This window comes from Mustela lutreola, chromosome 2 (genome assembly GCF_030435805.1).
Source record: "Mustela lutreola isolate mMusLut2 chromosome 2, mMusLut2.pri, whole genome shotgun sequence".
NCBI lineage: Eukaryota > Metazoa > Chordata > Mammalia > Carnivora > Mustelidae > Mustela > Mustela lutreola.
In genome coordinates, this window is record NC_081291.1 from 29,828,535 (window position 1) to 30,702,658 (window position 874,124).

Genomic DNA, 874,124 nt, shown 5'->3' on the forward strand with positions numbered 1-874,124 from the left:
TTGCAACTTCTGTGAAGAGAAAGTAGATGGCCTTTTGGATTTATCAAAGTTATTTATAAAACTCCAAAGGACTGTGGATTAAGAATAAAGTATTAGAGAACTGGCAAGATATAAAATCCATTGGCTGATGTTACTTGGAACTGAGGAGTTCACCTAAAATGTTGAAAAGCGTCCCTCTGTTTCACGTTGAAGAATTGAATGATACATATTCAGAATCATCAGAGCCAATACAAACAAAGATGAAAATTGGCAAGCAATATTTTCCATGAATAATTAATGTGGAATTGGCTAAAGGCAGATTCCAAGTAATTCCTTGATGTAAAACCGTACTCACTGAATTCTCTCCAGGGAAGTTCCCCATGTGTTAAATGGAAACCAGAGTCCCAAGATTCTAGACCTTGCTCTTGGAAAGAGAAAAAGCTGGCTACTTTTCTGATGCTATCACCAGAAACTCCTGTCCACATGCTGAGTCATTTACATGCCCGTCTTCCTTTTTTCTCAAATTAAAATCATATAAATACAAAATGGTCAATATTTTAAGCAATGCAAAACATATTACTGAAAACTTCTATGTTGTGTTAAGACAAAGGTGACTAAAGATGATGGGAGCAGCATGAAGAAGAGGCCAGAACCCCTCAGACTAACCAAAGCCCGCACCACTTCATCCCTGTCCAACACCTACATCTCCCCCATTGTCCCCACGCCCAGGAGAAAGGCCAAAGTGGACGCTCCAGGTAATTAAACCAAGATGAAGTTCTTCAAGGTTATCTGATAAATCTGCTTCTCCAGCGCCAGAGTTCCAGCCTAAAAATACCCCTGCAAAGAGGGAAGAGAAGGTGCCCAAAGGGAAAGGGAGAAAGCTGATGCGGGCAAGGATGGGAATAACTCTGCAGAAATGGAGATGCCAAACACACCAGGCACAGAAGGCTGAGGGCGCTAGAGATGCCAAGTGATACCTGTGTACTTGTGGTGATTGTACAGTTTGAAATCCTATTTTTTAATGAAGTTTTCTAAAAATGCAGAATTTTGTTTTAACTTCTCTTTTACGCTATGTTGTTAGCACACAGAACACTTCATAGTTCTTTTGGAGAAAGGACATACATTACTAGTAGAGTATCTCCAAAGCTAGATTGATACAGGGGGAACTACCTTTTCATTCTAGTTTTGAGAAACTTCCTCTTGGTTCCCAGGAGAAGGGATTCTTTGATGTTGACGCACATTAGCCACCTTGGCACAAAAGCCTTGTGGTAAGGAAAAACTAAAATTCATTATTTTATGTCCTCTTCTCCCTCTCTGCCTTCACCATAGACTTGACTCCCTTAAACCCAGAAACCTGTTGAAACCTGACCCCAAAACATGACTCCCAGTTTGTCAGGCCATCTGGACTCTCCAGTATCACCATGGAGATGGCATCCCTCCAAAGAGCTCCTTTTTTAGCTTGTGGATCTTCAGGTGGATAATTCTGCCATCTTCGTTTCATTTCCAGAAAGTCAGGATTGGCTTGTGAGAAGTTTGTTGGACAATATGCTACATGTGAAACATCAACCCTCACTTTAAACTTGCCCTGTTCAGAGATTCACACGAAGAATTCATTGGGTTTTATAGTGGCTTTTTTATTTTGGTAGTCCACTGAACAAGAGAGTTTGAAAGTTGTTGTATACTATTAATGATGGTCTGCCCATGCCCTGCCTGAAATACCGTGACTATTTATGAAAACTGTCCTTAATAAAGCTGGATACAGTATGAAAAAAAAAGACTGAGATGATTAAGACATTGTCCCTATTCTCAAGGAACATTCATTTGCTAATAATAATTACAGTAAAACATGATGAGTACAATAATAGAAATAGATTAGAAGCACTCCTATCCAATGAAGAGTGAGGCCTCCAACCTTGGTTTTGTTTTGTTTCTTTTTAATTGGGTTGACAAATCTAGAGAATTTGTATTTACATTTAGTTTAAAGACCTGTTTGTTGATTTCTTTAAAAAAGAGGACTGAAATTTAGATTGGGACTTTGTTTAATCTGTAGATCAACTTGGAATGAATTGACCTTAACATTTAGTTTTATAACCCATGAATATGGTATATATATATCTCCATTTATTTGGATCTTCTTTAAAATACCATCAGTATTTTCAATGTAAAAGTCTTGGATATCATTGGTACATTTTAAGTATTTTGTATTTGGGAGCAGTACTGCACTAGGAATTTAATTTTATTTTCTCATATGCAGCCAACATAAAAATACATTTCACATATATTATAAATATATTTTATATATATTATAAATATGGATTTTTATTTTTTGCTTACAGTTTGTTGATAGCAGCAGATTATATTGATTAATTTTCAAAGGCTGAACCAGGCTTGCATAATGAATAAATCCACTAGTCATAGCATATAATTTTTTTTCCATATATATTGTTGGATTTGGTTTGATAACATTTTGTTGAGGATTTTTACATCTAAATTCATGAGAGATATTGGTATGTGGTTTTCTTTTTTGTACTATCTTTATCCGTTTTTGGTAACAGGGTGATACTGGCCTCCTACGATAAATTGAGAAATGTTTCCTCTTTAACTTTCTGGAATAGATTGTATAAAATTGGGGCTAACTCTTTTCCAAGGTTTCATAGAATTTTCCACAGAAAACATCTGGGCCTGGAGATTTCTTTTTCAGGAGCTTTTAAACTATGAACTCAATTGCTTTAATGCTTACAGGGTTATTCAGATTATCTATTGGTTGAGTTTGGCAGTTTGTGGTTTTTAAGGAATTGGTCCATTTCTTCTAAATTGTCAAATTTATGAAGATAAAGATGTTCATAGTATTCTTATTATCTTTTTCATGGCTGTGGAATCTGTAGTGATATCCCCTTTTTCATTGCTAATATAGGGGATTTCTTTCATTTATACATATATGTATATTTAATAGATTTATTTATTTATTTGAGAGAGAGAGAGTGATGCACAAGTGCAGACATGGGGGGAGGAGCAGAAGGAAAGGGTGAGAGAGAATCTCAAGTAGACTCTCCTGAGTGCAGGGCCTGAGGCAGGGCTCAAGCTCATGACCCCGAGATCATAACCTGAGCAGAAACGAAGAGTGAGTTGCTTAGCCTACTGGCATGACCTAGGTGCCATATACAGATATATAGAGAAATCTTTTTTAAAAGATTTTATTTATTTATTTAAGAGAGAATGAGTGAGAGAGAGCATGAAAGAGGAGAAGTTCAGAGGGAGAAGCAGACTCCCCAAGGAGCTGGGAGCATAATGCGGGACTCGATCCTGGAAGTGCGGGATCATGACCTGAGCCGAAGGCAGTTGCTCAACCAACTGAGTCACCCAGGTGCCCTATATATATATATATTTTAATATTTTATTTTATTTTTTAAGTAATCTCTACACCAACATGGGGCTTAAACTCACAACTCTGAGATCAATAATTGCATGCTCCACAAATTGAACCAGTGAGGCACCCCTCTTTCTGGTATATTTTTATTTTGTCGCTCTTACCAAAGGTTTATCCATTTTATGTTTTTTAAAGGATGAGCTTTTTTCCCATTTATTTTCTTGATTGTCCACTTTCAATTTCAGGGCTGTCTACTCCTTTCTTATTTCCTTTCACCCACTTAATCTGAGTTTATTTGGTTCTTCTGTTTCTAATTACTTGAGGTAAGAATGTAGTTTGTTGATTTCAGATCTTTCTTTGTTTCTTCATTTTTAGTATAAATATTGGGGCTATACATTTCCCTCCCAGCGCTGCTTTAGCTTCATTATATACACTGTGTTTTGTTGTTTTTATTTTCACTGAGTTAGGTTGATTTTTTTTTTTTGAGACTTCCTGAGTCACAGATTATTTACACTCTATATGATCTTAACTCTTTCAAATGTGTTGAAGTGGTTTTTGTTTGTTCCCCCACTGAGCAGGGAGCCCAATATGGGACTTGACCTCAGGGACTCTAGGATCAACCAACTGAGCCACACAGCTGCCCTAAATCTCATTTCTGTGATTATCTTTTTTGATTTCCTGTGCCTTACTTGAAATTATTTTAGGATTCGATCCTTCAAGTCCTATTTACAGTATTTTTAAATTCATATATTTTATAGTTTTCATAATGGTTACTCTGGGTATTTTAATATACATATGTGACATGTAACATTTATTGTTATCAACATTTTACCTTTTGAGTGTAGAAATCTTAATTTACTTAGAACCTCCTGTTTCCCCCACTTTGAATAACATTGATTTGGACATCAAATTATATAATAATTTTTTTCAATAGTCAAATATTACTTATTAAACTCATGAAAAGATTAGTCTATTTTGTGTATCCATATTCATCCTTCTTCCTTCCTGGATACTCTGAGATTCTTTCCTTTATCATTTCCTTCCCATTTGAAGAAATTCCTTTAACTTGTCTTGAAGGGTAGATACGCAAGTTACAAATTTGTTTTGCTTTCCTTTGACTAAGAATATTTTTATTTCCCCATTAATCATGAATGATAGCTTCAACAGATCTAGAATTCATGGCTGACAGTTGTTTTCTTTCAGCATCTCAAAAATAATGTCACTTCCTTCTGGCCTCCATGGTTTCAGATTAAAAATCTGTTGTCATTTGACAACTCCCCTACTGGGAAGATCCTAGCTGTCTTGTCCTGAGTGAGGGAGAGTTTTGAGCCCTTGGGGGAAAAAGGAGCTTCCTGAACCAGGGCATGTGATGTCGTTCAGCCTCTCCTACAAGACTCTACCTTGTCTGCCTTGGTAGCTCTTGGCAGAAGTGAAGGTATCAAGTCTGGCAAGAAAAAAGAGACATCAACTGGGTTTTAATGCTAAACCAATCTTGCATGCCTGGAATAAATGCTACTTAGTCATGATACCTCATCCTTTTTTTTTTTTTTTTTCTGGTTGCATCTGATTTGGTAATTTTTTGCTAAGGATTTTTCTATCAATTCTTTTGAGTTTTTTATCAGTGCATATGAGTTTGGGTGTTAGGGTTATGCTGGCCTCATAAGCTGAGTGAGGAAGTATTCTCTCCTCTGTGCCTTAATAAAGATTGTGTAATAGTGGTTTGATATCTTCCTTGAATGTTTAGTAGATTTCACCAGTGAAACTATCTGTGCCTAGAGGGCGTTTTATTTGCAGGAAGATTTTTGGTAATGTATTTAACTTCTAATAGCTATGGAGCTATTGAAATTTTCTGTTTCATCTAGTATTAGTTTAGTAAGTTGTATATTTTAAGAAATTTCTCATTTTCATCCAGCTTGTCAAATGTTAGCATAAAGTTTATAACATTAAATTGTCCTTTTAATGCCTATAGAATCTATAACAAAAACATCTATTTAATTCCTGATATTGGTGATTTTTGTTTTGTTTGTCCCTTGATCGTTCATAGTTAGAAGTTTGTGAATTTTGTTGATTTCAAAGAATCAACTTTCTGATTGGTTAATTTCCCTTATTGTTTATCTCATTGATCTGCTCTCTCTCATTTTTTTTAAGATTTTATTTATTTGAGAGAGAGATTGAGAGCAGAGCTGGGTAGGGAGGATTGGTGTGGGGAAGGAGCAGAGGGAAAGGGGCCGACTCCTCATTGAGCAGAGAGCCCTGACCTTGATCCCAGGACTCTGGGATCATGACCCGAGCTGAAGGCAGATGCTTAACTGACTCAGCCACCCAGGGGTCCCTAATTGATCTGCTCTTGTCCTATTTTTTTTATTATTATTATTATTATTGAAGTTTACTTTGCTTGATCTAGCTCCTTGTAAATATACAACATTTGGCTATTAAAATAAGTATTTAAAGCTTTATCTTTTCTTCTGAATGCTGTTTTTGCTTCTTCCCACCAATTCTGATGGGTTATGTGTTCTTTATCACATGACTCAAAATATTTTCCAATTTTCCTGTGATTCCTTTGATTCATGAATTATTTAGAAGTAGTTGTTTAATTTCTAAGTATTGAATGTTTTTCTGAATATTGTATTGTTATTAATTTTTAATTCAATTCCTCTATAATCAGAAAACAAATTGTATGATTTAATTCCCTTTAAATTTATTGAGACTTATTTAATGAACTTGCTTATGGTTTATTTTTATGAATGCATCATGAGCCCTTAAAAAGAATATGTATTCTGTAGTGCCTGCTATAGTAACATAAATACCAATCAGATCAAGGTGGTTGATTATGTTGTTCAAGTTTTCCACATCTTTACTAATTTTTTGGTCTAGCTCTTCTATCAATTCTTGTGATGGAATATTAAAATCCAACACTATAATTGTAGAATTGCCTTTATCCTTTTAATCCTGTCAGTTTTTCCTCAGTATTTTGAAGCCGAGAAGGAGGAAACAGCAGGATACAGTCATGAAACTTGCCTTCAAAGATACGTAAGACTGGGCATGAAGTAGTGCTGGAACTATTAATTTTCATCTTTATTAAATAATAATTGTGTGGGTAGTAATAACAGCATTATCATGCTGTTCTCAGCTCATATTGTAGGACCTTATTACAATAAAAATAGTGTTATTAGGAGACTCTGCAGGCATTTCCAGAGCAAAATATCATTAGATGGAGTTTAAACGAGATCCTTTATAGAAAATTATCTTAAAATGTATAAACATGAGTAGGAGTTATCATAATCATCATCATTATAAAATCATAAATAGTCTTCTTCCACCCAGTTCCATGCTTGAGAAGGTTGTGTTCCATCAAGACATTAGTACTCCTAAACTTTATTAGAATTGTTTTAAAGACTCTTTAAAGAGTCATTAAACTCGTGGTCAACAGGAGTTATTTTCTATGGAAAAAAAAGGGGGGGGAGTGAGGAGATGAAAATATTTTGAAAATTAAGAAATCAAATTAAATTTATAATTTAATTAATTATATGAATTAATTAAATAAGAAATTAAATAAATCTATGCATAAGCATATGGAAAGTTGACTAGAACACATGGTTAAATGAAAAAAAAAGTTGGAGAAAAATATGAAATACAACTTTTTTAAGAAACACACAGGTCAATAGCCACCTATATTTATTTGTATTGGCCTAGATCTGGAATGAAACCATTAACTGTGGACAACTCTGAGGAAGGGTATTTCAGGAGAGGGGAGTGGCTGGGGGGCAGGGATGAAAGTGGGCACTTTCACTTTTTACTTTGTAGACTGTATATTATTTGTGTCTTCATGACAACCAAAGTGCATGACTAAGCAATACTTCTTTTGTTTTAAGTCTGAGCAAAAAACAACTGATCAGAAAGGTGGAAATTGTGTAAAAAAAAAAAGTTAAATTTTCTAATATTGGGGCAGAGTAGAATCTTACGTGAGACAAAGAAGAGCTCCTCAGTGAATGTGCCTCTATAATGCAAGGCTGGGCAAGATTACTGGAGTATTTTTTTTCATAAGTCCATGAAAATAGTCTTCTCTGAGATTAGTGGTAATTATACATTATAACTTGTTTGCTTTATTGGATTTTTAATCAAACTTAAAAAAAAAAAAAAACTAAGCAAATACAAAGCTACCTCCAGAGCACTGCAGCACAATAACAACCTTCTTCTGTGCTGTCCTTTATGAGATTAATTAAATTAGATTGCCTCTGAGGGGATCAGGAATTCTCCAGAAGCCGAAAGGAGGAAGACACATAGGGCTCCCTTGCTACAGCAACACTGAATCAGGATGATGAGGTGGTTAGTGAGACACACAAGGATTTGCTAGCAGCCTGTAGCATCCTTAAGCAAATTCATTTTCTCCTAACAAAATATGCCAGCCTGTTCAAGCATGGTCATTTAGGATGTAAAGACAGATGTATATAATGGGAAGTGGTATTACCATTGTGTCTGAATGGCAACCTAACAGCCATTTTCCTACCCTAATTTCTTGTCACAGAGTCTTCTCCATGTTCCCAGGGAAGCTGAAAATCCTGATACTCCATTTCTGAGCCTCCTTGATATTAGGGTGTCGCTATGTGACACATTCTTGTCCAATGGGACTTGAAGGAGAAATTTCTTGGGATAAAGAGAGAAATGAATGAGAGAATCTCTTTCTCCCTTCCTGCTTTTGGGTATTGTTCCTTTTTTGCTAATACAGCAGCCATCTTGTAACCTTGAAGGAATAGAAGTCTCTGATACACTGTGAATCAAAGAGTGGAAAAATGGGAAAAGTCTAAGCCCATCAGTCAGCTTTGAACCCCACCTTGAGTCACCTACTTCTGTACTTCTGTGTGCCTTGGGATATAGAGGGGTCTGCTCAGGGATTGAACAGAAAATGTGGGCAAAGAAGAGAAGTCAGGAGTTGTCCACATCTTTGGCATAGCTAAGAGGATGGCCACAGTGTTACAGTGGAAATTTTAGGCATGTGAACAAGGAAACATTGTAACAAAAAAGTATGGGTAAAATCTTTAGGGGCACCTAGGTGGCTCGGTGGGTTAAGCCTCTGCATTCAGCTCACGGCATGATCCCAGGGTCCTGGGATCAAGCCCCACATTGGGCTCTCTACTCAACAGGGAGCCTGCTTCCCTTCCTCTCTCTCTGCCTGCCTCTCTGCCTAATTGTGATCTCTGTCAAATAAATAAATAAAATCTTTTAAAAAAAAGGTATGGGACTGACACGCATATATATATATATGTAATATATATATATATATATATATATATATATATTACATACATCAATGGGATTGAACAGAGTCCAGAAATAAACCCATATATCTATAGTCAATTGGTTTTTGATAAGTAGACCAAGATCATTCAATGAAGAAAGCAGTCTCATCAGGAAATGGTCCTGGGACAACTTGTTATCCACATACAAAAGAATGAAGTTGGACCCTTAACTCATATCATATACAAAAATTAGCTGAAAACTGGGGTGCCTGACTGCCTCAGTCGCTAAAGCATGTAACTCTTGATCTCAGAGTCATGAGTTTAAGCACCACGTTGGCTGTAGAGTTTATGTTAAAAAACAAAGTTAACTCAAAATTGGCCAAAGACTAAAAGACTAAAACTATTAAACTTAGAAGAAAACATAGGAGTAAATCTTTATAACCTTGGATTTGGAAGTGATTTCTTAAATATGACACAAAAAGCACAAGCAACAAAAGACAAAACAGATAAATTAGACTTTATCAAGAGAGCGAGAAGACAAAGCCCAGAATGGGAGAAAATATTTGCAGATTGTATAACTGATAAAGGTTATTTAATATCCATAACATATACAGCATACCTATAATACAACAATGAAAACACAAATGACCCAATTTAAAAATGGGCAAAGGACCTGAATAGACATTTCTCCAAAGAGCTACAAAGCTCATGAAAAGATGTTCAGTGTCGTTAGTCATTAAGGAAATGCAAATCTAACTACAATGAGAACCTACCCACTAGGTTGGCCATAGCAACAGCAACAAAATCCCCCCAAACCAAACAAAAATGGAAAGTAAGTGTTGACAAGGAGGTAGAGGAATTAGAACCTTTGTATGTTGCCATTAGGAGTATAAACAGTATAGCCACTGTGGACACCAGTATGACGCTTCATCAAAACGTTAAACATAAATTTACTGTATGACCCAGCAATTCCACTCCTTGGTATATACCCAAAAGAATTAAAGACAAGTATTCAAACAAATCCTTGTATAAGAATGGTCATAGTATCACTGTTCACAATAGCCAAAACTTGGAAATAACTCAAATGGCCATCAAAAGACAAATGGACAGAACAAATGTGGTATATCTATACAGTGGAATGTTATTTGGCATAAAAAGAAAGAAGCACTGCTACATGCTAAACATGGATGGAACTCAAAAACATTATGCCAAGTAAAAGAATCCAGATGCAAAAAGTCATAGACTATATGATTCAAAGTAAGCAAATCCAAAAGCAGAGAGCGGATACACAGTTGCCAGAGCTCTGAGTATGGTAAAATAGGGACTAACTGCTTCATGGGTGCAGAGTTTCTTTTGGGGTGATGAAAATGTTTTAGATAGATCGAGGTGATGGTTGTAAAACATTCTGAATGTACTAAATTGTACGCTTTGAAATAGCCAATGGTTAACTTTATGTTTTGTGAATTTTATGTAAATCTTAGTTAATATGCCACAGGATCAAAAAGTATAACCTTTATGAGTATCTATTCCACCAGAGAGAATTTAATTTCATCTGAGCAGGCCATCTTAACTTAGCAAAATGGCCAAGTTAACGTCTCCCTCCCATGAGTCATAAAACGGCCTTGACAGCAGAAAGGCGACCCAATACCTCATTGTAGAACACTGAGATATCTCTTCCTTATTTTTAAGTTTTGGATATTTTTTTCTGACATCACATGGAGTCTGATTCACCAGTTCAGACTTCACTTTTACTGAAGGTTACTTTCATCTTTGAAAAGGGCTTCCTTTTTTTAATCCCCCCCAGGCAGCAGGCTTTCATCAGCAGGGCCCTCCTAGTCCATTAGAAATGCTGTATTAAACTGGAAAAGAAAAGTATTGGGAATCTAGATGTCTTTCCTCCCTGAAGATTTTTTAACCCCTGAGCAAATTTGCCAAACCATTCCCAGCAATCAACAAACCATCTATATGTGAGTCTATTATCTATCTACTTATTTGTAAGATATATTTTATCTATGTCACCAATGAGTAAAGAATGAAAGTAGTGGCCCTCCTCTGCTTATATAGAGTTGGATTTTCAGCCCTTTGCAAGTAAAACAAACAGAAAGTCCCTTTGCCAAAAGATTAGAGAGAGGCAGAGATAGAGAACTTTTTTTCCGTTGCACTTCAGTTTATTCTAAACATTATGGGAGATTTTGGAGGGCAAGACTTTCCTGTTCCTTTCATGACACTTCTTGCTGGACTAAGAAGCAAATTGACACGAGACAGATTAACAGGAGAGAATCAAATTTTATAGTGTACATAAAGTGAATCCCCACAAACATGGAAACTCCAAAGACAGGCAGTATGAGGTGTATACGTCATTCTGAACTAAGAAAATGGGTCTTGGGGTCTAAGATTTCAAAGGGGCAGAACACAATTCATAGGAAGATGAAAAAGAGTAAATGTTTGGTAAATAAATGTTTGCCAGGCCACTCAGAAACAATGGGACATAGAGGACTCTGATCAAATAGGCTTTGCTAGGTTTCTCCTGGTTTCCCATAGCTATTTTCTGTCAAAATGCAGTTATCCGTGGTGATAACTCTCTTCCTGCAGCAATTTCTCTATCTAAACTCTTTGGTGGTGTTTGAGGCGGGAGGTAAAGAGCTTTTCCTGAATCCACTGGGTTTCAGTTGGCTTTTAACTCAGTATAATCTTCATGCCAAAGTGGCCCTTCCTGGCGCAACCTGCCCTTGTCCACTATAGGGATGATAGAACTCTCTGAAAATTCAAAGAAATCTGAGGAATTTTCCTGCAGAAAAACATACATGGATATGTGAACCCAAAACTTTGCAGACAGTTCCTAAATTTTAGTTGGTTTTGCCCTTCCAGAAAGATTTCTAGCTAAAGAACTCCTACTCTGGTTACCCCAAACCAGCAGAAATGGCCAAAGTAAGCCATTTTAAAATGTTCTGTGTGATCCACCTAACCCATCTGTGTACAAAGCCTCCAGTCTGTAGCTTTCATCTTTTTGCAAAGATCCACAGAATATATGAAATTGCTTCCTTTATTTGTAGGTTCCTGAAATGAGGAAATGAAATTGTGAATAGGAGAAAAAAGCTTCAAAGAGGTAAAATTCTTCATCGGCTAGCTTTCAGAGTTGTTTGCTATTTTAACTAATTAGCTTACTGCTATTTAAAGATATTTATTTTGAAAAACTTCTTTATTTTGCTCTGCCACATTTATTTGCTGTCACTCTGGAGTAGATTACTGGTCTAGAGAAAACTGGTCAATAAAGTCTAGCACAGCCTAATTCAGCGTGATTTCCATTTTAGGTGAAAATGGCATGAGCTCTTTACATCAACTTCTAACTGAAATTAATCTTCTTCACTTTCTTCTCAGCTTGAGTACTTTTTATAGGTCTTGCTGCCTCTCCTACTCACAAACTCATTATTTTCATCTGCTAATTTACTTTTTAATTACTTATTTCTACCCTACTATACAATTGTATTCAGTGCTTCTAAACTTAGTAAACCTTTGCCTGTTTTGGAAAAAAAAAAAATGTCAGAATGGTATAGTTTCTTTTTGAATCTAGAGTTAAAAATAAGATTTACTTTGCATGCACCATTAAAGGTGATAAATCTCCCAGCTTCAGTTAAGAACATAACAGCATCAAATGTCATAGAAATTTCTTCTTTATGCCACTTATTTCATTATGAAAGTTAAAGTAGAATTTAAGGTCTTTTTAAAAATGTCATTGAGTTGATGAACAATGCTTCTGGAAATTTAAGGAAATGCAATAAAACCAGGGCTGCTAATCAGTTACCATGCACTAGCACCCAGTATGACTTTTTACATCAGGCATCCCTTTTCACTGGGCCAGTGTCCATTCTTACTGATCAGGCATCCCCCTTTGAACGGGCTTCCCCAGTTTTAACACTGAAAGTCCAGCCAGTGGGACAGCTGGTTACCCTAATAAACCCTTCCAGCAAAACCCAACATTACTAATTTAAAAGTGCCCTTGAGTCCACATTTGGTAAACAATTCACCCTCTTCAGGTTTGTAAGACACCCCAGAGGTTTTTGGGTTTTTTTTTTTAATATTCAACTTAAAACATATTTAAGACCAGAATGGAAATTACATGAGTATCATGTTAGAGAAGGCTGGTAGCAGAAAGACTAATTTGCATTGGCATTTATAATGGAGAGAATTTACATATTACTTGTGAAATTAAAAATAAAGATTTTTTTAAAGGAGACAGATTTGGAAATATGCCTAAAATATGTTAATCTGAGAAGAGTATAGAATAGAATTTCTCCTGCAGCTGAGATTTGTTATTGTTTTTAAATTTGAATTTCATTGATTGGAATAGGTATAAATTTATATCGTATAAAAGTTCAAAAGGAACAAAAAGTATATGTACAAGGAAGCATTCCATCCCTGACTCCCAGTCCTTCAGTTGCCTAAACAATTGTTATTAATTTTTAATACATTGTCCACAGATCTTCTGTGCAGATCCAAACACAGAAATAGAATTTTTAGAGAGTAAAATGATAATTACTGATGACAAGATCAGACGGGTGCAGAGAGGTTGATTTTGGAATTAAAGGGAAGGAGTTAACCAAGCCAAAAAGACAAGGAAGAACAAAAGAACAGCAATGGGTAAAGGCACAGAGTATGGAGTAGCTCAGAGCATTTGTGGAAGGGCAAACAGTTCAGGTCAGAGCTAGGGATGCAGGAACACTGGTGGCAGTGAGTGATGAATCTAGAGAAACAGGCAGGGTCAGCACAATTTTTTCAACATGAAAGCATTATTTTTGTTTTCAATGACTGTGAGACAAAGAAAATCAAATTAAGTCTCCATGGAAGTAGCATTTAGTTGGGGGTGGGGGGGTGGGGACAAATCAAAAGTCTTGATCGGCAGTTCTCTTAAAGCCAAGCCCAGTTCAAACCAACTTCTGGATAATATTTTTGGTGACATAGTTTGGAGGGGAAAAGATACGTACATTCAAGTCCAAGCTGAATTTCTTCAAGCTCGATGTCCATTCTATGAGGAGAACCCTAACCAAAGCTTTGACGAAAGGTAGGCATTAAAGGAAATTATTTCAGCAAGGGCCCCTACATCCACCAAGACTGCCTTGAGAAGCTCTTTGTTTCTTTAGATTGTTGGAAAGTGATTCTTCAAACAGTTCTCATCAGTCCCGCCTCCCATCATTTTCACTCAACAGATGTCATCGCTGAGATCTTCTAAGACGCTGTTCTCTGTAACTGAAAACTCTGCTGGAGAAGCTTAAGAAATACCATTCTCACTTGCGCATTCCTTCTGCATGTAAATAAACTTCTGGCAACTGTAAACATGTTCCCAGTTACTGAGCCAATAAATAGGAACACCCGTTCTAGGGAAAATAACTTGCACATCACATAGTAATTTCGAAGAAAGAGAAGACACATGGTGCAAGACAGGAGTTCCCTAACCTGGCTTCTGAGAAATTTAAAAAAAAAAAAAAAAAAAAAAAGAGGTTCAGGACACCAACCTTGATTTATTAGGTCAGAATGGAGGAGAAAGGAGAAAGGAGTCTCTCTTTTAAAAAAGCACCACATGGGCGCCTGGGTGGCTCAGTGGGTTAAGCCGCTGCCTTCGGCTCAGGTCATGATCTCAGGGTCCTGGGATCGAGTCCCACATCGGGCTCTCTGCTCAGCGGGGAGCCTGCTTCCTCCTCTCTCTCTCTCTCTGCCTGCTTGTGATCTCTCTCTCTGTCGAATAAATAAATAAAATCTTTTAAAAAATAAAAAATAAAAAAGCACCACAGAGTTAATATGATTAGTAAGGTTTGGGAAACTCTATCTGCTAATCCAAATTGGGATAGAGTCCTCAATCTTTTGTAACCATAGATTCATTTCAAATGAACCTAATTGCACTGTGAGTGTTAGAAAGTTTCTAATCACTTCAGTTGGGAGATTCTAATTCCCTGGAAGTTTGTTAGTCTCCAGGCAGAGGAAATGGCCAGTGGAGAAGAAAGTCCTTATTGAAAGCCATTGGCAATGGGTCATTTAACTGTATTGGTGTACCTTAACAGAGTAGATGTGTTCCAGAAAAGAGTGAATAAATCAAATTTTTATAAATGGAATTTTTTTTTAGTGTACTGGGAGAAAGAGGGATCATGTGGGGCATTTTTCAAATCAGGATTTTATTTTAAATATACTGCATGCATCCTGCTTTAAAACAAATCCATGCATAGCAGAAAGGAAAATAACATGAAAAGTAAAATCATTCCTCTCTTTCCTTACTTCACCCAAATAACTACTTTCAACACTTTCTTGTCTCGCAGCCATTTTTGCTACCTATTTCAACATGATTTTATAAAATGCCCCTTTTTTCTCTTATCAATACATGATGGATGCTACTGCATGTTACAAGATACAAGGTCCCCCTCATTCTGGCAATTGCTGAATGGATGTACCAGACATCTACAATCTACATAATAAATATTCCTCTACTCTGGAAATTAGGTTATGTCATCTCTCTCTCTCTCTCTTTCTCAAACACACACACACAAACACTGCTCCAATGAACATCTTTGTGCATATAAACAAGTATATCTATAGGGTAATTTCCAAGTGAAATCGGTGGGTGAAAGATTATGCATACCATATATGTTAACTAACTTGAATTTATATAAAAACTTAAAAAAAAAAGAAAAAGTATGTGCATTTTAATTTTGGTAGACATCTCAAAAAGTATTCCCTAAAAAAGTACATCCCTAACAGCCGTGTGCAATAGTCCCCTCGTTCTCACGATCTCATCTCTTCTCCATATTACGGTATTGTTTCTTCTAAGTCAATCTCACTGGCAAAAAAAAAAAAAAGTACCTCATTCTTACTGTAACTAGAGTGTGTTTTATTACAAGGGAGACCAAGTAGCTCTTCCTGAGAGAAACGTCAGCACTTCAATGTGCGGAGAGTGTTCTCTCCAAGCTGGCACCCACAATTAGGAATTCTGGGTCATTTTGCAGATTCACTGAATAGATGAAAGAGAAACAAAGTTCACTGGCCAGCCGTGATTCCAAAAATTTTTTGAAATGACCTACACATTGCTAAATGGTTTCATAAGAGAAGACACATAGTCCTATGGTACATAATCTAAGTACTATCATAATAGTGATGGCTGCTGCCATTTTCCATCCAACCTTAAGTGCCATCAACTATAGAACATGCCACCTCTTCATGTGCAGTGAAGAAAAGCACTGCCAGTTAAACTGTGGCATGCCACCAACTGTGAGACACATCCTCATCTGTGAGGAAGCTAAAAATATGAAAAAATTATGTACATCTAAGAATTGATAAACTTGGTCATGGTAGAAGCAACTAAATTTTTGTTTTTTTCCACTAGCTGGGCAGTCTTCAGGTGCTTTGCATACTTTGTATTATTCAATCTTCAGAGCCTTGTGATGGAGGCTCTATGCCCCTCACCCTTCGTTCACAGGTGAGGGTGCTCCATAAGGCTTGGACACTTTCCTACCACACACACAAGATCACAGAAGCACTGCTAGAACGCAGATCTCTCCAGGCCCAAGTGCAATTTCTGAGGCTACCCTTCATCAGTTCAAAAAAGGTCAGCTTGTCCTTTGCAATGCCCAGCAGGCAACATGGAGTCTCTGAGACCAAGCCTGAGAATGTGGTGGGAACAGTGCCAGGAGCTGCCACCTGCCAAATGAACCTGGGATGTAACCTGTAAAGATCAGTGTGTTTCCCCAAATTGTTTCACCAAGGTCATCTAACATCAAAGAACACGAGTAAAGTTCAACACCAAGTCCTGCATGTAGTTTACATAGGCCATTATTCATCTCAAGCAATGAGTTGACAGGGAGGGTGACAGTGAGCACAGTGAGTAGGACTCACTCAACCCATCCCATCCTAATGTCACTTAATGTAGCAATTCTAAAATGCTAGGAATATCCATAGAGAAGAATGGCTAGCAGAATCGGAAGTGGAAAGAAGTGCTCCTTCTGAATATGTTCTCCGAGAAACCTCCAATGAATGCGCAAAAAGCCCTTGTTACAATATGGATGCTTTTATGATTAAACACCAACTCTTTGCTCAGCTACCTTGCTTTCATTCTTACAGCTGAGAAAATACACAAGAAGGAAGTCCTCCAAGTAGGGCTCACAGTGAAATAAAAGTCAGCCCCCTGGCTGCCCAGTCCCATTCAAACCAGATTGTACCAAGAGACCAAAACAGCCAGACATTTTTGCAACAGGAATCAGTGCTGTGTTTACTAAGGGACAGCAACACCCTCAGGCAACACCTCCAACCTGATCCAGTCTTAGTGCTCCTGCAGGGATTCTCATTTAAAATTCTGATGCCGGCACCCTCTCCTCCCAGAAATCCTCAATCACATTATCTAAGAATAGATCTAAAATTTGTATTTGAAAAAGTGCATAAGAGCTGGATAGTTTGGCAAACCCTGCCCTGAGACAGATATAATTTCAATGCTTGGAGAGTCATTGCAATAGATATTACATGGGTGGATGAATTGCTGGAATACGTATGACCCCTTGAGACAAATGGATAAGTGAAAGGTTATTGGTTCTTATCTATCATTTTCTCTCAAAAAATAGCTTTCAGCCAATTGCCTGGACATTGATGAGATGAGTTGCGCTGCGGGTGGCAAGAGCATGAGAAGGAAATTCAAGACTGCAAATCAGGAGGGTGTTTTAGTGGCTCTTGTTAATCTTCATGAAAACAGTAGTTGGGATACCCTGTCATTATTCCCACTTTACAGATGAGGATTCCAAAGCCCAGATAGGGAGGTGATTTGGTGAAGAGTCAAGCACAAATGAGACAAATGGGATCAGAAGAGATAGAAGGAATGTAAAAGTGAACTTGACATTTAAGGAGATCAGATCTCAGTTTGGAAATAATCCCAGGTCTTTAAAAAAATCATTAGGATTTAAGTTCAGAGGAGTAAATCCTACTCTAAAAAAATTAGGTTCCAACTTCTTCTGCCATTCAAACTCAACTAAAAAGGGTCATCAAAACATAAATATATCCAAGTATACCAAATATTCTACAGGTGTCACATGATGGGGTTTTTTTAAATTGGTCCACTGTCTTACATTCCTTATTAATAAGGATAGAAGAAAAATTCTTTGCAATTCAACTGGACTCATTTGTGTTAGTTGCAAAGGGGCAAACTTACAAGAAAGAACTCCAACTTCTACACAAATCCAAACATAATTGCTCCATCCTTGTGACAGTCATTAAAACAATTCCCTAGTTCTATTGATCAAAATTCAGTGTGAGAAGAACTTCTTGGGAGAAGGATCAAGATAGTGGAGGAGTGGAGACCTAAATTTCATCAGGTTCCATGAGTTCAGCTAGATAGTTATCAAGCCATTCTGAACACCTACAAACTCAACAGAAGATAGAAGAGAAGAAGAACAACAATTCTAGGAACAGAAAATCTACCACTTTCTTGAAGGTAGGATGTTTGGAGAAGTGAATCCAAAGTGATGGAAAGATAGACCATGGGGGGGAAGTTCCAGCTCCCAGCAAGTGGTAGAGGAGTGGAGCACAAAATCAGAGCTTTTAGAAGTCTGCTCCATTGAGGGATGTCCATTCAGAGGCTACGTGGGAGGTGGAGCACCTGCGGAGACAGTGTGGTCTCAGGACCCACAGGGACACAAAAAGAACAGGGATGTCTGAGTGTGGCAGAGACCCCAGGTATCTGAGCAGGGAAGTCGGCTAGAGAGAGAGGGCCGAGTAGTGCACTCTCAGCTCAGGGTTACCTTAAACTGTAATCCAAGGCACAGTGGGACCACTACTCTTTGGGCAGGGACCCAATAACCAGCAGATACAAGGAGACTTACCCTCCTCTTCTAGGAGGACCAGTGTGGGAGGGCGCTGCAGGAATCTGCTAGGTTTAGAGACTCCAAATGGGGCCATGTGCCAGAGAAAGAAATGATTGGTCACAGGCTGGGTGAGCTCGGAGCATGGCTGGAGACAGGGAGATGGGAGGGATTGACTGCTTTTCTCTGAAGGTGCACTGAGGAGTGGAGCCCTGAGCTCTGGGCTCTTATGGGGCAGGGGATTGGGAGGCTGCCATTTTCATTTTCCTCCTCCAAAGCTCTAGGAAGAGCATTCATGGAACAAAATCTACAGAGAGCAAACCCGAGCAGATTACCTAGTCTGGCTCCTGGCAAGGGCAGTGCAATTCTTCCTCAGACAAAGACATTGGAGAATCACTGCAAGAGGCCCCTCACCCAGAAGATCAGCAAGAACATCTAGCCAATATCAAGTTCATTGATCAATGAGAACTCCAGAACAACACATAGAATTCATGACTTCTTCCCCATAATCTTTTTTTCCTAATTTTATTTTTAAAAAATTTCCTCTTTCCTATTTTAACATTTTTAAACTATTTGATCTTATCAATACCTTTTTAAAAATCTTTTTAAATTTTCATTGTTATAGTTAAATTTTATCCCTTCATTATATTTGACCTTACATCTTGTATACATATAGGGTTTTGTTTTCCTTTAAAATTTTGAGATACAATTTCTTCTAATAGATCAAAATCTACCCTAAATCTAGCACATAACTTTATTCTAGTCTCCAGCCTGATCACATTCTTTTTTCCTCAGCCAACTTTTTACCTTATCAGTTCCATTTTTAGAATCATTTTTAATTTTCATCTTTACCTTAGTATTCTAGCCCTTCATTATGTTTAACCTTATTTTTTATTTATATAAGTTTTTCTTTCTTCATAATTTTGGAAAGTAGTTTCTTCTAACAGACCAAAATACACCCAAAATCAAATGTTGAACTCTGTTCTATTCACCAGTCTAATATATATATCTATACATACATATATGTATGTATGTATGTATAGATACATAGCTAGATAGATAGATTTTTCTCTCCCTCCCCTTTTCTTCACCCCCTGGGTTTTGGGTCTCTTCTGATTTTGTTAGTCTATATTTTTCTTTTCTTTTTTTGTTTTCAAAGATTATTTATTTATTTGTCAGAGATACAGAGAGATCACAAGTAGGCAGAGAGGCAGGCAGAGATATAGGGGGAAGCAGGCTCCCCACTGAGCAGAGAACCCAATGAAGGGTTCGATCCCAGGACCCTGAGATCATGACCTGAGACAAAGGCAGAAATTTAACCAACTGAGCCACCCGGGTGCCCTTGTTAATGTATATTTTTCTGGGATCATTGCTACCCTTTTTCTTTTGTTCTCTCATACATTTATTCTTACCTGGATAAAATGACAAGGCGGGAAAAACTCACCACAAAAAAAAGAACAAGAGGGAGTACTGATGGCTAGGCACCTAATCAATATGGACATTAGTAATATGTCAGAACTAGAGTTCAGAATGATGATTATCAAGGTTCTAGCTGGGTTCGAAAAAACATGGAAGATATTAGAGTATCCCTTTTTGGAGAAATAAAAGAATGAAAATCTAACCAAGTTGAAATCTATTAATGAGGTGCAACCAAATATGGAGCTCTTACTGCTAGGCTAAATGATGCAGAAGAGAGAATTAGTGATATAGAAGACTGAATGATAGAGAATAAAGAAGCTGAGCAAAGGAGAGACAATTACTGGACCACAAAGGGAGAATCCAAAAGATAAGTGATACCACAAAATGAAACAATATTAGAAAAATTGGGATCCCAAAAGAAGAAAGAGAGAAAATGACAGAAGGTATATTGGAGCAAATTATAGCAGAGAATTTCCCTAATTTGGTAACTACAACAAGCATCAAAATTCAGGAAGCAGGGAGAACCCTTCCTCAAAAATCAATAAAAATAGGTACATACCCCATCATCTAATAGTAAAAATTACAAATCTAGGTGACGAAGAGAAAATGTTGAAAGTAGCTCAGGACAAGAAGTCTGTAATATAGAATGAGGGATTGGCACCAGACCTATCCACAGAGACCTTACAGGCCAGAAATGACTGGCATGATATATTCAGAGCACTAAATGAGATAAACATGCAGCCAAGAATACTGGATCCAGATAGGCTGTCACTGAAAAAACAAGGAGACATAAAAGCTTCTAGGACAAACAAAAACTAAAATAATTTGTAAACACCAAACTAGTCCTCCAGGAAATATTGAAAGGGGTCCTCTAAGCAAAGACAGAGCCTAAAAGTTACAGACCAGAAAGGAATAGAGACAATATACAGTAACAATGTATAAAGGCAATACAATGGCACTAAATTCATAAATAGGCTAAATGTCCCCATTAAAAGACACAGGGTATAAGAATGGATTAAAAAAACAAGACCCATTGATATGCTGTCTATAAGAAACTCATTTTAGGGGCACCTGCATTGCTCAGTGGGTTAAGCCTCTGCCTTCAGCTCAGATCATGATCTCTGGGTCCTGGGATTGACCTCTGCATTGGGCTCGCCACTAGGCAGGGAGCCTGCTTCCTCGTCCCTCTCTGCCTGCCTCTCTGCCTACTTGTGATCTCTCTCTGTCAAATATATAAAAGCCTTTTTTTAAAAAAAGAAAGAAAGAAAGAAACTCATGTTAAACCCAAAGACACCTCCAATTTAAAGTGAGGAGGTGGAAAACAATTTACCATGCTAATGAACATCAAAAGAAAGCTGGCATGGCAATCCTTCTATCAGATAAATTCTATTTTAAGCCAAAGACTATAAGAAGAGATGAGGAAGGACACTATATCATACTCAAAGGAGCTGTCCAACAAGAAGATCTAACAATTTTAAATATCTATGCCCCTAACATGAGAGCAGCCAACTATAAAACCAATTAATAACAAAATCAAGGGCGCCTGGGTGGCTCAGTGGGTTAAGCCGCTGCCTTCAGCTCAGGTCATGATCTCAGGGTCCTGGGATTGAGTCCCGCATCGGGCTCTCTGCTCAGCAGGGAGCCTGCTTCCTCCTCTCTCTCTCTCTGCCTGCCTCTCTGCCTACTTGTGATCTCTCTCTGTCAAATAAATAAATAAAATCTTTAAAAAAAAATAACAAAATCAAAGAAACACATCAACAATAATACAATAATAGTAGGGGACTTTAACACTCCCCTCACTGAAATGGACAGATCTTCCAAGCTAAACATTAATAACGAAATAAAGGTTTGAAATGACACACTGGACGAGACTGACTTCACAGATAGATATATTCAGAACATTCCATCCCAAAACAACAGAATACACATTCTTCTCTAGTGCACATGGAACATTCTCCAGAATAGATCACATCCTGGGTCACAAAGCAGGTCTCAACCAGTATCAAAAGACCAGGATCATTCCCTGCGTATTTTCAGACCACAAGGCTCTGAAGCTAGAACTCAATCACAAGAGGAAAGTTGGAAAGAACTCAAATACATGGAGGCTAAAGAGCATCCTACTAAAGAATGAATGGGTCAACATGAAATTAAAGAAGAATTGAAAAAAATTCATGGAAACACATGATAAGAAAACACAACAGGCCAAAGTCTGTGGGACACTGCAAAGGTGGTCCTGAGAGGAAAATATAGCAATACAAGCCTTTCTCAACAAACAAGAGAGGTCTCAGTACACAACCTAACCCTACACCTGAAGGAGCTGAAGAAAGAACACCAAAGAAAGCCTGACTCTGGCAGGAGAAGAGAAATAATAAAGATCAGAGCAGAAATCAATGAAATAGAAGCCAAAAGAACAGTTCAGCACATCAACGAAACTAGGAGCTGGTTCCTTGAAAGAATTAATAAGATTGATAAACCCCAGGCCAGACTATCAAAAAGAAAAGAGAAATGACCCAAATAAATAAAATCATGAATGAAAGAGGAGAGACCACAACCAACACCAAAGAAATGCAAACAATTATAAGAACATATTACGAGCAACCATATGCCAGCAAATTGGACAATGTGGAAGCAATGGGTGCATTTCTAGAGACATATAAACTATCCAAACTGAACCATAAGAAACAGGAAACCTTGGGGCACCTGGGTGGCTCAGTGGGTTAAGCCACTGCCTTCGGCTCAGGTCATGATCTCAGGGTCCTGGGATCGAGTCCTGCATCGGGCTCCCTGCTCAGCAGGGAGCCTGCTTCCCTCTCTCTCTCTCTGCCTGCCTCTCTGTCTACTGTGATCTCTCTGCCAAATAAATAAATAAAATATTTAAAAAAAAAAAAAAAAAGAAAGAAAGAAACAGGAAACCTTAATAGACCCATATCCAGTAAGGAGATTGAAGCAGTCATCAAAAATCTCCCAACAAACAAGAGCCCAGGGCCTTACGGCTTCCCAGGGGAATTCTACCAAACATTTAAAGAGATATTAATACCTACACTCCTGAAACTGTTCCAAAAAATAGAAATGGAAGGAAAACTTCCAAAGTCATTTCATGAGGCCAGCATTACCTTGATCCCAAAACCGCACAAAGACACCATCAAAAAGGAGAATTACAGATCAATATCCTTGTTGAACACAGATGCGAAAATTCTCACCAAAATACTAGCCAGTAAGATCCAACAGTACATTAAAAGGATTATTCACCACAACCAAGTGGGATTTATTCCAGGCCTGCAAGGTTGGTTCAACATCTGCAGGTCAATTAACATGATACAATACATTAATAAAAGAAAGAACAAGAACAATATGATACTCTCAATAGATGCAGAAAAAGCATTTGACAAAGTACAGCATCGTTGCTTGATCAAAACTCTTCAAAGTGTAGGGATAGAGGGATATTGAAACCTCAATATCATCAAAGCCATCTATGAAAACCCACAGCGAATATCATTCTCACTGGGGAAAAACTGAGATCTTTTTCCCTAAGGTCAGGAACATGGCAGGGATGTCCATTATCACCAGTGCTATTCAACATAGTACTAGAAGTCCTAGCCTCAGCAATCAGACAACAAAAGAAATTAAAGGCATCTGAATCAGCAAAGAAGAAGTCAAACTCTCACTCTTTGCAAACGATACAATACTTTATGTCGAAAACCCAAAAGACTCCCCTCCAAAACTGATAGAAATCATATAGGAATTCAGTAAAGTGACAGGATATAAAATCCATGCACAGAAATCAGTTGCATTTCTATACACAAATAGTAAGACAGAAGAAAGAGAAATGAAGGAGTCAATCCCATTTACAATTGCACCCAAAACCATAAGATACCTAGGAATAAACCTAACCAAAGAGGTAAAGAATCTGTACTCAGAAAACTATAAAGTACTGATGAAAGAAATTGAGGAAGACACAAAGAAATGAAAAAACATTCCATGCTCATGGATTGGAGAACAAATATTGTGAAAATGTCTGTGATGCCTAAAGCAACCTACACGTTGAACACAATCCCTTTCAAAAGACCATCAATTTTTTTTTAAGAAGTGGAACAATCCTAAAATTTATATGGAACCAGAAAAGACCCCAAATAGCCAGAGGAATGTTGAAAAAGAAAGCCAAAGTTGGGGGCATCACAATTCCAGACTTCAAGCTCTATTACAAAGCTGATCATCAAGACAATATGGTACTGGCACAAACACATAGATCAATGGGACAGAAGAGAGAGCCCAGAAATGGACCTTCAACTCTATGGTCAATTAATCTTCAACAAAGCAGGAAATGATATCCAATGGAAAAAAGATAGTCTCTTCAACAAATGGTGTTGGGAAAATTGTACAATCACATGCAGAAGAATGAAACTGGAACATTTCCTTAAACCACACACAAAAATAGACTCAAATGGTTGAAAGACCTCAATGTAAGACAGGACTCCATCAAAATTCTTGAGGAGAACATAGGCAACAACCTCTTCAACATCAATAGTAGCAACTTCTTTCTAGACGCATCTCCAAAGGCAAGGGAAGGAAAGGCAACAATGAACTATTGATCTTTATCAAGATCAAAAGCTTTTGCACAGCAAAGGAAACAGTCAACAAAACCAAAAGACAACTGATAGAATGGGAGAATATATCTGCAAATGACCTATCAGATAAAGGGGTAGTATCCAAAATCTAGAAAGAATTTCTCAAACTCAACACCCAAAGAACATATAATCCAATCAAGAAATGGGCAGAAGACATGAAAAGACATTTGTGCAAAGAAGACATCCAGATGGCTAACAGACACATGAAAAAGCGCTCCACATCACTCAGTATCAGGAAAATACAAATTAAAACCACAATGTGATGTCACCTCACACCAATCAGAATGGCTAAAGTTAACAAGTCAGGAAACGACAGATGTTGGCAAGGATGCAGAGAAAGGGGAACCCTCCCACACTGTTGGTGGGAATGCAGGTTGGTGTAGCCACTCTGGAAAACAGTATGGAGGCTCCTCAAAAAGTTGGAAATAGAGCTACCCTATGACCCAGAAATCATGCTACTGGGTATTTACCCTAAAGATACAAATGTAGTGATCCAAAGGGACACATGCAACTGAATGTTTATAGCAGCAATGTCCACAATAGCCTAACTATGGAAAAAACCTAGCTGTCCATCAACAGATGAATGGGTAAAGAATATGTGGTATATATATACAATGGAATACTATGCAGCCATTAAAAGAAATGAAATCTTGCCATTTGCAATGATGTTGTTCGTATTAGAGGGTATCATGCTAAGTGAAATAAGTCCATCAGAGAAAGACAATTATCATATAATCTCTCTGATATAAGGAATTTGAGAGGCAGGGCAGGGAGTCATGGAAGATAGGGAGGAAAAAAAATGAAACAAGTTGGGATAAGGAGGGAGATAAACCATAAGGGACTCTTTTTTTTTTTTTTTTTTTTAAGATTTTATTTATTTATTTATTCATTTTGACAGACAGAGATCACAAGTAGGCAGAGAGAGAGAGAGAGAGAGAGAGAGAGGAGGAAGCAGGCTCTCCGCGGAGCAGACAGCCTGATGCTGGGCTCGATCCCAGGACCCCGGGATCACGACCTGAGCCGAAGGCAGAGGCTTCAACCCACTGAGCCACCCAGGCGCCCCCATAAGGGACTCTTAATCTCACGAAACAAACTGAGGGTTGCTGAGGGATGCAGGTGTGAGGAGAGAATGGTTAGGTATGGACACTGGGAGTGGGTATGTGCTATGGTGAGTGCTATGAAATGTGTAAGACTGATGAATCACAGATCTGTACCCCTGGGGCAAATAATACATTATATGTATAATATATATTATATATTATATATTATATATTATATATAACCAAAAAAAACCTCTTTTGTCTCTTGTGCAGCTTATTAAAAATGCAGATTCCTGGCCCCAGCCCATGAGATATTAATTCAATAAGTTAGGTCTGGGGTGAAGCCCAGAAATGTGCATTTCATTAAACTGCCCTGGTCAATCTTGTCCTGGGGACCCATTTATAAGATTCTGTAATCGTAAAACCTATTTGTAACTGCTTTCCACTCTTATGGTTTCCTTTCACTCCAAGGGAGACTGGTTTTTTGTTTGTTTGTTTGTTTGTTTGTTTGTTTGTTTTAATTCAATTCAGAATTGTCAGAGATGGCTGAAAGCACTCTGAGTTTCAACAAAAACAGGTGAATCACCAGCAGAGTGATTTATGAAGTGAAATAACTCACTCGTTTAGGCAAATCGGCTCCCCCTTGTGGAATGTGTTCTATGGCAGGTATGGACCTTATAAATGAAGCAGAGGTCTCAGGTCGGCTGAGTTTGTCGACACAACTGAACCAAGACTATTTCTGTGGCTTTTGATACTGAATTCTGGGAATGCCATTTGGTTTCCCGAGTCCTGCTTCACTTGATTTCTTGCGTCTGATATGATGCTCAGAGTTCCTGTCTCACTGATGGCATGAATAGAAATTAATTGAATTAGCCATCTCCAATTTTCATTTTCACAAACCCACTTAGAATTTAATTCTGCAATGTCTTCTTTCCTGAAAGCCCTCTCTTTTTAGAAGTAAAATCCCTAGATAAACAAAACACCAAAGAAATGTTTTTCCCTTGGCTATTCCCAAAGATAGATAATGTAAATGAATTTTGTACAATAGGTTCCATCATCATTTCTAAAACCAATATTTTTTTATCAAAATCTCTTAATTCTATGATAATCTCTTGTAATATGTGTTTGCTGTATTATTTAAGATTATTCACTTCTGCAATGGAAAATAAGAGAAGCAAACAGGGAAAGGAGATGAAACTAAACAAAGAAGCAAGTAGCTTACGAGTCACAGGAGACATATATCAATTAAGTGGAGGAATACATGTGCCAATATAGAGAGGAAGGGATGGACAAAACAAGAGGCACCAAATATTTCTGCTACACACATCAAGAACAAGATTTTTTAAAAGGATGTCATGCAGGGAAATTACATCAATGCAATGGTTGCTTCCAAGAACATGAATTGTGCAATATTCAATCTATGAGGTCCTAAAATGGCTCCTATTGTTCACACTTATCCAGATACCAGGGTTTCTGCCCAAGAAACAATGATGGCTGCTCATCTGGCTTTTTGGCAGCTACGGACGTTGACCAGCGGTACTTGACAAGGTGTGTGTTTTCAATAGAGCAAGTGTGTTTTAAGATTACAAGTAACTTAGGTCTGTCGGGTGCCTTGCTCAAACCTCACTTCTCATTCTCGTAAACACACCATCCCTGGGAAGACTGATGTGGCAGAGAGAGAAAGAAACAGAGAGAGAGAGAGAATATGCAAACATCTCCAGAATTCAAATAGTGTGGGCCTTTCACCCAATTAGTACTCTATATTAAATATGTTGACCTGTCCCATTTCTCTCCCTAGTTTGCAATGTGTATTTTATTTTAAGATTTATCTGTTTATTAGAGAGAGAGAGAGAATGCATGAGCAGAGGAGAGGCAGAAAGAGAGGGAGAAAAATCCCAAGTAGTCTCCCTGCTGAGCACGGAGCCTGACAGCCCTGAGATCGTGACCTGAGCCGAAACCAAGAGCTGGATGCTTAACTGGCTGAGCCACCCAATCACCACTGAAATGTGTATTTTATTTTATTTTTAAAAGATTTTTTAAAAATTTATTTGACAGAAAGAGAGACAGCAAGAGAGAGGGAACACAAGCAGGGGAAGTGGGGGAGGGAGAAACAGGCTTTCTGCCAAGGAGGGAGACTGATGTGGGCTTCAATCCCAGGGATCACAACTTGGGCTGAAGGCAGACACTTAGCCAACCGAGCCACCCAGGCGCCTGAAATGTGTATTTTAAATCTCTTCAACAAACCATATGATCTGAACATCTTAATTTGGTCTGTGAGCCTTTCAGTTCAGTCACCTCTGAGGTACCTTGCCTGGTAATTAATTTGGAGGCTACCATTTTTTAAAAAGATTTTATTTATTTATTCGTTTGACAGAGGGAGACACAGCGAGAAAGGGAACACAAGCAGGGGGAGCAGGAGAGGGAGAAGCAGGCATCCTGTGGAGCAGAGAGCCCGATATGGGGCCTGATCCCAGGACCCTGGGATCGTGACCTGAGCCAAAGTCAGATGCCTAAAGGCTGAGCTGCCTAGGCATCCCTGGAGGCTATCATTGATTGTTGTTTTCTCACACAACATCTCTTATTTTTATATTGTCTATAACTTACTTCAAAATATGTCAGCAGTGACACAGTAGAGTGAAAGGATATGAGCCCAGATTTGAGGGCAGCTTTGGATGGAAGAGGGATTTTGAATAACAGACTCAGAGATCAGGAAGGAAGTCCCATGGATACAGGGCAAAAGTGAGAGCTTCCTACATGGAGAGGGAAGCAGAAGCAGCGTTGAGACCATGAAGAGTAGAGATGGATAGCACTGGATTAGCACTATGTGGTGACAGAAGGTAGCTACACATGGGGTGAGCATAGCAGAAGGTCTAGACTTGTCCAGTCACCATGTTGTACCCCTGAAACTAATGTAACACTGTGTGTCAACTACACATCAACAGAAAAAAATTAAAAATAAAAAACAAAAAACAAACCCATACATAGTGAGATGAAGCACCTTTGCCTGAAACACAGAATGAATACTGCAAACATATATTCTTCAAAAAAGAAGGAAAGAAAGAAAGAAAGAAAACCCCCAGATACCTACCTATTCCTTCTTGAAAGAAGAATCAATAGCTGCTCCTGGTTTCTGTCTATTATTCCCAAGACCTGCTTGGCACACACAAACATGGGCCATTCTATCATTTCTTCACTGATAACCAAGCCTTGGCCATGTGGACTACTGAGACAAACTCTCCTATGTTCAGCAGGAGCCCAAGATGAGCGGGAACACTCACAGCATTCTGGATATCATACTGCGCCATATGGTTTCTTTTTTCGTCTAAGAATATGTGGTCCCCAGCATTGTTTATAAATTGGATTTTCTCAGAAATGGATAAAACCAGACATGAGACATCACTTAGAAATGAAGAATGCATTCAGAATTGGAGTTGTGGGTCCACATTTACACCAACTGATCCTTCTTTTTCAAACCTTGTTACCTTCCCTTCCTTTTGGTAAAGACTCAGTTTTATTTGTGTGCCCACCATCTCATGGACTCAAGTGAGGCAAACTCTCTCCTCATAGGATCAGTGAGAGAGTAATCTCAGAGGATCAACAAAAATCTATTGTGTTGCCAAGAGAGTGGCCTAGACATGGATTCTGGTGCAAATCTGAACAATAAAGTCTTGGCAACAACAACAACAAAAAAAAACATTATTTCACACTATACAAAAAATTAGAGTAACTCAAAAAAACTTAAAGACTTGAATGTAAGACCTGAAACCATAAAACTCCTAGAAGAAAAGATAGGTGGAGAGCTCCTTGACGTAGATCTCAGGATGATTTTTCAAGTCTGACACCAAAACTAAAAATAAACAAGTGGGACCACATCAAATTAACAAGCTTCTGCACATCAAAGGAAACCATCCACAAATTCAAAATGCAACCTACAGAATGGGAGGAAATATTTGCAAATCAGATGTATCTGATAAGGGGCTAAGATCCAAAATGTATAAAGTCATACTACACACTAGCAATAAATAAATAAATAAGAAAATAAAAACCAAACAATCTGATTTAAAGATGGACAGAAAATCTGGTGACATTTTTCCAAAAACATATAGTCAACAGGTACACAAAAGACACCCTGATCCCTAGTCATCAGGGAAATGCAGATCAAACCCACAATGAGATATCAACTCACCCCTGTTGGAATAGCTATTATCAACAAGACAAGAAGTAACAAGTGCTGGCAAGGATGTGGAGAGAAGGGAACCCTCGTACACTGTTAGTGGGAACATAAATTGGTGATGCCATTGTGGAAAACAGTCTGGAATTTCCTCAAAAAGTAAAAAAATATAACCATCATATGAATCAGCAAGTCTGCTTCTTGGTATATATCCAAAGAAAACAAGAACACCAACTAGAAAAGATATCTGTACCTCCAAGTTCTTTGCAGCATTATTCTAAGATATGGAAACAACCTAAGTGTCCATCAGTAGTTGAATGGATAAGGAAATTGTGGTGTGTGTGTGTGTGTGTGTGTGTGTGTATGTATATACATATATATATACATACACACATAGGCATAATATTCAGCCATTACAAAAATGAAATCTTGCCATTTGCAACAATATGAATGGACATTAAGGGCACCACGTGAAGTGAAATAAGGGAGACACAGAAAGACAAATGCCAAATGATCTCACTTATATGTAGAATCAATCAATAAATAAACAAGTTTTTAAAAGCTCATAGATACAGAGAACAGACTGGTGGTTGCCAGAAGTGGGGGTGGGAGGATGGAAGAAATAGGTGAACTTTTTCTTTTTTAGTTTAAATACATTGAAAAAAAAAGACATAACACAGAGGATGAACTTCAGAGTAAAACAAATGTCATTTCAAATCCTGACTCTAACAATAGTTATGTGAGCTTGGGAAAGTTACTTAAGGGGAAAAAAAAAAAAAAAAAAAGGAGACATTAAGACACATGTTTCTGTATGCACATCACCGTCTATGTGTGGTGAAGTCAAAATGTCCTAATCAAGAGACTATAATCAGTCAGCATCAAAAGGATCTTCATCAGGAAATCAACACACCAGAGAAGCCCCTTCCCCAAGAGCTGCAAATATCTCCATCTGAATCTGTACCAGAAGTTTTATTAATTAGCATAAAAGATGTTAAAAATAAGTTTCCATGTGTGAAATGATGTGAGGTTGGCAGGAAATTTTGTGCAGGCATCCTCATTCTGGCATGGATGAGGTATAATTATCTGGTGAGCCCAGAAGCCTAACGCCTCCTGAGTGACACCTGAGGTAGATAATTCAGTTCAGTTCTCTGTCATCTCGACTTACGAGAGAATTCTTTCACCTGATTCAACTAGGTGAGTAGCTCCTGCCATTGCAACATGGTCACATTTGCCTTGAAAGGAACATTTTATGCACAATGATAACAAAGAGCCTAAAATGACAAAGACAAGGAGTTGACTGAGTTCATGAGATTAGCTATGTGATTGTTTTGTATGGGCTTGTTTGCATGGCAGAATTAGATCTGACACCTAACATGGTTTTTTTTATTCATTGAGAGTGTCAGGAGGAACTACAACTCTCACTTGCCCTAATTATTGGAGGCTATCAATATCTGTTGAAAATAATGCACAAATTATAAACAACCAAATTTACTTAGATTAATTTGAAGTGCATACTGGTTTTCTACTGCTATCTAATAAATTACTCTAACACTTAGTGGCTTAAGAAAATAAGCATTTCTTATCTTACAGTTTCCAAGAGTCAGGAATTCAGAAGTGGCTTCACTGAGAGGTTCTGGCTCAGTTTATCATATGAGGCATTCACTACCAAGTTGTCAGGGTGAATATCATCTCAATAAATCACAACTTGTGATTTTTCAAGAGAAGCTAGTACATATATACAGGCATGTAAAATGTCCAGAACAAAACATTATGAGGGGGAAAAAAATGTCCGTGAGCCTAGTTCAACCAAAGTTTACCTTTTTGCGCAATGTCTAAACTTTAAAAAAAAAAAAAAAATCCTGGGGGAAGAGTCAAGATGGCGGAGGAGTAGCAGTCTGAGATTACATCAGTCACAGGAGTTCAGCTAGATAGCTACAAAGCATTCCGAACCTACAAAACCAACAGGAGATCAAAGAGAAGAGCAGCAATTCCAGAAACAGAAAATCGACCACTTTCTGTAAGGTAGGACATGTGGAGAAGTGAATCCGAAGCAACGGGAAGATAGACTGCGGTGGGAGGGAGCAGCTCCCAGCAAGCAGTGGAGCACAAAATCCAAACTTTTAGAAGTCTCCTCCACTGGGGGACATCGCTCCAGAGGCTAAGGGGGTGGGGTGGAGTCCTTGCAGGGACAGTGTGGTCTCAGGTCCCATGGGGTCATAGAAGAATCAGAGGTGTCTGAGTGTAGCAGAGCTCGCAGGTATCAGAGCAGGGAAGCCAACTACAGAGATGGAGCCAAAGAGTGAGCTCTCAGCTCAGGGTTACCTTAAACTTGATCTGCAGCAGAGTCAGGCCTCTGATCTTCCAGCAAGGACCCAACAAGTTGCATATCCAGGAATACTCAGCTTCCACCTCTGGAGGCAGAAATCTGCTGGGATTGGAGACTCCAAATGGGATGGTGTGCATCAGAGACAGAAACACTGGTCATAGGCCAGGTAGACTCTGAGCACAGCTGGAGACCTGGAGACCAGGGAGACTAGAGGGATTGACCGCTTTTTTCCAAGGGTGCAATGTGGAGTGGGGCCCCTAACTCTCGGCTCCTCCGGAGCTCTACGGAAAGTGCTCAGGGAACAAAAGCTCCCTGAGCGCTTTCCTAAACCTGAGCATATTACTTAGCCTGGCCCCTGGCAAGGGCAGCACAATTCCACCTCGGGCAAAGACATTTGAGAATTACTAGAACAGGCCCCTCTCACAGAAGATCAGCAAGAATATCCAGCCAAGACAAAGCTCACTGATCAAGGAGAACAGCAGAATTCCAGAGGAGGGGGAAGCAAAGTATGGAATTCATGGCTTTCTACCCATGATTCTTTGGTCTCGCAAAGTTTATTAATTTTTTTTATTTTATTTTTTTCTTATTCTAATTTTTTTAACTTTTCCCCTTTCCTCTTTTAACATTTTAAAACTAGTTTAACAATACCTTTCTTTAAAAAAATATTTTTAAGCCTTCATTATTGCAGTCACATTTTATCCTTCATTGTATCTATATTTATTTTTTGTATACATATAGGACTTTCTCTTCTAAATAATTTTGGGCTACAATTTCCTTTAATATATCAAAATATACCTTAAATCTGGCACAGGGCTTTGTTTTAGGCTCCAGCCTGGGCAAATTCTCTCCACTTTCTTTTTCTTTTTCTTTTTTTTTTCGTTTTAAAGATATTATTTATTCACTTGACAGACAGAGATCACAAATAGGCAAAGAGGCAGAGGAAGGGAAGCAGGCTTCCCACGGAGCAGAGAGCCAGACAGAGGGCTCAATGCCAGGACCCTGGGATCACGACCCAAGCTGAAGGCAGAGGCTTCAATCCACTGAGCCACCCAGGCACCCCTCTCCACTTTCTTTTTCTTTCTTTTTCCAACCAATTTATCTTATCAATTCCTTTTTTTTAGAAATTTTTTTAAATTTTCATCTTTACAGTCATATTCCATCCCTTCATTGTGTTTACTCTTATTTTTGTATGTATATAAGTTTTTCTTTCTTTAAAATTTTGGGAGGTAGTTTCTCCCAAGAGACCAAAATACACCCAAAATCAAGTAGGTGGCTCTGTTCTATTCACCAGTTTTATATATATATATATATGTATATATATATATATACACACACACACACACATATACATATATATATATACATACATATATACATATACATATATCTGGTATATATGTATATATATACATATATATATAAAATCAAGTAGGTGGCTCTGTTCTATTCACCAGTTATATATATATATATATATATATATATATATATATATACACACACACACACACACACACATACATACATATATATATATACATACATATATACATATACATATATCTGGTATATATGTATATATATACATATATATATAATTTTTTTAAGATTTTATTTATTCGACAGAGAAAGAGAGAGATCACAAGTAGGCAGAGAGATAGGCAGAGAGAGAGGAGGAAGAAGGCTTCCCGCTGAGCACAGAGCCCAGTTTGGGGCTCGATCCCAGGACCCTGAGATCATGACCTGAGCCGAAAGCAGAGGCTTAACCCACTGAGCCATGTAGGTGCCCTTATATATTAAATTTTTTTAAAATTTCTTTTTACTCCCTTTCTTCTCCCCCCGAGTTGGGGTCTCTTCTGATTTGGTTAGTGTACATTTTTTACATTTCTCTGGGGTCTTTGCCACCCTTTTAGTATTTTATTCTCTCCTTCATATATTCTTACCTGGAATATATGACAAGGTGGAAAAACTCACTATTAAAAAAAAAAAAAGAACAAGAGGCAGTACTGAAGGCTAAGGACATAATCAATAAGGACATTGGTAATATGTTAGATCTATAGTTCAGAATGGTGATTCTCAAGTGCTAGCTGGGCTCAAAAAAGAAATGAAAGATATTAGAGAATCCCTTTCTGGAGAAATAAAAGCACTTTCCAGAGAAATAAAAGAATTAAGATCTAACCAAGCTGAAACTAAAAAATCTATGGAGGCTCTTACTGCTAGGATAAATGAGGCAGAAGAGAGAATTAGTGATATAGAAGACTAAATGAGAGAGAATAAAGAAGCTGAGCAAAAGAGAGACAAACAACTACTGGACCACGAGGGGAGAATTTGAGAGATAAGTGATACCATAAGATGAAACAATATTAGAATAATTAGGATTCCAGAAGAAGAAGAAAGAGAGAGGGGGGCAGAAGGTATATTGGAGTGAGTTAGATTGGAGTAGAGATTTCCCCTAATATGGCAAAGGGAACCCCCCTCAAAGTCAATAAAAATAGGTCCACACTGCATCATCTAAGAGTAAAACTTACAAGTCTTAGTGACAAAGAGAAAATCCTGAAAGCAGCTTGGGACAAGAGGTCTGTAACATACTATGGTAAAAATATTAGGTTGGCAGTAGACTTATCCACAGAGACCTGGCAGGCCATAAAGAAATGGCATGATATATTCAGAGCACTAAATGACAAACACACAGCCAAAAATACTATATCCAGGTAAGCTGTCTCTGAAAATAGAAGTAGAGATAAAAAGCTTCCAGCAAAAACAAAAACTAAAATAATTTATAAACACCAAACCGGCCCTACGGGAAATGTTGAAAGGGGCCCTCTAAGCAAAGAGAGAGCTTAAAAGTAGAAGACCAGAAAAGAAAAGAGAAAATAAACGGCAACAGTCCCCTTACAGGCAATGCAATGGCACCAAATTCACAACGTTCAATAGTTACTCTGAATGTAAATGGGCTAAATGCCCCAATCAAAAGACATAGAGTATCTGAATGGACAAAAAAAAAAAAAAAAAAACCCATCAAGATCCTCTCTACAAGGAACTCATTTTAGATCCAAAGACACCTCCTGATTTAAAGTGAGGGGGTGGAAAATAATTTACCATGCTAATGAACATCAAAAGAAAGCTGGCATGGCAATCCTTCTATCAGATAAATTCGATTTTAAGCCAAAGACTATAAGAAGAGATGAGGAAGGACACTATATCATACTCAAAGGAGCTGTCCAACAAGAAGATCTAACAATTTTAAATATCTATGCCCCTAACATGGGAGCAGCCAACTATAAAACCAATTAATAACAAAATCAAAGAAACACATCAACAATAATACAATAATAGTAGGGGACTTTAACACTCCTCTCACTAAAATGGACAGATCTTCCAAGCTAAACATTAATAACGAAATAAAGGTTTGAAATGACACACTGGACGAGACTGACTTCACAGATAGATATATTCAGAACATTCCATCCCAAAACAACAGAATACACATTCTTCTCTAGTGCACATGGAACATTCTCCAGAATAGATCACATCCTGGGTCACAAAGCAGGTCTCAACCAGTATCAAAAGACCAGGATCATTCCCTGCGTATTTTCAGACCACAAGGCTCTGAAGCTAGAACTCAATCACAAGAGGAAAGTTGGAAAGAACTCAAATACATGGAGGCTAAAGAGCATCCTACTAAAGAATGAATGGGTCAACATGAAATTAAAGAAGAATTGAAAAAAATTCATGGAAACACATGATAAGAAAACACAACAGGCCAAAGTCTGTGGGACACTGCAAAGGTGGTCCTGAGAGGAAAATATAGCAATACAAGCCTTTCTCAACAAACAAGAGAGGTCTCAGTACACAACCTAACCCTACACCTGAAGGAGCTGAAGAAAGAACACCAAAGAAAGCCTGACTCTGGCAGGAGAAGAGAAATAATAAAGATCAGAGCAGAAATCAATGAAATAGAAGCCAAAAGAACAGTTCAGCACATCAACGAAACTAGGAGCTGGTTCCTTGAAAGAATTAATAAGATTGATAAACCCCAGGCCAGACTATCAAAAAGAAAAGAGAAATGACCCAAATAAATAAAATCATGAATGAAAGAGGAGAGACCACAACCAACACCAAAGAAATGCAAACAATTATAAGAACATATTACGAGCAACCATATGCCAGCAAATTGGACAATGTGGAAGCAATGGGTGCATTTCTAGAGACATATAAACTATCCAAACTGAACCATAAGAAACAGGAAACCTTGGGGCACCTGGGTGGCTCAGTGGGTTAAGCCACTGCCTTCGGCTCAGGTCATGATCTCAGGGTCCTGGGATCGAGTCCTGCATCGGGCTCCCTGCTCAGCAGGGAGCCTGCTTCCCTCTCTCTCTCTCTGCCTGCCTCTCTGTCTACTGTGATCTCTCTGCCAAATAAATAAATAAAATATTTAAAAAAAAAAAAAAAAGAAAGAAAGAAACAGGAAACCTTAATAGACCCATATCCAGTAAGGAGATTGAAGCAGTCATCAAAAATCTCCCAACAAACAAGAGCCCAGGGCCTTACGGCTTCCCAGGGGAATTCTACCAAACATTTAAAGAGATATTAATACCTACACTCCTGAAACTGTTCCAAAAAATAGAAATGGAAGGAAAACTTCCAAAGTCATTTCATGAGGCCAGCATTACCTTGATCCCAAAACCGCACAAAGACACCATCAAAAAGGAGAATTACAGATCAATATCCTTGTTGAACACAGATGCGAAAATTCTCACCAAAATACTAGCCAGTAAGATCCAACAGTACATTAAAAGGATTATTCACCACAACCAAGTGGGATTTATTCCAGGCCTGCAAGGTTGGTTCAACATCTGCAGGTCAATCAACATGATACAATACATTAATAAAAGAAAGAACAAGAACAATATGATACTCTCAATAGATGCAGAAAAAGCATTTGACAAAGTACAGCATCGTTGCTTGATCAAAACTCTTCAAAGTGTAGGGATAGAGGGATATTGATACCTCAATATCATCAAAGCCATCTATGAAAACCCACAGCGAATATCATTCTCACTGGGGAAAAACTGAGATCTTTTCCCCTAAGGTCAGGAACATGGCAGGGATGTCCATTATCACCAGTGCTATTCAACATACTACTAGAAGGTCTAGTCTCGGCAATCAGACAACAAAAGAAATTAAAGGCATCTGAATCAGCAAAGAGGAAGTCAAACTCTCACTCTTTGCAAATGATATGATACTTTATGTGGAAAACCCAAAAGACTCCTCTCCAAAACTGATAGAAATCATATAGGAATTCAGTAAAGTGACAGGATATAAAATCCATGCACAGAAATCAGTTGCATTTCTATACACAAATAGTAAGACAGAAGAAAGAGAAATGAAGGAGTCAATCCCATTTACAATAGCACCCAAAACCATAAGATACCTAGGAATAAACCTAACCAAAGAGGTAAAGAATCTGTACTCAGAAAACTATAAAGTACTGATGAAAGAAATTGAGGAAGACACAAAGAAATGAAAAAACATCCATGCTCATGAATTGAGAGAACAAATATTGTTTAAATGTATATGATGCCTACAGCAATCTACATGTTGAATACAATCCTATCAAAATACCATCAGATTTTTTTCTAAGAAGTGGAACAAACAATCCTAAAATGTATATGGAACCAGAAAAGACCCCGAATAGCCAGAGGAATGTAGAAAAAGAAAGCCATAGTTGGTGGCATCACAATTCCAGACTTCAAGCTCTATTACAAAGCTGTCATCATCAAGACAGTATGGTACTGGCACAAAAACCGACACATAGATCAATGGAACAGAATAGAAAGCCCAGAAATAGACCCTCAACTCTATGGTTAACTAATCTTTGACAAAGCAGGAAAGAATGTCCAATGGAAAAAAGACAGCCTCTTCAACAAAAAGTGTTGGGAAAGTTGGACAGCCACATGCAGAAAAATGAAACTGGACCATTTCCTACACCACACACAAAAACAGACTCAAAATGGATGAAAAACTTCAACGTGAGACAGGACTCCACAAAATCCTTGAGGAGAACACAGGCGGCAAACTCTTCGACTTCAGCCGCAGCAACTTCTTCCAAGACACATTTCCAAAGGCAAGGGAAGGAAGGGCAAAAATGAACTATTGGGACGTCATTAAGATCAAAACCTGCACAGCAAAGGAAATAGTCAATAACACCAAAAGACAACTGAGGGAATGGGAGAAGATATTTGCAAATGACCTATCAGATAAAGGGCTAGTAGCCAAAATCTAGAAAGAACTTATCAAACTCAACACCCAAAGAACACATAATCCAATTAAGAAATGGCCAGAAGACATGAAAAGACATTTCTGCAAAGAAGACATACAGATGGCCAACAGACACATGAAAAAGTGCTCCACATCACTCGGCATCAGGGAAATACAAATCAAAACCACAATGTGATACCACCTCACACCAGTCAGAATGGCTAAAATTAACAAGTCAGTAAATGGCAGATGCTGTCGAGGATGCGGAGAAAGGGGAACCCTCCTACACTGTTGATGGGAATACAGCTGGTGCAACCACTCTGGAAAATAGTATGGAGGTTCCTCAAAAGGTTGAAAATAGAGCTACCCTATGACCCTCAATCATACTACTGGGTATTTACCATAAAGATCCAAATGTAGTGAACTGAAGCGGCACATGCACCTGAATGTTTATAGCAACAATGTACACAGTAGCCAAACTATGGAAAGAACCAAGATGTCCATCAACAGATGAATGGATAAAGAAGATGTAATACACACACACACACACAAACACACACACGCACACACAAAATGGAATACTATGCAACCATCAAAAGAAAATCTTGCCATTTGCAACAACATGGATCAAACTAGAGGGTATTATATTGAATGAAATAAGTCAAAGAAAGACAATTATCATATGATCTCCCTGATATGAGGAATTTGAGAGGCAGAGTGGGGGGCTTGGAGGGTAGGGAAGGAAAAAATGAAACAAGATGGGATTGGGAAGGAGACAAACCATAAGAGACTCTTAATCTCACAAAACTAACTGAGGGTTTCTGGGGGTAGGGGGTAGGGATAGGGTGGCTGGGTGATGGATATTGGGGAGGGTATGTGCTATGGTGAGTGCTGTGAAGTGTGTAAGCCTGAGAATTTACAGACTTGTACCCCTGGGGCTAATAATACATCATATGTTAATAAAAAAAAAATTTTTTTTAAATCCTGATGATTTCAGGATGATATGAGCAAAACTACTAAAATATTAAGTAAGGTCTAAACAATAAAGTAACACTTTAAGCATTGAAAGAGAAGACCTTCACATCTAAATATCAGATAGACAAAAGCATTCACAGAAAGCTCTCCTATTATCCTAGTGTTACTAATGAACTTGAATACTAACAGATTCCATATTTTAGATTGATGTTAGTAATTTTTAAAGGCTTAAAACAAAGATCTTTGAGAAATAGGGGGAAAAAAAGGTATAGTGGAGGAAATACGAACTGTCTGCATTTAAATGATACGGACTTACAATCAACTATGAAATATCCTGGATAACTTTTTCCCCTTTCATCTTACTGAAAATAAAGCAATTCTGGTGTTTTTTTAAAAAAAATAGAAATAAAAATAAAGTTGTTGAGATACAGACATGCCCTAAACTCTGTTTGCTGCTTTTGGCGATTTAAAAATAAGTGCTATCATGGGGCATCCGGGTGGCTCAGTCAGTTAAGCCTCTAACTCTATGATTCAGCTCAGGTTCTTATCTCAGTTTTGTGAGATCTTCTACCACATCCTCAGGCTCCATGGTGGGAAGTCTGCTTCTCTCCCTCCCCCTCCTTCTGCCCCTCCCCTGTTCACTCTCTCTCTGTCTCAAATAAATAAATAAATAAATCTCAAAATAAATAAATTAAAAAAAAAAAAAAGAAAAAGAAGTGCTATCAGGGTGCTTGACTGACTCAGCCATAGAGCATGCAAGTCTTGATTTTGGGGTTGTGAGTTTGAGTCCCACATTGGGTATACTTAAAAATAAATGAATAAATAAAAATAAGAGCTATCTGTACTCTTAATTGATCAAGGCCCTTGTCATTCATTTTGTCCCCAGATTATTTATTCTGGCTGGGGTGTTCGGGGTTTTTTTTGTCTGTTTGTTTTGTTTTTTTTTTGTCAGAGAGAGAGAGAGAGAGAGAGCACAAGCAGGGGAATTATCAGGCAGAGGGAGAAGCAGGTTCCTTGCTGAGCAAAGAGAGGGATAGAGAACTCTACCCTATGACTCTGGGATCATGACCTGAGCCGAAGAAGGACTCTTAACGACTGAGCCAACCAGTCATCCATATTTATTCTGTTCTAAGATGCAGATTACAGTTGAGAAATAGAAATAATGATGTACCATGTGTTGCTTTAATAATATGAACTTTAAAGTCGGTAAAATATAATCTACTAGGCTTTCAAATTTAAATAAGAAATCATGACTAACATTCTGGAAATGAAGCAGAGTGGATGTGGATATTTGGTGTGAGAAGGTGAATGACTTCTATAGGGATAAGCACAGGAGGGTATTGGTTAGAACTTGAGTTTTTAGCTTCAGATTCTTGGTTCAAATTTTAGCCTTTGATTTTAAACAAGTTATTAGATCTCACTAAGGTTTTTATTTTTTAGTTTGTAAAAGGGAGATAATAAAGTACACACTTCAACATGTTAGATAATGAGATCATATAAGTAAAGTCCTAGGCCTGTTGTCAGACTCAGGAAATGTCAGCCACTTGCCTTCCATACAGCCGCCTCCTGGTAGAGAAGTCAACCCGCCTCATACAGATCTTCCTCACTCTTGAAATCCACAGGTTCCTTGTAGACCTCAATCCAGGCCAAAAGCTCCTTTCTTCAAAGGTAGTTTAACATCACCACGTGAGTATTTGTTAAATCCTTGAATAATTGCCATAATGGTCTTTGTACAGGTTTAAATCCTAGAATTCTGGCCATGATCTCCTCTTAGAAAGGGTAAATCACTTAAACTCTCAGCTTGTTTGCCTGGAGAAAAGAATAAAAAGTCACTTTCCCAACTGTGATATTAATTAGTAGAAGTAAAGTGTTTTGGAAGTGCAGAATACGATTAATTTTTAAAGGGTAAAATATAAATGTTAAGTGCAAGGAATTTTATCACACTGAAGAAGAAATGTAACTCCTTCTACTCTTTTTTTTTTTTTTTTTGCAGAAAAACATTACATGGTGGTGATAATGCTTAGCTTTCAGAGGCGGAAGTTCATTTTGAGCAGAGCTAAGAAGAGCCTAGGGAGATGAGGGAAGTTTTTGAAACTGGAGGAAAAACAAAAAGCACTAGGAATTTTATAGGACTGCTTTCTCCATGAGATCCCTTTAGCGAAAATGAATTTGTTTCCAGTTTCCAAAGATTTCCACTACTGACTATCTCTAGCTTTAATGCGGGTATAATAGCACTAAAATTTTCTCTTTGCCACGAAAAGGTTCTCCGTTGAGTATTAAATTGCTCATTTCACTTGTGGAAGTGAGGGTCCTTGAGTCACTAAATCAACATAATGGATTTTACGAGCTGGTTTAGATCAGTGAGGTGTTCTAGAATAACGACTTGCTTAAAGAACTATTTAGCTTTTCAAAATGGAGGTATTAGCCATTTGACCAATAAACTGCACATAGAAATCCCAAACGGGGGAATAGTTGTCATGGCCCACGTTGAATATAGTGTTGTTCATGAGCAAGGAAACTGGTGTTTTTTTTTGTTTTTGTTTTTTTTTTTGATGTTTTAAGGGTGCTGATTTTGTTTTTATCCCAGTCTTTAAAAATCCTCTGGCGGAGGTGGGGGGGGGGGGGTGCGGGTGGTGTCTGGCTGACTCAGTCCTTGGAGCATGTGATTCTTGGTCTTAGGGTTGAAAGTTCAAGCCCCACATTGCAGGTAGAGATTACTTAAAAAGAAAATGTTTAGATAAATAAAATAAAAATCCTCTGTAGGGGTAGAAGAGTAATATTATCTCCCATTGCCTGGAAGAAATTGGGGTGGTTGGACTTGGTGACTTTTTCTAAGTTTGTGACTTAAACTAATGAAAGCCAAAATTAGAATCACTAACTTCCTGCACCCTCTCCTTGGTGAGAACACACTCCATCCCAGGTAAAAGCTCTTCACTTCACTGTTTGCTGTTTGGTCTCCGAGGAGTTCAGCCCCTCCCTATTCTTTTTTCCTTTGTCTGATCTTCCAAAGACAGGAACATTAATATAGTCCTCTCTCAAAATGACCTGCCTGGCACCTGCCATTTTCAGACTTACCATAAAGAACAGGCTGGCGACACCCTAACACTTAGTGGATTCCTTTGAAGGGGACAGCATGCCTATGGAAAGAGGGCTGATGGTAATGGGAAGAGCCCGGAAATAGGTCCTAGGAGACATGGTTGGAATTAGATGAGAATTGGGAAACAATCTCAAAAAGGCCTGGAAGGGAAAGTATTAAGGGAAGAAGACCAATAGTAATTGGTGTTCTGCGGTGATTGAGAAAAGAACCAGAAATCAAAGGATATAAACTGCAAGAAGGTTGTTAAACGAAAAATTTTCTGTCTCCTGGTTCTGCACAGAAAGGTGGGTAACTTGAAGATGGTGGTGATGTACTTAGAGAATCTGAGTGCAGTGTCATCTGGAGCAAGGGAATGAACTCATGAGTTTGTTGGGTCTCTTTGAGCCATAGGTTTGCAGACAGTGGGAAAAACTCAAGAACTGACAGCCTGGGGGCTCCTGGGTGGCACAGTCCTTAAGTGTCTGCCTTCGGCTCATGTCATGATCCCAGCATCTTGGGATTGAGCCACACATTGGACTCCCTGCTCAGGGGAGAGCCTGCTTCTCCCTCTCCCTCTGCCTGCTGCTCCCCCTGCATGTGCTCTCTCCGTCAAATAAATAAAACCCTTAAAAGAAAAAGAAAAAGAAATGAAATGACAGCCTGATGGACAGGCAGGGACTGAAGGATCTTGGTCAATTACAGCTTCCAACTGATCCTAGATGGGGCTCAAGTCTACATTTCTTTTTTTTTTTTTCCTTCTTTTTAAGATTTTTTTATTGATTCATTTTATAGAGAGAGTGCATACGAGCAGGTAAGGACAGAAGGTGAGAGAGAGAGAATCTCAAGCAGACTGCACTGAGTGCAGAGCCTGACTCAGGGCTCAATCCCACCACCTTGAGATCCTGACCTTAGCCAAAACCAAGAGTCAGATGCTCAAATGACTTAGTCACCCACGCAGCCATCAAGTCTACATTTCTAACAAGCTCCCAGAGGACACTGTTGTTGCTGGTTGGTCAGTGGACCACATTTTAAGTACCAAAGCCCTAGGGTAGGCTGTTAAATAGAAATATTAGAAATATAATATGAGCCACGAATGTAATTTAACACTGTCTTGGAACTATCTTACAAAAAAAGAAACAGAAATTAATTCTAATAGATATTCTTAAACACTATATATCTAAAATATTTTACCATATAATCAATACAAAAAGCATTCATGAGCTATTTTACTTTTTTTCCCCTATATATAAGTCTTTGAAATCTGCTACGTATTTTACATTCCACAGAAGAAGTGCTTTCTATACTGGGCTGTGCAGGTGTGAACAACCTCAACAAAAACTTACAAAGACCTAAATGCTCTCAGCAACCTGAGAAGATTTAGTACCAGAACCCACATGCGTGGGAACCAACAGAGCCTTGGGACATGATGAATTTCCTGCTACAGAGCAGGAGACCTCAAGGTTTAGTTATTCACCAGGATCCCTTGTGGACTGGGTTAAATGCAGATTTTTGGGATTAACCACCCAAGATTACAAAACAAAAATCCACCTTATTATTATTTAAGAAATGTGAACTTCTGTTCCACAAAATAGAGAAAGCCAAATAGTGGATGTCTTCTCCATTTTTAAGGCCTTTGTTGTATTTGTTAGAGAAACTGGGTTGTCACTTCTTGATTTGGCTTATTGCTTCCCCATGGTGTTATTTCCCTTGTTCTTCTGTTCCTTATAGTTCTTGAGAACTGGCATTTAGTCCTCTGGAATGGATGAGATTCAGGTCTCAGAGATTCTAATGGGACCAGGAGGTTTCCACACTAGTCCCAAGGTAGAAACCCCTGAAAGCTTTAACAATTACAAAAGCCAAGTCCCCTCCCTCCCCCACAGCCCCGGCACAGTTTCTGGTTTGACAGGTATGGCAGATGGCCTGCACACCAGGAGTTTTAAAAGCTTCTGGTGGGGGTGGGGGGGACTATCAGATTAGACAAACTCGGGTTTGTAAAAAGGCAAGTGAAGGCACTTCAGCCAATAGCACCAGGGTAAGAATTAGGGTCTCCCAAGGAGCTGAAAATATCAGTATCCAACTCTGCCCTCCAGAGAATCTGATGTAATCATCCTGGGTAGGCCTAGGTATTTTTGGGTTTAAAGTTTCCCCTCCTAGTGCTTGAGGTGTGTGGCAAGGACTGAGAAGGCAAGGACTAATGGTGCTTCTCAGATTTTCAAGAGCCTATAAATCCTCTGAAGATTTTGTTAAGATGCAGGTTCTGATTCTGGAGGTCCACATGGAGTCTCAGGTCTTTTATTCGTATGGAACCCCCAACTGATGCTGCTGCTGGGTTCACCATCTGAGCAGCAAGCGCATAGATAAACAATATGCCTGTGGAGCCAGAAAGAACTGCCTTTGAATTATCTTTTTTGCAACTTACTAGCTGTGTGACTTTCAGCAAGTTGCTTCACCTCTCTGAGCCTTCCTCCTCACCCACACCTTGTCTGATCAACAAAGTGGGATCGATAAAGCCTATCTTTACCCTATCCTGTGCCAGCGTTCCATAAATGGGGCCTCATTATTGACTGATGTGAATGGCCCAAGGGGATCTAGGTGGATGTTGAGTCTCTTCAGAGAACTTAGGTTCTTTTCCCCTTGGATACCGGATCATTTCTGGGGATATTTGGCCATCAGGCCCATCCTTTGTTAAAAACTGACAAATCAGGGCACTTAAATAAGTATTCTGAGGTCAGCATCCATATTCCCCTGCTTGATGCCAGACTTTCTGCTTGGCAAAGCAGAATTTGAGGTTATCCATGACCTGTCTCCTCACTTCTAGCCCTCATTAGCCCTGATCATTTCCCTCCCACTTTGCCTCCCCCAGTGCTCTGGATTAATTGTCTTTATGTCGTTGTAAATCACAGCCAGCACCACGTGTTTCTGTGACTATGTTGAAAAGAAATCACTCTTTTCTCACCATCTGCCTGGCTTGCCCCTACGTCTGAACCTCAGCGGGTTCTCCCTGCCGACTTTCAGCACTCAGAACACACGCCAAGAAGAACTGCATCTATCCTGAGTTTGAGAAAGAAACTCTCTTGCTAACATAACTTATGAACTACAAGTTCAGACCCTCTATTTTTAGCCATATGGAACAATTTGGAAGTCTATAAATCACATGATTCTGTAAACTAAACCAAAAGCACCTCTTTTTTGCATTTTTTAGAAAAGCTTATATTTATTCTGTTTTCCAAAGTTGACAGACAAAAACCAAAAAACAACAACAAAAATACTCAAAAACCAAAAAACCACCTGTTTGTTATGGCTTCCTGACTTCACAAATGTGCCTTCCAGGTGCTTTCAGCATTGTTCTGAGTCTTAACAGTACACAGTGGAAACTGATTAACAGCATTAATACTTTTCCAGTTCAACAGCCCTCTCCTATCTGAATTATTTTCAATATTTGTCTGTTCCTTTCTCTGTACTCCATTCAAGCACCTAACTTCCTCTCAATTTCAAGTTCCCCTTATGTCTTTTGAGGGATCAAATAAATTAGAAGACTTTTTATTTGTTTCCCAGTAGAGATGTTCTTGTGCTTTTTTTCAGTAAAGTAACTGAAAATGCATTTTCTATTCAAATTAAAGGGGGAAAAAGATATTCTCCATATCAGTATTTTAAAAGCAACTATTCACTGATTCAGTAAGCAATTATTGGGTGTTTGCTGTATTAAAAACACCATGCTGAGTGCTAGGGAGGGCCCCTACAGAGATGAAAATAATGAAAACATAGTCTCTGTCTTGAAGGACCTGAAAAATCTAGAAAGGGAGAGAAATTCACCTCTATGAGAATCTATCATATGAGCACAATGTGAAAGATGTTTTTCAAAGCCTTACCAGTTCCTTGTACCCTGGGCTCACAATGTAAATATTATCCATTGTCATATCATTTTAATTAGTAACCTACGGTCTGTCTCCTTGGCAAGGGCTATAAAGACTCTGGGTCTAAGCAAGGTCTGGTACACAAAAGAGGCTTGATGAATGAATGAAAGAGAAGAGGAGGGATACAGAGAGACAGAGACAGAATCAGGGAGCACTAACTTGGGAGTGACCTCAAGAGTCAGAAATGGTGCCTGTGTCACTGATATTCAAAGCCTGTAGAGGGAGGTGACATATAAGTCAGATTTTCAAGCCTGGTAAGAATAACTTTGGGTAAAAATGAGGCAGAAGAATGGATCTTAAAAAAAAAAAGAAGAAGAAGAAGAATGGATCTAGAGGGTGTGATGCTAAGTAGAATAAATCAGCCAGACAAAGACAAATACCATATTATTTCACTCATATGTGACATTTAAGAAACAAAACAAATGAACAAAGAAAAGAAGAGACAAATTTAAAACAACAACAACAACAAAACGGAATCTTAACTACAGAGAACAAATTGCTGGCTCCAGGGGCGGGGGTGAGATAAGGAGGGGTGGGGGTAAAGAATTCACTTACTGTGATGAGCACTGGAGTAATGATTCGGTAGAATCGCTGAAGCACTATAGTGTTCCCCTGAAATTAATATAAAACTGTATCTTCATTATACTGGAATCCAAAAAATGAGGCAGAAGACGTTTAGACTTCAGAAATGCTATGAGGAGAGGGGCTGAGGTAGGAAAGGTAGGGCCAAGCTGAAGACTAGTTCTAGATTTTCCTGGTCCTACTAAGTCCAAGATAGAGACTCTGAGAAATTTTAAGAGGGAGAGTGAGAAGTAGAAACCCTCAGTAGTGGAAGTGCCAATGACATCTGGTAAAAGGCCTAGTGTCAAAGCCATCCCTCTTTTGTACATGAAGCCAACGTGTTTGATTATATGTATTGAGCCCTAGTTATGTGCCCATTCCAGTCCACGTTCTGGGGACCCAGCTGTGAGAAATGCAGATAGGTGAGCTTGCTGTCTGTATGAGACTCACACGCCAAAGGAGGGGAAGGCAACAAGGACTAAAACAACAGGACCATGCACACATGGGATGTGATCATTTTCCATGAAGGGGATAGTGTGTCGTGATAGGAAGTGACCAGTTGGATAGGGTGGTCAAGGAAAGCCTCTCTGAAGCTGAGTTCAGAGGGATGAAAACAGTTTGGCCACACCAAGAATTGAAAGAAGTAACTCCAGCAGAGAAGTGAGCTCAACTTGAGAAGTTTTTGTGCCCCACCTCCCCCAGGGGTTAATGGCAAGGTCTGGAGACAATTTGGGTGTTGCCATCTAGCGGGGTGGAGGAGAGCTACCGGCATCTGCTGGGTAGAGGCCAGCAATGCTGCTAACCATCCTACAACACACAGGACAGCTCCCACAGCAAGGAATTATCAGGACCTAAATGCCAATAGTGCCTAGGTTAGGAAACCTAAGCTACAAAGATGGGCAACTACAAAGACCCTGAAATGGGAATTCACTGCGTGAAGACCGCGTGGATGAGGGGCATCTGGGTGGCACAGTTGGTTAATCTTCCAGCTCTTGATTTCAGCTCAGGTCGTGATCTCAGGGTCATGGGATCGAGCCCTGAAATCAGGCTCCAGACCTTGGCAGGAAGTCAGCTTGAGAGTTTCTCTCCCTCTCTCAGCCCCTCCCTGAGGTGTTCTCTCTTTCTCAAATAAATAAATAAATCTATCTTTAAAAAAAAAAAAAGACGGTGTGGTTAGGACATTCTGAGGTCTGGGAGACTAGAAGGTGTCGAGGGAGATATGTGGGGTTGGGTTGGCTTTGGCAATGAGCACACCTAAGTGGTGATGCTTCAGAGCAATTAACTGGGACCCCACAGCTGCTACAAACCATGACTTTCGGTAAACAAAGTATCTCCTTTAGTAAGTTCAAAATAAACCAGTCATTGCTTTGGGTTGCTTTCTCTGGTTCACTGTTATTCCAATAACAGAGCAAAAAATGATTTCAGTACAATTTTCTTCTGAGAGTGGTAAAGAAAAAACTTCCAAACAATTGGCCCCTTCATTCTGTGGACCAACAAAATTCCTGAAGCAAAATGGGACCCAGAAGATGGAATCTTGTTTAACCTTGTTTAATCCAATTCACCAGTCTTCTGTCATACATCTTTATGGCTCTTTCGCCCACCCAAATTGCTAATGTGGAAAGAAAGACACCTTCATTACTGAGAACTCAGACATGATGGATGATGATGTAATGATTGATTTGCCATTGCTGGAAAACTGAGCTGCACATGTTAAAACCTCTGCAGAGAGAAGTGAGATTGAACGGAAACATGGCTATTAATGTGGTTGCAGAAAAACATGAAATAATATAACTTTATAGGCTTTTGATGTATACACGAAGCATATAGCATACTCATATACACTTAGTTATCCCTTATTCTATCATTCATATGTGCTGTTAATACTATCGATCACCTATGATGGGGGAATAAATGTGAATGATGTTGGAAACTAAAAAAACTAAAAAAAAAAAAAAGCCATCTTTGTTTGCAAAGAATGTATGGTTTAGAGGTAAAATATCACATAGTCAACAGAGTATAACATAATTCAGAATTAAAGAAATACCAGGTAGGAGCCAGAGACATCCATTGTTTCTGCCTATCTGGCCTTTATTTTTATTCTCGTAATAGCCACTTGATTTTTCTTAGAGCAACAACATCTACCATATTCTGTCCCTGTGGATTGGATCAGTTTGATCCGCAGGGAGGGTGGGCATATGACCCAGACAATCAGCATATTCTATTTCTCTGCTGTGATGGATGGCAGCCACCATGCCAGGATGGACATGTGACCCAAGTTGGTGCAAGGAGTCAGTCCCGTCAAAGTAAAGGCCAGGCTTGAAATAAATCTAGCTTACTGTACGAGACACAGAATTGGAGAGAGGCTAATATTTGCTGGTATTGATTAAGCCCCTGATTTCAGCTATTACTGAAGTCAGTGTCACCTGAACCAGCATTTTAAAACATTGTTTTTAAAATTTATGTACAATAAGGGTGCCTGGGTGACTCAGCTGGTTGAGTGTCTGACTCCGGGTTTCGGTTCAAGATCTTGAGGCCATGAGATCGAGCCCCACACCAGGCTCTGCAGTCAGGAATCTGCTTCAAATTCCTTCTCCCACTCTCTCCTATTCTCTCGCTCTCTCTCTCAAATAAATAAGTGAAATGTTTTTTAAAAAATGAAATAAAATAAAATTTACATACAATAAGATTGACTTTACTTTTTGGTGCATAGTTCTGTGAGTTTTAACACATGCACATGAATATGTATAAGTAGCATCGCAATCAGGATACAAACAATTTCATGACCTCAAGCACTCGCTCCCTCATGCTGCCCCTTTATAGTCAAACCTCTACGTTCCTCACCCCTGGCAATGACTATCTGTTCTCTATCCTTATAGTTTTATCTTTTCCAGAATGTTACATAAATGGAACCATACAAATGTAAATTTTGAGATGGGCTGCTTATACTTGGGATAATGCCTTTGAAATTCATCCAAGGTGGAGCATGTATTAATAGTTTATACCTTTATGTTGATGAGTTGTATTCTATTGTTTAGATGCCTCACAATTTTGCTCATTCATTCTCCCATTGAAGGCACTTGCGTTGTTTCCATGTTATGGTGATTATGAATGCAGCCTCTGAAAGCATTCATTCATAGCGTTTTGTACAAACATAAGTTGCATTTGACTTGGGTAAATACCTAAAGTGGAATCGCTAGGTACTATGGTAAGCATATGTTAAACTTTATAATATTTTCCATTTTATATCTCCACCAGCAATGGATGAGAGTTCTATATGCCTTGTATCCTACCTAGCACTTGGTATTTTTAGACTTCCTTAAAAAGCTATTCTAATGGGTATGCAGTGATAGCCTGTTACAACCTAATTTTCATTTTCATAATAGGTTATGATGTTGAACAACTTTTCATGTGTTTGTCATCCATTGAGCTTCATTGGTGCAGGGTCTGTTTATATCTTTTTCCCGTTTTTACTTGTTTTCTTTTTGCTGAATTTTGAGAGTTCTTTAAATATTTTAGATACAAGTCATTTGTTGGCTATGTGATTTGCAAATATTTTCTCTGAATCCGTAGTTTGTCTTTTCAGTCTCTTAACAGTATCTTTTTTAGAGAAAAATTATTTACTTTGCTGAAACCATATTTATTGATTCTTTTTTCTTTTACGGATTGTGCTTTTGGTATATCATTGGACACTTTGTCTAACCAAAGAACACAAAGATTTTCTCCTATGACTTCCACATTGTTAAATTGTTTTAAGTTTTAAATTTCGATATATGATCCATTTTGGGTTAATTTTTGGGTAAGATATTAGGTGTAGACTCAGGATTATTGTTTTGCAACGAATGTCCAGCTGTTCCAATACCATTTGTTGGTATTAGATTAAATTGCCTTTGCACTTTTGTAAAAATCAATTGGCCATATTTGTGTGGGTCTATTTCTGAGTTCTCTTTTCTATTTTATTGTTTTGGGTCTGTACCTCCACCAATACCATATTGACTTAATGTAGCTTTATAGTATGTCTTACAATCATGTAATATGTGAGGTTTCCAAATTTATTCTTCTTTTTCATAACTGCTTGGTTGCCTTTTCTTTTCCACACATTTACAATCAGCTTGTCTGTATCTAGAAAAAGTCCTCCTAGGATTTTGACTAGAAATGCATTAAATCTATAGATTTATTGAAAGTTGACTTTGTAACTGTAATGAATGTCCCAATCCATGGACATGGTGTATTCCTCTTATATTGAGCTTTACTTTGATTCCTTTCAACAGCATTTTGGAGTTTTCAGTATAATGATCCTACATGTGTTTTGTTAGATTTATACCTAAGTATTTCACTTTTGGGGATATGCTATAAAAGAGTTTTTTGATTTTCAGTTTCCCATTAATTACTGCCTGTATGTAGACATACAAGTTACTTTTGTAGGCCAAACTTGTATCCTAGGACCTTGCTAAACTCACTAATTAGTATTTAGAATTCGATAGGAATTACTTTGAATCTATAGCTTGTTTTAGATAGCTTGTATAGACATTTTAATAATATTATTAAATATTATCTATTAAATACTATCTATTAAATATTATTAATATCTATTAAATATTATCTATTAAATAATACCTATAGCTTGTATAGACATTTTAATAATATTAATTCTTCTGATCTGTGAATATGGGCTACCTTTCCATTTATTTGTATCTTCTTCAATTTCTTTCAACAAAGTCTTGTAGTTTTCAGCGTACAGATCTTTCATCTCCTTGGTTAAATTCATTCCTAAGTATCTTATTGTTTTTTTATGCTATTGTGAGTGAGATTATTTTATTTCTCTTTCAGATATTTCATATTTAGTATATGAAATATACACTTAGCAATTAATTTCTGTATGTTGACTTTGAATTCTGCAACTTTACTGAACTTAGTTCCAATACTTTTTGGGTATAGTGCTTAGAATTTTCTATATATAAGATGTTATCTAAAAACACAAATTTTTTCTTTCATTTCTAACCTGGATGCCTTTTATTTATTTTTCTTTTTTTTTTTTTTTAAAGATTTTACTTATTTATTTGACAGACAGAGATCACAAGTAGGCTAAGAGACAGGCAGAGAGAGAGGAGGAAGCAGGCTCCCTGCCGAGCAGAGAGCCCGATGTGGGGCTCGATCCCAGGACCCTGAGATCATGACCTGAGCCGAAGGCAGATGCTTAACCCACTGAGCCACCCAGGTGCCCTTGGATGCCTTTTATTTCTTTATCTTTTTTCTTTTAAATTCCAGTATTTTTAACATACAGTGATATATTAATTTCAGGTGTACAATATAATGATTCAACAATTCCATACATCGTCCAGTTCTCATCACTGTAAGTGCACTCCGTAATTCCCATTCCCTATTTCACTCCACTCCCTTACTCCCTTCCTCTCTGGTAACCATCATTTTTTTCTCTATAGTTGAGTCTATTTCTTGGTCTCTCTCTTTTTTTCTTTGCTGATTTGTTTTGTTTCTGAAATGCCACATATGAGTAAATTCATATGGTACATGTCTTTTTTTAATTTCTTTCTCATGATTGCTCTGGCCAGGACTTCCAGATGTCCTATGTTGAATGGGAGGTGAGAATGTGAACACTTGTCTTATTCCTGATCTTAGAAGAAAAGCTTTCAGTCTTTCACTGTTGAATATGATGTTAACTATGGGCTTATCATACATGGCCTTTATCTCGAGGTTTATTCTTTCTATGCCCAATTTGTTGAGTGTTTCCATGTAAAGGGATGTTATATTTTTTTCAATGCTTTTTCTCCATCTATGGATATGATCATATGATTTTATCTTTCAAGCTATTAATGTGGTTTATCACACATATTGATTTGTATATATTGCCTATCATCATATTCCAGGGATAAACCTCATTTGATCTTGCAGTATAATAATCCTTTTTATGTATTCATTATTATTTTTTTGAATGTTTATGAATTTACATTCATCAGGGATATTGGCCTGTCCTTTTCTTTTCTTGTGGTGTCCTGCTGTGACTTTGGTATCAGGGTAATGTTGGCTTTGTAAAATAAGTTTGGGAGTGTTCCCTCCTCTTCATTTTTTGGGAACTGTTTGAGAATGATTGGTGTTATTGCCTTTTTAAATGCTTCATAGAAATCGTCAGGAAAAATGTCTGGTCCTGGACTTTATTTTGTTGGGAGGTTTTTGGTTACTGATTGAATCTCCTTACTTATTATTGGTCTGTTCATATTTTCTATTTTTTCAAGATTCAATCTTGGTAGGTTGTATGCATCTAAGAAGTTATCCATTTCTTCCACATTATTCAATTTGTTGTTGTACTACTCTTCATGGTGGCCTCTTATGATCCTCTGTATATCTGTAGTGTCAGTTGTATGTCTCTTTCATGTCTGATTTTACTTATTTAAGTCTTCCCTCTTTTTCTTAGTTTAACTAAAGGTTTGTCAGTTTTATTCACCTCTTCAAAAAAACCCAGCTCTTTCACTGATTGTTTCTTTTGTTTTTCTGGTTTCTATTTCATTTATTTCATCTATTTCTTTGCCATGAGTTATAAAGTTATATTGTTTATTTGAGATATTTCTTTTTTAAAAAAGTTTTTACAGTTTATTACTGTAAATTTCCCTTTTGGTACTGTTTTTGTAACATCCTATAGGTTTTGGCATGTTTGTTTTTTCCTTTTTTTCCCCTCAAGATATTTTAAGATTTCCCTTTTTCTTTCTTCTTGAACCCAATGGTTGTTCAGAAGTGTGCTGTTTAATTTCCATATATTTGTGGACTTCCTAGGTCTCCTCCTATTGCTGATTTCTAGTTTCATACCATTGTAGTCATAAAATATATTTGGTATAATTTTAATCTTAAATTTGATAAGACTCATTTTGTGACCTATCATATGATCTATCTTGGGGGATGATCAAAGACACACTTGAAAAGAATATGTATTCTTCTGCTGTTTAATGGAATATTCTATATATGTTTGCTGGCCCATTTGGTCTAAAGTATCATTGAAGTCCAATTTTTCCTTGATTTTCTGTGTAGGTGATCTCTCCATTGTGAAAAGCGGGATATTGAAGTCTCCTCCTATTCTTCATGTTCGTGTGATTACTGGAAGGTTATTGTGATCCTCAAGTTACCTTGATTTTTCATATTCCTTGAAGTTTTGCATTGGTGTATTTGCATTTTAAAGTAGCAGTTACCTCCTCTGGTCTTTACTTAATACCCTTTCTAATGTGTCTAAAACGCATCCCCCACCCCACCCGAACTCTGGTGTAGTGTACTGGAACTTATTTGGAAACCTGAACTTCCACAAAGGCCCTCTGGTTCACAAGTGATTGTTCAAGTCAATATTTTCCATGGGCTCTCAGACTGTGGACAAGAGAGGCTGGAGTCATTTTGCAGGCCACTGCCAGTATACACCTGAGACTGAGGTCTCTCTGCCTATTGCCTGATGCATGGGTGGGCAACTTCTTCTGGGCCACTTCGTGAATGGTGCTGGATCCCCAACTCCCTCAAACACTTTATTACATGGATGAATGTCAAGGTTTTGTTGTCGGGGAGGGCAGTAAAAACAAGGGATATCTATATCACCATGATGTTGATATCACCATAAATGATTTATTGTTGTTATTCTTTAAGAGAGGGAGCAGAGGAGGAGCAGAGGGAGAGGAAGAGAGAATCTTAAGCAGGCTCCATGCCCAGCATGGAGCCCAATGTGGAGCTTGATTTCACAACCCTGAAATCCTGACCTAAGCCAAGATCAAGAGTTGTATGCCCGGGATGCCTGGGTGGCTCAGTTGGTTAAGCAGCTGCCTTCGGCTCAGGTCATGATCCCAGCGTCCTGGGATCGAGTCCCACATCAGGCTCCTTGCTCAGCAGGGAGCCTGCTTCTCGCTCTGCCTCTGCCTACCATTCTGTCTGCCTGTGCTTGCTCTCTCCCCCCCTCTCTCTCTGATAAATAAATAAAATCTTTAAAAAAAAAAAAAAAAAAAAAAAAGAGTTGTATGCTCAACTGAATGAGCCCCGTCTCTTTTTAAAAAAAACTTCATTATAGAAAAGTTTAAGTGTATGAGAAATATAAGGAAGAAAATAAAAATCACTAGTAATTTTATCATCCTAAGATAGTCATTTAAAATATTTTAGCATATTTTCTTCCAATATCATATATACTTATTTTTAATTTTTTTTTATTTTTTAAGAACGTATTTATTTATTTTAGAGAGACAGAGAGAGGGTGAGACAGAGATTGCAAGGATGAGTGGGGTGGGGGGAGGGGGTTGTCAGAGGGAGAAGCAGACTCCCTGCTGAGCAGAGAGCCCAATGCAAGGGTTCAGTTCCAGGACTCTGGGATCATGATCTGAGCCAAAGGCATAAGAAAAAAAAAACAAGAAAAAGGCATAAACTTAACCAACTAAGTCACACAGGGCACCTCTATATATTTATTTTCTATAAATTTAAGCTAAGATTACATATTTGTGTTCCCATTTTTACTTTACAAAGCAAGGTAAACATTTTCCCCATGTCCTCATAAACATCATTTAAATCCCTATGCAATAATATATTATATTGAGGATAGGTATTTCAATTGTTTTATGTATAATTTCCTGTTATAAATATTATCATAAGAACACCTCTACAAACATTTTTGAGAGATTTCCATTTCTGATTATTTCTTTTTCTCTTTTTATTTTATGTTTTTTAAAAAATTTATTTATTTTTGTTAACATATACTGTATTATTTGTTCCAGGGGGTACGGGTCTGTGATTCATCAGTCTTACACAATTCACAGCACTCACCAAAGCAAATATCTTCCCCAATGTCCATCACCCAGTCAGACCATCCCTCCCACCTCCACTACAGCAAATCCCAGTTTGTTTCCTGAGATTAAGAGTCTGTTATGGTTTGTCTCCCTCCCTGTCTCCTCTCTCTGGTTTCATCCTGTTTTGTTTTTTCCTCTTGTCCCCTATGATCTTCTGCTGCCTTGTTCCTCAAATTCCACATATCAGTGAGATCAGATGATAATCATCTTTCTCTGACTGACTTATTTCACTTAGCATAATACCTTCTAGAACCACCCGTGTCATTGCAAATGGCAAGATTTTGTTTTTTGATTGCTGCATAATATTCCATTGCATATACATACCCTATCTTTTTTATCCATTCATCTGTTGATGGACATCTAGGCTCTTTCCATAATTTGGCTATTGTGGACATTGCTGCTATAAACATTGGGGTGTGTGTGCCCCATTGGATCACTACATTTCTAATTTTGGGGTAAATACCCAGTAGTGCAATTGCTGGGTCATAGGGTAGCTCTATTTTCAACTTTTTGAAGAACTCCCATACTGTTTCCCAGAGTGGCTGCACCAGCTTGCATTCCCACCAAAAGTGTAGGAGGGTTCCCCTTTCTATCATCCTCACCAACATCTGACATTTCTTGACTTGTTAATTTTAGCCATTCTGACTGGTGTGAGGTGGTATCACATTGTGGTCTTAATTTGTATTTCCCTGATGCCGAGTGATGTGGAGCACTTTTTCATGTGTCTGTTGGCCATCTGGATGTCTTCTTTGCAGAAATGTCTTTTCATGTCTTCTGTCCATTTCTTGATTGTTAACATATACTGTATTATTTGATTATTTGTTCTTTGGTTGTTGAGTTTGATAAGTTCTGTCTAGATTTTTGATACTAGCCCTTTATCTGATAGGTCATTTGTGAATATTTTCTCCCATTCCCTCAGTTGTCTATTGGTTTTGTTGACTGTTTCCTTTGCTGTGCAGAAGGTTTTGATCTTGATGAAGTCCCAATAGTTCATTTTTGCCCTTGCTTCCCTTGTTTTTGGAGATGTTTCTAGGAAGAAGTTGCTGCGGCTGAGGTCAAAGAGGTTGCTGCCTGTGTTCTTCTCAAGGATTTTGATGGATTCCTGTCTCACATTGAGGTCTTTCATCCATTTTGAGTCTATTTTTGTGTGTGGTTTAAGGAAACAGTCCAGTTTTTTTCCTCTGCATGTGGCTGTCCAATTTTCCCAACACCATTTGCTGAAGAAACTGTCTTTTTTCCATTAGATATTCTTTCCTGCTTTGTCACAGATTAGTTGACCATAGAGTTGAGAGTGTATTTCTGGGCTCTCTATTCTGTTCCATTGATCTATGTGTCTGTTTCTGTGCCAGTAGCATACTGTCTTGATGATGACAGCTTTGTAATAGAGCTTGAAGTCTGGAATTGTGATGCCACCAATTTTGGTTTTCTTTTTCAACATTTCTCTGGCTATCTGGGGTATTTTCTGGTTCCATATAAATTTTGGGGTTATTTGTTCTATTTCTTTGAAAAAAAGTTGATGGTATTTTGTAGAGTCTAATTTTTTTAATTTCACCTCATTAACAGCCTTTTTTATTTCAACTTAGTGAGATTTTATTTCTCCAGAAAGGGATTCTCTAGTATCTTCTATGCTTTTTTCAAGCCCAGCTCGTATCTTTATAATCATCATTCTGAACTCTAGTTCCAACATCTTACTAATGTCCATGTTGATTAGGTCCTGGGCCATTGGTACTGCTCTTGTTTTTGTTTGTTTGTTTGTTTGTTTGTTTGTTTTGTTTGTTTGAAATGAGTTTTTCCATTCTATCATTTTGTCCAGAGAAGAATAGATGAATGAGAGAACAAAATGCTAAAAGGGTAACAATGACCCCAGAAAAACATACCCTAAACAAATCAGAAGAGACCCAAAACTAGCGGGTTGGGGAGGGGGTAGAATATGATCAGGCTGGTGAATTAAACAGAGCCCCACCCTAGATTTTGGATGTATTTTGTTCTGTTAGAAGAAACTGCCTCCCAAAATTTTAATGAAAGAAAAACTTACATATATATAAAAATAAGGGTAAATATAATGATGGGATGGACTATGACTATAAAAATGAAAATTGAAAAAATAATTATAAAAGGAATTGATAACAAGGTTGAAAAAGAAAAGAAGAAAAATTCAAAAGTAAGAAAAACAAATAGAAAAAGAAAAACTAAAGAAAACTTAAAACATTACTTTTTTCAGATTAAAAAATGGTGGGAAAAAAGCCATGAATTCTAGGCTGTGTATTCCCATAGCACTGGAGTACTGCAGTTCTCATTGATGGGTAAACTTGGTCTTGGCTGGATGTTCTTGCTTGTCTTCTAGGGGAGGGGCCTGTGGCAGTGATTCTCCAATGTCTTTGCCTGAGGTGGAATTGCGCTGCCCTTGCCAGGAGCCAGGCTAGGTAATCTGCTGGGGTTTGCTCTTGGGAGCTTTTTTCCCTGAACACTTTCAGGAGGAGGAGGATGAAGATGGCAACCTCCCATTCTCCTGCTCCAGAGGAGCTGAGAGCTCAGGTCCTCACTCCTGAGTGTGCCCTCAGAAAAAGGCAGTCAATCCCTCCTGTGTCTCTGGTCTCTGGCTGTGCTCTGCTCACCTGGCCTGTGACTGAGCATTTCTATCTCTGGTGCATGGCCCCGTTTGGAGTCTCCAAACCCCGCAGATTCCTGCATCACCCTTCGTGCTGCTCCTCCTAAAGGAGGAAGGGAGGGATCTCCCCAGATCTGCCGCTTATAGGGTCCTTGCTCAAAGAGCAGTGGCCCCCACTGTGCCTCGGATCACAGTTTAAGGTAACCTGAGCTGAGAGCCGCCCACCTCGGTCTGTCTCTGTAGTCAGTTTCCCCGCTCCAATACCTGGGAATTCTGCCACACTCAGACACCCCAAGTCTTTTTGTGTCCCTGCGGGTCCTGAGACCACAGTGTCCCTGCGAGTGTTCTACCCCCCTCTTCCTCCACCCCCCGACCCCCGCTCAGCCACTGTAGAGATGTCCCTCAGCAGAGCAGACTTCTAAGAATTCTGATTTTGTGCTCTGTTGCTCTACCTCTCCCTTGGGCGCTGGCTGACCCAGGCTCCCCCGCACCCCCAACAACCACTCTCTATCTTCCTTAATACCGCCTCAGATTCACTTCACATGTCCTACCTTCAAGGAAGTGGTCACTTTTCAGTTCACAGAGTTGCTAGTATTCTTTTCTTTGCTCTCCTCTTGAGGTCATATGTGTTCAGAATAGTTTGATAACTACCTAGCTGAATTCCTGGGACCAGACAAAATTTAGATCTCATACTCCTCTGCCATCTTGCTAACCCGCTTCTGTCTCTCTTTTTAAATAACCTATTTTTCCCTAGCGATGGACAACACTTTCCCATAATTCTTCATGAATATGTCTCTATTATTTTATTATTTATTCATTAATTAGGTATTATATTTTATTTATTCTATTTTTTAATTCAAGTACAGTTGATACTGATTATCTCTGTTTTAAAAGCTTATTTGTTTATTTTCTAGGACTCTCTACACCCACTGTGGGGCACGAACTCACCACCCCCCAGATCAAGAGTCACACGCTTTTTCAGTGGAGCCAGCCAGGTGCTCCTGTTATCTATGTTTTAAGAGAGTACTGAAAGCTAAATTTCTGGGGCCAAGAGATGTAAATATTTTTGAAGTTCATGATACATATTGACTAATATTTTTTCAGGACATTTATAGCAAATTGAATTTCACTGTCGGCCTATCAGTACCCACTTCACTGCATTTTTGCCAGCATTTAGTATTATCAAGGATTATTTTGCAGGTAAATTTTCTTTCCTTCTTTCTTTTCTTTCTTCCTTTCTTTCTTTCTCCTTTTCTTCCTTTCTCTTTCTTTCCCTTCTCCTTCTTTTTTTCCTTCCTTCCTTCCTTCATTTTTTGTTGTTCGCATTTTTAGGGGGTTAGGTTGCCGAAACATTGTAGATGTGGAAAAAACAGCCCCTTCAGAAAAATGGAAGATCCTCTTTCACTAACAAAATCATAAACAGAAAACTTAAATCCATTGGTTTCATATATTTCATATTTATTTGAAGTTCCCTTATTTTCTGCAATTGTGGAAAATACTTTGTCTGTGAAAACAATTTTGTTTATTTTTTTTTAAGGCCATTTGTTTATTTATTTATTTTTAATTTTTTATTTTTTATAAACATATATTTTTATCCCCAGGGGTACAGGTCTGTGAATCACCAGGTTTACACACTTCACAGCACTCACCAAAGCACATACCCTCCCCAATGTCCATAATCCCACCCCCTTCTCCCAACCCCCCTCCCCCCAGCAACCCTCAGTTTGTTTTGTGAGATTAAGAGTCACTTATGGTTTGTCTCCCTCCCAATCCCATCTTGTTTCATTGATTCTTCTCCTACCCACTTAAGCCCCCATGTTGCATCACCACTTCCTCATATTAGGGAGATCATATGATAGTTGTCTTTCTCTGCTTGACTTATTTCGTTAAGCATGATACGCTCTAGTTCCATCCATGTTGTCGCAAATGGCAAGATTTCATTTCTTTTGATGGCTGCATAGTATTCCATTGTGTATATATACCACATCTTCTTGATCCATTCATCTGTTGATGGACATCTAGGTTCTTTCCATAGTTTGGCTACACGTTCACTTTCAAAAGCATCATTTTATTTATTTATTTATTTAAAGATTTTATTTTATTTATTTGACACAGAGAGAGAGATCAGAAGTAGTCAGAGAGGCAGGCGGGGTGGGGTAGGGAGGGGAAGCAGGCTCCCTCCTGAGCAGAGAGTCCGACATGGGGCTTTTTCCCAGGACCCCAAGATCATGACCTGAGCCAAAGGCAGAGGCTTAATCCACTGAGCCACCCAGGTGCTCCCAAAAGCATCATTTTAAATAGAGTATAATATTCTACTAGATAGCTATATAATTATTTAATTGATCTCCTATAGTTGAAAATTCATGTTTTTTCTAATTTTTATCAGGAAATACTGTGATGAAGATTCTTGTTCATGAATTGTTATCACCATCTCTGATTACTCTGGGCCTACAATGTTTGTGAATCATGTTACTTTGGCTTTGAGTTTAGCATTTAGGTCCAGTAATTAGCCTTTAAGACTCACTTTCTGAGCCTAGGGTCCTCCAGTGACTGAACCCTGCCTTACTTTGCAGTCCTTGGTAGCCTCAGTTCAAATTATCCAACCTTTTGATGTCTTGGTTTTTACTTCTTTAAAATAGGAATTATAATAGTTCCCGCTTTAGAAGACTGTTATCACGGCTTAAATGAGATTATAGCTACTTTTTTGCTATCTATTCTTCTCCTATTCCTTATTCTTCTAATGTGTGAAAAATCAAAAGTAAGCCTTGCCTCTACCATCAGGTTTGTCAAGTCTATAACCCCAGTTTAGGCAGAGTATATATAGGGCCTAAGCAAGGGCAATCAAAATATATTTTGGGGAGTCAGTCTGAGCATTGGGAAACATCGCTCTTTGAAACCAGGTATCACCGGGAGCCAGACAAGAAAGTCAAAGGAAATGTGAATAGAGTCATCAGAGCTCTGGAGGGAATTTGGAGCCATCATTGGAGAACCTGGATACAGATTTACCCAAAGCCTTAAACTTCCCACCAGTGAAATAAAACAATAACTTCCTTTTTTTTGGTTCCAGTTGGTTTGTTTGGTGCTTCTCTTACTTGTTACCAAAACACCTTTATCAGTCATTTTTGCCAGTAGTATTTAATCCTACTTTTATTTTTATTATTTTATAAGATTTTATTTAATTGTGAGAAAGAAAGAGAGAAAGAATGAAGGGGCTTGGCAGAGGCTGAGGGAGAACAGACTCCCCACTGAGCAGAGAGCCTGATGTGGGGCTCAATCCCAGGACCCTGGGGATCATGACCTGAGCCGAAGGCAAACACTTAACCCACTGAGTCACCCAGGCACCACTTAATCCTACTTTTAAATAGTCTGTTAAAATTGTGTCACTACTTATTTATTCTCTTTGGTCTGCTAAATATAGGGCATTGTGTAATGACAAGTATCATTATTAGAGTTCTTTGAGATTTTTTTTTTTACATTTTTTCCAGAATAAACATATTTTGCCGTCTTTATTTCTTTTACCCTAAAATAAACATTGCCCCCAAAGTTGAGGTCAGAATGACTAGAAGAGGTTTTTTTTTTTTTTTTTTTTTTTTTTAAGATTTTATTTATTTATTTGACAGAGAGAAATCACAAGTAGTCGGAGAGGCAGGCAGATAGAGAGAGGGAAGCAGGCTCCCTGCTGAGCAGAGAGCCCGATGCGGGACTCGATCCCAGGACCCTGAGATCATGACCTGAGCCGAAGGCAGCGGCTTAACCCACTGAGCCACCCAGGCGCCCCAGAAGAGGTTTTCTGTTGTTATCGTTTTGCAAGGCTTCACTTGTGAAGTTGAACACATAGTCACAAGTATGGTTTGTCTACTCATGAAAACGATTGAAGGGGAAAAGGTTAATGGCCTCTGTGCAGTGTCCTAGAGCTGCTTTAACAAAGTACTATAAACTGGGGAGGTTAAAACGGCAGGTAATTATTGCTGCACGGTTCTGGATGCTAGAAGTCTAAAATCAAAGTATTGCCTGAGCCATGTTCCCCCTGAAACATGTAGGGAAAGTCTTCCTTGCTTTTTCCCAGCTTCTGGTGTTTGTCATCAATCCTTGGCATTTCTTGGCTTATAAATGTGTCACTTTAGTCACATGCCCATCTAGTTCCCATATGTTTGCACATTGTGTTCTCTCTGTACTTGTCTCTGTGTCCGCATTTCTGCTTTTTATAAAGACACCGGTTTATTGGATTAGGGCCAACTCTAATGACCTCATTTTCACTTACCTCTGTAGAGACCCTGTTTCCAAGTCCCGTCATACTCTGAGGTTCTACGAATTAGGTACTAAGGGTTAGGACTTCAACATTTCTTTTTGCAGGGCGGGGGGCAAGGGGGACAGAATTCCACCTATATACATCATCTAGTTTTAAGAGTAGATAGATTGTTTGCAAAGACCACCATTCCTCTAATCCTTGTTTTCATACCCCATTTGCAAGGAGAGTTTGGTGCTCCTACCCGTAAGAACCAGAGTCTGTTTCTCCCTCTCCCTGAACTGGGACTTTTAGATTTGCTTTGACCAATAAAATGCAATGGAAATGATGTGATGCCACTGATGAGGGTAGATATCAAGACATTTTATAGCCTCCACTTTCATTCCTACTAGCCTGAGACCATTTTGTGAATAAGTCTGAGAACTGGCTGCTGGAATTGTCAGTGGATGAGTACCGAGGTGCCCCAGCCAACAGCACTAATTGCCCGGCAAGTGACTGATGCCATCTTGGAGCAGGCAGGACCAGGCAGACCCAGTCGAGTTTCCTGCAGCTGGTGCTAGAGCTGCATGAAAGACCTCAGACATGACTAGAACAATATTGCCTGGCAGAGCACAGATTGTTGGCCTACAAAATCAAGAGTGGAAAAAAAAAAAAATAAGGTGGTTGTTTCAAGTTACTACGTTTTCCAGTGATTTGTTACAGTGATTTGTAAATGATTGATACAATCTGAGCTGAGTCTTTTATTTACTATTTCAATCACCTTGACTAAAAATATCACTTACTTCTAAGAGCTCCTTCTTCTTCTTCTTCTTTTTTTAAAAATGTGGGTATTTTACTGATCTTTTGCGATCAGTTTCGGGTTTCAAGTTTTTAGTTTCATTTTAATAAAAATCCAACTCAAAGAGGCACAAGGAATAAAAGGAATTTACCAGCCCAAGTAACTGAAAAGTTTGGGGCTTTGGTCAGGCTTCCAGTAGGACTTAATTCAAGGACTCAAGTGGTTAAATCAGAGGTCTGTTGGACTCCCTCTCTCTACTCTGCTTTCCTCCGGGTATCAGGTTCATTCTCAAACAGACTTTTCCCAAGTAGAGCCCTGCTTTCTTGTTGAGGCTTAAGGTCATCCAACTTGGCAAACCCAGGAGGAAGTCTGACATTCACTGGACCAAGCGGAAACATGTGGCTGTTACTAACCCAATCAGGCCAGGAGGCTGAGATGCTCCAAACGGTCAAGGCTGGGACATGTGTTAATGCTGAACCAGTGAGGTAGAAAGGCACAGGGTATCACTGGAGGAAGAAGGACCAAGACCATCCATAGAGATTAGTACAAAGGAAAACTGGAAGAAAAGACATGGAAGTTGAGCAGGCAGAAAGTAATATATTCACTGTCTCTTGCATCAGCTTCTTGAGCAGAGAACAGTAATAGCTTACATTTATTAAATGCTTATTAGGTGTTCTACACTGCTCCAAGTACTTCACTTTTTTTTTTTAAACTCCTTTTAATTTCCTCAGTTTAGAAGTAGGTGCAGTTATTACTCTCTCTTTATGAATGAAGAAACTGAGGCACGAAGTGGTTAAGTTGCCTGTGGTCAAAAAGATGTTAATCCCATCAGACTAGACTGGCTTGAGACGGATCACCTGTAACTATCAGTCTATTCTCAAAATAGACCACCGGCACTATGGTAGGCAGAACCCTAAGATGGTCCCCAAGATTCCTACCTCCTGGTGTATAATCCCCACTTCTGAGAGTAGGTTAGACCACATGGGTGATGGGATAGTTACTCCCTTCATTAGGTTATATTTTATGCCCAAAGTGTTGGGTGGTCACTCCCAAAACTCCCACACAGCTCCCTCTAGGGAGATTCTCTGTTGGCAGAAGTGTGCAGCCATTTTGTGAGAGGGCTGCGTGGCCTGGACCTGAAGACCAGCTCTAGCTGAGATCTACCTCTGGACAACAACCAGAAAGACAATAAGGATCTCTGTCCTCCAAATACAAAGAACTGAGTTCTGTCAATAATCTGAAAGAGCTGTGAGAAGGACCCTGAGCTGCAGATGAAAATGACTTGACAGACACCTCGATTTCAATCTAGGAAGACCCTCAGCAGAAGACATGGTTACACCACACCCGGGCTTGGGACCTACAGAGCTGTGAGATAATAATCGTGTACTGTTTGAAGCTGCCACGTTTGGGGGGTAATTTATTACCCATACTGGCCCCTCTCTCTCTCTTTGCAGCCTTATCTTCTCATCAGGGTATCTCTTCCCTCCTTTGGCACTCCAGGATCCCTCACACCAACTCTCTTGGGGTGCTCACTATATTGTGCATCTCCTGCCATGTCTCCTGGCAGGGTGGTGGGTTGTAATCTTCCCGTGGGTGCATTGTCAGGTTCACTGCCTGGTCGTTCTGTGCTGCCAACTCTTGATACAGTGCCTGGTATGTATGAGCTGTTCTGTAATTGATCGTAGAATGAATGAAAATGTATCCAGTTTGGTATTCATTTAAACTTCCTTTTATTAAGAGGCCTGGTAAGGCCTGGGTTGTGGGAGGTGCCTTCAAAAGCAGTTTGCAAAACTCCACCCTAGGGCCCCAGGACAGTCACCAGCCTAGATCTAATTCAATATTAATATTTAGCATGGGGCATCCTATTAAGGGTAGTGGTAATTTACTCTCCAAACCCAGGTGAACCTTCCCCCACTCCTAAGCCACTTCTCGCTCTCACATTTCAGTGTCTCCTCATTTTCTTGCCGCAAAGCTGTGGAGGCAGACAGGTCTCAGAATCCCAGCTCTACTACTCACAAGCTGGGGATCCATTATTTTACTCCTCAGAGCCTGTTTCTTTGTCGATAAAAGAAGAAAAATAATCCCGACCGCTGGCAGAACTCTTGTAAGGATTCTGTGAGAGACTGTATCCTCCACTACGGAAGGTAAGCTTCACAAAGGTCACAGGCCTTGCCTTTTTTCTTCATGGGTGTGTTCCTACTATGCCCTGCACAGTTCAGCGCTCAATGAATTTGCTGAATGAACACTTTGTGGAAAGAATTCAGCACAGTGCCGGGTCAGTAGCAGGCGTTCCACAAATGGCAGTTTTTATTATGTACATTTTGCAAAGGAGGAAACTCACCTGGGGAGGTGTGCCCAGGTGTGTTCTGTTCTGATTCAAATTACACGGATTTTATCATTCACTCTTCAGGATGGTAGCCAGAGCCGCAGGGGTCATTTTAACCTCTATCAGAGCGCCCACTGACAAAGGGATATCCCTTAAATACAACACTCCCAAGAAAACTGACCCTCAAACATTTATGGGGGAGTCAGGATTCCAACAAAACCAGGAAGGACCAAATTCCAAAGCAAACAAACTCATTACCCACACTGAGGGTGGGTGTTCACCCCTGTTCAGCTAAAGATAGAGCGCGGGCCCTCCCCAGGAACTTCCTGGCTTTTATTAGTTTGTAATCCCAAACTTAACTTTTCAAAGGCTTTTCTTTTGGAAGTGTGGGTGTGAAACTGCTTCCCTAATCACATCTTGCAGGAGGATCTCGGAACATCTGTACGTTATTTGAAAACCTAGCATCCGGTTGGGATGTTTGGGTGGGTGCAGGACCCTGCGTGGTGGGATGAAACAGCAGGGGCACGTTAAAAACATTTGTCAAAATGGCTTTTCAACAGAGGCAGAAAAATTAGGCAAAAATTACAAATGGCAAATTACCTTGGCTCAATTACATGTTTAATCAAAAGCCCGCCTCCCCGACTTTTAGCACCCGCGTAAGAAGAGAAAATAGGGCGCTTAGAAGTCTAAACGATAAAGATCTTCTCACCGAGAGCCAAGGGACAAAACTCATTACAGATAAGCCCAGTCCTCCCATTTCCCCCGGACGCCTCTCCCGGATTGCTAAAGAGGCAGCCGCTCCCCGGGTAACTGCCAGGAAATCGGTCCTGCCCCGCGGCGCTGCTTTCACCCAGCCAAGGGTGAGAGGCACACTTCCTGCGCTCTCCCCACCACCCAGCCGGAGCGCGGGAACCTTCCCTCCTCCCTCAGAGCAGCGAATTGGGAAAACTCCGCCACCGATCCGTCTTAGCGAGGGGGAAAAAGGGTGTGGGGATCGGAAGGGCTGGATTTTGCAAGCCTAGGATCGATATCCCTCCCCACACGCCCGGTCCCCAGCCGACTCGGCCAATGGAAGCCTCAAAGAAAAATAAATAAATAAAATCCCAACGCAGCCCGAGTGCACAGGCCTCTCGGCTTTGTTTCCTGGCGGGGGAATGTGCCGGATTGGGGGCGCGAGCGGGGACTGAGCAGGGCGCGCCCCGCTGCGGCTCTGCTGGAGCGCTGGAAACGAACAGGAAACCCCCTCATCCAAAAAAGGAAAGGAGCCGGCCGTTCCCCTCCTCTCCTTAGACCCGAAGCAAGCCCCCCTCCCCACACGCCCGGGATCTGCGAGCAACGCGGACGGAGGGGAGACCTCTTGTCAAGCCCGCGCAAAGCTCGGCGTCTTTAAGAGCTCGAAGAACTGGAATCTGGCAAACACTCGCCAGCTCAAAAAGGCAACCACCTTCCTTCCTCTCCCCGAGACCCGGCCGGAGCTGTCTCCATTCCCCAAACTGCCTCAGCCGAGCCCGCAGTGTCGCGGGCCGTGCGCGGGGAGAACCTGGCTTTGAAACCCCTCCGAGGCGAGAGGCGAGCACGGCTGCTTTAAGAGCGCGGTGGGCGCGCTCTCGTGGCCCGCAGCCCCGGCTGCGCGCCCCCGTGCTCGCCGCGCGCCCCTGCTCGCGCGCCGCCGCGCCCGCCGCCGCGCGCCCCCTGCTCGCTCGCTCGCCGGCTTTAAAGTCTCTGCCAGGATCCATGCTCACATGTTACTTCCTGTATGGAGGCATGGCCAGTTTCCAGCCCCGCGCTCCTCGTTCCTCCCCAGCCTGCGCTGGAGCCACAACTTTCAGGAGCATGGACTGAAGGCGCCCTCGCCCCAGCGCCACTGTGAGATCCTTTGTGTTTTCTTGCGTTTCCTCCGGCCGTTTCTATTTTGGGGGGCTTTTCGCTCCTCCCGCCTCTCCCCTCCCCTTCCCCGCTCGCAAACATGCCTCCTTCCTTCCCCGGGCCCTGGAAGGAGCTGCCTGCCTGAAGCCCGGAGACGCCGCGCCGCGCTCAGCCCCGCCGCCGCCCGCCGGCTCTCGGGCTGCGCTGCGCCGCCGACCCAAGTTGGGGATCTTCGGCTGCTCGCCGCTGCCGCCTGCGGTCCCTGCCTGCCCCGGGCCCCGGGCATCGTCGCCGCCTGCCGATTACTCGCCCTGCTCGCTCGGCTTGCTCTTTTTTTGAACGGAAAGCAGCCCATCTCCACCGAGGATCGTCCCCAGCGTGGCTCCGCGTTCCCGGTCACTTTTTTGAGATTTTTCCGGGGGGCGCTCGGCGGCTTCCCGAATTCCAGGGGGACTCGGGCCGCGGAGCGCGGGGGGCCCGTAGAGCGGGCGAACAGGGGAAGAGCCAGGGCTTAGCGGAGGCTCACACGGAGACAAGAACTTATTCAACAAGTTTACCCCCCTGCCTTCCTCTTTTCGATGTGCGTTTTCGGACATGCGGAGGTTACTGGAACCGTGTTGGTGGATTTTGTTCCTGAAAATCACCAGTTCCGTGCTCCATTATGTCGTGTGCTTCCCCGGTGAGTGCCGGCCGCTGAAGGGACCCGGCCCTGGCCGGCGCGCGCGGGGGATGCGGAGTTGTCGCCGCGGCACGGAGCTCGGGCGCCCGTCCCGGGGACCCCAGAGAGGGTGAAGGGGGGCCGGGCACACGGGGAGGAGAGAGGGATCCGCTCCGCTGGTTCTGGCAGCGTTTAGGGAGGCTGATGGTTGGTGATGGTGGAAGGAGCTGGCGGGGAAAAGGGGACGGGGGCCGTAAGGGGTCTGCTCTCGCTCAGGTTTGGGGGGGTCTGGGGGAGCCCGAGTAAGAAGAAAAGCTCGCTTTGCAGATCCGTCACTGTTGGAGAGAGCTAGACCTCTGGGGCCGTTGAGGGGACTGGGGCCAGGGGAGAATGCCTCTGTGGGTTTGGGGGGCCCAGGGTGCGCCCCACACCCCCGAGAAGATTTAAGGAGCTCCGAAGGAGAGGGACTTGCTTTGCTGCTTCCCGACCCTTTGGAGGGTGTTAGGAGGATGGAAGCTGGAGGCTAACCGTGGAGGACTGGGAATGTTGAGAGCAGCCTGCGTTCTTGTGTCCGGGGCGAGGGGCGACCCCAGCTCGGGGCTGGGACGTGGGCTGCCCTTCAGTGCTGGAGCGAGCCAGCCTTCACCCGCGCCGGGGCCCGGGAGCGGTGGGAGGGCTGGGAACAGGCGGTTTAGGGAGATCGTGGCTTCCCCAGCCCCGGCCCGCGGCCCCTTTACCCTGCAACTCTGCTCCGCGGGGTTGCTCCTGTAGGGGCGCGGGGGGGTGGTGGGGGTGGTCGGCTGTTGGGTTGCTGTTCGCGCCGGGGCGAAATTTTTCCTGTCTCGCGCGCCCTGCCTACCTTCATCTTTGCCTCTTTGCAGGCTGTTCGCCGCTGGCCGACCTAGACCCGCTCCTTTCTGGCCGGGTTAAGACGGGAACTGTATTGGCCATTGGTGACGATAATAAATCACCGCACGTAGCGGTGTGCGGCTCTGCGACCCTCCACTTCCAGCCCTCCACTGGCCGACCCTCTTTCCTCTCCCCTCCCGCAGGGCAGAGGCCAGCCGCCTCCCTCGCCTCTCATGCAGGCGTCCCCCCCAGCCCCCCCGCTACAGCTGCACCCCGGAGCTCCTTTGAGTCTGTCCGGCCCCATCCTCGGGGGGTGGAGGCCACGTCCTCTGCCTTAGCCGGGGAACGGGTGGGAAGAAGGGGGGCGATTCGCTTTTTAATTTTTTAAAATCTCGTTTTCCTAAGGATAGAGACCCCCCCACCCCCGTTTTCTCTGCCCTTTCATCCATTAGCTCTTGGTTACCTAGAGGTGGGTGCTATCTGAAGGAAGGGAAAAAGAAACGTGCCCCGATGTTTCTGATCTCTCTGGTCACAGCCGCTTGTCCCCGAGCGGCCTGAGCGCAAGGTTTTGGTGCAGCGGGTCCTCCAGCTACATCGTGCGCCCTGCAACAGGGCGCGGGCACTCTCGCTGCCCTGGGGGACTTGCTTGGGGAGTGGCAGCGAGTGTCCCTTTTGCAGGCACAGGGGTGGCCTCGAGGAGCAGAGAGGCAAAGCACAGTCTTTTCTACGGCACCCCCTTTCCTCTCTGCGCATCCTCCTGCCCCCGGAACCGCAGGGAGCTCCTGCCACTGCCCAGAAACCCAGCTCGGATGGCTAGCGAGGACGTGTGTCCACCCTAACCCCGAGGCCTGCGGTTTGCCTACTAGGGTCCTGCCTCCACGGGGCTGGGCGCGGTGTGGACATTTCCCCTTAAGAAATGCCCTCTCTCCCTTAAAAGACTGTTGCTCAGTATTTGTATTCTCCATCTGCTCCTTCTGGACTTTCTTTGCCGTGAGCTTGCCGGCTGAGTGGGCTCAGGTGCACAGTGGGGTCGAGCTTTGTAAGGGTCATGCTTTTTAATGGGGGCAGTGGGAGTCAGCAGGAGAGCAGCCTTGCGAAATAAGAGGAATTTCTAATTTCACGTCTGGCGTTCTCCTTAGCTCGGGTATGCAGCCAGTGGGTTGGCCGTGGTTTTCTTTTTCCTGATGTCTCAGGAAGCTTGAAATCCAAAATGGGACCTCCAGTGATGCCGCCTTCGTGGGTCTTGGACAGTTTTCATCTTCCACATTTTCTTTTCGTGCCCACGCTGCGAGGTAAATAGCACATTCCCTCGCCTTGGAGCCTGAGGGTGTCGAAAAGGGAAGGGGCAATGGTGTGAGGCGCGGGGAAGAGGGGCTGTGGTTTGGAAAAGTGCCTCTGGAGAGAGTGCAGCAAGCAGCCTTTGGAACCAGGCAAAGTTAAAATGTCAGAGCCGTGGGAGAGGGCGGCTTTCCGTTTTTTGAGGGTGCCGCGACGCCGCTGGACCTCAGGGGGCGCCCCTGAGCCACCGGTGGGGCTCTTACCACCTCCACTGGTCCGGCTCTGCCTTCTGGGTGCGGTGGGGCCGCGGTGGGAGCGGGGGTGGGGCGCACGCGGCCAGGTTCCGAGGCTCCGGGGCTGCGGGTGCGCCCTGGAGCGAGGAGGCGGCCTCCGCTGGGCGCTGCTGCTCCTGGCGGGTTCGGAACCCGGTGGGGGCCCGCGTTCGCTTTGGGGACCCCCCCCCCCCTTGCTCTCCGTAACCTTGGGAGCTTTTATCTGGTTGCCACAACGGACAAAGATGCCTGTGGTGTTGGATTAGGGTCCTCCTTGTGAGGCCTTATCCCAAATCCCTTGTTATTTTGTTTCCTCTCAGAATGACTAACTTTCCAGTTAGATTTGTTCTCCGCTCGTATTCAGGATACAGGGTAGCTGTAATTTGGAAGGGTTTTGGAAACAGCCCTGCCATGGATCTTTCCCCAGCTGGTCAGAAACAGTGGCTGTTAGTCTCCCAACAACAGTACAGTATATGGCAGGTGTGGGACCAGCATCTCCGTTAGTGTTTAAAGTGGTATTTCCACTTTTCAGAGCAGAAGTGCTATCAAATATATTTTAGTGCATAGTACATTCTTTTTCTACATCTTTTTAAAAAATACTGCTATAGAAAGATTTATGAAAATAGGAAAATATAATGGATCCCTACCCAGTTACCCCAATTAGGAACTCAGTCTTTTCTGTACCCACCAACCTCCCTAACACCTCATTATTTTAAAGCAAATCTTATGCATACTTCATTTAAGCATTTGGCATATATATGTATCTAATCATAGAGAGTCTAAGTGCCTTCACCAGGATACAAAATATGCTACTTGAGAGGGTTAACATTTTATGATTTTACATTTGTAAGCTATTCAGCAGAAACAGAAAAAAAATTTTTTTTATTGATTTCTTCTCTCTCTCCGCCCTCAGAGTGAAACCGTTCTCTTTGATTCTGATATGTTTGTACCATAATTACATTACATCTAGGAGGCTGACGTTGGAAACACTTCAGATGGATAAGCTCTGCTCTGTACTTTGGATGTGTCAGAATCGGAGGATCCGTGATTGATGTCTGGTGAATCTCTCTCTCCACTGTCTCTTGGCGCATTTGCATGTACATGCTTATTCCTGATGGACATCCTTTATGGCCTTCTTAGAAAAATGTGGAAGTAATGTTTGAAAGTCAGCAGCAGTCTTAGTCTTTAGGGATGTAGTGAGAAATCATGCATGGCCCCCGACTCCCTAATCCCGACTTGAGATGTCCTGTTCCAACATGAAGAATCTTTGTTTGTCGGGTCTTGAAACTCAGGCCCTCTGACACAGTTGTGGAATAAATATAGTCTTTCATGTTTCTGTGTAAACAGCGTCCCTCTTACAGAGTTGATGGAGTTAGAACTGCAGTACCAAATGGGCATATAGAGCTCTTTAGAAATGAGAAGTTGCTGTTGCTGGAGGGAGAAAGGTTAAGGAAATGTTGGCTGAAAGGAGAAAAAGAAGTCTCCAAAAGTGAGGCTTCTCCCCGTAAGTAAGGATTTGTTTTCACCAAGTAAAAGATTATATCGTTTTCGTGAGGCAGTGCAGGGATAGCGAAACCAAACCAAACCCCTTTTACGTTCATTTTTGTGTTCTGAAAAACTCCCAAGTTAGTGTAGTATAATCAGTAAAATACTGATGCACCAGTTGGAACGGACTTTCTTGCCATTCCTGTAAGATCATTATAAATGCCCCATAGCCGTTGTTACTGAGGACCCCCCTCCTACCACCGTACTCCCTTCCTTGTTTTTCTGGAAACTTCTTAACCAAAAGGACAGTCTGGACACTTAACATTAGCTTAACTTAGGTCAAGACAGCAAGTGTTGCTAATGCTTTGTTGCTTTACCTCTTTTCTTTTATGGTAAAAATAAATAAATAAATAAATATATATATATATATATATATATATTTTTTTTTTTCCTTTTTTAAAGATTTTATTTATTTGACAGACGGAGATTACAAGCAGAGAGGCAGGCCGGGGGATTGGGGGAGAGGGGTAAGCAGGCTCCCTGCTGAGCAGAGAGCCAGGATTCGGGACTCCATCCCAGGACTCCGGGATCATGACCTGAGCTGAAGGCAGAGGCTTTAACCCACTGAGCCACCCAGGCGCCCCTATATTTTTTTAATCTGAAATTCCATTCAACATTTTACTTGCATAGGACTCAGGACTATGCAGTGGTATTTCTAAGCAAGTAAAGATTTTAAGATGGGTGTGCATTCTGAATTGCAAGATTAAGAAAAATGATGATTGACATTTTCATCCTGGGGGACATCTTCCATGAAATTACCTTTCATAAAGCACAACTTCTGAAGTTATCTGAAGTTATCTCAGAAATTCTTGATTCTCTACCCACTTCCCTTCCCAATAAGCCCTTGATGTGCTCTGGTACAGGTTTGACCACACTCAGGCAATAAGTGGTAATCACTGAAACTACATTTTTGGCTGTATGTGTGGAGAATGAAAGGCCTGTGTATCTAATAATATGAAGGAGGCCAAGGAAGTGTGCCCAGCTCCCACCAGAGCTTATTGTAGGCAAAGCTAGTAAGTACTGTGTAGAGCTTCGTGGAAAGAAATAATTGCTTGAGAAGAGCCTGCCCCCCACAGGCAGTGGGAGTTGCTTGTGGAGTTTGTCCCAGAATGACGTTGCTTGGGCACCCATTAATTAGGGCCTCACTAAATATTTGCACATGATTAAAAGATCAGGTACTTTGGGCTCTCTGCCTGAGAAATGGGAGTGACCATCTTCCGTGTAAAGACCTAAACACAGGACTATGACAATGTTTGGTGCACTTAAAAGATCAGAGGCACATTTGTAAGGTAAACGGTTATCTGTATCTTTGTTTTGACTCTTGGGGGCCTGTGGGGCAAGTTTGTGTTTATAAGGAATCCTAACCAAACACAAACAAACAAACAAAAAAAACAACCCCCCCCCCCAACAACAACACTCCAAAAAGGAAATGTGTTCTAAAAGTCCTTGTTTACCTCTTCCTGTTTTTCTTACAATTCCTCTGTCTCCAAGTTCCCATACCTCCGAGTTGTTAATGTCTCTTTAAAAAAAGCAAATCTGGAAGTAATGCAGGTGAATTTCATTTTGAGGAAAGTCTGGTGATTGAAATCTACAATAGATACGTTTGTGGCTTGCTCCCATTCTGAAGGGGTTGGGGAGGTTTATAAGAGATAGCTGTGTAAGATTGCCTGAAGTAGCTAGAGGGCTCCCTGTGCCATTGTCTGCTTCTGTAGAGACACCTGGGATTGGAGGGGCCCTTTTACCTGGTATCGTTTCTAGCAGAATGTCTGGTGTTTGACAGAAAAAAAAAAATAGATAACCTATGTGAGATGGTTTGCCAGGACTCTGCGGGTTCAAAGATTTTATGAATATAGTGCTTGATAGGCTTCTTTGCAAAAACAGTGTCAAAAGTGCTTTTAGGGCTCCATGGAGGAATGACAGCTGACCAGGCTGGGGATGTGCCTGGCTTCTTTTTTCGAAGGCCCTCTAGCTGAATTGGGTGATGGTCCTGCTGTACTGGGGGTGGGAGGCAGCTTTCACATTGAGGGAGAACTTTGGTTTTCTTAAGGGTCCATGTACTGGTGTGTCAGCATATAGCAGGGAGAAGTCTTGTTGGAGCCTGGAACTTAATATTTTCTGTTTCTGTTTTTAAACCAGGTGGCTGTGGAGAGTTGTACTGGGTATATTGAAGTATGTAAGAATGTGGTCTCGCAGCCAGCTTGCCTATTCCATTACTAGCTGTGCTGCCTTAGACAAGTTACTTAACCTCTCTGTGCCTGTCTTTTTTCTCTCTCTCTCTGTGAAATGGCACAGCAATAGGACCCTGACTCCTGAGGTCTTTGTGTGGCTTGAGCGAGAATGCGTGTGCTAAAGGACTGAGAACTTTGCATGGTAAACAGTGAGTGCTCAGTATATGAGCCATTTTTATTTTATGTGTACTAAAGAGATTGGAAGAGGAGTGTATGGGAAGAGGAGACTAGAACCGAAAATGACAACCGTATGTAAAAACAAAAACATTTAAAAAGTATTTACATACATTTGACCATGGGTTTGGAACTGGCTTAGCTTTTTTTAGGACAAGAAGTTAGACTAGCAAGAGGATATCCCATGTAAAAATAGTGAAATGGTTAGATTTTGAGGTTTAAAAAAGTGAGAAAGCCTCAGTGAAGTCCGAGAGATCTTCTCACTCACATTCCAAAGGAGGGTCGCCACGTCCCCAACTTTAAATGGGAAAAATGTTTTCCACAGGTTTAAAAGGTGCTGCGTGAATCTCCAGGAGCTGTGCGTGGTGCTATCCATTGTAGAAAGAGCTGCTTGGTCGTGCACCCTGGGATGCCGATTCTTCTCAGGCCTTCCTGACTGTGTTGTAACTCAGGAGGGTGCATCTGCCTGTTACTGTCATTTCTGGCTTTTAATTTCATGCTGCTGATGGGAAGCAAACCGTACCACTTGGGTATTATTTTGTACTTGTATGGCCCTTGGACACAGCCATGTCCCTGTCTCCAGCCCTCCGTGGCTTCAGACCTGCAGAGAGCTTGCAGGAGAGAGCCCCAACCGCGCCTCGCTTCTGCCCTCGAATCAATTTTTTGCAAACTGAAATCAGCATGATGGTTTCCTGGCCAGACAACAAAATGCGATTTTCAACCACTCGACTTAGCTATTTTGGGGCTGTGGCAAAGTGACACAGTTGGCTGTTAAAATCTAGCAACTAAAAAAGAAGAAATGAAAGCATAGTTCATGGAATATGTAACACTTCCATGTAAGAAAATAGGACGACTGGTTTTATTTTTGGGTCTACGATAGTATTTTTCTAACCAGGAGAGCAAAACAGGTTTGTCGATTGATATTGCATTGGGTGTACTTTTGAGGAATCCACACTGGTTGCATGAATCCAAGAGGTAGTTGAATTCTCACCCCACTGCAGCCTTGTAAACTCCACAGTACACTTCAATCAGATAAATGCATCAATTTGGAATAGTTTGGATAGAGGACACAGCCATAAACAATTTACCAAATACGAAAACATAGGCCACACTAGTGAGGAAATGTCATTTGACTTTTCCAAGAGTGAAGTTAGTCACGTATTTGTCAAAAGGATTTATTTACAAAGCAATTGTTATTTATAAATGTTTTCTCTTCTTCTTCTTCTTTTTTTTTTAAATCACTTTTCCTGAAGTGTTTCCATTCCATAAGTGTAGAGGCTGAGAGCTAGCAGTGCTCTTCTTGGCTGTGGCACTGGGTAGTTGGGCTGCCTTGGGTGAATTACCCAACAACTTGTGGAAAGGGGGTTGAGTGGTATTGGTGGTCCCTGAGGCTGACATATATATACCTCTTCTTCAGGAACCGTTGTAGGACCCTAGAGGCCCAGGTTGAAATTCTTTGTTTTATTACAGCAGTGTTACCTTGGGCAAATGGGCCTCAGTGTTTTAATCTATATAATGGGAACAGTGGTTGTACTAGCTCACCTCACCAAGTGCTTGCCATTATCTAGGCACTGTGCCTAAGTGCGTGTGTGTGTGTGTGTGTGTGTTTTAAGATTTTATTTATTTCTTTATTTGGGAGAAAGAGGGAGAGGGAGAGAGCATGAGCAGGGGGATAGGCATAGGGAGAAGCAGACTCCCCACTGAGGGAGCCTGATGTGGGACTAGATCCTAGAACCCTGAAATCTTAACCTGAGCTGAAGGCAGACACTTAACGGACCTAGCAGTCCAGGTGTCCCTGTGCCTAAGCTTTTTATGTACGTTTGATCTACCTGGAAGTAGAAACTGAATATCTCTGCTTGTAGGATAGAGCTGAGTGAAGCTGTCGCTGGTCCAAGGTGTCACCCTGTAGTAAGTGGGGGATGGGTAATATAAATCTCACTAATCGTCTTTCAGGGTAATTTTGAATTTCAGACTGGTTGTTGTTTGTTTGAAAACTGTTTTTCCAAATTCCAGGGGAAGGCCAATGAGGAGCCAGACCCAGCCTGGTGTATTTCGCTCTCCTCCTTTCCTCATATAAGCGAGGACCATCTACACTGCAGTGAAGGTGTCTTCCTGTGTTTGCCACACATAAAGAAGGAAATGATGCAATTAGTATCGGACTTTATTTGGTTTCATTGAAGAGATGACCTTTCAGCAAATTACTTTAGCTTCTCAATAAGGTGATAATAGCTGTGGACAGAGTGAGTTTGTTGGCGGTAAGTTTTTTTTTTTTTTGATTCCTCTTCGAGTGATCCAGTGTAATCTGTCATTTGAGATCTTCTGTTTGGGGCATCAAAGAGGGTGATCTGCTAACATGGTGGTATTATTATTCGCCCATATATCATTTAAGTGTGGGCTGGAGGCCCTGGAGCTCAGCTGACTGGCTGTGTCATTTTTTGACTGCCGGAAAAGGTCCGAGGGACTTGTACCTGGGGACAGGAGATGGTTTGGGTTCTGGATTTTTCTTCTGCGGTTTAGAACCAGCCTTGGCAGTCAGCCAGGCCAGCTGTGGGATCTAGGCAACACCCTCTGTTTCTTTGTTTTGTTTTGTTTTGTTTTTTCTCCCTCACACGCTTAACTAAATGGCTTTTGAGATTCTTCTAGAATTTTAGGGATCGTCGATGCCGGGCTGCACAGTTTGGGAGGTTGAAACTTTTCCACAGTATGCGAGTCCGGTGCTCACTGCATATTACATTATGGTGTCTGAGGTGTACTTCTCGTTAACTTTCCTCTGAGAGCTTGCTTCCTAAGGCTCTGTCCATGAACCCTTTGATTATGTTTCTGACCTTGCGACAGACTATCCCGAGGGAGTAGCAAACAAGGTGGTGAGTAGATCTTGGTTAATGGAATGCCTGTAAGCTATTTTTTGTTTTTAAACATTAAATCTTATTTCTCCAGGAGTCCAGGTTAAAAAAAAAAAAAAAATGGAGGCTTGTTCATGCCATTCAAGTTATGTAGGGCCTTTAAAATGAACGTGATTTGTGATTGGGGTGAGGGGTAGGGTTCTTTGTCTAAAAAGAGAATGGAAAGCTAGTTCTGGATCTTGCTCTGGGAAAGAGAAATGGAGACAGGACAGTCATTTGTGTTATCTGGAGTTCTGCAGGTGGCATCTGGCCATACTGGTTTGGCTGTAGTGTGTTGAAAATTTAAAAAATGAAATAGAAACTTGGGGCATTTTGCATTCCTGCCTTCAACAAGTGTATCCTGAAAACTTAAGTGTGCCAGGCACTGTTCTGGGCACTGGGGGGCGGGGACAGTGGTGACCACAGCTCCTCTCCTCCTAGTGGCTTCCCATAGAAGTCTGGGTTACTCCTGAAGAATGGGAAGGTATTGCAGCCTAGGGCCTGTGCTCTTGCTTGGCAACAACAGTAAGCTTGCATTCAGTAGTGCCTGCCCCTTGAGATGGGACGCTCACCTGGCCTGTAGAGATTATTTACAATACTCGGCTGGTCCCTGGAGGTGTTTGCCATGTGCATGTAGGAGATCTCTAAGTCTCTGCTCGAGGGAAGGTTTTTTTTTTTGTTGCTGCTTGTTTGAGGTTTTGTATTCTCTGGATTGGTTGTGTGTAAGTGTGGATGGGTTGTGTATGTGGTACTGCAAGGAAGACCATCCCTGGCTGATGGAGTGACTTTGTTCCTATCAGTCTGGCCCATGAAAGCTGGAGTGCAGCTCTGCTGGTTGTGTCCTTTTTATTTTTGCTCTATAAATGGCCTGCTACTTGGGTATTTTACAGTAATATGGTGACTTTTCTTGCTGATCGAAATTGCTGTTGGCTTAGTCAACTTAAAAAAAAGTTGTTTTGAAAAATGTATCATTTGATTTAAGAACTAACTCTCTTGGTCACTTTCTTGTTACCCAGCTGTACAGGAAGAGGATGATGGGGGTGGAAGGTAGAGGTGGTAAAAGAGGGTAGTGGCCAATGTAGAAAGATCTGAGTCCATTAATAGTGCAGTCAGTTTAGTGAGTTCCTTGTCAAATATCTTATTTTTTTCACATAACATCCCTGAGCCATAATTTTTTTTGCACATGATACGCATGCATAGATTAATATTTGATAGAAATAGCCCATCTTCATTTTTTACAACCGTAGCATAGGAAAACCTGAACTTTGAATGAAGTAAAGTGGCCAGCTTTGGGCGTAGACAGATGGAGGATTTAATTCCTTTGCTCTCCTTCTAGCACATTTCCTTAAGTGGCCATTCTGATATATGGTATATTCACATGTATTCCCCATGTAGGATTCAGAGCCTAAGTAGACTGTTCTGTCTTTGAGACCAGGATGTCATTCCTCCTTCCACCTGCTCTGCCTTCAGTATCTAGCTGGTGGTAGTCGTATTTGAACACTGGTAGAATGAATGCTCCCTAAAACACTTCAGAGCACGTTTTACAAGACGTTGATAGCATTGTGTGTGGTTTCCAGAAATGTCACATTGGTAGCTGGCATCCTCATTAGACATAGGCTATCTCTTCCTTAAGAGAATTCAGGGTGTATATACTGTCATGGTCTTTGAAGTCCCATCTTTTAAAGAGAGAGAAGCTGAATTTTCACTTTCTATTGCTGGCCACTGAGGTATCCTTTGCTGGAAACAATATATTCTAATTAGACTCAAATGTCTTAAGGGGCAGTAGGGTTATGTTTTGATGATTACAAACTTTTAAAAATTTTTTTCCTTCTCTGTGGAGTAACTTAGGCTACATTCCATGAACTGGTGTTCATTTCCATCCGTAGTACCCTGGGCTTAAAGGGTTGATTCCAGAGCAGTGGGCTTTCTCATTCCTGCTTTGGTTGTTCTAGTTATAGTGACATGAGGTTATCTAGAGGGCAGCAGAGCTTGCTGGAACTGACCATAGCGCCTGAAGATGAATGTTGATCTGTTGCCTGGTAATGGCTTTGGGCAGGTTGGTCTAGGAAAAGGGCTTGCCTGAATCCACCATTTTTGCTCGCTTTACAAGCATGGGGTTGACCACCTTGCTGACTGGCCATGATGAGACACGTACTCACTGGTGCGTACTTGCTGGTACGGCATGGTGATTCCAAATGTGCTTAGACAGAACCTCAGCCTTCTAGAACACATTGCTGGTCGATGTCCACCTGTTTTTTTTCTTCTTCCCGCCATTCTAGCACATTCTTCTAAAACTAGTCATTTTCTCTGCTAACACGTGTGGAGAGGACTGGTGGAGGGTAAGGACGATCACCTGACAGTGTGAGAGATCAGCCCTTTGTTTTCTTGACTGGACAGCTGGTGCAGAAGCTGCTGTAATTATTTCATGTGATAGAGGGTAGGTAACCTCTGGCATTAGAGTTCTTTCGGAACCCTGTTTTAGGATGTGCTTTTTAAAGGAGAAGCTTCCCAGTAACTGAAGGAAAGGGGGCTGCTGGTTCTTGAGTTTTCTGCCTTCACTCCAATGCCAAGTGGAGGTTTAACTTGATTTCTGGAGAATGTAGGGGGAAATGGTAAGCACTCTGACCACAGAAACAAAGGAGTCTGCAGAAATAGTTTTTTTTTTTTTTTTTTTAATTGATTTGAGAGAGAAAGAAAGCACAAGGAGGGGAGAGGCAGAGGGAGAAGCAGACTTCCCATCGGCCAGAAGCCTGACATGGGGCTCGATTCCAAAACCTGGAGATCATGACCCGAGCTGAAGGCAGATGCCTAACTGTCTGAGCCACCAGGGTGCCCCTGCAGAGATAATGCTTAACGTGCCTCAGGATCTTTAACAATTTTGAGGAAATGAGTCTTGAGACAGGTGGATTCTGGTAAAACAGGCCACTGGCAAGCTCATGGTTTTCAAATTGCTCAGGTCTGTTCATCAACTTAAGTAACCCGCCCAACTTAGCAAATCCTAGCTTTACTTACCTGGGCCAGTGACTTCAATGAGTTTTCTTATCTGTAAAATAAGAGTTTCAACCTTCTAGAGTCCTTTTGATGATGCAGTGAGACTGTGAGTGTGAAGCACCAGGAAAGCATTAGGAACACAAGGCATTATACATGGTGCCCGGATGTTTTTATTTTATTTTTTATTTTTTTAAAGATTTTATTTTATTTTTTATTTATTTACTTTTTATTTATTTGACAGAGAGAGAGAGATCACAAGTAGGCAGAGAAGCAGGCAGAGAGAGAGGGGGAAGCAGGCTCCCCGCTGAGCAGAGCAGAGAGCCCGATGCGGAGCTCGATCCCAGGACCCTGAGATCACGACTTGAGGCGCCTCTGCCTAGCTGTTTTTAATAAAATGTATAAGAAACGCTTGCAGAGATAGGCTGTCAGTTAATGCCCTGCAGCCCCATGAAGAGATGGGAGCGCTGGCACTCAGCGAGAGGGGAGATCCCACAGTTAATGAAACGGCCGAGTCCGATTGTGAACTTGGCTTTCTACACGGTGTCATGTTCCTTCGCTGCTAACAGAGTAGGTAGTGGATAAATTAAGGTGCCTGTGCTACTCAGGAACATTTTCTATTGACAGAGATTTACCAAAGATAGTTATTAGGTTTCCATTTGCCCTGCACCCCCCCCCCCCCCCACACACACACACACTGTCGCCGACCCACAGCTTGAAGGAACAGGTTTACAGTTACCCTTGGTATCTCATTACTGAAATTATCTGTGTGGGTACGATGTACATGTATCCGTTACTGGGCCCGTCCTACCCCTTGGGTACACACAGAAGGAAATAGTCCATGAACGTTTGTAGCATGTGTATGTTCCTATGTGTTTTTCTCCCCACTTGCCCCAGTGTTATTTTGCAGTTTTCCTACACAGGGATTGGAGATTGGCATTTGAAGTGAATGCCCTAGCCTCATTGCCCTAGCCTTGACAGACACTGCTTATTGATCACAGAGCTCTTTCCTGCTAACACCAGAACTGGGTCTTGAAATTCTTTGTCAGGAGTTGGCCCGGGACAGGACTTGGGTGCCATCACTCTGCTATTCTGAGACATTTAGCCTGCCTTAGAAAATAGCATGAGGAAAAGCATTTACAAGGGGCATTTATATTCTTGCTGCTATAGGGCAGTTTTTAAGCCATGGAGCTGTTTTGAAATTGACCTGAAAGAGCAGGTATCAATATCAGGTATCATGTGCAAAGGTTTCCTGATCCATGACATTGATTTTGGCTCATATTTGACTCACGTTCATTTATTCAGGGGGAAAAAAATCCAGTCTCTTGATGGTGGTTAGTTACATCATATTCTAATTGGTAAGCTTTACTAATGCAGGTTTAGGAACTTGAAATTAGTTGCTTATTTTTCCTTTCTTCAAAGCCCAGAGGTTTTGCATCAGATTAAGGCTCCTGTAGGACTGTTTGTATTCCAAAGTGACACCTTTCTGAATTCTTAGCTATTTAAGTAAGTGTTAAGTATGGGCTTGGTGACAGCAGTCTTTAAAAGTGTGACTGACTAAATGGATTCTTTCCCCCTGTTGTTTATATCTGGTATAAAGTGTCTTGTGTTTACTCTGAATAAATTCATTGTTACCTTTAGGTAGCTTGTTTCTCAAAATTTGAGTGGTCCCCTGATTAGTGTTATTTTTGCTACCGAAATTGGAGAACCGGGATAAAAGGCGAAAGGAATTCTTCTGTGAAGCTGAAATCCGATAACTTTTTGGTATTTGGTAATACACCAAGTACTTGGATGACGTCAAGTAACCCCGTATTTGTTCCTTAAATGTGAATTTTTCCCCCTAAAGGCCCCTCTGTGTAGTGTAGTAGCCACTGGGCACATACAACTATTGAACACCCAAAATGGGGCTTATCTAAATTAAGATGTGCTCTTTTTTTTTTGTTAAGATTTTATTTATTTGAGAGAGAGAGAGAGTGAGTGGACTAGTAAGGGGAGGGCCAGGAGAGGGAGAAGGAGAAGCAGACTCCTTGCTGAGCAGGGAGCCCGATGTGGGGCTCCATCTCAGGACTCTGCGATCATGACCTGAACTGAAGGCAGACGTTTAACCGACTGAGCCACCCAGGTGCCCCTGAGATGTGCTTTAAGTATAAAACGCACACTGGGTTTCAGACAGATGGAAAGAGAATGTAAAATAGCTCATTAAAATTTTACATCGATTGTCTATTGAAATGATAATATTTTCAATATATTGGGTTAAGTGGAATATATTATTAAAATTTATATCGCCTGTTTCTTTTTACTGTTTCCTGCGATGTGACTACCATAAAACTTAAAATTACGTATGTGCCTCCCATTTCTGGCTTGTATTTTCGTTTTATCTGGTAGCACAGGTCTAGAGTGCTCTTTCCAGCCTTATCTCACCTTCCGGAAGAGTATTTCCCAGCTGGAGCCCCATGCGACAATCACCTCTCTTCCTCTTCCGCATCTCTTGAACACACAGGGCCAGCAGACTTCTGTCACTGGGGAAAGGGCTTGCCTCCTGGAGGGCGCTGTCCCTAGCAGGCACTGGTCTGGGTATCAGGGTAGAGAGTTGAGGTCACTTAGCTGTGTGGGCTTGTCTGTCCATCTGTAAAATGGGCTAACAGTCCCTGCTCTGTGAGGTTGTTGGAGGACTAAATGAGGAAAGCCGTGCAGGGCAATTGACACAGGCCCCAGCAAATAGTAAGCATTTGAAAATCATGGCATTTATTGTTATTTTACTAGCTCCAGAGGGGACATTTGGCTGAGCTCCTGGCTTTGATTTCTTCCTCTTCTGGTTCCAATTGGTGATGTATTGTGGGATCTGTGGAGGGTTGCAAAGCCGACTTGCATGCTTTTAAAATGCCAGCCTCTGCTGCCTTGGACATCCGGGACAGTGTGGAAGACCGTGAGCGTTGTGAAGGAGCTCACGCTCAGCCATTTAAAAGGCAGAATGGGCCTCGGAGATCTTCTGACTTGCAAGCAGCTTGTGAATCTCATGGTCAAGAGTGCTCTAATTCTGGGTGCCTGGGTAGCTCAGTGGGTTAAAGCCTCTGCCTTCAGCTCAGGTCATGATCTCAGGGTCCTGGGACCAAGCCCTGTCTCGGGCTCTCTGCTCAGTGGGGAACCTGCTTCCTCCTCTCTCTGCCTGCCTGGCTGCTTGCTTGTGATTGTCTGTCAAATAAATAAATAAAATCTTAAAGAGTGCTAATCCATGCCAGTACCTGTCCCCTCTCCTCTCTGGTGGGAGGAGGTGCTGTCACGCAGCACCGTGGGCCCTTGCTTTTTTTCTCCTTAGTATCTGGTTTTATTGAGGCCCAAGTTCCCCTCTCTAGTTAGTAGCCAAGATAATACTGATCCCAGGCGCTGGACTCCCAATTATCAGCATTGGTCCAGGCGTTAACACAGCTGTGGATTCGGTGAGATGGTGCGGGGCCATCTGTGGAGTGTCGAGTTGTCCATCCGTCTCTTAAGATGTTTGGTTTCTTCCTCCAACAGAATATGAAAATAGGAGGCCCTTCCAAGCAGAATAAATATTCTGAACTTGCCAACCTGCTGCTTGATTATGAAGTGGGAGATGGAGAAAATGGGAGACATGAACACGCTTTTGTTGGACAGCTCAGGTCCACCTAGAAGGGTTTCTAGGGTTTCTAGAAGGGTTTCTAGCGCTGGCCCTGTGTGTTAGTGTGTTAGCATGTGTAGGTTGAAAACTTGGGCAGGGGTGGCCGATGCTGGAAGGAAGTGGCTAGTTGGCTAGGGACGACTCACCCTTATTTAATTGTTTTTCGGGTTCTGGTAGGGAATGCTGCCTTCTCAGGCAAGGCCTGACAGGGCGGGCACATGCCCTTTGTTTGGTGCAGGTGAGAAGAATCTGGCTTTTCCTTGTTTAAGTGCTTTTCTGAGGGAGACACAAGGATGTTGAGGACTTCCAAGTTAGGGTGTTGAAGGAACCCTGGCGGGTCGTCAGGCCCGGAACCTCAGGGGAGGACTGGTGAGAGCAGCCGTGCGTGGCCACATGGGAAATGGAAGAAAAGGAGTTCTCCGAGGACTTTCTTGTTCTCTTCGGCAGAGCCAGATTTCAGAGTGACTCGTAAGGGAAAATGCTCCTCTTGGCCTTTCTGGCCACACAGAAAGTTCAGTGTTTCTGTTGCCAAGTTAATCCGGCCACCTCCCTTTTTAGGTTTCCTGTGATCTCTTGTATGTGCTGCTAGTCCTTCTCCTCCCTCCTGGCCTTTGACTAGGTCTGGGGGTTCTATACTCCTGAGTAGTGTTTTCTGCTCTAAGCCCTGATTTCCAGGAAGAACACCTACCTCCCAAGCCTTTCCTGCAGGGGAGAGTGAGGGTATCCAGAAATGTGGCTATTCCTCCTTGTCCAGGTGTTTTTATAGTGTGTCACGGCTAACATTAACCTCTCCTGCTTGAGCACCTGCTATGAGCAAATGGGCCATCCTTGCTGGGGGCCAGATACACTCTATTCGAAATCCTTGTATTTCTCAGGTATGCAAATAGAAATTTTGCTTTGTTAAGAAACTTGCCCAGCATCAGATACCTTCGAAGGTGGGGGTCCAAGTCTCTGACTCCACAGCCAGAAATCTTTTTCCTAACAACACAGGCTTCTATTAATAGATAATTGGCTTTGTACTTCTTGTGAATTGCACTCACAGGGTTGAACTCTGGGTTCATTCTGAAAAGGCAGAAGGCCAGGTGAGCGAGGATGGAAGGCTAACTTGGACAGATGTCTTCATTCTTCCGTACTTGGCCAATGTAGGAGCACATAATATAGGGTCAAGTCTTTGTGTTTTCTGACTTCTGACTAACATTGATGGAATGCTAGAATGCATTTTAAGCTCAGTAAATGATACGTATGTTAATAAAAATAAGGAAGAAAGCCTTACTGGGTAAGTGTGTTTTATTCCTGTGGCCCCGAATAAAGTCAAAGAACTTAAAGATTATTATTTTCTTTTGGCTATAGAAACCTTTCAGGAGCTCTTGGTAAATTACCTTGGAGAACAGGATATAATTATGCCTTTCATCAGCAGAAGGCATGTTTGCAAGGTACTGTGTGATTTGTACAGGTTTCTGAGTTGTTCAGAGAAGTAATGTCTTTGATGGAGGAAAAATATTTGTGTTTCCTTTCTTGCTATCTAGTCTCAGAGCATAACCAGCAGACGTTCTCCTTCTGACTTTTCTGAGGTTTTGGAGCTCAGTCCACTCAGGTATTTTTGTTAATATTTTTGGCATCATCTGTAGCCAGGAAAGCATCCAGGTCATTGAGGATGCATTTTTAACTTTACTGACTTGGTGGTGGATACTTCTAAAGGCAGAATAGGTAGGTGGACACTCTCTGAATAATGAACCCAACTCATTCAGTTCTCTGTGTTCCTTCTTTCCTGGAGGAGCGGTTGCAAATCTAAAGCCATCAATTCCCTGGGAGAAAGTTGCCAAGGTTTGTTTTCTTCTTTCTTTCTTGCCACACCTGTTAATTAGTTACAGGCACTAGCTAATCAGATGGCAAGCCTGAAAGCTCAAGGGTGAGAAGCAAGGTCAAATCCGATGTCTTTCTCCCTGTAACTGAAGCCTTTGTTTTAACAGGAAGGGTTTGTAGTATTGTTTTCCCTCTGTTCCCAAACTCTGTGTTTGAGCCATTGGGAGTGCAGCCTGCACATGGCTATGGGGCTTTTTTGTTGGCTCTGATGTTAGATTTGTGCTCACCAATTTGAGGGTGTGTGGCTGTGAGAACTGAGAGGGGAGAGCAGTAGCCAAGAGGGGCAAGGAGTAAATGGAAGAACCTAGAGCGGCTGCTTCATCTTGGCAGTTGCTAGATCCTTAGTTGTTTTTTTTTGGCCAGGAATGCTAAATATATAAATAAATAGAGATGTGTTTATATAGTATATAAATGATACAGATTACAAGGATAGCAACATGAGTGGCCAAAGTGAAAAGTTGTTTTCAATACATTATTTCTTATCTTGGCATGGCTCTTGAGGTAGATACTGCTTCCCGGAGCGGGGGGGTGGGGGAGAACTTGGAGAGGACAAGAACTGGAACGGGTTAGCCAGGGTAGTTCACACAGCTAGAAGGCAGTGGAATTTGAACCCAGGGAGCCTTTGTCTACGTTCGACCAGAGTGGAAACAGTGTTGAATTTAACCATACTCTCTTGTGTCTCTTGAGATGCCTGGAAATGAAGGATGACTAGGTTCCCTGCTGGGTGAGGCTGTTGACTTCTGGACTTGACTATTTCCGATCTAGAGACGAAATGAATGTCTGAGCTGTGCGGTGGGATGTCGTGGTTTTACCTACAAAAGGGAGGGTATCCTCTTGTGCACGATGGCAAGGAAGGGGATGATTCCAATCCAATAGTAGTGGAAATGCCTGTGTGTGTAGAACTTTGCTTCATGTTTTGGGGGTTCTAAAAATGTGTGTGAATTGGGGAACTATGGTAAAGGCCCATAAAACAGTTTGCCTAGCTGTTTGGGGCTGAAGACGTGATAAAATGGTGAAGTAGTGATTCAGTCTCTAAGTGTTCAGGAGCAATAGATAGATGAGAAGGATACCTTCCTGGGAAGAGGTTCTCTCTAAACCTGAGAAAGGCTGGCTGATATTTATATGTGCATGTGAAGGAGGGGGAGCTAGTGAGCAGGGACAGGAATGAATCCTGTTCAGGTGGGTTGACTCCGGGGTGAATGGGTGTATTCCAAGAGCAGAGTCATGCCATCCTGGGACATCCTGGGATCCTGCTTCCTCATGGCATAAAGCCACGAGTGACTGTCTGCTTGCAGATGGACCCTGCAGTGATTTGACAGGCCTGGGAGCCAACGTCGGACACATTGGCTGTCCCCTGACTGCCCGGCTGGGGCATTCGGTCTGTAAAAATTGTGCAGGGAGAGATTTTCTCACAGTGGCCTTGTACAGAGACTGTTGTGTTTTCTCAGTTTGTCATGGGCTGTCTTGGTGTCCTTACTCCCCAGTTTCCTTATTCATAAGATGGGATAACGGACACCGTCACACAAAGTTGATGTTAGAGTTAAATGAGAACGTAAGTAAGGCCCTTTCCCCTGCACGCACATGGCTGTGGTCATTATTATTAGAGCACTCTTGATTTTGCCTGCCCAGCGTCTCTTCACCCTTTTCTGCTCTTAGCATCCTTGCTACTCCTGGGGTATCGATCCCTCGGTACCTTAGGCTGCTCAGGGGGCTCTATCCATCCCTGTTTTAGGGTGGCACAAAACCCAGGTGAGGCTGGTCATGGTCATAAGTTTTCTTCCTGAAGTTGGAGGATTAAGTCAAGTGACACAAGAAGACTGACATCTCTCTTCCTTCCTGCTGTCTGAATTCCCAGAGCTGCTCTGATCCTTGCCCTTTGAGAAGCTGGGATGTTTGGCTGTTGATTGGATTCTTTGAGATGTCTCAAATGCTTTCAGTACATTCTTTTTTTTGCCTATGTTAACCAAGGGTTGATTTTGGTCCTTTTCAATCAAAGGGCACCGGTATCAGCAGGAAATACATAAAGGGGTTGGTAACCAGGTGTATTGAGAAGGACAGGAATGCTCTCCCCTACCTGTCCGCAATAGTCCTTTAATAATGGTTTCATTCCTCTGCTTGGTTTTTTGAGCTCATTCATTTTGAGCTTTTTATCTCCAAGAATTCGAGGCGTTTTATTTTGGTGCTAGGGACAGCTTCTCTCAAGGAGACATGCTGATAACACTGAGCCTTAACTGCTTCCCTTGATTTTATTTGTAAATGAGAATCCGAAGGATCTGTAAGGAAACGAGTAAAACTTAATTGAACAACATTTAGAGGCAGAATTAAAAAAAATAATAATAAAAAGAGTCCTTAATGGTAAGAGGCCCTGGAGGCTGAGATGAGTGCGGAGCTGTGAGTCTGGATGTGTACTTGGCCCCACACCTCGCCCTGTCTGTCATGCTGTAACTACCGTGTAGACCAGAGGTCAGCAGAGTGGCTGATGGCCCCCAGAGCCCTCTCTTATCATATCTTGTCCCTGCTCACCATCTTCTCTGCTGGCATTATTGGACAACAAATGTCCCAACCTAAATTAAAATCAATAAGAAGCAATTTCATTTCATTTTTAACTATGAAGACACACGCTTCCAACAGAGCACCGTACCTTCAAGTAGAGTTCAGTTTTGTTTTGTTTTGTTTTGTTTTGTGTCACTTTCCTCTCCTGGCTGTGGCCCCAAATGGATTAATTTTTCACTGTAAGATGTTGCTGATGCTGCCCTGCTTTGATAGAGATCTGCCTTGTTGTCATCCTCCTCTTTCTACAACTGGGATCCTTGGCATCTGAGTTGCCTTTTTGTTTCGTAGATCCTTGGCCATCAAAGCACCACTGGGTTTGTCTAGCGATCCCAGGAGAGCTTGTTGGAAATGCAGGACCTCAGCCCTCTCCCAGACTGAGGGAGCAGGGATTTGCTCTGCAGCAAGACCCCCAGCTGATTTCCTGCACCACTGGAGTTTGGAGACTGCTCTTTGTGTTTGAAGGGGGGTGTTACTTTAATCTCCCTAATGTTTTCTATTGAAGTGTGACAAATGTTCATTGTAGAAAATAGGGGAATTCACAAAAGCACATAGAGGAGAATATCATCTGTAACCCCAACACCCAGTCATAACTAATGACTGATCATTAAGTTGTTGGTCTGTGGCCTTTTGGTGGGTTGTTGGAACTTTTTTTTTTTTTAAGCAGTATTAGAATCATATCGTGAAAGATTAAAACTTTTTTTTTTTCATCGTAAAGGTTAATTCTCAGGAGAGGAAAGGTGATCCAAGATTTCCTTTGGTCAGTGATAGAAAACTCTTGGGAGACCTTTTTTTCTCCCAAACCTGTGTCATTTGCTAGGGACCTACCAAGTGCCAGATACTGCTACCTGCTTGTAGGACCCTTAAATCCGTAATCACAGATAATGAGAATTGAGACCCTTCCTGGGCTTTTGATTCCTAGCATGCATTTTCTGGGTAGTTGAGACAAAGGAAAAATTATTAATATGGCTTGCTTTTTGCAGAATTTACTTCCTTTTTATTTATTTATTTATTTATTTATTTATGTTATGCTTTGCTAATACAGATTTGGAATTAACTGCTTCTTTAAATACTTTCACTAGGTGGTAGATTCCTCTGAGTGAGCAGACCTCTCCATCTGAAAATACTTAGGATTTGAAACTTAAGGTCGGGGAGGACAGCTTCTTCATTGGTGGGGGAAGGAGGGTGGTTGTCTTGGCAGCAGAAGCTTGCTAATTACCCTGCCAGTTGTAATATCTATTTATGATGGGTGCACGGGGGACCCAATTAGCAGGTCATTTTCATGTCAGGGTTTTGGGATCAGACCGTGGTGTATAAAGATGGTATGGCAACCAGGGAGCACCTTCTCAGTGCTGGGGCGTTGGGGATGGTTTTAGATCTTGTCACCTGCTATTGCCGCAGCTCATGGATAGGAAACTAATACTGCGCTGTTCTGTCTGTTCATATGATTCAGCAGTTTTTTTTTTTTTAAGATTTTATTCATTTATTTGACAGACAGAGATCACAAGTAGGCAGAGAAGCAGGCAGAGAGAGAGAGGAGGAAGCAGGCTTCCTGCTGAGCAGAGAGCCCAATGTGGGGCTGGATCCCAGAACCCTGGGATCATGACCTGAGCTGAAGGCAGAGGCCTTAACCCACTGAGCCACCCAGGCGCCCCTGATTCAACAATTTTTAACATCATCTTGTCTGCAGGGCCAACAGCATTAAAAAGTGGCTACTTCTCAGAGAGGCTGGCTTCCCAGGAAGGAACTGGCCATGGTGATGAGGCCAGAATCAGCAAGCAGAGAACACTAGGATGGGAGAGGTTGTGAGATCATCTCGCTATCTCCATTTGACATTTGTCTTGGTGGAAGGTGGGGGACAGGGGTGGGGTATCTTCTTTTCCTGGATAAGATCTACTTGGATTCTTTCACTAGTGTTGATATGAGAAGACAGGGCATCAAGGGAAGAATGGGCAACCTTTTTCTACTCCTGTTTAATCCTCATTTGTAGGGTTGAGTATCACTTTTGCAGGGTTGAGTATCAACCTTGCTAGGTCTCTGTCCAGGTATATGTGTACCCAGGTATGCCCTCCTGCTTCCAGTCCTGTGACCCTTGGTGTGTGCCAAGGGTAGAGGTTGCTTGTGACTAGGCCACTGAAAGGGTCGCTGCTAGGGGGAATGGGGAGTGTTTTGCTTCTTTTTTTCTTAACCCAGAGCAGAAATTCAGGTCCTGTGGTGACATCAGACACCATCTTGATTTTATATAGGCATGACACAACCATCAACAACAAAAAATTAACATAGAGACTGTTCTGTTATCTAATCTATTGACCTCACTCAAATTTAGTCTATTATCCCACTAATGTCCTTTATAGGCAAACAACACATTTTAAGGTTTTGGTGCCCCCTTCCCCCAAACTTTTTCCTGATTTTTCCTGATTCAGGATCCAGACACTTTATTTCCCATTGCTTGGGGTTATAGTCTTCTCAAATTTCAGACTTCCTTTGTGTTTCATGAGCTTGCCCTTTGAAGAGTATAGGCCACTTATTTTGTGAAATCTCCCTGAATTTGTGTGATGTTTACTCATGATTAGATTCTTTTTATGATTTGGTCTTTATTGCAGCTGGTACCCTGTTTCTGAGAAGAAAAATGTAGAACTTGCCTCAGCTCTTCTCTCCCCAACCCCCACTTCATGCCTCAGCATTTTTTGATCTGATACCCCTTACTGAGGGTAGAAAGTTTTGAACATTTACTCCTCATATACATATTTCTCTAAATTATAGATTATATTAGTCAGCTTGGGCTGCCTTAACAAAATGTCACAGACCATGGGGCTTAAACAACAGAAATTCATCCTCATAGTTCTAGAAGCTAGGAAGTCCAAGATCAAGGTGTGCTGGGTGTTTTGGTTCTTGATGAGGATTCTCTTCCTGGCTGGCAGATGGCCATCTTCTTGCTCTGTGAACATGGCAGAGAAAGAGAGACAGCACACATGTGAGAGAGCTGTCTTTTGTTTCTTCTCATGAGGGCACTCATCCCATTATAGAGATTCACAACCTAATTACGTCACCAAACGCTCCACCTCCAAGTACTATCACATTGTGGCTCAGGCCTTCAATATATGAATTTTGGGGAACAGAATTCATTCCATAGCAAACAGGTACTATTATACTGATGTTATGTATCATAAAACATTCCCAAATACAAATTATGAGGGATAAATGGATATTTATGTACATATTCATATATATACACACGCGTTGTCATAAATGTACATGTATATGAATGCATAGATACTCTGTTGTTTTTCTTCAGATAGCCCAATGCTGGAAGCTCTTGCGAACAGCAGCTGCAGTGGGCTCTCCATAGAGCGAAAAATTTGTTGCATGTTAAGTTGGGATTCGTTGGTTTCTGTAGGTTATAGGATTTCCTCTTGACACAGGGGTCTGCAAACCATAGCCTGGGACCAAATGTGACCCTACTGCCTGTTTCTGTATGGTCCTGTGAGCTTACGAATGTTTGACATTGTGGGGCACCTGCGTGGCTCAGTCTATTAGGAATTTCACTCTTGATTTCGGCTTAGGTCATGAGCTCGGGTTGTGAGATTGAGCCCTGTGTCGGGCTCTGTGCTGGGAGTGGAGCCTGTTGGACATGCTCTCTCTTTCCCTCTGCCCCTCCCCCGTTTGTGCGAGCGCACTCTCTTTCTCTCTCTAATAAATAAAATCATTTAAGAAAAAAGAATGTTTTACCTTATGAAATTGTTAAAAAGCTTAAAGATTACCACTCACCACAGGTGAGAATCATGTCATTTGTATTTGAGGTCCACAAATAAAGTTTTATTGGAACACAGCTACACTCAGTTTTTTACCAACAGCAAAGCACTATATGACCTCGGTGCCCATACTACATGGTCGCTTAAAGAAAAAGGTTGCCAACTTTCCCACTCTGACACCATGTTATTAATGAAACTACCACTTGCCAAGTGATACGTTCTGGGTCTTGAGCTTAGAGCTATGCATGTATTAATCTATATCACAGCCCGATGAAGTAGGGGTCTGCTAACATAACTCTTTCTAAAATACTGTGTCCATCCTCAGGGAGATTTCTCCCAGGGAGAAAAATTTGCCCCCAATTATAAAGCTGATAAGAGAAGGCGGTGGAGTTTGACAGCAGCTCTTCTGCATCTTGGCTTTTGCTAGTTCAAGGTCATTCTGGACTTGAGAAGTCAAGTGATTGCTGGGATGATTGGGGGAAGTGTGGGTCACCCAGGCCAGTAGAGAGGTCTGTGCGATTAGGTAGGCCTTGCCCATGGCCATGTGTTTAGCATGCTGGGAACTGCTGGCTGCTTAGTAAAGGGTTGAAGGATGGATAGATAGGTGGAGAGACAATGCCTAAACCCAGCCTAGAAAATGAAAGAAGAATATGGGAGGTGTGGTCAGGTTCAGTTATTGGATCAAAGTTATTGAAAATGGCCACTTCAGGCTGGGCTAGAGCAAGAGTCCTATGGTCTTAGGGAATCTAGGCAAGACGTTGAGGAGTTAGGAATACGAGATGAGGCTAGAAGCCACAAATGTGTCAGACCAAAGGTGTCCCAGGGATCCTGGTGAGTGGGCCCTGTGGCTGGCACTGTGCTTTGGGAATGCCTAAACCTCGTCTTTGTGTTCCCTGGGCATGTGCCTTCTTAGAAGGATATCCTCTGTTTCTAATAGAGATAATGGGCCAGAAGCAAGGGGTCATTTACTCCTGGGGTAGACTCCCCTGGCATTTTTTTTTTTTTTTCAGTGAAAAAAACCTGCATTTCATATGAGTATATTTTTTTCTTAGAACATTGCAGCTAAAGCTTAAATCTGTTGACTGCTTCTCCTCATTCTGCCTCCCCAGAGTGTGAAGCTATTTTCATAGATTTACATATATATTTATACAAATACATACATTATTTTAACACAAACAATATACTGTATAATCTACTGCCTTTTTTCATTGCCATAGTCCTTTTGCCTGCAGTGTAGTATTCCTCTGCTCAGCCGCCCGGGCAGAGGGTGGGAGCTTCCCCAGGGGATGGTCATTAAGGTTACTTGGCAGAGAAAAACCTTTATATGCTCCTCCTGGTGCACATTTGTCCATATTTATTTAGGATCAGTACAGACAATTAGAATCACAGAAACAGGAGTCTTAGCTAGCCTTGTGTCCCCTTCATGCCCTGGACACCTGAGGCTCTGATTCAGTTTTCCCTAGCTGGGTCACTGACCTTTGGTTTTTGTGTAAATTGCTTTTTCTTTTCTTTCTTTTTTTTTTTCTTTTTCTTTTTTGGAGTTGAGAGGGCAGGAGGATGAGCTTGCCATGACCTTTGCAGGCCAGGCGTACACGAACTCTAGGATGTCCCACATACTGTGTCACAGGCTCCACAATGGGTTTTTCTTCCCTCGGTTTGTTGTGGAGTGACAGAAAGGTCAGTGTAGGCTAACTTAGCTGGGTAAGCCTAGAAACAAGATTCAAACCAAATCTGCCTACCCAGTTCCAAAGGCTATGCCCCCCACCAACTATATCATGGTGCTTCTGCAAATATTTCAAAAATAGGAGCACATCACGTGATCACTGCCAAGTTCAGTGCCATTCTCCGCGGGTTCTCCCTAGTTCCTCCTACTCTCCTGACTGCCCTCCTGTCTTGTCTCCTGGTAATTTTCACATACTACTGGCTCCTTCTGCTAAGACAGTTCAGCATTAAGGCAAGCATGCCGTGGAAAACGGAGTTAGCCTGCTCTGAACTGGGGTTTCGTGAGGATCCTTGAGAATCATTCCCCAAAGAGGAGATTCCCGAAGACAGTGGATATGAAGGGCCACCTGCAGTGCCTGACCCTTACTAGGTGCCAGTTAACTCTGCTTTATCCCAATTAACTGAGTTTGGTGCCAGGACTAGAAACGAAAACTAAGATATGGTCTCGCCTTGGGAGCCCTCACAGGCTAGAGACTGACATATAAATAAATGAGCATAAGGAAAATGTTGGATGAGCACGAAAGAGATAGGACAAACTGCTTGGAGTTTCCTCAGTAAGAGGCATTAAAAAAAACATAAATGAGGGGAAAAAAAAACCCTGTTGACTGAATCTGAAACTGTGCTAAAGCAAGTAGATATTGCAGCAGACCATTTTTTGCTTTGATAGAAGCTTATACCTGGGGTGCCCGGGTGGCTCAATTGGTTAAGCGCCCGTCTCTTGGTTTGGGCTCAGGTTGTGATCTCGAGGTCATGAGATCTAGCCCCAAGTCAGGCTCCATGCTCAATGCAGAGTCTGCTTGAGACACTCCCTCTGCCCCTTTGCCCCCAACTCACTCAAATAAATAAATCTTAGAAAAAATAAAAATAAGCTTATAACTAAAATGATTTCAAATCAGGTTTTCGTTTTGTAGTAATTGTAAGAAATACCCATTTTGGGGGAGGGGCAGGGGCCAGAGGGTGGCTCTGCCTATCTGTGAACTTGATACACTTCTTTGAAAATCACTTTCTCTTTGTCAGCTGTACCCTAAGAAAGCTGGGGAGGAAAGAAAGGGAAATCATCCTCCACCTCCCTGAAGTCTGGTTGGTTCTCTTCAGTCCCACAATGGGTAGATGGGCGTGCAAACACAACTCAGGTTCTGAATGGACCTGGAGCATTTGTTCTAGAATATTCTAGATCTTAGTATTCAAGGTGTCATCTGCTGACCAGCAACATCAGTATCACTTGGGAACTTGTTAGAAACGTGGGATTTTTAGAATCTCACCCCACGCTGGATCTATTCTTAATTAGATTCCCCAAGTGACTCCTATGTACATGAATATATGAGAAGCTACGGGCTGGGACAAATTAGGGCAACTTGGCCACATCCATACCTCCCCTCTTGGCCAGCTTTTCCTCACATACACACCAGGCACCTCTGTTCCCCATCAGGACAGACACCTTTGGAAACCTAAAAACGGTAAGGGCCCCCGCTGTGCTGAATTGCTTTTTGGGAGCCCTCTACATTCCCTTCTGCCCAGGAATCAGCATTTCCTTTGTTAACTAGGTAAAAATAATGGGATTAAGAAAGGAAGATGGTGATCCAAATTTTGCCCACAGTCAAAACAGCTGTGGTAGCACGGGTGGGAATTACTGCTTAAGATTTAAAGTCTGTTCCTTAAAAGTAAGCTGTTGTGTACAGTTCTCCTTTTCTTAGCGAAACAAAATGAACTGGGCTTTAAAAATTGGAGATGGATGAATGAGGTTTTTATAATAATCACTTGCATTTAGTCATCAGCTCTTGTTCTCTTCATTTCCTTTCAGATCGAGGCATTTTTAATGAGGGAAGGAATTAGAAAAGGGGCCAGGGAAACCAAAACACAGAAAGAAAAAATTCTGCTGAGCTCTGTAGCCCTTCTCAGTTCTTTAAAGTGCTTGAAAAGTAATATTTTGTTGCTACTAAATCTAATTAATAGCTAGCTGGTACTCATCAAGACCTCATTTCTTTCAACCTTGAAGGCAATTGGAAAGATACACAGATCTGTGTATTATCACAGCAAACAAATTCTTTATTTTTCCCCCTTAATCATTTAGAGCTTTATCAGCAATGTAGGCAGCGGATGGACAGCTGTGTTTAAAGAAAATGAAATGCATCTCAGGGTGTTCACTGTGGCATGTAATGAATGTGTATTGATTGATAAAAATTACTTTTTAAAAAATACAATTTTGAAACCAGAGTCTGTCAACTATGTACTAGGCATGGTTCTTTACTGAGTAGCCAGCCTGTTTCTGAGGACTGGGATCGAATCAACAAGTCTCTGGAAGCCTGTTTTCTCCTAGCATGGGCTCATCAGAATGCCCTGGACCAAAATGGATTTAAACACAAAGAGAGGATGAAAAATGCTCATCCGGGAGGAGGGGACGGGGGATTACAGCGCCGAGCCCTGCATCTCTGCGCATGCAGAGCGTAGCTGTGGGCTGTGAGTGACATGGGCATTTCTTCCATTCGGAGCGGACCAAGTATGAATTGACTTGGTGGCTGACGTGCTGATAGGCTCAAGTAAAGTAGGTCAAGCCTTAATTGTAGCTCTCAGACATCGAGAGTCCAAGCAGAAAAGGGGCAGCAATTGCCAATGCAGCTTATTTGGAGGGTCTCTGCGCCCCTTCTGCGCCCCACCCCCCCAACCGCGCCCCCTCCTCCGCAGTCCAAATCAATTATTTCTGTTGAAGCACACCCAAGACTTGATGATGTGTGTGTGTGTTAGGGAGAGTGTTGCTCTGTTTGGCAAATATTTATTAAGTATCAACTTTGTACAGCGGTTGAAGCCTCCCGCCTACCATTTGGTTGGTGGTGCCGGTGGAGCCAGCCTCCAGAAGCCCTCGGCGCGTCCGTAACTTAGGCTCTGCTAACAATCTGGCAGCCCTGCTCTCAAGCCTGACTCTTATCAATAAACCATGACAGAAAAATCTGCACAGTGTGTTTGGGGAAATAGCTTACAGGAAGAAACACGATGTTACAACAAAATTGGCCTGATCTAAGCATAGCTAAGGTCTGAATCGACAGGGAATTGTTACAATTAGTGCACTTTTTTTTCTTTTAACCATTCTTAATCTGTTGTGGGAAAATGAAGGAGTTTTTTTCCTTAATCCAGATGAAAAGCGAGAAAGCCTGTTTGTTTACAGATGTTTGTCGTTTAGTGAAAACACAGATGACCGTGTGCGGTGTTTGGTTTCCATCTGGTCATGAGGCATGTGCCTGTGTACACAGAGCAGTGATAATCTCCTACCTCCCTGGACAGAACCGAGCAAGATGTGGGGTGTTTCCTTTGCACCCCGGGTGGAGGAGCTTTGCCATCTGTGTTTGCTGAGGAGCCATTCATTTCCACCATAGCTGGATGGTCCCGTCCACACAGTCATATGCACATTACAATAAGTTTGTTAATTGTCCTTACAGCATTTGCAGACAGAGAGGAAAGTCTGATTGTAGAAGGTGTCGGAAGTAGAACTACAGAAGTTCCTGGGGGTCTTTTCTGGAACAGCTGGGAGGGTGTCTGCCCAGTTGGCGTGCTCTGCGCGTTGTATGGACAACATTGCGGTTCTAGCAAAAGGATTAGATGTCAGAACTTGGGTAAAGGGGTATTTCTCTTTATAGATTTTTAAACATTAGTTAATTTATTCATAAGAGAGACGCAGAGGCAGAGGGAGAAGAGCCCAACTCAGGATCCGATCCCAGGACCCAGGATCACGACCCCAATGGAAGGCAGATGCTTAACTGACTAAGCCACCCAGGCACCCTAAAAGGGTATTTTTTATGCCCGCGTGAGGGAGGGTGTCAGGGAATTTCATTTAGGCCTGGACTCATCTACTAAATGAAATAATGTCATGTTCTTGAGGGAGTAGGTGGAGTACCATCTGTATACACGCAGCAGCTGGGAAGCTCTTTGTGGAACCGTGTCTCAAATGTCAGTTCCTGACTGGATCTGGGTCTTAGACATTATCAGTTTTAGAGGAGGTTTGGGTATAACTGGTTTACATAAAGGGCAAGTAATCTTGCTCATGTTCATATGAAGGTAAAGGGTTTGAAACTCATTTGTTGTATTTCCTTTTCTACTTCTGTTTCTTTAAATAAAAAAAGTTTGAGGCAGCTACAGCCTGAAGTGTTAGCACCGTTGTATTCTGTAGCAAAACTTGAAAAATTGAAAATAGTTTTGAAAAGAAACCTTCTTTCCCCATTTAATGTATACATAGGTCACTTAAAAAAAAAAAAAAAGATTTTATTTGTTTGAGAAAGAGTATGAGCAGGGGAAGGAGCAGAGGGAGAGGGACAGGAGACCCCGTGCTGCGCATGGAGCCCCGTGGGGCCCTATCCCACGAGCCCGTGATCCCAAGAATGGGACTCTTAACTGACTGAGCCATCCACGTGCCCACGTTGTTCACTTCTAAGGTAAAGCCTGTTTAGGCAGGAGGAGAATTTGTTTTGGAAAAAAAAATGTGAACATCTCGAATTTATTCGGTTTGTTTTCAGCAGGTGTAGAAGATGTATGCTTTTTTTTTTTTTTTTTTTTTTTTTTTTTTTTTTTTAATTTTTTATTTTTTATAAACATATATTTTTTATATACATATATTTTTATCCCCAGGTCTGTGAATCACCAGGTTTACACACTTCACAGCACTCACCAAATCACATACCCTCCCCAATGAGATGTATGCTTTTTAGATCACTTTTTTTGCCAACTCTGGCCAAAAATCTATCATCAGACAGGGGTGCCTGGGTCGCTCAGTCTGATGCTCAACTTGATTTCGGCTTAGGTCATGATCTCAGGGTTATGAGATCAAGCCCCTTGTCAGGTCCTCCTGAGTGTGGAGCCTGCTTAAGATTCTCTCCCTCTCCCTCTCCTTCTGTCCCCTTCTCACTCGCTCATACACTTTTACCCAAAAAAAGATATCTTCAGACAGAATTATTCTTCAGAAGTTGCTTATTTTGAAATGGTTAGGTTAAAGCCAAAATTTACCTGTGATTATCTTCTTAATCTTTTTTTTTTTTTTTTAATTTATTTGACAGAGAGAGATCACAAGTAGGCAGAGAGGCAGGCAGAGAGAGAGAGGAGGAAGCAGGCTCCCTGCTGAGCAGAGAGCCTGATGTGGGACTCGATCCCAGGACCCTGAGCCGAAGGCAGCGGCTTAACCCACTGAGCCACCCAGGCGCCCTTATCTTCTTAATCTTGAACCTCCTAAAATTGGTCTCAGTGCTGTTTTTCCTTTATATATGAAACCACTGGATATCTACACTTAGCTTAGAAATAAGTGGAATTTTACTTGAAGTTCATATTACTTGTGTGAGTGGGAAACAATATGCATAATTAGTTACAGGATTATTTTGGGAAAAATAAACCCAAACAAAACCCAAAAAACCCAAGTTTCAGATTTTGTTTTTTTAAGCATAGAATCTGTTCTTCAAGTCTGATTTTTCTCATTGAAGCACAGAATGCCAAACACATAGAATGCCTTATGTATTTGACAAATAACTGGGGGGGAGTGGTACACAACACTCTTCTTGCCACCTTAAGTTTTAGAATGAGGTATTTGTTTTTGATGGAGTCTAGCCCCCTGTCATTCCTGATAAGGATACTGAGGTCTGGGGGGTTCAGACCCATTCAGGGTCACAGGGATTTAGTAATGGAATGGGTTTGAAGTTGATGTCTCTGATGCTAGTTCCTGATTGTTCTCTTCTTTGAAAGAGAATGATGAGCAGACATGATAATTGTACACATGTGAATTTAGAGTCTGAACTGCTTTTCAGGATCAAATAATTTACTCAGGGTTTTCATTATTTTTAACCAAACCGTTAGTAACTCTATATGGGATTGAAGAAAATGGTATGGGACATAACAGTATCAAATTTCACTTTCCTGATCTGTTAGGTATATGATACCGCCAACTGACCAAATTGTCTAAGGCCGCCAGGTCATTCAAGGGTTTGATTTAATCTTCTTACCATGTTGAGTTTGGTGTTAAGTCATTGTCCTAAATTTAACAAATTTGTTTTAATAGCCTGTGTATTATTTGCATCTAGCAAGTTTAACTTAATCAGTTATCATGAATACATTTGCAAGGACATCGAAGATCCTGTATTTCTTTGACAGATTTCATGAGTCGTTGAATCATTTTATTTTGCCACATATTGATATTTATGTGAAAATGGAGAGACAGAGTAGTTTGTGTTCGTTGTAATTAGAGTCATTTTACTAATATGAAATTTATCCTCTTAAAGCATTTGGAACCATTATCTTGGAGTATAAAACAAAACAAAACATTATCCTAGCATGAAAAATCCACTTAAAGGGCACAGTTGTTGCTACAGTTCGCTTTTCTTTACCAACTAAGATGGGGCTTTGAAACCCAGGGGCATTGGCCATGGGAAGGAGCTATTGGCATGGCATGAATAGAAATTTTGCACATGCTTGTTTTGAAACTCGGCTACTTCTGTTCAGGGTTGACTGGTCTCAGTGGTAACAAGCATAAAATGGAATAATGCCTTTTTGCCAGCACCATCTTGATTCTTCTTGTACGGACTGCTTGAGCCAATGTAACACATAATGTAGAGCAAAACAAGGAATCGATAAAGCCATTAAGTAGCTCACTGTCTGGCTAGGAATGTTGATGAATGGGTTCGCATTTCCCCTTGGGTGTTTTTATTCACCATGGGAAGAAAAGGAGTGGGCCAACAAAGTAGAGCAATTGAGAAGAACGGTTTTTCATGCCTGAGTGAGCCAGTTCAGCCCGTGTCTCTTTTTTTACCTTGAAGACTTCTTTTCTTATCTGTGAACCAGGACCTGCAGTTGGTCATCCAATGCTTTCCCCTCCCTGTCTCTTATTTTTTGGGTTTATTATTAGTTGATGATAGAAGCGAGAGATATCAGACATATTCATAAAACTCAGGCATCAGTGAAATTGTAACATCACTTAGAGTCATGAGACCAGTGCCCAAGAGCATGGTGCAGGGGTGTATACTGGGGCCACAGGAGAACATGTGAGCTTGCATGTTGTATTAGTTTGCTAGAGCTGCCGGAACAAGCTACCATGGACTGGGTAGCTTAAACATCACAAATGCACTGTGTCATCATTCTGAGGCTACAAGTCCAAGATCAAGGTGGACAGGTTGGGTTCCCTCTGAGGGTTGTGAGGGAGAATCTCCCCCATGCCCCTCTCCCAGCATCGTGTGGTTTGCTGACAGTCTTTGGCGTTCATTGGCTCATAGAAACGTCACTTTATCTCTGCTTTTATGTTCATGTGGTGTTTTCCCTGGGTGTATGTCTGGGTGCAAATTTCCCCTTTATTATAAGAACACTAGTTGTATTGGATTAAGGTTCACCCTGATGACTGCATCTTAACTCATTACTTCTGTGACCCTGTTTCTAACTAAGGTCATGTTCCAAGGTACTGGAGGGTAGGTACTAGGGTTAGGATATATATGTGATTTGGGGGAACAGAATTCAATTTGTAACAGATGGATTTGATGGCTGATTTTGTGTGTTTCTAAAATTTCAGGAATGGTTTCAAGTCAGCAACCTATAGGTTCAAAATTAGTAAACACCTACTGCACTTTACAGTTTTTTTCTAGGTACTTTCACATATCTTGTGTTCCTTCCCACAACAAACAAATATATTCGTGTTTGTGCAGGTTGTTGAGATTCTGTGATAGAATAAAATAGAGCAGACTCTGTAGATGAGCAGGAGCACCTTAGAATCTTCTGTTTTCATCTGGGTATGAAAAAGCATAATAAATCCCAGTCATCTGCATGAAGAGTTTAATTTACTTTAATCAAGCTCAGTGGGTAGCACCTGTTGGCATTACACAATACGTGTATTGTCTCATGACTTGAAACATACCCTGTACTTTTGGATTGATGCAAGGGATTTGTCAAGGGTAATTTGACTCCTGTTAAATAAAATCTTGTACACTGACTTTTTTTTTTTTAGGTTTTATTTATTTATTTGACAGACAAAGATCACAAGTAGGCCTGAGTGAGAGAGAGAGGAGGAAGCAGGCTCCCTGCTGAGCAGAGAGCCTGACGCGGGGCTCGATCCCAGGACCCTGGGATCATGACTTGAGCCGAAGGCAGAGGCTTTAACCCACTGAGCCACCCAGGTGCCCCTATACACTGACTTTTGAACTTAGCCTCTTCCCTAACTCAGAGGATAGTCTCTCAGATGAAAGTTAGGTCAGACGGGTTCCTGTTTGTTTGTTTGGCAAAAGAAAAAAATCTTGACACGAAGGTATTCTTTGTTTTGAAGGTTTTATTTATTTATCTGAGAGAGAAAGAGCAGGTGAGCTGGAGCTGTGGGAAGAGCAGAGGGAGAGAGGGAACCTCAAGATGACTCCACGCCGAGTGTGGAGTCTGAGTTAGGGCTCGATTCCAGACCCTGAAATCATGATCCTGAGATCATGACCCCAGAGATATCAAGAGTATGAGCTTTTGGGGGATTGTCGTTGTTACTGTTGTTTTTTAAAAAAATTTTTTTAGAAGATTTATATTTTTAAGTAATCTCTGTACCCACTGTGAGGTTTGAACTTAGAACCCTAAGATCAAGGGTTGCCTGCTGTACCCACGGAGCCAGCCAGGCACCTCTGTTATTGTGGGTTTCTAGATTCTGCATTTGAGTATGTCAGTTATACATCAAATCGTTGTTCACAATATGTTCTTTCGTTACTTTATTCAGCAAAAATGGAGAGTAATCTGGAGGATGTTGGAGATTCAACAATCTGTGAGATATAATCTCCTCTGTGTAAGAGTTTTTAGTCTTTGTTCATTTACGCATCCAACCTTCCTTCATGCTTCTTGAGTGGCTCCTGTGTGCTTGTGTCCCTTTTTCTGTGTTTGAAAAAGTGATGCGACAAATAATACCTGCCTTTGTGGGCTTGTGTTTCAGTGGGGGGAAAGAGATGAACATAGAAGAAGGGGATGAGCGTCAGGACAAAGGCAAAAAGATTAAGGGGAATTGGGCATTGTTGGAGGTGGGGAGTTGGGTAGGCACCACCTATTTTATTTATTGTGTTTTTTATTGTTTTTAAAGATATTTATTTATTTATTTAAGGTTTTTTTTTTTTCCTTAAACTTAAGTTTTTTTTTTTGTTTTTTGGTTTTTTTAAAATTTTTAAATAATCTCTACACCCAACTTGGTCCTCCAGCCTACAGCCCTGGGATCAAGAGTTGCACATTCCACCAACTGAGCCAGCCAGGCCCCCCATCGTGCCACCTCTTTTAAATAGGCCGATTGTAAAAAAAACTGACATTGAGTAAAGTTAAGCATGTGGTGTCTGGGACGGAGGGGACAGACAACCTCCTCTCTTGCAAAATCTCATTTGGACCCAACAGTCATTCTGTAAGAGCACGTGTTAGGATCCACATTAAGCTAAGGCTGAAGTTATTCAGGATCAAGTCCCTGGGAAATAGTTCTAGAATTCCAGCCTTTTGATGCAGCATGCAGCTGCCTAATTGGACAGACGTCTCTCTGTGACTTTGTTCATAGGAACCTTCTTGGGCTTCTTTCTCAGAGCCCCCCCCCCCCCCAGCTTTTTTGCCAGCCTATGTGTACTAGAAGGGCTATGGCTGTATCTGGCTTGCTCCCTTGGGTCTCCAGCTCCTAGCTGTTCTTTGAATAAGAAGGATAAAATACGGTTCCTGCTTCCTGTAGAGAGAGGGTCAGACATCCAAGCCTGCAGATGGTAACACCGTTCCAAGGGGACTAAGACCAGCTTCTTCAGGGTGGACCAGCTCAGCATCTGGCTCTGGGTTGGAATTTGTGGAGTGCTCTGCAGCTGGGGCTCACGTGCATGGGCTTCTCATTTTCTCTGTGGCTTACACTAAATAGTCCATTGTTCATCAAGGAGAGGGGAAATTGATTTCAAATTACTCCTGTATTGGTTAAAAACCAAACTGCCACAAATGCTTTATGGGATCAGGGAGAAGATAGGGCCAGGGTTTTAGCTGCACTAAAACCTGCTTAATTAACCGAACACTGTCTCTTACCATGTGACAGCAGGCGTGACCCCGCTTCTGCAGAGGGGCTTGATTTTCATGGCCATACTCCCAGGGCCAGGGGTAGCTTAGTCCTGGGAGCATGGAGGATATATGTGTCGTGTGCTTCTCTTCTATGGCGTGCAACCTTTCCTGGGGTCAGGGTGCTGTTTGTGCAGGCTCATGAGAATGGATTGTTATATTCCCAGGGATTTTGTGAGCTGCTTATGAAATTAAACATAATCTTTTTTAAGCATAAAATTATGTAAACTTACAATTAAATTTTATAAAGAGGTAATAAATACCCTGAGCTCCTCACTTCCTAATTATATTAATTCCTTTTACTGTTATCCATGGTCTTGAGCTTATGTCTGTTGTATCCGTGTGGTAGGAATGCTGGACGACGGTGTGCTTCGGTCATCCCTTTTCTGCTTCACATTTAGTGATGTCACAGTGCTAATTTGAAATTAGCTTAAACCACAGAAATCAGCAAATGGTGCTTCCAACCCCCACCCCCAGACCAGGATGGCAGAATATTTACAAATACACCTCGGACTGGGGCATCCTTCATATTACTTTGTCAGGGCTACCATAACAAAGTACTGCAGACTAGATGGTTTAAAACAGAAAATTATTGCCTCATCATTCTGGAGACTAGGAAGTTCAAGGTCATGGTGTCAGCTGGGCTGGTTCCTTTTCGGCACTTCGCAGAGAGACTGTCCCTTGCCACATCCTGGTTTCCAGTCTTTGCCGACAGTCCTTGGCGTTCCTTGACTTGTGGGTTCATCACTCTGCTCTCTGCCTTCATCTTCATTCGCGTGGCCTTCTCCTCACGTCTGGGTGTGTCCTCCCACGGCCATCTTCCTTCTGTGCCTCTTGTTCCTTATTATAAGGGCACCGGTCATATTGGATTAAGGAAGGGCCCATCCTATTCCAGTATGACCTCATCTCTGACTACACCGGCAATGGCCCTATTTCCAAATAAGGTCACATTTTGAAGTGCTGGGATTGGGACTTTAACATCATGTTTTCCTGGGGACACAATTCAACCCCTAACAGCCTCCAGTGGTCTTCTAATTCTTATTGGGACACCTTGCATTTGCCAGCTCAGATAACAAAAATAAACATAAGCGCCCCACATATGTAATACCTTAGCGACATACTACATACCAAGTCCCCCCCACCCCCACCCCTCCGTGTGTTCTCAGTGAGTCCTCTCAGCCACCCTGTCATGTAAGTAGCATTATTCCCAAAAAACAGGTAAGGAATTTGGTTGTGGGCAAATTGGAACAGTTGTCCCAGATGGCATATTAGGTATCTGAATCCAAATACCACTGCCTTTAGTCAACTTACCTGTCATGAGTCTTGTTCCCCAGAGCTCTAGTAGCTGTGCCAAATCCACATGGAGGGTTAATTGCAGCAGAGTAGGCGAGAAGAAGGAAGAGCTCATGTTTTATAAACTCTTGGCAGAATCAGGGACTACTAAACCTGGTGCCTTCATCTATGAATTACCTAATTTAATCCTGATGCCAAATTTCTGAGTTGTTATAGTCTATGTAGATGAGAAAATGAACTATAGGGCGATAAAGTGAATTTTGTTCACTGGCCGGGGGCACAGAGCTGCTAAAAGGGGATGGTTGAGATAGGAGCCCGGGTCTCTCTGGACCAGAGATCCTTCTTGTTCGTGTTGCCTTTCAGCAAAGCCCACATCCGACAGATGCTATTCCTGATCCTTCTCGTGGGCTGAGGTATTAGACATGTGTGTATCTATTTTCTCATTCAGTCAGTAAGTACTGAGAGAGCCCTAATGATGTGCCAAGACTGTGCTAAGGGGTGGGTTATGACGTGTAAAGAGGGACTCACAGCTCAGCTCTCAGAACTAGAAGGTTTTAGATTCCTCCACGGCCAAGCTTCCTTAAAAGCTCACGAGGTCTTCTGTCTCTGCCATTTTCTGAGTTGCAGACAACTCTCAGCCTGTCTGGCATATTTTGTTTTCTGTTGTGGTGTAATAAATCCCCATAAACTCTGCGACTTCAAACACCACAAACTTCCTATCTCAAAGTAACCATGGAACATGAATTAGTTGGGTCCTTTGCTCAGGCTGAAATCAAGGACATGGGCCAGGGCTCTAGTCTCATCTGAGGCTCAGGGTCTTCTAACTTCCAAGCTTGCAGACGGTTGGTACAATTCAGTTCTTTGTACTTGTAGGGCTGAGGCCTTAGCTTCTAAAAGCTGCCTGCCTTTGCCTATCTCCATGACAGAGAGTCTCCTATTGGCTTCCTCGAGGCCAATAGGAGAGTGACTCTGCTGCTTCTAGGCTCTCAAAATCTCACCTGATTAGGTCAGGCCCACACAGGATAAATTCCCCGTTCTTTAAACTGAAGTCAACTGATAAGGGACATTAACCTACAAAGGCCCTTTTTCTTTGTCATTTGTGATGGCTAGAAGAAAACCATAGTTTTCACTCCTACTCAAAGGAAGAGGATTACATAGGATGCAATACAAGGGTGTTGGTCACAGGCTGTCTTGGAATTCTTTTTCCAGATACTGTGAAGGACACTTCTATCCTTTTGGAGCTGGACCCATGTTATTTGCATATATCCCCTCCCTTACCTGAGCTCAGTATGTCCACATAGTTCATGAGCAAGTCAGAGTTGAAGTTTACTGAGTATTTAGACTGTGACTGGCTTAATATGATTAGCATCTGCTCCACCAATCTGTGATTAGTATAAAGCATGCAGATTCTTTGTATAGAGTCCTGGTTCTCTGGCTTCATCTCCAAACCTCTGTTTTCGATTATTAAAATATTCTTCTTCTTCTTCTTTTTTTTTTGGAAGATTTATTTATTTGACAGAGAGAGATCACAAGTAGGCAGAGAGGCAGGCAGAGAGAGAGAGGAGGAAGCAGGCTCCCTGCCAAGCAGAGAGCCAGATGTGGGACTCAATCCCAGGACCCTGAGACCATGACAGGAGCCAAAGGCAGAGGCTTAACCCACTGAGCCACCCAGGCGCCCCTAAGATAGTCTTAATTTTAAAAAATTGCATTTTCACTTGGGAGGAAGAGAAAGCAATACAAAGTAGGTCAAGCATATAGAAATTACCAGTGCTACAGTACAAGGGTGTAGCAATGATGGGTTCAGGCATGGCTGGATCCAGATTTTCAAACCATGTTATCAGGCCTCTCCCCTTTTTTAATAGCCTCATCTGCTAGCTCTTGTGATGTTGATAGATAACCACCCTCACTCCCCTAACACCTATAGGTTTATATGATATAATCTTATTTCGGAGGAAAGAAACTTTTCCTAAGTCTAGGCATCTTCTTACTCTTTATTATCAAGACCTGGGTCACACTGGGCTAGACCAGTAACCAGACAAAGCTCAGATCATGTCCCTGCACCACTATGACTGAGGTAGGAGTAGAAGCCCCACATTAGGCTCTTGCAATAGCTTTCTTTTAGGAAAGAGGGGGCTTTGCCAAGGGAAGAGAGAGGGAGTGTTGTCAGGTGAGAATTACAAAGACCCAGTTTGAGGCCTGGAGTGATAGATACAACCTAATGAATCATCTTTGGTAGAATCGGTATTCCTTAATTCTCCTTCCTCAACACCATAGCTGGTGAAACAGAAGTGGTGTGGACAGCCATCTGTGAAGTAATTAAAGCTTTGGGGAAATGGCGGTCCCCGGTAGCTTTTCATTTTAGTGTAAATCTTCTGTCTTCTTGACATGGGTCTCCTTTAAAGACTTAGGGATGTTGTCCTGAGAAAATGACACATGAATTCAAGAAGTCAGATCAAACTGTGTTCTTTGGGATTCATTAAAACCGAAATGCCTGGAGCCCAATGCTAGCCGATGATGCATCAAACGCACTAAAACTCAGACGTCTCTCATTTTATAGGGTATTTCTTTACCACTAAAAGGCAGCTTCGCAAACTCTTTCAATCTTTTTTTTTTTTTTTTTTAAGATTTTATTTATTTATTTATTTTTATTTTTATTTTTTTTTAAGATTTTATTTATTTATTTGACAGACAGAGATCACAAGTAGGCAGAGAGGCAGGCAGAGAGAGAGGAGGAAGCAGGCTCCCCGCCAAGCAGACTGCCTGATGCGGGGCTCAATCCCAGGACCCTGGGATCATACCTGAGCAGAAGGCAGAGGCTTTAACCCCCTGAGCCACTCAGGTGCCCCAAACTCTTTCAATCTTATATGACCTTTTTTGGGGGGTGGGAGGGGGATCTAAGGATGTGGCTAGAAATTTTTTATTACTAACCAGCCTTAACCCCCGGCTTCTCCTTGGAATTGAATTCTCTGTGAAGAGGCCTAGACATGGACCTTCCTCTTGCTGGGTTTTATCAGTTTGAGGGCTTACTGTTTGGTTTCTGGGATGGCTGATGTTGAGGTTGCAAACTAAAATAAATGCCCTCTGGGCTCTGGAAGCTCAACGTAGAGGAGCGAGGAGAGCCAGAGGGAATGGCAGAACTCTGGAGAAGTAGACAACCTCCCTGCACTACTCAGTTTGATTGTTGCCCCGAGGGGATTTGAGCCAGTGTTAGAACATTCCACTATTTTCAAGAGAAACCAGAGATTTTAAATTTCACTGAATTACTTCTGATTTAAAATTTTTCTAATGACTTTAGTTTTTATTACACCATGAAGGCTGAAGTAATGATCTTTTGGCGAGGCTCATCCTCTGGGTGTTCAGTTTGGGCCTCTGGTGTGCATCTCGCCCAGCTCACAGGGCCTACTGTGGATGCTGTTTGATGCCTTGCAGGCTCCATTTCCTTCTTCCTCACAGAGCCTCAGTTTTGAACAGGGCTCACCCTGCCCTGTGGACCCTTGTAGCTGGGGAAAGCTAGGTCCAGGGTTGGGTTTCTTGGGTTTCTATCCCTTACTAGTGATTGGTTTGGCATTTTGGCGGTGTGACCTGACTCTGTCCAGTGGAAGGCGAAGATGTGCGTGCTGGGCCCTCCCATGGAAAGCTGCATTTTCCCTTGAAGCCAGGGGAGCTGTGGTCCCTACTTGCCCTCAGTGCTATCAGGTGGGCCACCCACAACTATTGCAGCTGTCTTGCTGTTAGGCTGAGGATCAAGTCAAAGTTGAGGACCAACCTGGATGGGAAGAGGAGAACCTGGATTGTTGTTGACATCCTTGAGGGGCCGAATCAACCAGCCCTTCATGAAGACTGCCCTTCCACTGGACTTTCTTTTGTTTGTGATAATAAAGTCTTAGTGAACGTAGCCTGAGTGCCTGAGAAGCAGACTAGGGGAGACGCCAGTCCATTTGTGGACCCCATGAACCATTGATGGTAAAGGATGCCTTTCCGGGTGCCAGGCTAGGCTGTTACTGCTTCAGGGCCAGATGATAGAAGGATTTCTTCTTAGGTCTTTACTCTGATCCCTTGCTGTTGCCCCCTTGGAATATTGTCTAGTATAATACTGCATCTTTCTGTTGAGAAGGACGGCCTCCATGGGGAAGAGAGACCTCATCAATTATATGTGTCACGGGTGCCCAGAGTGGTGAGCGGACCACGTGTTTGCCGTCAATGGTTTGTGGTCAGATTAACCTGAACATGAAACTGAGGCCTTTGATTTCTTTAAAGGGTTAGAGAAGGATTAATGATAACTAAACTATGACCTTTACCATTTAGGAAAACTGTTCTTCAGGTTGATAAAATTGTTCTTCAGGTTGATAGACTTCATTACCTTTAAGAAAAGGAAACGTGCTCAGCGGTGTTTTGTATAATCCACAGTGTTTCAGGCTTTTAGAACAGTACAGAACAGAAAGGGGTCCCTGCTTGACCTTTATTCTGAATGTAAATCAGCTGGAAGCACCCTACTATCTCTAAATGTTCCAGATGTTATTTTTTCTTCTTCTCCTCCTCTTCCTTCTTCATTTAACAAGGAATAACATTAAGAGGTTTTCTTATTTCTGTTGGTTTATGCAGATTATTCTTCCCAACCTTTTTCCAGCTGTTAAAAATTAAAGACTACCTTTCTGCTATTAAAAGTACAGATAAGCTTGCCCATGCACAGTTGATACATTTATGATGATGATGATGATGATGATTTGATCTAGCTTGGAGAGGCAGTAAGCAATGTGCTTGGTAAGCAGTGTGAACGCTGATGCCACACTGGGTTTGAATCCCAGCTCTGCCACCTACTGGCCTTGGGTCCTTGGCAAATGGCTGGATTTTTCTGTGCCTCAATTTCCTGATCTATAAAATAAAAATAATTGTAGTGCCAACCTTGTAAGGATGTTTGCATTAACAATTTAATGCATGGGCCATTTTTAAGAGCTTGGAACAGTGCCTGATACACTCTAAGTGCTCTGTGTGTGTTTGCTACTAGACAGCGTCACAATAATGGTAATAAGATCTCTGATACTACGACTGGCTGTAGCATCAGGCTTTGTTAAGAGATTTTGGAAGACCCGAAACGTTTGATAGATGTAGTGCCAGTGTCTCTGAGATTACAAGTGATTTATTGCTGGATATAAAAAAAATTGCCCTATGGAGGTAAGCTTGGGGGAAGGAGACTCTGTGAGGCAAGGATGCTGGGCTGTAGCCAGCGGTCTTCATAGCAGATGGATAAAGAGATTATATAGCGTGTTTGCGTAGATGGATTTGGCTGTGCTCAGGGTGATGGTAAGTACAGGAACCGATTGTTACTTAAGAGCCCCACACTAAAGCACGCGGCATTTAATAAGACAAATATTTCTCTGTTAAATGACCATTCCTTTCAAAGATGGGTTGTTCTCTCCTTCCCTTAAATGTTATTTATCCTCTTACTGTCTCGTTCTCTTTCCATATTGCAAAGGCAGTAAGAGTATTTGATCAGGAATCCTAATCATTTTGAAATCGTTAAAAGTATGGGGTTAAGAGCCAGTGAAACCTGGACCAGAGCTCTAAAGGCACCATGTACTACTGTGACCTTGTGAGGACCTCATGAGGGTGTTGGACAAGCTCTGTGGGTCTCAGTCTCTTCATCTGTGAAATGGGTGTAACTGTTCCTCGGAACGTGGGTCTGCGGATCAAAGGAATCATGTATGTAAAGTGGCTGACGGACCTCACGGTACGTTCATCTTTTTTTTTTTTTTTTTCCTTTTTCATCTTTTCCCTGCTTTGTTTCTAACTCCATCCTCAAACTTTAAAGCCTTTTGGGGCACTTTTTGTACATATGTTGTGTTGTTTCTGCTGAGTTTTCTGAGAAGGGAGCCTATTTAGAAGGTAAAGAACCATTTTTCATTTATTAGTAACTATATGTGTTTTTCGTGGGCCTTCAGTTTATTTGGAATTGTTTTCCTAAAATTTGTGGCTGAATGACGGCAGGGATTGCCAGACTTTTTCAACAAAGAGCCAGACGGTAGACGTCTTTGACCTTGCACGCCATATATCTAGGTTGTTTTATAGCTCAGAAATAGATAGGCATGGCTGTGTTCCAATGAGACTTTATTTATGGACACTGAAATTTGAATTTCATATATTTTTCATGTGTCACAAAATATTCTTCTTTTGACTCACCCTAACCATTAAAAAGTATAAAAACCATTTCTTTCTCTCTCTCTTTTTTTTAATATAAAAACCATTCTTGGGCGCCTGGGTGGCTCAGTGGGTTAAGCCGCTGCCTTCCGCTCAGGTCATGATCTCAGGGTCCTGAGATCGAGTCCCGCATCGGGCTCTCTGCTCGGCAGGGAGCCCGCTTCCCTCTCTCTCTCTCTCTGCCTGCCTCTCCATCTACTTGTGATTTCTCTCTGTCAAATAAATAAATAAAATCTTTAAAACAAAAAAACAAAAACAAAAACAACAACAACAACAAAAAAACCATTCTTGGTTCGCAGACCATACAGAAAGAGGCCATGGACTGGAGTTTACCAACCCCACCATGAAGGTTTTGCTAAACGTATTTTATAATCCAAGCAGCAGAGGAGGGTGTCATTTACAAAACTTGTCTGGCCAGCGACTTGGAATGGGAAGCATCTTCTGTAACATTGGTGGTGACTTTGCAATTTGATCGGATTCCTGTGCTGTGTTCTTGGACGGGACGGCCTTTGCCCAAAGTGAGGTATATCAGGTTCAGTGTAGCCCAGGGCCTGTTTCCAATTAGAAATGTTAATGCCTCGAGCCTTAGTAGCTGCTAGGCCTGAATGGCTTGATTGCCTCCCTGAAAAGCTGTTAACTTCTCCACTGCTTTTGAAAGGGACTTGAATTTTATACATTCTCTGGCCTATTTTGCTCCTTAGGTGTTTTTTTTCCCCCCTCTGTCTTCTCTGCATTAAAGGTGCATTAGTGTATTCTCAGTGCAACACTTCAGAGTTCTTGGAATGGGCAGAGAGCAGTTATAACCCATAATAGCAGGATAATCAATGGAAAGAGATAGATTGCCAGGTTGTAAATCATGTGAGAGAATTTGATGATATCAGCTTGGTGGGGGGGGGGGGAATGGATCCTATTACTCCTTCTGAATTCTCTGGTTCCTGGAATTAATTTTTTTTTTTTTCTTTCTTTCTTTTTTTTTTTTTTTTTTGTACTTGTAATCATTTGATGGAACAGACTTTGGCGTGAACGAGAGGATGACAAAGAACAGGTCAGCTGTGTCCCCTCCATTCCTAGGATCCTGCTCACCCCTGTATAATTTCCGACCTGCGGCGTGCAATGCTGTTTCTATAGCCATAGTCCGCACTGCAGAGTGGGATACACTTAGACTGTCAAAGACTTGAAAGAGCATTTATTCCTCCATATTCAAAAGTGAAGAAAATCACAACCTTTAGACCAGGACACTCAAAAACCTAGCAGCATTCTAACAGATGCAATTACTGGCAGTAGAAAGCAAAGAGCTTGCTTTTTATTTTTTTTTTTCCTCATTTTTAAGAGACATAAACTGTACCTTTTACTTTCTGACTTAATGCAGAGAGATGAAAATATGCTAAAGACATGGATTTTCTTTCTTTCTTTCTTTTTTTTTTTTTTTTTAAAGGCATAGACCAGAGGCATTTTGGAACCTTTCATCTAGCAAACCCAGCTTCCCTTTAAGCAGAGCATCAGGATCGCTTCAATATTTAGGTATTAATATTCCCTTGTGGCTCAATTAGCTCCTTGAGATGAATTTCTCGGCACTGCTGTCACAATGAAAGAAAGACATGCTGAAGTGTAAGAGAATTTGTGTGTTTCTTAGATTGGAAGGATGTGTTGAGTCAAATGAACATCCTCTCAAGGTTAAATTATCTATTTAAAACCTCCCAATTACAGTGCCAGGTACAATCTTTGATGAGATTCGGGGAGAACAAATGACTTAATCGGTGGGAGAGAAAGTCTCTTTGTATAGAGGAAAGCGATGAAATCAGAATGAACTGGACGTTGTTTATTTTCTGGGGAAACAGTTGCTTCAATTGAACATGATTTCATATCACTAAAACATGAAATGTTATTGGGTGACTAAAGGCCCTGGAATAGAAGAGGGTGAGGGTCAGTTCTTGCTCTCTGTGCTTTTAAAAAAAAAAAAGAAAGGAAGAAAGGAAGGGGGGCATGGGGAGGGAAGGAAGGAAGGAAGGAAGAATTGTGAGTTGACTGGAACAGAAAACTACCAGCAATATACTGTGACCTCTCTGTGTGCCATCTCATCCATCCAAGGAACTTGGATGGTGAATATAGTTTTTTTTTTAATTTTTTTTAAAAAGATTTTATTTATTTATTTGACAGATAGAGATCACAAGTAGGGAGAGAGGCAGGCAGAGAGAGAGACGGAGAAGCAGGCTCCCTGCTGAGCAGAGAGCCTGATGTGGGGCTCGATCCCAGGACCCTGGGATCATGACCCGAGCCAAAGGCAGAGGCTTTAACCCACTGAGCCACCCAGGCGCCCCTGAATATAGTTTTATTTAAAAGGTAGTCTCCTGGCCTTCTGGAACAATCACCCAGGTCCTGTTGCTTTTACTCCACATTTTACTTTTTTTTAAAGAATTTATTTATTATTTGACAGAGACACAGCGAGAGAGGGAGCACAAGCAGGGGGAGTGAGAGAGGGAGAAGCAGACAGGGAGCCAGATGCGGGGCTCAGTCCCAGGACCCCGGAATCATGACCTGAGCCGAAGGCAGATGCTTAACGACAGAGCCATCAAGCTGCCCCTTTTACTCCACATTTTAAATGTTGACTCCCTCTAGCCAGTGTTCTCTGTCTCTTCTTTTCCTGACTTTGTCAAGGCCACTGTCCTGCCGGAGTTAAAACAATGACCAGCCCTTTTGAAGTGTCTCTCTGCTTTCAGCAATATCTTCCTGCTCATTACACATGGCAAAATCCAGACTCTCACCTACCGGTCCTGCCCTATGCAGTTACTCACTTGGGGTAATCCTGATGGTGTAGTAGCTGAGTCTAGACCCTGGAGCCAGACGGGTAGGTTCAAATCCTGGCTGTGTTACTAAGCAGCCTTGTGACCCAGATAAGTTACTGAAGCCTTTCTGTGCCTCAGTTTGCTCACCTTTAAGGTGGGTGTAATAATAATTCTAGTTGATAATACTTAGTAATAATCCTAGGTAAAGTTGTGAGGAATAAGTGAGTGAAAATATGGAAAGAATTTAGACCATTGCTTTGCACTCAGTAAGCACTGTGTAAGAGTCCGATGATGGTACTGTTTTGTTCTAAAATTAGCATAGTAATTATTATCTCTTCCTATTGGAGTTTTGTGTTCTGGCTTCTTCTCTTGTATATCCCAACTTAAATGCCCTTTCTGAGTGACTGTCATCATCCAGCTTCTGAAAGGTCCCACCCTTTCCATCCATCACCACCTTGCACTCTACCCATTACAGGTTGGAAAAGCTTTTTTTAAATCATAGAAAAAAAAAAAAGCAACAACAAATATGACACCCCCCCCACCCCCACGAAACAGGTTGAATTCCTTGCCAGGCTGATGCCCTGTCTTCTCTGAACACTTTTATGTGTGTTTTCTGCATGCGTATCTCCTAAACAAGGACATTCTCCTATCATGTCACCATCCACCCATCAAAATCCGGAAATTACCTTTGATACCATACTCTCATCTAATCCTCAGGCCTCATTCGAATTTGCTGAGATTGTCCCAATGGAAAAAGGAGCCATTTGGAATCAAGGGCTAGTTGTTAGTCTCCTTGGTTTCTTTTTTCTTTTCTTTTCTTTCTTTCTTTCTTTCTTTTTTTTTTTTTAAGATTTTATTTATTTATTTGTCAGAGAGAGTGAACACAGGCAGACAGAGTGGCAGGCAGAGACAGAAGGAGAAGCAGGCTCCCTGCTGAGCAAGGTGCCTGATGTGGGACTCGATCCCAGGACACTGGGATCATGACCTGAGCCGAAAGCAGCCGCTTAACCAACTGAGCCACCCAGGTGTCCCCTCCTTGGTTTCTGGAACAGTTTCTCAGGCTTTCCTGGACTTTTAGGACCTTGATAATTTTGGAGATAACAGGCCAGTTATTTTATATATTGTCTATCAATTTGGGTTTGTCTGACGCTTCCTTACAATTAGATTCAGGTTATGTGTCAGGGCGGGAATACCAACAGAAGTGAACCCTGTTCCTTCCGTTGCATCCTGTCAGGTGGCCCATGATTTCCATAGGTCCGTTGCTGGAGATGTTCCCTTTGATCATTTATAAAGGCAGCATGTGCCAGACTTCTTTATTGTAAAGTTACTCTTTTCTCTTTTGTAGTATTTTGTGGAATGATACTTTTAGACCCTTCCTAAACTTTCAACTTGTTTGTTTTATCATGCCAGTTTTGGACTCATGGATTTCTATTTATTTAGCAGGTTATCATCTTTTACCATTATTTTGATGCTCAGATTCTCCCCTTGTTTAGATAGCGGGAGTTCCTTCCAGCTGATTCCCCTGTCCTTTGACGTGTGTTGCCATCATTGTTCGTCCTTACTTTTTGGAACAAGAAGTTCCAGGTTCATCTTGTGCTTTTGCTGGTCCCAGGCCTGGATTTGGCTACGTTGCTGAGGAGTCAGGGAGCTGAGATTCCTTTTAGGGGAGAATGGTATTTAGAAACCAAGATCTGGGCATTAGGTGTGTTCATTGCTTGTGAGATGTTATGGCTTCCAGACCTGTTCAGTGGACACATCAAAGGATTATTTTATACACACACACACACACACACACACACACACACATATGTATATATATGTGTACATTTGTATTTATTTCTCTATATTTTTTTTTTTTAAAGATTTATTTATTTATTTATTTGTCAGAGAGAGAGAGAGAGCGAGCGAGAGTGAGCACAGGCAGATAGAGTGGAAGGCAGAGTCAGAGGGAGAAGCAGGTTCCCCGCGGAGCAAGGAGCCCGATGCGGGACTCGATCCCAGGACGCTGGGATCATGACCTGAGTTGAAGGCAGCTGCTTAACCAACTGAGCCACCCAGGCGTCCCTATTTCTCTATTTTTATGTATTAAAAATTGTAAATTCATTACCTCCAATTCCATTTCAACAACACATGGTTCAACTTTGTTTTCTCATTTCTGTATTCATAACTACTTTCTCTTGACAGTGAGTAAGCTGGTTCCCATTATCTTAAATAGATTTCCTTATTCAATCATCCCACCCCATGCCAGGCCACTCTTTCATAAAGACACTCTACTCAACTCGGAGATACCAACACTCCATGCCAAGCCCTTCTCCTCCTCAGGTATAGATGTCCTCTTCACCACACTTCTGGACAGATGGTACCTTTGTGCAAAGAAAATGGTACATTCTCCTCCTGGCAGAGAACAGCCCCATGCCAGGGCATCTTGTGTGGCAAGTGGTGTATGTAGGCTACTTTTCACTTCTCTTCATTGACTTATGCTGTACATCAGGTACCCACATTTTATATGGTGGTGCTGATGACTTTATCCCTGACTATGCTGGATTGGTTGATGGTGGGCTTCTAACCTACCTGGGGACTTAAGGTGCTGTTGCTGCTCTCTCAGGGATGCTGCTGTGTTGAACCAAGGAGGTTTGAGAAAGGGTGCTACCGGTAGTTGACTTCCTGCCATTGGCACGGGAAGGCAGAGAAAGCTTGGTTCAGTAAGAGGGAATAAAGTAGATGGACAGAGGGGCTGGAGGCAGAGGACTGGTGGAGGCTTCATAGAGGGCTTGAGAGCCTGTTCCTAGTTTGTGTCTGAGGCTAGATGTATCCCTGCTCTTGGAATTTGAGTGACAGTCTCATATTTTTGTAATAAATTTACTCTTTAAAAAAAAAAAAGATTATTTATTTATTTATTTGAGAGACAAGAGATCACAAGTAGGCAGATAGGCAGGCAGAGAGAGAGAGAGGAAGGGAAGCAGGCTCTCTGCTCAGCAGAGAGCCTGATGTGGGGCTCCATCCCAGGACCCCAGGATCATGACCTTAGTGGAAGGCAGAGCTTTAACCCACTGAGCCACCCAGGTGCCTCATAAATTCACTCTTGATTAATAAATTCATTAACCTAAGCCACATCCCATGGCCAAGCCCCAAGAGACAGAGAAATCCACCATAGAAAGAACTGCAAAGTTGACTGGCAAAGGACCTAGATGGAGGGGCCAATTATCCTTTCTACGAGGAAGAGGTCAGATTGACGCAGGCTAACCCGTCAGTAAGTGGCAGAGCTAGGCATCAAATGAGGTCGGTCCAGTTAGGGCGCCACCATGTAATCACTCTTCTGTTGCTTCTGGATAAAACTGGGGCTTGATCTGCGTGTGATTCTATCAGAGTATTAGAGACCACCTAAAAGGGCATTTCTCTCTCCTTGCTTTCTCTTGGCCTCTTGTACATAGGAAGTTTACTTTCAAGAAGATAGTGTTAATCAGATACAGAACTTCTTCCAGGAACCAGATGGCCTTCATTTCTTTCTTCCTGATTAGCTACATAAAGCTAATTGTCCAACTGAGAGAGGCTTAATTTTACAGGCTTTCATGGGAGGCACACTTACTGTTTACAGCTTTCCACCCCCTCTTGCCTTCTTCGCCAGAGGCTCTGCTCCAGCAGGGAAGCCGGAATCCAATGCTAACAAATTTTGGAAGAGGTTAGATTTTTACAAGGAGTCACCGTGTCGTGGATAGACGTGAGAACAACTTCTCTTTCATCCTGCAGGTTAAAGGTGTGCCTGTGTTGTTCTTAGGCCCTCCGTCCTCCGTCTTCTCTGTATTTATCTTATTTTAGAGGGTTTTGACTGACACTGGGAGTTTGTATGGCAGTGTTCAGATAATGTCGGCATTAATGTTCTGTAGGCAGGGAGAGGGCTGATTGTGCTGGAGACCATATTAAGGAATTGTAATCTAAAAATTACACTGAATTATAAATGTGTGGGGACACATTATTATAACTAATTATGAAACGTACAAAAAGGCCAAGTGGTACTTGGTAAATCTTATTATTTCTTGTGGTGGAAAACTATTTTGCATCAGTGGAAGTATTACACGGAAGCGTGGTGCCTTTTATGCAGAGGAAAGATAATAGTGGCTGGGATACACCATCAGCCGTGGGCTGGGTGAAAGATGGCAGGCTTAAAAAATCCATTTGTCTTTCTGGCAAATTGTCTTAACATAATCCACATGCCTTTCTAATTTAAAATAGGAGAGTTAAATAAAGTTTATGCTGAAGTTACATCCATTAGGAAACTGGTGGAACTCACCAGTTTACAGTCTCCCAAGCCGAGACTCCAGCATTAGAAATGTGCGTGCGTCTTCTTCTTGTATTGAATTGTGAATTCACATTGCATTCCCTTGCAAGGATGTGCCATTTTTAATTAAGACTAAAACATGGTGGGGTATTCTAAATTAGGCCTGATTATAATTGCAGATGGCAATTGAGCTTTTGGAAGCTGGTTTCTTTAACTGTTAAATAAAAATTGTCTTTTTTAGTGTTGGTTTGCAGAAGTTCCACGGTGGTTGTTTAGGGGGAAAAAACCCCTCAAAGCCTTTTCATCTCTTTGTTGACGTTCAACTAAATATCAGAGCGTATTCATCCATCTTCTATTGGGGGGCTTGACTCTGAAGAAATTTTTCTTAAGGGTTTATTAACAATTGAGTAAATGAAAAATTTTGGCCCACAAAGCCGAACTTTCTGGAAGCTTTCTGCTGATGAATATGGAAAACCCATGACAAATATTTTTCAGGTGGTGTTCTCTGAATAGTTTTTGAGCCAATGCAATAATAGAGTGACAGGTTTGGTGTCTTTTTTTTTTTTTTTTAAATAAAAAGGGTACTTTTGACTGATAGAAGATTTTACTGGTCAAAATTAGTACCGTAGCATCCCTTCTGTTTGGTAGGCTAACTTGATTTTGTTCAGTGTCCCAGAAAGGTTTATGGACATGATAAGACCATTGCCTGGGTGTTCAGTGGATTTTTAGCATGCTGTTCCCAGCTTAGAGGAACCATGTACACACAATTTCTGCCTGTTGATGGCACATAGACCCAGTAGGCCAGTGGTTGGCAACCAGGGGTTCCTAATTTTGCCCCCTGTCTCCCTTCAGGGGATATTTTGGCAATGTCTGGAAGCATTTCTGATTGTCAGGACTGGGAGGTGGTGCCACTTGGTAGGAGAGGTCAGAGATGGTGCTAAACATCCTACTGGGCACAGGACAGTCTCCCACAGGAAAGAATTATCTGGTGCAAAATGTCAATAGTGAGGCTGTGGAGAGACCCAGCAACAAACAGTGAACTCATCACGCTTCTCTTTGTCTTCCACAGTAAAGATGGGCCCAGATTTGCCACGGATCTCCTTGTATTTCATCCTCCCATTATAGCACTGGTGGGTAGTATATGATATTAAACACGAGTTGATAAAAACAGTCGTGTTTTCTGGAAGAATTCAGTTGGGAAGTCAAAGGTGAGCGGTGTGTTAGGGAAGAGCAAGAAATCTGCGACAGGACCTGTAGGGGGTTTGCTTCCCGGGGTTGGGTGACAGTGCATTACTCTGTTCCACCCCGGAAGTCGGCCTCAGAGTGGACGGCACACTTTCCTGTTAGCTCTTGTAAGCAATGACTTCCTAACAAGCTGATGATGAAAGTCACATCGTAAGCAACGTCCGGCCGTAACGTTCCGCCTCCACCCTGGTTTCTGCCTAATGAAGACTGGCTGTGTACAGACCCCACTGCTTAATTTTGTTGCATTTTGTGTACACACCTCAGAAAATAAAGAGACCAGGCAACTAGGATTGAGTAGAATAATAAAAAGGACTTTCTTGAATGGTGGCACTTCTGATGTTATTTTCCTGCCTTACGTGACTGGAGGAATAAGGGGAGAAGGACGTCATGGGGCTTATAAACAGCTGATAACAACAGGCTTCATTTACATTTTGTAGCTTGTATCCCTCCCCCCCCTTTGAGCACATGTGTAGGGAATTGAAATTGCAGTTTGCCTATTATGTGTTGGCAGTAATCTTTCAAAAAAAATTTTATGTTTCAAAATCAGGCAGCCAACAGCAGTAGCCAGTGATATATAGGGCTATTGATGTGAATTGAATTTGCAGAGGGAAAATGGGATTTGGTTGCAGTATGAACTCATAATGAGGTGGCCCCATAGATTTGTAATGGTCAGCCATTGTTTGTGCCCAGAATCAGCTAGGCATCAAATACCTTTCAAAGAGAGACTAAAATGCAACTTGAGCTTTTGTTGCTGCTGCTTTTTTTCCCCCCTCTAGTTAATGGAGTGGTTCCAGAGTTGTGTCATTTCCTTGGGCTATTGTGAGGGTATTGGAAGGTATTGGGTTCTCCTTTTGGGATCAGTGATCTTCACTGATCATTTAAAAAAAAAAAATTTTTTTTTTTAAGATTTTACTTACTTATTTGACAGAGACAGGAAGAGAGGGAATACAAGCAGGGGGAGTGGGAGAAGGAGAAGCAGGCTTCCCACAGAGCAAGGAGCCCGATGCGGGGCCCGATCCTAGGACTCTGGGATCATGACCTGAGCTGAAGGCAGACGCTTAACCAACTAAGCCACCCAGGCACCCCGATCTTCACTGATCTTATTCACTGTCTTATCAGGAAAAAAATTGGACCCATGGCCCCAGCGTACGTCTGTTTGTCGATATTGGATATGTGGTCTTATACCAAAATGTTATGTGAACTATAAAACATAAAGAAATGGGATCCATGAAGTAAAAAGTGTTATGATAGAAGATTAATTTTTTTTTTTCCTCCCGTCCCTAAGGAACCTGGGTGTGTAGCCCTTGGGTTCTCCCTGCTGGAAGTGACAGGTGCTAGCTAATGTTGCCTTAGGTGACATTTTCAGATCATGGAGAACTTTGGGCTGCCCTTCTTTCCATGGAAGTGTCTTAATCTTGAACCTTGACTATGATTGTGTGGTGGGAGATGCTGATGGGATTGGATTGATACTAGACATTCAGAAGTGGTTTTCCTCTCTGGATACAGAGTGTAGGCTGGACTAGAATTAAGTCTACGAAAGTGGACAGCTCAGGTTCTATCTGGATGTTCTGTCTTAGAAGTTTACTTTCTGATTTATCTCAGTTATTTTTTTTTTCTTGTTCTTTTTTTTTTCTCCCCTCCCTCCCTCCTCCCCTTCTTTTCTTTTTTTGTGCCAGGGGAAACTGGGACACATTCTTTTCCATATATAGATGTTTTCTTCTAAGGTCTTCTCTCTGTATGGGGGGTTGAAGTTAGAATAATTATAGTATTTGAATGAGTGAATGAAAGCATCAATAGATGTATCTTAGTCTGAGCTGTCCTGGTTAGGTGATCTTGGTGTGTTCCTCTGATTCTCTGTTTTCCTAAGTGTGCAGCAAGGATCATAGCTGACCCATGTGGTTGTCTATTGGGTTAAGGAGGGTACATTTGAGCCTTCACAGAGCTTGACATCAGGTAAATGCCCATTTCATTATGATGTGATTATTCTCTCTACAGTCCCTGTCCTTGGAATTCTTTTCTTTTCTTTTTTCTTTTTTAGGATTTTATTTTATTTTTTTAGTTTTTTTAAAAAAAGATTTTAGTTCTTTATTTGGCAAAGAGAGAGAGTCAGAGAGCCTGAGCTGGAGGAGGGGGACAGGGAGAGGGAGAAGCAGATTCTCTGCTGAGCAGGGGGAGCTGGACAAGGAGCTCAATCCCAGGACCCTGAGAACATGACTTGAGCTGAAGGCAGATGCGTAGCCAGCTGAGCCACCTAGGCACCCCTTAAGATTTTATTTCTAAATAATCTCTACACACAGTGTGGGGCTTGAATTTACAACCCAAGATCAAGAGTCCCCAAGCATGGTCCACCAACTGAGCCAGACAGGTGCCCCCTTCTTCTAATTCTTGAAAGTACTTCTTTTTTTTATTAGTTTTAATCTTTCTTTATTTATTTAGAGAGGGGGAGGAGGAGAATGAGGGAGGAAAGGGAAAGAGAAAAAGAGGGAAGGAGAGAATCTTTTTTTTAAAAAAAGATTCTATTTGTTTATTTGACAGATAGAGATCACAACCAGGCATGGGGGTGGGGGGTGTGCGGGCAGGCTCCCTGCTGAGCAGAGAGCCCGAGGCGGGGCTAGATCCCAGGACCCCGAGATCATGACCTGAGCCAAAGGCAGAGGTTTAACCCACTGAGCCACCCAGGTGCCCAGAAGGAGAGAAAATTAAGCAGGTTCCATTTCTGGCATGGAGCCTGACACAGCGCTCGAAGTTAGGACCCTGAGATTATGACCTGGGCCAAAATCAAGAGTCAGATGCTTAACCAACTCAGCCACCCAGGTGCCTCAGTTCTTGAAAGTATTTCTTGGAAGTCTTCACTTAATCTGGCCAAGACTGATTTCCCTAACCTCGGGGCTCTTAGACACCACAATGATAACATTTGCCGGGCCCAGTTATGCGATCATTTACTTAGGTGTTCTTTTACTTAGGGTTTTTTTTTTTTTCCCAAGCACATTTGGTTTCTGGAGGATGGAAACGAAGCCTTCAGTTTCTTTTGTGGTTGGTTGCCTTCTCTTGCCTCGCTGTCCTGCAACCATGCTGAGTGAGTAATCAAAGAACTAATTCTTAGTTGTCAGGTGAAAAGGCATTTTTTGTGCTGAATCGAAAGACTTAGGTTTGGGTAGACTCTGAAGACTTTGGAATTAGAGAAGGTGGAGGAGGAAGGGGGAGTGGGAAGGATTTCAGAAATGAGATTTTGCTAATTGTAATTAGTGCCAAACAGAAGTTGGTACACTTCTGTAGTTTTGTGTTGTCAGTCACTTTGGATGATAATTTTTTTTTTTTTTTTTTGCTATTATTTTTAAGTGACAGATTGCAGTACATATTTTAGGACCTGCCACCCATTTTGATTTGAAAGATTATGTTGTTGGAATTTCAGACACTGCAGGTAAAGATCTAATTTTACTAAACAACAGGGATTTAGGAATCTTGTAAATTACTTTGCTCCTGCAACTGAAAGTGTTTTTCTCCGATTTCTTATGCAAATAATTGTAAATCCTGTAACCAAGCAGAGTAAAACTTTTCATGTCTTTTAGAATCTGTTTTCTGGTTTTGCTCATTCTGTAACAGTCTTAACCTTAATAGGCAAGAAGTATAAATTGTGTGGATTACCGAGCAAAGATGAAAGGTAATATATTTTGGTTATTTCCAGTTAGCAGACTGCCTCTTAATGAATCCGATTAAGTGCCTCAGTCACTTCCTTTCCGACAAGTTGTCTTTAGGAAGGCACATTTGCATCCCAAATGCAATACAGGGAGATGGTTCTTTTGCTCCTTTTACTGAAAGTAATAATATCCTTATCTTCCTGTTCTAGAATTGCAGGCATGACTGCCTGAAGCTGAACGAAAGACTGATTTCCAGCTGTGTGTCTTAATATCAGGGAAATACCTCACATCCATATCACACTGATGCGAGAGGGGTTCCTTAAGTGCTAGCAGTGTGATGGATTCTCACTGACTTAAGATTTGGCTTTGGAGAGGTCCTCTAGGTTTATTGTCAGGATCAAGGCAAAAATGGGATAGTCAGCTTGCAACAGGCAGGAACCAGGGTAATGAGAGCCAGCAGCCAACTGGTGTTCAAATGAGTTGGCCCTTACTGTGTCTTGTTTTTAGGGACGACACTTCATTCAATAACCAGATCCTTCCCTGGTGACATTCTGCTTTTCTTGGCTGGGGAGGACAGGGAACCTGCATGGAGAATGCAGGGGAAAATGGGGGAATCATAACCTAGAGGCGGTGGTAGAGGACATTGAGGGGCTCCGGATTTCTCCTGGAAGCCCTGATGGGTGTGCGATGTGGTTAGGGGCGCTATTCTGCGGTTGTTCAGGCTGGTTTTTGTCGCCTTTGCATCAGGCTAGAGAATTTGAGTCCCTAGTGATGCTATCCAACATTGAGAAAGAAAATCTCTTTCAATTAGCAGAGACAAAGTATTGACAATGAAGTGGAGCTGATGCCTATAAATATAGACGTTCTATAATTGGAAAGGAGCAATTAAAGACGACTTGAAGAAAGTTGCTGTTTGTAGAAGCCAACTAAATGACTACCTGTGAAAGCCTTCACCTGTTTGAGAATTATAAATATCATTTGCACAAACAAATACCCAAGGGGATGGTAGCTGGCCTTGTAAGTCTATTCTTAAATCTTACTGCCAAGCCCCAGATGCATCCTCTAGAATTTCCTCAGAAAATACTCTTTTGTAATACATCAGAGTCTCCGTTGGGCTGACTGCTTCCTTGGGTGCTCAGAGGTGCTCAGTTTACCTGTGGAAACCCAAGAGGAGAAGCCACTGAGCTCAGGATAAAGCAAACTAAAAAAAACCATTTCCTATCTTCTGATGGTGCAAATAGGGATGGTTGATGAGTTACAAGTAGAAGTTGTTGTCTAAGGGCTTCCAGGAAGGGTTCTCTGAAGGGATTTAGTCCAGTGGAAAGTACGCTTTTCTTTAAAAAAAATTTTTTTGTTTTATTTTCACATTTTTGCATTTCAGATGTGGTATACAGATGCAATGGCTAGGAACTACAGCAGCCATTTTGAGGCCATGAGGAAATGGTCAGGGGACTTGCAGAGATGGGCCGTCTTTGAGTTGCTGAGTGTCTACCTGCCGCCACTTATCTCCAGATATCTTGTTAGATGAAAGAAATCAACCCGTATGTGTTTAAGCTCCTGTAATGGGTCTCTGATAGCAGCATCAGAATGCAGTTCCTGATTCCAGACTTCAGATTCCCCATCTACAAAATGAGGATACTAGTACTATGTGTTGTGGGGTCATTGTAAGGACTTAATTTCAACATGTGCAACAAAGTACTTACCATCATGATTGACGGCTGCTACTTTTCTTTTGAAATGATTGTTAGCATTTTCGTTTAATACATACCACAATAGGTCCATACATTCCTTTCCTAGGATTCCTAGGTAACAAACTACCACCAACTGGGTGGTTCAAACAGCAGAAATTGATTGTTTTATAGCATTAGAGATCAGAAGTCCCAGTTCAAGGTGCCTGGCACAGTTGGTTCTTTCTGAGGGCTGTGAGGGGTGAGTCTGTTCCAGGCCTTTCTTCTTGCCTGTAGGTGGTTAACTTCTCTCTGTGTCTTCATATCATCTTCTCTTTATATGTGTTTGTCTATAGAAATGTTCCCTTTTCATATTCCCGTTCATATTGGATTAGGGCCCACCTTAATGGCCTCTTTGTAACTTGATCACCTTTGTAAAGACCCTATTTCCAAAACAGGTCGCATTCTGAGGTACTGGAGATTAGGACTGCAACATACCCTTTTTGGTTTAACCAGTCATGGTACATACATATGTAACCTACTGAATTTTTAGTCTTTCATTCTTTTTCTCATTATGGAAGTTCTTTACAAAAATATCAAATACTTCTCAATGAAAAATTGCACCCCCCCAAATGTCCTGTTTTGTAAATTTTAATTTATACTTTTAGATTCTAGAATTAGTAAGGGCTCGTGAAAGGGCCCTTTGTTATAATTTTAGGGCAGGGACTGTCAGCTCTTATGTCCCTCTTGGATGTGAGTATTCACTTAGGTAGCTTTCAAATCCATGCCTAAGACATCTAAGTCTGCTATTTGTTATTCCATATTCTATAGAATTATTTTTTAAGAACACTTATTTATTTTTATTTGACAGAGAGAGAGTGCACAAGTAGGCAGAACAGCAGGCAGTGGGAGACGGAGAAGTAGGCTCCCCACTGAGCAGAGAGCCTGATGTGTGGCTCGATCCTAGGACCCTGTGCTCATGCGAACCCAGATGCTTAACTGACTGACCCATCCAGGTGCCCCTTCACAATTCTTTAGAATGAAGTCTTAGTGTGGTCACAGTCATACATGTTATGGGTCACTGGGTGCTCTTGGTGATTGATGCAATGGTGAGGGCCTTGAGCGTCCTCCCACAGTGTCCCCAGGACATACCACATCAGGCTATTGAAAATATCTGTACCGATGCTTCTAAACATCTCAGCCTCCAGTGCAAGTTCCGTGGGGTGGGACTTGTTTAAATCAAATTCTGGTTATAAACATTTAAAAAAAAAAGTGCTACAGTTTATACCATTGGAGACTTTTTTCAACTGTTTAAATCTGGAAGAGAAAATGTTAATGCAGTGTTCTTGCAACCCCTTTCTCTTTCCAAGTATGTCAGGCATGGAGACTGTTACCTCCTGAGTGAAGCAGAGTGGTTTATGTATGAAATAAATAACTTTCCTGTCCCGGTAGGGTTTTTTGTTTTGTTTTGTTTTGTTTTGTTTTTTGAAGATCATTTTTAAGCAACATTATGTATTTGTAGGGGCTTGTCTTCAAATAAAAGGCATAATTGAAATACAGCCGGATAGGAATCAAGAGTGTGATTCAAGTGTAAGGTAAAATTGATGACATCCCTTACTGCTTTATAGATGAATTACTTTATGGTGGCCTGTTTCCCGATAAAGCTTTTTTAAAAACTAAAAATGCATTTTTCTAGCCTCTAATCGTCCGTACTGACAGCAGCAAAAAAGAAAGGCTGTTCCCCCCCCTTCCCTTAGCAGTGATAGTAGAAATTGCTTATTGCTTGAAAATCTATATTTGCCTGCTGGTGTGCCATTAAAAAGGGATTTTGTAGCCTGAATTCCATTTTTTTTTATGTAACACAAGACATAAGGGGTTGCATTTTCCATATTGGCAGATTGTGGAATAGGTGGGTGACTCGAAAGTGGTCTTTTTCGTTTGGAGTGTTCAAAACCTGCGTGTGCCAAAGAATGGGGAATGTTCCCATGTGAGATTGAACAAAGATGATATTGGAGTTAGTTTACTCTGCATCCACCAAGTTATTCACCTTCTCGGAGTTAGGTGCTCAGCCCAGTCAGGAAGATGACTGCTTTTTTTTTTTTTTTTTAAAGATTTTATTTTTTTGGTAGATACATACCACAAGTAGGCAGAGAGGCAGGTGGGGAGAAAGGGGGTTGCAGGGGCGGGGGTGGGGAAGCAGGCTTCCTGCTGAGCAGAGAGCCTGATGGGGGGGCTTAATCCCAGGACTCTGAGATCATGACCTGAGCTGAAGGCAGAGGCTCAACCCAGTGAAACACCTGGGCGCCCCTCTTTTTATTTTTTTTTTAAACATTTTATTTATTTATTTGAGAGAGGGAGTGAGTGAGAGCACAAGGAGGAAAGCGGAGGCAGAGGCAAGCGGAGAAGCAGACTCCCTGCTGAGCAGGGAGCCCAATTTGGGGGGTAGGGCTCCATCTCAGAGTTCTGGAATCCTGACCTAAACTGAAGGCAGATGCTTAATAACCCACTGAGCCACCCAGGCACCCCTGAAGATGATGAGCACTGTAACTGCTCCTGCTTGTATCCTGTCCTGGATGCCTACCTCCCAACGTGGTCAGCAGTAAATGCCTAGAGGAGAGGAAGTCTAGCTAGCAAATCATTAAATTATCCTCTGGTTTAATTTACGGGGCTTCTCTCACCACCTATGATGTTTTCTTGGAAGAAAGAGGAATAATTTGAATCAGATCAAGCCTCTTGATGGGATGCTGGGCATAGAGCACAATAGAAATGGACACACTTGGAATGCAATCAGCAGAACCCAGAACGAGAGGAAGTCTTTACTTCACATGACTCCATTTATTCAACAAATGTACTGGATGGTTTAAAGAGTCAGAAAAGAACCTTTAGATTAAAAAGGATTAAAGAGGCAAATGCACGGTGTGGACTTGGGATACTGATTTGATGAAATCAATGTTAATTTACTTATTTATTTTTTTGAGATGGGGAGATTTGAGTACTGATTATCTGACTTGTGACATTACTGTTACTTTTTGGGCATAGACAAGATGGCAGTTATGGAATTATATTTTAAAAAAGAGTCCTTATCTTTTAGTGATGGATACTGAGTTAGTTATGGAAAATCATGATGCTGGGACTTGCTTTAAAGTTAATCCAGCTTGAGTAGGGAGTCGGGGTGAAAATAAATAAGATTTTTCCTATCTGATGATTGTTGAAGGCAGGAGATAGTTTTGTGGGGATTCTAATCTTTATTTTTGGATGTCTGAAATTTTCAGTAGAAAATTAAAAGGTAATAATGACCTACCTGTTTTCTACTCTCCATGATGACTGCTGATTTTACCAGACCTACTTCTTTTTAAGTATTCTTAGGGCAATAAATAGTTTAGTATATAACCTTTCACCTCAGAGTAATCTAAATATAAATATAGTCACTGACTTGCAGGAACCAAGCCTTAAAGAATTGACAGCTTTTATTTAATGATCCATTTTCCTTTATTTGAACTTAGCCCTGTGGAATAAAGGGGATGTTTTATTCATCAGACTTCACTTTTTTTATTTTAGAATGCCTTTGTAGGAATTAGCAGGTGTTTAATTATCAATGGGAGGATTCTGTATTTGCTGAACACAGTGGAAAGTCATTAATAGAAGTTTAAAATATGAAAGCATCCAATGGGAGAACTTGGAAGAAATGAATAAATCTGTTCTCCTGTGTCCTGGGTTTATTAAGGTCAAATGAGGTGCGGTTTAATATTTTCCAGCTTCATTGTAAACTAAGCCAAAGGAAAATCTTTCTGCCCTTTGGTCAAACATTCCTGTGTGAAGAGAACACCAGCTACAGTGGAACACTGCCAAGGTGTTTTGGGGTCATACCTTAGCCCTCCAGTGTAGATAGTTGAGATAAGCCAGGATTTATGGATGGATTTATCACCCATCTCAGTGGTGGGGTGTGACTTCCACTTTTGCATTTTATTTTCGTGCTATGAATATTTTTCTGGAGTGCCCACTGAGGAACAGAGCTAACCAGAGTTTACATTTCTTGCTCTTTTGTCTCACTGGAGTGTAAACTGTCCCCTGCTCCTTTCTATCTGCCCCTCAACTTTCTCTTTTTCTAGCAACATTGCCCTATCAACTTCCAATGAGGCAAGGCCTATGGTTGGTGGTAAATTATCTGGATCTGGGGAAAAGGATGTGATTAAGTTGAACCAGTTTGGAGATTGGGGTGGGAGAGGGTCGGGGAATGGCTACCATCGATTCAGTACTGACCCTGTGCCAGGTACTGCGTGAGGAAATGTCTACTTTTTTTCATCCAAAATTTCTGCAAGGTAGGCATCACTCCTATTTTATTAGGAAGGAAAGAAGCTCAGGGAGCTTGGATAAATTGATCAAGGTCTCATGGTGCCCGAGCATCTTTGTTGGTTAGCGCACTCAGGTCTGTGCAAAGTTGTGTTGGTAACCAACACACCATATGCATTCTCCAGGTTGTAGGTTGAGACAATGACGATCTAGTTTCACCATGATGCTGCTTCTTATGGACTCCATATGGCAAGTTGAGGGTCAGGAGGAGGGACACTGGGAGATGGGCATTTGTGCCCCTATGTAGTTCACCTTGGGCGCATGGATGGACTTAAGATTATCTAAATTAGATCCGTAACTCACTTATTTTCTGGATAAAAAAGGGGCACAGTAAGGACAGACAGACACTGGTAATTTGGTTACTGTGAAATGGCTTCATTAGTTCTTTGTCTGTATTGCTACTTTGTTTTAACCTCAAAGATGGAAAGGTCTCCGTGATGGAATACAGAGAGACCTTTGTGAACAAAGCTGCTTATAAGCCTGCATCGACAGGAAAGCAGTATCTTAAAGCTTGCAACTGACATTACTTTTGTGGTCTCCAGTAAGAAGGAGCTAAAAGCGTAATGGTTTACTGTAGATTCTTTTGAAGGCACATGGAGTTTGTGAAGTAATGATAAACAGACCGCGTTTGATCTGGAGGCTCTCCAGGTTCCCAAGCGTCACGCGTGTCCTTGGCTCTGGGCTCCTCTTCCCTTCAGGAGCTGTTCCGTCAGGCTGCTGAGGGGCATTGGAAAACAGATAGACGGTGGATGGAGAACAGCAATTTCAGCAATGGACAGTAAATCATAGGATTGGAGAAGTTACTCAGGCTGCGGTAATGTGCCCAAAGATGCTGAGTAGGGACTGGTGACTGAGACGTGCATTTAAGTGGTATTTCTTGGCCACAGGGCAGTGGGAATTGGTCAGCTAGATGTGTGCTTTAAATGGATGATCTTATTGGTGGGAAATAAAATGATGGGGAGAGAACTGTAGGCTTGCCTCCTGGACCTTATTCGGAACCTTTTTTTATGGAGCTGTTGGCTAGAGCAGATTTGGAGATGAGGAGGTTCGCATGATCTTCGTTCTGAAATAGTTTACTTGAACTAACTCATTTAATCTGAGCAAACTCTACGATTCTGGTTTTCTTACGATTCTGGTTTTCTACCTTTCTATACATGAAGAGGAGAGCCTCATGGGAATAAAACACTTTTCTTAAATGTTTTAGGTACTAAACTATGAAATACCTGGTGAATAATACTTCAGCATTCCATGCTTTACTATGAATAGGGAGTTTTTTTCTTTTTCTTTTTTCTTTTTCTGCTCCCCGGGGAGCAGAGAGCCGGATGCGGGGCTCGATCCCAGGACCCTGGGATCATGACCTGAGCCGAAGGCAGAGCTTTAACCCACTGAGCCACCCAGGCGCCCCGGGAGTTTTTTCTAAGTCAGAGGTATTTTGTCGTGTTGTCTACCCCCAATCATAAAATAAAAATTAACTGTCTTTCTTTGGAGAGCTCTTTGGGGGATCTTTTTAAAGACTGGTTCAGCCAAAGGAATTTTCCAGTTCAGTTGACACGCTTTGCAGTGTTTGTGGTTTCACATGGTTCAAAATATTTATTATCTCAAGTTTCTTTGACAACAAGGGTAGAAAGAAGAATTCGTGTACTTTCCCCAAAGTAGTATGATAATTGTCAAATCCTTAGGAAATGTGTCTCAGTGAGAAGGGAGGACATCTTGCCATTTGCAACAACATGGAGGGAATTTGAGCACGTTGTGCTCAATGAGATACATCAGGGAAGAAACAAGAACTATATGATATCACTTATGTATGTATTTATTTAATAGAGTGAGAGGTTGAGTGGAGGGTGGGGAGTGACAGAGGGAGAGAAACAATGTTAGGCCCAGCACAGAACCCGGTGTCAGGGTTTGATACTTCAACCCTGATCATGACCTGAGTGGAAATCAAGAATCCGATCCCTAACCAACTGAGCTACACAGGTGCCCCTAGAATATCACTTATGTGTGGAATCTAAAAATTCCCAAATTCTTTATCTCAGTTACTCATTCTGACAAGTAATAGCCTTTATAGCGTGGGTACTATTAACCTCCCCTTATATACAGGAAAATTAAATCAGTATCTTGTCTGTGATTACAGAAATATTTATACATAAGTATTAAGAACAGAGTACCCCAAAATTAACATTTGTGCCAGTTCTTTCTCTGATTGAGACCTTTAATTACTATATTGTACTGCTGTCTTATAGATTCTGGCTTTGCTGCCTTGTTTTCTAGATATTTCCATTTATACTTGAGAGCCGGAGGGACTTAACCATGAAACTTTGCAAACCAGATCAAGAGCAAAGGGTTCTATAGAAGATGTAAAGTGTCAACCACCACAGAATCTGCCTGATTATGGTCTAATTCAAATCTTTCAATTCTAGTTCTTTCTATCTAGAATGCTCGTTGCACTTTTTTTTTTTTTAATTCCTACTTCCTGATGTTTTAATTGAAGTGTAGCCTCCTCTGTGAAGCCTTTCCTGATCTCAAAAAAACATGTTTTTTCCCCTTTATGTGGCTCTTGTATCTTACATATGACTTCACTGAAACATAAATGTTTTCACTTATTTTCCTTAAAGTGTGTAAGTTCTGTAGAGAGGCTATTTTTAAATCTGCATAGCACAGTAGTTTTCAAACTTTGCACATCAGAATCATCCAGGGCTCTTTATTTTTATTTAAGATTTTATTTATTTATTTAAGAGAGAGAGAGAGAGACAGAGGGGGCACAAGCAGGGGGAGGGGCTCTGTCCCAGGATCCTGAGATGGTGACCCGAGACAAGGGGGATGCTTAACTGACTGAGCCACCCAGGCACCCCCTTCCAGGACTCTTTAAAACACAGTCTGCTGAGCCCTATGCACCAGAGGTTCTGATTCAGTAGGTCTGAAAAAAGTCTGAAAAAATTCAAGGGTGGTGCCCTTGAATTTGCATTTCTAACAAGGTCACTGTTGATGATGCTGCTGGCCTGGACCACACTTTTGAGAACCGCTCATCTGTCAGAGGACATAAATACATGTTAAATGAGCAACTTCTTCTAGACTGTTGTTGATCCCTCTGAACAAGTTGCTGATAACGTTTTCAGCAGAAAGAGTGATAAACTAGTAATCGCAGGTATAAAACTCATTCCCACACAGCACAGAGGATCAGAAGAGCTTACAGAAACATACTGCAGGTTTTTGTCTTCCCCTTCATTCTCCCTAACCAGTTCTTTTGAATGGACAGGAGGAAATAGAGAGGCAGACTTTGAACTTTGAATGAGAAAAGGAACTCTGCTTTGAGTTTTTAGGTACTTTTATATGTTTATCACAAATAGAACACTAATTTTAATTTGCATTATTTTGGGAAAGAGGATAACACATGATAGGAATTAGACTTGGATTTTAGCGTTTTAGGGGAACCATTCAATTTAAAATAATTGGGCTCCCATGTAATCAAATTAATTCACTGATGTACTTTGGTAAGATAATTTTGCATTTTGTAGTATAGAAAATTTTAAATAAGTAAGTCAAACTCATGAAAACAGAGTGAAATGGTGGCTACTAGAGCATGGGGCCAGGGTTGAGGGATAAGGCAGGGGAGTAAGGTACAAACATCCACTGTGTAGTAAATAAGCCCTAGAGACCTAATGCACACTATTGTGAATATAGACGATGTATTGTAATTAACAAACTTGTTAAGAGACTGGAACTTAATTATTCCAATCACTGAAAGAAGAATAATTAAGTAATGTGGTAGAGGTGTTAATTATCTCTACAATGGCAATCATATTACAATCTATAAATGTAAAAAATTAACCAGTTTTACACCTTAAATTTATATGTTATTTGTCAATTAAAAAGGAAATGTATCTTGGAAGATTAATTTAAGTCAAACCTTGAGACTCTTTGGGGGCAAGAACTGTTATTGGGGTACAGAATCCAAACTAAGAGTTCTGATTTTACTCCCTTGAAATTGCTGTTAAAAAACCAAACAAACAAACAAAGTAAAAACGATTAACAACTTTTTGCTAGACATGAAGATCCTCCCAGGTTTGTTATGTGAGTGTATTATTTTCCAAAAATTACAGTTGTAATATGCAAATACATGTTGCCAGTGTTTTGAAGCCCTTTGTTTTTGTAAATAGTTTGAATTCTGTAGGGGTGTTTATTTTACTCACATGAGGAGCCTTTTGATCAGAGGGAAAAGGGAAATTGCAAACACATGAGAAGCTTCCCCATTTTCAGTGATGTAGGCACTGGAAACGTAACTATGAATAAGATATAGAACCTCTTTTCAGTAAAATGATGTAGATACTCTGATCATGGTCTGTAGTGGGGCAGTGGAAGCCAGTGTATAATAGGGAATGATCAGTACTTTAGAGGTGAGATTTGCCTCTCGTGTCTAGAAGAAGTGATAAGATATACTGATAATGTGTATGATACTGAATAGAAAGTGGTAAGTATTAAAGGAGGTAGACTGATAAAGTGCTCTTTGTTTCTAGAGAAAGAAATTACTTCTGTTTTAGGAGGTTAGGGAAGGGCTCAGGAAGGATGATGATCATTTTGCTGTACATTCAGCAGCAAGTTTCAATTTGCAAAGATCTTTCAAATTCATCCTCTGGGAGGCAGCTGAACTATAGTAGATACTGGGTCAGAGAGGTTGGGTGGCATACCCAGGGTCACACAGCTAGTGATTATGCAACTATGTGTTTGAGTTCAACGTTCTGACCGTTTATTCCACAGAGAAGCAGAGTGATCACCTCATATCACTTCCCTTCATTCCTCTTCCCTTCTCTGCCTAGTGGATTCCCAGCACAAATCAGGGAAAAGCTTTGCCTCTGGACCATCGCCTGCAAGGTCCCATATGAGCTGAGCCCTGTCTTCCCCCGCAGGGAATGGCCTTAGACAGGCGCCCTTTCTTGCCCTGCACATGGGCTGGTTCAAGAACTTACCAAGCTTGTTTTCATCCTAGAGTTCTTACACATGCCTCTGCAGTTGTGTGGAGTCCACACAGAAACCGGGGCACTTGGCTGGCTCAGTCAGTAGAGCATACAATTCCTGATCTCAGGATTGTGAGTTCGAATCCCACATTGGGTGTGGAGATCCTTTAATAAATAATTTGTTTGGGGAAAAAAAGATACTACACAGAAACCAACACCCCACCCCACATCCCTTCTTGATTTGGTTCATTGTTAGAGAGACTTCCTTGACCTCTGCATCTGAAGCACATCCTGCCTTCCCTTCAGCCTCCATCTCTCTTCTCCGAGTTATGTCTGTTGCGATGGTTAGCACTATGGGAAGTTACAACTTTTTTTGTTTATCTGTTGTTTTGTATTCTCACTATAATGTGAGTTTCATGGAGAGAGGTGATAGGGAATTTTTGGTCACTGTTATTTTCCTAGTGCCTGGTATTGATACAGGAAGCACTTGATAAGAATATATTAAATGAACAAATGAGTCTTTAAGTGCTTAAGGTGTGATCAAGTAGTCTTCCAAGAGCCAAAAATGAACATCATTGGAGTGACTGTCATTTCCCACATGTGGATTGGAAATCTGGAATTTTGGGGGGATAAGGCTGATGAAACACAAATGTAAGTTGCATTTTTGGATTGTTTATTGCTAATGTATAGAAATATGATTGATTTTTTTATTTGATTTTTGTATATCCTGCAACTGTGTTGAATGATAAGCGCTGATAGGCTTTTTTGTTTGTTTTTTATTCCTTAGAGTTTTCTATCTACAAGATCAGGACATCTGCAAATAGAGATAGCTTTGCTTTTTCTTTTAAAATCTGCATGTGTTTTTGCTTTTTTTTAAAAAAAGATTTTATTTATTTATTCGACAGAGAGAGGGGTCACAAGTAGGCAGAGAGCCCAATGTGGGGCTCGATCCCAGGACCCTGAGATCATGACCTGAGCTGAAGGCAGAGGCTTTAACCCACTGAGCCACTCAGGCACCCCAATCTGCATGTCTTTTATTTCTTTTTCTTGCTTAATTACCCTGGTTAGAACCACTAGAGTAAAAGTGAACAGGAGTGGTCCCCAGAAAAGAAGTGGTGGGAGCAGACACACTCATGCTTTTCTTGATTGTAGTGGGAAACCATAGTCTTTAGCAGGGATTGATAGCTTTGGGGTTTTTGTAGATGAGGAATTTCCTTTGTCTTCCTCGTTTGTTGAGTGTTTTAACTATGAAAGGATGTTGGGTTTTGTCAAATGATTTTTCTGCAGAAAACTGAACTTTTAGACTAGCATTTTCTTTTCTCTCTCTCTCTTTTGTAAAAGATTTTATTTATTTATTTGACAGAGATCACAAATAGGCAGAAAGACAGGCGGAGAGAGAGGAGGAAGCAGACTCCCCGCTGAGCAGAGAGTCCGACGCGGACCTCGATCCCAGGACTCTGAGACCATGACCTGAGCCAAAGGCAGAGTCTTTAACCCACTGAGCCACATAGGTGTCCCACATTTTCTTTTTCCTTTTCCTTTTTTTTTTTTTTTTAATTTTATTTATTTATTTGAGAGGGCGTGAGCATGAGCAGGGGGGAGGGGCAAAGGGAAAGGAAGAAAGAGATTTTTCACTGAGCAGGGAGGCTGATGTGGGGCTGGATCCCAGGACCCTGGGATCATGACCTGGAAAGGCAGACAGATGCTTAACTGACTGAGCCACCGAGGCACCCTAGTGTCTTTGTTTTTAAAGCACTGATTGCGAGACAAAAGTCTTCTTCTTGACCCCCCGTGCAGCAGAGGTTTGGGAGTGTCCCCCTTTCCTCCCATGAGCTCCTGAACTGCTCGGGCAGTGCTGGTTGCAGGGTGAGCTATCTGAGAAGGATGCCTGTGGTGGTTCTCTGGGAACAGCTCTGCTGACAGGATGTCTCCCTGAAAGTCACATGCTTAGAGTGCTGGCCGTGACGTCATACCTGTCATGCACACTGTTGCCATGTTTGTTTTGCTGGTATAATACTGTCAAAGCAGTGTGGAATGAGCTGATTTCGAGCTGTTGATATAGTTCAGACCTTGGCAGTTCTCTAATCTCCTCGAAGCTTTAGTGTTTGATTGCATTCGTTTGCCCTGCAAATAGTCAACGGTGTAAGTGATCTTAAAGTGAGAATATATCTAAAGCCTGTATTTATAATAGACAAGGTTCGAAGGAGAGCTGAGACCTTGTAAAATACACATATGGACTTCCTGAGCGTGTAATAAAGACTTAACTTCTACTTGTTGGCGCCTGTCAAACAGCCATATTACAAGCGTGATTTGGTGGCATGGGACTTCTATTCTTGATGTTAAAATCACATCCAGCAAAGTGAGTTGGTGCAAAAACAAGCTGTCAGCTATGAGAATGAAGGGTAAGGTAGGATATCCATAAAATCATACTGTGTTCATTTAGCAAGTACAGTAGTTTGAACACATTGGTTCTTTGTTGGGAGAGTCTTACTGTCCAGTATTACCCCGTACCTTCAGTAAGTTATTAAAATAGCACTAATGTTTCTTAGAACTTTTGTATATTTATTGGAAAACAACTTATATGCTTGGGATCTCTGTTTAGCAGAGAATCCTGACCCCCCCTCCCGCCTTAAAGATTTTATTTGTTCATTTGACAGAGACACAGTGAGAAAGGGAACACAAGCAGGGGAGTGGAAGAGGGAGAAACAGGCTTCCTGCAGAGCAGGGATCCTGACGTGGGGCTTGATCCCAGGATCCTGGGATCATGACCTGAGCTGAAGGCAGATGCTTAACTGACGGAGCCACCCAGGTGCCCGTGTGTGCCCCTTTTAATCAGTGAATGCTATGGGATGGTATTTTAGTTTCAGTTGGAAGTTTTTGTATTATCATCTATTAGTGATACTAAAAATGCTGAGATGCTATGGCTTTGACTCATGTGGCTAAAAATTCAGTGAGATCCTATGCGAAGGGCCCCATCATTTTGCTGTTGAATTCTTACCAATTAGTATAAAGTATTAATTTATGTTATTATTATTAACTCCATTATAGAAAATAAAAGGCTGAATCTTGGTTGGGCTGATTGCTTCTCTCAGGCCATATTATGAAATAGTGGAGAATGGATTTGATTGCAGGCATTATACTGCCCCATTTTGTGTTCTCAAACATAATCCGAATTCAGTGATTAAGTTTCCAGTTACTTTGTGTCATCCATGACAAATATTAGAATTTTAGTATCTTAGAGATAGCTCCTTGGAGCTCTTGGCCTATAAATGAAATAAATCCCTTTGGTTTTATTCTTGACCAGAAAGTCTGGCGGTTTGTGCTTGAATGCTTCCAGCACTGAAGAGCTTACTACTTCATTTTGGCCAATGTTTTCATTATGCTTCCTTATTTTGAGCCAACCAATGGGTCATATTGTTTTCCTAGAATTATAGCATATACAGGGTTTTCCCACTAACCAAAAGTGTAGAGTGTTTCTTTCATAGGAACCTTTTGTAAGCCGAGATGGCATAAAGCCAAGAAGCAATTACCATTAATTTATGTGAAGAAAATTTTGAGCATTCCCAGACCCCAAAAATAACCTCTTTTAGGCTTTTCTGATATCTTAGGACAAACTTGCTAACAGATGCATGGAGTAAATCAAGATAAAGCACAGATGCTCACAGACAACAGTTCCAAGCTCTGGTGGTGTGAGACTGAGATGCTGAGTGTAGTTCAGGGAGGAGTTTGGTGGGGTCTCTCTAGCTGCTTGGGGCACATACTGCCTCTGGAAAGCTTGCTGCAAAACAGACAACGAACACAATTTTTGCTTTTCACCTTTTTCTGTAAAAGGAAAAATCCCCTTCAGATTTCTTTCAGTTAGTGAAAATAGGTAGGAATGTAGGTCTTTCTTGAAAGCAAAGTGGTGTAGGATTTCTGAAAAGCAGGTGCTATCTCTGTTTATTTTTTTAAAGTATTTCTTTCTTTATTATTATTATTATTATTATTATTATTATTTTAAAGATTTTATTTATTTATTTGAGAGAGAGAGTGAGAGAGAGCATGAGAGGGGAGAAGGTCAGAGGGAGAAGCAGACTCTCCATGGAGCTGAGAGCCCGGTGCTAGACTTGATCCCAGGATTCTGGGACCATGACCTGAGCTGAAGGCAGAGGCTTTAACCCTCTGAGCCACCCAGGTTCCCCTATTTCTTTATTATTTTAAAGAGAGAGAGTGAGCCCGTGAGAATGTGCATTGGTTGGGGTAGAGGGCGAGAGAGAGAGAGAGAGAGAGAGAGAGAATGAATCTCAAGTAGACTCCCTGCTGAACATGGAGCCTGAAGCAGGACTCGATCTCACCACCCTGAGATCATGATCTGAGCTGAAATCAGGAGTCAGATGCTCAACCGACTGGAGCCACCCAGGCACCCCGCTATCTCTTTTTTTAAACATACAGACAACTAAATGCTCCAGATGTTTTTTGTTGTTGCTTTGGGGAACAGCTTTATTGAGGTAAATTCATATACCATACAGTTCACCCATCTAATACTCACAGAGTTGTGCAGCCATTACAACAATCAGTTTTAGAACCTTTTTAACACCCTCCAAAGAAACCCCCATACTATTAACAGAAACCTCCCAATTTTCCCTCAACACCCCCTAGCCCTAGGCATTACTAATCTGCTTACTCTTTGTATCAATTTGCCCATTCTGGGCACTTCCTAGAAATGAAATCATACAACATGTGGCCTTTTGTGACTGGCTTCTTTCACTTAGCGTAATATTTCAAGGTTCATTCATCTTGAATGTATCAGAACTGCATTCCTTTTTATGGACAAATAGTAGCCCACTTATGAATATACCACATTATGTTTATTCATTCATCACTTGACGGACATTTGAGTAGTTTCCATTTTTTGGCTCTCATGAGTAATGCTGGTATGAACGTTTGTTCCAAATTCTTTTTGACGGAACAGTCTGGTCTCTCCCTAATCCTGCATTGTATTTATTTGTTGGTTCATCTGAGTCTAATATTTTACCTGGTAAAATCTCACATTGTGGGTTTTAGTCCGGTTCCACCTTGCTGGATGTTTGAAATTTGGGTTCTTTGATCTGTTGTGTGACCTGTTCATTCTAACCTTGTGCACTGTGCCAGTTGATTAAATCTCCACTGTCTGTCTTCCCTGCAGAGATCAAAATGCTGTTCAGTACAGAGTGGCTTCTTAGCCACATGGCTTGTGACTGTGGAGGAGGCGGGTCGACCTCCTTCCAGCCTCTGGTCTGTGTACAGGTTGGGGACTAACATACTTTTATGTCAGTATGAAGTATGTTAAGTTACAAAAACATTTTTTTTTTTTTTTTAATTTTCTGCCAGCACTAAAGCATTCTGATATTATAGGATTATCTATGCCATTTTCTTATCTCTAGTTTGGTCAGTGAATTGTTTCATGTTCCAGCTCAGACTAGAATTTGAATTCTGGCCCTTGCAACCCTCCGTACCAGAATGACCTTGGGCAAGTTACATGACGCTTGGTTAATGTTCTGTTCTGGAAAATGAGGATCAGAGGAACGTGTGCTTCCTGAGGTTGTGGAGAGGGCCAAGTGAAGGAATCCATGCAGAGTACTGATTGTGTGCCAGGCACCCTGGTGAGGGCTGTATTTCAAGGAAGAAAATGGAAGCCAAAGAATCTTCTGTGACTTTCTCAATGCCAGAGCTAGAGCTACCACACATCATGTAGAAGCGCCTCCTGTTCCATCCGAGTCTTGTTCCCCTTTCAGTTTCTGAAGGAAATGAAGCTGTTGATCATACCGGAACACACACCTGTAGAACTTTAGATTCCTGAGGAGGTGACCGGGTTCTGCGCTGTCTCCTCCTCAGCATTTTCACATGCGAGTTTATCCTTGTTGGCCCCGTGCCACAAAGACGGCAGTCACATCTCCAAACGCCGCAGGTCACCATCCAGAGAAAGCTTCCCGGGAACAGATCCCTGCCCTTGGAGGATCTGCCTACCTTATGATACGGTGATAAGTGAGGGTAGACATCTTCTCATTCAAGGCTGTGAATTATCATTCGCTCAGACTGGAATAATCTTGTGAAGAGAACTGTGTGTGATTGCTGCGTGGTGATCGGATTTCACTTTATCACTTGGAGCTGTGACTCAGTCTTGTGGAATTCTAAGGACATCCGTTAAAGAAAACATGTCTGCTTGCTTTTTAAAAAGGGTGTTCATTGGCCTTACAATTTGTCAGACCTTCCGCTGTTATTTTCTTTTTTATTTATTTATTTTTAAGATTTATTTATTTATTTGACAGAGAGATCACAAGTAGACAGAGAGGCAGGCAGAGAGAGAAGCAGGCTCCCTGCTGAGCAGAGAGCCCGACATGGGACTCGATCCCAGGACCCCGAGATCATGACGACCTGAGCCGAAGGCAGCGGCCCAACCCACTGAGCTACCCGGGCGCCCCTGTTATTTTCTTTTTTAAAAGGTTTTATTTGTGAGTAAGCTTTATGCTCAACATGGGGCTCGAACTTAAAACTTGAACTCAAACTCGCTCCACCTGCTGAGCCAGCCAGGTGCCCCCAGACACTGTTTTCAAGGTGTGCTACCAAGTTGTCATTGGCAGAATTCACATAGTCTCGCCCTTTGAGGTCTTAGAAACATGGGAAAGGCAGAGGGAAGAGGAGGGATCTTTATTGCTAATTCTCTTCAGATGCTGTTGTGAAACTGATAACTGATGTTTTTTTGTATTCAAGATGAAGGATATTTAAGTCAATATTTGTGTGTAGGTTTTTCTTTTTTCTGTTATGTTGAGGAAAATATCAAGATTGTTCTATAGAGCAGTGGTTCTCGAATTTCTGTATAGACCTTATCAAAGGGAGAAACATCTTGCCAGAACCTTGTGAATTTGAGCCCCACAGATACAAAACAGTTAAGTTTTGTTGCATGAACGTGCCTTTTGACTTACCAGTTATTAGAGTTCTGGCCGTGTTTCGTGTTCATAAATGGGAATATGTTATTTTAGTTTATCCTAGAAATAAAGAAGAAGTCTTGAGATTGTGGACTTTCGAGAAGACTATAGTGTTCTTCCAGCTGTGTTTTGAGAAACGTGCTCCAATGTTGAGCCCACTGGGAGGAAGTGAGGGGCTCAGATGGTCTCCAGGAGGCTGTAGCTTGCAGATTCATGAAGTTCTAGATCAGACCGTATGATGCCATCTTCTGAGATTTTGTTTGCTTGCAGGTTTGCAGATAATTTTTAAAAAATTCCATATGTGTATGTGTATGTATATATAACTTAAATATATATTTGATTTATTAGTTTCAAATATTAGGCAGTTTTATTTCGAGCTGATATTCATGTTTTTCTTAAATACCTGATATTTGTGCTCTGCTGTCCTTGCATTCTTTTTTTAAAAATTTAATTAATTTATTTATTTGACAGACAGAGATCACAAGTGGGCAGAGAGGCAGGCAGAGAGAGAGGAGGAAGCAGGCTTCCTGCTGAGCAGAGAGCCCGATGCCCCAGGACCCTGGGATCATGACCTGAGCCAAAGGTAGAGGCTTAACCCACTGAGCCACCCAGGCACCCCTGTCCTTGCATTTTTGCCTTGCCCCAACTGCCTTGCACTGCACTCACTGTTGCCATGCCATTTTCTCACGTCTTCTTACCTACCTGCTTCCATTTGTGGCTTTTGGACCCCTTCAGAAGGAGGAGATGATGACTCGAGTGTGTTACCTGGACGTGTGAGTGAGGAAATTATATTTGTTTTCTAGGGCTGCTGCAAGCAAAACTTAAAACCTAAAAGGAGAATCTATTTTTTACCTCCTCTTTTTTTTTTTTTTTTAAAGATTTTATTTATTTATTTATTTGACAGAGAGAGAGATCACAAGTAGGCAGAGAGGCAGGCGCAGAGAGAGAGAGAGAGAAGCAGGCTCCCTGCTGAGCAGAGAACCCGATGCGGGACTCGATCCCAGGACCCCGAGATCATGACCTGAGCCGAAGGTAGAGGGTTAACCCACTGAGCCACCCAGGCGCCCCTATTTTTTTACCTCCTCTTCCTTCCCATGGCTGTCAGTATCCCTGGACTTGTGACTCCAGCTCTGTCTCTATCTCTTCCGCCTGTCAAGTCTCCCCTTGGGCTCTCTCTCCTGAAGACACTTCTCATTGGATTTAGGACTCACGTGGATCATCTGGGATCAGTATCTCCTGCTTAACTTAATCACACCCTTTGCTTGTAAGATAGTATTTACTCTTCGACCGTAGGAAGTAATATTCACAAGTTCTGGGCATGAAGACATAGACTTCTCTCTGTTGGGGGGTCAGGGGTCACTACTGCTGCAACCTAAAGTTCTAGATTTCCAGCTGACAAAAATGTAAATGCAGAATGTTGGATGTTCAGCGGTCTCAAGGGCTGTTTTCCAGGGAATGAGGTGATGTCTTGGTCTTCTGTTGCATGCTTCTGTTTTTTGTTCAGTGAAAACTTGGCACGTACTAGGCACCGGGTAGGCGTGTTGGGGTGTACCCATCGAAGCATTACAGCAGCTAGGTCTGTCTTTAATTGGGTTTGCATTCCCCTGGAGACTCTCAGTGTGTTCTGCTTTGAACTCTTAACCACCCGCTAGGCATACAGATGTTTCCCTCACTCTGTCCACTCTCTTCAGAGAGGCCTGCCCATCGTCCACGATTGACAGCCTCCTTTCTGGCTGAGTGCTCTATATGAACATGAAAATTCATAGCAGCCTTAGGGGAGGATGCGAAGCTGATGTGGTTGGTGGGCAAGGGCTAGCCATCACTGTCTTGTCATTTCCCCAAGATGAAAGCTCCCCTCTGGAGAACGCAGGGTAGACCCGTGGTAAATGGCATGCCTATGTCCAACACTACAATGGGCTCTCTCTCTGTTGTGGGCTATATGTTGATCAAAGTCAATGCCATTGTCACCATCGTCCTCATCGTCATCATTATCCTCCTCCTCATCTACGTCCTCATGAATACAACTTGTAGGACACATATGGAAGCTCAGACCCCGTGCCGAGTACTTTCTGTACATTACCGTATTTAATTCCCATATGATTCCCCAAGGGAGCTACTATTATCATCCCATTTAATAGATGAGACAGATGAGTCTCCAAGGAGACCTTACCTGTTCATAATCCTGTGGCTAGCATGTCTGAGTTAGTCGATCTAGAGCCTGGGTTTTACCCGTAACAGCCTGCCTCTCCATTCATCCTGTACTGTACAATGGGCTTTCAGGTTTTAAGGAAATGAAGTCTAACACAGACTATAGTTACTTTAAAAGCATTGCAGTGATTTATTCAGGGTTCACTTGCTTTTGGATATTGCGTGTCATCTGGTTTCTTTTTAGTTTTCAGAATATAATGGATGTGGAATAAACAGGGCCCCAGCCTTTGGAGTTTTTTTCCTTTACTGCTTTATCATTTATCTATCTATCTATCTATCTATCTATTTATTTATTTATTTATATTTGACAGACGGAGATCACAGAGAAGCAGTCAGAGAGAGAGGAGGAAGCAGGCTCCCCGCTGAGCAGAGAGCCCGATGTGGGGGATGATCCCAGGACCCTGGGATCATGACCTGAGTTGAAGGCAGAGGCTTTAACCCACTGAGCCACCCAGGAGCCCCTCCTTTACTGCTTTAAATGGGAAGGTCTTTGCAGATCAGAGGAGAGGTTGATGGATTGTGTGGTGCCCGTCAATGTTTGGGGGTTTCTCAAGAGATTAGCATGGAGAAGTGGGGCACTCAGGGGAGAGCTTTGCCAGCTTTGGCTGGAAGGGGTCCAAATGGGTTACTTCCTGAGTATATGCAATTAGAGGGATAGTCCCAGAGAAGAATCTGAAGCTTAGCTATTTGGTCATCTGCTTGGAGTATCCTGTTAGCTCTGACTTAACCTGTTCCTACTGAAGTGAATGGGATTCCTTTCTTCTTTTCTTTCTCCCTTTCCTCCTTCTTTCAATTTGTATAGGACACCTATCATGAAGCATTGTTCTTGGTTTTGGGAGGATGTAGCAGTAAAAAGAAACAGCTGAAAACCCTTGCCTCAATGGGTGCTTATTTAACTGGGACAGATTGGAAATCACCAGAGCCTGAAGCCACAGCACATGGTTGGTTATCCTGTGGACTACGGCTATACTATGAGTAGTTTGTTAGGCAGTGATTGTTTTTATTAATCTGGGGGAGAGAAATTTTACGAATGCTTATTTCTCCTTGCTTTCTCTGTCAATGGATTTTTAAAGGAAAAACCACTTAGGTAGTTCTGACTCTCATTTAGGTAAGTGTTTCCAATTCATTTAAGGCTTATCAGCGTCTGTGTTTTGTCCCACTGCAGATGGGCTTGTGGTTCTGTGTAAAAGATGGGCCGTTAGAACGTATATAGAAACTTAATCCAGGTTTAGGAGTGTCCACAGATGCCTCATGAAATCTGACAGGGATTAAGAAACAAAAAGTAATTTTCTTTGTTTGGTTTGGAGAGGGGCGGGGCCCAAATCTAGAGGCATGGTCATGACTTGAAATTTCGATGCTTTGACTTTTAGAAAAATTAAAAGCTGGAAGTAAACCTTTCCTGCTGTAAAGATCTGAGATTTAGGATGGATGGGTCTAATTTTGTTTTGCATTTATATTTAATGGCCCAGGTCTCTTTCCTGTGGGCTGGTGCACATTTAGCTAATGAATGCCTTCCGAGGAGACCTTGCTGGCAGGAAGGAGGTCACGCCCAGCCTCCCCATCTGGAAACCCGGGAGGGAAATGTGGCGCGGTGACCAGCTGGGCCTTTGAAAGTTTTACCTGGGAACTTGTTTTCATGTTCCCTGCTCGCCTGGATTGTTAGTTTATAAAAATCAAAGGCCCAGGCAGAAGCCCAAGTGCCGACCGTGAGTTATTAAATCGGCTCTCCTGGCCGTTTTTCACAGCCGCAGAGCTTCCCACCAGCCACAGACCCTGACCCCGTGCTGTGTTGTGTGCCTTTCTCCGCCTCGGGCCGTCAGCCTTCCAATTTGTAAGTCGTCGTTAAATTGAGTTCAGACTGTTGATTCCATTTTTCTCGTGCAGTTTGTCAGTTAGTTCTCTCTGCTTTAATGCTTCATGTGAGGACTCTCCTTGGCCAGCCTAGGGGGGGATCTTTGGTTTGGTTCACTGATGCGTGCTTCCGGGCTGATGGTGCTGAGAATCCAACTGATGTTGCATTGTTGTTCTGATTCCGAATTCTTGACCACCTGCGTGCGCGCAGAGAGGTGGCCCATCACCCCAGGACAGGCACACCTGTGCCAAGGGCACTACTGAGTTAAGGGAGGCCTGAGCTCTCTGCAGACCCCAGTGCGATGGCTTTGTTGCCCTTTGTACCAAGTGCGCCTCTCCTGACCTTGAGGGTACTCCTTGAGCTCTGGATCTGGCTGGACAATAAGGAGGCTTTTGCCGTGGCTTCTGGTTATTCTATATGTAGTGGAACTTAGGTCTGTGAGTATGTATGTATTTAAAAATTTTAAGAATAGCTTTTGATACTGAGTAACCAGGTAGTAGGAGGTTTTTCCTTGATGAAATATCTGCAGCTAACAATGAAGGCAGAGCGGTGGACAACTTTGGAGGATTGCCGTTTTGCAAGGAATTGCCAGATCTATACATGGGCATCAACACTTAGTCATCTCATAAAAAGTACAGCCAGATTTTATGAGCTTCTGGTAGTAGAACACATTACATCTTAGGAGGCTCTATCTTCCACTTCTGCCCTCCAAAAAAATCCCAACCCCCGGGTGAGTCTTTTCAAGTGTCCAAGTACCAGTTTAGAGGAATTGTGGAGGACTGAAAAACAAGGTAAATGACACCATAAGAATACAGAAGGCAGATTCCAGACTGACCAAAGATCTGCATTTAAAAAAAATAAATAAAATCATTTAGTTAGTTTGGGGGAAGGGATAGAGGGAGAGAGTCAAAGAATCTCAAGCAGACTCCTCCCAGAGCACAGAGCCCTATTTGGGGCTCAGTCTCAGGACCCTGAGATCACAACCTAAGCTGAAGCCAAGAATCAGGTGCTGAACTGACTGTGCCAAATAGGCGGCTCAGATCTAGATTTTTTTAATGAATTTTTTTAATAAAGAGAGATGAAAAGGAAAACTTATAGATTCAAGATTTACTTTTTTCTTTTCTTTTCTTTTCTTTTTTTTTTAATTTTAAGGTTTTATTTGTTTGAGGGGCACCTGGGTGGTTCATTGGGTAAAAGCCTCTGCCTTTGGCTCGGGTTGTGCTCTTGGGGTCCTGGGATGGAGCCCTGCATTGGGCACTCTGCTCAGCAGGGAGCCTGCTTCCTCCTCTCTCTCTGCCTGCCTCTCTGCCTACTTGTGATCTCTGTCTGTCAAATAAATAAATAAATAAGTTTTAAGAAAGGATTTTACTGAGAGAGAGAGGATGAGAATTGGGGAGGGGCAGAGGATGAAAAAGAGGGGGGTTGGGAAGCAGATTCCCTGCAGAGCAGGAAGCCCAATGTGGGGCTTGATCCCAGGACCTGGAGATCATGATCTGAGCAGAAGGCCGATGCTTAACCAACTGTCACCCAGGCACCCCTAGATTAAAGATTTTAAAAGACATACTCATCAAGTTCTGTATGAACCTTGTCTGGATCCTGATTCAAGTAAATTAACTAGTAAAAACAAGGCATTTGGGAATTATAACCCAGATGGGAAATGGTAGAGTATTAGGGAAGTATTTTTAAATTGTTTAAGCGTAATGATAATTTTATGGATTTTTTAAAAACTAGGCTCTATGCCTAGTGAAGAGCCCAACGTGAGACTTGAACTCAGAGCCCTAAGATCAAGGCCTGAGCTGAGGTCAAGAATTGGAGGCTTAACAGAGTACCCAGGCATCCCAGTTTTATGGATTTTTTTAAAAAAGCTTCTATTTTAAAAATATTTATGGGTTTGGGTCACATGCAAGGGGGGGAATGCAGGTGGGCATCATGGAACAGTACTAGCCATGTTTCACAATCCCTTAAGGCTGGGCTCTGAATATGGGAGTGAGGCTTCTATTTATATTTGTGTTTGTTGGAAAATTTCCAGGGTTAGAAACAAAAAAAATGGAGATATGGTAAAGCTTTTTCCAAAAAAGCTTTTCCCTAATGTAAAAGCCACATGTGTTCCTTGTAATAAACACAGATAAAATAAATATGCCTTTGTGTTAGTTACTTTGAATGCCTTGGTGTATTTATGCATATACTTGTCTTAGATTTTTTTTTTTTTTGATGAAAATTGTATTCTGTTGTGATTTGCCCTTTTCGTTGAACTGTTTATTTTGCATGTTCTAGGCCATTACTCTTCCAAAACCTTTAGAACTGACCATCGAGAAATATTTTGTTTAATGCTTATACCATAGTTTTATTTAACTATTTCCTTATTGTTAAATAAATGGTGCTTATAATTTTGGATATTATAATGAGCACTGTGATGAATATCCTTCTAATTAAATCCCAACACTTGGCCTACTTTCCTAAAATAAATTCCTCGGAAATCTAAAGCAGTATTTGTCCCTAAGTGTTTTGGATAGCTTTTGCTTGCACACTTGCTTATGAAATGTTCTTAGCTTTCTCTTGGAATAGTAAGCCTAATATATTCAATATCCTTCCTGTTTCATAAACTTGTCAAGATGTCCATGAATGTTCACACAACTGCCTGTTGTTTCCCAGATCTTTGGAAGGCGCCATATTCTCATTGGAGCTTGGAAAGAAGATACCATCTTTATTACTTAGGTGGGGCCTTGTAACAACGGGTCAAATAAAATAAATATTCAGCAGTTCCTCAAGCTAAAAACAATGAGGCCCGCCCTATGCTTTGACATTTATTAGTCTGAAGGGGAAATTTCCTTGGTAAGCGGGGAGTACTGGAAATGAGGGAGCTCCCAGTTGACTTTGCAGCGTTGGCAGTTGGGACAGATTTGGGAGAAGAACATAATACTGGCCTAACTTGTGTTTGGAAATGCTTTGGGTTGGGTAGCTTGGGTGTGGCCAGCCACTGGGGCTGTTCAGAGACCTCACAGAAGCATATTTTGTGATCAGAGGTCTGCTATCATTTTTCTGTCCTATTTTTCTGTTTTACTCACCCTGGCAGTGGAAGACTGGACAATCCTTGAAATTCATTGTGTTTCCAAATTCCACACAGGAACTTGTATGTTTCTTTTCTCTGGATGAGAGGACTTTGGTTAACTAAAGAGTGAGATGTTTGATTTTTGAGGTGGAGATATGGGGAGTGGTAGGAAAAGTCTTTTAGTGCCTTGAAAGAACAGAAATAGGAGTCTGATTTTAAAAACTAGAAGTGAAGTTACTCATCCAAGTTGACCGTGCTCGGCATGAAAACAAGAGTCCCACTTAGGCCTTCTGTGAAGGCAACTGAGTGAATGGAAGTGTTCAGGCCTCCCCTGCTTAGCCTTGGGTCGTCCCACGGATGGGGAGGTTTTCTACACAGACCTTAGAGAAAAGTGATTAACTCTAGCTTTGTGGTTAAGAGCAAAGGCTCTGTAATCCAGACAGGACCAAGGTTGGGTCCTAGCTGGGCCACATGTGGTTTTGTGATCTTTTGCAGATGATGTGAACTTGGGCTTCCTGTTTCCGCATTTGTAAAATGGCGGATAGTCATTGAACTTAACTCGCAAGGGGGCTGTGAGGAATCAGGTGAAATAAAAAATGAAGTAGTCCGTATGTTTACAGTGATTAGATCAGTGCCTGGTGTGTAATAATGGCTTTATAAATAGTAATACTGATATGCTAGCTTTTTCAGAAGCATTTTGAAGTATCCGATCCAACACAGTGATTGCCTATAGTAAGCAGTCTGCTAATGCTTGTTACGTGGTCAGTTTGAGCATATAACAGGGTTCATTTAACTCTTCCAGATCAACTGGGCTATTCTTTGGTTTGAGTTGACCATTTATACCCCACAGAAAAGAATAGGTGAGGCTTCCAGTTTTTTCCCCTCATCGGGCTCTGTGGAATTCAATCCATTATGTATAATGGCACCTACCCTAATGGGCGATCATGATCACACTTAAATTATACTGCGCACCTACGGAGTTTCAGCAGATGTGTGAGTATTAAGTTATTAATAACTAATTGGGTGCTAATTACATGCCCTGGAGTTCTTGGAGCTGATAAAGAGGTGTCACCTACTGTGTCAGACCACACAGCCCTGGAAAATCATTTTTGGCAGATGTGCTGAAGTTAACTTTTGAGCTCTAGGTTTCAAACATCATCTCCCACAGGCCTTGGTTTTACTTTTGTCCCTCATGAAACCTTCCCGCGCAATTGATGTGAATTCCCGTCAGTAGAAACTCTGTTTGCAAAGAGGGGAGAACCAATATCTAGCCATAGTTCCTCATCTTTGAGTTGCTAGAACTAAGAGTCATCTCAGGGAAGAACTTAAAGGTGTGGAAGAGAATTCAGGGGTGATTCTAAAGCCCAGTGGGTTTTAGGTGTATTTGGGGAGATGACTCTATTTTTGAAGGAACCGTCAACTTGGATCTTGCAAGATTTAACTTCAGCTCTAAGGGTGTGCATCTCCTATTGGCCTCCTCATAGCCCATCAGTATTTGATCAGTTGTTCCAACTCCAACCCAGTTGGTCATAGTTTGGCTTTTGTTAACTGGAAAAGAGCATTGAGTTAGAAATCCTGGGTGTGAGTCAGCGTGCTAGGAATATGTCTCATGATCTCACATTTATGGAACTATATAAAGTCAAGGAAGCTATTTTTAATGAGATAATCATTGAAAATATTACTCGATCTTTCTTTAATCTCTCATTACCTGTAAGTTTTAGATTGCCGGAACAGGCAAAATACTCATTTGTCTTAAAGTCCATATGATGAGAGAGGAAGGTGTTGCTTTATGATTGACAGAACCCATTTGCTGCTAGGGACATGTTAGAATATTAGGGCTGCCTGGTTTGCTTTGTCTTTTAAAATTAGCTTCATCAATGCACACAATTGAAGAGACGCTGGAGCTTGGGTATTACCTTTCTTCCTACCCGACTGAGAACATTTAAAAAAAAAAAAAAAAGTCATTTCTAGGCCAGGGATAAAAATACACTTTAAGTGATATAAGGGAAAACTGAAGATGGAAGTAAACAAATGAGAGCCTAGGTTTAGCAAATATTGACAAGGATTAACACCTCTTATTGGTCAAGTTGGCAGAAAACCCAGTGTTTGGGTTGAACCACAGGAAATAAAAACTACCCAGTTGGGTTGTGGTTGATGGCTTTGTCCACATTACACATAACCAGTTCCCTCCTGTGTGTTTGGCTGTCCGCTGTCACAAACCCCTTTCTGGGTTTGGGCCTTGTCTGCTCTGGGTCATGGAGAAGGCTGTCTGATGGCCAGGTTTCCCGCTTCCCTTGCAGCTAATATGGGGAAGTGTGACCTGGACGCCGCCAATTACATACGTCTGCCTGGGACTCTGGATCTCTTGCTGGCATTGCCAAGACACAGGGACAGAGGCAAAGGCATTTTGGCAGTGGCTACAACATCCCACTGACAGGCAGCGGTGGTCGTTGGGGGGGCATCTTTGCCTTAACTGGCTTGGCTCCTGAGCTTGGCATGTGTTTTCTGATAGTAAATATTTCAGGCTCTGTGGGGCATACAGGCTTTTTAAAACGATTCAACTCTGCTGCTGTAGTATGGAGGCAGCCATGGACAGTATATATGGATTTGGATATAGTTTGCCAAACCCTGATGGAGCCTACCCAGTGACCTTGGGAGCTAAGCTACCTCATATGTGCACAAATTCTTTTTCTTAGATTGGGGAGAATTGGTTTATTTTTCTTGTCTCCAGGGGATTATTCCTCCTTACAGACTCCTTAGTCCTAATTTACTGTGTGGAGGGGCTATGAAACCACACCTGCTTTATATATACAATTAGGGGCCATGCCTACCTCCACAGAGATGACAGCTCTTTTCGGGGTAAGATACGGCGCCCTCCTAATTCTCTGGAGTATTAATTCTTCACTGAACCTGTGTTCTTCATCTAAAACTCTTCCTGGAGTTGGACATCCAGAAATCCTTCCAGTTGAAATTCTGCCCCTCCCCAGTAGGGTTCCTGTTTAACCTCTACCCAGTCTCCCCTAATGGTACATTCTTTATGATTGTAGTGTGAAATTAAAACTAGGAGACTGACGTTGTCACATTTGCAGACTTTTGTTCCTATCTCACCAGTTTTGCACACACTCAGCTGTGTACGTGGTATGTCTGTGTGTGTATTTCTGTGCATTTTGATCACATGTGTAGATTCGTGTAACCACCACCATAGTCAAGATACAGGACGGTTCCATCGCCACAGAGGTCCCACGTGCTACGCCTTTATAGCCACGCTGAGCCCATCCCTAACTCTTGGCTATCATTAATTTGTTGTCATTTAACCTTATAACCTTTTGGGGTTGGCTTTCTTCACTCAGCATAATTCCCCGGACCTGTCCAAGCTATTGGTCCCTTTTTACTGTTAAGTAGTACTCCATGGGATGGATGTAATTTGGTTTGTTCAACAGCTTATCTGTTTAAGGACGTCTGGATTTTTACAGTTTGGGGATGTTATAAATAGAGTGCTACAAACACTCACACTCAGGTGTTTGACTGAACCTAAGTTGTCATTTCTCTGAGATAAATACCCAAGAGTGCAATTGTGGGGTTATGTGGTAAGCGCACATTTCGTTTTATAGGAAGCTGCCAAACTATTTTCCTTAGCTGGAGGCATGACAGCTTGTATTAGCGGTGTTGGAAGAGCTCTTCCTATCTTCTGTTTTATCCTCCTTCAAACCATTATCTGGGTTAATTTTAATGAAACAATAATTGCAACTCTCTTACCTGCCAAATATTTTACTAAGCACCATACACATAGTATGTAATTTCATCCTCATAACAACTCCTCAAGGAAGGCCAATACCATGGTTTTCTCTTGAGGGAAACTGAGTCACAGAGAGTGTAATTAACTTATTCAAGTTCTCCCATGACATGAAGAAGCAGATCCCGCGGTTCAAACTCTATCTTCGGAGATACTACTGTTAACCACTTCTCTAGACTGCCTTTCTAAAGCACCACTGGATGTTGGATTTGCTCAACACCTTCCCATGTTTCCTTATAGTTCAATTCTGATAATGGCTTTTTTTTTTTTTTTTAAAGATTTATTTATTTATTTATTTGAGAGAGAGAGATCACAAGCAGGCAGAGAGGCAGGCAGAGACAGAGGAAGGGAAACAGGCTCCCTGCTGAGCGGAGAGCCCAATGCGGGGTTCGATCCCAGGACCCTGGGATCATGACCTGAGCCGAAGGCAGAGGCGCCTAACCCACTGAGCCACCCAGGCGCCCCTGATAATGGCATTTTTAAAGGCCATGGCAGCCCCCCGCACCTACTGACACTTTCTTGCTTTGGATTATATTTGCCCTCTTGGCTTTTGACATAAGCAGAAGTCCAAGGCTTTCCACAACTTCATGTAAGTGGGGCTTAATGTTAGACTACATGGGATCCTGTGGCATGGTCACCTAAGAATATTCTAACAGTGCAAGTAGTAAAGGAAACTATCTTTGGATCTCGTGAACCACACTGGAGATGAAGACTTTTTGAGATTAAAATAACCCAACACATTCATGTAGCTGTAGGTTTGTTACCCATGCAAATCTGTTTCGTGTCCAAGCCCCCATAACTGAATCTTAGCTGCACTAAACAGAGCATAACCACTAAGGATTCCATGGCATTCCCAAGGAACCCTTCCTTTTCTTCCTTAAATGCCTTCATGTGTTTCAGGCACAGTCCCAGGCTCCAAGGATCCAGAGAGACACTTAGCCTGCCCCTGCATCAGGGTATACACATTCACTAAGAGGAATGGCAAAAAAGAGTATCCAAGGAAAGAATGAAGTACTCTTATATGTTCCTGTGGTAGAAATACCTAAATCCGTCTGTTTTGACACAAAATGCCTTTCATTCTGTGCCAGTGGCTAACTGCAGGATGTTTGATTGGGGTGGCATCAGGCAAACGTACTGAGGGAATGCCTGTACCCCTAGGCTTTCTGGTGCAGAGCACACACTACTGTCGCACTCATTTGGCTGCCATCTGGAATACATGTCTTCCAAAGAGAGGGGGTAGAAGATATTCTATTTGGTTCTATTACCCTGTATTGGAAGAATAATGGTATAGAGCTTGAATGTTTCCCAAGAGAATGTTTTCATGCGCTCATTGTATATTTCAAACTTGAAATAGGAGCAAGAGTAATGGTGGCAGTGGGTGGGTAGAGTAAGCATATCTCCACTTTAAAGACTCTGATCTTTGTTGAAACAATTCTTTAGTTCCATGAGAAAATAAAGGATGTCTTTTCCTTGAACTGTCTCTGCAAGCCCACACGCTAAGAAATGCATACAGGTTCAACAGAGGATAGTGATGTCTAGGAGCAGTCACGTGTGAGTTTACTACCAAGGTGGAAAAAAGCTGAGTGGAAACTTTGGGCTCGATCAGAATAAGAAGTAGGTTATTGTGTTAAGTGTAGTGCGAGGTTCTGTGTTATCTTGACTGCTCTCAGATGTACGTGTTGTCCTGTTTCACACATATTGTAAGCAAACTGACAGTTTTTTACTCAAGACCACATGGCTGGGGACAGGGCTGGCAGAGTCTGGTTTTGGGTTTTGGGCTCTGCTTTATTATTTTCCCGAGCCCATTATTTCAGCCAGCATGCTGTGTTCTTTCTTGCCAAGAGCAGACTGTAAAGAACACCCTTTACGAAGAGTAGCCAGGAGGTCCTAATAAACACAGCCCTGGGGTTTACTACTGACCCTAATAAGGGACATCTCTCTCGCAGTCTGTCTCTCTCTTTTTCAATTTTGCTTTGTCCTCTATTTTCTCTTCTTTTCTTCTAAAAAAGAAAAATGAAACTTATAAGCACCAGGGGTTATGATGCCTGGTAATTTTGGTTTTCCCTGTAGACGTGCAATGATAACACATTGAAAATATGAACAGCACCGCTCTATCCTGCTGTTGAGAGATGATCTTTTGATGCAAAGGAATTACAAAACGGAATCAAGGAAGCCAAGGGTGGAGGCTACATATACCGTAATCCTGAAAACGTTGAGTGCCAGCGAAGTATTACGGAATTGGCCACTGCCATGTTCCCGGGAACATTAGCGGGAATGTGTAATACAAGATTTTTGTGGAATGAGACTCATGTTCGAAGAGCAGAGTGGAGAGCTCTGCACAAAACTGCTGAGAAGCAGCCAGAAAAGAGCTCATGAATGATTGAGCCCTGGCCAGGAGAAAGGATATTTGGCACCTGACTTAATAGGAGGCACTGTTATCCAACCATTGGAGGCATCCACTGTTTTCACGAGGAGGACTGTGGGACCTCGCTCGGGGTGATGACTAAGGAAGGAAGTGTTGTGTTTGAGCCCATGTGTTTCTCACCAGCAGTGTTCTTTTCTGTGGAATGAATGTTTCTGAGCACTAGTGTGAACATTTAATCGGATTAAATAAACATTTCATCATCAGATGCAGTCAGGTTTTATTTTAAAATTTATTAATGCGATCATTCTCCGCAGCTTTGTGTTCTTTTACTCCTTGAATTGCGAATGAGCTCCTTTGTTAGATGTTTGCGTTTGCAGGGGGGCTTCCATCACTGTTTGGCTTTATGGCTTGCTTTTCTTGTTTACTTTATGTTATAAACGAGTTTTAACTACCAATAAAAGTTTTAAGAATCCTATTTACATCTGAACAATGATTCAGCAACTTGAACCTATATTTTTTGCTGTGCAGTTGTCTAGTAAAAAGTTTATATGATTCTACTGACTCTAATGGCTCAGATAAATTATACATTTATCTGTGTGTGTGTTTATATTTCTTTCTTCACTGCCTACACTTTTAGAAGCCTATTTATCAATCTCAATTACACCGGTGTATTTGGACACTTTCAGGTTTTTTTTTGTTAAAGGAAAAACGTAATTTCTGTATGCTACCAGATGGGTGTGTTGGCTATAAGATAAAAATCCCAAAATACTTAACAAACCATCTGTTGTCTTGGTAGGGTTGAGTTGATGAAGTTCTTGTGAACTGATTTCCAGTCTCATCAGAGGCAATCTTACCCCCATTGGATTTTTATTTGTAAAAAGTTGTCTCTATTTTGTCCTGTTGTTAATCTTTCTTTAGAACTTTCACAGAAGCTATTGGTGGTTGATGGTACCTGCCCTTTATGTGTGTGTATGTGCTCACGCAGTTATCCTGAACCAACACGATGAAGTTGGAGGATTAGGCATAGTTCATGGCACACGCCTTTCTCCAGGAGATAGTAACTGGTCCGTAGGAGAAATGCCCTTCCTTGGATTCACTGGCAATGAGCTTGAGGCTTAGCAATTTCCATGCGTGTTTGTTGGAAGCTTTTTGGATATGTGCATTGTACTTAGCAGGTCACCTCATAATGCTGTGGCTCTTGTGTATCTTGGGCAGTGTTAAGAGTGACAGACACATTGTCCCGTGCAAGTCATACAAGAGTTAAATACATGGCACTATAACCCTCACTTTGCGGGTACACAATCTGTTAGCCATTGGCAGAGGCGATCTTGAAGTCTGTCTGCCTCTGCCTTTGCAGTTGGAATTTCCACCACGGTGCAGCTCTGTGTTCCCAAAAGATGGCACACTTGCTAAGCCCCCTTTCTGTGCCATGGACAGTGCTAGGGTGAGGGGATCCTCAGAGGAACGAGTGTTCACCCATCTCTGTCTTTTTGGAAATTTGCTCCTCTGGTACAAAACTTTTTAAGTACTATTAATTTTTTTTCTCTTATTTGTGTTTTGGATAGGCATATGACTTTTATCCTAATACTTTATTTTTAAAGATTAAAAAAAAAATTTAATTGACAGAGAGACAGCTGGAGAGGGAACACAAGCAGGGGGAGTGGGAGAAGGAGAAGCAGGCTTCCCGCTGAGCCTGGAACCCGATGCAGAGCCCTGCGATCATGACCTGAGCTGAACGCAGACAATTAACGACTGAGCCACTCAGGTGCCCTATCCTAATACTTTAAAGGAGGGCTTCTCAACCTCAGCACTGTTGATATTTGGAGGATGAATAATTCTGTGTTGTGGGGTTTGTCCTGTGCATTGTAGGATGTTTAGCAGTGTCCTTGGTCTCTGCCAAATGGTTGCTACTAGCCCTCCCGCGCCCAACCAAAAGTATCTTCAGACATCACCGGAAGTCCTCTGGGCGAAAATTCCCCTTATTTGAGAACCACTCTTCTAAAGTAACTGCCAGCTATTTGTCATGGGTAAAAGGTCAGAAGCTATGCTGCCAGCTGCAGAATCTTCCTGTCAGAGGAGAGGAGATCTACAGCACAACCACCCATGTCATGAAGGTGGGAATTATGTCAAGCAACAAATTTGTATTTATTATAGAACATTTTATAAATACATGTAAGATGGGGAAAGGCAATTTTTTTTTAAAGATTTTATTTATTTGACAGCAAACACAAGCGGGGGGAGCCGCGGGCAGAAGAAGAGGGAGAAGCAGGCTTTCTGCTGAGCAGAGAGCCTGATGTGTGGCTCGATCCTAGGACCCTGAGATCGTGACCTGAGCTGAGGGCAGATGCTTAAATGACCCAGGTGTCCCCAGAAGAGCAATTTTTAAAAAGTACTTAAAAGCAAAAAAGGGAAGATTATTAAAAAAATTGTCTTGTAATCTAGAGATAATGCCAATTTGGTATTTTGTTCTTCATTCTTGTAGTTTTCGACTTATATATCTTATGTGTTGGAAAGACATAGTATACATAGAGGGAGAGAGAGATCTGCTGCCCATGATGTTTGGCTTTTCCCCTTTATATTGTGAACGTTTCCCATTTTTTTCATTCCCCTTCTCCAGCATGATTCACAAGGGACAAAACCCCTCGTCTGCTATTCTCATCCTTTTTAGCAAGCTGCAGAGTAATCTTTAATTTGTGGAACAATATCCATTTTTCTGTAATTTTGATGTTAGACATTTAATTTTTTTCCTCCTGTTCCAAATAGTACTCTGATTTATTCCCCAAACACTTATTTATAATGTGCTATGTGCCAAGCATTCCTGTCTCAGGTACCCGGGGTAGAACAGAGGAGCCTCACAGAGCCTTACCCTAATGGTTCCTCCAGTTTCATGGCAATCTTACAGCGAAGTCATTGTACATCTCTCTGCTTTGTCCTGTCGAGATTCCCTGTGCCCTGCTGTTTTCTCTTATGTGTTGACTCCCCTTGTAGCTTCCTTTGCTCACCTGGACCACCTCTTCCCAGCGTAAAGACTTAGTGTCTATGAACAGAAAGCTCTAGAATCTGCTTGCCTGTGAGATTAGAATTAACCTTGGCTCAGGCTGCTTCCAGTTTTCTAGCAAAATCAGCATGAGCCAGAATATACTAGAAACAGCATGTGTGTGCTTTGTTAACTGGGGGAACTGTCAAGGAACATGTAACGCTAATTATGGAATTTAACATTACACAGAATGTTGACTGAATGGTGTCTTTCGTGCGCTGGTTTTCATGGCTGGCCTCGTGTGAAACCCAGTGTGGCACAGGAGAGGCATTAAGAGGGTGTGAGATTTCGTGCCTTTTCTGAGTATTTGACCTTGGTGAATTACTTAATCTCTTTGGGCCTCAGTTCACTCCGTGCCTCATAGAGTTGCTGACAGAAATGGATCTGCTGGGAGAGTGAGGAGAATGGAGGCTGCTCTCCTTCCTTCCCTGCCTTTAGACTGTCTTTTGAGTTACTTTCTAAGTACCTATCGTCTGGGTACCCTATACCAGACGCTTGACATGCGTTCTCAAGTCTTGGTGGTCTGCTCAGGAGACAGCGGTAGGTGGAATTCTGTCAGACTTTCCTTCATGTAAGGCTCAAGTTTTAGGTGAATGTGCATTTCTAATGTCTTTCTGGCCTGTTGAACATTCTGTCCTGGGCACTTGCCCCTGGCCCAGGGTTTGAATGGTTTGAGCTTCCTGCAGAGGAGGGTGTATCCGTGCTTTCTTACCAGCTTGCTGAGATGTGGGCCGGAAGGGACCCTAAGCGCCTGGTGCGGCATCCTACAGGCAGGGCGGGGGAGTCTCAGAGTCCCCTGCTGTGTCTGTCTAGAGTCCAGGGCTGCCTCTCAGGGACAGAAAATAGGTGTTCTCTCCTTCCCCTGCTTCTCCTTCTGTCACCGCTGATTGCTGTCTTTCCGGCAGTCAGACACATTGGCAAGTTGCACCTTTTCATTTGTTTGTTGGTCTGTACGTGACCTTCCTTTGCTCCGTAGATTAAGGTAAGACTGACCAGGGCTGTATCACTCTCATCCATTCTCTCACACGCGCACCTCAGTTTTATTGCTTGTTGCCTTCTTGCACTTTGCAGACACTGTGTTGTTCTACAAACTGATGGTTCGTGGCCACCCTGCGTCCAGCACGTCTGTGGTGGGTGCCGTGTTTCCAACAGCATCTGTTCACTTTGTGTCTCGGTCGCATTTTGGTAGTGTACAGTCTGGGTATCCGACAGGTCTGTATGTTATGCTCTGCTCACCACAAGCACAGCTCGTATGTGTAATCCGTGATCTTTGCTGTTAACTCTTATTGGGGGGGGGATCATGAACCCCGCCCATATAAGATGATGAATGTTTCAGGCTGTTCCCTGCTGTCTCTTTCCCTCTCTTCGGGCCTCCCTATTCCCAGAGCCACAGCAATATCGATATTGGGCCCTTAGCCCTACAGTTAATAACCAGATAATGGCCTCTAAGTGTTCGAGGGAAAGGAACATTTGCGTGTCTCTCCTTGTCTTAAAAAGATTTATTTATTTATTTATTTTGGGGGGGCAGGGAAGAGGGTGAGAGAGCCTTAAGCAGGCTCCACAGTGAGCGTGGTACCCAACGTGAGGCTCCATCTCAGAACCAGGAGTCAGAGGTTTAACTGATTGTGCCACCCAAGTGCCCCTGAATGTCTCATATTTTAAATCAAAAGCTAGAAATGGTTAAGCTTTGGAGGGCGGCATGTCAAAAGCCAAGAGAGGTCAAAAGCTAGGCTTCTTGTACCTAACAGCCAACTTGTGAATGCAAAGGGCAAGTTCTTGAAGGTAATTAAAGGTGCTGCTCCAGTGAACACGCAAATAATAACAGCCTTGCTGATACGGGGAAGGTTTTAGTGGTCTGCATAGAAGATCAAACCAGCCCTTTAGCCAAAGCCTCATCCAGAGCAAGGCCCTAACTCTCTCTTCAGTTCTCTGAAGGCTGAGACAGGTGGGGAAGCTGCAGAGGAGAAGTTTGAAGCTCGCAGAGGTTGGTTCGTTTGGTTTAAGGAAAGAAGCTGTCTCTGTCTTGTCAAAGTGCAAGGTGAAGCAGCAGGTGCTGATGGAGAAGAGGCAGCAAGTGACCCAGAAGATCGAGCTCAGATCATGAATACAGGTGTGGCTGCAACTGAGCCATCTTCTGTTGGAGGAAGATGCCATTTAGGAGTTTCATAGTGAGAGAGGAGAAGTCAATGTCTGGCTTCAAAGCTTCAAAGAGCAGGCTGACTTCTTGTCGGGGTAATGCAGCTGCTGACTTGAAGTCGAAGTCAGTGCTCATTTACCATCCCAAAAGCCCTAGGGCCTTTAAGAATTAGGCTAAATCTACTCTGTGCTCTGTACATGAAACAACAAAGCCTGAATAACAGCACATTGGTTTATGACATACTTTATTGAATATTTTAAGCTCACTGTTGAGACCTGCTTAGAAATATTACTGCTTATTGACAATACATGGGATCATCCAAGAGCTCTGATAGAGATGGACGGGAGATTAATGTGGTTTTCATACCTGTGAACACAGCATTCATTCCGCAGCCCATGGATCAGGGTGTAATTTTGGCTTTCAAGTCTTAAACTTAAGAGATAGGGGGCACTTGGCTGGCTCCCAAGTGACTCAGTAGAGCAGGGCATTCTAGATCTTGAGGTCATGAGTTCAAGCCATATGTTGGGTATGGAGCCTACTGTATTTATTTATTTTTAAAAAAGATTTATTTATTTATTTGACAGACAGAGATCACAAGTAGGCAGAGAGGCAGGTAGAGAGAGAGAGAGAGAGAGAGAGAGGAAGAAGCAGGCTCCCCGCTGAGCAGAGAGCTCGATGCGGGACTTGGATCCCAGGACCCTGAAATCATAATCTGAGCTGAATGCAGAGGCTTAACCCACTGCACCACCCAGGCACCCCTAGAGCCTACTTTAGAAAGAAGGAAAGAAACAAACAAAGAAAGAAAAAAAAATAGATTTCTAAGGCTCTAGGTGTCATAGACAGTGATTCCTCTGATCTCTCTGGGTGAAGTAAATTGAAAACCTTCTGGAAAAGAGTCACCATCTAGAGGCCATTAAGAACATTTGTGATTTACCTGGGTGGCTCAGTGGGTTAAGCCACTGCCTTCGGCTCAGGTCATGATCTCAGAGTCCTGGGATCGAGTCCCGCATCGGGCTCTCTGCTCAGCAGAGAGCCTGCTTCCCTCTCTCTCTCTCTGCCTGCCTCTCCATCTACTTGTGATTTCTCTCTGTCAAATAAACAAATAAAATCTTTAAAAAAAAAAAAAAAAAGAACATTTGTGATTTAATGGAAAGAGGTCGAAATATCAACATGAACCGGAGGTTGAAAGACATTGATTCCAGCCCTCCTGGAGGACGTTGAGGGGTTCAAGACTTCAGTGACGGAAATAACTGCCGATGGGGTGGAAACAGTAAGAGAACCAGAGTGAGAAGTGTGGCCTGAAGATGGAAGTGAATTGCTGCGATCAGGTGATAAAACTTTAACAGATGAGAAGGTACTTCTTATGGATGAATGAATAAAGTGGTTTCTTGAGATGGAGTCTTCTACTGTTGAAGATGCTGTGATGATTGTTGAAATGACACAAAGGATTTAGAAGATTACATAAATTCAGTTGCTAAAGCAGTGGCAGGTTTGAGAGGATTGACTCCAATTTTGAAAGAAGTCCTACTGTGGATAAAATGTTTATCGAACAGCATCACGTGCTACAGAGAAATCTTTGGTGAAAGGAAGAGTCAATCTGTGCAGCCGTCTTTTTATTTTAAGCTTGTTTTATCTTGTTATTTTAAGAAATTGGCCACAGTCACTCCAGCATTTAGCAGCTACCCCCCGATCAGTCAGCAGGCATCAAGGATGAGGCAAGCCCCTGCAGCAGCCAAAATATTAAAACTTGCTGAAAGTTCAGATTTTTTAGCAATAAAATATTTTCTAGCTAAGGTGTATATACATTGTTCCCTTAGACATAATGGTGTTGCCCACTTACAGCACTACAGTGTGAGTGTAAACATTATATATGTGCTGGGTAATCAAATAATTACTTTGGCTCACTTTGTCGGAGTTATGGGTTTATTGCGGTGGGGTCTGGAATGGAACCCACCATATGTCTGAGGCATGCCAGTATTACATGTTCCTAGAGCATGTGCTCAGCATATAGTAGGTCCTTAAAAATACAGAATGAATGGATATTATTTCTAAAACATCTTAGTTAAGGGGCCTCTGGGTGGCTCAGTCAGTTAAGCATCTACTTCTGCTCAGGTCATGATCTTCGGGTCCTGGGATTGAGCCCTGCCTCAGGCTCCCTGACGAGAGGGAATCTGCTTGTCTCTCTCCCTTTGCCCCTCCCCCCACTCATAAGGATTCTCTCTCTCAAATAAATAAATAAAAATTCTTAAAAAAAAAAAAAAAAGGAAACCCCTTAGTCAAGAGGGAATGTCAGTTATACTCCGTTTTTCTTAAGGGTGTATTCAGGTTGATCTGTGGTTACACAGCTTGGCCGTTGCACTCTTGAATGTTGATGTCATCTTTTTCATGAAAGGGTTTCCTTTCTTTTGAGTCTGTGTTATTCTGAACTTCCCTCACCGGATGCAAAAGACGAGGTGACACAGAATTGGCCTAGTCTCAGTGATTAGCAAAGGTAGAATTGAAATGCTTCTACAGTGCCCAGTTTACGTGTGAATCAGTAACAGCTAACTGTTCCACAAGGTCAGGGATGGCTTAGCTGGGTCATGTTCAGAATTCTTAAATATTGAAGACATTTTCCTTTATTTCTTGTTCTTTTCTTTCTGGTTTCATAGACTTTATCTTGTTTCTGCTTTTTTTTTTTTTTTGCTATTGTAAACAATGTTTTCCCCAGATATTATTTATAACCCACAGTATGCTTAGGTTCCCACCCAGGACAGAATAAAGGGGCACCTGGGTGGCTCAGTTGGTTGGGCGTCTGCCTTTGGCTCAGGTCATCATCGCGGCGGGGCCAGGGATCGAGTTCTGTGTTGGGCTCCCTGGGGGAGTCTGCTTCTCTCTCTGCCCCTCTCCTTGGCCGCGCTCTCATTCTCGTCTCTCTTTCTTTCTCCCTCCCTCAAATAGATAAATAAAATCTTAAAAAAAAAAAAAGCCTCCATCATGTCAATAAAGGAGGATTTATTATTTTTTTAAAAGATTTTATTTATTTATTTGACAGAGAGAGAGAGAGAGAGACAGTGAGAGAGGGAACGCAAGCAGGGGGAGTGGGAGAGGGAGAAGCAGGCTTCCCACCGAGCAGGAAGTCTGACCCAGGGTTCCATCTCAGGAATCATGACCCAAGCCAAAGGCAGGTGCTTAAGGACTGAGCCACCCAGACATCCCAGAAGCATTTATTCTTAAAACAAACAAACAAACAAACAAAAAACAAATAAACAGTGAATAAGATATCCCTGTCTTCAGGAAGCTTATTACATGCTTGCAGCTAAATCATTGCATGTATCTTTTTTTATTTTTTGGAGGGGATTCCTTATGCCCTAGTGTTTTGTTTGTTTGTTTATTTGTTTTCAATTTGTTTGAGAGAGGAAGTACAAGTCACCCTGGGGGGAGGGGCAAAGGGAGAGGAAAGAGAGAATCCCAAGCAAACTCCCTTCCCTGCTGGGTGCAGAGCCCATTGCACATGACCCCTGAGAGCATGCCCTGAGCTGAAATCAAGAGACATTGGCTCAACCCCACTGAGCCACCGAGGCACCCTTGCCCTAGGGTTTTTTGAATGTTCTATTCTCTAGCCTTCCAACTCTTTTATTTTTATTTATTTGTTTTTTTAAAAGATTTTATTTATTAGAGAGAACACGTGTGGGAACACAGGCAGACAGCGTGGCAGGCAGAGGCAGGGGGAGAAGCAGTCTCCCTGCCGAGAAAGGAGGGAAGGACCCCAAGTCCCTCGATGTGGGACTTGATCCCAGAACCCTGGGATCATGGCCTGAGCGGAAGGCAGAGGCTTTAACCAACTGAGCCACCCAGGCGTCCCACCTTCCAACTCTTTTAGCTCAAAATGGAATCAATTGATTAAAAATGAAATGAATACAGGAGGCTTTAAAGTGGTTATTCACAGTGAGCAGTTGGATTTTCTGTGCTGTCCACGTGGCTGCTGAGCACTGTGCCGTCCTCCCTGTCCTTAGGTGGATCGATCGCAGGCATCAGCAGGGAGGAGGCCTGAGTTGTGCTTGTGGAGACGTGGGCGGCCAAGCAGCTGAGGTCCCCTCGGCCTGGCCTTGCTGCTGTTGGCGATGTAAGGGTGCACTTGAACTTGGTTACTGTGCTTTCTTGGGCACACATACTGGGTATGCACCCTGTGGGCAGACAGCTCTGTGAAGATGACGTATGGGACGTGCAAGAGCTCCAGGCCCCAGGATGGGGGGGTAAAGAGGACCTAATTTCCAGGGATTGCAAATGCTGCCAGAATAGGAATGTTCTAGCCTTGACCAGGCAGGTACCAATGGCTGTAGGTTTCGGATGGGTCACACTGCACATGGACTTTGTGAATCCAGATATCCTGACAAGATGGTGTCCCAAGAGAGTGACTAGGTGAGGTCCTAGAAGTAGGCATAGGGGTACGGGAGGCAGTGTGCTGTCATGACTAAGAGCTTAGATTGGCCCTGCAGCAAGGAAGCTAGCATTGCCATTAATTATTTTGTGTGCCCTCGGCAAAATTGGATGACAATATGAGCTCATTTTTCCATCTTCCGAATACGAGTCACATGCCGACCTTAGCCTGCTCCCCCACCCCCATTACACATGTGCTTTCACGTTTTTTCTTTTTTATCACTTATCACTTATCACTGAGGTAAGGTTTTCTGTTTTTAAAAGATTTTATTTATTTATTTATTTGACAGAGAGAGAGAGATCACAAGTAGGCAGAAAGGCAGGCAGAGAGAGGGAAGCAGGCTCCCTGCTAAGCAGAGAGCCCGATGCGGGGCTCCGTCCCAGGACCCTGAGATCACGAACTGAGCCGAAAGCAGAAGCTTAACCCACTGAGCCACCAAGGCTCCCCAAGGGTTTGTTTTATTGTCTATTTCCCCAACTAAGTTGCTGATTCTGTGAGAGTCAGGGGTTTGATTCTTTCTTTTTTTTTCCACTGCTCTATTCCAGCAGCCAACACCTAAGCAATGAAATATCTTAAGAATGAAAAAGTGAGTTTCCTAGAGCCTGTGTACTGGAGTCTCATGGTCGTTATCTTGTGCTCCCTGGCCCGTATTTCTTTGCTGCAGCCTGGAAATGATCATCTCCAATTAAGAACTCAGTGTATGTTTTAGACATCATGGATTCTGCCATCATGCCCTTGGCACTTGACTTTTGAGTCTGTTTTCAGACCAGGAATGAGACACTTGTTCCCATGGCTTGCTTTGGAGGATGTCTTTGGGAATTGCTGCTGACAGCCTTCTACTAGGGAGCCTGAGCTCTACTGTGCTTTCTCCTGCCCCTGCCCCTGTTCCTTGTTTCCCTTTCTTTGATGGTGCTCGAGACCTGGCAGGGGCATCCGGGGGGCTCCTGCAGCCATAAAGACTTGCTGATCCCTGCTTTTAAGGGTCCTGAGCCATGGCCTGATGAACATCAAAGAAAGGAGGCTGGTTGCTTTTATTTTTTTAGTTCACAGCCGTCAGTTTGATTAGATGTTCTCAGGGCTTCATAGAGGTATATAGAATGTACGTTTGCTTTCCTCAACAAAGGCTATGATTGTGCAAGTCCAAACAGCGCCGCTCAGTTCAGTATTTTCTAGTTCAATTTTTGGTAGCTCTTGACGGACTCTATTCTGCTTCATTGGAGAAGAAGATGGTTTGATGGTGCCGTGTATGTTCTTTAAGTGAAAAAGCCTTTGCAGATGGTTTCTCCAGGCAGTAGGATATAGCAGGAAAGATAGCTAAAAAATGGGGGTCTGAATTCTGATTTTGAGCATTCACTACCCAGTATAGCTTAGGCAGACTTTTTTTTTTTTTTTTTTTAAACCTTGAGTGTCAAGTTCTTCCTCTATCCACAGTAGATTATGGACAGTAGATGTGGTATGGATAGTAGATTTAATTTTGAGTGTCATGGGTGATTCATAGATTGAGACTCCTTGGATCACTGTGTTGAGAAGGATTTGGAGTTCTGTAGGCTCATTGGTGAAGTGTCAGGATTGACTTAGGATTTCTGGTAGCCTATTGACCTAAACGGGGTGATACTGGTTTTCATTCCCGGATGGAATGTCAAGTTTCCTTTAAAAGTAAGTTAGTTTAATTGAAAGAATTGAGTTGGTTTTTTAAAAAAGAGTAAATTTGTATATAGAGGGCATGGCTTGGATATGGCAGAAACCATGAAGGTACAATGAGAAAGAACGAAATTCTGGAAACATGAAGCAGATGAATATTAAGCTGTCTGACAGGATCGCTGTGGGGATTTTCATGGTGGTGGAAGTTCATTGCAGTGTAGAGGTACTGAGTTGTGTTTAGCTTCTTTTTTGACTGGGAGGTAGATCTGAATCCAAAGCCTGCCCACGCTGTCTTGGAAAGAGGCTTTTTGTGTAGGACCTGAGCGGCACTATAGAATTTAAAAGAGAGTAGAGATTGCCTAATGTTTACATAACCAGTGGGAGGAGCTTCAGTTCCTTGTCCTTAAAATTGGGGCAGTAACCTTACCTGCTTCCTGGGATTGGTAGCAGGATTTTAAATGGGTCCATTCAGGAGACCCTCTAGAGCAGCAAACGGTTTAGTAATGTTGATGGAAATCATAATTGTTGGACACCTGGAATCTTAAACACGTCATTAAACCTACTTGAATATTTTCCTCCTCATTTAAAAAACATGTGGTAGCTGGCCTTGCTGATTGCTGAGACCACTCAAGTCTGAAGTCTTATTATTATTTTTATGAAGGTTTGCCCCACCCTCCTTTAAAAAAAAAAAGAGAAGGAAGTTATTTCTGGATGGAAGAGTAGCAAATCTTGACTTTGATGAATATCTTATTTTCCCCCTAGTTTCTATATGCTCTTTCTTGTGCTTGTGTATATCTTATTTATCTGGGTGCCCGAGGCAGCTTAGAATATGTAAGCATTTATGCAACTGAATATTTCTTAGAATTATGGCATCTTTGGTGAATGACTCTTTTCTAGGCTGAGACATTGTATCAGGCTGTAAATATCAGAAACACTAGAAATTAAAGAATGAGTTTATTTCATTTTTGTTTATAAATCCAACCCCTTTTATTTTCAGTGGGTGAATACTTTGTTTTAAAACTACCTTTTCTTTCTTTCTTTTCTTTTCTTTTTTTTTTTTTTTACCCTGCAGCGTTAATAGGCATAGATACTCATTTGTGAATAGATATTAACATTTTTATGTAAAGACTGCAGCCCTAGACACATAAAATCCCAGTACCTATGAGCTAGTTTTGAAATGGGATTGTGGGGGCGCCTGGGTGGCTCAGTGGGTTAAGCCGCTGCCTTCGGTTCAGGTCATGATCTCAGGGTCCTGGGATCGAGCCCCACATTGGGCTTTCTGCTCAGCAGGTAGCCTGCTTCCCTTCCTCTCTCTCTGCCCGCCTCTCTGCCTACTTGTGATCTCTCACTGTCAAATAAATAAATAAAATATTTAAAAAAAAAAAAAAAAAAAAAAAAAAAAAAAAGAAATGGGATTGTGGAAAAGAGAATATTGATTTAAGAACACTGATCTATCAAAACAAAACAAAACAAAATACCAGTCCCTTACAGTTTTTTTCCAAATATTGATCATTTAAATGATCTATCAAAACAAAACAAAACAATACCAGTCCCTTACAGTTTCTTTCCAAATATTGATCATTTAAATTTTAATAAGCACCAGGCCTAACACCTCATCAAGTATGGTTTTCTTTTCTTGTTATTGTACACACATTGGTGTAGCTCACTTAGATCTGGTGAGCAGACCCATCGCTGTCCTCTGGTGAGGGGGGACCCTGAAGCGATCCCCTGGGGAAGGACCCTCCAGAAGAAGGTCAAGAGTTGCCCCAGGGGAAAGCTAGGCGCTCCTGGTACTGGCCCCTCCCTCACCAAATTCCCAAGGATTTAGCTACACTTCGGTGACAGGACCAATCCTGAGTGACTGTGAGGGCTCACACAGGTTGGCCAAGTACCTGTGTCTGCCAAGTATCTGTTCTCTACCAGGTGGGTAGAGCTGTTCCAAGCCCAGGTGGACTCCTTGTACCTTGTCCTTGGGGAGCTGGAGCACCGGAAGGATGAGGCCTTCGTGGGCGTGACTGAGTTGTGTGGAAGGAATGAATCCACCCTGGTTCAAACAAGCCCCTTGTGAACAAAGGATGTACGGGTGAGAGGGGATAGAGTTTCGTAGGAAATGGCCGTTCCTGGCGACCATCCCCTGAACCCTGCAACCTGCCTGTGGCCAAGCTCACTGGAGAGGCAGGAGCCTCTGCAGAGAAGGGTAGGACCTTCCCTGGAGTCATAGCCTTTGTCTGGAGCCTAGAAAAGAGGGGAGAAGTTGTTTACTTGGATTGTCCTAGTGAGACACCCTCCCACCAGGAGATTGTGGGAAGCCTGGGGCTCTGGGGGCTCTGGGGGCTGTGCCTGATTGCCAGTATGGAGGGCTCTGGAAGGTCCTTGTGAATAAAGGCCCCAGTGGGTGAAACCTTGGGGGGAAAGAAAAAAAAAAAACAACATCTAAACTTCCCTTCTATGTCTAGATTTGCGGTTAATAAACCTGAGCTCTCTTTTTCTCCTATCTTGAATGGGATTATAAGGTAACAGTCCTCTTAAAGTCTGCCTACAGATTCTTTGATTCTTCTTTCAGGAGCTGGAGCTGCTGATAGAATTCTTTTATGGAGCCTGGGCTGGACTCAGTGACTCATTTCTAATGGACAGTATAAGATCAAAGTGTGATAACAACTTAAGCAAGTAGATGTCCGAAGAGACTTCCTCCTTTGGTTCACTCATTCTGGCAGAAGCCACCTGCAGTGGTGTAAGGATACTCAAGCCGCCCCCTGGGGAGGCCCACATGGTGAGGAATGGGGGTGGGGGCATCTGCCGGAAGCCATGTGAGTGACCTAGGAATTGTATCTTCCATCCTTCAGACCCTCAGATAACTATAGCCCATCTGATAACATTAAGGGAAGCTTCAGGAGGAAGGCTGTGCCTGAATTCTTGACTCAACTGCTCAGGAATTCCTGACCCACAGAAGCTACGAGATAATCAGTGTTTGTTTTTAGAAGCACCTATGTTATGGGATAATTTGTTACACAGTTGTAGGTAGCTTATAAATAGGAAGAGTTCATCAGTCACTGAATCCCGAAGCAAATTCCTCTGTTGGCATACCCTTTGAATCGGGACCAACAATGTGGACACCCTCAGAAAGGTCTTTCTAGGAGCTGAAAGGGGAATGTTGTGGGGTTAAAATTGGTACTTTGCATGCGTAAGGAAGATCTGTTGCAGTAGCAATTTTTCAAGACCTCCCAACTAACACGTTTTCTTTTTCTTTTTTTTTTTAAATTTTTAAAATTTTTTAATAAACATAAAATGTATTATTAGCCCCAGGGGTACAAGTCTGTGAAGCACCAGGTTTACACACTTAACAGCACTCAACATAGCACATACCCTCCCCAATGCCCATAACCCCATCACCCTTTTCCTACCCGCCTCCCCCCGGCAACCCTCAGTTTGTTTTGTGACATTAAGAGTCTCTTATGGTTTGTTTCCCTCCCGATCCCATCTTGTTTCATTTATTCATTTCCAACCCCCCCCCCCCCCCCCCGCCTTGCATCTCCACTTTCTCTTATCAGGGAGATCATATGATCCAACTAACACTTCTTTTATTTTATTTTAATTTATTTATTTATTTGACAGAGATCACAAGTAGGTAGAGAGGCAGGCAGAGAGAGAGGAGGAAGCAGGCTCCCCGGGGAGCAGAGAGCCCGATGCCGGGCTCGATCCCAGGACCCTGGGATCATGACCTGAGCTGAAGGCAGAGGCTTAACCCACTGAGCCACCCAGGCGCCCCTCAACTAACACTTCTTTTTTTTTTTTTTTTTTTTTAAAGATTTTTATTTATTTATTTGATAGACAGAGATCACAAGCAGGCAGAGAGAGAGGAGGAAGCAGGCTCCCCACTGAGCAGAGAGCCCGATGCCGGGCTCGATCCCAGGACTCTGAGATCATGACCTGAGCTGAAGGCAGAGGCTTAAACCACTGAGCCACCCAGGGGCCCCTCAACTAGCACTTCTTGATGGTGACTTGGTTCCCATGACTGTTAATCTGCAGGAGTGCAGGTGGAAAAGGGAGGGCAAAGCAGGTGCTGCAGGTGCAGGATACAGAAATCGGCTTCTGATTGATCTCCAGGTCCGTTGGGATCATTTAGTTAGTTTTCAAAACCGTGGGAAAGAGCCAGGACGTGAAATCTGGCTTTGCCACTTAGAAGATTGTCATTTCCACTAAGGCCAGGATGTGTCATTCCCTTCTGAAGGTGTTGTAGAACGTGGAAGGTTTTCAGTTGATGTTTCTTGAGTGAATGAATGAACATTATCATGTGATTTGTGAGCAGAGGAGAATCTTTTTTGAGTCTCAGTATCCTGTTCTGTATAATGGGGATGACTAATTCCTATCTTACAAGCTTACTACTGTAAGGGCTGAAGATTGTAAACGTCCTACATTGCCTGGCCTACAGGAGGTGGACAAGTATTTTGTGAAATCCTTGAAGAGCGAATGTGAAGTCTGGTCATGCTCTTTCTGTTTTGGTGGAATTAGTCTGGGTAGTTCAGTTCTCTCCATTGTTGGTGATAAATTCAGAAAGTGAACTGTTGGAGTTTGCTTCATATCTGGATCATAGTTAAGTGGAAAGCACCACGTGCTCTTTGTAATCTAGCTGATGTCACTCCCCTCTCCTTTCCAAGAATTTAATGTTGCAGCCATGAGTTGGAGTTATCCAGCAGGAAGCTCCATTCCTTGGACTCCCTGGGGTGGCCTTGAGTAGAGCTCTGGATACTGATGGACCGTCATCACTCTCCTCATCTGTCTTGTTCTGACCGAGAGCACCGCCACAGTATTTGTGTCAGTAAGATTGTTTCAATAAAGTGACCTAATATAAATCCATATATTCAATAAAAACAGTGCTACCTTTGTGTGGTTAAGAATACTTAGCTTTGGGGCGCGTGGGTGGCTCAGTGGGTTGAGCCACTGCCTTCGGCTCAGGTCATGATCTCAGCGTCCTGGGATTGAGTCCCGCATCGGGCTCTCTGCTCAGCAGGGAGCCTGCTTCCCTTCCTCTCTCTCTACCTGCCTCTCCGTCTACTTGTGATTTCTCTCTGTCAAATAAATAAATAAAATCTTTTAAAAAAAAAAAAAAAGAATACTTAGCTTTGATAGTTTGGGGGCTAAAAAAGGCATAATGGGGGGCGTCTGGGTGGCTCAGTGGGTTAAGCTGCTGCCTTCGGCTCAGGCCATGATCTCGGGGTCCTGGGATCGAGTCCCGCATCGGGCTTTCTGCTCAACAGGGAGCCTGCTTCCTCCTCTCTCTCTGCCTGCCTCTCTATCTACCTGTGATCTCTCTCTGTCGAATAAATAAATAAAATCTTTAAAAAAAAAAAAAAGGCATAATGGGGGGCACCTGGGTGGCTCAGTGGGTTAAGCCTCTGCCTTCGGCTCAGGTCATGATCTCAGAGTCCTGGGATCGAGCCCCACATCGGGCTCCCCGCTCAGTGGAGAGCCTGCTTTCCCCCTCTCTCTGCCTGCCTCTCTGCCTACTTGTGATCCCTCTCTCTGTCAAATTTAAAAAAAAAAAAAAAAAGGGAAAGAAAAGGCATAATGGGAAGATAGTGAGTAGGGATTTTCTGTTTGAAGGGTTTATGAAGTTTAACCAATTGGGTGTACCCTATTTGTGTGTGTGTGTGTGTGTGTGTGTGTGTGTGTGTGTGTGTGTGTTGGTACTTTTTTCAAATGGAGTTTTGTGAGAAATCCTAGTGCTACTATCAATATCACTCCTGTTTGAGTGGGGACTCTATGGGGGAAATTCGGATTTAACGTCCGTTTTTGTTCTGTTCCATATTGTTGCGCTGTGGTGGGTGAAATTGTGAAGAAAGGAAATCCTGTGTAGTCAGTGGGGGTCGTAATCTTGATCGTGTGAGTTCCTACCTTTCTACCATTTGGGACTTGAGACCTAGAAGAGGTACAAAATGAGGATCCAAAAAACACATTGTCTGGCCTTTTGCAATAAATGCCTCTCTGTGTTTATGTATGTCAATGAAATATTTTATTTTTTAAAAAACACAGTGTGTGGGGTGCCTGGGTGGCTCAGTGGGTTAAACCTCTGCCTTCGGCTCGGGTCATATGGGATCAAGCCCCACATCAGGCTGTGTGCTCAGCAGGGAGCCTGCTTCCCCTGCTCTGCCTGCCTCTCTGCCTACTTCTGCCTAACTTGTGATTTCTCTTTCTGTCAAATAAATAAATAATCTTAAAAACAAAACAAAACAAAACACGGTGTGCCGATGAAGCTCTTTCCGTGGAAAATTGATAGGTGAATTTGAGAAGTCCTGCAATTGGAAAGGACTAGGAGTCCGGCTCTTAGAGACTTACCTATCTTTTTGCCGTATGAAATGGCTAATTACACTGGGAACCAGAGACAGGTGGCTGTAGCATCTTACTTGGTAAATGAAGAATGATGTTAACCTCTCCAGAATGCTGGTGGCTATTGAATTTGGGCAGAAAATCCTATAAAGGAGAAAGAGCTGTAGAGTGTAATAAACTCCCAAGTGCTCAATAAAACCCCTGTTCCTCTTATGCTGGCTGGTCAAGATCAAGGGCGCCGCTGCCAGAGCTGTGGAAAGCTCCTTACCAGTGGGAAGGTGATGAGATTTCTCCTCTCCTGCTATCCGTCTGAATTACTTCTGCGCCTGACGGAGACAGGGACTCGCTTTTGATAACAGTTCCAGACTTTGGATATCTTATATCCCTTAAGTTAAACCCACCAGTCTTTATTTGGCAAATAATTTCCACTTCTGGGGAGGGCATGTGGTCACTGTGACAAGCCTGTGTTCAGTTCTCTGCTGATACTTTGAGGCCATGGGACTGGGAGCCGGCCGCTCAGCGTTGGCGCTGTCTTTTCCTGGGTGAGCCAGTGGGCACAAGGAGGACCAGCTTTGCAGAGGTTGGGGAGCTGTAATCAAATGACACCCACAGTGTACCTGGCTGGTGGTTTTCCAGTTACTGGGTTTCTCTAGGTTTAAGGCGGTCAGTGCTCTCTCTTGTACACTGTGGGATGTTTAGTAGGATCTCTGATGCCACTAGCCTCCCCTGTACCCCCTGACCTGTGATTCTAAGGATGCCTCCAGACATATTTGCTCCCTGACCACTGATTAGAAAGGTACTTGAAGCCTAATGTTAAATTTTTCCTTTGATTGAAAATGGTGTTGGAGGAAAATGGAATGGAGGAATGACTTCAATTTAATATTATCCATGATACTTAATTAAAAAATTATATCATGATTGTGTCCCCCTCTACTTTTTTTTTTTAAACTCATTCATTGAATGAGTGATTTAAAAGGTGAAGCCGTGGAGTGCCTGGGTGGCTCAGTCATTTGAGTGGCCGACTCTTGATTTCAACTCAGGTGATGATTTGGGGATCGTGAGATCAAGCCCCATGTTGGGAAGATTCTTTCCCCCTGCTGTGTCTCTCTCAAAAAAATAGATCTTTAAAGAAAAATGTTAAGCCTAGCCGTTGGCTTAAACCAGCATTAATTGCTTTAGGATAGACATGAAAACAATAGAATGGTCTCCTGAGACCAACAATTGTAATAGAAGAACTCAGATCCTAAGAGAGTAACAAATGAGCTCAAAACTTAAATGTGTCCCCAGCAAGCTAAATTTGGATTGCACAAGTTACGTATTTGATTTATACTTTTAACCTCTGCAGACCTCTAAAAATGTCTATTTCTAAGGTGCATAAGCACTGACATAAGGTTGGGGAGGAAATATCTTTCTAACTTTTCCTGTAAAGTCTGGTATCTTTGACATAAGCATACTAGAAATGAAAATATAAATATTTGGGGCCTGGTTGTTGGATAATGATATTAGTCATATTAAAAATCATGCTCATATCCAACTTATGGTACCTAGTATGTGCCATCTACTGTTCTAAGTATGTTCCCTAGATTAATGTCACTTGCTTCACAGAACAATCCTATGAGCTCGGTAGGTCCTGTCATTACTATAGCGCTCTTTGCATTTTAGAAACAAGGAAACTGAAATAAAGAAGTTAACTAATAACTTGCCCAAAATTATCCAGCTAATAAGTGGCAACCTGGCTACTAGTTTTTAACCTCATTTTTGCTGATTCTAAGACTTGATCCATAAGACCATTGAACATAGTCCAATAACAAAGCATCCAGCTCACTGTGTGTTTTTATAAATAAAGTTTTATTGGAATACAGCCATGTCTGCTATTGTTTATGGCTGTTTTCTTGCTAAGATGGTAGAGTTTGGTGGTTGCCACCAATGTATGGTTGGCCAGCCCTAAAATGTTTACTGTCTGGCCCACCCCTTCCAAGACCATTTTCATCCACATGTGTAATACAGAAAGCTTGCGTAGGAAAATAAAAATAATCATAAATCCTGTAGAATTTCAAGTATGATTTAGTTAACATTCATCTCCTATGTTGAGAGCCCAAGTCCTTGGTGGTGTTCGTTCTCAGTCTTATAATGGATGTTAAGACATTTCTAGGACATCCCCTTCCTCAGGGTATTCTCAGATATTCTTTTTGAGAGGGGGAGAGGACCAGATAAAGCTAAACACATGAAAAATTGGAGATAGCATAGCAAAGTAGAGGGATATTTGTCAATGAGTATGCAGTTAAGGTATGCAAAGATGGAAAAGGAATGTGGACAGTAATGCACTGCAAAGTGGGCTTTAACACCTTGCAAAATCTGAAAATAGCACTCTGAAAGTTTCCATTCTTCTTCCTGCTTTTCTGTTAACAGCTTCAGAATAGAAACTGACAGCACCCCCCCTCCCCCTTTTTTTTAAATGGAGAAAGAGCATGCAAGTGAGCTGTAAGGGGTGGATTGGTGGGGAGGGACAGTGGGAGAGGCAGAGAGAGAATCCCAAGTAGGCTCCACGCCCAGCACAGAGCCTGATGGGGGTCTTGATCCCACGTTTCAAAGATTGTGACCTGAGCTGAAGTCAAGAATCAGACATTTGACCAACTGAGCCACCCAGGTGCCCCTGACAGGCCCATTTTTGGAGAAAGCAAATGGCACCATGTTGGGGAGTGGGGAGGGGATAGAAAACAAGAAATGAATTCTTTGTGTCAATTCAGAAATTTTACAGATTTTACAAAAAGTGTTAGAGGGAATATATAGGACTTTAATGGGTTTTGTGGTTTTATCACTTTTTTCTTTTTGTGTTTTAAGGTTACTTTGTGAACATTACCCTCTGCTGAAAATTGTAGACCCTTCCTGAAGTTTAATGAGCTCTTGGAGTAAAATCATAACAAATGTGACTTTCCAGCACTTTCAAGAGATGATATTATTTTAGATTGAAAGTATGTTACACTAGGCTGTCATTTCCTAGGAGGATTCACTCCATCACATAGACTCCTCTTTGTCTGAAATTACTCTGAGCCTCAACATAAAGCTTTTCGGGCACACCTAATTCACAGAGTACTTAGTGTATAGTAGATCAATGGTAGTCTAGTTTTTTAGACACACGTGAGTTTTTGAGGCCTGTGTCCTCCCCTGCCACACAAATCAGCCTTGCTGGAGACAGACAGACACAGATCGAGAAGGGATCGCGGCACGCCCTGGCATCTCCGACGGCTGGCTGGACGATACGAGGAGATGGCAGGTGGGACCCGGAGGGAGCTCTCCGTCAATGAAGGTAGACTTCAGTGTATGCAGTGTGGTGGGGCTGCTCCTTTTGGGGAAGAAGATGCTTGTAGAGAGGTTACAGCCTCAGTTCTGGAGTTCAGCCAACCTAGATTTCTGTCTAAACCCTGCCTCACTGGCCGTTTGATGTTGGACAACTTGATTCAACCTCTTTGAATATCAGTTTGTATTTTAATCCCCTGAGGCTGCTCTAACAAAAACCCCAGAACCTGGGTGGCCCATAAACAAATTAATTTCTCCTATTTGCAGGGACCAGGGGGTATAAGATCAACGTGTCTGCACAGGCAGTGTCTGAGGAGGTCTCTGGACCACTTTCTGGTTCATAGTGTCTCACCGAGTTCTCACAGAGTGGAAGGGACAGGCCAGCGCTCTGGGGTCCCTTTTTAAGGGCAATAATCTCAGTCATGAGGGTTCTGCCCCCCCCCCAGATCTCTACCTCCCTGCTGCCTCACCTCTTAATACATTGTCTCACCTTGGGGGTTAGGATTTCAGCCCCAAAATTTGGGAGAGGGGGATACACATATTCAGACCATTGCCGTCTCCCATGTCTCTTTGATGGGACTAAATACCTATACATAAGGTCTTGGGAAGGTGGTGGAAAGCTCACCACTGGGCTTGGTATGCAGTAAATGCTCTGTAAGGGTTCATGTTTCTTTGGTTGAATCTCAGTGGATTGAGTTGCTTTGGGACTCAGGATGTAGGTTAGTGGCTACTGTTGAGCACCTTGCCTGGTTTTGTGTTATGTTTGTTTAAACTATGTTCCAAAGCACTGTGGCCTTGTAATCAGTGTTCAAAATGGCATTATCTGCCGCCATATTGATCAGCTCCACATCTCTTACTTACTTATCTCTGCTTTGCATATGGTGAAATTCCAAAGCTGGACCTAGAGGAGAGCCACTGAACTCATTAACCTCTCTGACATGAAATGCAAACCTTCCAGAAGGGAACCAGCTCTGGGAGGCAGAGTGTTTAAAGTCTCTTTCAGCCCCCACTGATTTTTTTCTGAGGCCTGGTCAGAGGTATTTGTATTAGTGCAAGTTTTCACAACATGGAGGGATTTGGCTTTTTTGCGCGTGTTTGTGTTGTGGTCATTGAAATCTCAGCCCTCTGCAAGCTTGTTCTAACTTGGGGGAAGATGTGAAGTAGAAACTTCATAAAACTGGAAGAATCCAGCCGGGTAAGGCGATGCTTACATTGGCATCGGTTTGATAACATGATTCAATTGAAAACATGATGGATTGTGGTTTAATTATTCTGCTTCAGGTCTTAGGAGTTCCCCCGACATAGGGTAAGGTGAATGCTTTGCAGAGAAACTGTTTCTTGCAGTTCCTCATATTTTGGAGGCTGAAAAGTTATGTTATCGCTACAAGTAAAACAAAGATTGTCCCTGCAGGTAAAGCCAGTGTTTTGTGCTTTCTGAAAGTAATTGAAATTTCTGTGGATTAACAGGTCGCCTAAGGTTTTTGCCAGACCTCTGGCTTACGGTTTTTTGTTTTGTTTTGTTTTGTTTTTTGTTTTTTTTAGGTTAAATAACCAAGAACTTGAGTGGTCTCATGGGATAAAATACCAGATTGAGTCTTTACCAAGTTGGCCTCCCATTGTGATCTGTCAGTCTGCAAAGTGAGGGTACTTCATTATAGATGTTACTGTAATTCAGTGCTATGACTGAGTGCGAACTCAGCGTTAGGCATCAGACTAACTAAAAGAATATATCCCTGTGTGTTCTTCTATTTAAATATGTACTGTGAGCAACTCTTGATTGGATGGGAGAGTTGGAATAAGTAGTATGTAAATTTCCTAGGTTAGGATGTAGTAGGAGGGGCACCTGGGTGGCTCAGTCCCTGAAGCTTTTGACTCTTGATTTCAGCTCAGGTCATGATCTCAGACTCCTGGGATCAAGCCCGGAGTCGGGTTTCTGCTTGTCTCCCTCTCTTTCTGTTCTTCTCCCTCACTTGCTTGTGTACGTTCTCACAAATAAATAAATCTTTAAAAAAGAAAAAAAAAGTAGTAGGAAAAAGAAACATGATTCTGTGCGTGAGAAAAATCCCGTTAAGCATCTCTGAGATAGACATGCAAATGTTGACTTCAGTAGAAAGAACTGGATACTGATCTTCTTTCCTTTCTCTCATTTTTGGGTTTTATTATTACCTAATGTATTTAAAGCCATATTGGAATCCCATACTGTATTTTTATTTTAAATATTGGGCATGGGGGTAGGAGGAGAAGATCTCATAATTCTCCAGAAAGTGTTATGTGCTTCTGGATTCTGTTTATTTAGCAAATGTTATTGAGCACCTGCTTGTGGTTAAAAATGAATTCAAAATAACTTTATCTTGACCTTTCGTTTTTGCAATTGTTATGGCACCTTATGAGGTAGCTGGAGAAGTCCTGGAATGTCTTTCAAACTCTGAATGGGAATTATGTTTAGAAGTCGTGAGCTAGTGTCACTAGGTGATAATTCCCCTCTGTGTGAATGTCATGGTTACAGTCTGCTTTTTTGCCTCTAAAAGAACAATTATATTCAAGAAATTTCCTAGTGCATTTAAAAACAGCTGGGTGAAAGTCATTTTAAATCCCCAAATCCAACACATTAGTTCTTTTATGCATTTAATTAAGCAGAAGTTAAAATAAATTAGAACAGAAGACATTCAGTGCTGATTGTTGAATCAACAAAGCAAGAAACAGCCTAGCATTACCCAACCACAGATGTCTGTCACTCAGCACTGTTGCCCTATAAATTTGCATCAACTCTTAACATTTTTTGAATAATGATTTCTTTTCTAGTAAAAATGGGCACGTGATGTATAGCAAGCAATGTTCTTTGTACAGACTTCTGCATGCGCGTGTGCATGTGTGTGTGTGTAAATTTTTCTTCTCTTATATTAACTTTACATTGCTGGCTTGGATCATATTTTGGGAGGGAGGAGACTAGCCTAGATTGGTAAAGTTTAGGAAAATATAGAAAACAGAAAAAAAATTGGCAGTAAATGTGGATATTAATGAAAGTGAATCTGGAGATTGTTTCATTTTTAGGACTAACATATTCTTAAGGACAGAATGAATATGAGTTTAATTTGTCTTTATAATGTGAGTAATATGTGTCTGGTTCATTGCAGAAATAGTTAATTAAAAGCACATCAGCCAGAAACTTAGCTATATATAGTCTGATCATCCATAGGTATTTCTATTATCATTGGAGTTTATGGATTTTTTCATGGTATGTATATATTTTTGCTTTTTTAAAATAACAGTATTTTTAAAAAAGATATTATTTACTTTAGAGGGAGAGAGAGAGAGCACAAGCAGGAAGGAGGGGCAAGAGAGAAGCAGACTCCCTGCTGAGCAGGGAGCTAGACATGGGGTTGGATCCCAGGACCCTGACATCATAACCTGAGCCGAAGGCAGGTGCTGAACCAACTGAGCCACCCAGGCGCCCCTATAGCAGTATGTTTTATAGGCAATCTTACGTTGTCTTTTTCTTGTTTGATAGAATATCATGATTGATGTGGTGTCCAGGGTTGGCATCCAAATAATCCTGAGAAGAAGTGAGGGTATGGCTGGAATTTCAACTGAAACAAAATTTCACCACACATTGTGGATACTTTTTATAGCTGGGTAACAGGTATATTAGGGTTGACTGTATTCTGGCTTTTGCATACATTTTGAATTTCCCTTAATAAAAAATTTATGTCCGTATTTGTCATTTAGTCCTAAACATCTCCCCAGGTCTACAGATGAACATTGCTTTCATCATTTTTATGAGCCCCGTGTCATGCAATTGTAGCATGGACTGTTAACTGGGAGCATAGTCGTGATTTAACCATTACCTTCATGTTAGAGCTCAGTTTCTTAGACCATTCTTGCAAGTGGATTCAAACTTGTTTGATCATTTTTTTAAGGATTTCTTGGTTACGTTTTATTTGTTTTTCATTACTCAATAAAGACTCTTGAATTACTGAGGAGAGGAGAACCAGAAATCTGTATTTAGCAGTTAGTAAAGTTTGTGAAATCAGTACATTCTCTGAAAGCGTAGTTGTAAACAGATGAATCTTATAATTTCTCTCCCACCCCCCCCACACAGTAGTCCACAAAATAATTTTTAATGCCTGATGTATTGGTGCCTTGATACATTATAAGACACGATGCAATTTCCCTTGACTTTTTTTTTTTTTTTAAGATTTTATTTATTTATTTAAAGATTTTATTATTTGACAAACAGAGATCACAAGTAGGCAGAGAGCAGGCAGAGAGAGAGGGGGAAAGCAGGCTCCCCACTGAGCAGAGAGCCCGATGCGGGGCTCGATCATAACCTGAGCCAAAGGCAGAGGCTTTAACCCATTGAGCCACCCAGGCACCCCTCCCTTGATGTTTTTGAAGACGTCTTTTGGATACATGGGAATTGCCTAATTCACATGTGGTCCATTCCCATTTCTCAGATGAGGGCTATTCTAGGTCTTCCCCTGGCCAGGGTGCTGAGGGGCCAGACAGAATAGAGACTGGGTAACTATGGGATCATGGACCAGCAGTTTCTTTCTTACCTGATTCTGTAGTTAGTTAGATTGAGAGTCCTGAGTGAAGAGTATTAGCCTGTTCTGTGAGCCTCAAGTCAATTTGGGTAAGTTAATTTTGGGTTAATTTAATAGCAATTGCTATCTCTCTTTTTTCTTTTTAAGATTTTATTTGACAAGGAGAGAGACAATGAGAGAGGGAAAACAAGGAGGGGGAGTGGGAGAGGGAGAAGCAGGCTTCCCGCGGAGCAGGGAGTGGGACGTGGGGCTCCATCTGAGGACCCTGGGACCATGACCTGAGCCAAGGGCAGTTGCTTAACAACTGAGCTCTCAAATCACTATCTCTTGTTTGAGCTTAAGTGTAGGGCAGGTTCTGTGTAATACTTGGTACCCAGTTTATGCAACTTTATCTTGAGAGCAGCAGGTGGAGGCAGTTTCTTTTATTCTCCCCCATTTTGCACGTGCAGAAAGGAGCCCTACAGAGAAGCGTGCTCAGAGAAGATCATACTTCTAGATAGTTTTGGACACTAGTCAACTGATTTAGGAGCTTGGCCCAAGATCCAAATGGATGTGGTGAATTTTTGGTAGATGTGTATTTACTTAATAATTATAATGTATGGCAATGGAAAGCCTTAGAATATAGGCCAGGAATTAAAATCTGCCCATTGGTTATGTGTCTTAAAGATTCTATTCTAGGTGTGCCTCAGTGGCTTAATTTTACCGACTTTACATTTTCAGCTCTCTTGCTTTGATTTGGAATAAAACAAATTGCTAACGTGTGGGGTCCCATAGTGGTAAAGTGGCTTGTTTATTTGATATATAGGCTTTTAAAGTTGGCAGTTCCTGAAAATTGGAAGCCCCCTTTGATGTGGAATACCTAGAGCATGAGTCACTTAGAAAGAGTGTCTTGATTTGTGGGCTGTGGCCTGGGGGTGGGACAGGGAAGTGATTGGTAAGTGTTTTTGAAAGGTAGCTTCTGTACAGTGCTTTCTTGTGGATTACAATTTATGAAATCCTTTCGGGAAGTGCAGTACCCAGAGGTACAGGCATCTGGTTTGGAAACACAGCAGGTTGTGTGCAATCTGAGCAGAGTCTCGATGTGGAGTAGAGATTAGGATGCTTTATCATCATTAGTCCAAGGGTGCAGGCCAGCCAGTAAGGAGGGGGCTGTGGGAGCGGTGAGCACGCCCCACTCAGCAGTTTCCCGTTGCAACCTCATGAGCAAGCCAGAGGCATGGGTGCAGATGCCCTCCCCATGCCAAGGAAATGGATGATGAAGGTGAAATAGATTGTCTCTTTGAAAGACAATGGAAAACCAGCAGCTGCAGAAATGATTCAGAATACCTGAAGGGGTAGCCTGGTGAATTTTAAGAACTGAAGGAAAGGGATAGATAGTCATGTTTGGGCCAGGGAAGAAAGCCTTCCAACGTGTGTTTTAAAATGTCTGCATAGTGGTCTAGTCATTATAGATTAAGTTACCTGAATACATGAAGTGCGAGTTCAAGAATAGGGAGGACTCAGGTGGGATTGGAATTGGGATTGGAATTATCAGATATAACCTGATAGTTTTTTTTCTCATCTTGCCCCCCCCCTTTTTTTAAAAGATTTTATTTATTTATTTGAGAAAGACGGAGATAGAGAAAGTATGAGAGGGAAGGAGAAGCAGGCTCTCTGTTGAGCAAGGACCCTCATTTGGGACTTGATCACAGGATCCTGGGATCATGACCTAAGCCAAGGGCAGATGCTTAATCAAGTGAGCTACCCAGGTGCCCCTCATATCCTTTAATGGGGGAGAAATTATTTATTTATATATTTGAGAGAGAGAGAGAGAGAGAGCGCGCGCGCGCGCGCACTTGAGCCGGGGGTGGGGCCGAGGAAGAGAGAAAAAATCTCAAGTAGACTCCCCACTGAGTGTGGAGACCAACTGAGCGCTCTCCCAGGACCCCCAGATCATGACCTCAGCCGAAATTAAGAATTGGGTGGCTGAGCCACCCAGGCACCCGTTTTATCTCCCTTTTTAATTGGAAAAAAGTGAATTCCATTGTAACTTTTCCCTCTGTCTTCAAATCTTTGATCTCTCCAGCTTGGAGCATCTCAGATAAGATGGCCGCCTCCATGATAAAATGTTGAGTGGTTGAGAGCCTCAAGTGAATTTCCATCCTGGCTTCCAGGTTTCTCAGCTTGGCATTCCACGTTTTTAGAACAGCATTATCTGAGTTATTTCACAATCCTGTTGTAACCATGTCCCATTTTGATAAGTATTAAAAACAACCCCCAAACTCATCCACTTTCTGTTGGACTGAAAGCTTCTTTTTGTTCTCTAGAAGTAAATGCCCACTGTAACCATCCAATATGTTCTTTTAGATTGGATTCCCACCCCTGAAGTTTGGGATGCCTCTGAATGCCCACCGTTATTAAAGATCTCTGTGTTAGGTAATTTTTTTTTCTTCCTCATAAACTTCTCAGGAAGAATGTTATTTGTTTTTGTTTCCTTAAGTGAGACGGTAATCCCTAAGTTAAGTTTGTATGAGTAGGAGAAGGAGGGAATATTCATGAAGACACCAGCTTGATGTGATAGGAAAGACAGATAGAAACACTGGAAGACCGTGCCACAGTCAAACCGGATAGTTTGGAAAAGCTTGCAGCCTCAGGGATGAATGTATATACATAGCCCCAAATGGTACATTAATTGATTTTGATTATATGACTCCAAAGCTTGAGGATTTCAAACTGTTTTCAAACTAATGGCCGTCACATTTGGCAAGGAGCCCAACTGTGTCTTGGGTTCATTATAAAAGGAGATCTTGACAGCTCATCAGGAGGACAGAATGCCTGCTAGGTTTTTGAGTAGTTGCTCAGTTTCAGAGGAACTTGTAGTTTTTCCTTAAATGGTGCTAGAAATTTAGGGCCCTTACCACCTGCCAGGCCAGAGTGACTCTGGTGAGCTCTCTCAGAACCTTAACAGTGTGATCTCAAGGTCTCATTAGATTCCAGCTACTAAAACCTCTGATGGTCAGAGGTTTGCACAGTTTAATGGAATTCGATGAGAAGTTAAGGATTTTCCCAGGAGAAGTAAAATCCGTGACATTTTGCCCCCTTCAACTTGTCCCACTTTTTCTCAACTGTCCCGCTCCTGGAATTTTTTCCCTTTCTCAATTTCAGTTGTCCCCTTAAGCAAATTACTAATTAGACATTAAAATTGTGCAGCCTCTCACTCCCAAAGCAAAACTGATGAACACAGCAAACCAAAGCATTTGGGGCAGAAAAGAACAAAGACAAACGTGCCGCAGAGATTTGAAGCTGGAGCCAACATCAGTAACCTGAACAGGGTGGCTGTATGTCCTGTTAACCCCAGCTTGTCCTAGTGTCATTGTTAGTAGTGCCCTCTTCATGCCCAGAAGTGTCCCATGTTAGACAGTTAATTCTGAGGTCACCTTGCCACATGGGGGTGAGTGGGGGTGAGTGAAGTGTAGTGGTGGGGGAGTTGTAATGAGTGACAGGCCCTCATCTTGGGGGTGACTGGTACTCTGATCCACCAGCGGTACTTTGGGTGGATGTGTCCCCACTGTTGTCCCAACTGAGTCTCAGATCTCAAGCTGGAAATCTCCCCCCCCCCCATTTTTTTTTTTTTAAAGATTTTATTTATTTTATTTGACAGAGATTACAAGTAGGCAGAGAGGCAGGCAGAGAGAGAGAGAGAGAGGAGGAAGCAGGCTCCCTGCTGAGCAGAGAGCCCGATGCGGGGCTTGATCCCAGAACCCTGGGATCATACCTGAGCAGAAGGCAGAGGCTTTAACCCACTGAGCCACCCAGGCACCCCTCAAGCTGGAAATCTTGACTGTTAGGTGACTGTCCCAGTTTTTAAACATTGGCAGTTATTCAGCTTTATAATAAACACTGTGGGACAAGCAAAATATGTGGTGAGTAATCCATTGGCCACTTTTCTTTCTTTCTTTCTTTTTTTATTTTTTTAAAGATTTTATTTATTTTTGAGCGAGAGAGGGAGGAGAGCATGAGCAGGGAGGAGGGGCAGAGAGAGGAGAGCTGAGCAGGGAACCCGACGTGGGGCTTGATCCCAGACCCTGAGATCATGACCTGAGCTGAAGACAGACACTTAACCGACTGAGCCACCCGGTGCCCCATGGGCCACTTTGAAGAAAGTTCTTCATTCTTTCCAAATAGGCAATTAAGGGGGAAAAAAGGGAAGATGTGGCAAGATACCAGACCCTTGTATGGGATATGTGGCTGAACAAACTTTTCCAGGGCTACTTCTCATCATAAAGTTCCAATAGAGGGTGCTGGGTGGGATGGCTGGGGACACAGGGTGTAGGATGGTGATTATGGGCACCCTGCTGGGGTTTGGTGTTTTCAGCATGATCTGTATCATGCTGGGTGATGGAAATCTGTACATGGCACATATCAAGTTGGGATGTATTTAATGGGAAACAAGAGTGGTATAGAAATCACGATTTTCAAACGTGGTCATGGCTGATAGGTCATGAATTTCTGTTCCTTTCCACAGCCAGTTTAGGTGAACGGCTTTGGGTTTGATTCAGGTTGAGTTAATCTTCTATCTTTATGTCTTCTAGAAAAAAAAAAAATGTAATAATGTCCACGCTTCCCTGGAGCCATTTCTGTCTTTGTGAAATAGGCGATTTAAGGTCCATCCCATCCTAAAAGCTTTTAGCTTGTGAAAAGCTTCGTTTCTGGCGTTTTAAACCTTCACTCTGTGTTTAGAATAAATGGCATTCCTGGATCTGTTAAATAGGCAGTTAATAATGCCATAGAAACTGCCCACTGCACAGCCAACCATAAAACTTGCTGAGGGGCAACACATGAATTGGAATATTCTCCAATGATCGGATGCTGAAACATTATAATCAGCTGTAACCCTGCAATGTGCATTCTTAATTACAGTCTTCATTTACAGTGGAGTATTGATCTTAGTTTGCTCTCAGTTTGTCCTGAAGGTTGACTGGATCCGAGTAATCTATTCATGTCAGAAGGCTTGTGGGACCAGCTTGAATTCAGCTCTTTGGAGGAACATTGTCTTAGGAAGCAGTTGGGTGGGTTTTGTTTCACCTTGACTTATTTTTCAGTGTGTGCTTTATTCTCGGGAGATGGTTTTTCCTTCCTCTTATAAGAAATGTGGATTATAAGGACTCATACGCCCCATGGAGTTTCTCTGAGGTTTAATTGAGACAATTCCTGGAAAATGCTTGCTAGGAGAACATAGGGAAGTACCAAATAAAGGATAGCCGTTATCATTTTTTTTACTCCAGATTTAAAATCTTTTCAATCTTGAATTTTGGGTTACTAATCTTTGTTATAGAGAAGAGTTGAAAAACGATGTTTGGCTTCATTTTCTTGATGATTGAAAAGCGGACTATTAATGAAAACAAATGACATAAAAGAAATTAGTGGCGTAATTGGTGAAATTCGAATATGGACTGTAAATTAGATCATATTACAGCAGTGCTAAATTTTTTGAATTTGATTATTGTACTGTAGTTAGGTAAGAGAATGTCCTTTTTCTTAAGAAATTTGCTGAAGTGGGCGCCTGGGTGGCTCAGTGGGTTAAAGCCTCTGCCTTCGGCTCAGGTCATGATCCCAGGGTCCTGGGATCAAGCCCCACATCGAGCTCTCTGCTCGACAGGGAGCCTGCTTCCTACTCTCTCTCTGCCTGCCTCTCTGCCTACTTGTGATCTCTGTCTATCAAATAAATAAAATAAAATCTTAAAAAAACAAAGAAAGAAAGAAATTTGCTGAAGGAGGGGCAGGGGGCACCTGGCTGGCTCAGTCAGTGGAGGGTGGGACTTTGATTTTGGGGTTGTAAGTTCGAGCCCCATGTTGGGTATAGAGATTACTTAAAAATAAAATCTTTCAAAAAGTTTACAGAAAAACATGGGAATGGATGGGGCATCGTGCTTGCTACTTGCTCACAAATAGCTGAGGAAAAAATTTTGTGAAAGAATTAGAAAGCAGATGTGCTAACTGTTGACATAGATGGGTATGGGTGAAGGATCTACAGAGCCTCATAGTCTTATTTAATCGCTATTTTTTTGTTGTTGTTGTTTGTTTGTTTGTTTTTAATGTGGGCTGGGGAGGAAACATGTAGCTGGTAAATGCGGCATATTTATCACCAGGCAAAACTACTGGTCAGTTTTCCTAGAGCTTCCTGTCAAATAAGTGATGGGTTTCTCCCACTTAGAGAGTTCCCCATCCAAGCGTCCTTTCCCACCCTCTAATTCTTGATTCCTGGGTATGGTTCTTTGAAAAGAGGAACTGCTTTGCCCGCCGTCAGTGCTCCTGCTGTTTCGTTTCTAACTCCAAGTCATAATCCTTTGTTCATGACATTATAATCATCACCACAAGTGGCTAATTGTGATGTCATGAACGAAGGATTATGACTCAAATGAGGAATAAACAGCAGGGGCGGATTAATTCCTAAGCAACGAAGCCGTTCTGTTTGGTGCAAATGCCCCAGGGTAATAAAATTTTAAAACCACAAATAGGCAAGAGGAAGACAAAGCTGAACATATGTGACCTATTAGCCAAATTGTCTTTAAGTGGAAAGCCCCCCCCCCCTTGCTCCCCTCCTTCCTTAATTTTCCATGTGGTATGAATAGCTCCTCTCTGGCAGATAAATGGATTTGTTTTTAAGGTCTAACAAAGCTCAAGGTGTCTTGCTGATTAATTACAGGGATGTCACACCTGGGCTGAAAAGGGAGTCATCGCAGAGCTGCCGAGGTGTTTTTATTTTCTGTCCCGTCAAATTGCTCCGTGCACTTAGCATTGCAAAAGTCAGGCCAGAAAGATCAGCACCATGGCGGCAGACAGCTGGGCTGGTCATTGACCGCAACCCTGACCTGGAGACCCTGGGTCAGGCTACAGCGGAATGAGACCTGCATCAGTGGTGCAGGCTCGGGCCAGTTTTCTGAATGGGTTACATGTCAGTGAAGCGGTGGTAACAGCTGTTGCTATGGGTTGGGCTAGAATTAGTAGTCAATTCTCCGCGGAACTATAATTTTCAATTCCAAGTCAAGGATATATTTTTTTCCCTTTTAGGAAATGTGTGGTTCCCATACTATTTGGTTAACCAAATACCCAAATTCTCCTCTGCAAATGACACTTAACAGCTTCTTTATCCCTGGGGTTATTTGGCTGTCTCCCGGAGCTCTTTTGAATTTGTGGCCTTTTCTAAAAACCATGGTTTCTGTAGCCAAACTAAACTGGAAATCCCTTTGAATTGTTTTCCTCTTCACAGGACACAGTGTTCCCTTCTGCTGTCTGTTAAATTTAGTTCGTTCGCTTCATGCTGTTGGAGCCCTGTCTCGACTTACAACTTAACCCTCGCTTGAATTTTGGAAACCTTTTTGAAAAACATGGGCTACAGTTTGCCATTAGGCGTAGAGCGAATAAACTGACATTTAAAAGCATGGTAAATTTAGTTATAAAGGAGACTTCCCGTTGGAGTCTAGGCATTTAATAATAGCCTTTGTGCCCAAGTAGAAATTATGTGATTATTATCTCGAGGCTGTGATTAGAATGTGTTGTTCTATTGGTACCATTGAGAAATGTGTAACTTCATGCCTGGTTTAGATGGAGACGCGCCTTGGTACCAGCAAGCATGGTATGACGTGGTCTTGTAGTTGTGCCCTGGTTTGAGGTTTCCTGGAGACGAAACAACTATGAGAAGGTCATGCCTCCATTTGTCACTGTTTTCTCCTTTGTTCCCTGAAGTGACTGGAGATGTTTTCTGTGTTTTTTAAGAGTAGCTCAAACAGAAATGCTTTGGTAGTGGTGAGGCAATCGTGTGTGTGTGTGTGTGTGTGTGTGTGTGTGTGTGTGTATGGTGGTGGTGGTGGTGGTGGTGGTGGTGGTGGTGTTGGTAAGGGAAGGTATTTTTCCTTCTGTTTCCCCGCTGGGCCACTGTGACTAGCTCTCCTCCAGGATCTGCTGTCTGGACGCAGGTATGTGACTGTGTGTGTCCTTTTGGGACTTTTCAAGGTGAACGTACGTTCAGTTTTTCCTCTGAGAATCTTGTTTGGAGCCTTTACAGCCCTTCAGAAATGCAGTCATTTTAGTGTGGGTTTTCTCTGAGCCAGTAATTGCCACAGTCCAGCGATATTGGGAGAAACAAAAGGAACACGTCCAAGCCCAGAGGGGCTCTGTCAACGTGTGATGGGAGCTCCCAAACCTGGTGTGGTTGTTACTGTGGGAAGTCTCACACTGAGTGCTGTGAGAGACCCAGAAGTCGTAATACTGGGGGCTTCTGATCCGGGTGGTGTTTACAGCTTAGTTTGGGAGCCAAAACCAGACCATGTGAAACCGATTAGAGTGGTTTCAAAACCAAGAATCAACAAGTGTGGATTAATATAGATTAAAATTTGCCTGTATGATTCCAGGGGACTTGTGGATTTAAGTTTTATAGTTCACTGAAGAAGGCTTCCTGGAATAGTTGCATCTGGGAACCAGATTTTAAAAGAACCAATATGATGTGTGGTGAACATGATGGTGATCAGTGCCAACCGGGGCACCTGGGTGCGAGTTACTTTCCTGCCGTTGACTGACCTTGGGCCAAACTGTTTAACCTTAGTCTAGTCTCCTGGAAATGGATCTTCTCTCTGGCCTGCCCTTTGTCATTCTTTCTTAAATACAAGAGTACCTGCCTACCCCATCAGGATTAATTGGGACAGGGCCTGTGAGGAGTTGGGCAAAGTGCCTGGTGTTATTAAATTGAGAATTTGAAGTTATTGATGCAGGCAGAAAGTATGCAAGATGGGGGAAACTGCCAGGTGCAAATGAGCATTGATGGACACGGGTTCAGCCGAGAGATTTATGGAGAACAGGGATGGCTTGGTTAGAAAGGAAGGTCTGATGACGGACATGAGGAGGGTTTGGTTAAGATCTGGACGCCTCAAGATGATCCCTACACGGGGGTCTATCTGCATGAGTTTAAGAGGGATGCAGACACGGAGTTAGGAATACAAGGGGCTTATTGGGGCTTAATTCCTGTGATAGATAAAGAGTAGGGGGAGGCAGGATTGGATGGGGAGAACCTCAGATCGTGCTGCAGATCTGTCACGGTCTCAGCCAACCCCCTCGGAAGCTCTGAAGCAAAGGTTGCCCATTACAGGAGTTGGGCTTTGGGCAGAAATATCCAGCCCCAGTATCTCTGAACCCTTTATAGCCTTTGCCTGGGAGATACTTGGGAAGAGCATCGTCTTGGCCCCAGGCTGCTTGGGTTTTGAAGTTTCCTTGCAGCTGAGCAGCAAGTTCTTTCCTGAAAGGAGATCTGAGTTGTTCCCCCTGCCCCGCGTGTGGCTCTTACCGGTATCACTGACTGCCAGCCGACCAGCCCGTATGGAAGAGGGGTTTTCCTGGCAGCCTGGCGTATGACAGGGTGAGGTCTCACATACCACGATCCCTCATTTGGCCTTGGAAAGCATGCTTACCTCTCCATGGATTATGAATTAGAATGTGGTCGTTGTGAAGCTGTGCTAAACAGTCCGGGGGTTATGTATTGTAGTTATCTCACTTAATCCTGCCTACGTTCTGGCACAGGGAGGACACCAGCTTCTCTTTGTCCACTTTATGGATGAGGAAACTCAGCTTTCGAGAACTTAGATATTCAGACTCCTCGGCTAGGGAGTTGGCAGAGATGGAACTTTAGCTCTTTCTGTCCAGCAAGCTCTGATCCCGACTGCTCTGCTACCACGGGACAAGGCAGAGTTGGGAGCTAGGGGAATGAATGCAAGGAGGATTTGGCCCACATCAGTGCCCTGAGACCTCTCATTGTTTGCTAATGGGCTTTATAATTGGCCTGAGCTGTAAATAGTTGGTAAGGCTGGGGAAACTTAGCTGCCACTACTGGGGGCTTGAATTTGTCCCAGCTTTTATGAATGTATTAAGCTCTGTCCACCATAATTACATATGCATATAAACTGTGATCCAGTCACTCTGCCCCCAGGTGAGTATTCTGCAGATGTACTTCCACAAATGCCAAATGACTTATGTCAAGGTTATTCATTGCAGCAGCTTTTGGATTTGGAAGCAATTGGGAACAACCTGACAGCCCATTAATAGGGTCTGTTTTAATAAATTATGGCATGGTAGATCATGGTGTATGTGCAGCTGTTACAATCAGTGAAACAACTCTATCTGAACTGATGCATATGTGTATCTATATATCTGTATTTCCCCAGTTATCTGGTTAATTGGGGGGAAGAGGCAAGGTGCCCGGCTACTTTGTTCTGGGGCATGTACAGGAGTTTCACTAGTTTCATGGTAAGGGGTGTTGCCTTGGGAAGTATGCGGAGGAGGTGAGGGAATAAGGTGTCGTTTCTTTCTTTCTTTCTTTCTTTTTTTTTTAAAGATTTTATTTATTTGACAGAGATCACAAGTAGGCAGAGAGTCAGGCATAGAGAGAGGAGGAAGCAGGCTTCCTGCTGAGCAGAGAGCCTGATGTGGGGCTTGATCCCAGGACCCTGGGATCATGACCTGAGCTGAAGGCAGAGGCTTTAACCCACTGAGCCACCCAGGCGCCCCTAAGGTGTTGTTTCTAACGTGCATCTTTTTGTATCTTTGACTTGAACTCTTACAATATATGCATGTGTTAATCAATTCAGAAAATTCAATAAGGAAATTGCCCCAAACCTATGAGCTAAAAATGAATTAGGCACTGGCCATTCAGACCAGGGGGAAGAGATCATTAAAAAGTTTACCAGCTAGATAATATCTACATTGAAAAAAAAATGAGAAGTATCTGTTTATTTTCTGTTGAGAGGTAAAACCCCAAGGAGATTTTCACCAAGTTTGGAGAAGATGTTGGGAATAGTTCCACCTTGAAAATCTTATTTTCTGGCTTATCTGGAGTTTGTTTCAGGGGTCCTTCACAGTGGCACCTCGAGTTGGTACTTAGCCATTTGCCAGGTCACCCACTGACCCAGATTTGTGGCAGAGGACACATCTGCAGCTGCGTGAGCTGTGTTCAGAGTGACAGCCAACATTCATTCATGTAACAACCATTACTAATTCTTCTGGGCCAGCGAGGAGGAGTCCCCCATCCACGTGGATTTCTCAAGGCTGAGCATGGGCTCTGGGACTGGACATGAGGGGACCTGGTCTGACCTGACTAAAATCTGGCTCTGGGATCCTTTTGGAAGTTACTGGTTGATGTTCTTTTATCCCCTCCCAAACAAAATGATTTGCAATGAAAAGAAAATGTAGCTATTAACTTTCATATTGATACAAAAGTATGAAAAAGAATGGGAAGTTAGGAAAGCGTGAATTATTTCTTAAGTAGGACTCTGTAGCTTAATTGGTCATAGAAATCTTTTTATTAGTACCCTAGACAAATTCTTTAGAGGCCAATTTGCGTTCACTTAGAGAAACATTTGTGGGGGTGGCGTACAATGTGCCGCAATATCTGCTCCTTTTTGGGGAATCAATTTGTTAAATAGCCCTCAAAATACGACAGCTTTATGGTAGGATTATGACTTTTTTTGTTTTCATGCCTGCTAAAGGGCTAACAGAATAAGACAGTTTAATCACATGCCATTATGTTGATAGGGGTGTGGGAAGCTCCAATGAGCTTCCCGAAGTGCATTTGGGTACCTGATTTTTGCAAGCTGCTTCTTGGCAGAAATCATGTAAGTACAATTCGGCGATAATCACACGGTTTTTGAGACATGCTTCCCGAGCCTCTTCTTCCAAGGGCGTCTGCCCTTCCCGACCCGCGGTTGACATCATCTTTTCCACCTTGGGCCCCATTGAGGTGGTTGTCAGGGAAGATGTGTTGCTAGGTAGGGATGTTGTCTCCAGAGAAAGACAGAGAGGGAGGCCTCCCCTGGAATAATCCATGTTCCCAGCCAGATTTAGATTATTTACAGAGGATGTAGACCAGTGTTGCCCTGGAGAATGTTTGCTGACCTCAAGCCTAAAAAGGGCTGTGTGCTGAGCAGCCGAGGGAGCAGCTCTCCAAGGGGCAGCCTATATTCAGTTTCTAGGCATTTGTTACCAGAGTGGGAGGAGGCAGAGCTAGATGAAGCCTGGGCTCCCCAGGAGCCCCCTGTCCTGGTCTGCCTCCATCTTTCAAGAGTGTCAGAGGCCACCAGCTGTGAAAGCAGGTCTTGAGCTTTGTTGGTGATGAGCTGCGCAGCTGGAAGGCTCTTTGCGCATCCCTTGGTCCTAGAGCTCTTTGGTGGATTAGAGCAGTCTAATCTGGTTGGTCACTGAGTGGGATGCACTACAACTCAGTAAAAGAAAGGAGACAATGTCCCCTCATCCTCCCCCTCCCCCAGCCCGGTCCCCCAACCTTGTGTTTTCCTTGCCAAAGGACTTAACACTACGCTTGCAAAATTCAACTTCAATGCTCTTGTCAGCTGTTACTTTAAATTCTGTGTCCTTTTCTGTTTCTGGGTCACTGCCTAGTAAATGGCAAACACTGTCCTATCCCTGCTTTCCTTTTCTAGGTTATCTTGTGGCGTGAGGCTTGTCAGTGGCAGAACCTTAGATAGGGTGGCTTGACCTTGAGTGGCCTGCCAAGCTTGTGGACCATCCTACCTCATGGCTTAGTGCATCAGGGAAAGTATCCTGTCCTATCCTGTCTCCTAGAACCTTTCCCTGCAAGAGAGGGCAGTGATTAAGGTTTGGCCATGGATCTGTAGTTGCTGAAGGAGTTCAGTCAGGCTGGTGAACCAGACATGAACTCAGGCATCCTGGCTTCTGTTTGAGGACTCTGTTCACCAAAATAATCCAGCCCTCTGGGTTTTATGTACTAGGAATGGAAATTATATTTTACTCTTAGTTCAAGGAGAACATTTTGCAGTTCACACTTGGAGCTGCTGTAACAAAGGTCCCTAATGCCAGCCGGAAGTGATTTGGTGATTGGAATGATCTGTGTGGGGAGAGAGGGGATGATTCATGCAACTGCTTCTCTATCATCATATGTAGTAAAGAGTTTAAACCCCTGATGGTTTAACTTAAGCTATTTCAGCTTTGCAGTGGTGCGAAGGCAAGACACATGCAGTAGAAACCAAGTTTGAATTTTGAGTTCGGATCTTTCCCTTGGCTGGCGATACGTGTAAGATCGTTTCTCTGATGCTGGGCAGCAGCAGCCCGGCTCCCAGGCAAACCCCCATGATCACGAGGGTCAACAGCAGACACACTTGCAACCGTTCAGTACCTACACAACTACGCCATTTGTACACCTGCCCCATACAGTATTTGGTACATTACACAAGATGTTCATCACTTTGTTTATAAACTAGGCTTTGTGTTAGGTGACTAGACCTAGGGTAGGCTAGGCTGTAGGACGTTTGGTAGGTTAGAGGTGTTTAGTACATTTTGACAAAAATATTTCAGCGTATGGTGGGTTTTTCAGGATGTAGCCCCATTGTAAGCCCAGGAGGACCTATAGGTACATTTACCCGTGTATGCACACACACACACACACACACACACACGCACAACGGTTTGTTTACTTGGTCTTAACTCTAGAAGGATTTTCGACAAGACTTGATACATATTTTTGATGATTTGACTTAAAATGTGACCCATGTAAAATTCACTCTGAAGCGGCCTAGGGAGACCACCGTAAAGACAGATTAAGTTCTGCCTGTCTTCTAGAGGAGCTGGAACTGAGTGAGGCACAGCGAGAGGTTGATGAGGCTACCTGGTTTGGAAGGCCTAATCTCCCTTATAGGATGGTAAGCATCCTGGGGTCCGCGGAAACTGAGGAGCCAGATCTGAAGTGGCAAGGGCAAAGTCAAATTGCAAGCATTCATTGGCATCAGATCTGCTTCTCTCAGAAGCAGTGTAGTGTAGAAATCAGAAATTCTAGCCTTTCTATTTATTGATGGTGAGTAAATTTTCTCAAGAAGTGGAGAACCTTCTAGCATGTAGTCATAATGATGATAGGAAGAAGTCTGTCTCACCATTTTTTAAAAAGATTTATTTATTTATTTATTTATTTATTTATTTGACAGACAGAGATCACAAGTAGACAGAGAGGCAGGCAGAGAGAGAGGAAGGGAAGCAGGCTCCCTTCTGAGCTGAGAGCCCGATGCAGGGCTTGATCCCAGGACCCTGGGACCAAGACCCGAGCCAAAAGCAGAGGTCTTAACCTACTGAGCCACCCAGGTGCCCCAGAAATCTGTCTTATTTTAGAGTGTGCTTATCCCATTGTTGAAATTAGTTGATCAGAGAAATCAAGGATTTAGCCAGCTTCCTCCACTGGAAGGGTTTTGGGAATCTCAGTTTATGTTTTGAAAATTCTTCAGCTAGTAAGCTTTAGCACTTAGAAACCGTGCTCCTCTAAAGTGCTCTGTAAGGAAAGCAAATCTGTGGAAAGACAGTCAGTGGGGCAAGAAGCATACCTTCTAGCAAGTCTCATTGTTCTTCCCACACAATTGTTTCCAATACTATTGTTCTTCTGTTCCTACCCAACCCCCTTCCTCTGTGCACAGGCCAAGCTGTTCCCTGGGTTTGGTGAGGGGGGAGCTTTGCCAGGCTTTGTTCTGGCATTAGCCCCGACCAGGCAGTGGACCTGACTTGTTGTGACAACTTCTCCAGCCCTCATTGTTTTTAGCAGATGGCTTGGGACACAAATGCTGTGGCTGGGGTGATTGCTTTCACTTCTTGGAGGATAGAGGCATCCTGGTTCTTTAAGGATTCCAACCCTGAGAATGGAGCGAGTGTGAAAGCACAGAGACTTACTAAGGGTCATGGTCGGATCCCTTTTTGAGTGTTTGTTCCTGATTCTCTCCAGGACAAAAGGTGAACGCTGAACTGTGCCTGTGCTTGACTGGGACATGTGTCATACACAGCAGGTGTTTCAGGATCCTGCCTGACTTGCTTTCCATCTCTTGGACATCTGATACACGCAAAGTGTACACAGGAAGGAGGGACAGGTTGAACCAACATGCACACAAGCAGGGAGAGTCTGGGACCCTAGACACTTGGCGTGTTTTTGCCCTGCAGATCCAGGAAGGGACAAATTCATTCTCCCTCCCCATTAGCATACACGAGGGCCAGCATTGTGCCATTTATAGATTCCACATCCTAAGAAAACAGTTCACTCAAATGGTTCCTGGTAGTTGACTCCCGTTCTCTTTGAAATGCCCTTCTAAGTATTTGACCAGAAACAAAGCTCTTTGAATAACAGCTACTCTCTGTTGGCTTTGGAGCTTGTGTCAGGCTTTTGCTAGAGAGTGGTTTTGTTTTTGCTTTTTTTTTTCCCCCCAAGGAATTAATAGATGAGACACTTAAAGCCTGGCAGTTTTAGATCTCAGCACTGTCTTCCTTGAAAGGCACATTAGTATTTCTTCACATCTCTCAGATGAAACTGCTTAGCAGTGATTGATTTTTGGAGGGAATTGCTGTGTTTTTACATGGACAGAAGAAAATCGCATTATCTTTTGACAGAGGAATGGTTAAATAAATTGTAGCACACTAGAAATATGGAATATTAGGCACCCTCAAATGATGTAAGCCTGTGTATACAGACATGGATAAATGTTTAAGATGATGTTGTGTGATAAAATCAGGTTGCGGGATAATATGTGGTAGAAGTATATTTCTGGTTTTTTTTTTAATTTAATTTAATTTTATTTTTTTTAAAAGATTTTATTTAATTATTTGACAGAGAGAGATCACAAGCAGGCAGAGAGGCAGGCAGAGAGAGATGAAGGGAAGCAGGCCCCCTGCTGAGCAGAGAGCCCCATGCGGGACTTGATCCCAGGACCCCAGGATCATGACCTGAGCTGAACGCAGTGGCTTAACCCACTGAGCCACCCAGGCGCCCCTATTTCTGTTTTTTAAAGAAGTGGAAGAACCAGCCTAATATGTATGTGTATCTCTGTGTATGTATGTATAATGACTAAAAAGCTATAGACCAAACGGTGTGCCTTCAGGGTGTGTGGGGCAGCACTGGGTAGGACAAGACAAAGGGTGACCATTGTGCTTTGTTTGGGCCTATGTGTGTCCTAATGTCATAATGAGTATGTTTTTATACAATATGGGCATACAAATTTTGGAAAATATCCTAACGAGATTAATGCAGACAGTGCTTTGCCTGAGGTCACTATTTGGGTTTCCACCAAGAACAGATATAAGATCAAATATTTCAGTTAAATTTTAATACTCTGAAGGGCAAATGGGGCTTTCTTAAAGGCTGGTGGGTATAGTGGGGTTACAGTAAATAAAGAGGACTCACATTTGAACACTGACTCATAAGGAACTTAGGGGGGGCAGGAAAAGGGGTGTTACATCACATAAAGGTTGAAGATAGTACACTTTAGGATGTGGAGAGTAACTAGGTAATTAGGATGAAGGATGAGCATTCTATGCTGTCTTTACTTAGATCCCTTGTGTATATTCCCCTGCTAAACTGTCATGTAGGATAAGTGATGAGTTTTTGGGTACCTCCATGGCTCAGTTGGTTATGTCTGACTCTCGATTTTGACTTGGGTCATGATCTCAGGGTTGTGCATCCGAGCCCCACGTCAGCCTCTGCACTGAGCATGGAGCCTGCCTCGGATTCTCTCTCACTTTACCCTCCCCCCACCGTGTGTATGTGCTCCCATGCTTTCTCTTTCTCTCTTTCTCTCTCACTCAAAAATAAAAAGAGTTTTCTTATACTACCATATGATGTCCCCTCTTTAAGGATTCAGGTGTCCTTCAGTGTATGTGCTGCCAGTTAATAGTTTGCTGAAGAATTTTGTATCGCACATAAATTGGAAATAATTAAAATTTACAATAGATGTTAGCAACTTTCACTTATTTATTTACTTTGGAGAGAGAGATCCAACAGACTGAGCCTCCGAGACACCTTGGATGTTGGCAACTTTCATGACACACGGAATTGAGGTTTGGGTAGCGATAAAGAGCATGCTTCGAGAAATTGGACAAACCAGTATTCAGTCTCCATTGCACAACTTGGTGGTGGCACGTCCTGTGTTAAGCTTTCATATCATGGCATGCAGCTACAAAATATGAACAACAAAATTCTTGACTCCGCACAGTTGATGTATGAAGCGTGTGAAATAGTGTAGAGAACTGACCTCACTACAGTGTGTGGCATGTGTTGTTCGATGGCTGTTAACCTGCTATTACTCTGTATTATACTGTAGAAATGATCAGAACTGAAAAATTCATGGCAAAAGTTAGCCATTTATAGGTAAGTACATATAAAACATTTTAGTATGTTGTACATTTTATTCAACATCTTCCCAGTTCTTCTATGAGCGGTTGTTTTTATAGCAATTGGTTATGATATAAGAGTAAGAACTTTTATTAATTGGTTGCTATTCCTTGTAATAAAAATGAAAAAAAGATTAACAATGGAAGAATATTAAAAAACGCAATTTACCCATTCATTATCTCAGACAATTCAGTTTTATGGAGAGGTAGGCATCATATTAACATCCAACTATTTAGCAAGATGTATAAATGATTAATATGTGAGAAATTCTGAATTTAATACCTGTCCCAAATTTGTTAGAATAAATGATTTTTATGTTTCCATTAGGTTTTTTGATGGGAAATAGTATATTTTATGTAAGGGGATATTCAAATGCTTCTACTTATTACCCATGAGATGTTCTTAAACTTGGCACTGTATTCCTTTTTGCTAATGTATTCTGAACTCTTATGGTTGAATGCACTGGTAATGTGTTACAACTGAATGCACGTCCATATCAGTGTTGTCTGTCAGCCAGGATCCAGTAGATTCAGCAGACATTTGCTGCTCATTAGGTGGCTGGACTTAGTGCTAACGAGGACCCAAAGATGGTTGAGTCCTAGCCCTAGAAAGGTATGCTCAAACACTGTAAGAATAAAGGGACAAAAGATACAATCTGGCACAGAACAGAGATACTGAAAAGTGTGTGTGTTGGGGGATAGAGAGGGAGAAGACAATGAAGACAATGAAATCTGACTCTGGCCTCCTGTGTGGAGAAGAGATGAGAGAGCCAAGACTTTGAAAAGTAAGTGGTGTTTGAGTTGAGTAGGGGATGACCCACTTGGGCTTGAAGGTCAGCACAGACATTTTAGAGAGAAGGGAAGGAGCAACATCTTAGGGAGAGGGAAGAGTGTATGTTAAGACATGTGGGCATAAAAATGCCAACTCTTTAGGGAGTGGCTGAGGATATAACAGAGACAAAACTGGAATAAGAAGATAGGCAAGAGGCCAATTCTTGAGGGGCCTTGTGCATCTTTTAAAGGCATTAAGATTATAGCTAATAAGTGAGGAGATGTTGGTAAAAGGGTACACACTTTCAGCAGTAGTATGAATAAGGTGTGGGGATCTAATGTAAAGCATGGTGACCACAGTTAATAGCACTGTATTTTATCATTGAAATTTGCTAAGAGAGTAGAACTTAAAGAGTAGAACTTAAATGTTTTCATACTCTCCCCAAAAAGGGAGAAAAATGTGAGGTGATGGCTGTGTCAGTCAACTAGATATGGGAATTTTTTTTTTTTTTTTTTGCAATGTAAATGTCTATCAAATCACACTTTAAATTTCTTAGTTTTTTTTTTTTTCCAAAAAGATTATTATTTACTTATTTGACAGAGATCCCAAGTAGGCAGAGAGGCAGGCAGAGAGAAGGGGGAAGCAGGCTCCCCGCTCAGCAGAGAGCCCGATGCAGGGCTCGATCCCAGGACCCTGAGATCACAACCCGAGCCGAAGGCAGAGGCTTAACCCACTGAGTCACTCAGGTACCCTTAAATATATGTCAGTTATACCTTAAGAAAACTTCAATGACCAATTAAAAAAAAAAAAAAAAAGAACTGCTTTGTATAGATAGCATTTTCCATGGCCCTTTCTCCAGCCCTCACTTTGCAGTTCCTTACTCCTACCAATATGGTAGGCTGGGTTTTCTTGCAGTTCCTCCTTCTCGAAACTAGTATTTAAAAGTAACAAGAAATTTTTTTTGCCTTTCTATTAAAGTTGAATCCTAATGTACTGTCTAACTATTACCTTTTAACTTTGTATCAGCCCTGTCACATAAATAATGAGGTTAATAATTACTATGAATACTCTTTAGAACATGGAAGAAGCTGGAGAGAATGGAATGAAGCAGTAAGAAGATGTGAAGCATTTATACTTTATCTCAAGCTAACAGCCAGTAAATACAGCATTTTATACACACACATACTAACACCCTCCGTACACACCTTACCTCCCTGTTTCTGATGACTGTTTACACTCATTTATTCCAACTCTTTTTCCCTCTGATTTCACTTTTTCTCCTCTTTCCTGATCCAGAATTAACTGATGGGTTAAGGACTCCAAGATATCACATGCACCAAGGATTTCTTTTCAAAGCAGTAAATATTATACTTTAATCAAAAGGGCCAAGACTGATTAACGTGATCTTTTTTACTCTCTAAGCCTTTCATAATAATAATTTAGAAAGGATTATAGCTAATAAGGAGCCATTATGGGAATAGGTTTCATAAAGCCCCTTACATATTAAAAACATAGTCAGATAACATTATTTATTTTATATTGATTGGCAGAGATTCATATGTTTGATAATGCATCAAATTAGTAAGGGTATGGATAAAAGTACTATCTACTACTGGCCTCTACAGTCATGTTAGTGGGAATGAATGCTTGGTTCAGAAATCTTTGGAAGATAATCTTTACCTTTTGCATACCTTTTCACTCCCATTCCTACTTATGGGAGTTTATACTGTGGAGAAACTTGCACATCTGTTCTAAGATTTAGGTATAGGGATAGTAAATGCAACAGTTAACGGTATAGCCAGAATCTTGAAACGATCTAAATATGCATGATTAGAATTCCTATTTATGACATATTTGCATAGTGGTGCACTATGTAGGCTTTTGTAAGAAGAGAGTTTAAAAAATAAAAAAGGAGCGGGGAGAAGCACCTGGATGGCTCATTCAACTGGATGACTGACTCTTGATTTGGATCAGGTGGTGAAATTGGGCTCACGTCGCGCTGCACTGGGAATGGCAGCTGCTTGAGACTCTCTCTCCCTCTCCCTCTGCATCTCCCCACACCCCTACCCATCTTGGGCCCCCATGCACACACACAGTTACACTATATATATTAAGAATAATTTCTGATTTAGATACTGAGTGAAAAAAGGCTAAATGCAGAATTTGTGTGGTATTCTATGTGAGTATTTTCTCCAATGACGGGCGGGTGAAAGGAACATTCTTGTTCTGTTTTTGTCTATGGCTTAATTATTTGCACATGTGCACACAATTACCCCAATCAAAGGATGTGGAAGAGCTATTTCGAAGGTAACTTCTGAGAACTGGGGAGGGACCACAACTTTTGACTTGTATACTCTTTTGAACTATTTGAAGTTTTGTTGTAGAGTACTCCCATGTCATCAACATTTAAAAATAAAAATTCCTATATTGGTCTGAGGCTCCCTGATGTCCTGAGAGCATTGGACTGGGTAGACCCAGTTCTATCAAAGGCTCTGCTACTTAATTTAGTTTCTAGATCTCCGTTTTCTTGTTTCGAATATAAGTTCTGACTAGAGGTTCTTTCTGTTCCCTTGCCATCTCTGACACTTAGTGCCTTGTAGGGGCCCTATGTACCCCTTTCATGTTAAGCATGACTTTGAGTTTTTGGAGTTTGATTTGGTTTTGTCTTGTTTTGTTTTTTGACTCCTGAATATTGAGAGATTCTTTTAAAGTCTGACATTTTGGGGCGCCTGGGTGACTCAGTCAGTTGAGCATCTGCCTTTGGCTCCTGTTATGGTCTCAGGGTACTTGGATAGAGCCCCACATTGGGCTTCCTGTTCAGAGGGGAGCCTGCTTCTCCTTCTGCCCCTCCCCTTCACACCATTCACGCTATCTCTTATGCTCCCTCTCTCTCTGTCTCTCAAGATGAGTAAATAAAATCTTTTAAAAAACTGAAGTCCAACATTTCTCTTAAAAGTATAATGAGTTCTATGGCCAGTATGACTTCTTCCAGGTAGCACTAGTATGATTCAGAAAGTACTTTTCTATTTGTTTTGTTTTAATAATAGTATTGTTTCTTTCAGCTTAACATTAATCGTACTAATCAAAGATGTTATTGATTATATGACAGAGTCAATTTAGAGATTAATAAAATACTACTACATTGAATATACATTAATTTTTATTTGTTAAAAATGTTTAATATTATAAGAAGATTTTATTTATTTATTTGACAGAGATCACAAGTAGGCAGTGACGCAGGTAGAGAGAGAGAGAGGAGGAAGCAGGCTCCCTGCTGAGCAGAGGGCCCGATGCAGGGCTCCATCCCAGGATCATGACCTGAGCTGAAGGCAGAGGCTTAACCCACTGAGCCACCCAGGTGCCCCTATACATTAATTTTTAAACAAATACATGACTAATTCAAGAATATTAGAATGAGTGAATGAGTGTATTTCAGCAAGGGAGAGGTTGGTGTGATAGGGAGACTTAAGGAAAGGTTTTGAGAACTTTCTATGGCACCATCAATAGGAGATTGAACTGACTGAAATGTAAATACAGGTTCTTAAAACTAAGACTTTAAGGGAGTTGCCAAGAGAACAAACCTCATCAGTGCTTCTTTCCACAGTGTCGTACCCACGAATTGCCTCTACTGCTTATGTGGTCATGTTAAGTATTTCTTGTTGTTGTTATTGTAAAGGGCCACAAATTGACATCTTGAGTGCACAGCCATTTAAGAAACTCTAACCACAGGCTCATTTCTTCTTTCTTTTTCTTTTTTTCTTTTTGGCGGTAGATGGAACTTTTATTAACCTGATAAATAGTACCTACCAAAAACCTACCGTCAGCTTCATACTCAGTGGCTAATGTTGCAGCTTCTTCTCTGAGATCAGCGAGGATAAAAGGATTCCAATTATTATTACTACTTGTTCTTCTCCTCCTCCTTTTCCCCCTCCCGCCGACCCATCCCCCTCCTCCCCTTCTCCCATTATTCCCTTCACCTCCTCCTCCTTCCAGCTTTATTGAGATGCACTTGATATACAAAAAAACCCCACACCTTAATTTCTAATGTAACCCCATCTTTTGTTTTAGCAGACTTTTTACAGATGGGTTGCATGAAGACACCTCCTTGTATGCCTACACTAGCTAAGCACTTCAGTGTGAGTGTACAGGTGAGCAGGGAATTAACCTGGGGACCAGCTAGTCATGGGGACAGCTGGAGTCCTGTGTTTTCTTCAAGTGAAAAATGCCTTTTCTGAGTTTGGCTAGAAGGTTTTTTGTTTTGTTTTGTTTTGTTTTTCCTGGAGGTCTTTTGAAGAGTTAGTTACCATGTTTCTTTTTCTTTCTTTTTTTTTTTTTTAAATATTTTATTTATTTATCAGAGAGAGAGAGGGGGAGAGAGCGAGCACAGGCAGACAGAGAGGCAGGCAGAGGCAGAGGGAGAAGCAGGCTCCCTGCTCAGCAAGGAGCCCGATGTGGGACTCGATCCCAGGACGCTGGGATCATGACCTGAGCCGAAGGCAGCTGCTTAACCAACTGAGCCACCCAGGCGTCCCGTTACCATGTTTATTTTTCTTGCTTCTATCAGGTCATGGTTGATCCTTGAGTCATACCTGGGTTTGCATATTGCCTTCTCTGCTGAGAAAGCCTTGTGTCCAGAAAGTCCCTGAAACTTTGAGTTTTAAACTTTTCTTATGTACAATGGGGTCTGGTGGAGCTGCCCTCCTGGAGTTAACTGGGAAGACTGAATTGAGCCCCGTAAAGTGCTCCTAGCACAGTGCCTGACATGTGTGAGATGGCCGGTTAAGACTGATCATTGTCGCCCTTGCTATCATCATCATCATCATCGTCGTCATCATCTTTTTTGGGTAAAAGGCCAGATGGTGAATATTTGAGGCTTTGAGGGTCATACTGTCTCTGTGACAACGATTCAGCTCTGCCCTTATAGCAGGAAAGCAGCCATGGATGATATGGAAACAAGGGGGATATAACTGTGTTTCAGGACAATTTTAGTAAATAAAACCGTTTATTAAAAATAGGCTGGGGGGCGCTTGGGTGGCTCAGTTGTTAAGCGTCTGCCTTTGGCTTGGGTCATGATCCCAGGGGAAGTGGGTCAGGGAGAAGCAGGCACCCTACAAAGCAGGGAGCCCCACATCGGGGGCTGTCTTTCTCTGTCAAATAAACAACTAAAATCTTAAAAAAAATACAAAAATAAAACCAGGCTGGATTTAGCACACATACAGTCTATAAACAACATAGCTGTGTGCCAGTGAAACCTTACAAAACCAGGCAGGTTGGATTCGGCCCATGGGCTACAGTCTGATGATCCCATTTCTATACTATTGGTTCTCAAACCTTCAAAAATCTTAAACATTAGGGAGCACCCCTAATAGCTTTTGTTTATGTGGGTTTACTTCAATGGATATTTGCCCTATTAAAGTCTTAAACAGATACTAAAACATTATTAAATCGCTAAAAATAAAACTAATAAAACCATAGCACAGTAACATAAATAATATTTTTATGAAAAGTAACTGTTTTCCAAAACAGGAAATGTTAGTGGGAAGAATGGCACTGCTTTATCTCCTTTCCCCAAATCTCTTTAATGTCTGACTCAACAGAAAACAGCTAGATTTCCTAACTACATTTGCATTCAATCTGTTGAGGTGTTCCAAGTCATGGGGTCTCTGGGAGACTCCTACTTTATCCCCTGAAAGCATCTTGGGAGGGCCCCCAGGGGTCTCTGGACCACACTTTGAGAATCCCCTTTTGTAGACATCATCAAGGGAGACTGAATTAGGTGCTACCCTGTAAATACTCACTGCTTCCACCTTCCATTTCCAAGTTCCTTTGTCATCTTATTCTGTGCTAAAAAGTGAAGGTTGTGCTGTTCTTCCCTTCCCCCCACTGCATCAGGCATATTTAGTCATGTGGTAAGAGTTTATGAAAGCAGATTGTTTTATTTTCTGAAATGATTGTCACCTTAGCTTAAATTGTCTGTGGCTGCATTGCAATAGAGTTTTACTACTGTAGAGAAACAAAAGCCAGGAGAGAGTGAATTCATTGGAGTAAAGGAGAACAAAAGAAGGGAGCTTCAGAACAGGAAAATGCTCCGGATGATAAAGAAGCCTAAAAGACTGATTTGCATAAAATTGAAACACTTGAAAAAGTCCTAGAAAATAAGGTTAAATGCAAAAAGAGATTCAACCCTAGAGTGGCTGCTTTTGAAATAACTGTAGGATTTTGAAGAACAAATGTCTTCTACTTTAGTATTGAGGACTCTTAAACTCTAGGGCAAAGGTACTTGGAGGTTTGGATTTTTTTGGGGGGAGAATGTGTCCCCGTGGTCCTCTTGGAATTGATCATTATTTAGTGAACAGGTGGCTCTGAATACCTTTGGATTTTTCATACCCAAGTGTCCTTATTCCTTTGTATGTAGTCCCTCCCCCCAAGGATTGCCATTGGCTGACAGAACTTGACTTTTCAACCAAGAAATAAGTTGACTCACGCATTCCTAAAACTGTACTGTGAGATCCCAATATAAACCCATCTATGTGTGATTTTCCTCTTAAAGAAAGGCAGAATTACTTTATCTAGATCTGTTTTGTTCATAGATACTGGCGAGCAAATATATCGGGGGATAAAACTGCAAATAAGCTGAGAATGTGCAATGTCAAGATTTTGTGTAGCCCCGACTAGATAGAAATGAATATTAAAGTAACTCAGCACAGTGCTAAAAGCTTGTACCTAATTGCCTTTTCTGTATATTTAGATTAACTTTAAGGGAAATTTATAACTAAATTGGGCTCAATGAATTCCCTGGTTGCCTACTTTTATTACACATGATAACATATTTTGGTTTAATTTACCTCTTAGCACAGTGATACTTGGCTGAGGAGATGAGTATGTATCTGAAGGTGGTGAAGTGAACTTGACTGCCTTTGGCAGGTGAACGAATGCTAGGGCTTCTCAAAAAAAAAAAAAAAAAAAAGGAAAGAAAGGAATGACAATGAAACAATCCTACTTTGTTCAAAGACACTCACATTTTGGGTTTTCTGCATGGAAAAGGATAAATACCCCTAATTTGTCAGACTTCTGTGGGGCTCTGTCCCTTTCATTCTGTATCTCCCCCCCCCCCCACCCCGCCCCATTTATGACATCTGTTACTTGGATCCTCCTGTGCCCCCTTTGAATCTTAAATTGCACGCTTTTCTACTCTGCAGGATATACAAGTAAAACATTCACACAAGTCTGATGGAAACAAATCTGCATCCCTATCTGGAATGCCATCCCTGTAGGCTTCGCCTCCATCTAAGGGCCAAAGGCCCTTCTCCCCTAGAGGGAACCCCAGCCACTAGGAAAGGAGTGCGCTCCGTGCAGGAGGGTAAGGTTCCTGGTTTTCTGGAAACATGTCCTGTGGGAGATTGAGTAGTTGCTCCTCTTCCCCTCCCCCACTACCCCCTTGTCTGGCCCTTTTGTCTGTTTACTGCTGGCTCCGTGTTTCTTCCTGTGTGTTCACCGAGCACTCCCCCATCGCGCCATATGGGCTTTTTCCTCTGGTGATTAATCAGGCTGCATGCTGGGCGCTCTGATTCTTTGGGGACCGTGCTTCCTCATCGTCTTGTCAGAACATGCAGAATAGCGGTGGGAGCCGTCTCACACTCGCACCCACTGCTAACAAGGTATGTGACAGGACGGCGGCAGGACGCGGAGGCAGGAGGCCAGGGATGCGCCGTTTCATTTTCAGACTTCCGGTGGGGCTGAGGCTGAGGAGGCCCCAGGTCGCATTTTCTTTCCTCAGCTGCCTCTCTCGTTGCGCGCCATGTTGGGAAGAACGTGTATGTTCTCTTGGCGTGTGGTTTTGTGGGCCGAAAGGTGGGGTTAGAACCGGGCAGAGCCCACCCCGAGGGGCTGGTCCCCCCTTCTGTAACGTGCTGCTGAAGAGAAGCAAGCCCAGAAGCTGCTTGAAGAGTTAACCCTCCTGTGGGGGTGATGGAAATCCTAGCAGCCTGTGCGTTGTGAGGCATCCTGGGAAGATGGAGCCCGTCCTCACCCTGCTTACTACAGTTTTTACCCCAACTTGGTGAGAAGATGGGTTCTTCCTCTCATTTCTTTTCCAGGAGAGAAAATTGAGGCCCGGGAAGTTGAGTGTCTGACCTTTAGGACCTCAGCCAGGACATGGCTGAGTGGAAGTTCCGTCTTTTTACCTTTTCTGTAAATGATTTAAAGTGTTTTGGTAGTTTGAGTTAGAATCCAAGTTAATATACAGATAAGTTTACATATTAAGATGTAATTTAATTGGTCCTTTGTCCTCGGGGTATTGGTACTTTGCCCCTACCTTCTGGTGATGACGTTGTAGGTTTTTTTGGTGAAAGTTCACTGGAGTGGTACTTAGAGATGTGACAAGAAAAATCCGTTTCCTCCTCTACTCGGTGTGACTGCCACGCTCTCCCTCACAAACCTCAGACACCAGATGTGTGTTATTTTTTTCCACGGTGAGCGATTCTCAGTTCTTTGCAGACAGTAAGTGGGTGTGTTACAGTTTAATCCAGTGTACTTGGAGGTGGCCTCAGATCCCAGAGGTTAAAGGCTTGATACCACAGGATGGTGTGTTCTCGCCATTCCCCTCCTACACACAGACACACACACACACTCTCTCTCTCTCTCTCTCTCTCACTCTTCAGATGACAGTTGCATGATGGGTCCCCAGGTTACCCAGAACTTCTGTCCAACTTGGTTGCAAATCAGAGGTACCCACAATTCTTTCCTCAGATCCAGTCATTCGCTGAAATGACTCAGAGCTTGGGAAAGCTGTTTACTTACTAGATTACTGGTTTATTACAAAAGGTACCTGAAAGGATGTAAATGAACAGCCAGATGAAGAGATAAATAGGGCAAAGTCTGGAAGGGTCCCAAGCACAGAAGTGTCTGTCCCCGTGAAGCTGGGGTGTGTCACCCTCCTGGCATGGGGATATGCTTTGGTTCAAGCCTGAAAGCTCTCCCCACCCTATTCTTTGGGGATTTTTATTGTGGCCTTCTAAAAGTCACCTCATTAACATCAACTCACCTGTGGTTGAAAGGGACTTGTTCATCTTTATAGCTAGTAACACTTAGGAAATCCCAAGGGTTTCAGGAGCTCAGTCAGAAACTGGGGCAAAGACTGAGCATGCATTTCTTATTGTAGGTCACTGTATCACAAGATTTTCTTAGCAAACGTGTGTTTGCCTCATTTATACAGGCGCCAGGCCATGAAACTGTCCACCTTTTCAGTTTGTTTTCAGACATGCCTTTTTGTAAAAATGGATACAGGATGCCAGAAGAATGCATCTTCTCTGGATTGATGGCCTGAAAGGTTATGAAGAAATTTTGGTTACAGTAATGTTAGATTCCCTAAGACTGGGATTGAGAGGAGCTATATTTAATGAGGCTGATATTTTTTTCTATTTTGGCTTTGTTTTATTTAATACCAAGTCTGGGTAACAAAGGTTGAGAGATCCAAATTCAGAAATCAGAAATAGTGTTTCTGAAACATTCCACAGCTTGGGGAGAGTTGACATCATCATCATCATCATCATCATCATTATTATTATTATTATTTTCCCCTGGGCTCCCCTTGTGTTGATTGTGTGACCTTAGGAAAGCCACTTAATCTCATACCTTCGTTTGTTCAGTTTTAAAATTTTAAAATGGGATATATAGGATTGCCTCAGCTTTTCTTAACCTTTTTTTTGGCCTACCTGATCCCTGTGATAACCTAAAGGGTGATTCTCTCCTTTAAGAAACAAATACAAATTTGTGTCAGATTTGATATGGGCTTCTTCATGCATATTTCCTCAGGATTCCTTGGTTATACCGGATAGTTCCAATTCTAATATTAGATGGAAGTTTACCTCTGCATTTTGGAAGAGAAATCTTTTATTGCATTAGGTTATTGTTTGGTTGCTGGTAGATAATGTCATATTCAAAATGAAAATGATCCTCCATGGTGACCCCATAACAAAAGTGAGCTGGATGCATAGTTGGTCATGTCTTTGTAGACTGCTTCTCTGGGGCAGCCTTGTGATCTGAGGATGGAAAAGTGAGTCAAACTCCAGCCCTGTCCTCCTAGGATTTACCATCAGGAGGGACAGGAGGAGTAGGATGTGACATGGTAAAGAGGTGCTGGAGGGGAGAGGCAAAAATTGGTTGCCTATGAAGGCAGGTAGTATAATGGTGATTGGTGTAGTTTCTGGAGGTAGGTTGACCAGATGGGAGTCTCTGATTTATTTATATGGGCTAGTTATTTAACTCTCTGTGTGTCTTGTTTGTCCTTCTGGGTAAAGAGTATACATAATTACTGTACCCATCTTTGAGGATTTTAGAGGTTTTTTTTAAGATTGTATGTATTTAATTGACAGAGAGAGATACAGCGAGAGAGGGAACCCAAGCAGGGGATTGAGAGAGAGAAGCAGGCTTCCCACTGAGCAAGGAGCCCGATGGAAGACTTGATCCTAGGACCCTGGGATCATGACTTGAGCTGAAGGCAGACGCTTAACTGACTGAGCCACCCAGGTGTCCCTGGACCTGAAGCTTTCAACCTTCAGAACAACTTTGTCTTCAAGCAGTCAGCACTCTTCATGTGACAAAGATCTGTTCTTTTAGAGTTCCGACTGCCTTCCACAAAGCCCCATAGAATTTTGGAGTTGTAAATCAGTCAAGGCAGTCACTCAGCCTTGGCTCTGTTTGATGCTTTGAACCAAGTCATTCATTGTTTTTGGGGTGACAGTCCTGTGCATTGTAGGATAGTTAGTAGCCTCCTTGGACTCTACCCATAACAGCCAAAAATGTCTCTAGGTGTTGCCAAATGTCTTAGAGGAGGTAATGTCCTCTGCTGCCCTCGACCCCTTGAGAACCACTGGCCTTATGTTAAATTTGATTTTCTAAATGCTATGGAGAAAATCCTGGTGACTTCTGCCTTAAAGAAAATCTTTTTTAGGGGTGCCTGGGTGGCTGTAGGTTAAGCATCTGTCTTCGGCTCAGGTCATGGTCCCAGGGTGCTGGGATTGAGCCCTGTGTTGGGCTTCCTGCTCAGTGAGAAGTCTACTTCTCCCTCTCCCTCTGATGCTCCCCCTGCTTGTGCTCTCTTGCTCTCATGCTCTCTCTCTCTCAAGTAAATAAAATCTTAAAAAGAAATACTTTTGAATAAAGCCATAATTCTCTACCTGATGCCCCACTGTTGGAAACAAAAACAAGATACTAACAAAACCCAGGTAACAAAAGTCTGTTTTGTTCCCTGCTTACTGAATTATTGATGTGCTCTCTGAGATGAACTGCATTCATTCAGGTAGGATTAATGCCCACCTGCTTCTTGAAAAATCGTCGCTATCACCTGCCTCCTGCCTCTGGCTGCTGTGATGTGACAATTTCTGTTACCTGCCCATTTGCAGCCCAGCTTCCTGTGAACAGACTCTGTTCTCCTGGTCCTTGCTCAGAGCAGATCTGTTAAATGATGATGAGGCCAGGTTGCTCTGCCGAGAGCGCTGGCCTGCTGCGGGTGTGGGCGCAGGTGCCAGGCCGTGGGGACGATAAAAGACCCATGCAGGAAGGGCTTTGGGTGGCCAAGAAACAAGCCCTGGCTGTTCTCTTCTCACTGGTTAATGACCACACACCCCAGACATATCAACCAAAAAGTGATGTGTGGGGTCCCTTGGGCTGGGTGTTGTGTTGGCAAGTATGCCTAGGATGGCCTGAAGAATGGGTCACTGTGGCCCTGCTGGGAAAGTCCTTGGCCATCCAGGAGTGTGGTATCTGTCTGGTTTGTTTGCTTGGTGGGGGAGGGAGTTGGAGGTTGGAAAAGAGAGGGTAGGTAGATTCTGTTTCTTTATTCTCCCTCTCTTTGTTCTAGGATGTTGTTTGGTTTCCGGCTTTGGATTTTGTGGACCAGTTTCAAATAAAATTTGAGGCAGATGACCTTTACATTTGTCCACTGAGGTTGTGTAAAGAAAAGTTTAAAAAAAAAGAAAAAAAAGGAGAGACCATTTACTGTTAGTATCATTGCATCAAAGAAAAGATGTTTTGTCCCCAAAGAAGTAGGAAGAATATGATCGTGGAATAAAGAGGAGTCATTTATGTGGAATGAATTTGGGGTTCCAGAAGGTGTAGCCAGCGGTCCTTCTTTTCCCTTCTTTCCCCAGGGCCAGGGGAAGAGGTCACTGAAGGCTGCTCCATTGTTTGACTGCATGTCGGAGAGACTGGGTGCATTGTGTTGAAGGAAGGCTGAATTAGTGAGCGGTGCTCTCATGCCTTTGCCCACCCTGACAGGGACTGGTGGTTGTGCAGAGGCTGTAGTGCTCCTGATAGCTGAGGTGCCTTCCTGAGGGCTTTTCTCTCATTTTCTCCTGCCCTCCTCTCCCTCCTCTTTCCCTCTGACCTTCCTCTAAATGGCTGGCAAGAGTGTCGCACTACCTACATAGTCCCACTCCCAAGATGTGGTCCCTTTCTTCTGCTTTCTGTTCCCTGTTGTTTCTGGGTGCCCTCATGTTGTAAGACTGTGAGTTCTCAGTGTGTCCCCCAGGTCTGGAGAGGGGTGGCTACTGAAAATACGGAATGTGATCCCTGTTAATACAGGCAAGATGAAATGCTTGCAGTTCACTGACATGCTGAAATGCTGTGGGTGCTAAGGGAGCATTTGGAATTGGGGGCTACCTGTCATTAAATAAAAGAACAGCTCCGTTTAAAAAAAAAAAAAACAGGAAAAAAAAAAGCTTGGGAAAATGCACAGGATCCAGCTGCGAGTTGTCACATGGGGTAGGTGCCCAGTGTGAGCTACACTTCGATTTAAATGAAGGCCCTGATTTGTTTCTTTTACTAATAATTAGGCAACACAGTATCTGTAAAGCTATCAGTGAAGGGAGCTCCTCATTTCTGGCTTTGGAGAATGTGTGTTGAAAGTACGTTTTCTTGATTTCTTTCTTTGATTTTTATCTTATTCTACCAGTGTGTTAATATTTTTAGGTATTTTTAGTTAGAAAACAATATACGAACACATTGCTGTTTAAAAAATTGTAACAATACGGTAACACACTTGATGAGCCCCTCTTAATTCCACACCCCTTTGAAAGATAAATGCAATGAATTTTGTGCCTTTACTGTGCTTTTACGTACAGAAAATATCTCATTTTCATGTCATGTGAATGATACACAATTGACCTCCTGAACAACGTGAGTTTGAATTGCACGGGTCCACTTCCATGTGGATCTTCTGCAATGAATATGCCACAGGACTGTGAATGTGTTTTTTCTTCCATATGATTTTCTTCTTTTATTTATTGAAAGGCTTTACTTATTTACTTGACAGAGAGAGAGAGAGAGAGTGAGCACAAGCAGGGGGGAGCAGCAGGTAGAGGGAGAAGCAGGTTCCCGATTGAGCTGAGTGTCCTACATGGGGATCGATCTCTAGATGCCAGGATCATGACCTGAGCCGAAGGCAAATACTTAACCAACTAAGTCCCCTAGGTACCCACTTTTATGACTTTCTTAATAACATTTTCTTCTCCCTTGCTTACTTTATGAAAAGAGTATAGTATATAATACATATAACCTACAAAATACATGGTAAGTGACTAGTTATGGGTAAGGCTTTTGGTCAGTAGTAGGCTATTAACAGTAAAGGTTCTAGGGAGTAAAAAGCTACAGGTGGATTTTTGACTATTTAGTGGGGGGGGGTCAGGGCCCCTTGCCCCTGTGTTCAAGAGTCACCGTATGTGTATTATTAGACGACTTCTTCTTCTTCTTCCATTTAATATATCTTGGAGATCTGCACAGGTCATTCCATAAAGTGCTCGTCCTTGTTCATGACTGCATAGTGTTCCACGACAGAGCTATGCTGTAGTTTATAGAACTGTTCATGGTTGTATGCTACTACAGATAATGCTGCAGTGAAAACCCAAGGCTTAGTACCTGCATCTTCTTGGATATAGGCCTTTGTACCTATGGTTAAATACAGAGAACTTTAATTGGTATTAAGGGCATTTTTATTTTTAATTTTAGTGTATAATTTTTCCTCCTAAAAATGCTGTCACTTTGTGTTGCTTCAATCCACAAAGAACCCAAAGACTGTACTCATTCTGTATATCTCAGCCAATTGCTGATCTAAGTCCATTAAAAAAATACTGAGTCACTACAGTGGGGTGACCTGAATATCGTCTGTCTTCTGTACCAACGAGGAGTACATTGTGGTTTGAAGTCCTCACTGGGGCAGAGTGACCTTTCTCCAGCAGCAGCTGTAGAAGCTAAGGGACACTTTAACTCACCCACAGGTGGTTTCTTTAACTCACCAAAACCTTTGCTCATTAGATCTTTCCTCATGAGCTGGCTGTTACTTAAGTTGAATAGTGTGTAAAAATTTAATTCTGAATGGAGAACACCGGTCTGGGTTTCCTAAAATATGGTTTGGGAATGTGTTATTTTTCATCTGGCTATTTCCAAACCGCCTTTGAGGGGACTAGCCCCGAGAACACAAACCAAACAGGATAATTTTAGAAATTGTCACAAGGTCTGGCAAGTTTGGACTCCTAGGTCTGTCAGAAGGAAGTAAACACTCAGATTAAGACCGTACTTAAAGCAACCAGCAGCAGGTGGGTTACTTGAGGGCTATGTGTGCGTAGGCCTGAGTCCAAACTCTTGACTAGGGGTCTGCAAATATGACCCATCACCTGCTTCTGTACAGCCACTGGGTACGAACTGTTTTGACATTTTTAAATGGTTGCCTTTTAAGGGATTACATAAATACCTACATCACCTTGATTTTTGCCTCTTGACCCACAAAGCTTAAGATGTGTTTTATTTAGCCCTTTATGGAAAAATTTCACAACCTCTGCTCTTGACTATTATGTCAACTACCTAAGACCAAAAAGGAACTTTTGCATATAAATGGGAAAGGCAGGTAGGCTGGTGGTTCTCAGACATTAGCATGGGTCAGAATCGTTTGGAAACTTGTTCCAACCCTATGTCTACAGTGGGACTGGAGGAGTGGTGTTTCAGTTTCTCAGGGGGTCTGATACTGTTGTTCCTGGGAACACACTAGAAGCCTTGACCAAGTGAGGAAAATGAGGAGGAGACTCAAAAAATGTCACTCAAAGTGACAGCATTTTTAGGAGGAAAAATTATACACTAAAATTAAAAATAAAAATACCCTTAATACCAATTAAAGTTCTCTGTATTTAACCATAGGTACAAAGGCCTATATCCAAGAACCTGCAAGAAGGTTCTTACTCCAGTTGTTGACAGAACAGCCTCTTGAAGCCTGAGCCATAGGTTTATAGAATGACAAAATTGTGCCTTAAAAAAAGCCTCTGTGAGGAGAATGAAGAAATTTAAAATATGGTGGCAAAAGCTGGATGAGAATAGATAGCTAATACTTAAGAACTTCACTTTTTCCTCTTATTTTCATTCTTCATATGATTGAATGTATATTTAAACCTGTTTCTTATTTAAAGGATAATAATTGGTATCAGTTATTGATATCTTACTGTATTCCAGTCTTTGTGCTAAACTCTTAAAGGAATCCTGTGGGGTTCGATAATAGTATCTCCATTTCAAAAGCAAATAAATGGAGAGTCAAGATGTTAAGAACTGTGAGAAGTAATTTCCCACCCAAGTCATTTGGCTAGTGAGTGGCCCCTGATCATTTAGACCCTTATTCATGATACAGTATCTCCATTACTTTCTTATCATCCCATCTTCACCTTCCTCCATGGCAACCGCGTGTGCATCCTGTCTTTCTCTTCGAACTTACAAATGTGTTACCCTGGGGAAAAAAGGCTCGTTAGGTAAATTGTTATGAATGTTATTTCCTTAGAAAAAGCTTTTGATTCTACTTTAACTGTCATAATTATTTTTTACAATTTGAATTATGGACAAGTTTTACATACAGAAAAGACACCAGACACTCACATTGAACAGATGCTAATATTTTGATCACATTGACTGCAGAGATTTTTTTTTTTAAGATTTTATTTATTTATTTGACAGACAAGAGATCACAAATAGGCAGAGAGGCAGGCAGAGAGAGAGGTGGGGGAAGCAGGCTCCCTTCTGAGCAGAGAGCCCGATGTGGGACTCCATCCCAGCACTCTGAGATCATGACCTGAGCCGAAGGCAGAGGCTTAACCCACTGAGCCACCCAGGTGCCCCGAAATTTTTTTTTTTTAAAGGAAGAAAACCACCAGAGAATTGCTAAGCTCCTAAATATAGTCCTTGCTTTCCTACTCAGAGGAATGCCTTGTTTTACTTATGCATACTTATATATGTACGTAAAGTACTGAAACATGCAGGGAAAGTCACATATGTTAGCTTCAGCATGTGATATTATCATTGATAATGTGTTGACCGATCATTTCGTGATGAGATTAGATGAGACAGTGGTGTTCCTTGATGTTTTGGGGGATTTGTAGGCAGTAGAGGAATACCATTTACTAACCTTCAGAAATTCGTAACATTTACGACCTTCAGAAATTCCCCTGCTTTCATCATTCAGGTATTTTGTTGTTTGTTGGTTCCGTTTAGATTCTCCAGTGTCTTGAAAATTCCTAGGCTACGTCTCTGGGTTTGGGTCTTTAAGTGCCTATCAGTGTTTTGACAGTCTTTGAAGCCCGTTCTTTTTGTTTTTTTTTGTTTTTGTTTGTTTGTTTTAAAGATTTTATATATTTATTTGACAGACAGAGATCACAAGTAGGCAGAGAGGCAGGCAGGGAGAGAGGAGGAAGCAGGCTCCCTGCTGAGCAGAGAGGCGGATGGATGCGGACTGGATCCCAGGATCCTGGGATCATAACCTGAACCAGAGGCAGAGGCTTTATCCCACTGAGCCACCCAGGCGCCCCTTGTTTGTTTTTTTAAAGTCCCTGTAACGAGCAGGTGTTTTGCTAGGCAGGAGGGAATAGTAGAGAATGAGACAGGTTAAGGAGCCCATCCCCATGGAGCTTCTATTCAGGTTATGCCTGTTCTCATCCACACCTCCCCCAATGCATGGTATGATTTGTCTCAAAGTTAGTGCTACTGGTCATTAAGTGGAGCCCCAGCTTCTACATGCCGATCTTAGCATTCAGTAGCGGTTACTCCCATCCTGTGCATGTGGCAGGCAGTGTGCCCCAACTTTTGGTTCGTAGAAGGTGGTCACCTTATCTATTATGTGGCAATGAGGCATCCGCACTCTTATTAAATGGCCTGCAAAAGTTAGGTGTCCATTTCCATTTGTTATTAGCCAGTGTGCTAATTGCATGGGTGATTTAAATGTTAAAAAGGCTTTAAAGCATTTGTTGTAATAATTAACAAAGGATTGGTAGGTTACAAATGAGTGATAATTCCATATTTTAAAAATACAATGTTATAGATCTGTGCAAAGTGGTATATGTCATGAAACATTAATATTCAAATGAGAGATTTGAACTGAATGATCTCTAAAATCCTTTCTAGTAAGTTCTTTCTGGTTTTCTAAAGTACAAGCATTATTACTGTTAATATATTTTGTGAGACATCAACTGTGTCCGTTCCAAAGAACCTCAAGGAGAGGCCACAGCCTACCTTTTTTGTCATTTATCAGTGTATTAACTGACACTTGGATAGTGGACTAGGGATTGCTGATTTTCTTCTCTTCCTTTGCAGCCGTAGGAGCTCAGTTTTTCTAGGCAGGCACAAAGCTGCATGGAATAAAGTCCAGCTTTTAGCCTCCATGGTTATGTGTGATTTAAATTTTGGCTGATGGGATATAAATAGAAATGGCATGTGATGTCCAGAAAGTTTCCTTAAAGGGAAAGAGGCATTCCTTATTTCTTCCTTCTTCTTAGCTGGAATGTGGATATAATGGCTGAATCTCGAGCAGTTACCTAGGCCCATGAGGTTGGTATTATGTACAGAAGATGTCAGAGCTGCAGGGTAGAAGCAGTCTGGATAGCATTATAAATATATGAATATATTTGTGTGCATATTATTTCTTGCATAAGGACCTCTGGGTGAGAGGTTGATTAAGGGACTAACATTCAGTACAGGCTCTGCTTCCCAAGATGTGTATGTGAAGAAATGTTGAGCCTTTTGCTTTCTACAAAAGGATCACGGGCTTACTAAGCTTTGTAACCACAGGGCTGCTTTTACCCTGAGGGGTTCCTTTTCCTAATTTATTCACAGGTGCCACATGAGCCTTGTTACTGTAGAATGTCTCAGCATCCCTAGACCTCCCTAACTTTGAACTTGATTAATAGTAGAGAGAAGTCACCCTTATCTTGTTTTATCCATTGTTGTTTTGACGTTTTCTATGACTGGTACTTTCATAGGCACCCTTAAACCTGAGTATATCACTTCTTTGCAAGGGTTAGGTTGGACCTTTTATTTCCTTGCAAACAACAGAAACCAGATCTGAGCAAGTTAAGTCAACTAAGTTTCTGTGGAAGGTTATTAGGAGCTCACATAATAGGCAAGGTCATAGGCAAGGAACAAAGAGAAGCCAGTAGGCTGGGGAGCGGGATAGTCTGGTCAGAGGTGCATCTCCTGCCGCAAGGGAACAGTAAACCCCCAGCCTTGCTTTTTCTCCTTAAGGAGCTCATTTGTGATTCAGCGGTGGCATGAGAGCAGGGTGTCCAGTTGGCGAGGCATAGAGGCCCACGTCCTGACCTCTTGGCTTCCAGTTCCTGTAATGGGAGCTTACGCATCTGTGCTGACTGATTAATGACCTGCAGTCAAGGAAGCATGTTTTTCCAAAAAGGCATGGATGCTGCTGGGAGCACGTGGGATGGATGCTGAGCACCGAAAAAGAACTAAAAGAGAATTAAATAGAAGAAGAGGACAGAGGAGGCCCCTGGCTGGCTCAGTTGGTAAAGCATGAGACTCTTGATCTCGGGGTCATGAGTTCCAGCCCCACATTGGGTGTAGAGATTACTTAAGAATAAAATCTCTTAAAAAAGAAGAAGAAGAAGAAGGCGGTGACAACATGTGATCATACCACTGGGTACTCTCAAAGAAGAACTAGAATAGCGTGAATGCTGGTTTCCCACCAAAGGTCCCCCGCCCCCACTTGGGGTCTAATTCTCCACTGCAGAAGGGAGTGCTGCTTCTGTGTTGATAAGTCCCAGAGTGATCACCAGATCCTTACTGCCTGCCTGCCGTGTAGCAGGCAGTGTGCTAGAGACGAGAGGGACATCGTGATGTAGTAGTAGCTGGAGAGGGTCCTTACTGTGGTAGGGGAGCCCAGAGGCCTGGAGAGGCTTCAGACATGGCTCCGTCCACCTGCCATTCCTCTCCCCCTTGTAATTCTTCAGGGAATGCTTCATTTGTTTTTTCCCCAGAATTGGGGCAGATGTCTCAAGGCTGAGGGTCTCACATCATCTCAAACCCTGCGGAGGTCTGTTTCTGCCTCTGAAGTGCTGTTTTGTGGTAATTTTATGGTTTTGCTTTATGAATAATTTACCCGTACAGTCTTAATGTCTTTGTACGACGGTGAGTTTTGGTGTTCATCAAGGTTATGTCTCAACTAGAGGAGAGAAATCAATTTCTTACTATAAAGCAAAGCAAAACCATGAGATCATGTGCCCTATGGGAAAGCAGTATATTTTATAAGCGTTTTGGATTATTATTATTTAAGTCAGGAACCCTTGGATATATAAACAAATTATTATTCCTTCTCATAAAGAAAATAGTATGCTCATTACTGTCCTTAGGCATGTCCTTACCACCTACTACTATTCTTACTGGGCTATAGAATGTTGTGTAGTCACAGCATTTTTTTTTTTTTAAAGATTTTATTTATTTATTCATGAGAGACAGAGAGAGAGGCATAGGGAGCAGGCAGCCCAATGTGGGACTCAGTCCCAGGACCCCAGGATCATGACCTGAGCGAAGGCAGACACTTAACCATCTGGGCCACCCAGGCACCCTAGTCACAGCATTTTAGGGGCTAAAAGGCAAACCTGTGCTTAAATATTTGTCTTATTTTTGGTAAGAATTCCCAGAGACATTGACTTCTAACCTATTTTGGTGACTTATTTCTTTGTTAAACCCTTCTAGCCCTTATTGCAAGAGATATATTGGTGTTCTTGCCTACTTTTCATAAATATTTCTTGAGAATCACATGCTGTAAAAAGTTCCTGTGCCTCTTAAATTCAACAGTTCATACTACCTGCTTTTTTCTGTGCATCTTCTGATTAATCTCTGAGTGCCCAAAGGAAAGAATAGTAAAAGTAGTAATGGTTACAAGTAAGTGCTTCCTAAATGCAGTGCACAATCCTGACCATGACCCTGGGAGGTACGTACAATTATTATTCCCATTTTACAGTTGAAGAAAGCAAGGTCCAGATTCTCAGGGCTAAAGGCAAGAGAATCAGAGTTTGCCCCTGGGAAATGAAAATCACTCTTCTGTTTTCCCACAAAGCATAAATTGATAGATGCTTTGTATTTATAGTAGGTGTTACTGTAAGGAAGTTTTTCTTTTTCTTTTTCAAGATTTATTTATTTATCAGAGAAAGAGGGAGAGGGAAGGGGAGAGAGAAATGCAAGCGGACTTTGCACTGAATGTGGAGCCCGATGCGGGGCTCCATCTCACGACCCTGAGATCATAGCAGACACACTTATGGTTTGTGTTTTCTTGTAGGGATTAGAATATATTAGCTCCTGTTTGGCCCAAACACAATTTATAAAAAGTGAGACTCAGAAAACTATAACATATTTAGAAACTTCAAGTTCCTCTCTTACTGTTGACCTGTTATATTCAGGAAAGAATTTAATGACATTGCTTATTATCCTTAATTGCTTTTTGCTCTCACCAGCTGTAATGGCACATAGAAGTGAAGTGAAAAATGCCAGGTAGATTTGTACTGCACGCTGAGGAAGGCCTGAATCCATGTGACATACCCACTTTCATGCATTTTTGATTTTAGCAAGTTAAAAGGGTCTGATGTTTGATGCTGTCTTTTAGTTTTAAAATCCAGGACTGTTTTATATTCATTATTGGGGTTGAGGGGAAAGCAGGAAGGTGGAAATTTTTCCAGCGTCTCCGTTGCTTTGAAATAAATCAGGGAAATTCGATGTGCCCTGAATAGCAGCTTGGGACCAAGCTTAGTGCTCCCTTGACTTAGCAGCTTTTCTGTGGCCTTCTGGAAGCATAGAGCACTGAAGTGGCCCCAAGACTCAATAGGATAGCTTGATGAGCTCACCAAGGGAAGCCAGATTTTGCAACAAGGTTGTGATAACCTTTTTGGCTTGGTGCCCTGTTCCCTCACGTCCTTTCCCGTTTGTCATAAAGCATGGATTTCAATGCTATTGGCTTTGAGCAGTCATTAAATTGTGATGCACACGGTGAGTTGGAAGTGTGGGATTTGAGTCGAAAGGGAGTAAACAATCAACAGTAAATGCCTACCTCGTTATAGCTCTGTTGGCTTCATAAACTGTCCCTAATGCTCCCTCATGAATGGTACAGGTACTGGCCATCACCTTTTTTCTAAAAGCCACAAACATCTCTAAACCTCATTTCAGGCAAGGATTTCCACTTTGGCTCTGGCAAAAGCTTTCTCAAACAGCAAGGATCCCATGTATGAGACATTGTATTGCTTTTCCTGCTACTGAACCATAAAATCCTACCAGGGAGAGAGAAAAGGGGCAATAGCGTATGAATCACAGAAATCTTTGGGAAGGATTCTGTCTGTTGACCAGTGTGTGTGAAGATGTATTGGAGGAGTGGTGTTGGGGTCCATGTCTTTCCTTAGAACAGAAGACTCCAATCTTCTTAGGCATTTACCAAGCACTGGCACCCTTGGGCCTTGACTCAAGGGTATGGTCCTGACTGAGGTGCGTAGCCTTTTCCTACCTAAGCATCTGAGGAGTGGCATCGTCAGAGTTCGGGCCCTGCTGTCGTCTGTAGGCTCTTCTGGGCCTCCATGCCTCTTGTCCTCCACCATCCAGCCTGCGGAGGTGTCTTTGGTGGCTCTCTCGGTCGTGGAAGGGAAAGGGCAGTGGCAGGAGGCAGAACAAAGCCGTCGGGTGGTCCGCCTGTCCTGTTTTGAGGTCTTCCTCCTTTTCCTCTTCTCAGTCTCTTATCCTGTTTCCTTCTTGTGGCAGTGAAGTGTTCCTTACCTCAGACCTGAAGTCTAGTCTCTGAGTTGAGTCTGGATGCTTATCAAGCTTAGGAAGAATGGGGCTAGCCGTTGGGTTGAGTTTCTCTGATCATCGCTTTTCTGGTTCTTTACAGAATGGTACAGTTTGTCATGGGTCAGGAGATAAGCATGTTTTCTCTTTCTTTGCTTCTCTCCTCCCTGGTATTCCTTCTAGCACTACTAAAGGTCTGTGGTTTTCCTCACTACTGTGGTGTTTCTCAACTGGTTGTGGTGGGGGAGGGGAGGGTGTTTTGCTGCTAAGAGGAGATTTGGCCCTGTCTCATTGTTGTCACATCTCTGGGGCAGGAGCTTGCTAATGGCACCTAGTTGGTAGAGGCCAGCAGTGCTGCTCTATACATCCTGTAGTGTATGGGACAGCCCCCAATCCCCATACCACCCCCCTCCCCTGCCCACTGCAGGTTATTGTCCTGTCCCCAGTGTCAGAATCCTGCTCTACAGAGACATCTCCCTGGCCACCATTGAGCCCGTCTTGCCTGGCACATGCATCACTTGTTGGTTTATCTGTTGAAATATATCAAACTGGTTTCCCAAACCTGTTTAGCCTTTTCTGTTTAATTTATATTGCAAACTCTTTTTCTAGACCAGGCCAGACTGTTCACTGCCTTGAGGGATCACAGGTTCCAAAGTAAGGGAATCAGAATTAGAGATTCTGTTCCTTGGAAGTAATACCAGTTATCAACCCTTTAGAGGAAAATGCTTGAGTCATCCACAGGGTAGCTCACCAGCGTTATATGGTCTGGGAAGAGTAGGGATTTTGAGGTTATGTGGTGGTCCAGCTAGTAACTGTCATCAGTTGGGCTAATCACTTACTTTGTGCGAAGCCATGTGCTATGTTATTTCTCTGGTCTCTCTTACACCAAGCCATTTGTCTTTTGGGGCTCACCTTGGCTACCAGTTCTTCCAGGAAACCTTCCTTTATGCCTCAAGCTCAGCATCATATACCCCTTCCATGTACTTGCTCCTCTAGCGACGACTCTCAACTCCTTGAGTCAAGTGGCTTGTTGAATTGGAGGGCCAGCCCCTTCTGCCTTATTATTTGTTTCTGCTGGACACATAGTAGGACTTCTCTAAATACTTGTAGAATAATGCTATAGGGAAAACTAAAAGCCAGCACTTTGCTTAATTACAGAAGAAATTATAGTGGGGAAAAAAATAGAAACTCGGAGTCAGAGAACATGTGTTTTGCTGTTGGTTCTTTGACTCTCATTTATCAACTAAGTGGATAAGTAAGGCGCTTAATGAACTGCTTCTAAATGGGGAGGCTCTGGGTTTCTGGTAAGCACGCTAATGTGTATGGTGCTCTCACTATGAAAGTTGATCTGTACTTTCATTTTATTTATCTTTTTTCAGACAAAAGTCCCCTTGTATTTAATTTATGGCAATTGTTATCAGCACAAAAGGAAAAATATCAAGGTGACACTATTATGTATTTAGCAAATTGCAAACAAACTACCTACATTGTGTCAAGACTATTCCTGGTCTTGCAAGTCTCATTGTGGCTCTTTTTATTTTTTTTTTTTAACTTTAAAATTTTTAATTCCAGTACAGTTAACATGCAGTCTTATATTAATTTCAAGTATATAATATAGTGATTCAACAAATCTATTACTCAATGCTCATAAGTGTGCTCTAAATCCCTTTCACCTGTTTCACTCATACTACCAGGTGCCCTCTTTAAAAAAAAAAAAAATTATTTATTTTTTGTGTGTGTTCCAAAATTCATTGTTTATGCACCACACCCTATGCTCCATGCAATATATGCCCTCCATAATATCCACCAACAGGCTCACCTCACCCCCAAACCTCAGTTTGTTTCTCAGAGTCCAGTCTCTCATGGTTTGTCTCCCCCTCTGATTTCCCCCAACTCACTTCTCCTCTCCATCTCCCAGTGTCCATGTTATTCCTTATGTTCCACAAGTAAGTGAAACCATATGATAATTGATTCTCTGCTTGACTTATTTCACTCCGCATAATCCAGTCCACGTTGATAGAAAAGTTGGGTATTCATCCTTTCTGATGGAGTTGTAATACTCCACTGTATAAATGGACCATATCTTTATCCATTTGTCTGTCGAGGAGCATCTTGGTTCTTTCCACAGTTTGGCAACTGTGGCCATTGCTGCTATGAACATTGGGGTACAGATAGATGGCCCTTCTCTTCACTACATCTATATCTTTGGGGTAAATACCCAGTATTTTTTAAAAACAAAAGGATTTGTGTGTATCTGGGATCGGCGCAAGCAGAGTATTGTGAAACTGTTACCACGGTTCTCGCCCCTCCTGACTGCCAGCCCTTTCCTCAAGTAAGATACCTTTCGGGAGCATCCAGCATCATTCCCTCCTCTTTGACCTCTTCCCCTGACTCACTCTGCTCCAGCTATGACTGGCCTTCTGGTTGTTTCTCACACTTCCCAAACACACACCTGGCCCAGTGTTTTGTAATTGCTTTTCTCTTTGCCTGCCATGTTCTTTTCTCAGAGGTTGCTGTGGCTTGTTCTTGACTGCCTGTGGGTTTCTGCTCAGAGGTCATGTTTCTCTAAGGCTGTCTCTGGGTCATTCTGTCTCAGATGAAAGTCCATTTCTGACTTGTCCTAGCTGTGTTTCCTGATTGTTTCTTTCACCTGAGCACATACTGTATGTTTTGGCATACTATATGTCTTGCTTTATTTTATTTTTTTTTTAGAGATTTTATTTATTTACCTGACAGAGATCACAAGTAGGCAGAGAGATAGGCAGAGAGAGAGAGGAGGAAGCCGGCTGCCTGCTGAGCAGAGAGCCCAATTCAGGGCTCGATCCCAGGACACTGAGATCACCACCTGAGCCAAAAGCAGACGCTTTAACCCACTTTAACCCACTGAGCCACCCGGTATATGTCTTACTTTAATTTAGCTCCTTCATTTTTTTTTTCTTTGCATCCCTACACCCTTTGGAATGTAAGATACCATGATGGCAGAAGGAGTTCTTGTTCATTGTGATGGAGTGGAAACACGCATACGGAAAAGTGCAGACATTATAATGACTGGCTCAGTGAATGATGACAGTCTGAACACACCTTTGTGACTGGTTTCCAGATCAAAGAGCAGGATGTCACCAGCATTTCAGAAGGACCCTTCACATTGCCTTGTAGTCACTGTTTTTCAGTTCAAGGGCTAACACCACCCCAAGATCTGACGTCATAGCTGAGGTCTGGATGGTAGGGACTTTGTCAGTTGCTATATTCACAGCTCATGCATGAAAGCAAAAGTCGAGTGAGTTAAAATATTGTTGGAAATGAAGCTTGCACAGCTGATGTAGCTAGATGTTGAAAGCCAACCTGCTTTTGTGGATTCATCCCAGTCATTGGGAAATGCAATTAGAGGCTCTTCAAGTATTCAGTTGCAAGATACTGACCGCTGTAACTTAGCCAATTAGATTTGTCACTTGTTTCTGCTGCGTTGGCCTTGATTATTTAAGTATTTTACCTGTGATCTCTTTAAGTCTACTCTTCTTGCTCGTAATTTTAATTGATTGTCTATTCTGTTTGCTAGGCACTTAATCAGACATCTCTCTGGTGATTGTCTTACAGAATTATTTAACTTCTTCTTGCCTTTCAACTACATTGTAAATTCAGCCAAGCATAATAAATTTGCACAGAATTTTACCCTTCAGTCCCAATCCTTCCCTAGCTGGAATTATTGTACATTTCTGTTCCTGGTCACTGGCCACTATCTGGGACTCGAGGAGAATTGGTTACTGTTCTAGTTGGATGCCTCCATTAGAACTGCAGCCTGAGTGGTTTCAGTGCTTTAAGTAATAGAGGGTCGTCAGATTTGATTGTACTGCTAACTGTTTGAAATTTGATAATGAATTAAGGATGCAGTGGCTTCCATTTAATCCACTGGCTTGGAACTGCCCCCAGTTGTAGAGGTGTCTACAAACTCAAGGATGTGCCATTCACTACAGAGACACTATGTAATTGATGAGGAAAGTTACTGGGCCTTTCTTTGTCTTGGCAGATGGCCAGAGAAGTGTCCAGAAGAGGTACCACTTTTAGCTCACACATCTCACCATTATTAGCTGATGCTGGGCTTGATTGTCAATATGATGGGATATTATGCAGTCATTAAAAATTAAGAAGATGAGCATCATATTTGAGGACAAATTTTGTGTTCTGTTTCTCATAGTGAACATGCCCTGTATATTTTCCTAAGTAAGGAAGTGCCTGGAGGGCTTGATTTATTTTAAACCCACGGAGACCACATACTGAGTAAGACTGCCTTGTAAAGCAAGACCCTTGTATTACTTCTGATGCTCTCAGCTGCCAGTGAGGAGAGAGCCAACTTTGAGGGAGGAGGAAAAAGAATTGTTATTGTCTATACTAGAGATCCGGAGGTAGTGGATTTCCAGGTATCAGTACTTCATTAAGAACTCAGGTTGTTTCCAACTTTCTGCTCTTTCATCAGTGCAATGGATTTGTCCTCAGAGTGGCTTTGCTCAGGGTGGCAAGGTGGAACACACAAGGTATGGCATCTGGACCAGCAGAAGGCATTTAGGTTAGACCCATTTGGCTACTTGCCTGGTGCCATGAATTGAAGCAACTTCCTTGAGGCTCACAGCTGAGCGGTAGAGAGGGAGTCAGGACTGAATGTGGGTTCTTATCTGGAGGAGGAAGCAGGGTGGTAGGTAAGGCTGGGGAACAGATACGGACCGGGTATCCGACCATTTGCTGGAATTAGAATTGTGCCTTTCGAGCCCTGTTTGCAGAAGTTTCCTCTAAACATTTCAAATTCTAAGCAACTATTTGAAATATGATCAAATTCAAGTCCTGTTTCAAATTTCAAATTTCAAATTCAAGATCAAATTCATAGTCCCGTTTTCTCTTAAGTTATAATGATAACAGCTTCAAAGGGGAGCTGTTAGTATCATTGGGTAATTAATAATGGTGAGTACTTTAGCATGAATTCTGTTTATTTTGATGAAACCTTAAACAGATTGCTTTTTCTTTTTAAGATTTAGTATCCTGTCTGGTACACAGATGTTTAATCCATAGTTATTGAATCATGAGGATATGAATAAATGTTTTATTTTCTGCTCTTCAGAACTGTATAAAAGGTGCCAGCTCGTGTTTTTGGAGTTATGACAGCAACGTTTTAATTGGAATGGGTTGAGGGAGCAAATTGGAACTTAAAGAACTGTTTGGGGAAGAAGTTTGTGGGAGTGGGCAGATGTGGATGGTTACTTTAAAGGAGCTGGTTTTGTAATCTGTCTCTGGGTTAGAACTGTTTGGTATTCAACCTAGGCCAAATATTTAGGAATATGTTTTTGCTCTCTTTCTTTTCTTTTCAGGAAATGTCTTTGTTTTAGAAATGATATAATCTGTTCCCTAATTGGTACATTGATCAAAGGCCTGGTAATGTGTGTTAACATCCTCTTGTTTTATTTCTCAAGTATTTTATCAGATGATCAACAGGAAATTACAAATTTAAAATAATGGTGGCTTTTCCACTTTTCTCTCTGTCACATCATTAGTTTTCATGATCAGACTATCTGTGGGGATACCGTTCTAAGAAGTTGCCAGGCTTCATCTGCTGTGTTCGTCCCCCCACTTATCCTCGCCATATGACTATAGTAAATGGGACATGTGTGTAAATTCAGGGGAAAGCAAGAAAAGGGAAAACTCTCATGGTCTTATTGTCTGGAAACACACATTTCTTCTGATATGATTTCCTTATTTCCATGTGAAGTTACTAAAATGGGTTGGCTGGAAAGCAAAAATTATGGCCCTTGTTAGACTGTCTATTCTCTTTTTTTTCACTTTTAATTTTGAAATAATTTAGGGTGACAGAATGGTGCAAGTGTAGTATAGAGAGGTCCCATGTACTTTTTACCTGATTTCCTCCGCGGGTTCCATCTTATGCAATTGTAGCACAGCATGAAAACCAGGAGCTTGACATGGTACAATGTGTGTGTATAGTTCTATGACATTTTGTCACGTGTGTAGATTAGGGTACCCATTACCAAAATCAGGATACACAATGGTTCTTTATCATGGTGAGCATTGCCTATAGAACTGTCAAATCACTGTGTTGTACACTTGCAACTAACACGTAGATTGGTATACCTGTCACTGAAATCAAGATACAGAATAATTCCTGATTTTGGTGAGCATTGTGTATAGAATTGTTGAATCACTATGTTTTTGTTTTGGTTTGCTTTCGTTTTTTTGAGAGAGAGGGAGAGCCGCAAGCAGTGGGTGGGAAGGTACAGGAGGAGCAGAGGGAGAGAGAGAATCTTAAGCAGGTGCCATGTTTAGTGTAGAGCCCCAGTTGGGAGATCATGTCCTGAGCCCAAATCAAGAGTCGGAGGCTTTAACCAAGTGAGCCACCCAGAGGCCCGTTGAATCATTACTTTTACACCTGAAACTAATATAACACTTTCTGTCAACAATATTTCAATAAATGTAAAAAAAAATTGATAGAAAATAAGTCTATCACCACAAAGATTTCCCTCATTCTGTTGCTTTACATTCATATGTCCTTCCTTCCTCCACCATCCCCAGTTCTTGGCATCTACTAGTCTTTGCTTTGTCTGCACAATTTTGTCATTTTGAAAATGTATAGACATGGGATCATATGTAGTATGTGACCTTTGGCATTAGCTTCCCCCCTTCATTAAAAACATAATTGACATACAATAATATATTCGTTTCAGTATACAACATAATGATTCCATTTTCTATACATTATGAAATGGTCAATATGATAAGTCTAGTTACCATCTCTCACCATACAAAGTTGACTATATCCTGTATGCTGTACATCTCCATGTCTTACTTATCTTCTATCTAGAAGATTGTACCTCTTAATCCTCTTTACCTGTTCTCATCCGTCCTCCTCCCCCACCCTGAGTCTGTGCTTTATTCTGTTTTTTTTAGATTCCATAGGTGTGAATTCTTATGTTATTTGTGTTTCTCCGTGTGACTTATTTCACCTAGCATAATACCCTCTAGGTCCATCTGTATTGTCACAAATGGCAAGATTTCGTTCTTTTTTATGTCCAAGTAATTTTCCATGTATATATATCACACCTTCTTCTTCCATTCGTCTATCTGGGCTGCTTCCATATCTTGGCTATTGTAAATAATGTTGCAGTGTACAAAGGAGTGCATCATTCTTTTCACATCAGTGTTTTCTTATTTTTCAGGTGAATACCTAGAAGTAGAATTGCTGGATCATATGATAGTTCTGTTTTTAATTTTGAGGAGCCTCTATCCTGTTTTCCATTCCTACCAACAGTGCATAAGGGTTCCCTCTGTTCCACCTCCTCAGCAACACTTGTTATTTCTTCTGGTTTTTGTTTTTGGCTTTTTGTTTGTTTGTTTGTTTTTTTGATAATAACCATTCCAGCAGAAGTGAAGCAGTTTTGATTTGCATTTCCCTAACAGTTAGGAGGTTAGTGATGTTGGCCTTTCTTTTCTCTGCATAATGTCCCTGACCTCCATCCAGGTTGTTGTTTTCGTAGTTATTCAGCCTTATTTTGGAGGTGGACACATCGCAGTTTCTATGACTATTTACCTTCTGAGGGAGGTTTCATTTTCTTCCCCTTCCTTCAAAACCAAGTCAATTATTAATATATATGTAGAGTATCTTGAATGGACATTAGTTTTCATTTTTCTGGGATAAATACTGGGCAGTACAATTGCTAGGTCATATAATAATGCCCTTTCTTTCTTTCTTCCTTTCTTCCTTCTTTCCTTCCTTCCTTCCTTCCTTTCTTAAGAAACAGCCAAACAATTTTCCAGAATACCTGTACCATTCTGCCGGCCCACTCTCAGTGTATGAAGTATATGAGAGATCTAGCTTTTCTGCATTCCCTCCAGATTTTGGAGGGTGTCCCTGTTTTTTGATTTAAGTATTCTGCTAGGTGTGCAGTGAGAGCTCATTGAGGTTGCAGTTTGCATTTCCCTAGTGACTAGTGGTGCTGAATATCCTTCCGTGTGCTTATTTGCCATCCTCTCTGCTGAAATGCCTCCTCTTGTCCCTTGCTCACTTTCTCATTGGATTGTTTGTTTTTTTACCGTTGAGTTTGGAGAGTTCTCCATGTAGTGTAGATAGTAGTTTCCTGTCGGTTATGTGGTCTGCAAATATTTTTCTCAGTCTGTAGCCTTTCCCCTCGTCTTCTCAGCGAGATCCTTACAGAACAGAACTTCTTGTTTTTGATGAAATGTAATTTACTCATTTCTTCCCCTCTGGGTCATGCTTTTGGTGTTATTTCCAAGAACTCTTCACTGAGCCTCAGTCCAGAAGATTTCTTCCTGTTCAGTCTCTTGAAAGTTTTATAGTTTTACATTTTACATTAAAATTTATGATCCATTTTGAGTTAATATTTGTAATAAGGTATCAGGCTTAGGTCAAGATTCTTTCTATTTTGCCTAAGGATATTCAGGTGCTCTGTGGAGCACCATTTGATTTAAAAAAGACTATCCTTCCATTGAATTGCTTTTTGCACTTTTGTCAAAAATCAGTTGTCTGTGTTGTGCAGGTCTCTTTCTTAGCTCTCTGTTCTGTTCTATTGATCTATATTCATCTGAATGTCTGCTAGTACCACACAGTCCTGATTACTATAGCTGTATAACCAGTTTTAAGATTGGGTAGAGTAATTCTGCACTCTCTATTTTTCTCTTTTGATGATATTGTCTTTTGAAGACTTGATTCTCTGCCCATCCCTTGCTTTGTTGTTGCTTTGAATGATCACTGTGTTCAATGTAAATGACCTCAGTGCCCTTCAAGAAGTTTGCACTTTCGGGGTACCTGGCTGGTTCTCAGTCACAAGAATATGTGACTCTTGATCTTGGGGCTGAGAGTTCAAGCCCCATGTTGGGTGTAGAGATTACTAAAAAATATAAATAAACTTAAAAAAAGAAGTCTGTGCTTTAATGGCACATTTTATTCTTAGGATCAATTCCAATGGATTGGTGATGACTCTATTATAATGTGTTTTATTTTATTCTTTTTCTGGAATCCAGTTTTGAGCAGGACTGAGAAGACAGGAGAGTCTTGTGAAATTTGAGTGATAGCTACCTTGGGTTTAGGATAGTCATATAGAAGCAAGAATGCTGGGTTTCTGCTTACTGGTACCAAATAAGGCACTGTTGAATTCTTTTTGGAGAAGAGCCAGAAGTTTATGACTCTAGCTGGGATAGCTGGGAGAGGATAAGCTTTGCCCACATGCTTAACCTAACCTCTCCAGTTTAAATATTTTCAGTGAATCATGACCTTGTATGATAAATCTGAAGAGAGCTGCATTTCTGATTTGGTGGTTTCTCCCCCCACCCCCCCATGGGTAGAGATATGCATGGATTAATGGTTGAAAGATAAAGGATTTGCTTGGTAGAATATATCCAGAAAAATTGGTTGAGTAATTTTTGGGGAACATATTATTAAAAGCTCAATTTTTGTAATGGAAATGTACTACCATTAAATGGAAAACACCAACATAGTGCTAAATATAACTGTAAGTAGACCTTTTCCTACTTAGGATATTGATGATGTCTACAAGACCATTTTTTAATCCATTAAAGACTGGTGGTCGAATTATATCTTCTTCAGTACCTGTCCTCTGAATCATCTGTTTTGATGCCTGAAGTTTCAGCATCTGGGTCATTATTATTGAATATTTGCATCTCCAGAAATCTTCTCAAATAGATTGTCTGTTCCCTTGAGTTTGTTGTAGGTTAAGCTATAGAATTTAATTTGATACTTCGTGGCACATCTGAGTGTACTACTTTGGAAATGGAAGAGATGAGTGGGATAGGCTTGGGACCCAGATTGTTCAGGAAAGTGGTTTATATTACTGCATTGTCAAATCGTCATTTTCAGAAGTTAGAAACATGACAGTTACACAAATAGAATTAATACATATCAAATTCAAATCATTAATGAGACAACAATAACATGATAAAGCCAGTTGGAAGGGCAGTTGGAGGACCTGGGTATTTTTAGTTAATGAAGAACGTCAGACTATGGTTGCTAGGTTAGCTCCAACAGTGGTTAATTTCCCACGGTGTTATGAAACCATAAAGTAGTGCTTTTTCTTTTTTCTTTTTTTGAACTGCCTAGAAATCTCCAGGTTAATGTGTAACTTTACCAAGTCTGGTGTATACAGATAGTGAATAGCAAGTTAAAGAAGGGTATATTTCCCTAGTTAATGAAATTATTTTAGGTGGGTTTGTTCAGTTCAGCTGCAATGTGACATCGAAAGGGACTTTCTGCATTCTCTTTATTCAGTGTTTTGGGTAATTTTTCTCATCAGCAGTTTGTGAAGCTTCAGAAAGACTGACAATCCTTGGGTTTTATCTATTTTACAGTTTTGCTTTTGGCTAGTGTTGATGCCTGGTCTGCCTGGTAAATCACTTTCCAAGCTTGCCCTTCAACTCTGTGATATTTTCATGCTTTCCTCCTCCCTGTTAGCATTTCGCACTTCGTTCTCACCTCCATCCTCACTTCTTTCTTTCATCCTGGTAGAATGCATTTGTGTTTCTTCTATCTTCTGAGAGTGCTGGCAACAGAATGGGAGGATTCCGGAACAATTTAAATTACTTTGCTGTCCTCACCTTGGACAGAGCTCTGCCATGTCTTGCCTACGTGACCTTGAGCATGTTCCTTAGCCTCTAAGCCTTTCTTTTGGTCACCTAAAATGGGGTGAACGATGGTGCTTATTACTTCATAGCAATGCTGCGAAGATTATAGGATTAAAGGGGAAAAAATGATGGGTACAAACATAGATACGTGCATCTTTTTATTTTGCATACTAGATGTTCTCTAAAGGATTGCAAACCGACTTGCTTAAAAGGACCAGAGAGGCGCACCATAAATAACTGAAGAGTCTTACAAGATCAAGCGTAGGAGCAGGGACAACTGGCGAGTAATAACCAGCATCCCAGCTGGGGAGAGATTTGTGATTGGCAGGTACAGAGGCAAAGTTCACAGTAAGTGAAGATGGCAGCAACTATGCATCTCAAGCCAACTGTTGCCATATGGTTCAGTACAGCTTTCTATTCAAATCGTTTAAAGAGAAGGCTGAAGTCTGGATTGTCGTATGTCATTTCCCTTTGTAAATGTTGGCAACTGATTGGCATAACGTACCATGTGTATGGGTTCTAAATAGCGGGACACCAGTTTGCCATGTTTGATTGATTTAGATTGTCCATAAGATAGGTAAAATTGTTTGCACGGGACCATGTTAGAACTCGAAGTTAGTCTCTACCCCAGTCTCCTGCTTTTATAGACAAAATAGTTGGTTAGGGCAAATTGGCAAGACCCGTTTGTGGTTGTACTTACAATTTTTATGTAGGTGGACTTGTCCATATTCTTCCCCTTTGGGAGTTGTAATGTTTAACACTATTTTTTTCTTTTCGTCGTTAAAGTATAATTGACATATAGTGTTATTAGCTTCAGGGGTACAACGTATTGATTTGACAATTCTGTACATTACTCAGTGATCATCATGATAAGTGTGGTCAACTTCCAACTTTATTATATTATTGACTGTATTTTTTTATCTTCCTGATGCATTTATTTTATAACTCGACGTTTGTTCTTCTTAATCCCCTTCCTCTATTTCATCCATCCCCCCCATATATACCTCCCCTCTGACAACCACCAGTTCTCTGTATTTACGAGTCTTTATTTTTTTGTGTGTGTTTATTTTGTTTTTTTTGTATTCCACATATAGGTGCAATCATATGGTATTTGTCTTTGTCTGTCTGATTTATTTCACTTAGCATTATACTCTCAAGGTCCATCTATGCTGCCCTTAACATAGACTCATTTTTTTCTTTTTAACTGTCCTTAATAGTGACTCTTTCTTGAGTTCAGAAAATGATTGTATTGATTACTTAAACAGAAGATAGAAACAACCAAAATTTTTCTTTTAAAAGATTTTATTTATTTAATAGAGAGAGACACAGCTAGAGAGGGAACACTAGCAGGGGGAGTGGGAGAGGGAGAAGCAGGCTTCCTGCTGAGCAGGGAGCCCGATGTGGGGCTCTATCCCAGGATCATGACCTCAGCCGAAGGCAGATACTTAACGACTGAGCCACCCAGGCTCCCCACATACCAAAATTTTAATAGTGATTGTGGTCATTTTTATTCTCTTGTTTATGCATTTTATGTGCTGTCTTGTCTTTTTAATGTACTCTGCTCATTAATGTACTTCGCCTAGTGTGCTTATACAACGAATATTTATTGCTTTTCTAATCAGGAAAAGCGATAAATGCTATTAAAAACAGACTTCATTGTGCAAATGCCTAGATATGTGATAATCTGATTATTGATCAGTTTGATGGTTCCAAGATTTTTGCCAACAAAGTAATGGTTCATTATTTCATTTGCTTCAGGAAAATAATGGGGTGGTATGTCTTAGTGTGCTATTTAGATATGTTTAGATGGGTCTTCTTTAGGGCTGCAGTAATTGTTTTGATGAAATGGGTTTTCAACCACCACGGGGCAAATAAGTTGCTGGTTCTACTCTTGGGCAGCTTGCCTGCAAGGGATGCCGTCTGTTTTGGCAGAGCCGGGGGCTTGCCCTGCTGGGCTTGAGCCCACCGACTGTTGCTGCCACAGTGGCTCAGCTGTTGTGCTTTTATACTGACTGTTATTAGCCATGCAGACCTTTACGGTTCAAACCAGGCCACATCTGTTGTGAGTCTCATGACCTTCAAAACCCGGAGCAGAAAGAAATGCAAAACTCCAGGCTTTCTGTAGACAACTCTGTTTAGAGGACTTCATTAAAAATAGTTTTCTCAAGTCATTTTGTAGAAAAGATTCTCATTTTCCTTGTTCTACATTAGCAGTGGGTTTACAGTGTTGAAAATCTGAGCAAATTAGTGCTGCTCAGAATGTGGTTTGTTGACAACCTGCATCTGATCCCAAAAGGAATTTGGTTAAAGATTTATTCTAGAGCCTTACTGTAGACCAAGAGGATCAGGTTCTTAAGGGTATATTCTTGCTGCAGTATTTAAACCAGTGATTTGGGCTTCAAGGGCAGAGTGCCCAAAGGGGCATCTGTTCTCTTTTAAAGGCGTGGCCACAGGGCGCCTGGGTGGCTCAGTCGGTTGAGCTGCTGCCTTCGGCTCAGGTCATGATCCCAGGGTCTTGGGAATTGAGCTCCTTGCTCAGTAGGGAGTCTGCTTCTCCTTCTGCCTGCTGCTCCCCCTGCTTGTGCGTGCTCGCGCTCTCTCTCTCTCAGACAAATAAATGAATAAAATCATAAGGAAAAATAAAAGCAGTGGGTGCAGAGTTAGTTGAACCAAAGATCAGTGGTTATGTAAGGAATTGGGCGCTCCTAGGAATGCCTCGGAGTTTTAGGAAGTTTGCTTTTGGGAGTAAGATATTGGGAAAGGTCCTAAAATCGTGGTACCTGGAAAAGGTTCATGGTTGTTGTAAGAACGGAAACTGTATTTCCAGGTTGAACGTGGTGTGGTGATTCGTTTGGTTGTGTTTTCCAGAAAGAGTAGCATTTTAAATGAAATTGTTCTCTTTGTAGATGCTGTATGTCCTCAAAACTTAGTTCCTTCTGTGAACTAGAATGGCTGGCATGGCAGATACTGTGATGTTCCTGCAGTGTTCAGTGCCAAGCCGTTAGACCTCCTGATGCATTTATGACCTTATATCTTCATTGCAGAAGCAACGAAGAGACCATTGGACCATGTGTCTCTATGAAATACCTCTCCCTCACCCCTCCCCCAACAGAATTAATAGTCACTTCAATAAAAGAATGGAAAAAGAAGTTGAATTTTTCTATTTTGGGGGAATGAATTGAATAGAAGGAAGAAGGAGGGTTTTGCTACAGTATTCTAGGTCACATTTTGTCCTTGGTGCAGGAGCAAAAGGGACTAAAGCTGACTGTTACTGTGCTATTGAACTCTTTAAAGCAATCCATTTTAGACTTTTTAGATAGAGCAGGTTGATTTTATCCAAAATATCCAAAATGTCATTTGAACTTGTAATTAAAGTGAAAAATAATAACGAGATATTTTGCAGTCATTACTTCTTCCACAGTGTTGACAAGCTCCTGTATTTTATCCTTACGGCTTAGTTCATGGTAGCTCCGTCTGGTGGATACGGAATCGGAAATGCCTCTTCTCATCCCCTCCATCTCCATTAAAATGTGAACATATGCCTGCATGGAACATTCCTTTTTTTTTCTGTTTTAGAGAAAGTGAATTGTTTTCTCAGCAGTTCGTTGGTGTTAGCGTAATGCCTTCCTGTGTAGGCTGTAGTGTTAGAATTCTCTTTGCAAGCCTCATAATAATTTTGAGGAAATATCACATTTATTATAGTATTTTTAGTTGTAACTAGAAAGTTTTTACAGTGGGAATTCTTTCCGTGTGAAATCTCTTAAAAGGCCAATTTAAAAAAAAAGAGGCACATTGTTCCTTTTGAGATGCAGGGTTGGGGCATTGAACTAATGAAGCGGGGTCCTGGAGATGAGAGTATGTAAAATTAGATTTTAGATTTGTCCAGGAGAGTACAGGGTTCAGAGATCACTTTGTGTCAGTGCAAAAGGTTCTTTGTTAATGTTTTATGTTTGGGTCTTTGTTTTGTTTTCTTTAGAGAACGCATATACAGGGTGCCTGAGTGGCTCAGTGGGGTAAGCGTGGGACCCTTGATTTCCTTGATTTCGGCTTGAGTCTTGGTCTCAGGGTTGTGACCTTGAGCCCCATGTGAGGCTGCACACTTTTAGTGCCAAATCTGCTTGAGATATACCCTCTCCCTCTGCCCTCTCCCCTGCTGGTGAGCACACTTGTACTCTCTCATTCTCTCCCTCCTTCCATCCATGCCCTTCCCTGAATAAATAAATAAATAAATACGACCTTAAAAGGAACCTAAATACGCACTATCCATTTCCATGTTGCAGGCCCCCAGACTTTATAGGGGCATCTCAGTTATTTTTCCTGTCCTGTGCATTCTGAAAGTCTGGGCTTGAATTCCTTTTGCATGGATGACGTAACGTGACTTGGGTGAAGTATTTTGCCATTCTGTGCCTCTAGAAAGGGGAATGCTGGGAGGATTGAACCTTCAAAGTTCTGGTGAAGATTAAATGAGATAATCCCGCTGAAGAGCTTGGCACAGTGCCTCGCTGTATATAGTAGGTGCTACAGAAATAATAGCTGTCTTTAGCATCCTCACTAATTATCTTAATTTTAGAAACGAAAGCAATACAAGGGAAATTTTAGGAATGAATGGCTTTGACACTGAGATGAGGTTTTTAAAAAAAAAAAAAAATCCTTCCTTCTTCCTGAAACATATGTTAAAAATCTTTGTTTCTGCCGTGATACCTTTAGCCTCATTTCCCCCATTCCATCCACTCTTCTGTCCTGGGATTGAGCATCTCTTCACTTTGGGGAGAAATATTTTAATAAGAACTGTGGTCAGAGCATCAGAAATATTTTAATAAGAACTGTGGTCAGAGCATCCCTCCACCCCCCGCCTCACAGTGTGAAAGGAAAAGTCCTGAATTCATTTCACAGAGTACCTTCTCTGTTTCTGAAACATTGATTCCCGAATAAGCCTCAGATATCATGTATGATTTCTGAAACACCTAAAATCTGCAGCTTTTTTGGTTCCATTGTGTTAAATAACAAAGAATGGATTAACCTAAAGGTGGACCTGGCACAAAAGAGAAAACCTGATGTTTTTAGCAGCTTCTAACACCATCCTTTTCTCTCAGGACTCACTCCCTCACTGGTTATACAGAGGTGATATTTAAGAGCAAATGTGTTTAATAAACCTTTGTAAGTGATATTGAAAGGAGTATTCGTTTTCCAGAATTCACTCAGGATTTCTGTAATCTGCAGTTTTGTGGTTTGGGTACATGTGTCATACCCATTTGTTCCAGAGTTTTCTATTGCTTATGCTACATCCTTCTTATCTGTTGTCTGAAAAATCAGAGGAACAGTTTTGTTTCCTTCAGTTTTGTCTAATAGGAAAGCCTCCAAAGATATACAAAATTTCCTTTTGACATCATCATATTTATTTATTTATTTAATATTAAAAAGGGAAACTGCCCTTCTCTTCTCCTTCCCATCACCAGTTTGATTGGCTGTATTGCCGAATCATAAAATGATTTAAATTCAGAGTTGAAAAGTTTCCTTGCAATTGATTTCATTCAGCTCCTTGTATACGAATAGATATTGAGAGGGGGAAAAAAGCAATATTGAACTGAAACTTTCAATTTGAGAGTTGAGCTTTGTGAAGTCATAAAACTGGTTTTCCACTTGACTCTGCAAATGGATCTTGTGGTATAATTGGTCAGAGTCATAGAAGGCTTTAGGAAAAGCACAACCAAAAAAGAAAAAAGAAAACAAAGTGTACTTATTTAATAGTGGCCATTTCTTCAACAGAAAAGAGCCTTTGATTAAATAGCTCCTTTTCCAAAAAAGGGAAAAAATTTCCCCCCATATAATTAGTTTAAGCAACTGCTTTTAAAGCTAGTTAAAGCAGACTTAGAAATGCTTTAGCCGTCTTGATGTGATCTGGTGACAATTTTTATGTGGTTAGAATTTTTAATTAAATCATTTTATTTAAGATTGTAATAGCCCTTTCAAATTATTTTCGTTGAGACTTGCATTGTGTTATTTCAAGTTAATAACTCTACTTCAAGCAAGCAGAATGCAGGATATTTCTTCTAATGATTTCTTTGTGCAATTGAAGAGAACAAAGCAAACCTCATTCTTGCTGGAAAGGAAGCAAAACTAACACCTAATAAAAAGAGATAACAAAAATGAACTTGTAGCCCTGGGATATTCTGACCAGAAACATTAAATTCCTTGGATTATTTTTCACCTTAAATTTTTTTTTTCCTTTTTTTATTTCAGAGAGAGAATGAGAGAGACAGAATGAAGCAGGGAGGAGCAGAGGGAAGGGGAGAATCCTGAAGCAGACTCCTCTCTCATTGAGGAGCCTGATGTCGGGGCTCCATCCCAGGACCCTGAGATCATGACCTGAGTGAAATTAACAGTTGACCTCGTAACCAACTGAGCCACTCAAATGCCCTGTATTTTTTACTTTTAAAATTCAAGGTCCAACCTAATTGATTAAATCAAATAATGCTGATGGGAGGCCTAATTCTCAGTGTTTTAGGAGGGAGAAGTCTTTCTATGGACTTTGAATAACAGAGGGCTATATATTTGGTAATCTATCTCCTGACCAGCCACAAAGCATACTTGTCCCTGAATACATTTTCATGATTATAGACAATCCTGAACAGTTGCTGAGACAAAAATCTTTGCCATTGTGCTGAGGTGAATTACCACAGATTCAATTTATTAATTATCCTTTACTTGGGTCACTTTTCCAACTCTCACCCCTAGTTGGTGGGAGAGAGAGGTTTCTTTTAAGAATTGTTTGGGGAGGGTTGCCTGAGTGGCTCAGTGGGTTAAGTCTCTGCCTTTGGTTCAGGTCATGATCCCAGGGTCCTGGGATCAAGCCCCACATCAGGCTCTCTGCTCAGTGGGGAGTCTGCTTCCTCCTCTTTCTCTCTGTCTCCCTCTCCGCCTTGTGATCTCTCTGCCAGATAAATAAATAAAATCTTAAAAAAAAAAAAAGAATTGTTTGGGGAGACAGAGGAAAGTCAAATTGGGTTTAAAGCCATGTATGGGTCCATGTTTAAGCAATAATAAAATTGTCCCTAAAAACAAACAAACAAACAAACAAACCCACCTAAGTTCCTTCTGAAATGTATATTAATAAGCAATGTACTTCTCTAAGTATCACATAGAGAGGTCGTTATTTTTCTTGTGTGAAATTGAGGGTATAATTTTATGCAGTATATAGCTCCAAAAGAAAATAAAGTGGTAATGAGTATCTTGCTTTCTTTTCCTCATTTTGTTTGTAAATAGTTGTATCTGGCTTGCTTCTCATTAACTGTTACCTATTTTTATTGACATGTACTGCATAAGCAATTAATTGCTTGATCACTTTAGTGCAGATCCTAATTTAGATGAAAAAGGCAGAAGGAAGGTGTAGAAAATGCTAGTAAGATAAAACTAAAAATGAGTTGAGTAGGTTTGGGGCCATGTTGCTGTAAATCTTAGGCCATGGTCTGCTCTTCAAAAATGTTACCTCCAGGAGCACAGCTTCCCTGCCTGAAGGTACAGCTACACAATTAACAAATGGTTTGTATCTCTTCACCCTGGGGGTCTGGATGTTGAGGCACGGGTTTTTGTTCTTGCCTCCCTCCCTCCAATCCGTTCCCTGCATGTCGCAGTCACCTTTTCCAAGCGTACATTGATAAAACTGCCCTAAAATTAGATTATGATAATGATTGCTCAACTCTGTAAATATACTAAAAACGACTACATTTTAATAAAAGTGCTTAAAAGAAAGCATATATCAGACCTAATTGGCTGAACCTTTGGAGTCTTTGGTGCCTTCCCAAGCTCATTTCAAAGTCCATTTATGATCTTGTAGGATCCTGTCCTTTATCCTCAGCCTCCTTTTTCTCCCCCAGCCAGCTCACCAGACTTTGGGCAGGTTGGACTTTTAGCCCCATACTCTTTTCTGCCTCAACTTCCTCATACTTGCTCTTCCTCTACCTTGGACTCTATCCTCCTGCCTTGCCAGTGCCTTCAGATAAATCTTCTTCCTTGACTACTTTCTCTAAGTACATTCCTTCTCTACTTGTATTTTCTGTGATTGTACCATGTATGTTTCATTTAATTTTCATATTTGTTTCACCGTGTATATTAATTATAATTTATGTATTTGTTGGTTGCCACCCTCCCCAGTAGACTGGAAGCTCTAAGTGGGCAGGGACAATGTAGGGTACATACTGTTGAATGTCTTGATGTAGTAGCACCCTGCTGGAGGTAGGGACAGTACATGGAGGGAATACCAATACTTGGCTACATCTTTCCAGACTTCTGGGAAATTATCTTCTCAGCCAGAGGAGTGAAGAGCAGCTTAAGCAGATAGTAAGTGTGAAGATGGAGTAGGTACTTTGCTTACCAGAAGCACAAAGCTCTGGGCAATAGATAGCTACCAGCCACTGAGTATCCAGGCTGGCCATAATTCAAGTGGTATCTTTAACATGGCTCTAGAAGACACAGTTTTCTGGGTTTACTGAGCCAGTCAGATCTGTCTCCACCATGATTGGTATCTTAAGCAGAGGAGTGTCATGGTTGGAGTACCCTCTGTATTTCATCCTCAAGCCCAGGATTTAGGGCTTCTGCCTACTGTGTGTTTTCTACAATCTACCATGGTTGTGTATTATCTTGGGGAGTATTTTCATCATTGTGCGCATTTTGCTAGGGTTGGTAGATGTGGCATGGTTTGGAAATAGGCACCTAGTAATACTTGTCAGTTTTGTTTTTTTTTTCCCATTTCTTTTTGTTCTGTTAAAAAAAAACACCCATCTCCTTCAATGTTTTTCATTTTATATTTCAGAGGGACTGGGTGTGATTAATGACTCAACTATATCAAAGACTTAAGTTATGAAGCTTATCCTTTATTTCTCCAGTATAAACATTTATTAGGCAGTCACAGTGACAGATTTTAGACAAAAGAAAATATGAGTGAAGAGAATTTAGTAATCTGTATCACTTTGTTTCCCTAACTCAAGTTGTAACTTAATATTTATTTCTGCTTTACTAGAAGTGACTTTCTTTTTTATAGACAATGACCAATGTTTATATAATTGTAATTGAATATTCTCCACATCATGTTAGAGAAAAATCACTCTAGTTTTCTCTTTGTATTATTGGAACATGATTTTATCTTAGACATTCACCAGTAGTGGTGGTAAAAGTAGCCTAGACAACTTCTTTCTTTCGAAATTATTGTGTTTTTAGAGGCATCTAGTGGGCTCAGTCAGAAGAGCATGTTAGGTCTTGGTCCTGAGGTTTTGAGTTCAGGCCCCACAGTGGGTGTAGAACTAACATTTAAAAAAATAATAAAAATTACTATGTTCTTAGGGATGCCTGGGTGGCTCAGTGGGTTAAGCTTCTGCCTTCGACTCAGGTCATGATCTTGGGGTCCTGGGATGGAGTCCCATGTCAGGCTCCTAGCTCTGTGGGGAGTCTGCTTCACCCTCTGCTTGCCACTCCCCCTGCTTTTGGATGCTCCCTCTCTCTCTCTTTCTCAAATAAATAAATAAAATCTTTTAAAAAGCCTTTATTATTATTTTTTAAAATATTTATTTATTTGACAGAGACAGCGAGAGAGGGAACGCAAGCATGGGGAGTGGGAGAGGGAGAAGCAGTCTCCTTGCTGAGCAGGGAACCTGATATGGGGCTCTATCCCAGGACTCTGGGATAATGACCTGAGCCAAAGACAGATGCTTGATGACTGAGCTACCCAGGCATCCCCAAATAAACTTGCCTTTAAAAAATAATACTATGATTTTGGTTTTCTGAGGCCCATGTAGAAGAAGATTGGTTTTTTACTTTTGAATAGAGCTCAAAAGTAGGAGCTCTCAGTTCACAGATGTTTTTATGAGTCCTAAACTTGAATTTTGTGAAGAATAGTTGTAGTACTGTGTTAATTTTGTAGGTTTGAGAGTAATATCTGATTCAGGGCTTTGTGTTCTTGGGCAAGTTATATACCTTTTCTGAGTGTAAGCCACAAGATTATTATTGGAGGAATTACGCAAGCCATTATATTGATGGTACTTTTAGTAGTGTCTGCCTCATAGGCAATAAGGGAGTTAGTGAAGAATTTCTCACTGGGTAAGGCCATGGGTGGCAAATTCAGAGGGCTGTAGGGACTCGATAGGAAGTATAAATGATAAAGTAGGACTGGGTGGGGTTATGAGTCTTCTTGAAAGAGCTACTTGCTATTCATCTAGCATTTTGGTACAATCAAAGTCCAGATCTCATTAAAAAAAAAACAGATATTGGGGTTCACTCTAGATTTTCCCATGCTGGCAACCAGTTACACACAGACACGCGCACACACACAGACACACAGACACTCACCACACACACACCCATCCCATGCGATGCCATGTCATACTATATCATAGATTGAACAACATATTTGGAGGGATCGAGAGATGGCTGTATTCAGCGTGGTGGCCACCAGGGTGAAATCTCCGATCTATATTTGCCAGTTTTGTTGGTCATTAAGGATTCAAAGTGATGGTGCAGCTACAAAATTGACATACAGATTTGTGGCTGTTGACATCTCCACAGCCCTATCTGTGACTAACCCTTGTTTTCTTGATAATCAAAGAATCCAAGGACTTGATTCTCGGGGAACCAAACAGAGTTGATTGATTTCTTTTAGTCCAATGTTGTAGAATATTTGAAGCCAGGAGCCCAATTCTGTTTTGGAAGGGTGGCTCTTTGGAAGAGTGAACTGTGGTATTTTTCAAATTTTTATGACAAATGTCTCATTAGCCCCTGTCTAAATCAGTTTTCTAAGTGTACCTCTTCTTGGACTTGTTGGGAAGCATCTATTTTTATTTCTGAAATTTTTAAGCTTGGATATAGTTAATAGCAGAAGGATTTCTTTAATTTTTTTGACTCTTTTAGTCTTGTCTGATTAGAAAAAAATAGATTTGGTCTTTTGTAATCAATGTTATTTTAGAGTTAAATCACAAGGAGAAGTTCAGTCTTTTGCTTCTCTACCTGACTCAAGCAGTCATTTCTACCACCTTTTTTGTGTTCTTTTTTCCCCTAGGATACTACATTGCTATGTGATTTCTCTGCCTTGAATTACAATCTGTTTTACTTAAAAAAAAAAAAAAAAAAAAGTCATGGCTCTGTACTAGGTCTCTTTATCACTTTAGATGATGCAACCCCCCCCAAAAGACCCATATACATATATATATATATATATATATATATATATATATATATATATATATTTTTTTTTGGTAGCTGGTACAATAGGTACATTTGAATATGATGAAATAGGTAATCTATTGTAATATACTCTATTGTGTTTGAGGTTAGCTCAGTATCACAAACAACTGGAGGGACCATTTGTAATGCAGTAGTTACAAAGGAATGTACTTCTTGATTCTACTTTTTAGGACACTCAATAAGTACATTTTACTACGATTAATTGGAATACAGGCACAAAGGAGATGAGAGGCTGATCAGAATATTTAATTACCTTAACTATGATTTGATACTTTTGCCCATTGTAGGCACAAAAAAGATAAAGATTTATTCATTTTAGACTATTGTGTGGGATTTAATGTTCTTAAGTGCTCTTTAAAATTCAGAGAAAATTATGCTTGTTAGAGATTTTGCCATCCTTGAGGGATCTTTAATTTGTTTGTTGTATGAGCAGTTAAATAGATATAAACAGCCCGCTTAACTGCTTGCCTGCCATTCTGGAAATATGCATTCTGAATGTGAGTGCCTCTACTTATTTTTAGTGGGCTTATTTTTGGCAGTAACTCTGGCAGAGAACTAGGACTCTTCATATGAGAGCCAGTTCATCCATCATCTTAATTTGCATTCTGGCACTAGAAAACCAGAATGTCTTTGTTCTGATGTTTTCAGTTTTGGATGGAAGCTGACCAGTTCTAGGCTTCTAAGTCCTTTCAAATGACCTAGAACTGGACATACAGTTGAGTGGAAATACCCTCAAGTGTTACTCTACTATTTTGCTTTGGGTACAGGATGTATGAGATCTTGTTACAGATGGAACTCTGGGCTGTTCTCATCATATACTTACTCTGGTGTCACCTCTGCCATACAGCTACTTTCCCCCTATAGGGGATCCTTACATAGCTGGTATGAAATAGACATGGTTGGTTCCATGTGGTAAGGTAAAAACAGTAATGTGAGGGAATGCTGTGGGTGTGTTGAAATGCGTAGTGACCGTGTGGTCTTTCTTTCTTGGTGGGCATCTTAGACTTCCACTCTTTTCCAGACATACAGATGCATATGTGAATATACCACTTTTGTCAAAAAAAAAAAACCCAAGCCATTAGTTGTATTCTGTAGTTTTATTTCACACATTTGCAATTTTGGAAGAAGACTATTTTCCATTGTTACATAACTTTGTTTAGAGTTATCCCAAGTAGATTTATTTACCTTCCTCTCGGACAGAGGAGCCTAAGAAAAGATGCTCTTTCGAGAATGTTATATAGTGTAGTGTTTAGAGGGGCTGGTCTCTCTGTAGGAAAAATGTTGAGCCTGCAGATTAACACAGTAGAGTTCAGACAGCTTGTCTGTCTTTATTTGCCCCAAGTCAAAATTTCTGTGAAACACTGAGAGTCAAGATTACACAGAATCTCCTGAAGATACAGTTAAGGCAGATGGGATACACATCTGCTTTTATATTCCCAGAATACAAACATTTATTGTTATAAACTATGTCCGGTGGCTCTGGGAAATTAAATCATGCACATAGGAAACAGTTTTGTTGATATCTTGTGGTAGGTAACTCTTAGGATATTTTTATAGCAATGGATTAGGCCTTTGGGTCTGGAAACATTTTTATCTTTTTTGCTTCAGGCTGGAAATGAGGTAGGCTCCAGAGAAGTTCTGAGACGTGGTAGAGTTTATGAAATCTCCCTGATGAAAATACCTGTCATTCATTTCACTCTCTGCATAGCAACCAATGTGACTTAAGCTTCCTCCTGCTGAGCGAGGCCTAAGCATCATTGGCTAGTTAATGCTATTGGTTTTGAAATCTTCACTTTCATCCTGTCAAAATTGAGAAGCTCCAATTCTCCTGGATGATGGGAGTAGCTGGGTGTTAACTTTCTAAACTCATTTTATTATTATACCCTTCAGAACAGGCTGCCCTGGTTTGATATTCCTCATGCCCAGGTGTGTTAGAGCTGTGTGTGTGTGTGTGTGTGTGTGTGTTGGCGTGTTGGTTAAAACCACACTGACTGGAGACTACCTCTTTTTGTGGGGGAATCTACAGCCTTGTGCACTCTTGGACGTCCTTTGTGTCTTCTACACTTGTTCCGTCACTATGATCCTAGTTCCTTAAAGCATTATCACAACACTAAAAGCCCTCCTGAGCTTTCTGCTGACAGATGACTTCAGCTCCATTAACCATACTAGTCTTGGTGCTGTAGAACCTGATAGAATATATGTTTGCATAACACCAGCTCCTCCCTCTTGTTAGTCACACGAAAACCATAGGCAGATTTATACTTACTGTCTATTCTGAAGAATGAAAATACATATTTTCATAAGCATGCTCCAATTTTAATTGTGTAATTAAGTTGCTGACATAAGCAAGTATGCAATTTCACATTAAGGTAAGGATCCGTAAAGGCATGCATTTGCATAATTTAATTTTCTGCACAGAAGATATTGAAAATCAATAGCATGATTCATAGCCTTACCATATCATTGCCATGCTGCTGTTGGTTGGCTGTTAGAGTTTAGAAGAGTACAGAGAGTATTAAAATTGATTGAATTTGGTGTGCTGAGTCTGTATCTTTACGTGGGAACCACAGATTGTTTCATTTTGCAAATCTGTGCTCCTTGCCAATAAAATATTATGTTGCTTAATATACTCAATATACATTTTTTTGACTGCAGTTCAAATAATTTCTGAAAGTTGTTCTTAAAAAAATACTTTATTATATGCTTAAAATACATTTGATGAGGGGACTAAAATTTTTGTTTTGTTTCAAATGATGCAGGTTTCGTTTGTACATGATTATGTTCGTAGGGAAAAAGAAATCACACATTATTGCTCTGGATGGCGTAAAAGGGAAAACCATATATAGTTATCTTTAACGAATAGTTTTGTGTCTCAAAGAAATCTGGTGCCAGGATGATAAAGTCCTTTGCTTCCCTGTTCATTTCTAAGTTGCCTTTCTAAACAGTGGTATATGAGGTGCTTGGGGATCATTCCTTCCAGCTTCATGTTTCAGATGTTTGCCGTTATGATGTGTGGGTCGTGACTAGAAAGTGAGACAGTGGGGAGGAGGTTGTGGTTTTGCTTGTGGTTTATATAAACACACATGCATACATGCGCACACTCTTAGACCAACACAGATACCGTCAGCCTTTATGTTGTTCATGTGTACGTGTATTCATTCACTCATTCATCCATTCATTCACTGGTTATCTCCAAGGAGCTTAGAGCCTTTCATCGCTGTGCAGCATGTCCTTCAGAAGCAGAGTTTTTTGTCCATTTCTCACCTGCTGTGTGCAACCCACATCGTACCTCAGTACTTTGTTGGGGGGGGCTGTGATGAAGAAAGGGATAGCCCACCTTCCTTGGGATGGCCCTGCTCTCTGTGTTACCTCTTGTCCATTGTTCTATGTCCACCCAAACTGCACTCTTCCTCTTGCCTAAATGAGCTTCCTTTAGACAGTTCTGCCACTCCCTTGAGACCCTTTGTGTCCCAGTATGCTGCATATGGGATGGCTGGGAAGGTAACTGCTCTATGGGGTATGGATCCCATTACGTTGCCGTGTCAGAGGAGCTCTGATGTTTACCTCCCTTGTTTCTTGAATTGGATATATCTTTGTAGGTTTGCTTTTTGTACTGAGTATTTAGGGAGCTTGGGAAGCTGGCAAGTGTGAGACCCCAAAACCATGGCCTCTGTCAAGTCTAGTTAAAGACTGATGCAGTTCAGTTGTAATCTAAGGACTTAGAGGTTTTCACAGTTCCCTAATGTAGCCCTGGACTCTGTTGCTTTGCTTTTCCAGTGGGATGGGTAACACAGCTGCCCACAGGAAAGCCACTCCAGTGAGAGATGGTGCTGGCAGCCTTTGTCTTCTTTTGTTCCCTAGCCTGGTGTTCTCAAAGGTTCCGGAAAATGAAAAGCACCACCCTTTCAGGAAAGAAAGGGGGACTCATTGTGGAGATCTTGACTCTGGATAAAATCTTTTGTAAAAGGTATAAATGAATATCCTTGAGGATAACTCCATTCCTCCTTTATTTGGTTTTTGCGCTTTTTGGTTCAGCTCAGGACAGTCTGAGGTTGACGCCATATTGGTGTGATTTCTGCAGCAGCCAGTTCATCTCTGCCTGGCCAGACTTTTCCCAAGGTTCACTTAGCCTGTCAGGTTCCAGTCTGTGAGGGTGAATTGAGAATGTCAAAGTTGAAGGGGACTGTGGGTTGAGCTCAGCAAGGAAGTTTGTGTTTTTTGTTTTTTTAAAGATTTTATTTATTTATTTGACAGACAGGATCACAAGTAGGCAGAGAGGCAGGCAGAGAGGGAGGAAGGGAAGCAGGCTCCCTGCTGAGCAGGGAACCCGATGTGGGGCTCGATCACAGGACCCTGGAACCATGACCTGAGCTGAAGGCAGAGGTTTTAACCCACTGAGCCACCCAGGCACCCCAAGTTTGTGGTTTTTTAAAAGTCTCTGGCTTCAAAATAGAATCACCCAGACAACCTTTTTTAAAAGTCCTGTATCCTATATCGTGGTCCCATCCCAGGTCATCCAATCTGAGTCTCTGATGGTAAGGTCCAGGGCATAGATTTTGTTTCTGTTTTTGTGTTTGTTCATTTTGCTTTTGTTTTGTTTTATTTTTAAAGCTTCCAGGTTTGAGTCAGAGCTCTAGTCTGATGATGGCCTTTTATGAAGAAATTGACAATCAGGTATAGCATAGACTCATTTGAAGGTCACCAGGGTCACCTTTAGGGGATCTTTTGCATACAAGGGACAAAAAGAGAGTTTTGGCAATCATTGGTTCATGTAAATATAAAGCGTCCCACAGGATCACTTTCAGATTACGTCTGTCATGGGCTTAAATTTTGCCAACAGAATTGATCTATAGATTTTGCTTCCCATGGTGTGGTTACATTTTTGAACTCCTCTGCCGATCTTCTACTTGACCCCCAGCCAGGCTCCTGAGGCTTCAGAATCCTGTCTTAACTCTAGCAGAAAGAAAGAAGAATCTCTCTGATTGGCTGTCGTCCCCATTGCCAATAAGGTCACTGGCCCCAGGGGTATGGTTTACAAGGATTGGCTGGCTTAAGCCAAACAAGGCCTACCGCTGGAGCTGGCAGGGATGGTGCTGACCTGACTTGGCCATGCACTGCATGACTTGTAGGTAGGTGGGTTACTAAAACAGAGTCTCTGCAACAATTTTCTACTATGTTATAAGGCATTAAAAAAAACAGTCCATGCCCATTGCTGAGTTAGTTGCTTGGCTCACAATGTCTTGTTTTTATAACAATGCTGTGAGGTTGCTGCTACTTGTAGCTCCATTTAAGAGGCAAGGAAACTGAGGATCAGCCACGTACCATAATGGAAGTTACATTTCCTTGTTCAAGACAGTGCTTTACTCATGACTTTAGTAGAGGATGGATTATTTGGGGTTAATTATTTAGAGTGAACTAGCTCTAAGAAAAGTATTAAACAGATACATAAAAAAGTTTAATGCACGCCCAGACAATAAATAAGCTGAACAATTACTTATGTAGCATGCTTTGGTGGAGGAAAAAATAGATTAGGAGTATAGGAGATGGAAAGTTTTATTTTTGATCCCTAGAAGCTTAGAATGGTCAGTTTCTTGGAACTCTGCCTGCTCATCTGAAGATCATACGATGGTCTGGATGGTGGGTACGTAAACCTTCATTGTAGTTAACAATGACCATGAGCAAACATAAATATATTTGAATTTTACAAGATTCCTGTTTCCCTCTAAGGGGCTCATGTCTATGGAATATCTTTGTTCTTAGTTCAAGCATTTTTTTCCTTTTAAATCCAATCTTCGGAGTTGACATACAAGTATAAAACACAGATCTTCTGCCACTTATGATTGGGTTATGTCCTGAGAAACTCATTATTAAGTTGAAAATATCTTATGGTGAAAATGTATTTAATGCACCCAACCTCCTGAATGTCTTAGATTGGCCTAACCTGCCTTAACATGCTCAAAATGTTTACATAAGCTTACGGTTAGGAAAGTCCTCTAACACAAAGCCTAGTTTATAATACAGTGTTGAGTATCTCATGTAATTCATGGAGTTTGTATGGAATGTGAAAAACACAATGGCTGTATGGGTGCTGATAGTTCTAAGTTGTGCTGGTGGTTGGCCCTCTTGATCTGGCGGGGGGGGGGCAGTTGGCGCTGACTGGGAGCTGTGGGGCCTCTGCTGCCTCGCATCAGGAGAGAGGATCTTACTCTACATATTGTCAGCTTAGGGAAAAGATCCAAATTCAAAGTTCAGTTTCCTCTGAATGTGTATCATTTTTTAAAAAAGATTTTATTTATTTATTTAGACAAGCATGCATGAGCAGTGGGGTGGAGCAAGGGAGGGAGGGAGAAGCAGACTCCCTGCTGAGTGGGGAGCCTGCTGCAGTGCTGGATCCCAAGAGCCTGGGATCATCACCTGAGCAGAAGCGAGGTGCTTAACCGCTTGAACCACTCAGGCGCCCAGAATGCATATCATTTTTGTGCCACTATAAAGTTGAAAAATTGCTAGGTTGTCCATCATAAGTTGGGGACTGTGTACTTCACACGTTTCTTAATTTCACATCAGGTGACATCATTATCGTTACTTGGACTAATTCAGAGTGGTGAATGTACTGTTTTCCTGGTGCCATCTTAATCTTAAATTGAATGTACAGTTCCCCTAACCATTTTCCCCTGCTTTTTAAAAGCACATTTGATTTTGTTTGGGTGCATTTAAATATTAACGTAGACAGCTGGGATGTATTGTGTAATTCCATTTCATTTTGGATTCTGGGCACCTGCAGTATTTGTCTTCTTACAAGTCAGTGCATTTGGGTGTGGGCTCATAAGAAATGAAATTTACATTCATGAATTTGATGGGAGGGGAGGACTTTGAACACTGTAGCAAGCAGATGGAAGGTCTCTATAATGGTGGAGAAAATTGGATTCATTATGAGTTTTCAAAAAATATATCATTAGAGTTTCTTTTCTGAGCATCATTGGCCTTGTGGGTTTCATGTCTTTAGGTGTAACCTTTAGGCCTAACAGGTGACTCTTTGGGCTTCAAAAGATATGGAGGACTGGTACTCACCATGGGAAGTCTCCCAGGCCTTAGACTGTGATGTGTTTGGATGGCAGCGGCCCTGGCTCTGATGTAGGCATGCTTATGTTTGGTTCCCTGATGTGCTTGCTGCATGCTTACCTGTGTTACCTGGGACCAGTTACTTAGTGTCTCTGAGGCCTAATTCCTCCATCTGTAAAAGAAATAGAATGACCCCTTTCTCTCTGAGGATCAAGTAAGTCTCAGAGGCCTTTTGCAGATAAGACATAGTCTTATACATGTAGTTGGAACAAAGACCTCCGGTTCTATGTCTTCTACTACTTAGTTGTATAACCTTGCGCAAGTTAAAGTTACTTAAGTTCTTTAAGGTTCAGTGTGCTTATCAATAGAATGGTCTCGTTATTGGGACCACTGGGTCTATTGCTCGGTTGTGTTCTGTAGATTATGTAAGATACAATATATAAAGTTATTAATGCATCATGCTTGGTGGCCCAAAGGCTTGTTGTAAGCTCCTGTTAGTATTAATGTTAATCCTGGTTGTCTTGTTAGGTTATCTTATAGCTGTTTTTCTGCAGGATCTCTTCTGTTAGCCCTGAGGTCTCTGCTGCTGGGAAGTCATCGGTGGTACGTTAGACACCCTTCCCCTGTCCAGTGGAGTGAAGACTTTGACTCATTGTGCTCTCCCTCTCTTCCAGCCTTGACGGAAGGCTACGTCGGGGCCCTGCACGAGAACAGACACGGCAGCTCAGCGCAGATCCGCCGGCGTAAGGCCTCAGGTGACCCATACTGGGCCTACTCAGGTGAGTGGATGGGGTCTGGCCAGGCTCACACTGGCCATTGACCATCCCATTGAGCTCCCTGGAAAGTACTCTTTAAATCGCTTTCACACCCAACCTGTTTGTTCAGACCTTTTGTAGTTCACTAAAAGTTGAAGCACTCTACCATGATTTTCCTCAAGGTTATAAGTACCTTAATTTCTCTCTCCCACCTGTTTTCTCAACCTGCTTTCCCCCCTCAATTTGCATTTATTTCTGAACTTTACTTGTTAATGAGTGATTGTACCAAACTTGTAATTTCCCCAAAGACACAGCCTTTTCTTTTCCATCTTTTCAGTGGCTGTGATTTCAGAAAGCAGAAAATAGAAGGCTAGTCTTGAGCTGCTTAATGTCTGCTAAATATTACAAAGCGTCACATATCAAAATGATCTGTTATGCTTTAATCTAAAAAAATGCAACTTTATTTTCAAATCAGATCTTGTTAGTTGAATATATTTCAGCCCTCTCTGGTATTCTGCAGTTCTTTTCATTTTTGCTTTTAAACTTAAGCCTTCCAGGCACTGAAGACCGAGAGCATTGTAAAAGCTATGTTGAGTATTACATTGCAAATAATTTTCTTACATTCCGAGGGGCGAGAAATGAACGCCTATAAGAATATATAGACGGTTCTGGATTATGTTCCCAACAACTACCAAAAATATAATAGGTGGCTTATTATTTCTAAAAGAGATTTTGATGCCCCAATATATATGGAAAATGTAGCTAATTACAGAGGAATGGTTGAGGAAGATAGACTACTTTGGAAATTACTTTGGCACTAAATAATTCAAATAATTTGTCTGAAAAGGCTTGAAGGCATGGGTATTAGTATTAATAATAAATCTGTGTTTATGCAGTGTCATTGCATATAGAATTGAGAGGCATTATTTTCATAATGAAGCTCTGGTTTTAAATCTTGAATTTCCACCTGCAAATCTTGTTAAATTTATGTCAGTGTAAAATTTATAGGCTTGATCTTTAATTACACCTTATCTATTGGCTTTTTGCATCCTTTTGTCTATTGATAAATCTCCTGCCCCTATAGGGAGAATAGCCTATCTGTTTTGTTTTGCAAGGAACAGATAGTGATTCTGAAGTCTTCCATCACACCCAATTCCTTGTGATTAGAATTATCTAATTAGAGCCTTTTTGTCACTATTTCTGATAAATGAAGGGAACAGTGAGATGAAGGCCAAAATTACATATATATATAGCTTCTTGCCAAGAAAACTGAAGAAAATTTATCATTTTGTTCTCAGTGGCTCCGATATCAGTTAGGAAGAGGCGTAAAGTGGCCTGTTATTTACAGTTCATCAATTTAGAATAACAATGCTGTTAGTGAGGAAATTGGAAGTTATATCCCATCAGCATCTCCAGTTGCAAATGGCAGTGAAGAAATGAAAGTCCTAAAACTTTTCCCATTACTCAGTTAAGAATGGACATAAGTAGTAAGGTCTTTGGTATAGAGCAACTGTTGATATCCTTAACTCTGGTGGACTTAATGAGTGTCTATTTCACATTTCTGGAATGGATTTGGGTACTGTCCCTACAGGTTTAGGGGCTAATAGTTCAGCCACAGGCTTTGGCACCCTTTTCTCTAAAAAGCCAGACAGTAATTATCTTAGTCTTCTCTGGGTGTGTGGTTTCTCTTATAACTACTCAACTTTGCCAGTATGTGCAAAGGCAGCCATGGATGATGCTAGATGAACTGCTGGGTTTCCATGAAAATGTATTTATGAACACTGAAATTGGAATTGTGTATAGTTTTCATGTGTCAGAAATATACTTCTTTTTGACTTCTTTTTCCTCAGTCATTTAAAAATACAAAAACCATTCTTCTTAGGCTATATTAAAACAGGTGACCTGTTAGATAGGGTCCACAGGCTATAGTTTGTCAACCTCTCTCCTAGTTGAATTTTTTTTTTTTTTCCTGGATGGGATGGAATAGTCACATGAGGAATCCCCCGGAAGGATATAGTCTGGTTTGGAAGAACCAGTGAAGTCCCTTGTTTGAGGGTGGAATGGAGAAAATGAAGCATAAAAGGAGAAGAAAAGAATGAGACAGGTATCAGTTGATGCTACATAGTCCTAAAAATTCCACAGTATCAGTGGTTGCTTCACTCCAACATGGTGGAATAGTGATTCTCATGTCAACAAGACTTAGAGTCCGTCAAAGACCCTCCTTAGCACTCAGCCAATAGATGAAGACCAGGAAGGAAGGAGTTGTTACCTGTCTCTTTTGACACTAAAGACCAAGGCCTTGAAATCACAACAGACCAGATTTGGCTCTTAGCTACAGGCACATATATTTCTAGGCCTAAATGGTGCCTGAAAAGTGGGGCTGCCAAAAGAAGGGCCCTTTGTTTGTAGAGGAAATTGTTTCTGAATTTTGCAGAAGTAAACCAGCCCATTTCTGAAAGATGGGTTTGATGGTCCACATTTTAATTTCATACCTCTAGTTCCCAGATTTACCTTAGTTCCTCCTAAGATAATACTGGTGTTTTGGGGGTATGGTATGTGAGAGTACAAATTTTGAAGTCATATGGGCTGTAGCTCAAACATACGCTTTATCTCATAACATCTTTTGGACGTTGGGAGAACATTTAATTCCGTGGAGATTCAGTGTCTCCATCTTTTTTTTTTTTTTTTTTTTTTTTTTTTTTTAAAATAGATTTTATTTATTTTATTTGACAGAGAGAGATGACAAGCAGGCAGAGAGGCAGGCAGAGACAGAGTGGGAAACAGGCTCCCTGCTGAGCAGAGAGCCCGATGTGGGGCTCGATCCCAGGACACTGAGATCATGACCTGAGCCGAAGGCAGCGGCTTAATCCACTGAGCCACCCAGGCGCCCCTAGTGTCTCCATCTTTGAGACGGGGGTGATTAACAGCACTTCCCTCATAGAGCTGTTTTGGGAATGAAATTAGATGATTCGTGTGAAAAAGGTAACAGAGTCTCTTGCATCAGGTATCTAATATTCCTGCTGTTTTAGATACTGTTATTACTTTTGCTGCTGTTTGTTGATGTTGTTATGAGGATTCTCGGTGGGTAACTGATGTACAATGGGTGGGCACTAGGTTATCCTATATTAAACAAACTATATTAAACCTTATTTTAAGCAAACTTTATTAAACAAACTATCCTCAAGTTCAGAGCTTGGCAGGTGATACACACCAGTGCTGTTTTTGTGAATAAAGTTTTACTGAAACACAACCAGGCCCATTCCTTTGGACATTGTCTATGGCTGCTTTTGTGCTGGGGTTGAGCAGTTGCTGCAGACATTGACCAAAAAGCCTAGAATATTTTTATCTGGCTCTTAGGAGAAGAGGTTTACTAATTCTTGCTTACATTGAGATCACTTGGGTTTTCGAGCAGATGTTAGCCTGACTCATAAACCGAACAGTTCAGAGATTTGGAAAATGTCGTTTTTGTTTTTTGTTTGTTTGCTTGTTTTATTCCCCCCCCCCCACCCTGCATTTTCTCTTGAGCTGGAAGAGGAACACGTCTCCTAGTTAGCATTCAGAGTGAGTTGGGTGATCCTGCTTTTGGAAAGGACTTGGGAAGAACAAAGATTGGAGTGGAGTGGGGTGTGCTTCAGGAGATGGAGCTGGGAGATGGGTGGGTGTTGGTGGTTCTGGGGCCCCCTGCCCCTCAGTGACTGTGTGTTCTACTCATTAGGTTGCCTTTGTGTGGATGGAGTTTGGTGCCTGATGCTGACCTAGTTATCCCACTGGCCTCCCCCCCACCCCCCAGTCACTTGAGGAGAGTTGCAGAAGTTTTCAAGGTGTGGATAGCTTATATTTAGGATATTGTCACGACAGTAGTTCATCAGTATTAGTGTAACTTTTACATTAGGACTAACCATGTTATTTCAGTTTGTCTGTATCACTTCAGATAATGCAAACCCCCTCATTATATCTGAGATGGTAAAATCTTTACTTCTGTAGCCTTATTAGGCAATGCTGTTGTGAACACCTACAGCTCTGTCATAGAGGGCTGTTTGTTGAGGAGTGGAAATATGTGCTCTGGTTCCATTGAGATCACCTGAAGATTGGTATCTCTCTGGTTCTTCATTTTGTCTACTGTAAAAAAAGGAGGTCGTGATATCTGAGTTCAATGTGAAAGTATCATGCATAAGACATTGAAGTGGAAATAAATGTAAGATATTATTATTGTTAACTGTTAATGATGGCTTTGTAATTTCGAGATTACTTTATGTCTTTGGGTTTATTTTCCTTATTCCAAGACAGGAAAGAGAGGGTAAAGACCTCTTTATATATTTCATACAGAATTATGCTGAAAAAAAGAAAAGCAATAGATGCAGAAGAGTTTCTCACTGGAAATATTAAAACAATTTTTCTATTACTTTTACTTGACTAAGACACAGGTATTTTTCTGTGTTATTTGAAGTGATGACAGCTCATGAATTTTGGAATTTGCCCAGAACTTCTGTAATTATTACACAAAAAGTAACAAATGCTAGGTAGGTTATTGTTGCCTGAAAGGGAAATGAGAAACAAATCTGGAGCAAGTTCAGGGGGATATTGGAGGCATTTCTATAAAGCTATCTGTTTCTTCTCCTCTCCCCTCAGAGACTTGGAGAAAAAGCAGGTTGTGGTTTCTCTTCTCAATCTTTTTTTTTTTTTTTTTAAACTCCTCCATTTGGTTTACTGCATTTGAAATAATCACTATCTCATGTTCTTTCCTTATAGAAAGATTCTAGGAATTGGTACAAGGGGGGCTAGTTCTCCAACACTGAGACATGTAACGACCAGAATTCCCTGTAGGAAGTGTCTGGTGGTGTGCTGAGTAGAAGCCAAACAGGATTAATCTAAGAGGCGTTCCAGCTGTGGTCAGGACATTGTAGGAGGAGACCTCCAAGGTCCCTTTTAATTGTCCCGGGCTTGATGACTTGCTCAGCTGTAAAATGGAGATAAAAAGGCCATACATTGCTGGATGGCTTTGAGGATTAGAGGAAACCTATGTAAGTACCTGGTGGAATTCTTGGCTTCCACTCTGGAGTGGGATACGTATTACCCATTTGGCTCTTAATTATATGCCAGCCCACTACATTATTCATATAAACATCTTATTTTATAATGTGTGTGCGTGTGTGTATGTGGTGCATGTAGGTGTATGTTTCATTTTCCCAGCTACATGTCCAATACTTGAAGACAAGGATTATAGTTTATAATTCGTTGGTTTTTTTTTTCCTGCTCTGGGTCAGAGTGTCTTATTTTGTGCATATTTAGTACATATTTTTTCAAATGGGTGAATGGATGTACAGATAAATGAACTTATGTCAGAGTCTTGGCTTGAGAACTCGGGATCCTGCCATGAAATTCAGATAAAGCAGTGGGCGATTTACAAAAGGTTTCACCACTGGATTCTTTTAAGTAATCAGTCCCCCTTGTGAACTTAAGATATAATTAAATTCCTAAAATATCATTTCCATGCTTATTTTTAATTGTGTCTATAAAGGGTAAAGCAAAATACACATGCCTGCAGAAGTCTGCCTTTGTCCCAAGAACAATGGAAGCCATTGTAGAACCTCAGAGTTTGATATTAATATTGTATTATTTGCTCTTCTAATACCTTCTGTGAAGTTTCTTAAGGGAATCATTTCCCTAGAGACACTGCATTTGCAATAGCAAGCTTCTGCTCTGATGGAACCATACGACTGGGGAGGAATCAGTCTTGAGACTCATCTTCCCAAGTCCCAGCTCGAAGTTACCTCCACTTCGAGCCTAGTCTAATCCCTCCCTCCCTTTTCAGTCTCCCCCTTTTTTTTTAGAAACAGTTAATTTCTCTTTTCTCTATAATTCCGTATTATTCTATTTATTGCTATAAGTTGAAGATACTAACTTATTCACTGAACACACTTATTGATTGCTTACTGTATGCAAGGTGTTGTACTATAATGGGAGGGGTCAGAGAAGCTCCCAGGATTGCTGCTGCTAGATCCTAGACATTAAAGATGGGCAGGTGTTTGCCAGGATGTGCGGAGGCCTTGATCTGGCGGTGACTGGGGAACTCAAAGGAGCTCAGTAAGTATAGAGCATATGGTAGGGCAAAGAAAGTTGAGGGAATAATGCAGCTTGTTGGACTGTGAAGGGTCTTCACAGCATTCTGCTAGTGACCTAGAACATCTACCTGAGGGTGATAGGGAGGCATTTCAGGGTTTCATGGTGGAAATTAACTAAGTGGTTTTATATTTGAATAAGACCTCTGATTGTAGGGTTAAGGATTGGTCAGCAGAGGAAGAAGGCAGGATGAAAAATGATGAAGTTGTGTCATCAGAAATTGGAGAGCTTGAAGAAGAGAGTTCATGGGAATCATTACCGTTAGTATGTGGAAGGGAACACAAAATCATCTAGGATGATCCTGGGTTGATTGTAGATGGCCTTGCATTTAATTTAAATGAGTAAAGAGGATTGGTGGGTTGGTTGTGAAGGTAAATATTTTGGACTTGAACCTGTTAAGATGTGGTATAGTGTTTTTTCCATATTTCTTACACTTTTAAACTTTTTCCTTGAACAGAACCTTTGTCTGTAATTACTCTTGGTATTTCCCCATTCTTTCTTAAATGTTTTGGAATAAGGAGGGCCTCAAGGTAGGAAACACATTGTAGAACAAACTGTTTCTTCCTATAGGTACTCTTTTTTTCTTTTACACATGATCTGTGATTACAGGGATAGATAGGGTGAGAAAAAAACACATATGGTCACACACTAATCAGGACTTTATGTATAAAAGAGAAAAATGTGTTGCCATATGCTTAAGATACCTTGAGCATTTTTCAGTACTTGGCCAAGTTTGGCTTCCTCCGTCACTACCCGTTGGAAAGAAACAGTTCTCATATCTTAGAGAGGCTGCCTTTTTCATTTTTCTTTTTCTCTTTAAAACTTTCTTCTAATCTTTGCCACCTTAGTTCTGAAGTTTTTCTGGCATCTTCTCTCTGGAGATGGTTTCACAAATGTTTGTAAAAGTTAATGGATGCTATTGTATGCTATAAGAGGATATCAATAAATTCCTTAGGGTCTTCATGACCCTTGGAAAAGCATCTTAGGAGGATGAAGTACGTTCAGTGCAGTTGGCAACAAGTAATAGATATCAGTGATAACCATTTCAGTTGTTAACTATGATGGGACATTTCATATGCGCCTAACAGAAAGCCCGAGAGTTTGGGTTTTAAATGGACTCTGAAGCTAGCGGGTTGGTGGAGTCTTTTTGGAGGGCTCTTTGGCAATATCTGTGAAATATTAAATATTGATAGTCTTTGATTCCAGCACTTCTGTTTCTGGGAATTTTTCTTTCTTTTTAAAGCTTTTTTTTTTTTTAAAGATTTTTATTTATTTATTTTATTTATTTATTTGACAGACAGAGATCACAAGTTGGCAGAGAGACAGGTGGGTTGGGGGGAGCAGGCTCCCCGCCGAGCAGAGAGCCCGATGCGGGGCTCGATCCCAGGACTCTGGGATCATGACCTGAGCCGAAGGCAGAGGCTTTAACCCGCTGAGCCACCCAGGTGTCTCTGGGAATTTGTCTTTAAGAAGCACTTGTACACTTCCCCAGTTACCGTAAGTAGGGACTTGGAATAATGGTAATTTAGTATATCCTTATGATGAAATTCATACTAAACATCCACCAAAATGAGATTGGTTTAAGGTCTATTAAAATAATGTGGTTAATAGGGTCCTGTTAATGAATAGAGCTGAGAGGTCTGGAAACTCTACAAAGACGTTAATTGTGATTATTATTGAGAAATGAGGGATTCTGCTGCTTTTACATTTATATCTATAATATTTTACTATCTTACAGAATTATAAGTAGAATATTTAAATTACTAATACCAGTACATTCATAATATTTTCCTAAAGTAACTTTCTATTTTAGAATAGATGGCTGGATTGTATTAAATGTAGGCAGTTTTCTTTGAAACAGTTTTGAGGAGAGAGGAAGAAAGGAAAAACTAAGGAGGAAAGCCAGAAGGGAGGCAAAAGCCCTTTTGTCTTTTTATTTGGCTGTATCTGAATTTTTTAGGCGAAACATTTCACTGGCATTTCAAATTTTATAAAGTGCTGATATGAACCATACAGAAATTAATGAACTGATATTGACTCAATTTGAAAATGAACATCAAGATTTATTGAGCAAAGCAGTAAATATTGACCCAGGCAGAGAAAAGGTCAATATTTGCTTTGATACAACGTAAATCTCAATATTCAATAATCTATAAATTTAGTGTCTAGAGAAGGCATACAGTGTTATCTCTAAGTATATATTTTTCATATCTGTGATGGATCAAAGTCAAGTGTCTTTTTTCCTGGTTTCAAATTTGAAAGGATGGTGTTCCCTCCTTTGAAATTAGCTTGTTGGGGGCAGGGGTGGGGGGAGTGTGGGTTAGTGGAAGGACATTATTATTTTAAAATTTCGAAGGGAAGATATACCTAGCCTCATCCATGCCTTAAAAAAATTGGAAAGCGATTATCTGAATGTGCTGTGTGATTTACTTAAAGGCTACTCATCTTTTTTCTAACCTGACACTAGGTACTCATTTATTATATCTGATTTGGTTCATAAAACCCACTACCCTGACTCTATAAAACAGGGAGATATTCTGTCTTTCCCTGTGGATATTGTTAAGCAATGTTACATAGAATTTTTTTGGCAAATAAAATGTCATTGATATATATCATGATGAGTAACACTTTACTGGCCTTCCCCGGGTTGAAATTATTAAGTTGAACTGTACTCCTATTCTTTATCCTGTTGTCTCTTCTCTTCCTGGGGTGGGCCTGGTGGCAATATAAAAGGGAGAGCTGTCTTATGGATTGTGAACTTTTATTACTGCCTGTATATAGCTGGTTTGAGTGTCTAATATGTGCTTAAAGATTGGATTTTCTCCCTGTTTATTTAAATGCAGAAGGGAACTCTGCCCACAAGGTCAAGTATAATTACTCTTGTACCTATGCAGAAGTCTCACACCATCCAGTTGTGGTCAGTCCACCTGGAGTGTTCTTCCAGTCTGATGACAGTGTGAAGTGGTGATGTTAGCCCTCAGGGGTTTGTTAAGGGATCCTGAAACTAATCTCACCTCTACCTTTCAGCTGGTAATCTCTTGTGGCCCTACTTAAAATCAATAGCATTAAGGGTAGTGAATCTTCTTGGTTGTCTTTCTTGATATTAAAATTTAGCCTATCTTCTTTTTCCTTTAGGGTAACCCCATTTTCTGTCATGTGACTAAGACTTTGTTTAGTGGTGATGTGTATAACATAGAACCTTGCCTTCTTGATAAATACTTTGTTAACGTTAGGAATCCTTACTTTTCATTAAGAATACTGTGGTATATAATAAATAATCTTTTCCGTGAGTGGAGTATTGAATGTGATTTTATGTCCTATGAGAAATGACTTTACCTGCTATCTAAGAACCTGACTTTTAACATAATAAAGTCATTTCTTCTTGAGTTGTTTATCAGGGAGAAACTCACAGCCTGGAGCTAATAGGTCTTTAATACCTAAGTTACTTGTCAGTATCTCTTTTTAACAGAGACAGGTCTTGCCTAGAGCCTTTAGCTGGGAGAGTATTGTGGAATTTGATCTTGTGGCTTTTATTATATTTTGGTACCCTTCTATCTGGAGGGCTATGCTAGTTTTCCATTCTGGATGGTTAAATTCCTAGTTAATTAGATATTTAAGATTTTATAAAAAGTGAGCCAGTTTTAAGAAAAATTTAAACATGGCATTTGTACTATTGGTGTTCCAATATGGCAAAATAAATCTTCTCTAGGGGATAGTGTTACTATAATGGAAGAATCAAAAGCCTCTTATTACATGCTATACAATTAAACTATATCAGTGATGTGAAAAAAAATCACAGAGGGTCAAGAGTTTTCATGAAGTGGCTTAAAAATTAAGGACAGTATTTAGTGGCCTAATTTATAAAGTATGGCTCACTCTATGTCCTGGTTCTAGTATCTCCATATAGATTATTAAAAATCTTAAAATATACAGTGGGTTAAACCCCCTGAATTTCCCCTCCCTCACTTCTTGGCCACTGGTCCCATTTTGAGACGGTCCCAGGATCGAACAGTGGACCGACCCAACCTCCACCATTGATTGTTACTGGTTATTGCCTTTGGTTTGTTAAATATTTTAAACAGATGGGATTTCAGAGTGAAAGGGTGGGGTGTAGCGGGGTATGTTTTATGCTCTTCAGCCCACTTAGTGAATTCACTTAACCTTGACATCTTCCCTGGGCTTGGGAAGCCATTTGATCCAGATATCCTGTTTATGTAGATCCACATTCCCCCAGTTGGAAGGCCTATTTTCTGGGAGGAAAACAAGCTCCTTCTAGAAGCTGCATGAAAATTTCCTACTCCCAAAGGTAACATTTAGTTGCTCTGCCCCAATTATTATTGTCCTCTTTCCCCCCTGGAACCCATTTTTCTCTGTCCCACCCTTACCCTGGTTCCAAGAGTTAGGACAATGTTCTCCTTTCTAGCAGGCGTGCATGCCATTAGTACATTTGGTATTGATTTATTGTTGAGAAATTTTAGCAGGAAAGTAAAATATGAGCTTCTTCCAGGCTGTTTGAGTAGTATCTGCAAAGATGAGAGGAGCCATTTATAGTGTGTTTCTGCTCCTGGGACTCACTGTGATAATGGAGGTATTTTCTCCTCACTGTTGTGAAGTATGCGGTCTACACTCTCCTCTTGGGGAATGATTTTGACACTTTTTGAAGGTCCTGTGGCTTTTACATTCTTACACCACCTCTTAATGAGCTATCTTGTAACATCCTTTTCATGTAAAGATTGCCCTTTCTCTCACCATCCACTAGAGTGGGAAAAGGAAGTTTCAACACTCATGGCCAATTGGACACATACCTGCTGTGCCAAAAAGAACTCGTCAAGATTTGCTTTGTCTTATGAGTACTCCTGGCTGCTAGTAGTGTGACCAGGATTTTTCTCCCATATTCACACAGAATTCACTTCCAGGAGCATGTCTACATAAAAGGATTTGTTTTTGTATCCTCTACTGTGTTTTAGCCTCTGGAAAAGTCCTCCGGCCTCTCTAGGCTTAATAATAAGAACAGTTTGTGATCTAACATAGCCCTCTAGAGGCAGGGTACCTCCAAAGAGTATCTTTGTACTCTGACATCTTTAACCCACTGAGCCACTCAGGCGTCCCTGTACTCTGCCATCTTTAAAGTATACTCCATGTTGTTTTACATTCCTGGGCTTGTTCCTTAGAGTCCCTTTACCTCGTATTTTTAATACAGCTTCAGCAGCCCCAGAAGTCACAAGATGAAGTACTAAGTCTCAAGAAAGAAGAGAAAGTACCCCTGTCTTTTCTCTCTGTTTAGGGGCAAGTCAGATATTCCTCTAAGCACCCTACCCTTGGCCAGTCAACCCTTCTTTCTCATTGGTCAGAACTGGATCACATGTTCACGCTTAATCCAGTCACTGGCAAGAGACAAGGAATGAACAAAATTGACTGAGACCCATCAAGATTTACCCAAGGATAGTAGGGGAAATGGTTGTTGGATGAGTAGCCCGTGAAGCCTGCTACCTTTGTTATCTTTTCCAGATATCAGAGCTAAGCAACTATGTGGCGCCAAATAAGGGACGAAATTAAAGGAAAGAAGTGTCTTTATTTTTGAAGTGAAAATGTGATTGTAGAAGCCTGTCATGGTTGCATATAAGATAATAGAAGTTTCCTGAATTTCGGGTGCTTTACCAAATTGTGGGTTACATGCCACAGTTCTGTCACCATTGGCCGTGCGTGGCCATTTACACTTAAATTAATTTAAGTTAGATTAAAAATGACACTAGCCAGATTTCAGGTTCTCAGTAGAGAAAAGTGGCTAATGACTACCCATTCATACAGCATAGATATAGAACTTTTCTGTTCTTGCAGAATGCTCTGTTGGAGAGTGCTGTTCAGAGGATTTAGCCATTAGAGAGAAGCCAGCAGGTACATTTATTGAGTACAGGCTGTCTCAGGCACTGGGCATATTGCTCTGTCTTAATTGATGTTGAAACCAGCTCTCTGAGATGATGTCATTTTTCGAAGAAAGGCAAAACTTGGTTAGGAAGTAGCTTCTTAGGGAGAAAGCTGGAGACCTCTCCTGAGCAGTGACACCTGTCTGTCTATGCACCCTCTCCCTCTCACCTCCCCCTCCTAGCCACTGGGAGTAAGTTTAGAAGTGGGACAACCTGATATTTGTAAATATTCTCTTAAATGCAAAGCGTTAGGTGCAGATGTTGACTTCATCTTCCTGAAAAACTTGCAGGTACTCCAAGTGTCTAAGCGTCTCAAATTCAGAGAGGCCCTGGTAGGCCTCCCAGCCCTTTGGTGGTCTTGGGGAACTGTCCTGTTTAGGACCTAAGCATTATTTTGCTGAGGCTCTATATATTTGGCTAAAGAAATCAGGGACTTTTCGGGAGTGAGGTATTTGTGTTTCTTCCTTCCTCTAGTCTTCAGTTCATTGAGTCATTCACTGAAAGAGTGTTTCTCATGCACTGGCAAGCTGAGTTCTAGGCACTTGGGCTACAGCAAAGAACAAAATAAATGAAATGTCATTCCTACTTGGTGGATGTAGGCAGGAAAGCCTGTACAAAGTAATATGTAATCTCATCAAATGATGCAATAAAAAAACAAAGCAAGGCCATTGAGAGTGATGAAGGGTGGAGAGATAGTATTTCAAAAGGAGAGGCCTTGAGGGGATATTGAAGGAGAGACCTGCCTATAATGAGGGAATGACCACTGTGGATCTGTGGGGCAGGCTTTCCAGGCGAGATAAGGAAAAGAGACGGTAGAACTCAAATAGGTTCAATTTTGGACCGAAAAGCACTCTGCTAATTTCAGCTGGACCTTGTTCTTGAATCTTGATCAGCCCACATTGCTCTAGAGTGTCTTACACTGCCCAGGACAAGCCTTCACAACAAAGAATGATCTGGCCCAAAATGTCAATAGTGTCAAGGTTGAGAAACCCTTCGCAAGGGGCTCGCCAGAGCTCATGGTTTTTACACAGTCTGCTGCTGTGATGTAATGCGAATTCCACCTTTGTAGTTAGTTATTGATCCACAGTCTCAAGTGTGGACAATTGTGCCAGGTTTCTATGGCGGGAATGCAACAGTTGAATCACAATGGCTGGCAAAGGCACTACAGAATATAGTGAGCAGCCTGGTGTCCGATCCTCTGTGGCGACTGGAGAGGAGAAATGGAAAGCTTGGCAGGTTGACCATTCTGGGAGTCTATGTATGAAACCGTCAAGGGATGAATCACAACACTGGTCGTGGTGAAAAGCTTACCGCTCATGTCACGTGAAGGCCATGAATGATGGCCATGCAGTAGTTCAGAGATGACGAGGTTGCTTTTATTATTATTTTGTTATTTTTGAGGTCCCTGGTGACTACTCCATGTGTCAACCCTTTGATCTAAGAGGCTGGTGTGAAATATATCTGTTTGAGGATTGCTAACCATGAACGATCCTCGAAAATTGCTGATCAAGCCATGGCAGTGCCTTGAGAAAATTTATCATTACCCCATGGGAAGCTTGACACGTCACTTCATAGCTGGGCACAGCATAGTGCTTGTTCTTAAGAGATCACTTTTAACAAAAGGAATGGAAAGGAAAATAGAGCTCTGAATGATGACTGACAGGTCATCAAGATCTGGCATTTTGTCAAGTGTCAGCAGCTAAATATGAGATACGGGTTATAATAATGTTATAATGATGGCCATGGATTCCTCATCCTCTATGGGTGGATTAAACAGGAATCATATCATGTGGGGTCATGTCAATGTGGGTATATTTACCTAGACAATTTATGGTGCCCTAGACTTTCTACAGAGCAGATGGCTATTGTGTGCTTGCTTTGTCCCATGCCCTCTTGTACATGTTTAGATATAAAGACAGATTTATATGGCTGCTGACCCCGGGAGCTCAAAGTTTTTTCTCCTTTCCCTTTCAGAAATGAATGATTAATGTTAGTGACACTGAAGGTTAAGTATACAAAGATCTAATACATTTATCCTGATACTGCTATGGTAGATCTATGGAGAGTTTGAAAAGCTGTGGGATCACTCTGATGTCAGGCTCAGCCAGAAATATTTTTTCTTTATACATACTTTTTTTTTTTTTTAAGATTTATTTATTTTAGAGAGAGCAAGCAATTGCCCATGTGCTTGGAGGGGAGGGAGGCAGAAAGGGAGACAAAATCTCAAGCAGATTGCCTACTGAATTCAGAGCCCAATGCGAGGCCCATCTCATAGCCCTGAGATCATGACCTGAGCTGAAATCAGAAGTTCCATGCTTAACCGACTAAGCCACCCATGCACCCATAAATATTCTTTCTTTAAATTAGAATGATAACACCTTATTAAAGTATTGACACATCCACTCAGATTATGTTCAGACGTGTTATTCTACTTCACTTAGTCCCTACATCTGAAGCTCAAGTCCAGAAGCCTACTGATGATGAAGGTAATGTGAGATGCACTCTCTGCCCTAAGAAATGTTGGAATTATTTTAATTTCTTTCTCCCACCTTGGATTCTTTCTCACATCTCTAATTCCAAAGGATTATCCTCAGTCATTGATGTTGAGAAGAGACTTTATTTTTGGAGTATTTTCTCTTTTAATTTTTATTCTCTTAGATTTTGAATCTGACATTTCTGATTTATGCTCCATTTTCTGGGTCTCCATCTGCATCTGAAAAGGAATGAATTTGGGATTTTAAATCTGGTGAAAATACCAACTGTGTTATGAAAAAAGTATGTTCCTATCACAGATTTATTATTTAATACCATTATTATATTAAAATGTAGTTTCCTAACTAAAAATTCTGGGTATAAAACAGTTAACCAATTTTTAAAATATGTGACTTAGAGTAATTGCCTTGTTTTTTTCCACCCCACGCTCCATTTTTTAAATAAGTGTATTTTAGTGGTAAGAAAGCTAAAGTGTTCTTTTACTCTGTTTTCTCAGGGCTTATTCAAATACAGAATAATTTCACTGTAGTAAATAATTTCTCCTAATTTTCCTCAGGTAGACAACCCAAAATGTATAGATTCTCATTTAAGTAATTTGTCTAAAGGTTGCTTCACTGAGTGCTGCCCTTTGCAGAATGTATTTTAAAGGATATTAGGAGCCTTTAAAGTATTCTTTCATATTAATTGCTTGGCATTTAGGTGGTTTCAGTTACTTTAATAAATTAGGTTCAGCTATAATATAAAAAGTGGAAAATACAGACTCCCAGGGTTCAAAGACACTTCAGTGGGTTGTTGAATGCTTAAAATACAAGTTCAGATGAATATTTGATATTTGATTTTGAACTCCCATTACAGAACAGAACAGATTTATGCATTGGGAGGACAGGAAATATAATAATTAGACATATATTAATTGATTTCAGATTTTTGTCTATAAAATACTAGTCATAAATACGGTTATTAGAATCCATGTTTATGGTCTTGGAATTTGATTCAGAGAGTGGGTTATTCATCAAAAAAGACACTAGTCCTACCATTTATCACAACGAATCGTGAATTTATATCTCTGTAACTCACAGGTGTGATGTATGCCCTTTTTTGGTAGGGACGTTTACTACAGGAATTAATTTTAGTCATTGGGAGACTTTTATGGCCATTTTAACTGTTACTTAAAGATTTAAACAATTTTACTGATTTCTTGGCACAAGCCTCTGGGAGTAGAATTTCTGTGAGCAAAAAGAAGATTATCATTAAAACAGAGTTGTTGGAGCATCTCTGTTTTTACCTCAGTCCTGAGTCTCAGGGTAAGGAGTCCTCATCAAGGGGCTAATAAGTCAAGGTGGTTGCTCAGCATTGTTCCAAAGTCTGTGTCTAGAACATGAAATCAGTGTGCTGTTAGAGGACTTTTTACGGAAGGAAGGTCCTGTGGCCAAGGAAGATGAGGGAAACACCACAGTGTTGATTTCTTTATTGCAGGACTTACCAGAAACTTTAATATCCTACCTAGTCTTAGGCACTTCACCTTCACTGTGCACTCAGAGCTCTGAGAGGGAAAAGGTGTGTGGGCACAGAGTGTTGGAAGGTAAGGTAGGAGATTGGTTCTTGGGAGCTGGATCCCTGTCTTCTGCCATCATTATTCCCTCAGATCTTTGAAAGGGCCATGCTGGTACTCTAGAGTATGGTTACAGGAAAATTTCAGTTGAAAAGGATGAGTTTCACATGATTCCACTATGAAGTGCAGAGATCTGTATGCTCAATTCGAAGAAAAAGCCATGCCCATGTACATCAGAAAGATTTCCACTTTTCTCCTTACTTAGTGGAAATGGAACATTTGGGAAGAAGAGAATCCCTTGGAGGATAGAACGCCATTTAGTTGGGTGTGACAAAAATATGTATTCAAGTCAACATAAATGAAAATATTTACAAGAAATGACTTCATTTAAGTTTAAGGACAATGTGTTTTATATCATATCTTCTTTAAGAGGGTGATGATATATGGGATTGTGGGATGGTTTTATTTCATACTGAATTTGGGGATAATAGAATTGTCCCCAACAAATGGGTAGATGGAAGGAATAAAACCTATAAGAAGGGAATTTGCAATAAATGGAATTCAAGATTACCGTCCAACCAGACCACACGTGATTGGGTCTTACCAGTGAAGATGCTTGGGAAGATTAAGTTTGGATATGAAATTTTAAGAAGGAAGAAGGGAGGGGTAGAATGGAGAGAGGGAGAGAAAAGAAGTGGGAATGGAGAGTATGACGAGAAAAAAGGGTGCCATGATTCCCTCATTGTCCTTTTGTTTTTTACTGAGTGAAAACTAGCATTTGCCCCAATCAGGAACTTGAAACATGTTTCCAGACATTGCCACATGTCCCTGGGGCGGGGGCAGGGGGCTCTGGGACAGAGCAAAATTGCTCTTGGTTGCTATGGAGCATGGTAGACATGATAATAATGGGTAGTAATAGTGTGCAATAGTGTAGATTATTAGATGGTAAAGTTGGCCATGATGCTTGACCTGACAAATTTATTTAGGTAACTGTTTAAGGTTCCTGATTGCAAGTGGGTGATTTTAAAAGCGTTTTTTCCCATTTGTTATAATGAATGTGGTGGCATGGATTTTATTTCCTGTTGATTTGTGCTTTGTCAACCCTGGAGAGCATGGATGAACTTGATTGTAACTCAGATTAAAGATGAAGAACAGTAAGGAGTTGCTTTGTTAATGGAATATATGTTTGCCTCTGATTTGTACGATTTACTGTTTAAGATTAATATTTAGGGATGAATGATTGGGTGTGTTTTTAGACATTTCATCCTTAGCGGGATTATAGCTCCAGCACTTCATCCCACATTTGCTTGTCTGAGGAATTAAAGATGCTGCCTGAATTAAGTCAAAACAGTAGACAAGGTCGTAATGTTAATTAGGTGAATGATTCAGCCTGCAGAATATATATATATATATACACACATATAGACATACCATATTACCATATATGTCATGTCTGGGGGTGGGTACGACTAATTATTTGAATGATTTTCTTAACTTTGCATACACTTCCCCCTACCCCAACATCTAATCTTGATTCATTCAGATCATCTCTAATTTCTGTGGAAATGGCTTCGTAAAGCATTTAAAATGAGCTGTGATTTGAGATCTTCTTTTAAAAAATGGAAATTGCATTTATCCGGGTTAGAATTTTATCTAGAATTATAGCTTAATAACTTGTAATATTATTTTCAAATTCATATTTTAATGCAATTAAAAGTTGACTTTTTAAATTTCAGAGCAGAAATCAGGCTTTTTAAACTTTCCTTTTTCCTGCCAAGGAATGTGTTTTCCTCCCTTGGCATGGATGGTGGTACCCTTTGTCACACCTTCTTTTACCTTCTACCCTGGTGTTCTGGGCTTTTAAATTGTGTTTGTTAGACTTTTCCCCCTCCCTCTTTACCTCCCCCTGGATCTAGAGAAATTACCCTGACCTCTCTCTCTTGTTTCTGTCTGGGACAGCTGCATCTCACATTGGCTGTGGCCTCTTTTATTTCTCCAACTTTTTTGTGTTTCTTGTTTGGGGAGGCTGGTAAGGTCAAGGGAGTCAAGTTCAGTGAAAGAACTCTTATCTCTTTAACACTGTACAATGTCTTTTAAAAAATCAGAACAAAAAGAAAGTAGGATGCATTATGATGAAGCTTTGACACTTGATCATAATGAAGCTTTTAGTTCTCATGATGTTGAGTGGAGGCTGGACAATCTGCCAAGCTCTATGTTCAAGCTCAAGTTTGCTCTCACATCTGAGAGGGGAGAAAAAAGGGGTTATGGAAACTCAAGCACTTTATCCCTGCCCCCCCTTTTTTAACTTTCTGCTTAAGTTCAAAGGCATATTAATTTCATATTCTGGCAGTTGTCTGAGTTTCCCTAGGACTGTACAAGCTGTCCTTTATGTGTGACTTCTGTGTGTTAACTCACATTTAAAGATCATTAGGATGCTGAGGGTTATTACTCTAATCCCTTGGCTTCTTGTGTAACTTATTTTGTTTAGCCATTTAATTACCATGGAGATGAGATATAAATCCAATACCAAATATAATTATTGGACCAACTCATTTTTCATACTTTGGCTTAATGTGCTCCTATTCCAGTGAACTTTGGGAATCAATGTTAAAATGATATTCCTTCTTCCTCCCTTTCCCTCTTTTTTTTTAATTAAAAGAGAGAGCATGCATGCATGTCTGTGTTCGCTCAGGAGCAGGGAAGGGAGAGGGAGAGTGAATCTTAAGCAAACTCCACACTCAGAGGGAAGCTCACCTTGGGGCTCAGTCTCATGACCCTGAGTTCATGACCTGAGCCTAAATCAACAGTTGGTCGCTTAACCGACCGAGCCACCCAGGCACCCTTCTCCTGCTTTTTCCTTAGCTGAACCATAGTAGGGCTGGGCAGATATGAAAACCGTGGTAACTACTCTAATCCTTGTTCACACACACCCCACATTTTTCTTTTTTTAAACCATTTGCTTTTTTTTGCTAACATTATTCTCTTAACAATGTAGAGTGGATTTTCATCTGAGTCAATAGGTAAAGGTCCATGTTTTTTTTAATAACCACATTTCATTCCACAATATAGATACAGATGTACCATAAGTCACTCAAACATTTCCTTAATAATGGGCATTTGCATTGTGACCAGCTTTTTTGGACACTACTGAGGGGTTTCAGAGTTCATCCTTACATGCTTGTTCTTTTCTTTTTTTTAACGAGACCATCAAAAATAAGGGTGCAAGATCAAGGAATATGGCGTCACTTTTCCCCATGCTCTGCAGCACAGGGCTTTTCAGATCATTATTTCTCTATGACAAAGAATGGGAGAAACACATGGAACAACTCCCATTGTATACAGACTGAGAATAAGTGAATTAGTCAACCTTGAAGGAATTGCTTTTCTAGCCAAAGGCAACTTTTAAAACACCGGATGTTGGTTTACTGAGCTTATACTTAAGTACACAGTGCATGGCTTAATAAATATGTATGTTGAGGGCTGGGGTAAGATAGGATATAATAGAGTTGTGTTTGGGTAAATTGAATCTATTCTGTAAAATCTTTGGAAGGATTTCTGGACAAAAGTATTCTGAAAAAAAGTGACAAATACCATACTCTAACAATTCCGTAAAATTAGAGACTTAGGAGCTTTACCAGAATTTACCATATCCGGTGGATTGCTTGCCTTGTTTTGTATTGTTTATAGCTTTGAGAACTATTGTTTGCTTGAGTTGAAGAAAAGGAGGGAGGAAGAGGACACACTGATACCTGTTGACCAGAGGTTGCAAAGTAGTAAAGGTCTGCTGGGTGTTGGAAAGTTATAGGGACATTGTAGCTTGGGAGTTTGATACATATGGTCTAATTCAAACATTTTTGGGATGGATGATGGCTAGTGGATAAGTAATATTTTATTGAACATTTCCTTTGTAAAAAGGTATTTTCAAATGAATAATGTCTTTTAATTTCCTCCATCAATCCTGAGATGAGGGTGTGGTTATTAGTGTTATTTATAGGTGTACAAATCAAGGAACTTAGGCTCAAGTAACTTGCTTTCTGGTCACTTCTGTATCCTGAGATCCTAGAAAAAGCTTCTGCCTGCCTACTTGTCCATTCATTGAAGGCCTTAAGAGTATCTAAGAGATAGCAGTCCTTCCCCAAATTTGACCCCACAGAACATAGCAAAGCATGACACTGAAGGAAGATTTAAAAAAAAACCAAAAAAACCCATAAAACACAACCTCGTTAATTCTCTAGGGCAATGTCTACATGAGTGTGGTGATGAGGGGTCTCCATGGTGAGAGGTCTTCATGTCTGGCTGGTAGCCTGGGAACGTGTGCCTGGCAGCAGACTATACATGGCTATTCGTTTGTAGGCTTCAGCTAATCATTTTTGCAGAAGATAGTACAGATATAAATACCCCATTTGGAATTTATTTCCTGGCCCTTGAAGTTTGGCTTTTTATATAAGTAATGTGACAGTTGGTACCGGGGCTGTTGCATAAGGAGTCCTCAGCAGAGCAGTGCCAGCGGACATCAGGGCACGCGGATTCTGGCAGTCTCAGTTTGATGCAAATATCAAATCTGTTCCACTCTGGGGTTTTTTGCGCGCGCGCGCGCGCACGTGTGTGTGTGTGTGTGTGTGTGTGTGTGTGTGTGTGTGTGTGAGACTGGATATGTCTTGACCACCCTCTTTGGAGATTTTGGAGTTAAAACTGTTGTTTCATAATTAGCACCAATATCATCGGCTCAAGAACAATGTGGCAGGATTTGTGCACCAGGCAGTGGAGATGGAAGGGCACGTGTCCTCTGGGACCTGAGCCCACATGTGGCTATTGATCAGCTTCAAGGATTACCATGAAAACACAACCCTAGAAAAGGTTAACGGTTAAAACGAGATTGAAATGGATGTATAAGTGACCCTGGGATTACTGGGTCTGTCCCCTTCCCTAAAACAGTAAATTTTTTCTTTCAGTATCTGTTCCATTCAGTTCCAGGTTGGCCCCCTCTCCTGTACTTTTTGTAGTTCTTAATTCCCCAGTAGGTGCCCTCTCCCATCACTCCATAGCCCCAGGAATAATTTTAACCAGCTTGCAATTGAGTGTGACATTTTATCTTTTTAAAAAAAATGTTGAAAGATTTTACTTCTTTATCTGATAGAGAGAGAGTACACACAAGCAGGGGGAGCAGCAGAGAGAGAGAGAGAGAGAGAGAGAGAGAGAAGCAGGCTCTCCATTGAGCAGGGAGCCCAATGTGGGACTTAATCTCAGGAGTCTAAGATCATGACCTAAGCTGAAGGCAGATGCTTAACCAACTGAGCCACCCAGGCATCCTGACATTTTATCTTTTAAAAGAAAATCCTTTCAGCATTTGAAACTTGCAAGGCTATAGCGATACTCACATAGTAGAAATCCCACTTAACACTTGATGGTTATGGAACATACCGGTTCATGGCTGTTAATTATTTTCTCTTGATTGGACTAGTTCCTCAGCCTCAGAAAACTGGGGGAAACTCCCATCGGTAGTGAGCCTTCTACCCTTGGGCCTTGCTAGGGCGGCTCCACGTTTTCTACACAGGAACATCTTTCCTTTTAACTGGATGCTCCATTTTCTCCATGTTCTCTGGTTGCAATCATCCATAGCCTTCTACTTGCCACATTCTCTGTCTTAGACTTTCTACTGCAGTGCCAAGGACATTTGTTATTCTGGAACATTCTCTGAGTTTTCCTGCAGCTGAATCCTAGTTTACACAGATTTTCAATCTTGGGTGGCCTCTTGTTTTCTGTGAAAATCCTTCCCGTCCTTAAGACATATTTCAGAACTCACTTCTTTGCCTAAATGTTGCCAAATTTTTCACATTGCTCTATCCTCCAATTTGAATTAATTATTGTATGCTTCTGTGACTTCCTGATTTGTTATTTTTGCGCTGAATTTTAGCTAACCACTTACGGATGCTCTTTTGCCTTTTGAGATTCTTTTTTTTTTTAAGATTTTATTTATTTATTTGACAGATAGAGATCACAAGTAGATAGAAAGGCAGGCAGAGAGAGAGGAGGAAGCAGGCTCCCCGCTGAGCGAGGGCCCGATGGGGCTCCATCCCAGGACCCTGAGATCATAACCCGAGCCGAAGGCAGAGGTTCTAACACACTGAGCCACCCAGGTGCCCCGCCTTTTGAGATTCTTGAGGGGCAAACTTGGTTTCATTCCTCTCTGAATCTCTGTTGGGCCTAACCTGGTATTGCACACAGAGACGTTCCTAAATAAATACTTGAAGTATTTTATTGAATTACTTGTCTCTGGAGAACACAGAAATAACATTTCTTCTAGTCAATAAATAATAGTGTTTACTTGATAGCTTTATTTTGTAAAGATCCATACCAGTGCCATCCAAGAAAGTTCTTTACGATGATGGAGTTGTTCTGTTCTATGCTTCCTAACTCGGTGACCAAAAACCAAATGTGGCCATTGAACATTTGAAATATGGCTAGTATGGCTGAGGGACAGAATTTAAATTTTATGTAATAGCCAGGTGTGGCCAGTGGCCACTGTATTGTGCACTGTAAGCAGAGAAAGTACTGTTGTAATCAGGATCTTTTCCTCTTTCATTTCAGCAATCTTTTTTTCTTTTTCTTTTTTTCTATTAACATACACTGTATTATTTGTTTCAGGGGTACATGTCTATGATTCATCAGTCTTACCCAATTCACAGTGCTCAACATAGCATATACCCACCCTGGTGTCCGTCACCCATCCCTCCCACGCCCCTCCACTCCTGCAACCTTCAGTTTGTTTCCTGAGACAAAAAGTCTTTTGTCTCCACAATCTTTTTAAGGCACCTGTTAGGTGACGAGACAATTTTTAGGCCCTGGTGATGCCAAGAGAGTTCGTTAATTCCAGGATTCAGGAATCTCTCAAGAGACCAGCAAGATGCCAGTACTCATTCAAGCAGGACAGTAAGTGTGCTAGTGTCAGGAGAAATAGAGAGTCGGGGACACATAGATGATGGTGGTCTAAGCCAAGGGTTGTTTGCAGCTGTGAGTGTGGAATTGGGGGCAGGACTAGGGGGCTTGAGTCCTTCATTCATTCTTTGACTCTAAGCCCTGACATTTACATTTCCAAGGTTTTCAGGTATCATTGAATCACCAGTGCCTACCACAATGCCTTCCATGTGGAAGCCACCCAGGAAACTTACATTCATTTATTTGTTTGTATAGCAAATCCTCGATGCTTTGATGGAGACCAGGTACCATGGCTCCACTGGAGAGCGTGACCCTTTTGCCCCCTGGTTTCATGACACCCATCTTAGTGGGTCAGGTAGGGGAGAAATTGGTCAATATCAATCGATAAAGTGAGCCATTACAGCGGTGAAAGATATTAATGGGTCTGGGTTACATAAAAGCCATTGGGGTCTGTTTTAAGAACTTAGAACATGTGGTGGGAAAAAGTACTTGGCTTGCTCTAACATCTCATGGGAGATCATGGAGCTTGGAGGAGGGTAAGAAAGAGATGGAAGTCCTGTGAGATGAGGTCCCAGAGGGAGGGAGGAAGGGAATAAGGCAGGAGTCAGAGGCTACAGAATATTATGGGATGTAGAAAGAGCACGGAATCCTGGGGATCATGAGAAATCATTAAAGGTGAGCAACATTTACATTTATTTCAAGAAGAGTTACTAAGAGGCACGTACACTTGACACATTTTGAGGAAGGGAAAGTTGTGGAATTTTAGCCCCTCCGAGAAGTTACTGAACACTTAGGCTCAGTTACAGTGCTATTTTGAGAGACCCTCCTTTTGGTCATACATTAAAATCCATTAAGAAACTGCACAGGGTTCTGTATTCTCTTGGGAGTGCTTGAAGCAAATAAACTGGGGGAACATCTGATGAATCCTTGGAGAGACAAACATAGAGGACTTAATGCTGCACATGTAGGTTTCGACTGCAGGTCTCATTTTAAGAGTGAACCCCCCTCAGAGAGGCGGTAATTGGCCAGAAGAGTGTGATTGCTCCTAATTGTCTTCCTAATCGCACATATGGGTGTTGGGGACTGAAGGCCTGGTGCTTGGCACTCAACATCACAGACGACTTGTCCCCGAAGACACAAGACTGAAATATCTCTTAAGATGAACCTTTTTTTCGTAGCCCCCTTGGGCAGTGGAGATGGAGACAGGAGAGGTTAGGGATGTAGGTTAGTGAAGGGGCTTTTGTGGGCAAGTAAGGTGTGAGCCAGCTCAGAGAGCACATCTCCCACCAAACCTTTCAGCCCGAGGAACATTGATTTCTTAACTTCTTGTTTAAGCCCTTGCTCATTCTCCATAGTGTATGCCAAGAAGCTCAGATAGCATATAAACTGTTCATGTCCTGCCCCTCTTCCCTGTTTCCTTTTCTCCTACGTGCTGGCACCTGTAAGTTTTTTCTAGAGGACTCTCTGGAGCCGCAGGAACCTACTCGGGGCAGTTGGGAAGAGGCAGGGGAAATCCACACCCTTTGCCAACAGTATGCAGCCATTGGTTGGTGGGAGTTGGTTACTGCTTCCCTGTGTTCTTCCCCCTCCGCTGTTGTTCCTTGGGTCACCTTTCAAATGTAGTACTCGTACTCGAATCCTTGTTTCTGGATCTCATCCTGGGGAACCCCAAACTAAGATACTCTACACTACGAAAAGTCCATGTCCACAAAGCTTCATTACCAGACAGGAAAGTCATAGAGGAAACCTAACTAAGTATGTCTCTGGGAATAAGACAAATTCAGAGTTATTATATAAAATGTAATCACGTGATGACAGTTTCCTTGGGATCAGTCAGATGACAATTGGATGTTGCTTTTTTTTTTTTTTTTTAAAGTTGGAAAGCCCGTGTTGTGAAGCTGAAAAATGTCAGAACATTGAGTTGGGGGGGGAGGCAGACAAGACACTAAGGCCCTCAGTGAAAATTTTGGGAATGCTTGAGGAAATTATTGCAAATTTCCTTCGTGAGACTAAATCAGAGGGAAATTAGATTTGTCTCTGATTTGGTCAGCAAATATTTTATTTGTATGTCTTTGAATTAATGTCCAACTTTTAAACATAGGGGATTTTAATTAAAAAAGCCACTATTAATAGCTTCCTTAGATTAAACGCATAGTGCACATATTCTAAATGAAAGTGTAAAATCAGGCGGTCTGGCGATGCTGAGCCTGCATTCCTGTGTGACAGCCATGCTTCCTTCCAGTCAGTTTCTGCTGCTCTGTAATTTCTTGTGCTCTGCCATCTATATTATCTGCCTGGCCCCGTGAGACAGTTGAATTTGCATCCATGATCTAAGAATTTGTTTTCCATTTATTAACTATTTGAAAACTTAATTCTTAGGCACTTTTGCCAATTAGCTTTAAATACGGAGATGAAAGATCATGAAATTAAAACGTGTGCCTGTGTCCATCCTCTTTGTTTTAGAGGGTGATCTACTCGATAGTGTGATATTATAAGTTAATGGGATTTGGTTAACAAAAAGATCGATTAGCTCAGAGTTCTCCCAGAACGTGCCTCAAGAGGGAAAGGGGAAGTATTTTTGTAATTATGTAGCTCGCAGAGTATCTGACTTGGGTCTCTTTAGTTATGTTAGCTAATTTCCAATGACTTCTGAGTGTCTGCCGAAAGGTTGAGGGGCGATAGAGATATTAAACAGGTTTGGGGAGGAATTTCTGCTCAGTGATGTCCTCTGTAGGAGGAAGGATTCCCTGTCTTTGTATCTGTTGGGAAATTCATGATTGATTCCTTCCTCCCATCTACATATAAAAGTTCATAAACCTTTAGGAGTAGAAGAGTCAGTGAAATGAAATTGCCAGTGTTTCATATAAAATAGGTTTATTTGTGTGTGCCTTTCAGTTAAAACACTGAAGGATGACTGGGTATATGCACATATAGGATCTGTTTTCCTAGGAATTAAATGGTAGAAGAAAACTGTGTGTCTTCAGTTTGATGATTGTCCTTTGATCACTATTTCAAATCAATTCTTTTTTTTTTTTTGAAACTCATGAGAAATACTTTGTGTTGTGTAGAACAGGGAATTTGGTTCATGTTATCTCTTCCCACATTCTGACCACTCTATGCAGAAAATCTTGTCTATGACCATGGTAGACTTTTTCAGCATGCTACCACCATCCACTTCTAGATAGAGGCAAACAGTTGATTTTCAATTGGATTATTATGAAAATATCAATTATTTAAATTAGTGCCTTTATTAAATCATTAATTATTTGCCTCATTTTTCTTAATAAATGGGATTTAAATTGGTCAGAATTTGTGCTACTTCATTGAGTGAATATAATTCTGTCTGCGAGCAAAGACAACCGTAGGAAGTTATTTCGTGTTGGCTCTTTATAATGTTGGGAAACAATACCCAATAATATTGGGTACTTCGTGGTTCCATCTTCCTTTTGGCATTCATTAAAACTTAATTTAAATGAAAGAAATGTGCCTGTCTCATTTACCATCTCTTCAATGTCAGATGTTTATTTTCCAGGTATCATTAGGCTAATTTGATCAACCAATCTGTGCTAATTTAGTAATAGACGAGGACAGTGCTTTATTCATCAGTTGAGTCATATGTTAAATCCGTCAATAAATTGAGTGTGAACCATCAGCCTGGCTGATGAACCCTGCCTGTAGTTGGTATGAATAACAGACAGGAGACAAATAATTTTACCCATCATTGATTTAAAAGCATGATGTGTGCAAAGAAGTTTGGCGTGTGGCTGAAAGAGAGCATTGGGCGAGCCAGAAACCGAAGTTCTAAGGAGGGGAGTGGTGTTAACTGAGACAGGGCAGTCTAGAGAGACAAGGGCCCCAGAGATTGTTTAAGAGGAATGTGTAATCTAGTTGAACTGGGGCATCTTGGAGCCCTCTCTTGCCAATTGATATTAGAGCTGAAGGTTATATCTAGGATCTGCTCTTTCTTGCAATGTAATAATTACATGAGTGTGGTTGTTTATTTCATTTTGTAATTTACATTTTAAGGATTATTTATTGATTATCCACTTCATGTTCAGCATTGCCCTGGGAACTTAAGCACTTAAAGGGTGTTCATTGTAGTTAGAGTAGGGGAGCTACAGGTGACAATTCACTTAATACAACTGTGTGGTGACTGCAGGAATAGGCAGACATATATATAGTTGTGGGATCTAGCTGTAATCTATCCTGAGGTGTGGTAAGGTGGACAGGGAAGGTTTTTTGGGAGTGGGGCCGCACTTGTGCTGAATCATAATCATTCAGTGGAGGCCATCTGGGTGAGGAAGGTTGGTGTGTGGAGGATAGAGATTGAGATTGTTCGGGTTGGGGTAGGCCTGGTGGCAGCTGGTTGGATGCCATGTACAGGGTGTGAGCAAGATGTGTTGAGGAGACCACTCTTGCTGGTTGTTGGGTAGCCCTAGGCAGATCCTGAGCCCTGAAGGAACTTGAGGGCAGGGAGTGGGGGTCCATCAGCCTGGATGGCCGAACAAACGCTTCATCATGGAGAGCCTTCATGCCACGTTTTAGAATTTGAAATGGAGAGCCATGAGAGGGATCCGTGCCAATGACTGAGTTGACCTGAGGATAACCAGAGGCTATCTTGCTGGAAAAGTCCCACAAGTCCCTGGCTGTTTGAGTCTGAAGATTAGGGTGGCATGAAGATTTGGAATATGCTGAGATTGGCTGAAGAAGAGTTTATAGACCAAAGCCCCCTGAAAAATGCCAATTTTTAAGGATCTGATAAGGGAAGAGGAACACCCATAAAGGAGGCTAGGGGTGGCATGCAATGTGAAATTAGAGTTTTGGGTTGAGCCAGAAACTGCTTGGGAAGTTATAAGGGTGCCTCACTCACAGGAGACTGTCCCCCTATTCTCAGAGGCCAACTTGAGCTGCACAGCTCCATGCTGTCCAGGATGGGCTGGTGCCGACTGGCCAAGAAGTGGCTGAAGAAGGATGTATGTATGTATGTATGTATGTATTTATTTGAGAGCGAGAGAGAGCATGAGAGGGGAGAAGGTCAGAGGGAGAAGCAGACTTTCAATGGAGCTGGGAGCCCGATGCGGGACTCGATCCCGGGACTCCAGGATCATGTCCTGAGCCAAAAGCAGTTGCTTAACCAACTGAGCCACCCAGGCATCTAAAGATGTATTTTTAAACTCAGCAGTGTGTGTGTGTGTGTGTGTGTGTGTGTGTGTGAGAGAGAGAGAGAGCGAGAGAGAGAGCGAGTGTGTGTGTGTGTGTGTGTGTGTGTGTGTGTGTGTGAAAGGAATCCTCGAGTTCATTCCTGGGTGGGGTGCAGTGGATGGGGAAATTGAAGCTGTATTTGAAGTTAGACAACTGTCAGCTTCTGTGAGGCACCAGTTAGTAGAGCTAGTTGATCTTCGAGGTAATCTTTCTAAATTTCTTGTGCATGGGACTGGAAAACTAGGAGCTTGATAATTTCATTTAGTGATCACGATCTGTTTCTTGTGCCTTTCCCTTTTTACATGTAGAAGCAAATATCATTAACAACCAAAATGACCCGTATGCTCTCATTATGAGATACAATTCTTTTAAAGAATTTAGTATGCATATCCTTGACCTTTTTTGGAATTAAAAATTATCTTGAAAATTTACCTCTCCATCTGTAATTTCTGTGGTGTGCTCAAGAACAGCTTAATAGTCTGAAAACGGATGAATTTAAAATTAGAGAGTTGAAGGTCGTAACCCAGTAGTGATAACTCAGCTAATGAAATATTCATTTCCAACTACGAAGTGGCACTGTATATCAATATGTTGTCACTGTCTGTCATCGTTACGTAGAGCGCAGGTATATTTATGCATTTATAAATAGCTGAGGGAAAAAAAGAAGGCTAATTACATGCAGAAGCTCGACAGAAATTTTCATGGCTGTGCTTCTAACAGGCACCGGCTAACCATTTTTCCAAGCCATGTTTGTGAATTAAGTATAGGTTCTGCACATTAACCTCTGCCGTATTTGGTTTTCAGAACGTTGTAATTAGAGGGAGGACAATGCAGGAGATATACGTGCTTTTTTAGGTCATGTCCACAGCAGGGGTTTGTTTATACAAATGTAAAACGAAGTGCAGAATTTAGCACTTACCTAGAAAAATCAAACAAGAAGCCCTTTGGATTGAATAATCTAGAAAATTGTAGAAGAGATATATATTTATATAATTAGCTTTACCAATTAAGAATGAATTTACTTTAGCAAAAATCAATGTCATTATCCTGATAATTCAAGCTAATTAAAGTCCTTCCCAAATTCTTAGATTTTCATTAGCTGCATGTTTCTGGTTAAAGCAGTATTTTGGGTGTTAAATTAGCTTTATAATTTGTGTCGGTCTTGTTCTATTGTGTTGGTGGAGACCTGGCTTCAACTGATAGTGCACATTTGATAAACAGACGTCCTTCAGGGAGAAAATAAAATGGGGAATATAAAGTGTTACACATCAAGTTGAAGGCATGCTGGCAACCCCTTGACAAATCTGCATGGAATTCAGCATCTATATCCAGATATACATAGACAATAATAGAGATTTCATTAGAAGTCATGTGAACAGGTTGGAATGTATAAGTAGGGTTATGGTCATAATATCCTTGTGCACAGTCCATGGTGTACACACACGCATGTGTGCGCGCACGTGCACATGCACACACACATACCAGGGTTCAGTTTTCTGCAACCCCTCTCCTTTCTTTGATTTCTGTACTTCCCCTTCTCCTGTAAAGAAACCTTCCTCCTGATTCTGGCCACCCATTAGCCTCTTCCTGTAGCCCTTCCCTACACTGAAAGGGACAACCGCTAATTAGATTTATAAATAAATGCCACCTTAAATGAACATTATCTGTAGGTTCCCTAAATCCCACGTGTATCTTGCTTCCCCCCACATTCACTGTGGAATTTTTAAAAAAAAGCATATTTTCACTTGTTTTCTGAAGGAGGTGGTAGGTGGTATCAGATGGACCCGTCAGAGTAGTTGCTCAGAAATTAAAAGAGGAAGATTTGCCTCGGGCCAGTGGCACTTTATTTTAGCTTCTAAAAAATTCATTTTGTTCCTTTTCTCCTTCCTTGTTTGTTCCTAGCTTTTAATTTGAGAAAAGAGGACAGACTGTAGCTCAGGCTAACCTCATGACCAGAAAGGCCCATGATACAACAAAGCTTAGTTCACCCAGTATTTAGCTGTGGGTTGACCTGATGGCTGAGTCGTGGATGGCGTTATTTCATTATCATTTGGTCACTAGATGTAGTCCTTCATCTTTGGAAAGCTTTAAGACACATTTTGAAACAACTGGACTGGTTGTCCTCACTGTTGAAGGAATTCAAGAGCATTTGGGAGTTAAGGTAGGGAAAATCCAGAAAAGACAAAAGAAATCCATTTTAAAGATGGGTTTATATTGTTTGGTAGGGTCAGGAATAGGCCGAAATGGTATTTTTGGAGGAAATTCCTGCTTTTACCTTTGTGGTCCAATTATTATTATATTTTAAATATTTTAAACACTAGAAATGAGGTATATCTATCATGTTTTGAAACGAATATGTTTTAAAATGATGATTCTCGGGGCACCTGGATGGCTGTCGTTAAGCATCTGCCTTCACCTCTGGTCATGATCCCAGAGTCCTGGGATCAAGCCCTGCATCGGGCTCCCTTCTTGGCAGGAAGTCTGCTTCTCCCTCTCCCACTCCCTTTGCTTGTGTTTGCTCTCTTGCTGTGTCTCTCTCCGTCAAATAAATAAAAATCTTAAAAAAAATAAAAATTAAATGATGATTCTCTGTCTGATTTGATCATGTAGCTTTAGAATATCCTAAATCCGAGGAAAATTAGCATGGTGTCTTTGAAATGTCTCAGAGGACTAGAAGACGTACACATGGCAACTGTGCTTAAGTGACAGGGGGAAAATACAGATGTGTTCTGTACTCTTTCTGAATTACCACTCTCGTTTTCCATGTCTCGCTGCTGGTTTTCCTAAGCAAAGTACAGTTTCAGTTTTTAACATCTATCCCAAAAGGGAAAATAGAGAAAAAAAGAGAAAATTTCTTTAACCTAAGAATCAAGTAGCTTGTTGAGTTTGTGTTTGCTGAGGAGTAAATCCCAGTGATGGGTAATTCGTAGTGGCTTTTCAGTGTTCATTTGTATTTCCTATTGATGATTAAAGTCCAGGAAATTATTTAGGAAAGGACCCAGAAACACGAAAAACTCTCTACAAGGAATTATTTAAATTGGACGGTTAGTCTCTCTTCTGCCCTGTTATTGAGTGGATCTAAGGCAGCTTTGGTAGAATCACACTGTTTGGTTCGAAAAAAACTTCTCTATGTTTGGTTTTGGTGGGTGGATTACCTCACTGGTGTTTGAAACCATGAAGGTTGGATTGGTTTGTTCTTTTTTCGATTCTCAGTAGTCTGTAAAGTAGAAGGCCCCTCCTCAACACAGGACTTTTTATTCACACAGTCAGTAACCAAATCGCCATGGTCTGCTTTATTAGGTCCTTCTGAAGAGCTCATAATTGCTTGATCATTGACCCAATGGACCATAAATGACTCATTTTGCCTCTTCAGGACCTTAATGTTCATTCCTTATTAGAAGTCTTTAATTTTGGTGTGATGGACACAATTATATCACAATGGTTCCTATGGAGTTGTTAAAATCAATTTGTTCTTAGAAACTTCTTAAAAGGCCGATTTATTGACTTGATGGGCTGTAAAGCTATTTCCGTTTATTAGGAGAATTGCCTTTTTAGGTAGGCACTCGTGCCCACCATGGCTGTTGTAATACTGCTCGTTACCCAGTGGAGTCCTGTTCAAAGTACTAAAATTCGGCCATTGATTCCCCAAGGACACCATCTCCACTCTTGTACTTTCTTCTTGAAGATAGCGCCTGATGTGGGGGAAACTGCCAACACGTGGGTTTGAATGGAAAAAAAAAAAAAAGAAAAAAAGAAAGGTTCTGTAGCAATAGCCAGAATATCTAAAGATAGTAGCTCCGAGTTTGAGAGCCTCCTGCTGCTTACTTCTTCTGTCCTCAAAATTGGCCATGTTGGCCAACTTTTCTTTCCCAGTTTAATAGCAATGTATTCCCATGGTTCCGAGCACTATTTTCAGCATCTGGCTGTAGTGCATGGGATAGTCTAAGTAATAAGACAAAGACTCACCATTATTCCTGGGGCTTAGAAAGAAGTTCAGGTGCCTAGAATGATTGCATTTATAACCACTGTCTTAACTGCATGTATCCGAGTCCATGGGATCACGGAAGTAATTGTTGAGATAGTCACAAAAATATGAACATTTGTGACTTGGTCTTACATAACCGTTTTATTAGCACATTATATAACAAGATTCTAGTAGCGGTCTAACAACTCTCATCGTACTGAAGTTGTCATGAATGCCTGTGTTTTGAGATAACTGGCAGCAATTGTAAGGCGAGTGATTTCTGATGATGATAAATTCTCAACTACTACTCATTGTGGCTGTGGTTTTGCCGGAATACATAACTGGAAGGAAATACTACGAGCTAAATTCAGCAACCAGTTTGAGGTGGGTAAGAATAAAACTAGTTTATTTTTTTTCTTTCAAATCTACAGATGACTGGAGTTCTAGCTACAGGTTGGCTTGTGCTAGACCAGGGGTCACCCCCTTGATCTGTTAAGAGCCACATAAATTTGGCTTCGGAGGCATGGAAGCCATGTTGTGTCTGTTCGGCTCTGCCTCCTGCAGGTACTTGTAAACAATACCTCAGTGAATGTGTTCACTTTCTAAATAAAGCCTTCGTTCCAGGAAGGCTTTATTTAGAAAAAGAGAGACCTGGTTTACTGACCCCTCATCTAGACGAAGGCTCTTGCTGAGATTCAATGCTCTGCCTTGGCTGACAGATTATCTCGCTTTGGGACGTAATGATCGATAACCATTCTTTGCTCATGATTAGGTGTTGTGTCTTATACTCCTTGCGTTATGTACAATTTAACAGGCATATGTCCTGAGCCCTGGTATGTCTGTCTTTTTACGGTGCAGAGATGATCAAGACATACTCCTTGTCCTGACTGAACCTCCTCCTGGTTAGGGAGACCGCAAATGGGTCACTCTAAGTACAGTGTTACCAGTGTTGCAATAGTTAAGCGTGAAATGGTACTGGAACCATGAGGAAGACAAAAATAATACCACACTCCTCCCTCACAAGACCTCTTCATGCTTTTCACTTAAAATTTTATATGGATAATTTTCCTTCTTTTCATGACCCCACATATCTGGAAATCACCATGCCTTCATTTACATAAGTATTTTATTTGAAAAGGGCAGAGAGCTCAGAAATCCTAAATGTTTAGATTATGGTAATGTCAATTTGTTCACAGATGGAGATAACATATTACATTGGATATATTGTGTTCCATATGAGTTGGTTATTATTTTAGGCTTCTATTTTAAGTAAGGTGAGGTAAAGATAATGCTAGAAAAGTAGTTCTTTCATCTGGGGGAGTGAGTTTTGTGCATAAAGTGAGTTTTTTTGCAACTGGCATGTGCTGTCCTAGTTGGGATTTTATACAGCAGGTTATGTAAGACTTCATTTTCCTGGTACCATCAAGGTCAGCATGGCTAGTGGGTTTTTCATTTGCTGCATTTACTCAGATGGATGGTGTCTACCCTGAGATTGTAGAGTTCACGGCTGCACCTGTGTGTGTGTGTGTGTGTGTGTGTGTGTGTGTGTGTGTGTATAGTGATCGGTGTGAGCACGTAGCCTTGGCCGTCACGGCCAGTGGAGAACGGGGGTTGCTGTCCTCTCCCCATCTCACCTCTGCACTGGGGGAACCTTAGGGATGATTGCTTTTCTACTAATTTAGAAAGTCCTCTTCTCCTGTAGTGGCTTGTCCCCTCCCCACCTACCACCTTGTCTTCAGAGCTATCCTAAGAGCCTAATACGAACTTGGCATTTGAGCGAAAAAGTTTTTAGTCCAGTGGTTTAGATTAAAATCAAACTTTATGACAAATCGCAGACCAGAGGCTGTTTTACTGCAAACATCAATAGTGACTTGATTTGAACTTTGAGAGCTAGATAAGAATTATCACGGAGAACAGAATTGCTATTGATGTGCGACTGACCTTCGTGGATTAAAATGAGGATACAATTTTTGGGGTAAGGGTGTACATGTATGCTTTGGCTACATTCACCCATGACAAAGGACTGGTGCAGAATTTTTATAGCTATTTATTTATCACATTTTCATCAAGACAACTTCTCAGCCTCAGAATCCCTTCCATCTTTATAGTTCTTTGACTTGTCTGAACTTTTTTTTTTGTAATTTTTTCCCCCTGAAATTCAGTTATTCACTTTGTGATTTAATTATTTTATCTGGTAATGTATGCCTGGATAAGTCATTCATCTCTGCCATTGCAGGTACAATGATTGATTTGTAGATAAGTCTTTATATATCAATAAGATTGAGTATATGTAAAATCTGATCTCTTGATCTGTTGTCTATTACCAAAAGGCTTCTTACTTGAAACGAATTATAAATCAACACAGCTTTTTTCCTCTTATTGTGCTAAGATGAGGCGTGGGTCATTAGTTTAAAACAACAGCAGTCCAATCAGTTATTGCCAGGTTGGTAAATTATTCATGAAAGAGGGGAAGAAGTATGATGTAACTTTTATTATTTGACTTTATTTCTCTACATATATTTATATATAATTAATTCAGAGCTATTAGCCCTCAGGCCTTGAGGATAGTTTTGGGAAGCTATTTCTCAGTGGTCAGGACAAATAACATTTACCAAGAATACTCACCTACTTAGAACGTCTTGTTTCTTAGATTTGCAGTTCTGGCTTGCTCCCACAGAGGCTGGAAAATTATTTCTTATTGTAAAGATCAGTTCCTTGAGACATAGCTTTGCAGACTTTAACTCAACATCATTAAGTGTCTTGAGGAACTGAAATGATCCTATTTTGTAGGTAATCTGCTTGTGACACAGATTGGGTAGTCCTAGATGCCCAGGACTGCTATATTTCTAATAAATTTATTTGTAATCTTCTTGGTGATTATTCCACACACTGCAAGTCTCTGTCCTAGTTGGCACATTGTTTAAGGTACTCTTTTGGGTTGGGAGAAATGATTTATTAATGAATTAATTTTTTAAAAGAATTTTTATTTATTTATTTGGGAGAGTGAGAGAACATGAGTAGAGAAAGGTCAGCAGGAGAAGCAGACTCCCTGGGACTCCAGGATCACGACCCAAGCAGAAGGCAGTTGCTTAACCAACTGAGCGCCCCAGGCACACTTAGTGAATTAATTTTAATCTCCTCTCACTTTTTTGGTTTTGTGTTAATGGTTTGCATTGCTTTAAGAGAAGAAGGTAGAAAAGCACATATTGAATGCATCTTCATGAATAAGAAGCAGGATCTTGAGTTCTAAAGGCTGGAGAACTTCACTTATTAAAGCTCACCTTTCTGGTTGGGTTTTTGTGAGCTCAGAGCGCAGACTGTTTCAGAGGGACAGGAGAGGTGGGAAGGTCTGTGGTCTTCCCGTTAGTGCAGTGGAACCAAAGGAGGCTCCGGCGAGTGTAGGAATGCCAGGTCCCTCCTCTTCCCCAGCACATGAGAGTTTACGGCTTTTTTTTTTTTTTTTTTTTTTTTAAATAAGACTTTTTATTTATTTATTTGACAGAGAGAGAGAAAGAGAGATCACAAGTAGAGAGGAGCAGAGGGAGAGGGGGAGGCAGTCTCCCTGCTGAGCAGAGAGCCTGATGCAGGGCTCGATCCCAGGACCCTGAGATGATGACCTGAGCCGAAAGCAGAGGCTTAACCCACTGGGCCACCCAGGTGCCCCGAGTTTACGGCTTTCGTTCACCCATGATGCTATCTTTAGAGGCCTCATGTTGGCACACATCGAATTTCTCTGTTCTGGGCCTCCTACCCCCGAAGAATTCAAGAATTTGTGTTCAAACCTCAGGTGTGCTTTTCACATGTTCCTTAATTCTTTTCCCCCATGGAACATTTTTCTCTCTCTCTTTTTTTTCTCCCAGCCCACAGCTTACCATTCACTGGCTGAATGGAGGTGGTGAGAGCAACACAAGAAATATGGCACGTGGAGGAAACAGTCTCCAAGATAGGGCGGGTGTGAGAGTACTGATAGCCTCTCAAGAATAGTCCCTCTTGGTCCTCTCTGCACCCCCATTCTACACAGTGCTTGGAGCATTGTCCATCCCAGTGATCAGAGCCGGAATAGTTACCTGCATTGGTGCCTTTCACATGGATGGGGATGTCACCCAGGCTTGTCAGAGTACTGAGCCATGGTGGTGATTTGAAGACTGGTTGTGTGTCCCAGTCAAGCCTCATGAATTAGCCTTCCTTTAGTTTGCTAGGTAAGCCTCTTCTTTATTAATTAATTAATTATTTATTTATTTAAAGTAGACTCTGTGCCCAACATGGTGCTTAAACTACCCATCCTCAGGTCATGAGTCACATGCTCTACCAACTTACCAGTCAGGTCACCCAGAGAATTTATTTTCTTTTGGATGTGTCTCTCATCCAAAGGAGAGGGTGCTGCAGGTTTTGGCTTGTGATGACAACGTTTTGGTCTGACAGTGTGAGAATCAGAGCCATGAGGACACCTTTTGTCATCCCTGGAGCCAGCCATAACTGATGCCTTCAGCTTTCCAATGATTTAATCCCAAGTCATTTAATCTCATTTTTCTTTTCTTAAAAAAGGTCTAGATTTATGACTCTTTCAAGGTACAAGTTACCCAAGTAATACGCTGGGGAAGAGGGGCACAAAAAGTCACTGATTCAATAACAGAAGCTACTGTTCTTAGCATAGGGCCTGAACCTACAGATCAATAGAAGTTTCAGTACTGCTTTCTGATGCTGTCTCCTTGTCTCCTCTGTGGTCACAGTCCCCCACCCCCGACCCGCTTGCCGATTTTCTTTCAGCTGAAAGGACCAAAATTAATTCCTGATTTGGCTAGGTTGTAAAGAAGAAATTGTGTGAAATCATCTGCTCTCTGTTTCTTCCTGCCATACAGAAATAAATAGCTTTTTGATCATTGAGTTAGAGCAAAAATGGTTTTTCTGTGGCATGTTGAAGATGTTCCCACCAGATAGCTTGTTGGACTCAACCGATCACTGTGGAGGAGGTGACATCCCCCAAAGTGGATAATGACGTGGATTTTGGTGTATTTGCTTAATGCTGGAGGCTCTCTTTGTTTTTCATTTGTTCAAGTGCCTCCACACTGTATGAGCACAGAAGGTGATTTGGGTTAAATGCTTTTTATCTGCATCCTTTTTATTTTTTTTCTTCACTACTTTCCCCTTATACACCCCCACCCCCATTTTACTTTTTAAAAATCAGAATAAAATGTATTTTGCTTAATGATGATGGGCTTGTGTTTGGAATATCTTTTTTTTTTTTTTTTAAAGGATGTTAGATTTACTGTTTTTTAAAAATTCTCCTTGTCTTTATTTTCCTGTTGCCATCTGTTCGTTTAAATTTTCTCAGATTGTTTATGGTTTCAGTTTTTCCCTCCATACATTTTCTGGCATTTGGCTCCCCTTTTCTGACACAATAGGTCAGGCCTTCAAAAATCTGGCCCCTGTGTAATTTGACTTTTCCTACAGTCAACACACTGCCTATGCCTTCTGAAGTCTTTCCTCTCCTAGGTCTTTGAGCAGATGTTAACTGTTTAAATATTTTGTTGTTTGGGTGTAAAGAAAATTGAAATGTAAGACGTCAGTGATAGCATGCTTTGTTATACCAGAGCAGATTGCTGCCTGCAAGTTGAATATGAAAACGCCTTTCAGACATGGAGCCTGGTTCCCCTTATGCATTTTAACCATCATCTACAGGTTGTATACTTGGAGAAAGGAGTTTAAAGTCATCGGGTTATAAGAAAGGTTTTTGTTGTGTAGGGAGCATGTCTAAACACTGGTGTTTTTATTCTTTGGATTGGTTTACAACAGGTTTTCCCCTGGGGAAGGGCTCACCCTTCTCTTTGGGAATGAAAAAGCAATCAGGTGTGTTTTATACTCTGTAATTTCTTTTTCGTGTTGTATTAATGATGGTGTGTGGACTCATTGGGTTAGCCTATGAATGGCTAAAACAAATTAATAGTCAGTTAATGATATTGTAAAATCAAGAAGGAAAGCCGTGGGTTTGAGTAGCATCAGTGACCAACCTTCCTTATGTGCCTCATATATTCCTGACACCCTGCCAGAGGTCTCATTTAATCCTTCAACCAACTGTATACATCAGTCCCTATGATGGTCCCATTTTACAGACAAGGGAACTGAGGCTGAGAATAGTTTAACTGGTCTTTTTAGGTCATACAACTCATAAGTAGTGAACTGGGATTTTCAGTCTTGGTGGTCTGAGTCCAGTTGCTCATGGACTGAGCCTCTAAACTGCATTTCCTTGTGGTGTAGGCTTTAAGAGTACAGGCTGTGAAGGTTGTGAGTACTTGACATCCGTAAATCTTACCAGTTTTTCCATCTGGAAAAATGAGATGGAAACAGCATTACCTTCAAAGTGTTGAGAGGTAATTGGTAAGTATAGACGCATAGCTGATCAGTACTCAATAGCTACCAGCTATTACCATCATTATTATTAAGGCTATTGATTCCTGTTCTCTTGCAGAACTCTAACTTAGTGTCCTCCCCCATCCCAGAGGCCTCTGAATAATAAATGTTCATTGTGGCTTTGTGTGTAATCATATTAGTAAAAAACAAAATTCAGCAGAGTAAATTGGAAGATCTAATTGGCTTTATTAAATGATTCATGAATTGGGCAGCATCCCCATATAGCAGGAGCTCCCTGGAGCTGTACAAAATGAAGGTTTTTATAGGCATGTGGAGGGTGGGACAAGGAGGTTATGAGACTGGATTATTTTAGGCTTGAAGTTACCTTTCTTTAGGGGAAGGCGAGGGATCTTATCAGACTGATTACCTCACAAGTGCTGACCAGGAAATTCCAGACTGATTGGTTTAAAGTTCCACCCCTTGGGAGAAGCTGAAACTTAATTAGCTTTGATATTAAGGCTTGATTTGCTGGTATGGGGTTTAGCACAAGTGGTTTCATTTTGGCTCTATTGTCTTTTTTTTTTTTTTTTTTTAAACAGTACCTTTGGGTAGATAATGAGTCTCTATCTCTGTCTTAGGTGACATATTAAATAATTGAACAGCTGCAGATTTCTCCTTTACTTTATTCAGATTTTGTCCTTGGCCTATTCCCCACCAGTCAGATATGCAGAGAAATTTGTAGCTCAGGCCCTCAAGTTGAAAGTGGGCATTAATATTAGCAAATTCTCTTTAATAATCATCACATTAAATTTGATAACCAGAGGGGATGTCCTCATAGCTTATAACTGAAAGTAATGTCTCTGGGAGACAAGGGAGCGTTTCCCAAATGTTAACCATTGAGCAAGATTAAAGAGCGTGATGACCCGGGAGTCCCTTGGTCAGTATTATTAATCCTGTAGTCCACACCCAGGTAACTTGAATTTGGTTTCCAGAGCATCCCTGGCTCTTTAATCTTAGCTGCAGAAACAGAAAAAGAAGATTGTAGAAAACAGTCCCAAAGCAAAGATTGTTGATAGTTTTTCCTCCTAAATGACTCAAAACAAAAGAGGACTATAATAAATAATGGCTCTGGCCCTTGAGGTAATTGACAATGAGTCATTCAGTCCAGCAGTGAGGAGAACCAAGAGCTTCTGGTCCTAGAGCCAGAAGAGGGAGAACTGGGTTCAGCTGGGAGAATGAAGCAGTGTAGTTGCTTGGAAAGAACCATACCTTTGGATCGTCTTGTGCATTGTTCCCTCTGCTCTTTTTTTTTTTTTTTTTTTTTCTTCTTGGCTGAATTCCCTCTTCTCCCAATCACAACTTAAATGTCAGTTTTTAGTAGTCTTACCTTATTTGTGTTGTTGCTATTAACTTGTTGATTGTTTCTGTCTCTTGATACTAGAGCCCATTGGGAGGATTTTGTTCTCCCTCCCACCCCTGCTCGGGCTTCCCATCCGGCTAGGTGGCATGTAATGAACACGTTTACTCTGTCTCCATGTTGGTTTTTTTTTTTTTTTTAAGATTTTAAAAATTTATTTGACAGAGATCACAAGTAGGCAGAGAGTCAGCCAGGTGGGCGGAGACGTGAAGCAGGCGCCCTTCTGAGCAGAGAGCCTGGCTTGGGGCTGGATCCCAGCACCCTGGGATCATGACCAGAGCTGAAGGCAGCGGCTTTAACCCACTGAGGCACCCAGGTGCCCCTCTGTCTCCATGTTTTAAGTGTTGTTCTCTCGCAGGTGAAGGGCTAATTTTCAGACCCATCTTTGTATGCCTGGAAATAAGAAACCAAGTGAAGGACTGCAGGGGTGGAGAGAACAGGAGGGTGCTTTTCTATCAGGTTATTGAAGGACGGTGGATATCCTGTGAGTGTTCCTGTGGCTCCCAGCAGCTTTGACGTCCATCAGCAGCAGCTCTTTGCATCTAGTTTCCATTTCATCTGAAAGACGGGGAGGATGCTTACCCTGTTAGGGGCTTCCCCTGAGCATTACAAGTTGTAGTAGATCTCACTGATGCAGAGATTTTCTTTTTCTTCTTCTTCTTCTTCACATTTTAACATCTCTGAAATCAGAATGTAATTTTCATTTAGTGGTGTTTGAAAGTGGTTATTGGATGTTGTTGTATCCCCTAAATTGGGATGAGTCTTATAATCAGTGGTGTCTTCACCTTCATGAAATAAGGTAATTAGGAGAGGTGTGTCTGTGTTAGAGGAGTATACTAAATGTTTAAGTCCTTATCTTTTTTCATCTATCACAGAGCGGAAGAAAACGTTGGCACCAATATCACTGTTGGAAAGAAAGGTAGCTTCTTATGGAAGCAGAAACATAGGCCTGAGAACTGAGAGAGGCTGGATTCCTCCGGTTCTAGCCTTATCCTGAAATATAGTAGTCATCTTACCTCTCTCCGTCCTCCTTTGTAAATCGAGATTTTGGTTTTCTGGATTGTCATATAGGTTTCCTGTCTGGTGCCATCGATGGCCAGTGCCTCCATGGAGCTCTGCACTCAGAGCTGGGAAGCCAGGCCTTGGGTGTGTGGGCAGATGTCACAATTGTTGCATGTTGTCCACCCTGGAGCGAGGCGTGGAGGAGGCATCTTACCAGTGCCCTGTATTACCAACCCTAGAGTCCCCAGGCTTCAGCTCCAGTTGTCAGTATCAGAAAGCAGGAGAGAGGGTGAGTGAGGGAAGGAAGGAAAGGAGGAAGATAAGAAGAGGGGAGGGGGGAAGAAGAAGGGGAAGACAGGAGAAGTGGAATTTCCTTCCTTGTATAAAATGAGTTGGACTTTGAGACTGTCTACTGAATTCAAACATAGAGTACTTCCTTTGGGACAGTCTGGCCATGTACTTTTTTCTTTCTTCTTAAAATACTTGTCTACATTTACAATCAGATAATTGCATGAGTTACTTCTCAAAAGAATAAACTTTTCCACAAAGGCTCACCCTGCCCAGCATTGTCCAGGGCTTGCTTTTTAAAATTAATTAATTAATTAATTAATTGATAGAACATGAGTGGAGGGAGGGGCAGAGGGAGAGGGACAAGCAGATTCCCTGCTGAGCAGGGAGCCCAGTGCCAGGCTAGATCCCAGGACTCTGAGATAATGAGCTGAGCAAAGTCAGATGCTTAACTGTCTGAGCCACCCAGGTGCCCCTGTCCAGAATTTTTTTTTAAAGAGTTTAGTAGCTGGGATCTAGGAAAGATGACTGTGGAAAGTAATGGATACAGCCGTAACTGTAAATTACAACTCAACAGTTTCAAGTGCTACCCCAAACCCCTTAAGTTCCCACCAAAATATGATAGGTAACCATAAAGGACCAAGAGCTCTTGATAGGTTAAGAAGGATTCTTTGGGTGTTGAAAATAGTACCAACGTAATAATCAGTGTAGTGCTGGTCAAAATCCTTTGTTACTTACTGTTATTCCTCTGAGGCTTCTGTACAAAACATTTCCCAGAAAAGAATAAACATTTTTTTCAGTCACATTGCTTTTTAAAAAGCCTGTTCTTCACCACCATCTGAAGGCATTCCAAGTGCTCTGGTAGTTGCCTTTTATTTATTTATTTTTTAATCTTTTTATGATTTTGAATCTTTTCCTTTTTACCTTTGCATTGGAATGGGCCCTTAATGAAGGTTTTTTTGGTTTTGTTTTCTTGTTTTGTTTTGTTTGTTTGTAAATGTTTTCAGGTCTTTTTGATAACTGTTTGTTTTGTTTGTTTGTAAATGTTTTCAGGTCTTTTTGATAACTGTTTTCAGTTAGTAGTTGACTAAAAAATAGCCAACCTGATAGCTCACATAGCTCAAGAGTGGGAATTAAATAATCTGCTTTTACCGTTGAGTAGCAACTAGAGAATGAAGCCATCCATGGAACAGACTAGAAGCATGACGACTTCTGGAGTGCCTGTTGATGAGGCAGAACTTTATAGGACTGGGGCCAGCCTTCTGTTCCTGAGCACAGTTCCCTTCGTTGCTAGAGCTGGAAACTGAGGGCTTCTTGTTCTTTCTCACATTTCCTCCAACTTGTTAGGGACAAAAACATTTTTTACAATAAACCATTGATATTACATAGTTGTAGATTTATGGAACAATTGCAGAGATAGTACAGAAAGTTCCTGTATACCCCATATCCAGTCTCCCTTGTTAATAGACCTCTTCCATTAGTTTTGTACGTTTGTCACAACCAATGAGCCAGAGTTGATTCATTGTTAGTAAAGTTCACATTTACTCAGATCTCCTTAGTTTTTGCCTAATGTTTTGTTCTGTTCCAGGATCTCATCCAGAATGCCATGTTAAATGTAGTTTTCACATCTCCTTCAGTTCATCTGGATTGTGCTGGTTTCTCAGACATTGCTTGTTTTTTTCATAGTCTTAGGATAGTGACAATTAGGAGGAGTATTCCTTAGATACTTTGTAGCATAGCCTTCAGTTTGGCTTTGTCTGATTGTTTTTCTCATGAGGAGACCTGGGTTGTAGGTTTCTGGGTAGAAGGAAATAGAAGTAAAGTGGCATTTTCCCTGTACCCTATCCATATGTACATGCTGTTGACACAATTTATGCCTGTTGATGTTGACCATGATCACCTAGCTTGCTGAGGTAGTTTTTTTAGGTTTCTTCCCTGGGAAGTAACAACGCCCTCACCCCCTACTCTTCCACATTGTACTCTTTGGAGGAAATTCACTATGGGCAGCCATATCTAAGGAGTAGGGAGTTACTCTCTCTCTTGCCTTGAGAGCGTGACATAACATTTCCTCTCCAGAACAATATGTGTTAGCAAGGAATTGAATTCCTAATTTGAGATAGTATGCTTCTCGACTTGGAAGATGGTTATGTACACTACACACATTTGAGTGTGGACACTGAAGTCAGAGCAGCCTGGATTGAATTCCAACCGTACTCCTTCCTAGCTGTGTGGCCAAGAGAAGTTACTTAAACCTGCTGTGCCTCAGTTTCCTCCTCCGTAGTAGGGGGCTCACTATGGGAATATAGTGAACATGAAATGAAGGAATCAATGCAACACTTAGCCCAATGCCGGGCAAACGGTAACTACTTAATAAATACTATTGAGATTGTATAGTAAACAAACGTGTGTGTGTGTGTGTGTGTGTGTGTGTGTGTGTGTGTGTGAGCCCCCGCAGAGGATAAAGATTTGTTATTAGAGAAGTCGTAGGTGTAGAGACTTGTGGACATCCTCAGGGTGGCATCTTGGCATCTTGGCCACTCTAGAGGTTGCTCCTTCTAGGGAGGAGGTCCCTGTTGCCTCTGAAGCTGGAGTTCCCTGTGAGGGTGTTGTGGTGCTTCCTCCTGCCTCTCAGGATCAGTGTTTCAAGCCAAATGAAGAACGTTAGTTTTCCTGAGGTGATGGGAGTGGGGAAAGGAAAGCGACCTGGGGTGTGGACATAACTCTGAACAGTTAGGCTGAGGAAGGAGCAAGGTGGGAAGCAGACATCTGTTAAAAGCTTTGTTTGCAGTATTTCTCAGGTGGAGACCTCTCCACCCCTCCCCCACCCAGCCCCACCAGTTTCAGCGTCCCTGTGGGAAGTGACTTCCCGGTGAGGTAAAAACTGTGTAACCAGCTGCTTCCACAAAACAGATGCTCTGGCAGCTCAGGGGAGTGCTTGCGAGGTGGGAAATGGCTTCTGACTGCTTAATTTCGCTTCAAAAGCACACATATTTTCATGATTACTCCCCAGTGGTGTGTACCTGGAGGGTATCTGTGTGTTTGTGTGAGTGTGTGTATTTTTACCCTCATTCAGAAGAGAAGAGGGATGGGAGAGGGAAGGAAGAGGCAGGCACTCTGGGCAAAAGAAGGTGATGGTCATATGAATAACCTGCATCACGTGTGGACAACAGAAACTCAACTCCAGTTGGTTTCAACAGTAAAGGATAGAGAATAAAGAAAAAAGTTTGTGTTGTACTCAGTTTTGGTTGGCTCGGGCAGCCTCAGACTGGGATCAGGGATGGGTTTATTTCAGTCTCTGGGCTCTGCCGGCCATAGCAGCAGCATTATCCGGATGCTGTCCACAGCCCAGGAGGTGGGAAGGGTGGTGTGGGAGCAAGAACTTTCAGAGAACACCCGGTGGCTCAGTGTTCCAGACTGTGTCAGGTGCATCCTAGCTCCGTTATTTGTGCAGCTGGTCATTTTAAATGAATTGAGGTTCATGCTACAACTCTGAAGTTTGAGTGGAACCTTAAAAAATATTTTTAAACTAAGGAAATTATCAATAATACACAAAGTAGAAGGAGTAGTGTAATATGCCCCCATGGATTCATTACCCAGCTTGGGTGGAACTTCTTATTAAAATTTTTTTTTGCTTTTATTTGTTTCTAAAGATTTTTTTAGAGATATTTTTAGAGAGGGGGGGAGAGACAGACAGATAATGTGTGTGTGTGCTCATGCACATGAGTTGGGGAGGGCCAGAGGGGGGTAGAGAGAGAGAGAGAGAATATGAATCTCAAGCAGACTCCCTGCTGACTGCAGAGCCTGCCGTGGGGCTCGATCTCACGACCCTGAGATCATGACCTGAGCTGAAACCAAGAGCTGGATGCTTAACTGAGCCACCCAGACACTCCTGGGTGGAACTTCTAAAAAATCATTGGTTCTTGATTTGGATAGGGAAGGCATGACTTCCTAGACTGAATCCAGGTTTGTTACCCAGAGGTGGTGAAATAAGAGCTTGAGAAGCTGACCAAACAGGTGAAGCCTGCTGCAGTGTCCATTGTACAGACAGTGAGGGAGGCCAGCCCTATTAGATAGGTTCCGTGAGTGTGTTTAACAGTAACATGGTGTGCTACAGAGGAAATGCACTGAGCATTCCCTTCTTGGTCTGTGTCTGCATTTTGGAGAAAGTTGACCAGTATTTTAGTTATAGGCGTAGCATCTTTGATCCATAATGTAACTGTATACAATCTGATGGATGCCTGTTATCCAGATATAATTACCAATTATGCCCATGTTCATTCTCAAAATTGATTTTGTTGGATGATAAGTTATACAGTCAACTGACCGATTGCTCCTGATAGAAGAGAGCCTCTTATCTGATTGGGTGAGTGTCCAGCTCTTTGTTATAACCCCAGCTTTACCTGGGGATTGCTGAACGCACCTGACTGCTGTGTGAAGGCCGGACTTGGGGAGAGTGATGGACGGGGGAAGGGAGCGTGGGAGCTGGAAACCTGTTGGGCCAGTTTAAAGGCATTCAAGTTCATATATGCTCAAAAACCATCCTGGTTGCACAAACATATTTGCAGGCTGACTTGGTACCACGGGACCCTGGTATATTCATCTTCCTCGTCATAGGGAATGGTTAATGATCGAGACCCCAGGTAGGCAAGCTGGAGCTCACAGGCCAAATTCTCATTTTTCTGCCTGTTCTGTAAAGAAAATGTTATTGGGACACATCCACACATATTTGTTTACATATTTTCCATGGCTTCTTTACGCTGAGACAGAGCCTGGAAATATTTTCTATCAGGTGGTTTAGAATGTTTACAGACTCCTATTCTAGAACAGAGCTCTCTGTTGGAAATGTAGGGGCTTGGTGGGTTAAGCCTGTGCCTTTGGCTTGGCTCAGGTCATGATCTCAGGGTCCAGGGCTCTCTGCTCAGCAGGGAGCCTGCTTCCCCCCCACCCTCTCTGCCTGCCTCTCTGCCTACTTGTGATCTCTTTCTGTCAAATCAAATTTAAAAATTCTTAAAAAAAGAAAAAGAAATACTACGTAAACCATAAATGGGGGTCGCATATATAACTGAATTTTTTTCAGTGGTTACATTAAAAAAGTAAAACAAACACGTGAAATTAAATTTAATAGTATATTCAACCCAGTATCTCCAAAATATTTTCATTTCATTGTATTATCAACAAACAAACAAAGTTGTTAGTGAGTTGTATTTTTTTTTTTAATGTTCTCTTTTCCCTGCTCAGGCTTTGCAATCCAGTGTGTGTTAGACACCATGAGTACATCTCATTTGTAACTTAAGCCACATTTCGAGTGCCTACTTGATGATGTGTGGCCAGTAGCCACTGTGTTGGAACCTGTCTAGGTTCTAGTTCTGCCTTGAAGCATGTCTCTGAGCATATGGCAACTCACAATATCTTTTCTTTTTTTTTTTTTTTTTAAGATTTTATTTATTTGACAGAAAGAGATCACAAGTAGGCAGAGAGGCAGACAGAGAGAAGGGGAAGCAGGCTCTCTGCTGTGGGGCTTGATCCCAGGATCCTGAGATCATGACCTGAGCCGAAGGCAGAGGCTTAACCCACTGAGCCACCCAGGTGCCCCTCACAATACCTTTACAATTTACGTTCATGTATTATAGTATGCTCGATGAGACTTTGCTGAGAATTTTTCTTGTTGCTTCTCGAACGTTGCTGTTTTAGAAGAACTCAGTGCTGGAGTGTGAGTGGTGGTCCACCAGGCCCTCTCCCTGGATGATAAGCCACCATGCACCAGCTCTCAAGTTGTTCCTCCCTCAAGAGATTCAACAATGTCTACTTGCTATGGTTCTTCTAGGTCTGTTAGAATAATTGCCAGGTATTTGGAAAGTTAAAAGTTGCAGTTCTGGGTCTTTTGTACTACTCCTTCCTTCTAAGACATAGCTGTCAGGTATGAAAAATCTGCAGTGGCTAGATCCATTTGTTGTATTAATCACTACCTTTCCCTGGGAGTTGATTTACGGTTCAGTGAGAAATTCTGAAAAATGCTTAGTGCAAACAAGACCATGTTCGTTCACGGAGAAAGATTGGAAGGTGGGTTTGAAGTAAAGAAAAATAATAGTTTCCAAGGCCTTTGGGGAAAAGTGTTTGGTCACTTCTCCTCCCATGAGTTTTCTGTGAGGAACATCAACCTGCTATTCGGTATATGGGTCTTAGAGCGTCTTACATAGGAGAGCAGGGGAGTGGTGTTAATTAACCCGGGGCAACTGACTATTAAAAGTATTTTTGGGTTAGTTTCAGATTCCCATTGTAGTTTGATGTTAGATGCATAAAGAATTAATGGCCCAGACTGCCTTTCTTTTTTTGTTAGGAAGATACGGACTTTGGGGGAGTGATCTGGGGTTAGTGGTTAGAACTAAGTTGGCACTCTCTCCACTGGGTCGTGAGATCTGTCACCTTGAGTAACCCAATTTTGGGGGCAAGGAAGGTCATCTCAGGTTTTAGCTTTTAAGCTGCCAGACTTGGTTTGCTTTTAATTTTTCCTAAATGGTACTGGAATCTTCTTTATCCCAGTGGTACCTTGTGGTAGACCGAATTTGGCAACCTCTCTTACCAAGGGGTTAAAATAAATCTGTCTCATCAGTGTCTTTTTGTTTAAGAAGAGCTTAAAAGTGCTGATGGTTAGCTTTACTTCTTCATATGCTCATTTTTTATTTTTACTGTGGGAGTTACTTTTTCCCCCCTGTCTCTCCGCACCCCCCCCCAAAAAATCCATTGATATGTCAAAAAGATGAAAAGATGTTATAAACATACTTTGACTTTTCTGTTTCTTTGCTTCCTTGCCCACTCCCCCCACTGCCCCGACTTTTAAAAATAGGTCTCATAGAATCAGGCATTTGCCAAAGCAGCAGTTTTGAAGCAGAAGGTTTTCCCCTTTCCTGATGTATCAGTGCTAACTCTTTTTCCTCCTTTGCAGACACAGACATTTTCCCTTTTTAGGTTGTCGTTTTATGATAGCACATTATGAAAGGTTTGAGGGGCTCTTTAGAATAAAGTTCTGTTGATAAATTTGCTGGTGATCTTGGCTCCCAGCTCCATTGGTGATGGGGACACAGGTCTTGGGAACTCACGGAGGCTGGACAGACCTGCATCATTCCTTGGCCAGCAATGCCAGGACTGATTGTCTTCATTGTAAAGGGACCATCTCTTGCTCTAAAGCGATGGTTTTCTACTGGGGGCAGTTTTATCTTCAGCCGGCCATTTGGCAATGTCCGGAGACTCTTTTGGTTGTTGCAAGAGGACTGGAGTGACCAGCATCTAATTAATAGAAGCCAGAAATGCTACTAAAACATCTTCTAATGCACAGGGCCGCCTCCTACCAACAACAAATTATCGACTCAAAATGCCAGTGGTGATGAAGTTGAGAAACCCAGGTATAAGGGATGCTTTCTAGGATGGAGCCGTGGCCTGTGTGTGCCTTTCTCTCTTGTTTTTGAAAACATGCCAACCAATGAAAAGCCACCAAATATATTCATAATAAATTGTCTCAAAGAAAATCCCAGGTCTATTTCTTCTGCAAAAAAGAAAGGGAAAAAAAACATCAAAGTGGCCCCATGGTATGAGTTGCCCACTGATGATATTCCCTCGGAGGACTGTTTTCTGGGTTAGGGTAATTAACAGAGCCCAGAAGGTTGTGAAGTCTAAGCTAAAGGGTGTCAGAGATTCATTCCCCAGATGGGCCACCCCGCTGGGAAGTATGACGGTATAAACTGCAATTAAATTTCATGGTGTATTTACTTTTTGATGAGAGGAAAAGAAAGGAATGCTCTTTAGTCATTCTTACCAGAGAGAACCTCATATTTTTCACTTTAATGTGATTTTTTATGAAGGGTAGATGCCGGATAGTGAAAAGAGGGGGAAGTGATTTTACAAATCTTGTGCTTTGCAAAGTATGACGTGACCTTTTATATTTATATTGTGGATTGTGTTTTCTATTAAGCCGTCGATCATATTTTCTCTTTGCCATTTAAAAATGAAAACGCGGACCCTTTTGCCGATTTTAGGACATGGTGACAAAATTTGGTATGATGATGGCCAAGGTGCTGGGCCAGGCCTTTGGAGCTAATTTCTTTTGAATTGACAGGTATCAAGGGCACTACATACAGTTCTGTGTGCCCAGGTCTCTGCTGGAGATTGTGCACCGTTTTTAGCCTGAGCTTAATGGGATGGGGTCACTGAGATGATCCTCGAGCGTTAGCATTTTGGTCTTTCAGAGTGGAGCGTGGGAGCTAGAGAGGATCCAGTTCTATCAAGCATGCCGGGTTCAATACTCTTAGAATAGACTTCATGGGCCCTACTGGTGTTGACAAGAAACAGAGTTGGGTTTCTGAATTCAGTGACACCACTCCTCTGTGGGTGTGAGTGCATCCAGGCAGTTTCTCTCTGGAATAATCTAAGGGTATTTGCAGTGGACGGGTTAAACACCTTGCTTCACCCACCCACCTCATCCAAGTCCTAAATACATCTGCCCCGTTCTCTCTGTGACTCATTTTAGATGCAACTAGTGGAAAATTGAATTTAATGATTAAGTCCTTTTGATTTCTGAGTCGTGGAAATTCTTGTGATTTTTGCACTTCTGGATTTGCAGTGCATCTTAATGAAAATCCTTCTTTCTTCCTAAATTAGAAATGTGATAGAGTCGTTGGCGGGGTTGTGCTGGTTAGGTCTGTGGGCAAACGAAGGAGAAGGAAGTGACAAAATAGGTTCTGAGAGGCTGAATCTCACAGAGTAGTAATTATTCTTTAAATACTAGAATAGAGTTTTACCTCTTAGAAGCCTCATAAAACCAGCGTCCACCATCTATCTGATTTCGCTGTTGATGTAATTTTAGGAAATCAAATGAACCGCGATGGAAATTAGGTTTCATCCTCAGTGGCTTGTGTACCCCTCTAAGTTCTATTAGATTTAATAGGAGTTTTGCAGGTGGAAACACAGCAGGACTAAAGCTTTTATCACTCCAGAGAGCAGGCCTTTCATAAACAGAGAATATAAAATCATGCCTTTTATCTTGCCGTTTAAAAATTCTTCATTTTCCGCACCCACGTTATTTATCACATGCATGGAGAGGACAATCCAGGATATTGTATTTTGAAAAAGGGAAAGAGAAGCCATTCAGTTTCCTATTAAAATGAATCGCACGAGCTGTACATCACTTTCTAATTTCTGAGACTACTTGTAAATCATAGGGAGAGAGGGCATTGTACCATTGGTCAGGGGAAAAATGGGAAATTTAATAGTTTGTCAAAGATTAATAAGAAAGGATTACCACTTGGAGAGACCCTGATTTGTTGAGCAAGTAGGTTTTGAAGTTCATCAAGCTTGTAAGCAGATGGGGAGACTCTAATTAAAGTTACTTGTCATTGCTCAGGTTTGCTTCTGCTCTGTCCCTGGGACAGAAGAGTATGCAATGCCAGCGACATTGTCAAAAGTTAGATTTGACCTTGAGAGCTGCGTGTTGTTCTTTCATGCTCTCTCTATCCCCCTTTCATCATCTGGGTGCTGATGAATATCTTTTCATGTGGTCTGTTCTATGTCTCGATCAGTATAAATTCCAGGAGTCAATTTTATTTGATTCAGTTATGGTGCACTATTTTATGTTTTAATTAATTTTTTAGCTGACACAGAGTGAAGTTGAAATAGTCGAAGACTGACAAGAAAGAAAGAAGGGGTGTGTGTGTGCATACACATGCATGTGTGTGTAAATACCATATTGATAACAGAATTATGTGTGTTTGTGTGTGTGTGCATTTATTATTGAATGTTATCAGGATGATATTTACCCTTTCACACTCTGAGCTGCATAGGGAGACTATTTATGCATTCCTTCTGAGCAAAGCCCTTTCTTTCCTTTTTGTTCCGGCCAGAATCCCGGAGAATGACTTTATCTGGGAGGCCACATTTTTGATCTCATGTAGAGCTAGGAGCATTCTGACATATGGTTCAACAAAGGCACCGAGGCTCAGGCATCCAGCACGTGTGGTGCTCCTGTTAACACCTGTTTATCAGATTATTGGAAGGCAAGCTGCTTTCCTCTGAAGGTGCCTCCTACTTCCCGAGTATATGTAATCCTGCTTGGGTACAGTCCTGATAGCATCATATAAACCGAACTCTCAATAGACACTGCTCAATGGGTTCTTTAGGATCAGGGCTTTTGTGTGGATGTAACCAAATATGGAGGAGACTTAACATCCACAGTCTGGAGCTTTTCAAAATTGTAGTTGTTGGAGACGAAAGCCAGAAATGATGACAAAAATCCTTCTTTCTTTTATTTTTTTTTGCATAGTTATATTTTAAACGGGTGAGTTACTGAAGTGTTAACAGTTGAGGTATGGAAAAGACTGGAATCCAAGGGTTCTCAAATCTTGCAGTTCATCAGAAACCCCAGGGACCTTAGTAAATGGCTCCCATCCCTATTCCATAACTGTGAAATCTGTTTATTTCAAGCACCCCAGGTAATTCTTATGCAAATGGTCCCTTAGTCCAGTTTGAGAATCCCTAAAATAGATTATCAACCTCATCATAACCTTCCCAGGCAGGAATTGATTTCTTTGGACATAAGTCATTTAAATTCTGTAAGGTGATTTTGGATCTTAAAGCAGATCTAATTATGTACGATAGACCATCCTTTTTGTAAAGCACATAAAGATTTTGAGTTAAGACCTAAAATCTTTGGGATGTATAGTCCACTGGGCACAGATCTGCTGCCCTAGATAATACTGAATTAAACTCCTCCCTCTCCTGCCCTCCCACACAAAAATTGGCCAGGGTATCCCAGTGAAGGTTATTCTCAAAACCAAGCCTGTTGTTCAAATCTGGCAGTAAATAAGGCTTTTAAACTTGGGTCCACTTCTAATGGAGCCTTTTGATCCATATGCTTTAGAGTTAGACCTTTTGTATTTTAGCTGATGAAAACTGAGGTATAATATAACATTAAACATTTTTTTATTATTTCTTTCTGGACCTCTTGGATTTGAATCTCGTTTTGCTACCTATGAGGCATGTGACGTTATACAGGCGACTCCTTGTTGCCATACTTTGGTGTGTAACCTCTAAAGCGAGGGTACTAGAATTCATAAAGTTATCACAAGACAAACTGAAGGAGTGTGCAAAGTGTTGGCTCGCCATCTTCCACGTAGCAGAGGCTCAGTAACAGTTGTGTCTTATCGTTGTCATAGGGGTCGGGAACTTACAAAATGACTGAGTGGCAGCTCTTACCTTGGTCAAGCGCCTGCAGCCTCAAATTTGGTTTAAGGTGTAATTAAATTACCGTAGTACAAGCAGGGAAGGACTGAAGGCTATGAGGGAAGAAGGGAAAATGATTTGCAAGTTTTTCAGAGGAGAAGGTGATAGCTTAAGACTTTCTGCTGCATCTTGATAGGAAACATTGCATCCCTTGTGAAGTGGCTTTTTGAGCTGAGCCTGTGGGGGCGGGGGGAGCTTAAAGGAATGGGGCCTAAAGAAGAGCCCACTGGAAGAGGAAGTGTTGTGGAGTAAAATAGTGCCTGACACACAAAGGGCACTCAAGAAATAATGGTTGAAAAGCCTGGGGTTTCATGGAGAGCAACTGACATGCGAATTCTGGTCCTGTTATCTTTTATAAAGTGGGCACATTGACATCGAGCACTCGAGGCTGCATGAAGTGGGTGAATGCTCTATGTAGTTTGCCTAACAGGATATTTGGCATGTCGCGAGCACCCAAATACCAGGGGCTAGTGTGTCAGTCTTCCCTCCTGGTATGAAGAGGAATAGAAAGACATCAGCTGGCAATATAAATGTGTACCCGATGATGAAGACATTTCAGCACTGAGCTAAGGAGTTGGGATTTTATTCGCTTGACAGGTGGGAGCCATCGAAGCTTTTTGATCCAGGTGTGCAGACATTGAAGGTGTCTCCTCTCCTGATTTCAAAACAATGCCTCAGGGAATAGCAGAGAAAGAAGCTTCTCTCCATACTTCTCTGTGTCAGGGAGTTAGACCTTTTCCAGAAGCTCCATTACACACTTAACCTTGAGTCCCTTTGCTTGGCATTGGATCCCAGGCCCCTTCCATAGCGGTGTGTTTCTGGAAACGTGGTCAGCCTGTTGTGTCTCTGTAGCTGGAAGACTGCTGTCTGTGTGCATGGGAATGGCCCCTGGAGGGTAGGGCCAGGCAACCAGCAATGTCTGTCACTGGGAGTTTAATGGCATGTTGGAGCCCAGAGTGTACTCACTAGGGGGCACAGGAAATAATAAGAAAAATACCCCGCCACAGAAAGCGGTGGAAGAGGTAAAGGTGTGTGTAAAAAGCTGTTAAATTCAGGGACGCCTGGGTGGCTCAGTTGGTTAAGCAGCTGCCTTCGGCTCAGGTCATGATCCCAGCGTCCTGGGATCGAGTCCCACATCAGGCTCCTTGCTTGGAGGGGAGCCTGCTTCTCCCTCTGCCTCTGCCTGCCACTCTGTCTGCCTGTGCTCGCTCTCTCTCCCTCTCTCTCTCTGACAAATAAATAAAATCTTTAAAAAAAAAAAAAAAAAGACTGTTAAATTCAGTTGTAGACCTAACATGAGTTCCGGGTGCAAGTGATCACTTCCAGGAAGATGTGTGATCCACAGGCAAGAGAAATTTAGGATTAGACTCCAAGGATGGAAGTACTGATCTGGGAATCATTTGCTTGAAAGGTTGCAAAGGACCCCTGCGATTCCCTGTGAGCCAGTGCCAAGGGAGGCCTTATTTAACATGGTTACAACCTCCCCTCCAGCCTCCCATCTCTAAGGCATGTGACCTCCATAAAAACAGCCATGTGCTTGTTACACATGCCCAGCTGGAAGACCAGTTCCTGTGTGGCTGCCCACCCCCACCCCCACTCCCACCTGTTCTGGGAAAATTTCTCCTCTCAACTCTATCAGTATAGAAATTCCATCTCCACTGTGGCCACTCCACTGGCCAGTGACAGTCCTCGTTGGCCTGTTGCTTCCCTGTGATGGCGATTGGGAGACTCAGCAGCAGGGCAGGTGTGATATACGCTCCCCGGAATTGCCCTCAAGCCCCTTGGCTGTGAAGCTCTGCTTTGCCTCCAGGTGGTGGACACCTTTCTGCCCCATTGACTTTGGGCTGGGCTCCGTGATTCTCTTTGGTTGGTAGAACGTGGTAGAAGTTCGTGAGGGGAGGGCGTGAACGTGCTCGCCTGGTTTTTACTTAGCCTTTCTGCTCCGCCACCTGCCTTGAGAACAGCATGTCCCAGGTTCCCTGGCAGCTTCTGGTCACAGAATGAGGGCTGTGTGGGCAGCATCCTGGCCCCAGTCTGCAATTTCTGCTCAGTCATCCCGCACACCTGAGCCCTTATTGTTACCCACCACCAGAATGCTTTTACTCTTTTTTTCCCCCTTGGTCACAGAGTTTTTAGCAGAATCTGACCTATTCAGCTGCCACATGGACTTACATATCTGTTCTTTGTCCAGAAAAGTGAGGAGCTAGAGTGGTCAGCAGCGTGGGAAACAAATCCATGCCTCTCAGGGGCACGTCATCTCCATTTGACCAACGCTGAATTCCAGTGAAGTGCCCTGTTCCATCATGCCTGCTTTAGTGTTATAAAATGAAACGCTTTTTCACAAAACACAACCTGGGCTTGCATATTCTGATTAATAAAGTCAGTAGGTATTATTAGACTTAATTTAAAGGTGTAATCAGCTGTGTCAGTCACATAAGGAAAAAACTGTACCATGGACCTTTTCCAAATTCCCGGAGGCTTAAAAAATAAAAACTCCCTGAAGAGTGCTGACAGCACACCTTGCCTGCTATTAGAGCTCAGGCTTTGTTTTGTTCCCCTGTCGGTGCCAGAATATCATTAGGTTACAAATCAGATCTAACGGTTCAGATTATTGTTCATCTTGAGCTCTGTGCTTTTTCTCCATTAGTTGTGACATAACAGAAGTAATTTAATTTATTTGTGGCCCCGTCTTCAAAAAAAGCTTTTATTTGTGCTTGGGATGTATTGGGGTAAAACTATGAGTTTATCCTCAGTGTTTCAGGAGGTAAAATTGTTTGGATATAACAGGTTTTGAAATATATATGCTTTTGCAGGGTAAAGAGTAGCTTGTACCATGATACAGCACATCCTTGCTGCAAAGAACAGATTTTTCTGGCAGCTTCTTTTTGGTAGCTTTAGTTTTTTTTTTTTTTTTTTTTTGTTTTGTTTTTTTGTTTTAAAAGTGTGTCCTAATTGTAATTTTAGGTTTACCATCTCAAAGGTAAGTGAGCTGCAGTCCTGACATTTATTCATTCGTTCAACTTTGTCAATGCATCTGTCAGCCATTCAACAAATATTTGTTCTCCTCCTTCATTTGAGGGCATGATCAGTTTTCCTTTCATACGTGATCATCTTTCATACAAGGTTGGGGATTATTCAACATGGGTATGTACATTTGACAATACGGTGTAAACCCACCAGTATAAAGTCAGATTTATTTCAGATTTGTCAGGTTAAATATTCTAAGTTCCCACACAATGCCTTGGTTAGCTGCTTTTTCTACAGGAGGAACGGAGGATTATCCTAACCAAATATGTATGCCTTTGTAAGTGCTATACTCTTAGGACCCCTTTGATACCCACCCACGGTAGCCCTCAGTTGTCCTCTGCTTTGGGCCAGCCCTGCATTAAATCTGGTGTTGTGAATGGGAGTGTAGGAAGTATTTGAGGGCGTTTTGGCAGATAAAAAGAAACGCTGTGAACAACTGTTTTGCTGGTTTGATGAATATTTAATGTGCACCTACTGGTGGAGGCTGCTGGATTCATTTAAATGTGCATACCTGTCTTAGGGTCTTAAATGCCCCTTGCTTCATGAGAACATTTAAATTTTAAATCCTATAAGCAGTTCTCTTACTTGCAATGAATAATAGCCTAGATTACCTTAAATAGGTTTCTATCCATTATTGTTTAGCAAAGACCAGGGTCCTGAGAAACTAGGACAGGTCAGTGAGGTAGAACATAGTAAAAATCCAGCATGAGGAGGTATTGGGTGGGGGTTAGTGGCAGAGTATGGTGTCCAAGGCATTAAGCAGGGTGAGGAAAATAAGAACTCAAGTCTCTGTGTGTAATTGTAGTGGTTTGTTTATCAGCCATCAGGGTTTGAAGAGTTCTGGATGCCTTTAATGTAATAGTAATAGTTGAGTTGTAGTTGCAATATTAATCATCATTTATTGAATGCAAAACGGATTCCTGGCCTAGAACTGTCCTCTTTACATGGACACGGTCTTCCAGTGAAGGGGCTGTTAAAATTCTCTTCTAACAAAAGAAGGAGAGTGGTTTCTTTATGTCCCAAGCATTTATGTAGTGTTTTAATATATGCCAAGCATTCTTCTAAGTGCCTTTCAGTTGTCACTTGAATCCTTACATAAATCTTATGAGAGATTATTTTTATAGATGAAAAAATTGAGGTTGAGAAAGTTAAGGGACTTGTCTGAAGTCCCAGTTAGTAAGTAGTGGAGTTGGATTTGAATTTGGGCCCCCTAGTTGGAGAGTGGGCTCCTTCACTGTTCCCAGTAATCACTGGCCCATCATAGTCACGGCTCTGGGATACACTCTGGAACCATTTTGCTTAGGAGCTTGTGTTTAGTAGCCATTACATTATTCTACTTCTTGTGTGAAAGAACAGATCCAAGGACAGGCTTTGTTTCTTGTTAACAGAGAGCAAATCTGAAATTGGCCAGGTAACTGTTTGGTGGTAACTTGCTTTTCTGAGGTTTGACTTGCTGTTTTTTGGCCTCAGTCTAATAGTCCCATATATGTTTTCCACTTGTTTATTTGTTTTATAATTTAAGATCTGCTTTTAAGGTCTTCTCATACCTTCTCATACATGGAAGGCTGCTTAAAATTCCTTAACTTAGCATATAGCTACCTATGTCTAGTCTTTATGGATAAGCAAAAGGAGAAGGAACATATGTAAAAACTTAGGTGTCATTACAGGGTATCTCTTTCGTGTTCTACCTCCATCTCTGTCTCTCTCTCTCTCTCCTTTTTTTTTTTTTTCTTTTTAAAGTAGGCTTCAAGCCCAGCATGGAACCCAACACAGGGCTTGAACTCATGACCCCAAGATTAAGACCTGAGCTGAGATCAAGAGTTGGCCATTCAACCGACTGAGCCACCCAGGCACCCCTTCTCTTTTGTTTTTATTTTATGTAGGATGACTGTGAGGGGCTTGGGAAAATAGATTTCATTACATGACTGCTTTGTGCGGAGTATGTTGTTGCTAAGTGCTTTGCATATCTGATCTCATTTACTCTGGCCAGCAACTCTGTCAAGGAACTATAGTTTTTAGTTCTACTATATATATGAAAATGCCAAGCCTTAGGGTGGACAAAGGAGAAATGGAATTCAAACTCTTACCCTCCTAAATCCAATTCTGGTACTCTTTTTCCTCGGGAGGTTTGCCTCAGTTTCGGTTCTGTGTGACCTGCCTGCTAGTTTGGTCCTTAATGGCTGCTGGTTTCTCAGATTTAGTTTTGTTTATTATTAAAAGAAATCCCATTGTTTCATTTGGCTGGCTGTAATCTTGTTTCCAAAGCAGACTAGAGGTAGCATACATTACAATGGGGATCACCATTTCCCAGTGTCATCTCTCATTTGAGCTAATAGAAGAACATGAGCTTATATTGGCAAGATTGTAGGGACCCAGATGATGGGGTTTCATTGTTTTACTGAGCAAAAATAGTTTATCCGTTCTCTATTGCCAGTGCTTATTGAGAACCATATTGCTCTATGGTGTCAGTCATTACCAGGCAAGATGAAAGATACCGTGACTGTTTATTAGGTTAAGGGAGATCCATGCATCCATCCAACAAATATTTATAAAGCTCGTATTACATGCTGGCACTCTTATAGGCACTGGGATACAACCGTGTGCAAAGCAGATCAGGTTCCTGATTTGGCTTAGAAAAGTAACTAGAGTTGGGGAATTCGAGAATGGACCTCTCATTATTTTAGTTTTATTTACTCAAAGGCTATTTTATTTCATAAAAGCACTGGTTATTAACTGTTTGAACCCCTGAAAACATCACTGCCACGGAAGATTTTTTAGTAGCAGAACTGAGGCCTTTGGTTTGCTGAGTGTTCCTTGCCCATTGAATAAGCTCTTTGAAGTTGGCTGTGAAATCTGAAGGATAACTTCAAGATCATCTAGTCAAGCTCCAGATATGGAAATTCAAATAGCAAAGCAACTTGGTTCTGAGTAGGAATTTTGCCTTGTTCTTTGGTGTCTTGGCACTCCCGAACAGAATTCAGTGACCCACAACAAGTGGTAGACTGTCAATGCGTCCTATCTAACTACAACACAGTTCCAGCTTTACTGGTGCTGACTGCATCCCACGTTACTGCTACACAGGTTCAAGTTCTACTGGTTCCTTAAGGTTTTGGGGGCAAAAGGATCCCTTGGACACCCTCTTCCCAGAAAGCTACCCATGGCTACAGATAACCAAATTGCTCATACATTATTTAAAAATGGTTTGAGGAGGGGCATAGAAGGCTGTTTTTGAGGTGGCCATTGGGAGACATGATGAAGATTGGCTGGGGATGATCTTGGGGGAGGTAGTAGTGAAGGAATTTGAAGGCTTTGGTGAGACACAGTTGACACTGCTGGGCTAATCAGTACTGTTTCACTTGAAAATCCAAAGGAAAATAGAACCATTTGGGGGAGATAATTTTATTGATAAAATTCATTTAAGTGTAGTGCTAGGAAGCTTGTTAGTAAGTACATGAGGGTTTCATTAATCAGTTTTTTTTGGTATATATCTCTTGTGATATATTTACAAAGAACTAATGATAATTGAAGAAAAAAGTGTTGCTAAACCTTTTTCATTTAGATCTTTAAAATGATTTCATGAAAAACAAAAACAGCACTTGTAAAATTTCACAGAAAATGTTGGTAGGTGGGACTATTTGATTTGAGGGGAGTTTGAAATATTTTTATGTACCTATTAATATTTATAAGTAATACAAGAAGTTTAACTGATGGTTTTGGTTTAGACTCATTATAACTTGGGTTTGCAGTGAATTCTGGGAGGAGACCACCAGTGGTGATAGTTTTGAAATCTCAAATTTCTCCAAGGAAAAATAGAGCAATGGGAAAGCTGAATTACAAAAACCACAAATAGTATCTTCCATAAAACCAGGTTACAAGGTATCTCTCTCATTCTCAGAATATGTATGGATGAGACAAACCACTGGACAGCTCAAGACCTGGTTAGAAGTGACTTTAAAAGGAAGTGAGGGAAGACAAGAGCTCCCCAGATCAGCCACAGATTCCCATTGGAACGTAAAGTGGGCCTAGAGAGAATGTGCTTCCCAAACCCAGAGTGGTTCCACAGATAACTGGTTCCTGGGTGAGGCCAAGCAGCCTACAATGTAGCAAGGTCCAGGCATTGAATGTCCCTTCAAAAGTAAAACTCAGCATCCGGAAGCAGATACTGGGAGTAAAACCCAAACTGAGCAAGATGGGGCAGGGAGGGTCAAGAGAAGAGAGACTCAGATAAATGTTGAAAAAGACCTGTGAAGGTAGGTCAGTTTTTGGAATTGCTTGATGGGAACAGTAAAAGCAGCAGAGCCAGACCTTTGAACAAGAGAATCTCAATTACCAATTGGGTAATATGTATTTTATTTTATTTTAATATTTTTATTTATTTATTTGACAGAAACACAGTGAAAGAGGGAACATAAGCAGGGAGTGGGAGAGGGAGAAGCATGCTTCCTGCTGAGCAGGGAGCCCAGTACAGGGCTCAATCCCAGGGATTATGAACATAGCCAAAGGCAGAGGTTTAAGCCTGAGTCACCCAGGCACCCCTGGAGTAATTATTTTAAATAAGAAAGAGGCAGTAGGATCACTGTTAAACTCCATACACCTTTACTATCATTGAAGCAAAAATAAGGAAAAGTGCTCATAAGAGTAGACTACTATATACCTGACATTTTAAAATGAGACAAAAATATTAAGAACATGATGGGGGTATGAAAGAGCCTTCCTAATACCTCAGTATTAGAGAAAGTTAGAAATGAAAACTTGAAAGGGGAGATGGCAGAATTCAGGAAAGGAAATAAAACAATAATTTTGGAAATTAAGAGTAACAAGAAAAAATGAATAGTAAATGCTATTGCTAATGCTTAGACACAAGCAGAGAGGTGGGAGGTGGGACATTTTAATGAGCAAAAAGTATGGGAATGAAAAAGATTTCCAGGGAAGCTGTATAGAAGCTATCTGAAAATGACTAGATATGTATACGAGGAGTCCCATGCAAGGAAATTTAAGTTAAACAGCAAAAAAGAAAAAGAAGACTTTATTGAAAGAAGACTCTTTTTAGCTGACTGTTGAAAAGGCTACTTTGTTCCCCATAAAATCATCTCAGATCATTACTGAGATATATAGTTCAGAGAAAGTATGGTCCTTAATGAAAGAAAAAAATAAAAACCTTTGAACATCCTGTACAAATAGAACAAAAAACGTTGTTACTGTAAGGGAAAGAAAATTAGATTCTCATGAGACTCTTTTTGACAGCAATATTTTATGCCCCGAAAAGCCAGTGGAGTATCATATTTAAGATAATCATGTAAAAAAAAGGTGAGCCATGAAATTTATAACCAGTCAAACTGATCTTCAGAAATTAACCAGGAGACAAATTACTGTGACTGTGCTAGAAATCAGGGACTGTTATTTCTGTGAGTTCTTCCTGGAGAATTTAGTAGAGAATAAGCTTCAGAGAAACTTAAAACATGAAGCATTGATTATATAAATCCAAGTGAGTAACTAAATGGTTGATGTAGGATCTCTTTCTTTATAGAAGTATTTCAGGTAATAAAGCCACAGTTCTCCTTTGAGATCATGATGATTTTAGTGTTCAGTGAGTTCAGAGAAGATTGCACCAGTGGTGATCTCGTTTGACCACCCTGAATCCATTTATGGATCCAGGCAATAATATATTGAGCACATTACAAATACGGAGACTCGAAGACACGACATACTTTCTTTATAGGTGTATGCAGCACTACCTATGAAGTTGTTTTGCAAAAGAGACATGGAGCTTTTGTTTGATCAAGCTTCTAGGTCTGTCTCTAAATTTACAGAAAATAAATAGGGTAACGTTAAATCACACCTCGGGGATGTAAAGAGCAAAACTGGCAAAATCCAGACTTTGGGAAACTTTGCAGTACAAAAAAGAGGAACCGATAGATTTGGGACTGCAATGATTTTTCTTAACATATGGACAGTTTTTGGAGCCTGAATCAATTCAACACATTGTAAAATAGAAAAAATGGTAATATAATTGGGAAGATGTGAATATTGGATTCTTAGGAATTGGCAATTCATATTTTTTATTTTATGTTATTTTTATTTTTTACTTAAAAAAAGATTTATTTATTAAGGAGAGAGAGCATGAGCAGGGGGGAGGGGACAGTGGAAGGGGGAGAAGCAGACTCCCTGCCGAGTAGGGAGCTGGACTCTGGACTCTATCCAGGACCTTGGGATCATGACCTGAACCGAAGCAGACTCTTAACTGACTGAAGCCACCCCAGCACCCCTGATTTTTATTACTAATAAAGAAAATGGATAAATAAAAAGGTTTGAGTGATCAGTTACTAAACATGGGATGCTGAAAACTCGAGATTTTAGTAGATGTGTTAGAGTTCTCCAGAGAACAGATCTGGTTGGATATAAATAAATCAAAATGGAACAAGCCGAGCAAATGAAAATAGAGATTTGTTCTATTGAATGGGCTCATGTGGTTATGGAGGCTGAAAAGTCCCATGAGACCCAGGAGAGCCAGTGGTCTAAGTTCCGTCTGAGTTAGAAGGCCTGAGACGACCAGTGTCAGGTTCATTAGGGAGGCCAAGCTGGAATGTTTATTTGTCAACCTTGTTTTTCTAGTCAGACCCTCAACAGATCGACTGATGCTCACGTTGGGGAGGGCCCTCTGCTTTACTCAGTCCACTGATTTGTAATCTCACTTAGAAACACCCTTGTAGATACACCCAGAAATAATGTCCCACCAAATATGTGGACAGTCAGGTTGACACATAAAGTTAACCATCATCATAGAAAGCACCATTTTTATTTCTCAGTCTTGTGTCCCTTTTGTCCTCTGGGCGGTAGGTGATCAAACAGTAGTTACCTGTGTGGAATCACTGTGGTCATCAGAATGGAAGGAGTGTGTTTTGGGGTTGAGTAAATCAAGGCTCCCGGTCTCGGGGCATCATCTGAGCATACAGTATTCATCTTCAGGGGTTCCTTTTTCGCACCTCCTCTGTTAGGGTAGTGGGAAATCACACGCAAGTGAGATTTCCTAGTGTTCCTGGCCCCGTGAAGAACTTGACTTGTTACCTCTAACACCTTTATAAGTCATGGGGTGTTGTTGGTGTTTTGCTTTTTTTTTGGATTCACTTTGAACTTTTATGGACTTATTTCTTTTATGTACGCCAAGCATTTCAAATGCTGCTTTCCCTAGAACTTTTAAAGGCTGTGTTTCTTACAGATTTTGTATTTTCTGTTACATTATTCATGTCAATACAGGTTTACTCCTGCCATTGACAGCTACTTCTCAGCCTTAAGAATCCTAACTTTTTCACTAATAGAAACAACAATAATAATAGTAACAAAATCATATTTGTTCTCATTCCATTCTCATTTTATATGCTCTCCTCTCCTCAGGTTGACAGAAAACCTGAGAAGTTTTGCACTGTTTCACATTAATGAATCCATGGTGCATTGAATTTCTTTCAATTTTGAATGCGAACCTTCAGTTTTGAAGGCTTACATGATAAGTGACTTGTTAAGGGTCAAAAGCCAAAGAGGGGAAGTTAGGAGGACCCTAAGTGTCCAAAAAACAGAGATGAGAAGAGGGAAGAGACAGAAAGGTTAAAGAGGTGTGGACAGTAGGGTATGGTGAGTGGTCAGCTATGTATATGAATCACAAGTAAGTGATGATGGTACTCCTGATGGTAAGGGTAGAGAATATTCTCCCCAGAAGCAGGGTAAGCGTCTTTGTAGTGTTATACCACAGGGTATCAGGGAACCTTTCTAAGGTAGCTACCACTATTTCCATTTTTTTTTTTTAAGATTTTATTTGTTTATTTGAGAGAGAGGGAGAGAATGAGAGAGGGTGTGAGCATGAGAGGGGAGAGGGTCAGAGGGAGAAGCAGACTCCCTGCTGGAAGGGAGCCTGATGCAGGACTCCAGGATCATGACCTGAGCCAAAGGCAGTCGCTTAACCAACTGAGCCACCCAGGCACCCCCACTATTTCCATTTTATAGATGAGTAGAAGGAAGCGTTGCACTGGGCTGGCCCAGTCTGTCAGTGTGGGACCGTGACCCCAGGATTTAACTGTGTCTCCACACATCATAGCAATGTGTGTCACTCCTTCTCCTTGGGATTAGGAAACTGTACCCCAGACAGGTTAAGTAACTTCCCTCAGCACTTAACCGTTTCAATCAACAGCAGAGCCAAGAAAATAATCTGTTTACTGACTGGGAAGCATTATGACTCTGCTCAGTGGGTTTGTTTTTGGAATAGCTTCTCTAAGGCAACATTCTTGTCTTTTCAGTACTGTTTCTATGACTTCCTTGCTGTTTCTTACTGCTCACCTCTTCGCTTTCCATGCACATTCTCAAGTACGAAGGAAGTAATGGCTGAGTTTCATGTGATAATCAGAAAAGATAAAAGGTAGCTTGAAAATAATCCTGGTCTGTTGGGTTTTTTGTCTCTGACTTTAGACTTAACTTTTTCGTAATGAGGTATAACGTGTTAATGTTGTCCCTGAACTTTATTTGCAGTAATTCACCAATGGAAGCACTCACAGCCAGCTCTGCTAATGAATGTAGAACAGTGACCTTCTGTAGAAGAGGAAAGAAAAAAATCTTTTCTGTACTCCCAGGGTTCCTGCCTGTTTGGAAAAGCCAAATAGACAAGAAAAATAAATCAGGCACTTGAAGGAAAGGAGCTACATCCTTGAGAGTGCTATATTTATAAAAATTCTAATAGCCCAGAGATTTTCTTTCCAGTTTAAGCAGTGAGGAATTTTCCAATGTGAAAATGGCCATTAATAGGGTATTTTTGGTCCTAAAATAGTTGCTGGTCTGTGGTGTAGCAATCTTGACTCTTCCAGCCAGAGGAGAATTTCCTCTGACTGTGTTCTCAGACCTTCTTCCAAAAGGGACATGGGGAAAGCAGTATTGTTTTAGTTCCTTTACATGGTTGAGAGTGTTCGAGAACACCTTCCATGTGTTTCTCTTCACGGGAGAAAGAAGAACAAGGGAGTGTCTGTTCTCAAGGGTCAACATTCATGTGATATTCTTTGTGTTAAATTTCCCAGTCAGGAGTTCTTGAGGCATTTGATTCCCTCAGGTCAAATATCTTCCACCATCTACCCCATCCCATTTTTTGCTTTTTGCTCCTGAAAGTTTGGTTGCCTTAAGTGATTGATGGAGCTGGGGTTAATGAACCAGCTGCACAAGGGTTATTAATTAGCAAAATCATTATTTAATGCAAAGGAGTAAGTAGAACTTAACTGCTGTACATTTTTGATATATGAAATATGTGCAGTAAAAATGGGGTAGATTTTAACTTGCTGATTGATTTTATCTTGCAGAGTAGATGTTAAGGTGCTACAAAATAGAACCACTTCCCCCAAAACCCTTTTTTTCATGGAGATAAAAGTCACATGGATTCACAATGCAATTAGAAATTAATAAAGTAGGATAATAGAAAAATATCTTTAATTCTTGAATTTGTCTGATTTACTGATGATCTTTTTCAATGTTTTAAAAATTTTTATTTAAAATTTTATTTTAAAAATTGCCTCTTTATTGAAGTAGAATTAACATAAAATTGTAAGATGCTGAAAGTATACATTGTGGTGATTTGATATAAACCTACACTTTTTTAATGGTTTTGAAAAATTAGTTGACATTGTGAGATTTGGGTCAAAGATCTGAAATAGTCTTAGAAGCCAGACCAAAATCTTCCTGTTCAGTTATTTTGAAGTATTTAAAAGTCATATTTAGGTATTTTTAAGTATTTCTGGAATTTTCTGAAATTTCTGAAAGTACTTGTCATATGTATAGGTGAATGTGTGTGTTCATTCTGCCTGGGAAGCCAGGCTGAATTTTCATTTGTTTGCTTCCTTGGCTGGAAAGATTATACTTCCAAAGACAGCAAGCAGCTTTCACCCACAAAGCCCATAGAGCCTTCTATGACCAAGCTACTCAGGTTAGGGTAGTTATATAGAAGCAAACCAAAATTTCCATTGATGATGTCTTGCCTTGAAGCTGGGAAAATGTAGCTGCGGGTTCATTCCACTGTGAGAAGTTTTAGCCTCACCAAGAAGCTTAAGTAAAATTGTGATTTCTCCACAGTCAAGAAAATTTTGTTCAAGATAAGCCAAAACACCTTAGCTGTGCACGTCTCATGTTCATAACCCATGCGAGATCCAATTGGCTTCCTTAGGTTTAACAGCCCACTTAAGATAGAGCCTTGGATGGTGGAGGAAATGGACTTGACATCTAGTTGCTTTCATGAGGTGTGGCCCAGAGAGGTAAAATGGCAAGGCTAAGGAAGACATTCTGGAGTAGAGAGAAGGAATTGCCTTCCAACCCTCTTCCTCCATCTGCTTGGAGCGTGATTTGTGAGAAGGTTCAGAACACTGAAGATTGGTATTTACATGGTCTGTAGAGACTTTCTGGGTTATTTGGTAGAACTCGAATATATTACACACCAATGTGTCTCAACACTTTTTTAAGGGATTACCAGTTAGGAAAAACCCAGTGAGTGAGCATACTGTCTCCCAGGTTTTATTTTGAAGCCCAGTAAATTAAATATTTCGTGTAAAAGACCAGTCATATTGAACATGGAATCAGTAGAACAACTATGCAAAAATGTAAGCGAGTGCTGGAAGTAATTTAAGAGATGAGTTTGCTTCTGATTACGATCTATAGATATAGTGAAGACCAAAATATACCAAGGGGAAATGTGGATATTTTAATATTCCATATGTATTGATGGTGACATTTTAACATACATTACAGTTAAAAATACTTTTTAAATAAAAGATATTATTTGGTAGCTAAATTTCACAAACCTGGGAGTGAGACCAGATTTGATGCTAGTGCTATTATTGCTAATTCCATATCTTGTTAATAAAATGAAGGTAATAGTCACAGTTTTGTAAGATTCGTGGAAGTAATTCATGTAAATTATTTAGCGATGTGCATGGTACAGAGAGTGCTCAAAATTTCTTGGCCATTATTCTCATTAAGAACTAGCTTTATAGTTTTGAGAGGACAAAACTCTTTTCTGGAAATGTTAAGTCTTTTTTTTTTTTTTTTTTTTTTTTTTAAATTCGGTGAGTGTGGTTTTTGGATGGCGTGGCCTGCAGAAACCTCTTTGTTTCTCTCCTGGAGAGTTAGAGTCTGTAAGACTAAAAGCATTCATCCCTTTTCTGTCAGAGGGACCCCTCTCCCCCTTGGTGTGTTGCATATGGCGAGTATCAACGCAAATACATTCAAATCAGGGAGGCGCCAGGAGACTGATGGGCAGTGATGCTAAGTAGATCTGACATGATAATGATGTGGAGGTTATTGGTGATTAATGCAGGTCACTGGGGATCATGGGAAATGCATGTGTCCTTTCACCTGACCCTCCCACCTGCACAAGTTTTTGACAGTCATCTTGGGGTCACTCAGTCCATTTCTCTACGTCTTTCAGAACTTATAAATCTGATGTCTATAGTTTTCCCCCTTTCTGCTTTTGGTGGCCACTAACTTATTAAAAATGTAAGAATGGGTGGATGTTAAAATGTTTGTTTTAATAGCAGCCTGGAGTTGAGTATGTTTTTTTATGGTGGTAAAAATACTTGCTTCTTAACGTACCACTTGCTTATTCCATCACTCTGTATCTTTTTTTTGGAAGCAAAGATGAGCGACTCCTCTGTGCTCCATCTCTTAAGTACTCTTGGTCTAAAGTCCTTTAGACAAAAATGCTCAAATATAAAATTTTCTGAAAAGGCAGAGTTTCATTTTATTGTTTTTAATTGGTCCTAGGATGGCCAAACCTGTCCTGTCCTAAAATCATTTGGTGACAAGTAGTAATGATTGTGCTTCAAAGAGTATTTTTTAACTCTATGCCTCTAGGTAGATGGTCGCATTACACCGCCTGCCAAGTTGAGGGTGGCCCTTAGACTTGGACCAGGCATCTGGGACGTGAGCGGGTGGAAGTAGTGTTTTTCTTAGGCGGAAGCCTGAAAAGTGAGCGCACGCTTCTCTGTGTGCCTTTTCTGGCTTCTGCAGTCCGGGAAATGTGAGGGTGGTGCTTCTCAGCCGGGCTGCCCGAGGGAGGAGGACGGACCTCATCTCCTAGACAGTACATTTGCACCATGAGCAAGAACACGTCTTGTTTGAGATGTCTGTTTTGGAGGGCTGTTTCTGGAGTGTGACCTAGTTTACCCTGAGGAATGTGGGGTGAAAATACGACTTCTGTTTTTAGCCCCTCATGTAATTTAATGCTGTGATCCCACTGTGATCTTTTTATACTTGGTTCTTACTTGGGCTCCACTTTCTCCCTCCTCTCCCCAGCATTAACAGCCCACGTCTTAGGGGAGGGGGACAGAATCTGGAGGAATAAGGTGCTCTCATAGATGGAAGGGCAGACATCTTTTGTGTGCTGTCTAGCCACTGTAAACAGTCTTCCTATGGCTTCTTGGCACCCTGTGACATCCTCGATTTGCCCTTCAGTACATGGAAGTGTCCCCGGCTGTGGGGTAGTTTCTTGACAGATTTATGTGTAGATGTATGTGCTTATATATGTATGTACGTATGTGTGTATATATATATTTATATATATGCATATATCTATCTAGAAGGATTGATCTTCCTCTATCAATCATCTGTCTGTTCCCTAAAATTAGATTATGTAATCATCAAAGTCATATAAATATTAACATCAAATAGATAAAATATAAGGTCTTATATTCCAGAATACAGGTTGTCACTAGTAGTCCTATCTTTATGTAGCTAGTTTTTTAAAAAAAGATTTTATTTATTTATTTGAGAGAGAGACAGCATACGTTTGGGGAGAGGCAGAGGGAGAGGGAGAAGCAGGCTCCAGGGAGGCTGATGCAGGGCTCAATCCAAGGACCCTGGGATCATGACCTGAGCTGAAGGCAGATGCTTAACCCACTGAGCCACCCAGGTGCCCCTAGATAGCTAGTTTAGAGGCCTAAGGAGAGATATCTACTCTGTAGAATTATTTCAAGAGAGAATACATGCTGTGCTCATTATATAGTAACTTAAAAATATCTATATTGAGATAATGAGATGACACATTACCTCATCTGTATTGCTTGAAAGAGAGATACTTAATCTCCATATATTTGGAAATATTAGGTATTGTTTTTACCATTATCATATATTTTTCCCTAAGTGTTTTCCTTAAATCAACTCATGACCCTTGCATCAGGTCAGTTATGCATTCTCTGCTTCTTTTCCCATGTGTAATAATTAGTTTTTGTTTTGTTATTTAGTACCGAGTCATTGCTACCTTTTTGTTGAGTGTGTGATTTTATTCTTCTACATGCCCTTTCTTCTTAGTATATCAAGCATGTCACATGGATTTCATATTCCAAGCACTACTATGAAATAAAATAGTCGTCATTCACATTTTAAAAGTTTAAAATCCTGGGCTTGCAAAGGGATAAGTCACTTTGCCATATGCAGTAATCAAACCTGGGTGACACATCTGGAAAGATATTTAATCTCTGTCTATCCATCCGTCCTTCCTATGAGATAGCAACACATGTGTTGTACTGCTCCAATGTATTACACATAGCTAACAGCATCTGGAAATGTGCAAATGAAGAAGTCCTAAGTCCTTGCTACTCCATGAGGAGTTGCAACTGGACTGGAACAAGGCAGAGAAAGTCTGGTTTGTACGTGGCCTGACCCCTGCATGTGTGCAGTGCTGGCACGTGCTCAGTACCCATAGTGAGCGAGTGAAAGCAGAGACCTCTGGCTGATAATTGCCGTGCCTTCCACCAGGTGCTTCATCTAGTTTCTCAAGAGGCTACTGTGTGAACCCCGAGGAGGGAGTGACTAAGTGTGCATGGTTGAGTGGGATGTGTTGGAAAGGCTTCAGATAGCGTGGTATTGGACTTGAGCCAGAGGGAGTTGGCTTGGTGAAGACTTCTGGGTGTGTGTGGGCGAGAGTGACAAGTCTTGCCTACAGTGACAGCAGCTTGTGTGAAGGCACAGTGGTGAAGATGGTGTGAGAAGAGGTGAGCTGTGGTTTTCATTTCCCTGAGGACTCTCTTTATTTGGGCCAATATCTTTTATATTTCCTTCTTTTCCCCCCTTCTTGGTCATAGGTATAGTATAGTTACCTATGTGTCTGAGCCTCTACTCAGAAGAGGTCAAAGCCCAGATCATTTCTGCAATATTTACAGGATTCAGTTTGGTTAGTATCTGCTTTCTTTGTTACAGGTACACAATCTTTGCATGTGGGGAGTCTGTGTGTGAGTGTGTGTGAGAGAGAGAGAAAGAGTGTCTATTTGCACGCACACATGTTTGAGAGAGGAGGAACAGACCTGGTATACTGCAGGAGAATAAAAGATATTTGGTATTTGTTCAGATACATGTATCCAACAAAGGAGAAGTAAATGTCTCTGTGGTATCCCACGTAAACATGAAGCACTAAATAATATTGAGAGCGCCTCGCTGAGCCCTCCATGAATAGTACATTAATGTCAAGGAAGTGTTGAGGAATTCCCAGAGAGCATTGTAGTTCAATAATGACCATTATTTATCACAAACGTACACTCTGTTTGTTCACATTGGGTAATGAATGACCTTTCTGTTGCCGTGGCCAGGGCCAAACGGGCCTGTGTCGCCGCAGGTGCGGGCTGGGGGCTATTCGTCATGTTTCACTTAGCCGATCACTGCCTTAAACGACACCACCAGGGAAATACTCCGGCTTAAAGGATCATTCCAAAGGAAAGCCTTTGTGGGTTAACTACTTCAAAAACAAATATTGTCTGACCCTCCATGCTGCCTCTGTGTCTTTCTTCCTCCCCTACTCTCTCCATCTCTCTCTCAGATTTGACTCTACTAGACCTTGAATCAAGTCACTTGACATTGTTGTCGGGGAGAGGGTACTAATCCCAAAGAAAAGTGTATTTCCAAGACCGATGCCTCTGGCAAGGTTTTGCTGTTCTATTTCCGTATGGCAGACCTTCTCTTTTTCTCCCATTGAAAGTTTCTACCATTCTTCAAGTGAGAGGCCTGTGGTTCAGAAAATCACTTAGTCAGTCAGCCTATCGTGCTTCTGACTGTGGACTAAAAGGTTGTCTTGCTCGTGTTGTGTTTGATTCTGTTGGTTTAGCATGTAGCTAGGGGATCCCCTGTCATTTGATTTATTTTGGTTAATGCCTCAAGGTTCTCATAGCCTCCCTGTGGTGCCTATCTTCCAGAAAAGCAGACAAAACCCTTTGCACAGGACAGTGGTAAGACGGCAGCATGAAGCTGGTACTTGGCTGCACACGATGTTTGTCCTTAAAAGTTAGATTTGCACCAAAAGCTGGTTAGATTTGTTCATTTAAAAATATATTTAAAAGCCGGCTATGAGATATGCTGTGATGTCATCTGGCCTAACCCTGGGAATGCTGCCTGTTCTGGAAACCTGTGCAGCCAAGCAGAATTGCCATATTTTTGGAAACGTCACTGTGTGAATTTTGAGACTGCTATGCTTTGGAATTGTACGTTGTGAGCTGTTACTCTCTCGTAATGCTATTGCCTTCCAGGTTGGTAATGTTTAATTTAGTTGCATGATTTTATTCCAACCATAAACTAGAAAAGAAAACATATGTTAATATTAAATGTGTGTGTGTGTGTGTGTGTGTGTGTGTGTGTTTCAAATGATGGAAAGTTGACTTAAGGGTCTCTAGGTTTGCTGATATAGGTTTGCACAATGAGCGAACAGCACATCATGATCTGTGGAAGCCAAAGTGAAATTTGTTCTTCATTTTATATAGTGGCTTTCTTTCCATTTTAGGTCCTAAAGAGAATGAGTAGCAATCATTCTGGTTCAAGCCTTACCTCACATAGTCTAGTATTTTCAAGTTTTTGAGGCAAATCAGCAGCGTGATGGTGCTGAAATATAACTACAAATTATATTTCTTGTATTTCCTGTACTAAATTATATTTCATATACTAAAAGCTGAGGTAACACCACATGTATATCTATGATATTTCTGTGGAGGGTTCAATCTGCACATGGCTCACAATATTCCTAGCTAATAGTTGCCAACCTTTCCGTTGAAACACATTAATAATGAGTATAATCTTCTGTCTCACACACTTCATGAGAGAACAAATACCACTGATGCTGAAGAGAAAAAATAAGCTGCTAAAAAACAAAGCAGTTACGTGAGCAATTGTAATTCCTATAGCTTGCTTTGGGACTGTTGGGATAATTCTTACCTATTATAAATATAGCGTGAACAGAAGGAGCCTTTTTAAATTTTATTTTAGGTTACTCTGGTTTTCTCCCCATATTACTCTCCTGGCTTGATGCTCAACTCCAGTGAGAGTGGAATTGGACCCAAACCATAGTTCTCTCCCATGGCTCCATCCATCTGTTACCTTTTACTATGCTAATCCGATTGCTCCCTGTGTAAGTGTTTCCCCCATTAATGACTTGGGAATTTCAGGAATGGATGAGTTGGCATAATGCCCATGGTCATGGAAGCCAAAACAAAGGGCTACAAAATTTGGGGTATTTTTGACTTAACCTCTTTTATGGGAGATGATATTTTTGAGAACTTTTATTCCCTCATTGAGAAAAGGAGATTAATTTTCATAGGAATTGTTGGTTCCAGTATGTATATGTATATATACATACACCTGTGCATATGTATACATACATCTCCATGTCCAGTATTGACGGGGTGAAAGTCTTCTAAATGCTTAAGTTTTCTAAATGCTTCAGAATTCAAACCAAAGGAATTACTTATTGAGAGAGAAAAGAGGCTACACTTCCATCTTAATTGTTTACAACTATTCTAGGTGGTGTATTTGTTTCCAAAAAAAAACCATTCGGTATTTTTTTTTTTTTTTTTTTTTACAAAGCATTTCCAGATGAAGAATTTCATTTATACCTTGACTTACGTATTTGTATCTTATCAGATATCCCAGAAAGAGTCAATCAAGAAATTATTTCTGGCAGAATTAAGTATAATCATGTTGTTTAGCCTAACAAGAAGGCGGTGTTTTGCATGCACAACTCCATGCAGATGCATTCACATTTCCACGTAGCTGTAGCAGGCATATTCTCTCCACAGCTGTGCTTTTAGTTTTGACATGGTGATAGAAACTCCACTTTCAAAATTATTGGACTTAGAAATAGGGTTTGGAATATTGAATTTGCTGCTAAAGATAATGACTGTCTTTTTTTCCCCCCAAATGTTTTATGTGCCAGGCAGGCCCTGCTCAAAATCCTTTGCCTGTACTAACTCATTTGATTCTCCTAACAATCCTCTGAGGTAGGGTATTAGGATAATCTCATTTTTGGCAGGAGTCTTGAGGCATAGAGAGGTGAAGTGCTTGGCACAGTCTCATACAGCTGGTTGGAGACTGGCTGGACTTGAATCCAGGCTTCCTGGCACTCTTAACCACATGGTGTGCTGTCTTCAGGGTATCAGACCCTCCCTTCATCTTAGGTTGCCCCGTGCTCTTATAGCGGGGACAGAAGAGTATATTGTTACCTTCATTTCACAGCTAACAAAACTGAAACTCAGATTAACTTCCTGAGACAAGAGCACTGGTATTCTTTCTTTCTTTTTTTTTTTTTTAATTTATTTATTTGACAGACAAGAGATCCCAAGTAGGCAGAGAGGCAGGCAGAGAGAGAGAGAGAGAGAGAGAGGAGGAAGCAGGCTCCCCACCCAGCAGAGAGCCCAACACGGGGCTCAATCTCAGGACTCTGGGATCATGACCTGAGCCGAAGGCAGAGGCTTTAACCCACTGAGCCACCCAGGCGCCCCGGAGAACTGGTATTCTTATCTTTATTTTTATGCTTTTTTTTTATTGGACCGATGGAGTGGAATTGGCTGAGAAGTAGGTGGAATCATTTGATTGAAAGTTTTAAATAAATTCCACACAGGTCCCTAAATATTCTACAGGGCATATACTTTAATACCCATCATTTTCCGGGGCAGTTTGCCCCATCTATCAAAATTAAGCCTACATACTTTTAATAGATCAATTCTACTTAAAAACTTGCAAAAGAAACCACAAGAGATTGTTAGCAGCTTTTCCTGGTTTAGTCTAGTTTATTTCAGAAATTTAGATTTTACACTTGAGATGATATTGGCGGATATCCCGTACCTCATAGAGAAAGACATTGCAAACTTGCACCGAACCTGTGTAACCAGTGTGTCCCTTTAACCCCTGCCTCTTTTCCCCAATTCCTCATTCCTTCAGTGTTGAGGTGTTTTCCATGGAAGCATATCTATAAAAGAAGAGCTCTGAGTGTTGTTATTATCCACAAGGTTATGGGTTTTATTTCTCATCTATATTACTACTTTAGTTAGATGCTGTGCAGTGGCTTCATATGCTAATGAAGGTCAGCTTTAGGACTTCTGAAAGCATTCTTTATTTTTTTGGTAAATAAACATTACAGATAGTTTATTCTTGTATTCTTTCTTTTAGCTTGTTTGTCAAAAAAAGACATTTGCCTTGAAAGGAAATTATTTGTTATAGACTCTGCTTTTGACATGTTTCTTCTCTCAAGTCATTTCTTAAGCACCCCCCGCCCAAAATCTCCTGCAGTTATAATAGTTGGAATGAGCTTTGATAAAAATTGGTCTTGGAATCATCTGGAATATTTTTATTGTCAAGTTTGTTTATAAAGATTTCTTTTTAGCTTTACCATTTCTTTCTCAAAAATAATTCTCCCTGGTAAGGGGGACAGTTTATAGTACAGAGCTTGCTTTACTATCGAGCTTAAATTATTTAAAAATCTAGTTCTGATGTGTGAAGCTGACTTTTGGTTTCTTATCCTGAAAGGTCTGTAGAATGGACTTCTCGGGAATCCAGGGCTCAGTGCTTAAACACTTGGATTTTATTTCAGATTGTAATTCCAGGCCAATGTTAAGGCTTAACTTTTAGGCTTATTATTTTTTTGTATTTTGGGCTTTGTTTTACATCAACATTCCTTTTGACTGTACTTTTCCGTCTTTAATCCAGTTAAATACAGAAATACACCTGAGGTCCAGTATCATAAATGTCAGATTACGACCGAAGGTGTAAAGTCTGTTTTTATTTTTTATTTATTTATTTTTAAAAATTTACTTATTTATTTATTTGTCAGAGAGAGAGAGAAGGCACAATCAGGGGGAACAGCAAGCAGAGGGAGAGGGAGCAGCAGGCTCCCTGTGGAGGGAGCCCAATGCGGGGCTTGTTCCCAGGATCCCAGAATCATGATCTGAGCTGAGGGTAGATGCTTAACCGACTGAGCCCCAGGAGCCCCTATTTTTTTTTTTATTTTTAAAGATTTTATTTATTTGACAGTGAGAGAGACAGAGAGGGAACGCAAGCAGGGGAAGCAGCAGAAAGAGAGTGAGAAAAGCAGATTTCCCTGCTGATCGGGGAGTCTATGTGGGGCTTAATCCCAGGACCCTGGTATTATGACCTGAGCATAAAGCAGATGCCTAAAAGCAGATGCCTAACTGACTGAACTACCCAGGCATTCCAAGATTATTTACAGCTGTATTCAGAATTAGGTTGTCAAGGCTGGTAGTTTTCAGGTTTCTCTTGCTTTGGCAGAGAGAGGCAGCTGTTGTGCTAATGGGTGTTATATTCCTCTGACTCTACCTCAGGGTTCTCTTGGAAGAAAGGTTTTAAGTTAAAATATCAGATGCTGGTCAGGCCTTCCTGCCTCTAGTGTTCCACCATGGAGTCAATTGTCTTTCTCCATTAGATCATGTCATTGCCACCATTCAAGTCTTTGGTAGTCTGACCTTTTGGCATCTTGAGGTCTCTAACAGTGGTTCGCAAACCTGGCCCTCTATCAGGATTCCTGTGGAGCATTTGATGAAAATACAGATACCCAGACCCCACTGCCAGTTCATGGTTCTTTGGGTGTTTTCAGGCATTGTCCTTAGAGCTATGGCTGGGAACAATTTGTGAGTGAGATCTTCCCGGCCTCTTTACTTCTTTTCAAACTGTTTTTGTATATGCCTTTATTAAAGTATGTGCCTCTTGTCTGTTTCATCCTCTCTGGCATGGGCACCCCTCACTTTCTAACCATGTTTTCTGAGTATCTAGCACATAGTAAGTGCTAGGATATAAACGGCTGAAGTGAATGTGGTTTGCGATTATAGTATTCTGGGGCCTGGTGTTGGTATGCAAGGGTGGTAGGCTCAATTGTAGAACAGGCCACTATGTTTTCATCTCTCCTGCCTGCCAGCTTCATTTTGGGATAATGATACTAAGTATAGCAGCTGCTATTTACTATGCTCTTAATATCTTCCACACGCCTTACTTAATGTCTTTCCAGTTTTCAATGAGGAGATGCTTTCAGGGTTTGATTTTGAGGGATTATCAAAAATAGGTGAAGAAACTGCAGCCAGGTACATTAGCATGCTAGAGCTGTGAAATCCAGATATCACAGGCTGGTTGGCTTTAACATCAGGTTTTATTTTCTCAGAGTTAAGGGGGCTGGATGTCTGAGATCAAGGGGAAGGCAGGTTTGGTTTCTCCTGAAGCTTCTCTCCTTGGCTTGCTGACTGCCATCAACTCTCTGTGTCCTCCTGTGTTCTTGCTTCTGTGTGTCAGTCCTCTTCTAGGGACATTAGTACTGCTGGATTAGGGCTCCACCCATATGACCTAATTCATTCTTAATTTCCTCTTTAAATCACGTGTCTCCAGATACCATCACTTCAGGAGTTAGGCCTTCAACATTAAAATTTTGGAGGGGGTACAGTTCAGTTCGCATCACCAGGGAAGGTTAAATGACTGGCCTGAAATTGCAGTTTTGGTAAACTGGGCCAAGAGGCCAGAAAGCCACACAACGGATGGTAAAGGTACCAAAACGATTGTCTTCAACTTAGTATGTGAGAAGCAGTTATCTTGGAAAGATTGTGCTGTTGGGTGGCCTACCTCAGATCAATTGAAGAAGACTTGTTCTTTGTATTAAATGATTAATTCTAGAGGCTCGGTCTGACTGTAAGCTAAGGCCACCAAGGTATATTTACTTTTTTTTTTCTTTCTTTGTTAGATCCCTTTTAGACCTAATGAGAAAATAACATTGCTAAATTTAACCTCTTAGTAAGTTTTAGCACACCCTTGAGTTTTCGATGTTCTTGATTCATTCAGTTCAACTGCTTTGTAGGCTTGGTCTACCATGAGACCGCGGAGTCCCTGGGATGTGTTATTCTGGCTCTCATGGCCATTGAAACCAGGCTTTTCCTTTAAAACTCTTCATAGCTGTTAAGGGACACACATATCCCTTAAGTAAAAATGATCCCTTAAGTAAGCGATGTACTTCACTTTACTGCTGTGGACTGAACCTTTTAGACCAAATACCAAGTTAGAAAAACTTTTTAAAAAATCATCAACTGGGTTTTATTTCAGTAACACCATAATCTTCATTATCAAATGACTGGTCAAAAGTGAGAAAAGGAGTTTATCCTAACCGTCCTCCCTGAGCTCCCTGTGTGCCCCCACCCCCACTTGCTTCCTCCTGCTAAAACTGTCATTTGGAATTAGTTCTTGTCTCATGTTTCTGTAAATAAAATTGATAGCATGTTATTAGTGTCTTTGTTTCCAGAATTCTGAGAGATTGCATTTAAAAAGGAGCTATGTAAAAATCTTAAGCTTTTCGTGCGTAATGGGCTGGTCTTGAAATGAACAATAGTGTGAAGTTAGAACATATTAATTAAAATGTCTGGGAACCCAGTGCTTTAGGAATTCTGCAAGGAATGAAAGAAGTATGTAGGTTTCTGATGTCTATGTTACTACCAGAGAATTTATAATGTTGTAAGCAAATCTAAACCTAACAAGGCAAATCTCCTCTAAGATAATAAGTAACTTTCTTTGATGGGTTTAAAAAAGCTGAACTGTAGTAAGAAACATCACTGAGGAAAGGAATAAGGATGTTTGTTTCACAGGAAATTATCATTTTTATCGGTGGCAGAAAAAACTTATTTAATCCGTTAACACCTTCAAATATCTCTTGAGTTGATGACATCTGAAATGACTTCACTGTTGTATAGATCTGGAGTTTGGCCTCTGGAGAATGGAAATTATTTCAGGTGCACAGACAACAGTGGACATGAGAATGTTCTGTGTCTTTAAAAATATGTCTTCCAGCTCCTGGATGACCCAGGTCAGCCAGGAAGAAAAATGTAGAAATAAACTAACATATAACAGTAAATATTCTCCAGCTGCCAGAAGAGGGGAAGGTCGGGGATATACCAGCTCCAGGAGCTTCCGCCAGAGACGTTTGAAACCGAGCTTGAGAGACTTGAGGCTTAAAAGGAAAAGATAGGAATTTGCCCAAAACAACTTTACCTAGCAACATGACTTTCTTGATTGAAAAAAGTGCTGTAAAAATATCTTTTGATGAAGTTTATTTTTAAAATTATAGAGGCAGTTGTGTGCTCAATATAGAGAAGCTGGAAAATAAAGAAAAACTTAGAAGTAAAAACAATTAATTGCATTTAGGAAAAAGAATCGCTTTTGACATTTTGTGGGTTTTATTCCAATGCTCTTCTCTGGCTGGGTACTCTCTCAGCTCTCACCCTCATACCCCTACCTATACACAGCATTTTCTTCATAATAAAACTCACCCTTCTCGGTGGGATTATGGACATTGGGGAGGGTATGTGCTTTGGTGAGTGCTGTGAAGTGTGTAAACCTGGTGATTCACAGACCTGTACCCCTGGGGATAAAAATATATGTTTATAAAAAATAAAAAATTAAAAAAAAAAAAGAAACAAAAAAAAAAACTCACCCTTCTCACACATTTGGTTTATTTTGAAATCCTAATGCATCTTAGAGCTATGTGTATTTTATGTGGTGCTATTTCTTTTTCTTCCAAAAAAGCTGCTGTTAAAATGACTGTGTATTTCAGAATTCATGGAGTCTTAGAATTTGGGGAATATAGTGCACATATATTTATATATACACTTAACAATTTATATGCATATATATATATATATATATATATATATATATTTAGATGTGTGCCTCCATTTTTCCCTTGATATCATAAGCCTTCCACAGTAGTAGGAAGATCTTGATACTTATGATGGCTAACCCATGTGAATTTGTGAGATTGTGTCTTAATTGTTATGATTTTGTTGTAGTCATTTAGTTGCTTTTAATTTTTGACTAAATATAATTAACTTTCTTCAGAGCATTCTTTGTGGGGGCGCCTGGGTAGCTCAGTGGGTTAAAGCTTCTGCCTTCGGCTCAAGTCATGATCCCAGGGTCCTGGGATCGAGCCCCACATCAGGCTCTCTGCTCCTCAGGGAGCCTGCTTCCTCCTCTGTCTCTGCCTGCCTCTCTGTCAAAAAAATAAAAAAGAACATTCTTTGTGAATTCTCCATCTAAATATCCAGAAACCATGTTGATCTGTATTCTTCTAGTTACTGAATCTTTGAATTTTGAGTGTTGACGGTTCTACACTCAAATTATCTAAAAATTGAACATCTTACATATTGAATTACAATTTGGGAGTATGTGTTATATTGTTCTAAGGCAACAAAAAATAGACTTTCATCTCTTAAAGTAAGTGATTTAATAAGTGGTTAAGTGTGTAATGAGCAATTTGGGGTTTATTATAAATGATGTCAAAGTGTGACTTGTGTTAACTATTTTTTTGCTTTGGTCATGTTGATTTAAGCATGGGATGCATATTCTTTTATTCATCAAAGAATCCTTGAGTGGCTAATCCTGGGGACCCACTTTTTGGGTATTAGTGAATGGGACAGAGAATGTGTTTTGTTTCATTGGAGGAGGGAGGATTAGTGTTGAGACAGACAATAATGTGACTTAACTAATATATAAGATACAGTTACTTTCAGATAGGTATCTCTGTTTTCGCATAATACCTTTTATCCATCCATTAGTTATTTTGCCAAGTACAATACAAATGGAAAAAATAAAAAGTACCAGTTATACATTGTGACTGTTATAGAAGTTAAACCAAAAAAATGTTAAAGAAATGTTTTATATGTAGTTAAGGTATTTACAGTGAGGGGGGAAATACTGCTTACTTGGCTTTCCAATTCAGATGGTTGTTGAAAAGACATGAATTAAAGTGAGGACTTTCATTGTATACTCCAGATGGAGAAATTGAGAACCTATTGCTTTCTTTATACTGATTTTAGTTTTGTGAGGTTTTTTTTTTTTTTCCCTTTTAAAAGAAGGGAAAAAAATCTTTGTCTTGTAGTTATAAAGTCATTACTCGGACTAATGGGGCATTGAACTAACCAGAGGTACAAGGTGGACTCTTTTTCAACCTTTTTATTGCATCCTTGACTGTCAAGTCAAAGAAGGTGTGATTAAACTTAGTCTTCCTTCCCCACCCTGTTTCCCCTGAGAAATGTTTTTATGCTTAGGAAATGGCACCAAAAAAGAAGAATTAGGTACTGGCATATTATTAAGTGAAATTAACTAAAGGTAAAAGACAAAGAAAATACTGTGGATTGGTGAATTTGCTTGTTACGGGTAATTGGGTGAACAAAGGACCCTAAGTGGGTGTGCCACGTTGTCAATGCGGCTCACTGTGGTACGACCTTGTAGTCCTGTTCAGTGCCTTAGCAGAAGACTTAGGTAGGTGGCATGATCTCCCTGGGAGGATACTCACAGGTGCATGAGGCAGAGAACCCAGAGCCTAAGGGAACTTCCTGAGGTGCAGTTGCGGGATGAATCAAGTGTTTCTGCTGGAACCAAGGACGGAGTGTGTGCTGCCACCTAAGTTAAAGGCAATGGCTGTGTAGATGGGGAGATGCAGGAGTTCTGTGGAAGGCTTGGACCCACAGTGAGAACTGAAAAGGAAGGGTCCAGCCTTCTGGAATGCCCAGAACTACACTTACTCTGTGCCAGCCTGGTGGTTTGTGAGCCCTGTCTAAATGCACACTATTGGGGGACGTGGGTGGCTCAGTCAGTTAAGTGACTGCCTTCAGCTCCGGTCATGATCCCAGGGTCCTAGGATTGAGCCCCATGTCGGGCTCCCTGCTCAGCAGAGCTCCTGCTTCTCCCTCTCCCTCTGCCTGCCTCTCTACCTACCTGTGCTCTGTCTCTCTGTATATATCTCTGTTGAATAAATCAATAGAATCTTTAAAAAAAGTAAATGCACACTATTAGGGTGAACAAGAGATATGAGATGGATGACAGGCTAGCTGGGAAACTATGCATTGGAATCTCTTATGATTATGGTAAGAAATTGATGTACAGATTCTAGGTAGGCTCAATCAAAATAACTACCATGTCTTTAGAGATTGGCAACCTGATTCTAAAATTTATTGGCAGTACACAGGACATATATAGTTTAACATTATCTGAAAAAGAAGAGTTAGAGGACTGATACTAGCTGATTTCAAGATTTACTGTAAAGCTACAGAAATCAAAACAGTTGAGGTCCACCAAAACCTTATACAATGAAAGAGAAACTACTCAAATGTCCATCAGCTGGTGAGTAGATCAATAATATGTGGAAATTCAAATATATATAGAAATTCAACTCGGGAAAAAATACAGAGAGAAATGTATCATGAATACATGCAACAACATGGATGAAATCTCAGAGAAGCCAGATATAAAAGATGATGGCATGTATGATTCCAGCTCTACAAAATTCTAGAAGACAAGAAATTCTAATGATGAAAATCAGGTGTGTTGTCTACAGGTACCAGGGAGAAAAGTGACTACAAGGGCATGAGGATTCATGCTGGGGTTGTGGAAGTGTTCCGTAAATTGATTGTGGTGCTGGTTATATAATTATATTATTTTGTTAAATAGTCAAATTGTACACTTAGCAATGAGTGGATCTTATTTTATGTAAATTGTACATTATATAGGTTGATTTAGGATGAAAATGAGAGGTAGTTAGACCTCCTCCCTTCCTCTTTGAAGTTATGCCTGAAGGAAGGTTTGGAAAGATATTCCTTAGTAATTATAAATATAAATTCCTTAACTGATCTATGACATGAACATAAACCACAGTGTTATTTTACTTTGCCTGAGTTTTGCAGCATTCTAAGTGAATGGAAATGATAACTTGAGGAACTTAATTTTTTTAAAGAAACATTCACTTTTTTAAAGAGATTTTCTGCTGGAGTACCTTGGGTATCAGGTGTTGGCATCAGCTAATAACGTATTTCACTTTAGCAGTGTTAGGGAAGGATTTGAGCTAAGATTTTGAATTTTAAAGGAAAAATCTTTACTAGTCAATGGAATCCTGCCAATAAAGTAAATATTTTTGGTATGGGAATAAAAATGGGAGGAAGGTTGCCTCAGGGATGTGCCTCTTGGATTTGGGAAGGACTGAAGAATTTGGGAACTGGTAAAATTATTAAGATGCCTTACATATCAGTCCAGTCAGCATTTTAGCTTCTTCACCTAAACATTTTAGTTAATTTCCCCTGTGAGTTGTCTCCAGATTCTCTCTGAGGGTAGGTACTATATTATATTCTGTATATCTCTCTTAATTTCCATTTGTACATGAGTCTGTTTTTAGGCCATTCATACATATTTTATTTAGCTTCATCTATTGTTTGGCAGTACCACAATGTGGAGTGTGCTTTTCTCATCATGCAAATCCTTGATATTTATTTTCCTTCTCGCAAATTTTTTCTGGTGAGCCTTATTCCAGATGAACTGTAGATTTAAATTCCAAATAGTGGTGGTAGCATGAGTGATGAAAATTTAAATCTGACTTGTGTAGCAAAACTGGATTTTTTTTTTTTTTTTTTCAGAATGAGTCAATTTGAAACTGAAATAAAAGAGATTTTTTTCCTCCTCTAAAGTAGAGAAGTGTTATAATTCAGGCCGGAGTGACAGAATTATGGAGAGATTTCATGAAATACAGTTTGGATTTCTGTTTGCATTGCAATTATATTAATATTGCTGATGGTTATTTAATACGTTCTCAAATCTCCATGTTTCAATGGAATAAGAAAGTTTGCTTTTAACTCAGGTACAGTTAGTAATGCAGGTCCAGGTTGTCATTCACAGACCCAGGCTCCTTCTGTCTTGTAGCTCTGCATCCCCATCAAGCTTGAGGACATATTACAGGTTAGTCCTGGGAGTGATGCACTTGACTTCTGCCCACATTCCATTGAGTTACATGATTTCTTTTGTCCACTCCTATACTGCAGTGAGAGAGTTTCGGAAATTTACTGTATGTCTCATTAGGAAGAAAAGCAAACAATTTTCACTGTAGCAGAAGATGACTCCGCTGCAGCGTATTAGGGCTCTGAACATGGTACATATACATTGGGTCACTTAAGCGGGGGCCTCAGAATTTTCCTTTCAGGCTATGGAATACAAAGGCCTCATGTAGTGAATGTAGTTGTGGATCATCCTGCCTTGGGGATATTTCTGGTGCAAAGGTCGAGATTGAAGATCTGAGCCCAGGAGTGCTGCTCACTAGGCTGGTGAGAGAATGTATGAGTGTGTTTATGTCTAGGTATGCACGTGCATGTTGGAGTTAATCCACTGCTTTTTAAGAGTGTGGATTCTCTCCAGAAACAGTAAGAAATTCTACTGCTACTGAGTGATGGATGTACACAGTACTGATAGATGTTTGGAGGGACAGATTTCTAACCTTGACTTTTTTGGATTAAATATGGAGCAGGGTGTGATAGCGTATTCAAAGACAGACTTACTTATCTCTCCCCCAACTTCAACACTGCATTGTTTACTGTAACTGCACTTATCAAATAAAACCAGAAACTACAACCTCATAAACAAAATTTTAGATAGGTCTTTCATTTTTTTTGCTTAGCCACAGGGTGCCATTCACAATTGTCATGTAATGTTTCACATGTCCGCACTCAAAGATGAGAAGTGCTACATGGTCATTTGCCTGAAGTTATTAACTATGAGAGCTCTGATGCAGAAATCTGTATTTCATATTTATTTTGTAACCTCATATTACTGGCCAAACAATATGTTAGGTTTGCCAGATGAAATATAGGACGTATTTTACACTAGAAATTATTTGTCCCTTATCTGAGGTTCAGATTTTAACTGGTCATCTTTATTTTATTTGCTAAATCTGGCAACCCTGGTTTCTGGAGCTATATTATTTGTGTAACTTAAAAAGGATATTAAATGGCTTGATAGTTTGGAGATAAAACTACAATAAATATGGTGATGTTGAAAGGTTTTTAAGTCTCTATAAACTAGGGTAAGGCTGTGTCTGACTTATTTGTTCTCTGTTCCTAATCTTGTTATAGTGCTTGTCACATAGTAAGTGCTCAATATCCATTTCTTACATGATTGTTTAGGAATAAAGGGGAAATTGATCCATTCATTTTGGCATTCTGTTTCTTTTCTGTTTGTCACACATTCCCTGGCAGCCCATTTTAAGCATCTTGTGGGTGGAGATCGTTTCATATTCTTTTTTTGTGTTTTCAAAGCAATAAAGATTTGAAAGGCACCTTGGAGGTAACTGGTAGGAGCTTCATGAATGAACAGTTACTGATCAAGGGGTTTTGGTGGGTGCAGAACACGGAGAGAGGTCCATTATTTGGGAGCGTAGCTTGTGGTTACCATGTTGAAATTTAACAGAAAGAATTTTAAGCTATAGATGAGGACAAAAAAACCTAACAGTGAGGACGATTAAACTGTGGGGTGGCCTCTTGAGGCAAACTGCAGAGACTGTTGCTTTAGTTAGTCAAAGGCAAATGCCTCCGCTGGGAAGTTGTCTATTGATCTTATTATCTGGGGACTTGAAATAACGTTTTCAATTTTCCCCTTGAAAAGCCATGATGTCGTTTTTTAAAATCGCATACTTCATCCTTAAACTCTCATGCAAAGCCATTATTTGAGCTAAACCTTCCTCACCAGAAATATCTTCAAGGAACAAACTCCCTATAAAGGGTGTGTAGTGTGTATAGAAAAGAAAGTGTTTTGGTTCTCCATGGCACGTGGCATGGGCTTTTTCCAAGGTGAACCCCTGTGGAGGCTGTGAGAAACTTACTATCCTATAGCATGGTATTTTCCATTGTATTATTGGCACATAAGCATATATGTTAATAAGTTATATAAAATCAAATGACGGAGTGGCTTAGGGAGGAAGAGTTTTAGAATTCTGAAAGATGTCAGTTGAGAACCATTCATTTGCTCTGTAACCTGAAGCCAGTCGCTGAACCTTTGAAAGCCTCAGTTTGCTCATCTATGAAATAGGGATAATAAGATTAATTAATGCCAGGATTAGGGGATATCTGTATAAAGCCCTCATTTTGGTGTGTAATATCTGATAAATGCTATAAAAATTTGAATTGCTATATTCTATTATTTACACATGTACTATTTAAGAGGTAATTATTGTTACATTGTTAAGACCTAAAGCTACAACAGCAAGTAATTAATCCCTATAATAGCAATTAATATCTGAGTGATGAATTGTCTTCCCAGAAGAGGCAGCTAGTGGAGTAGTCATCCATGTGACTGTTGAAAATCCCAGGAGAGTTACAGAAGTTCAGTTGTAATGGAAACAGCTGTTGGATCAGCTCAAGGCATAGGGTTTGGAGTAAAAATATTCCACATCCTGATTCACCCTGACTTAGAGGCTTTTTGACCTTGAAAAAAGTACAAGTAATTAGCTTTTCTGAATTTAGAAAAAATATTTTGGGGCTATGTCATCCACTTGTGGCCATTTAAATTCAAATTAATTAGGATGAAATACGATTAAAAATAAGTTCCTCAGTTCTTTGGTTTAAACCACATTCTCTCAGAATTTTTATATTGAAGTCCTAAACCCCACTACCTGCGAATCCAAATTGGAAATAAGGTCATTGGAGGTATGATTAGTTAAGGTGAGAATGTGCTATAGCCAGATGAACCCCTAACCCAGTGTGACTAGGGTCCTTATGAAAAGGGGAAATTGGGACATAGATACACACACAGGGGGAAATGCCGTGTGGATGCGGATACAGAGACCCGGGTAATGCTTTTACAAGCTAAGGAAAGCCAGAGATGCCTGGCAAGCTACCAGACACTGGGAGAGAGAGGCATGGGACAGGTTCTTTTCACAGCCCTTAGAAGGAACCTGCCCTCCCCCACACCTTGAATCATCTCTGGACTTGTAGTCTTCAGAATCCCGAGTCAGTACATTTCAGTTTCTTAGGTGGCCTCGTTTGTGACACTTTGTTACACAGTCCTAGCAGAGGACTGTACCAAGTCTCCCTAGCCATGTTTCAAAGGCAGAAATAGCCCCACATGGGGTGTGGCTCCTGTATTGGATGGTGAAGATAGGGAACATCGCTGTGGTTGCAGAAAGTTCGGTTGGACAGTACTCCTCAGGAGATTCTAGACTGCTCACAGCCCTTTGAGTTTAAGCTTAAAACAAAGTACAAAAGGTTGAATGAGTTTTATGAAGTATGTTCTTTGTCCTGAAATCCGAGGCAAAACAATAAAGGATTTAAAAGGGGAAAGCTCTGCTTAAACTGTGCTGGTCCCACAGCCAAATATTCAGGAGGACTTCCTGTTCTGGCGCAGATGGAGAAAGAAGCCAAGACACCCTTGTCTCATGTGCAGGATGAATCTCTGCCTCTGCTTCCACCGTTACACTCTTACATAATTACATTCTATATATAGAGCTTCCCTTTGTATCCAGCCCGGTGTCTTTTTCCCTTGTTTTCTTCAACAGGCTCCATGAAAGTGTTTGCAAGGATTCCTTGCCCCCCCCCCCCCCCCCCGCCCCAACACACACACACATCAAGCTGTAAATACACAGGCTGCTGAGGGCTTGCCGTTCTGGTTTTATAATTTTTTTGTGATGTGCAAGGGTCGCAGAGCCTTTCCGTTCCTGGTGGTGGCCGAGGACATGTGATGAAACTCTTGTGTACCCTTTCCTTTGGCTGGAGTGCGGAAGGGGGAGAACCTGTCTTTGAGCGGCTTAGGTGACCCGGCTGGCAAGGGGAAGCCTCTCAGCCCTGGACTAGACCTTAAAACCTCCCTGGTGCGAAGGCCCCTCCTCCTGGATGGGGACAGCAGTTTGCTGACCCCAGGAGAGACCCCTGATGGGGCAAAGTCACCGTCCTCTCTGCACTCTTCGTTCTCTTTTCAAGAGGTTATACCTTGGATACTAGTCAGGCTCTTAGGGTCCTCGGTCAAGTGAAAACAGTTTGTTCACCTGATCTTGGAGTGGCCACTTTGGCAAAGGTGGCCTTGCATAAGTCAGCACTGAAAGGGAAATGCTGGAGGAATATTGGCTTTTTTTTTTTTTTTTAACCTTTTTAAGTTAAGGGTGCTCTTTTAAGAGTGGAGTTGTACTTTAGAGTATCTTTAATATACTTTTTATAGCAACTAATATGATTTTGGAAAGCAGTCTTATCTTTTCATATTATAATTGTTATTTCAGACTATTTTTATTCATTTAGGGTTTTGTTAAGCTGAAGTCTTTGCAATAACGAGTATAGAACATAAAGAACTGTTCCTCCTTAAATAGCTCAGGGTAGTGTTTCTTGAGTTGTTTTATACTTAATCCTAATACTCTTTATGGAAAAACTATATTTACTTGTATGTCATAAATATAAATATATTTACATGTATGTTATACATATATTTACATGCATGTAAATTACATGTATGTTATAAATCTAAAAACTATTACTGTGCCCCATTGTGTGCCAGGCATTCTACTAAGCACAGTGCATTCATTTTCATCCTTATGCTAAATCTTAGTAAAGAGGCAGGTGTAATCCTCATTTTGTAACGAAGACAAGGAAACTGAGATTGAGGGAAATCTCCTAAGCAGATGACTGCTGGAGAGCAGTGGAAGCTTATCAGACATCACTGTACAGACCTCCTCCCAGAGAGGGTGTGGAAGAGTGATTTCATGAAACATTGTTAAAACCAAAATTGTATTTGTTCTTGCAGTCTTGGGAGCACACGGGGCCTTTTGCAGTCAGGACAAGCCCATTTCCTTTCTCAGTGGGAAACACTCCAAGTATTCCTCTTGAAACAAAAACGCCAAGGATTATTTTTACAGACTTCTGTGGACTCGTTTTTGGACAACACCCTGGAACAGGAAACCACAGTTTCTCCTAAATTTGTACAGGATGGAAATAGATAACATTCTTTATAAAACCACTGCCACAATTAGTGCTTTCAAATCAGCATCACGGTGGATGGTTTCATTTACGCATTTTATACCTGAATAAATTACTGAAACCTGCTGCATGGGAAATTCATGAATAATTTTATAGGGCTTTATTTTATAAACTGGAAATGCATCAAAAAGATATGTGTCATTGAGGAAAAAGAGCACTATATGATTGAAGCTATTTGAAAGCTTTCTTGGAAAATGGATTTGAAGTCAAATAGGATACTGCACTGTTAAGTGATGAGGATAGGATTTCCTGTGGCTACCTGAATCCTGCGTCCAGCTAATTGTGACAGGAACGAATGTAGCCAGCTTAATGAAATAGGGGATGATATGTGAGAAAAGTCTACCCAGTAATGAAAAAGGGATGTACTTAGACATTGTATTTTCCTTGTCAAAGAACAGTAGTTGAAACTATTCATAGAACAAATCCAAGGTCTACCCATGGCGGATCCAAAAGGGTGAGGGTGTTCAACGAGTTTATTACCCCAGTCCTTGGGCATGGAGTCCTCCTTCTATAACTGTTGAAAGCCCTTTTATATTTTGGGTCTGTTTTTACTAAGTTCTGGTAGCTGAATTGACTCAAGCCAAATGGAGATTTTTTAGGCCACTGTATTTTTATGGTGAATTTTAAATTATTATTAGCAACATGGTTACATTATCCGGGAAAAAAATGGAAATGTTTTGTGCGTCATTCTCTCATTTGTTCCCTAATACCAGATCCTTTTCTTTCTTCCTCTCAAATAAAAGATATTACTCGTTTTGTGAATATACTAACTTATTTAAAAAAAGATTTTATTTATTTAACAGAGAGAGAAATCACAAGTAGGCAGAGAGGCAGGCAGAGAGAGAGGGAAGCAGACTTCCTGCTGAGCAGAGAGCCCAATGTGGGGTTTGATCCCAGGACCCTGAGATCATGACCTGAGCTAAAGGTAGAGCCCTAACCCACTGAGCTACCCAGGTGCCCTATACTAACTACTTTTAATGTGTATATATATGGATCTTCATATCCCCTTTGGAAATATTTATGTCCTTGTTCTTTTTAAAATTTTAAGTATATTATGTAGTGTGTGTGTGTATATGTGTGTATAACTATATTGTTTTTAAGTATTTATTTGAGAGGGTGAGAAAGAGAGCATGAGCAGGGGGAGGGACAGAAGGAGAGAATCCTCAACCAGACTCCCCGCTAAGCATGGAGACCTATGAGGGACTCGATCCCAGGACCCCAAGATCATGACCTGAGGTGAAACCAAGGTTTGGACACTCAACCAATGATCCACCCAGGTACCCCTAAATATTACACTTTTACACATCTCCTGCCCTGTTTTGCGGGAGTATCTTGCATATGTTGTCCACAAAGTGTATATTTACTTGTATTTCCATTACTAGATCTTTAGCTTGTTTATATTTTATTGACGTTGAAAATATGCTTGACTGAACATATGTCTACACACCTCTTTATACATTTGTGGTATTGTTTATGGTAGGCATATTAAAAATTTTAATAGTGCAAAAATGAAAACGGCATCGTAAAGCAAATTTTAGGGATGCTTTTTGCAAAGCAGAACATGCCTTTATGTGAAAAAGGATATATTTAAAGGTAGATCTCAGTTTTGCTTCCTTGTTTAATGTCTTACCTGCAGGGATCAGTTTTAAGACCCCCAGTGGATGCTTGAAACCACGGATAGTACTATCTTTTTTTTCCTATACTTACATACATACATACCTATGATAAAATGTTTCTATTTTAGGCATAGTAAGAGATTCAAAGAAACCACAATAATAAAATATAAGAGTTATAACAACGTCATATAAAAAAAGTTACATGAATGTAGTCTCTCACAAAATATTGTAACATGCTCACCCTTCTTGCATAGTAATAAGATGTTAAAATGCCTACGTGATGACATGAAGTGAAATGAATGATGTAGGCATTGTGACGTAGCTACTGTTGACCTTTTTTTTTTTTTTAAAGATTTTATTTATTTATATGAGATAGTAAGAGAGAACAGGAGTGATGGGGTGTTGTGGCAGAGGGAGAGGGACGAGCAGATCCCCTGCTGAGCAGGGATCCTGAGCAGGAATCGATCCTAGAACCCCAGGGTCATGACCTGAGGTGAAGGCAGACACCCAAATGACCGAGCCACTCAGGCACCCTGACCTTCTGATGTACATCAGAAGCAGGATCATATGCTTCTGGCAGCACTTGACCTTGGGTAGCTAAAACTGTGGATAGGGGGGCAACTGTACTAAGTTTCTGAGAGCTTACTGCACCGACGAGCTTGTTGTCACGTTAGGTGGGCTTGCTTTGTCAAAATGCTAACAGTAACTGCCCCTCTTTCTGTCTGCTCACTGGTAGTAGAGCCGTGGTTGTATGATTCCAGCCCTGAATTCACAAATAATACAAAAAATAACTCAGGGTGTGTCAGTGTCACAAACAAGAAGAGGCTACTCTGGCTAAGCTCATGGAAAGATGGACTTCACTCCAGAAAGAGAGGGGTCCTGGGGAATACTCTGGGAAGACTGAAAATTCTGGGTCAGAAAGATTAGCTTTAGAGATGAAATTGCTCCATGGTTGCTTTCCCTATTGTGTCTAAAAGTCTCTTGGTTGTTTCATGGGGTACTCTAGGGTAAGGGGAATACCTTGCTTGAAAAGATCTAGTGGGGGAAAACACAGTAATGCGAAAGGAAATCCAGTTGCTTTTACCAGAAGGTGGAACACAGAGCTGGGCTATTAGAAGACACACAGTATCTGCTGCCATTGAGTAAATGTACCAATATATTTCATAGCCAATTTTACAAATACCCAGTATTTTCAAGGTTTGGGTTTCACATCTAGAACTTGTTTACTTCCATGGTGGGGGAACTGGTTTTTGAATTAAAGTATCCATTTTCAGGTGCCTGGGTGGCTTATTTGGTTAAGCCACTGCCTTTAGCTCAGTCATAATCCCAGGGTCCTGGGATCGATCCCAGTATTGGGCTCCCCCTGCTCTGTGGGGAGCCTGCTTCTCACTCTCCCTCTGCCTGCCTCTCTCCCTGCTGTGCTCGCTCACTCTCTGTCAAATAAATAAGTAAAATCTTAAAAAAAAAAAAAAAGAAGTAGTATCCATTTTCAAAGAATAATTAGAAGAAGGTGAAGTATACATAAAACACATTTGAATTTTCAAATGCCTGAATTGGGAGGCTTGGGATTATTAGACTATTCTTGATGGGTTCATGGTTACTTATTTATAACAATAGAAAAATATCCTGATGGGGGTTCTCAAACGGCCAGCATAGTCAGTTCTTTTCTCTTTTACCTTCAATAGCATAATTTTGAATGTCAGAAAATGAGAAGGTATGGTGGAGAAATAGTCATTTTAAATTGGAGCTACATCATTTTCTAATGTTTTAGATTGTGATTTTTATAGATGGCTGACCTGTAGAAACTGGGATGTAATGAGTCAGTAGCTTCAAGTTACTAGATTTTGAGGTCATTTATTATGCAATAACTGATAACAAATGCAGTATCAGTCACAGTTGGACCTGTAGTTTTGGTTGGTAGGGATATATTTCTGGTGATTTGGGGATTCGATTTTAGAGAATTGAACAGAACCACCTGTGCTTGCCCTCTTGCTAGGATGTTTAAGGACAATACTAGATCCTAGTTTTCTCTCTCCACCACCACCCTTCCCTAAACATTATCTTTGAAATGAAGGTACTTGGCTTGTTGTTCATTGTGCTTTTCCAAGAGGCCTGACTTTCTCTTTTTATGGTCAGTTCTGAAGTTGTAGTGAGGATTCCACTCACCTTTCTTGAGAATCTATCATGGTGGGTTCTTTTTCCACATGTTGTATGGTGATTGTAAGATGGGCCTGGTGCCTAGGATAACAATTCAAAAACCAGAATCCAGCATTAAGTAGCAGGTCTTATACCTTATGTAAAGTTTCAGCTTTCTCTGACTTCTGCTTTAACTTTTTCTCCTTGGAATGCAATACTTTTTAAAATATTGTGTTTGTTTACCTTACTCATGGCCCACGTCCTACAGTAGAATGTAAGTCTAAAGAGGTTGGGAGTTTTAAAGGTTTGTTCACTGCTTTATCCCTTGTAAGACTGGGCCCCGAAAGGCTTTGTGGCTTCTGCCTTGGCCTCATGGTTTCCTTTGGAACAAGCTGACCACGATGTCATGAAGTGCTGGGAAGAAGTGGGTTTCCCGCTAACAACCAGCACCATTTTGCTGGCCATGTGACTTGGAAGAGTACTTCCAGTTGAAGTTAAGCATCAGGTGGACTGTAGGTCCAACTGACTTCTTATCTGCTATCTCATTTAGAAATCCCAAGCCAGAAGCAGCCAGCTAAGCCCTTGCTAAATAGTGATGTGTAGAGACTGTGACAGGTCATGACCATTTATTGATGTTTCAAGCTACTAAATTTTGGGGGATTTTGCTATAGGGCACTTGGTAGCAAATGTAGCATGTCAAGAGAGCCCATACCTAAAAGGGCTTTGGGGACAGGTGATGGGTTCTGGGGTGAGCTGTTTCCCTTCCCTGGGTTCTAGGCATGGCCATGGGACCCAGGCACGGGCATTCAGAATCTGATGATTGCTTTGACTGGATTAGAGATGGATGTGTGGCCAAAGCCCATCTAAGGAGACTCAGTTCTATACTTTTCTTCAAACTGCCATGACAAACAACCCTTTCTATGCTGATAGGAACATAAGCTTGGAGCTACGGGTGGCTTATCAGGAAAGGAAGGCCTGCTTAAGATCAAAACCAGTATTGGAAAGCAGAGCTGAAAGTGCAGGGAGAGGGGGAGGGAGTACTCTGTGATGAGGCACTTGGATACTGTGTTTAGTAGCACTATGTCTGTAGACGCAAGCTGTACCCCTAGACATTCCAGGTATGTGAGCCAATTAACTCCTTTTCCCTTTGTTTTGTTTTCTTTAAGACACTTTGAGGTGGATTTGTTTCATCTTGGTTTTCCCATCTATAAAATGGATCTGATTTTTTGAAAAATAAATATGACTATTTATTTATTTATTTATTAAAGATTTTATTTATTTATTTGACAGACAGAGATCACAAGCAGGCAGAGAGAAAAGGGGGAAGCAGGCTCCCTGCTGAGCAGAGAGCCTGACTTGGGACTCAATCCCAGGATCCTGGGATCATGACCCAAGCTGAAGGCAGAGGCTTTAACCCACTGAGCCACCCAGGCGCCCCAATATGAGCATTTATTTGGCACCTGAAGGCAATATACAATCCAGGCAGTGGGAGGGGGAAAGGTTTGATCACTCAAATACTTCCATAGGATTCTGACCCAAGAGCAGGACTCTGCCCTGGGTTACCAAACCCACCTTCTAGAGCAAGTATTTTTTGAGCACTGTGCGAGGCAGCAGGGGAGATGGGTGGGAAGTTGTCTAACACAAGGCGTCTCACACATGAGCTAATAATACAGCAGGTAAAACAAAACACATGGAAAAATCTAGAGTGTAAATACTAAACTGTGTATATTGTTAAAGGGAAATTTTGTCCCAAAGTAAGATTCTAGCTAGGGTTGCTTCTTCCTTCCTTCCTTCACAAAAAATGGGTCTGATTTACCTTCTTCAGTCTGTCTGTCCTAAGACATTAATAGAGGAAGGTAGGCAGACCTTCCTCTGTCTCTTCTGTTTAATTCCATTTCCCCTACCCCTACATACATTCCATTTCAAAACAAGGAGGGCTTTTTTTTTTTTTTTTTTTTTTTTTTTCCAATTAAGATCTGTGCCTCTGGAAAAACAAGAAAATGTGAACTATCTATCTTACCTGTACATATATATGTATATATGTGTATATGCACGCATACTTTCTTTTTCACCTTGCCTTATTGGGAAGACTCTGCTAGTGCACAATAATGTATGTATAGCTATAGGAATTTGCAGGCTTTTCGAGAGTTGTGCTAGTGGAGGGACATTGATAAGACTTGAACAGGTCTTTTTCTGACCTATGAGCCATCTGAGTGGGCAGTATTTAACTGAGGGTTAAACCAGTGTCAGCAATCTGTGACGTGAGGTGTGTAGAGAGAGTGTGTTGACTATGCTATACAGGGGGATACTTTATACTTCTGGTTTACCAGATAATGCTGCAGGTACATCTGCATGTTTTACACTTCTAAACTTGAGATTCAAAACTCTTACCTGTTTTGGCTTCTCTCTCCTTTAACTCCCTGAGTCAAATATTTGCACTTTTTTCTAGGAAAGCTGGAAAACCGTTGGTTTATAGAGGTCGAAGCTGGCTGTGAATTAGATCTTTCTTATTGTCATTGCATTGGAAGAAGAGCACAATTATTGTACAATTTTCATGTTTGATGCCAAGCATTTCCTTGCCTGTTTTGTGCCCAGACTTGTGTTGAGGGCCCTTAAAAGATTACTAAGCTCTTAAACATGGCGGCTGTTGACCTGAAGGCATGATCAAGTAGGGGGTGACTGTCACAGTAGCATTTAAAGCTTCACAGCTGGGTGACTGTACTCTTCTCCTAGTTCATCTCTGCCCTTTTTAATTTCCTGTAGGAGTTTTTTCCCATGTGGTTCTCTGAAACCATGGGTTTTATGATCTTCTCATTACAGTTTACAAGGTTAAGTCTTCCGTAATTAATCCCCTCTATGCTTTCATGGTCTAGATAGAGATGCTGTCATACCCCTTCTAAAAGAACAGGATCTTTGCCCAAGTCTGGTGGGTTTTCCAAGTATATTCTAGAATTCTCTGGCTTCTTGGAGTCTTAACAGAATTTTACTTACTATATTTTGGTCTTCTGGGTAAAACTTCAAAACTCAGTTTGAAAGAAGACTTGAAATAGCTTTAAAAAGTTTATGTTAAAGTAGACTTCATAATTCTGTAATGTTTTACTTAGGGATATAAAATACAATGGTAGGGTAGACCTTTTAAAGTAAAGCACATACATAATTATAATAATTCCTTTTATTACTCATGTTCTTAGCTTGAATAGTGCTTCAGGCTTCATAATAGGAAGCCTGCTGTGGTTGAGAGCCTTAGGTTGTATGAACAGATCTTGCTGGGGGTCCTGGAAAACCTTGGGGGGGGGGAGTTGATAGGCATTGAACCAAGAAAGCTTGGGGGAAACACCTGTTAGAGATCGGGGTGTTGTAGAACCTGTGTTTGGGTATCCCATGAATTAGGGAGAAGCAAATTTCTAGAAACCCCTCTGGGCAGACCTGGGTCTACCTCTTGCTACCCCTATAGGGACTTAAAAGTGTTCCTTTCCTTTCTTCCCACTGTTGCCTTTATTGCTACAATCTATTGGTGGAGGTGTTAGTGATCTCCGTCAAGTGTGATGGTCTCAATATCTTCTACTCATATGGAACATTGAGACCAAGAATGATGTTGGGGTGCCTGGGTGGCTAAGTCAGGTGTCTGCCTTTGCTCAGATCATGATCCTGGGCTCCTGGGATGGAGTCCTATTGGACTCCCTGCTCAACAGGGAGACTGCTTCTCTTTTCCTTCTGCCCCCCAACTCCCACCCCACCCCCCAATAAATAAATAAATAAATAAATAAATGGTTTTAAAGACCAAGAATGATGTTAATTGTAAAATATACATAACATAAAATTCGCCATTTTAACTGTCATAAATTGTACTGTGCAGTGACATTGAGTACATTCACAGTATAATGCAATCAGCACCATTACCAAGTTCCAGAACTTTTTCATCACCCCAAATGGAAACTCCATACCCATTAAGCACTCATTCTTAACTTCCCACTTCCCAGTTTCTGGCAACCTCTAATCTACTTCCTCAGACCAAGGATTTTTGCAGGATATTAAAAATATGAGATTTAACTTTTCAAGCTATAGAAAGCATATGAACAAGCCAAAAGAATGAGTTCTGTTGAAGCACAGCCCACAGTCTAACCCACAATTTCATGCTGCTTTCTACCACTCCAGCCTCGGTGCTTAACATCTTTGGGTGTATCCTTCCCCATTATTTCTCATTGCATGCACACACATATTCACATATCTTTGATTCATTTTCTTATTCTTTATGAATATGAGGTTATACTGAACACATTCCTCTGCAACTGGCTGTTTTTGAACATACTTTATGGATATCTCCAGATTGGTGCAAACAGCTCTGACTGAGTTACTCTGTAGCTCGGTAGTATTTTGTAGTGTGGATAGTCCATAAATTACTCAGTCATGCTACTCTTGGGAGCCCTTTGAAGATGTAGTGATTAATCTAGAGGAAGTCCCGTGAGGAGGGCCAGGCAGGTAGAATGAGCCCCTTTTGTATATTAGGACACTGACCCTCAGAGAGAGGTTAGATCATTTATCTTAAGTCGGACACAGTATTGCTCTGCGATGCTCTTACTCACTTTGAGGTCTTAAGGATTTAATTCCAGTGGATTTTTTGTGCTATTGCATGCTGTTTCCTTATTTTTAAAGATAAAATGCCCTTTGTTTGTTGGCCCTTCCTTTTTTCTAGTCAATCCCTATTCTCCTATTCCCGTGTGTGCCTAGTAGCTCTACTTCATTCCCACCACAGAGCCTCAGACATTTAGCATTTGGCAGTTTCCAGTTGAGCTTTGAATACCTCATTATTCCAAAATCTCCTATTGTGGCATGCTTAGAATTAGAATTAAAAGCGCCCTGTAAGATCCCCTAATGTGTGTCATATACCTGAAGGAAGCAGATAAACTCAGAGAGGTCAAGTGACTTGCTTAAGTTCATATAGCCCTCCAGTGGCCAAGGCAAGCCTTGAACCCACCCCTCCTGAAATCCTACTCTATCATGAATAACAGATAGACAACATCTCCGGGCCATTTCCATGCACTGAAACTTGGATTCATGCATGGGATCTGCCATGGGATCTGCCATGAATAGAGGAAGGCTGACTGGTGGCAGTCCCTTTGTCATGTCTTGCCTGTGTCCCAGAGTCCCATGCTGATGGTGTCAATTCTTGAGTTTAACTAGAGACTTAATAATACTTGAAGGGTTGTAAGAGTCAGTCTGGGGACCAGTCACAAACTCAGGTTCATTTCTTAATGTGTTACAAGCCTTTGAGATTAGTTAGCTAATATTTGCTTTAATTTTTTTTAAATGGTTAAAGTATAAGTTGCTAATTGGTGCTGTCACTGGTGTCATTTTACTCATCTTGGCAAGACTGATGTCGTTCCTAACTTCATCCACTTTTAATTAGTATATTACTATTAAGTGATATGCTTGTGGAATTGGCTTATTTATTTTTTCCTGCAATCAAATAAGACTTTCTTTTTCCTTTAGAAGAAATGACACTGGTTGTAGTTAAACACAGCTGTCTCAACCTCAGTCTATGGACCCTGGGGCTGGATAAATCTTGGTCATGAGGGTTTGTCCTGTGCTTTGCAGGGTGTTTATCCCCGGTCTCTCTACTCTCTAGAAACCAGGGGTCTTCCCCCTCCCCCCACAACTACCCCTCCACACCTCAGTCTCTACCACTGAATTTCTCCAGGCATTGCCAGATACCTCAAGGGCAACATCACCGCTGTGGGAGATCCACTGGCTTAAACTCATGCATGCTTTAATTGGGTTGTAATAATTTTTTAAAAAGCTTATTTTCTCTGGTCCATTTGTATGTCAGATGTTAGAAATGACAGGAAAACATGAAGAAAAATAAACTCATTATTTTGAGAAAGACAGTAGGACACTTGGCTTCACTGTAGAACTGGCTAGGAAAAAACCACAAATAAAAAACTCATTTTGCAACAATAGGTGGCACACTACTACCAGAACCAGAAGCTACGTCTGAATGTCGATGGAGGAAGCCCTTTCATGAATGGATGTATTTTAGTCCACTTTTATTAACAACATTGCCAACTTCTTTTATCTTACTTCTTTTGAAAGGATGTTCTACTGTCACAGTGCTTCTCCAGCCAATTTTATTCATAAAAACGAGGACAAATTTGCCACTTAGTATAAAAAAACAAACCTGTAATCGCTTTAGTGTTTATATTAGAAAGATCATATCATCATGGGAATAAATGAAATTAACTTTGATGTGTCAATTATTTTCTCAGTGCAGTACAGAAATAGTCATTTTTTATTTTTCCTAGGATAATTGTGTTCCATGTCTCTTTAATAGGTAAGTGAATTGTTAATGAATTTTTACTCTCTGTTAGTACATTAATGAAGATGCTCACTATTAGATATAGTTTCTGTTGAAAACAGATGCCAGCTGCAGGAAGCTGAAATTAAGGGAGCCCAATGCCTCCTTTACTAGTAAAATACCCTGAACTTTTCATGATGGTGTCTTTGTATATAATTGGAGAAGACTATACATTGAATTTTAAAGATTATAACCATGGTTCTTATATTGAGCATGATAAACTAGTTCATTACAAGCTCTTTTTAATAAACTTGCACACTAATAAATTTAAAAATAAATACTGCCCTTTTTCTGTTTTAATAAACATTACTTCCAGTGTTTTGTGTCCAGGTTGTAATGAGGAAATTAGAATATGGAGATAAAATTCTCTGAATGAATATTTACATTTTTAAAAATATTTTATTTATTTATTTGACAGACAGATATCACAAGAAGGCAGAGAGGCAGACAGAGAGAGAGGAAGGGAAGTAGGCTTCCCACTGAGCAGAGAGTCTGATGTGGGGCTTGATCCCAGGACCCTGGGATCACAACCTGAGCTGAAGGCAGAGGCTTTAACCCACTGAGCCACCCAGGTGCCCTATTTACATTTTTTTAATGATTGTGTCCTTTGACTTGTTTTGTGGTTGGTTTTTAAAAACTTTAAATGGGATGAAGATGAATTTAGTGGAGACCTTCAAAAAGAGTGATACTCTTTTTAAAAATAATTCTATTTTGAATACATTTTACTATTAATGTTTTAAAATATTTAAAGATGCTTGGATCTTTTTTTTTAGTCATTAGAATACTTTTGATTATTTATTACATACCTGCTATGTGCTATGCATTGTCTAAGACCTCAGGGACATTTTCTTACTGTAGTCCATATAATAATTTTGTAGGAATGAGGAAGTTGACTCAGAGGGAGGATTATTAAGTAACTCATATCACAATGTTATTGAATCACAGAGCTGAGATTCAAACCCAGGTCTGATTTTAAATTACCCTTTATGTGAAAATCATAGAATGTCACAGCAAGGAAAAGCAAATCATCATGAAATTAAAAAATCACCATTTAAAAAAAAAAAATCACCATTTATTGACCCCGAAAGAAACAGTGGCTTTAAGTAGTTGTCAGTTTGTGTTTATAGCATTAGGTGAAAATTTTTTAGGGAACTTTTAAATGAATGTGTGGATGATGGTAACACCAGTAAACCTATACATCAATCTTTAAAGACTCTTTTTTTATTATTTATTGAAGTATATTATATTGTAATATATATACTACAATATTACAATATATACTATAATATTATATTAGTTTCAGGTTATTACATAGTGATTTCACAATTAAATACATTATGATATGCTCACCATGGTAAGCGTAGTTATCACTTGTCACTATACTATGTTATTTTAATGTTATTGACTATATTCCTTATGCTATACTCTTCATCTTCATGTCTTATTTTATAACTGAAAGTTTGTACCTGTTTACACTCTCTGCCTGTTTAAGTCATCCTCTGCCTACCTGCTCTATGACAACCTCACTTGGGGTTTTGTTTTTGTTCATCTGTTTTTTTGCCTTTTTTGGGGGGGGGCAGGTGAGTATTTTTTTTTTTTAATTTTTTGAATTTCATATGGTATTTACCTTTCTCCAACTAACTTCTTTCACTTAGCAGAATATATTCTCTGTCCATTCATGCTTTTGCAAATGGTAAGAATAAAATCTTAATTCTTCCCACACCTCTGTCCCCAATTTCCTCCTTCCTTTAGGTGTGGAAACTCTGTTCAAGTAAAATCCTATGGAAGCGCTGTGTACAACAGACAAAAGGACAGCTTCTTGCTTGAGGCTGTGAAGGGTAGTCCATATTTACAGTGGCCAGTCTCTGGGGAGCTTGATTTGTCACCCACAGAACTGGTCAAGACTTCTGTTTTGTGTTTTGTTTTGTTTTGTTTTGTTTTTCATAAGCAAGAAGATTTTAAGACTGTTCAGACTGGTGAATGGCAAGCCTACTGAATAGAAGCAGAACTAATGACCTGAGCCAAATGATTTATCTTATCTTGTGTCTTCAATTCTGATGAATGGAACACATCATTTGTAATTAGCATTTCCCTTTAAGATTTAGTAAACTCTGGAAGGAACACTAAAGGATTTTGGTTTGTACATTGGCCTGTAAAATCGTGCATGATTGCTTTGTCATGTTACTAAAAATGTTGAAATACAGAGGAGAAAATACTCTGTGTACATTTCAGAATGAAACATTCTGCCTCAGAGCAGGAGGTGAAATTGAAACAGTTGCATAGCTTGCTGACTGAGAAGGAAATCCTTTCCCTAAATTTTAATGTGTCCCCCAATTATCACAGCCTATCTTGTTGACAATTGGACTTATCCTTTCAGCTGTCACTGACTCTGATGATTCTTCTCTGAAATTAGTGGGAAAAATGGCTTTTCATCTTACGGCATTGAAGTATAGCTGATTTTTAAAAATAAAAATATTTCAAATAACTAATGCTTCACATGTAGTTGCAGCTGGGAAACTTTCCTCTAGTAGGTCACATTTTTGCACAACTGTAGGGTCCTGTCACAACCAGGCTATTTACATCAGTACAGTGTGCCTGTCTTACACAGGTTCAGATTTCTTGGAGTCATTTGTATGTGTTTGTGTGTGTCCATGTGCTTGTGTTCATGTTATGGATCTATACAGTGTTACCACCTGTGAAGGTTCATGTATCCATCTCCAAAGTGAGCAGGTCCCAAACCAGACGGATCACTTGTGTTGCCCTCATTTATCCATAAGACGGATCACTTGTGTTGCCCTCATTTATCCATAAGACGGATCACTTGTGTTGCCCTCATTTATCCATACCTACCCTCCCTCCATCTTACCACCCCTGCCCCTAACTAACCCCTGACCCCAGCAACCACTACATTTCTAGGATTCTTTCATTTCAAAATGCTGTATGAATTGGAATCATACAATCAGTGACATTTTGGGATTTGGCTTTTTTTCTACTGAGTCTGATGTTCTAGTGAACCTCCAGATTGTTGAATGTATCAATAAGTGGCTTGTTTTTAATGCCAGTTTTAAAAAAAAATATGGACTGTTTTAAGACAATCCGCTAGGAAGCAAGCTTTCATGATAGTAGCTTCAGTGACATAAGGTGTCAAAGGCAGGTTTTTTTTTTTTTTTTTGCTATAAGTGTTGTTCTCCAGAGTGTCCACTGAGTGGCTTTTTTTTTTTTTTTTTATAGTTAAAAAAAAAAAGGCACAGATGTCTCTTCTTGAAGCTTTTGTCAAACTGGGGGCCGAAAACAAAATCCCACAAAGACACCGATCAAAGATATCATTGTAGGAGAAAGTCCTTGAGGGCAGAAAATGCTGTCTTCCTTTTACTGGCTTGCCATTGTTGGCTGTTAGTAGAGTCCTGTCCTTTGTCTTCAAAGCTTTGGAGAAATGCTCCACATAAAAGAAAATGATGCAGGGGCCACCATAGAGGCTTGTCTTTGTTGTTGTTTATGAGGGAAGGTATTGTTCTCTGCTATTGGCAAAGTAATTTTCAGCTCCAGGTGAGCTGAGATCAGTCACAGTGGTTTTCTGAAGCCTTATATGAAGGCCTCGTGTGGTGTTAATTAGCCCTGAATGGGAGAGGGAGGGCTTGTGTTGGCATATGGGATCAGGTTGGAGTTCTGGAGGCTGGGGCACTCCTCTGCTCTCATTGCCTCCAAGGGCAGTTAGTGCACATGGATGCCAGGGGCTTTTATTGTGTTATGTAACTTTTCTGCCATGTATCCTGATGGTAGGGTACTCTGCTGTTGGAGACATGTGGTATGAGTTGCGAATTTAGATGGAAAGAATTTTATAGGGGCAGAATGAAGATAGGACACAAGCAGAGGTTGAAGGGGTAAATGTCCTTTAAAAGTGTATCATCATGTAATAAATGCGCTGAAACATTTTAGTGTTGTCAAAAAAAAGGTAATGGTCTCCCTTGAACTTTTGCCAAGGAACCATAGCTTGTATTAGGGTCTAAGTAGAGTCTTACACTGATTACTGGAGTTATTGGGAATGTGGGTGTTTCCCAGGCTTTAAAGAGTGGCAGAATACAGTTATATTTTACTTATCTGGGCTGTATGTTCTGGGCCTGCTTGTAAAAATCTATTTCCTCGGATTCCCTTCCTATTTCCTTAGTTTCTGCCTGTCCTCAACTCAGTTCGTATTTCTGCAAAGACTCAAGGTGGTTTACTGGAAAGTTCTAAGGTCTCTCCTAATATGTAACCACGAGCCTGGTATTGAACCTCTCAGGGTCTTCATTGTCTCCACTCTAAATTCAAAGGTTAGCTTTCACTTGATGACCCAAAAGTCCCCTCCAGTTTTAGCAGCCAACAAAATCTGTTGAGTATAAAGTACAAGACGTGCTGCCTTTATCTGATCCAAGATGGGTGAGTCAGTGGGTTACTTACAACTTCTTGCCTAGACGCAAGTGGTCTCATGGAATCACCTTCCTCCACCCTCTCCTTGAATGAGGACCATTTCACCTGTCTCACCTGTAAGGCTTGCCTCGATGATGTCAATGCAAACATTTAGGTGGTGGGTGTGTGGGTGTTCACTAGAAAATTCTTCCGGTGTTGTTGAACCTTTTCATTGTAACATATAGGAAAAACATCAAGGGGGAATTTCATTGCTTACACTTTGGTGGCAAATCAGAGTGTATGTTTAGCTGTTAGGTGCCTTCAGTATAGACTTAATTCCTGGTCTTTTCAGGTTCTGTTTCAGGGTATTCCTGTGGAGTGACAAGTGTTTACAGGGCAGGTATTTGTAATGGGTAAGGGATACCCCCCATCTTCATTTTACCTTCTCTGCTTGCTTGTTGGGTGAAGCATTTTATCCCAGTTTTTCATCTTGGAGGCTTGGATTCCCCGTGACATCTAGGGCAGCATTTTGCCTGGTTCTGGGGACAGGGCTCTCCTCCCTCCTGTCCTCCTGTTCTCTGCAAGCCTTGCATGAATCTGTCATCCCCACCCCTCCCCACCCCCAGGTCATCATTCAGTTCTCAACATAACATTTAAATTAGTAAAAGGAAAGGCCAGGTTTGTGTGTTTAGTGAATATACAATTCAGCTTTTCCCTACTTGCATTAAGAGAGAATTCAGAAGGTTAAGAGAATCAGTTAGAAGGAACTTCAGAGTTGCCTTGTGTACTTGGCAGAACTCATTTATCAGTGCCAACTCTGCACAAGCTGCCCAAGGTTGGGTTTATGCTGGTTAAGGAAGATAGCAGTGGAGCTGGAAAGCTCTGGGTTGGAATCTGAGATCTCACCCTCTCCTAAGTTAGGGAACTTTAGGGAAGTCATTTACTTTGTCTGAATCCCCAGTTCTTCTCGTTTGTAAAACGGGGGCTATAAAATTACTTATCACATGGGATTTTTATGAAAACAAAATAATTAATCCCTATAATATCCATTTGAACCTACCCCCTGGGGTGGTAGAATTCTTGCCACCTAATTAAGGACCTATCCTGTCCTTTTACTCCTTTATTTTTTTATTTATCTAGAATTTCATTCAGTACCCCCAGGAGACAAGGGTGTTCTTCTCACAGACACATGGGGGCGTCGTCCTTCGACACTGATTTGTAAAGATGTCCATCTTTGTCTGAATACTGGCAAGTGGATAGTGCTCCCCCGACCCCTGATTGCTGGGTATAGAGGGTCTCAGCCCAATTGTAAGCAGAAAGTGAAGCCGAGTACCTGAAGGATTCTGGCAGAATTAAGGCAAATCCCGAGAGCATTAGGAAACAAGAGTCATTTGCTTGTCACTTGATCTTTCTCTAATAAACTATCAAGCTCAGCTTTGCATGGTGAACAGAATTTGTTTCAGCTCTTAATTTTTCACCTTGTCGCCGTAATCCTCTGGCTGCCATTGACGTCTTTAAACTGGTTCACCAGCCACCCGGAGCATTTAATAACCTGGGCATTTTAAGGTTTCCTCTTCAACATCTGTGGTTTGGAAATTAAGAGGAGACTATCGTTTAGGAAATGACTCAGAAGGAGGCAGGGACAACCGCTGGATCCAGCTCCTTGTACTGTGTAGCGACTGCTTTCTTCTTTTTATCAGATCATTCCACTACTGTTCAGTGGTTCTGCGGAAGCTCTGTCCTGAGATTTCGATGTCTTTGAAGGGTCCTTCATGTCAGCATGCTGCTGTCAAAGTGGCGCATCCAGTTGTTCCGTTGTTCACCCATGCCGAGACCATTTTCTGTTCTGTTCCATGCTCTGCTTCATACTCAAAGCATTGGGTTCCATCAGGGTATCCAGAGACCAGGAGTCATTTTTGCTGATTGGGGGGATGATGGTGGAGGGAGATTGGAGAATTGCTTTATGTTTATGGCTGAAGTATTTGTGGGGGGTCAGATAGGATGCCAGTTTGAAAGTTGCCATTCAGTGTCTGTTCCCCACTCTATCCATGTCAACCATGTCCTTGCCCAACAGTAGTGATGATGACAATAAAAGTAACAGTAGCTACCAGTGAGAGAGCTCCGCTGTTGGATCATCTCATTTAATTCTCTAAAATTCCCATAGGAAAATACTATCCATCCCCCCCCCCCCCCCTTTTCTAGCTGAGAAAATGGAGCGCTAGGGGTCTCCATCCAAAGCACCTCTCTTGTAAGTGGTGAAGCCAGGATTCAAACCCAGGTTGTCTCTACCCTGTACTTGAGTTTGTAGTGACTGTGGGTCCTTCCTGACTCATTCTCAGCTGTGGAGCAGGCAGGGGTAGGAATGATGTCCTCATACAGATGGCCTCATACCTGAGCTAATAAAATCATCCTGTTTTGGACCTGGGCTCATCCCATGCTGACAGGGCAGGTGGCAGCAAGCTGCTCCCGCGACGTGAGCCTGGTGAAGCCCGCCTGCCTTCTCAGTGATAGAGTCCTTTTTTCCTGCATGCGCATGCCTCCGTCAGTGTAGCCAGATATCCAGGCCCACCACCCCAAGGATAAAATGCATTTCCTCTGAGGGCCGTATAACCACGGCAGCCACAGAAGGCCTGGGCTGTTGGAGCCGGGTTGTTTTCTGTGGCTTGATCTGGACTCTTCTGGGAAATGCCAAGATTCGGCAGTTGTTCAAAAGGCACTGATGTCTAATTATCATCCTGGAGGCTATTGCCATCACAAGGCTTCAGGGTTAGGTCAGCGCTGGACACAGGCTTCCTTTGCCGGTCAGAGCCACTCTGGTTTGTTTATGGGCATAATCTTCTGCCTTTTTGAATGGGCCATCATAAGGTTAGTGCAGAGATTGGGTCGGTTATAGATGAAAGAGGAAAACTCCTCTCGTCCAGGTGATTCCTGCAAATGCCAGGTTCGCTGCATCTGGAAATGGGCTGACTTTTATCTGTCCCCTCTTTAGGGACACTGCCTCTAATTGCGGAACACCTGTATTTCCCTATCCCCAGCCTTTGATGCACCTGTAGAAATGCTCTTCCTTTTCCCCATGGTAACACACACTTCTGTTCACACTTCACTGTGATCATTACCCTTACCTCTGGCCTCACAGAGGAGCAGAAGATGACATCGGTCAGGATCTGGAGGGCTTCTGACCCCCTGTCCAGGGTGGTGTGAGGTTGGGGTTATGACTGAGGACCTGATGGAGAAAGGGGGAACATGTCCCCGTTTTAAACTGGGAGTTGGGGGAGAGAAGTGGGCATAGTTCCTTCTGTAAAAATGACATTTATTCAGAGTTTTCCCCTCTGGACAGGTTGCTCCTTTATCTTGGTGGACACCTGAGTTTATATGGAAGAGATACCACTGGCGAGCTAGCGCCGGCGACAGGAGAGTCAAGGTTTCTTACTGGCTGTGATGAGTATCAGCCTCTGAGCCAGCAGTAGTCCCTCCTCCAGTTGCCCAGGATTGGGAAGGAACCTCTACCAGATGGCCTCCTGGCCCCAGAAATTCCTTCTGGAGCTGAGCAGGGGTTTCTTGTCACTGTGATTCAGCAACAGCAGGCGTTGATGGCGCCCCCACCGGGCGCCTGGCATGGCCTCCTACCTCCTGCTTCCCACAGCCTGCAGCCTTCCTCCATGGCCAAAGACTGACTGCATGTGGAGGCAAAGCAGCGGCCCCTGTTGAGCTCTGTGGTTGCCTGAAGGGAGAATGGTTAAATGAGTAATTAATGGAAGCAAAAAGCCAAGGGAAGTGGGTCCCTGCTGGGTAGCTGGTTAGTTAAGGGGCCCTGTGTCTATAATGCTGCTGAATGAAGTTGGTAACCTTTCCAGACTTCTGGTCTTTCCCCTTCTCTTCTTTCTCCTCTTTGTGTTTTATAATAATAACTTTAGCAATTCATGGCTTTTGTATGAGCCATAACTGAGCTCTCTGCACCCGGTATTTGTTTGATCTTTTCATGACTCTTGAATTCATATTTTAAAATTGGGGACTTGAGGTCCAGTGAAGTAAAGTGACGTGTTCAAGTTCATGTGTCTTGGTAGGTGACAGAAGCTAGGCCTGTGAAGGCTCTCTGCAACTCCACCCTGTGCTGCTTCTCTGTCTCTCTCTCTAGCTCTCTTTCCCTCCCTTTCTTGGGGATTCCTGAGTACCCATCTTGGGCCGGGTTGTAAGAGAGTTCCCGATGTCAAGGGCATAGGTCTTTCCTTGGGGAACTGAAAATGTAGTTGTTGGGGGACGAACAAACGCTTTTCACCTTTTGTAAGACGAGGGAAGCCCAGAGCTGTGCAGACCCTAGTGGTGAGCTCTCACCTTAGCCTGTAGCCTACAAAAATATAAAGTTTGAGTACTGCAGAAAGTCTGAGGACTTGGGGTGCCACTGGTCTGAGTACCTATCTCCAGGCAGCCCAGAACATGAGATAGTGGCGTGGTTCCCCTTCCTCTGTGGCTGTCCTGGAGATGTGGCTTAACAAGTAGGGTTAGTTAGGAATGCCCGTGTGCATCAGGTTTCCTGTTTCACTCCATTTTCCTCACTCTGCCCTTGATGTCTACCTTCATGAAGTGAAGAAGTACAAAGAAGAGAAGAAAGGACATGTCTTGAGATCTGGGTTTGTGCCAGGCGCTGGACTGGGCATTTATGTCTTGGGGCACCTGGGTGGCTCAGTCAGATAAGCATCTACCTTTGGCTCAGGTCATGATTCTGGGGTCTGTTCTCTGCTTCCCTCTGTCCCCCCAACCCATACTCCTGCTTGTACGCTCTCTCTTTCTCTCTCTCTCTCAGATAAATAAAGAATATCTTTAAATTTTTTTTAAAAATGTTATGCCCTGTCATCCTCATAAAAACTCTGTGCACTGGATCCTGTTTTATCTTATCTTATGGTGAAAGAGTCCTGGGATCAGAGAGGGTGAGGCATCTTTTATGTCCCTTCTTTGTTCAAAATCCTCTTGTGGTTCCTTGCCTCTCAGAATAGGTTCCAGAATCCCTGAGTTTCAGAAGAAAGACCTTATGTAATCTTGCTTGTGGTTATTTGACTTCATTTCCTACCTCTCTTCCCCAGTGCTCTAGCCTCTCTGCTGTCCTTCGTGTGCTGTACGGTTATCCACCTGGCTTGGCTCTTGTGCCCTCTTTTGCCTACCCTCTGTCTTTCCTTGCTCATCTCCCCATTTCAGACTTCCCCCTCCTACTGTTAAATGTTTCTCGTGCGAGTTTGATGTTGAAGGTTCTGATGGGCAATGTGAACACATTTGGCTTATAGAATTGCCCTGAGGCTAATTTGTAACAGAACATTGTTTGTGAAAGGATGGATTTTTTGTTTGAGTAAGCACAAGTAAGGCAAACAACCCAGGGTCAATGTCAAATACTATTCCTTAAAGCTTTCGAACTTCTAGGGCCAGGCTGTCTAGTTTTCGAATGTGGTATTTTGGATTCCTTTGGGCATCACTCTTCGTACCTGAAATAGCCTCATAATTAATTCAACATACACATTTATAACAAGGTCTTATTTGATAACTCATTTAGGCTTTTTTAATTTTTTTTTTTTTTTTTTTTTTTTTTTTTTAATTTTTCAGCAGTGTCATGGGATCTCTGGACTTTAGGTTGGTAACCAAGACCTGTCCAAGGTCTTTTCTTTGGTAGAACAAGTCTGGTCTCCTGTGTGGCCTCCTTGCTTTGCAGGTAGATGGTGAAGAAGATGGGATTTCACTTGCTAGTTGCTATGGCCTCTCCTGCCCCAAATTTTAGTTTTGCTCTGAAGTATCTGTGCTTGGTCTGTTGTCCTAGCCTAACTGCCAGTTCCACATCCAGTGATGATGCTGTCCATGAGGGACTTGGTTTGGATGATGGACGGCACTCAGCTCCCTCTACGTACAGTTTTCGCACTGGGAAGCATCTGCATGGAATTCAGAGTTTATTTTCTATTTTGATGTAGGGGTGCCCTTGCACAAATCCCTGGGTGCAGTCTTACTGAGCAGACGGCACAGAACAAAATGAACATCTTGTGGTCAGTCTGTAGTAGGCAGATCTTGGTGAGAAATTAAATCATGTTTCAGTATTTCGGCTGCACTACTAAAAAAAAATGTCAAAGCCGTGAACGAACATTTGCTTTTCAGTCAAGCGGCTGCGTGTTTTTCAGAGTGTGCCAGTAGATTCTTTAATGTGTTGACCTGCGAACGTTCCAGAATTATCTGTGGTGTACTCCAGTGCTTGATTTTGTCACTTTAACGCCCTTGTGACACTCTTTTCCTTTTCTATCCCTCATGCCACCATGACCCTCACCCTGCTCCCGGTCTTCCACCCCTCCTCCTTGTCATCACCCCTGCTTACTGAGCAGGGGTGAGTCAGCCTTCCCTGGAAAGGTCCAGATGGCAAATACAGGAGTCCCCCCTCCTCTCTGGTTTCAGATCATCTTATCCCATAGGCATTTTGTCATCTCACATCCTCACAAGAAGGGTGAATACACTACACTAAGATCCTTTTTAGAGACAAAGAGAGAGACCACATTCACCTGTTATTATAGTGTATGATTATAATTGTTCTATTTTATCGTTATTGTTGTGAATCTCTTACTGTGCCTCATTTTAAAATTCAGCTATACCATAGGTTATATATGTGTAGGATAAAGAAGTAGAGTACATACAGGGTTCGTATTGTCTGTGGTTTCAGGCGTTTGCGAGGTGATGGGAACATATCCCTGAGGGATAAGGGGGGGTTCATGGCCATATTTCAGGCTTCCTGGACTCAGGAAGCTTCTCCACTGCTTCTATGGCACAAATGTAGCTATGGGACATACATAAAAGTGATGCCCTGTATTTGGCTTGCAGACTGTAGTTTGCTCACTTCTGGCTTGGAGGGATGAAGTCGTTTATCCAAGAATATATAGCTAGGAGTGCCGGGGGTAAGATTTGAACGCTGAGTATCCAATTTTTTTTTTTTTTTTGAGATTTCTTTTATTTATTTGACAGACAGAGATCACAAGTAGGCAGAGGAGCAGGCGGGTGCGGGGTGGAGAAGCTGGCTTCCCACCGAGCAGAGAGCCCAATGTGAGGCTCCATCCCAGGACCCTGAGATCTTGAGCTGAGCCAAAGGCAGAGGCTTAACCCACTGAGCCACCTTGACTACCCAATTCTAAAGTCTCTTTGTTCAACCTCTGTGTACTTCACAAGAGACGTACCGGCCCGTTCATCAACTCATTTGAGCCTTCCTCTTTTCTCCTAAGAAGATGTGGCTGATAGCTTTTTTTAAAGGGTTATTTCAAGAACCAAGTAACAGTACAGTATAGGAAAGGCTCTATTATTCAAAAGAATAATGATATTACATAGGAACCAAAATAGGTCTTTGGTAGACGGATAGCTATCAAACAAAACTTTCAATCTGCCCTTTCTTTTGACTTGTAATTATTGAAATGCTGATTAGCAGATAGACTCTCACGTATTAATGTTAAGGAAGAAAACAGGGATGTGCCTGTTTATTAGCCTTTGTATCCATCAAGGATGGATCCAAATAATTGTTTGATCCAATTTTGATCCAATAAATGTTTCCACCACTTACAGAGATCTTTCTAGCTTTTCAGAGTGTATTCTTTCAGTGAGCTCAGACTTGTTACCCTGTCCTTTGTCCAAGGGATCCATCGGGTCATGTAAAAATAATACGCCACTTTCTGTGTGCTTCTGCCAATTACTTTTGTTACTTTTTTTTTTAATGGCAGGGCAGCACATGTGTGGGTAGAGTGCACTCACCTTCACTGTTCAGCTCAATGAGACATATGCTGAAATGCATATAACCACTACCCATGTGGATGCCGAGAATATTTCTAGCACCTTATAACGATTCTCTTCCACATCTTCCTTATCTGTAAACTGCCCTCTCCAGAGGCATTCGCTGTTCTTACTTTCTGGGACCGCTGATGAATGCCGTCTATTCTCCCATCTTCCTATAAATGGAATTGTATGGTAGGTACTTCCACGCGCTTGAATTTTTCTGTCTGTCTGTGAGATTTGTCTGTGCTCTTACATGTGCTGGTGATTTGTTCTCTCGTCTTGCCGTGTTCTGTGTCATGGTATGTTTGTATTACCATTTGTTTATCTCTTCTTCTGTGGATGGGCATTTGGATTGTTTCTGGTTTGAGGTTCTGGTGAATAAAACTGCTGTGAACATAAGGGTCAATACTGTTTTTGTGGACATATATATTTTTATTTCTCTCCTATATGCAAGTGTTATTTATGAGGGGACATTGGAGGACACTGGAATGTTTACATTTGAGAGTGCCGAAGAGTCATCTCGAAGGACTTTTATTCCAGATATGTGTGTATTACGGCTTTAAAGAGAAAAATACTTAAAGACATAATTCTGAAAATATTTTAAGTGTCTTTTTAAATGAGGGTGTAAACAGTGATGATGCATATTGTCTTAGTTAATTAAAATATAATGTAATGATTTAAAATCATCTGAGCAGGAATACATGTGAAACACAAAATGCCCTGCGTTACCGTTTCCATCATTTTAGAAAAGAGTTTTTATGCTATTGTATAAATATCATTGTTTTCTTGTCTTTTGATGGGAATACATATAAATAGTTTTTATCCACAATAGACTCTGCTAATGCTAAATTTTCCGTTGTAAAGTAAGAAAAAGGATTCTTACCTCCTTATTTTGAGTATCAGATGAATCATCTGATATAAAATCTGCAAAAGTGCTGTATAAATCACAATGTTCCATTGAAATGTTGGTTAGAATAGAGGCAGTCATAACAGTAATAACTAGGTTGTGTTAGGCTTCCATTTAGGAAGTAAGTTAGAGCTCCACTAACGATTATGACTCTTAAATTTGTTTTTTTAAGAAAAAAGAAAAAACAAAACAAAAAACAAAACGGAGCATTGGAATATAGTTGCAAATGAAGTTGCAAATCAAGGTTTTTTGGGGAAAACTGAGGTTACTTCTTTTTTTCTTAGTTTGTTCAGATTGTGAGTCTCTCTGGGCTTCAGTTTCCTTGTTTCCAGAATGAAGGGGCAGTAAGTAGAGTATCTTGAAGGGTCCTTCCAACTCTCCACTTTACCCACATTCCCTTTTTTGTTGAAAAGCATCAAAATGCTGACTCTCCACTGGGTGATTCTAATAGAAAAAATTTCTCCTCTGGGGGCAGTTGGATCATGGGATGGATTGTTTGATGGAATCTGTAGTAACTTCCGTGAAAAGAAGAAAGATTTGTTGATGTGTTAAAAAATTTATTTTATCTCTTCTGCCAGGATCTGACTGTCATGTTCGGAGCCACTGGGTTTCAGGTTAGTTACCTTAAAAGTGACAAGTTGGCACAGGGAAACGGGAGAAAGACTTGTTTCTCACTGGCCTTCTATTTTAGAATTCATCTTGCGTCCCACTTTCCATTGATTCAGGGGGTAGTAGCTTTGGTAATCAGGGCAGCGGGTTCTAGAAATCAGCCGAGGCCTTTTGGAATCCCAGCTCCCCAGCAACAGTGCCTGTTTGCCTTCTCTTTTGAAGGAGATAAATGGCTCTCTCTCTCTTTCTCTTTCTGTCCGCCTCTCAGCAAGGCTGTTTAACTTTAAAGGCCAGAGGCATTAAGGATCCAGGGATCTGTGTTTTAAAGCTGGGTGTTCTTGCCCAACATTTCAGAAGCCAAGCTCAAAGCTCTCAGCTGAAAATACCCGCTTCCTTGAGTCAGCCAACGTGGGAGCAGCTGATTCTAGGATAACGGAGCTTTTCTCATAGACTCCCTTTACTGTATCAACTTCAGTAAAGGGAAACACTTTTAAAATGTCTTGTTATGGAGAGGATTGGGGCAAATAAATACATTTTCAGTGAAAGTAACATATACACTTAGAGTAAAGGGCAGTCTCTGTAGCGTAGCTGCTATTCGAAATGCAAGAAGAATGTTGATCCTAGAGTTAGGGTGAGTTGCTTTTCCAGTATTGGGCTTCGCAGCCAGGGAGCTTTGTGATCTTGGGTAAATTACTTACCTGAGCCTCCATCTGTAAAATGGGGATCACGCTTAGTTCTGGGATGGCTTGATAATGCGGGCAGTGTTTGCTTTGTCTGGCCCTTAGTAAGGACTCACTGAGCATGAGCTCAATTTCTTCCCCACCCTTGGCTCTCTGTGAAGTGTATCATCACACACAGAGAAAGCATCCCAGTAATTTCTCCTGGGGAGGCTTTCAAGTGGTTGCCTCAGTGAATGGTACCAGCGTGCTCTTGTGGAGAGGTTAGGTGAACAGTTTCTGGGCCGGTTTGTATGTGAGACCTCTATATGGCCAGGCTGTGTTTCCAGAAGAGTCCAGAAGTCACAGCAGGAGTATAATAACCCGGCAAAACAACGAGGTCCGGGATGAAAGACGCATTCCTTGAAACTCTCTTCCTCATTTGAGATCCATCTTTAGAAAATCTGGAGAGTTGGTATTGGTTCAGACTCTTATATCACTGGAATGATGAAGAGTCTAAAAATGAAATAATGGAATTACAAAATGTGATCGTCACCCCCTCTCCTTCCTTAGAAGACTCATTGGATGGGAGAAAATTGATGTGGCCATTTGGCGAGGCTGTTCAGTAAAGTGGAAGATGTATATGCTTTATGATCAGGTAATTCTGTTGGTCGTTTAAGAAAAAAACTCATGATACATGTAGCCCGGGCTACACGTACAAGAATCTTCATAACAGCGCAGTTTGTGATCGGGAAAAATGGGCTCAAACCTAACATGATTTTCACCAGGCAGTGAGTAAATATATGTGGTCTATTCATCCCTTGGGGGACCGTGCGGCTGCTAAAATGAATAAACAGGAACAGTTTATCAATGTGGACACATTTTAAGCCTTAGCCTGCAACATTTCCTATCTTTAATATTAAAGGAGATCTAAAGCAAGAATGGCAAAGTGTTACATCTTGTTAAATAGTGGTGCTGGCTCGGTGGCTGTCAGTCACATTGTTTCTGTATATTTGAAACATTTCTTAATTTTAGAAAGCTGGTAGAAAAAACCAGAATCGATGTCATAAGATGACTCATGGGTTGCTTTTGGCATTTATCTTTATGTTATAAAAGGAAGCCTGGTGGAAGATGACCTGAGGGGTTGAAAGCAGGGACATTCATGTTAGATAGACATTGATTTGAGACCTGGCTCTGCTCTGACCCTTCATGGTAGGGGTAACTAGGCAAAGTTCTGGAAGGAAATGTGGTAATGTGTGGCACAAATTAAGCGTCTTGTGTGAATGTGGGTATCGAAACGTGTTGAGGGGTGTTTTTTTTTGTTTTTTGTTTTTTTTAAATCTCATTGTCTCCTCCCCATGAGGACATTTTTTCCCATGTTGACTCTTCAGTGTGAGAAAAAGTGAGTGGCCGTTGAGAAGGCAGCATCTACGAGGAGCTGAGTTAGCAGGTTGCTGAGTCAGCCCTCGGTGTCTGTCTTTGCTCCTGCTCCAAACAGTCATGGGGTATGAGGACACGGGCCAGCCTTCTGCTCGGCCGCCTCTCTATAAAACAAGGGTCGGAGGAGGTGTAGGTAGTGAATGGGGTTATTTCTGTTAATTCGAATGCTAGACAGTGTTTGAGAATGAATGTTCGCTGTTTTTATTATTACAGTTTGCTCTGGGAAAAGAACTCCACCATGTGGTGTCAGGGCCTTAGCAACAGAGGCTCTGCGTCAGGCTGTGTCACAGCCCTGTGAATCCAGAGCCCATAGCACCAATCTCACCACTTTGCCATGACTCGGCTTGTCTTTGCAGCCCCCGCTCACCAGGGGCACTCTAAGAAATGAGTGTCTGTCTGTTCCATGCCCTGGGATTTGGGGTTGGCCTGGCAGCCTTTGCCAGATTCCATCAGCTTTGATCATGGTTCATCAGATATGTTTCCTATCTAGCCTGTGCAGGTGTCTTCAGTGTTGGTGATGCAACACATGTAGACATGCTCCCTGTAAGTTTGTAGGACTTGGTCTGCAGGAGTCCTTCACCAGGGGTGGTTGTGCCCCTAGTAGACATTTGGTAATGTCTGAAGACAATTTTTGAAAAAGATTTTATTTATTTTATTTTATTATTTTATTTTATTTATTTATAAATAAATAGAGCACGGGGGAGGGGAGGGGCAGTGGGAGAAGGAGAAGCAAGTTCCCTGCTGAGCAGGAAGCCCAGTGTGGGTCTCCATCTCAGGACCCTGAGATCATGGCCTGAGCTGAAGGCAGACGCTTCACCCCCTGAGCCACCCAGGCGCCCCTTCTGAAGACAGTTCTGATTGTTATGACTTGAGGTGGGGGCAGGGCATGCTATTTGCAACTTGTGCACAGAGGCCACAGGTGCTGGCCCTGCTGTGTACCCTACATTGCACAGGACAGGCCCCACAACAAAGAGTTCTCCAGCCCCAAATTCAGTTGTGCTGAGGTTGTAAAGCTCTGTCCTTGGCCCAGTGAGAGTTGTAGACTCTCCAAACTTTCCATAATGGAAATTTTGGGCCTCATTGCATGAGTGTTGTTTCGGCATGGAATAAATGTGGCATCAAAGACTGATGGAGAGCCAAAGACAAAGCTGACCAAGGGAGGAGCAAACCTGTTAAGTACACCCCCTCATCAACAACCCCCCCCCCCCCAACCACCACCAGCTTTGGACTCCCAACAGGTGTCCAGGATAAGCCCGAATAGAGAATTGCTTCCTTTAGAAATCCTTCTCCCTCTTCTCCAGCAGCCATGTGCTCTTATCTGAAAAGGGAGATTCAGAGTGGATAATGATCTTGAGAAATCTGTTGCTCTGGCTTTTGATCCCTCTTCTCATTTTCTTCTCTTTTCAGAGGGTAGAAATCATATGTCAGGGCGCAGACCTGCTTAGAATATTGAGTGTTTACAGAGGCTGAAGCCTTCTTTGGGCTGCGTTCTGGCTTGACACTCGAAGAAGTACTTCCTATTGATGCCATTTAGGAGCCTTTTCAGGAGGGCCCTGGAACTGTGGGGGGAGGTATCCACAGCACTTAAATCCCATCTGCAAGGCAGAAGGCTTTGGGGGGAAAGAGGATCCTCTTTTTAAAGGAATCATAATGTTTTTAATGTTAATTATACAGGCTACCTGATGAATCTGTAAACTCGTCTTTCTAGATAAGGGGAACTAGGAATTGTTCAAAATGGAGGTTACCTAGTGGCTTGAAAGAGCTGTTTGCCCTCTGTTTATATTTTGGGACTTGGATAGCAAGTGATTCAGACATCCATCAGATGGAGGGCTGTCGGCTTGGAGCCGTGCCTCCGCTGCGCACGCGCACATGGACACGGACACACACAGATGCGAGTTTATAGACTGGCTTCATGCCTTCGCTGAGGACCTTCTATTCTTACTTTGAAAAGTGCCATCGTTTCTCACAGCAATGTAACTGGAGGACAGACCTTGCTGAGATGGTTGAATTGGTTTTTACTTCTACCCTCTGCCTAGAATCAAGATGAAGGATAGGCCAGATTCTATTTCATTCTTGACACACTTTGATAAGAACCTACAGTGAGAGACATAACTGGCAGTGGAGAAACCTTATAATTGAAATCCAATCCCTATTTTAAAAAGTCTTAATCGTGTTGAATTAAAAGCAGATTTTTTTTAATGAATAAAAAAGGGCATTTTAAGTAATGCTTGAAATTTTTCATTCTTTTTTATTTTATTTTATTTTATTTATTTATTTGAGAGAGAGTGAGAGAGTGCCTTTAGGTGCGGGGAGGAGCAGGGGGAGAAGGAGAAAGAGAATCTCTACCAGATTCCCTACTGAGCATAGAGCCTAGACGTGGGACTTGATCTCACAACCCAGAGATCATGATCTGAGCCAAAACCGAGTCTGAATAACTCAGACTCAAGTGACTGAGCCACCCAGGCTCCCCCAAATTTTTCGTTTTTGTTAACCTTATGCCAATAAAAGATTTTTACAAATAAAATCAGTCATTTGGGGTGCCTGGGTGGCTCAGTGGGTTAAAGCCTCTGCCTTTGGCTCAGGTCATGATCCCAGGGTCCTGGGATCGAGTCACGCATCTGGCTCTCTGCTCAGCGAGGAGCCTGCTTCCCCTCCCCCCCTTCCCCCCGCCTGACTCTGCCTACTTCTGATCTGTCAAAGAAATAAAATCTTAAAAAAAAAAAAAAAATCAGTCATTAAGAAGAACATGACATTACTTATTTGGTCTTCTTGCCAAAAGTGCATGATCTCATTCCAATCTTAGGATAACATCAGAAACCCCAAACCTTCTATAGTAACTAATGAAGGCATTTTTGTCAAGACCGGGAAGACTGGGGCGCCTGGGTGGCTCAGTGGATTAAGCCGCTGCCTTCGGCTCGGGTCATGATCTCAGGGTCTTGGGATCGAGTCCCGCATCGGGCTCTCTGCTCAGCGGGGAGCCTGCTTCCCTCTCTCTCTCTCTCTGGCTGCCTCTCTGTCTACTTGTGATTTCTCTCTGTCAAATAAATAAATCTTTAAAAAAAAAAAAAAAGACGGGAAGACTTACAAACTGTCACAGATGGGAGGAGGCTAAGGAGAAATTAGTTCAATATGGTATTGGGAACTAGAAGAAGATATTAAGGGAAAACCTGGTACAATTGAAATAATCTCTGTTATTGAGATAATAGTATTATAACAATATTAACTTCCTGGTTTTGATCATTGTATTATGGTTATGTAAGATGTTAGCATTTAGGGAAGCTGAGTGTGGGGTATATGGAAACTGTGCTATTTTTGGAACTTTTCTGTAATTCTGCAATTTTTTCAGTACAAATTTGTTTTTTAAAGAAGCAGTAATTAGTATGTGTGACCAAACTAAGTTAAACATTTTCTGTTGTTCCCTCATCGAGGTAGCAATTTAAATAGCACTTCCCATAAATAGTCCACAAGGGTATGTTATGAATCACAAAAACATGGAACTATCCATTGCAAATATTAAATGGAAAATTAATTAATTAATTAGTTTTAAAAAGATTTTATTTATTTATTTGACAGTGAGAGCGAAATCATAAGTAGGCAGAGAGGCAGGCAGAGAGAGAGGAAGAAGCAGTCTCCCCTCCAAGCAGAGAATCCGATGTGGGGCTTCATCCCAGGAATCTGAGATCATGACCTGAGCTGAAGGCAGAGGCCCAGCCCACTGAGCCACCCAGGCGCCCAGCAAATTTATTTTTTAAATTGAGAGGATACGTTAAACTTTTTCATGTTAGTACTTGGCATTATATAAAGCAGCGATGAGTATTCTTCTCCATTGCTTTCTCCACTTCCCCTGACATTCTCTCTGTGCTACCTTCTATTGTGAAAAGTTAGGTACAGACATTTCCAGGATTTCTAGTTCACCCAGTTCCTGAGTTTGTGGAATATGTATTAAGCAGAATGGGATCCTGCTGTATGAGCCCTTTGATAATTGACACTTCCTCCCCCATCTAATAGTAACTCAGGCCTTTTTTCAGTACATGTATTCATGTATTTCTGCCTTATCTGCTATAAAATTTTATTATTTTGGATCCTCTATGATGTATTCATTCATCTACTTATTTATGGAAATTTCATCTGTTTTCCAGATTTCATTCATCAAGTGTTAACATCTCTCATTGCATTCCTTTTTTTTTTTTTTTTAAGTTATGTAGCTTTTAATTGAGGCCTATATTTTTGTACCAGAGAGAGAGTGTGGAGTCTTTTTGCCTTGTGCAATCGTTGCTTTCCTTTTTAATTATTTTGTATCTACAGTGTAACTTCCTAGACACCAAATGTCTGAGTCCAAATATAATAACGTTTTACATTTAATCTGCAAAGAAGCAAAGTCATGTTTAAATCTGTGGTTTCCAGCTTTTATTGAATTTTTAGACCAATGTGGACCTGCAGGGAACTTAGAAGTGTGACTTTGTGTTTGGATATTTATTTCTAAGTACTGAGAAGACCGAATGCTGTACAGCAGGAGAGAAGTATATGCGAATGCTGGCCTGGCCTTCAGAAGTTAATTTTGTGTTTTTAAACTCTGCTATAATGCTTAGGCTCCCGGCAGGGGGTTAATAAGTAAACCACAGTGAAGCCACACAAGTGCCTAGATTTGGTTGTTCTGTAGTTTATCAGGAGACCAGAAAGGAGGAAACAGCTGAGTAAACAGTTCTCAAAAATTTTTCATATTTGAGTAGTTCATAAAAATACACTAAGGAGGATAAACTTCAGGAGTTGTGTGCAGGCCTTGGTAGAAAAAGCAGTAGTGGTTTAGATTCACATCAGAAATGTGTGTGTGGGATGCTAATATGTTTACATATAGGCATTTCTGAGGCATTGGGACTGATATAATGAAAATGATGGCAAAAACAGGGAGAAGAGTTAAAGTGAATACCAGCTGGGTATGGAAAATATCTCTTTGATTCCCAAATATTTAAACTCCAAACAAGCTGTTCATGTTGTGGAATTTATTGTGTTAGTGGTGACACCTTTCAGAATTAGGGAGAACAAGTTGTGTTCTCGAATATAGAAGGCTGGCATAATTACCGAGAGTACAGTAAATGTCCCTATCATTCTTTGGGTTTAATCTTAACATAATTAGCTCCTTGCACAATAGAGTATTTAATTTGAAATGCTTCCAAGGCTTATTAAGTGAGAGAAGTACTTCCTGAGATCTCTGTTGTTAAATTTGGGGCTTTGTGTAGGAGATAATTTTCACTAGAATTGTCAGGGTATCTGAATTGTTCCTCATATTTTGGCCTTTATCACCAAAACTCACTGAATCACTTAACATTTTCAGTTTTATTGATGGAGCCTTTTATGAATATTGGGGAATTTGCCCAATCACATGGAAAGAAATTAATTTCTGAAGGCCTGATAAGCCCATTTGCCCTGCAGAGCCTTCTTTGTTGAGTGAGTTGGGCATCAGTAGGATTTAATTTCTTCATCTTTGTTTTGGCTTTTTCTAATTGTTTATTGCTGAGTCATGGAAGGAAATATAAAATGTGAATACCAGTTTTCTTCCTTTGCATGCCCGTTTAATTTGTGACTTGACATTTCCCCATGTTTGTAAAACACAGTGGAGTTTTCGACAGCTTTGGGGTTGGAGAATGGGGTATCTTCGTGTGCTTATTCTTTTTGAAGTTGTTTTAACTGGAATAATTTCTTCAATTTTACCTTTGGATTGTTCATTGCTAGTATATAGAAAAACACGGAGTTCTATTTATTGATCTGTGTCTTGTAGTCCTGTAAGTTTGCTAAATTCTTTCATTAACTCTGTTTAGTTTTTGGTGGTTGTCGTTAGAATTTTTTATATATAAGATCATGTCATCTGGAATTGGAGATAGCTTTACTTATTCATTTCCAACCTGGGTGACTTTTCTTTTTCTTGCCTAATTGCTTTGGCTAGAACCTCCAGTACAGTGTTGAATGGAGCTAGTGAGAGTGGACATCCTTCCTCTTAATGTATTTTCAGGTGTATTTCTTCTTCTTGGACTGTGTATATAACCTTACTTGGTGCTTTGTAAGCCTTTATATTGTAATGAAACAAACTGAAATTCATTTTATAATTGAGTATGGGGAAGACTAAACCAGTGATCATTTCTACTGCAACATACTACCCTTTTTCTTAATTTGGCTTGTTATGTGGTCACATGAAAACTCAGTGATGGTTCCAGTGGCAGATTGTTTTCTATGCCTCTTCCTTGCATCAGAGTGTAAAAAAGAACTCCACAGTCTTTGGCTCTATTAAATAGTCACATCAGGCAAGTGCGTAACTTAAATCACTTATTCACCAAGTATTTAATGAGTACTCACCGATACCAGGCATAATGGATGTTCTGGAGAAATAGCAGTTTGTAAGAAACTGAGAGTCTGGTTGCTTGCAGACAAATTAACAATCTAGTTAACAAATTAGATGTAAAATTTGTTTAGACTGTTTATTTCCTCCCCACCACTTTTACTAGAATTCCTGTTTTCAGATGCATTCAGAGCTGGCATGTGGCATGGTGAGAAGGTCTGAAACCATGTAATGTGAGGAAGAGCTAGAAGAATCCGTTCTTAGCTGATGTCTTAGCCAAGAGTCTTGGTATATGAATGAAGAAAGAAGGAACATACATGTTAATGGTTGCTATTACTTGTCCTTTGGACACAGTGACGTGTTGGCTAGCATCCAGGCAGTGGCCAGAAGGTGAGAGTTGGAATAAGAGTGATTTTCAGTCTCTTTATACCAAGAGATTTCCACTGGGTTGATGTTTCTTTCATGATAACAGGTTAGACTGTGTAGCCATTGACTGCTTTTGACAAAGCATGCTATCTTTCTTTGCCACAGTCCCTACCACTCCCTCTTGTCTTCATTTGGCCTGTTTGATTCATTTATTATCTTCTTGGCATCCTTATCATATCATTTGTGTCCTTGTCATATCATTTTATAGTGGTATTTTTCTGGCTCTTTCACAGAACAGGGAAGAAATCAATGATAGTAAAAGTGATAGCTCCTTTCTTCAAAGGAAAGTTCTAGTTATTTTTCTTAGAAATACAGAGTTGGCTGGATTTATTATTTTTAGGTACAGAACACTTCACTCAAATACTCTTTCATATCATGCCTCCTTATCCCCTACCTTCAGTATATAGACATGAAGTGATAATCTTAGTTTCACCCCTGTCCTCTTAGCTTCTTTTTCATTCCTTAAATAGGGCCACTTAAGGACCATGGGACACATGCAGAAAAACACTAGCTTTGATAGTCATTGGAAATCCACGTTCTTCTACAATAGTGTTTCTCAAATTTGGCACCATAACATTTTGGGCCACGTAATTCACTGATGTGTGTATGAAGCGTCCTATATGGTTGTGGGATGTTGAGCAGCATTTCTGGTTTCTATCCAACAGATGCCATTGTCACTTCCCTCCTCATGTTGTGACAATCAAAAATGTTCCTAGACACTGCAGATGTCCAGGGGACTACGGGGGTGTCAAAATTGGCCCTGGTCAAGAACCACTGACTCTACTTTAGTTTGGTTATAGCTTTTTAGTCTTCAGTACATATCTAGGAGTATATACTAGGTTTTCATGATGATGCATCTACTTTAGGGAATTATGTATTTAACTCCTCCATGATTTATTTGTAAAATGGATTTTATTTATAACCTTTCTCACAGGAATCATGAGAGTAAATGCAGACCAAGTATGTAGCAGTATAGAACTTAGAGACAGGGTATAACCATTACAATAGATTGGATTGTTTGTTAGTGTGTTTATTTCTGAAATTGTTTTGTACAGGCTATTTCTAAACATTCCTATAACTCCCTTGAAATACATGTTTATTTCAAAGTGTGAATCACCTTTCACGGTATGGTCTCTTGTGACCTCCTTCCTACGGCCTCCTGGCCCCACCCTCAATCACTGCACCTCTGAACACACACATATACCAGACCTGTTGCTTTCCTCTTGAAGTCTCACGCAGAGGGTAAGAGTTTTGTGTTTTGGGCCTTTGTTACATCGCCTTAGGACTGGGAATGTCCTTCCTTCCTTCTCAGTAACGTACTTGCTAAATCTTCCATATCCTGAGAACATAAGGTGGGAACAGTTTTCCAAATGGAAAAATCATTTGGCATTTTGAAACGTAATTAAAGAGTATCTGAATAACTCAAGACATTGGGGTCAGTGAACTACATGGGCTGTGTACACAGTACTAGTGACTAGTTGGAAAGCTTTCTCCCCTCAACTGAATGGCTTGCTCAGATGGATTTACTTTCTGCATGACTGGGTTGTTAAAATAGGTTTATACCCTTTGGATAACTAGAATATCCTGGAAACTGTGCTGTTCTGATATGACATACTTTGAAGTTACATTAATGCACTTACTGGGGAGTTACTCCTAATTGCATTGGATAGACGGGTTGTTGCTCTTGGTCATGAGGATTTGGCTTGGTCCTATCTCGGTGACACAGTCAGTATGAGGTATTCTTAAGGAAGTGTTCTTAAGGAGTGTGCAATTTCACTTACCTGTGAAGTTTGGAAGTTTGGAAGTCCCACATACTCCCATGAATGTCAAAATTCACAAGTCATAGATTTATGCTTCTAGGTATCTTCTGCCTCATGCTACTTGACGTCCTAATTTTTAGAGTGTTCCTCACTGGATTCAGAATGCTTGTTACACTGTGTTGCAATCACCTGTTCATTTCTCTGTCTTTCCTGCAGGATTGTGTACTCCTAAGCACCAGTTTTCATACTTGCTTTCCCCCCCCTCCCCATTTATTTATTTATTTATTTAAAGATTTCATTTATTTATTTTAGAGAGAGACAGAGAGAGATCATGAGCATGGGTAGGAGCTGAGGGAGAGGGAGAGATTCCCTGCTGAGTACATCTTTCGATCTCACAACCCCGAGATATGCCCTGAGCCAAAAATCAAGAGTTGTTCGATTAATTGACTGAGCCACTTCAGTGCTTTTTGTCTATTTTGTCTATTGCTTTTGTCTATTTCTGTGTCATGCATGTCCCTAAAGAAAGTAGACACACAGCAAATGTTTGCTGATTACATGAGTGGCCCGGTCTCCTGTGGTTCTTCCTCCATAGTCTCTCGGTATTTACCCTCCCTTTTGCATTTCCTCTGTTGCCCTCTTGAGGCTCTGCCATCTTGGCTGGGCGATTCAGGGACCTGCTTGATGGTCACCTTAATGCCAGTCTTCTTTTTAGAAGACAGAAATCACTTTATAACCTTCAACTCCAATGTTCTAAATTTCTCAAATTCAGTGTCTGTATGCTGGTGTCTGTAGGTGGTCACCTGTAGTTGAATGCTGTGGCAATTTATATGGACAGAGTTTGAGGCTGGGCCATGAAGTTATATATATCCTTCTTGGGGATTTAAAAATTTTTAAAAGATTTTCACTGTCAAGGTAATAAAACCTTGGTGAAGAAAAGGAAAATGTTATAAAATTGACACATTGAACTACATTCCTGTCTTCTAACCAAACAACCCTTCAGTTTCTGTGCTCATTCCTATATCAGGTTCTTTGTCTCTCTTATGTATTGGCAAGGGTCCTTTTGTTCCTGGTTCCTGTCGGCCCTTCCCTGTAGTTCTTCACCTGGGGCACTCCAGCCCATTCCACAAGGCATACAAAGTACAAAAGTCTAGTCATTTGGAAATCTTTTCCTGATTTCAGTATGATCTCTCCTACTAGAGTGTCCTTTTACAATACTTCTAAAATGATATTTCTCAGTTAGTAATTCAAAACTCCCAGTGTTCCAGAAAAAGAACCAAGGTAGCTCATGGGAAATGGAAGAGTTTGTAATTAATCTATGGGGACAAAAACTAGTGTCTTCGAGGGTTAGGATCTAAAACATGGCCAGAGTGAGATTAATATAAAAATGAATGTCATAGAAAATGTCTATGCTACCTAAAGCAATCTTCACATTTAATGCAATTCCTATCAAAGTACCATTCATATTTTTCAAAGAAATGGAACAAATAATTCTAAAATTTATATGGAACCAGAAAAGACCTCGAATAGCCAAAGGGATATTGAAAAAGAAAGCCAAAGTTGGTGGCATCACAATTCCGGACTTCAAGCTCTATTACAAAGCTGTCATCATCAAGACAGCATGGTACTGGCACAAAAACAGACACATAGATCAATGGAACAGAATAGAGAGCCCAGAAATAGACCCTCAACTCTATGGTCAACTAATCTTCGACAAAGCAGGAAAGAATGTCCAATGGAAAAAAGACAGCCTCTTCAATAAATGGTGCTGGGAAAATTGGTCAGCCACATGCAGAAAAATGAAATTGGACCATTTCCTTACACCACACACGAAAATAGACTCAAAATGGATGAAGGACCTCAATGTGCGAAAGGAATCCATCAAAATCCTTGAGGAGAACACAGGCAGCAACCTCTTCGACCTCAGCCTCAGCAACATCTTCCTAGGAACATCACCAAAGGCAAGGGAAGCAAGGGCAAAAATGAACTATTGGGATTTCATCAAGATCAAAAGCTTTTGCACAGCAAAGGAAGCAGTTAACAAAATCAAAAGACAACTGACAGAATGGGAGAAGATATTTGCAAATGACATATCAGATAAAGGACTAGTGTCCAAAATCTATAAAGAACTTAGCAAACTCAACACCCAAAGAACAAATAATCCAATCAAGAAATGGGCAGAGGACATGAACAGACATTTCTGCAAAGAAGACATCCAGATGGCCAACAGACACATGAAAAAGTGCTCCATATCACTCGGCATCAGGGAAATACAAATCAAAACCACAATGAGATATCACCTCACACCAGTCAGAATGGCTAAAATCTACAAGTCAGGAAATGACAGATGCTGGCGAGGATGCGGAGAAAGGGGAACCCTCCTACACTGTTGGTGGGAATGCAAGCTGGTGCAACCACTCTGGAAAACAGCATGGAGGATGCTCAAAATGTTGAAAATAGAACTGCCCTATGACCCAGCAATTGCACTACTGGATATTTACCCTAAAGATACAAACGTAGTGATCCAAAGGGGCACGTGCACCCAAATGTTTATAGGAGCAATGTCCACAATAGCCAAACTATGGAAAGAACCTAGATGTCCATCAAGAGATGAATGGATCAAGAAGAAGTGGTATATATACACAATGGAATACTATGCAGCCATCAAGAGAAATGAAATCTTGCCATTTGCGACAACATGGATGGAACTAGAGCGTATCATGCTTAGCGAAATAAGTCAAGCGGAGAAAGACAACTATCATATGATCTCCCTGATATGAGGAAGTGGTGATGCAACATGGGGGCTTAAGTGGGTAGGAGAAGAATCAATGAAACAAGATGGGATTGGGAGGGAGACAAACCATAAGTGACTCTTAATCTCACAAAACAAACTGAGGGTTGCTGGGGGGAGGGGGGTTGGGAGAAGGAGGGTGGGGTTATGGACATTGGGGAGAGTATGTGCTTTGGTGAGTGCTGTGAAGTGTGTAAACATGGCGATTCACAGACCTGTATCCCTGGGGATAAAAATATATGTTTATTAAAAAAAAATTAAAAAAAAAAGAATGTCATAAGTTTTAGAATAGTTTTTAATAGGTTGAAGTACTTCTCTTGTTATATTCTTTTCTTTTTTTTCTTTGCATTTTAGTATGCGTGTGTGTGTGTGTGTGTGTGTGTGTGTGTGTAGTTTCCCAGATTTATTGAGATAAAATTGACAAACAGCTCTAAGAGTAGTTTGTACAACATAATGATTTGTCTTACCCATACCATGCAGTGGTTACCACATAAGGTTTAGTTAATACCCATCATCTTATCCAGATCTCAAAACAACCATATAGAGATATATTATTTTCCTTGAACTTAGGATCTATTCTCTTAACAGCTTCCCTGTATAGCACTCAGCAGTGTTGTACATGATGGCCCTAGGACTTATTTCTCCTATAACTGAAAATTTTTGCCTTTTGACCACGTTCTTCCACCTTAGTAATATTTCTTTTCTTTTCTTTTCTTTTTTTTTTTTTTTTAAGATTTTATTTATTTATTTGACAGATAGAGCAAGTGAGATCGCACAAGCAGGGGGAGCAGCAGAGGGAGAGGAAGAAGCAGACGCCCTCTGAGCAGGGAGCCTGATGCAAGGCTCTGCCCCAGGACCCTGGGATCATGACCCGAGCCAAAGACAGACTCTTAACCAACTGATCCATCCAGGCGCCCCCTCCTTAGTTATATTCTTGTCTTCACTTATAAATTTTTGGTGATTAAAATGGAGGAAGACAGGGATGCCTGAGTGGCTTATTTGGTTAAGTGTCTGCCTTTGGCTCAGTTCATGATCCCAGGGGCCTGGGTTGGAGTCCAGCATCAGGCACCCTACTGAGTGGGGAGGCTACTTCTCCCTCTGCTCCTCCCCCTGCTCATGCTTTCTACCCCCAATCCCCGCTCAAATAAATAAATAAAGTCTTTTAAAAACTAAAAAATAAAAACAAAATGGTGGAAGACAACAAAAAAAGTGTGCTATCTTTGGGACATTTTATCCTTTTCCGTCCTGTCATCTCTAATACATTGTTTTGGAAGTTTCCCATTGTTTTTCCTCTTGACTTACCTTTAAAATATATATATATATATATATATATATATATATATATATATCTTAAAGATTTTATTTACTTATTTGACAGAGAGAGAGATCACAAGTAGGCAGAGAGGCAGGCAGAGGGAGAGGGAGAAGCAGGCTCCCCGATGAGCGGAGAGCCCGATGCGGGGCTCGATCCCAGGACCCTGGGATCATGACCTGAGCCAAAGGCAGAGGATTTAACCCACTGAGCCAGCCAGGCGCCCCTTGACTTACCTTTTGAGACTTACCTGTATGGTCCTGAAACTGATATTTATGTTACTGCACTCGAATGCCATAGGAGACAGAATAGGGATTTATTAATTGAGTTAAAGTAGGTTTTCATTCACTTTGTATGAAACACACAGTGTATCAGCGAGCTGTAATGAGTACTGAGTTTGTCTGAGATGTTGGGCTGCATTTCTGGAGCTTCGAGCCTAGTCTCGTGGGCAGTGTAGTCTGCAAAAGGTAAGAAACATATTCGTTCACTGGTTAGAAATTGTGTAAAGTTCTCTGGAGGAAAGAAAGTTGAGTCAGTTGCTCTGCTTGAGTAGAGGTTGCTGAAGTTCTTCTCAGGATTTCATTTAACCTGAACCACAAAAAGGTGTGAAGACTTGAGATTTTCTTGGTTGTTGAGATAGGGTGGTGTTGTTGGCAGAGAGAACTGTTTGCCCAAGGCTTTAGAACTAACAATACTTTGATAGGTTTGAAGAAGTGAGGAGTGCCCAATTATTATTAGAATAAAAATGAAAGAGTTTTTAATAGAAAAGTTGGAATTCTCTTTAAAGGCATAAACATTTTATCTTTGAAGATCCTCATCGCTTTTTTTTTTTTTTTTTTTTTTTTTATTTTTTTTTTTTAAAGATTTTATTTATTTATTTGACAGAGAGAAATCACAAGTAGATAGAGAAGTAGGCAGAGAGAGAGAGGGGGAAGCAGGCTCCCTGCTGAGCAGAGAGCCCGATGCGGGACTCGATCCCAGGACCCTGAGATCATGACCTGAGCCGAAGGCAGCGGCTTAACCCACTGAGCCACCCAGGCGCCCCCTCATCGCTTTTTGATTTAAAGAAGCAGGTCCCTATACAAGGCTACATGGGGCTTAAAGGTTTTCACATGCCACTTCTACTAAACTCTAGGGGAGTGATCTTCAAATTTGATTCTTGACAGATTTAAAATGCCCCTAGCAAAAGAAAACCCCAGAGGAAGAACATGGTGAGAGTCAGGGAAAGTGGGATGCTTCAAGTTTAATCAGAATACCTGCTCCTATGCCCAGAACCGCATATAGATCTGTCCTGCATTTGTAGTCAGTAAATAATGTTGACATGTAGTGTTTGCTTTCATTGTTGGCTAGAGCAAAATGTCATTTATTTTACTCTGCCAATTTGAAAACCATGCTCTTTTATGAAAATACAAGTAGATGAGGTGTAGAGGTGGAGTTTTTGCTGTCTTTTCAACCAATTTGTGAATTTCATAGATCATCTAACAGGGTAAACTGTGACAGTTTTGCTTAGAATCAGACACTGGGCAAAATTTGTTCTGAGTTTTTCCTATAAATCTCAATTTTGCTGTACTGTTTCAAACCCTTCCACCCCCACCACCCAAAAAAAGCCAAACCATAACAAAACAAAAAACAACTCACAAAAACTCACCTGTGTGGATTTCTTTTGAATACTGTGGGATATTTGGAAAATATACTTAAGCCTACAGAAACAAAAATTATTACCCATTCTCCACCATCAAGAACTAGGTGTTATTGCTATGTTCTCTCCTAGTTTCTTTTTCTGTATGTGCATGTTCAAATTGTTTTATGCATAAGCTCTGGTGTATATCGATTTTATTATCCTGCTTTGTTTGTCCCCCAGTGAATGTCCATTAATTGGGAGGGAAAAACCACGCGTCAGATCAAGCTATCCATTTCATCATTGGTAATGCTGAATTGTACAGCACTTATTAGATCTACAAGTGGACCATCTTTATTCTTCTTTTCTTGAGTCCAAGTCTTGGGACCTGTTCTTGGGTAGATGGGGCATGCAAGGTAGATCAAAAGCAGTTAGATGGCTAGAAGACTACCGTGCAGGTGGAGCTTGCATACCAGTTAGAGAGAGAGAGAGAGGACTTGTTATAGACAAGCTATCACCAGAAAACCTGTTAAGATATATCACTCTACCTACTAGGTCCTCTTTTCAGTTGTTCGAAATCAGAAAGCCCATCTCCTTCCGTGGGAAAGAACTGGATGAAGGAATTGAAATGGATTATTTATTACTCCCCTTTTATAAGGGATAGAGTATAGAACTATTTCCTTCCAGGCCATTTGAAGATACATATGAAAGTAAGCATTACCGCTTTGAATTTCCAAATCTTAATGTTATGTTGAATGACTACCTAATAGTTCACTTATTTTTCTATATTCTTTATGCCTTGTTATGGGGAATGGTGTTTTTGTTTTGTTGAATATTTTTGATTTGAGATCACACAGAAACCATTGCAAAGATGGGTGACTTGGAGTAATTAGGATAGTGTTCAAGGACATTGACAACTGGTGAAATCTGGGGAAGGTAGAACACCTGAATCAGGTAATGGGGAAGTTGAAGGGAAGGGTTATTTAGCACAAGACATGTTGCTGGGGAAAATGCTTCCTAGTTAGTCATGACCCATAATCATTTGAGCTACCTTAAACTATCCTTCCATTTTACGTTTCTTTGCAGATTTGTGTTTTTATAGATAATCTTCTTCCAAATAGACGGGTTTTATTTTCTGCTTAATTGAGTGTAAACAATTGATTACATGTTTGCTTCACAGAGTCTGAGTGTTGTGGCATTTTTCTGCTTTTGGGGAATTGATCAGCAAGAGAACTGGACTTTTCTCTCTCTCTCTCTCTCTTTTTTTTTTAAAGTGAAGTTTTGATTAGGAATGAAGTCAAACAGTGTTCAGTGTTCATGGACGATCAAGCAAAGCAATGAAGCATCTTGTGTGCTCTGCTAATAAGAGGAAAGACTCTCCAGTTCCAATTTTCTGATTGTCTTCCACTTAAACATTATCTGTAAATACTATTTTTAAGATATAAATAACCTTAGCATCATATTTTTAAGTGCCATCATTAAATACTCATTTCAGCCTGGTAAAACAAATTCAGTCCTTCCGAGAAGAGAAAGGAAAGTCGAAAACAAATCTATGGGATGAGCTTCTGCTGTGATTGCTAACCCCCCAGCAGTCATTTCTTCACCCTAAGCAACAGCCATTAAACCAATTTTAACAAGACCTCTAGACACAGTGAAAAAAACCATGCTAAGAAAAAAGAGTCCAGCAAAACTTTGAAGATTTTCTCACTTAGAGATTTCCCAATGCACTAGTTACAGTCATGTCCCCAGTGTTGAAGTGTTTCCAGATTTCTTAAGGCTAGGAAAAAATAAGCCCACACATGCCATAAGGGAAACTTATTTACCAAATAAATGAAATTCTTGGAACTTTGGATGTGAGTTGCTGTTTTAACGGTTTGTTTGCTGTGTGGTAGCTTTGGACAGTAATCACATTATATGGTTGGAGTACTGTTGTGCAAATTCTAAACCATATATTACAAGCTTTAATCATGGATAATGACTTGCAGTAAGCTAAGAAAAAAAGTGGAGAAAAAAAAGCTGACAGTTAAATCATCCATATTTATTTAGGGCCAAAAAGAGGACCTCAGAGTATCTTTGCATATATTCTTTACTCTTAACCAAGAATTAATAGAATACTTACCTGAATATTGCTGAAGTATCATTCCTGGAAATGCAAAGATATTAGAGGAACATTACTCAATCTAATTTGTCATAGAAACAATGTTATAGATTCACCCAGAGAGTTCTGGAGAATACCAAAGTGAATTAAGGTGATATCAAATAAGGGAGATACGTTTTAAAAAAACAAAAACAAAAGCAGAGCTTGAGATACAGATGATACTCAAATATGTGGTTTCATGACTGAGTTAAAGTATTCCTGTCTTTCTCTGTACCTTTGAGTTTTTTGGATAACTCTCTATGTTCACTGTAACTAGTGCATTGGGAAATCTATTATATCATTTCAGACTTCAAAGATCAGATGGAAAAATAGTGCAAAACTGTGTCTTTAATCCAAACTCATCCATGTTTAAGTCATTTTTCTCTATATTTGTTTTATAAAGTTTCAAACATTATTCTCCATAACTTATAAATAAATATTTCACCATATCCTGAGAAAAAGGTTATTTTGGTACATAGCAGAAGTAAATTGTCTGAACCAGGAAATTCCATGTTGGTGTGATACTGTTGTCTAAATCCATACTCCATAGTCAGATTTCACTGTTTGTTTTTATTATGTACTTTATGGCAGTTTTCTCTCCAATCCAGGATCATGCACTGAATTGGCTATAATGTTCTTTTAGTGTCCTTTAATCTGCAACAGTTCCTCAGTATGTCTTTGCATCTTGAGAAGAGGCTGTTTTTTTGCTTTTCTTTTGTTTTGTTTTGTTTTTTGCACACTGTTCTTCAAATTAGGTTTCTCTGATATTTCCTTATGGTTAGATTTAGGTCATGCATTTTCAGCTGGAAAAATCATAGATGGTGTTGTGTTTTTCTCAGTGCATCAAAGTGGGAAACATTGGATGTCAAGGGATATATATATATATATATATATATATATATTTTTTTTTTTTTTTTTAAGATTTTATTTATTTGAGAGAGAGAGAGCATGAATGGGGTGGGGGTTGAGGAGCAGCGGGACAAGAAGACTCATGGTGAGCATAGAGCCAGACACAGGGCCTCATCCCAGGACCCTGACACCATGACGAAGGGAGCCGAAGTCAGATGCGTAACTGACTGAGCCACCCAGGCGTCCCCTCAAGTGATATTTTTTTAAAACTGAAGATTTCTCAACCATGAAACTCTTATATTCTCAGGTTATTGTTAATAAATGATTTGTTGGATGATACTATGTATCTGGGTAAATTTGCTTTTTTTTTCATCAGAACTTTACCCACTAGTTTTAACATGCATTGATGATTGTTTATGATACTGTGACAGTTAAGAAAAGGTGCTTTTCTAACTCTGTGATTCCTTTACAATGATTTCTCCACATTAGTTGGCATTCTACTGGAAGTACTTTCTTTCTTCCCCTGATTGTTTATTCACATGTTTATCATGAGAACTCATCTGTCCTTGCTTTTGTTCAATGGCTAAGATCCTTATTTTGTTGTTAGATTGATTGTCCCAGATTTGGCTAGTGGGACCCCTTCAGGCTAATTCCTGTATCATTTGAACATGTCCCTATTATATCTACCTTGATTTGGAAAGTTAAATTTTAACACAACAGTGAAATATTTATATATTCCACTGTGTGTGAAAATTTTAACCATTGTAAGTTTTCTTGGTTCTACCAGTACTTTTACGTTGCTCACACAAAAGGCCATGGTTCTTATTTCTGGTGTATATATTTGAATTGTTAGCTGATTTAGACATTACGGTCTACTTAAAGTTAATTAATATCATCTTAAAATGGAATTTTCCAATAAGTGGACGATTCTTAGGGGGATGGCATCACGCTCTGCCCCAGAAATCAGCCATGCCCAGCTAAACTATTTCCATAATGAATTGCAGATGTGATTTCATGTGTATTTCCTTCTTGTTATTTTAATATTTAGCTTATTTCCCTTGTCACTTCGGCAGCAGGCCCATATTCATAATCTAGATTTAATTAAAAATGGAGTCTTATAAATACAGTGCCATACCTGCAAACAAAAATCCATGTCAGAGACACGGAGGATCAGGAGGCTTCTCTGTGAACCCCATGGAATTGATTTAGCAAGTGTTCTGCTAAGGGATGGCCAAATCTTGAGATTTTGCACATAAGTGTTCTCAAACTTATTGAGAAAAGATATTTTCAGTTTTTCCCACTTAAGCTTTTCTGCAGGGGATATGGGGACAGCTGTTGCATTCTTTTTAGTAGCAGAGTATGATTCATTTTGCAGTCTGAAGATCAAACTGAAAATCAGACTCCATTATTATTCTGAAGGTATTTATTTGGTGGAAGATAATCCATAGCTTGATATTTAAAGTGACCTGGATTGTCAGATTTAACTACAGGAACAATTTAGCAAACGATCTTGTCATTTCAGATTTTGGGTTCTCCTTATCTCCCATCTCAGTGAATACCTATGTTAGTCTTTTGTATTAACCAAGTCCTGCATTTTCGCACACAAGGTGATGGGTGATGAAAGTATTGGTAGGTATTTAAGTTTTTCTTTCTTCTTCCTTTCCTTCTCCTTCTCTCCTCCCCTCCCCCCTCCTTCTCTTTTCCTTCTTCTCCTTCTTCCCCCTCTTCTTGCCCTTTCATAGTCAGGTTTTGTCAATTTTCTTTCCAGGTCCTAACTCAATAACTCTAGTCTTCTAGCTACGACATCTGGAAGCTTTAGCAGCAGTGAAATTACAAGCGTTCCTTGAAGGCGATGTTACTACATTTCATCTCTCCTTGTTCTAAACATGCAGAGGGTTGAAACCAAGTCTCTTTCTCCAGCTTTCAAGTTTGAGAAGGGGTATTTGGTATACAAATTGGCTTTTGACAGAGTTTTTGACAGAAGACTTTGCTTATGTCAATATGAGAGAAAATGGGATCTGTCCCACAGTGTTTACCCTGTTACTTTTCACCACTGTCAAAAGATTGCTCTTTGTTTTAGAATTAGGAATGTACTTTTACAAACCCTGACCAGTTTAAAATCATTACATTGGCTCTTGAAAATTCAGTGTTTTCATGGGTAGGAAGTGTTGGTTTCAGGTGTCTGCTTTATCTCTTTAAAAAAATTTTAACATCCTCCATCTCACCCTGTGTTTGTGGTTAGCAGGCTCAGATCTACTCTCTGAGAGACCTGTTTCTGAATCCTCTGAATGACAGGAGTCTCTATGGAGGTTATCAATGTGCAAACCATTTAATTGTTGTATACCAGTGGAAAAATACCTTGGCAGATTTTTAAAAATTCCTTCAATCAACCTTTTTTTTTTTTTGGTGAATCAACCTGGTGTTCACCTAATAGTGGAAAAACAGATATATGATCCAGAGAATAAAATTCTTGGTCATAAAATACTCTTATGTAGACATTTATTTTTTTTAAATATTTTATTTATTTATTTGACAGATCACAAGTAGGCAGAGAGAGAAAGAGAGAGAGGAGGAAGCAGCCTCCCCATTCAGCAGAGAGCCCGATGTGGGGCTCGATCCCAGGGCGCTGGGATCATGACCTGACCCGAAGGCCCAGGCTTTAACCCACTGAGCCACCCAGGCGCCCCTCTTTTGTAGACATTTACCTTCTGGAAAGCACGTGGAGTCACTGAGAGCAGTAGAGATAACCTGGGGTTGTTTTTTTACTGTGGAAAAGGGTGTATCATATAAGTTCTTAAAGGGATGATTCTAGGAAGGTCAGTGTGATTTGTTACACATCAGGTACTTATTATAACTTACTTGACCTTTTAACTTATTATGGTCGTTATCTTGTTTTATAGACAATAGTTGATGTTAGATGTTCACCCCCACAAATGTCAGCCCTTCTGGAAGTTGGCACTTTTTGAAGAACAGTTGTATGCTTTTACTCAGTTGTTAACACAAACGGGTAATCCTTTTTCAGTGTGAATGGATTTAGCTGATTTTTAAAATAATTTCATGGCTGTCCCTATGAAAGTAGTAATAGCTTCAGTTCTTCTGAGTGCCGACAATGTGCTAGGCATTGTGCTATTTTAAAAAATGATTTTCAGGGGCGCCTGGTGGCTCAGTGGTTTGAGCCTCTGACTTCAGCTCAGGTCACGACCTCAGGGTCCTGGGATTGAGCCCCACATCGAGCTCTCTGCTCGGTGGGGAGCCTGCTTCCCTCTCTCTCTCTGCCTGCCTACTTGTGATCTCTCTATCAGATAAATAAATAAAATCTTAAAAATAAAATGATTTTCAGTCAGTATTCTCCAGAGCTTTGTGATGTCATTAGTATTATTGTCAATCTCCATTTTATAGATGAGAAAGCATATCTCAGCTTGAGGGACGCTCTCTAGTCCATCCAGCTGAAGTTCAAGTAGTAGAACCTAGGTTCCCAACCCAGACGGTGTGACTATAACACTGAGGCAGGTATCTAGACTTCTCTAATGGGTTATCAATATCTACATGTATCAGTTACTGAAATAATGAACCAGACATTCTTTGTTCAGTTTTAAAAAGATGGCCTTAAGCTTCTAGGCTGGCTAACAAAGAAAGAGAAGGTGTAATACAGAGTGAGTATCAAACTTGATGTGCTCAAAGCCTCCATTCCCAGTTTCTCACAGGTTCTAACAGGGATGTAAGAGATGTGATTGCATTTGGACCGTTATCTTGATGGATGAAGGTCAGAGGACTGCTGCTGGGAGCCATGTACCATTGGGGAGGGAGCTCTAATTGGAGTGCTCTGAGTGTGGGAAATGTAAGACCTTGTCACAGTTTTTGGAGGTAGCATATTTGGAGAGAGTGAGTGAGTCTGCAGGCTGTTGAAAGATACTAGGGTTAGACTCCTTAAAGAATCAAGAACTATAAGACATGAGGTTGTAACCTTCAAATTCCTTTACTAGTGAGGATAATAATAGCACTATTAGCTGAGCACCAGGTCCTGTTGGACTGCATTGTATGTAATGACTAATTTAATCTTCGTGAGAACCCCACGAGGTAGATACTGTTTTATCTGTTATTAACGCTCTGAGCAGCTAAGACCCAAAGTGCTTCAGTTATATTGATGGTGAGTGTTTGGATTCTTGACTGCTTTGTTCAGCTGCCTCTGTGATTTGATGCCCCCCTAGAAAGATTCATTTGCAGATTCAGTAATATTCCCTTAACAGAAAGCTTTTCCTTTATCTATTTATTTACCTATTGGAGTCTTTGGGTGCAAAAATTTTCTTCTAAACCTTAAAGGAGCCATGTCTGTGAATTCACCATTATCTTTTTAGTACCCAACATAGCCAGGCTCTCAATGTGTGCAATAAATATTTGTTGCCTGGACTTAGGCTACTAAGCTGAGGTATCTGGTTTGTGTGACTAGGGGCTCAGGGAAACATTTTGTTTATACAGACAACTCTTAACAGCATATATCTGCCATACATTTCTTTGGCATCAGTCTTGTGAACTACTGCTTAGATCATGGGAAAGGTGGTTTCTGCATAGCTAAGTCTTACCTTCTATGAGTATTTGTGGAATGAGAGAAGTGACCCATGAAGATGCTGGGAGGTTATCCACAAAGAAAGCAACTGCCACCTAGTGTACAGACTAATAAGAAATGCCCAGCTCTTATCTCATGCCACAGGGGAAGGGATCAGTTGCAAAATAGCCAAATTCAACCCCAGAAAGATGTAGAAGTAGAAGTGGTTCACTCCATTGGCAGTTGAGAAATAATAGATGGGAGTGAGAGTGTGGGAGTGTGTGGGGTCTATGCTCTGACAGCTGCATCATACAGATCTTCATTTTCCTAATAGCTTTTAGAGGGAAGGACAGTTAGGCACCCCCCATTTACAGATAACAGACCGAGAATTGCCAAAGGTAACTACCTAGTTAAATGTCACCGAGATATTAAGTGGCAAAACTGGGATTCCAACCTCGACTGTGGCTCCTGGACTCTCTTAAAGGATAGTGACCACACACACACACAAAATCTTACTTGGGTTGAATCAGACTAAAGAGCACAAAGGGACTAAGATCATCCTTTGCCCTTGGAGAGATTCAGTTTCCCTTAAGAGTTCTAAGTTACTACTTTTATTCTCACATGTTTTTATAATATGTAGTATTCCTCTCACCCCACAACCCAAGTCTTCTCTATGTGAGTGACCTTCGACCTCAGCATGACTGATGCATTGGGCTGGATAATTCTGTGTTACAAGGCCTGTCCCGAGTATCGCAGGATTTCATCATGGTTTCTGAGTCTTTGGTGTATATAAGGTCACTTGATATTTTGTTTACAGTGGCTAGTTTTCTTTTCTTTCTTTCTTTCTTTTTTTTTTTTTTTAAGATTTTATTTATTTATTTGACAGAAAGAAATCACAAGTAGACTGAGAGGCAGGCAGAGAGAGAGAGAGAGAGGGAAGCAGGCTCCCTGCTGAGCAGAGAGCCCGATGCGGGACTCGATCCCAGGACCCTGAGATCATGACCTGAGCTGAAGGCAGTGGCTTAACCCACTGAGCCACCCAGGCGCCCCTTTTCTTTCTTTCTTTCTTTCTTTCTTTCTTTCTTTCTTTCTTATACTCTGTCTTAGTAGGTCTGGGTCTGAGCTGAGGAATCTGCAAAGCGATTGATGTGGGTTAGTTCTTGGAATATCCTTTAGAGGAAGTGGTAACAGAGAGAGGATACTAACATCCTTTTCTACAAGCCAGCCATGCTTCCTTCCTACTTAGCAACAGAGCTAAGGATATTTAAATGCTTTTCTCCCTGTCCTTTTAATCTTCCTTTGATCTGCTGGCCTATCTTGCCAGTGATTAAGTTTACAGTCCAGCTAATGATTTGCTTCAGGTTTTCCAGCTTGTAAAATCACATGCCGTGCATATAAATGTGTAGGATTTTGACCTTATAAACTGAGGAGCAATTATCCACATATCTTAAGACAGGGTAGGCCACCTTTTGACTTTGAAAATATCACCAGCAAGTCATTTTATTTTAGGAAGTCAAGTTTTGTGTTCCCAAATACCGGTTTATTGGGCTTCATGGTAGCAATTTAAGGCAAAGTTTTATTATGAATAGGGGCTGAAACAATTGATAAAAATGAAGTTTGGGATTTAGTGATGTAATTTAGATTTTATGTGTTACTTATCTCTTGTTGCTGCAGATAAGCAGGAGTTGGTTTTCTAAGTGATTTCTATTGGTATTCTGTATTTATTCTGCATTTGGTGTATTCTATCAAACTCTCAGTTGGAAAGGCGATCCTTCACATAAAAAGTTGTCCTTCGCTTTTCAAAACACTATTTTGGAAAAACAAAGCAGAATAAAAACCATCACTATTTTAGGCTTGCCTTTGATACATTTAAAAGTGATACCATTTACCTTTTAGGATCCCCACACTTAAGTAATATATCTGTCCTGGTCAGCAACCTATGTCTCCCCCCCCCCCATTAATTTAAATTTTTATTGAGATTTTAAATTCACATAACAGTTATACAAAATAATACAGAGAAATCTCTTATTCACTTTGCCCAGTTTGCAACATTTTATAAAACTCCAGTATTTTACGGTTCTATTTACATTGATACAATCCATTGATCTCATTTAGATGTTCAGAGGTTAATGTATACTTTCCTGTGTGTGTATTATGTATATGATGAAATTGTATAAAACAATTTCATCAGCTGTGTGGATTCATGTATCCACCATCACAGTCCAGAGAACTGAGCAGCTCAGACACCAGAAAGATCTGTTAAGATTCCCTTTTATGACATACTCACTTCTTTCTGACTTCCATCCCTAACTCCTGGAAACGCCTAATCTGCCCTCTGTTTCTAAAAAAGATGGCCACTTCAAAAATGTTCTATAAATAGAATTTTATAGTATGTAATCTTTAGGGATTGACTTTTTTCATTCAGTGTAAATTCAGGGGATTCATCTAAACTGTATGTGTCAGTGGGTTGTTTCTTCTTACGATAAAATAATATGTCCAAGTATGTATGTGCTAAAGTTTATCCTTTGACCTGTTGAAGGGTATCTGGGCTGATTCTGTTTAGGCTATTACAAATAAAACTGCTGTGAACATTCACATACAGCTTTTTTTGGGAACCTAATTTTCATTTCCCTGTCATAAATGTCCAAGAGTATAATTGCTGGGTTGTGTGGTGGTTACATAGGTAGTTTTATAAGAAACTGGCAAATGGTTTTCCAGAGAGACCCCTATAGCATTTTTTATTGGCACTGCATTATATGAGTGATCTATTTTTTCTGTATTCTTGATAGTTTTTATATTGTCACTGTTTAAAAAATCTTTTTTATCTTACCCATTTTTGTAGGTACATAGAGATAATTTCACTGTGGTTTTAATTTGCATTTTCCTGATGGTTAATGATGTCAATATCTTTTCATATGCTTATTTTCCATCTGTATACTCTCTTCAGTACAGCATCTTTTCATGTCTGTTGGCCATTTTCTCTTCTAATTGGGCTTCTTTTCTTTTGACTTCTGAATTTTGAGAGTACTTTATGTATGCTAAATACTAGTCCTTTGTTGGATATTTGATTTGCAAATGTTATTCCTACTCTGTAACTTGTCTTTTTATCCTTTTCATATGGGCTTTCACAGAGCAAAACTTTTAAGTTTGGATTAGCTTCTATATTTCAGCTTTCTCTATACAGATAATGCTTTTTCATTTCGAGTCCAAAATCTCTATGCTTAGCCCTGGATCCCAAGGATTTTCTCCTGTGTTCCTCGCACACCCCCCCCCCCGAAAAGTCTTAAGTGTTTTGCATTTTACATTTAAGTCCATGATCCATTTTGAGTTAAGTTTGTATGAGGTTTAGGTCAAGGTTCATTTTTTCCCCCTAGTATTAGTTATTAGATATCTAGTTATTCTAGCACCATCTGTTAAAAAGGCTACCCTATCTTTATTAATTTTAAACCTTCATTAAAAAGAGTTGAGCAGATTTCTGTGGGTCTACTTTTGGATTCTTCCTACTATTCCATTGATTTATGTGTTTATCCCTCCACACTGTCTTGATTTTTGTGACTAGCATAGTTAAGTCTTAATATCAAGCAGAGTGATTCTTCCCATTTATTCTTCTTTGTCAAGATTGTTTTAGCTATTGTAGGGCTTCTGCCTTTCCATATAAATTTTGTAATAAGGTATTTTATGTCTACAGAAAGTTTGCTGGGATTTTTATAGGAATTTCATTAACACTATAGATCAGTTTGTGGAGCACTGACATTTTTACTGTGTTGTGTCATACAGCCCATGAACAGTGTGTCTCTGTTTATTTAGGTCTTCTTTGATTTCTTTTAGCGTCACAAAAGAAATTCCCTTGAAATTTTCAGCACACAGCTCATGTACGTGTTTTGTTTAGTATATTCCTAAGTATTTAATTTTCTTTGGAGAGATTTATAAATGGTATCATTTTCATTTATGTTTGTTCATTTTTATATATAGAAATGTGATCTTTTTTTGTGTGCTCATTTTTTATTCTGTCACCTTGCTGAACTCACTTTTTAGTTCTAAGATCATTTCTTTGTAGATTCCTTGGGATTATCTCTGTAGACAATCATGACATCTGCAAAGACAAAAGTTCTATTTCTTTTTTGTTTGTTTTCTGTATGCCTTTACTTCATTTTCATGCCTTATTTTAATGGCAAGAACTTCTAGTACTATGTTAAATAAGAATGATGAGATGCATTCTTAGTAGAATGCATTCAGACCTCAATCAATAAGTATGATGTAGGTTTTTGGTAGATGCTATTTCTTTTTTAAAAAAAAATTTTTTTTCTTTAATGGATTTTATTTATTTGAGAGAGAGAGAGAACATGCATGTGCATCACTGAAGAGGGTGGGTAGGAAGAGGGAGAAGTATACTCCCTGCTGAGCTGGAAGCCCAAGTATGGTCAAATTCCCAGGACTTTGGGATCAAGATCTGAGCTGAAGGCAGAGACTTCACTGACTGAGCCACCTACATGCCCCAGTAGTTGCTTTTCTGTAGGTGCTTTTTTCACATTGGCTTCATTTTTTTCTATTTTGGAATTCCTGAGAATTTAGATCATGAATGAATATCGAATTTTGTCAAGTGCTTTTTCTATAGCAATTGATATGGTCATATGATTTTCCTTAAATAGCTTGTTCATATGGAGGATTATTTTCTTGTGTCTTTTTTTTTTTTTAATTCTTCAGTTCCGCATTTTATTCTCATGACATTGGGTTTAGAAGAAGTCAGGAATCTTATATTTTTTTTTGCATCACACAGAGGTACAGTTGCTTCATTGTGTGTTCTCACCTCCATTTTGTTTCTCTGTCTTCCTCTTGTTCTGACTTTATCTTTGTTTTTCTTGTTCTGTATAGGTCTACAAATTATGCTTCAGATAGTCTAGGCCAGAAAAGGTGGATTAGGGACTGTTCATACATTTGAATCATCTGAGTTCATATTTAAACATAGCTTTTCTGATTTGGCAATGGAAATAAATGTGACAAATCACATTGCATTGTTATTTGCAGGTATTGTCACTCCTCAGGATATGATTTTTTTAAAGGATTCTCTTTTGGATTGGCCAAAGCTTATGGGGAAGGACTTTATATGGTTTTGTGCTGCAAAATGATTAAATACAGGGAAATAGAGAGCCAAAAGAGGAACCTTGAAAAAAGACTGTGAAAAATAGAAAATGATTGTATTGATTCTGGGGTTAGATTAATCTAGCTTAAACCTAAGTTCTAGGAACTAGTAATGGTAGGTCCCTGGTTAATTTTTTAAGGTTTTTTTTCAAATATTTTAAATGGGAACATCTCTCTCAGATGGATAAAATGAAATAATAATACAAGTCAACCACTACTTAGTCCCTAGGAAACTTTAAGTTCTTCATCAGTGGTGGCCCGTTCTGGTCATGGTGTTTTGGACATGGAATGTGTGGGTAATTCTAGCAGGGAAGAAAAATGAAAAGTAGAAGGTGGTTGTAGAATGAACGCTGAAATGGAATTGCTACTATTATCAGGTAAAAGGAACTGAAGGGGAGATTGTTTTTTGTTTTTTGGGTTTTTTCCAGGAAAGAGGCCAAAATGCCCGACACTGTTGCCTTTGAAAGTGAACATGATGAAAACCTGTGAATTGAAAGTGATCTCTAATGGGTTGTTAAACGCACCTTCCTGCAGGAGAGCTGGCATTTTCTGTTTTGGAGTGTACTAGTCCTACCTGCGGTGAGCTCTGGGGACAGGTCATGCTTCCAGAAGACCCACCAGTGGAAGATCCCAAACTGGATGGCCTTGCGGACTTATCTGGGGAGCATGAACCCATGAACCTGTCCAAGGACCTGTTTTGTAGTTTCTGAGTCAGTAGCTTTGGAGGAGGGTGCAGGAATCTGTATGTATGTATTTGTATGTATGTCTAAACTTTTAGACAAAGTTCCCAGGAAATTCTGAAATGGAGCTGAAAGGGGAATGAGATCCGCCAGGATGGAGTCACCCCTTGAGGTGCAACAGCTGTAGTAGCTTTTCAGGTTCTGCTCTGAATTTTGTGTGCAACCCCCAGTAAAGCACTTAACCTTTTTGTACCTTCCTTGACTCAGCCGTTTGGAAGAGGGAGCATATGGGGCTCCATCAGCAAAGCAAGTGACTCTTGATCTCAGGGTCAGGAGGTTGAGCCCAGCTTTGGGCATAGAGCTTAATTTAAAAAAAAAAAAAAGAAAAAAGAAAAGAGGAGGCATAAGGGATAAAAAACTCTGACCCACTTTACATGATTGTTGTTAAGAATGACTGGATAAAACATTGGGACGCCTGGGTGGCTCAGTTGGTTAAGCAGCTGCCTTCGGCTCAGGTCATGATCCCAGCGTCCTGGGATCCAGTCCCACATCGGGCTCCTTGCTCAGCAGGGAGTCTGCTTCTCCCTCTGCCTCTGTCTGCCATTCTGTCTGCCTGTGCTCGCTCTCTCCCTCTCTCTCTGATAAATAAATAAAATCTTAAAAAAAAAAAAATAACTGGAAAGCACTTAGCAAATAGGAATTGCTCTCTAAATGCTTTTTTAAAAGAAATATAATTTTCTAACACAGTTTTAAACACAAATCATCTTGTTGAGTGCATCAGCTCAAATTATAAGTATCAGATGACATGGTATCATGATGTTCAGAACCCAAAGATGGAGGCCATAAGGAAAAAACACAAGGTTGTAATATCTTCTTTTTATCTGTGTCATCATTTAAAAATAATGCTGATGCTAACCTCTAAAATCCACATTTGTTTTGTGTTCTTAATAGGCTACTCCCACTACTTTGAGATTTTAATTAGGAAAATAAATGACTTTTACCATTGCTGCTGTGTTGTTCATCCTCCCTCCCCCAGTCTCTGGATTAGAGGCTTGCTCCTCCTGTCACAGACACATCTGTGGATCTGTTAGAAGTCCATGAATTGATGCACTCACCTGCAGAGTTGGCAAAGTCTCCTTAGTCCCGTCCCTGATACAAAGTGTGCTCTCTTGTTACTCAGGCATCCTTGCAGGAGTTCTCGAGTCTGCTCTCATTCAGATCTGCCACCATGGGATTGCCAAACCATCCTTTTTCCAGGGCTGAGACAAAAGTAGGACCCTTAATGCAGAGGCACATGATGTAGGTTTTGCATTTATGGATTATAAACTCGTTTTTCTTCCTCGGAAATCAGTGGCAGCATTGTTGAGATGGGAACAAAAATCAGGTTCAAGGGGAGAGTCCATGGGAATTCCGAGCATGTTAGTTTAGGCCATTGTTACCATATTCGTGTTTTGTAGTTTAAAAAAAAAATGTAGGTGGTCATATAGAATAATTGTTCTAGAGTTGGACTGGCCAAGTATAGGTCCTGGACCCACTATGGCCTTAGGCAAGGGACCTGGCCTCATTTAGCCTCTGTTACCTTGTCTTATTATTTAATTAATTTATTTATTTGAGAGAGAGAGAGCAGATAGGCATGAGTGTGGGGTGGATGGCGGGAGCAGAGGGAGGAAGAGAACCTCAAGCATTATCCATGTTGAGTGTGGAGCTCAAGGTGATGCTTGATCCCACAACCCTGAGATCCTGACCTGAGCTGAGATCATGAGTCAGCTGCTTTTCTGACTAAGGCACCCAGGCTCCCCTCCGTTACCTCTTCTTTTTTTTTTTTTTTTTTTTTTTTTTTTTAAAGATTTTATTTATTTATTTGACAGAGATCACAAGTAGGCAGAGAGGCAGGCAAAGAGAGAGGAAGGGAAGCAGGCCCCCTGCTGAGCAGAGAGCCCGATGTGGGACTCGATCCCAGGACCCTGAGATCATGACCTGAGCCGAAGGCAGCGGCTTAACCCACTGAGCCACCCAGGCACCCCGTTACCTCTTCTTTAGTCTGGGGATGCTAATAGCAATTATCTCATAGGTTTGCTGTAAAGTTCAGTGGAAGTCAGCATACTCTTAGTCTGGGTCCTGTCCCACACAGTTGAGTTTCATATCTGCTGATAAAGGCAGTCATGCCTTGTAGAAATAGAAGGCAAATGAGGTGATTGAATGTGGATCTCAGAGGTTAGAGTAGTCTGCATTTAAACATTGTTAAATCCGGAAACCAATAAATATATCTGTATGTATTGCTTACCTTTCCTGGGATTTTCTCTTAAATTTTATTTTGTGAGCATTCCAGTGAACGTTTGTAGTTCTTGGTACCTAAAACCACACAGAATGATGATAGTATGTGGTCCTTTACAATGTGTTTTTATAAGGTAATGGGAAACAAAGTTGAATTGGACTGCTGCCTCCATTTAAACTTTTTGTTTTGCAAAATGTTACTGGATGTCTGTATTGACTGCTGATGATAGGATCGTGTTGTCAGTTGCTCACTCTGGGTGATATACAATGAGATAAGGTCAAGTTGGGAATAAGATAAGAAAACCTTTGAATGTAGTGCTCTAGTCTCCGTGGATACTATAATTCACATCAGCACAATTTATATGCTCCCCAGTTTCAGCTGGAGTTCTTTCAACCTACAGAGAAGTGTTTTCCTTTTGCACTGTCCATTGAGATTAAAATAAGTGCTAATAGCATCCCAGAATCTTCAGTCCAGGAATCTGAGAGCCTTTTTATTTTTAGACTGTCTCAGAGATCAGCCAATTTTCCAGGTTCTCTCCTAGAGTGACCACCTCCTCCTGGGGAAAGAGCTATCCTATTCTAGACAAATTGAGGATTCAATTTTATTTTATTTTTTTAAAGAGAGGGATGGGGAGAGACAAGCTTAAGCAGGCTCCACAGCCAGTGTGGAGCCTAAGATTATGACCTGAGCCAAAATCAAGAGTCAGATGCTTAACTGACTGAGCCACCCAGGTGTCCCCAAGGATTCCCTTTTTGTAGAATGCCTTTTTCTTTCAATTTTTGTAAACATTGATACCATTGCCAGATATTTGTGCTATTAAAGAGCAAAAGAAATCTATTTAACAAAGCAGACATATTAAAATACTATTAACTCATAGTTATGATTGCCTGTTGCTACCCCTCTCCCTTTTTTTCTCGATGAAGATTTTTATTTTGTAAGGAAACATGGCAATAAAAAACAGATTGGTTGAGAAGGTATTTTCCTACCACTTCGGTATGAGGAGACTGAGAATGTTAAGTCTACACAGACTGATGGTTTATCACCCACTGTGTACTGACTTTATCTTACCTACCCTGTGGTATACCCCATGTTGACTGGTTAGCTTGCTTTGTAGGCCTGCAGAGAGGAAGAGCCTTTGTCTTCTCTGTCTCCTACGTGACTTGAGATGGAAGAGAGATGGCATGGCTGTCAGAGTGGCTTCAGGGAGTCTTTCTGCCAGTTTGTGGGGAAAAGATTTGTGGGGGAAGGATTAGGTAGGAGAACAGCCTGTGCGTGTGGTGTGGATGTTAGGACTGTCAAGCTGAGTGGGCTCAGGCATAGGAGCGTGCTTAGACACAGGTACTTATAGGCCCAAGAGGACAAACTTAACTTCATGGATCCCTAGGCTCCATTACCTATATCTTGAGATGACTAATACTTTTGTTTTATCAAGCAGGTGATTAATGACACTTCTGTCTCACCATTGTATATGAAACTCACTACTCTTTTGGAATAAATCTCATTACTAATTTAACTGTGACATATTGCTAAAGAAGCCTTCAATTCTAGGATCTCTCCTGATTTTTGAGAGATGAAGATGTGAGCTGTAAAATTCGGAAGCAATCCAGCATACGTATGTGAGAACCATAGCAGTTAATACCTGTGATATGCGAATGGTGTCCGAACCCGTAGTGACCACTCAGTCAGTAATCATCAGCTCTCTTCCTTTTACTTTTAGTTTTTTATTTACTTTACTTTTACTTTTACTTCCCTTCCTCTTACTCCTCCATTCCAGTGCTGTTTTCTTCCTTATCAATCGGCTAATCTCTTCTGAGCGCATGATCCATATTTGCCCTTGTGTTTTGGGTCTGGGACATATCTGTGAACAAGGAGACAGAAACCCTGGTACTGGGAGGGCTTGTACTCTACCTTGTAGACATAATAAGGGACCTGCCACCTCAGTAACCAGCAGTGTAGCCCCGAGCTCTCAGCTCTCTTTCCCACCAGCAAGACCCGCTTTTCTTGGCCATGTCGCTGGGTTGACTGGCTCAGCAGCACATACACATACACGGTCTGCCAGACTCCTTATTGTTTCATTACCCTCCAGCATTTGCTGTGTGCCTTGCGTGCTGGCTAAGCAGACAGCTTTTCTCCGATCTCTCAAACCTTACCATGCCTCACCTCCTGTGTCTCCCCATGCTGTTGGTTCTCTCCACCTGGTATCTCCCTCCCTCAGCCATGAACAGGCAGGTTGGAAGTTAACTCTTTCCCCATGCTTCTTCTATTGCTTCTGTCTGAAAAAGAATTTATTTTCTTAGACCTTTCCCCGCAGCGCTCCTTGGTGTTCGCTTCCGTTGTGTTCTTTGGCCAAAGCGGCCATGTAGCCATGGGGATGGAGGCTCCTGAAGGAAGCCCAGTGAACAGGAACTGCAGGCCACAGACACATGCTTGTATGAATGTGTGTCAGCCTGCCAACTGAATTCCTCACGTGGGTATTCTCTATTTCAAATACATTAAGCCCAGGGCCTTCTAGCTGGGTCCCACAGCAGTCGTGCACTCACTCAATTATTTGTATATTTTTTGGTAACAGGAAGTGTGTCATGAAAATCGGAAGGCTCTCCCCACCTTTTTCCTTTGTATTTGTATCTGTTCTACCTTCTCACGTTTCTGGACCCACTTAAACTTGTCAGCCAGAAAGATGGATGTCATTCAGGTATCGGCAGGAAGAGACACTTCTGTATAAATAGTTTTTTTCACATCTGGGTGCTCGGTTTCTCCTACTGGGGCTGAGAGAATCTGATGAGCTCTGGTGCCCCCCCGCCCAGGACAGATCCCGCCTGTGCTGCTCTGTGCCTCCGCTCTGGCAGAACGTCATTCTGTTCTCCCTCGTTCCAATACCCAAGTGCAGCTGTGGGGCCCTTCGTCTGCCTCAGACTTGCTGGTACCCACCACTTGAAACAGGGCCCTGCTGTGATGCTAAGTCTCCATCCAGAAGGAGCTGGGTTTTTTTTTTCCCTCCCTCCTTGGGACTCAAGAGACTGTGAAAGTCTCATGAAAAGGAAGAATTTGGTGCCAAGAGAAAGAAGTGCAAACACTCTCTGTTTTTCTGTCTCTAAAGCAAGGCCAGTGGTTTCTGCTGCTGGGATTTTTTTCCCCTTTTCTTTTCTTTTTTCTTTTTTTTTTTTTTAAATGTCATTTGACTAACCATCTCCCTACAGGCCCCACACAAATGTGGGTAGCGCTGACGCAGCCTCCCAGGATCCTTTGAGAGTTCCCGTGATACGGTATTTTACTGACTACCTCCTTTATAGGATGGAAAACTTTTCCTCTCTGATGCCCACAAGCTTCTGGCTCCTATCTACCTAGTTTTGTGGTCAGCTTTCTAACTCTTACATAATCCCCAAGCATACAGCTGGGTTTTTCCCTCCATTGAGAGTGTTACTCAGATTTTAATGTAGTCTTTTACAAAAGCTGTTTCCTAGGTGGCTTACAAAAGGTATAAATCCAGTCTGTAAAAGCCATGAGATGCATCTATCTATGAGCAATTGTTGGCATTTAAATATGTGTATTGGCATTTCACACATACATTCTTTCTTCAGCTGACACAAATCAACCAAGTAATTTTATACTGGTTTTTCAAACCTGGAAAGTAAATTGTTAAATATGACTGAAATATAAAGTGATCTTTGATTTTAATCAGAAAGACTTTCTTTTTGATGCTTAAGAGCAAAGTTGAAAATGGATAGCAAATTGTACATTTGGCTCCTGCTGTCTGCCTCTTCCAGCACTTTGATGAAGGAAGGGCTTTTATCCGCACATAGAAGACCTCAAAGGAACTGCTTTTTTAAGGAACAGGCTCCTCCCTGCTCAAACGATTGCCACACTGTCGATAACTGAAAACCAGATGTAATAATTAGAAGGCTGTTCGGATCGTCCGGCTGTGCAGACCTGAGCAGTAGATATTACGCTCATGTATATGTTAGCGATTCCCATGAGAGCTAGGCAGGGCACCCAGGCTTCCGTGTGAGTAAATGAGCTCTTGAGAGGTGTAGGAGGCCTGCTTCCGATCATAGAGCCAGGACGTGGTGAACCCAAGACTCCAAGCTTCATTTCCCGTCCTTTTCCGTGGTCGGGCCATGCACTTCTCAGCAGTCACCTTAGAATCTGCGAAGAACATATGTGTGGCTGGTTAAGTTCTTGAGAATCACTTCCCTTACCATCTTTGACACTTTTCTTCAATCCAAAGAATTCTCTCCCCCCCCCCCCCTTTATTTGAGAGAGAGCAAGCACAAGCAGGGGAAGGCAGCAGGCAGAGGCTGAGAAAGAAGCAGGCTCCCCACCCAGCAGAGAGCCTGACATGGGTTTTGATCCCAGGGTCCTGGGATCATGACCTCTGAACTAAAGGCAGCCGCTTCACCAACCAAGCTGTCAATCCTCAGAATTCTTTGCTCTCAGAACTTCATTTTCTTTCTTTCTTTCTTTTTTTTTTTTTTTTTTTAAAGATTTTATTTATGTATTTGACAGACAGATATCACAAGCAGGCAGAGAGGCAGACAGAGGGCAGGAGTGTGGGGAAGCAGGCTCCCTCCTGAGCACAGAGCCGGATGCAGGGCTCAATCCCATTACCCTGAGATCATGACCTGAGCCCAAGGCAGAAGCTTAACCCACTGAGCCCCCCAGGCACCCCAGAACTTCTTTTTCTGAATTGAACTTTCACCTCCTCAGGTGTAGCTGCTCTTTTAACCGTTAGCTGGTATAGTTTACTAGTCCATCCATTTCTTTGTTTGAACAGGAATCCCTGGGACTCGGAAAGTCTCTTAAATGCTTCTCTGAGAACATTTCACATTTGGGGCCTTGCATCTGAATGAAAGACCCACCTGTTCAAGACAGAGCTTCTGAAAGCAACCAGGCACATTCAGTTGCTTGTCCAGCTTCGTAGGGTATTCAGCCTCGCTCTGGTGGAACAAACAGAGGCCATGCTAGGAAACGTTCATCTGAAGTCATACAGGTTGAAATAAGAGCCCAAGTATTTCTTCACTCTTCATCTCTGTCCAGTTGACTTTCCAATTATTTCTCCTCTGGAAAAACATGAAGGGTATTTAATATTGTAGTGCTCACGTCAGATTCGTCGTGTCTTCAGGAGGAAGGTCCTTTATATTTTGGCAAAAATAGGCTCTTCAGAAAGAATCATGTAAATACTAATTTTTTCATCAGCGTGTTTCATTTTAGAGAGCTGTGAACGTATTTAGCCTTATTTTTTATGCTTTCATTTAGTTCCACAATTGCATGTGTCCTCATTAAAGTTGGAAGGATTTTTCCTGCCGTGGAGAATGTGAAAGCCTATTTGAGGAAAACATTTCAAGACCTGGTATTTAAAAATGATGGTTTTGTATTCCCGTTGTAGAACGCTAACATATTTGAATTAGGTTTTTAAAGTTCTGACTGCCATTGCTCCTGGCTAAAACATTAAGAAAAGCGTTCAGCTTTGTCTTTGGCAAAGAGCTCTATTTTTTTCTTCCTTAATAGAAAACAGAATTACTTGAACCAATAAATGAAATTATTGCAGTTTTGATTTGGACAACTTAAGCACATCAAGTTTGAAATTACAGAGCATTTCCTTGATCAGTTGTTTTTTGGGGCTAACATTGCTACCGTATGCTGGGGTCCTGCCTCCCTCTTGGTTTTCCCTCTCTTCTTTTTCACATTAATGATGTCTCCTAATAAATATTCATTATAGAGTATGCCTGGTTTGCACTATTACTACAGAAAGCTTAAGGGTGACTCTCAAACCTAAGACTAGTTTAAAACTCAGTGATTGGAAAACCTTCAGTCCGGGTCTCCAGGCACTTCATCTCTCACCGAGCTCGTGGAAGACATCGCCAACGGATCAGTCTTCCTCACAGAGCCCAATTACGTCCCCCTGGGTCTTTTTAGCACATCTCTGCAAGCCGCCTCTATCAGTCATGTCAACATGAAATCTGTTTGTCATTTTTGAATGAGAGTATCTATATTGAAGGTCTTTTTATGGGCAAACCACAATGCTGAAGGGAGGTGCAGAATAATTCTTTAGTTCTAGGAGTATATATTTCTGATTGGGAGGTTTACTCCAACACCATAGCATCCTAGAACTTTAGCACCATGGTAGAGGATCTGCAAAATGCACATGGAAACTCCTTTAATTAAAAGTATACAAATGGTCACAGTCAGCTCAGGAAAATCCCGAGTTATTCTGGTTTTATCAGAGGTCAGACTGTCAGTGGAACCTGTTTCTCAATTGTGGTAAAGCTGAAGGACTTGTTTCCTTTGTAAATCTTGAAAAGAAACCCAGGTACGGTTTTGAACCAACTTTTTGAAATCAGTGTTGGAAGGGCTGCCTTGGACCCCCGTGACGCACGTAAACTTTGGAGGACATGGTTAGAGTTTTGAGTAATTTAGGATCCACAGTTCAATCCTGTATAATTTAGTGACTCAGCACAGTAATAAACCCTGGAACCTTCTGCTTCTGTTTCTTCTCTGCAGGAATTAAGGGCAGATAGGAAGAATGCAAACATGAATTAATTTGATTTTATGTGCTTAAGTAGACATAATGCGAATCTGTTGGTGTGGCAGAAGTTACCACCAATCTACATAAAAATGAATAATACTGACATTAAGAGAAAGAGCATTAATTATGTTGCTCTCAGTGCAGACTTAAATCATTTCAGGGGCTTATCCTTACACATAAGGGTCTCAGGTCTCTGAATTTGTTGGACATTACGGGGAAGCTGATGTAGGTCTGAAACATTGCCCTGCCTGTCCCAAGTACAGTTTCCTGGTGTTCCTTTCATTGACTTGCTCTTTCACTAAATAGTGCCACCTTTTCTCAGAAAGACTAAAAAGAATTTTGTGTTTTCTAAGAGTAGAAACAAAATGGGGTTTCCCACCTCCTTTGATAACCAGGTGCTTTTAAATACCAAGGCTATTCTTGGCTTCGTTTCTTGGCCAATTTCATGATAATTTTTTGAGCACATGGGAGTCCACATTCTCCTCAGTAGAAAATTCAGAGATCAGTAACCCAGTATTCCAGATTTTCTGTTATCAGGGGTCAAGCAAATGATACAACCTGCTTCCAAGTATTTCTTGGAAGGTAGAGATGCTGGTCTCTTAGGCTAAGTGCGCCTTTTCCAGCCTGCTAATATGAATCTCTGTTAATTTAGGTTTAAAAGGGAGGTAGCACAATCCTTAAAAGCAACAATAAATAACAGACAGTAACACAACTAGAATTGATAAGACGTATTAGAAAAATGTAATTGCTAATATTGCTGTCGTGATATTCTTATATGATAAAATATCAAGTGAGGCTTTTATCACTGACAAAGATTACAGTTTGTTTCAAAATCATTTAGAGGTTGGGGCGGCTGGGTAGCTGAGTGGGTTAAAGCCTCTGCCTTCAGCTCAGGTCATGATCCTAGAGTCCTGGGATCCAGCCCCACATCAGGCTCTCTGCTCAGCAGGGAGCCTGCTTCCCTTCCTCTCCCTCTGCCTACCTCTCTGCCTACTTGTGATCTCTGTCAAATAAATAAAATCTTAAAAGAAAAAAATCATTTAGAGGGGCACCTTGGTGGCTCAGTGGGTTAAGCCTCTGCCTTCAGCTCAGGTCATGGTCCCTAGGCCCTGGGATTGAGCCCCACATCGGGCTCTCTGCTCAGTGGGGTCCTACTTCTCCCTCTCTCTGCTTGCCTCTCTGCCTACTTGTGATCTCTCTGTCAAATAAATAAGTAATATCTTTTTTAAAAAAAATAAATCAAAATCATTTAGAAATTTTATTTTTGAATAAAAAATTAGAAATTTTAAAGTAAAATTTAGAAATTTTATTTTTTTATTTTTTATTTATTTATTTTTTTTTTAAAGAATTTTTATTTATTTATTTGACAGACAGAGATCACAAGTAGGCAGAAAGGCAGGCAGAGAGAGGAAGGGAAGCAGGCTCCCCGCTGAGGAGAGAGCCCGACGCGGGGCTCGATCCCAGGACCCCAAGATCATGACCTGAGCTGAAGGCAGCGGCTTAACCCACTGAGCCACCCAGGCGCCCCTAGAAATTTTATTTTTATTTGGGCATAAAATTCAAAAGGTATCTAATTTACGGCATATTATCATCCTTGATGCTTTGTTTCATCTTCCTTATTATCCTCCTTCAGCCTGATTCCATTCTTTGTTTTCCCCACCCAAAGATTCTCACTAGTGGTGATTTTAACTCCTTTTGTGCTATGGAACTCATTCTATTATTGTAATTTTAATAAACACCATCTTTGAAAGTCCATCCACATTTTTTAATGTATATCTTGTTCATTAGTTTAGATTGCTGTGTAGTAATCCATGAAACCATCCATCCAGTTCAGCTTACCTATTCCCAGAAGGAAGGACACCTTGGTTGTCTATAACCTGTTGCTTTCACAACAGTGCTACTGTGAGCATATTCATGCCTGTTGCTTTGTGGATCTTGATATATAAAGCTGTGTGTGTATGTGTGTATAAAGGTGATTCTGTATGTGTATATATGTATTCATCTCTCCATTCCTCCATCCAAAATGGGTTTCTTGAAGTTTAAAAATATAGTGAGTTTGGTAATTACTGAATTTTCACCTAAGTCTGTTCCATCACCTCCTAGAATGACTGTTCCATTTTACATCACCAGTGTTTGCGTTTGGGTTTCACATGATCTTATCGATGACTCACATTGTCTGATATTCCAATCTTTGCCAATCCAGTGGGTATAACATGGTAAATAACTCTTTTAATTTTTCTTTTGTTTCTTGCTTCTTAAGTTAAGCAGCATCTTATATATCTAACCATTCGATTTTTCCCCTCTGGAAATTGCCTATTCAAATCAATTTCCGGGTTGTTTTTTGTTTTTTTTTTTGTTGTTGTTGTTGTTTTATTTAATTGTATTTTAAAAATTTTGTTTTTAGGATTTTATTTATTTGAGAGAGAGAGTGAAAGAGCCTGAGCAGGGTGAGGGGTAGAAGGAGAAGCAGACTCTCTGGTAAGCAGGAAGCCCAGTGCATGGCTTGATCCCGGGACTCTGGGATCATGACTTGAGCCAAAGGCAGACACTTAACTGACTGAGCCACCCAGGTGCCCCTAGTTTCTGTTTTGAAAATTGCATTTCCCTTTCTTTTCTTGTGGTGGTCCCTGTGTTTTCTGAGCTATGTTGGGGAGTTTGCATGAAGTCATTCTCCTGTACTTGGAGCAGACTCCAAGATTATGAGATGCCATGTGAGGTTACTCCTTGCATTTCCTTTCACCTTTTAACAATCTCCAGACTTGCTTGTCCCTGTGCAATTGTTCCCTGCCTATTGTTTGCACCTGAGCTCCTGCCTTCTTGTAATCCAATCCAGCAAACCTAGAGCAAACCGTTTCTGGTTATTGCTTTGCTTCAAATCTTCAGTGGCTTCCCTTGGCTTTAAGATCAAGGTTTGAATCTGCTGGGTGTCTAGGCCTGCCTTTGATTTCATCCTTCACTCTGGTCCTTCTTTGTGCTCTGTGTTCCAGCCACAGAAGACTTCTTCCTCACCTTTCCAGGGCCTGCTCTGCCTCAGCCCAGCTTGTTCCCCTCTGCTCCTGTGGCTGCCCTTTCTCTATCTGGAGCTTTCCATGACATCTTCAGGAAAGGCTCCCTGATCTTCCGTAAACTAGGTTAGGTCTCTTTATGGCCTCTATGGACACCTCTACTTCCTTCTTTGAAACTCTTGCTCTACTTACAGTATTTAATAATTTTTTTGTTTTAAAAGCGAAAGGGAGGGGCAGAAGCATTTCCCTTGGGAACTCCATGAGGTCAGTACCTACGTCTCTGTTTTTCTTTACTGTATTTCGAGCATCTAGGTTAGCACTGGAGATAGAGAAGCAGCATTAGTATTTATGGACAGAAGGGTAAAAGTGTATGTACGTTAAATGCTGATTCTATCCCTTTGGTTTTACGTCTCATTTTTGCTAAACATTTGGATTGATTAGTCGATCTGGACATACCTTTGATTCTACCTTTTACATTTAGTGCATAAATGGATTTAATTGCATGGTTCTTGGTGATTGAATAGATGTATTTAAATACACTTCTCTCTGTTAACATTGTCTACAGGTTTATTTTTAATAGAGTTGCGTGTGCATGTTATTAGCTTAAATATTATTATATACTGAGCTGCTATGTCATGGTTTGTATAATTGTTCTTTTATTTTGAAGCATTAGGTTGTTTTCAGTTTCATTACTTTATAATGAAATATAATATTTCTTGGTATAAATTAATTTCTATTTTTCCCTGAGTAATTTCTTTGGAATTACTGGTTTTGAGCAGCTCTTATTAAAGGCTGCTAGATTGTTTAGAAGGATTGAAGTTGATTTCATTGCTAGGCAGTGTGTACCTGCTTATCTAGAGCTCCACCAAAATTGAATTTTACAATTTCATTGTATTTTAATAGCTCTGAAGTGTAACTTTAAAGTTGTTTCAATTTGCGTTTTTTTCTCTGTGAGTAAATATGTGCATTTTTCACCTTCCATTTTCTCTGCTTAAATTGTCAGAGTGCATCTTTCGATGTCCTCCTAGTGTCGTCACATCTTTTCTTTTTGTGAGTGGCATACAGAGCAAGTAGTCAGGATCTTTCCTTCCTGCTTACTATTTTTGGGAGTAGTTTTTGAACCTTACAGGATTTGCTTCTAAGAAAATCCTGTTCTTTAATACTCTTAAGAAAATAAGTAACAAAATAGAGTCAGCTTTAGAATTACCCCTTCTTTATAAATAATTCCCATTTTAATGTTGTTTTGGCCCCTGAGCGCTACTAAAACCAAGGCAAAGCAGTATCACTTCTCTTCGTGTGGGTGGGAAATAGTCCACCAAAAAAAGAGGCGTGCATTGCATGGAGAGTGTGTTTTCTTGGTTCCCTTTTAAATTTAAAAGTTATTTATGGATTTATATTCCATGGTGACCCAGCATCATTTGGAATTAAGCTTTGCTTATTGAACTCAAACTACAAAACTTCACTTAAGCGTGACTCAATTACCCTTTAATGTACCCCCCCCCCCAAAAAAAAAAAGAAAAAAAATCCATCCGAATTTGTCATTATGATTGATTCTTGTGCACAGAAGAAGACTGGCAATCTTTTCCAAAACTTTCATGACTTTTTTTTTTTTTTTTTGATCCTTTGCCTTTTTGTTTGATATACTTGAATAATCTGCATAGTTTTGATATTTAATTCCCCTTATTCTTGTCAATTGGGAGCTCAGATTGGGAGGCTGGCATTTCTTTATTCTCTGTGCAGTTAGGGGTTTCTTCTAAAGCATTTAAATTATGCAGAGTCTAGAATTTCAAGAGTGGTTTGATAAGGGTAGTTTGGTTTATGGGGAGGAAAAAGACTGCATGTTCTCGAAGCAAGTCCTAGCTTGATGTTTAGATGGGCTTTTTTTTCACTATTTAAAATATTTCTTCTTGTTCCAATTTCTTTTCTCTTCACTGATTTTTTTCATGCTAAAAATAGCATGTATTTTTTCATGGGAAGGGCTGCAGTGGACAGCTGAGCAGGATGTTCACTGTGCCAGAGCGCTAGACAAGAGCACAGGGTGGCTGCATTCCAGAGCTAGGGTACCTTCTCCCGAATCACAGCCACTCTCTATGAGCTGGTAGCCATCTCTGCTGGTACATTTGCATTTTTCACCATGATGGATGTGTGAGCTTGGTAGTTGCTAAGCGGTTTCTAGGTTTTGTATTTCTATGTGGGTTTCTTTTCTTTTGTTTCTTTATAATCTTGCTTTTTTTATCTTTGTGAAGGGATATCCAGTATTGTGGGCATCTTCCTTCACCCCCACCCCGCATTTATAGCATGTTCCTCAATAAATCAGCACCCTTGGCTGGATCAGCGTTACTCTGTCCATTTAAGTTCAATGAGTATATGCCATTATGTTACTAACCTGAGGGAATACTCCCTAGTATTTAGTTCTTTCTGGCGCTTTCTTCTCACCGGTGCAAATGTCTAGTTTTTCAAAGCCCTGCAAACTGAGAAGCATGCTCTTAGAGAAGAACTTGGCTCTCAGAGATTAGCAGAAGTTTACTAAAGAGTTTTCTTTTGTGTCTGTGCTATAACAGAAGAAGAACTTCCCCCTTTTTTCAGCCTAAATTGAGTTTATTTCTCCGTGAAATTACAAAGGAACCATTTTATTTCTCATCTGAATGGAAACTTTGGGTCATGGTGTGCTTTTCTTCTCCTTTAGAGCTCCCTTCTAGCACCTATCTTGAGTGGGAAAGGACTTTGGGCTGATGTTCCCATGATTGACTTCAGGATCACAAATAACATGAAGGTCATGATAAATATTCCATTGGCCTCTGGCTTTTTGAATTCTTTGACCCACTTTTCCTGTGTTGGAAAGGATTCATGTCATTTGACATACCATTTCTTCTTGTAATTTCATGTTGGTGTAAGATGTAAAGTTCATTGATGTTCTTGGAGGTGAGTCTTTATCTTTACGTTCCATTTTAAATCAGTGTCCTCTTGGGAACTTTGAATTTCTGCTCTCTGCTCATTTTTAGAGAAAATTTTTAGAGACTCTCAGCCACAGGTGACAATTCCTTGGCATCTGGTAGTCATCACTGCCTATGTATCTTCCCCTGCTATGAAGACGGTGGTGTAGGAGGTGGGTATTTACCCATCCCCTTTTTTTCCTGTTCCACATTTAAGCATCTGAAAGTATTTTTCCTAAATAAGTCTGAACGGTCTTTGTCTTTGTGGATGAAGGTGGTATTCTGAAATGACATTAGTTTTTCCTTTTTAGAGTGAAATCTCTGCCTGTTTCATTAGCTTAATCTGCTTCCTAACTTATTACCAAGGAAATAAAAGATCAATTCTACAGAGCAGGCCTGATTCCCTGGGTATATGCATTATAGAAAAAGAGCTGGCAAGGTATACATAAGCCTAAGACATCATTTCTGTGCACTCTGAAGAAGACGAGGACGTGGGTTGCGAAGGAGATAAGGGGTGCATTGTGCTTCACCAAACATGACTGTACTGTTTGAGTCTTTGACAATGAGAATCTGTTACTTACAAAATAATTTAAGTGGACACTGCTTTAAAAATTATTCAGTGTTTTTTGAATATTTCAAGACATCTCACTCTTCTCTGGTCTTGGCTTGAGTACGGCCATGGCGGGGATGTTGAGCTAAAATCCTGATTAATGTGGAAGTATCCGTGTTTCTTAACTGTTTTTAGCAAGAGGTGGCTTCCATTTGGAGGAAGGTGTTGTTGTTCTGTAAGTAGAGCTGTGAAATCTGTCTTACTTGTCATCATCTTATTCTTCTTTGGCCTCTTGCTACACATCACTTAAAGTTTGTGGATCCTTCAGAAGTTATCTGTTGAGCCTTTGCTGAGTGAGGCTGTATAAGAACCTTTTTTGTTGTTTCTTAGTAGTTCAAGTAGTGGGGTATTTTTTGTTTTTGGTTTTTTTTTTCCAGATAGTCTATATAACTGGAAATTAATTTTTCAGCAAAAGTGCTCCATTGGAAGGAGTATTACTGGAGTTTACAAAGCACCATGTTATCACTTGATTTAACATCAAATACCTGAACCTGAATCATAGAAGAAAGTCCAAATAGTGACACTGAATTTAAGACAGCTCAGGTAGCATTTATAACTCTTAGCTGAACAGAATGAATAATTCCAGCCAGATCTGGAATTAATATGTCCAGGCCTGTGTGACTTAGCACATAGGATGGTAGAGTCAACAAGTAAACGGTTCAGCTCTTGTTAATTCTTATGAATAGGAAATATACTCAGCACCATTAACTCAGACATGAATATTTTGACCCTTTAACCCTTCAGCCTAAATGGAGTCCATTGTATTTGACCTGGGACATGGAATAAATTTTAATTTACCCTTTAGTCAGGAAGCTGAAGGAACATTCTCCTCTTGAGCCATTAAAAGTTGCTCTTTTTTTTCTTTGTTGGCATTTGTAAATTGAGTTTTCCACAGCATTCTAGACTTATTTTTGGCTGTATCTATAAAGCCATAGTATTTATTGAAAATATAGTTCAATTTAGAAATAGGGCACTATTAAAAATTATTTCAGTAACAAGATTATCATAGTCATAAATTAATTTTGAAAATCCTAATTTTAGTGCTAGATGGCACCCAAGAGACCAACTGTCTGACCTCCTGAGGTTTTTGTAAATGATTTCTAGAGGTGAAGCCATGGCAGAACAAATCTCACTTTCAAATAGGGCACTTTTTTGTGTCTAATATGAGATAGTGACAATTAAGGTAAAAGATGGGGCTTCATAAATGCATGTTTACTTGTTTCTCCTTAAATCTGTTCTGGGGGGGAAAAAACGAATAAGTACACATTGTTTTTATTTTTAATCATTATATATTTTTAATTATTTAACTTGGGCTCCATACATGTTCAAAACTCCTATGTATATTTAATCCTCATACCAGTCATGTGACAATTAGGTTACTGTTATCATGCCCATTTTTATTTTATTTATTTTTTAAAAATTATTTTTATAAACATATAATGTATTATTTGCCCCAGGGGTACAGGTCTGTGCATCATCAGGCTTACACAGTTCACAGCACTCACCAAAGCACATACCCTCCCCAATGTCCATCACCCAGCCACCCTATCCCTACCCCCCACCTACCAGCAACTCTGTTTGTTTTGTGAGATTAAGAGTCTCTTATGGTTTGTCTCCCTCCAGATCCCATCTTGTTTCCTTTTATGCTTCCCTACCCCACACAACCCTGCCTCTCAAATTCCTCATATCAGAGAGATCATATACCATGCCCATTTTTAAAGTGAAGAAAGTAGGGTATAAGAACATTACATGACCTGCCTTGGAGTCATTTAACTGGTGGCATGTGGTAGGTCCATTTTCACTCCAGATCTCAAGCTTCTAATCATGTTTATAAAACTGTAGCCAGTGCCTTTATAAGTTTAAACATTACAACATTCTGAAAATGTCCAAATAATAGGACCACAGCAATGGTGTATTATACCCATTCTTGTGAATAATTTTTTCTTGTGTTCTGAGCTGTTCTCCTATTACGCCTTCGACCTTTCTGCATCCCAGTGACACCGGAGATGGGATCCTACAGAATCAGCTATACTGGCTGATGGCAGATGCATTTTGGGTCAAGGTGGCAGCCAATGCTTTTTGTGTCCCCCGCAGCTGTTGAGACAATATGAGTCTGTGCGGTGGAGGTCTGCCAAGTTCGACTCGCAGCTCCTTATTATGCTTAGGGAACTCACACTTTCCACAAACCTCCTGCCCTGCAGCGGCTCACATCAGTGCATTGCTATGTCAGGCTGAATAATTCGCAGCATTTAGCACTTAAATTGGCTCATTGCAGACAATCCAATTAGAATAAAGTCTATTATCGTTTTGGTACCTTGGAATGAAATGGAGTGTTTAAGCGATGAACATGCCACATTGCTGGCAGTTGCTCCGTGTCTAACTCATCGTCTTGCAGGTCTTTAACATCTTGCTGCCATGACGTCCTGCTTTGGTGTGAGCCATGGATGAAGTTCGGGAACACACCTGTCTCATGCAGGTTTTCCTTTGGGATGTCAGGATTTGGAGACTATGTAGAGCTCAATCCAGAGGTCTTTAAATCTTGGTTACGTGTCCTGCTAACAAGGGATGTGGAGTTAAGGTTGCTTTTCATATTGAAGCTAAGAACCAAACAGGCATTGAGGCAGGAGGTGGTAACATCCTGCAAGGAACAGACCACGCGCCGTTGAGATCAGTAAAATAGAACTTTGCAGTAGGAAGTGGTTTATGGAATTCTTGCAACCCCACCCCCCAGCCCGCCACTCCCATAACTCAGCCAATGATAAGTGAGAAGAGGGGGGAAAAGGGGGCAAAGGCAACATGGTGGAGATATCCAAGAAAGATGCTGAACAAAATGTCCTTGCATTGAGTCCAGGATGAATGATGGTTTCTAGATGTGGTGGGTTGGCTTTGTGAGCAGTAATTCTGATGTGAATATGAAAGTGGGACATTTTGGGGGGACTAACTTAGAAACAATGAGTTCCTTACTGATGTCATAAGGACACAGATACATATGGACAGGTCAGGTTTGTAAATTAGGGGGGAAAAATCAATGATTGAATGCATATATATTTTTTGGAATTTATTTTTAATTACTCTGAGATGCCTCATGGTGCTCTGGAAATAGCACCGTGTTCCAGACTTGGATTTGACATTCAGCTGCATCATTTTCTAGTTGTGTGACACATCAACTAGAGATACACCAATTAATTTTTCCAAAGTTCATCTATAAATGAGTGTAATGTCATCCCCCATACAAATAGAGAGGATAGGAGGCGATAGTATGTAAATGCCCCTTGCATTTAGTATAATCCATAAATGTTGACTGTTTATTTCAGCTGTAAGTGCAGAAATGCGTGGACCAGCTTCCTCTGCCCCTTTAAGGTTTTGAAAGGACTGTATTTGAATTAGACACCATGAATGGATTGAGGGCCTGGGGCAGGAAATGCCCTTGCTATGCATTGAATATGGTGATGATTTAAACCGTCTCCCTCTACCTCTCCTTCCTTTTTGTCTAACATACGTTTTATATAGCTAGCCAACTGATCCTCATTGATTTCTTTTACACTGTGAGTCAAAAAGGCTACCTCATTTCCTGAGGAAAGCCTGGTTCTGTAAATATCCTTTTATCCATCTGTAAATGCTGTTAATGGCTTCTTGAGAATTCAGTGGTTGTAGGAATGGAACCAGGGAATCTCCGCAGTCTGCTCCCACAGGGTAGGAGGTGAGCTGGTGTTTAACTTGGTTCCTAGTGGCGAAAATGCTCCCAAAGGTCAGGGCATTGGTGTTTGTAAATTCTTGTGATTGCCTGCGTTTGAAGTCCCACATGTGATCTAGACTTAGCACTGTCCTCAGTCAGCACAGCTTTCCAGCTGCAAGGGGGGGGGTGTTGCTGTTGCATGGAGTGTAGCCATCAGATAATTGCTTGTCTCCTGCACTGTTCCAAGTCCTATGTGGAGCGCTGGTGACGCAAATGCAGTTGATTGTGCTTGGTGGAACGGGGGAGTGTTTTGGGTCTCTCCAAAGTTAAGAGTGTGACAGAACATCTAGAGAATGGTCAAAGGGTTACTCTCTATTTATGTTGCAACAAATAGAAAGCAAATAAAAAGCCATTCATTTGTCCATGGACCTAGTTGTCCACTAACCTACTATTAAATTAACTAAACAAGGAGGCTGTTAGACTGAGGTGGCTTCTCTGTCATGGTGGCCTTATCTTTTTTTTTTTTTTTTTTTTAAGATTTTATTTATTTATTTGAGAGAGAGAGAGAGAGAGCATGAGAGGGGAGAGGTCAGAGGGAGAAGCAGACTCCCTGTCGAGCAGGGAGCCCGATGTGGGACTCAATCCCAGGACTCCAGGATCATGACTTAAGCTGAAGGTAGTTGATTAACTAGCTGAGCCACCCAGGTGCCCCTACAGACCATATCTTAAGCCTATAAATGCTTCAAGGTTATGAAATTGACGCCAAAGAACAACCAGTCACAAGCAGCCAACGAGGCTGTGAAGTATAGGCAATCAGTAATTTCCTTCCTTACTTCCTCCTCTTCTCTATAAAAGTCTCTCCCCAGCTCCTGTTAATGGATAGCTCATAACCACTTCTGGTTTGAATGGACTTCTGCTCAAATACACTTTTAACATTTGTAACATGCCTTAGTTGGTATTTGTACACTAGCCATCCACTTGGCATATAAAAGCCGCCTTTTTTAAACAAAAGTGCTTCAGACATTGGGTGAAGAGTTGTTAGCCCTTCTTCCCTTCACCCTTCCCTCTTCCCCTCTGCAGCCTGTCCTTAGCACAGAGGCACAGTTGTCTTCTCGGGCCTGCCTTAAGAGCAGTCTCCAGTAGTTGCTGTCTGTTAATCCCATAGTTACCCGTGAGGAGTCACCTGGTGCTTCTGGCATCCCTGGCACCTGTTAGGAAATTCTCCTGATTCCCGCCTATAACAGGAGGCATGGTTAGTGTGCAACTCAGCTGTGTTCCAGCCAGAGGGTAGTCTCAGGAGGTGTGATGATCATTGTTATGAGAGAGGGAGATGTTCCCCTTGATGAAGAGTGGTTTCCCTCCATAAGGATATGATGCATGTCTGGATATGCACGTATACCTTAGTTCTAGAACAAACCACTTCTCCCATGTCAAATGTGTTTTCCAGAGTTTTTCCAACACTGTGCCTGTGGGAGGCATGTCTGGAAATGTTTACATCTTTCATCACATACTCCTGTTATGAGTGAGTGAGAGAGAGAGAGAGTGTGTGTGTGTGTGATTGTTGCAGGACCCAAGGATTGTCCTCTTTTGGAACAGACTCAGGGGCTTGCCCTTAAGTGTCTCATCTGGAACATGTTTCCCTCTCTGCCGTCCACCTCTGCTCCCACCACCAGTGCACATAACTTGACTCTTCACAGCATTCTGGTCTCTCTTCAAACTTCACCTTCCCAGGGAGACCTCTACAAGCCTCTGTAAAACACTTCTGTCACATTCTGTTCCTTTCTCCCACCTTCCTTTAATTTTCTTCAGAAAAATGATCCTGCCCGCCATTGTTGTCATATTCCTCCATAAGAACTTAACCCTTTGAACCCTGTTGTTTTCCTAGTGTGTAGAGCTTAGGAAGAACTAAATTTGTTAAGTTCATTAAAGCTTACATACCATGTCAGTGTTTTTCATGAATTTGACCCCTTTAAATTACTGTCTTTCTTCCCCAGTCATCACAAAACTAACCTCTGTTTTGTAGGTGTGTAGGTGGAGGCCCTCAGCCCCATAATGGCTTTGGAATAGTATTAAAAGTGGACTTTTGCTATTCTCCCCGATGAAAGAGTGAAGTCCTCACTGTTTTCCTGAAAGGGGAGGCCTCATATTGCAACTCTGTTTCTTACATTCATGTTTCCTTGAGGAATATTCAGACACAGCTTGCAATAGATTGGTAATGATCAGCTTGTATACTACTTGTAGTATCTTTTTCAGAAACAGGCAAATAATGCCAGATGGGGAAGTTCAAATATGGAGAACAAGGGGTGTGATGTCCAAATAGTGTATAAGGAGCGGCGCCTGGCTGGCTCAGTAGGTAGAGCTTATATGTGCCTCTCCATCTCAGGGAAATGAGTTCAAACCCCATGGTGTGTGGGTACAGAGATTACTTTAAAAAAAAAAAAAAAAGTGTGTGGGGAAAGGCAGTTAAACTTTAAAAAGGGTAAAATTGTTAGGTGGTGTATTTGGATGATTATCGATATTTTTGCTTTAAAAATGAAACTGCAATAAGAATATTTATCTATTTAAGTATTCACCTGACAAATGTGGAAGAGAGATATTAATATTATGCTAATTTTATGGATTAGAAGCTGAGGCTTAGAAAGGTAACATTAAGGGCACTCAGGTGGCTCAGCTGGTTGAGCATGCAATTCTTTTATATATATATATATATATATATATACACACACACACATATTCATATACATATTTGTATATATATATGAAATCCTAAGAAAAACCATACATATGTATATGTATGTATGTATATATATGTGTGGGTTTTTAAAGAAGATTTTATTTATTTATTTGATGAAGAGAGAGAACATAATCAGGGGAAGTTGAAGATGGAGGCAGAGGGAGAAGCAGGCTCCCCAGTGATCAGGGAGCCTGATGTGGGGCTTGATCCTAGGACCCTGAGATCATGACCTGAGTGGAAGGAAGGCACTTAATTGATTGAGCCACCCAGGTGCCCTGAGTATCCAGTTCTTGATTTTTTTTTTTTTATTTATTTATTTGACAGAGATCACAAGTAGGCAGAGAGGCAGGCAGAGAGAGAGAGAGAGAGAGAGAGAGAGAGAGAGAGAGAAGCAGGCTCCCTGCCGAGCAGAGAGCCCGATGCGGGACTCGATCCCAGGACCCTGAGATCATGACCTGAGCCGAAGGCAGCGGCTTAACCCACTGAGCCACCCAGGTGCCCCCAGTTCTTGATTTTTGACTCAGGTCCTGGGTTCGAGCCCTGTATCAGTCTCCATGCTTAAAGGGAAGTTTGCTCGAGATTCTTTTTTTTTTGTTTCATCCTTGTGTTATGTTATGAAATAGCTTGGAGGGGATGTATGGACTACTAGTATTATCAAGGAGACTCTTCGTCTTTGAAAATAACTAGTAAGCATTTATTTCCATCACACTATTTTGCTATGAAACCGTTCTATGAAATGTTTAGAGGTCTCTTTAAGATATCCTGTAGTAGGTCGTATGCAGTAGGAAGTTGGAGCTTTTATCATCTCCGGATTATCTTCTTTTTCCTTTACTTCCTTTATTCAAAATTTATGTTTCCTATTGGCTTTACAAAAGGCTGCCTGCCCCTGCATGTTCTCTCTGCTGTGAACTTAAGTTGTCTGGAAAATGGACTATCCACCACACATTTGCCCCGGGTCTCGGGGTCACACAGATTCTGACCTGGATTTCCAGGTCTTGGGGTCTCCTGCTTCTGGATAAGGCACATCCAGATTTGGAAACTCCATCCTGTCCTGCCTGTAACCAGTCTGAGAGGAAGGAAATGGAGCTTGTAAAGGACAAAGAACAGGTTATTGTTATTAATAGGAGGCTAAATGAAGAACTGTGATTTTTAGCATATCCTTAATGCCTTACATTGAAGAGTCAGAGAGGGGAAGGAAACTTGGAAACATCTTGATTAAAACTATGGGCTTAATTCCAATTTGCATCAGCTGTTGAATGTCTTGTCTATGCTGGTACTGTGCTATGGAGTGGCATCTGCTAATAAGCAAGATGGCGAAGGAGTTGCCTTTCCGACAGGGAAGACAGCTATTGAAGCAGTAATTACTAGTTCTAGAAGTGCTGTCAAGGTGAAGTGAAGGATAAATAAAGCATAGGGATAGGTGCTTTGATGACCTAGGCTATGGGTCAGCAAAGTTCTGAGAAGGGCCAGAGAGTAAATAATTCAGGCTTTAGGAGTCAGGTATCTGCTACAAATACTTACAAATACTCCTCCTTTTTTTTTTTTTTTTTTTTTTTTTAAAATTTCAGTGTTCCAAAATATTCATCTTTGCCAAGGTAGCACAGAAGCAACCATAATCAGTCAGTGAACAAATGGATATGGTAGTGTCAGATATAACTTTATTTATGTAAACAGCAGTTTGGACTTGGCCTATAGGTCATGGCTTCCTGACCACAGATCCTGGCTCTTTTTTTCTGCTTTCATTTTGTTGCTGTGTGTGGTCCTTCAGCCTTGTCTTTATTATTCTGTGATTTCAAGGTGGCTTCCTCAGCCTCCTAGAGCCCAGCCCCCCGTGGTAGCGGCCAAAGCAGGAATTAAGGGAGGACAGAAAACAACTTCTTCATCACAGGAAGTTTAACTGACATCCCCTTGCAAATCATTGGCCTCTGTTGGATCATCTTCCCACCCCTATGCTGGGATCTAGCCGAGAGGGCTGGGATTCCCAGCACTGGCTGGCTTGAGCATGACCCGTCCCTGGGGTTGAGTGCATTGCTGTTCCAGTGATATCAAGGTTCTTTAAGTGAGAAAAGAGGACAAGGCTGATAGTGAGGTAGACCACCGTGTTTCCATAGGAACCGAGATCCTGGCTACTCTCAGCTTGATCTCTGACCTGTGATACCGCATCACCTGGAAGCTTGTTAGAATTGCAGAACCTCACACCTTACGCAGAACCACTGAATCAGAACCAAATTGCATTTTAACAGGATCCTCCGATGATCTGTAGAGACATTAAAATTTGGGAGGTGCTGCTCTAAAAAAGGCCATTTGAAGAATGCTTAAACTGATACTGGAGAGTGTACCTAATGGTTGGTGGCACCACCTCGACTCCTTTTCATGCAATACCATTGTAACTCCAGTTTGTAATGATATTTCACATTTAAAATCTTAGTACATCTTGTGGCATTGAGTGTTCCAGGTAAACCGCAGTAATTTAGAGGTCCCATCTCATTCCTTTCTCCCCCAGCAAGTCCTAGCTGTGTTCACGGTGTTGGGAGATTGAAACAAAAGAAAACAAAACAGAACACAACATCCTGGCAATAAAGCAGTCTATTAAACAGTGTTCTTTCAGGGCGCCTGAGTGGCTAGGTCAATTAGATGTCCAGCTCGTGATTTCAGCTCAGGTCATGATCACATGGGTCATGGGATTGAACCCCACCTCAGGCTCCCGCTCAACAGGGGTTTTGCTTGGGATTCTCTCCCTCTCCCTCCATAAGTCCCCCCACTCACATGCACAAGCACTCTTTCTCTCAAATAAAGTAATAAATCTTTCAAAAACAGAATATTCTTTCTTACCCATATTGGAGTGTATATAGGTGACTTCTTGTCTTTATTTGACCTATAATTCTCCATCATTCATTACGGGCCACTGCGTGAGCGCCCGTGACTGTCAAGTGTCTGGATTCTATTCTGGACTACATACAGGAAACTCCACAGTTAAGCAACCAAATTCCATTTCAGAATTCTGTTTCTATTTTTTGTTCTTGTTCCTTTGATCTTTTCCATTGGTAGGCACATTAGCTTCCAAAGCATGAAGAATGTTTCTTCTTCCAGCTGTATTCTGCTCAGAGTACTGAGGGCTTCCCCAGGAATTAAAAGCCTGACTGACTGGAACTGTGGCTGGCTCATGGTACATCTTTTGGCCCCCGCCAACAGGTCTTTGCCTGCGGTCATCTCTGTAAGACTTGAAGCACATTCTAAGGCAGGGCTCTTAACTGTCCCTTGGAATTTCATTAACTGGTGTGCTGTCGTGAGCTAAATATGGGGAAAGGCCTATTGAAGACTGTTCCTGCCAGCTGGGCAGGTCTCCCACTTGGCTGTTTGGAGGATAGTTATATCCTGTACTGTTGAAACAGGATGAACTTGTCCAGGAGTGTCGGCCAGAAGCCCTCTATCCCATTTATGCGGCCATGCTGGCTGGGTTCTGAGAAGTGCATGATTTCATTTGGGAACTCACTGTGGTTTGCTGCTAACCATCTGAGTCTGCAGAATGATGCCTTTTAAGCATGACCGGGACAAAATAACCCTGGGGCTCTATTTGGTGTGGTTTGTCTGAGCTTTAAAAGCTCACTATAGGATTTTCTTGCTTTATAAAATTGAGGCCTCCTTTAAAGTTGTGTCATTTCTGTGGTTTATAAATTGGATTATCTTTCTGTTGTAATGGTGGTAGCTTAATATTTAATAGAAACTAGAGATAAGATTCCTTTGTAAAGATTCCGTGTTTGTTAGGTAAAGTTGGACATTTTCCCTCTCTCCAGGTGAAGTATACTTTTCTCAAAGAGGGAGAGGTGGGATGGGCCGGGGGTGTTGGGAAAGGGGTTGTCAGGAAGGCCTCTGTACCTGGGTGTTTTGTCAGTGTTGGCCACCCGTCTATCTGTGTGTGAAGGAGAGTTTTCCATGAAGTGTGAGGAAGATAAATTAGCCGGATGGTAGATTACCCACAGTGTCATCCTTCTCCTGCTATAAGGAGTATGGAGTGAGAGGTTAAGTCACTGACACACAGTCACATCATTTGACAGTGGAGGTGGTGGCGGGGACACAGCTTCCTGGCCTTTGGAGCGTGCTCTGATAGCTTACATCTAATTGTTAAAGTCATCCCCTGATGCTTCTTTTTTCCTCTACTCTGGACCTGGGAACACGCCCTGGACACCCTGAAAGTATGACAACACAGGAGACCCCTACTCTTGCCTCCTGAAGAACGCGGCCTTACCGCGAGATCTCCCGAGACACTGAGACAACATGAGTATGTTTGTCCGCCTTACACAGTGAAACCTTTTTCCATCTCAAGTGAATTAGGACCGAAACCCAATCACATTTTCCAAATCACACTTGTTGTTTTGCCTCTGTGTCCATTTTGTATCTTTTAATGTCTTTTGGGAAGATGAAATTACATGAATTTACCGAAAGGAAAATAGGAATCATCCCGTAGAAGGAATTGACTTCTCTTTCGTGGATGGGATCAGTGTTTCCTAGAATAAGTTGAAGTTTATGAGACTTTACATGATAGAGTGTTTTTTGGGAGTCTCCGTAAAAAGCTTTTCTACCCCTGTGACTATGTGACTTGGAGAAGACCATGACACTGGTGGTTTAGTTTTTTTTTTTTTTCCTTCATTTTAGTTCTTCCTTCTATTTTGAAAGTTTTAGATTTATTTTTGAAATTGCAAAGATGTTGGTGATAAAGAGGTCGAAAATGTCTCTTTTCTGGCTTTGTTAGGTTTATGCAAAGGTATCAACTACACTGTGACAATTTCTAGATAAAATAAAATGGCATTTCTCTATCAAGCAGGGAGATTAGAGTTGAACAGTGGTGTCCAACTAAAGGTGATTTTTGTCCCACCTCCTGCCCCTCAATAGGGGGTGACATTTGGTGATGTGTGGAGACATTTGTGGTTGTCACAACAGGGAAGGATGTCGCTGCTGGCATCTAGTGGGTGAAGGCCTGAGATGCTGCCAACGATCCGACAATGCATAGGACAGATCCCACATCAATGAATTATTTGGTGAAAAAATGTCAGTAGTGCTGCTGTTGAGAAACCTTAGAATAGCATAGCCAAAACCAAATGTTCTGCCCCCGAGCTTTTTGTTATTTAACGTGACATTTAAGACATCACCAAAAACATGTCAGAAATATATCAGCCATTTATCCCATGCAAAAAGCATTGTGTTTTAAAATAACAAGTGTGAGCCTTCCAAGCCAAATTGTTTCCTAGAGGTTTTTCTCTCTTTGGGAATGAAGACTGAAGTACTCGTTCACATTATAAAATTCTAGTTTTTTGAAGAATTACATTTATGTTTTTAAAAACTGTACTGCTTAACAAGACTGACTTTTTCTTTGGTGATTTTCTTTTTCAGTTCAGTGATTTTTGAATGATCCCATATTTAGTCCTGAGATTCCTTTCCTAGACTGGAACTCAACATTTAATTGTAAAATGAATGTGCCATTCTGGTTCCGTATGCTTTTCATTGTGAACTTCCTTTGAGAAAAGCCCATTAATTGAGTCAAATGTCCTTGATGTAGGTTTTTCATTGTGGATCGGTGCCCAAAAGTTGATGAATGAAATTGTTAGATTCATTTAAGTTGTGACCTGAGATGAACAGAAATGCACTTGAAAAATGAAACACTGGGTTGTTTATTAGACACACTGAGCAGCACACCTCAGACCCAGGACAGACATTTAAGACCTGCTCTTCTCTTCAGCCTGCAGTATTTGAGTAGAGAGAGTTCTGGGTGGATTCTTTGCAAAGTGACATCCTTTTGACCTTGAACTGCATTAAAAGTTTTTGTGTGTATAGTTTCCGCTTCTTGGTTTTTGTTTTCTTTGTGTGTATCCTATGAATACAGATTTGTGTATATTTGTGTATAATTTCTATTAAATAAAAGACACAGAATTGTCAGTAATGAAATACCAAGTTTTAATTAAAGTTATCACTAATGCCCTTTCGTGTGCTTGGAGCTTGGATATTGACATACTTAGTGATAGAATAACAGAGAATGTGATATTTCTTTGCTCCTGCAAATTGCTTTTAATTCTTCATGATCAGGTCGACAATTGCCAGTGTAAGTATTTATAGAGAAAGATATGGAGCTACTACCTACACTGTATCTATAAATACAGCCATATATACAAAATGGGATTGTGACAGCCATCTTGACTGTAGCATATGTGTGTGTTTTTTGGGAAGATGTGAATATAAAAGACCTATATTTATAAAAATTGGTTTCTGTATCTTGTGCTGCTTTTTACTTTCAAGGGGCACCCAGAGACACCAGAGAGTCCCAACAAGTTTCATTTGGTAATTTTCTCGCGTGGGCTTGCTCTCTCTCTCTTCAGGAATGTGCTAAAAAGTTCACAGCCCAAGGAGGATCATTGTATCGGTTCCCTTTGGGGTATGGGCCTGGAGTTTTCTTGGTACCTCTTTTTTTTTTTTTTTACTATTAAGACCTGTTTTCCTCATGAGTTGGTTAGAGACAAAAGAGAAGCAGAAAAGGGGGGGAATACTGAATATTATTTGACAAACCTCAACACTCTGAAAGTATAGTAGCCTGTGGGGTTTTGTTTTGTTTTGTTGTTCTGAGCCAGTTGTCTTCCTGAGCATCATCTCAGGGTGGCTCAGGATTAAATAATAAACAGTGCCAGTACACTGTTCAAGAGTGATGACCTTCTTAACATTTTTCAGAGTTCAATCCATGGGGGTTGTTGGATGGCATACTCTTATTTTTATGAACAAAATGGTGTCCCATTCTCCACTCCATAGTGAGCCTCTAGGGCCAAAAGTTTTTAAGATTACCCCTGAAACGCTGTTCTTCTTTGCTGTCTTTTCTTTTCTTTTAAGATTTTATTTATTTGACAGACAGAGATCACAAGTAGGCAGAGAAGCAGGCAGAGGTTGGGGGCGGGGGAGAAGCAGGTTCCCCACTGAGCAGAGAGCCCAATGTGAGGCTTAATTCCAGGACCCTGAAATAATATGCCTGAGCTGAAGGCAGAGGCTTTAACCCACTGAGCCACCCAGGCACCCCTACTGTCTTCCTTTCTTATCACCCAACAAAACTATTTTACCCCCAATTTATAATTATTCTTCATTTGTATATTCATTTTTTCACTTCCTTTTTATGATTTGAAACATATGGAAACATATGGAAAGTATTTCCCCCTCCAGAATGTATTTGCTTACTCTCCAGGTCAATTCAGTAGCTCCCACTGAAAGCATGTGATGGGAGGTCTACAGATGTGGGGTGGCTTGCCTCCTTCTTAAGCTGATAGTTTGTTAAAGATTTGTTGGCCTGGGAGCTGCATTCTTTGCATATCATTGGTTGGATATTGCATAAATTCTTGTTACACAGCACTGCATGGAATTATCCCAATGTGCACATTGGTGTTGAACACAGCAGACCATAAAATTCCATTTCATTTCTGTTGCATAAACATAGGATCACAAATAGTGTGATTATTTCTGGCAGCCTCAGGCATCTTAGCTAGGAGGAAGATGTGGGAAAATAAGAATCCTAAAATGTATTATGAGCTTCCCAGCATGAGCTGACCAAGTGCCTTTGGCATTAGACTTTAAAAGGGTCAAATACAAAAACATCTAATACCATCATTTGCTGAGTTCTTACCATGTGCAAGGCACTGTTTTCAATTGCCTCGTCACAGCCAGTCTTCAGCATTGGGTGTGTTACATTCTCATTCTACAGTTGAGGAGACCCAGAGAGGTCATGAGACTTAGCAGAGTTGCACAGGAAGAGAAAGGGCTGGGTTTTGAACCCACATGCTTTGAACCCAAAACTTGAAACCACCACCACCGTGGAAATCTTGGTCATGTAGTTAGAAACAATTCACTTGTCTCACTTTTTCTTGGCTTTCCCTTGCAGATTTTTTGGGTATAACATGCCTCAATATCTCTCGAAATGCAGGCTGTCCCTGAGAGGCAAGCCATCCCTGAGAGCCACGAGTCACTCAGTTCAGAAGGGAGCTAGGGGAAGGCAATTACCTCCCCTCCACACACTTTGTACTTTACTTTTAGCTAAAGGAGTGAAAAGTCCAGAATGGGGATGCTGGCCATCTGGAGAGGGGACTGCCAATTATGAAACCCATATGGCCAAGAATTTGTGGTCACAAAAGCAAAATTGTTTGAGCAGAGCCTCTGCTACTATTCTGTGCTTGGGGTCCCAAAAGCAAATATCTGCAGGAAGCCAGGCAGGGATTATTAATATGCAAAAGAAGGAAGGTATAAGAGAGTAGAGAATGATGGAGCCTGAATGGGTTAGGAAGGGTGCATTCTTTTTTCAAGTTAGAAGAGTAACAGTAATAAAATTTTAAAAACTTAATGGCTTTCTGAAATGTTGTTGGGATACAAGTTTGTGTTTTGTGAAGGCAGAGGCTTTTCCCCTCCCCCCTTTTATGTTCTTAGTAATTGTACAGGGAATCCTGTAGGCACTCATTGACTCTGTTGTGACTAATCTGTAGGCCTCAGTTCCCGCATTTGTAAAATGGCCATGATAACCAATGGCTAGTTCACTGGGTTTTTGAGGAGCTCCAAAAGATTCTACACAAAGTGCACTTTGCATCATTATAAAATGATATAAGTGATAACTGAAATGTTGGTTGTTAACAATTGTTTCCATGTACTGATTTAGTTGATTCCTGCCACATCACTCCTTGCTTAACTTGGTAGCAATAGACTTTGGAAAAGATTTTCTGAGATTATCAAAGTATGATTCCCATTGACAGTAGTGACCTCTGCTGCTCTTTGAATCTTATTGTTTCTCTGCATTTCCTGGGTTTTTCAGACTCTGTATCTCTCCAGTAGCAAAAGGACATGATGAGATAATCCAGCAGATTTCCCCCTTGTCTCCTCAATGATGCCAGTCTTTTCTTTCTTGGGCATTCACATCAAACATGTAATCAGTAGATCAGCTAGTTTGAAAATAGTCTCCACTGCAGAAATTCACTCCATTAGATGTCTGTGCCATCAAGCCCAGGGAAAGCACATTTCCTCTCTGCAAGTGAACCACATGTGGCTTGGGCTGGGGCTTCATCTTTCATCCTGCACCTGTGTTTTCATGCCTGAATATTTTATGAATGCAGTTATAATTACCTTGCTTTGTGAGAACATTTAGTTATTCTACTGGGTGTTTTGATTCTTAGTGGTGGGGGGTGGGGAATATATCCAAGTTATGTATCTTAGTTAGAGTAAAAAGTAAGGTTTCAGTCTTAAACACAGCTCTCATCATACTAAGTTCTCTATAAGTATGTATGTAGATGTGTGGGTATGTACTTATAGTATATTTATTTTTTAAAAGATTTTGTTTATTTCTTTGACAGAGATAGAGGTCACACAAACAGGGCAAGTGGGAGAGGGAGAAGCAGGCTTCCCGCTGAGCAGGGAGCCTCATGCATGGCTTGATTCCAGGATCCCAGGATCATGACCTGAGCTGAAGGTAGACACCTAACGACTGAACCACCCAGGCGCCCCTATATTTAGGTATTTTTATGTATGAATGAGAATTAGAATCACTGGCATTGCATATTCCGAAATATGTCAGAATGGCCCCTTGGAGGTGGATGCATAAGGGATCTAGAGTGGTTTATATTCTTGCATTTGCCCTACAATTGGAATTTTCCAATACAGTCTTCCTCTGCTTTCTGAAAGTAGGATGTTCCTATGAAAGCTTTCGTAAGCCAAAATGGCACAAGATGAAGGAGTAATTGCCATTAATTGGAAAGATTGGGGTACATTCCCAGACCCCCAAAGTATCCTTTTAGTCTTTTCTTTCTTTTTTACTTCTATGAACATATAATATATTATTTGTTTCAGGAGTGCAGGTCTGTGATTCATCAGTATTATACAATTCACAGTGCTCGCCATAGCTGGTACCTTCCCCAGCCACCCCAGCCCTCTTACCCCACTGCACTCCAGTGACCCTCAGTTTGTTTCCTGAGATTAAGAGTCTCTTATGGTTTGGTTCTCTCTATGGTTTCATCTTGTTTCATTTTTTTCTTCTCTTCCCCTATGATCCTCTGTCTTGTTTCTCAAATTCCTCATATCAGAGAGAGCATATGATAATTGTCTTTCTCTGGTTGACTTATTTCACTCAGGATAGTACTCTCTAGTTCCATCCACATTGTTGCAAATGGCAAGGTTTTGGGGTTTTTATGGCTGCATAATATTCCATTTTATATATATACCACATCTTTATCTGTTCATCTGTTGATGGACATTTAGGCTTTTCCCATAGTTTGGCTACTGTGGACATTACTGCTATAAACATTCGAGTGCACATGCCTCTTCGGATCACTACTTTTGTATCTTTACAGTAAATACCCAGTAGTACGATTGCTGGGTCATAGGGTAGCTCTGTTTTCAACTTTTTGAGGAAACTCCATACTGGTTTCCAGAGTGACAGCACCAGCTTGCAATCCCACCAAGAGTGTAGGAGGGTTCCCCTTTCTCCGCATCTTTGCCAACACCTGTCATTTCCTGACTTGTTAATTTTTGCTATTCTGACTGGTGTGATGTGATATCTTTGAGTCTTCTCGGATACCTTACGACACATCTTGTGAACAGATGCAAAGAATAGATCAAATAAAGCACCAATGCTCACTGACACAATTCAGAGCTGTGGCAGTTTGATGCTGAGAGTCTGGCTATATAGTTCAGGGAGAGCTTGGTGGGGCCACTCTGGCTGTGTGGGGTGTGTGCTGCCTTTATAATGGCTTGCTACAGCACAAACTTCAGATGCTATTTTCACTTTTCACCTTTTTTTAGTAAAAAGGAAAATCTTCTAATGTTTATCATTTTGGAAAAGCAGGTACTAATGTAGATCTTTTGTTATTGTGACATGGTGGAACATGAACTTATGAAAAGCAGGAATACCTTTAGTAGTCTACCATTCACAAAATCCAAGTATCTTTTCTGGGCATGTGTGTTTGTATTTTCTAGATATTGTATTGTCCTATTCGTCTGCTTTGACAGTGGCCCGTGTAACTGTGGCTTAACCAATACTGTGAATCTGGTCCTCAGTGATAGTTTGCACTCGAGAAATTTAGTCCTGATATGATGACACTGTTAGGAACCCAGGCTGCTTCTTTCTTGTTACTCTGCTGTCCATAGTATGTCCGGTGATCTCAGGTGGGGACCCCAGCTCTTGCCATCCTATCTGTCCTCTGGCCAGGAAGGTGTGAAAGGGAAGTGGAAGGTATGTCCTCTTCCTTTTAAGTACTTTGAACTGTCTGTTCTGCTCCTGTTCTATTCTTTTTGGTACAGTTTACTCCCATAGGCACATGTAGCTGCAAAGGAAAGCTGGGAAATGTAGTCTTCAGTGTGAGTGGCTATTTGTCTGCATAATACTTAGGGGTCCTATTACTGATTTCTTTCAATTGAGTTGACATGGCTATATATCTGTGATCTTCTCACTGTGAGGAACCTGTTTCTCCTGTTGAGTGCCATGTCCCTGGTGCTCAGATCAGTGGCTAACACGTCCCTGATGCATGACATGTGTTACTTGAATGAATGGACAGAATAGAGCCCATTTCATCTTTGCAACCTGAGTGTGGAGTTCCCCATAAATCTTTTGTTGTTCTTTTTCCTATTCTAAGGGTTTACTGAACAATCCTATTCCTCATCCCATGTATGTGCCTTTAGTTGGTTTTAAGATAGCTGCCAAGTGTAGTTCTCCCTGTGTCCCCCCAACCTCTTTCCCACGCCCAGCACCCACATTTCTTTTTACTGTTGCACATTTTTGTAAGCTGAGGTCCTTCCCCCATACTTGTCTCTCACCTCCAAGCACATTCCAGTTTTGCTCATTTCTCATTTAAAAGTGTGATCTACAGAATGGAGCACAGCTTCTCAGTTTTGCAAGTAACAGATGGACAGAAAGCACTCTGCTTCATGTGCTTTTGATGGACACCGTCTCTTCTCCAAACTTTTGACTGCAGCTTCTTTCTTTGTGACATAGGAGTGCCCAAGACATGCGTGTGCATATATACCCTCCCACACATGCTGCCCCTCCAAAAATACACATTAAATACATTTCATAGCAAGTAGAAAGGATGAGCTTTTCTTATCCTTCTCTAGATGCTGGACTTCTGGGTAGCTGCTAATTTCATCCCCCCCCCCCTCATTCTCAATGCCTTCACCTTTTGAAAAAAATGTTACATCTTCTATATATTTGCAAGATGTCTCAAATCCAAGGAGGTGCTGTTTATATTAAATATGTATGTCTTAAAATCATATTAATATTTGCCACCCTCACCTAATCCTGGGTTGGACCAGAGCATTGTTCTAAGCACTTCATTTAAAATATTTAATAACCCTTTGGAGTAGGTACCCTTGCATCCTCCTCAAGACTGCTGAGACTGCGTGAGGCAAGTAACTTGCCCACTTTTCCTTTTCAGAGATGAGATTCAGCATTAGGAGGTCTGATTGCAGACCTCACGCTCTTGAGCGCAATCATTAAGCTGTCATCTGAGATATAACCCATGGCTGTCATCATAGTTTGGTATACATTAAGAAACTGATAAATGAAAGCCAGAAAACAGTCAAGAGACTTCCTTCACTCTCCCAATGTGCACACATGAGTGTGCACATACAAGCTTGCACACATATACACACCAGTCAAAACAGAACCGAGCCCCATCTGTTGGAGGTCCGGTGATGCCCGGAATGGAGAACTGTGTGTTGGGAAGGACCGATTTCCATGGCAGCTCTGTGACTCAGAGCATGGTGTTTTGCTTTTCCTTTACATGTCTGCCGCAAAATGCGGGTAACCACTTTTGAGTTCTTCGTAACACTGCGAGGGCTCAGAGTTATATCTCAGAGCCTTGAGTTCTGGACGTGGAGATCATGTGTTATTTATAGCTGACGTGTGAAGAGAATTTCCAGAAGTGATCATTGGGAGGGAATACCTTCCATGATTTTAATTCATAAAAAACCACAACCGTATAAGCACCCCCTGAAAAAAGCCACACTAAGGTATGTTTGATGTAGAAGCAAAACTTGATCCTTGAAGAAGTTCAGGAAAGTGAGGTATACCTAAGAAATCCGTGCTTTTAGCCTCACAGGTATCTTGTGAATCAAGTGGCCAGGCAGTCTAAGGCTTTCTTTTTAGATAATTCTCAGCGTGTTCTGAACTAAAATAGGAACCTTCTCTAAAGACAGTGCATTGTTGCCTCCTTTTGTTTAGATGAGATGTACAATGTACAATTTTTTAAAAAATGCACTCTGGATATTTTCAGTTGCAAAAGACTTTAATTGAAAGTCACAGGTTTTGGAGGACAACTGATCTGTGAAAGGAAGTGCATTCTTGGGAGTCAGCAAGTATGGGATTGACTGTGCCCACCAGATTTGCCTTCCCGCCAGTCCCTTTTGATGAAGAAGCCTGAGCCATTCCATTTTTAACCCTGGGCTCAGCATTGTTGCTTGCCGTCCTTTTGAATCCTGAGGGTGCAGACACAAGGCTTGCCTGCCACATTCTCACCTCACAGACATTCTATCTGTGAACCAAACCCAGAGTCCATGGCCAGATTCAGAGTCAGTAGAAGCCATTTGAAAAATACCCTTCTTGTGATGGAGGATTTTAAACGGGTTGTATTTCTATTATTCAGAGCAAATGCTTAAAAATGTAAAAGCAACTCTCAGCTGAAGAAATTTCCCTTTATGGGCTCTCTGTTCTCTTCTTTGAGGCCTGGAAACTTGGAAACATTTTCACAGCTTCCTGCTTATTTTAGGGCAAGAAACATGCAGTCAGAGTGATCACATTTTTAGATTTATACCAGGTGACGGTAAAAGGAGAACATTGTGCTCTTCGAACTGCTGGTGCCACTTCCAAGTCCCAGCCTCTGTCTATTTATTAACATCTTTTTGAGTAAAGTCTTAAAATTATCTATTAAGCATAGTTTTTCACCCTTTCTGACAGATTACCGGTGCTGCCAAGAAGCTTTTAAGCTGTAAATGAAAAGGAAAAACAATCCTGCATTTGATCTTAGCCCTCCTCCCCTTCTGTGAATTTATCTTAGAAGATAATTTTGCCATGAGTACTTTTATTGGAATTTAAAACTATAGTACCACCTTTTCCTTCTGTCTGGACGTAAGGTTTCCCACTGTTCGAAGACTGCATTTGAAGTGATCTGTCTTATCCTAGGAAAGGTTTTAAAAATACTGTTCCTTTTAATCTAAATTTCTTTTCTCTGTAGTTAACCAAATCTGAATGATTCGTTTTAACAAAGCTTTAATGTAGTGGGCTTTTTTTTTTTTTCTTTTTCCTTTTCTTTCCCCCGTCCTCCTGTGCAGCTTTTCCCTCCTCTCTTTTCCCTTTTCTCGTTTTTCTTTGTTTCTTTCTTTGTTTCTTTCTTTCTTAAGATTATTTATCTATTTGCTAGAGAGAGGAAGAGAGAGAGAGAGAGAGAGCACACAGTCGGGGTGAGGGGCAGCTCTCCAGTGAACAGGGAGCCTGATGTGGGGCTCAATCCCAAGATTCTGGGGTCATGACCTAAGCCAAAGGCAGAGGATCAACAGATGGAACAACCCCGGTGCGGTTCTTTCTTTTTTAAATTATTTTCCAGATTCACTTGAGTAACCATGTGATATGGGGTATAAACTTTTTTTGTGGTCATAAACTTTAAAATGTTTTAAGAGAGTATCTGCCTCATCTTATTCTGAAAATCAGAGACTTTCTAAAATGAAAAGGTATTTCAGAATGCCTCATACATTTCTCTGGACTTGTACGTAAATTGAAATTTATTATGAATTAAGTTCTATTTTTGGTGTTTTGGGGTTATCTGTAAATACCAGTAGAGAAGGAAAATCAATCCAGTCTTCGGCACTCTGTTATGAATATAATATGAAATGTGTAAGTGTTCTACTTACATTAGTGACATGCCCCTTCAGAGGGGTCCCGAATGCTGTTACTAATTTGTCCTTTGGGGTGTGGTCAGATGAAATATGTGCTGTTCCTCTGTAATTTATACAAAATGGAGTTCCATATGTGGAATGACGATTTTTATTATCCTGGCCTATTTATCTTGAAGAAGAGAGCCAGGTAGATTTTCTGGAACGAAAAGAACTCTTAACATTGGTTCACATTTTGACCCAGCTGTTGGTGTCCAGATGATGGCTTTGGACGTGAAAACTTTTATAAGTGGCTTTTATTTCCCTGTTCTCTTTGTATGAATGAAAAGTAAACTCAGACATCAATGATGAGTACTTGAAAAGGCCCGCTGAAGTTGAGTGTAAATGTGTCCTTTTGGTTAGAACTTGGAGAGACTACTGACGCTGTTGGCACCCCAGAAGCTGGTACAGCTGCAGTGTTCACACCCGCCATTTTGGCAGGTGTTTGGATGCTGCGTAGGTTAGACCAAACTGGTCATCACACTTGCAGTGCATTTGGGAGTAATTTTTACACAAATTAAGGAAACTTTTAACAATAAAACACTGTTTTCTGATGCAAAGCAGCTCTATATTTACTCATGCTCCAATCACAAAGCTTAGTGGAATAACTTGCTATCAGGTGCTCTAAGCAGATGTCAAACAAGCTCCTTACCTCCAATCAGTTTAAGAAGAGGTTGCTTACAGAGCAAAATTGAGTAAATATGTGCAGAGCTCATAAAAAGTCATAAGTGATTGAACCTAAAGAAAAAGCCAATGGTTAGTGAAATTGTAAGGTGAAGATATACTGCTTAATCTATCGTCATAGCAAAATGCCAGGCAGACACAGAGAAATGGCCTGAGAGTTTCTAGGGGTTTTTCTCTCTGGAGGTGTAGGCATGTGAAAGGAGTAACGCACCACAAAATAATCCATATTCCCAGTTCTGAAGTCATGGACTTCTAGTTTTTATTAATAGACATGAAATTGTTTGAGAGGTATGTTTAAGTTTGTTTTCGTGGGGCTGGTAGCAGATCGCCTGGCCAGATGCTGAATGTTGACCTCGCTTTGCAACCTTGAGAGAGGTATGGTGAACTTCATTCAGGGGCCCAGATAACGCAGACTTTTTATTATTTAGGGAATAATAATTCTCGATTTTTGGAAAGCTAAGTACAAAACTCTAGCGCTTCTGCACCTGGATCCTGAGTGCAGTCTCTCTGAGCTGCTCCCTTGACCATAATGCATTTGCTGTGTGTCTACCCATGAGACATGGGGAGGTATAGCAAAAGAAAATGCTAGAGAGCTTTTGAATTGAATGAAAAGAATTCTGGACTGGGTTCAAATCTTGTCTTCATCACCAAATTGTTTTTGAGGTGCTTATGTGACTTAATTCCTCTGTACCTCCTTTAAATTTTAAACAAGTCACTTGATAGGAAAATAGGGAGGAAATAATCATGCAGGCGATAGGTTTTTAGAGCATGACTTGTAAATGACACGAATACATGACTGAAATCTGATTAATGCTGGACTTCAGAACCCCTAATCTCAATACTTTGAGAGGAGTTTTGACACCTTTTCTAACTTGATCAGTTGCTGGTTTCAGTCCTGATTGTTTCTGCATCTGATTTGGCGTATGCTTATATGTATGTCGTGATTGTTTCCAGTTTTGTTATGTCAGTAGGATTTTGCATTCTCTTTCTGGGAAAAAAACAAATTTTATTTTGGTTTTACTGAGTCCTGTGGATTCCATAGATGCCCACGGTGTGGTGGTTAAACGATGTGGTGTGACTGACGCAGTTCTACTTGAGGTTGAACAGATTGACACTTGTGATCCTAACACCAGCTACTGTTACTTCTTCAGCAAGTTAATTGACAGCACTGTGCGTTCTAAAAATGGGAAAGAAAAGTCCTATTTCACAAACTTGGGCAGGTCGGAGATGACAATCAATGACGTCTCTATAGGAGCCGTTGTCCTGTGCTCTCCCACAGTGCTTCATTCTTATGTGACTCTCATCTTTAGGATTCTCTCGAGGGTTTTTCTCGGGGCAAAATGATCAAGATGCCCATGACTTTGGGTACCATAGAATATGACTTAGTGGTGACTTGACCACTTAAATTTAGCCCGCAATATCTCCCCAGTTCTTGTTCTTTGTCCTTCTTTCTATCTTTTTCAACAGTTTTTAAATTGCCCCATCTTGGGTGTATATGGTCCTTACTGTTGGCTTCTACTTTGTTGATTTACACTTTTGTTTTTAAAGAAATGTTTGATATGCTATCTAGCACATAAAACCATGAATTTTTTTTTTTCTGAAAAACTAAGAACATTTTTCATCATGGCAAAAATTAGCCATAACAAAGTTGGCCTTGTTCTCTTTACCTGAATGTGTGCTCTGGAAATTATCCCTGGTCCCTGTCTGCCCCTATTGCCATGTAATGCAGAGGCCAAATATTCATTGCTCTTTGTCGCCCCACCCATGTGCTATTGTTTTCCAGACAGCATTAAGAAGTGAAGTACCTGTTTCTTTCCTATACCTATTAAATAAGGGAAAACAAAAATTGGGCCAAGATCAGGCAGGATTTCCCTTGACCCTAGGGAATCAAATAAGTTTACTTGTTGGCCCCTTTGATCCTTCTCAGTTTATAGACTTTATCTATGGGCCAAAATTCAGCCTAACAAATATTTATTGCCTACTTTATGCTAAATACTGTGCTAGGTATATTCACATCTCATTATATCTTCCCAACCAATCTTTGAGATAGATAATGATTATTATCATTATTTCTCTTTTCTTTAATAGATGAAGAAATTGGGGCACCTGGGTGGCTCAGTCATTGGGTGTCTGCCTTTGGCTCAGGTCATGATCCGAGGATCCTGGGATCGGCCCCATAATGGGCTCCCTGCTTGGCAGGAAGCCTGCTTCTCCCCCTGCTTGTGTTCCCTCTCTTACTGTCTCTCTGTCAAGTAAGTAAATAAAATCTTTAAAAAAGAGAGAGATGAAGAAATTGAGACTCAGAGGGGTTTGTGAACTAGTCTCAACTAACACAGCTATTAATTAGAAGAGCTAGGCATCATACCCTCCTAGGCTGTTCTTGGTTATTTCTACCCATTTCACCAAATCTGCCCCAAATCTTGAAGCAAAGATATAGTCCATCTTTATTATCATTATGTTGAAAATAATCAAGAAAAAATTACTTCTCCCTCCGTTAAATATCCTTTTTAATACTGTCTCAGTGTATAGAAAAAGGTGACTTTTTTTTTCAAAGATTTTGTTTATTTATTCAACAGAGAGATCACAAGTGGACAGAGAGGCAGGCAGAGAGAGAAGGGGGAAGCAGGCTCCCCGCTGAGCAGAGAGCCCAGTGCGGGACTCCATCCCAGGACCCTGAGATCATGACGTGAGCTGAAGGCAGAGGCTTCACCTAGGTGCCCCGAAAAGGGTGACTTTTTTATAAGACTTGGAGTAAGCTTTCTTCTCAGGCATAAATGATCTAGGAAGTAACTGCAGTCTTTTTCAAGCAGACGCTTCAGACTTCCAGAATGTGTTTGCAGTAGTAAAAAGGGCAGTATCCACAATTGGGAATGTGGAAAGTGGTGTGCACAGACTTTTGTCATGTGGCTGGTAGCGGATCTGTGGGCCAGTTGCAGAATGTTGATTTTGCTTTGCAATATTGAATATTCTAGCTATGCAGACATACCATTTTGAAGTTGCAGTGATTTGTGTGTAAGCAATTGTATTTTCATTTCAAGTTTTTTTCCTGATGTTGAGGCACCAGATGCTGAAAAATCTCCAGGTTAATGAAAGATATACTAAAAATGATTATTCATAGTGTGAAGAGCACTGAATTAGGGGACGGAGCTACAGGATTTTTGGCTTAACTCTGTCATAGTCTGGGACTTTGGCCATATCATCTTATTATTCTAAGTTTGCTTTTTAAAAATACAGAGATATAAATGCTAATAAAATACATATAATCGTTTTCCTTTCAGTTTACATTGCCTGTGCAATACTGAAGAACACAGAGCAATTAATAAATTTTTTTAATTTATTTTTTTTTAAGATTTTGTATTTATTTTGGGAGGGGAGGAAAAGAGGGAGAGGGAGACAAGCAGACTTCATGCTGAGTGGGGAGCCTGACACCGGCCTCATTCCAGGACCCCAGGATCATAACATGAGCTGAAATCAGGAGTTGTACACCTAACGGACTCACCCAGGTGCCCCAAGATTTTTTTGTAAGTAGGCTACACCCAACGTGGGCCTTGAGCTTACAACCCCAAGATCAAGCGTTGCATGTTGCACCAACAGAGCCAATCAAGTTCCCCACTAAATTTTTAACAAAGGGTAGTTTTTAATCATGTCTTTGACTTTCAATCATATTACCCTAAAACATTTCATTTCCTTACTGGGATACATGGGAATTTTTCATACCAGTCACTTGTAGTGAGTCCCTATAAACAAAGCATGAATGAAATGAGCAGACTTGTGCTCTCAGAAGATGGATGACAGTTAGCTGAAAGAGTAGAGATCATCACCAGTCCCAGGTGTGGACACAGAGAAAATCGAGAAGCAGGAATTTCAGGGGTAGTCTCAAATCTAGGGTTATTTCTTTATACTTCCTTGAGTTCCTTTATACTAAAAGTCATTTTATCTTTTAATTTAATGTATATTGAACAAGTGCTATCTGCCAGGGAAACAGCAGCAAACCAAATAGCAATATTTCATCAGTAGTCTCAGGGTTTCTCAACCCAGTGCTAGTGACATTTGGTGGGTGCTGTCCTGTGTATTCTGTGAGGTTCAAAAGCATCCTTGACCTCTACCCTTGAGATGTCAGGAGCTTCGCCTCCCAGTAGTGACAATCAAATCTCTCTAGACGTGGTCCAGATGTCCGCTGGGAATCCAAACACCCTGGGTCAAGAGCCACAGTGTTTATAATGCATGGTTTTTCTGCACTAGTGTCCCTGTCATGGGGATGCTTCTTACAACAGATGACCTCCTGTAGTTGGGAGCTGCAGGAGTGAGTCTTCCTGGTGTGTGGGTGGCATTGGATTTTAGATGAACAGACGCTTCAGGCATAGTTCCCTCCAGCTCTCTTCTCAGCTCACAGCAGGCTGGCTGCAGTGCAAGTCTGGAGACCTGATTAAGGTAAATGTAAGTGCCTCCCAACTTGAAGAGCTCCATGACATTAGGGAAGCCTCAGTCTTTTCAGAAGGACCAACTTCATTCTACATAATAATCAAATCATCTGATTTTGAGCCCTTTAAATTTATCAGGGAATGCTTGAGATAACTTGCCACAGTATAATCCTGGAAAAAATTTTTCAGTTTTAATCCACAGTCTTTTTCTCTGAGATGTACTGTTACCAACAATAGACTAGTTAATTGGTTTTTTTTTTTTTTTTTTTTTTTTACTTACATGATTAATATTTGTCTCTATGATTTTACCTGCTGCATTTAAACCTTTTGGGACCAGACAAGATGGCATCAGTGGGAGTAGGAGTCCCCTTCACCCCATCCCTATGCCTTAATAGAAATTCCCTTTGGTGTTAAAGGTATTTTGTGAAGTGCTTCCTGAGATCTATCCTACTATAGACTATACTAGTTGCTGAGAAAGAAAGGAATTATATTTAAGCTACAAGGTATGTCCTGAAGACTTCCACAAAGTGTATATGTTTCTCATCTTTTCTTCTCCTGGCTCTTCTGTGAAATGTGTCTTTAGTGGATAGCCAAGAGGCAAAGCTGAGTTTGAGTCCCAGCATAGAACAGAATATCCGTTCATATTTTAAGGTATACAGTCTTTGTCAACAATTGGGAATTTTTTTATACTTTGACAAATGTCTGTTGAAACATCGAATGCAGCTGACCCTGAAAACTCTAGAAGGAGGTTCTAGAAAGCTCTAGAGAAAGCTCTAGAAGGAGTGACTACCTTCAGCTCAGGTCATGATCCTGGAGTCCTGGGATCAAGTTCTGCATCAGGCTCCCTGCTCAGCAAGGGGTCTGCTTCTCACTCTGACCAACCCCCTCTCATCCCCCTCCCTTGCTCTCATATTCTCTCTCTCTCTCTCTCTCTCTCTCAAATGAATAAAATCTTTTTTAAAAAAGAGAGAGAGAAAGAAAGTTCTAAAAGGAAAACTTTAAATTGAGGCAGATCTAGGAGATTCCATGAATTTACCTGAACCACTAAGGATTCATCTACAGATTTCTCAAGGAAGTGATTACCTCTTGCTGGAAACACATTTTTTGCTCTGTTCAAGTCATTTTGCTGAATTAATAAAGCTAACAGTGGCTACTATTCATCAAGCACTCATTGCATACCTAGACACTGTCCTGAGAGCCCTGAATGTAAAATCCGACAGTGACCATGAAGGAGGGCCCAGCAGTAGACGTGATTGCTATTCCTGTCTCATAGGCGGGAGAAATGAAGCATAGAGATGTGAAGTGGCTTGCCCAACCTGTGTGGTCATTAAATATAACTGCCAAAATAAGCTCTCCTCTGCCCCGCCAAGTTTTTTTGATTGATTGAATTCGTTCATTCATTGTATTTTCAGTATTGTCTACCCCTTGTATCAAACTATAAACTATTACCTAGAATACAGGATGTGTGATTCAGTTTTGAATATTGAAACAGCACAACATTAAAAATCTGTTTTGCCGGAAGGTTCTTAAGGCAGCACTGGGGATGAGTATTATCTGTCTTCCTCATCCAAACCCAAATTCTGCTCCACCCTCACGAGCAGGAAATAAAAGCCTGACGGGATAAGAAGTTTCAAATTTGTCTATCAAACATGTGATCCAGGCTGTGCTCTGAGAATAACACCACAAGTAGCAGGAGCTAAAAACAAGATAAAATTTTTTTAAGATTTTATTTATTCATTTAAGAGTGAGAGGGGGGAGAGAGAGAGAGAGAGAGAGAGAGAGCGAGCGAGCGCGCACAAGCAAGGGGAGAGGCAGTAGGAAGGGGGAGAAGCAGACTCCCTGCTGAGCATGGACCCCCCCCCACCCCAACTTGGGGCTCCATCCCTGGACCCCTGGGATCATGACCCAAGCCAAAGGCAGACACCCAAAGGACTGATCCACCCAGGCGCCCCAATGTACATTTATTTTTAATGTTGATAAATAAAAATGTTAATTCCTGCCTTGCCTGAGAAGTTTGGAATGGGAACAGAGAAGGATTTTAATTTAGAGATGATTTCATGAAGACTTAGGTTATAATTAAGAAGAATGAAGTCCCACGCCTTTCTCTGGGACTGTTTGATATGGACCCCCTATCCCCTTCAGAGCTGTTCTCTTTTCCCGCTTGAATTGTAGAGTGCATGTTTTATCTGGATGAATTGCTTATCCACAGGTAAGGCAAGTGCCGGTACATTTCACTGCCAGGGAATGGAATTAGCTCCATCTTGATTTTGTAAATGAGAGGCCAAAAATACCAGGGCTCAGTAATTAGTACTGCGTACTGCATCGATGTGCTATTTTGGCACTGTTCTTTTCTGTTGCAGAAATTTGAAGACATCTGTTTACTTTCAACTCTGAAAGACCTTTCCAAGCACGCTAAATTTGTAGGACATGAGCTTGTTCTTACAGTAGAGTTCCTTTCGGTATCTTATGTCTTCTAGAACATTTTTACTAAATTATTGAAAATTAGTGAAAACATTTGAACAAATTTAGACATGGTATGATGAGAAATGACAGCTCCTGATACAGGGAAAACGGTTCTGCTCAAATCCCTTCTTGGGGGATGTGTGCTCTGATTAAGTCAGGAAGGGTTTCAGAGGCTTCCCAAATAGATTTTAGCCCGTTGTAGAAAAGGCCCAGGTTTCTTTTAAAAATCACTAGAGTGGGGGCACCTGGGTGGCTCAGTGGGTTAAGCTGCTGCCTTCTGCTCAGGTCATGATCTCAGGGTCCCGGAATCGAGTCCCACATTGGGCTCTCTGCTCAGCAGGGAGCCTGCTTCCTCCTCTCTCTCTCTCTGCCTGCCTCTCTGCCTACTTGTGATCTCTCTCTGTCAAATAAATAAATAAAATCTTCAAAAAAAAAAAAAAATCACTAGAGTGGACTGACCAGGCTGACATTGCTTTTATTAGTGATGATAATTAGTCCAGCTTAATTATGTCAACATTTGGGCTTTTGATGCCATGCTAATTTGTGGGCCTGGAAAGGAGATAAACTTTTATGGACTAAGGTCAATTCTGTGCTTGGCCTGTGAAGTGAGCATCTCTTCAAAGTATGTAGAATGATTGTTTAAAAAATCCACTGCAATTAACAAAGCTACCTTACAATGGAACAGCCAGTCCTTGATTCATGCCTGAATATTACGTACGTGACACAGGGGTGGATTAACTTTTAGCAGCAGTGGTTTCAGACCCGTGGCTCAACAATGTGGGAAAGCCAGAAACAAACAGGGGAGGTATTCAAGGGATAAGTGCCAGTGATGTTTGGGGAATTTTCTTGATGGGCGGGCTGCCTCGATGAAGGTCAGGATGTGCATGGATCCATGAGGACTTGTTCAGGAGCCTGTAATAAACTCCAAGACAAATGGGACGGAAACCAAAGTGGGAATTTTTAGACAGAAGTATCTGAAGGGTCTGGTCCACATTCTGGGTTCCAGCTTGGCTGGGGGTCTATATGCCTCTGCCTGGGTTGGCTTCCTTTGCACGTGGATCCTTTCCTTGTAAAATGTCTCTAGCCTTCACAGGCTTAAAACATCGTATGGCTTGCAGTACTGACGGAACAAGAATGCCTTTCCCTAACATTTCCTGCAAAGGTCTTATCCTGGGACCAGTCACTCTCTGCACCAGAGAGATAAATATTTCTAATGGCTAGTTCTGGATTTCTGCCAGCCTCTTTTTTCAAAGAAGGTCCTGACAGCTTGCTTGCCTTTTTCAGAAAGATGGAGTATAGATCAAGGAGCTAGTTCTCCCAAGGGAAATCTGAGTGTGTCATCAGGAGAGGAACTGATGCAGCCTAGGCAGGAACAACACCTCTTCTACAAGCAAACAGGAAGGACATTGTGGTCTGATTCTTCATTCATTCACTCATGTTTTCAACAAAGAGTTCTTGGGCACCCCTTATGGCCAGAGATGGTTCTAGGTGCTGAGAGTTCCACCAGTGCACGAAACCTCCCCAAATCCCTTTCTTCTTGGAGCTTATTACATTTTCATGCTGTTTGTTGTTGGAGGGGTCAAGAATGGAGTATGTTCTCCAAATCTGGAGTGATGGTTGCTATAGATACACTGAAGAGCAGAAGGATTGACTGGTTCTGGAATGGCACAAGTAATCAAGGGAACTGGAGATTGGGTGTATTAGAGAAAAGGAGAGAAAGGATGGAGAGAGGTTTGAATACCTCTTAAGAGGAGACTGAGGATACCTGGAGTATTTTATAAAGCACAGAGGGATTTAGCATATGTGTGTAAAGAGCCTTCTTGTTAATTGGAACTGAGAGTTAATGTATTTACCTTTGAGGATGCAGTCATGATACTGTGTTATTTTAGATGCTTTGCCTGCCCTCGAAGAAGCACTGAGTTGATGATCTAATAGCTCGTTACCACTGTTAATGTCTATGATTATCTTTGTCACAGTGGGAATATAGCTGTCACGGAACGAGAAAGGCATTTCTTCTTCACTTTCAGTAACAGAGCTCAACTTGCTAGCACTCCAAAGAAGAAGCAAAGGTACTTAATGAAAAATATAAGCAAAATAATGCCACAGGATTGTAACATGTGGTAGAGTTTTGGGGGTTTGGGATTTTTTTTTTTAAGATTTTATTTATTGGAGTGGGAGAGAAAGACAGCATGCATACACACACTAAAGGGGAGAGGTAGAGGAACTAGCAGACTCCCCTCTGAGAGGGGGAGCCCAGTGAGGGGCTCTAGCCCAGGACTCTGGGATTATGACCTGAGCTAAAGGCAGATCCTTAACCAACTGAGCCCCCCAGTTGTTCCTCATGTGAGCACTTGGCAATGCTCAGATGATCTCGCCATTGGCTTAATTTTTGTCCCCCAAAGATCTCTGTTGTTTAGAGCATGACCTGATAACTTTACAAACAATGACAATAGCAGGTGTGATACAGCTTTCTGTAATGGAGGGAAAAAATGGGATTAAGTGAACAAATGGAAAAATAAAAATAATATGGTTTTTCTTATTGATGGAAACAGAATGAGGGTTCTAGCACTCTCTTTTTTGAGGGAGAATATAAAGGAGAGGATCTGGCACTGGCTGTCATGATTAAGGATAGTAGTGTCAGAAATCAGGTATGTGGAGGAGAACCAGGGTCTGAGTGTGATGGGGGAGAAACCCTGATTCAGGTGTGGCTTTGTGTAGCATTTACCATGCACCCCTCGCCTCACACGGGCCTCATATATCTTACCTTTTGCACAGGTCACCCTTCCTGGGAAACAACAGTGTCCTAATTTTACACATGATGAATTTATGACAGAGAGAGTTTAAGGAGCCAAGTTTCCACAGCTGGTAAATGGCAGCTCAGGCAGTGAAACCAGGGACATTTCTAAGCCTTTGGTTTTTAAGGACTGCCTTGAATATCTCAACTCATCTGGTTAAACTTTGCAAAGGTGGGCAGGACCCTGCCTCTAGGGATTCCCTGAATGGCCTTGCAAGGTCACTAAGATACAGTCTTCAGTTACATCTCATCGATTGCAAAGTTCTTTCTGGACCAGCTCCTGCAGATAGTTTCCATACCTACTCTGAATTGTTCTGTCCTTCCCAACATTTATTTTTCCCCACCTCTCTACCACCGCAGCTTCTGCCATCTTGTTACTTATTGTGCCCATGTGAGTTTGCTTATATCTCTATTATAGAAATCATGCCTCCCGTGCTGTTTTCCCATGCAGGAGCTTTGGGGAGTATCAGTCTTACAGAAATTGTATCTTGTTTTTTTTTGTCTTTGCATAGTAGATATTCAGTGAAGTTGATGCTCAAAAGAAGGGGAAATGGTCGGTTTGAGCGAATAAGTAATTCTTGGTGTTTCTTGTCAGATTGAAGCCTCAAGAAGATCTTTAGGAGTAGCAATCATACCTTAAATGGTTTTTATTAATATTAAAGAAAAACCATTGAGGGGTGCCTGGGTGGCTCAGTTGGTTAAGTGTCCAACACTTGATTTCGGCTCGGGTCATGAACTCAGGGTCCTGGGATCAGGCTCAGCCCGGAGTCTGCGTATCTCCTCCCTCTGCTCTTCCCTTACACTTCTTTCTCTCCTTCCCACCCACCCCCAAGAAATTAAAATCTTAAAAAAAAAAAAAAATCATTGACTAAGTTTGTTTGCTATGGCTGTGTTTGGGAGAGGTTGAATTTGCTATCTTGTGCATCTGGTGGTTGGATGAGAAAGTCTTCATTTACCTAGGAAATCTTGTTGTACCCGAACTGGCTGATTCAGCCCTCATAATTCACCATTTTTGTGCTGCCCCATGAAATGTGAAATTGGGTATTTTTAGCACCGTAGGTTTAGATTATTAATATACGGACTCAAAACCAGAAAAAGAGCTCAGGTGCTAAATGGTATGCTACATTCAAAAACATTTTCAGGTTGAAAGGTAGAATGTCCTGGGATGAATCAGGTAGGTTTGCAATAATCCTTTGACCTGTGGTGTAAACAAATACACCTTGTGGAGATGAACCCAGGAGTCTCCCAGCCATGCCATCCTTCCCTTCTAGCTCACTGTCTGCGCAGAACTTGCATCACAGGAAGTTGGAACTGGGTAAAAAATCATTTTCTTTCGTAGCGCAAGAGACCGTGGATTGTTCCAGAGTTCTTGAAGGCAGTAATCGTTGTCAGATGTGATAATGCATACCACGTGGAATTTAGGAATGCTTCAGTCTTTTTCAGTCTGTTATGATCTTATCTTTTCTATTGGAAAAGAGTCTTCTCCCCTCCCCTTTAAGCTCTTTCCCCTAGTTACTAGAAACAGAAGTGACCATCGGTTCCAGTCTAGGCTGTCCAGTGTTTACTACAGGGCCTCGTCTCTAACAATTTAGGAAGTGTTCTTATTGGGGCAGGGGATCTCCTCCAGCTTTACTTTTACCTTGCTTCTTTACCTTTAGTGTTCTTGGTTTCCTAACAATTCTGTCTTTTCAAAATTTGCTTGCCATACGTGTTTCTTTAACCTATTTAGACTCCATCTCTGTGATATTTTGGAAATCTCTCTTCTCATTTAGTATTTTAGATATCACATCAAGATTCTGTGTTTTCTTCAGGCAGCCTTTTCAGAAACATTCTTCCATCTTCGTTTAGTGGTGGGAATTCTTCACATGTTTAGTTTGGATGATTCAGCAGAGGGATGCATCCCGATCGGCCCTCTTGGTCTTCCCAAGAGCAGAGAACTCACCAAATTTCCCTGTGCCTTTCGCATGCCCATTTCACTGACCAGCTCTGAGGCTGGCAACAGAAAGTGCTTGTGGAGGAATGAATGGGCAGCGTTATTTTCTAGCAACAGGTTACTAAGTCCTGGTTTTCACTCAGTGTGGAGAGCATGTGCTGTCCTGCTGAGAGAGTGGTGTTCATGAAGTCCTCCTTGTCTGATTGGTATTAAGGGATGAACTCAGACCAAAATAAAGTTGGTAGAATCAGAGTGCCATGGTTCCTTAGACCTCAGAAGGAGAGGCAGGTCAGTCTCAGCAGCCTTGGGAAGGACTGCAAACTCAGGGCCCCAGGAAACCACCATTGACCTCAGGGGGCCATCTTGGCATCTGGCTTGTCAGCCAAGATTGTCAAGTTTCTATGGGCAGTTTTGCTTTGAGCAATGAAGGGGAATTCTTCAGCAGTTTGTGATCTCAGAGTGACAAGCCATCATTTTAACCACATCAAGGCTCTAAATGATAAAAGGGTCGAATCATTGTCATTCATTAAATTCCTTTAACTGTTGGAATTTCTCTAAGGATCCAGATGGAGGCCCTTTCTCTTCTCACTCTGTGCTCTGTCTCCCCAGGCAAGCTTATAATGGCTTAAATTACCGTTTATTCCAAGAGCACTCTCAAATTGATATTTCTGGCTGAGATCTCCTCTTTGATCTTAAGGTCTGTATAGCCTACTTCTTCCTCAGGACACCTTAAAACCGAGCTTGGTATTTGCCCCTCTTTTGCTTCTTTACCTCCAGCCTGCTGCCTTCCAGTCCTTCCTGTCCTAAGGAATGGCGGAATCACAAGTCCATTTGCATTAACCTCAAACCTGGGCTTCCTTTCTCCCTCTGTCTTCATTAAGCATTAGCTAATGTATGACAGTTTTAACCCCTGGATGTCTCTGGAATCGTTTTCCTCATTGATAGCACTCTATAATAGAATCTCTGGCCTGAATGACTGTAGAAGCCTTTGGACATCTCTCCAGGTTTGCTTTCTTGTAACCGCACTGTGTTTTGCACAGAAATCTGGAGCATCCTTTAAAATGGAAATGTGACCATATCACCTTCATGTTGATTGCCTTTTGATGGCTTTCCATTAGTCTGTGGATACCTTCTAGGATCCAGCAAGGCCTTTTCTTTCTGTTTTTGGTGTTTTTTTGTTTTTTCTTTTTTCTTTTTATGATTACTTATTTATGGGGGGTTGCTGTGCAGAGTCAGAGGAAGAGAGAGAATCCCAAGCAGACTCCCCACTGAGTGCAGAGCCTGACTCAGGGCTCAATTCAAGGATCCTAAGATTGTGACCTTAGCCAAAGAGTTAGATGCTCAACAAACTGAGCCACCCAGGCACCCCCAGCAAAGCTTTTCTTCATGATCTCTCCTTGCCTACGTCCTGTGGCCCATATCAAGTCCACAGTTAGCCCGCAGGCCTCACACCTACAGCTCAGTGTCCTTGAAACTCCTTCATCACTACCCCCATGTCCAGTTTTGCCTTTCACTGTCGCAGGTTAAACTCTAACTCCTGCATCAGGACTCAGCTAACATCACCACCCCCAGGTAGGTCAGAGCCTTACTCCTTCTTCCCACGCCCTGCACCACCTTCATTCTGACTGTTAAGGATTACTTGTGAGGGGTATGAGAGAGAGAAAAAAAAAGAGAGCGAGAAAGGAGGTGCTGGCATAGGCATGCCGGTGAAAGGAATGGTTAGAAAATGAATTGAGTGTACACCTTTCTGGTGTACCTTGTACAACTTGTGCTTTAGTATTTAAAACTCTGGCATGGTCTGAGAAGGGTACCTACTGTGTGATTCCATCTATGTGACATTCTGGAAAAGGCAAAACTATGGAGACAGTTAAAATTATAGTATAGCTCAGGGTGCCTGGGTGGATCAGTCTGTTAAGTGTCTAAATGTTGATTTTGGCTCAGGCCATGATCTCAGGGTCCCGAGATCAAGCCCCACATGGGGCTCCATGCCGAGCGTAGAACCTGCTTAACATTCTTTGTATCCCTCTGCCCCTACCTGCTGTATGCTCTCTCTCTCTCAAGTAAATTAATAAATAAATCTTTACAAATATTATAGTATTGATCAGGGGTCGCCAGGGGCTGACAGGTGGAGGAAGGGGTGAATGAGAGCGCACAGAGGATTTTTAGGGCAATGAAGATACTCTGTGTGATTCTACAGTGATGGGTACTTGCTATTATACCTCTGTCCAAACCCATTAACTCTTCAACACCAAGTGTGAACCCTCAGGTAAAGTATGGACTTCGGGGTGATAATGATGCGTCAGTGTAGGTTGGTGCATCACTTGTAACCAGTGTGCCCCTCTGAACAGGATGTTGAGAAAGGGAGAGCCTGTACATGTGTGGGGACCAGGGATATATAGGAAATCTCTTTACCTTCCTCCTAGTTTTGCTGTGAACCTAAAATTGCTCTAAAACCCAAACCTACCGAAGAACCCATGTATCCATTCTTCTGTAGGAAGGGGAACATTTCTGGATGCCAGGCAGCACTTTTGAAGGTTTACCTAAGGGCTCCCTAGTAAATTAATGTTGGACATTACAGTGGCAATTAAGCAGTGTAATAAACGTGATTGTTGTGGTGGTTCTGTGGGGGAGGGGAGATTCTGCTCACAGGCTGGGTGCCTTCCCTGCTGCTCTTCTAATTAACATAATTTTTAGCCCCAAGGCTCACTGCTGAACTTTCTCCTCCAATGTGGAAGGACTGTGGAGATGTACCTTATACTCTTCTAACTTAACAGTACTCAACCACACTGAGGGGGAGGGGAAAAGAAACAAAGACTCATGCATTTAAATACTTTGTGTAGTTCCTCTGGTCTCCTACATGCTGCAGCCTCTTCCTATGGTGACTTACTGCATATGATTCAGAAGTTTAAGATAGGTCTACTTCCTGCCCAAGGTCAAGTTGTAAGCCAATTACTGTGTTGAGTGCTCCCCAGACAAAGAGAGATGGGTTGGAATGCTGGGTGGAGGACTGGCTGACTGGCCTTCCAGTTGTCTCCATAAAGGATTTTTGGGGGTAATTTTGATAGTATTCTACTTGGTTTCACTTTTTGTGCTGACTTTAGCACCTAAATCCCATCCATGCTAACTTCCCACACCCCACCACATATTCTGGTCCACTGCCCAAATGTGAATGCATCTGTAGTTCCCTGATGAACTTCCCTTGTTTGAGGCACATGGTATATGTTCTGTAATGATGATGTGTGGAGCAGAGCGTCAGTGGTCAGTTGTCACATGTTTGCTACAGTGTGGAGAGGCTGGTCAGGCAAGGGTGTTGAATTACAGGATCCCTGACTCTTAGGGCTGGTAAAAGCTATAAATACCATATGTTCCCATCACCTTGATGGACTGTATATGATAAAATGATAGATAAAGGCAAGGTTGGCTTGCAGAGCTTTTCTATTTAATGAAGTAAGCGATAGGGACCTTCAGAGATTCATGGGGGAGACGTTTCTTATAACCCTGAAAAATGGCACACGTTGGGCAGGCAAGATTGGAGAGGAGAGACTGGACTCAAGAGAAGCAAGGGGGAGAATTTAAGATGATTTTTCACATACTGACACTCATAAGATACTTGCCTTTATCCCTTACGAAATCCCAAACTACATCCATTATGTTTTCTTGAGCTAGGTGATAGCAGTGATTCACTGGAAATATTTTGCAGTGAAATTATGGGAATCTGCAGCATAAGGTAGAAAGATGAGGAGATGTACAGGGGACAACATCTTAATGAGATGTGGAGCAGAAGACTTAACAAATCAGGTAGGAGAGGGGATGCTCGAAGAGAAATCAATTCAGGAACAAGGGATGCAGGCAGCAGAGTTTGATTGAACAACACCAACATATCCTGAGAAACTTCCCTAATAATAGTCTAATCGAATCAGCTTGTGATACACTGTTAGAATTATAGTATTATTTCAGTCTAATGACCATGCATACTGGCATCACTCAGCAATTAATCTAACATTAACCTCCATCTTAGTTCTTGGATATAAGCTGTGGTTTCGGCTGAAAACGTGATGCATAAGAGTTACTGACTGTTCTGGGCCTGTGTATATATGTCATATCGTTGAATTTTATTATTATTTTCCAACTTCAGTCTTTTTCAGATCTTTCTCTGTGAGAGAAGTCTTTATTGTTTGTGACCTGATAGATATTAGATGTTTTAAAACTGCGAGATGTTAATGACCATTTTTTTATGGGAAGTAAATGTTGTATAAATTGAATTTTAATGCTTTTATTGTCCCAGAGGAAGATAAAAACCATTAGCTAATGACGATGGTAATGTTCAGATTGTTTTTAATTTTAAAATAATATTTATAACCTGCAATACTAGGCTGTCTCACTTTGGACTTAGGAAAAATTTATGAACATCTACATCAATGTATGTGAATTAGGCAATAGGAATAAAATGGCTTAAAAGTACAACTATGGCTTAAGTCTATTTATATGTATTTTCAGAACTTGAGCGTACAGGTATCTGGCTAGAAATCTGCCTGCTGCGTTGTAACTGAATGTCAAATTCCACACAGTTAGTTACCCATTATTAAAAATATCCTTGTCTTAAATTTACTTTTGTAGGGAATGTACTTGGTGATTATCATATTGGGTTACTCTGGGGAGTTAAAGATTTATATTATGTTTTAGTTCCGTTGAAATCCTAGCGCTCGCAGGCCCATGCGTATCTATATGTATACACAAATGTACTTGAGAAGCTCTTTAACAATAGATGATTTTAATATTGTCTGAAATAAAATAAAAATGCTTGGTTTCATATCACTGTGGAGTGTCACGGGATCCTTATTTACTTCTTCAATCCCCAAATAGGTAACATAACATAATATGTTATGCTCATTAAAGAACAGAATTTCAATTTCAGAGATAGTTGCCATGTTCATTATTTCTGGAGAAAGAAATAGATAGTCACCCCTTTGTTTAACCTGGAGATGAAAGAACATGTGAACTAATGAAATGTATTTATTAAAAATGGAAGTTCTGTCTTAGATTGTCTTGTATGTCTTTATTTTCAAATGACATGGGATTCGCATCCTCCAAACAGTGCCATGAGGAATTATTTTTAATTTTGTCCCATAAATTATTTACATTGCATATATCACCATAACATTCAATGCGCGCGCACACACACACACACTTACTGCATACTCCCACATTTGTTCTACAGGGAAGGAAAGTAATAGAAGAAGGTACTATTATTGATACTACTATTCCAGCTGTGTGCACAATCATCTCAGAGTCGTCTTACTGCGACTTTCTACATATCATTGCCCCTCTGCCTTGCTCTTCATTGCAAAAATATTTAACGAGGATCGAGTAGGTCACAATCTGGTTAGTTTAGAGAAATCCGTAAAGACTCTTCACTTACCAATTCCTGTTTTAAAAATCATCTCAACATTCAACTCCATAGATGTACCAGACACTTGACTGTAGGGAACCTGAAAGCCAATAACCAAAGGGCAAAAAACCATTGTTACTGGTACATTCAAGTGAGAAATATACTAAAACTACTATATCTGTATGGTGAGATTTTTACTGGTCAGCAGTGAGAGCATGGTGGCCTGTCTTTCTTTTCAGAACCATTGCAGTATGTAGAGACTTTTTAAAAAAGATTTTATCTATCTGTTGATCTATTGATCGATCTATTTATTTGAGAGAGAAGGAGAATGTGTGAGCTGGACGAGGGCAGACGAGGGCAGAGGGAGACAGAGGATCTAAGGCAGACTCCCTTCTGAACTTGGAGCCCAACATGGGGCTCCATCCCATAACCCTGAGATCATGCCCTGAGCCAAAATCCTGAGTGGGACGTTTACCCAACAAGCACCTAGGCACGCCTCTTGTGACATTTCTGATTGGACTGGTTATGTGACACTCAGGAGGGATTTTTAGTCATTGATGATTTAACCATCTCTCTTTGTCCTGGAATCATACCTCAGTGTGCTTCTTACTCCGTTTAAAAATTAATGAAATTGCTCTGTATCCATACCCATCTCTCTGATTTGCTTCTTTTATTCTGTTGACTGGTTTAAGGTATATAGGAAGTTGGTTCAAGAGCTTGTTAGCATTCCACATTAATATTAACTTGAACTCTCTCTCCCTCGTGTCACTAAATTACTACAAATAAGAACTTGTACTCTGATGCATGTTGCTTGTCTATAAATATCACCTGAAACAGAACAAATAAAGCCGTGTATGTTTAACTGGGAAGAGTTGAGAATTAATGCTAAATTAAAATATTGTCACACAGATTAGTATAGTCATACTCACAAACAGTCTCGGATGCCATCTCTTTACTGTGAACACTGAATAATAATTATTTTATGAAGGTAGTGCATTGTAAATATTTATAAACAGAAATGTAAAACAGTGAGACCACAGTGAATAAATTATTTTGAAATATTTTAAAATCCAGTTTTTATATGCTTTTTAGTAAAAATTATTCATGGTGATCAATATTTCTTTCTCACTTGCCATCTGCTCTGCTTCTTTGGCTGTGCAGTTCTAGGTGAATGATGCGTTGTGTTGTATAATGCTCTCCACAGATTTATTGACTTGGATGCAGCATTTTTACCGAGAGTGTGCAAACATTTAATCACTGAACATAGGTCTTCTGGTATAGGTAATTGCTAATTCTTTCCTATCCCTGAGAACAGTTAGGTAATCTTTAGGCTTGCAACAGGATGCCTTGTGTTCTCTCTTCACATAGGTGTCAGTGGCTTCTCTGTGGGGAGATGGAAGAAGTTCATTCCATGGATTCCTGGAGTGACTGGTCAAAAGAATTTTATTTTGTCTTTTGAGAGCAGTTTTGTATTTTCTTTTTGCATCTGTGTGAATATCCCTATCTTCGTGCAGTTCCATTTTAATTGACTTCTCAGCAATAAGTTTTGCACTATTGAGTCAGCCCACCTGCAAGCCTTAGCTAAGGTCTTTGGGTTGAAACAATGGCACTTGGGTGGTTTGGCCACCCCCCCTCTCTTAATCTGAAAGCAGATATCTGCAGCCAGTTAATAATCTGTGACTCTTGTACTTCCCTTTTTGCATTTGGCTTGGAGGATTTACCTTAATGAAGCTTATGTGTTTTGTTGGTTTGTTGGATACCCATTCCATTACCCCAAGCAAACCATTGTAGACCTAATTATTAATTAATTAGTTAATTAATTTCTGCATGTTGGTGGGCTGGTTTTAACTGTACAAGGAATTCTCTTGGTTCAGTTGAAATAATAGCAATTTAGTGATATTGCTTGCATTTGAGGACAGATGAGGGGCAAGGGTTGTTAATGCAGCCCCTCCTGTGAAGCCGTCCTTGCTTTTCCTAGTTTAAATGGATCACCCTGTTTTGTATGCTTCTGTAATTACAGGTTTTTCCTTTGTTGTGTTCTTTATGAGTCTGCCTTGCTTAACTTCTTTATGATTGCCTCCATACTGGATGGCAAAGCCTTCTGAGACAGGAACAGAGTCTTACTCATTTTTGCTTCGCTTTGTGGAACACAGAATAGGCACTTGATAATTACTTGTTAAACTGGAGATGGTCAGATTGTCTAGACTAACTAACTACCCTCTGAACCCTCCTTGTATTGGTCAAGGTTTATTGGGCGGGAAGAAGGGAAATCTGCATAAAGTTGCTTTAGGCAAAGGCAGGCATTTGTTAGAGACTGTAGTTGTGTTTCTTGGACCCAGGAGACAGGTGTCCTTTTTCTCTTTCTGAGCCACTGGGACCCAGAATGATCTTGCCTTTCATTATTGCTTTTAAAGAGTTATCCATTCCCTTCATTTCGCAGGTGCTTGGGCTGAGCCCTACCCTGCTCCCCAGCTTCCTGCATTCTCCTTGTCCTGGTCTTTTACACAGCAGGCTTCATTCCTACTGATCCCTGTACCCAGACTGCCCTTCCCCCACCCTGTATGTATTCATCAGGGCTCAGCTAAAATGTCATCTGCTCCAGAGGACCTGTATTGCGAGGAGTCCCCCTAGAAGTTTTACTTCATGTTCACTTATTTCATAGTCTTTTCCTTTGGTGCATTTGAGTATGTTTGTGCTTTTTTGCTTCTTTACTGCCCTTCTCACCCCCTGGAATGCTGCCTCTGCCTAGTGCACCCTGGATCCCAGTGCGTGGGGTATCCAGTAGGAGCCCCATAAATGCCTCTTTAACATGCAGTCATTGCACTGCCATAGATCTCCCTGAGACGCAACAGAGCCTCCTCTCCAACAACTAAAACCGAACCCCGCATGAGGCCATCTGTATCAGGGAGATATATTTCCTGTTTGTTTAGTCAGCTGCCCTGCCATGAACAGAGCGCTCCATAATGTGCATAATATAATCATTTAGCTTTTGGGGTTGTTTTTCTGCATCATTTGATCAAGTCGTAAACTTAAGTTATGAAGTCAACTCTCGAGACTGAGTCTAAGTAAGACAGATCAATGGGATCTGTCTCAGGAACCAGAAAGTTAATAGACTCTGCTTGACAGCCTTTGTTTTTGCTTCCCAGATACAGGACTAATTGTCCAGCTGTGACAGAGGTGTTTGCCTTTTGTTTCTGTTTTTTCTCCTCCCTTTTGGATTAGAGGGCAAGATGGGTTTTGACCTGCTAATTATGGTATTAAGAAATCACAGCTTCACCATGGAGCTTGGGAGGTATGGTCCATTCCTGTGTTGCAGCTAGTGTTTTCTCTGCTCAGGTACCCAGCTTCTAAAATTCCTGTGAGGAATTTAAAGGGCTGCCAGTGGTAGGGGTAAAACCTTGCACACCTGGAGGACTACCCAGAAGCTCCTGCCCTTTTACTACTCAGCTGTGTGATCTTGGACAAGCTATGTGATCCATTAGCCTCTGTTTTTCATTTGTAAAATAGGGGTAATAGTATTATTGCTTGAGCAGGGATCCAAGAAGGATTTATTAAGGTGCTCTGTGTTCTCAGGGTGCCTGGCTGGTGCAGTTATCTCAAGGTTGTGAGTTCAAGCCCCACATTGTGTGTAGAGCCTACTTTAGATTTTATATATTTATTTGACAGAAAGAGAGACAGTGGGAGAGGGAACACAAGCAGGGGGAGTGGGGGGGGGCAGGCTCCCCGCTGAGCAAGGAGCCCGATGTGGGGCTTGACCCAGGACCGTGGGATCATGACCTGAGCAAAAGGCAGACACTTGAGGACTGAGCCACCTAGGGGCACCCCCCTCTTTTTAAAGTTAAAAAATTCATAAGGTTCCTCTGGATCTACATTCCTTAATTTCAACGATGGCGTCAAGAGTGAAGCTGCTCTCCTCAGACCAGTTGTTCTCACAAGGCTTTCAGCTCGTGGCCCTGCTGATGAGCTTCCCTCCGCCCTATAGACCAGCTGTTCAAAGAGTGGTCTCTGGACCAGTAGCATCAGCATCGCCTGGGATTGTCTAAGAAGCACGCACCCTACTCTGAAGTTTCCAAGTTAGAAACTGTAAGGTGGGTGCAGCGACATTTCTCAAGCCCTTTGGTGTTGCTTTCACCAAAAGGGTGAAACCCTTTTTCATGGAGTGTCTGAGAAGCTCTCTGTGAGCTTGTGCTTTGAAGTTCTCCACAATCCCCACCCTTCCTCGTAAGCATGCACTGGGCTCGGCTCTCTGCATTAAACCACCTTCCCGGTACCTACAGGCATTTATGTCTGGGGATTGCTATGGATTTTAGAGTTGGTGTATCTGTGTGTTGATTTAGGTTCTGACTCAAACAGATCTGACACCTTAAGCTTTTAAGTCCCCGAAGTGTCTCTAAATCTGAGGGAGAAATACACAGTGAGAGGGATATGTCTCGAAGAGTATGTTTACCATTGTGGAAGACTGTTGACAGCTGTGTTGACTCTCAAGACAAGATCAAGGATAACAGACTATCTGAAAGGAATGTATTAATTTTATTCCTTAGGACCTAAGGGAATCAACTCTTTCTATATACACCAGAAAACTGGAGTTTAGAATCAGGTTTACCTCGTTGTAGAATCTCAGCTTTGCTCCTGAAACTGTGTGGTTTTGAGTGAATATCTTCAACCTTTCTGAGCACAGCTTCCCTCATCTGTGAAATGGGTCTAATTCATCCCATCTCAGAGAGAAATGGTGAAGGTTAAGTGATATGTACACAGGAAATGTCTCCTTAGGTTTCAGGTACATTTGCAATCAAGTGCATCTGGCTTTTCTGAAGAATGAAAACACACTTTGAAAAGTATAGTCAAAACTGGTGAACTTATTTATTGATTAATCAATAAACCATATGTTTATTAATTCATACATTAATCTGTTATGTGCATAGCATAAATCCAGTATGACTCACACTTTCAGTTTGTGTTTTTTGAGGGCTTAATATGTGTCAGGAACTCTTCTAGAGACTGGGACAACACAGAAGCATTCAGACTGTTCCTACTCTTATGGCACTCATCTTCTAATTTGGAGAGAAGAGAAGAGACAAGAAGCAAGCATATGAACAGATGGTTTTTGTGATTTTGCTTGTTCTTGCAAATGGCATCCTAGACAGTACTTTGGTCACAGTACAGTGGTTCCTTGAATGCATCTAGGGAATGTGTAAATAGCTGGAAAGCAAACTTTATTAGTATAAACGGAATTGCAACTATCACGTGGAATCTGCTTCAGGAGGTGTAGACCACAGCAGTTAACGTGTTATCTTTTCAGGAATATAAAACTAAGTTGATGGGACAGAGAGAACCATTTTATCCTATAATCGCTGAAGTGGTTTGGAGATTTTCCCAAAGATATTGGCAGGATGGCTTTATAACATGACTTCGAGACGATAAAATTAATCAGTAATCTTCACTGTGGTATAAAATGGTGAATGAGGTGGGAAGCATCATGGGGAAGATCCCTCTTGTACATTCCAGGAGTTTCTTGAGCTGTTCTCCCCACAGTGTCCATTCCTGGCCCGTATTATCATGTGTCTTTATTTATTTTGGGGTTACAAGTTGACCAGCCATCCGCACTGCCTTTGTCATACCAAAATGTTAGTTGGAGATCAAAACCCTGTATCCAGCGTTGTTCAGTTCCAAATTGCTAAACTGCCCTTCACTGCAAGGAAAGCGGTACGACCTGCTCTGTGTTTCTCCAGGCGCCTATAAAGCCAATAATTCTCCATTCATGTGAATCTCCTCTTGTCTTTATTGCCTCGGCCCCCATTCGCCAGTCTTTATTATAGTTCCTTTGTCCGTCCTTGTTGTGTCACAGCTTTACACGCAAGGCTCAGCCTGAGCCTGATGCTTTGTTCTCGCTGCTTTTTTAAAGCTTTTTGATGAGTCGCTGGGTAGTTCCAGCCCACGCTGTTGTCATCTGAATCACCTACCATCTCACTGACCTAGAATTTTAGAAGAAAGTGTAGTCTGGATTAGGCATGTTTGAATTTTTCAGACTTAAAAAAAAAAATCCAGCTAAAATTAAATAATGGCTTCTTTAGTAAAGAATCCAGGATAACTAGGATGCTAAGTTAAAGCTTTTATGAGGGACCCATATTCCTGAATAAAAATGTACGAGTTGTTTGTAATTGGGTTCCCTGTAAGGAAAAAAAATAGAGATTTGAGTATGCTCAGTCATCTCATGGGCCTACCGTGTGTTCAGTGTGGTATAATAATAATGCTCATGGTATTAATAGCTGATAGTGAGTAGGTAGTATACTCGCTCTTTGCAAGACACCATTTTAAGCACTCTGCTTCCTTCTGGTGCTACGAGGTACATACTGTTATTATCCCATTTTACAAACAAGGAAAATGAAGTGCAGAGAGTTTAGGAGACTTGTCTAGGGTCACTTCTGCACCAAGTAGTAGTCTGGCTCTAAAATTCCTGGTCTTTATCACTAGGCTGTGCACATCTTCTTTCCTTATTGAACTTCTCATCTAGTGCAGCTGGACCCATACAGTTGTATTTCAGGGCTCACAAAGCAAACCTTTCCCATAGCAAGAAGCTAGTCTTTATTCTAACTCTGTCTGCGTGACCATGGAATCTGAATTAATGGAGTTCAAAGGAATGAGATTTAACCCTAGATACCGTGACTCCACACCTGACATGTGACTTGCGTGTCAACAAGGTCTTCTGTATTGACTGACACTTACATGTGATATTTGGTTATGGAGTTTAACTTGGGAAGCAGCTTGCATGCTTAACTACCTGCTGGTGAAATTTTCAATGCCATGGAATGTGTCAGAGCCAGTGGAGCATTGCAAGTTAATTACTTGTGTGCACAGCAGGCAGTGCTGCAAACAGGCGGCCCCCAGCAATAGGAGGATGAGGCATTACTTGAGATACCTGAAACTGGGCTGTTAATGAGTCATCTTGAGGAGTAGGGGATGGGGAATGTCAAGAGGGCGACACATGGCCTTGTTCTGATGGCATGTCTATGCTGTGAGCCAAACCATTGTTTTAAGTAGGTGCACTGATGAGAGGTTGACTTCTCGTGGTACCAGTGGCGTTATAGGCCTGGGATTCAGCATTGATAAGTTCACATCAATTTCGTATGAACAATTTGTATGAAGGTGATTAGAGCCCCTGGGTTAATTCCCATTCGTTTGTTAGTTTGTTTTTCAGTTTTTCATTCAAGGAGGATTTCCTGGGTGCCTGTTGTGTGCCAGATACTTCTGCTACTCTCAGTGGGAGCAACAGGGAGCAAAACGGACAGGTGGCTTTACAGTTTCTATATAAGATTCAGCCGCTACAGTGTGGGTGGAAGTTGGAACCAGCAGGATTTGCCTTGCAGCAACATTGGTATAGCAAGCACTTTGCCTTTCCTTAGCTTGTATGTTTATTTACATGATGATGGGGAGGTCCACAGCCAATGTTCTCTCCTAGCTATTTCTTGGCGATGCCATGAAACATTTTCTTGGCTCTGGTGGGAAATAGTCACAAATACCAGAGGCCCCAGATTTTCCCAAGTGAATGAGTGAAACTAAGATCAGTGGTACCAAAGGTAAACAATGTGGTTTCCCAAAGTTCTTACAAAGTCGACTGACCTAGAAGGGGGGGCAAAGCAGGGATTCCTTGAATACGTAATTCAGACGTGATCCTGAGCCTAGGCCTGACCTGGGTCATTATTAAACTAGGCACAAGGCCTGTTGCAGGTATGACAGAGCTGACATGTATCCATATTCCTGGTAGGGAGATGGGCCTGTTATTGGGGGTGGGGTGGTGCTGATTGTCTCTCACATTGAACTCTAAAAGATCCTTTCTAACAAACGAGGCAGAATGGAGCGTTATAAACCTCCATTAGAAAAATCGTATTATTTCTCATTTTATCACAAGACTTTTAATTCATCTCAGCCTTTCCAACTCCGTAATCTCTGCTCTACTTGTCAGAAGTAGTAAGAAATATTATTCCACCATAGGAATGGTCTCAAGCCTCATTTCAAATGTTAGTGATGCATCCAAACCCTCAGTGTTGTATTAGCTGCATTTTAGATTTCTAAATTCATTACCTTACTAAGAAGGAAAGGTATACAGTTAAAGGCACAAAAGAGCTAATGACGTAATATTTGATCATCATGGCCTGATTAGACCTGAGTGACATTCTTCCAGATTTCGTGCACATGACTGTCACCAAACACTGATTACAATTAGCTAATTTAAACAAATGCTTTCCATGTTATTTAAGACGCCTTGTGAAGGGGGTTGGTCAGTGGAGCATGGGACTCTTGATCTTGGGGTCATGAGTTCAAGCTCCACACTGGGCGTAAAGCCTAATTACACACACACACACACACACACACACACACACACAAAAGGCTCCTGTATTCCTGGCTGTTGTTTTAGGAAAATATTCTTTGAAGTGGGATTTTTGGGTCAAAGTGAATAGGTGTTTTTAAAGATGTATGTATAAACTAAAGGTTGTATGCATTTTGTGAATACATATGTATTAGTGTATATACAAATGGCTTTTAGATGTTCTCTAGTAGTCATGTAAATGAAGTAATTCCAGTAATAATACAAATGGTATGACTAACTTTAGATACAAGATCATGGTCTTCCATGGAGAACTAGGAGTGGGAAATACACATGTTAAAATATTTCAAGTCTGTTTGATTTTGTAAGTTGAGTTCAAACATGGAGAAATTCCCTTAACATCTTTTTCTTCCAGGAGGTAATTGCTTTTGACTTTGAGCTAAGTGGCTGATACCATTTTGATCATAAGCAAGTACTATATTTTGCTATTAAATGATCTGAACCCTTAAAGGGAAGGAATTTTATTGTGTCAAACCTTTATGGTTGTAGCTGCTATTAGAATCCTAGTAGATATTTGACTTCATAACCTGCTCTTCCTCCTTGTCATAATGGTTTCCCTAGTCATCATCATTCCCCCCGCTTCAGAGCTCTGTTATATTCAACCGGGTAAGGATGCTGGCTCATTTGGGGATAGGCAATTGGTTCTTCCTTTTTGTCATTACGAATAAGGATAGGAAGCATATGTATGCATCACTCTCTTTCTTTACTAAACTGGGTTTTCTTGAGTCCTTAGGTTCCCACATATAGACTCCGTGGGTTTCAGTTTGAAACTTGTTAAGACATTAATACATATTGTGAGAATTCTCCCCAAAATATTTGTGCTATACTCTAGTGCTTCCAGCATTGTCTGAGAGTACTTCTGCCCTTGTGGTGGTAGAAATCCCTAGTGGTTTCTTGTGTGGGAACATTTGTCTGATAGAAATTCTGAACATGGTGAAGTCAGGGTGCTGTTTAGCTGAGTTATCTTTGGGCTCTTCATGTAAACCCCCTTGACTTTACTTTTCTCACCTGTTAGGTAAAGGATGATGATTGTGGTGGGATGAATTGTGGTGGGATGGAGGATGCTCTTTCAGGGGAATTAGACAAAGAAAATAAATGGTAACACAGCTGGTCCACCTTGAAGAACGTTTGTAGGGTTGTTATGCTTACAGCTCACTTTGATGTAAGCTCTTACGTTCTGAGACACGGTGTCTGTTCTCTGCACATTTTATTCAAGGTTGATGTCATGTATGATGACAATAAAAGAGTACAGATGCTTCTCAGATTCATCAGAATTTGTATTTCCATTCTGTGTGACTTAACTCCTTCATGCATCAGTTTTCACATCTGTGTAATGGGAATGTAATACCATATTGGACACAGGGAAGGATGAGGAGTGAGATGAAATATTACAGGCCCATTGCCTGGTTCAATGAGTGGTTCATGAATGGTAGGTAGCAATGACCTCAGCAAGACTGGTGGTTGTGTGTGCAGGAAATGTGTTCTCCGTTGTGGCACAGGATCTTACCCTCAACTGTGTTCCAAGTATACCCAGGACGCAGAGCTTGGTTAACAGTGAGCCTCGGAGAAAACCCTGACTGAATATTTGCATCAGTGAGTGCAGAATAAGAGTAGAAATGGTTATTGATATGTGGTAAGTGAATTAATTCTTCTCCTTGGGGACTTTTAATTAAACACATGAAATAGAAAATAACAGTTGGGGACACAGTAGTCCAATACTGAATTGTGTAGGGCAAGTTCTCTTGCTCAGCAATAGTACTAAAGAAGATAAGGAAGGAGAGGGGTAGGACTTGGGCAAGGGGGTGAGTGGAATGTGATTAGTGCATACAATGAGGAGGTAGAGTGGCTCTGGGCTCTGCACACCGTGCTGTTTGGAATGATTTTTTTTCCACAGATATCCTGCAGCCTGGGTGTCCTTCATTCCCTCCATCTTGCACGTGGTTTGTGGGGGAGGAAAGTTACACAATGTTTTTTCCCTTGGAAAGCTGCAATGGGGAGAAGTTTGGGATAATTTTGAGGTCCGCCTATCTTCGCCATATATTCCAATCATTTCTTTTCAGTGTGGATAATTGTTCATGGGACTCCAGTCATAAATATTTTTTTAAAAAAGATTTTGCTTATTTATTAGAGAGACAGAGAGAGAGCGCAGGAGCGGGGAGAGGGGGAGAGAGAGAAGCAGATGCCCCATTGAACATGGAGCCTATGCCAGCTTAGTCCCAGGACCCCAGGATCATGACCTGATCTAAAGGCAGACGCTTAACCTACTTAGCCACCCGGGGGCTCCTCCAGTCGTAAATATTCCTAAGTAAGTTAATGAAATGCCAGATTTCTGAATCATGTGACCTGTATCTTCCAGTTGTTTGTGTTTATCATGTCAATTTAAGTTAATTTGATTCGCCAGTTTGGGGGATCTGGGTGACTTTTGGGTGGTGCTAAGAAACTTCATTTCTTGTGAGGGAAAGGAAAGAATGATTTTAGGTCCTTTGTCATCTGCCAGCATTTTTGTATTAAGAAGACCATATTTAAGGTGTTTTCTTCCGTATTTTTAAAAATTACCAACAAGGAAATGCAGAAAACAGAAATATATAGTGAGGTCAGTCTCCTTATTTTGAAATTTGTTGTCAAAGTTTGCTGCTTTTAAAAGCTAACTTAACATCTGCTTTTGCAAATTAGGTAACACTTGAAAGGACAGACACACTGTTTTGCTTTGAAATTCCAGTTGTTAATGTGTAACAAATGTTTTCATAAATATGCAAGGAGAAAAACACCTTCGGTATTGGAAGGGGTTGTTGGCTATAATCAATGGTAAGTATAGATTACTAGTGCTCTCTTAATAGTAATTTTTTTTTAAAGATTTTATTTATTTATTTGTCAGAGAGAGAGCGAGAGAGAGCGAGTGAGAGCGAGCACAGGCAGACAGAGTGGAAGGCAGAGGCAGAGGGAGAAGCAGGCTCCCCCGGAGCAAGGAGCCCGATGTAGGACTCAATCCCAGGACGCTGGGATCATGACCTGAGCCGAAGGCAGCCGCTCAACCAACTGAGCCACCCAGGCGTCCCAATAGTAATGTTTTAAGTTAGATATTCAGAAATTTATTTTGAACCCTCAACGAAAATCTTAGGATCTGAATCTGAATTTTAAAGTGATTTTTAAATCTTGGCTTTGAATTTGGTAGGTCTGCAATGGCAGGTTAGGGGGAGAAACCCCAATAAATGCATTTGACCCAAGTTAGCTCCTGTATGGGAAATTATACCTGCCACTTTTGCCAGAATTCCTAAAACCCTAGGGTAACTATATGTTGATTAACTTTTTATTTATTCTCTCTCCTGTGGTTAGTTTATTAATGTACTGGGATGGTTTGAATATTAGTGAGTGGTAGTTTCAAGGAACCCTTGGTTTCCAAAAGTGATGGTTGCTAATTGTCGGTTCACAATTTTGGAAGGACATACCAGGTTGTACTTGAATGAGAGCCCATTGAGGAAGAACCTGGTCCCATTGGTACTGTATCAAGAGGAGAAAATCTTTTCCATATTTGGTAGAGACAATGCCAGGAACTCCATATTTGTATATTGATTTCCTGCATATGTTACCCAGTATTTCTGGTAGAAGAACACAATTCAAATTCTACTCTTCTGTTATTTCCATTGATCTCACAGTGCTGGGTACTGTGTATAAACTTAAAAAAAAAAAAAAAAAAAAAGCTTCCATTTTGAAACAAAAGGAAATCATAAAATAATGAGTAACAGCAGTCCATGACCAAATTACTTTTATTAAAAATTGTATTCCTACAAGTTTGATTGCCTTGTAACACAATGGAGGAGAGGTAATGTAGGTACTTTCCAGTTACAGATTTTTCTCTAAATCATTTGATGTAATGGAAGTGTTCTGAGGCTGGAATGTGTTGATGGTTGTAAGACTCAATAAATTAACTAAAAATCTTTGAATTGTATGCTTGAAATGGTTGAATTTAAGCATATATCTTATAAGTCAGTAAAGTTGTGTAAGACCCTCTCTATTTTAAACTGAAGCCACATTATTGTTTACGTTTGCTAGACTATTTCCTGGTCTGTGTATATATACAGTGCAGGTAATAGGCAGACCCGTCCTTATAGAGTTTGCCTTCTGGTGGAGGAGCGGTGAGTCGACAACAGGCAATGTACAATACAAGTATTTAAAATATTAGGAGCTGAGGACTTTGGAGATAAAAATAAAAGGAAGAAAGCACCTTGAGCCGGGGTCATAATTTGAGTGGTGGAGCAGGTCTCCTTGAAACAGTGATAGGTGAGGAACAATCTCGGGAAGGAGAGAGGTTCCTTGTTACTCTGGATAGAGGACAGCAGGAAAATGCTGGACATGTTCAGGGACAGCAAGGAGACCCGTTTGGCTTCCATTGTGGGATCAATGCAGACATAAGTAGGAACTGTGATCAGGGAGGTAATTGGGGTTAGGAAGCAGATGTGTCACACCTTGTACACAATTTTTCAGGTCTTTGGCTTTTTCCCTAAATGAAGAAGGATGCTATGGAGGTTTTTAAGTCGATGGATTTGTTTTAACAAGATCACTGGCTGCTGTTTTGATAACAGGTGAGGATGGAGAGTCAGGGAGTTGGGTGGAGACAGGGGCAGTGATCCGTAGGAGAGATGATGGGAGCTTGGCCCAGAGTGGGAGCAGGTGGAAGACTCCGGCTTTCAGATCTGCTGTGAAGGTACATCCTAGGATTTGCTCATGTATCTGAGGAATAACATAAAGAAGGTGTGAGGGTTGACACCAAGATTTTTGTCCTAAGTACTTGGAGGATGCCAGTAAGATGGTGAAGGCCACCCTGTATGAAGTTGAGGATGGAAGAAAGATCTGGAGCTTCAGGTTTGCATGTGAAATCTGAGATGCTCACTAATCACTAGTAAAGATGTGGAGTAGACAGATGAATTCAAGACTGGGGTTTTGGGATCTCATGTTCTTAGGGCTTATAGCTTCTGCCCAAGCCTGTCTTGTGGGGCCGGAATCAATATCTGCACTCACCACAGCTGCCTTCGAAGCTTGCAGAGAAGTGTGAGGCTGAAGGTATCGCTGATTCCTTTATCTACCCCTAGTCTCAGAAGGAGCATATGTGTCCTTGGGGGCTCGGGGTTTTGGGGGGAAATGAGCATTTCAGGCCAAAAGCAATGTGGATGTTAAGTTTTACTCACTCCTGATTTTGATGGAGTATGAGCCAGGGGAGTGGTTGGATTGATTTCTCTTGATATCCTACCAACTTGCTTCTCTTTAGAATCATACCCAATGAGAGGGGGGCAGCCATCGTTTGACCTATTGTAAAGGAAATTCAGAGTTAAATATTAAGTATAGTACTTTTAAGTTTGCTCAGAATCACGGTGGTTTAGAGGTCCGTTCGTATGACCCAGTAAGCATGGTTAAGAATCTACTGCTTAAAGAAATGTCTGTTCCTAATCAAAACCTTTTCCCCTTTGTTTTTCTGAGTTTGGTGTTTCTGGAGCACTTTGCGGAGAATTTTTAATGCTAATAAATGAAAACAACCTCTCACCTCGACACCCAGAAGGTCTAAATTCCCCCGTAAAGAGTGGTCCTATGGTTGGACACTAAGGCTGCAAAGAGAAGGAAAGCTGATTAGAGTGTTTCCCCCTCTTGGCCCAGCATCTTCTGAATATGATTATTTTATATTGAGGCTTTGTCTGCATTAGCAGTTTTATCTGCAAGGAAGGGACTTCTAATTTGCTAATTAGAGAGCTTGCTTTTCACAACTGGGATCCTACTGTTTTGGAAATCACTAAGCATTTTCTCTGGGATGTGAGTTCCTAAACTAAAACAATTCAGCTATGTTCATCAGTGTGGTGGAAAGGCATCGGCATGTACTTGCCTTGTGCAGGGCTATGGTTCTTGAACCCAGAGGGAAAATGTAGGGTCTGTCTCCTGCTAAGTCACAAGGGATGGGTGCTTCCTTCAGTTTCTTTTTATTCCTATTTCTGCATTTGCCAAATAAGATTTTTCATTGTATTTTCTAAACACTGCTTAGTTTCTTCTTTTTTCTTTGAAGAGTCCCAGATATAGGAGTCCCACCATGTAACTGTAAAATTGTGCTTTGTTCTCTTAATATCATACCTAGTCTATCTCATGGTATTGATACTTAATGAGCTAGTGGAATAATTACAGAACCAATACCACCTCAAGCCAAGCTTTTCTTTTCATTGAAATACAGCTATTTACTGTGATACTTCACCACTGTTTTCTTTAAAGTGGGTTAATATTATTTTAAAATATAGTTAAATCTTTTGTTACCTTAAATAGGGAAGACCTTCGCCATACGAAAGGATATATGATTTTAATTAGTTGTACCTGTAATTTTAACCATCAGTTTTGTCCTTCCATCTTAATTTTGCAATGTTTGTGGTATTCAGTATGGTAATTATGGAACCTTCCATCCTGTGTGTGGCTGTCTGTAGATGACTAAAGCCCTTGCTTACTCACCTCATCTACCTTTATCTGCCTACTTTGTGCTCCAACTACAACCACATGGTGTTACTGAAAATGTTAATACTTTTAATGTTGACAAATATTTTATTTGCTGATTTTGAGGAACCAAGGTCAAAGCTACCAGTAGGCTATTCTTCCCCGTCAATGACCTTGACGGAGACATTCATTCCTTTTGTGGAGCAGCTTTCTGATGCTAGCCATACAACCCAAGCTGAAACTGACCTCCAGATTTGGTTTACAAAAGTCCCTACCCATTTAAATATTACTACAGCAGGATATTTAAAGGGTGAGGGTAGCCTTGGGAGCCACGTGCCTGAGTTTGAATACAGGTTCTACTTTTTGCTTAGTGGTGTGATCTAAATACCAAACAAAGTAACCTCTCTAGGCATAGTATCTTTATCTGTAAGATGGGAATAGTATTGCCAGGAATGAATAAAATAATCCAGGGACTTTGGTCCTTTGTCAGTGACATGTAAATATTAAGCTCTATGTAAAGAATGGGCGTGAAGAGCTGTTTCCTAGGGAAGTGGTCTTGGACCACCGTGACCCTTGTGTGCATCACCTATATGATAAAGATAATAGTAAAGTTTACAGCTTGTGGTGGATTTGAGAATTAGGTGAGGTGATTCTTGTAAAGAACGTAGCACAATGTCTGGAAATAGTACTGAGTGTCATGTCTTAGGACTGCTCGGGGCTGTTTTCATTGTTCTCAAAACACATTTTCTTTGACCCCCACCTTGAAGGTGCTGCTATTGGAGCCTCAGGAGTGTGAATTCTATTTTTCTTAAACTTCTCTGGTTCATCAAACCCCACATTTGTCTTTGGTTCATCATTTGGGACCACTGTTTCCATCATCACCATGGCCATCAGTGGGCGGCCACATCTTGCCACTTAAATCCTGAGATGAAATTGTAGTTCACTTACAAATGAAATTGTTGGTATTTTTCTGTAGGATTTTTTATTTTTTTATGGTGACCACAGTCTTTGCTGTCAGTATAGTTAAGTCACATATATAACTCTCACAATTACATTTGTTCATTCTTCATCAACGATCAGTTTCATTCCTAAAATATAAGAGTGATTCTTAATGATTTATGAAATTCCCCATTAAACACTTTATTTTGATCACACATTTTTGACAGAATAAAAACAAGAGAGATGACCTTTTCTGTGTTTTTCCTGATTTGCTCTTTTTGATATTCCCCTTGTATACTCTTTTTATGTCACGCAATCCTTATTTATCCAGTGCCTGTCCTGCCAGATGTGGGTAACAAGGGCAAGGAAATGCAAGTATGTCCTGCCCTCAGATGTTCTAATGTTCTGGAAGGGAGTTCCTTGTTACTCCCTGCTGTGTGTTGAAAATATTGCTAGATTTTTCAGGTACAACCAATAGGGGGGTTATCTGGATTTCAGAGAGAGTCTTGACAGAATATCTCTAGATATTCTCAGAGTTGAGATGGAAAAATAAGGATTCATAGTAGATTGAAAAACTCTTCCCAGGGAATTCTGGATAATGCACCACTGTAATGATGAAAAGTTCTATCTTTGGCTCTGGCCTTTTGAGTATTTTTATCAACAACTTGACAGAAGAAATGGATTTATTAAATTTGCGAGTGGCATGCTGGTGGGAGGCACAGTTCTGAGATTAGAGGTCAAAATCAGGATCTCCCCAGCTCCTGAGAGGTGGGAATGATGGGTGAAAATTAAGTATGTTATAGAAGAGAAGCAACAGGTAGTGTGAAAATATGGAAAAATTGTACAGACTATTGTTCAGATCACAACTTCAAGGCTTGCAATAGCCATTGCAAACAACAGTGAGGAACGAAATGACTTCTCAATAATATTGGCTCTTTTTATAGTTGCCTCGTTTTAAGGTTAAAATAGGATATCTGCTTTAATAAGGATCTGGCTTAACAATCATGTGAAAAAGGTGATGTGTATGTCCAAATTTTTAAAAATATGTTTTTGTTGTTGTTGTCAATTACAGAAGTACTAAATGTATTCTCAAAATAAATATCTTCCTAGATCATGAAGGAGTAAGAAGTGAAAAATCTCCCATCCCTTTTTCTCTTCATTTACAAATGTTATTGGTTCTTAAATACGGTTCTGAAGGCATTTTATGTGCATACAATATGTATATGAACTTTTCATTTTTAAATAAAAATCATAAAATGATTCTAATTTTTTTTTCCACTTAAAAAAAAAGTCACTTGGAGGACACCTGGCTGGCCCAGTTGGTAAAACATGCAATTCCTGATCTCTGGGGTCCTGAGTTACTTGGGTATAGAGTTTAACTTTAAAAATAAAAAAAAAATTAACTTGGAAGTTTTACCATTTTAGCTTAAGGAGCTCTCTTTTTCTGCTTTGTTTTGTCCCATTGCACACTATTCATGACAGTCGATTTCCCTTAGTTTAGTTAACTAGCCCTTTGGTGATGGACGTTTAACTTGTTTCCAATCTTGGATTTTACCAGCAGTGCTGCCATGACTAACTTTAACCTTGTACCAATGCACATATATCTGTAGAAATAACACTAGGGTCAAAGGAGTGCACATTTGTTATTTTAATTGTTATTGCCAGATTTTCTTGGAGAAAAATTGTATCAATCTTTTAGTAGCCATAAATGAAAGTGCTTATTTGTATATATCCTTGCTAACAGTGTATAATCAAACATCTTGATGTTTACTAATTTAGTAGGTGAAAGAATGCATCTATAAAATTTTAATTTGTATTTCTCATTATTAATGAGGCACAGCAATTTTTCCTACATTAAGGATCCATTTACATTTCCCTTTTTTTTGAACTATTGGTTCATAGCCTTTCCCATTTTTATATGGGTTTTGGGGCTATTGATTTTTAGAATCTCGGTATTCTAAAAAAGGATGTACTAAAGAATTTTCCCTTTTGTGGTATGAATTGCAGATGTTGATGATTATTCATCTTTTGATGTTTCATATGGTGCTTTCTGGAATGAGAAAATTAAATGTTTCTTTAACATATTTGACTTTATCAGTCTTTTCTGACTTTGGGTTTATACATGATATGTGGAAATGTTTTTGCTACTCCAGATTTCTCCACAACTAGTTCTTGTGCTTTTATGTCTTGAAGCGTTTTAAACCTTGAATCCATTTGGAACTTATCCTAGAATAAGATTATCTGCTTTGCCTTATGTATTTATTGACCATCTTCTGTGTACCTTATGAACAAAGTAGACAAGTACTTGACATCATGGAGCTTATTTTCTCATGGGCTACATACAAGGAAGAGAAGTGACCAAAATTAGGGAAATAGGATGTGGATGGGAGTGCTATTTCAGGTGGCTAGGTTAGGGAAAGAGTCCTCAGATTAGGGGAAGTGGGGCTGTTGATATTCTTTTTGTCGCTGTCACTTCTTTTAAATCCCTCCAATTTTCCTTCTAGATCCCCTTCATTGGAAGTTACTTACACTATACATTTATTGAAATAGAGGAAAGTACAAGTTAAAGTGAACTGTTCATAGTGGGACAGAGACACATGATCTGTCGTGTTGTTTTGGCTTTACCTCATAAATGTGTCGCTTTGTCTAGACATTCTCCCAGATAGTGTTTAATAGTTAATACATTCAGAGCTTACATTCCTCCTTTTATAGTTGCCACAGGAAGCATGTTAATCATCCTGTCTGCACCCTTTGAAGTGCCTCCCGATCCCACACACCCCCTCCACACCAGGCCCCTCAGCTGTTGAGTGAGCGCCTCACAAAACTGTTTTTAATTTCTTGTTCTTTTCCTCTCAGCCCTTATGTTGGTGGGTTGTTTCATAGACTGTTAGCCCGCCCAAACACCAAACTCTGGGAATTTTTCCCTCTTCCTACTCATGACTGGGATTTCTCCTGAGCATGTGGAGCCGTGGTGCTGGCCTTAGACAGTTATGGTGAGAAAAAGGCCCTTTAGCCCAAGACAGGAAATCCCCACCTTGTCTGAGCCAGACTTCAGCTGTCAGTTTTGTCTCATTGGTGGGATGTGGCTGCGATCCTGGTGGGTCTTCCCTACCTAATGACTTGTACTTTGGTTTGTGTCTGAGGCAGAAGTCTTCGGTGAGAGGCAGCTATTCCAGTGAAGGCTTTCAGGGATTCTTACCCCTGACTCCTACCCTCTCCGTTACCAAGAGTAAGAATTTACAGCAAGGGACTTCGGAGCTTGTTCCCTTTCCTTTTGTCTAAATGAGATCTTTAAACCTTTACTCAAGTTTATCTTCTAGAGCATAGCTAGAGACACAGGAAGGAAGGGGAATCAGGAGATGTTATCCTCCTGTGTAGTCCATCCAGCATGTATTTCTGATTTTTATCTTGATAATTGGACATTTTCGTCTTAGTGATGAATGTAGAAAAAGCATTGAATAATTTAATTGTTGGTCTTTTTGAACAAATATTCTGATTATATCTAGTATTTTTTTGGTCACAAATAGCAGAAAGCCTACTCAAGCTCTTGTAAACCCACAAAGATAAAAAAAAACAAAACAAAACAAAAAAAAAAACAAGAAGTCTAGAGGTGAAATCTAAATTTCAGGAATGGTTTGATCAGGCTTGTTTCCTTCCTCCTTCCCTTTTTTCCTCCCTTCCCTGCCTCCTTTCCCTTTGCCTCCCTTCCCCAACCCTCTCCTCACCTCCCTCTTGCTCCCTTTTTTCTGTTTTTCCTCTGGCGTTTGTACTTGTCAGCTTTGGCTTCTGGTTGATTCCTCTTTGGTTACAGTTCAATCCACTCCCTTCCTCTTGTTCATTCCCATTCTGGGAGGAGGGTAGATTTCCCCCTCTGGCTCTGAGCAAAAATCTGGAGCCTTATTTTGAGTCACACTAACCTAAAACATTCTCTCCAGTTGGGGAAATCCCATATGCTAATTGGCTTAGTCCTGGGTTAACACCCTTTCCCAAGCCAATTACTTGTTAAGGAGGATGAAATTAGACCTATGGCCAGGTACCAACCAGACATTATTTCCAGAGCTTTAGAAATAGGGTCAGGCTTTCCAGACTTTAGGGTTGGAATGTAATTTGCAGAAGAAAGTATACATAATCATGTTTATTGAACAGATACTATGTGCTAAGTCCTATGGGACATGCTCTATATGTAATGACTTATATAATACTCATCACATCCCTGTGATCACTTGTAGGAATGTAGTCAGTGAGAGTGAATTTTGGCTAGGCTATTAACAAGTACTTGACATGCCTAATTCATTCTTCTAGGTGTTAAAAAAAGTGTTCTTGTGAATTTAGAACTCTTACATAAGTTTTAGCAATAATCCAATATAACCTTGTATTGTGTGTATAAAGAAACGGAATTATTATAAGACTTGATTGCAGCCACATCCAAGTCTACCTTACAGAGTTGAGACTAGAGTAATGAAAAGAACGATTTTGTGGCAGGGCTGTCACCACCTATCTCTCTCATGCTCCTGGCAGGCATAGCTAACTGATCTGCTCTTCACTGATAATCATTATACAATCATTTGGAGCTACGTGTGAATTAGAGCTTACTGCCCATCTTTGATCCAGAACTCAGATGGCTAGTCTCATTACCCAGCCCTCTTTCCACCGTGCCAGATGGTCATTTTTATTGTTGGATGGTTACATTAAGTTTTGTGGAAGGCAGTCAGAATTCTAAAAGAACAGGTCTTTGTCACTTCAAGAGTGTTGATTGCGGGACGCCTGGGTGGCTCAGTTGGTTAAGCAGCTAGCTGCCTTCGGCTCGGGTCATGATCCCAGCGTCTTGGGATCTAGTCCCACATCGGGCTCCTTGCTCAGCAGGGAGCCCGCTTCTCCCTCTGCCTCTGCCTGCCATTCTGTCTGCCTGTGCTCGCTCTCGCTTGCTCTCTCTCTCTGATAAATAAACAAAATCTTAAAAAAAAAAAAAAAAAGAGTGTTGATTGCTTGAAAACCTACTTAATCTGAAGGTTGAAACCTTCAGCTCCAGGGACACCTGGGTGGCTCAGTCAGTTAAGCATCTGCCTTTGGCTCAGGTCATGATCCTGGGGTCCTAGGATTGAGCTCCACGTTGGTTTCCCTGCTCAGCCTGCTTCTCCCTCTTCTATTCCCCCTGCTTGTGTTCCCAGTCTTGCTGTGTTTCTTTCTGTCAAATAAGTAAAGAAAAATCTTTAAGTAAAAAAACAAAAGAAAGAAAGAAAGCTTTAGGTCTGGAACAAACTTACTTATAGCTTGTAAACACTTGAGATGTTTGGACAGTAAGAATTATGACTTGTTGTTGTTGTTAATACCTCAGATGCTCTTTGTAACCCATTCCTTTTTGTATCTACAAGAAGTAAAAACTAAGTTGCCCCAACTTTAAAAAATATTTGTTTGATTTTGTTGTCTCAATTATTATTAAGAATTTTGACTGCATGTTTAGAGGATAGATTCCATGTGAAAGATACAATTTTTTTTATATCCCAGCTATGTCTAAACATACATTGTTACAGACTTTGTCTTCAAAGGATCAGAATCCTCTAGTCTGTGAATTGCATGCCTGCATAGTGCCTGCTTTACTGCTGCCATACCACATACTCATACAGACATCACTAATCAATCACCCAATCCTTCTGAGCCTCTACTCAGCAGGAGTTTTGTAGCTCAGAACTCCCGGGTTGTCATTACTGGCATCCTTACTCTATGCAATACCCTCTTTTTTTTTTTTTTTTTTTTTAAAGATCTTATTTAGAGGGAGCACACAAGCAGAGGGAGCAGAAAAAGGAGAGGAGAAGTTAACTACCAGCTGAGCAGGGATCCCAATGACAGCTCAATCCCAGGACCCTGGGATCGTTACTTGAACTGAAGGCAGAGGCTTAACTGAGCCTCGCAGGGGCCCTGCAATACTCTCATTATTAAGGACAATATAATGGGCTTCAGAGAGATCTTAAGCATCAAGATTAGAATCAGGGATCTTCAGTTTATAGATTTGTGCTATTTTCTAGTTTTAACATCTAGTCCTAAGACAGAGATGCTGTGAAATAAAATGAGTAACAGTTGGTATTAAAAAAAGTATACAGGGGCACCTGGGTGGCTCAGTGGATTAAAGCCTCTGCTTTCGGCTCAGGTCGTGATCCCAGGGTCCTGAGGTTGAGCCCTGCATCAGGCTCTCTGCTCAGCAGGGAGCCTGCTTCCCCCCACCCCTTCCTGCCTCTCTGCCTACTTGTGATCTCTGTCTGAAGAATAAATAAATAAAATCTTAAAAAAAATACAAGTATACAGGCATTCCCATGTCTGGTGTTATTGTCTGATAGTATTTCTGGTGTTATGGTTAGCTGTCAATATTCCCTTAAAAACCCACCATTGATGTGAAATGGAGGAATGACATTTTTATACCTAAAATTTAAAAACAAAAATTTGCCGAACTATTCTATTACCTGGAAGGAAAATTTACATTTTCTTAACTGGTTTAAAAATTAGAATATTCCTATGAATAACATTGAACAATTTCATAATTATACATGCATAAAAGATGAAGAAAACACTGGAGATTAGTAATATGAATGCTTTTTAGCACTTTTTCCTTTTTTCATATATATGGCAAGAAATGTACAAAAGGTAATTAAGTTCCCGATAGTGGAGAATGCAAAAGAATCACAAACTAAATCCCATAAAGCTTTTTAATTAAACAATGGAATGGTTTTAAGATGTGTTTTAGATTTGGGAGAAAAACCATTAATTATAATATTAGGTAAAAAAATGAATACTAATATTTTTGGATTGTTGCTGTTGGTTAAAAGTAAACAACAAGATGCAGGGTAATAAGCCTGGATTCAGGTAATACTTTTAATATAAGTTCCTTGAGGGAGGAATTAATAAGCATATTTGACTAGAAACAGCACATAACATGTATATTAGTTTTCTTTTTAATTAGATTTAGACAGAATTCATTATTTTTAATGGCTTTTCATTAGTGAACAGAAACCGTTATTTGGATATATTATGGTAAAATAAATTCAAGGTGTATGCTTATTTTCTGTGAAGAATCTCTTAGGTATTTAAAGAAATTATTGTTTGGGACGCAAATCCTAGATAAATATTTGAAATTCCTCACTTTTAGATAAAAGTATGATTTTATATGCTCTAAAACAGCAATTTTATCTCTTTCTCAAGTCAGATCTTAATAATGAACTGAATTCAATGAGATTGTCTACTTAAATTGCTGAAAAGTCTTACTGCTATATTTATATCTGTTCACATTGGACTTGTCAAATAATATTGCTGGAAGTAGAGGGTCAAAATTAGGTTTTTCTCTCAGATTTTATTTGAATTTTCTTTGAACACAATAACTTAGTTTTGGTACAAAATTTATGTATGTTGACCAAATTCTTGGATTAAATCTGCTTTAAAGAGATACTGAATTTAAAGTAGGTTTTACATGAGCCCAGAGTTACAGTATTTGCCATTATTTTCACGTGGGGAATTCTGTCTGTCTTAAACAGGCCAGTTGGTTAAACTCCAGTTGTGTGATTTATTCACATTACTGTAGAAATATGTCTTCCTGATGCTCGTCAGCTGAATTGTAGCATCTCAAAACAAGAAAAATACAGTGGCTTCTTAATGGTACACCAGGGAGGTAGAAGTGGTTCTTTTAATGCACAAATGAGTCATAAATTAAGCTAATAATGTTCTTCCGTAACTACAGTTTTTAAAGGTGAGTTTCTCCAACTTTATAATGTTTTTATATAATGTTAAATAATGAAATATCACCCACATGCTTGCTGTGTTTTCTTCAAACAAATCTCTCTTACTTTGGTTTTGCTCAGTGGAAATTCATACAAAGAGCTGAGGACAGCAATCTTAGCATTATCTATAAACCAGTGCCCATCACCTTTATCTGTTAGGCCATAGACCTACTCCCAAATATATAACAGTAAATCCAATAAAATACGGATATTCACAAAACTTAGATTTTATTTGACTTCTGATCAGTTTCATAAATATTTCTTCTTCTCGTCGGAGTAACCACAGGAAAATGACCCTATTGACAAAGAACAACCAGGAAACAAGCAAGGGTGTATTAACTGACTCAACTTCATTCAGAGCTAATGAGTTTTCCCACTCATTTCCATGTTTGGTTTTGCTACTCAAGCTAGAATACCACCATGCAAATTTTTTGGGTGTGTGTGTGTGTGTGTTTTTTTTTTTTTTTTCCCTCTTTAGTCTTCTTTGTTCTGTGACAAATTTTCAGTCTTTCCTGGTTGTTCATGACCTTGACGTTTTTGAGGAGTATCAGCCAAGTGTTTCATAGAATGTTCTTCAGTTTGGGTTTGTTTGATGTGTTTTCCTCATGATTAGACAGAGGCTATAGATTTTTAGAAAGAACCTACAGAGGTGATAATGCCCTTCTTACCACATCTGTCAAGATGTGCATAATGGTGTGTAGCATCACAGGTGATGGTAACGTTCACTACCTGGTTAAGGTGGAATTACCAGGCTTCTCCACTGGCAAGCTTGCTTTTTCTGTTCTTTGAAAGCTAGGCACTAAGTCCAGCTGTCGATGGGCGTAAGCTCCACTTCCCAGAGCTTCAAGGGTACTTTTTGACTCGCATTCTCCAAAATGGGAAGCACCAGGGCCCAGTATACTTTTCAGTGTTTCAAGGAGTGACTCCCCTGAAATGTCACCTTTAAAGTCCTGCCCTTGGGGAGGTGAGGGCCTCTCTTCTCTCTTTGTATATGGCAAGATGCTTGTATCGACCTGCCTTAGCCTTTCATTGGACTACATGCTTGTTTTCTCCATTAGACAATCAAGTTCTTGAGGGCCTGGGACACATTTTTGTAATAATAGCAGTGGTAGTGTAGCCACTATTTACGGAGTTTTCGTTGTTGGGCTCTTCTTTCATTTGTGTATTTGAGAGAGAGAACAAAGGGAGAGGGAAAGGGAGAAGCAGACACCCCCCCCTCCCAACACACACACACACTGAGCAGCGAACCTGACATGGGCCTTGATCCCAGGACCCCAGGATCATGATCTGAGCTGAAGGCAGATGCTTAACCACTGGAACCACCCATATACCCCGTTGTTGGGTACTTCGTAAAGTACTTTCCATTGCTTATCTCATTTAATCCTCAAAACTACCCTATGGCTTGGATACCATTAATTTTCCCCATTGTACAGATGAACAGACTGAGCCTCTGGCAGCTTCAGTTGTCCAGGGTAAGCCCAGGTGAACTGTGGCAGCTCCACCTGCTGGCATCCATTTTGTAGCACTGTGGCTGGTACAGAGCAGGTGTCAAGTCCATATTTAAATGTGTACAGTGATGAACTGATGAACAAGACTGGTTTTGGTCTTTAACTGACCTTCTTTCAATAGAGAACTCTGCTAAAGAACAGAAAAAATAAGAGAGCCTTAAAAATAATCATGCTTCAGTAAAGGCATTGAAAGCAAAGTTCTGTCACATTCCTTTCTTTAAAAAAAGTGTAATTGCCTTTAGTGGGCTAGTTAAATTTGCACATACCTTCCATCTTGGGCTTCATAAACTGCTTGTTGTACCTTCTCCCCATTCAGACTAATTTAACCTATTAGTGATGAAAGGAAGGAGGTTGACCTCCTGACTCTTGAAACCAAGGGAGTCAGGAAGAGTAGGAAGAAGTCAGCAGATAAAAGTATAAAATTAAAACTAAAATAGCACCATAGTGTCATTAGGAGACACAACTATGCAACTCTTTAATGTCATCTTCTAATTCATGTATTTGTGCGCAAAAATATGTATTAGCAACACTCTGTAGGTAGGGCTCTGCTTTACGTATGGCAATAATGGTAAACAACACAGAGAAGGAACCTTTTCTGAGAGTCACAAACTAATGAGGAAGACAGACATTAAATTAAGGAGTGGGCAACAAATTACATGAGTGATAGGCTGTCCCAAAGAACACAGGTGTCCATTGCCAAGTTGGTACATGGCCCTTGTGCATATGCCTCATGGAAACCACCAGCGTGTATTGACGATAACATTAAACCTTTGGGCAGGAGTTTTAAATGCATTCATGGAATTCACTAAAAAGAAAGTAGCTTTCATCACAGGTTGAGTGAGGTTTTACTGCCAATATAGATTCTCTGGCTGCAAATATGTTGGCAGTATGTCTTCATGAAGATTGCATTCCCACAAGACTCTCAACAGGCGAATGGCAAATTACTTTGGGCAGCCCAACCACCCTGTAGTTTCTATGCTCCCAGTCCAGCCCTTTTGGGAAGACAGCCTTGTCTAGTAGGTTGCTATGTCGGAGTTGGTGAGCAATTGAAAACGGATCCGGTTGCCAACTGCACATGTCCTTCTCATTCTAAGAAAGAGTCAGTAAGGGGAAACTGAAGTGCAAATGACTTTTCCTTCTTATTTTAGATGGAGAATGTCATATCTGAGGGTGGAAGGCTTCTTGCTGATTGGTTTTCTCCCCAAAACTAGGTTTAAGTTAACCACGGTCTTTATTTAGTGTCATGTTTTTTACTTAAAAGCATTTATTCAAACTTCTGAAAAACAAAGCATTCAATACTCTGAGATTGTACAACTGCAAATGATTAATGATATAATTCTCAGCGCTTTATAAAGTGTCTTAACACTGGAGAGATTTATACAGTGTGGAATGGCGATGGTGCTTCGATGTGAGAATAGGTAATCAATACCCCCAAGCTTGGAAAAGCGTTCTGTTTCCTCCACTAATGACATAGGGGTTTTTGCAAGCAAGGGTGTCTGGAGCATGAAGCACTTCAAAGAAAAATTAATTTAAAATCTGAAGTGGAAGATCAGTTTCAATTAAAATTGCACTTGAATGTACATTGGGTAGAAGTGTGAAAGCAAGCATGTAGTCGGCTTAAATCTTGAGATTGTTACCAGTGAATAAATGAATCCCACTGGTACGAACCCTGATTATATTTTTACAGAGTGCTAAATTATATGTCACCCATGTCTAGAAGGTTTTGAGAAATAATATGAATGGAAAGTGTGCTTCTGAGAGTTTTTCTTTATTAGTAGGATAATTACGAGGTGTCTGTGTTTTTACTAAGGACAGCTTGCATTCTTATTTCTTTGGAGTCAAACATGTTTGGATTTGTTTTACTGTGCATTTTTTTCATTGAGTATAATTTTATCGTACTAGTGAGTTTCTAAATGTCATTACACACACACACACATACACGATATTAAAACTTTAGCTTCCAGGGATGCCGTGGTGGTGCAGTCAGTAAGCATCTGGCTTTGGCTCAGGTCATGATCCCAGAATCCTGGGATCAAGCCCAGCCTTGGGTCTCTCTATTCAATGGGGAGCCTGCATCTCCTTTCCCCTCTGCCTGTAGCTCCCTCTGCTTGTGTGTGCCCTCCCTCCTTCCCCCCACTGTCAAATAAATAAAATCTTTTAAAAAAATAAAACATTAGTTTCCATCATTTGAACATATAGGCCCATGAGACACATCAACAATCACTTTATTCCTCTGGAAGAAAATTTAAAGAATGGACAGGAAATTGGAGCTATTCCTTATGTCCCTTTTCCCCTCCTTTTTTCCTTCAAATGTAATGATGCAGATGAAAATAAAGTTTGGCTAGAATATATGCAAATGCACACTCTGTTCCTTTATGACTCATCAGAGTCTTAGGGAATTTGTCCAAGAGGTGAAGAAACATGAGTGAAAAGCACTTGATGCTTCTTCTTTTAGTAAGGAGCCTTATAGTCAAGAAAATGGTGATGTTAACTTTTTCTAGAAAGCCTTATAACACTTGTAAATGATTCTGAAAAGTGCCCTGAGGTTGCTAAACCTTTGTGGAGCAGCTAGCATGTTCTTCCTGATAGTCTTTTCCATCTTCCTGTTTCGGATGAGAATTAGGGAAAATGACCCAGATGTAGAAGGAAGCCAGGTTATTGGCCAGGTAGCAAGAATATGCATCATTTTTTTGGGGGGGGGGTGTCACATCGATTGCTCTTGCAGCCTTGACCATTACTGTGACTAAAAAGATGTTCTGTGGTTGTCTCTTTTTTCATAGGACCATTGTTTACATCAACTGTGAGCTGTATGGACTTAGGGGGTGGGGATATTGATGGCCTGTGTGAACATGGTAGTGTGTTGGGCACAAGTGTGTAGGCTTTTATTCAGCAGTAGGAAGACTTACGGTGTCTCTTGTTTCTCCATTCCACGATGCTAGGTTTAGAGAGAGGTAGGAAAAGTACTGGTGGTTGGATGAGTTGGTCTCTTCAGATCACTTTGGCTATTCCATCCTCATCTGATATGTGAAGAAATTTATTTTTATTATTTTTTTTAAAGAGTTTATTTCTTTTTGACAGACAGAAATCACAAGTAGGCAGAGGCAGGCAGAGAGAGAGAGAGAGGAGAAGCAGGCTCCCTACTGAGTAGACAACCTGACATGGGGCTCGATCCCAGGACCCTGAGATCATGACCTGAGCTGAAGGCAGAGGTTTACCCACTGAGCCACCCAGGCGCCCCTGATATGTGAAGAAATTTAAAACTGAAACCTAGGTCTGTCTCTCTCTCTCTCTCTCTCTATATATATATATATATATATATGTATATATATATATGCACATTATCCTTTATTGTTTGGAAAACCTAAAAATTGTAACATTTAGATTTATTTCATATCCTATTCTTAAAAAGAGATGTAAATCTTTCTAGCAAAGGGTGTTTCCTTTCAAGGGGCCACTCCTGCTTTGTCATGTCAAAAATGTTAAAGGCTGGGTGCAGAAAAAATCTCAGAGCCTGTTATCAACTTAATAGACATCACCCCCAGATTATTTCGTTTCCAAGTAGTGCAGACAGGTGGGTGCAGTATATTTTCTCTGCCCATGCCTTCTTGTTACCCACTAGGATTCTGCACTGTTGCATTTTCATTCCTGCTGCATGTATCCCCCCAAAAGCCTGCCTTTATGTAGTGCTGCATTTATTCTGAGTGCACCTTTATACCCCCATATCCTGTGCCAGGGAGGGATTGAGGAGGAGAGGTGAGTGCCTGAATCCACTAATTTACAATTTCTGGCCAAACCGAAAAATCTTCCCCGATTAACCAAAAGATAATCCTGCCTCATTGCCCCACTCTTTGTCATCACTCTCATCCTGTGTTATGTGGCCTTTAATTTTTAATTTTTCCTTTTTCCAGTTCACAGACTCATAGGAGCTGTTGTGTTTGGTATACTGTTGATAATAGCAAAACATGCTGAACAGAAGAAGGTGGTTTCTTGTGAATAAATGCTTTGCTTATTTTAGAAGACTTACTTAGAATTTTTTAAAAATGCAAACAACTCTGACAGCCCTTCTGCTCAGCTCCCTTAATCTGATTACAGATAAAGTAGCAAATGTTTGATTACAAATCAAGAAGCAAAACCATCTTAAGGAACATGTCTTTTCTTTAATCTTATCGCCCTATCAAGCAAATGGCTTGGATCCATAGTTTTCAACAGACTGACATCTTTGGGTGGGAACATTGGCGGGGGGTGTGGGGTGGGGGTGTGATGTACTTTCAGAGATACAGTGGTTGACTTTTTACATCCTGTTCATTTCACCCCTAACCCTTGAGTCATGAGGACTGAAGTGTGTTTCTCTTTTAACAGGTGCCTATGGTCCTGAGCACTGGGTCACATCTAGTGTCAGCTGCGGGGGCCGTCTCCAGTCTCCCATAGACATTGTAGACCAGCATGCACGGGTCGGCGAAGAGTACCAGGAGCTGCAGCTGGATGGCTTTGACAATGAGTCTTCTAACAAAACCTGGATGAAAAACACAGGGAAGACAGGTAGACTCCTGACTTTTTTACTAGTCAACAAATCAATGGGAAATGGTTTTAGATGGCTCTAATATTTACCTTACCCATGGTTTTTGCTCCTTCAGTAGTGCGTGTTGCTATAAGGAACATAGAGTGAGAGCTTTGGAATTAGCTCTTGGTTCGAGAACCAGCCACTTGCTCTACAAGCTGTGTTATTTGGGGCAAATTACTTAACCACTCTGTGCCTCGGGTTTTAGAAATACAATAAAGGTGCATAATAAAATATCAGCCTCATAAGGTTGTAAGGATTTAGTGAATCCATATAGGTAAAGTGTATATAAAATGGACTTTCAGAAATCTGCTTTAACCTTTATGGTGACCACCAGCCACATGTGGCTATTTAAATTTAACTATTAAGTCCGTCAGTAAGTAAGGCTAAAGTTCACTCCCTCAGTGGTAATAGCCACATATTTTTTTTTGTATATCCCCCCTGACTTTGTTAGGTTGTTTATGTGCAGCGTTTGAAAGCAGAGGATGCACATTAAAATCTTCATGGAGTTTTTTTGGGCGGGGGGGGAGATCTGACTTTTATTTAACATGATATAACTTTAATATATATATAATGTGATGATTTGATACATGTTTATATTTTCAAGTAATTACCATACTTGGTTAGTTAACACTCTAATCACTTCACATCCTCCGTTCCCTCCCCCCACCTTCCTTCCTCCCTTCCTTTGTTTCTTTTAGTGAGAACATTTAAGACATACTTTCTTAGCAGCTCTGAAGTATGCAGTAAGGCATTGTTGACTATAGTCCCCATGATTATACATCCCCAGAACTTACTTCTCTTAAAATGGATCTTTATAGCCTTTAATCACATCTTTCCATTTACTGCACATTCAGTCCCTGGCAACCACCATTCTACTCTCTGTTTCTATGATTTCAGCTTTTTTTTTTTTTTTTAAAGGTTATTTATTTACTTATTTGACAGAGATCACAAGTAAGCAGAGAGGCAGGCAGAGAGAGAGGGAGAGGGAAACAGGCTCCCGGCTGAGCTGAGAGCCCAATGTGGGACTCGATCTCAGGACCCCGAGATCATGACCTGAGCCAAATGCAGAGGTTTAACCCACTGAGCCACCCAGGTGCCCCGATTTCAGCTTTTTTAGGTAACATATATAGGTGAGACCATAGTACATTTGTCTTTGTCTGACTTACTTCACTGAATATAATGCCCTTAAGGTCTACCCATGTTGTCACAAATGGCACGATTTCTTTCTTTTTTATGGAAGAGTAATACTCCAATGTATATTTTACTTGTCTGGTCATCAGTTGTGGATACTCATTGTTTCTATGTGTCGTCTCTTGTGAATAATGCTACAGCGAACATGGAGGGGGCAGATATCTCTTTGGGATAGTGATTTCATTTCCTGAAGTAGAATTTCCAGAAGTAGAATTGTTGGATCATATGGTAGTTGTATTTTTAGTGTTTTGAGGAACTGCCATATTCATTTCTGTAGCATCTGCACCAATTTCTGTTTCCACCAACAGTGTACAAGGGTTCTCTTTTCTCCACATCCTCACCAATACTTTCTATGTCTTGTCTTCTTGATAATAGCCATCCTTACAGGTGTGAGGAGCTATCTTATTGTGGGGTTTTTTGTGTTTTTTTTTTTTTTCTTTTTTGGAAGACTTTATTTATTTTTTTACTGGAGAGAGAGAGAGAGAGAGAGAGAGAGAGAGAGAGAAAGAACAAATGAGATGGGAGTACGTCAGAGAGAGAAGCAGACTCCCTGAGGAGCTGGGAGCCTGATGTTGGACTTGATCCCCAGACTCCGGGATCATGACCTGAGCTGAGGGCAAGTTGCTCAGCCAACTGAGTCCCCCAGGCGCCGTTATTGTGGTTTTGATTTACATTTTCCTGATGGTCATTGAGCACTTTTCGTGTACCTATTGGCCCTTGGTGTATCTTTGGGAACATGCCTAGGATCTTTTGCCAACTTTTAACCAGGGTTATTGAGTTGTTTTGGGTTTTTGTTTTTATTTTATAGTGGGTTTTTATTGGGGTTTTTTGCATGAGTTCTTTATGTATATTGGGTATTAAAATCTCTATCACATGCATAGTTTGCAAATTTTTTTTCCTATTCAATAGATTGCCTTTTTATTTTTTTAAATTGTTTCTTTTGCTGTGGAGAAAGAAGCTTTTTAGTTCAATGTGGTCTCATTTGTTTGGTTTGTTTGTGTTGCTCGTGCTTTTTGTGGTATGTCCAGAAAATCATCACTAAAACCAATGTCTAGGCGCTTTTACCTGATGTTTTCTTCTAGGAGTTTTATGGCTTCAGGTCATACATTAGAGTCTTTAATTCATTTCAAGTTAATTATTGTAAATAATGTAAAGTAGGAGTCCAACTTCATTAACTTTTGCATGTGAATACTTAGTTTTTCCAACGCCATTTATAGAAGAGACAGACTATCCTTTCCCCTGAGTGTTCTTGGCTCTCATGTCAAATATTAGTTGGTTATACATTGTATATGTGTGGGTTTGCTTCTGGACTCTAGATTCTGTTCATCAGTCTGTGTGTGTTGCTACACCAGTATCATACTCTTTTGGTTACTGTAGCTTTGTAGCATAGTTTGAAATGCCTCCAGCTTCATTCTTCTTTCTTAGAATTCCTTTGGCTCTTCAGGGTCTTTTATGGTTCTGTAGAAATTTTAGGTTTTTTTTTACTGTTTCTATGAAAAATACCCATAGACTTTTGATAGCGATTGCACTGAATTTGTGGATCATGGGTAGTGTTAAACCAGCCTTATTTGAAATGCTTGGTAGCCATATATGGTCAGCAGTTACCGTAGGGAGGGAGGCAGCAAGATCAAGTGCATTGTCATTGCAAAAAGGTCTGTTGGACAGCTCTGTGCCAAATGCACAAATGGAAGTAAAATTCTTACCTCTTTGGTTTTTTGCTTTTTTATTTTTTTAAAGATTTTTATTTATTTATTTATTTGACACAGAGAGAGAGGGAGGGAGAGAGCATACACAGGCACGGGAAATGGTAGGTAGGGGAGAAGCAGGCTTCCCGCTCAGCTTGGAGTCTGATGCCAGGGTCAATCCCAGGACCCTGAGATCATGACCTGAGCCAAAGGCAGCAGCTTAACTGACTGAGCCACCCAGGTACCCCAAGGTTTTGCTTTAATATTTCCTATTACATTAGAGGACAGAGGAACATGTTCTCCTGTGTTTATATATCAGGCCAGCAACCTGATGCTCCTGCCTTTAATTATCCCCATCGCCCTAATTTGTCTTTGGAAATTTATGAATACAGAACTTCATATTTTCACCATTGCTACTACAAAGAGCTACCTCCCTCTTAATCACTATTGTGCAATTATCAGTTTCAGATGGTCCATGGAATTAGAGAATGCCTTGCTGTGCTCCCACTGTGTGACCTGAAAATAAACACAGAGGTGTTATATTATGTCTCTGCTTAGTGCTACCTGGGTTTCTATTGGTACTAAGTATATTTTTTGTATCTTATTTTTTGACTCTTAAAACTCTAATCCATTAAAACAGGCTCACTGTCTTTCTCTCTTTTTTGAAATAATCCCTTTGTAACCAAGTGTGTCACTACAAACCATTCTTAGTAATCCCTTTCAACAGCCTTAGCTGGCCACAGCCCCCACACTGGGCTATAACAACTTCAGTGTCAGCCTTTTGGTTTCATTCTTACTGTGGGTCACAAACTTGCCTTTTTCTTTTCTTTTTTTTTTTTTAATTTCTTTCTCCTTCCTTCCATCCTTCCTTCTTTCCTTTCTGTTTAAAAATTTTATGTATTTCCTTTGGAATGTGATAGCCCCCAGAGTCCAGGGAGGAGAACACAGAGAGAGGAGAGAGAGAAACTCAAGCAGACTCCACTTGAGTGTGGAGCTGGACACGGGGCTCCATCTCACAACCCTGAGATTAGAACCAAGCTGACACCAAGGGTCGGTGTTCAACCAACTGTGCTCCCTCAGGTGCCCCAGAATTGCCTTTTCTTTTGACCTAAGTGGCTACATGGGCGACTTTGGGGGGATCCATTTTCCTTCTCCAAATCAACATTTGTCTGAGATTATTCATGGTTGATTGCTTTGGGTTGGCCTGGTGTGTTCATAGAATTGCTTCTCAAGTCAGCACCATGATTCCTGACTTCAGACTCTTCTTTGTAATGTTCTCATGATCAGTTCTCCTTGCCTTATCTCAGGCTACCCTCTCCTATACCTTAAGTCATCCATCTGGGTCTATCTGCTCAGGAAAAATGTGTGTGACTGATAAGGTTATCTGTACACACTTTTTCACCCCTCCCTCCCTTCCCCAATGTAGATTGTATATTTATTGTTACAATTCAGAATTTCTCTACCAGTGGTCCTGCTTTATGTTTCCAATGTGAGCATCCTTTGGAGAACCAGGATGGGAATATTGACTCCCCCAACAATCTGAATGTGGTGGACCGTAGTGTTGTCCTACTGGGTATAATCAGACCTCAGAGCCGAGTGCCACCTCAGTGCCACATTCCAGAACCTGCCAAAGGCAATTCGCTGGGCTCTTTGATGTGGTTTTCTACTTGACTTTCAATGCTTGACAGCCTTCTGCAAAGATAACAGGTTTCAGTGATAGCTTTCAGCTTGGTATCTCCAATGACAGGTTTTAGATGAGTTGGGGGGTTCACTCAATGCAAGTTGATTCATGACCTTGGTCTTCTAGGAGCTGATTTTCAATCTCTGTCACCGTGCTGACTTCCTGGAGTGATCCACAACTTGTTGCATGTCTGCGTGTATGCCTGGTTTTCTAGCATAGCCATCCAAATATGAGCACATTATATCAGAATTTGAGAAGAAGCACACCTTTCTGAGAAGCAGAAATAAATCCCTTTACTTCTCAGACTGTACTTACTATAAATTCATGACATCATCCTAGACAGACTATATCTCAAATAATCTATGATGATTCTCTAGGACTGTTTTATAAAACACGACAATCATGTATATGCAAGTTTGAACCTGGAATTATTTTTCTGTTCTCTTAAGTTTCAACGTATGGTGGTGTAGAAACTTGAGTGCAAAAATCACACTGTTTTGTTCATCTTCTTTGTTTTTTTAAATCTTCTTCTTCTTCCTTTTTTTTTAATAAGCACAAACCTAGAAACTTCTTTCATCCTATACTTCTTAAAATGCTAAAGAAGTTCATGAATTTTCAAGTATTTTGGAGAAATGAAGATTCAGTTGCTTTGTCCATTATGCATGGATCATATAAATTCAACTGAAAAACAGTATACAGACAATGTAGGGTGCTGTGTCTAAATTAAGGGCGAGGATTGATAATATTCCCAGTGAGTAGTATTGATAGGTAACCTAGAAAGACACCCATTTATCTTCAGCCCTAACTGAAGTTGAGGTGGACCTACAGCTGGTGGTGTTCCAGAAAAGGAATCTGGACCTAGGAAGGAAGAGACCTCAGAATGTGAGGAGAAAGTAACCAGTAGAGGAAATGCACCAAGTGCTAGAAGTCCAAAGATGAATTCCCTCTGCTGCTACCAGTGGCATGCAAAAACGTGCCACAGGAAAGTCTCCAAAATTCAGCCCTGTCCTAATATAGCTCATGGGAAAAGAAAGGCCTTCCCGGGTTTGGGGACCCCAAATGCTGAAGAGCCCAAGACCCCAGGTAAAGGCCCAGGAAAGAAGTCATGAATCAAAGAAGAAGCAGAGAAAGAATGAAATTCTTCATTGGGAAGAAAGACCCATAACAGACTCAGGACAAGTTCTTCACTATTTCTACTAAATCTGCAAGGAAATCTTTCCATACCTCAGAAGCCTGGCCCAGAAATCTCAACATTTCCCAGTTGACCTAAAGTTAGAGCGTCAAGCAGAAGGAAACTTCCAAACTCCCTAAAGAGCTTTTTAAAAATATCCAGGTCCTGCAGTGCCTGGGTGGCTCAGTGGGTTAAAGCCTCTGCCTTTGGCTCAGGTCATGATTTCAGGGTCCTGGGATCGAGCCCCGCATCGGGCTGTCTCCTTGGTGGGGAGCCTGCTTCCTCCTCCCTCTCTCTCTGCCTACTTGTGATCTCTGTCTGCCAAATACATAATTAAAATCTTAAAAAAAAAAAAAAAAAATCCAGGTCCTGACCACTGTTGTAGCCTTCCCCAAAAGTGAGCTCTGGACGTAAGTGCTTTTTGAAAAACCTTGGCAAGTATTACAGGTGTGTGTTTGTGGGTGTAAGAACCTGTCCTTTGAAGTAAATTCATTTTTTAAATTGCTCTTCTGTGTATTTTCTAACATAATAGAGGAAAAACACAATGCTTCAGTGTGGTTTGTTATTAAAGTGTAACATTTGCTTCTGAGTAAACTGTTGGCATTCCAAAAACATTTGCATTCCAAAAACATTTTTACAAAACGTGATATCATCGAACTAAGGTTTTGCAAGATGTTACCCTTTTGAGGAACTGGACAAAGGGGACAGAAGACCACTGCATTATCTCTTACAACTGCAAGTGAATCTATAATTACCAGAAAAATTAAAAGGTTAATTAAAGAAGCCCCACAGAAGCCACATGGTCTTTCTTTGTTCTGGTTCTTCACTTTATATTTATCTTGGATACCTAGATGAAGAAAAAACTTCTTTTTCGTTCTCCATTAATTTTTAACCAACATGTGGGGTTTTTTTCTCCAAAAGTCCTTTTGTGAATTTTGTTCTTCCAGAAAATAAATTCAGTAGAGAGTATTTATTTTTTGTGATGGAAATTTACAGGTCACTTATCTGTAAAATAGACTGTCTTTTGGATATTAAAATATGAATATAGAAAGTTAATATTTAAAGCAGCCTATTACATACAGACAGTAACTTTCTCATAAAACAGTTTTAATGTTCATATCTGTCTTAACCCCTTGAGAGGGCTATATATCCAATCCAGGATAATCAATAGAGCAAGTTAGTTGTACGTAGCCCACTTCTCGAAAGTTGTCTAAAATATCTTTACAAGACTGATAGCATCTCTCTTTTTCTTCCTGAGAAGCCATAACTGTCTACTGTGCCACTTCTCATTTGATTTCATCTAAAGTTATTTCCCTTTCTTTCATTTTTGTAAAATGAAAAGGTAATGCATTCATCAAGAACATTTCAAGATAATCTTGCTATTCCTAGCATTAGCTTCTAGCTAAATGATCAGAATTTAAGACTTAGACGGTGCTTCTGATGTATGTTAATAAGCCATGGGCTCCTGTGAATTTTAACTATTTGGAGAGCTTTTGGTGTTTGGTGTTCACTACTTTTTCTTTCCTCCCACACCAAGGACAGATAGTCAAGGCATTTGTCATCATGCATTCATTTACTTCCATTTTCCCATTTTATATTTGTCTACTCTGTGTTTTTTCCCTTGCCTACTTTCTTTCCTACTTATCTGCATTTGCCACAGTGCCTTACATCGATGGATTCAGGAAATCATTGTTAAATTAATTAAAGAAGATAGATTACAATAGAAAAGGATGGAAGCAGCCCAAGTGTCCATCGATAGATGATCAGTTAAAGAAGAGATGCTATATAGATATACAATGGAATATTATTTAGCCGTAAAAAAGAATGAAATCTTATCATTTTAACCATGTGGATGGAGTTAGAGAGTATAATGCTAAATAAAATAAGTCAGAGAAAGACAGATACCATGTGGTCACTCATTTTTAGAATTTAAGAAACAAAAGAAATAAACAAGAAAGAGACAAATCAAGAAACAGACTCTCAACTATGGAGAACAAACTGCTGGTTACAGAGGGAGGGCGAGTGAAACAGATGATAGGCTTTAAGAACACACTTATGTTGAACAGTGAGTCCTGTATAGAATTGTTGAATCACATGAAATTAATAAACTGCTGTGTGTTAACTAACTGAAATTAAGATAAAAACTTTAAAAAGTAAAACTTTTCCTGTTTCAGAGGTCTAAATTCTTGGGTTCTTTCCATTCGTCTTGTCTGAACTCTGGAATTCAAGTCAGAGCTGTTTCACTGGGTCTGTCTTTAGCTAGATATGCTACAAGCATGTCTGCTCAGCTCCATTTTTTTTCTCTGACTCCCACAGCCCCAGCCCTTGTGCCATGGTAGTAGAAAGAAGTTTTGGGGTAGATGGAAACGGATTACATGCCAATTACATAACCAGTGATAATGGGAAAACCAGTGCTGTTTTACACAGGGAGACTTAAGTAAATTTTGAATTTGGGGGGTCATGTCTGAGGCCTGTCTTTGTTTTTTAGAGCATAGTTCTCTCGGCTAGATTGATATCTGTCATACATTGTATGATTCAAGGGTCAACTTACCTACTTTATTCATCTTGCTGGGTTTAGCAGTGAGTTCACTGAGACTTGGGATAATCCCATGACTTGACAGCTCCTGGATGTCTGAGGCTGCTCCAACTTAACATGTCCAGTCTCTCCTTAGCAGATGACTATAGTGAAGTCTCAACTTTTGTTCCTACCAACTAGTGTTGCTTTCTTCCCATGCCTTCTTCATTTAGTAGCCAGAATAATTTCATTTCCCAAATCTGATCATATCTGTCTTTCTGTCTCACCCTCTTTCCTTCTTGTTCTTTCTTTCAGCCATATCAAGGTCTTTCCATTTCTCTTGGGGATGAAGATAGATTGATCGCTGTCCCTGCCTCATTCCCCAGCTTCTGTGTCACACCCTGCTGTCTGGGCACCAACCACCTGGCTTTGTCTTACTTGCTCTCACTACAGCAGGGCCTTTGCATCAGCTTCTTTTTTTCTGGGCAAGCTCCCCTCTTGTCAGTACTTCCCAAGGTTGCTCCTTTAACTATCAACTCATGTAATTTCATCAGTCCTTGAAGATACCCACTTCCCTTCCCCTGTCTGGGCTTGGACTCACCTCTTACCACTTGTCCCACTTGCTGAGCTGCTTCTGCTGTTGTTTAGTTGCCAGGACCTGTCTTTCCCCCAGCTGTACCCTCCCTGAAGCCAAGATCTATGCCTGATTCACTAACCTTTTCTTCTCTGGTCATAAGTTGGTAAATATTTGAAGAAATAAATGCCAATGTTAGATAAGCTCATGTTTCTTGACTGCCAGACCAGAATGTTACCCTTTTACCAAGAGCCCTAAGCATCCCCTCGTGGACATCTGCATTTTGGGTGGTCTGGGGGTGGGGGTAAAGGGTCCCACCATCAAGATCCAATCATAGTGGTCTTTTCTCATTTTGTAGTGTTAAAAATTGGTTGGGAATAGTGGAAGTAAATAGCAAGCAGCTAGTTTCCCTGCCATCCATTTTTATTTAACTTTTGGCACCTACTGCTGTTTACTCAGATTTTGGTATGAACATTTGCTTTAGCCCAGCATCATATAGACATGTTGAGTCTAATTTATAAACAGTGGGTGGATGTCCTGCAAACATTGCCATGAATGCCAGGTACTCAGTTATCCCTTCGAGCTCAGGAGAAAACCCAATTCCTTATCTGTAGTGTGACTCCCACCTTTTCCCTCCCGCTGCGCACAGCCTGGGGTATTATTACATTTGGGGGAGCCTCAGACACAGGAGAAGTCTGTAAAAGCTATGGCTTGTCTCCCTAGGATAATAACCTTTATAAACAACGCTTATGCAATTATACAGTGTCATCTTTATGCTGTAATGTCATACAGCAATGACTGTTGTAAGCATCCTCGTTTGTCAATCCTGTGATCTCCCAGCAGACCCGTGAAGCTACTGTTGTAACATTCCAGTTTTAAAGAATGGGAACTAGAGCACCAAGAAATGTAATGCCTTTCCTACAAGTGGAGTGTGACAGGTGGTAGTAGTCAAATTCAGACTCAACTGGCTCCAGAGTCTGTCTCTGTCTCTGTGCCTGTGCTCTGCATTTTACTTCCTGTCTCAGAAGGGTGTAGACCCAAAGCCCTTGGGTGGCTCCTGCTGTGGACTATGAACTCTAGGTTCAGAAACTCCAGATTTGAAGCCTTCGCTCCTTCTGCTCCCTTTGTCGTTCTGCTGTGATTCCATCCCAGTCCACAGTAGTGGTTCAACAACCAGAGGGCCTGTTCTACACTCCCATGTACCTTTCCTGTTTACCCCTCCTTTCCTATCAGTCTCTATCCGTTAGCTGTTATACCATCATGTCGCCTAATCCGATTCAACTTACTTCTGTGGTTTTAATGTTGAAATTAAAATTCATTACTCCCAGCATGGAGCCCAACTCAGGGCTTGAACTCACAACCCTGAGACTAAGACGTGAGCTGAGATCAGAAGTCAGACACTCAACTGACTGAGCCACCCAGGTGCCCCTTTATTATTATCACAGTAGTATCTACTTACTGTTTTTCTTTCAACTGGCTCTCTTTATTTTAATTACAGAAATTGATTATAAAGGAAAACTTGGTACCAACACCTTAATGGGAAGACCTGTTCTATTTGACTTGGAGAGACTAATACAGGCATATATATGCCTGTGACCTGTGATATAAATCAAATTACCAAAGTTACTAAATTGAGCATAATACTTACTTTTGGGTACAAGGGGGAAATGAGAGTATCAGGGAAGTGTGGAGAGCAGATCAGCACCACATTGATATTTTTTTCCCTTTGATGTAAACAAAGCATAGAAACAATCAAGAAGAGAAAATACGTTTTTTTACTCTGTGTTGTAATGAATTCAGAGCATCTATTCAGCACTTAAAATCTCTGTCAAGTCTTGCTGTGGTCCCTGTCCTAGGACACTTTATTTTGTGAGGAAGTCAGTATTGCTTTAAAATGGAACTTGAGGGGTGCCTGGGTGGCTCAGTCAGTTAAGCGTCTGCCTTCAGCTCGGATCATGATCTCAGGGTCCTGGGATAGAGCCCCAAGTCTGTTATGTTTCCTACTTGGCGGGAATCTGCTCCTCCCTCTGTCCTCCCCCAACCCCTCCCCCTGCTTGTGCATGCTCTCTCTCTCTCTCATATAAATAAATAAAACCTTTTTTTTTTTTTTTAATGGAACTCGATCTGAAAAAGGAGAGTCACACCTTTGTGGGCCCCTCTCTTTGTGGCACGTGAACTCTGTCCATACCTCCACAGAGGAGTCTGACAGGAATCTCCACTGAATGTGTACTTGTTGGCTTTCTGGCTGGTTGGTTAAGGCCTTTCCCTGTGTGATTTCCTTCAGGCATCAAAACAGCCTTGCCCCGTTGACCCTTTTAGTGCCATGGGAACAGTGGTGGAGACTGAGGCACAAAGAAGCCAGGTAACTTGGCCCAAGGTCATCTGCTCTAAAGTAAGCAGAACTGGATTCTGACCCAGGTCTGTCCATCTTCTGAGCTCTTAATATATTCTGTGTTCTGTAGGAAGTATCTTCATTTTGTTTTCAAACAGCTCTGTGTCCTCAGTGGTTATCAGAAAATGGTTACGTGATAGCGGAGAAAGTTCTCCCTTCACAGTTTTATAGGTAAACAAAAATAGAAGTCGCATTGAGTGGGAGGAGTAGGAACATGGAGCGTGCTGTGTGCTCTAGTGAGGAAAACAGTAAAATGAAAAATGAGATTAATGTTTCAGATTGTACAGTTCCCTAATTATGCTTTTAATTATTCATATAAAACAAGTAAAATGACCCCTGACAGAGACATAAATGATTTAGGTAAAATCAAATATTTATAAGATGCTGCTGAGTCCCTGGGTATATTGTAACAGATGCACTCAAAATGCTTTGCCTTCATCCTTTGGATGCAAAATGTTACATATAGAATTTATAACAGGATGAGAGTAATCAAAAGTATCTAAGACACTACTGACCTAATTCATAGGTATTTTGGCTTTAGAACTAACGGCATGTGATTGGTTTACTGTGTTTTATCTTATAAAATAGCATACTGTGTTTTAGGGATGTCCAAATGACAACCCCTGCTTGTTTCTGCATTCTTAATGGTGGGAAAAAAAAAATCAAAGGAAGAATAAGATTCCATGACACATGAAAACTATATCCATATTTTAGTTTGGATAAAGTTTTATTGGAACAGTCATTTACATGTTGTGCTTGGCTGCCTCTGTGCTACAAGGACTAGGTTGGGTTGTTGCAACTGGGATCTCAGGGCCCTCAGAGACAATCTTGCCCTTGAGAACATTTGCCAACCCCTATTAAATGTGCCTAGCACACAGCACAGGTAAAACAGCCATCACGTGTTTAATCTGCGCAAGAAACACTTGCTTTGACTTCATTTCATCTCTTAATTTGCTGTCCCACTAATTGAACATTCATTGTATATTTTTTCAGAAATTGGAGAAAAAGTGTCTTTTGAATGCAATAAAAAGGGATTTATACGAGCAGGGTTCCTTTACTTGCTTTTAATGCTTCCTTTATATAGAGGAGTACTGAAACTAATTGCAGTGTTTTAGAGATGGGTCATTAGCCTCGTCCCAATCTTTTACGGAGACCTAATTTTCATGCAGGATTTCTCGCTAAAGCTCGAACTGGGATCTCTTTAGGAAGAAGAAACAGTGATGATACAAAAGCTTTTCTGTGGTTTACAAATTTGGCTGTTGATCACAAACCATGAAGTATATTGGTTGACATCTTACCCATATTTAGCAGCCAGTGAGTGTTTGTTGAATGAATGCATGAATTCACTTTAGAAAACAAACAAACAAAGGGAGTGTCTCACTTCTAAAAGAAAATCTGTTTCTTAATGCATCTGGATACTACATTCCTTTTGGGAAAATAATTGTTATGCCAGTATAAATCCAAGATATTTATTCTCAATTTCTCTTTCCTGTGTTTTAGGAGGAAGATACTTTTGAAAGTTAGGATTTAAATTGACGAAGGTTCCCTATGTTTTGGAATTCTCAGGTGTTCTTTTGGATGGGTTAAGTAAAATTTTCCTACATGTGAAATAATTTAAAAAAAAAAACATTACATTAAATCTAGTTATCTGCAGTTATTTGAATGATTTAATGTATAACATTTTGCCAGCATTTTCCTGGGCACTGTTTTCAATACCATGTTTTCATGATATTCAGTATTTCAAAATTTCAGGGTATTCAGTACCACTGTTTTCAAATATCATGAATGCAACCCCCACCTTTGCCATATGTCCACTGATACTGCCTTAAAATGGAAAGAACCTGCAAATTTTATTTCCTGATATCTTTGTCTAAGCTTTCTAATCAAAGAAACCTGCCTCTCACATCTGGCTTATCATATGTTTTTCCCACCTCATTCCAGAGAACCCAGGGGTAGCCCCAGGAGTCAATGCTTACAAAAAGAAAAATTCTCCCTCTCCAGGGAGTTTTGGTCATTGAGCGGACTAAGGAGACCCTGATTCAGAGCATCTTACTCTGTGACTGTCTCCATTTTTTTTTTTCCTTCTTCTTCTTCCTTTTTTTCCCCCCATCTGTGAAATGGATAAGAAATTCCGAGATCATTCCCTGGGAGTTTTCATGATTTAGAGTGAACCAGAGCTTGAGAACATTCTACAGCTAGATTGTGCTAATTTATTCAAACTAGTGTTTTTGACTTGTTTTTCCAACAGGAACGTGAGGAAATAATTCACATCATATAATCTGAACTTTATGGAAGCAGTGGAGGAAGTCATTCAAGTTTTTTTTTCTGAGATTCACTTTGTTCCCCTTCCCTTCCATATTTTTGCAGTTGCCATCCTTCTGAAGGACGACTATTTTGTAAGTGGTGCTGGCCTGCCTGGCAGATTCAAAGCCGAGAAGGTGGAATTTCACTGGGGACACAGCAATGGCTCTGCGGGCTCAGAACACAGCATCAACGGGAGGCGCTTTCCTGTCGAGGTGAGAAGGCATCGAGATGTCAAGTGTAGCCTTACTTTGGGTCCTCATATTAGTCAGATGCTTTGTCTTTACCCCCAGTGACTTTGTGAATGAAACTTATAGTGTCCATACCTTTGTCTCTGGAAACTGTTTATATACAGCGTGACAGGTGTACATTCCTCCTCAAGCTTCTTACCTTTGTTTGACTGGAGAAGCGTGGGGAAGTCAGCAGCCTTGTGGTTTTGAGTAGACTCACCCCTGGCCAAGGATTTTCAACCATTTGTTTCATCTGGCACAATTTCTTTACTCTGTTTTTCAGAAGTCCCACTTTCTAAAGGTGAAATTCTGAATGAAACTCAGGTTACTGTTTTCGCCCTTTAGAAAAGAGAAAAGTTAGTTGATACATGAAGAGGCATCTCAGAACCTTCTCTCGGTGGGGAAGCTGTAGTAAGGTTTGTTTGCTCCCTGCAGCTGTCGAGAAAGAGGCTGTGGCCATTGGTGGTATGACTCTCAGTTAACACTGCTGGGATCAATGGTGACATTTTGCCTTTCCTGTGTCAGTTTTCTCAAATAGCCTTGCTGCTAGACAGAAGAAAGGTGTGGGTACAAGAGACGGTTTGTATCTTTTTGGTGAGGTCGGGAGGGAGAGAGCAAGACTCCAGATTCCTTCATTAGTGTTGGTTGGGGCGGTGCACCTTTTCCATTGCTAACCTTGTTTTTACCTTTTACCATCATCAGAATGGGAATTTTCTTTTGTTGGTGCACATGAATTTGTTAGGTTTGGTTCTTTTATGTGGTGAGCTTTACACATTTGAGGAAGAACTAAATGGATGTTCCTTCAAGTGTATGATTGGACTCAAATATGGAACAGCAACTCTTAGTGTGTTATAACTTCTAGTAAGTCATGACCTACTTTGATTATCTGAGGAATACTTGAGATCCCCTCCATATAGGGAAAACACAGATGTACACACAGATTTGCACGTAGTTTATAGGGCTTCATCATTCACCCTAGTTCCTCAAGCCTATTTTGGACCATTTAGGCATCCTTGAAGCATAAGTGAAGAATCCTCACAAGATGAGAAAATCAGTAGTATTTCTTTGTCTAGAGATGCCTTTACTCATGTATAAATTTGTTTCTTATCTGTGATTGATGGAGAAAGCTGAGATAACTATTCTGAGAAAATGCTTCACATTTTTTTCTCCTTCAACTGACAATTTCCCAGTATTAAGATTCTTCTGTCTGTGGGACTTCTTGTACTCGTTACACTAGTTAAAGGTCTCCTGAGAAGGGTTTTTGCTAATGGGCTCTCATCCTCCTTTTGTACTAAATGAATCACTTCTTAGAAATCATAGCTTTATTGGTACTTAGAAAACTTGATTCCTAGAAGCAAAATTATATCATCTTTCTAAAAGTTTCAGGTTTCCCTCAGTTCTTTCTGACCAGTTCCCATTGACAGTGCGAGTTGAAGGGACAGTTGGCGTCCAGCTAGTTTTTCTCAAAAGCCTCTTTATCTCAGAATCAGGCTGCTATTTGTTCATCTAGTGTTGTCCAAACAAAAGACCTGTGCTTTGAAAGATTGAAAACTTGTTTTGGCAGTTGCCTTGGTAAATACGAAGAGCTCTAGAGATGGGACCTGGGAACTTCTGCATCATTCTTAATTATATCCCTTAATGTGGTGAAGGGCCTGTCTCCTTCTCTTACTCCATTCATATTTAGAAAAATGCATAGACTAGATGCATATTCTTTTAAAAAGTTACTACCTTAAGTGAATATTTCAGTTTTCTTTTACTCAAAGAGTGCCCTGAAATTCAGAAGCTATTTCAAAATGGCAGCTATAATGCACAGACTTATTGTTCTGCCAAGTTGTTTGAATTTATTTATTACTTAAAAGTAATGTCAGATGGTAAGGCTGCTTGTATTAATTGGATTCCTCATCGAGGCCCATCTGGTTTGTAACTTTTTTTTTTTTTAATGTGATAAACATGTTAAATTACTTACTGGGTGTATTTGAGGAACTTGGAATTTCAGAGACCAAAGGTAACGGGATCAAATTTAACTTTAAAATATGCAAGGAAAAGTTGCTCACTTTTGCCCAAAACATGTCTGTAATATTTTGTGTTCACTTGCTTTATTGGAGCTCTTTATCAACAGGAACTCTCTCTGGTGGTCTTAGAGTTTGAACATCTCAGACTTGGTTTATTTCATTCTGTATAACTATGTTGCTTTCTAAGAAATTAAAATGAACGTAAAAAGGGTCGCCTGGGTGGTTCAGTCAATCGAACCTCTGACTCTTGATTTGGGCCCAGGTTATGATCTCAGGGTCATAGGATCGAGCCCTGAGTCAGGCTCCATGCTGAACACAGAGTCTGCTTGAGATTCTTTATCTGCCTTCTCCCACTACCCTCACGCTCACTATCTCTCAGTCTCTCTCTGTATAAAAAATAAAATAAACCTTTTTAAAGAATGAAAGTAAAAAAAATTGTTATATATCATGGGGTCATTTATCAGCATCGGGGACACTTCTTTTCTGTCTTGTGTACAGAGTCAGAGAAGAGTCATGGTTGAAGATTGCACTGAGATTGGCAAAGCACAGCACTGGTTCTCAACTAGAGACCGTGTGCTCTACCCATGGGGACATGATGCATTTTCAGGGGCCATGTTTGGTTGTCACTCGTAGGGGGCAGTGGTATGCTCCTAGAATCTAGTGAGTAGAGATGCAGTTAAACCTCCAGGGATGTGGATAAACCTCCAGTTCATAAGGCAGCCCCCAGACAAAGAATTATCCTACCCAAAATGTCACTGCTGTGAGACTTTGGAGCAGAGAACGTGTATGTTTCGTTGGAATTGAGCCTTCCTTTACCTGTGTGGCATCACTTTGAGGATGTTTGAATCCTTGGATCTCCCTGCTTGAGAGGTTGTCCCATCTTCTTATGGATTTCAGAGAGGAAATGTACCTGGCCTGATGGGTGAGAACATTGCTAGTCTTGGTTCCTTGAGGTTCCACTTGAGGTTAAGTCATGACCTTGGGTATGGTACGCCTCAGTGCTCCAGCTCTGCAAGCTGAATTGTAAGCATAGCCCTGCAAGAATGTGGTCCTGCTCCCCAAGGGTCAGTGGCAACAAGCCCAACGTGGTCAGTTTTGCTGCTTCCTGGGAATTCCTCTGAGGTCACCTATAACAACTTCATACACATCCAGAGATTCGACCTCCCCACATTTTCCTGGCTGGGATCCTGGACTTGTTCTTAGAGTTTGTACACTTAAAAACATCCCATCTAATAGAAAAATAAGAGCCCTTCAAAAGTGGCTTTCTTTACAGCTCAATTTAAGTTAGGAAACACTCAGAATTGAATTGCAATGCCATGCCTAGGCATGTAGACCCAATTTCGATCCTCAGATGCCCTCCCCTCCTATCATGCGGCTTTAGTTCTAGCCGAGCAACAAATGTTTCTTAAGTACCTACTGTCATGTAGGCTCTGGGTTATAAAAGTGAACCAGAAAGGCAGTACCTTTAAGGTATTTGCACTCTGGTAATGAAACAGAAATTGGGCAAGCAGTCACATACAGTTGTGTTATATCAGTTGTGATACGGTCTCTGAAGAAGGGTGTTTTGTCATGAGATGTGGAAGACTTATAGACAGGCATTTATTAAGCTGTATTTATTAAGTGATATTTATTAAGATGGAAGACATGAGTTGGATCCTGCTCATAGAACAGGGGCATGCAAAGGCCCTGAGGCAGGAGATACTTGGTAAGTTGAAGGAGTGAAGGATCATTGGGGGTTTTGATAGGCAGGATAGTGGCCCTTCAAAATGTCCACTCACCCATCCCTGAATCCTGTGAATATATGTATTGCCTTACATGGCAAAAGGGGTTTTTTAGATATAATTAAGTAACCATAAAGTGAAAAGGATTAGAACATGCCAGTGATTAAAACAGTGGTAGGTCCTGTTCCCGTTCTTCCATGGCCATTTGATTTTGTATTACCTCTATGACCACAGTTGTGTATGGCAGCTTCTACTGTATCCTAAGTTTTCTCTCTGCCCCTGCTCACTCCCTGTTCTGTGATTGGTAACCTAAACAAAGGTTTGTGTAACACTAATAGGATTGAATCATGCGGTATTTTCACTACTAACTGAAGCTGGAGTTAATGCAAAGAGAAATCTCTGGATGAAACCTCTGATAGCTCCATTAAAGTGGAGGTTCATTGCATACTTGTTGTCTGAGGTAATTAAAATCCTGTTTATTACAATAAGAGATTGCAGGAGTTGTTGATCAGACTTATTGCTACTTTATGAGTTGAAGTCTTCAATAAGCTTAAAGATCCAAACTGATTGTGTGTGCCCTTTCCAGTGAAACTCACAGCTGGTTCATTTCAGCCCTGCTTAGAGCATCCTAGCAAGTGAAAAGGAGCAAAGGCATTTTTCCTAATAATACACCATGTACACATTACCATATGGTACAAGACTGCAGTCCCTTAGCTGAAACTCATGAGGCCAGAAGTTTCAGAATTGAGTATTTTTTCTGGAAAGGTATTACGGTGCATATGCTGTACGTATTACTGCGGACACATAGTGGGGTCTGGCACTCTACTCCTTGGACGCATCAGTAATCCTGCAACACACAGATGAATATTCATGCTAAGTGGGGAATCTCGGTATTCTAAATGGCTTCCCATCAGGTTTTGCCACCAAATTAGTTTTTGCCCTCAATTCATAAATAATAATAATAACAAATCACCTTTGGTCTTAGAAGCTTTTGAGATTTCATCATCACTGATGAAGAATTCATGGATCTGTGTTGTAAAACTAGATCCGTAGCATGGCTCCCCTGGTTTAGGTTCCTAAGAACATGGGTTAGTTGCAACCGTGACACAAACACACTGGATTATTTGTCTCCCCAGTGGGTCCAGCAGGTGCAGGAACTATCCGGTGGTAGTGTACGGCCTTCTTAGAGTTAATTTTTGTTCGGGGGAGGGTAAGCATATACTAGTTTTAGGCTGACCTTGCTCTGTGATTCTTCCTCATTTTAACATTCTGCTTAAGCCTGCAGTTGTCTTCAGTATCCACATCTTTGGGCCTGTTACTTTGACCGGTTCCTGTCTTCCCTCCTGTCCGCCTAGCTCCCATCTTTTTGCCTAGAGTCAGGCTAATGTTAACACCTTTCATTTTGTGAAATGGATCTTGGTTCTTTGAGTGTTTCTATTTATTACGCTCCGCTTAGACATGTATATTTCTACTGGGCCCCTAGATTATGTTCCCAGTGATTTGCATCTGCCTTGTCGCTCTCCACTCTTGTGCAAGCATGGTAGGCTATGACGCAACTCAGATGTGGGCCAGTCTACCAGAGGCTGAGCTCCCATAGCGACCCCTGACTTCCGTAGCCTGGTATTCTGGGGCACGGACTGAATGTTCAGGTTGGCTGGCACTCCTTTATGGAGTCATCCTTTTCTACTGGAAATAAATTTAGATACAAAACACCTTCCTGAAGGTGTATTTTATATAATGGCCAATTTTAAAGGCTTGTTTTCCATTAAGGAAATCTGTTTACCTTTATTTAACTCCGTTTTTTCCCAGACTGGTATAAGCCCAGTGTCCCACTCCCCTCTCAGTTTAAGTTGGCATTATCGCTCTTTTGGAAATGAGATTTATAACTTTCTGCTGTCCTCTATTCTGTCCATATCCCTTGTAAGAAATGGAGGGATGTCTGAGTGATGCAGTCAGTTAAGCTTTTGACTCTTGGTTCTGGCTCTGGTCATGATCTTGGGGTTGTGAGATCAAGCCCCACATGGGGCTCCATTCTTGGCACAATGTCTGCTTAGCATTCTCTCTCCCTCTCCCTCTGCCCATCCTGTTCTTTCTCTCTCTCTCTCTTTCTCTGTCTCTCTAAAATAATCTTTAAAAAAAAAAAAAAAAAAAGAATGGTTTCCCGTTCAAATAAATGTTTCCAGAAGACACCAGTGATGATTTTGATTTCACTTATCTTGAAAATTATAAAACTAATTCGCCTTGTTCACAAAGCAGTTGTCGTTATAAACTCAATAGTGTCTCACTTTGTCTGTCATTAGAGAGAGCTGTCATTAAGGGAAGTTGAGGGGCACCTGGCTGGTTCAGTCAGCAGAACATCTGACTCTTGATCTCAGAGTTGTGAGTTTGAACCCCACATTGGGTGTAGAGATCATCTAAATAAATAAAACTACAAAAATAAAAGAAGGAAGATTGAGATGTTTTCTATTAAAAATAAGTTTTGCCACTCATACTGTTTCTTTCACCCTGCCTTCTACTTGACTGAAATTCCTGGAATTATTGCAGTTTCTCTGAAAAATTGCTTTGTTCCTGGAGAGTCCTTTGTGGTTATGCTAAAGGCACTGCCTGTTTCCCTTGTCCTTGCTCCTAATGAACACTGGAAGTGTCAAGGACGCTGTCCCTGGTTATCTGGTGTTTGCTGCTTTGTGGTGGGGCCGGTCGTGTTTTTCTTTGTAGTGACTTCCATTAAATAGTGACGGAATTGTCTGAAATATAATCAATGACTTTACTGAAATAAAGATCCCATTTTAGAGTAGAATGTTTCATCCTTTGCTAGTGAAATACTTGTTTTCCATCTGGCTGATCTTTTATGTGTATGTCCTGGGTTAATTAAGGGGAACATATGAAGGGGCCCTAATACTTAGCGTAAGCTTAGTGGTGAAGTAATGCCTCATTGTACGAAGCCAGGGAACTGATTTGGCAAGGCAGAAACAGCCTTGGCCCCTGGCTGCCATAATGTCCCACAGCACCCATCACACAAAGTCTTCCTTAGATGTGAACTTGGCTCGGGGCTGTTTTGATGGTGTATTGCTGACATGTGGTGTGCTGATACTGGATTGGATTATACTGAGAATCACAGAAAAGCAGATGACGGTGTGAAAAGAAAACCCAGTTAAATTGGAGATTATTTCGGTCTAAAAACTTGATGACCCCAGGGGAACCCTCAGACAACCAAAAAGAAGGCAGAGAGGTGATGGTAACGGTGTTGAAGGTGGTGCTGGTGGTTGAGATGGTGATGATGATGCTGTAGACACCATTTAATAAGCATTGCCTGAGTCAGGAATGTTCTAGATGTTACCTCATTTAATTTTCTCACCTGCCCTATGAGAGAGGTACCCTAAGTATGGGACAGCTGAGCTTCTGGGAAGGTAAGTGGCTTGGCTGAGGTTCACAGTCAGGACTTCAGAATCTAGACTTCAGTGTCTACCAGATCTTAACCAGCTTTCTTTTTAATTGGATAAGTCATTTCCTAGTTTTTCCTTGTCATTGCCTTAGGTTGTTTTTAGAATCACTGATGCAGTAGAAATAATTTTGCTGGAATTGTAACTGCTATTTATTGGATAACAGGGACGGTGGGAAAAGGATCAAAGGACTTCGTATGTTCAAAGTAGCTGAACCAGTAGTAAAACATACAGTGAGGAGAGGTGAGGGGAACTGGAAATGCTGTCAGCTCTTTGCCTAGAGATATGGTAGGAAACTCTACACATTTTATCTGGATCTGCCACTTCTGTCTATTTTTTTTTTTTTTCACTTCTGTCTATTTTTAATCACGTAGAACAACACTGAGAGAAAATATAATCGAGCCATTCGTTGTACTTTTTAATTTTTGGCAGCCATATTAAAAGAGGTAAAAAGAGGGTGCGTGGGTGTCTCAGTTGGTTGGGTGTCCGCCTTTGGCTCAGGTCATGATCACAGGATCCTGGGATCGAGTCCCTGGTTGGGCTTCCTGCTCAGTGAGGAGTGGGCTTCTCCCTCTGTCCCCTGTCACATTCATGCACCTGTGTGTGCTCTCATTTTCTCTCTCTCTTGCTCTCTCTCATGCAGATGTGTGTGCAAAAATAAATAAATAATTAAAATCTTAAAAAAAAAAAAAGAGGTAAAAAGAAACAAGTGATTTTACTTGAGTTGAATAATTCATTCTATTTTATGCAATTTGTGGTATATAATTGTTACAAAATCAATTAAATTTCAGTTGATTTTAACAATCTATTATTGTTGCCCTAATACATCAAAATATTACGGTTTCAACACATAATCAAATAAACAATTATTTCTGAGCTATTTTCATTCCTTTTTTTTTTTTTAATTTTTTTGCACTCCTTTTTTTGTACTATCTTTGCAGTCTGGTGTGTATTACACACTAACAGCACATCTTAATTTAGACTGGCCAATTTTCAAATGCTCAGTGCCACACACCATACCTGAAACATGCAGATGTGAGGGCTCCAGGCCACTCATGGACTTTAGATGATAAACTAGCCAAAGGACTGACAAAAATTCTCTAGGAGGACTTTTTATGCCGAATCTGTAGTAATTTTCACGTATGTTTTTCTTCCCCCAACCAAACAATAGATACTATTAGCTTTGCGTTGTGATCTGACCTGGTTGGCGCAAGTCTTCACCTAGATGTGATGCCAGCATTTTTTTTTCTGAGTAAGCTTTCAGTAGTTTCCCATTTATTTGCTTGTTTGTTTATTCATTTATTTATTTATTTATTTATTTATTTATTTAAAGACCATTTGTTCCCAGGACTTTGGACACTGTTTTTCTCAGAATCTATTTTCCAAGCTGAGGAACTCAAATAAAACCCGCTCAGGGAGACCTTTGTGCACCAATGGTAGAGACCTCCGGCGGCTAGATCAGATAGATTGTAAATTCAGGGTCAGGAGGGTTTATGGACATAAGGCTCAGAGACACCCCTCCACACCCCCACCCCTGCACTTGTTTTGTTTTTCCCCTGTCCTGTCAAAATTTGAGCAGGAAGGTTTCAAGCCATCTTAAATCTAAAGCCTTTAGCAAGTTCTTTAATGCCACTGACACTCAGAAAGAACAGTGAGGAAGATTTATAAGGATTGAAAGAAAGTCTATTTCCCCTTTGAATCCCCAGCATAGAATTTCATAGATTTCCACCCCCCATCCCCACCCTTTAATAGAAAGGAGAGGAAACTTCCTGAAGCTTCCCTTCCTGGTTGTAAGGCCTGGCACTTTGTTGAGCGGAGATATAGCTTTGGGTACATTTACTATGACATAGGGAGACCAGCTGGGCAAATTCACCAAAACCTTATTTTACTTAAAATTAAAAATTTCATCTCTTGAATGTTTGAGGATGTCTTAGAATACAGGGCTTTAAAACTCAGGCTTTAGAGATATTTGGGTTAATAATGAAATGACTCCTAAATCCCACCTCTTACTAGGTAGAGCTTTGATTTCTGAATCACCCTATTAAAACCTTTACTGCATTTATAAAGTTCAGTATTTCACGGAATCTTCTTACTGTATGCCTCGGTGTCCACTGGTCCCTGATCAAAGAAGGCCAGGGGTGAAAGAAAACTCATCCTGCTACTTCCTGCCACTTCTCAGCCTGTTTCTGCCTTTAAATTTGCTCAAGTCTCTGACTCTACCTCTGATCACTTTATTTATTCATATTTATTTATCAGCAAGGTAATTGTGGAGTAAACATCAGAACCATATAGCAGCCCTGGTACATTTTCAGGACTGCATTAGTTAGTCTAAATGCTCTGTACAAAAAGTATGTGTCAGATATATTTAGGAAATGCTGCCTACTATACCTTTCTCTTGGAGCTTGATCATGGGTTAGCATAGTAAAATTATTAACAAAAACTCCAGCAAGGGAACTTGTTCAATTTGCATGTAACAGGAATCTCCCAAACTCACTTGACCATTTTGTTTTATTTTGTTTTATTTTAATTGTAATTTCCTGAGAGGCGATTGATAAGGAGAATTTCCTGCATCCACATAATTCAGTGGGGAGCTCTTTTCCGTACCTTGATGCTATATATAATGTTTAAATTACATTCTTACACTCTTCATTCATTTCTAAATTATCAACAGCATTCATTCAGTTGATGAATAGAGCCTTCTCTGTGTAGGCCAAAGAATGCCCTGGCCTCAGGCAGCTTTTATTTCAGTAGGTGCTAAGGCCCTGAGGCAGAAGCATGCTCTGCAGGTTCAAACAACCAAAGGGTAGAGTGATAGTGCAGTCAGCAAAACAGTGGTCTGGATGATATGAGTCATGGGGGACCATGGACAGCTCTGTGACTTTTATTCCAAGTGAGGTGGAAAGCCTTTGGAATGTCCTTAGCAGATAGTGGACATTACCTGCCTTATGTTGTAGAAGGATCCTTCTGGCTGCACTTGACCATAGCAAACACCTGCAGACACTGAATTCAGAAGGTGATTATGATATTTCAAGAGGGGTGATGGTGGCCTGTGCTAGAGATGGATATATGGAGAAGAGGTCAAATTCAGATTATTTTTAGGGAAGGACATGCTAAGCAAGAGAGATAAGACAGGGAAGCTTTTCCCTAGTGATAAAGTTTGTATTTCCTGTTGAAAAAAAAAAAAGGCAATTTTAGGATAAAAAAAATCATGAATCGTTGACCAGTCTGCAATATTTTATAGCATTTCATTTCATTTTTAAAAAATTCTTTTAAATTGTTGGGACGCCTGGGTGGCTCAGTGGGTTAAGCCTCTGCCTTTGGCTCAAGTCATGATCTCAGGGTCCTGGGATCGAGCACTGCATCAGGCTCTGCTCAGCGGGGAGCCTGCTTCCCTTTCCCTCTGCCTGCTTCTCTGCCTACTTGAGATTTCTCTGTGTGTGTCAAATAAATAAATAATAAATAAATAAAAATAAAATAAAATCTTTTAAAAAATCTTTTTAAAAATTAAAAATAAAATAGAAACAGCTTTCTGCCTACTTGTGATCTCTCTCTCTGTCAAATAAATAAATAAAATCTTAAAAAAATTCTTTTAAATTGTTGATTATGTAATAACCCAAATTTTTTAGTGTTGTGGATTATAGACCAGTTCTGATTACATGCTATCTCTTGTACACCAAAAAAGAATGTGAGGGCAGTTGGGTGACTCAGTGGGTTGAGAGTCTGATTCCTGGTTTTGGCTCAGGTCATGGTATCAGGGGTCCTGGGATGGAGCCCTGCATTGGGCTCCATGCTTAGGTGGGAGTATGCTTCAGGATTCTCTCTTTCTGCTCCTCCCCACCTCTAAAATAAATCAGTCAGTCTTTAAAAAAAAAGAAAAAAAAAGAAGAAGAAGAAGAATGTCCCATAGTGAACTGATGAAACACAAAGTAATAAAACAAAGCCCCTTTTTAAAGTCTTGCTTGGAGTTAATAGATGTAAGTGCTTCACGCAGGACTGGGCACAGGCTAAGAGCTCGCTCAGTCTTAACTGCTGGTATTGTGTCCACATCCTCTACTTAAATTGGGAAACACATCCTCAGTCCATCTATTTATTTTCTTTGCTACAGTTTTCACCCTGGTTCTTTGCTACAGTTTTCACCGTGTCCCCCTTTGACCATTGCTACAGATTCCAGAGAGCTCTCTCTTGGCCCCACCACTCAGTCCTTATCTAGTAACCAGCGTTCTTCAAAGCACTTGAATCGCATTATGTTTTTAAAAAATCTCCCAGTGGTTTCCAGTCACATGTTGAATAAATCCAAAGATCCCACTGTACCCTACAAGGCCTTACCAGATGTGGCTCCTACTCCTCCCACCCCTTTCTCCCGACCTCGTTTTCAGTGGGTCTAGAATGTTCTCTCCCCTATTATCTCTTCTTGTGGCTCATTCCTTTCTAAATCCTACCCATGGTGACATCCCATGCTCTCTCCTCTTAACTCAGTTGCTTTGTTTCCTATTACCCAGCTTCATTTTCTTCGTAGCACCCATCACTTTTTGAAATTACTTATTGATTTGTTTACTTGTTTATTAACTTGCCTCCCTCACCCCTACCCCCCCTGCATGGCATGTCAGCTCCTGGAGGGGAGGGGGCCCTGTCTGTCTTGTTCACTGCTGAGTCTTTGCTGTTGATGGATACAGTCTTATAAAAGAGTCAGCAGCGATACGTATTAAGGAACCAGCATTCTCGTAGTGTATCCTCATCTTGTCTCAGTGGCTTTAAAGGGTAAGGAGCTCGAAATCCCGTGAAGAAAAACCTGTAATTCATTCATAAAAAGGACATTTAAGGAAGCAAATCCTCCCCTAAAACTACCTCTCGTATTAAGGGCGTGAAAGACCCAAATAAATTAGTTACTCCCAAATAAACCCATTCATCCTGTTGCCTAATGCTGTGAGGCTGAGGGTTAGTCGTGCAGCTCACAAAAATGATCTTTTTAAGGTCTGTTCTTCCAGAGGGTAGCTCTTATATTAACAACCATTACATCTACATATCAAGACAGATTGTTCCAATTAGTCAATGAGGTCCAGGTTTTTGAGAGCTGTTAATATGTACATGAGCAATTACTGTAGCAGAGTTAAAAGGCGTGCCTTTGGGAATTTTAGATTGAGATTATCAGTTTCATTCATGAGCTAAGGCAGGAGCCCTGAGAGTTATGTGCTGCATTTCTCTGCAGATTCGTTCGCTAGAAGGTTCTCTAATGCCTATACATAAAATTTTATGAAGTTGCCAGTTTCCTGTCCTCTGCCCTGGTCTCACCCCATCTCAGACGAGTGCCTGCCTCTGTAATCCTTGAGAACCATGCATTTTGATAAGCACTCGGGACCTTCATAGTGAAGAAGACAAATAAGTCCTTGACTTCATGATACCCAAGAGACCAGCAGAGTGGATCTTTTTAAAAAAAAAAAAAAAAACATAATAATGTATTATTTGCCCCAGGGGTACAGGCTTGTGAATCATCAGGCTTTCACAATGCACAGCACTCACCATAGTACACACCCTCCTCAATGTCCATCACCCAGCCACTCTATCCCTATCCCCACACCCCCAGCAACCCTCAGTTTGTTTTGTGAGATTAAGAGCCTCTTATGGTTTGTTTCCCTCCCAGTCCCATCTTGTTTCATTTTTTCCTTCCATACTTGCCACGACCCCCCACACTGCTTCTCAGATTCCTTCTATCGGAGAGATCATAGGATAGTTATCTTTCTCTGATTGACTTATTTCACTCAGCATAGTACATTTTAGTTCCATCCGGGTCATTGCAAATGGCAAGATTTCATTTCTTTTGATGGCTGCATAGTATTCCATTGTCTATATACCCTGCATCTTCTTTGTCCATTCATCTGTTGGTGGACATCTAGGTTCTTTCCATAGTTTGGCTATTGTGGACATCACCAGGGTGGATCTTAACCAGAAGTTACTTCAAAATCGAGCAGGCATTTAAAACTTTTTTCTAAAATCAAATTTATATAGTTCTCATTCATTCCTTACTACTGGTGGATGGAAACAAAACAAAACAAAAACACTAATTATCAGTCCACTTTTCCACATTCGGATAAAATGTTCTGTACTCCTCACTTGAACACCATACTCTCCACTGTGCTCAGAGTTGCAGCGTTTGCTAGAATCTGATGATTTATGCAAGAACTGGGTTTGGAGTCAAATAATAGATGATATGTAGTCTCTGGGAAGTGGCTCCCTCTTTCCTATAGACCAGTCTGTTTAAATGATTGAGGCTAAGTCAGTGTCAAATGTGCCTGAAGTTCCCACATTTGAATTAAGATATTGTTGCCTCTTCAAATGGTAACACAAGGGAAAGGACAAAATATGAGCATTTTATCTCTGTTGAACACATTAATAAAACTCATCAGATCCACTTCTCATTTGGGTGGGAAGTAGACTCTGAGGGGACACAGCAGGCTGGATGAGACACTAACCAGGGAAGAACGAGGCCCCAGATACCGTGTAAATGAGGATGTGGACTGTGGAGAGAAACCTTCAGATCTTGAAGACACATTGGATTGATCTACGCTGGTATTCGAGTCGGCCTCATCTGGAGAGTAGATGATTAACACCAACCATGGTGTGTAGATAGAGCGTGATTGCGGGTCTCGAAATTTTGAAAGGGGTTCTTGTGGAAGAAGGAATCCCCTTAGTATTTGGGGGTGCAAAGTGAAACCAGGACCTATAGAAACAGACTCTACTGAAGAAACTGGTTACAGCTGGGGGATAGCACTCTGGCCACATAATTCAGAAGAAATTTTCAAAATCACATTCCCCCAGTGCCTCGGGGAACCTCCTGCATTATGTGTGGAAAAGGAGATGTTCCCCCCTTTTTTTTTAATTAAAAAAAATTTTTTGGGGGGCGCCTGGGTGGCTCAGTGGGTTAAGCTGCTGCCTTCGGCTCAGGTCATGATCTCAGGGTCCTGGGATCGAGTCCCGCATCGGGCTCTCTGCTCGGCAGGAAGCCTGCTTCCCTCTCTCTCTCTCTGCCTGCCTCTCCATCTACTTGTGATTTCTCTCTGTCAAATAAATAAATAAAATCTTAAAAAAAAAATTTTTTTTTTGTTTTTTAATTTATTTAACAGACAGAGATCACTAGTATGCAGAGAGCCAGGCCGAGAGAGGGGAGGAAGCAGGCTCCCTGCCAAGCAGAGAGCCTGATTCAGGGCTCAATCCCTGGACCCTGGGATCATGACCAGAGCCAAAGGCAGAGGCTTTAACCCACTGAGCCACCCAGGCGCCCCATGTTACCCCATTTTGATAGTTCTTCTATAAAACGACTCCTGGGTAAATAAGGATCGGTAGCTCTTCAAAGGGTACCCACTGTGTCTACTTAGAGACTTCTGTAAACATGGCATCATTTAATCATCATATATTAGAAACATCTTTCCATAAAAACCGCGGTTAGGAATCAGAATCTCTTCCTCTCAGATAAGAAAATTGAGCTAAGAGAGTCATTGTGAATGAAATCTCAGAGCCTAACACTGCATTTTAAGGAGTTTTGTGGTCTGAGATTAGGTGCCATGTTCAAGTGACCACAGAATGATCCCTGTTAACCATGTTGAACTATTTTCTTTCAATGTTTGGCAGAGGATGGAGGAGGTGGGAAATAAAGCTATAGTCACTATTGAAGTGAATCATAGCCTGTTCATCACTTCACATGTTATGAATGTTTTCCATATTTTGAAAGATTCTTCATTCCTTCAAAAACAGATTCTTCATTTGTTCAAAAACAAATTCTAATTTTCTTACTTGAACCTTGCTATAGTCTACAAATTTTTCAGAATTGACAGATTTTACTTGAAGATCAGGGAAGAAAATAACAAGACAGTGAGTAATTTAATGTCATTTCAGAGACCTCATTTTTTCTAAGCAGGAGCAGGTACAAAGGCAGCATATGAAAACATAAAAAATAATTTTTTCTCAAATTGCAAATAGTTTCATAGTCTTTTGATTATAGAAGTAATATATGCTCATTATAAAATAATTCAAACAACATAGGAGCTAAGAAGAAAGGACATGTTTCTCTCTCCCTTTTTTTTTTTTTTTAAAGATTTTATTTACTTATTTGACAGAGATCACAAGTAGGCAGAGAGGCAGGCAGAGAGAGAGAGGGAAGCAGGCTCCCTGCTGAGCAGAGATTTTTTCCCCATGCTGGGGTTCAATCCCAGAACCCTGGGATCATGATCTGAGTAGAAGGCAGAGGCTTTAATCCACTGAGCCACCCAGGCGCCCCAGGGCATGTTTCTCTTGCAACTACATAATCCTCTTTAGAAATGCCAGTATGCACATAGTTTTGCAGGGTCATCCCCACTTACTAGATGATGGAGGTCTTCCACTGTCAGTAAGTAGCTATCTGCATCATGATATTTAAATGCTGCATCACTGAGGGTCTGAGCTGGTTAACCAGAGTTCGACTCTCATCACTGACACTTAAGAGCTGTGTGACTTTGGGCTTTAACCTGTTCCTTTATCTGTACACTGACATTTAATACTACCTTCTACTTCATGAGACTTTTTGGAGGACCTAAAAATATGATATTTATGAAGTGCGTAGTTGAGTATCACATAGTGGGTTGATAAATTTTTGCCTGTATGGTGTGGGTATCACATAATTTATTTTAGCAATGTCTCATTAGTGGACATTTGGGCTGCTTCCATTTTTCCCTATTTTAACTGTCACAGCTCTATAGACCATGCATTTGGGATAAACTGAGGTTTTCTGGGGATCAGCCATATGACATGAGGTGAAAGGTAGGAATTATCTAAAATGCTTTTTGGATTGTTGACCTTTGGGAATATAAACCAATATTAGTCAGAACTTCCAGCTTTTTTCCAAACAAGCTGGAAATCTCCATTTGTATTCATCTGTGTACTACATCCTTTATATAAAATAAACTATCTTGGCTTTCACAATATACTGGTGGGCTAGAACTGGTGATCAATTAGAGTTTCATATCCAGGGTACTTCATCTCAGAGCTAAAGTTTATTGTGTTACAGCTCATTGTGTCTGCCTTTTACCTTCATTATCATTCAGTAAGAATGTTAGAGATGCAAAGTGACTGGGTGGCTCAGTTGGTTATGCCTCTGACTCTTGATTTCAGCTCAGGTCCTGATCTCAGGGTCTTGAGATCCAACCCCACACTGGGTTCGCACTGAGCAGGAAGTCTGCTTAAGATTCTCTCTCCCTTCCCCTCTGCCCTTCCCCCACCCCTCCATCTCAAAAAAAAAAAAAAAAAAGTTTAACATGCTATACAAAATCTGTATGGTATTATATGATAATATAATTTGTTGGCTTTCTATACTAATTTTGAAACTGTAATAATTACTTTCCCCACCAGGATGTAAGTTCCTAATATGGGCCTAATAAACTTCCTGAAGTTTAGGTGTCTTTTCCTTTCTTTCCTTTTCATTTTTCTTTTTTTCTTAGATCTAGGGCTTCATTTAGACTCTGGTATTGTATTCTGTGCTCCCCTGAATGCCTCTCCAAAATAGTAAAGAATCTGGAGAGAAAGGAACAGATTTTTAGTTCATATAGGACTAATTTGTCTTCTACTTTCTAATGTACAGAATATATAAAGTTTACGTAAAATTTTATTCGTAACCTCATTACTAGTCTTATAAATTTTCTAGAGTCCTGAAGGCTCACAGTGAAGGCTGTCGTGTCTATTCTACCAGCATCAATGAGCATGGACCATCACTGTCTTGTTAATTTCTATAACCTCACTGCCAGGCACAAAACCTTGTACTTTGCAGGTGACCTATTTTAGTTTCTTGTAAAATAAAGGAATGCATCCACAACTCTCTATCTTAGTTAACTGAGACACATAAGGAGCCTCCAGCTCAGGTTCCCAAGAACTAGCTCAAAAAATGTTCTATCTTTTAGTGAGATCTGGTCCCAGGGCCAGCCCCTGGCATACCAGAATCAGTATTGATCGTCATTTTGTTTTGACATATTGACTGGCAGGCACAATGCTTGTCACCTTCTGTTGGCTCAGGAGAGGGTGGAAAGTTCAGAAGGTCTTACCCAACAGGCTTTGTTCAATTTAAGTAGCTTACAGTGTGAACGATGGAGGTGGAGATGAAAACTGGCAGGGAGCTGGGATTTGAATAGGACCTTCAATTTATTTGACGTGTCTAATGATCTTATGAATGGGGATGGTTTTTGGTGATAGGTGATAGGTAGAAAGATTGGTTTGGGGACTGATAGAGTCTTGGGTGGATTAGTAAATCGATTTGCTAAGAGCTAAAATGATACACTTTTTAGGTCTGAAATTCACCCCAGCAACTGCTTAAGATAACAAACCTAGTGGCACTAGCATTTCAAAGGCATTTCGCAGAAGCTGTAAGTGGCTTTTCCGTGGAACTAATATTTCTGCAGAAATAAAAGCTATTATTTTTGTTCATAAAAATAGGCAATTGATTGCTTGGTGATATATTGTTTATCTGAAGCCTCTTATTTTTCTTGGCTGTTCTTTTTTTTTTTTTTTTTTTTAAAAGACTGTTCTTCAGCCTTATTGTATGTTTATTAAAATAATATGATAAGTAAATTCAAAACAAAACAATCTCATTATTTGGGAAGATACTCCACTAATTAATTAAATTTGACCTCAAAAGACTGCAGCTTTACTTTGCTGCTACACATTTGTGGTTAAATTACCTTTTCTAAATAGTTTAATAGAACAGAAAATAACAATAACAATGCCTGTTTTCTATTTAGTAAATTATACCTCCATGTTATATTTACATACAACCCTGAGTCAGTCTCAGATAAGAATATATTAACAAGCAGGTGTTAAGGTTTTTGCCTTCATATTCCGTCTGGAAACCAGAACTTCCCTATACTAAAGATCGAATTGATCAAAGTCATTTACAATGACATTCACCTCAGCTGTCCATTAGTGCTACTAATATAAATGTACATTTTCCCAGTGTGCAGCCATTTGGAAATTTTAGCCAAAGACTCCCTCCTCCCCCACCCTGGTCTCTTCCAGTTCTCTTTATATCTTCTTGATGGAATTTCTCCAGCCATTTTTCTTTTTCTTCTTTTTTTCTTTTAAATGTCATTTTTATTTTTTAGTAATCTCTACCTCCAATGTTGGGTTTGAACTCACTACTCCAAGATTAAGAGTCATATGCTTTTCCCACTGAGCCAGCCGGGTACCCCATATTCAGCCATTTTTCTTTAGTTATTAGTAAGGGCTCCATCTGGTTTGGAATGTTTCTGGTTGTGTTAATGCATTTCTGCAAGTATTGTTTTTGAATATGTATTACTTTCTACTCTCTCCATCATCCTTGGATAAACACACAAAAAACACACAATCAATTAACAAAAAACAAATAATCATTTCTAGGCATGGTTACTAAAAAATAACTAAAATTTCTGAATTTTAGATGGCATGAAAATCTGCTCTTTTCAACTGATATGGAAACCCAGAGAGACTGACTGTTCTGAGATCCCAGGGCCAACTTTGGCACTACCAAGTCTTGCATATGAAGAAGTTAAAATCTTTTTTCTTGGTCTTTGGTAAACATTAAGGAAGGCACTGGTTAGTGTGTTTTAGAACATATTAGAACCTGAGTAAATGCAAGGTTTATTGGAAAATACAGACAAGTTTATAAGACAATGTGGGCTCCTGAGTGGCACAGTCAGTTAAGCATCTCACCCTTGGTTTTAGCTTGGGTGGTGATCTCAGGGTTGTGAGACTGAGCACCATGTTGGGCTCCTCGCTTAGCTTGGAGTCTCCTTGAGATTTTTTTCTCCTTTTGCTCCTCCCCCATACAGACATGGGCTCTCTCTCTCTCTCTCAAATAAATAAATAAGTCTTTTAAAAACGATTACAAACTGGGCGCCTGGGTGGCTCAGTGGGTTAAGCCGCTGCCTTCGGCTCAGGTCATGATCTCGGGGTCCTGGGATCGAGTCCCGCATCGGGCTCTCTGCTCAGCGGGGGGCCTGCTTCCCTCTCTCTCTCTCTCTTTCTCTGCCTGCCTCTCTGCCTACTTGTGATCTCTGCCTGTCAAATAAATAAAATCTTTAAAAAGAAAAAAAGTAGGTCAATATATTAAATAAAAAAGATTACAAACTGGACAATAATTCTTTAATGACAGTGTTATTAACTTCATTACTATTGGGGAATACTTGAATCCTCAATGTAAAACTTATCTTAGGACATATCATAATTGTCTTTTCAGACATGAAAAGGTTCAAAGAAGTCTAAGTGTGGTCATTATTGAAAAGACAAATGAAATAAGGTTGTTATAAGAGAGACTGTTTACTGGTACCCACCAACCCTTTCTAAGTATTAACTTTCACCATTTTCCAAATGCTTTGTACCTTAATTCAGTACTTTGGTTTAACAGAAACTAGTGGTAGTAATGAATGAATTTCTTTTTTTATCAAGACACTGTAACTGGGATGCCTGGGTGGCTCAGTTGGTTAAGCGTCTGCCTTCAGCTCAGGTCATGATCCCAGAGTTCTGGGATCAAGTCCTGCATGGAACTTCTTGTTCAACAGGGAGCCTGCTTCTCCTTCTGCTGCCCTTCCCCCTGCCTATACTCTCTTGTGCTCTCTCTGTAGCATATAAATAAAGTCTTTAAAAAAAAAAATGTTTCTAAGACACTGTTACTGATCCTCTGTGTCTCCATCTTTCCATGATGTAATTTGTTTTGGCAATAGCTATAATGTCCACTACTTTATCTTTGTGGTGTGTTTGCTAGAAGAAAGTTATAGGACGTACACCTTTTGGAATGCCAGGAACTTCGAAAGAACATTCGGTTCTGTTACTGTCATAGTAACAGATTTCCCATTCCATCAGACTGAGGTAGCCTGCCCCACCTGCATTTCAGCAGATGGAATGGGACATGGACTCAAATCAGAGTTGAACTGACTTTCATTAGCTGTGTGTGGATTTTCCACTTTACCCTGTTCTCTGGAATCTTTAAACTCAGTGTGTCTGATAAATGATTTAGGCCTGAATTCTCATTACTGCACTTAGGATCGTGAATTAGGCTTTGCTTTGTGGGTTTCTTTTTGTTTGTTGTTTTTTGGATGGGTTGTTTTGGGTATTTTTCTGTTTTTTGTTTTTTGTTTTTGACAGGAGATTTTCCTATTTGCCAGTATCCATTACTTACCATGTTTTCAGTACTATCGGTCTTGAAGAGTGGATTCCTACCTTTGTCATGAAGACCTACTCTTAGAGCACTTTCTCGTTGTTTATTAGATCAAGTGTGATCTTCCTGGAGTGTGAAAGTCATGCTTGTGACCCCAGTTAGGAGGGAGATGTTTATGTAAGAAGCTGGGAGTTAGACCAGAAGGTTTTTGTATGTGGGCAGTGATGCCAGAGTTAGATGCTGTAACAGAGAGTGGGATGCAGCAGTAAAAATTTTTAATATGTGGTGTCTTAGCTGTCACTACCCACCTCTGCATTTAAGAGAAGAGTGTATTGTAAAAAAAAAAAAAAAATTATAGGTCTGAATGCATATATATAGCAACACACATATTCTGGATACAGATGCACTAACGTTATCATGGGGAACTCTGCTTCACGTTTTTGCTTAGGCCTTTGAGAGTTTAGTCATGTGTCCCTGGCAGAAGCACGGGGAAGTGGTCTCACTGTCGGGTGTGTATGTGTGCTGCTCCTACCTGCAATTATTTTTTAGGACTTCTCAATTCAGTATGATGGAAAACCACTTTTTTCTAGTTCTTTTGAGGACATTTTTCCTATATTACAGTAACCAAATTTTCATCTATTATATTTGAATTGAGATGACCTGGTTTTAAGTTACTAGGACTTCAAAAGGGAGCCCAGATTTTTGTTTTCCTGACAAATGTAAAATATAACCATTCTGGGGTAATTTCTTTCCCCTTTGAATTCTTTTCATAAGACCTCAATTATTCTAATGTTTTTTCCCTTCAGTATCTACCCATCCTTAAAAATGAAGTTTCAGAACAACCCTCTTTAGAGCAATGTAAAAATTGCCAGTGTTTTAGCATAGAGGCACAATAAAACCAATCTGATTGGAAAAAGAATAGTTGGATTAGGCTTTGTAGAATCTTTGGTGATAACCTAATTAATTTTTATACGAGTTATAAGTGAAAACCTCAAGCATTCTCTTCCCTAAGTATTGGCTTTTAAAAGGCAAAACCGTTTTTATATTCGTTCTCATATATTACTGATATATTTATAATCACAGGTTTTTCAGAAAGGTTAAAAGGAATTGCAATGCTGTATTGTCATGATCCTTAAATGATTTCTTTTTCAATAGGACATGTTATTAAAGAAAAAAATGATTTTGCAACCCATGCATTAAAGAATGCAATGCTATCTGTCTTAAGACTCAGTAATCAATGGTGTAAGTGAGGCCAGTTTATTTCTCATGGATTTACTAGCATCGCTGCATAAATAGCCATAATGGAATTGATCCGTTAGGCTGAAGCAGCTTTTATCACATACAAGTGTTTGATGATGACTGTGTTAAACGTTGGCCTTTGATTAGCTGTAGTCCTTCTTGGATACGGAGGTTTTGGAAACCTCATACTTAAAAGATTGAAAACATGTCATTTTTGGCATACAATTTTTTTTTTCACATTAACTGCTTACCCGTGCGTCTTACTTCCTAGGCAAGTCCTTATCTTGCAGGTATCTTTTCTGTCACTTGGTAGAGTTATGGTTTCCACTGGCACACCCTTTGCGCTCACCTCAGAGACACAAAGAACAATGTGAATAAGCTCCAAAGATTTGAACTTGGACATGGACCTGGGTTGGAATGGCAGCCCCTAGGCTCCTGCCGGCATGATCTGGACACATAACTTGACTTCTGCAAGTCTCCTTTTTCTCATCTAAAAAATGGGAATGAAAGTACATAGAAGATTACTGTATAAAACAGAACAAGTATGTGGTGATGGTACTTGGCAGCATGCCCAACATACAGACAAATACATGATAATGACTGTTACTATTATCAGCTCTTCTTACTACTACCGAGTTGAAACAAGTCTTGTGCGCAGCCATCACTGAGAGTCAGCATGGGTATTGCATTCTCTTGGGGAAAATTTAAATTCTTTTTTTTTTCCCTATTATTGTAGTGTTTCCCCTCCCCCAGCCCAAGAGCTATTTAATAGGGTAAATTGGGGGTGGTGCTCATTGTATTAATCCAAAATGGGTTTTCTAAAAAAAAAAAAACAAAACAAAAACAAAAATGGGTTTTCTGCAAAAGATTTTAAACAATCACTAATTAATAGAGCAGAAAAGACCTGCCTTCTGGGCAGACCCAGCTCTGAAGAGCATTGTGAGGGTGAGGACATCTGTCTGTATCCCATCAGGGGCCCTGACTGTCCCCAGAGCCTTCTCTTAAGGTGGCTTTCACTGCCTATACTTTATTCTGATTCTGGTTGTAGAAGGTGGCTGACCTCACCTTAGAGCCACACTGTCCTGCGGCCAGCCACCTTCCTTCCTCCCCCTTCCCCCCTCCAGACCCTAGCTCCTGGGAGAAGCGGTTTTCACCCAATGGGCTTGTGTCTGAGTAAATCAGCTCCCCAGACATCCATTCAACAGAGTCTTTAGATGTTCAGGATCTTTTGCCTGCTTAAGACTAATTTGTTCCTTACCTGAAAAAGCCGCTCTACCGTGCTAAATCTAATGTCTCCAAATATTTTCAAGTGCCAATTCATATTTTAAGCCAAGCAACTGACAAAAATTTACCTGTAGGCTAGCTTAATCTGATTTTAACATAGTCAGAGACCTAGCCAAAGAAATAAACTTTCTTCGTGAGCACAGATTTCCAAATCTGTCAAAAAAATGTGCCCCACAGCCAATGTCACATTTCTTTTATTTATTTATTTTTTAAAGATTTGCTAAATGAGCGCCCAGGGAATATGTGTGTGTGTGTCTATAGGACAAGACCAGGGGTTAGAAGAGAGGCACATTTTTGTGTTTCAGTAAGTAATTTTCCTTGTTATAATAAAAAATCACATCCCTTGTTGGAAATCTGGTTGGTGCCCAAATGCTCCGGGCAAGTGTTTGCAACTCGTGATTATTTATTCCCCAGATCTTTTTAGATGTGCTATGTGTGAATCAGCTCAGCCTGCATTTAAGACTTGAAAAATGTTCTTTAGGATTCCTTAGTATCAAAGCATCCATTAATTACTGAAAGGGTAAGTCAGTGGCTTACTGGAAGTCAGAATCTGCTTGGTTCTTTGTTCTAAAGGGGAGAAAAGGAGTCCTCCCTAGAAAGGAGAACCACTTTTAACGATACCTTTTAATATCCTGTTGAAAGATAGGCTTTTTTTTGGATATAAGTTCTTTCAAAGTGGTCTTTTTCTGATGACATCCGCATTATACTGGAAAATATTCTTGTGTTTCTGGCAGTGATACACTAATTACTGCCTATACATTTTTAATAGTTTAATCTGTTATATTCTGGAAGAGAAGTGATTCTGATTCCAAACAAAACTGAAATGCATGACCAACCACATTATGAAATATGTGGTTTCGTTAAATCCTGTTGTTAATTCAGTCAGAAGAAAATTATTTAGTTCAAACAGAGGACCAGGAGTGCTGAGGTATTATGATTGCATTTCCAAATATGCACAGACCTTACTGTTTGTAGTCAAACCTGCCGCCATATTATGTGATGTTGCCTGGTCACCGTCAAAAAAGAAAGTCATGTCCAAATTTGAAATCAGGACGTTGTCATATGTTGTGGCTTTGTTTGCATTCATGGGTCGCACAAAACAGAAATCCACTTGGGTCAGTGTAAACACAAAAGAACAGTTTTTATCATAAATTTATAGGCTGGTCTCATAGAATGCAAGAGTACCACTGTAGCAAGAAAGAAGCTAGAAAGTAGACAGAATCCATCCATTCATTCATTCATTCATTTACTTATTTATTTTTCATACTCCGTTTCTGTTTGGCTTCCTGTTTTTTTTCTTTGTATCTTCTGATGTAAATAGATTCTCTCAATTATTGTGTTACATAATGGTTCCTGAGCCTTTTTGAGTCCGTGGATTATGGATTCATTCTGACAGTTCCTTGGGCCTAAGACCAAAGACCCAGGAAAGATAAACTGATTGGTCAAGTTGACTCCAGTGTACAGGATTGGTCCGGTTGGCTATGACCATGGAATAAGAACAAGATTGTAGGCCTGGACCTGTCCTGTCATTCTCCGTGTGGATGTTTCCAGAGAAAAGGGGCCTGCAGAGTCCCTAAAATGTCCCTTGTCTTGCACACTAAGGACTTTCTCATTTTTACCTCTGAAAGACTCTGTGCCTCCGGGCCAGCATCACATCTCGAGCAATGGTCTTGCAGGAACTGTCTGTGTATCATCTAGACACGGCCTAGCCAGTGTGACTGACACAGGTCTGAGTTAAAGTTTATCTGGGAACTCTACTTATTACTTCATTCCTCCATTTTCACTTGCTTCAAATTTGTCTCCTAGAACAGAAGAGAAAGGTGTCTATTGTTGAAAGTCTGGCTCATTATCAAAAGGTGACCAGGTGTGTCCTAGCTCCCATTCCCATTCCTAGCACACCCTTAAAAACTGCTAAAACACGGAGTATTATTTATGAACAAGCCAGAATAGCAGCATGTCCTCTGAATGGAGGCCTGGGTTATTTATTTATTAATTTATCCATCTCCGTTGGAAAACTTACCATCTGGATGCTGTCCACATTTAAAAAACACATAAATTAAAATCCAAGGCAAGTTGACTATAATGTAGATGACCTTCAAACCGCCTCTTATCCCAGACAGCATTTCCTATTCTGATGGCACAGAAGGAGGGGAGGAAAAGGGAAAATGCATGCACACAGATATATCTGTTCTTGTTTGTTTGGTGAGATCAAGTCTTCCTTCATAAGATCTTGCATTTACTTTAAACTTTGTATTATAGGTGATGAGAAAATATGAGTTATGAATACCATGCAAGAGTCACGTTCCTAAAATAGCACGGTGCCTTTCCTCTTGCCGGGCCCCCTTCCACCTGTCACAAGGCATTGTCCAATCTGATCTTCCAACTTGCATTTTCTGGCTCTGCCTGAATGACTTCATAAATTGCTTTCAAGATTACCCTTACGTTCTCTTAGAGGATATGGGTTAGATGCGTAAATATATTGTTTACAATTTGCCCTTATCATTTGTGTATTCTGAGTTATTCAAGTTTTAAATTACTTGAGGCTTTTAGTGAAATCATGTGTGTCTGAACACAGGTTTAACTTGGGTGCAGAAACACGTGCTGTGTATGTATACACACAGTTCTAAAACAATGGAAACATTTTCCCTTCTTTACTTAAGTCATCTTCTGCATTTCTTTTATCTAAATCTATTTTGGAACATTACCCCCTCCCCCCCCAAAAAAGTTTAGTTTATTAAAAGTATGTTTTTGTTGATACTGACATTTATGTAGTGACCTGATATCAAACTGTCAAAATCCTCATAGATGAGTTGCTCATAAAAATAATCTAATTGAAAAAATAAAAAATAATAAAAAAATAATCTAATTGAAAGAGTGCTTTAGGGAATTCAAGGCAGGTAGGGAGATAAAATATACATAAGACTAATTAGTATTTTTTAATAGATGGGTACAACATTTCTATAAATTAAAACTTTCAGCCTAGGGATTTATTGTATGATTGTGGTAAGCAGGTATTAGTCAGCTTCAGTGTGTTTCGTACTTACGGGTAAAGGGAATCAGGCTTTTACTGGAAATGGCATCACTGATCCATCAGTGGACTTTCAAGTGAGTACTAAGGCATGAATCTGAGAGTGGGGGGGGGTTTCATAAATCATAAAGTCCAGTTTGGAATGCAAGATGTGCTCGGGAGCAGCTAATGAACAGCAAACAGTATGAAATGAAACTGTTGAGTTGCAGACAAATCCAAGGATATGACGTGAGTGTCTCTAATGGGATTAGTGGTGCAACAACCTGAACGAGATAGAAATTTGTCATTAACTTCATTTGGGATGAAGGCAGACTCATCTCTGGACTAGGGTAGGAATTTAGTCTGACCCTCCCTGCCCCCCGCCACTGTAACAGTCAACAAAGGGGTATAGAGCGCTGATGATACCAGTCTCCGTGCTAGGTGAACAAAGTGGAACTAGTACCCTAATTTCGGTCAAAGGACAACAGGTGACTTACAGGCTATGGGGAAAAAAGCAAGATGAGTGATTTATCTGGCTTCCTGAGAGGAGTTACAGACTCTCCGAAACCTGAAGAATGTGGAAGAATTGGATAGGGGAGCCTGGGGAACCGTGTGTTTCAGGCAAAGGGGACAACATGTCAGGACCCGGAGACTAGGGAGCAAATGGCACACTTGAGGAAAAAAGTCCAGGACAGCTAATAGACAGAGTGAAAGTGTAATAGAGGAGACTGGAGTTGGGGATAGTAGTGAGTTTGTATTCTATCCTAAGGGAAATGAGAATCCCTTGAAGTGGCCTGAAGAAGGAGAGCAAGGTGATCAGAGTTCTCTGTTAGATAGTGACTGGGACTGTGATAAGGATGGGGATGGATTGAGGCAGCCTGCAGCCTGAGATCACCTTGGGAGGCTCCCTCAGTAATACAGGCAAGTGATGATGGTTACTTACCTAGATCTGACTGGAGGCAAGGGCCAGGGAAGGAAGTGAACCACTTTGAGGGATAGCTAGGAAATGAGACTAATAAGGCTTGGTGTGGGTTGTGGAGAGCAGACAGAGAGATGATGTGAAGGGTTTTGGTTTGCACATCTGGATCCAAGGTCGTGCTGCCCTGAGACAGTGTGCCCTGTGGAAGGCCCTAAGATTCATTCTGTTGTAGACAAACAAGGGCATATCCGGGCGGGGGTTGGGGGGGGTGGGGAGATGTCTCAGAAACCAATTGATGAGATGGATCTACCACTGGGGAGACAAGTCAGAATTGGAAATGAAGATTCAAGAAGTGTTCACTCACATGCCTGCACAAATTAATGCCTTAGTGTGAATGGAAGTGAGCAGGGCTAGTGCCGTTGAGTGAAAACGGGTGATCATGAACCGTGAGTGACATTGGCCTTTAGGAGACACCTGGGGGAAGAGGGCTCTGCTAAGAAGATCAAGGTGAAATAGTCCCAGAAGTCAAAGAGAAACCTGTGTTCCCAAGGGCAGGGACACACTTGTTTTGAGGAGGAGGAGATGAACCATGAGAGACTGTGGACTCTAAGAAATTCCGAGGGTTTTGGGGGGGGGTGGTGAACCTGGTGGGGGGAATTAAGGAAGGCACATATTGCATGGAGCACTGGGTGTATATGTAAACAATGAATCTTGGATCACTACGTCAAAAACTAATGACGTACTGTATGGTGACTAACATAACACAATTAAAAACAAAAAAAAAGAAGGAGGAGCCAAGAGTGTCATGTGTTCCCTTCAGAGCCACATGGGGATAAGGGCTGCGATGGAATTCAACTACAAGAAAACTTCTTGGTGACCATTTAGACGCGGTTCCCTTAGATTTAATCAAGATGGACTTACGTAGAAATATTCAACACCCCATTTGCTGAACAAACCTGAATACTGAATACTCTGTTAGAGGAGATTCCGAAGTTTCCAGTGGCTAACCTAGCGGCGCCCATAGACCCTTTGTGGCCAGGAAGGAACGGAACAACTGAATTTTATTGAAAAGCATTCCAATTTTAGAGAAGTATTGAAGGAAGGAGGGAAGCAACAAATCTGATTTAGTGAAGACATTTTCCTTGACAGCAAGATTTACTCCCGGGTTATAAATTTGCCATGATCGAGACTAAAATGCAGTGAAAGTTAAATTTCACCTATATCTCATTCAACGCCTAACGTGATTTAAATGACAAGATTTCAGAAGTGACATGTAGCCTTGGATCTAAATATATTTTTTATGGCTGGAAATTTTAATTTCAGATCAGTGAAAAATCATGACGCCTCTTCATGTATAAGAGACTTAGAGTGGAGTGTGAGGCCGGTGCAGATGGTTTTGTCAGGCAGAACTATTAATGCTAAAGGGAATCAGATGGCAGAATTTGCACAGGCTTATCTATAAATTCGCTCCTGCAAGATAATATTGAAATGGTTGAATGACCGACCTAGTTCTAAGATAGAGACGCGATGAGTTCATCTTGTTTTAATCTCACATTGGATGTTCAATTTGCCTGTGACATGCTCACATAGACATCCTATAAAAGTATTACGTGTGCATGACCCCCACTCCTGCCTCCCACCCCCAGCCACCACTGGGAATACTCTTTCCCTTCCTTCTCCACTTGTTTCAGTGACCCTTTTCCTTTAAATGGCCTTGTCTTTCCTGCCCCAGGACTTTTGGACCTACTCTCTTGGCTTGTCCTACTTCTGAACAAACTTCTCTTTTTATATAGTTTCAGCGCACATGCTGAGGAAGGGAGGAAATCTTCCTTGCTGAGATCGAGGGTCCCTGCTCTGTAGTCTTATTGTCGTCTGTACTTTTTTGAGTGAATGCAAATTAGGGAGGGACAGAAGAAAGGAGAGAGTTTGGGAAAACCACCACTTTGACCACTTTTGAGATTTCCAGTGACCATTCTTGTTAATGGAGGATTCTCCGAGAGATAATGATGGCCCAAGCTAGTGTTTATTGAGGACTTGTTATGTGCCAGGCATGTGGATTGTTTGAATTCTCACAGGAACCTTCTGAGGTCAGCACTGTCTTCGTGCACATCACAAGAAGAAACTAAGATACAGAGAGGTTAAGTCACCAGCCCAGGTCCCCCAGCTAGTAAGTGCAGTGGGTGGTGTGGATGCAGTTCAGCCTCTGAACTGGCTGTCCAGTTGGACAACGTCCTCTGGGGGCTTCAGTGGTGGATGTGGAGTCTTGAAAGGCAGCGGCTCAAAGCGGAGTGCTGAGTCTCCTGCTAGGATGTCTTTCAGACCTCTCTTGGCTGAACTTCCTAGTTTGTCAGTTACACATATTTTGTGTAGATATCCATTAAGCTTCTTAACAGCTTGTGTAGGTTTCTCTCTTCTGATAGTGACCAGCCTAGTCCAGGGATGCAGGGAAAGGCATTTTGGCAGCAGCTAATCAGCACTCCCTCCTCACAAAGAAAGTTTAAAAGTATCTCCCCCAGCAGAAGAAAACAATGAATGATTTACAAATATGTAAAATCAACGCTGTGGTTTTGCTGGGTTTTCCCGGTGATCTTCTGTGGTGGGCTTGGCCTCCACAGCATCCTATTGCTGGAAATGCTGTTTTGATAAATGTAATGGGAGCAATCTGACTCTATTACTTTTAAATTAACTTAGTCTGTGTGGCTGTCCTCATCCGTAGCTCCTTTTTGGGGACCAGGACTGCTTCGTGTTGATTCGGGTGATGGATGAGAATATTAAGCGTTCCAATACAGAGTGGAAATCCTATGTTGTGGGCTCCTCCCAGGCAGGCCCCCAGCCCCTGACTAAGTTAGTGCCACCAGATCAGAACAGCAAAAACCCGGGGGCAAATTGAAAGTTGAAATCTAAAATCAGAGTTCTGCTTAGAGCTTGAAAACGGCACTGCATTCAGACCTGCATTTTGGTTTTTTTTGTTTGTTTTTTTTGTTTGTTTGTTTGTTTGTTTTAAAGATTTTATTTATTTATTTGACAGACAGAGATCACAAGTAGGCAGAGAGGCAGGCAGAGAGAGAGAGAGAGAGAGAGAGAGAGAGGGAAGCAGGCTTCTGCAGAGCAGAGAGCCCGATGCGGGGCTCCATCCCAGGACCGTGAGATCATGACCCGAGCCGAAGGCAGCAGCCCAAACCACTGAGCCACCCAGGCGCCCCCAGACCTGCATTTTGAAGACTGTTTTACTGACAAGTCAAAGCTAAAAGAGAGTGAAATGAATCCCTGGTCATCAGTCAAGATGATCTTTCCCAAAAAAAGAAAAAAAACCAAAAAACAAAAAACCTTTGCAGTACCTGGAAACAGGGAGGTAGTTCCCTGAAACATAAAAGCCAATCAAAAGGGTTGTAGTTTGACTTTCATGCCCTGACAGATAGACAGGGTGGGGTGAGAAGGTATATATTTCCAACAGGACATTTCAGCTTAATTATAACAATAATGCATTAAAATGTCAGTCAGGGAATGATTAATTGAGTTTGTCCTCATTTTTCTCATATATTTGCTTTTGGTCCTGTCTTCACTATCCTCTGTTTAAAAAAAAAAAAAAAAATGCAAGTATTTCTATGCTGCCTAGTCCCTGGCACTCTCTCTGAAGTCCTTTATTACTACAAAGTGACATATATGAAACCTTGCCACTGACATTCATAGACTTCTAATCCTACCCCTTCTATTGCTTTAATGCTCTGGCTTTCAGCATAAAAAGCCAGCATATTGAAAACCACAGAAAATTTCTGATTATGACAATGACATTTATCATTCTCTAATGGAGGAGCTATAAGCTTCTAGGCAGAAAGTTGGCGGGCGCATCCCATGCAAATTCCTCATTCTAAATGCAGTGCTCACCAAGAGTAGCCGTTCTCTCCGGCACTGGAAACTGTGTCATCTCACATCATGATAGGTGCCTGTCTGACCATTGATGGGAACACCGTTAACTTTTAACTCTAGGTTTTAGGGATGAAGAATCGACGTTCGGTTAATTCAGTGCTATGTCCCACATGTTATGAAATGCTTTCTATGCGCCAGGTGCTCTCTATATACCTGGGATCTATCAGTGAGTAGACAAGAATTCTTATCATCAAGATACTTGCATTCTAACAAGGAGTAAGCAGACCAGAAAAACATGGTAAAGTATAATATGCTAGAAGGTTGAAAAGTGCTCTGGGAAAAAGAGTGTGCATTATCATTTGGGCCAGGGATTTATTGGGGATCAGGAGTGACAACTTCATAGGCCTCATGAAGAAAGTGACATTGAAGTAAAGCCTTTTTAAGGGGGTGAGCCTGACCTGGGGTATCTCAGAGCTCTCCCAGGAAGGAGTTCCAGATTAGGTCGGGGGAAAAAAAATCCATGTTGGAGAATATTAAATCCTGGGTTGTTGGAACCTAAAAATCCTTCCCCTTTTGTCTAACCAATTTCTAAGTCCTCTTTCCTTCTATCTAAGCCCCTGGCAATATTTGAGGACAGTGGCCAACCCTCCTGTCACTTCTCACTTCAAGGGGAATTGGATGAAACTGGGAGACCTCAGAGTGTGACATTTGTGTATGATGCTTCCATTGTGTCCTGAGATCCATTGTAGAGTTAAATAAATGGAGGGTGTTGGCTTCAGGCATGCTTTTGCCTCACTTTTATTGGCGTTCACTGTGATTCACTGACCTGATTCAGTTCTAATGGCTCACTTATATATGCAACTTCATAGGAAGGGAAAAGATAAAAATGTCCCCAGAGCAATTTTACTGAGATTTTAGTCCAAAAAGAAACAGTGTAAATAAACAGCAAGGAAAGCAGTAGCTAAGGCAGTGTGCTGCAGAGCAAGGCAGAAGACAAATGCTGGGTAATTTGTACTATCCTCTGATTAAATGGCCATGAGCAAATCATCGGGGCCTCCGGGGCACTCTCCATTCCTCCTTGTTGTGGCCCTGGGACGGCGCGTGCATGGGCATAGCTGTGACCTCAGATAACTCAATGCTTAATTGCCACCCCTCCCCCCACAGTACCACACACGTAGCATTCCCTCATGTACAGACACCAGTAATGGTAATTATTTAACGATAATAATCTTTCTGGTCATTATCTAATCTCACAATAACCTTATTAGGGAAGTGCTTTTTTAGGTCCTCACTCTACAGATGTGGAAATGGAGGCCATGCATCGCTAAATTAGCAATGCCTGTCACCCCACAGCCAGTTAAATGAAGGGTCAGGATGGGCACCCAGGCATTGTGTAGGTTTGGCTCTTGATATTGTAAAGGAGTATCTCGAAGACTCACGTCTTGACTTTAATATGCCTCTCCTTGCCCACATGCCCTCTGTACTTGGATTTCTTCTTTCTCACCTGGAGAGTTTATGCCTGTTGATAAAGTAGGTCACCCCTACCTCCCACTTCTTTGGTGCTTCTGGGAAATTCAGGAATATGAACACACCTGTAGAAGGACCAGTGCCTGGTTTTTATTACAGCCACTGGCCTGCTTGGCAGGGAAGGTGCTATGCTCTCTAAGTAATTTTGCCTTCATCCATATATTCAAGCAACAGTATTTATTGAGGGCATAATATATACTCCAGAACAGGGATGCTCGAACTCAACACTACTCAAATTTTGGACCAAGTAATTCTGTGTTGTGGGGCTGTGCTGTGATTTGTAGGATGTTTAGGAGCATCTCTGACCTCTCTTCATTAGATGCCAGGAGTACCTCCTCCCACCTTTGGACAGATACTGCTAAATGTTTTTTGCGGGGCAAGATGGCCTCCATTTGAGAACCTCTGGTCTAGATGCTCAGATTACATAGACTTGTTCTCATGCGCTCAAATCAGACTCTTCATCTCTAGTCAAATTTCCAATCCATCTAGCATTTCCCAGCTGTGGCTGCGTAACAGAATACCAGTGACTGTGTGGTTTCAACAACAGAAATTTATTTCTCAGCATTCCAGAGGCTGGAAGGCCAAGATTAAGGGGTGGGGAAGGTAGGTTCCATGTTGAGGCCTCTTCTCTTGCTCCCTTCTTTCTGCCCTAGGAGAGAGAGAGAGCTCTCTGCTGTTTTTGTGTAAGGGTGCTAATCCCATATGAGGGCCCCATACTCTTAATTATTTCCCAAAGGCTCCATCTCCAAAAACTGTCACAGCTGTAGTTATGGCTTCAACATAAGAATTTTTGAAGGGATACAGCCTTTCAGTTTATAGCACTGAGCCTTGATGTGTTGGAACAATAGAGAGGGTTAAGTCAAAAGACAAAAGTTCCTCTCCTTCCAGCTTAACCTTTCTTAGCCTCTTTCTTGACTTGCTAAATAGAGATAAAACTCTGTGGGTTTGGTTTGGAGATTAAAAGAACCAATCTGTGGGGCACCTGGGTGGCTCAGTGGGTTAAGCCACTGCCTTTGGCTCAGGTCATGATCTCGGGGTCCTGGGATCGAGTCCCGCGTCGGGCTCTCTGCTCGGCAGGGAGCCTGCTTCCTTCTCTCTCTCTCTCTCTCTGCCTGCCTCTCAGTGTACTTGTAATTTCTCTCTGTCAAATAAATAAATAAAATCTTTAAAAAAAAAAAAAAAAAAAGAACCAATCTGTCCCCAGATGTGTAATTTTTAAAAGAAAAGAGATTTTTGTTCTTTCTTTTTCTCCACAAGTCTGTCTCACCACACATACCCTAGGTGGTGATACAGGACTGTCTTCAAAGGTGGAAAAACACACTGAAAGTGAAGTTTGTAGTAGGGTGGTGTAGTCTCTGTAGAGCAGTTGGTTAAATGTGTTATAATTTATCCAGTGAATAATTATGCTTTAATACTTTGTCACCGGAATTGTCACAGCTGAAATGAGGCAAAAGTACATGTATGGGGATACATTTATCTATAGGTAGACCTAGATCTAGATCGATATATATATATATATATATATATATATATTTTTTTTTTTTTAAAGAGTAGAGGTGTTTATGTGTACAACTTAAGTAAAACAAAATTTTATAAGCTAGTAAGAAACTTCTGGAAAGTTCCTTGCCATAAAGAATCAGTGTTTTTATGCAATAGAGGGAAAAAATTTATTTTCCTTTAATGAAATCATGGAAACAAGATGAGTAATAGCCATGTGAAAGCATAGAAGGTTTTCCAAATACTTTGCTATTTGTCCCACATTTTCCTTCTCTCAAGGCGAATCATAATCAGGTACACAGATTTGATCTTCAGATCAATTTTGGAGTAGATCTGAAGAGAGTCTATGCACGGAACTATTATCTACCATTCCAAGAAATTAATTTCAGGGATTCTAGAAACAAATGTGGCTATGTGTTAAATTGATTTCAGAATCTATTTGGGGTGATGGTCTTTGTGGGAACTTCTCCAGCTGGTGATCCTTAAATATCCTTGATACAGAGTCCCCGTCTACTACCATCACAGCTGTAAACACTTGGTGCCTTTGCTTTGTAACAATTGTAGCACTTGCCTTTCCCCCCCAGCATTAGAGCAGTGCTAGTCATTAAGTATGTTTAATAAAAAATACCTTCTCAGACTCCGAGTGACTCTATGTGTTAAATATTTTAAAAAGTTATTCCACTCAGTGAGACACTCTTGACATTAAATAGATTTAATAAGAAATTGTTGGTTTCTGATGGTTTTCAGTGTTAAGTATTTTTTATAGGTAGTTACTTTTCCAGCTGACAACCAGCTCCAAGTGTTTAATATTTAAAAAGTTGCTTTTATAGCTGCTTGGTGCATCCGTGTATAAAACATAACATGAGGATTGCCTCTAAATTTTGAAAGACTCCTAATGAACATAAGAAGAAAGTGTTTTCATTTTCGAGCGTATTTATATTTCATACACCAAAGTGGATTCCAAGGTTCACAAATTAGAGACAATTTCCCCCCCCAAATATCAGTTTTAATGGCTTGGAAGACACCAGACACAAAGGCACAATTGAAGAAATGTATTTATCTAGCATTGAGCACTGATGGGGAATGTGTTGTGGGTAATGATTAAGACATATAATTTTGTTTCCCATGGAAGCTCTCTGAGACGTTACAGATAAGTCAATTTGCCTTCTCTGAGTTTATGTGAAGTTGTACGTGGTTCCCATGAGTGGAGTTTTGAAGTGGAACACAGGGTAGCGAAGTTTAGGAATTCAGAGCTTGGGCAGCAACATTGGGTAGGAATGAGTCCACACCTCAATTTGTGTTGTGAAAGAGCTCCAGCTTGGGCCTCTGGAGTTTTTCTCTCCTAAAGCCACCGTGTGCCCTCAGCATGTGCAGTAGCTTTGATAATCTTGCCAACTCTGATCATATGCCTTGCTCAGGCTAAGCTTTGGGGTTGACATGCTGCAGGGACAGATAGAGAGATTAGGCTGAGGTGATGATCTGCACCACTGTGATCTTTGAGGCCGGCCCTGCCCACTTGGCTTAGTCAGTCTGGGTCAAGATGCATAAACTTTCATTAGACCATTTTCTTCCTATATAAAATGTAGATAGTAATATCTGATTCTTGTGATTGTCTTGTGAATTAATGAGCTAATGTATATGGAAGTTTCCTGCTCAGCATCCACACTATATTTGGTATCCCTGAACTCTTTACTACTGCTCTGTGTGTGTGTGCACGCACACACACACACACATGCCAAGGAACAGCAGAGTTCCTTCTCTGCAGCATTGTTTCTCCAAGGATTGACTTAGAGACTTAGAAGCCTACTGGGATGCCAGATTTGATAAGTCCAGGACACAAAAGGTTGTTACTTCTCTTACAGCGTTTGACGAACACCAGCATATTTTCCCAGTATGTGAGCTGTTGTGGTCAAAGTTGAGATGATACCATACATGAGTTCTAGAAACATAGGACTCTCAGTCTGATACTGACAAAGCGATAAGTTTGTCCTTGGATTCCTTCCCCTTTGTAATGCAAGGGGATTCTCCAAAATAAACCTTCAGATAAAACCTATGACCCCTTACTTGCAATATCCATATTTCTCCCACTGTGCTTAGAAATCACCTATTGGCCTTTCCTCCCAACATCTGCCATTCTAGGAGAATCTCCTGGATTAAAGTGGTGAACTAAAAAAAATTTCTCATTTCTGCCTGCAAATTCTTCCACTAGACCTTTTTGCCCAGATATGGTCATGGTGGTGATGGTGATGCTGCTAATTTTGGTGATAGAGATATTAGGTGTTCATAGTAGTGGTGGGAGTGATGATGATGGAGGTGGTCCTAAGGATGACTTTGGTGATGATGGTAGCTCCCTTGTGTTTACTGTTAACCATGTGATAGCCTTCAGGGCTAAGTACTTTCCCTTCCTTACCTCATGTAACCCTCTTCTTAATTTCCTATTACCATCATCCCTCTTAAATGGGCAGATTTTAGTTGACCCAGGACTTTAACCCAGGAAATGGCATGTGAATCCAGAGGTCAGAATTCAGACCTGCCTTAGCTGCTTTGAAGGTGGGATTCAAGTGACCACATGCGTTCAGCACATGTCCTACGGTGGTTCACCGTCCATGCTTTAAAGACCTGTGATTTCTACAATACGGCCTTCTTGGGCTGAAACTCTTGCCGTATTTAAACGTTCTGATCGTCTAACAGTTATTCCAGACCTCATGCTCTCTTTCTAGATTCCTGGGCCCTAAGACTGATGTTTCTTTGCCTGAAATTTTCTTCCCCCTGCTCTCCCACCCCATGTGGCCAATCTTTGCTGTTAATTTTCCTCCGCCTCTCAACTTAGTTGCTTTATTCTAGAAACCTTTAGACCTCCAGCTACCTTCTCAGGTGCCTCTTTGAGGTGTTCCCGGGTCACCCTCTCTCTTATAGGCTCTGTCACAAGGTGCTTGTTTCCTCCTGGTCTTTCTCTTGAGACCCATGAGCTTCCTGGAGATGTTAACTCTTGTGGTCCCATTCATCCCTGTGTGTTCAGCATTTAGTGTTTGCCTTGGCACAAGGAAGGTGCTAGGTAAGTATTAGTCACCTTGAATGAAGTCACGCCATGTTTGCATCTCTGAACCACATCAAGGAGCTTAGGATAAGGAGTTAACATTGTGACATTTTATCATAGGCCCACAATGTAAAAGGGTCAAATTCTTTACTCAAGTACAGTTAACCAAGACGTAGTAAAAATAAATTTCCAGGATTCTTCAGGGTATTCTTTTTTTGTCATTGAGTAACAGGTGTCAAGGAGGTTATTAGGGTAATGGGGGTAATAAGTTCATCAGTTTGAAATTTTCATTTTTAGCAGACAGAAGGCATATGGAAAGGCAAAACTCATTTTCCTCCTCTGTTTAATTTGATCACATAAGATTATCTCGACAAATACAAGGAAGCCCACTATGTTTTTTCATTAGGCTTCTATATTTATTTTGTAGAATCAACGCTATAGGTACACCTTCAGCATTTTGCCTTCCAAAATGCAATATTGTTTATTTTCATATCCTATTTTCTCTCTCCAGCAGCACACATCAAGACTTTTTAAATCAACATTCAATTATCACCAAATGACTTTTCTGCCTATCCCAGAATGATTTTAATGTGGAGGTGTTTATTTTATTAAAGAATTTTCATATCTGCCTTGGGATAATGCAATTAGAATTCGTCCTCTTATGCAATCACTACAGAACCCTTTGCAGGAGAGAATAAAGAAACACAACAGGGAAGAAACATGGTTTTGTTTTACTTTCAAAGGACAGATAAGATTGCCCTGTGCTTTGAAAGGTCTTTTTCGGCCCTCTGTTGAAAATTCAGCAACTTGGGGAACTCTCATGTGTGTAGAATTTAGGGCATCTTGATTTTGGTGTAGAAAAACAAGCTTACGTCAGGGCTTAGTTTTATATCTAAAGTTCTGCCAGTTTTATTATCAGAAACATGATAGCCTCTCGTAGTTTCCAAAAAAGTAAAAAAAAAAAAAAAAAAAAAAAAAAAAGACCCAACTCCCATCCAAGGGGTGATATGATTTATTTAGAAAGTACATGAAAGAGAAAACAAAATCATCGGTGAAATGCAGTTTTGAAATCTCTGTCAGAGCCCATCAGAAAACAGGGCAGCCTTTCGAAAATCATAGTGGGCTAGTGTGCACATGGTTAATGTATACAAAGAGCTAAAAGCAACACTGAAGATTAAGGTGGGAAATTTTCACTTTTCTTGGGTAAGACATTTGCAGGGGCTAGTAATCCATTCCCAGGGGTAATGGGGCCAGCACCCTCTTACCCAAGCCATGAGTCCCTCTTTCTTTTCTTTGGCTCTCTCTTTGCAACCTGTGAGAGTGACTATCACATTTCAAATGCTGCTCCTTTTCAGAGGCGGGATGACCAGAATCTCATTATGAATGCAGATACTCACCTTTGCTGCTTAGTAGCTGTGCAGTTTAGGGAGCAAATCGCATAACCTCTGTGTGGTCAGTTTCTCCATCTTTAAAGTTAATAGTGATGCTGTCCTCTGGAGATGATTGTAGGATGAAGTGAGCTGTGACATTGCCAACAGTTAGTTCAGGGCCAGCCATACAGTAAATAATCCTGAAATCCTAACTGTGGCTATTCATAAAGAATAAAAATAATCAATAACATATATTATGCAGCCATATTGTTATTATTGTTAATATCCTTCTAATCTCAGATATGTGACTGTGCAGCCCAAATGCCAACTCTTCCATTAAGCTTTCCCTTGTCACTCATTGGAATTAACTACCCTTCTGTATTCTTATTTACTTTTTCCTGTATGTTTATTATAGCCCTTAATACTTAATGGATTTTATTATGTATGTCCTGGAAACTTGGGATCATTTCTTACCCATCCTTTTAATCAAGACTGAGCAATGTAATTTATTTTAAATTAAACAGCATGGTGATAGAGGAGAGGATAAAAGAGTATGACCTGGATGAGTGTTTTAATTTGCTTTCATTGCAAGAATGGGGAGGGAGCGGTGTTGGGGGTGAGGGCAGCCGTTTCGTGAAACCCTCAAGAGTTGTCCCAGAACGCTACCTTGATTCTTAGCTGTGTGTTTGAATGTTAGCTTTCAAATGATGCAAACTCTGACTTAGGTTGAATATTCGTTATCCAATTCAGGAAGAAGTTTCCCCAGATGGAAAGCCTTGAATTATTTATGCAGTGTTTATCTCTGAGTTTACTTCCCATCACAACCAATTAAGGCTATTTGGTTTCATTAAAAATAGCATTTTCTCATTTGGGAAAACATTTATCTGAAGGAAATTTAAATTTACCCACTTGGAGGCTCCAATGCTGGTGTCGGGTTAGCTGTACAGCCCTTAGCCAAGAAACAGAAAAGGAAACTGATACGTTTCTCTCCTCAGTGGAGTTTTTTATTCCTTTTAATTCTTCAAAAGACAAGAATTATGTAGTGTCCAACCTCGTTTTGTCCAGTTTTTAGATATGAATCTCTGCAAGTCAGAAAGCATATAAATGGCGCCTGAGGTAGATTGTGTGCCCCTGAAGGCTGCTGTTCTCTCTACCCTGTCAAGTGTCCTTAGTCATGAGTTGTAATACCTACATACATGGAGAGTGGGGGCAGTCACTCAAGCCTTAACCATTGTTCTCCAGTCCTTATCTTGAATAAAATATGTTAAGTCTTCTCTCAGTAGGTCATGACCTACATAACCCATGGTTCTGAGCTCCCTCCTACTCCCAAACTTGGTGGAATTCCACTGAAAATTGTACTTAAGCGTTACCTTTCACAGGGCAAGCTTTGCATTTATTCATAGATGCCAGTTTTTAGAAGATTTACTTATTTATTTTAAAGAGAGAGGGAGCCAGGGGGCGGGGGTTGTGGGTAGAGGGAGAGAAAGAGAGGGCGAATCTCAAGCAGATGCCCCCTGAGCACAGACATGGGGCTCAATCTCATGACCCTGGTATCATGACCTGAGCTGAATCAAGAGTCGGACACTGACGAGCTACCCAGGTGCCCTGATGGATGTCATTTTTTTTAAAAGATTTTTATTTTTATTTATTCAAGAGAGAGCACAATTCAGAGAGAACAAGAGCACAGAGGTAGAGTGGGAGGGAGAAGCAGACTCCCCACCAAGTGGAGAGCCTGATGCGAGGCTTTAACCTAGGAGCTCAAGATCATGACCCAAGCCGAAGGCAGATGCCTAACTGACTGAGCCACCCAGGCACCCCTGATAGATACCATTTTTTAAAAAATTTTTATGTTACTTAAATTCAGTTAAGTAACAGAGTTAAATAATTCTGTTATTAATTTCAGAGGTAGAGTTCAGTAATTCATCAATTGCGTATTACACCCAGTGCGCATTACATCACATGCCCTCCCTAATGCCCATCACCCAGTTACCCCAGCCACCCACCTCCCTCCCCTCCAGAAATTCTCAGTTTGTTTGCTATAGTTCAGAGTCTCTTATGGCTTGTCTCCCTCTCAAATTTTGTCTCATTTTATTTTTTCCTCCCTTCCCATATGATCCTCTGTTTTGTTTCTTAGATTCTACATATGATGAAATCATATGATAATTGTCTTTCTCTGATTGACTTAGTTTCACTCAGCATAGTGCTCTCTAGCTCTGTCTACATCGTTGCCTATGATAAGATTTCAATTTTTTGTTGACTGAGTAATATTCCCTTGTATATATTTACCTCATCTTCTTTATCCGTTCATCTGTCAATAGATGTCTGGGCTCTTGCCATAATTTGGCTGTTGTGGGCATTATTGCTGTAAACAGGTGCCCTTTCAGATCACTATGTTTGTATCCTTTGGGTAAGTACCTAGTCGTAGATATTATTTTTGAAATGAGACTCAGTTATATTTGGTTGGCTGAAGTGAGACAAAGGTATAGGGCCAAAGACTGAGTGACCGTTCAGTCAGAGCATCTCAAGGACAGTGTTCTGTCTGTACCACCACAGTCTTGGGTTCTCCATTAGGTGGTTGACTCTGAGCAGTGCTCTGTTCCCTTACCTTCCCTACCTGAGATGGTAGTATAAAGCAGCCTTTGCTTCTCTCTGTCATCTGTGGAATGCTCTGGTTACCTCACCAGAGCACCTACCGTGACAGACCTTCTGTAGAAGGTCAGTTATAACCTGTTAGGTAAGAATGGTATTGGAGCAGTACTTAAAATTGCATGATATTGCTCCTTACCCAAAAGATGTCCTTGTTCATTTGCATCTACTCTGCTCTATCTGTGGTTCGAAGGTACACGCGGGGGTGTACCCTGCAGGACTCCTTCTGTTTTTCTCTCTTCCATGGGACTGTCCACCTTCCACTGACCTTTTCTCTTTCATGAAGATAGCAGCTATATGTAGTGGGAGACTTAGTTGCACATAATTAATTTTTTTTAAAACAGGATCTAGGAAAAGAATATCTCACTGTACCTCTTCTGTATCCTTCAACTAACTCAGTACCAAATGACTTAGTGCCTTATGTGTGGGTAGCTCCTGAGCCCATGCTAGACCTCACTACCTGATCATAGAATCCTTTCCCCTGAGTCTAATAGGATTTCCTAATCCTTCTGGAAGATTAGAGCCAAGCAGCCACCACCAATTAGTCAGTACTCACATGCTACATTAAACCTCTTTGCTATCTTTGATTCAAATTCAACTCTTTCTTCCTGATATTCAGCCTGGGGGAGATTTCTGTCTCTTCCCATTATGTGCTAATTTTTTAAAAAATCAAACTTTCAGAATTCATGTATCACCTTCAATCTGAACTAGTTACATTTCCTCACTAGTCACAGATTTCCCAAAAGTCTCTGTCTATGTCAACTTCACCCCAAAGGGGGGAAAAATCTTCTGTGTGATTTCATTCAGGGGAAGAATAAAAAAATATTTTGGGAAGATCATCTTTGAGTTTAGCAGGAGATATTTGTTGGTTGTGCGGATTGTTTTGATCCGTCCTCAAAGGATGTTGTAGACCTGCTGTATGCTTTGGGAAAACATGCTGATAATAACCACTACCCTTTATTCCACACTTACTGGGTGCAGGATTGTGTTCTGAGCCAATTATGAACATTATGACATTTAATTCTCATAAATGTGCTAAGTAGGTAATATTAGCATCTAAGTAGGTAAAATTAGCATTAGCATTATGGATGATCTAAGCGGGGCTTGAAGTGGATAATCTGACCATGCTTATATGTGCCAGAGCCCCAAATAGAGCCCAGAATTAAAACCCCTATCTGCCGGATTTGCATCTTCATCTCGAATTTAAATCCTAGTCTTTCTGTTTAAAATACACTGTCTGACACAACCCCGCCGACTTCTGTCTCATTGCCTTGTGCTGAATGCAGGGATTTATTTGGATTTCTTGTTTCACAGGCACAACTTCCTGTATTTACATAGTATCCCTGAATGCCTTGCTCACAGTTTCAGACTTGCATGAAGTTCAAGTTTTTTCTACGCCATTCAGCTGTCACCATATTATAATATGCATTTCCCCTGTCTGTTTAATGCTGGATGTCGATGTTGACTTCCTTAGAGGCAGCACATGCCTCCGGATGGTAGGACCCCTTTGTCCCAGATAGAAATCATTCCAGCAGAAGCCTTTGAATTCATCAGTGCAGTAAGCTTGACTCTTCCTGCCCTTACCACTTTCTCCCCTGCCTTCTTAAAACAGATTTCAGGTTGTGACTTACACGAATGCAAAGAAAAAAGAGGGTGGGGGGGGGGAGCCAGCACGTTATTGAGCTCCAGTCTGCAGTTAAAACAGTGGGATGCATAGCTAATTTCACTCATATTTTTGTAAATGTGCATTAGTAACCTGACACTCCATTAATTACTATATTTCATATTGGGAAGCGAAATTTGCTTTTCTTAGAAGCCTGCTGAAAGTAAGACAATTACCTCTGCAAGCCGCCTCTGAGTGTTTCATATTTAATATAACATGTTAACATAATAATGTTGTTTTATGGAGAATGGAGGGTGAATTATATACTGATGTTTAAAAAGCCTGCTCTAAAAAAGAAAGAAAAGAAGGTGACAATGAATGTTGCTCTTTCCCAGGATTAGAGAAAACACACCCACATGAGGCAGTGTCTACAAGTAAGCCAGAAAAAAACCCAAATCTTGTCAGGGGCAAGTGGGTAATGGGTGTTGTAACCTGCTCATTTGACAACCTATAAAGTTACTGCTACCTGCTTTTGACTCTTAGGGGGACAGAACAGTGTAGAATGTCCCTACATCTCCCAAGATGTTTATATTTTGACCACTAAGTGTAGACACAATAGCTAGAAGTAAATCCCTCTGTCTGTTCAATGGAAAACTGTAGTAGTTTTTAATTGCCTCTTATAAAGTTGAGAGGTAGGAAAAGACTGTAATGTTTTCAACAGGAAGGACAACTTTTGTAAATGCATGTCTTCTTATCACCTTTTTAATTTACCACCTAGTTTCTCTGAGTCCCCGGAAGCCCCTGGAGCACTTGCAGACTTAAATTGAAGGAAAATGTTGTAGTCCTTTATTCTCCATCTCCAATCATGCAAGTTACCAGCATTACGGAATTGCTGTGTCATCACATTTTATTTGATCTGTAAAGGTGAACATGTTCTTTTTCCCCTCCTGCAAGGAACAAAGCCAGAGAATATGTATAATTCAAAAACTGGTCCAGTGAAGGCACATAACTTTCATTTAATTAAAGTCTCTGAGTAAAGGAAGTTTGAGATAAGCTTGAACAAGTGGCCCACTGCCTGTTTTTCTCTCTCTCTCTGGCCTTTTCAGAAGGGATACAATGTAGAACTGAATTGTTATGAACTGAATGAGGAAATAGAGAAAAAGGAGAAATGACTTTGATATAAATTTGAAGTTGATAACCTTGAAAAACAGTGTGAAAAAGCAAAGATCCTAAAAAGTTGTGTTTTTTTTTTTTAAACGGATCTAGGAAAAGAAGAATATCTCACTGCACCTCTTCTATATCCTTCAACTAACTCAGTACCAAATGACTTCCTATCCATTGCAGGTTTATATAGAAAACTCCCCCCTTATTCCTGGAGGATACATTCCAAGACCCTCAGTGGATACCTGAAGACCCTCATGGATAGTACTAAACACTATATATACTGAGTTTTTTACTATATATACGTGCCTAGGTTAATTCATAAACTAGGGGCAGTGAAAGATTAACCACAACAATACAATGGAACAATTATAACAATATACTATAATAAAAGTTATATGAATGTAGTTTCTCTCAAAATATCTAATGGTACTGTACTCTTTCTTCTTCGTGTCTTGATGTGAGATGATAAAATGCCTGTGGGATGAGATGAAGTAAGATGGATGATATATGCGTGGTGACGTATCATTAGACTACTACTCACCTTCTGATGATACGTCAGAACAAAGATCCTCTGCTGCGGACCGTGGTTGCCTGCAGACAACTGAAACTGTGGAAAGCAAAACCGTGAATAAGGAGGGGAGACTGTTGTGTGAACAGCATGTTTACTTTTATAAGGTGGTGCTCCAGGTTATACATGCCTTTTTTTTTTTTTAAGATTTTATTTATTTATTTGACAGAAATCACAAGTACTCGGAGAGGCAGGCAGAGAGAGAGAGAGGGAAGCAGGCTCCCTGCTGAGCAGAGAGCCCGATGTGGAACTCGATGTGGAACTCAATCCCAGGACCCTGAGATCATGACCCCTTGGGAGAGAGCATGGTGGGGAGGGATGGGCGGAGGAAATGGGAGAGGGAAAGAGGGAAACTCCAGCCAACTCCACACTGATTGTGGAGTCTGACCCACCTGATCTCACGACTCTGAGAACATGACCTGAGCTGAAGCCCAGAGCTGGACACCTATCCAACTGTGCCACCCAGGTGCCCCATGCATGATTTTTTTTTTTTTTTTTTGCCTTGAAAGTGAATTTTAGTTTATAGAATTTCTCCATTTCCAAATAAATTAATGAGATGCTTAGTCATCTGATATACTGAGTAGAGAAGAGGTTGTTTAGAAGTAATTTTGAATGTCTCAATCTGGTAAAAATGTCTTTCCCATTTGAAATATTTACGTGGCAGTGCATGTTTAATGAGCTTACTTTGAAGATGCTCGATGCTTAACGTGATCAAATGCATCTTTACTCAGTAAGTTTCTAAGTGATATGCTGGATTTTCCCTGTCTTGTGCCCATTAAAATCATCAACTGGATTTGTAGATTTTTGCTTATCTTTGCTAGATAAGTAGCAAAAGATGCCAGGAGGTAATTTGTTCTTGAACTTGCATGGGTTCGCAATACCATGACAGGTTGATGGGAAAACTTCTAGGGAAACTTACATATAGAACACTTTATGAACTCTGCAGTACTCAGCTTGCATGGTAAGTCAAAAGGAATTCAAAGCAGAGAAGAAAAATATTCCTGAGCTGTTAAGATAAATTCTGAGGAAAGCTAAAATTTGTTGGCTGAAGTACAGTGGTCTTGGGAAATAATTTCCATGTGACTTTCTGTAGAATTTATCTTGTTTCTCTTGGATGTTAAAAAAAATCAAGAATGGTGTTAAAGTAGGAAAGCATTAGAAATAATTGAATGTGTGATTAAATTGACACCAAGGAGTTTTGTTTTTTTAAAGCTGTCAATGGGCTGCAAAATTAAGTATGTTCCGTGTTTCAGTGGATATCAGTATTATCAGAAGAAGGATAATATCTAAATAGAGATATCGTTAAAAGAGGTACAACAGGTAAAACACAATAAATCTATTATATGAAGAAAAATATGATACAGTGATTCTTCTTTTTATTAAAGTTTTTATTTATTTATTTATTTATTTATCAGATTGAGAGAGAGGGCACACAAGTAAGGGGAGCAGCAGGCAGAGGGAGAAGCAGGCTCCATGCTGAGCAAGGATCCCGATGTGGGACTCGATCCCAGGACTCTGGGATCATGACCTGAGCTGAAGGCAGCCACTTAGCTGACTGAGCCACCCAGGCATTTCGATACAGTGATTCTTAACTTGTTCAGAAAATAATAGAAATACAGTCTTGGAAGTTGCTTGAGAGACAACCCAATGGTTTTGATTTTTTTACAGAAGGAAATTAACGAACGAGGATGATAATAGCTGGCATAGTTGTGTTAGCATTGTTTTGATTGGGAATTTCAGAATCCTTAAGAAAAAACTGGGAATTTAGCGTCTTGCTTAAGTGCAAAGTCCAGGGTAGGGTCGGTTTATGACCATAAAGACACGTTGTCAGGAACCTCTCTCTATGGCCTGGCTCCTCTTCTCAAACAGTCTTTTTGGGATTGCCTACAGCAACTGCAGCTAATATCTTCCTAGGTTAAAATCCTGTGGAAAAGAAAATTCTTCCTTGAAAATGTCTAGGAGGGTGCCTGGGTGGCTCAGTGGGTTAAGCCGCTGCCTTCCGCTCAGGTCATGATCTCAGGGTCCTGGGATCGAGTCCCGCATCAGGCTCTCTGCTCAGCAGGGAGCCTGCTTCCTCCTCTCTCTCTGCCTGCCTCTCTGCCTACTTGTGATCTCTCTCTGTCAAATAAATAAATAAAATCTTAAAAAAAAAAAAAAAAAAGAATTCTTTAAGAAAATGTCTAGGAAATTTTCCATTGAATTTTGTCTTCCTCTGAATGGATCACATTTCCATCAATCCAAAGCTTCATAAGAAGCTTTTCTTCTAAGAGTGGGGAAGGAATCGCTATCCGAAGAAAGTCACAACTTTGGTTATCAGAGATGGGGGTCAAACCTCCAGGTGTCCCAGAGGCCCTACATAAGGCTACTTCTGGGCAGAACTCATGCTCACCTCTGGGTGTCCTGACTCTATGACAGCCGACTGTCATTCTTTCCATTGGGACCATTAATCCTACAAACACTTAACTCCATGTCATCTACGAACAATGTATAGAAGGTAGCGAGTTTCACTAACAAATTCATCCCAGTTTGGATTGGAGAGACACTAGGGTGCCCGTGTCCAAAGCTGGCTGCCATGGGAATCCTTTAGCACACCTCCCTCTGGACTTACTAGGTCAGAATTTCTAGCACAGGAGCCCAAAAATGTGCTCTTTCAACAGGCCTCCTGATGAGGAACTGATATTGTGCTAGAAAAGAGTGTTCTAAGTGCGGAAAAATGTCTGTTAGTCATTTGCAGATTATTTTCTATCATATGTGCAAACCAAGTTGGAGTTTCTCAAAGCTAGGGGTGTAGAGCACTGATTTGGAATTAAACTCTTCACATTCCAAGACCCCTAATGAAATTTCTGATTTCGGGCTTCGCAATCTATGTTTTCTTTAAGCTACTCAGGGGAATTCTGATACATGATAAAATTATTCTACAAAGTGAGCTGCATAATCTTGAACCACTGGGGCTCAGGGAAGAGTATTTGCTAGACTGGTTATTTTTTATGTTTTTTAAAAAGAAAGCTGCATTAATATTTGATATAGACGTGGCAGCTGGCGCCCTCACGTGGTCTGTGTGCCAGGTGGTCGTGTCTTCTGTGGCAGATATCCAGTGGAAAGAAAGGTGTGCCAAAATGCATGAGCTTTCAATTGCTTTCAGCATATTGCAGTCAATTGCATTTTATGTATCCCTGTATAAGTGAATCTATGTGTTAATATTGTGTTTGTAACTAAACCACCATTCCCAAAATAGACAAGTGGCTTCATCAACATGCTCTATGTCAGCCATCTTCTGGGTAAAAATTAATTAGGCTCTAATTGGCTCAGACAAGGAAACCATGGGTTATCAAGATAATTTGATATGTGCTTTTATGTCCCTTGTCATTAACCATCATCAGTCTCACCTAAAATTACACTTTGTGAATTTACCAAACAGTAATATGAAGATGAGCATTATATTTTGAAATAGTGTTTATTTCAATCCTCCCATACTCCTTTTTTTTAGTTCTACTTTTGTGTGTGTTTTAGAATGAATGTTCTGTATTATTTAGTACAGGAGTACAGGTGTATCATTATCGGTGAACAAAAAGAGTGGGAATGCACGTGCACAGAAAATTTGTACCAGTGGGGTAGGCACATGATCTTTAAAAATATAGAGACCAGTGCTCTGTAAAAAAAAAAAAAAATAATAATAATAATAATAATAATAAATGACGATCCTGATGACACATTTGGCTAGCCTTTCACTTCCTTATAGGTTGACTCTAAAAAGACAAAAGAGAAGAATAAAAAATAAACTGCCATTTAGTGTTAGATTTAAGCCATTAGGGAAAGGACCTCATCCGTATTTACATGTTAATAAATTGCCTTCCCTCTGTCAGATTCATTTGCATATTGCTTTGTTGATGAAAAAGAGGGAGATACCCAGAGTAGCCAGGGAGCTCAGCTCAGGCCACACATTAATTTTTAAACTGTTCTTCAGATCAGAGTCTCTTAAATCCATTTGCTTTTCCAGTTTCAATGCCTTTTGACAAAAGGATACGCTAGTGTGCATTCTCTGGCTTCAGAAAAAAAATTTTTTTTCCTAAGGGTACATCAAACTCTTGACAGATATTTGAGTGTCATTTTCTTGGTTTAATATAGACTGTATTCATATTTATAAATGTAATTACTCTCCAAAGGAAATCAGTAATTTGTAAGCGATTATCTGTATTTTGAACTTCACTGCCTTGCTTTTAATATGTTTGAAATTTCTCTAGCTGGTGCTTAATATTCTGAAGGCATGAATTTGTTTGCTGTAGGAAAGATAAGCGTGACATCTGGTTCCCACCTGTGGTGTTGGGGATGAAAAGTATGCAGTAAGTTATACTCAGGGCCCTCTGGGTCTCCAGGGAATGGTCTCTGTTCTGAGATTTCTTCTCATCGAAATGTAAACGAAGATATAGACACCTCTTTTCTCTATGATTCTTCATCCCTCCCAAGGCTTTTTAAAGGGTCAGAAGGCTCAAACTGGTGGTTAGGGAATTTGGCTTCCTAGCTCTGCCAAGCCAGCTGTTGATTCATTGCTGAATTTTTGAAACTTTCTATTAAGTATAACATGCCTATAGTAAAGTTTTTAGGTGCTAAGTGTAAAGCTTGATGGATTTTACAGATGTGTACACCCATGTAACCCCCATCCAGATTAAGAAATGGAATATTTCTATCCCCCTTGATGTCCCCCTGGGACCCCTTCTCATTCAGGAACCTCTCCACCCCAAAACTATCATTCTGCTGACTTGGGTCCTCTCCTGTCCCCTGTTGCCTCTCTATGACCAAAGTTAATCACTGCTGATATCATAGTTCTTAGAATATTACAATATTATTCTTGGGGTAATTCTATGGCATCTAGAACTTTGATTCAGGGAAAAGTCCTATCAGAATTTGCAGTAGGTCTTCTGTAGTAATCAAGCATTTATTATTAGTTAGCTACTATTTTGGATTATAGTTTTATCCCTCCTTTGGTCTTCTTTCTCTCCTGTTGACTTTAATATCCTGGTCACCTGTTTGTTAAGATGTTAGTATCTGCAGACCCATGGGTGAAGATCACTGGATCCCATTGGCTTGTTGTTCCTTGGCAGTAGGATGGCCCTCCCAGGAGGGAAACATGGGCCAGGTAATTTGATGAAAAGAATCAAGAAAGTCAGGGGTTCTTCTGAGTGTCCCTTGATCTCACTTGTCTGCTAGGCAAACCTGTATAGGGAGGAAGAGCCAACATTAACAGTGAAGATTGGGGCAGCTGTCTAATCAAGGGTTTCTTTGGGATATTTGAACTCTTCCAAATTTATGAAAATGGAAACAAAAACAGGCATCTAGATTATGTAGGTACCTTTAAGAAATCATGTGATAGTCTTTTTTTTTTTTTTAAGATTTTATTTATTTGACAGAGAGAGACACAGCAAGAGAGGGAATACAGGCACGGGGAGTGCAAGAGGGAGAAGCAGGCTTCCCACTGAGCAGGGAGCCCAATGCGGGGCTTGATCCCAGGACCCAAGTCGAAGGCCGACGCTTAATGACTGAGCCACCCAGGCACCCCATGATAGTCTTTTAAAAAAATATTTATCTTTAGAGAGAGAGAACAAGCAAGCACACGAGCAGGGAGAAGGGCAGAAGGAGAGAGAGGATCTCAATCAGACTCCCCGCTGAGCAGGAAATCCATTGGGGTTCCATCTCAGGACCCTGAGGTCATGACCCAAACTGAAATCAAGAGTCAGACGCTCAACTGACTACTCCACCCAGGCGCCCCCCAAAATCATACATCATAGTCTTCATAGAACTGTGTACTCCTTCATTTAGTAAGTATGTAGCAACTTGCAACACAGCATTCAGAGATGAAAAAGATGTGGTTTCTGTCTATATGACACTTACACAGGAGATGTATATATGTTGCCAAATAAGTTTATAGACAAGTTATAAAGGCCGAATGTTAGCCTATATATTGGGAGCAAAATCTGATCCCTGCCCCCGGAGTTCTTTGAGGAAACAGGGAGAAGAACGATGGCTCCCTGGTCAGGAAAAACCTCATGTAGCAGGTAACACTTCATCTGAATCTTGGGAGGTGATGAGTGGGAGTTTCGCAGGTGGAATTCTATGTCCGGCTTTCCTGTTTCTGGTTGTTCTGAAATGATACACTCCCATCACAGATGGCTGTTGTGGTTAATATTGTAATTAAGGCCCAATTATGCTTCAAGTCTTAGTGGGATCAAGTCTGTGCTTTTACTGTATTACAAGACTTAAGACAGGAATTAATATAGGACTATGATGATAGCATTATGCTCCGTTTAAAAATGACACCATACTTAATTTTTAAATTTTGGATTAGAATGGCAAAATGTGGTTAAGAAAAAAAAGATGAAGTTGCAACAGAAGGAGAGCTAACATGGCTGGTGGCGTTGAGGCGAGCCAGGCTCACAGCACGGATGCTGCTTCTTGTCCATCCAGTGTGGGGGTGGGGGGGGCGGGGAGGCATGTCTCCCTGCTAGTTGCTACTTTGCTGGGTACCACTTAACAGCTGTAGAAACCTGAGACCTGTGGAGTCCCCTGTGCTTGCTTCCTAGGGCTGCCCTAACAAGGTACTGTAAACAAGAGAGAGCTTAAAAACAACAGAAATTTCCTGTTGCTCAGCCCTGGAGGCAGAAAGGTCCAGATCAAGATGCTGGCCACGCTGGTGTCTTCTTTTTTTTTTTTTTTTTTTTAAGATTTTATTTATTTATTTGACAGACAGAGATCACAAGTAGGCAGAGAGGCGGGCAGAGAGAGAGGAAGGGAAGCAGGCTCCCTGCTAGGCAAAGAGCCCAATATGGGGTTTGATCCCAGGACCCTGGGATCATGAGCTGAAGGCAGAGGCTTAACCCACTGAGCCACCCAGGCACCCCACGCTGGTGTCTTCTGACAGTTATGAAAGAGAGTCTGTTCCATGCTACTGTCTCTGCTTCGGGTGCTTTGCTGGCAATCTCTGGCATTCTTTGGCTTGTAGACACAGCATCTACCTTCATTTACGTATGACATTCCCACTGTATGTGTCTTGTGCCCAAATTTCTCCTTTTTTATAAAGACCTGGTCATATTGGATTCATCTTAAGTTCATTATTTGCAGAGACCCTAGTTCCAAATAGGGTCACCTTCCCCAGGTCCTGCCGGTTTGGACCTCAGCATCTTTTTCAGGGGACATGGTTCAAACCATAACATTGTGTAAGCTCACACAACTAAAAGGCAGAAGAGATAGAATTCAAGTTCAAGTCCATGCGACTCCATAGCCCAAGGCTATAGCAACTGTGCCTCCTACCTTTGGGAAATGCATTCATATCCGAGTATATCGTGCACTTCTCAGTTCAGCAGTCAGTTAGCACACATCATGATATTGACATCTTGTCCATACAGGATTGACCTGGGAATGTGTCCTGGTAAGAAATGTTAGTCCAGCTGTCATGAATGTGGAGGGCTTTACTCTCCACTCAGATACAAGTTATGTGCTTCATTTTGTGTGCAAAGAACAAATGAGTCACAGTGCCTTGTAGAGCAGAGCATCTCAACCTTGGCAATGACATTTTGGGCCAGATAAGTCTCTTGTGTCCTGTGCATTGTGGGGTGTTTACGAGCATCCTAAGCCTCTACCTACATGCCATTGGCACCCCATTACAGTTGCAACACCCAAAAATATCTGCAGACATTGCCAAATGTTTCCTGGGGAGCAACATCACCTCCGTTGAGAATCACTGGGTTAGAGAGGGAGGAGTAGCATGTGGCCTGACACTTGCTCTGCTTTGCCTAGACTTCATGTTTATTTAGGTGGTTGCCAATGGAGAGAGAGAGGAAGACAAGCCATCCTTGCTAAACTTACTTGAAGCCCGGTGGCGTCTGTGGGCAGAAGGAGGACAATAGACATAAAGAGAGGTAAAGACCCAAAGCACATTGTGTGCTCTCTGAACAATGATTTCTTTTCTTTCTTTTTCTTTTTTTTTTTCAAAGCAAGATAGTGGTTTTAGAATACATGTGAGATAAAAGGAAAGATCTTTTTTTTTGAACATTAAGGGGTTATCCATGTTTCCAGAAATAAGCAAATGACTCTAGTGGCAGACCAGAAGTTAGTGTTTTTACTTGCGATTTGGGGAGATACTTGCCATTGAGATCAGGGTTTTAATAGGCCTTCTGTCTTAGGGAAAGGGAGTGGTTTACCCTGGCTATACCTGCGGGACATTCGTGAGGTCTTTTACCCTCATCTTTATGGGGAGAAGCCATGGTCATTCTCAGCCGAACACTGGAGCAGATCATCAGGAAATTCTGACTAAGGCTCACCCATATCCTTCAACCTCTGGTCCACACTGTTTTCTACTTCTCAAGAAAAGGGAATATTGCTCTTCTTTTCAGAGAAATGCTTCCTTGTGGGTCACTTGGTTGGGACACCCACAGGATGCCATTTCCCAAGATGTGCTGGGCGTCATACCCAAAGGTGTTATCTTGCCTCCACGTCAGCTGGTGCATTTTCTCTTGGCCCCAACCATTACCGTGGTTGTGTACTCTGGTAACAGCTCACAAGACTGGAAAATGAACTCAGAGCTCTCCTGCAAGGAATGCCAACTAACAGAGATAGCTCCGCCAAAGCGGTACCTGGACAGGTTTGCAGCTCCTAGAACTACTGTGTTGATGGCCTGGAAAAGCCCAGTAGAATGCTTTTGAAAAACGACAAAGAAACCCATCTGCTCTGTGGTTAATATTCCAGAAAGGTAATGCCTGAGAACTCCTGAGGGGTCCTAATGTGCTGTTTAAGACACAGAAAACTCAGAGAGCTCTATGTTTCACACCACCCCATGCTCCCAGACTAGGAATGAAAAGTGGGACCTCTCTGTGAGCACAAATAGACAGTCACGTGGGGGGGATCCGTGGGAAGGAATTATTGAGCCAGCGTGTTAAAAATACTTGAGGTATAGGCGTTTGAAGAAATAATAAAGCCCAATACTCCAACCTTTAGACCAGGACACGGGACTATATTAAGATGGGGTGCAATACTTGGACTAAAAACATAACTGCTACCTGTGACCCCTTTGGAAAGCTGACAATGTGTGTCTCCTAGCATGCAGACTTTTTCTGTGCCGTTCAGAAAGCAGCATGGAAAATTGTGCTTACCCAGCTTTCATTCTTCCCATTAGCTATGCATCTTTCTGTGCCCTGTGTAGAACAACTCCATTCCTGACCTCTACTTCAGTAACTTTGGAAGTGACCATAAGTTGCCTTGTGGTGGGGAGGGAGCTTGACCACACAGTGATGTTTGGGTGTTCAGTTTAATTGTGGCTGTTCTTTTATTCTAGAGCCTACCTCCTCCCCCACATTTTCTTAGTATCCAAGTAAGAGCTCCTGTAGATTCTGCCCATGCTCTGGGAAGTTTATGTGCTGAGTCTGTGTGCAGTGGGTCTTCCCTGGGCTGCAGTCCACGCCTAGGGACTGTTCGTGAGGGTGACCCTAGTATGAGGTAGTCACCAGGCTGAATTCAGAGTCAGTAACAGTGTCTAGCAGACAGGAGAGAGTTTGAGTTTCAGCCCAAACTGTTATTAAGACAAACTAGGTTCAGGGTCCTTAAAGAAAGCAAGCAGAATCCCAGTGATAGGACTCTCTGAAGGTGAGCTCTGATCTCAAGGCGAAAGTTCATCCCTGCTCCAAACTTCATTATGGCATCTGCTGGGGGGGTCTTGCCCTTTAGCCATGAGTGATCATCGCACCAAAGGGGCTCCACCCTTGATTGACCAAAGGAATAATCGTCCAGCATATAACGTCTCAGAGTTACCTCTGAGAACTCTGCTAGCTCACCACCAAACTGCCAGCGTCTGTAAAACAGGCACTTTCCCTGATCTTAGAGCTGTCAGCCTTGTGAAAACAGATTTTGCCTGATCTGAGAGGATTCACTTTAAAGCATCATAGCATCTCAGGCATAGAATGTCCTTAAAAGGAAATTCAGGAAAATAACTGTCTGCCTTTGGAAGTCAGGAGGTGGTTATTCTTATTTGAAGATGGTGACCCAATGGGAGTACACAGGGTTTCTGGAGGGCCAGGGTTTACATGGGTGTGCTTCCTCTGAAGCTTCATCAGGATCATCCACAAGTGCACTTACGATGTGCCCTATTCTGCATGCATATCAGTACTTTGTCAAGTTTGATCAATCTTGTCATCTGTATGCTGTTTGGTTTCAGCTTTAGTCTTTCCTTGTGGTTGTTGTCTTTCACTTATTATTTCTATGGAAGAAATTCTCATTGGCAAATCTTTACATCTTATTGAACACACAGAGTCTAAATGGAAGCTGCTGTTTTGTACTTATCTTCATTTTCAGTTCTCAGAGGTAACTATAATTAAGTTTCTCATAAATTGTTCTAAGGTTTTTTCTATCCATGTGTATGTTTTGGTGTTTTTTCCCTTTAGTCCAAAAATGAGATAATCAATGTACCGTAACTTGCCTGTTTAACTCAATAACATATCATGGGTGACCTTGCATATCAGATACAGATTTGACATCGTTCGTTTTAGCGCTGCGTAATATTCCACAGTATGGATGCATCCAAGTTCATTGAGTCATTCTCCTACTGATTTACAGTGAACTTATCTACAGTATTTTGATTTCATAAATAATGCTTCATGAACTCTGTGCATCTCCCTTGTAACATCTGTGATGTTGCTTTAAATCCCAGAGAAGGCAGTGACTTAAGCTGCTCTTGATTTAGAACACCTTCTTCATTAAGATTTTGGGCTAGGGTTTTTGTGAGGATGGCTCTGAAGGTAATGAACCTGGTTTCCTGGGTAGACTTCTGAGTGTGCTCACTGTTTCATTACATGTTACAACTTCAAGACAAGTAAAACAAGTGTTTGAGCACAGTTTTATTTAATGTATAGTCTGTCTAGATGTGTTCTAGTGTTAGCTAATCAGAGACATGAATGGAGCCAATCAATAACATGATTATTGGCTGACACTCTCTCCTGCAGATTCTTGGCTTCATAAAACCATGGCTTTGATATTGATATCCCCTCCCTTAAACTCTTTATTCCTAATTATTAACAGTTCCCTGCTGAGATGTAGCTATCAGAATCTCAAGATGTTGTCATTAATAGCATTATTAACCCCCTCGCAAACCAGCAAGGCATCCTCTGGCTTGGACCCAAAGCTTGGAATGTATTGCTTGGCTTTCTCTTTATGTTGAGGTTACAGTTCGACAATGGCTGACTGTTGGAGAATGATGATGGTTTTTTTCCTTGAAAACTCAGTACCTGACAGAATGGATGGGTAGAGGAAAGGACTTGATAAAGCGAGTGTATTAAAATGTTAATGGTAGAATCTAGGTGCTGATATACGGGTGTTAACAGCAGTATTCTTTTCAAACTCATCCAAAATTGTGGTCTGGGGAATTCATAGAAAGGAGGGTCACTCAGCCAAGAATATTTTGGTTTATAATCACAGTGATGTTGATGGCAGAGCTCTGTCCTCACCACTAAGGATATCGATGTCTCCCAAAAATCATCCCCCACCCCATAAAAAAGCTCTCCCAAAATCATCCCTTCCAGGTTGTACCCTGTAAGTACATTGGCAAAGCTGCTGCTCTTCCTGGCTTGGGCAACCTTGTTTTGCTCCCTAATTTGCTGCTGTCTTTCTGACCATAGATATGGTCTGAGAGAATTAGTACTTTGTGTTTACCAAAGGTACACTATAATTTTAGGGCTAAGTAAAAAAAAAAAGTGGGAAACTATTCATCTGCATAAATGTATTTTTCAAGAGAGTGACTAGTTGGATCGTCTTTGTGGATCACAAACAGGAGCTCCATTTTTCTTTTATTCCCCACCCCACCCCCTCTTTTGGAGTATTAGCTTAAAGGGTTGTATGTTTCATAGCAGGCAGAAATAAATGAGAAGTGAATTGTGGCGAAGTGATATCAGGGATAAAGTAGGATCATAGCCTGTGTGATATTGTGCTGTCTGTCACTAGGGGCTGATGGATTCATTCTTCTGGAGCACTTTGCTGATAAGGCTGGTTTTCTGAGTTCCATCCCCAAACAGATACATGAGCTTCACCTTCTTCCTCTGTAGCAGTGGTAGGGATTTTGGTTTTGTGCCTTTCCTTTTCGATTTTTCTTCTTTATCCTCTCTCTCTCATTTTAAAGAAGACTTTTCCCCCTAGATGTGCAATGAGTTAGAGAGCCACCAAGTGTTTTAAACAGTCGGGATGAAACAAACCACCTTTCTTGGCCCCAAACCAATCCAAGCCCCTTCCCTAGAGAAAACCACGGTTAGTTGTGCTGTTTTCCTGAGCCTTGCCCCCGACCTGCTTTCTTAGTTCTGTATCTTTGTGCAGATACATCCACAACAAATAAAGTATTTTGATTTATGGCATTTTTTAAGTTAAGTGTGTATTTATCATGCATCTTGACTTTCTCTCTATTGGCAATATATCTTTGAGAACTTTTAATGGCATCGCCTATTGGTCAACTTCTGCTCTTCCCTCCATGGTTCATCTCACCACTTCTCCTATTTATTATGCATGTCTGTTTTTTTCCCCTGATACCAGTAGTGGTGGGGCAAATACATTTGCCTTTGTATATGGAACACTTCTGGCAAAGTCATACTTTTCTTATTAAAAAGACCTCCTAAAAAAAAAAAAAAAAAGGAAAATCATTAGAAAAAAAGTGAGTAAAGATCGTTACTCTTATTGGTTGTTGGGAAAACTAAAAATAAGAACAGATATGTTCATCCAATGTATAAAAAATAAGGATTCATAAATCCACTGTTAGCAATGGTATAGGAAGATTGGTATTCTCAGACATTGTTGACTAGAATATAAAATGTGTACAATTTTCAGAGGATGGTTTGAACTGCTTCTAGGTATCTGTCTTAGGAAAAGGATTTTGTGCTCCTGGAGGGCATGTTCACTTTTTTTCCCCCTGTATTCCTGATTCTTAACCTTTCCGGCTTGCAGAGCCCTTGAAGATTTTGACAAAAGCCATGGACCATATGAGAGCAGGGCTGAAAAATGCATCTTGAAGAGTTATCAGCACATTGTAGTAGATGGAACCACAGGAGTTCATCTGATAGAAAATGAGAGACACTGTCCAGTGCACACATATCCATCTTTTGGCCGCATTTCAGGCAGCCCTTCTAGAGACCAAAGCCCTAGCTCCTAAATTTGTTTTCCCTACTCTGCCAGTTATCTTCCCAAAGGCGTTGGCTATTAGGGAGACAAGAATCAGAGAGGCTGTGAATGGAGCAGGGCAGTGCATTTCCTCCAGTGTCCCTTCTTTTATCCCACAGTCATTGCAGGAGTGCCTACTGTGTGCTTGGTCCTGGGACCAGCACCTCCCACGGGGAGAGGTCCCAGCATACTTTATCCAAAAGAGTCCATCAGAAGGGCATTTCCACCAGAATTAAACAGGTGACCCAAGGAACAGAGAGCTGTTCCATAAAACACATGTTCTAGTTGGGTTGACCCAGCTAATCTAAAAAACCCTTCAGTGTGGAGGTTGTCCTGAAGACAGTAGAGGATTTGATTTTGATTTATAGAACTCAGAAGCACTGGGAAACATTCAGGTTGTCTTGCATGTGTGTTCTCTGAAATGTTTTGCATGAACATTTTTCTTACAGATACCCTGATCTGGCAGAAGTAGCTATGTAGGGCAAATTGCAGTTTTCTGGATAAAACAGCATAACTTTTATTTGTGCACAAGCTTTCTTGTGGGGTTCTGGCTGGGAGAGAGGGAGGAATACCACCAGCACTGTACCTGTGTTAATTTTATTTAGCTTAATTGTAAGTTCTTGGCTTCATCATTTTCCAAACACCTATTATGGGGTAGAAAATACAATATCAGAAGTGAGGAGAGAACTATAATGGGAAGTTTGGGTGAGTAAGTAACAAATAAACTATATTTCAGGTTTCTTATATTTCAAAACGAGAGCCGTATTGCTGATTCCTAGTTGGTTTTGAATGATTTATAACCTTTTATTTGTGGTTGAGTGCTGCAGTCTATGTTGTCATGGAAATTCTATTGAATTTATAGGTCCATTTATCCAAAATGATTTTCCAGACTTCATTTCATGGTGAATCATGTGGCTGTTACTACCAAGTACAAAGCAATTTCTAAAAAGTTTCATATTACAAAGAGCACAAACACTGCGGTGGTTATTTTCGTGTTTTTGAAATACAAATGAGTTCCAGATGCACCTGCGGATCCCCTCCCCCTCCACTGTGTCCAAGGTGTTAAGCTCCACTGCATTTCAGAATCAACCTGATGTGTGATATAGTTCTACAGGCAAGGAAAGTTTGTTTTAATAGAAAAGAAAGTTATTACAGTAACTCCAAGAATAAGTAAAAGTGGTTTGAACTTACTGGTTTATGCATAGGGGGAAAACTACTCTCCCAGTCCTTGGGCCCCATTATAATAAACTTGTTTCTCCCCCTTAGAGGTCAGTAGTAGTGGGAAGAGGGAAAGAAAAACAAAATGCTTGACCAAATCCCTTGGCTAGGTTTCATGTGACAGTGAGTATAGACAAGGTGTCTAGACCTCAATACTATTGACATTTTGGGTTGGATAATTCTTTGCTTTCGGGGGCTGTCCTACACATTGTAGGGTGGTTAGCAGCATCCTGGCCTCTACCTGGTCTACTAAATGCCTGTAGACCCCTTCTAGTACTGAAACCCAGCATAACTCTAGACATGGCCAGGGTCCTCTAGAGTCCAAAGACACCCATAGTGGGGAACTACTACTCTGGAAACTTTGTGTGAGGATCCTGGAGATAACTAATAGATATTCCTCATTGCTAGTGGGAATTCTGATCAGGATGTTTTATAGAGAGGATTTTAAATGTGTGGGTTCTGCAATCAAATGCCTGGGTTTGAATCCCAGCTTTGTTACTGCTCAGACAAGACCTAGTACCACAAAAAGTAGTGGTGAGGATGAAAGGAATTAATTCATATAAAGTATTATAAGGATTGGATACATTTAAGCAACTCTGTGGAATGTTTTATGGACACGCTAGCTCTGAGCTTCCTTGGCCATGTTCACCTTGAGGGAAAAGGGGGGCGAGATGATGGTTGGCCCAGACAGTTGTTATTGGTCCGAGGCTGGCCTGATTCTACACACTTAAGGCACGGTCCCCTTAACTTGCTCTGACAAGCAGATACGTTACCTCTAGCCTTACCCTCAGATTTGGAGTAGCTTCCATGAAATAGAGTGGGTCACACATAAGGATACAAACTCTTCCCTGCTCTTATTGTTAGGTGGCATTATACTTTTGTTTATCCCAGTTTCAAAAGCATAGAATTTCGTGAATTGTATTTAATATTGAAGTATTATATACAAAGAGGAAAATGAACAAATAATAATAAAACAGGTTAATGAATTTTCATACTCTTGTAACCAGCCCTGAGATCAAGAAAGAGCACTTCTTAGCATCCCCAGAAACCGTTTTCCACTCACTGCTCCCACAGGTAACCTCTGTTTTGGCTTCTAAGTGCATAAGTTATTCCTGGGCTTTGTACTTCATTTCAATAGGATCACAGTGAACTTTTTTTTTTTTCTAATTTTAATTCTTTTTTTTCTTTTTTGGGTACCTGCCTTATTTGGCTCAGCATTGTTTGTCTGTATTATTACATGTGACTCTCACAATTTATCAGTTCCATTAATGATTAATGTTTGGTTTCCAGTTTGGAGTGACTGCAAATAATCCTTTCATTAACTTCTTCCCTTTTTTTTTTTTTTTTTTTCCTGTTAACTAATTGTTAAAGACATGTGAATCATTTGGGGGCCTACAGTATGGCAGACATTGTGGGATGTGCTTTCCTTGACTTATTTTGTTTAATGCTCACTATGACCCAGTGGTGCATTTCTCATTTCTTTATTTTTTTTTTTAATTTAAAGATTTTATTTATTGATTTGACAGAGAGAGAGATCACAAGTAGGCGGGGGGTTGCGAGGCAGGCTCCCTACAGAGCAAAGAGCCTGATGCGGGGCTCAATCCCAGGACCCTGAGATCATGACCTGAGCTGAAGGCAGCTTTTTTTTTTTTTAATTAACATATAATGTATTATTAGCCCCAGGGCTACAGGTCTGTGAATCGTCAGGCTTACACACTTCCCTGTACTCACCATAGCACATATCTTGCCCAATGTCCATAACCCAATCATCCTCTCCATGGCAACCCTCAGTTTGTTTTGTGAAATTAAGAGTCTCTTATAGTTTGTCTCCCTCCCGATCCCATCTTGTTTCATTTCGTCCTTCCCTCCCCCACAAGCCCCTCACTTTGCCTTTCAAATTCCTCATATCAGAGAGGTCATATGATAATTGTCTTTCTCTGATTGAATTATTTTGCTCAGCATAATACCCTCTAGTTCCATCCACGTCGTCGCAAATGGCAACATTTTATTTCTTTTGATGGCTGCATAGTATTCCAGTGTGTGTGTGTGTGTGTGTGTGTGTGTGTGTGTGTGTGTGTGTATGTAATCTTCTTTATCCATTCATCTATTGATGGACATCTAGGCTCTTCCCATAGTTGGCTATTGTGGACATTGCTGCTATAAACATTCGGGTGCACGTGCCCCTTCAGATCACTACATTCGTATCTTTAGGGTAAATACCCAATAGTGCAATTGCTGGATTGTGGGGTAGCTCTATTTTCAACTCTTTGAGGACCCTCCATGCTGTTTTCCAGAGTGGCTGCACCAGCTTGCATTCCCACCAGCAGTGTAGGAGGATTCTCCTTTCTCTGCATTTTCACTAGCATCGGTCATTTCCTGACTTGATAATTTTAGCCATTCTGACTGGTGTGAGGTGATATCTCATTGTGGTTTTGATTTGTATTTCCCTGATGCCGAGTGATGTGGAGCACTTTTTCATGTGTCTTTTGGCCATCTGGAGGTCTTCTTTGGAGAAATGTGTTCATGTCCTCCTGAAGGCATAAACTTTAACCTGCTGAGCCTTCCAGGAGCCCCCAGTGGTGCATTTCTTATCCTCCATTTACTCCTGGGGATGTTAAGACTCAGAGAGGGCAACTGATTTCAACTGGGTCACACAGCTAATTAATGGGAGACCTATAGCTTACCACTCCCTATTCTGAGGACATGAAAAGGGTAACTGGCCAATATACAGGTGGATGTTGAACCTACCTCCTTTGTGTCTGAACTTCTGCTGAACTCTTACAAATAACTCACGAATCAGGCATAGTAAATCCCTAAAAAAGTCTATTTGATACTGTAAGTAAGAGCCTGAATCATTCCTTACCAAGGGAAAAATACAAAGATTAAATATTTATGTGACTAATCAGATGCATCATCGAACCAGAAATTCCAAAAATCAGCTGATAAATAGACTTAGAAAGGCACAAACAAGTAACACACAGAGACTTTTTAAAGGGATCCCAGAAATCATCCCAGCACCTCACTGTGTATGAGTCATAGTCCTAGTGTGCACTTTGGAGTCTTCTCCTGCAGAAATTTGGATTCCTGCTGTAAAATAGTTGAAGATAATTCCATGTTACAGGGAAAGTAAAAAGAAAAAAAAAAGGGAAATAATTAAGGATTAGCATACTCTGTGATTAATGATATTGTATAAAGCAAATGTTTCAGAATGTTTATTTAAATGCTACCTTGCCTACAAAGGTACTGAATCCCTGCTATTCTTTGGAGCACAGTCTTCTAAAAATAGTCTTCCAGTGAGGGCTGTGTGAAGCCTAAACACACGTTTCTTTGCTGAACTTTGTGGCATGACTCACTGGGTTGTTGGCTGGCCTGTGGAAACAATTCATCTTCACCTTAATTCATATATCCTTTCTGGTCATACGGTAGTAAAGATACGTAATAATAAAACATGGGAGCTGCTTAATTTGTTCTTACTTTACCAAAGCATGTGCTTATTGGATATGATGACATTAAGTAGTACCCCTGTTGGACAGAAATGGACACTGAGCCTTGGAGCTCTCACCAAGGACACTTAAGCCTTGGTGTCTTAAGTATTTGAATCAGGTCTGACTTGCTAGCCCAAGCTCTTCGATCTCTGATTATGTCACCCATGGTCATGCTGTCAGCCAACTTCATGGCCATCTTGCTATAAGCCACAAGAGTGTGTGAACTGTGTTTTAACAGGGGCTACATTCTCCAGGGAGAACCTTGTTAGAAAGAACTGAATGAAGGTGAGAGCTCAGAGCTCAAGGAAGCTCAAAAAGTAACTAGTTTGCAGAATGGTTTGGAATGTGATACACAGTCACTTGTACATATATCGTACATATATCATATATAGGTGCTTAAAATCAGTACTAACTTTGGGAGTGTTTGTCTCATTCAGTTGTGGGGGCAGTCAAGTCCAAAATTTGCAGAGCAGCCTAGAAATCCCAACAAGAGTTGGTGTTGTAGTCTTAAGTTTGATGGCTGGAAACCCAGGCAAAATCTCTGTGTTGGAATCTGGAGAAACAATTCCTTAGGGACACTTTACACTTTCACCTGATTGGATGAGACCCACCACATTATGGAGGGTAATCTGCTTGACTTAGAATCTACAGATTCAAATATTAATCACATCTAAAAAATACCTTTGTAATAACATCTACAATGTTTAACCTAACAGCTGGGCAGCACGGCCTAGACAATTGACATACAAAATAACTATCACAGGGTTAAAAATACAATAATGATCCTTTTAAAAAGTAACTTGAGGTAAAAACTGTTCACTGATATAAAACAAAATGCCCGAATAATGATTCTGAATTCAGAATGTTTGTGTCATCTATTTCTATATGCTATATATAGCATGTTTTTATCATGCTTTCCATAATTTGCATGACTAGGTTTTCTTTTGTTAGAGGATCAAAATTTCAGCCTACTTACTTAGGTAGAAAATGGTTTGAATTTCTTACAGATCGAGGAGAAAATAATATAATCTACGGTGTTTAGCAGAACAGTACCTGGAGCCACTTCACATTTCCCCCATGATTTTGGCATCTGCACGTTCCTGAGTGTTTTCTCCAGTGGTTTAAATCCATTCATTCTCTTAGTATTCTGATCCGTCCTTGCTATTCATTTAGTTATTTATTCCTATATATAGGAAGAAACTCATTACATTGTTTTTGGATTTATCAGTTGTCTGTCCTTGCTTCCTACCACACAGAGCCCCAACCATGTTATTCACACCAAAAATAAGTTACTACTATTTACAAGGAACAGCCCTCTAAAAGACATAGCTTTGACTCGGCAGATGTACTTCCTGCCTGCATCGATCATCCTGGCTGATGGCAGTGGCAGAATTAAAGAAGTAGAACGTGCAGTGTTGGGTGTCTGTGATTTGGCTTCATAGCAGTTATGGTGCAGCACAGTCTACAAATCAAGTTAGACTAAGAAGTTATTGTGCAAAAACTTCAATTCTGACATCATCCTAGCCAAGTGATCCAGCAGGTGGAACCGGCTGATCATTAACCGTGCTTGGAATTGTGCTTTGCCTTTACTGCACATTTTTATACTTGGGCATGTGTTTCTAGCCCTCCGCTATGTTCTCAGCTAGCTTACTCCAGGTCGATGCCACGCATGATCAGAAAAGTACATTTCACCTCTTTGGTTCTGCTATCTACTGCCTCCTGTATGGCTTTTAATGTTGCTGTTGCCTTTCTTGTTACTGTCTTTATCTTGTCCCATTTACATGTCATCTCTGTCCATTTTTCTCCTGTAGCTGTTCCTATGTGTATTCTTCTACTCCATTAAAGGTGCCCAACAGTATCTGGAAATGGCTAGGGAATCTTTCAATAGATTGCCTTTCCTCTGGACTGTCTGCATGTTCTTTCCTTACTTAATTTATCTTTTTTTTTTTTTTTTTGCTTAGACACATAGGTATGTGGGAAGCCTGTTGTAGAAATGCCAGTTCTTTGAAATTAAAATGTAGAGCTTTCTAAATCACTGGAGAAGTCAGTGTTGGATTTTTCCACCCATGTTGGGGTCATTGCCTCTTGCCTCCATTTTCATGGAGGTGTGAGAGCTGACTTATGCACACAGCTATAACGTTAGAAGGTAGAAAGTCCATCATAAAGGAAATGTCCCCTCTAACCCATCACCCACATTATTTTAGTATTCATTTACTACATGCCTTACTTGTCCAAGAGCCGTTCATTGGCTTACGTTTTTTTATGATACATTTACCTATGATTCTAACTTTGGCATTTAAAAAAAAAAAGATAACCTTCTTTCATTATTGATATTTCTTTTTTTTTAACTTTATTTTATTTTTTCAATGTTCCAAGGGAAATTCAAATCAAAACCACATTGAGATACCACCTTACACCAGTTAGAATGGCCAAAATTAACGAGACAGTAAACAACATGTGTTGGAGAGGATGTGGAGAAAGGGGGACCCTCTTACACTGTTGGTGGGAATGCAAGTTGGTGCAGCCACTTTGGAAAACAGTGTGGAGAGTCTTAAGAAATTAAAAATAGAGCTACCCTATGACCCTGCAATTGCACTACTGGGTATTTACCCCAAAGATACAGATGTAATGAAAAGAAGGGCCATCTCTACCCCAATGTTCATAGCAGCAATGACCACAGTTGCCAAACTATGGGAAGAGCCAAGATGCCCTTCAACGGAGAAATGGATATTTCTTTTTTAAAAAAGATTTTATTTGTTTATTTGAGAGAGACAAAGCATGAGCTGGGGGGGAGGGGCAGGCAGAGAGAGAAGCAGACTCTCCACTGAGCAGGAAGCCTGATTCCACGTGGGGTTTGATCCCCTGGACTCCGGGATCAGGACCTGAGTGGAAGGCAAATGCTTAACCAACTGAGCCACCAAGACGCCCCTCATTATTAATATTTCAATCTTTCTAAGCACAAAATGGGTCTTCATCTGTCATAGTACCTTATACATAATGGGTAGTAAGCAAATACACTTGTCCCTCATAAGGAAGCCCTGTAATTAAGACCTGAACTCTAGGATTGGAAAGATTAAGTTCCTATGACAGTCTCTCTCCCTCTTCCTTAACTGCTTTGTAAATTTTGGAAATCCTTCGTTTCTTTGGCTGTAAAGTGAAAATCATGGTGGTACCTGCCTCAGTGAGTATTCATGAATGATAGCACAGTTCATGGCATACAGTAAGTACTCCCTAAATGTGTAGAACATAACAGAATTAATAAAAATATAGAAGGATCTAGTTTTCAGATTTGTTGCTTTGCATTCATTCAGCTTAACACAACTAGTGATGTTGGAAACCAGGCATAAAGATAGTTTTTATATCAAATTGCACCTAGAGTCATTTTAACTGTGGAGGGGTGGCTCAAGGCAAGAGAAAGGGGAAGAAGCTAAGTGGGCATTTTGTTGTGACTCTCTATGCATCATGCTAGTACCCTTCAACAGTGGAGCATTGATCTTGGTCAAACTTATGCTCATACTATCCATTTCACCCCCCTCCCATTATTCAGAGGTGTTACTATTCATTCAGGCACTTTCCATACCTGTATTTTGGCATAAGCCTCCTGGTCACTGGTAGGGCTTTTCCTCTTTGTGAAATTTTGTTTTACAAATGTCAGGTCATACTATGTGATCCTCTGTTTTTTCTATCACCCGGACCTGGCCAGAGAAATATTTTTCGCGTCCAGCCATTCTACAAGGTATAACCAAATGATCCATCCGGGTCTGTGAGGCTTGTTCAAGAATTTGAAGGATTTTGAAGAACTGGTCCCTTGACTGTGCACTGGTACATAGTCTACCAGTGGCTTTTTAGTTGATATATTTTTTTAAGATTTTATTTATTTATTTGACAATCACAAGTAGGCAGAGAGGCAGGCAGTGGGGGTGGGGGGAAGCAGGCTCCCTGCTGAGCCAAGAGCCCTATGCAGGTTTCATTCGCAGGACCCTGGGATCATGACCTGAGCTGAAGGCAGAGGCTTTAACCCGCTGAGCCATCCAGGCCCCCCTTTTTAGTTGATTTTAATATGGTTTGTTTCTGGGACTAAGGAGACTTATGGGTCTCGTGACACTCTGCATGATAGAATGAACACCCATTTATATGAGTTGATCCAGCTCTCCTTCCCATGGAAGGAAGGTCCTGGTTGGAATAGAGTCACTGAGCCTTAAGCTATATAGTTTTCTTGAAGGACCAAATGTTCTTATTGCAAACATATTTGGAAAATACTGACGTAAGGGTATAATGCCTTTAAATACCATTCCTTGCTAAAAGGAACCAGAACTCACCCAAGTTATGGCCAATTTTAGTGTTGGAACAGGGAAAATACAAGATCAGTTTAGAACGTCTGTGTCAGTTAATAAGGAGATGCTAAAAAATATAAAATGTAAAAATATAAAATATAAATACACAAAAAATATAAAATATAAAAAATATAAAATGATGGGAACATAGCAGAAAGACAGGAGTCCATTTGGAAGGGTTCCTACTGTGCAAAAGATCTCCTATTGAGACAGTTTGTACATTAAAATAAATAATGGTAATGTATTATAACTCATTGAATAAAACAAAATAAGTGAGTTCATGTGGATTTAAATAAATGGATGAATGGATAAATAAACTGTGGAGAAGGGAAAGCTATTCCTTTCACTAGAATCCCATTCATGCATATAGAGGGGGTAGTACACTTGTAAAAGTCATCAATGAATGCTGAGACTAGCGGATGAATGTTCAATGACGAACAGTGTATTTATGTAATCTCAAGTAGCTCCCTAAAAACTGCTTTTAATTATAAAAGGAAAATTAATGACTTGATAGTGGAGAAGGCTGCCAGACATCAACTTAACTGTACAATGAGGTTAAACACCCCTCCTATTGGGAGAAATCCACAGGGTGTACTTCCCGATATGATGCATCATGAAGACAATGTCAGTCCTGTGGAAACTTGCATCACCTGAATTCAATCAGGAGAACCTATGAGACAGACCCTGATTGTACCTAACAACTGACCTGCACACTTCACACTGTTCAAATAAAGGAGGACTGAGTAACTGTCCCAGATGGGAGAGGGGGCAGGAGCGGTCAGTATAAAGAGATGTAACAACGAAATGCACAGTTTGATTCTAAATTGGATTCTTGAACTAAGAACCAGAATAATGATGTGTAATGGACTTTATTTGGGCATTTGCCAAAATTCAAAATGGATTGTGAATGAGATAATAGTATTGTATCAAGTGAAATTTGCTAATTTGAATAATTATACTGTGCTTATATAAGAGACTGTCCTAATTCTTAGAAATTATACACTTAAGCGGTACTTTATATATACTTTAGCGGTAAAGGGGCATATTTTCTCCCACTTACCACCCGGTGATTCATAAGAAAGAAATTGTGTATCTGTATGTGCAGACGAGAGAGAGAGAGAGAGATTGAATGCAAATGGGATAAAATATAAATAATCAGGGTTCCTGGTAAAGGCTGCATGGAAGAGTTCATAGACCATTCTGTTGCCAGACTTCCCCAGCCTTTTCCTTCAGTTGTTGTGTACCGTGATTTTTCAGGAGAAGGACTGATACGCTGATACAGATAAACATGACTTAGATTCGCTTTATTAAGAAGAACACTCTTGTGATGGGAGAGGACTCTGGTTATGGCTTTTGAGGTCAGGTACAGAAAGCCAGTGTGCTCCTGATGATATTTTATAACCACCCCAACACCTTTCAGAGATGGTTTTGGGAAACAGGTTTGCAGCTTCTGCCCCCATTTATCTCATCTGCAATAACAACAAAGCGATTTTAAAGTCCAGTTCACTCAGGAAAACTCTATCCAGTCCTTATTCTTCATATTTAAGATAGCTTCAAAAGTTAACCTAATTCAGCAGGCTACCACTTGAGAGAAAAAGCAAGGAAAATTGATATTTCAGACTTCTGCTACTGTTCTCTTTATGAGACATTTTATTATTCTGCTGGGTGGAGCCATGACTCAAAGACATTTTCTGAAAATGAATTTCCTCACCCGGTCATAAATGAAAATGCCCTTGAAGAGGTCTTAAAGTATTTTGAATCACACACTATTCAGGTGATGCATTAAACAATGCCACCGCTGCTTGTGGGCTGTAGAGTAAGAAAAACTTCTGTGAACTTACTTAATTTGAGGGCCTGAGTTTTAAAAGGAAACTGAGGTGTATTTTCTGAATATACTTGTGTAGCATTTCTTTCTTGCGTTTGCAGCATTGTACCCAAAGCAATTCACCTAAGTATTAAACTCTTTTAATCTGCACCTCATTGAAAGGTGTTTTCTCAGTGTAAATGCATGGTGTCTAAAGCTGTCCAAACCTAAAGGCAACACATTTGTAAGAGGCTGCCAGAATTGGTGAGAATTCACAGTGTAAGAAAAATAATTCACTGTAAGAAGGAAAGTCCTTCAAAGGAATTGACCCATCTTTATTTCATCCACTTGGATGCCTGACTTTTCCTAGAAAGTATCCTGATTGGACCACCTGATTTTAGCCTTCAGAAAAGAAGTGTCACTTTATTCTTAACAGTCTCAAGTAATTAAGCTCTGTTTAACCTTTGACCTATACTTGAGCTAGTTTTTCTGATTTAGCTTTCCTCTCTGGGAATTTAGCATTCAGTTTCCTATAGGCAAATTCCCTCTGGGGTGTGGTGGTTCAGTTTGTTGTGGAGAATAGCATCAGGGCATTTGGAAAATAGGGACCACCTGATGAATGATAGAGGAGATTGGATTTTCTGTAAGTAGGGTCATTCCAGAAGATTCCGGGGAATCACAGTCTTATGAGAAATTTTACAGTGTCTGCCAGATGTTAACCTTGAAATATGTTGATGATGATGATGGTGATGATGATGATGATAGTGATTTGCTGGCACAGATGAAGTGTAGGCATGATGCTTCTACATACTGTATAATACAGTGACTTGTTGGATCTCCACACCCTCCACACCCAGGGTAAATACTTGATTCTATACATGAGGAAGCTGATACTTTGAATTAGACTTGTTTGTGTGAGGTCTACAGGCAAGTAAATGAAGAAGCTAGAATAAAACCCAAAGCTGTTCTTCTTATTATGTATGTATTCTTTCGAGAACATTCCGTGGTCCATTTTTGCTCTCCTCAGTGTACTAAATAGTAGACTCTTCACACATTAAAATCATGTAATGATTTTAAGTTGATTTGTCTGTATTCTGCTTTTTGAGTAAGAAACTCTACCCAAATGTAAGAGAAAGTATTTAGGGTTCCAATGAGAGCACCTTGATTTTATAGTTTTCCTCGGATGTTCAACCTTAGCCAAGTTAACATCAACTTTCTGAAGCACTGTGTTTTCATCTGATTTCTTCAAATCACTAAGGGTAGTCATTTCTGCCCTTTCTTTATACATGAATTAAGTAAAATAATCTATGGTACAGTTTTGCAAATTGGAAAATGTGAAATATTATTATTACCATGAAATTTCTTGTGGATTCACTGAAAGACTCCATTTGGGCTATTGACCCCTTCAAATTCCTCCAAAAGAGCATTGCTTATAAAGATGTGCCCATTTAAGTATCTATAATTTAAGCATGTGAACTGCATCTCATAGGCTTAGTTATTTTTTTTAACTTCAAGATGTTTTACTCCATTAAAATTTTGCTCCATAATACTATGGGAACTTTCACCGTGACACGAATATCAGGCAATCACGTGTCAGCGTTCTTTTGGGTAGCAGGAGGGCACTTCTGTGAGAAAATGTGTGATTGTGTGGTTTGTAAGGAGAAAATGATACAGTGTCTGGGGTTTGCTCTTAGATACTTTAGCAAAGGAAAAATATGGATAGGTGAATGTATTTGGCCAAATCTGAGGAAGTGAGCAATCTGGGTCCCTCTTACTATTCTATTTGTGTCTAGGCTTGAAATCTTCCTAATACATATTTTAATTGTTCTTTTACAGATGCAGATTTTCTTTTATAATCCAGATGACTTTGACAGCTTTCAAACCGCAATTTCAGAAAACAGAATAATCGGAGCCATGGCCATATTTTTTCAAGTAAGTTAATGGTGGCTCAAATACTTCAACCAGAGAGTTCTCTGAGTCTTTTTTTTTTTTAATTCGCCGAATTGTTCTGTGTCTAATGAATGCATCTGTTTTCTAGTTCACACCTGTCTAAATGAAAGATATTTCATATTGTCTAATGTGTGATTTAAAATGTAAATAAGTATGTTGAGAAACATAATGAAAATTTTTGCATGAATTATTCTGATTTTATTACTACTTGACTGGTGCACAGATTGAAGAACACATTTATCATCTAAGTTACATCACTGCTGAAGCATTTTGAACAGGTTCCTCCAGCATATTAAAAGGCTGATGCAAAAAAAAAAAAAAAAGTGATTTTCTTTGGAGCATCTTTAAAATTTGACATTACTTACAAGTAGATTAATAAATAGCATCAGTCACTTCTCTGAAGAGACCCCTTTTCTTTCCCTCCCAGAAATCCCCATGGTAACAAAGCTAATACCTTTATGAACTTCCATACTTTCTTTCTCTTTTTTATTCTGTTCATAGTGAGTTTTTCTTCTGGCTCGTATGTTGGTTCTATAGCTTGAAGCCAAACATTGTATCCTTCATTGGATAATACTGTCCAGGCTTTTTATTAAGTCAGATCAAATTGAAGTAGTGTCAACCATCAAGTGTCTTGAAACAGTAACTGAGAGGAGACCTGGTGCTTTTTTGGGTGGAAAGTAACCTGAGTAGTAGGTATGTGACTTGTCTTTCAGTCTTAAAATTTGCCTGAAGTCTACATACCAGTGTTTCTTTCATCAGTGAGTCGTTGTTGGACAATGATGTTTTTCTGACAACTCAAAGGAATATTTAAGACATCAGAACCTTTTCCACTATGGGTCTTTAACCTCTGCCTTTTGGAGCAAGTTTCTTTGTCTTTGAGATGGACCCATTCTTGTTTGGAGTATGTTAATTTCACCCCTCTTTTTAGCATATGACATATGATAGTTCTATCCAGTGCTCTCACTACCTTTTAACTACATTTCCCCCTTTCCTTTCATGGACAAAGGTTCAAATGGAAGATTATTTATGGAAAACTGAAAAACCCAATATTCTACCTACACCAGAAACAGAGTAGTGGTCATTAGTATTGATTATGGCACTGTTTTTCAAACTGTGGGTTCTGACCTACTAGTGGGCCATGAAATAATTTTAGTAAATCCTGCCAGTACTTTTAGAATAACGATGGAGCAGAAAAAATAATCAGAAAATATCAGAGTATATTACTCATAGTAAGGGTAAATTTTTTTTTTTTTTTTTTGGTAGGACCTTTTTTTAGTTGCTTTTATATGGAGAGGCATAGTGGGTATGTAACTTGGTCATGTTCCAAAACATATTTCTTACCAAAGCTCATGGTCTGATATTTTGTAAGTTCTCTATTTATGTATTTGGTTGATCTCCCCATTGTTCTTCCACACATGTCTTTTCCCTGATTACTTTCATAAATCAGTTGAGCATCATGTTTTAAAAACTCATTCACTAGCATCAAAACTATGTGCTTTTGAGTCCCGTCTCTACATAATAGCTGCATAATGGTGATGGAGTTAATTTAAACTTTCCAGCCTCAGTATTCTTACCTGTGAAATGGGGATAGCAACTTCTGTCTACACCATTAAGATTGTAAGTAGTCATTAAATGAAGCCCCTAACGTGGGTTCTGGCACATAGTAGACATTTTTAATGCCAAATAAAGTCTGTATCCATATCCATGAAATGCTTTTTCAATGGGATGGAGGCCTGTCATATATGTGTCTTTGCATGAACAGAGGGCTGTTTTGGGCACTGCCCTGTGGGCAGGTTCTTTGGGTTCTATCTATATCCCTTCTGCATCTAAACCATGATCAGTTTGCCTTATGCAATACTGAGGTCACTTGAGCCATTCTTGAACCATACCCACTTCTGTGGTTAATCCCTTGTTTTCTGTGATTGTCCTCTTGGACAATATATTTTCTTGTAGCGATACCTCTACTATAGCTGCACCATCAAATCAACCCTCTCCTCCTCCTATCCTGCCCACCCATGCCCAGTCCAACCAGGTCCTACTGTATAGGTCACCTTTCTTATAGGAAAACAAAGTTTAAAAATGTTTCTGTGAGTCCTGGAAGAACCAGTTCATAATATGTGCTATGCAGAACATTTCTGTGCTTTCCAGCTCTATAAACTGTTGTGAAATGTAAGACCAGTTAGGCAGGTAAAGCCCATTGGTGTACAAAACAGCAGAACACCTCAGTGTGAAATGCAGGTTTTAAATTTTTAAAGTATTTCTAGGGCATGATGAGTAGTTCACATGCAAAGATATATTTCATCTGATAAATCCTTCTACAAATTTTGGGTTGCTGCCCTGTGTACATAACACAGAAGGTAGATAACATAAAATAGAACAGTATTTTTTTTTTAGATGCCAACAGTGTTGAGCAGCTTCTTTTGTTTTCCTCATAAGTCCACATATGCATTTATACATCTTTGTTCAAGCAATGGAGAGGAAGATAGTATTGCTATTATTTTAACAGTCTAATAACATTCAATACTTCGAGATCTTTGTGGTTTGCTGTAAGAATGTTAAATTTCTTCCCCCAAGTAATCAGATAAATCTTCATATATATTTTCAAATTCAAACCTGATATCTTGCATTTTGGTATTGAGGAGGTATTTATCATCTACTCAGCACTGATTCAGTGCCAGGGAGGGCAGTAGTTGCTACATAAGTAAAGTAAATGCAGGCAGCTCCTGCCCACTAGGACCTCACTGTCAGGGTCGCATGTGATAATGGCTAGCAAGAGGTGACTGGAGAAAGCCTTATATTTGTAAAGAGGCTGTGTGCTGACTTAGTGCTTATAAACCCACATATTAATTATCCAGAGTGACGTGATGTGAATGACAGGTGCATGTCTAGGCAAGGCTGAGTTCCATGTAGATGTTATTGTCCTGATGTTAACTTACTCTGTACCCTAGAATGATGTTCTTACACCTTCAAATTTTTAGTATCTTTGTTTCTCTTTTCTTCCTCATTTTGTGCCCGTTATTTTGCATGATTTCAGCTCTCCCGCTGCCTTTGCTGTGATTGGATATTATAAAGTTCTTAATATTTCCAAAGCACTGAAACGAGCCCAGGCCTGGTGTGCACGTGGTTGACCAATGAACTGTATGCTGGCCTCGCCTAGAACCACTGCAGGTGGTTCTCTTGTAGCTCACAGGCATGCTTGTTGAACCTACGTAGCATTTACTGTTCTCTTCTTCAGTTGAAGGTGGAAGATATTACATAAAATGTCCTGATGATGTAGCAGTGATCAAGATGCGAGTAGGGTCTGTCTGTGACTGCAGAGGGAGCCTACATTCCCATCGCAGCACTATCTTCATGCCTTCATGTCAGCATGATCTTAAGATCATGACTCCCAACCTGAGCAGCAGTAATTAAAATGGTGACTGATGTCTTTTTTTTTTTTTTTTTTTTTTTTTTTTAGAGAGAGCAAAAGAGAAAAAAACAAGTTGCGGGGGGACGGTGAGGGAGAGACAGGGGCTGAGCAAGGAATAGCGATAAGGGGAGAGGGAGAGGGAGAGAGAGAATCCTAAGCAGGTTCCACACCCATCATGGAGCTGATGCAAGGCTTGATCTCATGAGCCTGAGATCATAACCTGAGCTGAAATTAAAAGAGTAGGACGCTTAACCGACCAAGCCACCCAGGCATCCTTGACATCTTTGGATTACAGAGTTGAAAGTCATTCTCAATGCTGAAAGATGGTAAGCCAGGTCTCCCCCAAGTGCTTCATAGGAGCACCATTGCAGGAAGGAGGGACCACTTCCATGTAGGGAGGATAATGAATCACAGCAACCACATATGCTCGTGCACATTTGAGGCCACACAGTCTAGAAGGTCTGCTCACTTTATAGGCGCTGGTGAGTAATGTGTCTAGAGGAAAGAACACCTTTATTCTAATTCACACACATCTTTGGATCAGAAACCCTCTAGAAGATCTAAAGGAATGCTAAGGAGGGAGGTTGATTTTAAAGGGGTTTTAAAACAAATAATTACAATAAGAATGGGCACGGGACACCTGGGTGGCTCAGTTGGTTAAGCAGCTGCCTTCGGCTCAGGTCATGATCCCAGTGTCCTGGGATCGAGTCCCACATCGGGCTCCTTGCTCCACAGGGAGCCTGCTTCTCCCTCTGACTCTTCCTTCCACTCTGTCTACCTGTGCTCGCTCTCACTCACTCTCTCTCTGACAAATAAATAAATAAAATCTTTAAAAAAAAAAAAAACAAAACAATAAGAATGGGCAAAGGCTGGAGATATCTTTTAAACCACTAAAGAGAATAAGTGCTGTGTAGCTAATTTATAGAAGTACAGAAATTAAAATTATTGTCTTCTCTTGTTAAAGTAGAATCTCTATTCTTCTTTGCTGTTAGTCTGATTTGAATTCCTGTAAAAATGTAAAATACCAAATGCCATTAAAATACTATTGAAAAATATTCTGTTATTCTGATAACAATCTACCTAGCTTATCTGTTTAAAGAAAGAAATATGAAAAACTTAACGTTGACAGGACAGCTGAAATGACAGGCGAATGATTAGGTAATTTGTGGAAGGATGCTTTGCTTTGAAAACAACACACAAAAGAATTTGATTGGCTCTGGCTTAAGTTTATGACTAGAGAATACCAGGTTCTTAGAATGACCTTACTTAGGTAGCCTGGATGTTTTTAGACCAAGAAGTCTTCCATCATCTCCCTCTGAATTGTTTTGTTTTTTTTTTTTGTTTTTTTTTTTTTTTTCTTTCACTGTTCCTTCACTGTTCCTTCCTTGTTGAACACTTCCCTCCATTTTCCATCAGAATCGACGCGGCTTCAATCCGTGCAGACATCTTACTGGCTTTCCATCTGGTGCTCCTACAAAGTTGGTATCCCCAAACTTTTTGCAGTTGTGATCACTATGGGTTTATGGGTTTGATGATTGTATTTTTTTCAAGAAGCACATGATTATTGTTGAATTTATCATTTGAGGGGGGCATCTCCTTTGTTTTACTATCTAGTGGTAATTGTTGGAATGCCTTAAATTTTATTTATATTTCCTGATTCCTTTGGGCTATGGAATTATAAATGCATGATTTTTTTTTTTTAAAGTAGCTACAATTAGAAGCTTTTCTCATGTGCTGTTCTCACCAGCGTCCTTGGTAGACCTTTCTGGGTAGAGTCTTTTCAGAATCTTAGCATCAGACGCAAAGATAAAATTTTTATTATGTCTGCATCCAGCAGCCCAGTCAATGGTGTCTGTCTTATACATTGAAGAAATAAATTGGTTCCTGATTTATTTATAGATTGTCTTAAAGTGTTTCTTTTTGACAACTGATCTTCAATGAAGTTTCTTCATTTAATGTTTCAGTTTCACTCCTCCTGGCAACGTTGAGCCCCCTTGTTCCAGTTTTTTTGTTTTGTTTTTGTTTTTGTTTTTCCTATTCCTGTTTACATTTCTGCCCAGAATATGACTGTGGTCGCTTGGTTTTCCTCTAACGCCTCTGGTTCAGTGGTTGCTCCCCTTTTCATTTCTGCCCTCCGTTCAGAGTCTAAAGCAAACTTCAAAACTCAAATGTTTCACAAGTTGCTAACCCATCCTTTATATCATGTCGGTGGTACAGACTGCTTAATTATTTTTCTCCATCTGGAGAGGCTTAGTAATTAAATGAAATGGCAGCACCTGGGATTATTTATAGACCTTGAGAAGGCAGGAGGAGTTCTTGATGACTCATCTATCTAGGGCTGGCAAGGAAGGCTTTTTCTCCACTTCCCTGCATTTCGCCTCCCCCCCTTCCCCACGCAGGTAGATGGGATTCGTCCTTCCTTTAACCCGCTGTTCTCTGAGCATTCCATTGTGCATTAAAGCTGTTACTTTACTTGCTTGCTTCTTCTGCCTTTGTACTGCGAGATCATTGAGGACTGGGAGTCTTCACTTACTCATCAGTGCATCTCTTGCAAGTGACTAACACTGTGGCTTGGTTGTGCTATTATTTAACTGAATTCAGGGGAGACAAACTTAGGCTCTGTCGTCTTGAATGGAGAGGACCAACCTGATAGCCCGTCAGCTGGGGAGTATCAGGTGTTCTTCTTGGTGGTCTTCTTAGAGTGTGATCTAGTAGATCCTTTGGCCCCAGGAGGTGAGGGACCTGAGACTAAAACAACAGAAACTCTTTGAGGCTGAGATCCATGTCTTGTTCCTCTTCTGTTTGTACCCCACTGCCCACCTTTCCCTGCCCTCCTATCAGTGCTTGACCTCAGTTTCTATTCAGGAAATAGATATTGAGTAGGGCAAAGTTATCAGAAACCTCTCGGGGTCCTACCACAACATGAATCATCTGTGTTGTGAAAAGCATGCCTAATGGTTGTGTAAGCTTCACCTAAAAGGGACTGTGGTCATGCAGAAATTTAAGACCATCTCTTGATATGGTCAAGGACATGAACGTGAAGGCTATGAGTCTCAGGATTCACTGAAGATGGTAACCATCTGACAGTAGTAGCAGGACTCCATTGGGTCTGACATGCCAACAAAGGAATGTTTCTCCATTTATGCCTGTGGTTGTAAAAAGGCAACAGGGCTTTACAAGTCTTAAAGTAGCACATTCAGAGGCCTCAAAGGAGTGTTTCAGTGCCCAGAATACGAGGATATAAACATCAGAGAATGTTTTTTATGAAGTTTCTTACTAGAGTACCTGGGTGGCTCACTCAGTTGAGCGTCCTACTCGATTTCAGCCCAGGTCATGATATCAGCGTTGTGAGTTCAAGCCCCGTGTCGGACTCATGTTCCACATGGAGTCTGATTGAGATTCTCTCTCTCCCTCTGCCTCTCCCTCTGCGGGGCATGAGCACTCACTCTCTCTTTCTCTCTCTTTTTTTTCCTCAAATAAATAAGTAAATCTTTTAAAACATAATAAAAAATAAAGTCTTTTACCAGAATGCTTTTATCTCAGTAGGTGGTGGATGGAGAGGCTTTTGTGGATTATTTTTCTGTATTTTTTTTCTGGCTTGCCTCTGGTTGCTTCTTATTTGTATCCTTCTGCTCTCTTTGTGATAGTTGATGGGTTAGTTTCTGTGTGTTTGAGGGCGCCTCTGTGTATGTCTCTTTGCTTTTCCTTGCTCTTGCTATTCTTTACATGTTTGTGTTTTTCTTCCTCTGTCCCCCTTTTTTCTCCTTCAGATTCTCTAACTGAACAAAATGTAGTATTTTCTCATTTATTCATGCACTCATTTGCTAACTCATTTGTTTATTCTGCAATATTTATTAAGCACCTTCTCTGTGCCTTTCTCTATGAAAATTGTCAGTGTATCCTCAGAATACTAGCCTGCCTGCAAAGTAATGGGGAACTGGAGGTTTTGAAAAGAGTTGGCCTCTGAATCCTTTCTTCAATGGTAGCATCAGTTTGTTACTGGAATAAGAAAGGAAGATCAAGTAAGGGAGATGAAATTATCAAGGAAAAAATACAATTATATCTCGTGTACATTTTCAAAATGGTAAATTTTCATTTTAAAGTATGAAGTTCCTATTTGTGAATTTTAGAACTGGGCTCTCCTTTCTGCATTTTTTTTCCTTCCTCCATCTTTCTTCAAAGCAAAACACCACTGTGGAAGTATAAATCATCCCTTTTATGCATGGTGACCTAAATCGATCTTTCTATTTTTTTTTAACCATTCCCAGGAATCTTTTCCTTTTTAAATGAAGAATACATTTGCTATCAGTGCTGTGGTTAGTTCTAATTTTTTTTTTTAACTTTTGACCATTCCTGTTGCGAATGTGAAACAAGGGCCCCTACCACATAGAAAAAAAGGAAAGGGAGGAAGGAAGGAAGGACAAGAAGAGAGGGAGGGAAGGAAAGAACTAAAAGAGAAAAGGAATTACTAACTATACCTTATCTACCAACACCCACCCCAAAAGCCAATAACTGTTCTTCAGTGGGAGAACTTGTGAGTTTGAGTTAGTGAGTGATGGTGAGTTGTAAAACTTCCTTCTGAGACTGCTTTTCAGGATAATTGCAGTACACTGATAGGATTCTTAATTTATTCCTTGCCGGTTGCTGCTGTTTGAATATCATCCTTCTCACATTTTCCACATCCTTGCTTTTATCCAGTTATAAGTTCACTTTCACTACATTACCTAGAAGTGTAATTTCAGAATGTTTGGGGTTGATTAGCAAGACTTTTTTTTTTAATACACACACACAAAATTAAAATACATATGTTCCAATTAAACTATTTTAACAGCTAATTGATTTCATGGGACTTACCATTAAGTGAAGGCTGGAGTCATTTTTTAATGTTCAAATGCAATTTTGGAGTAGATTTGTGGATGTACAACATTGAATTTATAGCCTATCAGGTGTTTTCAGTACATCTCTTGTCTGCAAATGGCCTGTAATTCAGATTTCCTCTTAACAGACATTACGGAGGACAATTTAATAATTGGCAAAGCATCACATAATTAAAAGACTTTGAAAAAGACCGTGTGAAAATCTTCCTTAATTAAATCATTGCACTTCAAGGATGGTTACCAAGTACTTTGCCTCTGTATCTCACTAAGTGAAAATAGTTTAGAATCTGTCATTTAATTTAGAATTTAGTTCTTTGGGCCATTTGTTCTAATAGAAGTCGTAGAATCTGATTGTCATAGTCTCAGAGAAAATGCAAGGAACTCCATGGTGACCCACCAAACAGGACAATTCAGAGACCTAGCTCTGAGGGGTTAAGAGGTTGACCATCATCCCCTTGCTCTTTGGCATCTACAAGACAAGGGAAGCCTCGTTTCCTGACTCCTGATCCAGTTCTCGTTTCCCCTAGCCTTATTCTTCTTGGAGTGTGATCTAGTAGATGATTTGGTGGACTACACTTTAGGGAGAACAGTTAAAGCACTTTGCATCCAAGGTAGAGAAGCAAGTGGCAGTTCTTTTTCTTCCTCCTCCCCTCCCCCAGACCTGGTTGAATCTGGCACTTGGGTGGCTCATGCATTTAAGTGCTAGACTCTTGGTTTTAGCTCAGGTCGTGATCTCAGGGTTGTAAGATTGAGCCTGTATCAGTCTCTGCACTCAGCAAGGAGTCTGCTTGACATTCTCTCTGTCTCCCTGCCCTTCCCCCTGCTTCCTGCATATGCATACCTCCACCCTCTCTCCAAATCTTTAAGATAAATAAATAGAATACAAATACTGCGAATAAAAGTTAGTATCTATTATGGATTTAATTCATGGAAAATGCTAATAAAATAAAATGACTATATTCAATATTCTCTTATTTAACGTTTACTGGGACCCCTCAAGGAATTATTACGCTCTTTTTACAGTTGCAGAAGCTTGAGGCATGGAGCTTCTTTTCAATGTCAATTTTGTAAGCCTACACAGGCCAATAGATGTTAAAGCCAGTATTTCAATAGCAACAGTTCATCTCCACGGTCTGTGCTCTTAGTGGAATACCAAATTAGAGGAGTTACTATTCTGTTTGAAAGGGTAGAGAAAAAAGTAGATATCATTGGTTCTGATTATTATCACGTGGATAGAAGTTCTTCAGGGCCTATGTTAATTTTGCTGGTACCTGAAGAGCTATTATCTTGTGACTTAAAAACTGTGTTCTTATCCTTTCTGTGCAGAATGCAAACCTTTGATTCTCTTCTAAATTCTCTTAAGCTCTGTGCCTGTAATTATTTTATACATTTGATGACAGCCTTTATTATTATTTTTTTTTGCTTCCTCTTTATAAAAGGTATAAAGAGTATTGAATGAATGGTGTGGTTAGATTAAGAATAGTGTGAGTGGATGGGGTAAAGATTTAAACCGTCACTTATTAACTTTTTTAATGACAGTGGTTCTTATAGGGGAGGAGGGAGAGGACAGAGGATTTTGCCTTGTGGCTATATCTGGAGACACTTGATTGTCCTATTGGGGTGTTATTGCTACTGGCATGTGATGGATAAAGATAAGAAACACTTACCTAGTGCCCCACAATACACAGGACAGCCCCTCCCAGCAGAAAAGTATCCGGCCCAAAATGTCAGTGTTGAGATTGAGAAATCCTGCTTCATGGCCCTCAAGTAAGTATTTGAGGACACATGAAGTGTTGATTTCAGAGGTTGTGGGAGCTGTTTGCATTATTCTGCTCATTGACGGCCATAGGAATAACTAAAAATTTCGTGCCTGAGAAGTCCCCAGTCCCTGGCCAAATAAGGTATAATCACCAGGGATTTAAAGACAAGGTATGAAGTTTTGCATGCCAAAATATTTAGATTGGCCCTGTTTTACACCAGCCCACATATTCCAGGCTCACCTATAACCCCTTTAAATTAGAGAGCCCACATGGGTATTTATTTCCAGATACTACAGTGGTTTGTGAAAGGAGCACCAATTTGATAAAACATTCCTTCAGACACAGAAAAGTAAACAAAGGTAAGAGCATGTACAAATGCCTTTGAACTTGAAATCAGCAGGAGCCGGTTTGAAAACCTCAAAGGTCAGTGGAACTCCCTTGTGGAGGTTATAGGAGGATCGGTCTCTGCAAATCATAGCACTACCCTGGTCCCATGGCTTCACAGAAGTAATTTCCCAGGGCAGGATTCTAAAACTATTAATGCTGGTTTTAGTTTAGAGGTTTGTTATTGTCTCTGAAAATCTTGTTATTCTCTGTGCATCTAGGCATTGTCCCAGAGGAATGATGAACTGTCTTTAACTGTATGAATCCTGAGACTAATCCTGAGGCTCACCTGCAGTGCTGTAACACAGGCTTGCCTCTAGGAGAAGCAGCTTACAAATTCTTTTGTATTGAGGGGCTACATGGAAACATTTTGTTTTCTCTGTCTGTAGCATCTTGACATATATGGTATGTCTGTACCCATCTGAAGCCCAGAGCCTATTTCTGGAGGGTGCCTCTGACACATACTTTCAGAGCACATGTACCATTTCCATGGTGTTTCAAGACGGACCAGTTTGCATAGATCTTTCCTATTTAGTGGAAATCCATTCAGTTATTTTTACAAGAATGTGATAATAAACTAGTAGGAAACTGAGTTTCATCTTTTGGTGTGAGACTGTGTATGATTTGCCAGTAGCCCTCTTTCCTCTTCACCTTGATCTTGGCAAGACTGTTTGGCCAACTGTGGTGTTTTTTAGAAATGCAGCTCCTTAGGTTTGTGAGGGATTAGGAGACAGAGACAATGGGGAGAACTTCCAAAACAGAAATATTTTATCCTTCCTGTGTTTTACTTACAACAAGTAAATGTCCAACTGAGATTGAGTAAAAGACACAGTAGTGGGTACTTACCTCATTTCTTGGTCAAGACTGCAAATGTGTCTTTTGAGAAAATTATTCGTATTGGATCCTCCTCCTGTTTGGGGCTTTCTTTGTGAGATCTGGGAGACCTACTTGTATCTTGACTTCATCTAGACATACCTGTACAACAGATTCTGTTTCTTAGCCTTTTGTATTTTCTGGATATGTATGAAATTACATGATTTTGATATGCATGCAAATTCCTAGGTAGCTGTATATAAAATAATACGATAGCACTAATTAATTTAGAGATTGCTTACCTGGAATCTGGGTTTTCCAAGGTTGAGGTAAGCCAAGACTGATGCTGACGAAGGTGTTAATTAAGCACATCAGCCCTATAGACAACATTGAATGAGAAGAATTGCTTAATCTGTGTATATCAATTGAGTATTATCAACCAATTTTTTGTAGTATTCATTTGATATCAGTCCTTCGGTTCTAATGGACAACTTTTATATATGATTTATTATAAATGGGTTTCGTGAGGAGTATTCTTAAAAATCACACTACCAGGGGTGCCTGGGTGGCTCAGTGGGTTAAAGCCTCTGCCTTCAGCTCAGGTCATGATCCCTTCCTGGGATTGAGCCCCACATGGGGCTCTCTGTTCAGCAGGGAGCCTGCTTCCTCCTCTCTGTCTGCCTGCCTCTCTGCCTACTTGTGATCTCCGTCTGTCAAATAAATAAATAAAATCTTAAAAAAATTTTTTTTTTAAATCTAGTTGTTTAAAAAAAAAAAAGAATCACACTACCAGAAATTGGTTTGCATCACATGAGATAAAATTATTTACTCTGAATACCCAGTTCTCACTCTTTGATAATTCAGTTCTTAGAACTTCTAGATTTCATTACTAAGGCCTTACTCGACTTTCTGCAGTGTTTTCCCTAGTATTTTGGCATTCTTGAGCACCATTCTAATGAGGTTTCAGTGAATTATTTCTATTTTTAGTCACTCTCCAAAGGTGGCTGCCAGGCACTGGTTCTTTTTTTTTTTTTTTTTTTAAACAACCAATTACAGGGTTTAGTGCCAGATGTCTCAAAAATGGAAGCAGCTAACTAACACAAAGCCAATTCCTAAATCTTTCAGGAAAGGAAATGAATATTTAGGGCCACATCTGAACTTGGTAGGCTGACTAGCCCTCCCCTTTTTTTAATGGCAAACAGCCGAAAGCTTTGGTTCTTCTCTATATTACATTGTATAGAGGTCCTCATCCCACTAAAACACTTCCAACAGGTAAAATCACAAGTCTTCTAGAAAGAGATTTCCAGTTTCTGATTCTCTTCAAATATAAACAATGATTTTTCAAAACAGGTGATAGTTATGGACTCTGGTCCTGCATCAGGCCCTTTGCCAATTCTGTCAAGCATTCTACGTACATTATGCCACTCAGTTCTCCTAACAGCCCTCTGAGAAGGAGATTCCCATTCCAGAACCTTCCCCAAATGCTTCGATTCCCTTCGATGATGAAATCAGTGTCTAAGAAAACTGCTGAAGAGGGTTGGGGTTCGGGAGTGAAAAGCTTTATGCTGCAATTCCGACTTGCCACTCTCCGGCATATTCCCCTGGACTATTTCTTCATTCCCTCGCTCTCTCAATTCCTTCTGTCCATCAGATGGAAATACTGATAACTGATGGGTTCGTTGTGAACTTCAGATGAGATCCTGTATCTGAGAGCACCAGGGTGCAGAACTTTGAAGCACTCCATACCGTGTGTTAAAATAGGGACGATGATGGTGGCAATTAGTAAGAACTAGAGATCAAAGGGAATAGTTTGAACCATTAGTCTTGGATGTCCCAAAGCCTGGCCCAGAACCGGTAACGTTCAAATAAGCATGTTGCTCTCAGGGAATCAGACGTGTGCCACCTACCATCGCACTTGTGTTTTGGTGAAGGGTGCTTCAGTTCTCCGACGGTCTTGGCTGGAAGACAGGATTCTGAATTCTCAGTGGTGGTTGTTGGTGCTGTCACTCACTAATACAAGAGGAGGTAACCAAACTCAAATTTCCTGAAGGAGCATCGACACGTCTCTCTTACTACTTTCAAGAGGAGCTAAAGTAATTAGTTGTAACACCTTGGCTGGTGAAATAAATAGTTATTTAATTGGAGCCGCCAGTCATCCGAGAGAGAGACAAGCAACATACGACATGGGCCTGGGTGCCCGCAGATGGCGGGGAGGCCGTTTGGAAGTAAAAGAGCCTCATCAGATTTTCCACTGGCCCCCAGTGACTGCTTAATTCCTGGGAGTGAGTTTCTCTCCAGTGTCAAAGTTGTAAACCAGGCAGCCTTTATGTGGCCTTATCTGTGCTGGAAATATATCCTCGTTTATGCGATCCCTTATTAGTGTCTGCTTGCTTAGAGGCACTGCCAGCAATAATGATGTGATCGTTACAGATTTTTAAATACCACGGCATGTGAATTATTGCCTGTTGTGGCAATTCATTTCATTCATCCTTGCGTTTGATGCGCACTGAAGATTAGGGTTGTGAGTAGGAGGTGTGTTCCCTTCTGGGTTTTGGCAAGTGTGGCCGTGTCCCCCCTCATCGAAGGGGAATGAGATAATCCCGAACACATATCCTTCTTGGCTTCTTTCTTGTGGCCCTTTTCTTGCTCCGTTGTTGATTCCCTTTGCAAAGTCATGGAGTCATGACAATGTCCTGCATACAGCAGTCCGCGCAGTGTCCGGAGGACTGAATAAAGCATCCCTGTTGTTGAGGACATTACTCCATGCTCTCTCCCCTTCAACACACACACACACACACACACAGACGTACACACGTGTGTGCACACAGACGCGTGCACATACCCACACACCTTGAGGCTCCTTAAGACAAGGACCGCTGCTTGTTTGGTGTTAATCGTCTCAGTGCTGACTGTAAAGATACTGAGTGAAAGCAAGAGACAACTCTTTAGAGTCTGCTTGATAAACGAAATGGACTCTGAGGTCCGGATGCTTTATTAAATCCCAGTTCTGCCCATAAGTAATGGTAAACTTTAGTCAGAGTCACTTAGCCTTCTTGTCCCTCAGTTTTCTCATCTGGAGAATGGAGTCAATAATAAGAGACCTATCCTGGAGGATTGTCTCAAGGATTGTAGTAGTTCACAGAAGTGGAATGACTGTATGCCCAGTGCATAGGAGGTCCTCCATCTGTTAAGCTTTCATGATCATTGTAGCAATAGCACATGCTGTTGTTTATGCAGTGGTAAAAATTAGCCACCCAGCATAACAGGAACGCAGACGGTGGAGTGGTTGGCTAACAATGTGTAGGAGAGGCAAGGTGTGCTCCTCTGAACAGGGTTTGTGACATGTTATCTACGTTTTTTTTTTTTTTTTTTCTTCCCTCTCTCTCTCTCCAGACCTGGTGGACTAAAAGGGTGTAGACATCTGTCCTTCACAGTGGCTGTGCAGTGGGATCTCTGATCAAGCGTTAAGTAACGCTTATGCTTGGGTCCCTCTCATGGGACTTCTACGTCATTGGTCTTGGTGGTGGCCTGAGCATCAGTATCTGTAACAGCTTGTCATGTGATTCCAAAGTGCGGCGCAGGCTGTGAAAACTACAGCCTCTCGGGGCTCTCCACCCCCCACTCCTGCCCAGCCGGCGCTCTGCTTAGCAGGTGATGATTCCTTTAGGCCCTCCTTGGTGGGGGTCTCATTTTCTTGAGAGACTGCTGAGGGCCCGATGAGCTTCCCTCGCTCAGCTTCTCAGAGGAACACCAGTCCCAGGTGGAATGTGTTCTCACATTTCAGGAAGTGCTGTCCTCTGTTGGTGACCCTACCTTGTTGTGTTTATCTGAAGCCATAACATTCTCAGAGATGTAGAGGAGCCTGTTTATTTGTGCCTCCTCCTAGTCTGGGCCAGAAGAAGCTCAAGTGTAGGAGCTGTTTGGTGATGAGGTAGATTGAGCGATATGATAGGGACTGGAGCTCCCGTAAGTCTTCCTGCTTCTGCTCCTGGAGACGTAAGCAGAGTAAGGCCAACCTGGGTCACAGCCTGGGAACCAGAGGTGAGGACTGGGGTCTTGTCTTGGCCGGCTAGGTTTGCTTCATGCTGGAGGCTAGAAACAAGGGTAACCCCTCTGGCTTGGGGATCGCTGGAGAATTGGAAGGACCGCTCCCGGGGAAGAGAGCTGTGCTTGCTTTTCTTGGAGTGGCCCAGCATTGGGGAGGAAGGACTGCCTTTCACTTGGGGAGGAGGTTATGGAGGGTAGGAATCTGGTAGGAAAGGAGAGAGCTTCCCCAGCACTTGTGAATCAATGCAGATTTCCACGTCTGGTGAGCCCTGGAGGGAATGTGGGAGAGAGAGAGTAACATTTTTTTATGTTTCTATCTTTGTTCTCCTGTTCCTTCTGTGACAAATAATATTGAGGAGGAGAGTTTTATGTTCCTGTTGGCCAGTCTCTACCTATTACCTGCTTTGATGCCTCAAGTTTGTGAAGTAGGAACATCTGTGCCTACCTGACAATGAGGCAACCAAGAATCAGCCATATTTGATGATTGACCCAAAGTCACAGGACTGGAAAATGGTGAAGTTTGAACTCCTGGCTTCCTTACTCTAGAGGCTCTTCCTCTCTTCTCGATCTCAAGAGCGTTCTGCTTCCCACCATCCTGTAAACTCCAGAGCCCCCCTCTGCTCCCCAGGAGTGTAGGCTTGGGGCAGATGCCTAGTGGCAGATGCCCAGGTTCTTAGGATCTGACCCAGTTAGGACTTTCAGGATAAGTCTTCCTTTGGGAAACCTGTATTTTTGAACCACTTCTCCTGCCAGCAGCTCTTATAAAATTTGGATGGTGCTAAGGTGCTGAGAGCTTTGTGTTTTCCACTAGCCTGCTTCCAAAGGACAGGATTTTAATTAGCTACCTGTGGAACCTAGTTTCAAGCCCATCGAAATTGGATTTTTATGGTGGGAGCCATGCAGCTCCCTCAGTCCCATTGCTTCTGTGAAAGGTTTTGGATCTGGGAAGTTCCACGTTCCAGCAGCCCCAGGTAGACATCTCAGTACCAGAGCTAGTCCTCTCACAGCCCCATGTCCCTGGTGAGGCCATCCAGGGCCAACGTCGAGCCTCACTAACACACAGGGCCAGGAGGCAAACATCTTGGTCTCATGAGCCTGAGGAAGCTTTGGGGCATGGGGGGAGGTTCTCTGTTGGCTGATGAGCCTCTCCGCTGCTGCTGAAACTTTTCAGAAGCCCAGAAGCATCTTAGCTGTGTTCTGCCAACATCAGGTGTTTTTTGAAGCTTCTGGATCAGGAAGGTTGTGACCCACTGCAGGGGAGCACTTCTGTCCACAAGCTGACTTTGCCAGTCCAGATGAGAATCTGCCATCCATGCCTTTATCTGCCTGCGCCCCAGAGTAATAATCTCCTCCCCTCTCGCTTTATAAACGATGAAATGTGGCCGTGTTGTTCTATCAGGCAAATGTGTAAAATCAGCCCGGATACCCAGCAAAGCACTGTGCGTTCAATTACCTCCTTGTTGTAAAATCTTCATTTAAAAATTCCTGGGCCATAAAGCAAAATGAAAGTGGTATTTACCATCACAAGTTGTGAAGCAGAGACGGTCTTGGTGTCAGAGGAGCCTCTGTTAGTCAGTGATGCTACTGGTCATTGAAATGCCAAAGCTAGGGACGCCTGGGTGGCTCAGCTGGTTAAGCAGCTACCTTCGGCTCAGGTCATGATCCCAGCGTCCTGGGATCGAGTCCCGCATCGGGCTCCTTGCTCAGCCGGGAGCCTGCTTCTCCCTCTGCCTCTGCCTACCACTCTGTCTGTTTGTGCTCAGTCTCGCTCTCTCCTCTCTCTCTCTGACAAATAAATAAATAAATAAAATCTTTAAAAAAAAAAAAAAAAAAAGAAAGAAAGAAAGAAATGCCAAAGCTACATCATGCCCCTTGTGGCCTTCAGTGAGTCAGAGAAGGATATCCAAAAAGGTTTTCACGATTTGGTTTGGATTACACCTAACTGAGGACTTCCAAGACTCTTCTGCTTACAAATGACAGTAGTGGACTCTATACCATGAGTACAGCAGATCATGGACCAGTCTTCATCCTCCACAAAAGAACCCTGTTAATATATAGGTCCTTGCAGTGTCTGTGTACAGAATTAACTGTCTCCTTTCAGTGTTCCTTCCCCCAAAGATTTCTTGTAGCCTCTCTGATAGGCACTGGGGCTACCCTGGTAAAGACATAACCATGGGGTCTTTGTCCTTGTAGAAATCATAGTCTGTTGGAGGGATAGATACTCATCACAGAAATGTGCCAGTGGATGCATAATTCAGCCTGGGTTAAGTCCAGCAAAGGAAAGAGGTAGTCAGAGCTTTGAGAGCACATGATGGGGGTCGAGAAGTTTTCAACTCCGAGGGGAAAACATGCATGTTGACTCCAGTGTGGGAGGACAGCGTGCCCATGGACATACAGGCAGGTGCCAGGGCTGGCGCTGGATGCCACGGAGCCGTGCAGGCCATCAGCTCTGGACTTGCATCTGGGAGCCATTGTAAAACTGGCCCAGGCAAGGGGACCGACTCGGTTAGCATTTTGGAGACGATCAGGAATGCGGTGGCGAGAGCTTCAAGCTGGAGAGAAGCCTGGGAGGCTACACTGTCATCCGTTTGTCATAAAGAAAAGAGATGGTGCTAGCTGGAACCTGGGGAAAAATGATCTCTTTCTATTACCAAGATTGTAGGAATTTTATGTTCTTCTAGAGGAGGAAGAAAATTAGTTTCAGGCTCTGGGAGCATGCATTTGAAGCAACTTGGTGACTAATGAAAATAACACTTCTGGGGTAAGGAAGCAGGTCAGCAGGGTTTACAAATGCTGCTCACGATCGGGTTTGTAGAAACGTCCTCATTGTTGTCTTGATACTGGCAATTTCACTGCTTTTTGCATTTGATGTTTTCTCCTGTTGTGTTTATTTCCTTACTTGTTTTACGGGCATTGTACAAGTGTATTGAACAGGCCTTCTGTCTCCTTCAGCTTCCATGTTAACTTTGGAGAGCTGGACAGGGCTGTGATTATGATTATGAGTTCATTCGTGCATTTTGCCGGGTGTTGTCATCGCAAATTCAGCCCACTGCTTTCTGCTGTGCAAGTTAATTTTGCAGCCACGATGCAAAACCCAGAAACCCACAGACTGAACTTTTTAAAAGCAGGGGCATTCAGTCATGTGTTTTGCAAATAGTTCTCAGATATCTAACATAGAAAAATTCTACTCATCATTTATAGAACCAGATTCTCTCTCCACCCTCTGTGTTTCAGGACAGATTGATGACCGGGCTGAAACCTGATTGTAATTATCACAGTACAAGGCCAAATTAGGTGGATCGTCCCTCGCTGCAGGGACCTTTAATGCCAATCACGCCACACTCCGTTACAGTGTACAGTTTAAAAAACCTTCCATTTAGGTTTCTTTTATGGCACAGAAGGATTTTTAAACATACACCATTTACCAGCTTGTCTTCAAAACACAAAGCAAAAGCCATCCATCGGAAAAGTGAAATTATGGGGCTGAGCTGGCTGAAGATGACACCATTAGGAGCCACTGTCAGAAGCACAAAGAAGCCCCTAGCCAGTCGTTACTATTAGCATACATTTAAGCAAAGGGCAAACTCAGATTTTCTTTGTAATTGATTGCTCGTGTTCCACTTAGTCCTATAAAGGAGATATTGGTTGTAAGACCTAATGATATAAAATAGACCTAGTAAAGGATGGCCTTCCCAGTTCCTTTAGATCTTGCTCATGTAATCTTCCTGCTGCAAAGTGAGAGTATGACTCCTATTAAATGGGGTTCCGGATGTTCTGCCAAAGGCGATATTACTCCAGACCTGTGATTGTTCCAGCAAATGAAAATCTAAATAAACCCCACAACAGCACCTAGTGTTCCTGGTCTGAGCAAGCATTTCCACATAAATAAATTAACACTCCCAGAAGTAATGGTGCATTTTGGACCGTGCTCGTGTTACTGGTATAGGAATGTGAGTTTAGGGACACACCTCTTTTAGGGGCTTGAGAGGAGTCCTCTATATAGTCTTCCCCCAAATTAGAAAATCCCATAGCATAGAAGGGATCTGTTCAGAAAACAGAGTTCTAGATGGTATCCCTTGTATGAAATAAACTTCACTCAGACCTTTGAACCCTCTGTATCCAGAATGCTCAGAAAATAGACTTTTCAAGAAGCCCCCCATAGTCCAAAAGTTAAATTCATTGTTTTGTGTATTAAAGAATAAGGAAAATGATACAGAATTTTGTATTTAATAAAGAATAGGTATGAACTAATATGGTCAGAAAATACTTCAAAACTAGATATTTGTTTTCTCAAGAATCTCTTTCATAGAATTTTCTATCCTGCTATATATACTCTGTTTTGAAACATGGGTTAAATTAAATTATGTCTTTTTAATACAGAGAAATGGTGTTGATTTTCCTCCTCAGTCCTCTTCCGATTTTCTATTATTTTATAAAGAACACAAAGTATATGATTTATGTTCTTAGAAATATTGTTAAGTAGAATGACAGGCGTGGCCAAACATTATTATCTCAGAGAGCCCTCTCTGGAAAAGGAGGCATTTGGTGTTCTCAAAAGTACCTTCGGTTAAAAAAAAACTTTAAAGTGAAGTATAATGCTAGGAAATTAACTTTAATCATCAAAGCAGGCAATAAAAATAAATATCTCAGAGTAATAATTACCACCAGCATACTTTACCGGGTTTGAATGGTTGCTATCTTAGAGATCTACTAATCTTAATTAGACATTATATGCTTTATGGGTCCTAAACTTTTGAGAGATTATATAACTAATTAGTAAAAGAACCAGAACAAATATTTTAATGTCATTTTACCTTTCTACAGGGCTTGACAGTTCATCAACTGCCTTTACTTACTTTTTTGATCCTACGACAAGTAGTCAAATAAGGCATTTTGGGTTTCATCCCACCTCCCATCCTGGCTGCCCTCCCTTCTTTTCTGGTGATTTTTCCTAACAGACTCGGAGAAAGAAAAATCAGAGGCTAAGTGACTTTCCCTAGATCACAAAGCTGGCACAAAAACTGGCACTGGCTGGCTGGCACTAGCTATTATGCTTGAATTCTTTACTTCTTTCCGGGAAAGCTGATGTATCTATAACTGTTGGCCTTCTCTAAAATTTCATGGGTGGGCAGGTTCAGTGGATATTTTGAAAGGCATGCTAAGTAATTTTACATGTAGGCTCAGAAAGGCCAGCAAGGTCTCGTGGTTTCTAAACTTCCATTTCCTTGACCTCACCATTCATTAGCAGGTCGTAGGACTGAGGAATCCATGCACTGAAAAGATTTTAGCCACAGTGTGTATTCTTACTGTAGGGAGGAGACACTGAACACACAGAATGTCTTAGAAACAAAAGTGCATATCCACTGTCACTGGACAAATTCTGAGACGAAGATCTTGTATTCAAATTCAGAACTTAGTGTTGTTTGAGACAGGAAGTGCTTCTGACAGCCATCTGCCATTTAGTTGCGTTTTCTGAGGTACTCCTGAAATACCCACATTTAAAAATTCTGTTGGTGCTAGAGTCGGGATCCCTGTCTGGGATGTGACTATCGAAGAGGAGTTGCTTTTACTTAGGACTCGGAGCAAAGTGCTAGAATCCACAGTTGGATTCGTGTAGGGTTTTCAAAACCATCTCTGCTTTCACCACAGCTTTTGGTTGAAACAAACCATCAGTGTGGAGTCTGTTTGTTTGGAGGTTTTTTTGCTTTGTTTTTGTTTCTTTTTTTTTATTCTTTACCTCCCATCCATACTTACATTAGTCTTCCAAAATGGTATTTTAGGCCTGAAACATAATCCTGAGGAAGGCATTCCAAGGGTAGAAAAGATTGGGACACAAAAGCACTCATTACACAATCATTTATGGTAGTTAAAATTATTTATAATAGTGAGGAAGTCGATATGCCCAGTATTTCAGGAATGATGATATAAATCAGGCCCATCCTGAAGTTGGAATATTATGTAGCCATTAAAAGTTACACTTTATGGAGTCTTTGAGTGACATAAGTGACAAAAGTCACATTATTAAATATTACTATTATTGATAAAATATCATTACTGTGACTACACCAAGCAATTAAGAAAAGCAAACACATATCTGGGATATATTATGAGGAGCTCATCTAAGCACTTGACCCATCACATCACATTAAGGTCAGTATTCCTGGTATTTAGGAAGGAAGAGCTGTTGGTAAGCTCATTTTTTAGATGAGGAAACTGGAGTCCAGATGTTGGGTCACACAGCTAATAAGTGGAGGATTGGGGATTTGAATCTCTGAACTCAGCCACTCTAGTTCTTTTTCCCAGTGTAATGTCACAAATGATCTCCTCCATATTGCCACTTGTGTGTATGGAAAATTTGGAAAGGCATGCATGGTGGAAATTTGGATTGGTTACCCATGCTGTAGAGTTTCTCTGTATCTTCTAAAGAACGTGTGCTGTTTTTGTTATTAGGACATAATGCAATTTTATATAAATGAATAAAGGGGAGCCTTCTTTACACTTTCCCGAATTTCCTGTCACTGAGTGAAAACCCACCCCTACGCTGTCATTTCTGTGCCATCTAGTTTGGTGGCCAGGCTTCCTCCACCACGATTTGGCATTGCTTGAGTAGGTTTGGACACATTCCAAATTCGCCTGGACATTTTTCTGCTTTCCAATCAGATGCAAAAATCCAGGAGGCACGGGAGAATATATGATCTGAGTTCTGGATCCCTCAGATCCCATCTTGTAATTTTTAATTGATTTGGCTAAATGCTTGGGCCATTTAGCCATGGAACAAATACTAGTAAAGACTTTATGGAATAAATAATGGGGAGCATTTTCAAATGGTGCACTGTTTCCCTTGAACTATGAACAGAAGGGTTGATTATGCTATTTCAGATACAGCTCCCTTTTTTTGTTGTTCTTTTGCTGGCAAAAAATAGAATCAGTATTCTTTTGGTTTTTTTCCCTTGACTTTCTTCTAAACCTATTTACTTATTTATTTATGAGAGAACAAATATGCAGGTGCGTGAGCTAGAGGGGAGGGGCAGAGGTAGAGAGAGAGAATCCCAAACAGACTCCATGCTCCTGCAGAGCCCCACATGGAGCTCAGTCCCACAACCCTGCGATCATGGCCTGAGCAGAAATCAAGAGTCGGATGCTTAGCAGACTGAGCCACCCAGGCACCTTTCTGCTAAACCATTTTTTCAGTATTTTGCCTTTATAAACTATAATTTGCAATGATCGAGTCATACCCCAAATGCTAAAGGGATCTCTTGAAAGACATGTGAAGGAGTCCCTTTCTTTTAAAAATATGTATGAAGGTGGTTATCAGCAGAACATTGGTCAAAGATTTGCTTCAGCATGACTGAAGGAATGTAAGGATACAGATGAAAGAAGATTGGTCATGAGGTGGAGTGATGGTTCCACCATGAGGTGGACCTCAGAGTTCATTACTCTCTCTACTTTTGTTCGTGTCAAAACATTGTCGTCATCAAGAAAATGAATCGGACACCTGACTGCTTTCCTGGTTGTCCCATTGCATCATGAGATGCAACAAATGTCATTTGAAAGGGAAATTTTCAGGGAATTTACATAGAACTTTAGTCTATAAAATGCCAAAACAAGCAGTTGAAATGTGAAAAATTCTGACAGTCTTATCACATTGTTTGCATACAAGGTTTAACCATGCCAAAGAATAATTTGACTGTTTTTTTTTTCAACTCAGCTAATCTTATAGTAATCATATTAATCGGTTTTGATGTGGCTAAGTGTGGCTTTTGAGCTGTGAGCCTTTTAGAAGCCCTTACTCTCTCACCCTTGAACTTTAATGCAAGTATCTGAAGTGTTCCCTTGGATTTCGGATTCTCAGCCCTCCGGGCCATCCTACCTGTTCCGTGGAGACTGGTAGCACTTTTCCTTCATCATGATCTGTGCCTGGAACTTGACAATGGACCTCTGGTTACTCTTGCGTAAACTCTGTGTTAGTCTCGCCGAAACCTACCCTGTAGATTGATTTCTTTGACTACAGACCATTTCCTAGAAATGGAACCATATGGTCAAGAGAATGAGCTTTTTGAAATCTCTTGATACTCATTTTCAGATCGTCTTCTAAACGAGCTGTGCCACTGTGTGCTCCTACCAATGATGTAACCGTGCCCATTTCACCATATACAAAGAAGCAGTGGGCGTTATTATTTTTCAGAATCTCTCCTGATATGGGGAAGGGGGCAGTTCTTTTTATTTATTTAATTATTTTTTTAAAAAAAGATTTATTTTTTTATTTTAGAGTGAGAACACATTCAGCGGGGTGGGGAAAGAGGAGCAGAGAGGGAGGGAGAGAGAGGCAAAGAAGCAGTCTGGCCACTGAGTGCAGAGCCTGGCCCAGGGCTTGGATCTCAGACCCTGAGGTGAAACCCAGAGTCAGAAGCTTAACTGACTAAGGTGGCCCTAAAATTTCCTTTTTAAAAAAATTATCATGGAGGATGACCAGTTCCCAAATTTTCATTATTGTTCAGTTTTTTTCCATTTAAAATGTATTTGTTCATAATGCCCATCTTTTATTTTAACCATATTTATAGCATTATTTTACAGCAGGACACAGGCTCCCCCTCTGTTTTCAAATGTCAGTTTCCTGAGATGGTCCCATCATCTGACCCATTTCTGCATTCACAGACCCTGGTCTGGTGTCTGACGAAGGGTAGGGACTCAGATGTGCATAGAATACAATAGTGTCCATTTTGAGTAGCAATTTCTATGATATTTATTGTTAGAAACCCTATCTTTTTATTCAGTGCTTCCAAGAGGAAACCCCTGGAGGGTCCTGGGAAGCCGGTGACTGTAATGTGTGAGTACCTTCTCTTCTGATTTGTAAACTGTGCTCTCCATACCAGTAGCATCTTGTACAAAAAGGAACAGTGTTGTGCTGAAATGTGCAAATTGATTGTGTGATATCACACTCACCAGTAATTTCTCTTGCACTCATGCCATTGCCTAATTAAAGACTTAGTATGATTGACAAATTTGGGGAAGACTTTTTTTTTAGCTTGTTGCTCTAGATTATCCTAGTGTCATTTTTTTCCCCATTTTTCAATCTTGTATTAAAAATGAAGAGATAAATCAGAGGCTGTTTTTTTTTTTAAAGATTTTATTTTATTTTATTTTATTTTTTTAAAGATTTTATTTATTTATTTGACAGAGAGAGATCACAAGCAGGCAGAGAGGCAGGCAGAGAGAGAGGAGGAAGCAGGCTCCCTGCTGAGCAGAGAGCCCGATGCGGGGCTCGATCCCAGGACCCTGAGATCATGACCCGAGCCGAAGGCAGCGGCTTAACCACTGAGCCACCCAGGCGCCCCTAAAAGATTTTATTTTTGTGTAAGGCTTACACGCAGCATAGGGCTTGAACCCACGACCCCGAGATTGAGAGTCGCATGCTTCACTGACTGAGCCAGCCAGGCACATCACTTTATGTTATTTCTTGCTAGCCCATCTTCTGTCGTTTCCTGCTCCCCTTCTTTCCCTCATGATTTTTGGTTCTAGAAAATCCCTTTTCACAGAGATTTTCTCATAAATCTTGTTTTTCAGCTATTTCTCATCAAATTTCTTTACTTTGTATTTCTAGCTTCTGAGCACTGAACCCAAAGAGTCCGATCTTCCCGTGGCATGCCTGGACTCTTTTAAAACCTGAGGAAGCCAATCTTTTAGGTTCTGACTACTCTTGGTAGATGTCCAGTACGTCACAGCCTTAATGATATTTTGTGTCACTCAGTCCTTACCGGGTCACCTCCACTTAGAGAGCTAAGTAGAGTTTTGCTTTCTCTTCCCACGTGTGTGCATGTAATTCCTCTGAAGTAAGTCATACATTTCAAGTACCTCAGATCCCAATCCTATTGTTTTAAAAAGCATCTTCCCTGTTCCCACAGTCTGAGATGTACCTAGCAAGGCCAACTGTAGAAAGGCATATTTGATAACCTCCCTGTCCTCCCCACCCGCCAATGCCCCCTGTTTGATCCATCCCCTCAGTTCCTCGTTCCACCAAAGCCTGTGATACTTTCTCCTTCTTTTCATTCTGGTGTCATGTGGTGACAGATGGTGAATAAAAGCAGCAATCCCAGGCCAGGTGGCAGAATATCTGTGTCTGCATTGTGACGACACCTGTCACCGGAGAATCTAGGCATACAGACTGAGATAGTACCCAGGGACAAGGCAGAGGAAGTGGACAACCTGGAGGCCCCACCAGCTAACAAGTGTACTCATGAGCTTATGCAGTTCTCATTTGATTTTGTAGTTGGACCCAAATTTTTCTAACTGGCATTCCACAGGAGTTGTTGATAACTTGACTTGTGTTTTTTCTTGCTTGACTTTCCCACCATGTGGTGCAGATTCTGTGCAATAAAAGTATCAATGAAATAAAAGCACAGTCAACATTGTACCAACCCTGTGATTAAACAAGGTTGTTAGTTCAGGTTCTAGAATATTAGATAGATTTTTTATTCTCCAGTGTAACTGTTTTAGAACTATGCTTTGGTAAAGAGAGTAGGCTGGAAGCGTTTCCCTAGGTGACTTGTTATCCAATCTGCATGTCATTTTCAAGTCAGCTTAAAGCGATCTACTGGCAGAGATCTACCCCCAACTTCTTGCCAAGCTGACATTCTGGTGGGGACTGCAGAAATGGAAGAACTGATCGTTTTGACCTCACGACACGATAGGCTTTTTGGATGCAGGCCAAAAGAGGAGGAATATGCTTACATTTTCTCTGTGATCAGCTGTCTTCCTGTTGGCCTCCTAATAGTTTATGCTCTGACATATGGAGAGATAGGGAAGAGAGAGAGAAATGCACGGATATACGTGTCTGTATCTGCATATAAGCTTTGCTGCTTACTGTCTCTAGAATGTCACCATCAGTCCATTCTGAGATTCCCACATTAGAGCAGAGCTTTCCAACTCTAACTGCTAACAATGATTCATCAGGGCTGGTATCCTCTGGCCAAATCATCAGAGAATGAGCCCTTGCCTGGTTTTGAAATGAAGCTTTGTGGCTTGTCTCCCTCAAGTTACCATTTGTCTGATATCCTCCGCTTCAGGTCACATACTGTGTGACAGCCCACACTTTCTACCATGTGGGAGGGAACCCTACTTGCTTTACTTCCTGTACAAAACACAAAATGTACTTTATGGCAACACTGGTGTGCAACCTTCCAGGGAATTTTTTTTTTTTTAAACAAATGGAAGAAAGACATAGGACATGATTCTGGTGCTGTTCCACCCAGCATATCGACTCAGGAACAATATTGTGGTAAAATGATAATATATGGGCATTGTTTGATGTATATTCTGTACTGCTTCTGTGACATGCAATTATTGTCTTACTTTATTTTGTGAGCCAAAATGAACTTTAGGGATGAAATCCTATGGTTTTGTATATTCCAGAATCCCTCTCTGATAGCCAAAATTAAGTAGCAGCTCTAAATGATTACCTAGATGTTCAACCTAAAGAGCTTTCAGTTCCTCATCTTTGTTATCTGGAAATTGTCCTTCTCTTGGCAATGATTTTGGCTTTATTCACTTGTACAGTCACTCGTTCGCTCGGTAAATGAGGATGAAGTATCTGGTGTGCCCCAAACACTATTAAATTATCTCCTAGCCATTTCAGTGCCCAGGGGAGAAATGTGTCCGGTGTTTGTGTTTCTGGTATTAAAGACCATATAAAATAGTGGACTTGAGCATAATTTCTGTTTCCTCATTAGGTTGCTTTAGGTGGGGAACAGAATCCACTTAAACACTTCATCGGGGAAAGGCCCTCCCCTGCTCTGTAGGAGTGAAATCGAGAACTGTGTGCAGTGCCATATCTGACCATGAGTCCAAAATTGTAGTTTTCCCGGGTTTTTACAACCTGGCAATTCTACTTCTAGAAGTTTATAAAAGGAGCTTAACATGCATATGTACATCACTGTCAAGATGTTCATTCGAACTTTAAAAAAGATAGTGAAAAGTTGAACATAATTTCTCTCCAATGGTGAGATCCATTACATACATTGTGGTTCTGCAGTGGAATCAAAAACAGACACTAAAAGAGATGTTGGGGCACCTTGGGGGCTCAGTCAGTTGAACATCTGACTCTCAATTTCAGCTCAGGTCATGATCCCAGGGTGCTAAGATCAGACCTCATGTTGGACTTTGTTCCTCCTGGAGTGTACTTAAGATTCTTTCCCCCTCCCTTCTTCCCTCCCCCTCTGCTCCTCCCTCTGCTTGTGCACACATACACTCTCCTTCGCTTTCTCAAAAAAAAAAAAGTGATGTTGAAGAATATTTAATAACCAGAAAAAATGAAGCTATTTTTGTACATGTACTTTTCACACATTTGAGAAACAGGAAAATGTTGGGGGTACCTGAGAATCCGCCTTCAGTTTATCCATCACATAGGGTTGTTGTGAAAATCAGTGGACTCATTCACATAAACTCCTTAGCCTAATATTTGGCACATGATAAATGTGACCTATAATAATGTCAGTGATAGCAATGATTGGAGATTGCAATGAATAAAGACTAGAAGTCTACACATCGAAATATTAACATTGTTTATATCTGCACAATAGAATGAACTTTGATTTCGATTGTTCTTTTTTTTTCCCAGTGTGCCTGAGTATTTTTTGAATTTCTGCAATAACAGTGGAAAACATCTCAGTGCAACAAGTGTAGTCACTTTGGCATTACAAGCACCAGTATTTTTTATTAATAGATGTAGGGACTTCATTGTTCCAGTGGAATTGGTGGGGGAAGAAACAATTGCCCACAGATATTTATGGCTGAAGTTTCACCAAGACAAATAGCATGCTCTAACCATTGTCAGTGGGAAAATTCATTGTATTTGTAGGGCATCTGTATTAGCAGTGGTGGCCAAATAGCTTTATTAATGTTCTGGGGTGTGATTTGGGTTAATTACTGTCATAGTTTTATTAGACTTTGACATGACTTTTTTTTCCCAGGAAGTAAAATTCGAGGATATTCAAGATTGGCATTAACTGTCTTGTTGCTGATGCATTTCTAATATGGACAACTAAAATCAACAGCTATAAAACTGCTGTGTCACAGGAGAGCAAGGATTTCCTAATACAGACACAGATTTCCCAATACAGAAAGCCTCCATTGGGCAAAAAAAAAAAAAAAAAAAGCATCCTTTGTTTTGTTTTGTTTTGTTTTGTTTAAGATTTTATTTATTTATTTGACAGAGAGAGAGATCACAAGTAGGCAGAGAGAGAGAGAAAGAGAGAGAAGCAGGCTCCCAGCTGAGCAGAAAGCCTGATGCAGGATACTATCCCAGGACCCTGAGATCATGACCTGAGCTGAAGGCAGCGGCTTAACCCACTGAGCCACCCAGGCGTCCTTTGTTTTTGTTTTTTAAGATTTTATTTATTTGTTCGTTTATATTAAAGAGAGAGATGAAGGGAAAGAGGGAGAATCCCAAGTAGACTCCATGCTGGGTGCAGAGCCCAACGTGGGGCTCGATCCCACCACCAGAGCCAAAACCAGGAGTCAGACTGGGCCACCTGGGTGCCCCTAGAAAGCCTCCTGTGATTTGACTTGCCTTTGGACATGTGTTCATTTACTTGCCTAGAGAAGCATTTAAGGCCAGAAGGTTCTAGAGAAGGGATGGTTTGCATTTGCTTCTCCTATTACTGTTAGAACCTTTTTTTCTTTTTCTTTTTTAAAGCTTTTTGGTAGTAAGCCACTTTGACTCATTAGCCATTCTTTGTGTTAAGTTTTCCCTGTTCAAATTACTGATGAGGCTCCTGTCTCCTAACTGGACCCTGACCAAAGAGAAGGGACAAGAGAAAAGCCACCTGTGAAACAAATTAATTGCCACTGAACTGCCAACTCATGACCAACACTCTGTATTCTTCAACATGCTTAATAACTGATTTTATTTTAGTATGGATTACATCAGACAGCCCATAATCAGGTGCTGGCTATGCCCATCAGCATTACTGCATTGAGTACGAAATAAGTAAATACCCTTTATGCCTCCATAACATGAAGGCATTTATCCACTGAGCAAGAGATTTATCCGGCAGTGTCGGCGTGCTTGGCACTGGAGGAGATGCTAAAAAAAGGAATGGGCCTCCAGCCTGGCCTTGCAGGCTTGTCAGGGAGACGGGCCCGGGGTGTGTGTGAGAAGTTAACCAACAATGCAATAAGTTTGCAAGGCAGCATACAGTCCCATTAGCATTTGTATTGCTTCATATTTCCAGACTAAGTAATGTTGCAGAACACCAGTATTCTGTTCTGTATCACCCGCTCACATTTCTAAGCGCATGGGCGTTCATTTGTCTTTTCAATTGTTTTCCATTTTCCCTACATACTCAATACTTGCTGGTAAGAATTTCAAAGGCTGCAAATTGGTAGGTCCTCCGTAATCAATGAAAATAGTTTATTACACCAGATCTTTGAAATGGTGTCTGAATATGCACACTTTGGGACTTGAGGCGTTATCTCTTTTACTGTATAAATTACTGGAAGCCAGCTGTGCAGGATGAAGCAGGAGTGCTTTGTGGAATGTCAATGGTTTGGAGATTGTGGGGCTCCATGGGAGGTGGTTCAAGTTTTGGAATCTCCATGTAGGCAAGACTCATGGAGCCAGATCGAGAGTCTGGTGTCTCTTTATACATGTGCCCTGTACAGAATAGTCCTGAAGATGTTCTCGTCTCAGCATTGTTCTAGGGAGTCCCTCGGGTGGAACCGTGTGCCATTCTCTGGGGGATTCATGCAAAGACGTTAGATCCCATTTAGAAGCAATACCTTGGTGTCTGGAGCTCTGAAGCTGGTGAAGGTAGTGCTCTGGAATGTGCTAGCCCAGCCTTTGCTAGCACATACTTTGAGAAGCAGTGATCCTGGAAATGGGCTGACCTCCGTCAAGTCCTGGGAAATGCTCTGTAATCTAGATATCCTGCTCTTAGACACTGACAGTACCGGTTAGCATAACAAAGGCTTGCTGACAAGTCCTAAAATAAAAGGAACCTGTCATTTTCTAACAAGGTATTCTGAAATTTTGTCTACGGTCGATCCTTTCTCCCTTTAAATATGGATTGTCCCACCAAAATACTGATTTCTCTATACTAATTAGGGAATCTGGCTGTTGTATTTGAATAGCTGTCATCAAAGCCTTTATCCACCTGTGTGTGTGTGTGTGTGTGAGAGAGAGAGAGAGAGAGAGAGAGAGAACACCTGTATGGCTTTTTTAAAAAGTTTGTTGGTGTCTCCTGCCATCCCTAAGAATTTAGAAGGTCTGGATAAAGGGTCATGGGGCCTGGAAGGGGAACCATGCATTTGAAGTATAGGAATTATGATTCAGGCAGTGGCTTAGATTGTGCCAGAAAGCCCATGGCCTTCAGTTGGAGCCCTACCATTTTCTAACTTTGACAAACCACTTGTCTTAAAGCCTTAGTTGCCAAATGTGTTACAGGAGCATGATTACTTGTTCTTACCTCGTGGGTTTGCTGTGGGCAACGTGAAAAAATGAACATCCAAGTGCGCGGTATAGTACATGCACATTTTCCCCTCACTGTTATTAATTTGAGAGCGCATAGGTGGTGGCCAGCCTGTGGATTGGTCCTCTGCAGAGCGTGCCTGACTGTGCTAGAGGCACAGGAAATTTTGAACAAGGTTTGCAGAGGTGCTGCTGGCCAAGTGGAAGAGACCCTGCCTGATACCTGGTTAAGCCAGAAGCATTGCCATGCCCCTTATGTGTGTGTGTGCATTCATGTCTGCAAGGAGGGGTCCTTGAGGAATGCAAACAAAACCCAGCCACTCACACAGAGGCTGCTGGAGGAGCTGGGCATCACGTGTCTGCTTTCTCACCCCTGTGCTGTGGTGTTCCTCCAGCTTCACTCAGTGCAAAGCACCTGCCCTTCAGTGCAGAGCAAGTCCCTTGGAATCCGATCCCGGTGTAGAGAATCACGAGCCTCACAATTCACAGGATAAAAACCGTAATTCTTATCTTTGAGTGAATTCCAGTCTGCACCTGTTTGGGAAAAGAGCTGCCTAGGCTTAGCTTAGCAACACACTTATTTGTTTTCCAAGTGCAGGTCAGGGTGAGGCGGGGCTTGTGAGGGTCCCTGGAGATGTGCATTTAGTGGCATTTTCTGTCCTCATCCAGGTCCCCATGGGAGGAAGAGGGGATTCAAGAAAAATGGTATAGGAATGAGGCCTCTGGTTTTACAGCCTCTCAACAGTGTGTGAGAAAGACAGGAACCCATTGGAAGCTGTTGGCGTCATTGGCCCTGTGTTGTCTTTGCTAAAATGCTTGCTTTAAGATAGGCGTATATGAATTAATTTGTTTATCATGTGAATTGATACAGATAGATCAGTCTTTGAATGCAGTATTTTCTCAAAAGGCAAATAAATTTTTTTCTGGTTCTAAAAATTACCATGTTGTCTAAATTTCAAACAGCACAAGGGCAGGGCCCATTAAGGAGAAAGGAAAACTGGAATGCCCTTGATCCCACCCTCCGAAGAGAACTACCAATGTTTGTTCTGTCTGCAGTCAGGAGTTTTAACTTTTTTTTTTTTTTAATGATTTATTCATTTATTTGAGAGAGATAGTGAGCTAGAGAGAGACCACAAGTTGGGAGGAGAGGCAGAGGGAGAAGCAGACTCCCCACTGAGCAGAGAGCCCAACTCTAGGCTCAATCCAAGGACCCTGAGCTAAAGGCAGATGTTTAACTGACTGAGCCACCCAGGTGTCCCAGCAGTCAGGAGTTTTAAAAGCATTTATAAATATGTGTCGAAACTCTACTATACAGTGGTTTTGACCCTAGTAGTGTGTCATAGCCATGTCTTGATATTGGTAAATACAGATTTTCCTTGTCCTGTTTTAACCACTTTATATTGTTATACTGAACGGTGATGTCATAATTTAACTGTGAGCTATTAATAGATTTTTTTTTTAAGTTTCCAATTTTCCCTATAATAAGCAATATCAAAGTGTTACAGTCACTTGTCTGTGCCCTTACCCACCTGTACAAGTTTTTTTCCTTATATAAATTCTTAGAAGTCGATTTGCTAGGTCGATAAGTATGCCCAACTATTAATTTTGGAAGGCTGTCACAGAGGATAACTACTCAAAACAAGTATGCCAGTACCTACTTGACAACTTTCTCAACAACCTGGGGGCATTTTTGATGCGGACATCATTATTTTAACATACAAATCTTTTGTGCTATTATTTAATCTCATTCCTCCTTCTATCTGTAGTAGCCTCACGACTTCACCCACTTCAACTGTTGAAAGCATTTAAGAAAGTCAGTAGGAAACAACAGAAAAAATGTTGACCTCTAAAGATTGTTTGGAAGCTATTTTTAAAAAGTAACCAATTTTTTAATCCAAAATAAATACAGCAATTTATACTCTTGGGCTCGTAGTAGTAGCTATAGCCTTGCTAAAATGGGATCCAGCTAAAAGCTTTAGCTGTACAGAGGCACAGTCAAAGCTAATAGATTTTCAAGCCATCAGGAAAATATAGATTCCCAGGCCACGAACACGTTTGTCTCTTCTCTTATCATTCTGCCTCCCGCCTTTTCTGTACCCCAGTGGCCTGACTTTCAACCAGACAGAATTTTAATCTCCTGTTGGTTTCATGGGAGGTGGTATACAGAGGATCTCAAATTCATAAACTTCCTATAGGTTTATCTTCCCAACACTAATGCAAATGACTAAAAATCACAAATGAAAATTTTTTCCTCTCCCTCAGGAGATAAAAAAGGATGTTTATTGCTGACACAGACTTCCAACTAAAATGGTATTCCTTAGTTATACCAACAGATTTTCTGGGGGGTTGGGTGTATAAGCAGGTGGGTTACTGCTCTGTGAAAAATGATTGATCATGGAGGAAAGCCTCGGAAACTCATGTTTGCTCTTCACTGACAGCTAAGCCTGGAGAAGAGAATTCATATGTCCCTTACACATGTGCTTGAAGTATTATTAATTTCTCTTTATTATGGAAGAATTTCAACTTAGATTATAGAATGTGACTGTACCAAGCACCATACTGATTGATCCAAGTCACATTCTCATAGTGGGAGAGAATGTTAAGTAGAAGGGTTATTACAAAAATCAGTTTATTACTATAATGTTTGTAATTAGCCAATGTTGGTGTATATTGTAAGCAACTTTTCCAAATGTATTTTATCTCTTCTATACGGTGGTACAGTGATGATAGTATTTGAGGGTGCTTGTTCCATAAGCGGATTTAGAGCATCAGTTCTCATGACAGCCATAATAGGTTATAAAAGCTGTGTTTACTTTGAGGTTGAGAGAGTGGAATTACATTGAGGTTAAATGACTTGCCCAAAGTCAGCCTGATAGCCAGAACTGAAACATGAGGATTTACCTAACTCTCAGACACCTTGCACTTGACCATGATGCTCTGCTGACTCCCCTGGTCCTGGGACAAGGAGTTAGTCTGTCATAGTAAGGGCCATGCCTTTTGGTGCCATTTGAATACAGTTCAAATTCAGTGTCTTAGCTGTGCTGCCTGCTTCCCCAAGACGTTGTTCCCCACCCTTAGCTGCTTTATTGGCTGAAAACCTTCCCATAAACTCCATCAAATTGGTCATGGTTTATATGACAGAAGGAGACATCATTTTCCACTAAAATAGTAAATGTTAGATAAATAAATCACGATGTATTCATATGGTCGTATTCTCTATAGTAATAAAAAAGAACAAAACTATTGCTACATGGGACATGGATGAATCCCACTGATATTGCAATGAGTAAAAACAGGTGAAACAAAAGATGAAAATGGGAGGTTGCCAGCTGGTGGGGGGGATCATAAGGGAGTGTGCTGGGATGATGGAAATGTTTGTCTTCATCTGCACTGAGATGCCGTAGGTGTATACGTCTGTGGAAAGTCCTGCAGCTATACACCTAAGATGTGTATACTTTATTGTTTTATGTTGTATCTCAATTTAAAATCCAGATAAAAAGTAAATCACAGCAAACATTTCAACTGGGGCCTCAGTGTCCATGAGAGGGCCATTTTAATCTAAGGACATTTGCATCTTAGAATTAATGCTTCATGAAACCTCTTATTAAAGCATGCCATACATTTTACAAAGGTTTTATCCAGAATTATATGGAAGTCTGAGAACTAAAAGGGCACGCTCCCCATCAGCTGACAAACCACTTTATGTAGCTCATCCGCTATAATCTTCGACCAACAGATAGTTCTGCGCCTCGTGAAGCGAGCAGTGTTGGACTGCACAGATTTACCATTGCAAAGGAACTCTCACATTTCCTGGTGCACTGTTAGCCTTTTTGAATTACTTTTACAGTGATACTCGGGTCTGAATAGCACAACACCTGCCAAAAGCTGTTCCTAGATTATAGGAGATTTTCCTGTGACGTTTATAGATGGACACGGTTCATTTCCTGTGCGCTAAAACGTGGGCAGATTTTGTGCCGTTATTGGAAACCTCTCCGCTCTGTAGTTGGGACTCTTCATAACAACCATCAATCGGTCAGCCATTCCCCAAAGATTTTTTTGAAGTCTTAAGGTGGGTGAGGCACTGGCTTCCTGTTACACCCCTTCAAACAAAATAAAGCTCAAAGTCTGGTTGACACAGTACTAATACTGAAATACTCATGTTACTGTTGCATAGCTCATAGGCTTTGAGAACATTATAGACAGAAAAACTTCATAGTCTTGGGTTTCATTTGCTTTTGTTCATCTAATAGATATGTGTGTAGCCCCATTCATCCTACTCCAATTGTTGGCCCTTGTTTGGAGTTTTGTGAATATTTGCTGATTTGATTTTATTTGTTTTAAGTAGGCTCTGCACCCAACATGAGGCTTGAACTCATGACCCTGAGATCAACATTCACAGCCTCTACTGACTGAGCCAGGCAGATGCCCCAATATTTGTTGATTTTTATATATTTGTTGATTTTATAATTAATGAACAGGCAGGTGGTTGGTTGATTGGCTAGTTGAGCACTGATAATTTAACAAAAATATTTACTATTCAAAACTCATCAAATGCTTCATATATATGCCTGGCACTGTGCTAAGTATTTTATGTGGATTATATAATTTTACTTTCTTAACAGCCCTTTGAGGGATATATGTATGGTTAGTATCTCCACTGCATAGAATGAGGACCCTGAGGCTTAGGGAAGTGAGGTAATATATTTACCTGAATCCAGGAATGGGCAAACTTTCTCTAGAAAGTTAGATAGTAAGTATTTTTTGGCTTTGCCAGTCAATTCTTACTGTAGCCAGAAAGTAACCACAGACAATATGTAAACCAATGGGCTTAGATGTGTTCCAGTAAAACTTTATTTACCAAAACAGTTAGTGGGTACAATCTTCTCAAGACCATAGTTTGCTGACCCCTGTCACGCCTCATCAGTGATGGAACTTTGACTTGAACCAAGGCAACGTGACTTTAAAGACCATGTATTTAACCAATTAGGAACTAACCAATTGGGGGGGGGGGGCTTATTTTAGCAGTCTTCATTAATAATTATTTTATTCTATTTACTTGTTTGTTTGCTTTGCTTTTTTCTTTCCTTCCAAAGTCTTCTGTTATCAACCGTACTACTTTTCAGTTGTGAGTTTGGGAGGAAATAAAACCAAAGCTCCCCTCATGGTAATAGTCCCCTGGTCTGTATGCTGTGGAATGTGATGGCTGTTGTCATTCACATCCTTCCGTTCTCCACCTGCAGGCCCGCCCCTGGAGGTGGGAATCATTGTCCCCTTGCCAAGAGGCATGAAATCATGGACCTCAGGTCACACACCCAATGCACAGCCAGGACTGGCATCAGATTCTTTGGACATAAATCCCAGATTTCATGGCTAAAATTTTCTCTTATCTTTTTCCCCCCTCTCCTTTTTCTTTTCCCCTTTTGCCTCTTTTATAGCTACCTGTTGTTCTTTCTGGAAAGCAAACATTTCTTAGTTTTTGCTCTTTGCCAACATGCAGTTGGATGGAGCTGGGAATAGAAAATCAAATTAAATAAAGGATCCCTGCCTTCAGGAAGCTGTCAGCCCCATTGGGGAAATAGGTATTTAAGCAGGTCGTGCTGTCATAGAGGATGCCTTACAGGTGGCACTTGGTGATACTGGAGCAGATGAAGACCTGTGACTTGGTTAAACTTTGAGGACCTCCCCCCACCCCACCCCACCCAGTCTGGATTTCCTCAGTGGACCAACCAACTGGCCTGCCCTCTGAGCTCTGGGTAGTGACAGGCAGAGACTGGTGCTAGGGAGGAGCAAGAGATGGATATTTGGGATGGGTCAGTTTGGTCGGGGTGGTGGAGGAGAGCCTCTTGCAGCTGAGATCTGAAGAGGGAGAATCCACCCTGCTAGGATCAGATGGAGGAACATTCTAGACAGAGGGGTCAGGACTCCGGCCAAAGTGAAAGGACCCAAGAGTATCTGAGGAAGAAGAAGGAGGGAAGCCGGCAGAGCTGGACTGTAGTGAACCATGGGAATCATGGCAGTGCGAATCTGCAGAGGGCCTTGGCCCACATCCTGGAGAACCGCTAAGCAGGCATGTGTTGTGATTAGATTTAGCTTTTGAAGGATCATGCGAAGCCAGGGGTTCTCACTGTCAGAGTCACCAAGGGAACTCTCAAACATCCAGATGCCCAGATCCCATCTCCGGTTGATCAGAACTTTATTTCGTCATTGCTATTGTTTGTTTTTCTTGTTCTTTTAAAGCTGATTAAAGGTGATTTCCAGTGCTTGGAGGGTACAATAGAGAAAACAGGGAAGCCAGTTAAGTGCTGGAGGTTGTTTATGCTCAGTAATGGTGGACTGGGCAGCAGAATGGAGGAGCTGAAGAGAACAGGTGTATGAATTCGGATTTGAGGTTTGCTTAGGAGGGAGAATCTTCTGGACTCTCTCATATAATCATACATGGGTATGGAAAGAAAATAATCCCTGGGTTGGATGGAAATTGATTCCTGGTCTACTAAGTGGAAAGATGTTACCATGTTACTGAAATGAAAGGTGGGGTGGGGGTGGGGAGTTTGTGCCTGCCTGGGTTGAGCTTGGAACCCTGATACTAGTGGTCTGTCTGTAACCAGAAGTAATTGTACTTGTGTCTTTATGTGTGTCTGTGTATGCCTGGCTGGGTACCAGAAGGGCATGCCTGCCTCTTTGGGGAAAGAGTGGCTATGCCTAGTTTTATAGAATCCTGGGTGTTTTGGGCACTGTGCTGACCATTCATTTAATCCTCTTGAACAACACTGTGGAGTTAGGGGGCAATAATCACTTTTGCACAGATGAGGAAACTGAGGCATAGTGAGATTGTAGTTAACTTTCACATAATCACCAGCTGTCAAGTGGAAGAGCAGGATTTTGAACCTTGTTCTATGAACCTGATTTTTAAAATTCCACTTAACCCCTATGCTAGTCTTATATAGGCAAGTTTCCAATGAGTTCATCACAGGAGATGCATGCTCATTGTTTTCTAAGAAGTGACTTATGCTCAGGTCATTATCAATGACAGTTTTCACAAGATAAGCCTCTTCCTGGTTAAATATTACCTGTATCTACCCTACTGGGGCCATTTTTTTCAAGTGAGCTTCTGGAGGAATTGGAAGATCCTGAGCACTGTTGCCTAAATAAGTAGACTACATGCTCTATGAAGAAATCATATTGTTTTCTCAAAGGAGAGAAAGTTGGCCCAGTGAGACAATGATTGCTGGGAACAAACTTTCTGGTTTTCCATTTTGTTCTGCTACAAATAACACGTTCTATCAATCAAGGCCTGCTGGGAAAGATTTTGTCTTTCCTCATTGCAATTTAATTTTATCCTCTGTTGAACTCAGGTGCATTTCAGTACAAAGCTGAAGTGCTCGGTTAGCATTAATCTGTGTCCTCCTGGAGATGGGGCTGGCCCTCCTGTAAACTATCATGTACTTGAAAGGAATTCTCCTAATTTGTAGGTTTGAAAACATTTGTACACGTAAATAATTTTTTGTACCCCCCCAAAACACTGCTTAAGTAAGGCTCTTAAATCAGATACTCCAACTTTAATGATAGTATCCTGAAAACAATTTTCACAGGTTTGTTGGTAAGATGACATGGGACGTTTAGATGAGTTAATGGACTGATTTCAAGGGCAGAGATGGCATAAAGTCCCACTTACCATATCGGGCACCAAACCCTTCATATAAATGTGTGGTTTGAAATAGGCAATGCCCTGTGAGTTGTTAGTTGGAAAAAGTGGATTGATACTTAATCAATCCTCAGAGACTACACTATGGGAGTAGTTATCAGGGCTCTAAAGGAGGCACAGAGTAGAAATGCCCCTTCCGAAAGCAAAAGGAAAGGTGTGGAGTGTATAATTAGTCTACACTTAGCTTCGTTGTTGTGAATCAGAAACAGTAGCTGCTTACACCAGTGCATTTTGCTGTGCCCCTTGCCCGGGGCATCTTTCTTTGAGAAAGCTTTGGGTTTGCTGCTGCAATTTATTTGTTTCCTGTGTTTGTTCAAACATAAAAGCAACTGAAAACGCTTTGTCCCGGAATTGATTATGGATGGCTGTTTGCTCAATTTGGGGTTTGCTCGCCATTTTTGCCAAATTTTCCAGGTTGGAACTTGGATTTTAAACATACTGCTTCCCCTCAAACTCTAAAAGCTATGATGTAACATAGTATTCAGGTCTGTGAGAAGCAAGAGCCCGTTTGGAGGGGCGGGGGCTACCTTGAAGAGCTGATGCAGCCATGGAAGGAAAATGGTAGCTTGTGGATTTTTTTTAGGGAGGCCAATGCCCTCGTCTTCCTGTGGGAATGAGCACTAGACTGGCAGATCTGTGAGGAGGAGGTCTGTGATTTGTTTAGTGCCATATCCCAGCCCCCAGTTCTTGGCATGGGGTTATACTGCTGTGTAATGGATGACCATGAGCTTAGCAGCTGAAACCACACACGTTTACCATCTCATAGTTTCTGTGGGCCCCCTGCTTCATGGTTTCTCACCAGGCCGCAATCAAATTATCAGCCAATGTTGAGGTCTCTTCTGAAAGTTCAGCTGGGGAAGGATTCACTTCTTCAAGAGCTCTTTGACTGAGGGCCTCAGTGTCCCTCTGGCTGTTGGCCAGGGACCACCTTCAGTCTCTCACCATATGGGCTTCTTAGCATGGCGGTTGACTTCACCAAAGTGTGCAAGCCAAGTAAACAATAGTGAAAATCTGCTAGCAAGATGGAGATTAGAATCTCTTCTAACCTAATCATCGAAGGGGTGTCTCTTTGGCTTGGCTACATTCTACCTGTTAAAAGGAAGCCTCAAGGATGCGTAGAAAAGGGAACCCTCCTACACTGTGGGCAAGAATGCAAGCTGGTGCAGCCACTCTGGAAAAGAGCATGGAGGGTCCTCAAAAAGTTGAAAATAGAGCTACCCTACGACCCAGCAATTGCATACTGGGTGTTTATCCTAAAGATAGAAATGTAGTGCTCCAAAGGGGCACATGCCCGAATGTTTATATCAGCAATGTCCACAATAGCGAAACTATGGAAGAGCCTAGATGTCCATCTTATGGATGAATGGATAAAGACGATGTGGTGTATATATACAAAATACTATGGAGCCGTCAAAAGATACGAAATCCTGCCATTTGCAATAACGTGGATGGAACTAGAGGGTATTATGCTAAGTGAAATATGTCAATCAGAGAAAGACAATTATCATATCATCTCTCTGATATGAGGAGTTTCAGAGGCAGGGTGGAGGTTATGGGGGGTAAGGAGGGAAAAAATGAAACAAGACGGTATTGGGAGGGAGACAAACCATAAGACACTCTTAATCTCAGGAAACAAACTGCGGGTTGCTAGGGGGTGGGGGTAGGGATAGGGTAGCTGGGTGATGGACACTGGAGTGGGTATGTACTAAGGTGAGCATTGTGAAGTGTGTAAGACTGATGACTCACAGACCTGTACCCCTGAAGCAAATAATACATTATATGTTATAAATAATAAAAAAATAAAAGGAAGCCACTAGATCCAGCTTGCCTCAAAGGGAGGAGATTACTCAGGGGCCTAAAAACCTGGAGTTGGGGGCCATCTTAGTGACAACCCACCACAGCAGGCAGTTGGCACACGGAACATAGTTATTGAATGAATGAGTATAAGACCTGGGTTCTTTCCATTTAGGCCAAGGGCATCCTTCCATTTTCCCCATCACATCTTTATAGAACTATAAGATGAGCAAGGTCATTTTAATATTTTATATGTAATACCTACATGATATTTACAGAGTCTTCCCCCATCCCTCATACTGCTCTCTGGATGTTTCATTTATTTCCAATGTAGATGACCCTACCTACCTCTAAGGAAGAATGTTTTCAAGAAAAGAATCCATCTGGTGACCCCTTTGATCCAATATGCCTCATCTTTCATATTTTTCTTGCTGCACACATGGTAGGGATTTAAAGCAGTCACCACACAGTGCTTTCTGGATTCAGAGTCTTGTAAGTGGAGCACCCTGAGCAGCTTTCTGCTTCTGGGGAATAAGAAAGCAAGGGTGAGAGTTCACATGTAATGTGTTTTGGTTGAAGCCATTTGCTCCCTGTGGAAGCAGTCCGCTCAAGACTTTGATATTTTGGGGGTTTTTCAGTGCATGGCAGGATTATCAACAAGAGAAAGGCCAAGTTGTCCCGCACTGCCGCACTGAATTGAGAGAAACTTGCGTGCAAGTCACTGAACCTGAAATAAGCTTCTCTTGCCCCAGGCTTCCCCAGATTGCGTGCTTTTTTTTTTTTTTTCTTTAAATTCAAAAATCATAACAATATCTGTGTGAAATGGTTTGCACTCTAGCCTAAGACTCCCAGTCCTACTTTGCTAGGTTGGTATTTCTTTTTTGCCTCTTCCCAGTTCAAGAGCAATCTTTACTTTGAGAAGTCTGGCAGGGGTGGGACAGGCAGGTTCTGGGTCTCTGTCTGTAAGTACTGTAAAGGCTTCCCCACTACCTTCTTGGCTCTGAAACACAATGCATTAAAAAGACAAAGAAGGACAAAAATCACCATGTGGAAGTTCATTTGTCAGGTGCCCCAGCCTGCCCGTTTTCTTTCTCTCTCTCTCCTGCCTTGACTTTGAAATTGAGTTTTTCAGTGAGTCCAAAGCCAGAGGAGATGGCATTGTCTACTCAGTCCAGGACAGTTTGATCCTCATGAAAAGGAGAAATTGCCTGTATTGACAATAGGCAAGGCTTCTGGCTGGCAAGATCCGCGGTAGTGCAGATTTGCTACTGGGCCTCGCTGTCCCCCTGCTGGGTTGGTTTTCCCAGTAATAGATTCCTCCGAGCCAAGTCTGACAATTAAGTGGTAAATACTCTGGTGGGTAGGAGTGGTGGGGGCAGAGGGATAGAGAAGGTCAGTTTAAGAAGACCAAGAGCATTACATTCATTTCCTCCATGGCCTTCTCTGGCCATGCATCTCAGTTTCCCAGAGATGAATAACTCGAGAATGGACTGGTTTCCACTAATATTATGAATTAACAGTAAGTAAGCTGTGTCAATGCTCCAGCTCAATTGGGAAGAGGAGGAGAGTGAAGTCTATTAACATTTATAATTGTGTTGCCTTTTCATATTAATCCCTTCCCATGGCTGAGGAATTAGGATTTTTCTCATCTGTTGATGGAAACCCGTCCCAAGAGGGTTTCCCGTTAAGTACCAGAAGATTGATGATGATACGGGGCCATACCCTTTCTCCCTACCCCCGCACTCCCCAACACACGCAAGAGCTCTTGCCTCTCTTGTGAGATGCATCTGTGATATTCTACATATCTATGAGATTAGGCTTTAAGTAGGATTCTGGAAACCTATTACTCAAGTTGAACCAAGCCCCCTGGCCAGGAGTCCACCCTTGGTGACTTGCGTTTAGCTGACTGGAGAGACTAAAATCCCTCCTTCCATGAAAGGCCCTATAGCTTCACAGAGCTCCTTTTCCCTCTGCCATGCCCCATTCTGGATTGGGTGTTTGATTTCTCTCTGACTTTATTCCATGTACTTAGAGGTACCAAATGCACCAAGACCTTTTGTAATCCCATGAGAACGTCAGGAAACAACAGAAAACATCAGTAGGATGTCAGAAGAGAAAAAAAGAAATTTCTCCCATTGGAAATGGAGGCTGTAGGCTGTACATGAAGAAAAGCAGTGTTTGTGAGTATGGACTTTCCTTATGGGAACTCAGGAGAAAAACGATGTTCTCATTGTGGATCAGGTGTTAGTTAGTGGTGTGAAGCTATGCTTGTGTCCTTGAACATAGACACATTACTGGTCAGTGTTTAATTTATTAAGAAAGAAATCTGGTCTGTGTTCTGTCTCTGGGTCACGCCTAGTCGAAATGCAGTTTGTGACCGTAGCCAAGTTATGAATGGTTTGAGCCAGGAAGCTCTTGATGGCATCTTGAACCAAAATGTGGTGAGTGCAGGTCAGAATGAAAGAAGGTGAGGCATCCTTGCTACATGGCTCTTTAGGTAGGTAGGAGCCGTGGGAAGAAGAGGAGAATCAGATCTGAAATCAGATCTCCTGAGAAGTGCCTGCCCTTGTCCTGATCAGAGGACACAGTTACCCACTAAGCTTCAGAGGGGATGGATCATCGCCTCTGCAGTTCAGGAAGGCCATGTGGGGACTCTGGTCCTGCTGTTCATTACTTTCCTTTGCAGGCATGGTTTAATGGTGTAGCCATTCACTCCCAGCAGGCATAAATCCTTTTTCCCACAAGAGGATATTGGCTGGATGTTACGTTTATAGGACTAAAGAAGCAGCTGGCGATGTCGGATTCAAGGCAAGTAGGTTGTCTTGGCCATCCTAGTTAGCAGATGGCCAGGACTTGATAGATGGAAGATTATCAGGATCCAAGTCAAGGGCCAAATGGCACGGTGGACTGGAAAAGTAGATGGAGGCAGATATCTGAATGCAGGCGCATACAGTCTGCTGGAGCCTCTCTGCTTCCATTTCATCTTGCATCTGGCAGGAGAGACCACAGGTCCTCCTAAGGGCCTGGATTCCAGACACAGCTCTAGACATGATGGATAATGCAGTTATGAAACTGATAGTTGGTTCAGTCCTTAACATGGTCTATTTTTTGGGAAGAGAATGTTATGAAGATTAGATTTCATCAGGCATTCCTATGAATCTGGCCTTTTGCCCAAAGCTACGTGTCACAGTTTCCTGTATTGCTAATGTCTCTGTGTAGTTTGTTATATCTAAAGACAACTTAAAGGCTTTAATTCAGAGCCCTCTGTCACGGGCATGCTGTCCTTTTGAAGATGACTAATGCCAGGAAAGCTGCTCCGAAATGAAAGGGCCAGGAGCTAAGTTTTGCTGTGATAGCACAGACCGCGGGGGGAAGGGAGGGGGTTCCCATTTCTTCGAGGCCATTTTAAGCTCATTTGTGCAATTGCCACCTTCTCAGTATTACTGTGTAACTCCTTTGATCTCAAAGTGGAAGGTGGCAAATTTCAAGAGCCAGGAAAGCTCCTCGTGTGGGTTTAAAAGGAGCAGCATATTATGAAACTGAGTGGATGTCAAATAATAAAACATAAATTTGGATCTTTTGAAACGTGAGCTCAAGTAGGTATTACGTTTAGAGCCGAGTACATTGAGAAGTTCAGGGATGAAATTGCTGTTGTTTGACATTCATTGAAATGTGACTGTTTGGGTCAGGTTGTTGCCCAGTCACCTCCATCCCTCTTGAATGCTGCATTTGGATTCAGCAGGACACTCCAACTTTGCACATGTTATCCTCAGGATGGCATTGCGAAATCATGTTCCCATTTTACAGGTGAGGACACTGAAGCTGTAAGGTGCGTCTCTGACTCAGAATTTCATTTTTCCCCCACCCTTTGGCCCTCTCTACTCTGGATGGAGACCAGAATGTAAATACGGGTTGTGCTCAAATAGCCTTCTTCACTGTTGGCATATTTCAAAGCTGTCCAAATTGCTTAGCTTATGTTCATGATTTTTTTTTTTTAAGTGCCAAATTGATTGAAACAGTAAATGGAAGGGATTTATCAGTGAGGGTTGTGCCTTTACTGGAACAAACCCACTTATTAGCATGCTATTTGGATTCCCACCCTGAGTTTTGGAACCAAGACACAGACTGGAGAGTAAGCTCAGTATTATTAGTGAGTTACTTGGACCAGCCAATAATCTCTGTTATTTTCTTCCCTTCTCCTGATACATCTTCTCAATCCCGGCCATGGAAACTAGCCATAGGGGTTGTGGAGGTGAATGGGCTTTGTAGAAGGTGTTTTCATGTATGGACTTGCTTAGAGTCTGGGGTCAGGCCCTTAAGCTTTAATGAGACTGGACCTGAGGAATTAGATATGGAGATACTGTAGCCAGAGGTGGTCAGAAAGTAAACCTGGATTAGTTTGCCTGGTTGTTTTCCTCTCACATGTTATTGGTGGGCATAAGTCATGGGAGGTTAGGAACATTTTCTTTGAGTTTTCTCATCATTAAATAAGACTGAATACATTAAAGGGTCCCCCTGATTAGAAAACATCCACAATTGGGATTGGAAATTAAAGTATCTGTGAAATACTTCCATGGTAGAGGAGGAGTAACATGGTTTTTGCAAAACACATTATTAATTGGGTTGATGGCAAATGCTGTGTCTTGGTATGTGGACTCTCACTGAGAAACTGTTATGACAAATCATAAGCAAAAATCATTGGCATCATAATCTGTCCCCAGTCTTCCACTTCTACACATTCTAGAAACTCTACAGGTAAACTTTATGCTGTAACAAATGATCCAAATTAGTTAACACAACAATTACTGCTTTATGACTGTAGGTTCGATGGCCAGTTCTTCTGATTGGGACCAGTTTGGGTGGTCTCTGCAAACTTGGGGTAGTTCTTCTGAGGCGGGTGAGTCTGGAATGACCTCAGCTCAGACTGCCTGTCTGTTCCATGTCATCTCCCCCTCCATGAGGCTCGCCTGGGATTCTCAGGGTGGTCTCAGAATTTCAAAGAGTAGCAAGAGAGGATAAACCTCTGGTAGGCAGGCCTTTGTAAGTTCCTCCCTACATCATGTTTGCTAATGTCCCACTGGCCAAAGCAAGTCATGTGGTCAAACCCAGTTTCAAAGAGGGGAGACACTGATCTACATTCTTGATGGGAAGAGTGGCTGAGTCAAATCGAAGAGGTACGTGTGATGTGGAGGGCGGGAGTTTGTGGCCCTTTTGCCATTTCCCACAGATGTGAGAGTAACTACAGGTGGTTGAACTGGCCTAAACTTCTATGCCTGACTGAATCTGGAGAAGGAAGACCACGTTTTTATCTCTGACTTCAGTGTGATATGGGATATTTCTCTCAGCTCTTACTTTATTCTTTCACTTTGGAAACTTGGCCACATTGACTGGTAGACTCACTTATCTTGCATTCTTAAGTTGTGATTCCATTTTTGACCATGTTTATAAAATGTTGGCAAGTATTTGCTATGGTAAATATGAATGTTTCATTTTGGTGTATTTTTTGTGATTATTTGCCTTTGAGGAATGTTTAGTGCTCCTCCAGTACATTAAAGCCCTGCCTAGGACTTTCTGTCAGGCAATTTGGAGGTACGCCAAGGCCAGCTCCCAGAATTCCACCTTGGCTATCTGACACATACACAGTTCCTAGTCACTTACCCTTTTTAAAGTACCTGTGGTGTTCACGACATAGTACCAAATTCCACCTCACTTTATTAGTCTGTAAACCTAACACCATACATAATGTGTCTATGTATGTTTATTCAAACCTGTGTTGGAATTTAGTCATAACTCAGGGCTCCAGACATTAGTAGGTAATCGCTGTGACCTCATAGAACACGTAACCCGAATTTCTCAACCTCAACTTCTGCCCCATTGACACCTTGGGCCAGATAATTTCTTGCCATGGGGGGCTATTCTGAACATTATGAAATTTTTAGCAGCAGCCCTGCCTCTATCCTTGTGATGCTAGTAGCCCCTCCCCCTTCAACCCTACTTATGACAGCCAACAATGTCTACAGTCATGGCCTGATGTCCTGTGGGTGGAGGTGGAGAGTGGGAGATAGGTAAAATCCATCTGCAGTTGAGAACCACTACTCTGACTTGGAGATGCTGAAGCAAAAAAGAGAAAGAAATGCATGAAGTGTGGGTATTGTCGGAGAACAAACTAGGAGCAGAACCCAATGGACCATTTGTACGGGGCAGAAGGAATATGGAAAATTTTTAGTTACCTTCAAATTTTCACCTAAGATGGCCTAAATTAACTAGGAGATATCAAGTTGGGTCTTGCTATGTGCTGAAAGGTTCACCTATATCTCAACTTCATTATGTTAAAAATGGATTAAGTAGAAATACTACTCCTGAAAAAAAAAAAAAAAAGTCAGGAGATATGCTGACCACAGAGAATGGATTTTGCGAAACTATTTGGGAAGAGTCAGTCATCCACAAAAGTAGAGAAAATTATATCAAGACCCACTCGATACGCATCATTTAAGGTCATAAATGATGGAATGAGTGTCAGTCTCCCTGCATCTATGCCTTGCTTGCTTCCTGTATGGCTCTCCACTCCTGGATTATTTCGGACTAAAATCTAGATATCATTCCATTTCATTTGTAAATATTTCAATAATGTGTCTGAAAGAAAGTACCTCAATACCAAAATTACAATATGCTGGTGGAACTGTAGCCTTATGGAAGGGGCACAGATGAGAATTTGTGCTGAGTAATATTAGCAAATTAGGGAAAGAATAGGTAAGAGGCTTGACTTCTGGGGGAATTAAAAACCCCAGGGAGAAATGATGTTGGGAGACACTGTCTCTTCAGGCTCCCCTCCTGTCGTGTCCTCCCCTCTCTTGCTTTGACTCTTAGAGATTTCTCTTTTAGTATGAGGTAAAGCACAGGAGACTGGGAGCCTTAGAAAGAAGAGGAGGCTGGCAGGGCACAGATCCATTTTCTAAGAAGGAGAGGAAAAAAAACACATCACAAGAAGGTATTGAAATATTCAGTCAATGATGGATTACTCTTTGATGACTTTCAATGACTTTAGCAGATCCGGGTGTACTTTTAATAAAACAAAAGCAAAAGAAAAGTCTTACAGTTGCTTTTTAAGATTTTACTAGGACTGTGGTATTTCTCTCCCGTTCTGATATATTCTGAGAAGTTTCTTTCTTTTGATTTAGACTTCCTCCCTTGATTTCATGATGTCATAAATCTTTTGTGTTTGGTGAGAGCCGTGGTCTATGTAAGACCTACACAGCCCGCTAGATAACATCTATTTCCACCCCCCCTTCTCTTTGCAAGATTAAACTGAGGCTGTTGTGTCTGATGCCAGAACAGATTTAACCAATCATGTTTCCTTTACATGTAGGTCAGTCCAAGGGACAATTCCGCACTGGATCCTATTATCCATGGGTTGAAGGGCGTCGTACATCATGGTAAGTAAGCCACGTACGCTTCTTTTTACTGGGATGTGAACAGCTAAGGTCTTTACCTAAAGGAATGGGGTTATCTTGTAGAGGACAGAGGGTGACACCCATTCTTCACCCACTGATGTTGAAGGGCATGAGAGCCATTATTTGATGGGTAAAGAGCACGCCCATTTATTACCTGCAAAGGGATCTGGGTTAACAGTAAGCAATTTGTTTCTCTTCAGGTACCACTTTGAATGCATATGTTATTAATCAAAGCACCCAAAGAGCCACCATTGGTATGCGCCGAACCTGCCACTGTCTCATGTCTCCCTTAAAAATATTCTTCTTTCGTGTATCTTTGCATTAATAAATTTCTTGATTTGCCTCTCAGATTTCAGGGGGAAAAAATTTAAGTAGCTGCGACAAGTCATTAAACTTGGCTGCATGTGAGCTAGCATCACCAGCTCCTAGCATGGGAAAAGCTAGGCCGTGTTCTGTGTAGCAGGCATCGTATCCCCAGGCATAAAACTGGAAGATAAAGTAAGATAAATGGGTTCTGTCTTTCCCAACTGGTTTTTATTGGAGGAATTTCCCTGCTACTTTATTATTGGTGACGCTTCATTACCTATGACATCAGGATCCTCTGATTTCAAAAGTACCCTTGTCGCAGGGATGTGTGGAGTCTTAGAGGTAATGTAATGATTTGCGAAGTTTTAATCATCTAATTAGAATTCCAAAGACATTGACAGAAATAGCATTAGTAACCATAATAAATCTCCCCTTCATCTCCACAGCTGTGATAAAACATCTTCACACCTTTCTGGGGGGATTGTCTTTCCACATTAGCCGACTCGGCAGAGCTTCCCAGACCTCTTCCCCCATTTCTCTCAGGGAAGCTAAAACCAGTTGTCAGCGTGCAGTGGAAGTGAGTAGGATTTGGGATGTAATTGTCCCGGTCTTAGAACCATTCAGTCGTGCAGCAGGTAACAGTAATACAGTGAGTAAAAGTAGGAAGGTGATGTGGCCAAAGACACCCACCTAGAGCTTTTCATGGGTGGCAAGTTTCCACGGCTTCCTCTCAGTTTCAGTTTGTGTCTCGAAGCGAAGGCCTCACGCAGAGCTGGATTTGGCTGTGTGGCCAGAGAACAGGGCACCTTTACCCAAACTGTTTCTGCCTGAACATTTGTGCTTTGCTGTTGGTAACAGCGGGGGTGGTTTTGGACAGTAAGCATATTCGCTTTGTACTCTGGGCAGCCTCGAAAGTGCAAAGCAAGGTGGTATGGGGGCAACGCGTTGTGCATTCTGAGCTCCTTTCCCAGAAGATCCCCATGGGTACCGAGTCGGTCAAACTCCTTCCAGAAATTCGTAGTGTAGACTGAGTTTGGGGGCTTGAAATGTAGTAAATGATGAATAGATCTTCTTCCCCATGAACTTTTAGTCCTGTTTAAAAACAAACACAATGGCACCTGGGTGGCTCAGTTGGTTAAGCCACTGCCTTCAGCTTGGGTCGTGATCCTAGGGTCCTTGGATCAAGTCCCACATCGGGCTCCTTGCTCAGCGGGGAGCCTGCTTCCCCCGTCCCTCTGCCTGCCTCTCTGCCTGCTTGCTCTCTCTCTTTCTGACAAATGAATAAAATCTTCATAAAATATAATAAAAACAGGGGTGCCTGGGTGGCTCAGTGGGTTAAGCCTTTGCCTTCGGCTCAGGTCATGATCTCAGAATCATGGGATAGAGCCACACATCGGGCTCTCTGCTCAGCAGGGAGACTGCTTCCCCCTGTCTCTCTGCCTGCTACTCTGCCTACTTGTGATCTGTCTTTCAAATAAATAAATAAAATCTTAAAAAAAATATATATATATATATATAATAAAAACAAACACACCATTTCGAATCTTCGAAATAGGTACCAATTCTTTGGTCTGCGAGGAAGCATTTCACCAGCTATGGCATTTAAGTAGATCTGTGTGTTCTTATCTCCACAACTATAATTGAAGGAAATCCCATATGTTAAAAGTAAGCAGAAGCTTCTACCTAGCTCCCAGATCCCAAAATCTCTGTAAACTGACTGGGTAGTCATCATTTAGTTCATGCGCTCTGTGCTAGCATAATCGTGTTATCCTTGCTCATTATCCACAGAACAAGGCTGTTCTGTGTACGCTTTTCTATGTTTACTGGCCCAGGGAGGGTGGCAGAGATGTTCTGGGATGTGGTTTCAACACTACTTCCTAGTGGAGAAGTCAGAGGAGACCTATCAGAAATAATTCCCTGCAAAAGGGAGTTTACTTACTTAGACAGCAAAAAAGAGTGACAGGCCCCCTGTGTGTGATTGAGAGACGCAGGGAGGTGTCTGGAAGGGAAGTGAGGTGAGGTGAGGGGCCACCTCTATTTTCCTCCAACCTGCCTAGAGTGCTGTCACTCCCAGCTTTTGCATTTGCTGTTTCTGCGGCTTCTGTCCAGAAGGTTCTTGCCTCAGCTCATCACAAGGATGTCTCCCTTTATCATTTTAGGTCTCAGTTCAGATTTGAGCCTCCTCAGACAGTTCTTTCTTTATTATCCTGTCAAATGCCCCACCCGCTCCCCACTCCCGTGGTTCCCTGTCACGTCATCCTAAGTTACTTTCTTCAAACCCCTGAAAAGTATCTGAAATAACTGTGTGCTTTATTTACTCATATGTTACCTACTAAACCATCAGCTTCGTGAGGGCAAGACCTCCTGCATGTGTGGCCAATGACAGATGCTCAGTAAATGTTAGCCAAGTCAGTGAGTCAGATAAACCTACAAATAAGTGAAAATACAAAACTGGGAGAAGAGAAGGAAAAACCAAAGGCCACTTGAGATTTGCTTTGACTGGGAAGAGAAGGGAATATGAGAACATCTTGGAAACCTGACTTTGACCCCGCCCCCAGTTTTGGGGCTGTTGCTGACTTCCATTGTGGTAACTGTCCTCTCTTTCGTCGTTCTTCCAACAGAGAGTGAACATTTGAAATGGCTAAAACAACTTTTGTTGGAACTAGAAGCATCTGTAAGTTGAAGGTCCTGCGAGGGAATTGAATGATCTGTTAATTTGATGGGACATAAATAATCGTGCCATTCACAGACTCTCTGGCTTGGAAATGATGATAGAAATGTGTAAAAAGGAAAAATCAATATGGATTTCTGTTACAGTTCAGAATTTGTTTTATTTCATCAGCTCTGGGAGCCATATCTTAGAATGTTAATTCCTCATTAAGCGAAAGTGTTTTTTTTTTTTTTTTTTTTTTTTTTTTAATAGGAAAAAGCTTGCACATTCTTTCAGCTGAAATGACAATGAGAAATCTGGTCACTCCTGCAGTCGTACTTGGCATATGGTCATCAGGGGCCTCTGTGAGTCAGACAGCAAGGTGGGGTTTTCAGTGCAGGTGAATTTGTTGGCAAAGAGGGCTAAAGAGGAGAGGAAAGAAGCAGGGCCGCGTGGGGACAGGGTCAGCACCGCAGTACAGATCTGATATCTCTGAATGGGGAAGGAATCTGGGAGGACTGCCTGAAGGCAGCTCTCAGAATGTCCTGGGGGGTCCCTGAACCACCCCAGGGCCAAGACGGCCTGTGAGAGGTGTCCTGTGTTGGGTTCTCCTGCCATGTGGAGTCACCGGCGAGAGCATCCTATCAAGACCAGACGACGTGAGAATGCCGTGTTCAGCCTTGAAGGGGCAGAAGCTGTCGGCTGCCTGCTAACCTGGCTCCTCGTGACAGCTTGTCTCTGGAAGGAAGATCTTGGGCATGTACCTCCCTTGGCTGGCATGGATGTTCCTATCTTCCTTCCTAATCCCATTTCCAAAGAGGTTTTTATTGGGTCCCCTCACTCTTAAAATGCTCACAGATTCTTAGAAGCAGTGTGTGGTCCTCTCATGCATATTTAGTAAGTGCCTCATCAAGGCGGACCATGAAGCTAGGCAGATGGAGCACACAACAGACCTAGAGCTGCCCTCCTCGCATTTATAAAGTCTCTGGGGACACACACGGTTAATCATTGCCATTGTGATGAAGAGTGGGGAACAGCAGGTTTAACTCAGACTGGGGTGGGGGGTGGAGGCAGCACCTCAGGTAAAGTGACCACTGAGACCTCCAGAGTGTGTAGAGACCATGCAGGAGAAGTGAGAGGTCAAGCTTTCGGGCAGCGCCATAGTCGATGGAGGTCTTTGGTGGTAGAAGTGCATGGAGCTTGTTTGAGGCTCTGCTCTGCGCTCAGCAACATGGTGTCTGCTGCTGGCGAGAGAGATCTAGAAACCTCTTGGCAAACATGAAGTGTTGTTTCTTATGTGTTCCTGTTCCCATGTAAATTGTGATTTTTACAAACTTGAGAGCCATGAAGAAATATAAATAGAATGGAGAGATGTGATTTGCCATTGATTCTGGTCCCATCTATCCATTGAATGTAGATGGAAGCATTAAAATGTGTGTTGTCGGCTGTTTCGCTTACACCCTCCCAAGACCCACCATGGAGGAAAGATCTAGGGAGAAACTGTGAATCCTAGTCATAGCATGGACTTGGTCATTTACAGTGCTTTTTGTATTCAGCAACCAGCACTTAGTAGAAGTCACACCTAATAGAAATACTGGTTCCAAAAAACAGTCTAGTTCTTTTTTTTTTTTTTTTTATCCCATTAAAGGGGAAAAAAGGGAAAAAACCCAACTTGTATGTACATTGGTATAGAAACACAACCATTCCCGACAGCTGGTCTTACCTAATTGACCGATGCTCAGAAATGTACATTATATCCTATGTCAATTAAAAAGTTTTGATTTTTTTTTCTTACTTTCACATTTTTTGATTACCTGCTTTTCCTTTCTTTTTTTTATAATATCCACCCAAAGAAAATCTAGCAGGCTGTTTGTGTATGTATTCTAGAGTATCGTGAAAATGAATCAAAACCTGAACCACTCCTTCTTATCCATCATCTAAGAGAGACCTTTTTTTTTTTTAAAGACCCGTATTTTTTTTTAAAAAGATTTTATTTATTTATTTGACAGAGAGAGAGATCTCAAGTAGGCAGAGAGACAGGCAGAGAGAGAGGAGGAAGCAGGCTCCCTGCTGAGCAGAGAGCCCGATGTGGGCCTCGATCCCAGGACCCTGAGATCATGACCTGAGCCAAAGGCAGAGGCTTAACCCACTGAGCCACCTAGGCGCCCCAGCCATTTTTGTATTTTTGCAAGGAAACTTGCTAGTAGCAACTGCTTGGATGTTGAGCTTTGACTCCCATCCCCCCACCATCATCTTCCTTAGTGAGCAGGAACAGTGCCTTTCTCCTTCAGAGGAAATGTGAGGGGGGCAGATAGAAATTGCTTCAGACCCTGGCCAGAGCCAGACGGCTCATCCCCTTGTCCTCCCTCCCCAGGTTCTTCCAAGAAGGCTGTCAGTGAAAGTACAAGTAAATAAATGATCACCGGAGAACACCCTGCAATTAAAGAAAGGCACAAGCTTTACAGTGATGGAAGTTGGGGCTGTGTCAGGATCAAAACTCTCTTTGCAGAATAGCTTCCCCGACTGACTCTTTATTCACTTGGATTCATTTTGGGGGTGTTCATACCCATTTTCTCCCCTGCCCTGGGACCCTGGGATACTCATCCACTCACCAAATCTACAGACAAGGTCATGGAATAGCTAGAGTTCAATCTAGGCATTTGACAGAAAGGGGAGAAATAAAGGAAACTTGGGAACATACGTGACCACCTGGCCAAGCTTTTCCACATGGTGGTAGGAGTTGATGCAGCTGGATCTGCTCTTTTCTTTCCATATTCTGCTTGCTAGGATGAAGGTTCCTATAATCAAGAATAATCTGGAAGAGAATCCAGACCTGGAGTGGTCTAAATTTCTTCTAAAACAGTGGCTAGGCTTTCTTTTACACAGCAGCTGATACATCACTCACCACAGTCACTAATTAAAAAGAAGACAGGCCAGGACATGGTACCATTGGGACCTCAGGACAACTGTGGAGGAGATGCAGATGGCCCAGCCTCTCAGAAAGCAACGTGGCCATTTCTGCCCATGTCGCACCTCTGCCTTATCCTCTGAGGTGGCAAGTCCACATGTTGGTATGTACCCAAGAGAAATGTCCACAGAAAGATTTGCCCATGGGGGCTTTGTTTATAATGGCCCCAGAGTGGAACCAGCCCAGATGTCCACCTACATATGCAAGTTGTAGAATAAGCAGGCCATGAAATATTGTACAGCAATGAAAAACAATGCGCTCTTTCATTTACATGAAAACAGGAGAGCACATACCGCCTACTTCCCTTTCTGTCAAGTTCAAGAACAGACAAAACTCACCTTTGGTGATAAAAGCCAGAATACTGAGGCAGAGGGATATAGTAAACGAGAAGAAACATAAGGGAATTTCCTTGGATGATAAAAATATTACATATCTTGACCAGGAGGATGATGACATAGGTAATAATATACAAATTTACCCTACTGTCCCCTTATACATTCAGTTGTTTGTAAATGAAAGAGTAGCCCATGTATATTGCACAGTGACTTCTCCTAGATAATACATGCATGGAGCTCAAACAGAATCCGGCGGCATGCACCACATAGTTAAATGTTAAAAATCCTGAGAGTGTCCAGTGTAAGCAAGGCTGGGAATGCTGGGAACTCTCACACTTTTCTGGAAGCAGTTTGGTGGTATTTAGCCACACTGATTCAGTACTCCAGCTCCCAAGCATGTCCCCCAAAAAACGCAGATAAAAGTGTACCGTGAGATGCGTACAAAAATGTTTGTGGCATTGTTTTTCCTAGAAATGCCTCACAGGCCTGTCTTCAGCAAGCTAGATAAACCCAATGCAGGCCTGCAAGAGAACATTACACCCTGATGGAAAGGGTTGGAATCTTATGCCTCTCCCCAAACCGTGGCACATCTGAGAACCACAAAGTGAAGCAAGAGGCTGAAGAGTGCATAGGGTAAAACACTAAAGGAAAGGCAAAGTCATGATTACTTTCCAAAAGAAGATGGTGATTACTTCTAGAGGCAGGTTCGGAAAGTGATGAGGCACCTGCCCAGGGAGGGTGACAGGGGCTTCTTCTGTTCTGGTCACTCCAGGGCTCACTTTAGTATATTTACGTTATCTATTTATGTTTTAGGCATCTTGCTGAAGGTGTGTTAAATTTTACAATCAAAGACAGTCACTAGTTTTAGAAAGTAAGAGATACTGGCAGCGCCTGGGTGGCTCAGTAGGTTAAAACCTCTGCCTTCAGCTCAGGTCATGATCCCAGGGTCCTGGGATTGAGCCCCGAATCAGGCTCTCTGCTCAACAGGGAGCCTGCTTCCTTTCCTCTCTCTATGCCTGCCTCTCTGCCTACTTGTGATCTCTGTCAAATAAATAAAATCTTTAAAAAAAAAAAAAAAGGAAAGTAAGAGACTCTGACAGTGCTTTCCTCTGGGATACATGAGGTACTAGGATGCTTTGCAGCAAGCAAAGAGGAGGATCGACAGCACTTTTTAAAAAACTTTTCACTCAGGGCTCAGTGGGTTAAAGCCTCTGCCTTCAGCTCAGGTCATGATCTCAGGGTCCTGGGATTGAGCCCCACATCGGGCTCTCTGCTCCACGGAGAGCCTGCTTCCTCCTCTCTCTCTCTGCCTGCCTCTCTGCCTACTTGTGATCTGTCTGTCAAATAAATAAATAAAATCTTTAAAAAAAAAAAACAAACAAACAAAAAAAAAAAACTTTTCACTGTAAGCACCCTGACAGGCTGTTTGTTTATCTACAAGTTGATAACAAGCCAAAGAAAGAAGTGCGGCTGCCTTGGGATTCTATCATTAAGAGATGACTTTGAGAGCCAATAACTTCTTTGGGAATTGAGAAGAAGGAAATCAGAAACAAGGGGGATGGAGACTCGCGTCTCAGGTCTAAAAACAAAGGCTCCCCATGCTGCTGTGTGGGTACACGCTGGCTCCATACCAGGCAAGGGTCTCATTGGCCTGACAGGCACCGCTGAATCCCCAACAAAGCCTCTGAGACACAGCTCTCATGCCCCCCATTATACAGAAGGGCATGCAAAGCAAGCCTTGGCTGAGTGACTTGAAGTAAGGTCTTCATGACTTGAGAGTGGCTCTCATGACTCCTAGACCATCTCCCCCTCTCTTCTCTGCCAAGGTCACACCACCTGCCTCTGATTGGGGTTCATCGCGTAGACTGTGGAAGGGGCAAATGAAGAAATACTTAACAGGACCAGAGTCTGTCATCACTCTGGCACTATTGAGATTATCCCCGGGGTCTGAGATCTGGACATAAACTCTCTGTTTGAGGCTAAATGGCTCAAGTTCCTGAAAAGTATCTTGCATGAACTTTGGAAGAAAAGGACAAATCCCAGAACAAGGGACTTTTGGGGAAAATTAAACTATTTAGGTGGAAATAGTCTGTGTCATGACAAACTGGCAGCAAGAAGATGGCCCAGAGATGTACTGATAAGGCTTGAGAGGTTCTTGCCTGTTTTGTATATGTGAACTTGAAGCTTCTTTAATAAGTCTAACCATTGTCCCATCTATGGAGGGCCTAAGAAGTGATAGATAAGGTGTTGAGTAAGATGAACAAGCTTTTCCTTGCCTTTAGGAAAATTTTAATATCATGAGAATCCTTTTTTTTTTTTCTTCTGTCCTTCCCATTCTTGTTGCTGAAGATTAAAAACACTAATATTCTTCACCTGCAAAGTAATCTCATGTGTTCACATGAATAAGCAATTAGAACTTTGGAATGAGTTTTTTGAAAAGTCTGTGTTAAGGAATATTTCTAAAGAATTGGAATTTGTTATTTCTCACCTATATTGTGATTCTTAGGAACATTGGTTTCTGCAAAGATTCTGAACAGTGCTTCAGAGTTCCAGCTGTCCTGGTTTTGAATCCTGCACAAATTGCTGCATCTCTCCGTCCCTTTGGGGTTCCACCTTGTAAAATGAGGGTAAGGAAAGAATCTGCCCTATAGGTATTAATGCTAAATGTATTAGAATAGGGAAAGAACCAAGAAGGAAGGACACCTGGCATATGTCCACTGTCCTGTACATCAGCAGCCAGCGAGTACAATCAGTGATCCAAATCTGGCCTGCTGCCCACTTTTGTAAATAAAGTTTTATTGAAACACAGTCACACTCACCTGTTGACCTATTGCCTATGACTCTTTCTGTACCACAATAGCAGAGTTGAGCAGCCATAACAGAGATGCTCTCTGGCCTGCAAAGCCTTAAACACTTAATCTCTGGCCCTTTACAGAAAAGGTTTGTCAACCCCACCTTACCTAAGCAGTAGCAATTACAGTAGCTCTGCTAATAGAGTTGCCTTCTCCCGGTGGCCTGTTCACGTGGGGACATTGTAAATACCTATTCGGGCCATTACTTCTTACCATTTGGTAGACTTTACAGAGATGGGTTTCACTTTTTTTTTTTTTTTTTTTTTTTTTTAGGATTTTATTTATTTCACAGGGAGAGAGAGAGAGAGAGAGAGAGAGGAGAGAGAGGAAGCACAAGTAGGGGGAGTGGCAGAGCGAGAGGGAGTTGATCCCAGGACCCAGGGATCATGACCTGAACCAAAGACAGACGCTTAACCAACCGAGCTACCCGGGAGCCCCTAGAGGAGCTTCACTTTTGATCTTGCCAGAATCACCAGTCAATCTGAATGTATTTCACCTGAATTAATGAGGGGTGTGTTTTAATGTTTACCTCAGAGAAAGAAATCAAATAATTTTCTCCCTTTTGAATGGTGGAAGATGTTTCAAAATAGAAATAAAGTCCATACCTCTGCTTTATTACTGAGCAGCCCACTGACAGTTTTGAATGTCTTAACACGTGACAAAATTTCCCCTTTGAAGTTTATGTTCCCAGCGTCGAATTATGTGGAACTTTCCTGAAGTGTGCTATGAATATGTAGTACCCTGGTCTTGGCTAATTGGCTCCCATCTGCTAGGGATCCAGGAAGGGCGGATGCTTATCTGAACACTTTTGATCTCAAAATCTTGGAGAAACAGTCACACTGAAGCCACTTCCACAGTTTCCTGGACTTCGGTGTGTCAGAACCACCACCATAAATGTGAGCCATTTGTGTCTCTTCTCTTAGCCAAAGCCAGGAAATGGGATGCTGGGCGGCCTCTATTTTATCACCCATAGTGTTGTGAACAATAATGTTAAGACAGAAAAAGACTTCAAAAGTGATTCCCTTCAGATCGTCTTTGAGTTTGAGGCCAATTGTCATTTGGCCAGCCTTCTTTGTCACTATTTGATCGTTTGAACAGGATCATGGGAGCCTAAGGAAATGCTTCTCCTGGTCATTTCCATGGGATGTGGAGAGCCATGAGAGAGATCAAACCATGTCTCCTGTCATCTCCTGCAAGGTGCTCGTTAAAGTGCCTGGGGCTACTTTGTGGGATTTTCTCACCTTGCTGTATCCATTCCACCTTGGTCGTGGTTGAGGGCGAGGGCGCGGGCGCAGGCTCTGGGGGTGAATACCGGTTCTGCTTTGGACTAGTCGTACAGCCTGCACAAATCACTTAGTTTCTTCACTGTATACAGAGGTAATAATAATGCCAGCGTTACTGGTTTATCCCAAGGAGGTAGTGACTTCTCACACCAAATTGTGCTTCGCACACAGTCCCTCAGCGTCAGCCGCTGTCGTTGCCACTTTCACCGCCACCCTCCCCATTACTGTTGTTACTCGTTGACGTGCATCTGGGGAAGGCCGCGTGGTGACAGGAAGTGATTGTGGACCCCTGAGCATTGCTGCCATCACTACCTGACTAGAATGTGTGTTACTTGAGTTAGTTGAGTCACATAAAATAAAATGAAATGAGGAAGACCATGGTCACCAAGGATTTGGAGTAGCCAGTCTCTTTGAGATCAGGGAAAAGGGTGAGGGGCAAGGAATCAGAAAGTGTGGGAAAGGAAGAAGCAGTAGCTTCTCCTCCATTGGACCCAGCTCTGCCTGCATGTTCTGTGTGTATAATCTTAATTAATCCTAGCCAGTAGCACAGATAGGTAGAAATTCTTAATCCTGTGTTAAAGAAGGGTAAACTGAGGTTCAGAGAGATTGGCTAACTGTCCCAGCTCGTGGAGTGGGACAATAATTTGAACCCAATTGTATTAGATTCTGAATCCATTCTCTTACTAGCTCTGCTGGGTCAGGTTCTGTTTCCAGCATTGATTAACATCCTAATTATTGTCAAAACCATCTCATTCTTATGAACCTCAGTTTTTCTTTTGTGAGTTAGGTCATTGATCAAGCATCAGAAGGAGGCTAAAAGACTGCGTACCCTGTCAGTCATGGCCACCCTGTAAGGAGAAGAGGCAGCAGTGCAACTGTTTGGTGACAACACTGAGTTTTTTCACTATATGTGTCCGTATAATGTGTCATGTTCATTTCCTTAATTATTGACAAGACCCTGCTCTTTGTATTTCTTTGGAAGTATTAATGACAATGCAGTTTTATTCAGATGTCAATCTTTAAATTAAAATGCCACATTTGACCAATTGAAGAGACCTGTAAACTCAAGGAGCTTAAATGTCCTTGAACCAGGGTGTAGTGGCTGTTTGATGACCTTGGAGTGCCTCTGTGGGTGCTTGAGTTCAAGAATGTTTAATCAGGGGGCGCCTGGGTGGCTCAGTGGGTTAAGCCTCTGCCTTCGGCTCAGGTCATGACCCCAGGGTCCTGGGATTGAGCCCCCTGCTCGGCAGGGAGCCTGCTTTCCCCTCTCTCTCTCTCTGCCTGCCACTCTGCCTGCTCGTGATCTCTCTGTCAAATACATAAATTTTAAAAATCGTAAAAAAAAAAAAAAAAAAAAGAATGTTTAATCAGGTAGGCTGTCACCTAATCAAGCTGCTCTTGCTCAGAACCTGGAATAACACTAACTGTTCATATCATAATATGGGCTTGTAGGATTTTCTCCAGACTATGCCTGTCATAAAAGCCAAAGGGTAGGAATTTAATTCTCTGCCCACTGGTAGAAAATATTTCAAAGTAGAAATAAGGTCCATACCTCTGCATCCCCATGTAATTTGCCCCATTCATTCTCAAATGGGATGCTTGTTACCATCCCTTTTAAATGTCCTACTTCTATAGGAACAGGGGTCAGCAAGCTTTCTCTATAAAGGGATCGATAGCAAATATTTTAGGCATTGCTCCCATATGTACTCCATTGTAGCAACTCAAGCAGGCATAGCTCATTTGTATACAAATAGCCGTGGGTGTGTTCCAGTAAAGCTTCATTTAGAAAAATAGCTACTAGGCTAGATTTGGCCTCTGGGCCACTTTTGACGTAGAATTACTTAGTGACTTAGTTCAGTCCATGTTTTTCAGCCATGTATGAAGGACCTACCGTTTAAGGCCCTGTGTTGTGTCCTGGGGGTATAGTCAGGAGCTACGGTCTTGCTGTCATGGAGCCTCCAGCCTTCTAGAGAGGAGATCACTATCCCCCAGTTACACGGTCTGTAATGAGACTGAGGTCTGCACAGCCATGACCATGAGCAAGGTATCAGCCCTCATCAGGATGTTGATACCCACTCCACAAAGTTGTGAGGCCTTGTTTCAAGAAAACCAGCCATACCCGACCCTGAGCTCACATACCATAAACGTGCACCGGTCAAAAGAGGTGAACCTCAGTCATGTCAATATCCTAATGTCCTCAATTCTGTGACTCTCATTTCTTCATGTGCTTTTTGTCATGTGTTTATGCCATGACATTACATTAGTTTCAGGGATACAACATAATGGTATGGTATGATATTTATATATATTGTGAGATGATCACATCCCTCGTCACACATAGTTGAATTTTTTTTCATTTCTTTGTAGTTTAACAACTCTAAAGTCAGGGTGCATCTTACACTGATATCATGTCATTATCTAATTAGTAATGTGCCACCTTTAGTAGTGGCATTTGAAATAATGATACATCTTATTTATAGTCGTTAGTGACTTAGATATGAAAGAAATACAGTATCTTGGATTTATTGGTTATTTAAAATACCCCAACTACCATGCTTGTTTGTTCCTTCATTCTCTTTTCACATAACTATTGGCAGTTATGTTCCAGGCAGTGTTTTAGTTGCTGTGTGTTTGGGGTGAATGAGAAAGGCAAGGTCTTTGCCCTTGTGCAAAATCAGGCTCTTGAGGGAGACGGACAGTAAGTGAGTAAACACACCCTGGGAAGGAAATGAACTGGGTGTGATGGAGTTATTAACTCCAGGAACGTATAAGATGGTGTGTTCAGGATGGAGTCTCAGGAGATGGCATTTGAGCTGAGTCTCCTGGGATGAAAAGGAATCCCCATATGGAGTGGCGATGGAGAGAAGCATTCTAAGCAGAGGGAACAGCAAGGTGAGGAGACAGGTTGGTGGTCAGCAGGGGTGAGAGCAGAAGCAGAGAGCTGCAGAGGTAGACAGATCATGCAGGGCCCCATGGCCGTGGTGGGAGATTGGATTTTATTTTGAATGAAGTGAGAAGCCACTGGAAGGTTGGAGCTGGGCAGTGTCAGCGCTAGATTTATGCTTGTAAAAGCTGGAAGAGTTCTCAGTCTTCTGTGAAATTTTCTCACCTCCTCGTGTTTACGTTGTCGGGACTCAGAGCCCTTGGCCTGAGAATGGGCTGATAGAAAGAGCCCAGTGCTGGCTGAGACCCAGATTTACTCCCACCTCACTGTGTGATCCTGACCCAGTCACTTTTCCCCTTTGGACTTCGTTTTCCTTGTTTGTAAAATGAAGTGGAACTAACATCCTCTGTAACTCTTTGGAACCCTGCAGTTCTTTGTGATTCTTGGGGGACTTTGCCCAGGATCCCCTCATTGTAACCTTAGGCTTTTTCCTTAAAATCATCTATCATGAAGCCTTGTAAGTAGCTACACCTTGAAAATGGTCCAGGCCCTTCCGCTTGATCCATCTTTCCCTGATAGCCAGCATCCAGTTATATAAAGCAGGTGTTACTGCTTGTGTGTTTGTATGTATGTATTTTTAGAGAGTGAGAGAGAGCGTGAGAAAGAGGGTGGGGATGAGGGATAGAGGGAGAGGAAGGGAAGAGAGAATCTTAAGCAGGTCCATGTCTGGTGCAGAGGCTGATGTAGAGCTCGACCTCAAAACCCTGAGATCATGATCAGAGCCAAAATCAAGAGTCAGACGCTAAACTGACTGAGCCACCCAGGTGCCCCTCACTGCTTGTATTTAGATCATAAAATTAATTCCTTGGCTCCTTCTGGGAGGCTTCTCTAACTGTCTTCATTTTAAACTTTCTGACCTCTATGACAGCTCCTAGAATCCACACTCCTAAATTCCCTGGATTCTGACCCTCAGGCTCTCTATTTCCACCGTGACTTCCATTTTCTGTTTCTGTGGCCAGCAGGCCCTTGAATCATGAGCTCATCACACCCAGAGCTCCTCCCGGACCATGCAGCAGACTCATGGCCCATCTGGACTTAACCCTGAGCTGCTGACTCTGTGTTCTAGTGTTTTGGCATCTTCATAATTTTTAACCAAATTCCAGATTGTACTTTAACCAGCAGCTGATCTTTTTTTTTTTTTTTTTTTTTTTTTTTTTTCCTTCTAGAGCCCGTTAGATTTTGGGCTGTTGAACTTCTCCTTCTATCTTCCCTCTTGCTCACTTCACCCCAGCCACACACCAGGCAGAATCCCTTTGCACTAGCTTTTCACTCTGCTAGGAATATCCTCTCAAGGTTGCTGCATGGCTCACTTCTGCCTTTGGGTTTTTCATCAGATGCTTCCTTCTCAATGAGCCTGCTTTTAAAATTGCCATTTTCAAAATAGTCAGGGGAGACTTCATTGAAAAATGTGTCATTCAAATATGACTAACTTGTTAGCAGCTGAAAGGCATCTGATCTAAAACCAGCCATGAATAGAGAGCAGTGAAGAAAGAAGAGCCAGTGCAAAGGCCCTGGGGTCATGTGATCACGGGACAGCAAAGAGACCAGGATGGCTATACCTGAGAGTCAGAAAGTAGCGGTGGATGAGGCTGCAGACAGTGTGGGGGCCCGTTTATACAATACTCACAGAAACTGGCTACTCTAATATGCTCAGCATTATTAAAAATGCAGACTCTTGGGATCAGAATCTACATTTTAACAAGTTCCCCAGGTGATGTGCGTGAACATTAACTTTGAGAAGTACTGTTAGGAATCTTCTTCCTCCATTTGGAGTGACCTATGACCCAGTTTTTTCCAATGTTACTCTCTCCCTACCCTCCCCAACACAAAGCATACCAGTGCTTTGAAGTGGTTAAGGAAATCGTAATAGCTTTTCCTTATAAAGTTTTGGGAAATCCTGAAGGAACTAAACAATCACTGGGCTGAAGACAGAAGCTTGGGCTTTCTTATATTTGTTTATCTTACCTACTATTCTAAAATTGGTTGACTGCTTTTTGAGGGCTGGCACATTCTTCCCTATATATCTTCCAATGTAATACTTTGTTCATTGGGGTATGTGTGCTTGTGTGTGTTTTCAGTATAATTCCATGATTCCTGGTTACTGACTGCATAGGTCTCATCGATATTTTGATTGTTCATCATATCTTATAAAGGGCTTTCTCTCTTCCTATATAACCAAAGCATTGAAAATATGAGGTTATTAACACACTGAAAAATGCAATCAATCAGATGATTATCATCTAATGTTTTAATGATCACATTTTTAATCCAATTATGCATGTTTGAATCTTTCAAATTTTCTTTAATTAAAGATTGCCTCCTGGCACTGCTATCAGAAATAAGGAATTGAACAGAATTGAGCCAGATATAATTTAATGTTGAAAGGAAACTGCAAGGATAACTGGGCCACGCTGGGTTTAATGGTGACCATGACTTTACAGCCCTCATACAAAATTTCCTAATTGATAAGAAAAATTTAATCATCTTCGGATATATTCCGTTTGCATTCAAATAAGGTATTTCTTTTTCTAAATAAACCTCCCCTAACTGATTATTCATATTGTACGTGCAAAATGCTTAAAAATGAAAGACAGAGTTGGGTGAAATGTAGACTATTTAATACAGTGTGTATTTAATATAAAAGTCATACATTATTCATTTTTGCAATTTGAATAACTTTGAATTTAGCATCCCTGTTCTTCATCTTTTTCTTTGATGAACAATTAATTATTAAAATATAATATTGTCTGCATACAGCACTGGGATCCTTGAAAGTGGAATATGAGATTCATTCCCTTTCAATTCTTTTATCTGGTAATGCACAGAACCTGCTTATTATGGTTTAATGGAATGAATGATGGTATAAATAGAGTGTTTCAAATATTTTTCTCAACTAGGTAAGTGGCTGGGATAGGAATGTTTTGAATTCAAATTACTAATTTGGTTAAAAGTTGGAGGCACCATGCCCTGATTGGGGATGGGTTTGGAGTCAAACTGCCCTTTTCTAACAAGAGCCATTTAACGAGCACTTACATGTACTTATCCTGTGCCAGACACTCTCCTAAGCCCTTAACTCACGTTAACTCACTTAATACTCATTTATTCATTGAACTTGCTTAGGGAGCTTGACACTATTATAATCCCATTTTGCAGACAAGGATACAGTTACAGGAGAGGTTCAACAGCTTATCTCAGGTGAGACCTTTAAGTAAACCAGTTAGGATTCAAATCCCAGGGCCCTGGCTCTAGCACGTTTCTCCGCTTTATAATACCTACATTTTTTAAGACTTTCTTTGTGGAAGAGTTTATGCTCTCACCAGGAAAGTGCATTCCTCTTCTTCCAGTGGCTGTCCTCAGGAAAGTCCCCGTCATGGGTCCAGCGTGTGGCTTATGTGGTCTCTGTTGCCAGTGCTAGAAGTAAAGGGCTACCATCTCTAAAATGATTTCTCATTTACACTTAAGCATTGTGAGCACCCCATTTGTCAGGGGTCACTGCCTATGGGCCTGAGCAGGAAATGGAATTTTCAGAAAGATGAGTAGAAATTGATGTTCATTTTGAACTAGAAAACTCAAGGAGGAATGAAAACAGCTCAAGAGTTAATTCTGTAATGTATGTTCACAACAGAAATGATCATCAGTAGTGGAGGCATCAGAACATGTAAAGTTACCCCCACACATACCCCAGTTCTAGCTCTGGCTATCATGGTGACTCTCTTTTTTTGTTCCCAAGGATTTTTTTATTTATTTGTTTGTGAGAGAGAGAGAGAGAGAAAGCACACACCAGTACGAAAGCAAAGGGAAGCTGCAGAGGGAGAGGGAGAAGCAGGCTCCCTGCTGCTAGCAGGAAGACGAACTCTGAGCTTGATCCCAGGATCCCAGGATCATTATCTGAGCTGAAGGCAGACATTAAACCAATTGAGTCACGCAGGCACCCCCACCTTATTTTTTAAGATTTTATTTATTTATTTGTCAGAGAGAACACACACACACAAGTAGGGGGAGCGGCAGAGGGCAGAGGGAGAGGAAGAAGCAGGTTCCCCGCTGAGTAGGGAGCCCAACACAGGGCTCTATCCCAGGACCCTGAGATCATGACCTGAGCCAAAGGCAGATGCTTAACCGGCTGAGCCACCCAGGCACCCCTCATGGTGACTTTCCAACACCAGTACACACCCCCTACAGACACACACAGCAACACACAGACAGTTGCTCTTAAAAAACAGCAGGGAGGGACGCCTGGGTGGCTCAGTTGGTTGGACGACTGCCTTCGGCTCAGGTCATGATCCCGGAATCCCAGGATCGAGTCCCGCATCAGGCGCCCAGCTCCATGGGGAGTCTGCTTCTCCCTCTGACTTTCTCCTCACTCATGCTCTTTCTCACTGTCTCTCTCTCAAATAAATAAATTAAAAAAAAAAAAAAAAGCATCAGGGAAGGGGCATCTGGGTAGATCAGTTAGTTAAGTAGCCGACTCTTGATTTCAGCTCAGGTAATAATCTCAGGATCCTGGGATAGAGCCCAGCTCAGCGGGGTCTGCTTCAAGATTCTTTCTCTGCCTCACCCAACCCTCTGCTTGCTCATGCTCTCTTTCTAAAAAAAGCAAATAAATCTTAAAAAAAAAAAAAAAAAAAAGGACAGGGGAAAATGGCTAAATCCATTTCACTGGCTCTTGTTGTATGACCCTTGACCTAAGAATGATTTTTACATTCAAACCCTAATTAAGTGAAATGTTACCCCCCCACACAAGAATTCTGTTCTTCTCATAGCAGATGTATATATTTTAAATTGTCCTCCATTGTTATTAGCGTTTTGAATATTGTTAATAAGGTGGTGGGAATGTGTTTGTTAATATAAGTATTCCTATAACATCTTTGATTTTGCCTCTTGGCCTGCAAAACCTAAAATATTTACTATCTGGCACTTTACAGAAAACATTTGCCAATCCCTGGCTTAAAACACAAAATGAGCTGGTCTGCTCTCAGCCAAGTGCTTGCCTTGATAAATCAGGGCTCCCAAGGCACTCTGCTAAGCCCTTTACGTTTATGAGCTTGCTTAATTTTCACAGCCTTCCTGAGGGGTAAATACCCTCTGAATTCCCATTTTACAGATAAGGGAAGTAGCCCAGAGAGCTTAAGACCTTTCCCTAAAGTCACACAGCTGTTAAATATCAGTTGGTTCCAAAGCTCTTACTAGAACCTTGGCAAAGAAAATTCTAACCTGTGTTGCTCAGGTTCGTGGAGAATTTGTCAGACATGAGGCACTTTTAAGGCACTAGTAATCAAGGTTTAAATAAAAAAAAGACACCTGTGCCAGCATTAGAGGAAGTGTATAGCTCTGTAAGGTGTAGGTGGCTAGGCCATGGTTGTTCAGAAAAGTAATAATAATGATAATAATATAAGTAATAAGAATTAGAATAAGAATAATATTTATTGGGCATCTGGGTAGCTCATTCGTTAAGCATCTGACTTCTGCTCAGGTCATGATCCCAGGGTCCGGGGATCGAGCCCCGTATCCGGCTCCCTGCTCAGTTGGGGAGCCTGCTTCTCCCTCTCCCACTCCCCCTACTTGTGTTCTCCCTCTTGCTCTCTCTCTGTCTAATAAATAAATAAAATCTTTTTTTAAAAAAATCTGTCATTTATGAGATGCTTACTCTATTTTAAACTCTCAGCTGAGGAAGCTTCAGTAACAGAGATCACAGAGCTTACAGGTGGAGGAGTTGGGATTCGGACCCTGGTGGCTGAGAATCTGCTCTCTTCCCCAGCTTCTGTAGGGATGGAGAAATGAGGTGCTGATGAAAGTAGTGGTTGGACTGCAGTCTTCAGCTCCTGGTGCTAGGTGACACTTCTGGTCCTAGGCTTACCATTCCAGATCCTAAGTGGCTTCCTTGAACAAGGGATCCCATCTGAGTTTCTGTGTTCTCAAGTTTTTTACCTCTTGTCTGTCTTCCATTTTCCCCGCAGTAAAATTTCAGAATTGGACTAAGTTGGTGGTTTCCAAAGTGTCCCTAGGTTCCCAGCTCAGCTTTAACCATGGTGGCTGCATTTTAGCTGTTTCAGTTGGCTGCCTCCTGTGTAAGATTTTTTTGAATAAAGGGTTCCTTGTCTCCCAAAGCCACTGAATGAGGGTGGTCTAAGCCCCTTCCAGGTCTCAGAATCCTGACCCAACAGCAGTGACTGTGGCGGGATCAACAAGAAGCAAAGCCTCCTTCTTGGTCCCCCTCAACATGTCCGCCCTTCCTGCTTCCCATCTGATTGCACCTGCTGATAACCTGCCTCTGAAGCCCTTAGGTTGGTCAAGGACAAAAAAAGCTCTTCTGCCTTTGTAGCAATGGTCATGCCTGCAGTTTCCATCAGTCCCTGCCGAATTCAGAAGCCCGTACAAGAACTTAAGACAGGAGACTCCTGATCCTACTAAAACCATGTGCCCTTGGTGAGATCCAGTCATCTCAGATGGGGTGGGGGAGGGCAGGTGTTCCTGCTTTATCTTTTTATATTCCTTAAAGTCTCGGCCTCTTCCTCCAGTGGATGCTCTAGGTGGGGGCTTTGCCGCTGCCGGCTTGTGAGCACTGTCTTGTCACTAGCAGTCTGCCTACAGCATGCTAAACTGCAGCCCCAATATTGGATCAGGCTCCTAGGGGAAAACTCTCCAGGTTTTCTGGCCATTCAGCCTGGAGCCCTTGATCCTAAGGCCGATTCATGTGCTGCGGTGCGACACCAAGTTCACCTACAACGTGAGGGAAAAATGAAGATGATGATTTTGTGGTTTGTGATGCCAGGCCCTATGCTCCCTCTGTTGCTTGGGGCCTTGCCTTGTCTGTTTACGTAGCTCGGGAAATGCAGGAGCAGCAAGCAAAGGCCAGCATTTGTCCTGCTCCCAGCCAACCCCGTCTCAGCCAAGCACGCTGGCAGAGATTTACCCTGTCATTGGGTTGCCGGTAACCAGGTTTAAATTAAAACCCACACTTGCCAGTGGGCGGAAGGGCAGTTTGGTGATTTCCGGCCTTTTATCCAAACAGAACCCGCTTTTGTCATTTTGGTTATAGAACTTTCTAATTTGGACACTTTGGCATTTATGACTTAATATTTAATTTTTCCTTAAAAACATAGACTTGAAAACCTGTATGAGAATCAGCCAAGGTTTTGGAGTCTCATGAATAATGGCTTCTCTTTCCCCATTCCCTAGTGATCTTGGGCTTAGTCATTTAACTTCTCTGTGCCTTCATTTCCACATCTGTGAAATTTGAGTTAAGTATTGTAAATTGAAAGCATATAGTGATGGTTTAAGAATAATGAAAGCCTGGATTCTTAACTCACCTACCTGTTGTACATCCGAGCCCTGTAAATTAGTGATAATAATAGGGCAACTTCATGGGGCTCTTTTAAGAAAGAAAGAAATTAATCTTTATCAAACTCTAAAAACAAGGGCTGGCACATCCAGTAACTACTGCTTAACCCTCAGAATGGTGTCTGGCATATGGTAATAAAATTAAAAAAGTGTTAAGTTTTAGTCAATTAATCTCTCCCCCCCAAAAATTGCCATTTTGCTTATTCTTAAAGAGTTGATTTCTGTTGGGGTTTTTGCATAACCCCTAGTCACAGAGCTCTTTCAAGTCCATGGATGCACATTTGCACAAAGACCTGTATTGCTCGTTCTGCATTGAAGAAAAGGAAGGAGGTGTGTGAACCTGGAAGGACTACTCCTGTAGGCACAGATGTGTCCAGGAGGTAACCTGGAGCCCTAAGGTCCTCGCAAGAATATCCTTCAGCCCATGGTGGAGGCCACTAGGGAGCCAAGGCAAACCATTAGCAGGATTAGAATAGCCTTATTACATTCCAAAAAGGGCTAAGAAAGAAATCCCAGACTTTAAATTCAGGGCTAGACCTTTGTAGACCTAGAGAGAGAATAGAGCCTTCTCTGATTTGGGAAGGAAGCTGGATGATCTACTGAGCCGGATTGGGAGAGCTATAATACAGTGCCCTAAACACTGTTGCACTGTTTCTCCCTGCCTCAGGACCTTTGAACATGCTATTCCCGCAGCCCCAAATGCCCTTTCCTCTTTTGCCCCTATCCTTCAATATTCACTGAAGTTGCTTCAACTTCTTTGTTAGCTGAGTCAGAGCTGTGCACACTCTGGTGTCAGAGTGCCTGGGTTCATATGCCAGCTTTGAAGTTTAGGAGCTGCGTGACCTTGGGCAGGCATTAACCCCCTCCAACCTTGTTTTTCTCATAGAGTTATTGTCAGGTATCATTTTTCAGTCTTGGTTGAAATATTCCTCCCACATAAGGAAAGACCACTCTGCTTTTGTAAAAAGAAGAAGCCTGTTGTCTGGGCCCCCATTTTATAAGCTCAGGTCTGTAGGTTGGTTAGATTTCACTTTGATTTGGAGAGGTGCTGGGTGAAACCACAATCGGATGTAACCAGCTTCGGAATTGAACTTTACCGTTGGCTGACAGTTTTCTTTTTACACCGAATCTCTCGTGGGTGTCCCAGCATTTATGCCACTGATTGTTAGTTCCTAAGTATTGGATGGGGAAGGGTTCAATGGCAAAGCAAGATTGGGAAGGGATGGGTTACATGAAATCAAGTCCATTTCTTTTCTGCAGGACTTCTCAGGGACTTGATTGTGCTAGTGTTTTGTTTGTTCCCTGGGGTGGGGAGAAGAAAGGACCGCAGGTTGCCCAGCAGCACTCGTCATGGAACCTGTTTTTTGTGAAATACAGTGCACCGTGGAGCCTCAGAACACATCCTGGGAAACGCTGTTTTGTTTGCTGTGGCCCTCCCACCACCAAATGCTAGTGCTTCTCGGGATGTAAACAAACAGAAGGCTTGTGATGTGGCACCAGCATGCCGAGGGTTTCGACTGTATGTCTGCAGCATAATATGACTTACATCATTGTGCCTTTCTTTTCCTTCTTCCTCCACACAGAGAAGGAGACCTTTCTGGATCCTTTCGTTCTCCGGGACCTCCTGCCTGCGTCCCTGGGGAGCTATTACCGGTACACGGGTTCTCTGACCACCCCACCGTGTAGCGAAATAGTGGAGTGGATCGTCTTCCGGAGGCCTGTCCCCATCTCTTACCATCAGGTAGGTATTCAGCCCCACATGGGACCTCGGTGTTCACTTGTTTTGCGTTGACGTAACCATTTAACGTGGCTACAAAACACCAGTATTTTTATCCCCTCCCCTGCCCCGATTCCTTCTGTCTTTCTAACAGCCGTGTTTCTGAACCCAAGAATTGTCAAATATAAAACACAGTTTCTCAGCCACTGGTTGAGGAGAATTGAGGGTATAAAACCAGGTATTAGGTAAGTATTCCATCTTGAGGAGAGAACAGCTGTCCAGCTTGTGCCAGAAACTCTTCCGAGCTCTTTATATGTGCTCACCTATTTAATCCTCACAAACGGTAGTCCTCTTTGCCCCCCCCACCCTTTTATAGAGAAGAGATACAGAAGGCCACCCAACCAGTTACTAAGCCAGAGTGTCCGATCCCAAAAGTCATGCTCTGAGCCACTAAGCCTACCCGAAGTTCAGAAGAGGGAGAGATTTGTGTACATGACAAAATGAAGGAAAGATACCATTGATTGAGCTCTTTCTGTGCGCTAAGCACTTTACACATGGCCAGTTTCGTGGCCAAACAGCGTGGAGAGATGGCTGTTGTTCAAGGATGGTGCACGTAAAGGTATCGTGGCCTGGAGAGATTGGAATACGTAGCCAGGAATTCATGGGTAATGACTGTTGAAGCCGGAAACTGAGCCCAGGTTTGTCTGATTCTAAAACCCCTGTGGCTGACCATTACACTGAACTGCTTCTCTCTGAGTGTGGCCTGGGCTAATTTCCTAGGAAGGTGGATGTGGAAATTGGATGAAATGGAGATGGGTTTGAGGGCTGTGTCAGAGGAAGAGGAGCCACAGGGCGGGTGGGAGTAGGAATGGGTGGGGAGGCTTGAAATCACCTCATGAGGCATAATAGATGGAAGGAGAAAATTCCTAGAGGGGATGTATTAGTCATCGTAATGCAGCATGCGCTGAAGTAGAAGGGTATTTTCTTCTCCATAGTTTCAGAAAATAGAGCCAGCAACATTGGGTAGGATTGTGAGAAACGGGATTTGAGCCATTAAGCAGGACTGTCTAAAAATGGAAGGTTCTTATCAGAGCTGCTCATAGAGATGCCTTTTTAGAGTGTGACAGGTAGGAATATGGAATGTTGTAGTAGGCCAGGGGAAGTTCTAGAATTATGTGACAGCACCCATGATATAAGTAAAGATATGGGCAACAAAATTGTGGATTTGGCCGCAGTGGGGAAGAGTCCAAAGATTTTCCTAATAAAGGCAGAGAATTTGGAATAAGGGGTGGGGGAAATAGGGTTAGAGGGTGTCCTGGTTGGGTGTGTTTTGGAGTTAAGAATCAGCATCCCACGTAAGGTAGCTCAGGTAAGGGAGTATTTTAAGGAAACAGTGGTGGAGGTACCCTGAGATGAAGCCGTCATAACCAGGACTGTGGCTGGGAAGCAAAGCCCTCTCTCAGGGGCCACACAGGTTCTTAAATCTTGGAGTTTCTGCCATTGCTCTGTGATTCTGTGATTCTGTACTTCTGCAAAATTCTCATGCTTTTCTCACTCCCAGTTGGTTTTGTTTTGGTTACCAGGTCAAATACGGTTGCTCTCATACCAGTTCACCTTTCAACTCAAGGGCCAGCTACCAACTGACAATAGTGAGGGTCCTACTTCCAGTATTCAAGAAGGTAGATCTGAATAGATGTTGGTCAGCCAGCAGCCTGGCTGGCCTTGGTCATGTGTCCATCCTTAAATAAATCAGCAGACAGACCAGGTAGCTTCCTAAAACACCCAGTGTTGCCCCCCTGCCCTGGGGGATAAACGGAGCTTGTCATTTAGAAGGAGCTATGTGCAGGAGAGACATGTTGTCCCGATAACAAAGTAAGGCCAGACAGACTTGGCTTCACTGCTGTTGGCAGACATTTTACTTCAAGAAATTTCTTTTCCTTTAATTCTTCTCTGATGACAAAAGAAGTACTAGCAATTTGGTTGCTGAACAGGATCTGCCAGCTTTAAGAAGATAATGAAACAGGAAACGAGTTTTCTTCCTAATGGTGAAGCCAGCATTGTCTTACTAGAATAAAGTAAAATTGCAGTCCAAATATTTATATCCCCAGGGTTGGGGCAGGGGACTTTGAAAAAAGATGCTTTTTGTCCATTAAGATAGATGCTTTTGTCTTCAGAGATACAAAGGCTTGAGATAATGAGACTAAGAAATACGAGTCTGGCCCCTTTTTTCGTAGGACACTCTGTGGAGGGGAGAGGCAAAGAGTAATAATTGTGTAGTACTGTGTTTTATTCGAATTTCAAATATTTTGTGGGTCCGAACAAAAGATAGAACTATAGGCTTGGATGTCTTGTCAAGTGTTTGTCAATTAGAAGCATTTTGACATTGGGTCACTGGGCATCTTAGGAAATGCTTAGGGTTTTTTGTTTTGTTTTTTAATTTTTTTTAAGATTTTTATTTTATTTATTTATTTGACAGAGAGATATCACAAGCAGGCAGAGAGGCAGGCAAAGAGAGAGGAGGAAGCAGGCTCCCCGCCGAGCAGAGAGCCCAATGCGAGGCTCAATCCCAGGACCCTGAGACCATGACCCGAGCCGAAGGCAGAGGCTTAACCCACTGAGCCACCCAGGCGCCCAGGAAATGCTTAGTTAACATCTGGGTACACTTCACTCCTTGCTGCTCAAAGACTCAGAGAGAGGAAGTAGAAGAGTTTTTCTCTGTGACTTGGAATATATGACTTTGTCTGCAGGTAGTTCTGTTTCAAGGAAATAGTAAAGAGATCAATTAATCATACTGGCTTCCCAGTTTCTTTACTATAAACTATAAACTATCCTTAGACAGTACTTTCATCAGACACTTTCACTTTATCCCTCTTTCTCTCTCTTTCTCCCCCAAGGGAGGAAAAACAGCTCATTTTCCTGTGGCCAAACGGGATCCTTGCTGACACACTTGCATGGAGGTCACAGTAGTGTCAGCGCTCAGAAGGGAAACCATTAACCATCCAAGTATTGTCCCTTCAGACCTTCCCTCCCTGACCCTGCCAACATTCTTTCGGAAGTTAGCACAGAACGTTCATTTCAGAAAGGCAGACAGCCAGTGTGGAAAACCAAGTAGACAGAATCCTATGTCTGCTGCTGTTAGGAAGAAAACATTCGAAGTTCCTCATTCTTCTCTTTCTCCAAAGACTGTTTCCTCTGTTCTGTTCCCCCTTACACCGTGTGGGTGTCTGTCAGCAACAAAAATGAGAATGTGTTCACCATATAATGCAGTGGGTAGCACTTGTATGGTGGCTTGTATGACGTGGATTTCTTTGAAGCCTTCCAGATAGGAACAACTCCTTATTTTGCCTCTTCTGTGAGTCTCCTTGGACACTGAAACCAGCCCCATAGCCAGTAAGCTCTGACTTTGGTCCCTGTGATAATCTGGATCTAATACAGTGTTGCTAATGAGATCACGTGTTGGCTTGTAGTCAGTGTGGCTTAGGTGGTTGGTTCAACTAAATGTCTCTGTAAATAGTAGGCAAACATTGTGTCGTGACTTTATCATCCCAACAAAATGGTGCTACTCTCAGTGCTGGTTTACCAGGTCAAAGGAGCGAGGCTAGCATGTTGAGATGGTGCCTCTATTGTGTTCATGATCAATCAGAGAACATGATCATTTGAGTCCAGTAGACAGGGATGTGTTTTATTCTAGAATGATGGCTCTCATATGATGGCACATTGGCCATTGGAAACTATACCAACCTTCCGTTTCCAGAACTGTCTGCTTCCTATACTTTAAAATATGATACTACCTATAATTTTTCCTCACATGAATTTTGTTTAAGTGCCTCTTGGAGGCTCAATCAAAAAAAAGCAATAAATAAATATAAAGATGTCTAGTTTGTCTAGTTTGTTTGCTTCCGGATATTTAATTATTTTTCTAACAGTAAGCTGGAGTGGTTAGGAAAGGTTGATTTGCAATACTTTTTTTTTTTTTTTAAACCAGTGTTACCTCTGTCGTAAAGAGCAGAGAAACTATTGAATTAAGACCATGTTCTATTCAGAGACAAACTGCCTGGGTTTCATTCTTGGCTCCATTTTTCAGCCACATGAGTTGAGTTACTCCATGGCTTACTTTGTGCCTCAGTTTTCTTCTGTAAAATGGGGGTGATAAGAATACAGCCACTTCATGGAGTCATTATAAAGATTAAATGTTAGAATGCATGTGGCATGCCTAAACTAGTGCCTAGCGCCACAGGGCGTGTGCAAGACATATTGGGTGAATTTTTTGTTGTTGTTGTTGCTGTTATTGAATCGTCACCAAGACTCTGGGGCAGCACTGTCCAGCACATACGTGATTTTCTAGTCACGACATTAAAAAAATGTAAAGAGAAACAGGTGAACCTCATTTAATATATTTGATTCAAACCAGTATATTCAAATTATTATCGTTCCAGCAAAGGGAGCTCACCATATTTCTGGGGGAACAGCTCCTTTGGGCTCATGGCTATTGTAGCCTTCACATTTTATCTCAACACCTAAGGAATCACATAATTCAGAAAGTTCCTATTCCAAGACCACATAATGCACTGTGTATGTGAATAGGGAGGGTTTTTTAAATGGTGGGGTAAGGGGCGCCTGGGTGGCTCAGTGGGTTAAGCCTCTGCCTTCGGCTCAGTTCGTGATCCCAGGGTCCTGGGATCGAGCTCCACATCTGGCTCTCTGCTCAGCAGGGAGCCTGCTTCCTCCTCTCTCTCTGCCTGCCTCTCTGCCTACTTGTGATCTCTCTCTCTCTCTCTCTCTGTCAAATAGATAGATAAAATCTTTTTTAAAAAAATGGTGGGGTAAACGTGTCATTATTAATCCCAACAGATAGCTTTCTTTGGTGGCAATTATGGTTAAATCCGTTTCTTTCTGTGGAAGGCCTTTTTATAATTGTCTTCATGCAAAACTCTCTGTTGCTGCGGGAGGGATATGTCCTTGTAGTTAGCTAGCTATTCTTGGATTTTATTTTTGCAGCCATGGTTCAGTCAGTAAAACTTTGGACGCTCTGGGCTATTGGGAATTTAATATTCCATCACTTTTGTTTAATAATGAGGCAACACCCCAGGGCTTGCCCTGTCACCCCTCAAATGTGTGGTGAAGTTGAAGTGTCTCCGTGACCTTAGGTGTGACATTTCCATTCTTAATGCTTACCCCAGCGTTTATTATTATGTTTATAATGGACTGTGGTTTTGTGTAAAGGCTGTAATATGCTCATCCTCTAACATATTGTACACAGTGGCCTTTTAATGGTTCATAATTATATTACTTTGGATTTTCTCTCCTTTTTCCCCTTCAGCCATGATGGCCCTTCCCCACATCTCGTGGACGAGAGCTCTTGCTGCACACGAATAGCATGAATAGACTTCAACTTTCCTTTGATTTGAACTGACAGATTAAAAACTAATTATTCTCTGTAATATTTTTATAATAAAAACTAAGTTGAAATGATTTATATACACTTCCAGCCAACACATTTGCAATTCAAGGTTAAAATTGTTCTTGAAACAGCACCAGCTAAAATGCAATTACAACTCCCCAAGCAGGGATAAAAGAAAAGTGTTTTACGTGTTCGCTTCAAAAGTTAAAAAGTCAATTTTACATTATAGAAATAAAAACTTTCGTTTATTTTTACTAAATGATAAAGACTTCATTAGTTATGTTAAAGTAAAGATAAATCCAGTGTGTTTATTATTTGCCTCTGGAAAAGAATAGGTAAGTAAGTGTGGGCTTTTTGTGGTGCATAGCTTTTCCTCCTTGTGCCCGCCATCTTGTTCCTGGTTCCCAGTTCCTTCTTCACTGAGCCCTAAGTTGTTTCTGTCCAGAGTGCAGTAAAGTGCAAATAGTTTTATATTGCCAAAGGTGGGTGCCCCGCATTAGTGGTCTTTCAGGGTCAGCGAGGAGGAACTCTTTGGGGACTTCTGTTATCACATTCAGTAACTCCACTGCGATGTTACTCTTTCCATGAATAATGCTGCAGGCCTATTATGCATGTGACATGAAGTGGCTGAGAGTATGACAGTCAAACAGACCTAAGTTTCTAATACTCACTTCAAAGGGTGGGGGGAGAGTATGCGTGAGCAGGGGGAGGGGCAGAGGGAAAGGAAGAGAGAGAATCCCGAGCAGACTCTGAGCTGGGCTTGGAGCCTGATGGAGGGGCTTGATTCCACGACCTTACGATCACGACCCAAGCCGAAACCAAGAGTAGGACGCTCAACCAGTCACCCCGGTCACGTCAACTCTTGTTTCCTCTTTGATCTTAGTCAGGCCATGTCAAGTCTCTAAGCCCAGTTTCCTCCTCAGTCACAAATAATGATATGATAATACCACCAACTTTATGAGACTTCTGTGAGGACGTAAGGAAGTAAAGCACCTAACACTCTTAACACAATGCCAGGAATAAACGCTCAGTAAATATTAGCTGTTGGTGTTAATGATATAATAATAGTGTTAACAGTGTTACTCTAATGTTATTATTTTAAACTAAAACAAGTGAGAAACCAAAGTAATGTTTGTGAATTCCATAACAAAGTACCTGTCACAGAATGCGTTTGATAAATACACTTTCCAAGGAGGAAAGGAGGGAGAAGCAGAGAGAGCATCTTAGAGTTGTTGGAAGTTTATAGTACAATCACAGTTACCACATTCCTCATAAAAGAAGAATAATAGTAATGTTAATAAAACTTAGTGAATATCTACTGTGTGCCAGACATTATTCCAAATGCATTATGTATAGTATCTCATTTAATAGTAGCAAAAACCACAATTGGTGTTATTGCTATTGTACAAGTAAGAAAACCAAAGCACAGAAGCATCAAATACTTTGACCATGGTTACACACTTAGCAAGTGGGGATTGGAAACAGGGTTTTGAACCCAGGTAGCAAGAGTTAATGTTACGAGGTTGGGGAATTGGGCACAGGCTGGATCCTTAGGGCCCCACCAGTAGAACTGGAGGCCCTTGAAAGTTTTTGAACAGAGGCATGATGGCATCTCATGTACATTTTAAGAAAATAGCTGTGTGGCTATTAAGCAGATCTAGAAGAGTTAACAGCTTGTCCTGTGGCTGCAGAGTTAGGCAGTACTGCTAGACCTGCACAACTCTAGGGGGCACCTTCTCACTGTAGTTTTTATAAATGCAATCCCTTGGAATCAAAAAGTAGAGATCTGGGTGGTGATTGGATTCACCTTTATCAAGTGTGGTTACAAGGAAAGGGTAAGGATCAAGGGAGAAAGGGGAGTAGCTATGTAATGATCCATCAGCGGCTCTCTCACCCAGAGTATCACTGTTCACCTGCCAGAGTGCAAACGTAGACTCCCTTGGCCAATCCAGGCATCATAGTGGTTTCTACCCAATGGCCAGACATGCAGGGCACCAGCGAGAGAGACCACTGGCAATTTTCATTCAACTGAGAGGAATGACGGGGTTTTAGTGAACACTGCCAACATACTGAAGGACATTTGATGAGTCTGCTAAGCTTGACCTCCTTTTCCTCTTTTGTATGACTGTCAAGCGAAGCTATGATCCAGTTGACAATATAATATCGTCCAGGTCATCAGTTCACTCTGAAAACCATCACATACTTCCTTGGAAATCTCTGGGCAAGTTGAGTTAATGACAAGGAAGCAGCCGAGCTTTTAAGCCATAGCATGCCATTAAGCTGTAAGAGTAATTTAAGCAAAAGCATTTTTGTGTTAAATTCAGAACCTGCCTCTTTTTACAGTTATATGACTAATTCTTTCCTGAGGCATCAGAAATGAAACTTTTTAGGAGAACTAAATGCTAGCTGTGAAAGAAGCAAGTCTTCTAGAGAATAAACAAACCTTAGAGTCGGATTACCGAGACAGTCTCCAAGGCCATCCTTTTCTGGCATCTCAGAAATTAAACTATTTCAGGACAGATGGCTGCTTTTCCAGAATATTTCCGTTCTAACTTGCTATGTATAGCAGCCTGGCCGTTTAAAAAAAAAAAAAAAAAATCACCCTGAAAGTTCAGGAATTTTTTCTATTCAACTCACGTCTCTAAGGCTTTAATTTAAACCAATTTCCTCTCTTTGGCCTTCTCTGGACATGGAGAAGAGCTGGTCAGCATGTTCCACATACAAGGGCCTTTAATCAAATTACTCCTAACCTGCCTTTTCTTCAAGCTAAATACTTCCCACTTCCCTTCACCTTTCCACACGGGATTTAGCCTCTGTCCCTATAATCACTTTGGTTGGTCTTTTCCTAGACGGTCTCCAGAGTCTTTGTTAATTCCTTGCATGTAATCTTAAGAAGTTATTTTCTGTCAGGAAACTGAAACCTTCTCTCATGTGTGGATGTGTTCAGTTCCGAGTTGGAGTGAGTACACATTGCCAGGTTAAGGAGACTGGATTTTCTTCAATACCTCCAATTATGTTCATCTGAGTGGGTCACATTTGGCATTGTAAACAGTCCAATTTTCTTAATTTTTCTGCTCTTATGGCCTTTCTCTCTTCACTATAAATAAAGAAGGGACATCACAAGGAAGAATGGGAAGAAAGACAATTTTGCAGAGCCACCACAGGAGTTGTTAGAAGGTACGAGACTGCTGGAGAACTGGAGTAACACCACAGGACTAGACTACTTTTGCTTTTAGGCTGGGTTGAGAGATATTCTGGATCTGTTACCTTGATGAAAAAGCAGAAAAGGTTTCATGGTTTGTTATCACTTTACATTTGCAGGAGAATTGCAGGGGAGGTGAAATGATAGGTGAATCCAGGTAGTTAAATGATTTTTCTTGGCTGTGATCACTATGCACATTCATTGCTTTCTCATGCAAAGAGAGGGAGTTTCGGATCAAGCAAATCAATTTTTGTGACATTGTCTGAAGCTGTGTGAGAAACACTGGGGTTAGTTCCAGGCTTCAAGATGACCATCCAGAAACGCAGGTTGGGAGGCTCCTGATGGGCTCAGTTGGTGGCCATCCAACTCTTGATCTGAGGGTCCTGAATTCAAGCTGCACGTTGAGCGTGGAGCCTACTTATAAAAAAGAAAGAAAGAGGGGCGCTTGGATGGCTCAGTGGGTTTAAGCCTCTGGTCATGATCCCAGGGTCCTGGGGCATCGGGCTCTCTGCTCAGCAGGGAGCCTGCTTCCTCCTCTCTCTCTGCCTGCTTCTCTGCCTACTTGTGATTTCAGTCTCTCAAATAAATAAATAAAATGTTTTAAAAAAAGAAAGAAAGAAACACTGTCGTAATGTTCCTGTATATTTAACATTGGTGTTGGCCATGGTCCCTGACAGCCTAGGGCGGCCACTCTGGCTGCTTGGGAAGCATTCTGATTGGGTATTCAAGGAGCCAAATGGGCCATTCCATTTTCATCCCCCACTTCAAGGAAGTAGTGTGTTCCATGGCTGGTCATTTTAGATTAATTTTATTTCTTTGGTGACCAGGATAACTTTGTGGTCCACTGAGAACAGATCTCTGGCCCAGCCTCAGCTTCATTTCTCTTCTATCAAAGCATTATTGTGGTGTTCTGGTTTGGGGTTTTTTTTTTTGTTGTGGTTTTGGTTTTGGTTTTGGTTTGTTTTGGTTTGGGTTTTGTTGTTGTTGTTGTTGTTGTTTAATGAGCAGAAGATGGAGGGCCACAAAGAATCCTTTTTAATAATGGAAATATGATCCTGAAGTCCTGATTTTTTTTTTCTTTGCATCTCCATAAAAGTTGGGTCTGTAGTCTTCTGGAAAGTGTTTTTTAATAATATGAATAATAATAAGTGCAGCTAATCCTAACCATGGACTTAATGGCTGCTAAATGGTTTATATACATTTTAATTTTTTAAGATGAAAATAATCTTATTTTATAAGCTTTTTCCATGATCTTATAAGATAGTGGCTAGTATTATATCTGTCTTATATGATATATATATATAATGTTGATATATATTGAGTTACTGATGCTTGAATAGTTTGACTATGATTACTCATCTGGTAAGTGTTAAACTGAGTAGTTTACCTCACGAGCCATCAGCTTTCTGCCTTAGCAACTTTGCTGAACTGAATCCCTATTACATACCGAAGAAGACACTTAGTAAGAACTGAATCACTCGTCTTCACCGAGCCCTTCTGTGCCAGGGACTGTTTTAAGCACTGCACGTGGATTATCTCATTGAGTACTGGCACAAACCCTACCGCGGTCGATGCTGCTGTTGTTAGCACCATTTTATTGAGGAACAGTTGAGGCTCAGAGCAGGGAAGCCACTTCCTAGAGCCCCGGAGCGGGTGAACTGTGGAGCTAGACTTTCCATCTAGGTACTCCGGGCTCTGGAACCTGCCAGTTGCACCATCACCTTGTGTTCTTCCCAGAACATGAACAGTCTTACCAGGGGGCAGAGCAGAAAGACTGGAACTCTTTTCTGAGAAACAGGCTCCAAGAGCTTTGTACAAGCCTCCTCCGGTGGAGTGTTCTCCGGGTTCGCTGACAGGACAGAAACCACAGCCAGATAAGCCCCTAGGCAGTGGTTCCATCAAGGAGCCTGCATCCTGCTGGGTTTGTCACACTCGGCTTGGGGCACGTCCTACCGTTTTGTGTCCTTGGCTCCCCCCACCCCGCCCTATCCCCCACCACCCCCACCCCCGCCCACATCGCTTTTCTCATTCTTGGTCTCTTTCTCCCCCTTCTTCCCTCTCTGGTTCTCTGTTTAGCTCGAGGCTTTTTACTCCATCTTCACCACGGAGCAGCAAGACCACGTCAAGTCGGTGGAGTATCTGAGAAATAACTTCCGACCACAGCAAGAGCTGAACGGCAGGGTGGTGTCCAAGTCTGCGGTCCGAGACGCCTGGAACCACGACATGACAGACTTCTTAGAAAACCCACTGGGGACAGAAGCCTCTAAAGGTATAGTTGGATTAAGTGCCCTTGCCCGGGGGAAGATTCCTTATCATAAATTACTTTAAATTAAAAGGCATTCCAAACCAGCCAAGAGTTGGAACTCCGCGTTGAGAGCATATGTTTCTCTGCTAAAAGAGACTTGTCTGGATGATAAATAGAAGCAGTTGTGGGAAAATTTTCAGTTAAATAGATATGTTCAGAGTTGCCCTTTTGACTAGTAATATATCAGTCATTCTGTTGGTATTTTTACCTTAGAACATCAACACTGACTAGTGAATGTCTGAGGGAAGCTTGTGGGTGTCTTACCTTGTCCCTGCCCCTCAACCCCCTTCGGTTGGGATCAGGACGCCGTCTCTGACCTCAGGCACCAGCACCTTTGACTTGGCCCCCAGCATTCTACCCGCAGCCCACCCTTACCTCCTTACTGACGACCTCCGCACCAGTCAAGACCTGCCCCTCCTGCTCTCCACCCCTACCTGACACCATGTGGCCTTTTTTAAACCACTATGTAACGGTTTGATTCCCATATCTGATAAACTTGAGTTTATTCTTTTCAGGCCTCTCAGTCTTTTTCTATTTCTACATTCTTATGTGAATTGAACAGAAATTTCTCTTCCGGGAAACTAGAAAGTCGAATTCTATCCTCAAAGCTCTACTTCAGGCCCCAGGGTGTGTCCTCACTTAGAGAGTAAGGCTGATCAAAATTCCAGTACTTGGCGGGGGCACCTCGGTGGCTCAGTCAGTTAAGCATCTGTCTTTGGCTCAACTCAGTCCGTTCTGGGATTGAGTCCCGCATCAGGCTCCCTCTCTTTCTCATTCTCTCTCTCTCTCTCAAATAAATAAATAAAATATTACAAAAAAAATTCCAGTATTTGGAAGGGAGGAATGAATAAGAAGGAATTCTCTTTGGGTGTGAAGAGATGGTTCTTTTTTTTTTTTTTTTTTTTTTTTTTTTTTTTTTTTGAGGTAGTTCTTTTCTGAACCAGTGTGCTCTCTGAAATCGTGAGCTTGGGTCATATGGGAAGGGCTTGTGTCGTTGATCAACACTGGACACAGACTAGTATTTTTAGTGGGGTAAGTTACATGGGGACATTTTAAGAGTGCCCCACCCCCCAATAAAAGGGACTAATTTACTGGCATATGACCTTTGTAAGAACAGGGGGGATGCGAGTGTATTCCACAAGTAGCTGCGTTGATGTGCACTTTGATAAGAATGAGCCCGTTTTCCAGGCTCGTATATCTGAAAAGAAGCTAATAGAAGAGGAAAAGGAACTTAAGAATGTGATCATTTCCTTCCTGTCTGTGATTTTGTTTGAGGACGGTGAGAGAAGCTAGTCTGGCCAGATTGCCACCCAGAAACGCTTGAGATTCAAGTAATTTGGAGCCGACACTTTGTCAAGGGCGTCATTTGTCATCTGGGAACAATGGGTGGGTGAAGAAGCACGCCAGCCTGGGAAATGTCTTAGGTTGGCTGGCATAGCAAACCTCACTTGGGCTAATTTTGTTTTTCAACCAAGCTAAAAATAAAGAAAACAACCAAGCTCCAAAGCTTTCTCCCAAGAGAACTTGCTTGGGAGAAGAGGAATCTCTTAGGGATTGAGTATTGTGTGAGAGGTGAATGCAGAGGACGACGGGGGATGATGAATTTATATCACAAGTGAACACAAGATCTGGTGGCTCAGAATTGCTAAGGTTATGACAGTTGCAAAGTTCCTCCCTAAAAAACGGGCCGAGAATACGATACATCAGCTGTGCAGAGGGAGTGCATAGCTCTTACTACCCGAAAAAAGTTAGAGAAGAAAATGGTTTCTGTAGCATTAAATTGTCAAAGGCGGGTAAGATCTTCTACTGGATGGGCTTTCTCTGAATTTGCGCTGAGCCGTGGACCCTTCCTTAAATAGAGGAGTTCTTTATGGTACAAGGTTTTGTTGCAGTTATCGTGGTGTGTGTATTAATCCTAAATCTGAATCTGAATCCTAAAATGTGTGACTATTGAAATGTTTTGTGATCTTTTTTAGAAGCAGAGAAGGGTGGAGGTACAGTCCTATTTGTGTCTTAAGCATGTTACTGGAGTATAACATACGGGAAAGTGGGCATGTACCCCCTGATGCGTCTCACCCCCCATAGACTTGAATAGCAAACTCCCAGGTCAAGAGACTAACCTCACCAGCTTCCCAGGAGCACCTCTAGCTCCTTCTTCCTAGGAACAGTCCATTCCCAAGGGTAACCGCGAGCATGAATTAGCTTTGCCTGTTGTTGAATTTCATAGAAATAGAATTATCCCCTCTGTCCTTTTTTGTGTCTTGCTTTTTTCACTCTACGCTGGTTCTGAGGGTCATCTATGCTGTTGCCTGTAGATGTGGTTTGTTCTTACTGCTGAATGTCATCGTGAGGCTCCACCTGTGAATTTATTCATCCATTTTGCTATCCGTGAACATATGCATGGTTTCCACACTTTGGCGATGATGAGAATCCTTGACCGTGCTTTTCGATGAGCATCTGGACACATCTCTATTGGGTATGACGCCACGGGTCCAGTGGCGACAGCCTGGAGTGCACATTCATGTCCTGATTTGGTTGGAACTGCTCAGCAGTTCCCAAGAGGGACTGTATATACCGTGCTCTCCTTCTGCCAGCAGTCAGTCAGGGTTTCCTGGTTGTCTTATGGCAAAACGTATGTATCATAGAATACAACTATTATAAATATACACTTTAATCATTTTTAATAAATTTAGAGTTCTAGTTCTGTTTATATAATCCTGTTTCAGAACTTTTTCATCACCCCAGAAAGTTCCCTCAATTCTTCCTCCTATTCTTAATAGCAGACAGTCTCTAATCTGCTTATATCTGCCACATGACGTTAGGATTTTAAGATTGATCCCTGTTGTAGCATCTGTCAGTAGCTCGTCCCTTTTTATCGTGCACTAGCATTCCTGTTTGTTGTTTTTTTAATAATGGCTTTATCGAGATTTCATTCATGTGCAGTAAAGTTCATTTTTTTTTTAAGTGTGCACTTCAGTGGAATTGACTCTTCACAAAGTTGTGCGTTCACAAACGCCCCCCAGGAGTCCACATCCATTAACAATCACTCACTCCTTCTTCCTCACTTTCTTTCTAAGATTTTATTTATTTATTTGATAGAGACACAGTGAGAGAGGGAACACAAGCAGGGGGAGTGGGAGAGGGAGAAGCAGGCCTCCCTGCTGAGCATGGAGCCCGATGCAGGGCTCAGTTCCAGGACCTGAGATCATGACCCGAGCCAAAGGCAGACATCTAACGACTGAGCCACCCAGCTGCCCCCAAATTATGCCTTTTGTCTCTGGCTTCGTCCAGTGTAATATTTTGGCATAATATTTTCAAGGTTCATCCATACTGGAATAGAGCTCAGGATTTTTCATTTGATGGCCAAGTAATATATGGATATACCACGTTTTGTTTTTCTGCTTTTCACAACTGATAGGTGTTTGAGTGTTTTCCACCTTGTGGCTGTTGTTAGTAATACTGCTGTGGACATTTGCGTTCGAGTTTCTGTGTGGACATCAGTTTTCAGTTGTCTCAGATGCACACCTCGGGGTAGAATTGCTGAGTCACCTGGTGATTCCAGCCCTCCGGTTTCAAAGAACTGCCCACCTGTTTGCCAGAGCCCTTGTACCAGTTTGCGTTCCCAGGAGCCGTGTGTGGGATTTCTCCACGTCCTCACCAACTCTTGCTGTGTATCTTTTTTTAAGTAGCCATCCCAGTAGAAGCGAAGTAGTAGTGATTTCCATTTCCCTAATGACTGATGATGTCCCTGTTTGTTTTTAAGTGTACATTTCATGGAATCGTGGTCTGTATGACCAAATGGTCCACCTTTTTTTTTCCTCCCCGCAAGAAGAGTCAGGTAGTTCTATGGCATGATGGGCCAAAAGCCAGTCTTAAATACCAGCATGGAGGCAGGCAGCCTCGAGGGCATGGATGATTGACCTTAGACCTTAATGCAGTGGAGAGTCCCAACAGAAAGGAAGAGTTCCTTTCTCTTCTCTAGTCTTCTACAAAAAAGATTTGAGAGAGAAGGTGTCCTATAATCTTCCGGTAATTCAAACAAACGAAACCTGTCTGGTTGGCATTCTCTATCTGATCATTGTTGGAAACTTTCAGTGCCTAAGAGAGCTGCAGTGTTGATCATGGAACTGTGCATTTATTGTGCTATTGTTACAGAAGAAAGAAAAATAAATTAAATTACATAAGGCAAGAGTCCGTAAGCTTTCTTGGTTAAGGACCGGAGAGTGAGAACTTGCTTTCTCTCTCTCTCTCTCTCTCTCTCTTTTATTTTTTTTAAAGATTGATTGATTGATTGATTGATCGATTTGATAGAGACACAGCGAGAGAGGGAACACAAGCAGGGGGAGTTGGAGAGGGAAAAGCAGACTTCCTGCTGTGCAGGGATCCTGATGTGGGGCTCAATCCCAGAACCCTGGGATCATGACCCGAGCCAATTGCAGACGCTTAAGGACTGAGCCTCCTAGGCGCGTTGGTACTTAGTCTTCTTTGGGAACTACTCACTCAGCTCTACCACTCTGGCATGAAGGCAGTCATGGACATATAATACACGAATGAATACATGTAGAAAACTATCTTCCAAAAACACCTTATTTACAAAAACAGGCAGCAGACCAGACTCTACTGGTGCTCTAGGGGATGGCTCATAGTCAGGTGGAGAAACTCAATCAAAGTCTCAGTTTAAGGTAAATTTTTTCTGTTGTAAAGATGGTGATGACCATGACCATGAAGCATCAGTTTCTTCTACTTCTCCATTCCACCTCAAGACCTTAGGACCAGTTAGATATTTATTAACTCAGTAACCAACCACTTACCAATTCACCTTAACCCCTGGTCATCTTTCACAGCAGACGTGTAAGGAGAGCCTCCCCAGACTGATTACAGCCCCACACCTCCCTTGTTCTCTTGGCCATGATCATTAACTGGTGTTCATTGAGCTGCACAGTGAGGAATGCCTGAGTTAATGTGCCCCCATCTTGCCCTTCTGTCAGGATGATTGGACATACTGGAATAGAGAAAACAGAATCCAGCCTTACAGTGCCAGCACCAGACGCATGGTCATGTACAACACCAAAGGAAAGGGGGGAAAAGTCATCTTAATACTGTATTGTTGCTACAGAAAGACTTATAATGGATGTCATCCATAAAAAATATAAAGCTTCAGTTCCAGTAAATGGAAACAATATTTAGGCTCGGTGGATTGTTCAAGGGACATCCAATTTGCCACTCTGCCCTTTGTCGGTAAATAACTTGGACAGACTTTAGGATTTAATGGGCTGTCATTTCAGTTATTCTGCAACACATCCCGGGCACATGGAAGAGCATTTGGCAATTAAGTACTAAATACTGTCTATTGTGAAGACTTTTGGAACAATGAATGAAGGAAAAATAACTTTCCTTCCAACAACATGAAACATATGGTTTATTAATTTAACGAAACCTGTTCAAATCACAGTGGAATCAAAAGCACTTGATCTGATAATTTGATTTGATGGCTTAATTAAAGTGGCACTGCATAATGTAATAAAAGCAATGGAAACCATGAGGACACTGGGTTGCCTGTGTGCCCCCTCCAGTCTCCTAAGTCATGCCATGTTTTTTGAAGGATGGTCTTTGGTTCTGCTGATGGAGGGAATCACTTTTTTAGCTCCATTTTCAATGGTAAAGATTGCTTCCTGTTTTGTTAAAAGTGGTTTTTTAAGAACATATACCATTGTGTGAGGATGTCTAAGTAACTAGCCTATTTTAAAGCATAGCACATTGAGAAAGAGCATCCCATTTCCCACCCAAATTAGCAAACAAAGAAGTAAATCCATGATTGCTTCTAAAAAGAGTTTGACACAAATAAATTTTTTTAAAAAAGAGTTTGACATTGAAATTCATGTTTTTTTGCTATTTGGGGAGAAAATATTAATATTGTTCTATTTTCAGTTTAATCATTTCTACTCACCAGATTAATGAGCTTGAATTACTTTATCTTATTAAAAGAAGCTCTGATTTGAGCACTTAATTCCTTTGTAGGCAGCTGTCCTCCCAGAAACTCTTCCAAAAACTTATCTTGTTGCTTTTAGAAACTTTAAGCACAGAAAAGTTTTAAGAAAAAGCACTTTTAACAGCCCCCGTGAAGTGATTTTAACCCCCTTCTTTTAAAAATAACTGTCATTAGCCATTACTTTTTAACCTTGCAAATGATTTAAAAAGAAGGCAAAAAAGTAGGGTTGTTTTTAGGATTCTCCAGCATCCTAGGTCCTCATTCTTTGGAAGGTCATGCTATTCTGTATCAAACATTTTTACCTGCTCAGGCATCCTATGATTACTGTAACTTTATGTGACTATGTTAAGAGTTGGTATAACTTGCCTTGGATTGGTTGACATGAAGTTGATATTTTGTAGACATTTAATGCAGCATTAAGTACTCCTGCTTCATGTTTTGTAGTCCGTGAATTTCGTTTCACCTGTTAGACATTTTCAAATGCCACTGAGGAACTTGTGGACTCTAGAAGTTATGCCTAAAGTACCAGGGGGGACTTGGGGTGGAACTTGCAAGACCAGGACGTGGGGGATAGAAATAGTCCCTGCAGGGTGATAGTGGTTGCATGATGGTGATCCCAGTAGAGGCAGAAGTGATCCACTAGGGATGGAGTTTGGAATAGAGCCTCTGAGATTGTACTTATCATTTGGATACAGGCTGGTTGGGGGTGAGCAAAAAGAGAAACATAGCATTACTGTTTCTCTTTAACAGATGGGAGGGGTCTGAGGCTCAGAGAGAGCAAGGGAACGTCCAGAGACTCTCAAGGAGGAGTGGGAGAGCAGAGATGAGAACCAAAGCATTCTTATGTCCAAATGCGGCGTTCTTTTTATTTTCTAGCTTCCATATGGATCTACCAGCAGTGACCTCTTTGTTTTCAATGTCATTAGGTGGCTTGAACAACACAGCATATTACTCCCTTTCTGCACAAAAGAGCTTCAAAAATAAACATACTTGCGGGGATTGGGTATTCTTCCTAAAGATCTGAGTTTATCATCTGAAAAGAAATCACTGGGCTCAGTCTTTATCTGCTTGGCTAAATTTGTAGGGTTATCTTGGGTGCTCAAGGCACAGGCCACTGAGGCCTTGATCATGGGGTCATTCCCTGGGAGGGCCAGTGCACCCCTTGACCTGAATGCTGGGGCCTCCTCATGGGAGGGTCTTGTGCATCCTCGGATCAACAGCACCTGACATGACACCTAGGACATGGTGGGTATATAGTCATTGTTTGCTCATGAATGAATGAATGAATGAATGAATGATGAAACAGTAAAAAGTGATTGATAAAAATACAGATTTTGGAGCCCGGCAAACCTGAACTCAAATTCCAGACCAACCACTGACTTTGGTGCATCCTTGCTCAAGTTAATACCCAAGTCTTACTTCTTTATCTGTAAAATACAAATAATAAGGAAAAAAAAAAAAAAGTCCTTCCTTGGCTTTGGCCTTTAAAATGAAACAATGGTAGGGAACAAAGAGTACAGAGCCTGGGACATGGAAAGTTCTCTGCAAATAATTATACCTTCTGGTCTGTAGGTCCCCTGTGGCTTCTTTGTAGGCTCAGGACAAACTGTTAACATGTGACATGATCACTGGAGAACATATTTCAGAATAAGGGGACCAGGCTCTCTTCCTGGTAGAAATGCAAACTGAGGCTTTTGGAATTTCTTAAAACCTTTCCAGTGAAATCCACGGTCCTTACATGGTGCCCACATCCAGGCATCCTGCACATCAGTTCACCTGCACCCCCAGTTCCAACAGGCTGTCTTTCACCTAGAAGGCCATTGCCTCATCTCTGTGCCTCATCCACCCCTCCTCAGCCTTCATAGCTCCATTCTAGGGTATCTTCCCCACAGAAGTTTTCTGACTGCTTGACCCAACTGCCTGTGTTGGGGTGTCAGGACCTTTCTCTGGTAACACTTCTCACAGCTGGAATTTTCTGTTCAGTTGTGTGTTTTCCCCCCCTAATGTCTAACTCTCCCACCACCCCATAAGCTCCATAAGGGGTGAGACTGTCTTTATATTTCTTTTTGGTGGGGAGAGGGTATAGTGCTCACTGTTGGCTCCTCAGTGAATATGGGTGGATGAATGGGAGGGTGGATGGATGGATGGGTGGATGGATGGATGGATGGATGGATGGATGGATGGGAGGAGGAGTGGGAGGTAGGTGGATGGATGGAGGGATAGGAAGATGGATGGATGAATGGGTGGGTGGGAAAGAGGGACGGGTGGTTGAATGGATTAAGCTAATCCATACAAGCCAGGTGGCCAGGAGTCAAAGGATTCTTGCTACCAGAATTGGCACAGTTGGGACATTTATGATCTAGGCCAGAACTAGGTCCTCTTTTGGGAGAATAGCTATAGACATTTGGCTCCCGGTCCCCGACATCAGAGCATCTCCTGAAATTTGGGAAGCCATCTTCTCCTTTGGCCATAAACTACTTAGATGGAATTGTTCATCTCATAAAACCACGGACAGAGGGCTTTTCTCTCTGTCCCAAGGAACAACCACCCCACCACACCAAAAAGCAGAGAATGACCACTTAACATGGGATAGGCACTGGTGTCGGGATGCTTCTAGGCAGAGCTGTGTTATGGCTTGAGAGCTGTTGAGCTGACATCAGTAACAGACACCATGGGCCATCTATGGTTGTCATACTTTATAAATATTACCTAATTACTTAATTCTCACTGTCTCCAGGCAGATAGGCAGAGTTCGATCTTCAGGGCCAACTTAGCAACCCTCCTATGGCTTCAGCTTTTCTTTGCTCTCTAGAAAAACCTTCCCTGACATCCGATTTGTTTGTATAGACACTGTGGAGCTGGTGAACAGTAACCTGGAAATTAATAAAAGCCAACAGCATCCTTCCTCCCAGAGTGACAGACGTCCCCTCTTCCTAGCTAACCCACATTCATGGCCCATGAAGCATGAGGCTTCGAGACGTTCATGCTCATCTCCGTGGAGCCACAGGAGGAATGTAGCTGGGAGACAAAACTATTTATCTTCCTGCTGATTATTCCACAAACAAACAGGCTTTAGTTGAGGCTGTTTTTCTTCAGGTGCAAGGAAGGTGTGCAGAACCCTTGGCTTTCTCAGGCCACAAGAAACCTCTAACCTCCCTAGGGTTAGGGTCTGATATCAGAGACCCCTCTGTAAAGGCACAGTCGTGGGAGCCTGTGTCGAGTCCTCTGGAAGCATCTTTTTCTCTTGCCTTCCTGGCACAACCAGTGGTCCTCCTGGCTGTGGGCTTCACTCCTGCACCCTGTCATACACGGTTTTGCAATTGCAAAGCAATGGTCTGAGTGTTTGAAATGAGCATCTTGGCTCTCCTATTTCAAATCTCTGCCTGTGTTGGAAAGGTGCTGTCTACACGTCTGACACTAAATCATAATAGGTATCATGGAGAGTGAGGAGCCCTGCAGTTTCTGTGCTTATGGGCTGGCGACAGCCAAGCCTGCCCGGAAGAAAAGAGCCTTCTCAGTCAGGAACGTCCTCACCACTTAAAACCGCTGGTTCCAGAAACCAGCTAGAAACCCATGTGGCTCCTCACTGCCTGTGGATCTACATGCCAGGTGCAGCTAGAGACCAAGGGGGCCTTTGTCCTCCTGTGGGTTGAATAGTTAATTGCCACTGGTGTCCACCGGGGGCGCTACCTGTTCATAGTCTGGTCTCCCTGCTCGCAGCTGACTTCTGTTCTCCTCTTGGGTCCTCTTGATCAGCCCCAGGATTGGCTGCTCAAGGCCATTCCCCAGATACAGGAGACCCTGGAACCATCCCATCGAGGGCCATCCTAACCAAATGGCCAGTTGGTACAGGTGCCACATCGGGGAGTCGAAACAAGCTTGAAATCCGAGCAGTGGAGCTCATGCCCTGAGCCACAACTGAGAACAAGTAAGAGGAAAATGCCAAGGGAGAGTCAGAAATTTAATTTTTTTTTAAAGATTTTATTTATTTGAGAGAGTGAGAGAGAGAGAACACAAGCAGGGAAGAAGGAGAGAGAGAAGCAGACCTCCTGCTGAGTAGGAACTCCCCTCGCCCCTCAACCCCGGGGCTCAATCCCAGGACCCTTCAATCAAATTGAAGCAGATATGGGCAGCTTGACCTAATGAATCATAATCATCTAGAATCAATGGCCAAACCTATCAGTGTGGGTCATTAGTTGATCTCTTGACATGGCTGTTGGACTCACTTACAGAGGCAGCTCATGGGAGCTTAGATCTTGGGTGGTGTTTCAACAAAAGTCTCACATTGCTGAGGGCAGCTATAGAACTCTAGGTGACCCGGGCATTTCTTGGTAATCCCTGAGGCCATAACGTCATTTCAGTGGTGGGGATAGGAGACTTAGCCGGAGAAAACCCAGCTCCAGCACGGGGACACTGGGCCTCTGTTCACCCTAGGCCTGCACCCCGGTGTCTAGAACACACCTCCCTTTGGATCCCGTACCCAGAGCAAGGCAGAGGGAGAAGGTAGACATTCATTCAGCAGGACTGTCTGGAGAGGATGCTGTGCCCACTTAGAGTGGGATGGGTCCACTTTGCCCTTTTGGCAGGAAGTCACAGCGCCTTCAGCTTGAAAGGGAGAGAAGGTGGCCCTGCAGTCCGGGGAGTCCCGTCTCCCACCCAATGTCCGAGAAGCAGCTGTTGTCAAGTGGGGCTGGGAATATGCCTCATTCTGAACTTCGCCACCTCCCTGAGCGCCAGGCTGAACAATGCTGCTTCCTGCACAGGACATGGACACCTCCCATGGCCTTTAGTTCTCAAAGGAAGAAGGCTCTCACGAAAAAAAAAAGACTCCAAGAAGGTAGGAGAGATCAGGAAGAGCATAATGTGGGAAAGTCAGATCCGCATGCTTGGAAGACTGGTGAATAGAATTTCTGCTTCAGCCTTCCTGGACACTGGCTGCCACCGCTGCCACCACTGCTGCTGTATTCTGAGCGTGGGGCTCTGTTACATACACAGCAGAGACAGCCGATGGGATTAGAATTTGCTGTCTTCTGTGGTAATGGCCACACAGAGCCTCTAACTCTCAGTTGTTGGCCGGGAAACTGCACACCATCTCTTGTTCATGGAAATGGAGGGGTTGCCATTGGGTGGTTAGAAAAAAAAAATCTGCAGATGGGTTAGAGAAACTTACAGTTCTCCTCCTGCATAGGGAAAGCCCCAGTTCTCCACCTCCTGTGCCTGTGTCCCTTACTTTTACACTGAAAACTCACTTTAGGCACTTCTGGTTACCAAATTGGTGGGGGAGGGCTCCCAGCAAGCAGTTCTCTGCCACTAGCTGGGTGTCCAACAGACTGAACTCAGTTTGGATACTATCTCCCTGGAGATAGAGCATCAGATCCCACAGATTAAGGGCTCAGTCCCCAAAGACTTTGCCCACCCCACTTCAGATGGCAGTCAGAGGTGGTAGGTCCCCAGGTTACCAAAAAACTTCTGTCCAATTTAGCTACAAATCACAAGTTCCCATAACCCCCGCTTCAGGTTTGACTAATCTGCTAGAGAGCCACACTTGGAGAAACACATAATTATGCTCACCAGTCCACGAGAGCGAATGATAAAGGACGCAGGTGAAGAAGTACGTAGGTCAAGGTCTGGGAGGATCCCCAGTGTAGGAGTTTCTTCTGTCCCTGTGGAGTTAGGAGCATGTTATCACATAGACATTTACAAGAGTGGCAGGAGCCCTCTGCCGGGGATGGGGTCAGAAACAAACAGTAGAACAGGAGATTCCCCTAGTGCTCTTAGCACTCAGACAATTGCAAGGCTTTTAGGAGCTCTGTGCCAGGAACCAGGGCAGGAATGAACATTTATGTTTTCTGTTGTCCCATAACCGGATGCCATTTGCATTACTGAAAACACCATAGATTTAAAACCTAAAAACAGTTGTCCTTGTGCTTGGTACAATGTGGGGCACCAGAGTCTGTCCCGTCACGAGAAAGTGACTGTCGGCAAAGGCTGGACTTGAGTAAGACCCACCTGGGTGGACTCTGGCTCCAACACCTACTGACTTCGAGACCTGGCCTTAGACCCTTTCTCTTCATTCTGTGCTGTCTGCCGTTCTAGACTTTTTTCCAGGTTTCCAGCTGCAGGGCCTTCGTATAAGCTGGGTGTTTTTTGGTTTTTTGTTTTTTTGTTTTTTGTTTTTTTTTTTTTTTTCTGTCAGACATATCTAAGCCTCCTTCCTTCCTGTTCACTGGATAAAACTTATTCTTGTTCAGATGTCAGTTCAGACGTCATTCTGGTCAGTAAATCTTTCCTAACCAACCCCCCAAACCTGGGTCAAGGTCCCTCATTAATCCTTTGTACAAGGGCGCCTGGGTGGCTCAGTCAAGTAAGTGCCTGTCTTCAGCTCAGGTCGTGATCTCAGGTGCTGGGATAAACCCCCACGTTGGGCTCAGCAGGGAGTCTGCTTTTTCCCCCTGCCCCTTCCCCACCACTTGTGCTCTCTTCCTCTCTTTCTCATACACTTTTTCAAATAAATAAAATCTTTAAAAACAAAAAACCTTTGTACAGAATAAATGTAATATTTTTATAATTATATAATCCTTAGGGCTGGGAGTATTTAAACATTTTGGATGCCACAAGCCCCAGGAGCTGTCTGGTGAATCCCACAGACTTCATTTTGGTGGTTTTTTAGATGCATAAAATAAAGTAAAATAGATTACCAAGGAAGCCAATTATCCTTAGATATTATCCAAAAAATTTTAATTGGAATACAGTAATTTATCCACTTCTTGATGAAGGCATTAAATTATAAAATCTAACAGCAGGTCTAATAACCGTTGTAATTTTGAAATAATAATGAACATGAAGGAAAATTTGAGATCTTGGCAACAACTGTAATCTAACAGGAATATATCTGTGATTTCCTTTGGTGATGTCTCATAGGTCCTGCTAATTACTGCTACTGCACTTTGTTGCCGGCATTTGAAATGGAAGGCAATGCTCAATTTTAGGGAGAGATCCGTGAAAACAAAAGTGTATTTTTTTACCCATCCGTGTTCACAGATGTCTGTGGATTCATTCTAGAGCCCCTAAGAAGCCCTGAATTAAGAACTCTGTTTTAGGAGGATTAAGTGGTTGGTGTGTTTCTCTCTCTGGGCTGTAATCTCTAGGAGGTCCCAGACCATGTCAGTTTGTATTCCCCTTTATCCCTAGTTCCCAGTCCACATCCTGGTACCTAGTAGGTGCTCAATAAATACTTAACCATAGCAACTCTCAACAGCACGCTTCCTGTATGTCAGTCAGAATGTGCTTGTGCCTTTCATTCATTTACCCTGAAAGTTTTACCCCAAAATTTCTGGTGTGTCCAGAACCAAAGCAGCTTGTCTGCTCCAAAGTGAGAAGGTGAATGGATGACCCTCTTGGATCTCTGACTCCGAAACCAGGGTAAGAATGGAGCCGGGAGCCTCAGAGAATGACAGAGAGGATTTCATGCCCCGGTTTCTGAAGTGCACTAACTCGGCCCAGGGCCAGGCTCACCAAATAGGACTTGTTACTGTTGCAGCGTCAGCATGGAACAGCAGGGAGTAAAGGCATTGGGAGGGGCACCCTGCACTACCCCATGTAATTCCAGCATCCCTGTGATGGATTGGGGGACCAAAAGCTTAGACTGCATTTCTGAGAGGGAGAGTGGTGATAGAGCTCCATCCATCCAGTGCCTTGAAGGAGTGGGAGGCTGCTGTGGAAACTGTCTAGACACCTTACACTCTCCTCTGTCATTGAGAGCAGAGCAGATGGGGACGGCTGAGGGGAGAAGGAGGCTGTGTAGTGATGCATAGTACCTGTGTGGGGCCAGTTTCACCTTTGAAACCTCGGAGTAACACTCCTGACATTTTTATTGCCATCTTGCAGATAGCGAACCGACGTGGGAGGCATATGTGAACAGAAAGCCCATGACCTTCCCACGGCTCACCCGCCACCCGCTCCGGTTTTAAGTGCAACAGACGGGGTTCTAGTTTAGAACCCTCCTCCCTCTCTGTCACTGGCCCAGTGCCGTGACATGGGCTCCCTGAATCCCAGATCCTCGTCATCTTTAATGGGGAGAATTGAACCCACCACTCAGATTTAGTGGTGTGTGCATGGATTATTTGAGATGAGGGCATGGAGCCTGGCCCTCAGCATGCTTGGCAGCTCCAAACGGACATTATTGGGATGTCATAAAAACCCAACATGCCAGAGCTGCCTGGCTTTGATGTCCTCCTTCCCGGTTCTGGCTCAGTCCCTGTGCGGCTTCCTTTTTGTGAGCTCGCTTGGGGTGGGCGAGGTGACAACTCAGAGCACCGGGATTCCAGGTTTAAAGTCCTACGTGGTCTGCTTTGGGGATTTCGTGTTTACCTAGGCCTCTTTGATTCAGCCCGTCAAAAAGAAAAATCCTTCCCTGAGGCCATTTCTTTGGAAATTTCCCCTACAGGACTCCATGTTCAAGTGTTCTTAAGCTGAGCCGGATGATAAAGAAGTGACAGGCATTTAAGCTGTCTGAGGCAAGGCTCTTTGGCTCTGGGTCACTTGAGTGCATCCCTTCCGCTCTGAGAGGAGATAGAGTTCCTTACTGTCCCCTCTCCCTGTCTGCCTCGGACATGACGCTGTGTGGTAGATGATGTCACAGATGCCCCCTTCCCCAGACCCCTGGCCCAGGCACAGTGGGATTTCTGTTGAAAGAGTTGTGAAATCACGACTCTGTGCCAAGTTGCTATGTTTGAACTGTGCTGGCCCCTTGAGTCTGGATCAGGAATCAGCCTGTTTCCTCCCCCGTGGCACTCGGGTGGCAGGTGCAGGGAGGGAGACCCGCCAGTAGTGGAAGGCGAGTTACCACGGACTTTGAAACGGAGCCTGTCCCATCAGTTTATCTACCACCCATTAGGAAGAGGGGTAGGGGCGGGGCTGGAGGGGGAACGACCCTTTTCTAAGAACCATTGAGAAAATATCCTTGACATTGATTTAGAATCAGAGGACCTTGGGTGCGCTGCTAGAAGCCTCTTCATTATTTAACGAAGTCTGGGCTCCTAATTAAAGGTGGTTCAGAAGGAAGGCAGAGATTCTCAGAGCTGGCACCGAGCATCATCTGAGATGCCTGTGTAAAGCAATCAGACGCCAGTGAGAACGTAATCAGGCCCCCGAGAAGGGGAAGGCTGATGGCAGGAACACCTCACAGGGGAAGATTTGTTTAGAGAGCCAGCTGTGGCACTCCCGCGTGGTTAAAAGGCTTTGGGTTTGTGTAAAAGATGACTGGCACTCTCCCTGGGCTCGGTGCAGCTGCAGAGGTCATTTTCAAGGGTACTGGGCACCTGTTGGGTGCCTAAGGACAGTGCTCCTGGTGCTCATTTTAGACCAGCAGAAAAGTCAGCTGGCCTTGGGAGCCGGGCAGCTGTGAGTGACTTGGGCTGGGCAGAGGCAATGGGGAGTGGTGAGAACTGTGGCAAAAGTGAGCACCACCCTTCCCCCCGCTCTGAAGGGAAAGCTGCTCTGCCGCTAATTTAAAAATCCAGCTGTATGTGTAAAATATGCCAGTTTCTTAAAAACACTGTGTGCGCGTGGTGGCTTCTCCCTGTATTTGCCACTGGGCCTGAGCCTCCCAGACTCTTGTCCAGCCCCACTCTTGTTTATAATCTTTGCCCCAACCCTGGGAGGAGGATTTTGCCAGATATCAGCCACCCATTATACAGATGAGAACACAAGGCTGTGTAAGAGTCTGGCTCCAAAGCTCATGCTTTATCAGACCAGCTTTTCCAGACTGTTCCATAAAATCCTTTAATGCTGTGTTTTATATGTTGCATTTTAAAGGGAGGTTTGTGGGAAAGAGTTTCCATCACAGTGATGGAAACTTTTTCCCAGAAAGCAAGCAGAACTTGGAAATACAGAGCATAGGGCTGAGCTGTAGGCTCATGTGTCTGTTGTTTGAAGGGCATCTGGTCACTTCACCTCCCCCAGCCGCTGAGCGTACCGGCAGTTCTGTCCCCTCCTAGACCCAACATTTTTTTTCTGATTGGCAGACATCCCCTTGACAGAGATGAGAGTTAAAGCCTGGGGGACAGGATCTTCACACAAACTTGAGGCTTCTGAAGGTGACCCCAGGGATGGACTGTGTGGCACTAAAATTCTGTAGACAGGAACTTTATCAGGGGTCCTGACTGAGGCGCTAAATACCTTCCCTCATTGCGTGAATGAAATTTGAGGCCCTGCCGAGGGCACGAGTGATGATGAGTGTGGTCTCTGCCCAGGAGGCGCCTCCAGCCTGATCACAGAGACGGAGAGGTGGGCTGCTAACGGGGACACGCATGACGACACGCGTGACAGGCAGGTTGAAGTGGGGAGCTCCGGGAGCCCAGAGACATCAGAGGGGAAGTGTGAGGCTGAATCCAGTCCTTCAAGGAGGCTGGGTCAGGGTAGGGTGGGGGTGCTGGCACACAGGACCCGTGCACCAGGGGAATCAAGCGCTTAGTCCATCCACTCCCCGTACCATTCCTTCAGCCACTCTTTACTGAGGGCCCGCTCTGTTGTAAGCACGGGGATAATGTGGCCGGCGAGATAGCGCAGCAGCCTCATGGATCTCCATGCGAGTGGGCACGTAGATTATTTATTACAGGTAATCAGTGAAGTCAGGTATATAATTCCACACTGGTAGGTGCTAGGAAAGGTCTCAGCTTTGGAGGAGTGAGTCTCTCGGGCTGTACGGAGGGGCAGCATCCAGTGCTAAGAACACAAATGTAGGTGATGAACACGCTTCAGACAAACCTTTGGCCTCCCTTTATCTTCCATCAGGGATCCACGGACCACTGACCCATGGGCCAACTTGAGCACAACATTTTGTACCTTTATGAGCCAGGAATAATGGTTTTATTCTAAGAAGGTGAAAAAAAAAAAAAAATCAAAAGATTTCCTAACACATGAAAATCCATGTGGGAACTATTTTTTTAAGTTTAAATAAATTGAATAAAAAATGACTAATATAGAGGACTTGGTATCTAAATAGCGAGTAAACATAAAAAAGAAAATCATAATAAACTGGAACATAGTGTCCATGAATAAAGTTTGACGGATGTGCATCCATGCTAATTCCTCTACATATTGCCTGAGCTGGTTTTGTACTCCAAGACTGAGTACGTAGTCTGGGACAGACATGGTCCTTGGGACCCCCCCTCAGTTACTGAATTTCTGTCGGAGTAGATGGTCTCCTTAGAGGCCAGACCTACCTCTTTTGTGAGCTTCACACAGTGTTTTCTAGTACATTGTTATATACCTGAAACAATGTAACATGGTTTTTCAATTCTCAAATAAAAATAAAACTTTATTTTTTTTTTTACAAAGGTCCTATGGGACAGAGATTCTCCCTAGTTACCATGTGATCCACAGAGTCTCCAAAACGATAATTTCAACGTTTAAAAAGTTGTGCTAGTTTCAGATACATATATATTTTTTCTAGTTCATTGAGACAGTAGAATTCTGTACCTGCATACCTTCATTCAAAATAGTGATGCCAGGCTCTCTTTACTGACAAGGAAATATTTTCACCATTTACTGCGTAAAACACAACAACAATGTAACAACTGTAATATAAAACCATATCCCATTTACATCAAATTGTATGTGTGTGCTTTTCCTTGTGTATGAAGAGATGCCTGAATATGAGATCGCCAGAAAGTGAACAATGGTTATCTCTAGATTCTGGGATTGGGAGTAATTTTTTTTTTTCTTTTAAGCTCACTTCTTTTTTTGTATCACTTGGGTTTCTTTTTAAAAACATTAACATGAATCATCTTAATCAAAAAGAAAACCGAGCTATTTTAATTTCAAAGAATAAATAAAAAGAATGGTTGCATCCGCATGTGGGTGATAGAATTATTTATGTGGTGATGATCTAACTGTTGGAGATAGATGCATCCCCATACCGCTCAACACTAATTGGAGCAGAGGAGTGATGTCTTCAGAATAAAGGAGATCAAATAAGAACATGGTAGGAGGTGAGAAGAGAGGTAGAAATCAGGAAATCTGACACTGACACGGTCATCAGTGAGAGATGGAAGCTTTCCAATACTTGATCTCCTTGGTTCATTATTGGCGCCTAGAAGGACGGATGTAGATCTTTTCCTGATTCTTGTCTTCCCCCACGTCTTCCGTGTCCCCCCCCCCCCCCCACTGCCCATGCTGAGTTTTGAGAAACTACAGCCACTTAGTAAGTTGGGCTATTTAAAAGTGGTGTATTAGCACCACCTAGTGTCCTTATCTTGTCACTGCATCCCCAGCGTCTCACTGGAAGCCTCCCTTCGGATTCTTGTTTGATGTCCCTGTGCTGGTGGCATTTGCGAGGCAGGTGGCACAATGCCTCCCGGGGTTCTGCGGGGCAGTGGGAATGCCTCATTAATTTATCCCTTCCTTCCTGTCTCAGTCACACAAAGTGAATCTCTCCAGCTGAAGCGTCATTTGGCAGTTGAAGAGCAAAAGGATGCCTCCCTGTCAAAATCAATCTCTGCTTGTCTCCAGCAGCCAGGTCTTTAAAGCGGGGCCCGTGCTTCTCTGGCAGGAAAGCCATCATGTTATGCTGGGCAGCCTTGGGCTTGGGGTTCTTGGTTAGAAAATGCGGGAGTCTGGCTTGCAGTGGGCTGCTTACGATGTAGTTGATCTTCTAGGAGACGCCAGAACCCAGCCATGGTCCCCTGACCCATGTGCTCCAGTGTGGCTCACCTCCTACACCCCAGACCTGAGTGTGGTCCTCACTACCCCCCTCTCCCTCACATCCTTCCTATCCAGTACATCACCCGGCCTCAGTTTTCCTCTAAGTGTTTGCTCTAGAACTCTCTGGTCTGCAAGGCCGACCCCCTGCAGTATCTCTTCCCCACCTCCCTCCTTCACTCCTGGCTCCTCCACATTCTTCCACCTGGAGGTAGAAGTTCAAGGGATCTTGAAAAGTGCTGACCTGCTTGCTTTGTTCTCTGGTTCATATCTTTCTAGTGGCTTCTCAGTGCTCAGAGGGTAAAGACCAGACTTTGCATCTGGTGTGAGGCCTCTCACTCCAGCTGCACTCTTTGCCTCTTACATCCTTCTCTGGGCCCGGATCCAGCCCTCCTGGCTTCCTTCTGGCCCCTCAGGTCTTCTCCCTGCTGTGGTCCCTTGACCTGCCCTCTCGTCCTCCCCTAACTCCCACGGCTTGCATCTCCACTCACCTGTCGGCTCTCAGGCAGATGTGCCTTCCTCAGGGGAGTTGTTCGCAAAGCCTGCGTCAGATCCTCCCCTGGTGTGCTTGGAAAACACCTCGTGCCTCTCCTCATGCCCATCCATTCCATCCAGGTGTGTCATACCAGCTGCACCTGTCATTCTTTGCTGAATCCTCATCTCCCCCTTTAGACCAGTGGTTTTCAGCTGGGGGCAACTGGTCTTCCAGGAGACATCTGGCATTATCCAGGGACCTTTTGCATTGTCATAACTTGGGCAGGGAGCGTTCCTTGCATCTATTTGGTATAGAGCAGGGAGTCTGCCAAACATCCCACGGGCAGAGGAGCACCACCCCATCCCCACCCCCAAGAACGGAGACTTGTCTGGCCCAGGGTCAGTAATGCTGAGACTCAGAAACCCTGCTGTAGCCCGTAAGTCCCCTGGAAGCAGGTTGATGGCCACTCGGAAGGAACACATCTGAGGGCCTAAATGTCACACTTTTAAAGGCCAGCTTGATAGTGTTGACCCTTGACTGGTCTTGTCTGTAAAGAGACGGAGAACCACCTGTCCTTTCAAACCTGCCAGCCACAGGAGTGAGGAGAATTTGCCTGGCTTTCCTCATGCCCTCCAGCAGGGTAATCACATGAGGTGCTGCTCGTCCAGAGGAAAATCATCCACATTTGTGTCTTTGCTTTGAAATTCTCTAAAGTCTCTTTTTAAATTATATGTGTTTATACTCTGAACTATTTACAGCAAATTTTTTTTTAAGATTTTATTTATTTATTTAACACAGAGAGAGGGAACACAAGCAGGGAGAATGGGAGAGAGAGAAGCAGGCTTTCCGCTGAGCAAGGAGCCCAGTGTGGGGCTCAATCCCAGGACCCCAAGATCATGACCTGAGCCAAAGGCAAACGCTTAATGGATTGAGCCACCCAAGCGCCCCTACAGCAAAATTTCATCTATAATTTTAGTTTGTTGGAATACTCCACAGTCAAACGGCCTGGCTTCTCCAAACAAGTCACCAAGGAAAAAAGCCAGGGACTCTAATAGATTTGAAGAGTCTAGGTGTTATGACAACTAAATACAGCATGACATTGGGGGGAAATCTCTAGAAATAATCATTGCACACCATCAGGGACATTTGAATATGACCTAGGTATATTTTCTTAAAGATTTATTTATTTACTTGAGAGAAAGAGCAGGAGCAGGAGGGGTGGAGGAAGAGGGAGAGAAATCTCCATCAGATTCCCCACTGAGCAGGGAGCACAACGCTGGGTTTGAGCTCATGACCCTGAGATCATGACCTGAACCAAAACCGAGAGTCCGAGTCTTAAGCTACTGGGCCGCCTAGGTGCCCCTCTGATCATGTTATTGAATTAATGTTTATTTTCTTAGGTATGATCATGTTATTATGGTTATTGTCTTAGCTCAGGCTGCTGCAACAAACTGCGGTAGCTTGGGTGGTTTGTAAACAACAAATCTTTTTCTTCCTGGTCCCGGAGGCCAGCAAGTGCAAGATAAGGCACGGGCTGATTTTCTGTCTGGTGAGAGCCCGCTTCCTGGTTCATAGATGGCTGTGTGCTCACGGTGTGAAGGGGTGGCATGGTTCTCTGGGGTCTCTTTTATGAGAACATGAATCCCGTTCATCAGGAGGGCTCCACCTTCGTGACTCAGTTTCCTCCCCAAGGTCCCACCTTCAAATACCATGAGGTTAGAGGTGAGGCTTCAGCATAGGGATTTGGGGAAGAGGGTGCAAGTGTGCAGGGCAGTGCAGTTAGAGGAGAGAATGGCCCAAGTATGAGGGAGTGACGTGTCAGCAGGTTTGCGAGCTGTGTCCCGTGATTTTGCAGGAAAACAACTGTGTGTGTGTGAGAGAGGAGGGGGAGCATGGGAGAACACAGGTGCAGACTGTTAGCAGCAGGTGAATCCGGGCGGAGGGAGGACGGCTGTGTCCTGTACCCCGCTGGCGCCCTGGTTGGAGTGTTGAGGAACTGCGGGGCGGAGGAGGGACGCATGCGCTGGGCGGGGAGGCCCTGAGCGCGCGCCTGTGCTTGTCTTCAGTTTGCAGCTCTCCGCCAGTCCACATGAAGGTGCAGCCTCTGAACCAGACTGCACTGCAGGTGTCCTGGAGCCAGCCCGAGACCATCTACCACCCGCCCATCATGAACTACATGATCTCCTACAGCTGGACCAAGAACGAGGATGAGAAGGAGAAGACGTTCACGAAGGACAGCGACAAGGACTTGGTAAAAGCTCCCTGTTGTGCGCAGATGTTCAGAACTGACTTGCAGTTTGAAGAGACCTCCCCGCCGCCCCCCTGTGCCCCCTGCGTGTCTGTCAGGGGTGGGGGTGGGGATGGGGTGGGTACCTTCTCTGTGTCAGCGCAGCTCCCTCCACCCGCGGAGGGCGCCCCCAGCTGGGGCTGTGCTCTGTGATGCAGCAGCTGCCGGCGGGGGCGGGGCCTGATCCCCCGAAGGGCTCTGTCCACCATGCCCCTGCTGCCTAACTACACCGCAAGGAAAACCGAGGTCATTTCCCTGGAATCAGGCTCTTCTAAACAGATTGCTTGTTCTTTCATTGGAAAAACCACCAACCACAACACAGAACTTCCATGAAGCACTTTTTAGTGGTTATGGTTATTGTAAATATTAAAAGAGCTATGCAAACGCACGGCAGGTCCTAGCACATAGTAAGTGCTCAATAAAGGCAGGCTATTATTCCCAGAATTCTTCCTTCTCTTTCCCCGCCCCCCTGCCCCCCACCTGCTGCTCTTACAGCCGCCTTGACCAGGCAGCTGTCCACCCTCCCCTCCACTCCTTCTGTGTTCAATCAGCCTTACACATGACCATTCCACGGAGGATCCCTGGGACCATGTGATTTTTAATCACTGTTCTCAGGATCTCAGACCCTAGACAATCTGACCTCACTTTGAGCTGTTCATGCCCAGTTCTGCTTCTCATGTGAACATTCCCATCAGTGTTTAGTGCCCAACACCCAGCGGGGCCCTTGAGAACAGATGTTTGCAGATGCTGTCCTCTCGGCTGGAAAAGCAAATGCTTCCAACAAGCAGGAGGCTCGAAGTCTTTGTCTGGAAACTCAAAGTGACACATTTGGGTTTGAAAGACTTGCACTTATTGTTGATCAAAAAAAAGGCTGTGGCATAATGAAAGCGTAATTGTATGTGCGCACAAAAAATGTAGGAACACCAAGTGGGGTTCTTAATGATGGTTATCACTTTTTTTTTTCTTCCCAATACAGAGTCCCCAGGGCCCATTCAATCAGTTATGGGATAATACTTTTCATATTCTTTTAGATGAAGATTCCTTTAGTTCATTTCCATTTATATTTTCAATTTCCCCACTAGACATTGTTATCTGGGTCACATTAGGGAATGACGAGCTTCATGAAATCAGAGAGAAACCTATTGAAAGGTTCCCAAGGTTATGATATGTTTTAACCTTTCTCTTGTCACCGCTGGAAGTCCATAAGGAATTTTCCTCTTTCGCGAGGAAAGATGACTTGCATTCATCAGCAGAAACTGTCCAGGTGCTTATGCGGTTTCCTGTTCTAGGTGGAAAATAAACATACAAAGATAAATAGATACGGGCTGGTAGTGAATTCTAATAAACCCTTGCGTAAACGGAGCAAAGATTTGGCTCTGAATGAAGACTGAACAGGGGTCAGAGGTTTCGAGAATGAGGCAGAAATTAGTTTCAGAGAAAGGGAGAGATGGCGAGAAAAACATGCTTTGACAGCAGGTTCTTTTTTACAGAATTTTCTAAGGGTGGATGTTTTCTTTGGGGACACACAAAACAAATTCCTTAACTCCTCAAGAAGTCAAGAGTGCTGAGGTAGCGGCAACAAAGCTGTTCTCTAACTTACGGTGGCAGTGGCTCTGAAACCTAAAAGCCCGGGTCCTTGTTTCATGGCCTTGCTGCTTGTGGGGCAGGTGTTACTACCTGCCTTTTCCAAAATAAAGAAATGAGTCTTCGAGTGAAATAACTTGACCCTAACCTAGTGCCGTCCCCAGGAAGCCATTCGCAAGGCCACAGCAGCAGGTGATGTGAGTCGTACTGGCACACCTGCTCAGAGCATTTCACTCACCACTCAGCAGTTAAGCTCCGAGAACTGCTTTCCGTATTTGGCCCAGAATGTACGTTTCAGTGACGGGACACTTCATCCATTAGGAAGTCTTTAAGAATCCGTTTCTTTCATTGTGTGTTATTTGAGGAAGCAAGGGCTGCCTGCTTTTCAGGAATTTTCCGTTTTCTCCTTTTCAGAGGCTCTTGGAATAAAGCTTTGGAAGAGTGGGAATTTGGATTTGGCTGGTGACGCCTGACCTGGAGTTGGCAAACTATTTCCTAGAAGGAGCCAGATAGCAAAATTTGGGGGCTTTCAAGGTCATAAGGTCTTCATGGCAGCTATTCATCTCTGCCATTGTGGGGTGCAAGTTGCCACAGACAACATGTAAATGAATGGATCTGGCTGTGTGCTAATAAAACTTTATTTATAAAAATAGATAGTGGGCCAGATTCGTCCTGTGGCTGTAGCTTGCTGACCTCTGTGTTAGACCAGGGGTGTTTTTTGTTGTGTGGTGTGGGATACCTGTGAACAAGCTTTGCATGGTCTATGTTATGGAGCACTCACAAGAACTCTGGGAGGGTGCCACTACTCTTTCCATGTAACAGTTGAAGCTGGCAGAGAACAAAAGAACACTGAGCAACTGACTTGGAATCACGCCGCTAGTGAGTGATGTGACAAAGGTAGATCTCGTGACATCTGGCTTCTAGTCAGGTGATCTCTCCTGGCATCGTGCCCTACATTATCCCTCAGTCAAGGTACAGCAAGGCCTTTGAACTGCAAAGAAACCTACACACCAAGATTTTGTCACTGATACCAAGATCTCTGCATGGTTCTGAAAAGTCAGTCTACTTGATAATTCTAGAGGCTGTTTAGGGTCAATAAGGATAATCTGTAACTACACAAAAGGTATGGTCGTTACAGAAGAAGCCCAAGTTTAGTGAGTGGAAAGAAGGCTGGGGACGTGTTCCAAACAACAGTTAAGAACGAGTCAAGATGGATTTTGTTACATCTGTCACCCTGTACATGTCAGTGTTGAAAACAGACTCCCAGCCAGTTATTTTTGAACTTCCTTCCCTTTCAAAGTGAGCCGCCTATGGTCCATAGAGAAGCATCATGGCTCTCAGGCTTGGTCAGGGGACCCAGTAATTTAAAAGGACTACGTTTCCTGATTTTAGGTTCTGCTCTAGAAGGTAAAGTGTGTAGCAGCCTTCAAAACCAACTCACTACCTTTCCTTTCTTCCCCTGCAGAAAGCCACCATTAGCCATGTGTCCCCTGATAGCCTTTACCTGTTCCGGGTCCAGGCGGTGTGTCGGAATGACATGCGCAGTGACTTCAGCCAGACGATGCTCTTCCAAGGTAAGGCTCATTCCCATCCTTCTGGGCCCCAGTGGCCCTGCGCCCTTCCTACTTTATGCTGCCTTAGCCTTTCTAATAAGGGACCTGGACAAAAGAAAATAAACCTGGCCTAAGAATCAGGGTGGGGTTTTAAATCTGCCTCTTAGGTTAGGGGTTTCATAGGCCAGAAGACAGGGGAAAAGAGCAAAATGTTGATTATTTTTTTTACTACTGCTATTTTCCAGCTGTGGGGAACCAAGTATTTGTCTAACACTATCATTGTGAAATCACCTCCTGGTCATGTGTTTGGGTTTCTAGCCTGAATCAGTTAGTTGTTCTCTTAGGAACTAGAGCACAAGTATCCGGCCCACTCTTTGGGCTTGCAAGCCACACAAATGAGCCACTACTTATAGGATCCCAGGGGCTTGTACCTGCTGATACAGGGTCTTGTAGAAATTTCCAGGGCCAGGACTAACGTGAGGCAATAGAGGCATTAACCTTGGTGCAAAATTTAAAAGAGCACCAAAAAACTCAGTCATCAGATACATTATATTTTTCAGTTAAAAAAAGAAAAAGTTTGTGGACAAAATGCCCGAATTCTTTTTTTTTTTTTTTTTTTTAGTTAAGATTGTACTTATTTATTTGATAGAGAGTAAGCACAAGCAGAGGGAGCAGCAGGCAGAGGGAGAGGCAGGCTCCCCACTGAGCAAGGAGCCCGATTCAGGGCTCAATCCCAGGACCCCAAGATCATGACCTGAGCTAAAGGCAGACACTTAACCGACTGAGCCGCCTAGGCACCCCCAAAATACCCAAATTTTAAATAAAGATAGGATCCACTCTGTCTCACTTGTCCCAACCTAATCCCAGCCCCGGTTCCACTGAAACTTTATTGACAAGTATAGGCAGCTGGGCTGTGGGCCATAGTCTGCTGATTTGGTTTGGTGACATATATCAAGACCAGCATGGAGGGAACGCTAGAGTTTTGCCTCCTGCTCTGCCAGCCTAAGGTCCTCTCTGATAGGGTCCTTTCCTTCTGGGATCCCCAGTTTCAGAGAAACCTCCATGCCAAACCAGTGGGTCTTAATCTTTTGGAGTCACATATCTGATGAGGGCATTGGACCTTGTATGTAGAAAATGCCAGAATTTTGCATCCAGCTTCAGGGGCCCCGTGAAGCCCATCGTCTGTGGACCAGCAGCACCAGCATCATCTGGGAGTCTCCGAGAAATGCACGCATCTGAACGCCTCCCAGAGCAATTGCATCAGAATCTGAGGGTGAGGCCAGGAATCTGAGTTCTAGCCAGATGGCCCAGGTTACTGGCCTGCCCAGTGAAGACTGACGTGCTGGTCCCCCAATGGGGGCCCCAGGTTTGAGTCTGGCTACTGCTCAGCATTGGTGGGACTCAAAGAACATTGATAAGTTTCTCAGAGCTACAGTGTCACAGTCTGAAAAGGGGTAATAGTGACAGTACCCCTGTCACAGGGGCCTCGTAGAATGACGTGCGGTGAAGCTCGTTATGTAGTTAGCAGAGTGCCTGGCACCAACTGTAGATGTCCCTTCAGTATTCAGTTTGGTCTAAAAAAGTAAGAAATGATGAACCCTGGGCAGGAAGCCCTTCCAGCCTTTGATTCCCTCTAAGGAGCCCTCCTAGCTTTATAGTTCGGCCTTTAACTGTTTGCTCAGGTTTGTGTTATGTCTTGCTTCCATTTAAAATAATTGAAATGAGCAAGGCTGGAGTTTTTGCCCACATAAATCACGCTCGCCATGGCCACCTGTGCCGAGTGTTTTGGAGGCTCTGCCCATGGTCCAGGAGGAGGGTCCAGGAGGCTGAAGCTGGGCCTGTGCCAGCCTAAGGGAGAGAGAAGGGGAGGCCACAGTGGGAACTTGCTGAGGCCAGGGCCCTGGAACTTGGGACACATAAATCATGATTAAGCCTCCTGTGTGCTCTGACTGAGAACCCGGGCTCTGCAGAATGCTTTTCCTGATTAATAGGCTCCGAGCTTGCTGGTTTCTTCATGGACTTTGAAAAATTAAATGTTTATAATGTAAGGTAATGCAAAAAGGCCTTGTCAGCTCTAAGTTTCAAGCATGGTGTGTTTAAAATGTTTAATCACAGAGATTAAACAGTGTCCCCTTTGTGCACGGACTCAGTCTGTTTAGAGGTGGATGTGAGTTGATGCGTGTTATATATTGGTGTTTGTCCCTATGTGTAGACAGAGGGCCCTGGTCCTCCACTCCTCCCTGAGATGGGTTTCACGTCTTCCTACAGCAGCCAGAAGGCAGTGTACCAACTAGACCTTTGGGTAGGCTAACACACCTCTTGTTGGGAGCCATGTACGAATTTTTTTTTTTAAGATTTTATTTATTTATTTAGACACAGATTACAAGTAGGCAGAGAGGCAGACAGAGAGAGAGAGAGGAGAAAGCAGGCTCCCTGCTGAGCAGAAAGCCCGATGTGGGGCTCGATCCCAGGACCCGGGGATCATGACCTGAGCTAAAGGTAGAGGATTTTACCACTGAGCCACCCAGGCGCCCCCCATGTACGCATTTTTAAAAGATTTTATTTATTTTTGTGAGAGAGAGAGTTCACGAGCAGCAGGAGAGGCAGAGGGAGAAGCAGGCTCTCCACTGAGCAAGGAGCTCGACGTGGGGCTTAATCCCAGGACCCTGGGATTATGACCTGAGCAGATGCTTAACCAACTGAGTGACCCAGGTGCCCCCAAAGATGCATTTTTGAGCAGTAGGGCCCCATACAGAACACTGTGCAATGAGTAGGACTTAAGTCTTGAAAGGGAAAGGGGAGGGGCACCTGGGTGGTTCAGTGGGTTAAGCCTCTGCCTTCAGCTCAGGTCATGATCTCCGGGTCCTGGGATCGAGCTCCAAATTCAGGCTTCCCCACCCCCCACCCCCACCCCCCGCCTGCCTCTCCACCTACTTGTTATCTCTGTCAAATAAATAAATAAAATCTTAAAAAAAAAAAAAAAAGAAAGAAAGGGAAAGGGGAAAAGCATTGAGAATTTCACAGAAGCCTTGCTCAGAATTATTGGGTTTCCCAGTGATGAAATTTACAACTGGTTTGAGAGCATGAGGTAGCCAGGTGTACTCTTTACATTATGGTAAATATCACACTATTTATGTTCTGTATAGCATAATAAATGTTACCTATTTGCCTTAGTGGGGTAAATATAGTAACAGCAGTATAGCAAGTGGTATCCGCAGAATGGTTCACGGTTACAGAACATTTTCCCATTAGTTACACCATCTGACCCGTGGCAGCTTGTAACGTGTGTGTTATTTTACAGATGGAGAAATGATTTCCTAGGCAGTGAACTAACTTGCAAAAGAAATCACTTGGCTACTAAGCGGGGTCTGAATTTCTTATTCCAAAACCCAGTCATTTAAACACAGCAACAGACCACCCCAAAGAGTAAATATTACCCTGTACCCCCAGTAACTCACCAAACAGATGGAAAGATTGATTGTGTATTCAGAGCCTGTCTGCAGTTCTCAACAGTCATGGAAAATCATGGTTCTGTAGCTTTCTTTCCAAACCATGGACCCATCAGGCAACCTGAAGCCAATGGATTCTCTCTCAGCATGGCTTAAAATAAATAAGCAAAATACATAGAAAAGACAACCAATTATATCCAAGTACCAAGTATAGTTGTCAAAATATTCTAAACAAATTTGGAATGTAGTCATAGATGCTTTTATTATTTTTTTTATTTTTATTAAAACTTTGAATGACAATCATTAGGGTCTGTTAGCTGCTGTGATTTCTGAGTAGTGATGAACATAAATGATACTCCAAACTAGCTATGATAAATATATAAGGCAATATAAAAACATCTGACTTAGATCAGAGACAAAGTCTCTGGTCCCACTAGGGTGGCTGAGAATTGTTGCCTGCTTTTCATGGTGGAAGGAAGCCTTACATGTCAGTGAGAGCTTAATGGGAAGTCAGACGCCTTTTATCCCCTGTCCTTGCATCCCATGGGCACCAAGTTCAACATTTCAGACCTGAATGGTCCTGAAGAAATATCCTAGTCACCCTGGCTTAAACCAGTTAGTTATTCTTAGGTAAGAGCTATTTGCTTCCAAGGCTGCTGTGTTTGACCTAGTTGTCCTGAATTCTAGATAGGTCTCTTCTCCACGTCTGTCTCTTCACACTGGACTTCACAACTATGCACAGGGAATGTATGGTTAGGTCGGGGGTTACAGACCCACATACCCCTGAGGCTGCACGGGAGCCTGTACAGAGGAGGGGAGGATTATCCATGGGAATTCAGAGATCCTATATCCACCCAAAGGAAGTGAGGGACACTCAGCTCCTGCAGGAAGGAGACTTCAGTTTTACCGAATATTGTGACTTTTCAGAAAAGCGGGAAATTGGGAATTTTTTAGGTTGAAGGCTATTGCAACAAATACCTTTTTGAAAAGCTTGCAGGCCAAACGAAAAACTATGTCAGTCATTTGCCACTTCTGGCTTAGGTAAAAACTTAAAACGGGTACACATATTATTTATTTTGGCATTTTTTGGGGGAGCTGGTTTTTTTAGTACCATGTATATATAGGAAGTAAACTTTTAGTTTATATAACAGTACTGTTTTTTTGAGAGTTATCATGAAGAGTCCGTTTTTTTTTTTTTTTAATTATACTGTTCCCATTACTCACAACAGCAAAGCAACCCAAATGTCTACCAACAATGAATAGATAAATAAAATGTGGTATGTGCATACAGTGGAATATTATTCGGCCTTGAAAAGGGGGCAAATTCTGACACACAGTCCAGCATTGTATAAACCTTAAAGACATTATGCAAAATTAAATAAGCCAGTCACAAAAAGACAAATATATATGATTCCACTTACATGAAGTAGCTAGTGAAACATATAGAAAGGGTCGGGGAAAGGGGAAAATGGGTATTGTTTAATGGATACAGAGTTTCTGTTTCGAAAGATGAACAAATTCTGGAGATTAGTTGCACAACAATGAAAATATACTTAACACTACTGAACTACAACTTAAAAGTAGTTAAGATGGTAAGCTTTATGTTATGTGCATTTTATACAATTAAACTTTTTCAGTTCTCCTGTTTATAATACTAACTTATGGTCAAAGAAAACTACAAGGAGTGAACACCAGCATGAATATTGTGTAGATCATATAAGAATTTGACCACTAAATGTAATAATGGCAATATCTTACTGGGTTTCAAAACTTAAGTAGAAAAAAATACGTGACTATACACAAAAGGTGAGGCAGGCAAATAGAATTAAATTATTGTACAGTTCTTATGTTTTTAGCAAGTGGTAAAATACTAATTTAAGGTATACTATAGTAAATTCAGGATTCATATTATAATGACTGAACAGATAGTAAAAGACATTATAAACAAAAAATAATGGGGGGTGGCTCAGTCAGAAGAGCATGGGACTCTTGTTCTCAGGGTGGTGAGTTCAAGCCCCATGTTGGGTGTAGAGATTACTAAAAAAATAATAATAATAATAATTTTTAAAGATAAGAGGAAGGAATAGTAATAATATGATTCCACTTCTGTGAAGATCTAAAATAGACCAAACTCTGACAGAGGTCAGAATTGTGGTTACCTTTCGGAAAGGTGGGGACGTACACACACCTGCTGGGTCCTGGAGAACATCTATGTCTAAAGAAAATTAGACTATAGGGGCACCTGGGTGGCTCAGTGGATTAAGCCTCTGCCTTCGGTTTGTGTCGTGATCTCAGGGTCCTGGGATCGAGCCTGGCATCAGGCTCTCTGCTCAGCAGGGAGCCTGCTTCTCCCATTCTTTCTGCCTGTCTCTCTGCCTACTTGTGGTCTCTCTTTCAAATAAATAAAGTCTTTAAAAGAAGAAAAGAAAAGAAAATTAGACTCTACACTTAAGATTTATTTGTTTACTTATGTAAGCTATACTTTAAAACAGAAAGCAATTAAAAAACTCAAAAAACTGAAACTAATAGCTTAAACTTAAGAGCGAGGAAACTGTATAGCATTCTGAAAGTTTTTAAATGATTCATAAGCTAAGAAGGGTTTTACATTTTTAAATAGTTGGGAGAAAGTCTGCAGAAATAGTGTCTAGTGACATGTGGCAATTGTATGTAAAGCTTAAGTAAAGTTTTGTTGGAACAACAAAAAAGGTGTATTATTCACAATGTAATTTCTTTGTTTCAGCTAATACTACTCGAATATTCCAAGGGACCAGAATTGTTAAAACAGGAGTGGTAAGTAGCAGATGGTAATTGCTTTGTCCGGCCCGTTGTTCATTCACATGCAGTAAAAACTTTCACCACGAGGTGGCAATATGATGTTGTTAAACTGCTCACGAAGCAGTGAATATACAGAAACCCTTACATTTCTCACTGTTCATAATTCAGTGTTATGAAAAAAAGCTTTGCGACAGAGCTAAAGCAGTTGTGTTATACTGTATTTCTTACCAAGATAAAAACTGTCTCGATTTTAAATTATCATCTGTGAGATCATACAATGTAGGAGTACTCGAAAAGGAGTGAAAAGGTCTCTTCCAAGCTCTTCACTGACATATGCTAAAGTTCAGAGGCTCTCACTTCCCAGCGTTACGTGGATTTGCAGATTTCTGGAGCTTCAATTAATATCTAAGCTTTGCCATTTCTAGTGTGAATAACAATCATGATATTAATGATAGTGTTGGTGATGACAGTAGTAGTCTAAAATTTGCTGGTGTTTCCTGGGTTTTAGACACAGATTATTTTATTATTTTATTTACTCCTGGCTGCATCCCATGAGATTGGTATTACTATTGTTCCCATTTTATGGATGAGGCAATTGAGGCTCAATGAGTTAAAAGTAATGTATTCAGCATCCCCCAGACAGGGGCTTGTCAACTCAAGCCCAAATCATCTGACTTCTCTGTCTTGGGCACCTTATCTTACGTGGCATTTGGAATTTCATTAACCAACTTTAGAACCTAACATTTGCTAACTCGGCCATCCTTAAACTACAAAGTTTCCCAGCTACAATATGGTGATAATGGTATGAAATCCAAGTTGTTCTGACTGTGTTGTTTTCAACTATAGAAGTGATGGGATGGAAATCTGGGTTCTGTACACCAGGTTATAAAAACTAAAATTAAACGGATAACTTAGAGCAACATTTCTTGTTTTCCTTGAGGTACCATATGTGGCTCCCACACGTAAGCCCCAGTTTGGTGTGGTAGGAAGAATGAGCTGAGGCTCACACACAGGCAGCCCTCCCTCCAGCCCTCAGCATCTCTGTGCCTCGGTTTCCTGACCTATAAAATGGGGTGATGAACCTGCTTGCCTCCAGGGTAGGGTGTGAAGGCCTGGCACACAGTGGGTTCTTGTTAAATGGAATTTCTCCTGTTGCCATATATGTGGACATAGATAGACCATGTAGACCCAGAGATTCTGGAAGTTCCGGCAGCCATGCAGGGCCCATCCCAAAGGCACACGGCTGTCAGCCAGTTCCCAAAGTGGGCAGTGTGGAGTGTGGCTTCTTCTTCCAACCCTGCTGCTGCTGACTCGGGTGGCCACTCCAGAGGGCTTTTCTGGACCTAATTGCTGTGTGCTCTCCGCAAGGGCCTCTAGTCTATGAAAAGGCAAGGGCGCCTGTGTCTTCCAGGGTCACCCCGGGATCACTCAAACATCTGACGTGGCCAGTTTATTACTTAGTTGTTATTTTTTTTCCATCAACTTTAATAGTACTTACTCTTCTTTTGATACCTGGCTTCCTCCTAAGCCATAGCAGTGAAAAGTTGGTTGTGATAGGCTAGTTAAGTTCTTTAATGCACTGCAAGTAATTGTGTAACCATTAAGACCAGAGATGGTTGTTCACAGATTGCCTCGTGTCATCTTTGGCACTGCTCTTTGAGAAACCCTGTGAGGAGAATCAAAGATGAGTAAAACTCATTAAGCGCCATAAACAGGGCCTCTTTCCCTATCCTGATGACTCACACCACTCTGCTCTCTCTTCTCTCCCCTCTCCTGCCCTCCCCGCGTGACCCCTTGAAGCCCACAGCGTCTCCTGCCTCGTCAGCCGACATGGCCCCCATCAGCTCGGGCTCTTCCACCTGGACATCCTCCGGCATCCCCTTCTCATTTGTCTCCATGGCGACTGGGATGGGCCCGTCCTCTAGCGGCAGCCAGGCGACCGTGGCCTCGGTGGTCACCAGCACGCTCCTGGCCGGCCTGGGCTTCAGCGGCGGTGGCATCCCCTCCTTCCCCAGCACGGTGTGGCCCACACGCCTGCCCACGGCCGCCTCTGCCAGCAAGCAGGCCGTCAGGCCCGTCCTGGCCACCACGGAGGCCTTGGCTTCCCCAGGCCCCGACGGCGACTCGGCACCGAGCAAGGACAGCGAGGGCACAGAAGAAGGGGAGAAGGATGAGAAAAGTGAGAGCGAGGACGGGGAGCGGGAGCACGAGGACGAGGGGGAGAAGGACCCTGAGAAGAAGAAGAGCGGGGTCACCCACGCTGCCCAGGAGCCAAGGCAGGACGAGCCCACCCCCACACCATCGTCCGCCAACAGGACGGCCGAGGAGGGGGGGCATCAGACTCTGCCCGGGCCCAGGCAGGACCGCACTGCCGTCCCCACAGACCAGCCTGATGACGTGAGGGATGCCCGCCCCGGCCTGGACTCTGGCTCGGTCACCTCCACCCAAGTGCCCCCCACAGTCACAGAGGAGCATTTCCAAGGGAGCGATTCCAGGAGGCCCCAGATGCCATCGAAAAAGCCCATGTCCCGAGGGGACCGATTTTCTGAGGACAGCAAATTTATCACTGTTAATCCAGGTAAGTGGCCTGTCCTCAACTGAGGATGAGATGGGAGACGAAGCTCCAGAAAGTGCTTAGTCTTCCTGAGATCGTGTATGTCCCTGGCGTAAGAGATGTTTGTGTGTGTATCTATCTGTCTGTCTGTATTTTTTATTATAATAAGAATAACTTCCTCTCTCATTGTGGCTGGAATAAGTCTCACTGTGATATTTGTTCCCTTAACAAATCTACTTACTGCAGAATAACTCTGAGGATTTAAACTACACAGTGAGGGGCGCCTGAGTGGCTCAGTCGGTTAAGCATCTGCCTTCAGTTCAGGTCATGATTCCAGGGTCCTGGGATCGAGCACATGTCAGGCTCCCTGCTCAGTGGGGAGCCCACAGTCCTCGCCCAAGCAGTGGGGCTCTCTCTGCCAGAATCCCGTTTGCCGTATGCAGTACCCAGCTGATGGTGAGACCGGGCCGTGGCTGCTCTGGCCCCCGCCCTGAGCTGGCGATCCCCAGTCACCCCGACCCGTAGTGCTTCTTTGCTCTATCCTGTGCTCAGATCCTAACAAACCATCCTGATAGTCTGCGAGGCAGTCGTGTGCATGAGGGGTTCTGATTGTTGTGAGGGGTTTTCTTAATAAGAAATTCTTCTTTTTGCCAGACTACAAGATGTTTAGCAACAATTTTTTTTGCATCTAAGCTGTTGTGGAGTTATAAGAGTGCAAAAAAAAAAAAAAAGCAACTGGTAAATATTTATTTGCTTTTGCACTTGTAAACATTAAAATTCATCTAAAGCTGAGATCTCGTATGTTAAGATACAACTTAGAATAAATTTTCATGTTTTGAATTACGTTCCTCCTTAAAGCTGGTATGGACTCGTTTTTTGAAGTTTGGGTTTCCTGTGGGTGTTACTCAGTTTGTCCCAGTTTTTGGGAAAGGTGTAGAGTAGCCTTCTGTAGAGTTGAGGAATGGAAATAGCGGGCCACTTACAAAGCCGTTTGAAGCCATTCCTACACGAATGGTGACATTTCCTCTAGGAATTACTGTGAGACAGTAGAATTTCTTATGTTTTAAGATATTAAAGAAATATTTACGGAGTACTCTCTGTGTACTGGGCACCGCATGAAGCACTGGGAATGAGACCCAGATCAAGGCAGGCCTCTGTTCTCCAGGGTTTTCTGTTCTAGTGGGGAAGCTTGAGGATATTTCAAAAAATGAGTGTGTAAATCAGATAGTGGCAAGTGCTAGGGTCGGGGCGGGGAGCAGGGGGGCATCAAGAGGTCGAGGAATGACATTTGAGTGGAGACCCAATGGTGACGAGGTAGCCATGCAGAGAGCTGGAGGAATACAGGTCCAGAGACCCAAAGTCGGGATGAATTTGGAGTGGTGGAGATGCGATCCCAGGGCCAGTGCGTGTGGACCCTGGAGAGTCAGGAGGAGGGAGAAGGGATGAGTTCACAGACTGGTGGAGCTCAGACCAGGAGGGGCCTCATGGTCCATGCTGAGGACTTGATTCTAATTGAAATGGAAAACCAGTGGTGGATTTCAGCAGGAGACTGGCTCGTCTGATTAACATTTTTGAAAGACCCCGTGGCCTCTTTGTGGAGGTTATACAGGGGAGGCAGGAAGAGACGCAAGAAACCCAGTTAGGCGGTGAGGGCAGTGGTGGCTTGGACTAGTGGGGTTTCTCCATAGACTAGTGGTAGACCTTGTCGAGACCAGATTTTCAATCCTGAGTGACTCTGCCTTTGGGCTCAGGGCTCTGGCAAGGTCATCTTCTCCGCCTGTTCTCTTAAACACTGTTTGACCCATACTTCCGACAAAGATGGCTGTTGAGAACTTAGGTTGGGAGTGTTCGTACTTTGTGAGACTAGAGAGCAGCGGGGGACCTGTGTCTGTTCCGGGGGGGAGGCAATGAGTCATTGGGGTTGGCATCTGATTCCAGGGAAAGGGAAAGACTCAGTGAACCCTGGGGATCTGGAGCCCTGGGGCTGGGGCGTGTGGGTCTCCAGCTTCCGCCATGAAGCATCACCATGTGCCATCTCGGCAGAGTTCCTTCTGGAATCAGGTCACCCCAGTAGCCTCTGCCCCGGACTCATGCCTACTCCTCAGGCAGTCTCTATGCTCAGTGTTCTCGTCTGTAAAATGGGTATAACAAGAGCTCTCAGTGCAGATAAATGGAGTCTCCCTTGTGGTCCATCACAAGTAAGGAGGTGCTGTTGCAACCCACAGGCCACGAAATCACAATGGCAACCATAAGGAGGCTCCTCGTGGGTCTTTCTTTTGTCATCCTCCTTGGACAGTAAGGAGCATGCCAAGACTTGTCCCCAGTTAGCTGCCATTCGGAATGACCTCCAGGAACTGTGCTCTTTCCGCAGGCTGGTAAATCAGAGCCACTCCCTCAACGTGTACATCTAGGGGGAAGGTTCACATCTCAAAGCCTTGTGGGCCATAGGTCTCTGTCGAAACTTGTCAGCCCCTCCAGGTGGCACAAAAGCAGCCAGAATAATATGTAAGTGAGCAGATGTGCTTGAGTTCCAACAAAACACCGTGTACAGAACCAGACAGTGGGCCTGGTTTGACCTGCACAGCCACATTTTCCGACCCCTGGTTTAAGCAGAAATACGTGTGTGCTTGTTGGTTGACGAAGGGTATGAGTGACCCAAGGGTAAAACCCGCAACCTCACATCAGTCCATGATCCCACTACCTCACTTCCCTTCCAGCCCTCCTACTCTTTCTCCGTCTGCCTCCTCCCGCTCGGCATTTACTTCTTAAATAAAGCCTCTCACCTGCATATTAGTGGCGACTTAAAGACTTTGTATGTACATTTCTTTAAATCTCACTTAGTTTTTCTTCATGGTAAGTAAACACAATTATTTTCATCAATAATTAGCCTTCTTCTTTTTTTTTTTTTTTTTTTCTTGAGAGAGAGAGCGAGCGGGATGGAGGGTGTGGAGGGGCAGAGGGGAGAGAGAGGACCTCACACAAACTCCCTGCTGAGCGCAGAGCCCGACACAGGGCTCAATCCCAAGACTCCCAAGACCATGACCTGAGCCCAAATCAAGCATCGGACGCTTAACCAACGGAGTCACCCAGGTCCCCTACATTTAGCCTCTTTGAAACAAGCATTAATTCTTTAAAGTTACAAACTGTGTTATATTTTGACCAGCATCTCCAGAAGCCTTGTTTTAAATTCCGATGATGTCTGATAACATCTTTGTAAGTCCTGTGAGTAGTGGCTTTGGTATGAATTCACAAGGAAGGAGAAGAGGAGTCCTTCTGTGGGAGAAGCAGCAAACTCAGACAATGACAGAAGGCAGACAGGTGGGGTCAGTGAGAGAAGCAGATATTAGGGAGCGGGGAGGACCACAGCAAATCAGAGTGCACGTGTGTTTTCTAAAGAGGACAGCCTCACTCAGTTCCTCTGATTACAGCCGCTGAAGATCCCTCGCAAGCCAGAAATCCAAATCTTTGTGCAGTATCTCTCAATTTTTAAATGAGTTCCAATTTTTAAGACATTTTCCCTTTTTCTTCCCTTTCATTTTTCGTTTTCACATACGCCAACTAAACACATCTCTGGACTGGGGAGGTAGGAACTGCTGGTCGTTGGCCTTGGTGTAGAGCTGATAGCTCCATTTCCAGCTGCCCTGCAGGCCGATGGGAAGGATTAGAGGCTTCCGCGCAGCTGCTGTGTCTCTGTGCTGGCCTCTGCTAGTGGGAAATCCTCGATGGGACATGTGCCGCGTGGAAATCTGCTGCAGCCCCTCTCTTGTGAGCCACAGGCAGAACGTGGTGCAGGCACCCCCAGTAGCCAAAGCATACCATAAGATGTTCTTGGGGTGGTGTGCAGGACAGCAGGCCCTGGCAGAAGCATTTCAGGGTGGGCGTGGTCTATAAACAATCCTTGAGTGCTAGGGCTTTCCGTCTTCGTTTCCTCAAATCAGGGAAAGTCCTTTCTCAGACTGAATCCTGCTCAGAACCCCAGTAGAGAAATGTTCATTCCCTGAAATCTTGCACCCGCCCCTCTCTGGGTCAGTCCTGAGCCAGGTACTTAAAGGACAGTACAGTTCTGGGGTCAGCCTACCAGTCTCCTGGCCTCCTTATGTCTGAAACATGAGCTGAGAATGGTCAGAGTCAGTTCGTTGGGCCTCTTGCTTCTTTTTTTCTTTTTTCTTTTTTCTTTTTTTAAAGATTTATTTATTTTAGAGGGAGAGAGAGAGAGAATGAGAGAGAGCAAGAGGGGGGGACAAGAGGAGAGAGAGGGGGAGTCACAAGCGGACTCTGAGCTCAACGCAGAGCCGGACACAGGACTCGATCCCATGACCCAAACTTATACCTGGAGTCGGTTGTTTAAGGGACTGACCAAGCCACTCATGACCTCCTGCTGTTCTGCTTTGAACCACAGGGGTGGGTGCCAAGCTCCAGACACCCCACTCCTTTGGGCAAACCCTGAGGTACCCCTTTGGAACCCTCAAGCTCTGAGGAACCCACCTTGAAAACCTCTGATTCTAGAAACAGTAACAGTACTGGGTGACATTTGTTTTTTGCTGCTGTTACCTGTGCTAAAAGCCCAACTGTGTTTGTGGTCCTATCGTACCCCTGGGGGGGCGGTGCTGTCCTTGTTGCCTTTGGCCAGTGAGGGAACTAAGGCACAGAAGGCTAAGGAACATGTCCAGGCAACACAGAGCTCCAGCACAGGCCAGGGAAGTGCCCCTCACATAGCACTGCTTTCCCTCTGGCTTTGGGCTCCTTCCCTGAGTGGGCAACACGAGATGATTTCAGATGGCATGTCAATTATTAAGTGACTATTTGAATGTGTGCTTTAGAGAAAAATAGCAGTTTTCCATTTATGGCATAGGGTCTCAGCCAGAGAGGATTCTGTCCCTACACTCCCCAAAGGCATTTGGCAACATCTGGAAACGTGTCTGGTTGTTGTACCTGGGGAGGGGGCTGCCCATGGCATCTAGTTGGAGAGAAACCAGGGATGCTGTTGAGAACCCTAACCCTGCACAGACCAGCCACCCACAACGAAGACCTCCCTGGTCCCAAGCGCCAACACTGCTGTGCTCAAGAAACTCTGATTTTTCATGTTAATATGCAGTGTCCTTCTCAAAGTTCATTTGAGGAAAGAAATCGTTAAGGACAGAAGTAGGGGCTAGGACAGGTTCGTGCAGACAGGGCAGGAATGATGGATGTAGTGCTCAGCCTGACTGTGTGGACATGGAGGGAACTGTCGGAGACTTTATCTAAAATAAATTAAGCAGGCTGTTGTAGGGACTTTCCAAAGCACTTGGCAGCCAGGGCTAGTTTCGTGGGTCAGGTCCTCTTTTTGAAGATGTTTTTTAGATTATCCTGCCTGTCCCTGTTCTCGGCTGTCATCTTCCCAGGAGGGCCAGCATGCAGCGACTGGGAGCAGCCTGAAGGAGTTGCTCAGTGCCAACATGGTTTTGTGTCCTCCCAGAAAGCCTCTGGCCCCTTGGAAGTTTCTGTCCTGTGCGAACTAATCTTTGAACTAAGACAGAGTCTATATCTCTTGGTTGTGGGGAACCAGACCCCACTGAGAACAAGCAGGACATTCCATGAAGGCCGGGGTCAGGAATTCAGGTTGTCGTATGTATTTGATCCAAGATCATGGATGAGCTCTTTCCCAACTGATGTCCAGGACCCATGATGTTGCCACCAAGGGTCTGTGGTGGCAGTTTGGTAGGTCAGAACCAGAGTACTTATAGGACTTAGAGTGTAATTGGGATTATCAAAGACCTCTAGTTTTCCAATGCCTGACTGAAGGAGATATGACAGACTATTGTTTGATTGCGTGTGTTGAAGGGAGCTCTCCGTGAAGGGGCAAGGAGTGCTTATTCACAGGGACTCCAGGTGGTAGTGTATGTGTGTGTGTGTGTGTGCGCGCACGTGCTCGTGTGCATGTGCGTGTGTGTGTTTGGTTATATAACCATGTGTGTGTGTGTGTGTGTGTGTGTTAAGTATTTTATTTATTTATTTGACGGAGAGAGAGAGATCACAAGTAGGCAGAGAGGCAGGCAGAGAGAGGAGGAAGCAGGCTCCCTGCTGAGCAGAGAGCCCAATGCGGGAGCTCAATCCCAGCACCCTGAGATCATGACCTGAGCCGAAGGCAAAGGCTTAAACCACTGAGCCCCGCAGGCGCCCCTCGGGTGGTAATACAGATGGAATCACACGATGCTCTAATCCAGCTCCTGCACAGTAATGGGAGTCCAGAGCCCGGGCCCCTTGCAAGAGGATACGTGTGTTTGTAACTGACAGTCGTGTCTCTGCTGCCGTGGTTTAGACAATGCCAGGGCTCCAGAAAAATAAAGACGCGTTTTGTGGCCCTGGAAAAAACCAGCCACCTTCTCACTTCACACCTGCTTGGGGGGCTACTGTGCAAACAACAAAACCAAACAGAAAATAACAAACGTTGGCGAACATGGAGGGAATTTGGAACACTTGTGCGCTGTTGGTGGGAATGTAAAACGGTCCAGCCGCTGTAGAGAACAATATGGTGGTTCCTTAAAAAATTAAAAATAGAACTGCCATATGAACCAGCCATCCCACTGCTGGGTAGCTCCCCAAAGGAACTGAAAGCAGGGTCTTGACGAGATCCCTATGTATCCATGTTCACAGTGGTATTGTTTACAGTCGCCGAGGGAGGCACATTTGGGTTGTTACCCAAACAGATGCATGGATGAATTAAATGTAGTCTCCACATACAATGGAATGGTATTCAGCCTCAGAAAGGAAGAACGTTCTGGTACACGCTGCAGCACGAGTGAACCTTGAGGACAGGATGCCGGGGAAATAAGCCAGTGGCACAAAGACGAGTCTGTGACTCCATGAGTGTGAGGTGCCTAGGGTCGTCAGAGTCATAGGGGCAGAGGGAGAAGGTAGCTGGCAGAGGCTGGGGGTGGGGGGGGGCTAGGGTTTAACGGGTACAGGGTTTCCGTTTCGCTGAGGAAAGACAGATTCTGGAGATGGGTTGCCCAACAGTGTGAATACACTGGACACAGCTGAAACGCACTCTTAGAAATGGTTAAGATGGTAAGTTTTATGTGTGTTTTTAACCACAGTTTTTTGGCGTGTGCGTGTGCGTGTGTGTGTGTTTTAAAGCAGCCATCTTAATTCGTGGATGTGGGTGGTTTTTAATGAGCGGTGTTACTCAGAACAAATATAGTCAAGTTGCCCACCGTTAAACCAGGCTGTATTATGAGTGTGGAGTGTGTCCTTCTCTTGCTCTTTGCTGAAAAGGGAAAGAATCCCGCTTTCGCCTACTCCTGAGAGTGGTCTCTCGGATCCAAGCTCATTTTAGCCTTGACGGCGTAGGGGTGGTTGTCCCGCCGCCGAAGCTGAGCCCTGACCATGGGGTAGGCGCGTTCCACATGCGTCCATCTGATGCATCGCTGCCTGTAGCATTTATAGTACAATGTACTCCGTTTTTATTTGCTTCTACTGGGATGAGAGCCAAGCCAGTAAAAGGCAAACAGCATTAATTCAGTGATGACATATGCCACTGAAAACTGTTTTTCTTTTCTTTTTTTTTTTTTAATTTTTTTTTTTTTTTAAGCAGAATGGAGGCACTTTACTCAGATTCTGTTGGATGCTGAAATAAAAGCTGGGAGGCAGAGGGGATGTGGGGAAGGTCATTCATCCTTGCCTCCTCCTGCGAATGCTCAGAGCAGGTTAGGTAGCATCTTGCTCCAAGTTTTATCTGGAAGACATTTCAGGAGACTCATTCTTCTGAGTCCCAGCTCCGGCTGGCCTCCCTCTTCTTACCTTCCCTGCATCCCTTTATCACAGCCACAGGCGTGGAGGGAGAGGGGGGTGGAGGTTGTTACCCCCATCCCATTTCATCCTGGTGCATGCAGACCAGCAAGGTGCAGCTCTGGAAAAAGTAAGAGAAAGGTCCCACCAAGTTCATTGAGGGAAATGGCCCCCATGGTATGGTTGGAGCAAGAGCCTGGTTAATTTCTAATTGATTGAAAAATAAAATCCCTTTGGTGAAGTTAGTTATTCAATTAAGAAAGGTGCCTTGTCCAGAAGCAGTGCCTTCTCTTGAGCCAGGTTAGTGATTTCAGCATCACTTGGGTCAGAGCGCCCCCAGCAGACTGGAATTAGAGGGCCTAGAGTGAGCTGCCATCAGGGCCAGGGGTGAGGACGCAGGTCTGGTGTGTGACATTAGGGAGCAGCGAGGACTGTGGCAAACTAGGGAGACACACCCTGTCCGAAGAGAATGTGCTGCCAGTTTCCAGCTGATGTTTGCCATTCCTGATGGAATTCAAGCCCATGTTGCCAACCTCAAACACTGCTGGTAGGCGATTCCATTGTTGGTTTATGTGAACTCTGTTGCCTGTTAATGTTGGCAGCTACCTCACAATCTAATAATAATTAGTGGGGGAGGGGTGCCAAGCCAGGCACACGTGTGGGCTGCCAGTTCACACAACCCACAGCAGGCAGGAATCGAAGGCTAGTTCTGCTGGGAAAACCAGACCATCTGGATAAATCAGAAATGGAGATGAGGGGAGGAAAAGCTCTGTTAACTCAAAGGTCCTGCACTTATCCTGGTGTCAGGATTTGGGCATTGGGGAGGGGAGCACATCCTCCAGGAACTAGGCAGCCAAGTTCTTTCAGGAGGCAGCTGGGTTACAAATGAGGCTCTGAATGAAAGTGAGCTGCTCCCAACAATTGGGAGTGTCTCATTTTACCCCATTGGTGGCCCTGTTGCCTGATTCCATGGGAAAGAAGAGAAGAATGAACTCTCTGGGTGCCTCCTCAGTATCAGGCCTTGTGCTCCATGCCTGCCTGGTCAAGCCAGCTTCAGGAGCATGGGCTCTGTGCTCAGAAGGCCCTTTGCTGGCCTCACGCTCAGCTGTCCCCATCTTGAAACTCTTTAATAACTTACAACAGGCCCCTTGATATCATTTTTCACCTGGCTCTGTAAATTACATGGCCATCATTTGCACAATCTTCTTCACATTGGATGATCTTGTTTACTTCTTATAAGTCCTCTGAGAGGTGAGCGTCATCATGTCTCCCTTTGAAAGAGGAGGGACCAGGGGCTCAGAGATGGGCGGTCACTCACCCAAAGTCACACAGCTAGAAGGGCCTGAGCCAGAATTTGTCATTGGGTCTGCCTGACTTTGAAGTGCACGATGTTGGTTGTACGGAATAGTGTGTAGTTTGTTCCAGTGTCTGGGGGCCTTCGCATGGGGAAGACCGTTGGAGGACAAGTCCAGGAGCAGGAGAGTACATACCCAGCCCAGGCAGCATGTCACGTGTGCCTAGTAGTTTCTGGCGGTTCACCGTTTTATTACACCTGCTCCTCTGAGGGCCTCTTTGGGCATTGGGGAGGGGAGCACACCCTCCAGGAACTGGGTAGCCAAGTTCTTTCAAGAGGCAGCTGGGTTACAAATGAGGCTCTGAATGAAAGTGAGCTTTCAGGAACACCTGTGGAAACAGGTGTTCCTGCTGAAGGACGGCAAGACGAGTGGTTGCGAGCTGGTCTCCGAGCCAACTGGGAGGTTCGGCCTGCACCTACAGAATGCTAACGCCCAGCTCATTGGAGCTCCTGTGTGATCGCCACTTAATGCTCTCAGATACCACAGGGCAGTCCTCAGCATCTGCCTTGTGCTGCTGGGGTGTTGCGGAGGGAGAATGTGGGGGCTGGTGATGGTGATCTTCCCCTTTGAGAACTTGAACCAGCTGCCAAACGGCTACTAAGCAGCGTTCTATGTGGTTTCTGTGTACTTGTTCATTGAAGCCACACACCCCACAGAGTGGTGGGCAGTACGATCGTCTTCATTTACAGAGGAGGAAACGAAGGCACAGAGAAGGTTAAGAAACTTGCCCAGAGCTGCAGAGCTCATAGGAGACAGGGCTTCACTACTGTTCTTCCATGTACAGTTGGGAGTCAGCCCTCCCTTGGGGGAACGCTGGTAGTGAATAGGAGAGCAGTTATAATTGAGTATGACGTGTATGGTAAGGGAAGTATGTGGTGAGGGTGTTGACAAGGACGAGAAGAGGTGCATAGCACTGCTCCACGCCAGGCACATCTTCCCCTTGAATTTTGCCACCCCTCCTGTGGAGCCGGTTTTTTACAGAGGGAGAACTTCAGGCCCAAACTGATACAATTTATTAGTTGAAAGTCACATAGAATGGCAGAGCCTGGATTTGAACCTGTGATCTGAACTCTACTCGGCCCTCCAGAGATCACACGGCCTGAAGGCTTGGGGAGGCCTCATGGAGGAAGTAGCACCTGAGCCAGGATTGGATGATCGATGGGGCCTTCTGGGGGCAAGGTGGAAAAGGCATTCCTGGAAGTGGGATGACAGGGAGGAAGGCAGAGAGGGGGGACCGCCCCCCACGCCCCTGTGGCCCAGCAAGATCACTGGTTGCATAGGTGTTCTTGGAACACAATAGGGGGTGGACGAGGAGCAGCAGGAGATAATGAGGGGCAGGGGTAGGGGATTGGGGGAAGGGCTTGCTGTCCCTGAGGGCAGCAAGGAATTCGCCAACAGAGGGACAGGAGCAGAGTTCACGTGGTTGTGTACAGATGTGATGAAAATATCAGGCTCCTGGTACCATGAAGGCAAAGCAGGACAGTGAATATGATGATGAAATCGCCTTTGGCCCCACATGGACATCCAGTAGTGCTCGTGTTTTTGCGTGGCCTCTAGGATTAAGGCCCTGGGCACATGGAGCTGCTGGCAGAACAGAATTTTCTTAGGTCTGGCACGCTGCCAGGTGCTGCTGATTGAGGGTCACTCCTCCACCTCCTTGAAAACAAAATTCGCACACGAGCTCTGTGAAATGTTAGAACAGTGACTCAGTCGTGCAGCTGGAGGCTAGCTGTGCTTTCCGGACCCCCTGCTCTGCAGACCGTGCTCTCCTCTGGCAAGTCTTTCCTGAGGCCTAAGGCTCCCCCAAGAAGCTGATGAGAACCTGCACCCTCGCTTGTGGAGGACGAGAGGGGGACAGACGTAACGGCTGGTACATGGGACCGTGGACTATGCCCTTGACGCTCACATCTAGAGCATGACTCATAAGGCCCAGAAATCCTGCAGTGGCTACTGTTTACTGGGTTAAGGATGGCAGAGAGAGTCTGGACCTGGTGTTTCCAGTGACTGTTTAGAGAGATGGGTGTGAGGGCCTCTTCCGGCCAACGGTCCTTTTCAGTGCTTGATGGGGAGTAAGACCTGGTGTTGGCATGCAGCCTCCCTCCCTTCCTATCTCTGTGTTGGTAGCCCAGGCAAGAATCCTTTTCTGTCAAGGGACCGGCAGAGAAAAAAGACATCAGGAGTTCCCCTAGTATGCCAGGGCCTCCCAGGGTGGATGCTGAATTCACTGGACATGTGACCTATAATGTCAGTCCTCCTGCCATAGTTTCCTTTAACAGGACCTTCCCGTCTTTAAGATGCTTCTGACCATCAGCCAGATAGTTACCTGGCTGGGCTGCCCCTGCTGGAGCCCAGCACAATTATTCTCGTTCCTAACTGGTTCTTCTGGCCAATCACCAGAGCTTTGCTATTCAAACATCAGGCCAAGGGAGAGATTGCACACCTGATCTTGTAAGCCTCAGCTTACAACCCTGCAGTAGCTTCCAATGCTCTTGGATGGAACTAGAACATCTCCTGAATTCAGCCTATAGGGCTCTGGCGGATGTGGCCTCTACTGCTCCATCTTGATCCCCTTCATTCTCATTCTCTCTGTCAAGAACACTCTTCTTCCCCTGCACTCAGCCTGGCGAACTCCCCTTCACCCTCCAGGTATCCATGTCACAAGCCCCCTCCAGAACCTTTAGGACCCTTAGGCTAGGATAGCTCTTCCCACTGTGCATAGCCCTTGGGCTCTCCGTGGTGTCCCATTCATCTTATCCTAATTCCTTGTTCTTGCGTCTGCCTCTCCCCCTTTCGGTGACTCCCACCCTGCAGCACAGGGCTGTTCCTGCCTGATGTCCCACAGCAACCCCATCCCCTAGCACCATGTTGGGTACAGACTGGAGACTCCGCAAATAGCTACCTAATGAGAAATCGTGGAGCAAGGGGTCAAGAGCGATGGGCCGGCACAGTTATAAAATGTGAAATGCCGTGTTACGGTGTGTCATCAGAGCGTGCCTGCCTCTGTCTCCTTCCCTGTGAACCGGCCTCCATCTGGCCCAATGTGATGCACAGGGCTGTGCTTGAAACAAAGGAGGTGATCAAAGGAAGCTAGAAGAAGCCGGTGAAAAGCTCTGTATCACGCTTCTTCATTACTCAGGAGCCTTGCCTCTTTATAAATCTGCTTTCGGGGCCAATTATTTCTTTCCTGGGCAGCCCACCTTTTCTGACTTGGAAACCCAGACTGATTAGCCCCGCACCGCAGCCACCCTGCAGAGGGACACTCTGGGCTGGCTGAACGCTGGCCTCATTTTTGCAGAGCAGGAGGATCCTGGCTGAGCACAAGTCAGCCTGCAGCCAGCTGTAGATTTTTCCCCGGGGCTTCTCCCCCTTCTCACACTGAACTTTGCTTTCTCATCACCTGCCTCCCATGATTAGCCGTGAGCCCCCCTGCCCTTCCCAGCCCCGCACAGCAGCCATCGGAGCCTCATTTGCGCCACCTGGAGCTTTCCGGGCAGCTTCCCGACAGTATAAAGGAGAGTAGGTTCCTTCCGGAGGCTCCTGGGGACTTGGGAAGATCCTCGGGGCCTGTGAGAACCAGAGGGAAGAGCTGCTTGGGTAAGAGTCATCTGCAGACAAGAGAGAATCCCAGATCATTTCAGCCTGTGAACCTCTAGACGGGAGCAGAGCGGGCTTCCTGTCTCCAGTTGTCTATGAACTTTTAGAAGCGTGGGGGTGGGGAGTAATGGGAGGGGAGGGAAAGCTGGAGACTCAGGCTGTCCAGGGGTCTGAGGGTGGGGACTGCTGGGCAGAAGTGTCTTCGGTGCCCCCTGTGGACTGTGCTGTAATTGAGTCTGTAAGTGGCTGGCTGGGACCCCAGGGGGAGAGCGGCAGGCAGCTCTACCTGGAGTCCCGTGCCGCCCGCCACCTCTGCCCTTGCCCGGAAGCCTGGGAGCCCCAGGCTTGGAGGATTGTCCCACTACAACTTTATCTTTTAGGGAGAGGTGCTTTCCCCAAACAGAAGTGGGGGCAGGTACTAGAGGAAGGGGCAAGGGGTGCAAAGCAGGCAAAGAATAGAACCATTGTGGTTACAGCCAGTTATCTTAGCAAAACCCGTCCTGCCTTTCCTCCGGCCTTGGCGCTAGGGAACCTGAGAGGCTCCCAGCCACCTCCCACCACCACTCCAGCCCCTTTCCTGAGGGAAGTGTGATGCTGCGTTCAGGACAGAGCACATTTCTTCAGTGTATCCAGAAGCCGCTCTGGGTCGTAATGTTCTTGGAGTGGAGCTGGATGTCTCTCTCCTATGCAACTCTCTGCGAGAACATCTTGGCCTCCATCTGCGAGTCCTTCCCACTGGCCATTAGAGAAAAAGCCCGGCTTGGTCTGGGACTTGGTAGGAAACGGTGCCTGCTGCAGATTGCCCCTCTTGTCCTGGGACAGCCCAAACAGGCAGCCCTGTCCCCTGGAAGCCACCCCAAAGTGGAACAGAGCTCTGTGTCTTACTCTGGCTCCCCGTTCCCCCTTGCCCCTGTCCTCTGACTGCCATGGTTTCTCTTTGCAGCAGAAAAGAACACCTCTGGAATGATAAGTCGTCCTTCTCCAGGAAGGATGGAGTGGATCATCCCTCTGATTGTGGTATCAGCCTTGACCTTCGTGTGCCTCATCCTTCTCATCGCTGTGCTAGTTTACTGGAGGTGAGTAAGCCAGGCTGTACCCACAGAGGGGATGTGGCGGGGCTAGGTTCTGCTATAAGCACGTTGCCCTGGGTGGGGCCGGCTATGGGGCGGGGAAGCCCAGGGCCTCTCATTTAGTAAGGCAAGGCAGCTGGAGTGTGTCTAGGGTCACCACCTGGGGGGTCTGCTTTATCTGGAAGCTGCTGGTGGGCTAGAGCCACGATTGAGATCAAGGCCCTGAGGCAGAGCTGCTGTGACTGAAAGCCAAAGGGTATTTTGCCTGGGAATCAGGGACCTCCACATTCAGACCCTAGCCTTGATACTTGGTGGATTCAAACCCCATTTCCACCTTAAGCTTTAGTTCCTGAACCTGGAAAATGAGTTAAGTTTCCTAGCATTTCCAGGTTCTCCAGGGCCATGTTTCACTTTGCTGTATCTGCATAATGACCCTTCTTGACTTTAAGATTTTTGTGAAAGCCATTTGCTGGAAATCAGGTGATAGGGAAACATTGAGCACATTATGTGGCATTTATTACCCACAGTATAAAAACAGCTGATTTTTAAGTCCTTCCTGAGTTATCACTGTCCTTGAACTGGTTCTCCCTGTTCCCCTGGGAAGGCTGCTTGCAGCTTCTCTTTAAAAGTTCTGTGTTTTCCAGCTACATTCTCTGAGGCAGCTTAACTGAGTGAGGCAGGCGGGCCCACTTGGTTGGGCCTCACCTCTCCGACTGCTGTAGGAAACTTCTGCCCTTGAACGAGCGTCCTCTGTGACGAACAGGTGTCCTGTTTCCATCCTTTTTTTCCCCTCTTGCCATTCACTGTGTTAATTTTGAGCTCCTATTATGTGCCAGACAGTCCTCCAGGACAGACCTCCTGGAGCTTACTGGAGATAGGCAATAAGCAAAGTACATAAGATATGTGATACTTAGTGATAGTAAGTGTATAATGGAGAAAACTAAATCTGGAAAGGGGAGGGGACTTCTGGGACTTGGGTTGAGTATTCCAAGTAGTTAAGATAGCCCTAAATGGCAAGTGATATTTAAGCAAAGACCTAAAGTGAGAGGGAGTCAGATGGGCTCCACTGGAGGCAGGTAACAAGCAAAAGAAACCGCATGTTCAAAGGCCCTGAGGCAGGAGTGTACCCGGCGCATTTCAGGAAGAGCAAAGAGAGATCAGTGTGGCTGGAGCAGGTGAGCATGGGGGAGAGAGCAGTAGGAGAGAGGGTCAGGAAGAGACTGGGTAGAAGGGAGTCATGTCATGTACAACCTTGTGGGCCATTGTGAATACACTGCCTTTCACCCTGAGATAAGTAGGGTTTGCAATAGAATTGTGTTGTGATCTGACTTCTGGATTACCTAGCTGCTGTGTTGCAAAAAGCCTGAAGAGGATCAGGGGCAGCAGCAGGACGACCAGCTGGGAGATAAAACAAGTCCAGAAGAAGGTGATGAGGGGGTAGCAGTGCAGGTGGTAGGAAATAGTTGGATTTAGACCTCTTTTGAAGGTGGGATCGACAGAATCTGCTGGCAGAGGGCTGTGGGTCCCTGGGCCTATTCTCCATTCAGTAGAACCAGGGGATAAGGAAGGGTTCATCCCCAGCTTCCCCAGGTGTCTGATGGCAGCTGTAGCACTATAAATACAACAGACCAGCAAGATCATGAATTTCCTGGTGTTTGGGGTTGAGCCTGGGAACACTAGACTCCCCTCCCTATTGTGCCTTCTCTAGAACAAGGTGGTTTGCAAACCGACATTGGTCTGGAGCCCACTGGTAAATGGGAAGCTGCCTGACATGGATTTAACTGAGCACATGGAAGTAAGAAAAGGTCTGCATGCTCCTCTCTTTGCTCTGCTCCGTACCGTTACATGGTTTTAATCATAGACCCTCTACACAGCAGAGCAGAGAGTATGCACAGCTGCCCCCAGGCTGGGCACTATCTATCGCTCAGCAGACCTGACATGAACAAGTTCCTGCCCTGAGCAGCTGTAGCAAAAACCTCAGGACTGTTTCTGACAGGCCCACCTCAGTCCTGTGCCCACTCAGGAACAGATCCCTGTGAACAGTGGCTATGTGGCCGAGCATCCATGGAGACCAGGCCAGCCAAAACACGCACGCTGACACTACAAGCTGCATTAGGGGCCTGTGTAATACAGTAATGAGAACTTTGAGACCCTTCTATTCAAGAGGCGTTTTCCCATTAGAAAATGACAACTGCCTATACTTTCAAAAAATTCGGTTTAAACAGAAAATATTTTGAATAATACTGGTTGTATAAAATGGATGATTTCTATCCTACATTTTACCAGTTTGGATATATCCCAAGCTTGATTTTTAGTAACCAGAAGTTTCAACATCAGTAGACTCTGCACACGAATGTTCATAGACTCTTCCTGCCAGTCCACAAAAGGGAATATGCAGGAGAATGTTCTTATGGTTGGAAGTGAAATTGAATGAGTAGTAGGATGCAGAAGTTGGCCAAGCACGAGAACAGCCGAGAGGAGACAAGGACCTATTTTTTTGTTCGACGTTTTTGTTTCTCGTTAATGCGCAAGCAGGAGGCATTGGGGAGCTCACACAGAAAACTGGTTAAGTGCATTTCCCATTGGCGACACAGGTGTGAAGCTAGGACCGTGGTGCCCTTCCCCTGCCTTCTGAAGCACGGCGAGAGTGGAGGATTGCCAGACAGAGGTGACCTAAGTAGGGCATTGAGGCTGATGAAAGCCTTCTGGGTTATGTCCTCGGTGGCAGGTGTGCACCCGGGGTTGCAAACCAGCTCGCTGTGGTGGCCGTTTCTACAACCAAGGGCTGACCCTTTGCAACTATGCTCGTTCCTGAGTGTGTTGGAGTCCTTGATGCTGCAGTCGAATGAGCTTATGAGACAGTAGCAATGAAACCTGAGCTCTCTGATTTCTTTTCCTCTACCAGTATGCCCTTGTCCTATGGTGTTCATGCTTGCTAATGTTTCCCAGGTCCCTTTTTATGTGCCAGGCATCATGCCCAGTGCTCAGATGGTACCATCTCCTGTGATTCTTCAAGGAAACCTTAGGGTAGGGACTACTATGATCCCCATTTAAGAATGAGGAGCTGAGAGCTCCTGGAGGTCCTGTATGAAGGGGTGGGCCCTGGTTTTGACCATAGGTCCTCTTCACTCTAGAATTCATAACCTTACTGAAGCATCAGGGTGCTGGTCTCCAACCTAAATACTGTGAAAGCTGAGCATGACCGACATTCAGCAAAGACAACCGGAGGTGGGATTAGTGGGCCTGTTGTGCCACCACCTTCCTGTGAGCCTCCCCTACCAGCTTTGACCAGGGAAAGTAAAGGAACTAAGGTTTGTGGAAGGCCCACTATGGGCTAAGCAGTGCGAGTATTCCCATCTACCGTGTTGGGATTTACAAAAATCTATTTCACAGTACCTTAAGCACAGGGAGAAAAAAAATCCACTGATTCATGGAATGGAGTGGTTTGGAGCGTCAGGCCCACCTAGACAGATGAGATGGAATGAGGATCGAGGGCTCGGCTTGGGGTGTATTCCTGTGTTTGTCACTCCCTTTGTCTCGAGTGTCTGCTCTCCCTGTGTTGGCTTTGCTCTGTGGCCCTCTGTTTCCACATGGCGGCCTCTGGCCCATGTCAGACCTACATCCTCCCATGCCGGTAGAAAGGGAGTTTCTCTTCCCTAACCGTTCCGCTTAAATCCCCAGATGGTGTCTCTTGGCAGACTCAGGTTATTTTCACCCCTAGAACCTTCTGGAGCAGAGGGAATAAAGACTTTGGTCAGACCTGGCTCAGAGATGAACTCTGGAGCCCAGAAGTGAGGTCTTTGCCATCGTAAACCACATGCACCGAGAATGCACAAGGGAGGTTTTCCCCAAGGACCCTCAAAGCCCAGAAAGGGGACCGGATGCAGGTGTCAGGCAGACAGAAGCAGCCCGTGTCCACACTGGGAGATTGGAATGAGGAGGGGAGGGATTTCCGCTGAGAAAAAAGGATTCAGACTTGGAAGGCAGAGAATGACGCAGTCAAGTAGGAGGAAAGGAATAAGGTAAGCACGGGAGCTCAGCCTGGTCAGCCTCAGAGTCTCCAGGAGGACTGCGGTGCCATGAATGCATGGGCCATGGAGAGGAAAAACAGGCCACTTCCAGTCCCATCTCCGCTGTAGGATTTCTAGAGCCGGCAGACAGCAGTTGACAAGTATCATGTTGTCGAAGAAAGGAGAAAGTGGTTTCTAAGATTGCATGGGCACGGGATCCCGGTGCACCTTCTCTGTTCATGCCGTGTTTCTGCCATGCCTGCTGCCCATCATGCTAGGCCTGGGGATCGGGGGATGAGCTTTCTCCCAAGAGTTGGGGGAAGCAGACGAGTCCATAAAATGGAGTATAGAGAATGTTTGGAGGCTGGAATCCAGGGTGCTGTGCTGGCACAAAGGTAGGACTTTATCCAGGCCTAGAGAGGTGGTGGCAGTTTCAGAGAAAGCTCCCTGGAGGGCTGATGTCCACCCTGGGTCTTGGAGAGCAAGCAGCTGGAAGCTAGCAAGAGGGTGTACAGGTCTGGAGAGAAGCCGGCCAGTCGTAAGCGTGTCCCCGTGTCCAGCATCACTGGAGCAGAGTATGGGGATGGCAAGAGCCAGACCCTGAAGGTTCTGGGTACTACCTGAAGGGATACGTACCTTATCTGAAGCAGGTTGGAAAGGCATGCGGGAACCACGTGACAGGAAGGTAACAGGAGAAAGCAGCCATGCTATGTAGGGCTGAGGGGGCAGCACAGGCCTGGAGGCACCCAGGCTGGATTTGGAGCCGGCTCCGGCATTCACTACGCATGGCCTCCGAATAGGTGTCACTAGCAGGGGTATAGTTATTCCCAAAGGGGTGAAAATGGGTATTTAGGAGGTTCAAAACAAATAATTTTTTTATATATATAGAGAGAGAGAGAGCTCAGGTATATAGTTCCCAGATACACAGCAGGTTCCTGGTGTATATCCTGGTGTATTCCAGTGGAGGGCAGTGATGAGGAAGCAGTCTGCTTCAGGATGTGCCCATGTCGGGAGGAGCACAGGCTGGTGTGTGGAGGTGTTGAATCTTCGTACGGTCCACCTGAAACGGATAGAACACTATTCTGCTAATTCACTGGAATTAAAATAAGAGCTTTGAAAAGGGCCCCCTAGGAGAGGGGCCAAGGGGGGACAGAGGACAGAGGAGCTGGGTCTTTGACAAAACGATTCTACCACCTTCAGCTTCTCCATCTGCAAAACAATTAAGAAATGTGTCCCTTGGGCTCACTGTGGGAGAGGGTGACCCCAGCACCTGGCAGGTGGCAAGTAAGCCACAGTGGCTCTGTTACCCCCGACTTCGGAGAGAAATTAGATCGTAATTTTGGGTCCTGGTGTGCCTAAAAAGTTGTTCTCTGATAGCCTCAGATTGACAGATCTCAACAAAAGCTGTCCCCTAAGTGTAACCCGTTTGTAGTCCACTTTCTGATAGTGGGTCCTTGCTCAAAGCATTGCTTGAAAATAGCTTTTGGAAGTTCCTTCTAGAGTTCATTCTTTTGAATACCAGTAGTACCAAGTATTTATCCTAAAAATAGCTAAAAGTCACGTGTCTGGAGCTAAATATAGTATAAATGTAGGTGAACCAACTGAGGAGAACCACTTTGGGCCAAAAAAGGAAAGCTTAATGAGATAGGTTCCTTTGACACTCCCAATGGGCCTAGAGGCCATTCTGGAGGAGCCCGTCCCTAAGTGACTAGGTTAGAGGCATGACTGACCCACCACCCGCCCTCTCTGAAGCCCCATGGTCAGCCTACTTCACTTGGGATTGGTTTCATGAGCCTCCGTAGATGTAACCTAACACCCTCGTGGTCTCACCACTCAAAGTTTCCTTGTCACCTATGTGTAGTCTCATGGAGCTGCACAGCCCTCTTCCACCTGTAGCCTCTCTTCCTGGGACATGTGTTTCCCAAATGGCTGCCACAAGGTAGAAAAATCAAGGAGGCACCTTGTTTTCAACCGCATGACCCAGAACTGGAATCCCACAGTTCCATTTGCTCACCATGGGCCAGAGAGGGTCACCCAGCCCCAAGGACACAGGCTAAGGTGGAGAGCACATGGATGTTGCTTGAGTGGCCAGAAGTATCCTTCATAATTCAGACCCATTAGCATCATTTAGCAAAGAGTAAGTTTCCTTGAAGGAACAACTTTGGAGGTCAATCATTAGGTGAGTCTCATTACTCCATCTTTGGCCCAAACTAGAAAATATGGTAGGGACCTGTTTCCTGTACCGCCTCCCCAACTGGAAGATTCATAGAGGCCCCCTGGGGACTAGTTGAGCAGTGTCTTTACAGGTAGCAACATGGGTCTGGGGAAGAACCTAATTTCTGAGCATTTGTTAGCTCAGATGTCACAGGTAGGGTGTCACAGTTCTTAAGTGCTCCTTACGAGGATCTGCGTTGAATTTCGGTAGGGACCAAAATCCCTAACCATGCAGAAGTGGCTGTGAGGCTAGCAAGAAATGCATGCAAAATGTTTTGGAGCAAAGGCTGGGGTTGTAGGGCAGCTGATAAAGATAAAATCAGTAGTCACGGTTTGTGTCCTTTTGCAAATGGTGCCGGGAGTGTGCCTTTTAAATATTGTAATCCACAACCGTGCAATGGTTCAGAGCTGTAAGAATGTATAGGAATGAGGAAGAAGCCCTAAATCGAGTAGTTTTTGAAGTCTGCCATCTCGGCCTTACTACTCAGGATGAAAACAAAAGGCACCTTTTGAGTTTCTAACAGTCAGAAACTCATTCCAAGAGCTCCAGATCCCCTGTCTTACCAAGACAAGCTGTTTACATGGCACCAGTGTGCTGACATTCCTGAAAAGACCGGGAGACGCACAGCTGCTGCCACTCAGGAAGGAGAGGAACGTTTTTTGGAAGGTTTCTTTCTGATTTGCATAACTTGAGGTAGAGGCTGGGCGAAGAGCTCTGTGCAGACGGCCCAGACACTGTGCCTGGGGTACAGCTTGTTCATTACCCTGCTTTGTAGCATCGCTTAGCTACCGTGGGCAAGCCCTTAGTGTCCACGGAGAACTGGGAGTATGGACAAGTCATTTAGAATTTTGTTTTTCTTGTGACCTTGAGGAAAATTGCTCTGAAGGTAGCTTTTTTCTCTTTAAGCAGAATTGCACACCTAAAATGAGTTCATATCTCTTAAGGCCTTATAGCCAAGAATCTTTTCTCGAATCTTCACCATATTGTGTGTGTGCTTAGCGGATGACGTTGCCACCTGATCAGCATTCAAATCCTAGGAATTCCTGCATTTTGCAGCTCAGAACCAAGAACTGGTGAAATCAGGTGACATGCCCAAGTCAGTGTTAATTTCTGGTGGATCCTGGATTTCAGCCCAGCCACTTTCTTAATCATGAGCTTATTTTGCCTAAATGAGGAGTAGCATGTCCAAAGGCATTTTCTTCTTTACACAGCCTGTTTTGATAGCACGTTTGTTTAAAAAAAAAAAAAAAAAAATCTGTGGTTTACATTTGCCAAGTCATGTGGAAGAAAACTTTACAGGACCAACTATAATTTCAAGGGTTTGAAAAACAGAGTAAGTTGGGATATTGAATCAGATAACCTGTGTGTTTTTTCTTATACCAGCTGATCAGTGCTATATTACTTTGATGTCAAGTTTGGGCATCTCATTGACCATAATTCTAGCTTGAAAAACTTTCCAGAAATGTAGAGCAGCTTTATCTATTTATTTATTTATTTATTTATTAAGATTTTTAATTTATCTGACAGAAAGCAATAAGCAGGGGGAGCAGCAGAGGGAGAGGGAGAAGCAGACTCCCTGCTGAGCAGGAAACCCAATGCAGGACTCAACCCCAGGACCCTGGGTTTGTGACCTGAACCGAAAGCAGACGCTTAACCAACTAAGCCACCCAAACATCCCCATAGGGCAGCTTTAATTCTCTCATTGAAATAGGATTTAGTTAACCATATGGACTCTGGAGCCGAAAACTGGAAACTCTTAAGTGATTAAGAGTTGGTTGGTAGCATCCAACCCAGGTTTGTTAGTGGGTATTAGGAAGGTTTCATGATCTGATCTGAGAAATGTTTGGCCCCCTTCAGCACATGACTGAGCCATCTGTAAATTCTGTGGTAGATCAGTCAACACCAGTTTCACCTCACAGGCAGAGGGGAAAGGTCTCTTTTACTCCCACCTTTACACTGGGAGAAATTTTGCCATGTGCTGATGCCTCCTCATTGAGAATGCCATTCACGAAAACAAGTGAGTTTTGTTTATGTTGCAATTTTTTTTTTCCTTCCCTGGATGTTCAGTGGGAGACAGCATACTAAATCAGAGGGGATGCAGACCCCAAATTGTAGCGGGGAGTGGTAATGCTGGTATAATGGAAGCTCCAGAAAACAGATGCATATGAATGTTGAGTGGAGGCAGGTGGTGATACCCCTCTCCTGATCACGGAGAGACAGCACACGTGCCCCTGTGGAGCAGGGATCCCTCCTGGATTCCCACGGAGTGGCCTTGAGCCCAGGTCCAGGCTCTCCACACATCTGCTCTAGCAGCCAGCACTTCCAGCTTTACCCCAATGACTGCACTCGGTCTAAGCATTTGTCCCCCTCCAACCCAGGGAAGTCACAAAGGAGACAGATGCCATTAAGAGTGCTGTCTCCCGGGACTCCTGGGTGGCTCAGTTGGTTAAGCGGCTGCCTTCGGCTCAGGTCATGTTCCCCGGCGTCCTGGGATCGAGTCCCACATTGGGCTCCTTGCTTGGCGGGGAGCCTGCTTCTCCCTCTGCCTCTGCCTGCCACTCTGTCTGCCTGTACTTGCTCTCGCTTCTCTCTCTATGACAAATGAATAAATAAAATCTTTAAAAAAAAAAAAAAAAAAAGAGTGCTGTCTCCCATGCATGTGACCGTGACCATAAATACCTATCACGGTAACCAGTAATTGTGGAATCGGTACAAAGTAAACGTTCTATTTCATCCTCCTAGCAGACCTGGGTGGGTGCTAAGGGGTCTGGACTACATCATCTTCTTCCCAAAGGTGGAAACTGAGTCCAGAAGGGGAATGACTTGCCCAGGATCACAGAGCTGGTGTGTTTTAGAAGTATTTAAATCTAGGGTTTTGTTTTGTTGACGTGAGTCCCTTTATGGCTGGCCAACTTATTCCTTCCTTAGTTGCTTGTTCATTCAAAGATGTTTTTAAAGCATGTGGTTTGTGCCAGGCACAGGCGATTCAGCAAGAAGACCAAGTTCCTGTCTTCAGGCAGCTTGTAGGCTAATGGGGGCGATGAGCAGGTAAAGGAAGGTAATCTGAAATGCAGGTCCAAGGCCTGTTTTATTTAGCTGATCCATGGTTTTCAAAAATCTGAATTGTTTAGAAAATTGGACGATGTTACTTAAAACTTCAGCTGTCTGGGTTCTCCTGATGAATTGGGTGAGGTGGCAATGTTGTCACCTTCTCTTGTGGCATTAGTGGGCTGGATAGAGCTAACCATGGGGATCTCTTTTGGGGGAGAAGGGCACCCGCTGGCCAGCCTGTCAGTCTCTACCCTCCCCTGTCCCCTGCGTTTGGGTTCCCCTGAGTTGCAGTTGTGACTTAGGGAGAATGGGATGGGCTCTGACCACTGCGAGGGCAGGGTGGGAATGAGACCAAGCCAGGGAAGGCTCCTTGGAGGAGAGGATGTTGAGCTGTGATTTTCACAGAACAGAGAGCAGCCACAAGTGCTCTGGCAGAGCTCTGTGTCAGAGCTGACAGCAAGGCACTTGGTCCTTGCAAGATCCGTATTGCCAGAGGGGAGATGTGGTCACACGGCCCCTTGTCCATGCAAAATAAAGTCTGCTTTTTTTTTTTTTTTTTTTAAAGATTTATTTATTTATTATTTATTTATTTATTATTTGACCGAGAGATCACCAGGGAAGCAGACTCCCTGCTGAGCGGAGAGCCCAATGTGGGGCTCAGTCCCAGGACCCTGAGATCATGACCTGAGCTGAAGGCAGAGGCTTTAACCCACTGAACCACCCAGGCGCCCCATAAAGTCTCCTTTTGTGCGTAGAATCAGATGCTTTGCTAGGGGATTCAGCCTGTGCAAAGGCACTGGGTTAGTCCACTGTGCTCTTAGGTGGCTTGTGTGTGGAAGGGAACGGGAACGAAGAGTAGGTTTATATGTTTTAACCAAGTCTAGAGAAATCCAGGTTTCTAGCTCACACTTTGTGGTGGCTTTGTGCAATCACCTTTATCTCTTCTGCAAAGAGACTTCTCAAGGTACCCCTGGTATTCCAGGCATCACTTTTTCTTTAAAAACTGGTGACTGGGGATGCCTGGGTGGCTCAGTTGGTTGGACGACTGCCTTCGGCTCAGGTCATGATCTCGGAGTTTCGGGATCGAGTCCCGCATCGGGCTCCCAGCTCCATGGGGAGTCTGCTTCGCTCTCTGACCTTCTCCTCACTCATGCTCTCTCTCACTGTCTCTCTCTCAAATAATAAATAAATAAAATCTTTAAAAAAAAAAAAAAAAAAAAAAAAAAAAAAAAACTGGTGACTGCCCATGTCCCTCACCCCCTCCTGGAACCTGAATCTGTGGCCAGAGTTCAGGAATTTTTTTTTTAATCAGGAATAATTTTTTATGATTCAACCCATCAAATCCTGACAATGTGTCAAGCCAGTGGGGAGAGCTAAAGCGCTTTGCATGATCGCAAAGCATGGCTTGCCTTGGAGGGCTCGGGTTGATGACATGGCGATGCTAAGCTGTCTTTGCTCTGAGACGCTAAAAGGCATGGGGGTGGGGAGCCATCTGAGGTCCCCAGCTGTTCCTTGAGGTGGGCACTGCTTTTCCTTTGCCCCTGCAGCTACGTGCCGGGGATCTGGGTCACGTGTCAGCTAATGCTGCCGATCCCAGGCAACTTTCTGCTCGATAACTGTTTCCCAAATGGCTACTCGGGGGCCTTTCAGAATTCACAAGAACTGTCAGTTGTTATAGTAACCGGCCCCCTGCTGTCGAGTTGGCCCTGAGATGCCAGTCGAAGCTCTTGGAACAGACTAACACGTAGTCATTAGACAAAAGCAGGGAGAGATTCACTGCTGAAGGTTGCCATTTAAACATACTCCATGACACTGAAAAGAAGGGATTGGTTCTGTTAAGGAGAAAATGGATGGATACGTTTTTTAAAAGCAAACTGACTTTTCAGGAAAGGGAAACTCCTGTGTTGAGTCTCTTGCTACATAACCAATACCTGTCTTCGGGTTTCTCACAACGAAGTGTCCTCTCTCGCAGGACCGTTTGTGTCTGGCCTGTGGGCTTGCTTGGGTGGCCCCCGCAATTATTCCAGATATTAGTTATTGGTTTTGTGGCATTTGCTTCTCAGCGACGTGTTGTCAGTTTACGGGTGGTAGTTTTAAGCGCCTGTGATTGTGTGTGAGGAAAAGCTGCGGAGATAGCCGGCTCAGCTCCAAAATTCCCGAAAGAGTGAATCTGGCAGAATTCAGAGTAAGGCTAAGGGTTGAGAAGAAGTCTAAATATTTTAGGAAGCTGCAAATTTCAAGTTTCTATGAAGATTTGCAAAAACACTCCAACACGCTCGTGATTTCTTCAGATTAATGTTCATCGCTGCACCAAGTACGTTCGTGATGTTTGGAGGACAGTTGTAGTTCCGGAATGTTCTCAACAGAGGGAGACAGGGAGTTCTGAATTACTGCGGGCTCCCTGTCCCCCACCCTGACCCACACAGGCTTTTTACATCCTATTCCCAGCTTTCAGCTTCTCCAAATTTTGGTTCCTGTGCCAAGCACTTTTACCCAATATAGAGGCTAATGATTATCAATATAAATGAAAGGTAGTATTAAAAGATAAGAGAAATCTAACCTTGAGAATTCAAGGATGTTCATCCCAGAGTAAAAAGTACCAGGTGAATCAAAAGCTCTCCAGTGTTCTTGGGAATCACACCTGAATTCAGAGTTGTGAGTCGGGCTCAACAGAACTTCCAATGAAAGAGAACTTTGTAGCAAGTCTGCCTTTGCTGTTCTATCAACAGAGTTTGGAAAGAATAGGAATCATTCCAGTGTGAAACCCTATAGTCTAGGTTATTAGGGAAGTAAATGTAATTGAGCAAACACCTTCCAGTGTTACTATGGAACAAAAAATTTATCTTGCAAGAGCTAAAAACAAGACTCAGATGCTGTCGTTATTAAGTTTTACAGGGAAACAGAACGTCAGACCAGGTACATAGATGTAACTCGATGACGGCTTCCCTCCAATTCCCCGTCTGGTTTGTGAATCTGGGAAGTGTCCTGAGAGGAGAGGCATGCCTGGGGAGAAGACAAGACCCGGATTGGTCTAAAGACACCACATTCACGTACATTTGCCACAGACAGAGGGGAGGTTCAGATGATCCCCAGGACATTCTTGCTGAGTTCTATTGACTTTAATGGTGTTTTAAATGATGGCATTTGCCAAAGGATCTGCCCAAAGGTGGAAGGTTAAAAGTATGAATGGGAAAATCCAGTCATGATTGGATTTGCGATAGCATTACCTACCATCAACACCAGGAGTCCTACAGGTTTCCAACCTGTAACCACCACTTTTAAGAGCAAAGTTCCCATTTTCCTATTCCTTAAGGAACCGCAAAAAAATCTTGATAAACCCAGTCCCCTTTATGTGTAAGCTTTCTCTTTTGAAAATGCCCCAGATTCGGACCGATGGTGGGTATGTTTGTGTTAGGTGGGAGGGAGGGCATTCATGTGGAACTCTTGGTGGTCGATTGAAAGTACTGTCTTCTATACCTGTTCTCTTTTGTTTTTTGTCTGTTTAGAGGGTGTAACAAAGTAAAGTCCAAGGGCTTTCCCAGACGTTTCCGTGAAGTGCCTTCTTCTGGGGAGAGAGGAGAGAAGGGGAGCAGGTGAGGGGCAGTCAAGCTTAAGCGGGGGATGCCTCTTTGGCTGGGACTGGCTTGCTGGATTTTTGTTTTGTTGCTCTGGGGATGAAAGTCCTGTAGACAGCACAGAACTGCAACTTACCTGTCTTACTCCAACTCCCAAAAGTAAGAATTACAAATACCAACATGGCTTGCGGGTAGCTGGTAGCAATGAAAGTATGTCCCGCGTGTGCTTGCTGTGCTTTATTTGGCGGTTTCAGGGCGGGGGGTGTTTATTTCTAGAAGGGGACATACTGGAATGTTCTATGTTGGTGTGTCTGTATGTCAGTTGCATCCATTATCTTTCCAAAATTTCAGATGTTTGCATGTTTCAGAGCTGTAAAAAAATGCATGCATTTAGCCTTACAAGCAAAAAATATCTTTTAGAAATCTAAATGTATACATAAGCTAAGGAAGAAGAGTAGGAAAGGAAGAGAGAAGTGAGCTAATGGAGATAAAGGACGTGTTTTTCCGTAAGAGTGAAATTTTTTAAAAATAAAAGCACACACGTTCTAGGTGGCTCGAATACTGGGGAAAATTCTTGTCCTGGAATGATTGATAGCAAACCTTTAGAAATCCTGATCATGTGATCTTAATCACCCCACATGGGCCTCTTGATAATATTTTTATAAGGCTTATCTATACAAACTCTACTTAATATGGTAATTAATATTTTAATATTGCCAATTACAATAATTCCCTAATACTGTGTTGTGAGTAGTTTTCTTATTACTTTCAGTGAACAAATTTATAGTATTTACCTCAGAGTTTTTACGTGGAATGATTCATCTGCCTTGGTTGAGGATAAGTCAGATCATTGAGATAAAATTTTAGATACCCATCGACTCTAATCAGGTATACTTAGGAGATCTGAGAAGGTAGAGTACAAGAACTATGGAAGATGAATGAGAAATTCTATGATCTATTCTCTTTGAAGCTACATGGTATGGTTTTGACCTTATAGGGAAAAGGTAGACACTGGTAATATAATTATTCTTTCTAAGATCTTTCTACTTTTTATTTCAGTGTTCTAATCTGTTTCCAAAACTCCAGTGGTAAAAAGTGAAACAGGAAACCCCTCTGCATAGCTTTAGCTCAATCCCAAGTTCTTGTCGTAGAAAGTACCTTCAACATCATGTAAATGCCTAGTATTCGTGCCCAGTCTGTCATAATGTGTTTCTGACTGTAACACAGTACAGAGTGGCTCAGCTCGCAGGCCCCACAGAGATAACACCCATCTAATTCTAGGTTCTCTTCAGACACGATGCCACAGCTAGGTGGCCTGTGGTTAACTCTGATTTATGTTCCTAGCCCCAGATGCAGGAATGGCTTATTACAGATGTATTTTAGTTCCTAGGAGAGTGTATTTTGTCCCACACTGCCCACTCTCTCTGGTTTCTTCTCCACTTCTGAGTGCCAGAAGCTTGGGGAGAGCACGATGACTTTCATTTAGACCTAGAAGTTAAGTACTGTCCTGGAAAGCTCTAAGTGTTTGTACAATCCACTGATTATGAATCCCATGTTTTACTTTACCTTGTTGATCATGTAGTAGCAAAGACAGACAGACCTTGGCTCAGCGAGAGACAGGTTCTCACCGTGGCTCTACCTCTTCCCAGCTGTGGGACCTTAAGCAACTGAACAAAGCCCTCTGAGCCTTGTTGTCATCATCTAAGGGTAGGTGCAGTGATAGTTCCTTTTCATGGGGTTGTTGCGGAGAGGAAATGATGGAGTACATGTGAAGTGCTTAGTGCCTGTAATATATTTCCCCACCCAGAGATGGGAGGACAGAGACTCTGAGAAGTTACTTGTCTGGGCTCCTTAGCTGTGGTGGCTGAGGTGGGACAGCCCCGTGGTAGTCTGAGTCCTGAGCGGCGCCTCTTCTCCTCACTGCTGGATGGGCTTTTCTAATCAATCCATAATGAAGAGTGGGCCAGGGAGAGATCCTGTCCTCCAGGGGCTCAGATCACCCCCATTCCTTAGGCGGTTGCCCTGCCATTGTCCGTTCCTCCGGAGCCTACAGTTCCTTGTTCCTCTTGACGGCTGTGTGTGCTGAAGACCACCAGCTCTCTCTCCCCTCTCCTCCCTCCTTCTTTATCCCAGGAGCCTTAGCAGCAGCCTCCTGACCCAGTTCTATCCTCTGCTGCTCTATAAAAAGCCTCCCAGAGAACAAGGGCCCCGCCCTCCTCTACCAGGCTGCAGGTGCTTCCGGGAAACAGGGCCGTCAGCCTCTCATCTCCTGCCATGGCCTCTTTTTATCCACTCTCATTTCCTGTCCTGGTCTGCATCCTGTCCAAAATGTGGCAGGAATCAGGAGAAGAGCCCCAAAAGCTGCCTGAATAGCAACCCTCCAGACACTTAACAGTAGCTGTTGCGAAGTCTATGCACACAAACCGCAGGGTAAGAGCCATCTGCCCGTTTGGTCTGACCTCACTTGCCTTGAAGGATCCCCGCCCACAGTGGACAGAGCCCGTGAAGGCCAGACACTGGCTGCAAGAAGTGATAGCCGATTATCCCCCGCCAGAACGGAGAAGGAAAAAAATAAATAAAAATCAGACCCAGGGGGCGCCTGGGTGGCTCAGTGGGTTAAGCCGCTGCCTTCGGCTCAGGTCATGATCTCAGGGTCCTGGGATCGAGTCCCGCATCGGGCTCTCTGCTCAGCAGGGAGCCTGCTTCCCTCTCTTTCTCTCTGCCTGCCTCTCTGTCTACTTGTGATCTCTCTCTGTCAAATAAATAAATAAAATCTTTAAAAAAAAAAAAAAAATCAGACCCAGGGACGCCTGGGTGGCTCAGTGGGTTGAAGCTTCTGCCTTCGGCTCAGGTCATGATCTCAGGGTCCTGGGATCGAGTCCCGCATCGGGCTTTCTGCTCAGCAGGGAGCCTGCTTCCCCTCCCGCCCCCCGCCTGCCTCTCTGTCTACTTGTGATCTCTGTCTGTCAAATAAATAAATAAAATCTTAAAAAAAAAATCATGGGGTGCCTGGGTGGCTCAGTGGGTTGAAGCCTCTGCCTTCAGCTCAGGTCATGATCCCAGAGTCCTGGGATCGAACCCCGCATTGGGCTCTCTGCTCAGAGGGAGCCTGCTTCCTTCTCTCTTTCTGCCTGCTTCTTTGCCTATTTGTGATCTCTGTCAAATAAATAAATAAAATCTTTAAAAAAAAAAAATCAGACCCAAGTATTTAATTTTTCAATAACACAGTGATTGACTTAAATTATGCATAGGTCATACTTGATGCACTTGAAAATGAAAGAGCTTAATATTCTATATACCCCCCCATCTCCGTCTGGTCACCCACCTCAGCTGACTCCCGCAAATAGGTAACCTCGACTGCTGGTTTGTCATCCTTCTTCCGGACATTGGGGGCAGGCTGTGTGAGCAAATAAGAACCTCTATCCGCAGACCTTTCACATGGTAGAACGCTGGTACACCTTGCTTGTTTGACTTAATGCACTTTTCTCTAGGTGTCTATGGTTTCCTCGTTCTTTTTCATGGAACCACACTATTCCTCTCTACAGTTGTCCTGATTTATTTCAGCAATCCCGTATGGCCGTCATTTGGGTTGTTCCCAGTCTTTTGTTATTACAAGCAGTCAAGGTGAATAACTTGATGTCCTTGTGCAATTGGAGGGTCTGTGTGTAGGATAGAGCCAGGAAATGGGCTGTGTCAGGAGCGATAGGCATTTGTAATTTAGATGGATGGCGCCAAATTGCCCTTCTTGGTGCCACACGCAGGGCAGCTTCTCTCAGCAACACACAGGAGTCCCTGTTTCCCTACACCTTACCCAGCACCGTGTGTTGTCAAACGGGCGGTGATTTTTTCCAACCTCATGGGTGGGGGGGAAATGGTACATTAGTATAGTTGGACAGTTTTTTCTCTTCTCATGAGTGAGGCAGAGTACCTTCCGTGTTGGTGTCCTTTGTGTTTCTTTTGCCCTAAACTGTAGGTCTTTTGCTCATTTTTCCTTTGCATTGTTGGTCTTTTTCTAATCGAGAGAGATGACTGTCAGCAATCAGGGTTGCAGATATTTTTTTCCTCATCTGTGGTTTGTCTCTGAACTATATTCATGCTGTTTCCTTGACACCATATACTCAAATTTCCCCATAAACTTCTTTGTTGGTTTCCAGATTTTGTGTCTGCATTAGAAAGTCTTCCCCATTCTGAGATGACTTATTTTAGTACTCTTATGGCTTCAAAGTTTAATGTTGAATTCTTAAATCATTTGGAATTTGACCTGGTTGATAGTGTGATGTCTGGATCAACTTTTCTCTTTCCCAGATGGTCCCAAGTATTTAGAAAGTACTAAATAGGACTGTTTAGTGAAAAGACATGTCATACCTCGCTAAGTCCTGAAAATAACACTCTTCCTGGTGAAGTATGACTGACTTAACATGTTCATGAGATAGTTGCCAATAAGTGTTTACTGGAACACTGTATGTTACAGATGTTGAATCATGTGCAGGGAATAAAATGTGAGTTTTCATTTCCCACCTCCTGCCCAAAAGGAGTCAGACCATCCTGTCCCCATCCATGCTGGATTGTGTCCCTGCCTTCAAACAGTGGCAAGGGGAGGTGGAGAGTCCCTTAAGCCTCAGTCCAAAAATTGAGAACATTCCAGGACAGTTACCTCAAAGCTCCCGACTTGAAGCCTTCTTCTGGGTAAGAGCTCAGAGGACTGGGCAGTGCTGTTAGAGCTCCCTTGCTGAAAGCCAGTCACGACATAAAAACTGCTCTGTTCATGTTCTCGGTCTGGTCAAAATGTGGTTTATGAAATGACCTCTGCTGTCTTATCTCCTGGAAAGCATTAGCACAATTTCAGTCATTCCTAGGACTCTCTGAGGATTGCTTGGCAAACTTAATATTGAGCATGAAAGTGTATTGTGCTGAGACCACTTAGGTGCATATAATTTAATTTCCTCCCACATTCCTCAGTCAGTAATTGCAAGCACTTTGTATCCTCCAGTGAAATTCTTGCTGCAGAAATCAGATTTTTGTCACTTGCAGCTATAATAAGAGTTGAATGGGCCACCTCTCCTGACCATGTGAGGTCTAAAATATTTTGAAACCTCTTCTCGTTTGATACACATATCCTCTCTCACACCTCATCCATCTTCATAGTTTTTGGTTCACTTTTCCTCTTTCCTTCTTCCCTTCATCTCCTCCTCACATCTGACAGGCTGTACTTATCTAAGGTATGACAACCATATGTCCCAGGATTTCCAGAATTGCCCCGATGTGAAGTATGTCATTTGATGATTCCCAAAAGTACTTTGATATTTGTCAGATCACATGTGCCTTTTACGTTTTGGAGACTATGAAAATGAGCAGTGCAATTCTGAATTCTTCTTTGTAGAAGATTCTGTCCTGGGAAGATAATACAGAGATAAACGGAGTTATACAAACAGAATCCTTTCACCATACAGTAAAGGAAACTGAACGGCAAGTGAGTGGTGGCAGCCGGGAAAAAAATGTCAGCTCCGAACTTAAAGTGGGCTCTTTTCCAAGCGGGACCCAGGAGTTACTGCAAGCAGACTCTCCCCTTTGAGGAAAAGCCCAGCAATGCCCACAGGCTTTTCCTTCTATTGTTGTCTTTGTCACTTCAATTTCCAGAAACATTTTGCCCTAATAAATCAATCCCCGTCTTTTTAACACAGCCCGCAATCATCTTCCTTGAAGGCATGTGAATGTTCTCAACTTTCTATTTATAAGTGGCTCTTATTCATACATGGTTTACTATAACAGATCCATTCACAAAAGTAAATATTAATGTGTTTTCTGTAGTCAACAGCATGAAAATAAATGGGATTATTAGCAGGCATGGCACTGTAAATTTAAATGAGGGCAGTATATAAATCAGTTAAGATTGCTTAATTAATATGCAGCTGCAGCTCAGCCAACTGCCTGTTCTAGTCTGCCATTAGCATTTTGAGCTGCATGCTGCATGACAGAGTCCTTGTCACCCTGATATGATGATAAAGCCGTGGAGCTTAATTGGAAGACAGTGACTGGGCTTCTGACCCCTACACATCGTTCCATTATTTTTTCATCCCAGGTTTGTGGAAGATTCTAGGAATGGTCTTGTGGTCTTCTCTTGCGTGGGCCCCCACGGCAGCGAGGTGGAGGGCAGTGTGGTAATAAGCCGGGGACCCAGAATGAGAACAATGGGACCTCTCATCGCTTGTCAAAGGGATGTGCGCTTTGACCCAGATGTCTGTACATCTCAGAAACTGCTGGTCCTGTAAGCAAGGCTGGACATGCTGCCTTTTCAGGACCCTTTTCAATACACGGTGGTGCTAAGTGGAATTCCAGTATTTCCAATATTCAGCCTTCCCAGACCCAAGATCAGCAACTTACTCTCAAAAAGTCTCTGTCACCTATTTCCCAGATTCTTGTCAGCAGGGCAGGAAGGGTTTTCAATTAAGAATGAAGGTAGCAAAGTTATCGATGTATCTGGGGGAAAAAAACTGAAGCAACAGAAATGAGTCTTTCCGTTGGACTTTGGTCAGTCTGGGGGTTCTGGGTTAAGGGTGTGTCAGATTCCTGGAAGGAGATGGGGAGGGAGAAGGGCAGGTCCAGGTCTAGAGATTTCTTCCTCCTCTTCCTCGTTGGCTGCATTTTAGTCTCTGTAACTTGAGTAATTACTGATGCTGATAAAATGCTGTCAGAGCAGCTGCAGTGGGGGAGCATTTGTCCATCTGTCTGTCTGTCTCTCTCTCACCCAGAGAAGCAGTTAAGCACCCCAGGCCTGTCCCGTGCTGGCTGTGTACGTGCACACTCTAGTGGGGAGCTCGGAGAGCCGACACTGAGGGCTTGTGGATCCTGGTGGATGTCTACTGTATTGATTGCTTTCTCTCCAGCACAGATTCCTTGGTGTTTGAAAAAATCTCTCTCTTCAAAATCTCTCCCTTAACTGAAGCAATAAGAGGTTATTTTTAGAAATTTTAGTTCAGGACCAAATGGTCATGACTTCATGAGTACCCACTTAATGTGTCCGTGGGCTGTACGCAAGTTTGACTGATCCATCCGTGTACGAGACCTCAGGCACACACGGGCCTGGACCACGGATCATGGGGTTGGGCTTGAGACCAAGGGACTGCTGGCCAGAATCCGTATTGGTTTGATGAGCTGCTAGAGAAGGTATCCCACGTTATCCTCTTGACTTCCAGTCAAGCCTTTCCTAGAAGTCTTAAAATTTAAGAGCCCACGTTCGTTTTCTAAAAATGGATGAATGGAGAGTGATACAGCAAGTGTGTTTGCATTTTGCTCCTTAGAACTTTTCATGAGATGCACTTATATCTAATAGGTTGGCCATCTTCGGTCAAGCACCAGAAACCCTTGGCTTGGATTTAGGATCTGTGTTATATGAAAAATGTATCCATTAAAAAATGTATACATTTAAATACATAGACTGGCATTCAATACTGAGAGGCAGGTTTTCGAAGAGAGGCATGTAAGGAGTGCACCAACTCAGAGACCAATAAATGCGCATCTCCCTTTTTGTTTGCCTTCTGGTCCCCACAACTCTTGAGTTGGAACTGAGGAAAATGACCTTGTGCCCACCGGGGTGTCTTTATTGTTCCTATTTAGAAGCATTCAGTGAATGTTTGCTGTAACTCTATGTTGATACTTCTTCAAGGGGATGAGTTTGAGAGAGCCATCTAACTCCGTGTTTTTCAGTTCCATTCATGTGGTGGGACACTTGGAATAAGGACATCAGAACATCCATGAGTTACTTAATAAGTAAATACAAGTTCAATTCCATGACAGAAACTAAAATTTAATTGGTCGGTAAGCAGAACTATCCACGAAGGTGACTTAAAGAGTCGCTTTGGGAAGAAAAACTTTCACTTGCGAAGTCTGTGATCTGAGGAGATAGTTCTCCAGTATGGGTGGCAGAAGATGATGCTTCAACTTCAGGAAATGCCATCCTCTTTCTGAGAACTTAGGTTCCAACAGAAACAGAGGAGAAGACCTTTCAAATTCTTATTTAAGTATATGAGATGCAGTTTATTTTTTACTGAATTTTAGAGGATTACATTAACATCCTTGAATTCTCAACTACGGTTTTTTATCCCATCTGGGACCCTATAAATTCTAGATGCTTAATTTTATGGTCACTTTCATGGTACGTGCCATCTGAGACTGTTTTGTTTCTTCGGTGGCTTTCCATTTCCCCTGTATCACTGCGCTTCTTAACCAGGGACAGCACACACCATTGTCCTTGGGGGAGTCTTTCCAGATGACACAGGCCTGTTCCCCAACCATGGAGCTGCTCAGCTAGAATCACTAGGGGTGGGGTTCATCTAGCATGGGCGTTTTAAAAGCTCCCCAGACCAAAGAGATAGATATGTAGCTCACTGATAACCACCACTTGACTGAAACCTTACTGACTTGTGTGCTTATGTGTGAGGGAGAGAGAGAGAGAGAGACTGACTGACTTCAGGACCCTCCAATGTGAAGGTGTACCTAATTTAGGAAACTCAGTATCAGCAGAATCTGTTGCAAAGGTAGATTAAGGGAAGCAGAAGTAACCTAATTTGGATCATTACTAAGCTGGTCAGAGTCATTGGAAAAAATTGAACTGTTCTCAGTTCCCAAGGGAGACATATCGGTGGTCAGCAGAGGGACAATAAGGAAGGGATGAAAGAAAGGGGGAAAGGGAAGAGCATAAAACGTATGGGGGGCATCCAACAGACTGCAGTTGGTCATTTAACTTGTAAATGTGTTTTTCATTCCAAACATGGTGCACTTCATTGTTTTCTTTCCTTTTTTGAAGGTATTTGCTAAGTAAATGTTCATGGTAAAGAAGTGATCATTTTAGAAAAATGGCCCTTTATAATCCAGAATCTGTTTCGTTCAAGGGGCATTTTTAGAATAAGTTGAAAGCGAATCGGACCCGGGCAGAAATTTGAAATTGTATGCACAGTGACCCCCTTGAACATTTTCAGAAATCCTGTCCTCATTCTCCTGAGCTCAAAATGAGAGACCATACTGCCTCTTCAAACACATCACAGTGGAAGCATTTAGAGGCATGAAAACTTGTGTTTTCTTTTCCCTCATTTTCAAAATCCCTGCCTTTACTTGTTTATCCCTGAATACTGCTGAAGGCCAAAAACAATCTCTCGTGAGACTACTCTGAAAGGAGTGAGTTCAGACTCAGGGTCATGTTGGACCCTTGGACCAGCTGCTTTTCTTGGGTATTAAACCCACAGGGTCTAATTTGCACACAAAAGAGTTCACCTCAGTGTGGTGGGTGATAGTGAAAAGTTGACACCAAACCAGCATCTGGATCAGCCTCTCAGTCAAAGCAGACCACCAGGGGCACCTGGGTCTTTCAGTCAGTAAGCCTCTGCCTTCTGCTCAGGTCATGATCCCAGAGTCCTGGGATCGAGTCCCGTGTCAGGCTCCCTGCTCCGCAAGGCGTCTGCTTCTCCCTCTCCTGCTCACCCTGCTTGTGTGCTCACTCTTTTTTTTTTCTTTCTCTCCACTCTCTCAAATGAATAAATAAAATCTTTAAAAAAAAAAAAAAAAAAAAAGCAGACCTCTGGTAATTAATGATTAAAGGGCTAAATATCTGACTATGTGAAACAGCCATAAAATGGGGGAGAAAGCCAGCATTAATGACTGTGTCAGTTCCTATTTGTTGTAAGTGAGTTAGTACAGTATGGTTTAATTTTGTTACAAACACAACAGAGAAGAGACTGTGCGTGTGTCTCCGTGTGGGTGAGATGGTGACAGGAGCCCCCGATGCATGTCCTCACTCCATTTTTGCTGTCCTGTCCTCCCCGCTCGTCCCATAGCAGCCAAAATGAGCGTTTGGAAGGAGACGAGTCTGACTGTGCCCCCCACTGACTGAAGCCATTGGTCAGCTTTCCATTTCCCGCAGATACCAGCGACACTTGTGGCTTTGGAGCTGCCACGATCCGGCTCTTGGCCGCCCCTCCCCCCCTGCCTCCTGCCGCCCTTCCCTGCTTTACCTCTGGCATCCGTTCAGTTCCTGCAACGCGCAAGCTCACTCTGCTCTAGAACGAGCTCTTTGACCTGCCGGGATCTGTCCTCCCTGACACCTGCCCTTGGCTAATCCTCTTCAGTCGGGTCTCCGCTGTGGTGACAGGCTCAGCCTGTCTTACTCTCTTCATGCCCCTTGACTACGTGAAATCAGTTGTTGACTTGTTGATGGCAGATCTTGACCAAGAGAAGCGCCTTGTCTGTCTTCTTGGTCACACTGCACTGGCCCCTCGTCGCAGATGTTGAGGGACAGTAATAAAAGAGGAAGAGCGTGGAAGGATATACTCCTCAAATGCCGATAGTGTTGGTCACTAGGTAGACGATTTGGAGTAACTAATTGATTGCTTTTCCTTTTCGTGCTTTTGTATTCCCTAATTTTTCTGCTGACATCATGTATTATGTATGCAATTTGAATGCTTGGCCGGGTTTAAGGAAGCGGCTTTAAAGCTTCTAGGCAGTTGCAGGGAGAAGGCATTGCCTGCCTGCTCCGTGCCGAGCGGGGGGTGCTGGATTGATGTTTGCTGAGTCCCCCGAAACCTTTATTCTGAGGGAAGGTGTTTCCCCAAAGTTCTGTAGGTCATTATCCACTTGAGTCCTTGTGTGGGAGGAAAGTAGGTTTGACCTGCACCGAGGTGCTGATGTGGAAAGCTGCGTCTCCCAAATTTCTGACCTTCATCTGCGGCAGTGCACTTTTCTCTGACAATCACAGGGTTATTTTGCTCCAGGGAAAATCCATTATACACAGCAGCACATGGCGCACTGGGGTGTGATGTGCTTCGGTACACGCTGCCCTTTTTCTTTTTCCCCAAAGAGAATGCAAAGCTGCTAGCTCCCCACATAACAGTGAGTGGATGGCATGCCTGCCTTCTTCCAGAAAAAGAATCGTTGATACAGTTTATCCTTTCAAGAGTCACCTGACTTGAGCACTACCTTGACCAATAGCAGTTCTATGTACTAATAGCTTTATATATTAGAAATTTTAACAGGTGTAGGAGTTATGTCTTAAAATAGGAGACTTATTTGCGTGTGTGTGTGTGTGTGTGTGTTTTCAGCTAGTTCAAGTCTGACCTGATGAATTGCATGTCATTTGTTTCCGTGTTGGAGAGCACTTCTTTGGGCTACGAAGTTCCTGAGTGGTCCAGTATCTCAACAAAGGCAGGTCATCTCTAGCTACGACACTGGGCGGTTAAGGTTGTACCTCACTTGTGGAGTTTGTCACCTGTGTTTTTATTTGAATGCTACTTTCTGGAAATCCATGCAAATTTGAGGGAGAGAGGAATCCGAGATTAGAAAACTTGATGACTAATTTAGAAACAGAAAGAAGCTATTCCCTCAGACAAAATCATGTGTGTGTGGGGGGGGTGGGGGGGTTCCACATGGATTTCCATCATTTTCACATTCAGTAGAAGATCTGGTTATTACCAGAGCCCTAAAACATTTTGTGCATTTCATATCCATGTAGCTTAAGTCAGACTGACTGACGTTCTTTCCAAATTTAGGTAAAGACAGCTAACGATGAGTGATGAAAACTTGTTTTATTATTTATATTATGAATGCCAGGCAATTCATGGGGGAGGGGGAGCATCATTTTCAGCCCTTTGCAAGAGCAGTCCTGCAAGACATGTGCCGAGTAGGAGTGACTTATGTTCAGAACCCCCTAATGGCATGGAGCAGCAGTCCAGATTGCTTCTAGAACAGTGCCCAAATGTACAATCGGTTAGAGCTGCTTTCCGTCTGGAAACAGGCGCTGCTGAAAGAAAAGTGCCGTGCCCAGCGGAATCATTGCAGGATACTTTGGATTAAATGAGCAAAGACAGCTCTGAAGAAAAGTTGACTTACTCTAGTGGTTGGAATGCAGCCCCCAGGAACAGCAGAGCTGGAGTGTGTCATCGGGGCTTGGTGTGGGGGCGCCCCAGGAGCGGGCTGGGTCCCAGGGACACCGAGCAGCAGAAGGATGCCGCCTGCTTGGCTAAAAGCCCCAGCAGCAGGGGCAGCTACTGTGAAGCCCCTCGGCCAGATGAACAGGGACCCTTCTCTAGTCACAATAGCCATTCACGCTGAGCAGCCTCATTAAATATTCAGCCTGTGCTTCCGGCAGCTCATTAGGGCCGCAATGAGCAGTGACGTGGATGCTGGAAAGCCGAGGGCCAGCCGGCATCAGTAGGCAGAGGCTGAGTGAGCTGCTGATGGCTTTTCTGTGCACTGCGTGTCCTGTGATGACCAGTGTTTGCTCCCTGCTTTGCCTGAAGTCCAGGTAAAATAACACAGACAACAGGCAGGGGACACCTGTGAGCTCCAGGTTCTTCTCCCCATTGTTGTCTAGCCAGGGCCCCGGATTCTGAGGGCTTGCCCCCTCCGAGCCCTCCAACCCTCTTAGAGAGCTGTGTGTAGCTTTGGGGGCCTTCGGAGCACTGACAATGTGCTGCTGTTGTGTACTTGGAGCTGTTTGATGACTGCATTTGGGAGGGTTTGAGGTGTGGTTTTGAACTTGGGGCTGGAGGTGTGGGAAAACCAAATGACTCTTCTTAATGGGTCAAATTTAGAACTATTGTGGGGTCATCCTAACAGTGTGTGGAGCCAATTTTGCTCTGTGGATGCCAAGTTTTGGTGGATTAGAGCAGTTCCCTAGTAAGCTTTCTCCTTTTAACTCTCAGGAGAGATATGGTATAATAAAATATATAATACATATATACATATGTGTGTATATATATATATATATATATATATATATATATTTATATTCTTCGGCTATTGGGGATTCTTCCAATAGATGGAATATTGTCCTTCTTAAATCTTGTTACTTTTCCATGGGCTTGCACTCAGTGCTGTGTGGTATTTAAAGCTGGTAAAATCTGTGAAGGAAGAATGGGAAAAAATGAACTCCAAGTGTATTTCTCTGGTCTCACTGTTTGCATGTTTTTCTCTTTGCTGCACAGGAAATGTTTTCAGACAGCTCATTTCTATGTGGAAGATAGCAGTTCACCTCGGGTCGTCCCCAATGAAAGTATCCCTATTATCCCTATTCCGGGTAAGTAAGACACACTCTTCTTTCCAGCGGGCTAATCATTTTCCTCTTTTGTTGGTACTTTTGTGTGACACCCATGACAAAATATTATTTTCCTAGCCTTTGAAAGCTTGCCCTCAGAGATCCTTCCCTAAGGGGGATTTAATGAAATCTTTTCTTCTTTACATAACTGCACTGTGATGGAGTCCTCTTTTTAAGAGGAACAAATAGCTATGAGTTAATACAGGAGAGACTCACGGACAGGGAGGGGAAGTACCAGCAGACAAAGGGAAAGCAAAGATCATTTGCAGTCTTCTTGGACCGGGTTTCATTTTGATAGGCAACTTGCGCTTACTTTTTTTTTTTTTTTTTTTTTTTTAAATCACAATTTGTGATAAGGTTTTCTTGAGGTTTCTCTTGAGATTCCTTCCTCTGCAAATACTTTATCTTCGCATTGGAAGTTTTGCTTCTTAGCAACTTGTGGGGAAGTCTAGGGATACACTCTTGGTCCAGGACTCATGTCATGGGTCCTTGGGTAAAAAAGGGGAAACACTCAGCTGGTGTTGGGGGTCGGGACTGGTTGGAATACGATGTAGTGTGGCCCGGCAGGTGCCGCTGAGAAGTTCGGCAGCTGGTTCGTTGTGGTAGATGGGATGTGGGAGCTGAAGACGGCTCCCAGCTTGTTCGTTTGGCGTCTCTGCCTTTTTTTGCCAAATCTGAACTTTCTTCCTGTGGGTTTCTTTATGTGCTGGTAAATATCTGTCTCTCAATATGTCCGACATCCACCCTCCTGACATTATTTTTTGGTAACCAGAAGCGCTGCTTTTCGCCTAGGGCTGCGTCCCACCCACCCGCAGCTTCCCTCATTCTCCAGAAGGGTCTTCCCCGTCCGATATGCCATGTATTGTAGCTGTTGGTTTATTGTCCTCTCCTCCTACAACAAGAGCTTCATAAAGGCCAGTGGGTGTCTCCTTGGTGCTAGTTAGTCCCCGGCACATAGTAAGCATTCTTTAATTCTCTGAATAAATGAATTCATGTCAGCAAAGCATTATTCGGGTTCCCCAAAGGCTGTATCTATGAAGCTCAGAAGTATAGTCGTTCTCTTCATGCCACAGAATGTTTCTGTTGTTGAAAAACCTTCATGAGGGGCACCTGGGTGGCTCAGTGGGTTAAGCGTCTGCCTTCGGCTCAGGTCAGGATCTCAGGGTCCTGGGATAGAGCCCTGCATCGGGCTCCCTGCTCAGTGGGGAGTCTGCTCCTACCTGTCCCTCTGCCTGTCGCTCCCCTTGCTTGTGAGCATGCCCTCTCTCTCTGTCAAATAAATAAATATTTTTTTAAAGATTTTATTTATTTGACAGAGAGAGATCACAAGTAGGCAGAGAGGCAGGCAGAGAGAGAGGAGGAAGCAGGCTCCCTGCTGAGCAGAGAGCCCGATGCGGGACTCGATCTCAGGACCCTGAGATCATGACCCGAGCCGAAGGCAGCGGCTTAACCCACTGAGCCACCCAGGTGCCCCTCAAATAAATAAATATTAAAAAAACAAACCTTCGCTAGGTGCGGTTACGGTTGGGAAGTTAATTTAGACCTTTATGTGTCAGTATATGTGAAGTCATTGGGTATTGGTGGAATTGGCCATGTTTTCTCCAATCTGGTCACCTTCTCTCATCAAAGCTTGTCACACAGAAACAAGAGGGGTAGCAGAAAAGCCTCTGGGTGAGTTCTTACTGGATCACTTCATGGCTGCTAATCCTTCCCCAGACAGATGGGGTAGGTTTTATGCTCCCCTTCATTCTTCTTCGCTGAGCCTTACCCTTGAGTCTTGGTGGAGGAAATCCCACTCCTGCTTTTGAAAGGTGAGGAAGCAGACAGGGATCCTCAGTCTTGCACTTACACGGAATAAGTAGTTTTGTCCAAGCTCAGGAGTCACGCACTAGCACGTGTGTGTAATCATTTTCCTCTTCGACACCCAGAGTATGTGTTGGCCTCTGGAAAACGCCCAGGGGCTTCTCTTTCCTCTGCCCTGAGTCATCTGACAGATACAGCTGGTGGGTACCTGTGCAGTTGAAATACATTTTAAAAGGTTAGATGGTGAGATACTTCTTGGGCTGTCTTTCCATTTTTCTTTTCTTTTCCCACTGGATGGGGAATCAGAAAACCTCTGCTATGAAAGCTTTGGCCACTGCCTTGACCCCTCTGAGCCTTAGTTTCCAGAATCTGTAAAGGAAACAGGATGCTTGATCTACCCACACTTGAGGCAGTGTTAAAACTCAGGTAAGGTGTTATGTGTAAAAGCATTTGGGAAACCATAACCCAGAAATGTCCGTTGTTGAAGCTTTCCTTCCCAAATCACAGTATGGTTCATCCCAGTAGCTGTGGAGAATGAGCATTTGCCTGGTACTCAGGTTAAGATTGTCCCAAACACTGAACCAAATTTAGTTGGTGTGGCCCACCACGCCTTGCTCTGTGCCTTGAACTTGAAGATTTTCAGTTCACTAGAATCCTCATAAACTGCCAATCCATTGTGCCTGCTGTGCCACACCGCTGGATAGGTGTCTCTAGTGTTTTCTGCCTCATTTCCCATCTACCTGTTCAATCACCACCATAAATACAGTAGTTCTCCCCACCCACCCCCCTTTTTCCATGAGGCATATGTTCTATCACCCCCAGTGGATTCCTGGAACTTGCAGGTCTTACCAAACCCTGTGTATACTGTTTTCTCCTCTATATACATACTTGTGAGGAAGTTGAATTTATGTATCAGGCTCAGTAAGAGATTCACAATAATAACTAGTAATTAAAAGAGAAGAATTATAACCATATATTGTAATAAAAGGTACGTGTGTCTCTCTCAGAATATCTCATTGGACTGTCCTCACCATTCTTGTGATGGTGTGAGATGATAAAATGCCTATGGGACGAGACACGGTGAGGGGAATGACATAGGCATTGTGACGTGGCACTGGGCTCCTGTGGTCCTTCTGACCATACATGGGGAGGAGGGGCAGGGTCGCCTGTGTCTGGACTACAGGTGCAGTTAACTAAAGCCCCAGATGAGGGGGAACTACTGTACCCACAACCCAAAGGCATTTCTGGAAATGTGAGTTTTTCCTAATTCCATACTCACTGGTAGTGTAAGTGTATGGAGAGAAAACTGCTCCGGACTCTCCACTGACTGAGAAATCCGCGGTGTTCAGCTGTGCCTCACTGGACATGGTGCAGCCTCGAATGAAGGAGTTGGAATCCCTTATGCAGTGTGAGGGTCAAGAACTAGAGGACCAAGATGAGGCCACTCTTCCTCTGTTTTCCCAGGTGGCACAGCCTTCACTGGGGGGAACATGCCAAGACAAATCAACTCATTTCACCCTTAACTGGGAAGAAGTTACTCTCCATGACCTTTCTTTAAAGATTTTTCAGTTTTGGGGCACCTGGGTGGCTCAGTTGGTTAAAGCTTCTGCCTTCAGCTCAGGTCATGGTCTCAGGGTCCTGGGATTGAGCCCCATGCCGGGCTCTCTGCTTAGCAGGGAGCCTGCTTCTCCCTCTCTCTCTCTCTGCCTGCCTCTCTGCCTACTTGTGATCTCTGTCAAATAAATAAAATCTTTTTAAAAAAAAAATTTTTTTCCAGTTTAATCCCATTCTCTCCCTTTTTCGGAAACAAACCCCCACTGACCTGGGTAATAGTCCCATTTGTAAAATATTTTGTCATTTATGATGCACTCTAACCATCCAGTGCTCTCTTTATTCTTATGGCTTCTTCTGGTTATTAGCATCCAACTGTGTCATGCAGAAGAAATTCAGTACAAGAAAAACACACTTTTTAACAAATTCATGGGCTGTTTTCACTCTGGTAAAGTTTTCAACCCTTTTCCTTAGTGGAGACCTCCTTGGGATTCTTCTGAATGATTTACCCTAGGAATTATCTCATTGTTCTTATTTCCAAAAATACGATATTTACAGACTTCATAGGGAGTATTTGTTCTACCTGCTAGAGCTCCGTTATCATTTTTTAAAATTTTTATTTATTTATGAGAGAGAGCAAGTGGGATCATGACCTGAGCCTGCGGCAGATGCTTTACCGACTGAGCCACCCAGGCGCCCAACCTCAGTTATTTTATCCTTTTTCAAAACCTAATAACGGGACTACTGGGCCTGCGATTTAACAACTTTTATCACTTGAACTCCTTTCCTATAACTGATCGTTTAAAAAAAAAGAGAGAGAGAGACACTTCCAGACCACTGCTCTAGTGAACTCGGAACCATTATACCGGTTAAGAAAGTTACAGATACAACAGGGCAAGTTTGAGAATTCAGGCACCAAACTGCTACAAAACAGAGCTTCTGGGTCATCCCTGGACTATGCAATAAGCTCTGTTCCGAGAACTTCCTTTACATTTAACCTTGTCTTTAGGAAACATCATCCTACAATAGATACTGAGCGTTTACTGACGCCATGGATTATTTTCACTACAGTCAGTCCTACAGAGACAGGTGCAGGGGATAGCCTCATCTTACAGCCGCAGAAACTGAGGTTCCGAGACCCTATTAATTCACCCAAGCTGATGGGAAGGGTGGAACTAACATTGAAATTCCTCTGTATGGCTTCAAAGCACAGATGCCTGGGAAATGGCTCTACTACCCCTTGGTCGGCTCTTCCGAAGGTTCTGCTATCTCAAGCCTTCAAGCCCCTCATTTGGATATTGATTCATTAAACCTGGATATTGATTCATTAAACCAAGGCCTTTCAAATACATGTGAGCATGCCCTGTAGTTTTTTCCCCCTGAGTTCTTCCACCAGCCCTGACCTTTTGCCTCTCGGCTGAATTCTCTTACAGCCCTCTGAATAGTTTCATTATTCTTTTGTTGAAGTTTCCTCCTTACCAAAAACTCCTCTCTACCTCTGTTACCTAGTCCTTTTTGTTCTCTTACTTTCTAAGAAAAAGGCTCTCCACCCACCTATACTTTCCTTCCCTGTGCAAAAATAGGCACATTTCAATATGTGATTGAAATGACATGGGGAGAAATTTATAAATACGTTGAAACTTTTGGGTGATTCTGCTGTGGTTTAAGTGCAGAAACAGCTCTGATCTTCAAATTCCAAAGCACAAGTAGAATCAGTAAGTTACGCTAACTTTTTCAAAAGTATTATCAAATAGGCAAATGATTAAAGAGAGCTTTGCTAATCGATTACTCGGCCTTTGGAGATAGCCATTCATAGGAATTCTTGAGGAATTCTGAGTTATTAATTTTCCTGAATTGAATTGCTATTCAGGAGTTTAGAATCTTCAGTATGTTCTCCTGATTTAACATAGCAAAGACGGTCTTGTCAGAATGAGGACATTTTTTTTTCCTGATCTCACCTACACTTACGTAAAATGCAGAAGTGCTAGAGAATGTGAATGTGATGGCTAAGGCCGGGTAGCCACAGTAGAAAGAACTCTTTTTCGGATGCAAGAGTATTTATCCAACATGAAAGAAATTAAAGAAGTGCTTTTGAAGTTAGGTTCCAGTCACCATAGAAGTGACATCAATTCTGTCATCAGGACACTGTCATCAGGACACTGTAACTCATGGAGTTACAGTGCCTGCTGCATATATGGGAACAGTGGTTAGTTGGTTGGTTAGTTTTCCAGATAAGTTGAACTCTGACTTGTGCAGGAGAATGAAAGGGGCTTTGACTCTTAATCTTTCACTAACAATTTTTCAGAATCCAATGTTCCATGGTTATAGATTCTCCATTGTTCCCCGGGAAGGTAAAGCATAATTGAATGCAATAACTTAGTGGGTCAGTCCCCTCATAATGCTAAGTAATACTTAATTCTGTGACATTTTTAAGATACTGAAGTGGTAAAACTGTTCCTTTAAGATCCACATTATTCTTAACATCTGCAAGTACTTTTAAAAATTTAGACTTTTCAGGGCACTTAAGCAGCTCAGTTAGTTAGGCGTCTGTCTTCACCTCATTCGTGATCCTGTGGTCCTGGGATCAAGCACACACCCGGCTCCCTGCTCATCAGCAAGCCTGCTTCTCCCTCTCCCACTTCCACTGCTTGTGTCCCCTCTCTCGTTGTGTCTCTGTCAAATAAAATCTTGGAAAAAAAAATCTAGACTTTTCGATCAGGAGATACCCATTTTAAAGGACAAACTTCAATAATACAATCATTGCAGTTACCGAAGTGTTACATACGTATGTCATTTACAAATCGGTTTCACTGCATTATAGTATTCTTTCAGACTTTCACTATATTACAGTTTTTTAAAATCAAAACTTAGCTCATGCAATTAACCTGATTAATGAGTATGTTGTATGGGTTTTTCCAAATGTGCATATTGTCAGATGCAGATGTCCTTAGAAATGCTTTTTTTGTGGAAATCAGAGGATCTAGCTTGCTAATAAAAGCATTACAAAACAAAATGTTGCTGCTAACCAGTAGCTTGGAAATCCAGAAATGATTCATGCCTTTCCAGCAGTTAAAATACATCTTAATAATTTGAAGGTCACTGGCTTCAGCAGGAGGCCAGCATATAAAGGCGTTTTAAACATGCAGTTTAAAACCCTTGGGATTAAACCAACCTTGTTGGCATATTTTATTTATACAGAGATTATCTCCAAAGGAGATTCATTGGTCTTTTGACTATAATGAAACCTTTTCTTTATTGACTTCATTGTGTCATAAATGAAAAGAGATTTCTATTTATGGCAGGAAATAAAATGTTCCAATCTCCACAACACTCCCTGCATCCAGAGAGTCTGATTTAGACAAAACTCTGCTTGTCATGCCCTAACGTGGAAACTAAAATCCCAATAATGTTCTTTAATTTTATGTTTGCTTTATCTTCCTAAGTGGACACAGAGGTATTACCAAATGCAGAAAGAGGCCTGAACTTAGCCTCTGGGAGCTGAGCAGGCAGGCAAGAAGGGACTGAGTTCCTGAAATCCAGGTCTGTCCACTAGAGGGGTGGTAAAGAGCCCAGTTGTGGGATGTGGGGGTGCAGGGGGTAAGGTCTGAGCAGGAGGGACTTGACCCAGGGACTGTGTTGAGAGTTAAAGGATCCCTCTGCTGAGAGACAGAATTGGCATAGGGTTGCAGGAACTACTGTGGGTTAAAGGAACTTCACAGAGCTGGGTGGCAGAGTGGGTGGGTGATGGAAGGCCCTCTGGAATGGTAATGGTAATTATATATGTACCCGCACTTGCTGGTATGGGTATTATCTTAAACAGATATGAAGCCAGTCATTCCCAGCATTAAGCATCTTGGCAGGAGGGTAAACACTTTAACACTTCATTTTACCTGGCATCATCAATGTGATCAGAATACCAGTGTGAATTTTCCAGGTTGACTGAAACTTACAGTTAAAGCCAAAGTGTATCATTTCATTCCTTTTAAGTCAGGAAGTTTCTTTAAAAACCGTGATTGAGGGCACCTGTGTGGCTCAGTTGGCTAAGTGTCTTCAGCTCAAGTCATGATCTTAGGGTCCTGTGATCGAACCCCACATTAGGCCTCTCTGCTCAATGCAGAGTCTGCTTCTCCCCTTCCCTCGGTGCGCGCTCTCTCTCTCTCGCTCTCTCTCTCTCAAATAAATAAATAATGCTTTTTTTTTTTTTTTAAGATTTATTATGGTTTTCTGCCCTCTCTAACCACATATATTTAAATTAAGCTCTAGAGAGAGGTCAAATAAGGTAGAAGACACAAGGCTTTGGAGTCAGCCCGGCCCCACCACCTGATAAAGACAGTGGACCTTGGCCAAGCTCTTGGATCTCTTTTAGCCAGTTTCCCCATCTATAAAATGGGTAATCACAGCCCCAAATCATAGGGCCACACGGGTAAAGCAATTAGCACCCAACAATAAATCCTAGTTATCAAGCATTTACAAAATGCTAAGCACTCTTAAAAGTACTTTGGTCATCTGTTGACTCTTTGTAACTCTCTGTGAAAAGTCGTTATTATTCCCATTTTACAGATGAGGAAAGGTAATTACAGAGAGGTGAAGTCACACCACCAGGCCGTCTGGCTCTGGCTTCTCCACGTACACCATTGCCCCTAGGTGCCCGGCACAGAGGGTTCTTTCCACCATTGATAACAAAAATGACAGCTAGGGAGTGGGGGGAATGACACGTAGACAGCCTTACTGAGTGACGGGCTGAAGACGCGGCCACGGAGCTCTACAACGGGCTGAGCCCTCGGCGGCACCTCCCTGGGATTGATGTTCAAGAACAGCCTCAGCTGCTGAGTTTATTTGTTGTTGTTGTTGTTGTTTCTTTCTAACAGCCCCCAAAAAACCCAATAAAGTGAATTTTTGCCCTTTCTGTTTATCTGTTATTCCTGAAAAGGAAGAGAAAGCAAAGTGAGCATGTGCATGTGCAAGGAGGTTAGAACCCTAGACCAATATAGGGGGGATTTCCCTCTACCTGGCTCCAGATTGCAAGTACAATGGGGACGTAGCCAGATTCGGGAAACACTTTTCTCTGTTTTCTATTATATTTCTTGTATTGTATTTCTATGTTCTATTCAGTGTTTTCTATTTCTCTATTTTCAGTGCATCATTCTTTATTTTGTACAGTGCTTTATTTAACGTTCATCATCTTGAGCTCTTTTTTACCGTCATGGAATCTGTCACCATTGGTGCTTCTCAGTAGATGGTCACCCTCTGTGAATGCGCCTCTTGTGGTGCGTACAAACCAAAGACTGATTTCAGACTCCATCAGAAGTGGTACATAAGGATGGTTGACTAAAATAAAAGGCCTCTTATAGGTGAGGTTTAATTCTAACCACCAAAGGCTGAAATCTTGGAGAAAGTGTAACTAAAAATGTCAGATAACAATTTCACTCTGAAAGGTGCTGATTCTCAATGGACTTACCCAAACATCTTATACTGGGGTGATTTAAGGATAGCAGCAGGACTCTGATTTGTGCCTAATTCAATTCTTTGATATCTGAAAATTCTGTAACTAAAAATATTGGCACAAAAGGACACAGGAATGTTTTATCCAAGACACTCTGTTTAGTTAACCGAGATCCTCCATTTCATTCCTTGTTCTTCCTGGAAGTTGTGCTTGGAGAATGAAGACAAATTGGGTGTCCCAGTGTGGAGGGGCACAAGCTTCATGTTCAGTACACCAGGAGTCAGATGCCAGCTCTGCTTGCTGAGTTTTTGGTCACTTTGGACATGTTGCTTCCAATTCCTTGTGTGTAACGTGAGGAGAACAGTGTCCCTTACGCCTAGTTCTGGTGACGCTAAATGTAGGGAAAGCCTTTAGCACAGGTGATTCTCATTCTACTGAGTCTCTCCTGAGACCATTTCATTATATATCCTCACCTTCTCCCATCCAACCTGTAGTTAGTGAAAACCTCTTCCTCTGATGCAAGCTCCTATTTTTTTCCTCCATCACCACTACGTTGGTAACGTTTGTTCTCACCTGAGTCCTCCGATCCATCCTTTTCGTGACCGGTGGAATCTGCACCGGGTGATTCTTGCTCACTCCTGCTGATGTCCATCGCTTCTCCAACACAAATGTGCCCTGGGGCAGAGACCACCTCCCTACAATCTGGCTGAGTCCTGGGTGCTCAGTAAATGCCTCATCTGGTGGTTTCCCATTCACTCTGACCCAGACCACAGCCATTCTCCCTTGACCTTGGGTGGCCAGCTTCCGCCATAGTCCAGATTTCAGTTAATGTTTCTGAGCTTATTTTCTCAACTGTGAGATGAGTAAGGAAATAGTACTTATCCCCCAGGGTTATTGGGAGGATTGGAGTACACGCTAATCCATCTAAAGGGCATAGAAAGTGCCTGGCCCATGGTTAGTGGCTGCTAATAGTCTCTGTATGATAGAAAGATGATAGCATCTTTCAGATGGATGTCCCCTAACACCACAGGGTCTTTCCAGACAAAAACTGAGATCAGGTCCACAACACTGTCCTAATTGCTTGGCCGTCTGCTAGTTACGGTAATTTTATAATTAAATGGCTCATTTTGTGAGTAATTTAATAGAACTATGTAAGAGTATAACTATGAGGACTTCTTATTAGTCATAGCCTTATATTCATCTTAATATTGAAAAAAAAGATGTGTGACCCTTCAGCTTCATTTATCTTGATTGAAAGTCTGTGCGTTAACTGGGTAGCCTGTGGTGGTCAGTACCGCATGCATGTGTGTGTGTGCTCGCATGTGCACACGTGTGTGTGTCTGTCTGGTAGTTTTAAGATGTTACTATGGTGCCTGGAAACCCAGAGGGGTGTGGTTAGACTTCCTTGGGTAAAGAAGCTAATTGGAGAGACTAGTGAGTCATGTATTTCCATGATTATCGTGCTGAGCTCTGCTGGGTTTTTCCTGCATCTAGCCAGGAGAAGAGCAGGCAGACAGATTTCTGGACATGGATGGCATTACCTTGGATATTAGACTTGAGTGCTTGGCAGGAAAAAATACGTTGTTACTCTGAAAACAATTTTTAGTGACCAGAGGTGGGCTTTGACTTTTAAAATGCCGTGTTTTTGACTTTGCAGAGCAAAGTACCTCTGAAGCTGATAGGTGTTTGCTTATTCGGAACTAGAGTCGTGTGCACCATAAATTTATTGGAATTTACAATTTCTAAGTTAATCATGGGATAAATGCTGCTCTTGGCCTATTGCGCTGTAACAATGTCCCCCTCGGAAACAGTGTCATCTTTGGTTCTAAATGTGTTGGGAGGAAACGCCACCGTCTATATGCTTAAGTGATCGCAGGGCTAGGTTGTGTCCCATCTCTCTCACTCAGTTTGCCTGTTGTCCAAAGAGGGGTTTCTTTGGGTTAAATCTTTTCAGGACTCCAATTTTGTACATATTAATCCTTCTCTCAACCTCAGATCGTTTCTTTGCCACTTGATCCGTACTGTAGCATTTGCTTACTTCTAAACATTTTAGGCGAAGTTGATCAGATAATTTCGGAAATTTTTCTTGAACTGTGCATTCTGCTCAATATTCTGGGGAAACGTTTTGGCTCCGCTCGCTTTGTTAATGCTGGTTACATCATTATGGGAGCTATAGAATTCTTGGGCGTGCAAAATGATTGCATATTCATGAACCTCTCCAATCCTGAAATATTTGTAAATAACTTGGCAATTTTTTTTCATAAGGTGGCCTATTAAAATGATTAGGTCTTTAATTGGTCACACGGAAAGAATGGGTGCTTATGGAGCACCATCTATTTGATAAGTAACATTTTTGCGCTAAGCAGTTTGGATTATGAACATATAAGTCACCTTCCTTAAACAAAGTATAAGAGATGCTATTTTCCGCTTAAGAATGATTCAAGTTTGAAAATGTCAATAGATGCAAAAAGCCACCCTAGAGCTTTGCTCTCTCGAAAGAAAGTAGAGAAGGAATGACATAGTCAATGTTAGCTGTCACCAGATGAAGAGAAATCAGATTGTCAGGCCTGGATCTATAACATTCTTGCCAAAGTAGGACCTCATTTACACATACAGATCTTCATACCCTTTGCTAAGAAAAGCATCTGTGGCAGTTTAGATGTTTGTGCATTTGCCAAAGATCTTTCACTCTGAATAAAGTAAATGTCATGTCTGTTGTTTATCTCAAATTCAGCGGAGTATTTTAAAAGAAATATTTGCGGGGGAGGGTGGAGGGAAGAAGGTTGGGGAGCTCCGGTTAGTGGGGTGTGGCAGTTTTGTGGCCAGTCCTCCAATATCGGGTCAGATCCGGGGAAAATGCGCTCAAGATGGATACTTTGCGCTCATGAACTGCAAATGTCCTCTTGAAGTGACAACACAAGAAATTGGAATGGGGAGTCTTCCTGAATCTATACCTAGTCTGTCAACACCCAAAAAATCCAGTTAATTCAGTCAAAATGATTATTTGGCATCGCGTAGACACAGCTGTCTTGAACTAAAATTTTGAACACTTAAACATAGATGGCATTGTACCCGAAGCCAGCTGGTACAATGGCATCTCTCTGTAATTGTGTATAAAGATTGCTGCGACTTCAGAGACCGGAAATGGAACTTCATCGCTCCAAGTTCAAGCTGGACCCCACTGAAGAGCAATTTAAAAATAAAAATCTTAGGCTCTGATAAAATTTCTTGACAAATAGGTACCCTTAGGAAGTTCAGACTTTCAGTTAAGAGTATGATGTGGTAATTTAACGATGTAAATTGCCTTGAATATTTAAAAAAAAAAAAAAAAAGAATGTACTTTACCTAGCTTCTAGGCATTCCAAATCCTAGTAAGACGGAAAAGTAAAATACATTCTGAGACTTCTTGAGGACATCTGCTTCGGGTGATGCAATTCTGTCTACTCCTCACACAAATCAAATGTTTGTCTCTAATAATCCCTTATCGGTGTTACGTGTTCTATCGAAGTTTATTCTGTGTGACTCTGAATATCATTTTATCCCCACAGATGACATGGAAGCCATTCCTGTCAAACAGTTTGTTAAACACATTGGTGAGCTCTATTCTAATAACCAGCATGGGTTCTCCGAGGATTTTGAGGTATGTTTCAAAACTGAAAAGTAGTTTTCTAGAAACCTGACTTTTATTCTATAAAGATTTTTATAAACTTGAAATGAATCCACTCGGGCATAACAAAAACAATACCAGAAAAAGTTGGGAGATGGTTTTTTCTTTTTTTCTTCATACTTCTCCTTCTGACAGGCATTCTTTTACCCCAAAAAGACGAGGCAGGAAGGAGTTGGTTGCCCAGGTCCTACACGTGCGCTTCCAGAAAAGAACAGACTTAGTGGGAGAAATGAGGCAAGTCCCCAAGTTTTGTCTTCCTGGTAACCCTCCCTGGGACAGCAGCCCTCATGGCAAGGGTAGGCCTCGTCTCCCTGGGCTGCATGAGGTATGGAGGAGGCAGCACGTTTGCTGTCTGAGGAACGGGGAGCTGGCTCCCTAGGAGCAGTGTGCTTCCTTACCCCCCGGACCCGTCGCCGCCTCCCCGATGGCCCGGCTTCCTCGCTTTTAAAAATGGAGCCCATGTCCCTGACATCCCGAAGTTGGGGGAACGTGAATGATGCCCGTCTTTGAGGGTGCCGGGTGACCTGTTCAGCCCCTGCAGAGGTGGATGGTGGCGGGCTTGGCGGCTATTAATCCGTAGAGGGAAGACGTGGGCGAACACAGCCCTGCGATTTTAAGAACTGTCGTGCAGGAAACAAGGTAGAGCGTGGCACGCACGGCCCTGCCAGCTCCGGGTTCCGTGCCAGTTCAGCAGTGACAGGGTGTCAATGAGGAGCTATTAAACAGACTGCCCTTTTCTTCACTGAGGCGCTTAACTAAGGCACATCTCTGGCAGCAAGAGTTCTGCCGAGGAGGCCAAGTTTTCATGGCAGCTCAGCTGTCTTCTAGCTTTGCGGGTGAGTCGGTTCCTTTCTCTCGTTCAGTCTTCCTTTAAAATGGATCCTTTAAAATGGAAATGACATGACGGGGATGTTGCTAAACTGCCCACCTCTTTTCACAAACCGGGTTTCGGGGATTAAGTGATGTCATGGAAAGGCGGCACAAGGAGAAATGAACACGGGACCGCAAGCCTCTGTCTCTGCAAATTTGGAGTCCCCGGAGGCCATCATAAAGGCAATTGTATTGACAGCCGGTTTTAAAGGAAGCCTTTCCCTTGGTTTTTTGTTTGTTTCCCTGAGCAAAACCGAAGCCAAAGGTGGGAGAGCAAAAGGGACCCGCTGATGTGTTTGCCAAAGTCCTGTGCATCATGGGACAGACACAAGCATGTCAAGTATTTAATGTGGCTGTTAGATGCTTACCAAAAAGGTGCCTATTCAAGTACAGAGAACATGGTTTAAAGTCAAACATTTTGTATTCATGAGGACAGCAAATGTGTGTGCTGTTGAAGTGATTTAGTTCAATTGACTGTTGGCTGGATGACTGAGCAAGAATATTGAGGCATTTAACAATGTTGATGGTATTCAGGACAAACATTTATCCTCTGGAGAACAGAATTTGATCAGGATGACCAAATGCAACTCCAGTTTCTCAATTATTTATGATTTGAGACCCCAGTGCTATTCATCACAGCTGGTTTTGACACCATTTAATTATTCAAAATAATCAGCTATACCTCTATAAACTCAATCTGACTTAAAATGGGCTTTGCTGCATCTAAACCAAGCCTGTTAACAAATTCTGGGCATCTGCACCCTATTTCTATCCTTAAAAAAAAAAAAAAAAAAACACTGTGGCTAGGAGCTTTTGTCTCCTATATTGAACTTTATAGCTGAAGTCTTATTAGCGGTTGGTGAAGGGAGCGGCACGGGAGGGCTGGGACAAGGCAGGCCTTGTGCTGCCGCTGTTGTCATCTGACAGTTCCTCCTGGTCTGAAGGTGGAAAATCAGCGCTATTTGGAATGGAAGACTATCCTTTCTTCTGAAAAGAGCAATAAGGCAGCAACATAAAGGGAGGCATGAGACAGAACGAGTCCTTAATAGACTGGCCTCTTCTCTTTGAGGGAGATTTTGAAATATTTGATGACAGTAGTGGTATCTGTTTTTGGCAGCTCTACTGAAAAGGACAATGGGTAGCAGGCTATTTAAGAAATTATGAAGGCTCTTTTATAAACGAGATAGTAATAGGCTATAAAAAGAGCTCAGGAAAAGAGATTTTTGTGTGACTGAAATAAAAACAAAACTGAGGGACCTGGGCGCTCAGTCGGTGGAGTGTGTGACTTTTGATCTTGGGGGTTGTAGGTTTGAGTCCCACAATGGGTATAGAGATCACTTAAAAATAATTGAAAATCTTAAAAAAGTAGAAAAACAGAACATTCATTATAGCAGGAGAGTAGTGAAGTCAATCCCAGATTTCCAGATCTGTTTAAGTGGAAGAATGGTGGCCAGCATTTCCTCAGCCCTGCACGTGGATTGTTTCATTTGTTCCTCAGAACTACCTCAGAACAGGGTCCTGTTCTATGGTGCCCGTTTTACAGAGGAGGAAACTTCCTCCGTGGGAAAACTGAGGCTTTGGGTGGCTCAGTTTTAAAATGGCAGAAGTTAGGTGTTAAGCCCAGGCTCTCAGACTCAAGCCCCCATGTGTGACCTCAAGGCCCTCAGACTCTCATTAAAGTAGTGTCCTGTAGTGACCCGGATACAGGAAGAGGGAAAAACCTGAGATGACCAGTGATTGTCTAAAACTGATCATGCAGCTGACAAGCCAGAGGTGGGGAGAGGGGGAGGGCAGGAGAGGAAATAAGGAAAAAAAATAAGGAGCCTCCCCACCCCACTAAAAATATTGGGAGCCCATTACATGATCTTTACAGCCTAGAGCCTTCCAGAGAGTTGAGAATCTGACTTACAAAAATCTTACACAACATCTGCATACAGGCCTCAAGTTAGGCAAAGTTAATCACTTCACCTTAAACTTAAAAATACTGTTTAACAATCGATGTGTGGCCATTAAGAGGAGAGAAAGGCAATTCAACTGACAGTCACCAAATACCTGCTATTCTGTGGACATAATACAAAGTACAGAGTTGAATTTGAGACCTTGCCCTCGAGGACTTCAGTTGGGTCAGGGTGGAGACCAGAGTGGGCGAAGCAAAGTACACGCTAAATATGGATAGAAAGTTCCGGAGGAGGTCAAAGAAGAAGAATTTCTATTTGCCCCCATCTTGTTTTAAAATCTTGGATGGAAGTAGAAAAAAAAAAAATGGTGAATAGCTGTCCTATTTTCAGAACTTTGATGCTTGGAGGAGAATGAGAAAAACGATTCACTGGTAATTTTGAGTCTTTGTCTAGAGGTGAGGCAGCAAGTGTTCTGTCCTTGTCAGATAAATGTTGGAGACTGTTAAGAGCTGGCAACATTATACCTCTAGCAGATTTTGCAGTCACTGGAAATAACATCAATCCTTGTCTCGGGATGGCGTTCGATGACTGTTCCCTTGGCTACCTGGGCTGACTCGAACCTCACTCTTCCCTGGCCTCCACAGCCCTCGTGCAGGAGTTTCCAAACAGTGCTAGCACTATCTTTCGAAAGGAGAGAGCTCCGAGGCCGTGTGGGTCGACAGAATTAACAGGCGGCAGTCAGGAGCATCACAAGTTGGAAGGCTGAGGGCAGAGACGAGGCCAGAGGTCCAGTACCCCTTGACGAGATCCTTTGGGGGAATCGCCTGGCTTATAATTAACTCTAGCTGAGCTAAATTTGGGCCAGTTGTTCATATTAAATCAGGAGAACAAAGCTTTGTCCACCTGAGCCCATGCGCTCGAGGGATCAGTGGTCCCAATCACATTATGTAAGATCCAGTGTTCCAAGTTGCTGGTGACACATAATAGGATGTTGCCAGAAGGGGGGGCATGGGTTGTGCTGCATAAGACTGCAGCCTGCAAGATGGCAGAAAGGGACTCTAGTCTCTGTAACAAGATGCCAGTTAGGGTCTGAAATGTCTTAAAATTTTTAAACCCTTAGCCTGAAGAAAACCATAGTTGAGGTTTCTATGAAAAGTGAAGAGAGAGAGCCAAAATTCCTACAAATAGTGTGCAAAAAATAATTGTATTTTATAGACCCGCTGCAGGAAATCCTACGGTCTTTTCAGAGAGCGTGGAGGTAAAACTGTCTGGGAGTGGGAAAGGAGCTGACGGAAGGTAGGATGGACCTTGAAAGCCTGGCTAAGGAATCAAGTTCCATCCAGAGGTTTCTGGAGTCAAAGCAGCAGCATTTGAAGACGTGAGGTGTGGCCGCAGTTCGTAGCCTGAGGAGAAGCAGGAAGATGGCCTGTCCCCGGTACCCAGCAAGGCCAGCTCTGTGTCAGTCACAAGGCAAACAGCAGGCCATGGTCATCACCTAAAGAGATCACCTTCAGTAGCACACACTGAGAATGTTGTCAATACTCAGTCTAACACGTGGTCGGTCACCTGGTCCCCAGAGTATGTTCTTCTCAACATCCTTGGGGAAACTGAGTAACCTGAAAGGTTTCCAGGTGTGTTTTGTTCCATCATGATTGCACATCGAGCCACACAAGGGTAGGACAGTAGGTCTCCAGGGGCCTTTTCCATAGCTTCTCACCTCATTGACCCCAGGCAGCAGGCGATTTCCCCCACTTGCTGTCCCAGGAATTGTGATTCTATCAACTTGCGGTGTTTTCGTTCAAGTTTTACTTTATTTTTACACCTCTTGTTTTCGTTTGGCGTGTGTGTGTGTGTGTGTGTGTGTGTGTGGTTTTTTGCCTGTTGATACTCATTTTGAGAACTCCAACTCTGTCATATGGACAGTAAAATACAAAGAAGCTTAAATCTTGAACTGTTGGTCAGACTGCCAACTAGGTAACTTTGCTATCCACACTCCATCAGTCGGTGTCACTTCAGAGGGTTTTAACACCTATTAAAATCACATTAACTTTGAAATGCCAGTTTCTGATGGAGAAAAGCCACTCCAGGATCAGATGATATTATCAGCATCTAAATGAGCCAAACAGTTCTGCAAGGAATTACAGATGACATTATTATCCACAAGACAAAATCAGGAGGCCATAGGCAAACCCCTCGGGTTCTCATAAAATCAGATTTAACATTATTTATGACTATTCTTTGTTTTCTGTCATTCACATAATTGGAAAAGTGAAATAGAGGCCACGGATCAGACCCAGGGTCTTAGATAACGAAGAGTCTGATTGGCTATATTGAATGACTGCCCTAAACAGTGCAGACAGCTGCTCCCGAGCAGTCCTGGTCAATTGCATTATATTAGAATAAAGGCCTGAGCTCAGTCCATAGCTAGGGTGGTCAGATCCAGACAATGGGGAAAAAAAATCAATAAACCAAGTGAATCTCAAACCAGAGGACGAAAAGCTATCATCTCTTAACACAAGATGCTTTAGCAACCCAGCCCATGCCAAAAGCCTGACCTTCAAAATCCAGAAACAAAAGGATGTCATCAATTTCGGGAATTTATGTATAGATTGAATCAAAGTCTTCCAGAAAACAAATCTATTTTCAAAAGTTCTCTGCCCCCTGAAACTACTGAAAAGAGTATGCCTCAGGCATTCAAGGCGATTCTAAAAGGCCAGTACCCTCCAAGTACTTTGAGTAGAGGTAGCATTGTTTATGTTTTGGAGAGGTCAAGGTATCAGACTCCTCACTTTCTGTCTACCCTTTATCTCATTCTAGACAAAAAAAGAACCAAAGGCAGCCTGAGGCCCCTTTATAACCAACATTTGTGAAACCATAGGTCATAAACCATTTTAGAAGAGAAAAGAGCAGAGATTATCACATTTAGGAAACGTAACGAAAGAGTAAGAATTGTTGTGAAACATTTTCCCCAAGAGTTGTGTTGAATTAATACCTGTGAACTTTTTTTTTTTTTTTTTAAGTGAACAACTGGGAAGGTCTGCAACTCTGAAAAATTGATCATACTGCTTCCAAGAATCAGGAGTTCATGAGTGTGTTCTCTTTGCATGGGTGGTGACCCTTTGTTTTTAGACTTTAGATTATTTGATGACAGGGAGTTCATTTCTCCGTGGAGAGAAGAGAGAGACCCCTCACTGGGAAGTGCTTTGTGAATATAAAAGACCGCCAGTTCCTTGTTTTCATTATGCCTGATGTAAAGACATCCACACTTGCTGTGCATCTCCTTTGTGGAGAGGGAAATAAAAATCTGCATGCACCTAGACTCTGTTAAATCTGTTATGTGTAGTCTGTCGCTTGCTCCTGCTCTTCGTAGCAGCTGTGTTCTGCTGATGACTTCTCTTATCGGTTAATGCCGATACTTGGGTTTGAACAAGACACTGTGGAAAAATTTGACTTCACAGCAACCTTGTATTACGCTAATGGGTGATGTTTACAGTCGTGCCAAAGGTCAGCTGAAGAGTTGCCAACTAAAGAAGGAGAATTTAAATGAAACAGGAGTGCACAAGTAACTCACCAAATCTGTATATATTTGAGCCACACAGGACAGGTCACTGGGCTAATACAGTAGCATCACTTCAGGACGGAGGGTAGTCCATTTGTGCTCTGATAGCTATAAAAGGAGGTATATGGTCTACACTCATACTGCAAATGCTGGTGGAGATTCTACCGCTGCCTGGAAAATTCTTGTTCATCCTTGAAGACTCAGGAATGATCTGCCTGAAGCCTTCCTCTGTGCTCCCACCATCGTTTCTTGAGGCCTCCTTTCTATTAATCACATTGGACTGGCATTATCTTGTGGCAGGTTTTCCTACCTCATCAGGCTATGACATAGTCAAAGAGAGATAGGATGTTTAGTAATTCCCATGCCTAGGTCACAATCTGGAATGAAGTAGATGATTGATGAATTAGTAAAAAAGGAAATCCTTTTATCTTCTTCACATCTTTTATACATTTGTTAAGAATTTGTCAGTTATTTCTGAAGTTGAGTGTGGGGAAGTAATAGTGGCCGCAGCTAGGGAAAATTCATGTTTTTGGATCTGTAGTTCCTTTTTTCCTACATTCTTGTGAGACACCAAAAGTGTGTCTAAAATCTTTGAAATCTTGATTTTTTTTTTTCACCAGGAAGTCCAGCGCTGTACGGCTGATATGAACATCACTGCAGAACATTCCAATCATCCAGATAACAAGCACAAAAACAGATACATCAACATTTTAGCATGTAAGTAATAAACTTTAAACTATCTTCAACTGTGAGGAAATTAAATCTTCATGCTGGGGATAAGCCGAAAGCCAAGCAATCAGAATCAGGAATGCCAAGAATGATGTATACTCGACAGCTAACCTCTCATTAGCCCATCTTCTTCAACAGGGGATAGGAAGAAGTGGGGACATTTACAGCCCCCTGAGTCTTTCATTAAGCTGTCGGATCTCCGCTTAAGAATGAGGTGATTGAAAGAAACATTCTGAGCTTTATGGTTCTCTCATGAAGTGATTTCATACCAGATGTTGGGAACCAAAGTCTGAATGTCCTGTGGCTCTCTAGACATTGTTTTTAGGTGGGGAGAGCCAAGTTTTCAAATAAAGTAAGGACTGCTGAAAATGGAATCAATAAGCTGAATTTCTGAGACCAGGTACAATGCCTTCAGTGGTCTATACCTTAAGGGATGGAACCACCAGTCCTTGGGGCCCATGCATTTCATCCTTCCTGCCATATTTTGTGGTTAGGGATGCAAATAGATAAGCATTCTTCTTATAGGTCCTTAAGGGAATACCCTAGGAAACAGGCTACTTCTATGGCTACCATACTACTTCCCATAGACATTGGGGGTTTGGGTCACTGGGTGATATTAGATGCCTTGACACTAAAGGCAGGAGCACACGTGTTTATGGTTAACAAACACTGTGGTAAGGAACACATTCCATAGGATTTTATAGTGCATTAAATTGAACTATTTAAATTTGAACACTACTATAGATAAAGCTTTTTATAATGCTTTACTGAGTTAAAAAATCACATACCATATGAAATTCACCCATTTCAAGTTAATTTATATTTATATGGGGATTTAAATATAAACTGAATTTCAGTGATTTTTAGTATATTCACAGTTGTATGACCATCACGACTATCTAATTTTAGAACATTTTCAGCACCCCAACAAGAAACCCCATACCCATTAGTAGCTGTTCCCAATACCTCCTTTTCCCTAACCCCTAGAAGCCACTTACCTACTTTCTATTTCTATGTATTTGCCAATTCTGGACATTTCATATAAATGGAATCATAGAATATGTGGCCTTTTTGTCTGGGTCTGTTCCAGTTAGTGGGATGTTTTCAGAATTCATCCGTGTTGTCGCTTAGATTGGTACTTTGTTCCTTTTTATGGCTGAAAAATACTCCACAATGTGGATATGCCACATTGTGTCTATTCATTCATTTGATGGACATTTGGGTTGTTTCTACTTTTTGGCTATTATGAATAATGCTGCTATGAACATTTGTGCAGACATGTATTTTCAATTCTCTTGGATATGTACTTAGGAGTAGAATAGCTAGGTCATATGGTAACTCTATGTTTAACATTTTGAAGATCTGCCATACTGTTTTCTAAAGTGGCTGTACCATTTTACATTGCCCCCAGCAATATGAGAGTCCCAGTGTCCATATTCTCATCAACACTTGTTGCTTTTACATATCTGTATCTATAGATAAATCTATACACCTATATCTATGGATACACAAAATAACTATACTAACGGGTGTGAAGTGGTATCTCACTGTCATTTTAATTTGCATTTCCCTAATGATTAGTAATGTTGAGTATCTTTTCATGTATTTATTGGCTGTTCATAGATCATCTTTGGGGAAATATCTATTCAAATCCTTTGCCCTTTGTCTTTTTGTTGCTGAGTTGTAAGAGTTCTGTATACATTCTGGATATGAATCCCCTATATAGATAAATAGTTGGCAAATATTTTCTTCCATTCTGTGCATTGTCTTCTCACTTTCTTGATAGTGTCCTTAGAAGCACAAATTATTTTAATTTGGGTGAAACTTAATTTTTCTTTTGTTGCCTGTGCTTTTGGTGTTATATCCAAGAAACCACTTCCTAGTCCAAAATCATGAAGATTTCACATTAGTTTTTGTCTGAGTTTTATGGTTTTAGCTCTTACATTTAGGTCTTTTATCCAAATAACTCTTATGTATATGAGGTAGGGTCCAAGTTTATTCTTTTGCTGTTTATAGCCAGTTGTCCTAGCACTATTTGTAGAAAAGACTCTTCTCTCCCCCCACTGAATTGTCTTAGTGCCCTTATTGAAAATCAGCTGTCTATAAATGTAAGAGTTTATTTCTAGACTCTTAGTTCTCTTCCACTGATCTACATGTCTATCCTTAGGCCAGTACCACTTCGTCTTGATCACAGACTATAGCTTTGTAGTATATTTTGAACTTGAAAACTGTGACTGCTCCAAGTTTGTTCTTCTTTTTCAAGATTGTTTTGTTTATTCTGGTCCTTTGTGTTTCCGTATCAGTTTTAGGATCAACTTTTCTATTACTGCAAAAGATGTAGCTGGGATTTTGATAGGCATTGCATTGAATCTGTGGATTAATTTTTACAGTACTGTCTTCCATCCATGAAGATGTGATGTCTTTCCATTTATTGAGGTCATCTTTTATTTCTTTCAATGATGTTTTATAGTTTGCATTGTGTTATACTTCTTTTATTGAATTTAAGTATTCTTTTTGACACTATGGTCAATGGAATTGTTTACTTAATTTTGAGATCTTTCATTGTGTATAGAAATACAGTTGCTGTTGTTTAACATTAATCACATATCCTACAACCTTGGCTGAACTCATTTATTCTAGTAGTGATTTTTTGTGGATTCCTTGGAATTTTTATGTATAAGATAATGTCATCTACTAATAGAGTTTTAGTTCTTACTCTACGTAAAGTCTTAAAAGAACCACAAGTCATTTTGGAATAAGAGTAATCGTTCCACTTATGTGAGAGAATGAGGAGGTAACAGAGAACAAGAAAGAGTCAAACCTTGCTTTTCTTTCCAGCCTTTGAATGGATGGAATCTGACTGTATTTGTTGGCCAACCTAGTCAAGGCTTAGCTTGCTGAGATTATGATTTGTCCATCTATATACCTCATTTCTAACCATGTATTTCAGGCAGGGATACATACACATGTGTGCCTTGAGTATATCCACACATACCATTCTTTCTACCATGGCAGTCCTTACTTCTGATAAGCATGTGGCAAAATAGAGGGAGGAAATCAAAGCAGTGTCTGTGTGATACACCCAAGGTTGGTATTGCCTGGAAAGTGTACCATCTGTGGTTTGATATGGTTGTACTCTCACCAGTTCATTTATGGTTTTACTTTCACAAATTCAGATTAGATGCAGTTTTCTTTTCCCAAGTTCAGAAAGTTGGACTCTGGTGTTCATGATGCCTGGTCAGATCCTGGGCACATCACCTGTCATCTTGGTCTACTCCTATATTAAGGGCTTAGTATAGCAGAAGCCAGGATGGAAGTGTCATGAAACGACTTACTGTGCAAGAAACAAAATGTGTGAAAAGGCTTCTCTCAGAGCCATTACACCTTTCCAAGTATATGTGGATGATACCGTACCACCTCCTGTATTGACCTATTTAGAGAGCTTGTTCTCTTTTAGATTAAATATGAATCTTGCAACTTGAAGAATATGTATTCTTATTTGTCAGTCTGAAAAATAATATGCAATATCATGCTACTGAGCTAAGGCACAGTGGTTTGTATTCAGATAACTTGGGGGGTAGATTGTCATTTGGAGTCTATTTCTGGTAGGCAGCCCTTCTGCATGGCAAGTGTCGTCTGAGCGTTTGTCAGAAAAACAAATGCAATTCACAGTCACAAGAATGAAGAGGGCTTTCAAAAAGTGCCCAATAAATAGTCTGAGGTTATTAATGTCTAGGCTAAACCACTTATTGGACTTCTTCTTGAACTGAACTTTTATAATTATAACCAGAAATGTTAATTTACTTTTGCCCATCCTGTTCCTAGCTAGAGAAAATGAAATCATGGCCTTGACTTCTTATTTTATTTGCTCTCCTAAAAATTCAAGCTCACTTTACTGGGCAACAAGAGGCGCATATCCCACTCCCCACTTTTATGTTCATAAGCTGAGGTTAAGGGAATCTTAAATTCTGATCATTGACCAGATTGCTGCAATGAGATTACTCTCAGGACAGCCCTGGTTTCCTCAGTTACTTAGGTTCTATTGGGGTAGGGGGAATCTAACTAGATTTTTAGCAAATGAGTCTCCTGAAAATAGATGCTCAACAAATAGATTTTGTTTTGGACTTAATATCACAATCACTTTTGCACATACATGTTAAAGGAAAAGGGACATGGCCATGAGTAATCAAAGACCTTGGTTCTAAAATCCAGGACAAGGATACTTTGGAGGGTTGAAACTTGAAGTCATTTTACCTGAACTAACAAGGACTTTGGTTTGCCTTTCTTTTTTATTTATTTATTTTTTTTTAAAGATTTTACTTATTTATTTGATAGAGACAGACACAGCAAGAGAGGGAACATGAGCAGGGGGAGTGGGAGAGGGAGAAGCAGGCTTCCTGCCGAGCAGGGAGCCCGATGTGAGGCTGGATCCCAAGACTCTGGGATCATGACCGGAGCAGAAGGCAGACAATTAACGACTGAGCCACCCAGGCACACCCCCACCCCGGCCCCCGGTTTGCATTTCTTGGGTACTCACAGGTCAGAACATGATGGAGAAATGCCCTGTGCTTTTAAGATGGGTTTCAATGCTATATCTTTAAATTTTTAGCTATTTCTCTGCCAAAAGTTTTCTTGGGGTGCTCTAAGAGATGCCACATTGCCTATTTGCCTTGTTTTCTGCTTTAGAATGCTGGTAGTTTGTGAATTACACATGTTGTTTTTGCTTTTTTTTTTTTTTTTTTTTTTTTATCCTCTATAGATGATCACAGTAGGGTGAAGTTAAGACCTTTACCAGGAAAAGACTCTAAGCACAGCGACTACATTAATGCAAACTATGTCGATGTAAGTCAGAAATGTTTTATAACCTGTTTCTCATAATTGAAGAGTGCCACAGAGACTGTTGAATGTGTTTTAATACTGCACAGAGCTTTTCCTAAAACCACAGCCTATTCAATATGGAAGGCATTGAATTATTAACTGGTCTGTGATACTGCTTTCATCTTACTTTGTGTTGTGTCATCTTTGAAGGGTTACAACAAAGCGAAAGCCTATATCGCCACCCAGGGACCTTTAAAGTCTACATTTGAAGATTTCTGGAGGATGATTTGGGAACAAAACACTGGAATCATTATCATGATTACAAACCTTGTGGAAAAAGGAAGGGTAAGAGCCTCTTGGTTTAATGTCTTAATCATGTGCCTTCATTCAAAACCTCCTTATGGAGCCCTTGCTGTAGGGCAGGAACTTGACCAGGTATAAAGAGTTAAGGAGATGAAAAGCATCTTCTCTTGCCCCTAACTTGCTTGTGGTCTGGTGAGAAAGAGCTGAATGCTTACAAGAGGGTACTAAACATGGCAGGAGGGATGAAGAGAGTGTTAGAATGGGGATGCTATAGAAGATGGATACATCCTCTAGAACTGAGATTTCATAAAGGAGCTAGTATGTGAGGTGAGCTGTGAACAATGAGGGAGGAGGGAAGTTGGAAGAAACATAGTACAGTGGGAGAACTACTGAGAGTTTGGAGGAGCGTGAGGGGAAACCCTGTTGAAACACCTTGACCATCATTAAGAGACCTTTTTATAAGACAGTTAATATTTTAGAGTTAGTAGATTAAGAGTTTACATGGTGCTGATTTAGGCTGGAATAAAGGCTAAGCCTCAAATTCTGTTACTCAGGATTGTTACTTCTTCACCTTGACTGTGGAGACCCCATTTCACCTTTGGTAACCCAGTTGGTAAAATGAAGATTTTCACTGTTACAAGACTCTTTTGCAACTTGGAAGGCAGCCCAGCATCCTAACATAGCCAGCTGTATTTCTTATAGGCCAAGCACAGGTTTCTTTCTGAGGCCCTCTTTAAAGTACACTGACTGTTAAAAGATGTTCATGAATATATGAGACCCATTTCACAAATTATCTTACCCAAAGTTGTCCCAAGGTTAAACTCTTCAGAGGTATGTCTACCTCTAAGGCATTGGACCCATATGTTCCTTTTTCGGGTCAACTACACGGTGATATTACCTGTTTTCAAGACACTGGAGATCACATTACCAACAGAACAAATGGGGCATCAATTGCAGTTGGAACTGACAACTTTTTCCTTTTTGCAGCGAAAATGTGATCAGTATTGGCCAACAGAGAATAGTGAGGAGTATGGAAACATTATTGTCACACTGAAGAGCACAAAAGTACATGCCTGCTACACTGTTCGTCGTTTTTCAGTCAGAAATACAAAAGTGAAAAAGGTATTGAAGGAATATGGGTGGGCTGCCAGGGCATCGCTCTTGAAACTTGTATGAAAATTACTGTACAACCAAGGCCAATTCGCAGAACCAACTTGGCTTTAAAAAAGTATTTTTAAAAAACATTTTTTCACAACTCCTTTGATTGACATCAATGTATGCTGTGAAAGATACTGGCAGAGCACATAATAGAATTTAACTGGCCTGATTAAATTCTTTAATCTCCTCTTGAGAGCTTCATTTAAAAAAAAAAAAAAAAATGAACTTCTAGGTCTCAGTGACCAGCAACTAGAGCAGCATCTGTTTGTGGATTTAGCTTTTCAGTAGCAACCTTCTGAGAGTTTTCAAGCATTATTTTCCCAAACTGTGTTCCAAGGAATGCTTACCCTGCAAGATGTTTGCAAAAAGGAGACGGTGCTATTTAATAAATATGGAAAATGAATGCTACATACTATGCATTCCTCTTTAGAAATACATACAATGCACACAAGTGGCCAGAGCACTAGTTAAGAAACCTCTTTAACTTTTTTTTGCCTAGTATTTCCTAAGGCAACTCAGCATAACCCTTCCCAATATAACTGTTAACATCCAAGTTCCACACTGTGTGGAAAATGCTGCTTTCAAGTTATCTCAATTTCTTTTGTTCAAAGTCTGCTGTTCCATCAAGGTTCATGGACAATGACCCCATTACTAGGAACTCTAGATGGATGTTTATTAAGAAAATGTAAAGTAATTGCTGTAGAAAGACTTAGGAATGGCACGTATTTGTAGCAATGGGTGTGATTTTTTTTTTAAGTCTTGGCTATCTTTGAGAATGTGCTCAAACTACAGCCCCCTGCCCCAGAAGAATTCACATTTATTCAAATTTTTATATATAATTTCATTGGCTCCAAAATCCATCTGTGATCCAAGGTTAACAGCCTTTTTTCTATGTTTAGTTTTTTTTTTTTCCTAGAATGGCAGAAGTATATAAAAGTCAAGTAGCACTATATTTATCTGTGTTCTAATAGAGCTGTTAGCTGGCTTCAACTAACCAACCAGTAACCAGCTTACATTTCCAAAGCCCATTACTCATGGAAACCCTTCAGGTATTTAAACATTGCCCCCTTATTTTAAAACCACTCAGGTCAGAGGACAGAAGTCAAATAGGAACCTTGGGTGTTTTGTGCAAGAGGAAAAAGGAGAAAGAGAAAGATAGGAAAATGAGGGTTAACAAGATTTCAGAAATCAAAGCCATCGGGCTTCTGTAGCCCAGGGCCAAAGACCTTACATGCTCTGGCCGATTAATGACCTTGAGTCTTCAAAAAAAAATTGGAAATTTTCAGGCATTTATCCAGTTATTGGCTGTAAGAAAAACCTACAGCAGCAAGTTACCTGTTTGGGGAAATTTTTCATCCAAAGTAGTTAAAATGTAAAAAGTTCAGCCACTTAAAGGAAAACGGCTCTGAAAAATTCATTTATGAAAGCGAAAGGTAAATTTATTATTGACGCTGGAGACTGAGAATCACTTTCCGGAGGACATACAGCAGCAGCCAGCACTCAGAACCCTGATGGTCCAAGCCAGACCGCAGAGAAAGGACGGGAGTCATGGCAGGAAGTTAACATGGAGGCTGTGTAAGCAAATTACAGATGCTGCAGATGGTTCCACATCCAGAAAACTGGTATTCAGTGTTCCTTCCTGGTGTAGTCTTCCCCCATTTTCTCTCCCAGGAGATGTGTGCTACTTCACACCCAGCTAGGTAGCATCTCCGTTCCTGGCCCAAGACAGCTGCCGAGGAGAAAGTACCTAGCTAGGAACAGTACTTAGGGCACATGAAATGCAATGTCCTGTTTCCTACATCCTTTCATCATTATTATTTTTTTAATCCAGAATGCCACCTGTCTGCTTACAGACCTCTCTTTTCACCTTTCTCCTAGGGTCAGAAGGGAAATCCTAAGGGTCGTCAGAATGAACGGGTCGTGATTCAGTATCACTACACTCAGTGGCCTGACATGGGAGTTCCTGAGTATGCACTCCCCGTCCTGACCTTTGTGAGGAGATCCTCGGCCGCCCGGACACCAGAAATGGGCCCTGTGTTGGTGCACTGCAGGTGGGGCCAACACCTTTCTCCTTCTTGCGCCTGGGTTTCAACATCTGAAGTGCGCAGGGTGGGAAGATGGGGGCCATTGGGGCCCTGTGTTTTTAGAAACAGGAGTCTTCCTCTGTAAACTGGGACCGGCACAGCCTGTTAGGGTCTGTAAAATCCCTGTATTCTCAAAATATCCGGAAGTCACCTGCTACTTCTGGGGCCAAAACAAAATCTGCTCTTAGAGAATGCATTTCCAGTTTTTATAACCTCCATTATTAATAAAATCCCCATTGTTTATAGGGAATCTTGCAGCTGCTCCTATTACATAGAAATCTGACCTTAAACACAAGTTCAGGGCTTCCTACACTAGGGAGTTTGAGATTTTGTAAGCAGCTTCTCTGTAGGTTTCCTCTAAATAATAAAAGGTATTGTAGGAGTGAAAAGATTTTTAATTTTTTAGTTGATACATGCTCTAAAAAAGACCTTTTTGAAAGCACCGAGAAGGCTTTAGTAGGTAGTTTAAAACAACTTTAGTAGGTAGTTTAAAAATACTTTTATTATCTTTCATTTGTGATTGCATTCTTGGAATTCTTTTTTTTTTTTAACTTTGGTATTCAAATAGATGCTGCCTCTTCTGTGAGCTATGTTGCAGAGAGGCATGGCGTTTTCTGAGCATTTCTTCTGGGCTGCTGTTCGTAACATGCGATCACAAAGCAAGTCCTTGGCATATGTTGGAACTCATCTCCTCTTTAAAGCCTCATGAAAAGTACATTTTTTTTTTGCTGACCCATTGAGGAGTCGCTAAAAAAGACATGGAAGTGTCGAAGAGCTGGGGTATCAATGGGGTGGTCGTGGGAGGCGGGGAGCCTGCTGGGGGACTCTGACAAAAGCAGCCCGTTAATCAGTACGGTGGAACTCCCATCTTCCTGAGTGGTGGTGTTTCTTTAACAATGAGGAACTATGGATAAAAGAAGCCAGAGTTTGCAGGCATGCCGTTCTGATTCCATACCGGGCTGACTAAAGGAAGGCGGCACCCTTTAGATGGGAACTTTCTAGTACTGAACAGACTAGGAAGGTGTGCAGAAAGGGCACTTATTGAGAGGATAATGGGTGCTCCAGAACCAGGCACAAGCTTGGGCGTCAGGAACACAAACTCCTTACCTGGGTCCTCAGCAGACAGGGTTCTGGTGGGGGGATAGCTCTGCCAGGAAGGGCTGCTTTCCATCCCTTGCATCACCGATTTACATCCTTGGTTTGAGCAGCGAGCAAGGCTGAGAAAGCAAATAAACGTGCATCATTTCACTGCAGCTTCTGTGGTCTTTATAAAAGACTGTCTCTGCCCCGCATCAAGACTCGTGGGAAATGTCCTCATGAAGTTGTTGGATGCTGTCCACTGTGAATAATCTGTCAACTCTCTACTAGGTTATCTAAACAAGGTTATTTCTAAGCTCATTTGATGCTTAGACAGTAATTTTTTCAGTCTGCAGTTAATGCATGACACGGTAGAGCAAAAGGTAGCCGCTGAGTGTCTTCCTTTCTTCTTCCAGCGCTGGTGTGGGCAGGACAGGCACCTATATCGTAATAGACAGCATGCTGCAGCAGATCAAAGACAAAAGCACAGTTAACGTCCTGGGATTCCTGAAGCATATCAGGACACAGCGTAACTACCTCGTCCAGACTGAGGTGAGGAGCGGCTGCAGGGGCTCTCGAGAGATTCTAGCATGTGCTTTAAAGCAAAGTGGCATGGTTCTGAGGAGAAGATTCATTCTGGTAGGGTCTGAAAGAATGCACAGGTTTGTAGCAGAAGCTATGCAGACCATGATACTATTCTTTGACTCCCTGTTTATCCCTTTCTGTGAGGATCTTCTGTGTGATTTCTCAGTCACTACACCAACACTGGGTGGCTCAGTGGGTTAAGCCTCTGCCTTCAGCTCAGGTCATGATCTTGGGGTCCTGAGATCGGGCCCCGCATCGGGCTCTCTGCTCAACAGGGAGCCTGCTTCTCCCTCCCCCTCTCTCTCTGCCTGCCTCTCTGTCTGCTTGTGATCTCTCTCTGGCCAATAAATAAAATCTTAAAAAAAAGAAAAAGGCAGACACAGCTGTATCTAGTGCTGTGTTCGATGTGATGGGGAATTAAACATGTTGTCCGGCCTGAAAAGTAGAATGGTTCTAAAGGCCTTCGTGACACTCATTTCTCCATGGCTTGCTGCTGCATTGGGCATGGTATGGAAAAACAGAGTCTTGACCCAAAAATAAGTTATGAGGGATAAACCGGGGAAGTATTGGAGCAAGGCGCCTAGCTGTAAATGCCTGAAGGAGTTCACGGGGCAGTCCCTGGGAGCAGAGTTGATGTGAGGTCGGTTTCATGACTTGGATAGAGGTGGCTACCCCTGACCAACTCTCCTCATTCTGTCCCTTTTAGGAGCAGTACATTTTCATCCATGATGCCTTGTTGGAAGCCATTCTAGGAAAGGAGACCGAAGTATCTTCGAATCAGCTGCACAGCTATGTTAACAGCATCCTCATACCGGGAGTAGGAGGAAAGACACGGCTGGAGAAACAATTCAAGGTAGCGTTCTGAAAGAAGTAAAGAAATGGCTTGAGTTTGGGGAGGGTCATAGCTTTTTGGCATGAATGTGTAGACTGAAAGGCATTACCGTTGGTATTCTTCAAATGTAGCAGGAAGAGAATAATGTTTCCACCTGCGGGTGAACGGTTGGGATCCAAGCAGATGACGCAGTGCGGTATTCCCTTCTGAGCCACTTGGCGTTTCATCTGAACATAAACAGCAGCAGCCCCCTGCCACAGTGACCTCATAGTTGGAGTCGGTCACTCTAGTCCGAAAGCGAGTCGCTGTATTTTTTCTGAACTAATTTATCTTACCCTTAAGAAGGTTTTATTTTTAGGACAGTATGTCAACAAATAATCTATTTGAAAGACTATCAGATAGTTTAGAAACTGAAAAGAAGTTACCAAGGAATACCCAAGAGAGGTTAACTTTCCCCAAAGGATTCTTCTTTCACTTGGATAAGGGCATGGAGAAGTTTAAAGGCAGTTGAGGTTTATATGGAAGTAACCGAGGGAAAAGTTAAAACAAACACACAAAAAAACAATACTATAAGGACATTAATTAGGAGCTCAGTCCTTTATTCTAACCTTCCAACACTGTCCCTGAAATTACTAAGTACTTTCTTATTTATTAGTCTCTCATAGTCTTTTAAATTTTTTTGGCATTATTCCAGATGTAATTTCTCATTCTGTATCAAGGTGGAAAAAATGGAGTGAATCTCTGCAGTCGTACTTTTTATGTAAAACTTTCCATAGATTCTGAAACCATCATTTGAATCAGTGATACTGCCACGGAAATTAATGAGCGAACTTAATCTATTTTTCATTTCATAGCATCTTAAATTTCTAGCTCTCCTTTTGTAACATCCTAACTATTCGAAAAACCATTTGAGGTAATTAATGACATTATATCCCATTTTAAATGTTTAAAATTAATTCCTAAAAAAAAATTAAGGACCAATATTTCTTAAGTTCTATTTCTGCAATATTTATTTCCACATATTTTGATGAATTTTTTAAAAGAAATCTCTTCATTCCATTGAAGACCAAGTACTTGGTTCTTCGGTAGGAACTAACCACTTTAGAATTTAAGTAGAAGGGGAAAAACAAGAGAGAAACTTGAAAACTACCCCCAGACCCCGGACAGTAGTACAAAAATGTTTGGAGGAGGTTGTTCCCTCATGTTACGATGGACTCCCTCCCCGCTAAAAAAAACAAAACAGAGGATTGACATAGTATTCAACCAAGTTATAGAAGAACAAGAAGAATAACCAAACTACTGGTCTATGTATAGTGGCCTTAGAACAATGTTAGTTTAGTTTGACAGAAATGTACCGAGAACCTAGTTAGTTACGTTCAAGAAACATGATTCGCTCCTGTGACCACAAAGCAGTCTTTCCTAGCATAGACCCACCTGAATCTCATGTGCCTAGGAGAAATGACAGAAGACAAATGCCAAAAAGCATGACATTTTCAACAGAAAAGTCCAGATCAATGCAATAATATCTACTGCCCAGCTTGAACCTGTTATTAGAAGCCTGTGGCCTGACAGTAGAAAAAGACAAACGTAGCCACGGTAATGGGACAGAAGTAACCACTAGTGATAGAAAAATGGTCTTTGGGATAGAAAAATGTTTTGGCTCCTACAGTAATCTAATTGCTGACTGGCCTTTGTCCGCCAGATCATCGAGCAAATGCTATCAACTGTAACTGTGTTTTGTTGTTTCCCAGCTTTACTGAGATATGACTGATACATGGCATTGTACAAGGTGTAGAAAGTAATGACCTGAGGCTTGCGTATATTATAAAATGATTATCACAATAAGGTTGGTTAATGAATGAAAACTAAAATGTTGCCTTTCTTTCAGCTGGTTACACAATGTAATGCCAAGTATGTGGAATGCTTTAGTGCTCAGAAAGAGTGTAACAAAGAAAAGAACCGAAACTCTTCAGTCGTTCCATGTAAGATCTTAAAATCAGCTTGACTTGGTTGAGTGTGTTAGTATTTTTTCTTTGAATTTTATGTATTATGTAAAGAGGCCGTGACTACCTAGGGGAATTGTTATGCCAGGAAAATTGAGGCAGTGTGATCAAACTGGGAGGGGTGGCTGTTCGGGCCAGCAAACTGCTCCTTCAGTGTGACATGATGTCTAGCTTCCGTTGACCTCACAACTCAAGAATTATGGTACTTCTCCAATTTAACTTAAAAAAAAAAAAATAGGCAAAGCCATGATCACGGTAGCATTGATGCTCCTAGAAATCTTAAGAACCTCTGATTAATCTGTACAATTGGGATGCATCAATACGTGATTCTGGCTACTGAGATCGAGGCACGGTGGGTAGATGCGGACCTTTGTATGAATAACTCAGGACCCAGCAGAGGATACTGTGTGTGCTGTAGACACAAGCATGGTTGATCACTAGGCAGATTCTCTCTACCGACAAAGGCCCTGGTTTTCTCAGTGCATTTTGGGGAGAAAAATATGGGTAAGGGAATTGCAAAAGAGCAAAAAGTACAATGTGTTGGTGTAAGTGTAGGAATATCAAACCAGGGCCAAAAAATTATCTGACATCCTCTGTCATGTCTGCACAGAGTGTTCTCTTCATGATGTGCTGTGAAAACCTCTCTCACAGGAAGATTCTATTCCTCTAAAGCCTCTTCCCTTCTGGGAATGTACTGTAGAATTCCATTTCCATTCTACCTTAGCTGACACTTTCGCTTAGTTAAAAATATAGGTGAGTTTTAAAATGAAAGGAGAGCCAGGGAAATAGTTTACTCACCAAGTGAATCTCAGAAAGCATTATTGGTTCTGTGTGTGTAACAAGGCAAATGTGGTGTTTTGTTTTGTTTTGTTTTCCAAACAATAGCTGAGCGTGCCCGAGTGGGTCTTGCACCGTTGCCTGGAATGAAAGGAACAGATTACATTAATGCTTCTTATATCATGGTGAGAGTCAACAGTTAATTATAAATAAATTCAATTAAACTAAAAGGTGGGAAAGAGCAGATACCACCTATGTGGCTGATTTCATTTTTCAAATAATTTCTCGATGTGTAATAAAAACTAGAGAGATTTCTGTATCTTGCGACCTCTAACAAAAGACTGCTAATCAGCAGGGATACAGAAATACTTTAAGAAAAGTGTTTGTTAAGGAATTAATGTTCTTGTTAATTTCACCCATCTCGTGTTTGAATAAATGCTGAAATTGCTGTCAAGTAAAAACAGCAGGGGCACTAGAAGGGAATTGTACGTGGAGAGAAAATGATCTACACGTGTTAGCATATACATCTAAAAATTAGTCACATCTATGGACTGCCTTTTTCAATTGTTCAAGTGAGGTCAGAACAATGCTGTATTTTACTAGCACAACATCAGAATAAAATGTTTGTAACTGCTGATTTTCCGTCTCCCTAACTGAAGGGCTATTATAGGAGCAATGAATTTATTATAACCCAGCATCCTCTGCCACATACTACGAAAGATTTCTGGCGAATGATTTGGGATCATAATGCACAGATCATTGTCATGCTGCCAGACAACCAGAGCTTGGTAAGCAAAGCACATCTGCTATATATTAATGAGCCTGTGAGGCCATAAGCATAAATCATTTTGATACCTTACCACAGGGCTCACTGTGCGCGTGTACTAGGGAGAGCCTCTAGACTTCTCTCGTCTTTAAGTCTGATCAGATTCCTTTTGTATTGTCACAGTTACTGTCCCTATGCACTCCATAACTTGATTTTCTCATGCTGTACTTGGCAGGGCAGTAGGAGGTTTTGGAAAAGGGCCTTTGAGTAACCCCATTTAACATATGACCTTAACCTGACTTCTCAGTTGCTGTATGTCACTTGTGAAAAACAAAATAACAGCTAACATTTGAGTGTGTGACTGTGTTTACGTGTATTAGCTTGCTGAATCTCAATCCTCTACCTCTTTAGGACATAGGTACTATTATTTCATTTAACAGCTTGGAGAATGGAGGGAAGTAACTTGCCTAAGGGCATATACACAAATATCTGGAGGAAGGATTTGAACCCGAGTCCCCCGTCTTTTAATCCTTTTGCTCTGTTCGTCCCACCCCGCATTAGAGGAAGGTTTCCCAGCCCTCCCCCAGTAAACTTCTATCAGTAGTATTAATTATCATCCTTTCTCCCCCCATTCAACAGGCAGAGCAGATGCATTACAGGGAAGAAGATACACAAAGGCTATTTTGTTCCAATTTAAAGGTGCTTTTAAGACCTTGACTGAACCATAGCCCCTTTCTCTCCTCCCTTGAGTCCTTCTCGGCTGTGCTTCAGGATTATATAAAAGAAGGGCAAACAAAATTTATCAAGATGAGCTTAACTCTCAGAATTAGTTGGGGGTTCAGAAGTTATTATGAGGACATGTAAGCCCACAAAACAAAAACAAAAAAAACAATGAGGAGCTGCTTCCATGAGGATCAGATTAGTGAATTTTTTAATCAAGAAAGAACAGCCTGTGATTGAACCCCTAGTCTTGCTGACATGCATTTGACTGTGTGCCCAGGCAGTAGGAACTTCTTCACTTTGTCGCATTTTGCTCCAGCTTCAGAATACCAAGACTGCTTCTGTATGATAGAATGGCAGCAAAATTGAGAATCTTAAGCTAAAAACTGGAGTGTAAATTTTCAAATTAGCTGGCAATAGGGGTCTATTCTGTTTGGCATGTGGAAATTGGAGGCACTTAGGGTTGTTAAAACGTTCATTTGTTGGATGAGTCAGTATTTTGTTATTGTCACTTACCAGAGGACGGTCACCAAAAGCATCGATCACACAGGCTCATTTGTTGCGGGTAGGCTTGACCACCTGAGTCCCCACCTGCTCTGCAGACAGTGAGGACCTTGACCTGCCCCAGAACAGGTCATCGCAGTGTCTCAGGCTGAGGGAGGCCTGGCTAGAATCCTGCATGTCTGCATTCTCAGCTCCGGGGATGAAAGTCAGATTTATTAGTGCACATTTTTCCTAAATATGTAGATTCTCTTTGTTGGCTTCATTATTTATCACTGCTATAACTTGACATGACCATGATACTGTGAGTACCTGAAGTCCCTAGTTCCTAGCTCAGAAAGCACTGTTAAAAATACAGGGATCTTTGATCTACAAATATATTTGTAAGCAAAATAACCATGAGCCCGGAGTTGCTGCTGAATTAAGAAGCAGCATGTATTTTTCATAGTCTTTGAAGATAATCAGTTATTCCCTCGCTCACTATGTGTATTCAGAAGGGTTTGGGGGGTTTGTTTTTGTTTTTTGCCTTTCTTCTACCATTAATAAAATCCCTTTGGCAGTCACTAGGCCAGTTTGATAATTTATGATCCGTGTTAACTTCTTGGAGGTACATAATGTTGTTATTCCCACTTTTCAGATATGGAAATTAAGGCCCAGATTAATTTATTCAGGATCACTTCCAATCCTAAATTCTGTGCTTAGTCTGTGCATATCGATTAAATGTATAGGCCCTGTCCATTATTACCTTACATCTTTAATATCTGTTAAAAGGGTCTTACTTCCATTTCCTTGGACAAAATGTATTAAACCCCCTGACAGTTACAGACTTCTTTTGTATAGACTAAACCCAATTGCTAATCTGTTTCCCCTTATGCTGAGCTTTAAAAATAAAAATGTACTTGGCAATAAGCTATATTGAAACTTGAAAGGGTGATAAGTCTTATTGGACTGTTGGCTCATTTCTGATGCAACAGTGTAAGATTAAACAAAACCTTCTTTGTTTTGAACATTATTCAGAATTATTTCTGACTTTACTAGTAGTATCTAAGCATTTTCAGGAAAATGCCCATCGAAATACAGATATGCCAGGCAAAGTAGAGTTTGCCATTTGAACTGGTGAGAGAAAAGAGACATGGCAGTGGGAGGCAGGGGTCTTATCCTTATCACTGTATTTCTCACAAAATCTCCAACCTGTGCACCCCGTAACTTTTTCTTAGGCCTCCACAGTTTTCAGGGATGGAATTCAAATACCACGCCTGAATATTTCTTTTTAATCCTAAAATAGATGAACATTTAAAGCTTGCCTGATTCAAGGCTGAAAGACTTTTTCTATGTTAATCTCCAGTTGAAGCCTAACATGGATAGATTAACTTGTCTCTGAAAGAGCACTTTGTACTCCATGCCAACATAAGCTTATTGATGCATAACCTCTCCGCAGACAGGTTCTGTTGCTCACCATGTAGCAGTAGTGTGATTTCAGACAACGTATGGGCTTTCCTGAGTCTTGATGTCCTCCTCTGTAAAGACAGATAATAAAAATCCTTTACTTCTCTAATATGTTGCAAAAATTAACTAATATAATATTGATGAAATTCCTGGGCAAAATGCTCATCACCTGTAGAACTGTTTTCATAATCCATAGGAAGTAAAAACTAGGATGTCTTAGTTACTTAAGCAACCGTGAAATAATATACTAACTCCAGGTGAGTTAGTTCTATAATGTATCATAGTGGAAAAAAATAATAAAAACAGGACCTAGGTCAATTAATTTTAATATATCACCTCTACAGGGAGCATTTTTGGTTGTTACAGTGACCTCGGTGGGAACTGCTAGGAAATGGTTATTACTGAGGATATTTTACAATCACCACTGGACTTGGTGAAGCGGGCATGATTAAATGGTGACTTGGGAGGTACGGGAGATGGCAAACATTATGTATCAATTTGCAAGAATAATTAAAAAACAAATGTTTGACAGCACTGCAGAGGAATTTTTTCTTTGGGGGGGGTTCATAGGCAGAAGATGAATTTGTATACTGGCCAAGTCGAGAAGAATCCATGAACTGTGAGGCCTTTACCGTCACCCTTATCAGCAAAGACAGACTGTGCCTCTCTAATGAAGAACAAATTATCATCCATGACTTTATCCTTGAAGCTACACAGGTAACTTAAACCCCCATTTCTCAGTAACAGTCATATCTGGGCCCAGCATCATCTTTCTAAGTAGTAATAAAGTCACTTGCCACCCTCGAGACAGGCCCAGGCATTTGAGTATGACTTAATTTTAAATATGTACACTTCACTTTTTTCCTTCCTTCAAATATTTGCTTTTTTGCAGCTGGGTAGATGAAATGTAACTGTTCCTCTGATTGAGCATGCATACAAATAGGCCTGTTGACCTAATTATGAAAACAGTATACTAGAGCTCAACATTCTCTTTGCCACCAGAAATGTAAACCTTGCAATGTGTTACAAGTGATAATAGTAAGACTTTTTTTTTTTAAGTAGTAAATGACATTTTGATATGTAATAACTTATTATGGGGTGGAAAAGACAGGCGCTCTCTGATATTAATAACTTAAATGATGATGTCTTCCTATAAATGTATAGATAAATAGGTTATGTAAAATCTCTTATAATTTATGGTCACTTAAAATTTTATTATCCTCTCAACAAAAATAAGATTCTGCTATCATGACCTGGTCCTTTTTTAAGGGCAGGCAGTCAGACCTCCCTACTATTTGGCACTCGTCAGTTATCTCTAATACGTACTTTCTCAGGAACAAGTTCTAGTCCGCACGTTAACAGGTGTCAAGAAATAAAGGATGGGCTATGACTTGTTGTATTGGTTACAGGATGACTACGTCCTAGAGGTTCGGCACTTCCAGTGTCCCAAATGGCCTAACCCAGATGCCCCCATCAGCAGTACTTTCGAACTTATCAATGTCATCAAGGAAGAGGCCTTAACAAGGGATGGCCCTACCATTGTTCATGATGAGTATGTATCTATTTCTTAACCTCAAAATTCAAACATTTTTCTTGTTGACTTGCTTTAGGAGTGGAAAGGGAAGATCCTGACCCTTCTTTCTGTGTTACCAGTGTGTGCAGGTGCCTGTTGTAGATCTGTTTGCATTTTAAGGTGTCAGGCCCTTCCCAGGCTTCAGATATTCCTGGTCTGTATGTTCTAGAAGGTCAAAGCACTATACCAGCCTATAAAAATAGACTTGCAAGCTTCCTGAGGTTTTATGTTTCAAACACCTAATTAAATAGATAATGTAAATAGTTATTTAATAACTTAATTAGTTACGTTTATTTTTATACCCTTACAGTGAATTTCAGCACTTATTAGAGAAGAAAGCTTTTTAAATACGATTTAGTTGATTAGGAGTGAGAATGTTACTATTAATCATAAATTTAGGGGCGCCTGGGTGGCTCAGTGGGTTAAGCCTCTGCCTTCAGCTCAGGTCGTGATCTCAGGGTCCTGGGATCAAGCCCCCCATCAGGATCTCTGCTCAGTGGGAAGCCCGTTTCCCCCTCTCTCTCTGCTTGCCTCTCTGCCTACTTGTGATCTCTCTATCAAATAAATAAACAGAATCTTTTAAAAAAATCATAAGTTTAGAGCTTACAATGTGTTTTGAATTTTCAAGAATATGACTCTCAAAGAGAACAAATAATTTGCTCCTGGTGTCAGAGCTTCTAGGCACCCATGTGGTATCCAAACTCCAACATTTTCCTCTTTATTCAGAGAGAAAGGATGATAGATGAAACTTGTGATATGTGAATATTTGGAGTCAAACTTCGTGGCTGGGATGGACCTTTACATCAGTTGTGTCATCCCAGATTGTTCAGAAGCTCACAACATTTTTGCTAATATGGCACCAATTATAGATCCTCGTTTCTTGAAAAGAAAAAAAAATGATTTATTTTAGGGGAGGATGAGCAGGGCAGAGCAGAGGGAGAGAAACAGACTCCTGCTGAACATGGAGTCCAAGTAGGGCTCGATTCTGAGACCATGAGACCATGATCTCAGCCAAAACCAAGAGTCGGCCACTCAACCAATTGAGCCAGCCCGGCGCCCCTATATCCTCATTTCTGTTTTACTTCCAAGGTAGCTCCTTTGGAAATTCTCAGCAAATTCTCAGTGTATCCATTAAATTAGCAGCTACTCTGCTAACCTTTCAATTTGAAAGTAAGACTAAAGTTTTCATTTTTTTCTAAACAAATGTTGTAACATGAAGTGAACAGACTTTCAGCGTAGGTTAACACCTGTACCTCAAATCATGGTTCCCTCGTATTTGAAGATGGCCATAGTATTGGCTGCTTCCAAAGACTTTTAAGGTCTTTTTTTTTTTTTTTTAAAGGAAATAATGACTATTTCAAAATGTTGGCCTGTTAATTAGATTAAGATGAGGGGGTCGGGGAAAGAGGGAAATGTAGTCGAGCTTTAAATATACTGAGATGCCTACAAACATGACAACAGCCAGCAATGTTTAAGTAGTGAAGCCAGGGGTGCCTGGGTGGCTCAGTGGGCTAAAGCCTCTGCCTTCGGCTCAGGTCATGATCCCAGGGTGCTGGGATCGAGCCCCGCATCGGACTCTGCTCAGCCAGAAGCCTGCTTCCTTCACTCTCTCTCTGCCTGCTTGTGATCTCTGTCAAATAAATAAATAAAATCTTAAAAAAAAAAAAATAGTGAAGCCAGCATCAAAATAACTGGGCAGCTGTTACTGGTCTATGAAAATTGGTGAAAAATTGTATGTAAAATTAGGCCTGCTTCTGTAGCTTTTTTTCCCCCACTAATTTGTATTAGCTTTTCAAATACCTCTGGGTTTTGCCAACTTCTTCCCATTCAGACTGAATTCTAATGCTGCTGCCCAATTCTGTGACTGATTTTGCTGTTATTTTGTGCTCAATTCAGTTCTATCTTCTATTTCACAGTAAGGGATGAGGGAAGGAAAAAACTAGCAATTGGTTAAACAATTTAAAAAGCTATTTATTTGTCTATATTCAATTTGGGGGGTATATTGTCTTATTCAGTGATTTTTATTGTATGCCACGTGCTAAAAATGTCACCCCTGAAATTAATCAAATGCAGCTTATTCTTAGGCCTACATAAGAAAAGAGCAAATGAGTTCTGAACTAGATCAGCACAAAGCATGTAAGTGAGCTGCATTAAAAAGCCACCTGAAGAAACATGTTCTTTCTATTATATCCACTCTTTGGGAGATAAACAGTTCCACAGAAGTGACTTTTCCACGTTACCCAAGCAAATTTGAAATTTTTAAACAGCTGCTACTGATAGTGCACTGTTCTGAACACCAGTTAGCTTTCCGTTTCCATCCTATCTACTTTTTCTGCCTCTAAATACCCCTTTTCCTGGTGGCCTCCAACCCTCTCAAATGTCGCCTATCTAAAACCAAACTCCGCTTCCCCAGCCATGGAGTTGGGCAAACCAGAAACCTACCAGAGTCCTTCTGGTGTGCCCCCCGCCCCCCATATCTTTCTGGCCACGAGTCTTCTTGATGTCCCCCATTCTTGCAGTACACTTGCCACATTCCTTTACGGTCTGGGTGAAACAGTCCTCCACTGAATTCCCACAGGCCCCCTTGCCCCTGCAAGTACTATTTCCTTTGAGGGCCCTTTCAGTCAGCGGATGGAGGATGTCAAAGTCACTCTCTTTGAAGAGGTAATCATTTAACAGCACTAACGACACCCCGTTCTTGCCAGTTCTGTTCTTGGGTACCGCTTCCTACTGCAACTACTTGTTCACAGGACTGTCACCCCCACCCCACGGAGACCAGCAGAGGTAACTCATTTGTCCCAGTCTCCACTGCGTGAAGCCCAATGCCTAGCACATAGTGGGTACTGGGCTTCAAACTGACCTTCCAAATAAGGATATGGACCGTATCCTTAATAGGAACTTTCCCCAGAGAGCCTTGTGCCTTGCATTTTGTTTATCATTATTTTCCCTCCTTACAAATGTTTGAACTCTATCAAAAGGAGAGGTGAGAAGGCCTGGCCACTTGCCCTTAAGTCAAAGAGTTGAACTTCTGAGCGGACAGACTTGATATTTATTAGGTCTTCACAGACATCTCTTAATACCAACTCTCAGGGTTCTCAGCTGTGTGCCAGATGGATGAAACTTCTAGATAAATGATCTAAGGATAAAATTCCACACCCCAAAGTAAACTGATTCTATTTGAAGACAAGCACAGCTTAAAGGCAAACTGCTTTATTCACAGCATCCTGTAGTCAAGACCGTTCTGTTCAGAGACTCCTCTATCAGCATTACTGTCAGATTTTTTTAAGTAGAGCCTACATTCCTACAGAAGAAGTTTGGAACATGAGCACAGTTTTTATAGTCTCATGAGACTACAGATTAGACATTGACTCACAGATCAGTTTCTTGTGCAAATATTTAATGTTATATCTATCACCCTGTTAGAGCTCCTAGAAGACTAATTCCATTAACAATTCTCAAAGTATGTCCTGAGGACTACAGGTTGGGAAGGAGGCCATTCCAGGAGATTCAAAAGTTCAAAACTATTTTCATAATAATGCAAAGATACCATTTGCCTTGTTCCTTCTTACTCTGATGGCTACCATAATGTGTGCTTGCGTGGTTTTGTGTATAACGTTTTCTCAGTTCCAATTTTTGATAGAGTAAATATTGGTAGATAAAGCCCAAATAAACAAAAGCTCTTTGAGGATCACCAATAACCTTTTATTTTCATTTGATCCTGAGAGAAGCAGTAGGAGATGTAGAACTATCTGGACTGCTTTCTCTGTCAACTGCTGCAAAGATACCCACAAATAATAACTGTTTACCTTTTCTATTTAGATCCTCTCTTCTCACAGGAGACAATAAGCCAGTGTGAAGCTAATAGGGCCTCTGTACACAAATAGTAAGTGTCAGCAAGGACCAGCTAATATCATTTCTGGAGTCCCATGTAAAATGTAAATGCAGGAACTCTTGTTCAAAAATTAAGATTTTCCAGATGAAGAGTTCAAAGTAATAGTCATAAAGATACTCACCAGACTGGAGAGAAGAATGGATGAACTCAGAACCTCAACAAAGAAATAGAAAATACAAAAAAGAAACAATAACTGAAAATGAAAAATATACTAAAGGGAATGTATACTAACATTCCATTGCAGGGGTCCCAGATGGAGAAGAGAGAGAGGAAGGGACAGAAAACTTCCCTAACCTGAGGAAGGAAACAAACATCCCAAACAAGACGAGCCAAGGGCGGTCCACAGCAAGACACATAATAGTTACAAATATAAAAAGTCTTAAAAGCATCAACAGAGGATGAAGCCCTAGATGGAGCCCTGTGTTGGGCTCCCTGCTCAGCGAGGAGTCTCCTTCTCCCTCTGCCTGCTGTTCCCTCTGCTTGTATTCTCTCTCTCTCTCTCTCTCTCTCAAATAAAATTTTAAAAGATAAAAAGGATCAATCCAATAAGAGGATATACACTTTTAAGTATCTATGCACCCAATGTAGGAGCACCTAAATATATAACAATATTAACAGACATAAAGGGGGAAACTGACAGTAATAAAATAGGTCATCCAGACAGAAAATTAGTAAAGAAACATTGGCTTTGAACAATACATTAGACCAGGTGGATTTAACAGATACATACGGAACATTCCATCTGGAACAGCAGAATACATATTTCTCCAGGATAGATCACATACTAGGCATAAAACAAGTCTCCAAAAATCTAAAAAGAATGAAATCACATCAAACATTTTTTCTGACCACAGCAGTATGAAACTAAATTATAAGAAAAAAACTGGAAATAAAAACAAACATATGGAGGATGAGTTAAGAAATCAAAAAGGAAGTCAAAAAATACCTGGAGAAAAATTAAAATGGGAGCACAAAATCTTTCAGGTTCAAAATATTTTGAGATGCAGCAAAAGCAGTTTTAAGAAGAAAATTTATAGCAATACAGGCCTACCTCAAGGAACACAAAAAATAAACAATCTAACCTTAGTAACCTGAAGGAACTAGAAAAAGAACAAAGCCAAAAATTATTAGAAGGAAGGAAATAAAGATGAGAGTAGAAATAAATGGAGACTTAAGAAACTATAGAAAAGGGCGCCTGGGTGGCTCAGTGGGTTAAGCCGCTGCCTTCGGCTCAGGTCATGATCTCAGGGTCCTGGGATCGAGTCCCGCATCGGGCTCTCTGCTCAGCAGGGAGCCTGCTTCCCTCTCTCTCTCTCTGCCTGCCTCTCCATCTACTTGTGATTTCTCTCTGTCAAATAAATAAATAAAATCTTTAAAAAAAAAAAAAAAAGAAACTATAGAAAAGATCAGTTAAACAAAGACCTGGTTCTTTGAAAAGATAAGCAAGACTGATAAATTTTTAACCAGACTCTTCAAGGAAGAAAGCAGACTCTAATAACATTAGAAATGAAAGAAGTAACAACCAACACCAAAGAAATAGAAAAGATTATAGTAGACTACTACTAAAAATTAGAAGCTAGCAAATGAGACAAACCTAGAAGACATAGAAAAATTCTTAGAAAAAACTTCCAAGGCTGAATTAGATGTAGAGAATCTGAGCAAACCAATTACTAGTGACAAAATTGAATCTGTAATGTAAACTTCCTAACAAACAGAAGTCCAGGACCAGATGGCTGCACAGAGGAACTCTACCAAAGAGATTTTTTAAGATTTTATTTATTTCTTTGAGAGAGAGAAAGAGCGAGTTGGGGGAGGAACAGAGGGAGAGAGACAAGCAGATTCCACACTGAGCTTGAAGCCCAACAATGGACTTGATCCCACGACCCTGAAATCATGACCTGATCCAAAATCAAGAGTCGGATGCTTAACTGACTGAGCCACCTAGGTATCCCTCTACCAAACATTTAAAATAGAGTTAATACATATCCTTCTCAAAACTATTTAAAAAAAAAAAAAAAGCCAGAAGAGGAAGGAATTTATTCTAAGAAGCCACCATTACCCTGCTACCAAAACCAAAGATACTACCAAAAAAGAGAAAATTACAGGCAATATCTCTGGCAAACATGGATGGAAAAATCTTTTACAGAATATTAGCAAACTAAATTCAGTTCTGATTTCCAAGATCAGATGGGATTTATTTGAGGATGGCAAGGATGGTTTGATATCTACAAACTAATCACATGATATACTACCTTAACCAAATGAATGATAAAAATTATGATTATGGCAATAGATTCAGAAAAAGCATTTGACAAAATTCAAAGTCTACTCTTGATAAAATCTCTCAACAGAGGGGGTTAACAGGGAACATATCTAAACATAACAAAGGCTATATATGACAGCTAATATTCTCAACATAGGTAATAAGATCAGGAATAAGAAAAGGATGTCCACTGTCCCCATTTTTATTCAACAAAGTACTAGAAGTCTTAACCACAATAATCAGACAAGAAAATGCAAAAAAAAAAAAAAAAGGCATAAAAATTGGTAAGGAGGGCGCCTGGGTGGCTCAGTGGGTTAAGCCTCTGCCTTTGGCTTGGGTCATGATCTTGGGGTCCTTGGATCAAGCCCCACATTAGGCTCTCTGCTCGGCAGGGAGCCTGCTTCCCCCTCTTTCTGTGCCTGCCTCTCTGCCTACTTGTGATCTCTCTCTGTGTCAAATAAATAAATACAATCTTTAAAAAAAAATTGGTAAAGAAGAGGTAAAACTCACTATTTGCAAATGGTACTATAGAATGAATGAATTTAGTAAAGTTGCTGGATACAAAATCAATATACAGAAATCTGTTGTGTTTCTATACAATAATAAGGAAGTGGCAGAAAACAACACAATCCATTTATAATCACATCAAAAAGAACAGAGTAACTAGACATAAACCTACCCAAGAAGAAGAAAGAGCTATACTCTGAAAACTTTAGGATGCTGATGAAAAAGACTGAAAATAATACAAGTGGAAAGACATACCATTCTTATTTTAACAGTTATTAAAATGTCCATACTATCCAAAATAACCTATAGATTCAATGCAATTCTTGCCCCAAAACTAGAACAAATAATCCTAAAATTTGCATGGAACTACAAAAACCACTAACAGTGAAAGCAATTTTGAAAAAGAACAAAGCTGGAGGTGTCCCAGTCCCTAATTTCAAACTATACTACAAAGCTGAGGTAATCAAACCACTATGGCACTGATACTGAGACAGACATCTGGATCAGTGGAGCAGAATAAAAAGCCCAGAAATAAACCCACATTTATATGATCAAGTATCTACAACAAAGAAGACAATAATATACAAAAGAGAAAAGACCATCTTTTCATAAGTGATGCTGAGAAAACTAGATAGTTAAATGCAAAAAAACAAACAAACAAACAAACAAACTGGACGACTTTCTTACACCATACACAAAAATAAACTCAAAATGGATTAAAGACCTCGATGTGAGACGTGAAACCATAAAAGCCCTAAAAGAAAACGCTGGCAGTGATCTCTTGCACATCAGCCCTTAGCGTTATTTTTCTGGATCTGTGTCCTCAGTAAAGGAAACAAAAGCACAAATAAACAGTTGAGACTTTATTAAACGACAGACCTTTTGCATAGTGAAGGAAGCCAACAGAGCACAGGACAGCTTCCCGAACAGGAGAAGACATTGGCAAATAATATATCTGATATGAAGCTAATACCCAAAATATATGAAGAACTCATAAAACTTAAAAACTGATAATAACCTGATTAAAAATGGGCAGAAGACCTGAATCAACCTTTGTCCAAAGAAAATATCCAAAGATGACCAACAGACACATGAAAAGGTGCTCAATACCACTAATCATCAGGGAGAAGCAAGTCAAAACCATAGTGATATGTCACCCTGCACCAGTCGGAATGGCTACTATAAAAGGGGGAAGTAACTAGCATTGGTGAGGATGTAAAGAAAAGGGAACCCTTGAGCACTGTGTGCGGGAATATAAATCGGTGAAGCTACTGTATCAAAGTGTAGAGCAGTTCCTCAGAAAAGTAAAAATAGAAATACCATGTGATCTAGTAATTCCACTTCTGGGCATTTACCAAAAGAGCACAAAAGTACAGACTGAAAAAGATGCACGCATCCCTAGGTTCATTGCAGCATTATTTACAATAGCCACAATATGGAAGAAACCTTAAGTTTCCATAAACAGATGAGTGGATAAAGATGTGGTGTGTACATACAGTGGAATATTACTTAGCCATAAAAAAGGAGGAACTTACCATTTACAACAACATGGGTGGAATTAGAGGGTATTAGGGTAAGTGAAATAAGTCCTAGAAGACAAATACCACATAATTTCACATCTGTATGGAATCTAAAAAACAAAAACAGAAACAGACTCAAATACAGAGCAAACTTGTGTTTGTCAGAGGGCAGTAGGAGATGGGCAAAACTGGTGAAAGGAATTAGTAGGTACGAACTTCCAGTTGTAGGTAAATCATAGGGATGAAAAGTACAGCATAGGGAAAATAGTTAATACTGTAATAACTTTGGTCACTACGCTTATCTTGGTGAATATTTCAAAATATGTATGCTTGTCAAATCACTAGGTTATCCACGTGAAACTAATAAATTGTCAACTATACCTCAGTAAAAAAATAACTTACAGATGGCAACAGCACAGCATTAAACTAAGAGGAGATGAGGAGATGCATCCAAGTGCAGAACTCTCCACAAGCACACAGACTGAAGCCAGGAATATGGCCCTGGGTGCAGTCCGGTCCAGAGCTGTCATTGAATTCTGCTTCACACTGCCTCCCACTGGTTGTCACAGGAAGTACTCCTGCACTCACCTCATTGCTTCAGACTACCTTTTTTTCCTACTTTATTTTCTCATTCACATCCAAGGTTTTAATTTCTTAAAGTCTTGTGGAGGGCTTTTGTGTTGCCTTTATTCCCCCAGACTGATGGATACTCCGGCTTTAATTCTGTGTTCCTTCCTGCCATAATGATTTCTAAGGGAAGCTTCACTTTCTCCTAGTAAAAGGGTTATAACTCTAAATGTCGTTCTTTTTTTTTTTTTTAAGATTTTATTTATTTGACAGAGAGAGATCTCAAGCAGGCAGAGAGGCAGGCAGAGGGGGAGGGGGAAGCAGGCTCCCCACTGAGCAGAGAGCCTGACGTGGAGCTCGATCCCAGGACCCTGAGATCATGACCTGAGCCGAAGGCAGAGGCTTAACCCACTGAGCCACCCAGGTGCCCTAAATTTCATTCTTGTTTATGATTTTTAAAACATTTTAAAAGCAAAGGTAGGATAATTAAATAATTATATGGAACAGTAAAAAGTATCATTAAATGCGCAGAGGTGTATACACTGATGATACAAGGAACCCCAGTGTATTTTAAAATTAACAGAGAACATTTAAAAACATTACTTACATCAGGAACTTCCAGTATTTTTATTTCCTTGAGGCATAGGCAAGAAAAGATGAAAATACATTTGGCTCTTTTCTTAACTGCGAAATATAAATAAACTTTGCTCTCATTGGGCCCTTTGAGAAAGGCAAACAAACTACCAAAGCCAATGTATTTATACTTGCTTTATGTAGGTTATAAACTACTTGTATTACTTTTTCACCAAGTCCTTATAGTTAGAAGTGCAGACCCATAAAACTCGACAAACATCCTTTAATCCTTCTTAATTTCTCTAAACTTCTGAGAATGGCCTTCAGTTTTTCAGGCTTTTTCATTATAATGCTTGGTATGCAGAAGATACTTAAATTATCTGTATATTTGACTAATATTAGTTAGTTTCTAGTCTTGAAATCTTACTATGTATGTACTTTTAATTTAGGTACTTTTTTTAAAAGTGACAAAGGCAATCTAAGGAAAGGCCAGAGTACTCCCACAGGGAGTACACACTGCATAATAAAATAATGAAATATGTAATACCTGACTTTCCTATCTGAATGGCTATGAATAGCTCTAAGAAAAAGATTAAATGGGGGGAAGGGTCCTGAGTCTTAACAGTTTCACGAGAACAGAGTAAGCAAAAGTTAGATTTTATCCTACTGAGAAAAAAAAGTACAGATGATTTAAATTATGAGGATAACCAACATGGATCTAACAGAAGACTATGGCATTAATCAGAAACACATTATTAAAAAAAAAAACACGTTATTAAGCAAGAACAAATGAGAGTCTAAGAAATGGGAAAAACAAGAGATGGTCTAGCAGTAGAGTAGACAGAAGTGAAATCAAACTCCATTACAGAAGCTAGGTAAGTTCTAATATATGTCTGAGAGGTGATCCATGTTGAGAAAAGAGACTAAAGAAGAAGAAATAAAGGCTGAGATTTTCTAAGACATGAATAAAGGATGAGTAAAGTCTCATAAAACTTAATATTTTGGAGAACAATGAAGAAAACAATTAAGGAAGTTATAAAATTACACTGGGAAGGGAAAATATACCATTGATTAAATATTAATATATAAGAAATTTTTAAAAATATTTCATAACTGTTAATTTGCTTAGGCTTGACCATGTTTACATATTGTTAAAAATCCTAATTATTGGGGCGCATGGGTGGCTCAGTGGTTAAGCCTCTGCCTTTGGCTTAGGTCATGATCCCAGGGTCCTGGGATCGAGCCCCGCATCGGGCTCTCTGCTCAGCAGGAAGCCTGCTTCCTCCTCTCTCTCTGCCTCTCTGCCTACTTGTGATCTCCGCCTATCAAGTAAATAAATAAAATCTTTAAAAATATATATTTTTTAAAAATCCTAATTCTTTTCTTTTTTTAAGATTTTATTTATTTATTTGACAGAGAGAGATCACAAGTAGGCAGAGAGGCAGGCAGAGAGAGGGGGGCGGGAAGCAGGCTCCCTGCTAAGCAGAGAGCCCCAGGCGGGGCTCCCAGGACCCTGAGATCATGACCTGAGCCTAAGGCAGATAGAGGCTTAATCCACTGAGCCACCCAGGCGCTCCCAAATCCTAATTCTTACATGAAAATAACTAATGAATAAAATGTTTGGGATATGCTTCAAAGTATATGGGAAAGGAAATAGATGTGAAACAAGTTTGGCCATGAGCCCGTGACCACTGGAACTGAGTTATTGCTATGTGAAGGTGACTGAGCTTGTGCATGTGTTTGATGTTTTCTAATAATAAAAGGTTAAAAATAGAAATATTTTAAAGGAAATAAACACTTGAAATTCTTTATACTAATAAATGTTGAAGAGCTGAATAACAGGTGAGTTCCCAAACTGCTAAGATCCACCAAGTGCTCACCAAGCTACCCTTGAACAGTAACAAGAGGAAATTTAATATAACCATGATTTTTTTTTTTTAAAAAGGGAGGGGGGGCTAGCACCAGAATGGAAAAGTATAGGCCAGTCTTACTTATTTGATTATGGCTGTAAAAATCTAAGTAAAATACTGTCAAATAAAATTCAGTGTGTTGAGTTAAAAGAATTTTGTATGATGAAAAAGTAAGATTTACCCTAGGGCTTATAGAGGTGGTTAAATGTTACCACTGTTCTCTCAAGTGAATGTAGGACATAATCAAAGGAATTTCTTTAAAAAAGTCAATAGATGTTGGAAAGTACAGAATAAAATCATTCATTCATAATCTCCCTCCCCAAAAGAAAACACTCTTAGCAAACTGAAAGTCAAAAGCCTTTTCTTTAACTTGATAACTATTATTTATTGGAAGCCTAAGCAAACATCATTATTTAATACTAAAAGCTTAGAAGCTTTACCATTAAAGAAAACGATATGATACCACCTCGCAAATACTGGTTAGAATGCAGAACTATAGGATTCTAGCCAGTACAGTAAAAGCAAAAGATGAAAGAAATAGAAAAGTTGAAAAGAAACAAACCTGATATTATTGGTAGATAAAGATGTTGCTGGCTTCCCAGAGAATCCACAAATTACTAGGAACTTAACTGCATGGCTGGATACAAGTTCACCATGTGAAAATCAGTAACTGTCCTGTATTTTCCAAGAAAAATGTAATCAAGAGAGGCCATTCTTAGCAGTAACAAACACTAACATTGAGAAATTACCCTAAAATGAAAGTGCCAAAGACAATAAAGAAAACTATAAAATATAATTGAAAACTACAAAAGACATGAACAAAGGGAGAAAAGACCTCATGTTCATGAACAGAAAAACTCAAAAAAGATGTTAATTACCTCAAACGTGTATGTGTGTGTGTTCGGGTGTTCGGCACAAGCTAACCAAAATACCAATAAAACTTGTATTTCTTGACAATCCAGTTTTACATGAAACAGGATGGGGAGGGATAGAGGGATAGAGGTGTTTGGAAATGAGAATAAAAACGAAAATGGAAGTATGTTTGAAGCACAAAAGAAAAATGAAAATGAACGTAGAGGTGACCAGGTCTAGTGTAGATACTTGCTTTTTCAGATTCCGAGACTTATCAAAACCTTATGGGAATTAAAACATATACAAGGAAATACAAAAAACATATTAAAGAGCCAGAGAGTTCAGAAATAGGCCTGTATATATAAGGATTTAGTATATGATATAAAGGAAACTCAAGTCAATGAGAAAAGATGAGACTATCCAATTAAAAAAGGTAGTTATCCATGGGAAAAATAACTAAAATCAGACCTTTACCTTCCATCTAAATGAGATTCAGATGAATTAAACAATCAAATGTAAAAAATAAAAATAGAAAAATGTCAGAGAATGTTATCAAAATGCTGGGTTAGAAAAAGCATTGTCAAGATTCCAGTTAAGCCAAAAATAAAAGACTGATCATTTTGATTATGGGTAAACTATACTTCAGTTTAACAAAAACGCCTACAAACAATGTTAAGAGAAATCAGAGACTGGAAAAAATATTTCCAACCTATCCAACAAATAAAAGAGACAAAGCTAAGAAAAATGGCCAAAGTATATTATTAAACAGTTTCAGAGGAGGAACTATAGATGGACCATAAACCCAGAAGATTCTCCACCTCCCTGATAATAGAGAAAATACAAATTAATTTTTGTATTCTACAGATAGAATTTTTCACCCATCAAATTAGCAGAAGCATGTCAACTTTAAAATGATGAAGAGAGGGGCACCTGGGTGGCTCAGTCCATTGAGCGTCTGCCTTCAGCTCAGAGCATGATCTCAAGGTCCCAGAACTGAGCCCTGCGTCAGGCTCCCGGCCTAGTGAAGCATCTGCTTCTCCCTCTACCCTTCTGCCTCTCTCTCTCTCAAATAAATAAATCTTTAAAAAAAAATTAAAATGATGAAGCACGTATTCTCCTGGGAAAGGTATGAATAGGTAACAACCACTATGAGAGAAATACCACAGCATCTTTAAAACTAAAGATGGGCGTGCCTGTGACCTAGTTCTACTCGCGGTACTTCTGCTGGTGCGCACGAGATACGGACAACGGGTATGGAGTTCTGCAGGGAAAAGAGGATGTCCAGTTCACACACAGCACATGAAGTCACGAGCTGGGCTGAAATGTACTGATACACCAAACCCTGGGCGGCTGGACCTAAATGTGTAACATGTTTTACCTCAAGATAGGTTACCTCTTACGCTGGGGACTCTGGTCTTTTTGTATTAAAGATGTGCAACATCTGTAATGGCCTAATTGTATCTGACAATAATAAGCTCAAAACTGCACACCTAATAGTTTTTAACCAAATAGTGAACACGGGGTATAAAACTCTAGTTTCATTTCGACCAGCATCACCACCTGGAACAATTCATTTAATCCTCTGCTTTCTTATCACTGAGAAGCCACCACAGGTTCCTGGAAAAAATGGGGCTGCCAGTCCAGCCCGATGGGAAGGCCATCCTTCTAAGTGTGCGTGCATGTGTGTGTGTAAGAAAGAGTGTGTGCCATATTTTTCTGAGACTTTTTTCGAGAGTACTCTAATGACAAATTCCACTTCAGTGCCAAAAATAATTACCTAATATGAAATTCATTTTGAAAAATTTTGGACTGCACTTTGAGCCATATAGTTCCATTTCAAGTCACATTCTGGAAGTTCAATTTAACCATTTGGGATGGTTAAAAAAAATTTTTATTTTTCCAGATCCTTTCACCACCTCTACTCGTCCAAAGCCTGTAGCTGGGTTCCTCATATTCTTTTTCCTATTATACCCCCCTCCTCACTCCCAACATCATGTCTTCGATAGCCATCCCCAGTCTGTTGTTGACCCTCTCATTTCATCTGGGATATTAAGCTGAGTACCTGATAAGCCAGTTTGGGAGATCTCACATTCGTGAACAAACGTCGCCTTGATGCTAGCTTCTTACCTCTCCCCCCGGGCCAGCATTTCATTCATTACAAAGAGATGTCAATGCAGTCTACTTAGCTTCTATGCAAAAATACGATATTAATTTCCTTCGAAAAACTCAATCCCTTAGAAAATCTGAAATAGCTTCTTTTTTTTTTTCTCTCCTCTCCAAGGTATGGAGCAGTTTCAGCAGGAATGTTGTGTGCCCTTACCACCCTGTCCCAGCAACTGGAGAATGAAAATGCTGTGGATGTTTTCCAGGTTGCAAAAATGATTAATCTTATGAGGCCTGGAGTATTCACAGACATTGTAAGTACTTTATTTCTTTGTGAAACCTGTTCTGTCATCAGGTGAAACTCAGGCTCACACTTGAATTAGAACACTGGTGGTCACCCGGGGATGGTTTTGCCCCCCCACCCCGGGGGTGTCCAGCAATGTTCAGACACTTTTTCATTGTCACAGCTGGGGATGGAGGAACGTGCTCATTGGAACCCACCCAGAGATGCTGCTAAACATCTTGCAATGCAGCAGACAGATCTCTCCGACAAAGAATTACCTGCCTCGAAACATCAGTAGTGCTGAGGTGGAGAAACTCGGTTTTCTAGAGTATGCTGCTCTCCAGTTACAACAGAAAGACATGTTATAATCTTAACTCACTGTCAACAGAATTTAGTTCCAAACTAGCAACAATCAGAATGACATGCAGAATGCATAGGCCTTGATTATAAAGGTTCCAAGTCCTTTTTTTGAAGTTTCTTAACATAAATGTATATTCTCGTTTTTTACAATTAGATTTTTAATTGGTCTTGCTACCTTCGATGAAATGATTCAGCTGTTCTCTGTCTCAAACGGTCTTCCTCTTGTTTTTCAGGAACAATACCAGTTTGTCTACAAAGCGATGCTCAGCCTGGTCAGCACTAAAGAAAACGGAAACGGTCCCATGACAGCGGACAAAAATGGTGCTGTTCTCATTGCGGATGAATCAGACCCTGCCGAGAGCATGGAATCTCTAGTGTGATTGGAATCCCGGAAGGGCACTGAATTTGTAAAACTTCTGAAGACTGAGAACTTTTTTGAGGCCTTTTTTGCCAGACTCTAGGTTATACAATAACCCAGTTACTTTTTTACACTGATAAAAGTTTTGATATTTATTTTTTGCCATTTTATGTCTTAATGGTATCCTACTGAGCATTTGCACCTCTGTTCATTTCACACAGTGAAACGCAGTTTTCCCCAGTTTGCACTATACGATCAGTGTTACTGCCTATAATCTAATACTAAAGCCCTGATGTGACATTCCATGACAACATACATGCTACTTTTTAGTTCAGTACAGTGAAGGTCTTTGTTATGACAGTGAATCTTGGTTTATGTTTATTATTATTATTATTATTATTGTTATTGCTAAAGCAGTTGCATCCTCCTAGCAGGCAATGCTGAACTTTTCCTCAGTCCTCTCCTATTTTTTTCAGGCACTGTTCCGTACTGTCTGCCTTCTGTATTTTAATGGAGTGAATGGGCATTGTTTTCTTTTAAGGAATAGCAGGTTCCTGGGAGCTACTAAGACAGTCTATCAACCTCATGGCCTTGAAACAGTTCTACTTATGATGGTGAAGGTATCCATTAAGAAATTAGAAGGCTTTAAGAGCTTTATGTGAACATCACTTATTAGTTAAAGTTATATTCATAGCCTAAAAAAATGCCCAACTGTGTCAAAATAAAGGATATCTCTGTATTACAATTTTCACAGTAGCTATGTGGACGGTGTGTGTTATTTCCATCTTGACCCTCTGAAATAGCTATACCCTACAATGAGGGCTATCTTTTACAATAGAGATATGGCAATATTTTACACATCTCACCTATCCCTTTAGTAACTCTCCATTCACGCTTCTTGGTTTCTAATATCACACCTCATGGCAGGTAATATAATGAAAATTTCTGCAGGTGAATAATTTTGAAATTAGTCCTCTAAAGTATCCCTATTACTCACAGCTATCTAATAAAAACTACCTATATAGTGAACATTCTTTTCTTTCCTTCTTTGCCAAATGTTTCCTAATAAATCCCATAATTACATACATTCTTCTACTTATGATGAAAGTGAAAATACTGTATTAGCTAGTCTGGGATAGATTCCCAAGTCTTACATAGATTCCCACACATCGATAAGTCCGATTCAGAGAGAGAAATCAGAATCTTAAACAGAAGGAGAGATCAACATTCTCAAGTAGATTTCAAAAGAAGGAGATGTGTCTTTGTGTGCTTTTGTGTTGTGGATCCTCAAGAACAGACACACTTCACAAGAGGCTGATAATCATTACACAGAACCCAAGAAAGTTACAAGATCTAGCCTCTGGAGCCATATTTACCCTGCAGTAACTACATAATTGGGAAATTAGAAGCATTAATAAGAAATTTCAGTTCAGTTAGAAAAATAAGCTACTACTGAGATCTGTTCTTGTATTTTGTATTTGCATTTGAGGAATAACTTCTGTTAGAAGTGAAATCATCACCACAAAGAAAAGGCCTGTCACAAAGAAAAAAGGATTTTGGTTAATTTTTATGTCAATAAACTTTGACCAAAAAAAAAAAAAAAAATCCATACTGGCTACTATCATACTATATGAATAGGCTCTATAACATTAATGATAATCTGTGCTGAGGTTCTATGAACCTTAGGTTGGTTGTCTGTGAAGTTTGTCAGAGTGGTGCTGTGGAGTCAAAGCTGCTAAGGAGACGCTACAGGCCCAAGTTTGGGAGTTCCATTGCACCGGCTAGGGTGGTAGATTTTTCGTGAACTATGTACCTGCCAGGGGTAATCTCATGTTTTCATCACAGAAATTCTGCAACGTGGAAAACAGTCCACTGTTCATGAACCGTGTAGGTGAGGCTTAAGAAAAGGTGTACAGCGGAGCAGTTTGCTAAATGGTATGTGTTAGAGGAAAGCAACACCTTTGCAGCCCCTCTGCTCCTGTCTACAGGCAAAATACCAGGAAGTTCAACCCAACACCTAAGGAAGCAAGCTTGAACATAGGAACACCACCACTGCCAGAGGCTGAGAGGAATCAGGAAGGGCAAGGTTTCAGATCATGGCAAGAGCTCGATCGTTTTAGTCAATTAAGCAGGTTACACTTCATTTCTATAATGACAGGAGTGAACTTTTTTTAGTAGTTGGCACATACTGGATTTTCGGAAGTGATGTTCAAGTTGGGGCTCACGGTCCCCTGGTAATTTTTTCTTGTACAAGTGAACAGTGGTTAGAAAGCAGGGAGTGTTTCCTTCTGTGCTATTTACAGAGGGCTCGAGTCATGCAAAGGCCTAAGTTCCAACACAGTCCTGTGACTGTTTCTTACACAGGTATCATAGTCGAAAGAAAGATAGCTAGTAAATAGAAACATTTCAAAGGGTGGTTTGAAGTTCTCTGAGAAAATATGTGACCATAGTGGGCCTGAACCTGTCCACAAATCCGGACACTGAAATCTGAGCAACTGCTATTTGCCCATCTTGCCAAAGTGGTCCAAACACACTTCAGTAAGGACAGTTCTACTCAGCAGTTCCTCCCTTTCCCCAGAGAGTGTATCCTGAATATTAGTCTTTGTTTGTTATCGATGTTAATGTTCTTGCATCTTTCCAGAGGCAGGGAGTTTTTCAAAGACGGTATTCTCTTTGAGACATGAACACACTGCTTAACTCCATAACAAGGTTATTATCACCTGCACTCAGGGGGAAAGGAAATAGCTATTGCAGACTGACATGTGCTAGCTCATAAAATAAGCTTACTGCGTATGAACTGAGCTCTAGGTGAACAGAAGGCACACATCCTAAGATACTGAGTTGTACTGATCAGACCAAGTGGCCATGCTGGGCATCAGAGAAGACCCACATTGCCATCAGGAGAACTCTCGCATCCAAAAGCCACATCTTTTATACGTGTGTGTGTGTGTGTGTGTGTGTGTGTATGTTAAAAAAAGTTACTTCTGAATCTCAAGAATAAGATTAATTGAACTGGTTTTCCTAAATTTGTATGCCTTGGACCTTTTAGAGTCTATTTTGAGTTGAAGAGTCCAGCATGGTCAGAGAAGGTTACGGTGTTCAAGGTCTGGCTGTTGGAAATTTTAGCCCAGAGTGACATACTGAAATCAACAAATAACCTTAATTATTTTATAATGACACAGCACAACTGCCTTGTTATGAATTTTTTCTTAAATACATATATACTATATTTAAAAATTAAGATATAGATACCAATTTACCAAAGATACATATTACTAATTCTAAGCAAAAAATAAACCCAAACTCATCACAATTTAAGAAATAATAATCAAAATGTAGTTTGTCTTAAGAATTTAGCAGTTATACTGGAAAATGCATTTTCAACTCCTGTGTTCTGAAGTTTATGTTCAAATGGTGCCAGTGAATTTTTATATGAAGGGAAAATGCCTGCTTTTTTTTTTTTTTTTTTAAAGAGCTGTAATTTCACTTACCCCTTTGCGCTTTCCCTTAGTTGTCATTAACATGCAATATTGGCTTTACTTATCTCTAGAAAGAAGGCATGCTAAAAATAGGAAGGAGTTGTTATAGTATTTGGCCTCTACTTTGTCTTAGCTGTTAAACTGTTTTTAGTATTTTTGTTAAATATTTGCAAAGGGAAGCATTTTCTACAGAGGATAATTAATTTCAAGAAAAATATCTTGAGTTTTAAGAAATAAACATCTCCAGAAAAGGAGACAGCCGATTTTATAAAATGTTGCAACTCTCCAACATTTGGGGTAGTGACTCCTTTTTTGTTAGGACATTTGAAACTAGCAAGCAGCCATTGTTTCTAAAAAAGAAAAAAGAAAAAAAAACCTCAGCCTTCATGTTAATTCATGTTTCTTTCACTTCATTTTGAAATGGCTAAAATCATTAAAACTGTAAATATTTTGTTGCTTGGATAAGCATCTTCTGGGAACTTTGTATCTATGGTATATAATCATAGAATTTTATATTTTCATATAAAGCTAATTTTTTTCTAGTTTCACTTCCGTCATAGTTTTTTGTTTTGTTTTGTTTTGTTTGCGGGGGGAGGTTATTTTGGGGGTTTTTTTGTGGTGGATATGTGAATTCAACTTTCTGTGTATTGAAGTAGCAAGAACCATCTTTGCATTCCAAAAGATCCAACATGTGTTATTTCTTTGAGGCAGTGATTGTGAAGATTGGGTTTTCTTTCTTAATTCCATTGACCATTTGTGCAATAGGAATTAGACATAATTAGTCACTGAATACATTCGTTGCATTGACCCATTTGGAAAAAGTGGTTGGTTTTGTTTTGGGGTGTTTGGCTTTTTTTTTCTAATTTGTTCAGGGGGGAAGGGATTTTGTAACCTGAAATTTTTCCCTTTTTTCTTCTTCTGTTTAAAAATATATCAAATCATTCTATTATAGTGTTATTTAATATGTAAATTGTATTGCTATACATAAAATAAAGTATGGTTTTTGATGTATTCATTGGTGCTGAGCATTTCTTTGAAAATATGGCCAAAAAAATTAAGTTACTAGTCTCCCTTAACAGATCACATTTATACCTGCCAACCCTTTATCTTAGTTTTCATGGTAATAAGATAAATGTTAAGAGTATCTTTACATAAGCAACAAACCAAAAAGAAATGTCTTTTCTGAGTTCTTCCATCTTTAAAGAATGAAGAATGACAGCTTTACCTACATATGGAATCAAACCTTACTTGGATTTTGAACCTGCTAAGTTATAGGCAGAATTACTATTTTTCAGCAGTCTATCTAGATTTATAGCAACTTCTCCCTCTTAATTATTTACTATGCTGGATAAAGGATGTATCCTGCCAAGACTATTGGAAAATCTATGAGATGTATGTAGAATCACTAAAATTGCTTCTACTTATAAGTAGTTTTGACGTTTCCGAACAGGGAGGAGTGCACAGGTCTCAAACTTGGCAGCTTGGGCCCATCGTTCTCTGTGAACTTGCAGTGGGGCCAGGAGCTCAATTCTTATTACCAGGGCCCCAATTTTCTTCCCACGGGGGTGAAGAGCTTACATTTCATTCTCCCTAAATAACTGGGAATTTAAGAAACAATATTAATCTCATCTAGTCTACTGCTATCTCTAAGGCCAATTACAGCAAAAAGAAATAATGAGGCTCTCTGATAATAAACCCTAGTCTTCCCCAAATTACACCCACAGTGACTTAATACTCTGTATTACGGAGCACGGCACAAACTGATGTCCCATAAATCATATTCATCCACAGATGTATGTTATTTGGCCTGTAATCTTAACTATTTTTAAATTTTATTTGTTTGTTTGTTTAAATAGACTCTATGCCCATCATGGAACTCACACTCATAACCCTGGGATCAAGAGTTGGATGCTCTACCAACTGAGCGAGCCAGGGGCTCCATGGCCCGTAATCTTAAAAATTCACACATCTTAAGAAATGGAAACTTTCACATGAAGATTCAGATTTCAAACTCCTTTCAAAAATGTGGGCAGTGTTAAATCAGCAGATTCACATTCTCACATGGAACTAACAAGCTGGAGAGGGAGTCATAGTTGCCCCTTTTGATGCTGCTACTATCCAGTTCACCCGAGTCTCCCCAACCTCTCCCATAACCTATGCCTGCCCCCTGTCAGCCATTTAAATAACCTGCCTGGATTCTATAAGCAGTTGCACAAGAATTTTGAGATCATCTTCCATCACTAAAATCCTAAGAAGTCAGCATGAGGAAAGGGAGCTTCCACATTCCTAATTACCTCTAAGTTCACCCAAGACGGCTCTGTGCAGAAGCAGTTATAACTGCTCACAATAATTAAATTAATTCTCTACTGCCTGATTTTTACTGTCCAGAATAGAACTATATACAAGGAAGCCTCATTTCTACTACCAAGAATGGGGCAAAGAAACGAGTGCAAAAAGCTCCTGCAAAAACTCCCATTTCTGACAGGTAACATTCAGATTGTTAAGAACTACAAGATTTAGCAACAAGTTGCTCGGAACTATGCCTAGATTCAGAGACAGGATTAAGGACAGTGGCTTTAATATTTATGACTGTGTTGGTAAGAGAGCATAAAGGCACTAGCAAATAACTAGAAGCTGGGGACTGGCAAGGGAAAAATGGCTTTTGTGATCATGAAGTCTGGCAAGAAAAATAATCAGAAAAGAAAGATAATTAGAGGGGCGCCTGGGTGGCTCGGTGGGTTAAGCCGCTGCCTTCGGCTCAGGTCATGATCTCAGGGTCCTGGGATCGAGTCCCACATCGGGCTCTCTGCTCGGCAGGGGGCCTGCTTCCCTTCCTCTCTCTGTGATCTCTTCCCTTCCTCTCTCCTACTGTGATCTCTCTCTGTCAAATAAATAAATAAAATCTTAAAGAAAAAAAAAATTTAAAAAAAAAAAAAAAGAAAGATAATTAGACCAGCAGTTTATCTGAATCTAACAATAACATGTTGCTGCTCACAAATTGAAAAATAGGAAATTAACTTTATCTGATTTATGGTAATTTGAAAACCATTCGACTTCAACAGTTAACTGGCCTATGAACTAATTATCTTCCATCCCTTCCCCACATTCTGCTTATGCAGGGCATAAAGTCAGGCTTTGTGGCAAGCACCAGCGGGCCTTGCAAAGCTTAGGCGAACATTCTAAATTATAGATAAATTTAGCATTCTGTTAGAATTCGTCCCAAAAGCATTTGCTTAATGTCTATCATAGGGCACATGTTAGTTACACCCTGTGCAGAATGTAAAGTTGTTGGCAGAGGCATTTCAAGTCAGAAGAGGCAAAAGTTACAACTTAATCCTAAAAACTCATTCTTCAGTTCACTCAAAAATTCTTATTTAGCTCTGTCTTAGAGATGGAGGACAAAAGACAGTTGTGCAACACTGTTAGCAAAGAAGTAAAATCTGTAACCATAGGCTCCCTAACTTCTACACTGCTCACACAACTCTATTTTTTAAAAGATTTTATTTATTTATTTATTTGACAGACAAAGATCACAAGTAGGCAGAGAGAGAAAAGAGGAAGCAGGCTCCCTGCTGAGCAGAGAGCCCAATGCAGGGATCGATTCCAGGATCCTGGGATCATGACCTGAGCTGAAGGCAGAGACTTTAACCCACTGAGCCACCCAGGTGCCCCCACACAACTCGATTTTATATTAAATTTGCCTCTGGAACTTAGAAAGCATTATCCCACAGAGGGAAAAAAAAATGTTAAAGAACAAGGACTACAAAAAAAAAAAAAAAAAGAGTAAGGACTACAGGGCGCCTGGATAGCTCAGGCGGTTAAATATCTGCCTTTGGCTCAGGTCATAATCCCAGAGTCCTGGAATCAGGATTCAGTCCCTGCATCAGACTCCCTGCTCATCAAGGCATCTGCTTCTCCCTCTCTCTCTGCCTGCTGCTCCCCCTGTTTGTGTGCTCTATGTCAAATGAATAAATTGAATTTTAAAAAAAGAATAAGGACTACAATCCAAACATCCAAGGGTCCAGTCAAGTTTGCCACTGACTGACAGTCATTTGGGGCAAGTTGCTTGACTTCTCTAAATGCCATTTTCCTCAATTGTAAAACAGAGAAATCAAGGTTTACCTCCCAGGGACTGCTGTAAGGAGTGAATGAGATGCTTGCAAAAGCTCTTGGGACAGTAAACTAATATTAACCATTATAACGATCCTATCACCTAGCATTATTTTTCTTAATTGCTCAGCTGACCTTTTGTCAATCATGAAACAAAAAGTCAACAACGTGAGCTTACCCATTTAGATACTAACACTGAAAAACTTCCTTCACTGATGAGGAAGCTCGCCTTATCAAAGTGGATGCAAGGGAGGTAAGATGGAGCGAAGGTGAGCAATGGAAGTAGCCCATGTCTCCTACTCTCCTACAACCCAAAAACAAAAATGCCAGAAGCTGGGAATGAATGCATATACACAGTGTCCCGTATGTTGACTATTTCTCTATTCGCGGTTTAAATCTCCCAGTGCATTCTAAGAACTTGTTTTTAGAAAAAGCTCCATAGTTTGAGAAAAGTCAAACATATTTGTTAATGTCAAACCCCAAGTGCAGAATACTACATAGCATTGTGATAAATTACAAACATTTCTACACTAGCAACAATGCTCTATCTCAACTCCCAAACTCTATAAACTAATATGAATGGTGATCATTTCTTTTCCTCAGCCAATTTTTGTCTTTTATAGCTCTCACTACTTTCAATATATTACCTCTCGTTATCAACCACCATCTTCCCTCACCCTAGGCCAGAGTTGGCCTCTTTAGCCACTCAATAGTCTACTGTGAAGAAATGGCCATAAATTAGAGACTTTTCCTGGTTTTGTAACAGATTTTTAAAGCCTATCAAGTATTATTTCAGAATATCACCCTAAATAAATAAGATCATTTATTTCCTCTACCAAAACTTTGTCAATTATTGAGGGAAGAAACAATCAGGATGTATTATGACTATTTAATATTACAAATTTTGGTACCTTAACAATACATTAAAATATGTATTCTGATCAGTGTGCATGGTTGGTGCGTAGGTTAAGCAACCAACTCTCGGTTTCCTCTGGGGTCATGATCTCAGAGTTGTGAAATCAAGCCCCACGTTGGGTATGAAACATGTTTCATGGAAAGCTGCATAGTAATCATGTCACAGAACTTTAACCTCAACTTACTGATACTCACTATTTATTAAGACACCTCTTGTTGAGAGTAAATTCTCACATTGCTAAAGAATATTCCAACTGGGGCACCTGGGTAACTTAGTTTGTAAAGAATACAGCTCTTAATCTTGGGGTTGTAAGTTTGAACCCCACATTGGTAATCAAGAGATTACTTGAAAAATAAATATCTTTAAAAAAAAGAAGAGGGGTGTCTGGGTAGCTCAGTCAGTTGAGCCTCCAATTCTTGGTTTCAGCTTGGGTTGTGATCTCAGGGTCTTGAGATTGAGCCCTGTGTAGGGCTCTAGGCTGAGCATGGAGCCTGCTTAGGAACCTCTCTCCCTCTCTCTGTCATCCCCTGCTCCCCATTCATGCTCTCTAAAATAAAATTATAAAAAGAAAGAACGTTTGAACCGGATTTTTTTGCCAGAATACCTGAACAGGTGGTCCGGGATTCTTTATTTTTAAGCTTTCATGATAGCAATAATCAAATATTCTCCACTAGAAAAAAGAAAACCCAATTTGCCTCCTTGCCTTTATTTTTTAAATATCTCATGCAGGTGTACGCATGTGAGCATCCAGGCCATAGTTCCAAAACCATCCCTTGGATTTTAAAAATTATCTCACGGTTTTTAAAACATGATGGAGAATTTTGCTATTTTCAAAAGTGATTTGGGCCTAATTATCCCCTAAAATTCTAAGAAGTACTTAAGAAAACATAAAATACTAAAGCCTCTGACCCCATCACCTTCTCCCTCAAGAGCTCCCCTTTTAATAGATGTAAAATTTCTCTGTGTTAGATTCACAGGTAATCCATATCTCTAAAGAGATATCACATTCTCTATTTATAAAATATCCCTATCATATTCTCTATTTATAAAACATGAACACTGTGGAAAGCATGGTTTTGTTTATTACAAGGACAGTCCAAATAAAAATGCAGTCTCTAGAACTTTATGGTATACTATAACACCTTCACTGATAACCATGTTTACAATTAAAAAAAAAAAAAAAAAAACAAAACCTTAAAGGACTTAGGGATGCCTTATCCCAATAATTTAGGCAAAAGTAAACTAAAATCTTATCAATGTCCCTAGATCTGTAACTCATGATCTTTAACTCGACCTCCCTCCTGTTACAGAAGAAAAGGTGTCCTTGCTCCTATCTAAGAGAGCCCTTCCATCTTCCATGACTTGTAAATGGCCCGTCCTTGTCCTCTCAAGGACTTCATTTCTGCATTAGCTTTCCTATCAACTTGGGTCATGTGATACCTTGCGTTCTCTACTGAATCATTCATATTGGCATACAAATACACTGTATTACCACCTTAGAAAAACCTTTCTTGATGCCAAGAATCCTTTGACTAGCGTCTCATTTGGTATTTCTCTCTGATTATAGAACTCCTTGAGAGTTGTCTGTAGTGACAAGATCCATTCCTTTCTTCCATTCTCTCAACCTGTATAAACTGGGATTCCAGCAGAAGCATCCCACAACTCTAAATTCTCCAAATACTCCAAATACCTTGTTCTTTCTCCTCAACACCACTAATTTTTTTAGCAACCGACCACACCACACTTTCTTCTTTCAGCACTCAACAAATATTTACATAGCACTCACTATGCATCAGGAGAGTAAGAATTACAGCAGACTTATCAAAAACCATTCAAGCCATAAAACAATGGAGTGACATATTTAAAGTCATGAAAGAAAAAAATCTGTCGACTCCAAATTCTGTATCTAGTAAATAAGTTATTCTTTTGAAGAGAGCAAGATGGCAGAGGAGTAGGAAACTGAAATAAGATCAGGTCCCAAGAGATCAGCTAGCTAGTTATCAAACCATTCTAGACACCTACAAACTCAACAGGAGATAGAAGAGGGAAAGAACAGCAACTCTAGGAACAGAAAATTGACCACTTTCTGGAAGGTAGGATGTGCAGAGAAGTGAATCCAAAGGATGGGAAGATAGACAGCAGGGAAAGGGGCCAGCTCCCGCCAAGTGGTGGAGCAGCAGAGCACAAAAACAGAACTTCTGGAAGTTTGCGCCACTGAGGAACGTCGCTCCAGAGGCTAAGCAGGGGTGGAGCCTGCACGGGGACAGTATGGTGTCAGGATCCACAGGATCACAAAAAGATGGGGTGTGTCTATGTGGCAGAGCTCCCAGGTATCGGAGTGGGGAAGCCGGCTGCAGAGACAGAGCCGAGGCGGAGGCTCTCAGCTTGGGGTTACTTTAAACCATGATCCAAGGCACAGTTGGACCACACTCTTCAAACAGGGACCCCATGAGTGGCAGATCTGGAGAGACCCCCTCTTTCTTCTTCTGGAGGAATGGCATGGGTGAGCGCAACAGGAATCTGCTGGGTTTGGAGACTCTAAACAGGGCTGTGCACCAGAGATAGAAATGCTCAGTCACAGGAAGGGTGAGCGTGGAGTGCAGCTGGAGACCACAGAGATGAGAGGGACTGACCGCTTTAGTCTGAGGTTGCACAGAGTAGTGGGGTCCCAAGCTCTCTCTCCTCCAACCAGAGATTGGGAGGCTGCCATCTTCATTCCCGTCCTCCAAAGCTCTACAGAAAGCGTTCAGGAATACAAAAGCTACTGAGAGTGAACCTGAGCACATTACTTAACCTGGCCCTGGCAAGGGCAGTGCAATTCCACCTGGAGCAAAGACTTTTGAGAATCACTGAAATGGGCCGCTCCCCCAGATCAGGAAGAATATCCAGCCAAGACCAAGTTCACCAATCAATGAGAACTGTAGATCTCCAGGGCTAGGGGAAAGCAGCACAAAGAATTCATGACTTTCTCCCCATGATCCTTTAGTTGTGCAAAGTTAAAGTTTTTAAATTTTTTTTCCTTATTGTATTTTTTTAACTTTTCCTCTTTCCTCTTTTAACGTTAATTTTTATCTTATCAATAACTTTAAAAAAATATATTTCTAGGGGCGCCTGGGTGACTCAATGGGTTAAGCCTCTGCCTTCGGCTCAGGTCATGATCTCAGGGTCCTGGCATTGAGCCCCGCATCGGGCTCTGCTCAGCAGGGAGCCTGCTTCCCCACCTCCCCACCTGCCTCTCTGCCTACTTGTGATTTCTGTCAAATAAATAAAATCTTTAAAAAAAACTTTCTAAATTTTCATCATTATATTCAAATTTTATGCCTTCATTGTATTTAACCTTATTTTTTGTATACATATAGGTTTTTTCTTTAAAATTTTAGAATATAGGGGCACCTGAGTGGCTCAGTGTGTTAAGCCTCTGCCTTTGGCTCAGGTCATGGTCTCAGGGTCCTGGGATCGAGCCCCACATCGGGCTCTCTGCTTAGCAGAGAGCCTGCTTCCCTCTCTCTATCTCTCTGCCCACCTCTATGCCTACTTGTGATATCTCTCTCTCTCTCTCTCTGTGTCAAATAAATAAAATCTTTATAAAAAATAAAATTTTGGGATACAATTTCTTCTAATAGATTAAAATATACCCTAAATCTAGCTCCAGCCTGATCACATTCTCTCTCCTTTTTTTTCCTTTTTTTCAACCAACTTATTTTATCAATTCCTTTTCTTAGAATCTATTTTATTCGTCATCTTTACAGTCATACTTCATCTCTTCACCATGTTTACTCTTATTTTTGCATATGTAAGTTTTTCTTTCTTTAAAATTTGGGAAGCAGTTTCTTCCAAGATCAAAATCAAGAGTGTGGCTCTGCTCTATTCACCAGTCTAATATATATATATATATATATATATATATATATATATTATTTTTTTCCCCCTTTCTTCTCCCCCTGGTTTTGGGTCTCATCTAATTTGGTTAGTGTATATTTTTCTGGGGCTGTTGCTACCCTTTTAGTATTTTGTTCTCTCATTCATCTATTCTGACCTGGATAAAATGACAAGGCAGAAAAACTCACCACAAAAGAAATAACAAGAAGCAGTACTGATGGCTAGGGACCTAATCAATACAGACATTGGTAATATGTCAGAACTAGAGTTCAGAATGACTATTATCAAGGTGCTAGTTGGGCTTGAAAAAGGCATTGAAGATGTTAGAGAATCCCTTTCTGGAGAAATAAAAGAACTAAAATCTAACCAAGGTGAAATAAAAAATCTATTAATGGGGTGCAATCAAAAATGGAGGATCTTACTGCTAGGATAAATGAAGCAAAAGATAGAATTAGTGATATAGAAGACCAAATGATGGAGAATAAAGAAGCTGAGCAAAAGAGAGACAAACAACTACTGGACCACAAGGGGAGAATGAGAGATAAGTGATACCATAAGATGAAACAATATTAGCATAATTGGGATCCCACAAGAAGAAGAAAGAGAGGGGCAGAAGGTATATTGGAACAAATTATAACGGAGAATTTCCATAATTCGGCAAAGGGAACAAGCATCAAAATCCAGGAGGCACAGAGAAACCCCCTCAAAACCAATAAAAATAGGTCAACACCCTGTCATCTAATAGTAAACCTTACAGTTCTTAGTGACAAAAAGAAAATCCTGAAAGCAGCTCAGGACAAGAGGTCTATAACATACAATGGTATAAATATTAGATTGGCAACAGACCTATCCACAGAGACCTGGCAGGCCAGAAAGGACTGGCATGATATATTCAGAGCACTAAAACATAACAAGTAAATAAAAGCTTTAAATGACACACTGGACCAGAAGGACATCACAGATATATTTAGAACATTCCATCCCAAAACAACAGAGTATACATTCTTCTCTAGTGCACATGGAACATTCTCCAGAATAGATCATATCCTGGGTCACAAAACAGGTCTCAACTGGTACCAAAAGACTCGGATCATTCCCTTCAAATTTTCAGACCACAGTGCTCTAAAGCTAGAACTCAATCACAAGAGGAAAGTTGGAAAGAACCCAAATACATGGAGGCTAAACAGCATCCTACTAAAGAGTGAATGGGTCAACCAGGAGATTAAAGAAGAATTGAAAAAAATTCATTGAGACAAATGAAAACACAATTGTTCAAAATCTTTGGGACACAGCAAAGGTTGTCCTGAGAGGAAAGTATATAGTGATACAAGACTTTCTCAAGAAACAAGAAAGGTCTCAAGTACACAGCCTAATCCTACACCTAAAGGAGCTGGAAAAAGAACAACAAAGAAAGCCTAAACCCAGCAGAAGAGAAATCATAAAGATTGGAGCAGAAATCAATGAAAAAGAAACCAAAAGAACAGTGCAACAACTCAATAAAACTAGGAGCTGGTTCATCATAAGAATTAATAAGATTGATAAACCCCCAGCCAGACTTATCAAAAAGGAAAGAGAAAGAACCCAAATTAATAAAATCATGAATGAAAGAGGAGAGATCACAACGAACACCAAAGAAATACACACAATTATAAGAACATATTATGAGCAACTATACACCAGCAAATTTGACAATCTGAGAGAAATTGATACATTCCTAGAGACAGAGACATATAAACTACCAAAATTGAACCAGGAAGAAATAGAAAACCTGAACAGACCCATAACCAGTAAGGAGATTGAAGCTGTCATCAAAAATCTCCCAATCAACAAGAGCCCAGGGCCAGAAGGCTTCCCAGGGGAATTCTACCAAACATTTGAAGAAGAATTGATACCTACTCTCCTGAAACTGCTCCAAAAACCAGAAATGGAAGGAAAACTTCCTAACTCATTTTATGAGGACAACATTACATTGATCCCAAAACCAGACAAAGACCCCATCAAAAAGAAGAATTACAGACCAATATCCTTGATGAACACGGATGTAAAAATTCTCACCAAAATACCAACCAATAGGATCCAACAGTACATTAAAAGGATTATTTACCATGACCAAGTGGGATTTATTTCTGGGGTTCAAGGATGGTTCAACATCTGCAAATCAATGTGATACAATACATTAATAAAAGAAAGAACAAGAACCATAGAATATCCTCAAGAGATGCTGAAAAGGCATTTGACAAAGTACAGCATTCTTTCTTGATCAAAGCTCTTCACAGTGTAGGGATAGAGGGTACACACCTCAATATCATAAAACCCATTTATGAAAAACCCACAGTGAATATAATTCTCAATGAGAAAAACTGACAGTTTTTCCCCTAAGATCAAGAATATGGCAGAGATGTCCACTATCACCACTGCTATTCAACATAGTACTAGAAGTCCTTGCCTCAACAATAAGACAACAAAAAGAAATAAAAGGCATCCGAAAGAGCAAAGAAGTCAAACTCTCACTCTTTGCAGATTATATGATATTTTATGTGGAAAATCCAAAGGACTCCACTCCAAAACTGATAGAACTCATACAGGAATTCAGTTAAGTGTCAGGATATAAAATCAATGCTCAGAAATCAGTTGCATTTCTATACACCAACAGCAAGACAGAAGAAAGAGAAATTAAGGAGTTGATCTCATTTACAATTGCACCCAAAAACCATAAGATACCTAGGAATAAACCTAACCAAAGAGAAAAAGAATCTGTACTCAAAAACTATAAAGTACTCATGAAAGAGACTGAGGAAGACACAAAGAAATGGGAAAATGTTCCATGCTCATGGATTGGAAGAAGAAATATTGTAAAAATGTCTATTCTACCTAAAACAATCTACACATTTAATGCAATCCCTACCAAAACACCATCTTTTTTTTTTCAAATAAATGGAACAAATAATCCTAAAATTTATATGGAAGTAGAAAAGACCTTGAATAGCCAGAGGTATGTTGAAAAAGAAAACCAAAGTTGGCAGCATCACAATTCCAGACTTCAAGCTCTATTACAAAGCAGTAATTATCAAGACAGCATGGTACTGGCACAAAAACAGACACATAGATCAATGGAACAGAATAGAGAGCCCAAAAATAGACCCTTAACTCTATGGTCAACTAATCTTCGACAATACAGGAAAGAATGTCCAATAGAAAAAAGACAGTCTCTTCAACAAATGGTGTTGGGAAAATTGAACATCCCCATGCAGAAGAATGAAACTGGGCAATTTCCTTACACCACACACAGAAATAGACTCAAAATTGATGAAAGGCCTCAGTGTGAGACAGGAATGTATCAAAATCCTTGAGAAGAACACAGGCAGCAACCTCTTCAACCTCACCCACAGCAACTTCTTCCTAGAAACTTCACCAAAGGCAAGGAAGTAAAGGCAAAAATGAGTAAAAAATGAGTGGGCATCAGTGAAATACAAATCAAAAGGACCATGAGATACCAACTTATACCAGTCAGAATGGCTAAAATTAACAAGTCAGGAAACCACAGATGTAGGTGAGTATGTGGAGAAATGGGAACCCTCCTACACTGTTGGTGGGAATGCAAGCTGGTGCAGCTGCTCTGGAAAACAGTATGGAGGTTTCTCAAAAAGTTGAAAATAGAACTACTCTATGACCCAGCAATCACACTATTGGGTATTTACCCTAAAGATACAAATGTAGTGATCTGAAGGGGCACGTGCACCCGAATGTTTGTAGCAGCAATGTCCACAGTAGCAAAACTATGGAAAGAACCTAGATGTCCATCAACAGATGAATGGATAAAGAAGATATGGTATATATATACAATGGAATACTATGCAGCCATAAAAAATTAAATCTTGCCATTTACAATGACATGGATGGAACTAAAAGGTATTATGCTAAGTGAAATAACTCAATCAGAGAAAAACAATTATCATATGATCTCTCTGATATGAGGAATTTGAGAGGCAGGGCGGGGGGTTGTGGGGGAAAGGGAGGGAAGAAAAGACACAGATGGAACTGGGGAGGGAAACAAACCATAAGAGACTCTTAATCTCAGGGAACAGATTGCGAATTGCTGGGGGGTGGGGGAGGCGGGGTAGTGTGGCTGGGATGTGGACACTGGGGAGGGTATGTGCTATGGTGAGTGCTGCGAATTGTATAAGACTGATGATTCATAGGCCTGTACCCCTGAAGCAAATAATACATTATATGTTAATTTTTTTAAAAAGGTGGTCTACTTACAATGAGGATGGAAATTCTATATGGATGTATTTATGTATAGCAAAGTGTGTAGAGAAATAAATATACAAAATAAATACAAAAATACATACAAAATAAATATAAAATAAATAAATATACAAAATAAAGAGAATTTTCCCCCACAGGACTTTCCATGAAATCACATAAGTACTCTCAACAGAGTATATTTAAATGATAAATGAAAACAAAAATGGTGGTCTTAAAAGGAATTTGAAAGCATTCATAGCTGTTAGAAATTCATTTGAGCCATAAAATTATATAGCTTTGGAAAATAAGTAAAATTGGGACACAGAACATAAATGAATGTTCCACTACTAATGTCCCAAATAATCTGTTTTAGGAAACTTGTCTCATACAATCATACAAATAGATTAAAAGTTCATGTGCAAAACAAAATTATAACAAAAACTACTCAAGAAAATCTTGATTTGGGGGCACCTGGCTGGCTCAGTGAGTTAAAGCCTTTGCCTTTGGCTCGAGGCATGGTCTCAGGGTCCTGGGATGGAGCCCCACATCGGGCTTTCTGCTCAGCGGGGAGCCTACTCCCTCCTCTATCTCTCTCTGCCTGCCTCTCTGACTACTTGTAATCTCTGTCTTTCAAATAAATAAATAAATAAAAGAAAATCTTGATTTCAACAGTGCCAAAATACTTCCAAATTTAACACATTTTCTATTGTGTCTATGTTGAATTACCTCTCTATCAAGAACTCTTACATGCTAAGTAGATATCATGCAAAGAAAAATACCATGTAAGTAATTACTTAATCTTATTTCTCTGAGTCCTAAGTTCTCTGACAGCAATTTGAGATATCACAAAACACATCCGCAGGATTTTATTGTGACCCTCAAATGCAAACATTACAGTGTAGATTCAGAAAGGATAACTTTCTACTAGATTTTGTATTCATATAGTAATCCACATACAAAAAATCATGCCATGATTTAGTAAGTCATACATGAAATGTACTTCTACAAAGCATGCTTAGCATACCATTTTTAAATTATATCACACAATATAGAAAGTCAAATTTCTAAAACTAAAAAAAAGCTACTGAGGCCACGGTTTACAATGATGGACACATAACGTTACAAGTACAGCACATAAGGTTCCTGAGTCATAACACAGTGTCTTCCTAGCTTTGCCCCTGGACCCCTTTCCAAACTTCACATTTCTCTTTTACTACTCAGTACTACTGTGGCTGCCTAGATCTTTTTTTTTTTTAATATACAATCCTATTAAACAGAATAGGAGGGGATGCTCTTCTAGGTACTGAAGGTACAGCAGTCAGTAAGATGAACTGGGTTCCTGCCCTCATGAAATTTATATTCTAGTTGGAGTGGAAGACAACAAACATGTAAGCAAATTGACCAGATACACACACACACACACACACACACACACACACACACACATTTGTATCAGGTAGAAGTAAGAACTATTTAAAAAATAAATAAATAAAAAGAGGGGCGCCTGGGTGGCTCAGTGGGTTAAAGCCTCTGCCTTCTGCTCAGGTCATGATCTCAGGGTCTTGGGATCGAGCCCCGTATCATGTTCTCTGCTCAGCGGGGAGCCTGCTTCCCCTCTCTCTCTGCCTGCTGCTCCGCCGACTTGTGATCTCTCTTTGTCAAATAAATAAATAAAATATTTTTAAAAAAAATAAAATAAAAGACAAGGTAAGATGACAGAGAATGATGGCAAAAGGGGGATTATTTTTGACAAAGTGGGCAAAAAAAGGACTCCTTTGGTGAGTGACACTCACAGCACCTATAAAGCTCTGTGTAAGATGTTCCAGGTAAAATGAACACATCTTGACACAGGGCTGAGCTTGGTGTGCAAAAGCAAGAACAAATCAAATGAGGGGGAACCTGGAAAGAAGGAAGTCAGAGAGGTAGGCAATGCCTGATCAAGCAGAAACTTGAAGTGTATGCAAAGAAGTGTGGATTTTACTCTAAGGGCAATGAAAAGGCACTACAGGATTTGAGGAAGGGAGTTACAAGTTCTCATTAATGTTTTGGGGAAAAAAAAATCAGACTGTAGAGAAGACTGTAGAAAGGGAAAATGTAGAAAAAGTAAAACTAATGAAGAGGCACTCATACATTTCTTCAGTACTTGCATTTTTGGACCCAAAACAGGCAGCACATGGTAACTATAGCAAAGCACTCCCAAAACTTAAGGTTACTCTTCGAGAATGAACTTAAGGAGGATCAAAATGCCAAGAATGGGAACAGTTATCCATAGATAATACTCAAAAGTCTGATGGTGGACATGAAATTGAAGATTTCCAGAAAGATCCCAAAATGTATTTAAGATAACTTAGTATAACCTCAAACAAGTGTGATTGGACTGTACCATAACTAAAATACTTAAGCCAATCAATCTTGTATGTTATGGAAAACAAACAAACAAAACAACAAATGAGGAGCAACTGAGTGGCTCAGTCAATTAAGCATCTCCCTTTGGCTCAGGTCATGATCTCAGGGTCCTGAGATAGGAGCCCCGTGTCAGGCTCCCTGCTCAGTGGGGAGTCTACTGCTCCCTCTCCCTCTGCCCCTCCCCCTGCTCATGCAAGCTCTCTCTCTCCCCCTCTCAAATCAGTAAATAAAATTTCTTAAAATTAGCTAAAAAATTAGGGTGGTATACATTGAAGGCTGTAAACCATTGGTCTGCTGTTGTATTTTTTGGTTGTTTTTTATATGAAATAGTTGCTAACACTGAAAAATCAGAAGATTTCACATGAAATCTAAATGTCTATCTTCCCTTGAAAAATTAGAAGCTCTGGCAACTCTGTATCCTTGCAAGACGATAATGTGCAGCAACTACATTAATTGTTATAAAATTTTAGTAGAAGCTTCCCTAAAATAAATAGATAAATTCTTTTCCATCTGCTTTTTAGTAACATGGGACTTTTTAATGTTGCTTTAAAAAAAAAAAATGGCCCTGGGGCACCTGGGTGGCTCAATCTGTTAGACAGCTGCCTTTGGCTCAGGTCATGATCCTAGGGTCCTGAAATCGAGCCCCACTCAGTGGGGAGTCTGCTTTTCTCTCTCCCTCTTCTGCTACCCCCCCCCACTTGTGCTTTCCCTCTCTCCCTCTCTCAGATAAATATTTTTTAAAATAAAATAAAAATAATTTTTAAAAATTATCCTTGCCAACTTCAATATATTTGACAAGCATTTATCAAAGCCCTACTAGGAACCAATACCTGCTAATAGGAGTTTGGAGTCTAGGAAAAAACTCCAAGGGTGTAAGTACTCTTTACAGTGAGATCATCTCTCTTGAAGAGCCTACTAAACATTAATTCTACTAACTCAAAAAGCAAATGCTAATTCCAAGATGTGAGGTTTTTCAAAGTCCAGCTTCTCCCAGTAGGCTGCCCTGAACCTCCACACTGTTGTGGCTGAGAGACACTTTCCCCTGCCTCTCTGAGTGCACGGCTACCAAGGTTTTGGAAGTATATCAGCAGCCACCTATGCCATAACCCACTATTTGAAAATAGACTCAAGTCATATCACTAAATACAAGAAACAAAAGTCAATCAAATAAGTCCCCTCAAAAGAATTTGTTACTTCATATAAACCTGCAATATAACATTTAAAAAAAAAAAACATATTTTTTCCTTTTCTAAGCAACCTGACAAGACAGATGAGACTAATTAGGTCTACTTTAAGTCCTTTTTACTCTTTTCACCAGTCACCATATCAACATAATCATATGCCAGAGATAGTTGTGCTCCACAAATTTATAGAACATACCATCTATTCAAAGAGCTGAGACCATGAGAAGAGAACGAAGTATGATCTGCCAAGCCTTTCCTTTCTCTTATAACTACTATAAGAAACATAATTTAGTACCCCCACAAGCAACAAGCTAATGTGAATTAAATTCTTATATGTAAAAATAGGTACAGTAAAATAAAATGCAATCTCAAATGTACATGCAGGGATATCTATGCCAGCTTTTGGAATGGACTAATATAGAACACATTTCCTCATGAAAATAGGCTTTACTTATATTTTAACATTTCAAGACATTAAATATGTAATAGTTTTCCCAATGGCATATGGTTTGAATTGATATTGGTAAATAATTGTACATAAAATAAAACTGCATTGCATTAAATGTTGGTAAAAATGACAAAATAAAACACAGGCAATATAAGCCATTGCACAGGTGTACGCCATATTACCAGTTGAAAAAAAAAATCTTGCAATTACAAGCCTACACTATTTATTTCACTTGGGTGTAATTACATCTTATACATGTTTGTTTAGTAGTATCAATCCAAGACATCATTTTGAGAATATAATTAACTGGATGGTAGAACAGAATGTGTGTGTGTTTTACTATTTTTGTGTTTCTGTATTTCAAACAAGTTGGTCTTTGTTAGCTGTGTTTAACTGCCATCTAGAGTTAAAATGAATCCATTTCTTTTCCCTTCTACTTTTCTTCAAAATTTTAGGCATATAAGCCAACACATTTAATCTATTTCATATCAAACAAGTACTCTTCAGACAACAAAGTTGTAAAGAACTTTATAAAATTTTTCAAAGTACCACTAATATTTCCACCAGCTGCAAATATTTTAGGTTGACTAAAACTTGAAGCTCACATTTAATTTAATTAAAACATTTCTTGAATGTATAACCTAGGAATTAACCCAATACACATTTGGACTTAGGGAACTACACTAAAAACTTGAAGAAAATTAATCTACTATCTTTATCTGTGGCTTCCTATTTGTATTTCTTTCAGAGCCCAAGGAAAGCAGACCCATATGTAAGGATATTCAGGAATTTTTTCATGTTGTTAACCTCTGAAAAATATGATTATAAAAATCAGCCAAATCCCAAGTGTATATTTAACTAAGGTTTTCAAAATTCTTAAGTTAAAAGTAACATTCATATTCAAATTTGAGGTTTGTAAGAACAAACAATCAATATAATCAACTCAGCTTTCAATTTAATAAAGTCTGAAAAGCCATACCAAAGGGATACTTAAGAGAAAAAAAACCAGGTTTCAAAGTAAGATCTGATGTCTAGCAAAAGAAGAAAGGTATTCATATGAAATGTTAAAAAAAACTAGATAAAACATTGTTTCATGCTGTTTTCAAATAGATGAAGGATATGGGCAATTTTTTAAAAATTATCTGTCCCAAATGCATTAATCCAGAATGGACTTTTCTAACAATATCTTCACATACCATTAGATCTTGAAGCAAAGAAGTTGCAAAGAAGTTGCAAAGAAGTTGGAAAATCTCCAACCCTTGTTCTTTCAAAGGATAGGTTTTCAAGTGGATGCATACAGCAAACAGTAAGGATGGAAAAACAGGCTGGCGCAAAGAGCCTCCAAATTTTTTAGTAAATGCAGTTGGCAGAGTATCACAAAAAGATGGGAATTGCAGAATACGATGTTCTAAGTAGTTAAGTATGCACTAAGAAGTTATTAATTGGGGCGCCTGGGTGGCTCAGTGGGTCAAGCCTCTGCCTTCAGCTCAGGTCATGATCTCAGAGTCCTGGGACAGAGCCCCGCATCAGGCTCTCTGCTCAGTAGGGAGCCTGCTTTCCCCACCCACCCACCCACACCCATCTGTCTCTCTACCTACTTGTGATCTCTAAGAAATAATAAAATCTTTTTTAAAAAAAGTTCTTAATTACTTACTCAAGAGTCGACTGATAAAGTTGTGAAAGGATCCTAGGAGCAAAGAGGGGTGATAATATGATAATATGGAGAAAATAAACAGGCAGCAGGTCTATGAAACAGAAAATCCTTACTGAGCTAAAGAGTTAGAGAGAGACTAATTTGTAAATTGAAAGCTGGTGGGAAATCCAGGAACCAGGATTAAAAAAAAAAAAAAAAAGAAAAGAAAAGAAAAAAAGCCTTTTACATTATACACAACTAGAAGGGTATCAGTTTAAGACAAAAGGATTGTGTGAGCTTTAAATTACTGAAATTTAGAAAGGAGGAAATATATATATATTTGCTATGTATACAACATACAAATGATTTACTAAGAATTATCATTTTTGCTCCCAATTTTTAAAGTTCTAATGCGTTCTCAAGTGAATTTTAGAACTAGTGAGGTTTTTAATTTGCTCTCCCAAGAAAGAAAAAGCTTATGCAAATTCTTACTGGAAATCTCATGGAATAAGCATAGTTTTATCAGCAGTCTTGTTCTCTCACTTAAGAATGTCTATAACGCAGGCACCAGCTGTGATAATGATTTCTCTATTGCTGAGTTTTATCTGATTGGACCTAGACTGATAGCTGATTCATTGGCAAAAGATCCTAAAGAAGTATCTGGTTGTAAATTCTCTTTGGTCAAAACCCATCCAGGGCCAATTTATAGCATTTTAGAGATATTATGAGTAGAGAATATTTTTCCATAGTGATATGGACAATCTGTAACTATAGAAAAAGATAAAAGTCTAAAGACTATTTCAAAGTGAAGAAAAGCAGAAATACACGCAATTACACCCACTTTGCCACATTTCATCTGGGATATCCTGAAACGAGGAGGGGAAAAAAAAAAACAAAAAACAAAAAATAACTCCATTTCAGCCATGAGTTCTTCATTTTCTTATTATTTGTCTACCCAGAGTATACCTAAACGAAGTCTAAAAAGAAGGCCTCGGGACGCCTGGGTGGCTCAGTTGGTTAAGCAGCTGCCTTCGGCTCAGGTCATGATCCCAGGGTCCTGGGATCGAGTCCCACATCGGGTTCCTTGCTCGGCAGGGAGCCTGCTTCTCCCTCTGCCTCTGCCTGCCTCTCTGTCTGCCTGTGCTTGCTCGTTCTCTCTCCCTCTGTCTCTGACAAATAAATAAATAAAATCTTTAAAAAAAAAAATAAATAAAAATAAAAATAAAAAAAAAAAAATAAAAAGAAGGCCTCTGTATAACCCGTAACAGAGTTGACTGTTAGTAGTCTGAAGTCTTTGATATTGTCAAAGATCCTGGGATTCTTTCGTTTCTTACTCTTTAAAGCTTGTCCTTCCTTTTTTACCCTCAAGCCTTTCTACTCTTTACCTACCAGTCTCACCTTCTCCAATACCTCCTTCATATTATTACTGCCAAACTTTTGTTTTCTGAGTCTCTGACACCAGAAATGAAATCTTCAAAATTGGGGGAAATAAGGAGAAAACATTCTTCTCGATACTTCCTCTCCACTGGCCCTCACTCCAGACATACCTTCATGCACACACTTCTGCACAGACACACACCTCCTTCACTTAGAAGACTCCATGGTCTGTCTTGCCACCTGATACACCCAATTAGAAAAGTTGACCTCCAAATTCCACCCAGTTTTCCAAATTCACCTCAGCCTTCCAAATGTCACCTAAACTATTTCAGCTCTTGGTGCCCTCTCCTTTCTTCTCTAGCACCCTCATAATCTGCAGGACACTGTTTAGTCACAAGTTCTTAATATCCTCTATATAATTACATAAAATACTAACATCAAACAAGCCAAGGCTCATTTACTTACAGTGTGATCCTAAATCATGTCTCTAAGCCTCAGTTTTCTCAGCTACAAAAATGGGGACAGTACGTAAACTAGCAAGCAATGTTGTCTTACAGGGTGGTTAGGATTAGCTGAGGTAAATCAAATACAGCACTTAGCACGGAATGAGTACTTCATGAATATTAGTCATTTTTATGTTGTCAGCCAAAATCCTCTAGCTTTTTTAAATTCTTTTTTAAAATTTTATTTATGTATTCGGCACAGAGAGAGATCACAAGTAGGCAGAGAGGCAGGCAGAGAGAGGGAGGAAGCAGGCTCCCTGCCGAGCAGAGAGCCTGATGTGGGGCTCGATCCCAGGACCCTGAGATTGTGACCTGAGCTGAAAGCAGAGGCTTAACCCACTGAGCAACCCAGGCCCTCCTCTAGCTTTTTTTTTTTTAAATATTTTTTTAAAATTTATTTGACAGACAGAGATCACAAGTAGGCAGAGAGGCAGGCAGAGAGAGAGAGAGGTGGGGGAAGTAGGCTCCGGCAGAGGCTTTAACCCACTGAGCTACCCAGGCGCCCCTCCTTTAGCTTTTTGTATATACCTTAAGAGCCTTCTAGACTCCTGGGGGTAGGGGCTACACCTTAGAAATATTTAATAAGTATATCTTTAAAGAATTTATGACAAAAGAGCACAAGGCTTTCTAAATAATGAGGCTTAGGGGACAATTTTAGCATGCTGGTGGACAGAACTATACCAGGGTTAGGAAATATTAACTTCACTGCACACTTACAGAACCCCCCATTATGAGCCAGGCATTACTCAGTAGGTTCTAATAATCTGCATGGTAGACCACCAATACCTCACTCCAGGAAGTACCCAAACTTACCTAATAAATAGAGAAGCCGTATACTGACAGACTGCGCAATTGCCAGAGACGCTTCTTCTCCAGTCAAGTGTCTCAAGGATCAGATGGGGGCTGTCATGAAGACGGGAGCTATGACGGCAGATTTTTAAGTAGAAAGTACTTTTGGGGATGCTACAAGATATATTATCACCCTCTGTCTAGACAACCTCTAAGTGTCTGTGAGGTATTCCTGATTACCATTCTCCTAAAAATTGCAAGAAAATTCCAAGGTATTCCTTCAATCACTCCTACGGCAGACAATGAGAAAAGACAGATTCAAAGCTTAAAGGGCTGGTTTGTCCCAAAAGTGTCACTATTCAAACTTACATAAGGCAGGGAGGGGAACAAAGTTTGTTTTAAATAACATACACATACTAACGTGCAGCTTCTTTGTTCTCTATTTCAAGCAACCCATTACCAATTTAACAAAAATCCTTTTTTGTAAATTTACATAAAAGGTAAGAATGCCTTGTAACCATGCAAAAGTTGGATTTCGTTCCTAGAACACAAGGCTATTCAAAGGTCTGTTTTTCATCTTTACTAAGTAAGGCTGTGAAACAGCTAAATCAAACGTTCTATCAGCTGAAGACAGAACCTCTCAAATTATGGTATTTCCATCTGGGATTATTTCAAGGCCATTTTAGTTCCTGAGGATACAGCAGCAAGTAATCAAAAATACTTGTTCTTAGGATGTCCAAATTCTAGTAGGAGTGCACCGATAAACACATAAACAAGTGATTGTAAAATGTGGGGAACACTGTGTTCTGGAGAAAAAACAAGAAGGAGGACAGAGATAAAAAGATGGGAGTTGCTATCTTATACTGAAGGTCCAGGGAACAAGGCTTCTTCAAGAAAGGAGCCTTGAAAGATGAGGCACTAAGTCTATGTGGGTTTCTGGACTTTTCCAAGCAAAGGAACCATGAAGTGCCTGTAGTCCCTAAGCAGGAGAGGGGTTTCATGTAGATATTCTGGAAGTTAAGAAATAAAAGACACCTGGATTGGAGTCCTAGCCAATCAGGTGAAGAAAGCCCTTTACCAACTCAGGTGAAGAAAGCAACTTGACCTCTCCTGAATCTCAGTTTCCACCTCTGAAATTTAGGATAGTGCTTCGTGTCTCACCAAGTTATTTCAAAGGGAAAAAAGGCTTAAGAACGCGCTTGACAGCACTAAGAGATTATTCCCAAGTGTGTAACCTGAGGGCTGTGGGAAATTTCCTCAAGGCTCTACTGACTGCAAGCTCCAACCTGAATAAACAGCCAACCTCATTTATTCCTCTGTCGAATGAGGACGATGGTACCTACATCACCAGGCGTTGTAGGGTAAGAGCTAAGAAAATTCACCTAAACACGGCGACCCGCACACAAACCCCTCAAAACATCCACGATCAGTATTACTGTCCCTCGGGCAGACAGGGGCTCCACTCCTCTGCTTTACACCTGACGAACAGGGGGAAGCTCTCTGAAGCAAAGACCTTTTTTTACTGACTCTGCAGACCATTCAAAACACGCTGGAGTATTCTGAAGGATTTTCCCCCATTTCCCTACTCTGTGACATTCTAGCTTCCCTCTCTAAAACATATTCAGGTTTCATCTTAAAAAGCCTAAAAACGTTTGAGCTACCATCAAACGTTTTCGAAAGGCTCATAAGGACCGCTTCGGTAATCTCTTCCCTGAAGGCAGCGCCGTCACCTTTCGCGCCAGAGGCCCGCCTTTTATAGCAACGTGATCACGTCACCTCGTCGCGCGTGCGCAAAGACAGTGGCGTGACCACGCCCAGGCCTGAGACCCAGCGTCTGCACCGTAGCGGACGCCTTTATAGAAAAGGGCCGAGTGGGACTAGGTGAGTGAAGTCCCACAGCGTTACGGGCGGCCAGTGGGTGCCCTGACTGTCCGAGAACAGCGCAGGTGTTCTCGCAGGGCCGGTGGGGAGCATCTCGTTAAAGGGGGAAGAGCTGGGAGGAGGAGGAAAGGTCGTGAGTCCTCTGAGTATAAGCAGGAAGTTGGAGTGGTTGCCGGGTTAAGAACTCAGAGCCCGAGGATCTTCGGTTCGAAAGGCAGAATTTATCTTGGGGTTTGTCTGGAGTGCTGATGGCGGGCATTACGGAAAAGAAGTTACCGTGGACTAACTTTCCGAGATTTCCTTGACGCTGCATTCGAAAGGGGGAGGAAGGCGGCGACGATTGGTCGGTAGTGATCTTAGAGGATACGTGTCTGTAACTCGATCCTTGTGGCTGGCGGGCGAGTGCTGTCCTCGGTGCTGAACGCAAGACATTGGTTTCTTTAGAAGGAAACCCGTTGAAGGCAGGCAGTGTTTCTTTGCCCTTGGCTGGGATCACTGCTATATGCTTCCATGTATGTGCACTGAAGGAGCAGCTCAGTCTATCCACGCTGGACACTCAGAGATTAGCGACAGTGTGTAAATCATAAAACTTAGCAAACCCAGTGCTTCGCTCCAGGAAAAGAATATCATTCCTGTTTTTTCTCCCTTAGGACAGTCACCTTCAGCTATTGCACGCAACCAGATGATTCGCCTTCGTGCTCTGAGCCTTTAAAGCGCTTCACTTGATCTTTATCTGTATTGGTCCAGGCCCTTCAGTTAAGGTGAGCTTGCTCATGTACCATTAAAATGGGCTTTCCTAAACTCCCCAAATGGGAGTCCTGAGCACCCAGGGTAAGGTGAAGAGACCAGTTGGGCTTTTCCCCACAGTTATACATGAAAAATACTTTCTTATTTGGAAAAGAGATGGTAGAACTGGGCAGTCTTCCAATAAAGGAAAGACCATGAGTTTCCAGTTGGTTCTTATAACTTGTTTGCCTTTCTATGTGTGTGTGCACATGCATAAGGGATGGTATTCCTGTGTTGAATTTTACAGAGTGGATTTTTTTTTCTTTCTGTTGATTCAATAAAATGTTTACTAGTCTTAGTACCAGCTGCTTGTTTGTTTTCAATTCAGATTAAGGTTAAAGTGTGAGGAAGTAAGAGGAGGAAATGTAAAATCTGTTGAGTTTACCTGATTCATGGTGATTTTGGATGCGTCTGGCATATAAAAAACTGTGCATCGTAAATAAAAATGGTTTTAAATGCATTCTTTCATTTTGTACATCATTATATCTCAATTTTTATTTTTCTCTTCTGAGAGAACCAATGGGTTGAGGTAATAAAACAATCAGCTGCTATGAAGCTGAGGACATTAAAGTAACTTTAAATATTTTTATTATTTAGCAGAAAGCTTATAAGGCAGCTTTGATTAAACATGACCTCCTTGTTTGCTCAAGAAATTCACCTTTCTAAGAGACATGAAGAAATGTAAGTTTTTTTTAAAGGCTTATCTAAATTAATAAATTATACTGGCTTTGTTAGTGGAAATATTGTGTGCAGAAGACTTAGGAAGTCTGAAGGTATCATTTAAATTTTATGACACTTGAGAGATTTTGGTGTTCGGGAATGTCACTGTCTCTTAAGAATAACAAAGGTATAATTATGTTCTCTTCTTACAACTCTTACTATTATCTGGTTAAATTCACACTTCTCACCTTTCTAGTTTCCTTACTGATATATATAATGGACTTCTGTACACCTCTTACCCAGGGCAGGCTTCATGAGTATGTGACCTGTGTACTCACAGTTCCTGTACTTGGTTTAATGCTCTACTGTTGCTGTCTTGAAATTCCTAATAGTTTTTTAAAGGAGCCCCACATTTTCAGTTTGCATTAGGCCTTGCAAATTATATAAGCAGTCCTGCACTTATACTTGATAATAACCTTCTCTGCCTCTTTCTGTGGGCTCTCATGTTTTCCTTTAATTAATTACCAGGCCCTCTTCCTTGGCTTTCTAAGATCTTTCCCTTATCAAAATGTTGAAATAACTCAATTTTAATGCTACCCTCAAGAACAGCCCTCTGAAACACAGCATTTCTTAATAACCTCCATAACTATCTGGAGAGTAGTTAGACTGTTATATATATACACACCACATGTATTTTTTATTGTCTGACATTTTTTTAATCAATCATTTAAGAGGACCAAAAAACTTGTAAAATGAGCATTTGACCAATGAGAAATTTTTAAAATATATGTAACAAAGTAGCTTGAAAATTTACTTACAACTTTCTACATCTTTCTTCAATTACTGTTTCACCTTGTTGTGAGTATGCATACATACACACAGCCTCTCATTCATATATGGAACCATCATCTTTCTCTTGGAAAAAGAGGAAAAAAAATATTTTTATTGCTTCTTCAAACATATGGAAGTTTAGCGCAATTCTAAATGTGTAACATGAGATTCAGGGGTATTGAAGTGTTAAGCAGAAGGTTTCGTATAGCAAGTTATATCAATGTATGTGTGTGGGGAGGTATATATAAGTATGTGTACAAAGGGATATGTATTACAGTTTGCATTTTCACCAAAAATTAAAACATGTTTTTAACACTCTAAAATAATTGCAAAGACCATAGAGGCTTAAAAAACAGAAGCATGTAGTTACGACAGATATGTTGATGAAAATAAGAATGATTTTACCCAGATTTAAGACTGACTGGACTATCTAAGTTTTCCAGTGCCTTATTAATTGACATAGTAATTGGTTTTCAAAATAGGATGAACTTGAAGTGAGATATAATTAAATAAATGTTTTATGTTTGTCAAGCAAAAAAATGTACCCTTTAAAAAAAACTTTATATAATTTTTATTTTTTTCTAGAGTATCACAAAGATTAATGTTACTTCAACAAATGGACAATAAATTTATAGATGAAAACAAGGGAAAGGCATCTCAGATGCAAGCAGCTGAGACTGCTTTTAAAAGGAACCTCAGTCTTTTAATGGTAAGTTTCCATGACTTGAGTATAGAGACTTTTTCCCCACCTTTGCAAAAAAAAAGATTTTAAGTGAATTTCATAATTTTGATGTATATTCTTTGTTTTAAGTAATAAATTAATGAAGCACTATCTAGTTTTTAAACCCATGTTAGTTGGATACATTGCATATGGATTCCTTTTTAAATGGAAAAAAAAAGGAAGTTTGTTTAACCTAAGTGTTTTTAATCAACCAGAGGAACCAATGACCATAGAAGAAATTTAGAGGTCACCTTTGTGCAAGAAGTAATAAATACAAGATGTAGCTTTCCATCTTCCATCTTCTTTTATTTATAGGGAGATCCTAAAACCCCATGAACTACCTATAAGGTTTTTAGACCCAACTCAAAACTATTCAACATCATCAAAATAAGAAAAATTTGATTTTGCCCTACTAGGGCCACAGTCAGCACGTAGAATTCATATCTAAAATAACAGATTTCCCATATCTCTCTTGATAGTGATGGAGGAGGTGGTCAAAGTATGTGATTGCGCAGGGCCCCACCATTTGGCCAATGTGCCCATTTGGAGTAAAATCATATGTGTAACATTTTTGGCTGCTTGCTATACTTTGCTTCCAGAATTGTATGGCTTCATCCATAATTAAAACCCTAAAGTTTGCTTCCATTCAAGCTTCCAAGAGATCCTATGACTAAAACATTTGGGAGTAAGGCTATATTATTTAAGTTATAAAGCAGTGTTTTCAGTTTTTTATTGTTAAATATTTTCATCGATAGGCATGATATAGTTATCTTATGTAGTCACTAGAGGATAAAGGAAGAGGAAAATTCAGTTATCTTCTCAGCTTCTGGCAGTTTGATCCACAGTAATTTAAGTCACAGCCATAGTGCTACCAAAGCATTCTATGTTGCCATATGTCTTACTTGCCCAATGGTGTTTGCAATATTTATTTTTAAATGGAAATATATAGGATAATCTGGAATTTGCTGTGAAAAGTCAGAAAAACTAAATTAGAAGGCTTGATGGCTTGATCAGTATTTACCTGCAACAAGTACAGGTACTATTTGGATTTTTTCAAGTAGCTTCCTTTTAGTGAGCAAGTATTTGGTGAATGCCCAGAAGGGCCTTACTACTGAGCTAGTTCTGAGCAGAGAGTGGAGTTAACAAAATAATTCAGAGTTCTTTACATCAACTAGCTAACAGGCTTAACTGATGACATAAGGTTATCACACACAACTTAAGAGACCTTAGTTAATTGAACATTAAGTTATAGGGAATCCTTAGCACTTTAGGAGTACGTATTAAAAAAAAATCATCAAAAGCTAGAATATTCTAACAAGTCTAAGAGGGGAAACTAAGCTGGAGCTGTGTTTGAATAGGAAGAATGCAAGATATTCCATTGCATTCTTACAGAAGAACCATGACCAGAAGAATGAGTGGCTGTGTTAGGTCCGTGGGACCCTGAGCTAACTAGCTTGTGAAGTCACGGGAAACAAGGTTGGATATGTTTTGTGAGACTAACTGAAGAAGCTGAGAACTGATATGTAGGGATAATACAGTACTAAAAGTGTTTGAACAAATGAAAAATAGGGACTTATATAAGAAGCATATGGGTATTTAAGAAAGATTGATTTCCTATTTAGATGCAATGTGATTTGCAGAATGGAGAGATTAGATTTAAGGAGAATAGCTAAGAAATCATTGCCATATCTGGAAGGAAGATAATGAACCTAGTTTCATTGTCATTAGAAGGAAGTTTAGATGGTGTTTTAGCCCCCGATTATAAAAGTAATATATTCTTTTTAATTTTTAAAAAAAATTTTTTTAAAATTTATTTGACAGACAGAGATCACAAGTAAGCAGAGAGCCTGATGTGGGGCTCAATCTTAAGACCCTGGGATCATGACCTGAGCCGAAGGCAGAGGCTTTACCCCACTGAGCCACCCAGTCGCCCCTAAAAGTAAAATATTCTTGCTGTAAAAAAACTGGAAAGAGCCAAGAAGATGAAATGGCATACTTTCCAAATCATCCCACCCAGCTTGAAATTAATGTTTTTATACATTTCCCTTTAGTGTTTTAATAAGCATTTAACTGAGCTCTTATATTCCAGATACAGTGCTTGCTGTTAGACATGCAGTCTCTTCCCTGACTTTTTTTAAAAAATATTTTTGAATACTTGTATATGTAATTTTTTTTATCCTGCTTTCCCTCTTATTATTTTGTTTTAAACTCTGGAAATAATTTTTTAAAATATTTTATTTATTTATTTGAGAGAGAGAGCATGAGAGGAGAGAAGGTCAGAGGGAGAAGCAGACTCCCCGTGGAGCTGGGAGCCCGATGTAGGACTCCATCCTGAGACTCCGGGATCATGACCTGAGCCAAAGGCAGCCACTTAACCAACTGAGCCACCTAGGTGCCCTAACTCTGGAAATAATTTTAAGGGCTCTACCATAGAGGTTATCATGAAAGTGACCTAAATAGGACTTAATCACAGAATTTTCAGGTGGGAGAAACTGTAAAAAGCACAAGATTATATTTTCACTTAAGGCTTTAATTTTTTTTTTTTTTTTTTAGCATAAAAACTATTTTTTTCAAAGATTTAGAAAGGGTAAAAGTGGACCTGCTTTGGCCAAAGGCCCATCCTTGCCTGCTCTACTGTGGCTCTAAGGAATAGTGAAAACCACTGACCTGCGCTGATCTCCTAATTTAGAGAGGAAGAACATGAAATAACTACTCCGAATACCCACTCCCTGTCAAGAACAGGTTCAGTTACATCAGGATATATACTTCAAGGGTGCCTGGGTAGCTCAGTGGGTTAAGCCTCTGCCTTCGGCACAGGTCATGATCTCAGGATCCTGGGATGGAGCCCTGCATCAGGCTCTCTGCTCAGTTGGGAGCCTCCTTCTCCCTCTCTCTCTGCCTGCTTTTCTGCCTACTTGTGATCTCTCTGACAAATAAGTAAATAAAATCTTAAAAAAAAAAAAAAAGGATATGTACTTCAGTACAGAATACATTTGAAAAATGGTTCCACTGAAACTTGAAAACATTCCTCTAAAGATACTAACAAAATAAGGATAAGCTCTATTACCATCCATTATTTGACCTTATTTAGATGCTTTGACCAATATAAGAAACGTTAACATAGAGTGAGCTTTAATTTTTGGAAAGTACGATATAACCCTAGTATTTTTAATTGATAAAGCTATGTACTTAGAAAAGCCAAAGCCAAACTAGTGTATTGTGAGTTGAGTAAAATTAACAGATACAACATAACCATTCAATCCTATATATACAAATGGAAAATATGAAATGACATTTATATTACAATGAAATTATAAAAACACTTGGGAATACTTTTAACAAGGGATATGCATGATTGGTATAAAAATAATTCTTACATTTCAATGGGAGATTTAAAATTTAAATGGAGACATAGGCCTTAATCCTGATGGGGAAACAATTTTTTTTTTTTTAAATCAGGAGTCATAGTGTTATTTTTAGATTTAAAAATAAACCCACCAAAATCTGCATCGAACCCAACAAAATTTCTCTAAATGTATTTGGAAAAAATAAAAGAATGATTTAAAAATGGGAACAATAACAAAAAGACTAATCCCAAAGGTCCAAGCATAATAGTAAAACAATGGACATGAATTTAAGTAGTGAAGAAATTCACATTGAGGGTTTAGTCAATGAAATATCACAAATGATAATGGATTGTTAGTTTCTGCTAGTTTCCCTCTTATGAGTAAAATAAGTTGTGTCTGCCTTTTAAAAACAAACATGATTGGTACAGATTTGGAAGAGAAAGATAATTTTGTTTCTATAAATACTTCCATGATGTAAACAGTCATCTCTTCGACCTCTTTCCCCACCCCACCCCACCCTCCACCAACAAAATTCAGTTTAACCCAAAAGGGCAATTTTGAGGTAGCGAGCATCACCTCATGGAGGTTGGACCAACATTCCAGGGTGAGAAAGAATGGGAGCAGCAGATTAGACATACGACAAGTGCTTCCCTTAAGGTAGGTCCTAGAGGTCTTCTTGGGGCAGCTGGCAGTTACAGCCTTCAACAAACTGCACTCCCCCCCTCCACGGCCAGTGGCTTAGAGGACACAGTCTCTCCTCCTTCCTCCTCACACTTCTCCTCTTCTCCAATTCAATGAAGAGCAAGTTTGACAAATGTTTAAGTGTTCCTTGTACCAATGATCCTGTATCTCGTGCTTTAGGATCTTCTTTTTTCAATCCTAGAAATTGCCCCTTCAGCTAATTAAAAGATTAAACCCAGTCTAGCTTTGGCTGGCTTCACTATATATACTTATAGGAAGATAGATATTAGGGTTAGGAGGAAAGGACAGGTCTAGACAAGAGGAAAGAAAGAAATCTCAGTAAATGAGTTTGTGCTCATAGTTGATCTTTCCTAATCACAAGTCAACTCCTTTACAGAGGCTGCTGAATCCTGTCATGGCGTAATATTTATACCACCATCCATACCAGAAACTTGTTTTTTAATTGTTACATAATATTTCAAACCTATGTATAAAAGGGAATAGAAGATTATATTTTCAAAACACAGCCAATTTTGTTTCATCTACACTCGTCACCTTCATGTCCTACCCCTCAAATTATCTTGAAGCTAATCTTCAGACATCATATTGTTTCATTTGTAAATATCACGTCTTTTTCATCAGTAATTATCACTCAAAGATAAGGGCTATTTTAAGTACAATTACGATACCATGATCCATCTAAGAAATTAACAACAATTCCTCAAATATTCAGTCAGGATTCAGATGTCTCTGATTAAAGTATTTTTACATTTGTTTGAATCTGGATCCAAATAAAGTCTAGTACGTAACTGACTAATAGGTCTCTCAAATCTCTAAAAGTTCCCTCTGCCTTTATTTTTTTTAACCCACTTTTATTTGTTGAAGGAATTGCCTCATTTCTCCTATAGTTTCCCAAATTCTGCATACTGCTAATTATATTGCTGAGGTATCACTTAGTAAGTTCCTCTGTTCCCTGTAATTCCCATAAACTGACAGAAGTTATGTTATGCTACAGGAAGATAATGCAAATAATTTTAAATTTTCTAATAATGACTTTTTAAGCTTTTATCTATTTAAGTAATCTCTACACCCAAAACGGACTCAAACTCATAACCCTAAGATCAAGCATCCCCTGATCTTCCCCACTGAGCCAACCAGGCACCACTCTAGTAACCACTTTTAATAAAGTTAAAAGGCACAGATTAAAGGAAATGTATTAATTTCATATTTCAAATGTAACTGATATTGGAAGTTAGTAAATATTTTATGGGGTTTTTTTTTCCTCATTGAGCCTTCAAAATTCAGTGTGTAGTTTCCATTTACAATGCTTCTTAATTTGGGCTTGTCACATTTCAAGTGCTCCGCAGCCACAGAGCCTAATGGATTAAAAGAGCAGATCTAGAGGCCTGATCAGATTCAGGGTCGATGTTTTGGGGAAGAACACTTCATAATGCCTGGCTATCTCTCTTTCTGAAATGTTAGCAGTCACCGATGATCATGATCTGTTCACTAAGGGTTGCAAAGTGATACTCAAATTCAAAGATAAATGTCCCCTCATCAAATATTGGGTTATACTGAAGTACACTTCATATAGGAAAAAATATATAAGTTCTTGTTTCTTTCTCTGTACTTAGTTTTCAAAAATAGATTGGTTCTCTAATATCCTCCAAAAGTGACCAATTAGATGTTGATGCTCTTAAATACCTCTGTGATTTGAAAGGTCTGGACCCTCTTCAATTTGTATTCCCAGTGATGCTCAAATTATCCCATTTTTACCAAGGGAGAACCTCCAAGTTATCTCCTGAATGCCTTTGACGTGATCTTAACAGTCTTTGATAGTTTTCTTTCTTTCTACTCTGGCATCTTCCAGGCCATCATTTGCCGCTTAGACCTGGAACTGACCATTGCTCCAAGGAGCCCTGGATCCTTTTGATGAGAATACATGTTTAGAGCCCTTCATCTGGGCTCTAGGGATGTTTACTATAACTTTTTTTAAAAGATAAAATTCATCAAGAGCTCATACCAATAATTCCATTTTGATTACATGATTGTAAGACTTTTAACTTAAAATCCATCTTTTACCTCTAACTTTTTTCCCCCTCAAACCAAAAACCTCAGTTCCTAAATAATTTTCCAGTACCAGCATAACTACTCATTTACTTTAACCCATAATGTAGACAGCACTACCAGCAACAATATGATTACTGAGTACAGTTTTCAGTCAGACACTTTTCACTATCCTTTTTGTTCGTGGGGCATATCTCATTCCAGATGCTCAGTCAAAATACTGTGTTCTAAGACCACCTGAGATACTTTTTCATAATGTGGTTATGCCACGAACTAGATGACAGATTCTTTCTTTCCTTTTGTTTTCAATTTTTAGGGACTGGCTTTTTCATTTGTTCTATAATTGTATATGTTTTTAAATGATCTAGTGGCAGATCTATAAGGCAAGATACCAAGGTCTGGACAGGTGAGTCTAGCCTCTCTTCATCTGCTTTTTTTTTTTTTTTTTTTTTTTTGCTTTTCTCCCCCTATCCCCTTGGGTACTTTTTTTTTAAAGTTTTTTATTTATGCACAGGAGACTGTTGACACCTTAGTCATTTATTTACATAATGAATATTTAAGTGTTTAGTACATACCCTGCACTTTGTTAGATTCTCGGATGCTGAAAGGTTGAATGAGGCACAGTCCGTACCTTCTGGCAGCATATAGTCAAACAGAAGGTTCTTAATTGGAAGTAATGGGCTATAACTTGCTACAGAAGGCAGAGATTTTTCAATCAGGCTAAGGAATTCATACTTTATCCTCTGTGTAGTGGGTCTCTATTTTTTTTTTTTAATCTGTGTAAAGACATATTTAAAGTAGTAATTTTAGCAAAACTAATCAATTCCATATGTGGTTAAAGTAAAATGAGAGATGGTCCAAATACATATTTGTTGAACAAGTAAGTGTGATAATAAGATCACAGCACTGAAAATGGCATGGACAGGCTAGGGGAGACATCCTACAGGAGTCATCTATGGACCTTTGAATTTTTAAATGTCAGGGAATAAGAACAGTCAAAGGTAGAAGATACAGCATAGGTATCTGCAGGAGTAGAACTCCCACTATAGTACATTCAGTACACTAAGTAGGATTAAGGGGAGTTTGGTTTCATCAGGTTGAGAAATAAGGGCTGGGAAGAAAAGTTATCCATCCCTCTATATTAATAGTTGAAGCTAGATAAGAGACAGTCTTGGAGAGAGAAAAAGCAAAAAGAGGAGGACAGATGTCACAAATCTTAGAAAGCCCACACTTAGGATTAAGAAGAGAAAAAGGCGCCAACTTAGGAGAAAGAGAAGTAGGAGTCAGAGAGGTAAGCAAAACATCTAAGAAAGTAAAAATCTCACTTACAAAAGAAGTTCTCTGGAGAGGTGATAATCCCTTGTCGACAGGCTGCAGAGATGACACTGAAGTTACTAACCATAGGCCTGTTTTACCAGGTCACAGATCCCTGCTCATATCTACTCTTCCACTGCAGATCTGCTCTTCTAGGAGAGCCAATATCCTTATTTCCTGGTCTTTAAGAGAAGTGTTTATCATCTTGTCTACAGGTGCTAGTGGCACCTAAGTCTACCACCAACCATAAATTTACAATTGTTCTTATAATGGGGCCAATGGAGTTGTGAGTCTATTGTTTGTTTGATTTATGAAAGTAAAAAATAATTTTCCCAGGACGTTGTAAAAATCTCCCTGCAATCACAGAAGAGTTAATCTTCGGTGTCAGTTGTAATGTTGGCATCAGAAGCACTTTAGTGTGCGTCTTGGCCCTGAACTTCTGGTAGGGAAGAGACGTGGCTAATAAGATGGGCTTTTTATCCCTAAATTGATGGTTTTCCCCTTCAAATCACCTTCTTCGAGACAGCAGGTGCATTAATGGTTGTGCAACTTTGGGGAGTCCCTTTAGGGAATTTCCTGTTTTTCCCTTTTACATTTCACACCCATTCCTTGCTCCCGCCACTGCCATCTGCTCGCTCTTTTCTCCTGTTCAGCATTGGATTCTTCACACCCCACTCCCACGTCCTTTTCCATCTCTCTCCGTCTGTCCAACAGCCCTGTACTTAGATTGCTCCAATGCTTGTACATGGATCAGAGAACTTTCTCTTTTCGATCAACTCACTGATCTCACAGGAGAGACAAAATTGACACGGCCTACAGCCAAGGCCTCTGTGAACTTGACAAACATAAGCAAGCACAAGACAACACAGGTGCCAATTTGGGGAGCATGAAATAGAGCTCAGTGTTTCACTGACAACGTGGGAGAGTCCTACATTTCTGGGCTGTACTTCATCCACATATCAAGGTTACATCTTCACCGGGGTCTGCGTTAAATGTAATTGCCCCTGCGCTTCTGCAACCGCAAGAGAAAACGCACACACCCACATGTCACACGACAGATTAAAGCACAGGGCTTACATGTCATCAGCTGAATGATGTACGACACAGCCATAAAGCTGGCCAATGAGAATGCCCCAGAAATCGAGTCCTAAGTACCCAGAATTTTCTGAAAAGACTCTTTTTTGTTGCAAAGTACTGAGGTACCTCATTGACTTTCTTTCGAATACGTGGAGGATTTGCATAAGTATAAAATTAAAAAACAGAATACTGAACAGATGAAATGTGTGACCTTACTATACCATTTGCATGATCTGGACTAGAACTCTTCACTTGAAAGGTTAGCTCAGTGTGGGGCTGATTCTCTGACTGTTTTTGGTACCTGAATATTGGACCGTTTTATCCATCTGGCTGTTTGTAATGGTTTTAGAGCTATGTTAGTGTCCTGAGCAGTTTTGGAAGAAAGTCCTTTTTGCCAGAATTACTGGCATTTACTATTTTAAATGAAAAGGAAGACCTTGAAAGTCCCACCCCCGACACTTCTTATTTTAAAACAAGAAATGCTGCTTTTTCTATTTGAAACTGGTTGATTAAGTAATGATCAGTCCTCCTACTGCAGTGACCTTCCTTCAGTTCAGACGGTTTATCCAGAGAAGAGTTGACATTTGGGGTACAGACATTGCTATTACAGATGCCATTTGTATGTGTTACATAAATACATTTTGTTTCTAAAACACTGACACCTATTATAGGATATAGAAGCCGCAGAAAAGTCTCTGCAGACCCGGATTCACCCAATTCCATCACCAGAGGTGGTTTCTCTTGAGGTGAGAATCTTAAAGAACAAAAGTATAGAAAGAGACCCCATTCTGTTAGTAGTGCATTATAAATTAACTGGGGTTAGATGTGTGCATTTCCCAGATTTATTTATTCCATAAAATAAGATGTGTCTGATTGCTCCTTACATGTCCACAGTGCTGTGCTTTGTACACAGTAAGGAACTGATAAGTATTTTGAGTTTTAAAGATTTATCAAGTGACAATTTTATAAAGATCCTATATCTTTTCATCTAGAAACACCTATCCTGTTAAACCGTAACAGACAGTAGACAGCATGCACTAAATCCTAAGATGACAGCATGCCTAACCAAAGTGCTTTTCCTGTTGGCTAATGTTAGCAGTTCAGTCCTTTCACCAAATTTCAACCAAAGCTATTTAAATGCATATTATCATGCAGTATAGTGTGGCTTTTGTCTGTTTTATTTTGCTCAGTTCAAGAACAGATTGGGAAGACTGTTGGCAAAAATAAACCCTATTTGGTATATGAATATATCTGTGATGAAAGAAAATTTACTACATATAGAATAGTTTTAATTTTATATTCCTAATGACCTTTTTCAAATACAGTTTTGCTTGCTGCCTAAGCAGGGAAGTGAATAGACTCAAAATTAAAGGCTGAGAATTTGCCCTTCAATTTTCTGTGTCATCTAGAGTAGTAAGAAAAGGCAGTGATCAAGAACAGAAAGAGCTGTGGTACAAAGTTGTGCCTTGGGCATGTCTTTTCCGTTGTTGAATTCTCCAATACCTTACTCTGGCCTATACGGGGCCCCCACAATAGGGGTTCATCCAGCAGTGAATGGTGGAGAAACTCCCGACCACAGGCCCTGGTTGGTATTTTCCTTAGCTAGTCTTGCACAACAGGACGACCTCCATTTTAAGTGTGTCTGGCTATTTCTCAGACCACATGCACAGAGGGGTGGATATGCAAAACTGCTCATAATTCCAACTTTCAGAACTCCTATGCCTGGTTAATGTGCAGAGTGAATCACTTGTATTCTTTTTTTTTTTTTTTTTTTTTTAAAGATTTTATTTATTTATTTGACAGAGAGAAATCACAAGTAGATGGAGAGGCAGGCAGAGAGAGAGGGAAGCAGGCTCCCTGCCGAGCAGAGAGCCCGATGCGGGACTCGATCCCAGGACCCTGAGATCATGACCCGAGCTGAAGGCAGCGGCTTAACCCACTGAGCCACCCAGGTGCCCCTGAATCACTTGTATTCTTAATGCTAAGTAATTCTTCGGCTTAATTCCCCAAAATAAGATTGATAGTGATGATCCCATCCAAAATGCCCTCCCATGATACAGAGCTTTTGGCAGTATACTTTTCTTTGGCCCCCTCAGGGCAGTCACCCAAGAACCATCAAAGCTTGTAGATATTATATGGTGATCTTGCCTGAGCTTTCATAGCTTATAGACTTGCTATATTCAGGCCAATAATACAGTGTCTCAACTTCCAAGTTACTGGAATTAAAAATGGTTACATGATATTGGTATTATTTTTCTCAGGATACAAAAAGAAAAAGAAAGGAAGGAAGGAAGAAACTGGGAAGAAATTACAGTTTACCATATCGAGTACTCTTCTTAAAGAAACAGTGGATGAATTATTTTAAGTGTTTTCCCCCATACAATTAAGGAGTCAATTCACCTGAGTCCTGTGCTATAACACACTAGTTATGTTTTAGCTCCTGATCTCACCCCAGGTGAAATCTTTTTATATTAGTTATAAAGCAGTTGTTCATGTCTAGTAATTTCATTGTAATATTTTTAGTATGGGTAATCATTTGGTATGGGATTTGGAAGAGTAAACAAAAACATTTAATGATTGTAGCCATAAATTATACCACTGGTAATAATCACACGGTTGGCCACAAGAGGGCGTGTAAAATCACAATAAAATCCCCAAACCTGTAATTCTGCCAGGCTCCGGTTTTACTGAGAAATTTGAAAATTAACACTAGTAAGTAGCCAGATTTCTTTCTAAAATTAACATAAAATATTCTCTAGAGGAAGTGCATTCTACGTATATGTGTGTATGTGTGTGTGTGTACACGCACACACACACTTCAGTGAATAAACATTTAGACTATTATGAAGAGCCAAGTTCAATTGCTTGATATGCTTTTTTACTTTTGGATGTTGTTTTTTTTCCAGACTCTTTACTGGGCATCAGTAGAAGAATATATTCCCAAATGGGAACAGTTTCTTTTAGGAAGAGCACCATATCCTATCGGTGTTGAAAATGAAAATGAAGCAGAAAATACCGTTCAGAATGAGGCACAGTGATAACTACTTCACATACTCTTTTCAAAAAAAAAAAAAAAAAACCTTTTTAGTACAGCTGAGTATTAAAGAATACGCAGGTCATTTCGGGTGCCTTAGGAATCGAATATGTTCATATTGTCCCGTTACCTCCTCGATGACATGAAGATAAGAGAATCAGCTGACAAATCTCAGGTTCTATCACTTTGAGACCTACTCTTACTTCAGAGTCATGAATTTGCTTTCTGCCAAGCCCATGGAAGTGTTAAGAGCTAATACTGAAAGCTGGACTGTTTATTAAGTAAGTTGCTAAGTAAGTGTTACATGTGTCCTTCTTTTAAAAAAAAAAAATCATTTATAATCATTCTCATCTAAACAATGAATACTTGTTCTGACTTTACATTTTCTAGAATCATTTTGGCTTTTTTATTATGGGGATTGGGTTCAGCACAGAATCCAAGTGGCTGTTGGCCTTTAGTTTCCTTTAACAAATGGAAAAAATAGAGGCACTGAACTGCTTCAATATAGTATGTTAGACAATGGATTTATAGGATTTTGTCCCTTATAGATAATCAAACCTCTGAAGGTTCCGGAGGAAAGAACTAAACTACAAAGCATTTGAGAAGTAGCCAGTTTCAGCGGGGCTCAGACTTGGTTCAGAAAAAGGTCACCTATTAGAGCTAGAAATGGTATTGGATTTTGACTTAGTTAGTTAAGGACTACCAACTCTGTGAATGCAAGTAACTCCCCTCATCTTTTCATCGTTAAACTTGCCCTTCCCTCTCCTTTGTTTTATTTCCTAAACAACTGTCAGAAAGCTTTGCAGCTCCCCAGTCCTCCACTGCTAGAGTGCTCGAAAATTTTTTTTTAATTTTTCTGACTATAGACGCAGCTCCTGCTAGTAAGGGGAGTCTATGCTCATTACAATTCAAGAGTATAAAAATTTCAAACTGGTGTGTGTTTTTACATGAAGACAGTAGGACAAGCTTTAAACAAACAAACAAACAAAACCTATATTGAAACGTCCATTGTGCTGATCAGTTCCTTTAAACTACCATCTTGGAAATATCCTGTTGAGTGGGTGTTGGTGTGGGTAACAATAATGTTGTTTTCATAATATGCGCTGGCAGATTAGCACACTTCTCTACAGTGTTAACAGTTGTAATTAAGGAATAAACAGCACAGAGTGTCAGTCCGATGACAATTTCATCTATAGTGTCACAATACAAAATGTCACAAAATATTAGAACTGTTATATAACTATAAAAAGTATCGGCTTAAAAGCTGAAAGCCTTTAAAAAAGAGAGAGAGAGAGAAAGAAAGAAAACTGGCATAGAGACCAGAACAATTTATACCTTCTCAAGAATGTTCTGACATGAAAATAAATTGATAATTTTTTTTTTCCTGTTACATCACAGTTTGGTTTCTAGCCATCCAGTTGATTTAGCAGGAGAATACAGGGCTTTTTAGCAGCTTTGAATTGGTAAACAGATTTAGATGTAGTAGAAAGGAACATGAGGAATTTTTTTTTTCTTAACATCCAATCTTTCCCAGCATATGCACATAAGAAGGTGAATGAAGCGATGTGAAACTTATTTCTCTTTAGTCAAGTGAAAAAAAGGCTAAACATTTGTTGAGATGGTAAAATATTGTGTCAAGCAAGTAGGCACATTCCAAAATTAAACAGTGGTTGATACATTAACATCCTCAAATATTTGAGTGCACACTTCCTTTGAGTTCTGTAAATTAAATCACCAGTAGATTAGATTAAAATACAAAATGAATAGCAATTTAACCATCTCAGAAAAGGTGGGTTTTTTTCCTCCCCTAAATTGACTAACTTGCTAAATAGTTTCTAAAAAAGAGCATACATTTAATATACCCTGGGTTACGACTTAGGGCAGAAGAGATGTTACTTCTAGGTTTTAGCTGTACTGTTTCCCTGTTACTAGTGAATACCTCAAAAATGCCCACATGTGACTTTATTCCTGGCCCCCACATAGCTTCCCCCCCTTCCCTCCTTGTAGACTGTAACAGATTGCACCACATGGTGTATGTTTAAAAAAAAATTTCCATAGGGACCTAGATACCCCATTAAAGGGCTTTATATTCTTTGAGGCAAATTAGCTTTACATAGGAATTTCCAACTATTGTTTTCTGTAAGGAGGGAAGAAATACCATAGATCATGTATATTTTGTATGGCTCTTAGTAGAAATCAGACAAGGAAAAAGAAAGGTCATCTACTCATACTACCTCCCTGTCCCCCACTCCACCCCACCAATTCAGTACCTTTACCATATGCTACATTGTACCTCCTAGTCATGAAAACTAAACTATGAATTTGTTTTTGCTTGTTTTTTTTTTTAATAATAACAAGATTTTCAAAATAAAGTTCATTTCAAGATTTTCTTTAAACAGCCTTCCTTGGATTATTGCAAATGTGTAAATATTCAAAGCTCATTTTATGCTGGAATACTTTTAGTACATGAAATTATTAAACTATAAAATATTGAGGTCAGAAGGAGCTGCCGTTTTTCTCCAAACTTCAAAAAATAAATTTTACTAGGAAAAAGCCCAATACTCTAGAAACCAGACATCTGGTCTTTCCTGGGTGTTGGGAGCAGTGTGAATGAAAATGAGGTCAAATGGACAGTTTTTCCTTTGCATTACATACAAGGTGTTTTCACTTGTCAACTGAAGACCGAGAGGGCTGTAATAATCTTTACCTTTCTTCACAATTTGGTCTTCTCTGCCTCATCCCCCTTTTCCATCAAAAAAAAAAAAAAGAGAGAGAGAGAGAGAGCGAGAAACAGAGAGATGGGTATGTGGCTGTATTTTTGAATCAAAATTAAGCTTACCTGGGATTATTCTGTCACTTCTAAAATAACCTGAGACAAGCCTGGGGGTGGAGGTGGGGGGTTTGAAAAACCAGGGTTAGCAATCACAAGAAGGCCCTGTCAGGTTTTAGAGTATAAAATTTAGTGCACAAGGCCATGAGTTTGGTTAATCCACAAAATATATTCTTTTCTTTCCTTATTCTATTAGTCTTTATTACTCTAAACCAATTCACATTTTATATTTAAAATAGACTTTGAAAAAAGTCTTAAATCTTTCTGATGAGTTTCTACCCTCCCTGTTTCAAGAACTGCCCAACCATAATAGCTACATGGCTTGAAAACACTTTTCAACAGTCTGGCTGATCTCTTTCACTTTAATTAGGATTCTAAGATTTTTTTTTTTTTTAAGTGTTTCTGACTAAAACTTTACTCTTCAGAGAAGGTACTAACTAGATAGTGAGTTCCAATGCAAGAAAAAGAGGAAAAGCAAGCAAGCAAGCTGCAGAAAATACGGAGAAGGGAAAAAGAAATTACTTTGAGAAAGCTTTAAGTTGAAGCAGGAAGTGCCCTCCCCACCTTCTCGTGGTGTTTTTATTTGTTTCTCTTATAATTTAGAAGTTGATTTGTCTACATAGGAAATTTAATTCCCTACTGCTAATAAAAGAACGTTTTGAGTTTTCTGGGACAAACACAGGGACGTGTCAAACTTCAGCAATTAAGGAGAGGATTGATATGTGGATTTGACACCTGGCATTGTGATCTCCTTTTTCTAACTAGAACTGACATTATATCCTTACCTAAATCCAAGACAAGGAAAAGGACGCCAACAAAGACAGAGGCTAAAAAATACTTCCGGACATCACCTTACCTCTCAAGAGTCAAGTTTCCTTGCTTAACAAGAGAAAAAGGACCCGGTTCCCTACTTACAGTAATGTTGCAAAGTTCCTGCTATTTTAAAACCTCTAATTTGTATTTCAGAGACAGAGCCTGAGACTGCAAAAGCAGTATCTCTACTGACTAGCACGAATCAATAAATAGTTGCTCGGAACAGAAACGGCGGCATGTTCTCATTTAAGAAAGGGATGATTTGGGGCGCCTGGGTGGCTCAGTGGGTTAAGCCTCTGCCTTCGGCTCAGGTCATGGTCCCAGGGTCCTGGGATCGAGCCCCACATCGGGCTCTCTGCTGAGCAGGGATCCTGCTTCCCCTCCCCCCCCTCTGCTTGCCTCTCCGCCTACTTGTGATCTCTCTCTGTTAAATAAATTTAAAAAAAAAAATTAAAAAAAAAAGAAAAGAAAGGGATGATTTAGTTTGTTTCTATGTTTTTGATGATAGATCATTTAACCTTCACTGTTAGGGTCAAATGATTTTTTGTTATTCCTTCGTAAGTCGGGGTTATCATTGTACAAGGGTCTCTATAGTGTCTATAGTGTACAAGGGACTATAGTGTCACTTTGGGGACACTATAGTCAAATTAGAGGGGGATAAAATTCGATGTATATAATTTCTCTAATCCATCTCTATCTTCTTTCCTTTCCCAATACAACATAATCCTTCTCCGTACCTTGTTTCCAACCATTTATAAGGTCTATATAACACAGACATTTTGTACTAGAATGCTCTACCCCAGGAAAACCAGTAACACTGAGATGTTCAAAAGAAGCTAAATGTAGAACCTTTTAAAATGCTATCCAGGAAAACATAAAGCTGGGTAACATGTAAGCACCATTCATTCATGCCTTCAACAGATCTTACTGATTGCCCACTGTGTAGCATTCACAGTTCTAAACACCAGAAGTATAGCAGGACACAAAATTGCCCCTCAAATCCATGTCCTCCTGGAATTTACACTGCGGAGAGGGTGGAAGGTGGAGAGGTTTTTTTGTTTTTTTTTTTTTAAAGATTTTATTTATTTGACAGACAGAGATCACAAGTAGGCAGAGAGGCAGGCAGAGAGAGAGAGAGGGAAGCAGGCTTCCTGCGGAGCAGGGAGCCTGATGCGGGGCTCGATCCCAGGACCCTGAGATCATGACCCGAGCCGAAGGCAGCAGCCCAAACCACTGAGCCACCCAGGCGCCCCATGGAGAGGTTTGAAGTTGGATTAAAACAAACAAGTAATACATAATATATTAGATGGTAATAAGATCTAATATAGTATGAACATATAGAATATCTTCTCAAAGCAAGAAAACACAGCAGATTTCATAGTTTCTTCAAAAATATAACCAGAATGGGACACCTGGGTGACTCAGTGGGTTAAAGCCTCTGCCTTCAGCTCAGGTCATGGTCTCAGCGTCCTGGGATTGAGCCCCGCATGGGGCTTTCTGCTCAGCAGGAAACCTGCTTCCCACCCCCGCCTGCCTGTCTGCCTACTTGTGATCGCTCTCTGTCAAATAAATAAATAAAATCTTTAAAAAGAAAAGAAAATATGACCAGAAGACATTTTCCCCCCATACAAAGATCTCAAGTTGGGGTTTTCCAATGAAGAAACTTTTTCACTGCTACTGATTTGGACATTGTCTAAATTTAATGGATAGACTTGTAATAAAGAATGAAACCCTCACTATTAAGATAATTTTTTACATGAATGTTCACAACAACAAAATGTTCTTTTGTTTACAAAAGAAAGTGGAGGTAGATATTCTTCCATCAGTCAAAATAGATGACACCAAAAATAGTACCAAGAGACAAAAAGGTCATTATATAATAAAGGGATCAATTCATCAAAAAAATACATCATATAAATATATATGCACCCAACATCACAGCGCCTACCTATGTTAAGCACACAATAACTGATCTGAAGAGCAAAACAGACAACAATACAATAAGAAGAACTTCAACACTCCACTTTCACTAACAGACAGATCATCCAGGCAGAAAATTAGCAAGGAAACCTTGCACTTGAATCATATATTAGACCATACAGATCTAACAGACATTTATAGAACATTCTAGCAAACTGCAGCAGAATACACATTCTTCTGAAGTGCACACTGAACATTCTCCAGGATAGATCACAGGATAGGCCATAAAACAAGTCTTAAAAAATTTAAGAAGACTGAAAATCATATCAAGCATCTTTCCTGACCACAATGGGACAAAACTAGAAATCAGTAAGAAAAAGCTAGACAATTTACAGTCACATGGAAACTGAACAACACACTCCTGGCCAGTCGGTGTGCCAAAGAAGAGGTCAAAGGGCAAATTTAAAAAGATCTCAAAAAAATGAAAACAGAAATACAACAGAGCCAAACCTATGTGATACGGCATCAGCAGTTCTTAAGAGGGTATTTATAGTGATGAGTGTATCTATTAGTAGAAAGATCTCAAGTAAACAATCTAACCTCAAGAATTAGAAGGAAAACAAACTAAGCTCAAAGACAGTAGAAGGAAGGAAATAACAAAGATTAGAACAGAAATAAATTAGAGATGAGAAAAAAATAGAAAAGATCAATGAAAATAAGTGTTTTTTTTTAAACAGATAAATGAAATAGACAAAACTTTGGCTAGACAAACACAAAAGAGAGAAGACTCAAAATCAGAAATTAAAGAGGAGACATTATAACTGATAACTACAGAAATATATAAGATAAGAGATTACCATGAATAATTACATGTCAATAAATTAAATAAACTAGAAGAAATGGATAAATTCCTAGAAACATAATAACCTACCAAGACTGAATCACAAAGAAATAGAAAATCTTAATCGGTAATCACTAAGGAAATTAAATCATTATTCTAAAAATCTTTTCACTGGTAAATTCTACCATACGTTAAAAAATAATTAACATCAATCCTCCTCCAACTCCTCTCAAAAATCTAAGAGAAGGGAACTCTCCCAAATTTATCTTATAAGTCCAGAATTACCCTGATATCAAAGCCAGATGAAGATACAGACCACTATCCCTGATGAATACAGATATAAAAATTCTCAACAAAATATCAGAAAACCAACACATTAAAGTGTACTAAGGGTAGATAAATAGATAAATACACTTATGTACTAAGGGTACATAAATGTGTACAACACATTAAAGTTATCATACATCATGAAAAAAAAAATGAAACTTTTCCGTGGCCGGAAAGTACGGTTCAATACACATGAATCAATAAATGTGATACACCACATTAACAGAATGAAAGACAAACCATATTATCATCTCACTAAATGCAGAGAAGGCATTTTACAAAATAAAACATCCTTTCATGATAAAAACACTCAACAAACTGGGTACAGAAGAACATACTCAGCATAATAAAGGCCATATAGGACAAACCCACAACTAACATCATACTTGACGACAAAGATTGAAAGCTTTTCCTCTAAGAACACAAATAAGACAAGGATAACCCACTCTCAGAAATCCTAGCTAGAACAAGTAGGGAAGAGAAAGAAACAAAAGGTATCAAAATCAGAAAAGAAGAGGTGAAAGTGTCATTTGTAGATGACATGACCTTACATGGAGAAAATCCTAAAGACTCAGCCAAAAAAACCAAAAAACTAAATCAATTCAGTGAAGCTGCTGGATATTAAATCAAAATACAGAAATCAGTTGCACTTCTACACAGTAACGATGACATGTCTAAAAAAGAAATAAAAAATTATCCTATTCACAAAAGCATCAAAAATAATCAGACAGGAATAAACTTAACCAAAGAAATGAAAGATTTGAACAATAAAAACTGCAAGATGCTGATGGAAGAAACTGAAGTCACAAAAAATAGAAAGATATTCCATTTTCATGGTTTTGAAGAACTAATATTGTTACAAAGTCCAAAGTACCCCAAGCCATCTACAGATTCAAAGTAATCTCTTTCAAAATTCCAATGTCATTTTTCTGAGAACTAGAATAAACAATCCTAAAATTTAAATGAAACCACAAAGTCCATGAATAGCTGACGCAATCCTAAGAACAAAGCCAAAGAGGTATCATACTTCCTGATTTCAGACTATACTACAAACCTATAGTAATTAAAACAGTATGGTATTGGTATAAAACAGACATATTGACCAATAGGACAGAATGGACAGCCTAGCAATAAACCCCCAAATTTATGGTCAGCTAATATTTGACAATGGAACCAAGAAAACTCACTAAGGAAAGGCTAGTCTCTTCAACAAATGGTGCTGGGAAAACTGAACAACCATATGCAGAAAAACGAAATTGGACCTCACTCGTACACCCCTCAGAAAAATTTATTCAAAATGGAGTACGCCTTTAAAGCGTTAAATTTAAGACTGCACATGGTAAAAGTAGAATAAAACAGAGAGAAAAAGCTCACATCTTGGCAACAATTTCTTTAGATAGAACACCAAAAGCAAAACAAACAAAAGCAAAAATCAACATGTAGGGCCACATCAAACTAAAAAGCTTCTGCACAGCAACAGAAATGATCAACAACATGAAAAGGCAACACACAAAATGGAAGAAAATATTTGCAAACCATGTACTGGTTAAGGGGTTAATCTCCACAATATATAAGGAATTCATACAGCTGAATAACAGTAACAACAGCAACAACACAGCAATCTGACTTAAGAATGGGCAGAGGAATTGAATAGACGTTTTCCCAAAGAAGACATCCATATGGCCAACAGGTGCGTGAAAAAGTGCTTAACATCACTGATCAAAAGGAAAATGCAAATCTAACCTGCAGTGAAGTATTACCTCACCCCTGTTAGGCTATCATTAAGAAGACAAGCAATAACAAGCATTGGGGAGGGTGTGGAGAAAAGGTAGCCCTTGTATAAACACTGGTCCTGGGAATGTAAGGTGGTTCAGCCACTACAGAAAACAGTAAGGAATTCCCATCCAGCAATCTGAAAATAATAGAAAAAGATTACCAAAAGATTTCTGCACTCCCATTGTTCACTGCAGCATTGTTCACAATAGCCAAGACATTCAAACAACCCGTGTCCATCAACAGATGAATGCATCAAGAAAAAGTATATATATACATACACACATACACGTGTGTACATAAGTACATATGTATATATGTGAATACATTCGTAAATACAATTAAATATTATTCAGCCCTAAGAAAGAAGGAAATCCTTTCGTTTGCGACAACATAGATGGGCTTTGAGGGCATTATGCTCAGTGAGGTAAGTGAAAGACAAATATTGTATGATATCATGTCTAAAAAAGGCAAGCTCCTAAAAATAATAGGGGTGCAGGAGGTGGGGAGTGGGAGATATTGTTAAAGACTACAAACTTCAACTGAAAGATAAGCTCCGGGATCTAACACACACCATGATGACTGTAGTCAACAATACTGTGTTTACTATGTGTAAACACAAAACTGCGTTTACAATACCTATGCTGGCTCAGTCGGTTGGTTAAGCATCTACCTTCAGCTCAGGTCATGATCTCAGGGTCCCCGGATCGAGCCCCATATCAGGGTCCCTGCTCATCAGGGAGCCTGCTTCTCCCTCTGCCTGCCACTCCCACTTGTGCATTCTCTCTCTCTCTGACAAATTTTAAAAATCTTAAAAACCGCTAAGAGGGGCGCCTGGGTGGCTCAGTGGGTTGGGCCGCTGCCTTCGGCTCGGGTCATGATCTCAGGGTCCTGGGATCGAGTCCCGCATCGGGCTCACTGCTCAGCGGGGAGCCTGCTTCCTCCTCTCTCTCTCTGCCTACTTGTGATCTCTCTCTCTGTCGAATAAATAAATAAAATAAAATTTAAAAAAAACGCTAAAAGACTACATCTTAAATGATGTAGAAATGATAATTATGTAATGTGATAGAGGTATGAAAGCTATGATGGTAATCCTATTATATATACTACATAAATTTATCAGAGCAACAGATTATACACATTAAACTTAAAGTTATATGGGGTATATACAAACAATGAAATCTTTTTTTTTTTTTTAAAGATTTTATTTATTTTACAGAGATCACAAGTAGGCAGAGAGGCGGTGGGGGATGGGGGGGAAGCAGGCTCCCCGCTGAGCAGAGAGCCTGACGTGGGGCTTGATCCCAGGACCCTGAGATCATGACCTGAGCTGAAGGCAGAGGCTTTAACCCACTGAGCCACCCAGGTGCCCCCAAACAATGAAATCTTATCCAGCCTTAAAAAAGAAACTCTGATACATACTACAACATGGATGAACCTTGAAGATATTATGCGAACTGAATTAAGGCAGGCAGGAAAGAATAAGTATTTATGATTCCACTTACAGGAGGCACCTGGAATAATCAAATTCATGGAGACATACAGTAGAAAGGTGGCTGCCAGGGGCTATGGAGTTAAGAGTTTAACGAGCAGAGTTTTAGTTTCGGAAGATGAGCAAGTTCCAGAGATGGCTGGTGATGATGGGTTTCACGGCCATATGGATGTGCTTAATGCCGCTGAAATGTACACTTAAAGGTTGAAATGGTATATTTTATTTATATGTTGCCACAATTTACAAATTCCTCACTAAACATAACCTGAATAATTCCATAATGTAATCTCTTTGATTTCAGTCTCATTACGTATGACCATCAAGCATATGTAAGCAGGTTCATTCCTCCTGGAAAACTTCTCCATCAACAGTTAATGCATTATACTCCAAGCATTCCAATTCATTTGACCACCTGTCTTTGGAAAGTTTGGTATTCCAGATCATCTAATACCTATGAAACTCCTTACAAACAAGGGTCTAGTTCCAGGTCTGCTACTAACTGCCACTCCAGTGGGTTGAAGGAGATCTATGTTTTTCTGATGGTGGAAATGTTCTTAATCCACACTGCCTAAATATGGCAGCTACTAGCCTATGTGGCTACAGAGCACTTAAAATGGAGCTGGCTTAACTGAGAAACTTAATTTTTATCTAATTTCAATTGCTGGAAAAAGTTTTAAGTATGCTTGGAACAAGCTGGATATGTGAATGTACTCTTAGAACTAAGTTTTATGAAATCTAAATAGAGATCAAGTATTTCCATATCTTCCAAATGGAGATATGCTACAGGGTAAAATATACATTGGATTTTAAAGACAGTAGGAACAAAAGAAGGTAGCTCCTTAATTTCTCTACTGATCATATATTGAAATGATATTTTCAATATACTTAATTAAATTTTTTTAACGTTTTAAGGATTTTATTTATTTATTTGACAGAAGGAGAGTGAGAGAGATCATGAGTAACTGAAGAGGCAGATGGAGAGGGAGAGGCAGACTTCCTGTTAAGCAGGGAGCCTAATGCAGAGCTCAATCCAAGGTCCCTGGGACCACAACCTCAGCTGAAAAAAGATGCTTAACCAAATGAGCCACCCAAGCACCCCAGGTAAATTTCTATTTTTATTTATTTATTTTTTATTTCTTTTCAGTGTTCCAGAAAAATTAAATATATTATTAAAATTAATTTCACTTGTTTCTACTTTTTTTAAAGTAGCTACTGGAAAATTCTAATTGCATATGAAACTTGCTCTATTTTACTGAGCAGCTTTAAACCAGACATTTCCAAGAACATTAGCACCTCCCTGAATCAGAAACTTTATAAGCAATTTTTTAGATTATTTGAGAGTCTACATACATGGCGGGGGGCAGAGAGACAAGCAGACTCCCCACTCAATCCCAGGACCCTGAGATCTTGACCTGAGCCAAAGTCAGATCTTAACCAACTGAGCCATCCAGGCACCCCTAAAAGCATTTTTAAAAAATCTATTATCATATTTAATAACAAAGACTATAATTTACTGAATTGGAGGGAAATTTTTAAGGTTAAATAGTTAATTGACATTTTCATACACTTCAGAAGTTAAATGAAAGTTTACAAGAGTCAAGTAGAGGGCACCTGGGTGGTTCAGTTGGTTAAGCAACTGCCTTTGGCTCAGGTCATGATCCCATCCTGGGATCGACTCCCACATTGGGCTCCCTGCTCGTCAGGGAGTCTGCTTCTCCTTCTAACCTCTCCACTCTAATGCTCATGCTCTCTCTCTCATTATTTCTCTCTCTCTCAAATAAATAAATAAAGTCTTTAAAAAAATACAAGAGCCAAATAGAATATTGTTTTGTCTTCAGAACTGTATTAAGATGTATATTCATTTAAAACTCCCAAGTCCAAGCACAATGGCTAGGAGATATTAGATGCTCAATAAATAGTTTTCAATGAATATTAAAATGAAAACTTGCATTTTGACCAGACTCTTAATTAAAGCACATTTGATGAGAACATTAATTAAAGATGAAACAGCATCAGGCCGCTAGCCAGATGAAATAATTTGGCATTGGTTTTCTTACAGTACAAGATAAAAAGAAGTGGGATACTGAAATCAAAGGTCGGTTTTTCCTCAGAGGACCCTGCTAATCATCGGAGGCCATGTTACTACTTGGTGATAACAAAGCATGTTTTATGGGAAAAGTACATTACAGACAAATACTATTAATCATCAAATTATAGATGGCGAAATGGAAACAGTGTGACATTAGTGACTGTCAAAGTCCCATCAGGGGATCCACTCCTACACCTGGGCACTCAGCAGTCACAGTTTTTGCTTCTCCCCTGCTTCCAGGGCCACGCCAACAGGTTCTCCAGAGGAACCAGAGAGAAGCAATTACCAGTTAAAATTAGGTTGAGACGAAACACTGCTTTCACAAAGCATGTATTTTTACTTCATAAACTTAATAGCCTGGGTCCAAAATGGAATTAACATCATTGTCACTCACTGGTAGAGGCTCCGAGCAGACCTTTGTGTCAACCTTCTTTCAAAACTAACTTAACACACACACACACACACAGGTCCTTGAAGTGCTCTGCTCTGCTCTCACTGGCAATACCCAGGTCATGAGAAATAGTGCAATTTCTGCATAAATTAAGTAGTTTTCTCATTTAGTAGAATTCATTTTCTTCATTTACACTCCTATGTGTACATCAAATTCAGGCTCCCCTCTAACTATGGCAAAGCTTCCTTCTCCCTTAGCTCCCTTGTAGAATTGAATTGGAAGTCAGGTACAATTCAACAAATATTTATTCCCAGAAGGGACCAGGGATTAGGAGCTAAAGGATGTGGCTGCTTCTAAAAGGCTCTTGTATTTGGGTCGTCAGCCATACATACAAAGTAAAATGTTGTAGAAAGAGGAAGGGAGGGCATCTCTCACAGCCTGGGACAGGGGAGGGACAGCATGGAAAGGGAAGGAGGTTCGGAGAGAGAAAGAAACCAGGACTACATTTTAAGTCTCTCTAATAGAGGAGTAGAAATTAGCCAAGAGACTTCCAACTTCAAGATCCCAGAGAGGCAAGACCAACAGTTCTCTGGCTGTAGCAGTATGTGAGTGTACGCCCCTCGTGTACACAAATCCCTTCCTCACCTCCAATTCTCTAGCTCCCTCCACAGTGACTACTCCAGTTGAGGTTACCAACGCTTCTATCGTACTACATCCAATGCTTGCTCTAAGCATGCATCTTCCTCCATCTTTTGGTAGCATCTGACACAATGAGACACGCCCTTTTTTTTTTTTTTTTTTTTAAAGATTTTACTTATTTACTTGACAGAGAGAAGGAGAGCACATGCTGGGGAAGCAGAAGAAGCAGAAGCAGCCCCCGCCCCCAACAGTGAGTAGGGGAGCCCAATGTGAGGCTCGATCCCAGGACCCTGGAATCATGACCTAAGCTGAAGGTAGTCCCTTAGACTGAGCCACCCAGGCACCCCTCCCTCACTCTTCAAACGGTTCTTCACTTGGTTTCCAGAGCTCTGACAATTCCTGCCTATATCCTCTTCCTAGGTCCCTGACTCAACACTGGGTGGCCCTTGGTTCAGTCTTTGACCCTATTCCTCTCTCCAGCTCTTCCCTCATTAATATCAAGCAGTCCATGGTATTAAGTATGATCCCTGAAGGCGACAGCTCCCAAACATATATCATCAGCTCTAACTTTTCCCTTGAGCTGAATGCCCACTCAACACTTGGATATCTAATCAACACCTCAAATTTAACATGTCCAAAATGGAACTCTGAATTTCTTTCTTCAAGCGTACTCCACCCAGTCTCCTCCATCTTTACAAAGGCCATGACTACCCCTCTAGAAGTGCAGGTCAAAATCTTGGCATCACCCAACTCTTCCCTCAACCAACAAGTCATTCTGGCTCCACCTTCCAAATATACCCCACACCTATTCCTCACCACCTCAATCAACCTGATCCTGGATACCCTTGCCTGGACTATGGCAGTAACCACTTGACACATGTCCTTCTTTTCATTTGAGATCAACTAGAATAATCTAAATAATTCTCTCCTGCCCACAAACCTTCAAAGCTTTCCATTAACCTGGAAATATAATCATCTTTATCATGGCCACCAAAGTCCTTTGCGATCTGGATCTTGGCTGCCTTTTCAACATCAGTTCCTAACACTCTGCCCCTTGACCTCTGAGCTCCAGCCACACCAATTTTCTTCCCATTCCTCCCTCTTACCTCTATGCTTTCGCACTTGCTAAGACATCTCCTTGGAAGTCTCTTCTCACCCTCATTTCATGCAGGCCTATGGCTCATGTGACTTCCCTGATCACCTTCTCTAAAATAACACACCCTCTTCCTTATGCCTCTTAAGTTCTACCCCATCTTATTTGAGTTGTCTTCATAGTACATGGCATTGTACTATGTAACCATTTATTGCTATGTTGTCTATTTCTCCGACTGAAATACAAGCTCCATGATGGGAGAGTCTGTCTTGTCATCACCACACCATTGGCCCCTATCATGGTAGCTGGCCCCCACCAGGCACTTGAAGAATACATTTTGAATATATTAAAAGAGAAAGAAGTTAGTATCTATACAGTCCTGCTCAAAAAACAGGAAGAAGATAAGCTTAGGGACACCTGGGTGGCTCAGTGGGTTAAGCCTCTGCTTTCAGCTTAGGTCATGATCCCAGGGTCCTGGGATGGAGCCCTGCATGGGGCTCCCTGCTCAGCAGGAAGCCTGCTTCCCCCTCTCTCTCTGCCTTCCTTTCTGCCTACTTGTGATTTCTCTTTCTGTCAAATAAATAAAAATCTATTAAAAAAAAAAAAAACAGGAGGAAAACCCAACAAAGAGTCCCCAGACATGAGCACAGAGGAGCCAAAGCAGTGAACCAGGACCCAAACAAGAAGCCCCAGGGAGGGCCTGGAGAAGCAAGACAGTCACAGAAAAGGAAATGACAAGAGTCACTCAAGGTAAGAAACAATGTTAAATCTCAAAAACAGCGAAATTGGGTAGAAATACTCAGGAAATAATAACAAGGATCAGGAAATCAGGAAGAAAAAAATTAACAAAGTTTAATATGATTAAGGGCTGGTAAAGAGAAGGGGGAAATGTCCTGTTATATGCTGCTGGGAGGAGCATAGTTGGGGCAACTACGTTGCAGGGCAATTTCACAGTATCTTTTTTTTTTTTTTTTAAGATTTTATTTATTTATTTGACAGAGATCACAAGCAGGCAGAGAGGCAGGCAGAGAGTGGGGGGGGGGGAGCAGGCTCCCCGCTGAGCAGAGAGCCCGACGTGGGGCTCGATCCCTGGACCCCAGGACCATGACCCGAGCTGAAGGCAAAGGCTTAACCCACTGTGCCACCCAGGTGCCCCCACAGTATCTATTAATCCCCCCAATTCACACATCCTATGGCCCAACATTTCCATTTATATTCTAGAGAAACATTCACACAGCTGGACAATGAGGCAAAGAGAAGAATGCTTGCTGAAGCCTGGTTAATAACATTAAAAGAATTAACAACAATGTGCATATCCTTGTAGAGAAATGGATAAAAACCCCGCTATCTATTCATACAATAATACACACTATTTAACCAGCATGAGATAAATCTACATATAATAGTACATAGTCCTCTCAGAGACACATTAAGTGAAACAGGCAAAATGCAGAATCATTCAATATATCATTTCTATTAAAAATAGGAGCATCCAGGAGTGCCTGGGTGGCTTAGTTGGTTAAGTGTCTGCCTTCAGCTCAGGTCATGATCCCAGGGTCCTGGGATTAAGCACGGAGTTGGGCTCCCTGCTGGGTAAGGGGCCTGCCTCTCTCTCCCTCTGTACCTTCCCCCTGCTGGTGCTTTCTCTTCCTCTCCCACTCCCTTAATATATATATATATATATATATATATATATATATATATATATTTTTTTTTTTTTTTTTTTTTTTTTAAGTGCACACAGAGGGGTGCCTGGGTGGCTCAGTGGGTCAAAGCCTCTGCCTTCTGCTTGGATCATGATTCCAGGGTCCTGGGATGGAGGCCCACATCGGGCTCTCTGCTCAGCGGGAAGCCTGCTTCCTCCTCTCTCTCTGCCTGCCTCTCTGCCTACCTGGGATCTCTGTCTGTCAAATAAATAAATAAAATCTTTAAAAAAAAAAAAAAAAAAGAGCACACAGAGTTACTACTACATACTGCACAAGGAGATAATATGCATGTGTACGGCTGAGGGCGCAGAAGCAAGTCCACTGTCAAAGGGGACCTTATCTTTATAGGTCACACTTCAATATTTCACAGGTAATTCATGAGAAGATGTATTTTAAAGTATAAGGAAATTAACAGAGAGAATTGGGCAACAGAGTTGTGTACAGAAAAGAGCTAACAGCAAGAAAGCACGAAAGAGGCGTATCTGGGGCGCCTGGGTGGCTCAGTGGATTAAGCCTCTGCCTTCGGCTCAGGTCGTGATCTCGGGGTCCTGGGATCGAGCCCCGCATCGGGCTCTCTGCTCGGTAGGGGGCCTGCTTCCTCCTCTCTCTCTGTCTGCCTCTCTGCCTACTTGTGATCTCTCTCTGTCAAATAAATAAATTAAAAAAAAAAAACTCTTAAAAAAAAAAAAAAGAAAGAAAGAAAGAAGTGTATCTGAAGAACAAATAGCCTGTATCGTTGGAGCACGAAGACTGAAGCAACAAGTGGCGGAAATGGAAACCAGAGAGGCTGCCTGGTGTGAATGGTGACCAGTCTTGGGGGCTAGACTAAGTCTCACGGGCTTTATCTAATGACTCTCCACACTATTCACCCATGTTTCTAATGTAATTCATAGCTTTGAGAACGACAGGAAACTTCTCAATAACCAGGACTGACCTTACACATTTCAAACGTATCGTAAATCATTACATTCTCTTACAGCCTTGTTAAACAGTCATTATCTATAAGCCCCTCTCCTAATTTATAGAAGTTGTCCGGCTAGTATCATCATATGAGTTTAGATGTTTTAAAAAAGCAGCACAGATGGACTTCAGCACCTGATTCATTGCCCATGCCCCCACTTCTCTGAAACTCCAGGAAAACTCTTAAGTCAGAAAAAAGACACGGATGCTCAACCATAAAGATGTTTTCAGCCTGAATATTTACCTGCCTTATGGTGAGAGCACTCAGCTCGTCGTTTGGCACATCATTCATTCACCAAACTGCTGTGGAGTTCAACTGCGTTAGGTGCTAAGGCTACAAGGATAAGCATGTAAAGTCCCCACTCGTGAAGCTCACAGATGAGGCAAGTAAAGAGATACTAGATGAACTGCCCCAACAGAGAAATGTAAAATTACAACACTAGTAAGTTCTAGAAAGGAGTGGTCCAAGGTGGGTTAAGCACATAATGGTGGAATAGGACTTAAGAAGTTCAGAGAAGGCTTCGCTAGGGAAGAGGAGATGGAGATTTAAAGGAAGAAAAGAAAAAAGCAGGAGAAACAGTAATGGGTAAATAAGTTAATTATTTATTTTTATTTCTTTCTTTGTCAGAGAGAGAGAAACAGTGAGAGAGGGAACACAAGCAGGGGCAGTGGGAGAGAGAGAAACAGACCCCCTGTTGAGCAGAGAGTCTGATGCAGGGCTCGATCCCAGGACTCTGGGATCATGACCAGAGCTGAAGGCAGGAGTCTAACTGAATGAGCCACCCAGGTGCCCCAAGAAGTTAATTCTTCTTGACAAATGAAATGGGATATGCAAAGGTCTTGCAGCTGGAAAGGCAGAATGCAGCTCTTTCAGTGGACCTTTGAAAACATGGTTGTTGAGGAGACTGTTCCATGCTATTCCCTAATTTGTCAACCTGAAGAAGGATGGACTTTATATCACGTAACTAAACATTGCCATATACCCCACATAATGCTTTTTTTTTTTTTTTTTTTAGTAGAGAACAAGTTTCTAAATCCATTATTTGCTTGAGGAGAAACTCTTAAACGTGAGTCTGAATTGCACAATCAAGTACTACAAATAGTCAAATCAATAGCCTCTTTAGAAGGAAAGGCTGGTATTCATAAAGTAAGAAAACTCATACTTCAGCTAGGGAAAAAAGCAAAAACAGAGCACTTCCGTAGCTCTGCTTAGAGCAAACAAGCAATCGCTTGCTGAAATTTTTACCTTATAGGATCTTTAAGCATCTAAAGAAACTTCCTTCTACAAGAAGAAAAGTTTGTTCCTGAGTCTCCAACAAAAACTTGTCAATGTCGTCAGCAATGACTTCCAGAGTATTTTTAATTATAACCTACATTAAGAAATCACCATTATTTTACAAAATAAAGAAATCATCATTAATTTCACCACAGATATAGACACATAGACAAAAGTTTCAAGTTTTTTTTTAAAGATTTTATTTATTTATTTGTCAGAGAGCGAGCGAGCGAGAGGGAGCACAGGCAGACAGAATGGCAGGCAGAGTCAGAGGGAGAAGCAGGCTCCCTGCGGAGCAAGGAGCCCGATGTGGGACTCGATCCCAGGACGCTGGGATCATGACCTGAGCCGAAGGCAGCTGCTTAACCAACTGAGCCACCCAGGCGTCCCCAAAAGTTTCAAGTTTTAAATAAACTATAAAAAGACTTATTTTTTAAAAAAATTTAAAAGCATCCTTCAGATCAAGTAGAATATTCTGATATTCTGAAGACTGGATATTATATAATATTAAATATTTAATATATTAAATATATTATATAATATTAAATTATATAATATTAAATAATTGTTACATATTATATAATTTTATAATATTATATTATATAATATTAAATAATTATTAATTTTTATTAAGATTAATGACAATTACATTGTGATCATGTAAGAAGAGGTCTGCAATTTTTTTTAAAGTACATCTTAAAATATATGGGAATGACATGAAATAATGCCCTGGGATTTACTTTAAAATATATCAGGAAAAAAAAAAGATGATATGGCACAAATCTTAATAATTGTTGGATCTGGGTGATGGGTATACATGGGTTTATTCTACTATATTTTCTTCATGTGTTTGAAATTGTTCATAATAAAAACATTAGGTTCAAATGAAATGAACCCGCCCCACTCTTTCCCCTACTGTGCATAATGCTGTTTGATACTTTCTGTTCATTTCTAAATTAAACCATAGACAGGGGGAAATGCTAGTAATGACTCCTCTACTGATTTCATGATATACTAAAAGGTGAGGGAGGCACGGCCTGAGACTGTCGGCCACCTTGGTCTTTGCTCTGGGCATACGAATCATTCTCACACAGAAGACACTTTTTGGTCACTTGAATGCAAATTAAAAACAAAAAGCCTAATTCTCCTCAATGTTTCCAACTTCTAAAAATGTAATGCTTCTTGACATTTCCATAGTTGTCTATTTAAGTTCAATGTAAATAGCTGCTGCTACTTTGGGAGTGCCTGATAATGTCTATCACAGTACAAGAATGTATGTCTCTCTGGTGACATCTAAATGTTGATCTTGTAAATTCTACAGCAACACATAATGTAGTACAAAGATATGCCAAGTAGCATCAAAAACATTTTTTTTCCAAATCTGGGTTTAATATAAATGTCAAATCAAATGGAGAGGAAAACAAATTATAAAAGTATTTCAGATGACTTCAGCTAATTAATTATCTCCATTGCTGATATTTTGAACTTCGGACATGGAGGTTATTCAGTGCTTTCCGTTGTTAATTATAGTTGCTAATTTACAAAACAAATGATTTGTATAAGCTCATTTTTTTTTTAAAGAGACTAATTCTACTTCTATACTAAGTGGGAATTTCCAACATTAAGTATGTCTATCTGTCTATCTATACCCAGTGTTTTCATTGTGCTAAAGGATAGATTAAAAAAAAAAAAACCCTAAGATCCAAAGATAGATAGATATATATATATATATATATATATATATATATATATATCTATATCTCACACACCTTCCTCTGCTAACCCAAGGAAGTTACCCGTGGCTTCTACAGTGCCTCTCTGGCTCTGTAAAGCTCTTTCTTACCTTCTTTCCCAAAGCTTGGTGTAGTGGGTATTGTTGGCGGGCTTTCTAGCATCCTATCACTACTTCCTATACCCCCTCATTTTCTTTTTTTTTTTTTTTAAGTTTTATTTATTTATTTGACAGAGAGAGAAATCACAAGTAGGCAGAGAGGCAGGCAGAGAGCCCAATGCAGGGCTCGATCCCAGGACCCTGAGACCATGACCTGAGCCAAAGGCAGAGGCTCAACTGACTGAGCCACCCACATGCCCCCTTATTTTCATTTTTTAAAAAATATGTATTTATTTGAGAGACAGAAAGGGACAGTGGGGAGACAGAGAGAGAGAGCGAGAGAGTGAATGCAAGGGGAGGGGCAGAGGGAGAAGGAGACAAGCAGACTTCCTCCTGGGCAAGGAGCCTGACCTGGGCTCAATCCCAGGACCCTGAGAGCATGACCTGAACCAAAACTAAGAGTCAGACCCTTAACGGACTAAGCCAGCCAGGTGCCCCGACCCCCTTTCCTCCTTTTTGACTGAAACTTAGTTGTGATTTTTTTTAAGATTTTATTTATTTGACAGACAGCGATGAGAAGCAGGCTGAGAGGGAAGCAGAGAGGGAGGGGGAAGCAGGCTCCCCACTGAGCAGAGAGGCCAATGTGGGGCTCAATCCCATGACCCTGGGATCATGACCTGAGCTGAAGGCAGAGGCTTTAACCCACTGAGCCACCCAGGCGCCCCTGCAACTTAGTTTTATTCAGAGATCTCATCTCTCCAAGGTGACACACTTCAGGGAAGGTGTCCCATCCCAACAGGTAGTTTCAGGGGATACACTCCAATTTATCTAAGCCAGTTATGCTAATCCTTGCCTTCTTCTTGTCATTGACTGGTTTAGGAATGAACTCTGTGATAAAATTCTGACCAATGAGACAGGACAGCAAGTCAGCCAGGAGGGCTTCTGGGAAATATTCTCCTGCTCCTAAGAGGCAGAAGATGGTTTATTTGGACATCATCTGGCCTTTCCGTGGGGCTGGGACTCCTGCAGCATCTTTCCATCAGCCTCCAAGACTTCACACAGGGGAGGGCCAATCTAAGAGAATCACACAGCAACAGACCAGAGGCTCCTACTCCTGACTTTCTTACAGTATGAAATGATCGATTCCTTGTCAGTTAAGCCGCCGGCATGTAACTTGCAGGTAAGAGCTCTAAATGATACATTAGCTTTTTAAAATTCCAGAAAAAAACATCGGATCCGTCCTTGGTTAAGCAGACTGTGAACTTCAACTAATAGCAGACCTGCGGGACTCCCAAACAGCCGGTCTCTTCACCTCAAAAAACAACAACAAAAAAGGTAAGTATGGGGCGCCTGGGTGGCTCAGTGGGTTAAGCCGCTGCCTTCGGCTCAGGTCATGATCTCAGGGTCCTGGGATCGAGTCCCACATCGGGCTCTCTGCTCGGCAGGGAGCCTGCTTCCTTCTCTCTCTCTCTGCCTGCCTCTCAGTGTACTTGTAATTTCTCTCTGTCAAATAAATAAATAAAAAAATCTTTAAAAAAAAAAAAAAAAAGGTAAGTATACGAGTTGGTATGGTACCTAGAAAAAACCCCAACGGCACAACTCTCTAAGTCTAGGGGTATTCTAGCAAATGGGGTAAAGTCAAATAAAGAAAAAAAAAAAAAAGTAGATAAGAGAACCGATGCCTCGGTTAACCCTATTAGAACTAGGGAAAAAAAGAACTCTCACACTTCTGACTTTCACACATCATTATCCCTAATACATTTGGAGGCAGGACTCTAGGTGTCAGCTGCTAGAGAAGGATCTTAGAATTCTGGCTAATTAGAGACAAGCTGCACACTTAAAAAGATGTCCAAACGACTAAAGTTCTGAGCAGACACAAGACGGGCTGACCTATTTCGTTACGTTATACTGATGCAGAAGGTATAGAAGCAGGTGATGGCTGAGGTCAAGTTTCAGCAGAAGGAGAGATGCTGATCTCATCTTGCTGAAGGAGGGATGGGGGCAAAGGAAGATCGACTGAATATTGACAACATCCTTTTGTGGGGAGAGGGAGGCTAGGCCACCCTCATTCTGCAATTGAGGAGAGATTACTGGGCAAGGGAACGATCACTCCTTTCCATTTTTAATTTTTAGAGAGGCATGCCTGGTGCAAGAAAAGGTAGGTCGCGCTTGGTTTCCACAAACTGTAGGAGGGTAACATGAAGATAGTGGTTTTAACTCTAAAAAGAAAAAAAAAATAAAATAAAAAACTTGGGCTCCTTGAAAGAAAGGAACTATGTAATCTTAAAATAAGAATAATTATGTATTTTATGTAAAAGAGTTATATGCTTGGCTTATGGTATTTAAAGCAAAATGATCGCAGCATATGTTTGTTTTATATTATTTGAAAAGCGGCATTCGAATTTAGAACATTGCCTAGCACGTAGTAGGCACACAGAACCCGGCTGAAGTACCATTCGTTGACTAATTACTAGAAAAGAGTTTGAAAGGATGAAAGCATATTGTTTATTCGTCTGAATAGAAGGGGAAAACCTTTTTTTAAGTTTTAAAACTTTTAAATAAGCTTAACGTCTTTTTTGTATGATATACCTTTAGAATAAACTATTCCTATTATTAGCTTTGGGTTTTTTTTTTAAGCTGACAATTTTTTAAACTAGCAAATATATTTTTAAACAGTTTCTAAAACTAAATGAAGCTTGATAATTAGGTGTAAATTGAGATGTGAGTGGCAATTCTATTTAAACTCTTTCAAATCCATTCTATACTTGTTAGTATTCTTAATATAACATTTGAATTTTAGAAGAATTTGAATGGGGATAATATATAGTCATATCTGCTTGCTCTGGAGGCTTCCATGGATTTATTTCAAACAGGTTTTTGGTTTATTTTTTAAAATTCCGTAAGCCTAGTCTAGTACCTTAACAAGATTTTCACTGATAGGGGCAGGACATTATGAACCCCATCTCAAACACGTACAAAGTACATTTAATTTTAATGTGACCCACACATGTACTATTTCTTAGAAGCTTATCAAATCTAAGCCTTTGAAAATGCATACACTGTAACAGATTTTTCAAAAACATGATGGAAAATATATACCACCCAGCTAAACACTCTCTTGATTTAGAATCGAGGCCTATATGTTTCTATTTCCATAGTGACTATTGCTGTGGAATCGACATGTTTTAATTTAGATTTGAGATTATAAACATCATTTGGAGACAGAATTTATTTTCTCTCCTACAACTTCTGAAAATTGATCAGTCTAAGTGCGACAGAACAGAAGCAAATTCTGGAGCAGAATTTAGAAATTATCTGGCTTAAGAGGCATTGTATCTAACAAAAGGTGAGTATTGACAGAAATTCGTGGCTTTTTAATCCTTAAATTTTTTTCTTTTAGCTTTATACTTTATACAATAAGCTAAAGAAGGGATTTCTTAATCAGGCCTCCTTCTAAGACTGTAATTGTTTAAAAAACAAAACATTAAACAAGAACACAGGGTGACTAGGTGAGTACAGATTCTGCAAAGATTTGGGTCTAAATTTCCTGAAAAATTGAAATGAGACATTTTTATCTTTACCAATTATCTAGGAAGAGTAACTCCAGTGTGGTTCACATTTGGGTCAAATGAAAGTTAGCAAACTGAATTGCTCATGGAAGGGAAAGGGAAAGCAAATTATACTCATTCATTAGTTTTTTCAATGAACTTTTTTGGAACCCCTACTATCCATGTGCCCAGGAAGCTTGTGGGCAGGAGGAGGAGACCATCAAGTGAGGCAGAGGCTGGTACCTGCTGTTGCAGAGAGCTAGTACTTGCTAGCAGAGCAGAAACAAAGCCCTGGGGCAGGGGGCAAGGGGGTGGGGGGGGAGTGTTGGGGGGTCATGGCGGGGGGGGGGGGGTGCACAAAGTGCCCTGCAATCTCTGCAAAACAAAAAGTTTCAATAAACTCAAAGGAGGGGCACCTGGGAGGCTCAGTGGGTTAAAGCCTCTGCTTTCGGCTCAGGTCATGGACCCAGGATCCTGGGATTGAGCCCCCATTGGGCTCTCTGCTCAGCAGGGAGCCTGCTTCCCTCTCTCTTCCCGCCTCTCTGCTTATTTGTGATCTCTGTCAAATAAATAAAATCTTAAAAAAAAAAAAAAAAGCCTCAAAGGAGGGGCTGCTTCTTAAAACAAAAACAAAAACAAAAACAAAAACTCAGACTACTCTGTTTAATATGGTGGAATCACACAGCCCAGCTGGCAAAAAGCAGGCACCATCCCACACCTTGGGACCTGCCATTCTTAAGAAGCCACACTAATTAAGGTAACACTTGTACAGCAACATTCAGCTTTGGATGAATAGGGTTGAAAAATGCATCATAAATCCATTATCTTCAGCTCCTTCTGATTGCTTTTTTGTTTCCACTCTTAAGAGTAGAGAGAAACCTAGAGGTCTAGATACACACCCCAAGGACTACTAGAACTGCCCCACCCTTAAAGACAACTCTTTAGAGAGAGGGTCCACCATGAAAAGAAATGGGAGTCTGCAGAGGGGAAGCCGTGAGAAACATCAGCAGTGACAGGGGACAAAAGATGGCAAGACAGCCACTCATTAATCATTTCATTAATAGTTTCATTAATAATTAGGCAGACTCACCAAGGACAGCAGAAGCAAAAAGCTAAGGCTTTGCAGTGTTACTGCAGTACTATTTCTCTTGAAAGTCTTGCAAGCGCTCGTCTGGTACACTGTAGAAGGGACCATATTTAGCATCTAAGTGACAGTCATTCATTCTTTGAAGGGAGACTCAATGAAGGTTGTTGTTTCTCCAAGGGCAATGAACAATAGGTCTGATCAGGCAAGGCAAGGTAGTCATTCATTTCACATTTACTGAGCACCTACTATGTGCTGGGGTCTAGTCTGAGATCCAGGGATGCGTCAGTGAATAAAAAGATCCCATCCTAATGGGAGTTTAACTATAGTTGAGGGGAGAGGCAGGGGAGATGGACAATAAATACAGCATAAAAGGGGCAGGAGGAATGTGCAACAGTGTGTCTGTGGGCATCTAAGGGAAAGTTTCACATTCCAAAGAGATTGGTAGAGGAAGGTCTCCTTCAGAAAGCAAGCTCTGAGCAAAGATCTGAAAGAAGAGAAGGATGATCCATAGCGAAGAGGGTTCCAGAGGAAGGCACAGCCAATGCAAGGGTCCTGAGGCAGAAGCTTGCTTGGCATGTATGAGAAACTATTAGGAGGTATACAGTAAGTGAGGGGAAGAAGGCAGAGGAGCCCAGAGACATCAACTCAAGGGGATATGGGGAGGAGATTTGTAGGTCACCGTAAGGCTTTTCTTACTCTGAGTGGTAAGTGGCAAACCCTTAGAGAACTTGGAGCAGAAAAGTGACATGATCCAGTGTTTTTCAGCAAATATTCCACTGAGCACCTACTGTGAGCCAAGCATGGTGTTAGGCCATTTACTTGGGTGCTGGGCAAATACTGATGCACAGGACAGACAGAGTCCTCACCCTCATGAAGCTTATATCGGAGTTAGAAATAAAGAAAAGCAAGTCAGCTGCCTTGCAGAAATCACAGCCAGTTGCAATAATGCTGAAAACCACATCAAGGACCTTACATACAGATAGATAGGTGAGGGGAGTGCACTGTGACGCTTCTTTTCAGTATGAGCATCAAGGAAGACTTATTGGAGGTGGCAATATTGGAGGAGAGTCTTAGGGGAGGCAGAGGAGATAGCTAAATAGAACCGTGAAGGAAAGAATGACAGGAGAGGGAACCACACATTCATGGGTCCAAGAAATGAAAAAGTTGTGACCCGCAGCAAAGACAGAAAGAAACCAGTACAGCAAGCCTCCAAAGCACAAGGAGAGTTACTCAAGAGCAAGTATAGGCATAGGCTGGAACCAGACCAGGCTGGAGGAGGAAGTCCAGGCAAAGTGGTCTGAACTAGAACCTGGTGACCCGAGGTAGAAAACAGGCATCATTAGCTATAGATAAAAAGCTGTGAGAGTTTAAGAAAGACAACTCACATGGGGTATTTGGAAGAAGGAAGTAGTGTTGAGCAAACCTTCAGGATACACAGAATTTAGCCCCTTCCAGGCAGGGAGGAGAGCTCCTTGGAAGGGGCAAAGCTGGAGGTGGCTTCTAATGCTTACTCAACCAGTAAAAGCGGGGCCAAACTGGAGCCTTCCAGAACCTCCTTTCCCCCAAGTGATAGGACATGTGCCTTGCAGGTTAGAAAGAAATATAAATAATGCGGATAAAATTCCCTGTACACAGAAGATGCCAAATAAATGCAAGTTCTCATGGTGGAATATAAATGCTGTTGGATTTCTGCTCCCCACTCCAAGTGAGAGCATACAAGCAGAGACAACCACAATCCAAACTTTGTACATCATTCTCCACATGATGTTTTCAAGGGTGAGGTCTGTAACTTCTTCACCTGAGACGTGATTGGTGCCTACAACATGCTAGGCATAGAGCCAGGCCCTGGACATGTAGCAACACGACAACATGACCGTGGTCCTTCCAGTGTACTTGGGAGCCAACGAGAAAGGAATAAGTAAATATAGGATTTGCGCAACTCCTAAGAAAGGAGGAAATAGGCAGTGCGTGAGCAGAGGAAGAACATCTAAGTTAAGGAGGGGAACAAGGGAAGGGTACCCGGGTTGCTCAGTGGGTTAAAGCCTCGGCCTTTGGCTCAGGTCATGATCCCAGGGTCCTGAGATCGAGCCCCGCATCAGGCTCTCTGCTCAGCAGTGAGCCTGCTTACCCCCTCTCTCTGCCTGCCTCTCTGCCTACTTGTGATCTCTGCCTGTCAAATAAATAAATAAAATCTTAAAAAAAAAAATGAGGGGGAAGGGGGAGACATAGGTTCTTTCCCAGGGTAGGGCTCATTTGTAGGCCAAACCCGCCCCTACCATTAGTACCCGGTCAATGTCATTGAATGCTGTCCTTTCCAAGAAAGACCTTTCTGAAATAAGCTATACTAGGAGGATGAGAAGGAACCAGCCACAAGAAGAGAGAGGTCGAGGACGGTGAAGGAGGCCACTCCATGAGCTGACTACAGGGAACAGCGGATGCAGAATACCAGAAGTGGGGAAGCTCAAACGAGCCACTATTTTTAAACAAATAAATAAATAAATAAATAAATCTCATGGGGAAATGAAAATCTCCCAAATCCCTCCTCTCTAACAGGACTTTGGCATTTATTTTCCCAGAGGGTGGAATGTATAACACTGCCTTGCAAGGCTCTTGACTTCCCACGATCTCCCCAGAAGTGATGTGATGAGTACTTTAAGCTTAGAGGAACCACTCATGTGTCCTACAAAGCAGCCCTCGGGGGAGGCAATTGCAAACATCAGTACATTCTTTTTCCAACACAATATTCCTTTGCAGCAGATAGTCAATGGTCGTATGTCAATTTTATAGACCTGAGAGAAAACCGCAGAGACCCTGTGCATCGTCTTCAAATTAATCTTAGTTCTACAGTCAAATCCCACATTTACTCTGGCTCGCTCTACACATCCAACTGTGCTCTGCCCTCCTCCCCGGAGAAAACGTGCAAGTTTTACGATCGATGTCTAACATAGGAGAAATTTATAGGAGAGAAAAAGTCTGGCCGAGAGGACACTTTCACTAGAAGCCATGCATTTTCATGAACCAGCCACACTAGTCAGAGGGCTTTGGCTCCCTGCATTTCTTTTTCCATGAACTCTGTGCCATGATTGAAGTTGGCTGGCGCCTTCCAGTCACAACCCAAGCGATGCTAACCTCTAACGACTTGATCAGTATGTGGGTTTGTGAGGGCAGACTTCACAGGATTCGAGACTGAAGGGGTGATTCAAAAGGAAAGTCTCTGAGAAAATCTGGTCAAGGAAGCTGTTCTATTTGTTTTCTGGTGCTCCTTGAAGACGGCAGCGGCATAAAACCCACTGTCGTTCCCTTTTTGCCTCAGCTTCCAGAAGACTCAGCGTCTGCCCAAGCCAGTCTGCTCTCTAACCCTTAGAGGCCCCACATTTTTCTATTTGTTACCTTGATTTTCCATTTATATTGACCACCTTCTTCAATACATGGGGATTGGGATAAAACCATGTTAATTCATTTTTGGAAAAAGACAAATAATAATGCTTCTTGCCCCAGAGGTGCGCTACGTTTTAGGAGTTGTGTTCTTCTAGGCTCAGAGCCCCGAAATGAAAGCCAGCCTTCCTCCCAGCTGACTACTTGACCTCAGCCCACCTTCTTTCTAAAGTCTATATGTTGAGACATTCTTTTTTTCTGTGTACTACACTCAACAAATTGTTCCTACATTACGGGAATGCTGGAAAAAAAGAACCCGATCATATCCTGAGTGTTCTTCCTTCCTTTTTGGGGGGTGGGGGGGAGATGGTGGTGGTGTTTTTTATTTCCCCAGCTTTACTGAGATATAATTGACATGTAACTTTGCATACAAGGTGTCGGTTTGCTACACTTCCATTTTGCTATAGGATTACCACCACAGTCTTAGCTAACACCCCCATCCAGTCACGTTTAAGAACCACTGTGTGTGTGTTTGTGTGTGTGTGTGTGTGTGTGTGGTGGGAAGGGTGAGAACATTTAAAAATCGATTTTCTTAGCAACTTTCAAGTATAACATACACTATTATTAACTACATTCACAATGCTGTGTATTAGATTCCCAGAGCTTATTCATCTAAGTGGAAGCTTATACCTTTTGACAACCATCTCCCCTTCCCTTCCACTCTCCCCCCACCTACCACAAGAGGTCTTTCTATGCAAAATAACCCTCCATCTCACCTCAGATGTGCTGTATTTTTTAACTTCTTTCTTCCTTGAACTGCTTAAAGCAACCTCAGCCCCACCTCACCCTGAACACTCGGGTTTTATTCTGAATATGAAATATGGGGTGTAGGTAGGGTTGTAGGGTCTTCTTCCTCCAGAAGTGTTTCATGTAGTAAAGTAAGCCCTATCTACTTGGAAGATTCCTGAAACTCAAGGATGAAATTCAGGCAGACGATAAAAATGCTGGACAAGAAGATCTCATCTTTAACTTCAGATGGTCTGTTTCTAAGGGCTAGAAGAAGAAGGTGAATCATGGGTGGGGAGATTACTAGTCAGTGTCTTTGGTTGTAAGCCACAGAAAACAACTGTAGCCAATTTATGCAGAAAATTAACCCATTGGAATGTTATGTGGGACCTAATAAAACAGAGCTGTAATGCCAGGTTTGGAAGGGCAGGGATAAGGGCAACTCAAGATGTGTATGAGGAGTAGGCTGATCCACAGTCTCCTTGGAATGGAGGTCCATCAGGGACCTGTAATCTTATCCCTCTGTTCAAGGGTCAGATTCTAAAGACATCATCTCTGTGACCTGGTTTCTGCCCCATGTCTGTCCCTTGGCCAGTGGATGTGACATGGGAAGCCTTCTTAACAGTTACAACGGTCTGAGCTTAGTGGATGAGGAAAGCTCCCTTAAAGCAAAACCAGAATGCTGATAACCAGAGAAGGGAAAGGGGAGGCCGGTCAGGCGGAAACAAACAAATGAACCATCTTTATGCTTATGAGCTGTTCAGTAGTGGCAGTGATTGGCACCAAGGCATCCTATAAACCTCATCATCCCATGAGCTGCCTCACACTTCACTCTAGCGTTCCCTCTCCTGACACTACAGCTAGGTCTCTGACTCCTGTGACTTCAGGAAGTGTGAGAGAAAGAGTGGTATCCTGGAAAGCTCTCACCCAAAAGTCTGTTAAGAGTCTCAAGTTCCTAAGACAAGAAACTACCTCCTTGTGGAAAAATATGGCCTACCCAATATAACTGTTAAACAGTCACATTTAAGTCAAGGATGTGTTGCTTCGGTGATTCCATCTGGAGACTTGGCTGGGAAACACAGGCTTTAAAAACATGGCAGCAGTATCTCTTTCTATAAATTTTTTTACTTTGATCAATTACCATGCCATTCAGTAGGAAAAATTGTATGTGGGTCAATGGCCTATAGTGTGCACTGCCCAGGGATGCTTTTTGTTTTCTGCAGCATACCCTGGAAAACCCTTTTTTGGAATCCCAAGCAGATTTGAGCTGGACCAACCAATGTACCTGTAGGAAAGAGGCTTTTTTTTTTTTTTTTTTTTTTTTGGTACAAATAGATTAATTCTAGGGTTTACCTTGAGTTTTGTGGATGCTTCTCGTAGCTGCTGGGTATGAGAGGTGTGCCCACACGGCTGCTGGTGCCGACCACCTATGTCAAGCTGATTTCTCCCACGTTAAGGACTTTAATGTCCCATTCTTAGTTCCTTCCTGGTGTTTACATAATCTGAAATTATTTCCCGACTCTTGGCTTATCCTTCATCTGTCTTCTACCGCTGGATGAAGATCTACTGGGGTGAACTTTGTCTTGTTTACAGGTCTTTCCCCAGCACAATACCTGGCACACAGCCTTCAATAAATATTTGTTTTACAACTGAATCAGAATGCAATGGAGTGCAAGTGTCTGCCTAGACTGAGCAGGGAACTTTCTAACCTGTGGGGAGGAGAAAGAAATGATAACCACCTTTTAATTTTGTACACCTACTATGTGCCAAGCTTTGTGCGCACAGCGGTGAACAAAGCAGACAGTCCTTTCCTTTTTAGCACATGCGGCACTTCACTGTTAAAGAATACTGCAGTCCTGGATGCGCACCGGGTGATGTATGGAACTGCTGAAACACTCTACTGTACACCTGAAACTAATACAACACCGTATGTTAACTCTACTGGAATTAAAATAAAGATACTGCGGTCCTACTTGCTTTTCAGATCAAGGATCTCAAAATTACTTCAACGATGATTCTAATAGTAGTCATTCGTAGTACGAGTAAATAGCTATAATTGATCGAACAGCTACAAAGTGCCTGGCACTTTACACATAGTATCTCATTTAAATCCTTCTAACAACCAAGTTAACGTTTAAGATGAGGCAGTTCAGTCTACCAGCGTTAAGCGGAAACACCCACAGTCACACACAGCTGGTGAGCGTGGCGGCTGATCTAGGGGACTCCAATACAGCATGTACCTAACCTGCTTCACTCAGAAACAGAAAGGCTTCAGCAGCAGTACTGGGGTAGAAATCCCTGCCCCAAGAGAGCTTTAGCTCCGATAGACCCCTCCACTGAACCATGCAGCAATTCCAAATGCCAACCAGTCACTCCCTCTTCAGGTGCCTCCACTTCCCGTGATAACTGCAGCCATCCCCGACTGCCTGCAACAGAATCAGGTGTTTGACTGGCCCCAAGGCATTGCCTCCTAACAGCCCGGCTTTGCAGAGAAGAAAGCGGAGGCCTGGAGAGGGCCAGCCTCCAGCCCCGAGTGCCACAGCTGCTCAGAACCAGAACTGGGTTTCAAAGTCACACCCGGCGACATTAAACCACACCGTATCTCCAAACCCCATACCAAACACCGCCTACTTGCGTCAAGTCGCGGTTCTTTAACTTCTGGGCTTTCGCTTAAGCAGCCTGAGAGAGCTCTTCCTCCAGCCCTCCATCGCGAGCACCTCCTGGTCTTCGAAGACTCAAATCAGGCACCACTTCCCCTACAGGGGCATCTCAGACTTCCCTTTCTTCTGCCCGGTATCAGTCAGAAGTCTTAGGGAGAGAGTAGAGGCTCTGGAGTAGAGCAAAGAATCACGAAGTCCAGGTGTGCATCGGGATTTGGTCACACCAGGGTCCCAAGAGGTCTTTAGGGCGGGCTCTTAATTCCTCTCCCTCCTCGCTTTACCACTCTCAGTACCCGACGGGCTCTGCTAACCTTGTAGCAAATACGCCTACACCACACCTCCAAACTAGCGACCACCCTTCTAAGAAGCCCAGAGGAAAGGCTTCCGGTTTGGCAAAAGTCCTGAGTGGGACTTTTATTGGCCCTATTTGGGTCAGGTGCCCAGTCCTGAGCCACTCACTGCGGCCAGGGAGATGCTGTGCTCTGATTGGCCGGGCCTAGGTCACATGCCCACCGTGGGGGGACGGACTAGCCCCCACCTTAACCATATGGACTGAGAATGGGGGAGGGGCGACGTCTCCAAAGGAAATGTTGGATGTTGTTACCAGACGGGGAAATGATGATCAGCAGGCAAAAATAACAGATGTCCACTACACACCCAAACCCAGGCTGCATTGAATGCCCAATTTCATCTTCATAACCAAGTTTCATGAGGGGATTTTTGTTGTCTGTGATTTTTCTCCTTTAATAAACCATAAACTCTGGGACAGTGTCTCTGCCCTTCCTAGTAACTCCAGCATCCAGCGCATAGTGTTCAGGTCACATTCGTGGAATGAATGATCAGATGTACTCATTAATTTATGAACAGCTGATGGTGTTATTTCTTCTATCAAAGAGCATCGTGGTGAGGTGGGAAGAACCCAGAGGCTAAACAGTGTTTCTTAAAATGTAGTCCAGGAAACCCACTGCCTCAGGTTAAAATACAGAATCCTGGGCCCAGAGCACATCTATTGACTCAGCATCTTAGTAAATGGGGTTCAGGTGCATTTTCAGCAAAAACTTGTTGTGGGGTGCCTGGGTGGCTCAGTGGGTTAGGGCCTCTTCCTTCGGCTGGGGTCGTTAGATCGAGTCCCACCTTGGGTTCTCTGGTCCACGGGGAGTGTGCTTTCCCCTGTCTCTCTGCCTGCTTGTGATCTGTCTGTCATATAAATAAATAAAATCTTTAAAAAAACTTGTGATTCTCATGCACTGTCCTGTTGCAACTGTAACATCATAGAATCACCTCAGTGAGTCCCCAGGCCACCGTGGCCTACTGTGTGAACGAAGGGGAGCCATACCTTCTCAGCAACTTCCTTTACTCCTCTTTAAGATGGGACTAAGAAGGGGCGCCCAGGTGGCTCAGTGGGTTAAGCTGCTGCCTTCGGCTCAGGTCATGATCTCCGGGTCCTGGGATCGAGTCCTGCATCGGGCTTTCTGCTCGGCGGGGAGCCTGCTTCCTCCTCCTCCTCTCTCTCTCTCTCTCTCTCTCTGCCTGCCTCTCTGCCTACTTGTGATCTCTCTCTGTCAAATAAATAAATAAATGAAATCTTTAAGATGGGACTAAGAAAACCTACCTGGTGCATATGTAATGAATCAACAAGGTAACATGGGCAAAGTTCCTGTGTAAGGTGCTGAATTCCAGTCTCACGACTTGGGTTTCTGTAATCAGAAACACTAACTTCTGGAATATTTACCATGTATGTGTCAGGTGCTAATCTAAGTTCTAGTTACACATGTTCACTGATGTTAGCCTCACGTCTACCCTGGGAGGTAGGTTCTCGCTCTCTTTCTCTTGCTCTCTCTCCCTCTTTTTGGAGGTATAATTGACATCCGATGTTATATTTGTTTTGGATGTGATAGGTTCCCCTATTATTCCTATTTTGCAGATGAGTAAACAAAGACAGAGTCATTTTTCCTGATCAATGGCTAAGCTAGCTGGGATTTGAACTCGGGTGGCTTCAATGCCAGACCCCGCTGACTCCCACTTTCTGCTTATAGACAATACATTATCATTCTCTGGGCATGCACTACCACCACCGACTTTCGGGGTGGGGGTGGGGAGCAAAATGAGGACAATGAAACTCTTGGAGGAAACCGAGCTCCAAATATAGGCTTGGGATGAAAAACACTGAAGAGAGAAGACAAACAATGACAATGGTGTGTCAGGTCATGCCTTGGTGAAAAACGAATTATTTCAGTCTCTGCTTCATCTGCAACAGAAGTCTCCTTTCCTCCCCTTGCCTGAAATGCACCTCTCTCGATTTTATAACACCTCTGTGCTTTGAAAGCCAGAAGTAGTCTTTAATCTTAGATGACTGTTTTTATTTTTATTTTGAATTGGTATACTTCTTCTTCTTCATTCTTTACTTCTAGACACCAATATATTTTTTCCATGAAGCATGAGCAAAGCCTGAAGTGCAAGCCAAGCCCTCAGAAATGTGATAGCTGTTACCAAGGATTTGAGAGTAAGAATACAAAACCTAGAATCAAGATTTAAATGCTGCACTCTAGTATCTGAGATGGCACTGGTCCCACGTCAAAGATGGAATAAATAAGGCATTAAAAAAAAAAAAAAACCACCCACAAAATTTGTTCTGTGCTCCTTAGCTGGTGGACTGAACTGAAAACCCCGTCTCACTGCTAGATTCTGTTTACCTGGCTCTGGACACTGCGTGTAAAGGAACATCCGAACACTTGTGCTGTTAGGAAGTCTGGACGCCTCTGTTGAATTAAGATGTAATCTATGTCTCATATAGACACATACCATTGACCTACTTTGTTCAAAAAAGGAAACATTAAAATGGTTTCTTAAAGCCAGATGAACCACTATGAGAAACAGTTTTAAAACTTCCTAACCAGTGCCATAGAGCCCTGGGGGATCAGTGTCTTCCTCTCTTGGCCACCTTTGCCCTCGGCAAAACTAGGACAGCCGTCACCTGGTGGGGAGGGTTTCGAATGGTCCGCAGGAGGGAGCCTGGAAGCACTGAATGTGAGCGGGAGCCATGTGGTGCTCCTGGGGGGCCGATGACTGTAGAAGGGAGCGGAGTAGTTTGGTGAATGCCAGGGACTAATTACCAGATTACCAGAACTTTTAGGGGACCCTTTAAGGCCAGCCTGATACATTTTTCACTCACGAAAGAAACATCCAGGGGGCGGGGGGGGGGGGGTGGGCACGGAGAACTTCGGATCAGCATCTTCAAAGCCTGGGGCGGGGGGCTGGAGTTTCCTCTGCGATGGAGAGCCCACTTTTCAGCCTATTTCCTAGCTCTCGGCCCCGTTGAGTTCTGTGTCCGGTGTCCAACAAGGGGCCTGGCCACAGCTCCCTTTTCTAGGGCTATGTACTTTCCACCAGTTTTGAGCAGCCCCATTTCAGATTGGCCTTTTTATGTTTGATATAAAGAATAGTTGTTGGCCAATTTCATCTTTTCATCGCTGTTCTCTAGGCCTGAATCCAAGCAGTTTGTCAGATGCTCATTAACTCCCCCTTTGGCTCTTTCTAGTGTGTCTCCTAAGCTCATTGTGCCAAGAACTAACGCTTTCTTTTACACGATTCTCTTTCTCTGCTCCATCAGGGAGACAAATTACTTTCCAAAAGGGATCGCCAGGGATGGTTTAATGAGAATTTCTTTGGGGCTAGGCATGGAACGCAATGTAGTTAACATTCGGTGGACTTAATTGGACTTTTCTTTTCTGCCTCTTTTTAAAAAAATCTGAAGCTATCCTGTTAATCTCTCATTTGTAATCAATTGTGTTGACTAAACAAAAGTCTAGGTCGTCTTTTCTTCCTGTCCCAGACAATCCTTTGTTGCCTCTAAATGCCTCATTCTTGAGTGATCCTGGTCGTAGATGGGCCCGATTGTTGACAGTTCATTATTGCGCTTTTGTCCATTTAATCTTTCTTGCTGTGTTTTGCATGTGCATGCCTTAATGAGCTCCGTTGGCAATTAACATGTTTCTAGGAGCAAACTGGTTGCTCAGACGTTTGAGAGGGAAGTGCAGGGAAAAGGGCAACGCAGCTGCCTTGAGGTTGTTTATTTCCCAGCGTTTTCTCAAGATTCCTGTCCTCTCTTGAGCACCCCTCTCTCCTTCCCCCCTCCTCCTCCGCCCCCAGCCCCTTCACCTCCAGCACACCTGGATGCCTTGCTGCTGTAACTCTCCCTCGCGTGGAGCTCAGGCAGCCTCCTATCCTCTTGTGAGCCAAACAGCAAAATGGGGACCACATAGATCCACTTCTGCAACCAAGGCAAGAACGAGTACAGTACCCCCCAAAATATGTCTGGATGCTGGCAACTTCTCTGTGTCACTCTTTGCAGAGAGGAACCTCTAACCCGCCTAAGGCAATAGGACTGTACAATCTGTTATGTACAAGGCTGTGGCTTTGGAAGAAGGAGGGTTTTTTTTTTTTTTTTTTTTTTTTTTTTTGAGTCTTGCTGGCAAGATTGCTGAAGTGTGAGCAGTCATGGACAGAACAAACATCTTGAAGGGGAAAAGATAATTGGAGTCTTTTTTGTGTCTGTGACAGGATTCCCCTCCCCCGCAATTTGATTTTTTTAAAATATTTTTTAAGGGCGGCCTCTTTCATTTAATCAAGGTTAGAAGATTAATATGCAGCTGATGGCTACCTTGTTTAAGTCATTTATTAATATTACAAACTACAAGTCACTCAAACAGCTTAATATGAATAGGGGGGAAAAAATCAGAAAACAGAGCCTTTCACCCATCAATTCCGATGCATGGTGAATAGCTAAGAAGGATCCTAGTTGAGATGGTTACTGAAAGGCTTAATGTTGGCTTCAGAACCTTCGCTGGCTGTGAAAGGTATTTAGTCGCTCAGGCAGAAGGTTCCTTTTCTCTTGGTCCTCCTTGGCAGGTGAAGGAATCCTTTCCTGAATCCCACACCTGAGGCAGATATCATAAACCAGGAGGAGTGACTCCAAACCTGTGGAAAGCAGAGCTAAGCCCTATCTATACAGGAGAACTCTCTGTTTATCTGCAATTACCACCAGATGTGAAATAACACCTCCTCAGGTGAGAGCGATTGACAGGAGCCACTGTGAAGGTTAAGTAACAATCAGGTTATGCGGAAACAACCTCACGGAGGCTGGAGCATGCCAGACACTGCTCAGGTGAGCCTCAGAGTCACAGTTACCGCAGAGATAAGCAGTCCAGGAGACAAAATGCGTCCTACTCCACCCATTTCTCGGATTTCATTTGCTGTCTTGTTTGCAAGCACGCCATCTTCAGAACTGTCACCTGGAAACAAAATGTCTCCAGTTTTATGAGATGGGTGACCCATTTTGGGTTTTCTCCTGTGAAAACTTAGCACAGAAGAACTTCTCAAAGTTTTCTCCCTTGGAGGTTAGGAAGTGGTTTCCCCGGATGGGGGTGCCCCATCTAATTTTTTTTTTCTTTTAAATCTTTTCTTCTTAAAGGGAAAGAAGAGAACTTGATCACGATTTCCACACGCAGGCCAACTTTTTAACCCAATTCTCTAAGTGGATGATTTGCACCAACTTTTGTGGTGTCCGCCCCTTACCCAAAGTTCTGGAACTATTTAAAAAGAAGGTGGGCTTGTCCTGGCCATTATCTGGTCTCCAAGAAGTGAATCTGCCAAGGGTCCTTTCAGGAATGAAGGAAGAGAAAGATTTTGGTTAAGAGGATGGTCACAGGGCTTCGGATCTCCCAGAAATGGGGGAGGGAGGGAGTGTGAGTGTGTGTGTGCATGCGTGTGTGTGTGTCTGTGTGTGTGTGTCTGTGTATAAGGAGGGTCTAATAAAACCTGGTATGAGCACGGAGGTGGGGAGGGGGAAGCTGACTCCTCAAACCAGCCCGCAATCCCCCTGGGGATAGATGTCTGGGAAAAAGCAAGGCGATATTTCCATATTCTTAGCCGCCAAGTCCTCCTCGCCCATCCTGGGGTTTCCTGGGGTTTGTGGCATCCATGGAGATTTCGGAGTTAAATCTGCATATCCCTCTGGGTCCCAATCTCCCCTCAGCGAACTGCAGCCAGAACAAGCTAACATTTAAATTCCTCCTCGCTTCCTCGTTCCCCCTCCCCTCACTGCGTCTTCCCAGACTTGGGGGGTGGGGGATTACAAAAACGAGGACGCTCTCCTTTCAGGAAATGGAATTCTAATGTACACGTTCCTATTTCTGAATCGGAGGGACTAAAAATACTCCCGCGACAGCCTGAGGAAGCTGTCGCCGTCCTCTGTGCAAACAAAATCGACAATTCTCCTTCCCTGCGCAATGGGTCTGCAAATGGGGCGGGGGTCGGGACCCAACCCTTGGCTGTAACCAGGACAGAGCTTCCACGCAGAAGCCGAACGTCTTTCTGCGGGTCCCAACCTACAGATTCATCCCCCACCCACGAGAACTGAAGGCAGTTTGGGTTCCCGAAAAGCCTCCCGGATTTCGAATCCCAGCCTTACCCAGTTCTGTGACCTTAGGCGTTTGGTTTATCTCTGCCTCAATTTCTTTGTCCGTCCGTAAATCATCCCCAGCTTGAGGGTTGCTGTGAACATTCGAAAGCACGTGTGTCGAGAGCCCGGAATGGAGCAAGCCCTGGGGAAAATGTGAGCTTTTATGATCGTGGAAGCCCCCTGGCGCGAGGAGCGCTGAGCTCCTACTGTATACTGGGTGTTGGGATAACCCACACTCAAGTCACTTTCAAAGTTACGAGAGAGTTTCCTTTTGCATTAACTATCTTTCCCTCCAAATAACCTCCACTTGCCGTGGAAATCCGCGTGGGATGGGCGCCCAGCTGCCGCCGCCCTAGCCCTTGCCACCGCAAGGCTGCGTGGAGCGCGCTCCCCGGCCCGGCGCCGCATTTCCTCCCCACGCCGGGGAACAGCGTTCCAGAAGACGTGGGCTGAATCTCGGCGCGAATATTAAAGGAGTGTGTGTGTGGAGTGGGGGGAGGTCCGGCGCGCCTAGCCAGTAATCTGAGCTCTTGATTATCCAGATTCGGATCAAACGGGGCGGCGGCGGCCGACCCCCTCCTGGGAATGATTAGATGATTAATGTAATGCTGTTTGAAGGGTCTCTGTTTTCTCTCTTAATTTGGGTCATTACTTAGGAAGCAAGCGTGAGATCATTTCATCAGCATGCTCGGCGGCGGAGATAGCTATTCAGAAAATGGGCTAACTGCGCGGTAATCAGGGCGCGGGAGGCGGCGGCTGCGAGCTCCCGGAGTCCGGGGGCGCCCTCCCGCGGCAGGGCGCACAGCACCCGGAGGATCATCAGCACCGGCCAGGGAGCCTCGGAGTTCCGGCTGGGCTGGGGACCCTTGGCCTCCAGCTCCTGTCTCCAGGGAAAACTGGGAGGCAGAGTCTCCCCGCCCCCGCCCGGAGGTCGCCCAGAAAAGGGAACATGCCCAGAAGCTCCCAGGCAGGGCACTGCCCCGGCCGTTTGCCCTCTCAAGGAAAGGCGATTTGCTGAAAGATAGATGCACCTAACCCAGCTCTCCCACACCCATCCACTTTTAACCCCTCCTTTTTTTTTTTTTTTAAATTTTCTCACCCAAATAAGGCAACACCCAGAATCCCAAGCGTCGGAAGAGTCACCAGAGAAAAACTTGGCACCACGTGTAGGCCGATGTAGACCTTTGCTCCCTCGCTCCCGGTGTGTAGGGGCGGGGTGGGGGGAGGTTGGCGGTGTGGGGGGTGTGTGGTGGTGGCTCTTAACATGCAAGCGCCGCAGGAACACGGGTTTGGCTTCACCCTGGTCCCAGCACCCCAAAGGAAGTCGCATTTGGGCAGGGAAATGCTATAAACGCCTTTTTCCTTCTCCTTCTCTGGGGTTGCTGAGCTGACCTGGCGGCGAGGGGAGGCGGGGGGAAAGAAAACGAGCACTAGTGATTCTGTTTATTGTGTTAGACATGTATATATTCCGAGTTCGCTTGTAACAGGAGGATTTACATGGCTGTATAAAGATGGCTGGGGGCGCCGCGCTCTTCCGGGGCGTTCACGTGACAGGCTGGGGTGAAAACCCGCCGCCCGAGGAGAAGCGGAGGCCTGGGAGGAAATGCGTTTCAGCGCACTGGGTTTAAATAAGTTTCCCGAATACACAAAGGTGGGAGCCACGCGTTTGCTGCCAGTCATCGAGGAAACGTTTAGCTTTCCAAAAAATATGCTGGTTTCCATAAATAGATTTTAGCCTCTCTGCTATAGTTTTTTTTTTTTAATTTTCTTTTAATTTTAGAAATAAGTTTATACGTGTGATCTGTTTGGGGGCTGGACGGGGCTGGAAGGGAGGGCGAGGCAGTAGCTCTCAGCTCTGCACTGTCCGAGTCAGGTCCTTTGTGGAGGGGGCAGCAGGCCCCACGCTGTCGTGGAGTTTGCGCACGTGTTTCTTTAAGTCAAAGTTTCTGCAAAACCCTTTGCCGCAAGTGGCGCACGTGAAAGGCTTCTTGTCGTTGTGGGTGTGCATGTGGAAGGTCAGGTTGTAGACCTGGTGGAAGGCCTTGTTGCAGATGGTGCATTTGTACTGCTTCTCGCCGCTGTGGGTCAGCTTGTGGTTCTTGTAATTCCCTACGGGAGACCAAAAACAAAAAAAGGAGGGGGGGGGGATGAAGTAGGATTGGGGTGGGGGTGGCCCGCGAGCGTCCCGGGGTTGGCTCAGTTGCCCGCGCAAAGACGGCGACGCTTGGCTAGGCGGGCGCGACCTCTCCGAGTGAAGAAGTTGTCAAACTTCGTCTGCATCAAGCAGAAGGCTCTCACGACAGGATGGAGGGCCGAGTCCGGCATAGCCGCCCTGCGCCCCTGCCCCGCCCGGGGCACAGGCCTGCGCAGCGTCCCTCCCGCTGTGCTCGGCTGGCCAGCAAACTTTTGCATAGCCCAGAGACGCACCGGGTCCTTCTCCCGGCTGCTGCCTCGCTGGAAGAAATTCGCACGAACCCGGGCTTCGTCCCTCATTTTCTGTTTATCTTCTCATTTTAAAAGTTACTCCCTCTGTTCCCCCCAGCTACCACCTGGAGATCCAAAAGTGCGTTGGAAAACCGAAGCCGGGCGCCGGGCCTGGAGGTCTTGGGGACAATAATGGTTTCCCCCAGTCTTGTTATTCCCAGGAGGTGGAGTTTGCCTCGATTTTTTTTTTTTTTTTCATCTGAAAGGGGTGTCCCGGCTACACAGGCAAGCTTTTTCTATAGGGCAATATCCTCTTTCTCCTACTTCCCTTCCCTCGGCCCCCTTCTTCCTTCCCACTTCCCAAATTCGGAGTCTCCCCATGCAACCAGCCTGACTCCAGCGAGGTCTACTAACCCGGCCCGGAGAGCCTCCACCCAAACCGGTCACAACCCGATTCCAAAGAAATGCTGCGCCCGAGCTGGCAGCTCTCACGCTCCCTCTCTGCGGATCCTTCTTTGCCTTCCCGCTCGGAGTGACCCGCCGAGTCCCGAGGTGAGAGGTGAAGAGAGGGCCTCGCCCTGCACATTACCTTTTTGGTGAAAGCCTTTGCCGCAAAATTCGCAGACGAAGGGCTTGTAGCCCGCGTGGATGCGGATGTGCGTGTTGAGCGTGGAACTGCGGTTGAAGGCTTTGCCGCACTGGTTGCATTTATGCGGCTTTTCCTGCGGAAAGGGGCGCGCGCACAGTGAGGCCAAGGCCCCGGCTAGGAGAAGCCACCTCAGGGGCACCTTGAAGGGGCACCTTGAAGGGATACGGGGCCCCCGGGAGGGGTAAGGGGAACCCTTGCCATCCTCTCCCCAACACCGTCGCTCAGGCGGGGTGTTGCGCGCGGGCCGAAGTGGACCCGGGGGCCACGTACCTGGGTGTGGATAATTTTGTGTCTGCAGAGCGTGCTGGCCTGGCGGAAGCCTTTGCCGCAGACTTTGCACACGAACGGTCTGGCTCCGGTGTGGACCGGCATGTGGCGGGTGAGGTTATAGTGAGCATTAAACACCTATGGAAGGACACGAGGGGGCCTTGTGGTGTGTCCGTCCGAGAGAGTAGAATCAAACTGGAGAGGCCATAGCCTACATCCCCCAACCAACACTCCCTTCAGAAACCAGAGCCCTTTTCATTTCGCAAACCGCTTCCCGACCCACTGCGCCCACGCCAGTCCCGTGTAGCCGCTGACAACGACATCCCCATTTTACAGAGAAGGAAACTGAGGCCCAACTAGGCCCCCAATGTGAGTAGTAGATAACTACTGGGAAGCTCCTGAACTTGAGAAAGGGGCTGTCCAGGCTCCCTCAGGAAAGCAGCTGTCCCTGCTCATCCCTCCCAGCCCCCACGGACCCGGGGCCTCACCTTGCCGCACACCTCGCAGGTGAAGTTTTTGGGCTTGCCGTCCGCAGAGCCCCCGGGCAGCTTGCTGTGGCCCTTCACGCCGCCGCGCTCTGCGGTCAGAGCCGAGTTCTCCTTCAGCACCTGCTCCAGCGGCGCGGGCAAGCGCTCCTTATGGGTATAGGGGGACGGATGGGGAAACTTGTCCGCGGCCAGGCCGGCCAACTTGGCGTTCTCCAGCAAAAAGAGCTTGGGGTGCGCAGCTAGGGCAGCGGGGGCCTGTGCGTTGAGGAGGCCGGATGGGAAGAGGTGGCCTCCGAGGAGCTCAGACGGCGGGTACGCGGCAGAGTCCAGGTAGTTGAAGTAGTAGAGCGAGCCGCTGGCCGGCAGCCCCACCGCCTGGTTGATGACCTGCGGCTTGATGACCCTGCCCGCCGGCAGCGCAGACGGCGCCAGGCCCAGATCGGCCTTGCAGCACACGCCACAGTTGGTTTTGCACAAGCCGCTGGCGCCGCACACCGGGGCCCCCCCGCCACCGCCGCCGCCTCCTCCTCCTCCTCCTCCTCCACCGCCGCCCGCCCGGAGGCTGCTTTTCCAGAGCTCCGAGTAACTGAGCAGCGTCTTGGACGGCACCTCGTAGCCTAGGGGCTGGAGGGGGATCATACAGGGCAGCGGCGAGCAGAGGTTGAGCAATTTCTTGCCCTGGCCACCGTCTGCCTCCAGCGTCCCCGGCCGGGGCTCAAAGGGCGCACGGGGCTCCGACGTCTTAGCCATGATGCGCTCGATGGAGAAGGCCAGCGTCTTGGAAGTGGCCGGCGACGCTCCAGCGCGCGGGCAGGCCGGGGGCACCATGGTCTCCAGGGAAGCCGAGCTGGCCATGGCGCGCCGAGCCGAGCCTTGCCGTGCTGGACTGGGCCGGGGCGCAGCCTCTCTTCTCTAAGTCTGCATTCCGGAAAAGGCAGGGAGGGAAACCGCAATTTAATAAGCACCTTGTCGGGTCCAGGTCACCCATTTGCATTCAAATGAACAGGGGCAGAACAAAGTGCACCCAAGGGTACCAAATTACCGCCCATTAACCCGGCGCGCAAAGGAACCCACCAGCCCCTGCCCTGAGACTTTGAAAGGGGGAAGAAGGGGGAGGGTTTACAAAGGAAAAGGAGAGAGAGAAAAAAAAAAAGAAAGAAAGAAAAGAGCCTCAAATTAACCCCCCCTGAGCCGTTCCTTGGACCCTGGCCTCCGCCACGCGTGCGGGGAGCTGGACAGTGAAGGGGCAAAGTTAAAGAGGACCAGGAGAGCCACCTCGCATTTACCTCTTTCCCCCACCGCCAAGGAGATGCGTTCCGAGCCATGCAGCGTGTCTCCTCTGTCACATTTTGATGGCAAACATCTTCCCCTCCGCGTGAGATCACTGTCTTTTACATTCAGCTGACATCACATGAAGTCACTTGAAGTGGAATGACATGGGCGGCGGCGCGGCTCCCGTAGCGGCCCCTGTGTTCCCCCGCGCCTGCCGGCCGCCGCCGCCACCGCCCCTCAAACTTTAAAAGGAGGCAACTGGCGCCCGCGCTCCCCTCGGGAAAGTGCGAGCGGTTTGCGAATCGGGAAGGAGGGAAGAGACGGGAGGGGGAGGGGGAGGAATCGTGATGGTTTTGCCGGTGGAAAGAAGGTGGGGGGAGCCCAAACCCAGGCAGAGTTCTGTGCGTGATTCACAACTTTGGGGGCCTATAGGTTTGAGGGACGCGGGGAGGGCAGAGGGTCCTGCACGCGCCGCCCCAAAGGGCCCCTGGGTGTCCGTCTAGTCGCTGAACTATCCCTTAGCCCTCTGCAGCCGAGCTGGGCATCGTGCTAATAAACTGCCATTTACCCACGGAGCCGGCGCCAGCCCCGAACACGCGCAAATGATAATTACCTCATTAGGATGTGGCGCATGGACGCGGGCGCCGCGTTTGGAGGGGGGAACTTGTTAATGGGGAAATATTAATTTATGCAAAAACAACGAGCTCGCCTTGGCTGGCGTCGGAGGTCGGGAGAGAGCTCCCGCCGCCTAAGGACGACCCCGTAGCGTCCGGAAGAGCAAGGCCGCGCGCCCAGATCCCGGGGGGCCTCAGCTCCCTGCGGGTGCGCCTCCCCCTCTCTGGCCGACTCCCCGCCTGCGGCTGGGGGAGACTACACAGCAAGCTGGAGTACTGTTTGAGATCCTAATCGATCAGAATCGCTGATTTGTGATCGGGTTTCTGAGGCAAAGCCCGGCTCCAAGGCTGGTTTAGGGCTGCATGCGGGGAGGATTCGGAGGGCAGCTCTCCCTGCTGATGGGTACTTACTGTTTGTATAATTGAGAAGGTCCAATCTCCACCTGTTTAAGGAGCAGATTGAAACAGCAGAACCTCCCCTGGATCCTATTAAAACGTTTTTCCTCCTAAGGCCATTCAGTCGAACCAATTTTCCGAAGTGATTCATAGAGCTGAATTCTGCCAAGGCAGCTCTTTCACTTTTAGCCACTAAAGCACCGCGTGGAACCGGGTTTTGTGTTTTTCTAAAATAAAGAGAAGGATTATCAGAGGGGAGAGGGAGGGGGCTTGAAGGGGGGCGGGCAGAGACTTAGTGTGGCCAGAGGTACAAGCAGAGGGAAGAAAAGGCCCTTTTCTAGACAGGCCCCAAGTAAGTTCGGAGGAATTCAGCGTTTTGTGCCGGGCGCACAAAAGCAGCGCGCTCCAGGCTCGGTTTGGAGGGGCTGAATTCATCTGTTTGCAGACCATTCCACCTGCGTATCACAACAAACTGCTCAAAGACGCTCCAGCACTTTCAACAGGCCGGGTGCTCTTGGCGACAACAAAAGTAGTGGAGGCTGAGGGTTCTTATGGGGGTGGGGAGGACGGCTAGCATGAGAGAGAGCGAGAGAATTAGGTTTGGGAAGGAGGAGGAGGAGGTGCAGGGGTTTTTTAAAACTTTTGGACGGTTTTGTTTGCGGGACAATTATATCTTGCCAGCCGGCTTTTGCAAGACCACGAGCTTTGTAGCCGCAACCACAGTTTAAGAGGATTACAGTGGGTATAATATGAGCAAACAGGGTTGAGGGTTTGATAGTGAATTTTATCTCCAAAGATACACGATCTTGTGGAGCCCCAGAAAATGCTACTGGAAGCAAACCCTTTCCTTTTTCACTCAGGAACAGGTCTTGAGAAACTGAGTATCCTGCCCCGAGGCCTCTCAGCTGCAAAACATCCCAGAAAACCATCAAGGAAAGGATGGGAAAGGTCTAGTTGTAACTGAAGGCAAAGCGCTCCTTTTCCCCTTCAGAACTTCTCTCTACTACCCGCTCTCCCTCTGTCGTGCAATTTCAGACCCGATATTGACCTGGCAGGTGAGGGAAAGGAAAAGTGTACTTGGAAAGCAAGGGGAGGGAACAAAGAGATGTCTCCGAGGGAAAGTGGCCTGGAGGGTGACATCAGTGGGTTGATTTTCTCACCCTGCCAAGCTGGGAAACTGCCTCTACTGCCTCTAAATTCAGCAGGCACAAGTCTGTTCCCCTAAAACTCTTCTCCCCAAACTTCGAGATTTCAAAGCTAGAAAGAAGCTTGCTCGTCTGAAAAAATATTTCCATATACAGCTCACTGAATTTAGATGTTCAGAGAGGCGGAATTCCAGACCCAGTGTACCCCCATCCCTAAGTTAATGTGAAAACAACACAGCAGAACTCCCCCCCAACACACACACACACACACACACACACTCACACCCCACCCCCACCAAACATGAAACAAACCGACAACTCACCCCGACATTGAAATAATATCAATACACCCGCAGGGGCTGAAAACCCGAATTTCTATCCCGACTTTCCTGCGTGTCTCATTCAGTCACCGGCACTGCACCCCAACCCCCTTTCCAAATTGGGTAATTGTTGATCTCGGCAGCACGAAAGATCTGCTGGTTTGAAAGCTCCATCAGGCTGAAAGGCTTCCAGAGGCTTTCCGTGAACCTGCCTGGCCATCCCTAGCGCTTTTTGTAACTGCATAAGCCATCCTGCTCTCCCCGGCATCACAAAGGAGTGCTACCTCCACAGAAAGAAAACATTTGGGTAAAAACAAGTTGCCCCTAATGTGCCTCTCTTTCCAAATGTTGGGTGAATACACTGGCTTTTATAAAAGTATTTAATTAGCTTCCACAAACTTCTTCCCTTGCCCGCAGATTATATTGAAGTGGAGGGTTGGAGACTATTTTACACCTTGCCACTCACATGTTAATTAATCTCTATCTAACCCTAATTGCAGTTTATTCAAGCACCGCTCAACAGCTCACCCACACAATAAACACTGATCCTACTTTTATACATATTACTTCACGTTAACACATTGAGTAATTAACTCCAGTACCAACTAATAGTGCAAACAAATATTTTCTGTAAACGAGATGATTTCAGGCAGAATAAAAGAGGACTCGGGAAACATAGCGCTTGGTGGAGAGAGTGCTGAGATTTCCTTTCGCTGCCCCTCAATCCTTCAAATTCATTCTCATTTGCAGCATTTTTTTTTTTTTAAGGCTGAAATGTTAAAACAAAGAGGGACAACCTTGGGAATGAAAATTTGACCATTTTATGAAGTTGGTGGCAGAGTTCTGTGAGATGACGGGTCGCTGTTTTTCTACCTACACATTTTTAGTGACTGGGGAGAGGGGATCCAAAATAACTCCACCTGAAGGGCAATAGGAGGCTCCAGGGATACGCAGATGTTTCTGGGATGGGAATCCTTCTACGGAAAAGTTTTCCAAAGCGTCTCACCCTAAAGAAGATCTGTCCTTCAAAGCAATGGTTAAAAGTGGGCTAAGACTGTGGTGATAGAGGTCCCATCTGTCTCCCCAGTCCAGACTGGTACAAAATCTCCACTTTGGAGGTTAGGTGCTTTTGTGGGCAACTGGACCAAGCAAGCCACCTCTCCTGGAGGCACTTGGGTCTTGGCCCAGGCGAGGCCCACTAGGCCTTGAGCGCTCTGCCCCAGGGGCCACATTTGGAGCTGCCCTCCTATGCTTAGGCCCGCCGAAGCCAGCCTCACTTGGATGGTGCGGACCACGGCCCACTACTCCTGGCCTGCCAGGCCTGGCCCCACCGTGGGGTCTTCCTCTGCCCCGAGGCCTCTCAGCCCCAGGTCCCTCTCATTCCCGCACCTCAGCTGAAAGCCAGACGCTTTTGCCTCTGCCCATCTGGCCCACGCTTGGTCCTCAACACCTCGACCACGGTGGGGGAACACCGCCAGAGTTGAGCCTGACGCCCCTGGGCGGCCTGTGCTCTTCCCACGCTGCAGAGCAGGGTGCCAAGGCCGGGCGCTTCTGCGGCTCGGCTGGGCCTGACCCACGCCGCGACCTCGGGGATCTGCGGCTGTGGGACACCACACCCGTGCCAAGCCACTCGCACACCACTGACTGGGGATCCAGGCTCAACCCCAAGGACTGGAGCGCAATGTTTTAATTGAAATCGCAGGTTTAAGCACAGCTGGCGGCTGTCTATTGATTCTGCAAGGGCTTCTCTTGTGGGAAGCATATTAAATATGACTGGCGCGGCTAGAGCCTCCCCTCTCCTCCTGCCCCCTTCCCTCTGGCCTTTTTATGGTCACTAACCCGAACACTGCAATGATGACTTTTGTTTCCATTTTTTTGTTGTTTAATGCCAGGAATCGCCCTCACTTGAGGACAAATTACTTAGCAGACGCCTTCCCGGGGTGTAGACAGCCTCAGAGGAAAATCTCTTCCTTGAGCAAAAGCTCACACTTTACACCACTGCCGGCATCACCGAGGGGAAAGGCAAGCATTTCTACCATAGAAAAGGTGTTGCAGTTCCAGCTCTGGGCGCTCGTATCTGTCTGTTGGTTCTAGATGGCAAGAGGCACTATTATTTTAAATAGTATTATTATTTTCTCACCTGAGTCTTAGGTTGCAATACTTAATACATCCTCCTGCTATCTCCCCCAGGAGCTGAGCAGCTTGAGGGCAGACGGCGTGCTCCAGGCTGCCGGGCTTGGGGAAACACCCACCGGGCGGATTCGATGTTTTCTCCCCGCTCCGCCGTAACTTGTTTGGAAAACAAAACAAAAACCCCAAATCAAACTTCATGGTTGAAGCACTCTCCCCACCTCCCTTCCTCCCTTTCTTACTTCTTCCTAAAGGGATATTTAGGATCTGATTTACATGGTGCCACGCTTAACCGCTGAAAATAGATTAACTTCTGCAGAGAAAATTTTCTGCGATCTTTTCTTTTTTCCCCCAACCCCCCACCCCACCCCAGGAAGCATTTTATTGAAAACATTCGGACCGGCTTGCCAGGAGTGGGCTTGTCCAAGGCTCAGGGGCCTCCGCCTTCGGTGCGCGGTTTGCAGGATTAGTGCGGCCAAGAGACAAAGAGCCCCAGATACCCCGGCCAGACGAGGCCGGGCGCGCCCGGAGAGCTCCCGGGTTCCGGATCCCCGCACAGCGCGCTCGAGCACAGTCTCGGGCCCGGGCCTCCAGGGACAGATGGGCCAGAGCTGACTGCATCTGCCCGAGTCCTCAGGGAGGCTGCGGCGCCCACAGCCAGGGTGGCCGAGTGCCCGTCCCACTGCACCCGGCGGCGGTTTTGCAGCACCCGTTGCATTTGGGGACTAGTTTGCAAATCTCAGTGCACCCACAGACTGGTTTTCACCCTTGAACGCGACAGGCGCCTATAAGCCAAGGGCGGCCGGCTTTGCAGCCAAGAGGAGAATCAGGCGGTGGTGCAAACCCATCATGATTTCCAGAATCCTCCCAACCCCCTCTGCAATCACATCAGAGGACATTAGCTACGTATCTGGAAACCTGGAAATTCGCACTCCTAGGCCAGGGGGATTCTCCCCCAAGAGCAGATCTGCAGTCTCTACCCATTCCAGTTTAGTGCGCTCTACTCTCTGACTACTGGATGCATATATAATCACAAATTAAATACACATTTAAATATGTATGTAATTAAGTGTACATATTTAAATATATATTATATATGCGTTATGTATGCTCATTGTGTATATACGTATGTGTATATGTATATATATTCACTGCTATCGACAACCCTTCGCTTAGAAATGCCATTTAATTAGGAATCAGATCCAATACCCTCACACAGCAGTTTGTCAGCGGACGTGTCATTTTGTGAGGCGCAGTGGGGAAAACAGGCGCCTCATGCAAAAGTGTTTTCCTCTTGCGATGCGGTTTTGGTGTGCAACCCAGAGGAAACAATCATTTATGAAGAAGGATATATTACACACCCATATGCATATATACATACATATATGGGTGTGTGATATATACATATTGTGTGTGCATATATACACACATACACAGGAAATGAAAAGGAGTTTTGGTAAGTAACTGGCCTTGCCTAATTCGGGTACTGAAGATTTCTGACTTCCTGGGAAGACGGCTTAGGATCCTCCGCATTATTTAACTTGGCAGCTAGTTAAACTCCCCGGTGGAGCCTGCCCAAAGGTATTAGCGTTAAGTGCTGAGAGCTGGAGTTAAGCCGGCAGGGAAAAGGAAGGACTGGAAGGGGCAAAGGGGTGAGAGGAACTGATTTCAGATTTGTCCAAACTTCTGGAAACTTGCTGGGCAGCATAGGTCTGCATTGGCTGGCCCACTGGAGAAGAACCTGAAATGCTAGGATCACTTCTGAAGCCAGTCTGTCCATTCTCTCCTTTGGTGGGTGGTTTGGTTTGGCGTGGCTTGGCTTTGACAGGCATTCCCCCAGTGTGAGGGCAAAAAGTTCTTTCCAGCCTGGTTTCTTGAGGTCTACACTATTCAGCTGAATCCCATCTTCTCCACTCCTGGGTCAAGATTTCCGTTTAAGTGCTCCCCACTGGTGGTTTGTAGATTAACTTTGGTAAAGACAAAATGGCAATGGCGAGGACACTGAGTAGAGTTCCAGCAAGAATGAATCAGCCTCTTGTTGCTTCCTTTGAGGTCTCCCTCACACACAAACCCTCTCTTTTTGGGGAATGAAGCTAGGGTAGCAATCATTAGATGATGACTTATTACTGAGGGCCCATGCTATGGCCAGACACGGTACTAAGCTAATGCCCACTCTACTCAGTTCTCACTTTTTCCTATGAAGTATATAGTCATATGTCTATTAGACAGACTTGAAGAAATTGATGCTCTTGGAGACTAGATAACATGTCCAAGGTCACATGACCAGAAAGAGTTTGTTTTCAGAACCGGTTTGTTCCTAACCACCATACTAAAAATCCAGAGCTAAACAACGAGCCTGAACGACTAGCCGAGTGTAAATTGGGACACTTTGAAAACCTGGTTGGCAGTAGCTACTAAAGTTGAATATTTGCATTCCTTAGGATCCAGCAATTTCACTCCTAAATATATACTCAACAGCAGTGTGTTCCTATGTTCACTCAAAGACGTGGACTAGAATGTTCATAGCTGTGCTATTGGTAATAGTCCTAAACTGGAAATTGAATAACCATCAAGCGTGGAACTCATAAATAAATAAATAAAGGTATGTTCACGAAATGAAATGCTACATTCATCAATAAAAATCAACAAAACACTGCTATACTAAATAGCACCAATGAATATCATAAACAATATTGAACAAAAACAGATCCAAAAGACTACATATTGCATGATTCCATTTTTAAAAGTTCAAAAATAGGCAAAATTGGGGGATACAGAGCAGTAGGCAGTTCTGAGGTGCTAGTAAGGGTTCTGATTTGTGGATATTTATCAAGATGTGTACACTTATTTGAATATCTTTATGTATTTGTTCTACTCCTATATAATTGATAAATATGCTTATTTGGTCACTTTTCTATATATCTATTATAATATCTCTATTAGCTGTTAAAGAAGTTAATAGCATTAAGTTGTCTGACTTGCTTCCCTTCCCCCGATCCCGAAAGAGACAATGCTCACCTGCCTTTTGAGGAATTCTCCTTGACCTTCTTCCTCTAGACCAGACAATTCCATTAGTTAACTGGCCTCGCATATAGACTTCTAAAAACAAGCTGCTACCAAATTCCTAACACAGTTGTCTTTGGAGCCTGGACCATTGATCCAACTTCCCAGGGAACCTGCAATGGGCTCAGAAATGCTTGGCTCAATGAGAGGATTTCATTTGAAGCATTTTTCACACCCAAGACCTCAGAGGAAGGATGGCAGCTGTGACCTTGGACCCGTGCCCTTTGCCAGGGCACCAGGTGAAAAATGTTAGGCCAGGAACTGCTTCAAACTTTCCAGAGACACAATTTGGCAAGTGGCCTTGGGAAGTGGAGGGTCTGGTTGAAGGCAGGAGCGTGGGGGTATGGGCTGATGGTAGGAACTGGCATTAATAGAAAGTCTTGGCAAGTCTTTAGAGCTCAACTCACTGGGTCTTGGCCCTAGACAAGACCAGGAGAAAAAAAAGACAGAATCTTGGCTCTCTGGCAAGTGACCCAGTTAGCAGAACTAGCGGTTTTGCTCTGGGAGAGGGTGGCAAAGTTTATTTTAGCAGGAAAAAGCCTTGGGATACAGAAACCAAACCAAATACTTAACAATCCCTTTGTGCAAATCTCTGGTGAATTCTGCCAGTGGGACTGGTTACAAATCTGATCTCAGCACTTTAAGAAAGATACCCAGAGCCTACAACTAAAGCAATTAAGGGAGGAGTGAGGAGGTAAGAACTGGAGCTCTAATTTAGATAGACTAAAAATAATTCTCTGGTCCTGAAAGAGTGAGAAGATATAAGACCCAAGGTGATATAATTAATTCATTAGTTAGCCAGCACACCTATCTTGAGATTTTTCTATATTGAGCACCATATCTAGATGCCACAGATACAGTGCTTACTGACATAGACATGATCCCTGCCCAGAAGCAGCTTACATTCCTTCATTCAGCCGATAGACATGGGTCACTACCTTCTGCAAACCAGGCTTTGTGTCTGGAAATGGAGAATGGCTAATCGGTGCGGCTAGGCTGGTCCAAGATACTCAAAGCGGGCAGTTAGAGGGAAAAAGCAAAAAACAAACCAAAAGAACTCCCTGACAGGGAAGTTAGAAAGTTTAAGAAACTTCCCATTCCAACAGAGGTGGCATGCTGAACTAATAAAGAACAGGTCTCTGGAGGCATCTGTGATGGGTCGGTGAATTCCTCCTTTGGCAGCTTGCTGCCTGGTGATTTTTCTAGAGATAGGATTCTGGTCTGGATGGACTTGGGTCCCCCTGGAACACGCTATTATGGCATAATATAGAATTCCATCCTGGGTTTTGTAGGGCTGTCTTTGTGGCACTGTGGGTTCTAGAATCAGTTCGAACACTGGCTTCTCAGTCAGCTGTGTATCCACAGGCAGGTTGGAAAAACTCTCTGCAAGCTGGAGTTGCCCAGCTTTGACAGGAGATGGACATCTTCTTGGGCACCTGGTGGCGAGGACTAAATGAGAACTAAATGAATATGGAGCTCAAGCACTCGTTTCTGGCCAAGGAAAGCACTTCATGTGTGTTTGCTATTGTTATCCATACCATGGTCCTTCAGTCTGCCTGGAGGAGGAGGAAGAGGGCAAAAAAGTTACTTTCTTTTTCAAGATTTTATTTTTTAAGTAATCTCTACACCCATGATGGGGCTCGAACTCACAACCCCAAGATCAAGAGTTGCATGTTCCAACAACTGAGCCAGCCAGGCGCTCTCCCCAAAATTACTTTCTTGTTTTTGTACATAAAAACTTTGTGGGGTTTTTTTCTGATTTAAAAAGTAATGAAGAAATTTTGGGAAAAGCAGAGGACTACAAAGAATATTAAAAGTGTGCATAATCCTATTATGGAGAAATCACAGGTGCATTAGTGTATATTCTATGAATTGACAGGGTTGATATCATAGATATGTACTTTTTTAAAAAAGATTTTATTTATTTATTTAACAAACAGAGATTACAAGTAGGCAAGAGAGGCAGGCAAGGAGGGAGAGGAGGAAGCCGGCTCTCTGCGGAGAGAGCCCAATGTGGGGCTTGATCCCAGGACCCTGGGATCATGACCTGAGCTGAAAGCGGAGGCTTTAGTCCACTGAGCCACCCAGGTGCCCCATATATGTACTGTTTTATAATCTGCTTTGCCACTTGATATAGCATGACTTTTTTCCCATTTTAAATATGCTGCTAAGACATAATTTTAATGTCTCTGTACTACTCCATGAAATGGCTTTAATTCAGTTAAACGGTCCTTTATCATTGGATGTTTAAGTCGTTCACATTTTTTTGCAATAGCTCCCATCAGGAACATTCCCATACATACATTTTGTGCATAGCAAATTCCCATAGGACAAATTCCCAGAAGCAGAATTATTATGGCAAATGATATGCACATTTTAAAAGATTTAAATATCAACTGACAAATTGCCTTTCAGAAGGAGATACAATGCCTTCTTCCAGCACCTTAACTAATGCTGGGCATTATCATTGAGGAAAAATCCTTACAAATCGGATAGGTCCCAAATGGTCTCTCATTTCTACTTCTGCCCATATGTTCTCGATCCAGGACCGACTCAGGTACCAAGCTATGGAGAACTTGGAATATAAAAATGATGGTACAGACCTGGGTGACAGTAGAGATGAAGAAATATAGGAAAGGCTATCTCAGAGAGAGAACCCTCCAGAGAAAGGGGAGATGAGTGTCAAACATTTTGTGGCATCTAAATGGTTCCAGATTGCTTTAGGGTTTTGAACATTTCCTTGAGAACCCTTGCTCTTCAGAAATCCCCAGTCAGAAAGCAAGCTGCTGGCCCCTTCATGTCTTCTAGGCCCTCTATCCTTTCTTGGGTGAGCTTGCCCTTTAGGTCCCGCATGTGGGTGCTGACCTGTAGCTGGAGATGTAGCACCCCTACATCTACATGAGTGGGAGCCTCGGGCTAATGAAGCCAAGGTGGTCTGCAACTCTTAAAAAAGTCACCCAAAGGATTGCGCCCTGGCCTTAGACAGATGTTTGTAAAAGGAAGGTAGCTGGCCAGGAGGGGGGACACTCCTGAGAACAGGTGGAATGGTGCAAATCTCTCACCATGCCTAGAGAAAGAATCAGAGGTGCCAGAGGAAGGAAGTTCTAGAAAATGAGAAAAATGGTCCAGTCCATATCATACAAATACGAGAGAAGGCACATACTGGAAGGGTATTTACTCACAAGAGCAAGATTTTCATGTCCAGTTTGAGCTTCTCCCTAGCCAGCAAACTGCATCACCTTTGTGATTTCTGTTAAATCTTCCCTGCTAAATAAAAAAACAGCCGAACCTTAGTATGAGGGGTTTTCAATGGGAGCACAGAATATTTAACAAACCCATATACCCAACCCCAATAAAGTCAGTCCAAGACCAAACCTGATTCCTCTATATTCCCATCTACTCTGCCTTCCTATTATTATTATTTTTTTAAATTTTTAAATTGTTTAAAAAGATTTCATTTATTGGGGCGCCTGGGTGGCTCAGGAGGTTAAGCCACTGCTTTCAGCTCAGGTCATGAACTCAGGGTTCTGGGATGGAGCCCCACATAGGGCTCTCTGTTCAGCGGGGAGCCTGCTTCCTCCTCTCTCTCTCTCCGCCTGCTGCTCTGTCTACTTGTAATCTCTCTCTCTCTATCAAATAAATAAATAATTAAAATCTTAAAAAAAAAAAAGGATTTCATTTATTTATTTGACAGAGATCACAAACAGGCAGGGGCTGGGGGGCGGGAACCAGGTTCCCTTCTGAGCAGAGAGCCCGATGTGGGGCTCGATCCCAGGACCCTGAGATCATGACCTGAGCAGAAGGCAGAGGCTTTAACCCACTGAGCCACCCAGGCACTCCTGCCTTCCTATTATTCTAAAGCAAGTCCCAGGCATAATATTTGGTTGCCCATAAGTAATTTAACTACCATCACCTAAAATATCAACAGTAATTCCCTAACACCATCAAATACCCGGTGTTCTGATTTCCAGTTTTCTTGTAAATGTCATAATTTTAAGTAATCCTTTGTATACATTTTTTGTGTTTTTAGTTTTGGTTTGTTTTTTTGTCCTGTAGTTTTCATAGTCTGAATTTTGCTGACAGCATCCCTGTGGTGTTGGCAATTTAAAAAACTCATTTCTTAAGATGCTGCCCTTCTTTCTGCCACTCCTTCTTGATCATTCTTTTGAGAGAACATTTTTGCTGTTGAAACCTCCTGGCCTGTGACCTCCTGGTAGGCAGGGGCCTCTCTTGTTTGGCTTTCGTCTCGGCCTCACAGCTACCAGTGGACAGCAGGTACCCTTGGTTTGTTGGATGAAACAAATGACTGGAAGAATTACGCTCTTTCCTTTATGTCTCTGCCATGTACACCCTTGAACTCACCTTGCAGCATTGCATTTTGTACTACATGTATTTCTTTCTTTATTTTGGGGGGAAGATTTTATTTATTTATTTGACAGAGAGTGAATGAGCACAAGTAGGGGGAGCAGCAGTCAGAGAGAGGGGGAGAAGCAGGCTCCCGACCGACCAGGGAGCCCGATATGGGGCTCGATCCCAGGACCCTGAGATCATGACCTAAGCCAAAAGCAGAGGCTTACCGCACTGAACCACCCAGGCGCCCCATATATATTTCTTTTCCACATGTGGTTAGTGTTTAAGGATAAGATCAGCCTCATGTTGGTTTACAAAGACAGACGTTCTCCCCACTGTCCTAAATGAGGCTCAGCTCAGATCAAGATTCTGTGTTCCTGACGAGTTCAGAGGCAGCCTGACTTTTCATCCTTTGTGGTTCTGGAATGTATGGTGGTGCTTTTTAGTCTCCTTACTCATGTTTTTAAAAATGTCTAGTTTTTAACGAAAGGAAGCCTTCCCAGACTTTTCCTTGGGTATTGGGAAGATATTTATTTTAATTTCAGAATAAAGATTTCCTTTAGATCATTCTCTCTCCCGCCCACACCTCCATAGTTTCCTTGGGGGTAGGAGTGGAGGTGGTACAAATTTATGTACGGGAGAAACTTAACATTCTATAAATAAGAGCTTGCTTGGGGAATGAAAGAAGAGCCCTAGCAAGTAAATCTCTATCCCTCTTGTTAAATTAAATTGGAGCATATGCTTATTTCACATAGTTCAGCATGGGAAGTATTATCTTTTCACGTGTTTGCAGGTTAGATCAAGTTTTCACCTAGAGAACCTAAAGGAGTAAATAAATTAATATTGATCGCCTAGGAGGTTATTAGTGAACTGAATTTAATGTTTACTGACTTGATGACTTTTTGGATACAATAGTAACAGTTGTGACCACTTACTGAGTTGCAACAACATAATATAGTACACTATCTACAATATAGTGGAAATCAAGTCTCCCTTTGGCCAAATCTAGTCTTTTTCCCCAGAGGGCAACTACGGTTCCTGATATCTGACTATGTGCCAGGTGCTGTGAACCTGGCAGTTATTAGCAATTGTTATCATTTTATCACCAGTCTGAGCCTGTAAAAGAAGGCTACTGGTTATCCCTATCTTGTAAAGTAAACCAGGCTTGGTGGGTATCAGTGATTAGTCTAAGGCTCCGTGTTTAGTTGAGTGGCAGAATCAAAACCCCTGGCTAGCCAGAATGGGACCCCAGATTTCTTGCCCTTAGCCATGATCTCACTTTATGTAGAAGCACAAAAATATGACATATTAATCTCCTCAAGCAGTAAACTGTAGACTACCATTTGCTGAATTGTTTGGGCCAGTTTGGTGGTCTGACTTTCTTTCAAGAAATTAAAATTATATCGCTTACATGGTTTGTATGAAAAAGGGTAGGATATTGTTAACATTTTATAGGTAAGAGAATTAAGAAAAGAGACAATGGGGGGCGTCTGGCTGGCTCAATTAGTAGAATGTGTGACTCTTGATCTCAGAGTGCTGAATTTGAGTCCCACCTTGGGGGTAGAGTTTACTTAAAAAAATAGATAAGTAAAACCTTAGTCTCTGTAACCAATTTAAAAGAAAAAAGAAGAGGGGCACCTGGGTGGCTTAGTAGGTTAAGCCTCTGCCCTCAGCTCAGGTCATGATCTCAGGGTCCTGGGATCAAGCCCAGCATCTGGCTCTCTGCTTAGCAAGGAGCCTGCTTCCTCCTCTCTCTCTCTCTGTCTGCCTCTCTGCCTACTTGTGATCTCTGTCAAATAAATAAATAAAATCTTTAAAAAATAAAAATAAAATGAAAAAATAGAAAGTATGATATAGTGATATATATGCTTTTTTTTCTTAATGCATTAAATAAGATCAGTGGCAGGTATAATACCTAAGGTAATTTAGAAGTACAGATGAGTATAAGTGATATCTTGAGATATCGTAATAAGTAGAATGTGATATGAAAATTTCTAAGTTTTCTGCTGGTGAAATATTCATGGATACTACAGAGGCTACTGTGGTTTACTGCCTCCTCCCTCCCCCCCATTCAAGTTCACAGACCTTCTGAGTTCTAGATGAACACTCCAGGTTAAGATTCTCTCCCTGGCAAGAGGACCTGAGCAGAAGAAAGAGTGTACTGGTTAACCTTTTATCCTGTGCCTGCTACTAACAGTTTTTTCTTGTCCAGATGCTACTCTATGGGAACACTTCAAAAAGTAAATTTATTAAAAACAAAACAAAACATTCATTTAAAGTATTTTAGGGGTGCCTGGGTGGCTCAGTCAGTTAACTGTCCAACTCTTGAGTTTTGCTCAGGTCACAGTCTCAAGATTGTGAGATCAAGCCCTGCATCAGGCTCTGCACTGAGTGTGGAGCCTACTTAAGATTCTCTCTCCCCTCCCCCTCCCTAAAATAAATAAATAAAAATTTAAAAATAACATATTTTTAATTTGAGGAGCACCTGGCTGGCTTAGTCAGGAGAGCATGTGACTCTTGATCTCAGGGTCATGCATTTGAACCCATGACGGAGAAAGAGATTACTTTGAAAAAATAAAGTAAATAAATACACATGGTTAAAATAATCAAACAAAATAAAACACTGTGTGCTGAAAAATGTCTCCTTTCCGTCCGAAATCGGCTGTCCCCTTCCCCAGTGGCAACCACTCTTCCCAGTTTCTTCTGAAGCCCTCCTGTTTCCACCAGTGGTCACCACCAGCAGAAACTGATGTCAGAAGAAGAGCTGATGAATTGCTAAGAGAGGGCTGGGGACGGGCTCAGTGAGGAACCAAGGGACACATGAAGTGAGGCACAGTCAGAAGAGTCACATGGACAGCTCTGTGTGGGCTGCACTTGCTTCTGGATCCAGGGTCCCATTATCAGGCACCTGGAACTATCCTGCAGCCAGACTGGGAGTCTTCTGGTGCTGATGTGCTTTTGGGTCCCCCTTAATTGTCAAAGTTCTGAGCTAAAGCATCGTTAGCCACATACCAACAGCCATGGTCATGCAGAGGGAACATTCTATCCCCTCCAACTTCTTGGATTTTTGGATTTGGAGTCTGGGAGGTCAAAATGACAAATGTCCATTTACTCTCTTGAAAATATGTGTTTATAAATACACATACACACATATGGATAAATCTGCTTATTACCTTTTAAGTCTTTCGGTTTTATTTTTTAAAAAGATTTATCTATTTGAGAGAGAGAGAGCATGGTGGGGGAGGAACAGTAGGAAAGGGGGAAAAAGAATCTTAAGCAGACTCTGTGCTGAGCATGGAGCCTGAGGGAGGGCTCAATCTCATGCCCCTAAGATCATGACCTGAGGTGAAAGCAGGAATTGGATGCTTAACGACTGCACCAGGTGTCCTGACTTTTTAGTTCTTTTAAGTGCTGGTCTGCCCGTGGATTTTTTTTTTTTTTGAAGGACCAAACAAGAGGCTCCTGGGTGGCTCAGTGGGTTAAAGCCTCTGCCTTCAGCTCAGGTCATGATCCCAGGGTCTTGGGATTGAGCCCTGCATCGGGCTCTCTACTCAGTAAGAAACCTGCTTCCCCTTCTTTCTCTCTGTCTCTGCCTGTCTCTCTGCCTACTTGTGATCTCTGTCTGTCAAATAAATAAATAAAATCTTAAAAAAAAAAAAAGAAGAAAGAAAGACCAAACTATATATCTTGGGCATTCTGCAGTATCAGCACATATACCCATACTTTTTTCTACCCATAAATACAAAGAACAAACCGACAGATGCCAGAGGAGGGGGGTGGGGAATGGGCAACATGGGGGCAGGGGAGCGGGAGATACTGGCATCAGGTTTTGGAGTTCAGAATTCGTGGGGATAAAAGGTACAGCCTAGAGAATACAGCCAGTGGTTGTGCAATAATATTGTATGGGGACAGATGGCAGCTACACTGTGGCGAGCACAGCATAAGGTAGAGAGAAGTCCAATCAGTATGTTGTACACCTAAAACTAATGTAACACTGTGTGTCAACTCTACGCAAGGAAAACAAAAGTAAACAAACCTCTGCAACAATAGTGACTATTATATGAAAAACAAACAAAGCCTACTTTATTCTTTTTCCTGGTTCCATTGTATTCCATCATAGTGAAGGCAAGAATTTATATCTCTGCTCACGAGAGGCTTCCAAGTCTAGCCTGGTGAGGCTGTGTTCCTGGCACGAGAAATGTGGTTTCTGTCTCGTTGTCCTCAGGCCAACACTGACTACAGTCTCTGGCCTGGGGTGCAGAAGGCTGATTCTGTAGCAGACTATGTTGGTGTCCTGCCCACTCCTGCTAGTCTTTAGCACTTCCTCCCAACCAGGCCTGATTTCCCACTGCCTTTCTTGCATTTGTTTGCCGGAGGGCTTTCTGGGATAACCAGGGTCATCTTTGTCCGCCCGCCCTGCCTGTCTGAAGGGCTGGAGAAATACCTTCCCTTCCTCATCTCCCAGCTGCCCTGGGCCAAGGGCAAGAAGCCCTCAGCCAGCTCTCACACACCTCAGGGGGTAACTCTCACGCATCTGTTCGGCGGGGGCTCCTGGACTTCTCCAGGCCGATCAAACTCCAGCTCCCCTCAGTGGCTGACACCTCCCAGTCTCCCATCCCCATCCCGGCGAGGAGCGTTTCCTGGGATCACCTCGGAACAAACCATTGCACTTGAATCCTTATCTCAGGGTCTGTTTCTAGGGAAACCCAAATGAAAGCAGTGGTGATGGAGAAGGGGAGACAGGGAGAGAAATTCATTGGCTCATTAATTAATTCCTTCAATCATTATTGACTGAGGTCCACACTCAGAGGGAAGTGGAGAATGCAAATGTAGACAGGAGGGACAGATTCTTCCTTTCCAAGACACAGAAGCAAATGCTAAGACAAGTGGGCAGTAAGCATACCTTGTTAGAGGCACTGCTGTCCAATCCCCAGCTGGTCGGGAGGGGTTCTGTTAGGAAGAGCGCGCACGGAACAGGGAGGTACGGAACCCAGCATCTCGACGGCACTGACCTGGCCATACCTGTCATCTGTGGAGAGCCTGAAACATGCAGCAAGCTCTTAAGAGCTGAAGAAATGAACAGTAAAATCTTAGCTAACATTTATTTTTTTAAAAGATTTTATTTATTTATTTGACAGAGATCTCAAGTAGGCAGAGAGGCAGGCAGAGAGAGAGGGGGAAGCAGGCTTCCCGCTGAGCAGAGAGCCCGATGCGCAGCTCCCTGGGATCATGACCTGAGCCGAAGGCAGAGGCTTAACACACTGAGCCACCCAGGTGCCCCTTAGCTAACATTTATTGAGCACTTAGCATGTATGCTGGGCTTTTAGTACTTTGCATGTATTAACATATTGAATCTTGATGGTAACCCAGTGAGCTTAAAACCATAGGTAATGCTTAGGGGATTTTTCTGGTTATTTCTATTTTACTGATGAGAAAATTGCGGCCCAGTAATTTGCTCAAGGTCACATGGCTTAGTGATTACCGCCAAGTGTCTGAAATCTGGACCACATTCAGCCTGACTCTAGAACCTCTCTCTCTTTTTTCCCTTGACTATATTTTATTATTTCCTTGCTCTTGAGGTTATTTACATCTATGGCATCAAATCAGTCTGTGGCACCTCTTTTGGAAAGCTCAAAGGGCCGCTGGTCATCCTCCCTGACCGCAGGCATTTGTTACACAGAGCCCATGCCTGTCTGTTCCTGGGGGGCCTTTCACTTTCACACTGAATGTTCCGCCAACAAGCAGCTTCCCACTGATGGGGGAAAGGGGTCTCCTCAGAGACCACAGTGAAGGGGGACACCGGGTGGGGTCTGCCTTCTCTGGGTATGAGGGAAGAGGGGGTGCCCCAGTCTCGCTCAGAGGCTTGGCCAGTCTCAGCCACCCTAGCTGGAAACCTGGGACCAGAACCCTGTGCTCTTGACTCCACCTCCTATTCTGTCCGGCTACTTCTGCGGCCCCAGCTTTCACCTTTAACATTTAACGGTAGAGGTGGGCGCTGAGCTCATATCCTCTGTCCCAATCGAAACTTTGTCCCTTCCCATCTCAGGATTACCTTTCTTTTCTGTTTTGGGGAGAAGTGGACACTTCTTACGTATCCACTCCTGCCTGAGTCAGTCCCTGGTTCTGCCCCTGCCCTCAGTTCACCGTGTGGATGTCTCTTCTCTGGGACAGGTATTCCCTATTCCTTGTATTCTCCACAGGAATAATACCCCAATACTGTGTGCCTAGCAGCCTCACTGCAGGGGCAGATGGTGGTGACAGAGAGTAGGTTCAATGTGAGTTTGTTTACTTACAGTGGAAGAATGAAATCCAATTTCAGGAGATGTTAAAAGTGAAAAAAACCGGGGCGCCTGGGTGGCTCAGTGGGTTAAAGCCTCTGCCTTCAGCTCAGGTCATGATCCCAGGGTCCTGGGATCGAGCCCCGCATCAGGCTCTCTGCTCAGCAGGGAGCCTGCTTCTCCCTCTCTCTCTGCCTGCTTCTCTGCCTACTTGTGATCTTTGTCTGTCAAATGAAATCTTTAAAAAAAAAAAAAAAGTGAAAAAAACTTAGTCTGAGACTCCCTAAAATATGATAACAGAATGGCAGACCGAGAGGGGAATAAGAAATGGATCAGAGATGGTTTTACTTGCTGTTACTGCAGAAGGAAACCCATTCCCTTGATTTGGAAAAACCCTCATCTACATTAATCTGTCCAGAATCATTTTTATCATAACTATTCTCTGAGTTTTGGAGACAAAGAGTTCTCTTCATCCTGCCAAAAATCATGTCACAGGAGTTCAGCATAGAGATTGGCATTTCATTAAAGTGACTTCGGCAAAGCTCAACTTTCCAAATACGCTGTGACGTCAATTTGCTCCATAGAATTTTGGAGTCAAAATTCTTTATGTTGGACTCTTTTGCAGGGTACTTTGTGCTCAGAACGAAAATAATAGCACCGAGGAATGCCGTGGAGGAAACTGTTGTGTTCACAGGTCTGAGCTGGGAGGGGGGTGAGAGCTGGGGTACGGTTCAGCCATCCGGTTTCTCATAATGTAGTGAGAGGAAAATTTGAAACCTTATCCCAGCTTCCACGTAAGCTGTAGCTGTCTTTGCATCAAATACCACCCCTATTTGCCTTCTCATGTTGCCTCTGATTTCCTGCTAAGTACATCCCCACATTTCCAGCACTTTCTCTGAAATCCGTACTCTCTTCCATTACGTTTCCTACTTGATATTTCAGCAAAGCCTTGTTTATTATTTGCAATTGTATTCACCACCCAGGAAACAAGCCAACTTGTCTCTGATGGACAGAGGGACATGTGCCAACTTAACCATCTTTACAATTGCTTTGTGCCATTGCACCAGCGATTCTTAGGAAAGAAAAACATTTATCTGCGTACTTTTGGCTTATTGTTTCCTTTGCATTCTAGTTATTTTGTGGTTGTTGTAGTAACTGTGATGACTTTATCCCTCTGTTCGCCTGTGGCTGGGATGAATTTGTTGTGCAGTGTTTTTCTCTGACCCGAGCTGTGCCGTCCTCGGGGAAGAGGGCTGGCTGGCAGATTGTACCATCCCAGCCCTTTCCTTGTGTTTTGCTTACTTACAACAAATGCAGATTTACAACTTTAGATGATATGCATGGTTTCAGAAGGAGGAAAACAGACGATAATTTCCGTATTTCGATGAAGAAGCAAAACAACCTTGAATAAAAGATGAATCCTAGTTTAAAAAAAAAATTTGTTTACCAAGAATTGCCCAATCGTGCATAATTTGATTTATTTCAGATTGGTTAATCATGTACTGATAAAAACTGGCCACAAGGAACATGCTTGTTTTGGATTTTAAAATTTAAATAAAATGAATATATTAACATTTGTGCAGAAACAATAATAATAACCGCCCTTGTTGGTTGATTTCCTGGAATTCCTACGGAAGCTCAAATTCGTGACATCAGGACTTCATGCCCGTGCTGGAAGCTCAGGTCACATTAGTGGGGAGGTAGATGGCTTTCCTAAAGCCACTGAGATTCTTTGTCTTATTCATTCTTCCTTTATAGACAGAGTATGTTGCAGTCCCTTTAGTTCATGCTTTCTTGGTCAGGGTCATACTCAGGTGTGCCTCTCTGATGCCCACCCATTCAATTCAGCCAACATTTACTGAATGCCTATTGTATCCCAGGCACCAGAACAGCACACACAAATGGATATAGTCCCTGACTTCAAGAAGTTGGCAGTCTAGCAGAGAGACAGACACATCAACAGATCATTATAATATAGTTCATTTCGATGGGGATTCGATTTGGGGTGTTTCAGAAATTCTTCAGTCACTTTTTTTCAAACAGTCTCTTGGGTCACTTCCACAGATGGCTCATTTCCTCCATTATGTCTTGTCCATCCTCATTTTACCCTGGATTTTTGTTCTGCCGAAGTTTGCTCTCGATTCTCCTTTGACCAGACAACCTCTTTAAAGATAGCGCAACCATTAAAAGTAATACAGAAAATCTCGACGTGCAGAGATAAAAATGATCCTACACTGATAAATGAAAAATATGATTTGCCTTAGTATGCTCAGGATGAATCCCACTTGTGAAAATATATTTTAAAAATATATAAATATATAAAATATATAAATATATCCAATTGGATATTGGATATGATTTGAACATATTTGGAAGAATATATGCCCATCTGTTAGCAATGGCTACTTTGAGGAAATGGGTTGGGGAAGGAAGAGGCTTCAACTTTTTGTTTCATAGAATTCTACTTTATTTGATTTTTTTTTTAACTTAAAAAACTTCTTTAAATATTTTGAAAAAAATAAAAATACTGCTTCGCCCTCTGTTATTTAGCCCAACAAACCCAAACTAAACTAAAGTACATGTCCTTTTTTGAAACCTTAATCCACTCTTCCCATTTTAATCCCTCTCCAGGAAGCCGGGCTCCTCTAACACTCTGAGCGTATCCATTACTATCTCACATCAACATGTATTTGTTGAGGGTTTACTATGTGCACTGAGAAGAAAAGAGCTTCGGCCAAGAGGCGCATTCCCCTTGCCTCCCTCTGCTTTGGTCCATGTCCTTTCCTGTCCTCCCTTATCTTCTCCCTCCTCTGCGTCTGTATACAGTCTATATGAAGCTTTCCAAGATTCGTATCACCTAGATTAAAGGTTCTAAGAGAATAATCACCAGATCATCTACATTTTTGTATGTTCGGTCTATTTATTCATCATATATTTAGTGAATACTGTAAGGACAGAGTAGGGAAGCTGGCATAGACCGCAGCCTCCTGAAGTGGAGAGAAGCTGCATGAAATAGGTACTGATGGAAAGAACCCCTTCATGAGGAGTGTGGTGAATCCTACAAAAGGGCAGTAGAGGGTGTTAGGAGAATATATACCAGGGACATGAACGCTGAACCAAGGGTGGGGTTAGGAAGGGCTTCTCCAGGAAGCCACATTTAGCTGGGGTTTGAAGGATGAGATGAGGTGCTTGGAGGGGGGGGGGGGCCAAGAGGGCAGAACCGTGGTGTACAAGAGGAAGTGAAAGTTGGCAGGGATAGCTGAAACTCAGGGAGCCAGAGGAGCAGACTGAACAGAGGAGGCTGGAGGGGCAGGTCAGAGTCAGATCGTGTGTGGTCATGCATGCCACCTTCGTGAATCTGGGGGCTTCTTTCTGTGATCAAGGGAAGCCATCGGATGCTTTTAATTAGAGGAAGGACAAAACTGCACTTGCCTTTTAGAAAAGTCCCCCTGGCTGATGAAGGGAGATGCATAGAGAGAGCCTGGGTGTTTCTATCAATGCCTGACCAGTATGTACTCAACGATTTGTGGGCTGATAATACAGGGAGTGCTTTTCCATCAGGTTCACATTTCTCTCTACATTTCCATGTCTCACCATCCATCTGGCACTTTTTCCTATGGCCTCTTCCCTACCAGTCCTTCAAAGAACTCTGGAATTTTCCTCTTCAAAAAAAGAAAAAAGGCTTAAACCTGCACTTCCCAAGAAAGGCTAACCAAACTGCCAGTACACATGTTTAGAGGCAACCAACTCTATTTTTATAATCAGTGAGCTACAGTTATAAACCACAGCACCATTTACCAGAATGATGGAAACTAAAAAGAGTAACAGTACCTGGTGCATTAAGGGACTCTGATACTCTGCTGGTAAGAGCTGTATTTGGTGAACCCTCTGGGCAAAACTGGCAGTATTTCCGAAACAATGAACACACCTTTACCCTAGGACACGGAAACTGCACTGAAAGAGAGGCACAAAGAAACTCACGGCAGCATTACTCACAATAGCCCTAAACTAAATACAACGTGTGAACATGGATAAATCGTGACATGTTCATCCTATAGAGCACTGGAAAGAAATGAATTATAGTTCCACTAACAACATAATGTAGAGCAAAAAGAAACCAGACTTGAAAGAATACATACTGTGATTCTAATTACATAAGAATTTAAATTTGGGATGGTGGTTAACCTTTGTTGAGTGAGGGAGGGGGTAAAGACTGGGAAGGGCGGGGGTGGGTGGGTGGGGTGGGGCATGGGTATGTCCAGAGGTGTTCCTTGTGTTCTATTTCTTGACCTGGCAGTCGTTTCAAGAGTGTGTTCACTCTGCTCAGGCCCAATCACTGACCCACTCGCTTAGGGTTTCTGCACTCTTCTGTATGTATATTTCATTTCACAAAAATTAATTAATTAATTAATAAAACGAGAAAACAAGATTCTGTCTGACAGAAGTGGAAAAAAAAAAAAAAAAGCTCAAGATACCACAATAGTCTCCTTCTTGGCTTTAAGTTTGTTGCAAGGATAACTTGAGACTTAAAAACTTGGTGAGATCCTTCTCTCTGATCTTGTCTGCTATCATTGCCTTCTGCCCAGCCCTTCCTCCAGGAATGCCAGCTGGGGGATGCTGTTCACCAGGACCCTCAGTGCTGGGCTGTGCTGATTTCTCCTTTTGAAGGACTCTTCCCACCCCCTGCCTGCCCCCAAACCCCTCCCCCAGGTTTGGAAGGCACAGTATTTTCAGACTTGCTTCTCTTCCTGTCTTTTGGATCATGCCCTAGGGTTAGTTCTCTAACTCACTTACTTAGCTCTCCTCAAGGCTCCCGGGCATTTTCTTCCTCCTTCCAACTATACCATACACTGGGCAGACACTCTTTTAGTTGCACATTTTTGAATTGTTCACAATTGTGGATAAAACCATTAGCTTTGCAACTAAAAAATGTAATACAAATATAGTTTAAAAATTCTGGCTCTGGGGGCACCTGGATGGCTCAGTGGGTTAAAGCCTCTGCCTTCGGCTTGGGTCGTGTTCCCAGGGTCCTGGGATCAAGCCCCACATGGGACTCTTTGCTCAGCAGGGAGCCTGCTTCCTCTTCTCTCTCTCTCTGCCTACTTGTGATCTCTGTCAAATGAATAAATAAAATTCTGGCTCTGCCACACTGACTTATCTTGATGCCATTGGGCAAAGATTTTTCACACCTGAATGACATATCCCCGCCATTTATGTATCACCAATTCTGTGCTAGTGTCTATGGATTAAGGTTTCCGCATGGAGTTGTGTACCACAGAGCAAGTAACCTTAACCTTCCTGACCTCAGTTTGTTTGTTTGTTTGTTTATAATGAGGATTATAACAGTCCTCTTCCCTTGTGGTGGTTGTGAGATTTGAATGAGGTATTACATACAGAAGGCCTGGTACAGAATAGTTGCTCAGTAAATGGGAGTTATCCTTGTCATCCTACTAAGGGCAGGAAGTACTGTTGATTTGTACCTGCAGACCTCAAGGATTAAAGAGAGTAGAATGTACTCTTCAGAGGGGTTGACTGGTAGAAAACAGCTGGTCTACCTGGTCCTACTGATCAATTTGTCATGTCTCTAAAACCTCGGTCAGGCCCAAGGAAAGGTCAGCTTGGTTTAGTGAC

The 874,124-nt window shown here is 41.7% G+C and overlaps 3 protein-coding genes across 10 annotated transcripts; 2 read left to right on the forward strand and 1 right to left on the reverse strand.

The window, feature by feature from the left end:
- The first annotated feature begins 67,250 nt into the window (after positions 1 to 67,250).
- Positions 67,251 to 770,319, forward strand: PTPRG (protein tyrosine phosphatase receptor type G). 5 transcript variants are annotated; one of them, XM_059161377.1, is made up of 31 exons: positions 67,251 to 68,088; positions 122,625 to 122,716; positions 249,504 to 249,608; positions 474,438 to 474,617; positions 488,216 to 488,364; positions 558,278 to 558,373; positions 606,007 to 606,073; positions 628,351 to 628,508; positions 639,164 to 639,356; positions 660,625 to 660,809; positions 663,895 to 664,003; positions 670,172 to 670,221; positions 672,007 to 672,784; positions 686,423 to 686,552; positions 699,329 to 699,415; positions 712,369 to 712,460; positions 724,824 to 724,915; positions 731,890 to 731,986; positions 736,758 to 736,840; positions 737,027 to 737,161; positions 738,107 to 738,241; positions 740,156 to 740,328; positions 741,855 to 741,990; positions 742,730 to 742,876; positions 744,744 to 744,837; positions 745,744 to 745,820; positions 746,295 to 746,423; positions 749,639 to 749,785; positions 750,478 to 750,620; positions 765,007 to 765,142; positions 765,705 to 770,319. In XM_059161377.1, exons 1-31 carry the CDS (start codon positions 67,988 to 67,990, stop codon positions 765,849 to 765,851), a joined length of 4,443 nt encoding a protein of 1,480 aa, XP_059017360.1. In that variant the 5' UTR covers positions 67,251 to 67,987; the 3' UTR covers positions 765,852 to 770,319. The 5 variants fall into 5 exon arrangements, with proteins under 5 accessions (XP_059017360.1, XP_059017359.1, XP_059017361.1 ...); XM_059161376.1 differs by having other exon boundaries at positions 67,252 to 68,088; positions 686,420 to 686,552; XM_059161378.1 differs by lacking the exon at positions 699,329 to 699,415 and having other exon boundaries at positions 67,253 to 68,088; positions 686,420 to 686,552.
- A 21,644-nt stretch (positions 770,320 to 791,963) lies between these two features.
- On the forward strand, positions 791,964 to 811,072 carry CEP15 (centrosomal protein 15). 3 transcript variants are annotated; one of them, XM_059161383.1, is made up of 6 exons: positions 791,964 to 792,162; positions 793,333 to 793,457; positions 794,081 to 794,149; positions 795,545 to 795,668; positions 804,838 to 804,912; positions 807,073 to 811,072. In XM_059161383.1, exons 3-6 carry the CDS (start codon positions 794,097 to 794,099, stop codon positions 807,202 to 807,204), a joined length of 384 nt encoding a protein of 127 aa, XP_059017366.1. In that variant the 5' UTR covers positions 791,964 to 792,162; positions 793,333 to 793,457; positions 794,081 to 794,096; the 3' UTR covers positions 807,205 to 811,072. The 3 variants fall into 3 exon arrangements, with proteins under 3 accessions (XP_059017366.1, XP_059017367.1, XP_059017365.1); XM_059161384.1 differs by lacking the exon at positions 791,964 to 792,162 and adding an exon at positions 792,593 to 792,682; XM_059161382.1 differs by lacking the exon at positions 791,964 to 792,162 and adding an exon at positions 792,593 to 792,682 and having other exon boundaries at positions 793,333 to 793,443; positions 794,066 to 794,149.
- A 35,438-nt stretch (positions 811,073 to 846,510) lies between these two features.
- FEZF2 (FEZ family zinc finger 2) lies at positions 846,511 to 859,078 on the reverse strand. 2 transcript variants are annotated; one of them, XM_059161386.1, is made up of 8 exons: positions 857,821 to 859,078; positions 854,813 to 854,961; positions 851,223 to 851,434; positions 850,212 to 850,326; positions 848,926 to 849,843; positions 848,441 to 848,575; positions 848,111 to 848,243; positions 846,511 to 847,206 (listed from the first exon to the last, which is right to left on the reverse strand). In XM_059161386.1, exons 5-8 carry the CDS (start codon positions 849,778 to 849,780, stop codon positions 846,947 to 846,949), a joined length of 1,383 nt encoding a protein of 460 aa, XP_059017369.1. In that variant the 5' UTR covers positions 849,781 to 849,843; positions 850,212 to 850,326; positions 851,223 to 851,434; positions 854,813 to 854,961; positions 857,821 to 859,078; the 3' UTR covers positions 846,511 to 846,946. The 2 variants fall into 2 exon arrangements, with proteins under 2 accessions (XP_059017369.1, XP_059017368.1); XM_059161385.1 differs by having other exon boundaries at positions 850,212 to 850,345.
- Positions 859,079 to 874,124: the final 15,046 nt, after the last annotated feature.

Bases quoted from the DNA above. Each gene is read 5' to 3' on its own strand.
- FEZF2 (XM_059161386.1), bottom strand. From the start codon at position 849,780: ATGGCCAGCTCGGCTTCCCTGGAGACCATGGTGCCCCCGGCCTGCCCG. The intron at 848,576-848,925 runs GTGAGGCCCCGG...GTCCTTCCATAG, and splicing joins CCTGCGAGGTGTGCGGCAAG to GTGTTTAATGCTCACTATAA. The intron at 848,244-848,440 runs GTACGTGGCCCC...CCCTTTCCGCAG, and splicing joins ACAAAATTATCCACACCCAG to GAAAAGCCGCATAAATGCAA.
- CEP15 (XM_059161383.1), top strand. From the start codon at position 794,097: ATGACCTCCTTGTTTGCTCAAGAAATTCACCTTTCTAAGAGACATGAA. The intron at 795,669-804,837 runs GTAAGTTTCCAT...CACCTATTATAG, and splicing joins GGAACCTCAGTCTTTTAATG to GATATAGAAGCCGCAGAAAA. The intron at 804,913-807,072 runs GTGAGAATCTTA...TTTTTTTTCCAG, and splicing joins CAGAGGTGGTTTCTCTTGAG to ACTCTTTACTGGGCATCAGT.
- PTPRG (XM_059161376.1), top strand. From the start codon at position 67,988: ATGTGCGTTTTCGGACATGCGGAGGTTACTGGAACCGTGTTGGTGGAT. The intron at 672,785-686,419 runs GTAAGTGGCCTG...TTCTCTTTGCAG, and splicing joins ATTTATCACTGTTAATCCAG to CAGAAAAGAACACCTCTGGA. The intron at 738,242-740,155 runs GTATTGAAGGAA...CCTTTCTCCTAG, and splicing joins GAAATACAAAAGTGAAAAAG to GGTCAGAAGGGAAATCCTAA.